This window comes from Ambystoma mexicanum, chromosome 10 (genome assembly GCF_040938575.1).
Source record: "Ambystoma mexicanum isolate Mex_15411 chromosome 10, UKY_AmexF1_1, whole genome shotgun sequence".
NCBI lineage: Eukaryota > Metazoa > Chordata > Amphibia > Caudata > Ambystomatidae > Ambystoma > Ambystoma mexicanum.
In genome coordinates, this window is record NC_090932.1 from 966,595,847 (window position 1) to 967,749,279 (window position 1,153,433).

Here is a 1,153,433-nt window from a genome sequence, read left to right on the forward strand (position 1 = left end):
CCCCAGAAAGAGCTGAAGCCATACTGAATACAGCCAAGCCACAGACGGTAAAGCAGATGCAGAGTTTCTTAGGCCTTTGCAATTATGTCAGAGCATGGGTTTTCGACTACAGCTCGTACACCAAGCCCTTGCTCCAGGCCCTAAAAAAGGCACAAGTGATGAAAGAAAAGATTAAATGGTCTGAGACCATGGAGGAAGGATTTGCTGAACTCAAAAGAGCCATTTGCACGGCACCAGTTTTAGGGATTACCAATTATGTGGAGGAATTTTACCTGTTTTCACACACGAATGGCAGCGTTATGACGGCAGTGCTCACACAGAGAACCACATTGGGGTACAAGCCCCTGGCATACTATAGTGAAATTTTGGACCCAGTGATGAGAGGCCATTTCCCTTGTGAACAATGTTTAGCTGCCGCATCGTTCGCCATCGAGAAGGCTACTACCATTGTGGGATGCTCAATGACGTTGTATGTCGAGCATTCGCTATTTGCTATTCTAGAGAAACCGATAGGCACACTAACATCTCAGAGAGCTTCTGCTTATGAAGTTATCATATCAAATCCATCAAGTAAAATAGTCTGATGCAGAATTGTGAACCCAGCTATGTTCATAGCCGAGCCAGTCACCGAAGGAGAGCCAATACATGACTGTGCAAATTATGAAGAATTCTATGATTAGATCCCTAGAGTGAAAGAAAATGCATTGGCAGAAGGAGAAATTGTCTTCATTGACGGTTCTTCGAGAATCGATCAAAGCGACGGGCAAAGATACACAGGCGTTGCTGTGATGAAACACACAGCAAATGGAGACTTTTGAGTGCTTCTTAGTGCACGAATACCATCTCATTATTCAGCACAGGCTGCAGAATTATTAGCATTGATAATTGTGATTGGGAATCACGCAGATCAGGAAGTAACAGTGTACTGTGACTCCACCTATGTGACGTCCACAGTGCACGCAGGCTTAGCGCGCTGGAAAAGGAGGGGCTACCTCCAAGCGGATAGCACGTCAGTACAGCATGCAGCCCTATTGGATATACTGATTAAAGCACTACAGCTCCCAGTGGGCATAGCGGTCGTGAAATGCACCACCCACAAGAAGGGGACAGATTTTATCTCATGAGGAAATCAAGCAGCAGACACGGAAGCCAAGCGTATGGCATCCAAGGGCGAGATGATCATGGATGTGGAAGCCACAAATGTACATGAGAAAATGATGGTTGCATGGAGTGAGCCTGAGAGTTATAACAATATGTTATGTTATGTTATTTTGCATTTATATAACGCCTTATATACCATTGGTATGGTCTGAAGGCGCTGGTAGGTTGAACGCCCTTGGGAACCGAAGTTCAGATCAGTAGAGGGAGTAGGGAGAGTCAAAGGTGCGTGTGAGCACCAGGTATGTGTGCAGCTTGAGCGTGTAATCGCTGCTTCTTAGCGATAGGTGTGGTGATTGAGGGGTCAGGAATATGTGTTTGTTCTGGCAGGATTTATCCAGACCGGATGTGGCTGCGTTAGGCCTGAGGAGTACGCTTGGCTGGGGGTGTGAAACCAGCAGTGTTTACATAGAGTGATGTGGAGTATGTGGCGGTTGTAGGTATGAGAACAGTTATACCGAATGGTGTATAGTATCTCTGTGTTCTAGATGAGTGGTGGTGTAAAGGAGAGAGTAAGCGTATGGTGGGTTATGTAATCATTCGAACGTTTTCAGCATTCCAACTATCCTTTGTACTTCAAAACATCCGTTCCATGCACCCAATCAACTCCATGCACCCAGTCTGTTCCCAACATTCTGGTACGCTCCACGCACTCATGCATTCCAGTTCGCTCTGCGCGATGTAATCATCCCGCGCGCTCCAGACTGCCCCGCGCTCACGAGTCTGGACCACGCAAGCCCAACGTCATCATCCGTTCTACGCAACTCCTCTGCTCTACGTGGCACATCGGTTTGTTCCAGGCACTCCTTTGCTCGTGGTACTGCACTCCTTCGCTCCAGGCACTCATTCGCTCCAGGCACTCCATCGCCTTATGCCCTTACACGCACTATGCATTCATCCCCTCGCCGCACCCGTCCCCTCTCCGCACCCATCCGCTCTGCGCACCCACCCGCTCTCCACACCCACCCGCTCTCCGCACCAACCCGCTGTGGGACAAACACAGTTTTAATGTAACTCCAATGAGAGACACCACAGGATGAGAAACACTTACGGAAGCAGCAAGGGTGTTCTTTAAACCCCTGAAAGCTTGTGGCGACAAGACAGCACTGATGAACCAGTAATGCCTGTAGCCCTGTTAAAAATAGCGCTGGAGCAGTTACACTATCCAGCACACATGACAAAAGAGAATCTAGCAGCCACACTCACGGAAGACTGGTTCATACCGAACTTAGCCAAGCACGTTGCATTTGTTATGGTGAACTGTATAATTTGCCAACAGTTCACAGCTGGACACACACTAAAGGTAATCGGAGGAGTCATCCCAAGGCCCAATGGACCTTTTCAGCATGTGCATGTCGACTACGTTGATATGATTCAAGTATGTAACAGGTACAGGTATCTAATTGTTGTGGTGTGTCCATTCTCTAGATGGATTGAAGCAGATCCATGTACACACACAGACTCTATCTGTGCAGCCAAATTCCTAGTGAGAGAGGTAATCCCCAGTTGGGGGGTATGCAAAGTAATGAGATCAGATAACGGGACTCACTTTGTAAATGAGGTTTTTGAGCAGATTAGCTTGTTGCTTGGTATAAAGCACAAGTTCTCTTTGGCGTATCATCTGCAAGGTAACGGGATATGTGAAAAGCTCAACGGTGTGTTAAAGGAAAGGATAGCCAAGTTGAAGTTTACTCTAAAAAAGGGATGGTTGCAATGTCTTCCTATGGCACTGTATGCGCTTAGGGACCAACCCGGTTCCGACCATCATCTTACGCCGCACGAGATAGCCACAGGAAGAAGAATGCGTACTCCACTGACACCCCAAGACAGAGCTAGATGTGATGCCCAGTCGACAGGAGAAATCTTAGGGTCTGAAATGCAAAATGACTTGAATTGCATGACATCGTGCCTTACTGTAATTTCAGGCCAACTGCAGCAACAAGGAAAAGGATGCAGGGCAGCACGGAACACAGAAGGAGTTACTACTGCAGACACAGCTCAAGGACTACATCTTCCATCCATCTTTCCTGGAGACACCGTCCTGGTAAAGAATCATACAAGGAAAAGGTGAAAAGGTGGGACGAGCCAAGGTTTAATGGTCCCTTTACAGTGGAAGACTGCACTCCCTCTGCAGTGAAGCTACAAGGGAGAAGACCTTGCATCTTTTTGGGTGATATCAAGCCATACATATGAGAAGGCCCCCTGCCTGCACCCCACCGTGAGGAGACTACAGATGATGGGATAGAACCACAGCATGTGCAGACAAGATCCATGACGAGGAAGAAGGACGCATGAGCAGCAGCAAAATAAAGACAAGGAACTTTTGTGAAAAAATTGTGGCTTCATTTTGGACATTCCTCTGAGCAAAAAAGGGGATAAGGACATAAAAAACAGACACTCTGTGCATCCTAGTTGCAGGGTGAAGAAGAAAATTGCACTCGTAAGCCACAACATAGTCTGTTGACTTTGAACTTTGGACCGAGGCATACTGAAGCCTTGTTGGGGAAAGAATATGCCAAATTTTGATCTAGGACACATAAATTAGAAGAAAATACAGTACCCAGATTCTTTCCACACAGAGACCTTGTTCAGAATCACTTATGGTGTGCGACAGTAACGACATCACCAAAGATGTACTGTCCTATTTCGATCTAGTGCTAAGATCATACCCGTCACTGGTGAGAAGGCTCACCAGTATCACTGACTTTCTTCAAGATCCTGAAAGCAAAAAGACTATAAGGAGGCTGCCTACTGTAATTGCCGAACAGTTCCTCCTACTTCCAGAATACAGCGAGGAAAAAACAAATGTCCAAAGTGGAGGGAGAAGCGAATAGGCTTATCAACATAGTGTTCTTTAGCCTAATTGAAGACTATCCAGATCTTGTTGGAAGAACTGCAGATGTCTTTACATTTCTCGGAGATCCAGCAAATACAGAACGTCTGAGCATAATCCTAAATGGTATTGTGATCCAAGTTGCTCTTCACACACACCGAAATTACAGAAACTGTTCACAGTGAGTGGGAGCCAAGAGTCCCAAACCTCAGCAAAGACAGGACAAATGTCCCTGTCACCAGAAGACAGCAGGTTGGCGAGTAACATTTTCTTTCACCTAATCCAGGATTTTCCAGAATTTGTGGGGAGACCTGTAGATGTTGACGTTCTCACATTCATCAGAGATCCAGCTAATTCTTCACAGATGGGCATGCTCTTGCATGGCATCATGATGCAAGTGGAACTTTCTTACCATCAACAGGACTATTTGAGAAGATTTTAATATTTCCATCGAGGGACAGATAGAGAGAGAAGTGTCAGAGATTTCGTTTCTTATCTTTATATTGACAAGGACACAGCATGTCGTCGGGATTGAAGCAAATCAGAGGTATAGACTGAGAGTTAGTATATTTTGAACATGAACAGTAAAGAGACCTGCTGAATTATTGCCTGATTTAGACACTTCCCATAGCCCAACAAGAGAACTGTGTCCAGAAATACTAGACAATCTAGTGTTCAGACAAAGGGGGACAATTGTTAAAGTACCTGCAGCTCGCAAACAGAACCAACAGAATCCAGAGATGATATTGTTTAGAATTTGTATTAAAAGTTAGCACATTTAACGGATGATCGAGAGGGGGATCCAGAGCAGCAATCTCGTCCTCCCACAGGAGGAAAGACGTCCACACTTTTCTGGGAGTAAATGCTGCCGATTAACCTACAGAGGCATAATGTATTTATGTATTATATTCATCATTGTTTTACTGTCATTGACGATCAGAACTGCATTCTTTATTGGTGCACAAAGCGTTCCAATTCCAGTGCATGCACCTAATGATGCACACATGAAGCCTACGAAGGCACCCAGACATTACATTGTCATTCCAGTCCCTAGAAGATCTGATGGTAGAATGAATGAACTTGAGATGGATGTTATTAGCAATGACACACACACACACTTGTGGAAAAAAGCGAATCAAAAAGCTGGAGACAGGGTCGGCAGAGTATGAATGTAAAAAGGTTACTGACAACCACACACATGCAAACATTGAATGCACACACACCAGGCCTAGTGTCAATGACTGCAGAACCACAATATGAAGTGTGGAAGAAAAAGAGACTGGCAACTGTGAGAGGACCCATTATAAGTAAACCAAATGAAAAAAGCGAATGTCATGGAGAGACAAGAGGAGTCAGAAAGAAAGCCAACAGAAACCGCGGTATTAGAAACTCTTGATCCAATACCAAGAAGGGCAAGAGCAAACCCGGAAAAGATCTCTGCACAAGCACAACTGATAGCAGATTCATTATGGCCATTCATGGCCAGAGCAAGGAAGAGGCAAGAGGAGTTAGAGAATAAAAACACAGAGACAACATTGCCGAGCATATATGTTCCAGTGAAAGGGACATGTACAAGTTCTACAGTACAGCCATTTACTGGACCAATGCCAGAGTGGATATGAACATTTCTAACCAGAAAGAAAAAGATACATGAGGGCAAGGAAAGAACTGCCAGACTTTTGTCTACTCAAATGGCACAGATGAGGAGACCTGCACCATAGACCGGGATACCTGAGAATCCTCCAGCAAGGAAGAGCATATAGATGCATTCAGGCATGTAGTTATAGAGAACTACATGAAAACCTTAAGAATCAAGAGAAGCATGCACAGAGACGACAACAAACTGAACAATTACTTGGATAGTACGGCACATTTGGGAAACAACATCTGGTACCAGCATATGAAATAAGATGGAAGATGTAGCTCAGAAGGAGAATGCTTTGTTTGTGCACTCCTACCGTACAGCATGGGGAAGTCCAAGATCTTCGTAGCTGTGGAAACTGATGTCCAGACAGCAACACAACCATAAAGCAATTCAACACAATCAAGGAGGAGTTAAGGGCAATCCGATTGATGACTCTCCAGAACAGATATGTACTTGACATGATCACAGCTATGGATGGAGGTGTTTGTGCAAAAATTGGAGAATCATGTTGCACATTTATACCTTCTCACGATGAGGAAAATGGAACCCCAACAGAAGCCATAGGTATGCTGACAAAACTACAGAATCAGATGATTGATGAAACTAACGAAGTTGATGATGACAGTTGGTTTGGATCACTATTCTCATGGGTTCCACAATGGATGGCAGATGCATTCAAGTTCCTGGGAGCCCTGGTAGTGATGACATTGCTAGGATTCTGTGTTATCAAGATAATAATTTCTCAGTGCCAGAAAACTGTGAAAAAAGCCATAGGGATAAAGATCATGATTGATGTCAAACCAGGATGGAAGCCCAAAGACCTGACTGACGAGGAAATAAGAAACTTTGTGAAGGCCAGCATTCATGCATCGAAAGGAACAATGTTTCTATATCCCAGGAAGCACAGAGATTTTTTGGGAAGATGGGTTTACTGCAGCCCAAATGGACATTGTCAACTGATGACGTGGAACAAAGACGTACACGTAAGAACAGCAGGAAGTTTGAAAGGAGTAATAAAGATATGGACCCCAAAGAGACATTTCTTCAGACCATCATGTAGAAACTCAGAAGATGAAGAAAGAATGGACCCAGGCGATGACGTGAAGGTGAATACAGAGGAACAAAAGAAGACAGATCCAAAGAAAGAGGTGAAAGTGGTCGATGAATCGCCCGGAGGGGGGAGTGTAGAGGAGGTCCAAAATACAGCCCGCACTCCAACCAACCATTTTGAAGAACCAGGAACGTTCACACTGAAATATGTGATCTATGATGAGCAAATAAACCAGCAGAGAGCCGCAGTGGGGCTCTGTCCAGTACCTATCAGAAGAACAGCACCTATTGAAGTACCAATACCAAGAAAACCATGGACAGTAAGGTATCCATTGAGGAAACCCTATCAACAGATGAAACCAAATGAAGATCGACTAAGTACAGTCCCTGAAGAAACCAAAAAGGTCTTAATGGAAGACGAATGGTGACGTCACGAGAACCCGGACCGACTCACATATAGAAGAAATGATGACCAGAGAATGACGTAAAGAGATGAAACGCCATGAACAAGGATATCGAGAACTTAAAGTGAAAAGACGATGTCAAATGTAAAAAGCTTAAGCTGTAAGCATGGCAAAGATATTTGACCAGTTTACACCTGTACATATGCTTGGAACCGCAAGAAAGCTAAGAAAACCGTGCGGCTTACTATGCTTAGTACAAGGATAGTGCGGCAAGCACCACTATACATAATCTACCTCAGAAAAAGCACGTTATATAAGTGTAATTCCACTTTGCACAAGAAGCAGAATAAACCCAAGGTTACTAAAGGCCACACGAGGAAAGCTTCATATTTAGCAAGATCGATAAGAAGCAGCAGAAACTAGACTCAGCAGAGGCACCTCATGCCAGAGAAGCCAAGGTTGTATCAGTGGAAGAGACGAACAGTAGCTACAATTAATTGAAACTAAGAACAGAATATCCTGCCTCTGAAAGGTCAAGATAAGAAGACGAAGCCAGGTGGTGGGTGAAACAAAAATCAAATACACAAATTGATGGAGAAAGAGGCAAATTCACATTGTCTGAATCACGTGACCAACCGAGCAAGAAGAAGCGAGAGCTCACACCTATGCATGGCAACAGGCCAGGCGAAGATATCAGAACTTTTCCAGACAGAAGATGCAGTCTCAAGGCCAATCACAGTGAAATAATTGAAACATGGTTACTAAAGTGATGATTGATTCTAAAAATAATTGGAGGAAGGCCTGATAACTAAGGGCCACCCCACACCTGGCCAACCATTCTGCGTGCTGCTAAGCAAAGTGGAAAAGTATGCATGGGGTTGGTGCCAACCCAATCACAATAGACCAAGTAATCTAGGGTCCTATATAATGGGACGTTGTACTTTTAGTGACGTCTGCACTAGCCATTTGTAAGGAAGGTCTTAGACGCCCACCTGACAGTGTTTACCCTATCCCCTCACTCCGTTACCATATACAGATATAGTACGTATATAAAAGTTACCTTTCCCAAACCAATGGAATTGTATGCCAACTTTTGAGTGTTACACGTCAATGATGACAAGTTTTCAGTATAAATGTTACGATTTTTATGAAGTTCGTTGGAGTTGAAGCGAGAAGCAAGATCGCGCCATTGCTGATATTCATAACTCCCCGTTTTTTGTACTTGTCATTAAACAGACTCCCTTTGCCAAACTTTTGGGTTGTCATTATTGATTTGGTGTTGGAGTATTTAATCTACACCCCATCCATCTCACGGGTGTTGGTATCTTGTCTTAAAGTGCTTCTGGGCAAACCTGGACTCTGGGCCGACTGGGGGACCCGGAGCACAAAACACAAGTCCAGACAGGGTGCAAATTCAACTGTGGTTCATTGCAGTCAACATACCAACAGGGATAAGCACACAGATAGAAGTCCAGGCGCACCCTCAGTGAGCAATTGCTTGCAGGCCAATTTTTAGTCAAAACTATGTCACAGTGATACCCCACCCTGGGCCCTTCTCTAGAAAACCTATCACCCTTTGGGATTGGCTACTGAGTAGTAGTCCCTGTGTAGTGCCCCCCATTACCCACCCGTAGTGCCACGAATTGTGATTGGATGAGCATCACGCCCCCAGTCCTGGTACTCAAGTTGGTTCTTAGCTTGGAGTGCACCTGTTCAAGGTAACATGTGCAACTATGTATCTGTGTTATGCTCTTATGTGAACCACCTTTGCCTATGAGAGCGCTCCTTTCCCATCGTTTAGCTTTGGCTTTGGTTGTAACAACTTTGTTGCCATCCGCTGTCCAGCCTGTGCAATTTCTGCCCTTTTCAGCCATCAATTCTTGGCTCGCCGTCAGCTCGGCCTGACCATGTGTCCAGAGACTGTGTTGTGGGCTCCTGGAGCTCTGAACTAGGTTGAATTTAGGAGAATTATTCGGGCCTGCGTTGCCTGTTTTACTTCAGGTCAGGGGGTAGAATGTCATCTGAGACCGGGCGACCTTGGCGAGGGTCCTTTTCTAACAGCTAGATGCGTGACCTCTTGGCGGTTTAGTCGAGACTGTCCATGGAGTTATCTTTGGTTTCGTCCTGCAGGGTTTCATCCACTTTGCATAATGCTTGCACTGCTCTGGGGTGGAAAGGTTAGCTGAGAGGGTACATTTCATTGTACTTATCCATCAGAGGTGCAGTGGGGGTTGGTGAGGGTTCATGCGATCGGCAGCCATATTGCCTGTGGTTTTTCTTACGGTTTGAGTGTTTGGCGGGTTGGGGGACAGGGCCTGATTTCAACCTTTCCTCTTCAAAGTGTTTGTTTGAAGTCACCTGTGTTCCCTCTTTGGGATTCATATTGTCAGAGAAGGGCATTGGAATGGATCCTGGAAAAATATCAGCAGAATTGAATTGCCCAATTCCCACTAACATAAAAGACAACCAACGTTTCTTAGGATTAGTAAACTTCTATCAAAAATTCATCAGGAATTTTTCAGAGTCCGTCCTTCCCATAACAGCTTTACTGAAGAAGGACATTCCTTTTGAATGGAACCCTGAAGCAGCTCATGCCTTTGATCTGCTAAAGACCAAATTCAGTTCAGCACCGATACTCAAACAACCCGACCAGACTCAAGCTTTCATTGTAGAAGCTGACGCTTCTTCTGTGGCAGTCAGAGCTGTTCTCAAACAAGTCACCGCAGGAAAGGAACATCCCATAGCATACCTGTCCCGGAGCTTAAGCAGCAGTGAAACTAACTACTCTCTATCAGAGAAAGAATTATTAGCTATAAGATACGCTTGTCTGGAATGGCGTCACTTGCTGAGGGGAGTGGCACATCCTTTTGAATTATGCACCGATCATCGTAACCTAAAGGTGTTGCAACAAATGGACTGTTATAATGGCAGACAAGCTCGCTGGGAATATTTCTTTGCTCAATTCGACTTGAACATCACACAAATACCAGGGAGGGAAAACGTCTTGGCTGATAGTTTATCCAGGAACCCTGCTGTAATTTCGGACTTACAACCCCACAAGGAACGCCTGCTTCCAGGAAGGAGATTCCTGTTGACAGTCAACCCCTCTTAACCAATCGAGAAGGTTTATTGTTTCAAGGCGAGAGTCATTTAGAGACACGTCTTGGCTTGGTGTCATGATGCTATAGCCGCAGGTCCCAAGGGTTACGCGGCCACAACAGACCTGGTTGTATATTCTTTCTGGTGCCCTTCAGTTAGGAAACATGTTAAAGATTATATAAGGACACGTCCTGTATGTGCTCAAACTAAATACACAGTTACAAACCCATCGGTTTATTAACTCAAGAAGATACGCCTGCACTTCTCTGGAATCATTTGTCAACTGACTTTGTGGTGGATCGGGGGTGTACCACTATAATGGTAACCATAGACTCAGTTAAATGGTGCATTTTTCTCCATTACCTGGACTACCTACTGCACCGGAGATGTCTAAGGTTTTTCTATGAGACATATTCCGCATTCACGGACTTCCAAGAACCATCATATCAGACCGCAGTTCTCAATACACTTCATCTTTTTGGAAGACGTTAAGTCATCTCTTGGGAATACAATGTTCTCTATCATCAGGATATCACCCTCAAAGCAATGGTCAAACAGAACGGTTAAACCATACCATGGAACAATAGCTACGCTGTTTCACCAATGCTGAGCAAGACAACTGGGTAGATATGCTCCCCACCGCAGAATTCTCATACAACAATTCCATACATACAGCCATAAAGATGAGTCTGTTCTACTGCACGTGCAGTTACCATCCTAGATTCTTTCCATGTGGGCCATTCCCCTCTTCTCGTTTGCCCTCTATTGATGTTTTACTGGATGACATCTCACAGACACAAAAACTGGCCTACGATCATCTGGAGGAAAACAGAAAATGAACAAGATCTATGCTGATAAACATTGTTGTCGGTACCCACTTGGGACAAGGACAGTTTAGTTTGGTTATCCACTATGAACCTCCCAAGGTGTGTTCATCCATCTAAATTGTCACCATGATACTTTGGGCCATACAAGAAAGACAGGAAGATAAATCCTGTCACCTTCAAATTACTTTGGCCTGAACACCTTCACAGAATCCACCCCGTCTTTCACTCCTCATTGTTGCGAACTTAGCATTCCGATGACTGGAATCATTAAAGATTACCTGATCAGTCCATACAGACTGAAAATTATGAAAAATACAAGGTATTCAAAATAGTGGACTCCAGATATCGCAAAGGAACTTTGCAATACCTTGTGCATTGGAAGGTGTTTTCCAAATTACCAAGATTCTTGTGAACCAAGTATGCACGTGAAGGCCCCTGTTTTGCTGTGATATTTCCATTGACAACATCCTGGTAAACCCAGAACGGTGAAGATAAGAAGGGGGTATTCTGTCACGACTCGTCAGGGTTGGAAGGTTTGGCATGCCTGGAGAAACCGCCATTGAAATGTGCCTTCATGTTACCCTCCGTTTGCTGGGTAGCTGTCTAGTTGATTTCCATGATGCGTCCTCTCATTCGGCATAATTGCCAAATGGTTCAGTAAGCGGAAGAGTTGCAACCTTGTTCATGCCTTTGGGTATTACGCTAGTTTCTTCCTTGCTACACTGTGTTCCTTACTTCCTTTGTGTGCTTCTGTTTGACTCCCTGCTCTTCCTTCCTTGCTTGCCTTCGCCTCGCTGCCTTCCATTCCATGCTGTGTTGTTCTCACACTTCCTGTTCTGTGTGTTTCTCTATAAGGATCCTGTAGGTTCATTCTGCGGAGGTACTTGCTGCCTCACCTTGCTGTTTACATCGTATCCTCGCTTAAAGACAATGTTTTTTTATGCTGGCTGGCTTTTTCCCCTCTATATTGAGGATTGCAACCGGAGGAGCACAAAGTCCTGCTGTCCTAACCAGTGGACAGAGTGGCTTTCTCAAGGGGCAAACTTTACCTCCTCGAGGATCAGCGATCAGGACGTAAGAAGAAGCCTGGAACCTCACCTTCCAAGGAATCCTCGCAGTGGAGCTTTGAATCCTCAGGCGAGGAAGAACTTTGTGAGACTCTCTAGGCTTGACTACTGCAATAGCCTTCTCCTGAATCTACCTTCTTCAGGGGTGGACTGGGAATCAAAAGAGGCCCTGGAAATAATTTTCAAAGTGGCCCCATATTACACATTTTCAGCAAGCCCAACCCTTTTCCTATGGGAGAATTCGAAAATACCACACAAAAGAGGCCCAGGGTGCAGAGGCCAACAGGAAATCTCCAGAGTTCCCTATGGGCCAGTCCAGCCCTGTACTGTGCAACTCCATGCTGAGATTTTATTTGTCACCCGTTTTGGGTAACTGCCTGGCTCTCTGCCCCGTATAAAGTAAAGTTGACCTAGGAAGGCCAAGAAAATTATTTGTGGTCAATGACAGTTTGTATTTTTATACTTATTAGCTGGCATAGGTGGCATAGGTGTTCGTAGCAGTTCTGAGCTTCATATCTTACTCAAAAACCCTTGTCCGACCCTGACATGTGAGTTACTAATATCCTTACTGGTGTGATACTTGTGGGGCTTCAAGCACAATACATCGTATAATTAACAGTTTGCCTTGTAAGGTTGTTTATAGAATTTGCGGTATAAGCGGTTGGATTTAAACACCTGCAACATTAGCTAGCAGCAGGCGTTTGGTTGGATTTAAACACCTACAACATTAGCTAGCAGCAGGCGTTTGTGCAAGTTCTGCGGTTTGTACCATATTAACTATTATTTGCCCTTGCCATGCATATGCCTACCGTCCCCAGTGATGTGGGACTCTTAGATCTGCAATTATTTGTCATTTGCATTTGACATTACATTCCAACTGTGCACGAGATGTCATTAGGACAAAACATGTTTGCAAACGCGGTTTGTTAGCACAACGTTGTGTTTTAAAAGAAAGAACCCCGCGTTTGTTAACCTAGCAAATACATAAACTCTGCATGATATGTCTTTGTGTTGCCAAAAATGGGCGAAACATATTCCCAAATGCAGTGTGTTTTAAGAATGAAAAAGAGCGGGTTGGCCCTTCTGGGATTGGAACCTGGATCGGCAGGCTCCGCACAGATGTCAAACGCAAGTACTCTACTTGCTGTGCTATCCTATTAGCCCTGCCATTTAATGGCTTGTTAACTTTATTTGGCCAACCTGCCCACTGTGGCTTTCAATGACACGGGAGGCTGTGATGTGGTGCCTTCTTTCCCCGTTTCCTTGACGCAGTATGCTGTGACCCATTTACTTATAAACAGAGATGTCAAAGCGGGCTATCTATGTAGCCTTAACAACAGAGGGACTTATGCGGTGCTTAGGTTCTCTTACGGAGTGTGCTGTAACCTTTCTCCCTTTGGGCTGTGCATGCCGGCGCCGCGGCAGAAATTTACTTGAATGTAGCAAATCGCTGTGGCGCCAGGTTTCTTCCTCCGAGCGCTGGACGCCCCGGGGGCATTCACACCTCCTCCCGCCAGCACACGCGCTCGTATGTCCTGTGAACCTCGGAAGGCAAAGAAAACCGAGCGTATCCATGTCGAGATTCGAACCTGCGTCCGCAGGCCCTTTACATATGTCAAAACGGGGCGGCTGTAGCCACTGTGCTACCTATGCTGCCTTACAAAATCGAGGGATTTACGCTTTGATCCCACCTTATGTTCTTCATAAAAGGACATTCGTAGTGACTCTCAGTAATGAGTCAGAACACTGCTCAACTGTGCGAGCAAAACTGGCTCATGCAGTTCTGTACCCCTCTGCTGTGCACTATGCTGGTATCACTATGGGGCCTCAGAAACATTAGCCCCGCTTCATAATAAAGTGTAATCCCTGACGCGTCAATATCAGTTTGCGCCGAGGTTGCTTCGTGGTTGCATGTGTATTTCAACTGAGTCAGTTTCATTGCCGGAAGCCCTTCTCTTGCAGAGCTTTGGGCTGTGCATGCCCGGTGCCGCGGCAGACACACACTTGAAAAGCGTGTAGCGAGTTGCTGCGGCGCCGGGTTTCTTCCTTAGAGCGCTGGACTCCCTGGGGGCCTTCACACCTCCTCCGGCCAGCACACGAAGCGGAGGGGGGCTGCAGTCCGCTCCCAGCCACTCATTTCATACCGAGTTCCAGCCGTGACGCCCCGTACTAGGCGAACACTTTCCATGCCCAGCCCTGCTGAGAAGGAAAAAAAAAATATGAAGCGCCTGCATCGGTTTGTGTTGGCAGCCGGCATTGCAGGCAGCCAATTCCGAGCAAACCACCCAGGCAGATGTGGCGCTCACTCAATGTGTGTCCTTCCGCTCCAAAGAGGCCCTACGGCCAGAGGCCCACCGGGGGATGTCCCGGTGTCCCGGTGGGGCAGTCCAGCCCTGACCTTCTTCCACTATACAACCCCTCCAGCTAATACAGAATAGGGCAGTGAAATGTATCCTTGTCCTTAAGCCCAGGGACCGCATCTCTCCTGCCCTAAAAACTCTTTACTGGCTGCCGGTTGCTGCATGGATTAAATTCAAATCCCTCTGCATCATTCACAAGGCTGTCTGGGGCCTGGGACCACGCTATCTGCAACTTTCTCTTACTAAATAATCTCCCTCTAGACCTCTACGGTCGTCTGGCACCAACTCTCTGTGTGGAATGTGTTTTGCTAAACAGAATGCCGGAGGCCAATCACTTTCTTCAGCTGGCTCCCTCTTAAGGAACAGCCTCCCCATTCGTCTTCATCTTCAGAAGCATTTCCTCAAATTCCGGATGTTCCTCAATAATTTCCTCTTCACCTCCTACTTCCCATCTTCCCCCTTCTGCTTACCTCACAGTTGCTCTGATTGGTGACCAGGGCCCATGTGTGTCCCTCTGGGTTCTGGCCTCCCATAACCAATCCCCCCAGCCTCTGCCTACCTCGCAGCACTTGTCTCGGCACCCACTGGCCTTTGCCTTGTAGGCATGCACTGTCTACCCAATGTGGCTCCTGTCAAGCTGAGATGTTCGTGATGATTGTGTACCTGTTTTCCTTGATGTGGATCTTGTTGAGGCCGCCAGACTGCAGTCTTCCGAACGATGAGTGTGTGACTCGGGGAACCCGCCTCTCCACCACCCAAATGGCACAGGGTGGAGGATGGGCAGACTCCCAGCGCCACGGAAAGCACTCTCCCGATTAACGTGACGATGGGACTGTGCAAGCACAGACAGGAGAGGCTACGATCAGTCTGAAGTGACGTAACAAGGCGAGATCCAAGTAGAAGGTCGATGCACCAAGCTGCAGGCTGACTTCGGATAGCTGGTAAGAAGATGGAGCACCAATGCACCAGGCTGAGACTGACTGGAAAAGGGGAACCAGATTGGGAACGAGCCAAAGGTCCCAGGGGAATTCAGGGGGGACCCTTGAACCCGCAAGGCGCAGGGCAGAGCAAGGAACCGAGGTACTGAAACAGGGACCAGAGAGACCCAAAAGACCTAGAGCTAACTGGACCCCTCAAGCAGACAAAAGGGTAAGTAAGCAATAAGGCCCGAAGTGGAATAGGGTACCAGCAGGACAAGTAGGACAGGATACCCAGGAAGGCAGTAGGCAAGGCAAGTAGGTCAGGCAGGGCAAGTAGGTCAGGCCGGGCAAGTAGGTCAGGCAGGGCAAGTTGGAAGGGTGCCCAGGTTGGCAGTTGGTAGTAGGCTGGGCAAGTAGGTCTGGCAGGGCAAGTAGATCAGGCAGGGCAAGTAGATCCAGGCAGGGCAAGTAGGTCAGGATTCCCAGACAGGCTGTAGGCAGGGCAGGATAGCAGGAAACTAGTTTTACAAGAAAACCAGGAGCGAGCAACACGAACGAAGCTTCCGCGTTGAGACGCGATTTGCTTCTGTTGCCGCTTCCTTTTATGGCCCGCCGGCGCCCGCGAGGCCTGAAACGCAAGCCGTTTCACCCTCGAGCGCCGGCGGACCCAAAACGAGGCTTGGAAGGCGAACCCTTCCCGATGCACCAGCCTGATCTACGGCGCATGCGCGAGACTGAGACAGTGGTCTCCCGCGCATGCGCCGTAGTCCACCAACAGCGGTTCCTGACGCTCTCCTCCTGGCGGCTCCCCAGACGCGAAAGCGCGGGTAGATCCGCCAGGAAGGAGAAGGAAGAGCGGTCGCCCTGGACCTCGGTCTCCCCCGAAGTGGCGTGACAGCTCCAGATTGTGTAGCACTTACCATACTAAGCACTTCATCTGCTGCTAACCCACGAGCATAGACATTCCAGCACCTACCCCCACTCCCACTTCCCCTCGTCTCGCTGCACTTGCACGTTCTGAAAACTCACAAGGCATAGTAGGTTCATCTTTATCTTCCACTGTATTTATTGTTTTCAATCCCATGATCCCTCCCTGTTGCCCTGCGGGTGCTTTGCAACAGAATTGACTTACTGTATCAGTGCCTAACAAGTGCACAATACATAAATAAATAAATAAATAAAATGGAAAAGTATAATGGTACTTGTTGACATCCATTGCTGATGCAGAAAATAAAGCCAGAGTTAATATTTTTTTTTATTATTGATTTAATCGCATAGCAATTTTTACAAAAACATTAATAAAAGTTAATCTTTTTCAAAACATGTTTCTATTTGTGTTTTAAAAAATATTGCCATGTTGGTTTATCATGTGGTTTGTGCATTTCCAAGTCGGGACTACAAAACAGTGTATTATTTTAGCTTTTGAAAGTTAAAAATGCACAAATTACTGCTCATTTCTGTACAACAAGGACTGTGAAACATGATGGGAAACTGCCAAAATTGCAGAATGGTATCAAATTCCTGTTTCATCAGAGAATGTGATCCTGGGCAACTCATTTAATCTCATAGGGCCAGATTCTGAAAACTTTTATTGGTGCAAGTTATGAGAAGGAATAGCACATCTCCGTGCTTGTTCCAAATAAAAGGTGCACCCCATTCACAAAGGGCATCATATGTGCACACATTCAGGTGCCCTTTTTTCATCAATTTGCAAAATAGCAAAAATCCGGAAACGTTTTCTGTGCGTTGTAAAGTGCATTACGTACTCAGAAACTGGCTGCACTTAAAAATGTGCAGAAAACAAACATTCCCCGGCGTCTGTTTGGAACAGACAAAGGGGTGCGCACAATGCATGACATCATGATTTCTTTTAGTGCAACAGCAGTGGCATGAAACGCTGCTTGCATTTCTATAGCATATCTGTTTTTCTTTATTTCACAGTCATTGACGCTTTAAGGGCATGCTTCCTTCCGTGTGAACAACTGTGTACAGCTTTCATGTTTTCAGTACATTTTTCCTGCATTCTTAAATTAAGCCACGTTTTAATTTTATTTTTATTTGTGATTTTGTGTACAACATGCAGTACAGAAAGGCAAAGCCAGATACATTGCAATGTGCCATGGTGTCATGAAATGACAGTACTGCACAGGTGTTTGAAGATGTGTTCTCCATTTTTCTCAGAGTAGGGCGGGGGATGGGGCGCCTCATTTTGTTTCGCCCGGGGCGCAGGCAGAGCTAAGACCGGCCCTAGTTCCACTTATAAATAACCAGCTGCCTGCCGGCTCGTGGGACTGCTTGATCAGGAAACAACTTTATTTTAATAACTGCAACCAGACCCATTAGAAGTCCCAACTTGTCTTGCGAAAGCACAGGACCTCAAATCCGGAAACACGTGGGCACTCTGAATGAGGACTCCACGGCAGTCCTTAAAACCACAGCATGATGGTTCTTACTGTACACACACAAAACGAACTCGCTGATAGAAAGAGTTTGTAAAGTGCGCAAGTGCTAGCAAAATGGTCTTGTAGGGAGGCACCCTCTCCTGTGCCTTAGAAGACGCACACTGCACTGTGTGTGTGCACAGACTGTCTTCAGCCAGCAATCTGCTCTCCTCTGCAGAGCAGCGGTGGGGGTCCTGCTGTGTGTCGCTGCTCTGCCTGCCCATTTCTGGGAATGTGACCGGTCCAGACAGGTGGCAGAGGAGCTCCCGGGGCAGCCGAGCCGCTGCACCCAGTGGTGGAGTGTGTTTTGTTTCTGGGCGGGGCGCCCACTGCCTGACTGGCTCCCGGGTGAATGCGGATGTCGCTGTTGCACGGATTGTGAGCCAGGCAGCCCTCTGATCCAGACAGCGCGCGTCCACACTGGCCACTGGGGGCCCTTGCAGCCCACCCCTGCACGCCCGGACTGCGCACTGTCCAGGGACACGCACAATCTCAGGTGAGTGAAGCTAAGGATGTGAGTGAGCTGTGAGCAGCAGCTTCTGCAATTCAAACGTTGAAAGTGATTATCATTGTAAGCACTCGATCAATTAGTTTTGCCAGTCTATGCCCCATTGATTGATGCATTGACCCCGCGCGGGCAGCGCCTTCAGCTGTTCTGCATCAGAGCCCAGAAGAGAAAGGGGACCTGCATTTTAATGATAAACGCCACCACATCCAAAAGTGTTGTGCAAGTCTGAGAGCTCTGGCAAATAACCCCAACTTCTGCTTTTCATTTAAAGCGCAATGCAATGTCCCCCTGTGCTGTCTCCCACTTTGCCCTCAGTCCCAAGACCCCTGCTGCCGCCTTCCTGGAAATGAAGGGGAACGCAGCAAGATACACTGATAATATTAGTTGATAGATTATGCAAACAATTCGTTTAATATCCTCCTGCCTCTTCCCCCTGGAATATTGTCCCCTGCCACTGTCACGCACCCCTCTGCTCTCTAGCCAAGCACATTTTAGCGTGCCCATTCTACACACCCTGCACGTCGCCTCATTATTCTGAGGGTTGGGTTAATCCGACAATACGTGTCCTAAGGCCAGGAGACTTTTAGAAGTATTGGCGGTCATGCACCACACGTGTGGAAACACGAGCTAAAGGGGAGAAGGAGGCCCGTCGGGTCTATTCTGTTTTATCACCAAATATTAAAAGAAATGCGTTGAAAACACAAAGTGATGCGTTCCTAATGAACACAAGGACACGGAACATATCGCTTGCCCAAGATCACAAGGCAACACTGCAGTTCCCTTCCCAGTGCGGTTAGCTTTAGACTCCAGGACCCAGTGGGCTGCTATTGCAGCATCACAGACATTCTGGCTGTGGCTAGGAGCAGTAAGGAGAGGAAGGGGTCGGACTAGTAAACACTTGCCAGTAGAGTGAGCCACTCAGGCACTCTGCTAGAGCATAACTGCTGACGCCATATGCATGCATTAGTATTGGCCGATCCCCAAACCCTCACCCATAATAATTGGCTCACACATTGTGTCAAGTGTTGGCAATAAAAGGCTGTAGGGTTTTATTGTACAGATATGGTTATGGCAATAAACAATAATCACATATCATAATAGTAACATACTTTTGGGCACCGGGTCCTGAGGTTACCCCCTCTGGCCCATGCCCGCCTTCTTGTGTCCCACGACTTGTTGTGGGCACCGTACAGTACCCTGTACTTCTTTTTGTTCTTCTCCCTTCTTTTGTAGGGTGGGAGGGTTCTGTGGTAAAGAAGCAAAGGTTGGAAGACACTGAGTAAACAGTGAACCTCCTGTTTGTTTGGGTCCCCGTTCAGGGTCCACAAACAGATTGTGTTTTCTCAGAGCATGCTGCTCTTATTTACAAGACGCAGGGGAGCACTGGGTCTTTGTTATGTATGTAGTGGGGGCTGCTGTTGTCACAGCCCCCAGCCGGATAGCCGACTGTCTGGCCCCCTGGTGGGGGCAGGTCTTTGAACCTGAGCCCTGCCTGACTGTTGGTTTCCTTATGGTGCTTAGCACCTTGCTGTTTGGAGGAAGGGTGAGGTGATTGTTCACACTTCACCCTTCCTTGGCTTTGTGCTGCAGAGACTGCATGTCTCTGGAGCTGGGGGGAAGGAGAGGAGCAGGCTGAGAAAAGGTTGGGGCTGCCCCTCTCCCAGGCTGCTGATGGTAACAGCAGTTAACCTGCCTCACTTTTGGGATGTCCTGCAGCATTGCCCAGCACTACCTCAGTGCTTTTCTCCCAGCATAGTCCCTGTACCCGCCCATCCAGTGCAAAACCCCATGGGGTTAATAGGGATTTCTCTCACTCTAGTACATTTCATGGGGGATTAATTTATTTTAGAGAAATGGATGGGCGCCATATGGCTGTGTATCAGCCCTCGAATAAACACTGAGACCGTTGACCCCCCTGAGATGGCCAAAAGGCCCTGAGGCTCCGGGATCCACGCTACATGGGATGTCTGCTTAAATACTGGGGCTGGGGCATCCCCAACCATGCTCCCCAATCCCCCTCCTCCCCCTCCCCCCTGACAGTGTCTGTTTTTGCATGTAAGTCTTAGGCGGAGGTGTGCTTTGATGGGCGGGTCCTCTGGCAGCCCCACTGCAAGGAAGTACGAAACCCAGGAGCAAGCACTGCATGCCCTGAGTGGGAACTCCTCCAGACCGTATGTACCCAGTGAATCAGCACTGTCAGCAGCGCACATTGTGGTGTATTGTGGGTGAAGGCGGTGTAGACTGCTGGCACGTATGTCGACCTGTATCTTGTGAAGGGTCAGAGGTTATGCAATCCAAGTGTCCATATCGCCCAAACTGCCATACAGTGTAATGCTGGTCCATTATCTAATGTGTCTTTGAATGGTAAAGCCAACATGCAATAGTCTGCTGAAATGCTGGTTCAACACTACGTTTTCTTGGACTTGCATGGTTGAATTCTCTGAAGGCAGCAACCCAACAGGCACCTGGTCCTTTGCGGCTTAACATGAAAGTAAAATGAGGCACATCCGAGCGGTGGTCCATACAGGCTTCGCTGCACGGATGGCTTTTATTTTCAGTGAAGTCGAGTCTTTCCTCCTTGGTTTTCACACTGCCACCTTGGCGGGCAGTCTCCCTCTTGAGCAGCCATATTTATTTATTTATTTATGTTTACATTTGTAAAACGCACAGAACCGATGGGCATCAAGGCGCTAGCACATGGAATTTTGATGGGGGTCATAACGGTTCTCTTTGATTGTTAATATTTGGTCCAAACCCTTCAAACATTGTGTGGTGTTGCAGACTGTCACTGGCCCTTAAATGAAAGAAAAGTAGTTTCCTAATATTGAGGATACCCCTGTCCATTGCACACCATGTAACTAATGTCAGTAAGAAATCTAAGTAAATCCTTGCGAATCAATACCCAATGTTATTATTATTCGTAGGATGACAAAAGCTCATTTCAGATGAGACAAGAAATATCTCTCGAAAAAAATGTGAGAAAAAGTCAGTTATATTAAAACAAATATGTATTACAATGCTGTTACATCATACTGACATTGCATCCATAGCTTAACGCGTTTGGGACATCATGATCCTCATGCGACAGGAGTATCCTCAATTTTAGGATACTACTTTTCTTTTGTTATTACACAACCCATGTGCCAGGGCTGTTTTACTTCCTCAGCACCCTTAGTCATTCACATTATCCATGGACGGTGTGCACTAGAGTGCTTGACAATGATTGGCCTTTAAATTACCATATTGTCATGATGGCCTTTAGTGCTCTTGTGCATATTCATCAGGCCTTTTGTAGTCATGCTCCTATTGTGGAATATTGACCTCCCTTTTGTGGTGTTACGCATGATCATCAGGGCGTTTATACCTATGCACTCATGGTGGTATATTGACATCCCTTTTCTAGTGTTACACATGATCATCAGGGTGTTTATGAACATGCGCTCAGAGTGGTGTATTGACATCCCCTTTGTGGTGTTACGCATGATCATCAGGGTGTTTATGACTATGCTCTTGTGGTGTTATATTGACATCCCTTTTGTGGTGTTATGCTGGATCATCAGGGTGTTTTTGACCATGCTCTCATGGTGGTATATTGACCTCCCTTTTGTGGTGTTACGCATTATCATCAGGCCTTTTGTAGTCATGCTCTTATGGTGATTGACAGACATACATTTTGTGGGGTTTTTCATGAGCATTAGCCTGTTCATGACCATGCTCTCATGCTGGTATACTGACACCCCTTTTGTGGAGGTGTGCATGATCATCAAGCCCGTTGTAGTCATGCTGTCATGGTGGTATACTGAAATCTCTTTTGTGGTGTTGTAAATGATCATCATGGCTTTTATGACCTTACTCTCATGGTGGTATATTGACCTCCCTTTTGTGGTGTTACGCATGATCATCAGTGCTTTTATGACCATGCTCTTATGGTGGCATATTGACCTCCCCTTTGTGGTGTTGTGCATGATGATGAGGGTATTTATGACCATGCTCCCATGGTGGTATATTGACCTCCCTTTTGTGGTGTTGTGCATGAGCATCAGGGCTTCATGACCATTCTCCCATGGTGGTATATTGACATCTCATTTGTGGTGTTGTGCATGATCATCAGGGCGTGTATGACCATTCTCTCGTGGTGGTATATTGACCTCCCTTGTGTGGTGTTGAGCATGGGCATCAGATATTTTATGACCATGCTCTCATGCTGTTATATTGACATCCCTTTTGTGGTGTTGTGCATGATCATCAGGGCGTTTATGACCATGCTGTCATGGTGGTATATTGGTCTCCCTTTTTTGGTTTTGTCCATGATCATGATGGCGTTTATGACCATGCTCTCATGGTGGTATATTAACCTCCCTTTTGAGGTGTTGTGCATGATCATCAGGGTGTTTAAGACAATGCTCTCATGCTGTTATATTGGCCTCCCTTTTGTGGCTTTGTGCATGATCATCAGGGCATTTGACCTCCCTTTTATGGTGTTGTGCATGATCATCATGGTGTTTATGACCATGCTCTCATGGTGGTATATTGACCGCCCTTTTGTGGTGCTATGCATGATCATCAGGCCTTTTGTAGTCATGCTCTTTTGGTGGTATATTGACATTCCTTTTGTGGTGTTGTGCATGAGCATCAGGTTGTTGATGACCATGCTCTCATGGTAGTATATCGACATGCCTTTTGTGGTGTTACGCATGATCATCAGGCCTTTTGTAGTCATGCTATTATGGTGATATACGGACATCTATTTTGTGGGGTTGTACATGAGTACCATGCTCCCATCTTGGTATATTGACCTCTCATTTGTGGTGTTGTGCATGAACATCAGGGCGTTTATGACTATGCTCTCATGTTGGTATATTGACCTCCTTTTTGTGGTGTTGTGTATGATCATCAGGGCTTTTATGACCATGCTCCCATGGTGTCATATTGACCTCCCTTTTGTGGTTTAGTGCATGATCATCAGGGCGTTTATGACCATGCTCTCCTGGTGATATATTAACCTCCCTTTTTGGTTTTGGGCAGGATCATCAGGGCGTTTGCCCTCCATTGTGTGGTGTTGTGCATGTTCATCAGGGCATTTATGACCATGCTCTTATGGTGGTACATTGGCCCCTGTTTTGTGGTTTTGTGAATGATCATCAGGGCGTTTATGACCATGGTCTTATGGTAGTATATTGACATCCCTTGTGTGGTGCTGTGCATGATCATCAAGGCTTTTATGACCATGCTTTCATGTTAGTATATTAACCTCCCTTTTGTGATGTAGTGCATGATCATCAGGGCATTTATGACCTTGCTCTCTTGGTGATATATTGACATCCCTTTTGTGGTGTTGTGCATGATCATCAGAGCTTTTATGGCCATGCTCTGATAATCCGGCCTTTGGCAGTCATGCCCTCATGCTGATATATTTATCTCCCTTTTGTGGTGTTATGTATGATCATGAGGGCGTTTATGACCATGCTCTCATGGTGTTATATTGACATCCCTTTTGTGGTGTTGTGCATGATCATCACGGCGTTTATGACCATGCTGTCATGGTGGTATATTGGTCTCCCTTTTTTGGTTTTGTCCATGATCATGATGGCGTTTATGACCATGCTCTCATGGTGGTATATTAACTTCCCTTTTGAGGTGTTGTGCATGAAATCTGGGTGTTTATGACCATGCTCTCATGGGGTTATATTGGCCTCCCTTTTGTGGCTTTGTGCATGATCATCAGGGCATTTGACCTCCCTTTTATGGTGTTGTGCATGATCATCATGGTGTTTATGACCATGCTCTCATGGTGGCATATTGACCGCCCTTTTGTGGTGCTATGCATGATCATCAGGCCTTTTGTAGTCATGCTCTTTTGGTGGTATATTGACATTCATTTTGTGGTGTTGTGCATGAGCATCAGGTTGTTGATGACCATGCTCTCATGGTAGTATATCGACATGCCTTTTGTGGTGTTACGCATGATCGTCAGGCCTTTTGTAGTCATGCTATTATGGTGATATGCAGACTTCTATTTTGTGGGGTTGTACATGAGTACCATGCTCCCATCTTGGTGTATTGACCTCTCATTTGTGGTGTTGTGCATGAACATCAGGGCGTTTATGTCCATGCTCTCATGTTGGTATATTGACCTCCTTTTTGTGGTGTTGTGCATGATCATCAGGGCTTTTATGACCATGCTCCCATGGTGTTATATTGACCTCCCTTTTGTGGTATTTTGCATGATCATCAGGGTATTTATGACGATGCTCTCATGTTGGTATATTGGCCGCCTTTTTTGGTGTTGTGCATGATCATCCGGGCTTTTATGACCATGCTCCCATGGTGTTATATTGACCTCCCTTTTGTGGTATTTTGCATGATCATCAGGGTATTTATGACGATGCTCTCATGGTGGTATATTGGCCTGCCTTTTGTGGTTTTGTGCATGATCATCAGGGCGTTTATGACCATGCTCTCCTGGTGATATATTAACCTCCCTTTTTTGGCTTTGGGCAGGATCATCAGGGCGTTTGCCCTCCCTTTTGCGGTGTTGTGCATGTTCATCAGGGCATTCATGACCATGCTCTCATGGTGGTACATAGGCCTCTGTTTTGTGGTTTTGTGCATGATCATCAGGGCGTTTATGACCATGGTCTTATGGTAGTATATTGACATCCCTTGTGTGGTGTTGTGCATGATCATCAAGGCTTTTATGACCATGCTTTCTTGGTGATATATTGACATCCCTTTTGTGGTGTTGTGCATGATCATCAGAGCTTTCATGGCCACGCTCTGATAATCCGGCCTTTGCAAGTCATGCCCTCATGCTGCTATATTTATCTCCCTTTTGTGGTGTTATGTATGATCATGAGGGCGTTTATGACCATGCTCTCATGGTGGTATATTGACATCCCTTTTGTGGTGTAGTGCATGATCATCAGGGCGTTTATGACGATGCTCTCATGGGGATATATTGACATCCCTTTTGTGTTATGTATGATCATGAGGGCGTTTTTGACCTTACCCCTCATGGTGGTATATTGAACTCCATTTTGTAGTGTTAGGCATGATCATCAGGGCTTTTGCAATCATGCTCTCATGGTGGTATATTGACATCCCTTTTGTGGTGTTGTGCAGTATCATCAGGGCTTTTCTGGCCATGTTCTGATCATCAGGCCTATTGTAGTCATGCCCTCGTGGTGGTATATTGACCTCCCTTTTGTGGTGTTGCACATGATCATCTGGCTTTTATGACCATACTCTCATGGTGGTATATTGACAACCCTTTTTTGGTGTTGTGCTTGATCATCAAGGCTTTCATGACCATGCTCTCGTGGTGGTGTATTGACAGCCCTTTTGTGGTGTTGCACCTGATCATCATGGCTTTTATAGCCATGCTCTTATCATCAGGCCTTGTGTAGTCATGACTCATGGTGGTATCTTGACCACCCTTTTGTGGTTATACGCATGATCCTCAGGGCTTTTATGACCATGCTTTCATGGTGGTATATTGACCACCCTTTTGTAGTTATACACATGATCATCAGGGATTTTATGACCATGCTTTCATGGTGGTATATTGACCTCCCTTTTGCGTTGTTATGCATGATCATTGGGCCTGCAGGCAATGTTTTGCAGTCCCGGGGTCTCAAATGTCAAGCACCTCTCCCCCCTCTTGCTTGGGAGCACTTGTTTCAGGAGACACTTTTGGAGCCAAATGGGAGCAAAGTGTCTAACAAAGTGGCCATTGAATGGAATGGTAATTGAACAAAGTATTGTGATTTTCCTGTAACATGGAGTTGCTGTCTCCGACTACATTGTGAACCTTTGAGGTGATTTGTTGGCTGAACGAATCTTACTTGATCAAACCAAAGCTAAATTGGTTGTTTAGACGTGGGTTCTTGTTCCAGAGTTTTGTCACTTCGAGTTTGTTGGGATTCGCTGTCTGGGAAGCGGTGTCGGTGAAGGTACATGTGAATCGGTCACATGCTGGCAACTCACGGACCTTCTTGTGGAGGGGAGGTCAAGAGCACCATTTAGGTTGTCTGTGAGCATCTGGAGGTTTGGAAGGCTGGTGAATTCTGGGCGAGTAGCATCATTCTGCCCGTTCTGCTGGTCTGTTTCTCTCCTGAAGTGGGCCTACAGTTGGCTGTTGTCCTCTCCATTATGGGTGATTGCCTTTGAGGTGGTCCAGTTGGGGCAAGGAATTGCCAAATATTGTGTCTGGTCACTGGATCCAATGGGGTTAGTTTCCTCTCAGGAGATGGAAAGATCACTGTGTAAATCGCAAGATGTATTTATTAGCTTGTATCGTGATGGTGGCATCCCTGTATATGCTGTTGGTGAGTTTTCCCCTTTCTGGAGACATTTGCACGATTGTCAGTCAGGATCCTCACTGGATTGAGCTGGAACTTGTGTTTGGGGAAAGCTATTTGAAGAACTAGTTGCCATTGCTGTGTTTGGAGTGTGAAGATACATACTGGGAATCAAGGTCCTAATAGCAGCTTGTGTCCTAGTATTGTGCTTCTTGCCAGATTCCTTCCACTTCTAAGTGCTGTAAGAACAGGTGTCATTGTTACTGGGCTCAATGTGCCGGTGCATCTCATCACTTGAGGCAAAAGGAGCGGCCCAAGGGCATCTAAACAGCGCATCCTAGCTGCACTCATTCAGATGCCCTTTTACACCCCTTCGCAAATCCGGGGGCATTTCAGCACATTTAAAATTGCACCCTGAATTCACCAACGTGATGCGCTTTTAAATGCAAAGAAACCAGGGGCAAGAGGTATGAGGGGAGATGATTACCAAAGCTGGGCATGCAGGGAAAAGGAGGTACTGGATGTGGGTGGAACACCACATGGTTATAGAGGAAGATTTTTTGGGCAGACGGAGGCACCTAAGGGGAGCACCCAAAGGGTTACACAGGTAGGGGTGCACAAAGGAGATTAAACTTTAGAGGAGTAGTCACACCTGGTCTCGAGGAGTAGTCACAACAAGTCTAGAGGAGTAGTCACACCATGTCTAGAGGAGTAGGCACACCATGTCCAGAGGAGTAGTCACGCCACGTCTAGAGGAGTAGGCACACCATGTTTAGAAGAGAAGTCACATCAGATCTAGAGGAGTAGGCACACCATGTCTAAAGGAGTAGTCACACCAGGTTTAGAGGCGTAGTCACACCATATCTAGAGGGGTAGGCACACCAGGTCTAGAGGAGTAGGCACGCCATGTCTAGAGGAGTAGTCACATCAAGTTTAGATGAGTAGTCACACCATGTCTAGAGGGGCAGGCACACCATGTCTAGAGGAGTAGTCACACCATGTCTAGAGGAGTAGTCACACCAGGTCTAGAGGAGTAGGCACACCATGTCCAGAGGAGTAGTCACACCAGGTCTAGAGGAGTAGGCACACCAGGTCTCGAGGAGTAAGCACACCATGTCTAGAGGAGTAGTCACACCAGGTTTAGAGGAGTAGTCACACCATGTCTAGAGAAGTAGGCACACCATGTTTAGAGGAGTAGTCACATCAGGACTAGAGGAGTAGGCACACCATGTCTAGAGGAGTAGTCGCACCAGGTTTAGAGGAGTAGTCACACCATATCTAGAGGAGTAGGCACACCAGGTCTAGAGGAGTAGGCACACCATGTCCAGAGGAGTAGTCACACCAGGTCTAGAGGAGTAGGCACACCAGGTCTCGAGGAGTAAGCACACCATGTCTAGAGGAGTAGTCACACCAGGTTTAGAGGAGTAGTCACACCATGTCTAGAGAAGTAGGCACACCATGTTTAGAGGAGTAGTCACATCAGGACTAGAGGAGTAGGCACACCATGTCTAGAGGAGTAGTCGCACCAGGTTTAGAGGAGTAGTCACACCATATCTAGAGGAGTAGGCACACCATGTCTAGAGGAGTAGGCCCACCATGTCTAGAGGAGTAGTCACACCAGGTTTAGATGAGTAGTCACACCATGTCTAGAGGAGCAGGCACACCATGTCTAGAGGAGTAGTCACACCAGGTCTAGAGGAGTAGGCACACCATGTCTAGAGCAGTAGTCGCACCAGGTTTAGAGGAGTAGTCACACCATGTCTAGAGGAGTAGGCACACCATGTCTAGAAGAGTAGGCCCACCATGTCTAGAGGAGTAGTCACACCAGGTTTAGATGAGTAGTCACACCAGGTCTAGAGGTGCAGGCACACCATGTCTAGAGGAGTAGTCACAACAGGTCTAGAGGAGTAGTCACACCAGGTCTAGCGGAGTAGGCACACCATGTCTAGAGGAGTAGTCACACCAGGTCTAGAGGAGTAGTCACACCAGGTTTAGAGGAGTAGGCACACCATGTCTAGAGGAGTATGCACATTGTCATAAGCAGAGAGGCAACCGCTTTTTAAGGGAGTGGTCAAATGTCGGTGCACAGGCATGGTGTTCACAGAAGAGGAAACAATGTGGGGTTGTGGTTTCTGCAGTTCAAAAGTGAGGGCATGCAGGGCAGACAAAAGCACATGGGGGGCAAGAGGAGCCTGCACAGGGAGGGTGTGCAAGGGTAATTCCCCAGGCTAACAATAGGGGTATTTCATCTCGAAAGCCAAGTAAGAAGCTAACATTCATCAGCCTTTGTCTAGTCGCCAGACGTGGTGGACACATTTGGGGGCCCGGGGAGGAGTTTGAGAGGTTTCACTCTCAGGTGGGAGTTTTTGCTGGCCTGGGGGGGGATATGGGCCCCACTTCTTTTTTTTATTTTTTAAAGCATGGACCTAGCTTGAGAGCAGCAGAGCATTGTACAGAGTGTGGGCAGCCATCATTTGGGCTGCCATCTTTCAACAGTAGTGAAGTACTGTGAGGTCTGGGCATCGGTATGTGCATCCATTAATATTAGTCCTTGGTCAGGTGTTGTTGAAAGAGCCATGCTTTAAGAGATTTGTGAAATTGGAGAATTGTGGGGGCATTCCGAGCTGACACCAGGATCGAGTTCCATAGGGTGGGTGCATGACAAGTAAAGGATTGCTTGCTGGTCCTCTCTTTGCGGATGAGTTGTGATTCAAGCTGGTTGGTCGATTTGTTGCGTGAGAAGTGTTTGCCACCAGATATGTGGAGTTTAGCCACCAGGTACGCTGGTGTACTACTCGTGACTGCTTTGTAGATGATACCTGCAGTCTTGAACAGTATCCTGGCTTGAAGTGGAAGCCAATGTAGTTTGCATAGGATGGGGGTAATTGGTCAAATATCTGTGCTCCTGTAATAAGACATGCTGCAGCGTGGTGGACTGCTTTTAGAGGAGCCAGATGAGCAGCTGGGATCCCTGTCATGAGAGCATTTGCCCCATCAATGTGCAAGATCACAAGTGCCTGCACTACGGTCTGGAAGTCTTGCGGTAGGATGAAGGGTTTGATTTTTCAAAGGGTAGAGATTCTGAGCCAGGCTATTTGGGCCTTCCTGGTTATTTCTGGTTGTGTTTCTGGTAGGACAGGCTGCCGTTAATGGTGAAGCCTAAGGATTTTGCTGAGTCAGAGAGTTGTGGACCAAATCCTTCTATGTGCATATTATTGAGCCATTGTTGGACAAGTTGTTTTTTAGAAGGCAGACCAATGAGGCTGAATTCAGCCTCGGATGGGTTTAGTTTGAGGTATGTAGTAAACATCCAGGAATGGATGATGGCTAGGTAGTTACAGAGATGGATTATGTCCTGCGCGCTATTTACTCTCATGAACAACTGTGAATCGTGTGAGTATTGGTGGATGGCTATATTGGGATCCGCGAGGAGAGTGCTCAGAGGCTCCATATATAGGTTAAAAAGGATTGGTAAGAGGATAGAGCCTTGGGGGACCCCACAGGAGACCTGGAGTCGGTTAGAATGCAACACATTCATTTGAACAGCCTGGTGTCTGCCTGAGAGGTAGGAGGTAATCCAATTCAGGACCATGGCAGAGAATCCCATCCTGTCAGCAGGGAGTGAGAGAAGGATGTGGTGGTAGACAGTGTTGAATGCTGCAGAGAGGTCAATGAGAATGAGGAGTCATTAGTCACCCTTATCTATGATTTAGAGTGCATCATCCACCACCTGTATGGTGGCTGTCCCAATGCTACACTTGGGGTGGAACCCTGATTGATAGTCATTTAGGAGGTGGAGTTGTTTGATTCTGGCGACTAGTTGTGTAGCAGCTACCTTTTCCAAGATTTTGCCAATAATCAGGAGTATCGTAATGGACTGATAGTTGGCAAGGTTGTCTGGATCTAGGACTGGGTTTTTCAAAAGAGGTTGTAAGAGACCAGTTTTGAGGGTGTCCAGGAATGATCATTCTGCGAGAGAAGCATTGATGATGCTGAGAAGCACATTGAGTGCCGGGCTAGTCAATTGTTTAATGATGGAGGCCAGAATTATTTTGACCGAGTAAGAAGTAGGTTTGAAGGAGGCAATCATTTTTAGGAGCTCTGGGGGAAAGAGAGGAGAGAATTTGGTCCATAGGGGCAGTGTGCATGCTAGGGTGCATGGTATTCTAAGGCTGTGAGAGGTGATGTGATGGTCTCTCAGATTTTGTCTATTTTTTTCAATTAAAAATGTGTTGATTCCATTGCATTTTTCACAAATTGCTATCACCTTGGGGTCGGGTGAGGTTTGGTACAATGCTTTACGCCTACAAAGAGGGCTTTGCTCCTGTTGGAGGCTGCCGCAATGGTGGTGGAGAAATAAACAGCTTTGGCCTCGGTAATCAGAATCCTATGGTTTGCACGGAGACATTTGAGGTTGGTGAGGTCTCCCGAGTTATGCTTTTTGTGCCACCATTTATCTAGGGCTCTGATTCAGCGTTTGCTGGAGGCTAGCTCAGTGGTGTACCATGGGGCGGATGGTTTCGTCTTTGGCTGGCTTGATTTTAGGGGTGCATGAGTATGCACCAGTTTCATAGCAGAGTTGCTGAATAATTCCAGGAGGCCAGAGGCATTCCCTGTGGTGGGGAAGCCTGCAAAGTTTGCTTCTAGTGCATTGACCGGGAAGGTTTTGAATGAGCGGTGTTGAGTGAGCTGGCTTTTATCCTGACCTTTGTGATCTGTTCTAGAGTGGGTGACTGATAATGGGATGGCAGCGTGGTCAGACTTGTCAAGTGTGACAGGGTCTGCACAGGTGATGCAGGGGGATGATATGAAGACTGAGTCTAGGGTGTTGCCTTTGTTGTGCATGGGGGAGCACAGTTTGCTTAAGGACCATGGGAGTGGTTAGTGCGAAAAGCGTGTTTTGAGTGTGATTGCCAGCCTATGACTAGAGGAAATTAAAATCACCAAGAAAGACATTCCTAGAATGTGCTAAGTTGGCAGAGGAGAGTAAGTTGGAGAAGAAAGAGTCACTTCTGTGAGGTGGTCTGTAGATGAGGTAGAAGGTGATGGATACCTTGGCGATAGATGGAACCGGCGGGCGAGTGATTCAAATAAGCTTGTTCTGGGAGAGGGGATGATGGAGCATGGCCAATCCCTCCAGCGAATGATTGCCACTCCTCTTCCTGCGCTTCCTGGCAGGTCGGCATGCTGGATGCAGTAGCCTTTGGATAGGAGGACATCGAAAACACATGGGGAGAATGCTTGGATCTTTTGGGGGCCGACTTCTGGTGGCCCCTCCTTTCTCGGGCATCTTTGGGTGTGTGTAAAAAGCTAAACACATGGCTGTATGTCCTGCAACAGTAGCTATTAAAGTGAGTTTAAAAAAATGTACTCACTAGTCAAATTCAGCCTACCAAATTAGAGCTTAGTGCTACGCTTCCTTCATTGATAATTCTCTAAAGTGATCAGCACTGCCATTTCTATAAGCTTCCTCCTAGGAGTAGGTCCGGACTGGCCTAGAGGGCAATAGGCCCATGGCCAAACCATAAATACAAAATGCTGGTGTGGCCGTGTTTTTTGGGTCAAAATGGGCCACTTTTCTGTCCAATTTGGGCCAGTAGATGAGTTAATTCACTCTGCAGCTAGTAGTTTTGACCAGTGTTGCTGAATAAATATTCTTTAAAATGCCCAATTTGCATCACACTTTATCAAAAAACTCCCCCCTAGTTAATATTCAAACCATGTCACAAAAGGAATGAATGGCCATTTGCAACTGTGGGCCACTTTTTCATTGGTGCCCTAGAGAATTATGTCCCCGTCCGACGCTGCCTACGAGCTCAGATTACTTTTCCAGCTATACAGAAGCACTTCTTTTTGCACGAGGGCCCAATCAGCCAACATTAGTTGTGACTCCAAAATAGATGTATTACAAAGTGAGACCACATTTTCGTGGACCCCGGCTTTGTTCTGCGACATGTGTTTCTATAGAAACTGCTCTTGATGTTGACCTATTGCCTTAGCACATTTTGTAATCTCACTTGCTCGCTGTAAGTGTGTTAATGTCTGATGAAACTATTATTCTCGTGATAAGCAGTCAACAAAAAAGATGTTTTCAAGGCTCGTGCAGCGCATCGCGCTTCTAAAATGACTTTAAAAAGTGATGAGCAAAATGATGCTACAATTGTACGCATCAACTATCTCCCGTGAGCACTGTGCTGTTGAGAGGTGGGTGGTAGATTTGCATAGTGGAGGGAGAGCGTCGAAATGTTAATAGCAACACATGCATAGAAGCGCTAAGGACTCTTAGCAGTCATTTGGGTGCAACCTGCTGGCGTAGCCCGACCCAGTACTTTATCCATTTGAGTTCGGTGCAATTACATTGGCTTATATTACAACCTTATAGAGTGAGGGAAGGGTTGTTATCGTGCGATAATGACCCACCACCAAATTATCGCAGAGGGCCATACGTCCTGGAAGTGTCATTATCCCGAGTTATAATGACCCCTCCGGGGCTCTATAAGGCTATTAGCACGTGGTAGCAATACATGGCTTGAAGCTTTCGTTGTGAAGTAATAAAACGATGCTTTAAGAGTAAAGTAAATAGATAAACTCAGTAAGTCACTAAAATGTGGTTTTATTCTGTATTTAAATAACAACACTGTTTTCATAAGTTATGCATTTTAATGGCAACTTGTTTGAACTTGAACATGACACGGCTTGTAACTGATGTCCCCGTGCATTACCTTCCGGTAATGCCCCCCTGCTCGGCTTATGCTGCTTAAGTGCCTCCAGAATGCACCATGGCATTGATACAATTAACGGAGTATGAGTAGCTCATGGTTTATGATTTCTTAACAATGCGCTGTTTCTTACCGTTGATCTCATGGTGTTTCGTTGTCTCTAAGGCCATGTTTACGTGGCCAGGGGCAAGCTTAGCATCAATGATTTTACTTTGAAACTACTTCTTGGGTTTTTAAATTATGCATTTCTTTCGTAGACCAGTGAATTGTTGATATCACTGTGCTATTGTAACTGATCTCGAAATGAACATGATTCTTATAGGCCATGCCTTGTCGCCGCCAAGTGTACCCAGCCTATTGGTATGGAGTGGAGAGAATGGCAGATGGCATTTGAGCAAAGTTGGTGTCATTGTCAATTGTTGCTGTGCAGGCAGCAGTATGTCTTGGGTGCCTTGGATGTCCTGACAGGAACAGCTAACCTTGCATTTATAGAAGATTGAACATGCCTTAATGAGTTGTTTTGCCGGGCACCTTATCAAATTAAATCAATGTGTGGCTGGCTAATGGGCCGCAGAAGTGGTGCAAACATGTTTACTTCGCTGGGCCATGTAACAGCTTTGCTAAATCATACATCCATCTGAAATAAAAATGTTGGGCAATTGCGCAGCGCAGTGTAATATAAATCTAGCATTGGCAAAGCCAACAGCAGAGTAAAGATGCACAATGATAATGTGGGGACTGTGTTTCTGGGTTAGGTATAGGTTAATTTCCAATGTTCATCATTATTTATTAATTTGTATTTTTGTTGTCAGTTTGTGACTAAATATTTTACACAAGCAATGTTTTTTGGATAGAAAAGAATGCATTAGGTACATGCTGAGTTTTGGTAGGTGCATAGTGACAGTGAACCACTTAATACACAGTGCATCATTCATTGTAAAAAAGAAAACGTATTTTTCTATAATAGCAACAAAAGGTAAACACTTAGGGGTCGATTCATGGAAATTCGTGCAGATATTGCGCAAGTGGCACGTGCCAAGAAGGACACTGTGCGAGCCTGCGTGCAGAAAGAAAAATGCACGCCACACGTATTCATGGAATTGTTCACGCAAAGTAACTGTTTTCGCAAGTCACGGCTGGAACGCACCGACACACCCACATGCAAAGCAGGAAACTGGCAGATCAGCTATCTTTGCACGCTCCGCCGGGCACGATTACATGCATCCTTCAAACAGTGCATGGGGTCCCCCGTCAGCAAGCCTTTACTCGGGGAGCCTCCGCGCGGTCCCCCATAACTGTATCCAGCCCCTGAAAACATGCGTATGAACATTCGTAACTCAGCAATAACTCAGGAAATATGCGTGCAAACACACGTAAAGTGTTCCAGCATCCCACTACACAGCTTACGTGCGCCCCTACGTTCCATCGGAACCCTGATTGAGTACACACTCCCCAAAATCTCACATGCAATACTGTGTACTTACTCCAGCCTTTGGGTGGCCGATCCTATGAAGGACTTGCGTGGGCATTTCCCACCAAGACGTTGTGCGATCGATTCCAAGAAATACGTTTCTTGCTGGGCAATAGTGGGCATGCGAGGGACTGCCTGCAGGCCATCCCTTGGAACGCCTACTTCTTTGCAAGTCAGTCCCCATTTCTGGTGTTCTGCCCCCTTCCCAGCCCTCTGCGCAGGCCATTCCCACCCTCTGCTTGGAGTCTTGCGCAAGACCTTCTACTGCTCGCACAGGTGTACCCGGCCAGCTCGAAATCCTACGCAAGTCCAGGAAAAGTGTCTCGCATTTGATTCCATGAATCGGGAAACAGAGTTGCGCGTGCAGATTGGGCGCAAGTAGCCTATTTTCTGCACAATAAATTCCATGAATCGGCCCCTTAGTGCATATATTTTCCTGATTTGCACGTGCTTCTTGTGCTGCGATAATAGATGTGATTAGTACCAAAAGTAATGGCTCTCAATCGTTGGACCTCAGTGGGTTGAGTCATTCCCTGTGGAAACCAAACCTGCAAAATGAACACACATTTCTCCAGTAGACGCTAAATCCCCCACAGAGCTTTCTTAAAGGCACCAACATGTTCGCCATATTATTCTGGTGCCAACGCGCTCTCGTTTGCCGAAAGCTCTGCACTCTAAGTAATGTGATATCAGGTGCCAAAAATGCAATTATTCACAACACAACTTCTAACTTATGTAATGTCCTTACTAAATAACATTTTTATGGCATAGCCCCTGACTAATGACCTGGCTAAATGAACCACCGCAAGGATGCAAGGCACAGGTGCAGAACTGCAGTTGCACTGACAAAGCAAGTGTAAAGCTGGAGGCCACGCAGGATATGGCGTAGGAATAGACAGAGACGTTTTAGGCTGCGGTGGTACAGCTGCCTTTCCTTGCCTTCTCACTTGCAAAGAATGCCTCCTCATCCCAGTTACAGCGGAATCTGCATGTGAATGGGATGCTTTTGGCACATTGGAATCAAAATATTTCTTTGAAAGTATGCCCTTTTTCGTGCTAAGGTGGCCGGGACGTCATTTCACCAAAATGCCTGTGGTAGCAGAAGTGGCATCACACGACCCTTGACCTCTGATGGCATCACAGACCCCACCCCAAAGTGACATCACGGGAAGCAATGGAACACGACCTTTCACCACTTGACAAAATAGGAAGTGGCATCACATAGCATTGTTTCCAAGTACACTACGAAAAATGTGGTTACAATATCACTGTAAAGTGATAGACATTTATACAAGACTGGATCACCATATGTATCATTAATATCAGCGGGTAGAGGCCCATGTTACCAAATTACTGTGAATGCAAGCAGACGTCCAAGGCCAAACGATAATGATGTGTTATTACATAGCACTCACGCTTAAGCGCTTCATATAGAACAAATATACATACAATATGAGCCAGCCTGTGTTGGTACTCATTTATCAACCTCAGCAGGATGAAAGGCTGAGTTGATCTTGCCGGGAGTCAAATCTGCAACCTGCAGATCACACACACATTGCAGTAGCGAGTGCTCAACCCACTGAGCTATCTTAACGGCTATAGCTATCAGAAAAGCAGCCACTCCAGAAACAAAGACCACATGCTGCTGGCCACAGGCCAGGAGCCTCAATTTAATGTAAAATTTTCTTCTTAGGGGTAGCAAGAGAGACCTCAGAGGTCGCAGGTGCGACCCCTGGCGACCCTAAATGACGTCCCTGTAAGGTGGGCATATTTACACAATGGGAACAACGGAAACCAAGCAGGATATTTATATGGATCAAGAGACCAATGCTCCAAATGACAGTCCTGACACTGGACAGGGCATTGTCTGGGTCTACTGGTGCCCACGTTTTGCATTGCACAGGCCCCTGCCACAAGGTGTCACATACCACTGCCACGAGCACAACCAAAAGTTGATGGCTGGAAGGTTTTGAATAAGTCATAACCACGGGCACAAATCTGGGCAACGTTGCCCTCCAGGCCATCATTTTTTAGCCTGCCAAGCCAATAGAGAAGTGGTAAGACCATATGCAAATCAGGCATGGTCCCACCCCAAAAGGGGCAGTTCAACCCAAACTGCTAGGTCACATCCCTTCTGCACAAGACCACAAGCATCCCCAAACATGTTTCGACCTTGTTCAGTGTCACCATTGATGAATAGCTTGGTTCTCTAGGCCGAGCAGGCCTGGGAACCACATCTGGGCATACCCGTCCCACTCGGTTGACTAAAGCAAAACCAGATGTTGATGGCTGGAAGGTTTTGAATCAATCATGACCACGGGCACAACTCTGGGCAACCCACCAGATCATTGTTTTTCAGCCTGTCAAGCCACTACAGAAGGGGAAAGACCATATGCAAATCAGGCTTGGTCCCACCCCACTGCCACAACAGACTGGACAGCACCATATCTGTCTGATAGAGTGGACCCAAAATCTACTGTGCGTGTGGTTGTGTGTACGCGTGCTTGTGTGTCTATGCATGTTTGTATGCATAATAGGCCATTTGACCGAAGTCACATATGCCACAGCACCACCGTTAGCTATCACTGGAAATTCACCTCACAGTAAGAGCTGCATAAACAACGGATTGGAGCTATGCAAATTAGTCCAAACACAAGCTGTTCCAGAAAATTGTCTTTATGTTAAAGGGTAGTGCCATTTTATACATATATTCTTCAGACCAAATGCAGTCTCCTGCATATCAGGTTCAACCTTATTCGGCTACATCAATGCAATGTTGTGGGTCAGTGTTGTGGCAGGAGTATTGGGGCACGTGTAGCAAACACCATCCAAGTTATGGTTGGTTTGAAAAGACGTAAAAGGCACGGAAACAAGTCACCGGAAATGTGAAGTAGGATGAACCATTTGATCCAAGTACAGATTTCACACCATGCCCTAGTAGCCATCACTACAAAGTAATATCCTGTTCAGAGAAACATGAGCAAAGAATTGTGGGTATGCAAATTAGCCCAAACACAAGACTTTAGTTACAGAAAATTGTCTTTGTATCACAGGCCAGTGTTCATTTGTATAATGCTTCTTCAACACATGACAGAAAATTCTCAAGTCTGCAGACAACTGCTCACCAGTGAAATATAGTTTGACAACATTGTGGCTGGAGTACTAGGGCATGTGCAGTTTGTGTTGGTTTGAAGAAGCTATGCATTAAATTGCTCTGCCCATTGAGACAAAGACACATTTCTAGCGATCCAGGTTTTAAACAGACAGAGGGATATCAATGACATGGGGCAGCAATGATGTTCGTCAGTGGTAGGCGCCCTCATATAAAGCATGTTTCCAGAGTGTGGCCCTCGAGTGTGATGGGGCATTGGGCATCATAGATATAGACATGGAATTGCAGGGGTTAATAAAGCGAGCAGTGGCGGCATCTTCAGGAAAGTCCAAGAAGATGCTATTATCACCCTCATTAAGGATGCTCTTGGAGGTGCTCTGCAAACTGGCTATGAAATCATCGGACAATTCACTTAGGAAGAATGAAGCATCACCAAGCAGGCTCTAGAGATGGTGACTATATGAAGGTAGGTGGTAGGGTCAAATAAAGGTTTGTTGACTCTGAAGATGCAGGAATTGTGGTGGTAGAGGCATACATTGGAGAGATGAGGGCAACTGTATTCCCTCCTTTTATGTTGTGGGACATGAGACTGGAACGCTAGGCGCTTCTCGGGGCTGTGCTCTTGTTGTGAGAGGTTTAAGTATCCATTTACATTCCAACTAAGGAAACACTAAAGTGTAAATGCAGTGGACAGTTGTGTTGAACTGGATCCTTTGTCCAAGAAATCCAAAAGTACTAACAATTCAAGGAGTTACACATTCGCACTGGGAAAAATCAATTGATAGAAATGCAATCACATTTAATAGGATTGAAAACAGCCCATACGTGTTTCGACCACAGGCCTTCTTCTAGGCTGTACGTGCTTACTGTACTGACACCCCACTTTTGGGAAATACGAACTTAGTGAGGTCAAATGAATTACACCGCCAGTGCGGAGCGAACATCTCCTGTCTCACGCCGATAGCCCAAATGTGACCCCAACCTTAAATATTGCTTCTTGATTGATTGCTGTTTTTACTTTCTACAGGACTCAATATCTTCAAACTGGCCACTTTGCGCTATCCACAAGGGTAATACTTATGCTTTTTCCCTGCTAAAATCACCTTTTGTGGCCAGGGTGGTCATCTTGAGGTTCTCATTGTTCTATTCGGGGGGGTTGGGGAGGCTGTTAAACGGGAAAAATAAAATTAACTAGTTGTCAACAAAAGGTGAGAAGGCTAGCTATGGTAACACGACCCAACTATTTGTATTGGTACAAATAAGAAAGTCCGTATTGTAACTGGAGATGCATGTCATTGTAAGCGTTGTGTGGGTGTTGAAGGCCCACTGGCGGTGTATCGCAAGCACAAGTGATGTTGTGAAAGGGCACTGATCTTGAATGAGGACAGGAAGGTGGAGATGAGTTGTATTGGCAGGTGGCCTCTACTCGTTTCAGTAGCAGGCACGTTGGCGCTCTAGACTACCTGTGAATTAGTCTTCCTATTTCTTTTGTATTAGTTTCTTAGTGTTAGTGTGTTTTGGTTCAAAGAACATTTCAGAACATTTTACAGTTGTCAAAACGATTTGCTTAATTCATACAATATCTAAACAGATTTTTGTAAAATTAATCAAGTATGTTTCCTTAATAAAAACACAACTTACATCAATACAATATGCATGGGAGTCCTTTCATATTAATTTGATAGGTAGTCAATTCTCTATCATAATGACACTACTGCCCGTTTGCACGATTACACAGTTGCACTGTTGCACCATTTCACAGAATCACATTGCTCCCTGGGGTTGCTCAGTCAGTCGTAGCACCTTGCACTTTATGGGCTGATTATTATTCTGTCTTTGGTTGTCTGGCATATCGTATATAGAGCTATATTTAGGGCAAGGCTATTTCCGCTTATGCACCTATGCCAGAAAGCTCTAGATTTCATACAATCAGGATCGTGGACAAATGTACCCAAGTGATTCATATGCACCGTTCCCAAAGTTTGGCCGCTGGTCATTATGGGCCCGATTCATGGAATCCTTTGCACGGTTCAGAGCGACTTTGCACTGCTGAAAAGTCACTTTGCAATGCCGACACAAAACCAGATTCGTGGAACTGTGCAAAGTGTATTTTTGCAGTGCAAAGTCAGTGCAAATTTCATTGTGTACTGCAAAAATGACTGCACTGACTTTGCACTGCAAAAATACACTTTGCCCAGTTCCATGAATCAGGGTTTGTGTCGGCAGTGCAAAGTCACCTTTCAGCAATGCATAGTCACTTTGAACCGCGCAAAGAATTCCATGAATCGGGCCCTATGTATCTGAGTTTCCAGTAAAGGTCCAAGTTTGCATAACCTACAGTCAGTAGGTCATCTAATCTGGGTATCACTGATTAGGCTCTGGCCTGGTTGACTTCTTTCTGCTCTGATCGACCCTGCCAGCTCCAACTTGGTTCCTTTCTTTCCTCTATTTCCCTCTCTACCTACAGTGTTCCCACAGGGGTCCAACCTCTCACCCTGGCTTTTCAACCAATACCTGTCAGCTCTCGGACATCGCATTGCCTCTCTCTGCTCCAATTTTCAGTGCTATGCGGATGACACTCAACCCATCTACAGGCTTCCCTCGGCCACCTCTTCTCCTTCTCTCATCTCTGATTTCCTGTCTGCTATTCAGGATTGGTGTGCCGCCAACGATCTCTGCCTTAATGCCATCAAGCTGGAGATCCTCCTCATCGGCAAACCTTCACCCTCCTTTCCTGTCACTCTCCGGCCGGCCTACATTGGCCCTCCTCCTACGCCCACCCGCAAAGCTAAGAACCTCAGGGTCATCTTCGACTCCACAATTTTCTTTTCGGCCAACATCTCTGATATCTCTAAAAAGTCAAACTTCCAACTGCACCTCCTCAGAGGTAATCTGTATTTCCTCCCCTTCCCTCAGAAGCTCAATGTCCCTCGAGCCCTGGTTCTCTCTAGGTTGGATTACTGCAACAGCCTCTTGCTAAATCACCTGCTTCTACTCTCCGCCCTTTGAAACTCATCCAGAACAGAACTGCGAGACTTGTCCTTGGCCTCAAGCCCTGGAATCGTATCTCTCCAGCCCTGAAATCTGTTCATTGGCACCCAGTGGCTGCAAGGATTACATTCAAGACCCTTTGCATTGTCCACAAGGCTTTCTGTGGCCTGGGTCCAAAATACCTTCAATTCTCTGTAAATACCTTCCTTCACATGCTCTTTGCTCCACCACTTCCAACTCCCTCAAGGTCAGTTGTTTCTTAAAGAAACGGGTTGGGGGTAGATCTCTGTCTTTACCTGGAGCCTCCCTCTTGAACAGCCACCCTGCCACTCTGAAACTTGAGGAGAACCATCTCCGGTTTCGGCAGCATCTCAAGACCTTCCTCTTTGCTTCTGCCTTCTCTCCTCCTCTGCCCTGCTGATTGGTTCTGCTTTGGCAACGTGCACCTGGTTTACCCTCTGATTTCTGGCCCAGGTACTTGCCCACCTTGCCACGCATCTACACTTCCTCCTGCCAACCCTTGCACTTGGGTCTGTATCTATAACCCTACAGTCCCGCCCCCCTTGTTCTCCACTTATCAGCACACCCTGTCTGTGCCGTAAACCTGGCACTTGCCACTTTCTGGCTACACTACCACTTGTTGTTTGTTTTATTGTTTTGTTCAGCACTTTCCACTGCTCCCCGATCCCCCACACTTGCACATTCTCAATGTCACTGGGCCTAGTAAGATTGTTGTTTTTGTTCTCCCTTGTTCCCCTCCCTTGCCTCGTCGTGCTCTGAAACCTTGTGTATGAGTGCGATACAAACAAAATATCAATAACAAATAAAATATCAATAATGTCCAGGACGGTACTGCAGTCCCGTATAGTTATGTACCCCTAAACCGCAAACCTAACTTGTGGCTGCACATCTACAATTCACTGTGTACATTTCAAGATGGAACAGTGGTCTACAAAATACTTAATGAGATTGGAGCACAAATAATACCAATGTGTATTTTACATTCCCTAAGTTTTAGGCATCTTTCTGTGACATCTACTTCCTGAATAATCTGTTCTGTGTTGACACCTTGTTAGTTGTATGTTCTCCATTTGTCCTACTAACCTTCACAGTAGTACTAATAGGCAAGGCCACTTTGGAATAGGTTTTATTAATTTATCTCATTGCTTGATCCTCCAAAGCTCTGCTACATGGAGCAACTGAGTGAGTCGCCGGTACCTGCTGCATTGGCTGCCTCAGGCCTCTTTAACACATCTGCCCCTAGAGGCACCTTCAACCTTTAGAAACACGTGCCTCATACAGGAAGGGATGTACTAGAGAAAGCAGGATTAGCCTGTCGATAAAATGATCATCTCTAAAAGAGCTTCTAGGAGCCAAGAATGTGTATACTTGCATATGTGATTGGGGTGTTATATAGCGTGAAGCTTGCTAGGAATCTGCATAGCAATGTCCATGTCATTGTGGGTAACGCCTGAGGTACAGGGGGATAACGTATGTGGCATGGGATGTTGCAAACTTGGGGCAGGGTGTGATGCACGGAGGAAACAAAGGAGCCTGGGTGGCACCTGGGTATTGATTGAAGCGTAAGGTCCTTCCAGAGCTCCGGGAGCTTTGGTGCCCCCTAGATTGGCACTGGGATGGTATTGCAGTAGGTAGAGCAAATACAAAGCCAAGTCTCTTCCAGGCTTCAGATTCCTCTGTTCGGAAATTTCAATGCGCTAAAGTGCCCCTTCTCTGTCTGTTCCTTAAGGCTGTGGAGTGATGGTCAACCTCAATGAGCATGGACCTTCATTTGCAGTGAGAATTGTGACATGTTTTAGAAAGATGTCTTTTCACAATTACAGCGTGTATGGCTGTCCTCGCTGCCTTTGTATGCACTTAAATTCGAGAGACAACATGATGATCTGCAGCAGTACTAAGACATGGGGATGGGTCTTCTCATTGATGGTGGCGGTATCTGATTTTTTAAAAAAAACTTACACTACAAAACTCTCATGAAGATAAGGACCTGAACATTTCTTATATACAGCTAGTAAATATATATACAAATACATTGTTCATGATTGAAAGTTGTTGTTCCCGACTCCTTCCTTTATTTATTTTTCATATTGTAACGCACTATATGCCAGCAAAAACTTCGAAGTATGCTAGAAAAAGATCTTGGAAGGACGCAGAAGGAGGAGACACAGAGTAAGGATTAGATCTTGAATAGTCAGATCTTCAAACATGTGCTACATCTGCTCTACTGAGACTCCAAAGCCTGGCTCCAGAAAAGAAGACAACTTTGCATCCTTTTGTCACTTGTTGGATTTTTAAGATGCCAAGAAGATTGGCTTCTTCTCAGCCAAGGGTCTCTGGGTGAGTGTGGTGTTAGAAACTAGAGCACACAGTGATCTGGCCAGCCGGCTTGATTGCCATTCTCTTGTGTTCTTGTACTTAATGGTGGGTGAGTGGAGCGGTGGTGATGTGTTCTTGAAATACATCACCACTCTTTCTGCTAGACACACTGTATATCCTTGAATAGGGAGCCAATGTAATGCACTTGAAAGAAAAATGTGGACATATGTGTGTTTGGGGGGGGTGATAACTCAGGGGCAGTGCCTTTTTCTTAGAACCAAGCCAACGCAGCGCAACACAGGTTTGAATCCCGATCCCGCACTCAAAAACCACTTGTTGGTATTAAGCGTGTTACAAACAAATTAAATGACATAGTAGCTATTTATTGTCCCCCAATGCTGTTATTTCATCTGAACATAACACCGCTATTTATGCTCCAGGATCAGAATGACCAAAAAGTGTCTTGTTGCCTTTTATCAGGGGACATCAGGCTTTCACAAACATGTTCTGTCCACCCCTCATGCGTGTGTCTTAAGCAGAAAGTAGGTTCATATCCCCAGACACATGTTATTGCCTGGTCGCTGGCTGGTAGACCACAAATCAGACCGCACGCCTAGGAGCTGTGGGTTTGGTCATCCCCAACAATGATCTAATATTATGACTTTTCTTTGCGACCATTAATAATTATATGTATTCTTGGTGCAATTTATTCGATTTATTTGATGTGATTGATACTGGTGACACCAAAAAATAAGGCTTCAGGGCGCATCCTTCTAAAATGCAGGAGTGAAAGAGTAAGGAGTCAGAAGTCAGTAGGTAAACTAGGGATGCAGCCTCCATTCTCAAGCGAGTGTTGGGCAGCATTTCCGGAGATTGTTCGAGTGCTTATTGGTGCTGTTGCGCATTTAGAGGCAGTGTTCTCTCGCCGCGCGGGGTTCATCCTCCATAATGGTCTTTTCTTAGGAATTTCCTTTTGATCTTTCCCGAATATCGTGAGGTGATCCTCAGTGAGTAGTTCAGGGGGCAATTACTCCATCGTGGCAGAGCTGGCATTATAAGTGGTATTGACTCAACGCTCGTCTTCCTTGTTTGGGTCGGGTTCATGCCTTTTATTGCGGATGATCCTTGTGGTTGGAAGTGTTGAAGTCTATTTGATAAGAATGGGTGCCATTTTCCAGTAGGTTTTATGCGTATTACATACAAGTTAAGCTGGAAAAGGCAGAGCACTGGCAGAGGAGATCTATTCCAGCTGTTAAGGCGGCTCTCTTATCCCAAAGATGAGTACCGATCCTCTGCATAGCCAATGCTCTGGTTGGGAAGTGGCGGTAAGTGTACGTACACTTAAAGACACAGCGCTGCACGTCATCATGCACCAGATGCCATGTTAGGGATGCCTTCAGTGCCTAGATAATAAGACATGTTGTCTATAGCGAACCTTTGTGCATGGGCAGTGCGGTGTGTGTCTAGCTCCACAGAAATAAAGGTGTGGCAGGTGGATTGCCGAGATGCACCTTTACATATCCCAGGAAAGGGAATGTTACAGGTTGGCCACACTTACAAATGTTGACAACAAGTACTGCAGCGATTGCTGATGTTCTCATGGCAGGAGGAGGCCAGGGCCAGGAATGTGCAGGAGATGAAAGGGAACATGCGATGGAACAGTTCAAGGCGACCTAAACAGCAGTCAGAGACAGGCTAGAGCCAGCATGGGAGAGACTGTTCATCGTGCACATATATCCCGATGCTCTTTTTAGCAGGCGGCGAGGCTTCTTCACTAATAAGAATGTGCAACCCATTAGATGGACTGTGAAACCTGTTTAGAAGTGTCTGCATTTTGGTTTTCATAGTGCAAATCTGGGTTTCTCTGAGAGTGTGCTCGTCTGTCTTAGTGCTTGCATGTCAGTTTACGTAGTCTTGAGACTATACGAGACCAAGTTGCTCATTGTATTTATTTATTTATTTATTAGCATGATGTGGTTTGCAGTATTCCGGCCCTACTCTCAGTTAATAGACAAATCATTATATATACTTCTTTACAGTTTCTTTCATATTCCTCCAGTAGTGTTCAGATTTCTTTCCCTTTAAATGTGTCATTTTACTCTTTTTTCCTGGTCTACATTTCTTAAAACATTAGCCCTTTTCTACCTGTTTCCTTTCTCTGTGTATTTGTTGAAGCGGTATCTCTAAAATTTGACTTTGTCCATTATGTTTTGATTTTTGTTTTACCTCTTTACTCTTGCCTTTTTATTTCCCCTATCTTCGTTTTTCCGTACTGATCTGATGTTCCCTGACTTGCCTATCTTTCGTTACTTTATGTTTTCAATAGAAATGTTTCTAACATTCTGCTTTAGCACTCTACTCTAGCTTGATCCTCTTGCATCCCTCTGTGTCATGAACCCTATCTTCTATTTTGGATAGACTGTGCCAATTGTCCCCCTTGTGTCTGTAAACTGTTTTCTCTCCTCCCTTCATTTCTAATGTTCTTCCGTTCTTTGACCCGCTATTTTTCAGTGCCATCTTCTTTTCCTTCCATGATCTTTCTGCCGCCCAAACTTTGTCTTTCCTGCTTAGAGTTGTCCCCCATTTTTCGTCACCATCCTAACAGGCCTCAACATCATTCATCTAAGATACGTGTGTCCACATAGAAACATAGGCCTAGGACCCGGTGTTACCCAATTAGCCACGTCCCCTCCAAGTCTTCCAAACTGCATCGTCATTCTCTAGAATGTAATGTCAGTAAAGATTGTGTGAGCCATTTGCTTACTGTTAGCATGGGAGGAACTTATTAAATTGCATATATGTTCTGATGCCCATTTTTAGCAGGAGGCAAGTCGTCTTCTCAGCAACCATCAACCAATAAGAATGTATTACCCATTAGATGAACTGTGCACCCTGTATGGACGTGTCTACATTTTAGTGTTCACAGTGGACCTCTAGGTTTCTTTAAGGGTAGGCTAGTCTGCACTAGTATTTGCATGTCAGGTCTTGTAGTGTTGACACTACACAAGACTACATTATCTATTACAAGTTATTTACTTATCCGCATGATGTAGTTTGAAGTAATTCTTTCCTACTCTCCATTTCATTGAAAATATGACAGGAACATGATCTTAATGGCTCTCGCCTTCATCCCCTTTCTTTCCCCTGATTCCCTTGGTTTCTGTATTCTGTCCCAGAACCTCTGAGTGCCTGGAGGTAATGAGATCTCCTCTGCATAGAGACACCTGCACCAGAGCTCCTCTACACCTTTCATAACACTCAATCTCCCCCTCCCCCAACAACACCAAATAACAATTCCCTTTCATTGAAAAGGGCAATACATTTGATCAGTAGAGAAAGCCTGTGTTCTGCTCTCCCTTACGGGCTCCGGCACAAAAGCAGAGTGCTGTTAAAAAAGGGATAACATTTTGTATTTGTATTTATTTGAAGATCGGTGGTGTCAATTTCGATCAGAAATGACTTACAATAACACATTTACAGATGACAGAAGCATTCCAACAAAGGGTGCCTGTACAGTAGCATAAATATGAGAACAAGCGGCAAGCCAGTGTATGAGGGTGCCAAAATTAGGACATATACCAGAGACAAAATAAAACAAACAGAAACAAAATGTATATAAGAAAACAGATGACTTACAAAGGTAACATTAACCTAAGGAGACACGTGCTTCAAACTAAAGAGGAGTACTAATTAAATATATAAAATTCCACTATTAAGCATCACTGCAGGCATTGGTGGGGTCAGTAGGATGGGGGAGAGGGCAGAGAGAGCGACATCTTTAGCAAGTAAGTGAAGGTTAAACCAAGCTTTGAAGAGACTCGCAGTTGGGCTGGCTTTGATTGTTATGGGCAGCGAGTTCCAGTGAGGCGGATGTGTAGGGAGAAAGAGCAGAAGCATGAGGTAGCACAGGGAGGGTATGGGACAGTGAGGTAGAGTGCAGAGGATCCGAGGCAACAAGATGGTGAGTTAACTGAGATACAATCAGACAGGTACCGAGGAGCAAGAACATAAATAGATTTGTAGACTAGGAGAAACACATTGAAAAGAGAGTGGTTGTGCATGGAGAGCAAACTAGCATGTTGTCAGTTGGTAGAAGTGCAGGAGCAACTGGGTAGGTTACAGAGAGTGTGGGTAGCAAAGATGAGGACTTTCTCTAGAAGGGGGAAGGAGTGGAGAGGAAGGCTAAGGAATAGGCTTGAGTAGTAGTCCAGTTTGCTGGAATGCCGAATGTTGAGGAGGTTAATATGAGCAGCAGAGGCAGTGGTAGTGATGAATTGTTGCAGTTCTAGACCGCTATCAAAGAGTAGCCCAAGACTGCAAGCCTTGGATATGGATCAAAAAGTCAGGCGGGGAGGAGATGGGAGATAGGAGGGCTGGGACGGCATTGGAAGCTGGGAGAAAGATGGCTTCCGTTTTGAAGTTGTTCAGCTTGAAGCACGTCATGCATGAATAATGGCGTAGTGACAAATGGCCGCCTCACATCAGTTACTTTTATCCAGTCATGACCTGTCAGCCAACATCGCTTTGCATGCGGGGTCCTGCAGTGTTAGATTTTCCATTAGAAATATATACCCATGCGACCGAGTCATCATACCATGTTGATGTTCTTGCAGTCTTCCTTTTCAACAGCAACGATCCATGGTATTCGGGGTGGGTGTACAGATGGAGATCGGGTATGCTGGAAAACAGTACTGATGGAAAATTCAACCCTCATGTATGGGTCACTGAAGCGGGTAGAATTTAACAAACAAATGAGCATGGTGCATGGAGGTCTCTTATGTGCCAACTCATGCCCATAGCAGAGCTCTAGGGAGAAAGTCCAGGGGTACCTGTGTCTGGAGGGTTGCAGGATTCTGTAAACTGAGGTGGAGGGATAAAGGATGCTCCTGGGGGCCACTTACCAACTATCTAATCCTAACACGTTCTCAATAAATGTTAAAGATACTTACCTGGCTGGCACAGACTTCATCTTTGTACAGGGTGTCCATTATGGTAATGGAGGAGTCAAAAATAGGAATAAATGGCATTCCCCCCTCTCTGGACTCTTAATATGCACTTGCCACAAGCCATTGGCTAGTGATATTGACTCTCAATGAGTATGAAATTGTCTGCTGTTTGAATGACTTTTCATGGCTAGCTAGAAGCATGCAACCTGAAGTTTTTACCCCTGCCTTCACCCCAACACAGCAAGAGGACATGTCTGCCAAGGAGAACGCCATAAGGCAGAGACACCGAGATACGCAGAACAATGGTCCAGTCCTACAGGCATCAGCATGCAAAGAACTTGTGGATACAATGGCAGATGTAAACGGACCTTTCCATGACATGGGGCCAGTGGCAACCTTTGAAGACCTCATTCTCCACTTGGTGGGTGCAGGAAAAAATCGCTTCCTGCTTTTTCTCCCCGCACCCACCAATTATTTTAGGTGCCTCAGGGCTGGCTGCAAGTTGCCCACGTGACTGCACAAGCATGGCACACATGAGAGAAAACACGATTTTTAACTGCATATGGGACCTTCATGGTGACTCTGCTGACAGTGGGACAGTCCTGAACGTGTGATCCATACCCTGGAAAGTGTTTCCGCCCCGTAGTTGACGCAAGCCAGAGCCAAACAAAAACGTGTGAGCTCGTTATTAGCCGCACAAATGGCATTTTTTGTCAACCAGGGTGTGCAGTGGTGCAGATGGTGACAGAAGTGCGTCAACGTTGGTGTACGTAGCTTTTGTCCTGATTTCTGTGCGTCATGCGTCTGCCGCCACATTGGTCAGGGAATATCGTCAACTCCTCCTGTGCTTGCCTCAGTGTGCGGTTAGGCCAAGGCACGAGAATAATGGATCTAGTCTCTGTTTCCAAGAAACAATACCACATTATTACAGTGGATGAGGTTATGCGTCTATAACACTCGGGTTTTTTCACTACAATACAGGCCGACTTCTGGGAGTGGAAATGCCCTGATAATAATAGCCCCAGGCGGATGTCGCACCTGTGCAGAGCAGACGGGCCTCAGGAAGGGCCGCTGGAGAACAAAGGCTTTCTGTGGGCGAGGCAGCGCAGCAGGGTGAGCTTGGCAGTCTGAGGGCGGTCTCGGGAGAGGAGGTGCTCGTGTGTTTCAGCAAGTCTTCCCTGCTTGCTTGCTTGGCTTTCCTTCTTTTCTAGTCCCCGCGAGCAACATGTGCAATTATCACAACCTGACATCAAAGAAGGAGTGGTGGTGCAGAAATCGCGCGCAGCTTTCCATTACACAGTGCATTCCAGGCCCTGCGGGGGCTAGGGGGCAGCTCAAGCGAAGGACTCAGAGCCTGATGGAGTGTAATTTTAGGGAGGGCGGGGGTGTTTGTGCCCCCCCAACTTTCATGGCACACTATTTTGTCCCCATTCATTTCATTGGGGCACCATTTCTTCAGAGGTCATGTCCCCCCAACATTTTCAGAAAAGTTTCTCCACTGATGCTCCGAGCATCATATTCTTGGCTGATATCATTCGTTTTTAGTTTTGCCTATTAGGTGTCGCTTGTGACAGCCCAAGCTACTGCATTAGAGTACAGATAGGAAGAGATGGCACATAAAGGGGGACACATAACCAAACACCACCTATAGGTTATTTTCTCACAAATTGACTGCCCATGGCCATGCCTATCCCTATGGTAATTCCCACTCAGTTCCTGCCCCTCCCCACCCAAAACCCCTCCTCTTGGGAACTCATTGAGCTCGCTTTAAACAAGCCTTACCATCAAACTTTGGACTCGAAGTGCCGCCAGTGTTTTTTCAAAGCAGTCTTCTAAGAGTTAATGGCTTCATTTGAGCCAGGTGTAACCAGGTCAGCCTTCAGCCACTTGGTTTATAAGGTGTGTCTTTCAACAAAGTCCTGTTAAAAACAAGCATTGCCAAAGCCAACAGTTTTGGCTTGTGTATAAGTATTAGGCATTTGCCAGGCAATGCTTTTAGATGTGCTGGTATTCACCCCATTTTGCAGCTGCTACCAACAATGAGCAGTTAATACCACTATCCTGGCAAGTGCCTTTCGCATGCCTACACAAAAGCCAGTTGTCATTGTTTACATATGTCATCACTTACTCTTTTCTGAACTTTTGTTTTCTTGTGTATGATTTAGCCTGTTATTTCTTTATTTGTAATTGATCTTGGGGTGGCTTGGTTATGTATAAGAAGCAGGCTACTGTTTGACTTAAAAACACATGAATTCACTTTAACATTGCCATTACTACGCAATGTTACAGTACTCCGTTTGTTCAGGACGGAGCGGGGAACTGGCAAAACGTGTTTTGCAGCCCTGTCCCCAGACTCAGGTGCTTGTCCACAACACTCACGTGTTATCAGCTCTATGTTTCAAGAAAAGGACACTTTCAGTAGGCTCGGCATGGGCCTCAGAATGCAAAAACAGCCAAAGCCTCACTTACTTGGGTGTAGTTGTTTAGACCCAATATATTTAGTGCAATGTAGAGACATTGTTTTCTTTGGATGAGTGATGTGACCATTTAAAACTGCAGACACCCTACTTCCTTTATTCTTTCAAATGTGTTTCTTACTAAATCACAGTACGATTTAAAAAAATGTAAATTCTGGACGTGTCTTATGTTCCCATAATGCCCTGGCTTTTATGCAAATTGCCAGGATTGAGCTCTATGACGAGTTACTGTATGTATTGTGCGCCCTGGTCTTGGACCACGCACCTCCCTACCCACTCCTCCCGCACGACCCCACCCCTCCAAGGAGAAGAGGGCTCCCCCGATGTTTCCAATTCCAACAGTGGCTTGTTGGGATGAAAACCTGGGTGCTGCAGGCTAAATACTAATGCATGTGCCACGTGCTTACCCAACTGAACTAGCTTGTCAGGGTAGCGAGCTGCTGAGCAACATATGCTTCTGCTTCGCACAATGCATAGTGTGCAAAGTAAATGTGAATACATATAAAAAGAGCAACATGTAGGCATGTTGTGCAGAACGTGTTCGCTGGTTTACCGGGGGCTAACTCACACAGATATTACTGCTTCTCACTCTGCCTTAATCCTAATGTACTCCGGATTCACTCCTGGAAATAGAACAGCAAGTCAGAGTTAGTATCCGTAACTGCTCAGTAACCTTTGTGTACACATATTCCCTCTCAAGTAACTTCTTTACAAATCGAAGCCAGGTATTACATGCCAAACCAGGCGCTTATGTCTAAATCAAGATGTTTGTATGGCAGGAGCGCTGTACATCTACGTATGAATTCTCAGCGCAACATATACGTTAGTTGTTGTACTTGAGGCACAGCGAAATGTAGTATCTTTTCCAGTAGTACCTTGGGATGTCAGTTTGGTAACTAATGAAAATGCCCATAAATAAATATCGTCATATATAACATATTGTTGAAAGGAAACAGTTGTAATAAATGGTGTGTAGGTCAACTACCAAATTAAATCACTAATGGTAATATAATTGTCCTTTTTGAAGAAAGCATGGACAGGTATAAACATTATTTTTAGGATACTATTTTAAAAGTTATTTTGCTAAACTCTGCAGAGGAGGGGAGTGCATGGGGGGTTAATATTTTGGAGCACAATATGCCTGTTAAAAGCCACAAAGGACAGTTGCTGTAAAACATATGGAAGGTCTACCTGTTTCTATCCCCATAACACTATGCCACATCTTGCACGTGCTTTCACACCAGCAAGTACAATTATATATTTAAAGCAGAAGGTGAAAGGAGGGAGGTAGGGGTAGGGAAACCAAGAGAAAGGAATGGAGGTGTAAAAAGCTGGAGAGATCTCCAGCTTGTAGTAGATACTAGCAGAAGTACCCATTCTCAACGGGTTCTGTAGACATACATGATAACACTCTCATCAACTGTTGAAAATGAATGATCTTGTAGGTCGCTGTTCCACCTCACCCTGGCGTGGTGCATTTTGTTGTGGTGCATTGCGGTGCAAATATCTCAGAAACTGTGCATCCTAGGGCCTTGAAGCATGGTTTTAAAGGACCTTGAGTTTTGTCTCTCAGGTCGGGACCGGTTGAGAAACAACATTTTTTGTTTCCCTTCCCGGTGAACAAGGTTTACGGCTTTGTCGGCAGGCACCATCTCGCAAAAATCCTCTGGAAAAGTAATTTCACCTGATGCAGCAACATTTGGCAACCGGAATGCTACCTGTCTTCACCTTAGCCTCTCAGGTACATTCACCTCCCATACATTTGTTGTTTCCCATCCCGGTGAACATGGTTTACGACTTTGTCGGCAGGCCAAAAACCCATACATTTTTACTTTTACTGAAATCTAGTGAAAGGGGTGGGGTGTCCAAATGTCATGTAGCCAGTAATGTCCAAAGGGTCCTAACAGGTAACTATGCAAAATTTGGTGCATATTGGTGAAACGGTGTGGAATTTTATAAGGAACAATGCTTCGCCAAGCCACCAACACATTTTGACTTGTGCTGAAATCCGGGGAACAGGTTGGGGTGTCTAAATATCATGTAGCCAGTATTGTCTGGAGGGATCTAACAGATAACTGTACAAAATTTGGTGCACATCGGTGAAACGATGTGGAATTATATGAGGAACAATGCTTCACCAAGCCACAAACCCATAAACCCACAAATCCTGCCACAAACCAAACAGACACATTTTGACTTTTATATATATATATAGATTGGGAAGCCAGGTAATCTTACTGTTGTTTTTTATTTATGATTTGCCTCACCATAGGATTAAATGAAAGGGGTGATGGCACAGGCTTCTCCCCCATGAAGAAAACCAAAGAAGAGGCAGAGCAGCATGCAAGAAGGCAGACCGGGAGTAGAGGAAGTCAGGCTTGGACTGGCTTATAGGGCAACAGGCTCAGGGCCGAACCAAAAATGCAAAATGCTTGTGTGGGCCAGTTATTTGGGTCAAAGTGGGGCACTTTTTTGGCCAATGTGGGCCAGTTTGATGAGTTGCTTCACTATGCGAGTAATAGTTTTGTCCAGTGTTGCTGAATAAATATTCTTTAAAATGTACAATTTGCATCACCTTTGATCAAAAACCTTCCCCTTGGGTACTATTCAAACAGCATCACAAAAGGAATAAATTCCCATTGGCAACTGTGGGCCACTTTTTTGTCGGTGCTAGAAACAATCCAACATAATACAAACCCCAGGATTTTGTACAACATAGATATTACAACATTTTATTGATTCAGCAGTCAGGCAGCAGGGGCCAAAAAATCAACGCGTTTCGCACCGACACAGGGCTTGATCACACATGAGTATGGGTAAACCCGTAGGCCCTTTAAGCAAGTTAGTGCTTTATTGGATGGATGGGGATGCAGAATTTACTCTTATACCAATAATAAGACCGACACATAAATACAATTCAAGTCCTTTGCTAGTTTCTAATATCGAGAGCATCAAATTGCTCAACTCTATACAGTTTGCAAGAGCGGCCATGTTATGTTCCCATTAAGCAGGTGCTGACACAACTCATGCCTTTTATATTGCACACAAAGGGCCTCTACATTTACACTTACATTTATTTTGTGCCCACACGTGCAATTTTCCTCATTTGCAAGATAAAATGCAAATCAGTTGAAAAAGCAGGCAAAATCATCTTTACACTTTTGTTTTGCACTTTGTTTTATCCAAAGTGTAAATACCACCTGCCATTTATTTATTTATTTATTTATTTATTTATTCATTGTGCATTTGTATGGCGCCTATGCACAAGTGTTTCCAGGCACCACAAGAGAAAAAATGGGTCGGTGGCATAGGAAAAATAATCTACAATGACGGATATATTGGCCTTGTGACAATCCTACCGTGCAAGTGCAGGCAAGGTGATAAGTGCAGGATGCATGTGGGTCAGGGGGAGTGGAGAAGGATGGGAGGGGTGAACGACTGAAGTGGCAGGCCCAAGGGGGTGAGCAGTGCTCAGGGGGGCAACTGACTATAAAGCACCTAATTGGAATTTTAGATCTTATAATAAACAGCGAAGCAATAAACGGTGGGAGACTTTCTCAGACACCAGTTCCTCAGGCGATGATGCAACACAATCTACAAATGTAACTTTTCAGACTTTTTTAGGACAGGGCTCAACCCGAGGGCGATGTCCACCCAGTAGAGGGGATGGTCAGCTAGTAGGACGCCTTCAGCCGTTCAATACCTGACAACGGGGTACCCCCTCTAGAGATAGCCATCTTTAACCTATCAGACTATCAGTTGACTGTTGCAGAAGCAAATGTGTTAAAGAAGGGCCTGAGTTTCGTACCTCCTCAGGATAATTCCATAAACAACACCAAGCTTGAATTAAAAAGGTTCTTTAGAAATGTGAGATTAAGAGCTTTTTTTATGAAGAAAATTCAATCATGTAATTCACTGGCTTTAGACCAATGTCGACATTTACTCCGGAAATAGTGACTTTTGAGAGACTGTATTTGCAGACCATTAACAGCTGGGTTCCAGCTATAATTTAAGTAAAGATGAAAATCAAGCTCTAATATCCCTGGCAGGCAACAGGAAGATTGTAATCAAGCCGGCGGAGGAATTGGAGTCTTAGACAAAAATCAGTATATCAGCATGGTACAAATATCGATTAGCAATGAAAATCATTATTCTAAAATGTCAGTAGATCCCACCGATGACTTGATGAAGCAACGTCAGGAACTCTGTACTGCAGGTGTTGGACAGGGTTTTTTGATGCCCGAGGAGGCATGTTTTCTAACCCAAAGAGATTGCCATCTGCCGACTCTATATTTGCTTCCAAAAATCCACACAAATCGGGAGAACCCGGCCAGGAGAGCAATAGTCTCTCTATGTGGGTCGGTCCTCGAGCCCTGTGATATATTGAAAAAGTCATAGATGACTTAGCAGAGAACACACCGGACACAATGGCGGCCAGTAATTTGGTTGAGGGTCTGCCTTTTGAACACAAGAACAATTATTTGGTCTCCCTAAATATAACAGCATTGTATACCAACATCCACAAACACAGGCTTTAAACAGCATCGAGCTGAAATTAAATAGCCGACCAACACCCCATACAATATCTACAGTGTTCATCATAAGGCTTTTGCCAATAGGTTTATGCAACAACCTTTTTCAGTTCTTGGATGACTTGTACTTGCAGAAGCATGGAACTGCTATGGGTGCATCATTTGCACAGGGTCTAGTCAACATCTATATGGCGGACTTCAAAGACCAATTAATTTACAACAAACAATCCTTTTGGTATTCAAGTCCGTCATTGGAAAAGATATACAGATGACATATTCTTCATTTAGCAAGGCAGTAGAGAAACATTGGATGATTTTACAACTTGGCACAATCAATGCAATAGCAATTTAGGGCCCAATTCATGGAATATTTGCCCGGTTCAAAGTGAATTTGCACTGCTGAAAAGTGACTTTGCACTGCCTACACAAAAGCTGATTCATGGAACTGTGCAAAGTGTATTTTTGCCATGCAAAGTCCGGGCAAAGTCAGCGCATAGTCATTTTTGCAGTTCAAAATTACTTTGTCCAGACTTTGTACTGCAAAAAATACACTTTGCACAGTGCCATGAATCAGGGTTTGTGTTGGCAGTGCAAAGTCACTTTTCAGAAGTGCAAATTCACTTTGAACTGGGAAAATATTCCATGAGGGAAATTAAAAGGGTGAACTAATGGGCTGGGTACATTGCGGCTCGATAACACAGATGTGCAGCCATCCTTAGGGAGAGCGAACTGGGTGGCACGCCGCCCGGGATAGAGAGCCTCTGGCCCGTGAATGCATATGCATTGAGCTAACTATGGAGAGCACTTTTGTAGGACATGCTAATTTGGAGATGGATTCCCTGCATATGTTATTTAAATATAACGATTGCTAATTCAAACAATTCAGACAGTCGGCACCGAACAAGGTACATGAAACTATGCATCTTTTTCAGACTGTGTCTAAACAAAGGAATTATAGTCATTGCTTGTAACTTGACCTCCCATGTTATGGGAATGTGTGTGTACCAATGTATTAGAGCCCTTGACTTTCGGCCATGGACGGTCATGGGAGAACTCGGGTATGTAGATGAGTGGATGTTGAATGTTGAAGTGGTCACTTCCACACTAAATTAATAGTTCAATGCAAAATGGGCAAAATAATTCAATGGGCCTAAAAAAAACAGAATGTTCTCATACATTTTTTAGGTTAAATGTTTTTCTTGTTTTCAAAGTTTGGGATACACTCCTGCAGACCGAATTTGTAATGTCCTGAAGATGGCTGGTCTATGCAATTCAGACAGACTATTTAGCTGAAACTCGAGTCGACAATTTTGAAACCTTAATTGGACTCGTGACGGCTTTTCAAGTTGTGAAGGCCTATCCTGTATCAAAAATGTAAGGGATACTACGGGCCACCAAGAAAGGAATGGTGCATTGATGTTTTGGGTATTATTTTGCACTTAAGTCTAGTTATTGGCCCCCTTGTGACGTTTAAATTTAGCACAGTATGAATGCAGTGTAGCGAGAATGACTGGTATGCTGTGACTGTGTTGTGTGAGGTTTACAGGGTTTGCTATCTACATTTTAGCATTTTTTTGCTAGTTGTAAAATATTGATGGAATGTGTTTTGCAAAGATGTATTATTAATGTATAAATACATATATGAATACATTATTATAAAATAACTCTGGAACTAGGTCTTATTTGAGAAATCTGGCTCTCATGAATAATATCTGTTAAATGCAAAGAGGGTTTTTTCTTATGTTTTTGAGGGGGCCAATGAGAGCAAGAGCTAGGGTAGAAGGGGAAGATCAAAATAAGACAGGGTGAACGAGATTCAGGTTAGTCCAGGCTAGGGGGCCTGAGGGCAAATGCTGGAAGGGGGTGCTGAGGCAGACTGCTCAGGGATGGACTGGCCCCTGTATGACTCAGGAGAGGGCCAGGCACCAGTCACAGTAGCAGTGGGACAATTACCAGAAGAGGGGGAGAGGGAAGGAAGAGGAGAAAAGGAATTTCTTGAAGAGTTTCCGGAACCTAAAAATATCCGGCTCAAGTCTAGGGGGGGAGGGAGAGCGTTCTAGAGGGAGTAACCTAACGTGGAAAGGGATCTACATCCCACTCTCTGTATTTTGAAGCATATGACCTGCAGAGATTTGGAGGTAGAGGACCGAACAACTCTAGCAGGGAGGTATTTAGGGAGAGAAAGCTGAATGTAGAGAGGTCCCTGGCCCCAGACAGCCTTGTGGATGATGCAACGGGTCTTGAATTTGATCCTTGCAAGTCACCGGGAACCAGTGGAGAGATTTTAAGGCTGGCGAGATGAGGTCCCTGGTCTTGAGGCCAAGGATAAGTCTTGCAGCTCTATTCTGGAATAGTTGAAGGGGGTGAAGGGAGTAAAGAGGTCGATTGAGAAAGAGACTGTTGCAGTAGTCAAGCCTAGAGCGAATCAGAGCTCTGGAGACATTGAGCTTCTTGGAGAAGGTGAGCAAAGGGAGAATGCCACTGTGGAGGTGGAGCTAGAAGTTGGACTTCTTGTCAAGGTGCCTGATGTGCCGAGAGAAAGAGAGAGAGGTGTCAAAGATGATCTCAAGGTTCTTAGCCATAGAGTGGTGGGAGGTTGGGAGCAAGGAGCAGGAGTCCCAATGACAAGGATCTCTGTCTTACTAGCATTAAGGTAGAGATCGTTGGAAGAGCACCACACTTGGATAGCTGACAGTTAGTCGGGTATGAGAGAGGAAGGAGAGGAGGAGGAGGAAGCAAGCTTAATTGGTAGCTGTGTGTCCTCTGCATAAAACTGGAAATGAGGAGAGAAGGTGGAAATTGGGTGCGCCAGATGGGCTAGGTAGATTTTGAAGAGCCGTGGCGATAGGATAGAGCTCTGAGGGATGCCACAGGTAGAGAGAGAGGTGGACGAGAGGAAGGGGCCATTTGCACTTGGGAGGGTCTGTTTGACAGCAAAGAGAACAACCACACCAGTGCCCGGTTTGTATAGGCCAAAGGTATCAGGCAGACGATTTATGAGGGTCAAGTGGTTGACTGTGTCAAAAGCAGACAAAAGATTGCGGAGGATTAGACCAGAGGGAGAGTTAGAGTCCAGGTTCGAGAGCAGGTCTTCATGGGTGTTCAGGAGAGCAGTTTCCGTGCCTATGAAAGCTCTGAAACCAGACTGGCGATCATGGAGGCAGCCGTCTGCTTCAGTGTGGAGTGAGAGTTGGGAGATGACCAGCTTCTCCATGAGTTTGCACAAGAAAGGGGTGATAGAGATAGAGCGATAGATAGCTGGGCAAGAAGGGTTCAGCAAAAGGTTTTTTTAGGAGAGGGTGCACAAGGGAGTCCTTGAGAGGTTGTGGGAATGAGCAAGTGGTGAAGGAATGATTACAGAGGTCAGCCAAGTCTGGGGCAAGAGACGTGATGCTGTTTGAAGAAGACTTTCCTAGAGCAGACAACACTAATGACCTTCTCCGATGTAATGGTAGAGGAGGAGGAGAGTATGGGCGGGGGCAGAGGGAGACCAAGAGAAGCAAGGGAAGATGGGCGGTAGGGAGGAGAGTAGAAGACAGTGAGGACAGGATGTTCAGAGTTTTGGAGGAGAAGGTGGAGGCCAGTGCATTGCAGAAGGCCTCGGAGGGAGGAGGAGAGGAGAAGACTGCAGTAGGATTGACAAGTTCCTTGCAGATTTTAGCTCTGTTCAGCTGTGCTATTGGTGGCACCAATAATGTAGGCTTGGACATGGGCCCACTTCTTGGAACAGATGGTGAGTCGATATTGCCTTTGGAGCAGGCGGCAGGCCAGTTTGTTAGAGGATGTACCTGAGGAATGCCACATGGTAAGTATGGTACGCAGCATTTGCAATGGATTCCTTTGGAATCCACTTTTTATCAGGTGAAAAAGACAGGGGGATTACATAGGAATCCATTGGTTGATACCAGCATGAACATGTCATGCTGGCATAAAGCCAGGCTGGTTTTCAGGTGGAGTGAAAAAGGAAGACGGAAATGGTAGTCCCATTTCTTGCCCACATTACACCTGCAAAACTTTAGATAATCCCCCAGAGTGCTAAATCAATGTGTAAAATGATTGCACCACAGGTTTACTTCTTGCTTTTATGTTCCACGGACTTGGAAAATTTGATATTTTTTCTGATTTGCAACACAAGCAGTGGGAGAGAATGTGATGTCGAAGCATGAGTGAGTGTAGTTCCCAACGGTGACTCATCTGCCTCGTGGTATTTCTGCGTGACTTCTAGTATAGAGTGTCAGAGGTGAACGCCTGCCCTGGCCAGACAATAATCCTTTGCAAACTGGAAGTTAGCTATGCTGTTTGAGCACAGGGAGACAGTGGCCAAATAAAGGGCTCTAATGCTTATTGTGGCCCTTCTGACTCCTTTGCCGGTCCACTAGAAAGGATTGGTGTTGTTTATAACATTGTGAATCCAGACTCTTGAAGGCAACAGGGTGTCTCTTGGTGGGGCCCTCCAATATGCCCCCAAACCATCATGTAGCATTGTACAAAACGCAAAAAAAATATTAAATTATAATATGTCTTCTGCTCATTGTATTGTTTTGAGTGGGCCATTTTAAAATTCTTTCCATGTTAATTACTTCCGTCCATCCGTCCCTCCCCCCTTTTCATCCTGTTAGCTTCTAGCTTGCAACACAACCTATGAGGGAAGAGCCCTGGGTTGTATAGGCCACTAACTGACCGTGTCATCTGTGGGCCAAGCAAGCGACACAACACATTAAATAGGTCACTTTACACTTCTCTGCACGCCCTACAAAGGCCAATTTGTCCAGCCCTCTAGATGTACCTCGGGTGCGGGACACACACTGGGGAGTGTACAGTATGAAGTGCTGCACTCAATTGGAATTAATCAAATTAAGCAGATCTTCTCGATTTACTATAGTATTTTACTCCCTATATTTAGAAGTTGTGAGTAAAATGGTCTTTCCCAGAAGAGAAAGGGTAGTTCGTATTGTCTATTTAAGTAATTTTGGGGGGCCACATAGTGATATCTTTGTAGTGGGTGAATTATACATGAAAAAATAAAATCAATATAAAAATGCATGTTGATTTTAAAAACCGTTATTTTTGTGGTAATACTTAATTTGTGCTAGAAAAAGAATCAGCGATTCGTTTTCTAGTGTAGTATTGTCCAGGTTTTATGGATTTTTCTCCTGTTTCACTCCAGAAATGTACCTGCAATTACTACTGTTTTTTCATAACTGTATATAACTAGTGGTGCCCACCTTCACCCCTTTTAGTATAATATGTCGTTTGCAGATATTGAACTACTGACTAACAAGAGAGCTGATACACTCGGTTTTTCATCTGAAGAGGCAGATGATATCTTAGGACTTATTAGGGACACTACTTTCTCAACCACTGCCAAAGCTACTGTTGATACCTCACAATTTATAAAACAATTGGAATACCTTACACATAAGGAAATAAATAGAAAGTTACATGCAATTACTCTAGGTAGATGCCACAAGAACCAACGTATCCCCAGGGGATTAAGAATACAACTTAGACCTACATTATGCAAGGAAAGTGAGGAATTTGTGAAAAATTGGGAAGCAATACTGAATACTGACAAATGTTCATTAGATCTCATTTTACTAAATATCCAAGAACAATCGAAGAATCTCAGCACAATCAAGACAGACATCAAAGAGATAAAGAAGGAAATGAGTGAATTGCTAGGACAAGAAGAATGTGACACTATCCTTAATGACAGTAATCAAAAATTAGAAGGGTATAGAATTGAATTAGAAACAAAGAAAGTTAGAAAATTCAGAAGGGACACCTACGACTACCTCAACAAGGCAGTATACACATGGATGGATAGGTTTAGACCTCCCCAAAAGACACCAACACGAGGGGACTCGAGTAATGCATCCAGTAGCGACACCGAACCAACAGGGGACACAAGGCCCCCAATGAGAGAAATTCACAATGCTGTAGAAACAGATAAAGACAATGAACCACAGGCGCCAAGATCCTCAACAAATATTTTTTTAGGCAACAGAAAGGAAGGAAGAGGACCAGGCGAGGAAAGAGGAAATCCAAGAGGGACAGGAAGGGTGACAAGACAACAAAAGAAGACTTAGTACAAAAAGGTATGAGTTTCGTACCCACTTGTGGTACCACCCTATTTGATACGAAAATGGAATTGTTTAAATTTGTGAGGAAATTGAAGCTGAGGTGTTCTTTGATGGGGTAGAAGACACACACACTGTAAGGACAGATCAAGTCAAGGAAGATTTCATAGAATTTAGAGGGAAAAGCAACTTCGTGCATCCCATCAGCGTACCCACTGTGGATATATTCCATAAACAAGTATTGAAAGATCTGGGTAAGATTTCTTATAAACAACCTACTGTTTCAAATTTGAGACCCCATGAGTTGTGTCTCATTAAAAATCTTTACAGTGACAAAAACGTAACTATCCGACCTACTGGCAAAGGAGGTGCTTTGGTAATAATGAACACCACGCGCTATGAGCAAGAGTGTGAGAGACAGCTTAGTGACACAGATGTGTATATCTGACTTGACAGTGATCCTACTCTCACCATTAAAGCAAATCCCATTGAGATTCCTGACAAGGCAGAAGAATTAGGATGGATAAATGATAATACTAAAATATTCTTGCTCACTGACCACCCTAGGATTCCCAACTTTTATACCCTGCCCAAGATGCATAAACATCCTACAGCGCCACCATGCCACCCCATTGTGGAAGGCATGGAAAATATATCACAACCACATGGCAAATATATTGATTTTATCTAACAGCCCATGATACAGAAAACTAATACATATGTTAAGGACACCACTCATTTTTTACAATTATTCCAACAAATAAAGTGTACTTCAGGACTGATCATGTTCACTATCGATGTAAAAAGCTTTTACACTTCCATTCCCCACGATTTGAGCTTAGAAGCCACTGAATGGTTCCTTCTCAACGAAGGTGAGATTAGAGCATCCAAAGAGTTTATACTGATCCTACTGGAATTTATATCTCAGAACTCTTATTTCCAATTTGAAGACAAGTTTTTTTCTACAAGTGTCAGGAACATAGATGGGAGCAACCATGGCTCCTGCATATGCCAATTGTTTCACGCATAAATGGGAGAGGGAAAATGTGCTAGACCACGCGGTATGGCATAATTACCTGAAACTATGGCTATGCTATATAGACATAATTTTTGCAGTCTGGAACGGGCCAGCAGAAAGTTTAGTGGATTTCTAAAATCTATCTTAACACAATAGATTCATGCATACAATTCACTAATGAAACCTCAGAAGATTCCATTCACTATTTAGATTTGAAAGTTAAGTTGTCAATGGGAAAATATACCACCAACACTTTCAAAAAAGAAACAGATAAGAATAACCTGCTACACCGGCTGAGCTTTCACCAGCCGAGCCTGATCAAAAGCTTGCCTTTCAGCCAAATGCTCAGGGTCAAAAGGATTGTGGATGATCCTATTGAAAGTATTGATCAAATAACCAAAATGGGTGAAACTTTTTTATCACGAGGTTACAAACCAGAGGAGGTCAGCGCGGGTAGGGAAAGATTGGATAACTCCACACAGGAATCATTTTGAATACTACCTGCAAGGATAAGAATCCCCCATCATTTGTTTATGCATCCAAATACTCCACACTAAGCGATCGGATCAAATCTGCCATCAAAAGAAATTGGAATACTCTCACTTGCGACTCTAAAATTGAGCATCTTTTTTGTGAACCAGCTGTGTTTGCTTAAAAGAGAGGCTTAAACCTCAGAGATTGCCTGGTCAAAAACGGATCTGAGTCAAAGTCACTAAAAGAACTGGAACTTTCCTGTGCCTACATTGCACCAACTGTGGGTTCGTAACAAAAGGGAATATTGTCAATCTCCCAAGATCTGGAGAGCGGATATAAATTGAATGTTATGCCACATGTGATACTAAAAATGTCATTTATATCATCAAATGCCCATGTGGGATCTATTACGTGGGACAATTCAAACGACCATGCAAGTTAAGGTGGAACGAGCATCGCTCCTGCATAAGGACTCAGAATATGAATTCCGCAGTGTCCAGACACTGGATTGACCATATGGAAAACATTTGGATCGAGAAATTGGACTCATTATCCCCTAATTGGATCAATGAAGACGAGAACTTTCTGTGCTTTCTGTATTTACCTACGTTGTATTCACTTTTTGTTCAAATGACCGTTTTTTCACATACTAAATCAAGATTTATTAATACTAGAACTCTTAAAATTCTCCAGTCTGGTTGGCCATGAGGTATTACAGGGAGAGTTACATGGTTGTATTTCAACTGAATGCCAGAATCCAAACCCTATAGGGACAAACCAGCTTTAGTCTCCATGAGACTACCACACCACAGTTATTCCCACCAAATGGTAATTTGTGTTTTATTATTCCATGATACTTACGGTATAGAAGCATTTTTCCAACATATCTTTTTTCACGGCACGTTGCGTATGTGTTTCAAACAGGTTTCATATTGAGTTTGCAAATGGCACCTATTCCCTATATCATCATAAGCCTAGTCCAGGCTTCAGGATTTACAGCACATTACCATTGACTTAAGCATTTTTCGCCCCTAATTAATTGTTCAGATGTGTTCGAATGTGTTCTAATATGCTTAGTTACATCCTTTTCTCAATTGTTACACTAAGAGGACACAATGGTTTTCCAACATTGGGGACCGTTAACTTTGTATTCAACAGATTCCACCATGTGAATGGGAGCGTCCTGGTAGATGGAGACGTAGCTCTATTATTTAACAACAAATGTATTATGGTCTCAATATGGTCCTATATTTACGCATTAGCAACCTTTGTCAAAAACTCTTATTATTCTTCATATTCTGACTACCCCTGGGGTTTTCTGTGCTTATTAGATCACTATTTCCTGGCCAAGCATTTTACAATTTCTGGGAACTCCGTTGCCCAGAGACCTTTGCTCCTGCGGCTGCTAGCGATTGGTTGGGCGTTATTGTGATGTCACGCGATTGCATGACACTGACACGATGATGTCAGCCGCCCACGCGGTGACGTCACTCATTTCACTGCAAACATTCAGTAAAGAAGATAGGGCCGATGCTCCTGCATGGCCCTTCATTCCATCTTACTAACCCCACTTTGAGGCCGTAACCTACCAAGGCGCAAGGTAAATATAATGCAAAACCACATTAGCTGCATCTCAGAGATATATTTTCTTTGCTTCAACACCCATTATTTCTTTTCTTTTCTTCTCCTTACCGCTTTTTTCCCTTTTTGGGCACCTTCCACAGCACCTTGCAAGACCCAATATATGGTGAGACTACAAGACTCAGGTAAATGCAGCTTGTATAGCATGGCTGCAACAATAATGCGAATCACCTTACGCTGACTTAGACTCCAGCTTAGTGTATGTTCTCATGTACTTTGCATTACTCTTCCATCCTTGTAGTTTCGCATTATGGTATTCATTGACTGCAGGTAAACATTGAAAAACGTACTGTGGGCCTCATCACGGGTTGGGTGGTAGCCATTAAATGTGGCGGTAACGCTATTGCTGCCGCATGTAAGGATCCACCCAAACATGAGTCTGACAGCCTTTACCCCCAGCTCGAATCTAGGGGTAAATGCGCTGGAAAAATTCCCATTTTTGGGCGCAATTAGCGCAGCGCTATTAGCAAGCGCTAATTGTGCTGAAAATGCCCCATTGGGGAATGGGGAATACCCATTACTGCCCAACCCTTGATCTGGCGCTAATAGCGCTGGACCGGGTGGCAGTAATGCTATTAGCGCGGGCAGTATCTCGGCAGTAATACCAACAGGATACCGCCCAACTCGTGATGAGGCTCTATATATTTTGATGCAACAAGCTTAACATTAAAAAACTGTAATGAGAACTATTCATTCTACTTTTCTTCTCTCCCTTTTTCTGCTTTGCCTTATTGTTTATGCTTTTATTCTGTGTATTTCATATACATAAATGCTTCCATTTATTTTTGCTGGGGGCTATATGTGATGAAACTAACACACATATGTGGCACACTATATTGGTTTGATGCATTTTTTGTGCACTGGTTATTCTATTAGTTGTTAGCCTTGAAGACGGAGTCCACTCCGAAATGCATTGGCTTCTGCACTGCTTACTGCATTTTTTAGAAAAAAGATGAAATACATTTGTACTGAGCTTTTTACCCATCCTAATTGTGTAAAGTAGTATATTGATGAACCAGGTAATGAAGTAAATCAGTGACAGTTTATTTACTTACATACTGTGAGCAACAAGTCTGACCAGAATTGTTCCCTGATTCTTTTTCTAGTGTAGCTTTGTCCAGGTGCTATGGATTCTTCTCCTGTTTCACTCCAGAAATTTACCTGCAATTACTACTAAAGTTTTTTCATAACTGTTTATAACTAGTGGGGCCCACCTTCACCCACTAATGGGCATAACTAAAAAGGATTATTTTTGTATTGAATATGCCCTCTTCAGATCCGATAACACAATAGCAGAGCTCCCCTGGGGGGAGCGGGTCATAGCAATACACAGCTTGTCTGGGGGTCTGTCTTCAACTTAAGTGTTGTGACACTGTTTGTAGGGTTCTGGTTATGCAAATTCAGATGATCGGATTGCAATACATCACAGCCTGTTGTGTCGGGATCTGTAATAATGAGACAGGCTTTGTTAAGGGTATGTCGTGGTAGGACGTAATCCACGCTTAATGTTTTTGGTTGATCAACCTAATCGGTACAATTTTGAGCGGCAAGAGAGACATCAATTGTAGCTTTTCCTTTCATGCATAAGAACAGGATGTGGGTATATCTTTTTTTTTGCACAGTTGAAGATTGTACTACTGTGCTGCGCGTTACCACTTCCTGGTTTACAAAATGTTATGGCAAAGCTCTAACCGTTTTGAAAGGCAAAGGAAATGCATGGCGGAAAACGCAAAAAAACGGCCATCTCAATTAAGGTTCATCTTAACTGAGCCAGTGCCACGGACTAAACTGCTACAGGTCAGTGCTGCGTTTGGTAAGCGGTGAACGGAGGGGTAGATAGTTTGAGCTGAGGTAAATGGACCTTAGTTTTCGATGTTTCGTGTGACCATTTTAGTTTCTATAGGGTTCTCTAATTGTACGGGTACGTCGGATCGCTCATCTGCTGTCGCCCACACGGCATCCGTGAAGGATTCTTGGGCGTAGGGCTTCCACATCGATACACTACCACACCACAAGGATCTACCCAAGAAATCAAATCCCTTACCGTCTTGTACATCTGAAGAACCAATAATGCTCCAAAACGCAGATCCCTGCCAGAGCCCGACCACAATTCTGTCTCCATGCAGGTGAAAGCCTGTGTGGAATACTCTACAAAACCCTAAAATAAACAACAATAAAGCGTTTCTTATCATAGGTCTTTTCTCGTTTGGTTGTTGTGAATGGTCCCATTTTGCGTACGTTTCCCTTTAATTACTTACATCCACTTTATCTTTTGATTCCATTGCTTTGTATTTAAGTTGCATTTAAAATAAGGGCCAGCATAAGCTAAAGTGACAAGATCCTATTTGACTACTGAGGGTGTAGCTGTCACGTTAATGAGCCATGATGTTCCTGCTTAATCTGTGTGTGGAGAAAAGCAAGAGTCCAGTGCTGTGAAAATCGACCCTTTTCTGGATTCTCTTGCAACACTGCCTCCAGTACCACATAGAACAGGGCTTGGAAAAGATCTGTGCATATTCTGGTATGAAATACACTTCTATAGAATGTAATGTAGATCAGCATTTTGTTTGGGGAGGACCAACATCGCCTATGTCCAAGTCCTGTGTCCGCTGTCCTCGTAGTCCCCCATGCTATACCTTTCAAATACAGCAGCTTAAATCAGTTGTCCTGCTTTCTCTACCACTCTCATGAAAGGAGTCTTAATATAATGAACCACAGATAGAGCACATAACCCCCCATTACTCCCCATCAGGAACAGTGCCATGTAAGACTACTGAAGTTTAGCTCAATCAATATTTCAAAGCACACAAGCAATAAAAGAAGGTGTTCAGTTAATCATAACCACTATCATTGATCTTGGTAGACTTCTATACCAATGTATTGCCTGTTTGCACCATGACCAACGAGGACTAGACATATCAAAATCAGTCTTGGACTTGCCACCAATGGGAGAAGTGCAGTGAAGCTGCTATAGCATGTCTCCTGAGCATCAGAACTCAGGTCGCCTCTGATGATGTCACAATGAATGGCTCACCTATTAGAGCATGAGGGACTCAGAGATGTCCTCGAGTGACATGATGTGCTACCCAGAGATGAGGTAGGAGAATTTTCTAGAGTACCTGCTCATGTCGAAAACCATCTGAAGATCTGCCATTCATTCTAAACTTCTGTAATGATGGCCTGGAAAACCCCAGATTATGCAGTAGGCATGGATCCAGTAAAATTCAGACTCATGGGACGGGGCGATAGGTTAGGGGAATTGACTATATACACATTATATGCAGGTTAGTTGTTGCAATTAGTTGTATGGCTCGTGGGCTCGAGACATGGGCTTGTGAGGGGTTCCTGGTGACTACGTACTAACGTGTGTGTGTGGTTGCGTGTGAGGATTCTATCTTTGACAGTTGGGAATTACTGTTACTGCCGGGTGGGGTGCTACCGGTGTCGTTGCGTACATACTCTCCTAATGAGAGATGCCACTGTAACATGGAAGAAAGTTACCATCATATTGACTACCTACGTGTACCTGGAGTCCTGTTGGAGGTAGAGCCGTGCCTTCTGTCCCCTGCGGTGCTGTTGCGGCAGAGAGAGCAGTGGGAGGTGTGCCAGTGGGGTGAGGTGCCCCGGGAAAGGCTGCCGGAAAGCTTAGAGGAGGACAGTCAGCCTGTATGCTGGTCGGCGGTGAGCAGAGCTGTTGGGAGCGTTGTACTCCGGGAGAGTGCGGTGTGGCAAGCCCGATGTTTCCGGGGTCCAGCTGGTTATGCTGAAGCCGGCAGTTGTTTGGCGGTGTCTTGCCAAATCAGGTGGTGATCAGGTGACTGCACGTCGGGCCTGTCGGGGCCACGTTTAGGAGCAGCTCTGGATTGGCCAAGTGTGTAAGGAAGCCGGGGCACGTTGGGCATTTTGAGGCCCAGAGGACGTTGGGTTTCGTTATAGGCGCGGGTTGCTACTGTTGTTAGCAGGGGAGTTGCAACGGATTGTGTTGTTTTTTTTTCTTTTGGATTTTTGGTGCAAGACTTTCAGAGGAATGTACTTTGGAGCTAGGAATTTGGCTGTGTGCACGACGGCGGTCAAAGCTGCGCGCAACGGCGAGGCGTCATCTATGAACGGAGTGCATTTTTTCACACATCTTTTAATTTTATGCTTCCTGTGAATGGACCTTGCGCAAGGAAAGTGTGCAGGAGGAGCCCCGCAGGAATGGGCGGTGATCTCAGAAATTGCGGGAAGAACATGTGGAGGAGTTGATGTTCAGGATGCCAGGTGACTCTTTTCTGGTCTCTGTGTGGATTTGATCCAGGGTGTCCATTCCTACATGGAGCATTATCTTGAAGTTGATTGGACACTGACTTTGTGCGGTTGTCTTTGAGGCCGGTATGAATGTGGTTTGGTTTGTGTAGTTGTGGCCTCTGTGACGTGAGTTGTTTTGGGCCTGTGTGTTAGCGTGAATGGGTGTGAGTGTCAATGTGGTGGCCCGTGTTGTGATACCGTAGTGGGTGTTTAAACAGGAACGAGGAGATTATTTTGTAACGCTTATTTGACTGCGTCTTATGTTTACATGTAAGAATGTAAAGGGACTCTTGGTGAAGTGTAACTGTAATGTGTTTTCCTTTACAGCATGGACTTATAATAAGTTAGGCCCAATGTGATCTTATGTACTGTAAAAAAAAAAGATTTTTTTTTACAGGATGGACTTGGGAATGGGTCAGCAGTTGAACTCTAATTGGGAATTCGTTTTGCAATTGTCAACGCAATTATTTAATAGTGTTTTTCCATTTCCCTTGTGTACTAATGTATCACGTGGGGGATCTCGTTGGGGTTGCTTAGATATGTGTCTCCTGGGCAATTACTTGACTGGTATGCACATAGGATGCATGGTTTGCCAGGCTTGGAGGTGGTGATGTCTATGCCTTGTATGGGGTTGAGCATCTGCAGGAGTGTAGGCTGGAGGTTGGTTTGTTTGCAAGTTGTTTTTGAGTTTCTCCATGGGTGTAGGCTGCAGATGGGCTTGTGATGAAGTTTTTATATTTTTATTTTATGATTCATGTGGTAGTACATGGTTTAGTTTACTTGGTATCATCTTATTAACGGTGGTAGGGATTGCCATTTTTTGGTATGGTTGTCCTAGTTAGGTGGGCTAAAGTGCACAAGGCAGTGCTGCCACTTTGTAAAGTCAATGCTATTGGTGGCTGGGGTTGCTACCGCATAGGGTTGTCGGCATTGGGAGTGTCAGTGTCGGGTTACCTTGTTTTGGTTATTTTTCTAGAATTATCTAGTTTCTGGGTTATCTAGTGGGGGCGTTTACTTCGGGATGCGTTGGTTAACTGTGGCAGTGGCTTGGGATAATGGTGTTTAGCTTGTTTGGGTTTTTGGACAGTGAGTTGACAGTGATCTTAGCATTGCGCCATTGAGTATTTGTGATTTGTTTTTGGAGTGTCATGTTGGAGGCCAGGCTCATTGGTTTGCTGCGGGTTGTTGCTCTAGGACGAGCAGGTTTGTGCGCGGACGTGGCAGGTCCGTTGCCCTGAGGGGCAGCTCAGGGTGGTAGGAGGTTGTGCTTGTTGGGGTTAGATTGTTAGCAAGTGTTTGTTTTTGGGGATGCTGTGGATGTGGCAGGCCCGCGTCCTGAGGGGCTGCTTGGGACTGGTGGATGATCAATTTTTATTATTTTTAGTCCTGGTTTGGTGGAGTCTTTGGAGTTAGGTTGGTATTTTGGTTAACTTTTAAGGTTGTTGATGGCTGATTGATGGATTTGGGTTGAAATAACGGAGTTTAAAAAATATTGTGTGGTGTTTTATTTACTTCAGGAAATGTAGGTAAAAGGTTTCGGTAGATCTTAAGTGAGTGTGTATCTGTTGGGTTATATGGTGTTTTCGCCTGCATGCTTCGGGGTCCATGGGAATGGTTAGTACTTTGTTGGTATTTAGGTGGACCTCTGGTTTCAGTGTTTTTGGGTACATTTCCGTGCTGGCCACACGTGATGTAATGGGGTGAGTTTTCTAAAGAGGTGTTCTTTGTGATGTCAACGTGGGGAGGATATGTTGTAATTAGTTGTATGGCTCGTGGGCTCGAGGCATGGGCTCGTGAGGGGTTCCTGGTGTAGTGCGTGGTTGTGTGTGAGGATTCTATCTTTGACATTTGGGAATGACTGTTACTGCCGGGTGGGGTGCTACCGGTGTCGTTGCGTACATTCTCTCCTAATGAGAGATGGCACTGTAACATGGAATAAAGTTCCCATCATATTGCCTACCTACGTGTCACGGCGAGGTTACTTCATTAGTCTTCTAATTGGATATTACATATTTGATGGCTCCACCTGAGATCACCTCTAAATTAACAATAGTGAATAAATATCATCTCTACAATATCTAATTGGGTGGCACAACATGGACTGGGCAGCTTAACGTTGAGGGTCCTGATTGGTTGCCATTCTATGGACCAACCCCGGGCAACTGTCAGGTTGTCAAGACATGAGCCAGAATGGGAGTAGGGGGAAAGAGGTCTGCGAACTGCTTTCCTTTCAATTAAAAAAGATACTATCCCTTATTCCTAGGCCATTAGCCAAAGCAACTTCTTTGTAGTTATCCTTGTAAGGCACCTCATGTCTGGGAATATGTGTGAGCAGTAAGGCATATGTCCTATCTTTGTTGGGGCTAATAAACAGAAAATGTTTTCCAGCCATGGGTAACGTTTCATGAGACCGGGTTTGACATTATTTCACCCTGCATTTATTGGGAATTCAATAAGTGTAAGTATTATTACTTTTTCTATCACTAGGAGCTTGCTTTCTCTGTTCCCTATGATTTTGTGGGCTTATAATTATCCTGCACCTGGCTTTCAAAGGCTGGGTGTTGTTTAATTAATCTTATTAAAATATGGCATATGCCTTGGGAATTTTTAGTTCGTGTTCCCTCTGAGCCGTCCAGACGCTCCTTAATTTCTCAGTAACTTTGGCTTGGGTTGCATAGCTAATGTCTGTGCCCTGCACAGGTCTGTATTTCGGTGTATTCAGCATTTTGAGTTTTCGTGGAGTCTCAAGGCCTTTCATTCACTTAAATGTGTGCTGGGGCTTTCATTTTGGAGATGATGGCTGCTTATTACTGTTGTATTTCTATGTTAGTGAGCTATATAGATGTGTAATTCATGTTGCATCAGTTTATTACAGTGCTTATGTTCATATTCATCATGTCTAAATGGATGCAATTGATTTTCTTTGTGTATGAACGCACATTTGACATAGTGGTCCTGTTTCTTCATGTGTTTTTCCTGCACGTGTGTTATTTCACTGTGACGTTGCTTATTCTCGCCATCTTTAGTTACATTATGTCCATTTCCTGCTGTCCCTGCTTGGTATAAGGGCGGTATGGTCGCCTTTGTGAGTAACGTTTTTCACCTGTGCGATATTGGGGTGGGGTAGTAGCTATGGATGACGTATTTATCTGCCTCTGAACAGTCTCCCCTCTGGTTGAGTCCTCGCCCACACCCCCTTTAGTGCCCTTTAGTGCCTTCCCCCACATGAATGACATTTGTGAGGTCAGCTTTGGTGTCCTGGGTGTTAGTCAGCAGTGTACAGTGCTGGCACGAGGTATGGTTGCTTATCTTACCAATACTGGCACATTTCTGGGGTTTTACAGTTTTACTTGTAACCATAACGTCCCTTTAACAAAGTTTGTTCACTGAATTTCATAGATTTTTATGAGTGAAAATGTTTAATGATCTTACATCACTGTATTTAAGTTATTAATAGTTCCCCTTTTAACATACACGAAAAAACTGTAAACCTCCTTTAACAAACATATTTTTTGCAACGCATGCTGATGTGTGTCGTTATCAGCAGCGCATGCTGGGAATGCAAGTCATTGTTGAATTGCCTGGAACATGAGGCTCGACCATGAGCCCAGTCCCACCAAACCACCCCCATTATCCATTGCACCTACTCTGCATCCTAGATCAGTGTCCACTATACCCTCATAACGTGACCAATGGCCAGTCTCCACAATCCATGGTGCATGCCCCAATAAGTAAATCAGAGTAGAGATTCATCCTTGCCGAGGGCCAGGCCCACTGTCCATGCACCAAAGTTATATCACTATTCTTTGTACTTACATTTTGACACTTGGAAAAATAAAACACAAGGCCGATTTGCAAAAGAATGCTTTCAGGTCCTTGCTGATTTTCCTGGAGTAGGTTGGTTTTAATCCAATCCAACACTTCAGGCTGTAGGCGCAAGCTGAATATTTTTTCCCATTCAAACCTAGGGCTTCATCCATGCGGCATGGCCCAATAAGCAAATCTGAGTACATATTTGTCCTTGCTCAGGGCCAGGCCCATTGCCCAGGCACCAAAGTTATATCACAATTTTTTGTACTTCAATTTTGACACTTTAAATAAAACAGGGGCAGCGCTGTTGCGCTCACACAGAATGGCCGCCTGAATGTGTAGCTCCGTACAGGGCAAGATCCTTGTTGCTTATCCCTCTGCTTCGGTGCTGCGTTTACACACCTAACATCCACTGTTCGACTCCTGCTTGTCGGCTGGAGGTGCTGTCCAGCTGGCGTGCCCCGGGTGGAGACAGTTGTGGAGAAAAACCTGCTTCTCGGCTCGCCTCCTTGCTTCCTCGCAGCACCCTGCTACACGTCTCCATGGTGCACTGATCCCGGACCACGCAGACGATGGGGCTTCCAGGCCCAGTTGGGGAGGGGTGGCCACCTTGCAGAGGTGGGGGACCTCGCCTGAGACCCTCCTGCCCAGTGAAATCTTGACTTGTGGTCCCCCCGACCCTCCTGCAACGTATACTTGGGCGCAGAGGTGGTGAGGCATCCTGCCTGCTCGACTTCAATCTCTGCCGAGCCCCAGTTGGCAACCTGCCACTTCTGGACCGTTCTCCTGACGACCCACACCTCCCGAGCCCCACCGGTTCCCCACTGGGGTCCCCTCTGGGCCACACAGCTCGAGCGGGGCCCCTCATGGATGCATCTTTGGAAATCCTGTGAACTATCCGGCTGCGACGAGACGATGCGTAAGGTACTGCACCATTCCTGCACCGGGATACAAGGTGGGGAGGGGGCCCACTGCCTAAAACACAGCAGACTGTGCCACGCATCAATCATTCTACCACTCAGCTATCACTGTTGGGGGTGCATAAAGGCTACGGCTGGTCTTGTTCAAATGGTTACCATGGGCAGTCCCTGTTACACTGCGCCTCACCCGCATAGCCCGGACATGACTGCATGCAGTAAGCAACCAAAATACAACGATTACAGCCGACCCATAGTCTGCAGATCTCCTGACGCATCGGGCATCTCAGCTCACTCTTTGGACACTTCTGCTCTGATGCCCAACAGGGGGGATATCACATTGTCTGGCCTGCTGCTGCGACAGGAACCTTGAATGGCACTTCTCTCCAGGGAGCACATGCCATACTATCTCCCTCACGCACGTGCGTGCTTTACGCTGCCCTGGGACCCAGTGCCTACCAGAGGTTGAACTAAGTGGGCAGAGGGTGGATGTGTTAAACCCACGTACAACCAATTGCGGACTCACACCACCACTACCATCACTATCAATTGCCCTGCAATACATGGGAGGTCGCACCACACTCGACTGAAGTCTGGACAAACCCTATTGGCAATAACTATTCTGACCTCTGATCCTGGTGCCCCTGGCCTACCCTAGTATCATGACCTCGCTCCTATTGAGACTTCCCTCTGAAGCCTGATGCAGGGGACCGTGCCCTTCCATTCTGGGTAACGGTACGCTAATTGCATCATCCCCCGATTTCGTGGGCCAGCCGATATCGCACCCTCACAGCAGACCTGCCTCGCCTTCCTGACCTTTGGGACTCCGGATCTGCCGCCTTGCCGTGCCGCTGGGCGTTGGTGGGGCTCCCCTGCTGTTCACCACTACGTGCTGATCTGCCCCTCTTGTTTGATCTTGTCTCTGATGACCCCCCGGGCACTACATAAATGGCGGACGCTCCCGCACTAGGCTCACTAGTTAACACCTGGGTCTTACTTACACCTGTACTCAGCGACAGGAACCCCACGCCAAGGGGTCCACGGAGAGTGTGAATCCCTGAATACCATTATTCAGTGGAGAGCTCACACCGCGCAACCTCTCCCCTCCGGGGCCCGGCTCTACACTATCAGTGAGTACAATTCTCACCAAAAGCGAAGACACTGTCGTTCAGCTGGGGACTGCCACCAGTGCCTGTCTGCCGGCTGCTTATCCTGCACTCCTCCAACATTGCATATCGCCCCACTATCTGTGAGAGGCCACAATCCACACAACTGTAAACTGGGGAAGCCACTGGCAGCAATTAACATATCTAGGTGACCCGGACCAATTACCTCTGCTCCCCCAGAGAAGGGGAAAACACAGTCCACACCCTCAATAAGACTGAGTCCTCTGTTTTTCTTTTCAATGTTGGTAATCTTCATATGCCTTTCTGTCATATCCGTAGAACTCCTGTGTTGGTGACGTCAATTCTTGTGAATATCACAATGTTAATGTTTGATACTATGTGCCAGATGTGACTTTATTGACAACTAACAAAGGATAACTAAATGTTAGGAAAGATTTCTCTTTTGGAAACTTTACCTCCATAGTTCTATGGAGCTCCAAACGCTTTGCTTTTGGTTTTTAACCTTTCCTGACTTTTTACAGGGATGTGAAGCCTGCAGCTTCCATCCAATGGCCTGTTGCTCATTTTGTTATGGGGGAACTGATCAGTCCTTCAGACTCTCAGTACTGGGAATCTTTGTTTCTCTTTTGACTTTTACATTTTTGTAATATTTTACCATTGCACACAGCATTTAACAATGCAGTGCAATGGCGATGCGTTTGGCTCTCCCTAGTTTTGGATTTGGGATTGTTGGTGACTTATATTTCCCTAATGACAAGCTCGTGACACCAATTATATTTGTACTATTTGTGTGTTATTTCTCGTGTGCACATTCATGTTTACATCAAATGGCTACTAAACTGGCTAATGCCCTAAAATGGCCACTCCATGACATTTTCACTTGTTCTATGGCCATATTGTTTTTTGGCCTTCTTCTTGCCTTTCTAGGTCAGGAATTCCCACGTCATCACTCTTCCAGCCACAGCTGCGTCCTTATCCCAACTTGTCCACTCAGCAAGGTGTAGCATAACACGGACCAGCCATCCCCCAACAATGACTGTAAAAACACCTCAGGGACATGACCTGACACTGGAGACAGCGCTGACCATTGCGCTTCTCACAAACTTCTAAACCCCAGGCGGCGCCGGCTGTTACAACAAACCACTATCCGCACTACTCAATCTTCCGCCAATTAAGGACCCTCAAGGATGTGGCCAATGATGCTAATACTTAACTAGTATATGTATGAGATGCATCAGTTGAATTGCTGTGGTAGGAAACGTACTGCACTTGGATGGGCTGTGTGAAATGGAAGACGTGTTAGACTTAGAAGGACTGTTGGGGCTGGGAAATGTGTTGCAACAAGATCTTTTTGTCAAGAGGGATGGTTTTGGAGTTAGGGAAGGAAATTGCACTTAAAAAACATAAATGTAGGCCAACTCGGGTGCTGGACCCGAGCAAATGGTGTAAGTTACAAAATGCACTGCACTTGAATATACGAGCCCAGCACCTTCTTGCCGCTTTGAATAAACTGGTAAGACAGCATGTGATGTTAGCCCGCATTTTACAGTCAAGATCTGAACTGGTAATCTTCATCACACCTATAGATCCTAAATCAGCATTGGTATACTGATCCTTCAGTTGGTAGTAGGGCTTATAAGAACTGAGAACATAGTTTTAGTGAGACTTTCTAGGTAGCCTGTCTGATGCTTTCAGAACGCATAATCCTCGAGCCCATGGCAAGCTGCTTGTACTTAGAAGACTTGAGGGAAGCCTACCAATTGTGCTTAGAAAAGTGTATGAATGGTAGCTTGCCTTCGGTCCCCACAGATGATCCAAGCACACCGCAAAATCAAAGGTAAGCTTCCTCGGACTCCCAGGTACGTATGAACGCACCACATCGGTGGACATCTGCTGCAGGCATACATATCCATCCACACACATTAGAATGCAGCTACGACCCGTGACAAAATTCGGTCTAGCTGGACACCTAATGTTTTTAAGCCTACACTACCCAGACCTGCCTCAACACCTCTGCCTTTGGAATACAGCAATAGCCTAGAACATAATTCCTGTTCAGCTGGACACATAACGAGTCTCTTGTATTCACACACATTTGTGACCTCCCTCAGAACCCACCCACATGCCTGTTCTTTTGAGCTGCTTACCGGAGCCTAGTCAGTCCAACTAATCCCCATTCTTTGCCACATGCACGCACACATTCTAAACTTCTGTGAGAATTTCCCATTCTCTAGACTGTGGTCTCCAAGGGTGTTTCCACCACAAGCACATTGAGACTATAGTAATGGTAAAAAAGTGCTGTATAAATGACAATTACAATTACAATCCAGCCGACCGGATCCTTCAAAAGTGTCCTTAGACCACCAAGTGCACTGACCAACTCTCCAGTGGGCTACCACGCTAGAATTGCTGCCGATCTGCATTTGCAGGCGAACTTCGGTGGTCACCAGCTTGTGGTGTAAGTCCCCTTCCTGCCAAATTTCTGCTCTGGAAGATCTTCTTCAACTGTGACTGGAAGGACACCTTCTGTCATCTCTGTGCGATTGCCATCGCTGGAACTCTCCTTCCCCCATTCTGTGAAGTTTCTGTGAGAGGTCTGCTTCAGTGTTCTGCATTTCTCCATCGCCAAGCATTGCACTCTGCTGCTGTGGGACCCTACAGCAACCCCCAGTCTATCTATCCTGTCCTCTGGGAAAATCGGAGTCAGGGGATAAGTAAGTGCAAAGCATGTGTCTCCCCCTGTCCTCAATAGGATACAATAGAGTACAAGTCTCTTTGGATCCTTCCATTCCACTGCTTTTCGGTTGTCATGCCTGAGCTGTAATACCTGAAAGATGAGAACACATTTTTACTTACAGTAACTTTGTTGCATATCTTCTCTTGAACAATCACAAACACAAGTACTTTAACTGCAGCAGATACATTCTTGGGAGAGGAATATATACTGTAGTGGACACCCAGCTCGATAGTGATACAAATGAAACCATATTCAACCACGAGAGCAAGGATTGGCCACCAAAATCCTTTACAAACTCAATTGATAGTATGCAATCTTTTGTTCTAGGAGTCCATGCAATCCTCTATAGGTGAGGAGAACCACCGGAAAGATTAGCATTAAGATCATTGATCAACGGTCGTGCATAAGAGTAAGCAACATACCCACAGAATCGGTGGCTGACTCACTGTAGTAACTATGGGCACTTGGAATTGGATCTTAGAGGGGGCATCTTGGAAAAATATACATTAGAAGAAGGTGCAGGGTCATTGACAACATCCTGTCATAAGAAGAACGTTGGTGAATCACATCCCTTCACACTATGTTTAGGCCTTAATGATAGGAGTATCCACTTTGTATGGGCACCTTGATCAATAGCTGTGTAGGTATAATAGAACCAGAGCAGAGTAGCCCTCATTCACAAGACTATACGTTTACTAGTTTGTTTCGTTATGAGTTTTTTTGATTTTCAACTCCCATGTTTTTAGAACCTCTGCAGCATGTTAGGCGCACCCTCACAGAAAAGGGACATAAATGCTGAGATGAATACAAGCAATGTGGTAAAAAATAAGGTGTGCCTACCAGCAATAATACGCAGGAAAGTCTTGACGTTAGCCAATTCAGACCAGAGAGGGATACCTTTTCTTCCAAATGGCCCTTTGCCAGCGAGGCAGGAGCTCCAATCCACATGCTACTTTAGACAGAAGGGCCACACACCAACTAGGAGGTGGATTTAATTATGCTCGTCCCCTTAAGATTCAGTGTTTTTTCCCACCACCAAACACTGGAAAGTCAAGCATTCGGTATGATGGCAGCATGACATTTTAGGTGAACAAGCGGTTGCAAGATTATTCATATTTTCTGTGGTCGCCATGTTCTCGACGGCAAGCTAACCCAGCATAAGGGAAAGAAATTGTTGAAAGCGTCTGTTTACAATATACTGACTAGCCTACTGGCAAAGCATCCATTTTAGGTAACAGTGCTATGTAGTCTTCAGCATTGAAAATGCTATCAATACAGAAATTAACACAATTTGACTTCAGTTTTTGTAAACGGATTAATTTTATGCTACACTTGAAACTGAAAAAAATAAAAATTAAAAAGTACTTAGATCTGTTTTATTATATCAAAATTCCTAAAACAGACTGACATATTCGGAGCCTTGTCATAAATCCCTTGCATATTTATTTATACAAGTACATTACAAAATATGGGTTATACAAATCTGCCGTTAAAACGCCGGAACACTGTCATGCCGGTATTACAATCTCCAACAGTTGTCCTCTGGCACGCGCACATTCCCCACCGGAAACGATAAAACCAGCGCAATGGTCTTACTGGCATCGGCAATCACCAGCTACATCACCCCCATAACCTCCAGCTGCATCAGACCTGCCAGCATCACCACCATCACCATTACCCCCACTTTCATTGCCACAGACCGCTGGAAGTAGCACATCAGCAGAAGTGCATGTGGCTGCGGTCATCACCACACACATGGGCAGTGGCCCCACTGTCCCTCCTATGCCCTCCACACCACCACAGGCACAGCAGTGACCAGGTCATTATGGCAGGATCACTAATGATGATGAGGAGGCGGACGACATGTCGTACCTGTCAGCGTGTTGCAGCCCAATGACACCAAACAGCCCGCCTCCACTCCCACTGCCCAGCATCCGTACCCTTAATGCATGCCTGCATGCAGTTGAGGATCGCCACACAGAACGCTCTGTAATAGCACATCAGCTGCTGGAAGAGATGAGACTCATGCAGGAATGCATGCAGACCTCTAGCCACAGGAATGCCAGGTCTCAAGGCCATGCCACTGCCACCCTCCTCACCCTTGCCCAAAGAGTGCATGAGGGCAAAGAGATTGACTCTGCCATGGACCACTCAATCCAAATATGATATGATATGGCATTTATAACGCACCTGCACACAAGTGTTTCTTGGCAGACAACAAAAGTAAGGGGAGGACAAAATGACGATCTTACTAGGCCTTGTGTCATTCAGAGCGTGCAATTTACCCTGGAACACATGCAGGGCCAGAGGTGTGTCCCACCGACATTAGTTACTACCACCAAGAGCTTCCAGTATGGCAGCCTAAGGCACTGCTCACAGCGAATCAGGTCTCCAATGAAGTCTGCTAAGAGCCCCATGCCAAAGAGGGGCTGCAAGTGACACTGAACACTGACTGGATGCTTCACTGGGTGTGTTTGGGGAGGGGGGAGGAGAACATTTGGGAAGGGAGGTCTTTGACGAGAGGGGGGTATTTGGGAAGGTGGGGAGGTGGTGTTTGGGGAGGGGGTATGTGGGGTGTTTGGAGAGGGAGTGTTTGGGGAGGGGGTATTTGGGGAAGGGACGTGAATGTTTGGGGAGGACGGGGTGTTTGTGGTTGGGGAAGAGGAGTGTTTGGGGGAGGGCAGAGGGCTTGTGTGCATTCACTTTAGTAATAAATACAAAGTGTTCACTTGAAACACTGACAGGACATTCCTTTTTTCCTAATAGGTATTTACTCTGATGGTGCATGATAACTACAAAGGTGCAAGGGTTGTGCAGAGTGGAGGAGAAACTCAAAAATGTTCTCAAGCAGTTCTTGGCGGCCCATGCGCCCATACCTGTCCTCCATGCACACATGCATGGGCCTTGCTGGAGATGCATCATTATCATCCTCTGGTGGAGGAATGTCCAGATCTAGGGGAAGGGGTATGTTGTGCAACATTGCACAGGCCTGGACTATCTGCCCGACCATCTCTGGTCTGCACATGAGCAGACCCCCCAGACCGGTGTACGCAGCTGAAAGGTGACTTCAGGAGCCTGAAGGCCCACTCGACAGTCACCCTGGTCCTCACATGGGCCTTGTTGCATGCCACGTCCTGCAGCATCTGGTGATTCCCCAGAGAGGTCATCAGCAATGGAAGCAGCGAGTATCTAGAGTCACCTACAAGGTGAAACGAAACAGGTGTGAGTCATGATGCTCGGCATTGGTGTTGTCTGTGACGGTGGCGTCTCAATGGTCAGTTTGTGCATGCATGTCCAATGTATCATTGTGTGACACTGTTTCATGTTCCAGTCCTTGCATTAGGATTGCATTGCTCAGAGGGGTGTGCAGTCTGACAAGTCTGACAGTTGACAGTCTGACAACCTGTTGACAACCAGGTTGACAGTCTGACAACCTGTACCCGGCTCACGGCCAAAGCTCATTAGAATTTGATATCTAACAGTGAGGGCAGCATGCAATGGGGGGGGTTGTCTGAGCCTGTCCATTGCCTCCATGCATGGTACCTGATGGGAGTCTGGGTTGGATGTGCAGAGGGTCTGCGTGGCATCCATGATGGTGTGTGCCATTACTTGTGGTTGGAGTGCATGTCAGTTCGGATGGCAAGGTAGTGTCCCTCGGTAGTTGTTTGGCAGTCTCTCCTATGTATGGGGAGTGTTTGTGTGCCTCATTTAATGGCAACGCCATGGGCACCATTGTTGTTTGTGGGCCCTGCACCTGCCTTAGCCCGATTGCCAGAGCTTACACCAAGTGTGTGTGGGCCTGAGTTCCCTGTTACGGTTATGGATGTGTCATTGGATAGGCATGGCTAATTGTGCATCACTGAACTGTGTTGTTTCCTGTGATTGTTCCTCTGCCTTGGTCTTCGCTGTTGCTGCATGTCACTTTCAGGCTTAACCCCAGTTCTTGGGGTGCCCCAGGACATATATTTGATTAGCCTAAATGTACATGTCTACCAATTCACTGTCATAGCATGGGTCAGGTGGTGAATTCTGTTACCTGTAGTGCATTTCGTGTGGTTGTCCTTTTAAGTCTGAAATGGCCTGGTCAGTGACTGCAACAGCTCCAGTCATGTCATGTGCTACGCCTGTGTGTTGTGGCCTATCAATTAGGGGTGTTCTTGTGGGTGCTTTCCGGGCATGCATTTGTGACATTGCTGCCCCCCCTCTTTGCCTGTCGCTCATGCTGCAAGGTAGATGGTATTGCACATGTTCTCAACCAACATCCAGGTCCTTTGTCCTCTGTGACGCTCCATAACGGCCGGCAGTATACTGTTCTGCAGGACCATTGTTTCGGGGGTTGATACTGGGAATCAGGCACAGCAGTACGTGATGGTAAGGTCTGCTTGAGAGGTGATCTGGGCATTCAGGGAGTGGAACTGCTTCCAGTTCCTGAAGACCTCTGAGGTGTGGGTGGGGCCACCAGCTCAACATGCATGCAGTTCAATGCTGCCACCACATTGGGCAGGCATGCAATTGCGCAGAAGCGCCATTCTTGGTGGTGTTCAACTGTGCGTGGGTGGTGGATCTTCAGCACCTGCACCAGCACTCTGGAGAAGGCAGGTTTTGAAATGCTGTGCAGCTGGCTCACAGAGTGCTGGAATGTGCCACTGGCCAGGAAGTACAGGACCGACACCAGCTTTACCAGCCATGGTATGGCTGACCTGATGCCGACCCTGCTACCAGTGTCCTCCTGGATATGGCTCAGGAGGACACGTGTGGTCTTCCTGTTTAGGTGGTACAGGGTTGATATCTGCCTCTCAGTGAGGGCTCAGGATGTGGCCCTTGTTCGAGGGATCACTGCACACATATGCACACCTATGCCTCACCACCGGTATCCCCATCATCCTTATCCTCCTCCTCTTTCTTTGCCTGCCCTCCTGTTGCCTTTGCTGGTACTACAGCCCTACAACTGTATATTGGCTGTAGAATGGCATGCAGCACCACCAACTCCATATTTGCAGCAATGACTGGCAGCATGGTTGTGTTGTGTTGGGAAGTGTTTTTGGGGAAGGTGTGGCCCTTTATGCGCTCTTCCTGTGTGCATAGGATTGTGTGCACATGTAGCCTTATTTTCTTCACCTGTGTCCATTTACCAGCTGCTCTGTTATCTCTGCCTTGTTTTTGCCAGTGTTGCCAGAAAACATCAGTCGGTATCACCGGCAACTCCAATCTTGTGATATGCCGGTGATACCATTGTGCCAGTGTTACCGTTGCAGGTTTCCCACCCATCCAGCATTTACATTGCTGGTATGACCGGCGCTGCGATTTCCAGATAAGGTGCTACCGATGTCAGTAATTCTGGCAACTGTGCTCTGGCAAACTCTTACTTGGCCGGACGGTAAAAGTGCTGGTAAACTGTGTTACTGGCACTTTTATCGTGTACCGGGTAACTTGTAATGTGCTCCATGACTGGAAGCACTACAGACAGGATTAATCGAGAAAATAAGAAGTGCAAATTAAACCCACTTTCTCACTCGCATACATTTAAAATATTTTTATTTGATGAAGACTATAAAAGTGAACAAGAGACTTGTATGAGACCCAACTGTTGGGAATTGCTATGTGCAGTTTGCTGGGTGTGTAGATTGTGGTAATGTGTGTCTGGTTTTGAGCAAACATATTTTAGAGTGTTGAGAAAGAGTGATAATACTGATCATTTGTAATGTCTATATTGATCTGGATCGGGGCACATTTTACCTATACAGAAAGAGGTTGCTCTTGTGGATCGAGACACCATCGCACATCTCTGTTCACCCTGAAGCACGTGGGGTAATGGGGCTACTAGACTGAAACACATGTAGTAACATATTTAAGTGCACGAGATGTGTAGAATATGATGAAATCCTAGAGAGATCCCACTCAGGAATAAAATAAACAATCACTTCTTGTATCAAGGACCACTGCTACCTTTGTTGCAATATCATCCACCTTTTGTAGTTGCTGGATTTCAAGTATGCCAAATTGATAACATGTATGGTAAAACTTTTTCTATTTTGATCAATATGTAGTAGATTAATGGACTAGTGTATGAACCCGTCACACTCTTTCATTAAAAGAAAATAGATATTGATGTTCCTAAAAAAAAGGTTGCCATTGAATGAGCATGCTCAGGAATACGCGGTGGTAGATTTGTGGCATTATTAAGAATGAATAATGTTGCTGGCAATGAAGCTGCTTCTAGAATATGTTTTTAAGATACACTGATTCAGTATAGTCTAGTGGGAGTATTCCAGACTGAGGAGTCAACCAAGGACATGAGACTCGGTACGAGACAAACAAAAGGCTTTTATTTGGGTCTTAAAACATGTGAAGGTTTACAGTATGGGTAACCGATGGTGGGTGATTCTCTGTAAAATGGTGTGAAGGTTGAAGGATTGCCAAAATATGTGCGAGTAAAGTACATAAGACGCTCAGCAGGCTTCCTGACAGTGTATGGTCCAATGTTCTACTATGTAACAGTTCGTAGTCAGGGCTGAGCTCTCCTAACAAACGGTATCAGTCATTCACAGTTTGCAAGGCTGTAGAGTTCTAGGACCCCCTCCAGGCGGCTGCTAGCATATGGTGGCCCTCGCCAGATCACCACCGTAGTAGTTTCTGATTACCCATGCATGCCTAGGGAGTGGCTAATGTGGCCTCGCCAGAGATCTTGTAGACAACTCGATTAATGGTACAATAGGAAAAAATAGGAAAAAATGTGCCAAGTGTTTTTTATTCCGGGCTTCTCACAGGTAAGGGTGGCTGAAATGTCTACAGGAACTATGGTCCTCTCTAGCAGCAATAGACGATCTTCCCACAAAAACAGTGACTGGGAGAGATGAACTAAATGAGTGAATCTTGGATTCCTGTTCTCCCAGGGTTCTTAATCCATGACAAATTATGATTTATCTTTATTATCAGTAGTTGCCTGTCAGGAAAGTTGCAAACGAGATGTCTAACAGAATTGTGAAACCTAGTCTTAACTAGTCCTTCTCACAATGGATATCCTAATTTATAACATAAAGTTTGAAGTGTGCCCAACAAACTTCTGCACAACCTATTCTCAAACTCAAGTAATCTTTAGCAATAGCAAAAGAAACGAAGACTGGACAGGCACTGTCAAAGTTCTACCCAGAGTGTATGTCTCTTTAGATTTCCCCTTCTACTTTGGACCTTCTGGTCAGCCCTCTCCCAGGTGTCACAAAATTCCATCACCAGCTCTAACTGGTGGGCTGATGATCTCCTTTGAACCAGCACCAACTTGTCACTTCTTAAACTTCTCAGGAGCAGCACCAACAGGTGGTTCTGTCAGGATTCACAGGACAAGCACCAACTGGTCAACTCTCAGGGTTATCAGGGGTAGCCCTAAATGGTCAACTCGCCAGGTTCTCAGGATCAGCACCAAATGGCCCCTTCTTAATATTCCTTGGAATCAGTATCCCTCTCCCCACCCACTTAAGGTACTTGCACGACAGCCAATATTTGAGTACCCTGTTGTAAGAGGGTGATCTCAGCTTCTCAGTCTATGGTACCCACTGCAACCTATTCCTTGTCTCATGGCATAGCACTCTTCCCAGTGGTGGAGCTCTCAACAGCCTGAGAGTGAGTCTTCCAGCAGATGGCTTGCAGAGTATCTGTCACTTCCTGCCACTAAATGGCTTCCCCCTTTGTCAAAGGATCTCTACGGGTTTATCCAGGGTCTTCCAGAATGTGCTTCGGATGTAGCTACTCCTCTGTCTCCAGCATTCTGTGGGACTAAATGCTCTCCACTCTGCCCCCTCTCAATCTACTCTCCCCCATTTTGTATGTCTCAGCTTGGGGTGGGTTTGGCAAACAAGCCGGGAAATGGCTCATGAAAGTTTAATTATTTGGCCTTTACCTTTGCTGAGCAGTTTGACTTTTGATGAGGTCTATTCTGGCATTGATTATTCCTTAATTGAAGTAATATGGGCCTAATGGTTTTCTCTGAATCGTCATCTGTCAATGGAGGGATCACTGCTATCTTGGAGGGATCATAATCATCTGACATGGATTTGGAGTTCCATGGTGGGTTAGACATTGCAGCCAGTCCGTCTGCAAGCGTTTGTCTGTTCCGCTTATAGTAAGGTGTACAAGGTGAATGGGGGAAGAAAATGGGTTAAAACAGAATGCAGGGCACATAGGATCTCCCCCTGAAATGACAAAGTGAATGTTGGAAGACGTGAAATATGGAAGAAGTAACGGCATGAAGAGATAAAAGTGACAAAGTGAAGATATAGCGAAGTGGAAGACATACATCCCATCTCTGGAAGGGAGGCCCCTGGGGCCCTAGGAATAATGTGTCTCTGGGAGCGAGGGGAATCGCTCTCCTTCCACCCTCTGGGAGGCATATCAGATAGCAACCAGACCAACACAGTCCCTAGAGGCTCGCCACCCACACATACCAAGAAAGGGAGTTTATCTAACTCACCGTAGTATCTAGACTTTAGTCTGCTGGAGGAAAGAAAATGAACAAGGGGAAGGTAAGAGAGTTGGAAAACAGGAAATAGATGATGCAAACAAAGGGAGGGAGGGATGCTGCAGGAAAGGTTGAATTGTACAGAAGCATGGGTTCATGGCAGTCCTTTTAGGTGGAACATAGTTCTGCATAAGAGAAGAGGCTATGCCCTTTTGTGTGTGTTTGAACAATAAGCCTCACTGAGCCTACAAGGCTCTGGTCTTCAACAACCTTCTTTGTTGTTTTTTGTGTCTTTTCTGCTTTGATTTCCTGAAGATATTTATCAGATTCAGGCACTCTTGTTTTGGAGCCTACTTCCTCTTTGGCTCACAACAAAGCAACCACTATGATGGTCTTTGGTGAGTTGTAGCAGCCATATTCACTTAGCATTCAAGATCATGAGTCCCAGAAAGCATGGCACTGTTTCTGGCCTGACTGGTCTCTCCTTCTCTTACCACTTAGGTTTCTGCATCACAGTTGAGTTCCCATGGTGGTTTGGTTGGTTCCACCAGTATCCAATGAATAGTCTTATTTTGGTTGCTCTGCTTTGCAAGGCCTCAGGCCTGCCCCTATCAGTCTTCAGTCACCAGTCCCCAGGGCTGTTAACTGTCCCAGCTACGATAACCCGGCTGCTTCCCATTTGTGGTCCGGCTGATCGAAGCCTGGAGGTGCAGTCACAATCTCTGCCTGCGAACAGCAGGCAGCAATGATCCAGATGAAAGATGCAATCCTGTCTTTTCCCACAAATGTAGGTATGTGTGCGTGGGGCTTCAATCTTGAGTTTTAACATTTGTAGTGGCCCTGGTGGATCTGCTGTATACCACATCTGGGTTTGGCATCACTTAGCTGGTGAACTCCCCAGCCCCATGTCCCCAATGTACTTGCCTCCTCAATAGGATTTCATCACGCATCCCTCTCATTTAGAAAATGGAATTAACTGGAGCAGTTCAGGCTACACTTGGCAAATGACATCCACAATGTACTGGCTTAGCCAATGTGTGCTTTGCTTGGGCGTCCGGTGAAGGTATCAATATTTGAGGAGCTGTGATCAAGTGGAACGTGGTGGCTAAGCAGAACTTAGAATGACTTTCCGCTGTGTCAGATAGTGTGGGAGCATGGGCATATGGACTGTGGAATGGGAAGATGATGCTTTGAGTGGGCAGTACACCTCCATTTTCATTTTTTGCAAGCAAACAGTTAAGAGGGATCGCTGCGAAAAAATTCATGTCGAATGCGAAAATACAGAATTTATTTATTTATTTTTGTACCTCTTTTTATCACATACATATGCGGGGGGACATTCCCCGCAGGCCCCCCAATACCCTTACACCTTTTGTATTTACCCCTCCACCCCCACATATTTATGTGGTAAAATTGGGTCTCAATTTCGGTATTTTCGCATTCGACATTTTGGGCATTCACTGTTTTGGTATGATTCCGGTTAAGAGTAAAGGCTATTTTCCTTTTTTCACTTGTTTCATTTTCATTTTATTTATGAAGTTTTGTTATAAGCGAAATTGCCACACAAAAAGCTGTGTCAGAATGGGAAATGCCAATAGAGAAACATACACGGAGAAGGATGATCGTCCTTGAAGTTTTAAGTGGGAAGATCTTTAAATATAGAAGCATGAATTGCACTCGATCATTAGTAAGCAACCTGTAAAGCTTCTTTGGGGTTTGCCAGTAGAACAGTCATCCTGACATTGTCAACTGTACCCTAAATGCATGAACAACTTTCAAAAATACCATGCAAAGACAGATGACTACATCGTTTTCAGAATTAGGTGTTTGTCCTCTTATCACTTTCTTGTCAATCACTATTAGTTAACATATGAACATATTTGAAAAACACCTGAAGTACTTTCAATTACAAATACTAGTTTACCAGCTTAGTAAATCACATTCTAAATGTATAGTATCTATTAACATTGAACTACCATGCAGTGATAGTTATTGAATGAGTTTACTTGAAAAGCAACTTGTCCTATATAAATATAATACATGTCAGCCTGCAATATCTGTATAAAAGCCTGGAAAGTATTGCCTCATTACAGGCTAGTTGTCACATCACAACTGGCCTCTATATGGAAATGGCACCCCAACAGCTCTTAATCAGTTGTTCGGTTGGGACATCACAATGACTGCTGATTTAGCCAGCAGAGAGTATTCCAGCTGTCACTGCAGCACTTAATTAAAGCCATGAAAAGCTTTTCAAATGTCTTGCATGCAGGATAGATTTCTGTGTCACTTTAAGGCCATTAAGTGACAAGGAACTGTTTATGGTAGAATGTTTAACCTTTTAAGTGCCAAGGACGAGTATACTCGTCCTTTTTACATAGACTTCAATAATAGCCTGGCACTTTGTGCACTTCTGGTGCATAACACAAGTGAGCAAGAATCTGCATGCTATTGCTTATTTTAAAGCACAAATGAAAAACATGTTTTCCAATGCATTTCATTAGACTGCCTGAACTGTTTTTCTGCAACACTTTCAGAGCTGCATTAATGCTTTTGTAAATCCAAACAGATTCTATGTTGATTATATGATTCAGCTAATGGAAGATATCTTACAAACTGGCGTAACAGGGGCCCCCGCAGCCCCGCAGTGCGGGGGCCCCGCCAGCACATGCCCTTGGAGGGGCCCCACTTGTAGAAAAAATATGTATATATATATTTTTGTTCACAAAAAAAAGATTTTTTTTCTTTTTGAATTCACTGCATTCATATAGAAATTATTTCTGTAACAGAAATAATTTCTTTATGAAGGCAGAGTGACTACAAAAAGAAACTTTCTTTTTGAAGTCCGAGGGCTGTGCCCTCTCCATGGCATGGAAGACCCTAGGCTGGAGGCCTCCATGTCATGGGGTGCGGGGAGCCATATGACTTAAAAAAGAACTAGTTTATTTTTGAAGTCTCTCTGACTTCACAAAGAAATTATTTCCGTTATGGTTCGCCCCTTAATGGAAATAATTTCTTTATGATGTCAGAGTAACTTCAAAAGAAATGATGGGCCTCATTATGGGTTTGGCGGCAACGGTGCCGGTGCTACCAGCAGGTTGCCGCCGGACCCGTAATGATTTACTGGTGCCCGACTTCCCAATAACACCGGGTGATTACAACCCCGGCGGTCTGGGAAGTCAGGCGCCGTCAAATGTTAAGTCCCCATTTCCATAAAGTCCTATCGGACCCTATGGGAATGGGGACCACAGAAGCAATGGCACCGTTAATAACAGTGTCGTTGCTTCCGTGAAAACTATGCTGGTGGGTGCAGTTCTGCCCGGCAGGTCTGACCTGCCGGGAAGGACAGCAACTGTCCGCAGAGCTGTAATATGCCGGCCCAGAACCAACGTTGCCGGTAAGCTTACCGGCACCGTTGTTTCCAGTCCATCATAGTTGTAATGAGGCCCAATTTCTTTTTGAAGTGTTAGTACTGGGATGAGGTAGAGGTACATGGAGGTAATGCCTGACTTAGCTACCTGTAATCTTCATTACTCCTAGTCCCACTCTTCCTCACCCCAGTACTTACCTAGGAGGCAGGGAGCCTCAACCGTAAGCTCTGGGGCAAGCAAGAGGGCCGTGGAGGTAATTCTGGGTCAAGGAGCGGATTTCAGAGGTTGGGGTGGGAGAGAGAGGGGATGTGTGGGGGGGGCAGGACTGTACGACAAATCATAATGTTATGTTATGTTACTTTGCATTTATATAGCGCCTTATGTACCATTGGTATGGTCTCAAGGCGCAGGTAGGTTGAATGCCCTCGGGAACCGAAGTTCAATTCAGCAGAGAGAATAGAGAGAGTCAAGGATATGTGTGCAGCTGGTGTGGCATTCGTGTGATAGCTGCTTCTTAGCGGTAGGTGTGGTGGTTGAGAGATCAAGAGTATGTGTTCGTTCTGGCAGGTTTTTATCCAGACCGATTCTGGCTGCGTTAGGCCTGAGGAGAACGCCTGGCTGGAGGGTGTGTAACCAGCAGTGTTAAGTTAGAGTGATGGGGCGTATGAGGCAGATGATGATATGAAAACAGCTATACCGAATGGTCTCATAGTATCGCTGTGTTCTAGTTGAGTGGTGGTGTAAAGAAGAGAGTAAGCGTGGAGATGTAATATGGTGGTTTACATTAGGTGTTTGAGATCGGGCCCACTCCAATACATTTGTTCCATGTACTCTGACTGTTCCATGCATTACGACCGTTTCAGGCACTCAAAACTGTTCTTTTCCATGCTCTTTCAAACGTTCCATGCAGTCCAAACCATTCCATGTAAGCCGCACAATTCTATGCACTCCAATCTGTTCCATGCACTCCAATCCGTTCCATGCACTCCAATCCGTTCCATGCACACCAATCCGTTCCATGCACTCGAAACCATTTGATGCACTCTAATCTGTTTCCATGCACTCCAATCCATTCCATGTAATTTAAGCTATTTTATGCACTCCAACCATTTTATGCAATGCTTCTTTCATTCATTCTACTCAGGTTATCCTTTCCCCATGGATCATCTAACCACATACGTCATCTTCACACGTTCCATCCTCTTCACTAATGGCTGTCCATGTCCAGGCTAAGCAGGAATGATATGTGGTATTAGTGGCTAGAGAGGCATTTCGGTGTAGCCAGTCTAGTCATTCCTCAGTTTGGTATGACTTTTTTAACTGGCCATTTCTGATAAAGCAATCCTGCTAAGTGAATTACCTGGCTAGTCTGCCATTTGGGTGCTGCCAGTCTAGCCGTTTCTTACTGCAGCATTGTATATTTTTCTGGGCATCTGTGATCAGATGATATGATATAAGTCATTTATAACGCGCCTGCACACAAGTGTTTCTAGGTGCGACAAGACAAGGGCGGGAAGATAGAGGGAGGACAAGACAAGCGATCTTACTAGGCCTTGTGTCATTCAGATCGTGCAAGTACGAGAACGAGAAGTGCAAGGGGAAAGGGAGGGGGGAAGTGCAAGGGGGAGGGGAGGGAAAAACAGGGCAGCAATGCTCTGAGTAATTGCAGCCAGGGCAGCGCGGCTTTGGGTAGTGCAAGGAGAACAAGGGACTGTAGGGCTACAGTTACAGCCCCTAAGTGAATGGTAGGCCCAGAGGCAGTGCACGGGTTACTGATCAAGAAAGAGTCTGGACTCAGTGAGACTCTGAGGGTAGCACAGCAACCAGTTGGTATAGCAGAAAGGTAGGTCAGGTAGGCCAGCAGGGGAGGGAGAGAGAGAAAGCAGAGGAGAAGAGGAAAGTTTTGAGCTGCTTCCGGAACTTCAGGTGGTTCGACTCAAGTTTGAGAGGGGAAGGGAGGCTATTCCAGAGGGAGGCACCTGCAGAGGAGAGAGATCTACCCCCACTCTCTGTCTGGAGAAGCGTCTAACCCTTCGAGAGTTGTAGGTAGCTGAGCGAAGGGCTCAAGAAGGAAGATATTTTGGAATAGGGCGTTGGATGTAGTGCGGGCCCCGGGCCCAGAAAGCCTTGTGGACAATGCAAAGGGTCTTGAACTTGATACTTGCAGCAACTGGGACCCAGTGGAGAGATTTCAGGGCTGGAGAGAAATGATCCCTGGGCTTGAGGCCAAGGATAGGCCTTGCAGTCCTGTTCTGGATTGGTTGCAGAGGCTGGAGAGTAGATGAAGGCAGATTGAGAAAGAGGCTGTTGCAGTAGTCCAGCCTAGAGAGAACCATGGCTCTGAAGACAGTGAGCTTCTTGGGGAAAGTGATAAAGGGAGGAGTCCCTTTGAGGAGGAGCAGCTGGTAGTGAGACTTCTTGGCGATGTCCGAGATGTGAGGAGCGAAAGAGAGAGTGGTGTCAAAGATGACTCCAGGGTTGTTTGCCTAACAGGAAGGTGAAGGAAGAGGGCCCAAGGCAGGCGGCCACAGTGAGAGAGGGAAAGCAGGGGCAGGAGTCCAAATGAGAAGGATCTCCATCTTACTGACATTAAGGCAGAGATCGTTTGAGGCACACCAATCGTGAATCGTGGATAGACAGTCAGGAATGAGCGAAAGAGGAGTGGAGTCTGAGGGGAGCCTGAAGGAAAGCGGACTGTCATCCGCATAACACTGAAAGTTAGACGAGTATGTAGAGATCAGGTGGGCCAAAGGAGCCACGTAGAGGTTGAAAAAACAGAGTGAGAGGATGGAGCAGAGAGAGAGGGACCAAGTTGGACCTGGGAGGGGCAGTCCAAGAGGAAGGAGGTCAGCCACTCAAGGGCCTGATCCAAGATGCCCAGGTTATCATGGAGTCGATTGATCAGGATTGATCAGGATGGCATGGGTGACCGTGTCGAAAGCACAGGAAAGATCAATTAGGATGAGGACAGAAGGAATGCTGGAATCAAGGTAAGAGAGCAGATCTTCACAGGTGTTCAGGACAGCGGTTTCCATGCCTCTGGCAGCTTTGAAGCCAGACTGATGGTCATGGAGACAACCAACAGATTTCGTGTGGAGAGTAAGCTGGGAGATGGCCAGCTTTTGCAACAGTTTCCCCAGGAAAGGAGTGATGGAGATTGGGTGATAGTTTTCCAGGCAAGCAGGATCGGCAGATGGCTTCTTGATGAGTAGGTGCATAAGGGAGTGCTTAACGGGAGAGGGGAACATTCCAGTGGTGAAAGAGTGATTACAGAAATCGGTCAAGCCTGGAGCAAGGGTGTCAGTATGGTTCTTGATGGTTCTGGTGGAGCAGCAGAGCACCTGTTTGGATGACACTTTCATAGTTCGGACTTGTCTAGAAACCTTGTCAGGTGTTGCCAGGGAGAAAGAGGAGAAAGAAGGAATAGAGGTAGAGCTGGCCAAAGGGGGGCCGAGAGAGGACGAGGGAGAGGTAGAGGATATGGAGGACAGGATGTCCTGCGTTTTAGCAGAGAAGTGAGATGACAGAGCCATACAGAGGGCCTGGGAGGGAACAGGAGAGGTAAAGATTGCAACAGGATTGACCAATTCTTTTCAGATTTTTAACAGTTTGGCCGTGTTGTTAGAGGCCACAGAGACACGGGCTTGAATGTGTGTTCTCTTCTTGATGAGTGATATTGCTTCGACTGGCATTTTGGTGCAACCAGTCTAGATATGTCTAAATGTGGCCTGGCAAGCTTTACTATATTGTTATTACGTGTCTACACTGGTCTACATTGTGCAGCCAGTTGGACATGTTTTCATTGTGGCATGACAGTTTTAATAGCAAAGCATTAATGTTCCTGGGCACTGTTGGTGACTTGCATCTATTGGATTGGTGTTACCCTACAAAACAATTGCAAACACTCTGGCTTTTTAGCCAATTTTTCTCAGAAAGTGTGCTGTATATTATATTAAAACACATATTTATATCTTTCTCCTAGTGCAGTGTGCGGCATATCCCTTCAGCAGCACGTTTGTGCGTATTGCTAAAGTATGAAAATCTAGGCCAGCCCAGAGTGTGGCGCGATCCTTGATTTGTTGCTCAGTTGGGGGGGGGGGCCCTTAGCATGGCTCGCAGGGGTCCCCCACATTTTGTGTTACGCCACTGATTTTACATTATATTATGCAAGAGAGAAGGTATTGAAGGTAATGACTGTGTGTGGCCATGTATTATAAGGGACAAAATACCCCCTACCATACATAAAAAGTCATTGCAAGTCACCTTGGTGTTCTGTGACCTTTGATCACGAAACTCCTTGGTCACTTGCAGTATCCTCCAACGTACGCTAAGGGATACTTTATCCCATATAGCTTGTCGGCATTATACAAGCTGCAAATATTAGCTAGGATAGCTCAGTGAGTTAACTGCAATCTGCAGTCACATGTCTGGATCTCTGCAAGGCTAAGTCAGCACGTTATCCTTTCAAGGCTGACAAATACAAATTGATGTTGGTGTGGCAGAGGAACACCTCAGTTCAGTGCCCCTTGTGTTTTTGCACAGGGAAAATCTAGGACCACTTTTTTCCGTGCCCCTTTTCTAACAATCTCAGGCCTCGCTTTCTCCAGCCTTTGCTGAGATCATCTTCAGTTTTAAATATCAGGGATGCTTTGGTCTTCTGTAAATCTACAACCAATAAGGCACCGATTTTTGCTACATCATTAATATATAGGGCATGGGCTTAAGAACAAAGGCTCTCGTTCAACTGGGGCAAACCCCAGAGGTCAATCGTACTTTGGTCAGATGGCGCAATTTAAGTAGCCCCTGCTGTCGTTTTTGTGAAGAGTAACTGGTTGATTAGATCTATGAGCGGAGATTGCTTACAAAAGACCATTGAAGAGGGCAGCTTGTCGAAAGGCACCCTCTCCAGTACGCTTTGGAAATAGCCCATTCCACTCATTCCGGTCTGTGGCAACCTCTTGCACACCAGGCCCCCTCCCATCAGTCAGTCCCTCTAAAGAACAACACTTACCTATTTCCGGCCTGCCCTGGCGCCAGAGGCGTCGCTAGGAGGGTGGGGTAGGGTTGGTGAGCTATAGCCCCAGTTCTATTGGTTGTAGCCTTGGATAGAAGCTCAGTGTCTACAACCAAAAGGCTTGCTAGCCCCAAGCCCCAACAGTCCCAACATTAGCGTAGCCCCCGATATTTTCCAGACCTAGCAACACCCCTGCCTGGCACTGCACATCTCTGTATTCCAATACGGGGAAGCCTAGCGCACTGTTGTGCATCACCCTTTTTTCAGCGCTCTTGTGTGCATCGCACTTACTTACCCCCAATGGTCTGAAAGCGCAATCGGTGGAGAGATGTATTCTGAAGCTAATTTGCCTTGAATAGCAAAAATTGAAAGTCAAAAGAATAAAGGAAGGCCCATTCAGAATAGGCAAGCAGTAAACATATGCAAGATCCCTGGTGATTGGTGTCCAAATGTGCTAGGGTAGGAGAGGGCTGTATAGTCTGACCATAGGGCAATGTATCTACAAGAAATTAAATATGCTGTTCTTTTTTCAATAATAGTAAATATATTTTATTTTGTAAAAAAATGAATGCTACTTTCAGTGGGCTCAAACATTGTAAAAAGATGTGAATTCAAGCGGGTAAACATGCGCACAATGTTCAGTAAGCCTAAAGAAACGGAGACTGCATGTAAACACATGAACGCTTGCCGAATCACCCGCATCAGTGAACCATTCTTTTTTGTAATTTCTTTTTTTGTATTGTATTTATTATGTTCAGGTAAACATACATACTGTGCTATATTATTACCAGAATGTAATACAATAAGAATTCAAATTGGGGCATATAAAGAGGACTGGGGCAATTATAAATAAAAGCAACAATGAATTAAGCAATATGCCCCGGGGCCCATTCGCTCGAAGGTCCTGGGGCATTACCTGACTCAGTAATGCCCCCGGCGCGAGGGGAATATTGCTATTAGTACCTCAGCCCGCAGAATCTGCATGACTGGGGCACTAAAAGCACTTTTTTCTGCTGCAACGTTTCGGGACAAAAAAAAAACAACCAAGAAAATGGATGCTGTGAAAGGGAAACTTGAGTCCATTTTCCCTTTCCATGGCGGCCATCGGGAACGGACGCACTGGAAACACTTCTGTTCCCAGCGCATCTGCTCCCGAAAAAATAAAGTGAAGAAGGTAAGTGGGGTTGGGTGGGTGAGAGTGAGGGAAAAAAAATAGGAAAAAAAACGTGCCTGGGTTCCCGGCGGTGGACGATGGATGCCTCGAGCCATGTGGAGGCTCGGAGTGGGTATGGCCCTGGCACTTCCCTCCCAGCCCCCACCAACACTTATACATTCTGTGCAACCCCTATGCCCATTGACCTACATCCATCCCTATCTCCTGCACTTCTCTTCACTGAACTTGCACGTCCAAATGCCACAAGTCCTAGCAGGACCATGATTGTATATGAACTGTTTTGCCAATGTTATTAATTCCCCTTGCTCCCTCCCCCACTTAGCCTTGTGGAGCCTGGAAACACAATTCTGTTGTATAGCCGCCAAACAAATGCTCAATAAATAAAATAAATAAACACAAATAGCCCTATTTTATTAACTCTCTAATGTTGCGACAAATATTTCTGCTGCCACAGACTGGGGCATTTTGGTTAGAATAAATATAGCCATGTGCTTTAGTAACATCTGTCACTTTTATTCAATTCACAAAGACTCCTTTTTGGAAACATGAGATAGTCGGAGGACAGGAATTGTAACCTATGTTTCGATACTTTAAGCACACCTCTGCCGCGTGCACACTTCCCACTGAGCCATTTTAATTGCTTTACAACCTTGGCCTGCAGGCTGAATACAGTTCTTTGATGCAGGCACACTACCTCCTGAGCTATTTTACTCAGAGTTTGGAACTTACTAGAATCTCTGCAACAGCTATATTGATCCACTTAATTATATTATTTGGATTGAGAATTGGTGAGATTGGAACCTGTAACTTTCAGAATTCTCACACAGGCCATTGAAAAATCAATAATCCCCTAACTAAAATACCATTTTCCAATAGCGTCTTCATAACCTATTGTTCCAGCTCAATGGTTTTTAACTGCAGAATACATGGGAGACCAGAGATATATTCAAAATATTGAGAGTTTTGCTTCAGCTCACACCTTCCCAGCAAACCACCATAACATAGTCTGTCTGTCCAGCAGATGAAGGGCAAGGACTTTGTTTGCACTTTCACACCTCTGCTCTGCCTTCACGCAATCAAAAAAGCAACAGTAACATTTGTTTTGTTTAACGATCATTTCAAAGGATAAACATGACATGCCTGAATGATTACCGGCAAGCACTGAAAGCAGTACATAATGTATTTTGGAGGGGAAACTATTCGGCTCCGAGTGATAATTAAATAGGTATTCAGTCAAAGCTGAATACCTCATTTTCAGTCGGAATGCAGCTGAGTACTTACTTGAATTTTCCTTCATCTCCAAAAATACTTTCCATATGTTCTTCCCTCAATACATATTTTCACCATCTCCTTTCCACCCTCTGACCTTTCCTCACCACTTGCTTCACCTATTACTAAAAGGAAATGTAAACCTTCTGCCATTCCCCCTTTCTCTCTGACCTACAGTTCCCACTCTTCTCCTTCGCACACAATGCCTATTCCACCAATACTGCCTTCTCCAGCTTCCAATCCCTACCATATGACTCATTCTCCTCGCACTTCCCACTGCTTACTTTCACCCATAGGTTTTAGCATCTTCTCCCATGTGTCACCCCATTCATACGCTCTTTCCGCACACACATGTATTGGCTACTGCGCAGATTGAGTCGTACCCACTCGCATGAGGACCTGCAACTCTACCTCTCTTCCCTGAACCCTCTCAAGTCCACTCTTGATAGAGCGAAAAAGGAATTCTACCTAACCCTCATTGACTCTCAATCCAACCATCCTTGCCGGCTACAGGGCACCCTAAACTCTCTCCTCCTAAGTCTATGACTATCAACTCCATTCTCACAGCTCATGACCTAGCTGAATACCTCACTGCAAAACTGTCCAAAATTAGAGACTATCTCCAGACCTTCCTCACACTCCCTTCCCCTACATTTTTTGTTTTGCTCTCCCTACTCTGTCATCATCTTCTGTCTCTATCTCCCACAATAGTCACACTAATACTGATGAAGTGCTATCTCTACTGATGAAGGCTAACCCCTCTTGTGCCCCATCAAACCCTATTTCTCCTCATATATTCAAGCCTATTACGTCTTTAGTGGCTTCTCACCTACCTAGCTGAACTCTTCAGCCTGTCCTTCGACTCTTGCTGCTTTCTCTCTGTTTTCAAAACATCCACCTTCATCCCTCTCCTAAAAAAGCAAGTGGATGACCTGAACCTACCGGCTAACTTTCACCCTGTGTCTCTCCGTCTGTACTATTCTAAAGTGCTCAAAAGGGTTGTGTTCAACTGTCTTACCAATTTCTTAGACATCCACGACCTTTGAGACCCCCTAAAAGCAGGTTTCCACTCCTGTCACTCCACAGAAACTGCTCTCATGAATGTGTCCAACTTCATCGCCTCTGCTAAGCACAACAACCTATCCTCTATACTAATTCTCCTTGACCTGTCTGCTGCCTTTGACATTGTCAATCACTCTGATCTCCTTAATACTCTCTTTCTTCTTGGGCTTCACAATTAAGCCCTTGCCTGGATTGAATCTTGCCGTGCACCTCACCAATTCTCTGTCTCCTGGAGTAACAACACCTCTCAACTCACTCCTCAAACTGTTGGTGTTCCACAAGGCTCTGTCTTGGGTCCACTGCTCTTAACACTCTACACCTCTGCTTTTGGGGATAGTATCTCCACCTTTAGATTCTCACAACAACTCTTCACGGACGGCACCCATATCTTCTTCTCTTTTCCTGAACTCTCTTCTGATCTCTCTATCATACTTTCAAAGTGTATCTCTGTCATTAAATATTGAATGACTTCACACTCTCTGATGTTAAACTCTACCAAAATAGAGGTGCTCTTCTTCCCTGCCAAAGGTTCTCTCTCACCTCTTCCTCTGCCTATCCAGTTCCCACCTGACACTCTACCCCAATCTTTTTCAGCTAGAAATGTCACCGTCATCTATTACCTTCTCACACTTTCTCTACTTTCATCTCCAAAACTGGAACAGCAGCTTGTCCCAACCTCCTAAATATTAGGAACATTAGGCACCTCCTTTCTTTCAACACTGCCAAGCATCTCTTAACCACTCTTGTCTTCTCTAAGGAGGACTACTGTGCCAGCACTCTCTTTGGTCTCCCCAACTATGCTTTCTGTCCTCTAGACAAGATCATCAACTTCACTCCCAAGAAACTCTTTGAACTCCCTCGCTTCATACCTACTTCCTTGTCCTGTCACCAGGCTGGATGGCTGATGATGCAAAACAGGGCCAGATTAAAATGTCTTCTCCTGGTTCACAAATCTATCCACTGTAAGGCACCACTGTATCTATCCTCCTCTATCCATCTCTACAAGCCTTCTCGTAATCTCAGCTCTGCCTCCTCGACTACCCATGTGACTCCTTGCCCTCACTTTGCTTTCTCTCCCTTCCACACTTTCTTTCGTTATGCTCTACTTGCATTGAATTCTCTTGCCCCGGACATCTGAGAAACAGTCCACACTGATTTGTTCAAACCAAACTAAAAGCCTAACTCTTCACCTCTGAGTTACCCACTTAACCTACCTCTCCTCTGCCTGCTAACTAACCTTCCCTTGCCTCTAACCTGCCCCTGTCCCTCACTTCCTCTGCCTCCACTTTAGCACTCCACCCATCATGCTCACATGCCGAGCACAGCTGGCAGTAATGCCTATTTGCACTTAAAAATGTGTAATGTTCATTGTTTTTAATTTATGTATGTCTACTTATGTATTGTCTCCGGTGACTGTTCCATTTACTCCGGTCAGAATGTCCATCCAATTCACCCCATCCTTCCCTTTAAATCTGATTTCTTATCTGTTGCGTGTTCTTTTGTGATCAAAAGAGCATTGTTCTTCCTATATATGTAAATAAATAAATATATCTTCCAACATAGAACATTTAGAAATAAAATCACATAGTTTATGTTGCTTCCTTTACACATTTATAATCCATTGCTCCTGTCCCATTTCCTTGACATGCTACAGGCACTATTTCCCAATCCATAGCATTAAAACCCAACTTCAAATTTTCCAATTCTTATTTCTATTTTTAATGTTGCTCCAGTCTCAAGGATGCCACCCTACACTACAGAGGCGATCCCTGATGAGGGTAAAACGCTGATGTGGTTCGTTGTTGCTTCCTTGAGAGCCGGCAGTCGTGTGTTGATGAAGCAATGTATAAAATAGCACAGCCCTGTAAGACAAAGACAATCACTTATGGAGCAAATAGCAAGCTTTTCAGTTTATGTGCAGTCAATTTCTGTGTGGCTCTGATCTGGAGGGGAGCTTCCATTGATGGTTAATAGGGGTGGGTCTGCGCGTGTGTGGCTTTTTTGTTCAAATGACCTATTCTCCTGCCTTCAATAAGGTATCACTGTTCTCCCCTCGTAAGATCCACATCACAAAATTGCAGGGTGGTCCGTTGCTCCTTCCCTTCTATCCACGGTGAAAGGCAGAATCATAGCACCAAGGGCGCTTTGTCAAAAACATGTTCATTTGCTGGTTACTATGGCAGGATGGGAAACATTCTGTTTGAGTTCTAAGGGATATTGAAAATGTTCTCCTCTCTCGGTGGCATTCCGCAGAATGGAGCCATGCAGGTGTAATATCATCTTACAACTCATATGCAGGAGTGGCAGCATATGGGTTCCCTTTTAATAATGTATGTTGTTCTTCAGTAGAGTCTACATCGAACATTTCATGGTCGCCGCAAGTGCCTTTTTGCTTTGAATTCTGTGATGGACCTTTATTTTTCTCATGGTTCTCCTTGTTGACCCATCTCACACGTTTACACCAGTTTCATTATGCACACACATGCATGTTGGCTCTATCCACTTGCTATTAAAAGCAAACATATAGAAAGACAGGTAAACCACAAACAAGAGTACACCACAACCAAGGTCTCATGGGTGTGTGAGCACTTCAACGTGCTTATGTGTGTAAATGGCATGGACGTAATTTAGACAAAGTGCAAACATTGTTGCTGCCAGGTGCAGAGGCAAATGCTAATTTGTTCTTTCCTGTATTTCCTGTCCCCGGTGCCCTCACAAGGTTCCACAGAAACCTATTTTTAGATGCTCAGGGCATGGAAGCTAACGCTTTATCATATGGTGTGCATTGCTTTGTTCTACTATTGAGAGTGACATCTGAAAATATTACTGTTTTTTCTTGCACGAAACACCTGTTTCAGTGACACTCAAGGAATGAGAGACAATGATTTTGGATCTCAAATCTGCACAAGATGTAGCCGATACAGCCGCAGTCTATCAGTTGGCAACTAGATCTCTCAGCGCCATTCAGTGAAGCCCTCTGTCTCTGCATTGCGTGATTGCTCCTTAATGAGTATGGGTGGCTTGTGGTGAAAGCAGGTTTAAATGAATCGCTCAGGTACATGCCATTGCCAGAGCATTGGTGGATTAAAGGTTACAACATTTGCCTCTGAAGCGAACAGCTGAAGGATGTGAAAGTTTGATCCTCCCCACCAATGATCTCCTATTGTTATAATAACAGTATTAATGTATTCCTCCACCAACTATAAATAATTACTTTTGAAACACTATTGCATTATCACAGTAGTAAAGCATGTATTGTGCAATAGTATGGGGGGGTGACAGTCTCCCAGACTCTGAGGAGGCTCAGAACGGGGTCTTTACCACACAGTAAAGCCCCGTTCCAATCCTCCTAAGAGTGGGAGGCTGCCATCTTCCCTCGCCAGGAATCACGTAAGTGCGCCCTCGCGCCTCCATCCCCTCCTTTCCCCAAACTCCAATTTCCACCCCCCAACCCATGCCACCCCCTCCTCACTTACCTTGCACTCTTCCGTCCCTCGCCAGTGCCAGGAACACTAAGTGTTCCCGGCACATCTCCTTTCTGCAAATGGCCGCCATGGATTTTTTTCTCATGTTGAGAAACTGCAAACATGCCATTTCTCAACTTGAGGAAAACACTATGGGCCTCATTACGACCCAGGCGGTAAGTTACCGCCTGGGCCGTGACTTTACCACCATGGCGTAAACTATGTTTACGCCATGGTGGTTGGCGGACTTACCGCCCCATTCCGAGGTTGGCGGGGCGGTAAGTCCCCAATCCCCATTTACCCTTCCCCATTCCCATTTTTGCCCCATAGGGCATAATGGGAGTGGGGAAGGCGTTAATTACGCCACCGTAAATTACGGTGGCGTAATTAACTCCATGGTCCCTTAGCGCCATGGATTTTAACACCTGCTAAAAGCAGGTGTTAAAACCTCCATGGCGCTAAGGGACCTCGTACTCAGGCGGTAAGGGTCGGCGCTGTTTACGCCGGCGTAAACCCCTTACCGCCTGAGTCGTAATGAGGCCCTATTACTACCCTGGTACAACATTCCAGGGTACTGATAGCAATATAACCTCAGCAGAGGGGGCATTATTGGGCAGGTAGTCACCAAAGCCACTAAGGCGCCAGACATGCATAATCAATGACATTGCGCGGCTGCTTTCCATTTTTGGCCACCACCAACATCCAACACCGATACTGTATTCTGTGAACAGCACCCAGGTGGGCAGAGGTCTTGGATTGGATAATAATGGCTGCTTGGCGACTGTTAATGCCTTTTATGTAGGTGTGAATCATTGGTCTGGAAGTTGTGAACTCGTGACCGGCTAGATGGCAACACTGTTGTGGCAGGGAGTGGCATGCAGGGCTGACACAGTCTGAACTTCTTTCAGTACATCCCTTTCTCGAGTTGATTACCCAATATTTTCTTATATGTGTTCTTGGAAGTTCAATTTGGTAGTGTGCAAGCATTTCTAGAATGGAATAGAGCAGGAGAGTATGCACAGTCTGTAATTGTAAGAGGAAGGGAGGTTCTTTCTTCTGGCACTAGTTTGCGCTCTGTGGCCTCTTGTCCTGTGTGGATTTGGAAGTTAGAATAGTTTTCTATATTATCTGGGGCAATCTGCCTTATCACTTGCTACTTTCATTTTTCCATAGTGTGAACAGTTATTAAATTGTGTTTTTCATTTACTGTTATTAATTTCTTGGTTTAATTTTTCTCTTTTTCCTGCTTTTTACTTTCCAATGTCACCTGTTAGCAGCGTGTCCAGACGATGCTCTTAGGTCATTCACCCGCCCTCACAGCAATATCCACGTTTTGCTCACCCCAACTCAATCTTTTGGCCCGCTACCCAATTAACCACTTGAAAGACAGAGTCCTCAAGGCTACCTTGCACTTGCATTTCCATCCCAAGTAGATCTGAAAGGCTTCCCTGCATCTTTAAGGTGATCTCTCGTAGAGTATTCTGCCAACCAGACCACACCCATAGAATGCTGTCACTGCAAATAGAGAAGCTTTTGCGTAATAGAATGACCGTCAATTCAATATGAAAGGATCTGTAGAATTGCTCACCTTTGAGCTCTCACAAATAGCATTATTAATAATATGATATGACATGCTATAAGTCATTATAATGCGCCTGTACACATGTGTTTCTAGGCGCGACAAGACAAGGAATGAGAGACAAAGGGAAGGAATAAACAAACGATCTTACTAGGCCTTGTGTCATTCAGATCATGCAAGTGCAAGGGGGAAGGGCGAGGGAGGTGGGGGAGTGCAATAGGCAAGTTCCGGTAAGTGCTTCTGGGGTGGCCGGCTCAAGTAAGTGCGAGGAGGTAGAGGACTGTAGGGTTGCAGATACAATCCCTAAGTATGTGGGCGCCCACAGGCAGTGCAAGGGGCTACTGGATGTTAAGGAGCCTAGTGCCCGTAAGGCTCAGAGGGTGACCAGGTAACCAGTTAGCATAGCAGATAGGTACATCGCAGGGGAGAAAGAGGGAGAGAGAGAGAGAGAGCGAGAGAGAGAGAGAGAGAGAGAGAGAGAGAAAAAGCAGAAGCGAAAAGGAAGGTCTTGAGTTGCTTCTGGAACCTTAGGTGGTCCTGCTCAAGTTTGAGAGAGGCTGTGAGGCTGTTCCAGAGGGAGATCCGAGCCCAGGACAGAGATCTACCCCCCACTCTCTGCTTGGAGAAGCATCTGACCCTCAGAGAGTTGGAGGTGGATGAGCAGAGGGTTTGAGAAGGAAATGCTTGGGAAGCAAGAGTTGGATGTAGTGTGGTCCCTGGCCCCAGAAAGGCTTGTGGAGAATGCAGAGGGTCTTGAACTTGATCCTTGTAGCCACAGGGAGCCAGTGGAGAGATTTCAGGGTTGGAGAGATTCGATCCCCGGGCTTGTGACCAAGGACAAGTCTCACAGTCCTCTTCTGGATTAGCTGCAAAGGGTGAAGAGTAGAGGCAGGCAGATTTTGAAAGAGGCTGTTGCAGTAGTCCAGTCTAGATAGAACCAGGGCTCTGGAGACAGTGAGCTTCTGGGGAAACGTAGGTTCAAGTCTGAACACAATATTTGCCAAAACCTGATCTGATGACAGGGCCATGCTCTAAATCAAAGCAAATAAATACTACATTGATCAGACACTGCCACACAAACAGCTGGTTCTGTATATATTTTACTTTGATTCGTATCGCTCCGGCATGCACAGCACAGTGTCAGGGAATAGGTAAGAAGTAGGCAAAGGGAAGAGAAGAAATGGAGGAATGCTACCCACATATGCCTTTCAAAGTTGTAGTTGGGAATCATGGAAACGAGACCATTACACAGACTTAAGAGAACAGATTAGGTAAACCCCAGAAGTTCTGTGGAGGGTGTTAGCATGAAGCCAGACCATCGTACTGCATTCGTTGAATGTTTCTTTTTAGAATTAAGCCTCCAATGCCTTATTGAGTCTTCAGTGGCATTGTTATTGATGAAGGTCCTGCGGCAACTTGTTCCGGAGCATGGGGCTGTGATGAAACCTCGTGTTTTAGCCTGGATGCTTGGAATGTCATGACCATGGGGATCGAGTGTAATCCAACCATGGCGTAATGTAAGGCACAGAGGAAGTAGTTATACAATCCCCCATTATCTAGAGACCCTGGGTTTAGCAATCCTTTGTAGTACTGGGAAAAAGTACTACTTTGATGGCTGGATAAGAGGATCTGGTTTCCAGATGCCCAAGCTAATGCCCATGGAGCCCTAGGCCTTCCTCATCAGGTATATGTTTTCTGGTAGGTTGCACAGAAATGTAGCATGTCAGACTCACTGGGGAACCAGCAACAACAAGCATTAGTCAAGCAAAAATAAGAACTGCAATCTGGCTATGCAGATTTAAACAGTAATGTTTCCTTGTATAACTTTGAACAGTCTACTATGTAATTATGGACATTTAATACATGTAACATAGGTTTCCATCTATTTACAGTTACATATTTTTTATATTCAACATTATTTCACATGCTCTGAATGAAATGCACATGCAGGTTGCTTTGCTTTGTACAATGTGATGCTTTATTTGAAATTACATGGCAGCACTTTCCAGGTAAAGTTATTCGGAATCCCATCCTTAGGCCTTCTTGTGTTTTAGCCCATACAATTCAAATATTGACTCAAAGTTTGGGGGAAATCAGTGTCCTTTGTCGGGTATTATCCATTATATGAGAAGGTATCTATGTGCAGTTCACTGTGGCACATTGTTCATGGTAGTTAAACAAAACACAACACACGTAACTACAACAAGGCAACCCTTTGGCTCGTGATGCTTTAGTTGAGAATCTGTGGACTCTCTCATTTTGGCTGTATAATGAAAAGTAGAGCTCTTGGGCGGAAATGATTATTCTAGCCACAGGGCACACGTAAAGAACTTGATCTAACTTAAAGAAAGTCAAACATAGTCCAATCTTACAAAATGCCCCCTATGGGAAACCCAGTTCACCAAATCATATTCTTTATCTGAATCCTGAAAACATAACATCCAGCTGCAATCTGGTCTTATAGGTGATGCAAGTAGCATAGTATAGTAGATGAGAATGTTTAGTGGTATCCTTCCCTGGCCTAAATCCATGCTGTTTTTTTTTTTTACTGAAGTTGATGTACATTTTGCCACTTAGGGGCAAAACCGTAGTTTACATTTTACTATTAACATTTAGTAAACTAATTAGCCAACATGTAGAGCAGCTATTATGATCGTGATGTATTCCAGGTAAACAGACATTTCAGATTAGTTTCAGGAGTCTACCCAGGTTCCTTAATTTCATTATACAACTGCAAATATACGGAACAGAGGATCTTCTGCAGTACCTGATAGGCCTTGAGTTGGATGCCATCTGCAATAGGAACTTTCCCTAAGCTAATCAGTTAAGTGCTACCTTTGCTTCAATAGAAACAGGGTTTTAAGCTCGGAAGATAAAATAGGGGATCAAATGTAATAAAATACTCTTCTAAATAACAGAAAACACAGTCATTCCTGCAATATCCCTGCTGGAGAATGTATAAATGCCACATCATATCATATCATATTATATCATAGAACCTTACCTGATTGGTGATCGGTATTTCTGATGGTCTGTGCTTCCAGTCTTTCGCTGCTTGGTCTAGCCGTAACTTGTTTGATTTGATTAGTTTCCTGATAGTCAGATCCTTCAACCTTTAAGTCTAACATATTTATTATGTATTAACACATATAAGTCATTACTATATCCTCAGAGCCAATCTAAATGTTTGGAATGCAGTCAATAACTACTGATGTTGACTACATTGGTATTATCATACTCGTGGCCCAATTGACCTTTTCCGAATAGACCAACATTTTTTGGTCGAATTCTTTGGGAATTTGGTCAATTTTAATTAAATATAGATATGTGTTGGGGTAAGAGAATAGGTTAAGATGGGGGAAGAGAGGGGTCTCACTCTGCATTTTAGGACAAACAAAATCGGTCAAATCAGAAAAGGTCAATTGTTTTTCGATCAAAGAGACCTAAAATGACTACATTCCTATCAGGCAGAGAAACAGAGGCAAAGGGTCTCATTACGAGTCTGGTGATAACCCTGCCGGTGCTTCCGGCACGGTTGCCACCAGACTCATAAACTTTTACTGGCAGCTAGCTTTCTGGTGCCACTGGGGCATTATAAGTGCTGGTGGACCAGGAAGCTAGGTGCCAGTAAATGTTATTGCCCATTTCCGTGGCCATGGGAATGGGTTCACAGAAGCACTGGTACTGTTGCTAACGGTGCCGGTACTTCCGTGAAAATTCTGCCGGCAGGGGCCTCTGAACCCTGCAGGTCTGACCTTGCCGGGCACAGGAGCCTCGGCAGGCAGAATTGTAGTGTGAGGTCTGGAAAAAAGGGTGACGGTAAGCTTACTGGCACCCTTGTTTCCGGACCACCACTATTGTAATGAGGCCCAAACTCTTCTTCACACTGAAGAAACTGCCATGCAATATCCAAGTAAGAATGTATTTCAACAATTCATTCCCTCCCTGAGAGTATCTTTTTACTCCTACATCCAATCCTCTTTCCTCCATACCTTTGGAACATGCCACCCTACGGGACAGGAGTGGAGCATTTTTGGAGCACCACAAATCAACGTCTTTATTTCATTTTTTATACTAGTTCGGGCACATAGGCAGCCATAGCTCTACCTCTTCTGGAAACCATTTGCTGTGTCCCATAAGGACAAGGTGGTCTTCTGCACTCACTCATCCTTTGTCCCTAAGGTAATCTCAGAGTTCCATCGAAAACAGGAAATAACTCTCCCTGTTTTTGTTCCAACCCCTTCTTCTGAGGCTGACAAGCTTCCCCATTGGCTAGATGTAAAAATACTCTTAAATTCTATCTTGATGGGATTAAAGGCTTCAGGTGATAGGTAAGGCTTTTGTTGCATGCAGTGGTGTTAAGAGTGGCTCCCAGGCATCCAAGGCTGCCATTTTTAGATGGATTATCATCTGAATTGGGGAAAGCTACTCCATCCAGGGCTTGCTTGTCAACAATCTTGCCTAGGGTACATTTACCAAGGCAGAAGCTTTTGGCCTTAAGCCTTCTGCAGGCACTACTGTTTGTGAGCTCCAGATTACATGCGCCATTTGGACAGGCTGTACTCAGAAATGTATTCAACTAAACTGGAATTAGGACCACTCTCCCCTCGTTTTATAATTGCTTGGGAATCTCCCAAAAGTATGAAGGAAAGGGAATGTGATGTAAGAGTAAGGAAAAGTTACTCACTGTAGTGACTATTGTACTCTCTGAGTCCAAAGTAGCCTTGCTTCATTGGCCCGCCCACAATGCCCCTTAAAATAATGTAGTCAGGTACTGACCTCAGTGTACGGAAAAGGACAGAGGGGTGAAGCTTACGGGGGTTCAGGGGGGATGCAGGGGTGGGTAGCACCTCAGTTGCACATATGCTGTGCCTCGTGTTAAAATGAAAAAGAACAATGTCTTTTTCGGTACTTCCTTTTTGAAATGTCGCAAACGTATGGAGGAAAGGAGCCTCTGGAGTAAGAGTAAAGGAGTCACTGCAGTGAGTAATATTTTCTTTTCACTGCAGCTTTCACTTTACAGGCAGCCTCTGATTTATTTACCATAATTAAAGGGAAAACATTGGAAAATGTGTCTCCCTTCACATGGAGGAACCAAGCGTACAATTAAAATTACCTTTTAAAGACAACTTTGTTATTTAAATACTACAAAATAAATCTGCATTACATGTTCTAACATATTTTGTCTATTTACTTTACTCACTATTAAACTAGCATGTTTTATTTCACCACCACAAGTCCAAAACCTACATTGTTATCGCTGCTATGATAGCTGTATCGACCTTGGGAGAGGTCATTATCATTTGGCATATTGACCAGTCCTCGAGTTAAAACCGCAGACAATGCCGAGGTAATGACTCCCTCTGTTTACAAGGCTATATTATTGTGTTAGAGGATTCCACTGTTGATGTCATGTAGTTTTAAACTACATTGCAACTCTGTGCTGAATTGCATTGGCCCTCATTCCGAGTTTGGAGGTAAGGGAAAAACGATGCCGGTACCGGCATCGCTTACAGCTACAGGCTATTCCGACCAACCAGACTGCTATTAACTGCATTGTAAAGTACGATGCCGTAAATAGCGGTCTGGGCGTGCGCACGCGACACACCATGCCGGCATTAGCGGCATGCCGTAAACTGGAGATGACCACAAGTGAGGCGGGCATGCAAAAAACGGCCTCCTGAAGGCCGAAAAAGTGCATACAGGCATGGCGTTAATACCGGCATCGCCGACCAGGCGTAAAGAACACTGAGCAGTGTTTCCAAGTGCCACAGGTGCACACAATCAGCACAGGTGGAGGCAATGGAGTCAGGGCCAGTACAAAAGGAGCACACCCACACACCAACCCCCTCCCACACCAAGATGATACCAATAGTAGTAGCATTACTGGAGCTGGAGGCCCAGCTTGCAATGCCTCAACAACAACAACAGCCACCACCACAGAGGAGACGCAGGAGGAGAAGGAGGTTGAGACAGGCCCAGCATGCCCCACCAATGCAGCCACCCTTACCACCCCGGCAGCCCCCAATCCCTCGCATTAGAGCCAGTCCATTCAATCTAACCCCTGAGCATATCCACACCCTGTACCGGCTTGACCGGGACACCATCACCACCCTAGTGGACCTGATACACGACGACATAGTGAGCCTCATAGAAATACGCACTGCCATCCCCCCTCTACTGAAGGTAGTGTCTGTGCTCCACTTCCTTGCCACAGGCACCTACCAGCACACAGTGGGGCACATGCATGGCATATCACAACCCTTATTTTCCCGGATACTGAACCAAGTTCTGGAAGACCTCCTCAAGCACACAAGGGACTACATATCCCTACCACAGACTCCCCAGGACATATTCGATACAAAAGTTGCCTTCCATGCACTGGCAGGCATGCCAAATTGTGTAGGTGCCCTCGACTGCACCCACGTGGAGTTGGTGGTCCTGCATGCCACGGAGGTGGTGTATCGCAACCGCAAGCAATACCACTCCATCAATGTGCAGATGGTATGCACGCCAGCAAGATCATCACACATTGCTGTGCCAGATATCCCGGATCAACTCATGCGGAACTGAACGCTATCATGCTACATGGAGCGACATGCTGGACGACATGCGTGGCTGCTTGGTGAGTTGCCTGACTGAGCCATGGCAGTGCATTGGGGTTGTGAGGTGGGTGGCTGCATACTCCACCTGGGTGGGAATGGGGGGATGCATACACTACCTGGGTGGGAATGGGGGGTGCATACACCACCTGGGTGGGAATGTTGACGTCAGTCCACAATGTGTACATCACCAAACACTGTGCCCTAAAGCAACTGAAACGGTACATGACAACCAAATCCCATAGTGATGAAGTAAGGCATATCACCACACAGGACAGTCATCCCTGGGAGTGCATTTAACTGAGTCAACCAGGGATACCACAGTGTGTCACTGGTTCGGCACACCCATAGGAGTGCTGCATGTCACCATGTCACCATCGAACGGATCAGTGCAGAATGCCCAATATTGTACTGACTACAGCCAACGCTCCCTCCTACCAAATCTCACTGAACACGGTTTATAGTCATAATGTAGAAAGTCAAAATGTAGAAAGTCAAAATGTCGAAAAATAAATGTAGAAAAAAAATGTTGAATTTTATTTTATGACGTTTTTTATTCGAAATGGGGGGGTTCCCCCCCAACCCCGCTTTTTTTCTTTTTTCCATTTTTTTTTATTCCCAGACCCCAAAATAAATATATAATTAAAAAAGAGGGAATTCAACATTTTTTTTTTCTACATTTATTTTTCGACATTATTGTCATTCTACATTTTATTTTTGACATTTTGACTGACCACCACTGAACACAACTCAGTGATTTCATTCCAACACTGCTGTATGCATATATGATGCACGTGCAACAAGATGTCAGTGCACACCATGAACCATCTTGAAGATGCAACCCACACCATTAGTCCATTGCACAGGACACATAGCAAGACCTAAAATGGGGTCAATGCATCCAGGGACATGTGCATGTGGGCACAAATTACCTGCAGCCATGTGAGACTAGTACAGTTATCCAACATGAATGTGCGAACATTTACCATCATTCCCCTCTCATGCAGGTGATGGTGGCTATCCCTTGAAGCCGTGGCTCCTGACCCCTGTCAGTAACCCACAGAACAGGCACAAGGAGGACTACAATCATTCCCATACCCGTACACGTGTGGTGATTAAGCAGACCTTTGGCCTGTTGAAGGCATGATTTCGCTGCCTAAGCCGGGCGGGTGGGGCACTCCTCTACAACCATGAGAAGGTGGCCAAGATCACCATGGCATGTGTAATGCTGCACAATATGTCCATCCGCCGGAATATGCTCCTGCCCCCGGACATGGAAGTGCTACCACCTGATAATGATGAAGAGGAGGAGGAAGATGTGACAGGACATCATCACGGTGCCGATGCACAGGAGGGACGTGCTGTGCGGCGGTCAGTGATCGCACAATATTTCTGACACACAAGTCAGCAGAGGGTGACATAATGTTAGGACATAGGGCACCAGGTGTGGGGATACATGTACACTATGCATTGTGCAAGATTAAATGACACATGCGCAATGATGTTAATGACTTCAATTTAGTAATCCCACTAAGTCAGTGCCTCGTCTGGGACATGCAAGGGAAGCCCTTATTTATATATTTTTATGACAAGTTATACTCTGGATGATATACCCTTATATAACGCCCCTCTCTTTGAATCCCCCTGACCTCACTGAGCCAAGAAGTAGGTTTGTTCTGCAATTTAAAAGTTTTATTGGTAAATTAAACAATATATATATATATCACACTTTTATAATAAATTAATATTTGATATCACACTTAAGAATATGACAGTGATCAACAATGGATAATATTACAATTGTACGCTTATTTAATTACTTAGGAGTTGGTATAGAAGGGATAAGGTAGCTGAGAATGCTTTTATGGTTTCAAGGACAAACAATGATGGAAAAGAATGCAGTACAGAAATAAACTGATATGGTTTCAACCGGAAATAGTATAATCACTTTTCCCCTTGTGGCAATTCACCCCCCCCCCCCCCCACTATGCAATATAAAAAGATGGAAAGGAGAGCACACAGTTCTCAGGAATACAATCAAATGTAGTTCAGTTCCCGTTCCCCCCAGCAAGCTTAGAGAAACAGGGATGATTTTAAACACAGGCAAAGGTACTTTTAAATGTGGTATGCAAAGAAGGGAAAAATATGCTAAAAATGATTTTAATTCCCTGTAGGAGGTTCAGGGTAGGTGATAGCTATTTAACATTAGTTCAAGTCACACTGGTAATACTCAATGAGGGATTAGTAGGTTGAAAACGAATTTTAGCAGTTCATGTAAAAGCGGCTATTTTGACAGGTGAAGAAATTTCAGCCAAAATCGCAAATCGCTGAACTTTTTCCGAGTGCGTCGAGCGCGACTACGGAAAAACTATAAGGAATAGACAGTCATTAGAAAGCTTAGAATCTAAGCTTTAAAATTAAAGTTAAATCTCGTTCCTAGCACCTACGATTCAAAAGATACGGACGATTTAGTGAAGGTAGATTCTCAAAATTAAAGTGAAGGATCAGAATGACAAAATGACACTTTTACAGGTTTGAAATGACAGAATGAACACACGATTCCTATGATGCAGTTCTGGACAGGTTCAAATGTGTTGAATCAGATTATTTGAAACTAAGAGATGGGTTCTGCACAGGCCTCAGGATACTCACTCCTAAATTTGGAAGGAATGGGCCTCGTCACGGATCTGGTCAACAGGTTGGACTGGACTTCTGGCGGCTTCAGGTACTGGTTCTGCTCACAGCGTTCTGGTCTGGGTCTGCTAGCGGTTCTGCACAGCGGTCTGGTCTGGGTCTGGTCTCTCTGGATACAGCACTGCTTTCTGGGTCTGCTACCGTTTCTGGCAAAAGTTCTTGGCAAAGAATCCAACAGCTCGCCCGGCTGTTGAATAGTTTGGTTAGGTGGCTGGATTCTGAGGCCTCTGAAAAGGATTCAGCTTGTGGACTAAGCCTCTCTGCTTTAAGTTCTGGCTAGGTTCTGGATCTATCTGGAGTTAAGTTCTGGGTCTCTGGATATTGTCTGGATTTGAAGTCATCCGGCAAAATGCTTCACAAGAAAATGGAAAGTGAGTGTCTTGCCTGTCCAAAGCAGTCTCTTTTTATATGTTTTGAAAATGGGTGTGTGCGTGGGCATAACTAAGCCTGCCCCTCACAACTTATCATTGGCCAAGTCCTCCTCTCTCCCTTGATTGGGGGAAGGAATTGAGTGTCATCGTGATGAGGTATGTTTTAAGGGTCAAAGGATCCTCCCCTTTGCATTTACTTAGAAAAATCAATTTTACCCAAAACACATATTTCCCAGATACACAGTTTGTTGAAATTACATGTACACATTGCAGATGAATTAAGGTACATTCTTGCCCAACTCTGATCTTTCTAAGAGCTTGGGTTAAGAAGTGACAAAGAAAATTCATTTTTGGTAGCTTTAGCAACATTGGTTTTTCATCAAATCTTTATACAGACCTGTACCCTCTCCCTGAGCATATTACAGTAATTTACTATGTCTCTAGCATAAACCCTGTGTCTGTAATATTAATAAATAGTGGGGTTTGGTCAAAGAACACTGCACAAAGTGGAGTTTGGTTTCAAATCGTGAGGGCATTTTCCATTTTAAGGACCCCCAAATTGTACATTTCTGTGAGCTCAATACAAGATTTTATAAGCAATTTAATCAAACATACATTTGGTGCAATATGAAATCACATATGAGTCTGGGTCCGCCCCCAGGAACTTGTTGAGTCAGAGATCACATGTCTCTCCTTCCCGCAGAGTAGTGTTGACAGTAAACACCCAAAATCAGCATATTCTATTCAGCAGAAAGAGTCTATTGTGTTGACTGAGGTCAGCAGACCTGGGGGCCACTCTGCATCTGGTTAACACGACCATGTGATCTCCTGGGCTGTTGCTGGGAAGGCTAAGTGTGAAGACTTCCCATGAACAGAGGCCTCTTGAACTGTTAATTGAATCAGACTGTCTTCTGGGAACAGCAGGTTTTAAGAATTTTTATTTACCAGCAAGGCTTTGAAGTCCAGGCTGGCTCAGGCTCCTGTCAGCTACTGAAATACAGTTCTCCTGTCAGAGTTTAGATCGCTAGTGCTGGTTAGTGTCCAATGCCGGTACTGCACCTATTTTTGGGAGCTGTCTTGAATTAATGTCTTTCAAAAAGGGGATTTAGCTTGACAGCATATGATTTTTGCTTGACATGGCATTGATGTGGATCTGCAGTAGAGTAAAGTAGAACACTCAACCAGAGTTGGATTTTTGCTTGGTGGTTTCGGGCCCATGATCTTAGCAATTTTTGACATTAATAAAAACAGATTTTGAACAGAACCATCTTTCTTAGCACTGGTGGGTGGCAGCCCTGGCGACCATTTTGGTGTGCAAAATTGCGCGGTTCTCCTGGATTCTGGCGCAAATGTGGCCTTTTCTGCCATCTTGGATTTTCTAAGCCCACAGCACCAAATGTTGTAGCCTAATAATTCAAACATGGGTCAAGACACCCAACAAGCCCCCCTGCCCGACTGCTCTTTGATTTCGAGTCGAGGGGGAGTCGGGTGCAAAGGATGTTTTGATCCACGCGCTGGTATGTCCACATCATCTTCTTCCAATTCTGCAGATGGCACAGTTCAGCATTTTTCCTTCATCAGGGTCGATCGATCAGTTCTCCTTGCCGGGCCTGATGGGAGTATTGGGCGGTACCCCGGGCCCCTCAGATCTTTGCTCTCAGTCCCCGGGTCATCCTCCTTGGTCAGTCTCCATGGTTTCATCGCTCCTAGGATGACAAAGCAAAGCGGCAATACCTATTCGTAGACATTTGTCCCCCACTATTGATATAGTGGGGCGGCATATACATTTTATAGCTCAATAGACATTTATATTCTTATTTTAAAAAACACAAGATATAATCAGGAGACATTTTCATTCAAGAATCATAATATATTAGAGACTATATGTGGGATATTTTAGGGTTGGAACTGAATTACTCTGGAGCGGCCCCCTCTGGTATTGCAGAGGACTCCTCCTCTTGTTGCAGAGTGTGCCTGGGATGGAAACACTTTAGCTGATTGATATGGACCCACTTGTCTTCCCCTTCCGCCAAACTACCTTTGGGGATGCGGATCTTGTAAGCGACTGGGGAGATCTTGTCTACAATTTCAAAATGTCCCTTCCATGTAGGCAAAAATGTTCGCTGTTTGGCCTGGTTCCTTTGGAAATTGTATAGATAGACCTGGTCTCCCACATTGTATTCTTTCATGGTAGTTTTCAAATCGTAATGGGTCTTCATGCTCTCGGCTGATCTTTCTATTTTCTGCTGAGCATAGGCAGAAGCATGTTGGAGGTGTTTCCTCAAATTCTCCACATACTCATGAGTTGTGGAGGCATTGATTAATGTCTGCTCTTGGGTCCTGTAGAGCAAATGCTGGGGAAGCACCATCTTGCGTCCAGTCATCAGCTCAAACGGTGACATTTTAGTTGCAGATGAAGGGGTAGATCTGATGGCCATTAGGACCAGAGGTAATCGGATATCCCAACTTGGCCTGGAATCTGCCACAAACTTTTTTAAGATGCTCACAATGGTTCTGTTGTATCTCTGCACTGCACCAGAAGAGGCTGGCCGGTAAGCAATATGTAGCTTCCTTTTAACCCCCAGTATCTCCCACATCTTAGTCATTACTTCGCTGGTAAAATGGCTACCTTTGTCTGACTCAATCCTTTGAGGTAGACCAAAACGCGAAAAGACGTGGTTGATCATCAGGGCAGCTGCTGTTTCTGCCTTGCAGTTTGGGGCTGGGAGACATTCCACCCATTTGGTAAATAAGCATGTCACCGTCAACATGTACTTATTCCCCCTAGAGGAGCGAATCACGGGGCCTATGAAGTCGACTTGCAAATCTGACCATGGCAGTGTCATCCCCCTCCTTTGGAGAGGTGCACGGTGTGTGAGGGATGTTGGCTGAAATTGTGCACACACAAGACACCCCTTCAAGTATTGGTCACGGTCCTGCCCCATGTGTGGCCAGTATGCGAACTCTCTTAAGATCTTAAGTGTTGTGTGGAACCCCCTATGACCGGCGGTGGCCGCATCATGGGCGTGACTTAACATCAGGCTTCGGAATGAGGTAGGGACCACCCACTGATCATGGCCAGCTTGGGATTTCCTTACCAACAAACCGTCTTGGATTCGGAACATTTTTTGACATTTCATCAACACTCTAAGGTCCTCTTTCCCAATGTAATCGGTATCCGTCAGGGGAAAGTTCTCAGGGTCCTCAATGTGTTGGTAAAACTTACCAATTATTGGATCCCCCTTCTGAGCCGTAATCAAATCAGTATCTGGTGTCAGAGCTTGCTTCTTCCAGGCGCAGAGGCAGCACAAACACAGCTAAAACGCCTCCCTCCCCGTTAGGTCGCAGTACCTGGAGATAGACAGCACAGGCAACCTTGACCCTTTGGGGAAAGAGGGTTAGGGTCCGTTGGTTGGATAGGTAAGGAAGTTAGGAACACCGGAAAGAGGTTAAGGTAGAGGTTCTGGATGTGAAGGGGGAATGTCAGGGTCACATGCTCCTCGGCTCCTGTTCCATGAATTCGCCGCCCATGCACTCCTGCTCTCACCACTCACTCCTTCACTGAATGCCTGAATTCACCTCGGGCTTTTGTACTGGAGCCCCTCACCAGGACATCACATGTAAACATACATTAACTTAGGTACAGCTTAGATAAGCCCCCACATTGCAGCATGCGGGATTCCAAACCTGCATTCACTTCATGCAGCACCAATGAGAATTGCCCCAAAGCAATAATGTACTTAGCTTCGGTTTCTGCCTGAGTCCACGGCTTTTCTGGCCTTTTCGTGTTGATTGGCCACAAACTTTCTCCAGGATTTCCAGTCTCTCTGCAAGAGCAAAATTAGAGTCAATACCAGTGCGCGCTGTGCGCGTGATTGGTTAGTGGCTTTTGGTACTCTGCACGGCGAGATCGCCACTCCGGAGTCATGCGACTATACTCTTGATCACATTAAAACATGCGGGCATTGTTAGTTCGAGTCTCATCCGTGGTTAGGGACGTTATAACTCTTAGCGTTCCCTTCAAGAGTTTTGCGCTTCCGGCTCGCTGCAGGCTGGTGGGTTTCTGAGCCGCTTCTACTGCGTGGCTCCCCCCCTCGGGTATTACTGGCGAGATGCGCAAGGTAAGTATTTGTACTTATCTCAGACTTGTACGCGGGGCCTGGGGTTTTGCAGGCGTCGGGCGGGATCGCCCCGCGTAAGCTTGCCACCGGAGCTCCTGTGAACACGTCTTTCCAGGACGCCAGTCAGGATTGCGAGCGGCTCCCCACGGGCGCGGCTCGCGCATGTGCGCTGATGCGGTAGCGGTCGGGGGCGTGGCAATCTTCCCCCGAGCAGGCCCAAGCGGCGAGTGGCCTGCTGGGAAATGTAGTTCCCGGGCTGTTCTCCATCCCTGGACCCCAGTCCTACAAAAAGGGTGGGGAACACGCCTGGAGTACTTGGTAGAGTGCTTTCTGGCTGCTTTTCTGCCCCCCAGGCTGACCATAAGGGCATTTACCCCCAGACCTGCCCCAGCCCTGACAGTACTCCCCTCCCTCCAGCAGGCCCTGGTTTATGAGGGTGCCGCCGATGAAACTGGCGGAGGAGTTGAGGAGCATGGACATTTTCTGCGGGCTCCCAAGATCTTTCCTCAGGACCATACCCCACCCAATCCACCAAATAACATAGTTTCTTGTGCCGGATACTAGAGTCCAGGATAGTGTTGACCTCAAACTCGGGGTGGCCGGCTACCATAATGGGTGGAGGTTTTCTAGTTCTCATGAAGGCAGGGGCTGGTTTCACCAAGGCAATATGGGACACTGGGTGTATCTTCATGTGCGGGGGAAGTGTCAATTTAACAGCCACTGAACCAACCAGCGCCTCGATTGGAAATGGCCCTATGAAGCGAGGGATGAATTTGCGTGACCCTTGTAGATGAATTTTTTGTGTAGAGAGCCATACCTTATCCCGACGTGGTACAGGGGACCGGTTCGCCTTTTCTTGTCAGCGTGATGCTTGTAGGCTTGCTTGGCTGTGATCAGATTGTGTTGGACAGCTTGCCAGATTTCTTTTAGCCTTTTCTGCTTTTCCACTACTGCTGGCACTTCGGGTATGTTGTCTTGGGGCACTGGTTGAAAACGAGGATGGTAACCATACAGGCTGTAGAATGGGGTTGTTTTAGTAGATGAATGCACTGCATTATTGTATGCGAGTTCGGCGAGCCAGATGACATCTGCCCAGTCATTCTCTTTTCCTTGGGTGAGACATCTAAGGTATTGCTCTAGAGTCTGATTCAGTCTCTCCGTCTGACCATCAGTTTCCGGGTGATAGCTAGTGGACAAACGTACGTCAATCCCAACTGATTTGCAGAACGCTTGCCAGAACCTTGATGTAAATTGCGGTCCTCGATCTGAGACGATGCCGTATGGTAATCCATGCAGACAAATTACATGTTGTGAAAACAGGGTGGCCAGTGTGCTTGCTGATGGAGTTCCTTTGCAGGGTATGAAGTGAGCCATCTTGGTAAGATAGTCTACCACAACAAAAACTGCTGTAAACCCTTTACTCTGGGGTAGTTCAACTATCAAATCCATCGACACAGTATGCCATGGGGTAGGTGGCGTAGGTAATGGTTGTAGGGGTCCAGTTGGCTTTTGGTGATCAGATTTGTTTCTGAGACACACTTCACATGCGGTTATATATTGCTGGACGTCCTTATATATGGTTGGCCACCAAAAATGACGTTTCACCAGTTCTATGGTCTTTGCTGTCCCAGGATGGCCTACAAACGGGGAGTCGTGGCACCATTGTATTGCTTGTTGACGTAGTGGTGCTGTAGGTAGAAATAATGTGGTTTTGTAGAATGGTAGTCCTTCTTTCACCGACTGGTCTCCGCCTTGCATTTCCCATTGAGCCAGTTGCTGAGCTGACATGGCTGCCCTAATATTGTCAAACATAGAATCCACAGTTACACTCCCAATGACGCAATCCGGATCCACCATAGGTCTGGGCTCTTCTTTTCCTGTCTCAGATGGGTCGAAGCTTGGTTCGGGGTATCTTGAAAGTATATCCGCTTTTCGATTTTCTGCTCCTGGACGGTAAGTTATCACAAAATCATATTCCGAGAACTGCATCGTCCATCTGAGTTGCCTGGGACTGAGGGCTCTGGCTGATTTTAAGAACTGTAAATTACGGTGGTCGCTGTAAATTGTCACGGTGTGTTGGGCCACCAAAAGATAGTGACGCCACTCATAGAACGCTGTTTTTACTGCCAACAGTTCCTTGTCGGCTATAGCGTAATTTTGCTCCGCTGGTAGTAACATCCGTGAGTAGTAGGCGACTGGATGTAATTGCCCGTTTTCGTCCCTCTGTGATAAGATCGCCCCCACTGCGTAGCTAGAGGCGTCGGTCTTGATGACATATGGTTTGGCCGGGTCTGGGTGTTTTAGTACTGGAGCGGTGACAAACGCTCTCTTTAGAGCCTCAAACCCGGCCGCAGCATTCTCATCCCACGAGAACGGGATACCTTTCCGTAGAAGCCTGGTAATGGGTTGCACCTTCTTCGCAAAGCCATCTATTAAGCGACGGTAAAAATTAGCAAAACCAAGAACTGATTGGATGTCTTTGACTGATTTCGGGGGAGGCCAGTCTATGATGGACTGCACTTTTTTCTTGTCCATAGTGACCCCCTGTGGTGACAGAATGAACCCAAGGAACTCGACTGTAGTCTGATGGAATTCACATTTCTCGAGCTTAGCATATAGATGATGTTCACGTAGCCTTTGCAGTACCACTCGGACGTGTTTTCGATGTTCTTCCAAGTTCTGAGAGTAAATCAAGATGTCATCGATGTAGACTATTGTGAACACGTCCAGATACCCACGCAGAACTTCGTCCAGGAAATGCTGGAATGCTGCTGGAGCATTGCACAACCCAAACGGCATGACCTGATATTCATAGAGGCCAAACTTGGTCCGAAAGGCTGTCTTCCATTCATCCCCTTTGCAAACTCTCACTAGATGGTAGGCCCCCCTGAGGTCCAATTTGGTATAAATGGTAGATCCACGTACCTGGTCCAACAGCACAGGTATCAGGGGTAAGGGGTAATGATTCTTGATGGTTATTTTGTTTATTGCCCTGTAGTCTATGCAAGTTCTTATGTCTCCGGCCTTTTTAGGGACGAAGAATAGGGGGGAAGAAACAGGGGATGTGGAGTGTCTGATGAAACAATTGGCCATGTTGGATTCTATGTAGTCCTTCAAATACCTGTTTTCGGCTTCGGTGAGGGCGTATATCCGACTGCAGGGTAGCACAGCACCTGCTTCAAGGTCAATCCGGCAATCAAAGGGCCGGTGCGGGGGCAAGGTTTTGGCTGCTACCTTGCTAAAAACATCCCTGTACCCCTCGTACCCTGCTGGCAAACCTGCAACCACACTGCCTCCTACGTAATGGGCCAAAGGCTTCGGTGGGGTTATTTGACAGTGTGCTTGACAATAGCTGGAGTTGAACTGGACTGTGCCGGAGTTCCAGTCGACAGATGGGTTGTGGAGCCTCAACCAAGTGAGCCCCAGGATGAAGCCAAACTGTGGAGCTGCGATGACGTCAAAGCTGAGGACTTCCTGATGTATTGTACTGCATTCCAACAACAAAGGTATTGTCTGCTGAGTGACTGGCCCAGAGACTAAAGGCGAACCGTCTACTGATTTCACTTCTTCAGTATTTACCGGGAGGCCCAACCTCTTGGCCACCTGCACATCCAGGAAGTTTCCTGTGGCACCGGAATCTACCATCAAGGTCACCGGAACACATTTTCCCTGCCATTGCAGACATCCTTCTAAGGTCACATGGGTTATCAGATTTGTACGCACGGTTGCCAACATGTGTGGGGTGTATTTCGTTTCACTCGCTCCTGCCACCCTCATGGGCGAGCTAGCGCTTTTCCCGACGCCCCGCCTTGGGTGGTTTGTTGGGACATTCCCGTACGAAATGGCCTGCTTTTCCGCAATATAGACATAATTTGTCCTTTCTCCTCTTCTCCCTTTCTTCCTTGGAGAGAGGTCCCCGAATGGAACCTATTTGCATGGGTTCATCAGCCCCCTTGTCTGACACCCGGATGGGCTTCTGTTGGTCCAATCTCACCATCGGTTTGTTTTCCCAACGACGTCGATCCTGTCGCCGGTCATTCTGTCTCTGATCTAATTGAAGAATGAGATCGATCATAGTTGAGCAATCTTCAGGCTGGGGGTCCACCTGAGCTACCAGATCCTTGAGCTCCTCCCTAAGACCCTGATAGAACAAAGCCATCCTTTTCTCCTGCGGCCAATCCGTTTCCATAGCCAGTCGATTAAATGTGGTAACGTAAGTGACTAGATCTTTGTTTCCTTGTCTTAGAGTTATCAACTCCTTATCCTTAAGCAGTGATGCGGCCCTACGATTGAATATCCTACCAAACTCCTCTAGGAAGGTATCCCAGCTGTAGAGCAAGGCATCATCCTTGCAGACTAGCGGCGTGGCCCATGAAGCGGCATCCCCGGTGAGATAGGAAATCACGAATTGCGTACGAGCCTGAGCTGTCCGGAACACAGCAGGTTTAGTTAAAAAATGCAATTGACACTGCATAATGAACTGATTAAAATTCTGAGGGTCTCCATGATATCGTTCCGGAGCTGCCCAGGGCAGTGATGGTTCAGTAGCTACCTGTACCTGGACCGGGACTGGTGGGGGGCTCTGGGTAAGGGAGTGGCCTGGGCCTGGTTCTGCACTGTTAAGGTATGTACCTGCCCCGCCAGGGTCTGATAATCCTACCTAGTTGCCGCCAGCTCCGCCTTTAGTCTTGGAGTAGCGTTACCACGTCCGCCATGGTTGTGCTGCCTGGGCACCCAATTAATACTTGGGCTCGCAATTCTGTCAGAGCTTGCTTCTTCCAGGCGCAGAGGCAGCGCAAACGCAGCTAAAACGCCTCCCTCCCCGTTAGGTCGCAGTACCTGGAGATAGACAGCACAGGCAACCTTGACCCTTCGGGGAAAGAGGGTTAGGGTCTGTTGGTTGGATAGTTAAGGAAGTTAGAAACACCGGAAAGAGGTTAAGGTAGAGGTTCTGGATGGGAAGGGGGAATGTCAGGGTCACATGCTCCTCGGCTCCTGTTCCATGAATTCGCCGCCCATGCACTCCTTCTCTCACCACTCACTCCTTCACTGAATGCCTGAATTCACCTTGGGCTTTTGTACTGGAGCCCCTCACCAGGACATCACATGTAAACATACATTAACTTAGGTACAGCTTAGATAAGCCCCCACATTGCAGCATGCGGGATTCCAAACCTGCATTACTTCATGCAGTATCTATAGCAATTGCCGAACTTCCCACCCAAACCTGCATTCACTTCATGCAGCACCAATGGGAATTGCCCCAAAGCAATAATGTACTTTGCTTCGGTTTCTGCCTGAGTCCGCGGCTTTTCTGGCCTTTTCGTGTTGATTGGCCACAAACTTTCTCCAGGATTTCCAGTCTCTCTGCAAGAGCAAAATTAGAGTCAATACCAGTGCGTGTGGTGCGCGTGATTGGTTAGTGGCTTTTGGTACTCTGCACGGCGTGATCGCCGCTCCGGAGTCATGCGACTATACTTTTGATCACATTAAAACATGCAGGCATTGTTAGTTCGAGTCTCATGCGTGGTTAGGGACGTTATAACTCTTAGCGTTCCCTTCAAGAGTTTTGCGCTTCCGGCTCGCTGCGGGCTGGTGGGTTTCTGAGCCGCTTCTACTGCGTGGCTCCCCCCCTTGGGTATTACTGGCGAGATGCGCAAGGTAAGTATTTGTACTTATCTCAGACTTGTACGCGGGGCCTGGGGTTTTGCAGGCGTCGGGCGGGATCGCCCCGCATAAGCTTGCCACCGGAGCTCCTGTGAACACGTCTTTCCAGGACGCCGGTCAGGATTGCGAGCGGCTCCCCACGGGCGCGGCTCGCGCATGTGCGCTGATGCGGGCGCGCTCGGGGGCGTGGCAATCTTCCCCCGAGCGGGCCCAAGTGGCGAGCGGCCTGCTGGGAAATGTAGTTCCCGGGCTGTTCTCCATCCCTGGACCACGGTCCTACAAAAAGGGTGGAGAACACACCTGGAGTACTTGGTAGAGTGCTTTCTGGCTGCTTTTCTGCCCCCCAGGCTGACCATAAGGGCATTTACCCCCAGACCTGCCCCAGCCCTGACATCTGGGGTCTCCTTACTCCATTGTGCAGTTAAAAGATCATTGTGAGCATTCGTCTGGGACCTAGTGATAGCAGTGACCTGGATCTCCCCCAACAGGGAGTCAATCTCTATTAGATCCCCTTGGATGGCCCCGGTTCTGGTCAGCTGATCAGCTAAGTCATTTCTAGTTTTGTCTCGTCCCTCTACTTTGGAATGACCCTTGATCGTTTTCCAGTAGATGGTCATCCCATTCACGGTGACCAGATCATCAATGTTTTGAATTAACTTCCCATGTTGCAAGGGTTTGTTATTAGCACATGACATGCCCCTGGTTTTCCAATTAACCAGGAGCTCCACGAACCCGTTCCGTACATAATCTGAATCTGTGATTATGACCAGTTTGTGGAGTTGATGTTGCACAGCAGTGAGGATGGCTTGATACACAGCCATCAATTCTGCCACCTGACTACTTCGGGGACCAATTCTGTATCCAGCAGAGGGTTCTGGGGACTCATTCACCCATGCATTCCCTACGCCGGCCACAAGTTCTTTTTCCCCGTTGTTGTCAACATGGTAAGAGCATCCATCCACATAGACATTGGGCATTCCCTCACACTTGTCTTCTTCAAAGACTTTGTGTGGGGAATTAAGGTATGCCTCCATGTTGTCCTTGATTTTTAGACTTTCGTCCTCGAGACAGTTTTCTCTGGCACAATCATGCAAGTCAGCCAGACCTTGCGCGAGTGGACTCTTCTTGTTTTGGCCATATCTGACCTCCACAGGAAAGCCTTGCATTGACAGAATCCAGGAAGTAATTCGGGAATTACTCACATTTCTGGCCTGGATTCTGTCACTTTGGAGATATTGCAGAGGCTGGTGTGGAGTCTCCACTATGATGTGCTCCCCCTGGATGAACGGGTGGTAATTCTTCAATGCCCACACCGTTGCCAGGAGTGCCTTCTCACAATCATTGAATTTTTCCTCCACAGAGGATAAAGTTTTGCTCGCATAGGAGATTACTTTATTGACCTTGTTATGCTTTTGATATAATACTGCCGTCAAGCACGTATTAGAGAACCCTGTCTCCAGGAAAAACTCCTTGTTTCTGACATGGTAAGCTAGGCAGGGCGCTTGTGAGAGGCTTCTTTTGAGCTGTCTTACTGCCTCAGATTGTTCTGGACCCCATTCCCACTTGACCCCCACTTCAAGAGATGAATCAGGGTTCTGGTTATCTCTGCGTAGCCCTCAATGAACTTTCTGCTGTAATTAGTCAGTCCAAGGAGGCTCCTTTGTTCCCGCAGAGTTGTGGGATCTTTCAGTTTCTGAAGTGCTTCCACTTTCTTTTCTTGGGGACAGAGACCCTGAGGAGTAATCTCATGCCCCAAGAAATTAACCCGGGTTCTACACCACTGTGCTTTCTGAAAGGAAAGTTTTGCTCCGGCGGCCCTCAACTGTGTCAGAACATAACGGATCTCCGCTATGTGTTCTTCCACAGATGAACTTTTGATGAGGACATCATCTACATAAGCCAGGTTACCCCTTGCACCCAGATCGGGCATGGCCTTATGTAGGAAAATGTTGAACTCATTGCCGGAGTTGAGGTATCCGAATGGAGTCCAGGTCCATGTGTACTGCTGGCCCCCAAAGGTAAAAGCCAGTTTGTGTTGGTCCTCCCTACTGACAGGCACGGTCCAGTATCCATTGGTCAGGTCTATTGCAGTGAATACCTGTGACCCCTGGATCTGGGCCAGCCCTTGGTCAATGTAGGGAAGAGGCCATCGGGAAGTATGGACCCGTTTGTTGAGCTCCCTAAGGTCGGCGCAGCGTCTCCACTGGCTGTTTGGCTTCAATATTCCCAGCACCGGATTATTGAAGGTGCTGTGTACTGGACGGATTATTCCCTGCGACTCAAGGTTCTTAATTATTTCAGTAAGGGACTCCATGGATGCGAGAGGCAAGCAATATTGCTTCACAAACACTGGAGTCATGCCAGGGTCCGTGGGAATTGTTGTGTGGATGTCGGTGCTACCACAGTCAAATGAGTCTACCGCAAAGAGATCTTGGAAATCCAAGAAAACTTGTTTCAAATTTTGCTTCTGTTCCAGAGTCACACAGGCATCAGCTAGGTTGACTCTCTCTTCCACCATCTGCCTGAAGCCTGGAAAGACTTCTGGTTTGGCTATCTCAGCGGCATCCTCCAGCTGGGTGGAGAAGTCCCTGGTCAGAGTGCTGATTTGGACTGGAGGCTCCAGGTGGGAAAGGCAGCCCTCATGGACCTGGAAAATCACCTCATCCCTCCTGAAGTCACAAGTCACATCTTCCTTAATATAAGGGCAGGAAGTGTACATCAGGAAGTTCCCCCCATGCCTGGTAAAGATCCTGTCTGGTGTTGCATTGTCATCACTGTCACTGTCAAAACAGTCCTTGGGGATTGGTCCTAACAGTTCATTTCCTAAATCAATGGAGAAATGTCAGTCATCAACCGCCATTCTAATAATGGTGCCTGCGGCTAGAGTAATACTCTTTAAGTCGCTGTTATCCACCTCTATTGGAATGGGGTCATGTTCTATGTTGACTAATGGTGTTGGGTTTACCCCCATCCCTTGCTGTAGGAGAGAAGCATTTAGATGAATATAAGCATCATGGTTTTTCAATGTTTGTCCTCTTTTAACTTTCACTTCCAGGGAGAATTGTCGGGTCCTTTCTGGGATGGTGACTTCCCCTTTAACCTGAATTTCAACTGCATAAGGTAGCAATTGAGCTGACCTGAATGCTTTTTCTGGATCATCAAAGACCATAGGATTATCCGCTAATCGGGACCAAGCTTTGAAGTTTATTAGGTCCAAACTAATGGCAAAGCGATTGAGAATGTCACTGCCTAAGTAAAAGGCTGCAGTGACGTCTCGCACGACCCAACAATTATGGACTATGCTCTTGTTGCCAATGGAGATTTTGAGCATACACCTGCTTGGCAGGAGATGTTTGGAATTGGGTGCTCCCAGGTCCATTTCTCATTTGTCTATCAGTTTGAATGTGGGAATGGCTGGATCTTTTTGGAGTCGGCAGAACATGGCTTCGCTGATGAAGCTCTTACCGTTGTTCACACACACTCGGGCGAGAACAGAGTCCTTCCCATCATTTAACTGAACAGGGATGAACAACTGCTCTCCAATTTGCTGAACATCAGCCAGGCTCTGAGCTGATTTCACATCTTTCTGGACTATAGGAGTGGGAGTTTCTGATTGTGGATTAGTAAAGAATTTCAGAGTATTTCCTTCCAGCGTGGAATACCACCTTAAACTGGAGGGAAGGTTGATTTTCAGAAATAGAGAGGACCCCCCATCACCAGTCTGTTGTCCTACTGCTATTACTGTCACATCTGGAATTTGGTTGTTCTGGAAGTGAAATTCTACTTGGTCGATTTTTGCTCAACCATGTGGCATATGCCGTTTAAACTAACGTGGTTGACACTCTGTTTTAATTTTATTGGTCGGCTAGTTTGGGTCCAGAGGACCTTGTTTACGCAATCTATTAGGGGTGACAACCTTCTCAGGAGGTCATTCCCTAGTAAACAAGGGGTGCCCTCTGGAGTCACTACTATGACCCGGTGTTTCACCTTGTGTCACCCAATTTTGATGTCCAAATTTGCAGTCCCCTTGATGGGAATTTCCTTCCCGTCAAACTTATGAAGTTGCCCAGGAAGAGAGGTGAGAGGAATACGGTAATTCTCCCCCCTTCCTTCATTTAGTTAATCAAAGGCCCTTTTGGACATAAGAGTAGCTTGGGATCCAGTGTCCACCAGTGCCCAAATTGTACCTGCCCCTGTACTTGTACCGGGCATAGTATCTTCCCTCCTTCTTCTCAAGGGGGCACAGATAATGCACATTTTTGGACAACTGGTGGGCTAATTTTCTGGTTTTGGACATTGAGAGAGAAGAGATCTGGGCAGAGTTCGGCAGGGAGTTTTGGGAATCTGAAAGAAAAAGTTGGGCATTGGATATTGATGCGGTTTTGGGTTCCCCTGGTTCCAGTTCTGGGCCGCCCCCCCTTTTTGGAGGCAGTCACCAGGATGGGTTTGAACCAGGGGTTTTCTATATTGTTGGTTCTGGGATAGACTGATGGGCGGCGACAGCTCAATCCCCACATCTGCCCAGTCTATGGATGCGGTTTTTGGTTCCCCTGGTTCCGGTTCTGGGCCGCCCCCCCTTTTTGGAGGCAGTCTCCCGGATGGGTTTGAACCAGGGGTTTTCGGTATTGTTGGTTCTGGGATAGAATGATGGGCGGCGACAGCTCAATCCCCACATCTACCCAGTCTGGATTGGAATCCCTTGGGACCCATTTTTCCTTGGGAGGAGTTCCCCCATCTCTGAAGGAGAAGATCCTTTTCCCAGGATCCTCTGAGGATCCCTCTCCCTCAAATTAGAAGACCTGTACCTCCTCCACATATTGGGTCTGTTTGGGTACTTTGTTTCTCTTACCTCCTCTCTGCTCCTTGGGTGGCATACTTTCAGGGGTAGGAGATTTTGTTTCCGGTTCCTGGGTTTCCAGGGGCTGTTTACAAGTGGGGAAGGAAACTTCCTCCAAGGCTTTACACCCCCCTTCCCCTTGTGCCTCCTCCCTGGGAACCGGTGGGTTATCGGGGTGCTGCCCCCGTCATTGTTCTGGAGCACCAGGCCCAGAGTTTGGGGCATTCTGCTCTGGCATGCTCGTCTGAGGGTTCTGTTGAGCCCTCAGCATGTGACCCAGATCCTGTGCCATATTTTGGACCTGGCGCTCTAACTGTGAAACCCGCTCAGGCTGATACGGGGTTCTATTTTCTCCCCTGGGCTGATCCCGGGAATGGTAGCTATCCCTTCTCTGGTAGTACCCCGGGTTGGGAAGATTTGGGTACCCCTCCACCCTTGACCTCCCTTCTCCCAGATTAGGTGGTCTGGGCTCAGGGAATTGGGGAAAGAAGGATGGATGATTTTGGGGCTGGAAATTGGGTGGATACCTGGGGAAAAAGTTCTGCCCAGGGTTTGGTGAATTTCTGCCCTCCTGTGGGAAGTTAGGAGGGAAGTTCCCTGGGTTGGGTGCCTGGTTGGATCCCCCCCTTGGGCTGGAGGGGTCCACACATACCCCAGGATGGGTCGGTTTCCCTTGTAGCGGGGACTTACATAGTCAGGGGAGCGAGGGACCCCATTTGTGTGACTACCTCCTTGACTCCCTGTCTGTGACTGGGCCGAGGGCCTTCTGGGCTGAGAATTATTCGGTGCAGGCAGGTTTTTAGGCCCCCATCTCCAAATCTAAAATGGGGGCAACCTTTACCTCTGCCACCTTGGCAGCAGCAGGGGTGCTGGTCGATTTGGGGCTTTTCTGGGCGTTATTTTTATTTTTCACCGGTTTCTGCACCTCATAGATGCGGGTGGCTTGCTCAATGACCCGGTCTAAAGATCTTTTCTCATGAAAATCTCTCACGAGCTGGGTCATTATGTATTTGGGTAAGGCATGGAAAAACGTATGAACAAATTCTTTACTGTCCGTGCGCACCCTTTTTGTAGTCTGTGCAAAAGCACGCTTCAATTCCTGGACAAATTCTCGTGGGGCCTGATCCTCCCCACATTGCAAATTGTAGGCTGCCTTGCGATCCTCTTGGGGATTTCTGTGAACAGAAAAATGTTTCAAGATGACCGCCCTATATGTGGACCATCTTGAATGGTTTTGGTCCTCCAGCCCCGCAAAGAAACTGGAGTATTCTGGGGAGAATGTCCATTTGACATACTGAATGCAGCTACCGCTGTCCTTCAAATGGAAAGTCTCCATCATTTGCTCGTAAAGCTCCAAGTGTTCTCAAACAGAATACTTGGCGTTCTTGTAATAAGGGGTGATGACACTCCTTATCGCCTTAATCTGTTTTAAGGGGTCCTTCAGCAAGGCCCTTTTTGCCTTATTGGCCTTTTTGGTTCGGGTAACCCTGGTCCATTCATCCTCTGACTCAGAAGCACTGCTCCCAGAGGTGCCCGTCTGATCTTCCAGGTTTTCCCGGATTCTGCGAGCCTGGGAATGGCTGGCAGAATGTGGGGACCTAGTCTCCTGTGTCCTGGGCCGCTCAGGGGAGTATTCAGATCCCTCCTTGCTGCCAGGATTTGATGGGTACCCCCCCACTGACCTAACTGGGCAGAGGTTTTTAGGGTGCCCTTAATGGGCCTACTCTCCTGGGGTTCCCCACTAAATTGCACTGTGCTTGGGTGCCCATACCCGGATGCCCGCCCATCACTTCCTGGGAGATACTGGCCTATGAACCCCATACTTTTGGCTGGATAGTAATCTGCCATCCCTGTGGCCCTGGGCTCATGTGCACCATGGGGGTGGCAGAGTCCAAGGACTGGGAGAGATGAAGGCCTCTGGTACTAGGGCTCCTGAGGTTATGCTCAAGTGTTTCCCTTTCCCAGCGAACTTCATCTCTGTCAGCCCCTGCTCCCTGTTGCAATGCAAGAGCCTGCGCTTTCAGTTCCTCAGTTAAGGATTTACTAGACTCTATCAGTCTCTTCTGCATGGCTACCTGTTGCTGGAGCCTATCATTGTGCTGACAGAGAGCCTCATTTTCTCTCTGCGCCTCCTGATTGATCCTGGAGTACTGGGCCTGTCTTTGCTGCAGGAGGGTTACCTCCTGAGTCCCATCCCTACTGGCCTGCTCCTTTCTTGCCAGAGCATCTTCCACCCTCCTGGTATGCTCTAACAAGTTCTGATGCTCTTTTTGGAGGTCACCCAGTCCCTGGAGGGCCAAGTGATTTTCTTCAATTTTTCCTTTTAATTGGCAGACTTCCTGGCCTAAGGTGTCCCTTTCCTGACTAAGAGCCTGCCTCTGTGCCGCCAGGTCGTCCCTCTGCCTTTGAAAGTCACCAGCTTTCTGGCGCTCTTCCTCAAATTCTGTCTGGGTATCCAGGTCTTTCAGAATCCGTTTATTGCTCTCCTCTTTTTCTCTATCCAATTGGCTTTTCAGGATGGCTACCTGCTTTGTGCATGCCCTGTTGAAATCTATCTGTTGCTCCAGCTTTTTATGGCTCTGCAGTAGGGAGTCCATACCTTCTTGGTACTCCTTCTGCAAGGCCAGAAATCTGGTATCCTGGTCAGACTTTTCCTGTTGCAGGATACCCATATCCTCTTTTATTTTAATGATATACTGCCTACTATCATTTCTGACTCCTGGCTCCTCTGCAGCCTCTGCTCAGAAGAGACCAGGTCAGATTGGGCCTTCTCTAATGCCATCAGTTGCCTATTTGCCAGATCTTGGCCTTCAGCACATTTGTCCTGTATGGCTCCCCTATATAAATATAAATATGCCGCTATCCTGACAATCTTGTCGTGCTCATCTTTGGCTTTAGGGGCCATATATAGTTCACTCAGGGCCACATGTAATGGACCCTGATCTCTCCATATGTCTGACCCTGTTTCAGTGATCTGGGGTGCGATTGCCTGCAACCAAACCGCCTGGTCCTGATGAGCCCACTCACCTCTCACAAATACCTTATGTAAGAGGTGTTCTCTGGCTATTTTGATATCTACCAAGGTCATCATTCTGGAAATTGATTTCCTTCCTGACTTACAGAAGTTTGTATTTTATTTTGTAAAACAGACCTTTTCCTTAGAGCGTTCCTTTGAGGAGTGATTTACAGTGTAATACTGCATGGTGATCCAACAGGATTTATGTATCCTATCAGCACACTGTATCAAGCTGCACAAGTGATCTCTCTAATCCAGATGCCCCGGCTCGAGCCCCCACTCTGTTAATTACTTCAATTCAGCAATCCCACTAAGTCAGTGCCTCGTCTGGGACGCCCAAGGGAAGCCCATATTTATATATTTTTATGACAAGTTATACTCGGGATGATAAACCCTTATATAACGCCCCTCTCTTTGAATCCCCCTGACCTCACTGAGCCAAGAAGTAGGTTTGTTTTGCAATTTAAAAGGTTTATTGGAAAATTAAACAATATATATATATATATATATATATACGTATATATATATATATATATATATATATATATATATATCACACTTTTATAATAAATTTAAATTTGATATCACACTTAAGAATATGACAGTGATCAACAATAGATAATATTACAATTGTACGCTTATTTAATTACTTAGGAGTTGGTATAGAAGGGATAAGGTAGCTGAGAATGCTTTTATGGTTTCAAGGAAAAACAATAATGGAAAAGAATGCAGTACAGAAATAAACTGATATGGTTTCAACCGGAGATAGTATAATCGCTTTTCCCCTTGTGGCAATTCACTCCCCCCTATACAATATAAAAAGATGGAAAGGAGAGCACACAGTTCTCAGGAATACAATCAAATGTAGTTCAGATCCCGTTCCCCCCAGCAGGCTTAGAGAAACAGGGATGATTTTAAACACAGGCAAAGGTACTTTTAAATGTGGTATGCAAAGAATGGAAAAATATGCTAAAAATTATTTTAATTCCCTGTAGGAGGTTCAGGGTAGGTGATAGCTATTTAGGATTAGTTCAAGTCACACTGGCAATACTCAATGAGGGATTAGTAGGTTGAAAACAAATTTTAGCAGTTCAAGCAAAAGCGGCTATTTTGACAGGTGAAGAAATTTGAGCCAAATCGCAAATCGCGGCACTTTTTCCGAGTGCGTCGAGCGTGACTACGGAAAAACTATAAGGAATAGACTTGTTAGAAAGCTTAGAATCTTAGCTTTACAATGGAAGTTAAATCTCGTTCCTAGCACCTACGATTCAAAAGATACGGACGATTTAGTGAAGGTAGATTCTCAAAATTAAAGTGAAGGATCAGAATGACAAAATGACACTTTTACAGATTTGAAATGACAGAATGAACACACGATTCCTATGATGCAGTTCTGGACAGGTTCAATTGTGTTGAATCAGATTATTTTAAACTAAGAGATGGGTTCTGCACAGGGCTCAGGATACTCAATCCTAATTTTGGAAGGAATGGGCCTTGTCACGGATCTGGTCAACAGGTTGGACTGGACTTCTGGCGGCTTCTGGAACTGGTTCTGCTCATAGCTGTGTGGCCGGGGTCTGCTAGCGGTTCTGCACAGCGATCTGGTCTGGGTCTGGTATCTCTGGATACAGCACTGCTTTCTGGGTTTGCTACCAGTTCTGGCAAAAGTTCTTGGCAAAGAATCCAACAGCTCGCCCGGCTGTTGAATAGTTTGGTTAGGTTGCTGGATTCTGAGGCCTCTGAAAAGGATTCAGCTTGTGGACTAGGCCTCTCTGCTTTAAGTTCTGGCTTGGTTCTGGATCTATCTGGAGTTAAGTTCTGGGTCTCTGGATATTGTCTGGATTTAATGTCGTCCGGCGAAATGCTTCGCAAGAAAATGGAAAGTGAGTGTCTTGCCTGTCCAAAGCAGTCTCTTTTTATGTGTTTTGAAAATGGGTGTGTGCGTGGGCATAACTAAGCCTGCCCCTCACAACTTATCATTGGCCAAGTCCTCCTCTCTCCCTTGATTGGGGGAAGGAAATTGAGTGTCATCGTGATGAGGTATGTTTTATGGGTCAGAGGATCCTCCCCTTTGCATTTACTTAGAAAAATCAATTTTACCCAAAACACATATTTCCCAGATACACAGTTTGTTGAAATTACATGTACACATTGCAGATGAATTAAGGTACATTCTTGACCAACTCTGATCTTTCTAAGAGGTTGGGTTAAGAAATGACATCATTTTTTCATTTTTGGTAGCTTTAGCAACATTGGTTTTTCATCAAATCTTTACACCGACCTGTACCCTCTCCCTGAGCATATTACAGTAATTTACTATGTCTCTAGCATAAACCCTGTGTCTGCAATATTAATAAATAGCAGGGTTCGGTCCCAGAACACCGCACAAAGTGGAGTTTGGCCTCAAATCGTGAGGGCCTATACATTTTAAGGACCCCCAAATTGTACATTTCTGTGAGCTTAATACAAGATTTTATAAGCAATTTAATCAAACATACATTTGGTGCAATATGAAATCACATATGAGTCTGGGTCCGCCCCCAGGAACTTGGTGAGTCAGAGATCACATGTGTCTCCTTCCCCTAGAGCAGTGTTGACCGTTAACACCCAAAATCAGCATATTCTATTCAGCAGAAAGTGTCTATTGTGTTGACTGAGGTCAGCAGACCAGGGGGCCACTCTGCATCTGGTTAACACGACCATGTGATCTCCTGGGCTGTTGCTGGGAAGGCTAAGTGTGAAGACTTCTCATGAACAGAGGCCTCTTGAACTGTTAATTGAATCAGACTGTCTTCTGGGAACAGCAGGTGTTTAGAATTTTCATTAACCAGCAGGGCTTTGAAGTCCAGGCTGGCTCAGGCTCCTTTGTCAGCTACTGAAATACAGTTCTCCTGTCAGAGTTTAGATCGCTAGCGCCGGTTAGTGTCCAATGCCGGTACTGCACCTATTTTCGGGAGCTGTCTTGAATTAATGTCTTTCAAAAAGGGGATTTAGCTTGACAGCATATGATTTTTGCTTGACATGGCATTGATGTGGATCTGCAGTAGAGTAAAGTAGAACACTCAACCAGAGTTGGATTTTTGTTTGGTGGTTTCGGGCCCATGATCTTAGCAATTTTTGACATTAATAAAAACAGATTTTAAACAGAACCATCTTTCTTTGCACTGGTGGGTGGCCAGGCGACCATTTTGGTGTGTGCAAAACTGCGCAGTTCTCCTGGATTCTGGCGCAAATGTGGGCTTTTCCGCCATCTTGGATTTTCTAAGCCCACAGTACCAAACGTTGTAGCCTAATAATTAAAACGTGGGTCAAGACACCCAACAATGATGAATGTCCACTCTGGTTATTTTTTTATAACACAACCGGTGTATTGAAAGTGAAAATTTGAACATGAATAACACACCCTCCACACCCCCCCTCCCCCTGACCCTCCCCCCACAACTCCCCCACACACCCTCAAGCCCCTCCCCCTCCCCCCACAACTCCCCCACACACCCTCACCCTCCTCCCCCTCCCCCCACAACTCCCCCACACACCCTTAACCCCTCCCCCTCCCCCCCACAACTCCCCCACACACCCTCTCCCCTCCCCTCCCCCCACAGCTCCCCCACACACCCTCACCCCCTCAACCACCCCCCACAACTCCACCACACACCCTCACCCCCCTCCCCCTCCCACCGCAACAACCCCTCACTAGTCCCATAGGGTCCACATAGCCCACATGAGGCTGGCAGTGGCTCCTGGAGCCAGGGGGAGGCATATCCCGTCAGCACTGCTCACGGAGCAACTGGTCTGGGTGGAGTTGCTCGTCGACGGTGTGTCCTCATGCTGAGGCTGTTGGCCGGGATGAGCAGCCTCCAAAGCATCGGCTATGCGGCCGAGCACCTTGCAGAGGCGGTTAGTGTTTTCGGTTATAGACTGGCCCAGTGCCCTCAAATCTGCACGCCACTCCTCCCTGGCCTGGCGATTGTCCTGCACAAATTCCAATATCAGGGCAGAGAGCTGATCAGCCCGCTGGCGGCTGAACCAGTGGCTCTGCTGGGGATCGGGCTGCCATGTACTGTCCACGCATCCTCAACGGGACTGTATACGGGACTGCCATGTCCCTGTGTCTGTTCTTGGCCAGACTGCTCCAGTGTGTCGTTATCACCAGAGTCACTGAAAGATACCTGGGGGGTTGACAAATCTGCAGGAGTGTGCACAACTTCCACAGTGTCATCCTCAATGCTTCCCCAGATGTCTGTGGGGCTGTCCTCAACTGCGAGGGGACCGTGGCTGCTGCCTCCCCAGCCACACTGGACTCCTCGGACCGTGGCGTTGGGCAGGTGTCTGCAGGCAATGTAGGGAGAGGTGGGGGTGGGGGTATATGTCCCAGTGGTGTCTTTCTCGCTGGGACACGGCGGCCCCTGCCTTGGCCCCTGGATGTGCTGGGACTGTTGCTGTCCTGCTCCTCACTGTCATGCTCACTGCCAGTGGGGGTGGAAAAGCGGGACGGCATGAGTGATGTTTGGATAGCCAGCATTCATACATTGGTACGATTGTACATTCACACAATTGTGGGTAATCGGCATTTGTGTAGGGAACGGCACGTCATTCCATACATGGGTGGTAAATGCATGCATATGTCGGTGTCACTCATGTTGACCAGTTAATGTGCTGTCTAGCATGCACACTGTTTAGATCAAGGACGCTGTGTGCCTCATGTTATTTGCAACTTTGTGTGGTATGTGCCATGTACATTACGGCCTTGCACCAGGCACTGGCTTGTGTCTCACTTGCTTTGGCATTATTTACAGGAGGTGTGTGTGTGGGCGACCATGTCGTCACTCTTTGGCCAGACGTTGGCAGTGACTTTCATCACATATGGCTTAGCAGTTATTACTTTGGACACTCACCTCCATCAGCGGATGACGTGGCGCCACATTCCATTTCTCCGACCACTTCAATGGATTCTGCCCCTATCATGCTCGCACATGTCTCCTCCCAAGGTGTCAGCTTGATTGGAGAACTTGGTCCACCTCCAGTCTCCAACGCCTGGGCACGGTTTGCAGAAAGGAGGTTCCGAACCCTCAGCCGCAGGTCATCCCACCTTTTGCAGCAATCCTTGACCATGCGGAGGGTGTTGCCCAGTGCGCTCACCTTCTGGCATACTAGTTCCCAGATTTCTTTCTTTCGCAGCACATCCTCCCTCCTCATGTTGCTGCTAAACACAGTCCCGGCATGCTTGTGTAGGGTGTCCACAAGCATTTGTAGGTCATCTTGGCTGAACTGCTCCTTTCGGAGTCAGGCAGATCCCTTTTTTGGTGCTTTAGGCATTCCTGGGTACTTGTAGGAACTTTCCGTCGATCGCCAGTGTGCCAGGGGTCCTGTCTGGTGAGGATGGCAATGGATTATGTTTTTAAAGATGGCCACCGTGCTCCTTCCCGTTCCTGTGCGATTAATCTATTTCCGGTTCCGTAATTTAACCGTGACTGTAAATAACGTTGACCGTTATTTACGGTCACTGCTAATGCCGCGTTGGACTATGGCGGTAGTGTTGTCTACGGTGCGATTCATGCCGGTAGGGGGTTTTTCGGGCCCTTTTGCGGCATGGCGCTAGGTCTCTTACTGGCATTGCGCAAAGCTCATTCCTGCAAACTCATAATAGTCCGCTTTTAGCGGGCTACTGCCAACTCAGACACGCTATTTGCGCCATGCTGGTAAGGGACGGTACTTACCTCCAAACTCGGAATGAGGGCCATTGTCTTTTATACCAATGAATTCAATATATTCACGGAATTGATTGCTGCTGTTCAGGTAAAGCTTCAGAATACATACCAAAACTTTTGATATAGTGATTAAAATTCGATAACTCCTGCTTCAGAGCGCTGTAGTAATAGTTGTTTGAATGCATGGGTACCTGCAATAGCTGTATGAAAACCTGCAAATTATGTTCTTACAATACATGTCAGCCTGCTATATGAAAGCCTATATATAATTGTCTTGCAACACATGGCAGCCTGCAATATTTCTACAAAAGCCTAGAAATTACGTTCTTAATACAGCCTAGCTGTGACATCAGAACTGACCTTTAATAGGAAAATGACATCACAACTGCTCTGTAATCAGTTATTATGCTTTAGACATGATGTCACAGTGATTGCTGCTTGAGTCAGCACAGATCATAATTCCAGCTGTCTCTGCAGCACCTAATTAAAGTTGGGACATGTTTTTCAAATTCCTTGCTTGTAAAATAGTTTCCTGTGGCTCTTTACAGTCATGAGTTAGAAGGGCTTATGGTAGAATGTGTAATGTGTCCACTGCTCCAGTTTAACACGTGTGAGCAAGAATCTGCATGTTATTACTTATATTAAAGCACAACATGAAAAGTTTTTTTGATTAATTTAATTTCATTTATTAAACTATTTTTCTACAACACATTTGAAGCTGCATATCAGCTTTATTTTAAAGTCCTAACAAATTCCACATAGATTCCATAAATAGAAGGAAAATAAGGCATCTGCTTCCTTTCAACACTGCCAAGCATCTCTTAGCCACTCTTGTCTTCTCTAAACTGAACTTCTGCGCCAGCCTCTTCTTTGGTCTCCCCAGCTATGCGTTCTGTCCTGTCAACAAGATCATTAATTTCTCTAGAGAATGTAATTAAATTAATTCTCAGCTTGAAATTTCCTTTCTTTTAAACTGCCCCTTGCTCGCTGCACTATAGGGAACCAAGCTGCACCTCACTGATGAGGACCAATAAGCCTGATACATGTCTGGGTTTGCTTGTGTTTCCATGCAGAGGGGACCAGGCCTAGCAGTTCGGGCAGGGCTGCTACCATTGGTGGCAGTACCTAACTGATTTGCATATGGGTGGACCCCTTTTGCAATGGTACATAGGGCTAAAGAACAGCGGTGTGGAAGGTTGCCCTGAGCAGCGCCAGTGGTTCAGATTTATTCAAAACCTTCCACCCATGACTTTCCTGGTTATGATAATTCACAGGCATGAGTTTACAAGGCGAAATTTCTAGTAGTATGTTTGTTCACGGCATGTTATCACTTACCTCGGCATCATCGATGACCCTTCTTACAACTTCTCTACTTTCACCTTCAAAACCACAATGGCGGTTTGCCTCGACCTCCTAAATAGAAGGAAAATAAGGCATCTCCTTCCTTTCAACACCACCAAACATCTCTTAACCACTCTTGTCTTCTCTAAACTGGACTTCTGCGCCAGCCTCCTCGTTAGTCTCCCTAACTATGCGGTCTGTCCTCTCAACAAGATGATTAATTTTTCAACCAGGACTCTCTTTAAACTTCGACACTTCACACCCACTTTCTTGTACCATCAACAGACAGGATAGCTGATGATGCGAAACAGGGCCAGATTTAAATGCCTTCTCCTGGTTCACGAATCTGTCCATAGTAAGGTACCACCATATCTATCCTCCTCTGTCCAACTCTGCAAGCCTTCTTGTAGTCTCAGCTCTTCCTCTTCGACTACACTTGTGGAACCTCACCCTCTATGTGCTTCCTCTCACTTTCGCTCTTTCTTTATGCTCAACTTATCAACTTATATGGAATTCTCTCCCCCCGGACATCCGAGAAACAGTCCACACCTATTTGCTCAAAACCAAACTAAAAGCCTACCTCCTCACCTCTGAGTTATCCTCTTAGTCTTCCTCTCCCATCTGCCTTATTGCTATCCCTTGCCTCTAACCTCTTTTTGTCTGTTACTTTTCTCTTCCTCCACTCTAGAACTTCACCCATCATGGTCACACCCCGAACACTCAGCTGTGCCTACCACCTACCTCAACTTAAAAATATGTCTAATCTTGATTGTCCTTCCATGAAAGTCCAGTCATGTATTGTTCCCAGTGACTGTTCAATTTACTCCCCTCCACAACCTGGTCCGAATATTACTCGAAACCACCCCATTGTAAAATGCTCACTACTTCCCATCATATCTGATTTCTTATCTAGTATACATCCTTTAGTGATCAAAAGAACGTTGCTCCTCCCTATATACAAAGAAATAAATATTTGAAACCACAAAAACTGCTTTTAAATTGTTTATGCTGCACACAGGTCTGTGACGAGTGCTTAGCCCCCTGAGCGATCATACTGCCTATGAACTAATGTGTGCCTCTGTAAAATACACCCAGTAATAGTGAGTTGAAGAAGGCAACAGTGTCCATACTGGTGGTGCGAAAGAAAGAATGCAGAGAACAGCTAGAACATATTTTTGCAACAGTTTTCAATGATCTGCAAAACAAAAATGTGGCCTTTCGCCATTGAAGTCTTCCATTTAATGTGTCTAAAATAAACGTGTGATAAAACATCATGTGGTTTACAGTCACTCAGGCGGGTTGCTATTCCCATAACAGGAGTACAATTACTGATGCCAGACAAATGAAGTGGCATTATAGGAATCTCTTTGATGATCACCCTAATACATGCACGAGCGCCTCTTCTTTTTTAATTCAACGTCTAGATTTGTACGAAATAAGTAGTTGAGAAAGACGTCCATGATACTTTCTTCAGAACCTGGGTGTTAAGAAATAGTTTGTGTTGCTCCATAAACGAACAAGAAGGAACACTCACACTGGTTTGTGGCTACTTACATTTCCAGAAACGGCTGCCTAGTTAGAAAATTGACAGTTGTAGGTACATTTTTCATTGCTGTCGGTAAGGCAGATTATTTTGACATACCACATGCACAACCTCAGTCTTCTCTGGTGCAGCACACATTCATATTTTGTGAAGGTTGTGCAATTATCTCTGTCGGATACATTTTAATGGTAACAAAATAACTGTTGGTTCCTAGATGCACTTGAATGTGGCCTGCACCACCTAGATATGTTACTATTTTCTTGAATATTCCTTTTATATACTGATGGGCCCTATCTAAAAATAAAAATTCAAGATTTGCGTATGTTTGATTTTATTTTCATATTTGTACTTTCCTTTAGAGCAACAGTCTGCAACCTGCAACACTCCAGGTGTTTTGGACTACACCTCCCTAGGTCCTAAACCATTGACTGTGCTGACTAGGGCTCATGGGACTTGTAGTCCGAAACATATCGAAAGAAAGAAGTTGAATAATCCGGCTTTCGAGCCTGTAATGTATGCTAACCTTATAGGATAGCGTGTACTCATTTTGTCCTGAGTATTTGGAAATCCTTGGCGTAGTGTGACAGATCCTGAGCCTTGTGACACTGCTTGCCCTTATTTTCTCTAGAGAGGGTGTGGGTGGACGGGGCAGGGTTTGTTTGTTCTTTGATCACCATTTTATTTTTCCACAGTTTCCACAGAGTTTTTGGCCGAATATTTTTAGCTGAAAAAACATTTTTTTAATAGTTTTATTTGGGGGGCTGCACCCCGCATTCCCTACTTCCCTATTATCCAGTCCCTATTTCCCCCACACACACCGACCCTTTATATACCCTTACCCACCGACCCCCATATTTTTCGATGAGTTTTTTACAGCTGAGAATTTTCAGCAAAATACTCAACGAAAATAAAGCCTGGTGATGTAACAACGTAATACCCTCTGGGGCATAGCCACATATGGATACGTGCTGGGACTTTTCAGTTTGGTAGTCGGAAGCGGCTGACATTCTGTACACCAGTACTCGTTGGTACAGATCCTCAGTGCGGCTTGACTGCTGGGATCGAGTAAAGCGTGCGCGCGCGGGTGTGGGTCCTCTCCTTTAGCAGGAAGTTGCAGGACCTGCCCTCGACTGAGCAGACGGCGGCGACTGCGGCGACGGAGACGGAGCGAAAGTGGAGATTGAACTCAGGGAGCTCAGGGCGGCCTCGATAGATCTTGTGTGTCGAGTACACCTGTGAGGTTGAGACAGAGGCAGCAGAGGCTCAGAGGTGGGTGCCCGCGGCAGGTCCGCGGTGGCGGCGACCTGAAGTAGCCTGTGGTCGCGAGCCCAGCCTAGCGTTCTCTTGTGATACTCACGGTATTTACAAACCCGCGGGGCACCCGCGAGGCACAGAGGCACAGAGATATAGAGGTGAGTGTTCACAGCGGCCTGAAGTAGCCCGCGGTGGTGACCCCTGCCATATCCGCCATCTCCATAGATTATCACGTCCGGTGGGCCACGTATTAGCGTTAGTATTGGTATTAGTATTAGTATTAGTACTAACGCGTAGCCAATTTGCCAAATAGTGACAGCCACCCTGACCGGCTCAATTGATACCGACAGCACCCTTACATGAGCCTGAGTCTGTTGGAGAAACAGTGAGTGAACCGGGGCTTGTGCTAATACATAAACATTGATACCGGTATTGATAAAGGGTGGGCTGTTGTCATTTATTTTTAGACAGCAGTGATCTCGGGCCGCAAGTCCCCGTTTATAAGTCTCCCTAAACGAGAGCATCAGAAACTATTCTGAGACAATCTGCAGCTCGCTGACAGAAACTTTGGAGTGGATAGCGGAAAGGAAGTGACCGGGGCCGGATTTAGGCTATATAAAGCAAAAAAGGGGGAGACTGTGGGAGATTTTACTCCTTTGATCACCCATATTTCTTTGGCCTAATTTTCAGTCAACGAAGGGGTAAGAAATGGCCCGTTATAATTTAAGGAGTGGACAACACGTTGATGATTTAAGAGCTCCAGAATGGGATGGTTCCTATATTGAAAAGTCCCTGCACAAGGATGTGAACCCCGTAAATTCTCAAACTCCGATTGCCTCGACAAGAAATAACAACATAATAGAGGCACAAATCCATCAAGAACTTCAAGTGGATAAACTAACGGAGGGAGAAATTTTAAGGGACTCAACCAGGAACACCCCATTTAGACAGGTGAAAGATTTTACCCTGACATCAACTAATATAAAAGGGACTATTGATTACTACTTTCAGAAATCTGCACAAGAAAATCTAAATGAATCTATGCCACATTCCCTAAAACCTTCTAATCAAAACATCAACTTACAAACGGAGAACAGTGGATCTGAACCACTCATCCCAGTTATGGAACTCTCAAGGACCCCAAATCATCTGTTGAATTCGGTACAGAATTTACAACTGTATGAGGAAAGATTAAACTCAACAGTGGCATCAAGAGGGGACACGGTCGCGTCTGACGGAATTTTACTGAATCTACCAGTGCAAATACCAAGTACGATACAGGGAAACAAGAACCAAGACCCAAATGATGGTGACTCCTCTCTTTCGGCTCTAAATTTTGTTTTAAATTCCTTGGTGAAGGTTTTTGACCTTCTAAAAAGAGATGTGCAGACCCATACAGGGATTTTAATGGAAATGACAAAAGATATCGAACAACTCGAATTTTCAGTCGTAGGCCAAAATAATGTAATAAACTGTTCAGTTCTGCCCTTGATGATAAAGATGGAAGATAACTACACAAAGCATAGTGGAGATTTAATGGAAATTAAGCACCAAATGACTTCTCTTATGAGTGAGAATAAAGAGATTAAGGATCTGTTATTGCAGATTAACGAAAGAAATGTACCGACTTCTTCATTAAACCAAGACCTAGCAATTAAAACAAAAGATTCAGTCCCCGAATTGAACACCTTTGGGGATGATACTCCCCTATCAGAATCAATAATGGAAGAATTCTGCCGATTGGCACAGATTGCTGAGTCAACGGTGGAACAGCTGACGGAAGATCGACGGGAAACAATAGAGAACCATGAAGATGAGGCAGAAAACAACTATATGTGGAAGAAGAGTTCGCAACAATCTTACAAGAGAAGGAGGAGAGAAAAGCGGAAGAACCAAAAACAAAATAATACAGACTCAAATTCACGAGGTCGACAAGAAAAGAAAACAAAAAACGTGAAGAATATTAGATCAAAAAAATCAAAGGTAAATAGCTTCGTTAAGGGGATTTCAGATCCTGCAGAAATTAAGGAGAATAAAAATATCTTGGATAAAGATGGTAGAAGCAAAGGTAACGACTCTCTACAACAAGAAAGAATTGCCGGGGTAAACAAACCCAGAAAACAACAAAGGAAAAGACATCAGATTGATAGAATCCCCGACGTAGAAGGAGATGTACACCTGGTAAAGAAAACAATGAGTACTCAAACAGAAGGGAAAACTGCCGACCTGGACAGAAATCAACCTCGACATGACTCGATTAGATCAGAGACTACAGGGAAGTTGTTAAAAATAGCTCCTATATTTCTTCAAAAACAAAATAAGGCTTTCAAAGTACCAATGCAGACCCAGACTGGCCTAAGAATCGCCCCAATATTCAACCAAACAAAAATAAAGACCGGAGATTTGGTGGTTACTCAGGATTCTAGGATGGGTCATGCAGAGGATACAATATGCATTCAAACATCAACATCGAATACGAATGACTACGATCAAACCAAAGAGGTAAGAAGAGAAGAGACTATTAACATCCCAGTGGGAAACTCACCCTCTGAAATGGTAATTGAAAGAACAACAAATTCCCAAGATGATCCGAATCCATATGCAATCCCGAGACTGTGGCTTACAAATGAGGAAAATCGTATGTCTGGTAAACCATTGAATAGGAGCTCGATTCTATCACTGGTTAAAAAACTCCCAGAACTATATTTATTTTCCACAAAAGACATTGAATATGTTCGTTTCCCGGAGCCAGAATGTATCAGTTTAGTTGAAGTTGGATTTGTTTCCAAATTGGGGGTAAAAGCTTTTTTAAACCTACAAGAAAGATTAAGGGAGGTGGGTTTGGAAGTACATGAGCAATTGCCATCTCACGTAATAGAAATGATCGAAACTGAGGAACACGAGTTAACTAAGGGAAACACCTCCTTACTGCATGAAACCAATCGGGGAAAAAACGAAAATATTATTAATGATGGGTTACAAATAACATCTTGGTCAATGCTACCAGAGATAATTATGCAAGTCTGCCAGAAGTTGGGTGTATCACAGAGGTCTCTTTAATAGTGACAAATTGAGAATCACTAGTTGGAACTCTCTGGGATCCAGTTCATTCAAAAATAATAAAATGAGAGCGTTGTTATTTGGGGGAAACGATTTGATCTTGCTACAGGAAACATGGTTAGTAAACACCCCGGAACTTGAAGGCTTTGCATTGATAGCACAACCAGCTAACTAAAAAGCCAAGGGAAGACCGACGGGAGGTTTGCTGATCGCCTGTAGAAAGACTTTGTTTAAAGAAATAACAATGTTACCTTGCAAACAGGAAGGAATACTGGTGGTGAGAGTGGTCACTTCCCCCAAAAGTTCTCCAGGCAAGGAGATAATAATTATAAATCTGTATTGGAATCCCGTGAGGGAAAAACTTTCAGAGTTTCTAGAGTCAATTGCAATAACTCTTTGTGACATTAATATAATGTACTCTGGGGCACATCTATTGGTAGCAGGAGATTTAAATTCGCAATGTATCAAATCCAAAAGCCATACAGGGAAAATGAAAGAAGCACGAATAATGGGAGAAAATGGTCGAACTTCTTTGAGGACTGGAATTTAAAATTCCTAAATGGCTCTATAGAAGGTGATGTTCCATCGGTCACAACGTGGGAGAGGGGTTCCTCGGAGTCGACACTGGATTACATGCTTTTATCAACCGAATGTTTTGATACTTTTGTATATTTTTCAGTGGCCGATGGTGGAACAAGTGATCATAAGCGATTAGTCGCCCATTTAAATTGGTTTAGTGAGGAAAAAATAGATATCTGGGACTAAAGAGTAGAAATCAATGCACAGAAAAATCGGTTGATAAAATACAAGAGGGAAGGAGAGCGGTTAAATAAAGCCCTGAATGGATTCGTCAATTTAGGAGAACAAAATATTTTGCACCAGCACTGTGACCCATCACGGTTTCATGAATTCTTATGGTCAATTGATCCCCCGTCAAGCACCCAAAAGGGTTCGCAGCGAGTACACAAACACTTTTTTGATGAAGCAGTCTGGGTAAAAAAACGCGAGACGCAAAAACAATTAAGACTCGCCAAGAAACAGGCTAAAAGTTTACTAGATCTAGAGATAGTATCAAAAAAAATTAAAAATGATTTGAAGAGTTGGACTAGACAACACAGAGGAAAACTATGGCAGAAAGATGGGGAAGAGATGCTGTGTGCATTACAAAATAATTCCTCGCGAAATTTCTGGTCATTAATAAATTCTCCTCTATTACATCAAACCATTGCACAGACGAATAATGTGTCGGAAGCTAATTGGTTAACTTATTTCAGCACAAAATATCAGGAACCAATGGGAGGACAAAAATATAGAAGTGATAATGGAAATTGGGGTTTAAATTTTGACAAAGAGGATATTTTAAATTTGATCCTAAAATCCTCGGCGTCGAGATCTGCGGGCCCAAATGGACTAACTTACCAAGTCCTCAAAGGAAATGGGACACTGTGGGCGGAAATCCTATATACCCTGTACAAAAATGTAATCGCTAATAGAATAATTCCATCTTCTTGGAAGACAGCAATTATAATCCCGATCTTTAAGAAGGGGGATCGCAAAAACCCTATCAGTTACAGGCTGATTACACTGCTTGATGTAGAAAGCAAGTTGTTTACTAGTCTGATATTAAAAGAACTTGAAACATGGGCGAAACAAAATAACATAATCCCTAAACAGCAGACTGGATTTAGAAAAGGCCATTCAACTTCATTGAATGGTATAATATTAGCTTCATTATCAAATCTGAAAGATAAAAACAATAAAGGTAGACTTTATGGAGCATTTATCGATTTGTCAAGCGCTTTTGACATGGTAAATCGAGATAAATTATGGAGCAAGCTGGAACAACAAGGGGCACCCAAAACTCTAATTAACATACTAGTAAAACTTCACGAAAGAAATACAGCAAGAGTAAGACTAAATATGGATGGATATTTGTCAGAATACATAAGCATAGATATGGGGGTAAGACAGGGTTGTATGGTTGCTCCATTTCTCTTTAAGTTTTACTTGGGCGATTTTGAAGATGCCCTAGAATCTTCTTCACTAATAAGCCCTAAGGTGGGGTCTTTGGTCGTAAGATGGCTTATGTACGCGGACGATATAGTCCTCCTTGATAGGACTCCCATCGGTCTACAAAGATTGTTGAACGCTCTCGACAAGTATATGAAACTAAATGACCTGGTTGTAAACCCAGATAAATCTAAGATCGTAATATTTGAGCAGAAAGGTTGCAAAGAAATAAAATATCGGTGGTCAATTGGCAGTAACCAGATACCGGTTGTAAAAGAAGTAATGTATCTGGGCTTCACTGTGTATGCGACCCCTACAGTTGGGAAACAGTACGGTGAAATCCTGGCTAAAGGGACACAACTAATAGCTCAGATGAAGAAGATTGCCAGCCTTTATGGCAAATTTTCAATCATGCCTGTCATAAATTTTTATGTGGCCAAAGTAATCCCAGTACTATTGTACGGAATTGAATCTAAACCTTTGTTGTGGTCAATAGACTGGCAAAAAATAGAAGGTTACATTTGGAAACAGGTATTAGGATTGCCTAAAGGCTTACACACGATAACTCTCAGATACGAGCTTGGATTAAAATCTTTAAAATACGTAGTTGATTGGAAACTCCTGTCCTTGTATAGATCAATTATTGTGCCAATGACTAATACATTATATGAAAATCTCCTAGAAAATATGAATTTAGATTCCTCACTCATTTTGACAGAACTCAAAAAGATAGCAGAAAATCTTATGACTTATTGTGAATCAGATAAATTAACTCTGAGTTCAAACCCGCTGAAAGTTAAGAAGTCCTTATCTCTGAGAGACTGGATCTCAACAGGGGACATGGTGAGATCATCCTCCATTCCTGAAGGGTTTTTTAAGTACGGGAAAAAACAGGGTGTAGTACCAAGATACTTGATGAAGTTCCCTAACCCAAAAGGAAGACCAAATTTTATGAGGGTACGGTTAAATTTGATCAAAACTGGATCAGTGTTAACCAAATGGGGAGTCACTGAAGGGGCTCGCAGTTTATGCATGGAATGCTCAGATTCAAGTAAACAAACGCTAGAGCACCTGCTAAGATTCTGTAAAGGCACTTGGAAAACTAGGGTGGAATATTTAGGGAATTCAGTTGGGTCATTGGATAGATTATCTTCCGATGCCTTCTGGGCAAGAATGATTGCGGGTCATGAAACAAAATTAACCTTAAATATTTTAAGGGTCTTGCAAAAGACAGGTTTTATCTCGTCAGAATACTGTTGATTTATTGTCAAAATAAGGGAAAACTAATTAGATATTGACGTGATGAATTTAATTTTAATATGCTAATTTTATAAAATTGTGACAAATTGATTTCAAATGTTATTTAGATATATTTTATAAATATGATGTTTTTCTTATATGTATATATGTATTGTTTTTGTATTTGAAAAAAAACCCCAAATGAGGTTATATCACAATAAAAAAAAAAAAATAAAAAAAAAGACTTTTCAGTTTGAGTTGCACTGGCAGAATTTCTTCAACAACAGCTTGGTCTTTCTCTCTATGATGTTTTGAGCTGTTTCTGAATTTTCCAGTGCAGTACACCGCTAGTGTCTACAAGGGGATGTTACTGGGAATTTCAAGACTACAGCGAATGGCAAAATGGGAGCTATCTGGGAATATTACTCTCAAGCGTACTTCGAAATGCAAGCTAAATGTGATTTTGATACTGGGAACATAGTGCGGCTGTCAAGCTTACGTTTACTGAGGATGTCAAGCTTACTGGGAATATCATGCTGGGTGCAACCTTGGAGTCACACTGGTTACAAACTGGGAATGTCAAATGTACTGGGATGGACAAACTTGGAGCATAGTGGGCATGTCAAGTTTACTGGAAATGCAAAACTGGGAGCGGGTGTGTCAAGCCTACAGCGAATGTCAAACTGAGAGCTTACTGGGATATCATGTAATGACATCTGTCAAAGGGAAGAAGGAACAAAGCCAGGGACACACAACTCTGAAACATACAATGCGCTTTTCTTTTCAATACACCACTTTTGTTGTACAACAATAACCAGGGGTTTCCTGGGTAGAGGTAAACATCCTCTCCATAGGATGAGAACAAAAAGGATGGAAGGATGTGGCTCATGTTGGATCTTTCTTGGCTGGTGCTGATCCCCTGGACTTGTACTCTCTGTGGGACCATTACCCCTCATGCCTTGGGTTGTCTATATGGGCCCAGGCATTTGACTCTACAAGATTGCTGAACCCTATCCGGCCCTCAAGCGAAATGCAAGGCCCTTGTACAATGTGACTGTATCCACGATCAAGGTTTTAAGCACTTACCCCTCACTCCCCTCTGGTATCTCCCTTATTTCCCTTGCCTTTCTCTCCTCCTCTCTCTCTGATTCTCTTCTCCTCATCATTCTGCCACACTCTCACATTATCTTCTACCACCATACTGTTTCACCACACACTTCCTTCTCTCTCTCCCCCCTTCTGTTCATTGGTTTAATCTCTTCTCTCCCTTAACCACTTCCTCCCATCTATTCTATTTCCTTTCTAGCTTCTCTGTTTCTCAATCTTTCTTCAACACCTCTGCTCTTCCCTCACTTCTTTTTTTCCCTCTCAGCCTCTTTGTAAAACATCCCTACCACAATCACTTTTCTCTCTCTCTGCTTCTCCTCCTCTGGCCTAGTCCCACCCCTTTCCACTTACAACACTCCACTGTTTTCCTTCTTACATCCTCTTGTCTTCTTTGCTTGCTTTCTACCTCCTCTGGTATTCTCACTACTGGTTTTACATCTTTCAAGCATCTGTCTCATTCAACCACCTCATTTCTGGTCTCTCGCTCTACTCTTTACCTCATCTGCTCTTCTGTACTGCCTCTCTTCCTCCACTGATCTTATCTTTCGCCTCTCCAGCTACTTGCTCGACCACCATGCTTTTATCTGCAACTCCGTACCTCAGCTCCTAATGCCCACGATTCTCCTTTGCACCGTCTCTCTCATATGGTTCTGTGAGATTGGGACCAGAATGTATAATTGTCTGAGTGTGAACAGCTGTGTGCATAGCGTGAGGGGGACCTGTGATTCGCTGCATCCTCTTTAGACTACAGATTCCCCAGCTGGTATGTGTCGGCCAGTGGACCTCTGTGTTTCTGCTGCAGACGTCCCACAGTCTGTGTCAGCCATCTTGGAATCATTCAGTCCTTTGCTGATGCTTCACCACTAACCATTCACTTTGATGCCTCTCCTGACTTGAATCCATGTAGGTTACTATTTCTGACTCCACCTCACCCTTCTTAGGACCCCACAAGCAAGGATGCACTTGGTCTGCAGTCGTCCTGCCAGGAGTACTCGTGAACCACAAGGTTTTTGGTAACTTGGTTACACTGATTTTCCCATTTGGCTAATGGGGTGCATGTGTGGATGTCCTGCTTTTCCTTCCCAAATTAGGAGCTTTTATCAGTATGCCTATACTTCCTAGGTAACAATTTAGTTTTCTGGCATGACGGATCCTACACACAATAAAGTACAGACCAGCTGGGTTGTCAGTTTATAGCACTGCACCGCCTGACTATAATAAGGTTGGTATTAGGGATAAGTAAATATGAGTATTGGTTTAGGACTGCTATAGTGGAAAGGCCATGGCATACAACCCTATGCTAAATTAAGAAATGAATGATGTTTCAATCATAATCTATTGAAACAGCCTTTAATCATAATTGGCCTCATTGCAAAGTTGGGGGTGCAGACAAAAAGGGGCGGTAGTTCTGTTACTGGCACTTTTCCCACACCACCAAATTATTATTTTTGGTCGATTTACTGCAGCTGTCAAACATACACCTGCAACCTCTGCACTGGTTCTAAAGAGAAGGAGCTACAGATTAGGGGGACTGATGCAGCAGGGCCCAGGTCTATACTATGCTTTTGGCATGGAACTTTCTGAAGGGGGGTCTGGTCAGCAGACCACCATTGCTGTGATGCAATTACCTGCATCATTTTAATAAAAAATGTAATAAAAATTTTAAAAGCTAGGGCTTCTAACCCTTACCAGATGACAATTCCACACAGGGATAGTGAAAACTGTGCCAGGGTGGAGAAGTGACTTAATGTCAGTAAGAAGGGGTCCTAACATACAGGACCAATGTCCCACCCCTACTCTAATTCACTCAATTCCAGGGCATTTGCTCCCATGAAAGATTTCAAGTCGCTCACAGTCTCATAGTGGTTTTATGGGCCAACACACGTCTTTACTTGGCCTTGATCAATGATTCCAGCAATGCTCAATCCATGGGGTCGCCATATCCTTGTGATGCAGTCCTACTGGTGCAAGAACTTAAAGCATTCCTCATTGCCCTCGGGTTCTTTTGTAGATGCTTTACAGAGGCAATACCTTATACGTTTCCCCCCTTGCCTTAGAGTTCTATGTCGATGCTGTATTGAGGCAAGCCCTTGTAGCATCCTCCCTCTTACCCAAGGAACCTCTGCAGATGCTTTACAGTGGTCAGCATTGTAGAGTTCCCCTTTTTACCCTAAGGGATCTGATTCTCCCACCCATTTATTTTTTTGTCGGGCTGCAATAACTCTTGCCCCCCAGCCAGGGTAGTGCTTCTGGGCTTGAGTCTACCTTAAGCTCTGATCAGATTCTCAGGCTCAAAGCTTTTCTTTAGCTCTGGTGGCTTTGTAGAGACCACCTTCTTCTGGGATAATGCTCCACAACTAGGGATTATCATGCTGTTCACTATGCTAAAGCTCCTACAAGCTTCTGCATCACAGCCCGTGCCAGCTCAGCACTTTGCTTTCTCCTGAATACTTGCACTGTCTGGCCTTGTGGCCAAATTAGCTTGGCCACCTCTGATTCTTCTTCTTCTCTTTATCATCTCACTAGTCTGGCAGCAGCACCCTGTACCATCATTCTAACAGCCCAGGTACTGGTCATTTCTGTCCACTTTTAAGGTTTGGCTGGGACATTCATTGTTTTAGTCAGGAAGTGGTTTGGCAGTCTTGTTTTGTCATTAAGGTGAGGTTCTGTGATTGGTATGTGCCTTAGCGTTTCACTTCCTCTCCAGGTGCATGTTCTTATCTCCCATGTATTCCCAGTTGTGGTGTGGTTTTCTAAATGAAGTAATTGGGTCCATACCCGATCCTCAGCTGGATGAGTGTTAGAGAAACCTGCCCGCCATCTTGGCATCAGGCACTGGCTTCATTGCCGGGTGGTCCTGTCTTTAGGCTCGTGAAAATGCTGGTGAATTCCCACGCAGGTCCACAGTATATCTGCACAGTACACAAACACTTTATCGGTGCTTCTTGGTTTTGCACAGGGTTTTTGTTGGGCTCTGTTCCACAATCCACTCTTGGGAGTACACACCTGATTTGCACACTAATTCAATGCTCACAATTTATTTGTGGATTCATGATACCAAGACGAAAAGCAATTCTCCTGTCTGAAATGTATTGTGAGTGGACCCTTCCTGATACTAATTCTCGTAGGCTTTTTTCAATTAACCCTGTGTAGCTCCAATAATGGTGATGCTTGGCTTTTTCGCTCAGTTTTCATGAAATGCATCTCCTGGTGGGACACTTTACACATCTCTCTTTTAAGGGATAACTGGAGAGCATCTGTCAAAGGGCACCCGGGGTTCAGTGGCAAGGGATGGGGTACTGGGAGATCATTCATGTACCTCCTCCAGGCATTGTGTCACCTAGTAGGTGGCATCTTCTGGACCCTTGATGTTCCCTGTCTTCCCCTATGGTTCCCCTGTAGGTAACTCTGCTGAACATTATCTCACGATATATCGTGCCATACCTTGGTACAAACTGTCATGACATGACATATCATTTTATGATATATGATCTCATGACATATCATGGCATGATATAGATATTTTAGTGAAAAGTTCTGAAACTATTTGATTGATCATCAGAAAAATGCTGGATCAGGCTAATAAGCCTTCCAGAGACGACCATGAAAGCAACACAAAAATGATCTAGTAACAGATGCTCCCACACTAGTGTTTTAAAACTAAAGCATAATTGAATCCATTATTCATTGTTATTAACTAAGATTTGAAGGACAGTACACCAAGTGGAACTCATAAGTAAGCTTTGCTTCAAATAGCTACACAGTTCAGATTCAGGAGGGACATTGCATCCTGATGAAGACCCCCAGTAATGATGATAAGGGGTTGAAACATGCGTGTGGGTACTTCTGTTGATGTAGTACTTTGAACTGACTGCTACTGAGTGGGTTGCATTTAATTGCAGAAATATCTGTTTTTTAACTGCTTAATATTGATAACTTATAGTATTTATGAAACGTTCTGTTTTAGATTATGATTTAATTTGACACAGCACTGCAACCATTACACATCTCTTCAAACCCCTTGAATCTCTATAAATTGCTTGATGTTGTGATACATTTATGAACGTTTTATATTAACCAAATTAATTACAATCAGTAAATTGCCACTTAGACTGCACATTTGTGATTGGTGGATGATATAGATCATGAAAGACAATAATTACTTATCATGAGCTACCAAATCATGCCATATGCTGACATATTCACGCATATAATGACATTATGACTTATAGCGTATTCTGACATGACATTTGACATTCCATATATCAAGACTATCATAGCATGTCCTAGCATAACATGTAAATACCATAACATGACACATCGTGGCATGCACATAGAATGACATATGAGGTGATATTGTGCCATACCATGACATATCTGTTCATCATAATTTAACGTATCGTAACATGACATTTCATGACATATCTTGGCATTGTATATCACATTACATATATTGTCATGGCAGCGGTAGACACTATCATGATATGATATACCCCTGACATTTAACATGTCATATTATGGCATTACATATAATGTCATATGGCATACGGCATAACCTTCATTGTGTTGTGTTATATCATAATAGGACCATAGACATTATATATTATGACATTATATAGCTTGCCATAGCATGGCATATGACATTGTGACATATAATGGCATGACAAGATGTCCTAACATGACATGTCATTGCATAGCATGACCTATTGTGACTTGACATGAGATAGCATGACATTTGGCATAATACTGTGACATGGTATATATCAAGACTATCATTACATATTGTGACATGCCTTGACATGACATATCGTGACATGTCACATATCATGACATATTATGTAATACTACTTAATACTATGACATATTGGACATCATTATTTAACATATCTTGGCTTGACATACCGTGACATGATGTATGTCATGACATATGGCGCGGCATCGTGACTTATGCCATGGCATAAGATGACATTTCCTAACATGATAATGATGTGACATTTTGTTACCATGGCATGATACATGACATATAACATAACAAACCACAACTATCTAGACACATAACATGACATTGTGGCAATCATGACATATTATATCATTTGAGAAACACGCCACACTGATTTGTTCAAAACCAAACTGAGAGCCTACCTCCTTGCTGCCAAGTTCCTCATCTTCCTGCCATGTTACATTTTTCCTTCACCTCTAACCGTCAACTGTCCCTCACTTTCTCTGCCTCCAGTCTAGCACTTCATCCATCATGGTAACATCCTGAGCACAGCTGGCCGCACCGCCTATCTGCATTTAAAAATGTCCACGGTTGGGAGCCCTTAATCAATTTATGTTCACCCATGTATTGACCCCAGGAACTGGTCTATACCATTCTACAACCTGGTCAGAATGACACACAAACTCACCCGATTGTAAGATGATCACTGCTTCCCGTCAAATCTTATATATTATCTATTGTACGTTCTATTGTGATCAAATGAGCATTGTCCTTCACTGCATATAAAAATAAAATAAATAAATCTAAAAACCAAGACATATCGGGCCTTGACATATGATATTGCATTATCATATCATTATATTACATACAATGGCAGATCATGACTTATGGCATAACCTAAATCATGACATTCTATATCATGACAGAACTGAGGACCACATATAATTTGACATTATATATCTTGAGTTCTCCTAGCATCACCTAATATGACATTACAACATGACATGACATTTGGGCCTCATTACGAGTTTGGTGGTGTGGTAAAAAAACAGTGGTAATGCAAAGTTACCACTGAAATACTGCTGCATTAACGCACCACCGGACTACAGGACATATCATGACTTGGCATATGTGTGTGACATGACAAATATAATGACATCATAACATACCAATTCATGATTTATCTTCACTGATGACATATCCTATCATGATATATCAAGACATGTGATGGTGTTAGTGAGGACCCCCAGGCAGGCAGAGCCTTTGCTAGAAGTCTGAGGATGCCGAACTAGTGGAAGTCCTAACTCCTTCCCATGCCCAAAAGAAAGCAAGGTCCACACAAGTAGCAAGGTACAACTGGGTTTTATTACAGCCAACAAACCACAGCGATTACATGCACGGAGGGAAGTCCAGGCACATCCGTCTCATTCTGGCTCGCAGGACAGTTTTGGTGATGAGTGGCGTTAACAACTTGCTTCATGTTCCAGGCCCTTCTCCAAAATCTAACTCCACTCCGGACAGGTTGCTGAGTGGTAGTTCCACTATACGAGCCCATATAGAAGATAGTTTATTGGACCAGACTGCTTCAGGTGTTAGTCTTTGACATCCCCGAAAACTGATACTAAGTACTTGTTACAGTATGCAGAGCTTGTGAATGGTCATTGACCCCAGCTACCCACCCCGGGGGCCATTATTTCTGATTAGTTGAGCCGTGGGCCCCTAAGCCTGGGAAAATCTCAGTTCCCAGCCCGCTAGACACCTGTTCACAGTGTATGTGCAACTATTTGTTTTTGAGGTGCAACTATTTGTCAGCGTCATAATCGTGTGTGGACCATTACTGCCATGAGTGTGCTCCATTTCCGAACGCAGAACTGTAGCTGGGGTGTAACAAATGTGTTGCAACCATTGTCTGGTCCGGGAGATGGTTTGCTCTGCATGCCTCTGCTGTAGCCGGTGTTACTTCGGTTCAGGGTGAGGAATGTAATTTGCAACATTGCAACCTTGGCAATGGCTTTTTTCCTGCTGCGGTGGTTCTGCTTGCACAGCATTCTGTGTGGCTTAAGTCTTTTCTAGGACAATCATGGCCTACTAGACTTTCCTAAACCATGATGTGCCTTCTACCCTGTGTGCCCTCCATAGTATCCATAGGTTAGTGTTTCATGGCAGTCAGGTCCCTCGAGTGCTCCTGCCTTACCATGGGGTTATTTGCATGTAAGCATCTGAAAGCATTTACATACTTGGATCATGTCCACATAGTCAACATGGAGGTGCATTAATGGGCCGTCGGGTTTAGGTTTGTCTCCCCTCACAACACTCAGGGTGTGCCCAGCGGTAAACTGCTGGCACGTCAAACAATTACTGATGAAATTAGCTACATGTTCGTTTAGATTGGGACAGAACCATGATTCTCCAATGTGTGCTGCAATTACCTCTTTCCGTGTGTGTGTTGGGTGATGCAACTGTGTTAATGCTGTTTTTTAGTAATGCAAGTTACATGACCATTTTCCCTGTGTTGTGTTGTCACCATAGGGTGTCTGTAGGGGACATTGTACATCCTGTCTTTGCCCAGAGTTCCTTCTCATCTTTTGGTGCAGCTCCCTGCAGTTCCATTATCTGAGTTTCTGGTAGGTAATTGTAGTCTTCCTTCAACAACATCTGTCTCACCCCCATCCCTTTCCTGTCAATACTTTTAGAATATATTTTGCTAGTGCAATCATCAGAACAAATGGATCGCATGGAAAGACTGACCACTCTAGTTTGGCTGTAACCTTACCAGACACCACTGAGGGTACAGTGATTTCTCTTTTAGACACACCCTATGCTTTTTGTCTTTACAAACACACTATGATGCATGGGCAGACAATCATGCTGGGATGCACCAGGTCTGATAGCTTTCCAACTTTGCACCACTGAAAGGAATAGAATGAGACACGCATGACTGAGGACTATCCCCTTAAGACGGAGTGATATTTCACTTACTCCATAGAGGATGCATAGCCTCCCCACGTTGGAGATGGAGCCATACATGATAATTTATTTTCCCACTTGCCAGTTTCTCCCCAAATATAAAGATATTATTCCCTGCTGTGAATTAAGGGGCCAATCTCGAACACATACCACTGCAGAACTTTTGCCTGCCACATTTTTGCAGTATCAACTCCACCGCTGCAGTATCAGCTCCACTGTCGCTGTAGGCCAACCAAGAAGGCAGCAGATGCCTAGAGCACCCTCAGTGACTCTATTTAGGGTAAGTTGAGTAGGTTGTCCAAAATGGCTCTTTACAAATAGTTGAGGTCAACTCTGCGCATGACACTAAAATGCACCTACATATATTTAGAGGGTATATGAATATGCCCTGAAGAAGGTGATCTGATTTCTACCCTGGACCTCCGCAAGGTGCTGTACCTCGGGATCCTGCCCCACAGCCTCCGTTCCACTCAGAACATCTAGTGGTAACACATTTGTTACACACACAATGGCAGACCCAGTGTATAAAATTAACTCTATAAAAATAGAAATGGAATTTTTGTATTTTCGATATACATCCTGAGACTGGTATGCGAACGGAAAGAAATTCTATAAATAATACAAAATTGAGAACTATTGAACTATTGAAAAGCAAGGAACCAAATATACTTGCATCTTTTCTACTTTAAATGAAGTTATATATTCTATTCTTCTTTCATAATATATCCCTTTTGTCTTATTTATTCATGCACTAATCTTGCATCAAGGAAGACTTGGTAAAGACTAAGGCTAAGCACTTTATTTACTTGTCCAGGCTACTGTTCCCTGCATTATGGTATTTAATGTCTTAATGGTTGTTGATATACTAAAATTGTGATTAATAGAGTGTGTAAGTAAAATGCAGTTACAATTTGCTATTCACAAATAATTGCTTGAACCGTCAATTACTTTTTGTTTTGTGTGTTCTCATATTATTTCTCCTTCTGGTTTTTATCAATTCCTCTTTCTCCCCATTGGTCAGTGAGTGAGCGAGTGAGTCTGTCAGTGTCCCTTCCCAAAAGATTGTGTGTCTGACCTTTAATAGATCAGTGCCCCTACCCTTTTGAGGTGTGTATAATTTCTAATTGGCCAGTGTATGTGACTGGACAGTGTTATAAAAGCGACATCACAGTAGACATACCACTCCACAGTCATTGAGCATAATAATGAAGGGTCAGTCTGATGGGAGTAACTTCTAACCCCAGTTTCCCTCCCTTTTAATGTGATGTCATCTCAGGGATTTCTAGCATTTAATATTGTAACAATTTGAGATAGTAAATTCCACACAACTTACTACTTCAATAATCGGCTCACCAGATGTCGCTCTCTGGCATGACTCAAACAATGCAATTTTCATCCAAGATATCACAGAAGATTATTGAGTTACATAGTTTTCCATTTAATTCACTCCTACATTTATATACAAATGATTTTTGTATCTCAAAGTAACGGCTCATCACTGTGGATATTACAACATGTGAAACACTAGTGTACGCCATTTCTATTTGACAAAATGCAAATTCATCTAATTTGCATTATTAAAATGACATTAGAAAAATTATGCTTTTACCACTAAATAGAGCATCTCAAGCAGAACACTTTGCGCAAATATTTCTTTTCTGTGACATTCTGTTTCAGAATTGTGGACAAAATAGTAAGTCCATATGTAACATTTAAAATACTTTTTTTCTCTGTATACATAGTAAAGTCAATAACAGAGCATCTGGTTTCTTTGTTTTTATTAGCTGTTAGTTCAGAGATTCAAGTATTTATGACCAGCCTGGAAGTGGTACAGGCTTTGAAGCTTGAATTCCTTGGGGTTTTATGACTTTTGTTCCTGCCACTCTTGGTCTGATCCCCAGGTCTGGTAGATTTTCAGATACACTCTTTGTTTTCCCAGGTAGCAAGGTTCCTTTCCCCAGGCAGTCCTGGGAGATCATAGCTCAGATTAGGCAAAACAGATCAGGGAAATCTGCTGGTCAACCTGAGCTCCAATTATTTTTTCATTATCGGAAGCCCACCATACACACAGATGCAGGCTATAAAAATGGTGCCTTAGAAATGTTATCAATTTCGCCCTCCCAGTAGCAGAGTTGCAGAATCCAATTGTTACCAGTTCATCTCTGAGAGAAAGCATGGGATCTGTTTTCATATCTCATTGCTAAGGGAGGTGAATTGAGCAGGATGCAAGATGTTAGAGTTCAAACCTATAGCTGATGCTTGATTCAGGTTTGTTTCGACCAGTTTCTACCAATTGCCATTTTTTTAATTTACATTTTTCTGTGCCCCTAAATTTTACATTTTCACCGAAACCAGAGCTGTTTATCCATTGCACTGGCTTACCAAGCTCCCATCAAATGTCCACATTTTAAACATCTGCGGGCTTCATGACCATGACCCCGATTTCTGTAAAAGGAAATAAACACACACAGCAGCATAAAATGCAAGTTTGTTTTTCTTACTGTGACTTGAAATTGCTGTTCCTTTTCTCCTCAGACTAAGCAGTTCCCTGTTGTAACAAAAGTTGCAGGATATTTTCCGGTACTTAAGATGTTTATCTCAGTTCCTGTCACTATTTTTTTATGTGAGAGGACTTGCAAATATTTCACATGAGTTCTTAAAATGCTGGGTGCAGACCAAAGCTTACATGTTTGTTTTTAAAATAGCGCGTTGCTCTTCATCTTTTCTTGTAATTATTATTATTTCTTGTGCAGCAAAAGGGGGAGGATAACGGGGTTGATCCATCTCTACTTTCCTTAAGGTTGACTTTCCAGCACCATCACCTCCACTCAAGGAATGATAGAAGTTGTCTTTTCCAACCATATCTTCTCCATGCCCTGTTTTATTTGCTTGTTAGGATTCCTTTCCTCAGTCCATAGGTCCAGGAAAACATTCTTCCGGTAATGAACCTCATAGGGGTACAAAGCCTGGGTTAGTAACACATAGATACACATATTTTTATGAAATAATACATTCTATCATGGAATTTTTTAATTACTTCATACTCCTGATTTCATTCCTTCATTCTCTCGAACTTGATTACTTACTCGTTAATTTTCCTTGTTACTCCTTTTCCTTTTTCCGTTCGTTCGATTTCTTTCTTCATCATTTTCTTCAGGCTTAACCTCAGATGCCTCCTCAATCTTTCTCAAAGCTGGTCGAGGGTGACAGCTTTCGAATTGATTGATATGGACCCATTTTTCCTCAACCAGATCACCTTTTGGGATTCAGATCTTATAGGGTACAGGAGAAATGTTATCAATGATCACAAAATCACCTCTCCAAGAAGGTAAAAACTTCTCCTTGGCTTGGTTTCTCTGAAAATTATATAGATACACTCTGTCACCCACCTTGTACTCCCATTTTGTTGTTTTGAGGTCTTAATACATCCTCATCCTTTCTGCAGACTTCTCTGGGTTGCTTTGGGCATATGCAAACGCATGCTGTAGATGCTTCATCACATTTTCCATGCACACATGAGTAGTGGAGGCATTTATCATCGTCTTCTGCTTAGTTCGGTAAAGCAGATGTTGAGGTAATGGCATTTTTCTCCTGTCATTAATGGACACATCTTGGTAGCAGAAGAAGTGGTAGATGGAATGGCCATCAGGACAAGTGGCAATTGGATGTCCCAACTTGCTCCAGAATCAACCACAAACTTCTTCAAGATACTCACAATTGTTTTGGTGATTTTCTCCACACCCCTGCTTGATGCTAGGTGGTAGGCAAGGGGGAGTTTTCTTTTCACTCCTATAATTTCTCACATCTTCATCATCACCTCACTGATAAAATAATTACCTCTATCAGGCTCAATCCTTTGTGGAAGAACAAATTGAGACAAAATGTGGTTGATCAATGTGGCTGCTGTATCTGCCTTACAATTTGGGGCAGGAAGTCACTCAATCCACTTTGTGAAGAGGCATGCCACTGTCAACATGTATTTGTTTCCTCTGGAAAAATGTTTTACTGGTCCAATGAAGTTGATTTGCAAATCAGACCATGGTAATGTCATTCTTCTTTTCTATAAAGAAACTGTTTGTGGGAGAACTCAGAAGTGATCACATACAAAGCATCCCTTTAAATATGCATGAGATACTGGCCATGTGTGGCCAGTTATTGGCTTCTCACAGTAACCCACAGGTCTTTTGAAATCCCCTATGACTGACAGTGGCCACGTCATAGGCATGGTTCAGCAACAGACTTTGAAATTAGCTAGGTACCACCCATTGGTCACACCCAGATTGGATTTTCCTAACAACAGTGTTAGGAAAGATTCCATAATTGTATGTAATTTTCTCTCCATGTGTCAAACCCCAAACTTTCTTCTGCTGTTTAGACACCATTGACTGACTTTGCCAGAGAAGCACAGCCTTCAGCTGCACTCCTCTGGGCTTTTGCTCACTTTTTATGGGGAAACTGACATGCCCTTAAGACAGTCAGTACTGGGAGACTTTGTTTCCCTTAGTCCTTTTCTCATGTTGCAACTTTTGTGCAACGTAACAAGTGTGCAATGTATCTTACCATACAGCACACTTGGTTCTCTAGTCATTTCCAAAGGCCCTAGATACTCTCGTTGGACTTTTTATGAACTGTGCAGATGTGTCATGGACAGGACTGGTGGCAGCTATCGTTTCGCATTATTTTTAAAGCTTTCCTGCCATGTTAACCACGTTTGGCACGAATAGGTGACCTGGCTCCAAAATGGCCATGCCCCGAGGTTCTTTGTCCTGTCATTTGGCCATCTTGCCCCTTCACCTTCCCCAGGTCGAGTCGACCCGGGCCGGTCCTTATTTGGTCATGCACTTTCCCATGAATCCCAATGCTTTCGCGGGCTTCTGCATGCCTTGTGTGTGTGCCTCCAGGAAGTGGGCTGGGATGTCTGGTCCCAATACACATCCTGGGTGCCAGAGAGTCTGGAGTGTCCTGAATGCCTGAGACCACCGTGGTCTGTGATTGGTCCACGTAGGGAGTGTGTGTTTGTGAGCAGATCTCCCATTGGGTCCTCTCCGTTTTGGCGCGAAGGGAACTTTGGATAAGAGGAGGCTGGAAACACCACTACGATGTTGATCTCCTGAGCTCTCACTGAACAAAGGATAGGATCCAAGTATCCTGCAACTACTAAGCTGAGTCGAGGAACCGCTGTTGACCCGCTGGAAGGTTTGGCACTCTGAGCCCGCAGTAATCCCGTGGGACCCCTCTGCATCTGGTCGTCCTAGAAGGTCTACGAAGACGCTTCAACCCACTGGAATAGTGGGACCAACTATTCTCGGCACCAGTGGGCTGACCTGCTTACGCAGGACCTTTGCTCCGTCTCCACCATCATTTCGAGGTGGCCACGGCACCCTTACACCGAATTTCATACACTTGGCATTCCCAGGTCTGAAGTGAGATGAGTGCGCCTGGACCGGAGTCAACGCGGTTACCGTGTTGCCCTGCTGTGGCAACGTCCTTTGCAAGTCCACTGCATTTGTGACCCTCTTGCCCCTAAAGCCTGCTGCAGTGAAACTGGGGCGATTCCTCCACCCGGAGCAGAGAAATCGCCACTGTCCCGTTTGGGAATCCTCGCTAGATCTCAGGAACTAAAAGGTGCCGAGACATCCTTTCTGCCGCATTCAAACCTGCAACCAAATTGGACTAACCTGCCAAAGTTTGGGTCTCCTTGCATCAGGGACTGGTGTGTAATCAATACCCCAACCGGTGGCCCCTAGTGCAACAGCCCATTTTTACACACAAGTGGCCCCTGGGGGCCCCCTCTCCTGTCCACTACTATTGCGAAATAGCGACTCCATCCCAAACTCTCGAACTACCTCTGCCTTCAAGTGGAGGTCCTTCTTGAATAGTGGGAACTTATTCTTCATCGCCTTATCCACCTTCCCGAGCTGCTAGAGACCCCTGAAGAGACCCGTTGTTGCCCATTGGAACAACCGCGTGCGTTTGCACTACATGTCCTATTGAGCACAAGGCTCCTCTCTTCTTAGGGCTTGGACTACCTCTTAGTTAGGTGAATAACTGATGTTAAACTGGGCCTAAAGATTAACTCCAATGCCTCTTTCCTTCCCATCTAGGTTGTCAACATATTTCATGCAGTCACCCTTTTAGACCCCCCTGGTCGTGCATATATATTGTATTGAGTGTTATGTATTGGTTTACTTAGTGTTACTGTGATTCTTTGCTATGGTCTATGTTACAAAGGCATTGTAATAAATGTGTCTATATTTTTTATATAACACCTGTCTGGAGTAATTTGTAAGTGTCCTTGCTCTGTGTGCTCATTGAGGTCCTTCAGTCACACTCACCCCTCCTGAGACTTATTCTTGACCACCTGCCATAGCTACCCTGATTGGTCTGGCTTGTCCAGAGGTTACCCTGTTCCAAGAAGCTAGGTTGGCCTTCTGAACCTCTGCCCTCCTGGTCAGAGTTCAGAAATCCTTCTTAACAAACAGCCCAACTTGAATCTTGAACATATTCAGAAATTTCATCAGTATACAAAGGTATTCCTTTCATTTATAATCTGATTCTCCCAGAGGAAATCTGACTGGATCTTCTAAGCATTTATGAAACTTTCCAAAAATGGGATCCTCTTTTTGAGCAGTGATCATCTCTGATCAGGAGACTCTCTACTCCACTGAGCAGCCGTAATTCACTCTCAGTGTGAGTTTATGACCTAGTCACTGCCATGCCCTAGATTTTTCCCAGGGGTTTTCCATTACTATGATGTCCCCGTGTAGAGCTCCTGATTTGGCCAGTTGATATGCCAAGTCATTTCCAGTTTTATCAGGACCCTCTATCTTGGAATGACCTTTGTTCTTCTTCCATTAGATGATCATTTCATTGACATCACCAGATCATCAATAGACTGGATCAAACTATCATGTTTTAACAATTTATTATTTGCACAAAGCATACCTCTGTTTTTCCAGTACATCAGGTGTGCCATAAACCCATTTCACACATCATCAGAATCAGTGATAATCACAAGTTTTCTGAGTTGGTGGTTTTCCACAGTGAGGTCGGCTTGAAAAATGTCCATCAGGTCTGCCGTCTGACTACTTACCGACCTAGTTTGTAACCAGCAGAGGGTTTGGAAAGATTATTTACCCAAGCGTTTCCAATGCCAGCCACCAATTCTTTCTCGTTTTATTTTGTAATATGTAATATGTAATATTATCCGAACAGCCATCCCAACAAACTGTGAGTTTTCGCTAACAAAGGTTTTCTTCATATATCTTGTGCGGTGGATGCCAGTTATGTCTCTATATTATTATTGGTTATTAGACTTTCATCCTTGAGACGTGTTCATCAACACAAACGTGACCTCTACAGGCAAGCCTGCATTGACAGAATCCAAGAAGTGATTCTTGAATTGAAGACATTCCCAGCCCATATTCTATCACTTTGTAGATTTTGTAACAATTGGTGGGAGGTCGCTTCTATGTTGTGCTCCACCTGGATAAACGTGTGGTAGTTTTTCAATACCCACACCATTGCCAGGACTGCTTTTTCGCAATCATTACACGTTTCTTCTACTGATGATAATTTGTGCTCACATGAGAGATTACCTTGTTGACTATGTCATGTTTTTGGTATAACACCAACATCAAACACGTATTTGAGAAACATGTCTCTAAGAAAAACATCTTATTCTTGATAGGGTAAGCCAAACAAGGAGCTTGTGACAGGTTTCTTTTCAATTGCTTCACTGCCTCAGATTGTGCTTCAACCCACTCCCACTTTAGCCTGGCCTTCAATAAGTGGACCAAAGGTTGAGAGATCTCTGCATAATCCTAAATTCATTTTTGACTATAATTTGTCCGTCCAAGGAGGCTTCATAACTCTTGCAGAGTGGCAGGGCTTTTTACTTTGAGTAAAGCCTCAACTTTCTTTTTGAGAGAATTGAGACCCTCAGCTGTGAGTTTGTGTCCCAGAAAGTTCACTCTGGTTTTCCAGCATTGTGCTTTCTGGAAGGATAGTTTTGCATCAACTTTTGCAACTCAGTAAGAACATATATGGTTTCTGCCAGATGCTCTTCCACGGTTGAGCTTTTTATCAACAGATCATCCACATAGGCCAGGTTTCCTCTTTCACACACATCAGGCATGGTCTTGTGACGGAAAATGTTCAACTAATTTTCTGAATTGATGTATCTGAAGGGCATACGGGTCAAGGTATATTGTTGCACCCCGAAGCTAAAGGCAAGCTTATACTGATCTTCCCTGTTTGCATGTACTGCAGAGTAACCGTTTGCCAAGTCAAGGGCTGAGTACAGTTTTGATCCTTGAATCTGTGCCAGTCCATGGTCAATATAGGGAAGCGGCCACCTTGGCACGTGGACCCATTTATTCAACACCCTCAGGTCAGCACAAAGTCTCCATTGTCCATTGTGGTTTAGGTTCCCCATTACTGGGTTGTTAATGGTACTGGGAATAGGACAAACTATACCACAGGATTCTAGATTTCTGCTGATCTCTGTCAGTGATTCCATGGATGCGAGAGGCAATTGAAATTGTTTTACAATCACAGGAGCCTTCCAGGGTCCATTGGTATTGTTGTAGAATGGATAGTTGTATATGCACAATTATAATAGTCAACTGAAAAGAAGCTCTGGAAATCCAGAAATACCTGTCTCAACTGTTGTCACTGTTCAACGGTCTCACAGGTATTGGCCAGACTGATCTGTTCCTCGACCATCTGCTGAAAACCCAGAAATGTCTCTGGTTTTGATATTTCAGAGGTATCCTCCAGTTGTGTGGAGAGGTCTCTTCTGATCGTGTAAACTGGACAGGGGTTTGCAGGCATTCCATATAGTTATTATGAACTGTAAATACTACCTCATCTTCCAACATGTCACCTTCTACCCCATAAGGGCATGCAATATAAATTAAGAAATGTTCCCAGAGTTGGGCCTATGATTTCATTTTCTAAATCAATCGAATAGTATTGGAAATTGACTGTCATTCCAATAGAGGTGTCTGCACTCAAAGTAACACTTTGAGGGTCTCTGTTATCCAACAATATTCAAATGTTGTCATCTTTTAGATCCACCACTAGTGTTGAATGTAGGGACAGTGCTTGTTGTTAGAAGGTACAACTCAAATGTATGAACACTTCCTAATTTTTCAGGGTTTGTCCTCTTTTTATTTTGATCAGTATTGTAAATGGTCACACCTGCACAGGGATAATAACCTCTTCTTTTGCTTGGACTTCAACATCATAAGGCAACAGTTGACTTGACCAAAATGCTTTTTCAACATTGTCAAAGTCCACTGGCTTACCCCCATTCTTGAAAAACAAAAATAAGTGGCCACCACTTTGTTATCATCACCTTGGAGTACAATAAATTGAAACAAAAATATACATATATTCACTGGTTCTTAAATTTCATGATAGAGTGTTCAGGAGCTGACTGCGACGAGTCTGGAGACACCCTGACTCAAAATACACATGCAGCAGAAGGCGGGGTAAAATAACCTAGCCACACAGTCGCTCTCTGTAATCCCAACCAGGGATATTGAATTTCAAAAAATGTCTCAGACTTAACTGAATGCTCATTAAATGTACAAATAAGTTATCAAAAATGGTATAAATGCTCAAAAAATTAGTCTGTGCCTTGTTTGTATATAAGTAGTTTATATCCAAAGAAGGAAAAAATAAATTTTCATAAATGGTCACTAATAACATCTTAGTGAGGAAGCAGCCAACACATCCTTAAATACAGACTAAATATGCCAATGCATTTTGGAGAATAATCTCCTTCATCAGGGCCAGGCTATTGCATGATAAAGAGAATACATCAAAATGAACACAAATGTTAGTGCACCAATTGTAAAATAGAAGAAAGTAACATGACAAGCGCAGATAATTTCAATTGTAGGTAGAATGCATGTACCGGAAAGAAAATAGTGAAAAGAAATTGTGAGGGAAACAAATCAAATACACATGTTGATGGGTAAAAGGATAGTTAAATGTCTGAGCATTATCTGAAAGGTGTATGGCCTTGTGCTAATTAGGAGAATTCCTGTGGCAATACTTGTAGAAGTGTAAATTCGGAATCCTTATAGTGAACAATCATAAGCTGGCAATGAAAATCATCATGCCGCAGTCTAGTGGACACAAGCAAATGTAATGGTGAGGTAAGTATGAGGGGGCCATGGGTGGGTGGGCCGGATTAGACAAATCTGTGCAAAGCGTACCTGATGGAGAGAATGCAGTCTATGACAGTGTTCTTCAGCAAAGCTGAGCGCGTACGCGGAGCCGAGGGCTTACTTGTTAGGCCGTCGTCAAGGCAACAGAGCTCTTTTGTTTTGGCCCATTTTGGTACGCGCTCATCTCAGCTTTGCTGAAGAACACTGTCATAGACTGCATTCTCTCCATCAGGTACGCTTTGCACAGATTTGTCTAATCTGGCCCACCCACCCATGGCCCCCTCATACTTACCTCACCATTACATTTGCTTGTGTCCACTAGACTGCGGCATGATGATTTTCATTGCCAGCTTATGATTGTTCAGTATAAGGATTCCGAATTTACACTTCTCCAAGTATTGCCACAGGAATTCTCCTAATTAGCACAAGGCCATACACCTTTCAGGTAACGCTCAGACATTTAACTATCCTTTTACCCATCAACATGTTCATTTGATTTGTTTCCCTCACAATTTCTTTTCACTATTTTCTTTCCGGTACATGCATTCTACCTACAATTGAAATAATCTGCACTTGTTATGTTACTTTCTTCTTTTTTACAATTGGTGCACTAACCTTTGTGTTCATTTTGATGTATTCTCTTTATCATGCAATAGACTGGCCCTGATGAAGGAGATCAATCTCCGAAATGCAATGGCATATTGAGCCTGTATTTTAAGGATGTGTTGGCCGCTTCCTCACTAAGATGTTATTAGTGACCATTTATGAAAATTTATTTTTTCCTTCTTTGGATATAAACTACTCTATAAAGTGTTATGAGCTCTCTACTATTGGTATAGGCAGGCTTCAACTCTTGGGCAAATTCTCTCTGAGATTGATCCTCACCACACACCATATCACATGCAGATTTATGGGCCTTTTGTGGGTTCTGGTGCGTCGAGAAATGTTTTAAAATAGCTGTCTTATAAGTAGAAAAAGAATATGGGAAGGAATCCCGGGGAGCACTTCTAAATAAATCACAAAGTGCTCTCACTCTCTATGTCTGGGGAAATATATACAATAATAGAATGTAGATAGCAAGAAGAAATATGACAGTTCAAGAGTACCAGTAACTTGAAATAATGTGTATATAAACAATCATATAAAAACAATCATAAAAGTAGTTTATTAAGTAAAATGCACAAGTTAAAAAGGTGCTGTAACTAATACAATGTTACACAATCTGTGCTTGAAAATGTGACAGTGACTATAAATAAGACCTTTGTTGGTTATCTATTATTCAGAAGGTTCCTGTCATGTCTGTTAAAGAGCAAACTCGGCCTCGGGGTGGTGCTGTAGCCTCTCAATAATCTAAAACCTTTGAATCAATACAGAGGGTTATGCTGTCAACATGTTTCTGTTTCTCATCTGTTAGTAGCGAACATTTGTCAGGAGATTTTCACTTGTGTGTCACTCTTCACTTTCCAAAATATCATTGTAGTGTCATGAGGTTTTCATAGTACTTCTTGAGCTGTCATATAAAGCAACAACAAACAGTATAAGCTATAAATGCATATCTTGGAGGTACAATTACCTGCGATAGTCTGTGGGGGCGATTAATAAATACTAGTAATATCGGAGAGTAGACTCAGTAGTCTTCTTCTATCGTGAAATCTGCAAAACGCACAAATTGCGCATTTATATACTTTGCCATTTCAACATCTATGCTACTTTATTATCTAGCGGTCCCCATGAGTAGTTCTGTAGCCTTATGAATTTTAGCACCCACCTGTAGTTGAGACGCTTTTTTTTTCATTTAGTCGTTCCTGATAGGATATAGAATCTTATTCCATTCATATCTGTAGGGCAATGAAAAACCTGCTTTAGACTAAGATATTGTTATTTAGCACTGAGGTTATGAACGGTGAGTCAAAGTTGGTAATAACACTCACCTTTTCTTTTTTTCAATAAACAGCCTGTGGAATATAATGTGTTGGTATTCTTAAGATAGGGATTGTACTTGCGTGGGTTTATGGTCAGTCTGTAGTGGAAAAATAAAATGTTTGTTTAAAATCATCAGGATTTGTGTATCTTGATCGATATTCTATGTCGTGCCTGTCCTGCCATGCAGCATATAGTATTTACCTAAGTGGTACAGTTTGTTGCTTCTAGTAGTTATCTTAGATCTTCTATCGCCGCAAGTGTCATGCTCTGGAAAAGCTGAATCTATCACGCGATCGAGCTGTGTATGGCGTGCTCAGCTGTAAAGTGAGCATTTTTAATGACATTGTTAGTTTTCATTGAAACACTAGTGCCGGTATAACAGAAGTCCCTCTTTAGTGTTTAGTGAGGGGAGTGTAAGTGTTAGTATAACGCCATCTTAGAGTGGATGATATAGATGGGCGTTAAATGGAATTAATATTATGGCTCAATACCCACTGATTTACCCATAGATCTTTGGGTGAATTAAACCTTGTGTTATTATTAAAAAGTATAATATCCATTGGCGTTTATATCAGCTGTTATGTGTTAAGGCTCTATGATAGTGGTTGTGATGTAAATTCATATTTATAAGATTATTATAAGATTATTTATGTTGCTCCTATGGTCCACGAGGTGTAGAGTACCTTATAGACTAAGGTGAACATAAAAGTGCCATCATTTGTATGCTCAGTATGGTATATGGCATATTGTGAATTATATAATTCACAGATATTTTAGGTGACATCACAGATTGTCCTTAACCCTCTGACATCATTCAAAATGGAGAGTAGAGGTGTCTCTATCCAATTTGCACCTCTTCATTTATGGATCCATCTTTGAGGCCGGCTGATATATTTAACCTAGAAAAGATTAAATGTAATATTCTTTTGAGTTTCCAATCTTCTGACACGGGCCCAGATCTGATAGAACATGATTCCTTGGGGTTGAATCACCCCCTTGTGACTGTCTTTTTTTAATATAATGGTTTTGTAGTGCCTTTTGACTTTAAACCAGTAACAGAGGAGGAAGTATCAGCACTGATCGCTTAGGTCAAACCTACCAGCGATCTTTTATTCCCACTGCCAGCTTGTGCAGCTAGATGTTTAGCATTGGAGATAGCTCCCTTCATGACAGATTTGATTAACAAATCATTAGAGCAAAGTTCTGTGTCCGTGGATCTTAAGAAAACCGTATTACGCCAGTTTTGAAAAAGTCGAATCTGGACACATTTGCACTGCAGAACTACTGCCCGATTGCTGGCATTCTGTGGCCAGGCAAACTACTGGAGAAGGTTGTTGTCAACCAACTGCAGAGATTTGTTGAAAGGGAGTCTTTGTTGGACTCTTTCCAGTCGGGATTCAGACCAAGGTTTGAGCCTGACACAGCCCTCGTGGCAGTGCAGGATGACTTGTTGGAGGCCACAGATAATGGAGATCTCTCATTATTGATAATGCTGGATCTCTCCACAGCTTTCGACGGTTCTATGTGAAATGACCTTTCATAAAGGTCTCAAGAGAAAAAGACAGATTTACCTTGAACGATTTTCTTTTGATTGGAAAACTGTCATTGTAAATGTCTTTTTCTCTTGAGACCTTTAAAATGTGGTTTTCCATTTTTATTATATTTGAGGGTTTTCACCCCCTGAGCGGACCATTGTTCACCCCCCACACCCTCACACTCCCACCCTCTCCTGCGGAATTTCAGCCCTAGCCTCCTCCCCCACCCGGACCACCACCCTCTCCCAGGGGATTTCAGTCCCAGCCCCGGCCACCCCCCACCCGCTCAACCCATACCCCTCCCCCTAAAACAAAACACATAAATACAACACACACACACTTACCCGTTCTCCTTACCCTCCCCTTCCTGGTCCTGCAGAGCTTGTCAGCCCCTGTGCGCACTCATGTGCGGCAGGGCATGAGAGTTCGCTTTAATCTGTGCGTTCACTGAGTGGTCTTTCTAAAGCAACCTTTTAGGTGAAAAGATCTTTTTTAAAAGATCTTTTCACTGGGAATGCTTTCAACAAGGTGGACCACTCCATACTACTCACTCGGTGGCCTGAAAGAGATTGGCAAAGTCTCAGACCATGCCTTGAAATGGTTTGACTCTTTTCTGTCAGATATGGACATCAGCAGGTGAAAATTGGGGTTTTCTTTCAGACCCCTTGTGGGGTTCCACAGGGTTCGTCCCTTTGCCCTCTACTTTTAAATTTGCATTTACGGCCATTGATGAATATCCTGAGGTGTCATCAGATATATTTCCACTCTTATGCCGATGGCACAGAGGTTTTCATCAAAATAGAGGATGCCAAACATTATTTTCTTGGGGTCAATAAGTGTCTAGAGGAAGTCAGCTATTGGATGTTGGCAAATCAGTTGCAAATTAATCCAGCTAAGACTGAGGTTGCCCTGTTAGGGCCAAAACACCTTCTCACTGCAGTAAAATGCCCCCCCGGATTCCCATTTTCTGGGGACTGATCTTAAAGTTGCCACCAAGATAAAACATCTTGGATGTATCTGGCAAAATAATCTTGGCAGTGAAAGTCAGGTTAGCCCTAAGGTCCTGGCTGTCTTTTACTCCCTGCGCATGCTGTGACAAGTGTTGCCATAGGTTCCCAGCAGTGACCACGCTTTTGTGTGTTGTGGTAGGGTCACTGGCGAGTTCACACTTAGACTACTGAAACAGCCTTCTTGTTGGAATTCCTGCAAAACAACGGCACAGGCTGCAAAAGGCTCAGAATTCAGCAGACTAATATGCTGTCTGAATATATATGATCATGTCTCAACTGTGCGCCTTTCTTTACACTGGTTGGCAGTGGAGGATAGGATCAAATTCAAGATCGCCTGTTTGACATATAAGAGTTTGAAGGGACTTGCTCCAGCTTACTCAGCGGACAAGCTTAGTCGATACCAACCATCTAGGCAGTTACACAGGAGTGACCAACTGCTGTTGAATATCCCCTGATCGCGGTGTGTCACCAGGAGTGACAGAAGGTTTGCTGTCTATGGCCCTATCTTTTGGAACAGCATCCCTCGAGATATTAGGTCTTTGAAGTCATTCCAGCAATTTCATAGAGCCCTGAAAACTTTCCTTTTTAAATAATAGAAATATTAGACGCTTGATTCTAATACTGATTGCAGGCTTTTTTTGACTAGTTGTTCCTTCTGACTAATGCATGGTAGTTATCGTCTTTTCATTACTATCTGCGCATCCATACAATTTTTTTTCTTTTATTTCTTTGCGTGTTATAAATAATTCAAATCAAATCAAATGCTAGGAAAAGGTAATTAATCTCCTAGCATCACCTGGAAATTGTGGAACATTGTTTCTTTTGGTTGTGAACCTTGGAACCTTTTCTTTGTTTGTGAACCTTGAACTTGAGAATGCTGCTGCTTGAGAGTTTCATACCCAGGAGTAGAGATTCATTTTCCTGGGTTTTTAGAAAGAACCATTTTTTTCTTAGATTAGGATTTGTGTTTATGTGGCATGGATAGAATAGGAGTTTGGACTAGGACGGTAAACTTTTGATTTGGACTACACAGACTTCCTGACTGCCCAAGTTTTAGTTTGGTTGAGGTAGGGAAACCCAATCTAGACAGGGATAGATAGGTTTGTATTATTATAAATAAAAGTTTATAGCAACCACTATGCCTCCGTTTGGTCAGACTCCTCATTCCATGCCGCCACACAGATCATCTGGTGGCTTTAGTTGTTTAGCTGTTAGTTCAGGGATAAAGGTTATTATGGCCAGCATGGCAGTGGTACAGTCTTTGAAATTTGAAGTTCTCTGGGTGCTATAACTTTTGTTCCGCCCCATTTGAACCAGACCCTGAGTCTGGTAGATTTTCAGATAAACACTTTGTTTTCCCCGGTATCAAGGTTCCTTTTCTCAGGAGACGACTGGCAGAGCAGTTCTCAGATCCGTGGTCAAGCTAAACTCCCATTATTTGTTCAGTTTCTTAAACCCACCATACACACAGATCAGGCCATAAAAATGCTGCCTTAGAATCAATAGCAATTTCAGCCTCCTTGTGACGCAGCCGCAGAGGCCACTTGTTATCTTTAGGACTGAGCCTGCACCAGTTCATCTCTGTGAGAAAGCATCGGATCTGTTTTCACGTCTCATTGCTAGGGGATGTGAATTGAGCAGGATACCAGATTTCATAGTTCAACCCTGCGGCTGACGCTTGATTCAGGATGACTTCTCCCAATTGCCCCTTTTTGAAGTTACATTTTTCTGTGCCCCCTACATTTTACATGTTTACCAAAAACATAGCAGATTTCTGTGAAGGAAATAGACACACACAGCAGCAACAAATGCAAGTTAGTTTTTCTTTCTGTGACTTGAAATTGCTGTTCCTTTTCTCCTCAGATTAAGCAGTTCCCCATTTTAACCAAAGTTGCAGGATATTTTCTGGTACTTGAGATGTTTATCTCGGGCCTTGTCACTATATTTTGTAGTGAGAGGACTTGAACATTTTTTCCATATAGCACTTTGCTCTGCATCTTTTCTTTGACTTAGATTTCCATACAGCTAGCAAGATAAATGTTATGATTCCTCAAGGTTTTCCACAAAGCTGTCTTCATCCTCCCTTGGCCTAAAAGGGGGTCAAGGGTCGCAGAGAAGTGAAAAGAAGCATGTCAACAGTTAATTTAAGGAGGTTGGGGGACGAATGCTGGGTGCGGTAGGATGTCAGCCCACTGCTATGCAATCTCATATTTGCAGTATGTCTGGCTCTTTACGAAGCACTATCTGGTTCTACACAAGAGCTACTACACAAATGAACCATGGCAAATGGATGGATATTTCCGTCACAAACTAGAATGAGTTGTGTTACTACAAGGGCAAGGAACGTGAAGTTTACCCACATCAGGTGTCATATTTTCACTGAATATATAGCAGAAGCACCTTCAATGTATCCATTCCCTCACCCTAGGGTTCCCCATTTCTCAAATGAACCATGCATTTGCAGGTAGGTATGCATTATTCCTGTAATGTTAGGGAGGTGTCCTTCCAGAGAAAGGGAGGGACTTTCAGACCTTATCATAAAGCTAGTGCAAATATTAGCATTGCCTCTGAGCTAAGCCCAGCCATGGTAATGGCTCTTCAGCTGTAAATAGTAAATCTCAGGCAATTGCCTAATTTCTGCACTTTCTTACACTGGCATTGTCAGACGTTGTTGTAGGGCTTAGACTCGTGCAAATCCTGAAAAATACAAACTAGAGAGTTCAGTGCCTCCAAAAAGTGTTTACCATAGAAAAAGACTATCTAGCACCATATACGGTCACGTGGGCTGTAATCTCAGACAGTCAGCAGGGGACCAGGTCCAGTGAAGTCTTTGATCTTTCCTAGGGCACAAAGTGCCTCTTGGATAGCAGGAGAGTGGAGCCATGGCCAGGTTTGTGGACCCTGTGTGTATGCAGACAGATAAAAAAGCAAATTCTCTATGAACTTGGCAGACAGAGTGCTGAATCAGGAAGCAGCCTGCCTGACTCTAACATGTGGAGCTTGGAAGGGGTTCCCCCAAAGTACTATAGAACTCACCCCAATTGGAAATAAGGAGAGAGTGCCACAGCAGAGGGATCAACAAGGGACTCAAGATCATATATACATTCATTTTTCCTTTTAATTTGTATCAAACACTAAGGATTTAGGTGTTGACTGGGCCCAAGGATTGGGTTTTGGTGTACAAAAGAGTCTTTCTTTAGGACTGTATTCCTCGGCCATTTGATCTTATAATCTTCTTATAATCCATGGTGGCAGACTTTCCGGTCCCGCCGCCCTTGAGTTATTAATCTTAATAGCATAACTGGTCTCCATTTGAGAATATCTCAGCCTCAATGAACCCTCCCGGCTAAAGTCCCCGCTAACAATTACAGCCCCAAATTTCACCCATCATCCTTCCTCCATAGCAACTATCTGCAGGTTTTTAACTCCCCTCAACCCCCCTTAAACAGTCTGAAACAGATTTCCAGAATAGTTTCTGGTCCTTCAAGGTCAATATCCTTACCAGCTCCCTATTATGAAATGAAAATGGCTCTTTCTTTTGTGGGCAATTGGCCAGTTTTCATAGGCTGCCTTAATATGTATTTTGTGTTCCTTATAATGATCGTTCATTGCTAAATTCCTTCATAATTGATAGGCATTAACTTCCATGTTTGTTTTTTTATGGTGATCTGAATGAGGTTGCTGTGGTGTGGTGTCGGCATTACCCTCGATGGTGTGAAGTGTTTGCATTGTCTGGGTATGTCATACAGCTTATCTGAGGTGTGGTGTGGTTCATAAAGGATCATGTCCCTTGCCTGGTCCTAACCGGGACGCATGGAAAATTGCTCTTGCCTATGCGTGCCCTTTCCAGTGGATGCCGTGTCTAGAGATGCTCTGGAGTTAAGGGGGAACAGAGTGGCAGGAACAGTAAACGGAAGAGGCAAAGAGGCGTGCACAGTTTGTCAGAGTGTGTGTGACCTCGCTCCCGTTTGCTCTGATTGAGCAACTGCAAAAGAAATAGGCTTTGGGAAAACCAATAGTCTTATTGCATTTCACATTTATTATCATGAATAATCAGAGGATAAGCTGCATACTTTGAGGGTTTGTTGTGCTCACCCCTGGAGGACGTACCTGTGCACTGCACCCTGCTGTTATGTTCTCTTTCCCGGCCAATGCGTTTGCGGGAAACAGGGGAGAAGCCACCATGCTTCCAAAAATTGTGCCGTGCCCTTGCAGAGGGCTTTATTCGCTAGGCGTCGCGTGTGCCGTTCGTTTTGCTTGCCTCGCCGCCAGTGTTATGTTCTGATTCCCAGCCAATGCGTCAGCGGGAAACAGGGGAGAAGCCTTGGGCTACAAGGCCCCGCTGCGCAGCTCCGGCGGGAGCAGTGAAGACACAGACACATGGGTGTTGCTGTCCTGCCCCGGAACTGGCCACGCGGAGCGGGGGCGGGCCGTTTATTTGAGATGCCTTACTTCACCGCGTAGCGGGACGTAAGGCTGAGACAACATTCCTCCTTTTTCCCAACGAAACATTAACAAACAATGATGTCTTTAACAAATGATTCACAATAGAGAGTTTGGTAGCCTTGGGGCTGGGTTTTTACCACTCATAGTCTTTGAGTCTTTCAGGGGCTCTGGGCGCAGTTCTTAGAGCGTATCGTCCACCCCTGGGTGTTATCCCGTGACTCCCATTGGTTTGGTCACCTTCATTGTCCAGCTCGCCCACCTCTGGTTCGTTCGGCGGCTCTGCCACTCCGCCGTCCATCGTTGCATCATCTTCCTGATGGTAGCGCTCCTCTTTATTTTGCGGGTCTTCTTCTTCCACTGGTAGCGGCTTGCCGTCAGTCCACAGGTCTTTTGGTACTGTCTTGAACCAAGACGCGTTTCTTGTGACTCGTCTTTGTCCCCTCTTGGCTGTTATCATGCTTCCGTGCCTTTGGGTTATGGTCCATGGGACGGAGTCGTATTGGGTATCCAACTTTGACTTGGATGGGTTTCTCACCATTACCGCCTGGTCACCTACTCGGTGATGGGACCTCTTGGTGTTTCTCTTGATGCTCATGTGTTCATTTGCGACGGACCTTCTTTGTTCTGTGCGTGCCCTGTCATACATGTCCATACCCCTGCTCGGGGTGGTGTGGGATGGACGAGTTGACTATGGTTCCGTACATTATGTCCGCCGGTGGTATCCCTGTTGTGCTGTGGGGTGTTACTCTGTAATTCCTCAGGAATCTGTATACTCTCCAGGGGCTTGAGTTGAAGTGAGACAGGTGCAGAACTTTGTTGATTGTTTGCATAAATCGTTCCACGTCGCCGTTGGCCTGCGGCCATCTGGGCATTATATGGTGGTAGTGAATGTTGAGGTCGGTGAGGTACCTCTTGAATTCCTCTCCTTGGAACGGTGGACCATTGTCACTCCTAATCCGCCTTGGAAGGCCGTGAGTTGCGAACATTTTCTCCATTGCGGGTATGACCACCTCTGCTGCCGTGGAGGTTACGATTTCAACTTCAGGGTACCTGGAGTGGTCGTCGATTGCCACCAATAGGTACGTGCCCTCCTGTATCTTGCAGAAATCTACGCTGATGGCGTCCCATCTGGAGGATCCCCGCTCTGCCGATAGTATGGGCTCAGGATTGGGTGGGGCCCCCGTTATTTGACATGGGAGGCATGTTGTGATGAGCTGCTCCACTTTTTCATCGATGTGTGGGAACCAGACATGGTGTATGATCCGGGCCTTGGTTCTTACCATTCCCTGGTGACCTTTGTGTGCCAACGCCATGACTCTGTCCTGCATGCTTGCGGGGATGACAATTCGGGTTCCTCTTAGAATGAGCCCTTCCTCTGTGATTGATAGGTCTTGTCTTACTGTGAAGATGCCAGCTAGATATTCTTTGGCTTCAGCCGTCCGATTGTGAATGTTCCGTAGGAAAGATTTCCATTCACCAGAGATGATTGTGTCTTTCACCAGGTCACAGCATGGGTCAGCTTGCATGGCCTCTACAATGTCTTCAATGCCGATGGCTCTTGGTTGCATTGTGTGGACCACCTGGCAGATGTGTTCTTCCATTTCTTCCGCCACGTGTATCTCCCCCGGCGTGGTTGCTCTTGGGTGCCTGGACAGGAAATCTGCTGGGTTTCCACTGCCTGGCTGGTATGCCAACTCAAAGTCATATTGTTGTAGGTGTAGTAGCCACTTTCCGATCTTGGCTGGGGGGTGTGATGAAGAGCCAATGAAGATGGGGAGGAGTGGTTTATGGTCCATGTAGGCCTTGAACTCTCGGCCGTACAGGTATAGATGAAAATGGCGGCAGCCCCACAGCACTGCGATTGCTTCCTTTTCAATATGGGAGTACCGTTGCTCCGTCGGTGTCAAGGCCCGGGAGGCATATGCGATCAGCATTGACTCTCCTGTGTTGGGCACTTGTATGAGGATAGCTCCTAGGCCCACTGGGCTGGCGTCAACATACAGTTTGGTCCATAATGTGGGATCATAGTATGCCATGGTGGTGTCTGCTGAGAGTGACACCTTGATTTGTTCTAACGCTTCTTGGCAGGGGGGGCCCCAAACCCATTTCGTGCTGGCCTTTGTGAGTTCTCTTAGGCGTTCTGATAGTGTGGCCAGGTTGGGGCTGAACCTTCCGCAGTAGGTTGCCATGCCTAGAAAACTGCATACCTCCATTGATGTGGTAGGGGGCGAGGCTGCCTGGATGTCCGCAACCTTTTGAGGATCTGCGGAGATGCCTGCGCTGTTGAATGTGTACCCAAAGAACGAGATCTATGTCCTTCAGGAACTCACACTTGTCATTGTGGATTGTTAGACCTGCACTCTCTAGCCTGCTGAATAGCATGTTGAGCCGTCGTATGTGCTCTTCCTTACTCTCCGCGTGGATGAGAATTTCATTGTTGGCATTGAGAACCCCCCGGGATGCCACGTATCACCTCCTGGATAGTTTGCTGAAACACTTCGGCCGCAGAGGAAATCCCGAAGCTGAGCCGTTTGTATCTGCGTAGGCCTATGTGTGTGGAGAACGTAGTGATGTACCTGGAATCCCAGTGGAGTTTCAGTTGGGGATATCCGGCATTGAGGTCGACCTTGGAGAAGATTTTGGATCCTGTGAGGTCTGCTACTATTTCGTCGAGTGTTGGGGTGATATGTCGCTCCCGTTTTGTCGCTGCATGTCAATGCATATCCTCACTTTTCCAGGTTGTTTGGGTTTCTTAGTGATGACCATGGGTGACACCCATGGTGTTGGTCCGGTCACTTCTTCAACGATGCCCGCTTTTTCGAGTGCACGGAGCTCTTTCTCCACCTGGTTTCGTATGTGGAATGAAGTCTTTCGGTGTCCCACTGCTCGTGGTTGGATGGACTCATCAATAAGAAGTTTGATGGACTTTCCTTTGAGGCACCCAATCCCCTTGAGGAGGTTTGGGTACTTTCCGAGAATGCTGTCGATGTCTTGTGTCTCGGTCACCTCACATATGAAACTTATCAGTCCCAGATCCTCTGCCGCATCTCCACTCAGTAGACACTCAATTCCTGCGTTCACAACATAAATTTTGGACTGTAGTGATCTATCACCCTTGCTGAGTGTGGTCCAGAATCGTCCTACTATGGGCAGTGGAGTTTTGCACCCATACACAAATAATAGTGTGTCTGTTGTTTTCAGGACTGGTGTTGGCCTTAGTCTTCTGAATGAGGTTAGTGGCATGACGTTAACAGACGCCCCAGTGTCTATGGTCATTTGCATGTCTTGTCCTTGGATGGCTACTTGGCATTTCCGTCTTCTCAGTTTCTTTTTGGGCGTCGTGTCTCTGTAGTTTAGTGCTGAGACCAGGTACACTTGCTTTCCTTTTCTCCATTGGTCGTTTGCAGCTTCTTGCTGTGTGTGTGTCACATCGTCCCCCTCCTCCTCTGTCGACGAATTGGCGGTCTCGACTCGGCGAGCACTAGCTTGTTTATTCATCTTTCCCAGGGTTTTGTCTTGAGGTGTTTTGGGGTTCTTGTGGCAGCCGCAATGACCTGCATAGTTTTGCGTAGTGGTCCTTTCTGACACATGCTCCACATGTGGTACCTTGGGCTGGGCAGTTACGTCTTCCATGGCGAGGTCCTCTGCACCACCCACATTCCGTGGGTCCCAGGCTTCTTTGTTGCCATCTGGGGTGTGTGCTGTTTCCGCTGGTATCGTCCCTCGTGTATTGGCGGTTCGTGATTTGGGCCACCGTCGCCATTGTAAGCGCCGGCTGGAGTTTCTGCAAGGTCGTGCCCATGTGCGCTGCTCTGGTATGTGCCAACTCCCTCTGGCAGCCAAGTTCCAGGATTCTGGACGGAGATATGCCTTTTTTGCTTAGCACCATTCTCCTTAGTTTCTCTGAGTGTATCCCATTGATCATCTGGCATCGGATTTCCTTTTCAATGTCAGTAAATTCACAAGAGATTGCGAGTTTCCAGAGCCTGGTGTGATAGGCATCCAGTGTCTCATCCTCCAGCTGGATGGTGGTACAGAAAATGGACGTTTCATAGTCTGGGTTCAACTGAGGCATGAAGTGGGCCGTGAGAGCGTCCTTGGTTTGTTGATAGACGTCGGGCCATCTACTACTGCCAGCGAGTTGAATATGCGTAGGACCTCATCCCCGACATTCAGTAAGAGGTGCGACCTCATTTTCCTCGACGTGGTAATGTCTTTGCAATCCATGGCCATCTCGAATTTTTGTATCCACAGCTGCCACCGAGGACCAACCAAGGAGGGGTCGGTGTATGGGTTGAAAGGGCTGAGTGCGATCGTTGTCCCTCCCTGTGGGCGTGTATGTGGCGTGGATGGTGACAAATTGGCGGCCATTCTAGAGGGCATGCTGGGCCTGGGAGTGGAGATGCCTGTCACCATAGTGCGTGGCTCTGGTGCCCGTCTGTGCGCACGTGTTGCGTTACCCCCTCACCTTGGCGTGCTGGATGCGCCCGTACTTGGCTCCCACGTCGTGTGTCAGGAGGTTGGGCACAAGGTCCTTACTTGTCTCTTTTTTCCCAGACTGGTGGGCCCCACGAGATCTGCCAGTTGGTGTTGGGCTTCCCGGTGTTGGAGATATGGCATTTGTGGGAAGAGGTCAGGATCGATCCAAGTTATTTATTTATTTTTCTGTGCGTTTGAGAATTTTTTTTTTTCTGGTGGGGGATGGGCCCCCACACCATGCTTCCAAAAACTGTGCCCTTGCCGAGGGCTTTATTCGCTAGGCGTCGCGTGTGCCGTTCATTTTGCTTGCCTCATCGCCAGTGCTATGTTCTGTTTCCCGGCCGATGCGTCGGCGGGAAACAGGGGAGAAGCCTCAGGCTACAAGGCCCCGCTGCGCAGCTCCGGTGGGAGCAGTGAAGACATGGACACATGGGTGTTGCTGTCCTGCCCCGGAACTGGCCATGCAGAGCGGGGCTTTTATTTGAGACGCCTTACATCACCGCGTAGCGGGACGTAAGGCGGATACAACACCTGCAAGATGTACCTGTGCATGGACTAACAGAGGGTGACCCAGCGTCCACAGGATAAGTGAAAAGTCATCCAAGCAAAAAGCAATGGCATGAATGAACGAATACTGAAGACTGCTTGAGTTACTTGTGTCTGACGTGGAAGAATATACAGCATTATTATGAATACAAAAGTTGAAGATGTTTCAACTGATATTTTAAACGCCCAGAACATACTGCGTAATCTACAACAAGTGCTTATCTCCTCGGAGGATAGCTCAGGGGCAACGGGCTCACCTTGGAAGCAAGACGACGCGGAACAACACACGTTCGATCCCCGGGCATGCGCTTAGAACCACGTTATAAATAACCTATCATATCATATACTATGCAAGTCACGACATGAACCAAGGGGCCATTGGCTTTAGACCTGAAAGCTTCATTACCTAAAGCCCGTCTTCTCAGCACTTACCAGGCAGAAGGAAAGGGACCTAGCCTGCCAATGAGCTACTCTGCCCTTAGCACAGACGGGGCAAACACCTTGGAAATCAGGCCCTCAGTCTTCCAGAAGTGAGTTGTAGAATTAAGGCTGCAATGCCAACATGGAGGTCTCCAGCCGCCCTCAACACTAAAGTTTGTGTTTTCTTTTCACTAAATTGCTGCCTACGAGAGTTGAAGGTGCGGCGCTGCCATTCCAGACTTATAAGAAACATTCCCCGGCCCCTCCCGCACCCCAGAAGCAGGGGGAAAGTGGGTGGGGCAGGTAACTCGGTGAACACCTGTACTGATCTGCGTGTACCTATCGATTGCCTCTTTCAATTGAAACAAATCCCATTATATTTGGGCCTTGTTTTTGTTAACCAGTACTTAGAAAATGCCTTCGTCACGCTGGAAACCCACGGGGCTGCTGCCTGGGTATGTTGAGGGATAGTTGTGGACTCGGCCATTAGAAGAACTTACTGGATTCAGGAATGGGGGTGTAGGGGCATGAGGGTGACCTGTTGGAAAGATGCTCCACCATCCAGTGCATTACACGTTAAACGACAGCAGATGATGGCTCTGTGCGCGCCTTCTGAATGGTGAGGAGCGGAGCGAGACGAGGAAGAACAGACTCTGCTCTGCCCTGGACGTTCCTTACGTCCCTGATTTGGCTCCGAGACAGCTGCGGGGGATGGATGTGCCGTAGGAGGAAGCAGCAGTCCTGAAACTCACAAGTCCTCCGACGCTAGTCTGAGCTTGCCTGGTCAAAGCGGGGTAATGGGGAGAGCTGCATCGGGCGCTGGAATAGCAAAGAGTGCACGGTGCCACAGGTGAGAAATGAGGTGTACTGTCCGAGCTGCATGTCGTTCTCGGTACTGAAGTACTGGCTGGTGTTGCTTATCAAGGGGAGAGATGCTTTTGGTGTACAGGTGTAGGGTGGCTAATTCAGGACTGAGGTGCACTGGCAATGTTGCTGTGTTGGGTTTTAAACACAGTAGCGCAGGAGTGTAGTAGGTAAGGATCGAGCTGCCTTGTGTAGCTGTGTGTTTCTAAAAGTTTCAGGGGAATACTTTGAAGGACCTGCTTCACGTTTTGTGGGGCAGCACTCAATCCTATGCATGTCACGAACTCGATCTATGAAATAGGACCCTTGTTTGCCACACGTGTCATGAGTGTGGCGCTGCCCGATGACGGGCGCGCATGCGGCGGCGTGACGTTGCACGCCGTTGCGTGCAGTATAAATAAACGGGGCGTTCCCGGCCGCGTTAGAGCGACCGGGAAGCCTGAACCAAGACGGACGTGTTGGTCTGTGTTCTTGGGGCCGGGGCTTACGGCGAAGCGCGCGGGGGGCGCCAGTCACCCTCAACAGTGGCGACGAGTGGGGGAAACGATGCCCGGGCCCGGCGGTGACAATCGGAATAATTTTTCACCGGAACGAGGTCGAAGGACAGACTTCTTTTCATGCCGCGGGTAGTGCGTTGCCCACGCGGCTGGCGGCCATTTTGTGCAACGGCTGTGGGATTTCAAGGAGCTCCGGTTTGGGCCCTGAAACGTCCCCAGGCCTAATTTTTGGATATTTTAGTAGCTGACAGCTACATCTACACGGAGGTATGCCCATTTAGTGCACCGACTCAATTTTGGGTTTCCTACGTCGAGTGGAAGCTAGGAGAAGGCCTATCTTGACTGGGCCTGCTGAATACAGTTACTATTTAGGCTACCAATTTTTGGAACTCACAAAGGCATCCTGCTTTTTCATCCCCTTCATCATCATCCTGGTGACTCCATCTATCTTCATCCTCTTCATCATCACAGAGGTGGCAGGAGTCACTGCATCCAGGAGTGGTCCAGGCTGAGGATCACTTTGGGCTGAATGTTTGAGTTGCGGCCCCTATCAGCACTATGGGGGTGCCTGTGCGCTCAAACTCATGAGTGACACCGAGGACCAGGACGGAGCACACGGTGTGGCGGCGCAGTTTCATCCTCGTGCACCAGTGGCCCCGCAGGGTCTTCTACCTCCAATGCAGCAACCAGCAGCTCCAGCAGATGGTCAGGCAGCGGTTCCATCCCTCCAACCCCCATTCAACCTTCTGCTGCTCCTGGTGTTCAGCAGGCAGCGCCTGCCATGGCGCAGGTACGTGCGCATGCTGCCCTGCAGCCCATCCCCGAATTTGATGTGTCGGGTCCGCCATCCAGCCTGGGGCCCCGATGGAGAAGGTGGGTGGACCGCCTGGACATGTATTTCAGGGCTGCGCAAGTGGTCGATGATGACACCAGGCTGGCCACAATGTTGTACTCGGCAGGGCCCTCTGTCCAGGAGATTTTTGAATCCTTGCCACAAGGGAATGGAACCTACGATCATGCAAAGGCCGCCCTCCAGGCATATTTTCTGCCCTTAGCCAACGCGGAGTATGAGCGGTTCGTGAGGCTCTCTGCCAAACAAAAAGATGACGAAACATTGGACACGTTCTATGGGCGCCTAAGGCGTCTGTCGCTCGCCTGCGCCTGGGGCGATGCAGAGGACATGATCAGGACCATGCTTATCCAGGCGTGCTCGTCAGGCAAGCTCAGGCGCCAAGTGCTGAGGGAGCCGGGGATAACGCTCCAGCGCATCCTTGAGCTAGGACAGAGCCACGAGGTGTCAGAGGCGAGAGCGGCAAGAATGGAGGCCGGGTCGCGCCCCATTAAAACTGAAGAGATCTGCGCGATGTGGAGAGGGGGGAGAGGTGCCAGGAGATATGGCGGCGGCACACGGGACAGTGCTGGGAGGGGAGGCGAGATTTGCCAAAAATGCGGATACGACCTGCCCCACCCAGCGGAGTGCCCTGCAGCTGGAAAGACATGTGGACGGTGCGGGTTGCCAGACCACTTCTCAAGGGTGTGTAGGGCGGCCTTGCCTGTACTGGTGCCAAGGGGCCAGGGCCGAGCGGTCTCCACTCGCCAAGGTCGGCCGTCCAATGTCGCCCAGGTGGACCAGGGCGAGGAGGAGGCTCAGGCGGAAGAAGCAGAAGAAGAAGATGAAGAGAACATATTCTTTGTCTCAAGTGTGGAGCTTCTAAGGGGCAGGAATCGACGTCAACCAAGGTGCGTGGTCGAAGTGAACCAGTCTCCGGTCCCTGTACTCGTGGAGACAGGAGCATCGGTGAACGTCATGGCCCGAGAGCATTACAACGCCATGGATCAGCCGCCCAGGCTGGTCACGCCAAAGGCCCGCATCTTCACGTTCGGTGGTGTGGAGCCCATCCCTCTGGATGGGGCCTTTGTGGCAAAAGTGGAACACGACAGCGCCCACATCACAGCCCGCTTCTACGTGACCCCAGTGAGTAAGAACACTTTGTTGAGTTGTGCAGCGGCGGAGGCTCTCGGCATCGTAAGCTTTGCGTACTCCGTCTACCTGGAGGACATTAATGACTTGCTGGAGAAGCATCATGCCCTATTCAAGGGGATTGGGCAGATGGCCGGGGAGCCGGTGCGGCTGCACATTGATGAGTCGGTACAGCCGGTGGCCCTCAAACATCGGAGGGTACCTATCCACCTCCGTGAGCAGGTAGATAAAGAACTGGACAGTCTCGTCGATCTAGACATTATCGAGAAGGTGGAGGGACCGACTCCCTGGGTGTCCCCCATAGTGGTGGCAAGGAAACTCAAACAACCGGGCGCAGTCAGGATCTGCGTAGACATGAGAATCCCCAACAAAGCCATCAGGAGAGAGAGGCACCTCACACCGACGCTGGATGACATCATTGCGGAGGTGCAGGGTGCTCGGTTCTTCTCGAAGCTCGACCTCAGGGCCGGATATCATCAGGTCGTCCTCCACCCTGACTCGAGGTACATTACCACCTTCACCACGCACCGGGGACTATATCGCTACAAGAGGTTGAGTTTTGGGGTGTCCTCTGCCGCGGAAGTATTCCAGAACATCATTCGGGGTGCACTAGCCGACCTCGAGGGCGTCTTAAACATAAGCGACGACATCCTGGTCTTCGCAAGGACGGAGGTGGACCACCTGAGGCATCTGGCGAAAACATTCGAGAGGCTGCAGTCGCTGGGACTCACATTACATAAGGCGAAGTGCGAATTTCTGCGCCCCTCCCTGGAGTTCTTCGGGTTTGTGTTCAAGGAGGGGGGGGTGTCTCCTGACCCAAAAAAGGTACTGGACATACAGAAGGCCCAACCACCAGAATCTGTGTCGGAGGTGCAAAGCTTTTTGGGCATGGTCACGTACTGTGGCCGTTTCATCAAGAACCTGGCATCCAGGTCTGAGCCCCTCCGGGCCCTGACAAGAAAGGACGCCGTCTGGAATTGGGGTCCGCTGGAACAGGCGGCCTTTGATGACATTAGGGGCGCCCTCACGGCCGAGGACACGATGTCATTCTTTGATCCCGCCCTATCATCGGAGATCATCGTTGATGCTAGCCCATTCGGCCTGGGTGCAGTGTTGACACAGATTGACCGGGATGGCGGCGTCCGGCCGGTCACATATGCCAGCAAAGCGCTGTCAGACGCCGAACCACGCTACTCGCAGATTGAGCGCGAGGCTCTGGCGGTGCTGTGGGGATGTCGCCATATCCGGCTATATGTACTCGGACGCCCGGTGACGGTGGTTACTGGCCATAAACCTCTACTGCCCATCCTAGCGGGGTCGTCATCCAAACCGCCGGCACGCATTGAGAGGTGGATGCTGGCTCTCTTGGAGTATGGGGTGACCCTGGTTTACCGGCTAGGGGTAAACAACGCAGCTGACTACCTATCCAGATACCCCGGAGCGCCTGGGGAAGGAGACCGTGACATCTGTGAGCAAGAAGCTGAGGAGCATGTCCAAGTCGTGGGAGAGGCAGCCACGCCGAATGCCATGCCTCTCCAGGACCTAGAGGCTGCGGCGGCACAGGATGAGTGCTTCAAAGTATTGAGGCAGTCCATGCAGCAAGGCTCCTGGAAGTCAGCGCTCGAGGCCCTGGCGGGACGCACTCAGGAGGCCCGGACTGGTCTAGAACAACTATGGAAGGTTCGCGAGGCGCTGTCCTTCTCGGCGTCGGGCCTGCTACTTCGGGGTGATCGGATTGTGGTTCCCCAGTCAAAGGTGGGTGAGGTGATCGCGCTGGCACACCGGGGCCACCAAGGGGCCGCCAAGACCAAGGCCCGCCTCCGGATGAAGGTGTGGTTCCCCGAGCTGGAACGCAAGGTGGACAAATTTGTGGCGGCTTGTGTCTGGTGTCAGGCAGCCTCGCCCTTACAGCGGGAGCCGGTCATAGAGGCGATGCCGAGGGGGACCCATCCGTGGGAGGTGGTTCATGCCGATTTTGGATCCACCACCATGGGCACCCACTTCCTAGTCCTGGTGGACCAGTACTCCCGGTACCCCGAGGTGGAGTTCGTGGAGTCCGTGGCATTTGAACACGTGGTAGTGGCGGTGGAGAAGTTGTTCGCGGCTCACGGATTCCCTCACACGCTGTGTTCGGACAATGGGGTGCCCTTTCAGGGTGAACGATTTGCTGAACTGATGGTGAGCTGCGGGGTGGTGCACCGGAAGATCATGCCTCTGTGTCCTCGAGCGAATGGGGAGGCTGAACGCCTGATGAGGACCCTCAATAAAACATTTAGAATTGCCCAAGGACAGGGGCAGTTCCTACAGAGAGCCCTGTACCAATTCTTGAGGGTATACCGCACCACACCACATGCGTCCACGGGGGTGGCCCCAGCAGAGGCAATGTTCAGAAGGTGTCCGCGAGGGCTGTTGCCGGAGGTCGGAGAGCAAGAACCTGCGGTGATTGACGACCAACGAGTCGAGATGGACCGGCAAGCAAGAACTGAGCAAGAAAACGTGCCGAGGGGGCTTCGCCCACAACAGCTGGAGCCGGGCGATGAGGTTCTCATTTGCAATCGACACCCGCATGGCAAACTCTCCTTGCCGTACGAGCCTGAGCCACTGGATGTCGTGGCCGTCCGGGGCTCCCTGGTGACTGCGTCGGATGGACGGTCGGAAGTGACGCGCAACGTGAGTTTCTTCAAAAAGATCAGAGACCCTAGAACTGACCCACCTCCTGACCCGGACCTGGCAGGAGTCCTGGAGAACGAGGGAGACCCACCCTGCATGCCGGAGTCCCCAGTTCGGGGTCCGTCGGCGGACAGATCACCCGTGCCGAGGCGAGCCGGAGGTACCCCCAGAGGACTGGGCGAGGGAAACCAGCTCGCCTCACCGATTACGTGCTGGGACAATTGGCTGAAGATCCAGAGGGTGAGAAAGTCTAGCTTAGGGGACCCTGGTGGATGCCAATAAAGGGATATTCATGGAACAGGGGTGTGTGATTTGTTTTCGTTGTACCATTGTTTTCGTGACTTGTTTCAATTGCAGTGTTATATAGTTTGCAGTGAATAGTTCAATGATAGTTGTTGGTTCTCCCCGAAAAAGGAGGAGTGTGGCGCTGCCCGATGACAGGTGCGCACGCGGCGGCGTGACGTTGCACGCCGTCGCGTGCAGTATAAATAAACGGGGCGTTCCCGGCCGCGTTAGAGCGACCGGGAAGCCCGAACCAAGACGGACGTGTTGGTCTGTGTTCTTGGGGCCGGGGCTTACACCCTCAACAATGAGCATCCGATTCATGCCCAGTGGTTTAGCTTCACGTTCTTTACTCTTAACTTCAAAGGTGGGACTACCCGTCCCAGAATGCATAGTAACATCCAGAATCGCTAAATTGTACCCCAAGGCTAAAATCTCATCTATGTGAAGTGCCATTTTATGAGTGGTACAAACGATTTCTTGCAAAGGAAGGAGGCAGATTAGCCCCCGCCGCCCAAGTGGGTGTGAGGCTCCTCCTGCAAGCTAGCAGAGCCTTGGAATGTTTCCTCACTCCCTAAACTGTTTTCTGTATTCCTGACAGTGGGGGAAAGGCAGGGGAGTTTCTGTTTTAGTTGGAAAGACTGCTGAGCTGTGAGCGAGAACGGAGGGAGGCTTCACAACGTGTTCAGCTGAGAACTCCTGTGTAAAGAACGGCCTTCCTTTGCTTTCCCAAAACCTCCACTGCCCAGACTTGATTTCCAGAAAGTCCTGAAGTCATAGTGGTGTGGGGGTGCCCAATGTAAGGACGGATTACATTGAGTGATATACAACTTGGCTAATAAAACAAGAATTGGCAATGCCAATAGTTTGGCCTTTTGTGTAGGCTTGGGAAGGCACTTGCCAGGCACTTTAACTGGCTATTGATGGTCGCAGTGGTAAAATGGTGTGAGTACCTGGGCATCTAATAGCAGTGCCTGGCTAATACTTATACACAAGCCAAAACTGTTGGCTTTGCCAATGCCTATTTTTAAAAGGCGTTCAGTGAAGGACACACACAGTGTTTAAAAACGGAGTGGCTAAAGGCAGACCTGGTTAAGACATTTTCATTGCACCATTAGCGTGTTTACAGCTTCAATTAAGTCATTAACGATCAGAAGACTGCTTTGAAAAAACACTGGCAGGCACTTCCAGTGCAAAGTTTGATCGTAAGGCTAGACGAAAGCAAGCTCAAAAAGATCCCATTAGGTTTTTTTGCGGGGAGCGGCAGGAACGGGCATCGAAACTATTGTATTAGAGTACAAATAGGGCGAAATGGCTGATGAGGGGGGACACAAAGCTTGTAGGTGTTGTTTGGTTATTTGCCCACCCATTGGCTCCCCATGGCCATGCTAACCCTATGGCCATTCCCACCCAGGATCCACATTAAGACAGGATTGGGGTACATAAATTTTCTGTGGTAACATGGGTCTTGACATCCTGATAATAATGCTACATATGATGATCCATTCTTGTATGAAATGTATGTCATATTACAGTGATCTCGTAACCATATTTTAGGACGATGCTATGTAATATAATGCGTCATTAGTATAGCACCTTTCACCATTGGTATGGTCACAATGCGCTGTAGTTTGAACGCCCTCCGGGGGACCAAAGTCCAAGGTTAGGGAAATTTGAGGAGGTGCTAGTATGAGTGTGCATTATAGCCAATGCAAGGATATGAAGGGGTGGCCAAGTCCCTTCTAGCCTTGCATGTCTAGGGTGGATGTGTGTGTAGGTACAATTTGATTTGTTGTCGTGTCGTGAAAGGTAGCTGCATTCTTATGGCAGAAGTGTTGTGAAAAGTGTCATTCGAGTTGTGTATGAAAGCATATGATGCCACTTCCTGTGATGTCAAGTGCTGAATAGTTGTGTGCCATCACTTCATGTGATGTCATTTTGCGGCTGGGGTCAAACGACACTGTACCACTGCCTATGGTGTTACTTGGGGCAGGGTAAAATGACATCCCTTCCTGGGATCTCATTGGGACTCTACCCCAGACATTTCGGTGAAATGACGTCCCTGGAAAAAACGCATTTGTTTTTTAAAAAGAAAGGAATCACCAGGGCTTTATAAAGTGGTATAGGTGCATTGGTAGCTGCTTGTCTGTTGATGTGTATCCACACCATAAGAATACGACTGGCACACCAAGTCCTTTCCATTGTATGATAAGCGGGCACCTACGACTCACTGCCAAGAGCTGTACCATGGGCGACTGCCTCCAGGATTCACAGCCCACACTACTTCACGGATATGGATTGTAATGTGATGTCTGTTGTAGTTTTAACAATCTACCCAACTAAAAATAGCGAGTAGAACACCCATCCACCCTTCAAACTCATATCTGTCGCATGCACTCAGGTGCCTTTTGAACTTTTATTTCAGGTGTGTGCTGTCAGGAATCCCCTAATCTCGCCATCATGCTCAGGAATCCCAGAGCATACAGCAGAGGTGTCTGATCTTGTGCTCGTGAAGGTACAAAGCAGGGTTCTGCGGAGAGACTTGTGGAGAGACATGCACAAACTGAAGTAAATAAAACAGCTTTGAAAATTACACTGAAAAAAATGACCCATGTGTGGCCATCTGCATTCCAAATCCGACACGCAGCTTACCCTTGACGTCCAGCTGAGCACACCTAGATGCAGCTGGCCCTCTGACGAAGAAACTATAGCATACATGTACTCCCACGCTAACACCAGGCTGAAAACGTCTTGGAACCCAGGATGCGACCGGTGCCTGAAAATCAACAGCGCTCTAATTAGCGCTCGTAGCCCTGCCGGCTTGCACAATTAACATAGCGGGGCTAACCCCTACCATGGCCCCTAAATAGTAACAGTAATGCATAACATCTCATACTTTGTTCCACCCAATGATATGAGACAGAGAGCTTCTAAAAGTTGGAAACATATTACACTTTATTGGAAACATATTTATTTATTTATTTAGATTTATTAAGCGCCCAGCAGCCCAGAGGCATTGTGGCGCTGTTACAGGATATTCACTTAATACATAGTAAAGCAAGTTATAGCAGTTAATTACAGGTTATATCCAGGTTAGACATGACAGTGCTGATGGAGTTCCAAGGTTACAGCAGAACAGTATTAGGGGCAGTACATTTGGCAAATACTTTAATTAAATAGCTTTGTTTTTAGCACCTTTCTGAATATTGTGAGGGATTGTTCCTTTCTTAGGCTGAGTGGGAGCGCATTCTGGGCTTTTGGGGCTAAGACTTCAAAACTGGTTCCGCCCGCTTTAGCTCTTTTGAAGGCTGGGATTGTGAGTAAGTGAGAGTATTGATCACGTTTTGGTCTGAGGGACGGGGCCTGGTGAATTCTTTCTGCTACTATGCAGAGGCTGTCTGTGCGAGGGATTTGGGTGTGATTGTGAGGGCCTTGAAAGTTATGCGATCTTTGATAGGGAGCCAGTAGGCGTCTTTTCTTGCCTGCGAGATGTGCTCTCTCCTAGGGATACTTACGGCGGCTCTAAGGCCACTGTTTGTGCTATTTGTAGTCTGTTAATGTTATTTGCAGATGTGCCTAAGAGTAGGATGTTACAATAGTCGAGTTTTGCACCAATTGTGGCTCTAGCAATGTTAAGGTAGTTATTTGGTGATAGGTGGGGTTTTACTGCATTAAAGATTTTTGTTGTAAGTGCAGCGGATGATGCGATAGCACTGACTTGTCTGTCCATTGGTAAGGTGGAGTCGAGCTATACCCCGAGAGTTTTTACTGCAGTGGAGGCTGTGATGGTTGAGTTCTCAATACTGAAGGAACTATATTTATCGTTTAGTTTTTCTAGGGATTCTTTTGGGCCTAACAGTATGATTTCTGTCTTTTCCCCATTTAAACAAGAGACCATTGGCTGCCATGCAGGCCTGGATGTGTGCATATGCCTTCTGGAGGGTGTTGAGGTCTTGTTCATAGTTTCCTGTTAGAGGGGGGAGAATCTGCGTGTCATCGGCATAGTTAGTAAAAGCTATGCCGAATTTTTCTAAGTTGCTGAACAGGGGAAGGGTGAATAGGTTATAGAGAGTGGGGGAGGTACATGATCCTTGTGGTACTCCGCATTCAATGGGGGATAGAAAGGCTGAGGCCTGGTCTGAGGACACCCTCATGGCTCGGCCTTCCAGGAAGGAGGTGATCCACGCTGTATCTTCTTGTGAGAAGTGGGCAGTGTCAGTGAGATGTTTACACAGGATCTTGTGGTCCACCAGGTCAAAAGCTGCCGATAGATCCAAGAGTAATAGGAGTGAAGTTTTGCCTTTGTCCATGGCTTCAAATAGTTGATTCTTAAGGTCTAGTAGGGCTGATTCTGTGCCGTGATGTGGGCGGAATCCAGATTGTCTTTTACCTAGAATGTTGTGAGTTTTCAGGTATGACTGGACCTGTAGGTAGACGGCCTTGTCAAGAATCTTCAGCAGGAATGGCACAGTGGTGATTGGACGGTAGTTAGGGGAATCAGGGTCGAGTGTGTTTTTTTTTTTTAGTAGTGGTCGCACCCATGCTTCCTTAAGGGCAAGTGGGACAGTGCTGTTGGTGAAGGAGGCATTGATAAAGGTAGTGATAAAAGGGGCCAGGGCTGTTGCACAATCTTTGACTAAATTAGCTGGGCATGTATCTCCTTTACATAGTGATGGTTTGGTACGCCTCATAATCGTTAGGACTTCAGGGTTGGTAACTTCTCTGAATGCAAAAGGTGTAACTTTGTTTGCGTCATGTGGGGTGTCTGGGGCTGGTGAGGTAGCCAGGGGCTTTGATGTAGGACGTGTGGCTTTAGGCAGTTTGTCAAATTGGGACTTAATTTTGATCTGAGGTGTTTTGATTTTGTTTAACATGGCGTGCTGGATGTTGTTACACCAAGTTTCGTTTTTCTCGGTGGGTTGTATGGAGGTTGGGGGATTGTCAGCTCGTTGTAGATGGCGAATAGCTCTTTGGATTGGGAGTTTGCTTTCTCAATTCTGGAGTTGTAGGTAGCAGCTTTGGCTTTAGAGATGGGCAGCTTGTATTGTTTGGCAACTGTAAGGTAGGTGTCTCTTGTTGTACTGGAAGGGTTAGTTTGCCATGAGGTGATTGCTGCTCTTTTGGCGGTTCGGGCATCTTGGAGTTCTTGTGTGAACTGTGGGTTGGCATGAAGTATATGCTTGGATTTTTTCATTTCTAGTGGGGCTACGGCGTTTAGTACCTCTTTGAGAGTGGTGTTGTAGATTTCAACTAGTTCTGTAGGTTTGTTAGATGTAGGATGGGCGAGCACAGAGGCTTCAAGAAGAGGGAGGAGTCTTTCTACGGTGAGTAGTTTCTTAGATCTAGCTAGTGTGGCTGGCACAGGTGGGTTGGGGTTCCCTCCTGGTTTTGAGGGAACAAAGAAGTGCAGTAGATGGTGGTCGGTCCATGGGTGTGGGGTGTTAGAGCTAATGTCGACCGCACAGTTGTGGTCTGCGACCCAGTCTGATATACGACCTTTGGTGTGGGTCAGGTCGTTGATTAGTTGCGTGATGCCTAGGTCTTGGATTGCTTTGGCGAGGGCTTTGCCGTTCTTGTCTTTAGGGTCTTTGAAGCCTAGGTTGAGGTCACCTAGGAGAATGGCTCTTGTGTTCGTTTTGAGGTTGTCTCCTAGGATATGGGTGAGGTTTGATTGGAAGTCGTGAGTTGGGCCTGGAGGGCAATACACAGTGTGTAGTGTTATGGTGTCATTTGGCGTGGGGGATATTTTTACTGAGAGCATGTCAAAGTTGTCAGCCTCAGGGGTTTTTAGTTGCCTGGCGTTTAGGGTCTCCCTCAGGATTAGAGCAACCCCTCCCCCTTTACTAGAGGTTCTGTCTTGGTGAAGGATGATGTAGCCTCATTGTAAGATTTGGAAGATGGCTGGGCCAGAGGCTTTGTGTAGCCAAGTCTTGGTGATGGCTAAAATGTCTAAGTTGAGATCATTAATGAGGTTGTGAATCTCTATGGCATGTGCTGGTAGGGAGCGTGCATTGATGAGTGCACATTGGAGTTGTGTTTTCTGGTTGTTCTCTGGTATGGATTTTGTTGGAATGCTTGCAGGAGTGGCAGTTTTGCTAGAGGTTATTGGCATAGGGCTAGGTGTCGGTGCTGTCAAGTAAACGTGGGGGTTAGCTAGGTGTGTTTTGCTGAAAGGCGGGTGGATCGGGAGCCTAGCCTTTGGTTTCTCAGGTGAAGCGGAATGGGGTGAGAGTTGGTTTGTGTACTGTGGAGTGGATAGGGTGTGGTGGTGGAGCCGTTCAGCCTAGGAGCTGTGCGGGCAGGTGCTAATAATGACATGAGCATGCTTGTGGATAGTGCCGGGAGGAATGGTGTAGGTGGTACGTTATGGGAGTCTGTGAGTGTGTGAAACATGTTTCATGGAGAGTGCCCCTGAGGGGGTTCAGAAGGCTAGAGTCAGTAACTGTGAGTTGTGTTTTTAGAAAGGCTGCATTATTAGAGTCATCCTATGAGGCGGCCCCAGCCCCGCTCAGGTCTTATGAATGCCTGGCCCAACACATAGTCCTTTCCCGGGTTGCTCTGTCAATCCCGTCTTACAAAGTCCCATGTCCAAAACCTGTGAGCCATCTCACTTCCATTTCCGCTCTTGCGAGAGCAGCCCGCCCTGGTATCCGACTGCCAGTTCAGTCACTGCCATTTAGACAATTGAGCGAACAAGGCCACCGCATCAGTTGTTGAGGAGTACCAACCCTCCCTAGTGGTATCAGTGCCCATGTCACCCCATCCTGGCTGAAACAGCCAGTGGTTGTAGCTCACGGAAAAGACTGCAGCGTGCCTCCTTCTCCGGCTTGTAACTCTGCCATGGTTTGGGGTGGTTCCCCCGCGACCACAATGCCCCCACAAACTTTAAGTACCTCATATACTCACCATCACACTATGTGCATCCAGACCTTGACATTACTCCCCACAGCACTAGGTTGAAATGATCCATACCAGTCTCCGATAGATGAACCCCATCCATTAAAAAATGTACCGGGTTTCTCTCACATAATTCCCGGTGCCTGGCAAATGTGAGACCTTCCTGCTTCATAAAGCGATCCATATTTTTGTTAGCCCTTCTCCTAGATTTCTCCATTGCCGCGTTAGATGCCGCTCCACGCCACACATTCCTTGGGAGCATCTCCGACTATGCTATCTCAGACCCGGGAAGCATTCGCCCTAAAATACTGATGCCCTCTTGCATCTCTCTCAGCAACCAACCCCTTCGTAAATCAGCAAGTTCGTTTCCCCCCCCCCCCCAGGTGCACCACCAGCAACCTAGGGGCCCTCATTCTGGCCAGTTGTCTGTGCACCGCGGGGAGCAATGCACGCCACCGCATGCCCGGTGTGCCCAGCCATACCAGCTCTGTGTCCCAGAACCCCAAATTGGCCCCCCACCTTGGCTTTGTGCAGGCCCATTTTTCTGCCCTGGTGATAAGAGTGGCCAATGACCCAGACCGTGCACCCTGCTGGAACAGAAATAAAAACAAATAGTTATCGCAAGTTCCTATCCATCTCCGCCTCATTCCTCTGACTCCCACCCCACCGTTCTTCCCCCTTTGACCCATCTATTTGCCTGGTAATACCCTTGAGTCCTGCCCTCCAGGCCAGATACATAGTTTGTAACGCTCCAATCCCCATCTACCCAACTTTTGGATGGCCGGCACCTACATCCCTGCCTGCAATGCCGCTGTTGCTTTCCCAATTCGGAACCCATGCGTGGACCAGCCCTCCCCTGATACCCTGCTTTCTTCAAAGCCATGGCCAGTACCCTGTGGAATTCAAACATTGTCAGTGGGGATCCGTCCTCATGTACCAAGAGATACCTACCCCCAGCTGGCCTACTTGCCATATACTGGGAGAGTAACCAAGTGGAGCAGCTGGACTGGGCTGCTGCCTTATGAAACCTGACTATGGTGCCCTTCCCAGCCTCATCTGTCTTTGATCTTCTGACCCTTATCATTACACACCCCCTCTGTAAACGTGACATCACCTGTTGCCAGTGCCCTTCCAGACTCCTCACTCTTCCCAGTCACGGCCAGCTCGCTTACCCGAAGAGCCCCAAAAAATGCCACTGCAAATGCTGCCCTGAAGAGACCAACCTCAAACCTGTTGGAGCAAATTCCTTCTAATACACTCAGTAACCTCACCAGCACCTCGGTCGATAGGCTTTCGTCCATATTTCTTGAACCCCTCCAGCTTAATCCATCCTTTGATTGCGGCCCTTACCGAAAAGACCTTAGTTGGATCCCCAGCCCCTTTCAGTTTTGCCCGCCTGTGTGTGCCCACACAACGAATCACTCCACCTGGGATGGCAGGTCCAGGTCTGCATACCCCATTTTGTGCATTACGCTCACAAACTTACTGTAGCCCCTCTCATATCTGGACCGCACTCCTGGTGTGAGCGACTGCTCCCCAAGACCTCAGAGCATCGGGTCAACGACACCAGGTACCACCACTCCTGACTGAATTCCGTGCCCATCTGCTGTGCCCTCGGGTGGGCCCTCCGAACCTCTCTCACTGAAAACGAGAAAGAGCGTCAGCCGCAACATTCAAAATTCCTGGTACATAATGTTCCCTAAAGTCAATGTTTTGATACATGCATACTTACACAAGTTTCCGGAGCATGGTGCGGATTGTAAGTTGATGGCCTGGACCACCGCTTTGTTGTCACACCAGAAGCAGACCCACCTGTTGCACAACTCACCTGCCACAGCAGGAGGGCAATCACAATAGGAAATAGTTCGAGAGCCATAATATTTCCCAATCTCCCCCTCTTCCGCCACTGAGTTGGCCACCTCTGGATGCACCATTGTGTGCCCAGGATGACGACAAAACCTTCTTTACCCGAAGCGTCGAGAGTACATTTGTAGTTCGTTGCAGGTAACCCATGGTTCACACCAGAGGCTAACCCCATTGTACTCTTGAAAGAACCTGCGCTACATAACTAAGTCTTCTTAAATGGCAGCACTTAACCTGATGTGGTGATGCTTGCCCGTCACACCCTTTGTTGCTCTTGCTAACCGTCTGGCGAACACCATGCCCACCGGTACTAACCTAGCTGCAAAGTTGAGTTTCCCCAAGACTTGCTGTACCTGCCCCAGAGTAGTTTTATCCCTCGCCAGGTTGTTGCCAATTATTTCCATGAGCGCATCCACTTTATCCTTTGGCAACCGGCATGTGCCCTTGCACGTATCAATTTCTATACATAGAAATGTCAAGATATGCACAGGTGTCTGTGTCTTCTCCAAAGCCAAAGGAATGCCCAATTTGTTCATCAGTTCCTGAAAGGATCCCACTGCAGCTCCAGAGTCCCTAGACCCTTCTCCACCAATGAACAGGAAAAATCGTCCAAATAATGCATGATAACCCCTCTTGCCTCCCTCGTCCTAGCCGCCCATTCCAAGAGGAGCTGAACTGCTCAAAGAAGGCGCATGACACTGCGCACACCATTGGCATACATCTGTCAAAGAAAAATTGACCCTGCCATAGAAATCCCAGCAAATAAAAGCTATCCAGATGAACTCTCAGGAGCCTAAAAGCAGATTCTATGTCCACCTTTGCTAACAGCGCCCTTCTCCCCACCCGCGTGATGAGCTCCATTGCTTGGTCAAAACAGGAATACGTGACTGAGCAGTAGTCTGGGTTCAACCAATCGTTAACCGATTCCCCTTTTGGGTAGGACAGATGGTGTATCAGCCTGTATTTTCCTTCCTCTTTCTTGGGCACCACCCCCAGTGGGGACACTATGATGTTGGGTTGGGGTGGTCTTGTACGTCCCCATGAGTTTCCCCAAAGCTTTCTCTTTACCCAATTTCTCAGTTACAATCCCAGGTAATTTGTCAGCAGAGGTAAGGTTCTTCGCTAAACGTGAGGTTAGTGGTCCCTCATAAGGAATACAGAACCCATCCCTGAAACCTTCATAGAGCAACTCACCCACTTTAGTTTTTGGATAATCCAGCAGAAAACCATGTAAAGCAGTCATCTTTATAGGTGAGGGACCTTTAACCCAGCACCCCTCACTGGGCACTCTTGTTGTGGCCCCTACCCCTTTGTCCCCCGGCCTCTTGATAACATGGCGTGGCTGGGTGAGACCCCTTACATTTCTTGCATGCGTGAGCAAATATACATTCCTGTCCAAAGTGATAATAACCTGCGTTAAAGCCCCTCAGGTGCCTTTATTTGAGTGGCCCACTGAGGCGCCCCAGCCGGTACCCCTGGCCCTGTTCCTGTGCACCCCTTCCTTACCCCGGCCACATGGCCTGCTCCGAAAGGGCTACCATTACTCCTTCCTACGCTCGCTGTTCTTGCCTTGCCAGGCACGACAGGGGGACCTACTTCCCTCCTTAATAGGACGGCTGGTTCTCTCCTTGCCACTCATAAATGCCACCCAGCCTTCTATGTCCTTCTGGTCCCAAGATATGCTGGGTAATTGAGCCATCCTTAATGTGAAACCCCTGTCGTAATCAATCCACCCTGTGGTTCCATATTGCTTGTGTTCTGCCCGTATCGTATCCCTATATTTCCACAGTCCAGGCACCTGTTCCGAGAACCTTTCCATCATAACTGTTGCTAACAAAGAAAAGGCTTTTTCCCAGTTATCAATGGTCTCATCTGCTCTGTACCGCTTCTGCCTCTTCTTATCTTCCTCCTTTGTTATTGTCAGAAGAATGGTGATTGTTGCAGGATCCAAGACCACACCTGCACAACGTCAGGCACACTGGCAGACCATTGCGGACATCATAAGTGCCCTTGGAATCGTGAGGCGCACAGCTAATGAATGCTACAAGCACTGGAATGACCTGAAGCGCAGGGCAAAGAATAAGCTGGCCTCAAGTCATGCCGCAACTCTAGTGACTGGAGGTGGGTCTCCAGCAGACGACATAGAACTCACTCCACATGAGCAGATTGCTGGGACCTACGTCACGGAGGAACAGATCCAAGGCGTGGGAGAAGTGGCAGATTACGAGGCATTGTCTGGTCAGTGCACATGCATGTGTGTGTCATCCATGTGCATGGTGTGTGTGGGAGGGCTTCTGTTTGGGTGCCAGAGGAGGGTGTGTGTGCCTGAGTGGTTCGGCTCACCCATATGCCTCTTCCTAAACATTCTTGCCAACAGCATTTGGGTATAGCAGCATCCCTTCGGCCAACATTAGACATCCAGCCCAACACCACCCCAGTTGCCCTTGGAGTGTCATCTTGCCACTACACTGTTGCTCATTTACCTCTGTTTATTCAGGCAGATTGTTTGCATACCACCACTTTTACTCGGGATTTCTCAGTCCTATTGTCACATGTCTGACATGGCTCTGGTACAGTGGACTGGCTCAGTTTCGTGGACATGATTAGTTTAGACATGTCCCTGTGCTATAGGACCATTTTTGACTGGCAGCTGCATGTTAAACATTTGAACCATTACAATGAAAATAATCAATCATATGAACAAACTGGACTGAATGAACAATTGGTGACCTCCTCTCCCTCTTCACTTCATGGCTAGGGTACATGCCATCTGTGTGATGGCATGTGTATTTGACCTGCCAATCACTGGCCAATGTGTGATGCCACTGCTAGGCAGCATGCAGCAAATGTGTTCATCTTACATCTTGGTGTCATCAATGTGTGCCATCTGCCTCCCCATCACACGCAGTGATGGTGCATGCATGGGAGTGTTTTAGTCATGTGGGACATGTCAATCAAGTACTGTATCTGTAGCCTCTCAGCCCTCATTGTGTTCCATAGTGCTAATGCCTGTTTCCATTTGTTTTCTATTATGTCTTTGCAGGGGAAGACACACCTGATACTGCTGGGGGTTGTGGAGATGGTGCAGACCCAGGAGGGGTCTGAGGGCCGCCCGACCTCCAGTGAGGGACGTGGTGTGGTGGTGGGTGAGAACCCACAAGTGCTGCAGGTCGTGCTCTCAAGGGGTGTCTCTGGCTGCACCTCCCCCAAGCTGTACTCAGGTGTTGATTCGGATGATGAGACCTACGTGCCGTCGCAGGTGAGTGTTCCTGGGAGGGATTCTGTTCTGTCCGACCCACCTGCACCAGGGTTAGAACCCTCAATGGGGATGTCAGTGTTGGCAGGTACGCCTTTGGTGGTTACGGATGCAGGGTCACACTCCGCGATATCTGATCCTGTTCCTGGGCCAGCAGATCAGAGGGGGAATGCAGTCCTGCAGCCTCAGGCAGTGCCGGCACAGCAAGGTGCAGTTCGCCTTGCCCCAGACAGGTGTGGTGCCCACCGACGTGGTGGCCGTACGCCACCTGGCAATACCGCATGGGAGCAATCCATTTACGGTATGGCAACCCAACAGGCAGCATCATCAGAGATGATGGCTCAGGCCATGGATAGGGTGGCCACTTCCATTGTCCCCCCCGAAAGGCTGATGGAGCGACTACAGCAGGCAACCGACTCCATCTGCCAGTCACACAGGGAGGACATGTTGGCGTGCGACAGGGACAGGCGGGCGGCACTGGCGACTCTGCAGGAAGCCACCTCATAGAGTCCCAGGGCCACAGGGAAGCCCTGAGGCAGGAACTATTTCACCTCGGGACGACTCTTGTTGAGCTTGAGGCTTCAACAAACCGAAGGACAGAACAGCAGCTGGAGCGTCTCACACGTACGCTCTCAGCTGAGATGCAGGCAACTAGGGCGGAGGTCCGGGCATCCCGTGAGTTGTTGCATGGGGACCTCCGCACACTCATCCTCCAGAACGAGACCTACCACACCTGCATGCTTGCAGCCATGGAGGAACAGACTAGGGCTTTGCGTGGGCTGCCTCCCATAGGTCCACCACCTCCGGATGCAGCTGCAGAGGGTGAGGATAGCGACAGCAGTGATACTCCCACAATAGGGTAGCCGTGTAGGCCATGAGCCCATGGAGGTGTTTTTTTTTCCCAAGATCCACACAGGTGGGTTTTGGTGTGCACCCTGTCCTCGGACCTCCTGGGTGGCCTCCCCAACCCCCCCGGGCCCATTAATGGCCATTTTTTGTTTTTTTATTTTTATTTTTTTTATTTTTCCTTTTTTTTTTGGGACAGTGTGTTGCCTTGTGTGGCTCCCGTGGGCATACGCTGCATTGTGGCTGGGCACATGCAGGCTTGTCATGGATTTGGTTCAGATGCTTGGGTTTTTGTCACACACACCCCTCCTGCTTCCCGTTTCCATGGGCTTGCAAAAGGTGTGCCCAAGTGACATTGACGTACATGGTGACATTGGACTCCCATGAGCTGTGTGGGCAGTCTGTAGTCAATACTGTGTATACATTCATAGTGCATATTGTTGTTGTATTGTACACTGCGTGGTGTATTGATATGTGCCTCTGCATCCATCTCATCCTCCATATTTGCAGGTCCATTCCTCATGTCTTCACAATGCGGTCCACCTTGGAACTGGAGTCCATGTTGTAAGCAGTGCACCTACACTCTTGCGTGGCGCTAACACTGTATACTTGGAAGTGTTAGGAGGGCTGTCATCATCAGGTGGTCAGGCTAGCTAATTGTTAAGTCTGTAATGTCATGTTTAAGGTAGGTTGGAGGTTGTGTAGGTGATTGGTATTCTTGGTAAGTATTTGGTAATGTGGGTTGTAGGTCCTGCATTACTGTGAGCATTTCATGTGTGGACATGTTTCCTTTAGGGACACTGTAGCTGCTGACACTTGGGGCATGTTGTGGGGATTCATTTCTTTCCTCTCACATTGCATGCCATGCCATGGTGTGTTGTGTGGCCGTTCCGGGGAGGGGGTGGGTGACATGGCACTGTTTTCATGTAGTATTTTGCAAGTGGGTATTCATTTCTGCAGCATGCAAGTGTCTTTTCATGACACTGCATTGGTGGTGTTTGTGTAGGTAGGGATGCACACATTGTGACAATTCCATATGAACAATCTCAGGCTGCTATGGTTCTGACAGTTGACAGTCCCTTTGTTCGTCTTAATTGTCAGGTCGAGTCATCATTGCTTATCAGATGGTATGTGCCAGGCCTGTGTGCACTCCACTGGGGTGTGATTTCTATGTGAAGTAATTAGCCACCAGCTGCGTACGGGGCTGCCTCACCCCGTGCCCTCTCCCCTCCCATGCGCAGCGGGCGTGCATGTGGTTGGGGATGTGGGGGCACCACCATGTCCACGGCCAGGCCCCGGCGTGTTGCACCATTGTGCAGGACACATGCTGCCACTATGATCCTGCACACTTCTGGGGACGCATGTAACAGCTGCCCGCCAGAATGGTCAAGGGAGCGAAAGCGTGACTTGAGCACTCCGAATGTGCGCTCCACTATGCCCCGGGTTGCAATATGGGCTGTGTTGTATCTTACCTCTGGAGGCGTGATGGGGTTCCGAATTGGTGTCATCATGTGGGTGCTCAGAGGGTAGGCACTGTCCCCTGGTGAGGAGGTGATGGGTATCATTAGTGGGGTAGTGACATAACTCTGCATCTGACATGCATGCATGTGCAGTGCCATTCATACTCACCAAGCAGCCATGTATCGCCATGCCGCCCAGCTTCTAGGTCCCGGCTTAGGGTAGACATTCGGTAAATGAAGCTGTCGTGGGTGGACCCTGGATAGTTGGCATATACTGAGGTGATGATTCCCTTAGCATTACATACTACCTGCACGTTGATGGAATGCCAGTGCTTGCGGTTCCTATAGATGTGCTCAGATGCCCTGGGGGGACGTAGTGCCACATGGGTGCAGTCAATGGCACCTACCACTTTTGGAAATTGTGCCACACCGTAGAAATCGAGGGTGGCTGCCTGCCTTTCTGCAGGTGTCCTGGGCAGGTATATGTGCCTACGGACTGATGGGCGTGCAGTGATGATGTTCAAGACCTGGTGTAGGCAGCGTGACTGCGTGGCCTGTGACACCCCACCCACTATGGCACTTGTCCGCTGAAATGATCCTGTGGCCAAGAAGTGCAGTACATTGAGGACCTTCTCCAGCGGGCTGAGTGCTTGGGAGCACAGGGTGGGTGATGTGAGGTCATCCTCCCACTCACTGACCAGGTCCAGTATTATGTGTGGGGGAAACCTGTACCTCCCATACACCTGGTCATCAGGCATCCCAAAAAGGCTGGTTCCGGGAGTGAAAATTCGGGCCCTCACTATCCTCCTCCTCCTTTGGTAACCCATGGCCACTGCTGCTAGCAATGGTATATTCATCCTGGCGTATGAGCTTGTTTGTTGTTTGCGTGCACTTTTATGCTGCGCGGGTCGACGTACGCCTGCTTCATGCTGGCGTACGTGTCTCAGGATTGGACCATTTTTCTGCACGTCGTAGGCTAACGTGTGAATCTTCCTGCCCACCCCAGGAATACACGTAGCACGCTCTCACAGACACAGTAGCGGGTAAATATTCCCGCCCACCCCTGGAATACATGTAACCCACTCTCACTGGCCCAATCCCGTGTGGAAGTTCACGCGCACCCCGAAGTACACGTGCCGAGGCCAATCGCGTGTGGAACTTCCCGCGCACGCCGTAGTACACGTACCCAGGCAGATCGCGTGTGGAAGTTCACGCGCACCCCGAAGTACACGTACCCAGGCTAATCGCGTGTGGAACTTCCCGCGCACCCCGAGGTACACATACCCAGGCCAATCGTATGTGGAACTTCCCGCGCACCCCGAAGTACACATACCCAGGCAAATCGCACAGCTGGGGGTTGGGGGTGGTGGGAGACATGAGTGGGGGCCTGGTGGAGGCTGCCCTGGTGGCTGGGGGGTGGGGGTGGTGGTAGACATGAGTGGGGGCCTGGTGGAGGCTGCCCCTGGTGGCTGGGGGTGGGGGTGGTGGGAGACATGAGTGGGGGCCTGGTGGAGGCTGCCCCTGGTGGCTGGGGGGTGGGGTGGTGGGAGACATGAGTGGGGGCCTGGTGGAGGCTGCCCCTGGTGGCTGCGGGATGGGGGTGGTGGGAGACATGAGTGGGGGCCTGGTGGAGGCTGCCCCTGCACTGCTGGGGGGTGGGGGTGGTGGGAGACATGAGTGGGGGCCTGGTGGAGGCTGCCCCTGCACTGCTGGGGGGTGGGGGTAATAGGAGACATAAGTGGGGGCCTGGTGGAGGCTGCCCCTGGTGGCTGTGGGATGGGGGTGGTGGGAGACATGAGTGGGGGCCTGGTGGAGGCTGCCCCTGCACTGCTGGGGGGTGGGGGTGGTGGGAGACATGAGTGGGGGCCTGGTGGAGGCTGCCCCTGCACTGCTGGGGTGTGGGGGTGGTGGGAGACATGAGTGGGGGCCTGGTGGAGGCTGCCCCTGCACTGCTGGGGGGTGGGGGTAATAGGGGACATGAGTGGGGGCATGGTGGAGGCTGCCCCTGCTGGCTGGAGGGTGGGGGTGGTGGGAGACATGAGTGGGGGCCTGGTGGAGGCTGCCCCTGGTGGCTGTGGGATGGGGGTGGTGGGAGACATGAGTGGGGGCCTGGTGGAGGCTGCCCCTGCACTGCGGGGGGGTGGGGGTAATAGGGGACATGAGTGGGGGCCTGGTGGAGGCTGCCCCTGCACTGCTGGGGGTGGGGGTGGTGGGAGACATGAGTGGGGGCCTGGTGGAGGCTGCCCCTGGTGGCTGTGGGATGGGGGTGGTGGGAGACATGAGTGGGGGTCTGGTGGAGGCTGCCCCTGCACTGCTGGGGAGTGGGGGTGGTGGGAGACATGAGTGGGGGCCTGGTGGAGGCTGCCCCTGGTGGCTGGGGGATGGGGGTGGTGGTAGACATGGGTGGGGGCCTCGTGGAGGCTGCCCCTGCACTGCTGGGGGGTGGGGGTGCAGGGGGACATGAGTGGGGGCCTGGTGGAGGCTGCCCCTGGTGGCTGGGCGGTGGTGGTGGTGGTAGACATGAGTTGGGGCCTGGTGGAGGCTGCCCCTGCACTGCTGGAGGGTGGGGGTGCAGGGAGACATGAGTGGAGGCCTGGTGGAGGCTGCCCCTGCACTGCTGGGGGGTGGTGGGAGACATGAGTGGGGGCCTGGTGGAGGCTGCCCCTGGTGGCTGGGGGGTGGGGGGTGGTGGTAGACATGGGTGGGGGCCTGGTGGAGGCTGCCCCTGCACTGCTGTGGGGTGGGGGTGGTGGGAGACATGAGTGGGGGCCTGGTGGAGGCTGCCCCTGGTGGCTAGGGGTGGGGGTGGTGGTAGACATGGGTGGGGGCCTGGTGGAGGCTGCCCCTGCTCTGCTGGGGGGTGGGGCTGGTGGTAGACATGCATTGTTGATCAGTAGTGCAAGGTGACATGTGGGTTGGCTGGGGGGCATGCCCATGGTGGATGGGCTGCCTGCGGGACATGAGCAGGGGTGCAGGGTAGTCCCCCGTGGTGTGGGCTGCCTGCAGGGGCCGTGGAGGTTGTAGAGCGAACACCTGGGAGGACCCACACGGCCAATTCACGTGTAGTGCTCCCCAGAACCCCTGGAATATACGTACCCTGCTGAAATCGCATGTGGAACTTCCCGCGCACCCCTGAATTACACGTACCCTGCTCGCACGGGGCCAATCACGTGTGGAACTTCCCGCGCACCCCTGAAATACACGTACCCTGCTGAAATCGCGTGTGGAACTTCCCGCGCACCCCTGAATTACACGTACCCTGCTCGCACGGGGCCAATCGCGTGTGGAACTTCCCACGCACCCCTGAAATACACGTACCCTGCTGAAATCGCGTGTGGAACTTCCCGCGCACCCCTGAAATACACGTAAACTGCTGATTTTGCGTGTGGAACTTCCCGCGCACCCCTGATGCACACGTACACAGGACAATCGCGTGTGGAACTTCCCACGAACCACTGAAATACACGTTCCCCGCTTGGCGTTTGCTGTTTGCCAGCCCTGTGAACTGGTCCAGGGTTAGCGCAGCCCTTTGCGATTATTTGGGGATTTTGAAGGCTTTTCCTTGCGCGAGGGCGTTCTTGGGGGTGTAACTGGCGCTGCTGCAGGGTCGCTGCGTCACGGCTGGTTTTGGATGCGAATATCCATGAATACGCTGTGCGCGGAAATCGATTTTAGCGCACGCGGCTGGCGCAGACATTCGCACGGGCATGCTGTGCGCCAGTCGCGTGCGCCACTTTTGTGCGAATTTCTATGAATTACCCTGTAAATGACTTGAATTATGCTCTTCTTTGCGGCCCCCCTTTCCTGAGCCCGGTAGAGCCCTGGAGAGCAAGTTGACCCCCAGTACACAAATAGAAACGAAGAGATAGCAAGGCCTGGAATGTGTCTCTCCCTATGCACAGCTTGCTTGTAGAAACAGAAGTATTGTGTTCTTTAAAAGAAAGACTTATGTGTGTGAGCTTACAAAATTGCAAACTGTTACTAAATGAATGTTTGAAGATGTCATACTCGTCACCATTGTCAATCATTGTGCCTAGTTCAAAGGAAATGCAGTAGGGGCGGTATAAGTTGTGACACTACTGATTACTAGATGCTTGTTTTGTATATATGTAACTGTTGTACGAATTTCTCTTGTTCTTGTGTCCCCCGAGGTCTGGTAGACACACTTCGCGGGACGTGGGACCAGTTGGCCAACTGAGACTATTTGCTTTGCAATAAACCCTAGATTTTGGGAATACAACCTCGTGTCTGGTGTATCAGTTAGTGTGTGGTGATTGTGCCTTGTTTCCACAAACGAGGGTCCCTCAGGGGCCCCTTCAGCGAAATATGATGAATATTTACAAACAGCAAATATCGCGACTGCGGTAAGGAGCCCGCTACGTTCCCTCCGCCCCATGGAAAAATTAAACAACAGGCGTTGTGCGCTCCTGACAAAACCAATATAAGAAACGGGCAGCCCCAACACCATGGGTGCTGCCGTAACAGCAACCCGCGTCACAGAGACCGCCTCGTGTTCAGGCCATTCAAAGCATGGCCAGGAAATAGGTTCCTTCTTTACCCCGTGGAGGAAATGCCTGAGCCCCAAGGCCCGACGGCAAGGGTAGGTGCCCTAGCGCTAACCCATCAACTCTTATCTTGCTCACTAAAACTACCGTCCTTCAGTAAACGCCAATGCTACTGGAACCGCTGCTGCTTCCTGCTGCCTTGGCTGGAATAGAGACTTTGCTCTCTCAGCCCATGCTATTTATGCGCCCCCAAGGAGCTGGCGATTTCCGGCCGGTCCCACTGGTCAACGGGCACTACGTCCCTCAGAGAGGAGGCGAGGCAGTGGAGAGGGTAGCCAGAGGGGCGGCTGCTATGTCAGCTGCCCCTCTAGCACCCCTGCGTGGGCTGGTGCACCTGCTAAGTCTGCCCCTCGGGGTATGCACCCAAAAGCAGAGAGCCCAAAAAGCAGAGAGCCATCCTCAATGACTGCCTGCCCCTGACGTGACCGGGGCAGCACCCAGATGTAGATCTACTTGAAGGAAAATGTCAGAAGCACAGCCCTCCTGGAAATAAATCAAGGCCCGGCCAGTGCTTCGGCCATTTTATCCCATGTCGACCAGTTGCAATGCCAATACAAGACTGCTCCCGAACTCCCCTTTCTCTCTTACAGTGCCATTGTCTTTTGGCATTAGGTGGCACACTATGCGAACACCAAACAAACTGAAAGGCAAGTTAAGGGATGAGGAGCGGATCAGGCATAAAGAGTGAGAAAGGACAGGCGGTGATTGGCTTATGTGTGGGCAGAGCTCACGTGACCTTGCTTCCACTTGGACTGGCTGTACAACTGATCAATAATGTGTTTCTTGGTTAGAGCTTATTGCCACCATTTATGGTTGCTTAGCACTGTACATAATCCGTGTTAATATTTCCCAATTGGATGGTACCCATTTTATCATCCTGGGAAGGATTAATGGATCATGTGACAATCTAGTACTTGATTATTTGACCTCCAGGTTGCTGTGAAAACACGAAGCTGTTGGTTCTGCCAAAACACATGGTGGAGGCTTCTACTTTTGCCAGTCACCACTTTATTGGTCTAATAACACAAGGCTTCCCTGTAGAGTGATGAATGGTAATACCCCAAAAGATCAGGTAGAAAAGACCGAATCACAAAAGACTGAATTTGGGCTGCCCAATTTGACCGCATATATTTGTGGGAATGGGTTAAGGTAAAAAACGTGGAGGGGAAAGGGGGAAGTGCAGGGGGTCTACCCCCGCATATATATGCGGTCAAAATGGTAGGGGAAAAAAATCAGTCTTTTGAGTTTCGTTTTTTTTCTGGTCATATTGGGGTAAATCTGATGAATGATGCCTGCGTCCAGTGCTATCCAGACCTTGGAATAAAAACAAAAAAGCAGCAGAAACAGTCTGAGGAGGTCTGGGGGAGGGTGAATATAGATTTAAACAAGAATTGGCAATGCCAACAGTTTGGGCTTTTGTGCATGCATGGGAGAGACACTTTCCAGGCACTGCGTTAATGGCAGTGTCAAGTACCATCAACTATTGATCGCAGCAGGTGCAAAATAGTGGGAGTGCCATGGCATCTAATAGCAGTGCCTGGCAAATGCCTAATACTGATATACAAGCCAAAACTGTTGGCGTTGCAATGCTTTTTTTTTTAACAGGACTTCAGAGAAGGACCTGCATAGAGCTTATAAATCGAGTGGCTGAAGGCAGACCTGGTTAAGAAATGTGTATTACACCAGTAGTGTGTTTACAACTCCAATTAAGACATTCAGTCTCAGAAGACTGCTTTGACAAAACACTGGCAGACACTTTCAGTGCAAATTTTGATGGTAAGGCTTGATTAATGTGAGCCCAAATAGTTCCTATGAGGAGGTGTTTTGGGCGAGGAGGGCCAGAAACCGGGTGGGAATGGCCATAGGGAATAGCATGGCCATGGGCAGTCAATTGATATGCAAATAACCAAACAACACCTACATGCTTTGTGTCCCTCCTCATATGCCATTTCTCCCTAGCTTTACTCTAATGCAATAGTCTCTGCTTATATGTGGTGTTAGTCCAAACTAAAAAGGGAATGTGGGGTAATAATGGAGTTTGTGATGAGTTGCATTCCTTTAGAGTGAGTGCAGAATATCAATTCATAGCGCAGATCAGAAAAGGGCAAGTGCAAAATGCTCTTATCAAACGTACAACCATGTGAGTGGTTTCTAGTACTTACAGGAAAGTACTTTACTTAGTGAGTCGCTGTGTGATGAGCTTGAAATATGCTTCAGAGTACCCCTGAAACCTGGAGGCTTATTTGTCTAATAGGTGCTACCATCATCTGACAGGACTGGGAGAGAAGGATGTAAGCTTGCTCATAGCCGACTCTCATAAGTGACAGACCCAGAGTGCATTGTGTGCAAGGTAAACTGGTGGACAAATAGGGGCAGAGAAATCAGGTTTGAGGGGCTGTCCCTCAGAGTGCCAGACTTGTGTGGTCATATGCTGCAGTACCAACGAGTAGTGTGATATTGTGACAATCGATTCTCCAGGAGCGTTGTCGCTGCACAGCTCTAGGCCCCTTTACAGGGGCTGCCTGTGGCACATGGCTCTCTCCACATAAGGCTATTACACACTTGCTGCTTGTACATCATTGCATGTCACAGTATGGCCACCCCACAGCACTGGCCAACAATGCAAGTACCAGTGTGCCCGAAGGTCTCAACTTAAGGGCCCCTCATCCCTGAATGGATGGCCATAGTGTGGATAAGTGGGTAACCCTGAAGACACGTCCATGCCAGGGTGGCATTCATTATGTAGGTTCCTTGATGAGAGTACACCCCTAAGGCTGATGCCTGAACAGACCTCGGGCCCTGCCTGTAACCCTATGGTGATTTCTCTGTGCGTTCCAGAAATTAGCTCCTTCTTGCCCCCCCAACCACCCAGTTTTCTCCCTAATTAAGGTACCTTTGCTGTTCATCAAATTTCCTGCATAGCCTAATCCATTGAGGGTGTCGTGACAAGAACAGGTCACGACTCTACGGAATAGATTTCCTGTTCAAGTGAGTTAATTGTATTCTGCGCAAGGTAAGTGGTGCGCTAGGAGGGTGAAAATGTACCAAGGAGGGTGACACCCTCCTAATGCGGGTGAATTGAGGAGTATGGCTTATATTGATAGTAGAAAATACCCTGCTCCTCTTATGAGACACAATTTTCCATTCTGTTCTTTTCTGATTTTGTGCAGCAAGCACCCAAACTCACAGAGCTGTCGTTTCCTGCTGCAAGTAATGAACCTCAGACATGCCCGCCCATGTTTCGATAAAGGGGAGATACATTGGGCCTCATTACGAGTTTGGAGGTAGCCATGTTTTTAGTGGCATGGCTACCCCCAAACTTGTGCCGGGTCCCAAAAAAAAATGGGATTTACCGGGCCATTCTGACATTTGCAGGCCCAGTAAATCCCAGTTTCGGGACCCGGACCCGGTACGTCCCCATTCCCATTTGATCCCCCATAGGGCTCAATGGGAATGGGGAGGATGCTAACAACAGGCCCGTTAATGACGGGTCCATTGTTAGCATCCTGGTCTGTTCACGGGTGCCGGTATGCACTTCTGGTCAGCCCAGATATGCATACCACCACCCGCAAGCAAACTCGTAATGTGACGCCCTGGAATGAACGGTGCCGGTACCTTACCGGCCCCGTTCATACTGCGGCCGCCAGGGTCGTAATGAGGCCCATTGATTTTGTTTGCTTCTAAAGCAGTGGAGCATTGCTAGGTAATGATACTGATTTGATAATTTAGCACTTCAGCCAAAGTGCTTGACATAGAACATATTTACATACACTTATCCCACAACCGAAGTTGGTACTCATTTATGGACCTCGGAAGGATGAAAGGCTGATTTGACTTTGCCGGTATTCGAACCTGTAATCTACAGATCGCAGCAGCGAGCTCTCAATCCTCTGAGCTATACTACTGGCACCAGTTGCCAAATAATGCTACTTTTCCTGCATTCCCAAGTATCTTGGGTGTTCACAAAAGAGGCAGCTGCCACTGTAATCTGCAGGCATGAAATGGAAAATGTTGTTGTGGGATTTGACAAGTAAGTGCTATGCCTGCTATCAAACACCGAGAGCCCATTGAAGCAGTGAAATACTTGAGGGTGGCATTTAAATTCTATGGGCAACAGCAGGACTTGTGGTGCAAATTAACAGGAGCAGAGACCCCCCATAGTGCAGTTTGGCGCACAGGTTCCATATTTCCAGCGCAGATTATTCCATGAATTGGGCCCAATGTGTCTGCCTCTTGCCCAGGATGTCAGGCACAAGTTCCCTATTTCCAACGCAGATGATTCCATGAATTGGGCCCAATGTGGCTGCCTCTTGCCCAGGATGTCAGGCACAAGTTCCCTATTTCCAGCGCAGATTATTCCATGAATTGGGCCCAATGTGGCTGCCTCTTGCCCAGGATGTCAGGAACTTCGCTGGTGAAGATGCTCACGTTGACGGCCCGTTGAGGGCATTGTAAAAGAATCGCAGCATCATTTAAGAGTACTTGGGCAAATTAAACCTTTTGTCTCCAAAACACTGTGAAACTTTGGTTAGAGCTATATTCAGGCCTAGAGTAGATCATTGTAATGCACTTCTAAGCAGTGCTATATATCAGGGGCCACATTACAGAAGCTTTGCACCAATGCAAGTGCAAATGTGCATGGTATTAGCACTATTTTTTAAAACACTGGGACATATTCAACACTATGGCAGAGTATAAAAAGGCAACGCAGAGTATACAAAGGCAAATATAACATATACACAGGTAAGCTAAATGAATACAGCTGAAAGTATGGTGTACACATAGCAAATGCTAACCTAACCTATTGTGCTTAGACATAATTCAGAAGGAGTGGCCATTTGGGATGGTGTGTAAAGGGCAGAAAAGTAGTGGATAGGACCAGTGAAACTAGACTCAGCAATAACTATGACTGGAGCAAGGTAAGAGCTGGAAGTGAGAGTGGCAGGAGCAAGATTTGACCTGCAGAGCTATGTTATGTTATTAGGATGTGTACCACACACCAGTACCTTTGCATGGTTTCGCAGGAAAAGACAAGTTGTTGTGCTCAACTGTTGGTACAGGTAGAGCCAAGAGCAACTTGTGTCTATGTGGGTGAGTTCTTCAGGTGGTGTTTGGTGCTTCCCCAGCACTCTATGTTTCCGGACAGGAGACCCGAGATATAAGGGGGCTCAGTGCATTTTAGCCAGGTTTTAGCAGTTTGCTGGAGCTGTGTTTTTGACTAAGTTATGGTGTACCAAGATATTTATTTTACCCGTATTTTGTGTTGCGGGTTAGTGTGAGTGTGTTGAGTGAGGTGTTTGAAAAGTGAGGTTGTTAGTTCTTTGGATTGTTTAGACAGATCTGCTGGGCTAGATTTGTCGTCATTTTTTTTTATTGTCCAGAAAATGTGCTTCTCGTTGTATATTAGTTCCATGTCAGAATTGTGCGTTCTCTGGGGAGTGGCGGTGGCCGGGTAAGACGTGTTGGCCTAGGATGGCTAGCCCTTCTTGGTGATGTTCCTATGTGTGTTGGCTTGCGCTGTGATCTTTCTTAGAGGATGTTTTGGTAGTTGTTTGTTTTGATGCGTTGTTCGTTATAAGAGGTGTCAGGTCATGTAGTGGTGTTATCGTTGTGACGGCCCGTTGTAGTTTATTTATTTCAAAGGGTTAGTTGTGGTTAGTTGTCGATCTTGGTGAATAGCCAGTTTCCGAAATGTCTGATGGTCTTCTCTTGTCCAGATTTCTTTTGGGGTTGAGTAGCACAGTTTTCCTATGAGGACAGAGAAGGCAGTACTTCCGCCCTGGTTTTTCTCATAGTACCTTGATTCTATACATCTGTCGGTGCTTGATCTCAGTGTCCTTCCTGGGTGGTAGAGGCTGGTTTCTCATTGGGGGGAATTCCACTAGCTGTCCATGAAGTGTTGTGTGAGTGATGCAGAGTCCTTTGAAGGGAATACTTTTGTTCACTGGTTCCCATTGTTAGCTGCTCAAGGCTGAGGTGATATGTGTTCCCTCCCGTTATTGTTAGCAGAGGTCTGGCTGCAGTGTTTTGGATGCATTGGAGTTTCTTGAGGGGTTACCCAGGCATTCCGAGACATCGGCTGTTAGCGCACTCTATTCCTGATAGTATCAGTGAGATTGTGACGAGTGTCCAGTGTGGGAAACCTAGGTATGTAAGGATGCGTCTGATTGAGACTAGGTAGTAGAAGCATTCCCATAGGATGGCATTGACCTGTGGTTCCAGAGAATAGATATATAGGTGTTTCAAGAACCAATAAACTGACGATAGATAAATACATATTTCCCAATATGTAGACAATACTTTACATTTCAATTGAATAAAATACAAAACAGTACAATTCGAGGTAATAAATACCAGTACAGTTTCTACATCAGTGACCATTTCATTCTTTCTGTTTTTTTAGGGTTCAGGGTTCAGGTGCAGAAATAGCGAACTGATGTGCATTTTAAAATTTAATATAGTTTTTATCTTTGCGCGTCGTTTCATTCTACATGTGTGAGTGCATTATTTTAAAAACTATAATTACATGTATGGTCATTTATATTGTAACGTTTTCAGCAGTACCGCATATATGGTTGCCCAGGCAAAGAACCCCCAAACTTCCAGGATTGCCTAAGCACACTGTCGAGCCCCCCGCATACACAACACTATATTGTGGACTGACTTTCATTTCCCCAAATCTGCCCACACACAACCCAACAATCACAAAACTTTAGGGCACATCTCCCGCTTCTCTTTTCCAAAACCATAGTTCACGTAACAGGACTGGCGTGCACCGATGCTATCACAAATCGTTCTTGCGCCGCTGCGTCACTAACGCCCGGTGTTTGCTAAATGTGTGTCCTGCTCTTCAAAACCGCTTAACGTACCCTTGCCAATTTACTTTCCTTTAGCAGGCTAAGGTCTGCAAACTCCTGGCAGGGGGCACCGGACGCCCCTCCGTGAACAAGCCTAGGCAATCAGAAATTCCCACCATGGTGATTTAGTACAGTATAAAAGCCTATTAGCAGGGCGCACAATTTGCACCCGCAACTAGCCAATGGCTAGTGACAATTGGCGGGTATAAAATGATGTGCTATGTGAATATGTAGAATTGCGCGGGTGAGTGACTTTTTATGGCTGTATAATAGCTTGCAACTTTTCTAACCCTGCTAGAAGCAGAACATAATTGTGTCCTTTTATATATAAAAAAATGTGTGTTCAGAAGCATGTTGCCAACTGAATGGCACCATGTTGTTAACTGTCACAGTGGTATAGTTCTGTTGTTAGAGTATACCGGTGCTGGAATTGAATATTACTGCTGTTTGAAAGTTATTATTCCAGCTCAGGCTAAGGGGTTCATTTAGACAAGACCCTTCTTACCAACCGAAAGACCTCTTTACACATGTTGGGGCTGAGCAGAAGGATTATTTATGGCTGTTGTAGAATTAGCGTAACATACCTGTTCTGATCAATACATGTGGGTGGTTGCATGTTCTGCAACAAATGTCTTCAAAAGTTTGATACCACTTACCCATGCTGTCTTATTTAACCCATAACTCACACGATGAGTAGTGTTTCCACACCCATGGCATATGTAGTGATCCCTTGAAGTATTTGGGGTTGGCGGGGGAAGGTAGGATGGTGTATGTAGAGTATTGAAGATGAATGAAAAAAGTTTTTAAGAAGATCCATTCCGCTAGGATGCGGGCAAGATGGAGAACTAGAAAATGGCTTCCTGCAGGAAAAGGGAGGAGGTTCAGAGTAAAAAAGGGGAGAGAATTGAGCACTGGCATAGGTGGCGAGAAGGAAGGGCATTCTGCTTCACTCACTGGACATTCGCCCTCAATCATTGGGCACTTGCTCACTTAAGGGAGGACACTGGATGATTCACTGGAACCTCTTTCCACCTGGCTGGTTGCTCGGTGTCTTTCACAGGAGGTCCTCCACAGTCTTTTTAATCCTGTGTCACCGATTTACACAGCGGGTCAGTCTTCCCCATTTACCAGTCATATGGTTTCACGCACTTTCTGTGCTGCCACACTAACTTGTCTGCTTAGCACAGTAGACACTTGCCTCACTCAGTGTTCATTTTGTCTCACTCCATAGCTACTCTTTTGCACTTGGTGGCCTCTCCTTCCAATGTACCGGACACCTTGCCACACACTCCCACTGGCATATTTGCCCCATTCATGCAGTCTTCAAATGTACTGGTCACTGTAAGCGATATTCAATCAACACTACAGCCAAGTCAATGTCTAGTCTGGGATGCTGAGGAAAACCCTTATTAATGTATTTTATGTCTAGTTCAGTACTCTGGATGACCCCCTTGTATAACACCCCCCTTTTAGAATTCCCCTGACCCCACTGAGCCAAGAAGTAGGTTTGTTTTGCAAATTAAAAGGTTTATTTGAGAATTTAAACAATATATATATATCACACTTTATAATAAATTAATATCTGATAGTACACTTAGACATATGATGTTGCTCAACAATGGGTAATCTGGCACTAGCACACTTCTTTACAATCAATGAGGAGTTAGTATAGGATGGATAAAGTAGCAAAAATACTTTTATGATTTCAAGGGAAAAGCAATGAGGAATAAAATGCAGCACAGAAATACTTGATATGATTTTAGCAAAAGATAAGATAATCACTTTTTTTCTGGCAATTCACCCCCCTCCCCTATGCAATGTAAGAAATGGAAGGAGATGGAAAGAGGAGCACACAGTTCTCAGGAATGCATTCAAATGCAATACGAAATTGAGTCCACCCGCAGCAAGCTTAGAGGAAACAGGTAGGAGTTTGAAACACAGGCCCAAAATGCTTTTTAAATGTGATGGCAATGGATGGGAAAATGTGCCAACTGATTTTAATTCCCTCTAGAGATTCAGGGTGAGTGGGAGATGCGTGTTGGTATTAGTTCAGGCTCACTTTAGCAATGCTCTATGAGTTATTACCAAGTTGCAAACGGATTTTAACAAAAGAAAGAATGGAGCTGCAATTTTGACAAGTGGAGAAATTGAGCCAAAATCGCAAATCGCGGTAAATTTCGCGAGTGCGTGATTCGTGGTAAAAGTATGAGGAGTATGAAGTTGGTTCTAGGCTTGTTGGAAGGCTTAGATTCTAAGCTTTCAGAGGAAAGTTAAATCTCGTTCCTAGCCCAAACGGTTCCAGAGATACGGACGATTAAATAAAGCTAGTTTTTCGGATTTAAAGTAAACTCAAAATGACAGGTGACAGCTTGCAGCTGCAGAATTGACAGGTGACAGTTGTGCAGCTTTAAAAATGACAGATGACACGATTTCTAGGAGGCAGTTCTACTAATTAAAATAGTTTGGATTAGATTATTTTAACTAAGAGATTGGTTCTGCACAGTTCTGCTAGGTACTCACAATATAAATTTGAACTAGGCCTCGTCGCGGATCTGGTCAACACGTCCGGCTGCGGTTCTGTCTGCTCGGCGGGTCAATCAGGCACCGGTTCTGCTCACAGCGATCTGGGTCAGCTCTGCTCTGCTGGTCTAGCCTCTCTGGATTCTGGATGTAACACTGCTTTCTGGGTACGGCTACAGGTTCTTGCAAAAATTCTCGGCAAAACTTCAAACAGCTCGCCCGGCTGTTGAATAGTTTGGTTAGTTTTGAGGCCTGCTGAAGAGGATTCAGCTGGTGGATTCAGGCCTCTCTGCTACCAATTCTGGAGTTAATTTCTGCTACAGGTTCTGGAGATTGATGGATTTGAAGTCTGGATCTCTGGATGTGAAGTCGTCGGTCAGCATGCTCCGCAGCAAATGGAATTGAATGTCTCTACCTGTCCCAGCAGTCTCTTTTTATGTGTTTTGGAAAGTGGGTGTGTGCGTTGGTCATAAATACACCTGCCCCTCTCACTTATCATTGGCCAATTCCTCCTCTCTCCCTTGATTGGGGGAAGGAAATGTGAGTTAGAGTGATGCTGTAGGTTTTATGGTCAGCGGAACCTCCCCTTGTCAGATTGCACACAAATCTATTTCTGACCCAAATACATATTTATCTATGTATCATTTTTCTAATATTATAGGTCCAGTTAACATATTTTCTGTAGCACCAAACCATCCGATCCCTGTCTTTGTACGATGTTGTGTCCACTGATGACAGAATTCTCCCCTTTTCATCCAGATAACGACCTCTAAACCTTTCCAGATTTTACACAAATGTGCACCAGGGATATGGGTTACAGATGATAAAGTGTCAGATTTTTAACATGCATACATTTGGAGTGAGACCCTATTTTCTGCTAGCAACCCCCCAGAATACACCACAGGGTCCTAATGCCTCTTCAAATGTTCACAGAAAAATCACAAAAATAATGATATTACTTATATAATTATGACAAGTCCACACTATGAGTTATCTATCTTTTTAAAATTATGCTCTGGTCAAAAAGGGGTGTGGCTTCCCACATCACAGGGTGGAATAACTGGTTTATCCACTTCCCCCAAGCCAGCTTGTTCACAGAGGCACAGCTGCCCCCCAGTTTCTCCCAAGAGGAAGCTATTTTACGATGCCCCCAATATAACATTTGCCTGAGTCCAGGACAGGCCTTTGTTCAACTCCCTGTAGTCCCTAGCTGCTCCACCCCTAATCTAATCAGAGAGGTGACAACTCCTTTTGGCAAGGGGAAGAGTGACTGAGCAGTTTTCAACTCCTGTTTGGTGTAGTTGTCAGGCAGAATCCAGTTTCATTAAGCCAGGTTTCAGCTAAATGTCACTTTTTGTTCTCAGTTTAAATCACTTACAATTTTTACATATACATTAAATAATTACTTCCTTCAAGTCATTTCAGAATATAGTTTTACATTGTATCCACCTCTTAGCAAGTCTTTCCTTGGTCTGGTTTTGTTTCATTTGTTCAGTTTTACACAAAAGTCTGGTGGTTTTAAAACGCCGGCTTTCTGATAGTGGTGAGTACTGGTAATGCAACCATTTTTGGGATTAAAAAAGGGAATTCCCCCACAGTTCTGAGTTGCTTTTTTTGGCAATCAGCATTGCCATTCCCAATGGTTTCAGGCTACTGTGTGTGTAGCCCAATGGTGGTTTTAGGCAGTGCCCTCCTGTGCTCACAACATAGGCAAAAATGGGTGGCAGCCTATTCTTCATGTTTTCCCTGTGCACTCTCTGGGGAGTTCTGGCCATCATGATGTTTTCCATGCCAGTACTGCACAGTTTTATGGTAGGGCGTGTATGCATGGGTAAAAACATCCCACATCACCACACCCCATGTGTGTGCTCATCACTCTGCCCCATGTGCTGTTCGGCCCCTTCCATTTGCTGGAGGATCCACCTGGCAGTAACATGCACAGATGTGTTTTCTTCAGTGAGGAGACAAGTGACATATTTTGAAAAGCCGCTCTGCAGACTGACAGCGAGAGATTGTGTTGGAGAGCAAGTAAAATACCTGGGACCGGGCAAAGAACGAAGAAAGATAACGCAGCAAGCATTGCAAGAAGGTGGGCAGCTGGAGGCGACCTTTGGTGATGGGGAACGTATTTGGGCAACTGTTGGCAATGCATGCCAATGGAGCAAGCTTCTGGGAATTTGATCACACTTATTTGCAACGTCACAAATAGCTGGGCAGTTTATGGCAGTCATTGGCACTGGGAAATGTTCCCAGGCATTTGAATGCAATCCTTGCCGATTGAGAAAGAGGCTGGTTAAATGTTGCAACCAGGGCAAGCTTGTAGGCATTTGATGGCTAGGAGGATGCCTCTGGCCAGTTGACTGCAAACTTTGGCAGCAGAACATGAGACATGTTGCCAGGCATATGTTGAGAATTGTGAGCAAAGCAGCTGCCCTCCTTTAGCCATGCTGGCCATACCCACGCTCCCTCTGCCAGGTAGCTGAGGGCGGACTGCATGGCCCAGGAAGTGGGATATATTCAGTAGCCAACCTGTGTTGGCTTTTTGCAGTGTTTGTTTGTGGAGTAATTGATTCTGAAGGGATGTATCATTGGTCCAAGGTCAGAAAGAGTGCCCTCGGGCATGTCTTTCTACTTCCTTCGGGCCGGTAACACAACATCACACCGCTTAACCGAGTTTACAGAGGTGGATGTTGATTTCATGACAAATAAAGCTGAACAGCCTTTGTGGGCAGGGGGCACTTTAATAATGTTACTTAAGTGCAAGCCATTGCTTTATGCATACCATTGCTGGTTTTTAGTTTTGGCTATTAGGTGGTGCTAAAGTGCCACCTATGAACTGAAACAGCGCACAGCTAGGGGGAAATGGCACATGAGGAGGGACACAACTTGTAGGTGGTGTTTGGTATTTACACAACCATTGACTGCACATGGCCATGCTAATCCCTATGGCCATTCCCACTAACTTCCTTCCCCTCCCTACCCAAAAAACATCCACCTGGGATATTTTTGAGCTAGCATTATCAAGCTTTATTGTAAAACTTTGAGCTTTAAGGGCCTGTCAGTGTTTTTCAAAGGCGTCTTTTGAGAGTTCATGACTTAATTGGAGCTGGAAATGCACTATTGGTGTACGAAAAATGTATTGGACAGGTCTGCCTTCAGCCACTCGATGTATACTCACTATGTGTGTCCTTCACTGAACTTCTGCTAAAAATAAGCATTGGCAAGGCCGACAGTTTTGACTTTTGTTATTAGTATTAGGTATTTACCAGGCACTGCTATTTATTAGATGCCCAGGTACTCATACAATGTTGCAGCCGGTACCATCGATGGTCAGTGCCTGGTAAATAAATGCATTTCCAATGCCTACACAAAAGCCAGAACTTTTGGCATTGCCAATGCTTGGTTTTTTGCTCCATTGCATGCGTCTTCTTAGCAGTAGTTTCAAATGAAGCAGTTTTTAAGTTACTATAATAGCTACAAAATGTGTATATTTTGAGATGTGAACAAACCCATTAACGTACAGTGCCCACGAGAACCCAGAACTTCCTTTCTTTCTTCCTTCTTTCACTTTAACGTATATAATTGTATCTGTTCCTGGCAAGAGTAGTAGCAACATGCCCGGAGAAATGTACTGGTTTCAAAATGTGGCATTTTAAGTAAAGAAAAGAAAACATTATTTATACTACAACTGTTCTAAAACCCCCGACAATGTCATTATTCAGTAATGTACAGTGGAGTGTAGCGCCGTGTCAAGCGTTAATATTAATTGGAGTTTCAAGTAGTGTTTTCATTATATGTATAATGTGGTTTTAGGGTAGCAACCCGTAATCTCGGGTTCATGCTACTTTTTACAGGAAAGTGATAGATGGTTCTTTGTTGCTTAGGAAATCAACAAGCCAAGCGCTGCACATTGTGCATGACAATTTACAAGATTCACTTGTAAAATGTAAACAATGATCAGCCGTTTCAAAACATGCGTCTTAAAATACATCTTCTGTTGCATGGGACTTTCCAAAGGACACACATTACACAAACCTCACAATTGTCCACATCAAATGGAACCCTTTCTAACTTCGAAAATTGTGAAAATCGTTTTTTGCGGGTTAAAAATTATAAAAACGTATCTTAATCCCTGTATTATATTATTTTTATGGCATGCATGGGCGTCAGATAGATTTCTTGTTCACCCACAAATAACACCCACGCCCAGTGGTTTTGTTTTTCATGATTTCTTCTGTAGTTTTGCTGGAACGCACCACTGAGATAGGCGATGGGCTCGAACAGGAGCACCCCACGGCCCATGGGCTGGTGCCAGTGGTCGAAGTGCACGAAAAGAAGTAGTGGAACTATGTTCCCTACTGGCCTTCCCGCAGCCCCCACAAATGTCATCGCCACGCCCCCTCCCACGCACAATACAAACCCCCAAACACATGCGCCTGCTGATTAAGGGAACGTTCGGTGCAGTGCACTGACGTGCAAGTTTCAACTTCATCCTACACTTTTATTTTAAAATGAAACCATTCCGGAACGGTTTCTTTTTTAAATGCAATTATAGGAATAGTAAAACTTAATTTTAAAAAGTAGAGGAGCACCGCTCCCACCCACTTCGACCACTGGCTGGTGCAGAACACCACACGTACGCACAACCTGTCTGTTTTCCCCATTGCTCAGCCCACGGCCGGCGCCAGCCGTGTGCAGCATGTGCAGCTGCACTTAGGTAGTTGGCCCCCAGCTCATAGGGCCCCAGGCTGCGGGTGCCATTGTCTTCCTCTTCTTGCAGGCTGCAGCGCGGCCCTTGTGCTCAGAGTACCTAAGCTTGCCTTGCTGCAGTCCACTATGAGCGCCTGGGCGGCACATGCTGCATCCTGCATGTTTACGGGAAGCTTATCTTTTTCAAAAGCGGCTGTTCTCCCTCTAGGTTTGGCTTCCTTTTGTTTCTTCTGGTGAGGCAACTTGTTGCCTGTCAATCTCTTTTATGATGCTGGAGAGATGAATGCCCACCTCCCAGCGCCCCAATAGGCCATGAGGGCATTTTAAGCACTTCTGATAGCTCTCTTCCATAAAGCAGAGCGTTTAAGGTGTGGGCGATGTACTAGTGATTGCTTATTTAAGTGATCATTGTTGTGGATAAGGCGTTCTTAACGTCTTAAGAACTGCAAAGGGGCATTTTTATTTTGAAAGCACATGCAAAGCAGCAGTTATCTGGCTAAAATCTGTGCCTTCCTCCAGCACAATTAAACATATCGCACAAAACCGTTTTAGCTATTTACCTTATTTCCACAGGTTTATATTTACCAAGCCAAAAAGCGTTTAAGTAGAATGCAACATTTTCCTCACATTGTATATGAAGCATGCAAGTGAGCCATGAACATTTACCACGGTTATGACAAGAGAGGTTGTCATCCTGTAGACTGGAGGGGATATCTTCTCTGGTTCTGGCCCTGTACTGATTTTCACTGCCCAATTCGCTACATGTGGCTGAACAGCTTCTGCCCACTTTTCTCAACAGGTGGACACAACCCCTGTTGTGTGTTTTTGAGGTCAGTATAGAAAAAAAAGAGTGCTTGCTTAAGTGTTTAGCTACTAGTATTACACACCAGGTTGTCATATTTCCAATGCAGACACTTGCCCAAAAGAACACATAAAAGTTCCATTAAAGCGCACATCTCATGTTTGGATTTTGTTTTCTTTGGAATATTTCATTCTAAATTGTTGGACTTAAAAGGTGGGCACCTTTTATGCTTCGCTAGTGCAGTTATTGGACATTTTCCTCTTGGATTATATGTATATATTTATATTTGTTTTTTTACCATGCCTTCGCTCCTGCCTACATACGTAGTAGCCATTATCTTGTGATGTCACTTCCTGTGATGACCCTTCCTGTGATGTCATCAAATGCCAATTAAGGGACCCCACACTTAATTTCCTGTACTTGGCTCACAAATCCTAGGGCCGTCCCTGGCTCAGCCATATGCGTCCGCACCGGCAACCATATCCTGGAATTTCTGGGCATCAGAGCTGGAAGCCTGACTGAACGTCCCAAACAATGCTAAGGTGTTAAGGAGGGCTTTGATAAACTTCTGCCCTGGAATTCATGCCCTCCTAGGTGCTAAGGCTTTTAACACCGGGGGGTGAGAAGGGGGATTCCTATCAGAGTACTCCCCTCCCCTTTCCAAAAAAAGGACGTCAGTGGTCTCCAGCTTCTCAGCAACACACCACGACTATGGCTACATGGCTACATTACCACTGGCTCCCAGTGGCAGCGAGGATTACGTTCTAAACCCTCTGCATTGTCCACAAAGCCTTCTAAGGCCTGAGACCTCAATACCTTCAACTCTCTCTTCCTAAATATCTTCCCTTTCGAGCTCTTCGCTCATCCACCTCCAACTCCCTCAGGGTCAGTCGCTTCTCCAAACAGCGAGTTTGTGGTAGATCTTTCTTCTGCTGGGGCCTCCCTGTGGAACAGCCTCCCTGCCTCTCTGAAACTTGAGGAGAACCATCTCCGGTTCCGGAAGCACCTCAAGACCTTCCTCTTTGCTTCTGCTTTCTCTCCTCCTCTCCCCTGCTGATCTCCTGGCTGAAACTGCACTGGTTACCTGGCTACCCTCTGATCTCTGGCCCAAGTCCCCTCCCCGCCAGTTGCACACCTGCAATGTCCCCCTGGCTACCCTTGCACTCAGGGACTGTTTCTGTATCCCCTCAGCCCCTACCAGCACTCGAAACCTGATGTCTGCACTTACCCTTGCACTTGCCACCAGCTGGCCGCACTTTTATGTATTGTCCTTATTTATCTTATTGTTAAACTATGTACTGCACTTTTCCCTCCCCCCCCTGCACTTGCGCGATCTCAATGTCACCTGGCCTAGTAGGATCGCTGTCTCTGTCCTCCCTCTGTTTCGCCTCCCTTGCCTCGTCGCGCCTTGAAACACTTGTGTATTGGCACGTTATAAATGCCATATCATATCACGCTGAGAGATGCCACAGCTGAGGATTGGAGCATATGGCATGGAAGCCAGAAGAGTGGGGGAGGAGTTTGGGCTACCCCACACCCTAGGGAAGTTGGACAGGGGGGCAAGAGGGAGGTACCGTGCCCAGCCTACCAGTTAACGTGCGTATCTTGCCCTTTTACGCATGTAAATATGGCAAATACGGATCATTTAATTTTGTACTGTGTCCTGTGTATGCTTTGATTTATTCATTAAAAAAACATACTTTCCACCACTAGACGGCACTGTAGCATTTCTGTTGTCAGCAGCATAGCCTTCTTATGCGTGATGGTGAATTTCCAACTGAAAGACCAAATCTGTGACAGCTAAGCGAGCAACACAATAAAGCATGCACCCTTTTAAAATGTGTTCATACCCATAACGTATGTGTTGGATAAGTTTTACTCTCTTGCAGAGGAGAAAACTCATTTTTACTCTCTTGAAATTGCATTTACGCTCTAATTTGAAAAATCATGCATAAAATACACCCACCTCAAAATCTTATCTGGAGCACTGACCCTGCCCATTGATGGACCTGTGTCAGGGAGGATGGGAAGCCTGAGAGAGCACACAGGGGCCTTCTGCTTGGTTTTGATGTTGCACTCGTGTTTCCAAATGCTGTGCCGGTAAGTCTGGTCGGTGTTCTTTCAGTACGCGCCACGAGTCTAACAGGGGGAGCGGTTACTCTGTTATGCTCCAGCTGGCTTCCAGGTAGCAAAGCAGTACTAGGCAACGTTCCATGACAGTTTTGTTCCGTTTCTTGTTCAGAAATTCCTTACATCATTTTCTTGGGGGTCTTAAGAAACAGGGCTTTGTAATACCTTGTTAGGTGCAGTACTTCTCCTCAGACGCGGTTGGGAGGGGGGCAAGCCCGTGGGATCCCACTCCTTTCACTCTCTGGGAACCACATCAGGTTGTGGCTGGACCAACCGAGACATTTGGCAACTCCCCCCTGACCCCCACATAAGATTGGGCATTCCCACAACTCACCGCAGTTACCAAAACCGCAACTCATCGGATTCAGGTTCTAGAAAACAACGTGTCAAGAACTATCACCCATGACCCCCTTGGATCACATGCTACACCTATTTTGCAGAAGCTCCACTTTCTTCCAATTCAAAGTGGCAACATTCATGTACTATTACCTTGAGAGACAGCTCCTTACGACCTTCCCTTCCATAAACCAGGAATGACCCTCCTCTGCTCTTGAAGCCAAGCATCCCTACGATCCTTTGACGTAATCTTTCCACCGCACTGCAGGCAGGAAAAGTTATGTTAAATTTAAAGAAAACAATAAGAAAACAATTTTAAAACGTTCATTTTCTGTCCATATCTAGCAATATGATAAAATTCTCTTACGGACTGGTTTACTCCGTAGTGTGGCTTTCATAATGGCTCTTTAATGCTTTAATAACTTATAGTTAGTAGCACTCTATACAACAAGTGTGTAATATACTGTGTCGTACTACACTCTCTGCAACACCCATTGGTTGGCAATTGGTGTCACTGCGGTTTGCAGACCTATTACAGATCCGCAGAGCCCGGTTGAGTAAAGATAATGTGCCTAACCCAGCCCCTGGCTCTACTCACATGTCCATGTGGCCTAATTTGTACACTTGGTCCATTGTTTTGCTTAACACATTTTCTCAGACCAAAAGTGGATTTGAAGTTGGATCAGATGCTAATTAGTTGCCAAGTTTGCATCCAGCAGTTTTCGAGTTACCTGAGAGCAAAAATTCCCTCTGGGAACTTGAATGCACGTTGATCTTTTTTGGATGACTCGATCTGTCTTTTCACCTTTTGAGAGAACTTCAAAAAAAGTTTTTAAAGTATGTGATGGTTATTTTGGAAAGTTTGGTCAGATTTTTCAATGGCAGCCACATAGTATCTGTTTACTGAAATACTCCTTTTAATAGAAAACCTAACTTAAAAAATAAATAAGGAGTACAAATCACTGACTTTAAATTATGAATCACAATAGATGATCACATTACAAGACCTAGCACCTTGTATCTGTTCCAGTTGTACGTCTACTAATGACCAGTTTTATGCTTTTACACCTCCTGAACAATTCGGTTTCAGAGCAGGAATAGGCTTCGGGGCAGTGATTGGCATCAACTGTGGATCAGTACTGGCTTTTGGATAGGGGTGGACTTTTAGGCTTGGGTCAACCAGTGACCCAAGCCTAGACGTCTACTCCTTTTCAAAACCCACCAATACTCTGAAGCTGTTGTAGGCTTGCATGGACCTGTAGACTTGTGTTGTCCTCTGGGCATTGGTGGGCCTCCAGTCATGCATGAGTCAGGTATGGACCTCTATGGAGGGCTGGGCCTCGGGGCAGCAATGGGCCCCGAGCCGAAATGGTCATGAATAATTACATGACGCTTATTCAGTTCCAGCATCATAACTGAATGATTCTTAGAAGATTAACATGTAACTTGTACACATTACTTGATATAATGGAGACTCTAATATGTTGGCTATAAAGCAGGGAGGCCGTGTTCCTATTAACTTTCAATGTACGGTGGTGATTAAATATAGCTTACAAATAAAAACCTCTCACAAGAACTGAGCAGTATGCCAACGTATGCATGTGTCTTCTGATGTGCTGTCTGGATAGCGGCAGGAATGAGGGTTCCAGAATGTGAGGAAGAGCAGTTGATAGAGTGAGAGCAAGATGGAGGGATGGGCACTGTGCTGCAGGTGGGTTTAAAGGACGTTATTTAAAATAAATCTTCTGCAAATCTTACCTCTGGCTCACTCAGTTACTTCAGTTTGGCGACAAGTACCCACCAGCCCTGACCGCTTGTCCCCAAGGTTTCCTGGCTCCGGTTGCTCCGGTGTAACCAGTATCCCAGATACCTGATCTGCAGGCCGGCTTTATGGGTAAGGGGCAGCAATTAGCTTCATTCAGCCGATGTTATATGCCGGGTCGCTTACGCACAGTTTGCAGGCATATTTAATCATTTTATGGATGATTGAAAGGTCTGTTAAAACAGACGCTTGCGCTTTGAGCTGGATGCGTTGAGCGTCATTTGAAGTGCCCCTGGCAGCGTCAAAGCCTATTATTGGGTGTGTTGCCAAGTATCGATAAACAGTGCCGCAAGCATTAAAAGAGGGCACCCAACTACTTTGTGGCTTTTGCTTCAAGGTGTTGCCAGGCAACGTAGAAACATTGAGGCAACGTTCCAGGCAGCTCGCCAAAACATTAGTGATGCATTGGAACCAAAGAACAAGGATGCTGCGCACTTCTTCCACGGCATGGCTGGGGACTACTCATGATGTATTCCCAACTTTGCAGATATGACAGTGAACATGAGGCTTTTACTTAAGAACCACTCTCAATTTGAATTAAACTCTGAATGTGCTTAAGAATTCATATCTATCAAGGCCAATTTGGAATCTACTCCCTCACTTAAAGAGTTCAACTTGGGAAGACGTTTCATTATCTCCACGGATGCCAGTAGCACGGGCCTGGGGTCTGTTTTCACCCAAATGGAAGGTGATAAAGAATTTTACACTGCATTTGCATCACGTCTGCTTAGAGGAGCTGAAGTGAATTACTCCACGATTTAGAAGGAACTGTTTGCTGTCAGATGGCGAATAGAAAAATTCAGGGCATTTCTAATAGGGAATACATTTGGCGTGTGCACAGATCACAAGTCCTTGAGAGAGACTTAACAGAAGAAGGGACTGGATGGCGTGTCATTGAAAATAAGGAAATGGGTTGTGGTCCTACAAGAATAGCAGTTCAATGTGGAATTTCTCCCGAGGAAAAGAAACATTCCAGCTTATTGTTTATCCCGCATGTTTGTGGATGGTGAGAATGAAAAGGGCATTGAGGAAGAAGATTGCCTGCTTCATGGTGAACAGAAGAGGGTGCCGAAAGAAGAATGGGAGAAAGGTATGGAGGAAGATGAAATATTAGGAAAGTCAAAGATGTGTTGGAGAAGGGTGAAGTGTTAAGGGGAGAAACCGTGAGCAGTACCAACTTGGAGGGGCTGTGCATGGTGACAGATTAAAGGCATGTGAAGAGAGGTTATGTGTTGGGAGGTGACAGAGTAGTCCCTCCTTTCAGTGTGTGGAAAATAATTGTTGAAATAGCTCATAAGGGTCATCAGGGCAGCACAAAAACTAAACAGGCTGTGAGAGCAGACTTTTGGTGACACGGTTGCGATCTTGATGTGGAGAGAGTTGTAAAGAAATGTGTTCCATGTAGCATGCGTGAGAAGAGTCTGGTGCCATGGGAGAGTCCATGACACTAGTGCATGTGCCGCAAATGCCCTGGGAAAGAGGAGGCATGGATATTGTTGGACCCATTCATGGCAGGGGTGCTGACAGATATTGCATTGTTCTGGTGGATGTCTTGTCTAAGAGGGTAGAAGTGAAAATAAGGCATTCTATTATGAATAAGTATGTCATCAGTTTATGGAAGAGGTGCTCAGGAGAGAAGGATACCCATGTGAGTTGCTGACTGATAACAGTGTCCAGTTTAAATTAAGATCGATGTGCAATGATCTCATGGAGAATGGCATAAAACACAAATTCACTGCCATCTATTATCCCCAGGCTAATGGTGTTACAGAACGTTTTAGTAAAGTAATCAAGGATTGCATTAGGTGGGCTTGGGTGAATGGTGAGGATTGGAAAGAGGTTGTGATGAGCAGGATGGTGGCGCATATGTTCTTTCCACACACGACAACGGGTGTGTGCCCTTTTGAGTTATGTAGAGGAAGAAAGCCCAATTATAAGTTGTGTCCTCTGTGGATGAGGTGAGCGAGATGGATGTGGGAGCGTTTACAGCAGATCAGAGAGCGGGTAAGAGAGAAGCAGGTGGCAAATAAATATAGGTATGATGAGAGAAAATCAGTGAAGGAAAGGAAGGTGCTGGAAGGTGATATTGTCAATCAAAACTACCGGGTAGTTTGACGCATGAACCCATGAGGTGGTCTCTGCCATGTAAGGTGATGAGTGTGTTTTACAATTCTATGAAGGCTGAAGGTGGAAGGATTTGGAACATGAATAGAGTGGTAAAGGTGGATGAGAGAGATGCCAATCCAGAGAGGGGGAGTGGTCAAGAGGAGAGTGTACAGGTGGATCGGTGTTTGACTAGTATGTCTGTTAGGCCAGGCCACTCAGTTCAGTTAGTCGTCCTGAGTGGTTCAAATATTTTGTGATTGATTAATAAGAGGGAGGTGTGTAGTATGCCAGCATGTGCATGTGTCTTGTGGTGTGCTGTTTGGAAGTTGGCAGACATGAGGGTTTCAGAATGTAAGGAAGAGCAGTTGATAGAGTGATAGCAGGCTGGATGAATGGACGTGGGTTTAAAGGACTTTACTTAAAATAAATCGAGTTCAAATCTTAAAACCGCCTCACTCTCTTACTTCAAACATCATTGCACGTGTTTCTTGATTAATAATTAAAAGTCTTGAATAAAAAGGCATTTTAACTGTAGTTGATTTATATGGCTAATGTTTAGGGAATCCTTGAGAGAGGGCTGCAAGCATCTACTGGTCAGTCTGTCTGTCTAAGATGCCAATCTTTAATAGAATTGAGTGAAGAGCGGTGCAGAACGTAGCCTGTCCCACCTTTCCAAGATGGCAATAATTATGTTTGTTTTTTGGGGAACTGACTCAAACTACCTGAAGATGGCTGCCTGTTTGGAATCATTCCAGTGATGGATTCTCTAACATAAGGTTTCAATTTGAAAAGAGTATGATTATGAAAAAGTCTTCTACTGACCTGGAGAATGCAACCTGATCACCATGTGTATATACAGTGTCATCTATGGTCTTTAGGGTGTTTTTAAGTGAAGGGAAAAAAAAAGCTTCCAAACGTAGGAGCCAGAGTTTCTCAGACTTCCATGGACTGCCCAGAAATTCAAATGATGACCTCCACTTGTGGAGCCTCACAAGATTTCCTGAACATACTACAGTTGGTTTTGTGCATGGAAGTCTCCCTGAGTACCTCGATCCACTTACTGTGGCCCGATTGTGATTCTTCAGCAAATCCAATGGCTACTCGTTTGTATTGTTCTTGGACTAGCAGGAGCATTCTGCCAGGCCTCTGTTGCTTGCTCTAGCAGTCATTCACTCCCATTCTCTTCACTGTGCCTGTCTTGTACTTGCTTTCCAACCACTGTACCTCCTACACTCTGTAAGAAAGCGTCCAGATGCCTTCGGGCTTGGCGCTCTATATAATCTTCAAAATAAATAAATAAATAAACATTATGAGTAAGCAGGTATTTTGACTTCCAAAATCATTCAATTACTTCCACACTTAGGCCTGGATTTTTAGGACTCCTTCTCCCAAAACATTAACTGAAGTGCTGACCGTGCATTAAACACTTGCCGCCTCTCTCTATCGTGTTTCTCGCTGCACCTCCGCCATCACCCCCAAGGGAGGGCTGTTCTTCAATGGCATACTTATCCAATCGAATGCAGAACAACTGTGCCCCCTGCTAGCCTGTGTCATTCTTTATTGGGTTGGAACTTTGTGCTTGTGAAACTGTGTGATACCACTTTCTGTTTGCTGCTTCACAAATAGCTTCCCTACCATCTGTTCTCTGATACTGGTAGTGGAAATATAGATGGAAGTAGTGAGTCAGGAAGCTGCATTCCTCGCCTACTGTATGTTCCCACAAGAAAAAAAAACTATAGAAAAAAGGCAATTGACGGAAGTAGCTACCTACTCCTTTCCTGTGCAAATATTTGACAATGGCTGTAAAATGGAAGTCTTTCACAGGTAACACAGTATCTTTACGTAGGCAGTGCGTACTGTGCAGAACACATGTAGACATCAATGAAACAAGCAAAAGAAACAAACCACATGATGGTGCGTTTCCCTTCCCACACTTAGCAAACACACCTATCTTCAACGTGTAGGCGTTTCCCAGCATACTGTGTTCAACCCTCCTGCTTCTGTTTGCGTACCCTCTACTGCATCGTGGACAGCGCTGGTGCCAGATTTTACCAGATACGGCATCTGGCAGAAAATGTCTCCCCAGATATGTGATTCCAACCCATGTGGTCAGGAGCAAGGTCAGGAGGCTTTCCCACAAGACCATCATAAAGTTTGTTTAGGATATCTGGGGAAATGCCTGTTGTGATTGGAGTATCTCTTTGCAGGTTTAAAAGGTGTGCATCTTTAATACTTTGCTTGCAACTGTATAGAAGTGCTCCTCCTCTGCTTGATAATTGTGCAGGCTTTCATTAATCTCTTGAAAGGCAAGTGTTTATTTACCGAAGGGGGAGGGGCTGTGAAAAATCTGAGTCCCCCTCAACAACCACTCTGTCCGTCCTCTCGTTGGTGGGATCCCACAGTTTGTAATTTCCATGTCCAGCCCTGATCATGGAACAGCACGCAACTCATGGGCGATTGACCTGAAGGATAGTCTGCCAGGATCTTCCAGAGGATTGCAGAATTTTTGAGGGGATCTGGCTGTGATCCATGTTCCTAATGTCCAGCCGCAGTGTCCCTTGATCACTAGTGTGCTCAGTCATTTGCGCATGAATCCGGGCTGTGGGCGCTCCAGCAGAGGACTGGCACATTTTGGCCCAGGGGAAAAGTAAAATTTACTGGCCCATGGGGCAAGGCCCAACCCACTGTGCGGGGGGGGGTGGTAACCCACTACTCACATTGCATAAGACGATGTGTGACGTCATCAGACTCAAGCTTTGCAGCCCAAGCCTGCTCCTGCCGTTTCCTCTCGCTGCGTCACGTGATCGGTAGTCAGCAGAAGCATCCGAAGGCCAGTCGCAGGTGCAACAATGTTTCCAGCCCGGCATCAGTCAAGGGCCTCGCGCTTGCCTTCTTCTTTGCCTGAGCAGCACATATATCGGCCTCACCCCTCAGTTCTCTGCAAAGTCTGCATCTCCCGCTATCATCCCAGGCACGAGATACAAAGTAAACAAGACCTGCCAGTTCTGGGGTGTGGGGTGCAAGAGCCCCATTATTCCCTCTCAGACAAGCACTCCCTTGTGCTCCAGACCGTCACACGTGCTGCTTGAGCTCTTCGCCAGTAGCATTTGCATCTGTCTCCGACTGTTGCACTGTGACACACAATAACAGAGAGGGCTGTGGACCACCCCTTGTGATTACACCAGACAGTGGCATGCATCCACGAGCCAACATGCATTATGTACTTCATCCTGCCAATGGGTGGAAGAGGTACATGCAGTGTTAGAAGTGTACCAAAGAAGTAGTGCAACTGTGACTCCGGCGGGGGACTGAGTAGGAAGGAAGAGATCAGGGTGCAACACATTTTCCAAGGGTTGCAGCCCAGCTGGCTGACGGCCAAATGAGTTGAAATGGATTTCAGATTAGCTGTAACTGATATCGGGTGGTAAAATGGAGAAGTGTGCTTTAACTTCACAAAGAACAGTTCTGGAATGGTGGAAATGGTTGCAAAAAGTAGTGGAGCTGTTAACAGTAAAAAATAAAAGTAGTGGAACACCGTTCCTGACCATTCCATCTCACTTTGACCACTGGGTACATGCAGGTGATTTGCATACTCATGTTGTGCAAGCAGTAATGATGGCGGAGCTGGTCAGTAACGCTAGTTATTGCCCATCAGTCTTACGTCTTCACGGTCAACCATGCTTTAAGAGTGAGTATTTTGAAACCAAACAAAAGATGTAGGGATGAGCAGCAACAATGAAAAACAGCATGATTTATCAACAAGACCTAAAAAACAGTTTTCATACTAACCCCTAATGCACCGGAAGATTGAGCTTGGGTTGGTTAAGTAACCCATCTGGACTCTCCTGAGACTATTTACCAGTAGCATACAAAAGCACAGCCCAGTCGGGTATATATATACCCCATTCTCTACTGGATTCTTTCCATCTCCCTTTGTTGCTGTCCTGGTGCCTTGTTAGTTTGTTTGTGGCACTTGTATACATCAAAAAAAACAATAAGCTTTTCCAACAGCCACCATTGCAGCTAGTAAAATATCGGAATCTTGTGCACTGTGTGGCAGTGTCCAAGTCAAGATTCAGTTTTAAATTTGGGTAAACTAAGGACTGCCTCATACTGGAATACCACCAGAGGAAGTTACCACCTCTGTCAGGGGAATTTCTGAAAATTCTCCCAATTCAGAGTTTGTCAATTTTGAGGGTGGTATTTCTGGCGGTATTTCAGAGGTACCACCATAGCCAGTGATAACGCCTGAATGTAAAAATAAAATCCTATTTCCAGGTTCAACCTGGAGCTGGAAATGGAGAGTGTACAGTAGGAGTTCTTATCACTTCTGTACGTGTTATAATGCACAGGAGGGTGAGTTCTGACCCTTTTATGCATTGCATGTGTGAGGTGGTAGGAGAGGGCACGAGAAGGATCCAGTCTGCAAACCTTCTTTACTGCATTAAAATGTTGGTTGCCCCTTTGGAATGTTTACCGCCACATCCCAGAGAATACTGCCCACAGCTGTCAACTGACCTGTGGCTTGCGGGTTTGACCCGAAAAAAAAAAACTTTGGGGCTGCAGTGTCAAGAAACCCCCCAGCAGAGCATTCTAAAAAAATAATCATCACTTACTGAAGTGATGACCCTTTTACATGCAAAGCAAGCCTTTCATCTCCATACAATGGCTTTACTGAGCTCTGCTTCTGCTGGTGAAAGAGATTTGACCTCCTAATGTGTGAAGATGGTTTGCAGCCCAGTAGTGTCTATTTCTGCAAGATCTTAAAAGTAAGAAATTAAAGGCTTTGGAGTCTGGCACACAAGTTATTGGTGAATCTGGGGTTAACATTGCTCATTTTTTATTTCTAAAAATAAATCATGTGCTAATATACAACTGTGTACAATTGGGTTAATTGTAAGTCCAGATAATTGTGTTTGCTCCATTACTAGATATATTAATTACTGATATTTCACATGAACAATAAAGTCACTGATAGTGAACATACGCTGCCAGAACACACATTCCATTGCAATTCCTCAATGATAATAATAATTGTTCTTTTATAACACGCTTAATATCGGAGACCAGTTTCTATGCGCGAGACCGGGATTCGAACCTGTGTTGCTATGCGTTAAAAGCGTTGCCTTCAGCTATCCTCGTGGCCTTAATTCAATCACTATTGAATACCTTTTATGGGTAGCTCAAAAATACGGGCGTGCACACTTTAGCTGAGTAATGTAAATAAGATGACATGCTTGCCTTCCAAACGAATCACAAATCACTAAGTGTTACTGCTATTGTGGCAAAAACAATGATCTATCCTTTTGAACACTATTACAAAAAGGTAAATAAAAGGGAACTGTGCTTGTTTCCAATTCTAATGTTATAACATGTACACTTGTCCACATATAACACCACAACCAATTTGCACATCTCCATTTAGTACCCCTGTATTACTCCCTGTGTCACGTAACTGATGGAGACGGTTGTTTCTGTCGACTGACTCATCACTTTTTGCTTCTCCCACACGTTTCCAACCAACCCCACTTTAGGCCAAAGCTCCCCCAACTGCCCTTGTCCATGACTCACCTGCCCCTGCAGGGGGTCCTGGGCTGGAGGAGTGCCATTTGTGCTGAGGGGAAGCTGAGCACTCTCACATACATCAGTCGCCCTCACTGCTAGGCCTCAGAGGGGCTGCTGATCGTGGGAGGAGCGAAAACACCTCCTGATTTTTCCAGCTCATTTGTAGTCCTTACAGTGCCACTGGTCGCTTACACACTGCGCACCGTCCTGTGACTGCAAGGGTGTCGCCCTCTGTCAGCCATTCACTGGTGACGTCCTTCCTCAGTAGGGTGGGTGGGTGGAAAAACAAACCAGTCTCTCCTGTGTGCCTTTCTTGCACCAAACTGCTGCTGCTGGGTTACCCCGTGCCTTATATTGCCGGCACAGGCTCCGGATCTTCCCAGCGTTACCCCACGCCCGGGTATTGCAAGGGGTTTTGAAAAGAAGAGGATCCAAAGTAGGAACCCTCCCGTCTCTTGCACACTATCTATAATCCACCAAATAGGCAGTAATCAAGGGGTTTCCCCAGGCTTCCTGCCGCTTCTTGTTTTCGCGGGCTTGGAGGACGATATTTGCAGGATTCCACCCACGACCCCTTACCAGTGGGGAAAGGGAGGGACGCAAACCCGGTTATCTGGGTGCCTCCTTGAGATGAAGGGCGACCCCTCACCGTTGTCACTTCCATTGTCATCAATGTGCTGGGTTCGCAGCGCATTTTATCCTTTCAAAGAGATGGGCAGGACTACACACATTTTTTGGAGTGTGGGCAGTAGGAGTGTGAGCAACACATAAATGGCCTGTGAAAAGTTGGCCCTTATGACTGTCTGCTGTAAACATGAATTGGGCGAATGAAAATGTCAAAGGTACTCTGAATTGTGCCCTTAATCCAAACTCTTCCCCGTAAAGGGGAAACACCCGGAACTCCACAATAAAGGAGGTTCTGTGAGATCATGATGTCACACGGAAGTATACGGGCAGAATCAATGTACACAGGACACCGACGTACTTCCAGGCGCCATTTTGGGTAACCTGTGCTGAGCTCTAACACATAACTGGAGGAGCCCAGAGGTGTTTCTAGTGGAAACGTTTCCACATCCTTCACTTTAAAGCCAATCATTCTTAGTTGGTTTCAATTCCTGTTTGTCTCTTTTTAAAGAAAGAATAATGACACTGGGGTACTGGTAACTAAGCGCTCTGTTTACTGGAAGCAGGCGGTTATCCGCGAATAACCTGCTATAAAACCACTTCCATCATTTGAATGACTTCCTTCAGTTTTGGCCACATAGCCGAACATGGCAATGTGACATTCAAAATATCAACACGTTCTTTTACCGTCCCAAAATATAAATAATGGTAAAACTATTTTTTGGATGTGTTTTTCTTGTGTACGGTTTTTATAAATCAAGGCAATTCATTGTGTTTACTTAACAACAGAAAGCAAAACAAATAACGATACAACATTAAGTCAAACATTGCACATTCAAGAAAATGGCATACCTCAGAGGTATGTCCTCCTTTCTACAAGCTCCCCCTCCCCCTTACCGACAGATAACTAAAGTACCAGAAGTAGCGAGTGACCCATGCAACGCTCGTGTTACACCAGTGGTGTGGTGGGGTGGCGCGTGGTGTGGATGAGTGTCGGTAAGCGCCCGCGTTTTGTTCAAACTTACATTTCAGGGCCACACTCCAAAAGTTAAGAAACAAAACGTATCATTGTATTTGTAGAATTCTTCAGGAATGTCTGAAATCGTTTCGGCTAAACCCTCTAAATCTGGATTATTTTTATGTAACAAAACACTGCGCATTTTCTACTTTCAGAGCGGGTGTGTCACGTTTTACTGCAGAAGGTTTTTGAGGTCATTACATTCTTTGTCCATTACTAGCAAGTTATTTATTTAATTCATTCACAGCCTTGGGTTTCCTTTTGCAGCCGCTAGGGGACACTGTTGGCTTTGTCATTTGCTTTACGGTTCTAGTTGCTCGTTAAAACGCCAATACCAATAATCGGTAACGGAAAAGCTGAGATAAAGATTGGCAACTATAACTCATCTCCAAAAGTGCCATTCTGTGCTTCAGATGCGGGGATCCACGGGGGTGCGGGGGTCCGGGGGCGTGTGGGGGCTCAACATAAAATGTTATAAAGGCTCCAGCTACTCGTTCACTGCGCCAGTGCATGCATAATGCACCTCCCATAAGCTTCATTATTCCAAAAATGGCAAGGGGGAATCGACGCGGCAGACCTAGGGATTGGACAGTGCAGCTAGGAAGGTGGGATCTTGTGAAACAGCTCAGAATATGGAAAGCACAGATTTGGATCCGTGTAGAGGTATCGCGAGAGCACAGCTCTCGCGAGATCTCGCTCGCGCGACCAGCTCCGCCCCCGCGCGCTACGCGCGCACTACGGGGACGAGCTGAGGACGCGCCCGGCAGCGTCTTCCCGGCTCCTCCGAGCACGGGAGATTTAATATAGATAAAGGCTCTTTATTAATCACGGCACACAAACCTTTGTTGGCCACGTTGGCCCTGCTGATCCAGGACATATATGTGTGTCTCCTTTATACAGACCTGTGAGGAATAAAGTCCTGTAGAAAAGCCTGCCTGTATCCTGTCTTCATTCAGGCCCTTTATACTACATAAATTGGCGACGAGGACCACAACAACAACCCACGCAGAAACATGCAGGGAGCCACACCGCCACCACCTTTTCTACAGACACCAGGTAGGCCTGCCATTCCTTGGCCACAATGGCAGCCCCTGTTCACGACCTACGTGGAGGCAATGGGCGGATCTGGATTTTCAGCGGTGAGACGCAGGGCCATGTTGCTAAATGCCTTAGGGGTGGAAGGGCAAAGAATTTTCGAAGGCCTTACCCCGATACCAGTTGATGACGACAATGACGACGTGTTCATGGAGGCCGTGAGGAGAATCGTTAAGCGGTTCGCAAGCAAAGAGAACACGGTACTCCATAGAATAAGGTTTTACACTCGGAAACAGGAGCAGTCCGAACCTGTCGATGACTACGTCACGAAGTTAAGGGAACTAGCAGCCTTGTGTAATTTCGGTACCGAAGCGGAAAACCGCATATGCGACATGCTACTCGTCCATACCAACAGTCGCAAAGTCCAGGATAAGTTCATCCTAGAAAAAGAATTGCAATTAGAAAAAGCCGTGGAAATTGCCAGAGCGGTAGAAGAAACCGCGGGGAGAAGGAAAGAGTTTACAGGAGCCCAAGTCCCCACTGAAATACAAGCAGTTGGATTCCGTCCTAGAAAGGAGAAATCCGCACCAGACACGAGAGAGTCAAGAAACAGCAAGAGGGAACCTCTCAAGTGTCATAGGTGCTCCAGCACAAAACACCTGGCCTATGACAGAGAATGCCCAGCCAGAGACAAGGAGTGTTCAATTTGCAGACGCATAGGACATTTCTCGACTGTGTGTAGGTGGAGGAACAAGAAAGTAGCGAGCCTCACTACGGATCACACGAAAGATGGCGAATCCTCGTCAGAAGAGGAGGGGATACCCACGGTCATAATGGTAAACAGCACCCGAGCCCGGAGAGAGAAGCCTCACTGCGTCATCAAAATCGATGGAAAAGAGACGCGGGTCATGGCAGATTCCGGGTCAGACCTCACAATCCTACCCCTTCAGACTTATAAAGACATGGTGGGTAAAGAGAAAGTGGAAGTGCTCACCACACGACACAAGCCCACAGTATTCGGTGGGGCCTCGGTCGAACTCTTAGGGTACATCAACGGTAAAGTTGAATTCAAAGGAAGGGAAACCATCACCAGAATTTACTTTAGCCATGAAGGGCCGGCAGTATTGGGCTGGGATGATCAAGACAAGTTAAAAATCAGACTGGATCCCAGCACAGAAGATCAAGTCCTATCAGTCGAGATGAAGAGCGAAGCAGTGGTAAAGAGCGACTACCCATCACTTTTCTCGGAGGAGCCGGGACACATTAGAAGCTTCATTCACAAGATCGTGCTCAAGAGGAATGCCGTCCCTGTCAAACACAGGGTGAGACCAGTACCGGCCACAGCAAGGGACACCCTGAGACAACAGCTGGACAAAATGAAGAGGGAAGGAGTGATAGAGGAAATCGAAGCGTCCGAATGGCTGAGCCCAGTAGTCCTGATAAAGAAACCCCACTCCCAGGAACTAAGGGTATGCATAGACCTGCGCAGCCTAAATTTAGAAGTCGTCACAGACAACTACCCGCTGCCAAGCATAAACGAACTCATATTATTAATGAAGGAGGCCAAAATATTCTCGAAGCTTGATATGAGAAATGCATATCATCAGATACAGCTCCATGAAGAGTCGAAACCCCTTACAGCTTTCATCACGCCCTTTGGCACGTTCCAATTCACGAAAATGCCTTTCGGGTTGTCGTCAGCTGCGTCGGCCTTTCAGCGCATGATGGACGTCCTACTCAGGAAAGTCGAAAATGTAGTATACTTTCAGGATGACATACTAGTTTATGCAAAGGACAAGCTGACGCACGATACCACCCTCAAAGTGGTTCTCAACAAACTACAAGACGCAGGAGTGCGTTTACGTCACGAGAAATGCTCGTTTGGAGTGAAAGAAGTGGAATATCTAGGCTACAAAATTTCGGAAAAGGGGATCAGCCCGAAAGAAAATCTGATGCAAGCCATCACCAAAGCTCCCGAACCAGCCACCAAAGAAGAGGTGAGGTCATTTCTGGGATTGGCTGAGTACTACGCGAAATTCATACCTAAGTTTTCGGAAACCACGTCACCACTACGCGATCTACTCAAAAAGGGGACAGAATTTTCGTGGAATGAACCGCAGAAGATGGCAATGGACACCATAAAGCGCCATATCATGAAAGCTCCGTGTCTGCAACCTTTCAACCCAGAGTGGGACACGGTCATTACCACGGACGCCAGTGCGTACGGATTAGGAGCAGTGCTAACGCAGAGGAGAGGTGACACCGAACATGTGGTGGCCTTCGCGTCTAAGGCACTATCAGAAGCAGAACAGAATTACTCGACGATTGAAAAGGAGATGCTAGCATGCGCATGGGCAGTCGAACACTTCAGAACATATGTGTGGGGCACAAAATTCAAGCTGGTGACAGACCACAAGCCGCTCATCCACATGCTCAGCCCGGGAGGCACCAAAACATCCACGCCCAGGTTGGCTCGCATCGCAGCAAAGCTACAAGAATACACGTTCAATATCCATCACATATCGGGTTGGAAAAATTCGCAAGCCGACTGCATGTCGAGACTGCCAGAAAACAAGGAAAGGGCTACCACCTTCCTACATGGGGAATGCATAGTTGCGTCCATATCAGACATAAGGACCCCAGATTACCTGGAACTCAGCGAAAGACACTGGGAAGAAGAAGATGGAAAGGACCCGATCATGGCCAAGATACGCAATTGGATCAAAGAGGGTTGGCCCAATGAGAAAATGCTGCCGGAAGGCATGAGAGCCTACTGGAAGGTGCAGGATGAGTTGTCAGAAACGGAGGGAATAATCATGAAAATGGATCAGATCATCCCCCCCACTGGAATGAGGCGCACCATACTCTGCAGGGCCCATGCGGGTCACCTGGGGAACACGATGACTCGCCGCAGGGTGAGAGAAGCCTACTGGTGGCCGTCTATGGACCAGGAAATACGCGCCATGATAGAGCGCTGCCACGAATGCCTGAACAGTGACAAAAGACTTAAGGTCCGACAAGCGCCTCTCATTCCCACGGAGATACCAGAAGCGGTATGGTCCAAAGTGGGCATTGACTTCATAGGCCCCCTGGAGGCCATGGAGACGGAACATAAATATGGCATTGTGTTAGTCGACTACTTATCCAAGTGGGTCGAAGCTGAGTTTGTCCCGAATATAACCACAGAGACGGTCATAGACGTACTCACTGAAATCTTCCAGAGGGAAGGCCTCCCCAAAGAAGTCGTCACGGACAATGGGGTGCAACTAGTATCCAAAGAAATGGAAGCATTTTTGAGAAAGAACAACATCAAACAAAAGAAGGCGGCCTTGTATCACCCCCAAGCAAATGGACTGGTGGAGAGGGCAAACAGGTTCATAAAAGGGGCCATCCAACTGGCAACAGCGTCAGGAATGAACCCCCTCAAAACTGCCAAAGAAGCCATAGCGGCTCACAGACTCACACCAAATGGGATTACCCAAATATCCCCATTCAAAATGTTGAGAGGGAGGAGTGCGGCTTCCACCCTCATTCCTCCATGGCTGGCGAAAGTAAGGGAAGATGAAGCAGTCGACATGACTGAAGTAGTCTGGCGCATGGAAAGAAACAAGAAACGCATGAAAGCGTGGAGTGATGGAAGAAGAAGGACGAAGCAAGCGCCCAACTTAAGAGAGGGGGACTGGATCAAAATCAAATTGCCGAGAAAGGACCCCGACACAGGATCCCGATACAGTAGGCCCATAAAAGTAGCTCACCAAGGGACCAATCACGTCCGCACTGAAGACGGGCGCTCGTGGAACTTGGAAAGGGTAGCTGTATACCAGAGAAGGCAAGAAGAAGCGAGGACCCAAGAGACACCCCACGTAGAAACCGGGAATGACAATAGGAGAAACGAGGAGCAAGAAGCAGAAGGAAGCGAAGGAGAAGGAGAAGCAACCGTAGGAGAACGGGGAGAACCAAGTGAAACTCTCGAACCCGAACAGCAGAGACCTTGCCCTGAAATCAGTGAGAGGCCCCGAAGGGAATGCAGAAGACCGGTGAGATACAAAGACTATGTAGTACAATGAACCTGTTCTGCTTTTGGGAGAAGGGAGGTGTGTAGAGGTATCGCGAGAGCACAGCTCTCGCGAGATCTCGCTCGCGCGACCAGCTCCGCCCCCGCGCGCTACGCGCGCACTACGGGGACGAGCTGAGGACGCGCCCGGCAGCGTCTTCCCGGCTCCTCCGAGCACGGGAGATTTAATATAGATAAAGGCTCTTTATTAATCACGGCACACAAACCTTTGTTGGCCACGTTGGCCCTGCTGATCCAGGACATATATGTGTGTCTCCTTTATACAGACCTGTGAGGAATAAAGTCCTGTAGAAAAGCCTGCCTGTATCCTGTCTTCATTCAGGCCCTTTATACTACAATCCGCCAACAAGTTAATAAAAACCGGGCCCAGCTTTGCCTTCCATATCCCCTGCCGGTAGCACTCTGTTCCCCTCTCTGGATGTCGTTCCAAGGGTACCTTGAACAGTTCATCCTTTAACTCTATCCATATTCGTGTAGCTTGCTGAGTAGCGCCTTGCTGTGCAGCCCTTCGTTTCTGTGCGCTCTATGCAACCTAGCGCGTAGAAATACGCGCTCTATCTTGTCCATTCATATTCTGTCCCCCGCCCCAATCCTCTCTACCCTGCCCGCTCTCATCTCGGAGAACAATGATAGACCAGTGGGTGTACAGTGGGGGTACTCTGATCACCAAGGAGGCGCGTCAACACCGGGTGAATTGGGGGGAGCCATGGAATTGGACAAAGAATGGGCCTCTGTCTTTTGGGTGCATGGCCATTTGCTTGTATGACAGCAACTTATTTTGGGCATGGACAGCATTGCATAGCTGCAGGCCTACATCCTACATCCCGCAAACGTTCTGCACCAGGCAGACTGTTAGGTCAGACCCCCGTCGTTTTACAGCTTTCAGGAAGCACTGGGAAAACACGTATCTTCACCCCTTCCTTAATTTATACAACTCATAATGTGGGGGTAGCCACAACATTCTTGCAGGATATGAAGGAGCAAACTGCCGTATCTCTTACCCTCCAAAAGGATGACTGAAAAACAATTAATTGAATTCCATATTCGCATTCCGGGATCAAGATTTCCTTTAAGAAGCAAATAATTCATTCCAAAACCATTATTTATCATCATCTAACACAGGGGTGCACAACTGATTTTGACAGAGGGCCGAAAGTACCTTACATGATGGCTATAATGGGCCGAAAAGTAAATGTGGGTGGGGCGGTAGGCGCGGTGGGGCGTGGCAGGAGGCTTTTTCAACCCCCAATTTTTATTAAACATTTTGTACTACACATTTTCCATTGTTATCATTTATTTCTATTTAGTTATTGCATATCGTCTGTTTAATTAAATTGTATGTATTTTATTGACACTTGATTGGACATTCCATTATTTTGGACTGCTATAGTTTGCTGTTTGGGTTGCCCAAGAGGAGTATGGCCTTCGTTGAGTCAGGTTTCCACAAAAAGCAAAGGATGTACATCTCCTAACTGTGCCTGTTTTTAGCTTTACTTTTGTGTTCACTCTTGGAGTGCGACACTATGCCCCATGGCTCCCACCCCTCAACCAAACACTATGTCCCATGTCTCCCACCCCCCAACCAAACACTATGCCCCATGACACCCACCCCTCATGCAAATACTATGCCCCAAGACACCCACCCCTCATGCAAACACTATGCCCCAAGACACCCACCCCTCATGCAAACACTATGCCCCAAGACACCCACCCCTCATGTAAACACTATGCCCCAAGACACCCACCCCTCAAGTAAAACACTATGCCCCAAGACACCCACCCCCAACCAAACACTATGCCCCAAGACACCCACCCCTCAACCAAACACTATGCCACATGGCCCCCACCCCGCAAACAAACACCATGGGCCCCACCCCCCAACCAAACACTATGCCCCATGCCACCCAGCATGCACCATGCATACATACTCATACAGACCCCAACACCCCCACACCTGCATACAAACTAACATATATCCACCATGCACCCATACAGACCCGAACCCCCACCCCCAACTCAGCACACAAACTCACAAGCATACACCAATACACTATGCACCCATACAGACCCGAACCCCCACCCCCCAACTCAGCACACAAACTCACAAGCATACACCATGCACCCATACAGACCCGAACCCCCACCCGCCAACTCAGCACACAAACTCACAAGCATACACCATGCACCCATACAAACCCGAACCCCCACCCTCCAACTCAGCACACAAACTCACAAGCATACACCATGCACCCATACAAACCCGAACCCCCCACCCCCAACTCAGCACACAAACTCACAAACATATACCAACACACCCTTACAGACCCGAACCCCCAACTGAGCACACAAACTCACAAGAACACACCATGTACCCATACAGACCCCCACCCCCAATTCACCATACAAACTCACAAGCATACACCATACAGCCATACAGACCTGAACCCCCCCACCCTCCAACTCACCAAACAAACTCACAAGCATGCACCCATACAGACCCGGACCCCCCACCCCGCATCTCAACATACACTGCACTTGCACACAAACACATTCAGGCAGACCCGACACACACCCCACCCCCGCATCTCAACACACACTGCACCTGCACACAAACACATTCAGGCAGACCGACACACACCCCACCCCCGCATCTCAACATACATTGAACTTGCACACAAAAACAAACATTCAGGCAGACCCGACACACACCCCACCCCCGCATCTCAACATACACTGAACTTGCACACAACAACAAACATTCAGGCAGACCCGACACACACCCCCCTCCGCATCATAACACACACTGCAGTTTCACTCAACAACACATATTCAGACAGACCCGACACACACCCCCCCTCCTTGTCTCAACACACACTGCACTTGCACACAAACACATTCAGGCAGACCCGACACACCCCCCCCTCTGTATCTCAACACACACTGCACTTGCACACAAACATATTCAAGCAGACCCGACACCCCACCCCCCGCATCTCAACACACACTGCACTTGCACACAAACACATTCAAGCAGACCCGACACACACACCCCCTCCGCATCTCAACACACACTGCACTTGCACACAAACACATTTCGGGCAGACCCGGCACACACCCCACACCCGCATCTCAACATACAAGCAGCACAAAGTTTCGACACACACACACACACACACAAAAACAAACACCCCCGTCCCACTCTCCCCAAAAAAAATCTGTACTTACTGGATGACGTGCTGGAAGTCAGGCTAGCTGGAACGCTGGCGAGGTCCGGTACTAAGGCTGGCATGGCAAGGCTGAAATGCCTTCCAGCATCAAGCCTTACTGGCCACGCCAGCCGTAGTGCTGGCCCTCCATTAGTCTAGCACACACGCACTACGTGGTTAGTAGGAGCTACGTGGTTCATGTGACCTGAGCCAATGAGGGCCAGTGTTTTGTCCGGCCCGGAAGACAACAAAGACTTTTCCTAATGGAGGGAGGCCAATGCTGCTTGCGGGCCGCCCTCTATTAGGAAAGTCTTTGTTGCTGGCGGGCCGGACAAAACGGCACGGCGGGCCACAACTGGCACGCGGGCCGTATGCTGTGCACCCATGATCTAACAGAATATTTTGCAAAAAGTTGACAAGAAATATAATTTATCCTTATTTTATATTTCAGCAAAACACGCCAAGGAAACAAGGATTGCAATGCCAACAGTTTGGCCTTTTTTGTAGGCATGGGGAAAGCCGGTTGCCTGGCACTGCCATTGTGTTATTAACTTGCCATTGATGGTTGCAGGTGCAAAATGGTGCGAGCACCTGGGCATCTGATAGCAGTGCCTGACAAATGCCTAATACTTATCCATAGGCCAGAACCGTTGGCTTTGCTAATGCTTGTTATTCACAGGACTTCAGTGAAGGGCACGCATAATGCTTATAAATCGAAGTGGATTAAGGCGGACATGGTTAAGACCGTTTTATGACACCACTAGCGCGGTTTCTACTCCAATAAAGTCATTAACTCTCAGAAGACTGCTTTGAAAAAATACTAGCAGGCACTTGGAATAAAAAGTTTGATGATAAGGCTTGATTAATGCAAGCTCAAACTGTTCACATGAGGCTGTGTTTTGGGCGGGGCGGGGCAGGAACTCAGTGGGAATGGCCATAGGGATTAGCATGGTCATGGGCAGTGAATGCGTGGGCACATAACCAAACAACACCAAAATTCTGTGTGTACCTCCTCATGAATGTCACGGTGTGGTGCACTTCGGTTGTCAACTGTCTGCCGTTGTTGGCTATGAATTGCAAATTGATTTAACAATGTGTTCTAACCGGATTCGATCATTTTTGTTTCCTGTAATTATTCAGCCTGGGTAACGAGGCTAAAGGTTGTTTGTAATTAGATTAAGCTACGGGCCCTGAGGATGGACCAAGGGTCAGAAATTCATCGGCTTTTGTAGCTTATATTGGCAAAGGCTGTACAATGCAAAAGGTTTTATGTGAAAAACTACAAATTGTTTGGAAAAACTCATGGGAACGAAATGTTATACAGGAGGTAGTATACCTCGCAATCCATTTGTCTAGTTACCATACTAGATTAAGGGTATGCGAAACCGCACCAAATGTAATCTTTACCTTGGTCCACAGTGCTGTTCCTCCTCAAATGCCATTTCTCCCTATCTGTAGTCTAATGCAATAGTTTACGTTATAGGTGTTGCAAGGGATCTATGTTGTAAAACCAAACCTCAAAAACTCGAATAAAAAAATTGCAAAGCTCAATTCGAGCTTTTGGGCTGTTTGTCCCACACTGGGCATTTAATGTATTTGATGGACAACCCTGCAACCCTGCACATTTCCCCTTCCCCTCCCCCCTGCACTTGCGCAATCTCAATGTCACCTGACCTAGTAGGATCGCTGTCTGTCTTCCCTCTGTTTCCCCTCCCTTGCCTCATCGCCCCTTGAAACACTTTTGTATAGGTGCGTTATAAATGCCATTTCATATCATAACCCTGCAGCCCATAATACCGAACTAGGGGAGCGAGGGACACCCGTGCAACCCTTCCTTCCTTTCTTCCAAATTATGGGCTTCGGTCTTTTCTACCAGGCCGAATGGGCATTAAATGTGCATTCAGCCTTTTTTTCTCTGTATTTTGGAGTAAACCCATCGCAAGCACCACCTAAGATCCCAAAATAAAAATGGGCGACACTTGTTTCAATTGGCCATTCTCTGGGTAGTTGTCCACCTGCTGCACGCATCTTCTTCAGGACCTACGGATATCTCTTATGTCTGAAACTCCAATAAAAAAATAGAAATGTGTTTTACTCAAATCATTTAATCTATGCATAGATGATGAGTAAATAGCTTGCATCAGAATCCCTCAGCTAATGATCTATAATATTGTAGACACCTTGTTATCACCTCCCACATAGACTAAATAGGAACATGAATGTTGAGTCCCTACTTTTAAGGATTATTCAAGGCTTTTGCAAGAACCTGGTAATAAATGCTTGCACCTTAGGAGGGGAGTCCATCCTGGCAGTCTGGTTCAGTTCAGATTTGGTTGACCAACGACGCTATGGAAGAGGGGATTAGTGAGGGAAACTCTTGCACCAACACACAAAGAGGGCACTTTCTATATTAAATATCTGAATAAAATAAATAAATCTGAGAAAATCCATCCCACTCGCAACATCTACGGACCATGCCTCAAAATGGTGTACAGTGCACCTTTTGCGTTCAAAAATTATTCGAAACATCCCGCCTACTTCTAAGTCATCCGTATGATCCATCCGGTGCCAGACTCCTTCAGTGAGGGAAGAAACCAAACTCCAGTTCATCAAATAGGGAACCAGGTCTTAAAGCAATGTGTACAGTGAACTGCACCCGTGTTTGAATTCGACCGCACAATGACTGCTGGGAAGAAGGCCAGCCCCATCAACCCAGCTTAAATAAATGTTCCCCTCGCCTAAACCTCCTTTTGATCTTCTCTAGTGATACGCCAGATGTTACTGCTATGTCTGGTGCTTGGGCTCAATGCTGCACGACTGATCCTCTGGCTCACTATTAGCTAAATATTGGACTTTAGTACATGCTCGTATGATTGCATCCTCACATATCTGTCACATATAAGATGAAAAGTACACCCACACATTCTCAGCATGATGTCATTCAATTGGGCAGGTCATCTTAGCCCGGTTTCAAAACACGACCATTAAACCTCGAATCTACGTTATAAAACCGAATCCCAAAAGCTCGAATTACAAAATTGCGAAGCCCACTTGTTCGCATTCTGTAATTTGAGCTTTTGGGATTTAGTTTTTCCCCCGCCCGCTGGCCATTTAATGTATGTGGAGGACACCCCTGCAGCCCATAATACAGAACTAAGGGAGCGAGGGACACCGCTGCAACCCCCGATCCCCTCATTCGGTATTATGGGCTTTGATTTTTTATACCAGGCTGAATCTACAGTAAGATTGCATTCAACCTTTTTTTTCTCGAATTTTTGGGGAAAACCCTTAAACTTCATGTCACTGATGACTGTATTCCTTCTGACCACTGAACCCATTTACTACTCCGTACATAATGTGCATACAGTAGGACTCTTGGGTTGCTGGTTTATTTTCCATAATGACATTAATTTCCAGGCATGGCACGTTTCTGTATAACTGTCAATCTTATATCTATATCCTTATGCAGCTCCAACACGAAGCGTTGCGCCAATTTGCTTAATGCAGCGACGTCCCTGATTCAGGACCTGAGTTTGCCAAACCGACTGGCGATCTGTGTACATCCTTCATAAATGAGATCACAGGTGCATGTAATGCAACATAAAAGTCTCTGCCATCTCAGTGTGCCCAACCAATTTCTTTTGACAGAACCTCGAACAGACAAGAAATGCACTTCCTAGTGGCTGAACCCCCCAAGTAGCTAGGCCTAATAAAAAAAACGGGCACACGTTTCTTTCCTTCTGTTCACAGTATGTGGATACACACAACTGGGTTCGAAATTGAGGGGAGCTGGGAGCTATTTAGCTCATGTTTGTAGAATAGAAGAATCTGGTTAGCTTGATAGCAACAGCTACCAGGAGCTACATTTGCCTCACCAGGAGCTACATTTGCCTCACCAGGCACACAGGTGCAGCACAAGCACACCTATACAAAGGTAACTGTGCATTCTTGATGATCTATATATATTTTTACTCCTTCTGAAAAAAATGATTTTGCTGGGTTTGGAATGTCATCCTTTACAACATTCCATTGTTCCTTAATGAGTTGACATGCCTTTATTACTTACCACACTGTAAGAAGGGGAGCACACCAGTCACTGCGAGTCATTCCACTGTACTCTTGGGGTCATTAAGGCACCCCGATCATGCCTGGCTTTCTCTTTGTGATCTTTAGGACACATTTAGGGTATTTTCCAAACAGTCGCTGATCATGTGTCTACTTGCCTCAATCTCAAAATCTTCTAATTCGGAACAATTACTTCTGATACATAGGAACTGTCCAAAGGGCCATGATGTCCTCATGCTTTCAATGCGGAAGCTGTGAAATTGCAGTAATGTTTTCCTGACACTTTGTTGTATAGATCAAATGATCTTCATATTAGATTGTTAAATCCGAAAATGCGATCTCAAGTCTATCCACAGACGTTTGCCCATTGGATATGGCAATTCCATGCTTTCAACCAGTATTTTAAAATATTGCAACTCTTCTAAAGAGCCAAAACATACAAAAAACATGGAGTCAATTAGCACTTTCAGAGCGATATATTTTGTTGAAATGCGTTGTTCTCTGAAAACACAATATCCTGCAATATCCTGCTCAAATTAGGAAATGTATTAGTTGGCTATGTGTGGTGCAAAAACTGAGACCGATGAAGTCTCTTTAATCTGAGCATATTGGGTTGTTTTAAAAATGAAGACCTTTTTGTCATTGTTAATTATGTTGGATCCCTAAAGAATTCGCTTGGGGTTTGTTTATTTTCTATTTGTTTCCAAAATGGTAGGAGCACATATATAACCTCTTCAAGTAGCATATTTGTACATTGTGATGAATCTAATGGAGTGATCACAGATTCCCTGGCGGTGACCTCCTCCCATGTGCACAGGGGAAGCAGCCACTACCTTCCCGATCGTGGGGGCGGTTATATGAGGGAGGATCACATGGGAGGAGACAACTACCCAGTTAGATGTCATGACTTCACTGGACAAAAGCATTATCTCCCACTTCCCCATGAGGAAGATCCTCTAATAGCCAAGACGTTTTTCCCTGAGGAAGACCACCCAATGGCCAAGACCTTAATGGCCTATTATCAATTGTCTGTTCTCCCTTGTAGAGGAAGTAAATAAACCTCTTCCCCATATTCTTTGGGTCAGAAACCTATTTAATACCTAGGCATACAAAGCTCCAACAACACCCTTCTTGCTTCTGATATACCTTTTTGTGAAAGGGTTCTCTCATGTAAAACCACTGAGAAAAACTACCAACATGCTGTATGCCTGATGACATCTATGGACTCAAATTCCCATAATCCCAGCAGTACTGGGACGAGGAAGATGAAGGAGTTTCTCCAAGGTAAAAGAAGCTCCAAGCTTAATGTGCAGACTAGTTGTTTTTCTGAATCGCCTATGCGTGGGACATTTAAAGATGCTAACTGCACTACTGAGCGTGGTAGTGCAGGAGAAGATGTTGGCTCCTTTGCAGAGGCTTCTGGATGCGAGAGACATGTATGTGTGTGGAGGAGAAGAGGAATCAGTCGAACAGAAGGAGAACCACGGTGTGCAAGCAGGAAGAGCCATGGAGCTGCCAGGAGCCACAAGAGAGTTCCTGGGCACCTGACAGCTCGAAGAGACATAGTTCTCCAGCCCAGAACCGACAGGAACCAGGCATGTGACCGCAGAGCCGTAAGGATTGCCATTCTGCTCAACCGTCTCTGTGATAACCTGGGTATAACCGATCAGGCCCTGGCTTGGCTGACTTCTTTCCTCTCCAATCAACCCTCCAAGGTCCAACTGGGTCCTTCCTCTTCTCTATCTCTATCTCTACCTGTGGTGTTCCCCAGGCCCAGGGGTCTAACCTCTCTCCCTGGCTTTTCAAACAATACCTGGCACTTCTTGGCCACCGCATTTCCGCTCTCTGCCCCAACTTTCAGTGCTATGCAACAACACTCAGCTCATTTTCAGGCTCCCTTACACCACCTCTTCTCCTTCTCACATCTCTGACTGTCTGTCTGCTATCCAGGAGTGGTGTGCCGCCAATGATCTTTGCCTTAATACCAGTAAGACTGAGATCCTCCTCATCAGCACACCTGCTCCCTCCTTTCCTGTCGCTCTATGGCCGGCCTCTCTTGGCCCTCTTCCTTCTCCAATCTGCGGGGCTAAAAACCTCAGGGTCATCTTCGACTCCATTCTCTCCTTCTCACCTCACATCTCTGACGTCTCTAAGAAGTTACCCTAACAGCTGCACCTCCTCAGAGTTATTCTTCCTTTCCTCTCCTTCCCCCAGAAGCTCACTGTCTCCAGTGCTCTGGTTCTCTCTAGGCTGGGCTACTGCAACAGCCTCTTTCTAAATCTGCTTGCCTCTGCTCTCCTCCCTCCGCAACTCATCCAGAACAGGACTGTGAGACTTTGCCTTGGCCTCAAGCCCAGGGATCGTATCTCTCCAGGACTGAAATCTCTGCACTGGCTCCCAGTGGCTGCGAGGATTAAGTTGAAAACCCTCTGCATTGTCCAAAAGGCCTTCTGGGGCCTGGGGCCTCAATACCTCAAACTCTCTCTTCCTAAATATTTTCCTTCTCAAGCTCTTTGCTCATCTGCCTCCAACTCCCTCAGGGTCAGTCGTTTCTCCAGGCAACAAGTTGGTGGTAGATCTCTTTCTTTGGCTGGGGACTCCCTCTGGAACAGCCTCTTGGCCTCCCTGAAACTTGAGGAGAACCATCTTCGGTTCCGGAAGCACCTCAAGACCTTCCTCTTTGCTTTGGCTTTCTCGCCTCCTCTCCCTTGCTGAATGCCCAACTGAAACTGCACTGGTCACCTGGCTACCCTCTGATCTTGGGCCCAGGTCCCCTCCCCTACCAGCTGCACACCTGCACTGCCTCCCGGGCAACCCCTGCACTTGGGGGATGTTTATGTATCCCTACAGTCCCCCCCCAGCTCTCGAAACTTGATGTATGCACTTCCCGTCACTTGCCACTAGCTGGCTGCACTTATACCTGTTGTTTTATTTATTTTATTTATTCCTGCTGTTGATCCTATTTGTTGCACTTCGCCTCCCCTTTTCCCCCACACTTACCCTCTCCCCCTCCCATACACTTGCGCAATCTCAATGTCACCTGGTCTAGTAAGATGGTTGTCTTTGTTTACCCTCTGTTCCCCCTCCCTTGCCTCGTTGCGCCTTGAAACACTTGTCTATAGGCCATATCATATCATATCATATATCATAAGGAAAGCGGCAAGGACATTTGCACAACCCATAGTGGGAACGGAGCAGTGTAACCACCCAGCTGAAGTACGAGCAAGTCCATAGATGCTGGAGAGAACCGGTGAGTCAACCTGAAGCAGGTGGGGACCCTGGTGCATTCCGGTAACTGTGTCACCGAATATTTCAACGTAATGAGTTTGCTAATTCAAAGAATACAAGAAGCTTGTTTGAATGCAGAAAAGGAAAAGTACAAATTCAAGCCCAATGTGATATGGATGCATGGGATGCAGGTGTGGGACAAAGCTTGAAGAAACATTACCACAGAAGGATATACTAAGTCAAAGGTGGTATATGCACTTTAAGTAATACTGAGAGACTGTGAAATGCATAAGAAGAACTGGCAGGAGAGTATACCAGGCAAGTGAAACCACAAGAGAAGTCCTGGTAGGAGAATATACCAGGCAGTTGGAAATGCGCAAAGAGTCCTGGCAGCGGAGTATACCGGGAGATTTGCAAAGCTACAAGAACCAATAAAATCCAGTTTAAACATTGTCCAGCATGTAACACAAAATAAATGGTGCATTGCATCCGATGCCCCTGTAGCAAAACCTATGCAGGATAAATAAATATACCTACACAGTAGAGGAAAAGGGAACATAAAAGTACACCAGGAATGAGAATTTAAAGTCACCAGTAGCACATTTTATACAAGACAATCCCCCGCTGCAACAATTCCAATTTCAGATCATTGATGTACAACAGAAAAAAACCAGGAGGTTCATTTTTATGAAAACATATGAACAAAGAACAAAATAATTACAAAGTAATTTCCTTGAGTAATGATATTTGTTTGTTCGATTATATCATATTTCTCTAGGGAACAATCTTTCTACTTTTTCTATGGTCATAGAGGAATGTGAAAAGGGATGAGGAGAGTAGGCAGGGCATAACAAAGTCCCCAGCCTGAGTCCATTGGTAGATGGTTGAGTTGACCAAGATGCTAAGTGCCACCATATACCACATGATGATGGGAATGGCAGCACCATGAGGATCCAGGCCACCAACAGAAGGCAAAGGCTCATCACAGGTGAGCGCCAAGGCCCACTGTGCCTTTAAGAGCGATGATCCTACAGAGCCAGGCTCACCTACACACTTGGTTCCCTGCACTTAGCTACAGAAATCCTATTTAAAACTACAGGGGGCAAGAACAGGACCTGACCTAGCATGAAAATCTTGGGGCAGCCAACGAGTGATCTTCACACTCATGCATCTAAGACTGGTTAGGCTAAAGGAGGTCCCCCAAGGGTGGGGTAGGATGTGGCAAGCAGAGTGTGGACCACCCATGGGGAGGGATTAACCATCTCCCAGACCAACTTCACATCTGTAAGTCATCCCCAGGGGTGGGCCCAACAGCCAACCCCCACAGCAGCTGCACAGGGAGACACACCTTAGTCCCCTTAGGCCAAAGAGAGGCTGCAAGGTGGTTTGAGGCCCTATAAGAGGGAATGCCTGGGGCAGAAGCCAGTGGGGTCCAGAGAAGAAGACAGATGGCGAAGAGTGCAGAAGGCGCAGGAGACAAGAGGCTGTGTATTTATGCAGGGTAGCTTTGCTCGCTGAGTCTTACCGCATGCAGTGTGGCTAATGTCATTTATGAGGGCTTTTGCCTTTTCGTGTCCTACAAGAAAGAGTGGGGATCTCGTCGGGCTAGTGGGAGCAGAACAGATGTTGCCATTTGATTGGCTCTGAAGGCAGGCTGTGAGCTATCCTAGCCTCATAAGGATGAGCTTGAGTGTGTTGTGTGATAGGTGGTGGAGTTTTCATTTGATATTGGTGTTCAGTAGGCTGGAGCCTGTTACCTGCATTTGAGCTATGGTAGGCTGTCTGTCTCGCACAGAAGAAATGCTGCATTTTGCAACTTAAAATAGTGTTATTTTGTGATAAATTAATTATAATATGTGTTTATTCGAACAGTAACACTTAAACTCCCTTCTCCTCCAACCGCTACTCAAGTGTAGTGCCTTGGCAGCCACTTTCAAGAGTTAGTCCTACTTTTATGTTAGTTGCCATGTCCCGGTTTTTTACTTCTTGAATCTGGTCACCCTAAACACAGGCGATGCACATCTATCCACCACCATCTCCGTGTTCTCCTTCTAGAGTGAAATCCTTTTTTGAATGCCTGTGACCAAATAAACAAAAGCAATGGGCTGCATATTCATCACCACGTTTTATTTATTTTTATTTTTAGAAACAAATATGAACCAAGACATCTGGAGTGTCTAGCTGCAGCAGATTTTGGATGCACAAGAAGAGGCTGTGAACTGAGAACACATTCTGCAATATTTTCTTCTGCATAGGTGAGTTGCTTGTTTACCTTACTGTATGCAAATGTTACTGAAATACAAAATAGAAAGTTACGCACACTGAATTCTTTTAGGGTGGGAAAATCTGTCTTTTGGAAAAGTAGTCTATAATTCGAGGTTCTTCACCAGAAATGTACTGAACTAATGCATTTTTATTGCATTGTATTGATTGAAGAACAGGGTGTCATTTTGAATAGAAATTACTTCAAAAGTTGGCGATAACAGAGTAATGGCAGTCCTAGAGTATGGTGACTTTACATAAAACCGTGGTTTGATAAAGTGCTGTATAACGACTGGTGAAGGGGTAAAAGCGGGAACATACACCAGGGAGAGAGACATGTTTACATATTTACAGAGTGGCTCTGAGAGCACAATACAAGCAAGGTGGGTGCAGAAGCCAGGTGGAGAATGTCCTTGCATACTAGGGGCCTCATCACGAGTCGGGCTGTATCCCAGCTGTAATACAGCCCGACTGTAATAGCCCTAACACCGACCAGCCCGGCGGTATTACCGCCAGATCACGGGTTGGGTGTTAACAGTAAATACCCATTGGGTCCATTGGATTCAATGGGGCATTTTCAGCGCTACTTATGCGGGCTAATACAGCCGGCAGTAATACAGCCGAAAACGGGGGATTTTCACCTACAGAGAAAGGCTGGATGTAAAACAGACCATTTAGCGCCCAATTCGTGATAGGGCCAGCCCTTAAATGCGGTGGTAATACTGTTACCACCGCTTTTAAGGGCTACAGCCCAACTCGTGATGAGGCCCTAGGTCTATGTGCCAGTGTTCACTCGGTTCTGTGCGGAGGTGACTGGTGAAAAGCAGAAGGACCACAAGTGTGGCAATGAGATAGGGGAGAGGAAAGCTTCCCCTAGCACCTGAAATGGGCAGTAAGACCGACCAGTTATAGAAGGGTTGCCTCGTGTGCACGGGTTGCCCATCTTCAAATATACCTTCTCTTTACGCTCCAACAGGAGTTACATTCACTTGTACTCTGGTGACTACAGTGAATTCATTATAATTGCAGATATGATTGTAACATGTCATTGAGGGACTCCAAAATGTTCATTTTCATTTAAACAGAAAATTGCACCTAGGGCATCGCTTTCATTTGCGCTTCCATGCAAAAGGTCCCTGCCATTCTGCATTGTTTCATCGAAGTGAATGAATATGTTGTAAATCACTTCAATGATGCTACTTGTATTTTTTTGGTTCTTTGTATGTTTATAATGGGGGGGCTTCCCCTCTACCCTTCCTACGCCGCACTTATAACCCCTTACCCACCAAATAGGCACATATGAATTACTTCCCCACAAAGTAACTACAACAAAGTAATCCACTTTGATGGAACAACTGAACAATGGTCTCCTCTGTGCAATTTTAATCATTTGCATCAAAGAGGTAGTCATCTTAATAATATAAAAAGCCAGATGTATGTTTGTCCGATGCCGTCATGTGCAGTAGAGGCTGCACAAGCGCACAGAATGCTCCACTAAAGGGAGCTGATGCCTTAGGAAATACAGTGATCAGATTCGCATAGCTTCGCCTGTTGTCACCGCTAGAGGGAGCTGTAGGCTTAGGAAATATAGTGGTCCAAATGTGTTAACGAAAATCTTTACTTTAGCCCATGTACATGGGCCTGTACACTAGTTTTCAATAAAATGCTAATTGTTTTCAAGGCACCACCAACATTCCCTGCATGCAATTTCATCAATCACAAGGCCGAGTGTAATTGAGAAGAGTAAATCAAGGCAAAATCACACCTGGTCTTCAGTTTTTTCGTTACTTTGTGAAAAATAAAACGCTGCCTGCAAATTACACTATAATGGATTCCTGTAAAATCCACCTGCTATACATTGGGTATAAATGCAAGGCTGAAGAGGAAAGTAAGGGGGAGATGCAAATTCTGCTTTGCTGCCCTCATATGCCTACGAAAGGCACACAAATGAGATGGAGCGCAAAATGGAAGCGTAAAGGCATTACACTTTGCTTGCCTCCTTAGTATGAAACAAACATGTAAAAACAGGTGCAAACATCTTTTATACCTTTGTTTCTCACTGCATGTTGGAAAAATGTGTAAATGCCTGTTGCCACCATTAGCATGCATTTACACTGGATTCCTATGTAATCTGCCTGCTCTTGCCATTTCTCAAAAACGCGGATTCCACAGGAATCCATAGGTTTAACGCCAGCATGAAAATGTATGCTGGCATTAAACCATGTGGTGCTGTGAGGTGTCGTGGGGATTCAGGAAAGACACTGTTAATCTGTTCAGTTCCCCCACTCTGCCTAAAAAGAGAAACATCCCCCAGATCTAACAACAAGGTGTTAAGACAGATGTAACACTCCTGCGTCTGTTTTAAAACCATATTTTTTAATCTAGGGTTCTTCCAAATTGCACAATGGAACTTGACATGAGCTCTGCAGCAATCTTGTTAGTAGGTGAGCTGTGCGAGCTTTGCAAATTAGGGGATTCGCCTGCGGCAGTACGGTTAAAAAGACTGAACCTTTGAAGAGCCTCCAAGCTTTTGCGGATGCTAGGAGGCTGGAAGATTTCCAGGGGGCCACTAGCAGTGCTAAGCCTCCATCTCAAGTTACCCTTTCTCTGGTGGGCATGGAAGTGGAAGGGTAAGGCGACAGTGATGATGCTGCCCATCATTCCTCCCAGATAGCCGATATCATAGTCTCTCAGAGGTTCCAGAGGCCTACTGGTCCGAGGCCTCAGTCTGGTCCCAAGCTTCTGTAAAGTTAAGGGTTTCTCTTAAATGCAGGGTGAGTCACTATGGCGAGGCCCTTTACCGATATAGAGCTCTTCTTTGAGGAAAATAAGTTGGCCTAAGAGGTACAGAAGCAGTGGGATTCTACTGCACTGGGGAGACAGAAACAGAGGGCTGAAAAGCAGCACCCTGTTTCTGTCCCTCCAGTGCAGTAGAAACAGAGGGCTGCTGTTGCTCTAGATGAGAAAAAGTAGTGTAACTTTGTGCTACTACGCCAAATGGATATTGAGAACCAAAGGGAAGCTCTGCAGACTTTCAGTGGGGAAGAGAGTACCACTTGTGGTGACACCCAAGGCAAACCTAGGTGCCACATCCCCAATGACTTAGTCCCTCCTTATGGGATGGGGAAGGACATCATTGATTGGTTTGTGGGACTGGAGCTCACCTTCTGCATGCAGGATGTGGAATAACAGTTGTGGGGTGCAGCCTTTATGAGCTGCTTTCCGATGGCCGGAACTGATGTTATTATTCAGTTGGCTCCTGAGTAGAGGTCTTTTTATGAGAAAATGAAGGCCTCCATCCTCATGTATTTCTGTAAGACCCACAAACAGTACCTCAGGAACTTTAGAGTGCTGGGATGAACCAAATAATTCCCCACTTGTCCCCATGCGGGAGCTTCCCCCATTGGGACTGGGGAGGTGAGCCCACTAAGCAATACCCTTCCTTAGCCACAGGACAAGCAGGACCCCACTGGGGGTGACCCCCTCTCCCCCCTGAGGACAAGGAATGCCCAACGGAGGATATTACTTCGCCTTCCCTTTCCCATAAGTATGACATGTTTATTGGTTAGATGGAACGCGAACAGGACAACTATGTGTAATGTTTCTTTAATGTGGAACATTCTGTATCAAACCTTTATCTGTCGTTGCGTTCTTGCAGAAATGAGCACCAATCAAGTTTCTTTTTCCATTCCTGAGAGGAACATAAAGGCAGCCAAACATCAAAAAAGGGAGAGAATCTGCCGTAGAGCAAGGAACAAAGGCTCACAGAGCTGTGCAGCGGAGTAGACGAGTACAAAGCAGACAAAATGGTGGGTGGATCCAGGAGACAGCATGGAGAACATTGTAGCTTCAATGAGGGTGGAACCTTAAGGCAGACAAGGGCAGCTGAGGCAGGATGTGCTACCACCACAGTTCAGATGTACCAGACACCTGGAGAAGAGATGCCAAGACTCCCAGCAGGACAAGACTGCTTGAAGCACTGCCACCAAAAGGGTCAGAGAAGCCTGTAGACCACAAGGGGCCTTCCAAAAGCATACCACAGGACAGAGTGAATGAAACAGAACAAGCAAAGGGGCTGAGAAGCCCAAAACACCTGAGGCGCAAACAAAGAGTGTACCCCAGGATGGAGTAAATTAAACAGACCAAGAGAAGGGGCCAAAAAGCCTGTAGCCTCAGACGTGCCGAACGAAAGCACACCACAGCAGGGGGTGAATGAAACTGAACAAGCAAGGGCGCCCAAGAAGACCATATCCCAGAAGAGACAAACCAAGAGCATAACCCGGGATAGGGAGTATAAAACCGAACAAGCAAAGGGGCCAGAGAAGTCTGTATGCTGCAAGGGGCCAGCTGAAAGCATACCGCAGACCGGGATGAACAAAGCCAAATAAGTAAAAGGGCTTGAGATGACGTAGCCCACGAGACACCAGCCGTGAAAATAACCCAAGACTGGGTGAACAAGATCAAACAACCAACTGGGCCAGAGCCGCCCAAAGCTCAGGTGGGGCCAAGAAAAGGACCAAACCACTGAAAATTAAAGAAGTAGAGAATCAGACTGAGGAAGCCCAGTGCCTACCTAGGTCTCCAGGAGTAAGAACTGAGGAGGGCCCAGAAATTAACATTCTTGGACTTGGGAGTACTGATACTCCCAGTATAAATCTGCATATCTCTGGCGAAGGGATACAATCTGATGATTGGATGAGGACATTGTTTTAAGCACAACAGGAACTTTGAGAGACATTTTTCCTTTTTAAACATCCTTTGGATTTGAGTCACATGAGTCTCTCCGAACTCTGGGGTGAAGGTCAGAAACCAGCCACCACTATTTCCCAGGGGTGATATAACCATTTGGCAGAAGAGTTTACCAAATCACTGTAATTCCAAACTGTGAGTCTGGGACCTGCACACGTGTATGAAAGAACATCATCAGAGTACTTTTTTTTAAAAGCCTAAAGGTCTAAAGAAAAGACTAGAGAAGAGAAGCATCTTCTGGGGTTTCGTTTTCATCAGACCAATAGAAGTCCAGAAGAAGGGAGCTGTCGCCTGAGATTTGGAACATTAGTTTTCTATTTGTAAACCAAACTACCAAGAATTTATGGGGAAGGAACCCCTCCACCAAACACTTGGAATGAAGTTGACAATCGTGTGGAACATTGAGAGTGGCTCAAAGAGAGCCAGTGACTCTCACAAACATTCATTTTTTTATATATCTTCCACTGTACTTTGTTAAGCAGACTGCACCATTTCATATTAGGTGTTAGGGTCAGAGGTAGGTTTTTGGACACAACTGTGACATTATTTTTGTGTTGACATCCTGACTGACATCATAGTTCCTTTGAGGCAGAGAAACCCCTCTTAGATATAGGGATAGTGAGTCAGTCACCCAGCCTTGGGTGGAGGATCTGGTAGTCTCAGATCTCAAGGGTTTGCCATAGCTAAATGACTTGTCCTTAGCTGCAGTCACCAGCCAGGCTGACTTTTGCCCGGTGCAGCACAACAGTCTAACTCTGGCAGATCTCTGTGAGGAGGCAGAGAAACCGGCGCAGGTGGAAGCCCCTAGAGCGTTTAAGGTTTACTGGCAAAAATGGTCTCCTGCACAGTGAGCACAAGAACGATGTGGCAGGGGCCAACAGTATGTTGGTGGTGCCCTAATGTCACAGGTGGGTCTTCTGGGATGTCACTTAAGAGTGACTTAAACAGCTGACCGGTTGTCTGCCCCCTTTTACTGGCCCCAGATGGGTGTAAAAATCAAGGAATTTGTAAGGTCTTGTCAGACTTGTCAAGCATCTGGAAAATCTGGCAGGGCAACAAATGACCTCCTACCAGTGGTTGGGTGGCCTGTTGAGAGAATAGGCATAGACCTTGTGGGTATTGTAAGGAATCAGGAGTAAGACTTGGACGCAGGGGCATTGTAATGGTTGCTATAGACTTTTATTAAAGAAACAAAAGAGGGTTGGAGAAAGACGTATCTCACCCTATCTCTACGAGGGGTTTCCCTGCCTCAACAAAACTAAAGGATGTTGGTGTCAGAATGTCCAAAAGTAAAGAGGTATCTGTCATGTGTCTATCAAGGGATACGTCTTTCAACTGGCCACCAATAGCTTTTTCCAAAGTTCCAACACAAAGTTCCAAAAGGTGCAAAAAGTTTACAATCCCCAGGAGGGGGCCCCCTTCCTCTGGGTCTCTCTGTCTCTTTTCAGTACACAATCACAGATATCTTTCCTGAAATATACAGTTTGCCAGTCCAGGGGTTTGGCTCCCATTCCTGGATTGTACACAGTCAAGTGGTTCTCTTCCTCTCCTTGGCTTTCACAATCTATTCAACTTTCCAGTCCTGGGGGTATGGTTCTCGTCCCCTGAATTTAACATACCTAAGAGGTTGTATTTCCTCTTCTTGACTCTGACAGTTCATTCACAATTGGGTGCGGGTCCGAGACTCGCAATAATATTGCCTGCTATACAGAGGCGGCCTTAGGGGGGCGAGCCGGGCGACCGCCTGAGGCGCCACGCCCCTCAGGGTGCCTTTTGCCCCTGCCACGCCAGCTCGGGGGAGTCTTTCTTTCAAGGGCTCCCCCGAGCTGGCGTTGTGGGACAAGGCGCAGCAGGCAGCCTTTTCCTGTAAAAGGTGCCCGTGCCGGTGGGCGCATTTAAATGTGCCCCTCTGCCGTGGACACTTTTCACAAGTAAAGGTGCCATTAGCCCCCCACCACGCCAGCTCCGGGGAGTCTTTCAAGTGCTCCCCCGAGCTGGCGTGGTGGCAGAAGGTGTGGCAGGCGCCTCATTGTCATTGAATGAACCCGTGATGGCGGGCTCATTCAATGACAATGGGGGGCTAACGACACCTATTTAACCTCCTCGCCAAAGCAAGGAGGTTAAAATAAATAAATAAATAAATACATTTGTTGCCCATCCTGGCCCCGTCCCCTTCTGCCCCGCCCCCTGTTAACCAGGGGGGCGCGGTGGGCGAGGGGGCACCAGTTCGGCCAGGGCACTGCTGCCCTTAAGGCCGGCCCTGCTGCTATACTTTCCTGATAGGGCTTTCATGATGTTCACTTTAAGATTGGGTGAGTGTGCCAGACTCGCAACAGGTGCCTGGTATACTTTCCTGCGAGGGCTCTCACAATGTTCACTTTATGATTCGGTGCAAGACCCAGAATCTCAACAGGTTGCCTGGTACAATTTCCTGCCAGGGCTGTTTCCAGATGTAACAGTCTGACTCATTCAGCCACTGGGTGGTTACGCTCTTCGGTTTCTCGTCCGAGGCACCTCCTCCTTCTGTTGTTGTCCCTTCTGCTCTTCAGGACACACTATGCCATGGCCTCCTCTTCACAGCGTCTCCTGCTCTAGCCCTCTGTGCATTGTACCTTCGACCTTGGAGCTTCTCGTGGCGGCGCCAGTTGGTCCTCTCCTGCTCCTGACTACAGCTGGCTGCATCGTCACTCCCGAGCCATGTCAGGTGTAGTGGATCTCCATCTTCCTCACAGTGCCAAGGTTTTAAATATCCTGGCACCTATCGGATCCATCCAACCACTGGTCATCTCTAGTTCTGCAGCTTAGGCGCTCGCATTGCTCCTGTGCTCTTCCTTGTCTCATTCGTTTTGCAAAAAGTATAGTAAAGAGCCCTAATGTCAGTGCAAATTGAATGGACTGGATCTAATATGCCACACAGGTTTGAGAATTCAAGGAGTTGGTCTTATACCTTGAGTGGGAAGGGGGATACCATGTTCCTGCCAGTGAGTCTCCTCCCTACCATGAGGGTTGCCCACCCCCATATGTCCCTCCTTCAGGCAGTGACCCCCAGGGTCGGGATCACCTAGCGTCTGCCCTTCCCTGGTCATATAGGAAGAGTGTTTCCTTGGAGAGGGAGTGATGACATCGCTAGATTCACCACAATCCTTTGGATCATCAGTCCTCCTCAGGGTACTGGCACATCTTGGTTCTGTTAGATCATGCCACCCATTACCCAGAGGCTGTACCCTTGAGAAGCAGATTAGCTCCCAGTGGCGGCAAAGGCTTCAATAAAGATATTCTCACATGTAGGAGTCCCCAAAGAAGTAATTTCTGACAAGAGGTCCAACTTCATAGCCACCTATAGGAAGACTATCTTGGATGGAAGTAGGGTCTCTTACAAGTTCTCCACAGCGTTACACTCACAGAACAATGGGCTTGTTGAATGGCTAAATAAGATCGTGCAAGTCATGATAGGTGGCTTAGAAGATCACTTGAGGAGGAAATGGGATATTCTCCTGCCATGCCTTCTGTTTGCCTATTGGTGGGTTTGACAGAGTTGTTTAGGGTACGGACCCTTTCAGCTTCCACCTGGGTATCTTGTTAGGGGTCCACTAAATCTGGTGCAGGAAGGATGGCAGGACAGTCCCCAAACACCTTCCTATGACGTAGTGGATTAAGTGCTTGGCCTCAGAACCAAGATAGCCACGTACAGAGAACAGAGCACACAAAACCTGAAGACCAACCTGGAGGATATCCGGTGAAAAAGTTGCTAACAAAAATGTTGTCCATGAAAATGTCATGTTAGAATGACCTCTGCAGTGAAAAAGTCGCCAAGCAAAAAGTATTCAAAAAAGGCAGCTGAAAAGAAGACAAAATTGCAGTGATGCTCAGGTAAGTGTCAGGGTAAAGGAGTGTGTAGAAGGCTTTTGATGGCCTTGTTTAGGGTTAGGATAGGGGCTAAGGTAAGGATAGGGGTTAGAGTTAGAATAAAGAGTTTGTTTAGAATAAGGGCAAGCTTTAAGGTCAGGGTGTTTGTGGCAAGGCTGGTCATGTTGGGGTTGGGTTAGTCATTAGGGTAGCTTAAGTGTCGGGATAAATGTTAGGGCAGGGGTTATGGTAAGGCTAGGGTGTATAGATGGATAGTTTGAGTAAGTGTTAAAGAAAGGGAGAGGGTGATGTTGGAGAGGGCTGGTTATGTTGGCATAGGATAGGCGTTATGATAAAACCTAGTAGTTAGAGTAAAGTAAGCATTAAGGCAAGTGTAAGAGTTGCAGTTAGGGCAAGGCTAAAGTTAGAATTAGAGCAAGGGTTTAGGTTAGGGCAAGGGCTATGTAATTTGTGGCGAGCAGGTGATGGGATTGGCATTAGGTTCACAGTTCATCTTCTATTTATTTGTCGTTTTGCATTGAGTAACATGCAATTAAAATGCATTAGCACACTGAAAGGTTAGTGTTCGGTAAAGGTTCAGAGTAGAATAAGGGTTGTAATTACAGTTAGGGTAAGGTTTAGGAATGAAGTTAGGGTTATTGTGGAGGTTTTATTAGAGGTATCAGTAATTGTTAGGTTTATAGACTTTTACTTTTGCGTATTTAAAAATAGCTGTTCAGTGACCTTTTTACTGGCAACATGTTCACACTTTGCATTGCTTGTATTGAATGACTAGATATTTGAAAACAACTTTCTGCTGACTACCTTTTCACCTGACTATATTTTCATGGGGACATTTTCACATGGGACCGTCAGGAGCTCATTAAGCACTGGCAAGACCAGCAGGCCACAGTGACAGGTGGTCTGAATTATGGAGCCTGTCATTCCCAGCACCCTCCATGATAAATGGACTGGGCCCTATGTGATGCTTGAAAAGATCAGTGAAGTTAACTACTTATTGAAACAAATACCCCAAGACATACACACAGTGGGCCTCATTACGAGTCCGGCAGTAACCGAGGTGGTAAAACTGCCTGGTAACCGCTGGACTCGTATTACCATTCCGCCTCTGTGACTCCCAGAAATACCAGGGCATTACGACCCTGGTGTCCCGGGAATTCCAGAGGCCGAATTGGGTTAATCCCCATTCCCATTGAGTCCCATAGGACTCAATGGGAATGGGAAAGTGGAAACACTGGCACCATCTTGTGATGCTGCTGGTGTTTCCACGTCTGCCTGCAGGCGGGCGGTGTTAAACCCGCCAGGTCAGACCTGGCGGGAACATCACCTCCCGCCTGCAGGAGTCGGGATCGGGCGGTCCGGAATTAACTGGCGGCGGGTTTACCGCCACTGTTATTTCCGGACCGCCCGACCTGTAATGAGGCCCAGTGTCTTTCATGTCAACCGGCTGACTCTTCACTACAGCCTGGATAACTTGTGGATGGTTCTCTTGACTGATGATGAGGCTGAGGAGGAGACAGATCCCCTCCGACTTGGTGCTTGGAATTCTGGAGGGAGTCCAGATCTTCCCAGACCTGAATTTACAGCTATTGCCAGCCGGCCAGCAGCTGCTGAGCCATTTTGCAAGTCTGTTCTAGCTGATACAAGGTACAATTGATGGCTGCATCCATGATATTGACAATGAAGACAGTAAGGCAGTGAAGAGACAAATTCACTGGATATATGACAAAGTAAAGGACACCAGCAAGGAGGAGGTTTCCAAGATGATGGACTAAAGGGTGATTGACCCTTCCCACAGCCCACTAGCTAGCCATGTGGTATACAGGTCCCTAAAAAGTCCAGTAGTGTGAAAACTGAAATCTGCTTTTTGGTGGACTACAAGGCGCTGAATTCTGCCACCAAGAGAGATGCACACTCCATGCACAGTGCAGATGAGCCGATTGAAGGATTAGGTGCTGCTGAGTATTTTTGGCATCACAGCAGGGTATTGGCAGGTCAGCGACTGACAAACGAAGGAGAAGTCAGCATTCCCCACACCATGAGAGCACTTCCGGTTTACTGTGATGACCTTTAGATTAAAGAATGCCCCTGATGCTGGTGAATCAGGGCCTATCAGGTTTAGAGGTCTTCAGTGATGCCTACCTAGATGATGTTGCTGTCTTCCACCATACCTTGGAAGACTTCTATTCCACCTGAGACAGGTGCTTCAAGCCATGCATCAGGCTGGTTCGACTATCAAGGCATTAATGTGCCAGGTAGCACAGGGTACTGTTACTTAGGACAGCAACTTGGATTGGAATATCCCCACTACCCAGAAAAAAGCCTAGTTGGTTTCTAAAGGCCTTCCATGATGGAGTATGGGACACTGTCCCTTCCCATCAATGATGTGACATCTAAAGAAATACCAAAACATGTCACTTGGACCTTTGCCTTGCAGACCTCATTCCAGAGCATGAAGGATGGTTTGTGCCAGGCCCCAGTACTTAAAATCCCGGATAACGAGCAGGAATTCATAATACAGACAAGACACTTGTGAATTTGGAATTGGTAAAGTGTTAGGACAGCTAGCCTCTGAGAGCAACCTTGTGCGTATCTTAGTCGTTTCTTGACCGAGCAAGAGCACAACTGGGCCAAAGTTGAAAGGGAGGCTTTTGCAGTAGTTTGTGTGGTGCATAAGCTGAATTCTACATATTTGGGTTGAATTGTACTGTCCAAACAGACCACAGAACTCTGAGGTGGCTTATGGCTATGCAGGGTGAGAACCCTAAGTTGTTGCTTTGGGCCATATCTCTACATTGATTGGACATGGACATCCAACACAATCCTGTGCCGCAGCACTCTAATGCTGATGAACTTAATAGATACTTTCACCCTGTGGAGGAGCCAGACCTTTGGATAGATGGTTTTCAGCCTTTTTGGCTGGGGGTGTGTGAGCAATTGATATATGTCAAGGTTGTAAAAGCCCTGGCTTTTTTATTTGTATTAACTAATAAAATGATGTGGGTTGTTCCATCTCATAAAGAATGCCCTGCTAACCAGGTGCTCCTTTCCCAAAACCCCATGTCAAAAGCATAGTGTGCCTAGCTGCATCAGTAGCCTAATCTGCACACCCTGCTCTCATGTGGCACAGAGCAGGGCCAGGGGTCACAAGCGCCCCCTTGACAGCTGCAGTAACAGCCAAACTCACTACAGTGCATGGGCTGCATTTAAGATATGCACCCATGTTCTAAAAATGACATAACTATGAGAATGCTGTCCTGGTGGCTTTGGGGGTGGTCTTTCTTTGTTCCTTTGTGTGGGCAGGCAACACCCTTCCCAGAGAGATAACCACTTCACAAGAAGCTGTCCTCGAAACAGGAATCAAAGGGCATACCCATTCACAAAAACAGTAGCCTCACACCCAGTTGGTGCATACCAAAAGGGCCTTTGACCCTATTGAGAAGAGAAGTGGGTGGGATTAGTGTAGACCGACAGAGATCCTTACAGCTGGAGGAAGATTCCACCTTCTTGTTTCACTCTGCCTCTATCTTTCCTTCCTGTAACACTTAGCACTCAGTGATGTCAGAAGGCAAAGTCCACTTGTTCCAAGGAAAGGAATTTGGCCCTTAAAGTGGGGTTGCTTTTGTCCAATCACCTGTAGAATGTTGCCTTTAAAAGAAGGGGACTCCGCCACTACTTTGAATCATCTCTAGACTTCAAACCTTCAAGAACATTGTGTTGGACCCTGTTGGGAGTGAAATCCTTTCCAAAGTCCTCCACTTCATGTGGTCAAAGTCAGAGGCATACTCTGTCCCCTAACAATCACCAGGGACCATTGGGGGTACATCTGCTGCTGGACCAAGACCTGCATCTCTGCCGTCCACATTGCTGCCCAGAACCTCACCATGCTAGAGGACCCCTGGAGATGTGTGCCAGTCCGATGGTTGGGAGCCTAAGTAAAGGACTCATCTTGTCCTTAAGACTCTGGAGTGGGACTCAGAGCTCCTGAGAACCAAGACAACCAGGATTCCAGCCACTTTGCCATGGACCTGCTGCGAGGCGTGATTCGAGCTTGTCCAACCCATTTTGAACCAACAGGACCCCTGGGACTGCCTTTGGTACTCACTGACTTTTATGTATTTATTTATGTATTGGTTATTTATAACGCGCTTAATACCCAGAGGTTTCTAAGCGCGACCCAGGGATCAAGCCTGCGTTGCTGCATGCCGTCTTGCTTCCAATGTGAGCATGTTGCCCCTGAGCTATCCTCCCGAGTTGAAACAGAAGTCCGCCCATTCGAACCAGTTATCCACTGCACCACATCATCTGAAGCACGTTGTTGGCTAAGCTCGAACAAAGAAGCACCACTGTACTTTCATCGATCAAACTTCCATTCCAAACACCAGCCACTTGACTGCTGATCGAATCGATGACCAAATCAACCCCAGTGGTCTTCCCAAACTGCATCCTTTGACCCTGCATCGCACCGACTGGCTTGCACATCCTGCTATCAGACCATCTGCTGTTGAACCCCAGTCATCTAACCGAACATGGTGACTTCTACGGTCAGCATTGTTGGAGCTGCTTGATACAACAGTCTTCTTCAAGTTTCAACCCGCCTTGACATCAGATGGCAGTTGTATCATGGCTGCCGGATGCCGAACTAACTCAAACCAACGAATAACACTGAGAAGCCAGGCTCCCCATTGTTGAACTGTCCAGGCACTGCAAATGGCAATATTGCCTGACAACGGCCCTCCTGGTCCATTTTTGCCCTAGAGACTGGCTAGGTTATATTAATACCTTCTTTGCAACTGGGGAACATATACTTTTTGAATACTCTCTTTTTTAATCATCTATTCCTCCTCGGTCTCATTACCCAGAATGCTGCATCTTTCTATCCTGTATAGTTTGTGTTGTTACTAAAGCAGTATGTTTTGTAGTGTTTTCGATTTAGTTGTTATTGCAATTAATGTGTTTAATTAAATGTGTATACATTTTTTAATGGAGCCTTAGTTGAGCTCTTGAGAGTTCAGCCTTCTCTCAGCCCACGCTACCACAAAAGGTGAAGGAGGTATATCTCTTAACTGTGCCTGTTTTACCTTTATGATTGTGTTTTCTCTTGGTTTGTTGAAGTCTGAGCGCAGAGTAGGTGCTTTAGCCTCTACTCATCCTTTTACTCCTGCAGGGCAGAAGTCAATTCGTTATAATCCCCAAGCTAACACTACTTCAAAGGCAACAATTTACATTTTTATTTTGAGGCTTAACATTGGGTAACTCGTCAGGGTGTTGTGGCGCGTCAGAAAAAGAATACAGACTCTGATTTTCCATCTAACTGCTGACGTTTATTAAATGAAAGGTGAAAGCTCCCATGGTCCCTGTGCTTAAGGTGTTGCCTGCCTAACAAAACTAACTAAGGTGCTCATCAGTCATTAGTGAGAGTCCAAATCAAGATCAGACCCTACCACTATTAGAACAAAAGCACAGGAGAATGACTCCCTTCTCCTGTGAGATGCTTTTTCACCAAGTTTAGTTCAATAAAGTATCCTTAGATAGTTTGTGGTTATTACTTTTATCAAATCACACAGTTCTGATACTGGGTTCTCAACCGTATCTTTACCTCGATTACTCTTTCATTCTTTCTTGTTCTTTGCTTGTCTTATTCTAGTTGGGTTTACCCCTTTCCTTCCACGGGACAAGTTTATTCCTTTCTCTTTATTAAAATTTAAGCTTTTCCCTTTATTCAATATCATCTCTTTATCTTTATCTTGAATGGGACGTGTTTGAGGGATCGAGTACTGATTCTCTTGTCCTTCATTCACTCTTAATACAATATCTTGACTGGGACGAGTATTAGTGTTCCAGTACTGATACTCCTTCTGTTCATTTATTCTTGACACGTTATCTCAACTGGGACGGGTATGAGTGTACCAGTAATGATTCTCATCCTCTGAATGTACTCTTGATACTTTGTCTTGACTTGGATGAGTATGAGCGTTCTAGTAATAATTCTTACTCTCTTCATTTATTCTTGATACTTTGGGCCTCATCACAAGTTGGGCGGTATCGGGCGGTAAGTGCGCTGGGATACCGCCCAATGCTATTAGCATTACCGCAACTCGGTCTCACGCAATTTGAGCTGGATCCGAGTTGTGGTGGTGCAGTTAATCCCCATTTATTCTGAGTCTATAGGACTCTATGGGGCTTTTCAGTGCCATGACTGGCAACAGTAATAGCGCCAGAGGTAATAGTGCCAAAAATGGGTGGAAAGGGGAGGTTTTTCCCTCCAACAAAATGCTGGAAGTAAACTTCTCACTTTCTGCCCAAACTCGGGATTGGGCGGAGCGGTAATGCAGCGGTAGTAGGATTACCACTGCATTTCTACCGCTCCGCCCAACCCCTGAGGAGGCCCTTTGTCTTGACTGGGACGAATATGGGCGTTCCGATAATGATTCTCACTCTCTTCATGTACTCTTGATACTTTGTCTTGATTGAGATGGGTATGAGCATTCCAGTAATGATTCCCACACTCCTCATGTACTCTTGAGATTTTGTCTCAGCTGGGACAAGAATGAGCATTCCAGTAATGATTCTCACACTCTTTATATACTCTTGATAGTTTATCTCAACTGGGATGAGTACACAAGTTCTCCTCTCCAGTAATTATCTGTGGTGCCTGTCCCAGGTCTCCCACTTTCCCCGTTACCTGGATTGCTCAGGGACAATGTCACCAGACTTCTAACAGGCCACAACCCTCCCCTTCACTTATCAGGTTTGCTCCTTGTATCTTCGGTATCCTTACATATGGTTTCTCTGTTCTTTCTTTGGTTGGTTCGCTCCACGATATCTTAATGGAAGTGGTATTAGCGTTTGTTCATGGACCTGCAGGTCCACTCCGACTTGCTTGAGGTCATGCCACCACTTATCTCTTGCTCAAGCTCAGGACGCCTTGCGTCCAAGTCGCTCTCTCGTGTCTCCTCTCCTTTCCAACTCCACGTTGGAAGTTGCAATTAGGCTTCTCTCTAGCCTCGGACGCTGCGCATCCACGTTTCCTTTAGTGTACTTCTGCCAGCTGCTTCGAAACTCAAATGTTCACACTCTCACACTCTCATACTTCCTCGGCGTAGTGTCACAGTCCTTCTTCTCTGTTTGATTCGTGCTCTGTATTCTTCCAGTGTTTATTTTGTCTTGGTACCACATAAATGTTCCTTCACAGGCATAATCAGAGTGTTTAGCTGAAAATAACCAATTCTAGTTTTTTCTTCATATCTTCCCTCACTGGATGTTTTTGAAGGTGGGTTAGAGATATGTTGCTAAGGGAGTTCCTCATAAGAACGGTAGTCCTTGTCCCAAGAGGGGGAGTCTCTCCCGGTGAGATCCTGCGTGCCTCTACCCGTAGTGAGGGTATTGCGTAGTGGGCTCACCTCCCTAGCTTCACAGGGAAAGACACCTCACTTGGGAGATGTGACAGAATTCTGGGTTTCATCACATACCCGTTCCCTTATTTTACTGGCTTCCCTTTCTTCTTCAGATTTATTATTCTTTGACTGTACCAAGAAATAGACATATTTACTTTCTTTGGTTTTATAGTCTCATTTGTTTCCCAATTCCAAAGGGGTCTGTCTAATTTATTAATAGAAGGTTGCCAGTAATGAAAAGTGGAATAGTTAATTCTTGGAATCTGGTGAGGTTTTAGTAATTTGCCAAAGTTTGGAAAATGTGTGCCTGTAATAACTTGCTCAGGTAGTGACAGTACTTTAGCTGTCTTTATCAAAACTGGTTGGTCTCTTACCTCTAGGGTTAAAGGAACTTTTGGGTATGTTTTGACGTCCCCATGGACACTTGCGATTTTCACTGGGTGACCCCCTTTTAAATCCTCAGCGTATATTAGGTCGACCCTAACAGCTGTTTGCTTGCTCCCAGAATCACTAATGGCGATGGCCTCTACCACAGTCCCTCATGGTTCTTAAATGTAGTGGAAATAAAGAAACAAATCTCTGTCATTTCGGTTTCATCCTCTATTTCTGCCTCTTCTTCTTGCCAAGGTGTGGTTGACACCCACCCAACTTCCATTGGTTCGTCAGGTGTAAAACCCTATCAATATGCCACTTTTCTCCACAGGAAAAACGGACAGGGGTGAAGGATACTGGGTTCTTCCTTTTCCTGTTTCTTCTTTAGCTATCGAGGGTACTCTGGGCATCACACTCAAAGGAAACCTTATCTTGACATCTTCTCTATTACCAGGATCACATGGATGACATTTGTCTTCCCTTAACCACTTTTCTGGAGGAATATTTTTCATTGGGTTCTTGCTATACTTCTTTCCTTCTCTGGGTTTGTTTACCGACCTCAAGTATTTGGCGGCCTCTGCTTGAGCTTGGGCCATTTGAATAGCCGTCACAAACACATGTTTGTGTTGTTGCACAACTCCATGCTCTAAGGATGGAGACAAGCCATTAACAGACTACTGTAAGGCTAGGTCTTCCAGTATCTCGGGGAGAGTTTTCTTCCTCAACCATTGGGAAAGGTTATTCTGGACCCGGGAAGCTAACTCTATTGGAGTATCATTACTTAGTAGATGTACTTCTCAGAACTTTTGTCGATAGAATGCCTCTGTATGACCTACCCTCTCTAACAGACCTCTTTCAATCTCAGAGAATGGGGTGGTTCCTTGAGGGTTTATTGTTTGATAGGATGCTTGTAATTCTCCTTTCAGTAACAGGACCAAATATCAGGTTTTCACCCCCTCATCCCAATGCAATTGGGTAGCAAGCCTCTTGAAATGTACAAAAAAGGTTCCCAGGTTCTCGTCCCCTTGGCATGGTTGCAATACCCCATGGGGTATGATACAGTGTTGGGGTCCTGTCCTTATTACACTTCCTGGATGCATCTGTCAGTCTCTTTCTGATGATCTACTAAGCGGTCCAAGAAATAAATACTGGGAGTCTTCACATTCAGTTTCTTCCCACTTGTCTGACTTTTCACACATTTCTAATCTCACTTGCAGTTCTTTTTCGCCCTCTGAATTTTCGGATAAGTGGGAATTTAAAGGATGGGTTTTACTAATAGTGGCGCTGGTCTCTTTTTTAAGCTAGGTTTTACACCAGGTCGTTGGGTGCACCCATATTTTTTATAGTATGTGGACAAAGGCAGGAAAAAGGGAGTAGAAAAGAAAGAAAATGTTTGGTGGGCATTCCCAATATTGGGAGACTAGCATCCCACTCTGACACCATACGTGGCAGATTAGAGGAGCACAGAGTCTGATTTTTCATCTCACTGCTGACGTTTATTAGATGCCGAGGTCGTCGACGGACTCTTTTGAGGCCCCGCCTCTGAAGAAGTCGTCGACGCCATCGGCGCCCAGGCTCTCGAGGGACACGCTCGGGGTCTGGCCTTGAGGACTGTGTCAATGCCATTGATGCTGTCAGCGTCGCGTTCGGGGTCGACGCTGATTCATTCGACACCTTCGACGCCTATCAAGGCTGTTTCGACGGGGGTTCCCTGGGGCTCGGTGGAACCACCTAGAAAGGCTCTGGCAAAGGTAAAGCATGGCTTTGTTCCACATTCTGTGCCTTCTTGCCGCCAGTTTGAGTTTATTTCAGAGGCGGATGAGGGCTCTGATGATGGCATGGTTCCGGATACGGTGCCAGACGAGATTCTCTTGGGCCATAGCCAAATTGAGGACCTGCGGCAGTCCCTGCACAATGCCAGTGGGCTGGACACCTCTCCGGAGGTGGAGTTTTGTAGGCCTGAGCCTGGCACTCATGCCGACTCCTCGTACCGGCGCCTTATGTCCAGGGTCACCGAGTACTTGGGATGGTCTGCCCCCCCAGGGGATTTTCTTCAGGGTGACCTTACGGATATCCTTGACCAAGGTCCACCAACTGACCCGGTACTGCCGTTCCATATGCTCTACGGAGGAGGGTGGCGGCTGCTTGGACTGCTCCGGAAAGTCTCTCAGCAGTGGGCAGGTCTTTGCTGCGAAAATACCACCCAGCCAGTAGCGACCACTGCTACTTGACCAGGCACCCCACTCCGGAGAGTTTGGTGGTGCAGGCGGCTACGGCCCCGGCAAAGCAGGCGTTGTATCCTACCATCCCTCCTGATAGGGACGACAAATGTTTTGACGGCTGGGCGAAGAAAGTGTTTTCTTCAGGGGGTATGTTGCTTCAGGCGGCCAACTCTGTTTGTGCCTTGTCACGTTTCACGCACACTCTGTGGAACTGTGTTTCCTTAGCGGCTGAACATATTCCCGAAGGGGACGAACGGGATGGTTTCCTTGCCATGGTTCAGGATGGCAAGGATGCCATGTGTGAGGCCGTTCAGTCGGGTTTGGACATGGCAGATTGCATCAGCCGGTCCTTGGCGGCGAGCAGCGTGATAAACAGGTTTGCGTGGTTGCGGAAGTCTGGGTTTGCTCCTGATGTGCAGGCCCCGCTCCTCAACATGCCCTTTGACGGGGAACATCTTTTTGGCAGCAAGGCTGACGAGAGCCTTGAGAGGTTGCAGACCTCTAAAGCTGCAGCAAAGTCATTGGGCGCTGCAGTTCGCCAACCTCCGCCTTTTCATCCTAGGGGACTGCAATGGAGGGGAGGTTCCTTTCGTTTTTACTCCTCCTTTGGTAAAGCGAGAGGAGCTGTCAGTCAAAGGGTCCACCGTAGGAGTGCCAGAGATGGAAAACAAGGTACTCGAGGTGCCAAGGCTGCTCCAGCTGTTGCCTCTTTGCCCTCAGGCAATGCCGCAGCTGCTCCAGCTCAGTCATGACGCCATGTCCCATGGTTCGCCAGTTGGGGGAAGGCTGGCGCAGCATCTTGCAGAGTGGCGCACCATTACTTCAGATGTGTGGGTTCTGGAGATCATAACCCACGGCTACTGTCTTCCTTTCTTGCAGAGGCCTCGAGACAATCCGCGCGGGAATCTCTGTTTGAAGAGTCCGGATCAGCTCCTTGCGCAGGAAATTCAATCCCTGCTGGAGAAAGGCGCCATAGAACTGGTGCCTGTAGCGGAGCGGTACAAGGGATGGTATTCCCCTTATTTTTTAATTTCAAAGAAAGACGGGGGATTGAGATCCATCATGGACTTGCGCGGTTTTGACAAACTCCTCAGGAAGGACAAGTTCAAGATGGTTACTCTCTCTCAAGTCCTCCAGGCCCTTCAACTTCAGGACTGGTTGGTGTCTCTCGACCTCAAGGACGCTTATTTTCATGTGCCGATACATCCAAAGCACAAGAAGTACCTGAGGTTCGCGGTTGGCGACTTGCACTTTCAGTTTTGGGTCCTGCCGTTCGGATTGACCTCCGTCCCCAGGGTATTCACCAAGCTCATGGTAGTGGTGGCAGCGCACCTCAGGAAAGGGGGCATTCACGTCTACCCCTACCTGGACGATTGGTTGATCAGGGCGCGATCTCCCGAGCATGTCCTGGATCATCTGTCAGTCACCTGCCACTTCCTCCACAAGCTGGGCTTCATCGGAGCAGCGCTCGACATGTCCCTGGGGCAGTGTTTTCCTCCCAGGTGAGGGCTCATCACATTCAGCAGATGGTGTACAAGTTTCAGCTTGCACAGAGTCTCCCAGCATTCGAGTTCTTGAGATTGCTTGGCCTCATGGCATCCTGCATTCTTCTGGTGCCAGAAGCCAGGTTGCGGATGAGATCTTTGCAATGGGCACTCAAGCTCCAGTGGTCTCAGTCCTCCGGCAGGATGTCGGACCCTGTTCAGGTGCCGTCCTCGGTCGCCCAGGACCTTCTGTGGTGGGCCGTTGAAGACAATCTGATGAAGGGGGCTCCATTTTGGCTACCCTGGCCGGAGGTGACGATCGTGACGGACGCATCCCTCACGGGATGGGGCGCTCATGCCAACGAGTTGACAGTCAGCGGTCGTTGGTCCCCATCGGAGTCCAGACTCCATATCAATCTGTTGGAGCTGAGGGCCGTCAGGCTAGCCCTGAAGGTTTTTCTGCCGACTGTGCGAGGGAAGAATGTCCTGATCCTGACAGACAACACGGCGGCCATGCACTACCTCAACAAAAAGGGGGGCAGGGTCACTTCCTCTGTGCAGGGATGCGATGCAGCTCCGGTTCTGGGCAATCCAGCAGGAAGTTTCGATCTCGGCAGTTCATCTGGCCGGAGACGAAAACGAGACGGCGGACGCTCTGAACAGGCAGAGCACGATCTCTCACGAGTGGGAGTTGGCTCAGGAGATTCTCCTGGAGATCTTCGACCTTTGGGGGACCCCTCAAGTGGATCTCTTCGCCTCCAGTGTCAACCAGAGGTGCGGGAGGTTCTGCTCACGGGAATTTCCTCCAAAGGGAGCCTTAGGAGACGCGTTCGTGGTGGATTGGTCATTCCCACTGCTGTACAAGTTTCCTCCAGTCCCCGTCATCCTGCAAGTACTGCGGAGGTTACGGAGGTTCGGTTCCCGGATGATCCTCATTGCTCCGGCGTGGGCCAGGAGGACGTGGTACCCGGACCTTCTCGACTTGTCCATCTGCCCTCCACGTCGTCTTCCCTACCGAGATGATCTGCTCTCACGGGAGGGGGGTCAAGTTCTCCATCCAGAGGTCAGATCCCTCAACCTTCACGCTTGGTTTCTGATAGTTTGAGGTATAAGGATTGGGACCTCCCTGAAGACGTGATGGAGGTGTTGCTCTTGGCCAGACGGCCCGCAACAAAGGCCCGTTGGCATAAGTTCTGCGACTGGTGCAGGGTTAAGAATGTGGATCCTTTTGCATGTGATATTCCCATGGTTCTGTCTTTTTTGCTTTCTTTGGCCCACATTGGCTTGCAAGTGGGTACCGTTAAAGGTTACCTGGCGGCGCTGTCCATATTTAAGCGCTCGTCTGAAGAGTGTTCCTATTTTAAAGTTCCTTTTATTTCTCAGTTTCTGAAAGGGCTCACTAATGTGTTCACTCCGTCACCTTTCCAGGTGCTCGGTTGGGATTTGAACCTTGTTCTCAAGTTTCTGATGGTGGGTTCTCCGTTTGAGCCTTTGCATTCATGCCCTATGAGACTGTTAACTTTTAAAACTGTATTTTTGGTTGCGGTCACTTCCGCTCACAGAGTGAGTGAGTTACAGGCACTTTCAGTTAAGCCACCCTTCACTGTGTTTCATAAGGACAGGGTTGTCCTTATAGTTCGTCCTTCCTTTCTTCCGAAGGTGGTGTCGGAATTTCATTTAGGCCAGAAGGTTGTTCTTCAGGCGTTTTATCCTCCTTCACATCCTGGTAAGGAAGAAGAGAGGCTTCATAGGCTTAATCCTTGGAGAGCGTTAAGATTTTATATTTCACGCATGTCCCGGGTCAGACTGGATGATCAACTCTTCATTGGTTACGCTGGAAAGCGTTTGGGACAAGCTGTGACGAAACAGACTTTGTCTCCCTGGATGGTTTTGGCTATCTCTGAGTGTTACCGCTTGTCGGGTAAGGACCCACCGGTCGGCTTGCGGGCCCATTCTACCAGGAGTATGGCTGCCTCTACTGCCCTACAGAGGGATGTTCCTATTCGTAACATCTGTGATGCAGCCACCTGGGCTTCGGTACATACTTTTGTACGTCACTACTCCCTCGATTCTATCTGCGGGCAGGATCTGGCCTTTGGCAAGGCGGTCCTTTACTCCGCAATTTGATTCGACATTCTAAATTTCTGTTTTCTAAATTCTTTTCCCACCGCCTTGCATTTGTACTGCTTTGGGAGTCTGTCATAGATATGGAATACGTCGGAGGACCCAATACCCTCGAAGAACAAGTTACTCTCTTACCTGGTAACGTTCTTTCGATGGGATGGTCCGATGACGTATTCCATATCGCTCCCTCCCTGCCTTCCCCGATACAGAATTTCTTATGCGATTGCAGCTTACGTTTCCGCAAGGCTTTGTGTGTCAGACTGACAGAAGACTGGTGCCACACGATCTGGGAAAAAACTACAACTGAGGCTGCGGGCATCGTGCGTCCTACTTATAACATCCAGTGACGTCGGCCGTCGACGCAGGACGCAGATGCTGAAGATTTTCCGAAGCAGCACAGCTGTGGTGATTACATGCCATAGATATGGAATACGTCGTCGGACCATCCCATCGAAAGAAAGTTACCAGGTAAGAGAGTAACTTGTTCTTCTCCTCCTATGAGGAAGAAGAAATTACAGGGGCATCCTTCTCCTCGGATTCCTTTCCCAGTGGGATAGATTCAGAGGTAGTTTTAGTTTCCCTGGGTTCCTCTGAGCCTAGAGTCTCAGAGTCTTATGCTAGGATTCCTGATAATACCAAGCACTACTTTAAAGACAGTATGCTGATAAATGGAGTAGATACTACTGCTCTTAGGGATAGTGGGTGCAGCAGTACTGTAGTGGATTCTACCATGGTAGATCCACAGGAATTTGCCAGAGCTCCTCTGATGCTCACTGAGCTGGCTGATAGCCCACCTCTCAAGTTCCCAGGTATACTTGAAATCTTACTATAAATGGTACAGTATTCAGGATTCCAGTGAGCATTCAGAGAGATGTCCCAGGAAAGGTCTTGCTGGGAAATGATCTCAGAGCTTTAAGGCTTGTGCGAGATACAGCAAAAAGACCCTGCACAAGGTCTCAAACCAGGGCGGCACTGGCCAAGACCACTGCCCTGCCCCAGCCAAAGGGAAACCCAAGGCTAAAGGAGTCAAGAAAGACAAAATAGGGAAAGAAAACATTCCCTCTAACTCACCTACCACTGAGGTGGAAGTAGTTGGTCAAACACCAGGACCTGATGAGGTAGAGATGTTACCTGAAGTCTTTCATACAAATGACCATGCTGAACTAAAAGGCTTGTTATTAGAAGGTGGTCCTGACAGGGATGAATTCAGTAAGAGCCAATGTGAGTGCCCATCTCTGGAAGGCCTAAGGAGACAGGCCTGCTCCCAGCTTGAGGGTGAACCTCCTGGGAAGCACAGGATTTATTGGGAAGGTGGGCTCCTATACAGTGAGCCTACAGAGTCTACAGAAGGAGACCATAGGAGGTTGGTGGTTCCCCTTGCTGTAAGACCCTTCCTCCTGCAGCTGGCGCATGAAGTGCCCCTCGCTGGTCACCTTGGTATCAAGAGAACCAAGCAAAGGTTATCCATGCATTTCTACTGGCCCAAGATGGGGGTGCAAGTAGAAGGTCACTGCAAGAGTTGTGCCGCCTGCCAGTTTTCTGGTAAGAGTGGCTCAACTATCCAAGCTCCACTGGTACCACTCCCAGTTGTTGTGGTAACATTTCAGAGGGTGGGGATCCACATTGTTTGCCCCCTTGACCCCCAAACATCTTCAGGCAATAGGTTTATCCTGGTACTGGTCGAACATGCTACCAGGTATCCTGAGGCCATCCCATTGAAGACTGTGATTGCCAAGTCAGTTGCAAAAGCTTTACTTGGCATATTTACTAGGGTTGGCTTCCCTAAAGAAGTTGTGTCTGCTAGGGGCAGCAACTTTATGTCAAAGTATATGCAGGCCATGTGGAAGGAATGCGGTGTCACCTATAAGTTTTCATCTGCATATCACTCACAAACCAATGGTCTAGTTTAGAGGTTTAACAGGGCCTTAAAAAGCATGATTAGGGCTCTGGAGGAACCTCAAAAAAGAAATTGGGATCTTCTGTTACCATGCTTACTGTTTGCCTACAGAGAGGTACCACCGTAGGGTGATGGCTTCAGACCTTTGAGCTTCTGTTTGTTCACCCTGTGAGGGGACCCTTAGCCATAGTCAAGGAAGGATGGGAGATGCCCTCTCCTCCTATAACTACCAATGTAGTCAACTATGTGTTAGGGCTCAGAAAAAGGATGGTACTCCTGATGGGTCTGGTTAGTGAGAAACTGAAGGCAGGGCAAGCACTAGTGAAACACTGATATGACCAGAAGGCTTCCCTCATCAATTTTACACCTGGTCAGCAAGTCCTGATCATGAATCCCATAAGGCCTAGAGCTTTACAGGACAAATGGTCAGGACCTTACAGTGTTGGGGTCACTGGGTGAGGTCAACTATTTGGTGGACTGTGGAAAGGCTGGTCAGTCTCCAAAAGTCTTCCATGTAAATAGTCTGAAGGCTTTCATCCTAAGAGTTGAAATCCCTGCACTGCTGCTGGCTTCAGATGTTGAGGAAGAGGAGTCAGAACCTCTCCCTGACCTGTTCTAGGGCAGTCCTTCAGACAGATCCATTGAGGGTGTCCAAGTGGCCCCTCACCTGACTGCTGATCAACAAGTAGAGGTTAAAAGTTTGCTGAGGCAATTTCCCCCTTGTTCTCACAGTCTCCTGGTTTGACGCCTTGGTGCAAACATGACATTGACACAAGAGACAGCGTACCTACCAAAAGTAGGGGATACAGAATGTCAGACAAAGTAAGGTCTTACATTAAGACGGAGGTCAACAAGATGTTGTATCCTGCGTTTATTGAACCGTCTGGTAGTCCTTGGTCCAGCCCTGTTGTTTTGGTTCCAAAGGCAGGTACCTCCGAGTTGAGGTTCTGTGTGGATTACAGGGCTCTGAATGCTGTCACCAACACAGATGCACCCCCCTTGCCTAGAACAGATGAGCTGGTGGATACTTTGGGTTCCTCCAAATACCTCAGCACATTTGACCTCACTGCAGGCTATTGGCAAATAGCTCTTGCAGAACATGCCAAGGAGAAGACAGCTTTCTCAACACCAGAGTGTCTTTAGCAGTTCAGGGTAATGCCTTTTGGGTTGAGTAATGCACCTGCCACTTTCCAGAGGCTTGTGAATCATGTCCTTAATGGGTTGGATGAATTCTGTCTTGCATATCTGGATGATATAGCAGTTTTCAGTGCCACCTGGGAGGATCATGTAAAACACTTTAGGATTGTGTTTCAGGCTCTTCACAAGGCCCACTTGAGCATAAAGGCCAGTAAATGCCAGATTGTACAAGGATCAGTGGTCTACCTTGGACATGAAGTAGGTGGAGGGTGGATACAGCCTCTACTCAGTAAAGTACAAGCAGTACAAGACTGCCCTACCCCCACTACAAAGACCCAAGTGAGAGCCTTTTCAGGACTCACTGGGCACTACAGAAATTTCATGGCAGACTATGGCACCATAGCTGCCCCTTTGACTGCTCTCACAACTCCTAAGAAACCCAAGAAGGTAACTTGGTCTGAAGATTCTGGGAAGGTCCTTCAATGGCTTAAAAGATTCCTTGTGCCAGGCTCCTGTTCTCAGGGCCCCTGATTACCAAATACCTTTTATTGTGCATACAGATGCCTCTGCCACTGGGATGTGAGCTTTACTATCACAAGTAGATGAGTGAGGAACAACCTATTGGCTTCATTAGTCATAAGCTTAAGTACAGAGAGCGCAGATGGTCCACAGTAGAGAACAAATGTTTCTCTGTTGTGTGGGCCCTAAGGCAGCTGAGGCCCTACCTCTATGGGACCCACTTCACAGTGCAAACTGACCATAAGCCCTTAAAGTGGCTAATGAACATGAAGGGAGAGAATCCAAAGTTGCTCAGGGGGTCCTTAAGTCTGCAAGGCTTTGACTTCACTATTGAGCATAGGCCAGGGGTCCAACATAGCAATGTTGATGGGTTGTCCAGAATGCTTAACTGACCTGAATATGAGTCTCATCCAGGGGTGGACTAATTCCCCATGTCCTTGGTCTGGGATGGGCGAGTGTTAGGAAATATTCCCATTTATGTGTAATTCTCCCTCCAGTTGTGTACCCCCAACTTTTTGCTGATGTTTTAAACCATAGTCTGACTTTACCAGAGGAGCCCAGCCTTCTGCTGTACTCTGGCCTTTTTGCTCACTTTTTATGGGGAAACTGACATGCCCTTAAGACAGTCAGTACTGGGAGACTTTGTTTCCCTTACTCCTTGTCAGGGTTGCAACTTTTTAGCAACCTGCTACAAATGCACAATGTACCTTACAGTGCAGTGCATTTTGGGTCTCTAGTCTTTTCCAAAGGCCCTAGATACTCTCGAAGGATTTTTTAGGGTAAGTGCGGATGTGCTATGGACAGAGCTGGTGGCAGCTTATCTTTTCATATATTTTTAACCCTTTCTTGCCATGTTAACGGCGTTAACCATGTTTGGCACAAATGGGTGACCTTGCTGCAAAATGACCATGCCACAAAGTTCTTTGTCCTGTCCTTTGGCCATCTTGCCCCTTCCACAGGTTGAGCCGACCTGAGTCAGTCCTTATTTGGGCCTGCATTCTCCCACGACACGCCAAGCTTTCGCGGGCTTCTGCATGCCTTGTGTGTGTGCTTTTAGAATGTGGGCTGGAACGTCTGGTTCCAATACACATCCTGGGTGCCAGAGAGTCTGGAGTGCTGTGAATGCCTGAGAGCACTGTGGTCCGTGATTGGTCCACGTATGGTATGCCTGTATGTGAGCAGATCTCCCATTTGGTCCTCTTCGTTTTGGCGCAAAGGAGATTCTGGATAAGAGAAGACCGCAAACACCCATAACATGTCGATCTCTGGAGTTCTCACAGAACGAAGGATAGGATCCAAGTATCCTGACACTAAGAAGCCGAGTCGAGGAACCCCTGGTGACCCGCTGGAAGGTTTGGCATCTTGAGCCCATTGTCGTCCCGTGAGACCCCTCTGCATCAGGTCATCCTAGAAGGTCTGCAAAGATGCTTTGACCCAAAGGAATAGTGGGGCCAACTACTCTCGGCACCTTCATCAATCCCTGCAAGTAAGCCTTCTCGGAAGTGTCCCTGGGCCAACCAGTGAGCTGACCAGCTTAGCAGGACCTTTGCCCTGGTACCGTAGCCATTTTGAGGAGGCCCTCAAAACTTGGTATAAAGCTAGCTCTTTGCTCACGGCACACTCACACTGACTATCGTACACTTGGCGTTCCCAGCTCTGCAGTGAGACGAGTGCGCCAGAACTGGAGTATACATTGTTACTATTTCACCCAGTCGTGGTGAGGAACTTTGCAGGTGCACTGCATTTGTGCCCCTCTTGCCCCTGAATCCTGCTGCAGTGAAACTGGCCTGATCCATCCACCAGGAGCGGAGAAATTGCCATTGTCCCATTTGGGAATCATTGATGTATCTTTGCCGCCGAAACCCGGAGAGCCGCCATATTGCTGCACTTGAACCTGCAACCGAAGTGGACTCGACTGCCGAAGTTTGGTCCGGATTGCGCCGGGGGTCGGTGAGTAATTGCAACCCTAACTGGTGGCACCTAACGCCGCCATCCATTTTTACGCACGAAGGCCCCTTTCCTTTCCACTGCTAGTGTGAACTAGCAAACTATTCCCAACCCTTGGAATCGACTCTGCCCTCAAGTGGAGACCCTCCTCGAATAGTGTGAATCTATTCTTCATCGCCTCACCCACCTTCCTGAGTTGCTACAGACCCTTGAACAGACCCTGTTTTGCCCATTTGAACTACTACGTGCGCTAACATTGCATGTACATTTAAGCATTAGGCTCCACTCTTCTTAGGGATCAGTCTGCCTCTTAGTTAGGAGTGTGCTGGATGTACAAGGGACTAAAGACTATTTGCACTGCCTTTACCTTCCCCTTTAGGTTTTGGACCCATTTTGTGCATTAACCCTTTGGACCCCATTGGGATTGTATATATGTATTTAGATAGGATTGTGTTGGCTTAATGGTATCATTGTGATTTTATTTGTGTGTTGAAACTCAAAGGCCTTGAAATAAATGTATTTGTATTTTTGATATATCTACACCTGACTGGGAGTGATTTGTAAGTGTCCTGTACTCTGTGTGCTCATTGAGGTGTTTCAGTCACCTCACCCTTCCTGAGACCTAGTCTTGACTGCCGCCAAGCTACCTTGATTGGCCTGGCTTGTCCAGAAGGTTACCCTGTTCCAAGAAACTAGGCTGGCCTCCTGAACCTCTGTCCACCAGGTCAGAGTTCAGAAATTCATTTTAACAGTCCAACTTGATCTCTCGCGTCTCCTCTACTTTCCAATGCCACACTTTGGAAGTTGCCCTTACGCGTCTCTCTAGCCTCGGATGCCACGTGACCAAGTTTCCTTCAGTGTATTTCTGCCAGCTGCTTCGAAACTCAAAGGTTCTCCCTCTCTCATGTTCTCCGCCTCCAATTTTTATGATATTGCCATGGGACTTCCCTGGCGTAGTGTCAAAGTCCTTCTTCTCTGTTTTATTCATACTCTGCATTCTTCCGGTTTTGTATTCATCTCATTACCACATAAGTGTTCATCTTAAGGTACAAGCAGAGTGTTTAGCTGACAATAACAGATTTTAATTTGTTCTTTCATATAATGTTTTTGAATGTGGGTTAGTGATATGTTGCTTAAGGAGTTCCTCATAAGAACAGGAGTCCTTGCCTCAGAGGGGGAGTTTCTCCCAGTGAGGTCTGTCTTGCCTCTAGACCTAGGGGGGGAAACTGCATAGCAAGCTCACCTTGCTAGCCTCACAAGGAAAGTCTCCCCTGTGGGGAGAAGAGACAGAATCCTGCGATTCGTTGCAGGGTGCATTGTGGCTGCAACAACCAGATATACTAGAGGCACTGGGCTCCAATGCAGCTGCCCCTCCTTGAAAGCCAGTCACTTCTGATCTGTCATGTACAAAATTAGTCCAAATGTCCGAAGTCTACATTGATGTTGCATTGTCCTTACCAGTTACTTGGATTTCTTATATTCTCTCTATGGCTTGGTACTTCCAAAGGAAGTTCAACTAGCCGCTCTCCGCACAATGAACTTGTGGTGGTTGGTCACGAGTTTGATGCTAAATCCATTTAGTTTGGATCCTTGGGTGCTGAGATTGTCATTCTCTGTCTCGCTCTGGGTCTGCAGGTACCACTGTGACTGCTGCCAGCAGTTGTGCACAGCAAGCCTTCGGTTCCATAGACAAATCTGGCCCCACCGCATAGGTTCCATCCTGAGCTTCAGCCTCTTCAAACTTCATGCCCACCATCAGACAGCCATTAAACAATTCCAGTACGGACAATATATTGATTTTTCAAACCTCTGGTAATGCTTCTCTTCCTCAACACCAGAGCTTGGGCTGCCAAGCCTGCCCGACTCTTGAGTTCAAGTTTAAAAATCCCAAATACACATATTACGATAGTCATTTTTCTAATTAGCAATGCTCAAACAAAATCTATTGACAAAATCTTGTGAATGCCAGGATTTCATAGCCAAAAGCTTCATCTATCAAGCTGCAGTGTGGACATTGGAAGCCCTGATGTAGAGTATTTGACCAACTTACTGGTGTAATGTAAGATCTTTATTGAACCACGCCTTTTCTAGGCCAAATTCATACTTTTTTGTGCTGCTACTTACAGGGCTCATTGACTCCACCTGAGTGATCTCTCTTTGGGGAAAAGAGAAGCAGGTCAACCTCCAGACAGGCAGAATCCTGGGTGCTCAATACACATCCAACTCATAGCTGCTCCATTGCCCATCAACCCCTCACAGAGCAGTCCCCCTTTACTGACCTGCTCGAATTGTAGGCTGTAACGGGCCGAATTTCAGGTAATTGGGCTTCAACTGGTGCACTCTTGCCATCTATAGAACAGATACAGACAGTACCATTAGTGCACACAAACATTTCAGAAGGGACACTCGACCACAAATTTTGAGTACCATAAAATGGTACTCTACCCTGTTAAAATCTACCCAATTATTCTAATGGTCTAGTGCATTTTGCAAGTCCTCATCTCACCTTATGATTGATGGGGATGTCCCCAGAACGTAATTTGATTTTGTGCTGCTATTTATGATGCAACCTAAGACATTGGAGAGCAAATCTTTGTGATATCGAAGGATGTCATTCAGGCGTTCTGCTCGTACTAAAAGACCTTCTCTTCACTGTTGTGGAATAGGACAATGTAACCACTCTTGTATCCCCATGCCCCGTTCTGCCAAATAGGAGCTTATTTGTGCTGATTGGCCCAGGAAGCTAGAGAAGCACTTCTTGTATCTACAACCTGGATGAGTATAGAGGGGTGGAGTAGGGGCAGTGATGACGTACTGGAATGCAACTGGAAGGCTTAATCCTCCTTCTTACTTGACTTTTGTATATGCTAGCTAATGTTTCCACTGTTCTGCGCCACCCCCCCACCCCAGCTTACACCAAGTTGGTGACTACTTGTAAATGCAGTCATATAATTGCCGGTGAGGTAACTTCCTATTTTGGGCATCCCCAGGAAATTCATAAATCGGCTCCCCTGATCCCAGCAGTTTCACTTTGAACCCTCTGCATGCCATGGGTTCTATGTGTACCTTCTTTAAAAATACTAAGGTATGATTGTGAGTATTGACCCTGAATCAGCGCTAAAGCGCACCTCTTTTTATTGTTCACTTGTGCAAGGCAGAGTGACTACAACTTCTGATTGCTCCAGAGGCCTGGATGCACAGTATAGTGCTCTCGTTGCTGATTTTGTGGCTGTCGCCGTTTTCATCGCCAGTGTGGTAAACTGGAATTTTGTTATGGTAAATTAACAACTGCAACAATAAAACATCAAGCTTAGACACATCAGAATTGATATGTGCAGTGTCTCTTTAGCATTCAGCAATGCTCTCGCTTTTACCATTGTGGAAGAAGTGTGCAGGTCTAAAAAAAAAAATCAACTCTGGAGTGAGGTGTCCGCCTTCCAGTGCTCTGTGTACATACCTCCCAACCTTTTTTAGTCCCTGGCCTTGTCGGGTGACAACAGACGATTTCATTTTGGGCGGGTGAGACCCCCAAAAAAAAGGAATGGACATGTAAGGAGCTAGGCGGGGGAGAGAACTGGGCAGGTGACACCCGCCAAACGCATGCAAGTTGAGCGGTATGTGGGCACTGGTCGAGGCCGCACCCCTGCACTTCCATGCTCCCACATCATCACCACCATGACGCAGAGGTGCACAAAGGGAGGTGCAGGCCCACCTACATTGAAACACTTGTGTATAGGCGCGTTATAAATGCCATATCATATCATACGTTGGGGTGGCCGTTTTATTTCTTTGGTGGGTTTCTCACTTGGTTTGACTTGGCCCACATAAGGGTCTGCCGAGCACAGGTTTTTGGTCCAACATCAGTGTTTTGTTTTTAAGTTTGAGATTTATGGAGATATATAGTTTTTATAGGTATGCACACATTTTCTCCAAGTACTTAACAACTGCAGTTGTGATTTTATGTGGACTGCTGGCACCTATTGCGCTACTTCAGGTATTTGTCAGAAATATCCTACAAACGTCAGAACGCGATGTTTATCTTCTTTAAACAACAGCACGCACGTAGAAGTTGTTTTTGTCTTTATCGACTTGTATTTACCAGGAATTCAACTAAAAACGACTTTCTTGAAAAGGCTACAAAGACAGCGTCTTGTCTTCTGGGCCGAGAGTAGACAAAAAAAGGGAATAATCCATTTTGTGCAGGGTGGATGCTTTTGACCAGACACGGGTCGTGATCCGGTAAAGTATTTCCCGGCTCCAAAAAGAAGTTTACAGGCACCAAACACAGGTGAGAGAGCTGCAAGTTGCAACACGAGAAACGGAATCATTAGCTCACGCAGGACTTTCTGGCCTGCGTCACGCCGTAGGTGCTGCTTAGCATAGGGGGCGTGTCCGCTCGCCTCACTGACACCGCTAATAGGCTGCGGTGGCCTGTGGGTTTGGCTGTGCCCTGCTGTGCACGAAGGGAGTGAGCTTGAGAACTCAAGCCTTAATGTAACACTCAGTGCTGTTTTCCCACGTCCATTCCCTGTTATTGGAACTATTTGGGGTCATTATTCGCCACTGCAGTAAAAACAAAATAAAACAGCAGCACAATGGAGTCACTACTCTCACGGGGGCGCCAGGTCAGTCAACGTTTCTTTATATACATATTTCGCGACTGTATGGAGTGCCTTTAATGGTACCGTCTCCTTTTTTTCTACTTTAGGCTGGCCATTGTTTTACAGTAAAGGTTCATTTTACTTTGGCCATTTACTACTTTATTGTATTGGTAAGATGTGAGCCGTGGTTTGATTCAGAAATATGTCACTTTTGTCTTTTTTTAACTGAGTTGGAAAGAGGCTATTTTTGCCCTATTGTAACAACGTCCACAATAAGCGCCTCGATGGTAACATTGCATAGCGCCATGTAGCAAGCGGAGTGGGTGCTGTCACGTTTAATCTACTTCATACTGACTCCAAAGGTTTCTTTGTGAGAAAGGTGTGCTGAAGTCCTCTTTACCGGTGTTTTTTAATGTCCTGCAAACGGTCAAAGTTTTTTAGTTTTGTCGAGACTTTTTCTATCTCGGATATTGTAGTGTTTTGACTAATAAACAATGAATTTGATTTGGGTAAAAAAACGTTGTTAATTGAGTTGTCAAGTTTACCTAATCATTTGATGTGATGGTAGCTTCCCACCTGGCGGGACTTGCAGCATTAAATATGACCTCAGAAATCTCACCAGACGTGATTGCATTAGGGTGTGACACAGTGGGAGTTTACTTTGCGAGTACAGTACCTCACTGTATGCTTCATCAAATACTGTCTTGGGCTGAATACATTTTTTTCAATAGTATAGGTTGACAAATTGAGTGATTGGTGGCATCCAATCCCTATGCTGACACGGCCGGCATTGCGAGCCTTTACCCACTCATAGGTTCAGTGCTGGAAATGGGGAAAAATGTACTGGGGGAACTTTCGCCTCTTTGGAGAGGCTGTGGAAAGGAGGGCATTTAGCTAAGGGGCGGTGCAAATGGCATGGCCCAGGGCCAGGTTGCACAACACAATAACACTGCATGGAACTCAATCCTGGAAATTAGCATAAAAGCAAAGAGCATTATGGGAACATCATAATGTCCATAATATTAAATGTTAAACATGTTTTATACTGATTCAGTAAGAAATCCTTGTAAGTGAATAATGGACTCTTCTGTTTTGATTGGTCACAATATTCACCCTAATAAAGAGATGTCTTTAAATTGCAGGATATAGCTGCAACAGTGTGTGTAAGGCTTTGGTGGTTTCAGTATAGCTTCTGAAAGCTCATTAAAATCGGGTTACTTGTGCATGCGGGCTACTAGCTGTGCAATAATGCAGCTTCAGAGGTGGTTGGTAGATTTCTCTGCAAACCTGTGCGCTTGTGGTCTGCTCTTTGAGGTGCAGAGGGTGACGGAGCATCGCTCTTGCAAGACCTCTTTTGCCAGAGCCCTGCTCCGCCCATTCCATGCTCTACCTAGGGTAATATAATGGCACACCCTCCCTGGCAATGAGGATGATTTCCTAGAGCCACAGGAGTGGAAATTTGGCACCCTTTCACTGGTGGCCCTTAGTGACCTAATATTGCTTTGAATACCATTGATTTATGAAAGAAAGTGTAGTAGAGTTGACCAGATGAAGAGAAATGCTTCCTTAACATTTACCATCCACATGTTAAGCATTATGAATGTTTACATAACCGTTTCCAAGTGGTGCTGATCATTTCTCTTCAACAGTCCTGTATTCTCTAAGCATTGAGTGAACTGTTTAGAAATGTTCACTCACTGACTGTTCATTTAGTCAATTTTACAGCTTTCGTCCACTTTATATATGCCCGACTAGGGCTTAGTAGATGCTTAAAAGAAGCATTTTGGAAGACGTTTGCTTGGTTAGTCAATGCGTAAGAAATTACTTTCCTTTTGACTAGGGTGACTACGTTTTGTGTGTGCGCATGTACTCCTCTGAGCCTATTGTGTATGATTGTTGTGCTGGGAGTGCTTAACAATAGGCATTTCAGCCTTTTTTACAGTCAAGTGTCGCAGTTTATTTTCCGATCTGTTGTAGGAATACCACATCAAATGTGATTATGGATCTTAGTATTGATGTCACTGGTGACATCATGTCAGTGATTGTAAATGCGCTGTGCTAAGGTCTCATGTACACTGAGGAACTTAATATCAGCTTGACTTTGTTTTTTTTTTAATGAATTCTATTTTTTTCCAATATTAATGTTTCGTACTGGCCCACACGTATATAACACTTCTCTTATCAACATGTGAAAGATGAGGTCCACTTAGTCAGTTGTAAGTCATAGAATATTTTTGTGATAACAATAATTGGCAGTCTACCTTTGCTTCTAATACGTCAAGGCTTCCTCCCTCAGTAATACACCCAGGATAGCACATAGAACAATAGGTTAACCCTATGCCTGTCATATTATTCGTTTTGTTATCAATTTGCCCTTTTATACCTTGGCTCTTCTCAGCTCTTAATCCTTCCAAAGTTGATCAAATGAGTACCAATTTCCTTGGTTTATAACAATTGTCTACCTAAAGTGTGTAGGACGTTCCATCAAGACATGAAGTGATATATAAATAAAGTGCCAAAAAGTGGTTGTTTTATGTTGGTCTTCAAGATTTTATAATTTTTTACTTTTTTATGTTACACATTTATTACATTTACTTATAGTATTACTCATGTTGCCGCATTCTTCCTCCATGGTCATTCCAGAGAGATTGTGTGCTTGGCGGTTCTAATCCAGCAGAAACAGTTTAACAAATCAATGCCCCTGACTAGTTGAGTATTGTGTTGACCAAATAATACAAACATAACAAACTTTATTTATTTGAGTTTTTGTAAACTGCGCCACATGCCCAGAGGCATCAGAGCGCGCACACAAGACAAAGGAGACATTATCATAGCAGAATACAATTGGTATCAAGAGAGGTTAATCAGCTGGTAGGTTAAATAAATACGTCTTCAGGCTTTTTTAAAATTCTGTAGTAGTAGGAATAGCTCTGAGGCTGTAGGAATAGCTCTGAGGCTATACAGGAGTGCATTCCAGGCAATAGTGCTCTGGACATTAAAGCTGCGTCCACCTGCTTTGGCCAATTTAAATCTTGGCTGAACAGTTTTCAGTTGGTTCTCTGACGTACGAGAGGGCGGAGGGATATACTGAGAGAGGTCATCCACCAGATATTTTGGAGCCACTTTGAGTAAACATTTGTGCGTCAGAGTCAAAAGTTTATGGGCGACTCTGTTTTACAGGCATAAAGATGTGTTTAACGGGAACAATGATACTTTTGCTGTCAAACTTGGAATGTGATTGCACTTTGAAGAGCAGAAGATTCATAGGAAAAATTGAAAAAGTAAAGCAAGGAACAGACATCCTCTCTTCATTCGCAGGTGTCAAAAAATCTCTCCCCTGTATAGCTCCCTGTTGCTTCCCCGCATTGGAAAAATGAAGAAAGAAAAAAAAGGCACCACCCGGGGAAGGGCCTCAGGTGGCTGGGACAGCCGGAAGGAATTGTGCATTCTTGCCCGCTGTTCCACCCACCTGATTGGCTGAGCGCCCTTCGCCGGGTACGAATGCTGGTTTAACATGCAATAGTTAGCCGGATCGATTCCTGCATTCACCAGTAGTACTTTTCTTCTTTTTTACATATATGCACTGCGTGTGTGCTCGAGGAGCATGTGTTTTTGCCTACCCATCCTACAAACAAACTCACAACCCCACCCCCTACCAACCCTATCCCCACTCTCTCTATACCCTACCCACCTTACCACTACTCTCGCTAAACGTTGCCACCCACACTACCTTCCGTCTCTCTACCTAAACCCACCCAACCAACCAATCACTCTAAGCCATCAACCTACCATCCCTACCCCCTTTCACCCACCCTAGCTCCATTCTCTATACCCCCAACCAACTTTTTCTACCACTACCAACCATCACTATCCCATCACCCAGCCTACTAACTCTCTGCCCCTACCAACTTTTCTACCCACGCTACCGTCTGCCCCCTCCACACGCCCTACTCCTCTCTCTACTGCCACCAATCCTACCCCCTCTTTCTCTACTCAACACTACCACCTCTTTAACCCCACCAACCACCCTACATTCCCCCACCCTGCCTCATCCTACCTCCTCTATTCCCTTCCCAGCCATCTTGCCCCCTCTGCCTATCCCCTCTTATCCTTCCTCTCACACAATCACTTTATTTCTTACGCTCACATTTTCTCGCTCATATTTCCTCTTGCTCATCATCAATGGCACCCTCTGTCAATGGCTTTCTCCTCTGCTCTGTTCCTCTTCTCATTCTATTGCACACCTGTAACCATTATCACACTCTCCTCCTTGCACCCTGGTGTCTTTGAATGCAAAATGCAAAGAACAGCAGTAAACGCCAAAGCTATTGGCATTGCCAATGCTTGTTAATGTTGGAGTTTAGTTTTTTGTATCCACTTCCAGGCAGGGAGTTCATCAGAGTACAGGTCTTGTGCTGTCACTTACTTCAAATGCTGCTGCATTGAAAGGTTGCCCTATGCTCACCAGGACAGCCCAAGCCCGAAAGGAGTACAGATGGGTCATACATTGCAGACATTTTACCATTAGATTGAGCATTTTGACAAATGAAACGACCACCACACCCAGTGTGCATTACATGCGCAGGATTGCATGCTTGATTTCCTAACACAGAAAACTTGTTAAATCAGTGGTGGTTCTTATGCTCCGAAAATGCTCTTGATTTGATTGATATTATTATACACCTTGCTTAACACCTAAATCCGTCCACATCTCTCTGACAATACACGAAGGGTGGAGTGGGGGAGTTCTCACTATACATTTTGTCTTTTTCTAGGACTGGGCACAAAGCATAGAAGTCACCCAGGTATTGGTAGGTTGACAATAAAAAATTGCACAGGAACACTTTCTAGTAACACCTATTATAACCCCCATAGCTTTCAACCATCATTAGACCCGCCTTTAGGTTTTGCATTGTACAACTCTGCCATGTATACCATCTTAAAGCGCTTCACATAAAAGTTGATTGCACAAAAACCTACATTCTTAATAAACAAAATCATTTCTTGGGTCTTCTTTTGCTCTTTAATTCCAACCAGGATATAGTGTGCTTAAGTATGTTTTTATTACGTTAAAACCATGGCAACCCATGCTGTATATTCAGAGCTAACCAGGGATTAATCCAAATATTTCTCTACCAAATCCATCAAATTTGGCACAGATGCCCTGGCCAATTGTAGAAGCTCAAGGTGGCAATCAGTAATGAACGAGCAGGCGTAAAAAACCATGGTTATTAGTGTAGTATTGCAAAAGAAATCTGCTAGTGTGGGACTGCTCAGTCCTGCTAGTGTGGGGGATTGCAAAAGCGGTCGGCTAGTGTGGGACTGCTTACGTCTCTGTCCCTACAGCAGCTGCGCCAGATTGTTCTTCCTGATATAAGAGAAAGTACACCATTGTAGTGGGGGAAGGGGAGAAGATCACTTGGGTCTCAATAGTTACAGCTTCCCTACGCTCATGTCATCTGGGTCTTGTACCTGTTCCTAATGCATCTTAGAGTCTACCATCGCATCTGTTCTAACGCTCTGGCGGTAATAAAATATACCGACTGCGCAAGCTTTCTGCCTGCGTAACTAAGACGTGATCAGTCAGAACTCTGGTAGCCAGGCAGCACTGTCTGCTCTTGTGATCCACCTTTGTTTGTTCACCTGGAAATAATTGTACTCAATCTAGGACATGGCTATGTCAGGTAGTTCTTTCAGTACACGCCTGTGTGTACACATGTGAGATTAGGCCACTTCACATGGTTACAGTTACTAGGAAATCCTTGGAAATGCTGGGACATCCTGCTTGTGTATTGAGATGTCCACTTGACACTTTTGCACCCAAAAGACCCTCATTGCATTCTGTGTTTGTTTGGGTGTGGTCCATTTGTAGATGAAAGAGCCTTTATTGCCTTTCAGGTTTTTTAACGCCAAATAAAAAGCTGCTTAGGTAAACGGCTTGATTACTTACGAGTAATTTTCATTACATGGAATCCTAGTCTTCCTTGAAACAGCCCTTGCCGGAGAAGTCTCCCTGAGACACTCTGTTGAGGGTGACTGGCGCCCCCGCGCGCTTCGCCGCAAGCCCCGGCCCCAAGAACATGGACCGACACGCCTGTCTTGGTTCGGGCTTCCCGGTCGCTCTGCCGCGGCCGGGAAATGCCCCGTTTATTTAAACTGCACGCGACGGCATGCAACGTCACGCCGCCGCGTGCGCGCCAGTCATCGGGCAGCGCCACACTCCTCCTTTTTCGGGGAGAACCAACAATCCTCATTAACTCTTCACTGCACACTGTAAAACATTGCAAACGGAAACAAGTCATGATAATAACGGGACAACACAAACAACTCACACAAACTCTGTCCCAGGATCACCCCTTTATTAGCATCCACCAGGGTCCCCTTAACTAGGCTTTCTCACCCTCTGGATCCTCAGCCAATTGTCCCAGCACATAGTCGGTGAGGCGAGCCGGTTTCCCTCGCCCAGCCCTCTGGGGGTGCCTCCTGCTCGCCTCCGGCACGGGTGATCGGTCCGCCTGCGGACTTCGCATCGGAGACTCCGGCATGCAGTGTGGATCTCCCTCGGGCTCCAGGGCTCCTTCCAGGTCCGGATCAGGAGGTGGGTCAGTCCTGGGGTCTCTGATCTTTTTAAAGAAACTCACGTTCCTCGTCACTTCCGATCGTCCATCCGACGCCGTCACCATGGAGCCCCAGACGGCCACGACATCCAGCGGCTCAGGCTCATATGGCAAGGAGAGCTTCCCATGCGGGTGCCGATTGCGAATGAGTACCTCATCGCCCGGCTCCAGCTGTTGGGGGCGAAGCCCCCTCCGCATGTTTTCCTGGTCTGTCCTTGCTTGCCGGTCCATCTCGACCCTTTGATCATCAATGACCGCCGGTTCCCGTTCTCCGACCTCCGGCAATAGCCCTCGCCGGCATCTCCTGAACATTGCTTCTGCCGGGGCCACTCCCGTGTACGCATGTGGTGTGGTGCGGTACACTCTCAAGAACTGGTACAGGGCCCTGTGTAGGGACTGCCCCTGGCCATGGGCAATTCTAAACGTCTTATTGAGGGTTCTCATCAGGCGTTCTGCCTCCCCATTCGCTCGAGGCCACAGGGGCATGATCTTCCGGTGCACCACCCCGCAGCTCACCATCAGCTCAGCAAATCGTTCACCCTGAAAAGGCGCCCCATTGTCCGTACACAGCGTGTGCGGGAATCCGTGAGCTGCAAACACTTTCTCCACCGCCACCACCACGTGTTCAAACGCCACGGACTCGACGAACTCCACCTCGGGGTAGCGGGAGTACTCGTCCACCAGGACCAGGAAGTGGGTGCCCATGGTGGTGGACCCAAAATCGGCATGAACCACCTCCCACGGATGGGTCCCTCTCGGCATTGCCTCGATGACCGGTTCCCGCTGTAGGGGCGACGCTGCTTGACACCAGACACAGGCCGCCACGAACTCGTCCACCTTGCGTTCCAGCTCGGGGAACCACACCTTCATCCGGAGGCGGGCCTTAGTCTTGGCAGCCCCTTGGTGGCCCCGGTGTGCCAGCGCGATCACCTCACCCACCTTGGATTGGGGAACTACAATCCGGTCTCCCCGAAGCAGCAGGCCCGATGTCGAGAAGGACAGTTCCTCACGCACCTTCCACAGTTGTTCAAGAGCCGCCAGGGCCTCAAGCGCAGACTTCCAGGAGCCCTGCTGCATGGACTGCCTCAATACTCTGAAGCACTCATCCTGTGCCGCCGCAGCCTCGAGCTCCTGGAGAGGCATGGCATTCGGCGTGGCAGCTTCCACCACGACCTGAACATGCTCCTCCGCTTCCTACTCACAGACGTCACAAACTCCTTCTCCAGGCGGCCCGGGGTGTCTGGACAGATAGTCAGCCGCGTTGTTTACCCCTGGCCGGTAGACCAGGGTCACCCCATATTCTAGAAGAGCCAGCATCCACCTCTTAATGCGTGCCGGCGGTTTGGAAGACGACCCCGCTAGGATCGGCAGCAGCGGTTTGTGGTCGGTGACCACCGCCACCGGGCGTCCAAGTACATAGAGCCGGAAATGGCGGCATCCCCATAGCACAGCCAGAGCCTCGCGCTCGATCTGCGAGTAGCGTTGTTCGGCGTCTGACAGCGCCTTGCTGGCATATGCGACTGGCCGGACGCCACCATCACGGTCAATCTGAGTCAGCACTGCCCCCAGGCCGAATGGGCTAGCATCGACGATGATTTCCGATGGTAGGGCAGGATCGAAGAATGACATTGTGTCCTCGGCCGTGAGGGCGCCCTTAATGTCATCGAAGGCCGCCTGTTCCAGCGGACCCCAATTCCAGACAGTGTCCTTCCTTGTCAGGGCTCGGAGGGGCTCAGATCTGGACGCCAGGTTCTTGATGAACCGGCCACAGTAAGTGACCATGCCCAAAAAGCTTCTCACCTCCGACACAGATTCCGGTGGTTGGGCCTTCTGTATGTCCAGTACCTTCCTGGGGTCAGGCGACACCCCCCCTTCCTTGAACACAAACCCGAAGAACTCCAGGGAGGGGCGCAGAAATTCGCACTTCTTCTTATGTAGTATGAGTCCCAGCGACTGCAGCCTCTCGAAGGTTTTCGCCAGACGCCTCTGGTGAGCCACCTCGGTCCTCGGGAAGACCAGAATGTCGTCGCTTATGTTTAGGACGCCCTCCAGGTCGGCCAGGGCACCCCGAATGATATTCTGGAATACTTCCGCGGCCGAGGACACCCCAAAACTCAATCTCTTGTAGCGATACAGTCCCGGTGCGTGGTGAAGGTGGTAATGTACCTGGAGTCGGGGTGGAGGACAACCTGATGATATCCGGCCCTGAGGTCTAGCTTTGAGAAGAATCTAGCACCCTGCACCTCCGCAATGATGTCATCCAGTGTCGGTGTGAGGTGCCTCTCTCTCCTAATGGCCCTGTTGGGGATTCTCATGTCTACGCAGATTCTGACTGCGCCCGGTTGTTTGAGTTTCCTTGCCACCACTATGGGGGACACCCAGGGAGTCGGTCCCTCCACCTTCTCGATGATATCTAGATCGACGAGGCTGTCTGTCTACCTGCTCACGGAGGTGGAAAGGTACTCTCCGATGTTTGAGGGCCACCGGCTGTACCGATTAGTCTATGTGCAGCCGTACCGGCTCTCCTGCCATCTGTCCAATCCCCTTGAATAGGGCCTGATGCTTCTCTAGCAAGTCATTAATGTCCTCCAGGTCCTCCAGGTAGACGGAGTACGCGAAGCTTACGATGCCGAGAGCTTCCGCCGCTGCACAATTTAGCAAGGTGTTCTTACTCACTGGCGTCACGTAGAAGCGGGCTGTGATGTGGGAGCCATCGTGTTCCACTTTTGCCACAAAGGCCCTGTCCAGAGGGATGGGCTCCACGCCACCAAACGCAAAGATGCGGGCCTTTGGCGTGACCAGCCTGGGCGGCCGATCCATGGCGTTGTAATGTTCTTGGGCCATGACGTTCACCGATGCCCCTGTGTCCACTAGTACAGGGACCGGAGACTGGTTCACCTCGACCACGCATCTGGGTTGTCGTCGATGTCTGCCTCTTAGGAGGTCCACACTTGATACGAAGAAAATGTTCTCTTCATCTTCCTCCTCTGCTTCTTCCGCCTGAGCTTCTTCCTCGCCCTGGTCTACCTGGGCAACATTGGATGGCCGACCCTGGCGAGTGGCGATTGCTCGGCCCTGACTCCTTGGCACCAGCACCGGCAAAGCCGCCCTACACACCCTTGAGAAGTGGTCTGGCAGGCCGCATCGTCCATATGTCTTTCCAGCTGCAGGGCACTCCGCTGGGTGAGGCAGGTCGTATCCGCATTTTTGGCAAATCTCTCCTGCCCTCCCAGCTCTGTCCCGTGTGCCACCGCCATACCACCTAGCACCTCTTCCCCCTCGCCACATCGCGCAGATCTCTTCAGTCTTTATGGGGCGTGACCCGGCCTCCATTCTTGCCGCTCTCGCCTCTGACACCTCGTGGCTCCTTCCCAGCTCAAGGATGCGCTGGAGCGTTATTCCCGGCTCCCTCAGCACTTGGCGCCTGAGCTTGCCTGATGAGCACGCCTGGATGAGCACGCCTGGATGAGCATGGTCCTGATCATGTCCTCCGCATCGCCCAAGGCGCAGGCGAGTGACAGACGCCTCAGGCGCCCGTAGAACGTGTCTAGAGTCTCATCATCCTTTTGCTTGGCAGAGAGCATCACGAATCGCTCATAGTCCGCGTTGGCCAGGGGTAAAAAGTATGCCTGGAGGACGGCCTTTGCATGATCATAGGTTCCATTCCCTTGTGGCAATGATTCGAAAATCTCCTGGACAGAGGGCCCTGCCGAGTACAACATCGTGGCCAGCTTGGTGTCATCATCCACTACTTGCGCAGCCCTGAAATACATGTCCAGGCGGTCCACCCACCTTCTCCATCGGGGCCCCAGGCTGGATGGTGGGCCCGACACATCAAATTCGGGGATGGGCTGCAGGGCAGCATGTGCACGCACCTGCGCCATGGCAGGCGCTGCCAGCTGAGCACCCGGAGCAACCGCAGGTTGAACTGGGTGCTGAAGGGCGGGAACCGCCACCTGACCGTCTCCTGGAGCTACTGGTTGCTGCATCGAGGGTAGAAGACCCTGTGGGGCCACTGGTGCACGAGGATGAAACTGCGCCGCCACACCGTGTGCTCCGTCCTGGTCTTCGGTGTCACTCATGAGCTTAAGCGCACAGGCACCCCCATGAGGCTGATCGGGGCCGCAACTCAAGTCTTCAGCCCACCGTGACTCTCAGCATGGACCACCCCAGGATGCAGTGAGTCCTGCCACCTCTGCGATGATGAAGAGGATAAAGACAGATGGGTTCACCAGGATGATGATGAAGGGGACGAAAAAGCAGGATGCCTTTCGGTTTTCCAAAAATTAGTAGCAGGATAGTGACTGGATGCAGCAGGCCCAGTCAAGATAGGCCTTCTCCTAGCTTCCACTCGACGTAGTAAACCCAAAATTAAGTTAATGCACCAAACATGCACACCTCCGTGTAGATGTAGCTGTTAGCTACTAAAGCGTCCAAAAATTAGGCCTGGGGTCGTTTCAGGGCCCAAATCGGAGCTCCTTGAAGTCCCACAGCCGTTACACAAAATGGCCGCCAGCCGCGTGGGCAAACGCACTACCCGCGGCATGAAACGAAGTCTGTCCTTCGACCTCGTTCCGGTGAGAAAAATTGTTCACAATGTCACCGCCGGGCCCGGGCATCGTTACCCCCACTCGTCGCCACTGTTGAGGGTGACTGGCGCCCCCGCGCACTTCGCCGCAAGCCCCGGCCCCAAGAACATGGACCGACACGTCTGTCTTGGTTCGGGCTTCCCGATCGCTCTGCCGCGGCCGGGAAACGCCCCGTTTATTTAAACTGCACGCGACGGCGTGCAACGTCACGCCGCCGCGTGCGCGCCCGTCATCAGGCAGCGCCACACTCTCCAACTACTACCCTTTACAAACTATTTAGAAGAAAGATCACCAGGCTCTGCCTTTGTCCTTCTTTTATGTTTGTTGATTTATGTCCCTCGTCTTTATCATGTGACCTATTAACGACCTCATGTTTGATACCAAGCACACATGGCAAAGTGTTGTGGGGTGGACAACGAGCACAGTGACGAAGTAGGCAAAATACACAGTAGTATGGGTTCTGGGCTAAAATGGCGTAATTAAAATGAGGCCGAAAATAACGAGTTATTTTTAGTCAAATCCCGAATTTCTTTCTTTTTTTAAATGTCTGTGGGGGCGCGTCTCCGCCCACAAAATCTCGTACCTTTTATTTATACCCTTACCCCACTCCCACTTCTATCTATTTATTTTAAAAGGGTTCCTAAATCCCGCAAAAAATTAGACTTGTATACCTTTTTTATTTCGGTCATGTTTTTTTTTAATTTTTTTTTTTTTACTTTTTGGGGGGGTGGGGGGAATGCCGTAATATGGACTGTAATTAGAAATATAGGCGATGGTGTAATGGTAGTTTACTCTGAAAGAGCACAAGTGTGTGTGTGATACACATGTCACTGTTACAGCACTTCTATGCGCGCCATCGGCATTGTGGTTCTGAGTGGGAACAGATACACACATTATTTGTCATCGTTCAAATAGAAGTGCGACTGATTTTTACTGTTTTTGATGCACGTTTTTAGACACCAGTCTGGAGCCAAAAGCTCACCTCGTGGCACAGCATATTTCAGCCTGCCACCAGAGTCATGATGCCAGCGGAGTTGAAATGTACTGTATACAGGCCTGTATTGCTTAATGTAGGAACCGTGCTATTACACTGACATCTATATTTCTGGGGTGCTTCCTGTCCGATCTGGCAAATAAAAGCATATGGCACGCGCCAGCCCCAGGTCAAGGATTTTCGGCGCGCCCCCACCATACCCCCTGCGTTTAGATGTGAAGCAACGGGGGGGGGGGCTTAGCTCTTTTGTTTGGCTGATACTTGTTCTTGATAGCATCAGCCGAACAAAAGAACTGAGTCCACTGCTTTTGTTGTAACGTGGCTTTATAGGCGCTGCATAATTCTTTTAGGCCAGACCGATACATGAGTTTTAAAGTTTGCAGACCTATGTCAGATATTGTGGCGAAAAATCTTCTATATATCACAATATCCGTCGCTAGATGTTAGCCCCAAATATTGTGTTTGCCCAGTATGAAAATGGGAGTACTTATGATTGAAAGGAGTGGTACTTCTGCGCTCGACTGAATACATTCAAGGTGAGTATTGAATTCAAATGACCAGGAGTCCTTTGATGGTGTTTTGTCTTGTATTTTTATTATTATATAATGTTCAAAGAGTTCAGCCTCTCACCTGTTGCTAAATTACATTCCAAAGGTCTCAGACTTGTTCATCTTATGATTTTCAAGTGTTCAACCTCCCACTTGTAGTGAAATTAGAGTTTGATGGATTGTGTTGCTTCAAATATGGTCCCCCTCAATAAGGTCAAGTGTTTCAATTAAAGTTGAATTAAAGTGTTCATCTTCACGCTTGTTTGTAAAGTTTAAATAGTTTTAGCAGCTTGATGTCGATACAAGGGTGTTCACCCCAAAAGTGTTTAGTCCTTATAATCCTCTCGCCACAGTCGTTATTGTGGATCGTCAGGAGGAGATAAATGTCTCAAATATTGTGATGATTTATCTACATCCTCCTTAACACTATCCCTTTAGTCCTAGTGATCTTCATCTTTCGTTTGGTAATGGGTAGCATCTGAAGGAGCTTGGGGGGTGGGGGGGGGGGTGAGGGTTTGATTCAATTGTCCTGCAGAATTTCGATCTTGAGCCCCGATTCGCGTATACTGCAAAGTTTAGGAACCGTTTTTCCACTTAAATCTATATTTCTGGTGTGCTTCCGGTCTGGTCTGACAAATAAAAGTATAAGGCACGCCAGCGCCGACCCCCATGTCTGCCAGCGCCCTGTGCAAGGATTATTGGTGCACCCCTTCCCCCTCCATACTCCCTGCTTTTAGATATGAAGCAAAAGGGGCTCAGTTCTGTTGTTTGACTGATAATTGTTCTTAATGGTATCAGCCGAACAACAGAACTGAGCCCCCTGCTGTTCTTGTAAAGTGTCTTTAAGGGCGCTGCGTGATTCTTAGGCTCTGGGCCAGACCGATGCATCGTTTCCATGCCACTGAGCTGGTGCTTCCAGCTCAGTGTCATGTAAACTGGGGGCAAGGTGCCCTTTATTTTCTGCGCCAGGGGTTCGCCCTTGTTGGGCCACACCCCCTGAGCGCACCTTGAGCTGGCGCTGGCACGCGCCCTTTTGCTTATGGTTTCCCACATCTCTTTTCCTATTAGTTAGACTGCTTTCCTTTCTCCTTCCCATGATGTGTTAAAGGTTGGATTGCTACAGACTTAAGATCTGTGAGCAGCAGAGCCACAGCAAGAGTTTAACCATGTTTCAGAAAAAATGGGGTTATGGTCTGAAAGCAAATGATATAGAATGTTTAAAAAGGAGCTGGTAGCTAGAACAGAACAGAGACTGGAATTTCTGTGTAATGGCACATAATTATGTGCTGGCTCCTAACCGAGCGAGGGGCTCTAAAGTAAGCAGAACAGTACTGGAGGAAGGGTGGAAGTTTTATCTCCAAAGGAATGGCATTTGAGTTTACATGATGCCTTGGGATCCTTTAAGGGGCTGCAGTATAACTTGCCAGGCATCTCATGACAAGCTGCACCTCTTATTACATGCAAAGCATCTTAAATGTCAAGATAGTTGTCAAGGGTTGAAATGTGTGATTAACCCAGGAATTTACCTCCAGTCCTAAACCATGTACAGAACACGTGAGGGTAAGTTCAACAAAATTAGTGTTTAGGTTTATCAGTAATCACATTTAAATCTTAGATTTGGTATGTGTGTGTCAAGCCCTGTATGGTGCAGCAACTCTGAAAGCCTCGCACAGCGCCCCTCCACACCCGCTTCGACACCAGTTACCGACTGGTGGCTCAGAGGATGTTTTTTCCACTCATAAGGCGGTCCACCTTCAGGCTGGGAAGGATGCTTGGCCTTGTAAAACCTCCCATGCACGAGCGCTTTCCTTACAGATTCTTCGACACCATAACCCAGGAAGTTTTACAGTGGAGAGAAGGTGCATAAGACAGAGTTGCAGTTTAGGAAAGACTGGGAAAGGACGAGAACCGGAAAATACTGCACAACTTTGTTTACCTATCACCTACACAGTAACATTATCAAGCCTGGCAAGCTATCCCATTATAAGTAACCTCTTTCTAACCTATAGGCTTAGGTTTCTTCAGTGAAGGTCAACTGTTTTGTATGATCGAGCTAGTGTTCTCTTGGTCTCTCTGTCGGAGGTTGCACAAACAAATCAAAACTACAACTCGCTTGCCCGGTCAACAGCCCTCTAAGGCCCAAAATTGCCAGGCACCGGTGCTCCGTAAATGAGCACTCTGGTTGTGTTTGACTTCTGACCTTGCCATTAGATTCCCTATTCGTATTCTTGGTACTACGAACTATGAGAACTGACTTGCAACTTGTATGCCTTTCTGTACTTTGATTGGATAAAGATTCTCCTCCTCCCATTTTGACCTTTCTGTCTGCCCATTCCTTTTAGAGCGTTTGCTTATTTGCTCTCTCGGTGATTCTTGTGTTCTCCACTGGATACCTTCCTCTATTCATCTATTTCTGACCCATCTCTTCTTGCCCATGCTTTCCTCCTTTTTTGTACCCATCTATCTTCCTGTGCCAGCAGGGCCTAGTTGTACACCATTCTTGCAATCTCATCTGATTGACTGAATGGACTTCCTTCTTGTGTCCTGGTTGTGTCGGTGGGTATTTTACCTTAACTCAGTCATGATTGGGTTTGTCATGCCTGAACACTTTTCAGGTGCTCTCTACTTTCTCTTTGTGTGTGACAGATTGCTACTGACCCATTACCTATGCTCCAGTTATCACTTCCTTTTGGAGCACAGGGTTGGAATCTGGTGGTATTGCATTTATCGACTGAGTTGGGATCGGGAGGTCAGTGAGGGTATCCCTCGTAGGTGTCTTCCAGATGATCCTGAACATTTATTCTGTTTGAGATTAATTGTAAATTATGTAGATTTTCTTACAAAAGTTTCTTTACTTGTGCAAATGTTTTAATTTACCTGAGGTGAGCCATACATTCAGAATGGGGTGAGTACCTCTGGCTGAGATATTCCTTTTTTTTACAAATTTGATTTGGCTTCGGACTAGTCACCATTTTCTGCATAGAGGTTGTATGATTTGCCATTCTCCTTTATGCTGCCCTTTTCCTATCCATACATGAGAGAGCCCAACTGGTCCTCCTCGATGTGTCATTAATGTGTACACTAAGTTTAACTGACATTTTCAGAAATAATACATAGACCAATACTTTCTGGTTCTGTTCTGTTTCTCTTGTTTGTTTTGTAAGTGGCACACTACACTCGCAGGGTTCGAAATTGAGGGGGAGTTGGGAGCTATTTAACACCTGCTTGTAGCATAGTAGAGCCTGGTTAGCTTGAAACAAACATCTTACCATGGACCAAGCAGAGTTTATTCCAGGGTCGACGGGCTCAAGATAAAATGCGAAGGGCCATAGACGTGATCGAATGGGCAAGACGGGTGAACCAGTAACTGGCGTTTGTCAGTCAATGCTGAAAAAGCCCTCGATGGGTCCAGTACATTCTATCTCAGTGAAGTATTGAAGGGATTTCATTTTAATCCCATTTTTGAGAGTCCTTGCCAATTCAGCTCATCAGTCCCCAAAATTAAGAATGGTGTGCTTTCCGAACCTCTTTTATCACTTGGGGGAATCCTCCCAGGGCTGCCTATTATCTCCTCTTTTATTTGCTCTGTCCATGGAACCATTGGCATGCAAGATTAGGGCCTCTGAGACCATCCAGGGAATTGTCATAGTAGGAACTCTGCATAAAGTTGCCTTCTATGCTGACAACATATTTTTATTTTATGCACGATTTGCACTTCACGCTCCTGCACATCGTCTCCTTACTAGACCTGTTCCATCAGTGCTCTGAGTTTAAGATTACTTTAACCAAGTCGTTTCATATTAAATGTCTCGGAAGGCCCTCCCACGGTCCGTGAGTTAGACTGCTTACGCCTTTCAATGGAACTCTGTCAGCCTGAATTGTTTGGGAATTCATCTCTTCATCTCACACCCAGCTATTATCAGCTGTATGCTGCCCATGTCCAAGGGTTATTCTCCTTTCTTAAATTAGACCTGGACAGATGGGGAGAAGGCTGACATCTCCTGCCTGGAGGGGATGTCAGCATTCAAAATGACCATGTTACCGAAACCCCTGTATATCTTTATGGGGTACCCTCTTTTGATTTCTAAGTTCTAAGTCGGTAATACATGACTTCCAATCTCGGGTCTTACAATTTATTTGGTCCCAATGACGTCGTGGGGAGGTTTGGATGTACCTGATCCAGAAAGTTATTTATATGCGGCAAAGATTGCCCTTCTGGATAGTCCAAATACATCCCTCCCTCCGAAGCACTGGGTAGATATTGAGCAATCAACGATTGGGATCCCGCTACATGACTAGTGTTGGCACACCCCTGCTGTGCGGAAGGGTAGCTGCCGACTGCTATCATCTACTAAAATTATGCTAGTCTACTGGGATAGAGCAGGTGAGAGGTTTGGCTCATTAAAAGGAGGGTGGATTGTTTAGAGTGGGCCAACTATTAGAAAATGACCAACTATTAACCTTTGCCCAATGTACACAAAAGGTCATGGTTGGGGATATGGACAAATATGGTTTCATTCAGCTCCTGCACTGGGTCTCGAATGCTAGTGGCAAAACAGGCTAAGAGGGTCACCACCCAGTTTGAGGATTTGTTTCTAGGAGATCCCCCGGCCCGGAAGGTTTCCTCGATGTACATTCTGAATGCAAATCAGTTCAAACCCTCACATCCCTATGTGGTCCAGTGGGAAGCTGACTTGGGATACCCGATAGATGAGCTAGCTGGTTCAATATGTGGTCTGGGGCAGCAAAGCCCTCTGTGTCCAATTGAAAGGGAACAGTCGCAAATTGGTATTTCACCCTGGAGCGGCTCCATAAGAGGAATCCCGAATTATCGCCCCTCTGCTGGAGATGTCTCCAAGCCCCCCTGTACACTTTATCATATATGGTGGACATGCGATCTTATTCAGATTTATTGGAAGGAGGTACTGGCTCAGATTAAGGAGATCACTAGAGTGGAGTTGCCTACTCACCCACAAGTAGTGCTGTTATTGAATGAGGACACAGAGAGGCCTATACAAGCTGGACAGAACACCCTCCAAACTGATTACTCCTCTTCAGGTCTCAGCCAGGGTGGTGTAGCCCATAAATGGAAAGTTTTGCATACCCCTGATGTACCCGAAGGATGGGATATAATATGGTTTGTGTCAGCCATGAGTAACATTGGGGACACTGTTCGGGGTGAGGCGTCCACATTTTTAGCTGAATGGAACCCCTTCATTTCTTTTGTTAACCGGAAGAAATTTCCACCTGTACACCATAAACCCCAAGATATGTCCTTATTTACACTGCTGTGACAGTTACAATGTGTTCATTGCTGCAATTACTTGGATTAGTTTCTTCTGCCCTTGAATTTTTTCAATTGTATTCTCACTGAGTTGTGAAACCAAGATCTGTTTTGCTGTTGCTATGCAAACTTTCAATAACTATTGTTTCTTTTTCTGTACATGAGATGATCATGAGCTTTGCACCCTCTTTGTTTGGACTCACTATTGTTATTGTTGCTGAGTGGATCTGTAGGTTCTCTTTTGCTTTCATTCTCAATAAAAAGTGAATGACAAAAGAAAATGTGGCAGTTGACATTGACGTAACTTAGGGTTTTGGGTATTTGAAAACCTGTCCAATCTGTGTGTGCGTGCTTTCCTTTCAATGGGAAATTCTTCTCGACAGAAGCTAGCAACATACGGCGGCCTGGAAACAAGACTGCATTCCACCTTAATAGCTTTGAACAATGCATGCTCTGCATTTACTCGCATTGTTGAGCTAAGTTAGTTATAGTTTAATGTGAGATCCCTGGATATGAAACGCAGCAAATAATTCATCAGTTTGACTTATGTTGTGGTCCTCGCATGCCCCATCCCACAGCATGCTCCTGCCTTTTCCCTCATGCTGTTCCAGAAAGCGCGTAAGAACCTCTCATTGCCCTGACCAATCTGATGATTAACACTGATGCTTTTGAAGTTCATTCACTCCACAGTCAATTTGACATTTGCCCTGACCAATCTGATGATTAACACTGATGCTTTTGAAGTTCATTCACTCCACAGTCAATTTGACATGAGATGTGGAAGACTGGCTTTCATATTCATACAAGACACTTTTCTCTCCTTCCCTCATATCTGACTGTCGGTTTGCTATCCAGGAATGGTGTGCCGCCAATGACCTCTACCTTAATGCCAGCAAGACTGAGATTCTACTCATCGGCACACCCACTCCCTCCTTCCCTGCAGCTCTCTGGCCGGCCTCTCTTGGCCCTCTTCCTGCTCCTACCTGCAAGGCAAAAAACCTTGGGGTCATCTTCGACTTCCCACACTCCTTCTCTCCTCACATATCTGACGTCTCTAAGAAGTCACACTACCAGCTGCACCTGCTGAGAGGTATTCTTCCTTTCCTCTCCTTCCCCCCAGAAGCTCACAGTATCCAGAGCCCTGGTTCTCTCTAAGCTGGACTACTGTAACAACCTCTATCTAAATCTTCCTGCCTTTACTCTCCGCCCTCTGCAACTCATCCAGAACAGGACTGCGAGACTTGTCCTTGGCCTCAAGCCCTGGGACTGTATCTCTCCAGGTCTGAAATCTCTACACTGGCTCCCAGTGGCTGCGAGGATTAAGTTCAAAACCCTCTGCATTGTACACAAGGCCTTCTGGGGCCTGGGGCCAAAATACCTTCAACTCTCTCTTCCTAGATATCTTCCTTCTCGAGCTCTTCGCTCACCCGCCTCCAACTCCCTCAGGGTCAGCCGCTTCTCCAAGCAACGAGTTGGGGGTAGATCTCTCTCCGCGGCAGGGGCCTCCCTCTGGAACAGCCTTCCTGCCTCCCTGAAACTTGAGGAGAACCATCTCCGGGTCTGGAAGCACCTCAAAACCTTCCTCTTTTCTTCTGCTTTCTCTCCCCCTCTCCCCTGCTAAATTCCTCACTGAAATTGCACTGAATCTGCAACTGGGCCACTCTCACCGATCTCGGTCCCTGGCCCTGCCACTCTCCCCTTGCACTGCCTCCCTGGCTACCCCTGCACTGCGGGACTGTCTCTGTATCCCTACAGCCCCCCTTCCCAGCACTTGTCTGCACTTACCTTGCACTTGCCACCAGCTGGCCCTTATTTATCTTGTTATTCTACTACCCCTGTACTGCACTTCCCTCTCCCTTTCCCCTTGCACTTTTCCCTTCCCTTCTACCCATGCACTTGCGCGATCTGAATGACACCAGGCCTAGTAGGATCATTGTCTGTCTTCCCTTTGTTCCCCCTCCCTGCCTCGTTGCGCCTTGAAACACTTGTGTATAGGCGCGTTACAAATACCATATCATATCATATCTTCATATCATATCACTTTAATTTGGTTGTGTTTGTGAGCACACATTGTCATTTTCTCCTGTCCACCCCCCACCCCTCTAGCGCATGACGGGTTGGAAACCGTTGGGTCTTCAGATGTTTTTTTTATTGTAGCTCTCACCAGCTCAAGGCCGCATAGTGACAGATGAGCGACAATGGGAGTCGTAGTCCAAAACATTTGGAGAGCCATACATTGCAGACACGTGGTTTGGAGCAATGATCGTAATCTTGTCTCTGCTCAATTCCTCCCACTCTTTTCAGTGCACACATAGTTTGGATGAGTCCTCTCTGTCTCAGAATTAGTAAATGCAGATGTTTGCTGGCAACATAGTGTCCTTTCCTATTTTTGCCACTGTCTAGGACAGTGGGTTAGTGGCCATCCCAGCCATTCTTCTCTGCCCTGTCATTTGTAAATGGTTATGACATAATTTCCTGCATTTCATTAATGGATGAGAACTCCACTGTCATATTCCTGCTCCTTACTCCCAGACACCACCACCCAGGTCTTGACCCATCCGATACATTCCATCTGATGAGAAAGGATACAAGAGGTAATGGGACTTGATGATCCTCAGATCTTACAAAAAGGGGAAATGTGCTATCATCGTCATCATTGTACATGACCATTGCTTTATTTAACACCTATAAAAGTAAAGCTGGTCTGAAGGCAGGTATTTCCTAAGGTGGCTGGTAATGTGGCCATGAGCCAGTAGCATGGAAGACGAGTATCGGCATTTATCCAGTGTGGTTAAGATGTGCACTACAGTTCATGGACTCAATGCTCCCATTATCCAAAGCCAGGCAGCAAACATGCTAGTTGTAGAATCTTCCAAGCGGTACACTGAACATGTTATGTTATTTTGATATGCAAGTGCTCATTTGTCGCAGAGATGCCGCTTGGGATTCGTAAACAGATTTGTGGATGGGCACAGGGTATTCCCTCCCCACCACCCCGACCTGCCACATTTCACCCCATCCATGTCACAGCTGAATATTTCACCACAGGTAAGGGCGGCATACCAGGGCAGTTAACGGGTAAAATTGGGGGTGTTTGGGGTAGGGAAAAGACCAGGGGTGTGAGTGACAGGCACCATATAACACCACATGTTTTCATAGATCAGGGCATGATCAGCATTTTCCCTAATGAGATACATTAGAATGGTTCTTAAAGTCTATATGTTTTCCCTTTGGGTTAAGTTTGTCCAGGAGATGGTTTTATATTTCTGTGCAGCTGGGGATGAATATGCTCTTGTCGTAGATTATTATTTTTTTAACAGTAGAGGAGGATGTTGGAAGACTTGAACGGTCCATTTGTTGGCTTGGAGCAGGTGACGATGTCCATAATGCAACATGTTCCCAGACCCCAGCAGGCCCTGCTGCATGGCAGCAGAGGGAGAGGCGCACAGTTTTATGCAATTCATTCAGCACTGAATGAACAGGTTTCGGCCAAAAAGACTGAATCCAAATAACCTTTCCAACCAAAAGTCAGAAAGAAGGTACCACCAGAGGTTCGACCTTCTAAAAGGTCGACATTTGGATTTGGTCTAGGGCTGCGGGGGTGTCCCCCGCAGCTGTCTTGCAGTCCCCCCCACCCAAAAAGAAAAGCTGCAGGGGTCCCCCCCGCAACACTCCGTTCACTATACTGCTATACTGTACAGTATAGTGAGTAGGGGTTGTGGGGGACACCCCCGCAGCTGACCCGAAAATAAATAAAAAATAAAAAAATGAAATAAAAAAAGTTAAGGACCCTGCGGCGCCGGTTCAGATCACAGAAGTGAAAGGGAACCTGCATTGCAGGGACAGAGTGAGATGGAATACAAGGTAAGTGTGTGGGTGGGGGAGTATGTAGGGGTTTGGGCAAGTCTGTAATGTTCAGGGGAGAAAGGACCAAAGATTATTTCGAAAAAACAATCTTCGGTCTTTTCTCCCTCAAACATTTTCTGTTTCGGTAAACCAACCCCAAATCAATGAAGATACTGCATGGTCTGCAATGCCCCACTGCCAAAACATGATGCCCAATTATGCGTGCATTCCTTGATGAACCCAAAAGATGAAGTGCTATGTTCCGCCAACTACTAGTGCCAGACACCAATTTCTGTCATGAGACAATGGATGATGGGCTGATGGAGGTGTGTAGTGCCCCTGCAACTCTAGTTGCAGCGGGACTGCTTGATATCTCTTCAAAGTAGAATGAGTTGTCCTATGTCCGCGAGAGGGCAATAACCTGGGGAAAGCATTTATTGATAGATCACTGTAAGTGACTCCAATCAAGCAATCCCACTAAGTCGGTGCCTTGTCTGGGACGCCCAAGGGAAGCCCTTATTTATGCATTTTTATGGCAAGTTATGATCTGGATTATGAACCCTTGTATAACACCCCTCTCTTAGAATCCCCCTTGACCCCACTGAGCCAAGAAGTAGGCTTGTTTTGCAAATTTAAAAGGTTTATTTGAAGATTTAAACTATCTATATATATATATATATATATCACACTTCTATAAATAAATTGATAATGGATAGTACACTTGTGAATATGAGCAGTAATCAGCAAGAGGTAATCCTACAGTAGCACAATTCTTGGTTACTTATGAATAGGAACAGAAGAATGAGGTGGGAAGGAATGCTTTATATGGTTCAAGGAAACACAATGAGGAATGAAATGCAGTACAGAAAATAACTTGATATGGCTTCAACAAAAGACAATGTAATCACTTTTCCTTGACAATTCACCCCCCCCTTTATGCAATATAAGGAGATAAGGAGATGGAAAGGGGAGCACACAGTTCTCAGGAATGCAATCAAACACAATACGAAATTCAGTTCCCCCCCCCAGCAAGCTTAGAGGAAAACAGGTAGAAGTTTGAAACACAGGCCCAAAATGCTTTGAATGTGATGACAATGAAGTGAGAAATGTGCTAAAAATGCTTTTAATTCCCTCTAGAGGTTCAGGGTGGGTGATATCTAGTTTATATTAGTTCAGGCTCACTTTAGCAATGCTCTGAGTAACTAGCAGGTTAAAACGAATTTTAGCAAAGGAAAGCAAGGAGCTGCTGATTTTTACACGTGGCTGAAATTGTGCAAAATGTCAAATCGCAGCAAATTAATCTCGTGCGTCGAGCGTAATTCCGGAGGCCCTATAAGGAGTAGCTAAAAGTTAAATTTCGCTCCTAGCACAAACGGTTCCGGAGATACGGACGATTTTGTGAAGGTAGTTTTTCGGATTTGAAATTTAAAAGTTCAAAATGACAGGTGACAGTTTTCAGCTTTAAAAATGACAGAATGACACGATTCTAGGAGGCAGTTCTAATAGGCTAAAATAGTTTGCATTAGATTATTTTAAACTAAGAGATTGGTTTTTGCACAGTGAGTACTCACACTATATTTTTGAAATAAGCCGTCAAGGTCTGGTCAGGTTGGACGGGACTTCCGGCAGGTGGTTCTGAAGTCCCGCTATCTGGGTCAGCTCTGCTCTCTGGGTCTGTCAAGCACCAGTTCTACTCACAACGGTCTGGTTTGTGGTTCTCTCTGGTTCCGGATACAGCACTGCTTTCTGGATACTGCTACAGGTTCTTGCAAACGTTCTTGGCAAAAAATTCAAACAGCTCGCCGGGCTGTTAAATAGTTTGGTTGCTTTTGAGGCCTTCTTAAGAGGATTCAGCTCGTGGATTCAGGCCTCTCTGCTACAAATTCTGGAGTTAATTTCTGCTACAGGTTCTGGAGATTGATGGATTTGAAGTCTGGATCTCTGGATGTGAAGTCTGAAGTCTCCCGGCAAAGCGTCCCGCAAGAAAGTGGAAAGTGAATGTCCCTACCTGTCCTGCATTGTCTGCTTTTATGTGTTTAGAAAGTGGGTGTGTGCGTGGCATAACTAAACCTGCCCCTCTCACTTATCATTGGCCAATTCCTCCTCTCTCCCTTGATTGGGGGAAGGAAATGTGAGTCAGAGTGATGCTGTAGGTTTTATGGTCCGAGGATCCTTCCCCTGGCAAATTGCACACACATCTATATTTGATCCAAACACACATTTATCTATGTACCATTTTTCTAATATTATAGGTCCAGTTAACATATTTTCTGTAGTACCAAACCATCCGATCCCTGTCTTTGTACGATGTCGTGTCCACTTTTGACAGAATTCTGCCCCTTTTCATCCAGATAACGACCTTTAAACCTTTCCAGATTTGACACAACTGTACACCCCCCTTCTACACACATTCCAGTAAATGTTCATTTGTCTAGCTTAAACACAGTGTCTGCAATATCAATAAATAGCGGGGTTCTGCCTCAGAACATGGTAGAGTCCTAACGCCTTTTAAAATGTGCACGGAAAAATCCCAAGAATAATACTATTTATATAATTTTGACCAGTCCGCACTATGAGTTATCTATCTTTTTAAAATTATGCCCTGATCAAAAAGGGGTGTGGCTTCCCATATCACATGGTGGAATAACTGGTTTATCCACTTCCCCCAAGCTCAGCTGGCTCTCACAGGCACTGCCCCTCCCAGTTTCTCCCGAGAGGAAGCCATTTTACAACCCCCCCAATATAACATTTGCCTGAGCCCAGGACAGGGCTTTGTTCAACTTCCTGCAGTCTGCAGGTACCCCTCCCTTAATACAATCAGAGAGGTGTGATCTCCTTTTGGTGGGGGCAGCAGGATGCAGCCAGGCCTGGGAAGAGTTGTTGAGCCAGTTCAACTCCTGTCGGGGGTAGTTGTCAGGCAGAATTCAATTTCTTTAAGCCAAGCTTCAGCTAAATGTCCTGTTTGTTCCCAGTTTAAATCAAACTTACAGTTTTTACACATGCAGCTAGAATGCTGATTCTAAGTTTAAAACCATGACATTTAACAGTTGCAAACTATGTGACACTCAAAAGTAGGTCACTCATTTAATTTAAACATTTCGATTTTAGTGGTTTTAGTCCAATTTCACTTAAGCTGCTGACATCCACAGCTCAGCCAGTTTTGTTATAAACATTGTTTTGGGCTCTTCATCTTCCCAGATTTTGTATGCACACAAGAATACATTCTGCCAAATGTCTGCTGGTGTTCATTGAGATTTTTGAATATCTTGTGATGTTTAAAATAGGCATTTTGAGCTTGCATTCAGAAAAACAAAGGTGATTTTAAGGCGCTTTTGGTCTAACACTGTTATTTTTCCTTTGACACCACCTTTCACCCCTGGCGCTTCCGGTCCATCCTGCTGGCACTGGTGGGTGACAGGTTAGACAACCATTTTGGTGTGCGCACAACCGCGCGGTTTTCCTGGTTCTGGGATGGAATGATGGGCGGCGACAGCTCTTCCCCACATCCACCCAGTCTAATAATTCGACATGGGTCAAAACCCTTGACATCACACAATGGAATGTTGAGGTACGAATCACTGAAACCATCCTTTCATAATACACTACCACAATAAGATATCTCCTTTGGTAAAAGTATTATACATTTTCCGAACAAAATCGTAGAAATAGCCTGTGTGACAATATCCTAACGGTGGATTGATGACGGTTTGATTTAATTGAGCTAGTAGTCCTACTAGTGACCAGTTAAATTGGTTCCTAAATGAAAGGGGCAAACCTTGCAATTGGGGAAATCAGAGGGCCGGTTGTAAAACATAATTACTCTTTATTGCCTAGTATAACATTTATGTACATATATAACTGATTATTGTTCTGCCATTGGCATTCATGTAGCAATGCAACCAACTCTGCTTCTTATGTTAAAGGTATTTGTACCGCGCACCGTCACCAACGGAATTGGTCCCCAGGCGCTCAGGCGGATCTGTAAACGATAAAGGTGGGATGGGTTAGTAAGGTGAAGAAGGGAGTAGGATAGTGAGAGGAGTGGTGTTCTGTTGGCAGCATCAACTCGGTATACACCGGGTGCTGAGCTTTGGTGCGGGTATCGGATCGGAGTCAGTCCGCGTGTGCTGTTGTTCCTGCTTGAGTGTTGTTGCAGTGTTGTGAAGTGCGTGCGGCTTGTTGTGCGAGAGATGGTTGTGTGAGTTTTTGAGTGAGATAAGTATGCAGAGTTTGAGCTTATATTGGTTAGTGGGTTACCTAACCTTTACCATGCTAACATTCACAGCACTGTCCGAGTGCGGCACCTGTCGGCCTCCACATTCCCATCCAGACGCGGCGCAGGCCAATGCCCAGGGCTCCATCCAGGCGTGGTCGTGTGCTGAATTAATATTTGATAGTTTCCCACTCTGACACATCCCCCGTGTACACTCTGCATACCCCACCACCCAACTGCTCTTGTTATCCCTAAAGCAAGAACCAGCCACAAAGTATATTAAATCGGCATTCTATATAGACATGTTGGACGGGTCTCTCCTGGGGGTTAAGAGAAATTATGTAGTAGCCACGCAGTTTTGTACAGTTCACCATCACTTGGGGCATTAGGGACACTGTATTCAGCACAGAACATCAAGTTAGGGTTATATTGAGAAATGTAAGCGCAACCCCTCTTATTTATTTGCTTGGAAAAGACATGTGTTGTGCATTGGACTTTGATAACGGCACAACTACTGAGTGAGGGACTGCAACTTCTAAAGGCAAACCCAGAACAATATTATATAATGTAATAACGCCCAATATAGTGGTAAAGGCGAGAAAGGAAAAGTGATGGGAAACCTAAGGATGGGGAAATTCGATGAGAAAATGCAATCTGGATAGGTAATTCACTGTATAAATCAGCATGATCATGTATGAATAGTCCAAATTGAATAATTCTTTTGCGATGTCTGTGCTTGAAACATTTTCTTGCAATAATGTTAAACAGGACATGCAAAGGTCATCTGTGCCTCGCATATGCTGTATGCTTTGTATTCTATATAGTGGTACATGCAACTTCTGAATGCTAAGAGACTTTGCTGCATGTTGCATTTCCAGAAACACGCATTGTTCGTAAAAGCGCAAGCACGTATGAGCCAGAGGTTTGTTTAGTTCCCCGGCCCTGCTGTAGGCCACAAAAGCCCTCAGCACCCTATTCTGTAGTTGGTATACTTGAGCAGCCATGAAGAGGTCCTCAAGTGAGGATGGACTTCAATTTGCAAGATCACAATTGAGTGCAGAGTCATATGCCTACAACCTTGCAAGGCATAAAAAATTCAGTGTTGCATAGCAATTTGCTATGCAATTCTGAAGATTTGCTAATTAAACTGACACTTGTGTAGCACAGCTTGCTATTTAAATTACCCTACTCAATGAAGGCGCAGCTCACCCTGCATTTCTCCCTTGCCCTCAGGGGTATCTCCACCTTCTTTTTCCCTGTTTGCTGAAAGTTAAAAGGGGCTAATGGAGAGAGAGTGCAACACTAATAATCTCCCCCCACTCTTAAAAGTGACAAAGTCCAGAGCCACCACTGGATGGTGAGGAGTGATAACTTTGAGTGCCCCCCATGTGGCAAAAAGGATCTCCCCAAAATTCATAAGCTAAGCTTTGCTAGGAGATGAACACTCAAACACATTTGTTTGCTGAACGATGTATTTTTGTGAAACGCTTAATGTCCTTTTCAACTGCTTCAACAACGGGTTACACTATCAACATATAATTGTTACTTGTATATTCAGTTCAAACACATTGTGTCATGCAATTAGAGGATGGGTAAGATCTCCCGGCACATTACTCCATAGAGGCCAATGTCGGACAATGAGCCGATTCCCTAAGAGGGCTATCTCATCAGGTTATAATCAACTTATAGTCTCATAAAGCATAAGCCAAAATGGGAAGAAGATGTGGGAGAACTGGAAGATTGTCAGGAAGCTTTGATGTCCCTGCTTGAGATAGTCATCCCAGCTCGACTTAGGCTAGTCCAATTGAAAATTCTTCACAGGGTTTCCTAAGCACGTGATTTCCTCTTTAAATGTGCTTGGGCTGTGATTTTTATTTTTCTATTATCATACCTGTTTTCTATTTGTTTCCATTCATGCAGCTAACCTTTACAATTTACAGACACTCAGCTCACTAATGTCTCACTTCAGCAGTCCACAAAAATGCTGTATTGTTGATTATTTTATGTCTTGGGTACAAATAACTTCTGGTGACATTTAAAAATATGACTACAAAATTGCTTATCAAATATGTTTGCTAATCATGACATTTTTAACTAGCAAACTCTGCTAATCAATATTGGAAAACTAATTTATGCCTTGCCCTGGCAACCCTCCGAGGCTGGTAGTTTACTTTTAGGTTTTGAATTGGTGTTTTGAAGATGGTATCCCTCTTCATCTATTGTTGAGCTCTTATGGGTGTCCTCTGCCACTCCTTCCCAAACTCCATGACTATGCTGCAGTTAATGCCTTGTTTTGTTAAATGTTGTACTAAAGTGGGGGGAGCAGGGCAGTGGAAGGATGCCCTGGTCAGGCATCATTTATAACTACACTTTCTCATGTGGCCCCTAGTGCCATTTTTAAATGTATTTGTGTTTGGTAATGTATTTATTTTGGTAACATTCAAAGGTTTTGTCCATTGGAAGTTCATTTCGCATGTTAGTGACTCTCACTGTCCGATCGGCCATTGGATTATTTTAGACAAGTGTGAAAGCCTGTGTACAGGGCCAAAGTATGTGAGGAGAGAAATGTTCAGAGTGTTAATGTGTTATTCCTAAGGCAACAGCTCCCTCTAGTGGTGACAACAGGTGAAGCGGGCAGTCTCTACTGCGCATCACTGCATCGGACATACATCTGGCCTTTTATTATATTGTATGATAGGGTAGACTCTGTGCACAGGCGTGAGACTGCTTAGTGTTATTTGATTGTGGGGCCTGGTCCATCATAGTAAAGGGATGATGTGTATGTGGTTACTGTCTGTTGTTCTGTGGGGTGAGTTATGCTTTCAATCCCATGCCTCAACAATAGCAGCAGAACTAACATGGCATGACCTATCACAGTAAAACAGTGCTGCTATGATAAGTCAAACTGAGGCCCTTACCCTTTTCTCAGGATGCCTGCAGGATTCTGCCTCTTACATCCAGCATGCACGGTAGTATCTTTTAGGTCACTTTCCCAGGAGGCTATGGTAGTTAAGACTCTTTCATTTGGCAGATAATATAACCCAACAGTGACTCTTTCTGCAGATGCTGGAGGCATTCTGGTAGAGTCTTGCTTCATTTTTCTCTGTCTCCTCAGCTCTGGTCCTTTCGCCCTGGCCTTAGGCATACACCACTGATCCAGGAACATTGTCTTCTCTGTGCCTCTCACTCCTCTCACTGCTTTCTTCTATCTGAGTCTCTGCATCAGTACTCCCAGCAGCATCATTTCCCCCCAGTGGCTCCCTTTCTTGCTTCTGAGTGTGACCAACCTACCTGTTGTGGGTTCATAGTCATCCGCTCTCCTATAATCATAGTTTTTTGTCCCATGGAGGCCTTGTGCTACGGTACTGATATTTTCCGTTTATTGTATGAAGGACCCACATCCTTCCCTGAGTGTAGGACTATCATTACGGACAACGATTTGTAGTCTGGTGACCCGGCCCTTCCGTTGATCTGCAAGTGTTGATGATGTCAAGGGGGAGGGGGGCGGCTGGGGCTAGCGAACATCCATGTTCCTGATGTTTTTGGTGTGTAATGGGCAGTTGTCTGGCATCCACAGCAATGTTGATACCCTATTCAAATACTTTTGGGGAGTTTTGGTGTTGTCATCTGGTGGCGTGGTTTTGGAATGATGGTTCATGCGGTCTGGCCTCTGTGTGGTATAAAGGGCAATATAGATCGGGCAATGTGACAGTAGTTGGACAATTGGACGTCCTTCTAAACCACTTGATAATTTTGATCGTCAGCCCAAAGCCTGGTGGTCTTTGCATGCTAAACAGAGGGGTTGTGTGAGTTGAATCTCCAAATGGAGATAATTATGGTTTCCAAAGGATAGCTATGACTCTCATTGGAACCACACAGCCTACAGACATGTAAGACCTGCTGCTTCCTAAATATAAAACCTGTCATGTGAAGTATATGCCTATATAATAAGGACACAGCATGCCACAGGAGCAAACCACGTGTGATGGGGTTGCGACCTGCCATGTGCCATGGTAACTCACCCGGCCTGTGTGTTGTGAACACACATTTCCTGCTACGCAACAGACCATTGCAACGGGATATATCTGGACACACCCATGTGATGTGGCTTGCTCTTTAGTTATTTATGCCTTGTTTCAGTGCTCAAGGACTGGGGTAGGGCCAGGGATGGAAAAACTGCATAATCGGGTTCCTCCTGTTTCGGTTTCCTGATCTCGTTAGCAGTGGGACGGCCCTCTACACGCATGAGTTCTCTGGGCATGCCCTGAGTGGCCATCCCCTAGAGTGGCTGCCGCTACCTCTTTCAGTTCACATGTTAAGTCGTGTTCAGTTTGCCCTTCTCTTCATATTGCAATGCCTTGCTTCCACGTACTCTCACCTGAAATGCGATGCCTTGAGACAAGGATCTGCAACCTTTTTGGCTCTCCAGATGTTTTGGACTGCAACTCCCCCACCAGCACCAGCCAGCATAGTAACTGGTTAAGGTATCTGGGGAGGTGTAGTCCAAAAACGTGGAGAACCACAGGCCGCAGAGCCCTGCCCCAAGTGCTGACGTTTCCTTTAGCTGTTCCCTTTCGCCTGTTGCAGATACTGAAAATGTATTCTGCTCTTCCTCTTTAAATGGGAGTTAAAGCAGGCCATACATTTAGACCTGCCATGTAGACCAGATATATTTAGTTGTGGCCGGTATATTGTTTCCTGCCCAGCATCTGTGCATTCCATTTAAGATGGACCTCAACCTCGGCCTCTGTTATGTTTATTAGGTTTATATAGCGCTTTAATCCGCTACTTGGATGGGTTTAATGACCAGACCAAATTTGCTCCGTGTTTCTCTCTTCCTCCCACATGACCTTATTAAGGTAGATTGATCTATGTTACTATGGAAAAATCATGAATGTGGCCGGGGCTGATCACTTGTGTTGGGGGGGGAGGGGATAGGAGAGGGCGGAGGAGAGGGTCCACGTGCTCGTTTTAGGAACAAGACGATGCTTTGCAACATGGGTTCAATACCCCGTCCTGTGCTTAAAAGCTGGAGGCGTCTGGCATAAAGCACAATAAATGACCAATACAATCAAATGCAAAGCGTATTTACTACCGTGTCCCTCATCATGACCAGTGACGTTTAAGTAGTAGTGGGTGTGAGTCCTAGTCCAATGCGTTTCAAGGAATAGCAGCAGCAGCAGACTCCTCAATACAGACCGTGTATTTTGGTGTTTAATGGAGAAGGTCTTCAACAACAAGGCATGCTTTTTTATGAGTTGAGGGGCGTCATTTTTGGTGAAAAGCTCATTTGAGTGGAGAGGAGGGCAATGGTCATCAGAGTCCTGGCTCTTCAGCGTATTTTAGAGCTAGTATCAATGAACGTGAGCCGAGTAATTTGCATTAGTGCTTGATTTTCAGTAGTGGAGTTGGAGAGAACTACGTTTTGGCCCAAAAACATGTACTGGTGAATGGAAACCAATCCTCGACGTTCAGGGGAGAGTTGGGGCATTCTGCCTTAAGTACACAGGTGTAGTTTGGACAGGCCACAGAGTGTTTAAAGGGGACATAAGCTGATGCCGGTGCACAGGGATAATAGCAAGTGGAATGGAGCATCTTAGAGGGACAATGATGGAATCCTAGAAATGAAAGATCAATGTTTAATATGCAGCCACCTCTGCTAGTCCTGCTCCATCCTTGTGAGACAAAGTTAGCGAAACTGTGGCCCGCTCTCAGCTTGGTTTCTCTTGAATAGTTGATGCACGTCCTATCTGTGTATTTTCATTGATCGTCGTCATATTCCCCAAAGCCTTTCAGTGGAGTGCTTCTAGAGCATGCTCCCTAGGGTGCAGAATGGCCTTCTCTGGCAAGTCGGGAAACTGAATTGGGAATATTGGGAATGAAGCCAGTTTCTCATTACTTGTCTTGTATTTCATTGGGCGTTTGAACCACTGCACCTCGCCTGTTTCATACTGCCCAATGCATTTTCCTCAAGAGTCTGAGAATGGCAACAATTTCTGACAATAACTGATAATCTATTGGTAAATTATTCAATACATTTTTTAGGCGTCCTATGGCATGCTATCTTAAAGTCTTCTTTTTATACTGCTCCTGTCGCCTCTGTACTGGTCTTGTAGGGGTATTCAACTAGATCCCTAGTGCTCGCTACTTTTCAGTAATGAGCGGGAGTCAGACCTTGCTCTACTCCATTGTATAATACAGACATTGCTACATGCATTGCACCAGGCCCACAGTACTCTGCGTTATTTGAGATGGAAGCAGGGGTGTTGCTAGGTCTGGAAAGATCAGGGGCTAAGCTAATTTCAGGACTCGGGGCTAGCTAGCCTTTTGGTTGTAACCCCTGAGCTTCTATCTGCGGTTATAACCAAAAGACCCGGGGCTATAGCCGCCTCAGAACTCCCGCCCCCCAGCGACACCTCTGGATGGAAGGCTAGCAGCACACTCACTGATGAGCCAAGTTGAGTGGACACCTAAAGGCAAAGCGAACTTGAGTGACCTGAGAGGCAGTGCTGAAATGTCTTCCTCTGATGATAAAAAGCCTTCTGGTTTGTGCATAATACCTTGAGGTAACCTTGCCCCAGCATTGGTAAAAATATATCTGGGATGTCTGCTACATAATGTATTCTGTTGATTGTGATGTCTTTTGTGTTTTATATTCTGGTTGTTAGTAAAGGCCCATTGGAACTAGTTTCACTGGAAATTGTTTTTCTCTTGATAAACTACTGCTACTAACCAGACAAGAGATCGCATGGCTGGTACATGTGTGTTTTTTAACTAGCGGGGATCTGGAGAAGGGTTTCCTGGGCAGGGCAGTATAGACCTCGCATTTGAACATCAAACCTACCTCTTTAAGCACTGATGCTTGAGGTGCTGTACGCCTGTTTTTCATGGCGGGCTGGGGGCAAGTTGCTGTTGTTCTGTCTTCTACCACTCCTTGCAGGCCGCTGATAATCTGTTGACTGGGCTCCCTCTTGACATGATGGGAAGTTCCTGGGGACAGGCATTCATTGTTGGTGAGCTCTAGACGTATCCTGCTCCCTTCGCATTGGAGTGAGGTTCTTCCCACTCTTTCGTTTGACCCTCAACTCTACCTCTTGTGCTCTGTACAGGGTCACAAGGAGGTCAATCAATTCCCACTGCGGTAGGCACCGCCTTTGTAGAGCATGGGGCAGCTTCCTTTCTTTGTCTCCTATACCGGAAGTCTCTGCTGTTGACTGCCATCCTTCTGATGTGGTCCTCTTAGGACCTAGAATTCTCCTTCTCTCTCTGGGTCTCTTACTGAATGAGATTGCTGCCTTTGAACCGACCCATGCACTTCCGAAGAACAGAGGCTTGGTGAATCCAGTTTAACAAGATCTTGATGTGTTATTATCGAAGTGACCTCAAGATTTAATTATGTTCCAAAACCAGTTGTAAAAAAGAATTAACAATATGTTGCTAATTCATAAAGCAAAAAAAAGACGATTTCTGTTTATTCTCCTCTTACTATTCTTAAGCTTGTTTGTTGGAAACATGTCCTGAGAGCTTAAGAAAAGAAATCGGTTACGGGTGCCATTCAGACTGGCATTGTGCTCTACATACAAGATGACTAATCGCCTCATTGCATAATTCCGTGTAGACGAGAAGGTTGCAGCGCAACGCGTGCAAGTCGAGCAGGTTCTGCCACAAGCATGCGGTCATATCCTGCGATGACTCAAAAAAAAATAATAAACTGGGGATGATTATCAAAAAAATGCACACTCTGGAAACAAACCAAAGATGTGATTTATTGTGCTTTCCAGATTCAAAGCAGTGTAGCAAAAGTAACTTGTGCATTTATAAGCGGCTATACACCAGCACAAAAGATGTATTGGAGGGCCTCATGCTGAGTACCAGCTACTGACACTAATGTATAACGGGCTCCCAGCACGAGCGCATAGAACAGTGACAGCCAGATCGCTGTCATAGGTGCAAAAAGAAGAAAAAAAGCCATTTCTATCCCTGTTTGAGAAATAGAAAAGAAAACAGTACAGCAGTGTTAATTACTGCTGAGAAAAATACATGTCTCTGGAGGATAGCTCAGAGGCAACGTGCTCGCCTTGAAAGCAAGACAATACGGAGCATCACAGGTTCGATCCCCGAGTCCTTGCTTAGAAACATCTGGGTATTAAGCGTGTTATAAATAACCTATCATATCATGGATTTGAGAAAGGACCCCCCCCCCCCTCCTGCATCATTGACACTGACCCCCCCCCCCCAACTACCGGTCCGGGAAAGCATTCAAAATACACAGAAACGTACGCTTAATTCCCAGCTTTGCTCAATTTAGTATAGAGGATGAAAAAGGGCACCTGAATGTGCGCATTAATTTTCCCTTTCTGATTATGGCACAACCAGCTTTAATGTGAATCGGGCCACTACACAAATTAGGGAAACTGAGCTGCTGCTGTGTCTTATAACCTGGGTCTGCAACCTTCGGCACCCCAGATGTTTTGGACTGCAACTCCCATGATCCCTTACAATTGACGATGCTGTCTCGGGTTGATGAGAGTTGTAGTCTAAAACACCTGGATATTCTCATCAAAAGTTTTAGTTGTATGTCCCAGGAAGAGCCTTGAGGTCCACAGACCTCACAACTGCTGATAGTCACAAAACAAACGTTTGTGAAGAAGGGAAACTGAGAGTCTCCTTGGCAACTAAATATTTTAAGCGGATTCCTCTGAACCTCTGCAAAGCTCAATCCTTTTCGCCTCTGAACAAGTACACTCCCTCTGGCCTCTGAAAAAGCTCACGTCCTGTCGCCTGTGCAAAACACAACCTCTTCTTAGGCTGTCCCCTCTTCTAAGCTCTCCCCCTTTCACCTCTGCAAAGTTCATCTCCATTCACCTATGGAAAGCGAACTCCTGGTCACCTAAAAAGCCCACTCCTGGTCACTTTTTTTAGCAAAGGCCTGAAAGAATGTTCTTTTTAGCTGGCACTTTTTTGCCCATTGCATTGTCGGAAGGCACTTGGATGGAAAGGCGCAATGCCCATGTGCTCTTTTATTACATGCCATTGGGACAGGATGCTTTCTCGCGGTCAGGTTCTTGATTACAAATTGGCGCTCTAGGGGAGAGTTTGCGTCTATTGCTTCTGTGACGTGCAACTATCTACGCAAAAGTACGGAAGAGTTCTGGGGAAGCAGCAGTACTCATGCTTTTCTTAGCATCGTTTTCAGCCAAGTGGCAGACATTTACTCAAAGATTCTGGAATGGTGTTTAGAAGAACAAGTACAAGTGTATAAAGTGATTTGTAGAGCTCTTTCATCTGTGCTTGCTATAGAACCCACCTCGACATTGTGTTAAGTGCCTACTAATTACAAGAACACGTTGCAAAAATACATTATCCAAAAAAGAGACTGCCCAGCTGTTTAAATGTTGGATACTAAAGTTGCAGAATTCGGGGAATTTGTAACCACACACATACGTACTACACAAGTACAATTGAAGCACCTCTGTTATGTCCAGGCTTGCCAGAGTAATCCAAATGACACTGATGTGGTCTTGTCTCGTGGGCATCTGTGCACCAGTCTGTTCCAGTTACTCGCACAATGGCAGTATAGGTTTGCTGGTTTGTGCATGCAGTGAAAACTGGCAGTCATAGCAACATCTCTTCAGTTAAGTAACTAAGGATCTGCATGTTTGTGTCTAAACCGGGCCGGGAGGATAGCATAGGGGCAACGCGTTTGTCTTGGAAGATAACGCACAGCAGCACAGGTTTGAATCCTGGTCCCGTGCTTGGAGACTGGTCTCCGATACTAAGCGCATTATAAAAGAGGAATTGATTAAACTAAAAGCTAGTGCCTGATGCGCTGGAGAGTGTTGCAAGCACTAATCCCATCCTGAGGATTGTTTACATTCTCGATGGAGTATAAATCCTATGTGGATCCTTAACTACATTCTATGGCAGTGCTCAAGGCTGTACAGTGTGCTTGCATCATTTAACTTTCTATTGCAAATGTGTATGAACCTTGCTCCACCTTGATCAATGCACATAAACTATGGAATTCATGGATTATTTGCGCCGAAAAAAACGGGATTTGTGCGCCATTCTGCCTGCAAATCCCCATTTGCAAATAATCCATGAATCAGGGCAAAAATATATTCATCCAAGAAACCGGTTGCGTTTAGCTATTATGTCTCTCAAGCACACTAATGTCCTCCGTGCATTGCCTGCTGGGATTCTACACCAACCCACATCCAGATATCCAAGACCCAAAAAGAAGTCTTAGTTTTCCAAAAGTCATTTGCACTGGGCTAGTCCCACACACAACAAATGACTGCACACATCGTCAATCGGGGTTGAGTCATGAGGGGTTGACATGTATGTACATGTTTGTTCATAACAATCTCATTTGTGGTGGAGATTAGAAACTGAGGAAGGCCCCAAATAGATGACTGCCTTGTGGGATTCTGTAGGAGATTGCTACTTCTCAGGCTATATAAGCACAAGTATTAATATGCACTGGCATTTCCTGCGGATTCTGCCACCCCCTCATGCCCAGTGCACTCATGACACAAAAGGGAAAACGTGACTCCTGTGGATGCACCAGTCTGGCAGTTGACCAGAGTTTGTGATTCGAGCTTTCGGTGCTTGAGATGAGTCTGAAGTAGGACACATTGATGGTGGAAATAGACAAAAGAAAGAGACACTGTTACATAGGGCTTCAGCCATATTTACTACATTCTGTGCTATCGTATTCGGGTAGGTTAGCTAGGTAAAGTGTTGAATGAAGTGCTCAGTCTGGGCATGGATGGAAGAATCTGGTGCTTGATTGTGTGCAGGGTTTCAGCGGAGGCTGGCCATGGCCTGTTTGGCCATCACCGGCTATGCAGAATGCACACTCGCCACATCACTCCTTGAAGGGAGCTTGTGACCATAGAGAAAATGTTCTCCTTGAGGTATCATGGCTCTGAAACGGGTCCAATTGAGACAGAGGCCACTGAAACTCAACCTTGTTCGTGTTCAGATGTCTTAAATCTTCCAGAAGAAAATGAAAAGCACAGGCTGATTCTTATTAGCCCTGTTTCCTGGGGTTCTGACAGGAGAGTTTTTAGCCTCCTCAGAGATGCCGGGTGTGTCAAAGATTAAGAAAGCGCCATGTCTTTCACTAGAGAACCTGCATGCAGAATTAATAGCTGGAATTCTGTCTTCGGTACTGATCTTGGAAGGGATGCTTCAATTCCCAAGTGGGAATAACTGGTTCTGAAACTAAAATGAGTATGGGACTGATATCCTCCTTGGATGCTATAAAAAAGTGCTAACACGTCAGAGGCACTCATCTGAGGCCATAAGAAGGTACTGGGTTTCTCCACGAATGAAGGTTATGCCTAGTCTCTTTGTGCCGACAGCTCATATGTAATTTTATTTTAAAATATGTGTTTTAAAGAGAAGCTGATGAGCGAGAAAGATTCCTCAAGGCGGCATCTGAGAGAGAAGATTCCATGTTAAGAAAAGTAAGGATGGTTGTCTTCGATTTAGGCCTGAGGAATATAGGATCATTCGTGACACTTTCCTTTCTGCCACAATTTTGTCACAGGAATTTAGCTAGACATCTACAAACCTTGTACTGTGCATTTGTATTCTAGATAAACCAACAACAAACCTGACGCAATAAGTCGCCACCATACCTTTTCGCAATTACGCTCTTTTTTAAAAGTATATATTCATCAGAAAGAACAGACATATAATCAAACCAGTTCATAAACATGGAAACATTTGTTTAGTGTTTGCATTGGATACATGTGGGGAAAATGGACTGCATCAATAATTACTTTGCATTGGATCAGCACAGCACTTCAAATATAAGTGATTTCCCTCTAACCTGAGACATCCTAGCTGGCACATCTTGGCTATGAAAGCAATGCACTATGACTACAGCTTCAGTTCTCATGTACTCCCCTACCCTTATCTAACGTGAGATTAGTAGCAAGGTTATAATATTGTGAAATAAGAGTCTGAGATTGAGACCCCCTCTGTGTGAAAGAGACAACCCCCAGCTAACATTTTCGATTCTGGCTACTTTGTTAATGCTTTAGTACCAGAAGGATTAAAAAAGTTCTGCCTTCTGAGCTCCAGGAATCTCAAAGGATCTTGACCCAGCAGAACCCAGGAAGCTCGAACCCAGCAGAAGCACCAGCAGAAGACCCCTCCTTCCTCCTTTCACCCTCTCTTAAACCTTTCAGTGCTATGTCCTCTTAAATTTCCTTTACCATTTTCAGCTTCTTTTGTGGCGTCATCTGTCATAACACGTGCTAGAACTTTCCAGCACTCATCCACCCCTTTCTGATTCTTTTTGTGTAACTTTCCAGCCCAGGCTTAAATTACCTTGTACAGTATTCGATATAACACTTCCCCATAATGTTGCGTATTTTTCCTTCCTGTCTTCCTGCTCCGGACCATGAAAGTGTTTGCCCAAAGCCCCTTGAGCTGCATGCTCTGCCTTGCAAAGAACTGCTGTCCACTCTAAATTTGACATTTCTTCTTAAACTGGCAATGATCAGTCAATGTTGTTCGTGCTCCTGATGCACTATACGGTACACTCAGAGCCTGTGGCCTAATGGATCTGGTCCACTCAATTCACCCCAATACTAGTTGTTAGTATCCAATGTCACCCCTCATGGCCTCCTTGTTGTCCTCAATACTACAATGTTAGTACCCATGTACTGTACACAGTATATGCTGCACAAACTCTTTAGCTCACAACCTCCCCTACAGGATGGACCGATGGAGGATGGGTTCTCCTGTGACGGTGTAAGTCGGTGAAATGCATGGCTGAAACTGAAGTGATGGCACCGGAGTATACCATAGAACAGGGATCTGCATCCTGTGGCTTTCCAGATGGTTTGGACTGAGACTTCATGACACATCACCATTCAATGCTGGCTACGGGTGATGGGACTAGAGTGAAACATCTAGAGAGCAAATGATTGCAGACCCCAGCCATAGAACATACAGAAGAAATGAATAATTCAATTTGATAATGAATCTTATTTTCTAGCTAACTATACATTAGAACAAAGTGAGGGCCATTCGAGAGGCATGGCTGTTTATCGCCATTTGCTCCCATGGGTGACTGTTGCACTCCATGGTGCCAATGTATTAAAATAATATTGTGCATATTCCCTATTGTACTCCTCTTTGCCACTCACCTGGCGTGGTTGGGGCTGTTAAGAACTGTACTTTGAGAGCCCTGAAATAGGGCTGAGGCGGTCACCTTGCCATGGCTTCAGGGATGGTTCTGTCTGCAGCTGTAGACGAGCCATCATCGTGATTCCTGCGTGTCGCTTAGAGTCCACTTCCTCTAACGCTCCTCTGGATGCAATGAGGACACTGTGCAAGCACATCGTCACCCTACTGGCCAGTTAGATGATTAAATAATTGTAGCTCAGCTAGTTGAGGTGCCTAACCTAAGAAGTTCCTGTAACTGGACAAGTGTACCATGCCAACACTGCATAAAAGTGAATTCCGCAAAGAGAGGCTGGATTCCCCCTCCCCCCTCCACCTCCACCCAATAGTAGCTACACCTTGATACTTTGATCCCGAACCCTGCGTCCTGCATCACTGTATGCTAAATGGCTATAGCCAAGCTTTTTCCTGCTTAATCCCTTCAATACCTCGCCTGTTTTTAAATGCACCTGTTTCAAAGCATTTTCTCCTGATCGATTGAATTCTAAATCTTCTGTACCATGTGCATATTTGCTTCTGAAATCTGGGTTTGCACTCTGTTAACACCCCTTATTTACTAAATTCACTGCGACTCCTAGTCAACTGGGTGTGTTGTCGGTCTGAGTCTCTGCTCTGGGGATCGGCACCTCTCATTTTAAGGAAAAGGACATCGGTCATCCATAGGCTCTAGAGACCTTTTTTATGTTTCCATGTCTGTCGCGAGATTCTAGTGACAAAAATGCCTTTATCTCGCTGTGCACGGGTCATGAAGAGTGTTGCACGCTACAGCGACTGAAATAAAAAATAAAACCTGTTCCCAGAGCTCCTTAACTGATTATTTTTATCCAAGATGATTAACTGCTTTTTGAGTATTGGACATCTGAGACTAACACAAGTTAATTTGACTCCCAATCTATAATTTGCAGCCTCTCAATTGGACACTGCTGTTTTCTTGGCAAGGAATCGCTTCACCAAATCATTTTCTTTGTCATATACTTTTGTCCAGTAACACATTTGGATGGTTCTCCTAGAAATCAGACCAAAAAAGGAAGTATAAAGCATCACCATGGTTATTGTGATTGGGCAAGTTGGTAGAACCCACTGAAACGCTGACATTCGCGCTTTCTGCAAACTGATGGTTCTGTTCTGCTGTCCAATGAAGGAGACCCCCCCCCCTCTAATGTTTTATGTTGGAGCAATACAAAACGCCTAAATATGCAAGTATGGCATGTTTGAAACACCCTGAACGTCAGAGGTTGGTAGGTATTTGTAGCATGCATCAATGAGGCAATTCCAGAAGAAATGTGAACAGCACAAGTCCTACCCAGTGGAATCCTTGATGCGCCCATCCCTGCCTTCAAGTCATAGCACTCGTTTACATAACACTGAGCAAAAGACGCCCTGCCTGCAGGTCATTGACTTTGTCGTGGACGTGGTGTTAGCAATTATTAATCTAGAAACACGTGAAAAGCAAACGCTACTAGAATTTGTCCTTGTTTACTCTGCTTTGCACCAAGCGTTTAGGAGAAGCATACTCATCAATAATTCATTGGTGAGCAATATCCAGGCCAATGATCATAAAGGGACACGGATCCCAGTACTTGCTGTGCCATGGAGTCGCATATTTTGTGCTGCTCGCATGGTAGAGTGTTGAAACAGTAATGTAGATTCCCCATATTTGCTTAGCACTGAGAACTATTCTTTTAACGACACAGAGGATCTGTTCTTCGCTTTCTTTTCTTAAACTTTTATCAGCAAGGAAAACCTCTTGGAACTAACTACATGTCGCAGAAATGTCTGCAAATTATTTTAGTTTGAAACCTGGGATGACTGGCAGCCAAAAAAGTCAAAACCCCTTTTTAGCAAGTACATTATTGTTTCCATCCTTTTTTAAAATATTTTTTATTTATTTATTTATTTATTTATTTATTTATTTGGGTGTGCAAATTCAGCACTCAAAAGACCCTCTCAATCTGCTCATCATACACGGGCTGAACTCAACAATGAACTGGGAACAGCTTTTAAGGGAATGATACCATCAACCACTGGCCCTTCGAATCAATCACCCGCATTAATTTCCTTCTCCTCCTTCCTCATGATGCCAGAATGTCTGTTCCCCATAAAAGTCCGGTTTCTTAAAATGGTTACAGTCAATCGAAGGAATAATACTCGTCTTGAATCTTCAAAACAATCAGGACTTTAAGGGTGTGGACGGAGGAAACCGGCACACGGGAGGCATGTTTCTGGCTGTAGACTTTTATTGGTAGTAAAATAAAAGAGAAAACCCGTCTGTCCCTAATTCTTAGAGGGGTTTCCCATCCTCACATAATACTAAGGAGTGTGTCAGGAGGTCAGTCTACAGCAAAGAGTCCACCGTCCTGAATCCAAAACCTATTTCTGACCCTTTGATTATATATTGTATTGTATATATCATTTATATAGCCTCAAATCGCTTTGCGGTTGCAACGCCCTGGGGACTGTAGTCCATGTGTGGGAGATTCTAAGAGTTAATTTATAAGATGCGTGTGTGCGTTTTGCTTGGTTAGGACTTGGGTGGGCTTGCTAAGCTCCAGTAAGCAGCCCAGAGGTCAGGCACATGGGCGGGTGCTGTTGGTGGTTTAGGATAGAGTGCTAATGGCCGGAGATTCGATGTGGGCCCAGCTAGACCAACATTTTCCGTAGATTGTCGCTGTATGTTAATGGCAGAGTTGTTGAGGTACGTCAGGGGTTTCAGTGTGGACAGCTATGCAAGCTGATAGACTGGAATTGCCTAGCCATAGCTGCATTCTACAGTGCAAGGATAGTTGGCTGGGCTTGCGGCCTGTGTCCACAGACGTGGTGCAATGTATACATACCTTAAACCCAGATGGAGTTAATCTTCAATGCCGTTTCGGTCCAAGGCGATTGGCTGGTCTCGCCAGTTGCCATCTGCCTAGATTGAGAGCCTGAGCAGTGGGAGGAGGCCCAGGGGGATGGGGAAGTGATGTACGATCATCTGTGGCTGAGGGCGGGTGACTTTATCATGGAGTGCCACTGCGAACTCTGCCAGCATCCGTGGAGGGTTTGGGTGGAAAGGGGTTTTGGCGGGTTTGAGCCTGTGTTTCTGTGCGCGTATCGACAGTATAGAGTGAGCTGTTTCAAGGGGAGGAAGGAAGAGCCAGGCTTCGAGGGCCTTTCTGAATGCCAAGTGATTGTCAATGGTGCAGATGTGCAGGGGTAGAGAGTTCCAGGTGATCAGCATTTGGACAGAGAAGGAGGATCCGCCCATTCTGGTGCACACAACTAAAGAAAAGGGTAGGTTCTTGATGCAGAAGAATAGTTTCTTGATTCGGGATGATAGCTGAAAGGTCACTTCTGGGTGATTGAAAATGAAATGTTCTTCTTATGGGATACAAATCAAATGTCCCAAGAAAGGTTCCTTTGAGGTTTCAGTAATGCACAATGTTAGTGCTTATCTGTTCGACTTGTGAGAGGGTGTTTGTTCAACTGCACACTGTGCTTTATTTTTGAACAGTGAGAGAAACCTGTTTTTCTGCTGCATAATGATTTCCATACAGTTTTTGAATGAGTCGGCTGGATTCTCACATACATGTTGTACTCTCTTGTGGAGGACAAAACTGATTTACTCCTTTTTGAAATCCTATTTTGAAGCTATTCGTCTGCCAGCTCTCCTCCCTTGAACATATCAGATCTTTGTCAGTTCCTCCCCTGTTGTTACTCTCCCTTCGCTGGCTTCACCAATATTAGCAGTTGTCTGGGGATGACCTTGCTTAGCTTTCATGGTTCTGCGCTGTGATGTAGTTCCATGCTAGTCACGTTTTCGGGCTTATGTTCTAGGTTCCCTTCCCCACTAGCCTTGCAGTGGAGGCTTCATATATCTGCTGTGGCTTCAACAGATATCTGATGGCCTACATACACCTTCCTACCTGGGACAGGAGAGCTGAACAAGCAGACAAAATGGATTACTGTCTGGATAGCAGGCTCGTGGTGCAGAGACTAGAAACGCTGGTAGCAGCTGATCGTCCTGGTGACATGCACATTTCAAGGGGCTCCATTATAGAAGTGTAGGCGGCACAGGTTAAGTCCCATCTTTATCCTCTAGTGAGAATAAGACCATATCCCTGCTTAGGTTGTTTGACACGAGGACCCTGGGGGGCCTGCACGAGAATTGGCACCAGTAAAATATGCTCTGGGAATGCTCAGATGCAGCGCCTGCAAAATGGCATCGGGAACTAGAAAGTAGGCTGCTGTGGTTCCAGAGAATAGATCCCTAAAGGTGAGGAGGGATATGCAGGGGTTGGAAAGTCTAGAAATCGGTTGCAGGTATTCAAGATGGCGACCAGACTGGAAGGCTTGTCATCGAAGGATCAGGTGATGTTTGATGCTTAGACAAAGCCGGTGTGGGATGAGGAGCTGGCAGGGTATGGGGGATAATCCAGGGAAAAGGCAAAGCACGACATTGGGAAAGAGATGGAAAGCTGTGAAAGACACTGGACAGGATTAGAACCCTGTCCATCCATAGGAAACCAGCATCAGCTCAGATCCAAAAAGGTAAAAATAGGATAGAGAATGAGGAACAGTCAGGAAAAGAAGGTTGTTGGAAGGAGAAGTGGGATCAGAAAAAACAAAGTACAGTGGAAGGAAAGAGGTAAAGATGAGGAATGGTGTAAATGGAATTTGGGATCGAGCTGTGAACTGGAAGCAGAAAGTCACTGAGAACAAATTGAAAGAAGGAACTGCACAGAAAATAAGATGGTATGATGCAGCAGATAGACCGACATAGAGAATGCTGTGGAGTGCAGAGGTTGGCGGGTATATGCTGCAAAGGCAGATTTGCAAGAGAAGACTGGATAAGAAAGAAGACCTGTGCCAGAGCTACTTGGAAGAGAAGGGTGTGGAAGAGTGAAAGTGGCAGAATCACTAAGATGAAGAAAGTCGACCAGGTTTACTAGAAAAAAGAAACTGGAGAAAGAGAGGAAAAGATAATGAGGAAGGTAAGGAAGGAAACTGAAAAGCCTAAGGAAGAGTGAGAAAAGAAACTTAATGAAAGGACAACGAGACCCGCAGGAGCTGGCATTAGTGGAGGGAAATGGAGTCCCCCTAATAGTCCTTGGTCAACTGTATGGATATAGGTGTGTGGTGGAAGAGACCACTGTGGAAAAGGTGGGGGGTGGTTTAGAAAAGAAGTAAAGGGGGACAGTGACAAGAAGACAAAGACTTATCAAAGAAGAGGAAATGAGCAGAAAGAAATCAGAAGGGGCAGTAAACAGCTGAGACTGGGTATAGGGCAGGGTCTGAACGTGGAATGGGCTATCATGATGGGTGAGATGCAGAGTGGAAAAGGGGTATGGGGAAAAGAAGAATGGGTTAGGTACAGAGGTGAACTTCCAGAGACTGAAGGGTAAAGGGGAAGTGACAGAAAATGGACCAGCTTATTCATTTGAAAGAAATGGGAAGGAGAAACCCAGAAAATAAATACTTCTAAGACAAGTGAGGGTCTTTAAGTTCTTAAAGGAGAGGAGAATCCGGAGAAAGCTGTAGAAAAGAGCAGAAAAGTTATGAGACAGCCACAGGAGGAACAGGATTTAGGCTTTTGAACTAGAGGCTGGGAAACCGATGTGCACCTGTGACTCTGATTTTGAGATATCCATAATTGATGCCTGCTTTCCCATGTTCCTATGTCCTGGAGGGTAAGTGTGGATAGAGTTTCTGGCAAAGGAGCAAGGAAAATGCAAGAATGAACCACAGTATAGCGGTAAAGACTGCAAAGACTAAAAAAGTGGGTCAGAGTTATCTTCATACCCTTGCACATTGCTAAAACCCAGAGGATAAGGGTGTGGAGACAGAAAACGGTTGTAGGGCCTCTTTCGAAATGGTTAACACCCGGCTGCTCCGCAAGAAAGAACCCGGGTAGTGACTATTCATGACTACTCTCGGTGCCCTGTTCTGTGTATGTCAGCTATCAGTATTTGTCTTGCTTTCTCTGTGTTATCATGTGTATGCCACTCATTCTCTTGATTAAGTGTCTGAAATCCAGCAGGCCTTTTCTCATTGGCTTGGTTCCTAGATTTGCACAATAGCAACATGACTTTATTTTTTGGACTCCACTCTGGTGTCTGACACTGCACCTCCACTGCACCATCGACAGTTGGTATGGTGGGGACACAGGGAATGACTCCAGAGACCTGCACACTCATGCAATTTCTGATGGTGATTCATCACAGGAGCTTCCTGAAAAATAACAAAAATCTGTATGGTCTGGTCAACTCTCGGGGGCATGCAGGTAACATCCCACATGGATGAATAACGGTACACCGGAGATTCTAGCAAGCAAAATCCCTTAGTTGGGGGCTCCGCTCCAATGGAACTTTCATCCACCTACTTGTGATCTGCTGAAATCTCTGTTAAACACTGCTAGTCTTGAAAGACCTACTTTTCTTGGACAAAGAAGCAAAAAAAATATAGGGGGAAAGTGGGATCAATACTTAATGCCCTGCTGCCAACTCTAGAATGTAATTTCTTGCTATAGGGGGGAGTCTGGGGATTCTGGGTAAGTTCCACGGCTGGTTTGGAAAGGTTTTGCGATCCCAAATGAGCCCATAAATCCTACATATTAGCTTCAAGAACCCTTCCCTTGTTCGGGAAGGTATTTCTATCACTAGATTCCTAAACAGACTCAATTTGGGCAAGATGCATTTGGTAGGTCTAGTATAACTGGGAACCCTGATTGTCACCTCCAAAAGGGTGTTACCAACGCTACAGCCACCTTCTTTTTCTGAACCCAACCCAATGTTTGGAATGTGAACGCAAACTAAGGAAAAGGTTGCTCATTTTGAGGAAATGGCAGGTGGTCTCAAAACATTCCGTCATTGAATATCATGGCTGCAGCGTTGTCTGGTTGGGAGCAAGTTACATTTCGTTATGGTCCAGCTGCTTGGAGGCACCCCTCATGCTTTAAAACAATTGGGGTCCATTTCTGAAAAGGTCTGGATGAGTGACACCTGTCTCAGCCAGCCATGCTGATTGATGGAGTATTGAGACTTAGTGTTGGTTGAATCGGGCCCACATACTTACTAATTGTGTTAGAGATTACTTTTAGGAGTGTTCTTGGTTGAAGCCCTGGGTTTGCTTCAGAAGGTGATAGTGCAGATGGCATTATCTAACGGGCACAAGACTTGCTCTGGGACTGACGGACAATGTGATGGATCCATTGGTTCTCTGGTGTCTCTGGCCCTCCCCCCAAGTACTCTGTTAGTCATGTGACCTGATCAAGCAAGATACCTGGCCTTGCAAAACTACAAAGAGCCATATGTTTTTGGGTTCTATTTTCCCTTTGGATATTGATGTAAGCATCTGAGGTTCCATTTACAGGGTTATGGAAACAATGCCATGGAGATGGGAGTCTCTGACACACAGCCTTCAATCGGAGTTTAATGTTCTTATTGGCTAGTTTATGAAGCCTAATGCACCTGTATTGCTGCACTTATGGAGAGGGAGTCTGCAGACCTGTGGTCTTGCACCCCATTGGGTCAGCACACTTCCTGCAACTCTTTCTACATGGTAGGTGTGTGGGGGACAATTGGCTCTAATGTGTTATCTCTCTTCATGTATAATCTTGCTGGTCTCCCTGGGATTTACCATCATCCTCTCTGAAATATGCAGAATCATCATAGAGGTCATCCTGAAAAGATGAGTAGCACTGGGCTCTCAAAGTTGCTTCCCTTTTGGGAAGGACCCCCACCCCCCTGGCCAAAATAACCAACCTTAAGATATAGGGATGTGGATATGGCCTCTGGAAGGACTTCCTCAAATGTATTCCTAGTGCCCAGAGGAATAGAAGAGGTGGACCTTGTGTGGGCGTAACAAATTCGCCCCACCCCTGTGTGGCACTCAGCCGATTCTACTGTTCACCTAAGTACCTCCTAGGCCTACCAGAGGGCAGAGATTGGATCAAGTGAACCTTTGAGTCTAATGTAGCGTGGACCAGCTTCAGGACTTCAGGTAACTCCCTGGCCCACCACTTTCTCTGTAGGCACTCTTGAAATGTACAGCAACAGTTATGTTAATCCTGTGCTTCTGTGGGTACCCTCAGAGGACATCCCCTGCTGAGATCTCTCTCCGCTAGACTTAGCCAGTCTAAACAGGATATGCTGTTTTTCTGTTGTGATGATTTATTAGTTTAATTCCATGATCCAAACCAGTCAATCAGGACTGGTTCATTTGGGTGGCCCCCAAATAGCCCTCAGGTTTAGCTGCTTCACTGAAAGGTAATGAGTAGGTACTCTAAGAACATCTACTGTAAGCCATTCTCATATGGGGTCTACATTGCCCAAGGGAATTGAAGACTCTGATGACTGCACCAGCTAGCACACCCTACGATCACAGCATGGCCTCTATGCAATAAAACTGAAAGCCTGATCTGCTGCTCAAGTGCTTGCCGACATTAGTGAAGCTTCTAAGCGCTATAATTCAAAGTAGAGTATCTGAGACAGAGTTTTCAAAATGTGTTTTATTTTGCGCATATCATACACTGAAGCAGACTTCAGGTTCTACCCAACCAGTATTTCATGGAGAGTGGAGAAGTGAAGTGCCTGAATAGTGCACAGCATCTCATTTTATACAAATAATGAAACCTGCGTCAGCATAGGTCATTTGTTATTCATTTGCAAGAGATAACAAAAATATGTTCAGACTACACACACACACACACACTATAATCCCCTAATCCCCAGAAGGCAGACAAAATTGCATATTCAACAGATGTAATTGTTATGTTAAAAGTCTTCACTTTGCTTATGGCTTTAATTGCAAGCTCTTTCCATTGGTTCACGGACTGTGACTTATGTTTGAGGCCTTAAATACAGAATCCACTTGCCCTCTTTTCCAACAATGGTCACCCTATTTGCACAACCTTTAAAAGATATGTTTCGTGCGTTTAACAAATTCGGAGGGCTGAACACTGACTCATTGTGTAACTAACCTCTGCTCAGTGCAGCCAGTCTTTACATAACATTTAGTTAAGAAAATGGAGCCATATTGCAATAGCCTTTCCTTCTTGGTGGAATAAGAGGACCTGTCCTTAATGCAATTTAACGTTGGTTTATTGGTGAAGGCCAGGTGACTGATACATGCCCCCTGCATGGATCCAGCCTTTTCTAGAAATGACTGACAGAGAAAGCCATGAACACATTTCTATTTTGTTTCTACCCAATGATTGACAAATGCAACCCCATTTTGAATATTACTGAAAGAACAATATTTTGATCGCGAAAAAGGTATTAGTTTAGTGCTAATTAAGATGCATTTTATTATTCTATTCTAACAGGAGGGTGGAGTGAAGTGGTTACAGGGCATTTAAAGCAGTTGATGTTGCTCCAAGATGCAGATGTATGCGCTCAGGCTGGATGTCTAAACTCGATGCAGCAGCAGTGATTCTGCCACTGTCCCCTGCACAATGCCGTCAGCCTCTTTTCTTGATGGATTTCTATTTTGTCTTCCAGAACTTTAGCTCCTAGAATGCACCTGGGTGCAACTAATAAAACCCAGAGTGGATCCAGGAGAGTGTAATCAACAGCAGAAATGGAATGAACTTGGATTGTCCCTGCCCAAAATAGATCTGGCACCTGACCCACCAACCCCGGATGGACCACAGGGCCATGGTGGAGCGACAGAAAACAAACGGAGGGGAACAGGACAGACACCCAGATCCTCCCCAAAGTTCCCCAGCACGGGGGAAAAACAAACGCACAGAAAATAAGCAGCCTGAGCACATGGCCTCTACCCTGCAAATGGATATTTAAAAGCGGACGGGGGCTAAAAGCATTTTTTAAAGCCTTACAGCGAAAGGCCTGGCCCCAGGGGATAGCTTGACCAGGGATTGGCCTTGGGGGTGGGGGGGTGTCAATGGGAGCCATCAGAGTGTGTTAGAAGAGGTAAGGCTGGGCCAAAGAGATTAAAAGGTGTTTGGCTCAGCTCAGGTAGAGCGGTGGTGACCCAAGAGGCCACGGAGAGAGAAAATGGCGGAAGGAGTTTTGAGGAGTCATTTGCAGTGTTCTGAGCGTGTGCTGGTAAGATAGTTTGTGTATGATGGAGTGGTACCAGTTCAGTGTAGTGTGGTGATGGGGTCTAAAAGGTGAGTGAAAGAGAGATAGAGAGAGTTGTTGGGGAATTATGAGGTGTTAGAGTAAGTGACAGTGAAAATGAGGCAGGAGAGTGGCGAGACAGAGGAAGGTGGTAGTAGGAGTAATAGTGGGGAGGGAAGAAAGGAGGAAGCTATTGAGCGACAGGAGAGAGTGGGATAAGATCAGGATACTGAAGAGTGGAAAGTTCTCATTGAGGGAGAGAGGTGTAGATTGGGAAGGGAGAGAAGGAGAGTGGTTCAGGGTGATGGCGAGGGAGACCAGGTACATCATGCAGGGAAGGGGAGCAGACATAGTGACAGAGGGAGAGGTAGAGACTGAGTGAAGGTGCAGGGAAGGACAAGTAGAGAATCACTGTTGAAACCAGTCTGCTGTCAAAAGGGAAAGGATATTTTAGACATTTGCTGATGGAGCTAGATTGAGACAACCACAGCCTTCCTGTTTTCCTTCCAGATATGAAGAGGCCTAGACAGCAGGTGTGGCCGTGCTTTAAACTATGTTGGGGGAAAATCTGGTGCTTCAGGACACCAGGGTTAGGGTTGAGGGAGCCCACTTGGCGGTCAAGAGAGCAATAGGGACCCCTTAGTTATAACTCTCCCAGCCTTCCCAAACCATTTGTTTAATATTTTAATAAAGCACCTTACATCTATCCTCTTTGTATGTGGATTCCTTAAACAATCTGTGAAAATTAAGTAAGGGAAACACTGACACAGTAAGTGATTAGCACCTGACTGAAACACAAAGGCTCTTGGCTGTTGCACACATGCGCATATTGCAATATCAAATGTAAACTCACAACCTGCAATCGAAAGGCATTCTGGCAAACCGCTAACTGATGAAAGAGCAGCAAAGAAAGAGGACACACATAGTAAAGGCTATCGGTCGTTTGCTTTCCGCCGCAATGTACACATCTTATAAACTACATATTCAATGTTGCAGACTTATATCCGAATTTTTAGACTCAAATAATTCCCTTTCTTAACATGAGGGGGAATGTGGATAGTTTGTAAGATTGTTACATTGCTGCTGAAAACAAACCAAGTTAAGCCTAACACCCGCCTCCCCTCCAGCCTTGAACACACATTTACTAGAGAATCGAGCAGGGAGCAAGGGGATCCTCCTCAAGCAGGCACAGCTGATGGATTTAATAACAGATTGGACAAACACCAAGGGCTAACTGATGCATCTGGGAACATGGTGCTTATTAATAGCGCCCGGTAAAAGGTACCCCTCTGCCATTGCAAACTTTACAAATTTCACTGTTTTTAAAAATTCACATTCCCTTGAATCAAACAAACTTGAGCACGTGCACTCTGTAGCACATTTCCCTTTAAACCTGAACTGAACTCTCGTTGCAAACCAAAGTGACTACGCCGTGGGTATCTTAAAACACATAGTGACATAAAGCGGCCATCTTGCCATTCGTAGAAGTTCAGCCTCATCGTGATGACTTGGTGCAGGCCTTGCTGCTGCACCACTGTACAGCTTCTGCTCTTAGATGGCAGCTCTCTTAGTAATTAGCCTAATCCTTGATACAATGCCATTGCATTCGCACAATTATGTTGACTGCGTGTGGGTGTTTCTGGCACTTCAGTTGTTCAGAATGGCTCTGATTTCAATGTGACCTTTTAGCATTTTTACATTTTGGAAGAATCCGTTTTGCGGGTAAGCTACCACTGTAAATCTAAAATGGGATGATCAGGCCAAAGGGACTACATGGCTCCTGAGCAGCACGTTTCCTTTCATTGGCTTACATTTATCATGAGTTTTAATCTTTAGTTAATTTAAACAAATCAGACCGTAGCAATTGGTACCAAAGACTTGCAAAGAGAAATTCTAGGGCTCGGAATGTTCTGTCCCAATTGAATGGAGTACCTTGGGATGGGAGTCTGGAAGGGCTGTGGGAGATCAGAGATATCTTTTTGTTAAAATCTAAACCCCAAAAAAGGTTGTAGAAAGATAAAGCGGTCTTTCTAAACTGACTGGTCGCGCCCCTCAACGCACACAACTACGTGAACGTGATGACAGCCGGGGCAGGGCCGGAAGAAATGGAGCCAGTAGAAATAGTAGGAGAAATTAAGTGGTTGAATGGACTAGAGGAGATGCGCCTATTCCCGTGGACATGTTTCTCTAGGACCCGGGGATGTGAAATCCGATTCTTCAGCATGATCTCTTGTATGAACACGCATTTCAGCTGGCAAGGCGGGAACGATATCGGTAACCAATCTGTAAAAGCATTGGACAATAATAAGGGGCTTGACCATAGTGCAAAAGCATGGAATTTTAGTTTTGCAGAAGGCATGGAATGGAGTTGGCTATATAACAATAAGCGTAGAACATGCAGTGACGTCCTAGCTCTGTCTGTGCTTCTCTAAAGGCCCGTACACGGAGTTCAAGTGACATCGGAAGAAGCTCTCACATCTAGAATGTTAGTAGTTTGTAGATATCGGGCGCGTTTAGTCAGTCTTTTTTAATGCAAACGTTTACCCCCGCTGTGGGTAACTTTACGCATTTCTTTCATTCGCCTGCCACCCCTTTGGATAAAGAAGCACTGCTTCTGGGTGGTGTTGTAGTAGCTAATCAAAAAGGGATGGTAGTTATTTATTTTAGAATTCGGATTCAAACTGAATGTTAGATGTCTGTTTTGGGTCTTTAAACTAACCATTAAAAGCAGTGAACCAAGAAAGTGAGTATGGTGATAATGGCCAATGGATCGAGAGAACCAGGACAAGCTCCACAAAGTGGAACAGTAAACCTACACAGAAAGGCACTGCTACGAAACATGAATGTTCCAACCTTGTGACTGTTCCCAACACTTACTGAATGCAGTTAGATGGGAGGGAATATGGAAATGCAGCATGCACAGTGTGTACAACCAGCCCTGCAGAGAAGTGGCGTGAAAGCCACTTTTACTCCCTATAAAAAGGCAAATGATCATTTAATAAACATGGTTAGTAACAATGCTCAATAAAAAAATAGAAATCAAAAGACAGATCAGATTGTGTCTCTTGCTTTGCTCTACCCTACTGCATGGATGTGTTTGCAATCTGTGGCACCAGTGGAGCAGTGCACCGGGAAGGGCCTCTAATACTGCAGATAATGCCTGATCTGAAGAGGAAGAGTAGGGTAAATATTTTTTATTTTTTTGCGTGCATTGTAAACCTAGTTTTCAGTTAAGTATACGTTAGACACCTGATAAATACTCCTACTCAGAAGGGGATTTACATTTTTAGTCCCAAAAAAAAAAAAAAATAGGGCTTAAACTACTCTGTGTACAACTCGCCGTTCAACTATAGACATTTCTGTCTCTCTAAATGTTGTCAAGATGCAAATTCCCAAGAACATGCAGGCCTTCCTTGCTTTTCATAGATGCCTCGATGCAACAATTCAATGAACTGCATGCACCCTAGTGGGTGATCCCTCTATAATATAGTCTATATACTCAGTATTTGCCAAACGCTAAGACTGTAGAGTATCATCTTTCACAGCCTTCTACCCACCTCCGACTCCAATGGCGGTCGTTGGTGGATTTCATCAGCTGTCTGGTCTTCTCCCAGCTGTGAATGGAAAGAAACACTGGCAAGTGATGGTAATGGCAGGGGTACCCCCAGGTAGAGTAGTAGGAATTTGTATTTGTATTAGGTTTATATAGCGCTTTACACCAAATTTGCAAGCACAGTTTTCACAACCAGCTGACAGAGGACTTCACCCTAGTATAGATTCTAACCTCATTGTCCAGGTATATTCTATGAGTCACATTTTGATCTTTAAATGTATATCTTAAAAATTATTGGCAGATATTGAAAACAACCCCCATGCACGCTGCCTCCACTTTGCACATTTAAATCGACAGAGGCTGTGTAATTTTTCTGATGCATATTCATATTGATGCTACTTCTGTACTTTCCGTTAGAATTGTATTGCATGTGCGTTGTGTGAAATATATGGACCATGCCCAAATCCCAATATTTGGTGTGTGTGTGTGTGTCCGTGTCCGTGTCCGTCCATGCTGATTGTTATGCTACCCCTGCCACTCTACCTTACCTTCCCATAATGTAAACTTCCAAATAATTACACTATGCATACCTAGATCGATCCGAGCACCAACCTAATTCATTGCTGGGCTGTAAATTCTGTCCTGCAAAACTTTCTAACATTCTTGCATTAATAACTAGTGCCACTCCTAAAGACAATAGTGAAAATTAGCCACATTGAGATGGGTGCAACAATGTTAGCATGTCCCACTCTTAGCTTGACCTTTGTGAATAATAGCATGTGTCGCGCTCAGTCGGAATTGTGAATGTTGGCATATGCCTCTCCTAGATAGAATTATAACTGGTAGCATATCCCTCATGTGGGTGCATTGTAAATGATAGCCTATCCCGCTCTTAGTTGGAATTGCAAAGGATAGCATGTACCTAGGCACAATTGTGAAAAATAGCATGTGCCCTAATAGTGTCACTGTGTTAAAGGTGAATCAAGAAAGTGTGCCTAATAGCATTACTGTGTCAAAGTTGAACTTAGAAAGTGTGCCCTAATATCGTCACTGTGCTAAAGTTCAACTTAGTAAGTGTGCCCAATAGCGTCACTGTATTAAAGTCGAATCTAGAAGGTTTTTCCCAACATCATTGAGTGTGCCCCAATAGCGTCACTGTGTTAAATGTGAACTTTGAAGTATGCCCTAATAGCGTAACTGTAGTAGAAATGAATTTAGTTGGTATTCCCAACTTTCACTGAGTGTGCCTGGTCGCATACGCTTTACTGATTACCACAATATCCCACTACTACGCTTACTCTCTCCTATATACCATCATTCAACTGGAACACCGCAGTACTAGGACACATTTGGTAAAGCTGTTCTCATACTAACATTACCCATCATCGTAATAAAACACAGATAGCTAGCGCACACACCGGCTAGTTTAGGCGTCTCCTCTGGTCTAGCGCAGCCAGAACTCAGTCTGAATGTCCACCCTCCAGACTGAACACATTCAATTGATCTCCTCAGCACCACATCTACCGTTAAGAAGCAGCTATCATGCAACAACCACACCAGCTGCACACATACCTAGTGCGCCCACGCACTTTACGACTTTCTCTCTCAACTCACTCAAATTGCGGTTCCCGAGGGCGGTGAACCTACCAGCGCCTTGAGATCATACCAATGGTACATAATGCCCTATACAAATGCAAAATAACATAACTTAAGTGCTAGTACCTAACCTGGGTACTGTGACGAATCCAGGGAATTCATCCCTTCTGCCCAAGGGGAAGCTGCCTCTCTTGCAACTACACCTAGTCTGGTCCCACCCACAAGGGCAGACCAGCACCAAAATGCTGAGCATTTCTCCTCTTAACAAGAGTACCATCAGCAACCTGTGATGTCACTTCTCCCCCGGGGGAGCCCTTCCCTGTGAGGCTAGGGAGGCGAGACCACTACCCAATAGTCCCCCTATGGGTGCTGGAAAGTGGGACCTCGCAGGGAGAGACTCCCCTCATGGGATAAGGACTCTCGTTCTGTGAAGGAACTCCCTAAACCCTTTTCTTCTGGGACCAAGCCCCTATTAGCTAGTGTCTGTTATGGTAATTCCTCTTCTTTCTTTGATACACACAGTAATATGACTCAGATGAGGAAGAGCCAAAGAAACCTGCAGAGTAATATGGGTTACCTTACTCTAGTACTGAGAAGAGTTGGCACAATGGAGGCATAAATAGTCACTCAATAATGTTAAAGAAGAACTTTGATTTTACGCTGGGGAGGATCGAGCTACAGGAAATAAAGACTGAGAAAGGACTGTGAAATTGAGAAAGCAGCTCTCGTTAGGCCATCCCCGCCCAGGATGTTTCGAAACTGGGAACACAAAGCTGCAAGAACGATGATCGCCAGTGGTGTGGACATCATGAACATTCGGCAGAGCACTGCAGTGGAAGCCAGGCTCCGGACCAGTGGAAGAGGAGATAAGAAGCCAGTGGTGGCATGACCTTGGGGAGGTGGACCATGTGGCCCTGCAACTATGCCGGAGCCTTGTGGTCCAAGTCTTTGTGGAGCCCCCAGGACAAAGCAGAGTGAAGAAAGCGGAGAGTGCTAAAGCAACGCGAGTCAAGCCGTCACTCCTGGATGAACTAGCGACCCAGACCCAACACGAAACTGGTAACGGGAGTAACAGGAGACCGGGTCAGGGTTTAGGACAGCTGCAGGAGAGTCAAGTCAGCCTTGGGAATGATCTGGTTTTCTGGGTGTCACTACTGTGAAAAGGGAGAAGTCAAGAAAGGCTCGGGAGTAATCTGACATCCAGAGAATCGAGGGTCAAGAGTGCATCGGGAGGAATCGCCCTAGTCACAATCATCCAAATAAGATTATAGCGGACACTAGACAACAAGAGCTATCTGGAGATAATCTTCATAACGTCATAAGACCGAGAAGAATTGCTGCAACTATAAAGCAAGCTTTCAGAAGTCCTTAGGAAGAAATTAAGAGACTTTTGTAAAAGAATATCCCAAAAAGCCCTCTAGGCTGTGTGAGGTGGATCAGGAAAAGGGAGTAATTCTCCTTATCATATACTCTTTGTTGAATCAGAAGCTAGTGCGAAAGATTTTTGGAAAATAGATAGACTAAGCCAGTCTGATGTGAAAACCTGTGAATAAGTCTCCTTTTTTTTATTACACACATTTACAAGGACGCCATAAAGATACTTCAAATTATTTGAACCATATTCGTTCTCAGTAGAGCGGCTCCCTCACTCTTGTGAAATTTGTAAAATGTGAGGTTTCAACCTAAGTCACCCAGGTTAATCCAGACCACTTTGGAATCACTGATGGGCTTGATCAAGGTCCCTCTTTCCGTTGTGATCAGCGTTGCCTTGGGTGTTTTTGCCAGACCACACAATGTGGTTTGGCTTCTTAGTTCTCTCTGAACATGCAGGTATGTTGGTTCTGCTGATTACTCTCGGTCAGCTGCTCAGGCTTGTAGTTCTCTTTCAACGGTTGAGGGGTCAGTGTCCGCCAAGACAAATTGTTGGTACCGCCTCTCGGAGGTGGTGGGGAGCCCAGGAGATCCCACTCCTCAACCCTCTGGGACTGGATTTGGGTGGCGGCCGGACTATCCCAATGGCTCTGCCCCTTATACCAGAGAATGGGGGGAGTTCCTCGAACTCGCCACACTACAAATTCAATTACATTGCTCATTGTGTCAACTATTGCACATATATAGGAAAATCTATATACAAAGATATTTCGTATATTTTTGCACAGCCATATTTTCAAATTAAACCGCTGCCTATCATGGAGACTTTTATGAAGCCATTCCGCTACAGCGAGCAGTGAAACCACTCTGGTAAATAGTGCAAACTTGACGCTATTTCATGCCTTTATTGTGATCTGTGAAATTCTCTTTGCCATACAACTGGCCAATGCTGCATAACTGGCTAAATGAATGCACAGCACAATGCCAAACGGCACCCAGAAAGCATATAAAATGTGCACAACTTTTAAAGGCGAAAAGCCAATGCGGTAACTATTTTCTGCACGTTTGTCCATAGCTCTAATGGCCTCATTATTTGCTCATTTTATAATTATTTTATTTTGGTGTGAATACATGTTTAGCAGTCTGTTTATTTATGTATTAATTTATTTATTTCACATGTTTACAAGGACACCATAAAGATACTACAAATTACACCGGCCCATCCATTGAGTTCTTCAGTAATGGCATAGCTGGACGAGAATGTGCTCCAGTCTGTGTGAGGAATCCCTGCTCTCATTAGAGCACAAGTGTGTGTGTGTGTAACACTCCTGCCATCAAACATGAGGCTTGCTCTTTCTCAAGGACTGCATGCTCTGCTCTGCGAAATATGATAAACATTTGCAAACAACAGACCTATTCTTGGTGCAGGGTCATTCCAACCAGACATTGAATGTAACAGATGGTCCCTATGGAATGCACAGTGCCCACTGTGTGGTTGGCTACGATAGTTTCTTGAGTGAGATTGTTTAGGAGGTTCAAAACAGTTCAAAAGTCAGGAAATGCTGCCGCCACTGGCCTTGCTTTTACGGCCCAGAGGAGCATCGAGAAACAAAAGCCGTTCCCACGCTTCAAGAAATGGAACTTGTGGTTATCCGGTTTCATTCTGACACACTGCAGGGGTCTTATCTAAAAGAAACCTCACATTAACATATTGAAGGCCACGCAGAACGGTCATGTTAGTATTCACAACATAGAGGATACCGTTCACTTGCACACATTACTTCACATGGCCTACCTGGTTCGCGGGAGATTCGGGGGGTTGAGGGGACGGGGGAAGGAACAAGGCAGGGAAAGGTCACTTTAAAATAAGTCTTGGACAAGTGAGTGTCACTCATCGTGTAGGCAGTCCTTTCAGAACTCTTATCAGGACCCATCCCCTTTTTCTGTGAAGCGAGCTGTCCATATGTACACTCCTTGTTCCAAAAATCAAGTACCTATTCATTCGGAATCCACATCCACAACCGGCTTTCAAGTGGGGGAGCAGCAGCCCCTACCTGGGTGCGACCCTGGACAGCAAACTCGACTGGCAAAGCCATATTGAGAAGGCTCGGCAGAAGCACAAACCGGGTATTTTTAGTGACCCTGTGGTCCAAGGTTTTGACATGCTTTAAGGATAATGTACAAAACTTTGCATCCCATGGATTTGTATGTTGTAGTTTTTTTTGTATTTATGTGCTTGTATGGACGTTTGTATTTTGTACCTGATGCTCACACTGAATGAAGGTTTTCAACACACATATTAGAGAAGAATGGGAAGGAAGATACCCGCCCTCATATCTGTAGCCGATTTTGTTACTTCCTTACCCAATATTGTATGGATAGTCTGCATTTTGTTCCATGTGATTTTAACGAATCCAGCAGTAACGAAAACTTCAATAACGAATTTAAAATAACAAATACACAAATGCATGTCGATTTCTTTTTTTTTTCTTCTTCAATTTGGGGGTTCTCCCCACCCATTTTAATCCCTTACCCCACCCCATATATACTTTTAACAAGGAATTTGATATGTTTTCATTCTTTTGTATTCGTTATAATAGTTACTCGTTGTTTGCAATTCGTTTAAATCACTATATACCTCTTCAGTGCATGCCAAGACTAGAGTCCCCTTCTATTCCAGATTAAAAGTTGCCTAGCTCTGAACAAGGCTGCTTCGTCAATCGGTTTACTTAAAACTGATTTCCAGTAACCAGTCTGCTATATTCATTCGGGTCCCTGATACTGGGACATACTGGAAAGCCTTCACTGCTGTCCTGCGTCTTGTGGAATGGGCCCTGAAGTGGTGTGTGTGTTCATCTTGGACGGTTGCCTAATCCAGTTTACGCATACCAATGGGCATTGACGGGAAACTGTACCATTACACGTCCTCATTGCAATTGGAAGCCCCAACCCCCTGTGCAGCCAGAGGCCACTCCTCAGCAACTCCTAGTCTCTGAGCAGACAGAGCTTTGGCTGCAGTGGGAGGGTGCTATGAAGCGGACCTGGGGCCTGTCATACCATCCTCAAAGAAAGCCTTACTCGGCAAGTAAGGGGACAGCTCACATATCACATCCAAGATTGTCTTGTTAGAAATGGATAATGACATGGTCAACTAATCAGCCAAAGCCTTTAACAAAATACCTTGTTATCCGAGCACACCAAGGACATTGAACACGCTGTTAACATCCCGTGAGCAGGCCTTGAGTTCGAGTAGAAAAGTCAAGTGGTGCCAACTTGGCCAAAATCAACTGCCAATTTATGATTTTCCATTGGCAACATTTTAACTTTTAAAAACTCCCCAAAAGCATGATTTGTGTTATGTTTTTAAAGGCAATACTAGTTTATTGTGTCTACTTGTAACATTAAATAATGGGGATAATACCTCATCAGATCCGGTCAGCCACAGACTTTGTTTCATCATTATTGTTGTTCCGACCTGTAATCTGCATAATTTTGACATTAAACCTGCACACTCCATGCAAGACATTCTGACTGCAATTAAAAAGGAGGAGTGCATGACAATATATTAGTAAAAACATTGCCTGAGATAAACAAGGTTTATTTACTGAGCAGTAAGATATGTTGTGTGTAATATTTTGCAAGACTGTGGTAAAAGGGGTAGCAGGCTTGTTGCATGGGTGGCGCACTTGGTGATGAAACGCATTGTGCAGGGTTTCACTCTGTACTTACCTGCATTTAGAGAGTTCACAAGTTTTTACGAATAAACATGATTTTTGCAGGAAAATGCAAGTTGGTTAAGTAGGAAATACGCAGGATAGTCAAATGAACAAAATCACACTGTTGGCACGAGTGGGGAAGCGGTCGCCATTTACACAGATAGCATAAGGGGGTCGGTGTACAGTGGGTATGAGCCTTCCAGCATGCTAACTGTTCCGTTATGGTTTTCTAGATTCCCAATGCCTTGCCTTTTTCTAAGGGAGTTTTCAGTTTTGGGAGATAACCTAGGTAACGAGAGCTAGGGATTTGCATGTATCACATTAATTGTACAAGTATGGAGCTGGGAGACAGTGATTTGCCAGAGAACAGAACGTTTGGGATCATAATTCCAGTCAATCCTGTCGGGGTCCTGACCATTTAGCTGTAGGTTAAACGGAGGCCCCTTTCAAGTCTCCGCAGTTCCTCACTCCTATCTGTATTTGCCACTTCTGATCCCTTTCAGATAGTCACTCGATTGGCAAGGACCTGTGACCTCTCACACTGAACCCCCTTAGTCTACTGATGTATAGCTCCTACTCATTTGCCATCCGTTCTCGTTTCCTCGTGATAGTCAAGAGTGACACAATGCGATCTTAAAATCCTGGGAATATCACAGAGTACTACTGTTGCTACTCCTAGTAGTATCAGTATTCATAATAGTAGCAGTGAGACTGGTAGCAGCACTAGTGCTACTCTGAGTAATAGTAGTGCAGTAGTATTGGTAGTAGAACTTCTACTGGAAGTGATGCTACCAGTAGTAGTGAGAGTCTCTTACTATTAGTTTTACTACTACTGGTGGGGCTGGTTTACTATTAGTGTAACGTTGTCGGTGGACGGTAGAAGTGAAACCTATTACTTTAGATTCTTGCTGCTATAATGGATCTGGGCCTGCACTTATCTTCTGAAGTTCCTTCAAGGTTATACACCAAGGGCCGCTCACAACTTGCAGGACAACCTTAATAAGAGCAATGTTTACCAAAAAGTTAATAATAGGGTCGCTGCAAACAGTTTTTGGTTGGGAAGTAGTCGGCAGAAGATAAACCATTCATTGTAAGTAACAACATATGTTAGTTTTGTTAAAAAAATCTTTTGTCAGCATTAAGGTAGAAGTGCAAGCATTTGTTTAGTTTTGTTATGCACCCTTTGGTTCAATTTCTAATATCCATTTAATGTAATTTTACATTTAATGTAATATCCTAATATTAATTTTACTATTAGTTTAAGAAGAGCACCTGCATTTGTTAACAGGAAGCATACACTAGGTATTTGCACCTTGCTCCTCCAGGAAAAAGTTAAAACGGGCACGAATATTGCAAATATTAGTTTAATTTATACATGTCCCGAATCGTTAAATGCGGGATTGGGACCTAATTCATAGACCTCTAGCAATCTTCATTTTGCTCATTATTCCTCAAGAAGATTAAGGTCTGGAGCGCCATGTGCGTGGGAACGATGCGTCATGGAGAAGGATCAGGCGCTCAAAACTACTACGGTGGTGATTTGGGGCAGTATAAAAGTAGAATAATATAGCATGCAGCCATCTATTTAAAATCATAAGGTAGAGTCTAGATGTTGAAAGCAACCCCTCGCAGTGCCACCCTGAGAGTGTTGATGCACTAACATTTCAAATTCACTTTGCTTGCTGGAAAACAACGGCCCTAGACCTTACTCGCATCCTGGAAAATGCTTGGCAACAGATCTCCACTTATTTGTCCCGAGTAAACATAAAGTTAAAGCCCCTGAAGATACTTTGAGTTGGGCCACGCCCAGTGCTTAATTTGGGGGGCTGTTAGCCCTGGCACTGATTGTCTCAGACTCACTTTGACTATGAAGTGTTGATAGTCCATGCATCCATCAACCACAGTGAGCGGGTGCGAGTAATGTAACGCCAAATATCTCAACACTGTGTGGAGCAGCTATCGGTAGTGGCCGCAGTGGTGGGAAACTTCCCACCCGCAGTATCACAGGAGTGCTAGAAAATATTTGGGCCCTGCCACTTTTTGACAAATTAAGCCCTGGCCACACCTACACTAAAGGTTGTGCACAAAAACCTTAGTGGCGATCAACTGGGCTCCAAACCAGGCCAATAAGACATTTTTTACCCATATCTCGAAACCAGAATAATCTAGCCCAGCTCCAGCGTTGACATTGCGCACATATTTTAAGAGATGCTGCGCAGAATCTCCAATTGGAGCTATTTTTTGGTTTTACCTTGCGATTTACATTTGCTTTTCAAATCGGCGGAAAGCCTCATTTGAAGGGGCCTCATGGATGCTTGCACATGGATGGTCTGGACGAAAGAGGAGGGTGTGGATGTGTCTCTGTGCACGGCCAGCAACTCTGACGCTATCATTCTGCTCGGACTGACCAATGAAGCAATGCCGAAAAGTGTAGGGCCAACTTGCTAGTGTGGGCCAGTTTTCTTTTGCCCAGGTGGGCCAGTTTGAGTTACTTCACTGTCCAGCTGATAGTTTTGACCAATGTTACTGAACAAATTGCCTTGAAACAATTTGAGCGAAAGACTACCCTTTGAGTAGTCACAAAGAGTCTGTCACAAAAGGAATCAGCTACGTTTTATGACTGAAGGCCACTTTTTTTTTTTTATTGGTTCCTGCAACAATTGTATTCTCCAGTTCCATCCTGGCTATCGAGCATCCAAAAATGTAACCATTCCATCACTCTAGTTTCATGTATTTTATAAATATTGTGGAGTTTTGTTGAAAGTAGTGACTGTGTAAAGTATCGGAGTTCATGTTAACATACATGTGGCACATGACATAAGCCAAACGTGGTAATTTTTCCTGCGTCAAGCCACGACCGTCATGGTGTCCTGGGGCTAGTGCTGGTTTGGTGCTTATTCGGCCCATGAGTAATACCCGCAGGACCCTCTATACCAAGGTCAACAGTGGGTATGTGATTGCTTGCACTGGTGGGTAAAGGCAGCGGAGCGCGTGTGGTTTTAGCAGGGAGTGTGGACTGAGGAAACTGAGAAGGACAAGGCATGTCTGAAATCTGGATCTAAAGCTGACTGAAAAAGAAGCAGAAGCACAATGGGGTGGGCGCTAAATTGTGTAGCAGAAGCTTTGAGATGACATCTGGTGTCTGTGTACCACAAGCAGGTGTACCACAGTCCAAGACCATGATGGCTTTAACCACTTGGGTGCGGCTGTCGGGAAAGGGATTGCCAGCCAGAACGCATTCCTGTTGCAGCTGCCATCTGAAGGAAGGCAACTGCCCTATCTGCTTTAGCAGTATGTGTGCCCTGCCAACCAAGGCACTGCAGAATGGTTCCTTTCGAACATTGCTCCACAAAATGGTGACGTTTAGTTGATGATCATTGCAATTAACGCACAGCGAGTGCGCTAGGCAGCACCAAGGTACCAGCCATTGCACTTCCATGTGCACCAGGCAACACGGAAAGCGCGTGCGCCCATTAATCTATGAACGTTTGCAAGGAATGTGTTTGCTCCTGTGATTCTTCTTGTATTCTTTCAAGGATGTTTCTAGTCTTAACATTTCACACCATGCATCTTTTCTTATAAGGGCTCCAGGAACTTCCATGTTGGAGTAATGTTTCCATCATGTATTTAATATCTTGATAATAAGATCCTAGTTAAACTCTGTCCTAGTCCTATTTAATAGTATTTAGTCTTTTTGTCGTTGTTGCTGGAATACCTCCAGTAGTTTTTGCAACGGTCCACTGAATTACTGTACACCCGGTGGCATCGGAGTGCTTTACTGAAATACCACTGGCAGTATTGGAGAAATATCCCTAGCTTTGTTTAATTGCATTCATTTCAGCTGTCATTTTAATGCTGTAAATACATAATGTCCAGCAGTATTTTCTACCACCACTATTACACAACCATAACTACACAGCCACTACTGTGGCTAAGTTGCTGTTTCCATAAGATGATCTCTTTTGGGCGACTTATAACTCCGCTCCCCCTGAACGAATCCTCACCAAACTTTGCAAAAAAAGTATATGGCCCACTCTAAATTATTTTGGTAAGTTTGGTCCGGGGGGGGGTCCCAAAACGTCTTTGTTTCCCCCCATAGACTGAATGGGGGAAAAACCTTGCGCACGCCTACAGCGGAAACCGCTGGACGGATTTTCACCAAATTTGTGGCAGGAGCAGGGGCTTGTTCCCGAAAGCGTGCTTTTGTAAATTTGGTGAAAATCCATTGGGTAGTTTTCTTTAAAACGATCAAAAAGTAGGTCTAAAACAATTAGTAATATCTATGTCCGCTCTGCGGAGACACTTCCCTGTTCGCTCCGTGGGCAGGACACCGATTGACTAATGGGCTCACGTCATGTCCGCGGACATGCGACGAGTCCGCCGATTGGCTGGAGTGAGGCATGATGTGCGTCAGATTGTTCCGATGCGCCCGCCATCTTGGATTGCCAGCAGCACGACGGTGAACAGAGGCGAAATGCAGTTTTGGGTAATGTTTTGGTGTGCAAGGGAGGTTTAGGGAGGAAGAGATGGGTGAAATACTGTATTTGTTTAGGTGGCGGGTGCTACTGATGTATTAGCAATGCCCGCACTGTCCGGGATGTTCGTAATTACTGAAAATGAGGGGTGTCCTAAGGATAGTATTCCCATCCGTGCTGTGCGCAGGCAATTTGAAACTGTTCTAAGGACACGCGCGGTGTCAGCGGACTTTAAAATTGAGTATACGCCGCAGTTAAAAATGTTCAATCTATGGGTGTCATTAATTAAGTTAAGTCACCATGGGTGTGATATGCTGTGGTGGTTGTGGCCAGGGCCTAGGGTCTTTGGTGCATGGCCGCAGGCCGTAGGCCATACACCCAAGACTCTAGTCCCTGCCCACAACCACCTAAAAGATATTTGATTCTATGGGTGTGATCTATGGGTGTTATATGCTGTTGTGGTTGTGGTCAGGGCCTAGAGTCTTGGGTGTATGGCCTACGGCCTGCAGCCATGCACCAAAGACCCTAGGCCCTGGCCACAACCACAACAGCATATAACACCCATAGATCACACCCATAGAATGAAATATCTTTTAGGTGGTTGTGGACAGGGACTAGAGTCTTGGGTGCAAATTGAGTATATGCCGCAGTTAAAATGTTTGATTCTATGGGTGTGATAATGAGTTATAGGCCACCATGGGTGTGATATGCTGCAGTGGTTGTGGCCAGGGCTAGAGTCTTGGGTGCATGGTCAAAGGCCATGCACCCAAGACCGAAGTTATAAGTACTGAAGTTATAAGGTAGCATGGGTGTGATATGGTGCGGTGGTTGTGGCCAGGGCTTAGAGTCTTGGGTGCATGGCCACAGGCCGTAGGCTGTAGGCTATACACCCAAGACTCTAGGCCCTGGCCACAACCACCGCACCATATCACAGCCATAGATCACACCTATAGATTTGAATATCTATCAAATGTTTGAAATTATACTTACTGTTTGAGTTGTTGAGATTCAATTTTTTTACAGGAGTTTGGGAGCTGGAGGAAATATTCTTTTTCAATTTCTGTGATAAAAGAAAAGAGTGTCACGATGCCCGCTCCCGGTGGTGGCCCTGCGTTCCCGAAAGCGTACATCAAGTCCCCGGGGAAGGACCCAGCAAACCCTTATGGGGGCCCTTTGGACAGCGTCCTGGCGCCTATGGCACCAGGCTCATAAAAATCCAGTGAAGTAACTGGATACCAACGCGCCCCCGCATCAGAAACCACCAATCCGAAAATCCAGTGAAGTAACTGGATACCAACGCGCCCCTGCATCAGAAGCAGGATGGAGAGCTCGTCCTTCCAGACCCTAAGGTGAGACGCTACGGGGAAGCACAGAAGGGTTTTGACGAGGGTGAGAAGGGTAAGTGGGAGGCCGATTGCATTACTCCGCAGACAGTTAACCCCCTATTTTCACCTACAGAAGGATACTTCTGCGAGTCAGACAAGCCAGATTTGGGGCCCGGTCCAGTCCGTCTTCCGACCCCTGCGCATCACCTTAGACAAGATCACAACAGTGCGAACCAGGCCAGCGCCTCCGTGGGAGTCAGGTGAGCGTTACAGAACGCGAAGCCTTCCTACAAATTCCCACCCAGGCGCTATGGAAACTTCTGAGACTGATAAATTGGCCCAATTATTGGGGGAATTACGGGCCGAAGTACATGCCGCTCGTCAAGAGACTAATGCCCTCAAGAGGGAATTAATAATATCAAAGGAAAGAACTGATGACCTGGCCAGACAGCTTTTGCAAAGTCAAGCTGGGCAAACTCCTCTACCCGGTTCCGGAGGGAACCCCGCTCCTGTGGTTCCCAGTAACCCTGTGCATATTAATCTACCTGGAAACATGCCGCTGGCCCCACCCGAACGCTTTGCTGGGGACCCCAAACGATTCGCTGTATTCATGAATCAGTGTCGTTTGCACTTCCTATGCAGGCCTGGGGCCTTCCCTAATGATCAGACCAAAGTAGCCTTTGTATTGTCATATCTCAGCGGCTGCGCTGCCGATTGGTCAGTTCCACTGGATACTCAGGATGACGCGATTCTCCGTGATTTTCAAGGATTTCAAGCAAGCATGGAAAGGTTATTTGCTCGACACTCAGCGGCAGGCTCTGGATGATGAACTTCTATCCCTGCGACAGGGCAATCAGGATCTCCTATCCTACATTGCAACCTTTAATAGACTAATTGTAGAAACTGGGTGGCCAGAGGATAAGAGAATCACGTTATTTTATCAAGGTTTACGTGGAGAACTTAAAGATGTCCTGGCCCAAGTTGTAAATCCACCCCGAGAATGCACAGAATATATAGTCTTAGTGGTCCAATTGGATCACAGACTCCAGAAAAGAAAAGCAGATCGGTCCAGGTTGGAGACCCGGGTGTTGGTCAATACCCACTCTAACACCAAGGGAGTTGATGTCTCAGAGCCTATGCAAATTGGTGGGGTTAAAGGACCTTTAACTCAAAAGGAACGTGAAAGGGAGCGGCAATTAAAGTTATGTCTTTATTGTGGGAACTCTGGACACTTTCTACAAGATTGCCCTGCAAAACCGCCCGAAAGGCGGTAGGGGCCGCTGATAAAAACCTTGAAGACTCTGTTTCGGGAAACGACTCAGCCCGACAAGTGTAGGGGTCCGCTTGCCGAGCTTGAAAACTAACTCTCAGACCTCGCATTTCATAGTGCCAATGGTTCTCGTAGATCCAGAACAGCCTAAGCAGTTGCATGCAATAAAGGCATACATCGATAGCGGGGCTATTGGAAATTATGTGGACCGTGAGTTGGTCTCCAGGATTAACCTCCCTCTCCGTCCTAAAACCAGCAAAGACGTCATCACCACAGTAGATGGAACTGAAATTGCCTCTGGACCGGTAACGCATTCCACTACTGAGGTGACTCTTATTGGTCCCGACGGCCATCGGGAGGCAGTTGTGTTTGATGTAATCAAGGCCCCACAGTTTCAGGTTATTCTTGGAATTCCTTGGTTAGAGACACATAATCCTCGAATTGATTGGCGAGCTCAGAGAATAACCTTCCCGGATTGTGCACAAACCTGTTATCCAGAAAGCCTGAACATTAATCTAGCATCTGTAACCTCTGCCTCCATGCAATTGCCTCCGGAATACCAAGACTTTCAGGATGTCTTCCAAAAGGAACAGGCCAACACGTTACCTCCTCATCGATCGTACGATTGCCAAATCGATCTGGTGCCCGGTGCACAACCCCCTTGTAGCAGGATTTATGCCCTTACCGAACCTGAGAACCTGCATCTGAGACTATTTGGATCAATACCTCGCCAATGGTTTTATTCGCCCGTCAAAGTCCCCGGCATCCTCGGCTTTGTTCTTCGTGCCTAAAAAGGAAGGCGACCTTAGAACTTGTATCGATTACCGCGCATTGAATCAGATAACGGTTAAAAACCGTTATCCTCTGCCTCTGATCCCTGAAAGGATGCTTGCATATACACCAAGTTAGACCTCCGGGGGGCATATCAGTAAAAGAAGGCGACGAATGGAAAACGGCCTTCCATACTAAGTATGGATTATTCGAATACCAGGTAATGCCCTTCGGGTTGTGCAATGCGCCGGCTGCCTTCCAATTCTTCATGAATGATGTCCTTCGGGAACTCATCGATGTTTGTGTTGTCGTCTATATCGATGACATTCTAGTGTACTCCTCTTCGGAATCTGATCACAGAAAACACGTTAGGGCAGTTCTGGAAAAACTGCGCCAACACAAACTATTTGCTAAACTGGAGAAATGTGTTTTCCATACCAGTTTCATCCTGACACCCAAAGGAGTCCGAATGGACTCAAGAAAAGTGGATGCCATCCTCAAATGGCCATCACCTAGCTCTGTAAAAGGGGTTCAAAGCATGCTCAGCTTTGCCAATTTCTATGGCAGGTTTATCCCGGAATTTTCACGCATAGTACAACCCATTACTGCACTCTTGAGGAAAAATAAACGTTTTGAATGGTCTGAAGAAGCCGAGCAGGCCTTCCAGTATTTAAAAGCCAAGTTTACCTCTGCACCTATATTGAAACATCCACGTCCAGATCTCCCGTATGTCGTTGAAACTGACGCATCCAGTCTAGCCATGGGAGCAGTTCTGTCTCAAAGAGATCCCGAAACCAACCAACTGCATCCCGTAGCATTTTGGTCCAGAAAATTCTCAGCACCAGAGATTAATTATGCAATCACTGACAAAGAACTGTTAGCCATAAAGTCCGCTTTTAAAGCCTGGCGGCATTACCTGCTTGGCGCTCGACATACCATCACAGTGATCACTGATCACCGGAATTTACAGTATTTGAAAACCGCTAAGGCTCAGTAATCACGGCAGCTCCGATGGGCTTTGTTTTTCGCTGAATTTGATTTTGTGATTACCTATCGACCTGGCTGCAAGAATGGCAAAGCAGACGCCTTATCCCGAATTGGAATGGGAGAACCTGATACAAACTCAGAACCAGTAGCAATAATTCCCGAACAGAGAATTCTAGGCATGACTTCGTTACAGACGCTTGAAGACATTCAAGTCAGAGTGAAACAACTCCTGGACCCTTCAGTCCTACAGGATTGGATACAAAAGGGATCAGACTTTACCATAGATAATGGTTTACCTTATTACCAAGGACGCTTATTCCTGCCACACAAGGATTTACACAAACTAGTTATTTCCGGTTATCATGATACATTAATAGAGGGACACCCCGGTATTGCCAAGACAATGGAAAAGGTGAAACGACAATTCTGGTGGCCCTCTTGGCGAAAAGATGTTAAATTTTTTGTGATGTCCTGTGGTGTTTGCGCCCAAAATAAAGGTCAAAAGAAAAGACCAGCCGGTCTCCTACAACCTCTAGACGTACCGCCAGCACCCTGGCACACCCTATCAATGGACTTTATTACGGACCTGCCTCCTTGTTCGGGATATAATACCATTCTGGTAATTGTGGATTTGTTTTCCAAAATGGCCCACTTCATTCCTTTGAAAGGTTTACCTTCAGCTTCTGTCCTAGCCAAAGAATTCCTCGAAAATATTGTTCGGCTACATGGATTCCCATCTATACTAATCTCTGACCGGGGAAGCCAATTCATTTCCCACTTCTGGCGCAAATGTTGTCAAATGGCACAAATCGACGTAAGATTATCGACCAGTCACCACCCTCAGACCGATGGTCAGACTGAGAGGACAAATCAGACCCTTGAGCAGTACTTACGGTGTATGTTACAGCAATCTGAAAGCAACTGGAAAGACATTCTTTGGATAGCCGAATACGCATATAATAATTCGGTACACTCTGGAACGGCCATAGTCCTTTTTATACCTTGTTTGGACATCACCCTCGAACCTCAAACCTCGACTCACCTCAGAACCTCGGAGTGCCCGCAGTAGAACATCTGCATTCTACCATTACCTGAGCCTTCAAAGAGGCAACCACACATTTACAACAAGCCAAGAGAAAATACAAGGAGAATGCTGACCTACATCGGAGTGAAGCACCTCCGTATCAGATTGGGGATCAAGTGTGGTTAGCTACCAGACATTTACCGCTCAAAGGGCCCCGAACTTTTAACCCAAAATATCTGGGACCTTATTCTATTACGGCAATAATTAACCCAGTAGTGGTTAAACTTGATTTACCAGCTAATATGCGAATTCACCCTGTTTTTCATGTGTCACTTCTGAAACCATTGGTACCCGGAACCCGACTACTCAAACCTCCAGAACCTATTCAAATAGATGGGGAACCCGAATTCGAAGTGAGGAACATTTTAGATTAAAAAATGTTTAGGTCAAAGCTTTTCTACCTAATCGATTGGAAGGGGTACGGACCTCAAGAGAGGTCGTGGGAACCCAGTGACCATGTGCATGCACCTCGATTAGTCCGGAAATTCCACCGACTCTTCCCAGACAAACCAAAACCCCCCGAGGGAACAACCTTGGGAGGGGCCTTGGGGGGGGGGGAGTGCTGTCATGATGCCCGCTCCCGGGGAGCCGGCTCAGGCCCTGCGTCCCCGAAAGCGGACATCAAGTCCCCGGGGAAGGTCCCAGCAACCCCTTATGGGGGCCCTTTGGACAGCGTCCTGGCGCCTATGGCACCAGGCTCATAGAAAACGTCAGTCCTGTCGCCATAGGCGCCAGGCTCATTATGAAAGTGTTTGGGTGCACTTACCTGATGCAGACCCTGCTGCAGAACCCCGGCCTCCTTGAGGCCTGAAAGGAACTACTTTACCTGTGGGACTCATTTACCACCCGGGCGTGGTCAGGGAAGGATACATACCTGATTGGAGGAAGGACACATTCTAGGAACTTCTTCCAAGGCTATTTAAACCACACCCGATCAGCCACACGTGCTTCGCGTTGTTCTGCATCTAGCAGCTGGACGCTCACCGTGTCTGCTCCTGCATCCTGACTTCTGCCACGCCTGCCAGCATCCTGAATCACCTGCAAAGGAAGGGAACAAGAGAACAGAAGAAGGAAAACGCCTTACCTGCTAAATCTGCATCCCAGAGACATTTCGCCGACGATCCTGAAAAGGAAGACATTTATTTTTAAAAGTACATTGCATCGATCGCTGCAGCGCCTCATTCTACTCACCTTACAGGGCGCTTGCATGTTCTGCAGCGACCATCCAGATCCGCAGTCGCGCCCCAGCGCCTAGGAGAAAAAGACAATAACGAAGGTGAGAGAAAGAAGGGAAAAGGGAAGCTAAATTTCCATGTTAAGACTTACCTGCTGGGTCATTCCCTTTTCATTTCGGGTCCGCGCCGCATCCAGGCATTTTCGGACCCCGGCCCCTAAGGGGAAAAAGACATCAGCGTTAATGAGCGAATGAAAAGACATTACCAAGACGCTCATTAAAGACTTACCTGATTTCCACAAGGATTTCACCTCTCATCTCGGGTCGGTGCCTGTTCCCCGGCATTCCGTACCCCGGCCCCTATGGGGAAAAAGACACTAGCATTAGAACATTAATGCATGGACACAAGGGGAACCACTTATCAAAAACTTACCTGGAAGCCAAGCAAGTTTGGTTCTCACCAATCCGAAAATCCAGTGAAGTAACTGGATACCAACGCGCCCCCGCATCAGAAACCACCAATCCAAAAATCCAGTGAAGTAACTGGATACCAACGAGCCCCTGCATCAGAAGCAGGATGGAGAGCTCGTCCTTCCAGACCCTAAGGTGAGACGCTACGGGGAAGCACAGAAGGGTTTTGAGGAGGGTGAGAAGGGTAAGTGGGAGGCCGATTGCATTACCCCGCAGACAGTTAACCCTCTATTTTCACCTACAGAAGGATACTTCTGCGAGTCAGACAAGCCAGGTTTGGGGCCCGGTCCAGTCCGTCTTCCGACCCCTGCGCATCACCTTAGACGAGGTCACAACAGCGCGAACCAGGCCAGCGCCTCCGTGGGAGTCAGGTGAGCGTTACAAAGAGCATTTTAGTGTATGGATTTTATAAAGACTTATTACATTGCATAATGGATATTTAGCTTTTTTTCGACCCTCATTTAGTTTACAAACCAGTGTACTGTGCATTTTGCTCAGTTTCTGTGTTTGTTTTTCAAATCATTGGGTCTGTGGGAAACAAAAATCCTTTTTTTGTTATGCTACAGTCTGTTTGCTTTCAGTGTTCGGTTAATGTTCTATCTGTTGGCTTGTTGCCGATTTTTGAAGCAGTTAGATACCTGTTGGCGTATTCTAACTGTTTATAGTTTTTTAATTGAATTTTTGTTAATGTTGAAGTACAGATTAGTTATTAAATTTTGGTTTTAAGAAGATTAAATAAGCGTTTGTAAGATTTGCTGGTAATCTCTGCTTTAGAGTAATGGTACTATCCTTACATTCGAACCATCCACATTTCTTTTAAATATATGCAGTGTAGTGACCTGCATTGATTGTTGCTCCTGCGTGGTAGATTATACCTATTGTTGTGAAGGTTTTCTTACCAAGCGATACTTGACCGTGTGTGAATCCAGTCAGTTTGCAGTTGTTTTTGGTACCATCTGCATTGTAACGTAGAAGCATTAGTATTACGTAGTTAGTATGTGTTTGTATTAGTAAGGTGGAGCGATTATCTGAATTGTAGGTAGTACATTATCTGCCATGGTTTGCATTTTGTACAAGTTGCTGTAATGGAATGGATTCACAATTAGGTATGGATACATACACAAAGCACTCATTAGGGATTAGTGTCACATTGTTGCAGAGAGTGCATGTATGTTTCCACATGCATGAAATCTGGAAGATTTCATTCATAGGTATGTTTTTGTTTTCCAGTACTTGTTGTAAGTACATTAGAAATTCTTGTGGATCTTCTTGTAAGTTTATAGTGAATTTCACCATTCCAGCACAGTAGTCCAATTTTTGTCTTATTCTGTGAACACTATACGTTTGTCAGGATTGTTGCGTTTCTATGAAGGACTAACATTTGCAAACACAGTTGGTCTGTACTGTGAAAGAAAAATGTTGTCAACAATTGGTGGCAATTGAAATAGAATATTCATTGCTACATTTGCTTAGCAACTTACACCAGTTATATTTGAAAATTTGAATTGACCAGATAGTTCTGTGTCCAAGTCATTTTTTCAGAGTGTGTGTTGCTTCTTTGAAGAAGTACCCGAGTTACTTTGACTAATAGGTTCTTCTTTGGTTGGGGTAATTGATGAAGTATTACCTTCTTTTACTCTCTTTGGAGGCTTTGCAGTCGGATCCTGTTGCATTTCAGTTTAAATTAGTTTTCTTTTATGCTTTCTTTTTTGTGGAACAGGATATGATTTTAGATGGGGGGGGTTTGTTTGATTGATATTTTATTTCTATCTTGCTCGTACACAAGTGTTTCAGTGGCAGGGCTGTATAGTGAACATAGTCTATTGTATTCTAAAATGCAAGGAATAGCGGCGTTTACTTTACTTGCATCAAAGTTGATGTCAAGTGTACGTAAGCGTGATAGTGCTACGTAGCTCATGCCTTCTTTAAAGACTGTGTTACCAATATCTATCAATGCTTTGTCTAGGGTAAGATCTTGGGATTTATGAATGGTGACTGCATATGCAAGAGTTAGAGAAAATTGTTCTCTGCGTACATACATGTCTTTGAAGAGAAGGAATCGAGCTGTTGAGCGCCCTATCCTTTTTACTTCTGAAAGTTTGTCGAAGAGAATATTGACAAACTGAATGTTGTTGCCACATGAGTATGATTGAAAGCCAACAACTGTACTCAGTGCTCCATTAACTAGTCCTTGCTCCACGTCAAGGTTACGTTTAAGCATTACTCTACAGTTTAAGGATAATTTTAATATTTTCTCCAACCTAGCTGTGTTGGAGATAGAATTTTCTTAGGTATTTAGGTATTTAGTCTTGTTGTGGCTTGTTGACACATGGGTAGTGTCATACCATGTACGTCCAGTTTGTCTGTGGAGCAAATTTCAATTATTGGTTGCATTTCTTTTTTCAACATTGTTTCATTGAATTTGGAACAGCTTGCAAGAGTTGGCATTAAGGACATACAATTGACGTTTTGTGCACTAATTGTTCCATAACATCAGTAGCACATGAGTTATCACCATAAAGTGCATGGATGTGCTGGGTTTTTAATATTGCTTGTGATTCTTGAGATAGTACACCACCTCTAATACTTTTTAAAATGTTGGCGTACGTGAGGTCTGCAGTTTGGCACATGTTTTCTGTTAATTCTCTGTATTGGAAATGTTGCCAAAGGTTGACATTTCCTATGCTGCCAACAGTTTTACGGCAGAGTTTGTGTCCTAAGGTTTTAAAAATATGTTCACCTTTCACTGGTGTCAATTGAAGAAGATCTCCGAAAACAATAATGCGTTTTTCTCCAAAGAGTTCTTCGTAGTTTGTTTTAAGTACTTCTTGAACTCTGAGATGAATCAAAGCCAACATTAGTTTGGAGACCATGCTCACTTCATCTATTAGTAGCATTTCCATTTTTTTTAATACTTTGCATAGTTCCATTGCAGCTTCTGTTGAAAGTTTGTAATAGTCTAATTTGTTTTGGTGTTCTTCTGGAAGTGTAGTTATCGGTGTATGTTGACACTGCCTATGTTGCAGGCAGCTAAACCTGTGGGGGCAGTTACAACAGCTGACAGTTTGTTGTTTGTCAATTGTTGAAGGAACTTGCTGATGATTTTGATTAAGAATGTTTTGCCTTAACCAGCTTGCCCACTGATGTATAGCAGTATAGGTTTGTAATTTTGGCAGGTACATTCATTTTTTTCGTGTTGTACACCATGTGCAATTTCTTTTGTTCTTCAAAAATAGTGCGCTGGTCTTTAAGTTTTGATTGTAGTACAGTTAAGTCTTCTGTATCTTCTTCATAGTGACACATGGTGTTTTCTGCTTCTGTCATAGCTAATTCTACCTCATTTGCTATTAGTGGCTGTCCCAGTGGTTCTTGGCTTCCTGTTACAGAAGGTTGACTAATGTCAGAAGTGTCCTTATCTAGTTGGGCCTGGAGTTCTTCTTTGTGTTGCTGTTGATTGTGCAACATTGTTTTGTACTGCGTAAAGTTCACATCGGTGATGGTGCTTTCATTTGCTTTGAAAGCATTTTCATAGCAGTCATAGTTATCTAGAATCTCTTCTTCTTTTCTCCATGGTTTAAAAAGTTGTAGCAGGGACATGTAATATAGTTCGTTCTTTCTGTTTAGGAGTTTTTAATGACAATGTGATATGATTGATTAATTAAGCTTCAATTGGTAAGTTCATTAAGCTGCCTTCACAATCTGTCACTCTATATCTACCTTTTTTTTTCATTGGGTTTTATATTATTTTTGTATGCAAAGTTTTGGGCTCTGTGGTATAGACACATGGTTTCCAAAGTGGTACTCCTGTTCGGGTAGTATGTGTGTAGTAAATTGTTTTTCAAAATGTCTTGGCTGTTGGGATCATGTTTGGCGATTGTTTCTATGTCCTCATATGATTTGAGAACTCTTTTTCTAGATTTAGCAGGACCAAGACCTAGCCATACTATATTTTCAGATTTTCCATACAAAGCAGTGCCGGTTAAATGATCTGCAGCTTCGTAGGTGCCACATTCTCTATGAGAGCATTTTTATGCTAAGCTGTACAATTTCTGAGATCGTGTTTTCTCTGATGATAGGTCATTCCAGAGGTCTTGAAGCTCTGTTTTTTCTGCTTTTGTTAAGTAGGCTGTAACATATCGTGCAACTGCAGTGGAATTTTCTGCAATGTACTGCACAGCTATGTTTGCATTCCATAATAGGGCAATGATTGCATTGTAATCATTGATATATTTTGAATCTTCTGTTCTTTTTATGTAATACGTGTTCTTAGGTGATTTACCTTTAACACTGTGTCTAACTGAAGACATGTAGTTGTTCACTTCACCTGTTTCTGTAACTGGTCTAGGGAAACCAAAGCGGCATTTGGTGTAGTATTTCCCTTTGTTTTTGTATTTACGACGACAATATTTGCCACATTTGTGTGTTTGAAATTGTACAATTTGTGCATGAAGGTCACTATGTCTCGTTTGTGAAGGGATTTCACAAGTGACATATTTTTGGATGAACTGCAAAACATTGCCATCACTGTCCTGTCCAAATTTAGGAGCATCTTTAATCCATAAAAGCATGTGGATATGTGGTGCTCCTCTGGCTTGGTATTCTTTTCTCCAAAAGAAGTGTTGCAGTTCTCTGAGGGGAGGAACAGTTTTATTACAAATAAAGTGTAGCATAGCAATGGAACGATGGTGGAAATATCTTGAAACATTAACAGGATCTAGATAGCAAAGTTCTCCAGGTGTTAGTATATCTGTTTGTTTTGTTTTTGTTTGATATGCGTAGGGAAGCATGTAAATCTTCCCATGCATATTCTGCACAACTTAATGTAACAAACCAAGTGGGTGGTGCAAGGTTTCTGATCATACAACGTACATCCCCGTGACGTCAGAACCAGTATTCTTTCGTACCACGCATGTTTGCAAACAGGTTTATAATGCTTGATTGTAAAACCTCATCTTTTTCTTGCACTTTTTGTATTAATTGCTTAGCTGACATATTTTGAAAGTGGGTTCCAGATTTTAATATGTGTGCAACTCCGTAACATAGAGTTGCTAGTTCACTTTCAAAGAGTAGGTGGAATATGTATTTCCAGATTTAGACAAAATGTGGATCTTCAGAATACATTCGTAATGAGCGGTATTCTGATGCTGTTATCTGAGTGGGTCTATCAACCGTCCTTCCTCCTTTGCCAGTAGGAAATAGTAGAAGAAAAGCACATGCTTGTATACTTTTTTCCCATATGCTCATTGGTGATCCTTTGGTTTGTCCCATTTGGTACGTTTCTAGTGCATCATCTATACTGTCATTAGAGTGTAATGGATGAATTGTATAATGGTCTAAAATATTGGATACTGTAGCAGGATCCAGAAGTTCAAATTGACCCATTTCTGGTGAGTCTTGAATTATTTCAGTTGTTTCCCTTAAGTTTTCTTCAATATTTATTTCTTTGTAGTATTCATTATTGTCTTTTAGATATTGCAAGGCTTGTCTAACTTTATGTAAGTCCACAAGTTGTTGCCAAATTATTTTGTCTTTTGTTAGTACACCATTTGCTAAGACAATTAAAGATTGCTCTTTTGGACGTTACACTCCTAGAGTGTGCACAATTTCTGTCAGATCTAATGGTAAATAAACAACTTTGCCACAAATGCCTTTCACCAATTCAGAGGGAGGTAATTTTGCTGTTTTTGTTTGAAGGCGTATTATTGTTTGAAATGGGTGTATTGTTTGAATTATGATGCTCTTATATAAATTGAGCTGTTGCAGGGGTTTTGGTAGTGGGAATAATTCCAAGTTATTTGTGATAGCACGTGAAGGAGTTTGGTTGTTGTCGAGTCTTGTAGTGCAGTAACTGCAAAGTATTAAGTGGTCACTTATTTTGCATTTGTTTTCTGCTAAAAGGTAGAGAGTTAATTCAAACCATTTGGAATCTTCATTGTCTTCTATTTTGTATGTTACGTCTATAGTTTTTGAGTTACTTTGGTAAAAAAGTTCTGCGGCAACACACACACATGGTTTTGTACTTCAGCGGATGTACTTTTAAATGTTAGTATTTATTTTTTGTATGTGTGTAGTAGAAGGTTGCCATGTGCAGAATTGTTGCTAGTCTGTTCTAAAGCTATTGCATTTTGTAAGTGGCTTTCACTTCCAAAATATTTTTTCTGGATACGGTCGATTTCTTCTTGTAGGTCTTTGGGTGTACCATGTAGAAGAGTGTTATTTAAATTGGCTAGTTCTAAAGCAGGACTTTTAGGATAGCACAGTTTATAGACTAGATCTCTTACAGTTGAATGATGTGTTGATATCATTTTGATATCATGGAAGGTGCTTTTGCAAATAGGTCCTGAAATGCAGGCTAATGAATGTCCTTGTAGTCCTGTGTATTTGCGCACTGGACAGGTATCCATATTTTGCAGCACTTTCATTTTGATTTTGTCTTTACCTTTCACTTACTGATTGAGGAACTGGCGTAAAGATTTGAAAGATTTGTTGGGAATGTTACACATTGATGTGCATGGCCATTTGTATACTGGATGTTGTAGTTCAGTCGAATGGAGAGGTAATTCTGAGTTTTCTGGGGATATTTTTGTAAGCAGTGTTTCTTGTTCCTTGATGGTATTCATTTTTTCATAACCTCATCCACTGCTATGGATGGAAATTGTGTTTGTTTGTTTTTGTTTGTATGCTTCTTCATTAAAATATGGTTCTGTGGTCGTGGTGTGACTCAATTCACCTCCACAGATATTTAAGAAGTTATTTTTGTTGACATTGCGTTTATTGAGAAGTTTTTTTTTTGTAGTTTAGTACTTCGTTTTGTTAGTGGTTTCATCCTGTTTAAAACTAAAATAACTTCCTTTTGAGAAGGATTGCACTGTCTATGATAGCTTCTAGGATTAATTTTCTACGATAGGTTTTAAGGGTTGTGCATGATTTCGCTCCTGTTTTTATAAGATTCTGAAGGACTGTGTGGCGGAACATTTTTGTTAAAATACTTTTTTTGGTATGGTTACTTGCTAATATATGAAGATTTATAGGAGCAGTTTTAGCAGTAGTGGTAGCCGAATTCTTGTTAAGCATTTTCTTTTTCGTTTTACATTTTGATAGAGGAGGCAAAGTTTCTGTACTAGAAGCTTCTTTTGTTTCGCTAAATGACTGCATTAGCTGTTTTGTTTGAACGTTTTGTACAAACTCTGGTAGAGATGGATGCTTATTTTGGAAACTTTTTTTCATTTGCTCTATTTCTGTGTTGCTTTCTACGGACTTGCATTTTGGTAGGCATTCTTTGGGGTCTGTTGAAAAAAAAAAGAAGGTATGGGTTGGTCTGTTTTGCAATGTATGTGTGCTGTGTGCATGCGTGTATGAGTTTGATGGGAAAGATGTATGTGGTGGTGTGTGAATGTGCATTGGGCAGTTACAAAGAGTTGGGAAGGCTATCCTTCTGTTTGTATGTTACTATACTGCGGTTCAGATGAGAGTAGAAAGTGGGCTAGTGGTGAGCAGAAGCATTAGGCACATACCTTGCTGACTTTGCCCGGCGCCTCTCTCTACACTGCATGCACCAACCGCATCAACTGCTTTGTAAAACTATGCATGCCTCAATGTACCTGCCTGTATATATCGAAACCTTATTGTGCCCACATGTAACCAATCGGCACCTGAACACAAATGTATTTTACATGTTGTAACCAAGCTTCGATTATCCTTGTGCCTGAATACCCTCGGGTCTGGAGTGCATTACAAATAATAAACTAAACTAAACTTAATAGTAAATGTAATGGTATAAAATTAAAACGGTTCTTTGTTTTGTAGTACTAACATTCTAAGGGTTGAGTATGTTATTTGTGTTCCAAATAAACGGGGATTTGTGTGCGATTCTGCCTGCTAATCTCTGTTTAATAAATGGGGATTTGTGGGCAGAATGGTTCAGAAATCGATGTGTTTTTTTTGGTGCGCAAATTACATGAATGAACCACACGGTGTCTTTGAGGAACAGTAAGAATATAAAGGTAGTATTGTACATATTTTTATTTGTGGAATGAGCAGGTTTCTTTGGATATGTTTGTAGTTTAGATGCTGCTGATTTTTAGGAGAGTGGTCTTCACTGCAATTGTAAAAGGAAGACGTTAGTAATTTTGTGTTTATAGCACTGATGTCAATGTATATGTTGATTTTTATGTTTTTGTGGTAGAATTCTTGTTTGATATCTGAAAATATTGTATGCATGCATTTCATTTGACTATGTGCAGCCTTTGTTATTTACAGTATGTTAGTTCAACATGGTTTGCAAATGGGTAGAATTTTAAGTTCATGAAATTCACTTGTTTTTTTACAGCTGTGTTGTAGATAGCAGAGAGGTTTGGAAGTGATAGTTCATTATAGTAGCTGGGGAAAAATTTGAATAATTTCATATAACTAGATATGCGAACAAACGGGAGCACTTGAGAGGGAGATATTCACGACAGCAATCGGGAAAATATATTTTTCTCATAGGATTGCATTGGGATTAGCATTAATTTAGGCGGGAGACAGTAAAAAATAGTGACATTTTTCAATGAAAAATCGGGAGTCTCGCGCTTAAATGGGGAGCGTTGGCATGTAGGTATTGGCTATGCAGATTTAGTGGTATTACTCTGTTTATATGGAATCATAAGAGTTGTACATGTACTCTGAATAAAATATGCATACCTGTACTTTGTAATCATGCATGTGGATATGCATGGAGCTGTAAGTAGAAATCTTCGAGACTTGTACATTCGTTTTTGTAGTAGGTGCTTTCCAATGATATGAGACTTGTATTCAGAGTGATCAACAGGACATTTGAAGTGCGGAACTCTGATGATGGAGTTAGATGTAGAGGTCTTGGATGTGATTGGTGGATGGTTGTGACTGCTTAGCTGTAACCAATGAGGGAATGGAACCGAGAGTGATGTGGAAAGTGTAGAAGGGCTGGCTAAGAGTTACATGCCGCGCGGACACCGTGGCTGTCTGCGGGTAGGGTGTGCCACATACAGTGTTTTCCAGCAACTCCAGCATGGAAAAGGGACTGTAGGGATCAGCCAATCAGATGTTGACGTTGTTGATTTGTGTAGAAAGAGAGTGTGTGTAGTGAAGATGGCAGAGGTGGAGAAGTCAGGGTGTTGGTGCTCGGAGATGTGTTTGTCCATGGTTTACAGCAGTATTCTCAATGCGGGCATGTGGCAAACAATTTCGATGTTAGAGGAGTGAAGGTGGTGTGGAGCGCTGTGACTGACTGCAATGTAGAGGCGATTCTCCAAGTTTGTAGAGATATGCGTAGGATGAACAGTCCCCATCTGGTAGTTTTGCACTATGGTGCTTTCCATTTGGGCTACGTGAGTTCCCCTACTTTGTTGGCAGATTTGGAACAGTTGGTTCAAGCAGTACTCCACATCCTCCCAAATGCAAAAGTATTTTTTTCTGGATTACTACCTAGAGCAATATGGGACAATAGTTCTGTTTTTTTGTCCTCAGCAAAACATTGCTAGGTGTGCAATGAATTGAGGTATGCGTGCTTTCATGCTAAGAGCTGGTATGTTTTTCTGTAACAAGGAGAATATTGTTTCAAGGAATGCTGCTTATTTTGAAGCAGATGGTGTTTCTTTATCTTTTTTGGGAAATGCCATTTTCTTTTGGAATGTAAGGGTTGCTTTGGAACAGGTTATGTGAAGATTTTAGTTGTAAAATAAGAAGAAAGAAACCCCCAAAAAATACATAACAGGTGTCTTTCAGGCAACTGCAAAAAACCCCCCAAAAAATGGCTCTTTTCAGAGCCCACCTTAAAGGGGAAATGAGGAACACTATTTAAATGTACACTCACCACGCTCAGATCTTCTACATATCCGCAGACATGGCGGTAGTCTGCGGACAATGCGTATTACATACGGGGATTCTGGGGTGGAGAGGCATGCAAATGAGAATGAGCGGAGCTAGGGATTGTTCAGTAAAGTTTAGTGGGTGTGTTGTGTAAGGAGAGATTTAGTGAGGACGTCTTTTTCCTGAGAGAAAAACAGATGGCTATGACTGTGTGTTTTCGAAAACAGATTATCTGGATTTTGGGAGACTCATGGATACATTGGTTGGAGGTGCATGCAGAACGTTGTGGTGTATCTGCAGATCTTGGATTCCCTCATGTGGAAGTGTACTGGCATGGAGTGCGTGGAATGAAGTGGCTGGACTTGGTACCTCTCTGTGCTACTTTACCAACAGAGCATCATCCTGACATAATTATAATTCATTGTGGAGGGAACAGTTTAGGACATGTGTCTGGAATTTCTTTGCAATGAAAGAAGGTCTTGAAAAGGTCATGGGCATGTTTCCAAATTCCCAAGTATTTTTTCCTCGTATTGCGCAAAGACAAATGTGGCTGCGTTGTTCTTCATTTGGTCCACAAATGGAGAAAGCGAGGTGCAACGTCAATAAGGCTGTTTGTGCCTTTCTAAGGCATGTTGGCATGTCCTTTTCACAATGAAAATATTATGTTTCGTAGCACATTTATTTTTCGCAGAGATGGAGTCCATCTTACATATGCTGGCAATCAGATTTTTCTTAGAAACGTACAAAATGCATTGCAACCTTTTTTGGAATTCTAGTCCTCTATTTTGCATTAGATGTTGACGAATCCAACTTTTTCAAACACACAAAACGCCACCAAAAAAGGCTCTTTCCAGGGCCACCACTTACTCCCAGAGTAAAGTGCATTGGTTTTACTAGGGGAGCACCCCAAAATTGTATCTGTCCTAGGACTGTCCGCGGACTTGCGCAGGGACCTGCAAGGTTTATTTGGTAGTTCTATTTTTAAACTGAGAAAGGTGGCTCTGAAAAGAGCCTTTTTTTGGGGGGGGATTTTTGTTTTATATTTTTTTCTTTTTGTTTTTTACACACGACACACTAGGAGGGGAACGGAGGGTAAGGAAGGGACACCAACCATAGGGCAGGTGGAGAGAGGAAGATGTAGGGTGGGCCTTATTTAGGTAGGTAGCAGGTCTTCTGGTGGTCCGTGACCATAGCATCGAAAGCACTTCGAAGACTCTTCCCCCCCTGCAGAGTACTGCGTTGCAGTACATACACAATATTGTGACTCGAAAGGTAAGGGTCAACAGCATCGCGAATGGCCTGTGAAGCAGCTGGAGGGATGCGCTCTCCCACAGGAGTGTCTCTTGTGGTGAGAGGAGCGCAAACGGAGGATGCTGTGTAGGAACTCAACCTACTATGTTCATCACAAAGTACAACCTTGCGAATGTCTGCACCGTGGAACGAAGTTAGGTGTCGCTTCATGGATGTCGTACCAAAGCTGTACGAACCACGACTCGGCACCAATTTGCACTTGTTACAGGTGACCCTGTTCGCACGTGCTTTTGGTACGTTACCATAAACGGTAAACAACCGCCACACCCAAGACTCCCGGTGAGTGGTGGTAGTAGGGCATTCCTCCACCTCATTCTCTTCATCCTCGTTCTCTACATCCTCAAGCGTGTTCCCCTCTGCAGGCCCTTGGCAAAGTGGTGGAGGGTTTGGGGGTGGTGCTGAGGCTGATGTAGCAACAGCAGCCATGGATGCCATTGGGGTTGATGATGTAATCTCAGCTAGAGCACTAAAGGCAGCAAAAGTCAAGCTGCAATAGCCAGAAGTACAATGAAGATCCGCTCTGGGGTGTGGCCTTTTATAGGGGTGGAGGGGTGCGCCTCGAGAACATATTGAACACTCCAAAGCGTTCAAAAAGTTACAAAAAATATGTGGAAAGCCAGGGCCATTGTCTGGGACATGTGAAATGGGGATTTTTTATTTTTTACTGTAAAATAATTTGGATTGTCTAAATAAGTTGTTTTAAACTGTTGGCCACCCGGACAGAGTCCGCAAATTAGGACACACGCTCAGCGTGGATGCGGTCACATGATGATGTCGGGAACACGTCCGCGTAAGGGAACGGGTGTCCGCAGGACAGCAAATGCACAGGAGCGGTTGTGCGCATGCACGCGTGTATTCTACAGACAGTGTTCGGGTCCTGAAATTAATTAAAAGTGCGACACAAGTGAGACGGACAGTTACGGACAGGCACGATGTTCGCAGGGCTTATGGGTATGGTGCTCATGTGCGTAGATGTTCTGCAGACTGTACGGCCAGGTATAGTGTCCTTAGGACACCTCCCTTTTGTTTGACTACGGACATCCCGGACACTGTGTCTGTTCTACGGATAGTTTCATCTTGCTTGCGGTACGGACAGGTATAGTGTTCTTAGGACACCCCCATTTTGTTGATTTACGGACATCCCAGAAAGCTGGTATGTTCTGAGAACAGTTCCATCTTGGTTGCGAATGGTACGGACAGGTGTAGTGTCCTTGGGACATCCACATTTTGTTAATTACGGACAGGCCGGACATGCGTACTGCCCGCGGATATTTCTACTGCTTTTTAAACAAAAACACAAAGAATTTAATTACAAGAAACATACATTTTTTTTATTATATACATATACACAAATTATGAAAGAGTGGGGGAAGCAGACACTGATCCAAAAACAGGGGATTTAGGGGTTTGGAGAGGATGAATGGGAGGGGATGTAGGGATGGAAGTCTCATCAAAACGTTTATTTTGTGGTTCAGGGTTTGGGGATAGTTCACTGGGGCATGGAGAGGGGGCACATGTACAGGCGGGACAATGGTACTTAATTTTTTCTTTGTGGTCATCCTACTAGTTGTTTCAAACTATTGAAATTTTCCTTCAGCATGTCTACTTTCTGTTCAATGCATTCTAAAGTCTTTTCCATTGTGTCTTTTGGAGTAACATTTTCAATGTTTGTATGGTCTGTAAAAAATAAATATATATATATATATATATATATATATATATATATATATATATATATATATATATATATATATATATATATATATATATATATATATATATATATGTTAAGTAGAAACGTGGTTGGCTCTAGGTTTGGAAGCGACCTGTGCTGAGCTCTATTGTTCCTTATGCATACTGGTAAGATTCATATGTCACAAGATCACAGGAGCTGTAGGGGTCAGCACCCCAATTGTTGAGTAGGAAGGGAGAGTGTTCTCCTGGCTATCTTGCTTAAGTGGTTCCAAAAATAGTTCTAACACACTGGTTATTGCGATACAGTTTTCACTTTTATTTGTGCAAGTGATGGGTTGTTCTACATTCAGTTTGTATGGATCTAGTACATCTGGGGCTCTTATGTCCACTGGTTGTCAGCCGACACGTGTTTTCGACCCATGGGTCTTTATCAAGGCTGATAAGAATTCAAAATCATGTGAAGTGAGCAAGTTGTGACATGGATGTGACATACATTGTTTAGTGAGTGGTGTTTGGGTGAGGTAGAGTGTTAACAAGGTAATGAATTACAATTTTAGGCACATAAATTGGGTGCAATGAAAGTCATTTGGAGGGAAAATGGAGAAGCACAGATGAAAGGTTAGCAAGAGTCTTGGTTAGTTCTTAGTCGGTCGTGTTAGAGGGTAGATGCCTCTTACCTATTGAGTGCAGTCTGTTGCCCCCTGTGGGGTCCTGGTACATGGTGTTGGTTGCTGTAGCATTAGCCAACTGCTTCAAGCATTCATATGAGCAAGAACACGCCATGCAAGAAATCCAGTTCACCCCCCTCATTGTCAATTGGGCCCAAATGCTCACCCCCCACATGTCCACCTGGACATGCCAACAACTGGCAACCCTGCCATCTATGCCACACTAATGGCACACTCACCGCACTGCCCCCCCGGGCCCCTCCCCGCCCATCACGAGTCCACCAGACCCAACCAATTCCTACCAACAAGATTGATTCCCCATTGCATATGCGCAAAGGGGAACCACTGCCCTCTGCTCACAGACATGCGTGACAATACGTGCACAGACAACATTCCTCTGCGCATGCGCCGTGATCACCCTCTGTGACTCGGCATCTCGCATGCGCAGAGTTTAAATTGTTAGGTCCACATCCCGGTCGCAATGACTAGGAGCCATGACGGACCAGCCATACGGACCAGTCATCGGGTAAGGTGTAGCCCCCCAGTCCACAGCACTGCCAAGTAATCTCCCCGGTGGTGCCCCTACTTGGCTGACATGTCCTGGGTGGTAGTCTTATCAGTGCACGGTGGTGGCGCGAGTTATGGTTGCTTAGCTTACCATAACTGGCGAATTTCAGGGGTTTATCAGTTTTACTTGGAACCATAACGTCCCTTTTAACAAAGTTTTATTACTGAATTTCATAGGTTTTTAGTAGCGCAACTTAACCATAACTTCCCTTTAACAAAGTTTTTTTACTGAGTGTGTGTGTGTATATATATATATATATATATATATATATATATATATATATATAATTTGTAAAAAAATGTATGCACAAACGAGTCAGTTCTGACCCTTTTATGCATTATATGGGACAGTTGACGGAAGGGTGGGCACGAGAGATGCCCACTTTCTCACCCATTTTCATGTCTGCATGTAAAAATGATGTTCCCCTGTATAGAAGGGAATCACTTGGCTCCTTCTGTACAGTTAAAAATAAACCTGTAAGTTATTTTATAATTTGCACCGGGTGAAGGTAACATTTGGCAGATTTTCAGGCTAAAAATCCTTCTTGTAATCAGGAATATTTAATGCTGACGATAGTCCCTTGTAATACAGTGTGAGTTAAAACCAGCAGTATTTTTCATATACAAAAATGGGAGGTGCTCCACAAGCTTAATTTGTAGGCAAAAGAGATAAGTTTAGAATCAAAGACAACAAAAAGGTAAAAATACAAAATCTCATCTGACATATTGGATTGGGCTCACTTAAATGTCAGTAGAGACCATTCCATGTTAAATTACACAAATATTTATTTTTTCATTTTTTTTTAAATAAATCTGTCGAAAGACAAACATAAAATAAAAATATAATAAATGACCACCATACATAGTGTTTTCATAACATCATTCTAAAATACATACTCTCTCATTCACATGGATACATTCAATCAGTCTCTCAACCAATCAAAATACATCTCCTATGTGCACAGAAACCGTGGTGTCACAGGGAAAAGTACACACGGTTGTCTGTATAAGAATAACTGAGAACCAGTCCAAATCCTATTAATTGCAAAAGAAAAGTAGAGGCAGGGGACATTAGAGACAGTTAATTCTGAATAGCTGCAATCCACTGGCAGTATTTGGTTCATCTTGGTAAAGTGGCCGACAAAGCCACGGGACTGGAGAGAGTAAATAAAAAAAATGGTGACCTAATAGTGCGGATGCCATGATTGAGGACACTGACTGCAGATTCGCAGTTGTGGGTTACCATCACTGATTTAACCAGTTTACCACCAGGTCACCATTTTTTGATTGACTCTTTCCAGTCTGCTACCAGGCATGCAGAAATCTGCAACTCACTGATGAGGCCCAGGAAAGATGAATGTTGTGTGTGGGTGGCTTGTGGTCTCGTGCAGAAGAGATGTGACCTAGCAGATTGGTCTGTCCCTGCCACTTTCGATGTGGAACAGTCTGATTTGCATACAGGCTTCTCCACGTCTGTTATGGCATGGCATGTGGAAAAACGGTGGCCCATCAGATTGCCCAGAGCTTTGCCAGTGAGGTTGCCCAGAGCTTTGCCTGCAGTTTTTGATTCATTCAAAAACTTCCAGCCTCACTGTTATTACAGCTGGTATTTTAGGATGTTTTAATAGGGTGATATCTAATCCAGGGGAAATTTCCACCCACCCCAAACCAGGTACGTAAACTTCTCCTTTATTTAATAGTTATTTTCTATACATCTGCGACCCCCAATTGAATGCAATTGATTCCTTACAGCTTCCCTCCCCTTTTTGTACAAGAAACACACCGGGTTGCACAGAAGGTATATCTATTAACCAAATAGAAATAATTGAAACCGATAAATAGTTTCTTTATAAAAGGCCATTGATAAGAAATAATCAACACACTAGTCAGTTCAGTTTTCAATGCCAGGATTATGGAAATAGAGAATTTTGTAAAACGCACTTCACCATAAGTATCTGTGCATTTAATTCACCCTGAGCATGCAGGCTCCATGGATGGAATGCATAGGAGCCCAGGAGGAATCTTTCATTGTGAAAACAACAAATTAGTTAAAATATCCCTGCTTATCCATTTCTCATTAATTGCCCTTTATTCAAAGTACCACACCCCTATTCGAAAGACCAGTCAGAATGTCAGCATTTTAAATTGCAACACACTATTGGATATACAGGTACATGAATGCTTTGAAGAAAAGAAAATGTATGTTGCCAAAATTCCCTTCAGTGATGAAACTTTCTCCCTTTCAATGGACATCTTGAACAGCAGAAATAAATGGACTGCAAAATAAATCAGCTCTCCCATTTATCTTGCATTAATAACACTATTCTGCTTGGTGATATACCCTGACATTACTTACATTGTCTTTTTATATGTAGTGTGATGAATCAAAGCTGTTCACCCCAAATACCCTGGCCAGGGACCATTCTCATGTGGCCAGGGAAAGGCAGAAGCTTCCTGATCATGACCCTGACCCTGAGGGTGCTGTTCTGTGGCAGGATCACATGGGGGCTGAGGGGTAGATCAGGGAAACTGGAAAAACCCTTTAACTAACTTCCCTAGTGATCCCACAATCGTAATGGCCTATTGTAGAATTGAGACATGTAGCAAAAACAGGAACCAGAACATTGGGAACTTCAAGTCCCATAATGCTTTATATACTCGGACGAGAAGCACAGAGGCACAGCAATCTTGGGAGGATAGCTTGGGGGCAAAGTGCTCATCTTGGAAGCAAGACAACGCTGAGCAACACAGGTTCAATCCCCGGGTCCATGCTTAGAAACCTCTGGGCATTAAGTGCATTATAAGTAACCCATTACAATTACAATCTGATGGGTAGTCTAATTGCTCTGATGACCCAATCCTGAGCGGGATTTCTGATTACTTAAAACCCCCTAATGTGCAGGCCAAGAGAACTCATCAGCCGTGTGAGCAGCAGAAGTAGAAAGGAGACACTGGGCTGCCACTGCACTTCCAGCATGATGTGTCCCTGATCGATATATAGGAGCAGTGGCTTTTGAATGCAGAGATCGTGCAGCTGGAACCAGTGTGGAGGCGGACTATCCTGCGGGAGCGAGAAGCTCTCCCAGTTCTGTGCGGTGCTTCAGTGGCTGGCGAGCAACGAAGTACGCAAGGAGTGAATCAGGACTTCCTGCACAGAAGGCACGAGCACTGGAGGTGTGACCGGAGTGGTCAAGCATTTAAATCCCATTGCGGGAAGCAGACGTTGAACTAGCAGTGGGTCAGAAAGAAGCGCAGAGGAAGACCAGTGAGTTGGCCTACGCAAGGTTACCCCGAGAGCTCTGTGACAAACCGCTGTCTGGAAATAGACATTTTGAATACTAAACTAATGAATGAAAGTACCTTTGCAATCATGTTTACACTAAAAGTGGGAAGAACTACCATTGCCAAAGTGAAGATGGGGCAATACATGATCAAGAGAACCAGTATTGCCTAAACAAAAGAGAGGCAGTCATATATAAGAGATCCACATGTTCTCAAAGGGAAAAGACTAAATCAGAAACATCAGCAGTTAATTAATGAAGTAGAAGAAAATAATTGATGGCAGGAAAGAAACCCTCCTTTATAATAATTATCAACGGGGAGAAAAATTAACCTGCATTGCATGTGGCAAACAAGTCAAATGAACAAATGAGATCAATGTGTATTATGCCCTTATGAAAGAAGTTATGAATCTCAATGTTGTTGAAAGCTGAAGACCTTTTCGAAGTATTGAAGTAGATCTCACCACTGAATACTTGCAGTAGTAGTAGGAGATTTAAATTGAGAGGTGAGTATACCAGGAAAGGGACTTGTTAGTGGTTAGTTCTGGCAGGTTAGTGAACCAGGGAAAAAGACATTTAAGTACTACATTGAGGTTGAAGGTTGTGGTGGAAAGGAAGTGGCAAGGCCACCAGAGTCTGATGATTTAAACTGCGATTAAAAATTCACCCTGACAATCGTATTGTGTATAAAGAAGGAAGAAACATTCAAACATCAAATATTTGGAAGGTAAGTCTTTTGGTTGCTGACAGAGAAGATTGTGAAAACATTGTACATTCACAATGGAAGGCTTATGGAGTGAACTTTGCGTTGTATTTGAGCCAAGTGGAAGATTCACAGAGTGAAGAAAACTGTGTTCTAGTTTTTAATAGACTTCTGATATTGCAAAGATCTTTATTGACTTGTACTGCGAATTAAGAATCCTGCTTTGATCCTGGGGAAGTGGGATCCGACCCAGATTACAAGGATACTCATTTATAAAGTGAATGATTATTATATTGTTGAGTTTGATAAGCCATCCAATACCTGTATTCTTTTGTTATGTGTAAAAGTGTGAGGGACAGGAGCCTTTTAAAGTGTTTTCCTGTAATATTAATTTAATAGGTAGTGAAATCCTCATTAGGTTGGGGGAAAGTGAGCCGTTTTTCCCACCCATATTATTTTTAAAAAAACATGGCTAGTTGTGAGAAACCTGTCTACTTGTTAACCACGCATTTCTGATCCCTTAAAGTAGGCACACAGTAAGTTGACCTTTTCTTCCCCTCGTTAAATTATTCTGTGCGAGACATCATCGCTGGAGAAAAGCGTCAGGGGAATCTCACTGTATACATCCATGGGACCTAATCTATATATATATATATATTTATATATATATATATATATATGATTTTTTTTCTGTAAGTACGTAGAGTTCTGAAATGTTCCCTAACTTCACATTATGCACAATTAATGTATCTATTCTCACCCCTCAGTGCTAGCAAATTATAGGGCTGGGGTTTACTCTAATTCACTTGATAGCTCACTCCCCACAAGAATATTTTCCTTTTTTGATAATTCTCGCATCCAGATTCATTTTGGCTGAATCAGACAGATGGACACTTCCTCTTGAGGACTGCTTCACTTCTTCCACTCCAGGAACAGGTGGGTATCAGCCAGTAAAATAGGATCAGCTTTTCTCCATAACTTGTCTATTTCTTAAACAGGATAAGGGTTTGGACTTTATCTCCTGCTAAGCCTCACTTGCAGCCTCTCCTAATAAGCCATCAGTGGGTCCAAACAGAGAGCAATCTATTCCTTCTCCTTCCTGTTGCTTTCAATTGTTGTTCCTCCATCAGTCTATGAGGGAACAAGTAAGTGTGTCGGTGTGTCTCCCTCAATGAGTATGTGTTCAATCTTATATTGAACAGTATCTCCATTGTTTTGAGGTGTCTATACTTTCCCTAATCTAATTGCTCAATGTATGTGATTGGACAGTGTTCCGAAAGTGTCATCCCAGTGGACATACCCCTCTGCAGGGCATAATAATGAAGGAGGCAGTCTGATGGGAGTAACTTCTATACCCAATTTCCTCCCAATTTCTTGCATTCAAATATATCCCATCTGAAACCATAAATTCCACCCATGTGAGCACTTTAATAATCAGCTCCCCAGATTTTTCTCTGGCACAAATCAATTAATGCAATTCTCATCATAATAGCACAAATAATCACATTTTTCCATTTAACTCAATTCTACATTTATATTCAACTTATTTTCTCATCTCATAACTGGCTCATCCCTGCGGATGCTAGCATATATCCCTTACGTGTGTCATTTTTATGCCTCAAAATACAAATGTGCCTATTTAAAACTCACATTAGCAAAATCGTTTTGGTAATTGTTGATTTGTAAAGTTTATTTGATTGTCCTAAATAGATCATCTGAAACTGAACATGTCACAAAAAGAATTACATTTCTATGAGGTTCTGTTCAAGAACTATGGGAAAAATATTGAATCCCATATTGCATTGTTTTTATATACAAAATATCACTTAGCATCTTTGTTTCTTCTGCCTGGTATATGTTGCCCATGCTGTTAATGAAGAGCAGCAAGGTCTTTATCACGGGGTCCTAGAAAACCTTGACTCTCACTAACTCTACTCCTCGTTCAGCCGCAGCCAAAATAGACAACCAGCCCCTCAAAGGAGCTCTCCTCAACGCAAGGTCGCTGGTGGCACACGCTATTGACGTAGCCAACCTAATTTCAGCAGACAACCTAGCCATAACGGAATCTTGGCTACATGATGCTGCAGGTCCGCACTTATGCTAGCCATCCCGGAGGGCTACACCATCTCTAGACAAGAAAGAGATGGATCCCGAGGCGGTGGATTAGTAATCATCTCTAGAGAGAGCCTATGTATGAGAACAGCCCCCCCCCCAAACCTGGCAATCTTGCAAATGCATCTCTATTAAACTCCTGCTAAACAATTCCCAATCTCTTACCATGCATGTAATATACAGACCTCCTGGACCCATTGGATCATTTGAGGAGGACCTGCACAACATACTTGCCAGTAATCTTAAACCCACCTCCCAAGTAATGATCCTTGGCGACTTTAACTTAGGTTTTAACGACCCTTCGGACAAACGGGCATTACAAATTGCCAACTCCCTTAACGCTTTAGGAATAACTCAAAAAGTAAACAAACCTACCCATATCAAGGGAAGAACTTTGGACTGGGTAGCTGAATACAATTGTACAGCTACCATTACCTCCACCCCCCCCCTATCTTGGACTGAGCACTCCCTCGTGTCCATGATCCTATCCACTACCAGACCTACAATTCTAGTTCCTCCAAATAGCGCCACCCTGTCTAACTAGAATGAAAAAGAACATCACAGTCAACGGTGTGATTCCTAATATTCTACCTACTCTAAATGCTCTGCCGGGCAACCTCGACCCAAGCACTTTGGGGCAGGAATACAATAAGATCATGCTCTCCACACTGGACAAAGTTGCCCCCCACAAACTGAGACCAAGCAAAGCCAAAGCACACCTTAACAAGTGGTTCACCCCTCAACTAAAGGATTTGCGACTACTAAAAAGAAAATGTGAAACTGCCTGGAGACTTTGCCCCTCCAGTGAGAATAAAATGAAGTTATCCTCCATGGCATTACACTACAAAAAAGAAATTTGTCTGGCAAATCGTAACTTCTACAATGAACGCATTGCCAATTCCAACTCTAGTATGAAAGAACTATTTACAATATTAAGAGAATTAGTCCCCCATTTCCACGCCCGATATCTGCATCAAAAATAAGACCTGGTGCTCAGAGATCCAACAAGCCCTAACTAACAAACACACTACAAATCAAAATAAAAAACAAGAAAGACACTCTGAACCTACCACAACCAACTAATCTTCTCCCACCGAATAAAAAAACGATTGATCAAAATAACAGATTCCGTTTCCGTTTCACCAAAACCTCTATCATAGAGGTTGAAAAAACCACCCTAACACTTAAACCCTCAAATTGCAACGGAGATGTCTGCCCAGCACACATCCTAAAAGATGCTGCGAGAGACTTCTCTCCATTCATCTCTAAATTGATGAATGCCTCATTTGCTTCTGGCACAGTACCCGCCAACCTCGAGCAATCCTGGGTTCTCCCACTTCTGAAGAAGCAATCCCTAGACCCACTCATCGCCAAAAACTACCGCCCCATCACGACGGTGTAATTTTTACTTAAAATTCTAGACAAAGTTGCCTACTCGCAGATACAAAAATATCTTGAGAGACACAAACTCCTAGGGGTCAGACAATCCGGATTCTGCCCGCTACATGGGACCGAAACTGCACTGATCGATTTGAAAACAGAAATCGATGAACTGAGAGACAAAGGGAAGACAGCACTACTGCTGCTACTCAATCTCTCAGCTGCATTCGATTTGGTGGATCACAAGGTCCTCTGTAGACACCTTGACTCAGCTGCCCACTTCTCCACAGATGCTGTTAAGTGGATTGAATCATTCCTGAGCGACAGAACCATCAGAGTTTTCTCACCATCAGCGGCAGCTGACCCCACCCCAATCGTGTGTGGGGTCCCTCAAGGTTCATGCATGTCCCCCACTCTGTACAACATATTCACCAAACCACTGTTCGATGATTTGGACCTTCTGGGTATCACCTACACTAACTATGCAGATGATACACAGATTCTCCTCCCACTTTCCGGGGATTATGGTAAGGACCTGGTGTTGGTGAATAGGATCTACCTCATCATTCAGGCATGGGTGGCCACACGGCTTATGCCTGAATGATGACAAGACCGAACTGATAATTTTGGGCACCCCTTCCAACATCTCCAAACTAGGTCACAAATATGCCTCCTTCATAATTGATGGCAACAATATCAAAGTCTCAAAGGCGGTAAAAACCCTAGGTTTCTATCTAGATGCCACCATGTCCTTCAACAAACAACTGAATTCCTTAGCCTCCACTGCAGCCTACACATTCAAGCTCATCAGAGCTGGCAAGCCCTTCCTCTCCAACGAGAGCTGCATCATATTGGCCAGATTAGACTACTGTAATGCTCTTTTCAGTAGTGCCAATAAAGCCAGTATCCAAAAACTACAAATATTACAAAATAACGCTCTTAGAGCCGCACTAGGCATTAATAAAAGAATGCACATGACCGCAATCAGATGCCAACATAGATGGCTATCTACCTATAACAAAATACAACTGAAAATCGCCTCGCTGACACACAAAGCATTACATAATGCTTCCCCCAGCTACCTTATCAATAAACTGTCCAGAAAAACCTCCGGCAGTCTCATCAGAGCTGTCAATACAAACTGCCTGGTGCTACCAAGATTCAAATCCTCCAAGATTGGCAGCAAAAGCTTCCCTGTGATGGCCCCTAAACTGTGGAATTCCCTACCATACAAATTGGGAGCTGATCAACCCTACCCACTCTTCAGAAAGAACCTCATCACCCACCTCAATCTGACCAAAGACTAACCCTAACGCCAACTACTGTTCATTAGCACACTTTACCCTCCAAGACTGTAAAACACTGTGTATTATGATGTAAATAACTGTCTTTGATATCCACTATATATGTAAACCATGGCACATTTCTGTTTACCATGATGTAATTACTTGAATTTGTTACCTGTACCTTTGAGCCCTAGCTATGTTTGTTCCTCACATGTCAATTTTTATTGTTGCCACTATGTACCCTTGTAAGCCTTGCATATCCTCTGCTGCGCCCTGTTACCTCTGGGTCTGGTGCACATTAGAAATTCAATTAACAAACAAACATGGTAACATCCCTTGTAGTTTACAGCTTCTGGGTGTTTTACGACTTCTGTCCTGCCCCCTCAGACAGTTCCTGGGTCTGTTAGATTTTCAGATAAACTTTTATTTTTCCAAGTATCAAGATTCATTCTTTCAATAGAGGCCTGAGAGTTCAGATTAGGTGCCACAGATCTGCAGAACCCCCATTAGTTAATTATCTCAAATCCAACAAGACCACAGATGCAACTCATAAACGCCATCTTAGGATCATGAGAAAACATTGTATCGGTTTTCACATCTCATGTTTGGGCAGGTGGCATGAGCACAATACACATGTCAATCTGGCTTCCTTTAATGGGGTCCCATTCACACTTTCAGCTTTTAAAATGTACATTTTCTTGTCCCCCCTGATTTTACATTTTCTTCAAAAACACAGAAGAATAAAATATTAGTTTTTTTCCTTTTTTGAAACTGGTTTTCTCTTTCTCCTCAGGTTAAGCAGTTCCCCATTTTAAGAAAAGTTGCAGATTATTTTCTGGCCTTATCAATTGAGTTTTGAGTGGCTGCAAAACATTGCAAAACATTGCACATTTCATTCACGTGTGTGTGTGTGTGTGTGTGTGTGTGTGTTTCCCAACACCTGTGTGCAGGCTTTAGCTTAATTATGTTTTTTAAAATGATGCCTGGCTCTGGATCTTTTCTCACGAATCACACTTCCCTACAGGACACAAACCTGTATCCTGCAGCTGGAGTACAGATTTCTGGGGCAAACTCTTAACTTGCTCAGCTATCTTTGACCCTGTAATATTTACAATTACAGTATGCTCCTTCAAAATCCATGAGGATTTATGATTCCATAGTGTGAAGGAAAAGATGAACACACGTCTCTGATGCAAAACTGCATGATAGAAGTATGATAGTAATCTAAATCTTATCCTCCAGTGGCAATAGAAATGGTGACTTGATGGTCAGGATTTGGCCATGACAAACACACTAGTTTCAGACTGATGTACCCTTCCACAGTTTGGCATGTTAGTCTGGCAACCGTGAGAGTTTAAGTGGGTGTGGCATGTCAGTTTGGCATTAGTAAAAGCTGACGTGTGGACCAAGCACAAACAGAAAATGGGCATTGGCTATGCTGATCGGCTTTTGTGTAGCCATGGGAAGGGTATTTGCCCGGCATTGCCGTAATGGTACTAATTGGCCATTAATGGTAGCAGCTTGAAAATGGTGCACGTGCCTTCGCATAGAAGGCCAGTGCATGGCAAATGTCTAATACCTAAACACAAGTCGATACTGTTGGCTTTGCCAATGCTTGCTTTTAAAAGGACTTCAGAAAAGGACACACATATTGCTTATAAATCATAATGGTTGAAGGCAGACCGGGTTAAGACATGTTTATTACACCAGTTGCACGTTTACAACACTGACTAAACCACTAGCTCTCAGAAGGCTGTACTGAAAAAAACCCTGGAACGCACTAAGAGTTGAAAGTTTGATTTTAAGGCTTGATAAATCTAGTTCAAATTGATCCCAGGAGGGTGTGTTTTTGGCAGGGGAGGGCATGCAATTGGTGGGAGTGGCCATAGGGATTAGCATGGTCATGGGCAGCCAATGGGTGGGTTAATAACCAAACCTCTAAGCATTTTGCCCCTCTTCATATGCCTTCTCTACCTAGCTGTACTCCAATGCATTAGTTTCCGTTTATAGGAGGTGTTAATGTGCTACCTTCTAGCCAAAACTAAAAAACAGAAAAGTTTGCTTTTCATAAATTACTACATACACCCATTAAAAAGAATTGGGGAGATTTATGGAGGACAGTGTACATAAAATGCATTCCCTCCATGCGAGACTGTAGAGAAATGAGAGCAAAAGCTAAACTGCATGTGGAATGGTGCAGATGTCTCCTAACATGAGTGTGGGGATTACATGCCAGTAATCTTCATTACTCCTTGTCCAACTCTTCCTCGTCACAGTACATAATAGAGCCACCAGTTGGAATAAACTGCCGCTGAGTTTGAGACTAGAACCCAATCACCTCAAATTTAGAATGACATTGAAAACTTTCCTGTTCAAGTGAAAACAGGACTCTAGCGTAGTAACAGTTCCTCTATGTCTTGGCCTGCCAAGTGTCCCGTTCATCATGTAAGTCAGTTTGTTCCTTATCTGTCTCTTTGTGGTGCCCCGGTGCCTGCAGGCTTTCGGCGCCAAATAAATAATATGATGTGTGTCACCTCCCCAGGAAACCTATTTTTCCCTCCCTCCCTCCTTCCCATGTCCCGCCCATCCTTTGGGGATATACGCTCCACAGACCCGACCAGCCTCAGTTACACCAATGTAGGCACAGGTCGATTCAGCCAGTCATGAGGGAGAGGCTGGACGAGGAATAGTTGGACTAGGAGTAATGAAGATTAATGGTAAGTTATTCCTGCATTACCTCCATGTCCCCTTTCCTCATTCCAGCACAGAATATAAAGTATAACAATTGAAATGCTGAATGGGAACAACAAACACACAAGACAAGAGATGCAAGGCACCCAGCAACAATTTATTAATACACACAGAAGGGACACCAAGATTCATCTGGTTCCAACTCTGAGAATCCCAGAACCAAAGGCATGAGCCCCCACCCCATGCAGGTTCAAATGGTAGTGCCAAACATGGCTGCTCTGTAAATGTCATACCCCCTGATCCACCGCTCAGGATGCCGCCATAGTAGACCGACCCTGGATGCCCAATGGGAATGGGGGACACCAGAGGACGGATAAGCTAAGGAGATGGTGTCCCTCACCCACCGGCTAAGGGTAGGGACCGAAAGCTCTAAACCCAGGTCTGTTACCTCCAAAGGTGTCAAAGAGATGGTCTGCCTTCCTGAAGGAACCTGAGCACTCCAAATAAAACCAGACAGCCCTGGTGTCATCCAGGGTGCTCCAGCCCACCTTTTCTGAGGTTGTAGGATTAGGGAAGAAAACTGGGAGAATCACCTCTTGACATATGGAATTTGGATACAACCTTGTGGAGAAAGGCAGGGTCACAGCGAAGTAACAAGGCGTCCTCCTGAATATTAAAAAATGGAGGCCTACAGGTCAAGGCTCAAATCTCACCCATCTGGCAGATGTGATTGCCACCAAGAAGGCCATCTTGATGGATAAAACCTTTAGGGGAATCTCATGCAAATGCTCAAGGGGGACAGCCTGAAGGACTTTTAAGACAACAGGAAGGTCCCACAGGGGCAACCTTGAGTCTGACAAGCTGTTCCAGCGAGAAAATCTTCTGAAATGTGGAGGCCAAGGAGCAATCCTCCGGACTAAAATCCTGAAAAGGTCTAATGGCTGCCCATTGGGCCCGCAAGGTGGAACCCACCAACCCCAGGTTGAACCCCTCCTGTAAGAAATGTAGAACCCCCCCTAGGACCAGAGAACTGATCGCAGTGAACTAATTTCGGAAGCACCAGGCCTGGAAGTGGCAGGCATAAGATGTTTGGTTGGAGGGATGCCTGACCCTTAGAAATGAATCTACCAACCTACGGGAGAGTCCCCCCCCACCTCCTAACCCCCTGTCTGAAGCATGTCCCTTTCAACCTCCAAACACCCCAGGACCTGCCCACTGATCACCCCCCTGAGCAAGTGTGAGTGGAAAGGGGGGCAAGAGGAACACTGGGGCAACAGCCAATTCCAGTAGAAGGGGAAAGCAGCTCATGCAGGGCCAAAACAGAGTCACCAGAACCACCAAGAACGTGTCCCCTTGATTTTCACCATAACCCTCGGGGATCTGGGGAAGAGGATGGAATGCGTACAAGAGGCCCGTTGGCCAAGACAGTGTCGGGGCATCCGGCCCCAAGCTCCCGGAAACTGGAAGCAGAATCTGAGGGTCTTCTTGTTCCGGGGGGAGGCAAAGAGGTCCAACCATTGGGTCCCGAACGTCTCACAAAAAATATCCTCCCGAATTTCCCATTCCTTGGATGGGAAGACCCTGATGATTCTGTCCACGATCATGTTGTCCACACCCCTGATGTGAACAGCATATATGATATATGATGTGGCATTGATAATGTGCCTGTACACAAGTGTTTCTAGACGTGACAAGACAAGGAGGGGGAAAACAAAGGGAGGACAAAATAACCATTTTACTAGGCCTTGTGTCATTCAGATCATGCAAGTGCAGGGAAGGGGAGACGTGCCAAGGGGAAGGGGGAAGTGCAGTTAACTTACAAGTGCAGAAGGGACTGTAGGGTTGCAGATAAAGACTCTTAAGTGTTGTGGAGCAGTAGAAAGTGCCAAGGCAACTGGACGAGCAGGAGCCTGGGCCTGAGTTCAGAGGGTCACCAGGTGAGCAGTGCATGGAGCAGTTGGGTGCATCAGCAGGGGAAGGAAGAGAGCAAGCGGAAGCGAAAAGGAAGGTCTTGAGTTGCTTCCAGAACCGGAGGTGGTTGTGCTGAAGTTTGAGAGAGGTTGGGAGGCTGTTCCAGAAGGAGGCCCCAGCCGAGGAGATAGATCTGCCCCCAACTCTCTACTTGGACAAGCGTCTGACTCTCAGAGATTTGTAGGTGGATGAGCGGGGAGCTCGGGAAGGAAGAGGTTTTGGAAGAGAAAGTTGGAAGTAGAGAGAGTTGGAGGTAGAGCAGTCCCAGGCCCCAGAAAGCCTTGTGGACGATGCAGAGGGTCTTGAACTAGATCCTTTCAGCCACAGGGAACCAGTGAAGAGATTTCAGAGCTGGAGAGATACAATCCCTGGGCTTGAGGCCAAGGCCAAGCCTCGCAGTCCTGTTCTGCAGAAGTTGTTAAGATCGAAGAGTAGCGACAGGAAGATTTGGAAAGAGGTTGTTGCAATAGTCCAGCTTAGAGAGGACCAGAGCTCTGGAGACAGTGAACTTCTGGGGGAAAGTGAGAAAAGGAAGAATACCTCTGAGGAGGTTCAGCTGATAGTTTCACTTCTTAGAGATGTGAGGATAGAAGGAGAGGGTGGAGCCTCACAGGAAGGAGCAGAAGGACGGCCCAGTGTGGGCGGACAGAGAGGAAAGGATGCAGCAGGTGTCCCAATGAGGAGGATCTCTGTCTTACTGGCATTAAGACAGAGACTGGCAGCACACCATTCCTAAATTGCAGCCAGACAGTCTGGTATGAGAGAAGTTGCAGATGTGGCTGAGGGGAGCCTGTAAGAGAGCGGAGTATCATCCTCATAACATTGAAAATTGGAGCAGAAAGTAGTGATGCAGTGCGCGCAAGAGGTGCCAGGTAGTGGTTGGTTGAAGAGCCATGGAGCGAGGTTAGACCACTGGGGAACACCACAAGTAGAGGGAGAGATAGAAGAGAGGAAAGACCCCAATTGGACCGGAGAGGGTGGGTCGGTGAGAAAGGTGGTCAACCAGGCCAGGGCCTGATCAGTAATGCCTCAGTAATGCCATTAATACCATAGGGGCAGGATATTCAATTCTGCCCAAGTCCTCAGGGCCTCCACAAACAGGCAGAGGGCTCTGGACTGGGATTCCCCTTGCCTGTTGATATAGGAGACTGTAGGGGTGTTACACTGCAACAGAACAGCATGCCCCTGCAATGCCATGGTGAAGGCCCAAAGCGCACAATAAGCAGCCACCAATTCCCTCAAGTTGGAGGACTGGGAAGCCTCCCCGAAGACCACTCTTCTTGGAACGTCATCAGGGATCACCTCGGTGCCACACACAGAGCTCGGCAGGAGCACAGCACTGGGAAATGCTCAACCGCCACCCCTCGCTCTGCAGGGACCCTGGGAGTCACCATCTACAGAAGACCCACCGAGCTAGGCACAGTTGGTCCGCCAACAGGTCCCGGATGGCACTTGCTAGGCTTGGCCAGAGAGGAGCAGAAAGATTCAATGAAAGGAAGTCCCTGCTCGATTACTGAGTCTAGTCTGGCTTGTGGGGCTTATAATCCCAGAGGAGGGGCGGGACATTGGGGGAGAGGGGTTGAAGGGCTTTGGAGAATGAAAGAAAAGGGTACCTGGGAAGGTGAGAGACCTCCTATTCTGTACTAGGATGAGGAAAAGGGGCATGGATGTGTTAATATACTTCAGACTCCAGAATGTGCTGAAGGATTGGTTTCCCTCCTTTCCTATGGCAGCCCTATCATACCCCTTCTTCATGGGCTGGTTAGTGCTGAGAGCAGTGTGAAACTGGTTTCTGGCTTGTATGCAGAAAATTATGGAAAACACAATGGGCTGGGCATATGATTCTCGCGAGAAGTGGGAGGATTCCCTGGGGGTGCCCATCTTGGAGGATGTGTGGCTCTACTGTTTTGCCCAGACTAAAAGAGTAGCACTCGAGTAGGTTTAAACTGATCCAATTCAAATTCTTGCACCAGTTCTACTTTACTCCTGTTCACTTCCACAGGTTCTTTCCCGAGACATCTGAGGCATGCCTAAGATCTCTCCGGCTACATGTCTACACTTATCAAGGCATTGTCCTCGAATTTACAACTTCTGATCCCAGGTCTTTGACACCATCAGTGAGATTGTGGGTTGAATGTATTGTTCCTTCCCCTCTGGTAGCTCAGTTGGGATAAACGAAGGAGGTTGCTGGACATGTTAGATGCCTCATAGGTCTCATTTTGGTCCTTGCAAGGAGGATGATTGCTATGGTATGATAGGATTGGTTATTTATAACACGCTTAATACACAGAGGTTTCTAAGTGGGGTAGGGGCTGACGCCCTTTGCGTGATCTTTGGGAAAAATATATTTTGTATTGTCATGATGAGGAGGCCGAATACTGTGCCACTTTACACCCTTCTGCAAGACCGAAAAATGTATGGGATCCATATGTAACATACCTAATGTCTCGAGCTCAACATGCCTCCAATGTCTGATGACTTGACTGATGATTTCCACATATTGCTTGAAAATATATATGCTGGAAAAGGCAGAGTTCAGTACATTGAAACATAGTACTGCCTTTATAACATCCTGTGCAGATGTGAGTTTTCTTTCTATGTCTTTTCCAGTTTAAAGTCTCTCACCACCAAAACTCTAGCCTGCAACATAATCCCTGCCTTCCTCCAGCTGCAGCTCACCTGGTCTAATCTCCTGGAGATGGGCTGGCCTGTGAAAGAGAGTTCCAGCAACTGGTCGATCTCTTAATATTTCAGCGTGACCAAACGGGTTTTCCAGTGCCAAACATGGCAACATTCCAGTGCACCTGGGAGTGAGATTTTGTCAGAGTAATCGGGAGATGCAAATGTTCCCAAAGGAATGCATTGGGGCTAGAATTATTTAAGCGGGAGAACATGAAAAATAGCAATATTCTTCACTGAAAAGTCAGGAGTCTCCCGCCTAGATCGGCAGGGTTGGCATGTATGCAGTGCTGCAGGCTCATGCGGAGGCTTATAGGAAAGTTTACGTCCAGGCACACACCAGTGCCTCTTCTGAGTGCGTTCCCAAAAATGCTTTAAATTTGACCTCTTTTTAAAGAAAGATTTTAACAAGAACACGTCGGCGTTTTGAGAGACCTGGGATCTTATATTGCTTGACTCAGTCCTTTTGCAGCTTGGAATGATAATAGGACTGGTATGGGTCATTTTGGGAGTAAAAGGGATCAATGTGGTTCCTTGTACTATGAAGACGTCTACAAAAAAATAGGATATTAAAGTATGGAAAGGCCATGCCAAGCACCTGCCATTTCCTGTTCCCTAAGCTGCACAGTAAATGGAAAAAATCATTCTTTTGATGCACAAAAGAACATATTTTTCAGTGCTAGAAATGAATTACTTTTTCATAGGTGTAACTTTGAAAATCTTGCATTGCTCACTTGTTCCCGAAAGAACTAAGCCTTGATGTATAAATTATTTGTCATACATTGCAGCCCTATTCTCGAGAGAAATGCACATTAATGCACCACGTAAACATCGTAGTCAAATGATATTTTGTTAGTTTGCAACATTAAAGTGTGTGCCTATATGTATATATACACATGTTAAAAGGCAGCGAGTAAAGGTGAGTCAGAGACACATAGGAACTCCTCAAAATTCTATTGTTAATAACTTTTGATTCGAGTAACGGATTTGGCCGACACTGCAAACGGTATTAAAAGTCTGCGGGCATCTCCAGACATCAAAGTTTCATAAAGATTAGTTGAAAAATGTATCAAGCATAAAAAAAAAATCTTTTTCCAAAAGTGCAGCCTACCTATTCATTTTCCCATTGAAAAAAGGTCACTTTTTTTCCAAAGCGCACAGCCTAAACTGCTGGACGGATTTGGAACTGGTCCAAAACAACTTGGGCATGAAGCATTGACTCGCGATCCATGCATGGTTTGAAGTTATTCCGTGCCGTAGTTATTTTAAAATTTGACAGAGAAGGGGGTGACCCCTTCCCTGAAAATTATAGTTCTATCTCCCATGGTACATTGCAGGATCATGGATTTCAGAAATTAAATTACCTCCATCTTGTTTTTCTCTTAATGCGAAAGATCAGGGACTCATTTGCCATCCAGGTCTCCCATTCATGCAGTAACCAGGATAGACTCTGCTTAGCTTCAAAGTGAAGAAGGGGCCAGCCTCCTCAGGCCATATTGCCTTATAAATGAGCCAAACATACAAGACCACGTAGAGGAATGGGCGAGCCCTTTTCTTGCTTTGAAGCTAAGCAGGGTCCGTCCCGGTTACTGCATGGATGGGCGACCGAATGGCCATCTGAATTATTTACTTTTTTTAAACCATGCTACTGTCAGTCCTTGAAGGTTTTGAACTGAAGACAGTTTGTTGCCTTTTGCTCATGTCATCATTGTGGTCATAGTCTGTGTAACAGGGGACGCAAAGTTAAGGTGGCTTTAGCTGAATTTCCAGGGTTTTGTTGCATTAAATTCTCACCTGAACATCCCTGGTAGGACCCTCCAGACATTTAGACATTACTGGCTACTTGGCTTTTGGACACCCCATGCCTTTCCCCAGATTTCAGACCCTTTACGCATGAGATGGTTGCCTGAAATTGGTGAAACATGAATGTGGTCATAGAAGGACCAGACAAAGATCGACACAAGAAATAAAACTCGAGTTCCCGTAGGAAGCACAGTTTCCAATATATTTGCACCGCAACGCACTGTATCACGCCCGGGAGAAGCGACCAGTGAAGAGAGCACACAGAAGGTCCCAGTATGCTTGCATTCCAACTCTCTTCATTCTCAGTGCAGTTTACTTCAGAGTGCAAAGCACATGCTGTGGCTTGGAACAGCGACCTACAGGATAGTTGATTTTCAACAATTGATGAGTGTTATCATGTCTGTCTAAAGAACACATGTGGAGTACGGGTACTTTTTGCTAGTTAAGTTCTAAAACAAACCTTTGGGTTTGTTTGGGTGGATTGAGGGCATTTGGCCCTAGAGTAGAATTTGATGCTCTAGTAGACTTGTTGCCTGCTCACAGTAGTGCAAATCTGGCATCCAATGCATAGCATATTGCATCTCAAAGGCACTTAAGCAGCCTTCAATTTATAGTAAACTCCTATTTTGGTACACATATTGTTGTCCTACTCATCTTTAGTTTATAAAAGTTAAATTATTGTTGCTGTGGTGGAAAAATATGCCAGTCATTTCACATGAAATCTGTAATATTCTAAGCACAAATTGAAGGAAATTACATTTCCTTTGTTATACCCTAGTGTTGTCGATAAGCATTTTTTTAAAGTAAAATATAGTGGTAGAAAAAGAGCATGGAAGTTTAAGGAGACTGGGGCTTATTACGAATACAGTTTTGCAGTAAAAACTTTTGTAATGCAGTGGTAATTCCGGTTCTGCATCATTACTACCAAATTACAGCACCGCCAAAGTACGAGTTTGGCAGTAGGGAGGTAGGATTACCTCCAACTAAAGGTTGTTGCAATCCTTTTGGTTTGAATAGTGTGAGGCGACCTGTCACCACAGTGTTCTGTGGTGCCGTAGGGCCTTGCCATGAGCCAAGATTTTGGCTCCAGCAACAGCGAGGATTAGGACCTTTGCTGTGGTATTACTGAAGTGATGGAAGTTTTCCATTATTTCTCCTTCCTATGCATTCAGTGGCCTCATTACAAATCTGGCGGTGACCCGCCGGTGCTACGGCGGGTTGCCGCCAAACCCTAACACAGTTTCCGCTGCCTGAGATCCCGGTGCCACCGGGACATTACAAATCCTGTCGGCCCGGGATATCAGGCGGTGGAAATTGTTAGCCCCCATTCCCATGGAGTCTTGTAGGACTCCATGGGAATGGGGACTCTGAAGCACTGGCACCATTAGTAACGGTGCCAGTGCTTCCATGACAACTCTGCCTACCGTGGCTGTTGCGCCCGCCAGGTCAGACCTGCCGCGTGCTACGGCAGGCACAGTTGTAGTCTGCCAGTCAGGAAAGGGTGCTAGTACGTTGCTACCAGCACCCTTATTTCAGGACCGGCGGACTTGTAATGAGTCCCAGTGTCTCATGAACGCCTGTGGCTGGACCAACTCATTCCATCTAAAAGCAGTCATGCAATCACATTTCTTCTTGCTTTGGGCAAGCAGACACTTGGGGAATCTTTCTTTCTCCAAATAGTCCTCATTGACCTGATATGGTTAATGTTGAAGGATATTTGTACCGCAAACTATCATCACCGGAGTGGTCCCCCGGTGCTCTGGTGGCTCTGAAAAAAGGGAAAGAGGCGCGGGGGGGGGGGGGGGTGAGTTAGTGGGAATAAGCTGCGAAAGTGCAAGAGAGCAGTGATGTGCAGTTGGCAGCATTAGCCCGTTCGGTCCATTGGCTGGGCTTGCAGTGTTTTCCAGTCGGTAGTTGTGTGCTGTTGTGCGAGTCTGTGTGGTTTGTTTTGTTGTTGCAGTGTAGTGAGGTTTGTGCAGATTGTGTTGTAAGCTTGTGGTTGTGTTTGGTTAGAGTTTGAGAGGTGTATGCAGAGGGAAATTGTTAGTGGATTGGTTAATTGGCATTGCTTTCCGGAAATGAGGCGCTGAATGTCTCTATTCTCTCCAGGTGGGGTGGGGAGCATCTCTGCGCCTCTATGTCCTGATCTGGGCCGTCCGATACTCAGTCCCTTTCAAACATGGCATCCACTCTCATTCCTAACCTTACCCAAGTTCGGCCTCAGCCACCTACGTGACACCTATATGCAGGACAGGCAGGTGTTTGTGTGTCCCTTCAAATCTGGCCCAGAAAGCAATCCCAGTCCAGTCGGTGCGCGGCATTGACTAGACAAGGCTACTCCATCCATATGTGGCAGTTGGTTGGCATTCATTATCTTATTCAGTTGTATATGCAGGCTATCGCTCCCAGCCCCGTCGACACGTGGCACATGCCAGCGCTTGCAATTACGTCCAGGGGTGGCACCTGCCTTCATTCACAACTCCATACGGTCAATGTCCATGCCAATGTCCACAACTTAGTTCAAGTGTGGCAAGTGCTAACATTCACACAACTCTAAACAAGTTTGATACCTGGTAGCACGTATGGGGCGGGTGAGGTTGTTGGCTGGAGTTGGCTAGGGATGCCGATTTCTGTCCTCGTGGGTGTCGCTTGTGTCCTTTTTGACTTAGCATTGTCTCTCTTGTTGTAGTAAGAGTTTCTCTGGTTGGTTCTGGGTGTTGTCAATGTCATCCTAAATGTAGTCATCCTTTTCTTTGTGTTTCCTGTTCAGTTGTCATGAAAGACTCCCTTTTGTTCAACGTGATCGCCTACAGACAGCAATTTGGAGACATTTGGAATTGCTTTTTGTCTTGGGTGGCCAAAATAAACCTCTCCCTAGATTCCCCCCCCCTCTAAGCTTCGGGCACTGGGCCTGTTTCTATTATAATGTTAGTATGTTGAGTCTGAGGGACATATGTATTTATTTTTAATTCACTTTTCATTGCATCTTTTGGATTTGTAGTGGTGTTTCTTAAGTTGTTTATTGCCTTGATATTTTCACAGTTGAGATGCAATTGAAGGCATTAACAGAAAAGGTGTGTTCCACTGCTACAATTGGTACAAGCTCTATGCTCTTTATACAGTGCTGGCTTTTATAAGAACATGAACATTAGAGAAAACTGGGTTTCCTCTGACAGACGGTGAGAGACTCCAAAGGTTCTCTCTTTCACCTATCTCTCTCTGTTTTTTCTCAATCTATCTCCTCTGCCCGCAGTTTGTCGGCCTTTTTTCCTTAACTCTGGCTACCCCCTCACCTCACTCGGCCACTATCCCCTTGCCTCCTTTCTTTTCACTCACCCTTCCCTTTACCACCATTCCCATTCATTCTCCCCTCCCCTCTCCTACCTTTTTCCTCTACCGTTCCATGTCCATCCTCTTCATTTTGGCTCCCTAACCTATTCTCTTTTATCTGCCCTCTTCCTCCTTTGCTTCTGCTACTTCTTTACTTCTTTTCCTCCACCCTCATCCATCCTCGAAGGGCTTCCCGTTCCCTTATCTTACATCATCCCCTGTATTATTCACTAATCTCTCCCTGCCCCCTTTACCTCTTCCCCCTTTCCTCCTTAACACCCTACATTTGGAATTCTTCTATTACCTCCTTGCCGTTCTTCATTTGAACCTTCCTTTCCTTCCATGCCTCCCTTCTGCTCTTCCTACAGGGATTAATCTAATGATGTCATCGCTCCCTTCCCAGAGGTAGCCTTTCCCCAGGTGGCCCGGGGACGTCAGCGGCTACCTGATCTTTACCCTGGGGGCGGCCATATGAGGGAGGGCTACCTGGGGGGCGGTAACCCTCGGGGAGATGAGGTGACACAATTGGGGGAAACCACATACAACCCTCTCCTTCCTAAAGATGTTCATTTAATCCCTCAGACCTTAATGGCATATTGCCATGTCCCTTCGCAAACTCTTACTAAAACTACTTATGTCCCCCCCTCCCCCAAAATCCCAGTAGAGACCGGGTACTAAACAATGACATGAGGAAGAATGGTAGAGAAGTGATGATCACTGGAACTGAGAATCGAGTGCAACCGTCTAGTTGTTGGAGTAGAAATAGCCGAGCGAGAAGTTTAAATGCAACCCAAACTCAGCTGAAGGAAGTCTCGGGAAGGAGGAGTGCAGAGAGCTGCAGACGCGGGTCTGCTTGCTGTTAACGCTGCCGAATACCATGCAGAGGAAAGACACACTCTGGCAAACCGCAGAGAAGGCGACGTGACCTCGGGAAGGCGGAAAAGGAGGTGCTGGCGGGTTACTGCAGACAAGGGAACAGCTGTGGGAACAGCACACCAAAGAGGCAAGTACAGCGGCAAAAGTGCGCTTGTCCGGGCGTACACCGAGCCAATTCTGCAGAGTCAATGAAGAAGAAATGATGCCGGAAGTAATCGGTAAGCCCTGGGAAAGTGAAAGCGTTACCAGTGTACCGATACCATGTCTTAGAGGTGAACTGAAAGGAAAATAACGAGAACCAAGGGAAGCCCGTTGCTATACAAGAATGCAATATAAATAAATGGGAAGGCTAATGGTGAAAACAAAGAAGTGTCAAGCAAATTGTAAATGGAGTACGTGAAGGAATAGATAGTTGTGTAATAATGTCCTGCGAGCATACCCGGTGAAGACAAGTGTGTATGAAATGGTGTATAAACGGTTAAAAGGAAAAGCAATATAGTAACTGTGAAGTGATGAGAGAAGTTGAAGAAAAGCAATAATGTTTCGAAGTGTAAGTTGTGAACTATGAACAAAGTCCTGAAAGGGAAAGCAAAGGCCCTGAGAAGAAAGGGGTCTTTGAAACTGGAAGTAAAGTGAAACCTTTGGTAAGGAAGCAAGCCCTGCAAGATGAGTGAATGCTCTGAGAGGGAACAAGTTGAAATTGGATGTTGAATGCAAAGAACCCAGAAAAGGAGGTTCTTTGAGAACTGTACACTTTGTCCGTGAAGAAAATCTTTGGTTGGATTTGGAACTTTTGTTTTGAACTTTGACCACTTTTGAAAACTTTAAGAAGACCAGGAATATCACCTTTTTTTGTTTTTTTTTGTTTTATGGTGTATTCCACCTCGCACAGTTTACACAGTATCCAGTGATATTAACAAAAATGAAATAATGAATAACTTTTTAAACAAACCTTAAATACTGAAAAACACCTAATTTTTTCATATATAGGTTTGGAGGTAAGGGATTAAAACTGGTGGGGAGAGGTGTTGGGCGGGGCTATAATCCTAGGTAAACAGAGGGATTGGGAGACCCCACCCAAATAAAAATAAAAAATCTGTATTTATTTTGGTAATTAAGGTTCGCTAAAATGTTTTCGATCTTAGTTTAAGATCACAGTGAACCAGTTTACACCTGTCCTGCTTGTCCCTGACTCTCTATTTTCACCCTTCTCCTTTTCTTCTGTCCTACTTTTCTTCGGTCGTTCTTTGAATTATTCCTGATTTTCCACATATTAGGCAGTACCTTCACATGCTACTCCTTGCCATCGCTCCTTTCCCCTATTATTCCCCCCTCCTTTCATCCTTTCTCCTTTTCCTGTCTCTATTCTGTTCCCTCACCCGCCTTCTCCCTGGCATCATCTTGTTTTCATTACTTATTCACGTTTCTTCATCTTTCCTCTGACCCTCCCCATTGGATGCCTCCACTCACCTTTACCCTTGCCAGATGCCCATTTAATTGCCATTACTTTGACTGTCTAGACGTTTGAGGGATCCATGGGCAGTCGGGGTTCTTGTTTCTGTGTTGGTAACGACGTAGAAGCTGCAAAGCACAATCTTGTGTATCTGCCAGTGGTACTTGGCTCACAGCCAAAGAATGATATTAAAGGTTTTTGAATGATCATATGGATACATTTTTTTGTTTTAACATTGACTGAAGGCGCCACCATTACACTGTAATGTCCTTGTGTAAGCCCTTGTGGTCTTATGGCTGGGTCTTTTATTTTATCAGCAAAGAATAAACCTTGCATTCTTGTATAAACGAGTAAGGTGTGCATCCACATTGTGTACACCTCTGTTACTTTATTTTATTTTTCTAACCTTATTATAGCACTGAATTTCTATGTACAAGCTGAAGTAGGATTTATTTTTAAATTATGAAGACTGCAACTTTAGATACCTGCTATGATGGGTGCACAGCTAGGCTGTTTTTTATCTTTTATATTCGTATAGTGTCCATGATGATTTTTTTGGCTAATCAGAAATGTACAGTGGCTCCTTCTTCCCCTGCCTCATCCCTCCTCTACCCAATTCCTCTATTAAGCCCTCTACCCCACCTGCGTGAACACCCTACTTCACACCCCATCATCTAAATGCTTCTTTTCTTTCTACCACCTTTGGGTCCTTGCTGCTTTGCTGCCACTTACCAACTCATTTCTACTCCATTATTTCTGCACCCCCTCTTTCATGCTTACTACTTTCTCTTCTTCCCTCCCTTCGCCTCTCCTTTCTCATGCAAAGCTTCATCATCCCGCACTCCTTTCTTATTTACCTCATTCCTCCTAAATGCTTTCCATCATCGAACACATCCCCTGTGCCTCTTCCTTCTGCGCTTTCATCCTTTGCTGCCCCCATGCTTTTACTCTTCCATATTGCATAATTTCCCCTTTAGCCGCTCTACATGCTCCCTCCTCGCTCACCTGCTTCCACCATCCTCCTTCCTCCCTCAGGCAAGTTTCTGATTCATGTACCTTCTTTCCCATTACTTCCTTCTCCCAATGTACCACCTTTACCCCTGTCCCATCTACTTCTCACCTCCTCTAAATGTTTCTCTCAATCCACCTCTACATCAGCCTCCTCGTCCCTTTGTCATCCATCCTTTCCCTACCTGGCCCTTTACTTTATTTTCTCCTCGGCTTACGTAACTCTTTGCCTCCTCCCCCTTTCCTTCCTCTACCTAATCTCTCATCTGACGTCTTCCTGCTGTTTCCTCCCCAAGTGTTCTGCCTCCCACCTCTGTACCTTTAAACCCCCGCCCCCCATACCTCTAGGTAGCCCCTGTTTTCCGTCCCTGGTCCAGACAAGGGTGTACACTTCCCTCAACCCCAGACCATCGACAGTACCCATGCTACCCACTCCCCCCCACTGGCCAGCTGGATAGGGATGGGCGCTGCACCGGAAAATAAAACGGCTGTTAACAGGAGATGGGCTGCACTCTGAGTTCTTACCTTATGAAATGGACACAAACACAAAGGTGGCTTTTATGGGGATCCTCTCTTTATTTATAAAAACACTTCAACTTAAATCCCCTTCTTAAAGTTCCCCTGAAGTAAGTACTATCTGAATGGTGATCTGCTCCGTCAGCGCACTCTTCCTTGGACGGGTCTCAGGGAACCTTGGGGTGCGTCCGACACAATAGACCCCTTCCCTGCCTCCAGTTACCACCCACTGGAGTTTGAGACCAGAGGCTGGCCTCTATGAGTTCCCCCAGGCAGGCTGCATGCTAAATCACCCCAGTGTTCCTCCTCTCAACCCCCTTTCATATAACCATAACATACTACACCTATTTAACATGTCCCCCTAGATAATCTCCCACTCTATCCCCTACATAACATTCTTATTCTAAACCTAAACATACTATTAACTATGAATGTCAATATATGCAAATGACAAGCCACATATGAACTACATATAATATATTATTTCATGATGGGGCCACTGCAGCAGTCATTCACCCCCTTACAGTACATTCCATGGGTCTGTCTTTGGTGGCTGGATGGAGCTTTTCCCTTGTAATTGGGGCTTGGCGCCCACTGTTCATTTTTCTGGGTGACCCCATGCACCATGTGGGGCCACCCACACTCACCGCGTGGCTCTTTCCTTTTCAAAGGCCTTGGGTAGCCCCTGCCTGAGTGGGGAGTACCCTTGTCACTGCCACAACCGTGGCTCTTGTTAATCTTCAGGGTGGGCGCCATAGGCTGGGGGGCACACCCGCACTCCCCACCGCTGGAGGCCATCCCCCCCAAAAGAGTTCTTTTTTCCCCTCTCCTTTGTTTGTTTTTTTTTTCTTTCCTTCAATTGTCTTTTATTTCAAACTCTCCTTTATAGTCTTGTCTCCCCTGCTCAGTTCATTCTTTGGCAGGGGAGTTCTGTTCCCTTCTTTTATTTTATTTTTAATTTTTTCTTTCAACCTTCCATCTAGTCCCATGGTGGGCTGGATAGACTGGTCCTTTTTAAAACACCCACTACATTTATTAAAATATTGTATTCTCCCTGGTGTCTGGGTCCTTAGTTCTAGTCTCTCCAACAGAAGACACGCATACAACTCCTTCTAACCACACCCCTTTTTGGGCCCTCAGTTACATGTATTTCTTCCATTTGCTCTAGATGTTTTTCTTCTGTGCCTCCTTGCTGCTCAGATTACTTCAGTCTTCCTCTCTATCTGTCTCTTACCTGCTCCTACCTCTGTCTAGTACCTTCTTAATTACCAACTTCCTCTAACAGCTTTCCTATCTCTGCCTGTCCTTACCATGCCTATCAATTCTTACTCCTTACTCCTCTCCTGCCCTTCTTTATCACCTCCTGTCTCTACTTTCCTCTGCAATCTACCTCTTCCTCTCGCTGGCTCTTGCAGCCTGACCGTGGCTATCAAAATGTTTGGTTGTCTGCAGGGAATCTGAGAAGGGAATGGGCGATGCCAAATATACTCCTCTCTACATTGAATGCTGCAAACCTCTAACCAGCGCTTACGCCACCTTGCATCATAGCCCCAAAATAATTCTGCTGAGAGTCTTCCTTAAAGTGTGAGTTAGTGAGCCCCTGAACTCCCTGAGACCAGCATTAAAAATGTGATGTTCGATGCTACTAGCCAGGCATAAAAAGTCAAACGCTTCCTCCTTTCTTCATAGGTGCACAGAACACCATGTTGTACTCCTCAAGAGTTTATCATTAGCCAGTGGCGAGTGCAAATGTTGAGGTCCACCGAAGACCATATTTCCCTTCAGTTAGTAAGTGACTGCCGCTCGTGTGGAGAAAGGCCATAAACCTTTGTAGACCGTAGGAGGGGAAGTATTTTCCAAACTAGTGTTGACATTTTCTTCCAAACTCGTTCATGTATAGTAAAGCTGGCTAGTTACTTCTCTCCTTTTGACCGATTTTTCTTTTTTTATTTTTTTTTATTTTTAGGCGGCATTAGTTCTTAGTTTTCTTAAGTCTGAACAAACCGGTATCACCTACTTCAAGAACATTTATTGAGGTTCGACATACTGCAGTGGATTTTTGGACAGATTAGAACAGTGTAGAAGAAGTGGTTTTAGACTGTTGGTGTGTCCAAATATCTGTCTTCAGGTCTTATTAAAGACTTTCTTACGGGTATTTGTGTAATTGGCATCTTGACATTTATTGCATCCAAAAGACGGGGAATACCTTTTGTACGTCTTTTATTTAGAGAACTTCCACAAGAATTGACCACCTTATTTACACAAACGTGACTTAATTCTGTGTTCTACTGTAACCTATGCCCATAGCTTTTTCAGATCGCCAGTTCGATACTTAGAATATTTCGCTGAAGACTCAAGACAAAACCATTTTAGCTCTGCAAGAAAAAACTAACTGTAATATTGTGTGTGTGTGTTTGTGTGCGCGCGCTTGTGATCATTGAAGTCCCTCAATAATTAAGTTCAGCAATACTTAGAATTAAGTTACAACTCCGTTAAAAACCTGTATGAGCCCCAATGAAGGGCTTAGACAACAGTGAAACCTTTACAAGATTCTTTCAGGAAAAGCAATGTATTTTAAAAAGAAAGAAATTAAGGGAAAAGCAATGAAGTATTTGTTTTTTTTTTCATGAAACATTGAATTAATACACTTTTCACTTGATCTGAATACAACCGTAATAAAATGTTGGGGAAATTGCAGAATATACACATTGCATGCAGGGAGAGAATGCTTCCCACTCCTCAAGGAAACGAAAAATAATGGAAACCCATGGATCAAAGTTGACCGGGGATATCATCTCGGATCTTCCACAAACATGAACATTATCTTATAGCCTTTCATGCTATAAATCAGACTAGTGTGTAATTAATTTGTATTAAGAACATTTTATTCCCTTGGGGATAAGGATTCTGCATCATCGATATATCTGTGCTTTATCATCAGACTTGCACTCGGACATCACTGTGGGGAAATTACCTGGGATGATGGACCCTAATTGAGGTTTCTGAAATATCTAATAAACCCACAGCTCTGCTATTCGGCGGATCTTTTTAGAGAGTTGAGACTGCATTCTCACATCTACTGGAATTCAGTAGCACATTAAGAGCAGTCAGCTCCCTGGACTTGACGTAAACCTTTGTGAATGTTTCAGGGACATTCCCTTGATAAATATGGAAACTATAGTCCTGCAAAGTATTAGCAAATAATCTTCTATCGTTTATCACCTTTTTAGTGCTCATTTCAAGTGTGATTTGTTTTTGCAAGCACGGCCAGAGATGGCGTGAGCAATTTTCTTCATATACTTTTGGACAGGGGTATTGCTAGGTCGGGAAAAGATCTGTGGCTACGTTGATGTTGGGACTGTTTGGACTCTGGGCTAGCTAGCCTTTTGGTTGTAGCCCCTGTGCTTCTGTCTGGGGGTTCAACCAAAAGCCCCCTCACCCCCCCCAGCAATGCCCCTGCTTTTGGAAAAGCTTGATGTTCTTCTTGTGCTTCCACAGGGCACCATGGAGAGCAGTTCCTTGCCTCAACCTCAGTAGAACCACGTGGCTGCAGTTGGAATGATTAGTAAAATGAAAGACAATAATGCAATAGCAAAAGAACTGAAATAAAGAAATAGCTTGATGCCGATTTTAGTTGTAACACGAACTGGGCAAAGCATAAATCTCGCCCATCTTGAGGGGCTTTAGACATAAGTTTAACAGTCACCCAGTTTTCTGGGTTAAGAAAGAGAACTAAGTATTTGTGTATTATACTGAACGCTGGCCTAGGGAATATATTCAAATTAAATGTGCACACTGACCACAAATCTCATTGCACATCTTCAGGGTGGTGCCAGGAACTGAATCCTCTGCTCTGGCACTTCCTATGGTCTTGCAGGTTCCATGTGATAATGTCACCTAAAAAAAAGTCGCCAAGTAGGCGGCTTTATTTTTCCTGACCCCTAAAATACTTTCCCCAAATAATTCTAGGAGTGGTATAAATGTATATTATACACTGCAATCGTAGAATATTTGGGGTAGTGTTTGATTTTACTGAGATTGTATTTTTGGGGAATTGTTGCCCCTGGTGCCATTTCCCAGATGATTTTATAACTGGGCACGTCTTGCAGTGGTATCTTGGCCGCAATCTGGTGCACCCATTCGGTAAACTGTAGCATACCAAGGCCATTCCTGTGAGCGGCCCTTGAAACTGAAGAGAGGTTTGCTAACTACCACCATATTAGTATGGCTACTCATTTGTGGTCCTCTCCAGCGCGGTTGCCTGAAAAGGCTCGCCTGTCTGAAGACATTGCACACGTTATGAACCAAACCACTCTTCCTTGATTTTTGCTCATGTGCGCCATTACAGGCTTGCAGAGACGAGGCTTCCTTTCCTTGTTGCAGGAGCACGTATTTCAGCAAACCAACCCAGCCAGTTCCTTTGGTACTTCGCTTCGGCTTTATTTTGACCATTGTTGCTACCAGATTAGGGTGGGGGGATCGAAGCAGAGGGTGGGGAGATTGCTTTTAACCTATTGCTGCGTATTTTGTACAGACATCTTGAAGATCCAATATGCAGTGACTGTAAAAACCTTTCAGGGCTTTTTTTGGTTAGATTTCTAAGTGCAACAAGCAGCAGGTTCCAGTCGCCTTTGTGATTTGCAGAAGCCTAATGTCATAACTGCATTGTATATTTTCTCATGTATTGTCATGAATCTGCGGTATGTTGTTGTATGTCTGAAATACATGGCTGGGGCAATGTTATGTATATGCCGGTCACTTGACCGTTTGACTGACGTCATCTTCCCAAGTGGTTGATGCTTGTGATTACACATTATCGTGATACTGAAGGAGCTGCAGGTTACACATCCTTGACAGATCCCCTCTCGGCTCAAACGTGTGAAACCTTGATCCAATGTTGGGTTAGCTGAATGCTCCTGCCCAACCTTAAGATTCCTTAGGTCCTTCCTTATTGGGGTCACAGTGATGGGTGTAACTGCAGCAGAGACAGTCCGTGCATTATGTCTCTGTAGAAAGAAACGGGATCTTGTCAACTGGAGCAGTATTTGAATGCCATGGGGAACAGCTAAAATATTAACAAGCATTGGCAAAGCCAACAGATTTGGCTTTTCTACAGAGAGACGTGTTCCCGTTAATCGGATATTTTTTCAGTTAGGACTTTTATATTTCACAATGCTGTACAAATGTTCACAATAAAATGTGTAACCTGTAACTACTGGTCTTTATTCTTTACAAAAACATAGAAATATGTTACTGCGAGTCTTAAATTCTAACATTTCTTCTTTATAGGCAATGTTAAGTCCTTGAATGCAGGATTGTGTGCTAGGATGATGTATTGCTTAGAAATCAAGTGGCCGGAAGCACACTTGATTAAGCTATTTAAAGCTGCTTAATAGCGGCAATTAACCCATGACCTTTTGGACAGTTTCCTAGGCAAAAATGGCAGAACAAAGTGCAAGTCGCCACATAAGATTTTAAAACCAATAGTTTAGTTTTCTCATACACGTGGCTATCGGATTTAAACTAAAGCTAGAAATGGTAGTTGCATTGCTATTTCCTTCAAACTCTGCATTGTCATTAAAGGTCAAAGGAGGTTTTTCGGAAAGGTTTTGAAAAGGTGTAATAGAATAGCATCCGGCCCAGACTTGACATGAAAGCATTTCACTCAGGCTCCGAACTGGCAGGACAGAAAGCTACTGCATGTGAAACAAGGATATACAATTCCAAGCACTCACAAGTTGGCCATTCTCTTTCCTGGAACATCGACGAATGATTGTAGGTTGGAAACCCAATGGGAGGAGTGATCCTTCTATGTGACCCCCCCTCTATAATTAATATTAAAGTATACACAGTTCAAGATCTTGAACGATTGATGTAGGCCACCAGAAAAGCTGCTGGGGACAGGACTTTTTGTTTCACAATGTGCACTGATAGTCTGGTCGTAACACAACCTCATAGGGATTGTGGTCAATAAACATGGTCTTTCCTTAAGCTCACTCTTTGTCCATGCAATTTGCTGTAACTCTTACTGTACATTGGCAGTTTTTTGTATAGCAACCAAATATTTTTTGTTTGGCAATGGTCTAGAAGACCTGTTTTTTTTATTGTTATTAAATATAAAATGATGTGGATGATTGTCTCCGACAGAGGGGATCTGCTGACCAGACCACTGCCCCCTCTCCACAAATTCCTTACCAAAAGCAAATACACTCCTGTGCCATGCTGAATGATAAGATATGGGATTTATAACGCGCCTTTACACAAGTGTTTCACGGCACAACGAGGCAAGGGAGAGGAACAAAGGGAGGACGGACAAGGATCCTTCTAGGCCAGGTGTCATTCAGATCGCACAAGTGCATGGGAAGGGGGCAGGGACAGTGCAGTACATTGGAAAAGATGATAACAATAGTAACGGCCAACAAGTGGCAAGTGCAAGGGTAAGTGCATATATCAGGGGTCAAGGGCTGGTATGGGGACTGTAGGGATACAGAAACAGTCCCCAAGTGCGGGGGATGCCAGGTGGGCAGTGCAGGTGTGTGACGCTGGTGGGGGAGGGACCTGGGCCAGAGAGCAGAGGGTGTCCAGGTAGCCAGTGCAGTTCCGGTTATAGCCAGGGGGTCAGCAGAGGAGAGGAGAAAAGGCAGAAGCGTAGAGAAAGGTTTTGAGTTGCTTCTGGAGATGGTTCTCCTCAAGTTTAAGGGAGGCAGGGAGGCTGTTCCAGGGGGAAGCACCAGCCGAAGAAAGATCTACCACCAACTCGTTGCTTGGAGAAGCGACGGACCCTGAGGGAGCTGGAGGCGGATGAGTGAAGAGCTCGAGAAGGAGGATATTTAGGAAGAGAGAGTTGCAGGTATTCAGGCCCCAGGCCCCAGAAGGCCTTGTGGATGATGCAGAAGGTTTTGAACTTCATCCTCGCAGCCACTGTGAGCCAGTGCAGAGATTTCAGTCCTGGACGGATACGATCCCTGGGCTTGAGGTCAAGGACAAGTCTTGCAGTCCTGTTCTGGAAGTTGCAGAGGGCAAAGAGTAGAAGCAGGCAGATTTAGAAAGCGGCAATTGCAATAGTCTAGCCTAGAGACAACCAGAGATCTGGAGACAGTGAGCTTCTGGGGGAAGGAGAGGAAAGGAAGAATACCTCTAAGGAGGTGCAGTTGGTAGTGTGACTTCTTAGAGACTTAAGAGAAGTAGAGTGTGGAGTTGAAGATGACCCTGAGGTTTTTAGCCTTGTAGGTGGGAGCAGGAAGAGGGCCAAGAGAGGACTGGTCAGTGGCCTGGTCTGCATCCCCCGCTCTCCTGTGGCACAGGTGCCCTCTTGAAAGCTGCAGGGATAGCCAAGTCACTGCAGCACAGGGGCTGCATTTAAGATATCCAAATCTGTTCAGAAACTGAATACATATGAGTGTTACTACCCTAGAGGCAGTTGTAAAGTTTTTAAATATGAGTCATACCTGAGTTTGGGTAAGGTGGCTAGAATCTCTCATGCGTATTACAACCACATCAATTTGATATCATAAATGTCAGCACTGTGAGCATAGCTCAGATGTGGAAGGTGTATGTGTATTATGGTCAGACAGCCTGGCTCTGCCTTGCCTTTGATCATTTGTGAGGTCGGGTAACACCTCTCCGAATAGCCAGCTTACTGTTACACTTCGGGCTTCCCTGCGGGCTTCGACTCCTTTACAAGCTCCTCTGTGGAGCAGATGCAGGTTGCCATGGCGCCTGCTCAAACTACGATGGAGTCAGTGTTAGTTGACACGTCCTGTATGTGGAAGACGTACAGCAAGACACGCCCCCATACGGCTTTAAAACCACTGTCTTCCAAGGGGCTCGCTGCTGCTAATTAGTGTTACAAGCTACAGCGGTTACGTCGGTTTACTCCTTCGTGTTTCCTCTGCACACATTCCTGATCTGCTTACCTGGTCCTGACCCTTGCCTGGCTTCTGGATTGAAACACCTACTCCATTTTGGCTTTCTACTGACCGCTACGTATCTGACCCAGACTGCTCCTGTTTTGGCTTGCCTTCCCCTTTAATCCTGTCATGCTCGCCTGGCTTTTTTGACACAGAAAGTTATTGGATTATTCTTCCTGCTTCCTGCTGCCTCTTGCGGTACCTCACCCTGGCTAGCTGTTACCAGACGCAGAACGCCTTTGCCCTCCTTGCAGGTGACTCGCTCCTCACAGGTGACTCGCTATCAACCACCCGGAACTCTTCAGACGCTCCACGCCTTATCTGAATGCGTGTGTGCTCAGGTACCTGTTTGTAGTTGTCATTCCGGGTGAGCCCTGCCAACTTCATCTCTGCTATTGAATTAATTCCCTACTGTCCTGATTGGGTATTTTCCTTTTGCTGGATTTTGGGACACTGAGTGATCTACCCTGTCTTGTGAACTTGTCTTCAAGTGCATATAAACGCTTTGCTGATTCTGCACCAACCCGGCACTAGTGCGACCCTTTTACCGCTCGGGTAATTATCCATCCTCAATATACAAATATTTCAGGTTTGTTGTCATTGGTTCAATACTTTAGGAAGTCCCTTTAGATTCTTTCCACTCACTGTGGTTATTTCATATTTTTGTAGATTCACCCCGGGGAAGCTCCACTCCAATACTTATCTAGGTATTTTCTGTATTATACTGCTGTTCTGATTGTTTGGTTTGTTCTCAACACTGTATAATAACTTTGTATTCTTTTGCAGCATTTGGTATTGGCAGTGCGTGTTCTCCCCACTCTTTTGTTCAATTGACACCTCTGTCTGTCCCAATCGAAACAGCAGAGAGGTACATTGTAGAAAAGAGCCCCTCTTTGAGGAAGCCTGAGTCTTGTACTCAGGGGAGCTGGGATAGAAAGCTGAATATCGATTCTTGTACAACCATCATCTCCAAGGTCACTCATCCACGTCTTTGACCTACTTCGGAGTAGTGAGTAAACTTACAAACAGGAGCTGTCATGGGACACAGGAATCAAAGGGCACACACGCACACACATCCAAAAAGGACTAGCCGCACACCAGTGTGCTGCATACGAAAAGGGCCATTGATGCTACTGACAAGGGAAGGCGTCAGACTTGATGTAGAAAGGGGGCACTCGGACCAGCTGGAGGAAGATTCCACCATCTTATATTCTCTCTTCCGCCCCGTCCACTCCCTTCAAACACAAAGCACTTTGGATATGATGTCAGAAAGGACAGTCCACTTGTTCCAAGGACTGGGATTGGACCCGCAAAGCAGGCTTGCATTAGTCCAATCACCTCTGGACCCTTGCTTTTAAAAGAAGTGTTGCACAATCCTTCTTCGATTTACTCTTGGACAAACCACAGAGGAAGAATTAATTTAGACCTCTTTTGAAAAAGTTGATCTTTCCAAAGCCTTAGGTGAAGAATGAGCCGTCCAAGGCAGAACAAGCGCTGTTCCCTAGCAACTTCAAGGGCACATTGGGGGTGACGCTTGATGTGAACCAGGACCTGCCACTCTGCACCAAACTTCCATAAGGCTGAGAACAGACTATGGAATGCCTGGCATTAATACTAAGACAGACACAAGTGACCACAGTTCAATGGTGTGTTCTGAACTTGGAAAAGGGTTAGAAAAACGCCCATCTAATCCTAAATCGCATATGGGAGCAAGCTACGACCATCAAATAATAACAGAGTCCTCGTAGTGTTTCTTCAAAATAAAAGGGCCTATACTAATAAACCTATTGCCAATCCCTACCTCTAAATAAAAATAGTGTGGGAAACAATGTTACAAAAAGAAACCAAGTGTTCACAAAATGATATGTCAGGATGTTCAGCCAAACAAACAATACGTTATTTTCCTCTTTCAGCTTATCACAAGTACTCAAGTTCTTAGGCGATTCGCTATTCACCTCGGGTCCCCCTCAGGCAGGCTCAGATCCTTTCACCACAATGTTTGTACCTTATTTATGCATCCAATTTCTTGTAGGATATTCTTTCTTGGGTGACTCGCAGTTCACCCCAGATCCCCCTCGGTCGGGCTCAGATATCAAATCCTCCTAGGTCGGGCTCAGATTCCTTTAACACAAAGTTCATAACCTTACAGAAACTTGCTTTAACCAAAAGCTTTTAGCTGATCTCCCTCCGCTGGGCTCATACTAACTTCCTATATGATATCATCAACTAGCGAAGACTTTCGAATATCAACATAGTTTTTGCTTGACCTGTTGCAGGACCACTTCGATTTCACAATTCTTGATCACTCTTTCACATTTGCCACCTATTAGCTGGATACCACAGAGACTTTCGAATGAGCACCCACATGGTGCCGGATCACTACAGTATTGTATCTTGGCTTCAACACAGACCGCTCTGGCATCAGTCTTCCCAACTGGCTGGCTGTGCTATCTTCACTGGCGCTGGTAGGAGCCAAGGACAGTACCACGGCAGCAAATGATTCTCCCCGCTTTGCCTATCGATGCGGGAGAGACCCCGGTACCTACAGCACACACTGTAGCGTTCTTCAGCCTCGAATCCTGGTCTTGCATTTCCTATTCTCAAAGGTTCCTGAAAGTAACAGTCTTTCATTGAAAAGGTCAAGGGCACTTCCCTCCTTGCAATCCTCTTTGGTTTTGCCCTCTTTCGCCTTGTATTAAACTGCCATCTTGGAACTGCTGTTTCCTTGTGTGCTTTGCCTGGCAAGGAGTGTCCTTTCGTGATCCACCTTTTCATTTGTGTGGGGAAGTGTGATGGAAGTCATGTGTGTGGAATGGTCAGTGATTGCCTGACCCTGCCTGACCACTGTATTGGGATATGTTTGGTATACGGCTTGGATGTTAGTCCGTTTTATCTCACAGTGAGCTGTCCGTGAGAAAGTGTTTGTGTTAGGAAAGGGGGAGGGTGAGTTTGTATCCTACCTAGTAGGATGGGGTAAAGGTGTTACAGGGAAGGGGATACCGCGTCTCGCCATCCTGTGTCCCACTTCCACTCCCGAGGACCCCTCACCCAGGTGATCCACCTGCGCTGGTCGACCTCCAGGAACTGGATCCAAAAGCAATGGCTGTGTCTTGGCCAACTGGATGACAGATCCCTGCAGTCTAACAAGACCCTCAATGGACTCCTCTTGTCCTGGAGTGGGTCTTGCAGCATCTGGAGGACCAGATCCGCTTTGGATCCCTGTTCTACTGCATCAAACCGGTCAAACTGAATCCAAACCGTGTTTGCTGCATCTCGAACCACAGGGCACCACCGGTGCTGCTTTTGGCACTCAACCGAGCCTTTGAACCACTGTCCTTGCAACCCGAACCTGCTTAATACTTCACTGTGTCCTCTCAAAGCCTGTCACATGCTTTAATCAACCACTCATCACCAGAACCAACTCGAACTGCTGGAGTTTCCCTCACCGATTTGAACCAGCTTGACTTTGCACTGCCAATTCTCTGATCCGCACACTCGAAAATCAGAATCACTGCTTCAACCATCACTGACCTTCCACTCTGACCCCTGGAGCATCACATATCGACCCTACACAGTGGTTACCACATGTCCCGAACCAGCTTGACTCTGAACCGATCCTGGTGAGCTCTCCCACCTGCACCACTGAATACAGTCCTCGAACTGCTCAGAGCTACTGCAGTCTAACCAGCTCAATTCCCAGTTGCTTCTTGGGGGCAACACGATCCGCTGTACCCGAACTGAGCTCTGTCTGCTTGCACAACTGCTGGAAGCCTGGTTCGACGCTGTTGAATCGCCAAGAAGGTACTATGGACCCATAACTGCCAGTTTGGGTACCAGAGACTGGTTGGGTCACTTGTGCACCTTTTTCATCGAACGACATATCCTTTTCAAAGAACATTGGCTGTTGAATTGCTTTTACCGCCCCTGTCTGATTACCCAGCGAGCTGCATCTTTCTATCTATTGCATTTTTTGTGTTCTTTCCACAGTGGTGACTTTTGTCTATTTATTATTTTATTTAGTTATTGTTGCAATTGGTGTGTTTAATTAAAGCATATATATATATTTATTAAACCTTGGTTGAACAGGAGGTATATCTTATGTTCCCGTTTTACCTTTATCATTGGGTTCGCTGTTTTGTAGAAGTGTGGGAGCTGAGTTGGTGCTTTATTGGGGCAGATATCAATTTGCTACAATGTATTTTTGAATTTTGCAGTGATTGAATATTGGTTGATGGTGTTTTGCTGTTACTGCGTTATTACCTCCATAGATGTAATTTATATAAATTATCCTACTTAGTGCTGCCAAAAGTAGACAATTTTTAAAGGTTTATTTGGTTTTCATTTAACTTGTTACTTGTTGGTTTACCTACAATGGGGCCTTTTTTTCCATCTAGTCCGGATCCTATAATTAAAATGTCTATATAGCCTGTCATCAGATATAATTCTGGTATACTTTGTCATTATGTTGTTTGACTAAATTTCTTGTAGGGGATAAGATACATCTCGTGTTATAAACCTTCTATTTAGTATTAATTTCCCTTTTACAAAATTGCATTTGGCCTGTTGACCGGATAGTTCTGCAGACCAGCTTTGAACCCGTGATCTGCGCCTTGCACTTGCCACTCTGCACCTTGCACTTGCCGCTCTGCACCAGGCACTCAAGGCCGCGGATCTTTCCTGGTAATCGTCAGGGTTTCTGTGTAATCGCTTGCCTTTTATCTATGAATGTTCTCACGAGGTTGGTCGGCTCTGCATGTGGGATTTATGCACGAGAAATTGTACTTGCCCTGTTGGCAAATGTCTGTGTGTGGGTGAAATCGATAACGGAAACCCTGGATCACAGTGCTCTCTTGTACGAGGAATGCTCACCTCTCTGTTACATTTACACTGTCGGATGAACGTTTCCCTGTTCCTGCGGGTTTTGCTGCTGTGGTTCCTCGCGTTTGCTTGTACTGTTTTTTTTAGAGTAAATGGGTAGAGCGGCGTTGTTTAACTTTGTAAACGTTTGTTGACGTTCCCTTTTTGCAAGACCATGCCACCGCCCAATGCTGTGCTAGATGACCCCACGATTCGGTTTGTTTGAAATTGCAAGGTTAATGCACTTTCAGGCTGCGAATCTGCTGAATTTGGAGGCCTGGATTCTAGTCCCGGTTTTAGAATGAAACCAAGCAAATGTTTGACTTCCGGTAGATAGGTTGTGAACTGGCTCTTTGGTCTGGCGTTGCCCTTTTGAGGTGATGCTGCGTCACGGGCTATTTGCAAATGGCCCCACCCCCACTTCTGGTACTGACACAACAGAACTAAACACAAGATTGCCATGGAAATCCGCCCAGAGGAATGCCCATTGGACATGATTCATTCAAAGATGTTCACCTTTCTGGTTTTTGCACAGTGATTGTGGGCAAATCCGTTTATCTCACTATTCCTACATGGTGTTAGAATACCTGCAGGGTTTGCGGTTTTGTCTAGGCCTGGCCCAATAACCTACCTCCCCTCCACATCACATCCTGGTTTCTGAATTGGGGACCTCACACTCCACACTGTAACATGTACGGCAGCACCGCATGCTTGAGCTGCTCTTTCAGCGGGCTCTCTTCTCCTTAAGGTGCTGTGCTACTTAATTGGTGCTATAGCTGATACCTGCAAACAGTTCTGCATCGTGTAGTACATATAGTTGTAGGTGCATAATGTTTTGCGACTATGAGCGGTAGCCTTGGGGCCTGGGTGTGGATGCACACTGGGTTGCCGGCTGCGCTTCTCTGCGCTTGCGCTGCAGTAGCTCTCATTGCTTGCCGATAAGTGCATGCTAGATGGGTAAGCATGCAGGCAGCACCCTGCACTTTGACCCCTGCTATTCTAATAAAATACAGGGATGGATCATAAATGTATGTTAGTTGAAGAGGACCAGAGTTTATCAGATGTCTGTTTTCGGCATGCAGCTATCTTTATGGACACAGCAGTTATGAAAGCGGCTTTTTGAGCCCTGTAGTTAATCTTTCACTAGGCCACTTGTTTTGTCAGCCCATCCCCTGTTCATGGGCGTTCCCGTGCCTGGTACAGTGTATTTGTGAAAGGAAAGTACTGCAGACCAGGGGAAAGCTAGTTTTATGATCCAGTGACCGCATCTGCCATTGGGATCCCCCAACCCTCGCCTCCCCTTGCGCATTCGCTTCAAACAGTGAGGGCAAGGTACTGGATCAACGTGGCGGAAGGGAATGAGTCCCCGCAAATGAGTGCGGCAGATGGCTTCCATTTATAGCCATTAAAAGAATAAGAATAATGTCACACTGTCCTCCTTTCAAGACATCCTGGGCCTCGAGGATAGCTCAGGGGCAAAGCGTTTGCCTTGGAAGCAGGGCCATGCAGAGCAGCACAGGTTCAAGTCGCTGTCCCATGCTTAGAAAATAGTGTCCGGTATTAAGTGTGTTATACAAGATTCATTTAGTAATGGATGTTCCGTTAACCCATTTTAATGCCACTAAATGTATTGATGCCCCTACCAGGAATCAACCCTATGACTGCATGCAGGGGCGTAACTAGATCAAAACCTCAGTGAGGGATGCTAACACTTCAACTGGTCAGGTGTGGGCTACCTACAGAGACTGTGGGGGTGTGGCAAACCTACTTGTCGGTGGGTGGTTCTCAGTCAAATAATGTTTGTGGAAACCAGTGCCAAATTGGCAGCAAATGGAGCATTTTAAAGCACATCAGGCCACTGGCACTGCCATAAACATTATAGGATTGAAGGACAAACTGCACCCTTCTCTTGGAACTAGTCAGAATGGTAATGCTGCGGTTGTGATGTGGTGTGTGGTTGTCTTTGATGTTGGTTCATTGTGCATGTGCAGCTGCATTTCACCATAATCCCGTTTAAGTCTCTGCGTTGCTATGGCTTTGGCTGTGTCTTGGACATGTCAGAAGGGAGGCCCTGTGCAATTGACTACAAATCGAGGGCCCTAAAAGATGTGTGTAACATGATTAAGTGTGATATAGCCTAACATCACATAATGTAGCATAGTGAGGCATAAAGACAGGAGAAAGAATATTTTGCATGGGTATACACAAATGTGATCAACTGGGATGGTTCCAAAATGTAAAATAAATGTTGGCCCCAGTTGTTGAGAGGTTTGCTGACAAAGGCATAGCAACAGCAAAAGTCTCAATCATTCTACCTCTCACCGTAAAACACATTTGAACACAACTCCAGCACTGAAACAACCGTTGGGCCCCATGGAACGTACACCACTGGAAGACCCAATGTGTCTACACACAATTTCCCTAAACACTACACTAAACCACCAGAGATATGTCAGCACGACTGTGCTAGACGCAACGGACAACCATCCAAGCAATTTACATGATGAACCTGTGGGATATATTGACCCACTCAACGGCATTGCCCCACATCACTAAGCTGCATTTGCGCAAGGAACGGCAACCTCGCTGCGCTGGCTCCTGTGCGCACCAGGACCTCAAAACTGCATTTTGGCAGCAACAAAAAAGATGGCTGCACCATCCTGCCTCGCACACTTCAGGCAACATGGAACAAGGGGACACACTGTAAAAGTATGCCAGTTTGTTCTGAAACCTATCAATGGAATCAAGTGGAAAGGCAGCACTGCTTTGCGGAAAACCCAGAATTCCCCTTCAAAATGAAACATTTTCACCCTTTAAAAATGCTGCTTTGGCGCTATTTCCATCTGCTCATTCTGAAACCACTGTGATTCAAAAGGCCCTGTCATGCCCAGGATATTTCACTGTGCTTCACCAAAACCAGGCATAATTTCTGGGTCACAGGCCCAGTCAAACCAACTTTGAGAGAAATCAATAAGCAACTTTATTTTCACTCGCACTGGAACACACGTTTATTTCTTTCCAAAAAGTATCCAGGTTCAGCAGTTCAAAGAGACTTCAACTCTCCGAGCCAGGTCAATGTAAATGTATCTATACTTCAGGTAAAACTCCTACATTCAAGGAAATGACTACAGCTGCAGAGACAGTGTGGGCATCTGAGGGAGCTGCCAAAGCGAATTTAAAGAAAGAAATGCTAGCAGTTTTGAACACATGTGGAAAAATGGGCTTTGCTGACTGAAGAAAAAAAAATTGCCTGTTTTAAAAATAAATTGTTGAATGGAAGCCTGCTTACTTAACAATGTAAAGGGATTATGTTAGTGCTACTAATACACATATAGACTACCTTCTTTCACAGGTTTTTTTAATTCAGGCCCCAAAATAAGAAATTAAAGAGTTTAAAACACATGGGCTGGAGTTGCAAGCTCTAAAATAATTGTTCTTCCAGTTGCCAGCCATGAAACTTCCCCAAGAAATGGAGACACAACATAAACTTACAGGACACGAAACTGATAATTGCCAGCTTGAAAAACTTTGAATGGGCGAGGACAAAGAAAGTTCACACACTCAGCAGACATTCATCTGTACTCCAGGCTGGGACAATAGCAGTCCTGGGACACTAACTAGTCAAGTGTCAAAGGGCAATAAAACCTTCAATTAAGATGAGAAACCCCCACTTTGCCTTGAAGGAAATGACAGTTGATTGCAGTGGGAGGAAGGAAAAAAATGATCTAGTGGCAATGAACTGCCTTTTGGTTTCAAAGACTATTTTATGAATAAACTTTAAAGACTTGCTATCTCTGCAGCTAGAATTAGTAAACATTTAAAAAGTGTGTAGTTTCAAATCTAATTTTATGGCTTTGTTTTAGGACTTGCTAGAACTTATTGCCGCATGGGGAACAGAAGTTAAAAAAATATGACAGATTACAAGGAAAGTATTAATGTTGAAAACATAAAATTTTGTGTATGTATCCCTGGGGAAAATGCGCATCTGTGTATAAAGTTACAGAATTTTAGACCAATCGTTCCTGTGTAAAATTACCAAAATTTATCAGAAAGGTGAAACAAGGTCCCACAGACTTGAGGATTGGACTGATATGTGCTGCACATAATATGTAACCTGTGTGTGTAATTTGCCAAGAGATTGCAATTGTAGAAATGTATGTTTTTGGCAAAATCAGATTTTAAGTAAAGTAAATGTGGGAGTTTTTGGACATTGTAAAACTCACCTCATAAAACTTGCATCATTCCCTTGGAAATCCAACTAGTTGAGAGCAAGACGGGGACTAGCACCTCTGCCCAATCCAAGCAGTTTAGAGGCGTGTGTAGTTATCCCTGCCCAGCCTATACTTTTATGTAATTTTGCACTATAAATAAGGGTCCCTGACAAGACTCTAGACACACCCTCTTCCTGATTTCCTGTGCTGCGTTCCTGTACCCGTCATCGCCCAGATCCAGAATCCAACTACAAAGCCAAGCATTGCTGATCCTACTCCAGGGCCCATTGCAAAACCCAAGCAGTGCTGATCCCATTCCCAGCAAGGCCTACAATACCATATTAAAAAGAAAACTCTAAATTTCCCATGAATAAGGGGAAAACTGTGGTCCTTGGGCATCCTGATCCAACCTGGCTTGCTGCCACTCACTGCATGCTGCTGCCATCCTGCTACCCTGATGACCTATATTATCCAGTGACCAGAATTGCCAGTCCAGAAGTGCTACCCGTAACCAGTCCCTGCCTAGCTGATCCTGTCCCACTGATTTTGTCCGGTTGTCCTTTGTTAGACCAGATCCGTGTGGTTACCAGAACGCTGACTGTCCAAAATCCAAATACTATAAAGTGAACTGTGAGTATCAATTGCCACCCCACCTAAACCCATAGCCTATCTTGTCTTTGTTCTCATCCCACTCTCAAAGTCACCCTATCCTTATCCTGATACCTATTCAAACTGTCACAATCATTCTTGCCACCCTGCCATTGATTTCAAGTGCTAGCACCAAATCTTTAGTAATTTTGTCTTGTGAAATCCTAAGCTATTCATCCTATTTCGCGTGATCGGTCTGGTTCCGCCAGGGCGGGCGCTGGGGAGTTGGGGTTGAACTTTCAAATCAACCCTAGAGCCTTACTGCGTCCCTCTTTGGTGGCTTAGCCTGAATACTCTAGTTTACAAAAAAACTGTTCTTGTCAAAACTGATTTCCTTTCCTTTTTCCCCGCGCCATTTTACTCAAAACGCACATTTCCAGATCTTGCATAACTCATTCAATTTACCAGCTAGAGGCTTAATTTCACTTCCATGTTGTACCTGTGATCCATAGCTATCCCCCACACTCTAAATAAGTGTATTTCACCCATTTTTATTAAAAACCATTTTGGTAATTTCAGGCAGGAATTACAAAGGTTTGCAAAGTTTCCAACGTGTCATTTGCTGCATTCTGTGTTAAACCTGCCACTTTTTCGAACTGTATGCTTTTGCTAATCCGTTGCTTAGGGATTGTTAGTATATTTACATTTGTTGCTGTAGTGAAGAACTGTATTTGTTTCAAGGTTTTTGCACACATTCATTATTTAATTGTTCATTTCCGAGTGTCATTTATAAACATTGCCATGGGTTTGGAATCCGTTTTTTTTTTCTCTCAAAATAGTTGGCCAAAGACTGTGCACTGGTGGATGTTCACAGCAACATGTCTCTGCAGCTGCCTAAAAAATCATTTTACTCCCAACTTTAAAAAATAGGGAGTAAAATACTCCCAACTCCACATCCTATCAGTAGCACTGACTTTGCCTCAATGACCACACATTCTCTTTGAAACCGGTAGCTGCCATCCCATAGGAACCCAGCTCACCTTTGAAAAAGGAGCATTGGCAAAGGCAGCAGTTTTGACATTTGTGTAGTTATAAGAGGAGAGGGCAGGCGGGGAGCACAAGGAAGCAAAATGAGTTGAGCTGGTCTCTCATCAGTGTACACTATACTATACAGTCAAACAAGCATAAACGAGCATGATCTATTTCCGTCCCGTGACCAGGTTCTTCTACCATTGCATTGGTTTCCCCACAGATTTGGATTGTATGTAGCTCAATTGTGCTTGTTTCACTATTATTCAAGCCAATCGATTCACTATATTCACTTCTTGCATGTATGAGAGACAACCAAAGGTGTGATCTCCACCTGTGCACAGAGCCCCTACAGTGGATGCTTAACCCACCGAAAAAGCACACTATTTATGAGGCAAACCGAGCTGTGAGTCTTAGAATGTACAGAGCTGCTAGCTGAAAAGCCAGAATAGGCTCATGGGGGGGGGCACGTTGCAACTTTGATACTCACTTGTCAAGGATTTCCTCTACAAAATTAGGTGGTTTGGCTTTGTAGCAAAATTAACATACCTATCCATGAAGAAACCTGCAAAGTTACAGAAAGAAACTGCACATGGAATGTACACACATTTCGCCAGGAGCTGCTGGGTGCACATGGAATGTACACGCATTTCGCCAGGAGCTGCTCGTGGCATGTACACACATTTCGCCAGGAGCTGCTCGTGGCATGTACACGCATTTCGCCAGGAGCTGCTGGGTGCACGTGGCATGTACACACATTTCGCCAGGAGCTTCTCGGTGCACATGGCATGTACACACATTTCGCCAGGAGCTGCTCGTGGCTTGTACACGCATGTCGCCAGGAGCTGCTCAGTGCACATGGCATGTACACACATTTTGCCAGGAGCTTCTCGGTGCACATGGCATGTACACACATTTCGCCAGGAGCTGCAATCACTAAAAAGGAAGTGTGAATGCGGAGGTCCTTAAATTGCTGCTTGCTTGCTTCCTTCACAAGGTTTATAAACTAACTCAAAATGTTCTGTGAAAGAGGAATAGAGAAATTTTGTCGACACATAACAAATTGCAAAGAACCAGTTGTGCCATCTTGTCTGCAGGGATTGGCACAGAACACTGAGAGCCCGCGTTCACTCGAAATGTACACGTAAGAAATGCGACATGTGTGGTGGCATGAATGGACATTCCCGATCATCTTATTGCAGTGAGGCCTCCCGAACCCAATTGGCATTTTGTGAAGCATGGCCTTCAAACAGGGATTCAAAGGCACTAAAGTCAAGAATGATATAAATGTTACCAATTAGAAACATACTTTTCTGGTAAAATGAACAATCATGGAATTATTTGCGTGTAAAACGGGGATTTGCGTGTCATTCTGCTCACGAATCCCCACTAGTCAAACAGGCATTTGCGCAGAATGTCACGCACATCATGAATTCGTGGGAGTTGAGGGGAAAGACAGGAGGCTGGAGTTAGGATGGAAGAGGTAGGAGGCCGGAAGGCAGAAATTGCAAGTGACTAAGGAAATGTAGCAATTTGCATACCACGGGAAAAAGCTCTGCAGGAGTTTGGGAAATAAACCTCTGGGCCTTCTAGACGAATCATATGGGAATTGGGTCGGATTCCCCTTGAAAAGTAATTCTCTTGGTCACCCTGCGTAACGCATGGCAGCGTCCAGCCAAGAGAACATGTTTATGCTGTGTTCAAAACCAAAAGGAACCGAATGACTTCGAGTAACCAGTGACGGCGCCAAATGCATATACAATCAAGGTATGCGTAGCCCCGTATCATCCAAACAAGAACAGTGTTTTATATTGTGTCTGGCAGACAAGTGGACCTATATCCTGTGTCATTGTGAACCCGTGCTGGTATTTTTGCCAACAGTCCTTTACATGCACGCAGCCGGTGCGTAAGTACTTTAAGGCCAATGTCCGTGCAAAATAAGTACTGTAAGGCCAATTAACTACAAGTCCCAGACTGCAAAGCGGTGTTGGCTGAAAAGCACGGACTGGCTCAAGGGTGCGCTCTTTTGAGCCTCGTTTCTCACTAACGAGAAACATATTTTCTCTTTACAAAATGAGGTGTTTTGGTGGTGTGGCAATATAAGAAATAGCTTTTTTAATTCTGTAAAAATTAGGAAACGAAACGGTGAAATGCATCTCTGTCCCAGCTCAATTAATCGCACAACCTGAAACCGAAATCTACATGCATAAGGAGCTCGAATGAATTCGGCCAGGAGCTGCATGCACTAATAAGAATTGTGACTGATTAATATTACACTGGCAGTTAACACTGACGTTGGGTATGCTGCCGCTTCTGTCCCTGACTGAACTTTATATAGACTTTTATACAACTAACGACTGAATTCTCTGTGAAAGAGGAAGGGAGGAATTCTATAGGCACGTTTCATTTTAGCTAGGGACGCAAAACAGTCCTTCATTGCGATGCACTGAACAAATGGCGGTGGCCTTTGGAAAATTAAACTGTTAATGCACGATTGAGCTAGCTCAGAGATCCCATGGTTGTGTGATTCGTGGGGGTGGGGGAAATGTGTCGTTGATGGGAATGGCCTTTGTGATGTACATAGGTCAAGGCGGAGCTATCAATGGATGTGTAAATATCTTGACAGCCACTGTGTACCTACTCGCATCCAGCATTCTGCCTATTCGTATTCCTAGGCCATGGTTTTGTGTTTCCATAAGCCAGTTCGACATGGGTCGGTAGCAGGGACCTGGCCACCCCCATCAGCCCCCCTATTGGCTAAATGTACACACGCATTTCAATCACCTCTGACAAACCTCCTATACCACTTCGGTCTCCCAAGGGCATTCACCTACAGCGTTTTGAGGCCATACCAATGTGAAGGGGCGCTACACAAATGCCCCATTACATTACAGCGACTGGGCAGAAACCTCTGACTTACTGGGTAATGTATCGCTTTATAGAGTATGCAAGGTTCCGAAGAAGCGTGGGGTTAACCTTATGTATGTGTCTTTATTCCCTTATCCAAAGATCTGGCCCATTTACCTGCGTTTTCACCTAAATCGGTTTGCAACCTTGGAAAGGAGGTCAAAGTGGGACGTGTCAATAACACAAAACAACTGTAGATTTTGCAAGTCCAACACTGTTGAAACACAAAAACACATAATTCTGACCTCCACTGGTTTTGGGCAGCCGCGGCTGCATTATTTGAGCGAAGTGTTTGTTTACTGACTGATACGTTCTGGCTCTGGTTTACGTGGGAAAGTTCGGTTAAATTGATTTTGCGGCTGTATGCATTTTTATGTTTTTGGGGGGGTCAAATTGAATGACCATTTCCTTATTTTCTTTCTGTATAACTGATGAATTGTAATATTTATTTTTTAACGTATTCAGATTGTATTTCTCTGTGTATTTCCTTTATTTGTGAAAAGTTTACTTTTGTAGACTAAACGCAATACACCATTAAAAAAAATATATGGTGATCATTGGAGCGACACCTATTAGCCAAAACTAAAAAACAGTTATGTTCAACACAAAAGACCCATTTATTTTGAATGAGCAGCAAAGGATGTACAGCAAAGGTCAAGTGCAGTCCCTCATGTTTTGTCAATTTAAATATTATGTACACTGGGATTCAAGTTCTTTTGTGTGTCGGCTTATACCAGCAGTGGAGATCAACTACAGCTTCCTTTAAAATAAGGTAACAACCGTGTTGTGTTTTTTTTATTGTCGGGCCAAAGTAACATGTGTGCACTGGTCCTCCTAAAGCAAAAGATGTTGTAAAGTTCACAAGGGGCAGTTCTCAAATAGGAAATCGTGTGGTAGAGGAAAGCTGGCAAATGAAAATTGACACGGGGTTATCAGCAGGCATGTACTGCATGCATGACCCCACGCCGCTTCTGGTTGGTTGAATGAGCATGGATTAATGTCAAGCAGATGGTCTCTTGGACTAACATGTCCAAAAGTGGAAATGGAGCCCAACATTGGTGGATAATTCTTTGCATGTTACTACTGTAGCCAAGGTATAATCACCGCGGTGTGCCCCCGTGTATATCCAAGTTAATGATGGAATTCATATGGTCCCTTTTACCCTTGTTTTTGGCTTTCTAGTCCAGAGCTTGCCAAGGTCAAGGCACATTTGATCAGAGTATCCACCCCTGGGTATTTCAAACTTGGTGTGCATTTGAAAAGGAAATCAAAGCAGTGAATATTGTCTTACCAAAGAACCCCACCCCCCCTCCTTCTCATGGCATTACTTTGTCACAAGCCCTGTGATTGTATTTGATTAATCTTAAATATAGTGTAGTGATGACGCGGTCATTTTTTCCTTATTAACTAAAAACGTCAGTTTCTATGCCGCGCTTCATGCCGGGTTCCCCTTTTGTGTGTGATGTAATAGTAAATGGTACTGATACTTTATACAGTGACCTTTGATGGATGAAGCGCTGGCTTTGCCCCATGGGGATTCCGAAGTGAAGGGTAGCCAATGCCGAATCTCCGAGGCAAGCTCTCCCACCCAGGGCTATCCTCACTGTGGCACAAGTGCGATTCTAGAAATGGAGGTTGAATGTTTCATACATGCATCTTTCTTTTTTAAAAACACAAACCGAGACGTTAGGCCTCTCTTAAACATCTTGAAAGTATGGATGCTGAATGTTTCAGACAGGTCCAGTTCATCTACTTGGTATGTTCCAGATTGTCCTACAAACGATAGAACGTCTGGGAAATGTGTATGTCTTCCCTTTCAGTTTTTCACAAGATAACCACCTATCAATACCTTGAAGTACCCTAACACTGACATGTTGCAAAGCAATACGTACCTTCTGTTTCATCTGATTCCCTGGCCATTAAGGGCATTGAGCATGTCTGTGGCACTAATTGGATTCCTACTCAAAGATCAGATTAAACCCCTATTTGGTAGCTGGACTATGCCCTTTTGAACAATAATGTGATAGCGCAGTGAATGCATTATATGCCCTTAAGTTCAAGCTGGTTAATTGATATCACTGTTTCTCATTACAGCCCTTTCCTTCTTAATGCAATGTCGAAGAGTACGCTTTCTGACCGATTTCACATTTGTCACCATACAACCAACGTTTAGTACTAAAGACTACCATAGCACGTGCATTTAAACGTCACACAATGTTGTACTGTTCCTGGGATAATGGCCAAAATTGAGTTTGCACAGTTTTGAGGCTGGTGCTCAAGGCTGTGAAATGGCTCACATTTTGGCTATGTGGGGCATTTTGATTCCTTAAAGTCCTTAACAAGGCTTATGAACTATATTTAGGAATATCTTAGAAACTTGAACCATGTGTGAGGGCGCTCTGCTCCTTGGACTCATGCCAAAAACGTACCACACATTGATTTTTTGAATCTTTGGACTCCCTATATAAGAACATGGTGATTTGTATTGGGGTTACCTCTGCCTTTACCCATTAATCTGAATGCGTTTGCATTCCAGACTCTGCACCAAATTACCTTCTACAGTACACTTGTTTCAACTTCTTTTTATAAGTCTGCCCCAACAAGAATTGTGAAAACGTCAAGCTTCTCCAAATCGCACGTTTTAAAGTGTCATTACCCCTCGTCCATCTTCCTCGTCACAATCCTTACTTATTTGAGAAGTCGGCTACTGAGACAGACCATACAGAGAAGACAGAAAAGAGGCATCCACTCCAAACCTGTTTTCTATTTCCATTAGTAAGAACTGGCACCACCCACCTGGGCCTATAACTCTCTGCCCCTCCACACCCAACTCTTGTATATAGCCAAGTAAATTAGTCGGAGTTGGGAATGGCAGGGTGGGTTATAGTGCTGTGACGAGCAAGACCTTGACTGAGTAATTAAGATGACCGGTAAGTAATCTGGGCATTACCTCCTTGTATGTCTTCCACATCAAAGTCCTTACTTATGCAAGTATATTATTATTATTATAATTGTTTATTTATAGTTTATTTATAATGTGCTTAATACCCAGAGGTTTCTAAGCACGGAACCGGGGATCAAACCTGTGTTGCTCCGCGTTGTCTTGATCCCAAGGTGAATGCGTTGCCCCTGAGCTATCCTCCCAATGGTATATTTTCCGATATACCAAGCTATACCCCCTGTACTAATCAATCGGGGCCCATACAGTAGAGCCCTACCAGAAATTGTAATATGCGTTTTTTGTAATTAAGAAAAACTAGATGACAGGGCGCTACACAACCAAATCGAGACTGAATCATATACCCTCATAAAGTTATAAAAATGCGTGGAGATGTTCATGCAGGAACCGACAGGAAACGGCAGAAGCAAACCGCCTCGGAGAACCTATGCCACAGTGCACTATGTAGTAATGGACCGTAGCTTGACCAGGATAATGTCTTAAGGAGTCCCCATAAACCATTATTCTAAAAGACAAAGGTTGAAGAGTTTTAATAACACTGTTCTGTAGCCCCATACCTGAATACTCTGAGAAGAAACTGTCCCAGCAGGTGAAAAGTTCAATCCAATTTCTAGCAAACCTGAATTCTGGTTTAAGACAGAGTTCAAACCTATCAAGTGGTGAGGCGACCTGTAAGCCAATGAGGAGACTTGGAACTGGGTCTTTACCACGCAGGGAAAGACCCCGCTCTGAGCCTCCTCTGAGTCGGAGGCTGCAATCTTCCCTTGCTAGGAATGAAGTCAAGTGCTGCTCTCCAATCTCACTTACCTGCGCTGTCCCTCACTGGCACCAAGAAGAATACTGTTCCCAGAGCATCTCCGCTGTGCAAATAGCCTCCATGAAAATGGAGAAGGGAATATGTCTAGTCCCTTCTCCCTGATCCATGGCGGCCATTTTTTTTTCATTTTGTTTTTCTCGAGTTGAGAAATGGCGTTCACGTCATTTCGCAACTTGAGAAAAATTACTATTAGTACCCCGGTACAATGTGCCGTGGTGCTAATAGTAATTGAACCCTTGGAGGGGGGCACTGATGACCCAGGGCATTAATAGACCGGTAATGGCCCCCCTCCTCTGGTTCTATTGCTTAAAAATAGACCTACGGGTCATGAAATAAATACAAATGTGTGTCCCACAATGGTTGCACCCTAAGTGAGACCCGGTGCCTGGAGAACAATCAGATAGCTCAAAGAAATCCCTCGGAGCAGAGTCTCAGAGAATACGTCCTAGCTTCTAGATAAAAGGGAAGGCATGGCAGAAATGCCAAACCACTGAAGCCATTCTGATATCGGGACTACAATCTCATAATCATGCCCTTACGCACAGAAGTTCTCGTCCATGGCTCGAAAGCGTCCCTGTGAATTTTCAGAGAACACTTACAATCCTATCTGAAGGATAATAACCCATATCCTGAATGTAGTGGAATCTCTCAAATTGTACTTGTTGGCTTTAGTGGGTTCTCGCAGATTCCAGCCGGGACGTATGGTAATGGATTTACCAAAGGTCCCCTGTCGATAGAGCCTAACCATACACTTGTGCGGTAAAGGCAACTGGGGAATGTTGATGCTCCCCTCTTGTCTTGTACCACTGGGTAGTTCTTCCTGCTGTCAATGGAGTTTAAATTAGGAGAATCTTATGTTTTTTTTTCTTTCTGCATAAAAAATATGCCCAGCTCTGTGTGCGTTTATCTTCATTACTCATTTATCGTGTGACTACCATTTCACGAAGTCTCTGCGACTTTGAAAGCTTCTATCTCTACCATCTCAGCTTAATATTTTCAGTTATTCTAATAAGAGATAGCAAAATATGGAGATGGCTGGAAGCGAATATAAAAACTTTACTGCTCGAAGAACACATTTCGGGAACTAGGAGACACTGCTTAATGTGGAAAGCCCTTTGAGTATTCATATGTGCAAAATGGAGAGCAAGGGCTATTTTGCTTAATACTTTTGGAAATTGGAAGCAAAGGAGAATTTTAGGTCAAAGAAATGTTTCCATTCTCGACTGTTTTATTTGTAATTCAGTAAAAATGTATTTGAAATTTCCAAACGCATTTTTTGCTGTATTCCATACCGTCCTTGAATTTTATGAATTAATGGAAATAAAAGATGTATTTTTTCTTAAGGTCAAATTTTGAGCATGTTTATGGTGTAAAGGTGCAGAAGGAAGGCTCTGACACAGTTCTGGCATGATTGCTGTCATAAATATATATTAAGGTAAATTGAGGGAACAGAAAATTGCCTCCCTGAACCTGAATAGTACGCGTGGTTTCCCTGCCTCAAAGAAAACCAGTCAAAATGTCAAAACAAAACGTTGGTCACCGTTGTGTACAAAATAAAGCTAATTCCGAACCTAACACTAAAACATAGATTTAAGTGCAAGGATGTTTTCATCTCAAAAAGTGATGATGAAACTCCTTCATCAAAGGAAAGTTCAACATGTCAATGGTTGCATTAATAAAAGGAAAATAGTCTCTTTCTTAGACACAATGTTCCAATATCCTGGAAATTACTCCTTTCCCCTGGATATTTGCTTGTTCCACTTCACAAGCTAAGAAGTTGGTTAATGAGAAACAATAACAAACTTCCCTTTATTCATGGATTCTAATATGGGTGCGGGTCCCAGACTCACTTTGTTGTTTGTACCCAAGCATGGGTTTCTTCTGTATTTCCTTCCCTCTCTTTCAGGGTCCCAACCCTCTTTTTCTCTGGTTTAAATATGGGTGCGAGTCCCAGGCTCCCAGTACAGTTATTTGACAGCTTGGTTCACTCCCCTGCCAAGCCCGTATTTCTTCTGCATTTCCTTCTTTCTTTCAGTGGCCCTCTTGTTCTGTTTTTAAATATGGTTGAAGGTCCCAGACAAGCAATCCCCTTCTCTAATAGCTTGGTTCACTCTTGCCATCCAAGGGTTTATTTTGTCGTTGATTATCTTATAGTTTGGATATCTGGCCCTCTCTGTCTGTATTTCTCTCAGGGTCATAGCCTGCGGTACTTTGTCCTCATGGCCTCCCAACCCTCTCATTCTTTTCTCCCTGTGTTTCTTGCAGATTCTCCAGACCTCCTGTCCATTCCCACCAGCCCGCATACCTTTTCCTTCGGTTCGAGCCTTCTGGACAAGGGGCTCTGTTAGCGCTCGGGTTTGTTTTCGTGTTGGGTGGTGCTTTGTGGCGTTCTGCATCCTTCTCAAAGTCTCCTCATGGCTTGCGGTTGCTGGGGATACCATGGGATGCCCCGTAAACTACTCAGGAAGACCGCCTCGTTGTTATCAGGTCTTGGGGCTATGGTCCGCCTCTCTTCCTGGTTGGGATACAGCATCTCTGCTCCCTGCTTCAGCGTTGCCAAGTTGGCTTCCCCAACAGCACATCTCTGGGGGATCTTTTCCCCCCACTTTGTTATTCCTCTTCTATTTTGTACATCGTTGCTCCAATGAGAAGCAGCAGAGGACTAGACCACTAACCATAGTTTAGCTTCTTAGATCTTCCTACTCCTTATCTTCTTCTTCCCAGTACCTGCACTAAAGGTATAGGGCCGGAGGGTTTGATTTTCCTGAGGCTTCCTCCTGTATATTCTTTTAGCTGGATTGGCTTCACAATAAAACACGTTGGTAGGGTTTTGCAATGAATCTGAGGGGTCTGATTTTGTGAAATATGGAGAGTTTGGCCCATATGCGTTATACCACGTTATCTGGAGAGAGTGGTCCGCAGTCACATAAGGGTCTCCCATAAGGGTCTCCCTCTGCCATCTGATCCACCCCCTGTGTGCCCCCCCAGGGGGACTATTGTACTGTGGGAGCACCACCCTGGCTCCATGAGAAAGGTCTCCCCTTATGGGACAACGGATGACATCCATAGATGTGTCAAATGGATAACAGTTGTGTGATACAGCAACAGGGCAGTGACATTGAGGCAAGGCAGAAACCTGTGGGCAGTTTTACCCCATATATTAGTCTTGTTTTAGGGTGGATAATGGACAGGAGCAACACATCCATTCCCAGAGCAGAGGAGCAGTCTTTTTTCATGGAAACAGGAATTCCTGATTTTTGCCAACCGCTGTTTATCAGCATGTTGCTTTCTTATGAATGGCAGACTGTCTGGTAAAGCTTATGCGCAGAATCATGCATTAATGCACGCACCCGGAAGGGATGCCAACGGTAGCCTGATAAGAAACAAGTTGGGAGTTTAGATGAGAGAGAGAGAGACAGGGGGGGTTGGCTGGGGTGAGAACGGTGTGAGAGGAGAGGAAGGCAGAGTGGGGGTTGGCCCCCAGGGATGTTAGGCAGGAGGGCTGGCCAGAGACTGGGAGTTGCGGGGAAGGCCCCCACATGAGACAGGGCAGTTGGGTGATGAAGTGAGGTGGGGCGTATCAGCAATGTAGGGGGTGTCCCCTGCGTGAGAGAGAGAGATGGAGGAGAGGTTGTTCAATGTAAAGTGTTTCCCCTGCGACAATCCTTCAATTGGCGTCACTTCTTCCCATGAGGGAGCCCTTTTTCAGGAGGCCAAAGAGGTGAGGCTGCTCCCCGATAGTCCCTCTGGGGGTGGTATGTGGGAGGATCTCATTGGAAGGGACTTCCCGACCCCAAAACCCCATGCCCCCCATGCCTCCCTTTGGGGATAATGACAACCATCTAATGTACAGGGCTTATGAGAAAATCACACCACCACATACTTTAGCTTCTCCTTCCTCTGCTAACCTATCTACTGTTATAAGGCAGAGTAGCTCAGGTTTCTTGAATGTACTGAGATGAAGAAGAATAACAGGAACCTAGGTCATCCAAGTACTGTGACGTGTTGTCCCCATGGAGCAGTGAAGATGAAACCTGTGAAAGAAACCAATGACTTATACAATGGGCACAGACACTGCTGACAACATTGTATAAAAATTGAAAACGGACTAAACACTTTGCCTTGGACAGCCACAGACGAGACCAGGTGTGCTGCGCACCGAACACGGGATATACAAACCTGCTTCCCTGATGCGCTGGGATGGATCTCTAGGAACGGCAGCAGTCCGCCGTGTCTGATGATCAATGGGTCTGTAGGAGCAGACCAGTGCCCAGTAGCTTCAAGAGGATGAAGGTAGTCAGGAACACTGTTGAACAGCCGGAGGGAAAGAAAGATGCCAGAGAATATCGGAACAGAACGCCCGCCATCCAAGGAAGCCCATGCGATGTGTCGAAGCCCTCAAGGTAATGGGCAGAATGGGAGACCCAGAGGGGATGACTTTTTACGGAGTAAAAATGTAATTCGAATTCCCAATGAGAGTATTTTATTAGTGGGGAAAAACATGTTTTAACTGGAAAATGGTTTTTGGTGGTAATAATTATTTATTTGCAACTAGTTGCATGCACATTAAAGCTATAGCTTTACCTCTCATTAGGCAGTTATAACAGTAGCTGCATCCCCTGGTAGTATGCATTTCTGGGCCAAACATATCCATTGAGCTGTGGTGGCGAAATCAGGGGCAGGTCTGTTTCCTATTTTTTGTTGGGAGTATTTGTGCTCCCTACTTTTCTTTTTTGGGAGTATTTGCCTATTTGTAGGGAGTAAAAGTGTCCGATACACCCCTTATCTCTAGGGCTGGTGGCATGGCAGGGGCAGAAAGCCTACACACCTTCTCCTCAATGTAGTGGTGAAACAAAGCCTGTTGATCACCAGGGAAGGGTTGACCATCATAAAGTATCATGAAAGAGAACTTGAGGGGAAGAGTCCCCCACACAGTGGCAGGGATAAACCCACTGAGAGAGAAACCAGGGTCTGGGGCCCCAAACCAAAAGAGTGGTAGGAGTCCTCTTACTTGTGGCAGTACTTGGCAGGGAAGTGAACCAAATCAAAGAAGACAAGCCAGAGTCGTGGACCCTCCTAACAGTCAGAGTTGGGTTTTGTAGGTGTGAAGCCTAATGAAGAGAAGACTAGGGGAAGCGTCATTCCCCCGGTTGTAAGAGACTGTTCTAAGATTACCAGAAGAAGGACGTCCTTGTCCTGGCAACTCAGACAGGGAGTTGGATCCAACAGGCAAGGGAGTCATTCCCCCTCTGCTATCTGAGACTGAGATGAGCACCAGGAGAAGGGAGGTATTCTCCTGACCTACTGAGCAAGTATTGTTTGGCACTTTGTGAACTGCGGAAGGGAGTCATTCCCCCAAGATATGAGACTGAATATACGGAGAAGGGAGCCATTCTCCTGGGGCCAGGACAGCCCTTCCTTATTCTTTAGTTTCTAGTTCAAGGGACAGAAGTACGTTTTTTTTTTTTACATAGGACCATGGACACTTTTGCTTTGACAGACATCCTGACAATTCACTTAGTTCTTTACTTGAGGCAGGGAAACCCCTCTTAGGTATAGGGACAGATGGGCTTTCTAGATAGGCTTTCTCTTGCTTTCTAATTTAAATAAGTCTTTAGCCCCAAACATGGCAACTTTGTGTCAGCCTCCTTCTTCTGCAACCTTACACCATGCAGTCCCAAAACTAGTCCCTGGAAACCAGGCCTCCTTGAAAACCACCTGCAGGAGCTTGGGGGTTATTCATAGAACCAATGCAACCTACAGATGCACAAATTTTAAAAGCGCAAACATATCTACTGTAGAAGTCAACCGAGTTCTGCTGTAATGTAGAGGGTGTGCCTTCATTTGACCCCCAAATCAATTGTTAGAAAAATAAATAGAATCAAAAAAGCCCAGGTAAATGCCCAGGGGTTTCCACTTGTAGTTTTCCCAGTTTAAGTGGCCATTTCACCTTTCTACGCAAAATACATTAGAATTAGACGCTTCCCTGAAAATGATCATCCGATTTTTGTGCTGGACTGACTTTTAAAAATGTTGAACTCTCTAGGGAGATATTCCCTCGCTAGCCTGATCATGTAGACATTTGTGTTTTCTAGTGCTGGGTAGTCCTCTGTATTGTATTTTTGCAGTTCTTATCGCTACATGCACGTCTATAACAAGGTAACTTGTTGGAAAAACTCTAATAGCAGAAAGTACTCATCTGTAGTAAGCTTCTGTAGTAGTCCATTCATCAGAGGCATACAAAGTGAGTAATCTCTTATGGTTTTAAATTGTGACCCCTTTCCTTTACATAAATCCCAAAGATAGCCACCAGATGCAGGCTAACATTAGATAATATCTGTGATGTGTATTTTAGAGTGGGTCATTACGATGTAAACTTGTCCAGTGTACGTTTTGAGGACGGCTGTCTATTTCACACAACAAAATCCATAACTCGTTGACTTCTAGATTGTGTTGATCTGTACATGTCTGCCTCAGCTCATAGAAAGGCCTGCCCAAAGGTTCAATGAAAACAGTACCTTAGTTAATTAACATGGGTAGCATATCTATACTTTATTTTCTACCATGAGTTTCAAAGAAGTGTACTGAGCCAAACCATTTTGGCACATGCTATGTTACTTAAACTGATAGGTGCATAGCCTGAAGAAGAAGCATGAACCATCTCAATTTTTCTTAATTGTTAGGATATTACATGTTGCTCATATCACAAGAGACCACTGTATGCGTTGTTAACTGCAGATAACTGTTACACACTAATGCAAGCACATATATAAATCTGGCATAGGCACCACCCAACTGATCATTGCAAAAAAGATTAGACGGGAGCATTTATCTCACCCAAAAATATGACCTGGTACATCAATAATCTAGGGCACTGAGACCCGAAGAATAGAGTGAAGTGGTTGTTGTATTTGCTTGTAATACACACTAATAGTTAACATACTATTCCATGTGCACTCATGCCACCCTGAGGAACAATTATCAACAATGAAACTAACTTGAAAGTGAAGTAATTTTCTGTTTTACAGATAGCAATTGTGACTATGTTTAGAAGATAAGCTTCAGACATTCATACTGAATCACATGTGGGGCATAGCCCTCTCAAACCTGGCTTTATTGCCAAGCATAACCCCTTCATTCCTGAGGTGGTTTTGAAAGTCCTACAACATTGGAATTTATGGCTTGTCTTTCCGGTAGTTCCAGGGATTGTGCTGCCTGTATATTTCAGATACTTAGCGCTACTTTATAAAGGGAACCTTTGTGCCATTTTCACCTATATGGGCGCAGCTGATGGAAAGCTTGGGGTTGTGTGTGCACTCGGTAGTTTGAGTGAAAGGATTGGACAATGTAAGGTCGAGGAATTAGTACACATTATCTTCTTCCAACACACATGAAATCTTAAACATATGGGTATGTGTTATGACTGTTGCTCATTTTCAATTATTCCACTGTTTAATAGCCCCCCCCAATCACAGTGAGTATTTTCCTATTTCTACTGCCTTAGTCCTTGTATGCAATATGCTGTGTATTTCTAGATTGAATCTTGCTGTTATTTTTAACCTTGTCTCAAATTAACAAGAGATGGGATTGGGATTCCCACTCCTACTAGAACTATTATTTAATTAATGGGTAGTTTATGTGAGAGAGAATCTGAATACATTCATACATTCTTGTCTCCATTATTCATAAAGTTTTGTTTATTGTATGAGGACATCTTGCAAATGATTAAAGATGCCCTTTAGCACCCAGTGACTACTTTAGCTTGATGTCCTTGAGCTTTACCCTCTAAGGGCACATTGAAACAGTATGTACTTGCTGTATATGCGCATAACAAGTGAACAATAAATAAAATACATGTATATTTAAAAAAATCATGGTATTCAATTCTTTCTTTACCATTGCTTCTGTTTCCACCATGCTTTGTTCATCCTATGTATTATTAATTGCATCCTTAATTGCAATGTGTTTGTATGAAAGGATGTCTTTCCAGTGACATTGAGGACAACAATGGAAGCAATGTTTGCTCAGTTGTATGTTAAACTCCTGATGGGCTTGCAAGAGGAGCTATGAAAAGATGGGAGATAAATGGATTTAGTGTCACAATAGATACTTGGCAGAAATGGGTAAATGTATTTGTGACATGGCCTGATAGCTTGGAGACTTTGAGTTTGTTTTTGACCATCTTAATAATTATCGTATTATCTCTGCTCAGTAGAATATTCATACTTCCAGATCACATATATGGATTTGCCTGTTCGCAAACTGTATGATATTTCTACAACTGAGATCTTCAGGAAAGATTTGTTTATTGACTGTTTTGCAGGCAACTTGCACCCAGCCAAAGTCTACTATATGTGGGGTTCTCGCATGGGAATTCTAGAGATGTAAGGACAATTGTAGCCCTGTTATAAAATGGAGCACATTTGAGAAAATGAAACATAATTGTAAGGATAGATGTTCTAACTAAACTTATGTACTGATGGAAATATTGTGTTATGTGATATGCGCTGGGGCTATGTTCTGAGATCTACAACTGAAGAAGTGAGATGTATCAATGTGTATCAAACAAGGCTGTTAGGAAGCTCTTCCAAAAACATTAGCTTTTGTGCCAAGACCTTGACCTCTGTTGCAGTGATTACTCCTCTTGGACCATTGGAGGATTGCCCAACTTTCATAATAGATTATGCTCTAGTTACCAATAAAGAAAGAAAGGATCTGGTGATACCTGCATGGCTATTTTCATTCCAAAACATTTTTCACAGTTGTGGAAACTCAAATGCATGTGAACATGCTTCTCTGCCCAACCCCGACGAGAAGGGATATTAAGCACGCCACGCTTAATGAGAAATATACCATAAAACAAATTATTGCATGCACTTCAAAGTTTGTACTTAGTATTTTGTGTCCCTGTCGTAAAAAATGGTAGTGTCCAACATTTGACGATTTGGGAGTGTTAAAGTGGGGTATTATCTGGAACCAGGAGCCACTTCTCACTTCTCCGCTGGCTACTGAGATAACCTTGTAACAATCCAGCTGGTTTGAATACTGAGAGTAAATATATATTTTTTGGAAGATTAAATTTAGCCTGAAGAAATGGTTTTGACATTGAATCTGTAGTGTACCAGGATATCTGCATGCATGCAGCTTGAGTGTTGTGCCATTTGGTCTATCCGGATTGCACTATAGTCAATTTATTTTGTTGTTTTCTTGTTATTCTTTGAACGTTTAGGTCACCTTGGTCTATATTGATATGTGCATGGATGACTTGCATGATTGATGTCACTGAGTTGCATTCGTTTATGGAGGATAAATGAGTAATCTTTACATTTTGGTAGTAGATGCCATTGTGATATTTTGTCTTCGTTTTTGGCCAGAATGTCCTTGAAATTGCTCCATGTGAGATTCATCATTCAGAGGAACCAAAATGGGTAAATTTCAGGATGTGAACTTTTTGGAGGTATTTGCGACTGCATATACATTTTGTTTCTGAAAATGTATTACACGATTGTTCAAAATTGTCAGTGTGATTTTAGTTTGTGAATGTGTGTTCCCTGTTCATGGGTGAAGCTACCAAACCTATTATAAAGGTAGGCGCACTTTAAAGCTTCAAATAAATTGCCCCCATCCTATATGATGAGTCAATTATCACTAACAAATGGCTAGTAGCGAGTGCACATTTTTGAGTCTTGGATTTATGTTGAAGACCAATTGAATGGCACTGTAGGCTCCCGGGCACCAGAGTTTATCATGTTTTTGTATAGACTCCAGGGATAAAGTTGAGACTTTTCCAATTTTATTTTGCAACATAGAGCACAATGGTTAATAGAAAGTATCGAATTGAAATTGCTTTGAATAATATTCTGGTTATACTGCAACAAAATCCAATGTAAAGCATTGAGAGTGTACAGGTTTTCCCATGGCATATATTGCACGAGGGGTTTTCTAAAATCAATCACAAAATGTCTGCCAATGCATTTTTGGCCTTGCTCCCCCTTTAAATATAGGCGTTTTACACATTTTGTTCACATTAGATCCTTTTTTGCATTTTAGGCCCTGCTCTCCTTTTTGAATCTAGGTGATGCGTAGCACTGCTCTTGGTACGTAGATGGAACCCAGGATGTAAACGTTGTTTGTACAGCTAACCCATTTTCTCCCCTTGCACACCGTACCTTCGTAACTTAGCGGAAGGCCCAGGCTCATTCTACACACCCTGCACTCACATATAACACAAACACTATTGCAAAATACCTCTGCCTGAAGAATAAAGCTACCTTTTATTTACACAAATTAGTAGCTTCCCTCATAATTCTCTCTCCTTAAACACAATCCACCCCTGTTTAGTTCATAGTTTACCTCCACTGCACCCATCCACATGCCATTCAGCCATGGGTGACTAGCTGGGTCTTGGCCGACCTCGTATCACTTAATGGTTGAAATTCACACATGCATGATTGCACCTCCCAATTTGCCAAAATTTGGACCCCAGACCCTCGGAGCTTTCAACAAACAGCACTTTGTGAAAGGCGCTATACAAATGTCAAAATTAATGAATGAATGGATGAACGTGCTGATGGCAAGCATTGGTCTCGCTTTCTTAAAAATGTGATAAATGATGGTGATATTTTTGCAAAAACCACAGAGCACCGTCGTCAGTGATTTTCGATCTGGTACTAATTCTCTTTGCAAGCATACACAAGTTCACTTTTTTTAAAGACATTTTTTGGAGCAATGTCATTTTTAACATTATTAAACACTCCACATGAAGGGGTTTGCTCCTTGAATTCACTGGTTTCAAATCTAATGCACACATCCGTGTTGCAAGCTCTTGGCTGATGACCGGTTCTTTGCTTTGCATTTCTTAATTCCATCCTGGTGCATGGTAATACCTTTCTTGGCATTAGTCAGTTTTCACGCATTTGCTTTGTTTTTCTAGGATTACATGCCCTTGCACTTCAAAAGCTTCTGGTTTGCATATGCAGTGCCTCTATTAGTGCAAATCCACTTGTCCACAGCGTCTCTCTGTACCCATGGTATGACTACTGTAAACCTCGGAGTGTTGTAGATGAGGCACAGCAACGTAATGGACTACCACTATCTGTTGTGATGAATCCTGCGGAGTCTTCACAGAAACCCTGCCTGAAGTCTCCTCCCCGGTGGCCAGGGGAAGGCAGCTGCTACCTGATCCTAACCCCGGGGCGGGGGGTGTTATTAGCCAGGAGGATCACTTGGGAGGAGAAGGGCGCCAGGGAAATAGCATGGCTCTGTTGGGAGAGATGCAGTATTTGTCTTCAGAAGGGGAGATTTCTATGATGGCAGAATATGTAATAGCTTGTTGTTGGAGTGATGTTTCTCTTTTCAGACCTACCAGCTTTGTTGGTAGTGAAAACCGTTCTGATCAGCATGCGAAGAAAATATATGGAATGCAGAGCATTAATACCTTGGCTTCCAATAAAAGTAATTCTCCCTTAAATCGAAACCAATCATTAATGTCTCTCAAATCCTTCCCTAAAGATGTGTTTAGTTAAGAGTGAATTAATTAAAATGGAAGACTGTACTTGCAAAACGAAAATGGATCAGAACATTGGGGACTTCAAGTCCTACAATGACCAAAGTACTGGGACAAGGAAGAGGGACTCCGCAGCACGAAACTGCAGTGTGCAGTTAAATTATCGTAATGGCCCAAAACTGAGCGGGACTTTTAGGTTTTTAAGACCCCCTCTGGTGCAGGCCATTAGAGTAGGAGGTGGAGCAGCAGTAGGTGTTTTGAGCAGCAGTTGCAGCAGCAGAAAACTGAAGACGCTGGAGTCGCCGCTGCTGTTGTGTAAGCGGAGTTAGGTCCTGAGAGGGTCTTCAGAGTGGAAACTCTGAACTGCAGATGTTGCGCAGAAGGAAGTGGTAAACTTACAAGCCGTCCCATAGTAGAGAGAGACTCTCTTCGTTGTGTGCCTGGTTCAAGCGGCCGGTGAGCACTGGAGTGCAGGAGGAGCCTGGCAGGCTCCTTTCCCAAGTGGCGTGGGCCACGGGAATGCGACAGAGGGTGGCAGGAGTTTAGAAGTCCACAGAAGAAGCAGAGGCCGGGGTTTGAGTAGATGTGTTAAGCGACCAGAGAGTTTGCCTTTATTAAGAAACCCCGGAACGCTCCGTAGTTGAAATGCTGAAAGCTAGTAATCATTTTGAATACCAAGCTAATGAAAGAAGGTTACATGGGCGATATACTCACTTTATAGGAGAGCAAGGTTACAACCATTACTGCCAAAACGGGAGCAATATTGCGCAAGATAAATTCCTGCATTACCAAAGTAAAAAGGGGGCAACATTTGAAGAAGACCAATAACAACCATTCCCAAAATAAAGAGGGGGCAATACTCTGGCAAACGTATAGTCGGCATTGGCAATTTTAATGAACGTTATTAAAGCAGAATTGTAACCATTGCTCCCAGAGTGAGGAAGAGGCAATAGATGAGCCACTCACCAACAACCATTGCCTAAGCCAAAGAAAGACATGTGTGATAAGGAGGCATTGCCAGCTGTATTTTGATGTGAAAGTGAGTGATCAAATTAGCAGTAGAGAAACCTTCCTTGTAAGAGGTATCAAGGAAGAGAGGAATATAACATACATTGCCTGGGGCAAACAAATCGGTAGAATGAACAGCATCAATGTGTATTGCGCCTTCACAGAAGGAATTGTGAATCTTAAATGTTGAAAATCAAAGAATCTTCTGAAAGTTGTGAAGCACACCAAACCACAAAGTACTGTAGTATGTTTTAGGAGTTTTTGTTCTGGCAGGGGAGTGTACCAATATAGGGAATACTAGTGGTAGTCCTGGCAGGTTAGCGGACCAGGAAGAAAGATTTGAAGTACTGTATTGTGGTTGAAGATTGTGAAGGAAGGAAAGAGGTAAGGCCACGGTTGTGTTTGATGCCTTATGGTAAAAATCATCCTGAAAAAGACATTGTTGGGAATCGAGGAGGACTGTTGAATTCCTCATGTTCCAAGAAGTGTTATTGCAGTGTTGATTATCGGTTTGATGATTGCGACTTTTCCGTTCATTTTGTTGAAACTTGTGAAATGCTAAGTAAAAGACTTTTGGAGCAAGAAGAATTTTATGAATAGAACTTGGCTATACAAAGGAGGAACTTTCTTGTTTGGAACTTTGATTGAAAATCCTTTTTATTTTATTTGTTTACCTGGGGAAGGGCATTGTCCCAGGCTCCAAGGATACAAAGTTATCTGGTTCATGTTTAACATAACTGTTATTTCTGTTAAACTTGAATTGCCATATTGTACGTTTGAGTTTTATGTATGTACAAGTGTGAGGGATACCAAGGCGTTTATCACAGCCTTTTAAGTTAATAAAATGGCTACTTGTGGAAAACCTTTACAAAGATGTCTGCCTTGCATTTCTGACCCCTCAAACCCTACAAAAGCTCTTTGCAACCTGCACCGACAACGGGCCGCATGCTAGAATCAACAGATTTGCTGGATACCTGGAGAATAGTAATGGCAAAACAATCATTGCTTGGTTGTGAACAGTAAAACATTACCACCACACACTGGGAGATGTGGTTGAGTGGCCACTTGCTGACTTTGAAACTTGATAACCAGAGTTTTAATCCCAACAACTGACGAAGTTGTGTGATTCTGGGCAAATAACTACATCTCCCAGTGCCACACTTTTTAAATAAGTATAATGTGAACATAGAATTTCCAATTGCAATATGTGGGATCTAGTGATGTCCCCATCACATCAGGTCTTGGTCAATGTAATCCTGTTTCCTGTTTTACAGTGACCGTACACAGGCAGTGCTCTTTTGTGTATCTCACCTTTGTTTGAGATGTTTCTCAACAATAAACGTTCTTTCTAAAACCCATAATGCACTTGAAGAGTTTTGCTTGTGCTATATATAAATGCATAACCCGAGAAATGAAAAAGCATAAACCTGCTCCAAGAACCACAGCCCACTGTGTTTGTGGATCTTCTGATATTGATATGAGGCATCACAGTAGCATTTATATGGGTAAAAGAAGCTTGCATTGTTTAGGTGCCTGAAGGTTTGATGAGATGCATATGCATTTTAGTTTCAGTGATCATCAGTTCACCAAGTTGCAAAGCATGTTCTTTCTTCAAAACTTGGAGCCTGAAACACGAGGGCTACAAATAAGTTCCAGAACCACTGCTGTGGAGCAAGAATGATCTTCCTAACAAGAAAAAACCCCTCTCGTGGCTGGATCTTTAAATTGTATTGACCAAATATGACAATGTACACTCCACTTGAGCACAAACACTGTTGACCAAAGCATCCACACAACTTCAGCAATCAAAAAGGGTGACTTACAAATGTAACATTAAGGGAAGAAGTGCTGCAAACTGAGGATTACTGTACACATTTTCACAATTACATCATTACGAGGCACTGGTGGGAGCAGTGGGATCAGGTAGGGAGGATGTGGGCACGCCCTTGGGGGGGGGGGGGGGACGCCCTTTTTGGCCACTAGATATACATTAAGCTGAGCTTTGAAGAAATCCACAGTCGGCCTGGCTTTGTTTGTGTTGGGCAGCAAGTTCCAATGGAGTGGTATGAGAGAGCAGAAGAGAGGGGAGGCAAGGGGGCATGGGAAAGTGAGGGTCAGCAGAGGGAACAGAAAGCAGATGAGATGGATATGCAATCAGACAGGCAGAAGGTTAATACAAGCAGCAGAGGAGGTGGTGGTCATGAAAAGTTTCATGTGGAGATCACGATCAACGAGAACCCCAAGGTTGTGAGCCTTGGGCAACAGAGCAAGAGGGCCAGGCGGGAAGGAAATAATGAGCGAAGGTAAGGATAGAGTTGGATAGCCTCTCATAGAGCTCGGGGGATTCCAGCATTCGCTTGCTCGGGTTTGTCAAACCTCTGCTTTATCGGCATTCAATGAATTGGGCCTCTCATAGAACCCTGGTTTCTCAGTATTTATTCATTCAGTTATTGACGCCCTAACCCAGACCTCTGGTATCTTGGCCTTCATGTGTTCCCTAAACCTCGCAAGCTGCACACCATTGTAGAGGAGCCTCTGCAGGAAATCCTGCCCCCTACCTCCTATATGTTGGAAGTCTGTGACTGTGCCATGTTTTTGACACCAACAGTTGTGCCAATACCGCAGCAAATATTCGAAAAAAGTTATCCACTGAGAAAACCCTATGGAATGTATCCCAGAAGAGACGACAATCTGAGGGAGGAACTCACTGAAGGAATATGAAAAGGAGCAAAAGATAGAAGCTAGTGACGTCACAAGACACAAGCATGAAGGTCTGAGAATACTGGCAGAAGAGAAAGTGTGGATCTTAGAGTAACGAATGACAGAGTTAAGAATTGAGTAAACTGCGCATGCGGAAAGAAGATTGCACGTCTGCGAAGTACAGCTGAAAAACAACCGTTCAATAATTGTACAGATGCTGAAATGCAAGCATACCAAGTCATCATAGAAGCTGGCTATATATAGTGACTAGAATGCAGGTGAAGCCACCATTGTATAGGAACTGGACATCAGTTTCATTAATTTAATAAACCTGGACCCATGGAGAGGAAAGGCCAAGAATTGTGTTGCAGCAAAAGTAAACTGAGATTGTCGAAGCGCTTGGCGAAGCTGTCTGGCCTGGCATCAAAACTGAAGCAGCCATGGTCGGTTATCTATTCTTGAAAGCAGTGAACGTGCAAAGGATGAATCATCCCTTATTAAAGGGCAAATTAAGAACACCAAGAGTGCCAAGTTCTATTCATTTAAGACATTTAAATGCTGCAGAAAGGATCAAATCATCGTCTCCTGTCACGTGAGCCAAGGATGGAAATAGAGTTGAGCTTGAAGTCCGAGAACGACGATAGTGAGTGCCTGCACTCCCATATATTCCGACAGACAAGGATACTTGCAAGGCCATGTCTAAAGACAATCTTCATGGCCGAAGGCATGGGTGATGAGAGACGTTGGGCTAATTGGGTGGGGAGGTACAGTCAAGTCCACCTCCTAGCACCTGGATCTGAGCTTAAGTGCTGCTAAGTGAACCGAATGTTCCAGACATGGCTCTAGTGTGCCAACCAATTGTAGAGGGCTGTATAACAAAGGGCCTTATAGTTTGAAGACCAATGATAAACCGTGTACTTAATAGTGTTGGAGATTACATGTTTTGGAGGTAGGCATATGTTGTCCACCTGACAGTAGGGCAGCCAATCACAATCCTAGTCCTTACAGAAAGTATACTTGGATGTTCCCCTTGAACTGATTATAATTGCTTGTAGGTTTTTCTTATTTGCCACGTAGTATGACGTCACCTCTGACGATGTTTTACAAAAAAGTCAATGTTTCATGAGAAAATTTTCGAGAGCTCAGCGAATGTCCGTTGATGTCTGTTGTAACCTCCCAGTTTTAGATAATTGTTGATAAAACAGCAATCTTTGCCATCTTCCTGGTTTGGTTTGATTATTTGGACTTCGAGTTATTCTGCAACCCCATCCATTGCATGCATGTTATATAAAGAACCATAAGTTCGCCATCGTATCAGGGTCCAGGAAATTGTCACTCACTGTGGAGATGGGGAAGGTACCATTTGGTACAAGGTGGCCAAAGAGCACGTCATCCTGCTCTTTAATCTGTTGCTGCCTCTGCTGGGCTCACCCTGTCTTTTATACTGCTTTAATGGATTAGGCTTTTGTGCTGGCCCTTGTATCAGACTGGGGCCTCTAGGGTTTTGTATCGTGGGTTTGGATTAGGATTTTCCTCTGTTTCCTCTTATTTGACATTTAACTTTGTAAAAAGGAGTATCTCTGCATTGGTTAACTGGAGTATCTGTCTCTCCTGATGGTTCTGCTGCTTTATAGGAGATGTGTGATGCCAGTGCCATCTTGGATGCTTGCCCATTGCAGCCCGTTGGTCCGCAGCGTCCTGAACCCACCTAGATTTGGGAAGCAGACTGCTACAGTGTCTATGCCAGACCATGTAGTTTTCGGTTGCTTTATAGGAACTGCGTCATGCCAGTACCATCTTGGATGCTCGCCCATTGCAGCCCGTTGGTCTGCAGCGTCCTGAACACTCCTAGAATTGGGAAGCAGACTGCCAGTGCCTGGCCATGTAGTTTTCGGTTGTATTGTTTCCGTACTCTTCTCATCAGGTAGTTCGGGAACCTTTACTATCAGAATCTGCAGGCTCTGCAGGTTCACATGTGGATGTGGACCATTTCTCTGCATTCCACCGTTCCATCTCCCGGTTTGTTTGGCAAGCATCTGAAGGGTTTCGGCAGGTTACAGTCCCAGTTGAATATGGTGGGACTTAAACGTCCATCGTAGGGTAGTACCATGCCTTGATAAGGGTAGTGAGCCTGCGTGATCCCTCTCCATCCACCTTCTGCGAGGCACTTCGGGTAGCGGCCGGACCATCCCAGCCCCTTGCAGTTCGCCCCCTCCCATAGAAGGATGGGTAGCTTCTGTCAACTCACCACAGTGGTCAGTGTTGTGGACCTATCCTATAGGTTTTCTGCATCTCCTAGATATTGGAATGTCATGTTTATATGTATTCTTTCGGTGGCATTGGTAGTTCTAGTGTGGGCAAGGGATTAGTCTGCTACTTGGAAACCCACCCCGTTTCCTGTCTGTCCAGGTATGTGTCCAGAATGATCTATGTGGCCCGAAAGCAGTGCGAGCTTTCAGTTGCCCAACCTCACAAAGCTGATGCTAGTAGCAGTCCCTTGCAGATTGAATTCGGCCATTGGTTAACCAAGGTCTGACTTGTGAGTGTTTTGTTAATGAGGCCAGATTCTGAGCAGATTGCTGCTGCACCTCAAGTGCACACTGCCGCTCTGTTTCACAGGAAGTCCGAGCATGTGGCATGTTTTCAGAGGAAAAAAAAAAAATAGTTGCATTTTGTAGTTTGCCACTTATGTTTCACTCCATTCTTGCATGCTACTGGTACATACATCCTAGTGCCAGGGTTGTATTTAGAGTTCGTCATTGTTTCCGTCCACTCGCAGAATAGCCGATCACAACCTGACTGACCTATTCAAAGTGGTGATGTGATATGATAGTTTATTTATGTAGCACCTATACACAGTGTTTCAAAGCGCTTCAAGGCAAGGGAGGGAACAAGGGAAAATACGACACTTACAGGCCATGAACAGTAAGGATATGAAATAATCATGGTGCATGGAATTAACTAGAGATAACAACAATTTTGTAATTGTCATTTATTTAGCGCCTTTTACCATTATTATAGTCTCAAAGCGCTGGTAGGGGGAAACACCCTCGGTGGACCTAAGTCCAGGGTGATGGAGATCACGGAGTAGGTTTAGAATGCATGTGTGCATATGGCCTCGATAAAGCTTGATGGGCCGGTCAGGCTCCGGTAGAAACAACCCACGAAGATCAGGCAGGTGGATTGATGCCGAGAGAGGTCAGGGGATGGCGTGAGTGCTGGAGACTCACTGTGTCTAGTGTGCCCGAATTTGTCGTAGGTATTCGCAGCCTACTGATGTCAATATGTATATAATGTTATCCAAAGTGCCCTACATACAACATTTTTGTATACAGTGCTTCTTACCGGGGGGGGGGGGGGGGGCAAAATGTCAAGTTGTAATCCACTAGCCACAGACAAAAGTCGCTCGTCCCCGTTTGTGAAAGAAGAACGGTACATAACACAAGCACACGCCCAGCAGTACTTCCAACAGTGCAGTCCCAGCACCTGCTATGACGAGTTGAGAGCTACTCGGAGTTCAGCCTACCCTTGAAGACTACAAGCATGGGGTGGCCAAGGCGTGCTGCAGCCAGCCACCCTCCCCACAGTGAAACACAAAAGATGTAAAAATCCTGCCAAGCATCCGGTTTATAAAACTGTACCCAGCTCATCGGCAGAATGTAGCCCAGGCAGCGAGTCGGTGAATAGTTAACATGAAGCACTTTGTGCGCATGTCCACATGGAGCTGCTAACCAGCAGCCATCTTGCCTGGGAGCATGTTTGCATATTGCCCGACGCACACGTTTATATATGCACCACGGTTCAACAACCGTGGCTTCACATGCATCCACAATTAGTGCAAAGGCAGACAAAACATCTCCCACATTTTTTAAATGTGCTGGTTGGACGATTTTTGTGTGTAATTTATATATCTACGTCCGCCAACATCAAAGTGTGCCTGTGGCCATTCGCCAGCTTTACAGTCCATTGAGAGAATTGTGTGTGTTTTGTTTAGAACATGCATGCACCAGTGTTATACACGTTTTACAAGTTTGGGAGGGCCTCCCCTGATCATCCCGAAAAAAGTTTTTCTCAAATTTCTATGTGCACTTCTGCCCCAAAGGAACATTCACCCAAAATGTAAATGCCTCTGAAAAAATGTTGAAGTGCCAGGCTTGTGAAGAATGCCCAGGGTTCATTAGATGTAGACGAATGAAACCGTTGTGACACAGACTTGCCTTGGGGCTGGGGTCTAATCTACAATGGTCTGTGAGAACGTGTGTTTTGGATGGGTGCTGCCCACGTTAGTTGGAGGCATTGGGGGTAGGGTCTAATCTAATATGTCTGTGTAGATTTGTATTGAGGTGGTTGCTGCCTACGTTAGTTGGAGAAATCCACACTGTTACGGAGCTGAGGCTTGTTTTTGTAACGTGTCCCACCTGAGCATACCTTGTGAAGTGTGTTGAGGGGCAGGGAGGCATTGGATTAAGCTTGTTTAGAAGCACTGTGATGTGTCTTCAAAGCTTTAGTAACTCGGTGAAACAAACTTCCCAACATATCTGCTTTGTTGAGAAGTTTGCAATATTACAAATATTTAAGGCGACCTGTGACCACACAGAATGTGTCAAGAACAGTGAAATAACATCCAGTATTCGGCGTGCACCTGTTATCCAGGAAGGGAGTCGCACATTATTTTCATGTAGCGTTCAAAAAAGAATGAGCAGGGTGTGCTTAATATTACTATATTGCCATCTAACATAATAGCACCTATTAATTTAGTGCTTTAATCCTAATTCAGCTTTTCAGCGCTATAACAATGTGTTCATGTTGTTCAACGAATTGGCCCTCCGAGTATCCAACTCGGAATAGTAAATGGCTGAGATGGGCTGGGAGCATTAACTTTGTACGCAGATGACCCCGAATATCCGGGCTAGAGCTCAATTTACTGAGCTGTCTTGCCAGATATTAGCCTTCAGCAGTGACCTCATCACTTTCCTTAAGACCGTTGCTACAATAATCATATCTTCGACTCCTTGGATCAGTCTACTTCATTCTCGCATTAACTAACTGGGTAATATTACGTGTGCAATGCATAAAAACAGAACTGATATACAGAGTTGCAAAGACAATGAAGCAGATAGGCCTGTTAATACACGGTATCATACCTCCATTTCTCATTTAAATGCTCGAGCGCCAATTAAAGAGATCAATACCCGATTGCAATGCTAGATCTATTCTTCGAAACACATACATGAGGCATCAAGTCGAACATAGGACAGAAGGTGCTGTGCAGATCTCAGCAGTGTAGGCGTGGCTTGGTCAGCAATCTTCAATACTCCCAAACGTCCAGGCCCCCCTCAGAGAGAAAAGTGTTACTGGCGCTCAGAAGCAAATGTGCCCATCAGTGGGCCTGGTTGGAGAGGAAAGGGGATGCAGAGTGGGGGAATCTGGGAGAGAGGGGTGCAACTGACGATGGGCAGCTGTAACGGAAGCATAGGTGGTTGTGTAGGATTGGTGCACTCGGGAATGGATGTCCAGGGCAACTGCACAGTCTGTTTGGCAAGCTTTTAGGTTGATGGGATGTGTGTGCAGGATGATGGGAGATGTGTGCCGGATGAAGGGATGTGTGTGCAGGATGATGGGAGGTGTGTGCCGGTGCAGGGCAATACAAAGCTTTTCCATCATCGATGCCCGCGTTTACCTTTCTAATGGAGCCTCAGGGTGACAGCACTGGGGGATTTTCTTCACCCCCTTTCTCAGCACTTTTGTTAAGGCAGTGTGAATTGCATATTGCGCACACCACTCTCCCACTTACCTTTGATCAGCTCGGCCACATAGTGCAGGCTGCGGGAGGTCCCCAGGACTGCTCTGATCCACTGGGAACCTTGCCGCCTGCAGCCGCCAGTCCATTATGAGAAATGCAAGGTGCTTCAGGTCCTGCTCTAGCCACGAGGGCCTTGATCGCTCTAGCCACGAGGGCCTTCATCGGTACTCTTTTCCTGTTGCACTGAACAGAGCCCCAGTTCAGCGAGCGCTCCTGTACATTTCCACAGACACAACTGCTCTCTCACCTCCACCACAGGTGCACGGACTGGAAGGGGTCGGCCAGTAATTTGGTGCATGTTGTCTGTTCCCAGGGGTGTAGCCAGCTTCTAGCTCCACACTTGGCCGAACCATGGTGACCTCTCGCAAACAACCTCATGCGTCCTTTGTATTGCACGCCCACAAGTCCGCCGCCAGGGCTTTCTGAACCAATTGCGATTGCCCTGGTCGGCTGACTTTCTCTGGGGTGGTGTCTGTATTATTATGATGGGCATCAGCCTGTGTCCGGCACTGCGCCATGAGGCATCATTCCAGCACTGCAAGTCCAGTGGGATCTAAGACTGCTGCAAGCCATTGAACAAAGTAGCCTTCACGCCCCCCAGCCTCGTTTTTCAATTTGCTGATGACAATAGAATTATAGAAACACATTCCGTCTGTGAAGTATATGGAGATTGAGCACTGTGGTTTTGTCTACACAACTAAGCGCACACTGCAACACTGCTGGTACAGCCAAATCGTGTGGTCCTGGGCAAATCATTTAATTGCACTGTTGAGGGTGAGGCTTTTTAAAAAGAGAGAAAGTTGACTGCTTAAAATACAAGCAGTCCTTGTATTCGGGGAGGTTTCTTTAAGTGTGGCGCATGCTAACATTGATAATCTTGTCTGGGTGTGGTCAGACGTTTGCATCAGGGAATCGTTGTAGATTCAACACATGAATGGATTTGCAAAATGGGCAGGGCTGGCACAAGGACAACTGTTTTGTTAGTTTGAGTGCTAACACAGGTGCAAGTATAGTCAGAGCCAAGAGCAGCCACGTTTCGTCATTGGGACAATTAGCAATGCAGAGGCAATCAACCAATTTCTCGTTTTAGTGGCAAAGAGAAGTTAGGTATTGTGGTGGTGCTTACAAAAGTGCAAAAACGGACTCTGACCCAATGAGAAACACAACTGCTGAGCAAGGACCAGGGGAGGGTCAACCACGGCAATGGCTGCATCCTTAACTGCGTGAAACGCTGTAAAATTTAAAAATGCATAATTATGTCAAAAGGGCGAATTACCGACGAGGCCACTCAACACTGCCTGAAGCAAGACTGGCTCCCCTCCAGCCGCGATATCAGTGAGCTCCTCCTCTGCCCCCCACCCCTTCCTGTCATGGGGTTAATGGGTCAAACATTAACACCCTTTTGTCTCCACTCCTGTTGTGCCTGTTACTCTCAGCACAGGGAGTGGAGACAAAGGGGTGTTAATGGTGGGGACCCTGAGCTGTGACTAAAACAAGTGTCAGCCAGCCCCAGCTTCGCGCAAATTTGAGCGAAGCTGTGACTGCCCTGCACTTGTGTCAGTCACAGCTGCCTGACTTTTTGACAGCGCGCTCATCTCCCGTCGCGGCTGCGGCCGTGACGGGACAATGACCCGCCGTCAAGTGGCGGGGCCAGAGGGCCCCGGCAGGGCCCCGGCTCAGCCTCACTTTTTGGAGACTGCCGGGGCCTGGCCCCGGCAGGCCCCGGCCCACTTTAAGCACTGAAGATTTGCCTCCACCAAGATGAGTAAGAATGAAAACAACATACAACGTAATATTGAGTCAACTCCTAAATGTTCTGAGAGGAAGAAGATTGACAGAGTTATGCAAACTACTCCTTTTACAGCTCTAGACAGTACAGGGAAGAGGTGGCCTGAGGAGGCGGGAATAGTACTTCTAAGATACAAGTGGGTATGACCCAGCTACAGGACCTAAACAGCAAGGAAGGACTCCTTGAAAGGGGAAGCTTACGTGAAGCCTGTCAGCCCTGGGAACGAAGAAGTCTGAAGATTGAGCAAGTCCTCAGTCTAGAGGATGCCATGGCAAGGTTGAAGTAATATTCCAAAGCCCGAGGGGGGCCCCACCTGAGCACAAGCTGGAGATAGGCCAATGGTGGCATGACTTCAGGGAGGTGGACCATTTGGTCCTTCAATGATGCTGATACCAAGAGACTAGAGACCATGAGGTGAGGAGCTGCAGCATTGCTGCAGGGAGCGAAGAGGGAGTTATGGCAAACAACCGAAAGGAATGAGCCAACCCAACATGTTAGCACAGACTGCATCTGAAAGTCACCCTTGGCTCAATAGCCCACACTTAAACAATGAAACTGCCCAAAGCTGTATATATGTCTTATGCTTTGCACACATTTCAGCGTCATAGTTACTATTCTGACAGAGGAAATGAGCACCATACCAAGTGTGCATTGCATGCTCAGAAGAAATGTACGCTTGAATTACTAACACGGACACGTTTGTTAAATTGGTGGTCATTCTTATGTTCCCAAAATGCACTTTGTTTTCATGCAAATCAGCCAGCATCCTATATTCAGGGCATGCACATCATTTGACATTTGACTCTGCCTCTCAGTCCTGCCCACACCACTGACAATCCGCACCCACCCTTATAACCCCTCCCCACCAACCACCCATGCAAACTGGGACACAGTGCCTAAAGCAGTCCTGATAGGCAGCAGGCCGAGCTATCGGGAAGAGCAGTTGGGTAAAAGGGTCATTTTAGGCTCTTTCCTTTCCAATCTGCACCATTCTCGAATTATCCTCTGGGCTTCACATACCCAAGTGGTGAGCAAGCCAGCATTGCCACACATTCACGAGAATTAGAGGTGGAGTGACCGCAACACAACCACAGCTCGATCGTTCCTGTAAGCAGATCCCACTTCAGTACATTTGCGATGGTAAGCAGCCCGGTGGCGTATCCAGAGAGTGGTCTGGGGTGGCACATGCTACCCGTGGAATCTGATTAGTCACCCCAGGTGCCACCCCATTATCCTAAAGTATGATCATTATGTGTTTGCATGCTCATATTTTATGCCACCACTGCATAAATCAGTGTCCCACTTGGGCCACGCCAGTCAAGAGGTTGGACACGCCACTGGGAAGCACCTTTTAGCAACTTCTGGCTTGAGGGTCTTTGATGCGTCAGATGGTGGTGGCCATTTTTTGTAGGCTGCCCCTTCAACTGCAGCCCAGTTTGCCACTGCTCAAATGTTGCTGGACTTAAACCCAACATCAAAAGGGGGGGGGGGGGTGAGCAAGCCACAACAAAGACGAGCCATGGTTTCAGTGGGCCTCTGGGAATGTGTGCCGGATGGCAACCTCATAACTCAGGCATGGATGGCAGCCCACGGTCTATGCCTGAATGATGACAAAACCGAGCTCCTCATTCTGGGAACTACATTCAGCCTCAAACTCTGTCATAAATACACCTTGCTTAATGTTGATGGTAACATTATTAAAGTAGCTAAAGAGGTAAAAACGTTAGGCTTATATCTTGACTCCACCCTCACATTTGCTAAACAGGTCAACTCCATGGCATTGGCCTCTGCATACACATGCAAGCTGATCAGAGCCGGCAAAACTTTTTTATCTAAGGAGAGCTGTACTAGACTGGCCCGAGCCCTAATTTTGTCCAAATTGTACTATTGCAATGCCCTCTATTTAGGCGCTAGTAAGCATACTGTTAATAGGATCCAAATCCTCCAGAGCAATGCTTTGAGAACAGCAGAGGGCGTTACCAGAAAGCAGCATATCTCAGAGGCTAGAATACAGAACAAATGACTGTCCACCAGCGACTGCTTTGCTCAAAGCTACATCTCTAACCCACAATTGCTTAAAAAATGCTGCCCCCCCCCTTTTTTGTGGAGAGAATTATCAGGAAATGTTCTAACCGTCCCACCAGGACTGCGACTGCAAATTGCCTAGTTGTACCTAGGTTTAAATTGACAAAAGCTGGGGGAAGCAGCTTCCTGGTCAAAGCAGCACAACTATGGAATTCCACCCCCCCTCCCCTGACGGTAGATCAAACCTTCCTGAACTTCAGACACAACATCATGAAATGGCTCAGAGATAAGGACCAATAACTTCTCCCTGACCCTCCACCTCCTTGACCTATGACATTCACCTTAGATACTATTGTGCATAGACCTTGTACAGCCTATTATATGTTCAATGCCTGCCCTGTAATGTATTATGTTGAACGCTTGCCCGGTAATGTAAATTCTGTATTTTAAACAACGCTTTCTTTATTTGTATGTATTTAACTGACACATATACTGTTCTGTATTACATCTGCAAATCCCGGTACATACCCTTTGTAACCTGTGTAACCACAAGCTGAAAGTAACCTTGTTCTTCCTGCTCTTTTGCACCCTGATACCCCTGGGTCTGGCGCACATTATAAATAAACAAACAAAACAAACACCATTCGTGTTTGCAGCCTCAAGCCTAGGGTTTAATTCCCTTAGTACTTGAATTCTGCGAGTGGTAGTCTTATATTGCTTCGACTGAATACATTGGGCTGACATAAAACTAAAGTAAGAGCAAGGCTTGTCTATGGTGTGCCCAGTGAAATCTGGTAACCTTACGCAGGGTGCTAAGGCACAAGCTGGGCCTCCAAAAACATTTTTATAAGGGGACTAATGTAAAATGGTTCTATTAATAGTATAATATAAGATATGCAATCCACGTTGTGTTATGTAGCAAGTCTCGGAAAACCCCTCAAGAATTTAAGTGTACATTTAAGCTGCTTGCTTTCATTGGAATATCACTCCAGACACCACTATATAACAATGTATTTGCTTTGTTATCAACATATTTCTAGGCAGGTAGGTTTTTTTCTTTGTTTAATGACCCACTCCCTCTCAGACAGCAGAGCTATCACTCAGGTTTTACAGGCTCTCCAGTAGATGATGCTTCTCCCCATTTTGTTACTTGGCCAAGTTTTTGGTTTCGATGACGCGGATTTGTATAGAATCCAATGAGACATGTCACCTTCATCACACATGTCTGCCACAAGGGAAGGTTCCCTGCTTCAGGAGTCTTCGCATTCAATGCTTCCTCTGTGCCCTCGCCCCTCCCACCCCCACAAGTTAAATAATTGTCAACTGTTAATAATGAAATTGCATTTCCAAAAGTCAACCGTTGAAAGTGCTCAGACAATATGTAAAAAAAGAAATCACGCCATACATTTAATTCATGGAGGAGACTAGAATTTTTTTTGTTTGATTTTTGTTTTACATTTTTGGATAAAATGTTGTATCAAAATGGGTGTAGGGATTTAATACTTTGCCACCTATAAGCCGAAAACTGTTGCATTAGAGTCAAGATAGGGAGAAATGGCATATTAGGGGGTCACTAAGCTTGTAGGTGTTTGCTTATTTGCCCACCCATTGACTACTCATTGCCATGCTAATCCCTATGGCCATTCCCATCCATTTCCTGCCCCTCCCTGCCCAAAACACCTCCTCTTGGGAATTATCTCAGCTCGCTTTAATCAAGCCTTGCCATCAAATATTGCTCTCAAATTACCTGACAGTGTTTGTTCAAAGCAGTCTTTTGAGAGTTAATGACTTAACTGGAGCGCTAAACATTTTACTGGTGTAATAAAAATGACTTAACCAGGTCTGCCTTTAACCACTCAAATTATAAGCACTATGTGTGTCCTTCACTGAAGACCTAATAAAACAAGCATTGGCAAAGCCAACAATTTATGCTTGTGTATAAGTATTGGGCATTTGCCAGGCACTGCTATTAAATGCCAAGGTACTCTCACCGTTTTGCACCCGCTACCATCAGTGGCCAGTTAATACCACTACGGCAGTGCTTGGCAAGTGCCTTTCCCATGCTTACACAAAAGCCCAAACTGTTGCCATTACCAATGCGAGTTGTATATATCGTTTCATACCGGATCCCATCCACTTAAAAGACTGATAATCATTACCCTATTTAGTGGTAGTCATTTTACCGATCTCCGGAGGATGGAGGGCTGAGTCGGCCATGTTGGGATTCTTACTTGTGTAGCACAGGCTTGTCCCATGTTGGAGCAGAGGGCTTTACGTCTGAGCTATACACTGGGGCCTACGTGGTAGCAGCTAAAAGCTTCTTGCTTTTACGAGCCGGCTGGCGTGCGGCCTGGTCACTGCCGCCATTAATTAAAGTACCCATTTAATGTATTGCTCCAGGCGAGTGTAATTGAAGTGAAAGCTCACTGAAGCATTGCTTTGTTCTAGAAGGGTCGTTGCCTGGCGGCGAGACGGACATGCAAATGAGCCATTATTCAGACGCTTTCTGCAAATCTAGGCCTTCGCGCGGGCTGCTCACTGCCTCTTTTGAGACACCTGAAGCTCTTTAATCAGCAGTCCTTTTCCATTTCGATAATAAAAGCAAGGCAATGTAAATGAAAGCCAAACACCTGTTTAGAGGTTCAAATGTTGTGTGGACAAGCTCAGTGTTTAAAACATCCGATGCAGGTAAATTGTGTACTGCTAACTTGCCTTATAAAGCACCTGTTCAGTACAGCACGTGGAAGTCTGAGACATCTGACTAGAAGCACTGGGTGCTGTGATAATGGAATCCCTTTTATGCAATGTCATATATTTGCATAGCACTTCGTGATGGATTTCTCCTGCTTCTAACCTCTGTAATAAATGATAGCTGCTCTTGTTTCCCAGCCCCATGGTACTCCATCTGTTGATCGCCAAAGGACAACAAACTGATCTGGCCGCAGGGTCGGACTGGAGACATCAAATTGTCTTGGGCACCAATTTTAAAAAGTGGCCCACATTTGCAAATAGCAATTAGTTTCTTTTTTTACAGACTGAATAGTATCCAAAGTTTTTTTTGGGATAAAATGTGATGCAAATTATGTATTTTAGAGAATATTTATTCAGCGACTACTAGCCACATAGTGAAGTAACTTATCCAACTGGCCCACATTGGCCAAAAAAGTGGCCCACTTTGACCACAATAACTGGCCCACACCAGCATTGTGCGTTTTTGGTTGCGGCATTGCCCTATTGCCCTTTAGGCCAGTCCGAGCCTGTTTGGCCGTGCTGGGATTTGAATGTATATCCTCAGATATGCGCATGCGTCACAGGCTAGGGTTTCCGATGCTCCGTTGAACTACTTTGCCACGTAAGTAGGTGAATACTGCTCCCTCACAGGGAGTTTGGTCGCTGCACATCGTTTCCCCTTCGACCATCTTCTCACAACTTTAACTCCAACACTCCCATTGTCAGACGGTCTATCTGCTTTTAGAAAACACATGCTTTCCTTCTCTCTTCACCTAAAACAATCTAAAATTAACATCCTTTTTTCCCTTCAATCTTTCCCTCATGTGTACCCCCAAACTGTTAATTTCCTGATGCTCTCTTTTCGTGATCGCAAACTCATTATCATGGGCAACCCATAGACCACGAGAAATCGGGCATGTATCAAGCAATTCTCTCCTGCAAGCAGTTCATGCATTCTACAGGCATGGAGTAAACCGCTTAGAACATGTTCACTGTGCATGCCTTGGCCGAGCACAGTCCATGCTGAAATTAGGCTTTTTGGAAGCAGTTTGCTTGATTAGTCAATGCTTAAGAATTGTCTCATGTTGACCAGTGCCATTTTGTGCTCTTGCCTGCCCAATTAGCTTTCAACTCAATAATAGCCAGTCAATTAACCTGTTTCTAACTTTGCAGGCGTAAAGTCTCTTGTTTTCCAAATGTGTTCTCTCGTCTTGTCTACTGTTTGTCATTCTCTTTCAGCATCCCCAGTCAAAATGAAATACATTTCTTAAACATTGACTAAGCCAGTAAATTGTTTTTAAGAATGAAATCCTGATTTTAGCATTTACTAAGCCTTACCCGTGCCATGTATAAGGCGCGAAAATATGATATTTTATTTATATTGCGCTAATACATAAGTGTTTCAGAGCGCGACCAGGCAAAAAGGGAGGGGAACAGGGGAGAAACAAAAACAACGATCTTACCAGGCCCAGTGACATTTAGAGCGCGCAAGTGCATGGGAACAGGAAAAGTGGTAAAGTGCATGGAGGGGGGGGGAGAAATGGAAAGTGCGGAACAGAGGAGAGAACGAGAATACATATTAATAAGTAATATAAATAAAGGCAATAAACAGTTGTAGTGCAGCCAGCAAGTGGCAAGTGCTAGGATAGTCAGATAGGGTATATCTGATAAGTGCAGATGAAAAGTGGGTGGGGGACTGTATGGGTACAGATACAGACCCCAGTGCAAGTGGTGGCCCTGAGGCAGTGCAGGAGGGTGGCAGGGTGAGCAGGTACCTGGGCCCGAAGTTCAGAGGGTAGCCAGGTGCAGAGAGAGAGAACAGATCAGCAGGGGAGAAGAGGGAAAAAAGGCAGAGCCGAAGAGGAAGGTCTTGAGGTGCTTCCGGAACCAGAGATGGTTCTCCTCAAGTTTCAAGGTGGAAGGGAGGCTGTTAAAGGGAGGCCCCAGCCAAAGATGGAGATCTACCCCCAGCATGTTTCTTTGAAAAACGACTGACCCTGAGGGAGTTAGAGGTAGAGGAGCGAAGAGCTCGAGACGGGAGGTATTTACAGAGGGATAGTTGAAGGTATTTTGGACCCTGCCCCCAGAAGGCCTTGTGGACAATGCAGAGGGTTCTTGCATCCACTGGGAGCCAATGGAGGTATTTCAGAGCTGTAGAGATACGTTCCCAGTGCTTGAGGCCAAGGTTAAGTCTTGCGGTCCTGTTCTGGATTAGTTATAAAGGGCGGAGAGTGGAGGCAGGTAGATTTAGAAAGAGGCTGTTACAGTTGTATTATCTGGAGAGAACCAGAGATTGGGAGACAGTGAGCTTTTGAGGGAAGGAGAGGAAAGGCAGAGTACCTCTGAGGAGGTGCAGTAGGAAGTTTGATTTCTTTTTTTAGAGACATCAGAGATGTGTGAAGAGAAGGAAAGTGGAGAGTCAAAGATGACCTGCGGTTCTTAGCCCTGCAGGTGGGGGTAGAGGAAGGCCAAGCGAGGCTGGCTAGAGACTGAGGGGAAAGGATGGTGGAGGTGTACCAATGAGGAGGATCTCAGTCTTGTTGGCATTTAGACAAAGATCGTTGGCAGTGCACTAATTTTGAATGGCGATTAGGCAATCGGAGGTGAGGGAAGGAGAGGAGGTGGCTGAAGGAAGCCTGAAGATGAGTTGGGTGTCAGCATTGCACTGAAAGTTTGAGCAGAAAATGCCAATCCTGTAGGTGAGAGTTGCCAGGTAGTGGTTTAAAAGCCAGGGCAAGATATTAGACCCCTGGGGAACACCACATGTGGAGAGGGAGATGGGAGATAGGAAGGACCCAAGTTGTACCTGGGAGGGTCGATCAGAAAGGAAAGCGGTCAGCCAGGCCAGAGACTGATCAGTGTTACCCAGGTTGTCATGGAGAGATCAAGTATGAGGAGGACAGAGGGAATGCTGGAGTCAAGGTTGGAGAGCAGGTCTTCATGGATATTCAGGAGAGCAGTTTCCATGCTTCTGGCAGCTCTGAAACCAGATTGTTGGTCCTGGAGAGAGCCAACAGAGTTAGAGTGAAGGTTAAGCTGAGAGATGGCCAGCTTTTCAAGGAGCTTACCCAGAAAGAGAGTAATGGAAATTGGGTGATAGTTAGCCAGACAAGAGGGATCAGCTGAGGAGAGGATGCACAAGGTAGTGCATCAGATGGGAGGGGAAAGATCCAGAGGCAAAGGAGAGGTTGCAGAAATCAGCAAGGGCTGCAGCAATGGTATCAATGTGGTCCTTAAGGGTTTTAGAGGAACAGGGATGGGCCTGTTTTGATGAGGCTTTCATAGATCGGACTTGTCTAGCGACATCGGGGGAGAAGAGCCAGCCCGGCGTGCAGAAGGGGGGCGTCAGGAATGTGGTAGCAAAAGCCTCAACTGACACACACTTCATGGGCCGGATGTCTGAGAAGGTGGGTGGCATTCTTGGGGTAGGCTTGGCTTGAGGGGAGGAGATGTAAAGATGGGAGGAGAGGAGGCAGTGACCACTCCAAGAGAGAGGAGTGGTAAGGGGAGTAGAGAGGGGGAGGTCGTAGGAGATCAAGACATCAAGTGTGTGACCAGCAGAGTGAGTCAGGCCAGAGGGGAGGATAGAGAGGTAGAGTGAATCACAGCAGTTGTGAAAGAGCGCGGATGAGGGACTGGCAGAATTGAGATGGATGTTGAGGTCACTAAGGAGGAGGAGGAGGGGAGTGGGTGAGGCCAAGAGGGAGGAGGATAGATCTGCCCACTCAGAGAGAAAAGAGGTAATTTGACCAGGGGCCTGTAGAGAGTAGCAACAGTAGGGAGTGGCTAGGCGAGAGAGAGAGCCTGCAGACCAGGTATTTCGAAAGAGGAACAAGTCTGAGTGGGGATGATGGAGGCAGGAATCCACTCAGTGAAGATCAGGGCTACACCCCCTCTGGGCCGGTTGGATCTGGGGGGCGGAGAGGATCTTGTAGCCGTTGGGGAGGAGGGTGTCAAAACCCGTGACAGAGCTGGCTGTGAACCACGTCTCTGTAAAATTGAGGACATCCAGGTCAAGTTGTTCTAGGAGGTGGCAGATGTCAGAGGAGTGTTTGATAGCCGAGCGAGAGTTGAGAGTGGCAAGATGAAGAAGGTTGCCAGCCTTAAAGACCTTCAAGGGAGGCTGTACAAATCACAGGTAAACCCTGCAGAGGTGTGGAAGGAGCTTGAGGTGGGGCAGAAGAGGAGGGCAAGGTAGCCAAGGGAGGTAAGTATGGGACAGCTGGAGAACAGAGCAAGTTGATGAGTCAAAGGAACCATCTATCAAAGAGGAGGAGATTAGCCTGAGGGCCTTGCACCATGACAGTGCCGTTTAGGTAGACATTAATGTGGACTCTGGAGGAGTCAAAGAGATCCATTAGGACTTCTCAGCGGGTGCCACCATTAATGGGAGAGGAGGCGATAGGGCAGAACACAGAGATCATGTGAGGAGTCTAGAGATCTGAGGAAGGAATGAAAGAGGATGTCAGTGAGGGTTTGTCTGGCAGAGGCGCTGGAATAGGTATCCGCAATGGGGAGACCTTGGTTGGAAGTCAAGTTATCCTTTTTACATTTCTTCTTGCTAGACCTGGTGAGAAGGGAAGGATAGTTGATAGAGAAGCAGTTAGAGCATATAGGAGAGACAGATAACGCCATGGGCAGGTAGAGAGAGAAGACAGTAGGAGAAATATGCACAAACAACGGTACAGAACAGTCACTGGGCTAGTAGGTTACAGTTGAGGGTCAAAGTAAAGTGAAAAAAACACCCTAATTTGACCTCCAAAAACATACCCAAATTTGAATTTCAAAAACACAATTAGATTTGACTTTCAAAGGCAAATGCTAAGGCACCATAGATAGGAGAAATGAGTTATGGGTTTAGAGGTGATTGCTGAAACGGGAGCTTTCGAGAGCATACAGGGAGACAAGTTTGAAACAGGCAGAGGGGAAAATCAAGAAGGGAAAAAGAAAGGGTAGGCAGAAGGAGGGAATTAACCCATGGGATGGGAAGTAAGAGAGTCTTGGTGGTCACGTTGCAGTAGTAGCGTCCCGGGAGCAGACAGGCCTCAGAAGTGGGCCTTGGAACAGGCCGGCTCCAGACGTCCTGGCCACACCAATTGGAAGATGACAACAGAGGCAGTAAATCAACAGGGCCCAAAGGTAGCACAAGATGCACTACTAATCATGCAGCCATTTTGGAATGGGTTGCAAGATACTGCTAATGGAGGGCAAACGGATCTCAGTTCGGCAAGTCATGAGCTACATCAAGAAAGAAAAACACGTGCTACTGCAAAAGCTCTTCTCCAAAGATGGGGCTGCAATTTACAATGCGCACAATAGAAATGCACTTTCACATGTGTCAATTAGCCAAATAAGCATCCATTGAACATCGTTTAAGTGGGTCATGAATGAACTGCTTGTAGAAGGGATGCTCATCATTGATTGGGAACTGGTATTTAAACATTCCAACTGCTTTATAAGTGTTTGATAAATGTCATGCATGCATTTCTCTTTTGCTAGGGATCCCTGCCCAAGTCTTTTCTCCACTCCACATCCCCCGCTTTCCAGAATTCCAGCTACCCCTCTTCCCTGGCCTGTCCCAATTTTGGCTGCTTGTTCACTATCTGTGCATGTATCCATGGCTCAGATCCACCGGATCTACCCCCCTTTCTTTAGCTCTAGGTGAATTCCTTCTTGCTTCTTAATTGCATTTATTTTCTTCCTGCAGTTTCTTTAAGGCATCTGCTCACACCTGTTTTTGCAGTTTTTCTTTGCTGGCTCCTGAACTCTGAAACTCCCTTCCTCTAACAGTGTGTTTAACCACAACTCTTGGAACCTTCCATCTTCCACTTAACTCTTTCTTACTCTCCTCTCACCGCTTTTACTTGTTGCCTCATGATGATGCTGTACATAATTATTTTCAATCTTTATGTACCATTTTTATTTTCTTTTACAGTGCTTTTGTAAAATCGTATATATAAATTCCAATAAATATTTACCCCTGCGCTATTTCTTTTCAGTCTTCCCTTTCAAGTCCATCTTTTCTCCCTAACCTAGGTATAATTTGACTCCTGATGCAGGGGTAAACATTTCAAGTTATAAGTTAGTCACCATGCATAAAGTCTCCCTCTCTAAAGATTAGTGGCAAGTGCTAATTTTAATGCCTTTCCCAATGTGTTGAATGCACAGTTCGACAGTATTTTGCTCTTAATTTTTAATCTGACCAATGCCAATGTACAAACTAGTTAATATGCACTGTCAGTTTTATCAAAACGCACGATCGTTTGTTACCCTACCTCTAATTAAACACGCTTTAGGGTGCACACAGATGTGGGGCTAATTGAGGTTGATATCTTAGAGCTGTTGTTGCATGCTCAAAAAGACTCTTTTGGGTCTCTCCACTTTTTCACAATTTTTCAGAAATGTTTCCCCCAGCCTTCACCAAAGACACCAGCAAAGATGGGTAGACTTCATAAAAATTTAATGTATAGGAATGATTGACATATTTTGTGATGTTTTATGTTTATTTTCGACAAGATGATTTTGATAAAGGTTTCTAATAAACTGTATATTAAAAGAAAAATAAATAATGATTTGGTTAAAATATACTGAAATGCATTCCATGTATACACCTGGTTGCTTTAGCACAACAGAGGAGAATGGACAATGAAGGGTACTCCCAAACTATTAAGGAGCATGTTTCTCCTTTAACTCCATGCATGGCACAAAGGTGTTCCGAACTGGAAAGTTAGTGGCCTTTTAACGACCATCTTCTGAAATTTTGAGGCAACCTAGGTTAGGTAAAGCCGGGTTAGTCATGAATTTATTTCTGGATGTTGTCTGGCTAGTTTTTCGTTGACGAAAGTACATTGGCCCAGCTTATCTGATGCTCCTCTAGACAATACAAGGGATATTGAAATGCACCCATACCTTTTCGAGTTGTCCACGCATCTGGTGAAGCTTTAATGATCTGCATGTTGGCCTTATTTTGTATTGCATGCAGCCAGAGACACGCGTTCAGTCAGGGGTCATCTAAAATTGAATTCCAATAATTGTTTCTTAGGAGAAGCACATTTTTCCGCTGCTAGCTCCTATGCTGAATGGAGAGTAAGAGGGGCCGATTCAGGGAACAAATGTGCTCTGAAATCCGTGGCGCAAGCATGAAAAATCAAGCGCACGCGTGCGGTTCATGGAAGGCCCTGCGATGGTTTTCCCCGGGATGTGCGCCAAACCTGCGCATGGCGCACACGGGTGCGCACATCACTGCAACATCCCGAATGCCGTGCGCGGCGCGCACAACATGTAGGTACACACCAAAAAGTGGGCGGAACACGCAGAATGGGGAACAACGCGTGAAAAAGAAGGCGTAACTGGGGAAGGACTGCTGGGAAATGCACGGAACGCCCACACGCACGCGAACAACACGTTTTCATGGAATCGAATAGGGGAAACCCACACACGCCAAAAGACATGCACAGGCGTAAACACGTCCGCCACACGAAGGCAGGCGGAAGCATCCCTGCGCAGTATAAAAGTGCGCACAAGCAACAAACGCATACGTACAGCTACGATGAATGTCCCATTTCTCGCAGCACTGATCGTGGGACACCGCAGGAGGAGGAGGAGAACAGCCTGGACCCGCTCACCTTTAACCTGTGCCGAGGGAAATGCCCACGCACGTCATGTCACTTACGCGCTTAGGCCCTTTCTTCGAATTACACACATTAACACGCGGACGTGCTGTTTTTTCACGTGCTGAATCACTATGCACCCGTGGCAAGAAAATGCCTGCGCGTGTTACATCACATACGTGCTTATGCGCTAAGGGCCTTTCCTCAAATTACAAGCTGACGTGCTATTTTTTCACGTGCTGAATCATTATGCACCCGTGGCAAGGGAAATGCCTGTGCGTGTTATGTCACATATGCACTTACGCGCTAAGGGCCTTTCCTTGAATTACAAGCTGACGTGCTGTTTTTTCACATGCTGAATCACTATGCACCCGTGGCAAGGGAAATGCCCGTGCGTGTTATGTCACATACGCGCTTACATGCTAAGGGCCTTTCCTTGAATTACAAGCTGACATGTTTCCTGCCCCCCAGAGCCCCGAGCAGACTCCCACCTGCCATCTGCTGCTGCATGCCTGCTGCTGGCCACATGCCCTGCCATTTGGGCCCTGCACGTCAGCCATCTGCAGGGTTCCAGTTGCTGTGACCACCCCTGCTGGAACAGACTCCTGACTGAAGTTCCATCGCTCCACAGCCCAGCACCAGGACCCAGTTGCCAACCCACACCTGATCGGGGTTGCCATGTCGGGGGAAACACCATCAGACACCACTGGCAACCCCCAGCCAGAGAGGCAGAGGGCTGTCGGTTTCACTGCAGGAGAGGTTGGCATCCTGGTGGAGCAAGTCCTGGTGCATTATGATGCCCTCTAAAGAAGAAGACGCGCCGACAAGGATGGACGGGAGAGGATCTGGCTGGACATTGTGGTAGCCATCAACGCGGATAGGGTGGCAACCCGCGACATACAACACGTCCGTAAGCGCTGGGAGGACTTCAGGTCCAGGACCCTCAGGAAGGTCCGGCGCCTCTTGGAAGCAGCGGATGCAGTGAGGCGCCGGGTCCACCTTACCACCGATGATATGAGGGTCCTGGAACGCATTAACATAGCGCTTCACTGCCAGGTCCTCAAGAGTGAGACCGGTCTGGAGTCAAGGGGTAAGTGTCCATGCATACTTATTGGACGCAGTGCATGTTGAGGTGTGCCAGGAGTGTGCAGCTTGGAGATATGTCTGAAAAGGTCTATGTATGGATGTGTATGTGCAGGGACATGACTGTGCTGCATGTGAGTCCTGTCATGTGTGATGCACATCAATGGTGTATAAGTTCCAAAGCATGATGCACAACTGCATGTGGAGATGCACACATGTTAGTATTTCTGGGTATGTACTATGACATGGTTGGGGTGTGACACATGGATGCTTGTTCCACCTTCATGTATGTCCACAGTATACGTGTGCGTGTGTGTTTCACATAGGTGCGACAGTGATACACCATGGATGCATGTAACACACATGTAGGAACCCGATTGGCAGATGTGACATAGTTGCCGATGATTGCACTGTGACAGGTGGTGGAGATGTACAGATGTATGTCTGACTGTTGGTGTGTGTTCCTCACTTCATGTTGCTTGTGACGTCATGCCAAGCTTCGGATGTTCATGATGGTGTGTGTGTATGGATGCTGCTGCCTGCTGCACGATGTCCTTTTGTGCATGTGTGTGGGCTCAAATGATATGAGTGTTGGGGAGTGTGATGCTATCTGTGAAGTTTGACACTGCCACTCATGTGCAACTGTCACGTGTGTATCCGACCATTGTACAGTGCCCTGATGCCTGTGTTCTGCCTCTCCCTGTCTGCAGCGTCGACTGATGAAGAGGGCGGAGATGGTGCTGTGGAGCACAGAGGCAGGGATCCCACCGCCAGCCGGAGATGCAAGGCCCAGCTCTTCTCCCACGTTGTCATCTCTTCCGGGAATGAGGAGTCTGGTGCCGCGTCCATGGCCGCAGCTGCCAAGTAGCAGCTGAGCCCCCACAGGGGCCTATGGAGGAAGATGGCACAGAGTCATCCAGGTTGGTGGGGGGGTTTGGTTGAGGAGGAGGCCGTGGAAGGCCCATGCATGGGGCCTGGAGGGGGGCATTCCACTGGTGCTAGTGGTGCAGTCCAGGGGCAGGGACAGGAGGCAGCACAGGCCGCTGTGGAGGTGCCTGTGTGTAATACTGTCCCCGATCCTGTGACTGCATCATCCCGCACCAGCAGGGATGCCTTCGTCCAGACCAGTTTTCAGTGAGGGGATGCGCGAACAACAACTTGCCTTCCTCTCCCTGGGGACGTGGCAATCTGTGACCGAATTAAGCCTGTCCTAGCTGGGGTGGCGATGCGTCAACGTGGTATTCGGGATGACGTGCAGAGTTCTCATGTGGACAATGCACGTCATTTCAAATACCTCATTGACCGCGTCCGCCTACGAGGACAGGTCACCAGCGCTGGGTTCTTCCGTGTGCTGGATCTTCTAGCGACCCCCCTCCTCAACTGAACCCCCTATGCGCCAGTCATCCTCCGTACCATCTTCCTGCCCAAGTATCACCTGGGTACCCTGTGGAGTTGCCCCTGACCCAGCGGCCAGGCTGGTGGAAGACGCATCCCTGCCACATTCAGGGTGGCCACCCCACCAAATGGACCCCAGCAAGAGGACGTGCAGGCATCGACAAGGAGGGTACATGCATGGAAGCAGCAGGCTCATGGTGGGAGCGATTATGGTTCTGGGCGAGCGGGGTACATGTATTCCGGGGGTGCACGTGGACTTTCACACGCGTTTTCGCTAGCGCGAGCGGGGTATGCATATTCCAAAGGGTGCGTGGGGAGTTTTACACGCGTTTTCATGGTTGGGGGGCTGTATGCTGGTCCACTGGCCTTTTCACCATGTAGGGGATTTGTGCAATGTTTTTGGCACACGGGGCGGGGTTGGTGGTGTAACAGGCGCTGCTGCAGGGTTGCTGCGACACTCTGCGCCACGGCTGGTTATGGATGTAAGTATCCATGAATACGCTGTGCACTAAAATGGGTTTTGGTACAGACGGCTGGCGCAGACTGCCGCACGCGCAATCTGTGTGCGCCAGCCGCGTGTGCCACTTGTGCACTAAATTCTATGAATTACCCCCAGAGTGTCTGGATTCTGGTTGAAAATCTATCATGGATATTGCCGATTTGCTCACACAAATGTGGCCTGTTGCTCGTTAATGCCGCTCTTAATTTACAAACCTCATTAAAACGAGAGGTTGGGCCTAGGTGAGCATTGCCTGCAAAAATTATTTTAATAGTAGTTCGACTCTTGCTGTTGTCTTTCACCTGCACAGGTGTGAACCTGAAACTGTGTGGGGTGGCATCAATGGTCTGTCTTCAGAGAGTACTTGTACTGAACCTCTGCCAGTACATTCTATTTTTCCCCTCTTCTATGACTGTACCATTAATCTGCAGAGCAGTGATACTACACAAAGGCTTCGCCATATTATCACTCCATGTAGTAATGCCAGTAGAGAAGGTTGCACTTGTGCCCCTCTCTCTCCTATTACATGTGTTGTACTATAGAAGGAAAGTCCACAGCAGGCTTTCCTAAATTCCCATTTATTGGCTTGGTGTCATGATTCGCCGTTTACGCCTCTTCTGGACTTCCTGGTCCATGGTGCACCGCACCGTTGGAGCTGTTCTGTTCCCAACATGGCTGCCGCCTCAGTCACGTTGCGGTCTAGCGTTTACGCAGGAGCCGTGGCTTCCTAGAAAATGGGCATGAGCCCGCGGCGCTGCGTGTCTCAACGCTCCTTTTCGAGTTAGTAGGTAGTGTGTTCATTGTTACCTTCCTTTCCCTTGTGCCATTATCCGATACTTTTCCATATTCCTTTTTCTTCCTGAAGTATTAGAAGCGACCTGTTAACTTCGCCTGAGGCCATCCGATTCATTCCTTCTTGGACCCACTTCCATGTTTCCGCGCTCGCAGCCTCATCCCAGTACTCTGCAAGTAGTGTTTCCCTTCCCTGGTTCCACGCTTAATCCCGGACATTGACTGCTCATTCTTTACCTTCCTGGAATCCTGAACTCTTATCTTCCTCCGAGTCTGCTCTGCTCCACACTACATACGGAGGACCACCGGCCTTACCGGTATGAGTCACGGACATCCCGGGGGACAGAGAAACCTTCAAAGAAGACGACGACAAAGGACAAACAGGTAAGACCGGGGGCAGAGTGTGACACTAGGTCTAGCAGAGAGACAAACAAGGATGATTGTTTTATAATTCTGTACCAATCCCAATTAATCTCACAAGGAAGTGTGGTATTTCTTCTGTTGCTTCAATAAGTAGTGTAAGGAAGGCATGGTATCAACAGTAGACACAACAGATGCATGTTTTGAAAACCTTTATTTTGTAGTTTACTGGGGTTGGTGAAATGCCTAACTGGCCCAAACTCTACAATGGGAGTAATCTCGACCATAAATTAAACAACAAACTAGTCCAAGTCAGTCTTGTCAAAATAAAGGCCTATACTAAGAAAACCCAATCTTGCCCCCCTTCTTAAATAACATGTGTAAAGGGAATACAAAAATGGAAGATAGTGTCTCAAAAGAAATGTCCGAATGGCTTGGGTAAACGCCTCCCTTCCCCACGTTCAGAAGCACACGGTCTCGAGAGTTTCTTAAAAGGGATAGGTGGATGGCACAGTTCTATCAGTCTTGCACACTCTGGCTTGCTGGTACAATTCAATAGTTGAGGCTTGGGCTTCAAGCCTTTGACAGTTTAATCAATTCTTTATGCATCATCTGCCTTACCACAAATCTAGTTCTCCTCTTGGCTTTCACTTTGCCACAATTCAACACAGGCTTCCCTCCACCGGACTCAAGCCTGTGTTTCTCTTTGTGGGGTTTGCCTTCCCCATGTTCTGTCCTTCACACTTAACTTTCACTCTACCACGGTTCAGCACATGCTTCCCTATGCCGGGCTCGAGCCCGTCTTTCTCTTTTAGTGTTGAAGACTTTCGAAACTGCAATGATTTTACATAGACCTCTGCATGACCACTTCAACATCCTTTTAAACAATTAGACAATCAACAATCTTTACACCAATGCTCCTTGCTACTGATAGTTTTCTTATTCTTTTTCTTTATGCCCCCGTGGCATTTTTCAAAGTTCACACGCAACACCAATGCCTCTTGGTGTTTGTAATTTTACTTTAGTTTGAATTTTTCCCTCTTGCCATTTTTTTTAAAGTTCCTGGTTTGTTTACTTTTGCCCTCCTGGTGGTTTTCAAAGTTCATATAGATTGCTTTTCACTCAATAAACTCTCGTTCGGGATTCTGGTTAATTTCTTGCCTTAGTTTCCCGCTTTCCATTACTCAGAACATTTCACAGAGACTTTCAAATGTGTGATTCTGCATCACTGAACCACTCTGTTACTTTGTATACTTTTCACAGCATTCAATCATTGTTCTCATCATTACACGTCTTATCGGCACATGCGCAACCTTCAACTTGTTGCATGTCTCATTTGATCTTAACACAAACCAGGCTTTTGTTTGCCTTTGATAATTTACCGGTCGTGTTAATTAGGCTTCTGTCTTAATGCTTTTCGCATGGAAGCCAAGGTCGTTACCAACGTCTCCTCTGCTCCTCCCCAACTTGGTTGTTCACCCGGGAGGGTAGCGGGCCACCTGGAAGCGCTTTGAAGGTTTCTCTTCTCCGCTCACTCGTTTTCGGTCGTGGAACGCTTCCGGCTTCCGGAAAGGATGGAATTCTTGCCTGACTCTCTCTCTCATTCTCTGCAGCAGCCGATCAGCCCCTTAGCCTCCCAACTTCCACAGCCTGGTTCTCATCAGCCCAGAAGGAGCTGTTCATTCTTGCCTAAAACCTCGCTCAGAGTGTGCTTTTGCACGCCACCTTTGATGCTGACAGGGAGTGTTAACATGTGGCAGGTGTATGTAATTCGTATTACGTGCCTGACTCTGCCTGATATTATTAGAGGGACAGAGCCTTGCAAGTCAGTAGAGGTAATCCTCCTGGCCTCAATCCTCATCTTACCTGGCTCAGTAGTGTTGTCAATGTGAAGTGAGGGCGAATTAGGGGAGTTGTAGTTTCACATGAAATAAGCGGGGATAGGGGCTGGGTTAAGGAAAAGGGGATACCATGTCTCATCATCAGGTGCTACTTCCCGAGGACCCACTACCGAGGGGATTTCCCCCCCTCTCACTTGTCCACCCCCAGGGTAGGGATCCAAAAGCAATGGCCTTTCCCAGGCCACCTGAGTACGGGATCCCCAGGAACTAAGATGTCATACTTCCTGTGGTTTTTCACAGTAGCATGCTTGGAGTACAGGGTAGCTTTGTCCTCTTTGCTCTTGTTCTACGTCTATTAAACTACAGCGTAAGGACAACGTTTCTCTTCCCTCTGTCCAACCACTTAGTAAGGTGCTAAGGTGGACGTTAAACCACGTATACAAACCACTTTCCTATGATTTACATACAAAGGTTCTTTGGTTTTCTGAAAGCACCACCCTGAAAGTTCTAGTGACGTTCATGGGTCCCAAAAACACACACATGAGCTTACATGTGTTTCCCACTAGGTTTTTCTTCAGGGCTCTTAGAACATCATGGGCTTGATTAAGCAATTCAAATTTAAAGTAGGTGTAACAGTTGATCGTAAAAAAAATCATTAAAAAAATGATAAAAATAGCAAGACCATTGGTGTATACACATACATATTAGTATAATGACGTTTTGACATAGAAAAGTAAAAAGTTTTTACCTGGGATGTGAACACCAGTTTCTCCACCCTTTGAACCACCTCCAGGGTCACAGTATGGCACACTTTGGCTCAGCATCACAACTGGGAGTGTGTTCCATTTCGGCTCTCCCAGACGGAAGAGAGAAGTGGAGAAAGGAGGCCACTAAAAGCTTGCCCAAACCTTTACAGCTTTTCCATTGGCGGGCCTACTGCTGCACGTCCAGTTAGGCCAGTCATAGTTGTCTGGGGCCAGGTTCTCAATGCGCCAGGAGCACGGAGCGGGCCACCTGTTTCAACAACGGATCCTGAGCAATGGTTGGGAGCGTACATCCGACGCTGCTCAGTTGTGCTCAAATTGTACTAAATGTAATCCAACTAAATCCCAATGTATTGTTAGGATTGCATTGTGTTGTGCCTCAGCACTATAACATAATGAGGAAAATAATCCTGTTTTACTCCCTCTGGCTGTAATGAACGACAGAGATGTGTAGGCGAGGAGACGTTTCTCCCCTCTGCTGCTTCAAGTATGCTGAAACAAGGGTGTACTGCATCTAATTTCCACAGAATATAGACGGAGCGTGGAAAGTAAGAGAAGATTTTAAGCTACACTTCAAAGTCAAAATCAGTGGATATGTGATTTGACTTCTGGCCTCATCCTTCCGCAGCTAAGTTTCAAAGGAAGCTGAGGAAAGAGGCCATTGCATGGACTTCCCCAAGGCAATAACGTTGCCCTGTTTCCAGGGTTCTGCTTAATCATTAAACCATGTGCTACTGCATGAGCTATGGCTAATGGGTCTTACATTTGTAGAACATTGTTAAATCGTGGTAATTTGAAATGACCAACTCGAAGAAGGAATTCCTACTGTGGGGTCAAAATAGTTTGTCTAGCTTAGCAAATATCTCTGCATTCCACTTCGTGTGTGTATGTGATGTGTGACTATCACACAAAATAAATAGTCAACTTGTTCTAACTTAACCCTTTTAAGGGAGGGATAGAGAGAGCGAGATAGATACTGACTCTTCAAAGGGGTACAAATTCAAGCTACTAGCCCTTCAAAAGACACTCGCCACCACAATTTTATATACACACACACCAGGACCCCATTTCTTACTCACCAAGAGTCAAATATCACAAGCCAATGGCTAGTAGCGAGCGCACATTTTCTTTTTGTCCTCCACTTAATAACCTTTGCATGTTTAGTCTTTGAACCATGTGTAGTTGGCAGTGATGACTGGAGTTTGATGTGCGACCTTACGACATATGTTAATATACACCATAAAAAAGTGATCTTGCTTTCCCTTTAGGGTATGAAAAAAATGGGTTGAAGGGACGTTATGGTTACAAGTAAAATCAAAAAACCCAAGAAATTCACCAGTTATGGTGAGCTATGCAACCTTAAATCGCGCCACCGCCATGCACTCCTAAGTCTAACACCCAGGATATCCAAGATGACATCACAAATGACATAATTGCGGACATCACCTAGGACATCACATATCTGGGGCGTTTATTTATTTTCAGTGATGGTGTGAATGTTAAGCAGAGTACCTGATCTGGTCATACTGCATTAAAAACATCATACACATACGCTAAAGTTGCTGTAATATGTAGACCTTAACCTTCTGCTCAGTTCTGAAGGTACTTTCCTTAGGGTCTGGCCTGAGCTCATGCTCAACAAACATGGGACAATAAGCAGGCCCAAGTCAGACGATTCATTTTTTTAACATCATGATGTCCTTTTAATCTTAGTTTTATTTTCTGGTCATGGTGTCTGTTTCCTCCTTACTAGAGTTTACCTGTCTGTGCCTCACATTTGTATGCATTGATGCTCTCCATATATATTTTGTGTACTAACACATGTAGTAGTAATTCTTCTATTGTCAGGTGTTAATACCAAGTTTATCACCGTCAATATTTGAATACACTTCGACGTCTGATTCTACTGGACAATACTACCAGATTTAAAATACTCGACTTCTATAGTCCATGCTGCAGCCATTGTCTATATGAATTTATCATTATTATTATTATATTGCTGGAATAACAGCAACACTACAATAGAATATTTATGTTCCAATAAATAAATTTTGTGATAACTGTAGTAGTTCACAAGGTCTCCCGATCACCCTTCATATGTTGTAAGCAACATTCTAAACAAAACCCTTTGTAGAGCCTATGCAATAGAATTGATGGTTATGTGATGTCATCTATGATGTCGTGGGTGTTGGTCTTAGCAGTGCATGGCGGTGGTGTGAGTTATGGTTGCATAATTTACCATTACTGGCAAATTTCTTTCATTTTTCGAGTTAACTTGTAACCATACCGTTCCTTTAATGAAGATTTTCACTGAATTTCATGTGTTTTTTATTAGTGCAACTTAACCAGTACATCCCTTTTAACACAGGTTTTTCATTGAATTGCAATGGTTTTTAGAAGTCAAATCCTTTCATGATTTCACAGCACTGTATATAAGTTCATAATAATTCCTCTTTTATTGTATATGAAAGAACTATAAACCTCCTTTAAAATATTTTTTGCAGCGCATACTGATGTCATTTTTCAGAAATCATGCTGGGGACCATGCTGCGTGCCCTAGTAAATCAGAGTAGACATTTGTTCTTGGAGAGGGCCAGGTCCACTGTCCAGGCACCAAAGTCATATCACTGTTTTGTACATACATTACAAAACACTTTTGGAAAATAAAACCAGGACAGGTTTACAAACACATGCTTTCAGGCTCTTGCTGATGCTCCTGAGGCAAGTTTGCTGCAAATCTGTCCACCACTTCGGGCTGTAGCCACGAGTAGATTTTTTTTTTTTCCCCATTCAAGTCTATCCCGATTTCGAAAATGTTACCACATAGGTGGTTCCTGGTGGCTATCCCAATTTAAACCCCTTGCCGGTCCCTGATGGCCATGGCAGTGGCCAAATTGTCCGGGCAATAGCTCAGTCACCAAAGTTATATCACTATTTTTTGTACTCACAGTATGATCCTTTTTGGAAAAAAACGGGTGACATTAGCGAAAGCATGATTTCCGGTCATTGCCAATGCTTCCCACCCAAATGTTCTGTGAATTGGTCTTGGTTTTATTTTTTGAAAAGTGTCAAAATGTAGGTACAGAAAATAGTGATCTACTTAGCCCCCACTAAACAAAATCCATTAAAAGTTCAGTCTATAATCTTTTTGCAAATATTTGTGCAGATTCCTCAACTGGAACCAAAGCTATAAGCCATCTAAAATTGTTCAAACCCCCCACTAATTTTGCCCCCTCTTCACAGAATTACACCAAACATTTGAAAAAATATTCAGCATTCGGTCTACCATCTCATTGTAAACATTTGTGCAGATTTACCAATTGGAACCAAATTTATAAGCTGTTCAAACATTTTGGGACCCCACCTCTAATTTTGCCCCCTCTTGCCAGAACCGTGCCAAACTTTGCAAATGCATTCCAGGTTGGGTCTAAAATTATATTGCAAAATCTCCTGCAGTTTCTTTGAATGGGACTTAAGGTATATGCCATCAAAAACTGCTCTTCACCGACCCTGTAATACACAAATATGCATGAATGTCCTCAAACTTTTGTCAGGTTCGCAACCATCACAGCAATGTCCCAGAACATCTTAATTGTTTGCAGACAATGCTTTTTCAGGCCATATCCCATCTTCATCACTCCTTGCCTTCCCAGAGATTGTTTCTTTTGTTTGACAAGGGTAATATTGTGCTTTTGAATATGTTTCTACCGCAATGCCCTCAAACAAAGGCTGTGGTTCACAGATACAATATGGTGACCATTTCAAAAAGATTGACGCAGCTCATGTTTTTCAATAACCAATCAGTGTGTGCAGTTGATGTCCGCAAATGTCATGCAGCACTTTGATTGATCCAAAGGCATCCGCGGACAGTGAATCAGGAAGTGAGTCTGTGGACCAGACGTAGATATCACTCCTCTCTTTTGGCCTACTTTTTAACAATTTTAAAAGAATCTACTGGACAGAGTTTCACATTTGCAAAAGCATGCTTTTGGGACCAGCCACCGCTCCTCACGCAAGTTTGGTGAAAATCAGTCGAGTGGTTTGGGCTGTAGGCGTGAACAAAATATTTGCTCAATGTATGTCTATCCGGATTTCAAAAGCTTTAGAACTCCCCTATAACTTTGCCCCCCCCCTTTATGAAATCACAATAAACTAAGCAAAATCATTTCGGGGGTGGCTATATAATTTTTTGTGCAAAGTTTGGCGGGGGTTCCTCAAACAGCACCAAAGTTAGAAGCCACCCAAAAACTGTTCTTCCTATGAGTTGAGGAACTTCACCATAATTCCGGGGCCGCAACCACAGGCCCTGTAATAAATATTATAGGGCTGTCACCGCCCTATGGTTAAGGTGAGTCGGACCCCCCCGAAGACTGCAAAGTTTCGTAAAGATTTGTTAAAAGTTCAGAAGAAAAAGAAAATCAAAGTTCCGCCCTACTTACCGTTCATTTTCCCATAGACAAACAAGCAAAAACTTTGCCATACCGCACAGACCAAACCGCTGGATGGATTTGGACCGGATCCAAAACAACATTGGCTTGAAGCGTTTTAAAGAGACCTTTTTGTGGTTTGGGGTTATTCCGTGCAGTTATTTTTTGAAATATTTGATGGAGACGGGGGTGCCACCTTATAAAACATAGATGGCTATATCTCGGGTAAATTACCAAAACCAAGGGTTTATAGAAATGAAACGGCCACCATCTTTTTTTAATCTCAATGAGGGAGCCACGTCTCTAACCAAGGATATTCGAAAATGAAAAGCAGGGGAAAAGCCATTTGCAGGTCAAAATAATTGCAAATGTCATTATCCTAGAGGTGGGGGTGACTACAAGTTACCAAGTGGCATTTGATAGTTGGAGGGGGTCTAGAGGACTGAGTTTGAAACACACAGCTTTTCTGTAACCTGGGCTATAACCTTGAATAGCTGACATCTCAAAGCAAACTGCGTCATAGAAACAGCGTGTGTTGTTGGGGTAGAGGGCAAGGGTGGTGAGGAGGCCATCTGGGGACGGGGGGAGATGTCACAGATGATGGGGGCACTTGGTGAGTTCCTGGTGGGACAAGAAACCGTTTTCTCTTTCTAGCCGTTATTCCGATATTCGCAGCTATAATAAACTACAGGTAACCACAGCTATCTGGAGCGCATATTTAAATTAACTACAGATAGTCGAGATTATCTGTAGTACTGTAACCACGGCTATAGAAAAATAAACAAGATAAAGTGACATGGGGGTGAAAAATCACTGGCTCTGGCCAGTGACACAATAGGCATCTGGGACTCACATTCAGGCAGTAACCGGGCCTGACCCTGTTTAGCTTCAAAGTAAGGCAGCGGCTTAGAGAAACGTGGCAGGCGAGGACAAGCACCTTCCTCTCATTAAAGCCAAGCAGGGTCGGTCCCGGTTACTGCATGGATGGGAGCTAGTTCACAGTTCTGGATGCTGTGCGTTTTCTTTGTTTTAAATATCTCATAGCACACTAAGAAAGCATATGGCATCCACATTTTTTTTTTTAAATGTACCAATGTCAGCCCTTGAAAGTATTGCACTCGGAAACCAATATTTTGCCTTTTGCTGAATTGCATTCTGGTATGTGTAGTCAAGATGGGTGGAATAATGTCACAATTGTACACTTTTTGCCTAACTTTGAGTGACAATATGTTATGAGTACTTTTCAAGTTATCTTTATAAAACAGACATTGTTAAAGCCAGACATGTGGGTGAGAAGGGGAAATGAGAGGGCAAGTGTGTTGAATGAAAACATTGACGCCAAAAGGCAATTTGCACAAAGAATCATGGCAAAAATGCTGTGGTGTGACCCGGTAAAAGTGTCACCATTATGCTGCACAAGGAGTCCAAGGGTTGTTGGGGTGTCCCCCACTTCCCTTGAGTGGTATAATGGCTCCGGGAGTTGCAAGGATGCCCCTGCTCCTCTTGAATGGTATAATGGGTGCAGGAGTTTCGGGGACCACACCACTGCCTTTATGCTGCACTTTTTGTGAAAACAGCCTTTTTGGCAGCAAGCTTTACACATGAAACTGAGGGCAAGTAAGTTACGAGTATGATTATTTTACATTGTGTGTATGTTATGTGAATTGTATTCATTATACTAGAGCACGACAGATGACATATTTATTTTTCTATATATTACAAGCACATGCATCCTAGCGACTGCATGTGTAGTAACACGTACATTGAGGTATATTTCTTGCAACCTTTTTAAGAATTAGGGTCTCATTTTTCAATAAAATTACAAAAGAGTAAGTTCACAAATACAGGTTGGATTAAAAAAATGGGTATTTTTAGTAATTCATGTTTGAACATTTTGAAGGGAATCTACTTTAACGCAGACATCATTTTTTTGCTTATTTGACTTTTCGCGTGAAATAAAGTTAATTTTACTGAAGTCGTAGAGGCCCCACTATCATTTCATTAAGGACTAATATGAGTATTTAATATTAGAATCCTTAATTGCTTTTTTAGCAAGAAAGTTTGTATGTTATGTAGTTGATCTTTTGAATTTTATTACTAGAATAGAGGGGCAAGTTCACATTTTTTAAATATTTATTACCCATGTTCGAAACCTGCTTGTTCATGCATCTAGAATTGTTTCCAGTATAGATTTTCTCACCAGGGCATATGGTGAAATAAATTACATCTTTGATTTTACAATTTGCTAATTACCTCTATTCTAAATATTAACCAACTGTTTGTTAGTGAATTTACGGGCAATTCAACTTCCAAAAGCGTGATGAACCTTTTTGTTTATAAAACCCTACATTATTATATTACACCTTATTAAGGGGGTTGTTTATATGTGTCATAGTCCAGAAGATCCTTTAGATATTTTCCTATTTTAAAAGCACACATTGTGTTTTACTTTTATAATGGGAGTGAGTGCTTCCAACTTTGAATGGTTCTGTGTCTTTGATAAAATGTGAGTACTAACATTATTAAATGCAGTTATATGTGCCATTCTTTCTTGTTTGGTATCTTCAATAGTTTTGGGAACCAGAAGATCTTTTCTGTTTCAAAACCATGCTTGCTTCATTGCCCTTCATATCATTTTTTTTAGCATAATCTCTTTCTGTTAATCTTCTGTCTAACATATTAGCTTCTTCAAAATAGTCTGATTTTATTTTTGCAATTACATCTTAACCTCACAAATTGTCTATATGGGAGATTCTCAAGCAGAGGATGTGGATGTTGACCTTAAAATTACATCAAAGCATTTGTCTTTGTTTTCCTAAACTGAATACTACAAGGTTTATAGTCATCCACCCTTAATGTTTCTATCCAAGAAAGGAAGTACATATTTGCATTCTGTCACTGTGAAAGCAATATTTAGGTTTCTGCAAATTATCCAATCCTAGCATGCGTGTTGTAAAACTCCAGATCATTAAAACATGATCTATGTATCTTCTTCTGAGACTTATTTTGGAGAAGAAAGGAGAGTTAATATGAAAGATATTGTCTTCCTCAAAGATTGACCTGCATTAATTTGCCAAATTAGGGGCAAACACTGCCACCCCATTGATGTACCTTTAATTTAAAGATGCAATTCTACTTTCAGTGAAAAAGCTGTTTTGTACTGCTGTTTTTACGCAATCTGTAATAGTTGGTGAGTCCACATGTGGTGTTGGTTGTCTATTCAAACATTGTTGGCATGGAATAATTAAATGTCAAGGTTGACCAAAATTATTTTGTTGGGTTGAATGGTGCATCTTCAACCACATTAGTTATACCCCTCGTGTCTTGTATGAATGCCTTGGTTTGTTTTGCTAGGGATTCAAGAAAAAAGATCATTATATTTGCATTCTGGTTCTGCATTCAGACACATTTGGTCTGCTGGGAGCTTCTAGAAGATTATTGTGAAGTTTTGGCAAGAGGTAGAATGCTGCATTCCTGCAAAAATTACAATTAAAATGTGTATTCTTTTTCAGAAATGATACTCACAAATCTAGAGAAAGCTAGTTACTTCAATAATATCTGCTTTTAGCTCATTGTTTGGGTCTTGGGCTTTGTATCAACTCTGATGTTTTTCTGGAACGGCAAGAGTAACACATGTGGATTGACTGTGATAAGAATTCTACATGACTTATCTTGTGTCTTTTCTTACATTGATTATTACTTCATCACATTTTCAATAAAGCATAGGTAAACAGAATTTTTTTAAAGAATCAAATGATAATACAAAAACGTATTTGTTTATAAATGTTAGGTTTTCATCGGTAACTATACACACATTAAAATCATTCTTATACATTTTAACAGGAGCCTGTGAGTGTCCGGTTTTAAAATGACACTGCAACGAGAAAGAAACATAGACATATCTGCACTGAAGAAAGTTGCTGCAGACATGAGCAACTTAATAGAAAACCTGGATACTTCAGACCTCCACTTTGATGGAGAGGAGGTGGATTCCGATATTTTACATGACCACAAAACTGCCGGTAAGTTCATCTCTTCAAGTTTAATCAAATCAACCTGAAATATTAGAAAAATGTTCCTTGCAGTGAAGATTTTACTATCTCATCCTTGGTGAAATTGGCCATTACTAGCAGTTAAATCTGCCAATAAAATAACTTATTTTAGTTCTATGAGGTTGCTACTTTGACTATATACTTTATTTCTTCTGGAGCATTTGTGAAATAAGTCAGTCACACATGTAAAGCATTCATGATAAATATATTGCAATATCATGTACTAGGATTGCTAACATATCATCTGTACCTCACTCCCTTCTGAATTTGATGAAGAGAGAGGCAAATCTGCATGGTAATGTGTTGATTTCCAAATATATGTGACTTATTCCAAGATGTGTGTGGGGGGAGGGAAAGAGAGGAGACAGAGATTGAGATGGCTTAGTGTGCTCTTCCTCAGCTCTCACAGAACTTGGCCTCTACTCGGCTATAGAGAGAAAGTAAGGATTCCTTAAGGTAACCCTGTCTCAATGTGTGGTTGTTTTGCTGATAGAGGATGCAAAAAACATACAGAATCCAGATCAGCTAAAGATTTAAATAATGTAATGCCTGTTGAAAGGCACTGTTACAATTTAGAAGTACTCATTAATTAGAAACCATGTAGTCATATAATAGCTTGAAACTACGCCCACTAAATCCAAAGCTGTAAAATGTTTCTTCGTATGACTGTAAGTCTTTTCCAGGATGAGGCTCTCTACCGCTGTGATGGGCTACTATTGAGGACCTATAAAGCATGCATCATTAAGCTCATTTGGCAAAGTCCTCTTAACACATAGCTTCTTTACAAAGAGTTGGATAGTCTGAAGATATCGGACATCCTCATATTGACTTTGCAGGTACTTCTCTTGCAGTGGGCGAGTGAGGGCAGAACAGTGCCTGGCATGAGCGACATGACTCTAAAGAATGATGTGATGTTCTCAGAACATGTTATCAGTTCCCCCATTCAGCTCTTTTTGATACAGTCCTTGGGGATGGAAGGATAGCTCAGGGACTACCCGTTTGTCTTGGAAGGAAGACAATGTAGCGCAACACCGGTTCAAATCCCAATCCCATGCTTCGCAACAACTCACTGGTATTAAGTGTGTTATAAAAGAACAATTATAAATGGAGCCATTACAGGCGATGGCCTAACAATTGTACATCCCTTTATTTGCTCTACAACATGCTGTCCACATGCTCTCCCTGCTTGCAGAGTTTGTGTTTGAATCTTGAAATCTTTTTTCAGATGGTTCTTTTCAGAATGTCGTCTAAGTGGCAAAGGTTAGTATGGGTTCCGTGTGAAAACATCTTCCTGAAAAACCTCTTTTGTAAGAAGTTCAGTTGAAATAGGTTGTTTTTTCGTAACTCATTTTTCTCTCCTTTTTTATAGGAAAGAGTGGACCCTCACACTATTCTTCTTCCCCATACCTGCTTCCCTTTTTCTCAATTTTAAAATGCCACAAATTGCACTTTGTGATACCTTTTATTGAACTAACTGAACAATCTATACTAAAATGGTACAAAGCATTAGCTTACGAAGTCCCACAGACCTCTTCATCAGGTGTTGCAGAGTGGAATGATTTGTAAAGGAAAGCCACAGCACAGATCATTATGAAAACCAAAAAAGAAAATATCATCATCATTCCTCATTTGTAATTTTATTTGGCAACTTGCCTTAAATGCATACAAAAGTAACCAACATAACCATCTCCATTGTGGCGTGGCTAAGCAGCCATGCTGTGAGGATGCTCACTCTTGCAGCTCCCGTTGATCTGCTAAGATCCTGGCTTGTAACTTTGGACCCAGCTTGCGCGGGCCCATGAACAGCATTGCATCGGATGTATGAAGTTGGTAGGCACAATCGAGTGCAGACATACTGCTGTTGGCTTATACTGGCGTCAGGGATGTCATTTCACCAAAATGCCTGGGGTAGCGGAAGTGACATCACACTACACTTGACCCCTGATGACCCCACAGGAAGTGATGTCATTTGACCCCACCCTGAAGTGGTATCGTGGGAAGGGATGGAATGCAACCTTTTACCCGTTGACAAAAAAAGGAAGTGGCATCACATAGCATTGTACATTACGAAAAATATGGTTACGATATCACTATAATGTGATGTACATTTCATACAAGAATGGATAGCCATATGTATTGTTAAGATCAGTATGTATGGGCCCATATCACCAAATTACTGTGAATGCAAGCAGACGTCCATGACCAAATGATAATGATGTGTTGATATATAGCACTTAGGCTTAAGCGCTTTATATAGAAAAAATATACACCCAATATCACCCAACCTGTGTTGGTACTCATTTATCGACATCAGAAGGATGATAGGCTGAGTTGAGGTGTTTAGGAACAGACTAAATTAGTGACTCACCCCCTGAAGTGTGCCTGTAATAAACCTTTAATGAGTCTAGGAATTATTGTATAGAATTCCAGAACTACACATTATTTGGTATTCCTATTCTTTCTTATTTAGGGTCAGTGCTGAAAGTGTTAGACTTGTGGCAGTCCTGTTCTTATTTTTCTTCTTTTTTTTTTTTAAGGTGCCTGAACAAGAAAGCCATCCACTCTAGATGTAAAGAGCCACATGGTGCTGGCCACAGCCCACGAGCTTGCATTAGAAAAAAAAAAAGAAACCCCCCCCCCCTTTTTTAAAATTTTTTTTAAAGTTTTTTTTTTAAAAGAGGTCACAAGGGAGACCTCAGCGGTCGCAGTTGAGAACTCTGACGACCCCTAAATGACATCCCTGACTGGCCTGGAGAACGAAAATGTGAAATTTGAGGCCCCGTGGAGTAGTGAAGGATAAAATGGCAACCACCGAAGAATATATTGACAAGTAAACAACATAACGGCACAGGAAGTCAGCACAGTGTTACCCTGACTCAAGTCGTGGCGGTGTCTGCGCCTAGCTCCAACTGTGGTCCGGCCCAAGTAGACAGGGCTGGAAGTGCATTGAAAGATTGCTACAAGACGCGCAATGGCATGGAATAAATGCTAACGAAGAAACGAGCTGATGGTTCAAACTGCGGTCCGTCCCAATCAGAAGGGTTTAATATGGAAGGAGCAGCTGATACGGAACTACAGTCTCTCTGAATCAACGCAGATTGTTCAACTAATAGCCGGTTCCCTCTAGGGTCTGGCCCTTGCACACGGGGGCTCGCTGCGCAAGAAGTGATGGCTCGAAAAGCATGATTTATCAATGCAAAGGATTTTGCTGACAGCCATTTCCCACTGTGGTCCGGCCTATGCAGATGGGGGATTGCGGTGTAGGAAGCGATTGCTGAGAAATGCATGACTGCACCAATCAATACGATTGAATAAACTGTTTGACGGTTTCCACTGTGGTCCGGCCCAAGCAGAGGAGCATTTATTGTGCGGGTAGCATTGCTGCCGAGTGTGCTGTGGCATCAGAATCAACACGAACAAATGACTAACAGCCGGTTCCACTGTGTTAGGTTTCAGTCTGCCCCTGCGCACAAGTCGCCTCTATCTCCTGCTACCAAACTGCCTTCAACATCACGTTTCTCAGTTAAGTGCACTGACACATCTCGTTTACCTAATTCACTTCCCAGATTTCCATCTCTTTACAAGAACGTCCGCCAGTTTGTTCCTTTGCACTTACCCAACTACGGCCCCCAGAGAGATATGCGGCCAGGACCTTTATGGCTGCAACTGGAGGCTACCATGGAAACTTGGCGGCCGTGAACTGCAGTTCTGACGTGGATGCTATCACGTGGCCTTTAAGCATTGCGTTTCCCTTGCAACAGTGCTTCTGAATTTGTGGAAGTATGTTTTGTGTCCTGATACTTTGCTTTGCTCTCGTGTTCCTGTGGTTTGACCTGTGCTGTTGTTATCTGGATATCTACAGCCTACTCCTTGCGTGTTATGTCGCCTGGTTCTCATTCGGTCCTACGTTTTTTTGACCAGGCTTTGCTTTACGAAACTCTTTACCTATTCCTTGCCTGCTTCGTCTCCTAGCTGCCACGTCTCAAAGTTGCTACTTCCCGAACACCTCACAAAACCTGGAATAACGAAATGGATTCACCCATGGTGTTCTCGTTCCTCGTTGATACCTTGCTCCTCGCCGGTCTGGTTTGAGTGCTGTAGCCTTTCTATGAATCATCATGGAGCAACCCTCACCAGTTTAACTCAGCCTGCAGCACATGGACTAGACACTGCTGGTTTGTGCTTGCAGCGGTTCGTCCTCGTTCCGTCGGGTTACGTTTGGACTAGAGACTTTCCATTTAGGTGTAGTCATTCCGATGGGAATATGGTTTGGTGATTGCTCCATTTCCAAGGCTCCAACGGCTTCAGCTATGCGTCCGGTTACCTCCTCTTACTCGGAACTCACGGTAAGAACCCTCCTCTATTGTTAAACCCGCAGACCTTGTTTGCCTGCCACTAGCATAACATTGTACATCCCTCTCCTTACCTTAGAACAAGGTATATCGGAAGAGACAGTTCTGTTCTTGCTTCCACCAGTCTTCTACCGTTGTTCGTTCACCACACGGGGGTTAGTCTAAATACTTAGGTAAAGCTACATTCTTATCTGTTATAAGAATTGAACTAAGCTCAATCCTTTTGATCCTAGGTAATGTGGTGTTTGTTTGGTTTCTCCATTCGAGGAAATCATTCTGGTGTGTTCGTGGGGTTCCTTCTTTTGAGGTATACCATCCATTGATTGTTATTCAGTGCAGTCAGTTTGTGGTATTGCTAGGAAGAAATCTTCGGCTACACTATGGGGGGTCAAGTATTCCGTGGATTTCTGACACACTGGAATGAAACGCACACCAGAAACAGCCGGTGTCCTTGGTGAGTCCCGTGGAAGCTGAAGGGGTATATAAGCCAGGAGCCTCGAGGATAAGCTGCAGTGAAAACGGCTGTAATGACTGTAAATGGGGAGAACCAAACTATTAAAGTAACATATGCTGATGGAGATCAGTGCCTAACACCAGTCTTTACTTGGTAGCTATGTGAAGTCGATGTATGGGAAGAAAGCTGCAAGGAGCATACGAGTGAAGAACAGCAGCAGCAGATAGTGCTTCGCCCACGTGTAGTGGCATCAGGCTATCATTTGAGCTCTTGACACTGAGGTGCCCTAAGGGGCTTTAGCAATTGGCAACTATGCAAGAACGGGCCAGAATCTGCCCTGCAATGGTTTGACAAATAAGATAACATGACACACCGAACAGTGCCGCCTTGCACAATCCATCCCAAGCACCAGAAGAGGAGCAAGCACAAACTGTCTCCCTGGTTGCACTGGAGGCATAACCTAGTGGTCGTGTAAATGTTCTGGGTGTACGCACGCACCTGTGGTGTATCATTTGACAAGAGAACTAAATGGTGACAACAAACAATGACTGATGGCTCTCAGTGGATAGAAGTAGTCTACTGGAGCCAAGTTTGGGCGCGCAAACCCAATGAGATGTACACGAGAAGCCATTGGCACGCAGTGACCCGGCAGCGGGGTGCTAGCCTGCCTTTAGCATATTATACCACGCAATAATTGGGACACAATATTCGTGGATGCGATTGACTGCCTGCTTGAGGGCTGCCTTGACGATACTACCCCAGTGTGCAAAAAGGAGACACCCAATGGAGAAAAGCAGCAGAGGTATCATGAGTTAATACTCTTAATTGGGCGCACAGCGAATAACCCTTGTCAAGAATAGTCATGACATCCAAGCCCCAGAAAAGTAAATCTAAGCAACCCACACTGGACACCTTCATCAAGCCTACGAATCCAGCGGAGAATACCGGCTCAAGAACCTAGTCTCCACAAGAGGAACAAACACACACGAAAGGAGACAGACAGGTTCTGGAGGCCATTGGGGCATTGAAGATTGCACTAGAGTCCAAAATGGATGCCATCAGCCTGGATGAAAACTCCTACAGCAAGATGTTCGTTCACTTTCAGAACGCACACGGATTCTTGAGAAGGAGATTGCGACGCACGCCACCAGTCTATATTACACCTCCAGGGAAAGCAAAATCCTACAACAGCAAGTGCAGAACCTAGAAGGAAGAGTTGAGGATGCAGAAGGGCGCGGCAGACAGATAACGTATGCATTATTGGACTTTTAAGGAGAAGAGGGCACCAGCCCCACCAATTTCATTGAAAAAAATGCTGCTTCAAGAAAATGGCACAGGCAACTTCAATCAGGGCTTCATGGTTGAAAGGGCACATAGATCCCGGACAAGGAGACCGCCACCAGGTGCCCCGCTGGAAACAATAATAGCCCGTACTCCCGAATTATAAAGACTGAGAAAAATCCTTGAATACTTCGAAACGGAGGCACAATACAACGGCATCTGTTATTATTTCTGCATACCCGAATTACACTCTGCAGGTGCAACGTCAAAGAACTAATGTTAAGTCATTCAAGAAAAGATTACGAGCAGGGAACTTAGAGTATATGCTACTATAACTGGCGAGGTTGAAAGTAATAAACAAAGGCAGAAGTGTTTTCTCTGATAACCATGACGATGTGCATAAATGGATGGACACTGAAAATGTACCAACCGAAACGAAAGGACCGCCTACCACAGAAGGCGATACTGAGAAGCATACGCGGGATCAGATAAGATTCAACCAAATGATGACGTCCGCTGACCATGAGAGGCATCCTTTTAATGACACACTCGGGCATTATTATTGTGTTTACCACAGGAGCTTACAGTGGGACCCATTTGGGAGTGCACTGTGGAGTTGCATCCTGCACCCATGAGTGTATTTGTCCATGGATACTGGCTGTTGAGTATCCACCTACTGCACTTCTAGCACGAACACACACCAAGGCAGGAGTGAGAAGCCAGAATGCCTGAGCACAAGGTATTGAGCTGGGCAATTGTTGGCAGAGGGCAAGGGAGTTGGGGTTGTTAGATGGGAGTTAGCCTATAGTACCACACACAATGTATAATATGCCCACCGGACTGTCAAGACAAGCTAGAACACTAACCTGGGATGGTGTTTCGCATCTGTTTGGCCCTGTGGTGACAACACTAACGCTTGTGTCTCCCCAGCCCCCTCAGCAAAAACAAGTAATTGGACTCAGACTAGCAGAAAGAAAAACACACATACATCATACAAGATTATAAAACAATTGGCTCGTTATAGGCCCCTTATTTATATCATATATGTATAGATACCAATAAACAAACGCACACTTAGATATATGAGAATTCTAATATAGGTTACATCACCGTCATCCATAAGGCAGAAGAAAACTTTGTCTTGGCCACCAGCAACACTGCTTAGTCCATTAGCAGGTAGGCAAAGAGATCACTGTGTCTGACGGGGTCTGAAGCAGAGCACCCTCCTTTTCAGCAAGACTGCATCACCCGGGGTTCAAGTTCTAACTAACTTTCTCCATGCAATGCTCTCTCCTTTATGGGGGCATTTCCCCACCCTTTTCAATTGTGTTCTGCTCTTGGCCGAAGAGCAGATCACAAGTCGAAGGGACAGAGGGTGGAAAAACCCAGCTCCCCTCTCTCTCGCATTCATTCCCAGACTCCTTATGCACCTGCAGTGTGCTCCGACTCCCTTTCTGTATTCGTCCTTCAATGGACAATACAATAACTATTCTCCGCAGTCAGTCCACTCGGATAATATTTACGTGACCTTGCCCTGTTTTCGCTGCTACTTTCTCATTCTGTGAGGCCCACAGAAACACAGATTTTATTACTCTGATGGAAGATGAGTTTTCAAAATGGCTGCTTCAACGCCATGTTATTCTGACTCGCATTTTTCACACTAGCTTTACAGATGAGGGACCTTAAAATGGCCTTGTGGAATGTTGGAGGGCTAAATAGTTTTATTAAACGAAACAGGATTATGCAATTTTTAAGGCGCCAAAAAATAGATATAGCACTCCTTCAAGAAACAAGACAAACAACTTTAGCAAGAAAATAGAGTGGGTGGACCCTGGGCTCATCATACTCCGCATTTGCAAGAGGAGTTCTGATATGGGTGGCGCCATCAGTTCTGTTCAAAGTTATTAAGACCTTTAAAGTTGCAGAGGGCAGAATGGTTATAGTACAGGGTCTGGTGGAATGGATAGAGTTTTGTATTGTCAACACGTATGCACCAAACCGTGGTACAGCAGACTACTTTAGGTCGCTGTACCCCCAACTGGCCAGGTATAGAGGTGACACGCTGATATGGGTTGGTGACTTTAATTGCACTCTGAACCCTAAATTGGCTAGATTAGATGACAAGTTGGTGGACCCGGCTGCCAAAGCCTTGAATACACTGCTGCAAGCATTCACATTGTTAGACATATAGCGAGCCTTACATCCACAAGCTCGTGGATATTCAGACTGGACTATTTCTTTACTGGAGAGGAAATACTGGGAGAGTTTAAAATGACGGAATACAAGGCACAAGTAATGTCAGATCATGCTGCCATAGTGGCCACATGGCAGTTTCCCTCCCTCCAGGCAAGGGCACGCATCCCGACTTGGAAACTTAGACGTGAATCCCTCAGAGATTTGGTAGTTAGGGAACGCTTAAGAGAGGGGGTTCCAAGACTATTTCAGAAATAATACAGGAAGTGTATGTTTGGCTGGTATACTGTGGGAAGCATTCAAATTGGTGATTAGAGGGTCAGCGACAGCCACAGCTAGGGGAACGCAATCTACAATAGAGAAGGATTTAGACAAAGCGGTGGCCAAGCTAGAGGCCTTGGATAGCACAGAGGATACGACCATCGAGCGGGCCCGAGAAGAGAGCCGACTGCAGCAGGAATGATTGGATTATTGGGTTAAACTAGGCAACTTGAATTACATTAAATACATATAAAAGTAACATGCAGAAGAAGATAAGCCGGGACGCCTGTTGGCCTAGCTTTACAAGAGTGAGTTTAAGAGGGATATGATACGGGAGGTTAAGGGAAGTAGCGGAGAAGCCTATACGACGCAGGAAAGTATAAACAAATGCTTTTAAGATTATTATAGGGAGCTATATAATAATAATATGCAGAGGCATTGACAACAAAACAGTCAGAGATCGATGAGGCGCTGGAGCAGATAGATCTCCCCAAACTAGAGGCAAAGAGCAGGCTGGAGGCACCTATAACGATGGAGGAACTGGAATCCACCATATGTGGGTTGCTGACAGGCAAAACTCCAGGAGCAGATGGGTTACCTAGCTAATCTACAAGGAATTCATGACAGATGTTGTGCCCCCATTGCTAGAAATGCTAAATGAAGTGTTGGGTGAAGGCATACTTCCAACATCGCTAAGAGAATCCATTATTGTCCCATTGCTGAAGCCCAATAAGCCGGATGACTACTGTGGTTCTTACAGACCCCTATCGTTGCTTAATCAAGATGGGAAGATACTTACGGCCCTATTGGACAATAGTCAAGCCGGAAATATCTAAACTTATCCACCCAGACCAGTCTGGATATGTTCCAAATAGAAATATTACATTTAACCTCAGGAGGTTGCACCATATCATAGACCACAATCAAGCTAGTACACATCAATATGTGGTTGCTTCACTTGATGCAGTTAAAGCATTTGACTCAGTCAGGTGGCCATGGCTAACAGCGTTGTAGGGCTTTGGCATGGGACCAAAATACAAAAAGTGGGCGCGGCTACTATATAGTAATCCGATTGCTAGGGTTAAGACAGGCAGTTGCATTTCAGACCAATGGCAGCTAAGTAAAGGTACCAGGCAGGGATGTCCGTGGTCTCCTACACTATTTATACTAGCCTTGGCGCCGCTAGCAATATATCTTCACAAGGAATATTAGGACACTGGCATACCTATATGTGGCAGTAATCATCTACTCTCCCTGTACGCCGATGATATGCTCCTATACGTGCAACATCCCAAAACTAATCTCCAGCATATCCTAGATGTGATGGAACGTTACACAGCCCTATCAGGCATCACAATTAATGCTCAGAAATCATGCCTGTTCCCTTTAGCTAGGTACGAAGGGAAAACCCTAGACAGGTTGCCAATACTGCAGATCAAATGGGAGATAGCCACATTCAGATATTTGGGGGTAGATATTTTTCATGACCCTAGGACGGAACACCTACAAAACACGGTGAAAGCGGTTGAAAAAATTGATTTATCTATGATTTTCTGGGCGAAGCTGCAGCTCTTGCTGATTGGAAGGGTGGTGCTGCTGAAGATGGTGGTGCTGCCGAGGCTCCTCCAATTCTTCACCACCGTACCATGCAGTATACCCAGAAGCTTCTTCAATAGATTAGACACAATATGTCGTAGTTCCCTATGGCTTAACTCGAGATGCTGCATGGCCCTTTCGAAATTGCAAAAGCCGGAAAACCCGGGTGGAATTAAAACCCTGCACTTTGAAGCTTATTTTATGGTGTGTCAGCTTCAATTTGTTGCGAATTGGCTGTCTGATGTGCAGTCCCAAGACACCTTGTTATTGCAGCCACTGTATACCCCATTCTTCTTGAAGGAAATGATATGGACCACTAAGTCATGCACGCTTGACCCTCCGCTACGTTTCAGACTGGGTTGAGCGAGATGGCATAGAGCTAGTTTCTTTCTGGATAGAGTATCGCCATATTCCCCACGGGTACCACTAGTGTCGCTAAAATGTGAAGATTCACAACTCAGATTGAAGCTGAGAAAGCATTGGGAACCAATGGGCGTGGTGAGAGGATGCAGAGTAGATGGACTGTCACTGATGGGATATAACGGGAAGATGAGATCATAGAAACATTGTATGATATTTCAGAGGGGGGACACGCAGGGTGATATGCTGGCGCAGACCAGGCGCATTAAGGAAGCAGACTTACAAGAGTAGCTGACTGATACATCCTGGGACAGAGCAGTAGTGTACCATAAAAAGGTTTCTAGAAACGCAAAGCGTCGGTTGATCCAATTGTGTGTCACCCATAGGGCATATCTGATGCAGAAAAATATTGCCAAATTTAGCAAGGCGACGGAACATGTTTGTCCAAAATGCAGATGATTGATGCGGGTGGATTTAGTACACAGGTTTTGGCTTGTACAGAGATCATACATTTCTGGGAGGAGATAGCACGGGCCCTGGCTGCTACGGGTATAATATTAGGCATTGGTCCTCTGGCAGCTTGCATATTGGTTATTCTTGCACACCTGAGGCAGGGGAGACATGTTAGTAAACTAAAATACCTACCATACGGGGGCGTGGCCTGGCTGATACCTGATGGAGGTCTGATCTCGTGGCTCCACGCCCTGTCAGCGTCACAGCCTACTGCACGCCATGAAATCATAGAAAACAGCAGATGTCCAGTCTTGTGTAACACTCCCGTCCCTCGCACACCCTATATATGTTGTAGAAATACAACCAAATATTTGTACAATTTAATAAAGATTCTTAATTCATATCATGTTGCTTGTGCAGTGTACATTTTTATAAATTGCAAACATAATTTTTCATCAACAATCATTTTCCAATGACACAATGTAAAATTTCTTCAAAGAATATCCGTCTTCAAACGAGACATTTATGTAGAGATATATTGTAAGGTAGAAACAATTCTACTCATTGTTCAACTCCTATTCAATATTTCATATTTAGTAACTTGTCTCTAGTCTGCTCAACATACATCCGAGGGACATCCCTGACCGAGACCTGGAGGGATACATGCACGATCTATTAAGGGAGATACTCGGAGATGACACGGCAGATCTTACGCTGGACCGCACAGATAGTGTTTTCCAGCTACCTGATGAGACCTATCTTATTCCGGATGTTCTAGTGTGTGTCCACTTTTTCAAAACAAAGGATCTTCTCTTTCTGAAGGCCAGAGCGGTAGGCGACCTATTATTCTGTGGTGTGACTATACAGCTATTTCAAGATCTCTCTCAATGAACAATACAACATCACAGACAAATGAAACCAATGAACACATGGCTCGCGGAAAAGGGTATTTGCTACAAGTGGGTGTATCCATTCCAGATCCTGTTCCAAATAGATGGAACTCAGCTTCAATTCACTTTGCTTAAAGGGGCAGTGGATATGCTGAAAATCCCAGAGGCGGAGATACATGTGCCGGACAAGCAGGCATCAGCATCTTTGGCAGCTCCATGGACACAATCGAAGTCGAGGAAGAGCAGACGCTGTGATCGTTGGAGACTATCCATGGACAAGATATTGTAGCGGAGACAGAGAAGCACCCGACTGAATGGCGGATCGTGAGTTCAGTCACATTTCCACTTTCTGGGCACAGCAAAATGCCCTTTCGGGGTTCTGGAATTACGAACCATAGTTGTTATAATGTTTACTGTGAAGCAGTATTATTATGGCAGCAATAGGTTGACAATTGAGCGGTCATGATATTCAAAAGGGTGGTAGGAACACGTGCCCCGAATCAAGCAAAGTGCTTGATGTTGACCCCACACGTGGGTATTTGGACAGTTCCTTTTCTACCATATTCTTCTTCCCCCTCCTTTTTCCTGGTGCTCTTTTCTTTGTTCTTTACACTTTGTGTTCTTTTTGGAGTATGGCCGTATAGCCAGAGAAGTATCTGGAAGTTTCTTACCTCCGAGCGGACCTGGAGCTCATTGCCCTGGTGGGAGTGATCGAAACTGTATTAGTGTGCATAGTCATATAGGTTGCTGTAGGGATCAGGTTACTACATGTATAAACAGATGTTTGACATACACGATGTTGGGGTAGACCATGGCTGACATAAAGATTGTATCCATAAATGTCCAGGGGATTAATTTACCAAGAAAGAGGAAAGGGGTTCTCTCGAAACTAATAGAGCTTAAAGCAGATATCGCTCTTCGGCAAGAAACTCATCTACTGGCTCATGACAAAGTTAGGATGAGATCCCGCTGGTTTCCCCATCAATACTTTGGCTCTTCAGCTACTAAGAAATCGGGGGTAGCTATCCTAATAGTGAAATCTTTGTATTCTGAATGTATGAAAGTGGTGAAGGATAAGATGGGCAGATATGTTGGGGTTGTTCTTCGCATAGTAGAAAAAGATCTGACAATCATGTCAGTGTATGGTCCGAACCAGCAACAAGCCCAGTTTTATACAGATTTGTTTCCTCGAATAACGCAATTCAAACAAGGGTAGCTCAACTTGGTGTTAAATGGAGCCATAGATATATTGGGCCCAGTATCAGCAATAGGAATGGCCAAGGCGGCCCCCCCTTAAGAAGGCAATGTCGGACCTAAATTTGGTGGATGTATGGCAGAATATTCACCCCAACATTGAGATTACTCTCATTTCTCCCATGTGTATCGTAGCTATTCTAGAATTGATTATTTCCTGGTGTCTCATTCCCTTATGTCGAGGATTTCTGAGGCCACCATGGAGGTGGCTTTGGTATCGGACCACTGCCCTGTTACAATTTATTTGTAGGGGTATGGCTTAGGGGTTAGGAAATCCATGGGATGGAGGATGAATGATTCACTGCTCCAGTCATCTGCTCAGATATCTCGAAACGGATAGAACAGAACTTTGAAGACAACCCCACAGGGGACATGCCCCTCACAGGGGTCTGGGAGGCTTTTAAGCCCACATTACAATGGGAATTTATCAGAAGAGCCACAGCCCGTTAAAAAACTGTCCGTACAGAGGGATCAGGCTGAACAACAGTTGGTGAGATGGGAATCCCAATATAAGCGAGATGGGGCCAGAAAGACATACCGGCAGCTACAACTGGCCACAGCTGAACCTAAGGCATTATGGGCAGGAGGTATTTCACACAACCTACTCCGCATGAGGCATTTTTACTTTAGTACTTCTAATAAAGCCTCCCGACTATTGGCGTATAAACTCAGAGCACAGCGGGGTAGCACAGTGATAGGACCCTTACAAGATGGAAATTGGCAAGTACGAACTAAAGGGCAGGATAAAATGCAGCTCCTGTCACAGTATTATTCCGAACTGTTCATAGCAGATCCACCCACGGGAACCCAACAGGAAGCCTTTATTAGGGAGGCCCAGCTCACCTAGATTACTGAGATTCAGAGGCAGGTCTTAGATGCGCCGATTACAGTGGAAGAAATAACGCAAGCCATTCGTTCCCTTCCAGGTAATAAAGTGCCTGGCCCAGATGACTATACGGCTGCTTTTTATAAAATATTCTGAACAATTCTGGACTCTTAAATGGTACCCCTCTTTAGCTCCTTTGCGGAAACAGGCATGATCACTATCACTATGGGGGAATGGAACCTGACATTACTGGCTAAACCAGAGAAAGATCCCACCCTGTACATCTTATAGACCGATTGCAGTACTTAATTATGATTCCCAACTGTATTCAAAAGTATTAGCCACAAGATTGGCCCAGGTACTACCGGAACTGGTGTTAGCGGACCAAACAGGGTTTATACCAGGACGTCGGGCGCATGATAATATTTGGTGCACAATAGACATCTCGACCTGGGTGCAAAAACATGAGCGAAAAATGGCCCTACTCTGTCGACGTGGAGAAGGCGTTTGATAGGGTTGACTGGGCATACTTATCCAGGGACCTTGAGGCATTCGGGCTGGGCCAACGCTTCTGTAAGCTGATACTACCCAACTTTACACTACTGTCCACCAGAATTAAAATAAATGGAAGTCTCTCCAACCCTGTCCATTTACATAGAGGAACTCTCCAGGGATATCCTTTATCTCCATTTGTGTTTGCCCTAACTATGAAAACTCTGACCTGTTTAGTGCGTTCATCCGCTAACATTAAAGGGTTTGAGATAGCCGGTTATCATCATAGGGCAGCTCTGTATGTCGATGACCTCCTTTTTTATATGCAAAACACAGCTACCACAATACCATCTATCCACTCGCTGTTGAAGCATTTTCGCAAAGTCTCATGCTTTAAAATAAATTGAACAAAGCAACAATACTCAACATCACGGAACTACCAGACACGGTTACGCAATTGAAGAGGGATTTTCCTCTCTCCTGGGCCCCATGCACTCTAAAATACTTGGGAGTACACTTGACTGCGAAATATACTGATCTATACGCAGCTAATAGCGTCCCATTATTTAATAGACTCAAGGAAGACCTAATACGCTGGAGGGGGCACCGAAATCACGTGGTTTGGGAAGATGACTGTGATTAAAATGACCTTATTGCTGCGGCTTCTGTAGATCTTCCAGGCACTACCTGTCTGGATCCCGAAAACACCTCTGAAGGACTTGCAATCCCAAATGTTTAGCTTTATCAAGGCTCGGAAGAGGCCAAGAGTGGCCAGACACACACTAAAGGAACCTAAAATGTCCGAGGGGCTTGCTGTCCCAGATGTGGACAGCTATTTGTACGCAACACAGCTGGCACTGGTATTAGAGAGTCAACTGGCATCCCAAACACGGGGAACCAAACACTGGGTAGATATTGAACGAGAGGTTGCAGGAACTCCTCTTCATGAAGCTTGCTGACTCTCCCCTAAAACATGTAAGACGAGGACATGAGGTCGCCCTACTTTCAATACCACACTTGAATACTGGAATAAAGGGGCATGTAAATATAAGCTGACAACATTTCCATCTCCTAAGACTGGTCTGTGGGACAACATGGAATTCCCTCCAGTGTTGGATAGGGGAAGATTTATCCGATGGAAAGAAGGGGGGGTCTTCACATGCTAGGACAGCTATATGAAGACGACCACCCTTTTGAGTTTGAGGAATGTAAGCAGGCCTATATGGTGGAGGAGAGGGATAGATTTCAATATGTGTAGTTGTACCATTGGATCACCCGCCCTGGCATTGCGCCTCATGGGAAACGAGAGACTACTACGTTCGAGGGCCTGTTCATCGGCGATTCCCCCTAGGTCTAGGTTAGCAACCCTCTATAAAGTGCTCAATAAGACCAGGTTTAAACCCCACACATGTACGTGGTCGGATGGGAAAGAGATGTGGGGAAACCTATAGATGATCCGATGTGGTACAACATTTGGACGAGGGCAAATAGAACTTCTCAGGCGGTCAACCTTTAGAGAAAAAAGCTTTAAACTAATATTCCGATGGTACCTTTCCCCGGAGCGCATGCATGGAATTACCCCAGTTCTCAAATTCAACTATTTTTGGCAGACTATTGTCGCCAAGATTAAGGAAATTTGTGGGTTCGAACTGCCATTGGACCCTCTTGTCTTGTTCTTGGGAAACGAGGATATGCAGGGACACTACAAACTGATGGCTAGAAGCTCTAGATTGGTCACCTTCTTTTTAGTAGCAGCGCATTTTGATAATCGCTCAACATTTGAAGTCGGAGAAAATGCTAGGCATAAAAGAATGGTGGGCTAAGGTTTGGTATGCGGCCGCTATGTCAAACATAGAGGCAGAAACGCAGAGGACAATGACTAGGTTTTTGTCGGACTGGGCCCCACTCATCGCATTCGTAAACACATCTGACAACCCCAACATTCGTCACAAACCACACAAGATGATCTCCTTCTCATAATTTTAGAACATATAACCGCTTGCCCTAGTCTGCTCTAGAAATACACCTATGGTAAGCCAAGTTCCCATACGATGAGTATGTTTGTCTCTGATTTGATTTTCTATTTATTTACCATTTCTGTTTTATTTATCCCCCTGCACTCCTGGAGAGGGTCAGTTTTGGATTGTCTTCAGCTTTAAGGTTGAATGGAAGGACTGATTAGGATTACAATGATTAAAATGTTTAAATCTGTTACACAGGTTAGGTGTTACGCAGCACAGTTTTAGATGGCAGCCGATATAGACTGTGAATTTATAGACGAACAATGTTAAGCTTATCTGCAACATCTGAACTGTGATACCAATGCTTTGTTAACAAAATGCTCTTTCACCTGATTCAATAAATTGTTATTAACAAAAAAAAAGACCTAGCATACATTCTGGCGAAACATCGGATAGCTATGGGGTGAAAAGCATGCAAGGGTCTGGAGATGCGCCTATGGTGGAGTGATCTCCACAAATGGTTGAAAGCTGAAACCGCTATATGGCAAGAGGCCGCTCGTAGAGGCCAAGATGAACACAATGTATCTTTAGATTCCTGGAAGCAATTGGTACACGATTTGTCAGTATTGGTGCACACTATAGCCTGAGAGGTTAGAGTTTCCCCTGTAATGTAAATGGTTTAATACCAATGTATGGGTTTGAGACAGCCGGATGTAATGTGATATAGTAATCTCACAATGGGATAGGTAGGGAGTTTGGTGGGGGGAGTTAGGGGCGGTAGGTAGAAGGACACTAGTGCTGCACAATGTTATTTATCATTTACTGAAGTCTGTAAATTATACTGTTTATAAACCAATAAAAATCATTTTTTTTATAAAAACCTACATCGTTGCCACACCTTAGATAGAATAAGGTATGAAAGCAATTTATGATATGGCATTTACAATGTTGTGCCTATACACAAATGTTTCAATGCGCGATCAGGCAAGGGAGAGGGAACAGAGTAAAGACAGAGACAACAATCTTACTAGGCCAGGTGACTTTGAGATCGCGCAAGTGCAGGGAAGGGGGCAAGGGGGACAAGTTCTGGGGAAAGGGGGCAGTGTAGTGCATAGGATAATCAGTAAAATAAATAAAGGCAATAAATAAAAAGTGCGGCCAGCTGGTGGCAAGTGCAAGGGTAGGTGCAGACATTGGGTGTCAAGTGCTGGTAGGGGGCTGTAGGGATACAGAACCGTGCCTGAGTGCAAGGGTTGCCAGGGGGGGCAGTGCTGGTGTGCAACTGATGGGGAGGGCATCTGGGCCAGAGATTGGAGGGTAGCCAGGTAACCAGTGCAGTTTTAGTTTCAGCCAGGAAATCAGCAGGGGAGAGGAGGAGCGAAAGCAGAAGCAAAGAGGAAGGTCTTGAGGTGCTTCCAGAACCGGAGATGGTTGTGCGCAACTTTCAGAGAGGCAGGGAGGCAGTTCCAGAGGGAGGCCCTGGCAGAAGAAAGAGGTCTACCACCAACTTGTTGCTTGGCGATGCTACTGGCCATGAGGGAGTTGGAGGCGGATGAGCGAAGAGCTCGAGGAGGAAGATATTTAGGAAGAGAGAGTTGAAGGTATTGAGGCCCCAGACCCCAGAAGTCATTGTCGACAATGCAGAGGCTTTTGAACTTAATCCTCGCTGCCGCTGAGAGCCAGTGCAGATATTTTAATCCTGGAGAGATACGATCCCTGGGCTTGAGGCCAAGGACAAGTCTCTCAGTTCTGTTTTGGATGAGTTGCGGAGAGTAGAGGCAGGCAGATTTAGAAACAGGCTGTTGCAGTAGTCCAGCCTAGAGAGAACCAGAGCTCTGGAGACAGCGAGCTTCTGGGGGAAGGAGAGGAAAGGAAGAATACCTCTGAGGAGGTGCATCTGGTAGTGTGACTTCTTAGAGACATCAGAGATGGGAGGAGATGAGGAGAATGTGGAGTCCAAGATTACCCTGAGGTTTTTAGCCTCACAGGTGGGAGCAGGAAGAGGTCCAAGAGAGGCCGGCCAGAGAGAGACAGGAAAGGAGGGAGCAGGTGTGCCGATGAGGAGAATCTCGGTCTTACTTGCATTAAGGCAGAAATCATTGGCCGCACACCACTCCTGGATGGCGGATAGACAGAGATGAGAGAGGGAGAAGAGGTGGCAGAAGGGAGCCTGAAAATTAGTTGAATGTCATCCGCAGAGCACTGAAAGTTGGGGCAGGGAGCAGCAGTGTGGTGAGCAGGAAGTGCCAGTTATTGGTTGACCAGCCAGGTAGAGGGATTAGACTGTGGGGAACACAACGGGTAGAGAGTGAAATAGAGGAGAGGAAGGACCCAAGTTGGACCTGGGAGGGTCGATCAGAGAGGAAAGAACTCAGCCAAGCCAGGGCCTGATAGGTGATGCCCAGCTTATCACGGAGACGGTTGAGCAGGATGGCATGGTTGACCATGTCAAAGGCAGAAGAGAGATCGAGTAAGACGAGGACACAAGGGGTGTTGGAATCTAGGTTGGAGAGCAGGTCTTCACGGATGTTCAGGAGAGAAGTTTCTGTGCTTCTGGCAGCTCTGAAGCCGGACTGAGGGTCATGGAGACAACCAACAGATTCAGTGTGAAGATTAAACTGTGAGATGGCCAGCTTTTCCAGGAGTTTGCTCAGGAAAGGAGTGATGGAGATTGGGCGATAGTTAGCCGGGCAAGAAGGGTCAGCAGATTGTTTATTAAGAAGGGGTGCACAAGGGTGTGCTTCAGGGGGGAAGAGAAGACTGCAGTGGTGAAGGAGTGGTTGCAGAAGTCGGCCAGAGCAGGAGCCAGGGTGTCAATGTGGTCCTTGATGGTTTTGGAGGAACAGGGGTGAACCTGTTTTGACAAGACTTTCATAGATGGGACTTGTCTAGAAATCTCATCTGGGGAGAAAAGGGGAAAGGCAGAGACGGATGGAGGAGAGGTGGCTGAAGAAGTGCCAGAGGAAGATCAGGGAGTAGAGGGAGGAGGGGGCGAGGAAGAGGGAGAGAGGACAGGATGTCCTGAGTTTTAGAGATGAAATGAGAAGCCAGGGCTGTGCAGAGGGCCTGGGAGGGGACAGTAGAGACTGGGGCAGGATCGGCCAGCTCCTTGCAGATTTTAAAGAGTTCGGCCGAGTTGTTAGATGCCGCAGAGATGCAGGCTTGGATGTGGGCTCTCTTCTTGGTGCGGACAGAGAGCTGATATTGCCTTTGGAGCAGGCGACAGGCCAGTTTGTGATAGGGTGTACCGTAAGCGCACCATTTCCTCTCAGCCACCCTGCACTTGTGTTTCAGGGTGACAAGGTCCGAGTCATACCAATAGTTTAACTTGGCTTTGGGCTTCAAGCAGATCCTCATGACTGGGGCAAGAACATCGAGAGTATCAGATATAGCAGAGTGGAGCAAGGAAAGGGCTGTGTCCCGGTGTGAGTCAGCCAAGGTGGGAGGCGGGGGGGGGGGTGAAAAAGTGGCAGCAAAAGCCTCAAGTGACACATGCTTCATGGGTCAGATAACCGAGAAGGTAGGTGGCAGTGCTGGAGTTGGCTTGGCCTAAAGGGTAGAGGGTGAGCTGGGAGGAAAGGAGGATAGAAAGGGGAAGGTCTGAGGAGATCAGAACATCCAGAGTGTGCCCTGCAGAGTGAGTTGGGCCAGAGGGGAGAATAGAGAGTGAGAGTCAGAGGTCGCAGAAGAGTCCACAGGAAGCATCCAGGTGGATGTTAGTCTCCAAGAAGGAGGAGTTGAGTGGTTGAGACCAGGAGGGAAGAGGACAGGTCCGCCTACTCGGAGAGGAAGGAGATCTGATCAGGTGGCTGATGGATGTTAGACACAGTATGGGAATGGCTAGGAGAGAGCGAGAGAGAGAGCCTGCAGACAAGGCCTTCAAAAGATAAGTAGGCCTGCGTAGCAATGACAGAGTCAGGAATCCACTCCGGAAAGATCAGGGCTACACCCCCTCCGGAACAGTTGGATCTGGGCGCAGATGGGTTCTTGTTGCCATCCGGGAGGAGAGTGTCAAAGCTCGTGACAGAGCTGGCCATGAACCATATCTCAGTGGGACCCAGGACATTGAGGTCAAGTTCCTCCAGGGGGTGGCTGATGTCAGATAGGAAGGCCTGGGATGGAGACCAGGATATCCTTTTTTAAACTTCTCTGTACCGGATGTAGTGAGAAGAGCAGGGTAGTCGATATAGAAGCAGTTAGAAAGGATTGGAGAGACAGAGCACCATAGAGTACAGAAGGAGAGGAGAGGAGAGGAGAGGAGAGGAAGGGTGTGGAGGGGGAGGGGGTGCTGGAGGGAGAACACTAGGGAGGACACAGGGATGGGTCAAGCAGATGAGACCGACAGAGACAAGACATTAATAGACAGTTGGACTGGCCGACCGGAGCTTAAATAATGGTAGAAAAGTTTGCTAGATTAATGTTTTGCTAGGAGGTAAAAACCACAGAACAGCACTACTTCAAAATGCAATTGAAAATACCAAAGAAAAACACACCTAAATCTGAGAGTCCTGTAAAGTGGGGAAAAGGCCTAGGTTTCACAATGCAATTTTGAAGACTTTCACAATATAATTTAAATAACAGAGAAAAACACACCCAAGTCTGAGAATCTGCTATGTGGCCAGGTTTTCAGGATAGAGTGAAGGCTCTATTCCTAATCCGGGCCACTTCTACCTTACTTAGCCGCTGCTGGTTGACGGCTGACCACTTGCTTCCCCTGCTGGCACCTGCAGACACTAGCTGGAGCAGCCTCTGTAGGAGCCGCCCTTTGCGTAGGGGCTCTTAGCTGCAGGGGCTGCATGGGCAGAGGGCTGCCCAGGGAAGGTTGGTTAAGAGTAACGGCACAACCTATCAGGGGAGTGGGCGGGCTAGAGGAGGGAGGGAGGGAGGGAGGGAGGATGGGAGGGCACAGGGGCGGGCACAAACAACCAGGAAGAAAGTACACTATTTAAGTGTCTATTCATATATGCAAGGAGATGACATATATCCTAAATTCATTGATGTCTTGACACACATGCATAGACATTTAACAGTTCTCTATTGGTGAGTTACATAGGAGAAAGATGCCAGTTATATTATAAACTTGTATAGACATGTAAAGTGCCTAAAGATCAAACGTTTTTATTTTTAGTTCCAGTTTGATCCAAAGTAAAATTCGATAACAAAAAACCTTTTACAACAGAACACTGAAACAATTTAAACAAGCCTATATTTCTACAGTTAAACTCTAAAATGGAGTAAAAATATCTTAATACTTAGAGCAGTTTCTGATATCGCAATGGAAACAGACGAAGTCATGAAAGTGCTTATGCAAAGTTAATATTTACTAAAAACATGGATTGCAAAGATCCACAATACCAATGCAAGTTTGAGACAACCATTAAAATAAAAGCCCAAATTGATTACAACTCAATGTCTAGTTAGTGATTTCAAATCAATGACACATAGGTACATTTCAAGGAGAAGTGTCCTCCTATGCCATGCTTGTTTCAAAATATCCAGAGAGTCCAGCCCACTTTAGGAGAGTCTGCCCACAGCAGATACAGTACAGCAGGATGACATTGGGGGAAACCTGACTCTCTTAGAAGGGGTTCCAATGTGTGACTCTTAATAACAGCGTGGGTTGGACATGAGTAAGAAATGAGTGAGCTCTTCTACTGGAGCTGCACATAATTGACAACTGGAGTCATCTTCAAGGCGTGACCAGACAGCGGTCTTCACTCAAAAAGAGAGGCAGTTGAATCTTGCCCTAGTCATCAATAAACTGTGGGTCGGATCATTAGCCCACCTCAGATAGTTTTGCATACCGCATAATGAAAGGAGTGCATTATACTGGTTGGAAGGTTTGAACACTCTGTAGTTTCTCGGGTTCATCGCCATTTGGGCCCTAAACCTGTTCTTTGACAAGGTAGCAATGCATCTGTCCATTAAGGAGACGTCATTAAAATAGAACTGAGCATTCATATTGCTTAGTTGGTTTTGAACATGGCTAAACCGGTGAATGTCATTTTCCTTAAAATCACTTTTATGATCGCCTGGGTAAGAGAAGCTTGCTTTTTGATCGAGACGCGTAACGAGTGTAACGTGGGTCGAACTCCTAACTCATCCTCCAAGAAAGTAAGCCTCCACTCTAGATGAGTGGCATAATTTGATGCTGATCGTGGCAAGCCTAAAGCTTATTTTTTTTTCTTTTTTTTAGATAGTCGTTTTCAACAACTTGGAGCTCTGAGGCCTTCAAAAAACCTCATATTGAAGACCCATACTTGGCAACCCCACCTGCCTTTGTGAAATAAACTCTCTTGATCCACTCAGTGAGTTTGAATTTGGACTTGTGCATGAATCTGGAAACTCCACCCAGGGCTTGGTTGAGTGTCTGTTTTATTATATGAGGGGCTCCTGAAAACTTCGATGCAAACCAAATATCCAGCTAGTCACATTTTTTTGCAAACCAGATTCTAGACTTTCTGCTGCTTTTTGAGTCATCTCTGTGAGTCAGTGTTCCAGAGTGCCAATCACCGATCTCTTCCAACTATTGCTGTACATAGGTTGTACTCAATGGCCTTGTGAATGGTATGATCTGGAGATTGCCTGGAGTGTGGTCTTTGACAGGTTGTTTTGTCCTACGTTGCCTTCTTGAACAGGGACAGAGGTGTTTTGGTCCTCAGTGTCCGCTACTCCATAAGCCTCATTCCTGGAATGGATTGTTATATTTATATTTGTGCACTTTTCAAATCACCCCTATAAAATAATGTATTCTTGAAAGTCAGTCACCTAATGCAGTACTGAATACCGCACATATTACGGGTGTCACGGTATTAGTTTTATGGCGGTACGATAAGCTTCTTGCCAAATGCCGGTATATCATAGTTATCGCGGTATAGCAGGTGGAGTTACCTAATCTTAACAAATATTTCCTTAAAAGGTTATACATTGTCAGATTTATCATCACAAACAAAACCAGACACCCAGGGACATAATTGGGCTTTTCAACATACTTACCACTGAAATGCCACCCCTTGCTTCCGCCAAACACAAACACATGTGTGGAGAGGAGGGTGGGGGGGGGAGAGCCCTGCTGCGACTGGCAAAGCAAACTTAATAGCTTTTTTTAAGTGGTCATTTAGACTTTTAGCATTCCCACAGGCTACTGGTGAAGATTGAACATGTTGCCATCTTGATAATCTGCATGCCACAGATCAATGGAGGCTGATGGTAGTATGCGCATACACGCACACGCACTCTCTTTACATTATAGCCTTTAGTTTACTTGCGGGCCAAAAGGTGTTCAGTAATCACGGACTGAAGAGGGAAAATGGGACGATCCCTTTCCCAGATTCCCATTCAAACCGTTGCCAATGACGTCACGACCTAAGCACCCACCGCGGGATGAGTTTGGCCCCCTCACTGCTGCCCCGGACGTCAAGATCCACCATGGCCACACCCCACACCCACAGGCCAGCTGCACACCATCCAAAGTACGCGGTGGGGCACCAAGTGGTGCTGAGACCGACCATATGGATCAACTCGACTAAACGTCACCAATCCATATGGCCATCATTAGAGATGACATGACGACATAGCCACGACGGCATCATTAGAGATGACATGACGACATAGCCATGACGGACAAGAACAAACGTGCTGCCCGGCACCTGGATCAGACCCACACCAACCCACACAAAGAACATACTCAGTGCTACGACTTAGAGGACCGCGCACACTCACAGACCTGCATCATTATTTTCCACATGGGCCAACCAACGCTCTGCAGAAACCCAAGACGCCAGAAGAGCTTGTGCACATGCTTGCAGACGCTTCATGCTACTAACACCCTGAAGATGACACCCTGTAGATGAACTAATGTATAATGATCGAAATCGCACCTCGCGACCCCCGATTTATGGACTGTATGCCGCCACCCATGACTAGGCCAAGGTAGGCCGCAAACCAGAGTCCCCAGGCCCAGAGCATCCCAGCCGGTGCTACAAGGCGCTGATAATGCAGAACAAGACCCTGACGGGAGCCCCACAGCCAAGGCCGCGAAGTTGCAATCAACATGCCGCGCTCTCGACGCCAAGGTCACACCTGCCACTGCTAGGGACTCCTCAGAGCAGAAATACAAATCAAATCCCCATATTTCAGCCTCAGCCACGGTCTCCCACCACATGACCAGGCTGACCTGATACGATGCCAAGCTCCAAGGACCGGAGAAGCTCTGGGGTCTCACGTCTGGGACGCAGGCTGCAACAACGGAGTTAAAAGTTGGACACCGGCAGTGATGGGAAAGGAGAACCCAACAGCCAGTAGTAAGACCTGTCCATTGTCTGCCACTGCCACATAGTCACACATTGTTGCCAGCATCAGGTACATCGCGAGCTGGGAACAACGATGGTCCCAGGCTTGGGGGCTTGCGGATGAACCAATCAGAACACGAGGGGCTAACCACTGACGACACCATAATTCACCCAATCACTAACTTCCTTCATGTAACAGTTTTCATGTAACCATTCTTAGGGACGACCACCAGACCTCAACTCTATCAATAACATTTCCTTTTATACTGATCTATACTGACCCTACCACTCGGGGAACCAACCCGGGGTAGCGTTAGGTCGGGGGGGGGCAAGGTTTTCCAGGTGACGCACATTGTGGCGTCACTCGGGTAGAAAAAGGGCCTGCGAGCCCATCTAGAGCGAGACATTCCTTGAGTACCTACGCTCCGAGAACCTGTCCCTGTCTGTTTTATGCAATAAACCACAGTAACTCTTTGCTCGTGTGTGATCCTCGTACTCCTTTGGGACACGGGAGGAATTGGGGCCTCCCCAACCCCAGAGGTCTGCGGACGGCCCTCCGAGCCCCGGGAAATTACCCCGACAGGACATGTTACCTTTTGGTGTGGCAGCAGGGAATACGCGCAGAGATGAGTGAATTTCACGGTGTGACTTATTATATGTAAATTCAATGATAGAACCAGCTAAATCCCCCATTGTCCTATGTTTAGAAAACATCCATTATAAATATATAGACCCTAAAGCCGCCTTCCCAAAGTAAATCCTTTTCCTTGTTGGCACTGTATTTATTCTTCCTATTGCTAACTTATTGATTTTGTGTCAGGCACGTGTGGTTTACGGAATGGCGTTAAAAACTGCTCCAACTGAAACTGCTTGTACCCAAAATAAATTGTTAACATTGCCTTTTTACATTTGAAGTGCTTTAACTTACCATTAAGTCAATGCTTTTTAGTTAACTTACGAATACACAGGCAGGATTTTCCAGCTGTGGCAAGGTAGCATTTTGAAACTTGTCCCTACGCATATTTAGCTGATCCTCCAGGAATCTAAGGCAGCTGCAGAATTGGTCATTCATGGTGCTCACTCGTTGATCACCTTGAATGAAAGAATGACTAGTGGAAGTGTTATAATGCACATTTTGAGCAATGAGCTTGCTGCTCAGTCACAGGTCATCGCTTTGAAAATTGACCTCGACTTGCATTTTTTTGGAACCACATGGCATGGGCATTGTGACCCCTCGCTCTGATAAAAAGTTTCTTTTGAGAACTCTTTATCCATTAAAGGGAGAAAAGTCACTCGTGTGCGGTCTGAAAGCCCATGTCATTGTGTTTCTGTTGTCAAAATGTCATAGCCAACACAGACACACCAAAAGGTTGCATAGTGATCTAATCACTATATCTAGTTTACCATCTGCCTAGAGTATTATGAAGGTCTGATGCCGGAGTCACCACTGACCATGTAATCCTAAAGGTACAGCGTTCAGTGGGCGCTGTTGATTTCTTTCTCGATTCTTGCAATATATGTTCATTTACCTTCTTAAAGATAGTGGCCCAAAAAAAAAAACTTATACATATCGGCACAAATATGGCCTAGACCACCACCTCACTACAGCCCCATCATTACCGTTTTCCCCAGGTCTGAGTTCATTAGGACCCTTGTGATCCGAGTTCAGAGGGAGGAATGCTTTCATGAGTGGTGTCACAAATTGAGAATAGACTTAAGAAATATTTCACCTCCATTGCTCTGGATACTTCAAATTGAATGTAGAATCTGTCCTGCCTGCTCGAGTCCAGTGCCATTTGCAGAAGGCAGGTAGGTGAAGGATCAAGTGAAGCAACAACTCTGGTGCCAATGTGCAGAGGACAGTGGGGGTGCAGTTCATTTACTAGCAGAAAGCACCGATAGGCCCAGTGTTCACACGGTTTACAGCAGGGTCGGACTGGGGCATAAAATTGTCTTGGGCACCAACATAAGTGTCCCACAGTTGCAAATGGGAATTCATTCCTTTTGGAACACTGTTTGAATAGTGAGATTTTTGATAAAATGTGATGCAAATTGTCAATTTCAAAGAATATTTATTCAGCAACAGTGGTCGAAACTATTAGCTGCGTAGTGAAGTCACTCATCAAACTGGCCCACTTTGGCCCAAAAAGTGACCCACTTTGACCCAAAAACAGGCCCACACAAGCATTTGGTGTTTTTGGATCGCCCATGGGCCTATTGCCCTAATGGCCAGTCCATGTCTGGTGTACAGAGCTAAAGTTGTTTGTGGACATGCATCAGGAGGGCATCAAGTTAATTCCCCCATTTGAATTCTGGGATGTGTAGTTCCCCATCTTTCAAATTGGTTGGAAAACTACAAATCCCAGAATTCTAAGCTAAAACAGAACTGGATGGCTATCCGATACATGACCATGAGAAACGTAAGTTCCTTGAATCTAAACCTTGGGGAGAGTAACTCGATATGCATGACTTCACTGGCCGTCCATGTTTTTACAATTTGCACAGCCAGAGCAAGAGCTGTTCAAATGTGTGTTTGCTCAGTGCAGTAGGAACTTAACTCAATGAACTAATGGCACATGATGCTGCTACAGGCTGAATCAATACATTTCTGCTCCTGCTGGCTGAGTGGTTGCTTAGCAAAGTGCTCCTGGCTCCACTGTTTTGCAAGTCACTGAACGTTTTATTACATTGGTTTACATATGAACAAAGGGAAAAAATAAAATGCTCACTTTCAGTTCAGGCCCTCATTTCGCCCTTGTGATGTCCCTGTGGTCTTGCTAATTGCAAATTGAAAATCGGGACAATCGTCATAGAAGATCTGACCTGTAGCGCAGAGCAGCATGACTGTGTGAAAATGTTTAATATCTGTATGCTGCCTTTCAAATAAACAATGCCTGAAATGAAATAACTGTGTTCTAGTTTGCCCATGAAATCCAGGTCTGGTGGAGTCTATGAACTGGGGTCTCTGGTATGCTTATAGAGCCAATCAGTCAGCTCATCGTTACCAGCATTTGCTAATGTGGCGTCACTTTCCCTATCCTCTTGTCTGCCAAACAAAGCCCCCTTGGCAGACGGCACATCCAACAGTGCAAGACCAGGACTGTGCAGCACTTTTTTATTGCAGCCTTTCCAAATCAGATTGAAAAGCACACTTAACGGTATACCGGTATAAACAACGTGACAGTTTTTATTGTTCAATTAAGTTGTTCACAGTATCTTTAATGGTATACCGTTATACCATTACATCCCTAGCACATATTTATGATCACTCTAAAAAGGAGGTTACTGACAATGAGGGAATTTTCATTTTACAGTGCATAAAGCCCTTCGCACGTGTTTCTTTGGTCAATTCACTGGCTAAACAACGCAGGTAAACTACTGAAAAGGCTAAATAGGACAAAGGTAAACAGTGAGTCCGTGCCACATCAAGGAAAGTCCAAGTTCAGTTGTACTGTATTTATTAGGTATTCGAGACAGCCTGACAGTGTTTCGAGCGTAGCTCTTCTTCTGAGGCTGTCAATGATAAATAATTGTATGCATATAATACAGTAATATATACAGTGACAATCACAATAGATACTCCAGACCAAGAGGTCATTTGAGATGCGCCAAATATATGCAATTGGTTTCACACCAAAGTCACACAACAAAGATATCGGCAGTAGATAATCCATAATAGTGCATATTTGCAAATTAAGTACGGATCAATTGATGTAAAAAATCTGCAATTAAACAATTACCATTCCAGTAGTGTCATCATCCCAGAGGCAGGAAAATACTGAAAAGGTTAAGTTAACCCTAAAACGTAGACACTGTATAGGTAAGGGATTTGCTGACCGATTTTATTTTTGTATGGTGTAAATATGATTAGAAAAGAGTTTATTTCCTGGATGGGTGTGGGAAATGAAAGTGGCAGCTATAACAGTTTCGTCCATTTTGTAACACTGGGCATGGGTGGTTCTAGATATTCGAAAGGTAGTCGATTGCTGGGAAGGATAAGACCACTGAGACGCATCTCAAACACAATGCACCAACACCACTCCACTCCCGCATCTCCCTCAGTTCACACTAGTGGGTCTGTCCTCTAGGAGAGGCATTTCAAGTATACCTCTTGTAGGTTGATTTTTATTTCTTGCCCCTGTCAATGTTTTGGTCCTTTCTGACAGTTGGCCCTTTCAATTCCAGATCATAATCCTGTGGGAGACAGTAGGTGCCAAAAGAATTGCTACATGAAATGTCTCAGCTTCAGTTTTACAGGGCTTCACTGGCATATCCTGGGCCACACGCTCCTCTCCCCACCATACCTGAGAGTGGATGAACTGCTCTTGTTCCTTCTGGATGCCTTTCTGCCCAATTGCTCACCCTTTCCATTGTTCGGTCCCCTCTCCCTTTTATTTCTTCTTCCCTTACCATGTTCATCCCCCTATGAATTGTATTGTAAAGTGTTCTGTTGCTTCACAAAGCTAGTTCCTCGCTCAATAAATACTCTAATAATGATAATCACACAACTGTTTTCACCAATTGTATTACTTCTTCCAAGGATCTAGAAAATGCAATCACTGGAAAATACATGTTACCAGGAAATGTCTTACTTTGTGTCTTTCAAGATCACTATTCCATCCGATCCACTCCCTACCATCACACAAGCGCCACTACTTTCGCAATCACATTCCCTCTATCACAACCCCATAGTGTTTTGGCTAATTTTGTGTTCTTATTGATGTGCATGGCTGCATACAAGGACATGTTTTGAGGGAAGAGGGCAGAGATAAGATGAAGGAATCCGGGATACGATTCTTGGTAGTGTAGCATGTTCATAGGTGTGACAAGGCCACTCATTTGGCATTGCCAATAGGGGACAGGATCCCCTCTCAGCTGGGGGTGGGAGGCCTACAGGGGAGCCATTTACCCCAGTGTTGTGCCTGAGGTGGACGGTGGAAGCAGAGAGTGCCCCAATTCCTGCCCCCCTTTTGTCGTAAAGTTTGTGTGCAGACCACTGTTAACTCAAACCATACATCTTATATAAGACACCTGCCAGTCTTAATCCTTTTCAATCAGAGAAAATCATTTGGGATGCCTCGAGTCCGCAACACCCACACTCAGAGAGCCTGATTGGACTGCGGACGCATCGACACACCAGAGAAGCACTGCAAAAACACGGAGAGCAGCACCAGCACACATCAGCGTTGCTGCCACCGACAAGCAGGAGAGGGCGAGTGTGAGCCGCAGAGAAGAGGCAATGTTTTGCGCAACGGACTGAAGGGTTATGCTGTGCCACCAGGGAGCAACACTGAGCCCACACTGGAACAGGCAGACCCCCTAGACCAGCATGGAAAGAGGAGAGCAGAAGACCACTTAGATCCTGAGAGACTTACTTGAGACCCAAAGCACCAGCGTCCTGAAACACTAACATGGAAACTAGTCATCCCGGGCTGCCAACCCTGGGACGCAGCAAGATTTCGCTAAAACGTACATGCCATGATCGGGCAAGACCTGGCCAGATTGGCAAGGAAAAGGTTCACAATCCTCACAAAGGGAGGGGGGGATTTGAACTCAGGACAGGAAGTGGGAAGTGTGGGTATTCCCTGTGAGGTGAGCGGTGGACGTGGAGCACAACCAAGAGGCCACCAGTTGGAATGAATGAGCAGTGGCTTGTGGAGAAGATTCGGGAAGCAGGTGTAGTATTGGATAAGCACTGAATGTGATTCTGCAGTTAGGTGTGTGTGTTTGTGTAGCAAGTGTGTAGATACGTTTGTGTAAGGAGTGTCTGGGAAGCACACTTTCCTGTATGAAAGAAGCATTATTGAGTACTGGTTTCAAGGGAGTAGTGGTAGTAGTGTGGAGGAGGGAGTGGTAGTAGTGTGGAGGAGGGAGTGGTAGTAGTGTGGAGGGGGGAGTGGTAGTAGTGTGGAGGGGGGAGTGGTAGTAGTGTGGAGGAGGGAGTGGTAGTAGTGTGGAGGAGGAGTCACGAGTAAAGGGAGTCTAAGGAGAAGTAACATCAAAGGGTGGAGGCAGTATCTAGGAGTGAGAACATTGTGAAGACAGTGCAGTGGTGGGAGCAGTGAGACAAAGTAGACCATAAGAAAGAGTAGTAAAGAGATATGTGAGGCTGTGCATGATAGACAGAGACGGAATCTATTAGATTACTTGTAAGGCAATATCCAAACCCATAACCATTAGATTACCAATAACTGAGTAGAGTATGGACAGTCGGCTAGTCCCTGAGGGAGTACAGATAGCCAGCTTTTAAGTCATCATTGGTAGTACAAGTCGGCTTCAGACAGCACAGGACAGCCTTTAGTAGTATTATCCGTGGGTTACGGATGCCTGTGTTAGGGAGGAGGTTCAACACTAGACTAGAGAGAGAGGGGCAGCCATAGGGCCCACAAAAATTTGAATAAAAACCCTTGAACCGTCCTTGAGACTTAGTGATTCATGTGCCATCTGTGAAACGGTTCACTTTAGCATTTTTGTGATTGTACCAAGGAACTTATTTTTTATTTTTTTATTATTCTTTTTTTTTGTGTGCCTTAATTGATTATATTCGAGAACATTTAGTGGGAACCTTTAATCTTGTGGTTTGGGTTTCCTAGGGCAGGAGGGGGGGGTGTTGTTTTTTTTCCTTGCTACTATTTTACTACATTTCGCAATTTATTGTTATTATGGAAATCACAAAAATAAGTTCTTAAATAAATCTTTGTTTGCACAATAGCCTAGGAAAGGGGTTCTGTGCTGTAGAACGTTACCCATTAATTTCTGCTGCCCAAACCTGGCTCGTGGTTATCTGAGAACCTCATTAGTGTTTCTATTTTCAACCATAGTACTGATGGGCACTAATCCAACCCTTCTCAAGAATCTAACGATAAAAGTGTTTGCCCAAAATCTTGAACAGTTGTATTTGTACATCCATTGCTTGACCATCTTATAACATGCATTTTTGAGAAGCTAATATACATTAGTTATGTAAGAAATGTACAAACATCAATGAAAGAACCACAGGCTGCCTTACACATGACAAGTTAGAACTATACATAACCATAACACAATACAGGAATGCCAACAAATGTCACATTTTATGAAATTGTCAAATTTTGTTTAATTTAAACCACAATATCTTTCCATGCAGGAATACCTTTCTATGCCATCTACAATACAAAAGGGTTTAAAGACTCTGATGTCCGGACTTGTATACCTGGGTGTCCAATTAAAGTCAAAGTTCTGGAAGTAGAACGCTTCACCTCCACCTCAAAGGTTCGTATTCCTTTGCCGAATGCCATCACTGTGAATTTCACACATGTGCTCTTTGTCTTCAGATGCATTTGATATTTTATCATGAATCTGTCTTTGTTTGGATTTAGATTTTCATATATAAAATTGTATTATATTTTTGAAATTGAAGTTTCTTTGCATCCTGGAATATCATAATTGTGAATACGTGTTCCTGAGGCAGGCATCTCATGCCTCCTTGGGGAGGACATCTGAAAGTTAGCACTGGGCGGTAGTGATGCTGGACTTGCACTTGTTAACAAAGGAGAATTCAATGCTTTCTAAAAAATTGGATGATCTTTCCATGTCTGAGGAATGGGCTGCCAATGTTCCCGATCTTTGATTCCAACCTGCCTTGCTTGGTTAAGGATTTTATGAAGCTGCCCCCAACAAGCTACAAAACTGGTCTTGTTGGGCAGTCTTTCTTCAGAGTTATAGGGTTTGTTTTAACATCAGGTTATACTTGATGCTCTGACATGCTGGACCATTCATAAGTCTTTGATATTATTGAATGAAATCAGGCTTGGTCATGAACACCCTATGGAGGGCGAAGATGAATTTTTTTCGATTGGGAATTTTATTAGCTCAAGATCCTGAACAGAAGCAACAAGAGTCTGCTTCGGAAACCTGCTCAACTGAAACTCCCTGCATTTCTGAATGCCAATGTACATTTTGTATAGTAGAACAAACAAAACACACAGGAAATCAAATGAATGATCGAGCATAACCATTATTGAAAAATTCTGACGATAAGTTAAAAACAACTAAGCCCTTAGTTCTTATAAGTTGGAACACTAGAGGTTATACCCATCTCCAACGAGAACTTAACGTAAATCTTATTGAAACAGACCTAGTGCTCCTACAGTAGACTTGGCTGACTGTATCTCCATTATGGGACAACCATGATATCGCTATTGTCCCAGCAATTGCTAATCAGAAAGGCCGTCCTATGTCGGGCCTGCTAGTTGCAGTCAAAACGAGTGCAGACCTAAAGCTAGTGCCATGGGCTTCCCCAAACAATTATACCCAACTTGTTAAAATTTCAGTTGATGCACACAATTTTGCAATTATCAATATTTACAGAAACCCTCCTGCTATAATGGATAACATCTTCTATAAAGATCTTGCTATGCTATTCGAGTTTATAGCTGGATGTGAAGGAATTACAGACATTATAGTAGCAGGCGATCTTAATCTGGATTGTGTGAATAACTTACATGGAAAAAAGTCACAAGAAACCCATAAATGGAACAACTTCATGAAAAACACTAATATGAGAATGACCAATGGGTCACTACCAGGAGACATTCCAGGACAAGCGACTTGGCAAAGAGGATCTTCTAAGAGTACCATTGATTACATCTTTACTTCTAATCCCCTATTTATGGCGGCAATAAGTTTTAATATCATCACACAATCGTTTAGCGACCACCACATGCTCAAGCTCACCTGGCCAAGAAATACTTCTGGTAACAACCAAGAAAGGCATTGGATGCCTCAAGGATTAAGCATCAACAATGCCAAATCACGCTTTAAGTGGTGCCGAACAATCTAGCATCCCTCAATAACACACTAAATGCGCAAGCGAGAACGTACAAGTCCGGATCCTACCTCGATGCTTTAGCAACATATCAAAATTTGTATGTACCATCTTGCAAGAAACATACACATTCTTAAGATCTTACTATGCAACAAGCAAAAATAATCATATTGGAAAGAACTCGGAGTTGCAAACCAACTCCCTCTATGTGAGAAGATTCAAGCTCGAAAAGGTATCAAAACCCGGTTTAGAAATTGGGCCAGAGCGTATAAAGCTAAAGTCTTCCAACAAGATGGGGAAACTTTTTCTTAATGGCCGCCATTAACAAAAATGCTCTCAAATCTGGCACCTTTTAAAAACCAACTCAGCAATTGATCAATTTCACACACAATTAAATGGTGTAGCAGAGCACCAGTGGATAACACACTTCTCGGCTCTCTATGAAGATAAAAGATTTGATGAATTTTACTAGGATACACCATCAAACCAACCGTGGACCTTAGAATGTTCAGCGTCTACAATAGAAGAACTGATCCTCAAATCATCATCGCGGGCAGCAGGTCCTGATGGCATCACACATTTTATGCTTAAACAACATCTAAAGCAGTGGGCTTGTATTCTTAACACCATCTTTCAACGCATACTCAAATCACAGAAAATACCAAATTATTGGCGAACGTCACTTATAGTCCCTATATTTAAAAAAGGAGACCATGGCATCCCTTCTAATTATCGGCCAATAGCGTTACTAGACTCACCAGGCAAAATCTTTTCTCGCTTAGTTTTGCGAGACTTCATCCAATGGGCTCAAACAACTAATCATCGGGACCAAAACCAGACTGGATTTGTCGCCGGCATGGGAACAGCGGTTAACTTGTTAATAATCAATGCCCTCAAAGCACAAGCACACAACACGAAATCTTCCCTTTATTTTGCTTTCATCGACCTAAATGCTGCCTTCGATTCAGTTTTGCGAGTGAAGCTGATTGAAAAACTACGTAAAGCAGAGTGTCCACCGAGTTTGATTGACATCATATACAAGCTACACTCTTCAACATCTATACGAGTGTGACTAACGAATATGGGGATGCTCTCCGAGATCATCGAAACATCGCAGGGTCTGAAGCAAGGTTGTATCCTCGCCTCAGCTCTGTTTAATTTTTTTATGCACGACGTGCAAGCGACTTTTCGTGATTTATCATCAGATTCCCCGAAAATGAACACGTCCATAATACAATCTTTATGGTATGCTGATGACTTGGTCCTAGTGTCCAAAACCCCGACCGGACTTCAGCAGTTGTTATCCACCCTTACCATTTATTTTGACAAAAAAGAATTGACGATGAATGTCAACAAATTGCAGATAGTTGCCCAAATGCCCAAAGCTACCATCAGAAACAAATTTGTATGGAGAGTTAAAGATATCACTCTTGATATTATTCCAAGCTATAAATATTTGGGTCTGCCGTTTGAAGGGAAACACGCTGGAGTATTACAATCAGACATGATGCGAAGCAAACTAACATCAGCCATTTCGCAAACAAAAATCATTCTATATAAATACGGTAAATTTTCCATCTACCCAGCACTCTACGACTTTGTTATATGGATTAGAAGCGAGAGACACCATCCCTACCGTTCGCCTAGATAGACTAGAAGCCAAATTCAGCATATCCTAAAAGTTCCTCAATCTACTCCTGGTCCTGTGCTGAGGTACGAGCTGGGTCTCACTTCAATAAGTGCCAAATATCACTGGCAGGTGTGTGCCTTGCTTCACAAATGTCTGGTTACCTCCAATGAAACATCTCTCCTTGCTGTTTTGTCAACTTACATCTTTACTTCAACCCACATGTTTGTCACCAGGTGGACTAAATATGTATACAGAATTATGACCCTAGCAGATGTTAATTTAGAAACATTGATCATGAACCCTGTAAGAGCAAAAAATAAAATTTCTGTAAGATTGGATTGACACCCGCGCAAAATGTTTATCCTATAAATTAATGAATACTGCATATCTGGTTGAAAAGAAATTGGGCGTCGCTGAACCATATTTGTATAAAGGCCCTTCCCCACAAATGCGCATGGCAATCACAAGGATGCGTCTAAACTTATGGAGCACGAGAGAGTTGTTATGCCTACGTAAGCAAATAACTAAAAGTGAAAACTTCTGCAGATTCTGTAATAATCAGACAATTAAAGAAACCTTAGAACACCTGGTCATCGAATGTTCAGCATTGGCCCTATTGAGATCAAAATATTATGGGAGACATATGTTGGTGGTAACAAGTGTTCCTTCTGCGCGCAGATGGTCTTTTCTAATTAATTCTGCGAAGATGAGCTTAAAAATTGCAACAGTTAATTTTCTCAATGCGTCAGCCTTGATGGAATGAAATATTGTATACTGAATGATTAATTTTATGATATAAATGATGTACCTAAACTGTTCCTGTGATACAGATGATGTGAGACGAATCCCATACTGTAACTGATGTATTTAAACTTTGCCTATGCTACAGATTATGTGGGATGCATTCTCTTTGAATTAATAACTTAGGTAAGCGATTAAGAAAATGACCATGGGAAGATTTTCTACCTTCCTTAATCGTGTTATCTAATGCTATGTTGTTTTAAAATTATGTTTGTGTTAGTTTAACAAAATTTAGTCTATTGCACCCCAAGTTTTGTAATTTTTGTAATTCTGTAACATAGGATTTTATGGAAAAATAATGAAAATGTTTTATTCTTTCCTTTTGTAAAACAAACAAATTTTGTTGGAAAAAAGTTGATTGAATTCAGCAAAATGTCAATAAAGAAAAAAAAAAGATATTATTGATCTTGAAGAGGGGAGTGAGAATAGTTTTAGGGAACCTTGTCATGAACTGTAAGCTCTGATATTCCTCATTTATAAGGATGGGAGTGGAGTGCTGCATAAGTGGTGGACTAGCATTACATATTCCATCGTTTCTTAAACATTCCACAGAAGGGAACGTGGTGATAACTTCCTAATTAAAGCTGTACTTGGAGCTGAACCTACATAAGGGAAACCGTTTCCCAGTGGCGTTCAAGTGTAAATCAAAACCACTTTCAGTTAAAGGTTACCCGACCTCAGCAGCTGATATATTTGGTCATTTCCGTCAAGTAAGTAGTAGCACAGCCATAGAGGGTTTTAGGACCAAACTGAGATGCTTAATCTATGCAAGAACACACTGACAGCTGTGCGTTCAGAGATAGAAGTTTAAAGTACCCCAAAAGTAATGCAAAACTAATCAAACATTAGAGTGTGCGCAAATTGCAAGAAAAACTGATTTTTTTTATATGCAAATACAGCTGGGAGAAGGAGACTGCTCAGTGGAATTGAACTGAAAAACATCTCCACATGCCCACTCGTGCCTGCAAGATTTAAAGCAAGAAACCACAAACTTGGCATGTTCTACAAATGCAACATTAATTCTAATTCCAACATTTCCATGCTCTAATTGTCATTGAGCCCCCAAGGAACACTATACATTAAACCATGTAATCGGTTGTTTCCTTTCTCATGACCATCCAAATACCACCCCTCAACATGACATAATGTCATAGTCAGCACAAAATGAATCATTTTAATTATTGATTGGTACTCCTCATGGTGCAATTGGGGGGAAAAAAAGCTCTGCCCTCTTTGAACAATGACACCTGAGACATCTTGGGCTGTAGCATCCCACCGAGACTGACAAATCATATAGAGAGTGGAAATCAACGAGCTCAAAACTTTGCTGCAGCCCATGCAATACCACAATCCCTTCCCCCTAATTGGCTACAGAAAGTAAGTGGGCTGCTCAATAGGGGCCTGAGACATAGCTTATTCCTCACTGGGTTACTCTCTCCCTCTTAACCATATTTTTCACAATTTCAAGCTTATAGGTGTCAGGTATTTTTCTCACCTGATGTCTGGCATGTGATGAGGAGTCGGCTAAGACACTGAACTGACGTCTTTGATGGAAGCAGGACTCCGGAAGATAGATAAGGGTTGACTCTCTCTGGACGGCATCCTGACTGAAAGGTAGAGCCACAAGCCAGGTGATGTCTGAAGCGAACCTCCAAGCGAGAGAAAAATAAAACAGACAGGGGTGTGGGCGGTCGGGTGGGGGACATCTGGTTGATGAAGAGTCCTCGCAAGCAGAATGGATGGGTGGAGCAAAAGCAGGAGCGGGCAAAGCTTCCTGTATCAGAGACACACAATTAGAACAGAGGTTGGGAGGCAGGAAGGAACTGGAGCAGGAGGAATGCACATGGAGGTAGGAAGGAGGCAGGAATAGAGTAACTGAGACAAGGGGGAACAGGAACACAGGAAGCGTACAAGCTAGGGACAGCCATACCTTAGTGTTGCGACACACGGTCTGAAGTGTGTCCTGGACTGAAATAGCCACCAAAGCAGGTTCTTGCAGGGCTCCAGCGGCGTCCCATCAGGATAATGCACTGCCATCTTGCAAGGGGCACATACGTGAGTACGGGCACCATCTTGGAGAGAGCAGTATCGGAAGCTTAGGTGGTGATGCACGCGATTCACACAGGCCGCTTACAGCCTTGCCACTGCGATGATTCGCAGGCATGGGTTTTCATGACGATAGGTTACATATTTTGCAGAAAGCCCGCTAAAGTAGTCCACACTGAAATTGAAGTAGGCATCTTTTATCTGTCCCTTTTCGTAGTAGAACAGTCTTTTCGAGGGGATTGGGTCCTCTGACGTATTCCATATCTATGACAGTAATCACCACAGCTGTGCTGCTTCGGAAAATCTTCGGCGTCTGCGTCCTGTGTCGATGACGTTGATACGCCGCCCTCGAGGACCTCCTCCGACGGCCGAAGTCACTGGATGTTATAAGTAGGACGCACGACTCCCGTAGCCTCAGTTACGTTTTTTCCGTGAACGTGTTTGCTTCGTGAATCTCAGTACGACTCGACTCTTTGGAGTTTCTGTTGTTCATCTCGGTTCTTCGAACCTGTTTGTGAAGTTGTTCTACGTGAAGATGTCTACCTAGTCTTCCACACCGCGTCCAGGCTTTAAGAAGTGCGGGGACTGTGGGTCCAAGATGTCGGTCACGGACTCGCACGACGCCTGCCTCTGGTGCCTCGGGGAGGCCTATGACACGGATGACTGCCGACTACCAGTCACTCACGTCAAAAGCCTTGCGGGGGCGCAAGAAGTTGTTATCGGTTGGTAAGGTGTCCAAGCCCCAGAAGTCGAGGTCTGCAGGGCTTTTGACAGACGACTCGAGGGGCGACTCTCCGCGTCGTCGTCGGAAGTCCAGTGGGTCTCGGTCCCGGAGTCGGTCTCGCCACTCCTCTGCCTCTTCGAGGCACTCCCGGAAGCGCCGTCATCGGTCGCCTTCCCCGTCCTAATCCGAGGACTCCGCCCATCGGCGGGTCGCTTACCCCACCAAGCATGCGACACCAGAGGAATGGGCTTCATTCGGCAAGAAAATGTTGGCGATTCTCGAATCGCAGGGCACTGATCCGTCCACGCCGCCGAGTGGGGTCGGTCGTGATCAGCCGAGAGACGCCGCTCGCACGCCTTCGGGCTCGGGTGGTCATCACGATTCGCGGGAAAGGTCCTGCTCGGACAAGGGGAATCGTTCTCGGCATGCCCGATCAAGGACCCGGTCCTCGACGCGCTCGAGACCGAGTGAGCCTGTGAAGTCTTTGTGGAAGACATCGACACCTGTGGCGCCGAGGTCGCTGACGGACTCTCTTGAGGCTCCGCCTCCGAGGAAGTCGTCAACTCCGTCAGCACCCAGGATGTCAAGGGACACGCTCGGGGCTCTACCCTCGAGGCCTGTGTCGACGCTGTCGATGCTGTCAGCGCCGCGTCTGTCGTCGACGCCGATTCACTTGACGCCATTCGGGGTTGTGCCAATGGGGGAACCATCTAGGAAGGCTCTTGCCAAGGTCAAGCGTGGCTTTGGTTCCAGTTCTGTGCCTTCTTACCGCCATCTGGAATTCATTTCAGAGGTGGATGAGGGCTCTGATGATGGCATGGTGCCTGACACGTTGCCTGACGAGATTCTCTCGGGCCATAGCCAGTTTGAGAACCTGAGGCAGTCCCTGCATGATGCTAGTGGGCTGGACACCTCTCCGGAGGTGGAGTTTTGTAGGCCTGAGCCTGGCACTCGTGCCGATTCTTCGTACCAGCGACTTATGTCACGGGTCACCAAGTACTTAGGATGGTCTGCTCCCCCAGAGGAGTTTGTTCAGGATGACTTTACGGATATCCTCGACATTGGTCCACCAACTGACCCGGTACTGCCATTCCATATGGCTCTGCAAAGAAGGGTGGCAGCGGCTTGGACTGCTCCGGAGAGTCTCCCGGCAGTGAGCAAGTCTTTGCCACGAAAATACCGCCCAGCCAGTAGTGACCCCTGCTACTTGTCCAAGCACCCTACTCCGGAGATGGAGGTGCAGACGGCTATGGCCCCAGCAAATCAGGTGTCGTACCCTACCATCCCTCCTGATATGGACGACAAGGGTTTTGTTGGCTGGGCGAAGAAAGTGTTTTCTGCAGGGGGTATGCCGCTTCAGGCGGCCAACTCCATTTGTGCCTTGTCTCGTTTCACGCACACTCTGTGGAACTGTGTTTCCTTGGCGGCTGAACATATTCCTGAAGGGGATGAACGGGATGGTTTCCTTGCCATGGTTCAGGATGCTATGTGTGAGGCCGTTCAGTCGGGTTTGGACATGGCAGATTGCGTCAGCCGGTCCATGGCGGCGAGCACCATGATACGTAGGTTTGCGTGGTTGCAGAAGTCGGGGTTTGCTCCTGATGTGCAGGCCCGGCTCCTCAACATGCCCTTTGATGGGGGAACATCTTTTTGGCATCAAGGCTGACGAGAGCCTTGAGAGGTTGCAGACCTCCAAAGCTGCAGCAAAGTTGTTGGGCGCTGCAGTTCGACAACCTCCGCCTTTTCGTCCTAGGGGACAGCAATGGAGGGGAGGTTCCTTTCGTTATTACTCCTCCTTTGGTAAAGCGAGAGGATCTGCCAGTCAAAGGGGCCACCGTAGGAGTGCTAGAGTAGGAAAACAAGGTACTTGAGGTGCCAAGGCCGCTCGGGGTGTTGCCTCTTTGCCCTCAGGCAATGCCGCAGCCGCTTCAGCTCAGTCATGAGGCCATGTCCCATGGTTCACCGGTTGGGGGAAGGCTGGCGCAGCATCTTGCAGAGTGGCGCGCCATTACTTCAGATGTGTGGGTTCTGGAGATCATAACCCACAGCTACTATCTTCCTTTCCGGCAGAGGCCTCAAGACAATCCACCGGGGAATCTCTCTTTGAAGAGTCCGTATCTGATCCTTGCGCAGGAAATTCAATCCCTGCTGGAGAAAGGCGCCATAGAACTGGTGCCTGTAGCGGAGAGGAACAAGGGATGGTATTCCCCTTATTTTTTTATTTCCAAGAAAGACTGGGGATTGAGACCCATCATGGACTTGCGCGGTTTGAACAAATTCCTCAGGAAGGACAAGTTCAAGATGGTTATTCTTTCTCAAGTCCTCCAGGCCCTTCAACTTCAGGACTGGTTGGTGTCTCTCGACCTCAAGGACGCTTATTTTCATGTGCCGATCCATCCGAAGCACAAGAAGTACCTGAGGTTTGCGGTTGGCGACTCGCACTTTCAGTTTCGGGTCCTGCCGTTTGGATTGACCTCCGCCCCGAGGGTCTTCACCAAGTTCATGGTAGTGGTGGCAGCGCACCTCAGGAAAGGAGGGATTCACGTCTACCCCTACCTGGACGATTGGTTGATCAGGGCGTGCTCTCCCGAGCAAGTCCTGGATCATCTGTCAGTCACCTGCCACTCCCTCCACAAGCTGGGCTTCTCCCTCAACTTAAGTCCCATTTGACACCAACTCAGAGGCTCCAGTACATCGGAGCAGTGCTCGACACGTCCCTGGGGCAGTGTTTTCCTCCCCAGGTGAGGGCTCATCACATTCAGCAGATGGTGCACAAGTTTCAACTTGCCCAGACTCTCCCAGCGTTCGACTTCTTGAGACTGCTCGGCCTCATGGCATCCTGCATTCTCCCGGTGCCAGAGGCCAGGTTGCGGATGAGATCTTTGCAGTGGGCACTCGAGCTCCAGTGGTCTCAGTCCTCCGGCAGGATGTCGGACCCTGTTCAGGTGCCGTCTTCGGTCGCCCGGGACCTTCTGTGGTGGGCCGACGAAGGCAATCTGATGAGGGGGGCTCCATTTTGGCTGCCCTGGCCGGAGGTGACGTTCTTGTCGGACGCATCCCTCACGGGATGGGGAGCTCATGCCAACGAGTTGACAGTCAGTGGTCGTTGGTCTTCATCGGAGTCCAGACTCCATATCAATCTGTTGGAGCTGAGGGCCGTCGGGCTAGCCCTGAAGGCTTTTCTGCCGACTGTGCGAGGAAAGAATGTCCTGATCCTGACGGACAACACGGTGGCTATGCACTACCTCAATAAAAAGGGGGGGCAGGGTCACTTCCTCCGTGCAGGGAGGCGATGCAGCTCTGGTTTTGGGCAATCCAGCAGGAAGTTTCGATCTCGGCAGTTCATCTGGCAGGAGACGAAAACGAGTCGGCGGACGCTCTGAGCAGGCAGAGCACGATCTCTCACGAGTGGGAGTTGGCTCAGGAGATTCTCCTGGAGATCTTTGCCCTTTGGGGGACCCCTCAAGTGGATCTCTATGCCTCCAGTGTCAACCGGAAGTGCGAGAGGTTCTGCTCGCGGGAATTTCCTCCAAACGGAGCCTTAGGAGACACGTTCGTGGTGGAGTGATCATTCCCACTGCTGTATGCGTTTTCTCCAGTCCCCGTCATCCCGCAAGTACTGCGGAGGTTACAGAGGTTCGGTTCTCAGATGATCCTCATTGCTCCAGCGTGGGCCCGGAGGACGTGGTACCCGGACCTTCTCGACTTGTCCATATGCCCTCCATGTCGTCTTCCCTACCGAGACGATCTGCTCTCATGGGAGGGGGGTCAGGTTCTCCATCCAGAGGTCAGGTCCCTCAACCTTCACGCTTGGTTTCTGAAAGGTTGAGGTATAAGGATTGGGACCTCCCTGAAGACTTGATGGAGTTGTTGCTTTCGGCCAGAAGGCCCGCAACAAAGTCCCTTTACCGTTGCCATTGGAGGAAGTTCTGCGACTGGTGCAGGGTTAAGAATGTGGATCCTTTTGCATGTGAAATTGCCATGGTTCTGTCTTTTTTGCTTTCTTTGGCCGACAGGGGCTTGCAAGTGGGTACCATTAAAGGTTACCTGGCGGCGCTGTCCATATTTAAGCGCTCGTCTGAAGAGTGTTCCTATTTTAAAATTCCTTTAATTTCTCAGTTTCTGAAAGGGCTCACTAATGTGTTCCCTCCATCACCTTTCCAGGTGCCCGGTTGGGATTTGAACCTTGTTCTCAAGTTTCTGATGGGTGCTCCGTTTGAGCCTTTGCATTCATGCCCTTTGAGATTGTTAACCCTGAAAACGGTATTTTTAGTTAGTTGCGGTCACTTCCACTCGCAGAGTGAGTGAGTTACAGGCACTTTCAGTTAAGCCACCCTTCACTGTGTTTCATAAGGACAGGGTTGTCCTTAGAGTTCGTCCTTCTTTTCTTCCGAAGGTGGTGTCGGAATTTCATTTAGGCCAGAAGGTTGTTCTTCCGGCATTTTATCCTCCTCCACATCCTGGTAAGGAAGAGGAGTGGCTACATAGGCTTGATCCTAGGAGAGCGTTAAGCTTTTATATTTCACGCATGTCCCGGGTCAGAGTGGACGATCAGCTCTTTATTGGTTACGCTGGTAAGCGTTTGGGACAGGCTGTGACGAAACAGACTTTGTCTCGCTGGATTATTTTGGCTATCTCTGAGTGTTACCGCTTGGCGGGTAACGACCCATCGGTCGGCTTACAGGCCCATTCTACCAGGGGAATGTCTGCCTCTACTGCCCTGCAGAGGGGTGTTCCTATTCGCAACATCTGTGATGCAGCCACCTGGGCTTCGGTAGATACTTTTGTACATCACTATTCCCTCGATTCCATCCGGGGGCAGGATCTGGCCTTTGGCAAGGTGGTCCTTTACTCCGCAATTTGATTGGGCATGCTACATTTCTGTTTTCTAAATTCTTTTCCCACCTCCTTGCATTGGTACTGCTTTGGGAGCCTGTCATACATATTGAATACGTCGGAGGACCCAATCCCCTCGAAGAACAAGTTACTCTCTTACCTGGTAACGTTCTTTCGATGGGATGGTCCGACGACATATTCCATATCGCTCCCTCCCTGCCTTCCCCGCTACAGAATTTCTTATGCAATTGTAGCTTACGTTTGCGCAAGGCTTGGTGTGTCAGACTGGCAGAAGACTGGTGTCACACGTTCTGGGAAAAAACTACAACTGAGGCTACGGGCGTTGTGCGTCCTACTTATAACATCCAGTGACGTCGGCCGTCGGAGGAGGTCCTTGAGGGCGGCGTATCGACATCATCGACGAAGGACTCAGACGCCGAAGATTTTCCGAAGCAGCATAGCTGTGGTGATTACTGTCATAGATATGGAATATGTCGTCGGACCATCCCATCGAAAGAACGTTACCAGGTAAGAGAGTAACTTGTTCTTCTCATCCAATGGATCTGAATGTGGGCCGCTTTAATACTATCACCTATGCTTTTTTGATCAAAGGTTTACTGTCTTTAAATTTTTCATGTGTATGACTCCCTTCACAAACAGTAGTGAGATAGAAAACAACTATTAAACCTGAAATACAGGTTTCCATTTTAGAAGGCAAACCCTGTCTAAGAGATCCTGAACAGGTATATAAATTCTGCTTTGACATTAGTCCTTGGCAGTATATGGGGGTTGTCATCACAGACTTGTAAGCACCTGCAGTTCAGCAAAGGGACCATACTCTTGGAAAAAAAAGTGTAGGGAAAACTGTGAACCATGTGGCACCCCCTTCTATTCTGACCACGGAGGCTGGGAAAATCCCATGCTGAACTACCAATCACCCAGGAATGACAGAACCCCATTCAACAAAGAAGGTATTGGGGTGGAGGGAACTGCCTTGCAACAGACTCTTATTCCTGAAGTACATGACTCCCATGCACTGTCTATTGCTAGGCCACATTTTTATTGCTTTATACTCAATATAGACCCTATTCTCATTTTATTTTATTCAAAAGGTCTACACCATTATAAACTGTCCTACGCACTATTATCTCTGTAATTGGCGCATTACATTACAGAATTGTTTCAAAATGTCATCTTTCATAGTGCATGTTTGCTTTATGTGCCATTTTTTATAAAGTACATTTTATTTTATTATCAAAGGAATATGATGTTTGATTTACTCAGTGTGATACTTTTTTAATAGTCATATTTATTTATATTTCTTTAACCGATCATAGGGACAGTCCAACAATGCCTTCTTGTATCATTTTGGGTTGCACTAATAACAGCCATGCTAAATGTCAGAGTACAGTCCTGCATGTATTTCCAAAGGATTTAAATTTAATAAGAAAATGGCTCTTTAGCTGCGCATTTCCAGTTTCTGAAATTTAAAGCAGAACCAAGGATGCCTTGGACAACATGAGGGGCAATCGATTCTGCATCTGCAGCATGCACATCTCTGAAGATATTTACACTAAAAAGCATCGCCCCAGACTTCTCGTAAAATTACTTCCCAATAAAGTTCCAACTGAATTTTTGCACGCCCTGACCCAAGTGAGTAGTGGACAGTGAATATTTAAATGTATGTTACCACTTCCTAAATTTGCCTGTACAAAATGTCTAATACATGACTATTCAATATATTGAAATAATCTGTGACCAGGTAACATAACAGTTTTCAGTTTTTGGGCAATATTTCCATTGTTTTGTTTTTTTTACACAAGTTTCTTTTGTGACACGATGTAATTTGGTTTGTACCTTTTGAACTTTAGATTACTTTGTGTATCCCTATTTTAGAGATACTTGAATAGTTCATTGCAATGGGAGCCTTTCCAAGCACACACTCGCATTGCATCCTTTTAAAATAGGTCATTTCGAATGGATTGTGTCCTCCAACGTATTCCACATCTTTGACATCTTTGACATGTAATGTCCACAGCTGTGCACTTCGGAAACTTTTTTAGCAGAGGGCATCCTGCGTCAATGACATCAGTTTGCTGTCCCTCGAGGCCTCCGTCGAGGGCGACGTCACCGGATGTTACAAATAGGACACACAGCGCCCGTAGCCTCAGTTCTGTTTTTTCCACAAACGTGTTGCTTCGTGAAACTCGGCACGCCTCGTGTGTTATCATCATTGCAATGTCTTTTTCTTCGACCCCTCCGACCCCAGGGTCTGGCTTCAAGACCTGCCAGGACTGCAAGTCAAAAATGTTGAACACTGAACCGCATCAGATTTGTTTGTGGTGCCTGGGCGAGTCGCACGACACAGACGACTGCTCGAAATGCCAGTCGCTGACTGCCAAGGCCTTGCGGGAGCAGAAGGGGAAACTCCACATCGGTAGGGGCTCTATGCCTGTTAAGTCCCGAAAATCCAAATCGTCCAAGGGGGTTTCCACCGACAACTTGAGGCGTGACTCTCCACGCCAGGAGGAGTCCCGGGGATCTCTGTCCCAGAGTGGTTCCCGCCATTCTTCTTCCTCGTCCCAGCACTCTATGAATCGCTGTTACCGGTCGCCTTCCCGGTCCTCCTCGGAGGATGGTGCCTCGAGGAGGTAGCGTACCTGATGAAGTCCTTGACTCCGGAGGAATGGGCTGCGTTTAAAGAACAAATGTTAGTGATTTTTCAATTACAGGGCACGGGTCTTGTTGCTCCTTCTAACGAAGCCGGCCAGGATCGGTCTCATAACGTGGCTCGGACGCCTTCAGGCTCGGGTCCATGATGCGACTCACATCGGAATCCTTCGAGGTGCCATACGGCCAAGGATTTCGAAAAGTCACAAGAGACGTGCTTCTAGGTCTCGGTCTTCGTCCACATCGAGACCACAGCAACCTACTGAGGCTCGATGCTGGCGTCGACTCGGTCGGCACTGTGTCCGTCTGTCTCGGACGTCAACACTTTGCCATCGTATCAGCACATGGCGCCGTCGGCACCTGTGTCAACAACGATGCCGAAGCTTGTGGTGTTCATGACATCGAGGTTGTCGACGCTTTCGACGTCGAAGCCTTTGGCGCTCTCAACGCCTTGGGTATTATTGCCCGCAATCTAGCTTTTGGAGTACCCCGATGTGGTGGATCCTCGTAGGAAGGCTACGGTGAAGTCTGTGAGGCCTGTTTTGGACTCCAGGCCCTCTTCTGTCACCAGACCTGGGTTTCAACTCCCTCTGGCTGACATTAATGAAGAGGAAGAAAGGTCTGAGTTTGAGGACCCTGGTGAACTTGATGAAGCTTCACTTTTTTTCTGGAAACAGTCAGTTGGAGGAGTTGAGGCAGACCCTCCATGATGCCAGTGGGTTGGACACTTCCCCGGAAGTGGAATTTGGTAGGCCTCATGCAGAGTCTTCATACAGGAGGCTCATGGCTAGGGTCTCGGAATATCTGGGCTGGTCCAGTCCTCCTGAAGAATTTATGCAGGATGATCTAATGGACATGTTAGATCAAGGTCCATCATCTGACCTGGTTTTACCATTTCATCTCACCTTACAGAAAAGGGTGGTAGCTGCTTGGCAGTCCCCGGAATCTCTTTCGGCTGTTAATAAATCTTTGACACAGAAATACCATCCTTCCGTTAGTGACCCCAGCTATTTATCTACTCACCCCACTCCTGAGAGTTTGGTGGTTCAGGCGGCTATGGCCACCTCGAGGCAGGAGGTGTACCCTACCATCCCTCTGGATAGGTACGACAAGTGTTTCGACGGTTGGGCCCGGAAGGTATTTTCTGCTGGGAGCATGGCATTTAAATCGGCCAACTCCACTTTTGCCTTCGCAAGGTTTTCACACACTGTGGAATTGTGTTTCTTTAGCGGCTGAGCATACTCCGAGGGGGAATAAACGGATGGGTTCCTTGCTCTTGTGCAGGACGGCAAGGATGCCATGTGCAAATCCCTTCAGTTGGATTTGGATACGGCCCACCGTGTTAGCCGATCCATGGCTGCGAGCACCATTATACACAGATTTGTGTGGTTGCTGAAGTGGGGTTTTTCTCAGGATGTGCAGGCCCGACTTCTCAACATGCCCTTTGATGGAACACATGTGTTTGGCAGCAAGGCTGACGAGAGCCTTGAGAGGTTGCAGACCTCCAAAGCTGCAGCTAAATCTTTAAGTGCAGCTGTGCGTCAACCTCCGCCTTTTCGACCTAGAGGACAGCAATGGAGGGGAGGTTCTTTTCGTTACTACTCCTCCTTTGGTAGAATGGGGGGGGCCGCCAGTCAAAGGGGCCAGCGAAAAAGTACCCATGGTGGTCGAGGAAATCGTGGTGCCAGAGCCGCTCAGGCAGCTGCCTTTTTGCCTTCAGGCACTGCCGCAGCCATTTCCAAACAGTCATGAGGCCATGTCCCATGGTTCGAGCCATTACTTCAGATATGTGGGTGCTAGATACCATTGCTAGACACTGCCTTCTGTCGGATGTTTCAACCCACTCATCCAAGCCCTACAACAGTACTGTGCGGTGCTGGCCGCAGAAACATCAGAATGGCCACTGGAAAGCATGCTGCTCGCTCAAAACCAGCCAGAAATCACGGTAAAAACTGGAACAATAGGCTGCCACCCACCTCTGCCTATATTAGTGAGCACAGGAGGTCACTGCCTAAAACCACCATTGGGCTACACACACAGTAGCCTGAAACCATTTGGGAATAGCAATAATGATTGCTAAAAGCAACCCAGAGCTGTGGGGAATTCATTTTTCACATGGTCATGTAACCAGATGCAGTGGCACCATGGTCTGCTGACCTCAGTCAAGAGAATAGACTCTTTCAATTGAACAGAATATGCTGATTTGGGTGTGCCTGAACTGCTCTGAGGGAAGGCAAGACATCTGATCTCCCTGAGTCAGAGCCAAACTTCTGGAAGTGGGGACAAACCAATGGGTGTTGCAGTGGAGGCAAATGTATGTTTTATTAAATTGCTTATAAAATATTGTATCAAGCTGACAGAAATGTACAATTTGGAGATTCTTAATATGAAAAATTCACTCACAATTTGAGACTAAGCTGGACTCTGTGGGATGTTCTGAGGCTAAGCCCCATAATTAATATTGTGGGTACAGTGTTTATGCTAGAAACCTAAGAACTTACAGTAATATGCTCAGTGGGTGTTTACCTCTGTGTAAGATTTGATGCAAAATTAATATTGTGAAACCCTACAAAAGAGCAAAATGTTGTCATTTCTGAACCCAAGCTCGTAGAAACATGTGATTTGAACCGAACTGTACCTTAAGCAATCTGTCATGTAATTTAGGTAATATTAACAAGTGGGGTATATTGTAAATATGTGTTTTATGAAAAAGAAGATGTGCTGTACGGACACAAAGGGGAGTGTCCTTTCCTTGAGCCATAAAGAGGATACCTGATGACTCATTCTGACTCGCAACTCCGTTCTCCAGTCAGAGGACAGAAAATCCTTTAACCTATCAGGATCCTCAGTGGGTTGGGCATAGGAAGTCAGCCTGTCCACCCCCTTTGGGAACACATAAAAAGAGACTGCTGAGACCCAGATAGGGACACTCATTTTTCCACTACTCATCGTTTCCTGCGCAGCATGCTGCCCGACCATATCCAGACAAAAAATCCAGAACTTAGACTCCAGATAGATTCCAGAACCAAACTCTAGAACTAAACTCTAGAACCTTAAGCAGGGGCCTAACCCAAAAGCTGAACTCTTCTCATCAGGCCTCCGAATCCAGCAACCTAACACAACTATTCAACAGCCGGGCGAGCTGTTTGATTCTGGCTAGAACCCTGTGCCAGAACCATATCCATATCCATATCCAGACCCAGAGAGCAGAGCTTTACCCAGAACCCGGCAGACCCAGACCAGAACGCTGTGCAGTGCAGATAGCAGACCAGAGGCCCCGCTGTGAGTAGAACCAGTGCCAGAGACCATCCCGTGGCGAGAGAACCGCAGCACAAACCTGACCAGATCTGTGACGAGGTCCATTCCCTTCCAAAACTAGGAGTATCTAGAACTGTCCAGAACCCATCTCTTATTTTATTCAAACCATTTCAACATGTCCAGAACTGCATAGAAATTGTGTCCATTCTGTGATTTCAAAGCTGCAAAAGTGTCATCTGTCATTCTGAAATCTCGACTTCATTTCTGAAAATCTACCTCCACAAGAACGTCAGTATCTTTTGAACCGTATGTCCTAGAAGCGAGATTTAACTGTTGTAACTGTCATTTTAAAGCTAAGAACCTAAGCTTTCCTACAAACCCAATACGACATTCCAACTCCTTATAGTTTTTCCATAATTGCGGTTTACGCACTCGGAAAAAGTGCCGCAAATTGAAAAATTAGCTCATGTCAAAATTGCTGTCTTTTGCTTGCAACTGCTGAATTTAGTTTTCAACCTGATAATCACTCCTGAATCATTGCTAGTGTTGACCTGAACTAATTCAAAGTAGCTATCACCTACCCTAAATCTCCTATAGGGAATTAAAATCATTTTTAGCATATTTTTCACTTCATTGCAATCACATTTAAAGGTATTTGGCCTGTGTTTTAAAATCATCCCAGTTTCTCTAAGCTTGCTCGGGGGAACTGGAATTTGAACTGCATTTGATTGCAATCCTGAAAACTGTGTGCTCTCCTTTCCATCTCTTTATATTGCATAAAGGGGGGGGGGAGTGAGTTGTCACAAGGGGGAAAACGTGATCAGATTATCTCTTGTTGAATCCATATCGAGTTTTATTTCTGTGCCTGCATTCTTTCCATCATTGCTTTTCCTTGAAACCATACAAAGTATTCTCTGCTATCTTATCTTTTCTAATTCTACTCCTTTCTGATTAAAGAGTTGTCGCTATGGTAATATTACCCAATACTGATCACTGTTATATTCATAAGTGTGCTATCAAATATTAATTTATTCATAAAAGTGTGATATATATATATATATATATATATATATATATATATATATATGGTTTAATTTTTCCAATAAACCTTTTAATTTGCAAAACAAACCTACTTCTTGGCTCAGTGAGGTCAGGGGGATTCAAAGAGAGGGGCGTTATACAAGGGTTTATCATCCAGATTTAAGAACTTGACATAAAAATATATGTATAAGGGCTTCCATTGGGCATCCCAGACTAGGCATTGACTTAGATGGAGTGCTTTATTGAAGTCACTTACACTTCCCTTCCTTCAGCGGCCTCACGACAATCCACCGCGGAAACTCTTGGAAGCTTCCGGATCCGCTCCTTGCGCAGGAAATCCTAACCATGCTGTAGAAAGGCGCTATAGAACTGGTGCCTGTAGCGGTGAGGAACAAGGAATGGTATTCCCCTTATTTTATGATTCTGAAAAAAGACAGGGGAGTGAGGACCCATCATGGACTTGTGTTGGTTGAACAAACTTCTCAGGAAGGACAAGTTCAAGATGGTTACTCTTAAGTCCTCCAGGCCCTTCAACTTCAGGATTGGTTGGTGTCTCTGGACCTACAGGATGCTTACTTTCATGTGCCGATACTTCCCAAGCACAGGAAGTACCTGAGGTCTGCGGCTGGTGACTCGCGCTTTCAATTTCGGGTCCTGCCATTTGGATTGACCTTCCGCCCTGAGGGTCTTCACCAAGCTAATGGTGGTGCTGGCAGCGTATCTCAGGCGAGGGGGGGGGATTCACGTCTACCCCTACCTGGATGACTGGTTGATCCAGGCATGCTCTCCCGAGCAATCGTTGGATCACTTCGGTCTCACCTGCCGCCCCTCCACAGGCTGGGCTTCTCCCTGAATTTCAAGAAGTCGCATCTGACACCATCCCAACCACTCCAGTACATTGGGGCTGTGTTAGACACGTCCTTGGGGAAGTTCTTGCCTCCCAAGTGAGGGCTCATCACATTGTGCAGATGGTGGACAACTTTCAACATGCCCTGAGTCTCCCGGCTTTCGAATTCTTAAGGTTGCTCGGCCTCATGGCATCCTGCATTTTTCTGGTGCTAGAAGCCAGGCTGCAGATGAGATCCCTGCAATGGGTTCACAAGATGCAGTGGTCAGTTCTCAGGCAAGATGTCGGATCCTGTTCAGATTCCACTCTCGGTCTCCCAGGATCTTCTGGAGTGGACCAACGAAGAGAACCTGATGAGGGGGGGAACCGTTTTTTCAACCATGGCTGGAGGTGACTGTAGTGATGGATGCTTCCCTCACAGGATGGGGCACTCAAGCCAACGATTTGACAGCCAGCGGTCGTTGGTCTCCGTCAGAGTCCAAACTCCACATCACTCTGTTAGAGCTGTGGGCCATCAGGCTAACCCTGAAGGCTTTTCTGCCTTCTGTACGGGGGAAGAGTGTCCTGATCATGACGGACAACACAGTGGCCATGCATTACCTCAACAAAAAACAGGTGGGTAGGGTCACTCCCATTGTGCAGAGAGGCATTGCAGCTCTGGTTCTGGGCCATCCAGCAGGGAATTTCGATCTCAGCAGTTCATCTGGCTGGAGACAAAAATGCAGCGGTGGATGCTCTGAGCAGGCAGAGCATGATCTCACAAGTGGGAGTTGGTTCAGAAAGTCCTTCAGGAGATCTTTGCTCTTTGGGGAACCTCGCAAGTGGATCACTTCGCCACCAGTGTCAATCGGAAGTGCGAGAGATTCTGCTGAAGGGAATTTCCTCCAAGAGGATCCTTAGGAGACGCGTTCGTGGTGGATTGGGCATTCCCACTGCTGTACGCGTTTCCTCCAGTCCCCGTCATTCCTCAAGTGTTACGGAGGTTCGGTTCCCACATGATCCTCATTGCTACGGATTGGGCCAGGAGAGTGTGGTACCCGGATCTTCTAGAAATGTCCATCTGCCCTCCACGCCGCCTTCCCTACTGTGAGGATCTGCTCTCACGTGAGGGTGGTGGGGTGTAAAGGGGGAAGGGGGCAAGGGGGCAGGGGGGAGGGGTGGTGTCAGGTTCTCCATCCAGAGGTCAAGAATCTCAACCTTCATGCTTGGTATCTGAAAGGTTGAGGTATAAGGATTGGGACCTCCCAGATGACGTGATGGAGGTGTTGCTTTCGGCCAGGCGGCCTGCAACCAAATCCATGTACCGTTGCCGTTGGTGTAAGTTCTGCGACTGGTGCAGAGGTCACAATGTTGATCCTTTTCAGTGCTCCATTCCTATGGTTTTGTCTTTCTTACTTTCTTTGGCCCACAGGGGCCCTCAAGTGGGTACCATTAAGGAGTACCTGGTGGCGCTGTCTATCTTTAAGCGCTCGTCTGAAGAATGTTCTTACTTTAAGATTCCTTTGATTTCTCAGTTTCTTAAAGGACTGACTAATGTATTCCCACCGTCTCCTTTCCAGGTGCCGGTTTGGGATTTGAATTTGGTTTTGAAATTTCTCATGGGTGCTCCATTTGAACCTTTGCACTCTTGTCCTTTGAGATTACTGTCCTTCAATACTGTGTTCTTGGTTGCGGTTACTTCCGCTCGCAGAGTGAGTGACTTGCAGGCAGTTTCATCTAACCCACCCTTTACTGTGTTTCATAAGGACAGGGTCGTACTGCGGATACGTCCCTCTTTTATACCTAAGGTAGTATCTGAATATCATTTGAGTCAAAAGGTGGTTGTTCCATCTTTCTACCCTCCTCCTCATTCTGGTAAGAAAGAGGAGCGACTCAATCGGTTGGATCCTAGGAGAGCTCTGAGCTTTTACATTTCTAGGATGTCCAGGGTCAGAGTGGACAATCAACTCTTTGTAGGATATGCTGGACACCGATTGGGCCAGGCTGTTACCAAACAGACCATGTCCAGGTGGATTATCTTCACCATTACGGCGTGTTACAGATTGGTGGGTAAGGATCCTCCTAAAGGGTTGCAAGCTCATTCCACTAGGGGCGTGGCTACTTCCACAGCCCTCCAGCGGAGTGTTCCTATTAGGAATATTTGTGATGCAGCCGCATTGGCTTCAATCCACAACTTTGTTAAACATTACTCCCTGGATACAATCCATTGTCAGGAAAAGGCTTTTGGGAAGGCGGTTCTTTATTCCGCAATCTAATTGGGTACTCTAAATTCTTTTCCCTCCTTCATTTACTGCTACTGCTTTGGGAGTCTTGCAAAGATGTGGAATAAGTTGGAGGACACAATCCATTCGAAGAACAAGTTACTTACCAACTAATACCTTTCTTTCGACTGGATGTTCCTCCAACATATTCCACATCGTCCTCCCATCCTACCCCTCTGAAGAATTTCCTATGCGATTGCAGCTTCCGTTTCCACAAGGCTAAGTGCAGTCAAGCAGGCCTGAGACTGGTGCCACACGTTCTGAGGTAAAAAACTTAAACTGAGGCTACGTGCGCCGTGCATCCTATTTGCAACATCTGGAGACGTCGGCCTCGACGGAGGCCTTCGAGGGACATTGACCTGACTTCATCTACGCAGCACGCCCTCTGCTGAAAAAATTTCCAAAGTGCAGAGCTGTGGACATTACATGTCAAAGATGTGGAATACGTTGGAGGAACATCCAGTTGAAAGAACGTTACCAGTTGGTAAGTAACTTGTTGTTCTTTTTAAATGACCTTGTCGTCTTTACATAGACCGCGCTGATGGAATTAGACCATTACCATGGAGGAAACCAGACACGTTCAACATCCTAACGGTGGGGCCAAGCAACTTGCACACAAACCTTGTTTTACTGTTTTTAATGTGGTCTAAATAATAATAGTAATGCCCATTTTCTATTGAACAATTGTATAAATATGTACACTGATTAAAGGAATGTGATGCTACATCAATCACTATTCCGGAGTCAACAGCAACCGCACTCACCTTTCAAGTAATTTATTTAGAATATTCCTACAGATGCGACTATACAAAATATGTATTTGATCAAGTTCAACTTATTAATTGTTATGTATAATATTAGCTTTTGATACAAAGTGGCTTGTAGTCTTCTTTGTCAAAATCGACCATCTTTTACATGTATTTTGTTTTTTTGTTGATGTTACATCTCATCTTTATTATTACAATTACTGTTCTATTGGTGGAGCCTGGAACTTCAACAACATACTATTCTTCTATTGCAACTAGTATGGAGGATGAGGTATGAGAAGTGTTAATAACTATTAGTATAAATCAATTAATTAGCAATGCATTTCTTACATGTAAGAACTTATTTGTTTGATCATTTGCAATACTATCAGCAAATTCTAAAGCATTAGATCAACAACCTTGATGTATTTATTGCAGAAACAAATGCAACAATGAAATTAAACCGTCAAAAAAATGTAGTTTGTCACTGAATAACATAAACCCTTTCTCTATATGAATGATGTATGTTTTTGTTTATAAACCTTCAGCTGCTTATCAAAAAATGGAATCGGTGAAACAAAATAAAATTACAACGCATTAAAGGGGCCACAATATAATCAATATGATTTGCAGGATGATCCCGCGTCAACTCCCTGCGACATCTCTGAAGGTTATCAGATACAGTTGTCAAATATGTCTTTTTAAAATGTTACATGTACACAGTCTTCGACTTTGTCAGTACTAATTGTCAAGATACAACCAATCATGGGGGGGGGGGGGAGAGGTCTACACTCTCCCCCGAACCACTGAAGCCGAATGAAGTCGACCCTCCCACCGTGGTTGGACAGGTACCTGATATATAATAAACAGGACACCACGTGGCAGCCAGTGGGGGGAAGAGGGTTAGGGAGAGGTTGTGGACAGGGTAGGGGAGGTTAGGATCACCGGATAGAGGGTGAGGGAGATCCTAGTTTGGATGGGACTGGGGGGAGAGACAGGAAAAAAATACCTACACTCACTAGAACCCTGTAACACCACAATTGGTTTGTGTTCTTATAGCATAGTCTATACCTTGGTATACCTTGATACCCTTAATTTACACACTAGGACTCCTTGTTAACTTCACCACATGATTTGCTAGGACACCTTAATACATGTACCTCAAGAAAAAATGCATAGCACACGTTAGGACACCTTAATACATGTAACTCCAACAGAATGCATAGCACACAAAATGAAACCTACGTTGGGAAATGCTCCCATTATGAAGAAACAAGACACATGGCCCCCTGGGCTGGCGTAAGAAACACTGACATACCAGAACATAGAATTAGCAGTAACATGAAACAGAGTTTGGCCCTTTGCCTACTTCAAACGTGAGTTTGTCCCAAAATACATTCCGTTTTTAGCATGTGGAAATCAAAGCAACTGAGGCCTCTCATAACCGCCCTTAATGCCTTTTCGTTCCCACAATAACGTAGAACAAGTTCATGCTTCCCCAGGAGCTGGCCCCTTCATGCATCGAAGAGTTAAAGCGTTTGTTTTCGCTCCCCTGATAATATCTGAATTCAGTGTGTGTGCGATTCATGGATGCCCCTTCCAGCCCCCTGCCCGCACTTATCTTTGGTCCGGGAGGCTCCTGCGCCTACCTGGACTTTGAAGGATGCCGCATGTAATTGCTGCCGAGTCCTCGCCTGTTCCTCCTGGTCACGCCCGCCGGTATCTCAGCGAGCAGCTCCTCTTCCTCCGACACAGCATACGCCTGGATACAAAATAAGCCACACTTGCCGTGCGCCGTAGGCCCTTCATAAACCGTTGTTCATTAAGATCACCTGGCCACACGCGCGCACGGCAAAAGACTACTCAATCTCCCAAGTGCTGCTGGTAAATGTAGTCTTACTGCATTTATTCCTCATTTTTGCCTTTTCCTTGGTCCATAACTCCCGTGCCCACCCTTATTCCTGACACTAATTTAATTAAATTATAATTATTAACCATATATTTCTACATAGTTTAACTGATATTGTAAGGTCAACAATTAAATCAACTTTCTCAAGATGTGTGAGATCAAAGATTTTAAAATTACATTGTTAAACAATTTAATCAATGTTCTTTGAATTTGTAATGTACAAGGAATGTACTACTGAAGCGGTTGAAATTGAAGACACATGCACAAGAGGCATACATAAGATACTGTAAAATTCAGTTATCATTTTAACTGTGATGTAATATTTAATGGTTTCCACAGTGACATTTTGTTATACATGTATATATGATTATTTAAGTGGAAGGGCACATTTCAAGGTTGATACAATTTCAACAGGCTGTTTTTCAGCTTGATCTGGTGGTCGGCAAATCCAATTTGTCTATTTCAAGGAAACATCGGAAAACCAGGGTACATAACAAAGTTTTTTTTTCAAAATAAGTGGTTTATCAGTTATTTCATTGATACTACATTTTCATGTTGTAAATCATATATTCTGTAGGTGTGCTGTGAATTAAGCATGTTTCTTTCTCTTTGATTAGAGTCCTAGGAAGAAGATGAGCAAAAAGGATCAGCCCAACTACACAAGCTAATGATGTTGCTTGCTAAACCGTTGTCACTTGGGACCAACTACATTTTGAGGCTCAGCATGGTCCTGGCAAGATTCAGTATCATGATGCAGATGTCCAGTGAATGGAATTTGAATTGAATGTCAGCATTGACCCATTGAAAGTAACCCTGCATCAGTGTTACAGCACACGTCACCCAGAAGAAACAGACTACACAGAAGATGTTTCAGAATTGCTTGCAGAACCTCTTACACAATCCAGACCGTATTCAAAATGCTATCTAAGAAACGGACAATGTTCCCTGTTTCCCCACTACATGTGGTCAAATCAGAAATATCAGACAGAACTAACCAAAACATCTTCACTACTGATTGACGATTGTGCTCGTGATGTGGACTTCACTCTTCCTAGTTTTGAGGACTTATCCACCAGTGAAAACATTAAGGGGACTCCAGGCCAAAAAATATATGTATATCCATGGCCGTGCCTGGAAAGAACATAGATAGATAGATAGATAGATAGATATAGATGTATATATAGATGTATATAGAGAGAGCAACTAGAAGGCCGGGATATGTAAACCTGTGTAGGTTGCTGACCAAGTGCCTACAGTAAGCCTATTCTCTTGCAATACATAAAAACATATGTAAAACACTGGAAAGTGAAAACATTCTATTCACTGCCATAACATATATGAAAAAGAGATATCTTTTAATTCATTGAAAGTTTTTTTATCACAACATTATATAATGTATCAATCATAAAAACACAATTGAAAAATAGAAACAGGAAAAATATATAATTCAGATTTGTACAATAGTGTTAAGCAAAAATGCCATAAACAACTGCACCAGATCCATTCATATCTCCAAATACTCCATCCATACTACATTCATACATACCTAAAATATACTGGTCACCAATGTCAAAGTACATAGACATGACAAAGAACAAACATGAAAGAGAATTTCAACACAAAAAAATATATAAAAATGTGCTATTAATGAACTCTGTGTGAATTAAGTGCTGATGGGCGATGGTTTTTGTTTCAGAGTGGTTAATTTACTATTGTGTTCTTTTTATTGTGTTTGTCTTGTGTTGTGTGGTTGTGTGTTTGCGTTTATTTTTAATTATTTTTTTTTGTTTTTTTTTAATTTTTTCTCTTGTTTTCCTCTGATTTTTGGCTAGTTATTTCAAATTAGGTTTGTTGCGATTAGTAGAGATAATTGATAGGTTTTTCTTATTTATTCTGTACTATTTGTATCAACTTGTATAATGCTTTTTTCGTTTTCTTGTTATCATAATTGTTGTTTTGGAATGATATGTATTTCTTTTGATAAATCTTTAAATAAAGTTGTCAAAAAAAAATAAAAAAATGTGCTATTAGACACAATTTCCACCAACTAGTCAGTAATCTTACTATACTGCTAGGAATAAAGCGTCCGACAACTGTGGGGCAACAATTGTCAGCTTAGTTGACAAGAAAAGAAGAGACCCATCAAAGAACCGACCTGTTTCTTTCCATCTTCGTTATTAGATTATTGATTAGGAAATTCATCAGGGAAGAGAGAGGTCGGGAGTCTCTGGAGTCGAATGATACTGGAATGTCACAAAACACTGTATCAGAGTTTTGGTCTGCCACTAGCGCTTACTCTGTCTAGAACAAGAGAGGTTCAATAGAAGATGGCGGTGTGGTCAATCTATAAATCTGTCGTCCTGCGCTTATCCAAATATTCAAATATTGTTCATACTACTGCACCCTTCTGTAGGCGAAACCATTATACGTTTACTAATCTTGGCCACAGTCTGTTGCGCAAAGTTCAATTGAAAAAAATAGTCCAGCATATTGAATAACAACAGAAGCGGGAGTAATTGCCGGAGTCCTGTCGAGAACCAAAACAACAGAGTCATCCCAAACATGGTAGACGGACTCATCCACCACCATGGAATTGCAAAACACTATACTTCTGGACGATTGGTTATTAAAGGAACCAAAATAGATTGTGTTCGACTGCTGCCTGATAGAGATTATGAAATTGATTTAATGTGATCATATATCTCGTAGGAGTATTTGTGGGGCGCCATTGGTGAAATGTACTCATGTAGTCAAAAGCAACAACCTGAAGATCAAGGGTAGCTGTGTACACCACCATAACTCGTTTTCATGGTCTGCTCAACCTATACTTGGAAAAGTGCATGCTGGAAATTGACTTTATCTGCTTTGCTGTTTAGCGGATGAACGTACAGTACAATTTAAACATTTTCTAACTTTGTGCGACTCAAGTGCCTTTAAAAAATGCAGTGCTACACATATTGGAAGGATTTCCTTTTCCCCGCTATTAGACAGGCATGGACACTCAGAACAGATGTCAATGGACAATGCTCTTGCTCGCAAAAGGCTCTGGCTTGCTGGTGATGGACAGTGTGACAGTGCAGGATCTTCTGTTAAATACTGCACTTACCACTTCCAAGACAAGGAAACCAAACAAATTGGGAGTTCAGTGGTTGTGCGTATATCGGAATGTACATTGTCTGTTGCCATGGAAAAATATGGTTTCATGAAATCCATTCAACTTCTGCAATCCAGAGGAATGCAAGTAGAACTGATGGCCACTGACGGGCACGTTTCAATAGACCAGGCCATGCGAGAGCATTTCCCAGACATAAAGCATCAATATGATGTATGACGCATCGCAAAATCAAATTTTAAAACAATTTACAGTTGCTGGGGGAAAAAAGGCTACAGAAAGTATTTTAAATTTGTCAGTCTATCAGCAACCATCTTAAGAGTTCAAAAATCTGTGATGGATCTGTAGGTTATCTGCTTGAAAAATGGTGTTCATTGATGCACTATTGTTCTAGCATACACTCTTGGACAGAAAATGAACATTTCCACAAATGTGCACATGGATCATTGAGCAAGGACCAAGAAAAGGTGGTTGGTTCCAGGATCCCCTCCTCACACAGCACAGAGTATGTACGACAAACCACTTTCAAGAGCCATGAGGGGAATCCGAGTTCTGCCACACTGGAGATTTTGAGATGTTTCATAATGTGTGCTTAAAGTACAGGCCTAAAAGGTTGCATTTTGTCATCAACGTTATGGAGGGCAGAACAAGAATGGCTGTACTTGCATACAACAAGAACGTTGGAAGGGAACAAGCAAAAACTGCATGAATTTTCGGGATGCCGCATTACAAAAAGGAATTTACCAAAAGAAGCAAACGGTGGGTGGCAAATCCATTCTTCCAGCAGATGGATTTTGAATTTGTGAAAGATCTGACATTGAATGTGCTGGCCATGCAAACGCATGCAATAGTTCCAGGTATTGTTTCCAGGGCCCAGTCTATGCCACAGAACATCGGAAAAGAGATTTGCCCTCCCAAACTTGAACTTGTTGAAATGTTAACTTCAAGATTCAAATGATGTGTGGCACTCTTCAGAGTTTAACAAAACGAGTGTCAAGCTTTTGTACAGTGCTTGGAAACTGTTTTAATTGTACAATAAATGGAATAGTATGTCACTTGAGATGTAATTGTTAAATGTTTTTTAATTAATTACTTTCTTTTAAGTAATGTCACTAGATAGGCCTTAACATTTCTATTTTACTTTGATTTGTGTATTTATTACCATCAATATAATTGATTTATAGTAGAACAATAAATGTCAGTCTGATTATTTCAAGTATGTGACTCAAATCAAAATGTGGAAGAGACTGGTAAGCTTAAAACTAACAGTCACCGGGAGCTACTTTTGCCTCCCCCAGGCCTACGAATGTAACACTATAAACTAGCTCCTTGTTCCCGGCTGACCGGTTACTCCTGGATACCCAGGCATTGCATGTAAATGCAGCTTATCCAATCCTAATTTTGAGCCCTGTTTGTAATGAATTTACATCAGTTGAAGAATCTAAGAACAAAATTGGAGCAGCAGACCTACAGAAACTCAATGTTTCCAGAGGTCTGGTCCTCTCCAGGCTAGTCTACTGCAACAGCCTCTTCCCCAATCTGCCTAAATCCTCCCTTCGGCCCTCTTCAATTAATCTAGAATAGGACTGCAAGATTTATCATTGGCCTCAAGCCCAGGGCCCACATCTCTGAAGCCCAAAAATATCTCCAGTTGCTGCGAGGATCAAGATCAAGACCCGCTGCATCATCCACAAGGCTGTTCTTATGCCAGGGACCCCAGTACCTCTGACTCTTTCCCTAAATACCTCCCTCTTAGAGACCTTCAGTCATCTAGATGTAATTCTCTGCAGATCAGATGCTTTACCAAGCAGAGAGTTTGGGGCAGAGATCTTTCCTCGGCAGGAGCATCCCTCTGTAGTGGCCACCCTGGCCCTCTCAGGCTTCTGCCTGATCTCCTTAAGTTCTGGAAGATTCTCAAGACCAAACATTTCTCTTTTTCATTCCCTCTCCTCCCCTGCTAATGCCCCCTCTGTTGCATTGACTGGCTGCCTGGTCCCTTCTGAGCTTCACAAGGCACCAGGCCCTCCATGCCCAGTATACCCCAGCACCCTGTCTTCCTGCCCTCCCCCAACCTGCAGTTGCCCTTCCGGGCTTCTTTCCCCTGACAAGCCTAGTGGGGTGTGCATCCCTAACGAGACTGGTCCACCCCTGTCCTTGCGCTTCGCATGTGGTCCTCACACCCTGCTTCCCTTGGCACTTTCCCACCTGGCTTACCCTTAGCACTTGCCTAGCACCATTGGCTCTCTTCTTCCCCTGCACTTGTGTACCTCCTCTTGCACTGCACCACCCACCCCAAAATTTTCCTTTCTGATGACCTACAACTCTCCCATTTCCCACTCCCTCCCTGTGCACTTCTTGTTACTGCTCTTGCATGATCCGAATGACACAAGGCCTAGTAGGAACGTTATTGGTTTTATTCTCTGCCCCCCCTGTCTTTTGGCTCCTTCAGGCATCATTTTATGTATATAGGCGGTGTACAAATAACCAATAAACTAATAAAACAAATGAAGTCTTACCTCGCTGGAAAGTAGGAATCATGATAAGTTGCTGTAAATACCTATAGACCAAATAGCAGTAGACCAAAGGTTTATGTGGCAGTGTTAGCCAACATTGAAATAACGAGCAAAGGAATATGTCTTGCCATTGTGCACTATGAACATGCGCCTGTGGCCTTTGCACATTTACATCTGACTGTGGAGGCCCATATGTGGAGGACAACAAGGCGTGCGTGCATCAATGCAGAAATCAATATGATTGCTGGAATAGATATACAAAGAAGCCAGTAAGCCTTTCAAAACTGCACTCATTCAAGGCATGCTGGAATGGTAGTGATGTAAAAAAAATATTTTTATTATTGCTCATTGAACATGTTGCCCTGGTTGCAACAGTCCACCCAGCCTTGCGTAAAATTGCCCCTTCCATTCCCGGTCCGTCCCTGCCGTCTCTATATATTAAACCACCGCTTTTGTATCCAAATTCTGTTTATTTCAGAAAGGAAGTGGCCCACTTTGGCCCAAAAAACTGCCCGCACTATTTGTATCGGGCATTGCTCTATTGAAGTATAGGGAAGCCCGAGCCTGTCTGCACCTCGCCTAGGGTCATCTTCGAAAGAATATGTAAATCTTGTGGGACCAGGCTCATTGATAACATTCAAGTGGAAGTAAATATTTTAATATGTGGGATATTTGATATATTTCGTTGTTTGTCAGTGCACAGCTTGCCATTAATATTTTTCAATTAAGTGGTATGTGTTCCCAAAACGAAAATCCCTCTGACGCACATTGAACGCTGGATGAAGGGACGTATTATGTGACCTTGAATCCACTGCACTCACAATTTGAAGGCTAAATGTGTAGAATATTCCCAAGAAGTGATAAGATTTACTATATTGAAAGCTTACTTAGCAATCTTCTGTTTCTATTACTGAGATCTGTCTTTCGAAGCGGTTGACCATCCATCACATAGGGAGAATGAAAACACAGGACACAATGTAAGGAAAGTTATAAATAATATATATGCAAGTGAGGATGGCACGTGTGCTGCATGCTACATGATTTACGTTGTGACGGATGAATGTTCACTTTGACGCAAATAATAAACATCATACATTGTTTATTTGTAACTCTTAAGAGTTACAATATGTATGTTGACATATGTACGATAACATACATATCTACATGTACATATGCAGTTATAAATTTGGTACTGAAATATATTTTTGCATTCTCGATTTTACATAGTTATGTTATACTAACATGCACCTGTCATGGGTACAGTTTACCGGTTGACGGCTTCTTCAACCACAATCGGACAATAATCATCAACAATGCATCTGTGATGACCATTATCTGGGATGATCGGCAGACACCAATCTGTCCTTTTGTGGTTGCAGTGATAAGGAGCAAGATGGCAGCCCATAGGTTCTGAAAAAATGCAGATGTAAAAGTGTTGCATTTGAACCACTCATTTCTTATCTGTAATGGAATGCCATGTACGTCGATCAGAAATTCGGTGATGGAAGATAATAACTCTCTGTGAAGAATGCAAAGACTGGGATTAATTGAGAGATGAACGGAATCAGCATTATAAGGTCACCTCTCACAGTAAAAAAAAGAAGAGAACTATGCAATGTTCGCTAGCTATAACGTTTATTGGAAAAAGTTACATATTTTTTTTGTGGACTTAATTACCTCTTTTCAGAGTTATGTCAAAATTAAAAGTACTTGTTACGTACCAGACTAGTTTTCTTCAAAATAAACTTTTGATCATTTTTGTGAAAAGAAACAAAGGTTTTGCATCTGTCAGACCCTCCAGCTTATAGCGATTTTGCGATCCCGCAAAATGCAGCGAAAACAGCAGTTTTGTGGAAAAAAGTATCTTTTAAAAAAAAAATGTTTACATAATCTGCAAAAATTACTGTTTAAAAAAAAAACACTCAGTGTGCCAGGTTCTCAACTTATTTTTACACAAGAAATGAAATGTGCTAACACATCTTATCACTTGCGCCCCAAAAAAGTGCAGCCCAATCCATAAGGGACACATGAATGGGCACATTTTATATGCACGCCCATTCAGATGGCCTTTTTCACCTTCTTGATCAAATAAAGTGGCGTTTCTGCCAATTTAAAAGCGCATCCCTCATTTCCAAGTAAGATGCACTTTTAAATGTGCAGAAATTGTAGGCAAACCTACGCACACAGGATGTGGGGCTGCCACTGCATGACAGGGTCTTTCCTGACCCTGTCATGCATTTCTTTTACGGTATGAACTGCTGCTGTGTCGCTTGCATTTCTGTTCCTCAAACAGGATAAAAATGCATTTTTGGGTCGAATTTTACAGTGGCAGGCCCCTGGAGGACCTGTCCCTGTGAAAGGTGCTGGGAGCTTGCAGAACACTGTCAGGAGAGCGATTCTATTCAAGGTACTGCCCATTTTGATGACAAAAATTGATCGAATGGTACAATTTGACCTATTTCGTCCAGTACTATTCGATCGATTTTTATAAATACCGAACATGTGTTGCGGGGGTGTCACAGGTTCCCCATGTTCAGTATTTTTGGTCTAGGGTGGTTGCAGAAGTGTTTTCCCCTTTTTCCTCAAAATTGGAGGCGGGGACAGAAAAAAAGAAAATAATGAAAAAGGGACCCTGCAGAGTCGGATCCGACCCGCTTTAGAGGGACGGATCTGGTACCGCAGGGGAAGCGGCAGCGGCCAAGTAGTTAAGTAGGGGAGTGGGTGGGGTGGTGGTGAAAGTACCTTTTGGGTTGTTTGGCTGAAGTGCAAATCAATTCACAGCGAAATTGACTACGGTCAATTTCTTCGCAAATAATTACACTTCGGTCAAACAACCCAGAACACCATTCAAGGCAGCTGGCCAGCGCACAATTTGCGCTACAGCTCGAGCCTGTGGAAATGCGCCGGTCACCTTTGAGAATAAGGTGACCTGCTCATTTCCAAAAATGGGTTGTCTAAAAATAGCACATCCTCCGTTCTTTTTTTTAAATGCCCCATTTTTTTGAGGCTCTGGGTCAAAATCTACATTTTAAAAAAATAAAAAAATGGTTACACTATGTGAGAGAGGGAGAGTGATGGGTGAGATGTGAAGTGATAGGCAAGAAAGCAGAGGGAGAGCAGTGGGTCAGAGGAGGCGCTGCACAAGAGAGCAGAGGAAGCAGTGATGCGGTGGGCCAGAAATCTGAGAGCGAGCAGAGGTACAGAAAGTAGAGGGAGCATGTGGTCAGTGAGCCAGAAAGCAGAGAGGAAGCGGTTGGCCAGAAAGAGGCAGTTAGCTGCAGATTGGGAAAAAAGATGAGGGAAGAGTGTGATAGAATGGGAGAAAGGATGCAAGATGCAGAAGCAGCACAAAAGAATGAAGGACTGTATATTGCGGGAGGAATTGTAGAGTGTAAGGTGTCAACTGGGAGTATGATTTGGAGTGTGGCAGGGGCTGGGCAGTGCATGTGACATAGCACGTAAGTATTTGTATGACCGAGTGAGAGGTTAAGGAATGCAAGTTGTGATGGGGAATTGGTGAGATGTGTGTTGGTGAGAGAGGTGTGTGGGTATTTGGGGGATTGGAGAACATAGAAGGGGAATATTTTCAGCATTACAACTGATAATGATCAATTTAGTTAATACTATTAAATAGGCATGCCCATTAAACCAAAAATGTAGCCAAATCAAACACTATTCTTCCAAGCCAGAGACATCTGGGACTCTTCCTATTCAATTAATACAAAAGATACATAATAATGATACCCTGGCTCTCTTGTAGCCTTGCTATTCGTCTATTTCCTGCAGTGTGGCAATCTTACACCCTCCAGTTAATACAAAATGTCCCGCAAAAATGCCGCAATAAATAAAGGTTTGTGCCGCATAATTTGCCATTTCATGCCACAAGATTTGCCATTTCATGCCGCAAAATCCTGGAAGGTCTGATCTGTTGGTGGATATACATATTTGTTCCTGATTCTGCATTAGATAACGTTATGGTATTGGTGATGACCATGTACATTTGGCTACGTTGCCCACTAATGTCATTAAAATAGCTGGAACTCAGGGTGAGCGTCTAGTGATGTCAGCTTGAGGGGCGGGTTATTTGAATTAGTGTAGCGAGGAGACTTGAATTTAGAGCGATGGATCAATGGATAAGATCAGCACATCACCACTAAAACTCTGTACATCCTGTCCACTCTCTCTACCTCCTCTTCCTCTCCCTCTACCATTCCAGGCCCCTCTCTGGCCATTTCTCTTCTTCCCCCTGTTCAATCCCGACAATGTTTGTAGACAAGTCCAATCTATGAAAGTCTTGTCAAAGCAGGTGCTCCCCTGTTTGTCCAAAACCATTAAGGACCACATCAACACCGTTGCTCCAGCCTTGGCCGATTTCTGCAATCACTGTTTTGCCACTAACATCTTCCCCTACCCCTCTCAAGCACTCCTTTGTGCACCCCCTTCTTAAGAAGCCCTCTGCCAATCCTTCCTCTCCAGAAAACTATCACCCGATCTCCACTCCTTTGCTGGGAAAACGCCTGGAAAAGCTGGCCATCTCCCAGCTTGATCTACTTACTGAATCTGTTGGTTGTCTCCATGACCATCAGTCTGGCTTCAGAGCAGCCAGAGCACAGAGACTGCTCTCCCGAACACCAGTGAAGACTTGCTCTCCAATCTTGACTCTAATATTCCGTCTGTCCTCATTCTCTTTGATCTATCCTCTGCTTTTGACACAGTCAGCCACTCCATCCTGCTCAGTCGTTTCCACGACAACCGGGACATCTCTGTTCAGGCCCTTGCCTGGTTGACCTCCTTTCTCACTGATCGACCCTCCCAGGTCCAACTTGGGTCTTTCCTCTCTTCTACCTCTCTATCAACTTGTGGCGTTCCCCAGGGGTCTAAGCCCTCTCCATGGCTCTTTAACCAATACCGGGACCCTCTGGCCCCACAGCATCTCTAATTTCTGCTCTAACTTTCAGTGTGATGAGGATGAGACTCGGCTCTCCTTCAGGCTCCCTGCTGCCTCTTCTGCTCCTTCTCTCATACCAGACTGTCCGGAATTCAGGAATGGTGTGCCTCCAACGATCTCTGACTTAATGTGATAAAGTGAGAAAAACGCATGTAAGTTGCCTTGGAATTTGTTTTAAGAACGATCAATGCATGCTCTAAAATACATGCCTGATCGATTGGGCCAATAAAATCTCTGCCCAAACTAGCCTTTTAATAATATAGGTGCGGTGAAATGAATAAGAAAAAATACTTTGCTCCACGTGTGTTTTACTATGCAACAGACAGCCTAACAACACCCTAGAAGTGTGTCAAATCATTGTCTACCTTAAATGCAATGTCACACTACAAAAAGCATGTGCCAGCCATGTCACTATCGGGGGTCTAATACGTTGATAAGAATTTTCTCAACCTATACTTGCACATGTGTTTAGGACGTTGGGATTGCATATTTACAGAAGGAGAGCAAATAGCAAAAGCTATATTTTTTACTTTTGGCAATATCCTGTGACAAATCCTATGGATCCCTCACTAAACCCCTGCCTAAAGTCACCTCCTAGGTGGCCAGGGAAAGGCAGACGATACCTGATCCTGATCTTGGGGTCGGTGTACTGTGGGAGGATCACCTGGGAGGAGACCAGGTCCGGGGTGGTGAGGAGATCCTGTGGGATGAGACACACTGTTTGTCCTTTAAAAGAGAGAACCTTTTTAAATTTGCCAGAACAGGTAACGGCTTATTGTCTTAATGGTGTATGTGGTTCACATACAAGATCTGTTGCTCTGTGCGCAAATGCCATAACACCTGAATAGCCCTTAACAACAGAAAGACCCTTCAAGGTATTTCATGATAAAAAACATCCTTACTCCCAAAGGTATAATGGAAAGGAATTTAGAAATATTGCCTAAAATAAACTGTCTTCCTTTATAACAATGAATTCTAATGTTTTATCCTTAAATGATTCCAAAGGAAATAAATCTACCCTTAAAACCGAGAAGTTAATAAAAATAACTCATTTTGTTGTTGGGACTCCAAGTCCAACAATCCCATAGGTACTGGGAAGAGGACAGAAGAGTGATGCTGTAGTAGTAGTAGTAGTAGTCGGGCATTTAAGCCTAATAGCCCACACCTGTGGGAAGCTGGGAGGCTTAAAAGGCCCCCGCAGGTGCAGTCAGGAGCTGGAACTGTGGCTGGAGTGTATGCAGTAATGGCAGAAAGAAGGGCCAGTGTTGGCTATCCAGGTAGACGTGAGAGAACTCTGGGATTCTGATGCAGCAGATTTTACCTGCTTATCCTGTGGGGGTCCTATTCCCCAAGGTGTGCAGAGGAAGTCCTGCAGGAAGGATACCTTTCTCCATGTGAGCCTAATTACAGAGATTGTGCTGAAAGAAGCACGTCTAAGACCGAGGAGACACCCTCAGCAAGGAAGGGTGTGGGTCCCAAGTGAAGCCAGAAGTCCTAGAAGTTGTGCAACACATGGAGAAAGTAATACAGAACCTGGTGAGTCAAACCTGTCGTTCTGATTCCTTGCGCGAGCATGCCATCAGCAGTATCCAGCTTAATAATCACTTGCGTAAGAATAGAAGCGAGGCAAAGTTGTTCATGGAGTCTTTAACAACGGAACACTTGAAATGTAGCACTCACGTGTGATTGGGTGTTTCCTCTTTCACTTGCATGAAGAGCAAATCTACGGAAAGCAATTGTTAAACGTTAAAACTTTGTAAAACCTATGAAGAAGTGGTTGTGTGTGCATACTTGCGTTTCCTAGAGGAAGAGTGGCCTCTGAAGCTTTAACACGGACAACAATCGCTTATAAAGAGAAGTTAAGTGTTGAAACTGTTATTTGAAGTTGGAGAGAGCAAGCATTGCCCAAGCAAAGAGTGAACCATGTATTCCCCAATGGAGACTGAAATCGGTCTTTCCCAGAGCCAGAGAACAGTTTACTAATACCGTGAGCCTAGTAGAACTTCAGTATTACCTAAGATACAAGTGTGCAAGCATTACCTAAAACTAAGAGTGGCACCAAAGCTGTTGGGTAATTATTCTGGATAACAGTAGGCAAATGGATAAATGCAAGGTTGGGGAAGGGAAACCTGCTGCTTATAAAAACTTCTTTACAACCTATATTGCCAAAGACAGTTGGAAGAAGAGAGACGTGTGTCCTAAAGTTGCCTACCTGAAATGTAACTGTCGATATCACCAAAGACTGCTAAGACGTATCCGGCCACTTCTTAGCTAACAAAATACTGCTACTATAGCCAGAGCCACTATTCTGTCACACCTCGATTATGGAAACGCACTGATGATGGGAGCCAGTAACAACTGCCTTAAGCAATGTCAGATTATTCAAAATAATGCTGTAAGGATCATCTCGGGTAAATCCAAAAGAGAGCACATTACCATTGACAGAAAAAACCCTGCATTGGTTAGCAATAGAATCACTGCTGATATGGGGTAGCCCCTGCATACCTAAAAAAAAAGGAATTTACCCTGTATGAGCCGAGTCACAGCCTTAGATCCAGAAACCAAGGCCTTCTGAAAGTTGGCATGTCTAAAAAAGCCAAGGGCCTAGGCAGAGCTTTCTCTTCCAAAGCTATCATGAAATGGAATGAGTTACCGGTCCACTTGAGATTGGAAGTTAATTATTTAACTTTTAGAAAGAAACTTAAAACCCTCCTTTTTAAGTAATGCTCCAGAGGATTATACGCACCTATTCCACTCCCCCGGATTTTGAACCTCACTATGTTGTCCCTCACCTAATGTCTTTGTTTATGTTTGTGTTGAGCGTCCTGACGCCCGTGGGCTCTGGCGCTATATAAATATATAAAATAAAAAAAGGCAATTATAGGTTGTTGTTGGTTGCAGACAGACGAGAAAGGCAGAGAGGCTGCCCCTCTGACAAGGAATGTTCAGAGGAAGAGGGTGCCTTGTCTACTTGAAGGTGTTGAATGAAGTACACGAAAGTGAATCTTGTCATAACAAGTCACAAAGTACTGAAGCTGTGGTGTATTTGGTTATCAGTAGATGCAAGACTTCAATAGCACAAATGAAGTGGAATGCTATGAGGCAAACAAGTAGGTACTCATGGTAACTTTTGTAGAAGTGATGTGAAGTCATCCTGACACAGAAATGTACTGTGACTCTTAACCTTGTAAACAGAGACATCATAACTGTTAACCAAGAACTGTGTTTCACTAATATTTACAGAAGTTGTATTTCCTTTTGAATTGTGATAATTCCTCTTGGACAACTGCAAGTTATGTCAAAGCATCATGTCGGAAATGACATTGATTCTATTTTGGTGAAGTGGAAAGTCTTATCACCAAGAGGAGAAACTTTTCTCTTATTGGAAATTTGGTTAACAAAACCTTCCTCTGACATTGAAGACTTTCAGAACTGAATTGAGACTGTATTACATACATGGATTTTCATATTTCTTTTTGTTGAACATTGGAGCTGAGTTTGCCTTGAATCCTGGGCAAGGGGAGTTCACCCAGTTTCCAAAAAAGTTATCAAAAGAAACTGTGAATATCATTGCTGATATTATTTGAATTGCCATATATTTTCGTTTTGTATTTGATTTTTAAGGGTGAGGGCCAGACATCCTGTGTTAGTCTTTCCCTTTAGTTTTGATAGGCAGGGAAATCCTCGTTAGAGTAGGGATAGTGAGGTGTTTGATAACATTTATAATGTAATAAAATGGCATATTTTGAACAATCATCCAAAAGTTGTCTGCCTCGCATTGCTGACCCCTCACAATCCCCAATGACGCAAGTGGGCAACCTCACCCCAGGTGGAGTTCAGTGTGACTGTCGCAACCAAAGTTTGGAGTGTGCCACCTCTAAATCTTTGATTTTTATACAGAATAAAAGAAATGAGAACAAATGGGGGTCTGGGATTTTTTGCAGCGTTTAAAGAAAACATGATAAATCCCTTTTATAATTTGGTGAAAAGGTTAAACCTCTGTCGGCCCTGTTAATTTGAATTATTTTAAGTATGTGCCTCATATTGTGATGTTGTCTTGATTTGTTAGACTGGATATAGGAAACTTTCATTTGCTCTGTCTTGTAATCTTTTTCCGCAGCTTAAATTCCCTAAATGCTTTCTTTCCCCTGTGCCGAAAAAAGACTTGTTGTTTACCCTCTGCTTTAGACAAACCACTGCTGTTGCAACTTTCTATTTCCAGCCCGCATCGAACCGCCACCCCTCCCACTATTTTCTCACAGAATTGATGCATGTGCCTTCGCTCTGTCCATTACATAACTCTTCAATTTGTGTACTTTCTGCCAGTACATATCATAATAGGATTAATCTTTAATAGCTTTTAATAACATGTAGAAACCAAAGAAGGAATAGTTTACTCTAAATCCCTATATTTTTAAGTTTGCCTTGTCTGGTGTTCTTCTGTTTGTTACACTGCTTCTGCTTCCCACTATGAAATTCGTTGAGAGTTCATGTGTATAATTTCGAAATGCTAACTATGGATGACATCAAAGTTTTATACAAAATATGGTACGGACTGGCTTCGCCATGGAAACCTATTAAATCATTTTCCCCAGTGCTGGAAGAGTTTTGGTCATGTGTTTATTTTACCTTTTAGGTGCCAAGTCCAAACATTTACACCATTGAGTTAACGCATGGGGAATTCACATGGCAAGTAAAGCGGAAATTCAAACATTTTCAAGAACTTCACCGGGACCTCCTCAGATACAAAGCCCTGATGAGGATCCCGATACCCACAAGAAGGTAACTTCTGCGTTGGAGCCCATGCATCCCATCTGGTTTACAGCCAGCTGCGTTAAGTACATTCAATGTCTTAATCCCATCGGAAAACAATTCTTAATCACAGCAAATATTGTACTTTCAGCCATACAGTTAGGAGACAGACCATCAAAGGTGGAGAAGGTAGACAGATGCCATCCCTGCCGCGAACATCTGAAATAACAGCCAGGGAAGAACATCACTCTAGTAGAAGGGTAATTATTTTCATTAACTAAAGTTCTAATTAATATTGAACATATGTAACATTTGCTCTTTCAAAATCTGTTTACTGGTTTTGGCTCCTTTTGGTGATGCACCACTAAGAAGATGGTACTATATCTTGAATATGGGACGTGGACTGGATTGGACAGTGCATGCATTGTTGTTTTTTGGTGCACATAAATGTATCTCAGCAATACAAATATGTTATACTTAGTATTACAAGGCAATGAGAGTGGCTTGCATTCCTCTTCTATTTCCATGACCTTTTGAAAAGGGAAGCGTGAGGATACGATAGTAAGCCACTCAATTTGAAACGCTGTGCTGCCTACTGAGTGTTTTGTTCCACCTGCATTAGTGCTCCAATTGCCTCGCCCAATATCCCAGTGTTATTGGGGAAAATGGCAGAGCAAGGAAAGCAACAGAAAGGTGAGCTGCAGTTTCCTGCTCTTGCGTGTCAATGGGTGCGAGAACAGGAGGTAGGTGAGCCAGGACAGTGCAGGCATCCTGCTTTTTCCTCACTTGCCCACTTCCTCTTCAGTGCTGATGCATGAACGATGCGTGTCGTGAACTTGCACCTTTTCCTGAAACTGTCATTGAAGAGTAGGAAGCCATGGGTGAACAGTTCAGTGTCACTGTGGGTGACAATCAGCACCACAGACTGTATCTTAGGTGTTTTGGAGTGATATTTACCCAAAATTGTGCTACTGGGGGCAGCTTGTGTGCTCCTAGTATTGAGTTTGGATTGTATACATACAGAAACTGATGAGTAGTTTTGGTGGTACCCACTCTTTTCATTTTGTCCGCACACATAGTGCCCATCCTAAACCAAAGTCGTTCTTCATTCCCTATGTCCGTCTGTAGACCATTAGCCAAACTTATTCAAGAGCCGCACACTGAACATAGTCAGTTTACTATGCAACACTAAGAGCCATTCAGCTGTAGTCTGTACATATTCTATGCATGAACAACTATCCTTTATTCGCCTTCAGCCACACCCTGAACACTGTTCGCTTGGTTAGGCACATGTTCAACAGATCCTTTGGCATGCTCAATCATGCTCTAAATATACTTATTGTACATCCACAATCTCACGCTTAACACACTAAGACATAGTCTGCACATCAGAGGTGCACTTTGTGCGTGCCTAGCCATGCTCAGTCACGCTGCACATATGTGTAGTGCACGCAAGCAGCACACTTCCTCTTTGTGCATGCTCACGCCCACTCTGCCAATCCCTTCACTTGCACTCTGACTATGCTATGCCCCAACACTTGCCATTTTTAGGCATGCCCACTCAACCCTTCTGTGCTATGCTCTGCCATGTTCACTGCTGCACCAATGGCATGGCCATGTTGAACAACCCGAAAACAGAGAATTTAGGCATGCACAGCCCTGACTTTGTGTGAAAAAGTATCTCAATATTTTCTTTGATTAAATCACCTTCTGGTGCTCTGGGTGAGTCCTTGGCTAAAGGACTTGACATTTAGAATACATGATGCCCACCTAATCGTGATGAGAAACCCAGGCACTCTAATGGGAATCATTCTAATATATTCTGTAGATCACAAGAACTTGACTTTAATATGATATAAATGTTAATGATAACATAAAATTTGGGTGATTAAAAAAAGCAATTTAATCAACATTGAAACACATGAAAATTGAGTATTCATAACAAGTGGTCTTCACAAAGATTCACAAATGGTACATAAACTTGATGTGCAGAATTTCTTTGATTTTAAGACAGTCCTTGAGGATGCAAAAAATGTGATGCATGTTGTTTCTTATCCAACTATTCATCCTGTTACCACGCGTCTTTCTATGATGACAAATAAAGATAAAACATCAATTTATCTATAGCACCAACTCCATTTTGGAAAAGCTATATATTTGAAAATGGATGGCTCTGAATGTTTGACTCTTTTACAATCGTCATTGAGCATTGAGAAAAGTAAATTTAGTCAATTCTGTTGCTCTAAAGAAGAATGACAATTGCTTGTCTTTTCCAAATGGAAATGCAAATTCTAGCCTGACATAGGTAAGCTCCTTTATCAGGCTGGATTCTCTTCCGTAGCCTTTCACATGCAGCCTCCATCATCTCGAAGTGCTAGATTTGTTTTGATGGGAGATAGGGGGATGTTTATAAATTCCTCTGCCAGAAAAATGTGTGCTTGTTTTGAACTAGAAACTCTTTTGAAGAAGTTGGTCATGTAGTGCCCTTCCTCACACTGCTTAGCCACATCTTTGCAGGTCTCTTTTCTGATGCTTGCATAGTGGGTGCAGGAGTTTGAAAATTGGAATTTCTCTGGCCTACCTTGTTCAACTGGTGAGCTGCCACATTTCTGTGCTTGGTTTAGGCATCGCAATGTGCCTCCAACCTGACCTAGATTAAAGCAGTTCCTGTAAATCATGTATGTTGATGGCATATGTCCATCAACATCTTCAATGGGAGCAGAGCTGCAGATCCACCAATGTATTAATTTAGTCTGGGCACTGCCTTAGCCTCTGTAACCTGTACCCCTTGAAATTACAAATTGGGCTCATTACAAGTATGGTGGTGCGAGAAACAATTGGCGGTAACGGAATTACCGCCACTTGTCCTGCACCGTCATGCGACGAGGATGGCCCTGGAGCAGGGGACTCCCAGTTTCTGCTGAAAATCTGCAAAATCTGGTGGTAATTCCACCAAAAAAGCCCCACAGAGTCTAATGGACTCTAAAACAAAATACCGCTCAACTCGTAATGAGGCCCTAATATTTATCAATTTTCTTTGCAGTAAGCATATGCAAATTGATGTCCTTCTTTGTACAATGTAGAGTTGTGTTCTCAGAATGAGCCTCCTTGTGGCTCAAAACAGATGTTTCCTTATGTTTTAATAGTTCCCTGCTTATGCCGCCTCAACCTGGCAGGATGTTTCTGGTGCTCCTCATCCCCTTCTGCTCCTTACTCTTGATCTCTCTCAACCTAGCCGAACCCTGTTAACCCAGTGCACCCTCTACCTTTCACTCCTTTAAAACCTTATACCGCCTCACTGGAATTCCTTACAAAGATTGTAGATTCATGGACAAACTGATTGTCTATGGTTGTACTGTGGTCAAACATCCATAAAGTCCATAGATGACCATGGCTTAGAGCATGGTTAACCCTTCATAACCAGAGATGTAAGTGGCTCAGGGACAGACCGTGGATAGCCACGTTGGACTATTTGTTTATCCGTTCATCCTACCTGTGCATTGTCATCAATTTGCGATTTCAAATTAAATCCATGTATGACCATAGCTAATTGCAGAAACAACCATCCACTGCTAAAATATTGCCCTCTCAACTGTCGCAGAGTAATACTTGTTGGGCAATAGCAGACATCATGCAAAAAACGAGGCGAGCAGACCTTTTATAACCGTACAGACTTTACCATTAAATTAAAAGATGCTGCTTAGTGCAGTTGAACCTTTAAAGGACCCTAACAAAATATTAGGGTAACTTTAATTATATAGTGAAACATGTTTAACTGGGTTGTATGCAAAATAATTTACATGCACCCTGTGACTATTTTAGGGTTTGTGTTTATTCATGTTGGAATGAAGACATAACCTGCTGTGATTTTTGCAAAGGAGTGTGGATATGAAAATAGGCAAAGTCCTGGTGCACAGAAAGTTCTCTATACTCGTAGTAGAAGTCACCAGTTTCTCAGCATTGCATAAGATTTAGTTCACCTGCTCACATACCACTCTGATAGTGCTAATAAAATGATTTGGCTTGTCTGGACTGGACTTGTCAGCAATGGAGCGAAAGGGGAATTATTGAGGTTGGGCAGAAATTATTTTGAATTTTGGAAGTGAGGTTTCAGAGGTTAGGCTTGTAAGTAGGGGATTCTGTAAAACAATAGGTAGTATTTTAATATTAGCAGAAATAGAAATGTCATGTTTCTGACAAACCATGGTCAAATTCAGTTGAACATAAACACATCTGACCAAATGAAACGACGACTCGTTTTGCCTGTCCTTATATAGCCCTGCTACAGGGATAGAGATCATTGAGCTAATTACTGTGATTCATCGCCAGATCATGGATACAAATTGGAGACTAAGCAGGGATGAGACTGCATATGCATAAGCAACTGTTTTACACCTCTTTTGTTGTTATACTTGAAAGCATGGCCCACTGGAGAATTTTTTGCCCGATTAAGGGCATGCAATCACGGAATGGCTTCATGATCACACTTCACATTCTCTCTCCAGTTGGAGTCAGTGTTGCTGAGTCCTGCAACCCCCCACCCGCGCTTCCCAATCCCACCACACCACCATTTCATTGAATCCCTAATCCTTGTGACCAATTAAATGCATATTTCTGTATATATCTATAAACACTGTAATAAGTGTCTCTAACTGTCCCACCATACTTTTTCCAGGTCATTCTCCACCACCACTATGTATTAACTACTTTGGCGTGTGTATGTCAAGCACCCAGCAGTGCAACTGCTCCAGTCACCAATATGTCCTTTTCACATTGCTCCCGGCAAAGCCCTTTCATTTTCAGTGAATAATAGAAAATTCAAATAACACATATGTTATGCACATACAGCAGCATTACACGTTGCCACTTTATATCCATGTTGGTGTATTGGGTGAGATTTTTGCACAATTGTCTCCGCCACCAGTAGCAACTTGATGTCCACCCTGATAGAGTATACCTAAAATAGGTCACCACCAGCCTCTTCGGTTGCAACTATTTAGGAAGGAATGTGCGATGTTCAAAGCTAATAAACAGTATACCATCATACCCTACTGTGTTTCAACACTTCAAGGCATCCCAACATATGGCAATTAAACATTGTTTTAATACCAGGACTTTTCTTGCTAAACCGTGTATTTTTTATGTTTGCATTTTAGAAGCAACTGGAAGACTACTTAACAAAACTATTGATAATGCCGATGTACAGAAATTACCATGGAACGGTAAGTTTCAAAGATAACAATTAAATGTATTTTCTTATATTTAAGACTTCTCAATTAGCCTTGTATTCAATTAGCAAGGCAGATGTAGCAAGGAACCCCTTACAAATAAAAAAGGGTGTGGTAATACAATTCAATAAAGAGACAACCTAGTTTACATCCAGTACTTAAATAAGGAATGCATGCACCCTACAATTATAAACCTCAGTTCACACAAGAGGCTGCCATATTTAAACAATTACGAGCTTTTTCACGTGACCACCATCATAAGCACCTCATTTTTACAAAGGGTCAGAGCTAGTCGAAAGCATTCTACAGCCATAGAGAAACAATTGATGAAATAAACCTAAGAATCCCCCTCGAACCAAATCCAACATTCTGTTAAAACTTAGCTTCTGCTGGTTTGCCACATGGGTTTCCGTGTTGCAGTGTTTGTCTAAGTGTATATTTTGGATGTGTAAGTCTTTAATATATATGTATCATAAGTGTATAGAATATACATTCGGTATTTGCTGCATACATACATGAAAATAGATCCTAATCCAGTGCTTTTAAGTGTTGTGTCACCACAGTTCATCCCATCACCGTCCTTGTTTGTGCATATTAGAAACATCAGTGAAGTCCTGTTTAAGAGGTAGCCTGATGTTAGGGAGCTCTTTAATTGGGAGGATCAGCAAAGGAATTTGTATCCTGACATAACTATCTACTGTGAGAAATCGGAGGGTCCCTGCACACCTACTCCCCTTGGATCCTCTTCTCAGGTGGCCAGGGAAATGCCATCGCTTTTGGATCCTGTCCCTGGGGGTGGAGAAGCGAGGGAGGATCACCTGGGTGGAGGGTCCTTGGGGATTGGGCAGAGGATATCCATAGGTGAGACATGGTATCCCCTTTTACTTCGGAGAACCAACCCTACCCTCCCACTGCCTTTATAGGCTATAGTAACCAACCCTACCCTCCCACTGCCTTTTTAGGCTATAGTAAAGCATTTCCCCCTCTTTTCCCCATGCCTAACCCACTTAAGTACTGAGACAAGGAAAAGGGCTGTGAAACATCTCTGTGTCTTGCGTCATGATGCCTTCACACCACACCTTCTCTATCTAGATGAGAAAATATTCTCTGAGATATGCACATTGAAACTCCTGACTTAAGTTGCATAATCTTCCACCCAAGTAGATTGGATTGTGGAATGGGGTGGCATGTATGTCTTCTCCAGCTAGCATGCCAGTGGCTCCCTCTGTGCTCTGCTTCAAATAAGCATCTGGTGGAAACAATGGTCTCTTTGGAGACGTGGGTCATTCCCAGCAGAAACAGCAAGAATTTACATAATTGGTATGCCTCTATCTAGTCTGTTTTATGCTCCCTCACCAGGTTGGAAACACTCTTATTGGTAAATGTTACGTATCTTTTCCCTTCTTTTTTTGCTTAGGCCGGAATCCATATCAGTTGTCCTTGAATGAAGTATGCAGGTGCGTTTTTAAAAATATATCACAGAAGAAATTAAATATGTAGTTGCCCAATAGTACTAATGTGGGGGTTAGATGGCCCTGAAAATCATATGGTGCGAAAGAGACTGGCTTTATGTCTGGAGCCCACAAAACTATTCTATGAAGAATTGGGCACTAAGACTTATAACTTCACTGAGCTAACATCTGTTTTATCCATTTATTTTTGGTCATCAAAACGTCTCCACAATCCCCCACTTCCAACTCTTTCATTTCGTGTGGTTTGAAAGCCTTTTAGGGAATATTTCAAAAATGAAGAGTCAGCATATTTATTTTATTTGAATGTATGTTTAACACTGGCCCTACCAGGGGGGGGTCACAGAGCACTTTACATGGTTCAAAGTTTGAAAAGGTGGGAGTTGAAAATAAAATTTACTAAATGTTTTCATGTAAGGATTGCAAGATTGGGGTATAAAAGTGATAGCAGTGGAGGAGTGCAGGGTTGTGTGGGGAAGATGATGTTTTGAGGCTCTTTCAGAAAGTGGTGACGGGAGTGCGTATCTCGGGAGGATAGCTCAGGGGCAACGTGCTCGCCTTGGAAGCAAGATGACACGGCGCAACACAGGTTCGATCCCCGGGTCCATGCTTAGAAACCTCTGGGTATTAAGCGCATTATGAATAACCTACCAAATCATATCTGAACAGGTATGGTGTTCCATGCCCTCTTTGCCCAGTGGGTAAATGCTTGTTTTTGTGTGCATGTGAGTTTGCATAGTGGAATGTGTAGAAGTTGTTGGCTGGCTTGTATGACGTTTGTTTGGGTGATGGGGTTGAGTTTGTCATGAAGGTAAAATGGAGTTTTGAGGTGGATGGCTTTGAATGCAATGCAATGCAGAGTATTCTGAAGGCAATTATCTGGCGTATCAGGAGCCATTTAAGCTGAGCACGAGCAGGGGTGATGTGTGAATGTTTGGGTAGGTGGAGGATGAGTCTGGCTGCTGCATTTTGTATGGCTGGCAGGGTGACCAGGGTGCTGTTGGGGAGTCCAGTGAGGAGAGCATTTCCAAAGTCCAGCTTAGAGAACCAGCGATTGGATTGGATTGGAGTGCAGTGCGGAAGTCATCAATAGGAAGGATATGTCAGATTTTGCATAGGAGGTGCAGTTGTAGATTCCATTTTTTCGGTTACTGTGGCTATGTTGTCTGTGAAGGAAAGGTGGGGGTCGATGTTGAAGGCAAGGGATTTGACAGGTCTGGAGAGGTATATGTATGGGTTGTCCACGGCGAGTACCTGGCTCCAGGGGATGAGGTATGAGGAGGTATTCTGTTTTGGAACGGTTAAGTTTGAGGAAGTGAGTGGCCATTCAGTTGGTGGAGATACAGATTTTGAGGGTATGCAGTTGTGAAGGGGGTGAAATTGGAAGTATATATGCATGCCATCTGTAAATTGGTGGAAATGGATGTTGTGTTTGCCAAGGGCCTGTCCAAGCGTTTCAACATATAGGTTGAAGGGCCGTAGAGATGGGGAGGAGCCTTGCAGGCCCCCCTGCTTGACATGGGTGGGGTCTGATCAATAAGTGGGCATGGAGACTGTGTCCCGTCACTGAGAAAGGAGGTGAACCAGTCAAGAATGGTGCCAGAGTGATTCATTCTGTGGGCTAGGATGTCTAGTAGAATGGTGTGGTCAATGGTGTTGAAGGCTGCAAGGTCGAGAAGTAAGAGTAGTGTTGTGTCCTTTGTCTGTGATGCTGTAAAGGTCATTGAGGATTTTTATTTAGTTAGTTAGTTAGTTAGTTAGTTACACGCCCAAACCCGGAGGTATCATGGCATCTGTTACTCGGGAGCATAGCTGGTTACAAGTTTGGATTACATACAGTCATACATTGCAACATAGTTTGGATATTTACGAACACTAGAGTGGCCTAGTCGAATTTTTCAAATAGCCAAGTTTTGATCATAGTCTTGAAACGCTGGTGCAAAGACTCATTTCTGATGCGAGTCGGTAGAGAGTTCCAGAGCATTGGAGCAACTACTGGGCAACTAGAGCCTCAAACTCGTTTCGGTACTATGTGTTGGGCTGAAGCCCAATTGTCTGGCTTCTAACAAGGGGTTGCTTTCCAAGTAATATTGGATTTGAGTATAGGCTACACGGTTCACCATCTTCAATAGGAATGGGACAGTCGTGATGGGATGATAGTTAGTGGGGGTGGTGGGATCCAGGGAAGGTTTCTTCAGTAATGGGGTTACCCATGCAACTTTGATACTAGAAGGGACTGAATTGATAGTAAAGGAGGCATTGATGAAGTCGGTGATAATGGGCACTAAAGCTGATGCACACAGTTTGACCAACCGGGCAGGAAAGCTGTCGCCTTTGCAGTTGGAAGGTTTGAGGGTAGAGAGGACCCTGGGAGACCATACTAAATTTCAATTGGGATACAGTATTATCTGCATTTGCGCAAACTGTGATAGAGGGAATACTTTTGTTAGCTAATGATTTTCTCTTGTTTTTTTCTCTTGTACGGTGAGGATTTTATGTGCCAGAGCATTTTGGATGGTGGTGCACCAAGCTTTGTCTGTCTGGGCAAGTGTTGCTGTGAGGATAGGTGATTCTGTGGGTGTTGTAATTAGCTTTGTGGGCTATCGCTGCTGATTTATACTTTTTATTAGCTGTAGTAAACATATCAGTTGAATTAGAGGACGGGTTATTTTTATGACAGTGTTCCAATGCTCTTTTATTACAGCGTAGGAGGGTGAGCACTTCATGAAACCAAAAATTTACTTGTTTCTGTTTGCATGGTGTTTTGGAGGTGAGATGGGCTACTATGTCAATAGTGGATTTTAGGCAAGTGTGGTAGAGAGTGGAGATACTGTCAGGGTTAGTATCTGTAACTGAGTGAGCCTTGAGGGCATCTGAAAGAATCGGGATAAGATTTTCTGCTGTGAGTTTACGGGTGTTTCTAATAGAAATAGGGCAATGGCTGGCTGGTGGTCGAGTCTGAACCTTAGTGGTAATGAGGTCAAGTTAGGAATTAGGAAGTGGTCAGTCCAAATAACTTCAGAAATGGATTCTAAGTTTATAATTTCATTCAATAGCCGAATCCAGTCAAGGATTCTTACTTTGGAATGGGTGGGAGAGTTGACGATTTGTGTAAAGAGCATTTAATGGAGAGAAGTGTAGGGAGCAGTGGGTTTGTGGTCGAGTTTTTCATTAAATCCCAGGTTGATGTACCCTAGGATAATGAATTTGGTACTTGGTTTCAGGAAGGGGGTGATGAGCAAGGGGATGTCTAGTTCGGGGTGGTTGGAGTTCTTTGGTTGTCTATAGATGATGAGGAAATTGAATGTAGTTTTAGTGTCCGTCATGAGCTTTATGAGCAGGAGTTCATATCCTAGAACAGGATTTAAAGGGCATGGTCTGAATCTTTTCCCAAAGATGCTCCGAGACAAGACCCACCTCCTTATATGTGAATTTTCTTAATTTCGCTAGCCTCAAGGGCCAAGTTCCCTCACACTCCATTAGGATATGACGAAGTGATTGGAGCCTTGGATCGGAGCATACTTTACATAGTTTGACCGCAAGATCTTCCTGCTTTCTTATTGCCAAGACCTCCCCAGTGGGGACCAAGTTCAATCTCACCTGTAAAAAATTAGATCTTATTCTGGGATTGGGATATTTTACTAAATAAACTGGCAAATGGCCTATGTTTTTTTCTGCCGTCAAGAACGCATTGCGCGGCTTAGAGTTTCTCACCAAAGAGATAGTTTTGATCCAGTCTAACCGCTCCAGGTCCCGTTTTACCTTGAGAGGGTTGGTTATCAGAGTTTCAAGATCTACATTTCCAAACCCGACTGAACGGACTCACACATGGCATCCTTACCATCCTGGACCATAGCAAGGAAACCATCCCGTTCGTCCCCTTCGGGAATATGTTCAGCCGCCAACACAACACAGTTCCACAGAGTGTGTGTGAAACGAGACAAGGCACAAATGGAGTTGGCCGCCTGAAGCGCCATACCACCAGAAGAAAACACTTTCTTCGCCCAGCCATCAAAACGTTTGTCGTCCCTATCAGGAGGGATGGTAGGGTACGACGCCTGCTTTGCCGGGGCCGTGGCCGCCTGCACCACCAAACTCTCCGGAGTGGGGTGCCTGGTCAAGTAGCAGGGGTCGCTACTGGCTGGACGGTATTTTCGCGACAAGGATCTGCCCACCGCCGGAAGACTCTCTGGAGCAGTCCAAGCCGCCGCCACCCTTCTCTGTAAAGCCATATGGAACGGCACTACCGGGTCAGTTGGGGGACCAACATCAAGGATGTCCGTCAGATCATCCTGCACAAACTCCCCTGGGGGAGCAGACCATCCCAAGTACTCAGAAACCCTAGCCATAAGGCGCCGGTACGAGGAATCGGCATGAGAGCCAGGCTCAGGCCTACAAAACTCCACCTCCGGAGAGGTGTCCAGTCCACTGGCATCATGCAGTGACTGTCTCAAATCGTCAAACTGACTATGGCCCGAGACAATTTCATCTGGAACCTGACTAGGAACCAGGCCATCAGAATCCTCATCCGCCTCTGAAATATAGTCCAGGTGGCGAAAAGAAGGCACCCGAGAGTACTTGCTCTTAACCAGAGCCTTCCTAAGGGGTACTCCCGTGCCACGGGGTACCTCCGACACGAAAGGCGTCGATGGCGTCGAGCGAATCGGCGCCGGCGTCGAGAGAACCGGCATCGGCGCCGAGAGGATCGACGTCAGACGCAGCGCCTCCAGCATCGGCGGTGTCGACACAGCCCTCGAGGCCGGAGCCCCGAGCGCGTCCCTCGACGACCCGAGCGTCGACGGCCTCGACGACTTCCTCGAAGCCGGAGCCTCGAGAAAGCCTGTCGACGCCCTCGACGCCTCAGACGTCGATGTCTTCCTCAAAGACTTCACAGGTGCACACGGTCTCGAACGCGTCGAGGACCGGGACCTGGAACGGGTACGGCGAGAACGAGTCTCCTTGTCCGAACGGGACCTCTCCCGTGACTCGTGCCGACCACTCATGCGAGCGGTGTCTCTCGACCTCACACGACCGACCCCACTCGGGGGCGCGGACGGCTTAGTACCCTGCGACTCAAGAATCGCCAGCATTTTCTTCCCGAAGGAAGCCCATTCCTCCGGCGTCGCACGGCTGGTGGGGTAAGCGACTTGCCGGGCAGAGTCCTCCGAGGAGGACCTGGAAGACGACCGGTGTCGGCGCTTCCGAGAACGCCTCGAAGAGGCTGAGGAGTGGCGAGACCGACTCCTAGAAGGAGACCCACGAGACTTCCGACGATGACGCGGAGAGTCACCCCTCGAATCATCCGTCGAAAGCCCCGCAGACTTCGACTTCCTGGGCTTGGACACCCGACCTACCGACAACTTCTTCTTACGTTCACGTAAGGCTTTGGACGTGAGCGACTGGCAGTCGATACAGTCATCCGTGTCGTGGGCCTCCCCGAGGCACCAGAGGCAGGCGTCGTGCGAGTCCGTCACCGACATCTTGGACCCACACTCCCCGCACTTCTTGAAACCCGGACGCGGGGTCGAAGACGAAGTAGAAGACATCTCACAAAACGAACAGGTTCGAAGAACCGAGAAGAACAGAACTCCAAAGAGTCGAGGCGTGAACCGAGAATCACGAAGCAACACGTTCGCGGAAAAAACGGAACTGAGGCTACGGGCGTCGTGCGTCCTACTTATCACATCGGATGACGTCGGACGTCGGAGGAGGCCCTCGACGACGGCGCATCGACGTCATCGACGCAGGACGCAGACGCCGAAAAAAGTTTCCGAAGCAGCACAGCTGTGGTGATTACATGTCATAGATATGGAATACGTCAGAGGACCCAATCCCCTCGAACTACATTTACTCTGTCCAGTATGTTTTTTGCTTTTAAATCCCGCCCTCTCAAGATTCTAGATGTTGCGCCTTTCAAATGACCTCTGACATTTTCATACAGGGAGTCTGGTTTAGGACACATTATCTCTCTGTGCAGTGCAATTAGTTTCCATTCTGCACGGCATTCTAAAGAAACAAGACCCAGTTCGAACCGCAGGTTCCACCCAGGTGTACTCATAGGGAGATTAAGAGAGACTTTCCAAATTCTACCTTCTATCCTGGCCCAATTCGCACTCCAGAGTGAGGGTTTCACTTCTAGGCCATACAAAATAAACTGAATTATTTTGGCTACCTAATATTTGATCAATGGCAGGATGGAGAATTTGCAATATTTGGCTTTGATTTTTTTCATTTGGGGGATCAATTTATAGGCCTTGGAACATGTATCATATTCCTGATTTCTCGGACTGGAATGGATCTTGTAACCTAAATAAGTTAGCTCATCCACTCGTGGTATAATCTGCCCGTTCAAGGACCAGTTATTGAGGCTAATTTTCTTTCTTGGATGTTTAAACACAAGAATCTTCGATTTTGACGGGTTTATTGTTAAGGTTCAGAAGAAACCTCTTGCGCGCGACTCGTAGGACCACCAGAGACGTTCGCTCCAGGTTCCGGCCCGTCTCACCCCCCGTGGAGAGCATCCATACCACACGGAGAGGGGAGAGGTACAGAAGTTAAGCAGACACCGCTGCTGCAACTAAATAACAGCGGCCATATACCTTGATGCCTTGCCTAGCCCTGATGAATGTGGCTCATCCACCTTGTTCCACAGAAACCGGTCGGCTATAGAACGACTAGATCTAGTGCACAGTGCTATTCGCACAGGTCCACATCGTTCTGAAAAAGGATCTCTAGACTAAGCACCTAGGGGTCCTTTCTGTTTTAGGTGAATAACCTCCAGCGAGAAATCCACTGAAGAAATCTCTTCCTTGTTCTTAGACAAAACCTGCACCTGCCAACACCGAGAAAACCCATTAAAATTAACTAAACCTTCATCTGGACGGCAGCAAGCACATGCGAAAACCAAGGTGGTTGGGCATGTGTTTTTTAGCACAACACAGTGCACCAGAAACGATTTGGAAAGCAAAGGTTTATTGTTAAACCATTTTTCTCAGCATAGCTACCCAATTTAGTCAGGATTGGTCCGCATAAGCCAGCCAAAAGATCTTACCCCTGTTAAGGACTGGACTGGCCAAAGCGGATGGTTCAAGATCTTGCCCCAAATCGGACATACAAAGATTGAAAAATAAAGGGGCTCCCAAGCACCCCTGCCTTACTCCTCTCTCTCTAGCCTTACCCTTACTGTAGTGTCCCTATGTAGCTCCATTAACATAGCCAATAGAGATTCTGGGACACCCTTCTATTTGAGTTTCGCCCACAGCAAACCTCTGCTAATCTGGTCAAATGCCTTCGAAAGGTCGATCCACACCCCATACAAGGGTAGACCACCTTTCTCAGCAGAGGACTCCCTCACTAGGCTCAAGATTAGCCCATTTAATGATGTGGAAAGGCCCTTTCTAAACCCTGTTTGAAAACGGGGCAGGGCCCCCACACTATCCACCCAGTTTGAGCTCCTTGACTATCAATCTCATAAAGATCTTGCTTTCAATATCCAAAAGCGCAATCGGCCGGTAACTTGCAGGGTTGGTCCTGTCCCCCCCCCCCTTAAAGAGTGGGATGATCAACTCTGTTTTCCAGGACGGTGGGAAGTGTTTTGTTGACAAAAGTTCCCCAAAAAAGATTCAACAAGAAACTCGCCCAGAACTCTGGTGCATTTTTAAGAACTTGGTACGTCAGCCCGCTAGGACCGGCAGCCCTAGAAAGGGAGGAGCATCTGATTATCTCTGCAATTTCTCCCTCTACCAATGTCAGGGACCATTTGGCCTCCAGTTTCATTGGCTCCCCTTCCTCACTTGGTTTCTGAAAGATAGCTGATAGATGTTCAACCCACTTTGCTGCTGGGACCAGGTTACACAGGGTGCTGTTTGATGGTCCAATTGCCCCATTACTGACCAAAACCCTCACGAATTAGCTTCAGCCACGAGCTTCAACATCTGTTCGCCATCTTTTTGTAGACTGGCCATTCTTTGATTTTTTTTGACCAATGTCGGTACTTACTCCTAATGCCAATGGCTTCCCTTATAAAGCTCTCATGTGCCAAATTCTGTTTTTTAAGACCCCGAAGATTCCTTCTCATTTCTCTCTTCATGAGCATAGTTTCCTCATCAAATTTGTGCAGATGGTGTTGTTTGGCTCCTAAAGATGGCATTTTGGGTGGCACGGTTGACCAGATAAAGCAAATATAATTGTCTGGGTGACAATGATCCATCATGGAGGAGTTTGGTATCATCTTCAGTACTTTATTTAGTTTCCCTCTCCCTCCCCCATACTGGACTAATCTAACTTTCCCTCCCCTTCCCTCCAGATCTTGCTTATGAAGCCACTGCTGATGTCCCTGCATCTCTGGAAAGGATAGCTCCAGCCTAGCATGGTCACTACCCCCCTCGTGATTTACTAGCAACGTGGAGGTTCTTGAGAAGAGGCTCGCACTGACAAAAATATAATCTAATATAGATGTTTACTCTCCTTGACTCCAAGTCACGGTGGCACCTTTCCCCCCCCCTCTGAATTCCCATTCAGCATTTCAAGACCCCATGAGCTCATGAAAGCTAACCATTTCTGCCCACTCCTGGTGATTTTTTTAGCCCTTTCATTCTCCTTGGGGTTTGAACTCTCAGTACATATGGCGTTAAAATCCCCAGCCACGATATTAGCCTTACCTAAGTCTGTTTTCACTGTTGACCGTACACCTCCCAACATATCCAAAAATGTATCCAGAGTAGAAGACGCGGGGTTCCAATAAACATTTACCACCACTACCCATGGGTCTTGAATATCGAAATTAAGTTTGGTTTCGGTGGCCAAAATGCCAATTTTATCCATAAAGATAAACCTTAGCATCCCTCACTGAGCTATTTTTCAGTGCTATCAAAAGCCCTCCAGCTGGTCTACCCAGCGGTTTTTGACTTGGGGGTAAGCAAAAAAAAGTGAAGCCTTCGATTTCTATTGCATTCACCAACTACGTTTCTTGAAATATCAAGATATCCATCTTGCCCCAAAGGTGATCTTTGACTTTTTTGGCTCTGATGGTGCTGGAACCCCACGTATTCCAACTCACTAAATGTAAGGCGGGCTGACTAAAGTCGTCTTGATCCCAGACCCATGCTCGTCAAGACTTTGGCCAGGATTTCAGGGAGGGCCGCCAAGACATTTTCTTCTTTCTTAGTTTCTACCAAGTCTCTACTGTCTTCTTTTCTTTGGAGCCCAAGGCTTCTTTCTTTCTTGCTTCTGTGAATTTATCTGAACGGGCCCTTGTCCTTTTAAAGACTCATTCAAGTTAAACTTGCAGCCGTCTCTGGCAACTCTTAAGCCTTTTTCTTCTAGCGCCCCCGCAGCTTTTAAAATTGCATCAGAAGCCCTAATGGAACTCAGCCCCAGTTCGACCAGAAAACCATTTTTATAGTCGGGGAATTTCACATATTCTATATCCCCTGAGGCAAAAAGGTACAGGCTCTTTATTTTCTTAAACTCCCCTAGAATGGTGTTTCTGCTTAAGGATTTATAATAATTGTTCTTTAGTGTAGATTTTAACCACAGCCTGGGGGCTTCGAAACCAGTTTGAGTATCCTCTTGTGGCGGACTATCTGCCAATTTCCTGTCCCCTTGAGATATTAGTCCATTTTCAAGTTGAACAAACTCTTTCGTTTTTCCTACGCTGTTTAATGTCCACTGAGTTGGCATAGAATACCAGCCAGCCTTTTCAGATACAACCTCAATGCGGATGGTTGGTTCACTTATAATAGATGGGCTCCCTACTTTCTTTGCTGTGGCGAGGAAAATTAGCGCTATTTTTAGCTTAGCTCCTCTTGCGGCCATATCGGCACTCTTAACCACCAATCTTCTCTTAGATGTCTTGCTTTGTGTAAAAATGGGTGCCAGTATTAGCTTTGGGACGAAGGGGGCCCCCTCTTTTTGGTTCCGTACGTTTTGGCCTGGGCTAGAAGGGAGCTCTGTCTGAAACCCCACGCTTACTCTCAAAATCGCTATATCACTTCCCATTGGGTTCTCTTGTGGAGCCTTCACTTTTGGCTTTGCTCTGTTGACCTCAACAGGGTATTTGTTAGGGACCCCGACTCAACTGTTGATTTAACAGATCCTTTATTGTGGATAACTTCTTTTGCCATTTCTGGTTGAGAGTCCGTATTTGTTGTGTTGATGTTGTTCACAAAGCGTAGGATTCCCACATTTTTAACTTTTCCAGTTTTTTTATTTTTAGTTTTGTTTTCTTATTTTTCTTAGTTTTTTTCTGGGTGCTCTGTTGTCCTTTCTTCGCCCCTTCTTTTCTTTTCATTCTCCTCCCCTTGGCGTTCTGATTGCTTGCGATGATCCATTCCGAATCGCCGTCGACCACGTTTCCCCAGATACTTCCTGGCCTTCACTACTTACACTTCTTTCACCGGCATCCAGTACTTGAGCCTCCGCCACCTGAGCCAGTCTCATGAATTCCTCCAAAGTTGATTCCGACAACGGAGTATCGTCGTGAGTGCTGGTAGGACCAGCGGAAACACTCAGTACTGGCTCCTGTGCACCAAGCTTCGGGAACTTGGACTGGAGTAAATCCTGGGTTTGTGCTCGGTACGAGGCATCCTCCTTTCTGTTTGCCAGGGAAAGTCTCTGTATAGAGGCAATATCTAGCCCCTGCTTAGCCACTTCAATTCGGATGTCATTCAACATAGGGGTAATAGAAGAGATGATTGTGTTCTTTAGCCCCACCAATGAGGAATCGCATTTGGCTACTTCATCAGTTGGTTCGAGGAGGATTCCAGCTTGACTTTGGACTTCTCCTTTTAACAGTTCAAACACTGTCACCAATGAATTGAGCACAAAGCTTAGCACTTTTAAGGTTGAGTTGTCCCCCTGGTCATTTGACTGATTCACCTTCTTTCCTTCCAGGGTGAAGTTCTCCAAGGCCCAACCCCTGTTTTCCTCTGGGTGGTTGGTGTGAGTCTCCAACTCCTCTCCCTCATTTTCAGGTCCCGTAGGAACTCCCCGCTTAGGGGCATTAATGTGACTTGAGCTGTCGATCCTCTCACTTACATCCACTGCTCTTAAGATTGGCAAACCCCAGCTCCCTTCTCTTGGATCGACCACATCATTTGAACATTTATGTCTCTTTTTACCGAAGTATTCTTTGATCTTCCTTTGAATATTTTTTGTTGTTAACTGTGTATTCCAAACCTCGTCTCCACAGGTTAACAATAACTGTCTGACCAAACTGAGTATCTTGTTTTTCAGTCTCTTTCTGCGTGGTTTCATGCACCAATGCTATTGTAACTGCTGGGTGATTAGTTTGGTTTATTCTTTGGTCTCCACTATGCAGGGATTCTAAGGTTGTGGAACTCACCATTGGAGCCGTGTAAGAGCCATTCCAGTCTGCCCCGTTTAGAGACGAGGGCAGCTGTACTCCTCAGCTTCATTATGTTAATAACCAGCCGGTTAAATTGAAAGGGCTAATAAAGTGGCTGGTAAAATGACTATCTGGCCTTGGTAAGGAGCCCCTCACACTGTTTTTGCCACGGACCAGTCACAAGGTTAGTTTGTGACACCCAGCCACACACCGCCCTTTTCAGCAGCATGCTTCCCGGTAAAATCTCTGCTCACAGTGCGTGCGTTGCCCCTGCGCCGCCCGTAACCGTACTAACAGAGTAAGTGCAGCCTTAACAGGACATCTGGGTGAAAGAGTGCCCCCTGACTCTACCCCAGTGATCAATGACACTCTTAACACTCTTAACACCCTAGGCGAACCGTTGCATTGAGCCCCAACAGTATACTTTTTTTGTATTATGTTAAAAGGATTCCTCTTTATCACCTTACAACCACCTTTCAGCCACTCTGGGTGGAGTCAATGTCTAGGCAAAGGCAGCTAGACCAACTAGCAAAGCAGAGAGAGCACTCAAGCAAAGCACTCAAGCAAAGCAGAGAGGGACAGGGGAGCACTCTTCAACTTGGGGGCTCTGCGTTCTGTGTACTGTGTTCAGAACATGACCCATGCAGAGCCGGCAACCCCCTCCGACCCACGCTATCCACGCTGCTCTCTACCGCAGCGTAATCCTCCTTTTTCTCACACTCCTCGCCTCACCCTCCTCGCCCGAGCTGCTGTGGGTCGTGGGGGCTCAAGGGGGATCGCGGGCTCGACACTGCAGAACCGAGCAGCTGCCAACCACGGGAACGAAACAAATCCGGCCCTGCGTAGCGCACTTGCGGCTCAGAGATAGAGTGGAGGTCTGGAGGAGCTGGAGGACTAGAGGAAAGGACCTCTTAGCACGAACAGGGACTGTCAAGCCGCACCGTAACTCTGACTCGTTTCAGTCTCAGGACGCCCCTTCCAACAATCCGCCACTTAATCCTAGCCTTTCCTTCCTACTTCCACTTCCATGATTCGCTGTTTGGTGAGAGACAAGCCTATTTGTTGATATGGGGGAGAGCCCATCATGGTTCTGGAGACTGTTTATTCTAGTCACCGGTTTGGGGGTATCAGTGGCGGCGGCCATTGTTAGGGAGGGGGTTAGCATACAGTTTCCAGGGGGGGGAAGCCCACTCCTTTAATAAGTGTGTATACATTGGGGCTCTGGGGCTCCATGTCTGGTGAGGTGTAGACTGCTAACAAACATACAATGAAGGCCTTGATTTTGTGAGCTTAAGACCACCTAGAGGAGCATTGGTGAGCAGTTTGCTAACACAGCCACAAGGGATTCAGGGCAAGTATGTATTTGTGAGAAATAAAGATACATCTAGATACAATTTTGTCAAAACGTAGTATAGAATACTAACAAAGTTAAAGCTTAGCTGCAAAGGGTGTCATCTACCTGTGCATTGAAGTGCTACTCAATATGGCATAATAAGAACTGGTGAGCTATAGGTAAATTGCTAGGCATTACTGGTTGCTCACAGGCACATCAGGAGCATAAAATCAAAGGTGGGTGCAATAGCTCTGGGTCATTGCTGGGTACTAATAATTAATGACATGTCATATAATCACTATACAATACTACAGAAACAAACGCACAGGGACATTTCCTCTAAGGGCATTAATATGAGCAAGTAAAAAGTAATAAGGCAGATACAGGGTATCGGAGGAAACGCAACAGGAAGCAGTTGAGATAGGGCGCAAAGCAAATGCAGAGTATAGGATAAGGCGACATATACTTAGCAATGAAATGTCAGTGGCTCCCAGGGTAGATCGCTTGGGCTTAGTAACTGATAAGTCTAAGGCAAGCCACGTGAAAGTGGCATATTAGGAATTGTGTCGGATGGAGCCTGGGTAGGAAAATGGGCCTCATTATAACTGTGGCGGTAAGCAAACCACGGCGCCGGTAGTGCTACCGGCGCTGTTGTTGCCATGCCGTCACATTGAGTTCTGCTTGCAGAGGCCGCTCTGCATGCCTGGTCGGACCAGGCGTGCAGTGCGGTACCCGCGAGCAGAACACGATGGTAGCAATGGTACCGTTATGAACGGTACCGCTACTACCATCCTCGCCATTCCCATTGAGCCCTATTGGGGCTCAAATGGGAATGGGGACGTACTGGCACCAGGTACCGCGCAAGGGAAATTACTGGGGCCGCAAAGGTCGGATTGGCCCGGTTATTCCCCTTTCACGGGACCCAGTGCCGGGCCCAAGTTTGGGGGGTAGCCATGCCCTTATTGAGGGCATGGCTACCTCCAAACTCGTAATGAGGCCCAATGTCTTCTTACTGTGGAATCGGGGGGTTCAAGCGAGTGTTCTTAGGTGCATTATGGCACAGATTGATTGCTCGTCCGTGGATGGGAGGAGCTGAGAGCTAAGGCAGGGACCTTTGAAAACCGGGCCTTCAGAAGCAAGGGGCTGACTTATGCGTGCCGGCCTTGCTATTGGCTTAATGTAGGAAAACTGAGCCAATCAGTATGTAGCAATACCATGATAGGTTGAGCGTAGGACCATCTCAACGATGCCGAATTAGACCACCATTTTGAAGCACTCTAGTCTGGTAAATTGAATGCATGTAGAATAAGGCAGGTCTGCTGGATCTTACCACACAGGGCAATAATGGGAGTCAAGCCGCAATTACGGCAGGCGAATTTAAAAGCAATTTAAATTGGAGGTATGGGCTCAGCATGCCCAGGCGGCTTACCAGAAAGGTAAGAGGACCACACCGTTCCGGCAGCGCGCAATGGTGTTTGGGGCTCCTGCCCACTCGACGTGGCTCTAGAATAGGACGCAGTGAAAAAGGCACAGACAGGGGCTTTTGAAAATGGGGCCTTCGAAAACAAGAGGCCGGCTTATGCCTGCCAGCCTTGCTATTGGCTTAATGTAGGAAATCTGGGCCAAACAGTATGCAGCAATACCAGGATAGGTAGAGCGTACAGGATGTGAAGAGTAGCAATCTCAGTGGTGTACCCAGGTGGAATTCTTCTTGGAAGTAATTGATGGCTTTGGCAATGCGTATGGCTGTTTTGTATTTGTTGCGACATTGTCTGAGGTATTGTGGGATGTTTTTATCCAAGCCCTACAATAAAACTGTGCAGTACTGGCATGGAAAACATCATGATGGCCAGAACTCCCCAGAGAGTGCACAGGGAAAACATGAAGAATAGGCTGCCACCCATTTTTGCCTATGTTGTGAGCACAGGAGGGCACTGCCTAAAACCACCAGTGGGCTACACACAATAGCCTGAAACCATTGGGAATGGCAATGCTGATTGCCAAAAAAAGCAACTCAGAACTGTGGGGAATTCATTTTCTTAATCCCAAAAATGGTTGCATTACCAGTACTCACCACTATTAGAAAGCCGGCGATTTAAAACCACCAGACATTTGTGTAAAACTGAACAAATGAAACAAAACCAGACCAAGGAAAGACTTGCTAAGAGGTGGATACAATGTAAAACTATATTCTGAAATGACTTGAAGGAAGTCATTATTTAATGTATATGTAGAAATTGTCAGTTTGATTTGAGTGTAGAAAACTGGGAACAAAAAGTGACATTTAGCTGAAACCTGGCTTAATGAAACTGGATTCTGCCTGACAACTACCCCCGACAGGAGTTGAAACCTGTTCAGCCACTCCCCTTGCCAAAAGGAGTTGTCAACTCTCTGATTAGATTAGGGTTGGAGCAGCTGGGGACTACAGGGAGTTGAACAAAGGCCTGTCCTGGACTCAGGCAAATGTTATATTGGGGGGCCGTAAAGTGGCTTCCTCTTAGGGGAAACTGGGAGGGGCAGTGCCTCTGCTAGCAGCTGAGCTTGGGGGAAGTGGATAAACCAGTTATTCCACCCTGTGATGTGGGAAGCCACACCCCTTTTTGACCAGGGCATAATTTTAAAAAGATAGATAACTCATAGTGCGGACTTGTCAGAATTATATAAGTAATATCATTATATTTGTGATTTTTCTGTGAACATTTTGAGAGGCGTTAGGACCCTGTGGTGTATTCTGGGGGGTTGCTAGCGGAAAATAGGGTCTCACTCCAGATGTCTGCATGTTAAAAATCTGACACTTCATCAATTAATGTCCATACTCCTTGCGCACATGTGTGTAATTTTGGGTAAATGTCCGATATTGCAAAACCAGTTAAAAAGCACAAAATGTTGTCTTTTTTTAATGCAAGCCCCCAGGAAAATCAGAGGCGGACAAGCATGGACCATAAGGAATATATAACGTGCACATGTAATTTCAACAAATTGTATATCTGGGAAGGATGTATTTGAATCAAATGTAGATTTGTGGGCAAACTGACCAGGGGAGGATCCTCTGACCCATAAACAGACTTCATCATGCTGACAATCCATTTCCTTCCCCCAATCATGGGAGAGGGGAGAATTGGACCAATGACAAGTAGAGAGGGGCAGGCTTAGCTAGGCCCAGGAACACACCCATTTTCAAAACACATAAAAAGAGACTACTGGGACAGGTAGAGACATTCAATTCCATTTGCTGCGGAGCATGCTGACCGACGACTTCACATCCAGAGATCCTACACTTAGACTTCCAAGCTAAACAGAGACTACAGAACTTTGAACCAAGAAGGCCCACTGCAAGCAAAAGTATTTGTCAGCAGGCCTCAAAATCATTTGCGAACTATTCCACAGCCGGGCGAGCTGTCTGAATTCTTTTGCCAAGAACTCTTGCCAGTACCCAGAAAGCAGTGTTACATCCAGAATCCACTTGATCCGGACCGGAAAGCAGAGCAGTATCCAGAACCAGAGGCCAGAGATCCAGAGTGACCCAGACCGCTGTGAGGAGAACCAGAGAGCTGACCCAGATCACTGTGAAGTGCCGAGACCAGAACCGGAGTCCAGTCCAAAACCTGACCAGATCCGTGGCGAGGCCTATTTCAAATTTATATTGTGAGTACATAGCAGAACTGTGCAGAACCAATCGCTTAGTTAAAATAATCTAATCCAAACTATTTTAGCCTAAGTAGAACTGCCTCCTAGAAATCGTGTCATCTGTCATTTTTAAAGCTGCACAACTGTCACCTGTCGATTCTGCAGCTGCAAGCTGTCACCTGTCATTTTGAGTTTTACTTTAAATCCGAAAAACGACCTTTACAAAATCGTTTAACTTTCCTCTGAAAGCTTAGAATCTCAGCTTTCCAACGAACCTAGAACCTACTTGCTACTCCTTATACTTTTGCCGTAATCACGATTCACGCACTCGCGAATTTTGCCGCGATTTGCGATTTGGCCTGATTTCTTTACCTGTAAAAAGATAGCAGCTTTTTGCTTTCCTTTGCTAAACATTTGTTTGCCTCTTAACCATCCCTGAATCATTGCTAAAGTGAGCCTGAGCTCATCCCAAGTATCTCTCACTCACCCTGAACCTCCTAAAGGGAATTAAAAGCATTTTCAGCATATTTCTCACTTCATGCCACCACATTCAAAGCACTTGGGCCTGTGTTTTAAAACTCATACCTGTTTTCTCTAAGCTTGCTGGGGTGGGAATTGAATTTCGTATTGTCTTTGATTGCTTTCCTGAGAACTGTGTGCTCCTCTTTCCATCTCCTTCCATTTCTTACATTGCATAGGGGAGGGGGGTGAATTGCCAGAGAAAAAGTGATTATCTTATCTTTTGCTAAAATCATATCAAGTATTTTCTGTACTGCATTTTATTCCTCATTGCTTTTCCCTTGAAATCCTAAAAGTATTTTCGCTGCCTTATCCATCCTACACCAACTCCTCATTGATTATAAAGAAGTGTGCTAGTGTCAGATTACCCATTGTTGATTAACATTATATTTATAAGGGCGATATCGATTATTAATTATTATAAAAGCGTGGTATCTATATTTTGTTTTATTTCTCAAATAAACCTTTTAAACTTGCAAAACAGAACTACTTCTTGGCTCAGTAGGGTCAGGGGGATTCTAAGAGAGGGGTGTTATATAGGGGTAGTCATCCCGAACTCATGAACTGGACATAAAGATATATCAATAAGGGTTTCCATTCAGTATCCCAGACTAGGCATTGACTTAGCTGTAGTGTTGAATTGAATCCTCTTACAGTATGTCGTGGTTGGGGGGGGGCATAGGTTATTATGCCAGGCTCTTTCTATGCACCTGGCTTCCTGCTTGATGGAAAGGAGGGAGCTGTTAAGCCATGGTTTGTGGTTGATGTGGGTTTTTTGTAATTTGAGGGGCGCCGTTTTGTTGAGTTTCCTGTATGATGATGGTGTTATATTGGTGGAGTAGGATGGGGGTATGTGTATGTGGGGAGGTGTGGAGTGGTATGAGTGGTGCTAAGCCTATGTCTGTAATGTGATTTGTCTGACTGGGAGGCAAGAGGATGTGTGGCAGGTGGTGATATGTTGTGTGGTAGTGTGAAGGGGATAGCAGAGTGGTCAGACCATTATACCCAGATTTGTTTATCCACAGAGACATGATTTTTGCTTGTGATCAAAAGGTCCAGTGTTTTGCCAGCAATGTGTGTGGGATAGGTGATGAGTTGTGTGAGGTCATAAGGGGTGAGTGGAGCAAGGATAGTCTTTACTATTGGATTGGTGTCTAGAAGGGAACTACCTGGGTTGATTTAGACAAGGTAGATGTTGTTGCAGGGGGAGGTGTGGTTTTTTAGGAGTGAAGTTGGCCCAGTCAGTGTGGATGTTGGGACTGTGTGTAGGGGGGTGATGAATCGGGTGGAGAAAGGCGGGGTGTGGGTGTGATGAGGAAGCAGGTTCGAGAGTGCTTCAAAAGATGTTTGGGGTAGGAGTGGGATTACCAGCACCTGGTTTGTGTGTGGAGGGGGTCTCTGTGGTTCAGGGGAAGCATGTCCACGATAATGGGTCTGTGGTGGGGTATGAGCCAGGAAGAGTATATCTGGGGAGTCTCTCCACCCTTTTGCCCACTGCATGTACAGTGACCCATCAAATAGTAAACTCCAGCTGGGTCTTCCTGGTATTTTCAATTACCATGGATGAGAACTCCATTACAGAACATTGGAGGCTTGTTCGTCATTTTGATAAATCTGTTAGATTTCACTATTCTTGAGCAGATGAGCCAAACCCTAATCATTAGCAAAAAGCAGACATGTGGTGATACTTCTCAGGGCAGACACTGCCATGATCTTCCACAGTTTACTATTTCTAATGTAATGATTCTGTGGCCACATTAGAAGAATGTGCATCTGAGATTGCAAGCATAGATGTAGTGTCTAAATGCATAGCACTCTTTTACTCTTTTATTTTAGAGCTGCAGTGTTGACAGCCATAGCTTTTAAATAAAATTGACAATTTTGCAGGTGGTAGCAAAGATGCTGCCCTCTGCCCCCATTTATCATCGATTTGCAGATGTACACTGCACCAATGTGATGAATGCCCTTCCGCATCGTTCATTTTATTTCATGTTGAGCTGCTTTCCTTGATTCACAATCCTTTATGCCCCAAACAAAAAGGTGAATGCAGTTCTTAGTTGGGATATAGCTTCAAATAAATCTAAAAAAATAAAATTGCCACTTAGATCATCAGCATGGGCTCCACTCATTTTTTCATTCAATTTTGGGATTTCATATTGAGTCCCCAAAAATTATTTTTGAGAATGGCTGTTTTTTTCCATTGGTTCAAGATTGTCATTCAATTGAAGTTTGTTGTGTTGTCACCTGAGCGATTTTGTGTCAAATAGCACAATCACTAAACTGCAATTGCTACACATCCTGGATGACATGTTGAAAAGAAGAGCAAATGTGCACCAGAATACATTTTTCCTTTGTTTGCAGTCAATGTATGTGGTACATAGTCATTTTTCACTGGGCAAGACATCTTGAGATTATAGATGAAATCCTGAAAACTGCGTGACTAGGCCAGATTGTTTTTATCATGCATGTCCGAGGGATAGGCACACCACCATGTTGCCTGACAACGCCCTTGCACATCCAGTCCATGCTATGGGTATTGTAGCTCTCTTCTAAACTTGCATCCACCAATTTAATCACTTTTGCCCACGTGTTCAGATATGTCGGCTACCCCCATAAGATCCTGCCCTGGAAAACTGTTAATCATGTCAAAGAGGAGACTTCTGGCATAAAACACACCATTCCTGCTCATTTCAGTATCCTTTTCCCCCACAGCCTTCACTTAAAGGAATTTGTCTACCTCCCGTGCTCAGGGTTCTCTAATCAAAGAGAACCCCATTGTAGCGAGCAACAGGAAGTACATCCGACACTCAAGATGGCAATAGTGGGATGGTTGGCAGTGGGTGAATTTATGCTCTGAGAATTAAATGGTGATGTTGTTGGCAAAGTGTGTGTGCGTGCTGTCCAGAGGGCCGAGGGGAATGCTGGTATATGACCACACACAATGCAGGTCTGTTAGTGCCAGGCCCCTTGTCTTTATGCAAGTAGTCCGTGCCCCATATTGCAGTATTGATGCAGTGAAACGCTGGGTCCTAATTGCAGCAAATTTCCAGAGATCCCAAAAGTCACTTCACCCAACTTCCCTTTTGTGAAGCATGCGCTACATGCTCGTTCTCTGAGGGAATACCTAGAAATAAAGACAGACACTGGAGCAATAATGGAAGAAGGAAAAGGGGCCAGGGCCCTCATTATATGTCAACAGGGGATGGGACAGGTCCCAGTCTCCAGCAAGCATGTCATCAGCCAGCTTACTCTCCACACTGAATCTGTTGGTTGTCTCCATGACCATCAGTCTGGCTTCAGAGCTTCCAGAGGCAATGAAACTGCTCTCCTGAACACCTGTGAAGATCTGCTCCCTAACCTTCATTCCAGCATTGCTTCTGCCCTCATCATCCTTCTTTCCTCTGCTTTTGACACAATCAACCACGCCATCTTAATCATCGACTCCGTGAGAACCTGGGATCACGGATCAGGCCCTGGAGTGACTGTCCACCTTCCTCTTGGATCGCCCCTCCCCTCCAAGGTCCATCTTGGTCCCTTTCTCTGCAGCCCTGAAATCTCTCCATTGGCTCCCAGTGGCTGCAAGGATCAAGTTCAAGACCCTTTGCATTGTCCCCAAGGCTTTATGGTGCCTGCACTACATCCAACACTTTCTTCCAAAATACATTCCTTCTCAAGCCCTTCACTCAGCTGACTCAAACTCTCTAAGGGTTAGACGGTCTCCAGGCAGAGAGTGGTGATAGATTTCTCTCCTCTGCTGGTGCCTCTCTGTGGCATGGCCTCCCTTCCCCTCTCAAACTTGAGCCGGACCACCTGAAGTTGAGGAAGCAGCTCAAAACGTTCCTCTTCTCCTCTGCTTTCTCTCTCTCCTTCTCCTGCTGACCTACTTGTCTGCTGTACCGACTGGTCGCTTTGCTACCCTCAGAGTCTCTCTGTATCCAGGTTCTCTCTTAATCGGTCACCCTTACACTGCCTCTGGGCCTACCATGCACTTAGGGGCTGTCACTGTAACCCTACAGTCCCTTGTTCTCCTTGCACTACCCATAGCCACGCTGCCCTGGCTGCACTCACTCAGAGCATTGCTGCCCTATTTTTCTCTCCCCACTCCCTTGCACTTCCCCCTCCCTTTCCCCTTGCACTTCTCGTTCTCGCACTTGCACGATCTGAATGACAATAGGCCTATTGTCCCTCTATCTTCCCTCCCTTGTCTTGTCATGCCTAGAAACACTTGTGTACAGGCACATTATAAATGACTTATATCATATCAATTTATCACATATGCCCAGAAAATATACAATGCTGCAGTAAGAAATGGCTAGATTGGCAGCACCCAAATGCCAATCTAGCCAGGTAATTACACTTAGCATGACTGCTTTATCAGAAATGCCCAGTTAAAGAAAGTGATACCAAACTGAGGAATGACTAGACTGGCTGCACCAAAATGCCTCTCTAGCCACTAATACCACATATCCTATGCCTGCTTAGCCTGAACATGTGCAACCATTATAATTTATGGCACAATCCTGACCCCCCACACATCCCCTCTCCCTTCCATCCCATACCCCAACCTCCAAAATCAGCTGCTTGGTCCAGAATTACCTCCACGTCCCTCTTCCTTGTCCCAGAGCTTACGTATGGGACTAGGAGTGATGCAGATTACAGGTAGCTAAGTCAGGCATTACCTCCATGTACCTCTACCTCATCCCAGTACTTGTGTATGAGGCAGAGTGCCTCATACACAAGTACTACCTTATACATAAGTACTGGGATGAGGAGAGATAGGGCTAGGAGTAATGAAGATTGACAACAAGTAATCAAGGCATTAAACACAAGCAGTGGCGCAACACCATTGAGTTGACTGGGATTCAGCACTCCCCCTGTGAAATTTTGGGCTATGTTGACTCGACCTGACTGACCTTTAGAGCAGTTGCTGGACAAAAAGGACACAGATGTTACATTTTGTATTTTATTGAATTTATATAGCATTTTAATCCAAAGTGCTTTACATAAGAACTAGAAGAAATACAAGCATAAAATGGTAATTGAATCACAACTCAAACAGTATAAGGAACAATTTACATTATTGCTGAGGTGAAGAGTGAGTGGAGAGGGACAAAGGGATAGGGGGGAAGACAATAAACAACAGGTAATAATTGAAACGGTGTGAGGAACAATTAACATTATTGGTGAGAAGGGAGTGGAGAGGGAGAAAGGAATAAGAGGGAGTGGAAGGTACAACAATATAAGATGATTATTGAATCACAACTCAATGGACGAGGAACAGTTTACATTATTGCGGGGTGAGGAGGGAGTGTAGAGGGACAAAGGAATGGGAGGGAATAGGAGGGATAAGAGGAGATGTCAGCGGAGTTAGATGGGAGGCAAGAGGGTGTGAGGAAGAGGAAAGAGTAGAATAAGATTAGGTAAGAGCAGGAGGTAGTATAAAATGGAAGTAGAGGGGAGGAAAGGGTGTAGAGGTGGAGAAGTAGGAAGTGAGTCAAGGGCCTAGAGAAGTAGAAGAGCGAGTGAGAGGTGTTGGGGGTTGTGGGGGGGAATGGAAGAGATAAGATTTTAGAGAAGAGCAAAAGGTAGGTTAGGAGGGAGAAGAGTGGATGGGTAGGGGGAGGCGGTTCCAGTGGAACAGAGCAAGGAGTTGGAAAGAGCAGAAGCGGGAGGAGGTGCAGGGAGGCGGAGGAGGGGAGAGTAGGAAGAGATCAGCAGAGAGAAGAGAACGAGAGGGGGAGCAGAGAGTAAGAAGGGACGCAAGGTGGGGGGGCAAGACCATGGAGGGATTTGAAGACAAGACAGAGGAACTTGAATTGAAGCTGGGAGTGAAAGGAAAGCCAACTTAGAGAGATGAGAGTAGAGGAGATGGAATCAAGAGGTGAGAGAAGGCAGAGGGAGCGGATAGCAGAGTGGTAGATAGATTTTAGTGGGGAGAGGTGAGAGGAGGGGGAGTCCGAAAAAAAAGGGAGGAACAGTAGAAAAGTCTGGAGAAGATGAGGGAGGTGACTAAGAGTTTAGCAGCATGAAAGGTAAGGAGGGTCGTATTTTGTGAATGTTGTAGAGGTGAAAGCGACAAGATTTGGCAGTGACAGAAATGTGGTGAGATCAGGAGAGGTAAGGGTCAATGTGAAGACCAAGGTTACGAGCGTGGGGAAAGAAGGTGAGTTGCGAGGGGGGAAAGAGAATGAAAGGGGGAGGGGAGGGAGGAGGAAGAGCAGGGAAGAAAAGGAGTTCCGTTTTTTCAGAGTTAAGAGCAAGGAAGTGAGAAGACATCCAGGATTTAATAGCAGAGAGGCAAGAAGAGAGTTTATCATGAATGTCAGGTGAGAAGGAGGAGAAGGAGATGAAGTACTGGGTATCAGCATAGAAATGATGTGAGATACCGAATGAGGAGATGATGGCAGCTAGAAAAGAAGTGTAGAGTGAGAAAAGAAAGGGACCAAGGAAAGAACCTTGAGGGACTTCATGGGTCTTCCTACCGTGGCTGCTGTGCCTGGCAGGGTCAGACCTGGCGGGCAAAGAGGCCCCGGCAGGCAGACCGGTAATATGGCGGTCCGGTGACAACAGTGCCAGTAATCTTACAGGCACCGTTGTTTCCGACTGGCATGGTCAGAATGAGCCCCATGTTTCTTTTTGAAGCCACTCTGACTTCATTAAGAAATACTTTTCTTTAAGGACCAAACCATAACGGAAACTACTTTGTTGTGGGGATTGAACCCTGTTATACGTTGGCGCTAGATCAGGTTTTGATCTAGCGCCAACATATAACAGGATTTCAATCCCCACAACAAAGTACATTCCCAGAACCTGGACTGCAGGAACTCAGTCCTTAAGGAAACCCACTTACAGGCAGCTGGAGGCATAACGCCAACCAGAAGTTAAGAACCAACTAATCCACGCAAGCGAGCGCAGAGATCCACAGTTCCAACAAGCTCTATACCCCATTACTCTACATAACAAACTATTTATTTTTGAAGTCATAGGGCTCCCCTCCACCCCATGACATGGAGGCCTCCAGCCTAAGGTCTTCCATGTGATGGGGTGGGAGGACCCCTCTGACTCCAAAAAGAAAGGTTCTTTTTGTAGTCACTCTGCCTTCATAAAGAAATGATTTCTGTTACAGAAATAATTTCTTTATGAAGGCAGAGTGACTACAAAAAGAAAGGGGGATCCCTACCAGCACATGTCCTGCATTGATTTTCTTGGAAAACTAGGGCAATTATGAGAGTGGTAGAATCTGTAAAACAGGAGGCGATTGTTAACCACCTTATGAGTATTGATATGTATGGGTTATACCACATGAGGTAAATGTCACACATGAACCTTTTCTGTTTGTTCTTTGACCTTTCTTAGTGCTCTATTGTATATTATGATTGTAAATACTGTAAATTATCTGTGTAACTTGGACATTTTGAAAACCTCTTGTACTACGCACCCAGATGCCTCCGGGTTTGGTGCACTTTATAAATCAATAAACAAACATGCCAAATAAGGTTTTATTTATATAGCGTTTTCACCAAAGTGCTGTAAACAGAACATTTTCTACATATCATTAATATTACTCAACCAAAGTTGGTACCCCTTTACCCATCTCGGCAGGCGGGAAAGCTGGGTTGGCCTTGCCGGGACACGAACCTGCAACTTGATGCTCGTTCACAGATCTCAGACACTTTACTTGCTCCCTGGATGAGAAGGAATTTTGTCCCGTATGAAACATGATGAGTTTGCTTGTCTCCTTTGCATATGGAAAAATAAAATATGCGGAAAGGCCCCTAAGGGTGTGAGAACGTGAATATTGTTGATGGTCACATTGTCACCCCCTTATGCATGGAAAGGCGCAATGCAGAGAAGGATCTTTACTCAATATGCATGAAGTCCCGATTCTGCTGTGTGAATGCCACTGTTAGAATTCACCAGTGCTGCCATTTCCTTTCAGGCCATCTATAGGGGGTTGAGGGTAAGGGGTCATGGTTTACATGACAAGCGATAAGAAGGTATAAGTCGGGTACGCGAGGGTACCCTTGAACATAAAGTGAATGGTGTCCGCATATATTGCAGGCAGCATTAACCTGCCAGTATAATCAAATGTCCCATTTGTGCATTCATTCTTCATAAAGCATCAGTGGTGTGGCATTTTTACATTTTTCGACAAAAAAGACATGGGATGTTTTAGAAATACTGCTACTCCCTTGGTATTTATGAAATCTGGTTTTGGCACGACTTGTACACCCTAGCAGAGGTTAAGTTATAGTGCATGTAGACTACTGAGCATAATCCAACAACCTCATAAGTGTGTTCACCTACTCATATGAGTTGATCAGGTTGTGCCATAATCATAAACTGTAAGAGGCATTGACTGAGAATGGCATGACCTCGTTTTCACAGACACCATCTATCTGTATGTCCCGCGACTCCCCCCAATGCCTCAGGGAGCTCACAAAACATGCAACAGAAAACATAAAGGGGATGCCAAGGGTTTTTGATTTAGTTGTTGTAGCACAGACCATATGCTTATTTAATCTATCCCTCGATTTAATCTATCCACTAAATTGTAGTGCAGTGTTTAGGCGGATACATTTAGGAAAGTCCAATGGGGGAGGTCTGCAGTTCGTGTTAACACAAGGCTCGCTACTTGTCGCAGAGCTCTTGTGAAGCTAGGATGTAGTATGCCTTGTAGTGAGCCGAGTGGACTAATCCAGTCACTGCAGGGGTTTACATGCTTCTTATGAGGTCTGTAAATGAGTGCTCATCATGAGTTGTGAGAAAGTTTGACCTGGTGTCTACATAGGTTTACTAATTGCAAGTACATCCAAATGGTTCTTCTTTCTTTAAATTATTCATGTTCTGTTGTTCACGCATTTTGGGGTTTTACGGTTTCATTTATTGAAAATAACACTCAGCCGTGACCAGTATGAACAGATATGCTTTTTGTAGCAAATGGAAACACTTAGACTTGTTGTTTTGTGTCCAACTCTGAGTCCTTGACATTATCTGGTCACCATGACAGCAGTAGTTGCAACATGATTTCTGGATTCCAAAGGAAGCCATCATTACTGTCACTGTGTCTCACGGCGAGAACAATCCTGTTACTCATTGTCAGCAGTTGTCCTGTTAAGACTGTTTCCCGCTACAGATTAGTACTCAGTGACAATTGCATAGTTAAATGAGTTTTCATTGTAAGTGTATTTTATCAAAAGTGCATTTCCCTATTAAACCAAAACATGCTTTTGCTTTAATGGTTGTCAACGCGCCGCTTTTCTGCTCAGGTTGGTTTTTAGGTCCATCAAACCCATTATAGTTTCATGCCATATTAACTCATGACTTTGATTTAAATGCCAACTCAAAAGGTGTCGAGATTGAAATGTGCTGCTAGGGGATATGGCTGTACAGCCACACATTTTGTATTAGCTGAACATTTTCTGAAACACTAATTCATCTGTTTGTTTACATCCGGGTTCTGAAGGTTGCGTGTTAGATCTTCGCTCTTTTCTTTTATCTCAGAAGTCTTTGTTGCATTATTGTGCACTTGTGGGTTTTTCCACTGTACCCTTCATTAAAGGCCTATTGTAAAATCTGCCTGGAATTCTTGATTTTCATCTTTCATATAGGCAAGTGGATTGGGGCAACAAACCCTCTCGCAAAAGGCCAAACTTGATCTAGGAGTAAGGCAGGGATACACATTTCAAGTCACAAACTACTAGACAGACATGTGCAGTTTACCTCGACCAATGGTTAATTCCTAGGCAAATGTTGCTCCAAGCAACCTTTACCCACTGGCAAAACAACTGCTTTCCGAATACTCCGAGAGCCGTATTGTCTGCGGTCTCCCATGACCATTTGTTGGCCAATTATTGACTGTGTTTGTGCCTGCAACCATCTAGGGGTGAGACACACGATGGAGATCTGTCAACATCTCTTCCTAATTCTGCCTGGCGGGAGCGTAGGAAGGAGGTATGTACAAAGGTCGTGGGAACCCCAGGCAGAAGGTGTCTGGGCTGACATTTTTATAATTATGGAACTTGAAATAATTGGAATTCTTTGCGGAGGGCTTCGAATTGGAATGGGTGCTCGTGGATATTGAAGATCTGTTTGGACCACAAGGGTTGTTGGAAGTCCAAGGCACAGATATTATAATTCAGTTAGCTCATTAGGCCATCTCTGCCACCCGCTTCATGGGTAGGTCCTTGAACAAGATGTGTGATGCAGAGGTGCATGCTTCTGCTAATGCCTCCCTGTGTATAAGATTTTCATGACACATTTGCCCAGATCTTAATGTCCCTCCCTTCACCAGGCAAGTATGCACAGATATTTTCATGTTTTGAGTCAGATCATAGAGCTCAAATTTGAAGCATGCACGAGACTTGGGATATCGTAAACCGTCGTACAGACAAATGAGGCAGCAACACATGATATCCCTTTTAAGGCCAGCCCTTTAACCCAGCAGACTCATACATGTGCCTGGGGAAACAAATCCAGAAGACAACAGTTTTGAAATACCAGACAAGCAACTGTACACACCCTCTTATTCTAGGACCTCTGTCCTTTTTAAGTTAATTTCGTCATTACATAAACATTGACCTCAGCACTGAAGGTGTCCAATAAGAAAAAGGGTATAATTACAGGTTTTGTTGAGTCCAGGGGTGGCTAGCAGGGAATGGAAAGCATCTGGGGTGGGGCGATAAAGGAGTCTAAGTGGCATGAAGAAATAGGGAGCTTGTAAGAGTTGGCCAGAGAGAGACTAAGAAACGACCAGTGCTGCAGTAGAAAATAAGGGGATAAAAGAAGGGAAGGATGAAAAAGAAAATCCTCATTGCAATTAACAGCGCATCGCATATGCGGTCATGTTTTCCGTTGCCTATGTGCATAACTTTGCAATTGATATCTTTGCACATTGCCTGCTAACTCCTTGGCCCCTCTTCTCACCTCCTCTCCAACAGCAAGTGCGCTAACCTGTCCTTAAGTGCCACCATAAGTCGCTAGACCCGCGTGTGTACGTGACACGCTGCCACCAACGCCCTCCTTCAGTGGTGGAACTTGTGTGGGCAATATGATAACATGACAGAAAGGCAGACTCCTGATATTTGTGATGGAAATCACCTGCATTTTAGTGACAATGTCACCAGCTGCACTTAGGTTTTGCTGCTGGACACCTGCTGGCTGTCTCTGAGGTTCTGCTTAAGGGTTATTTTGAAAGGAGGACTTCTGCTGAAAACCTACTGTCCTTGGAGATATCGTGCCTTTAGTGAGCCTGATGTGGGAGGGGCATAGTATTCTGCCTAACTTTGTTAGGCCCTGGGAGTAGATGGGATCCCAGATGATGCTATGCAAACTTATTCTAATGGGCAGGCTTTATTTGTTGAGGTTGCTGAAGATTTCTGATAAATGGTAGATCCTGGATCAGGTCACAATTTATGAGAATGGGTGCAAAGAAACTTCCAGAAATGATCATCCAATTTCCCTTCGGAACATTATTTGCAAACCACTTTCTAAGATCATGTTGAGATGAATGCTGGGTACCCTGGATCCAAGAAGTATGCCTTTGTGGATGACATCATGGTGCTGGTAGTCGGGAATGGTTTGAGACTGTGCCTATTACCTATGGACTATGTCCAATTTACAATGGGCAACTCAATTTGACTTTAAGCTGCCATTACTACTGTTGACCGGGGCCTTCCACAGTAATGCTTGAATAAGGCTGGTTTGCAGTCTGGTTAGAATGATTTTTATTAAGCCATTGCACAACCGGTGGCAATGTGGGAGTGAGGTGTGGGTGTAATGAGAAGATAACGGTCTAATTCCTATTATAACCTGGCAAGGGACAATCAGAATGTTACAAAACAATCTGATGGGCCTTTGTTACCCGTTCGACAAAGACTCACCTACTGCGCTCCGATCAGAGCACCGAGTCCCATGGAGTTCCTTTCCTTTCTTCACCAGCTGCCATGGTAAGGGAGAAGAGACTAAATGTACTCCCTTCCCCCCAAATCCATAGTGGACATTTTTGTTTTTTTGTTTCTTGAGTTGAGAAACGGTTGACGCAACGTTTTGCAAACTCGTGTAAAAATACTATTAGTACCCTGATATAATGTGCCAGGCTTCGTTAAAGCCCTTGTTTCGCTCAGGCTTGCAACTATCGCCCAGGGGCCATTACACGACTGGTGATGCACCCCGCCTCAGGTTCTGTTGCTTTAGTAAACTATGGAGTAAGGCAGCGATGTGTGATGTTTTCACTGATATTATTGTCAGTGATGTGGAGCAGTGAAGACATAGGTTGATGTCCCTATATGTATGTGCATGATGTCTCAGTGTTACATCTTGGCATTGTTGTGTAACCGACACAAACGCAGATTAGGCTTGGAAGATGTCACGCATCTTTTGAGGCGTTTTGAAGAGGCTTTTTATTAGCAACAGCAAAACCAGTGTTGGGTACTTGTAGGATACTCACCCATAGGATTTCCTTGAGCTGTGAAGTCAGTCACGATGGATACAGAGTTTGACTCTCTTGAGGAACATTTTAATCCACCAGGTCCTAGATCAATCCAGTGGTAATGTGTACATCTTTTCTAAGCTATCAGGCCCTCTGCTGTCCAAATGGCAAAGGGCACCCACTTCAACAACAGCTATCCTTTCAACAAACAGAATTAGCACAGTTCTACCTGTTCACCTTCACTTTCCACTATCGCAAACGTTTGGAAATAATTTTAAGTTACTTCTCTTCACAAAGGGCACTGCTGTTCTAGTGTCAGAGTTAATTACTGACTCAACGTTCTAGTCTCTGAAGAGAAAAACGCTGTAGGATGAATGCCTCCTCATGAGCTAAAACTGAAAGTAGGTGCTGTAATGATGCTACTATGCAATCTTATGCCATCACAGGGACTGTGCAATCGAACAAGGTTGACAATTACGAGTCTACGAAGATGCATCATAGAGGCATGAGTGATCCATGGAACTTAAATACTGTTTTTATACCGCACATACCTCTCATTCAATCTGATACGTATAGCCAGTGACCATTAATAAGTCACAGGGACCTACGCCTCCTTCCTGGAAGCGATTGATGGTAATTCCGATAATTAATAAGGGGGACAGAGGTGACCCTATGAATTACTGACTGATATTCACCTTTAAGCTATGCTAGAATGGCATATGTGACACTGGGAACAGCTAATTTGGAAGATCAGTGAACACCCTACTTTGTGAATAGCATGTGAAAGCTGGAGCCTTCTACTGGGGCACTTTATTGCACTGGGCTAACTTGGCAATATTGTAAGCGACAGAGCGCATGGTTTTTAAAATCTCTACTAGCCTCAGTGAAGCATTCCCCAAACTTGCTGTTGTAAATATTTTCTGAACCTGGCATCTAAGCCTCAAGGCAGGTTTGTCAAGTGCAGCAGTTCTCAGTGGACACAAAAGCAGCCTGTACACATCCGAGATCAAGGAGCTCTATTTTTGGAAGGTGGCAGTTTACCTACTCTAACACAAGAGGCGACTTGATGACGCATAGCGTATGGTGTTTCAGCGTTGAGCGCAATTCTTTGTTGGTACGCTCCTCTTGTGGTGACAGAAGTAACAATTCGAACACAATCAGTGAGCAGGGACAAATCTGCATCGTGTATTTTGTTGGCTTGCCCACATATTAATTACCCAGTGAACATTTCTGTGTTTATCATTAGTCACATTTGCTGAGCGACAGCGCCTCCTGTTTCAGGGCTGTGTCGCCTGCAGGAGTATGGTTCAAATCACGGGAGTGTTGACTCATTTTGCCTGAGGTTGATGAGACAAACACAGCTCTGTTTGGTAACAAACAACTGTGTTTTCTAAGCACTGACATACATGTCTGTTAGTGGGATACATTCATTGTGTCTGTACAGTAGCACCTGCCTCTTGCAGCATCTGATGTTGAAATGTTTCTGCGATCAATCCAGGAACGCTTTTTTCACACAAATAATTAAAAAGGCTTACACTTTGGAAACTGGCCTATTCTCTGATGCTGTCTATGGTAGTTTTGGCATTGTGAAAAGGGTTTTTGCCAATGATTTAACATATTCTATGATCCATCTGATCTGCACAGTCTACTGTGGAAGAAATAGAAATGTGCCAATATCCAAAACTGAACTGTTACAAAAGTCCTAAAACCGAACCCTGTATGTCCACATGACTTGTGACTCACTGATCGCTTCGAATTGACACCAAACTGCATTGTGCTCTAAAATGTGCAGCTGTCGTTCTAGCTCTGACAGCACACCCATTCCTCTGGTAGTAACCAAACCATTACTACCTAAAGAGCCACATCTGATGTGTATCCTTCTCTGCCCTCCTGGACTTCAGCACTGTATTCAAATAACTGCTTACTATTGCTAGTGTCAAAACCGCGTTTTGTGATTGTTTCTCATTTGCTTTAATGCTGGCTTTAGAGTCCATTTACAACTATTGTTCTTAAGATAAATCTGAGTATCTGTCCCTCATACACTCCATTTTTCCACCTTCCATTGAAGTATCTGTAGTATGGCAAGAAATGTGCAGTTCAGACGCCTACTGAAGTCATTGTCCATTTGAATGTCTCTTTGGCCAATGTGCTTGAACTTCAGAATGGACGGCTTTCCTGATCTGAGACATGCATTTTTCATAATGATTTCTAGGTGAATTCCGTGCCTCTGCCAGTCCAATGGGGGCACACTAAGAAAGTCCGTAAAGGCGATAGCCTGCTAGAGAACATAGGGCAATGCTAGAAGGTTGCAGATTATCCCGTTACTACTTCCCAACTTCTTTAGTGCCTTTCTCCAATTCCATTAAGAAACGAGCCAGGTCAATATTGAAGGACACACCTATAACATTTTTAAATGACTCCCGTACCTTGATCTTTATTATGCTTGAGATTTCTTTCTTATTCATATTTTTTTGTAATTGACTGCAAATGTCTGTATGGGAAGACTGGTGTGATGAAAGCAACACCCAGACTTAACCTAGTTTTTGAGGGAGAAGGATTAAAAACATTTCGCAGCAAGAAATATCTACTTAGAACATGCATGAGATAACGTCTGTGAGAGGAACTCATAAAATTCCAAGTCTAAAATGTTGAGTCAGTCCATATGTAATGTGTTTTGGAAGTGTAAGGGTGTTGAAGAAGGAAGCGGACACAAAGGTGGCATGGTTTGGTTATTGACTTTTATTTCTTAAATAGAAAACCTCACTGTCCTGTCCCTATCTCTGAGAGGAATTTCCCTGCCTCGAATTAAAACTAAAGGAATTGTCAGAATGTCTGCCAAATCAAAGTTTTACCGTCCTGTGTCAAATTCTACTCTAACCCTCACACTATAACTAGAGGATAAATTAACATAATGTTCCTTTCTCCAGGAGAATGGCTCTCTTCCCCTGCTTCTTGAACAGTGTCCCCATTTCATTCTCTTTCAACAGAAAATACCATGGGGAATGACGCCCTTCCCCTGGCTGACGGGCTTCACCCAGTCCTTATGTAATGTCCCGGATAATGACTCCCTTCCCATGGTATAAACGTATGCAGTTCCCAATAGAACCAGGGGGGGGGATTAGTGTCTACAGTACAACTCTCATCCCAGTACCAAGAGAATACCTCCTTTCTCCTGGTGTTACTTTATACGGTTCACCACAAAGCCATGGGGAATGACTCCCTTCCCCTGGCATCTTTATCACAGCTCTTTGTTGATATCAGGAGAATGACTCCCTTCTACTGGTAATGCTTGGTACAGTTGTTTTTCACTGTTTGCGTTCCAGAGCCTTCTCTGGTGGCCAGTGGTTTGCTCTGTACCACTGCACCGAATTAGATTTCCTCTGATTTCCTTCTCATTGTTGGGGTACTAGGCCCTTCTCTGGTGGTCAGTGGTTTCCTTTTGACCAATACGTTGAGGAAGATTTCCTCTGATACTAGCCCTCTAACTGTTGGGGTCCCAGACCCTTCTTTCATTATGCCCAATAACGTCCTTGCTTATACTGAGCTGGGGAAAAGCCTCCTTAGCCTCTTTGTCAACCCCAGAGTACCCTCCAGTTCTCCTGTGCCCCCCCTTTACCTCTTACAGGGCGTTGGTATGTTACCAGGACTTTTGGGGACTGGGGCACACTTCTCCAGCTATGTGGGCGTCTCTCCTCTGCACTTGTATGGTCCGACTCCACTTGGTGGCCGGAGAACTTCATTGGTGTCCTCTTGCTTTTCCACAGTGGTTGGTAAGCATTTGAATCTCCTGCACTGGAGAGTTCAGAGACAGGCTACTTTTTCCAACAGGACTGGATACTGCTGCACCTGCCACCATGGTGCTTCATGTCATGGCTGTTTTCTGCTCTGTGGATGGGCTTGACTTCTCTAACAGTCCTTTGTCAATTTTTTATACTTTGTATCCAGTTCCTCCAATGCGGATTGCACAAGTCGTCTTTGTTACTGACTTAATCCTCCCACCTCCTTGTGGCCCCTTTGTACCAGTGTTATCACAGTCTATGATCTTTGTCTCCTGTGTTCTTCCTCGTCTTAGTACTTTTGATTTTAGTCCCTATGTTAGAACAATCCATAGGCTTGTTTTCAATGTAGTGGCTATGGACATTCGGGAGGGTGTAGGAGTGTCCGGGAATAGCAACATTCATTGGGTTGTACCCCAGGTGATCGTCCTTATCCTCAGAGGAGAAATCCCTTCCCATGAGGTCCTCTGTATTAAACCACCCCAAGAGGGACTATTGTGTAGCGGCCCCACTTCCCTAGACTCTTAGAAAGGGTTTCCCATCTGGAGAAAAGTGATGAGAGTAGGTGAATCGTCACGGAAGGAAAATACTTCCATGCTTATGATTTTTGGGTAAATGACAGATTACTAAACCAATGTAAGTCAACCATTATGCAAGACATGAGATTGAATGCGGAAGGTAAGATGTGATAGAATTCTCTTTCCGTCCAGGGGTCTAAAATTGAAAACTAAACAGAAAACGGAGTAGTGACTGGATTTGGAAAATGTTTTATCTGACCATATGTAGAAGAGAAAGGAACTCTGGGGGAGAACTTGGAGCCAAGCAGAAACGCTATATGCTTGAATAGATATACTTCTGAGTCTGTACACCTAGAAGTCGCATATAGATTGGCACTTTATAGACCAAACTAACACTCATTAGCATTGCTCTGATGCACATTATTAAGCGTATCATTTTTATGGCGAGGATTGCTTTTTTGATAACCAAAATTGGGGCAGCATGTGTTTTATGATATGATAAGTCATTTATAACATCCTTGAACACAAGTGTTTCTAGGTGCGATAAGACAAGAAGGGAGGGGCAGAAGGATGACAAAACAATGATATTACTAGGCCTTGTGTCATTCAGATTGCACAAGTGCGAGGAGGAGGAAGGGGAGAAGTGCCAGGGGTGGGGGAGCAGTGCCGGGGGGTGGTCGTAATTGGTTGTCTTGAGTTGGCAATGCTGATGGAAACTTGCCCACCACCATGGTAACTGGTGCTGCACTCGCATTTTCATGGCTTTCTCCATCCATTGTGTCTTTCAAAAAGCATGGAAGAGAACTAACGAAAGCAAGAGAGGTCTGGGACAGACTTTACACGTGAGGAGAAAATGAGTGGCTACTTTGCCAGTAACAGGGCACAGGTGTGCCCTGAGCAGCATGCACATGGCCCAGCAAAATCTGATTGTCATTGTTTAACATGCTTAGTTTAGCCTACAGTGCGGATCAAAGGCCCTTCCAGAGCACTTTACAGTAGTAACATTTCAGTGTGTGGAAGTCTTTGACTATTTGGTTCCTACATTTTATAGGTTTTTATCTGGGCATGAAAATGCCCCACAATGCTGTAACTGAAGTACTGGCTATACCTTTAATTTATCAGTAGCAGTACTGCTCAAGAAGCAAGCAGGACGCGCTAAACCTAGAGTCCTTCAATGGCACTTTTTCTCTTTTAAAAGATTATCTGTATGGCAAGTCCCCAAAAAGTACCATTTCAAATGTGTTGGTTGCAATTTGTTTCCCATCATTTAAATAAAACAACCATTATGGAATCATCTTACATGTCCCTGCAGCAGGTCATTGTGAATATTATGTTTGCTAATGCACAGACCTACTGTTGCATAACGAATGTTTTATGTTTTGTGATTTTTTTTTATTTTATTTTGCCTTTGTCTCTTTTTCACAACAGTTGGAATTCATTGATGTAAGCCAGTTATCATTCATCCGTGATCTTGGACCGAAGGGCATGTAAGTTGAAACTGCTACCATTGCATATTCTTTCTTTTATTTCATTGAGCGCGATATTGTTTTTTTCATACTTTAATGTGTTAGTCAAATACTTTACACATAAAGGAAAATAATACTTCATGATCAAATAAAAAAAAGCTAATACACAAAATTAAATTTAAAATATCATGCATGCATGCAAGCAAGCAGTTCACCGTTCATAAGTTCATGAAATGCATGATGAGCAAAAGTAAACTTCATACAGACTTTCAAGCAGAGTTTGTAAACAGAAATATCAAGAATAGAGAAAATCACACAAGCAAGATGTCCTAGGCAGGCCTTACAGGGGACAGTGACTACACATAACAACGGCTCTACACATGGTACCAACACTGTTCAAATGATAGCCAAACACAATACAGGGCCAGCTGCAGACTCTTTTCCATTTTCAAACAACGGAGCCAAAAGGCCCTCTCACCCATCGAGGGCAGGTAATGAACGAAGTCGCCCATATTTAGCTTCACTGCAGGAAGCATGAAAGGTCACTCTCTTAAGATGTGCTTTCCAGTTTCTGGGCAACTGTGATTTTTACATAACCTGAGGGTGATATTCATTGTGTGATTGCGGTATGCACTAAATACGCCATCAATATTTAAAAAGTTTCTTGATATTCATGTAACAATAACACACACACCTGAGTGCCCACCTGCTCCTCGCCTTGCTGAATTGTGTGTTGCAGGATCTGTGCCACACACAGGAGATCACATTGTAGATTTCTTTGGATCTTTTGCTGCCTACAAGACCTCCCACGCTTCCGTGGAAGCAGATGCTTGCCACAGTGGAGCCTGCTCGACACCACCTCCTAACATGAAAACTCACTCTGATGGTGACAGCAGCGAGCAGCACAGTAGACCTTTACAGTATCACAGAGAGTGCACCAGTCCCAGTGGCAGCCAAATGTATGTTGTGCTGCTTTACACTGTGGCAGTCACCAGTGCAGAACAGGTGGCAGAAAGGTGTGCTCCCCACACACTGTAGTTTCATGTAGTCTGTAGTGTATTAAGGGGCATGTATGTTCTGTTGGCATGAATTGGAACCTACTTGCTTTTTTGAGAATATAGCCCTTTTTTACTTGAGTGCTTTCAGTCTCTACCTAAGTTCTAGACAGTGCAAGTTACTATTTACCCATTTCATTGGTACCATTTTAGCGACCCTGGTCTTGTCCCTGACTGGTTTCCTATAGATTTCGACGGCAATCATCAAGGGGGTGCTTGACTCCGAAGCAAGGAGTAAAGGCAGAGATTATGATCTGAGGCAGAGATGAGGCTGCTTTCAAATCTCGTACTTTATTTGGAGTGTATTGCTGCTACTTCAATATTCCCCAGGCTTGAAATGCAGCCTATCCCTTTAGAGGCTAACGCGCTTCTACCTGTGTGTAGCAGTAAAGTTTCAGATATCTTCTGCAGAGGGGACCAGTTCCTATTCTAGTATGAACGGACTGGCATGGGAAAATGCATGGCTTCCTTTTTGAGCTGCTGCATGTGCAAATGGTCACTGATGTTGCATGATCTGTACCCACTGAGTTTAGGTTTGCCCGAATTTACAAATCTTAAATCTGCTATTTTACAGTGTACACCTCACATGAGTATTTATGGTATAAATGCGTTGTGTATCCGTTTCCGCTGGAATGTTCTAGGCCCAGTTCTTTACATGGGCCTTTGCAAAGTTCCGGCACCTTTTTGACCTTGCAATTTTGGATGCATGTTCTTCTGATTGATGGATTACAGTATTGATACAGGCATGTGGAGAGATGAAGGCGGGAGACCGTGCTAGGGGTTCTGGGAGCTGCAGGATGATTCCTTGTACCTTACAGGACACAATCCCCTCTGAAGGATGGGGTTAGTAAGTGGACGCTGTACATTTGTTTTGTCTTTCCTTATACTGCACCTTTCCATCGCCCCACACTTCTTCATTGCTTCACTCACTTATCCGCCCCTCGTGTGAATTCCCAGTTCCTCGTCTCCCAAAATATTTTTTGTCCATGCCTCTAAATTATAGATCTCCTTTCTTTCGTCCTCCCCTTCCACCACCTACCCATTCCCATCTTTCCTCTCTTGCATGCCCTCAGTACGTGCCTCCATCCAGAGTGTGGGTTGTCCTCTCTAAAAAGTCAGGCTTTGTTTCTCTGCTCCCGTCTCTCTTTTTCCTCTTGTTTAACTTTCTATTTTTCTCTTTCTATTTTCTAAGTTTTTTTTTCTTTTGCTCCTTATACCTTTTCCTTGTTTTGTTTTTCTTTGTTTCTCCAAGTCACACCCTCTTAATCTTTTGTTTATTTGGACTACTTTTCCATTATTTTACTCTAGCACTGTCTACTTCACTTTTTACTTGATTAGGGCAATTGTATCGGACAGCTTTAGTACCTTGTGAGGTCGTTCTCCAGGCCGACCAGTGTTTGTAGGAGAGAATGTGTCTGATTGATTGGTGGTGGGATTATTGACCCTTGTTGATGTTATTACTATGCCGGTCTGGGGGATATTTATTCTGATGGGATGATTGTACCTGTGAGACTGTCGGACAATGCGATCTATGCATGATTGGAATTGGGGTGCTGTGTCTGATGCAGTGGTTACTTTACTGTTACCTGGTGGCATCCATGTGCCAGGCAGGAATGCAGGAGGGGAGGCTGGGGGTTCATTATGCCCGTTTGCATGACTGTGTATATTGGGGTTAGTGTGCCTGATTTGCGGGCAATGTGGGTCACAGGGTGACTGTGTCTGATGGTGTAAATGTGCCTGATGCAGGGTTGTGATGCCTTATGTTTCTTGGTTGGGCTTTTGTTTGTCTGCTGGGATGAATTTTCCACATTTCTGCCAAAAAGCACTGGCCCGTTCAAGCACTTGCGACTGGTAGCCGAGCAGGTACTGGCTGACGGTGTAAATGCCATTTTATTTTGCTTCTGTGAGGAGCCAGGAATGAGATGCAGACACTGGTTTATGGTCTTTCCAATGAAAACTTTTCCCCAACCCCCAATTTTTTACCTTTTAGAAACCCACCCCAATGAATCCTTTACCCTACACATAAATGCATTTGATGCATACATCTTCGATGGATAGGTTTCGAGGGATAGGTTTTGTTGGAAACCTTTTCGATGGAAACACTAGATAGCGTGGACACTGAACTCCTGGTTTTGGCCATACACTTTTATTGAAACAATAAAGGGTTGAACAATGCCTCACTATCCCTATTCTAGGAGGTGTTTCCCTGCTTAAAACAACAAAAAACAAAGGGTCTGTCAATTGTCAAAATGTACAAATCAAAAACGTCCTGTGTCCAAAATACTGCCCTGGCCCTCACACTCTATAAAGTAATTCCATAGTGAAAAAGGGAATGTTTTTGGCCTTGAAAAGTGCACACAAGTTCAAAATGGAAAAGGCATATTTCCAACACAAAAGTTCCAGATGGATAAAGTTCCCAGTTCCATAGGATGACTCCCTGGATTTCTCTTCACTGTATTTTAAACTTTAAGGATATGTGTTTTTTCCGTGGGTTTCTTTTGGTCAGCAAAACAACTTGTATACAAAACAACTTTGCTGTCAGTCTCAATTTTGGTAGGATACCTAGTATACTCTCCTGTCGTGTTTCTTCTCCTTTTACTAAGATTTCAATACACTCTTGGGCTATACCTGATGTATCCTCATCAGGATTCCTCTCAAGTAGTTTGCATTGCTCTTTGTCCAACTTGAAACTGCGTGGTATACTCTTCTGCCAGGGCTATCCTCTGTGCCTTACTTGGCACTCTTGCAACTTGTAAATGCTTGGTATGTTCTCCAGCCAGGACTTTCTCATATGTTTCACTGTGCACACTTGCAATATTTGTATTCATCCCATTATATATCTTTAGGGAATGCTGAATCTCCCATTCTCTCTCATATGCTTCCTTTGATTTGCTTTCTTGGTTTGCTGACATTCCCCGGTGTCCCAGTTTCCCTTGGGTGGACTCACTGACTCTCTGTGGTGTCAGTTCTCCTGCGGTTCCTTCTAACCTTCTTACAGGGTTTGCGGCTTTTGCGGCTTTTGCTTAGCGGCTTCTGCATCCCTCACAGATCTTGCTTGCCTGCTCTGGGTAACTCGGTGTTCGAGCAGCATGGAGGCTGCTTGTTGGTGCCTCGTACGCCAGGAAGTCTTCCCTCCTCTCGTGGCATCTTCCCAGCAGACCGGCTTCTGCTATCTGCTCTCCTCACCCTCCTCCATGAGCGGGTTGTCTCCACAGACGTTTTGACAGCTCAGCCATCTTTTGGTCACTACTGAGAGGACAAGATTCTTCCAGCCAGCGTCTTCTTTTAGTCGGCCTGTGGTTTAAATGTCCCGGCATCAAGAATGCACTCACAACTACTAGAATGCAGCTTGTGCTTCTGGCCTCTATTGATCTTCACTTCTCCGTTCAGCTTCCTCATAACAGTACTTTTACAGCCACAGAAAGAAAAGTCAGTTCTTGATGACTTGTATACACAGTAGGGGAAGGTATTCTTCTTGGTAGTCATAAAGGTGACAGGGGGTTAAGGGGCACATGACCATATGCCATTAATGCATGGGGAATGGAGGGGGTATCCCTAGAAGGAAAAGGGGATACTATGTTCAATGATGTCGTGTCACTCTCTTGAGTGTTTTCTCACCCATGTGATCCCCCCTTATATAGTTGCCCTCCCACGGTTGAGATCAGATAGTGGCTGCTTTCCCCAGGCCACAGTGGGAGGAGCTACCGCTGGGAAAGGAGGGGATGACACCATCAAATTCATCACACTTCTCTGCACGTTTTCACGCAACTGTCCCTATGGTGAGTGCGAGTATGTACGCTTTTCCCATTTAAATTAATGCCTAGGCCTTTACTCTGATGCTCCCAGAAGTAGAACCCTCCTGTGAAAAAAGTTCCATCAGCCACATTTGTAAAAGTCTATTTCTGGACCTAAAAATGGTTCTAAGGTTTCTAGGAATTATATAAAAGCAAAGTGGAAAGGCTCATAGCATGTATGCCCTATGATGTACACATAAAGATGCTTTACATTTGCTATGTCCGTATTCTGCCGACATATGAATATGCACACCTAGGCTCCAAATATAATGTAATTCGCTCGGCTGATCGTTCTGTATGAAAACAGAATTAAATGTTGTGTTTTTTTTTTAGCTCTGCCAGTTTCAAAATATCTATATCCCACACGAGAGCAGCTTTTGCAGCCATGAATGGACCCATTTATTTTAATATTTATAACGCACCTGTGACCCATAGGCAAAGAGGCACACACAAAGAACAAAGAGAATGAAAACCCCAAGAACAGAATACATGAAACAACTGCCCAGCCCTTTAGAGACACCAGGTCATATTTACAAAGAAAGGTGTTCCACTTATCCAGGGACCAGATTTAAGTGAAGAAATACGTCTTCAGGGCCTTCTTAAAGACTGACAGTGAGCGTATTTCTCTGATATCTGGTGGTAAGCCGTTCCAGAGACTGGGAGCTATGGAATCGCAATCCAAGCGCCAGCTCTTATAAATTTGGCACGTGGTTTAACCAGCAGATTATTAGACCGCAATACGCGAAGAATGGTTTTAAGAGCTAATCTAGCTTTCAAATATACAGAAGCATTCCCACACAGACACTTGTGGGTGATGGTAATGACCCAAAAGGCAAGACACTCCCTTACTGGAAGCCAAGGAAGAGCAGAACGAGCCTCACTGACGTGATCTTTGTGCTGAAGTTGGTTGACCATTCTGAAAGGACTATTCTGCAATGTCTGAAGTTTGGCTATGTTTTCCTGAGAAGAGCCATGTAAAATTCAACAACAGCAACAATCAATTTTTGCCTCAACAATTGCTCGTGCCAAATAGGCACATTTCTTTTTTCTTTACATGAAAATCTGTATTTCTAGTCAAAGTAGCTACACCCTTGCACACTTTTAATCAAACTAGTCACCTGTTTGATCAACCCAACCTGTTCGAGGTAACTTGGTACTCTCCGAGGTAATTGTGAATTTCCAAGGCTGCTTTAAGATCTTGGAAAAGTACATGTAGGAAGACACATAGAAGACACCTAGGAGACATACTGACTTATACAAAGTGGTGTGGTGTAGACGTGTGCCACTGGGTCTTCACATTTCATTGCTCTACCAGGGTGATACCAATGGCCCTGACTTAACTACACCAGGAGTCACTATTTCACATCACCTGACAGTTGTCATTTTCTTTGTTATTACACATCGACATTTCTCTCCCCTATTCCAATGCCACGATGCACTGAAAGCACTGACATTTTTCATTGCTAAATGATTTTGTGACACATTGGTAAGAGCAGAATTGGATTCCGCTTGTCGTTGCTTTTTCATTATGGTTCATACCTGGTGCTTTACCACCACACTTTTGGGAAGAGTATAGACGATGTAGAGGGATACGATTGCAGAAATAGAAAAGTTTTCCAGCTGTCTGTAGACCACATACATTTTGCTTTAGCACCACAGTGAAATTGTCCTCTCGGTGGCAATTTAGCACCAAACATTTGGAGTCCAGGATCTTTGTATAAATTTTTGGTTTGCAACAGGCAGACCCAATTGAATAGGAATAGTATCAGAGAGGTAATGGGAAGCAGGTGGCGATTGAAAGTACAGTGATGCAGCACTCTCCTCCTCTCTGTAATGTGGGGAGGTCTATGCAGCCAAAGGCATTCACTTTCGGAAAAGCCATAACTGCTCAATTAGGAAGGGCGCGCACATTCTAGCATTGTGAATTTCCAGTTCACGATATTGACCAATTATTCTGAAAATATTTGACCACGCATTGGGGGACATCATACATTTGTGCAAGTTAGATTTTGAGGATTCATTTTTGGGGTTTGAAGTAAATCCACTAACTTTTGCAAAGTAATTGTTGAACTATACGTTGAAGATTGAGCTCTTCCACTTATTCAAAGATTGATTCTTATTTTGCCATTTAGTCCAAGTCGACATGGAAAAAAAAAAGCTGGCTGTGTGCAAGGGGCAAATCACTTAGGATCCAAATGCATCAGAGCTATGTTTCAATATCCCATATAATCAACTTCCTATTAAACTTGTTGAACGACTCCCAGGTATGCCAGAGCAATGCTGGAAATCCACAGACTTAGGAGGGCCCAACGCCCTCCCCAGTATACACGGAGGACTCGGTCACCGGCAAGTTGAAACTGTGGTTTATTACAGATGAAACCAACAGGGATCAGCACAGCAACATGGAAGAATTCATGCACATTTCAACTTCTCCTTGCTCGCAGGCCAGTTTTGATGCACAAACACGTCACTACTCTGTCATTACTTGGACTTCTCTCCAAAGACCGGGCTTGGCCATCATGATTATAGTAACATATATGGTCACTTATACATGTTATTCTACTGGCTCTCCCACGTCAGGTGGCTGACCTGTCCCGTCCCCATGATGTTTATCTACTACATTGTTACAGAGTAAGGGTCTCATCATTGGCCCATGCCCTTTTGCCATCCACCCATGGATACTAAACTGATCGGTCAGCGCTGTTGCCCCCAGACCTGGGACTCAAACCAGTTCACAGCACTTTGTGCACCTCTTAAGGTGATGGGAATGACTGTGTCTGCATTGTAACTTATGTATACCACCTTTTTCTCATGCAAATGTGTTCTGAATGGTTGCAACAAAATCGCTGCCTGCGTTTTGTTTCTGCTGGGATTGGCTCACTTTCCCACGCAGGAGAATGTCCATTGTCTTCCTGGGCTGCGTCGTGCGTCTGGAAACCACAAAATTGAGCTTTTGGAAATCACGAAATTGAGCTTTGCAGCTCCTAATTCTGCAGATGTATTCCCTTTTCTGCAGCTGGTCCCTTAGTCGTCTGGGGATTGGAATGGCTCTCTGTATCTCTTGACCTTGGCTCCGGGTCCTGTCTCACACGTCTTGCTCTCTGTCCAGCCTGAATCGGCTCAGCTTGTCCCTTGTTCAGTGATCCGAGGCCTGCTGTCATTTTCCTAAACCTGATAATGTGGTTTCTACATTGTCCATGTTACAATGTACCTTCCATAGGTTAGTCACACGTGGTTCTGTCAGTTCCCATAGGTGCTTCTGCAGTTCAATAGGGTTATTTGCGTTAAGCATCTGCAAGCTTTACTCGCCTTGCGGTTTCTGCGTTGCTATACTTAGCTAATGGCAAAATAATAAATGCAATGACAGTATGTATATGTATCTCTATCAGTCCTTAACTATAGAACTGTTTCATGTATTCTAGTGTGTGTTTGTGCCGTTCGGTGCGGATTTGCATGTGTGCATCATGTCTAACACTGCTACGTCTTGGTGTCCCTAGTGACGTCCGCACCATGGCTTCTCACTGTTCAGTCGAGACTGTCCATATAGGATTCCTTAATCATGGTCTCGGGCTCTTTTCCCACACATGGATAGACCTGTATGTACCTTGGCCTGTATGGATGGCTGAGTGGGTACCTCTCAATGTATTTATTGATCATCAGTACATTAGGAATTTGTCCAAAGTAGAATGGGTGATTGCAGTGCTTTCTGGCCCTCAGTCTCATCATGAACTTGGTGGAAGGGGTTTGGGGTGGTCCCAGGATCCCAACTCCCTCTTCAGTCCCCCCCTCTGGTCAACCACATCACGATAGGTCAGCCCCTTAGCTCTTGATTGCCATATCTTTGTTATTCTTCTGAGGTGCCCATAGTAATTCATGTGATCATCGAAAGACCAGTTCATATAATAGCACACTCCTTCGGGGTTGCACCACACTCCCTTCCCTTCATAATGCATTGAATGGGTTGTCCAACTTCATTGCCCCAAGTGGAAACATCTCACATGTTGCTATTCTGGGCCTTATCTCATTTCTTTCTGCTACAACCTCGTAGTTTGCTCCTCCTATATTCACATCCATCAGGACCTGCATGCCAATAGATTCTTCTGCCATCTTCTTACACCTGGCGAGGCATATTTGTATTCTGAATGTTGACACTCCTGCCAGTACTAGTGCTCCCATTATCACCTTTAGTCTATCTGAAGCCATGACGGCATCCATGACCATATGTACGCTATCCAGCTCTGGTCCTTCCCTGTTCCCTTTGCTTCTTCTTCCATCTTGGCATGCATCTAAGCCAACTGGTAAACCGCCTCGGATAGGGTACCGTTGTCTTCGTCATTGGCAGGTATGAATGTTCAACTGGAACTCCCTACCTTTGCGCAAACTCCTCCTTCCATGGCTTTGAGTAGGTACAGGACGTATCTATTCTGGAGTGCCACCAACCTTATTGCTTGTAGCTCTTCTTTAATTCTGTTGAACCCATTCACTGTGGAGTTGATTGTCACCATCAGTTCCCAATGGGTAATATGCAGCCATTTCGCATTTGTGTATGTCTGTACAGTTGATATTATTGATGTGAAGAACATTTGTGTCCTGCTAAACATCCCGTGTTCTTCTGGAACTTCATCTCTGATGCTTCTGAGAAGTAATTTCCTCCTCTCTTTACTCTGCTCAATTCAGCTGGCTTCTCCGCCTTGGCTATTTGAACTTCCTTTATCGATCCCTTCTTCCTTTTGTTAATGTCCATCTTCGGGAACTTATCGTGCTTCACATCCTTCAGGTGCACGACAAATGACGGCATATTGATGTGTATCAATGAGCAAACTCCTCCCCAGTCGGGTGGCAGCTTCTCGTATGCGTTCGATCCGCATGCCCAATAGTGGTCCATCAGTACTGCTATGCCTGTCTTCATTGCTACATGCTTCTTTATGCTTCTGCATCCTACATTCTCTCCAACCTCCACTTCTCCATTATTCTGATAGCGCAGTGCTGGTGTCTTCAGGGGTATTATTGGCATTGGTCCAGCTTCATTCTCCACCCATGTCAATAACTTGGCGCTCGCATCCCATTCCTTGAGGCACTTGTCATTTTCTTCCTGTACCTTGTTCACTAGTGGTTGTGCTAGTGTCAGTGCTTTGCTCCACCACTCCATCCTTCCATCCATCTTCTGTGTGTACTTGGCCATACATGAGTATCTGTGGCCTTTCCCAGCATCCAGGCTTTCCTCCTGTTTCTTCACTCTTGTCCATAGACATGGCAATTCCTTCATTGTTATAGTCTTTGTCTTCCCCTTGTCGGGCTCTTCTGTTATTAACTGTATAGCTTCATCTAACTGCCAGTAATTGTTCATCATGTCTACTGTTTTTATGTAGTTTTCTTCATACGGGAACGTTGCTTTAGACATCCATCTCAATGTTTTCCCCTGATACCCTCCTCTCGTCACCATTGAGAGATACATCAAGCACTGCACTCTTGCTTCTGGTATTTCTGTTGCTATGAACGTTATGGAGGCACTTGTGGCATAGAGGATTAATGAGCAAACATAACAGCTCTTCCTGGTGGTTTCCTTGCCTACATTTGTCATGTGTTTATACTACATCTTGTTGGACACTCAAGCCGTCAGTGATATGCATGTTTACCCCTTTCATTTGTGTCAACACTGTGCTTACCTCTCATTACCTTATTTGCAGTGTTCATATGTCCACCTGCAATACTCCCGTGTCCACCTGACATGATCTTTCCACCAGCTTGGTTTGCTGTAAGGTTACTAGAGGGCACAGCAGTAGCAACACAGGAAACCATCCAAAATAAAAACTCATTAACACAGCTAGGAATAAGTATAACCAACAGGACCATGAAATCTTTTAATATTTCGTTCACTTTTACCTGTGCTGCTGATCCTCCTGCAGTCTGGTGATATAGTTGCCCGCCTGAAATGCACGAAGAAATGCGTTACTGTTTTAGTAGTGTAAGCCACTCCTTAAGCCCTGCAAACCAAATAATCATTAATGGCAAACACAACACTTTTTCCCACACTGCCCTTGCTGATGGGTCTGTTAGTGTGGTGAGAATTGGTGGATTGCCGTGCTCCAGCTGTGGGTATATTTGGGCCAGGTATTCTATAAAGGCAAGGTAATACACTCCGGGAGATTGTGCTACTGGGTCTTCTCACAGTGTGGACAAATTAGTTTGAGAAAGTATCTGGGTGATCGGTAGTGGGCAACATGGACAATCGTCAACAATTACATTTGCTTACACTTTCGGAGGTGTTTAGAGAAGAAAATAACAAACTGTATCCTCACTCTAAATCAATGAGCTGTGCAGTCCCTAACTCTGCTGCCCGTGAGTGAGTAACCATTTGGTGTCCTCCACTCGACGTGTACGTTCCTAATTTGCTTCTAGCTCTTCTATCTGCTGAGCGTTGGCCCTGTTGTTGAACTCTTTGCCAGGTGAGGCCCCTGCTTTGCAGGGCTTGATGTCAGAAAGGTGGTTCCAGACTGACTTCCCCTCTAGCTTGACAGCACAGTCTTCTACCTTTTCCACAATATAAGGTTTGTTAATCGTGGCGCATTCCATGCCTATGGAAGTTTCTGAACAGTACAATGTCCCCTACTTTCACAGTCCAGAGTCATGTGATGCATCGTCGCAGTTGCTCTCTGTGCTGTCTTCTTGGCCGTCTCAGTGTCGGTGTATCTGGCGAGAAATAAGAGGCACTTGCAATCAACAAAGTAATATACTCATACTTCTCTTGCACTAACACATCTGCACTATTCTCAGTCTTTCAGTGCCCTTGTGGGAGGTGCATGCAACGTCCTGTCACCACCTCATAGGGCATTAAACGGTGCTTGGATCCGGGCTTATTGCGCAATGCAAACAAGACAAGAGGTAAGCAGTGCAGCCAATGTTTCTTTGCACTCTGCTGTGTTTTGGCTATGCACTCCTTCAGGAGATCGTTGAGGCGTTCAGGCACCCTATTCACTTGCGGGTGGTACGCGGAGGCAAATTTGTGTTGAATGCCCATGAACGTGGTAATGTGCTGTAACATTTCATTGGCGAAGTGGGGGCCATCATCAGACCGCAGGACTTCACATAGCCCCATCTTGGGAACACTTCCCTGACCAGAAATTTGGCCGCACTGAGAGCATCAGCATGTTTACACGGGCCTGCCTTTATCCACCTGGAAAAGGGACATACAACCACTATCATGGAGCGGTATCCTTGGCACACTTGGATCATGTCAACGTAGTCAACACGTAAATGTTTGAATGGACCTACTGGCTGAGGTATGGCTCTTCTCACAACTCTCAAAGTATGCCCAGCTGTAAACTGTTTGCACATCAAACATATACTGACAATTTCATCCACGTGTTCTGCCAAATTAGGACAGAACCATGTTTCTCCAATGCGGGCAGCAATTACCTCTTTCTCTGTGTGTGTGGGATGGTGCAATTGTGTCTGTGTAGTGTTCAGTAATGCTAGTGGCATAACCACATTCCCTGTGCTATTCTGCCACCATGGGGAATCTGTTGTAGACATTGTACATCCGCTTTTTATCCACAATTCCTGCTCTTCCTTGGGTGCAGCTCCCTCCAACTCCATAATCTGTGCTTCTCGCAATGCATTGTATCCTTCATTCAGTACCATATTCATTACGCACTCTGGATGTTTCTTTCCATTTCTAATAGCCCTCCAAAATACGCTGCACATTTTGCTTCGAAGTCTGCTGCTTCATTTCCCCCTTGTGCTGAGTAATGGGATGGTAATCGTGCACTTGCCACTACCTCACTTGTCCAGTCTTCCTTCAGCCTCACTACTGCAGTTCCTGACCCCCATCTGTCTGGTTGATAGTTGATGACCCGACAATGTATAGCACGTCTCCCCTCTCAAGTGCGTCCTCGTGTACTTTGCGAGTGCCACTGAATGATTGAATGTTTTCTGCACAGTCATTGGCATAGTCTCCTTCTTGTAAAACATCTGCCAGGAAAATTGCTGGGTTGACCAAGCTACACCTCACTATCTTCAGTGAAGCATTTGATAGTATCACCTCGTACCCTGATGCTCTGTGTCGTCAGTGTGCTCTTTGCCTTCTGCAGTACCCAAAAAGGGTGTTCTCCACATAAAGAGTGGTAGGGCATCCCATGGTAAGTGCTGCTGATTTCTCTACCGCAAATGCAGCAGCTGCCAAAGCTTGTCTGTACTGATGGTGTCCTCTCATTACTGTGTTGAGCTTCCCACTGTATTAAGCTAGCGGTTTGTGCCATCTTGGGAGATAGTTTGTCCAATGTATAGCACTTCCTTTCGACAGTGTTGTAGTTTGTCCTTGTCCACTTTGTACGCCTTCTCAGCTAATACTGTCAACATGTGTACTGAGTCCTGTCTGCACTGATATTCTGTCTTGCTGCAAATCAAAATGTTGTCTACATACTGCAGCACTTGGTCTCTGGAGGATCGCTCAGGGTCATTGTGCTCACCTTGGAAGCAAGACGACATGGAGCAACACGGGTTTGATCCCCGGGTCTGTGCTGAGAAACCTCTGGGTATTAAGCGTGTTATAAATAACCTATCATATCACTATGCTTTCCATCTGTATGTTGCACAAGTCCATCTGTTTCACTCTGTTATAGATAGATGGTGGCTTGCAGTACACTTGAGGAAATCTTGTATGTTTCCACTTCCGGTTTCTATACATAAAGCTGGCCAGTCTTGCCAGTCTTGTGAGTCTTGGTGTAGCGGTACTGAGAAGAATGCATTCTTAAAGTCAATGACCGTGAAGCAGGCAGCTTTTGCCGGAATGCTGCATGGGATGTCACTGGATTGGCAACCAAAGGATACTCTGCTTCTACAATGTGGTTAAGAGGCCTTAAATCCAGTATGAAACGCCATGACCCCCCCTTTGCCTTTCTCAATGGGTTCACCGCTGTGTTACATGGGGATTCTGATGGTACCAGAATGTCTCTCTCAATTAGTGCTGTAATTGTCTAGGAAAGGCCCAATCTGCCTCTTTTGTGAGTGGGTACAGTTTTACTCTTTGTAGAATTCCCCCTGCTTTCAGTTTGATCTTCATTCCCCCTATGCTCTTCAGAAGCTCCACATCATAGGGACTTGTCGTCCATAGGGTGATGGCCATATCCTCCTCACAGAATGGGGATGGCACCTCCAGCGCCATTGTCATCCTCTGTGGTACTTCCCTGTAGTGTATCTTTAACCAATAGGTCACACTCATCTCAAACACCATTTCCATCTCCAATTTTTCTTCCCTGAATAACTCTTCATCTGTCACTGTGGTCAACCTGCACCCTTCTGCCACTGCAATCACTGCTCTCCATGCTCGTCCTGTGTTGCCCATCCCATGTACTGCTATCCAGTCTTCTCCTGCCACCACTGCCTCAATTTCTATTGGCAGTATGGTTCCCTCTTCCAATGGTATTTTAGGCCTGAATAGGTACTCGTTCGGGACCTGCCACATTTTCCCTGCAATGCCTGGGAGCCATGCAATAGCAATGTCAGTCACATACTCCTCGTCCACCGGCACCCCCTTCTGTTCCCTGCATCCACAGTAAGCTTGAACGATCTCTTACATTGAGCATATTTATCCCTGGTGTGGAGTGCACTATTCCATTGTCTGTTAATTAAAATGTTATGTTCAGTCTGCTCATAATGTCTCTTCCCTGTATGTTTACAGGTGTCTGTCGAGAGTAAAGCAAAGCCAAAGGTAGATCGTGATCTCCTATAGAAAGTGAAATATTGTCTGTGAAAGGAACGACATCCTTGGCCCCAGAGAATACTTGAGTGTTCATGGCATCACCTGACAACTTAAATGATCCTTCCCTAATGCAGGACCTAGTCGCCCCTGTGTGAACAGCAAAGGAAAAGGTTTTGTTGCCTATCACCACCCCTATGCAAGGTTCCTCCGGAGGGTTGGGTGTGATCGACAGGATGGGACACATCAAGTTCGTCTGTGGACTGTCCTATTGAGGGTATAAGGACTTCACATTCCCTATAAAGGGGTTGTTCCCTACCATGGTAACTCCTCCCAGTTTTCTGATGGGAACTGTTGCCATGGAGACCACATATGCTGCTGTGTCATTACTGTGCATCTGTGTCAATTGCTGTGTGTTCCCTCGAATCTGTGGTGCTTGCAAATACTGTGGCACTGTCGCTTGCATCTGTGGTATCTGCTGTTGTGTCTTTGGTGCTTGTACCGGTGCCTGTGGCATCTACTGGTGTGTGCCCTGTATCTGTCCTTGCTGTTGTTGGTCGGGTGTATAAAGTCGTCCTGATCCCCTTGATATGGTTGCTGGCCCTGTGCTCCCCAATTCTGCGGTATCCCCCTGCTTCTGCACACTCCTGAAATGTGTCCTGGTTGCCCACACATTCAACACTGTGGTGGCTCCCTCCCTTGCCCTTTGAAACTCCCTGAAAAATCCCCTGGACCCTGCTGCCCATATCCTCAAAACCCTCCTGGAAATCCCCCTTGATTATGATGCAGCTGTGGTCCGAACCTTTGTCCTCTTGGTTGCCCCCTCTTCCTCAAAACCCTTGCTGTGTGTTCCCTCCCCTCATGGGCAGTGCAGGCGTCTGTGGTTGTGGCTGCTGCTTCCCCTGTGGGATGTGGCTGGTTAGTACCACCCCTTCCATTGTGTACTTTGATTGTTTTTGCTGTACTAGTTTTGCTTCGTATATCTTCCTGTATTCCGCCTTTTTCTTGAGCTTCTCCTGCCATAACCTACAATGGTGAAATATTGTGAGCTGTATTTCGGGCCATGCTTTTACTTCCATCCCCACCAATTTCCTCAAATGCTTCTGCATGGGCTCTGGTAGCCCCTGTACTAGTATGTGATCAAATATTGCTACAGTTTTTTCCCATGGCTCTCGAGTTTCAAGGTGCCAAAGCTCTTGACTCTCTTGAATATACTACACGGGGTCTTCATCTTCCCTCTTTTTCCGGGACATAAGTGCCCCAATATCTGAGGTGTCTGGGTATTGTGTCCTTAATGCTCGCCATACGGCAGTTCTACAGTTTGCAAACGGCAAGCTATTGTGTACCGTGTTTTGTGTCATCACCCTAGGGAACCCTGCCCTCTTCCGGATGTCATCAGAAGCGTCCCCGAGGATCAACATTTATAGTCCCTTTATGTCCCCTACTGCTAACCTATTTCCCGCTGTCCTCTCCATTTCATAAATCCACTTTCCTGCCCGGCACTCAATGAGGGCAGTCTACACTTTACATTCTCCTTGTCTGTGTGCTTCCATGGTATGTACTGAGACTGCACCCCTCCCCTCTCCAATAAGGGCATCTGTGTGAACCCCTGCTCCCCATGCATGCTTCCAGTCAGTCTGATCTGTCTGTAGCTCTCGATGCCTGCGCACACATCTATTGGTTATAGTATGGGTATCTGAATACTGTCGTCATATGTCCTTGCTAGCCTTCCCCTTGAGCAAGCTATGGCTGTCTCCCTCTTCCTTCATCCTGGAAGGTCTCTAAGTTTGTCGACATATTTAGTGACATCATTTAAGGTGCACGCTTCAGTCGCCAGTCGCACCTGCTCCTCTGCGCTGCTCCCTCCCTCCCTCCCTCGCATGCGACTCACTTGTCTGCCCCTGGTCCCTGTCAACTGGGACCGATATTGCTCCCCCCTCTTCTCACCACTGTTCTTATCTTCATTGTTGATCTCTGAGCCCATGTTACTGCAAAAATCGTCTGCAAAATTCAAGTCTTCCACTTATCAAGTCTGTGTTAGGTTTCAAGCTGAGGTCAATAACCCTTCTGTCATATCTGCTTCCTCTTCCCCATGCTCCTGCCTTGTGAGCTTGTGGTATCTGGCTCTGCTAGTCAGTCCTCCTGAATTCTATCACTCTCCCTGTCCCTTGCCCCTTGTGTTGTTGCTGCTCTGATAGCTCCCTCGTCCTCTTCTGTGCGCGCTTTTTCACTTGCCAGTCTGTCCGCCTGTAACTTTCTCTGTTCCCTTTCAATCAACTTGCATTTTTCCTGTTTCTGCTACCTCGCTTCGCCTATTGAGCTCTTCTACTTCCCTTGTCCTTGTGTCCCGCTGTTCTCGTTCTGCCCTTTTCCTCTCCTTGCGGTCCCTTTCAATCTTTTCTTCCCTTTCCCTCTACACCTGTTCCTTCTCCTTTCTTCATTCCCCATCTTCCCACTCTAACCTCTCTTCTCCTCTCCCTGTCCTCTTTCTAATTTCTCATCTCGTTCCTTCTCACTCCTGTCTGTCCCCTCCATTATCTTGGCCCATTCTGATGCTTCGCTGCTCCCTCTCAGTTCTTCCATCGCCTTAGCCGCCCCTTCTGCCTCCCCATCTGTCTTCCCTTCCAGCTTTAGGAGTACCTGCTTCCTATCTACTCGTTTGCGACTAGGCTCCCTAGCCCCTCCTTCATGCCTTTCTGCACCTGGCCGGGTGTTTCTCGCTCAACAGCTGGCTGCCCTGCGCCCCACTGCTCCTCTTCCTTTGTGTATGGTGGTGGCTCATATGTCAGGTTTCAGTATTCCTCTGCTGCCCTCGGCTCCTTCAATGCTCTTACTTCTTTTAACGGGTACATTCCTTGCTCATCATCTGTGTCATCTGATGCTACACTTGGAGGGGCGTGTGGTGGAGCGCTCCTTTACCTCCTGCTGGCACAGCATCCATTTGCGCTTTGCTGCATCACCCTCGCCTTTTTGAAACTTGCACCATAATTTGAATATGGCCATGGGTTTTGTTAACTTCTTCCCCTGATAGGCACCCTGTATGTGTGTCAGTAGTGATTGATGCACATCCTTGGAGAGGCTCCCACAAGATGGTCATGGTTTAGTTAACTTTCCCTCTGTACTTTTGGACCATTCTAAGCTATATTTACAAATCATCTCCCTCTAAGGTGGGAGTGTCTTACACAGGTGCTGAAGGCGCGTGTCCCCCCCGCACTTCCCTTGATAAATTTGTATGGCTTTACCTGACCACAAGTCGAGGGTTTCGACAATCCGCTGTTGAGGGTGAAAAAGGTACAATGCGATAACAAGAATTTTCTACTTGCTACGAGCCTCCCTGACTCTACAATTTATCAGGCGTGCTCCGCGCACCACCCCTCCTTCGCAATCACTGCCTCCTAAGGCACACCCGCAATCTTGCGCATGTGCCTTTTGTGCACCATCAATTGTTCACCTCATCTGCCAGTCACAAGTTTCCAATGCTAGCACCTCACCTCCTTGTGCACTCCGTGTCCTATGTACATGCCTACGGGTAACGTCACCAATCAACTAAACACAATGCAACTGGTCAAATTTCACGCATACAATGCTACAACCTGTTGCTCCCAAACCACACAAAAACCTCACAGCTGTCTTCCCGCCTCCAGGCGGACTATACCAATATTCTCTTGTGATGGAACTGCACCCGCTGGTCGCCGAGCGTGCTATACATCTCACTCCAGGAGACTTAATTAGTCGACTCACCTTCCGCAATCTAGCTCACCTCCCTTTCTAAACCTTATGGGGATACTGTCATCTATGACCTTAGCTAAAATGCCCAACCCACAGGAATTCCACTCATTTACATACTTCTGTCATCCGTGCCTTAGAGTCGATAGTCTAGGTTATTCACCAGAACCTTTTACCTCTACTGCATTACTGCACCTCCAGGGGTATTATTGAACCTGAAAAATTGAAATTGAAAAAAAAGAGAAGAAAAAGAAAAAAACAAATTTGCATAAAATTGTTGGAAAGGACTGTTTTATTTGGCATTTTCATCGTGCTGACATTTTTTGAGCGTTTGAATACCTGGAGCTGCCTTGCTATTTTGAAAGCACAAGTTTTTCCCACAATTGCCTGCTTATTTGACTGTTTTTTGGCCCTTCCGAGATGGCCGCCGTTGTTTTCTTTGTTGTGTAGGCAGGCTGTACTGAACCACCTCTCCCTGTGCTGCATTCCCATTAGTTGCAGAGTGTTTTCTTCCATCCAATCGGGGACCGGCAGGCTTTATCCTGTCCTCTCAGCAAAGGCCCACTTCTACTGCCCCTGTCTGCTCCCTGTCTGCTTCGGGAACGCTAATTGGGGTCCTCCCTGCACCTTAACCACATTGATGCTGCCACCTCACTCCTATAAGAAATCCAGACTGCCTTGACGTTGCCTCCTCCATAATTATGGGTTAGCTCCCTCCTTATGAACTCGCTCCTACCGCCTTTGACTATCACTGTTCTTTCTACTCCCATGTTGTCTTCCTGATGCGCAGTGCTTCCTAAAACCCTTTGCTAACAAGATTGAAAAGTCAAATCTTGCTGTTTTTGCTTTGTGCTAAAAAGTCAAATCTTGCTGCCCATTGCGAAATTCTCTGTATTTTGCTTGTATACTGTTGCTTCTCTGTAACTTGCCAGCCCAGTGACCTCACTGCTCTCTTTTGACCCATACCTTCCTGCCTTAGCCCCCCCAGTATCTCCATCCTCTCCTCGCTTCCACCCCCATGGCGCTTTCTGTTTCTCCTATCTTTTCCAACTGCTTCTCCATTGACTATCCTTCCCTTCTCACTAAGTCTTGTAGGAAGAAGTTCAAAAAGGATATCTTGGCCTCTAACCCTGGGTTTCCTATCGCGGACACCTACTCCAATGCTTCCTCCAGACAGACCCTCACTGACATCTTCTTTGTCGTTCCTTTGCCAGATCTATGGACTTCTCATATAGTCTCTGTGCTCTGCCCTAACTCCTCTCCCATTAATGGTGGCACTCGCTGGGAAGTTCTCATGGCTTCCTTCAACTCCTCTAAAGTCATCATTAAGGTCTACCTAAATGGCACTATCATAGTCCAAAGCCCTCACGCCAGTCTCCTCCTCTTTGATAGGCGCTTCCCTCGCCTCATCAATTTCCTCTCATCTCCTGCTTTCCCCTCCTCCCTCTCTCTCCTCCTCTGCCCCTCCTAGGGCTCTTTCTCCTCTGCAGGGCATACCTCTGATCTGTATACCTCCCCAGAAGGTCTTCAAGGCTGGCAACCTTCTTCATATTGCCACTCTCAACTCTCACTCTGCTGTAAACACTCCTCCTTGAAGAAATAGACCTTGATGTCCTTGGTCTTACTGAGACATGGCTCACGGCCAGCTCTGTTACTCCCGAACCTCGGAGAAGCAGAACCTGCATGGAGACAAAAGGAACATCATTAGCAGCAGCATCTTACCTGCAGTCTTCATCTTTCGTTACTCTTAGTTCCTGAGAACAGCTTTCCTTGGATCTGCACGCCTCCCAGACGGCACAACCTGAAAGAGGAAGAGAGAGGCAACATTAAGAAAGCAGAATAGACATTGCAAATTATGAACTGCTCAAAAGGCTTACCTGGCTGGTCGCCTCTCGGCTGGCACCACTCTGGAAATTTCCACACGCGCGGAAGAACACCGCGACCTGCAAGGAAAGAAGACAAAACAGGTGAGCAAAGGCAAGCCATCTTAGTGCTGCGCACAGCGCTTACTTACCGCATCATAGCGCTCTTAAAGCGCCATCATTTACCAGCGGGGCTCAACCAAGCCAGTTTGCCGTGCTGAAGCTCTGCATACCTAAGGGAGAAAAAGAGACATTATTAAACAAGAGAGGCATGCAGGATAGCAACAATACTAAAGAACAGCAATAAGACCTACCTGAACGATATCAAACGGGCCGGCGTCAGTGAAGTAACTGGACAGCACACGCACACGCCCACGAAAGACAACGCGCCCCTGCAAGAAGGCAGGACGGAGAGCACGCCTAACTCTACCACAAGGTGAAGAGAGGGCCCCTGAGGGGCTGAAATCATATGGGGGTGGAGGGAGGATACTTACCCCGGTCGGCCAGTCCTGAACACAGTCCTCCTGTATTTTCAGGCAGAACCTTCCACGCAGACCACATCTGGGCAAAACTGAGAAGCATACCAGCGAGTAACCCGGCTGGGTGGCGTCCCTGTGGATACCAGGTGAGCGTAACTGGAAGTCCATGGACTTCGGATGAGCCCAACTCCCTACCCAGTATGCACAGAGGACTCAGTCAGTGGCAAGTTCAAACTGCAGTTTATTACAGACAAAACCAACCGGAATCAGCACAGGAAAATGGAGGAATTCATGCACACCTAAACTTCTCCTGGCTCGCAAGCCAGTTTTGATGAACAAACACATCACTACTCCTTCATTACTTGGGCCCCTCTCCAAAAACCTATCGAAGTGTGAGATTGGCTGTCGGGAATATAATAACATATATGGTCACCTATACGTGTTTTTCTACTGGCTCTCCTATTTTAGGTGGCTGGCCTGTCCCATCCCCATGATGTTTATCTACTACATTATTACAGAGTAGTGGTCTCATCATTGGCCCGTGCCCTTTTGCCATCCACCCCTAGATACTTAACTCTGATTGGTCAGCGCTGTTGCTCCCATGCCTGGGAATCAAACTCACAGCACTCTTTGCACCTCTTCAAGGTGATGGGAATGACGATGTGTCTGCATTGTAACTTGTGAATACCACCTTTGCCTGTGAGAATGTGCTCCAAACGGTTGCAACAAATGTCGCTGCCTGCGTTTGTTTCTGCTGGGATCGGCTCGCTTCCCCACACGGGCGAATGTACATTGTCTTCCTGGGCCGGGTCACTTGTCCGGAGACCATGAAATTGAGCTTTGCAGCTCCTAATTCTGTGGATTTATTCCCTTTTCTGCAGCTGGTCTTTGTTGTCTAGAGTTTGGAATGTCTCTTTGTATCTCTTGACCTTGGCTCACACGGCTTGCTCTCTGTCCATCCTGAAACTGCTCAGCTCGTCCCTTGCTCAGTGATCTGAGGCCTGCTATAATTTTCCTGAACCTTATAATGCGGATTTTACATTGTCCATGTTATAATATACCTTCCATAGGTTAGTCAACGTGGTTCTGTCGGTTCCTATAGGTGCTCCTGCAGTTCCATAGGGTTATTTGCGTTAAACATCTGCAAGCTTTGCTCAGGATCTCTTGTGCCTGGTGGTTTCTGCGTTGCTATACTTGGCTAATGGCAAAATAATAAAAGCAATGACAGTATGTATATGTATCTGTCCTCTAACTATAGAACTGTACGCTAGTGTTCATGTATTCGAGTGTGTTTTTGTGCCATGTGCTTCATGTCTAAGCTGCTATGTTGTGGTGTCACTAGTGACATCGGCACTGTGGCTCCTCGCTGTTCAGTCGAGACTGTCCATATAGGATTCCTTAATCATGGTCTGAGGCTCTTCTCCCACACATGGATAGACCTGTATGTCCCTTGGCCTGTATGGCTGGCTGAGTGGGTAACTCTCTGTGTATTTATCGATCATCAGTGCATTAGGAATTTGTCCGAAGTAGAATGGGTGAATGCGGTGCTGTCTGGCATTCCGGCTCATCATGAACTTCATGGGGGGGGGAGGGGGAAGGGTGTGGTCCCAGTATCCCAACTCCCTCTTCAACTTCACAGAAGCATTGGCTTTCATATATTCTCTTTTGGATAAGAAATTACCTGTGAACACTTCAATCTTGTTTAAAAACCGACCACCCCACGCTTTACATATATTTATAATTCTCTACATTCACACCCAATGTTTAGTAGTAGCAATACTCTCTTACCTAATTTTCACTGGACATGTGAGGAAAAAGCAAAGTTCTGAGTTGCTTTTATAATGCTTTTGTAACCTGGAAATCTGGCTGCAAGTTTAGCTGTCTATGGCTAGTATTGCATCGTAGTTTTCAACTGCTCTTTGTGAAGTTGACCATCAGCCGGGCTCTGTCTCTAATTCCTCTCAGGACCATATGGAAGGATTGACTATGCATGCATTCAAGAAATCTATAAAAGAGTGACTTTGAGGGGGGGTGTAGTTGATGGAAGGGAATTGGAGTTATAAATACAAAGTGCTGTCCCTCTAAAATCCTGGAATAAGGAAACAGTCCCCCAACCTCCGTTAGCTGAAGCAATCTCATATGCGTTTCAGGTTTTATCACCCCTCAATTTGTGAGGTGGTAGCAGAATGGGGATGTGTTGAAAGGTCTATAGGATATGTAATAACGCAATGTCAATGTTGCTTAATTTGTTTTCGGTGTGTATCCCTCCATGCCATCAAAAGGGTTTGCTTGAGGCTAAGCACATGTAACATCTAGTCTTTGAACAATGCAGTAGCTGTGTTAGTTCATGTACCAGAAGTGGTGATCATATTATACATAGGTAAAGGATTTGGGCAGAGGATGTTTGTAAAATTGGTGAAATATCTTTATGATGGGAAGATTCGTGCAAATATTCGATTTGGGCTTGTAATTATTTTGGTAACTTTTTTTTGTGGAAATATTTTTTTTTTGTTTAGTGACCATAGTGGTCTTACAACTGAGTAATGGCTATGCGAATAGGTGCCTAGAGGAAATATTTCACATTTTGTTTATTAACAATCCATGCTTATTCACTGTGGTAAATAATGCAGTAGATGTTCTGTAAATAGGATGTTAAATGTTTGTTAAGGTAGCGCCAATTGACTATTGTGCCTCTTTGGTATTACTATGAGGACATTTGTAATTTTTTACATTACAAATAGTGGCATTTTATTAATTGTGTGCACTTATTACAAACGACATTTTAAAAAAAAATCAGAAAACATCACTTTGCATTGGGCAACATGGTATTTGGCTTGTACCAGTATAGGAATGGACCTATATACTGCTGTTGGATAAAACCATAGGGGTGCATGAAGGTCATGGTCATGTCTTGGTGATATTTGTCAGCTGTGTTCCACTCTCTGAATGCTTTGGTGGAGAACAATAATTTGCCTCTTTGTTTCCTTTAACTTTAAGAGTAGGGAGAAACCAAGCCACTAGTTTATCAACAACCCCTCCTTGTAGGGTCATCATTTCCTAATTGTTTTTTTTTGCTAATTCAGAGATCCCACATACATGTATTTTAGCTGACCATCACAACGCCCCAAAAAGGAAATCTTTCAAAGCAGATTGCTGAATGCAGTACAATATTTTTAGTTTTATCATTACATGACTCTCCACCCATCAAGACAGTTTAATCTCAGAAATTTATATTTTCCTAACAAATCCACACAATTTCCTTGGCATCCACCAAATTTGCAAAGGACAAAACATTTGCTGAACCAACGAGTACAGCATACCGGATATATTTTAGTTGTTTATATACAGAGCAATTTCCCCCAATATTTAATTAATTGCAACTGAATTTGGGCAGAACAATTCACAAAACGATAAAACCACATATTGGTCAATTTTACGTGAGTTGGAGGTAGAGCATTTTCGGTATAGACGGCCATCTTGGGGCGCAGTCTTTCTTTTGGAATTCAGATCAGGACCTCAGACTGCTCAGAATGTAACACAAGTCTTTCCTGTTTCTATAACGCGCATGTTTCACTTCTCCAAGCATTCTCAAAATCACTTCTTGAGTCAAGAAACTACATTAAGGATTTTGAGCATTCTACAAGCTTGACCATATACATACACATATTGTGTACTGAATCTTCTTCAAACTGAAATAACATTTTATAAACTATCGCTATTAAAATGATGTACTGTTTGTTTCGTTGCCCCATGTATTTTCTGCATTCTCTTTTTAACTTAAGAAATAATTACATTTTTTTGTGGTCTGTCGCACTACAGATTTATTATCGGAGCATTGTTCAACCAATCCATTAGCCTGTCCTATAGCAGCTTTTTTTTAGCTATATTTCTCCACAGTGCCTAAGATTTACAAAGAGTACAATCCCATCACTCGCAGCCCAATTTCATGATTTAATGTCTGGAAATGAAACCTTAGAATACAAACGTCTTGAAGGACCGGCGACTGCAAATGTTTCTCAGGGGCACCCAGCTGAAGAGGAAGAGAATTCCACAGCTTAGGAGCTGCCACAGAGAAGGCACGGCCACCTAACCGAGATTGCTGTACACACAGTGCCTGAATAGTGAGTTAAGTCTGAGAGTGAAGCACTCTAAAAGGTACATAAGGACAGAGTTTATGCTACAAATACTCCGCTCCAGTCTTGTAAAAGATCCTGTATACATCACACAATGACTTAAATTTAATTCAATTGTCTAATGGAAGCCAGTGCAAATGACGCAAGATATGGGAAACATGTGCACCTACAGGAGTAACATGTGCACATACATCTCTAGCTGCTGTATTATGCAGCAACTGTAGCCGGCGGATAATATAGGATGTCAGAGCGAAATAGTGTATTGAAGTAATCAGTGAAAATCATAACCAACAAAGAGATAATAGGAGCATGAAGTTGATAGGGAATATACAGAGTGTCATCAGTTTAAAATGCCCACTCTGGCAAACCAAGGACACTTGGTCTTGCATTGTAAACAAGATATTTACGCCCAGGTCCTTTGTAGTAATGACAGGTGGTAGTCAGGTAAGTTCGTAACATGTCTTTATTGTCTCTTAAGTAACTTCTTAGGTAACATGGAAGAGGCGCTGGCAGTCCCACCCGGCAGGCAAACTCCCAACCGTCAACTCTCGAGCCCCACACACGTCATTCCCCACACCAACATTCTGACTATAGGAACGTGCGTGTGCTCGCACGAGATAAACATAGCACTAATTACTACACTTCTCCCTCCAATAGTTCCTTTGAGAACAAACCTTCAAATGCACAACATGTGGCCACCATGCTATGCACTCAACCTCTAATGAGAAATACTAACACACCCCTACACCCAACATAAACCAACGGGTTAGGAAACTGCAATAAAGACCACTCTTGGATAAATAAAACAGAGCGCTTAACCGCCCTTACCGTAACCTCGTACCCAGGTGATCCAACATAACTACAACAACCATGGACCACCACAATGTACAACATCAACGAGATGGTAACCCACAAACAAATACCAGGTCAATAATTGATTTCCTTACCGACATCAACGGGACCTAAAACCCTCGAGAACAAAAACAACAAAAGGAGCTCTACCGCCAAACCCCGAGACTCAGGCCTGCCACACCTGACATACCCTAAATCTCACACTAACCAGCCTATCCTTCCGTACACACTACACCTTCCAACCCAGGCTGCTCCCCAGGGCCTCCAGCCTGCCACGCCGGAGCACTAACTAACCGGCCATCCATGACCCACAACAAGCACAGCACTCAACCCGAGATACACCAAATAAGGAAGTATAGAACCCAAAACCACTGGTACACCAAATGTGGAACTAAAAAATATCCACTGACATTTTTCTACCAAAACACTATACACCTACCGTATGACCGCAAGCCACTGCCGCCCAAAACAACCACAAACTGTGGTAAATTTCTGTTAACTGTGACACTACACCATAGCAACACCATCACAACCGTGGACACACCACTGCTGCGACACCACTCACACCATGGCCCCAGGCCACTGCCCTCAGCACTACTACTCAACTATAACCTGCAACACCACTCGCACCGTGGCCCAGGCCACTGCCACCAACACTGCTACTCAATTGTAACCTGCAACACCACTCTCACTGTGGCCGCAGGTCACTGCCACCAACACCACTCAATTGTAACCCCAGGCCACAACTGAAATCACTAAACCGCCTCGAAATGAACACCAAGGACTGTGCACACCAATCCCCAAGGATGGGCCCACCCGGCTGCCCACCGTGTTCCAACACAGAGCACTACCCAGTCAACATATTGGCAAGAAACTCACACAGGAGGTACATACACACATACTCCCAACACTCGAATGCTCTTAACCATATCATGCATTCACATGAAGTGCATACACCAAAAGTCCATAAATCCCATTTCATGAGAACTTGGCCCTCCCCTGCAAGGAAAAACATGAATTAAACCATTACATGAACTGTTCCAACGTCCATATATGTCCATAGTTCTGGAAACCTTCGCCCTCCCCTGCAAAGGAAAACATGCAAAACGCATTACAGATAAGGGGTCACGGATCTATCACGGAACCAAATTAAACCATTACATGAACTGTTCCAAAGTCCATATTTGTCCATAGTTCTGGAAGCCTTCGCCCTCCCCTGCAAAGGAAAACATGCAAAAACACATTACAGAAAAGGGATCACAGGATCTATCACGGAACCCCGGAACCATTTCCCCCCCTGCAATGAAAACATCTCAGTTAAGAAGCAAAACAATGGCACACATGACTGGACCACAACACATACAACAAAGTCACTCAAACCATACAGGCCCAAACAAACATGTACAACAGAGGCCACTACACAAACACCATCACACACTCACACAGGCCTCAAACACAACCATTAATCCTCACTAAATGTGAGTCGATTCATTCCCACATAAAATTGAAGTAGGTCAGGATCGAATTCTTCCAAGATAAAAATAATAAAATAATAATAATAAAGCAATGAAGTACACCTGTTACAGTTCTCCCCAACGTGACAATCCTCCAATCCACATGACACACAGGTACGGTCACACTTCTTTTTCGGGAGAACACAGTACTTGCCAAGACCGTCCACTTCTGAAGACCTCTTACGCGTAGCCCGATGAGACCCCACGACCTCCTCCACAACATGACCAGTCTGGCGATCTCCATTTCCACTCTGATGTTCTGGTTGCCCCATATTGTTGACGGCGAGGCACTCATCCGACAACATCACCGGAGGCGAAAGCTTTTTGCTGCAGACAGCAACCCCAGAAGACACTGGAGAATTAATGTCACAGGGCCTCTGCAACGCACATTCACAGGCCACACTTTTCTCCAGCTGCTTCGCCATGAAGATCGAAACGCTGTAAACTATTCCATAAATAGAAAAACAGATGTGAAATCCGGAACTCCAAACTCGATGCCCCTAAACAACAGGACGTTCACTGCAGGCGGCCGCACACCACAGGGCCACCCACTGGGCATTGATACTTCCAGCCCAGCGGTGAAGCACTGCACAGGACTTCAGCCATGTCACTGGCACGCCGATCAGCGCCACCCTCTGGAGACTGACGGCGACCAGGAAGGCTGTGCCAACGGTAGACCACGGCAACAGCACACCGCTGGACCCCAGCTACACTGCGGCACCTCCGCCGCCAAATGGACTAAGGCCCGGCTGAAGCCTTCCTACAGCACACAGCCTCCGGCACTCCAAGACCTCAGGCGATGCCACGCCACTCCAGCGTTCCTGCAGACACCAGGGGCCAGCCAAATGGATTCTGACACTGTACTCCAACCCGGTTGACAGCCCTAATGCAGCGCCGGTCTGCCCGACAATCGGACCCAGGCGCAGGACTGTCACTGCAGGACCCAGGCTCACGCGGCACAGCGTGGATACCGCTGCACTCTCAGGCCCTAGACCTGCCGGCTTTGGACTCTCTGGCTCCAGCTCTGGACCCTTGGACGCAGGACTCAACCCCGACTACGGACCACCAGAATCTGCCAGCACTACACTCCCGCTCAGACTGCCCTCTCCAGTCCAACAACTGGGCACCAACACCGGAGGATGCGCGAACACGCCAACAGTCACGTTCTGCTGGCCCAGCGCCCCGCCAGGTGGGACGACAACGATGGAGGGCAGTGTCACCATCTTCTCCGCTGCTCCCTCTGCAGCAGCCCCGAACCTCGTCGCCAGTGTAGTATTGACGGGTGGTAGTCAGGTAAGTTTGTAGCGTGTCTTTATTGTCTTTTAAGTAACTTCATGGGTAAAATGGAAGAGACACTGGCAGTCCCACCCGGCAGGCAAACTCCCAACCGTCCACTCTTGAGCCCCACACACGTCATTCCCCACACCAACATTCCAACTATAGGAACGCGCGTGTGCTCGCACGAGATAAACATAACACTAATTACTACATCCTTCACCACCAGTACATGGGTTAGAAATGTCCCAAGCACAGGTGGCCATAAATCAGGAGAAGAGGAAGCGGGGCCCATAACCAGTACCTCTGTGTTTTGACCGTTTAGCTTCAGCCAGTTGTCGTCCATCCCATAGCCTCCTGGCAACCCCTAAGCTGAGACAGTGTCCAGCTGGTCCAAGTCCAGATGCACAATGATTTGAATGTCAACAGCATAGGAATATCAGCGGAGACCGTGGGAGTGGAGGAGCCCCAGCAATGGCTGGATATAGATGTTGAATAAATTGGGAGATTGCGCAGAAACCAACCTATTGCAAACACAAAATCCAAGGGTGAGCTCAATCTGATCGGAGCTATTGGAGCTGGACTCCAATGTTAATCTATGTGTAAAGCATTTCTGGGTTTGGATTGGTAAGTACTGGGTCAGTGGTTGAGATTCACCTAGCCTCTATTTGGAAGAATGACACATTTCTGTTTAGGTCACTAGCAGGTCAAATCAGCACTTGAGGTATTCCCGATTGGATTCCTGGTTTCAGACTTGCTGCAAGTCCTGAATTCCTGCCGAGACCCTGGAGGAAGAGCATTGCAATTCTTCTTCTGGATCGAAAGACCACCAGAGGACAGTCTAAGGCCAGCTGGACCACCAAGGGTCTTCAAAAAGCCTTGCTGACCATAGCTGAATGTAAAAGGGCCTGCAGTTTCACCTGGGAAACCTTATACTCATAGGGGCCTATCGACTTGCTTAGACTTCCTGGACCTGACTAGAGAGTGATGGGAAGGACTCCACACCCAATCTACCAAAAGAGGACATCTGGATTCTGCCAATGCAAAAACGAGTGCCCCCAATTATGTATGCTGCTTAGTCCTGATAATGAAATGAAGTGCTGTTTGCGTGGTACCACCCACGTTGACAAAGAGCTGCCCCAAAGTTGCAACCTGGCGTAGTCCCGAAAGGATTTGAGCTTTTCTGAGCACAGGGTGATCATGTTTTCTGCTGTTTTTTGAGGATCATCCAAATAAAGCTCCCTGCCAACTGCCCTCTCTGAGGAATCAATTGGCTCCATAAAGAGTTGGCAGCAGGACATTCTTGTACTCTGAATCTTTTCACATTCCCCAGTTTGTCCTGTAGGTACCATAGCATTACTTCCAGACTTCAGAAACACTACTGGAGAGTAAACCTGGGAATTGTTTCGATTTCTCATGTTTTTTACCATTTGACATTCAGCCCATCCTAAATATTTGGTGACTGGCTCCAGGCAAGTTCCCTGCTTAGGCCTGTCTTGGCCTTCTGATTGGCCTCCCGTCATTTCCTTTTCGCACATAATTGGATTCGCTATTTTCTGTCCTTGTCTGGGTCAGCTTGACCCCTTCTTTCTTTATTAGCGGATGGTGTGCTTCAAGACTTCAGTAATTTCCATGCCCTGTACTTTGTGTTCCCGTTATCGAAGATGGGACTTCATTAACTAGAGAAAATGCCTAAACCTATACCTGTTTTTGTGAAAAGATGCACAAGCAGCAATCTGTTGTGCCAACTGTGGCAGAAGGACAAAACATGTCCTATAAAATGAATGTCTGAGTTTTATTCAAACACAGGAGTTAGGTGGGATAAATGGTGATCACTCAGAGGGGGATTATATGATAAACTGAGATTTCTCTCTGGGAAAGATCTAAACAAAAAATGTCAGAATGGTTCAAATAAGACAGTGTCTGGTTTCTCTGTTAATGGTTTCTATATTCCATGGTAATTTGAAGTCTTTCTCCTCTAAAAGATACCTTCCCCGGGAATGTTCAGTTTGCGTTATATAGTAAAAAGGAAAGGTGTTGTGGAGAAATTGCTAGGAGACTGAGCTGTGTTTATTCATCAACTGAGAAATGCCTCCCTCTGGGATGGTTCTAACAGCTTGCATGTACGAAGAAATTATGAAGTGTCAGGGATCCTCTCCAGTAGAAATACTGCTCTCCGCCAGGTACTCTAAACTACATGCAGTCTCGAGATAAAGCACCCAGATGCTGATTGGCTCACAAGCCTGTGATTTCGTGTCTTGCATACTAGCACAAACCATTGGCACTGTATGAAGGACATATTTTTCCATTCTTGTGTCTTCATATACAAATATCAATGCGTTCCACGATATGGAGCCCAAATGTTGTAATATCGTGAAGAAATGTAGGTTTTATCAAGCGACTGTAAATTTAGACATTATTTATATGGAGCATTGTATAATGGAAATATTGTTTATTAATTTTAATGTTTTATTAATAGAATATTGATGTTTGATGAATTTGATATTTGAATATACTGGTTGAAAAATGAAACGTGTATCTGTGTGTATGTGTATATATATATATATATATATATATATAATGTGTTCAGTTTTATTTTGAGCAATATGTTATCGTAATGCATTCTTTTAAATGTGTTTTTCAGAGAAGGCATGATCATGAAAAAGTCTGGTGGCTACAGAATTCCTGGTTTAAATTGTTGTGGGCAAGGAGTCTGTTATCGATGGTCCAAAAGGTAATTTGTAATTTGAAAGATCACAATACATAAGTGACCACTGGAGCCTTTTGTGCCAAAACTAGTGTATTCCTGGGTCTGGATGAAGAAGGCATTTCTCACTGATGCTAGGCTTGTTAGACAGACAATTATTTTCAGGCTGTGTTTTTACGAAGACCAAAGTGGTTGTACTGCTTATGTAAGGTTACAGACTATTTCTCTATATTTTGAGAATTCAAGCTGAGTTTGCTCCTGAAGGTCACAAATCGCACATTTCACTGTACTATGTTTGAGAAAATCACCCAGGCCTGTTTTTTCATGGTGGTAATAGTTTTATTTTTCACTTTATTAAATGTAGGACTACAAGTCCCAGGATTCCAACAAAAAACTGGCCAGGATGCCTTTCTGACACATGGAAACTTGAGATCTCAATACTGTGAGTTATGAGGGAATAGTCTCTGGGGGTTACACGAGATGCATGGTAGAACCATGTATCACCCCTTGTTCTCCCTTTTAAGAGTAAAGGCAGATTACAATAACAAATAAACCATGTGGTGAATTTTCCTACTTGTAGGACAGGGAAGTGACAATTGGGTCAGGCTTGGGGGGAGTTGTGAAAGGACGTGGCTGCAACATGGCAGTGTGCATCATACATGCTGAGTGAGGGGGGGGTCAGGATGTAGACGTTAGATTCCATCACCATTCAGTGCATAAGACAATACACGTCTACTGCCAACAAAGTCGTCACTGAGTTTGTTGATGCCTCCCTTAAGACTAGTAGTGTACCTAACAGTCTCAAATCTGTGTGGATCTCACCGCTGCTTAAAAAAACATCTCTGGATCCTGCACTACCCACCATTTACTGACCTATTACCTCTGTCCTCCTCCTTCTCAAAATGTGTGATCCCATTGCCTATTCCCAATGCAACACTTCCTAGAATCTCACCATCTCCGATGAGGCAGGCAATCAGGGTTCTGACCCAAACACAGTACGAAACTGCCCTGCTCGACCTCAAAATGCAGTTAGATCACATCAGGGACACTCTTCCCATCATCCTCCTCCTCGACTGGTCAGCAACGTTTGACTTAGTCGACCATGATACTCTCTGCCAACACCTTGGCTCACATTTTCTATTCTCTGCAGATGACATTTCCTGGATCAAATTGTTTCTTGGTCAACATACCTGTAGAATTTTCATTTAGTAATTCCACGGCCGATCCGATCTCCATCCCATTTGGAGTCCCTCAAGGTTCCTGTCTTCGCCCACACTATACAATACCTACACCAAGCCACTATTTGACATTCTTGACTCGCTCTATATCCCATGCACCAACTTTGCAGGTTATCCTCAAATTCTCATCCCACTCGCTGGCTGCCCCATAGAGGACTCATCAACAAGACATACTGCACTATCCAAAACTGGATGGCCAACCACAATCTCTGTTTGAAAGATGATAAAGCAGAGCCACTCATAGAAGGATCCCCCTATCGGCTCAATAAACTGTATGCGGCCCTCTCCTCCTTTACCATCAAAGGCTCTATCATCCCAGTGCTCAAATAAGTTAAAACCCTGGGGTTCTATCTGGATGTCGTGCCAACCATGACCAAGCACATCAACGCCCTGGCATCCTCTACATCCTAAACAGTGCAACTCGTTGAGGAGACCATTTTTGATTCCTAACTCCCGCATGCTCACTAAAGTTATCATCAACAAACTTGACTATTGTAACGTGCTCCTCATGGGCACCTCGGCAACCAATTTGGCCAGGCTTCAACTTCTCCAAAATAAAGCCCTCCTGGCCGGGCATACTCCGCTCTGACCACATTTCTGCTGCTGCCAGACGTGAAGTTCCCTGGAGGCTACCCATTAAATCCTATATTCATTTCAAAACATTGACCTTGGCACATTACTGTATCCACAATGATGCCCCCTCTACCTTTACAAGAGTATTTCCCAGAAACGATACTTGTGTGCTCTCTGTTCCGCCGGCAGTATTTCACTCGCTACATCACGCTTCAAAAAGTCCAGAGCTGGTGTGTTAGCTTCCCTGTCACTGCCTCTACACTCTGGAACACTCTACCCACACTCATCAGAGACAAGTGCCCGTCCGATACCTTCAAGATGCCGGTCAAAACCTGGCTATTAATTAAGTAGGAATAATGACTCTCTATTCGCAACTACCACCACCAAGTTGCCATTGAACTGCTTCCTTGTTGATCTCAGTGGTTAAATATATATTTCTGTACAAACGTTGCGATATTGCTGGGTTTAGGCATTACACAAATTCTATAAATAAACAAGATCCAGTCCTGTGCAATTAAGAGCACAGTGTGCTTTATTGTGAAGTGGTTCTACACCAGCATTGAATTTATTGTAGCCATGGGAAAAGTCTGAGCCATTCCCGAAAAATAGCATCCGTTCTGAGAATACTGTTATGTTCAAGGCATAACAACGTTGCAAAGATGTGCTGGTAGTGTCCCCATTTAACATTTAACAGCAATACTTTGCCCCTGAGAAATGCCAATACGGTCCAATTAACCAATGTCAGTATAAGTAAAGTTTATTTAAAGAGATGTGACTTCATAGATATTTGTTTTTGCCGTGAAAGTAAGGTACAGCCGCCTTGATGAGATGCGCAGGTACTCTTCCATTAAACTACACTAATCCCGACGGTAAGTGTAAGTACTGTCCCATTTGAAAAATGGTCGCCTTGTTAAGAATTGAACAGCTGTCTTGACATTGCTGGGATTCTGAACTGTAACCTACAGTTTAGACCCTTTAGCAGGTGCATTCCTAGGTGGAGGGTTCCTACATGCACCTTAGCCCTTTGCTGATACCAAAGCCAAACACAAATGAGACATATTCACCACCATCCCAGAAAGATTGACCACTGAGAGAGCATGTAAGGGCAGCCCGCTCATAAACCTGAAATGAAAGGTGATGGGGCTGGCCATTAGATTCATGACTCCCTTCCAGTACATGAACTCATCCTGAGAGCTAGACTGGATTGTTGTGCCAGAGGTTGTCTTGCAAAGGAATATTGTATGCACATCCCCGGGGGATAGCTCAGCACAACGTGTTCACCTTGAAAGCAAGACGACAAGAAGCAACACAGGTTCGATCCCCGGGTCCACGCTTAGAAACCTCTGGGTATTTAAGCGCGTTATAAATACGTAACTAAGACAAAAAAAAAAATCCTGTAACAGCGCCTCCATGCCCGCGGGCTGTGAGCGCTTTAAAAATGCAAATAAATACATAAACACGTGGGATTATGAAGACTATTTGGATACTATGCACTTCCACATGAAGTTATTTTACACCAAATCCTGCTAGGTGTGTTATCTGTAGCGTTTATCACACCATGGAAACCAGGCATAGTCCTAGTGAGTGTTGCCCCCATTTCCAGATGATTAAGAGTATTATCGTGTTGTATTCCTTTCTCTGATCTGTGTCTAAAGCACCATTTCTTTGAACACAGCTATTGCTAAGTGGTCTCACAAGTGGTCCCCACCATTACCAGGAGCTTCTGTTGCAAAGCTCGGAAATGGGAGCCTAAAGTTGGGGGGGGGGGGGGCGGGCAAAAACACATAAGGCTAGGGATGGACTGGGGAAGATCGAGCAGTCCACGTGTACCTCCAGTAGGGCGTGCTTCCTGAAGTCCCATTATCTAGCCTAAGGCATGGAACTTCATCACAACTGAAAGCAAGCAAGCAGATTCGTGACATGGACATAAGTCGAAGTAGACTATTACTGTGTTCATGATTTCATTTGCATAGGTTTGACACCTGCCATGCCAAGGGATCAACAAAAGTCTTGAGACTATGTTAAAGTTGAACAAAACGTTTTTTTGGTTTCGCAAGGGTTGGTTTTCAATATGTCAGATATGTGCTCAACCCCAAAGTCTGTTATTTCAATTCCTTCCTCCTCAATCCCTTGGTTCAGGGTCCCCTACGTGGAGAGACAGGCATGTGTAGCGTCTGGAATTCAAAGTGTCCATCCTTCTTTCATGGCTTTTGTTGGGCCTTGCTTAGTGGTCTTATGTTTGGTCCAAATGTTGCCTTCCTTCTCAGACACTTGCAGAATATCTGGGATTGCCACCTCTGGTGCCCTTGGTGGTCTTTACATGGTCATACATAGGCATCAGACTCTGTGTGCCCTGGAAATAACACCTCTCCCATCCTTCGACTCGAGTCTGCCCTAAGGCCTTGACAGTAATTTAAACCAAGCTATGAGCCTCTTAAGTGGTACGATACCCAGCTCATTTTCAGGCTACCCTCAGCCTCCCCCTCTCCTTCCCTCATCTCTGACTGTCTGTCTGCTATCCAAGAATGGTGTGCCGCCAATGACCTCTGCCTTAATGCCAGTAAGACTGAGATTCTACTCATCGGTACTCCCACTCCCTCCTTCCCTGCAGCTCTCTGGCCTGCCTCCCTTGGCCCCCTCGCTGCTCCTACCGGCAAGGCAAAAAACGTTGGGGTCATCTTCGACTCCACACTCTCCTTCTCTCCTCATATTTCTGACGTCGCCAAGAGGTCACACTACCAGCTGCACCTCCTCAGAGGTATTCTTCCCTTCCTCTCCTTCCCCCAGAAGCTCATTGTCTCCCGAGCCCTGGTTCTCTCGAAGCTGGACTACTGTAACAGCCTCTATCTTAACCTGCCTGCCTCCACTCTCCGCCCTCTGCAACTCATCCAGAACAGAACTGCGAGACTTGTCCTTGGCCTCAAGCCCAGGGACCGTATCTCTCCAGGACTGAAATCTCTACACTGGCTCCCAGTGGCTGCGAAGATAAAGTTCAAAACCCTCTGCATTGTCCACAAGGCCTTCTGGGGCCTAGGTCCTAAATACCTTCAACTCTCTCTTCCCAAATATCTTCCTTCCCGAGCCCTTCGCTCATCCGCCTCCAATTCCCTCAGGGTTAGCCGCTTCTCGAAGCATCGAGCTGGGGGTAGATCTCTCTCCGCGGCAGGGGCCTCCCTCTGGAACAGCCTTCCTGCCTCCCTGAAACTTGAGGAGAACCATCTCCGGTTCCGGAAGCACCTCAAAACCTTCCTCTTTGCTTCTGCTTTCTCTCTCCCTCTCCCCTGCTGAACAGCTAATTAATTCTTCACTGAAACTGCACTGATCCTGCAACTGGACCACTCTAAACGGCCTCGGTCCTGGGCCCAGCCACTCTCCACTTGCACTGATGCCCTGGAACCCCTTTGCACTGCGGGACTGTCTCTGTATCCCTACAGCGCCCCCCCTTCCCCAGCACACTTGCTCTGCACTTACCTCGCACTTGCCACCAGCTGGCCCTATTTATTTATTTATTACTTTACGCCACTTACCTTGTACTGCACTTCCCCCCCTCCCCTTCCCCTTGCACTTTTCCCCCTCCCCCACCCCTGCACTTGCGCGATCTGAATGACACCTGGCCTAGTAGGATCGTTGTCTGTCTCCCCTTGTCCCTCCCCTCCCTGCCTCGTCGCGCCTTGAAACACCTGTGTATAGGCGCGTTACAAATACCATATCATATCATATCATATATCAAGTAATATTATCCCCATTTATATGGTCGCCGTAAATAATATCGCCGGGAAAAGGTTGCAGCGATATTATATGGGTGACCATATATATGGGGACAGGGGCAAAAAAAAAACATTTTTAAAAAGAAAAAAAAAAGTTTGGGGGTTGTGGGGGTGTCCCCCGCATGTTCCATGCAATAATGTCGCCACAAAAAAAACTGCCATTTTTCGGCGATATTTTTGCATGGCAAGATTTTTGTGGCGACATTATTACATGGAACCTCTTAAGGGGCCTGGTTCTTAGGAGTGTTCTAATGGGAGGTTTTACCTTCCTACTTCTTCCTCACCTCCTCTGTTCCACTCTCTGCTCTTCTGCCTTTCCTCCACATCCAATTCATCCTCCTATTTTTCCTCCTCCTTGGTCTCTCCTTATCACATCTCCTCTGCTCTTTACTTTCCACGCATACTCCTCTACTTACATTCTTTACCTCTTTTCTATCGTTCAACTCCTCTCGTCTGCCTCTCCTCATTTTACCTCTTCACTCTCACATCCTTCTCTTCTTCGTCATCGCTCCTCTTCTCCATTCTTTCTCTTCTCCTTCACCTACTTGCTGCCCCACTTTGCTCTTTCCTGCACCCATATCACACTCTGACTACAAACTGCCACATCAGCTCTCATCTGCTCACTCCTTTTATAGTTCTACAGGGTTTGTGGCATGCAATTGCAAGTGTCGTGCTCCTCTGCGGCAGTGAGGAAAACGTGGCCTGTGATTTTGGTAGAGGCTGTGTGAGCTTCTGCTTCCTCCACCTGTGCGGCATTGGCCTTCTGACTGCTTCGCAAACTGGAGTTATGAAGCATGCACTTGATATATTGGATACACTTGGCGAACATTGCATGCCCATTCGGCTGACTGAGATGGCATTGGTTTCCTTCTTTCTGCATCTCTGCCAGGTATGCTGGGTCTATTCAGTTGCCTGCTGGTTTACTGGCGTTTGAACGATCAGAGCTCCATCTCTCGGGGTACCTTGGATGGATGTATTTTTGATCTACAGGTATTGTAATCACTTGAAATGGTGGGACTGCAACTTATTCTACCCAAGGAATGTTGACCTTTGTATTAGTGGAACATTTGATAGGCTGCAAGTGTTTTGTAAGCAGAAAGCACCAGTGCAAACACACAGATAGGGCTATTAAATCACTTGTGTGCGAAGAAAATATGCTTCCAACTGTATGCGTTGGGAGGTCGGGCAGCAACACAATGTCAGGGAGAACACATTGAAAGATGGCCTCTGGCGAGCCAGGAACTCATTTGGATGAGATGGTCCCTTTTCAGGTGCAGGGATGGCTAGGAAGGGAGGAGGAGCCAAATGAGGGACATATGTAGTCTTGATGGTGGTGGAATAAAACGCACGAGGCTGAGCAATAGGTAGGGAATCCATACAGGTAAGGGGAAAATGGCATTGGGTAGTACGTTGAGCATTTGGAATGCCTGAGTACGGGCCTGTAGTAGCGGATAAAGCCTACATTACAAGCCATCTGATTGGCTAAGAAGCACCTCTCAGATGCTCATTTGTATTATGTCTCACAAGGCAGGCAAGACACACCATTATACTTGCTACCATTCTGTATTTCACTGTATACTGGGGCACAGGTGGCCTCAAATAAATCAGTCTCTCCCACTGGGCATATTTTTTTTGAGGGGGCTCGGTGATCTCACATCTTTTCAGAAATCCCACAGATCCTTGCTGTGCTGGCCACTGTACCCAGACTGCCTCCATGTCCAGAGGATGCACAGCCACAACATTGCTCTAACCACATTTTCAGAACTTTAAAAGCCACCAATTAATTGTATTTCTCCAATCAAGTCTTCTTGATTGAAACGTAGAGTTTAATAACTATCCATTTGTCCGAGGATACTCTTTTTGTTTAAAGGGTAGCAAAATGTATTTATATATTGCGGGTTCGATTCTTAGCCCTTACGCTCCATTTAAGCCACGTTGCGCTATTAAGTCTAGAATAAAGCCACTATAACTTTATTACGCATGTGCCATTTTGTACAATTCTGTTATCTTACGTTTGCTATATACTCCCCTGATACTGCTAGGAAGGGGCTGGTTCCAAAGCAAACGTTCCACTAGGCAGTGTGTGCCAATGTGGGCTTTTTGCATGCCAACGACATTTTGCAAAGGTTTACTTAAATGGTTCTAGTTTTGTAAATCTACCAGATCTAACAGACTATTAAAGTTCTGATTCAGTACACCTGTTTTCCCCCAAGTGAGAACTGCTGTGCATTGCAACAGATGCATCCCTGATTACATGTGTCTGGCCTGCTGATTGCCCTGACATGTTGCCCAAGCAATCCATTGCATGATTGCCTAATCTCCAGACCTTTCGTCTCAAAAAACATGCATGATTCTGTCCGTGTGTGCATATTTTCCCACAGCTGGACTATATATATTTCTCCTGCAAGGGGGAAGCATTCCCTGGCCTCCTCAGTAGTGCTTACATATTGCAGCTTCCTTAGCGTTTACGTCAAATGTTGTGAACAATGTAAATTCAAATTCCCCACCCCAAGATTCCCCCCCCCCCCCCAACCACCGTTCGTCCATTTTAAAGAAAGGGTAAGCACAATAATTCTGTACCATTCTAGAAGTGGACCTAAAGGGACACACTGTGATATTTCTTATTTCAAGAGCCAATTATCTTTACTATATTGCTTGCAACAAAAGGCATGGTCAATTAAAAACAGATCTTTCATCTGAATAGCTGGTATGAATGCTGATACAGTGCTTTGCCTCCTCTGGGGTGGATATTTTAAAAGCTCTGCATCGCTGTGAACGCTGTGGTGGACGGATACACTTTCCATAACGACTCATTGCATCTACAAGGGCTCCATTAACTTAAAAGGTTGAAAGAATTGCTGCAAATCCCGAGAGAAGATGGAGATCCCAAGATGAAGGCAGACCACATGGGAACAGGAAATGCACTGCAGCATCACGAACTGTTGATTGATGAGGAAGGTTCAACCGATTTAAAAAGGTGGCCTTGCAAGACCAGAAAGGCCTCCCACCGGGAAAATGCACATCATCCAAACCATCTTTCCATCTGAGCTCTGCTCTGCCTCTAGTATTCCGTCACTCTTGCTGTAGACCCCCACAATACAATGTTGTATATCTTTCCATGGTATACAGTTGCTTTGCCTGCAGGTTTTTTATTCGACTCGTTTCTTACAAATAATATTCATCAAAATAGCTCATCGAAGAATAAAGGGGGTGGTTTAGGGAATAAAAGGAGTAGGAGGATAGGCATAGGGAATAAATAATAGGGAAGGGAAAGCATGGGGGGGGACCACCCCAAATAAAAAAGTGAGTTTTCTTGATGGCACATTTTCATTAAAAAAACGAATTGAAAAAAAAAAACTGGAGGCAAACGAACATAAAACCCTTTCCATCTTTCTGTACTGTCTGGCATGGCCATTACTATACCGAGGTAATGCTAGGTGACCATGGGCAGCATCAGAGGCCATCAAAAGTAATGATTCAGTTGTGGTTCTTCCTAAGGGTCACACTCACATGAGCAAGCAGCACACAGTTCAATGCTTTCATCAATGGTTGAATTGTTCCTGTCTTATCCACAGGTGTTAAATTAATTTTGCTTGTCGGCCATAACTTAACACACTTTAGGACACATGATTCTCTTTATGCATTGCTAGGATTTTAGCATCAAGTTAGCCAGTAACCTAGCTGCTACTGTCCAACTGGTTTTAGCCAGAAAGACTCAGTTTGATACTGCAAATGTAAAATTGGATCCTATTGTGCAGGAGGGTCAACGGTGGCCCTTTCCCTGAGATGGCATAAATCTTTGCACTAGCCCTGGTCTGGCTTTTCCTTCCTGGGTGGTCATCTGCGACAGGTCATATTAAACAGGGTTGTCGGGTAACCCGGCATGTGGTAAAGGGGTGGTGCTTATGATATAGCTGGATTTGCAAGATCATACTGTTTGTTATTGTGAACCAAGTAAACACAACCATTCAACATAAGCCACTGGTGTCCATCTGTACTCGGGCCTTGCAATTAAACATTGACTCTTCATACCCAGGTTTAATTTGCAGTAAGCGAAAGCCACAGCTACCCCCACCAACTCAAATGTGAGGTACATCTGGCAGTAATTATAAATTAAACTTTTTTTTTTTGTTTTGGTTAGACTATTTGTTTTATGTGTTATATAGTGATTCCCTGAGGAGCGCCAGCGTGTTGAAGTGAAGCTTACACCGTTCATGCCTTTCGGACTTACTCACACGTCCTAAATCCCTTAGGAAATCTGTTCAGTCCTGGCAGTGGAAGTGTTAAGCACTATCTTTTTAATATAACATAGAGGAAACGTTTGTACAAGGCATCCTGGAGCACTGTAATGGGACAAGTATGAAGACAATCAGCATGGTCATTGTTAATATTTCAGGACAATTCAGCATACAAATGTTTACAAAAGTAATAACTCTGCATTTTGTTTGGGAGCGAAGATAACCCCTAGTGGATATGCAGAGCGTCCTGGTATGATGCTGGGGGCAAGCTTGAACATAACACATACCTGATTTGAAGAAGCATAACAGCTGATTGCAGAGATAACTTAGGCTGGGGATCCAACAAAGTGCTGGTAGTTGTGCTAGAGCGCTTTGTTTACATGTGGCAAGGAGGACATCAGTTTACGTTTTGAGTAGCAGGGTGTAAAGTGTGAGGATATTCTTAAGCCGGTAAGAAAGCTCAGCGGATTGAGCGCTTGCTGCTGCGATCTGAGCGTGATCTGCAGGTCCCAGGTTCGATTCCCGGGAAAGGTCAACTCAGGCTTTCATCCTTTTGAGGTCGATAAATAAGTACCAATCGGTTGGGTGATATTGTATGCAAATATGTGCTCTGTAAAGAGCTTTGGATAAAGGACTATATGAATAACAAACAAATCATTATCATTAAGTCAATACTATACATTTGACATTAAATCTCTGGTGGAAAGAGACTGCATAAAACCACCTCGTAGTCCCAGGTTGTGGGAATAGCATGTGCCGCTGTGTGATGAGTGCCACACTCCAAAGCCAAAACTGCTTTTTACATTATTTCCGAGTGACCCATGAAATAGCAGACAGATGGTAGAAAAGGCAGGGTTATTTCCCCATCCCCAAGTGTCATCCAAAAGGAGTGCTCGCATGTGTGGATTGGTGATTGGTCAAGTCTTGTTTGGTTGTACATATGTGTGCATCTGGTTCATGATTTGTACATGATGGACTTAGAGTCAATGTGACTTTCAAGTGACTCCTTTTTTTTCTTGATGTCCCAAATGTTGATTTGAAATTGTTTTTTTGTGGCTTATGGAATGGGTGTAACTTTCTCGAGTGTTTAAAAAAAAATGTATTTAATAATACATAAAGAAAAGACGATGCTTAACATAATTGCCCTGTGAGTGAACAATAACTCTGATGCTTACTATGAATTATTTGATTGTTCCAATATGTGATACAGGGGGTGTTTTGCGTTTATTGGAGAAAGTGGGTACAGACAGCAGTGTTAATGTGGTGTGAGGAAAGAGCAACCATAAGGCATAGAGTACCTATTTTTAATGTACATAAGAGACGTCATTCTTGTTTGTTTTGGTTCTGAAAAGGGTGAATCCATATATTGTGCATGTAATATTAAAGTATCATTGGTGGTCTAGATGAAGGACACCTGGCAATATATGAGAAGGATCTATGTGAGGGAGGGTTTAATGAGGCCTGATGTATCAGACATGTATTTATTTAATATAATGTGGCATAGTTTACAAGAACTTTTCACATACCTTAAACACATTGCAAATGTGAGTACATTCCATAATATTTAAAACGATGATTAATAACCATCTCTCAAGCAATAAAATGCCAGCTTTCTAAGCAGGTTCATTAGTGATAATTCATTTGTATATCCTAAAATCCATAGCGAGTTTTCTGAAGTACAATTAAAAATAATAAATATATTTGATCAAATTATATAAAATCACTAAATTTAAACCAACTTTGGGGTCACATTCACCAGACCCTATAAAGTGCAGCGTTCAAGGAATCAGATGTTTTGATTCGTAAAGTGTAATTCGCATTATGTTAGTGGCATGGTTTTAAAGATATCCTATGGGCAAATAGTTGGTGACTATCTAGTGTAAAGGTGCCTAATGTAGGGGTCTGCAGCAGGAACATATCCGGGTAACCATCTTGTTTAGTTTTCTTTGATTGAAATAACAATCAACATGTATTTTCCTCCCATTAACAGCAGCTGCCTGTTTCTTCTTCCAGGTGGTTAGTTGTGAAGGATTCCTTTTTGCTGTACATGAGGATGGACAGTGGTGCCATTTGCTTTGTGCTGCTTGTCGATAAAGAGTTCAGCATCAAAATTGGGCAGAAAGAGACGGAGACAAAATACGGGCTTCGTATCGACAACCTTTCCCGGTAAGAGGGAAGACCTATCGTTTGCTTTGCATATTGTGCACAAAAACACTTAAAATCAAAAGAGGTGTGTACTTCTATCTGTTTTCCTCAGTCTCTTGCATTGTGTATTTGGTCTGCTTTTTCTTCTACCCCAAGCTAGGGCAATGTGCTAAAAATACGAGAGCCAAAGTAAAAACACCAAACCAAATATGTGCCAAGAGGTTGCATACTGTGGCCATTGCAGTCTGCAAATCCCAAAACAGCTGCTTGATAACCCTTATTTGAATAGTCAAGCACTATATGCATGCATAGTACACTGCCTTTGCCGAAAGGCCTACAGACCTCCCTGTCGGATGGAATTAAAAAGAACGTTTTTAACAAAAATAAAATAAGTTGCTTCCTATTATTACTATTTGAACTTTTGCTGATTTACCAATGAAAACATTTTGTCTACCTTTTTTTTTCTCAATTCTAAGAATCTTTCTTACATAGGTTGCTTCTGTGAACTGCCTTCAACCTCTGAAACAGGAAGCGACACGAGAAGAGGAGTGTAATTGTAGACTACAGATGTATGATGTCATCAAAGATGCATTTGGTTTGGTTTTCCACCAACAGGTTTCTGTCTGCTACTCCAGCCCATCCTACACATGGTTATTTTGCCCACTCATCTCCTTTAAGCCCCATATTTTTAAACTTGTGAATCGGTCGCTGATGTTGCCAATATTGTCCAAGACCTCCAAGGGTGGACACATACCTGGCAAATCCTTGTCCGTAATTTGACCATTGTTTTTCCACAACTACTACAACTTACACTACAGATAGCTTTAGGTCCCAATAGCACTACTACTAGTTTTATAACTTAGTAATATTTAAGACTGGTAGGCACTAGTAGGTTTAAAACTCCTTGTGCTACATTACGACTGGTGCTGTAGGTAGCAGCAAAACACCAGATACTACTAGTACTATTGTTTGCACCCCTACCATTAGTACTACTCTTGCTAATGGTATTCATATTTCTGGGTATACTAGACGTGGTAGAGATCATTTTACAGTACTGTTACTACTGGTACTATAAATGCACTGCTATTGGTTTAACTCCTACTAATACAAGTAAAACACCAATCCATCCTACAATTGCTACGAAAAGTATGGGTGCTTCATAATTAATTCTAGTAATAGTACTACTGTCGGTGCTGTTACATGAAGCACTGTCTTTATTACTACTGGTAGTGCTGAGTTTACTAATGCTATTAGTGTTGGTAGTTCTGTTGCTGCTGTAAGTACTGGTAGCAGTGGCAAGACTAGTTATATGACTAGTACCAGCAGTACATCTGCTAAAAGTATTGATTCTAGAAGCAGTTTTACTCCCAACAGTAGTTTTGCAAGTACTACTACTATTTTAATAGTAGTAGAAGTACCAGCAGCACTACGTCCGCTACTATTACTATTGATAACACTAGCACCTGTGCAATTAGTATTGCTACTGGTAGGAGAAGTACTACTGCGTTTGCTGTTAGTGCTACTCCAACCTTTACATGTAGAATTGTTTCTTCTGGAAGTGTGATTACCTTTGGTATTGATAGAGTACTATTATGACTGGTAGTCTGGCTAATCTACCACTAAAAGTTAGTATTTATCATTGAATTTGTAGTACTGGAAGTATGTTTGTTCTACAATGAGGCAGTATTTTGCAGCGGGTTAGGGTGCCATTAGCAGGAGAGTGCCTGCATTGCCATATTGGCTTTCAACGCATCATATCTGGACGCATTGCAAATGGGTGGCATATCTCTTCTCCGGAAGCAGCCTTAGTAGTACAAGTAGTAGATAGGCCAATAGTGATATCAGTAGTAATGATAGTAGTAGTTTGAGAGCTGATAGTAGCAGTAACAATAGCACTACTAGTAGTGTTGCTTGTAACAGGACCAGCAAATTGAGCAGTATGAGAGGGTGGAGTACTACCTCTATCAGTATTAGCATACTATTGGTGTTTGGGAGACTAGTTTCTGAGCCGTGAACTTCAGTTGGGGTTTATCGGGTCGGTGGTACAGAATATCAAGGTATATCAATAAGTCTCTGGAAGGATGGATCACCAGCATATGGAGTGTGCAGTGTAGGTGCAGGGCAGGATTACTAGTTTTTATGCACTTGCAAGTGGAAGCTAAACAATGATGCAACTTCTTTGTGTAATTGGTGTGCAGACTACACTTCCTCTCCTCTTCTGATAATGTTTCCCGTTTCAAGAATCAAAGATCAGACAGTCAGCGGCAACCTGAGTGAAGAAAATGTATGTGTGTTAAAATGAAATGGATTTTAAAAAGCTTTGTCTATGAATTTAACAGCTGATAAAACATTCATTGTAAGGGTTAACCCATCTAATTTTCTAAAGACATGTACCAACCTGATTAACCAATACTTTACGTAAAGTGAAACCATCCTCATGATCTTGTTCTAATTCTACTAAAGGTCATTGATCTTAAAGTGCAACAGTTACCGGCATGCACGATGGTGGGGACAAGCCATTGAAGAGTTTGTTCGCAAACATGGCAAGGACTTTCTGACAGCTCACAGGTTCGGCTCATATGCTGCTGTTCAGGAGAAAACATTGTCGAAATGGTAAGGATTTCTCTCTATGATGTTATTAACATTAGAATTCTCTGAGAAGTGCTTCGCAAATTCGTGTAAAAACAAAATCTATTAGTACATTTAAGTAATCTTCCTTTGCCATCTAATCTTGCCCTGGGGCTACAGCGATCTTAACTGTCCTCATGAAATGTAAGCAATTTAAACTAGAATACTGCAAGTATTTTAAATAAAAATGTATAATGTGTGGCTACTGTACAGTGATGAATGGCAGATAACATTTACATTTCTTGGAGAAGAATCCCTTGTCAGCTGTTGAGCTGCAGAACTGGCAAAATGCCATCAACCAGCAGATTAGTAATACATACATACATACATACATACATACATACATACATACATAAGGTGGTGACATTTCACGCTTCAGGGATTTGGATGAAGAGGAGATTGTTTTGAAATTGAAAGTACACATAAGCCAGGCATTAAGATTGTAGAGATTTTCATTGTATTGTATTCCAGGACTTTGACTTTCTCTGGAATGTTGTGCAGGTTTTTCTAAAGAACAAGTACATTTCAGAAAGAGTCCATGAAGCTCAGTATATCATCATTCAATCTTAAAACACAATACAAACCTTTCCTGTGACCTGAGGAGCCTGGCAATGATATGTCCTAGCACCCCTGTTTTTCGTGTCATTTATAATAGATGTGACCAAGACTGGGTGCGGACAAACCCATTTCAAGTGGCACCAGATAAGGCATTCTCATATTTGTGGATGATGCTGTCTTCATTTCCAAAAAAGAATCCAGATTACGAAAACGTCTCAATAAATGTAACAACATATGTGTGAAAGATTTAGCAATGCATTTAAACAAAACCAAGAGTATGATAATGCATTCTAATGGCTCTTGTAAATTCAATGCATTTATCATAGGCAATTCTGATCAAAGGATCAAAACGTGTGTATGCTCAAGCCAGGGCAGCCTCAGTGCCCGCAAATGGGGAAAAAAAAAACTCCACCTCACCAGGCAAGGAGATCAGTCGCTGCATCTTTCAGGCATACAGGAACATGGGTGATCATCCCATTAATGGAGGTTAGCTGAACTGTGAAAATTAGATTTATGGGCAGTTAAATAAAATTCATTAGTGAAACATCTACTGGGCTTGTCCAAAAGCACTCATTCCATTCCATTATATTTGAATCTGTGCATGATTAAGAAAAGCATAAGCATCCTTTAACATTCTACTAATGGTTGAAACTCTGGAGCTCATCCAAGTTATCCATTTATCATGAGGCTTTTTGCAATGTTCTTAAATTCAAAGGAGCTAAATCCTTGGGCTGGACGTGCAGTGTTAGAGCTATGGCAAGTAAGTTAGGGCTCGCTTATGTCTGGGAAGGACAGGCAATGATTGGCTCTGTGACTAAAATATTGGTTTGGTATTCCTTTGAATAATGGGTTCTGATTACTAGATTGGATTTTTGTGCCAGTGGAGGGCTTGCGAAAGATATTTTTGCACAAAAACAAGTTGGGTTTTAAAGACTATTTCGATGAACGAGAGCACCTTTCCACATGTAGTTACTTCACACCGAATTCCGGTTGGGAATATTGCCCATTTATTGCACCCTGGAAACAAGGTTCAAATGATTGTTGGCCCACACTACCAGACAATTGAGGAAGATAACACTCCTTTTTATTCCTTTGCTTCTGCACACTTAAGGCTAAGAGATACTTTGAGAAATGTAGTTATCAAAAAGTTAGCACCATTGTTTTTTGTCTTGTTCAACGATTTTTGCTCCAGCTAACTACTCCTCAATAAAGCCCAGTCATTAACAAAGAACACCCTCTCTGTATGTATAGCTAGTTAATATTTTTTAAATCATAATTTCTCATTCAAGTATTTATTTTATATTGTTTTTGTATCATGTAGGATATCTTTGGATTAATTTATGTATTGCTAGTTTGTCTTATCAGTTTGAAAGTTTTCTTCTGTTGCCTGCAAACCAACATTTTTGTTGTTGCATTTCCATACGTTAATAGTGTTTCACTGAAATAAAGCCAAACAGGTTTATTTCAGAAAGAAGTCCCATAAAATTCAGTTCATCACACAATCTTAAGACATTTTAAAAACAGTGCAATATAACCAGTATTCAATAATACTAGTCAATAAAAATATTCTCCCAAAAGCTTCGTAAGATTTACATACAAGAAGGGTGTGTGCCATAGTTTCTGTTGATTTAGTGTACAGGGGTCTATATTGGGTGGTGAGAGTGATATAGGTGCAGACCAGGGGAAAATTTAGCAAAATGGGGCACGACTGCAATTGTGTGAGTGACATTGGGCAGGTCTGTTGGAGCCTAATGGGTCAGTGACATGTAATTTAAGGCAACATTGGACAGAACTGGGTAGTGAGAGTAGCACAGGGAAAAGCAAGAGGGGCAAAGGAACCTGGCCTGTGAAGTGTTGGAATTTTTCATGTCTTGTCCGAAAACAGTGCTTGCGAATTCTATAGCTTTTTAAATTCTGATTTCACCCTCATATTAAGCTATATAGTGTATTATTTTGTCCCATTGTTAAAAAAATGTGTGTAGAGAGAACACTGCAAAAACCCCACTTAATGGATTTGGACTAGTTCATGCCTAATTGGGGAAATCATTTATGCCTCACCACTTCAAATATTGACTAGCCACCACGAATTATGAGCACAAAGTGTTTTATTTTCTGGGACTCCAATGAGTGGTAAATGTTGACAAAAGCCAAATACAGAGCAAAGAAGTAGTTCCACCATAAGGTGTTAAATAAAAATGTTCAAGGAAAATGAGACAAGGCGTTCAAAGGTGTATTTTATCGAGGTTGTCAGTCAATCTAAACTTCTAAAGCATTGTCTGTTGGTTTCCCACATTCTCTGGTCAAATATTCTTCAAAATGCCTTACTTTCAAACTTCGGCGTGTAGTATTTCTTCCAAAATCCACACGTTCGTTGACCTTTGGGAACTCTGACTTAAAGTCTAGCATGCACCATTTATGTTTGGGTTCACTCTATCAGTGTGTTCTAGAAACACAGGCTTCAAGATCCAGAGTGCAATATTCCTTTTTGTTCATCCGTTACTTAATGCACTCTAGGGACGCTGATATCAAGTTTGTAATCCACTCCTGCAACTCTGATAATGACTGTCCGCATGCAGTGTTTCTCCTTCTTCCCAGTTTCTTTTATTTGTTTGTGATATAGTATATTAGACTTTTCATAAATTATCAATTTATTTATTGAGCATTTGTATGGTGCCTATTCAGCAGAAAGTGTTTCCAGGCGCCACAAGACAAAAGGAAGTGGAGGCGATAGGAGCAAACAATAGTAACAGTCCTACTAGGCCTTGTGACATTCGGATCGTGCAATAGCAGTATCAAGAAGTGCAGGGGCAGGGTTCCAGGGGAGGACAAGGGATGCGGTAGGTAGAGGACAAGGGATGGGGCAGGGAGAGAGTGAAGGATGGAGAAGTGTTGGGGGGGCACGAGCTGGGCAAGTACTAAGGGATGCCCGGAAGGGCAAGTGCCAGGGGGAGCAAGGGTCAATGGTGAGGGCCATCCTAGGAGGCTAATCTGGGAAGGGTGTCCGAGGGCAAGTGTAGGTAAGAAGGGGTGAGAGTGGAAGACTGGCTAAGGAGAGTCTGACCCCGGCGAGACTCATAAGGGACACAGGCATCCAGTCGTAGTGGCAGGAGACGGGCAGGGGCGAGGGAATGAGGAGGAGAAAAGGAAGGTCTTGAGAAGCTTCCAGAACTTAAGGAGATCTGGCTCAAGTCTATCATGTTACAAATACATAATTCATATAGAAGTAGTGGACTTAATACAAATGAATTTCTACATACAATAGGTTTTAAGAGTTAATTAAATGATCTGCATACGCCATCTAAAAATTTCATATTAGATAACATTGTTATTGTAACAGAATACTTCCCCTATCTTGTCATGAACCAGTCTAAGAATATTTATTAATGCAATAATAAAAGAAGGTTGGGGTCCTTCCAATACATTTAAACAGAATTGCTCACTAATCACAAAGCGCTAATCGTTCACAAATTTAGAATAATAATCCTGAATTTAGTGAGGCAGGACAATGTAGGATAAGATGTAGTGTCTCAGAGTGAGAATTACTTTGGCGTAATCTGCATATGGGATGTTCTTTTCCTATGCCACAAATGGTCTGCATTGATCCAATATGCACAAAAGATTAAAACATACAGTTGTTGCAACCTCTAATAAGATACTTGGGTATCTGATGGGACTGGCCTAGACATTTTAGCATAATCTGATAGAAGTTTGTATCTGTGTAAATCCTTGTATTGTTAGCACCAATCATGGACTTTTAATTTGTTTAATCTTGTCAGGATTTTCAAGTACTAGAAGTTTGTTTGCTCTCAATTAGTATTTTTTTGCATTCTTGAGGAAAATTGAATAATGGTTGAAAGGTATGTTCCTGATTCATTATATGTAAATCTGTTTGCTGGATTTAAGTTTTTATAGAAAATGTTTGTTCCAATTTATTGTCGATGCCCATGATTGTAAGCCTAATCCACATGGTAGGATTGACAATGGAAGAGAGTTTGGGAGAAAGACATTTTTTTCCACAGGGATCCTTCAATTTGGGTTAATATTCCCCTCCGTTGGAAATGCTGATAGCTCTAAAACATATAACAAGAATTGAATTACCTTGCCACTATAGCAATTATTTAACTGGATAATTGTGACTTTACAAAACTAACTTTTATTTTTCACATTTGGCCCAGGCGGAGGACCTAATTTTATTTGTTATTCTTAATATTGTATCTGATGTTCAATGTTTATCGTCCATAGAGAAGCCCAGATACATTACAAAAGATGCTAAGGATAACTTTTTACCCTCTATTCCCAGTTTCTTAATGTGTTCTAGGACCTCTGATCTGAAGTTCCAGCATGTAGCTTTCCTCCTCGTTCTCAGTTTCTTAATGCCCACCAGGACCTGTGACCTCAAGTTCGAGAATGCAGCATTTCTTCTTGATCTCAATGTGATCAAGTGGGTGTTTTACCTGGGTGATGATCCTCTGTTCCGTGGTCGCAGTGTCTCCTCCTCTTTACTGGGTTACATCTGCAAACCCTCGCTTCCCCTCTCAGTTCCTGCTGTTAGACTCTCTTCATCCTTAAATCTGCTCTCGCTCGCACATCTACCCAGTTTGTCCTTGTTGCATGGCTTTACTTCTTGAGGTCTCCTATTGTACCATTTGTTGCTGAGAGGCTCTTTACCTGACATCCACTGGCTCTCAAATACTTAGATGGCACACAGTGGCTCTGCACCACATCCTACTTTTGAATCCTGCACCATTTGATGACTATAACCCCATCGTTCAGCTCTGTTCGCTTTCTCTGGGCCGTGGTCATAAAACAAGGATGTAGCATTTTATAAACATTGATTCAGTAAGCCTGAGGGCCGAGATAGGTGTAGGCTTTTTGGTATATAATATCCTTGCGTCGATTAAGTGGAAAAGACACCTTAATGTTTCCTGGCAGCATGTTTTCTTTATTAATATAAATGCATCCGGAAAAGGAACCAAAAAAGAACGACGGAACCGCTTGATCACGTAGGTTTACAAACACAGATGATGGACTGCAATTTAACCCCTAGCAACTCTCTGATTGTGCATGGAGAGTGTCTACCTGCTAGAAGCCGCTTGTTTAGCATGTTTTGTCAGGAAGCCATCTTAGAACAATTAGATAGTATACATTTCTCATAGGAAAATGCAGACAACTTCCTCTAACATACGAGACATAGATGACAGTACTGCAATGTTTTAAAATGAATTCACAATTTCGAAACCTATGCCGAAAGGGCAATAATGATGCCGCTTAAAAAAAAGCAACTTCATAAAAAAAATGTGTTTTTCAGATTCCGTCTTTTTGTGTGTCCATTATACATTAACATTACATGAAGAGAGAAAGTAATCAAATACTGCTCATGGCTGCCTAGTGGAAATCCAAAATGGGGGTAGCCTTTGCAGAGTGTAGATCGGCTATGATGCCTTTGACCTGCTCGAGCAGGGATCTGCTGCACTACATGTATGATACCTAATTGTTAAATGCTGTGATTGTATATATCATACAACAAACTAGGGTAATACTTGAACGGAATGCATGTAGGTAATAATACCTATTTGTTGGGGCTTGTGCAAATATGCAAGAGTAAAAGTTTAGATATATGTGCAAATAGCATTTTAGCAGCAAAAATATGTATTTACATAGCAGCAATAAAATAAAGTGCATAGTGCTCTCCGTCCATGCATGTACCTCTCCTATGAATATAGGGCTCTGTAGTCAGTTGTTTAGTATGTGGAGTATAGTATCCTAATTGTATAAAATAAAGAGTATCTCTATTAATTTATATTTCTCACCGAGTCTGAGGTACATGCATGGGCTGCTGATTTTTTTTAAAACTAGAGAGGAAAAAGTTTCCTCTTATAAAGTGCAAAGTGCGTACAAACATTGCTTAATTATAAAGTGTTAAGTGCATAAAATATCCAAATTCATAAAATGACCTATAAGTCATATTAGTTAGATGTTAGCCCATGTACATGCATCCTTATGTTTAAAAGAAAGAAGGTATTACAAATACAGTATAAAAAACCCTAGGTATTTTATCCATATAGAATTGTCACAGATTTAACAAAATTAAGCAGGTAAAAACCAGTCCAAAAATCTCTGTGTTGTAAGAGTCACTTAAAATAAGTACCAAAACCTATACAACTACAAGTTAAAAACAATAGTTTAAAAACACAGTAAAACGGTGAGAGCAGAACCCCAGACCATTATTATATATGTATACGTATAATAACACCTGTCAAAATTTTAAGGAATATGAAAGTTATTAATATGTGAAAATCAGAGACACATTGTACATTTCATTGCTCAGGGCATGGCACGTGCTGTATACGTAACCTTGTCTGTACTTAGAAAGAAAAAGGTAAGCATATGATACATATGAGACCTGGTCAGAGCGAACCTGAGACAGTATCTACAAAAACCTCATGTTCCCAGGAAGGTATATAGTTCCTCATCAAGGTTATGACCCCTGGGCTTTTTTGCCTCTAGGTCTAAAATACATCTGGTTTCCAATTGTCGTAGTGTTAATTCACGATTGCCTCCTCTGAGTGGTTTGGTGATTGTATGTATAACAAAAAAGGTGAAACCCTCTAATTTACCTCCATGTTGGTTCTTAAAATGAAGGGCCATAGGGTAAGTCGGGTCAGCATTCTTGATTGCCCTAATGTGCCGTAACACCCTCAATTTTAGTTTTCCTTTGGTGCTACCGACATACCACTTGTTGCATGGGCAGTTTAACACATATACCACATATTCAGTTTCACAAGTAATTCTAGACACAATCTTAATGTTCTCTCCTAAAATGGGATGTAAATAACAATTGATGTTAACAGCATAGGTACATGCTTTACACTTAGAACATTTTTGGAAGCCCGGTCTTTTGATGTTCATCCAACTGGCTCCTGATTGGTCAACTAGAGGACTCATGAAGCTGGGTACAAGGGTATCTTTAAATGAAGACGATCTGCGGAATGTAATGTTAGCTTTAGGTGCCAGTAGCTCGCCAAGATGTTCGTCCAGTTTTAAAACATGCCAATGTTTCTGTATTACTTGGCAAATATTTTGGGCACCGTTGCCAAAGGTCAATCAGACGTGTGTCTGCATTATCCGTGATCTTCGTTTGGACACATTGGAAACCAATAGTAGGGAACGATCCATGTCCCTAGCTTTTAAAAACGCTCTTTCCAGTACTTTGATTGGATAGCCTCGATTTTTGAACCTCTGAGCCATCAAGGCACACTCGCTGTCAAAGGTATTAATATTAGAGCAGTTTCTACGTATGCGAATAAATCCCCCATACGGAATACTCCATTTTAAGGCTGTGGGATGGCTGCTCTTCGCATGCAATGGAATGTTGGAGCTGGTAGGTTTTCTATGTAAGCTACTAATAAGTTCGCCATTGGCCACAGAAACTGCGATATCCAAGAACACAATGTCCGTCTTGCTGTGACTTTCTGTGAATTGTAGGTTGAGCTCATTAGTATTCAATATACTTACGAAGTCTAGCCATTCCTGATCGCTGCCATCCCAGATCACAAACAGATCGTCAATGTAATGCAGCCACAGTACTATTTTATCTGTGTATTTGATGTTACTTGGATGCCAGACAACAAACTTCTCCCACCATCCCATTGTCAAATTCACATATTAGGGAGCAAACGTAGTGCCCATGGCATTGCCTTGAAGCTGGATAAAGAACTCTTTATCAAAGAGAAAACAGTTGTTGGTTAAACAGAATTTGATCATCTCTATTATCATGAGGCCATGTTGCATATAATTCATGGATCTGGTATGCAAAAAATACTCGCATGTTTTGAGACCATCAGAGTGTCGGATTGATGTGTAGAGAGAGACCACATCTAGTGTTGTCAGCAAGTAAGACGTTTTCCATAGAATACCTTCTATTCTACTCAGAAAATCTTTCGTATCCCTTAAATAAGAGGGCAGAGTAGTAACGAAAGTAATCAATGTTTCATCCACAAACCGTGAAAGATTTTCCAACAATGCCCCACATAGTGTAACAATTTGTCTGCCTGGGGGTCTAGTCAAACTCTTGTGAACTTTAGGAAAAAAATTAATTGTTGGAATGGTGGGGAATTTAGGTTGTAAGAATGTGCAAATGTCTTCGTCTAACAGGTCTCTCTCCTTCCAAGTCTGTAAAAGATTAGATAGTAAAACGCTCATAACTTCTGAAGGATCATCTTGTAATTTAGCGTAGCAATTCTTATCCATTAGTTGTCTGTGGGCCTCCTTAATATAGTCATTCCGATTCATCATGACTATATTAGTCCCCTTGTCAGATGGTTTGATTATGTACTCCGTCATTACACCAAGTTGTTTCAATGTGCGTTGTTGTACCGGGGTTAAATTTGTTCTCGTAGGAGACCGTTTCTTCCTGATCTTTTTAAGATCATTAATTACCAGGTCCTGAAAAGCCTCAACATGGCCTCCTGGATTAAACATAGGGTTAAATCTGGATTTCATTTTTAATGCTGTTTTGCCTGGCCAACTGGTATCAGCATTCATTAGTTCAAATTCTTGGTCTGTATTGTTCATATGGTTTACATTTTCAAATTCCAAATCTTCAAGAATACGTAAGGTGAGGGTGTCCTGGATGGAGATGTCTGTATGTCCTGGATAACAGGCTTTGGGTTTTGGTTTAGGAGGTAACATGGCAAAGAATTTTTTTTAGTCTGATTTTCCGCATAAATTTAAGTCTATGCGGGTTTGTAGATATATATATATATATATGATCAAAACTAATGTGAGTGAGACTATGGTACAATGAAAAATGACCTTCCAATCACTTGAAATAAATTAGTCCAGATACTGATTGAATAAGTAGTTGGGTTGATTACATTCTCATGTCCTCTAACTTAAGAATGCACAAAACTGTAGATTAAGCACCTCAATGGACTAATTAACTGACCATCCAACAAACCTTGCTGCAAACTTTAATATGGCATTACTACTCCAATTTAGATCTACCTTTACCTTTTGGGCATTTGCTATTTAAGAGTGGGTAAATGGCTTTCTAAAGACCCAGGTGATACAAAAAATGACCTGCTTGTTATTTTTCTGCCCTAGCACAACCTTTAATGTAGCCCTGATTATCTAAAAATGCATTTGTTAAATGGAAACACATTTTGGGAAATCGGGGTCTCATTCTTGCATGCATTGGGCAGAAAGGGGGTGCTTTAAAGTGCTCCTGCAATGCAGCTTTTTTATCTGCCCCTTTCATCCCTTGTCTGATCACAGGGTAATGTTCAGTGCGCTTCACTCTAAAAAGATTAGAAATGTTTATGCTTTTTTTAGTTCATTTTCCACTTCTAAGCTTTCAAAGGGACCTTGAAAGGGGGAAATATCTGTTAACCTTAAGGTCCGTCAGTGTACATGTGGTTGAGGTGGCTGAGGTTAGGGCATCGATCGAGATTTCTTCGCAATTGGTCACACACACCGATTATTTCATTAGTGATAGCCATTCACAAATGTGTACATAAGGGTGCACAGTGCATGTGCTATGCAGCGTGCATATTTAATATTTAACCTCATCAAAACTAGTCCATCCCTGTTCCTCTAAAACCATTTAGGACTACATTGACACCCTTGTTCCGGCCCCTGCTGATTTGTGCAACCTCTCCTTTGCCTCTCAAGCACTCCCTTGTGCAACCTCTCCTCAAGAAATCCACTGCTGATCCATCATGTCCGGCAAACTACCGCCCAATTTCCATTACTCCCTTTTTGGGTAAGCTCCTGGAAAAGCTGGCCATCTCTCAGCTTAATCTTCATTCCGACTCTGTTGGCTCCCTCCATGACCACCAATCTGGCTTCAGAGCTGCCAGAAGCACGGAAACTGCTCTTCTGATCATCCGTGAAAACCTGCTCTCCAACCTCAATTCTAACATTCGCTCTGTCTTCATCTTACTTGATCTCTCCTCTGCGTTCGACAAGGTCAACCATACCACTCTGCTCAATCGTCTCTGTGACAACCTGGGTATCATTGATGAGGCTCTGGCCTGGCTGACATCTTTTTTTCTTTGATCGACCCTCCCAGGTACAACGTGGGTCCTTTCTATCTTCTATCTCCCTCTCCACATGTGGGTCCCCCAGGAGTTTAACCTCTCACCCTGGCTTTTCAACCAATACCTGGCAACTCTCGCATACCGCATCTCCATTTTGTGCTCAACTTTCCAGTGCTATGCTGATGACACCCAACTCATTTTCAGGCTTCCTTCAGCCTCCTACTCGCCTTCCCTCATCTCTGATTGTCTAATCGCCATTCAAAATCGGTGTGCAGCCAACGATCTATGTCTAAATGCCAACAAGACTGAAATCCTCCTTATTGTTACACCATCTCCATCCTTTCCTCTCACTCTCTGGCCGGCCTCCCTTGGCCCTCCTCCTACCCCCACTTGTGAGGACAAAAATTGTGGGGTCATCTTCGACTCTACACTTTCATTCTCCGCACACATCTCTGACGTCTCGAAAAAGTCAAACTTTTTATTGCACCTCCTTAGAGGTACTCTGCCTTTCCTCTTCTTCCCTCAGAAGCTCACTATCTCCCAAGCTCTGGTTCTCTCTAGGTTGGACTACTGTAACAGCCTCTTCCTAAATCTACCTGCCTCCACTCTCCTCCCTTCGCAGCTAATCCAGAACAGGACTGCAAGACTTGTCCTTGGCCTCAAGCCATGGGATGGTATCTCTCCAGCCCTGAAATCCCTTCATTGGCTCCCAGTGGAAGCAAGGATTAAATATAAAACCCTCTGCATTGTCCACAAGGCTTTCTGGGCACTAGGTCCAAAATACCTTAAACTATCCCTCCGTAAATACCTCCCCACTCGAGCCCTCCGCTCCTCTAGTTCTAACTCCCTCAGGGTTACTCGTTTTGCAAAGAAACGAGCTGGGGGTAGATCACTGTCTTCTGCTGGTGCCTCCCTTCGGAACAGCCTCCCGGCCACCTTGAAACTTGAGGAAAACCATCTCTGGTTCCGGAAGCATCTCAAGACCTTCCTCTTTGCCTCTGCCGTTGCCCCTTTTTTCCCCTGATGATCTGTTTGTTCTCTTGGCATCGTGCACCTGGCCACCCTCTGTCATTCGGGCCCAGGTACCTGCTCACCCTGCCACCCTCCTGCGCTGCCTCCAGGCCCTCCTCTGCACTAGGGTTCTGTATCTGTACCCATACAGTCACCCTCTCACTTTTCTTCTGCACTTATCAGATATACCTTATCTGACCAACTTTCACCTGCCACTTGCTGGCTGCACTACCATGGTTTTATCGCCCATATTTATTTATTTTATTTTATATTTTTTCGGTTTTCTCTCCTTTGCTCCGCGCTTTCCAATACCCCCCCATGCATTTTCCCCCTTTTCCATGCACTTGCGCTTTCTTAGATGTCACTGGGTCTAGTAAGATCGCTGTTTTTATTTTTGTGTTCTCTCTTGTTCCCCCTCCCTTTTTACCTGCTCACTTGTCTACGAGCGCGATATAGATAAAATATCATTTCATTTGCTGTTCATTGCTAAAAAGTGCATTGTTGAATCCAAAAGGGGCTCATGGCACTCTAACAAGGATGCAGGCAGTTTACCATATCAGATAACTAGCCCAGATAGTAGATGCATCTCTTGAGGGCTTGGCAAAATTAAAGTTGCAGTTGCTCACTGATGACAATAATTTAACAGAGCAGCAAGGTCCAGAGTGGGTAAATAATGGAAAAGACCTGTCCACCCCAACATGTTGGTCCTAACCATAGAGTCTGGAATTTGCATACATTTGTGAATTGCAGTACGCTCTCCTGTTGACAGTAAGTGACTTTGCCAATAGAAAGTATCTAGTCAATGCAATGGATGGTTGTATGTCTCAAATGACGCTGAACCAGCAGGATTTTAAGGATCAGAAGGAGATGTTTGTGTCCTTTGGTTCCGTCTGCGAAGGAACACTTGTGTAGCTTTTTGGGTCTGCCTGCAATACTAGCACCAATACTAATTTCTTTTGATGTAATTGTTGCTTGAACAATTCAGAGCTCCCCACTTATCTATCATGCCTTTGTGGGCGTGGCTCTGTAAATGTTCAGTGTGGCATGAAACCATTCAGCAGACATGCTATTTATTGATGATGAATGCATTTAAATGTGTGCTAAGTGATTTCTTTACAACTGCCCTTCGTTGAAAACCTCTTCTTGTGTGCAACAAGGCTGCATGAACAATATTAAAGGACAAACTGATCCAGATGTTGCTGACGTGTCCTTTCCCAGCCTGCAGTTTCACCACTGCATACACCCCACCTCCACCCAACTTTATTCCGGATGTGTCCTCTTTATGAGGTAGGTTACGCTCCGCCCCAGTTTATTTCCACCTACCCCCTACTCTTCCATCTCCCATTTCCATACCACCCACTGTGGCAAATTGCATTTTCAAGAAAATGCCATCTTGAAACGCAAATCCTTAACATAGGATTGGTGACTACTTATCTCTTCCTTGGAGCATGTCCTCCATTTCAGCTTACCTTTCCCTCTCAACCATTGCACACATGTGTGTCCTCCTTTCAGTATCTGAATTATGATGTCATGTTAATGATCAAAATCTGGTCTGGGAGTGCCAGAACTTGTCTGTAAATTGGTGTAAAGAACGGGGGTAAAAACCAAGGAGTGAAAAAAGGAGGTGGTATCAGAGAAAAAAGAGGGGGGGAATTTGGCAACGGAAAGAACGTTTTCTAATGGCATGGGTGCATGTCGGTCCAGTCGGTTGGACCATAGCCCTATAATGATGCAGAAACGTGTGTGTGTGTGTATTACATGGCCACAGTAGTGGCCATGGTTAAGTTTCTGTTTCCATAGGAAGAGCACTTTTTGGGCGGCTTATAGCTTCGCTCTCCCTGGACGGATCCTCACCAAACTTTGCAAAAAAAGTATTTGGGTCACTCTGAATTTTTTTGCAAAGATTGGTGAGGATTCGTCCAGGGGGGGCAAAGTTGTAGGGGGGGGGTCCCAAAACAATTTTTTTCCCATAGACTGAGTGGGAATTTTTTTTTGCTCGTGTCTACAGCCCAAACCGCTGGACGGATTTTCCCCAATTTAGACCAGGAGCAGCGGCTTGGTACCGAAAGCGTGGTTTTGCAAATTTGGTGAAAATCCGTCCAGTCGTTTTTTTTTAAAATGACCAAAAAGTAGGTAAAAAAAAATTAATGATATCTGTGTTCGGTCCGCCGACAGACTTCCCTGTTCGCTCCTCGGACAGTGTCCTGATTGGCCAATCGGCTTGCGTGATGTTCGCGGACATGCAACGTGTTCGCTGATTGGACGGCGTGGAGCGTGAAGCACGTCAGATTTTCGGTAGCGCCCGCCATCTTGGATTCGCGGTCGTCCGCGGACAGCGCGGTGAAACTTTGTTCAAAATTTGTATTTAGTATAGTGTGTTGGTGTGTAGGAGTGTTTGGGGAGGGTGGGAGTGAATGAGATAGGATGAAAGTTGTGTTTTTTATGTGTTAGACGTTCTTTTTGTGTTCGATTTGTCTGCGGACATCACGGGTGTTCTGAAATGTTCCAAATAAACTGAATGGGGGGTGTTCTGAGGACTCAATATGTGTCCGTTTTGTTCGCAAGCAAACTGAAACTGTTCTAAGAACACTCGCGGTGTCCTGAATTGTTCGCAAATACACAAAATGGGGGTGTGCTGAGGACGCTGTCGGTATTGTTCGTTGTCAAGTTGAATGTGTTCTAAGAACACTCGCGGTGTCCTGGAATGTTCGCAAATATGAATGGGGTTGTGGCTGACAAGTTGAATGTGTTCAAAGAACACTCGCGGTGTCCTGAAATGTTCGCAAATAAACAAAATGGGGGTGTGCTGAGGACGCTGTCCGTATTGTTCGTTGTCAAGTTGAATGTGTTCTAAGAACACTCGCGGTGTCCTGGAATGTTCGTAGGGGGTGTCCTGAAGGCGTAGTCCGTATTGTTCGTTGTGAAGTTGAAAGTGTTCTAAGAACTATCGCGTTGTTCTGAATAGGGGTGTCACGGTATTAGTTTTATGACGGTACGATAACCTTCTTGCCAAATGACGGTATATCATGGTTATCGTGGTATAGCAGGTGGAGTTAACTAATCTTAACAAATATTTTCTAAAAGGTCATAAATTGACAGATTTATCATCACAAACAAAACCAGGCACCCAGGGCCAGAATTGGGCTTTTCAACATACTTTCCACTGAAATGCCTTGCTTCCACCAAACACAAACACACGAGTGGAGAGGAGGAGGGGGGGAGCCCTGCTGCAACTGGCAAAGCAAAAAGAATAGCTTTTCTTAAGTGGTCATTTAGGCTTTATGCTCCCCCACTGGCTACTGGTGAAGATGAACATGTTGCCATCTTGATAACCTGCATGCCACCGATCAATGGAGGCTGATGGTAGTATACGCTTGTGCGCACACACGCACGCACACAAACACACACTCGCTTTACGTTACAGCCTTTAGTTTACTTGCGGGCCTAAAGGTGTTCAGTAATCACGGACATGTTACCCTTTGGTATGGCAGCAGGGAATACCCACAGAGATGAGTGAATTTCGCAGTGTGACTTATTATATGTAAATTCAATGATAGAACCAGGGAAATCCCCCATTGCCATATGTTTAGAGAACATTATCCATTATAAATATATAAACCCCAAAGCCTCCAACCCAAAGTAAACCCTTTTCCTTCTTGGCACTGTATCTATTCTTCCTATTGCTAACATATTGATTTTGTGTCAGGCACGTGTGGTTTATGGAATGGCATTAAAAACTGCTCCAACTGAAACTACTTGGCAGATGGCACATCCAACAGTGCAAGACCAAGACTGCGCAGCACTTGCTTACTGCAGCCTTTCCAAATCAGATTGAAAAGCACACTTTACGGTATGAACGGTATAAACAATGTGACGGTTATTATTGTCCAATGAAGTGGTTCACGGTATCTTTAACGGTATACCGTTATACCGTTACATCCCTAGTTCTGAAATGTTCGTAGGGGGTGTCCTGAAAACACTGTCCGTATTGTTCGCTGGCAAGTTCAAAGTGTTCTAAGAACACTCACATTGTTCGCAGACATTAAAAGTTTCCATAGACCATAGTTGAAATGTTTGACTCTATGGATGTGATATGCTGCGGTGGTTGTTGCCAGGGCATAGAGTCTTGGGTGCATGGCCATTTGGCCAGCACATTCATATTTGCTTATAACTTTGGGTGAAAAACAAATGTATAAGGAACAAAGGTATTAGATGCTATGGATGTGATATGCTGCTATGGTTCTCCTTATTATTGTATGCTTACTTTTTGGTCTAGTAACGGGAGTCCATGTTTTTCTTGTAAATTTCTGTGATAAAAGAAAATAGCATGTTATTATTAGTATTTTGTAATGACTTATTACAGTGTATAATCAATATACTTTTTTTTTTTTGGACCCTCATATTTAGTAGATTACAAATCAGAGTACTGTGCAATTTGCTCAGTTTCTGTATTTGTTGCTAAAATCATTGGGTCTGTGGGAGAAAAAGAAATCCATGTTGGATTAAAAAAAAAACTTTTTCTGTTATGCTACAGTTTGTTTTCCGTGTTCACTTGTTGTTTCTGGCTAATTTTTAATACTTTGGCTTGTTGTATTTTTTTGGAGCAGTAACATATTTGTTTTGATATTATCAAATTTTGGAGCAGTTAGATGCCAATTGGCGTATTCTAACTGTGTATTTTGTGGTCTAATTTAGTGGTATTCATTTATCTGATTAGTTGTTGTAGAATCGTTGAGCAGTTAGATAGCTTTTGGAGTATTCTAACAGTTTATATTTTTTTAACACAAGTTTACTTAGGGTTTAAATACAGTTTAGTTATCAAATTTTGGTTTTAAGAACATCAAATAAGCATTTGTAAGATTTCCTGGTAATCTCTGCTTTAGAGTAATGGTACTATCATTACATTCAAACCATCCACATTTCTTTTTTATATATGCAGTGTAGTGCCCTGGATTGGTTGTGGCTCCTGCGTGGTAGATTATACCTATTGTTGTGAAGGTTTTCTTACCAAGTGATATTTGACCATGTGTGAATCAGTCAGCTTGCAGATGCTTTTGGTACCATCTGCATTGTAACGTAGAAGCATTAGTATTATGTATTTACTATGTGTTTGTATTACTAACGTGGAGCGATTATCTGAATTGCAGGTAGAGCATAATCTACCATGGTTTGCATTTTGTACAAGTCGCTGGAATGGATTCACAATTTGGTATTGATATATATATGAAGCGTTCATTGGGGATTTCTTCTTGTGTCACTTTGTTGCAGAGAGTGCATGTATGTTTCCACATTTATAGGTATGTTTTTGTTTTCCAGTACTTGTAGTAAGTACATTAGAAATTCTTGTGTATCTTCCTGTGAATTTCACCATTCCAGCCCAGTAGTACAATTTTTGTCTTATTCCAAAAACACTATACGTGTTGTCAGGATTGTTTGCTGCATTTCTGTGAAGTACTAAGATTTGCAAACACAATGGGTCTGTACTGTGTAAGTAAATGTTGTCAACAATTGGTGGTAATTGAAATAGAATATTCATTGCTACATTTGCGTAGCACCTTACACCAACTATATTTGAGAATTTAAATGGTCCAGGTAGTTCTGTATCTAACTGTTTTCTTTGGAGTTTGTCTTCCCTCATTAAAGATGTACTTGGTTTACTTTCCCCAATTGATTCTTTTTTGCTTGTGGTACTTGATGAAGTATTAGTTTCTTTTACTCTCTTTGGAGGATTTGCAGTGACATCCTGTTGCATTTCTGTTTGATTTATTTTTCTTTTATAACGTTTTACTTTTTGTGGAACAGAATATGTGTTTAGGTGGGGGGTGTATAGTGAGCGAAGTCTATTGTATTCTAAAATGCAAGGAATATCAGCGTTTATTTTACTTGCATTAAAGTTGATTAGAAATAGACCGTCAAGTGTACGAAAGCGTGATAGTGCTACATAGCTCATGCCTTCTTTAAAGACTGTGTTACCAATATCTATCATTGCTTTGTTTAGGGTAAGACCTTGTGATTTATGAATCGTGGCTGCGTATGCAAGAGTTAGAGAAAATTGTTCTCTGCGTACATACATATCTTTGAAGAGAAGGAATCTAGCTGTTGAGCGTCCTATCCTTTTTACTTCTGAAAGTTTGTCAAAGAGTATATTGACAAACTGAATTTTGTTGTCGCGTGGGTATGTTTGAAAGCCAACAACTGTACCCAGTGCTCCATTAACTAGTCCTTGGTCCACGTCAAGGTTACGTTTAAGCATTACTCTGCAATTTAAGGATAATTTTAATATCTTTTCTAAGCCTGCTGTGTTTGAGATTGATTTTTCTAAACTATTTAGTCTTGTTGTGGCTTGGTCACACATGGGTAGTGTCATACCATGTACATCTAGTTTGTCTGTGGCGCTAATTTCCATGATTGGTTGCATTTCTTTACTTAGCATGATCTCATTGAATTTGAAACAGCTTGCAAGAGTTGGCATTAAGGCCATACAATTGACATTTTTGTGGGATAATTGTTCCATAACATCTGTAGCACATGCATTATCGCCATAAAGTGCATTAATGTGCCGGGTTTTCAATATTGCTTCTGCTTCTTTAGAAAGTATACCAACTCTGATACTTTTTAAAATGTTGGCATAAGTGAGATCTGCAGATTGCCGCATGTTTTCTGTTAATTATCTGTATTGGAAATGTTGCCAAAGGTTGACATTTCCAATGCTGCCAACAGTTTTACGGCAGAGTTTGTGTCCTAATGTTTTAAAAATAGGCTCACCTTTTACTGGTGTTAATTGAAGCAGATCTCCAAAAACAATAATGTGTTTTCCTGCAAAGAGCTCTTCATAGTCTGTTTTGAGTACTACTTGTAATCTGAGGTGAATCAAAGCTAACATCAGGTTGGAGACCATGCTCACTTCATCTATTAGTAGCATTTTCATTTATTTCAATACTCTGCGTAATTCCATTGCAGCTTCTGCAGAAAGTTTGTAATAGTCTAATTTGTTCTGGTGTTCTACTGGTAATAGTAGTGATCGGTGTAATGTAACACTACCTATGTTGTAGGCAGCTAAACCTTTTGGGGCAGTGACAACAGCTGACAGTTTGTTGTTTGTCAATTGTTGAAGGAATTTACTAATGATTTTGATTAGGAATGTTTTGCCAGAACCAGCTTCACCACTGACGTACAGTATTATAGGTTTATAATTATGGCAGGAACATTCTTTATTTTCATGTTTTACACCATGTGCAATTTGTTTTGTTACTTCTTGAAAAAAGCTACTTTGCTCATTGTTTAGTTTTGATTGTAGTATAGTTAAGTCTTCCTTATCTTCATACTGACACATGGTGTTTTCTACTTCTATCATAGCTAATTCTGCCTCATTTATTATTAGTGGTTCTCCCAGTGGTTCTTGGCTTCCTGTTACAGAAGGTTGACTACTGTCAGGAGTGTCCTTATCTAGTTGGGCTTGGAGTTCTTCTTCGTGTTGCTGTTCATTGTGCAACATTTTTCTGTACTGTGTAAGGTTTACATCAGTTACAGTGCTTTCATTTGCTTTGAAAGCATCCTCATATGACTCATAGTTATCTAGTAATTGTTCTTCTTTTCTGCATGGTTTGAAGAGTTGTACCAGGGACATGTAATATACTTCTTTATGTTGAGGAGTCTTTAATGACAATTTGATATGAGTCATTAAATTTGGTTTAGTGAGTTTAACTAAGCTGCCTTCACAGTTTGTCACTCTATATTTACCTTTTTTTTCATCGGGTTTCAAATTATTTTTGTATGTGTAGTTTTGGGCTATGTGGTATAGACACATGTTTTCCAAAGTATTACTTCTGTTTGGGTAGTATGTGTCCAATAAATTGTTTTTTAAAATGTCTTGGCTGTTGGGATCATGTTTGGCTATTGTTTCTATATCTTCATATGATTTTAGAACTCTTTTTCTAGATTTAGCTGGACCAAGACTTAGCCATACTATATTTTCAGATTTACCATACAATGCAGTACCAGTTAAATGATCAGCTGCTTCATATGATCCACATTCTCTATGGGTGAGCATTTTTATGCCCAAGCTGTATAATTTCTGAGATACTGTTTTATCTGATGACAGGTCATTCCAGAGGTCTTGGAGCTCTGTCTTTTCTGCTTTAGTTAAGTATGCTGTGACATATCGTGCAACTGCAGTAGAATTGTCTGCAATGTACTGCACATCTATGTTTGCATTCCATAAGTTTCCAATAATTACATTATAATCATTGATATATTTTTCTTCTTCTTTTCTTTATATGTAATATGTATTTTTAGGTGACTTACCTTTAACACTATGTCTAACTGAAGACATGAGGTTGTTCACTTGACCTGTATTTGTAACTGGTCTAGGGAAACCAAATCGGCATTTGGTGTAGTATTTCCCTTTGTTTTTGTATTTGCGACGACAATATTTTACACATTTGTGTCTTTGAAATTGTAAAATTTGTGCATGAAGATCACGATTTGTGGCTTCTGATGGAATTTCATAAGTGACATATATTTCAATAAATTGTAAAACAATGTCATCACTGTCTTGACCAAATTTAGGAGCATCTTTAATCCATAAAAGCATGTGGATATGTGGTGCTCCTCTGGCTTGGTATTCTTTTCTCCAAGGGGAGGAACAGTTTTATTAAAAATAAAATGTAGCATAGCAATGAAGCAATGGTGAAAATATCTTGAAACATTAACAGGATCCAAAGAACAAAGTTCTCCAGGTGTTAGTATATCTGTTTGTTTTGTTTTTATTTGATATGCGTAGGAAATCATGTAAATCTTCCCATGCATATTCTGCTCAACTTAATGTAACAAACCAAGTTGGTGGGCCAAGGTTTCTGATCATACAACGTTCATCTCCATGACGTCGAAACCAGTACTCTTTAGTACCACGCATATTTGCTAATAGATTTGTAATATTTGATTGTAAAACCTCATCCTTTTGTTGCACTTTTTCTAATAATTGTGTAGCTGTCATATTTTGAAAGTGTGATCCTGATTTTAATATGTGTGCAACTCCGTAACATAAAGTTGCTAGTTCACTTTCAAAGAGTAGGTGGAATATGTATTCCCAGATTTAGACAAAATATGGATCTTCAGAATACATCCGTAATGAGCGGTATTCTGAAGCTGATATTTGAATAGGTCTGTCATCATACCTTCCTCCTTTGCCAGTAGGAAAGAGTAGAGTAAAAGCACGTGCTTCTATACTTTTTTCCCATATGCTGATTGGCGATCCTTTTGTTTGACACATTTGGTAAGCTTCCAGTACATCTTCTACGGTGTCATTACAGTGCATAGGATGAATTGTATAATGGTCTAAAGTATTTGATATTGTAGCAGGATCTAGTAGCTCAAATTGACCAGCTTCTTGTGTTTCTTGAATTATTTCAGTTGTATCTTTCAAGTTTTCTTCAATATTAATTTCTTTGTAATATTCATTATTCTCTTTAAGATATTGAAGGCTTGTCTAACTTTACATAAATCTACCAGCTGTTACCATATTTTTTTGTCTTTTGTAGGTACTCCATTTACTAAGATAATTAAAGATTGCTGCATTGGACGTTGCATTCCTAGAGTATGCACATTTTCTTTTAGATCTAATGGTAAATAAACTACTTTTCCATGAATGCCTTTTACCAATTCAGAGGGAGGTAATTTTGCTGTTTTTGGTGGAAGGCGTATTATTGCTTGAAATGGGTGTACTGTTTGAATTATGATGCTCTCATATAAATTAAGTTGTTGTAGGGGTTTTGGTACTGGGTATAATTCCAAATTATTTGTGATAGCACGTGAAGGAGTTTGGTTGTTGTCAAGTTTTGTAGTGCGGTAACTGCAAAGTATTAAGGGCTCAGTTATTTCGTATTTGTTTTCTGCTACAAGGTAGAGAGCTGATTCAAACCATTTAGAATCTTCATTGTCTTCTATTTTGTATGATAGTTCTACAGTTTTTGTGTTACTTTAATAAAAATTCTACGACAACATACACATACATGGTTTGGTACTTCAGCTGATGTACTTTTAAATTTTAGTATTTCTTTTTTGTATGTGTTTAGCAAAAGGTTGCCATGTGTAGAATTGTTGCTTAATTGGTTTAAAGCTATTTCATTCTGTAAATGGCTTTCATTCCAAAATATTTTTTCTGGATATAGTGAATTTCTTCACGTAGGTCTTATGCTGTACCATGTAGAAGGATATTATTTAACTTTGCTATTGCTAAAGCAGGACTTTTAGCATAGTACAGTTTATAGACTAGATTTCTTATAGTTGAATGATGTGTTGATATCCTTTTGATATCATGGAAAGTGGTTTTACAAGTAGGTCCTGTAATGCAGGCCAATGAATGTCCTTGTAGTCCTGTGTACTTGCGCACTGGACAGGTATCCATATTTTGCAGTAATTTAATTTTGATGTTGTCTTTGCTTTACATTTTTATTGAGGAATTGGCGTAAAGATTTGAAACATTGTTTGGGAATGTTGCACATTGACGTGCATGGCCATTTGTACACTAGACGTTCTGATTCAGTTGAATGGAGGGGTAATTCTAAGTTTTCAGGGCATATTTTTGTAAGGAGTACTTCTTGTTCCATTATGGTATTATTCACTTTTTCATAACCTCTACCACTGCTATGTATGGCAATTGTATTTGTTTGCTTTTGTTTGTTCGCTTCTTCAATAAAATATGGTTCTGTGCTCGTAGTGTGATTCCATTCACCTCCGCAGATACTTAAGAAGTTCATTCTGTTGACATTTCGCTTATTGAGAAGTCTTTTTTGTAATTTAGTTATTAGTTTTGTTAGTGGTTTCATTTTGTTTAACAGTAAAATAAATAACTTTCTTTTCAGAAGAATTGCACTGTCCATCAACGCTTCTAAGATTAATTTCCTACGATAGGTTTTAAGCATTGAACTGGATTTCTCTCCTGTTTTTATAAGAATTTGAAGGACTTTGTGACGGTACATTTTGGCTAAAATTCTTTTCTTGGTATGCTTACTTTTCACTATATTAAAATTTGAAGTAGTAGTTTTATCTGTAGTGATAGCTGATTTTCTGTTAATTGTTTTTTGGTTTGTTTTACATTTTGATGGAGGAGGCAACGTTTTTGTACTTGAAACTTCTTGTGTTTCACTAAATGACTGTATTAGCTGTTTTGTTTCAACTTTTTTTACAAATTCTGCTAGAGATGGATGCTTATGCTGGACACTTATTTTCATTTGCTCTACTTTTGCGTTGCTTTCTACGGACTTGACTTTTGGTAGGCATTCTTTAGGGTCTGTTGAAAAAAATGAAGATATGGGTTGGGGTGTTCTGGAATGTATGTGTGCTGTGTGCATGAGTGTTTGAGTAAGATGATAAAGATGTATGTAATGGTGTGTGATTGTGCATTGGGAACTACAACTAGTAGGGATAGGTATTCTTGAATGTATGTGTTACTAAACTGGGGTTCAGATGACAAAAAAAAAGTAAGCTAGTGGTGTGGAAAAGTACAAATAGTAAATCTAATGTATATAATTAAAACAGTTGTTTGTTCTATAATATGAAAATTGTAGCGGTTCAGTTGGGTAATTTGTGTGTCCAAAAATAGGAATTTGTGGGCCAGTCTAGCTGTAAATCGCTGTTTAAGACATGGAGATTTTTGGACAAAATGGTACACCATCTCTATTTTTAGGCACCAAACTAGCTTGTATTAACGTTATAGTATGTTTGATTAATAATACAAATATTATGGTGATATTCTACTTACTTTTTTTCTTAAATTAACAGGTAACTTCTTAGTTCTTATTTGTTCTTCGAATTCGGCTGCTTCTTTTCAGGAGACTGGTCTTCACTGCAATTGTAAAAGCTTAAAATTAGTAACTTTGTTTGTATATAGCGCTGTTTTTAATTTAGATATTGATTTTTTTAATTGAAATCCTCAGTGCCTTCTTTAAAACCATTAAGCTAATTTATTTACATAAGATACATTGCATCAGTTCAGTACATATATGTTCTTAATGAACAAATTGTATTGAATGTCTAACTGTAACAAAAAAATATATCTTTACTATGTCTTGTGAAATTTATAATATACCAGTGAATACCACTATTTTTGTAAGTAAGCTGTTCTAGGTAATAGCGCCTCAATGTCATGTCTAAATTAAAGTAATTAAGTAAATAAATAAATACAAACAAAAAAATATGAAATTGTATAAGTATTTTTTTAAAGATTTAAACATAGATTGTGCTTGCATGCAATTTTGTTTGAATATATGTAGTCTATATATTTCATTTAAAAAATGTTAGTTTAACATGATTTGAGTGTGTGTGTATAAAGAAAGTAAATAGTATAAAGGTTTATAAGTGATAGTTGATTTTAGGAAATTGAAAAAAATACAGTAAATTCATTTTACAGATTACACAAGCTAAGTCTGTTTGAAAATGTGTTCATCTACAGTACAGAAAATATGCATACCTGAAGTTTGTGTTCATGCATATGGATATGCATGGAGCTGCAAGTAGAAATCTTGAAGACTTGTACAGTATTTCTGGTAGATGGTGCTTGCCAATGATATGACACTTATACTCAGAGAGATTCACAGTACATTTGCAGTGCTGATCTATGATGATTCAGTTAGATCTAGAGGTATTGAATGTGATTGGTGCATGGTCATGTGATTTTTTTTTTTTAGCTACATCCAATGAGGGAATGGCAGAGAGAGAGTGTGAAGTGGAAATGGTAGAAGGGCTGTTCATGTTACGATATGTCCGCGTATATGGCGGTAGTTCGCGGACATCGGGAGTTACATCCGGGGATTTTTGGGTTCAGAAGTCCTGCAAATGAGAATAAGCACTGAAAGGGATTGGTCAAGAAAGTTTAGTGGTTGTGTTGTGCCAGGCGAGTTTCTCAGATACTCTTTTTGCTGAGAGAACAAAAGGTAGCTATGGCTGTGTGTTTCAGAAAACAGATTGTTCTGGATTTTGGGAGATTCGTGGATACATTGGTTGAAGGTGCATGCAGAAAGCTGTGGAGTAGCTGTAGATCTTGGATTCCCACATGTGGAAGTACACTGGCATGGAGTACGTGGAATGAAGTGGTTGGACTTGCTACCTCTCTGTGCTACTTTGGAGAAAGAGCAACATCCAGACATAATTGTAATTCATTGTGGAGGGAACAGTTTAGGACATGTGACTGGAATTTATTTGCAATTTGCTATGAAAGAAGGACTTGGGAAGGTTATGGACATGTTTCCTAATTCTCAAGTGATATTTTCACGGATTGCGCAATGACAAATGTGGCTTCGTTCTTCTTCATTTGGTCCACAAATGGAAAAAGCAAGGCACAATGTCAATAAGGCTGTTTGTGCCTTTCTAAGAGATTTTTGCATGTCATCTTTTCATAATGAAAATATTATGTTTCGTAGTACATACATTTTTCGCAGAGATGGAGTCCATCTTACTTATGCTGGCAATCAGATTTTTCTGAGAAATGTACAAAATGCATTGCGACCTTTTTGGAATTACAACAACCATTTTGAAGTAGGTGTTAAGCATTTATCATTTTTGACTTAGAAACACCACCCAAACGCTCTTTTCAGAGCCACCACTTCTTCCCAGAGAAAATTGCAATGTTTGTGATGGGGTAGCAACCCAATATTTTAAATGTTCGCGAACTGTCCGCGGACTTCTAAAAAATACAAAGGGCCCTGCTTCATTTATTTTCACTTCTATTTTTTAACTGTGAAAGGCGGCTCTGAAAAGAGCCTTATTTTTTTTTTGATTTTTGATATTTTATATTTGTTTTGGTTTTGTATACACGACACTCTAGGAGAGGAGGGGAAAGGAAGGTAAAGGGTGGGACACCAACCACAGGGATAAGAAAGGGCGAGCTGAGAGAGGAAGATGTAGAGTGGGTTTCATTTGGGTAGTGAGCAGATCTTCTCGTGCTCTGAGACGATAGTCTCAAAAACACTACGAAGTCGCTCCCCCCTGCAGAGTACTGTGTCACAGAACATACATACAACTGTGACCCTCGAAAGGTAAGGGTCATCAGCATTCTGTATGGCCTGTGAGGCAGCTTGAGGAAGACGCTGTCCCACAGAGGTGGCCCTTGTGGTGACAGGATCAGAAACAGAGGATGAAGTAGAGGAAATCAACCTGCTGCGTTCTTCGCAAGGTACAACCCTGTGAATAGCCCCAGAGTGAAATGACCTCAGGTGTTGCTTCATAGTAGTGGTCCCAAAGCTGTACTTACCGTGCTTCCCGCGACTGATTTGCACTCATTGCAGGTAACGCGGTTTGCACGAGCCTTAGGAACATTACCATGACTGGTAAATAACCGCCACACCCAAGACTCACGCCTAGTGCAGGTAGTAGGGTTTTCCTCTACCTCATTCTCATCATCCTCTTCTTCCTCCTCTGCATTCTCACTCCTGTTCCCCTCTTCAGGCCCTTGGGGAGGTGGTGATGGTGGTGGAGGGGGTGGGGGTGGTGCTGAAGCAGGTGCAGCACCAGGTGGCATTTCTGCAGCCAGGGATGCCATCTCGATGGTGTAATCAGCAAGTTGCTGGAGAAATAGCTGTGCTCTGAAGAATAGCCAGAAACACAATGAGAATAAGCTATAGGGCGTGGTCTTTCATAGGGGTGCTTGTGTGCGGTTCGCGGACATGCGCGCTGTCCACGGACAGATCGAACACAAAAAAAGTTTCAAAAGTTTCAAAAGGTATGTAGAAACTCAGGATTACTATGTGGGACTTGGGCCATGGTGAGATTTTATTGAAAAATATTATGGATTAATTGAAAATGTACTTTTAATTTGTTCGGGGACCCGAACAGTGTCCGCATTCAGAACACGCAATCAGCGTGGGCGCGGTCATATGATCCGTTCGCGAACAAGTCCGCGAAGGAAGCGCATGTCCGCAGGACACCAAATGACCGGGGATTGGCTAGCGCATGCGCGTTGATATTCTACTGACACTTTTCGGGTCCTGAACTAATTAAAATTGCGTCACACGTGAAACGAACATCTAAGAACACTCGCAGTGTCCTGAAAACAGTTTAAATTTGCTAGCGAACAGTAAGGACAGATATAGTGTTCTTCAGGACACCTCCATTTTCGTTTAATTACGAACAATTCAGGACACCGCGTGTGTTCTTAGAATAGTTTCATCTTGCTAGCGAACAGTAAGAACAGGTATATTGTTCTTCAGGACACCTGCACTGTCCGCGGACACCTACATTGTTTAAAAAAAAAAAAAAATGAAACTATTTACAACACAATATAAAAATGAAACTTTATTTAACATATATTCATAATTTATGACAGAGAAGGTGAGGCAGAAACAAAAACAGGAGAATTAGGGGTTTCATCATGATTGTTATTAGGTGAAGATGGGATGGAAGTCTAATCAAAACGTTTTGGGTTATGGAAAGGGTTTGGGGATAATTGACTGGGATATGGTGAGGAGGGACAAGTACATGTGGGGCAATGGTACGAGGTTTTTGGTTTAAAATGATCTTCCACAAAAGTTTTCAAGTTATTAAAATTAGTCAACAATAAATCCATTTTTTCTTCTATACTGTGAAAAGTGTTATCCATAACAGGTTTTTCTGAAGTATTTTCTATTTTGGTATGCTCTGTACAAAAAAAAAATATATATATATGTTAAATGTATACAAAATAATAATAATTAAATGGTTTATATTATAAAGTGTTTACCATTAGTTTCACTATCTTGTGACATTTCTTCATTTGGGAAATGTTCCTCTAGCCATTCCAGAGTACTAGACATTTCTGTGAGAGAAAAACAAAAGATAATATATTTTTTTATCTAATACAGAAAGTTTATAAATATATGAATAACATGAAGTACACTTACTATTTCAGGTAAGATATGTCCTATGTACTCAGTGGGTCTGCTCTTGTTCTCAGTTCTGTTGTGTTTGTGAGGTAATTATGTTGGAAGCCAATTTACTTTCTTGTGGTATATTCCATTTTAGAACATAGTGCATTTAAATGAATGGTTAGTGTGTTGTATATATGGGTTACATTTCTTATGTATTAGTACATATAATGTGTTTGTGTGCTTTTTTTTGAATTTCTTAAATGTTCCTATGTTATGATATAACAATCAAGCATACCCCCCCAGAGTTTTTCAGGTAGTGGTACTGTTCTTCGAACATGTCCGCGAACATTAAATTAGTTTGCGGACATCAAGTACAGTAGAAGAGATTCAGTCAGTTCCATATGATATGTATATAAAGTGAAAGTCATTATTGTTAAGTTGCACTTCTAAAAACCTACGAAATTCAATGAAAAAACTTTGTTAAAGGGACGTTATGGTTAAGTTGCGCTACTAAAAACCTATGAAATTCAGTGAAAAAACTTTGTTAAAGGGACATTATGGTTAAGTTGCGCTACTAAAAACCTATGAAATTCAGTGAAAAAACTTTGTTAAAGGGACGTTATGGTTCCAAGTAAAACTGAAAAACCCTTGAAATTCACCAGTTATGGTAAGCTAAGCAAACATAACCCGCAAACCACCGTGCACTGCTAAGACTAACACCCAGGACATCAAAGATGACATCACATGTCTGGCTCACTCTTTTTTCTTTTGCTGACATATCTAGGCCACATGGTTTTCTTCAGTAACAGTCAGAAACTAAAAATTCTATTTTATTTGTAGACGTATCCTTCAAGTAGGTTCTTACAGTAATTCCCTTAGAATCCAGTCACATCATATGAAACATATACATAGGGCAAGACCCGAACTTGAAAGACAGCAATCCTTTTTGTGCATAAAGATAATCAATACACTTATCAGCACTTTCTGATAGTTCTGTTTTTTTTTTATGGCTGTACTTTCCCTGTATACGGTCATATTTGTTTACATTGTACTTGCACTACTTTCCTTAGGGTCCAATCACATCAACTGATACTTATACATAGGGTAAATAGCAGCTTTGAAACAGCAATCATTTATTTGCATAAAAATGATCAGTTAGGTTATGAATTGTTTCTGCTATTACTTGTGCTTTTTTGCGAACTTCACTTTCCCTGTATATACCCATATTGGTATGTGTTCTTGTCTTTGTGTTTTGTCTATAGTAAAGCAATTATGTAATACATGGGTTTTAGTAGCTACTTATTACATATTTCACAGTACACAAAAATCTATTAAGAAAACAATTATCATTTCATTATTCAACATATTAACATTACGAATATTATACCTTCATCTTGTACGCTGCACACAATGATATGTTTCTGCATGAGTAGCTTAGTATACTAGATAGAACCCCATAATAGAATGCTATTTATATCAATGCATCGTTCAATGCACTAATTAGGATATGATATTTATTGCAATGATCCTTGACACTTTTTCGCAACATTATAATAAAAATCCCTTGTACACATATTTCATGAAAAGTACATACACATGTGATGTCATCAGTGATGTCATCAATGACATTTGTGATGTCATCTTTGATGTCCTGGGTGTTAGTCTTAGCAGTGCACGGTGGTGGCGCGAGTTATGGTTGCTTAGCTTACCATAACTGGCGAATTTCAAGTGTTTTTCGGTTTTACTTGGAAACATAACGTCCCTTTAACAACGTTTTTTCACTGAATTGCATAGGTTTTTAGTAGCGCAACTTAACCATAACGTCCCTTTAATAGCACAACTTAACCATAACGTCCCTTTAACAAAGTTTTTCATTGAATATATATATATATATATTCAATTACATGGCCACGGTAGTGGCCATGTAGTTATGGTTAAGTTGGTGTTTCCATAGGAAGAGCACTTTTTGGGCGGCTTATAACTTCGCTCTCTCTGGACGAATCCGCACCAAACTTTGCAAAAAAAGTATTTGGGTCACTCTGAATTTTTTTTGCAAAGTTTGGTGAGGATTCGTCCAGGGGGGGCAAAGATATAGAGGGGTCCCAAAACTTTTTTTTTTCCCGTAGACATAATAGGAAAAAACTTTGCTCACGCCTACAGCCCAAACCGCAGGACGGATTTACACCAGATTTGCGGCAGGAGCGGCGTCTTGGTCCCGAAAGCGTGCTTTGCTTTATTTGGTGTAAATCCGTCGAGTAGTTTTTAAAAAAATGATTAAAATGTAAGTGGAAAAAATTAGTGATATCTGTGTTCGCTTCGCGAACACACTTCCCTGTTTGTTCCGCGGACAGGACAGTGATTGGGCAAGCATCTTGCGTGATGTCCGTGGACATCTGACGTGCTCTCTCATTGGATGCGGTGAAAGCGTGCAGTGCATCTGGCTTCAGAGACGCCCGCCATCTTTGTTCCTCGCCGCCTGCACACTAAGTATTGTGTCTGTCTCCTGTTCCTCCCACCCCTGCTCATGCCCCATCGTGTCCTTCTTGTCCCCCCCACCCCCACTCATGCTCCGTGTCTCCCCTGTTCCTCCAGACCCCCACTCACGCCATCGGCACACGGTGGCCAGCGGAGGGCCGAGGAGCGGGATCTGCCACCTGCACACGAACGCCGTGTCTCTCTCCCTCCCCCCACCCCCCGCTCATGCCCTGTGTCTCTCTCCCCTTCCCCCACCCCCGCTCATGCCCCGTGTGTCTCTCCCTCCCCCCACCCCCGCTCATGCCCCGTGTGTCTCTCCCCCTCCGGCCCGCCCCCGCTCTTGCCCCGTGTGTCTCTCCCCCTCCGGCCCACCCCCGCTCATGCCCCGTGTCTCTCCCCCTTCCGCCCACCCCCGCTCATGCCCCGTGTGTCTCCCCCTCCCGCCCACCCCCGCTCATGCCCCGTGTCTCTCCCCCTCCCGCCCACCCCCGCTCATGCCCCGTGTCTCTCCCCCTCCCGCCCACCCCCGCTCATGCCCCGTGTCTCCCCCCCTACCCCCCACCCCCGCTCATGCCCCGTGTCTCTCTCCCCCCAACCCCGCTCATGCCCCATGTGTCTCTCCCCTTCCTCCCCACCCCCGCTCATGCCTCGTGTCTCTCTCCCTCCCCCACCCCGCTCATGCCCCGTGTGTCTCTCTCCCTCCCCTCCTTCACCCCCGCTCCTGCCCTGTGTCTCTCCCCTCCCGCCCACCCCCGCTCAAGCCCTGTGTGTCTCTCCCCCTCCTGCCCACCCCCCGCTCATGCCCCGTGTGTCTCTCCCCCTCCCGCCCACCCCCAGCTCATGCCCCGTGTGTCTCTCCTCATCCTGCCCACCCCCCGCTCATGCCCCGTGTCTATCTCCCCTTCCCGCCCACCCCCCGCTCATGCCCCATGTGTCTCTCCCCCTCCCGGCCACCCCCGCTCATGCCCCGTGTGTCTCGCCCCCTCCCGCCCACCCCCCGCTCATGCCCCGTGTGTCTCTCCCCCGTCCGCCCACCCCCCGCTCATGCCCCGTGTGTCTCTCCCCCTCCTGCCCACCCCCGCTCATGCCCCGTGTCTCTCTCCCCTTCCCGCTCATGCCCCATGTGTCTCTCCCCCTCCCGACCACCCCCCGCTCATGCCCCGTGTGTCTCTCCCCCTCCCGCCCACCCCCCGCTCATGCCCCGTGTCTCTCCCCCATCCGCCCACCCCCCACTCATGCCCCGTGTCTGTCTCCTGTTCCTCCCACCCCCCGCTCATGCCCTGTTTCTGTCTCCTGTTGCCCTCCACCCCCTGCTCATGCCCCGTGACTGTCTCCTGTTCCCCCCACCCGCTCATGCCCCTTGTCTCTCTCCTGTTGCCCCCCCACTCATGCCCCGTGTCTGTCTCCTGTACCCCCCCACACGCCTGCTCATGCCACCTGTCTCTCTCCTGTTGCCCCCCACCCCCTTGCTCATGCCCCGTGTCTGTCTTCTGTTCCCCCACCCCCCGCCCATGCCCCGTATCTGTCTCCTGTTGCCCCCACCCATACCCCGTGTCTGTCTCCTGTACCCCCCACTCCGTGCTCATGCCCCGTGTCTCTCTCCTGTTGCCCCTCACCCCCCCGCTCATGCCCCGTGTCTGTCTCCTGTTCTCCCCACCTCCCCACTCATGCCCTGTGTCTCTCTCCTGTTGGCTCCACCCCCCGCTCATGCCCCGTGTCTCCCTCGTGTTCGCCCCACCCCCGCTCAAGCCCTGTGTTTCCCTCGTGTTACCCCCCGCTCATGTCCCGTGTCTCCCTCGTGTTCCCCCCCACCCCACGCTCATGCCCCTTGGCTCTCTCCTTCCCCCCCCACCCCGCTCATGTCCCGTGTGTGCCCTGTACCCCCCCGCTCATGCCCCGTGTCTCCCTCGTGTTCCTCCCCACCCCCCGCTCATACACCGTGTCTCCCTCATGTTCCTCCCAACCCGCTGCTCATGCCCCGTGTCTCTCTCGTGTTCCCCCCCACCACCGCTCATGCCCTGGGTTTCCTTCCTTTTGCCCCCCACCCCCTGCTCATGCCCCGTTTGTACACTGTTCCCTCTCACCCCCCGCTCATGCCCATGTGTCTCCCCTGTCCCACCCCCACCCCCCGCTCATGCCCTGTTGTGTTCTTTATACACCCCACCTTCCCTTTCCATGGTTGCCATCTTGGTAAAACATTTTCCTTCCTACACCGGGACGCCTGTGGCGTCCCTATGTAGGAAGGAAAATCTTTTTGTTTTTTTTTACCACCCGGCGTTCCCACTTTGAGGACATAAGATGTTAGTGGTCTTCATCTATGGAAAAGGATGTTATGGTGACATTGCACTAATAACCTTTAAAATTTAGTAAAAAATAAATGTTACAGGGACGTTATGGTTAAGTTGCACTAATAAAAACCTATGAAATTCAATGAAAAAACTTTGTTAAAGGGACGTTATGGTTAAGGTGTGCTACTAAAAACCTATGAAATTCAGTGAAAAAACTTTGTTAAAGGGACGTTATGGTTCCAACTAAAACCAAAAACCCTTGAAATTCGCCAGTTATGGTAAGCTAAGCAACCATAACTCGCGCCACCACCGTGCACTGCTAAGACTAACACCCAGTTCTGCGCAATGCACACTAATCAGGCACATACACTATGCAGTTGAACCCTATGCAGTGGTACACACACACTTTCTCACCACAGCACTCGGTGGACACGCTGCAGAACTGGTCACTCCAGAAGCTCCTGCCATGCACTGGCAAATGTACAATGTGCGAACAATTAGCACACCCATGCAATCAACAATGCATGCGCAACTCACAAACCACACACAAAATGCAGCAATCTGAGAAGTAGTTGCAAGCAACCCACATAGCTGTTTGTGTAAGGCTTCCACCCATGCATCCAAGAGGCTAGGCCCTCACAACACACAACACTCCCTAGTGCACCCCACGTTATACTCCTCATGTCATGTATAATGCATTCCCCATCTGCAATTGAGCCTTCCACCTTTCACCCTGGCCACATCTTTGCATGCATGGCTCCATGAGGTTCGGTTGCACGTGCTGAACGGTATGTGCGTGCCTCTGTACATTGTCCATATTGCAACTTTCTGATGCTGCTGACTTCCTTTCATGAGGCAATGTGGTCAAACACTTTCTCAAGCAAGGGTTTTATAAGGGCCTAACCATTGCACACGCAAATGTGACATGTGTTTATCTTTATGTTCCCTATTGTGCAACGGGGGCAATGGTGAACACCATATGCTAATGGACGCACAGCAGCTCACTTCTGCTGTTCTACCAAGTGTACAGTGTCCTCCGCAACCATTGTGTGCTACTCACCAACTTCAAATGCATGCAGAGTGACTTATGTTGTGGTGGCTGTGATGAAGGCCTGCACCCAACAGTCTAGGTCTTGGGCACACTCACCACAACATAACAGAGCCAGGCAGGCGACCGTGTAGGCATGTGCCAGAAATCACAAAGACAACATACGCACCAGCACTTCCACCCAACCGCTGTACCATATAGCAGGGAGGCAAGGACACATGTTCCACTTACCATAATACAGAAAAATATTGCTGTTTTTGGCACCACTACCCACTTCGAATCAAAATGCATATAAGCATGCCAACCAAACAAGACAATCTTCACAACATTGGGCCTGCTCCCAACACTCTAGTACGTGCATAGAACCAATGGTGCGTAGGGCACTGCTACACTTAACTAATCTGCGCAATGCAGACTACACAAGCACATATAAGACCCAGTTGCACTGTGACCTCTCATGTGTACACTGTTCCGTTAGTGCACCCAGTGGACACACTGCACGACTGGTCACGGCAGCATCTCCACCCATACACCGACAATTGTGTTTGTTCTACCAATCACCACGCCCATGCAACCAACATTGTGTGCACTCCAGCCGAACCACACACAAAAAGCAACAATGTGGCACCTACTTTCAACCAGTGGACATACTTTTCTGTGCTAGAGCTGCAGCCAGGCATCGCTGGGGCTACGGATTTACCTCACATAGCACACCATAGTATACGCTATATTTAAATCCCCATGTCTCGTGGAATGCACTCCCCTTCTGCAAATGTGCCTGCCACCACTCATCACAAAGACATCACTGCTGCAGCTAGCATGCCATAACGAAGGCTGTCTGCAATGACCGCAAAAGATTGTTGCCTGTTGAGGTAGCCGCGCATTGGCAGAGCATACACAGATAGCGCTGGCACACCACTGTCTTCTAATGAGATATATCACATGAAGCACTTCTCACTCCTGCAACCTTTCCATCCCTTCTTCCCACCTCCAGATGCCGTACACTGTTTGTCAGCCCCTTTCGCCGCCGCATTGTCCTCTGATACAACATGACACTGTCATGGAACACTTTTGACACACATACCGTCACCACACACTGCTTTGCAATCAACATTTTGACTGTGCGGCGAACAGAAAAATGGGGCGCTGAAGCAGAGCCAGATATGACTAATTTTACTGTGCACACTGCTACGTCCAAGAGGCCCACCCATGCACACAATGGCTTAGAGCCTTGCCACATACACCACAACACTATCCTCCGATACACCATGGCAGTGATTCCCAAAACCTTTGACCCACGGCACGCTTCCCTCCAGCCAACCAACAGCCGCGTCCAATGTTCGCCGACAACACAGCGTACCGCAGGCCAATGAGACTTCGGTCTGTGGAGCGAGCGGGGAAATGGGTCCTCGGAGCGGACCCAGATATCACTAATTTTTTGGGACGTACATTTCAGTTCATTGCAACAAAAGTACTGGTCGGCGTTCCACCAAACACACAAAAGCACGCTTTCTGACCCAAGCCCCCTCTCCTGCTGCAAATTTGGTGCAAATCCTTCCTTGCACTTGGGCAAACTATGCTCCATACATGAAGAATCCCAGACAAGCTACTCATCTTACCCCCCCTAATCAAATAGCCTCTACTTTTCTTCATACTCTTGCGCTCATTAGAAGCGTGCAATGGAGACCAAATTTCTAATGCAATATAAAGAATAAACCGGTCGGCATTATGCGACACAAGAGCTGGTGTGGAGAGTGGTGATCCCCAGTAAACTGGCAAGTACTAAGAAATCCTATGATCTTTCCTGAAAGAACAAAAGGCAACAAAATATCTGTGGCTGCAAATATACTAACTCTGCACTGGAGGGTGCGTGCAAGAAACAATACAAAAATGCAAAAATGTTATACCACAAATAAAGTAAAAAGATGAACCATATCTTGAATTTATCTGCTAGATCTTGAGGATGGCCCTGGATTTCAAGTGAGTGAATGAACAAGGCCTCTGTATCACGTGTGTTGTGACCAGGGAGGTTAATGCATATTTGCCCCCTCATCTTCAAAGCTGTTCCCATCTTCGCCACTTTATTCACCTCTTCCCCAGCTACATCACTGGCATTCCCTTCCATAAGTCAGACGAAGGGCAGGACCACAAATGTCCCACTGTCTCAATCCATTGCATGCCCTAGCCCCAGTGACATAGTACTGTGTGGCATATGGAGCTCGTGTCCGACAAGACAAATGTTGTAGCTCAGCGAGCTGGGCAGATAAAAAGGCAAGACAGCAGGTGTGCTACAACCAAAACAACAGATCCCAGAATGCAAGATGATTTTGAATTAAACACTGAGGAATGGCTAGCAATATCTCGTATTAGATGTTGCCACTTTGGTGTTCTGCATTAAACAATTTGTTTTGAGTTGGCTGGGTGTCCAGGCCTTTACATGTGCCCAAGCTATAACATATGTGCCCAGAAGGCACATAGACGGGTAGAAAGAAAGTGACAATAGTGGCAGTCTTCAAGAAAGTTCTTGCACTGCAACCCTTACCTACTAACCACATTCATCATTTAAAATGAGGGCTCATAGCTCCCTCCCAATAAGTCCTTTTCCAAAGTTAGGGCACACCTGGTTCACTCGCAGCCCTTGTGTAATATTAGGACACTAGCAAAAACCAACAGTAGATACCAGGTGCATAGCTCTCGGGTCAAAGAATTTACCTGCCCCCCCCACACCCCTCACCACACATGGCCAGTAGGCACCCTACTCCTTCCCCTCACTTCCCCTCCTCCTGACGTCAACAAACCAAGCACCATCAACCTTGGCGAACACCATCTTCCACCACAGTACTTGGAGACATAAGGAGTGGAAAGAAGCGCCCCACAGGAACATAAATCTTTATAGGCAGTTCAGCTGGAGGCCGGAAATAACATGGCGGTCGGAGGTGACAGATCTCATGGCAATGTTAGGATAAACTATAGGAGGGAGAGATGCCAGGCTATGCGAGTTCCATCGGATGGGAATGCGTACACATGGGGGTGGGGGGAATGCCTGTGAAGGTGCTATCAGAAGCAAGCTGTAAGTAGAGATTATGAGAACTCTAGCATAGAATGGGAGTAGTAGGTGGGGTCAATATAAGACCAACGACGGGAAATATGTTTTTGACGATGACCAGGGGAGGCGGAGTGACCATATGAATGTGAGTAAGGCAGTACCAAAACCAAGGATGGAGGTAGCGTACACCTGGGGGTAATAACGAGCAAGTGACGCCATGGAAAAAGGCTCAATTAAGGCACTGTGTCAACAGACCCAAGGCCATGGTTGTGTAGCAGACTGGGGAGGAATCCCAAAGCGGAGGATTGAGGCTAATCTTTAGAATAAAGCAGAGCAGAGGCCAATTTTGGGAGGCAAACGGTTGTATTTAGTGTACTGTAGAGGCCGTATGCTAAAAGCAACACTCCAGGGCTAGGAGCCAGGGCAGTGGGATAATGACACCATAGGAATATAAGGGGATGAAAGGGTCATGCGAGATGCGGGCAAAAGGGAAGTGGGGACGAACAAAGCAAAACAGAATTAATGTACAAGTGTAACCAGATAAAGGTTCCCCCTGGGACGGATGGAGAAGCAGAGGCCAAGCAGGTTCAGTCCAAGCGAGTGTCCGGGTTGCGAGTCCTGCCATGCAAGAGATTCAATTTGCCCCAAAGAGCATGCAGACTGGCAACAATAATGCAGGTTCTGTCTTCACGAATACATTGGGCATGTTTAAGGTGTTATAAATGCAGTTTAAGAGGTTTTAGCTTTACTGTTAAATGCATTAAGCAGACTGCTACTCTTAATAAGATCCCTGATTTCCTCTGGGTGGCATTGCATTCCATTCCATTGTTTTTCAACTCCAAGAAACCACGCAGGTGGGGAGAGAGCGCGGTATAAGAAAGTTTAACATAACATAACTCAACAAAGCATTTACAGAAAGCAGTACTATAGAGCTTAACAATACATATTACTCCTTGTCTAAACTGAACTCGCTGTTTTTCACCTTGTGAAACGTGTATGCTATACATCATGTTTGTTTTTGCTATAAACGGGATGTCGCATACCTAATGCTTTCAGGCGCTCTGGATGGGTGCACCCTGAATTGTTCCTCTGCGTTCCCCTCTTAGTGTGCTATTATGCAAAATGTAATTGAATAATAGATATTCTCCAGTTGGTCTGAGGGGAGGTACCGGTCTAAATACTTTCATTATGCCTTTTTTTACTCTGCAGCGTATGCAGCACCTGCTCGGGTTAGGCCTTCGAGAGTCTTTTTTGTGTGGTATTTCCACATTTTCTCATGGCAAAAGTGTTGGGCTTGTTATAGAAGTGTGATATGGGGCCACTTTGAGAATTATTTCCAGTGCCTCTTTTGGTTCTTCGTCTACCCCTGTGTGCATAGCCGGTTAAGACAAATTCGACATGCCGTTATTAACAGCATAAGTGCATATGGCAAATGAGGGGTGCATATGAATCAGATTGGTTACTTAGAGAAGTGCTGTTTCTGGGACGTTTGTTTGGTTGGGGGGAAATACTGGTTTAAATAGTTGAGGATTGGGCTATGTTTTGAAGTGAGACTAAGATGGCGGGTATTTGTTTCCTGGCACTGTTCATTCCAAAGTCTGAGTTTATGCATTCTGAAAGTTTGTCTTTAAACATTTTCATTGTCATTTCTGAATCTTGATTCTTGCCACAGCCTAGCTAAACGTGCACAGGCAAGTCCAGATAGCCTACTCTTATGCAGAGTAGCCTGGTGTCTTTCTGGGGACTGCCTTGTAATTGATGCTATTCGTTGACGTCACCTGTGCAAGGGTGCAGCTTTGCATCTCTCATATGGTTGGGGTGATGTGATCAAACTTCATTGGGTCTTTGATCAGACTTGCTGAATAGTCAAGCAATGCTTTCAACAGAGTTAGGGTCACAATGGACAAAAGATTGAACAGTTATATATGGATGGATATTATTTTTTGGTGATAAGACTGATTTGATATTGGGCTTGTTTAGTATTTTGCCAACATGTTCCTTAAGTTTGAATCTGTGGTTTAACTTGATGGCTCGGCGATTTGAAGAAGCCTAAGTGATCCATCTAAATACCCTAAGGCATCTGCACGGAGGCAGCATTGTGTGAGAATTGCAGCTTCTATAGACTTTGAACATTGTTTTGGTGGGTTTAGCTTTAGATACGTTCACCATTTCATTTTTGGGATGGGGAATGGCAAGATTATAGGTTCAGGATCTCCTTTGTTGAAGACATTCTGAGAACACGTACATGGATATTATGATTTGCTAGGTGGAGAACTATAGGTTCCATGCAAACATCATTGATAGCAGATGAATCCCTGGGGGTCACTGCATGTAGCAGCAAGTGGAGAGTGCAAACACGCATTCCCTTTAAAGTAAAGATTATACAATACAGGAGTGAGTCATAACAATAATGAACAATGCTTTAATTGTTGTCACTCTGCGATAGAGAGGGGGTGCCTTGTGGGACATGTACTTGAAGGCAACTAATAAGTCATGGGGGGGCCACAATACTTGAATCTTGTTTGCTCATGGTTTGAACACATGTTACTGACCACCCGAGTGGTGGCTGCTGAACCTCTTTTATACATCCGTTAAAGTGGTGGCGTTGGTCATTATTTCTTTTAGGGTTTACAAGGCATGTATTGTATAATCACTCATTTTGGAAAAGATTTGGTGTAGCATAGCAGTCTGCCATTTGCTGAACATAAACATTTCTTCTATGTCCTGCTGTTTGTTTTCCCTGATTTTTATATTGACAACGATTATGGCACTGTGTAAAGGCATCCAGGGTGCCATGTATTTTGAATAAAAAAATCACCCTAACCTTAAACCTTTCCCAATGACTAACCTATTAAGGAATGCGAGGATGTATGATATTATAGGCGCAGACACAGGATAACGGGTCCATGTTAAAAATGGAGCAACTTAAAAGCCACAGAAATGCCTTCCTTGGTGTAAAATTAGGCCTAATCCAGGCATCTGCACCAATATAGATGCTTACATTTGAATCTTAATAAAAGCAAAACTTGTAATCAGTATTAAGAAATCTACTTTTACGCTATGAAGACTTGATTTTTGTATCAGACTCGGCTGTTCTTCACTGAAAATTTGACCCCCTGCTTCCATATCAAGAGGTCACCCTTTTCCACAGAGCCCTTCTGAGATGGCTGCAGCCGTGTGACAATGAGAGTGTGCTTTCGGCATTAAAACATCTTCCGTTAGTGCGCATGTTCCTTCGCAGTGATCTCATGGATGCCTACATCATGCTGATCCTAGTCGCAAAGGCAGGACTGTGCTTCAGCGTTTCCAGTGCTATGCTGCACTCATCCATTTTCTCACAGAGAAGAAAAGAGGACAGTTCTGAACCCTTTGTGGGAGGAACTTTAGAACTTAGTTATATCCCCCTGCCATTTTCTTTCAATGAGGGCATCATGGAATGGGCTCTAAAGAATAATTGAGAGCTACACCACATAGACAGGCTTCACGTTAAATATAAATGTGGATTACAAACATTGATCTTTTTTTCTTTTTATAAAGACCCTTTGTAATGAGCACCAGTTTTGCTTTGCCAAGGATTATATCGCACTGTTCCCTCGGCAGTCACCAAGAACCGTGCAATCCATTCTGCCTCGTCACTGGGCCACCTGACCCATCTTTCTTGATCTAATCCCAGAGATTTGCATCCTTGAAATGCTTGATCTGCCTCATTCATTGTCATGGTGCCCAGCACCTCTAGCCAACACAGGTGAGAACGTACATCACCCATGCTGTGGCCTCAGAGGAGGGCAGCCACCAGTTTCAAGAACCCTGAGGCAGAATGCCAAGGCGCTGTGGCTGAAACATCGCAGCAACAATGTGTCTGTCACTTGCAGCACTGTCCAAGGTCTGCATCAAAAGCATCTATGAGGCCACTTCATACGTTTTGAACCTTTTCAATGACATCTGCAACATGATCTTAAAAAAGAAGACTGATTAAAAAAACCTGAAGTTCTGATTTCTGCACAAAAGCATCCTAACTTTAACTGGCATGCAAATTGAAACAGATGGTAAAACAGAACAAGCATGCGCCAGCTGTCGACCTGCTTTTTGTTCATCTGTGCCATTTTGTTTGGGTTTGCTAGGCTGTGTGGTGAATTCCTGGTAAAATTCTCTCCATGTGCCTCCCCGCTTCAGGCAGGAAACTCGCCAGTGCCTTCGCCCATACCTAATTAGGATGCCAGTGTTATAGGGTTGCATGCTGCTTTTTACCCCTGTTGCGGATTCATTTCTTCTTTTTCTGATCAGGGTGGGGCGAAGGCCGGGGACATGTGACCAGTTAGATTCCCAGGTTTTATTAACACCCTGACCACAAAAGTATAAAATGTCCCTCGAGATGACCTCAGTACACATACAACGTCTTTTCCTGGGGTTTAAAGCCCATTTAAAATGCCCCACAAGTGACTGTGAAACCAGTTTAAAAGATATCAGGATGCAGGCATTGGCATGCACCAGTTTGCTTTTTGTTGCAGTGAAAGGTAACCCTTTCCTGAGACCAAAGCCCCGGTTCTGAACTATACCCAGCGAGAAGAGAAATGTCATATGGATCGAAGTTGTGACCGATTGTTGTCAAACAAAGCGGTACATGAAGACCTCCTCTAACTGGAAACTTCAGCGGTTACAATGTTGCAACATGTTTTCCTTCGAAATTATAGTGCCTGGTATATTCTCCCAGTGCTATCTGACAGGGAAAAAGTGCTCATCAACCATGATGGCTTGAGACATGTTCAACTGCACAACCTATAATGTAAGCAACATTATACACATGCAGACATCCTAGAATGAAAACCACTCTTTTTGCCTCTGTGATCAGATCCTGGCTGCAAATGGTGATCCACACCCCATCTCATGTCCACAATTCCAGCTGGAGATATCTTCTGAATAATCGAGATTGTGATGTTGGTGTGTGGATCAGAGCACCTCGCATCCTTCCCTCGCCTTGGACTGTCTTTTATCACTTGCAGCCTTTTCTTCGCCTGAAGGGTTCCTGACCAAGAGCCTCTGTCGAGCTGATCTTGAGGTGGAGCCTTCCCTCTACACAAGCTGCTCTGCATTGTTGCTTGAAGAAATTGAGGGCCAGCAAAAACCTGTTCTGTTAGGGAGTCTTTGTTTAGCTGGAGAATCTGCAGAGCCAAGGGTTTCTGTCCTGTAGAAAAGATTCTTTATGAGACATTGTCTTGCCAGCTGCCCATCATCCTTCTTGACGACCACAACTGCCCAGCCCATGCCGTCATTAACTGCGATTTCTTTACCAGGCAAAACACTTATGCAAGACCATTGCAGCCAGGTCTATCCTGTTTGTCTCCTTTCCCGATTCAAGTCATTCACATGACAGTAATACAAGTCGCAGCTTAGCTGCAGTCTTTGCCTTTGTCTTTGCCCCACACTAATCAATGGTGCTCATTACGAGTCGGGTGGTAACCCGCTGGCGCTACCGGACGGTCTGCCGCAGGACTCTTAACACCATTTCCGCCGCCTGAGATCCCGTTGCCACCGCGACATTACAAGTCCTGGCGGCCTGGGATATCAGGCAGTGGAAAATGTTAGTCCCCATTCCCGTGGATCCCCAGAGATCCTGTGGTCCGGAAAGCTCATAAATGGACAACTTGCAAAATCAAACATTCTATAAATTGATGCGTTTTAGAAGGGCCTCGTTGCTCTGAGTAAACACGATTACCACCGACGCAGGATAATCTTGTAACCTCCTTTTAAGATCAGTAGAAATAAAATGGTCACACAAATGGCCTCCGTGTCATACTTGGAACACCTCGTAATACCACAGTAAACAACTTAGCGACTATACCAAGACTGTCCACTAAACTAGAGTGGTTCCAGAGTGCATGCAATTCAAGTGCGAGGGTGATTCCACAGAATAAGGCACAATCACTGAAACCTCTTGCTGCTGGAAAATGTTTTTCTTTCATTGCGTATTAAATATTTAATAACACTTGAAGAAAATCCCAAGATGATTCACTACTCAAGAATGTGTTGATTATCATGGCGCTTAAAGAAATCCTATTTTGAAGATTATTAATTTGTTGATTATTTCTTTTTTTAGGTACGTGAATGCAAAAGGATATTTTCAGGATGTAGCAGACGCCTTGGAAGCAGCAAAGGAGGAGATTTTCATCACAGATTGGTGGTTAGTATTGTTGCTGATTTGTTGTAGTAACATTAATTGTAGACCGTATTAGTTAAAATGTTACTGCCATGCGATAGTGCATAAGATTCTTATGCTGTGAAAATAGAGTTCCAGGCACATGTACATTCCTTACAAAGGTTTTTTGTTAGCGAGTGAGTTATTTTGAATAATATATGTGGTCAGACATCTTCCTTTCTGATTTTGAATACATGTTCTCCGTGGTTTGTACAGTATGATGCTGCTGTAAAGTCCATCTAGACTTGGTCTAAAATGTTATGTCCAGTATCCACCTCATTTTGTATCTATCATTTCTTGCACATCTACTTATCTTTCCTTTGTCCTTTAAATCTCGTCCCCACATCTGTTCATATTTATTGTTGCCCATTCCTGCTCCTATCCCCCTTTAGTCTACTTTAGGCTTGGTTCTAGAGGCCGAGGGGTGTCCTTTAGAGATGACCCAACCCATGGCAGCATCCAACGGTTGTGCTTTTCCTGGAGCATTTCAAGCATGCTCTGCTGATTGCATAGTTTATATTACCCTATGTACGTCCAGCCCCATTCTATGAGGCTGTTCCCGTGTGTTATTGCAGACAGTAGTATGCCTCTCATTGTGAAGCACTGCGGTGTTGCTTCCCGAAGCTAGGTCCGTGTACAATACCCCTATAATAAGAATAGATTCCTAAAAAATATCCGTTTGCACAATGCCTAGAGCACGGTTTAAAAAAAACTAAACTTCACCCATGCAGTGTGTGGGATTGTGCCTGGTCTGAGTCTGTACGACTTGACCAAGCGCAATCTGCCCAAATCATCCCATTCTGTAGCATTGGATTCTGCAGAGATTACTTCATGCAGTGTTGGCGCAATTGTGATGCGTGAGCTCCATAATGTGCAACGCCAAGCGTGTAGGATGCATGAAAATGCCCATGCAGATTCATTTTACCCAGGTTGTGTCCTTTTCCTGCGAGCTGCAAAATGAGGCTGTTTGCATGTCTTTGCTCGGTACTGTAGCCCTAAGCGCTTTCATGTCCTATCTGTATTTGTCGCTTTTCATCCATGGGCACGTAGCTCTGTTTTTTACCCTCCAACTCCCATAACTGCATCAGTTCATAAAGTAGCACATATTTCCTCACTGAGAGCCCGCTGGCCAATTTAGTGAAATCATGTCATAAAACCTAGAGCCTCTAGATACTGAACGCTGGTCTTGCCTGCAGCTTTCAGTCTGGAGTAAAATAAATTCTATAAAATGAAAGCCATCGTAGGAGACCATATCTAATGGGTATACCCGATAATTGCTACAAGAAGATAGCATGATCCAGGAGTTTTTGTGAGTGGGCTGTTTAGTAATGGGGGTGGAGTGGGCGCTCTTAGATTCCCTGTTAAGGTTTCAGGGCGGATGGGTGACCTAATGGCAAATGGTGGAATCACTTCCAAAAATCTGCCCCCAAGTGTAATGTTGCATATGAATCCGGCAAGAGCAAATCGTGGACTGCCATCTATGGGGTAGGTTTGAAAGCATTGTCATGGAAACAGCAGGCATGTAGTTGATTCTGTATGCAAAGCTGCAGATTAGAAGATCAAATGCTTTACCAACAGGATGCACTAGCTGTACAGATTGCGGGAGCCGATCCTTGCTGCTTTGTCACAACCTGTACGTATCCAGGAATGCAATAGTGGAATTTCCAAAAATTATTCAATCTCTAGAGATGGATGATGGTGAAGTATATTGTGTTGCTTAATGTAAGTGACACCTGGCCACTGGACAAGTTTAGACATTTTTCAGAAGGTTAAGGTTGTACAAGCATCCAGCAGAATCTTGGCATCACACTCTTCACACTGCAAGCACATCTTCAGGTCTCTAGCGTTGCTTCAGAAATGCTGAGCCGTAGTGTATCGAGAGTGGGCAGCACTTCGGTTTAATCACGCCTTGCAGGAAGACGTAAGAAGCGGGGAAAGCAAGAGTATAGCCTCTGCGCAAAGGCCTTCCAGGTTTTAGGTGGACAATGAATATTTCTAGCGAAACAGTGCCAGTGCAGTGAATTTGCTTTCTCCCCTTAGTTGATTTTTCTACCAGGATAAGGCATACCTCATCCACGTTCGATCAAATCTTTTTGGTAAACCATTTATAAAGCACCAGTGACTGAGATCCTCAGCTTCCAACTTTAACCCCTGCTTTTTTCTAGACACATTTTCTTTTATTCAGCCCAGTGGTTGCATAGATCACATAGCACTCCTTAATTTCGTCTTATGTCCAGAAATCAGAGCAGTATGCATTCAATTTAAGATTTAAAAATAGTTCACAGCGCAGGTATCGCCAAATTCTTAATCTCTAGATATCTACTGTTGAGTGATTTTTTTTTTTTGGTAAGGCTTCTTTCTCTTCGAGCTCTTCCATACTAGATATTTAACCTTGTTCATATCTCCACCGTTACAGGGCATGTTTGTGGGCCAGCATGATCCAACAATTTTCCATAGTTAAACCAACCTAAATCTGCCAAGAAAACTTTCCAACCTTAAATTATGTGTCCTTATGCCAGACATCCCCATGCCACGCTAAGATCGGAAAAGACTGAAACCTGAATAATAGGAAATGCGAGTCAGCTGGCTTCAATAGTACTCAACATAGTCATGTGGGTTCAGTGATTTTTCTATCAGATTATTTTCTAAACAAATATACATTTTCGAATGTGATGAACTTTACATTGCTTTCCTGATAAGTGTTTTTGATATTTTATCCTGTGCCCTATTACTTGCATGTGCAGATCTTCCCCGCAGAATGTGTTCAAGAAAGTCAGAGTGATAGACGAGGGTAAAATGGCAATGCTTAGCCTGTAGCATTAGAGGAAATTGATCAGCAGCATCTAAGACAGTCCAGGGCCAGACTGAACTCTGGGTGCAGCACTTTACAAATAATGGAGATTGTCCTGACCATAACAGTGCAAAGAGACCAGATTCTATTAAAGACACTGAGGCAAGAATTATGCTGCAACTTTCGTTACTCCAAATTGTTAAAAAGCAGGTTCCAGGCTCTTTAAAATTTCTTCAGGTAAGTTTATTTCCAGGTTCTTAGTTACATATCCACATGAAGACATAATGGACATAAGCTGTTACAACACCGGCTCCCATCACCCAGGGCCAGCCAGCTGTAACAGCCTCTACACAGAACACCCACTCAGAATATTCCATCATCCACACATAAACATTCCACATGACATCTCAAGCTACCTCACCTCAGACAGGCACAATACAACACAAATCTTTGCAGATTTAACAGCACATCATTAAAACAAAGCAAACACAGAAGCAACTACAGAAAACTGATGTTCCCATCTATGCATGTTTTCTTGAACTTCCAGTCCTCCTTCATTCCTTATCTCCTCCTTCAAGCCAATCACCTCCTGGCCCTTCCACCAATGCCTGGCTGACTGTCCCATTGCCACATATCCTGCCTTGAGCCTGGCCTCTTTCACTGCAGCTCTTCGGCAAGATCAGTATGCTATAAAGCGAGCTCTGAGTCTGACTGTCTGTTACTGGCTATTTGAGTATTTGCATTGGATTTGTGAGTGTAACAAAGAGTTGGAGTAAAGAAAGTTGAAACATAATGCTCGCCTCCAGTCTTGCTATAGAATTCCTGTCTGGAATCCATGAGGTTGGCAAACATGTGAGATGTTCTCCAGTGAGAACGAGCATGGCTAAATAACCAGAGCTAGGGGTTGGTTGTCCCACTAGGCAATGACTTCAACCATGTTTTAGCTCATTATAGCTTACCAGCGTAGAATGTTGTATTTGCATATCAGTCTGGTTCCCCCCATAAGAAGCCCAGCACCAAACCCATGTGAGCAAGAGTGGCAATAGGTCCCCCGGACACGTGTTTCTGCCTTATCAGGCATAATCAGTGAAGTGTTACTTTGCTGATGTCTTTCTAATGACCAGACCATGGGAGTGAGAGCAAGTATAAAATATAAGAATGTGCATTTGTTATTGTGTGTGTAGTTTTTGAATGAGCATTATAAAGGCAGTAGGTAAAGCCCGAAATGTTTTCCTTTGTCTACATTTACCTGTTCCCCAGTACACAAGGCCTTTTTCAGAATTATTTTCTGATGCCCTACTTGACATACTGGACTTCTTGTTGTCAAACCATTTAAAGCATGTTCTCTCTCCTATCTCTGTTTCTAAAATTTATTTTTCGAAGGGATTGTGTCCTCCGACGTATTCCTCATCTTAGATATCTCCTTCCAGCTCTGCTGGCCTCGGAAACATTTTTCACTAGAGGGCGCTGCGCGTCGACGTCCTCCGAGTCGATGTCCCTCGACAGCCGCCGTATCGACGCCAACGTCATCCTGGCTATAAAGGCCGCGCGCCGCGCCCGTTGCTCAGTTCCGTTTTTCCGCGCTTACTCAGTGCCCGGAATACCGTTGCTCAGTTTTGTCAGAGTTAAACCTATTTACCTCGAGTTATTCGATCCGTACTCGATGGCTTCTTCGTCGGAACCGACAACTCCTTGATCCGGCTTCAAAAAATGCCGAGATTGTGGGGAAAAAGATGTCGCTGACTGACCCTCACAGAGTTTGTCTGTGGTGTTTGGGAGCTGAACACCATTGTTCGGAGTGCGAGGACTGTATGTCCATGACAGCTAAGGCCCTGAAGGAGCGTAGGGGGAAGCTGGAGAAAGGTAAGACTTTTAAAGCTTCTTCTTCCTCGACGAAGTCGAGACATTCGTCTCCTCGTCACCATTCGCGCTCCAGATTTCGGAGTGGGTCTCATCACTCCTCGAGATCGAAGCACTCGAAGATCCCCTTCTCCGTCTTCCTCTTCCTCTGTTTCGCCAAAGAGAATCCCGTGCCCCACGAAACATAGTTCCTGGGCTGAATGGGAGGAATTCCGCAAAAATATGATGAGCGTTTTCGAGAAAGCGGCCTCAACCCCCTCGAAGACTGCCCAGAGGGATGCTCTGGTCGAAAGACCCGAAGGTCAAAAACGCTGCGAGTCGCAGTACCCGGCGAAGGAAACCTCTCGAGCGAGTCACGAACCCTCGAGTAGGACTATGACCTCCAAACCTTCGTCGAAGGTTCCGTCGACGCCGTCGACGAAGGTTCCGTCGATGTCTTCGACGCCGTTGTCGAAGGGACCTTCGACACACGAGTCTGTCGACTCGACGCCAGCTTCGACACCGGTGTCGACGCCAAGAAAAGTCACGGTTACGACACACCCAGTGACTATCCCCAGGTCCTCGACGTCGATGGCTTCGAGATTGTCGAGCAGAATTCCAATTCTGTCGAGGTCTTCGAGGCCTCCGCCTTTGTTTTCGACGCCACGCTCGAAGCCTTCGACGTCGGCGTCGACAACATCGACGTTTTCGAGGCCGATTATGACAAGTTCGGCACCCTCTGCTTTGGAAATGGGGTTTACACCCTTTATGAGTTCAGAACAATTGAGAACTATGTCCTCAATTATGGAAGAGGGTGAATTGTCTGAACAGGAAGACACATTAGAGTTGCAGGGACCTGTAACCCCAATTAGAGAGGAATTTCCCTCTGAAGAACGCAGGTTAAAGGATCTTCATGATTCCTTACATGAGGCAAGTGGGTTAGACACCTCCCCTGAGGTGGAGTTTGCTAGGCCAGACCCGCGGGAACATGCTGAAACCCCCTATAGAGCCTTAATGGCCAGGATCACAGAGTTTATGGGGTGGTCTGCACCCTCACAATCTTTCCAACAAGATGACCTCACGGATATTCTTGACAAAGGCCCACAGGAGGATCCTGTGGTGCCTTTTCATAAAGCTCTTCAGAGGAAGATTATGACAAACTGGGAAACCCCAGATGTCGTACCGGCAGTAAATAAAAAAACTGTCTACAAAGTACAGGGTATCCTCTACAGACCCGGAGTTTTTGTCTAAACATCCATCCCCAGAAAGTCTGGTGGTACAGGCAGCATCCTCTACCGATGTCAAGACGGCTTATCCTACCGTCCCACAGGACAGGGACGATAAAAAATATGATACTATGGCAAAGAAAGTTTTTTCGGCATGTAGCATGGCGTTAAAATCTGTTAATGCTACTTGCACCCTTGCTAGATTCAGCCATACACTTTGGGAGTGTGCTTCTACAGCGGCTGACTGCATCCCGGAGGGAGAAGAAAGGGATGTGTTCCTGAATATTATACAGGACGGTAAAGACGCTATGTGCGAATCCCTCCAGACGGGCATTGATTCGGCTGACAGTATCAGCAGAGCAATGGCGGCAAGTACAACAACCAGGAGATTCGCTTGGTTGAGAAAGTCTGGTTTTGCCCCAGATGTGCAAGCCAGGCTTTTGAACATGCCATTCGATGGCTCTTTTTTGTTCGGGAAAAAGGCGGATGACAGTTTAGAGAAACTGCAAACTTCAAAGGCAGCAGCAAAATCCCTAGGCGCTGCAATCCGTCAGACACCTTTTCGTCCCACAGGAACCTCTGCGAGGGGCAAGTCCTTTCGCTTCTACTCCGCATTCGGAAGAGGTAGAGGACAACCGGCTCAAAGGGGACAAAGAAGAACTACCCGAGGTGGACGGGGTAGATATTCAAAAGCCGCAGCAACAGCAGGTGCCTCTTTACCATCGGCATCTGCATCAGCCGCCCCAAAACCACTCTGAGGACTTCCCTCACAGGACACCTGTAGGAGGCAGGTTGACTCAACATCTGGCGGTATGGCAGGCTATCACGTCAGATGCTTGGGCATTGGAGACAGTTGCCCAAGGTTACTGCCTACCTTTCCTACGTATACCTCAGAGTCATCCTCCGGGGATCAGCTCTCGGAAAGCTCCAGATCCGCTCCTCTTGCAGGAAATTTTGGACCTGCTAGAGAAAGGTGCCATAGAACCGGTACCTGTAGCGGAGAGGAACAAGGGCTGGTATTCCCCTTACTTTCTCATTCCAAAGAAAGACGGAGGACTGAGACCCATCTTGGACTTGTGAGAATTGAACAAATTCCTCAGGAAAGACAAATTCAAGATGGTCACTCTTTCTCAGATCCTCCAGGCCCTTCAGTTCCAGGACTGGTTGGTATATCTGGACCTTCAGGACGCTTATTTCCATGTGCCTATCCATCTCAAACACAGGAAATACCTGAGGTTCGCAATTGGCAACTCTCACTATCAATTTCGAGTGCTGCCATTTGGGCTGACCTCCGCCCCGAGGGTCTTCACCAAGTTAATGTCGGTAGTGGCGGCAAGTCTAAGGAGGGAAGGGATTCACGTCTACCCCTACCTGGACGATTGGTTGATCAGGGCTGTTTCTTCGGAACAAGCTCAGATCCAGCTAAATCACGTGTGCCACTCCCTTCATAGACTGGGCTTCTCCCTCAATTTAAAGAAGTCACAAATGATACCATCGCAGAGACTCCAGTTCATAGGAGCGATCCTGGACACTTCCCTGGGAAAAGCCTCGCCACCAGAGGTGAGGGCTCAAGATATTCTACAGATGGTTACCAAGTTCAAACATGCCCAACGTCTCCCAGCCTTCGACTTTTTGAGGTTGCTAGGCCTCATGGCATCCTGCATTTTCCTAGTGCCAGAGGCTCGCCTGAGAATGAGATCCTCCAGTGGGCACTGAGGACTCAGTGGTCACAATTCTCAGGGAGAATGACAGATCTTCTTCAGGTTCCCAACAGGGTGGCTCGAGACCTTCAGTGATGGGCCTGTCAGGAGAACATTCTGAAAGGAGAACAGTTTTGGCAACCCTGGCCGGAGATAACAGTAGTCACGGATGCCTCACTCACGGGGTGGGGAGCCCACGCCAACGACTTGACCATCAGCGGTCGTTGGTCTCCATCGGAGTCCAGACTACATATCAACCTGTTAGAGCTGAGAGCCATCAGACTTGCACTGAAGGCGTTCCTGCCAGCTGTACAAGGGAAAAACGTCCTGATAATGATGGACAACACGGTGGCCATGCACTACCTCAACAAAAGAGGAGGCGTAGGATCACTGCCCCTGTGCAGAGAGGCAATGCAGCTCTGGTTTTGGGCAATCCAAGAAGGAATCTCTCTATCGGCAGTTGACCTTGCCGGAGAGAAGAACTTGACAGCGGACGCTCTGAGCAGGCAGAGCACAGTCTCCCATGAGTGGGAGCTAGCTCAGGAAGTCCTTCAAGAGATCTTCGCCCTTTGGGGAACCCCTCAGGTAGATCTGTTCGCCACCAGCTTTAACAGGAAGTGCGATCTGTTCTGCTCAAGGGAATTTCCCCCGAGAGGAGCTCTGGGAGACGCGTTCATAGTGGACTGGGAGTTTCCGCTTCTGTACGCGTTCCCACCGGTCCCTGTCATTCCTCAAATGATCAGGAGGTTGAGAAGATTTCGGGGAACCATGATCCTAATGGCCCCGGATTGGGCCAGGAGAACGTGGTACCCGGACCTTCTAGACTTGTCCATCTGCCCTCCAATTCGACTTCCACTCAGAGAGAACCTACTCTCACAGAAGGGAGGTCAGGTTCTCCATCCAGACATCAAAACCCTCAACCTTCACGCTTGGCTTCTGAAAGGCTGAGGTACAAGGATTGGGACCTCCCTGATGATGTTATGGAGGTGTTGCTTTCGGCAAGGAGACCAGCAACAAAGTCTTTATACCGCTGCCGTTGGAACAGATTTTGCAGCTGGTGTAGAGAACAGAATATCGACCCTTTTTCATGTGGTACACCAATGGTTTTGTCCTTCCTACTATATTTGGCAAATTCAGGCCTTCAAGTTGGCACCATTAAGGGCTATCTCGCAGCGCTATCCATCTTTAAGCGCACTGCGGAAGAACCATCCTTTTTCAAGTTACCCTTGGTAATACAATTTCTAAAGGGGTTAACCAATGTTTATCCCCCAAGACCATTCCAAGTTCCCCTATGGGATTTAAACTTAGTCCTAACTTTCCTGATGGGCACACCTTTCGAACCACTCCATTCTTGTTCGTTACGAATCCTTACCCTTAAAACTGTTTTATTAATAGCACTTACATCTGCTAGAAGGGTGAGCGAATTACAAGCTCTTTCTTGTAAACCCCCTCACACTATCTTTCACAAAGACAAAGTTGTCCTGCAAGTGAAGCCTAATTTCCTCCCAAAGGTGGTTTCTGAATTTCATATCACTCAGAAGATTACCCTACCATCTTTCTATCCTCCTCCTCACCCGGGGAAAGAGGAAGAGAGGTTACACAGGCTACACCCTAGAAGGGCTTTAGGTTTTTACATCAGTACACTATCCAGGATAAGACAGGCAGACCAGCTGTTTGTAGGTTACACAGGTCACAAACTGGGGTTACCAATAACTAAGCAGACCATTTCCAGATGGATCATTCTAGCCATTCTGGAATGTTATAAACTGGCAGGAAAAGAGCCCCCTCAAAACCTTAGGGCTCATTCGACCAGAGGTATTGCAGCTTCATCGGCCCTCAAAAGAGGTGTGCCGGTTAAAGACATCTCTGCGGCCGCTGCTTGGTCGTCTGTCCATACCTTTACACGATTTTACAACTTGGATTCCTCCTCCAGTCAAGAGACTAGGTTTGGAAGGGCTGTACTGCATTCTATTCATCAATAGAAGACAGCATGAAGTCAGTACTCCCTCCTCCAATAATAGAATACTGCTATGGGAGCCTATCTAAGATGAGGAATACGTCGGAGGACACAATCCCTTCGAAGAACAAGTTACTTCTTACCTTGTAACGTTCTTTCGACGGGATGTTCCTCCGACGTATTCCTCATCGACCCTCCCATCCATCCCCGCAGTTCTACTTCCCTTGTTGTTGCATCTTACGCTCCTTGAGGGTGATTAGTTTAGTCCAGAAAGCATTATTGTGGGCTACAAAACGGAACTGAGCAACGGGCGCTGCGCGCGGCCTTTATAGCCAGGATGACGTCGATACGGCGGCTGTCGAGGGACATCGACTCGGAGGACGTCGAAGCGCAGCGCCCTCTAGTGAAAAAAATTTCCGAGGCCAGCAGAGCTGGAAGGAGATATCTAAGATGAGGAATACGTCGGAGGAACATCCCGTCGAAAGAACGTTACAAGGTAAGAAGTAACTTGTTCTTCTCTGACTTGCACTTCTCGTTTAGTTTGGTCTCTCCTTCCTCTTTCTTTTCCAAACCATCTGTTTACTTTCTTTGCTTCGTTCACCTTGTTTGAAGTCTTTTTTCAACTCATTCTTCACCTGCACTGCAGACCAATTTTTACTTCCTTTTTCAATCGCTTGATTTCTTTTCTTGCTTAATATGACTTATTTCTTTATGCTATTTTATCCTTTGATAATTCCCCTGACTTGTGTCATCCTCCATCTCATCCTAGTCTTTCCTATGGCACATGTCTTCGCTTGTCCGTAACATGTTCATTTTATGTACTATTTTAGGCTGAGCCCAGAAATATTTCTTAAACGTCCTGTAGTGGAAGGAAATCGGTGGAGGCTGGATTGCATTCTTAAACGAAAAGCAGTATGTATTTTTTTTCGAGTTACTAAATGTTCATATCTATTTATTGCAGATATTTAATGTATCCATTTATCAACTGTAGTTGTGTTTCTTTGGTTGGGAAGCTTCTGCCATAAGGTGAGATTTGACCTGCAGTACTTTTCAGTGTGTTGGAGTTTATGCTGTTTGTTGCTGTGGAGTAGGATGGTGTAAGAGTTGGATGTTAACTGGACTTACAATACATTGTTGGTTGCGTCATGCATCTTAGTGGAATGCAGTTTAATTGATTCATAATTTTACTGTGCATTTTTGTACTATTAAAATGCACATTTGTTGAGCAACATACAATGCATGCATGCACTTACTAAATGAACATATTTTATACAGCAACAAGGCGTGAAGATTTTTGTTATGCTCTACAAGGAGGTTGAAGTAGCTCTTGGAATCAACAGTGAATACAGCAAGAGGACTCTTATGCATCTACATCCAAACATTAAGGTATGTCTTGCATTGCAAACATTTGATTTAATAACATTTTTCATTTAACTTCGACAGTCCTTTATTGTTATTGAACTGTGAACTAACAGTCTGTCCTAGTCCTTTTAATCCCATCAAATACTTGACTTGCAAGTAACAGCATCATTTACCCGAAGTGAAGACATGTCATTGCTATGGCATCCTTTCTGTCTGAGCCTTTAAAACTACTGCTGTTTCTGCAAAAACAAATACCATGCTTGTAATGTTTAGAGGATAAATAAGGGGAGCTGTTTTTTTTTTCATCCTGTAATGCAGTTGATTGATTTGTGTGATCTGCCGATTTGGTAATATCACCGGCACCAATTCTCTCTGATGCAAATTGGCTCTTGCATATTTTCACACACACAGACTTTCTCTCTCTTTCTCTTTCTTTCTCTCTTTCTCTCTTTCTCTCTTTCTTTCTCCCTCCCCCCCACACTTTACAGTATGCAGGATTTCCTGGCATCGCCCCTAAACTAAAATATAGAGATTCATGGAGGTAATAGTGCAGCTCTCCTCAAACGATTGTCATTGATTCTGAAGGGAAACAACTTTAAGACCACCATCTCAACAATTAAAGTCCCTTTTCTGGCCTGCAGACACTCCTCAGATCCGTCGGAAAACCCTGTCAACCAAGTCTGCCTTCACACAGTGGCCCTTCTCCATACTTGCTAATATTCAGTTACGAGCATGTCACATACTTCATCTGGGAAAGCTTACCTCCAATTTGTTGTTCTTAACCAATCCATGTTAGATTGCCGATCCTTGATTTATGTCAGGTATTGGGTTGCATCCCAAAAATCTGACATGTTGGTTCAGTATCCACCTCTGCGAATCCTGAGGATCATTAGTGACCACAATATTTCCTACCACACCTACGTTCATGATGCCAAACTGTACTTATGAGACACAGACTAGTAATGCCAGTCCCAAGCCCTGAGAACTGCCTTACGATCATGGATTAATGAAATTCAAGGAGGTTCCTGAAATATAATGGAAATAAAGCAAAGGGTCCACAATTTAACACCAAACCTCCTAGCAACTCAAACTCTGCCACACATTCTGGGTCAGCAGTTAACCCCCACACAAAGTACAAATGATTAGAGTTACCCTCAACCCTAAAAAGACCAGCCCGTTCAAATTAAAATGTGAACCAAAATATGTTTGTCAATTGGGGCTCCCTACTCAAATCTGAGCTGAGCACTTCATTTTTCTCACAGGTAAAGTTAAGTGGGAAAGGTGGAATGGAGCCATGGAGCCATAGATTCTTTCACATGGTTTGGGGAAGGAGCCATAGTTGGTTATTGGGATGAAAAGAGCCAAGGTGTGCATTGGAAGGAGGGGGTGGATCTGTAGGCGTGAGGGAGCCATACGGGTGGGTTTGACCAGGTTTAATTCCTCCATTGATAACCTGCCCATATTTTTACGCAACTTACAAGGGTTCACCCATGCTTAGGGTAACCCACATCAGCCTCTGTGTTTGTCTTAACTTTGCCATTGTTTTGGCACTGGTCAGAAATGTCTGTGATCTTTGCCTATTCATCTCACTGTTTGGTTAGCAATCTCCTGGAGGATGACTCTGCTTTGCTCCGTGCATAGCTCACAATCGAATTCCAAGATATTACAGTACTAATTTACGAGAATAGCAATCTACACCCCTCTATTACACGCCCACGGTAGTGGCCGTGTAGTTATGGTTAAGTTGCTATTTCCATAGGAAGAGCACTTTTTGGGCAGCTTAGAACTTCGCTCCCCAACTTCCAAGACTGTAGGCCCTGGCCACAACCACCGCAGCATGTCACACCCATGGATACCCCCTTACTAATGCGTATCGATTGCCTGGTTGTGGGGAGTGTGTGTACTTTTGGGTGCAAGTTTGAAGTCCATGCCCCCAACAACAAAGCTATAACCTCTTCACTTACAAGCTAACATGGGTTTCATGTAGTGCAGTGGTTGAGGACAAGATGTGTACTTTTGGGTGCATGGTTGCAGGCTGTATGCCATACACCCAAGCATGCACCCAACAGGAAACTTGAAAAGCACTGGAGTTATAAGAGACTTCACAAGCATATATTGAAATGTATGGCCATACACCTAAAATGTTAGGCCCTGTGCACAAACAGTGCAGCATTTCAGAGCTACAGAGACACCCCTAGTAGTAAACATCAGTCAGATGGATGTGGGGAAAGTCTGCAGTCATGCACCCAGCAGCACAGTTATATGTAGTGTACTTACAAAGCACAATGGGTATGGTATGGTGTGGTAGTGCATCACTCTGGCGGCTGTGGGGAGGGGCTGCAATCATGGGTCTATGCCATGCCCCCAAAAGTACATTTGTTCGTAGTGTATTTATATGCCACAATGGATGGCATATGGTGTGGTAGTAGTGGCCAGGATGCAGAGTATTTGAACAAAGTAATAAGCACTGCAGTTGTAAGTAACTATGCATTTTAAATACTGTATACTCATACATTCATAATGTTATGTACTCAAACTCACCTTTGTAGCCTGTGGCTACAAAGTACTGCACCCTATCACAGCTACTGGTACACTTGTACTATGCAACATCATTAAGATGGTTGTGGGGAGGGCGTAGCGTTTTGGGAGCATGCCCAAAGGCCATGCTCCCAAAACCAACTTTGTATATAGTAAATTGACAAGGCACAATGGTTCCGATATGCTGTGGTGTTTCTGGCCAGCACCCAGACTCTTGATTGCATGCCCAAAGGCCTTGCACCCAAGACTGAAGTCATAAGCAGTGGAGTTACAAGTGAATATGGTTGTGGTGTAATGCGCTAGTTGTGTGGACGCCCTAGTGTCTTGCGTGCATGGCTGCAGACGATGGTCCGAAAAGTAAATTTATAAGTAGCTAATTTACAAGGACCATGGTTTTGATATGCAGCGATGGTTGTGGCTAGGAAGTATACTCCTTGTACCTTCGTCATAAGGTGTAGGTGGTAGGTTACACACCGAAGATGCAAGGGCCAGCCTACGGGCACTGCAGCATATTAGTACCATAGATTAGACGTGTAGAATCGCATGTGTAGAAAATGACTACCAATATACTTACTCCTTACTTTGTTCAGAATCCACATACAATTTTAAAATGGTTATCGTACTTGGCGGAAGTATCCCTTTTTCCATTTCTGTGATAAAAGAAACAGTTATGTTAGTCTTTGCATTTTTTGACAATTTACTACATTGCTTAATAGACAGTTTACCTTTTTTTTTTTTTTAACCTCATATTTAGTTTACAAACCAGTGTACTGTGTGCCTTGCGCTCAGTTTCTGTGTTTGCTTTTCTAATCCTTGGGTCTGGTGAAATAAAATCCTTGTTGGATTAAAAAAAAACCTTCATTTAGCATGGTACGAACTACTTCCATTTTTCCTTTGAGCGTTTCCTTCATCTTTATGATTAATGTTATGTTTGTTGCCTTCCTGCGGATTGTTACCAACAGTTAGATACCTGTAGGCATATTCTACCTGTGAATTTCTTCCCAACGATCTGTGATATTCATTTATTTGTGTCATTCTTGCATCCTCTTGGATAGTTAGATACCTGTTGGCGTATTCTAACTGTTCGTAGTTGTACATATACATTTTTTTTTAAAAACTTGAATTCGTTAATTTTGCCTTTAAGAACAATAAATACGCATTTGTAAGATTAGCTGGCAATCTCTGTTTTAGAATAATGGTGCTATCATTACATTCGAACCATCCACAATTCTTTTTAATGTATGCAGTGTAGTGACCAGCATTGGTTGTAGCTCCTGCATGGTAGATTATACATACTGTTGTAAAGGTTTTATTTCCAAGTGACAGTTGACCGTGTGTAAATTCAGTCAGTTTGCAGTTGTTTTTGGTCCCATATGCACTATAATGTAGAAGCATAAGTATTATGTAGGCACTATGTGATTGTATCAGTAAGGTGGAGCGATTGTCTGAATTGCAAATAGTACATAATCTGCCATGGTTTGCATTTTGTACAAGTTGCTGAAATGGAATTCTCTCACAATTTGGTACGGAAACCTACACAAATCACTCATTTGGAATTTCTTCCTGTATCACTTTGCTACAGAGAGTGCATGTATGTTTCCACATGTACGAAATCTGGAAGATTTCATTTACAGGTCTGCTTTTGTTTTGGAATACTAATAGTATGTACATTAGAAATTCTTCTGGATCTTCTTGTGAGTTCATAGTGAATCTCGCCATTCCAGCACAGTCGTCTAATTATTCCCTTACTTCATGAACACTGTATGTGTTGTTATGATTGCTTGTTGCATTTCTATGCAGAACTAACATTTGCAAACACAATTGGTCTGTACTGTGCAGGTAAATATTGTTAGCGATTGGTGGCAATTGAAATAGAATATTCATTGCTACATTTGCATAGCAACTTAGCCCACTTTCATTTGCAAATTTGAATGGTCCAGCAAGTTCTGTATCGGAGTGCATTTGTCGGAATTTCTGTTGCTTCTTTGCCGACGTCCCTGGTTTACATTCCCTAATAGGTTCTTCTATGTTTGCGGTAATTGATGAAACTTTACCTTCTTTTCTTTTCTTTCTGGAATTTGCTGTTGGATTCTGCTGCATTTCTGTTTCATTTAGTTTTCTTTTACCACGTTTTACTTTATCTGGAACAGGGTATTGTTTCAGATGAGGGGTGTACAGTGAACGCAATTTATTGTATTCTAGAATGCAAGGAATATCAGCTTTGACTTTACTTGCATCAAAGTTCATTAGCAATAGACCGTCAAGTGTACATACGCGTGATAATGCTACGTAGCTCATGCCTTCCTTAAAGACTGTTTCCTATATCTATCAATGCTTTATCTAGTGTAAGACATTGGGATTTATGAATGGTAACTTGCATATGCAAGAGTTAGAGAAAATTGCTCTCTACGTACATACATGTCTTTGAAGAGAAGGAATCGAGCAATTGAGCGCCCTATCCTTTTCACTTCTGAAACTTTATCAAAGCGAATATTGACAAACTGAATGTTGCTATCACGTGGGTATGATTGAAAGCCAACAACTGTGCCCAGTGCTCCATTAACTAGCCCTTGCTCTACGTCAAGGTTACGTTTAAGCATTACTCTACAATTTAAGGATAATTTCAATATTTTTTCCAACCCAGCTGGGTTGGAGATTGAATTTTCTAAACTATTTAGTCTTGTTGTGGCTTGCTCACACATGGGTACTGTCATACCATGTATGTCTAGTTTGTCTTTGGCACTAATTTCCAGTATTGGTTGCATTTCTTTATTTAACATTGTTTCATTGAATTTGAAACAGCTTGCAAGAGTTAGCATTAAGGCCATACAATTGACATTTTTGTGCGTTATTTGTTCCATAACATCAGTTGCGCATGCATTGTCACCATAAAGTGCATGTATGTGCCGGTTTTTCAATACAACTTGTGCTTCTTGCGATAATACACCAACTCTAATACTTTTTAAGATGTTGGCATAAGTGAGATCTGCAGATTGCCGCATGTTATCAGTTAATTCTCTATATTGGAAATGTTGCCAAAGGTTTACATTACCTATGCTACCAACAGTTTTCCGGAAGAGTTTGTGGCCTAAGGTTTAAGACATTGGTTCCCCTTTCACTGGTGTCAATTGTAGAAGATCTCCGAAAATGATAGTGTGTTTCCCTGTAAAGAGTTGCTCGTTGTTACTTTTAAGTACTTCTTGCAATCTGAGATGAAACAAAGCCAACATTAGGTTGGAGACCATGCTCACTTCATCTATTAGTAGCATTTTCATTTGTTTAAATACTCTGCGTAATTCAATTGCAGCTTCTGCAGAAAGTTTGTACTAGTCTAATTTATTTTGATGCTCTACTGGAAGCAGTAGTAATTGGTGTAAAGTAACACCACCTATGTTGTAGGCAGCTCAACCTGTGGAGGTCGTTACAACAGCTGACAGTTTGTTGTTTGTCAATTGTTGAAGGAACTTGCTGATGATTTTGATTAAGAATGTTTTCCCTGATCCAGCTTCACCACTGACGTACAGCAGTATAAGTTTGTAATTTTGGCAGGTACATTCTTTATTTTTGTTTTTGTACACCATGTACAGTTTGTTTTGTTACGTCTTCAAAAATGGTGTGATGATCGTTGATAGGTTTTGCTTGTTGTACAGTTAAGTCTTCTGTATCTTCTTGATACTGATACATGGTGTTTTCTACTTCTGCCATAGCTACTTCAGCCTCATTTGCTATTAGTGGTTGTCCTAGTGGTTCTTGACTTCCTGTTACAGAAGGTTGACTACTGTCAGAAGAGTCCTTATCTAGTTGGGCCTGAAGTTCTTCTTCCTGTTGCTGCTCATTGTGTAACATTGTTTTGTACTGCGTAAAGTTCACATCGGTGATAGCCCTTTCATTTGCTTTGAAAGCATCCTCATGCTTTCCAGAGTGCTACTCCTGTTCGGATAGTATGTGTCCAGTAAATTGTTTTTTAGAATGTCTTGGCTGTTAGAAACAATTGCCAGAAATGATCCCATGTCCTCATATGATTTTAGCACTCTTTTTTTTTTCTAGATTTTGCAGGACCAAGACTTAGCCATACTATGTTGTCTGATTTTCCATACAAAGCAGTACCGGTTAAACGATCTGCTGCTTCATAGGTGCCACATTCTCTATGAGAGAGCATTTTTATGCCTAGGCTGTACAATTTCTGTGATAATGTTTGTCTGATGATAGGTCATCCCAGAGGTCTTGAAGCTCTTTTTTTTCTGCTTTTGTTAAGTAGGCTGTAACATATCGTGCAACAGCAGTAGAATTGTCTGCAGTGTACTGCACATCTATGTTTGCATTCTACAAGAGGGCAATGATTGCATTGTAATCATTGATATATTTGGATTCCTCCCTTCTTTTTATGTAATACGTGTTCTTAGGTGATTTACCTTTAACACTATGTCGAACTGAAGACATGAAGTTGTTTACTTCACCTGTTTCTGTAACTGGTCTAGGGAAACCAAAGCAGCATTTGGTGTAGTATTTACCTTTGTTTTTGTATTTGCAGCGACAATATTTGCCACATTTGTGTCTGTTGAGAAGGGATTTTACAAGTGACACATTTTTGGATATACTGCAAAACAGTGCTGTCACTGTCATGACCAAATTTCGGTGCACCTTTGATCCATAACAGCATGTGAATATGTGGTGCCCCTCTTGCTTGATATTTTTTTCTCCAAAAGAAGTGTTGCACTTCTCCAATGGGAGGGACAGTTTTATTGCAAATAAAGTGTAGCATGGCAATGAAACGATGATGGAAATATCTTGACACATTAACTGGATCTACATAGCAAAGTTCTCCAAGTGTTAATATATCTATGTTGTTTTTGTTGCTGTTTGCTATGCGTAGGAACTCATGTAAATCTTCCCATGCATATTCGGCACAACTTAGCATAACAAACCAAGTTGGTGGTCCAAGGTTTCTGATCATACAACGCACATCTCCATGCCATCGGAACCAGTATTCCTTTGTACCACGCATGTTTGCAAACAAATTTGTTATACTTGATTGTAAAACCTCATGTTTTTCCTGTACATTTTGTATTAACTGCGTAGCTGACTTTGAAAGTGGGTACCAGATTTAAGAATGTGTGCAACTCTGTGACATAGTGTTGCTAATTCACTTTCATAGAGTAGGTGGAAAATGTATTCCACATTTTGTCTAAATCTGTGATCTTGCGAATTCATTCGTAATGAAAGGTATTCTGATGCCCCAATCTGAGTGGGTCTATCATCATATCTTCCTTTGCCAGTAGGAAATAGCAGTGGAAAAGCACATGCGTCTATACTTTTTTCCCAAATACTCATTGGTGACCCTTTGGTTTGTCGCATTTGGTAAGTTTCTAGTGCATCATCTATGCTTTCATTGGAATGCAATGGATGAATTGTGTAATGGTCCAAAAGAGTGGATACTGTAGCAGGATCCAGAAGTTCGAATTATCCAGTTTCTGATGGCTCTTGAATTATTTCAGTTGTTTCCCTTAAGCTTTCATCAATATTTATTTCCTTGTAGTACTCATTATTGTCTTTTAGATATTGCAATGCTTGTCTAACTTTGTGTAAGTCCACTAATTGTTGCCAAATTTTGTTGTCCTTTGTTGGTATTCCATTTACCAAGACTATCAAAGAATGCTGCATTGAATGTTCCACTCCTAGAGTGTGCACATTTTCCGTTAGATCTAATGACAAATAAACTACTTTGCCACAAATGCCTTTCACCAATTCACAGGAAGGTAATTTTGCTGTTTTTGTATGAAGGCGTATAATTGCTTGAAATGGGTGAACTGTTTGAATTTTTATGCTCTCATACAAATTGAGCTGTTGCAGGATTTTTGGTAATGGAAACAATTCCAAATTATTTGTAATAGTACGTGCAGGAGTGTGGTTGTTGTCTAATTTTGTAGTACAGTAACTGTAACATATTAGGCATTCAGTTAGTTCATATTTGTTTTCTGCTAAAAGGTAGAGAGCTAATTTAAACCATTTAGAATCTTCATTGTCTTCTATCTTGCATGCTACATCCACGTTCTTTGTGTTCCTTTTGTAAAACGTTCTGCGACAACACACACACACATGGTTTGGTACTTCAGCCGATGACCTTTTAAATTTTACTATTTCATTTCTGTATGTGTGTAATAGAAGGTTGCTATGTGCAGAATTGTTGCTACTATGTTCTAAAACTGTTGCATTTTGTAAGTGGCTCTCACTTCCAAAATACTTTCTCTGAATACAGTCCATTTCTTCTTGTAAGTATTTGGGTGTACCATGCAGAAGAGTGGTTTTTAAGTTGCCTAATTCTGAAGCTGGACTTTTTGCATAGTATATTTTATACACTAGATTTCTTACATTGGAATGATGTATTAATATCCTTTTGATATCATGGAAGGTGCTTTTGCAAATAGGCCCAGAAATGCAGGCTAATGAATGTCCTTTTAGACCTGCGTATTTCCGCACTGGACAAATATCCATATTTTGCAGCACTTTCATTTTACTTTTGTCTTTACATTTTAAATATTGATTGAGGAACTGATGTAAAGATTTGAACGCTTTGTTTGGAATGGTACACATTAATGTGCACGGCCATTTGTATACTGGACGATGTGGTTCTGCTGAATTGAGAGGTAATTCTGAGTTTTCATGGAATACATTTGTAAGCTGTGTTTCTTGTTCCATGATGGTAGTATTGATTTTCTCATACCCTCGTCCACTGCTATGGATGGCAGTTGTTTGTTTGACTTTGTTTGTATGCTTCTTCATTAAAATATGGTTCTGTGGTTGTTGTGTGACTCCATTCGCCACCACAAACATGTAAGAAATTATTTTTGTTCACATTCCGTTTATTGCTGAGTTTCTTTTGTAGTTTAGTACTTAGTTTTGTTAGTGCTTTCATTCTATTTAACACAAATATAAGCAACTTCTTTTTGAGAAGGATTGCACTGTCCACGAGAGCTTGTAGGATTAACTTTCTATGGTAGGTTTTAAGGGGTGAGGATGATTTCGGTCCTCTTCTTAGTAGATTTTGAAGAACTCTGTGGCGAAACATTTTTGATCAAATACTTTTTTACTATGCGTTCTTGTTACACTATCATGATTATTAGGAGCATTGTTAGCTGTACTAGTAGTTGTTTTTTTGACAACAGTTTTGTGACACATTTTGATGGAGGAGGTAAAGTTTCAGTAGTTGAGACTTCCTTTGTTTTGCTACCCAACTGCATTAGCTGGTTTGTTCCAACATTCTCTATAAACTGTACAATAGGTGGATGCTTACATTGGGCACTTTTATTTGTATTTGCTCTACGTTTGCCTTCCTTTCTACGGAGTTGCTTTTTGGTAGGCATTCTTTAGTGTCTGTTGAGAAAAAAAGGTATACTTTGGTCTGTTGCCCAATGTATGTTTGCTGTGTGCATGTGTGCATGACTGTGATGGGGAGGCTCTTTGTCATTGTGTGTCAATGTGCATTGGACTCTTGCAATTATTTGGTAAGGCCACTTTACTATTTGTATACTACTACAATGTGCTTCAGATTAGAGTACAAAGTGGCCTCGAGAACCATTATTAACAAATGAAATGCTATAAATTTGCAACAGCAACTTATTTTCTAAATCTAACCTTCTAAGGATTACGTATGTTATTTGAGTTCCAGACACACAGGGATTTGTGCGCCATTCTGCCTGTTATTCTTTGTTCAATAAATGCATATTTGTAGGTAGAATGGTTTAGAAATCAGTGTTTGCTTTGGCGCCCAAATTAAACAAATAACCCACACAGCCTCTTTGAGGAGTACTTACAATATAAAGGTTGTACTGTACTTATTTTTTTTTGTGCAAAATTCCCAAGTTTCTTTGGATAGGTCGCCTGCAGTGTAGATGCTGTTGATTGTCAGGAGAGTAGTCTTCACTCTGGTGCAAAAAGAAAATGAATTACTTTGTGTGTTTCAGCAGTGATGATACTACACACATTAATTGTGCTTCTTTTGTCACAGCATTCTACTTTCATATTTTAACCCACTGCATGTGTGCATTTCACTTCACTCTGTGCAGTCTTTGCATGGTATTTGCAACATGGTACGTGAAAGTCCTTCAAAATTGCTAACAATTTTAAGTTTATGGAAATACCTTCTTTTTTACACAGTGTTCTATGTATAGGAGAGAGGTTTGTGAGGGCTAGGGAACAGTAGTAGATGGGGAAACATTTTCTACTTGCAAATTAAAATCACGATGTCAAGAAATCGGGAGACCCTCAGAGGGAGATGTCACCACAGCAATCTGGAGCGCTTACTTTTCTCATACGATTACATTGCAAGTAGCATTATTGTAGGCTGTACACAGTACACAACTGCAACATTTTCACATACAAAATTGAGGTCCGCCCTAAATAGGCATGCTTGCAACGTGTGTATAGGTTATGCGGAAGACAGTAAGCAGTCGTGCGATTTGTCGATGATAAATCGGACATCATGCACTTAAAAGGGGGAGCGTTGGTATGTATTGCCTATGCACATTTAGCGCCATTCATTTATCTACATTAAATCATAAGGGTTGCACATGTTCTCTGATTACAATATATATACCTGTATTCTATACTCATGCATGTACGCATGCATGAAGCTGTATGTAGAAATTTGCAATACTTGCACAGTAGCTTGTGAAGTAGGTGCTTTGCAATGATATGCGACTTCCATTCAGAATCATCGACAGTAATTTTGAAATGCGCAATGTTGATGACGTAGTAAGAATTGGCTGAGGTTCGCGGTTGGCGACTCGCACTTTCAGTTTCGGGTCCTGCCGTTCGGATTGACCTCCGCTCATGGCAGTGGTGGCAGCACACCTCTGGAAAGGGGGGATTCACGTCTACCCCTACCTGGACGACTGGTTGATTAGGGCGCGCTCTCCCAAGCAAGACCTGCCACTGCCTCCACAAGCTGGGCTTCCCCCTCAACTTAAAGAAGTCCCATTTGACACCAACTTAGAGGCTCTAGTACATTGGAGCAGAGCTCGACACGTCCCTGAGGCAGTGTTTTCCTCCCCAGGTGAGGGTTCATCACATTCAGCAGATGGTGCACAAGTTTCAGCTTGCCCAGAGTCTCCCAGCATTCGAGTTCTTGAGATTGCTCGGCCTCATGGAATTCTGCATTCTTCTGGTGCCAGAGGCCAGGTTGCAGATGAGATCTTTGCAATGGGCACTCAAGCTCCAGTGGTCTCAGTCCTCCGGCAGGATGTCGGACCCTGTTCAGGTGCCGTCCTCGGTCGCCTAGGACCTTCTGTGGTGGGCCGTCGAAGACAATCTGATGAAGGGGGCTACATTTTGGCTACCCTGGCCAGAGGTGACGATCATGACGGACGCATCCCTCACAGGATGGGGAGCTCATGCCAACGAGTTCTCAGTCAGCGGTCGTTGGTCTCCATCGGAGTCCAGTCTCCATATCAATCTGTTGGAGCTGAGGGCCGTCAGGCTAGCCCTGAAGGCTTTTCTGCCAACTGTGCGAGGGAAGAATGTCCTGATCCTGACGGACAACACAGTGACCATGCACTACTTCAACAAAAAGGGGGGGGGGGGGCAGGGTCACTTCCTCTGTGCAGGGAGGCGATGCAGCTCTGGTTCTGGGCAATCCAGCAGGAAGTTTCGATCTCTGCAGTTCATCTGGCCGGAGACGAAAATGAGACGGCGGACGCTCTGAGCAGGCAGAGCGCGATCTCTCACGAGTGGGAGTTGGCTCAGGAGATTCTCGTGGAGATCTTCGCCCTTTGGGGGACCCCTCAAGTGGATCTCTTCGCCTTCAGTGTCAACCGGAAGTGCAAGAGGTTCTGCTTGTGGGAATTTCCTCCAAAAGGAGCCTTGGGAGACGCGTTAGTGGTTGAGTGGTCATTCCCACTGCTGTACGCGTTTCCTCCAGTCCCCGTCATCCCGCAAGTACTGCGGAGGTTCGGTTCCCAGATGATCCTCATTGCTCCGGCATGGGCCCGGAGGACGTGGTACCCCGACCTTCTCGACTTATCCATCTGCCCTCCACGTCGTCTTCCCTACTGAGATGATCTGCTCTCACGGGAGGGGGGTCAGGTTCTCCATCCAGAGGTTAGATCCGTCAACCTTCATGCTTTGTTTCTGATAGGTTGAGGTATAAGGATTGGGACCTCCCTGAAGACGTGATGGAGGTGTTGCTCTCGGCCAGACAGCCAGCAACAAAGTCCCTGTACCGTTGGCGTAAGTTCTGCGACTGGTGAAGGGTTAAGAATGTGGATCCTTTTGCATGAGACATTCCCATGGTTGTCTTTTTTGTTTTCTTTGGCCCACAGGGACTTGCAAGTGGGTACCATTAAAGGTTACCTGGCGGCGCTGTCCATATTTAAGCGCTCGTTTGAAGAGTGTTCCTATTTTAAAATTCCTTTAATTTCTCAGTTTCTGAAAGGGCTCACTAATGTGTTCCCTCCGTCGCCTTTCCAGGTGCCCGGTTGGGATTTGAACCTTGTTCTCAAGTTTCTGATGGGTGCTCTGTTCGAGCCTTTGCATTCATGCCCTTTGAGACTGTTAACTCTTAAAACTGTATTTTTGCTTGCGGTCACTTCCGCTCGCAGAGTGAGTGAGTTACAGGCACTTTCAGTTAAGCCACCCTTCACTGTGTTTCATAAGGACAGGGTTGTCCTTAGAGTTCGTCCTTCCTTTCTTCCAAAGGTGGTGTCGGAATTTCATTTAGGCCACAAGGTTGTTCTTCCGGCGTTTTATCCTCCTCCACATCCTGGTAAGGAAGAGGAGAGGCTCCACATGCTTGATCCTAGGAGAGCGTTAAGCTTTTATATTTCACGCATGTCCCGGGTCAGAGTGGACGAGTAACTCTTCATTGGTTATGCTGGAAAGCGTTTGGGACAATCTGTGACAAAACAGACTTTGTCTCGCTGGATTATTTTGGCCATCTCTGAGTGTTACCGCTTGGCGGGTAAGGACCCACCGGTCGGCTTACGGACCATTCTACCAGGGCTATGGCTGCCTCTACTGCCCTGCGGAGGGGTGTTCCTATTTGTAACATCTGTGATGCAGCCACCTGGGCTTCGGTACATACTTTTGTACGTCACTACTCCCTTGATTCCATCCGGGGGCAGGATCTGGCCTTTGGCAAGGCATTTTTTCACTCCGCAATTTGATTGGGCATTCTAAATTTCTCTTTTCTAAATTCTTTTCCCACCTCCTTGCATTGGTACTGCTTTGGGAGTCTGTCATAGATATGGAATACGTCGGAGGACCCAATCCCCTCGAAGAACAAGTTACTCTCTTACCTGGTAATGTTCTTTCGATGGGATGGTCCGACGTATTCCATATCGCTCCCTCCCTGCCTTCCCTGCTACAGAATTTCTTATGCGATTGCAGCTTACATTTCCGCAAGGCTTTGTGTGTCAGACTGGCAGAAGACTGGTGACACATGTTCTGGGGAAAAAACTACAACTGAGGCTACGGGCGTCGTGCGTCCTACTTATAACATCCAGTGACGTCGGCCGTCGGAGGAGGTCCTTGAGGGCGGTGTATTGACGTCAGCGACGCAGGACGCAGAAGCCGAAGATTTTCCGAAGCAGCAAAATTGTGGTGATTACTGTCATAGATATGGAATATGTCATCGGACCATCCCACCGAAAGAATGTTACCAGGTAAGAGAGTAACTTGTTCATCTCAAAAACCGAAGATGTTGGAGATGTGAAAATTGGTATTCAGATTCTTCTTCAAAAATAGAGAAACACGTGTTTTACCTTTTTACGAAAATCCAGTTTAGGGAGGTGGAAAGGGGGGTGAATTCTTCATGTTTTTTTTTTTTTTTTTAAATGTAATTTTATTTTTAGGCTACCCATATCGCACTAATCGAAGATGTTTGAAAAGTAAAAATTCACATTTTAAATCTTCCTTATAAAGTCAGTTTCCAAACTGCTTCTTAAATTTATTTTCAAATTTGTTTATTGGCATTTGTTAATTGTTATAGGACAATAATTATGTCCGTGATTAGAAGGCAATGAGCGTTTCAGCATAAAACATTAACAAATTAACATTACAACATTAACTATCTCCCAGTGTTCTTTCTGTTGAGCAAATGCCCTTGGTGGGCCAGGGGGGGGGTCCGGCTGGTCCGGAGGAGGGGGGAAAAGGGGGATCGTGTCTGTGAGGGCCCAGTGAGGTAGTGGCTAGGTAATCTCAGGTTCTTCTGATTCAGTTCATAGGTCCGCCTCCGGTGGATTTCTTCCAGTTCATGGGGGCTTGTCATCTGAAGGGGAGAACAGGGAGCCTGTGAGTTCTTTCCAGGCTTCCAGTGTCATACTTGAGTCGTCTGTAGATCTGGCTACACTGCCTTCCCAAGCCGTTGTTTCTGCTCGCACCCAGCGTTTCAGCTCACTGTACCAGCTTTTCTGTTGAGGCCCAGCAGTTTTCTTTCAGGACATTGCAATTGTCCTCTTTGCCAGTATACACATAATGTCCATTAGTCTGGCGAGGTGCTTGAGTTTGGCCGGTCTAGTGTATGTGCCAAATAGGCATTCCTCCGGGATCCATTTGCATCTGGTCACCCCTAGATTATTGCTTGTCTGCTGCATGGCGGTCCACAGGGACTGCGTATTGGTGCACAACCAGAACATGTGGATCAAGTCCGCATTATCCATTCCACACCATTTACAGTTGGTGTGCGACATTTTATTCAATTTTGCCAGCCTGGATGGGGTTAAGTATGTTTGGTGTAGCAGGTTGAGTTGTATTTGTCTGAATCTATGATTTCTGGAGACAGTTTTGGGAAATGTCAAAGCCCTCTCCCATTCACGATCTGTCATTTCCCGGCCCATGTCTGTTTCCCATTTGCTTTTCAAATCGGCACTCCGTGGGTTGGGGATGTCACTCAGGTGGCCGTAGATCTGGGACACCGGCTTCCATCCTTCACCCAGGGCATACAGTAATGTAATCAGGGGCTTTGATTCCGGTTCCTCCGGCCATGACGACCACTTGGTTCGTGCTGTGGTTCTCATCCTCTGGTACCACAGGAACTGGCCTATATGGACTCCATCTACTTCCTGGAGTATTTCAAAGTCTTTAAAAGCCCCATCCGCATATAGGTCCCCCCATGAGTATATCCCTTTCTTTTCCCAGTGTCTGAGGTGATGTAGATCTACGACGGATCTACATAGGTCCGAGATCAGTGGTATGCCCGGGGAGTATTGGCGCTTAGCACAGGTAAGGGTTTCTGTCCTGCGCCAAACTTTTCGTCACAGGGTGGCCATGAAGGGGGCATCTCGCATCAGGTGGGAGGGGGCCCAGATAAGTTCTTTCATATGCAACTGGGATACTAGGGACTGCAATAGGGGCGTCTCAGATGTGGCTGCATCTGCTAGCCATTTGGTGACAAAGCTAAGCTGTGCTGCCAGATAGCATTTTTCGAAGTTTGGGAGTTGGATTCCCCCCTGGGTGTATGGCAGTGTCTGGGTGGTGCGTGCTATTTTGCGTCTTCCTTTCCCCCACAGGAAATCCCGAAGCATCCTTTCTAACAGGCGGAAAAAAGGCGTATTGATGTAAAAATGTATATTCTGGAACACGTACAAGACTCTGGGAAGGACAATCATTTTAATTATTGCGGCTCTACCCATCATGGATAGGGGAAGTTTCGCCCAAAAGTTCATGGATTTTCTCAAGACAGGAATTGCAGTCTTCGTGTTGTGCTCATGCATTAGTGTAGGGGTATGCTTTACGTGTATCCCTAAATATTTGAATGAGGTCAGCTCCCATTGTATTCCTACCACAGGAAGTTCTATTATGTCTTTCCTCTTGTGGCCTGCCAGAGGGGAATAGTCAGGACTTCGCCCTGCTGAATTGTATGCCTGAAGACTTTGCAAAGTTGTCTAAGACGTCTAGCATCATGGGCACGTTGTTGTGTGGATCCCTGACATACAGTAGTACGTCGTCTGCGTAAAGAGAAATAATATGGTCTATTCCTCCCAGCCGTATCCCAGCGTCAACATTTTTTTTTCGAAAATATATAGCAATAGGTTGCAGTCCTAGTACGTAAAGCATGGGGGAGAGTGGCCATCCCTGTCTAGTGCCCCTGCATATGTCCCAGGTCTCGGATATGTATTTCCCTGTTTTTACTCTGGCCCTAGGCTTGGTGTAAAGTATCTTGATCCACCTAATGAACCCCGGGCCGAAGCCAAAACCCTCTAGCACCGCCACTAGCCACTCCCAAAATATAGAATCAAATGCCTTAATGGCATCACAGGACAGCAGCGCATACGACTCCGTGTTAGCCTCCGTCTGAGCAATAATCTGTTGTACTCTTCGTAGGTTCATGGTCGTGTTCCGGCCTGGTATGAAGCCACACTGATCTTCATGCACTACATCCCCTATGATTTTGGCCAGTCTATTCGCTAATACTGTTGTCAATATTTTCACATCATAATTAAGCATGGCTATTGGGCGGTAGGAGTCACATTTGTCAGCAGGCTTATTGGGCTTGATGATTGGAATCAACAGGGTCTCCCTCATGCTGTCGGGTAATATCCCTCTTTCGTGTGCTTCCTGAAAAACCTCATGTAACAGGGGTGTTTGCGAGGTCTCATATGCCTTATAGAACTCAGTGGGTAGCCCATCACTCCCGGGGGTCCTACCAGTGGCCAGTGACTTAATTGCCTCTGTTATATCCTCCGTTGTGATATCTGCATCGAGGGCTTCAGCCTGTTCAGGGGACATTTTGGGGAGCCCTATTTCCTCCAGGGTGTCTATGATTTGTTCTCGGGGAAGCTGGTTCTTGTGAGAATAAAGGTGTTCATAAAAGCCCTTGAAGGTTTCGTTTATGTCTTGCTGTGGCTGCACTACCTTCCCATCTTCACCTTGTATCATGGTGATCGTGTGTCTGGGGTGTTCTTTCCTGCATAGCCAGGCCAACATTCTGCTTGGTTTATCGGCTTCTATGTGCGTTCTGTTAATTTTGGTGGCATAGTCAAATTTGGCTAATCTATCCCATGTCGAGGCACATTTAACTGAGTTCCTTGAGGTTGTCTTCTCTTTGGTGGGTGTGCACCGGGGTAGCTTCAAGTTCAACCTGTCGTTCCCACTGGTCTAATTCACCCCTCAATTGTTTCCTAATGCCCCCTGCCTTCGTGACGATTTCCCCCTTCGTCACTACCTTTAGGGCGTCCCACATTGTGCTCAGGTGGTCCACGCTGCCAGTGTTCCTCTCAATAAAGCCATCTATAAATTCATGTAGTTCTTCCCTGAACGCCTGGTCACCTAGGGCGTCTATTGACATTCTCCACATAGGGATAGGGGGTCTGGGGCCGGCGTGGTTCTATTTTATTAGGAGCGGCGAGTGGTCAGAAATGGTTCTTCCCAAGTGTTGTGCTTCTTCTATTTGTGGTAGGTGTTCTTTGCCTATGAAGATATAGTCTATCCTCGTGTGAAGATCATGTGGGGAGGAGAAGTATGAATAACCCCGGAGGTCAGGATGACGCTCTCTCCAGGTGTCGGCCAGGTTCAATCTGTCAGTTAATAAGGAGAGGGCTGTCGTCGCTGCTGAGGGGCCTTTCGGGTGGGCAGGGACCTGTCAAGTTTCGCATCATGGACACAATTAAAGTCTCCCCCCCCAGAAAAAGATACCATGTCTGTATGGTGCGATTTTGGCATACATAGAGTTCAAATGTGCCGGAATATTAGTATTGGGGAGGTAGGAGTTTACTATGCATATCTCTTCCTGTTCCAATCGGCCCCACAGTATTACAAACCTGCCCTCGGGGTCTGTGTCAGACCTGATTAAGTGGAATGGGAGTTGGGGGTGGATCCAAGTGTACACTCCTCTTGCATATCTGGAGTATGTGGTGCCCACACCCTGCCCACCCCAATGCTCTGCCAGTCTAGCCAGGGAGTCCGCCGTGCAGTGTGTCTCTTGCAACAGCGCTATTTGCACTCTTTTTCTGTTCAAATAGGACTTGATTCTGTTCCGACGTAAGTAGGATCCCAAGCCCCTCACATTCCAAGTCATTATCTTTATTTTAGCGTTCAATGCCATATCGGATAAATTGAATTGTCTGTTTCAGTCCGGCACCTACCAGTATCTTCTGCAGGTTCATCCGATCCCAGCCATATCCCCTCCCGTTCACTTTCCTTGGCATCTCTTGTTTCACTTGTAGGAGATTTTTTAACTTGAGTAACTCCCATTGCCTTGAATGGGGAAAACAAACAAAACAAGTCGAACAGTCCCTAGCAGTTGCTTTCAACTTGCAACGCTCAGGGGGTCCCGAGCCTTCCAGGCCACTCCTGGCCTTCCGGATCAGGTTGTGTGTGAGCAGACTGCTTACACAGTTCTTAGAGGGGTGTGTTGACGTCATCAGCACTCTTGTGGGTCTGTGCGCTCCTGCCCGATGTTGCTTCCATAGTGCTGTAATTCTCCGTTCGGAACCTTAAGCTTTCCTACTGCTGTGTGAGCATCGGTCTTCTCTTGTTGCTTCGCAAGTTCAGTGGTCTGTGATCACTTTAACTGTTCCTTCTTTGCCGTCTGCGAGGTTATTATGTTCGAGCCACATGTTCGCCGCCGCAGGGGTTTCTAGAAAGGTAGCTTTTCCATTATGTAGCACCTTGCGGCGCGACGGGTATATTAGCATGTACTTGATGTTAAGTTCTCTTAGCCGTGCTTTCACCGGGATAAATGAGTTTCTTGCTCGTTGCACGGTGGGAGTATAGTCCGGATACATGACTATTTTGTCTTCTTGTCTCTTTATTTCTCCTCCTTCCCTCGAGAATCTCAGTATTGCCTCTCTGTCGCGGAAGTTTAGGACTTTAGCAATCATTGGGCGCGGGTGTGAGCCCAGTGGAGGTCTTTTTTGCAGAGACCTGTGGGCTCGTTCTATCGAGAATCCCTGGGATAGATTGCTGGCACAGATTTCCTGCTGTCGCATTGTTTCGACAAATTCTGCCGGATCCGAGCCCTCCATTCCCTCCGGGACCCCCAGTATCCGGATGTTGTTGCGGTGGGCCCGTCCCTCCGCATCTTCAGACCTTGCCTCTAGCCTTGCTACCTTCTGTTCGAGGTCCCGGACCCTAGTCTTGAGGTCCGTCGTGGTCTCTACATTGTTCTGTAGGGTAACGTCTGCTGTGTTCACTCTTTCGGTCAGATTACGGGCGTCCCGTCTTATCAGCTATATATCTGATTAGACTTCCTCTATTTTGGCTTCAATAGAGGTGCGTAGCGCAGCTATGGCCTGCAGTACTTGCATGTTCGTGGGGTCTCCTTCTTGGGTGGCTTGTTCCTCTGTTGCCCCAGCGCCTTGCTGTAGCTTGGGCCTGACAGTAGTGAAGGAATCCATCATTGCGATTTTTGCTTTGCCCTTGGGGGGGAGACATTTCCCGTATCAGTGCTGGTCCGTTCTCCTGCCAGTGTCGGGGGTATTCGCCCGTTCGCTGGTTGAGAGTTCAATGGCTATCTTGTGACTTCTCCACCTTGCCTCGTGCTCCTGTGGTGGTGGCGTTGCGGGTTGTCAGCAACCCCTTCCGGTTATGTGGTTAGGCAGGCATGTCATCAACTTCTTGCTGGTACAGTCCTTACTTCTGAGATTCCAGAATACTTATGTCAGTGGGGGTCGTCCCTCTCGGGTAGGCTTGGCGTCGCTGTCACACCCTCCTTGTCAGTGGCTTGTCTCTTCTAACTTGTTGGCTATCACAATGCCACGTTCCTCTGCGGACTAGTGGATTCCACAGTTAAGCCCTGCAGGTTTGCCTGCTATCCCGCTGCCGTACTGATTAGGCCGTTGGAGCATGTTGTTGTGTTGGCTCTGTGCCTCAGCCTCGAACTTTGATGGCGTCCCTGCTTCCGTGATTCCGGGGTGCTCTTGTCGGTGGGGCTTCCTCCTCTCGGGTTGGCCTGGTGCCGCTGCCGCACTCCTCCTGGCCCGTGGGCAGGTGGCTTGTCCCTGCTTACTTGTTGGTCGTTGCACTGCCGTGCCCCTCTGCGGCCTGGCGGTCACTGTAGTTGGGCCCGACTGGTTTGTCTGGTATCCCTCTGCCGTATTGCTTGGGCCGTTGGTTCGCGTTACTGCTTTGGCTCTGCGCCTGAGCCTTATTATTTGGAGGGGGAGTAGGTGTCCACAACGTCTCGGCTCGGTCTATTCAGGGTAGGTCTTGTTGGGCCTCACTCCCGCTCTCCGTCGTTGCTCTCGGGATAGCCAGCGACTCCTCCGCCCCGTAGCCCGTTTACGTGCCGTCAGTATAACCAGTGTCCCCCTTGAGCCATGTTTTGCTGGCGCTTCCCCTGTCCGGAGACCGTGCGGGCCTCACTGCTATCGCTGCCCGGGTTCGCTGTGCGGTAACAGGGTCCTCTTAGTAGTACCTCACCCGGAGTGCGGGACTCGGCCAGCCGCCGTCTCTCGATTGCCGTTCTGGGTCAGCGCTAGGAGCGCAGCTGTTCTGCTAAGCGCTTCTCAGGGCATCTGCTACTTCATACGCAGGGATTAATGCTGGCCTCCGCCCTCCTTCAGTTTGCAGCAGGCTCCCCTACTTGTACCCTCCACTCCGCTGGGGCTCACTTGCTGGTAGCGGGCGCCGCCATCTTGCCTGTCGGGTGGGGGGGGGCTCCGCTTCACTCGGTTCGGTAGTACGTCTTGCAGGTCCGATTTTGCTCGTCAGCGTTGTCGGAAGTTGGGAAAAGGTTCCCCTTCCTGATTCTGCAAAATTCGTGGCGTTTAGTTTAGGTTTGCCAGATTTAGACGGTCCGCAACAGGATCGCGGGCAGGAGCGCTGGCGATTTCCTACTTCACGCCATGCGCGCCAGCCACGCCCCCCCGAACTGCTTCTTAAAATGGTAACAGAGTATCCCGTATTTGAGAGCAAAATTGTCATCGCTTCCGACCTAGCCACAGTTGTCAATTCCCTAGCAGACCTCACATCCAAAATGTACCCTGACATAAAAAAACTAATGGACAAATCTACAGATGGTTAAGTGAGCGTGCCATTTTAACGCCAAAGAACAGCATGACTTCCGTAGTCAATAAGATACTTATTAATTCTTCTGTAGGATGGCATACAAATCTGTAAACTCAGTGGTTCAAAGTGATGACGCAGTCCATTATCCCGTTGAGTTCTTGAACACTTTAAATCCTCCTGGTCTTCCCGAACACAAACATCTTCTCAAAGTGGAAGCACCTGTGATATTATTGCAGAACTTTAACCCACCTAATCTCTGTAATGGCACCAGATTGCAAGTGAACACTCTCCACAGAAATGTGTATGAGGCTATGTTGCTAACCAGTTCTGGCCAGGGGAAGTCTGTGTTCATACCACAAATACCTTTTATACCTTCAGAATATCAATTTGAATTCAAAAGACTTCAGTTCCCCTTATAGGTTTGTTTCGCCATGACCATCAACAAATCTCTGGGGCAGACTTTAATGGTATCAGGGATTGACCTAAGGGACGACTGCTTCTCACATGGGCAGTTTTACGTAGCCTGTTCCAGAGTGAGCTCACCGAACTCTCTGGTAATACTTCCACCTGAAGGGAGAACCACTCTTGTACCAAATCCCCAAATTCAAGCGAGCAAAGCCGCTGGCAACACCTGGTGGTATAATACAATCAGTTGCATTAATGTCATGCATACCATTGATAGTGGCTATCGCATGGCTAGGATAAGTAGGAATCTTAACTCAAACTACACAAAAATCCATAATATTTTATATCCCTGGACATATATTTTCCCTGATGCAGGATCGACCTAATGAAATGTATTGGATTCTTTTCCAGTCCCTTTGGGAACCAAATTGTGTTTGTCTAAGCAGATTTAAAAGGGTTCTATTAGTTAATAAACATTATCATAGACTTTATTTGTATAAGTGGAATGATGATTCTATACATCTGAGTGACTAAGTTTGCATAGATTCTGCAGTGCCACAGGACATTCCTGAGTTCATGGTTTACCGTCGTGTTTCCTTGCCATGCAATTCAAGAATAATGACTTGGATCAATTAACCACTGAGAAATATTAACAAATTGTTGGCATTACCATGTTACACTTTTTACATGGTGCTAACTATCTCTTGGAGTTTTTTTTTTCAAAACACACATAAATATTGTATTTATGCTTCATCACTAAAAAACAAGTAATGCAATGATTCAACCAAGAGAAAAATGATATCTAACATTTCTGCCTCTTCTATTAGGTGATGAGACATCCGGATCATGTGTCCTCTTCAGTTTACCTGTGGGCCCATCATGAGAAGATTGTTGTCATTGACCAGTCTGTTGCCTTTGTTGGTGGCATTGATCTTGCCTATGGGCGATGGGACGATGATGAGCATCGGCTGACTGACGTTGGCAGCGTGAAACGGATACTGGCAACGCAAGCCATGTCTGCAATGAACAGTGCGGTAAGTCATTGGGCTACTAGAGCAGTATGATTGAGTCAATTACTATAACCTACACATTCTTTCCATGACTCTGCTTCCTGGCTAGATTTGGGATACTAATCCATTTAAAAGTAAACCTGCATCTGCTATGAGGATTTCTACTCATCAATTTTTTGTTAATATAATGTGTTTTGATGCATAATATTTTATAATGCAGGGTGTTAAGAGGCAGAATCTCTCCTCAAGCTGAAATATCTGCCATGAAGCAGAGAGCTCTTTGACCCGATGTAAGACCCATTTTCTGATTGAGTGAACTTTGCTTGATTCCTATTTTCCCCTTTGCTGATATGTCTAAAGAGAAATTACCTCCACCTCTCCATGGGTGTAGCACTAGACGGAAACCTATCTAGCTTGGTGCAGTTTTTTGCCTGAGCAGTGTGCATTGTGTGGTAAAATAAGAATACGGCCGTTAAACAATTTCAATAAAGATACCATAATAGAGAGGCGCGATTGAAGTATTCATATTTGATCATAGAGCCAAAAACAAGGTTGGTGAGCAGAGACTAGTTTCTTCTTTAAAAACATATGTATTTCGATTGACGTCAAAAGCATCAAAATGACAAATTCAAAAAAGGCGTTGTCGCGCGTTGGTATCCAACACAGCTGCTTACGCAACAATGGCCATGCATAGGTTTTTGCCTGAGCTCAGTGCATGTCGAGGTACAATAAGCAGACTGGTGTCTTAGGCAATGGTGTATGCAGCTAATCTTATGGCTTATTTAGCGAAGGGGAAAAGTGGAGCGAGGTCTAATAGCTCATGTTCTGTTATTCAAAGCCCATTGCATCCATGGCCAATTTCATTTTACTTGGTTTATTATTTGCTTTTGTAAAGTCAAAGCTCAATCCGCAAACAGTAGAAACAGGAACCGACATGCACTACACTTGATATTAGAATTGTGTTGCAGGCAATACAGTAAATTGGTGGTCTGTCTGAGGCAACTGCGCACACTGCTTAACAACTAAACCCATAAGCCATAAAGCCAGGAAAAGCGTAACAAAGCAACAACCCAGTCCCATACATTACAATGCACTCGGCTTCATATACGCTTCTGCAGTCCTCACTCGCATGGCATTGTATTTGCTAAGTGGGATCCATCTGGACCTCCAATTCAGTACTTGTGAGAGCAGGGTTTGAATAATCCCTGCTGACATCTTCTAGTCTTATATGGAAAAGCCTGTTCCTTGCACATAAAATGTAGCTGGACATGTGTGCAAAATATGTGATATGCTTCTAGGTCATCTGGGTACATCTGAGTGGCAGCCAACAGGACATGAACAAAAAAAAACAGTGGCTAGGGATGGACATCCTGGCACTGATTCCTCAAAACAAGCTCTTAAATCAGACCCAGAGAAAGGTGCTCTCTTGGCCCCTAAGGATTGAATTTGTTGTGACACTCATAACTGATTCCCTTTTAAGTGGGTCTTTGAATTGACTTGAAAAGTAAGTGCACCCACAGGTTCACCACCACCAGCAGGTTTTTGTTGCTGCCCACGTGTGTCCATTGTGTCTGGGACAGATTAAATTCCTGGGCTTGGCTTGCTGTCAGGGCACCAACAAATTCTTCGATGTACTCTTAGAAACCAAGGATCTCCCTACACAGATGATCAGTACTCTGGTATCTTATATTGTTAATCAAAATCTCTTACTGACATTTAGTACATTTGTAGGAAATATTGTTCACCTTGTATTGTTATTGGCTGAGGGAACCTTAAGCATTTGTTATTGACACACACATTGTTGCTGTTTCCTGAACAGTAAAATGGGAACTAGCACAATGCTTTCATCATAATAAAATCAGACAGATATTCAATGTTTGCAGATGTACTTTGAATATGAGGGCTAAGCATTTGTTATTGGCACACACATTAAGTAAACCCATCATAAACACAACAATTCAAACACCACCAAACACCACCTAAGAAACCATCACAACCACCAGATCATTGATCGAAACAGTGGAAAAGCCTAACTTCAAGAACAGGCAGATGCCCCTTGACTTGGAAGGGATTGAGCTGCATTTCCAGTGGGTTTTCTGTGAGAGCAGTAAGAACAGGAGCAGAAAAAGATGTTCAAGCCAGGAAGTTCAGACTAGAAAGGAGTTAACAATGAGGGGGCCAAGTCATGGTGGCCAGCCTGCAAGGAATCTATCAACTGGTGCTGGCCAAGTTAAGACACTCCTTGGAAGAGCTGAATGACAGGAGGAGGCTAAGTCACAAAAGGCTGTCCAGTACTAAAGGTCACGTTTGCAGTGAAGAGCCTGGACCAAAGAATGGCAGAGGGCCAGGAAACCTTAGAGCTGAAGACAAACAATTGCTTGAAGTGGGCACTACCCCAGAACTGCCCGTTTGAAGCTGAATCGCCAGAGTGAAAGAGGTTTGGAATCTGACAAGCCCAGAGAGAGCCCAGTATTGGGAAGATTGCTCTTGGCTGAGGGCACATATACTACAGCCTGACAACCTAGGCAGGCAAGGGATGGGGAGGCTAGAGAGGGGATTGCCTCCCATAAGAATTTCTGTGTCAACAGGGGAATATTACAGGACTTGGCTTACTTTAAAAAAAAAAGATTGCAGAGACTTCAAGGGCAGGAGAGGGAAATGATGGGCCTCATCAGGAGTTGGGCAGTATCACAGTGGTAAATGCGGAGGGATACCATCCGACACTATTAGCGTTACTGCATCTCAATCCAGCGGAACTTGTGCCAGATCCCGAGTTGCGGTATGGCCGTAATTCCAATTTTTTAAGAGTCCATAGGAATCACACCGAAAATGGATGGAAAGCTGGAGATTTAGTGCCAACAAAAAGCTTGAGGTAAATAGCCAACTTTCTTCCCAAACTCTGGATTGGAAGGAGCGGTATGCACCGGTAATAGCGTTACAGCCACATTTTTACCGCTCCACCCAACCCATGATGATGCCTTGTATATCTTCCCCAGGCATGCATACAATGTTCCATGGGATTTTTCCCATGGGAACGCCAGGCAAGATCAAATTAAGGAAGTGTGCTTCAGCACTTGAAGCCATCCCGAGACTATGAATGAACAGAAGGGCTCATTTCTGCGTGCGGATGCCCCAGAATAGTGTGTATAAGAGTTAGGCTTGGTTTAGGACACGAGGTCCAGTGGCTTTGGAACACCTTTTCAGAGACATTGAGCTAATCTCTCATCCTGACAATGTTTTACCCCAAAAAGCTCCTTTTTAATTTTGACTATTAGGTGGCTTACTTTAGCTATAAGCTGAAACTATTGCATTATAGTACAGATCAGGAGAAATAGCATATGAAGATGGACACCGCTTGTAGGTGTTAGGTTATTTGCCACTGTGGTGGGCCAGAAGGATGGCATGGACACAATGAGGATATTTCTACTTGTCATGTATTAAATAGGAATAAGGCCCATCTTTCCTTAGTATGTGGGTGTTCCTTGCCTAGGTAAATAGCTAAGGTCAGTTGTCAGCAAGTCTCAGATTAATCAGTCAGCTGTCCAAAACTAGTTCTAACTGACCCTACTACTATTCTACTATTCTAACTAACTTCAGTAAGATCAGGAGAATGTCTCTTCTCTTAATTATAATATGGCAATGTCTCCTTATCTTCGTGATTACTTTTTAGTAGGTTATTCTTAAATAGTTTCTTGTTACTTTTGTATCAGTTCTTTCCACTCTTTTACAACCTCTTTGGGTCTTTCTTCCTCTTTGGGGATAGTTCTCCAATATCCCCCTTGTTGGTCTCTTTATTCATCTCTGATTCAGATCGTTCTATCCTTTTGAGTGCAGTAACATGTACCTTCTTAGCTGTGAACTGCTTTCTTAGGTCTTCGAGTTCCCTCTCCTCTCAGTTGGCTTACTCAATAATTTCCCTTAAGTTATTCACTTGGCTTTTAGTCCCATTCATAACATTCTTGCTTTGATATTCTCCACTCTACTTCTTGACATTTTGGGTGTTTGCCCCACTTCGCAGGGTATTTGTGCCCCTGTTGTAGAGATTTCTTTCAGGTTTATTAGGGATTCTCTTTCTCATATTAACACAGTTCCACATCGACTTAAAATTCAATGACTCGTCAATTTCACTGGGACTAGTTTCTCCTACTTAATAACGATTCCCTGATGGCCTCCCAGTCTCTACTGGTCTCCCCATTACCCCAGAGTGTGCAGGGGAACATCACCTGGGCCTCCACTGGCTCGGGTTCTCTTTGCTTGCTCTGATTCTGTTTTCTCAACTCTGCCAGCATCCCGCTCTCGGACCTCTCTCTCCCCGGGACCAGATATGGCTGCAGGTAAGCAGATGTCTTGCCGTTTCCTCAGCATAGTGGTTTCAGGGTCGTTGGATGTGCTCTCTGCCCACTGTTGTATGTCAGAGGAGGAGTCGGACAAAGGGGTGACATTTCAAAATCAAGGTTTTATTCAAATAATATGAAAAGGTCATCTCTTTCCCTATACGTAGGTCTGTCCTACCTAACTAAATTCTAACTCTGGTGCTCGTCATCAGAGTCGTTGTCCAAATAATCATTACTCTGTCCAAAATAATTTTACTCTGACCATACCTCTAATAAAAGGTATTCAGCAAACCGAAATTAAGCTGAGAGAATGACTTCCTTCTCTTGGTCCAACTGGTTCAGCCTTAAGGGCTGATTTCTGATAGTCTCTTGCAACAGTTCTGATAAGCCATTATAATTCCTCCCAGGGTCCTCTTTGGGCTTGGTTAAATGTCTAACAGTTGTTCTTTCTCAGCATTATATATATTCCTGGACTTTTCCTTCTCTTCTCATATATTGCAACAATGGAGATCACTCCTGTAATGTCCTTGGCTTTTTCCAAGGTTTCCACAAACCCTCTGCTGAGTGTAATGAATCCTGCAAAGTCATCACTAAAACACTGCCTCAAATCTCCTCCCATGTGGACAGGGGAAGGCAGCCACTACCTGATCCTAACCCTAGCAGTGGTAACATGGGTGAGGATCACATGGCTGTGAGGGGGAATTGGTGACTCCTCTAGGAGTGACGTGGTATTCATCTTCTTTTGAGGATTAAATCCCCATAATACCCGGGTACCTAATGCTATGCTGTCGGTGTACAATTTCCTCTCATATAACTCACCAAAGTATAGGCTATGAAAAGTCTGCTCAACAGAATAAGGTTGGTACTTTTGAGTTCTGGAAGTAAATATGACAAGCTCTAATTGTTATAATTCTGCCTCAACTAGAGGCCCTAACCCCAGTAAATCAGACCCTTTTTACAACGTCTTGGAAACTTGACAACTCTGTTCAAAAATCAGTTAAAATTAACTAAATTAAAAAACACCAAAACCACTATAGACTTCAGAACCCATAATACCTGTGATACTGAGACTAGGCAGAGGGACTCGGAGTTGATGAAGATTAAAAGTTAAAAGTACCATTAAACATAATGAGCGGTCTAGCTGTTGTAGTGTAAAGCACCTGAGCAGGACATTAAACTCCAAAATGCATTACAGCTGAAGGAAGGAGACGTTAACAGAGTACCAGAGACAGCAGCAGGTCTGAATGCGGGTCCCGCTGTGGAAGCAGGAGAAATTCCAACTGAGGCTGAGGCGGGAGAAGGCGTGTGGCAGTGCAGAGCGAGCACAGCTTGAAGCATTATTCGGAACAGCTATGCCATGTGAGAGACAAGCTCCCAGCACGCTGTGAACCCCTCCGGTAAAGAAGCAGAGACCCCACACAGCTGTCAAAGCTCCACCAAAGACTGTGTTTACCACAGCAGTCATACTGGCGATGGCACCAGAGCAGATAGACCCTAGAGGATCTGCCGCAGTGCCGCCAAGCAAAACGGAGATGCAAGAGAAGACCAGTAAGTTGTCCTGAGAGGCCAGGTGACCTTGGGGAGCTCAGAATAAAACAATCAGCTGAAACTAATAATTTTGAGTACAAAACAAGTGAATCAAGACAAAGGCAGGAGGTGTGCAACTCTCCTTATATGGGACACCAATTGGGGGACAGCTGCAACTCTCATTGCCAGTAGCCAAGAGGCCACAGAAGAGGAATACAAAGTGGGGGAAACCTGTAACCTGCATTGCCAACACGCAAACATCTACAGAAGAGTAATATAAAAGCAACAAGGGCGCAACTCCCGTTTTATGGGATACCAACTTGCGGAGATCTGTAACCCACATTGCAAAGAGTCAAGAGACTATAAAGAGGAGCAGTTGTTGTTCAGACCGCCTCACATAGGATACTGGTGTGGAGAATCTTGGAAGAAGCATTGCCACTGAACACATTTATAGTTGTAGGAGTTTCATCCTGGCAGGCAAGTAAACCAGGAAAGGGACCAATAGAAGCATGCGAGAATACCAGGAAAGAAGAAGATTTGAAAGTCTGTGTTTGTGGTAAAGAGGTGTGTTGGAAAGAACGTTTTAAGGTTAACACCCTTTTGTTGAAATGCTGCATTAACAAACATAGTTGTTGTGCTATCCTGACAAGTGTTTCCTTTGAAGAATAAGTGTGATCTGCTAATAGTTACTTTGCAGTTGGAAGAGAATAATTGCCTTGGTTTATGAACTTGTGTTTTGATGGAGAGACCTTTGCTTTACCAAGCAGGAGTCCGAGGAGAAAAACAAGTTGTTTTGATTTGTGAACAAGCATCTGTGAAAGAGGCATTTACTTTTCTAAGTGGAAAGATGCAGTGAATGGAAATTACTTTTGGTGTTAAACTGAACGGAAATGTATGACTGAGACCTTTACTGGGGTATTACTGAATTGATCCAGGGGAAGGGAGTCCAACCCTAGTCACAAGGAGTACTCTCTAAAACATTTAAGTTTGAATTGGTACATTGTTTTGTTGAATTGAATACAGCCAAGTATTCCTTGTATCATATTGCTGTGTGTTTTAGTTTGAGGGTCAGAGACTTCTTGGACAGTCATTTTCCTTTAGATTAAGTTTGCTAAGCAGGGAAATCCTTGTTAGGTTAGGGAAAGATAGGCATTTATATCACCCCTTTTTATTTAATAAAATGGCAAATCTTGGAGAAAACTATACCTTTTATGTCTGTCTCGCATTTCTGACCCCTCACATGAGGGAGACTACTCCCATAGTAATATTTATCTTTGGTATCTTTCTTGCAATTACTGTGATGAGGGAGATTACTCCCAGGGAACTCTTCAATCTTTTCCAAATCGATACCGGGTCTCCCATTGCTCCTTTTTCTAGTGGGGGCACATCACTGGTTCCTCCCAGGGTGTTGGTATTGCTCACTCTTGTCCTTGTGTTTCTCTCTCTGCCGCCCTGGCTGGGCTCTACTGGCTTCTTTGCCTGTCTGGTTGGCATAGATAAAGGACCCCGCGGTTCACCTCTCCGAGATCCTGGCATCGTTGTCCTCTCTCCAGCTTCTGCATAGGTCTGGTCTCCGTCTGACTATTTAGTGCTCTGCCGACCACTCCAAGGTGTCCTCGCAACCGAGGATCAGCTTCTTCTGCTCACTTCCTCGATCCCAGGTTTAAATCTCCTGGGGCTGTATTGATAGGTTATTTAAAACACACTTAATACCCAGAGGTTTCTAAGGGTGGACCCAGGGATCGAACCTGTGTTGCTATCCTCCCGAGACCTTACAGGCTTCATTTTGGATTCTCTTTTCATTGGGTCCTTCTTGGTTTCAATTTCCTGTTGCTGGGTCTTCCCCAGCGGAGTGCCATACTATTTTTGTATCAATGGAATATTCGCCATGCCTCCTTAGGGCCACCTCTTCTCAGTACTCGCCAGACTTGGAAAAGGAGTAGTTTGCATCAATCCTTCAATCTTCCTCTTCCTAGAACTTTTAGGAGATTACTTATTATCACTCTTTCTTCCTTTTCCTCCTCCTTGTCTTGGTGGTGTTAAGTCTTAAGTGACAAAAGGAGGGACTATTGCAGTAACAAACAGTAGTGCTTTCTGGTTGGTTCTTGGAAGACCGCAAAGATTTCCCGACCTCAAAGGCAAGGGGGTTAGGGAGTTCCATCAAAGAATGGGAGTCCTTATGCCCATGGGGGGAGTCTCACCCCATGAGGAGCCGTTTTCCGCCACCCGTAGGGGGATAGTTGCATGGTGGCTCACCTCCCTAGCCTCCCAGAGAAGGGCTCCCCTCTGGGGAGGAGTGACGAGATCCCATGAATCGTCACACCACCATGAAAGAGTTGTGGTCAAGCCACCACTGGGATTTGGATTCCCATCTTCTTGGCTTCTCACTGCGTGTAAACCCTGGGCCTACAGCATTTTGTTCTTGTGTTCAGGCCTCTTCTGAAAGTTGTGGGCTCCGTGGCTCTCCTCAGCTCCACCTCTCACCGGTGTCACTTACCCTACTTACGTTCTCTGCTCTCTCCAGACTTTGCTTCTCCACAGCCTGTGTTCCCTCTTCAGTCTACTAGTCTGTTATATGGAGGTCTCTCCTTTAAAGAGCCAGATCATATTTCTTGTTTGCAAATGTATCTTTTAGTTTTGCTTTCTGCCAAGTCCCTGGCTTCTATAATGTTCTTCATATCGGACAGTCCCATATATGCCAATATGGGAAATGGCTTAGGGTGGTCCTCACAGGGGAAGGGCGTCCTTGTGCCCTAAAGGGGAGTACTTCCCAGTGAGGTCTCACTTTCCCAGACCACTAAAGAAGGTTTTACGAAGCGGGTTCACATCCCTAACCTAAAAGAAGGAGTCTCCCCCTTGAGGAGAAGGGACAAATACCCTTGATTCATCTCACCACCCATTGACTACCCATGGCTATGCAAATCCCTATGGCCATTCCCACCAGGTTCCTGCCTTCCCCGCTCAAAACACATCCTCCATCTCTTTGAGGTAGCATATCAAGCCTTACCATCAAAGCAGTCTACTAGGTCTTAAGGACTTAATTGGAGATGTAAACTCACTACTGGTGTGATAAAAAATGTCTTTACCAGGTCTGCCTTCAGCCACTCATTTTGTGAGCACTATGCGTGTCCTTCACCCACGTCCTGTTAATAACAAGCATTGGCAAAGCCAAATGTATTTGCTTGTGTATTGGTATTTGTCATTCACTGCTATTAGATGCCCAAGTTCTCACACCATTTTGCAGATACTACCATCAATGGCTAGTTAATACCACTCCGGCAGGGCCTGCCAAGTGTCTTTCCCATGCCTACACAAAATCCCAAACTATTGGCATTGCCAATTCTTGTTTGTTTTAGCTTAGAATGTATAGGCGTTTTCCAGTCTGACATGAAGGTTGAGTGACACTGGTTGAGAGCAACTATTGGCTAGGAGAGGAGGGCTACCCAGAAGGAGGATAGTTGAAGGGTGAAGCTAAGGCAACGGTGCTGCTCACAACTAAAGACAACACCCTGGAACCCAATATACAGACCAGCTGCTCATCCTCAGCCTACCCGTATAGCCTTTATGAGAATAAAAAGAGGTTATGTTACGCCGTGTTTCGGTGTCTTTAGTCCCCCATCCTCCCTGTCGTTTTTGTGAGTTTAGTGAGAGCTTCACATTATTCAGAGGCCAATCTTGTCCTGATGAAGGCTGGAGCAGTATTTATCCTGAGTGTATGGCTAACGTGATCCGGCTGAAACACATGTCGACGTAGTGTCAAAGAAATAGACCTCATTTTTGTAATTAGCTTGAGGAAGTTATGAATTGTGCATCAAGTAGTTTTTATCTGTTCTGGTTATTAGACTGGATGCGGTATTATAACCAGGAGGTTGTGTGTGGTGAATGGAATGCATGTGTATGATGTTGGGATATGCATGCATTCAGTATAATTAATTGTGGTGTCAGAAAATATATAATCCATTTGCATAGATTTATAAATTGTGAATTTTTGATAACAAATGAATAATAAGTGAAAACTGAATAATAATGTTTTGACCAATTATGAGGTATGAAGACATGAATTCAGACATCTCCATTTCTGTCAGGTGCAATTTGTTGTGATGAATATTGTGTTTAAATATTTGATGACAGCAGGCCTATAAGACTGTTTTTTACAGGGTGGTATCTGGAATGCTATGAACAGGCTGAGATTGTCCATCCTGATGGACAATTAGCAAAATAAAAGATGGCTTCTGTTAGTTTTCATGATCACCCCCATGTGATGTTTTTTTGTAAAGGAGTTACTTTGATTGATGGTTTTAAACACTGTGGACCTCATTTGACGTTTGGTGGGGTGGGAAAAAGTGGTGGTAATTCTATTACCACGACATTTTTGGGCAATAACCGAATTACCACTGGTTTTCCCCCACCTCCAAATTAGAGGCTTGGGCCGATTTACCACAAGTGGAATTACTGCATAGGGAAACTGGTGGATCCAGTTTTTTGAATGTGAGCCGAATTATGAGAAGATAGTTGAGATTCATGTTTGATTATAAATGTAACTTAAGCTCCTAAAGGATCTCCTAAATGTACCAATAGTCGCCTCTAATTTCCCTGTGCTCTTGGAATTGGGTTTACTCAATATTGTTCATGACATGCAGCTGAAGGTGCTCCTTATTGGGCAAAGATTTGGACACTGCCTTAGTTAAGCAACTAGAGAAGCACATTGATTGTCTTGGTCGCGGTACGGAGACCTAGAGATTTACCCTGTTTTCGATCTCTAAGACACCTTTCGGCAACCTGGCCATGTTGTATGTATTTGAGAACCCACTGCCCATAATGAACATAAGCATAGTTCAATTGAAGCAGGCCCTTCATGAGCATACCTTGGGTGAGTTGTTGGGTAAGTGTCCACATCATGATCTTCTAACTCAATATTGGATGCATCACGGGATAGTGGGGGTTATGAGGTTCTGGTAAATCCTATTTTCCCGCAATCAGTTTCTCAAATTCTGTGTAGTAACTCTAACCCTTGCTTCTTTTACATTAAGCTGCCCTAATTCAGCCCAGTGTGTGCATCCAGGGGTGCACTGGGAACCAACATTATTTTTAAAGTGTCCCCATATTACACATGTTCTGCAAGCCCAACCCTTTTCCTATGAGAGAATGTGGAAATAAAATAGGATACTGCACAAAAGAGTCCCAGGGTGCAGAGGCCTAGTGGGAAATCTCCAGAGTTCCCTATAGGCCAGTCAACTCCTGTGTGTATCCTGCAAGCTGGAAATTGAGAAGGAGACACCCTTGGTGTTCAATTGTCTATTTTATGTTTAAGCTAGGCCCTATGGTTGAAACCAATTCTTATAAACTTCAGGGTTGAAACAGTTGACAACGCCCTATTAGTATGCAATTAAACACGTATTTCCTATGTTACAAACAGGGTAGCTAAATATTAAAAATTGACATCGAAAGTGAGGGCTAAGACTACTGTATAATGTTCCTTATCATTTGTTGATGTTTGCATTTTTCTTAAATTCATTTTAGGTAATAAAATCTGTAATTTGTTCTGTGAAAATGATGTACTTAATGTGTGATTATTTTTGCTGTTTTATTTGGGGTGTTAAATGGATGATCCTGCATTGGTATAATCTTATACTGATTGATCGATTAAAGGACTGTAGGTTTAGCACTCTACAAAACAAGTGATCTGGAATATTAATAAATCATTCATCGTAACTACTTCAAATTATTATGAGATCGGCGGTGCTCACGTAGAAACTAGACATCCCGGGCTGATGAATGGGTAGAATTATGCAATTGTTCACATTATCTTTAATATCAAGATTATTAAACATTCAATGTGATGAATGTCATATTTGCAATTAATACATTTTCATTAATTGTCCTGCCCAATTATGTTTGTTATTTTAGTTTTCTTCGGCATCAATGCAGGATTTGAATTTAGACCTGAAACATGAGGAAAGCTCCAAATTTTCAAAGGTCAGAATCAATGAGGACGTAGTGGACGTGTCCAAAATGAAAGGAATAGGAAAATCCAAAAAGTTTGCCAAATTCAGCCTCTACAAGCAACTGCACAAGCGGAACATGCAGAATGCTGACAGTGTCAGCAGTCTCGACAGTGAGTCACGTAAGTAAGAGCTCTTTCTTTTTTTTCTCCAAAAGATAGAAAGGCACATCGTTCTAGAACATGCACATATTGATCTAAGAAGTTATTTCATATGAGTGAAGTTATTTCGGTACAATGTTGAATCATAGGAGACTTCTGCTATTTAATCAGGAACATCCTTTTTTTTAAAAAATAATTTGTTTGCACTCTGACCATGAGTATGGACCACTGTCATTTGTGTGTAAATTGTTCAGTAAATAGCATAGATTGTTCAGGTTAATAATTCCCATGAAGGTAGGTAAGTATGATTTCAGAGTAGTACAAGAGTAGTACACAAGAGCATGGGCCTCTCTGAGACGGACACCCCAAGACCTGTGGAAACAAAGAAAAAGTAATCCACTGTCCTGGGCTAGGGTGTAAAGATGCACCCCCCCTACTCCAGGTCTCCCTGGTATTAACAGGCTGTGCCATAACTGTCTTTAATATCTCCCTGACGGGGGACGCGGGGAGACTGGGTTGCCACTTGCCACACAGGGATGAGGTAGCATAAGAATCTCAAATTGTTGGGTTTTTTTTTTTGTTGCATTTCCTTTTGTTTACACGTTATTTTCCATGCGCGCAAATGACCAACAAGGCAGCATGCATAGTTAGTGAGCGATCTTCTGGGAAGGGTGTGTCCCTCCCTCGAACCCCTACTGTTCTTTACATACCAGTAAAAAATAGTGCAATTTACAGCACCGTTCCCACGTATACTGGCTAAAAAACGAATATTCGTATATGTGGTACTAAGACATAGCCAAACCAAGATTAAAGATCTGCCACAGTGGCTAGCAAAAGCTTTGCAGCGATAAATACATGCGCGTGCCAAAGCTAAGCATTGTATGCCAAGTATAAACAATGGGGTTAGTTGCATTTGTTCACTATTCAAATGTCAAACTGCTCGGAGGCAATATAGAACATGCTTTAGGCCGCTCAGAAAAAAACACTAATCTGGAAATAGGTAGCAAAGAATAAATATTGCTCGCCTAACTCTTGCGACGGGCAATAAATTCAGACCTATTTTTATTTAAACGTTTTCATTTTGCATGACACCAAAATTAGCATACACAATTAAAAAGTCTCCCGACCTCTCCTCAGATCTCGACCCCTGCCCTGTGACATCATTCGTGGTAACTTCGAGGTTAGTCCTTGCATCCGGCATCCACATCCTGTACAGGATACTGCCCATACATTGCATGCAATGGAACAAACATCCAGCAGAAGCTCAATGGCCCAGCACAGGACCTGAAAGTCTAAGCTAGGCTGGAGCAACAACATAGGAAGGCCAAATATAACCCTCCCACATATTGTCCCCAGCTTGGAGTCATCGGGTTCACAGTGGTTTATCATCCAGGGAGCAGGAGAGTTAATTCAGGAGCAATCCTCAGTTCATGGTCACATTACCACCTTCCTCCCCTTTCACTTGACGTTGTAACACCCAACTCGGCTGCCACCCATGTTTTCACATCCCTGAGCCACTGTACTATCAAGGGCCCTCTCTGGCACTTCCAGGAGATAGCCAACCTTCTACCAGCCAACAGTAGCAGCAGAAATACAGTGGTATTGTTCCTTTGTTCTTTCTTCAGCCCCCCAGTAATGGACACAGTAGACACACCTTTGGGACACATTCAACCCTCGACAGCTGGGGCACTGATGCAAGACCTCATTGTTAATCTGATTCATTTTCTCTGCGGTCACATACATATGAATAATGGTGCAGTGGATTAACGTGAGCCTTGTGTTCTGCAAAACTGTCAGAACCTGGTTACAAATCTTGGTCCATTCCTCATCTCTCAATAGTTGACCCATATCAACCCCATATCAGTCTGTCATCAACTTTCCACCTTCAGCTGATGGGCCACTATGCTGCGTTTGATACAGGTGAGAAACTTTGTGTCCTGATTCCCCCATATTTAATAACCCATTCAGAACCTGAGAGGTTGAGGGTTCCCCCAATATCGAGTCCCAGAAAATGCCCTTTTGGCATTCCATATTTCCTGCACCAGTCCGCAAGAGACAACTACCGTCAAATTAGTCACCAATCAACTTGAATACCCCTTGGGTGCATTGCGCCTCCCTCATATCTTTAATAACAGTCCCCACCTGTGTGAATTCTCCTAAAGGAATGTCTGGGCGGTACGCCATGCCCAATTGAAGCTTAGTGCCTGCCCGCCTCCTTACTTGTTGGACTACTCCTACAATGCCGGAAGGTCCCCATCCCTGCAACCTGTCCCCACGCAGTTCTAGCCCTTCCCTATGAAGGGGACCCTACCCATCCGCTTCCCATCCAAAGTTCTTGCAAATGACCCAACCCTACCACAAATTGCAGTTGTGGTGCTGCCAAAAAATACAGATTCAACATCCGGGAACTTGAGCCCACCATCTGGATATTTCCGGCGCAAAGTGGAGAGAGCTACTCTGCTCCTGCCTCCTGTCCACAGAAGATCACCAATCCTGCTATTCAATAGTTTAGAAAAGGGCAGTCTGATCATATACAGTATATTCACAAACAAATAAAGGTGCCTTGGAAGAATTGACATCTTGCAGAGCGCTGATCTACCCATCAAGGAGAGCGGCTGTTTATTCTAGAAACTGATTGCGTTTTCAATCCCAGTGAGCGCTCTACCAGTGTCGTATTCAAGTTTCTCTTCCACCTTGTGCTGAATCTGTATGAACGATTCCAGTTCCCATTGAACAGAGGCATAATCGATGCAGTACCTTCTCGTCTAACTAGGGGTCCTTCTGCATTTCATTATTAACACTTTCTGTCCCCTTTCTGTAATGGCTTGGCAGGCTTACGAAAAATGGAGGGGTGTCCCGAGCAATTTCCACAGGTTTGAGATTAAGCCATCACCTCTTTTGTTTTGCCTTATCCCAAGTTTGGCGGGTATGCCCAGACGCGGATCCTGAGCCTGCGGGGTCTGGGCGCCCAAGCTACACCGCAGTGATGGCATTCAATAAGGCTGAAAGATATCTGGCATTGCTTGTGGTCTCGTGCAGAAGGCTTGTAACCTAGCAGTTCTTCTTGGACTGCTCCGTCTGGAGTGGGACCAAGCCTGATTTGCACATGGTCTTTCCCCTTTCTGTAATTGCTTGGCCGGCTTAAGAACAATCGTCTGGAGGGTTGCTCAGATCAATTGCCAGAGGTTTGAGATTAATTCTAAACCTTCCAGCCATGCCCTCTTTCGTGAAACAAGCTTGAAGAGATGCCGGAGGCTCTAAACACAGGATACATGATTATATTGAAATGCCTCTGCGGTGGAACTGTCAAGTTTTCTATACTGTTTCTAGAAGTTGTCCTTCAAAACAAACAGCACATTTCCTTCACTGAAATGTACTGTTGAAACATCTAACTTGTATTTTAAAAGTGGCTACTTTTTACTATCCAGGAATGTGCTCCTCTGCCCCCTCTAATCACTTCCCTCTCCCATTATGCCAGCTTCGCCTGTGCTCTTCTGCAGTACCAGGTAATTGGGCTCAGTCAGGAAACCTTCTCTGGAGATTGTAGCAGTAAAACAATCCCTTGGATATTTATATACACAATACTTTTTATACCAGCAAATATTTTTTTTTGAAACATTTTGTTTTATTTCACATGATATTTCTCAGCAGTTAAGCTTCAATACTTTTGTTTACATGGGTTAACACTTCACAAACAAGCAGGCTGTCCATTTGATCACTCACACATCATCTTCCATGCTCTTGCGAGCTAGAAACAACCGGAAGTCTTCCCAAATGTCTCTGGGATGACATATAGTTACCTGGAGGCTTATGTATAATTCTTCCATATCATTGGCCCATACGAGTCCGGTTTTCCAATGTGGGTGCATCTTTCGATGTCCAGCATATAAAAATAGCTCTTTTGGCCAGAATCAATCCTAGGTTAACAAATCTATATTGCATCAAATTCCATTTTTTTGTGTAACCCAATGCACAGTCTAATGGTGCCGAGGTTAGGGGTTGACATACTATATCATCAATCAAACCGCTTCCCAATAATTAGTTAATGCCTGATACTTACACAGCATATGTAAAATATTGGCGCCCAGGTCATTGCATCTGCGGCACCACCCTTCTGAAGTAGAGAACAATTTCTTAAGACCAGCAGGAATATAGTGAGTTCTATTAAGGATTTTGAAGTGTATTAGTATGTACCTGGAGTTCAGGGATACCTGCTTTTTTAATCTAAATATTTGTGTCCAGTGTGTGTCTGTGATGGGAACACCACAATATTTCCCACTTGCCCCTAATTTCAACGTTCTGCAGTATTCAGGGTCTTTGCGCAATTTTATATAGTAATGATATCGATTACTTCTCTGTAATCTGTGACATTATGTAATTCAGGCATGGGTGTGATTTTGGGTTCTGATGGGAATGCCGGCCACACTCAGGCAATAGCTGAACAGACATGGTAGTAGTGGAACAGATGCATTTTTGTTAAAGGCATTTAGCCCAGGCGATTTTCTGTCTGCGTATAGAATATCTCATTGTCCATTCTGTGCTTTGCCACCGTACTACAACATGGTAATGCCATTTTCGACTTTATGAACACAATGCCTTTGAATGTTAGTATGTTGCAACATTATAAAACCCATTTTCGCATAATTCAACACCACATACGTCCCTTTGACTTTCTCAGGTTAGGTTTAAGTGGGGGGGTGGGGGAATCCACTTCATTCAGCTGTTGATTCAATACATATATATAGGTTAAGACCTCCATTACAACCTTAAAAAACAAATCAACCAAAATATTAATACCAGCTTGACACCAATGCATTGCTAGTGACTTGTATCGTGTAGGTCTCAAGGCCGACCTGTCCCAGATAGGCAAAGCTTTATTATACAATACTGTATTCTTGGGGCCTGTCTATACAATACTGGTCTGTCTTGTCCATGCCTCATGCGTATCACCCACTGGGTCCTGCTGGTGTATACTATGATACATGTTACATGCAAATAAATGCACCATTGGGCTTGGGGGAGCACTACACCTCTCCATTCTCATATGCAGCGGTCTTGAATCTTGTTCCAACCAATGTGTTGCATAGTGTGCTTGTGCTGTCAAGTAATATAGTACAAAGTCAGGAGCTGAGAGCCCACCAGTTTCATACGGTTGAGTGAGATGTTGCCATTTTGCTCTGACCTTTCAATTTCACACAAAAGAGGAGCACAACCTAACTATTTAATTGAAAAACGACTGACCAGGCCACAGTGGTATATTACTGAAAAGGTATAGAAACGTAGGTCATATGCTCATTGTTATTAGCGCAACCCGCCCTGATAGTGATAGGGAAGGTTTTTTCCACCTTTCCAGTTTTGTAGCTATTTTTGCTGCTAGTGTGTCATAGTTAAGGGTTCTGGTCAGGGTGGGGATGCGTGTTATCTCGATCCCTAGGTATCTAATGCTCGAAGGTGAGCAGCATAAACCAAAGGTATTACTGGGTTCTCGGGTGTCCCAGTAGAAATATTTCATACTTACCATTTAGGTGCAGTCCTGAGTATCTACTGAACTCATGAACCGTAGCTAGGATTTTCTGCAAATAGCGTTCATGGTTCCTTGCATATAACATTGTCGTCGGCGTATAACGTGATAAGTTTAGATTGCTCATTTATATGAATGCCGGCGTTGCTGAAGCGGGCTTGCATAAGATCTGCAAGTGGTTCTATGACTAACGCAAATAATAGGGTTTACTACGGGCATCCCTGTCTGGTGCCTCCCTCCAGCATTAATGTGGAGGAGAGTACTCCATTAGCGTAAACTCTAGCACATAGTTGGGAATACAACACAGTCACCCACTTCATAAAATTGGGTCCAAATCTGTAGTTGTTCAATTTCTTAAATTGGAAATGCCAGGACACTGTGTTGAATGCCTTCTGCATATCCAATGAAACCGCCACCCCTTGGCTGTTTTGTGGTATCTGAGCAATAAATAATATTCTACATTTGTTGCAGATGTAACGCCCTTGATGTTCCTGATGTTCCTGGTATAAAGCCGGCTTGATCTTCATGAACCATATGCAGCATTAGTGGAGTCAGCCATGCTGGCACAACTTTTGCAAACATATTTGCGTCCATGCTTACCAATGATAATGGTCTGTATGACCCACATTCATCTGAGGCTTTACCTGGTTTAAGTAATAAAATAATTATGGCTTCATGCATCAACTCCGGTAGAGTCCCAGTTTCCTGGGCCTTAGACCAAACCAAGAGTCGGTGGGAGGACAGTTAATCTGAGAACTCTTTATAAAATTCTGCACCCAGCCCATCTGAATTTCAGGGCTTTCCCTTTCGGTAGATCTTTAATAGCTTTTTAAACTTCCGCTAGACTGATCAGCTCTGAGTTTCATGCCTCAGCCAAAAGAAGAGTCCTGGGTATCTTTGCAAGATACTCCTCGATTTCTAAAGATGTGGCTTCCCCTTTCGGAGTATGTAATGTACTGTAAAATTCATAGAATACCTAATTTACGTTCCTGTCTAGGTTAGCCTCTGTGCCAGCAGGTCGAATTATACTCTGGATATTGGGGCTACCCTTGTCAGAATGGACTGTGCACGCCAGTAACTTCCCTGGTCTATCCGCTTCCCCGTAGCGCTGTGCCGCTGCTGGTCTATGAAAATAGCGCAATTCCCTTTTAGCTATATCTCGGTATTTGTCCAAGGTTACTTTGATATCGAGTCTGGGTCCAGGGGATGAGTCAGTAGCATATTTTTGCTGTAGTTGTGTTAATGTATCCTCACACCTTTTCAATTCACTAATATCCCGTAATCCTCAGTGTTCTGTAGAAATAGCTATACTACTAATGTAAGAGAAAGCCTTGATTGACTACCATAGTGTAACCTGTGTAGTGACAGAACCTTCATTGATCTCAAAACAGCTTGTAATGTAATCCTTTATATTTAACCTGAAAACGAAATCCTAGTAGGCCTCAGGTTTAAAGCTCCATTGTGAATTTGTTTCAACATTCCCGAGGATATGTAACGATAGTAGTAACGGTGAGTGGTCTGACAGTGTTCTGGGAAGCATCCGGCTCACCACTACCCAGTTCAATAAACTATGAGTTACAAAGAATAAATCAATGCGCGAATGCATGTCATGTACTGACGAGTGCAATGTGTATTCACGCTGGGTATTGTGCAGTGCTCGCCATACATCTTTGAGAACCAGGTCTACAGTTTGGGCCAGGATGATACGGGCTGCATTAGTCAGTGGCCTGGCTGATGTGGAAGTGCGGTCTAATTGTAAATCTAACATGGTATTGAAGTCCTCCCCCTTAAATAATGAGTGCAGTAGGGTATTTAGAGCGTTCTTGAAACACCTCCTTGTAAAATTCTGGATCGTCGGCATTAGGGCCATATACATTAAGTAAAAGAACCTCATGATTTCCCAAGTTGCTGTACACAAAACAAACCTTCTGCATTCATCACTTACAGTTTTGAGATGTGAAAAAAGGAAGGAGCAGTGTATTAAGATAATTACCCCACGTGCCCTGGTAGAATAAGACGTATAGCACTTTTGGCCACCCCATTCCGGAGCCACACAGTGAACCTGATGAAAATCACCCAGCCTGTTGGCACATTAGATTAACTTTTGTGTCTTTATTGGTGACCGCAGACCCTGTACGTTCCAGCTTAGCAACCTTTAATTGAAAGTCCCTTTCTCAGCCATTGTCTTCCTGTGCACGATTTTATAAACATTTTCAACAATATACCCATTCCAGCAAACAAAAATTTCAATCTCTTCACCATGTGAATTTCATAACAATTACTCCCCAACTTTCCCCTTGTTCCCACCTCCTCCACCCTCATAGTACCCCAAACCTTGACTATGCAGCTTCCCACCATACCCCACCCCACCCCACCTAACCCTCCACCATACCTAACCCAACAACAAAATGCACTCGCATTAGGGGGCAACAGTCGCCGCTATGAGTGGAGGACCCTGTACGCACCCAAATAAGGGCCTTACACGTTTGTGGAGAATACAGGCACATGGCCATCAACACATTATTACAGAAATAAAGCGGGTGGGTGTTTCAGGACAGCGTGTCAAGTTTCCACCGGCCCACATCCCGGAGGTAGCGGAATATGAATTTCTATAAATGCAGGGAGCACCTTCAGGGAACATGAAGAAGCAGGTTTTATTTTTATACTGTATAAGCAACCTGGCATGATAGAGCATAGTGTATACAATCTCGTGCTCCCTAAGAAGCTTTTTAACATCAGTAAATGTACGCCTCTCCTGTTGAACCACCAAAATGTAAGCAGGGAAGATGTGCACAATGTTAGATCTCATCTTCAATTCTTGTTTCTTGCGGGCAGCCCGCAGTGCCATGTACCTGTCTCGATAGTTCATCAGGCAGACTCTTATAGGTCTCGAGTAGGCTCCAGGCCTGGGTTTCCCTGTCAATACTCTGTGTGCACGCTCTATTACGAAGGGTGGAGACCACCCAGGACCGCCCAGCAGTTCTCTTAGCAGATCTTCTACTGCTTTCTCCTTTGTGCCTGTAAGTGCATTCTCTGCCACCCCCATAATACGCACGTTGTTCCACCGTGATCTCGCTTCTAGGTCCTCCGACCTGGCCTTCACGTCTTTAGTTGGGGTTGTCACATTACCCTGTAAGGCAGTAACAGCATCCTTTGCACAGCTAATCCGGGTCTTAGTCTGTTATACGTTGAGTTGCTTTTTCAAGTTGTGTGCGAATTAACATAACATTAGACGTTATTTCATCTCGTTTTTCGTTAATTGCTGCAAAGCCTCACTGTATTGAGTCCATAATGCCCTGTAGATCAATAGCTGGTGAAGCTAGGCCTCCTCTTCACCAGCCAAGCTGCTTGGACCTCCTCCCACCATTTCTGTGGGTTTATGGGTGGGTTTGGTAAATGTGTCAATCGTCCTACTTTCCTTGTGCCCAGCTCCTTTTGTCATGGTGCCTTCAGGCCATGCTTATGATGTCCAATATTACTGACTTGTAAGAAGGGAATGCCTGGATAGGTTTCGCTGGGCTAGAGGAGGTACTCCCCACTGTGGACCTGTATAGTCCTAAAGGCCATTGACGAAAGGAAGGTCAGACGTGCTGCGATGGAACGGTATGGTTTTGGAGTTCTGTAAACACCTAGACTAAACTATAGTCAGTGTCTCAAATACACACCTTCAGTGTGGGTCCACGTTCTCGACCAAGAGCTGTGCAAGGTGCTGCCACGTTAAGGAATCTGAAACTGGTTGGCTGCCCAGTTAGTAGGAATCAAGCTGTGAGTTCAACTCTTGTCAAAATGGGTAGTAGTCTTTACGAGCAGTGACCCCCCAGTAAGGTGTCCATGCACATAGAGAGGAGGGCCAGCCTCAAGATGACCTCTCCTGCACGTGCACTTGTACACGCGTGTGTGTCTATTGTGGGTACCCCCCTCTTACTGCTGCTTTCCTCGCAGCCTCTGGAGTGAAAGGAGGGTCCGGGGGTGGTTGGGGGATGTCTATCCGTGTCGGATCCACTGCGGTTCCCAAGCACTGCAGAGCCCGGCAGCTGCAGAGGCCTGCGATATCTCACTTTTCCAGCATCTCGGGTTGTAGATGGGCGGGGCCTCTGCAGGTTCGGAGGTGCAGATCTCTGCTCTGGAGGCGCTGCTTCTTAAACTTTCACTGAGCAAGCATCCACCCGTACCCTGACAGATCCCAGGTTTTTAGCTGCGTTTGTTCATGTTGGCAGCACTATAATCTGTACAGGCCCTCCCACGATGCAGAGCTCAAGCGCAAACCGCCATCTTGGCAAGTCGCGCAACAGCGCCTCCTGCTAGCGAATATTTAAAACTCAGAAGGATGTTATGGGATGGTTCAGAAAGAGTCAGGAAATGTCATGAATCAAAAATCACAAAAGGATTTACCAGGGAAATATGTGTTCAGTGAAAACTTTATTTCCAGGTGAATTACCATACCATTGTCTACTAGGTATTGTCTACTATACCCAGTACAACTATGAAGAGTTCGAAAATATGTGTATTGCCTGAAAATCATTGCACAATTTTGAATACCAGTTGCCCTAATGCTAGGTGTCAGTTCTACCATGAATATTTACATACCCTTAACGTTTTGTCATAAACCAGACCTCGCTCATGAAGTGAAGGGGTGGGTCAGAATGCAGAAGATCTCTCAACTCCCCTGATGAGGTGATGGCCAGGACAAACAACGATTTGTCACATAAGACCCTTTGTGATCTCTCATTTAAGGGATTAAGGAAAGGATCCCCCTGGACAAGAGGCTAGTCCCAGTCCTGACAATGTAGTATAATTTACAGAGATAGGTGATATGTTTTTCTATCTCCCCAATCCCAGCGCTGGAATGACTGCCACCTGGCAGTAAAGAGTGGACATGGATAGCCCTGAGTCAAACCTGTCTTCACGGATGCCTAATATCTCTGGAGAGCACAAGCAGGTAGGGCTGTTGGTGTACTTGGAGCACAAAATACAGTAGTCCCAGTTTGTGGAGTAAGATTTCAGGATATTCGGCTTTCTAGAGTTGTGAGTGGCTTTTGCTAGACCTCCAGATATATATAAACCAATCTGTACAGGTTTTGTGCTGTTAGATGCATGTAATATAATTCTAGAGGAGAGAGAATAGTCTGCTTTATTGTAGATGTATGCATCTTTAAGCTCCACATTGGGGTCAAGTAGAAGCAGAGGAAACCACAACCTCTTCTGCCATGAGGAAAATTAGACAATCGCACTCCTTCCTTCTCAGCAGGGTATTTAGGAGAATGGGAAATGGTGCAAGGTCAAAGAATAGAAATCTGGGCCACATGAGGAAGATGGAATATGTCTCTGAGGCGTGAGGGACCAGAGTCTGGAGCAGTAACAATTACTGGGAGCAGACCATTGTCCCTGTCCCCAAGAAAGTCCAGTCTTAGTCTCTAAACTCTGATAAATGGATTAAAACCAAACAGGACTGAGGGTGCATGGAGTGTACAATGACCTTGTCCACTCCAATGAGATAAGAAACTACAAGGGATTTTATGTTCATAACTGTGCATGGCCACATTGTGAGGGATACATCCTGCAGGGATTTGAACTCCATACCCCCCTAATCCTTTCTAAAAGGATTGGTCACCAGATTGTCGTTCCTGACAATACAGCCTCCCTCTTTAGTCAGAGGGCAAACTCATGTATTGCCATGAGGACAACAGATAGTTCTCTAGACGCAGGGTCACTTTATGGTCTCTGTTAGCCAATGACCATGCACTTGTATATGGTCCAGATTTTCCTCCAGCCCTTGGTGCTGGAGAATATGGTTAAGCCATTTGGAGCAGGTGGATCCAAACATACTCTCACCGATAAGAGCTACAGGTAAAGCCACCACTGGAGGGAGGTAGTTGTGCAGATCTGTGGAGTCGATAGTATTATCTGGATATAATCCATAGCATTGTGGTCACAATGATCCAAATGGTCAAATACAAAGAATGTTAGATAAAGCTTGGTTCATGGAATCACAACATCCCCTGCTGCCATTTCCTAATGGCCCTGAATCCAGAGGCTGGCAGGGCAGCATTCTTGGCCAAAAGAAAGACCAAATGGCTCTGAAATATCGAGCCATGTTGAACAGATGCAAGAGTCACATTGCATCTTCATGCCGGATTATCTTCTTTAGCAACCAGTAAGCCCTCAATAAGACCCTCAGGGTCTCTCATCGATAATTGTAGTTTTTCAAGCCCAATTAATATTGCACTCTCTTGCGTTTTTGCTAAGCATTGCATGCCTCTATTGCAGGAATCATAGTTAAGATTTGATAAGCCAGACCTAAGCAGAGCCATTACACAGTGCACTTCAAAGCTACCTTGCACATGAAATTCAAACTCTACATTTCTATTATTTGTGTTTTATTATTCTTGCATCTTGGATGTATCCTTTATTCCCCTGTATACATATTGCCAAACATACATAGTCAATATCACATATAAATGTGTGTATGGTGCCAGCTCCAATTAGTGTCAAGCAGGGAGAAGCAGGAGGTACATTGCTCCCAGCAATTTCTTACCCAGTAGTGTGATCATTCTATGCAGTGTTGGTGCTTTACCATTTTGTGTGCCACGCATGCAAAGATGTTTACTGTTTTCTTATACTTTGTTGAACATTGGGTTTCTAATTATGCATATTGTAAGGAAAGTCCAGTTAGAGACACATGCTCCAAGATGTTGGAGAAGCACGTGATTTTTTTTCTTGATTATCAGTTTAGCATCAATTACTCCTCTAAAAACCCTTACGTCCCACGATCTACATTTACCATAGATTTTGATTTCGGTCTTATTCCAAATTCATCGATTCGGTAAAAGATACCAGTACTCTGATGGCGTTATTTGTGGTCTGCAGTGTCTTGTGTGTTGTTACAAATAAATACTCTTTAATTGGAGATTTTCTCAACCTGGCTTTGTCCCCCATTTTCCTAGTTAGGAATTTCTAATATTCTTCTCAGTCGCTTTAGTAGAAAGTCCATGAGAAACCAAATTCTCCTTTCACTTTGAGACTTTGTTCCCGACTGGGCATGAGAGTCTCTTAAACATATTTTCAATGCTAGTTTGATTGTATTGTCTACAGAGTCACTGGCCATTGCTCAGGTATTACTCAAGACATAAAGGAGTCTAAGGACGATAGTCTTTTTAATGCAATTCCTTTTACGCAGAAGCTCAGATTGCTTTTTTGCCCTTGGTCCAAATCGCTTCTATACTTGCTTTGCCCTGTATTGAGGCCATTTCGTCCTATGATGATGCACAAGTATTTTATTAATTCCTCTTGCCATCTGATAGACCATTGAGCATACAAATCCTTGCTGACTGTTTGTCTTGTGTAATTGCATTATGCTTGACTTGCAGCCTTGTGGTTCCCTGTGGGGATTTAGAATATTCTTCTGTAGCGTGCAGTTTAGCAGTTATCATACTTGGCAACCCTACAGATTTAGGCAGTAGGGTACTGCTTTTTAAGCAGTCCTACCGCCTACAGATTTCAGTGACAGATCCTACTGCTTTTTATAGTGGCAAGTAATTTATGTGACTATAACTCAAGCTCGAGGACAAAGCATGCAATACATTAATTAGTCTGTCTGTGCAGTGGACTGGTAGGTGATTACTTTGATTGGGCTCAGACCAATTCACTGACCTGACAGCTAAGTGACTGTCCTGCACTCTGGCGGGGACAACCCTTAGGTGAACCACCAGCGAAGGCAAGTGGCAGAGTGTAACACCTTCACACAACATCTGCCTATCAGACTAAGGGGGGGTATCAGTCACCATGTCATTCAGTGTTCAACTTGCAATAAATATGTACTGCCCGGGCTGCTGCTACAGAGCAGTGGCAAATGTTGCCCACCAGCTGTGTAATTACCTTCTGTGAAGTTAGGTAATTGAATTTGGTGTTAAGTTACCATTCAGAATTATACATTTTTAACATTTGAACATCTTTCCATATTGTGCTGTTTAATGGGTTGTGTATTTTAGAATACTTCAATGGTGCCAACAATGTATGTTATGTATTTTCCCGTGATGTCATTGTTATGGGAATTATTAATTTTTGAAACTTCAAAAATCCTACATCTTTTTTTGGTCACAGAATGTTGGCAAGTATGAGTCATCGGTGTCTAAGGATTTGTGATGGTGAAAAGCATGCTACGAGCCTTTTACATTATTCCCTTTGTTTCCTAATGCCATGAATGTGCTTGCTGGATCCGCTCACTATTGCAAGAGTTTCTGAAGTCCGATTTAATAACTGGGCCGAGCGAGGACAGCCCCAACTTTTAGACCGTTTTGGGATTTAACTTTGTCCGCAAAATAATCCTTCTATGGAGCTTTTATCTAGCTACGGCAGTACCGGTCAAAGTGTTGTACCCGTTACACCGCTTCAAATTAGTACTTCCATTGAACCATGTTGAATGATTTGCGTACATCTGAACTCCTGACCGTTTTTCCCCCGTGCTAGGATTTGTGAATGGTATTCAGTGAAAACATTTTCTTAAAAGGTCACTGTCTTCGTTACGCGAAACCCACAAAATGCACCAGTAAATGCTTTCCAAAGCAACCATAACTGCCCCATTGCTGTTGTACAACAATAATCACTCGGTCACCACTTTGCCAGCTTTCAAATAAATGCATTCAGATTATTTGGCCCATATTTCAAAGGACCCTAACCAGTTTGGGGTACTTTCTTTTCTTAATTGGGCGTCATGTTATTTGAGTAAGCACGTGTCATCTCAACGGTATTGGATGAACGATGGTTGTATGTAGCACAGTTATGGTTCATTTAAAAATTCTGACTGTCAATATTTTTGGCTTTAGTTGTTTTGCATTGTAAACATAGCAGCCCATTAAGAACATTTTACACAGAATGTCTGTTTTTTTTCATTTAAGGAAAACTTAGCATAATGTCCCCTTTTTACCAAAGTTTTTCAGTGATTATTTTTTTCGTTTTTTTTATTTTTTTTTAATGATGAGTATCATATCGACAATGCCCATTGGCAATCGCCGGCGGCACAGTGTGGTATTTAGCACTTAGAGTATTGACACAATTCGGCATGCTTTATAGGCCTCACAATTCATATTGTCTGTGGTGAGTAAAAAAGGCAGAACTCCATATAGCATATATTTGACCAGTTTTGTTATACCCCTAATAATCCCCTTAGCTGTATTGTAATTATCAGCTACGGACATGAATGACAAACACGTTATGGGGAGTAACTCTGACTTACTCTGAATGTACTCCACTCCCTACAGGAGTAAGTCCCGTGTAAAACCGATTTATGACCAGTTTTGTTTTCGTGAATTAGCCCCCATGTCTTTAACACATTATGTTGGCAACATTCTGGATTTTTAGTGATTTTACACGAATGTTTTTGCAGTGACTAGCACCATTTATATAGTGGAAGACTATACTAAGAAAAGACATTTGTGAGTAGACGTAGGAGACATCTGCTGTATAAGAGTGTGTTTAATTATGAGCTTTAGATAATAGCAATCAGAAGCTTCTTTGCTTCAGAAGTGTTGTCATGAAGGCAGAACTGTTTTCATTTTTTTTTCCCAAATGCTTTTTTGTAAAACACTAAAAGCTGCCACTAAGCCACGGGACAATTCATTGGGAGCCATAAAGATTGAATAGTCGCGCAAAACACAGTCCAATGGTAGTTGACCACATGAGTCCCAAAAATACATATCTCCTTTCAACAAATTGAATTGTTTTAGATGAGGAGATGGGGGGTGGCCATAGGTATGGCATTTCCAATGTGCTGCTTGAGTCTGTAGACCAGCAGGAATGGGTATTGTGAAGAAAATGGGTCTTAGATAAACATTTATCATGGGAGAATGTAGCTGAAGATTCCCTGGCTCTATATAGAGGTTCACTGTTGTGGATGTGTTTGTGTAACACCGACATCACTTTTCATGCATTATGGATTTTCACTGCACACCAATGTTATTGAAGCCCAAACCAGTTAGACCACCTTTTTCTGAACCACTGTTCACTGCCTCGATACATCTGAGGAAAGGCCTGAATGTTTATCCTTGCATGTGCCTGTCGTTCTGCCACTTCTGCCTATAAGAACAATGGGGAATGTTTATACAGTAGCTGAATGTTACACTCAAGCACCTGTTTCCACCGAGGTTTATCGGGATCATAAAAGATGCAAACACAGCCCAGTGGCCCTCAAACCCTGCAAATCCTCTTCAGTGCCATCCATCCATCTTAACCGCTCTCCAACGCTACATTCCACGTTCCACTCTGACCCACAATTTCCACCCACATCCACCCCGGAACAATAATGCACCGCACCTGGTTACACCACTCTGTCTGCCTTTCGCTCTTTCTTTCACACACATTACGCTAGGGCAAATCGCATCCTTTAAAAAAAAACGTAGCTGCAGAAGATAAAACAGAAAGACATTCTCACATTTCCAGGTCCTGAAATGGCTTTGTATTTTTTTTCGATCTTCCTCCTGCCCTGATATTTTACCAAGAAGGATATGGTTTCTTCCACCTCCAGCACTAGTTTCTTCCATTTGCCACTTTAAAAGGACTCGGGACTACATGCCCCTTCCGTTTGCTTGCAAACCACAGCTCCATTAACATTTCTTCTTTATTTTATTCGGTAGTTTTATAGAGAACCAACTTGCCATAATGCTGCATCAAAATGCACCAAGAAGTGACAATACATGGATTGAGGTTCCAAACCTGAGATGTCCTTGAATACAATGTTAGCACCGGCTTCAGACTGCCTTAATGGCTATGAATTCATACATCCCAAAGTTCCCCTTTGGTCGGTCTGCATACTTTCCACCTACACCAGCCTGAGCCTTTCTGTTTCTATGTACAGGGGTTGATGACTAGTGATCGTGTGGGTAAGGATACGCGCATTAAGGAACATGGGGACCTTAGGCCTTGATGCGACACGATGTGCGAATATTGGCAATTATAGTGTCACTCCCCCCATTATTATCTACCCACGTTGAGTTCTGTTTGTTGTTACCAACTATACCAAAGATTAAGGAGGAATGAAAAGTCCGCAAATATCCGAGAGCTGTATTATCTCTGATATCAAGTGGGCTAGACTGTCTCCTGGGCTTGCAGCGAATCCAGCTGTAGTGGGAGTGGCTTGGGGAATAGTGAGACCCGAATAGGCCTGAGCAAGCATATGGGGCTGAGCTGCGAACCCTCTGAATTTCAATCTATTAAGTGTTTGAACCTCTGAAGCTTATTGTCAGGATTTGGGCGAAAAGGTGAGATGATTTTTCATTGAAAGTAATTATTGGAAAGAAAGTGTCGGTTGGAGGGCTATTTGCTCGAAGTTAACCTGCCAGGTATTCTCTGAGAAAAGCAAAGTGATCTTTGTTTTCATGTGGCATAAAATACATACATCTAAAAAAGAAATGCCCCTCTGCAGAGGTTCGTGTTGTACTCTCCTCTCAGGGGCAGTGTCCTGCTACCAGAATTGGAACCACCCTATTGTACAGTTACCCTCCTTTTGTTCTGGTACTTAAAGACTGTGTCACGCATGTGTTACCTGTGGCCGGTTCTCCTCCAGCCTGAAATGCCCTTCAGAGTTACATGGCAGACATGTTTCCATCCTTAATGCTGCTGGTGTAAGCTATCCCATACATCACGAATAGCTACATTCTGCATGTTGGACATGTGACTGACTTCACCTCTTGTAATGCTACACACCGCAATGACAGCCACTGTACCACCTTCACAATGATGAGCATACATGGGCATAAATGACATGGGATTAGCTCGCCCTAGACCGAGATTCACGGCTGCCATGAAAATACCACAACTTCCCACTTAGTGTGTTGTCTACTACTGAAGGGTAAAGGAGAGTTCTCAATGTCAACAAATGTGTGCTTCCGACCCGCATATCACGCTGGGATCTATGCAGGTGGCGCATTCCCCTACTGTAACCTCTTTCTGTAGGATTTTGATATGCTGTCTTAAGGCAATAACATGTTCGGCCCCATCATTCCCTTGTTCCTTTTGCTAACCCCCTGCCTTGCCTCGCCACCACCCCTCTGTTCATCCCTGTGTTCGCCCCTTGGCACCATTCCTCCATTTGAAGTTACATTGCATCTTTTTTTTTACAACACATATCAGTCCTGTTACCCAAACCTCTCTGAACTGTAGAGTCACGGTCAAGAAAGTACACAAAAAAACACCTCACAATGTCCTCGGATCCTAACCAAATCTCTGTAGGCCAGGAGCCTGGGGACCAATGTTTTTATAATGCTTTACGAGAACTTGTTCCAAGATAATCTTGCAAATTGGCAACAACCGACTTCACATAGATTATTACTTTGTCGTCTCGGGAGGATAGCTCAGGGGCAATGTGCTCACGTTACGAAGCAAGACGACACGGAGCAACACATGTTCGATTCCCCCCGGGTCCGTGCTTAGAAACCTGTTGGTATTAACCGCGTTAGAAATAACCTATCATATCATTATGATCCCATGTATAGTCACTGAAATTAAGCTCATCAAACATGAATTACTGAATTGTTTGGCCATGATCATTGGCCATATGGAAATCTGAAATCTTGCTGGATGCCTCCATTCACCTTTAAGTATTGTCCACATAAGTGTTGTGAGGGCGCTAGGGTTGGTTTGCAAGTTCATTTCACATATTTCGTGACCTTAGATGGGGACATTATGCATGCCTGTGTCTGCTAAAAAAGCATTTGCACTTTCTACAGGAGCGCACGACTCTTTTAGCAGTCGACTAAGCGTCATCCAAGGCTTGCATCTCCATGTGGCAATGTGCTATCAGTTGAGTGAGTCCGAGTGGGAGCTCACTCAATATGACAATGGTGAGTTGAAAAATTTGCTGTCGCTTGTGTTGCATGTTCGTTTGTTTTGTGATATGATCACTTTGAGAATTCAGTGGCGTATTTGTGACGTGCTCAATGCATGTTTGAGAAAATTGTCAGTGGCTTAATTTGGTTGTGGAATACGGTCACAGTGATGGTCAGTGACTGTGTTTTTCTTTTTTTTATATTAGTGATCGAAAGGTAAAGCGTAAATGATCAGGTTTAGAAATCAGTGATATAAGCCCCCTGCATTGGTAAGAGCGGTCCGGGAGGGTGAGGGGAGAGGGTTCGGGTCAGACGGACTCCCAGCCAATTGGTTAGGTCAGAACGTGGGCTTTGCCAGATGGTAAAGCCCACATTCCAAGCCTCCTCACATGCAGGAGGCGACCATCTTCCTTGCTAGGCTTCATGCAAGTGTTCCCATGCAACCACTGACGTCCCACGTACTGTTAGGACAGTTTTTCTGAAGTCCCAACTAAGGGCTTATTAAAACAATGCAACTGAGACTGTACAAAACTCCACCCTTAGTATAAGGCTGCACCACCAGAGTATTTGGTAGCGTAGACCGAGCAGCCAGCCTCATCTAAGGAGGGAGAGACGGTTGTAAATTGGTACAAGGAAATTGTAGCATACATATGGTCTAAAAAAAACTGAAACACAATGGGCCCCATTATACGCATGGCGGTCCATTGACTACAGTACCAGTAAGCATGCCGGTACCGTAGTTCCCTGACCGCCATACGACGAGCTGTGCTCGCGGGCGCCTGACAGCCCGCAAGGGCTGACCTGGCGGGCAGAGCGACACCCGCGAACGCAGCCTGTCGGGCGGTGCCGGTGCATCCAACGTCCCCATTCCCATTGAGCCCTATTGGGCTTAAATGTGAATGGGAACTGACAGGCACTGGCACCCGGCAATGCAGGAATTACCGGGTCTGGCAATGTCGGAAAAACCCAGTAATTCCTCATTGACAGGTGCCGGAAAAATTGCAACTCCGGTGGCAGGCTAGCGCCAGGATTATAATGAGGCCCAATGTATTGTAAAAATAAATGGTTCATTTAAAAAGAGTAGGGCAAAAGGAATTTTGGGTAAATAAGTACTTTTTGCATTATATATAAACACCATTCTAAAAACCAACTCAAAACTTAAGGGACACAACCCAAAGTATTACCTTGTTAAGAATGGCAGTCAGCAGTTCTAGGTTAGGTTAACGTATAACGCATTCAGAATGCAATCTGCTATTCTTTGGGAGTAAAACCAGGTTACATATACTTTTGGAATACAGGCAGTATATCAAGGGTAGTAAACCCAGTCAGTCATGCAGTGATACTCAGCTAAGAAATCACTTAGTAAACCAGCCCCGTTGCCAGGATCCTTTTCTGATTAGTGGAACACAAATTCATGGAACAGTATGCACTACATTCAGGATAAACCTCAGATATACTTGGTGAGTAAGCCCTAATATTGTAATAAACTATTACAGTAGTTTGTTCAGATCAATGGAACACAGATTGAGGTAAGCAGTAACTCACACTTATTTTAGGATGGCACAAGGCACATCAAGTTTAGTAAAACCCTAACTAAATTCAGGATGACATTCAGTTATACTAGGTGAGTAACACCTAATTGTGTAATAAACTATTACCGTTGCTTTTCACATCAGTGAAACACTGACCAAGGTAAGCAATAACTCTTTACGCTATTTTGGGATTGCACCATGCAGACCAGTCAGCTGAACTGCAGCACACTTATTCAGAATGGCACACAGCTATTCAAGGGGAGTAAGACGTATATACTTTTTAAAGAAGCTACTAGCAATTTAAAGGTCTGTATAAACCCAACACTGTTTTAGAATCTGTGTAAAGGAGACCAGGGAAAGCAAATCCCAATGTTAAACTTAGAGAATTACCCAATGTTATTCAAGGTTGGTAAAACCCAATGTAGACTTATTCTAGACAGGCTATACAGCAGGTCAGGGGAAGCAAGAGCCAGTTGGTAAACCTATACGTTTATTTTCTGAAAGGAATATTTAGGTGAAGCCAACAGCATTACATTTGGGAAGTGGGGGAACCAATTCACAGGTGAGTAAAGTAACCTTATGTATACTTTTTGAAAGGGCAAACACATTCAAAGTAAGAACATTTGTAATGCTCATATTTCAGAGGGACAGTTACCAACCCAGCTCTTTTACAAGTAAGTCACTTTTAAAAACGTGTGATATTTTTCAGGGCAGAACTAATTTCTTATCCAGTCCTTCCATAGTCTATTGCAGTATTTCTCTGAGGCAGAAGAGGTACTGTAGTGGACTAGGTGCCAGTTGTAGGCAAAGTGACACAGGGTACAGTTGCAGAAAGTCGGAGTTCCTGTGGAAGTCTCTTCAAAACAAGTAAGTAGTTCACCTTAGAGTTAGTTGGGGTCTAGGGACATCAAACGAGACACCCCAGGAGGATTCCAGCAGTGGGTCCGAGTGAACTGGATGAGAGGACTCCAAATCACATGAAACGCCCCAAAGCTACACAGGAATCACAAAAGATTTATGGTGAATAATACCCCAGCCAACAAGCACCCTCAGCACAGAAGAAGAGTTTGCAGTAGGACGTCTTCAAGATCTGCAGCCAAAAAACCAGTCGATGAATTGCTTGTCGTGAAGACTGAAGACAGGACACTGGAAGGGAATTTGCAGCAGGGATCACCGGGGAAGATTCAGGCAAGGGTTTATTTGCAGCTGGATGCGGGTCTGTGATTTTGGCGCCCTTTTCAGCAGCAGATGAAGAACAAATGTCGCTGGTTAGATTCTCGTCACTCTCTGTCCTGCACTCTGGCGAGGGGACTTAAGGGTTTGAAATAGTGTTTCTTGAGAGCCAGTGGGAGGCCACCAAATTTTCAGATGGATTCAGACTTCGGAAGACCATGCACTGCACAAAGGCTTGAGGTCCCAGTGAATTGAGGTATTGCAGCCCAGTACCGTTGCAGCACATCGCGGGATAGCTCAAAATGCAGATCTTCAAGAGACTAGTGGATCTCACCAGACTCTGCATAGGAGTCTTTACATGCGGGACCCGTAGGTAGATTGGAAGGCAGGGTAATAGCAGGCTCTGGTTAGACAGCAGGCTCTGGTTAGACAGCAGGCTCTGGTTAGACAGCAGGCTCTGATTAGACAGCAGGCTCTCAGGTCGCTGAAAATCGCAATAGCCATCGTTTCTTCATCTTCCCCTTTGGATTCAGCTCCAGTGATAGACTTGTCAGCAGCTTCCAGCTTTGGAATATTTATCAGGAACTACAGCACAACTTCTGCAATCTCTCCCTGAAGTTTACAGAAAGGGGTGGTCTGGACGTCCAATCGGGACCCAGTAATTTACTGGACCTTTTACTTGAGCCAGTAATGCCCGTCTGGGATTATTATATTATAGGATATCTAGGGTCCTTGGGGGGACAAGTTCTCCTTAGAAAAGGAAATCCTCTGTGGAGTCCCGCAAGGGGCCAGCATGTCACCACTGCTATTCAACCTCTACCTGAGGTACCTATGCCTTGTCCTCGATCACATCAACACCTATTTTACAAACTACGCTGACAACACACAGCTGGTGTTTGAGTTAAGTGGCAACTTTCAGAAAGACAGTGAGCAATTTACCACAATCTACAACAGAGTGGAGAAATGGATGGACTCCAATTGGATGTGCCTCAATGGAAAAAAAACTGAGCTCATGATATTTGGCTCATCTACAGCTAGAGCTAAATTACCTTCCTCCTATAAGTCCTTCCAGATCAAAGACACACCCATCCCAGTTCTATGTAAGGTTAAAACCCTCGGGATGATGCTGGAAGCATCACTTGGGGCAGATGCCCAAGTGCAATATATAAAAAAAAAACTGTGCATACCATCTTCGACTAATAAAAGCCATCAGACCCTTCATATCAGAGGAAAACTGCGCAACCATAGCAAGAGCGACTATTATGTCACGCCTTGACTATGGCAACGCTCTAGTCCTGGGTGCCTCCGAGCAGTGTCTGCAAGCTTACCAAGTTGTCCAAAACAATGCGGTTAGAATTGTTAAGCTCAAGACCAGATCAGAGCACATCATCAATTCCAGAAGGGAGCGTCACTGGCTGAAGATCGAGGACAGGGTACATTTTAAGACCCTAACCATCGTGCACAGATGTATCCACGGTAAAGCCCCTGCTTACCTTAAAACCAAGATTAACCCATATGGTCCTAGTAGAACACTTAGATCATCCAACCTTGGTAAAATCACAGTGGCACCATACAAAATCAAAAGTGGCCTAGTCCGATCCTTCCTGACTATCGCAGCCTCTCTCTGGAACAACCTCCCAGACCACATAATAATAATAATAATAATAATAATACATAAGAATGGAAACTAACTACATCTGCTTCCGCAAACAGGTGAAAACACACATTTTCAAATAAACTACCTTCTTCGTCAATGCCTAGTTCAGAGTAAACTTACATGGTCGTCCCGTCCTCATGTCTAGTCGCTGTCTGTCTATCTACTGTGTCCTTGTTTCTGTGCCCCGAGGCTTGCGAGCTACCAGCGCGATATAAATACTAAATAAAATAAAATAAAAATTGCTTATTTAGTGTGAAGAGTGGAGGGGATATTAGTGGATGGATACATACACCCTGATGTGTTTACCTTGTCCCTACCCTCTACATGCTTTTCCATGCAGGCCTTAGGCTGCCACATCGCAACAGAATATGGACAGCATATGAAAATGACCGGTTGTTGCTGCATTTTCGATTTTGCAACCTACTGATTATCTGATTCCCTCATCTTTTATAATTGTTGCCAAGCTAAGTGGCAAAATAATTGTTTTGCAAGCTTATCTAACAGCTGTGAGAACCGATACATCTGCCTTTGTATTGCTTCTCTGTAGATACTTAACTTGATTGCCATATCTCATGGTTTGGGGTGATTCTACCATTTAGCCCATTTTAAACCTTAGCCTCTCTGTTGAGACTTTTGTGTGTTTAATGAAAACAGCATGGAGGTAATATATACTACACATATTTGTGATGATGCATACAACTTGTGCCTATTTTTCCTGAACTTTTTATGTGTTACCTGATTGTCCAAAAAAAAACCTGTATGTCAGGAATTGGATACTGAAAAATAAATTCAAATTGTTTCTGGATCCAGTAGTTGACATACAAGACTACTTCTGAATTGCTATAAAGGGCGTGCAGTGGCGATTGTAGCAATATAAATTGCATTGTGCAAAAATTAGTTATAATCCTATACCTCAAAATCTACATGCCATTACTAGATTTAGTGGAAGCTGACATGGAGTGAGTAGAGATTCCACACTCTTGCTATAGTTAGGCTCTGCTATCTCGTGTTTTTCATCTGAATGCAGGGTGCCCTGGTATAAATCCCAGTTGCTTATTGTCAAATGGTTTCAGCTGAATCCAGCTGCTGCCATGCACAAAAATCCAGGAGCATGAATTACACGCATATGACGATGAACTTCTTGAGATATCCCTTCCACACCCTTTACATAACCAGACTCTGCAGTCTTAGGTTGTTGACTTGAGGACAAGGCATCCTAGTTGAAATTCCACTTGGCCATTTTGAGATGATCTCTACTGGATCCAGTTGCTGACATACAGATTTTTATGCATTTGCATCGGTGTGAAGAAAGTTCCAAGTGGTGATTAATATCTCTCCCTGTGCGCTGCACTACTTAGCCTTGTTTTTTCAAATACACGAGGGATAGGGAAAATAAGGTGCATTACTTCCTACCACTTTCATTCTCCCTATCTGTACATCTGCAGGCATGTCCTGCAGCTCCAGTTTATTCAGCCTTCCTTGCATGTCTTTTCCTCGCTGCTTGCTGCCCATGTTTCTCTCGCTCCTTGTTTGACATAGCCTCAACATACTGCCATTTTCAGGCTGCTGTAAAGCCCTCTGTGACATTGTAAAGATGTAAACATTTAAAGTGACAATAGCTACATTTGGTTAATGTATGGATTCATAATACAAACATTATTAAATAGCAGATTTCTAAAGTCAGTTTTGTCATTGGTTTTAGACAGTCAAGATACTGTCTGGCAAAATGTACCAGTAGACTTCCAGGGGGGTATTCTTTATGTCTCAGAACTTAATCAAGCATTCCCTTCATGAGTACATGTTTTTCCTTACTCGCGATACTGTCTGTCAAAAATGTGCAGTAGACTTCCAGGGGGTACTCTTTGTGTCTCACAACTTAATCAAGCATTCCCTTCACGAGTACATATGATTTTACTTTTCTTAGAAGTTTTAAATAGTGCATTATTGGCACATTTGAGCATATGTTGTAGGAGGCTCACATAAAAATCTAGAGGACATTGCAATATAAAAATGAGGTGTTTTAAGTTGTTCAAGTCATCAGATACACTCAAATGTCAAGTGCATACGGTTTGGGGGGTAACCACTGGGCCATTCTAATGGATTCTTTCCTGCAAGAGTTTCCTCATCTATGATATGCATAACCCAGTGCAGCTTTTCTCTGGAAACATTTCCACTGCCAGTGCGGGCGGCGCACGGCTCAGTGGCTGGCATGTCCGATGCCTCTACACCACCCGCGTGGCATATGATGTGAGGCCAGTATAAGTAGCAGTGCCACAACCCAGTACCTCAGTTACTTTTTTCTGCGCACTCTATTTGCTTATTGGGAATGGGCTAGCCAAGCTTTTCTAGTGATTAGCAATGCCGACTCCGTCGAAGGCCTCCGGGTCTATGCATGGACTGCGGTAGACGGATGTCTGTCTCCGATCCGCACTGTATTTGCTTGTACTGTCTCTGCAAAGACCATGACGCCTAGCGTGTCCTGTCAGTCGATACACCCAAAGGCCTATTGGGAGGTTGCTGCAACATTATTCACAAGGAAACAAGGTGTCTCGGTCGAGGATCGTTTTGGAGCTCGAACGGCTCCGCGTGTGGAGACGGGACACTGTAAGAGGGTTCACTCTCCGACACTCTTCTTCTTTCTCCTCCTCAAAGAGTAACCACTGTAAGGGTTCTCCAGAGCAGTCGTTGCAGGTACCTGTCCCAACCCAATCCTCCACAATGACATATGGTGTTACAGGCTGCAACAGCTAGCTTGAAGACCTCTACTTTTCCGTGGAATCCGTATAAAAAAATTGAAGAAAGAAACTGTATGGTAGATTTTATTTAATTTCGGCTGTCTGAAAATTTCATAAAGTCAAACATTTCAAACAAATCTACCATACGGTACCATTGTAGCAAATAAGGGGAACAGGGGTTGTGGGGGTGTCCCCCGAACCCTTGTTCGTTTCAATGGCATTGAGGCCTGCAGGGGTGTCCCCCACTACCTGAATAATAAAGTTTTTTTTAAAAAGAAGACCCTCTGGCGAAGTGTGCCACCAGAAGGTAAGAAAAGAGGTAGGGGGGCGGGTTCACAGAAATGTCTGCGGCAGAAAAAAGCAAAAGTTTGTTTTGTTCAAATAACTTTCGTTTTATTCTCCCTCTGACATTTCACTTTCGATTAGTTCATGGACAACCCTTTTCCGTCCCTGCCACCGAACAGGGAAAGCAGAAGGCTTGATGCCTGAACCAAGAAGGTGTTTACGTCGGGCAGTCTGGCACTGCAAGCCTGGTAATGCCTCTTGTGCCATGGCAAAGTTCTCCTTTGGACTCTGGTTGGTGTTAGCCAATGCGGCAGAACATGTCCCTGAGGGTGAGATGAGGGATAGGTTTTTGTCCTTGGTCTCGGACGGCAAGGATGAGGCACGAAAGATGGTGCTATCTGGTCTGGATACGGCAGACTGCATGGACAGGTCAATGGCCACTAGTGCAGTGATCAGGTGCCATTCATGGCTAAGGACGTCCGGGTTTGTAGCTGACGTTCATTCGAGGCTGCTAGATATGGCCTTTGACGGACAGAACCTATTTGGAGCTAAGGCTGATGACGCATTACAGAAAATACAGTTGTCTATGGCAACTGCCACGTCCTTGGGACTCATGGTCCAGCAGCCAACCATGCAATTGTCATCATGGGGCAGGGGTTTTTGCATTAGGCCAGAGGCGCTGTGGACAACCTGTGGGAAGGGGCCAAGGCAGACGCTTCACAAGGGCCAGTGGGAGACGCTCACAGCGAGGGGGTATTGCAGTAGCCACTGTGCTCTCAGCTCCTCAGAGACGGACTCCAGCACCTCTCACTGGTGGGAGAGAGGCTATTCTTGTTCAGCAGGGAGTGGTCTGAGTCCACATGCAATGCTAGGGCACGACAGATCATCAAACAGGAGTATTGCCTTCCTTTTTGCCAATGCCCACAAGACCACTGTCCAGTGGCCACCCCTGTCTCTCCAGACGCCATGCTTCTGGAGGAGAATGCTGTTGAACTAGTTTCATGCTCAGAGCGAGGGAGGAGGTGGTTCTCCACCTATTTTTTGGTGCCAAAGAAGTCGTCTTGTGCCTCATCCTCCCATCCTGGGTCTACGGCTACTGAACTTTTTCCTTCACAGGACAAGTTCAAGATGGTTACTCTAGCCCAGATTCTGCTATCCCTCGATCTGCAGAACTGGTTGGTTTCACTGGATCTTCAGGATCCCTGCTTCCATGTGCCAATTCATTTGAAGCACAGGAAGTACCTGAGATTCATGGTGGACCAACAACATTACCAACTCAACGTCCTGCTGTTCGGTTTTTCGTCGCCACGCAGGTGTTTCACCAAACTGCTGGCAGTGGTAGCGGCTTGACTCGGGAGGGAGGGCTTTCATGTCTTGCCCTAACTGGACGACTGGCTCATCCGAGCGTCCTCATCAGAGCTAGTGTCAGAACATATACTCCGCACCTGCACGATCTTGCACAATTTGAACTTTTCCCTGAACTTCAAAAAGTCTCAGGTTCTGCCGTTCCAGTCTCTGTTTTATCGGAGCAGTCTTATACGCTCCCCTAAGCACGGCGTTTTCACCCGAGGTTCAAGTGCATAACATTTTCTGGATGGTCAATGTCCTTCAATCACAGAAAAAAGTCTGGGCCTTGGTCGTCTTGCGCCTTCTGGGCCTCGTGGCCTCTTGCATCCTAGAGGTGCCAAAGGCAATGCTGTGCTTGCGATCACTTCAGTGGTTTCTTCATTGCCAATGGTCACAGTTCCAGGACCAGATAATGGAACTTTTGAAGGTCTCGAGTTGGGTGGCTTAGGACCTAGCGTGGTGGACCATGCCAGACAACTTGCTGAAAAGTGCGTTGTTTCAGCGACCTTGGCCCCAGGTGATGATACTCAGACACATCTCTGACCTTTTGGGGTGCTCACTTGCCAGATGTTACAGTGAGCTGCGGTCTCCTGCAGAGTCTCGGGAGCACATCAACTTGCTGGAGCTGAGAGCAATCAGGTTGGCCCTGGTCGCTTTCCTCCCCTCTGTAAAATGCAACACTGCTAATCCTGACGGACAACACAGTGGCCTTGCACTAACTCAACAAACTAGGTGGAATGGGGTCTTCGACTCTGTACAGAGAAGCAATGAGATTTTGGTTCTGGGTTCCGAAGAACAGCATCTCCCCTACAGTAGCTCATCTGGCCAGATGGGTATTAAGTCACAGTGGAGGCATTGAGCAGACAGACCTCGGCCTACCATGAGTGGGAGCTTTGTCATGAAGTTCTGGAGGAGATCATCTCTCTTAGGCGGACTCCTCAAGTGGACCTCTTGGCTTCCAGTGTCAACAAGAAGTGCAAATTGTTCTGCTCCTGGGAATTTCCTTCTCAGGGCACTTTGGGGGAACGCATTGATGGTTAAGTGGACTTTCAACCTCCTTTATGCATTCCCGCTGATCCCTGTCATTCCGTTGGTCCTCAGGAGACTGTCTGTTCGGAACCAAGCTGATCCAGATCACACTGCTCTGGGCCCAGAGAATCTGGTATCCAGAGTTGCTGGACATGTCAATCTGGCCTCCCTGGAACCTTCTGAGGAAAGTCTACTTGCTCGGAGAACCTCCATCCGAACCTCAGCAGCCTGAACCGTCATACTTGGCTACTGAGATACAAGGAGTAAAATGTGCCAAATTGCATCCACGATGTACTCCTCTCTGCTCGGAAACCCGCAACAAACGCCATGTATGCCTGCAGGTGGCGTACATTTTAATTGTGCTGCCGGAAAAAGGGACCTATATCCTTTATCCTGTTCTCTGTCCCTTGTGCTGGACTTTCTGCTTTCTTTGGTCCCACAGATTGGCACTGATAAGGGTTACCTCACTGATATTTCTGTTTCAGAGGTCCTTGTAACAAGGCTTGTTGTTGCAGTCCCCGTGGTTATGCAGTTCTGGCTGGGTTTGTGTAATTAGTTTCCTCCTTGCCATTTTGTGGTTCCGGCATGGGAGATGAATTTAGTTGATAACATTTCTCATGGGCCGTCCGTTTGAGCCACTTCAGTCCTGTTATATTAGATTGCTCACCCTTTGATTTTCCTGGTTGCCATCACTTTCGCAAGACAGGTGAGTGAGCTCCAGGCATTGTCTGTTTTACCTCCCTATTTGTTGTTTTCAAAGAGAACTTGACTTTGAGAGTGAGGCCCTCCTTTCTGCAAAAGGTGGTGTTGGATTTCCATCTCTGAAGTTTTTCATACTACAGAGACTTGAAAAGATTACCAGCTTTTTGTTGGTTATGCTGGTGCTTGTGCTGGCAAGGATGTAACCCAACATAACCTGTCAAGGGGGATCATTCTATGCATCTCAGAATGCTACGATCTGGCTGGGAAGGATGTGCCTGACGGTCTCAGAGCTCATTCTACCAGAGTAGTGGCTGCTACTTCTAACCTGCAGAGGGGAGTCCCGTTCATGGATTTTGCCACGTGGGCATCTCTGACACGTTCGCTATGCATTACTGCTTGGATTCCTTTGCGGGCCAGGATGCCGTTTTGGTAGGGCAGTCCTTCAGAGTTTTCTGGTTTAGGTGGTGTCCTTGCATTACTCCCTCCTCCTGATTATGATCTGCCTCGGGAGTCTATCATAGTTGAGGAATCTGTGGCAGGAAAGAATCACTTAGTAGAACAAATTACTTGCATCTCAGTAATGTTCTTTCTGATGGATATTCCTGCCATGGATTCCTCATCGCCCTCCCTACCTGCCCCCCTTGCAGGAAGCTAGTGCACATCAATACTAAGGTCCTGTCAGCATCCGAGTGCTAGGGAAAAGGGTGGAACTGAGGTCATGATATAGACTTGCTGCTGCAGGGAAGAAAATAAGCAAACAAATTAAACAACTCAAGACACATTGCAACACTCGCCATAGGTCCAGCACATACTAAATAAGCAGGGCACAAAGGTCTCCCTCTTCAAACACAGCTTAAATGACCAGGCTGCACAGGGTATGACCCAGTGGTCTAACCCTCATCATAGAGGGCTTGGCCCTTAAACCCCCAATGACCCCTTCAAATGCAAGCAGGTCACACCAACTGAGATGGGGCTTAGGCCCGGGGCATGAACTTTAACAAAATGCCTGACCCTTGCCGACTACAGGCACAGCAACCATTATTCAATGGCGCAGGTTAGGACATTGGGTCTGATCCTACCTGCAAGGTGGACACACAGACTTTGCTAGGACTTAAACCATGAGTAAAGTCCACATTAGAGGCCTGACCTCTACAAGCACAACTCGGTTCAATAGTGAGCCATCATCACTCACAACTATCCACCAAAGTAATGGTGGTGGTGGTGCGGCATCCAAAGAGCAACACATCACACAACTGGCATGACGTCAGAAGGTGGCAGAACATTCACACTTTACCTTTAGAATAAACCTATGGTCATCGTGACATATAGAGTTGCCTCCTGAGGTGGAAATAAACTTCACAAATAAAGAAAAGGTGCCAGAAAGCAGACATTAGTAAAACACCCCAAGCATACATTAACTCCATCACTAAAATAACACGCAGCCATATAAATTACATTGTCAATTAACGTCAGACGTAGCAGAACAAGTTTACTTCACAGGATTCAAAGGAAGCCCCTTGATCAAGTAACAGCAGGCGCAAAATGACAAAGACCCTTGAATTGTACAAAAAGCTGCATGGATTAGGATCCAGCAAAGGTTCTCCACCATCATCACTGCTTTATTTATTTATGCATTTATTTATTTTATTGAGCATCTGTTAGGCGCTTATGCAACAAGTAAATTGTGTTTCAAAGCGCCCACAGCACAACAGGGAGGGAACATCTGATTGAAAAGAATATATGCACTGGAGGATAAAGTCAAACCAACTAGGTCTTGTGAGTATTCAGAACATGCAAGTACTGAGAGGGATGAGGGGAAGAGGGAAGTGGGGGTAAGTGCTGCAGTGTCCGTGCTCATGGGTGAGCAGCAGATTTAAGTGTCCAGTATAGTAAGTGCTAGAGAGCATTGAGCTGCAATAAGTAGGTAAGTGCAAGCCTACAGTGGTGTAGGCCAGTGGGTACCGAGGCAAGTGCTGTCTGTAAGCAGAGGCTGAGGTGATTGGGTGTGGGAGCCAGGGCCCCAAAGGACACTTAAAGGCCCTGGTCACCAATCACAGCGAATGTGAGCTTAACAGGTGAGAAGAAGGGAAAGAGGAGGTGAATTGAAAGTCTTGAGGGGCTTCTGGAATGTTAGGTGGTCCAGCTCAAGATGAAGAGGAATGGGGAGGCTTTTTCATAAGAGGGAGCCTGCTGAAGATCAGCCTCCAGCCCCCTGTTTAACAAAGCACTTTACAAACAGAGTTGGTGCCAGAGGAAAGTAGAGGTCTAGAAGGAGAGTATTTATTAAGAACAAGTGGCAGATAGCGTGGTCCCCGGCTCCTGACAGGCTTGCGGATAATGCAGAGGGATTTGAATTTAATCCGTGCAGCAACCGAGAGCTAGTGAAAAATATTTAGGCCAGGAGAGATGTGGTAAGTCTTGCTGCCCTATTCTGGATTAGTTGGAGGGGTTGTAGAGAGGAAGAGGGTAGATTCAATAGAAGCCTGTTACAATGGTGAAGCCTTGAGAGTACCAGGGCTTGATTTGATGTATCTATAACGCTCACACAACAAACCAAATTGTATCCTGGTACAGGTGGTGATATTTCGTAGTAAGGAAGCATAATCATACTGAGAAAAGATAACACAGAAGCTAGAACACAGCTGGATAGTCATCAGATTTACTTAAATAGATACGTCTTTAGGCCTGCTCTAAATTTCGACTGGGAGGTTGCCTGTCTCAGGCTCAACGGAAGACTGTTTAATAATCGAAGTCCAGCCACTGAGAAACATTGATCACCTCTTGATCTATAATTTGTCCTCGGAATGACAAGACAGAATTGATCTTCAGATCTAAGAGCTCTGGTTGGTTGGTATCTCTTCAATTTATTGATCAAGTAGGCCGGTGCCAGCCCATTCAGGCATTTGTAAACCAAACACCCTATTTTAAATTTGATCCGATCATCCACCACTAACCATTGTAGTGATCGGCGGAGACCGGAAGGGTGGGTGTATTTGGTTGCACCAAAGACAAGTCTTACACCTGAATTTTGAAGGAGGTGGATCTGATTGGCTGGAACTCCAGTCAGAAGTCCATTGCAGTAGTCTAGATTGGAGTTAATAAAAGCCCCAACTACCACAGCACGATCAGTAATGGGTACATAGGGTAATGCTTGACGTCTGAGGCGGATGTTAAAGAAAACTGATTGAACTTTGGCAGAGACCTGGGCATTACAACCCAGGTCACCCTGTCAAATACAGCCAAGATTCTTTACTTTAGAAGAATACTTGAGGCTGGTACCCAGACACTGGGGTGGGGGAGGACATTTAATTCCTACTAGGAGATGCTTTGGCCCAAACAGGATCCCCTCTGTATTTTTGGGTTGAGCTGCAACCAGTTCTTTTCCATCTAGGTACACATTTCTTCTAAACACTTACTTACAAAAGCAAAGGCTTCTTCCACATCATCAAGCCTGATATAGAGCTGGGTGTTGTCGGCATACAAGTGAAATCGGAGATGATATTTCTCGAGGATATTCATAAGGGCACAGAGATAGATGTTAAAAAGGAGTGGTGAAAGTGCCGATCCCTGTGGTATCCCTCAGCACTGGAGAATAATATCAGAAAGAAATCCACCAACCTTGACACTTTTGTTGCCGGCCAGTAAGAAAGGATGTGAACCATTGTAGTGCACAGGTGTCCACCTTCACCAGGTTTCGCATATGATCCAACAAAACGCCATGGTCCACCGTATCAAATGCAGCATAAAGATCAAGCAGGGAGAGTTTACTTGCATCCCCAGACTGCAACATGTCATCCCAAACTGCCATCAATGCCATCTCTGTCGCATGTAAGGGGTGAAAGCCGGGTTGTAGAGGGTGAAGGAGAACCTGGTCCTCAATGTGATCCTGCAGTTGTTTAGTAACTACTTTTTCCAAAATTTTACGTGGCCAGGGGAGCCCCGCTATTGGCCGATGGTTATTATAATCCTCGGCTCCAAACTGACTTTTTTTTTTTTAAATGATGAAACAACTGAGACTTGCAAGGCATCAGGGACAAGCCCTTGGGCAAGTTATAAGTTAACAAACTTGGTCATAAAGGTCGTGAGATTGAATGCAAGTCGTTTAGCGACCAGGGCAGGGATTGGAAAAAAAGATCATTAGTAGGTTTCAGCTCAGACAGAAGACAGTGATTTCTTCCTCTGAAACTTGCTTAAAACTAAACCTGACTATATCAATTGGCATCATGTGAGGATCGTTAGATTTTTCATTGACTAGACTCAAGGTCTCTAGTTGGGAGACTAAGTCTAAGTGCTATTCAGCCTAATGTTGTCTTGAATTTTCACAATTTTATCTCTAAAAAAGTTATTTAGGCCATTGGCATGCAACACAGAGGAAGCTTTCACTGGTGCATATTTGTTAGGGTTAACAAATTCAGCACTTGTCTTGAATAATTCTTGAGGACTATTCAATGCTATTGTGATTTTATTTGATAAGAATTTTGATTCGGCCGTGAACACCGCTTTTTTATAATTGGTCAAGGCTCTGCTTGCTGCCAGCGAATGCACAATGGACTTAGTGCAAAACCATTGATGTTCATAGAATTTGTGTTCTTTTTTAAATTCAAGAATATCTCTGGTAAACCATGGTTTTGAGGGCTTTTTAACAGCAATATTTTTTAAGGGAGCCTATTTGGTACAAATATTGCTCTTGATTTGAGTTCCTTCTTGAAATAGAGCATCAGTCATTTAGCAAAATACACTTGCCCAGTGCTGTGCTCAGCTCTATCCCGGGTATAATATCCAAGTCTTTTTTTCTTTTGCATACATCTGGTAGCAGCCAGGGCTTGGGTGGAGTCCTCGTGGTGTTCTATTTTAATATGGAATACCCTAAAATAGCGCTCGGTCCAGTGAATGGGGAGCGTATCACCCAGGCTGATCCCTTTTCCTCTTGTCAGTACTAGATCAAGGCAATGGCCCATTATATGAGGTGAATTGTAAGTTAATATTAGAATTTCATGTAGTTGCTTTGAATCTGACTTTGTAACATCCTCTAGCCAGATATTAAAATCACCAATGCACAACAGTTCCTTGTATGTACTGCCTGTTGAAATAAGGAAGCCGTCCAGACCCTCCAGAAATGGCACTGCTGACCCAGGGGGCCTATATACCAAAATAAGAAGAACTGAGAACTGTGGGGTATAGGGAAAAAGACATAGCTTGAGTAACATTAAGCTTCTGGGGGAAAGTGAGAAAAGGGAGAATTCCTTTGAGAAGGAAGAGTTGAACGTGGGACTTCTTGGCAATGTCCTGAATGTGAGCGGGGAAGGAGAGAGGGGAGTCGAAGATGCCTCCAAGGTCTCTGGCTTCAGATGAAGGAGAAGGGTGGAGAGCCCATAGAGGATGGCCAGAATGAGGGAGCTTGATCATTACAGCCATCGACGAGCATCATTATAGTTCATCAGAAGATCATTTGCGCTTCCACTGCACTGAGCACAGCCCCCGAGCACCTAGTCGCCTTCAATGGGGCAGTCCCCAACTCTTGTGGCAGGCACTTGTGAACGCTTCATGCATGGCAGAAGCGTGCTCAGATTGTGAGGACACCATTTCAATAGGCAATGCACACAGAGCTGTGCACTCCGCTGTGAGGGGCACCACCTTACTGGGAACAATTGCCAAGTTTGGCATTATTATTACCATGTAAAATTGTTAACTTCTGATGAGAGATACACTTAGACAAACACTACAGACCTATTCAAAGGCAGTGATTGGTGTGCATCGTAGAGTCAGGAGAAAGAGTCCTAACAGTCCAGCATGAGCGTTATGACAGCACTTTGATAAAATGAAACTTGACGGCACAATTAGCTCCAGTCAACCTAGCAGGGCTTTAATTGCATGCATAGTTTAAATTAATATTGTATGGCCAAACTACCCACCATTTAATAAGCAGACGTCATGCTACGAAGGCAGCGTCACAAGCTTGGTCCATGCCACTGTTCAGAACAGAGGTTAACTGCAACAAGCATGCAGAGCACGTCAATAAATAACACTGGTGTAAGATCCTCTACAGGCTGACATTTCCTTGTGGTCTACAACGCTGGACAATAACCAGTTGTAAAATTACTACCACTGGGGTACTTACACAAATCGGGTCTGCAATCTCTTCCTACGTTCCAAAGGAAGACTTTGGAGGCCGACCTCACTTAACACAATGTTAGGTGTGGTAAATCAGAAATAGGAGATGGACAAGAGGACCTACTTGAATAGTATTCTTTATTAAAGAAATCAATGAAACCTATAAACCCTACTCCTATGATAGATTCCCTATGTTAGAAAACAAGAAAAATGGCTGCTTGTCAGGATGGCACACAAATCTAGTCCTCTATCCGAGCCTACGCTAACCTACCAGCTATCCTATCACTTGATAAAGACAAAGAGATCCTACGTTTATTTTAGGATAGGGTTACTCCCCTTGGATTAACTTAGTAGTGGCTGGTTTTCAGTCCCCCTCCCAAAAGAGTTTTTTCTTATGGTTTCTTCCAGCTTCTCTGCTTCATAGAACAGTTTCAAACAAAAGTGTCTCCCAACTTCTCGCGGTCAAAACAAAGTCCTCGCCAGGTAGTCCGTACAATGTCCATGTATCCCTTCTCCTGGGATGTAGTCTCCGTATGGGTGGAGATTGATTCATCCAACAACAAAGTTTGTCTTTTGCCCCTCTTATGTTATTCAAATTGTTACCGCCCGTGCTTGCTCAGCCTGGTTTGCTGGTTTGTTTCACTTATCCCCCTTGCTCGGCCCTGGATCGTCGGTTGCTCTTTCCACGCTGTTCTGGGGCATTCGTTCATTAGCCCTGTGTGGTCTACGGGCCTGACCAGCCCTGGTTTGTCGGTTGCTCCTTTCACCCATGCCCGGGGTGTTCGGGTTGTTGGTCAGGTATGCATCTCAGGCCCTCTCAGCCCAATGTGGTCAGCGGTTTCTTTCACCCCTTTCCTGGGGCATTTTGTTGGTTAGCCCTGTGTGGGTTTCAGGCCTGCTCAGCACTGTGTGGTTGGTCACTTGTTCCACCACTTTCTGGGGAATTTGGATCGCTAGCCCTGCCTGGGCTTCGGACCTGCTCAACCTTGTTTGTTTTGTCGCTGCTCCCTCCCCCTTTGGGCCACATTTCACAAAGTCATTTGCCCTTCATGCCCCAGAATTGAGTAAACCACCAAACACTTTTTATTTTCTTGAATGCTATACGTTGATTTCAGAGCTAAATACCGAAACCATGCTCAAATCAAGAAAAATGTGGTCCTTGTGTGATGCTCGGACTCTGCAAGTGCCCTAGTGCATAGTATGCACAGTGGCAAAATGTATGCATTGCATGGTTGGGAAATCTTAAAGTTATGAGGAACTTGCACATTGTGTCAGTTTTAACTCTCCATGCTGCATTGTAATCGTGACTGTAATACCGGGCTCCTGTATGCCTGAGAAGCAAATATAGCTTACTATATGTTGTTGGCACTTTATCACGGCCAAGGTGATCCAAATCAAACATTCTTAATATAGTTGTAAATTGATTGCTGTAAATTCATGTTTTTTTTTAACTTTGAATGAATTCTTGTACGATGAAGATTTAGTTTATATGTGATCGAACTTGCTGTTTTATCATGGAGCCTGTTTACTATTATTATTTATTTTAATTGGCAGTTTAGGCTTTACTAATTGACAATGTAATTTTATGTTTTTACATATTTCGATATCTTGGGTATTTTTTTACCATGTTCAACCTGATGACAAGTTGTCAAATAAAGGTGGTCGTTTGTTCCACCTCCATCTGGGGTATTCAGATTCTTAGCCTTGTTTGGGCTTTGGTGCGGCCTCACTGCCCTCCTACTTCACCGTATCTGTGTGGCAGCAGTGCTGCTCTGAGATGGATGTGGTTGAAATGGCCACTGCGGGCTGGCGTCTTTACCTTTTTGTTTCCGTTCCTGCTGTCAGCTGCCCCCACTGTACCTCTTCCGCTACTGGACTTTGGCAGAGGATGATGCTTGCACATCTGGTTTTGTTTGGTTCCCTCTGGTTCCGCCATGGTTCCCTGCTCTTAGGGCGCTTCGTCTTCTCTAGACAGGCAGCGATCCCCAGGCTGGTGTGGGTCTCCAACTCCGTGGGAGTGGCCCAGTCTGTTGCGTGTCCATGCAAGCCTGTGATTCCTGCTCTGTGGCGGATTCTCTCGCTTTGGCTTGACGCTCTCCTGTATTTGAATCCCTCCCTGGAATGGACGGGAGGACTACATTGGTCCTGGTTTGCAGAAAAAGGTGGAAACCAATCCGGGTCAGAAACCAATCCATCTAATTTAAGGGGCCCTGTATGCGAATGCCCTGTCAAACTACCATATAACCAACAAACATAGGGGATTTTGACTTGAGGGGTAGGTGGCATGGTTTCCTTTATTGGGCATTCTTTGTCCCCTAAGGGGGTGTGGGGTCCCCCCAGTGGGATCCCACTTGCCCTGTCCCCCACAGATGGTGTTGCGTAGCGGGCTCACCTCCCTATGGGGACCTGGGGGACTTCCCCCTTGGGAAGAGGAGACAATTTCCCTTTTTCATAATTTGGCTGTACGGCAAAGATACATATAGTGACATTCTGTAAAAGAGCAACCCCTGGGCACGTACTCTTAACTGGCTGAACCAGGTACAAAAATAGAATGGCCTTCGAGTAAGTCATTTTTCTTTATCAACCAACCATGCTGCATTTCTAATGGTTTGGATACTGATGGATGTCTTTCTGACAACAGACTATAATGACCTCTCGTGCTTTCAAAGATGACGTATATTATATTTATTTGTGAGATACTCTTATTGAGCTAGTTATGGGATGGGCAGCTCCTTTCAAAACTTACAAATCGAACTCACACCCTTCCTGAGAAGTCCCTATAGCTAAAGGTTGTTACAACTGCTCCTACTGGTTGTGCACACCAAGGGATATGGGGGTTGACTCTAGTGGCAGACCTATCTCATTCATTATGCTCTATGATAGACTTATATCAGGATTTTCGATGTGTGCCCTGTGGAATTATTTCCTACCCTGGGTCTAATCCAAAGATGATGTATGTCTTTGATTTCTGAAAACTAATACAATATGCGTGAAGCAATGTACAGAGATATCCAGTGAATTTGAATCTTGTTGCAAAGCAAGGTTATTCCTTCCAGCAAAGTCTGTCTGAGAATATGCCACTGACATGGCTGAAGATGTGCCAAACTGTGTGAAGCCAGAGACATCCACTGGTCCTGTATAGGTGCAATCTGCACATGAGGCAGCAATGTCGCTTGTTTAGTTTCCCTCTTGCATTACAGGAGTGATTTTGAGCATAATTTTATTTATTTATTAAAACATTGAAGTCCTCTTCAGCGACAACTTGGAGAATACCAATATGTAAATAGGCAATGTTATTGGGATTCTGCCATTGTCATAGACACTTGTTGCTTTGGGTCCTGCAATATAATTGGTTCAGTTGGGTTGGTAGGTGCAGAGAGAGTAGCTCTAGATTGCTTTGCTGCTATGTTGATGCATGGAGATTGGAAAGCCTGGGCTGTTTCTGCAGGATACCCCACCCACGCACAACGTTTTAAAAAATGTATCGAAATGGTGCATTCTACACCACAACATTCGGAAATATTGGATACAAATGCATGCAGTTGACAACTCACAATGTATGGTAACGCATAACAAAAATACAATATAATAGATGCAAGGTCACCAACAATACACAGGAGCGTTTTCATGCTGCCATTGCCCAGCAACATATGCCAGCATTGTCATTGTAAGAACATATTGTGTTGCTTCCTGTGCACAATGCACATAATGATTTTGCTTCTATTATGAAAAGGAACCTGGGGGGGGGGGGGTCATTCAGTGTTGGGTGGTATTTCTGAAAATATGCCCAATTCAGAATTTACCACTGGCAGAGGGGGCATTTCTGGAATAGCTCTAGAGATAAGTTTTTGTTTTAAATTCAGCAATATCCTGCTTCAATGTGAATCTGGGGATGAATTATAGTTTGGAACAATAGTGGTTCACGACACTTCTGTACAGTACATAAAGAAGGTGCTGATAAGAGGGCCATCAGAGAAGCCAGCCTTTTCTCCCCCTTTCAGTGGCCCTTTGTGAAAACTTGTTTCACTCTATTGCAGCAGCTGTGCTTCCCCTCTTTGCAGTAAAATGAAAATACAGAAAATTGGGGCCAGTTTGGAATTTTCACCTACACCCTTTACAAAGTCCGCCAACAATACTGCTGATGGTATTTGATCAAAAACTGAATTGGGTGGACAGTGACATCAGTGGTATTTGCCAAATACAGTGCAATTGTATCATTACCACTCATCTCTAAATGTCTCTATATCCTAGTTGATGATCGTTTGTCATCATTAAGAATTAAGATGTATAGATAGCGGAACATAGAGTGACTGTGTGAACAGAATTCACACTAATGATATACAGCCATATTAGATACCATACAATCGGGGGCAATAGCAGAAACCCCTTTGGGCCCTGATTCAGAGAGCGTTTTCCAATAGGGTTTTGCCATTGTAAAACGCTTCGGCGAATTAGGCCCTTCGTTTCTTTGTTATCAGTGGAATGGGGCTATTTTGATATGCTGGTGAGAATGGCCAGCAAGGGTGGCTGCAGTAATCGGCATTGATTCGTGCAAGTGCTGTCATGCAAATCTGTGTTTCCAAATACATGACGACCTCAACTGAACATTAGTCAGTGATCTGTAAACTTCAATTCTTACATGTTACAACTATACAATTCTCACATAAACATGGGGATTACATTTGCTATTAATATATCTGAGCTTTTCATTTAACCCTGTCCTTTTATAAAAGCCTCTTGTGTGAACGGTGGTGAACGGTGGCCAACATTACACTAGGATGACTCAGGGCAGCAAGGCGTGGAGGCATGCTGTTCGTGCTTGCTGTTGCGGGGAATTACCATATAGCCTGCGTTTAAATAAAATGTTTCCCGCGCTTCCCAGTTACCCCTTTCAGACTTTTTTAGATACATCAGAGAATACTGTATTGCCCCCGGATGTTTAAAGGGATATGTATTGTCTTCTTAATTTGGCCTATGGTTTCAATACATACATTTGTGGGGCAGTTGAGGAAAAACAATCTGCATGTCTGTGTTTTATTACCTGATAGGTTATATTGCTCTTTTTCAGTGTGCATTGTCAGGTCAGGCATATGTTGAAAGATGTGTGTCTGTGCCACCAGATCTCTCCGCAGAGTTTTCAGGAGGCTTAACTACCCCGAGGAATCCTGCCGTGGTCTAGGCGGGAGGAAAGAAGGGTTTGTGCCACTGCTGGACTCGGGGGACTAGCGTGCATGGAGTCAGATGGCGCATGTTGAATGTGTTTGACAGTGTAGCGCCTGTGGGTGAATGTGAAGGACCCTGCAACAGCCTAGAGACCTTACTGGGGATGTCTGACCTTTTGAGATGTGTTTTCAAGGCTGATGTCTGCCTGTAGTCCTGACATGTCAAGTTCATGTATGTTTCCTTTGTTCTGGGTATTCGCCCTCCGCTTTGTGCATTTGAGACACCACAACCTGGGTATCCAAAAAGACTTGGAGAGGTTGGTCCGTGGCCTTAATGGCCAGGTTCATTTCTTGGAGACTGTGGATGTTGAGGCTTCCCTTGGTGGCCAGTCCTATGCAGACAAGTCTGGTAGTAGGGAGGTGACTGTCTTGTGACCTGCTGCATAGCGCTCCCCCTTGGCAGATTGGCAAGAGGTCTTTATAATTTCCGAAGTCAAGCTGGGTATCCCGATGGTACAGAGGTGGGTTTTCCTGGGGTGTACCCACGTGTTTGCTTCCTGTAAGGGGGGTGGTCATCTTTCACTGCTCTTCTGTGTTCTGATAACTAAGAATCCACTGTTAATGACACCTTTGATGGGCACTAAATGAAGGGAAGTAGACCTGAGGGTTGGACAGTTGTCTGGATCTATTGTTGTCTTGTGTATCGTATGCAAATTTATAGTCTTCTTGTGTGATGAATTGCTTGCTGCATAATTCTGTGCTTCATCTGGTTTGCGTATCTATAGTTTGTTATAAATAGAGTATATATCAGTGGTAACCCTGCCTCTTTATCTGTTCTTCGGGCCATTGCATGGATTTCCGACCCTGGTTTTAAAGTACACCCAGATGTCCTTGCTCTACAAGATCTGAATGGATGGTTGGCAGCTAGCAAGAATCGTCCAGTGGTTTGGGATATGGTTAGGCATGTGCCCCACACATTGGTGTTAAGTTGCAACTTAGTAAGTAATTTTAAGTCGCTGATACTAATAATGTTGGGCCGCACTGCCTCCAGGCTCAGGCCCATGGACTTCATAGCCATACACACATGTTGACCCTTGACCACGTCAGACACCTGCCACCTCTTTCATATCTATGTCGCCTTGCACATGAACCAGCTTCTGCTCACTCTTTCCACTGCCAAATGATTACCATGCCACTCTGACACCAACTGCTTTACTGGCATGCACCGTCCAACGCCCTGAAGGATGATGTTGACTTAACCCATTGACCCGTGTTTGACTGCTCTGGACACCAAGTGGCTCTCTCAATGTCTCAATGGCAAATTGCTTCCCTACAATGTAAACACTTTTTTTTACTCTACCTCTTTGTTTTGTTTCCCCTTGATAAATGTGTGAAGACCGAGGATCTGTCCGCAGTCTTCAGACTGGTGTTGGCGAGCTCCTAGGGGAAACACGTTTTTGGCATGGAAAGGACTACTGCAACTTTGTTTACAAAGACTGGATCCAGCTGGACAAACCTTTTGATGGTAAGAGTGTTTTATGATAAGTCATTACTTGGTGAAGCAACAGCTAAGCACATGGAGACTGATGGATATGCTGAATGACCATGATGTGAATCTGTGCTCCAAACTAGTTTTGTGACAGAGTGGTGATTCCCCCAGCTCTGGGTGTACAGGAAAGTGAAGGCAACACACGCACGCTTTTGTCACATTGTGTTACCCGGTCATATATGTTTCCTTATGAATCACTCACAGTATACATCTGAATCATTTGAGTTTTGTGGTTGCTTTCATTTTAAACAGATTCATCTATTCCCTGCAGGCCTTCCTTATTTCACAATTTCAGCTTCCAATTATATGCCTTTCAAGGGATATTATTGCTAGTGACTGTGGTAAAGAGGATATAAGGAGATGTGATTGGTGTGTTAGGTGTTGTTTGAAAGCATTTGAAAATATTGAGAAAACCATGGACCTGCCTTGCCAAATATTGACAATATCCAAACCCACATCTCTGGGACCACCAATCACACAGCTGAACTTTTCAAAATCTGCAAGGAACAATCCTACTGCAGTCTCCACGTCTCCTCTTCCTTCCCAGGCCCTGTGTCTGGCCTTGGCCTCCCACTTCTCAACAAAAACTCAGGACATCCTGTCCTTACTCCCCTCCCTCTTCCACCTGCACCTAGGCCTCGCTTGGCTCCTCTCTCTCCTTCCCTGCTACTCTCCTCCTTCTCCCCCACAGCACCGGATGAGGTCACCAAGACTGTTTGCTCTATGAAAGTCTCCTCCAAACAGGTGTTTTCCTGCTCCTCTAGAACTATCAAGGACAATATTGCCACTCCCGCTCCCTCTCTGGCTGAGTTCCGCAATCACTCTTTTGCCACTGGCTCCTTGCCTTCACCTCTCAAGTACTTGCCTCCTAAAAAAGTCATTTGCAGACCCTTCCTGCCCAACGAACTACCACCCTATCTCCACCACCACCTTCCTGGGAAAACCTTTGAAGAAGTTGGTCATCTCCCAACGAATTAGTCACACTGAATCTGTTGGCTGTCTCCACGACCACCAGTCTGGCTTCAGAGCAGCCAGAGGCACGGAAACTGCTCTCCTGAAAACCTGGAAGACTTCCTCCCTAACCTCGACTCCAATTCTCCCTCTGTTCTCATCAACCTTGACCTGTCCTCTGCCTTCGACACTGTCAATTATGCCATTCTCCTTAACCGCCACTGATACTCTGGGCATTGTAGACTGGGCGCTGGCTTGGCTGACCCCTTTCCTATCAAATCGGCCTCCCAGGTTCAAATGGGTCCTTTTCTCTCCTCTACCTGCGCCGTCCCTCAGGGTTCTATCCCATCACCGTGGCTTTTTAACATTTACCTTGCTCCTCTTGCCCTCCTGATCTCCACCTTCTATCCCCATTTCTAGTGCTATACTGATGACACTCCGCTCTCTTTTAAGCTTCCCTCCTCTACCTCCTCTCCCATTCTCGTTTGTGTGCCCACCGTTCAGGCATGGTGCGCTGCTAATGATCTCTGTCTTAATGCGAGTAAGACTGAGATTCTCCTCATTGGCACTCCTCCCTCCCCCCTTCATTTCCCTTACTCACTGGCCCCCTCCCCTCACCCTCTTGTGTGGCAAAAAACCTGGGGGTCATCTTCGACTCCTCTCTCTCCTTCTCACCTCGTATCGCTGACCTTGCCAAGAAGGCTCACTTTCAGCTTTACCTCCTCAGAGGCATTCTCCCTTTCCTTACCTTCCCCCAGAAACTCAATGTCTATAGAGCTCTGGTTCTCTCCGGCATGGACTACTGTAACAGCTTCTTCCTTAATCTGTCTCTTTCCTCCCGTCGCCCTCTTCGACTAATCCAGAATAGGACTGCAAGATTTATCCTCGGCCTCAAGCCCAGGGACCGCATCTCTCCTACCCCAAAAGCCCTCCATTGGCTCCCGGTAAATTCAAGGATCAATTTCAAGACCCTCTGCATCATCCACAAGGCTTTCTGGGGCTTGGGACTTCGCTACATTCAACTGTCTCTCACTAAATACCACCCTGCTAGAGTCCTGTGGTCCTCCGGCACTAACTCTCTGCAGGTCAGACGTTTCTCCAAGCAGAGAGTGGGGGGTAGATCTCCTTCTTCAGTGAGAGCCACCCTCTTGAACGGCCTCCCAACCCCTCTCAGACTTCAACCGGATCGCCTTAAGTTCAGGAAGCTGCTCAAGACCTTCCTTTCTCCTCCTCCTTCTCTCTTCCCCTTCCTTGCTAATGCCCCCACTGCTGATACGACTGGCTGCCTGGTCCCTTCTGAGTCAAACAGGGGCTAGGCCCCCCCTCGACCAGTCTGCCTCGACACCCTGCACCCCGTACTTTCCTTCAGGCTCCACTCCCTGATCAGGCTACTAAGTCTGGTTCACCCCCCCTCGCTCTATCTGACCCTCACCCTACCCCCCATAGCATAGCACATGCCCTCTAGACCGCACCTAGCACTTGCACAATTCGAATGTCACACGGTCTAGTAGGACCATTTCTTGTTTTTGTTCTCCTGTTGCCCTCCCCCTTAGTCTTGTGGCGCCTGGAAATGCTTTCTGCATTATAGGGACAAATGCTCAATAAATAAAATACTCTCCAAGTGTTCAAAGGAATAGGATTTTGATCATGTTTTTGGATATGAATGTCGAAAGGGTTTTAATAAAGTTTGAGTTTGTAAGAAGACAATAAAGAAATCCTACCTTTTCTCTATGAATGGGGAAACAGTAAAATAACGTACAGAATATTTGATATGTAAAAAATTATGCTGTGGTTAATACCATGTTACGCATTTTTTATATCTGTGTAAAATCCTCCCATAAACACTGTATATTTTTTCAGTAGATTCTCCTTTGCTGTAGTTGATTTGCCTTTGCATGGAATGGATATTCATGCTTTAGCCAGAGATAGATATTTTCCTTCAATAAGAGTATTAAGATGATAATATTCCCCCTTGCAGGCTTCCCTGGTTGTTTATTTTGAAGATAAAGTCAAGCCTCCAAAATCCATGCATTTGAGGGCACCTTCAGTAAATCATATAATGAAGGAACCAACCACACCCTATATTGTAGGGACACACAGTATACCTCGCCCTTGTATAATTGGTTTATTATTGTACCGATGTGCTATTGTTTAATTCAGGTTTACTTTGATGTTTCGATAAATGTGCAAGGAATAGTTTTTATTGCATGTCGGAGAATTTCGTTTTAATACATAGTCCGTTTTCATGTAAACCTTTCTTGTTTCTCTAATAAACCTTTGTAACATATTTCCTCTTGGTGATGCAGATTTCATTGACCGGTACAAGACGCCCAGAATGCCTTGGCATGATATCGCCTCTGTTGTGCATGGTCGGGCAGCACGTGATGTGGCACGACACTTTATTCAGCGCTGGAACTTCACAAAGGTAATCAGATCTGTCTAAAAATGGATTTGATCACAAATGAGCAATCTTGAGCATACTAAGGGAGAGTAGTTTCAGACCTAAATATCCTAAAATGTGGTTCTGCAAACTTTCATAGATGAGGAATATTAATTAAGGGATAAGTGGTGGATAAGTGGTGGATAAGCACATTGGCAATGAGTCCAACCAAATGAGTCCAACCATTAGCTTGGATTGAAAATGCAAGAAAGATCAGATTTCCGTCGAACCTTTGGCAATTAATACGACAGTCATTATTTGTCCCACCCTAAACAATATCACTTTAATGCCTATTAACTCTTAAAAGCATATTTAGAATGGCTCACAGTATTTCTGCATTCCAGATTTGTTTTAGAAATATAGTGGTTATAGCTGTAATTTCCTTAAGGTTCCACATATTTGTACTCAATTATTTAAAAATAGATATAGTTCTATTCAAATATTTGTTGTAACATGAAGCCTCTGAAAATGACAAAATTAAAATCACTTTGTTTCTGAGGTGAAGTGCAAAGGTCTACAGGCATGTTATTCCAGAACGTGGGATCATGAATGTTTGATTTTGGACAAGGGCCTGTCCACTCCTGGTGAACTGTACATAATGCAGTTAACAAAACTACCTTAAATACGTGCCTTTTCCTCCTTTTTCAAATGCCTTTAAGTGAATATTGTATATTTTGGCTAAGAGGGGTGGGGGTGTTGTCCCTCATATCTATGCACTTCTTATAAACACCCAGACTGTGTTTCCAAGAAAAACTCAAACAGAATTATAATTGGCTAAAATTCCGGAGTCTGTGGCTCAGTGTAGTAATGCATCCACTAGAGGGGCCTGTGTTTGACCTGCTGGTCACAGGTTCGAATCCCAGAAGGTCCACTCAGCCCTTCATCTTTCTGTGGTCAATAAAATGAGTACGATTAAGTTGGGTAACAATAAACATCTGTTATCTGTCAATCACGCCAAGATGGCCCTCTGGGGGTGAACATGTGCTCTACAAATACACCTGTTATGTTACATTAAAAGAAAAAAGAGGGGTTACTGGGTTGAAGTATAATCTTCATAAATAAAGTGGTGTTGTAGAGAACTTTATTAGGCTTGCTATGTTTATGGTTTCAGTATGCATGACAACATGAGTCCCTAATTATTTTGTATTATTTTTTACAATTTAGTTTGCTTGTTAAATATTTTTTTAATGAAATAGAGCTATCCTGTAAATAGTACCAGTGCTAGAAACAAGATGAGGACAATACATAAACGTGTCCAACAATATCCTGCACATTATATATGTAATGGAACAACCGAATCAAGCTCCAAAAATGAAAAAAACAATGTTCTGCTTTTATTGTGTGTTCATGGTTCTGTCAAGTATTAGAAACCTGGATAAGAATTCACTGTGTAACGGTGCCTTGTCCCATACATAAGCATTAGTGTCAGGGGAGCAGGCGTGTCCGGAAGGCCTAACTTAACAGCGCCCAGCGAAGAAAAGACCAGGAGGAAAGGCCAAGGGCACACAGCTGGGCCTCAACCTCCCCTCAACTTCCTGGGTGCTGAGTCTTTTAGCATCTGTTGTGGGCCTCTGAGAGGTGAGAAATGGAAGGCAGACAACTTGATAAAGGTTTTTTCATAAGAAGATATTTTATTAACTTAAAAGGGTGTGATGAACGCCTCACTTTCCCTAACGTAAGGTGGGTTTCCCTGCCAATGAAGCTAAGACTAAAGGAAAACACTCTAATACGGAAGGATATCTGTCCCTCACACTTATACATACAACAAAAGCATTTCAGTTATTCGTATGGCTGTTCAAATTCAACAAAATAATAATTAGAATCTAATTCTCTTGTAACCAGGGTCGGATCCCCTTCCCCTGGATCAAAGTAGAATTTCCAAATAAAAGTTCCAAAGAATAAAGTTCACTCCAATAGTCAGATTCTACTTCAAAAGGTAGCACAAAAAGGTTTCTGCTAATAGTCAAGTCTGTTTACAACAGAGTTCCTTCACTTCTGATGGTTTTCACTTGGCGTTGTGATTAATCGAGCAAAGTACATCATTCTTCCAATTACTATTTCAATATGATTTCTCTTTTCTTGAGAAAGACAATTACTACATACTTTATTATACACAACAATGTTTTTGTCAGGATGGTTTTGCCACAGTTCATCAAACGGTGGCGGTGCCGCTTTCTTTCCACCACAAGCTTTCACCACAATGCAGTACTTAAATGTCTTCTTCGTGGTCCACTAACCTGCCAGGACTATCGCTAACAATCCATTTTTTCTGGTGTACTCTCCTGCCAGGATGAATCTCCTAACTGCACTACAAGCACTCAGTGGCGTGGGTTACTTAAAAACATCAGTAAAGTCTTTTGACTTTGAGCAACAATAACATTCACAACTTCTTCCGAAAGGATACAACACCCATTGATGCTGTTTGTTTCCGCTGTTTAATTGGCCACATATACTGCAGGTTATCTTCCTCTCCCCTTTCCACTCTTCACAAGGAGGGACACTTCCCTGCCATCTTTGAGTTTTAACTATCAAACCTGGTAACTGTGATTAGTTTTTCATTGAAGTTTCTCTCTCCAAGAACGCTGTTTTCCCCTTTTCTTCGAACTATCCTTCTTTGGCTTAGGCAATGCTGGTTGTCATCTGTCTTACAGATTGCCCCCTCTTTACTTTGGCAATGCTGGTTATAGTTCTGGTTTGATATTGCCCCTGCTTTGCCAATAATGGTTATACTGTGGGTTTAATTCTGCCCCCTCTGTCCTTGGGCAATGGTAATCAAAGCCTTTCTTAAATATTGTTCTTTTATTTGGGAGTGATAGTTAAACACATTCTCCTTTCGTTTCCTTTTCGCATAATCAGACCATAAACACTTCTTATAATTTATTTGGTATTCAAAAGATTGGCAAGTGGTTAGCAATTTACAATGAAGCGCCCCAAATCACCAGTCTGAGGATAACTCGCCAGGTTTTCCCTGCTCGTCTGTGTATCCCGCTGACACATCTGCTCTGCTCTTTAGTTTAGGAGCTTCTGAGGTCAGTGACTCGTACCTTCCTGAGCAGGAGTCCTTGTTACTCCTCTGTGGCCCGGTGCTCGCCAGACACCTGAGACAGACACCAAGTGCAGAGAGCACCTCTCTACCACGGGGTAACCTGCAACAGCAGAGCGTCCCGCTGCGCAACCTCTGCAACTTGGGCTTCTCCTTCTCATGATTCTCTTAGCTCCATCACCCGCCAAAAACACTGCACACACGTCAGCTGGTCCTTTCTACTACTACTACTACTACTACTTCTACTGCCACTCCTACGCATCTGCACCTGAGGGGGATTTAAATAGTCAAAATTCCTGCTCTGGTGTAGATTGTTAGGAACACTAGACTACAAATTGCTTTTCTGTGCCTCTAAACTCCTCTTCCTCCCAGTACCTATGGAATTTTGTGACTTGAAGTCCCCAACATACTTATTCTTCTTATCATATATTGAAGTTTTAGTTTTACTTAACTCACTCTGTTTGTTTGTAAAACATACCTCTAGATAAGCGTCTTAAAGATGTTAATGGTTGTTTCGTGTTTTCACAGTTCAAACCAAAGGAAAGATCACATTTCTCAGAAGGGAGGGTATTGATGTTGTGATTGTTATACTTACCATAATGTCTTTTATTACCAACATTTTTGATATGTCTAAGAAAGGGAGTCTGACTGTGACAACAAGCCATTAGGTATTCTTGCATCATGGACATCTCATCCTCCGAAGAAGATGAATACCACGTATCTCCTAACGGAACCCTCCTGTTCCCTTGGAGACCTTCTCTTTCCAGATGATCCACCCGGCTAATGCCACCTCCAGTGTTAGGATCAGGAAGTGTCTGACTTCCCCTGACCCCCTGGGAAGAGACTTTAGGCAGGGATTCTGTAGGATTCATCACATGACCATAAAGGGGGACAGCTAAATAGTGAGGGTGTATGAAAAGTAAAAAGGAATCTCCCCATGCCATGTTATCAGAAGGCGATAGTGTCCCCAGTGTGTCCATGCAGAAGGTATAGATGAGGGTGCAGGTGTCTACACTAATGAAGGAAGCAAGAAGTTGGGGTTGAGTTCAGAGGAAGTTGAGAAGCTACTGAGATACTAAAGTGAAGCAGTATGAGAAGTGACAGCAGGACTATATAGGTGAGCCACAGAAAACAGGACAGCCTGGCAACATTGGATGAGTACCAAGGTGGGCAAAATGTCAAACATTTCACAAACAGTACTAAAGACTAGCTTGTATGAAAAAATATGGGATATATCATTGTCAATACCTAAGAAATGCTTATCCGTTATAAGCAAAAAGTAGTGAAATTAATGAAAACAGTGGATTCTTTATAGCCAGTGGATCTCTGTTCGTATGTAGTAGAAGGCAAACCTATCTGAATTAGCTGTATATGCATCACTGCAACGTCGATATGTCATGAATAAACGACTTAATCTGATAAAAACCTCATTTATTTTATTCCTTAATCTGGCAATATATTTCTTTTCATGACAGGCCAGCTCTCAGACAAGCAGCTCCACTAATGTAGATCTAGAGTTGACCAAGGACTTTTCTGAATCCTTATTCAGGGCATGAGGTTTCAGTGAACGTTCAAAGCCATTTATCTATTAGGGCATTTTATACATTGTATGCATTTTATACACAGATAAACCAGTGTAATGGGCAGAGTACAACTTCCAGTGCTTGGACTTCTAGAATGTTTTTCAGACTAAAGTTTGCAAACGTGCGTTTAATACCCAGGACCTTGTTAGATAATGTGGTTTCTTCTGGCATCCCAAGATACAGTCCTCCTTTGGTCTTCATTAAAATGCTCAAATTCTTGCATGAGTGTCAAGTAATAATAACAAGCTTCCCATATTGTCAAAGAATGGCGATCGGGCAGGGTTTTTGAAAAATGTTTCAGGCTAATATAGGTTTCAAGAAAGATGGCACAGCTTCATTGAAGGATAACACAGGCTAATATAGGTTTCAAGAAAGATGGCACAGCTTCATTGAAGGATAACACAAATGTGCTTTATTTCAGCACTAGCCATGAAAGCACACTTAATACATGAAAATGAAAGCATCACAACAAATCCAAACAAGAGATGCTTTTCAACTTCACTAAAATAGCAGCATAAATGCAACATTGTGCGCTTCTGTTAAGATTGATCATAGAGGGTTTATCTTCACAAAATCAAATGCATGAATACCAAATTATCGAGAGCTCTTCTGCAAGAAATCGCATTCAACCAGGATGATTAAGAGACAAATTCCTCCCATGTTTTCTTTGCAGCCATGCAATTTCGCATGTTGGCTCTCCTGGAGTCATTGTATTTAAGGCATAGGAATAAAATGTGACCAGTTAACTCTATGTAATGTATGTAGAAAGGACATTGATCGATATTCCCCAAATTCCATTGTTTTGTGAATGATGTCAACAGTAGGCTGCCTAAACAGGATTTGACCTACAATCTATGTACTTTTGTATGGCTGAAACCTACCAATATGTTTTCCATCAACACATTCTATTTTGTATGAAGATGATCCCTACCTAGCTGACTTCCATAACATTTGTCTAATGTTTCCCTATATACAAAAATGCTGTACAAGTCTTTTTCCTCTGATTTGGCGCTATTGCAAATCATTTTGGAGATCTTCCATACATTTTCTCTGTCAATTTGTTTACATAGGCTCTTTACATGTTGGACCCATGGCAGTAATAGGCTGTGTGTGCTCGCTAAAACCTCAGACAGGAATATCTTGTAAATGTTTCCATGTGTGTTTGATCCGATTTAATAACAGTTTTAATTTATTTTATCAGGTACTCCATGCTCATCCAAGTTAGCTTACATTGAATAAGCTGGTTCAGCGCACTTTTATGTAGTACTAACATTATTAATAACATTTGTTTTACTGCCTTCCCCAAATCTTTTGCGGAGGAGTTAGTCCCAGGTTTCCACAATGTAAAGTGCTGCTTGCTGACCTTGCACCTTAAATGTACCCAGTAGTGGGCTTATTGTTTTTTTCCTGTGCGAATATGTACACTGCATAGCTTTTGCATGCCAGTGATGGGGCACTTATCGACTCATCGGGTCCAAGTCCCATTACAACTAAATCTGATCCCTAGATAGTAGAAGTGAAACACTTCAATCTCCTCCTTGGGCTTTCCTAACATCATCTTGTCTATATTCTTTGTCCCCTCTACCAAAAACCTTTATCTTAAATTTGTTATAATTAACTTTCATCACTTTTGATTTGCATCGTTCTTCAAATTTGGCAAGCTGCTGTTTTAGCCACTGGGAGGTTTACATATGAGGACTACATCAGTAAATATCACAATGTTGATCCTTTTGTTGCTTATGGATTGTGTGTAGGTAGCGGGGTCACTTAATTCTTTAATCATTGAGTTAATGTATAGGGTGGTGCTAAGATGCACCTTAACTTACCCCCTTTGAAATATGGGGTATCCTCTCACCTTCTATGTCCTATCTAACAGTTGCAGAATTATTTCATACGTATTGCTCTTGTCAAGAGATGGAGTTTTCAGATCTTGTAGGGTATTGCATATAAATGATTGTAGGACTTTGTTGAATGTGTTCTTTATATCTGTGGATGCAAGGTAAAACTGCTGTCTTCTGAGCTTGACCGAATTTTGAAGCAGTAGATGTAATCTGAAGCACTGGTCTATTATTCTTGCACCAATTTGGAAACAAGCTTGTTGATGTTAAATGTATATCCTCTCCTTCAAGCCAACTTTCTAGTGTTAAAAGAATAACCATGCTGCAAATGTTTGTCTTGTTAGGAGGGATTGTATAGGAAGGACATAGGGTGTTAATTCCCTGGAGCATTGCTCCTCCCTTTTTGCAGATGTTAACAATTCCAGGAGTCTGCCCTGATGGAGTCATTCTACCCAGTTTACATATGGACTTGAGGGGGCCCTACATGTGTGCGTCTTGTCTAAGAAGTTCTGCCGGTATCACATCAGATTTCTGCATTTGAATTGCCTGCTGGACATGAGTTACATTGAGCCCTTTCCCCCCTCATTAGATAATTACTTGAATGGGGGATAAGGGCTTTCCAGGATACTAATAAAATGATCTCTGTCCTACCTCGGTAGGTTGCTGTGATGTTTGAGCCACTTGTTTGGTGATGCTCATTGTAAATTATTATTTACTGCACTTATCAGCTTTCCCTTAACTATCTTCAGTAGGTCTTCTTTTGCTTTTTAAACTCTGCGTCCAATCATGTTGATTTTGTAGCTGTATGTTTTGTGTCCTTTTTGCATGGTTTTGTGCTGTGCTTCTTAATGTGTGCTGCCACTTGATTGTATGCATTCAGAGCAATGAGAATCTCATTATTAGCTATTGATGCATCATTGGCAGTCATCAAGAAATCTATATTGCTCGATTGCCCTCCTTTTCAGGTAGTCTCCTTGGCATGTTGGCCACCATGGACTATGCCATAACAGGATATCCCAATTTGCCCCACACCAGGGCAACAACAGTTTCATATTCGTGGCAACTTTTGGGCATGTTTGCACTTAATTCAGAGATGCTCATCATCCATGAAACCTGGGGTGAGGAATATGGTTCAAAAGTAATGTTAAAATGAATAACCACTACTTTCATAACCTTCTTTCAACTAGAAAGCATTTTGTCACACTCTTCTGAGAGGTCCCATAAAATCATAAAAATTAAATTCATGTTCCAATGTCTGGTATATTGTACAGGTTAACAAGAGTTTGACATCTATAGAGGAACGTAGGCAAACTCCCTGAATGTTAACCTCATTTGTGCCCAGTGGATCCCTTAAAACATCTAATTCTGTGCTAACCCTATCACCAACCCTCCGGCGGGCTTACCAAGACAACTTATGGAGGCTGGTGTGAAAAGGTTTTTGTGCACCTTGATTGGGTCAGGATTTAGGGTCCAGGATCCGAGAATCAAAATATGTAAGATTTTCGTAGCCAATTTGATAATTTCCTTTCTTATAAGATCTATTTTAATCCTTCTGTATTAAAAGTCTGTTGTCTTTATGGTTGTCTACATCCTGTCCACCACCAGTGTTTTACTTGGATCTGTAACCCCGGTATAGGAAAACATTTGTCAGTCAACGTCATCAAGAACTATGGTTTTGTCCTCTTCCACAGTCACCATAGCCGGATTGTCCTTGGTGGTGTTCGCTAAACCCTGGATGCCATCAACCAAATTGCGCCTCTCGTTGGGTTGGCTAATTGGATCCTTACTCATGTCATGTGTGATCTCTAACTTCGTATTAGATTTCTTGATTTGTTTTATTGAGTGTTTTAAAATTAGAAGGCGTGGATTTCAATGAGGAAGGATAGTCAGAAACAAGAGGAGTACAACAGAGGGAGATGTGTTTGATTCTTTCACCTACTCCTATTGATGATAGATGGAAACCTTGCAGTTGAGAGACATTGAGTCTTGGACATCTTGCCAGCATTGTGAAAATTAAGAGCTGCTTCAGTAATGCAGGATATTCAGGATCAAGGCGATTTAGGATAATTCATGTCGCTATCGGCTGTAGGTCACTACGAAGAAATCTTTCTTCGGGCCTCTGCAGAATTATAGGAAATCCTCCTTGTTTCAAGTATAGGTTTTACCATGCTTTGTCAAGATATGTGACCCAGACCTGCAGTATCTGACAGATGAAGACCCTACTGTCAGAGGATTGATAATCCAACATACCTCCTGGCCTGTTTTTTTCAAACTTTTGACTGATTGAAGCCCAACGTCACTAAGTTACCTTTCTCACAGCTGGAAAGTGTTACTTGCATCTATGACACCACATGCAAGGTGAGCATTTAGAGAGCCTGTTAGTTTGTCTCCCCTTTGCGGATGATTTGTAGTTTTTCAAGAGGGGCCCAAGAGCCACACTACACAGGTAATATAGGACTAAATAAGGTGCCACTAATATTTTCTGTAATGGGTTTCACTTATGCTGCCTTTGCTGTCTTGTTGCAGTAGAACAAGTTTCTAGTTCCGTTTGCTATGCTATTGGCAGGGCGGTTTTGCACAAGCAGCAGCCCATAGTGTCGGATACATTTATTTATGTATTTGTTGTTTGCTTGTTATTTGCTTATACAATAAGAACATAATGTTTCAAAGCACCCACAGGGCAGGGAGGGAGCAAGGGTGGTGAAGAAAAATATTAAAAATGCAATGTTTAAGAGCAGAGGGGGGAGGTAGAAGGGATGAACCTACTATGCCTTGTGAGTATTCAGAACATGTAAGTGCAGCAAGGAAGAGTAAAGAGGGGGTAAGTGCTGGGGAGTCCGAGCTCATGGGTGAGCCACAGATGAAGTGCTAGGAATGTTGAGTGCTACATGAACTGGGGCCACAGGAGGAGTGAATGCGCATCTCCAGGGCAGAGGGTGTGTAGATGCAAGTGGGTGTGTAGATGCAAGTGCTGTGGGTAGACAGGAGCTGGGCAGAATTGGTGTGGGAGGTCAGGGCTCCGAGGATGCATATGGGCTCAATACACCGAACGCAGCAACGGTGGGATTAGCAGAGGCGAGAAGATGGGAAGGAGGAGGAAAAGAGGAAAGTCTTAAGGAGCTTGCAAAATTTGACAAGATCCTTCTCAAGGCGCAGAGAGAGGGGGAGGCTATTCCATAGAAAAGTTCAAACTCTTTTGAGAAGGAAGAGCTAAAAGTGGGACTTCTTGGCAATGACTGTCCTCAGTGTGAGGGAGGAAGGAGAGAGAGGAGTCGAAGATGACTCCAAGGTTTCTGGCTTCAATTGACATGTGATCCTCTCGATGCACTGTCCACAAGGGCTCAACCTCCACCAATGGCACCTTTTGCTAGGTTCTGAAGGGCAGCTCTTGTTTTAGCCAAGAAAGAATACTAGGGCAAGTCCCAGGAAGCCAGTATTGTGAAATCTAATGCGCACTTCATAAGCAATGTTAGGAACAGTGAGCCACTTGGAAGTGCCTCCATGGGGGTTCTTTGCATTCCTTACCATTTGTTTAGTGCAAGAAATTGATGAAATATTACTTACAGCGTTCACTGGTTTTAAGCAGACATAAATTATTTGCTCACATTTTATAAATAGAATTCTGTGCTCATCTCTCTTCTGCTTCTAAAATTGCATTCTGTCACTTTTCTCTTGCACGCAAGTAAAGTCCTAATATGTAAAAGGTAAAACATAGTTTGCACTGTAATTGCTAAATATAGTTTTTTCTCTTACTGAAATGAGATGTTTAGTTGTAACTTCAAACAAAACTTCAGAAATAGCATGTGTATTGTTAGTTATATTACTAATGTGGCGTTTTATTTTTTAGATCATGAAGCCTAAATACAGATCTCTTTCATATCCCTTCTTGTTGCCAAAGACGCAAAGAACTGCCAAAGAGTTGACTTATCATGTTCCGGGAGCAACTCATGCAAAGGTTCAGGTATGTCTTCGCTGCGTGATGTATGACAACATAACTTAACAGCTGGGAATAAGGAAACCTCTTCTGATAGAGAGGGCATGTGAATGTTTAGATAATGGGGTTTTAGCAACACAAGCACAGCTTTGCTTCTTAAAGCTGGTATTTCTTAAAATTGGAATGTCCATCTTTAATGGACTTGTTCTCTTCGATCAGATGAACCAACACCACTAAATAAGAAACTATTGTTCATTTTGACTATCTTTTTTTATTATTTATTTTACTTTTGCCAAACAGCCAGCAAGCCCCAGTGTAGTTAGTGTTTCGGCCTCATTCAACGTTTGGCGATAATTCTGTCGGAATTCCCTGAAAAACTCTATAACCGATACCTCCATTTGGTCCCATGTGATTACAAGTGGCAGTGTGGATCTCATTCATGGAGTACACATGACTCTATTTGGGATTTGGTGTACAGACCATGGGTGGTAATTCCACCAGTTTTTGGCATTAACGTGGAGGATTTGCATCCAGGGCTTAGGTGGTGGTAAAGCTTCCACTTCACTGCAATGCCAACTCATAAATTGGCGGTGCAGTGAAACTGGTTGTGATTCACTTGCCATTCATGAAATTACTGCCAAAATGTCACCACACTTACAAGCTCCCAATGTGGCACATTGTTTTGAAAATGTACATGTACCAGTTAATTATTGGATTAATGATTGTAAAGAAGGTACACAAGGTGTTCACATTTATCAATGTTTTAATATGGATATGTTAGACTTTCATTCTTAGCCTACGGCTTGCGACTATGTTGGAAATTATAACCTGTTTTTGTAGCCAAAATTAGCAAGAAACAAATGAGAGCCTCCGAATATAGTTTCTGATGGAGTTTCCATCATTACCTTTAGCTGCGCACATGTGTTTATTTCTTTTTCCTGAGGTAAGCCAATGATTTACAATGAAGCTGTAGTCTAGACTTTGACTTCAATATTACAAATGTTTATTTCCGAGCATGTAGAGTTTCTACTGCTTTCTACAGTCATCTACTTCAGTTGTGCTTTTGATTGCACTCTAAACACCATAGACCTTACTGTTCAGCGTGACATACATGAAGTTATTGCAACACACACTATACCTTCTGCATAACTAGATGAGAGGATTGGATCACTTGTTTTAGATCTTTACTATATTTCTGTCCCTCAATAAAATGGAACACTTTACACAAAACACAGATTTTGTTGCAATACATACTCGTTCTCATTCGGCCAATGTACTGCAGCACATTTATCGTCAATTTGTTACTGTGGCATGACTTCCACTGAGGTGCAGGTGTTGTATGGAGCAGATTTGGGCACATGAAAACCAAACATTTTGGGGGGGTGTCCCCTGTGTAATGTTGTTGCAAGGATTCAACACCATCACACGAAAAAATAAAATGTGTGCATGGAGGACACCCCAGATCTGTTACAGATGGACTTTCCCAGGACTTAGCACGTTTGTAATACAAAATTGCCCCAATGGGCGTTGAATACCTGAAACTATGGATGCAGTGGGAGCAGACAAGTTGGCGATAGCAGTAAAAGAGTCATGGAGCTCTCGAGACAATTGTCAGTGGGTAAGTAAGTAGGGAGTGGGGGTGTATGGAGGGCTGCAGGAAGTCTTGCTCTCAGATGTGCACTCCACAGAGAGGATCTCCTGGTAAGATGACCTTGAATCCTGTACCCAACTACCCCATATGCTTTAGGCAATTGCTGCTGCCCTCACACGGGCAAATATGACTGATGTTGTGGCTGATCTACAAAATCGAATTGCTTCAAGCATCCGTTCCCAGTCCGTCACAATGAACTGAAACATACTCTTTCCAGGCATAGTTTGAATTAATCGGAACACATTTGTAAAGACAAGAGTTTCCATTGTGCCAATCATTTGCTTTATTTTGACTACAGACTGTGCCGTTCCACCACCGTAGAGTAAGGGTTCAGACCATAAACTGCACCTCATGTATACATATATAACTCTTCGAATTCAAGATTATATTCTGTCAGCGTTAAATTCAGATTTTGCATTTAACTGAAGAGCATACACGTATTCCACGAATTAAAGTGTAAGTAGTCATTGGACATTTGCTATCTCTTGATTCATCTGCCCGGTACAACACTTTCCTCAATGGTGTAATCTACATATGAGTCATATGGGAAAATCACTATCACCTATTTGTATTTTAAATGCTTATGCCTAATGGATGCACAAAACACGAATGGTAAAAAAACATGAACATGATGATTAATAAAGTACAAAAGGCATTAAGAAGAGGAAGAAAGAACAACATTTTGAGCATAGTACAGAAAAATGGCAAATAAGAGGAAGAACGAATTAAAAGGGGCAGAGAGTTCCAGTCCTTGTGACGAAGAGGGGAAAGGATCAAAATGGGGACAGAGTACAGGGAGGCTTAGACACTGCAAGGAGGAAGAAGGATTGAGAGTGGAGGGAACGGGGAGGGGAGTAAAAAGATTTTAGTGATGAGAGATGAGGCAGGGAAAGACGATAAAGACACTTGAAAACAATGCATAATATGTTAAGGAGACACGCTTCGAATGAAAGCCAGGAGAGATAGAAGAGCTGAGGAGATAGAGGAGCGAGTAGAAGGGTCAGAAGAATATGAATGTAGAGATGATTAATTGAATCCCTAAAATGATGAATCTTAGGGATGTTGTATACGTGAAACTGACATTTACGTGCCGTATGAGTAAAGTGATGAGAACAGGTAGCATCAAAGAATACAGCCAGGTTCTGTGCACAGTCAGAGAAAGATAGCAGGGCAGCGGGGAATGAGAAAGCAGGAACTGGAAGATTAGGGGCTGAGAAATAAGGGAAGACAAGGACATCAGTACTTGAAAGATTGAGACTAAGAAAACGAGAATGCCACCAATGTTGGATGGCAAGCAGACATGAGAAGAGTTACATGTGTAGAGTGTCGGGGAAGTTTGAGAAGGAAAAGACAATTTGAGTGTCGTCTGCATAAAAGTGAAACGAAAACCCAAATTTGGAGATGATCTCATGGAGGAGGGATGTATAAAGAGAAAAGGAGGAGTCCAACGATAGAGCCTTGATGGTCAACAAATTACAGTGGGAGCTAGACCATGAACCAGAAAAGGTATGGTTAGAGAGGTAGGATAAAACCAGAGGGAAGTCAGAAAAACCAATGGAAGAGAGGAAGGAAAGAAGTGTAGAGTGATCCACCATGTCATAAGTGGTGGCAAGGTCGAATAGAATGAGTATAGAAGAGTGTTTCGAGTGCCTGACAGCGAGGAACGAATCAGTGACATGGAGTACATTTGCCTTGGTCTAATGCATAGGTTGAAAGCCAGATGGGTGAAGGGAAGGAGAGAATGAAGGAATTAGCATGTAACATATGCTACAGATGGCTAACGTCAAATGGGACACTGTTTATCCTTAATGCCTTATCCTGTGAGCCGGGATGAAAGTTTACTGATCTCTTTATCTTTCACCAAGTGACAATCCTTTGGCAATGCGCAAGATGGTTGCGAGTTGGCTAAAGCTCATATGGTAGATGGCCTGACCAAAGTTTATGAAAAAGAGTTTGTGAATTTTGCTGGATTCCTATGTCCTTCATGAAACAAAACTTCTGGAAGTTAATGCAAACTGCAAATATTTGCCAGTCAACTGGCACACCTGAATACCACCACGTATGTGTGCAGTACACAGGGAGCACATCGACCCAAGACCAGGAAAAATACAACCGCAAAGTCCCAGCCAAAGACCAACAAAAAGACAAAGGACAAGAAAGCGACAACGTTAAAGAAGAGCGCTTGGACACTTTCAAATCTGTGAACATCAGTGACTTGAAGAATTCTGTCTGTGGAGATGCCAGGAGGGTTTTACCTCCCATTAGGCTCATACACCGGGCATTCGGTCCTTAAGCGTACTTTATTTCTTTTTCCTATCATGGCTTGTTCAGAATCTTCCCTTTTTAAGTTGTTCCCTGTAGACATCCCTCCAAATCTGATCCTGGATCAGGAAGGATCAAACTTAAGCGTAGGCCTCTCCTGATTAGGAGGGGAGCTGTTGTAAAAGTTAAAGGAACTGTTTACACCCTAGGTTAGGTAAAGTGCTTCGCAGAAAGACTCTAGTGGCTATGCAGCAACTCAATTTCTTTGTACTGATCTAAGAAACGTGGGGAGAAAGGCAGGTGAAAATGATATGCCGCATAGAAATGAGAACATTTTAATTTCCCATTGTTTGTTTCCTGACACGTTAGCCTGCAGATCTGGTTGGTTTGATTCTGGGAGCTGGTGACGATGGAATATCGCCATTAGGTTTTTACTTAAACACCACTATGCTATTTTCGGATACCATTTGTACACATAGGAACACTAAAGAGGAGCCTTTCTTCATGAAAGATAACAATCTAAGGATGCAAGGGTTCCCAGCCATCAGAAATGAAAATCGTCTGTTGAATTGGTGGTATCTCAGTTGGGTTGGAAAGCAAAGACATTACAATTTACCACTCATCTTTCTATGGATTCTGACAGGGGTTTCTTCCACTCCCCATACCAGTACGCTTGGACCTTTTTTTATATGGTTTGCATGGTCATCCATTTTCACTTGGGGTGATGTGAAGATTGTTGTCCTGGACAGTTAATGCTCTTTCATTCAATGAGCCTGCATTGGAGCACATTATATTGATAGATTAAGGAGACCCACTGCTTTATGCTTGGGGTTGTAACAGAAATGCATATAAGTGGAACAGGATGATAGCTGTAGGGCAAGGTGTGCATCTTGCAAGCAAGACGACGCAGAGCAGTCACAGCTTCGAATCCCAATTATGCACTTAGAGGCTGGTTTCTGGCATGAAGTGCAATATAAAAGCTTTATTTATTTTAAATGAGGATTTATTGAGTCTTCTTTCAAAAAGCACATTTCATTTTTTCCCCCCACGGTTCTTAGTAGGCTCATCTTGGGTGAGTGTTCATAGTCAGCCAAGAAAAGATCAACAGCGCTTATTTGTGGAAAAGCAGTTTTTCAGGTCATGCTTGTTGTTATACCGCAGAGAACCCTCTAAGTATATACAGTAGCTTTTATGTACACCAATCAATGTTAACCTATTGGAACACTTTGGCCTGTGCCTCCCCTAAAGATCAGACTTCGTGCACCTTTCAGCTCTACACACTTTCTTTAAATACCGTTCACTTGATGGAGATTCCTGGCGATACTGACTCCTGTTGTAGGAGGTATACAACACCTTGGTGTCCAGAATGGATTTCTTACCGTTTTAACTTTTCTTTGAGCTTCTTTCTATTGCTATCATTATTTGGTGGCATTTCCTTTCCTATTTCGCAGGAGATTGGAGCACATTGCAGAATAACATCTGTTCTTTTCATCGTGAGCTGCTCCTTCCATCGTGAGATGTTCTCTCCTCGGAGTTATACCCTTGTATCGTCTTTCTGGGTACTACATGTATTGGATCATTATTTCCTGGAAAATAATGTAAACAAAAGGGGGAAACTGCACTACCTGGATAACGTTAATGCCCAATCAGAGGGTGGCGTAGGAGCCTCCGCGCAATACTCTTTTTGGTGGTTATTCGGCTATTCTGACAAAATGCAATCTAAATAACTCCGAAAATAACTATTCGGAGTCACTTCAGTTGAAAGTGTCCTAACCTTTAACACTCCGACACCAATGTTTAAATGATGCCCCCTCTTTATACATGTAGCCTCATTTTGATTGTTGAGGAACATGGTACAGATGCATGAAAACCCACAAAGTCACATTTTCCGTAGGTTTGAAAGCATCCTTTCCATTCTCCTTTGTCTTGCATGAACAGATGTGCAGTGGGAACTCATCTGTGCATGTGCCTGCTCCCCAGCCCATATACAGCGCTGCCAGGTCCCCACACGCTCTAGTATTTTGCATCCCTGCAGACTCTGCCTGATTGTGTTTTTTTTGTGCTTGCTAAGAGCTGTTGCAGTCCACAGGTATCCGTTGTAATCATGTCCACCACAACCGATCTCTGCTGTGCATGAACACAAGCAAAGCGAAGAGCCGAGGGAAATCGCTGCGCGAGGCCACGTTAGGCACAGGTAACCGCAGTACCCAGGGTGTACCCTGCCAAACACTGCAACATCCTGTGAATTGCAGGAATCACTCTGAAATCGTAGCAGTCATGCTTTTTCCAGTGGATATCCTCCGTCGGTAAAATGCCAGGTTTCCTACATGTATGGAAATCTACACACCTTATGGGTTTTCCAGTGAGGTTTAGCCTACTGAATGTTCTTGCTCGAGAGTTCGGTGTGCAAGCTCACGTTCAGCATATCTGCAGCTGCGTACCTAGATGTATACAAAGTCCCACTTGGCATTTGAATAACTTTACATGGATGTGCAGTTCTGACATGCAAACAGTTGCACTCATTCTTTCTTTGGGGCTACAGTACAACTTTTTTCAAAATTGTTCTCCAGGGAAAAATGTGGCTTGTCATGTTACCAACAGCAAAGTACATTTGTCAGTGTTGCTGCAACTAGATTCATGACTTGCATTATTTTCAGTGGCACACTGCCCATAAAGTATCTGAAACGCATGCCTTCCAAACCCCCTACAAATAAACTAGTATAATTACAGACCTGCTAGCTGAGCTGAACCAATGCTGAATGTTTGATTGGCATGTCATTTATTTAGAGACCTTTCAAATATTATTAATGGAATCTAGCCACACAGGTGCAGTAGATGTACACGTCGGCCCAATCGCAGCAGATGCAAACTCTCACTGCAAATTACTGTTGTCAAGACTTGGCATTGGACTATGTAGACGTTGGCAGACACTGTGATGAGGTAATGGGCGTCCCAGTATATTCTCTGCAGGAACTCTATGTAGACGACGCAACCAATGTTATTGTAAGTAAAAAAGAAACCAGAAAAGGGTTGATTATACAAAATATAAAACACCTTGAACTGTTAAGTGAGCAAAAAGGACAGTGGGCCTCAGTCGAAGTGTGCTGGTCCGGAAACAATGGTGCCGGTAAGATTACCGATGTTGCTTACTCAATACGGACCGGCACACTACAACTCTGCCGAGGGTGCTGTTTGGACCGGTAGGTCAGACCTGCCGGGCGGGGAGGCACCCGCCCGCAGATTTTGCACAGACCTGTCGGCACAGTTATGAATGGTGCCGGTGCTTCCGTGGTCCCCACTCCCATAGAGTCCTATGGGCCTCTATGGCAAAGGGGACTTACAATTTACTGGCGTCTGAATTTGAATGAGGTTGTAATCCCGTGGTGGCACCGGAAATTCAGGTGCCGGTAAATCATTACAGGTCCAGTGGCAACCCACCGGTATCACTGGCACGGTTACCGCCAGACCCTTAATGTGGCCCAGTGTCTCTTTTTGTCAGTTTACAGAGTGTTTTGTAATCCAGAGGTGATGGTGGTTCCGTATCATTGGGGGTGGTTGGGTGGCAGAAGTAGAAGACTCTGGTTCTCTTGCCTAGAAGGGAAGGTGCCCCATAAGGAGAGTCTTAAAGCTGTTAGCTCTTAGAATATTGTTAATTTCCGAGGCTACAGTGATGGAGCAACCTGGAGGGTTAGGGAATGAAAGCAAAAGGCAGCAAAGAGTCATTGCTCGTTTGATTGAGGAAAGCCTGGCAGCATATAGTGTGACGGGATGAGAATCAGATGATGCATTTAGCTACCTAAATTGGATTGCCTAGACCTTGGAGGGATTTAAACACAATAAGGAATTTGGATGTGCTGCACTTTGCATGCACCATGCCCCCACATCAAGTTAGTGCATGGAGGAGACCAAGGACTGTGGGTACTGGAATGGGGTGCAGCAAGCAGAGTTCAGTGTCTTGTTGAGAGCATAACATTAGAAGTGTGCGGGTCCAAGAGGAGGGTGAAGCAGTAACCCTGACTCTTGTGAGCCAGGCTGGTGATGAAGTGGTTTGGTAGAATGAAGCGTGAGATGGGGATGGACTTTTACAGATTTGGCACTGAAGCCTTTCAAGCATAGCAGTGGAGGTGGCGTTGGTGGAAAATCCCCAGATCAATGTGGTACAGTGTTCAGTGGGAAAGGAAATATGACGGGTGTAAAGGGAGTGGAATTTTAGTCTGGGGAAAAATCACTTCAGTTTAAGAGGAACTGAACAACTAATAACCCAGTGCCATCCAGTGATGGTCTACAGATAGGCGATTAGTGAAGGGAGAGGACAACTCAAGGTTTAAGCATGGGAAAGAGAAGATGTGGGTGTCATCGGCAAATAGATGATGGCGGAAGCCAAAGGAATAGATGAGTTCACTATGAGATTAGTTGTAGAGTATCAAGAGGAGGGCACCGAGGACCATGGTGTTGGAGACATGGGTGAGCGCTGACCCTGTGTAGTGTCTGCTGTAGGACCCCGATAGTAGGGGGAGATCACGGAGCATGTTATACACCAGATAATAATGATGTTGAAGAAGGCAGATTTGTGTACCTTAGTATAGTGAACATTGAGAGAGGCAGGGGCTGTTTGATGCTTGGCTGGGTTATTTGGTCCGTGGGGGTTTCTTCAACATGGTTATGACATTAGAGGAAAGTGAAATGTTGGAAAGAAGAGAGATAGGAGAATGACAGGGGGGTATCAGCTCCTTGAGGTTTTTGGTACAAATGGTCAAAAGGGGTATAGTAGGGGTTGGCAGTTCAGAGGATAGGTGCTAGCTCAGCCATGTGGGTTACTGTGAAGTCTGATAGCGAGGCGAAGGTGTAGGTTGATGGATAGGAGGAATGAGAGAGCAAGAGAGAGAAAGAGACTGAAAAGGAAGATAGGTTGTCTATACCTTCAAATGTTTGTAGAAGTAGCTGGAAAAGACGTTGGGTGGTAGTGAGGAGAGGAAAAAGCAGAGTTGGAGGGACCAGCATGTACAGGCGTTCCATGGATTGTTTTACAGGATGAGTAGAATGAGGAATTGAGGATAGTTGACCGTAGTTTTCCTATTTGCAGTCTCTGCCATATTTCCATTGTATTCCATTTCTCCTGTAGACACTCTCCCCTTGCAGTATATCTTTCCAAAATAGTCTCATAGTTGTTGCACTCTTTCACCTGCAATATTTATTTTCCTACCCCAGTCTTTGTATTTATTTGTTAATTATATAGTGCCTTACGCTAAGGTGTGTACAGAAACAATTTACATCACAATAAAATGGTTCCATGTAATTTTACCACGGCCAAAATACTGTGGCAAAAAATACCAGAAATACTGTTGTTTTTTTTAAAAACATTTGTTTGCATTTGATTGCGGGGGAGATCCCATAGTACCTCCATACTGCCCATTAAATAAATTACTACCCTAACACAGCCCCCACATATAAAATGCAAAACATTCTAAACCAATCTGTATTTGCGGTTTTTTTTTTGCCACAGTATTTTTTGCTGCAACAAAATCACTGGATACCCAATAAAAAGAGCAAGTGGATGCAATAAAACAATATAACTTACTACAGGACTCAAAATACAGTTAATGTTGAAGTAAGAAAGCTTTTAGGGCAGCAGGGAAGATTGAGTAAGAATGAATAGACCACAGAGAGAAAGGGAGAGCATTAAAGTAAAGAGGAGCCAGTAGAGATCCATAACGGAAACGAGAGGAAGCACATGGGGGTTGAGGCACAGCTAAATGAATGTGGGTTTGGGAATGAAGAGTTTGAGAAGGGACGTCGAAAGAAACGAGAGGCAAGGTAGATGTAGGCAAGTCCATACAGAGATTTAAATACTACGCAGAGAAAATTGAATTTAAGTTGAGAGTCGAAAGGTAGCCATCAAAGAGAGGCCAGAGAAGGAGAAATGGTTGCAAATCATTAGGGAATACAGAAGATGGATAGAGGAATTGAAGATAGATTTAAGAGGAGCTAGCTGAAAGATAGAAAAACCAAAGAGGAGTGCAGAACAATAGAATAATCGAGAGAAGATTAAGGAAGAGATTAGAAGCGTTGTGGCATTGAAAGTGAGAAGAGGTCTAACTTTCCGAATGTTAAAACGACAAGAAGGAGATGTAATCGAGATATGATGAGCAAAGGAAAGATTAGCATCAAGATGAAAGCCAAGGTTGTGCGCAGTCAGAGAGAATGGCAAAGGGGAAAAGAGAACTTCAGTCTTAGATGGATTAAGGACAAGAAAGTGGTCTGAAACCCAAGTTTTGATCGCGGAAAGACAGGCAGAGAGGTTAGTGTGCATATCGGGTGTAAAGGAAGAAAAGGATAGAAATAGATGGGTGTCATCGGCATAAAAGTGACGAGACAACCCAAAAGAAAAGATAATCTTGGCTAAAGGAGAAGTATACATTAAGAAAAGAAATGGGTCAAGAACAGACCCTTGTGGAACACCGTGTAGAAGAGGAAAGGGATCTGAATTAACACCAGCATAGGATATTGAGTAGGTGCGATTAGAGAGATAGGATTGAAACCATGTCATTACAGAACTGGAAAATCCAAAAGAGAGAGAACAAGTGTATGATCCACTGTATCAAAAGCAGCGGATAAGTCCAGGAGTATAGGAATAGAAGAGTTTTTGGTATAATGGGCAGAAAGGAGAGAGTCACAGATGGATAAAAAGAGTAGTTTCCGTAGAATGAAGAGGTTGTAAACCAGACTGAAAGCAAGGAAGAATAGAATTGAGAGTAACAATCGAAGAAACCTGGGCAGAAACGAGACGTTCCAATAACTTAGAAAGATGAGGAAGAAGGGAAATAGGATGGAAATTGGAAAGAATGGAAGGATCCAAAGAAGGTTTTTTTAAGGACAGGAAGAATAATGGCATGTTTGAATAAGAGGGAAAGTAGAAGTAGAAAGAGATAATAAGACTAATAATGTAGGAATTGAGGGAAGGATAGATTTTAGAAATAAGAGCAGAAGCAACAGGTTATTTAGGAGAAGCAGTAGGATGTGCCGAGAGATGAGTAAAGAAGGGTCAGAATTAGAAATCAGTGAGAAAGAAGAAAGAACTGCAGTAGCGGGGGAAGGAGAAACAGAACAAGAAAACTGGGAAGTTAAGGGAATAGCAGAATGGAGAGAATTCACTTTAGAAGTGAAGAAGTTAGTAGCAAAGTCAGATGCAGTAAGTGTGGAGAGAAGATAGTGATCAGGCAGAGGGGGAGACAATAGACGAGAGAGGGGTTGGAAGAGACGGCGGGGATGGGATGATTTGAGAATGCAAGAAATCAGAGTAAAAGAGACGTTTAGAAGAAAGAAGCACCTTATCATGTAAAGTATGATTATGATAGGAGGAAAAAGACACACCGTCAGACACAGATCGAGATCTATGCCAGCGACGCCGAGACCACTCGAGCAGTTTTTTCTTTTCCCCTTGTAATTTCAGCTCCAGAGGGTCAATGTCAAGCTACTGACAGTCGGTCCCCTGGTGGGGTCCACATAGAGGGCCAAATTCATTCATGGCCATATGATGCATGGATGTGGTGGACCAGTCTCTAACCATAGTTTGAGTGGCCCAAACCACATTTCATTATGGTTGCACATCACAATCTAGTATTCAGTCTTTACTCCTGCCCCGTTCAGTACTGCTCTGCTGCTTGGTGCGGTCTGTCTTGCCAGTCAGTCAGGGGAGTCACACTCGTACAATCCTCGGATCAACTCCAACACATGCAAGGCAACAAAGGAGTGCTCCATTTTGTTTTATAGAAGTGCATAAACCTCATGGATCCACGGTCGCTGGCTGGAACTGGTATCACACCTACTGGAAACATCCAGCTCTTTTCCATTTATATCATGGATTCCATGTTAGGCAGATATGACCACTCAACCACGTAACATAGCTCTGTCTCTTGACGGGCAAAATAAAATATTACCTTACCAACAGCCTTTCTGTCTATCACTAGTTCTGTGATCAAGAAAGCATGTTAATAATACATTATCAGCACCATCATAGTCCTGTCAGAACCCATATACAAGCACTTCAGGCACTGCCAAGTGTTCCCATTTGCAACTCACAAATACCATGAACGATATTGTAGGCATCCTGCCAGGACCCCAAATACATTTGGCGTTTCCACAGACCTCCATACCCAGCCCCATAGGCCTGACTAACTCTGTGGAGGATTTCAGGTAGGTGGTGGGTGACAGAAGCTGCAATATCAGTTTACAGTAAACATGACAGTCACCATGTGATCGTGGCATCTTACATATATGTTTGAGCCTCCTCTGTTAACTAGCAACTCTCTGTGTTGGTCCTGGAGCATGCACACCCCTCAAACCCTTCAAAAAGGAGACAATGGCAGTTCCCTCCTCCACACACTTCATCACCACTGTAGCTGCTCCATGCCAATGGAATGCTGGTGGATTGGCAGTTAACGTTTGAGCTCCCGACTCCATTTCCAACTGGACCCTACTGCTGCTTCGTGGAAAAGCAGTCTGTCTTGCTTCCTAACCCTGGGCCTAGCAGCCTGACCAGGCCACTTGACCCTTGCCACCTTATTTTTTCTCTCGTGTCACTCCTTCATTCCTGATTATTCTCCCACCACTGCTACAAGGCCCAAATATGTGCTGCCACAACCTTTGATTAGATCCTATGTCAAGACACTATCCACATCTAATATTTAACTCCTTTTGGTGTGGTTTTCTCCATGGCTCCATTATTTCATTTTTTTACCATTTTCTGATAGGTGTTTCTTGATCTCTTTCAGACCTTTTATAAATGTAGACTCGAGCACCTTTGATTATGAACGCCTAATACTGTATCAATTACAGATTCATTTATTTCTAGGCTTCTATGATGATACGCTTTTTCTCCTGTTCAAACAACGTGGCTCATCCCTTAAGATTCATAGAAACACACACACACTTTTCCTGTCTCACAACAACACATTTGGTCTTTTTCCAAAACCCAAAAGGACGTGGTATGAATAGCCCTAGGGCAAGAGGGGGATATTAGAAGGTCTTGCCTCAGTAAAAAAAGTATCAAGGGACCTCTACATCAAGAGGAGTAATAGAACAGGGATTTCCCCAGCAGGAGGACCTCCTGGAAAACCTCTTTATCCTACTTGCATTTTTGTCAGACTGCCATAATTATATCCCCTACAACCCCCACAACAGCCGCAGACACAGGTTGCATCAATCACAAGTTCAGCCGCCTTGGTTTTCTAGGCTCTGCAAAGATTGTCTAGCTGACTGTTGGCTTTGCAGCTGCCCCTAATATATGGCCTACAGACTATGGCAGGCTACTTTATTACTCATTCCTTTAAGGCCCAGTTCCTGTCAGCAAAGGGGCCAAGGACCCCAGCAAGCTCATCATTAGGCTAGTCTTTCCTTCAAGCTTTACCCTCTATACAGTGTAGCTCACTTGATTTAGCCACCTCCTTTTCCGCAGCTCCCCTATTATGTGACCTATTTTGCTCAGTAACCTCTGGTTTTCCTCTGTTCCTTACGCCTCTTTCTGCTACAACACCAACTATCTCGAATAACTTCCTTACACCCAGACTGCTGTCTTGTTTCTTCCTCCTTTTATTTGTTGGGTTGGGGAATAATTATTCCAATGATCAAAGTGATTGTGTGTCCCATTTTCACATTAGCCTACAGTTATCTGATTGATATTCATTAAATGTATCTGCTTCCTCCATATGTGCATGCCACTTGTTTTCACTTACACTAAGGTGTTGCAGGTTCTCTATTATCCTGTTTTTGAGACAGCACCAGTACCTCTGTCCTGGAGCTCAAAGGCCCTGTCCGCCATCTTGGAGATCAGGCATCATTGTCATGGCACCCTGGTAGCTACCAAAGCTAGGAATAAATGTGTTTGCTTAATGTGGTGTGGTGTCACCGGACACCTAAGCTTGGTCTCTTTATTTACACAGAGCCAACTCCTGTCTCCTTATGATGTTCACCTCCTTCTATTCTTTCTCGCCCACTTGTCTCCAGCTTCCTCTGATCTTTCCCCTCCCCCTCTAGCCTCCTTCTCCCTTCTGATCTCACCAACTTGCTCCACGCTTTGACTAAAATCTTGTATATACCGCCAATTGGACCATCTAGGCTTTGGGAAACATATGCACCTGTGCATGAGAAATGCTGGCTTGGTTTTGGGCCATCTGGATTGGGGTTTGGGTTTCAGCTGTGAGGGGGCTTTGGCTGGTATTTTCTGTCTGTGTGCGTACCAGGGCCCCAAAAGTCTGTTCCTCCTTAGTATTACTCCATTTTCCTCCTTTTTGTCTCTGCACGAATGCTGTGGGCTCCAGGATTTGAGCTGCGGCCCTCCTCACCACATCTGCCACACACTGTCACCTTTTCTGGTGTATCCTGGTGAACGTTTAGGGTTCAGCTGTTTCGACGCGGTAGCATTGATTTTCTGCTTGGTGCGTGCACAATATGGCAGAAAATAAACCCCTGTGGTCTCCCCAATATTATCACTGCTATGCCTTTATTAGATACTATTGCTTTCTGAGTGTTGTGGGATGTATCAACCCACTCATCCAAGCCCTGCAACATCACTGTGCATTGCTGGCAGCAGAAACATCATAATGGCCACTGGAAAGCATGCTGCTCGCTAAAAATCACCAGAAATTGCGCAGTGAAAACTTGAAAAATAGGCCACCATCTACTTTGTGCCTATGTCAGTGGTAACACAGGAGACCATTGCAAAAACCACCATTGGGCTACCCACAAAGTAGCCTGAAACCACTTGGAAATAGCAATGCTGATTGAAAAAAGAAACATAAAGCTGTTTGAAAATCCATTTTGTTGATTGTCAAAAATTGCTAAAATCATGGCTCACAAATCACCTAAAATATCCAACCTCTTTGTTGGGTGTACCACTTCATTACTACAAGAATCCACATCAATACAATGTCAGCAAAAATCATATGTTCTCATAAGAAAATCCTATTTTAAAGATACTTGATGGAAGGACAGCTGCAAAAATGGTTGTAATACCGTTGCTCTCCTCTACCAGAAAGCCGGCGTTTTAAAACCATTTTTTTGTAAAGTTGAACAAATTGAACTCAAACTATGCCAAAGAAGAGAATTCCATCAAAATGCCATATAGAGTGCCACAGTGATTTCATGTTGAAAAAGACTAGATTTAAAGATATGTTGCTTATTTTAAGTTTATAAATGTTATTTTTTTCACAAGGAACTATGTTACAATTGATCAGAAAGTAACCTGATGCAGTTAAAACTCCAAAGGGCTTGCTTCCCCTGCAAACCCTTCACACCTTGTCATTCCCACCAGGAGGAGGATGTCGCATTGGGAGGAGATTTTCTCTGCAGCCCGGAGAAAGGAACAATAGATTCCTTGGACTGAATAGTGAATACTAATTTGGGGTGTAATTGACCACAAACTGCTGGCAGGAAACAAGACATGTGACCCTGTGAGTCAGCCCAGCTCTAGGAGGCGGACCAGACTGAGATGTGAATTGAAAGCAAATTTATGTTTTATAAAAATGCTTATAACTAATTGTATCGAGCTGACAAAAATGTAAAATTTTGAGTGTGAAAATGAAAAATTCACTCACAGTTCAAGACGAAGCTGGACTCCATGCGATGTTCTGAGACTAAACCCTGGAATTTATTCATATTGTAGCTACAGTGTTTTTGCTATAAACATGAAAACTTACAGTAATATGCTCAGAGAGGATATGCATGCATGTATCAAATTTGGTGCAGAATGAATATTGAGAAACCCTCCAAAAGCGCGAAAATGTTGTAATTTATGAACCCATGCTCGTAGAAACATGGGACTTGAACATAAATGCACCTCAAGCAATTTGTCATGTAATTATTTATTCTCAACAACTTGTGTATCTGGGAAATATTTTTTGGGGGAAAAATAGATTTTCTATGTAAAAGCAAAAGGGAGGGATTTCTTTTGGACCATAAACACAGCATCACTCTGACTCATTCTGACACGCTGATCCTTTCTCCAATCAGGGGATAGGAAATCCTCTAACCTATCAAATCCTTAGAGGGTTGGGCATTGTAGAATCAGCCTCCCCACCCACTTTGGAAATACATAATAAGGACAGACACATTTTTCGACTACTCAACTGATTTCTTGGCGCAGCACCCTGCGGGAGACTCCAGATCTAGAACCAACTCTAGAACCAAACTCTAGAACCCTGAAGCAGAGGCCTAACCCAAAACTGAACTCTTTGCAGCAGGCCTTCAGAATCTTTTGCAACCTGATTCTAACCCCTAAACTTCCACGGGGCCCATCTAAACCATTCAACAGCCTGGCTGAGCTGTTTTGCTTCTAGCTAAGAATCCTGTGCTAGAACCGAGGTGCAGACCCAGAAAGCAGCGCTGTATCCAGAACCCGTCATATCCAGTCCAAGAGGCCACCCAGACCACAGTGCAGTGCTGAGAGCAGAACCCAGAGTGCCGGAAACCTGTCCGGTGGCGAGAGTGAAGCCAAACCCTTGACCAGATCTTTGACGAGGCCCATTCCAGTCCAAAGCCTTGGAGTGCGTTTTTAGTCTTGAACTGTCCATAACCAATCTCTTAGTTTAAAGTAATCCTCTTCCATCCATTTCAACCTGTCCAGAACTGCATTATAGAATCTTGTGTCCCTCCTGTTGATTCCAGATCTGTAAAGCGCAATCTGTCATTTTGAAATCTTGACTTTATTTCTGAAAATCTACCTTCACAAAAACCTCCACAACTTTTGAACCGCACGTCGCTTTCCAACGAACCTAAAACGTCATTCCAATTCATTATAGTTTTTCCGTAATCGCGTAATTCGCGAATTGCAATTTAGCTCCATTTCACCGCATGTCAGAATAGCTGTTTCTTGTTTTCAAATGCTGAAATTCGTTTTCAATCTGATAATCATTCATGAATCATTGCTAGTGTTGACCTGAACCAATCCAAAGTAACTCTCACTAGTGATGAATCTCCTTTAGTGAATTCAAATCATTTTAGCATATTTTCCCATTCCTTGCATTCACTTTCAAAAGTATTTTTGACCTATTTAAAATCATACCTGTTTTCTCTATGCTTGCTGGGGGAACTGGGATTGAACTGCATTATTGATTGTATTCCTGAAACCTGTGTGCCCTCATTTCCGTCTCTTCATATTGCATAGTGGGGGAGTGAGTAATCACAGGGGAAAGAGTGATCATATTGTCTTTTGATTGAATCCATATCAAGTTTATTTCTGTGTTGCATTTTCCCGTCATTGCTTTCCTGGAACCCATACCAAGTATTCTTTGCTACCTTATCCTTTCTATTCCTACTCCTAAGTGATTAAAGAGATTGTTGATATTACCCATTACTGATTACTGTTCATATTCATAAGTGTGCTATTCAGATATTATTCTATTCATAAAAGTGTGATCTATATTGTTACATTTTTCAAATAAATCTTTTAATTTTCAAAACAAACCTAATTCTTGGCTCAGTGAGGTCGGGGAGATCCAAAGAGAGGGGCGTTATATAAGGGTTCATCATCCAGATTTAAAGAACTTTGACATAAAAATATGTAAATAAGGGCTTCCATTGGGCATCCCATAATAAGCATTGACTTAGGTGGAGTGCTGGATTGAAGTCACTTACAGTCTTCTTACTGAAAGGGCTGGCAGCTGTTTGTGCATGTGTTTATTCCCCATCCAGTAGCTAGGGCTAATATGGAGTGACCAGGTTATCTTCCCCATATCACGCTCAAGCCCATCAACCACTTTGTTGGCGGAGATACCCTGCTCCCTTGGTCCCCCCAATAGATGTTTTCAAAATAAGGCAGGGGATTCCTTTTTGACAATTCCTTTTGCACAATTACAAACACTACACAGTTCCATAGGTACCCCCTCCATAGCCATAAAAGCAAATGCACACGCTGTCTGTCACGCAACATATTTCTACATTACTACCGTCCACTTCAAAAACCCAAAATGACAAGTTGTGCAACAGATCTGAGATTCTCTTTTCCTGTTTGAGAGGTTCTGCAGTTAATGCAAAGTTGACTCCTGTCATTTTGTTCTTTTAGTTTTATTTTCCCACTATAAATTCAGGCTTAAAATTGCCAGAATGCAAAGATAAGGGAGCATGAAGGCCTACACTGTCCTGTCATCTCACAACTAATATAGGCCAAATTGAGTTTTGTAAAGTCTCCACAGGTCTTTAGCAAGTCCTCTGTTTTTAGTCATTATGCCTCATTACGAGTGTGCCGGTACCGTAACAGCGGTGCCGGTAAGCTACCAGCACTGTTGTCACTGGACCGGCACACTCCGAGTTCTGCGGGTGGGTGCCGTTCCACTACCAGGTCTGACCTGGCGGGCGGAACAGCACCTGCCCGCAGACTTTGACGGAAGCACCAGCACTGTTGCACACAGTGCCGGTGATTCTGTCCTCCCCATTCCCATTGATTCCTATGGGACTCGAATGAGAATGGGGAGTTACTTCCTCCGCCGCCTGACTTCCGGGACCGCCAGGGCTGTAATGCCCCGGTAATTCCCCAAAGTCAGGCACCAGATAAAAACACTACTCCGGCAGCAGCCGTGCTGTTTTTACCGGCACGGCTACCGCCGGGGTCATGATGAGGCCCATTGTGTAATGTAGATATGCAGTTTATTGCTATGCATGATGCAAGTAAATGTTGCCATGCCTCTAAAAACATAAGCATGTTCATGAATTAGATGGCTATGCAAAGTTTAAGTGGTTTACTTTATAATCCATGCCAGCTCTGTTCCAAGCATTTACTGTTCTGTCCATCCCAGTGCTAATTAATTGAACGCACAAAACAGTGTAAACATTTAATTGCCTGTCCATTTTAAGGAAGGGAGGTTAGTACCTGCCCTGCTGGCCACTGCCAACATAAAAAGCCAAGGGTGCAAATACGTTACAATTTTACACTTGTTGCCACCGCTGCACCCTTTTGCTTTGTTGGACCCCAGTGTTTATCACAATAACCACCAAGTGCCACGACTGGGAGTTCGCTTCTGTTCAGATGCCTCCCTAAGTATAGATATGGGCCACGCATGCCTAAATGCTACGGTAATGTTGGTCAATGGTGAACAGACCTGCATCCTATGAGGGGCAGCTTGATGCACACTAAGCAAGTGTAGTCTTGGAAGTAGCAGACATGAAACGTTGACTGAAGAATTGCCCAGTTGCATGTTGTGAATGCTTGTGTTATAATTGAAGGAGGAGCAAGAATGTATAAACGTTCTTTATTGCGTTATAAAGATAGTTAACCGATACCCAGCATGTGTATTTTATGCACAGAGCCGTGGATAGACACGTGTTGCTCTGTCGATACCCAGCGTCCATCCCTTGCCCTTGCCCTGGCCTGCACCTCTGTGGTTTTGGGCTCCATGTCATGAGCGGTGTCATGCCATATAGAGGAGCCTGTGACATGACTATAAATCAACCCCAATTGTCATTAATAAAGTGCATGCTGACTGAACCATTCAGGTACACATCTTCTTAATGGGCTGCTCGCTTCTGGTAGAGGGTATGTTTCTCTCCTATCCCATTCAGGGTTCTCTCGGTTCTCTGTCAAGCCTTCTTATAGTTATGTGCAGTAGTTTCTTCTTCGATCAGTGAGCTGTTTTGTTCCGTAATTTCCAGTTGAAGGTGGTTCTATTTCGTTGGTTTTGATTCTCTTTTTCCTATGCCACTTTGGCCATGTTCCATTTCTTCCTACCTTCAACCCTTCTGGTGTTCACATGTACGCCGGAAATGGTTACAGGTCTACTGTATTTTGAAGGGCTCTTGTCTTTTTCGGGCACTTATATTTTTACTTTATCACAGACGTTGATCTCTCAGGCTGATGTTGCACTTCGTCTGTAGAAGGTTACACTCTGATGTTGTTGAATGCTCATCCACTTATTCATAATTTATGGTATGTTTGGTCATTTCTCCTGGGATGTGCGAAGGCTGGATACAATTTTGGGCTAGCTTTTTTCCCTCTCATTAGTAGGAAAGTGGTAACCCGAAGGGTGTAATCTGTTACTCGGAGAGATGATATCGTCTTCTGCACAGCATTGTATCAATCGACACCTCTCACTAGAGCTTGTTGTATCGCTTCTTTGATTATGTGATTTGTTCTTTCCACTTATCCATTTTCTCTCGGGTGATAGAGGGATACTCCAATGTGCTTTATTCTGTTGTGCATCAGGACGTTTACCATTTCACCTGAGATAAATTGAACTCCATTGTCGGAACTAGTTCTCCCGGACATCCTTCTCACCTGAATATATTCGTGAGTGCTTGTATGGTTATCCCAGTGGTTATTTCGTGCATGAATTCTGCTTTTATCCATTTTAGAGGTATAGTCAACCAACACCAATCTACACCTTTGTTCTGTGGACATATTAGCCATGGGGCCAACGAAGTCTATTCCTATCTTTTGCCATCTTCCTGTCCATTCCACAGATGTCTTGGATGGAGTGCACATTTTAGGGCGCTTATCACCTTCATTTCACACCGAACAAGAAGTGATGTCTCTCTCCAACTCACTGCCCATGCCTGGCCACCAGAAGCATTCTCTCACCCTACATTCCAAAAATGTGCTGCCCAAACGACCGTCATAAGCTGAGGATAGAAATATGCTTGTGAACGTTATTCGTGGTATTAACTTGTCTGCTCTGCAAATTAGTCCTTCAGTGATTTCGCTCTGGATCTTGTGGTAAGGATGGAATTGAAATGGAAGATTTCATTCAGGTGGCCATCTGGATTTGGGAATTCTGCTAGTTGTAGTGGGGCATCTCTTTTGGTGTGTTTTTTCCATTGGCTTGCTGAGATGCTGCGAGTAGTATGTTCTTCCGTGTCACCAATGTACACTACGAGGCAGTCGCTCTTGTCGCAATCAGCTTATGTATTTTGCCAACCCGGTAATCGAAAATGTAAATTCCTGAAACTCTGCGCCAGCCTGGCCAGTGTCAATGTCACATTGTTTGGTCCTCGGGGTGCTACTATGTGGATGAGGGGCTTGTGATCTCTGGTGTGCGTTCACAGCCTTCCTCATGTATTATTTCTGAAGTGCTCTGTTGCCCATGCACCTGCATCTCTTTGTCAATAACAGAGTAATTGTATTCAGAGTCTGTAAGCACACAAGATGCGAAGGCCAGGATTGAATGCCCAACTCTCTCCTTTTGCATCATGGCTGCTCCAAGGCCATATGCGCTGCCATCCGTGATGATGACGGTGTGTTTGTAGGGTACGAATGGGTGAGGTTTTGGAGCACTGAGTATACTTGATTTGATTGCGCCAAACGCATCTTGGCATGCTCATGTCCATTCATTTTCAGTATAGCTCTGGCCTACTGGTTTTTTGTTTAGAATGCATCCCCGAATGTTGCTTAGTACTTCGACCACCCCATGAACGAGTAAAGTTGTTCCTGTGTGTTTAGTTTTGGAGCTTTCCTGATTGCATCTACCAGTGAAACTGTGCAGTGAATGCCTGCATTTGAGATGGTGTATCCCAGGTATTCAACCTCAGGCTTTCCAAACATACATTTTTCCTTTTTTCAGATTTAGCCCACTTTCCTCATGCGTGTGTAGGACTGTGGCTAGGGTGGCATTGGGAGATTTCACGTAAATGCCCATACAGCAAGATCGCATCTTGGAAGAATGCTAAATAGGGTATGTCTTTGAGCAGATTGTTGACTAATATTTGAAGTACAGCTGCCACTGAAGGGGACCAAATGTCAAAGTGTTTAGCAAGTTGGCCACTGATCATTGTTGGATCGTAAATACCTGTTATGGGGAGCACAGATCCAATTGGATTTCACAGTTTCTGATCATTCCAACCAAGAACAGTCGGCCCCCTTTCAATTGCGTACATTTTGATGATGGCTGCGGGTTACTTGAAAGGGAATGTGCATCTTTTATAACCAGTTGAGTCGATTTTGTGGTACCGTAGGCTCGTGGGCTTATGTTGGTTGCATGCCGGTATCCTCTGCATCCTGGGAATAGTTTGAAGTACATTTCCATTGGTAGAATTGTGTAGTCGGAACAGGAGTCTGCTAGCTCATTGGTGCTGGTCTTGCTGAGATTTGTTGTTGAAGGGTTTCTTGCCTAGATTCCCCTTGCCATTTATGCTGGGAACCAATTTTTCAAACTGTTCACTGGGTTCTTTGACCTCCGAAATCTTCGTTACTGCTGCCACTGTGTGTTTTCTTCTGGAATTGTACATCCGTTTCTATGGCCTACTTTGTGGCACCCAGCGCCTAATTTCTTTGTTGCAGGACATGTGGTTGTGATATCACCATCTGAAACATTCTCGACTCCTTTCATTCCATCTACTGTCAGGAGGACATTTCCTTGGTGCTTCTTCCCACGTTCTGTGCTCCACAGAAGACCATTCTTGGTCTGGTTTTTCTGATGTTCTCCTTACCATGCACATTTCTTCCTTGACAGTCAGTTGGCTTAGTTCCTTTATGGAGCAAAGTGATCGGTCTACAGTCTTGGCGATGGTGGTCGCCTGCTCTACAGTGAGATCTTTGCATATCCATGGTGCCTTTTGGGTCTTTACATCTCAGTAATGCACTATTAGGTGGTCTCTAATGTATTGAACGGCCATGTTCCCAAATGCGCACTTGTTCGCAAGTTCTTTAAGCACAGTGACAGTCCTCTACCGACTCTGATGTTGATTGTAGTCTGGTGTAGAATTTCTGAGACTCGAGCACTATGTTCAGAAATTTCCCAAACCTGGATTTGAACCTAGCTATTGTTTCTTAATGTGTGTCTTCATGTGAGGAGACATCTGCTTTCTTTACTACTTTTGCTAGGATGAATATCCTTTGTTTGGTGCCCAATGCAAGTGCAGACTTGATCTCTCCGGGGCAAAGTCCATCCAATCTACTTCTTCTAAATGTGTGTGGTACTGGGATTTCCATTGATTCCGTAGGACTGCTGTCTCACCTGGAGTTAGGAGAAACGTATGTGGTGGTGTGAATCCTTGCATGTCGTGTAGTTGAGGATTTTCGTGGCTTCTTTTATTTTCTCTCTGATTTTGGAGTGCTGGAGAGACGTTTCAGTCGTTAAACTCCCATTCTCGTCGCCATTGTGAAAGTTTGAGTTGTTATAAAATGAAGAGGAGCAAACCTAACATATAAACTCTCCTTATTGGGTTGTTAAGATACTCAGCCGACACCCAACTTGTGTATTATATGCGCGTACACGTGGAGAGATGCTTGTTTCTCCATCGATTTCCCCAGCTCTCATCCCATCCCCTGGGCTGTGCCCATGCTGCTCCACATCATGACTGCACGCCGCACACATTGCAGACGTGGCTGCCCGCGCAGTGTGTGACCAGCATAAGTGCAGCACTACACACATGGAGAGTCAATTCTCCACTGGAGGACCTGGCTCTTTATCTATGGGCAATTAAAATGTGCTGTATTCGTGAAGAGCCAAATTATTATCATCTGTGTGAATGAAACTGCCAGGCAACATAGTGACAGAGAAAAAACACAAAACTGATGAGCTTGAGTGCAGTATTTCTACAGTAGGCAAAAAGAAATGCCGCTCATGGTAGGAATCGCCATTCATGTGCGAACTTACCCTTATTTGCTATATTCTGAATCGTAGTTTGAACATGGCTAATCTACACATTTTTCTTAGTTTCATATTACAGTTCTGTTTACAGAACTGATTGCAATCCATTCATCCCCAGAATGAGCCACAGGTGCCAAATGCTCAGCCAGCATAAAATGGTGCAGTGTCTGTGGTGGAATTGTTTTCAGTATATTCGCATTCATTCTGGAAAACTTTCACGGAGGCCAAGGAACGTGTCCTTGCTGGAAAATGGCAGGAGTTTGCGCCAGATGTAAAAAAATGAATTGATATTTATTTCAGCAAGGGTTTCAGTGCATGCATTAATTTCTATTGCTTATGTGAAAGGGCATTTCCCTTGGTACTGGTGCCATCTTACGTCCCCAGCACAATTAACCACCAGTTCTGCTTTTGTCTGGACATTCGCCCTCGCCCTCTCAATCGTTCTTTCTCTTTGTCTCTCTCGGTCTCCTTCTCCATCTGTTTGTCTCTCTCTCTTTCTGTCTCTATTTCTGTGTCTCTCCTTCTCAGTCGTTCTTCTTGTCTTCTTTCTTTGTCTCCTCTTCTCCTTCACACCCTTTCTTTCTCTGCTCTTCTCTCTCTTTTTCGCTTTTGCTTCAAACGTGAAGCATCTGATGTATGGCAGTTATAGGAACCAGACATGAGCCGTGTAAATTAAAATGGTGCAAACGTATTCTTTTATACCATTTCAATACAACAGGCAAGAGACACTGGGACATTGAAAGACACCTGCCATATTATCCGTCCAGGTTCTAATTGCCATCCCATTATTACCTTGGAATGTCGACTAAGTGAACAATAGAGCAGCAGAAGTCCTTAACCATTATTACAAATCCTGGTGTTTCTCTCCCAACATTCCACCTTTATGCTCATTGTCTCCATTAGCCAGAATTCCACCAGGGCAACGCTCACTGCAAGTTTTGAATGGGGTGAATAAACGAAGCAAGCTCATAATAAAAAAAACAAAATGAGTCTTGAAAAGGTTCATTAGTGAAGGAGCCATGTAACACACCCAGTCAACCACATTCAGAAACAAGTGTGACAAATAGAGGGATTCAATAATTGAAGAATGGAAGAGGGTGCACAGCTTGTTTCTTTTGATTTTGAATAATTAGTATCTGTTGAGTATGCTTTTAGATTTTACTTCCAAGGGTGCAGCCCATTATACCGTGTCACCGTGTGGGACACTCGTTATGTGCTGAAAGAGAAAGGACCTAGGCTAATTAGCCTTCGGTGTGGGCTGCACACCTAAATTCCCCCAATAGGGTTAGAACATTTATTTTTAGAATATAAATGACAGTAAAGCCATCTTTGATAAAGTTGCTTCGAAGTGCTTTTATTCTGCAAATTGCAATTCAATTTGATTTCTCATTTAGTTAACGAATGGTTAAACTTCACCAATTCGTTTTGTGCTGATACAATGGCAAAGAAAAATAACCTAGGGCTAATGCATTTCGGAATGGTAACATTCCTTCCTCAGAGCCAGGTTAAATGTACACGAGCATACAAAAAAATATTTCTGTTAGAATATTTTGAAAAACATCAAATGTATATGCATTCAGGAGAACAGGGTACTCACAATTGACAATCACGTACATGTAGACAGAGAGAAGAGAAGAGAACATTGTCAGTGATTTGTAAACATTACATTGCATTAATGCGTTCTTTAAAAGACTATTATCATCCGACATTCAAATTGCACTTCCGTCAAGGTTTACATTAGATCTATTACTAAGTGTCTTCTGGTCAAGTATTCTGGGGGATAAGGCAGGACATTTTCATGTTATCACTGACCTGAAACGGGTCGCTTCAGTACATGCCGTTCAAACGTTCCTTCTCAGAACGCTGCGAAATGAAATAGTATGCTGCATTTAGTCACGATCAATCGTGGTAGCTTCTAATACGTGCCTGTCTATGTGAAAGCAGAGCGCTTACCTTGTGAGTGTGTAGCTCGCTCGAGCGAAGTAACCGCCGACTGCGGGTAGCAAGAAGGCTCTGCTTGCGTCTGCGTGTATATATGTAATGTTGTCATGGTGATGTAAATCTCAAAATGGCGGATGGCGGGTGCATGAAGTGGCCATACTAGAGTGGGCAATTAAAGGCAGTGTTAATGCTGGTGTATGGTAACTCGATTGCATAAACACGCTGGATTGCACAAATGATCCTAATAGAACCGCAATGTCCTCTATTCTGATTGGTGAAATAAATAAAATATAGTGCTGTGCGTTACATGAGGTAGTCAGGGGTCAAATTATGTTTTTGTGTGTGGTTTATAATAATGGGTGGATTCTGTGTTCCCAGGTGTTTACATTCTCAAGAGTGACATGTCTAAAACACAGGTAAGTTCAATGTGTTGTAAAAACAGATACAATTATAGAAAACAGTTAAGATCGAACTCATCGTTCATTCCTCGAGGTGACAATGATTCCAGTCTATCAATCCAAAAGGATTCTCTTTGTTGTCTCTTCTTCTTAGTGTCCGTGCCGGTATTTACAATGACTTCTAATACTTGAAATTTGATCTGGGAGATATTGTGTTTCTTTTCATTGAAGTGTTTAGCTACTGCTGAGTTGATGTTCTTATTGCCAATGCATGACTTGTGTTCATTCAGGCGGATGCGTACTTTTCGTCCTGTTTCTCCTACATAGTACTGTCCACAGGGACAACGTATGCAGTATACACACTCACAAGGTAAGCGCTCTGCTTTCACATAGACAGGCACGTATTAGAAGCTACCACGATTGATCGTGACTAAATGCAGCATACTATTTCATTTCGCAGCGTTCTGAGAAGGAACGTTTGAACGGCATGTACTGAAGCCACCCGTTTCAGGTCAGTGATAACATGAAAATGTCCTGCCTTATCCCCCAGAATACTTGACCAGAAGACACTTAGTAATAGATCTAATGTAAACCTTGATGGAAGTGCAATTTGAATGTCGGATGATAATAGTCTTTTAAAGAACGCATTAATGCAATGTAATGTTTACAAATCACTGACAATGTTCTCTTCTCTTCTCTCTTCTCTCTGTCTACATGTACGTGTTTGTCAATTGTGGGTACCCTGTTCTCCTGAATGCATATACATTTGATGTTTTTCAAAATATCCTAACAGAAAGATTTTTTTGTATGCTCGTGTACATTTAACCTGGCTCTGAGGAAGGAATGTTACCATTCCGAAATGCATTAGCCCTAGGTTATTTTTCTTTGCCATTGTATCAGCACAAAACGAATTGGTGAAGTTTAACCATTCGTTAACTAAATGAGAAATCGAATTGAATTGCAATTTGCAGAATAAAAGCACTTCGAAGCAACTTTATCAAAGATGGCTTTACTGTCATTTATATTCTAAAAATAAATGTTCTAACCCTATTGGGGGAATTTAGGTGTGCAGCCCACACCGAAGGCTAATTAGCCTAGGTCCTTTCTCAAATAGAGGGATTCAGTCACTTCTCCCCAGGGTGGAACCTTTATTTGCGAGACTAAGGAGGTGAACCTACTACACGATATTGTGCCTAGGGATGGCGGAAAGCAGGATCTCACAGGGCGAGACTCCCCACCCCCCCCCATTGGAGATAAGGACTCCTGTTCCGACAAGGAACTCCCTTTCCACCCCACTCAAGAATCTAATGAAGCCGTCTCTATGAAACCAGAATCCTCCTACATCTGTTACTGAAAACACCTCTGACAAAGATGCATATCTGCTTGAGTAGACATCAAGAGGAGGATAAAGAGCTGCCTACAATGGGACAAAGACACCAAATGGAGTCCGGCTGAGCATGGCACTAACACAAAGAAAGGATGATGGCTGAAAACTGGGGAACCCTCAGTTTAGCAAAATAAAAGTGAGAGGAGCAAAACAATGGCGAGAGACCCAGGACTTTCAGACTGGCTCCAGAGAGTGAGGAGCAAGGAACAACTGAGTGCTAAGAAGCCCGAAGGAACAGGTGTTGGGAGAACACCTTAACGAAAGAAGCCTACCGAGAGGCGATCAAGTGTTCCAGGAGGGACAAGTCCATAAGAGGTGGTGGTGGAGAATGGGAGGAGAGAGAAAACCTCTCTGTGCCAATACCATCTACGCAAGGGTATCCTGAGTGGTACTCCAGAATGAAGGGAAGCCAAGAGGTGACCGGAGACCGGGAAAAGGGAGAAACCCTCTCTGTACCAATCCATCGACACAGGGTTATTCTGAGCGGTACTCAAGAATGAAGGGAAGCAAAGAGAAATCTGACGAATGGTGGCTAAGAGGAGAACACGAGAAAACCTCCCTTTGCAGATACCGACATAGGTGAAATACGCTGAAGCGAAATTGGAAGCAGAATAGCAGCGAACATGAGAACCGTCATGTGGGAAATAAACTCAGTTCCAGAGAGGAACGCCAATCCAGTGATTCAGGCCCTTACACAGGAAGGTAATGGGGACAGTGAGAGACCCTGGGATAGGGCTGGCTATAGTGGATGGTTAAACCCCAATTGACGTACTGACAAGAAGAGCGAGAATATTTACGGGACTCCTCATGCTCGTCCCAGTGGTACAGAGAAGTATAAGAGTGAGAATACTTGAGGGACTCGTCATATTCGTCCAAGTAGTACCGAAAACCATAAGAGTGAGAATAACTACAGGACTCCTCAAACCTGTTTGAGTAGTATTGATTACAATAAGAAGGGGGAGAATCCCTGCAGTACCATTCCTTCACTACCCAGTGAATGGTACAATCCTGAGCAGAGTCAAGTTGACCACTGGGTACAACACATATCCCAATGAGAAGATAAGCAGCCATAGATGCACAAGGAGTTATCCCATAGAGGTGGAAAAAACAAGGAATAGAGAGGCTGTTATTTGATAAAGACAGAATACAAAAGGATACACGGGTCATTACCCCTCAAGACAGAGAGTCAAGAAAGCAAGGAGTAACAAGGAAATAAATGTGGGAAAGTCCTCTAGAAGAACTTAGACTTAACCAAAATGCTATTTGAAGGTTTGATACTAAGAAAGAACATTTATTGGAAAGCTGTTTCTGTCCCAGGAAAATGTAATCATTCTCCTGGTCCTAAGTTGTTGTCTGTTAGTAGCAGGGTCAGTAGGGGATAGTTTTGGGATTGAGGATAGACATTTACTTTGGACTTTGACACAAACGACGAGCACCCTAGTTTTAGTTGTAGGCAAGGAAGCCTTTAGATTAGGGAAAGTGAGGCCTTTTCACTTTATTTCTATACATGTTAAAGATGGCAAACTCTGGTCTTTTGCACCCTTCTGACTCGCCACACCTTTCACTATGTTCTGGTTTTTACTGGTGCCCATGTGGAAACACTAGGTAGATCCTGTTCCAGACATCTTGAAATATCCCTTTCGGTCATGCTGGTGATTCACCTGCTGTGTTACAGCCTTCTAGTTTTGTGACACTCTCCACTGTTGTACCTCTAAATGAGAGGATGATGATTGGCAGTGTTTTTTTATTGCGGCTCCCCACCCACACCCTCTCCCACTCCCAACGGTGGACTCAAAATAATAGACGTCTGATGTGGTCTAGCTGGAGAGCAGTAGGTGGATCTGTGCTTACAAATGCTGGTTCAACAGAGATCATACAGGCCTGGCAGCACCCAGGTCTGCAGATGATTCGAGGTGTGACTTTGGTCTGCTGCTGCTGCTGCCTCTCTCTAAAAGACACTTTATATGCTCATCACTCTCTTCGTAACTTTGGTGGTTATTGTGGTTATCACAGCCAGTAAGCTGAAAAACTCCCAATCTACTCCAGTGCATGATCTTTGTGGTTTGGGAAAGTGTCTGGAGGGTGAAACCTACCTGTCTGCTACCTATACACTTCTACTCCTCCAGGCTTTTACAAGGGAAAGGGGTATAGATGATTTTGAGGTTATACGGGTGGAACCAATCTGCCAACCAAGGATCTGTCTCGTAGTTTCCAGTTCAGCAGATGATGTAGCACTGTTTTTCTTTTTCATTTTTTTCCCCTAGGGATCCAGATTCATCCAGCAATTAATTCAAGTTACTGGAGGGCACAGGGCTTTGGGGGGAACTGTGGGATATAGCAGCTACTGTTAATTCTGCCTGCTCAGGTCCTGACTCCAGAGTTTTGAGCATGGGTGATGTTGCTGCACCCATTGAGAAATGTGGAATCACGTTAGGGTAAAGTAGTAGAAATCTAGCTCTTGTGAACCATCGCAGTGTCACTGGTCCATTGATCAATGCAGGTGCGGTTGGTGGAGAGAACTGGGAGGACAACTCTGGGAAATTCATTCAGGAAGCTGACAGTACTTGTCTGAGGGCAGGCTTCTTGTTTCCCATAGTCTGCCTCTGTTCTTGGGATAGGGTCAGGATACAGAGCTGCTAGTATATTTAATATCTTAAACTAAAACTTAAATGGGGGGGGCTGATTAAAGGATTTTGTTCCCATCTTATTTCCAATAAAGGTGTGAGTGTATCTTTTCCATCCTTGGGGATTCAGAGATCAGCTGTCACTCCTTGCTTTGATATTGGGTGTCAACATAAACCACAAACCTGAAATCATAGTTTGTGAAAGAAAGATCAATGGACATTTTAAGGAGCCTGTTAAGCCACGCAATATGATGCACAAAGGATAGGAAACCACAAAGTGTCAAAAGCAGCCCTCGATAACCACCAACTTAATTGCAGTACACCTTAACATAGGTCATACTACCCCTTTAGTCTTTCATTCAGTTCATATGCAGCCCTGGAGAAGCTTAGCGTTCAGATGTTTGTTTGTTGGGAAGGGTTTAATTGCCACGTGTGGGTGGCTTAGTTGGTATGCATAGAATCTGAGACTTCAATTCGCATTTCGAGCGTAATCATGGTAGGGTAATCATGAACAGAAATCCTGAAGCCCCCTTAAATGGGCTGGTGTTCCAAACAGTTTACCTTGGGTTCTATTCTTATTTCTCATCAGTTAACCTTTATGTTGGCAGCCATGGTGGTTGCTCACTCCTACATATTACGTTATGTTCCACCAGTCTTCTTTTTTTCATATCGCTCATTGTAGCCTTTATTCATTACATCATGTATCCTCGACCCCTCCATTTTCACGTGCCTATTACCCTTTATGTTGTTTTCAATATTAGAATTAAATTGAGTGAACACCTAAAACCATTGTACATTCTCTTGTCAATCGAGAAGCGGCTATTAACTTTCATGTTTTTATAATTTTTTGTTCTAAAGGTGTTGTGAACTTGTATATTATATCATGTTGACTATTTTTTTGGCAAGTCAATTTTTTTGTTCCTGCTTTGTTTTCTGTTTGTTCCATCCATCTCTGTTTATTATTGTCTGTTTTTGGGGGGGAATTATCTTGTGTTTGAATGACTCGTGTTACTTTTTATTTTGTGACGGTGTCACTCTGATGAAGGGTTGATTGCTATCTGAAATGCATTGGCCAAGTGCTCTGTATGTTTGCCCACATGTTTTTATGATCTAGAATCACTAATGCAAGTTTGTACTTGAATGATACTTTTCATGTACCTTATTTTTTTGTAACTGTTTTGTAATACTATGATTTATGGTGCATTTATGTACTTGCCTTTTGAGTACATGGCCTTTATCTATTGTGTTGGTTTTCGTTTCACCCAGTTGGTGCTAGTTAGGTGGACATAGTACCCCTTTTGACTTTAGCATACAGTCTGGGTATTACCTATTAGTACACTCATTCAGCTGTGCCCATTGTGAGAAACCTGAGGTTATTCTCACTTATAGACCTCAGGGATCCTTTGTTTAGGTGGCCAGGGACGGGCCGTCATCCTTGGATCCCAACTCTGAGGACGGATGAGCAAGGGTGGATCACCTGGGCAAGGGATCTTTGGGGACTGCGGAAGGAATGCCCTCGAGAGGGACGTGGCATTCCCCCTTTCCAACACTCCCTTACCCAACAACCCCTCAGTCATTATGATATGCTGTCAAGTGAATCCCATCAAACCGCAGTATACTTCTATAACAACACAAAAGAAACTCAAAAAGAAAATAAAACCACCCTTGTGCACTCACCCCTTTCATCCTGACAAGATTTCCCAAGATGTTGCTATATTCCCTCCCAACAACTACCACTCCCATAATTCCTTCCCTCTGTTTCCCAAAACCACTGGGATGAGTAAGAGGCAGGCAAGAGTGATGGAGATTATCCATAGGGAACAATACACCATGGGTTCCTATGACCGAGCTCCATCTCGTCCCATTAACAAGGTCAGGCAGAGTCGGGCATGGTTGGACAACTACTCAAACCTGACTCTCGTTACTCCTCCCCACCAGTATAAAAGGTGAATCGGGAAAGCACACTTTGAGCAAGCTGGGGATGCTGGAAGGTGTTGAGGTGGCAGAGGAAGATCATTTGAGCTGCAGAGACCCTGGGTCACCTGTAGGAGGAGGAAACGACCACACTGGACCTTTGAATGCAGGTGAAGCTGCAGTGAGGGGAAAGACCTGTACCCCCAGGAGGCAAAATGAGGGGCAGATGGGGTCTCCTGGCGGTGCCAACCAGCAGTCCTCCCATGGGCCAAGCAGGTGAGTCAGGGTCTCTAGGGGGCAGGCGATGAGACCCATTACCTCAAGAACTATTCCCATTGAAACTCCTGCAGCTCCCAAAGCCATGGAATGCCGTTTTGGGGAGCTGTGAAGTGGGAGCAAAAACCAACCAGGTGCATTCTGAGACTGGAAGTCCAGAGACATTTCTTTGTGGTGTCAAATAGGAGCGAGGCGATACAAAGGAAGGAGCAGTCCTTCAGAGGCAGTGGCAGACCAAGTGAAGAGGAGCGACGGACAAAAGGTAAAGAAGAGGGCTATTGCTGGCTAAAGACCCCTTTGACAAGAATTTGTTGTGTCCTGAGAGCCCCGAAGGCTGTGAATAACTGCTGGAAGAAAGGTTGTTCAAGGGTGCAACAGAGTCGCAAGCAACCCTCCCGGGTGAACGGCAGAGTTGGGGAGGAACCGCGAAAGCAAGAAACCTAACCTTGATTTCCAGCTGAAGTGCTTGCAACAGTTGCGATAAAGAACTGCGAGCGCGTGTTGTCAGAACTACTAAGTCCAGAAAGCATTGCACAGGAAAAGTCAAAGTGGTCATGTTGTGGTAGAGTCCAATCCTCAACACACTCGAAAGACTTCGACATTTGTAAGAAATTGAGCCCAGCAGAGGGGAGTCCTGAGTGCAGAGTGGTGTTAAAACCGAGGGGGGGGGGGGGGAGACCCGTGGTTGGTTGTGTTGAACTTCACTTTTGAGAGGTTTGAGCCCGGCAGAGGGCGACCAACACAAACAGTTTGAAGCAAGGTCTGAGCCCGGCAGAGGGGGACTGTTGTGAACTGTTTTGAAGATGCATTAAACATCGAAGGGTTTGATCCTGGCTGAGGGAAGCCTAGGGAAAATCATAGTTAAACTGCAAGGACCAGGAAGACTTGTGAGGGAAAGAGGATTTGAGCCCAAGGGAATCCCAGATGAATTGAGCTAGGAGAAAAGCTTGAGCCCGATTGAGGGGAGCTTATGATAAACAGTTCAAAGATAGAGAAGGCTGCCAAGACTGCTCGGGTAGACTGAGTGTATTCAAGGGCTGGTGCCCAACCAATACCCGCGTCCTGTCCAACGTGGGAAAGAGGAGACTTTCACCCAAATTTGTCTTTCTGGCATTTTGTTCCACACCGTTTATTTCCCTTTTTTTTTTCCTTACACACATTTGGAAGAATAAGAGTAAGGGGAGGCATTGGGTTTTCTAGTTTAAATAATATTATTTGGACAAGACTGACAGGACTGTTTTCTTTTTATTTCGATGATAGAGATTGCTCCCATCTCAGAGTCCGGGCTAGTCAGGAGTTTTTCAAACCCCTGCAATATAAATAAATGTTTTCGAAACTGTAACTATTGTGTCTGTCGTGCTTCTGATACCATGCCTTCCTCACACCACTCTCCTTGTTCTTATTTTGGAATTTGTTTCTGACACTATTTTGAGTTCTGGCACGCTAGCTATGTCTTATGATGAGATGACAGATCTAACTGATAAGAAATCTATTACAGTGGGGTTCTCTGCAGAGGAAACGGCCACTATTTTGAACCTGATCACGGACACACATGTGACCACCACCAATAGAGATCCTTCCAAAAAATAAAACAACTAGAATTCCTCATTAGAAAGGAGGTTAACTGTAAATTCCATGCAGTTACCTAAGGCAGATATTATGCACACCAATGCATACCGAGAGGTCTTAGCATCCCACTGAGACGCATATTATGTAAAGAAAACCAGGATTTTGTTAGCAAATGGGAACAGATTCTAAATAAATGTTCACTTGTCTTAATTAAGCAATATTATGTTCCTGGGGCATTACCAGGCTTGGTAATGCCCCCACTGCCCATGTAATATTGTCATTAGTACCCCGGCATGATGTATCGGGGTACTAACAGTTTGTAAATTGCGACACCACAACTTCCACATAAAAAACAGATGGTCGCCATAGACCAGGAGGAAGGGACTATACATAGTCCCTTCTCCCATTTCCATGGCGGCCTTGCTGATGTTGGTACGGCACCGGGAATACTATTGTTCCCGGCGCAGTCAACAGACAAGGAGCAAGAAGGTAAGTGGGGAGGGGGCGAGGGGTGCCTTATTGGTTTGAAAGGGGGTGTGGGAGATAGGATGCAGGAAAGCGGGGCAGCTCAGCTGGAAAACTCAGCGAGGGAAGATGGTGCCTGCCCACTCTGAGGAGCCTCAGAGCGGGGGATTTGATGTCTAGTAAAGCCCCTGCTTCAAGCCTCCTCATTGGCTGAGAGGCTGCCATCCCCCCCCCTCTCCGGGTGCTAATTCTTCTTACTGTCCAAGAATTGTCTAAATGCGTAGACAGCCATAACAAAGAAATCGAAGAGATACAGGCAGAATGGTGCACTTCACTTACACATAATGAATTACAATTAATCATTTCTGACATTAACGCCATACTTGACTCCTACTGCACAGAACTAGAACAGTAACAAATCAGGAATTTAAGAGAGACACTTGCGACTATTTGACTGACGAAGTATATACCTGGATGGGCAAATTTAAAAGGCCTAATAACAAAACTCACAATAGTAGCAGTTCTTCAAATCCTGATATTCTGATAGCGAGGCACCATAGATACTAACACCCAAACAGCAACAACCAGTAGTAAACCAATACCGTCAGCTAGTGATATTGATCCCACTCTACCAGTAGGCATTAAGGCTAGCTGGCCTTCATCTATTGTGTTGATTCTTTGACACTCTACCAACTGCATTTATTCCACACTGCCTTGTCCTATGTTCTGGCACTGCTAATTCTTCTTTTTTTTTTGTTTTTTTACAGTTTGGAAAACGTTGTTGTTCCATATGCATAGCTCGAGTGTTACATCTGCCTGTTAGCAAAGCTGTTGATCCTTATGTTGACATTTGAAATCTTATATTCACGCGGACATGTAAAACTGCCCAACCATTTGATTCACCAGGAAAATCACATCTGTAATTATTATTTTTAGAGTATTTATTGAGATTGAACCTAGCTTTGGGAAACAACGGAGCGTTGTACAAATCATAGGAGCTGCTACACAGTAAGGGAAGTAGATTGCAAGGGATCAATGCAGGGGAGCAGGGGTCTAACAAAGGGGGAGAGGGAGGAGAAGGGAAGGCAAGTTGGCAGCAAGGGATCAAAAAGCATCCAGGAGAGGAAACTGGTTAGAGCAGATCACCCAGTTTTGAGTTAGGTGTGGGGTGGAGTTGTTGTGGATTTTTGTGTTGTGGAGGAGAACTTTCTTGACATGGATGGTCTTGAGGCTCCTTGCTGAAATGTAGAGGTGAGAGAAAGAGTCTAGTGTTGGTAGGGCAGAGCTTCCAGAGTCTGGTTGCATTGACAGAGATGTCCTATCTTCTGATTCTCTTATGCCTGCACTGGCGGAGTTCAAGTCTGCACAGGTCCTGGCTTCTGGTGGATCGCAGGCCTCCCGAGATGATTATATTCTCAGAGAGGTATCTTGGGGGCTTGAGGGTGATGGCCTTGTAGATGATGCAGCAGGATTTTAAGGTGATAGGCACTTGCAGCTGGAGCCAGTGCAGTTTAATAAGGGTTGGTGATGTGGTTGAATTTTCGGAGTCCTTTGAGTCGTAATGCAGCATGTAGGACTCCTTTCCCATTGATTCCTATGAGCACAGAGATCCCATTTGTGAGGATGCAATGTACAGGCTGGGAAGACGGATTTTGGTTGCTGCCTTGTGCCTGGGACATGCATCTAGAGGTATGCTAGAGGAATAGGTTGAAGGGGCACATAAGATTTAGTGTTTGCACACTATTACATTACATAGACATAGAAGAAAGACTTCCTTTCATCATGTAATCCTAACTGTTTTTGCTATGTCTGTTTAATGGACCAGTTTGCAAAACATAACTTGTGCACTGCATGCATTTTTCAGCGTTGAGAAGTATTTTCAGGGCATATGTGCTTTAATTACATGTTCTTTACCAAATTACAGCACATTGTGGGATGGCAGTGTCACCATTTAAACACATACTGTGATTTGACAGAGTACCTAAATAAAGCCCACATACCCTGTGAAAACCTATGAATGATGAACATTGTGTGCAAGCTATGTTTTGCACACTATTACAGTAGGCATTGACATAATAAGCGAGTTCCATTCACCATGGTGAACAGAAGCCTTTCTACTAGGACTATGCTTAAGGTATTAGATTGCATATTCGTGCATGGTCAAATGCTTTCATGTTGGGGCAAAGCCATCACAGGTGTATCCTTAGAGGGACACATGCTGGTATTTTCGAGGAAAGCCATCGCAGCTGTTTATTTATGAATTAAATAAGGAAACTACTTGTGGCATTGCTGATTTGATTAGAGTGCATCTACGCCTTCTATGTCCCTTGCCCTGGTATATTCTTTTCTTGTTTATCCTTCTTACACCTGTATTCTGGATCTGCACAACCCATTTGCATCTTTGGTTCTTTTCAGGACTTCAAACATGCTTTGCATGTATTCCTCCTAAAGCTTTCTCTCCTTCCCCCTCAGTGTTTTCCAATTCACTGGTTGTTTTTAATACACTTGTGACATATACCGTCATCATTTGATGCAGCTTGTGCAGGTTTCTAAATGAAATCGCTTCAAATTCACAGTACATGAAAAGGTGTTCATAAAAACAAAATGCTACACTGCCTTTAAGGGAAGTTACAATTGCCAAATCTCCTCTCTTGTAGGTTCTCCGCTCTGCTGCTGATTGGTCCGCTGGCATCAAATATCATGAAGACTCCATCCACAATGCGTATGTGGATGTCATCGAAAACAGCAAACACTACATCTACATAGAGGTAAAGAATGGAGCAATGTGCGAGAGCATGATCATATACTTTTAGTCCATGAAATTTCAAGTGGTCAGGTACACATTTAGACTTGGTGTTGGCAGTGTATTCTCGGGTTTGGACTATAAAAAGGATCCATTGGGAGTTTTGAGCTGTGGATTATCAAGGTGCCATGCTTGCAATTTACAGCTCATAGTCTGTGCTGGAAGGCTCCAACCTGAACACATTAAATTGAAGGGGGCACATGAATGTTTGATTGGGTTGAGGTTTTCCGCAATGTAGTCGGATATTGTTAATATGAACTAGGCTTACCATAGTGCTCAATATCTAAACCGTTAATATGATTTATTTTGATGATCTGCAGAAAATTCATAGGCGAGCGCCAGAAAATTGGCCAGGTTCAAAATCTGCAGAAGTTTCATTAAGCAAAATAGTTGCACAATCTTGAAAAAACAGAATTCCTTTCACTTGCTTTTTAAAATCTATTGCATTTTACTTCCCTGTTCATTCCAAACGTAAAATGGGTGCAAGTGCTTCTGAGAGAAATCTTTACTTTTGTTTCTTGGGCCATTAAATTATAGAGTGAGGATAACCTGGACTTCTCTCAGCCAGTAGAAATCAGAAATCTCCATGGTTACCACTTGTATGATTACTCTGTATTAAAGAGCAGAAAGTGTGTGTTGATGCGGTGGTTGTCGGCATGCGCTATATAAATGTGTGTCCCTGGTATTTATAGAGCACTGTGTATGTGGTTGAAAGCCCAGCACTTGCTTTTCACAACCTAATTAGCTTAATGCTGTGTGATTAAAATTGTGCTTTCCATCTCATCTAGAACCAGTTCTTTATTAGCTGCGCTGACAACAAAGTTGTTTTTAACAAGATTGGCGATACAATTGCTCAGAGGATTCTAAGAGCACACAGGTAATTTGTGTATTCTTACAATAAAGCTATAGGTTAATTCCATTCTAAAAATAACATGAAATGTCATTTCAGAAGAAATGCTGTAGAAAAGTCTGCAGCATTTGTTTGGTTCATTAGTCAAAAGATGTCAAGAGCAAGATCCGTTTGCCTTGTTTTCCTCCACTGACCAAAATCGAATGAAATTGTGATTACAAGATATGTATTTACAGAAACATTTCAAGAGAACATCAATACACACGGTCAAAGTGGGATTGTGGGTCTAGGGTACGCAGGCACAAGGTAATCGAGTAGGAATACGTCTTGATTGCCTTGCAGACGGCGGCCAGTAGATGGATCCTGGTCATTCTGAAGGATTGAGGAAGATGGGTCCCCAAGTGGAGGGAAGGGGGGCACAGCAGAGAAGACATAACCACCAACACTACGAATCTGGCATTGAATTTTGAATAAAGTATGTATTGCAACAATTGTAAAGCCCATGGTGGATAATGCAGTTGCGCTTGTACTTGATGTTACGGGAACCTAGGAGTCCGTGGAGAAACAGAAGCACTGTAGAGAAGTGCTTGCATTTGCTGAGTCTCAGAATATAGTGGGCCAAAGCACTGTCACTATGCAGCTACTTGGTTGTAGTGGTTATAGGGAGCCCTATTTAGAAGCTGTTGCTATAGTCGGGAATGGTGTCCTTTAATGCATGGACGATAACAGCTTTGTCAGGGAAGAAGAGTTAAGGTAGTATTGTCTTTGGTGAGGAAAAGTAGAAGAAGCAAGTGCTGGTGACATAGTTGCTTTGTGGTTTCAGGGAATAGTCCTCAAATGAGAAGCCACAATGTATGTTCTCAAAAGCAGGGTAAGGATTTGCAAGGATGGTGAGTGACTCTCTTGGGCGATTAACCATGTTTTGCTCAAGAAGTAGGGGGCATTGGCTTAAGGAAGTGCAGGAAGCTGAGCCACACTGGTTTCTGCTTTAGATTGGTATGATAAGCAGGTAGGCTGCCTTGGGGCAGGATAATGAGTGCGTAAAGGAACATCAAGGAGTTTACAAAGTCAAGGACCCTGGCGTGTGGAGGGGCTACCAAACAGTTACCTAACCTGGAAGAGGGCTAGAAGAGAAACAGCCGAGTGTCCTCAGCAGGAAGCTGGACCCCTTGACACATTGTCTAGGTTGACTTATAGAACCAGAACAGGCACCAGAACTGCAAGGAGACTGTTACGTCAAAGTGGAGGATGCACGTTAAAAAAAAGTATCCTAAATGATCGAATTACAAGATCACGGAGCCCACTTGCCCGTATTTTGTAATTTGATCTTTTGGGATTTCCCCTGTATGTCCCTCGCACTGGAGCGGGGTAAACCCCCGCAACCCATGATCCCCTTTCCGGTATTATTTTGGGCAAAAGATCTAATCTACTATGGTGAATGCACACTAAACGTGCATTCAGCATTTTAGATTCTATCTTTTCGTTCATTACTAAAGTGGAAGCGGGAGAAGAACCGAAAGGAGTTTGATGGATCTCACATCTGGGTGTTGCCACGGACCAATGAATTGAGTCCTTGAAAAATGCTCATGCATGCTAATGAGGCAGTGCATTTCGTCATTTAGTGTGGCATCTGCGGTGCTTTTGATAGCATGCAGAAAAGCAGCTGATCAAGGAGTTGCCATTATTTCCTCGTTTTCTAACTGTCCAAATATTCATTCCTGGTCCGTTGTCGCCATCAGAGAAGCCATCTTGATGCCCTTGACATTTTAAGCAAATTAGGCAGAGTTTGCAGTGGTCAAGAGGTGACACTCTGCGAGAAAGGGGTGGAAGCTTGGACACGAAAAAGGGAACTCCACAGTGTAGCTCGGTCTTTGAGTAACAAAGTGATACAAAATATTGTTGTGCTGTTGGCCCAAGATTCTTTGAGGCATGTCAATAGAGGGATGGTCCATGGTATCAAACACCACAGAGGGGTCTCTTGAGGTCAATGCCCCAATTACCTTCTACTGAAGAGCTATGAAAAATAATTGTGTGCCCAACGACTAGGACTGAATGAGTGTCTCTTATGGGACAGAGTGCAGCTTGGTGCTGCTCATCGTGCCTAAAGAAGAACTATAGAAATAATGTGATCACATAACGATGTAGTTTGGTAGGCAAGAGTAACTGGGCGATAGAACTGATGTCCTTAGAGTGTTGGAGTACGAATTAGTTTTTTTTTAAGGTGGTCAATGATTTCTGCTTCTTGCGAAGAAGGGCCACCAGGATGAGTAGAAAGATTGGGCACATGGACAGGCTTTTTGAACATGGCTGCAGGATGGAAGCAAATCTTACGAAAGTGTGAACTGAGGAGGAGAAATTGGAGAGAAGCGTGGATTTTGCAGAGGAAGAGTTGGCTGAAAGAGATGGAAGGGAAAATGCTGAAAGGGAGTAGTTGATATTTCAGTAGAATGTGGTGTTTTTGGCTTTAGCCATTCGGTAGTGCTTATGTGCCACCTATTAGCCGAAAATATTGCATTGGAATAGAGCTAGGAGGGAGGAGGAATGTGAAGGGGGGGCACACATATATATCCTATGGTAATTTCCACCCACTACCTGCCCCTCCCACCCAAAACACATCTTCCTTGGATCTCTTTGTGATAGGTTCATCAAGCAGTAAAAACAGTGTCTGCTAGAAGTGCCTGCCAGTGTTCTTTCAAAGCGGTATTTCAGTAATTGCGGCTATAAACACACTACTGGTGTAATACAATGTCTTAACCAAGTGTGCCTTTAGCCACTTGATTTATAAGCAATATGCTTGTCTTTGCACTGAAGTCCAGTTAAAGAGCAACAGTGACTAAGTCAGCGTTTGTGGCTTGTGAAGGCTCCTAAAATGGTGTAAGTGGAGCAGCTTTACTCGTGTAAAATCGTGTGCAATGTTTCCTTATAGGCCCTGACAATAGCACTTTTCCAGTCATGCCTGGACATCTGAAATGCTATCTATTAGGGTACGCCTACATTTGTGATTAAAAAGTATTCAAATATTGCAAAACTTAGCGGCCCAGTTGTTGACCAACACCTCCATTCGAGAGCATATCACTGCTATACATAATATTCCATTGGCTCCCTATGAAGAAACGGGTTCTGTTTAAGACTATATGCATCACACATCTCGCCTTTCTCGGCCCCCGCCAATCTTCTCCTCTCAGCAGACATCCTTCTATCAGACCACTGTGTTCGTTCTCGGCCAGTCTTATTTCTGTACCATGGGTTTTCAAGAATAGATAATGCGAGACAAGGCTATCATAAGGCAATTTGAGGCCCTGTGGACAGGCAACTTTGGGTAACTTTGGCTCCCCACCTGAACCAAAATAATGAAGGGATCCAAGAATATCTGGTCACGCCCGCCTCCCACTTCATCACAATCACAGCCCATAGCTTGATTTGTTGATATGGCAGCAATTAAAATGAGAAGGGAAACTTCCTTCAAGACCCTTTAACGCCCATCATATGTGCTGGAATGAGAATAATAAACCCTCAGCATTTCAAGGGCTACATTAGCTTTCCACAATGAGGGTACTTGTGTTCCAGCATTGGTACAGGTCACTTCTTAACAGCAGACATGAAGGAATACAGGTTGAACTAGGGATGCAAGACACGGCTTAGTAACCATATGTAAATGGTACATGCACCCCAGCATTTTTTGCATTTGGGTTTTATGTTGTACAAACCTATCTATGAAACGACGTAGCACTGTTTCATTTTGTTGAGTTAAGGGAACCACAGGTTACAGTATAGGACACACCCTGCGGCCATGGACAAGGAGCCGGGGTGGCATCTATGCATTGAGCAAAGAGTGTGAGGTCTTGAGTGCCTTCCTCAACTGCAAGAACGTTGGCGTGGCCGGTAATGGTGTTCTTGTAGGAAGGGTCATAGAAAGAGTAGGCTGTTTACTGTTTGTTTTTCTTCGGGACCGTTACTCAAAGCATTATTGCAGAAGTCTGATTAAACATCACAAGAAAGATGCATATAGCAGAGATTATTTTCATTATTTAGAAGCCATGAGGAAGGTACAGATCACCTAGCTTGAATACAGGACACAGACTGGGATCTATGAGAAAGGTGCTCATGCTGCAGAACAATGCAGTGTAGAAATTAGAAATTATATGGACTGGCCAAGTTGTTGTTAGGGAGATGTTTCATTTTTTATTCCAAATCCCCCCTACCTGTCGGACCCCCAGCCCGTTTTTGCTGGATTCCTGGACCTTTTTGTCTGTTCTCCGGAATGAGGGGAGCCTTTTTCCCCCCTCATTCTTTTTTTCTTTTTTTGCTCTGACTATGTGACCCTTGTTCATTTGGCTCTCACTGTATTTTATGGAGTCTTGATTTCCTCCATACTTTTTAAGGCATCTGTGTTTCACTTTTGCAGCACACAGCACCTTGTTATTCAGCTCCTTCAGCTCTCCTTTTTATATTATTTTATTTTCCCTGCTGTAACTACTGTTCCCAATGATAGGGGGATACTGTTTATCCTTCTTACTATTTCTGTTGAGATCTGCACACCTCACCTTATGTGGAGTGCTGAGGGGTTGCACTGTATCCCCTTTCTCACTGACAACCATACCTGAATGGCTGGTGGCAGTGGTTCTACCGACATTTGTGTTCTGTTCACTCACATTTGTGTTCCATGTTCAGGCTGTCTTCACAGCTGCGGTTATACACGGAAGTGCAACCATTGACCCACATGATGGCTGTATTATGTCTTTGCCATTTCTTGTGTGCTTGTCCTATCTTGGTCTTTCTTCTGCTGTCCTGGTTGGGGGGGTCCTTGTTTGACTTTTTTTGTCTTCAGTGGGAATCCTTTGTGAAGCCTGCCAAGGCTCCAGTGTGTCTGTAAGCACAGCAAGCGGGGGAGGAGTCTGAAACTATGTTGTTCTTTGTCTCCTGGGATGCTTGCCTGGAACCAGTTTCAATTGGGAGGCTGGCTTTCTGAAAGTACAGCCACCACCCCCAAAGTTTGAATGTACTATGAGTGTTAATTTATTGTGTTCATGGATAAAAGGTGAGGATCCTGAGGCTGAAGACAAGTCGATCACTGGAACCGAAGAAGACTACGACGAAAGATGCCTGAAGCACATTCCAGCAACTGGAGAAGCATGCTGAAGTACTGCTGCTCTCCTAACTCCATTTTCAAATCAACTGGGATGCTTCAAAGAGGATGACTCCCCTCCCCCCCCCCCTTCGACTGGTTGCCACAATTGGTCCTAAGGCGACCTTCAATTGAAGCCATCCCTTGATGTGCTGCGACCTTATAGGGCTGCAGAACCGCCAATACCATGGGACTTTGAGCCTAAGTGAAGTGCATCATGTTGCCCAAAACAAACTCTCACAAAACCTTGATGGACTACTTCTAGACCACCAGACACTAGAACCCCCTCCTTAAAGTCCCCTGAGCAGAGTGCAGGACCGAGCAAGTGAGGTGCATCATTCGGACTAGTCTGTGAAAAGTTGCCAAAACCAGAGCATGACATTGGAGCATGAAGAATCCTTTGCTGGGAGTAGTTTCTCTCGACTGCTGCTGTGACATCCCTTCCAGAGTCCCCCCTTTCATCACCACGACCAAGGAACAGGAGACCGGGTCTACCACTGCTGAATCACAAAAAGAGGTCAGGGCGTCCCTCTGCAAGAAAGAACACGGCACGATAACCTGTTCTGTTGGAATGTGCCCGCTCAGAGTCTGCAGCCACATGTGTTCACTCACTGTATCTTTCACGGAGGAGGAATATCTTCATCACTCATCAGGTACTGTGGAACCTGTGGTAATACTTACCTTGAGTCATTCTGTTGCTCCTTTGTTGCTGCAGTGCTGATTCTAGTTTCGGCCATACCTTTCGCCCAGGCCTAACATTTGTGCACATACAGAGAGCCTTGCCCGAGGTCCCTGAAATCTTTTTGACCAACAAAAGCCCTCTACTTACTTATATTTGAAGAATCCCCTGTAACTTTGCCTTTTTTGCATCTGTACCTTACCTGCTTTACCTCGTATCTGACCTTGAATAACTCATGCCTGGATATGAAAGGACTGCTAAGCCTGAAGGGCTCTGAAAAGTAATATAAGTCTTAAAAAGTACTGACCTGCTACTGTTGGTGTTGCTTAAACTTTTATTCCTACAACAGTACATTTTCTGAATTGCTATACCAGTGATTTTACTTACCTTTGTAATATGTTCAATTAACTGTGCAAGTCTTACCTTCTGGTTTACTCACCTGGGGTATTGCATTGGTTTTCTATTGTGAGGCAACAATAATAATACAGTGACATGCTAGTTATGTTATGGTTTGTAAAAAACCTCTTTGCCTCAGGCAGCCGGGTGGGTGCCCTGGGCCACATGTCCCATTTGCCCTCCTACCACAGGCGTTGCTAGAGGGAGGGCTTAGGCAGCTATAGCCCCAGGTCTTTTGGTTGTAGCTCTGGATAGAATTTAAGGGGTTACAACCAAAAGGCTAACTAGCCCCAAGTCCCGACAATCCCAACATTAGCGTAGCCCCGGATCTTTTCCAGACCTAGCAACACCCCTGCCTTCTACAAAGACAACTTTAGTGTCGTTTATTTTTATAACTGGTTGTGCATCCTTGGAAAACCTGCCTCTTCATCTCATGTTCATTGAAAACCACGTCTATTTTAGATTGCCCGCTCTTTAGTTCCCAATGCATGTATCTCCACTGTGCCAAGAAGAAATTTGAGGTGTAAGAAGCGCTTTATGGACTATAGCCAACATACAGTAACAATGGCGGTAGGTTGCAAGTCTCTGTAAGATGTCCATGCCTGACTCTTGTCTTGATGACTGGCTCATATAGACGTGCCAGTGTGGTGATTAGTTCTAGTGACCAGGCAGACAAAGCACCCTCACCATGAAACTTGGTTCTCCATCAGCCTCACACGCCTCTCCCATGTTGCCGCCTTGATGGTGTTCATGCATCTGACGAGTCTTGCTTGTCAAACAGGGATGTCTGTTTAATTCAAAATCTTGAAGAACACAGACATCAGACTGGTCAAACAAATCTTGAATTCAACTCAGCAATTGTTTGCCATGAATATTTCAGGGGGTGCAGAGACTGGTCGAGTTGGCGCGCTGCATGGTTTCATTCGTTTCATTCGTGACACTTAATCTAATGGAAACAACTCAGCTAACTACTTTTTGTGCTTAAAAATAAGAACCATTGGTAGAAAGAGCTGCCTGTCTCTCTTTTGCTAGTGTAACTTAGATTGCATTCATAGCCAGTGTGGCTTCATTTAAGGTCCCCAGCCAAAAGTACAAAGAGCACGCCACAGGGTTCCACATTGAGGGGAGCTGGGAGTAGTTAGCTCCTGCTTGTTGCTTAGAAGAGCCTGGTTAGCTGGCTACCCCAGGCCAACTGCTGCTGAACGAACACACACCTATGTGAATTTAATTCTGTGCCTTGAGTCCACTATAAATAAACATTGGATCACATCTATACCACATAAGGGGTCCTGAATAATGGACGAAAATCTATGTTTGCATCTTATGTGGAACTGAGATTTGCCGAAGGCCATGTGCTTGCGCCTCATTTCTCGTGGTAGCTGCTGGTCACTGGCTAATGAGGGATACCCAGGAGCTTGTAATTTCGGTCCCTGCCCCATACATATTCTGGAGAAGATAATTTCTCTCTCCCTGCAGACTTTAGCAAAATTGTACAGGGGGAGGACATTTTGGTTGTGGGAAAGAAAATGATGACGTCAGTGCTCATCAGTTTTCTCTTTAAATCACTGACAGCTGACCAAGTAAGGAATGGGTGGAATGTGTGTCCATGTGTGTGTGTGTGTGTATATATATATATATATATATATATATCATAATACTGCACTATTGCCTAGCTAAATTAAGACGAGTTGTCCAAGTTTCACAAAATAACATTTTCTAATATCTAATCCAACCTTAGCCCTCTCTTCAAGTACTAGCCATACTTGTAGTTTCATGGTTGGATTTGTATTAGTATAGAGTGATTGTGTGTGCCTTTGTTATTTGTACTGTTTGCAGGCTTTGCTGTTTGTTATATGACCTTGTAAATACATGTTTGTATAGATAACTGATCAGAAGTTGGCGTCTGCCTGCAATATGAGTGTTCTGTGAGCCGGGTGATGCATTCTAAGGCGTGCGCCATCTTTGCTGTTCTAGGGAAGGCAAGCGGTTCCGAGTCTACGTGGTCACGCCGCTGCTCCCCGGATTTGAAGGAGATATCAAGACTGGAGGAGGCAGCGCACTGCAAGCGATAATGCATTTCAACTACAGGTGACCCTCTTTAAAAGGCATTTTGCCACATGCAGTTGCTTCTTTAAAGCAGAGTTTTGTTTTCCCCGGAGTACTTTCAGGTCAACAGAGTTAGTGGCGTCTAAATAATGCCAGTGTTACCAGTGTGTGTCATTGTTAAATAAGGCGAGCTTTGGCATCACAGGTGAGGTGAACATGATGGGATCCTTGGCCGATGTGGGGAGCTGATGGTAATCCAAGCGCTAACTGGTGACATGTGAACATGCCAGTGTAAGCACATGGGTGAGTTGTAAATATTGGCGCTGTTCAGCGCGTAGGTGACTGGAAAATAATGCAAGTGTCAACCACACAGGTGACTTGCAAATAATGGCAGAGTAAACAATTTGGGAGAGGTGTGAAACAATCCACAAGGGGGAATCTAAAGACCTCCACCCTGTTTATTTTAATATGAACACAAATCAAGAACAGTTTAGCAGCTCACTAAGAAACCACTGTGGGGGTGACGGGGAAGCAAGGTGCATCCTGCCGGGCTAATTAAGAGTTGTTCTCAAATGAAGACTCCTAGGAGAATATAAGTGGGTGTTTGTATATAGGAGGCCGCCTTGGTGACCCCACGGCTGCAGACTCACCATCTAGCTGGTACTCCGCAGCCAATCCTCACCAGGCGGCCCCCATCCCCCTCGGTCTGATAACTGGGCGATACATGTAGGCACGGTGTAATTAACCCTAGCGGGGTGTAGCTCCAGCCATTGTCACAAGTGGTGAGTCGCTTTTGGCAAAGATTCCGGCTGGGCGCATATTCTATTATGAGCGATGGAGTACTGACAGTGAGCTGCAATGTAGATTTGGGAGCTTGAAATAAACTATTTAATTAACAAATAAATGTACCATCTATCTGTGGTTAAAACGAATTTAAATCCAATTATTCACGTCATTGGGAGCTCACGTGTCTGCCCCCTGAAGTGTGATGGCATGTTTCTGTCAGAAGTCATTTAGGCATTTGTCTGTGTTTGCGTGGGGTGTGGAGAATGTGGAGATTAAGGGAGTAATTAGACTGGTATAGCCCTCGGGGAAGGGAACTCCCTTGGTCTGATCTTCCTGCCATTCACCCAAACCCCTGCTTAACTTTATGAACCTCTCCCACTGATGGATCAATGTTTCACTTCATCTCTGTGCCCTCCTCCAATCACACCCACTACTCCTTCTACAACCAAAATAAACTTCAAATTTGACCTCATGACCCATTACCTGTACCAAGTCAAGTCATCCCTCCAAGCCCGTTCTCCTGCACTTGCCCATTCCACTGAAACCCCTTTTTTGAGTCGATTGTCACTATCCTGTTTGCTCCTCCCCTGCTCATCCACACCCTCACACGTGGAGCTGCCACGCCATCCAGCAGATGAAGACTGCCATCTGTCTTCAGCCACGAGGCTGGTTTAAGAATCCCTCCCCTACTCCACTCACAGCCTACAAAGATTCGCCGCTTGCCCTCACTACTACTCTGGACTCTGCCAAATCCTTAATATGCTCACAACCCTGCATGCTGTCTTACACTCCATACTATGACAACTTTGCTCACTACTTCTCCTAAATCACTAAAACACAAAATACACTACTCCTTGTGAACACTCTTACTTTCGGCACCTGTCGCCTCCCGCCCTCTCCTTCGTTCAAATTCATGTCACTTGCACCCTTCGTCAATATCCATATCTCTGCCAAGTTTGTACCAGTCTCAAGTTAGCTGTCCTCTGACCAAACCTCTCCGCACCTCAAACAATTAAAGAACTCCCATTTGTCGTCTCCTCGTCTATCCTCTCCTTCCTTGCCAAATTCTCACTCTCTCAGCCCAGTCCTCTTTCACGCATACTACAAAATAGCCACTGTCATCCATATAATCAGGAAACCCACTGTTGGTATTGACAGTCTCTCCTCCAGAGCTGCCTCTCTCCTGCTCCACCACTCCAAAATCCTCAAAAGGGATTTACTCAACTGTTTTTTCGACTGCCTCACGGAGCACTCACTCTGATAACCCTCAATCTGGATTTTGGACAAGACACTCCCATGGAACTGCTCTCAGCCATGATTCCAAATGTCTACAACTGCTTGCCACTCTTACTTGTCCTCCAGCCTCAACCCACTTGATCTATCTGTGGCCATTGACATTTTGGACCAGTCCTCCCTACTTCAGACCTTTACTTCCCTTGACCTTCATGTTGTTATGATGTACAGCGCTTTGTTGTAAGGCGCTATATAAACAAAATAAATACAAATACCTCAAGGACCCTTCCATCAATCGTCCCGGGAGGATAACTCAAGCGGCAACTTGCTTGCATTGGAAACAAGAGGACACGAAGCAACGCAGGTTCAATCCCCGGGTCCGCCCTTAGAAACCTCTGGGTATTAAGCGTGTTATAAATATGCAACTAAAACATATTCCTGTAATAGCGCCTCGATGCCCCTGGGCTGTGTGAGCGCTTTAAATATGCAAAGAAATAAACTGGGTGCCTTCTTATCTCTCCGACAGCTTATTTTTCATCTCATTAATACAACATATCAAATGAAGACACAAGAAATACTTTTAGATCAAGACATTCATCGGTATAGAACAAAGCAGCGCCGTCCTACCCATCATTGTACAAGAAATATGGTTATTAAGGCGTTACATATATATAATGCCCATAGAAAGGGAGTATTCCAAGCAGACTGACATGTTTTTGTTTTTTGTTGGCATGAAACACCTATACTCGGAGATCTATTTAAAACAAATGCATATCTGAAACCTAAACACTGATCATTGGTTACATGCATGAATGGAGAAGCGATATTAGCCCTAATGCATCATTACATCCCTAAGTCCTTTCACAGCAGGTTATGGTCCCATTTGATCTTTAATATTTGTATCAAAATTTGAGAATAAAATAATAACACATTATTTGGACAAGCACGAAAAATGCACGATGCCACCTCAATTTGTGTCCTACTAAACTTCAACATAAAGTAAAAGAACCGCGCTGCAATAATGACCTGTACATATGAGATCACTTTTGGTTTAGGCTTTTCTGCTCTCTTTCAGGACCATGTGCAGAGGAGAGAACTCCATCTTTTCTCAGTTGAAAGCAGAGAGTGAGTATGACATCTCAGTGTTCCAAATCCTGCCATCATTAGCTCACCGGTTGCTGAGTGATCATGGGATTGCGTTGGAATGCATGGAGTCAGGAATGGAATATTGATTGAGTTTGGGAAACAGGCCTAGGTTAGTTTTGTTTGGAAGATGGTGTCGGTGCTCTGAGGCATACCTCCATAGTGAGAGGAGCCAGCCGGGGTCAAATCCTATGCTGGAAAGGTCAGCACAGCTATAGGTGGTCCTATAACCACGACTGGAATGTTTAGTTTGGCATCCAATTGCAAGCCATATTGCAATACCTCACCTGTATAATACTCCTAACCATAATGAAAACATATCACGATGGTAATGTACAGGGGAGAAAACCTATTCGGGTCTTCTATGGGCTTGGTCCCGAATATGTAAGGGATAAGTTCCGCCCCTATACCCCCAATCAGTCTTTAAGATCTGTGATGTCATGTCGGATACTGGTACCACGGGCGCGCTTCAGCAAACGAGCGCTTTATGAATTCGTTGTCGTCATCATCAAAACCTAGGGTAATCCAACTGGATTTCTGTAGATTTGGGGGTTTCAGATTCAGAGTTGGAAGGGTGCTTATTTAACCAGGGCATCTGCCTTCCCACCATTGAAAGCAAAGGGAGTTACGTATCTTGTGGAATAGACCTATGGGTAAGGTGGTAACTGGTGATAACTGGAGAGCATAGCTGGTACCCTGCGTTCACACAAGTCTTGATAATTGTGCCTTGCAAGGTGCATACATTAGACACATGCATGACAGTCAGTACATATAGGTAGTTGTGGTTAATTGCAAGCCATGATGTTCCCTAGATAAAGCCTTTAAGGGCACATGTACTCCCTTCTGATGGGACCTTTTATGTGGTACAGCAGTGTACAGAGCCCTTTTATACCGTATTCAGCCTTGCAATTACTGCAAGAAAGGAAGGGGTGAGCTGGAAAGAAAGATACCAGTGTGGGTTTTAGAAGATGTGCACTGCAGGAGAAGTACCAAGAACTCCAGCAGGCACAGACTGTGGATCTAACACTGCACAGAACACAATAGGGATCGGGAGAAATGGATGTAATCTAATGCATGAGGTTGCAGGGCGGTCTGCATATTTCAGAAGCCAAGTTCGTATGTGCCAAGAGAACCCACCACAGACTTTTCTTAGGGTGGTCCCAGCTCATACATTATCAAAAAGCGATACCATAAGCCCAGCAGAAAGTGGTACTTAATGAGAAATAAACGTTACAAAAAACCAGAAGCACAGTGAGGTCCACTTCTAATGGATTTCCTCTACCCGTAGATTACTCATCTTAGATATACATCTTGCAGCACCACCTGGCATCAGAAACGTTTTCAGCCCTCACGGAGCGCGACGCGGCTCCACCTCAATCCAAGGCGTGTCTGTGAAACCTGACGTAATGTCAGAGGGCAGTGTACACGGAGCTGTTGGCACACTGTGACCTCCGCTCCTTTTTTCCGCACACTCCGTATGCTGCACAGGAATGCCAGTAACTTTTTCCGAACATAATTGCATTAATTCCGAACATAATTGCATTAAGCCGAGCAACAAGGTGGCATTCAAGCCTTGTAGGTAATGATCGAGACCGATGTCGGTCACTGACCCCACCCCTCATTGTGTGTGTTTACTACCTGGGGGAGGGACACAATATGGAAGACTGCGGTTCGTGCTGTTGCATGCATGGAAAGGGCCTCCTGGTATGTGCTGCTAAATTCGTCTCCTTCCTCCACAAGGATGGGAGATGCACTGCCTCAAAGTCTCCTGGTTCTGAGCCCTGTCTTCGGGAGAGACGAGGCTTGAACATCGCTTGCTGCGGGCGTTCAAGCATTGGGAAGATTGCAGCTCGCAAGTTGGGTGACTGGAAAGAGAAGAAGCATCACAAGAGGTCTTTGTCTCCCAGTGAATGATCTGGATTCATTGCATCCTCCTCATTTTCCATAAAGAAGCAGTGTCACTTGCTTTCCCGTGATGATGGGGAATCTTCAGAGAATCGCACACCCTTGGGGGTCCCGTCACCCACACGCTTCTAAGCCGAAACAGCGGAAGGAATTCAGGCAGCAAATGTTGGTCTTCTTTTCCACGCAGCTAGTGCTGGATACATAGGACTCTGCACTGGTGGCCGATCAAGGGCCCACTGCACTTGGAAAAACTGGCAGAGGCACATTCTGGCTCGGTCCCAGTGCCGACATTCGCGAATAGTCCCCTTACATTGACTGATTCTTGTAACTTTTGGGTGTCGCTGACCTGGTGCCGACTTCTTTCGGCCTCGGCGATCAACACCTTGCTGGAGTTTGCTTCAGCTCAGAGGGCCCCATTGTTGGGAAAACTGGGCTGGCGGATATCTGATAATGAGGATAATCCCGTCCTTCATGGGTTTGAAAGATTGGATTTGGGAGAGGTGGAGGAATTCCCAGAGAAATTCAACCGCTAGCAGTGCATGCCCTCACCAACTTGGCATCGGATCTGAGGGATAACAGTATACTGGACACCTCCCTAAACTTGATTTCTATGCTTTTACATATTTTAAGTGGTAGGATAGATGTCAGGATCACAGACTAGACACACACTAGTTACTTGTTTAGATTAATTAAAAACCAATGCAAAGACTCCTCTAATAATAATAACTTAGTGAAATTAAGGGCCGACCAAACCGGGAGAATTTGAAATGAAGCGAGGAACACTCAGGGATGGTGGTTGGAAATGAGCCCCGGCCTAGGTGCTCTAAAAGGGGCTGGCTCAAGGAAGTGCAGGCGAGAGTACCAGAGAAGGAGACGCATCAGCCTTCAGGGGAAGACTTTGAGAGAGAAGACTGCTAAGAACCTTAATTATTGGCGGGTGAAACTATCTCTTTGGTGGAGGGCTGGTGAAGGCGGGCAGAAAGTGCAGAAGGCCCAAAAATCATGGAAAAAGAAACGACCAAAGGGAAAAACATTATTAAATCCTTGGGGGATTCTGAGGCCCAAACTGTTTGTACAGTGGTTTGGTTGCAGGGTCCTGCAACAGTGCGCCTCCTGCCAAATCAATTGATTTTTGTAAACATCTGCTACTTGAGTTCTAATTGGGCTATGCGTTTGCAAAGTAGCTGGAACCGGGTAGGGGAAGTGATGTTGTTTGGGTATAAACGCCTTTTTTCAATGTTGCTATTCTGTTTTTTTTTTTTTTTTGTTTAAATCGATGAACCAGTATCCAAGCAACCTCTGCATAGTGCTCTGAACATGGACTACATGGGCGGTCGTTAATTTATATGGCTTTTCAAGATTAAGCGGGCGCTTGGGTATTGTTTCCCTAGTAGAGTATTTGCACATATTGCAACAAATGCACATTGGGTGGTTTGCAGAATGGGTGCAGTTATTTTGACATCTGTTACGTCTGTGAAGAATAATCATTAAAAATGACTTTATTCTGAAGCCATTTTCCTACTGGGTGCCTCAGTGGAGTGTTGGTAACCATGCTTGGCTCTCGTCTCTCCAGTTGGTGATCAGTGGTTGAACTACATATCCATCTGCGGTCTACGAACGCACGCCGAGCTCGAAGGAAAACTCGTCACGGAGTTGATCTACGTCCACAGCAAGCTGCTTATAGCTGATGACAACACGGTCATCATTGGTAAGAAACATTCATCTTCTGTGATTAAGATAAATAACCCATACTAAGTCTTCTTGATTAATAAAGGAAAGTGGATTTTATGTAGAATACGTTAAAGTATCATCGTTGATGTAGGACACAAAGGAAAATTAATAATGCTATGTTAGCGGACAAAGGTCAGAAAGACAGCCCCGCATTAGAGACAACATTTTAAGTAGGCTTTGTTGTGTGTTCTGTGGTGGAGGCCAGACTCCTACCATGTGCAGGTAGAAGTATGGAAGATGCATTTTGGCTGGTGCCACAAACCCTTCATCTCCCCGTTAAGGCAAGTGCTTCATGCCACTGCCTGCCTGATGTGTAAGAAAGAAGGAGATACATGCACTTGACCCAAGTGCGGAAACAGACAAACTGGATGCCACTTCCTAGCTTCTTGTATTTTAAACTTCCTATATTGAAGGCACTTAAATTCCCAAGCAGGGTTAGGCATTTGATAAGTTGGCATCTTCCAAGACTACTAGTTCCTTAAGGCAATCTTAAATCCTTAAGCAATCTTTTTCAATTAGTATGTTTCTATCTGTGGAATTCTGTTGTGCTTGAGAATATCCTGAGACAAATTTATCTTCCATTTTTAAAAAAACGGTTAGAATCCTTTGAAAAAAAAATTCTGCCTTAGATTAATTTGATACATTTCCGTTGTACAGTAAATATTTGTTTGTATCTTGTGTTAGTGATATTTTTATTGTAATTTTGGTGCGCCTGTGTTTTTGGAAAGTGGGCCAAAGTATTTTGATTTCTGTCCGTATTCTAATTAAACTAAAGACCCAGCAATACAATGTGTTCATGTTAAAGTGACATTTACTTATTAACACTTGGCATCTGCAAAAACTGGATTGTATTTGAATTGTAATTCTTTTTTAATCTTTTGAAAAATGTAATTTAGCTCTGGTTTATTTACTCATAAATAGCCACAAACCGGTTCCATAGGGAATTTTTTCAAGATGCTTCCAAGATCTATAGGGAACACCTGGAAACGAACAGTACATTTTTCATCAAGGCACATGTAAGCCATTTTAGTAATTTTCTAGTTCACTTAAATGTCCAAAGTATAACTGGTGAATGCTGTTACAAATAGCCAATATGAGTTGAAGGGAGATGGGCACATCATGCTATTTCTTGTATTATTCACTCTGGACTTTATTGAGGTAATCTCTAAATAAGGTCCATGCACTTCCGCAAATGTTAGTACCATGAAAAGCACAGAGAGACTGTAGATTCTCTTGCTTGAAAACTTTTCAAATACTCTATGAAAAAGGATTTTGTTTTTGGTTTATGCACGGAGGGAGATTCTTTAAATATATATTATACACAAGAGCAGAAGGAACACTCCAGACTAAAACCTGCTGACAATTGGTGCATAATTGTATAAAGGGAAGTGGGCCTGCACAGCGAATCTTGGCTTCCCAATGCATTGTATGTGGACGACATCCCGTTGCACACTCGGTTGTCACCCAGGATGGATATTCCTCCCCTCATGGACTGCCTTGAGGGGAACGAGGACTAGATGGTCTCTGTTTCTAAAACGGAACCCCTCCAAGACCTAGCTCGTCCTTTCTGAACATGGTTAAGCTCTGGGCGTCTTGTCATAAGTCTTTTGACTGCCTTTCTGACTTCCATTTGTCATACCGGCCCTACTCCGAGAAGAAGACTAGGGGGGAAGACTGGGAGCTCTGACTCCCAGGAAAGCTACCGGACACAGATACCCAGAATGCATTTAGAAGCAGCCATGGGGGGATACTATATTAAGGGAATGGGCCGTTCCCACCTTGTTTTGTGGCGAGTCTTCTCCTCCGCCACACACGTTTTTTTCTTTATTGTATCATAGTTTTTTGTACCCCTTTTATCCAGCCCTGTTTGCACCCAGATGTAAATTGCTTGTTTTGAGAGAGAGACACTTACAAATCACAATACACTTTGGCTCCTCTGCTGTTTTGCGCTGCAACTACCATCAGCCCTAACAATACTACTGAATGGTGAAGGATCATGGCAGTTATAGGCCAAAACATCTGGAGAGACAAAGGTTGCTGACCACAGACTTGAGTCTGTTGCAATTATGTATGAAAGGAGATCATTCAGTAAACGCAACACAGAATCGCGTGCAATGTTTCTGCAGTGGGGAGGGAGTGTAATGTTTGGGAGACTTTTAAGTCGAGTCCGTATCGGATCTCGTCTCTAGTCATGAGAGGTATGTGCAGCTAAAGAATGTGCGCGCGGGGGAGGTTACCTTGAATTAAGCCAGCTATCCGGTTCTCCATTGTTTAGAGCTGTGGTAAAGCTGGTTCTTTCCCTGGTTGAGAATTATTGCAAGGCCTTAAGGTCTGTGTGTTGTTTCTCATTCTCGAAATCCAAGTACAATGCAGGAAGCCACGGTCTGAGTCCTTGCACGTTTTGTGGTTGACTTTCCTGGAAGACTTGTTTGCAATGTGACCCCATCATCTTCAACGACGTCCGTGCACCATTTGAGAGTGTTAAATGTGGCCATACCACCTCACCTTGAAGGTCCACATTGACTGTCTGTTTACCCCCCCCTGCACCTTCACGACCTGCAGGCATTACCTACGGAGCAATTGCTTCAAAATCTCCTCCCTAAGTGGCACAGGAATTGGATATATAATAAGGGCCTCACTGGACCATAATCCAGGACCTAGCCAGACACAAAACCCCAAACTGCGTAAAGACAAAAAAGAATGATCAATCTGTGCAGCAGTGTCTGTAACTATAATCCTCAATCCCCCCCAGATCTCACATTGAAAGATATTGAAAATAAGGGTGGACAGAATTGCTACCAGAGGAGTGAAATTGGCTTAATTTGCCTTCTGGTTTACTTCTGTCTTTTTTGCGGTACACATGGGATTCCACATGTCAATACCACTGGCCCGAAACCCAACATATTCAAATATGAAGCTATGAAAGCAGAATCACATCAAAATAGTTCAATTCTGGCCCCAATCCCTCGGTTCTTTTGAAGGAAATCCTTCATTCTGAAGTATTATTTTTTTAAATAATTTTTTAATGCTAAAACTTCAGTTTAATCATTTATTGCCAAATAAGACCATGTTGTAGATTTTTCTCTTCAGTGTTGCAAAATAATCTAACTCTAAGTGTATGAAACTGATGATGTGATTCTAAACACGGGGTAATGGAGCCATCTTCTGGGCACAAGCAGTATTGTCACACATCTTCATTTTACAGCCTTTCAGCACACAGGAAACCCGGTCCGTTACCTATGGGTGCCCCAGCTCGCTTAGAACTCTGTCAAAGTGTTGCACCTGGAAAGCCGCCAGTGACTCTGCGCTCGGGTCTGGTAGGAGGTGGATAATATGATCAGTTTGGGCATTCTGATCATATAAGAGGCAGATTTATCACGTGTGCCTTACTGATTGGAAGGGACATGAACCTGAATCTGAAAATGATGCAAACACACCCCATGTGATGCTTTTAAACAAAATTTTAATTCTATATCGCGCCTTATTTCTTCTTTACATTATGATTTTCTGGGAGGGATTTAAGCCTGACACTTTGATCTTGCATAAACCGCTTTATTCTATCGTTTGGGCTACAAATTACAGGTTCTGAAGAACTTTGGGCGATATGGGGTACTCTGGGGTCACTCCCCGCTGCTGTGCACTGCAACTTCAGTTGACGCAGCGGCTCACCTTCTTTTCTTTTTTTTACCATAATTGTCCGGGAGGTGATTGGAGGTTTGAGTTTGGCCAAAGCACTCTCTTCTACCACTGCTGACGCCCTTTGAGCTGGAGGGTGCAGTTAGTCGACGCTCCCTATTGCATACAATAACTTCAACGGTCGGCACTGCCTTTGAGATTTGAACCAGGGAAGAGGGGGTCTTTGCTGACGCCGCCTGCTGTACAGACAATATTGCATGCTTCTACTGTTTGTGCACTAATAATCTCGGTTCTGTTTAGAAGTGACTGGATGTAGAATGTATCGAGCTAACTGCAGATTATAGGGAAGCACATTTTAGAAACGTTTTTTACGTTGTATGTGTTTTAGCAATGGCAGTTTATTTTACTCCGATTCGTGCTTGTTATGAGACTATGTACTGCCATCTAGCATATTTATTTTTCCTTTCGGAAAGCAGTGTGGCGTACAGTTTGGAGGGCACAGCATGGTTCTTTCGCATACCACGTAAATATATATATGAAGTTGTGTGCTATTAGTATGCCAAAATTGGCCTCTTGGTGGCAATGTTGCATCATTTTCGTCCGAACTCTGCTTTAACATGAAGCTGCCTCATCTAGGACATTGTAGTCCGACTTTTCCTTCTTTAATCTCTTGTTTTCTAACTCTATAATACCGAAGTCTCGCCTTCGTTTTGTCCTTTGGTATCTTTTGGAAGAAGTACGTTTTTAGATATTGTGCCTGTATTTCTGGCTGGAATTCTGCCTTGCTTGCCCTGTTATCCTTTTACATTATTGTTATGTATCCGACTGTTGGCGGTTTATTTCCTTTCAACCTTTGACCCCTCCAGACCCCACCTGGTACATGAGTCCCTCAGCACTTCTCTTCCTCAGACCAACACGCTTGCCGGTCTCCGATCTACAGGTAGCTCATATGATAGTTTATCTTTCGTCTTTCCTCTGAACCGCTCTTTGTTCAAATATCCTCCTCCGTTTATCGTTCATAAAGTAAAGATGCGTTTGAAATACGTCTCCCTGCAAGTAACGCGGCGCCACCTGCTGACCAATTTCGCTAAATACAGGTGTTTCTTGAAGTTCAGTTTATTTTGTTTTATTTTTTCGGCATTATGAGGGTTATCTATACTGATCTGAGTGATCATTCACAGTTAAAAATCACTATTAAATATGCTGCCACCGTCATAGTGAGGCCCTGGTTTAGTGGATTGAGGATTAACCAGAATGCTAACATAATCTCTAGATCTATAGGAAATACCATCAAATATAATAACCAAGTATCAAATTTTATTTAAAAAAAAATATACCAGATTGATGCCAAAAGTAGCCTGTATTACCCCTGCTTTTTTCATACCTTTCTTGGTGACTTTAAACAGATACCCAAAGGTAACAAGAAAGAAGTACAGTCCATATCCCACTCCTTCGATATAACAATTCAAAGTTAAAAAAAAAGAAGAAATTGAGGAGAGACATAGAGGTATTAAGAAGCCATGGCTGTTGGGGGGGGGGGGGGGGAGTTCCAGTTAGAACTTAAAACAACTAAGACAAAGATTCAAAAATTGGACCAAACGTTACAAATGTACTCTATCAAACAATGAGGGCTCTAAGATAATTGAGAGCCTCATTTAAAAGGATTCTACAAATTCCTGGGACCTAATGGGTGTTCTGAATAAAACCCAGGACTCGCAACAAAATAATCTGATTGCTGAGGGTGCGGCATTTTCATGGTGGGTATCCTTTGCAGGGGTGGTTCTTTGCACCCTGGTGGATTGGGCTACTCGTACGTGTCAGACCGTCTTCCGCAGGGGGCTAGGTACAGAAGTGAATGGTCTGGTGGCGAGCAGGTTAAGGGAAGACTTGTTTGGGCCCGGAAGATTGCCTTTATATATGGCTGCCATTGATTATAAGCAAGCATTTGGTTGTGTTAATCGCAGTCTTCTATGGTGTACACTTAGGGGCTGGAATATACCCGGGTCCCTTTTATTCACCCCGATTCATCTTCACGAGAGCACACTCTAGCAGGTGAGGCTGAACGGACAGGGTTCTCTGGCGGAGGCATTTCATGCCAGAAGGGGGCGACCTCAGGGCTGCGTGTTAGCTCCCTGCCTCTTGAACCTCTCTACCTGTCTGACCTGGCAGAATTTTTATCAGCACCCTCGTTTGCTCCACCTAGGATCTCTTCCTTGGCAATCTCGTATTTAACATGTGCGTACGATGTCATCCTCATGGATAGGACCTAGGTGGGCCTGCAAAGACAGAGTGATGCCATCTAGGAATACTCGATTCAGAACGAACTGTGCATCAGCAGCAGGAAGACCAATGGGATTAGATTCATTGCTAACAAAGCAAAATGGGTTGCAGTTTGCATATAGAAGATCACATTGTGATCCCAACGTCATTGCTAACCAAAGGCTTCATAATGGATATGCACGATAATATTGATGTCCTGATGGCTCGCCTGCTGATGAAAGCATTTCAAGTGGCGTCCCAGATGACGACGATTCAGTTTTAGTACGATAGGTTCTCCATCTGCCCGTTGCTTACATATTAAAACGTGAAGGTGGTCCCAGGGTTGCTATATAGCAGAGATTAATCACAAGCTATTATATAATATTTTATTTGTATCACGCCCATACACAGGGGTTTCAGAGCGCGACAAGGCAAGTGAGGGGAAACAAGGGAGAACAAAACAATGATCTTACTAGGCCCAGTGACATTGAGATAGTGTAAGTGCAGGGGAGAGGGAAGGGGGAAAGTGCGAGTGGCAAGGAGGGAGTGGAAAGTGCTGAACACGTGATAGAACAGGTAGTGCGGCCAGCATGTGGTAAGTGTGAGAATAAGGTGTAGACAACAGGTGTCTGATAAGTGCTGGAAGGGGACTGCAGGGTTGCAAATACAGACCCAAGTGCAGGGGTTGCCAGGAGGCATTACAGGTTTGTGGCTGGGAGGACCAGGATCTGGGCCCAAAATCATAGGGTAACCAGGTGCCCGGCGCCAAAGCAGAAAAATTAGCAGAGGAGAAGGAAGAGTGAAGGCAGAAGCTAAGAGCAAAGAGGAAGGTCTTGAGGTGCTTCCGGAACTGAAGATGGTTCTCCTCAAGTTTCAGAGGAGACTTGTTTCAGTCGGACAATATCAAATCCAGGGTTTGCAAGCAAGCCCTTGTGTTACGGGATTGTGTCCCTATGGCCTCATTGAGCTATGAGCTGGGCTTAACCTCGTTGAGGTGCCTGCTAGAGTGGAGGATAATCCTCTCTGTTTAGAAGGTTGGTGGAGCCTGTGAAGCACTCCTTGCATGAAGACATGGCGAGGGTTCTACTCACGTCCTCAATACCAGCGGTGACCAACTTTAGGAAAAGTTCTGACAAAATCCTGAATAAGGTCCAGTGATCTTATTATTAATCCAAATGAGGTAAAGGAGCAGCTGATGAGACGCGATTGGATAATTGCAATTTCAAAGATGAGACAATATAAATTATACATCAGTCTGTGTCACCACTTGATAAGACGCGGGGTAGTATTCCTAAATACTTAGGAAAATTCCTGAACTCGTAATGGCCTTGCCAGTTCTTGCCATACAGATTGAACCTGGTCCCCACCGGTGAGATATGCCAGATTAGATCGCAACAGGGTGACTGACATGGGATGTTCATTGTGCAAGGGCTTAGCACTGTTACTGATCAATAAAAGGGTTGTGGCCCATGCCAAACAGATCACACTCTGCATCAGCGTCATCACTGATTTCAAGATGGCCTTCCAATGGTCTTGCAGTCTCAGTAGTTTGAGGAGCTGCTGGGAATTAAGCAAACCAAGTGTCTTCCTCTTCTGGCATTTCAGCGCAGGGGTGCTGCTGTCTGGTCAGTGGGCCCTTGAGCGATGCCTCTTCTGTCTCTGCTAGTAATAATAATAATTTAGCATTTATATAGCACTATGAACCCTCAGGTATCTGAACGCTGCTTATTATTACCCACAGTGTGTGGTGCTCATTTATCGACCTCGGAAGGATGAAAGGCTGAGTTTGTTCCTGCCGGGATTCCAACCCATGTAAGCAGGCTCTGCACAGATGTCAAAGCGAGCGCTCTACTCGCAGTGCTATCGGACCAGTACTAACTCAACCTCCTCCACAGCTGGGAGAACGTGGTTCCGGTGCAAGGTCTTGATATTCCTTGGCCGTCTTTCCCCTCTGTCAGTAGACTGGGTGCTCTCCTAACTGATGCTCTATGATCAACGGTTGTTACTCTCACTTGTCGCCCAGCTTGTGTAGTCCTCTTTCTCAGGCTGAAGATCAACACACGATCTCCAGGCTAAAGAGCGTGGAACTTGACCTTGGCATTGTAGCAATGTTTTTTACCTTCCACGCTCTTCTCGTAAGCGACCCGGGAATCCTGATGAGCTAGATGCTTTAGCTGGCGTAGTTCTCTGCCTGTTGCATCTGCTCACAATTCAAAACACAGGTCTACAGAAATCCAGCGTCCCTTCTGAACATAAGGTAATATGGCGTAAACCTGGTGGCATTATTCTTAGTGCAGTTGTGTTAGCATGGCTCTGGGTAGCTACATGTTTACTCCACCTGGTTCTTTTTGTTCTGGACTCAGGGTGCCCAGCATTGCAAAGAGAGTTTGATTGACTCGCTTCACTTGAGTCATGCAGGTCTTCTTGGTGCCAACCCACTTCTGCATCTGTTTAATGAGTGTCAACTCAAAATCATGTCCCTGGTCGGAATGAATCCTAGCTGGCCAACCATAGTGCACAAAGTACTGTTCCTACAGCACACTGGCCACTGTGGTGGCACGCTGATCCTTGGTGGGGAAACGACTGCGCATACTGAGCAAAGTGGTCTGTCACCACCAGGATAGTCTGCACATCGCGCTGACCCCTCTCTAAACTGAGGAAGTCACTGCAGACTAGGTCCCTGGGCCTAGAGCTCTGCAGGTGATGTACATATGCTGCAGGCTGACCAGCTTGGCAGAGTGCTGGCAATAATACTCTACATTGGCTACTAGTCTAGGCCAGAAAAGCCTTCAGAAGACCAACTCGAAGGTTCTGTCACTGCCTAGATGTCCATGCTGGTCATGGATTGCATACAATTCTGCTCATCCGAATCACTGCGGTAGCACAAGGCAATGTAACCCCGTCTCCAATGTTGCTTTCCTTGTACATGACTCCACCCTTCTGCACCCTTGTCTTCCACTCCTTTGCATTGCAGCCTGTTCTGGATTTCGAAAGGCACGTTATATTAAGTTGATTTTTACTGTGCACTGCTATCATTTCCAAGGTCTCCAGTTGCTGTTGTGGTAAGGTAAGGTGAAGTGGGTTGGTTTGGGAGGAGGAGAGAGATAAGACGATGTACTCATCTGTTCATTCTTTTAGAAACATAAATAACTGGGTCTGTGCGTGTGCGCTTTCTGGGTATGCTTTTTTTCTGTACACTGGATGCTTATTGTTTCCGGATCGGCGGTGTCCAGTGCATGTGTTTTGGTGTTGGAGGCTGTTGGTGTTTGTGAGTTGTTTGGGTGTTTTAGCAGTGTGGTTCGCTGGGCATGTGTGGTATGTGTGCGGTGAGGGAGTATGATATGGTGAGGGAGTATGGTAGAGAAAAGGGAAATGGTTAATCAGTTTTGGGTGCTCCCTGGATATTGTGCTGATAATCTATTGTTTCTTTAGTAGGACAGTAAAGCGCTTTGGCTTAAAGCCCTATATAAATCTAAATAAATACAAATACTTTCACCTTGCGGTTGCTTTATTCAGGCTAGGGTTTGAATGCCTTAGTGGATGAGGTTTGGGAATTGTAATGGTTGAGGTGGCTTGCTTGTGAGGCTAGTCGTTGTGTACCTGTTGTTGGTCCATTTATCTCAATGAGCTGAATAACCAGGTTTGTAGCCTTTTCCTGAAGGTTAGGTGGCTTCTTTCATCCGGATTGAATTCCATAGTTTGGCTATGAGAATGAAGAAGGTAGTTCCTCTGGATTTCGTTTCTTGTACTGTTTGTTTCCATTTGGAATTATGTGCTAAATCTTAAAGTTCTTGTGGGTTGGTATCGGGTAATTTTTGCTTGGAAGAATGTAATTCCCTGTCTGTATAGTGATTTATGGACAAAATAGAGCACTTATAAATTGATACGCTTCTTTACTGGTAGCCAATGGAGACTTCTTAGGGTGGGAGTGATCTGATCCCTTCTATTTAGTTTCAGGAGTAGTATTGTCGCTGTAGTTGGGATGCATTGTAGTTTTTTGGTGGTGTTACTCATGGAGAGATTACTTGCATAGACTGTTCTTGATAATACCAGGCAAATGATAATGAGGGTGTTAGCTTTCTGGTGCTGCTGAGCCCAAATACTCACACAGCAAGGGTTTGGACGCTGCAGCACCTGCTCCGTCATGCTGTAAGCCCGTTCTTATGGAATTTCCAGGCCCCCTGGTGCATAACAGCATCCAGGATGCTCCATGGCAACGAGCATCAAGGAAGACATGCCAGGTGCTCACTGGTGACGTGGGCTTGGAGCGTTAACCTGCGGTAGGTTGCTTTACTCTAACCACGAGATCTCGCTCCTACCTGCCGTCATCAGAAGAAGCCTATATTAGGCTCAGAACATCTGTACTCCGAGCAACAGTCACCATCATGGAGCCAAACACTAGGTTAGTGTTAGTAGTGTTAGGGAAGTAGGTATTTAGATTATTTAGTTAGGTTTTGATCCTGCCAATTTGTAATCCATGTAGAGGATTCGGCTAAATTACAGCACACTATCTACAGGTACTAAAATGGCGTTACGCATTTCAGGACTCTCTATAGTATTTTCTATATTATGATGACTTGTTATTAGTGTATCCACTTTGTAACCTAGCTACAACTCCTGTCCAGAAGTGAGAACTAGGGGGTGTGTCAAGAAGCACTCCCGCCTGGCTGTACCTTCCGCACAGTGTAGCACTTTGTTTTACCTGTCAGTGGGTTCCTGCTGGGTGTGCAGTGTATTGCCTTTGAAACACTACTGAGAATTCCTGGAGACCTTCCAGAGCCTGACAAAGGGTTTTGTGTGAAAAATTGGGGTACGGGACGATCCCCCTTATTAGTTAAATATGGTAGAAAATGTGTTTTGCTAATGCATTCACCTGTGGTTCCATCAGGTGTGAGACACTCATCCTTGAGTATTCCCAGGTGTTTTATCACTGTTTGAGTTCCTATACTCTTGCGGGGTGGACGGCAGGTGAGAGATGTTTTTGTTAGATTGTCATCTCGTGGGGTTATCATTCCCATTTTGGTTGAGTTTAGTTGCATTTTGTTGCTTGCCATCAAGGTATTTATATCAATGAGGCATTTATTGAGGACTTTGTCAGAGTCGTTGTTGGCAGTCCTCCTAAAAATGAGCTTGGTGTCAACTGCGTAGTTGTAGGCAGTCTGTCCATGAGTTTGTATAAGCTTCATTAGGGGGGGGCATGTAAAAATTGAAGAGAAGTGAGGAAGGGCTTGATCCTTGTGATATGCCAGAAGTGGTGTTTTTTGTGTTGGATTTGAACGTTGGTAGGTAGGTAGGTTCTCTCGGTGAGTAAAGAGTTCAGCCTTTGTAGTGCAGTATTTTGAATATCAGATTCTTCCAGTCTCTTGATCAATGTTGTGTGTTTGATTGCATCTTAGGCAGCTGATATGTCCAGTAGTACGAGGGTAGATCTGGTGCTGTTGTCCTTGTTTATCTTTAGGTCACCCTTATGGAGAGGAGTGCAGATTCGATTCCTCTGATGGGTCTGAAACCGACCTGGGATTGGTCAAGTAGTCTGTTGGCTTCCACATGGTTGAGTGGTTGTTTGTACATGCAGTTTTCCAAGATTTTCACTGGGTAGGGTAGGTTTGATATAGGTCTGCAGTTTGCGGGGTCATCTGTTTTTCCTGTCTCATTTTTTTAATAGTGGTTTCATATAGGCTGATTTGTATGATTTTTGTACCATTCCAGTGTTCAAGGATAGGTTTGTTAGAAGTCTAGTGTAAAGTGCTGCTGTTCTATGGGTTGCCCAGAGCAATGCCAGAAGTTAAGATTAATTGTAAACCTTCCAGCCATCAACACTTTGTTTTTACTTTGTCACCCCGAGTGGGACGGGTATGCTCAGATGTTGGTCCCATGCCTGCTGGGCCTATGGACCCAAGCTACTCCTCGCTGATGAGGCTCAACAAGGCTGAAACATGTCTGGGGATGCACATGGTCTCGTTCAGAAGGGATGTGGCCTAGCAGTTTGGGCTAGACTACCCCTTTTGCAGTGGTACCAAATCTGATTTGCATATGGTATTTCCCATTCTGTAATGGCCTGGCAGGCGAAGAACGATGGCCTGGAGGGTTGCCCAGAGAGATGCCAGAGGTTAAGATTAATTCTAAATATTCCAGCCATCAACTCTTTGTTTTTGTTCTATGGGTGAGTACCTGTTTGTTGATATCTGGTGGGCATGTGTCGCTGGGCAATCCAGCCATGTTGGTTTCTTTTAGTAGATTGCTGGAAGTTTCCTCGCTTATTAGTTTGAATTGGTTTGTTTCTGGGACGGTGTTGCTGCATGAGGTTACGTTTTTATTTCCCTGATAATTCTGTATGTTTCTTTCTGTGGGTGTGTTCCCCATTCTACTCTTGTGGCGTAGTGTGCTTTCTTGTCTTTCAAAACTGCTGATTTGTATAGCCAAATTTGTTGTTAGTCTATTTTGTCCAGTTGGTTGCATTTTTTCCTCCATGTTTTTTCTGGTTCACGTTTTTTCTGGAGTCCTCTCAGTACCTCGGTGAACCATCTCACTCCACCTTTTTTTGATGTGGGTTTGAACGATTTTAAGGGTGACAATTGATCTAATGTGTCTGTGATCCAGGTGTGCAGGTTCTCCTAAACAGTGTTTGGCGTTGTTTTGCTTAGTTGGGTGGGTATCCGTTTGGTCATTTCTAGTAGTTGTGTTAGTGTTTCTAGATCAAGCCTTTTCCAGTTTCTTTTGTCTGTAGTCAGATGCTTTGTTTTTGGTATCATGTGGGTTGGGTTTTGACAGTCGGTGAATTGGATCACATAATGTTCGAACCAGATGATTGGTATCAGGGGGGCAGTAGTCAAGAGTTCCTCCTGCAGAAAATTGAATCGAGGGTGAGTCCAGCTCTAAGTGAGGGTTCGTTCACAATTTGTTTGAAATGGAGAGTTTCCTGAAGGGCGCTGAGGGGAGTGAATTGTGGTTTCATTTTCTCTTTCAAACTAGTGGTTTGTCTCCTAGAATGACGATATGACGATGATGTCATGATTTAAGGCTAGGTTGGCTCTGCCATCAGTGTGTTTTTTAGTGCAGTTAGGATTGTAGGTGGGCCTTTAGATTCATTGAATTGTTCACAGGGTTTGATGTTGACTAAGAGTGATTTGCAGTCTTCTATGTCTGTTGATGGTAAAAATGTGGAGCTGATGTGTTTGTGTGCCACAGCAATTCTGCCTCCTTTTCTGCCTTCTCTGGTAATATAGCTCATCGGGTTGAGCGCTCGCTGCTGTGATCTGAGCGTGCTCTGCAGGTCGCACGTTTGAATCCCGGCAAGACCAACTCAGCCTTTCATCCTTCCGAGGTCGATTAATGAGTACCAATTTCAGTTGGGTGATAGTGTATGTAATTATGTGCTATGCAAAGCGCTTTGGATTTAGGCGCTATATAAATAACACATCATTATCATTATGTTAGTTTGTAGGTTTAAAGGTCGTAGATTTCCGTTTTGTGCCTTGCCATAGATTGCACGTTAAGCAGGCTACGGTGTAGGGTGTGCATTTTGGACGGCTCATTTTTGGATGCTTTTTCCAGAATTCGGGTAGGGGTGGGATGTGTCAGTTGTTTGTCTGTTAGTTGGGTGGTGGTGTTTGTTTCTGGGTGCAAAGCTAAATCATCAGTCCCTTTTTTGAGGAGTTCCAGCAGGTGGCGTGATGGATCTCGGTTTATGTCTTCATAGTTAGGCCTTTGATTGTCTGTCTGTGTAGCACATTTTCCAATCTCTTGTTATGAAAGGAGTGTTTGTGGCGAAGGATTCCAGTTTTGCTGTGGTTCTTATACGTGTCTTTCAGTCTGTTTTCTGCATTTAAGGGTTCTGTGTCCTGGGGTGGGTGGTTTGTTCTGGGTAGTATATTAAAGCGAACTCTACGATCTCCTGCATAGTTTTCTTTTGTGGATTGTTCGTTTTCTCCAGCATGGGGTCTTGCATGGACTCGCATGCTCATTAATATTTCCCGTCGTCAGGCTGGGAATCCCTGGTAAACATTAATTAAAGCAGTTTAGATTCAAGCCAACAATGCATGTCTCCTCTATAACCAATCAATGTCCTTTGGGTCATCCTGCCCTCAGCGAGCATGTTTAAATGAATGGTGGCATCCTTTTTTTGCATGGGCATGCTGGTGTGGGGTTTTGGTACTGTGCAATATTCCGATCTTGCCCCAAGCAGTCGTTATCAAGCAGTACACGCCTTTATGCCGGTGGTCTCATATCTAATATGTGTCTGTATTTGATTTCGGAGTGGTACAGTTTTACTATTCTGCTACGTAGAAAAAGGATTGTTAAGGGTTGGACCATTACGTTTGTTATTGTTCAACACCATGGGTAATTTGGTCCTGAAGGTTTATTTGAACATTATTGATGATGCCTGTTTTGTGTCTCAGGTTCCAGTTTAAAAGTATTTGCCTAGAATCCCAGGCTACTTCACAGGCTACTTCTCACTGATGACGCCCAGTGAGGCTGAAACATGTTTGGGGGTGCTTTCTCGTGCAGAAAGGATGTAACTTAACAGTTTGGGCTGATCTGCCCCTCTTGGGGTGGGACCATGCCTGACTTGCATATGGTCTTTCCCTTTTCTTTAATGGCTTGTCAAGTGCAGAATGATTGTCTGGAGGGTTGGCCACAGTGATGCCACAGGTTAAGATTAATTCTAAACCTTCCAGACATCATCTCTTCTGTTTTGCTTTAGTTACAACAAGTATTTAATCAGCCATTATAGGTTAACAACTCACCTAATAACAATCACTTGATGACCAGCCCTCCAGCTAGCATGCTTTTTGAGCTGTGCCAGTTCTCTAAGGGATCAACACACATTCATACCTATGAATGTAAAATGCAATGAACAACTGCAAAAGCCAAACAATTGATTTTGCAGTGCTTGTTGTTTATTTTATTTATATTAATCATCCATTATACGTTTGTATGTAAAGAAAAATGTTCACTTACACTCACATTAAAATGGGTTGATGTTTAATGCATAAAGTGGCATTTCAATCATCAATTATAATATAAAGTGCACTCCCGGGATGACTTCAGCAGGCAAAGGACACGTCTTACAGCAGCCACGATTGGACTCTTAACAGGCTTGCTATGGACCAATCCACTGTGTCACTTTCACTAAATAAGGGTAAGGGGGCCGGGGGGTCAAGAAAAGGATTCACCTGGAACTTTGTTGGGGGTGAAGGGGGGTTGCGTTAGTTCAAAGTCCTGTCATAGCAGTGAAGACATAAACCTTTCACCAGAAAAGTCTCGCTGGAATGTGTGAAGAAGTTAGATGCACAAAACTCCACATTTGGTCAGGAATGTCCACAGAAAGAAAGTGACTCACAAAATAAAACTACTTTTTAGGGCTGAGTTTTTTTATCCATGAGGTCTACAAGTTTAGATTAAAGGAAAACTCCACCATAGCAAGAGTCGGGCTTGAACCAGGATCATTATGCAATTCAGCTGGACATGCACCATCTACTAGCAGCTGACAAAGCCAACCACCAACACATCCCGACCACAGCATTACCTGCTGGCAAGTACCACTCTACATGCACATTTTGTGCCTTTATCCTATCATAGATATCCGGGTTCGAAATGTCTGGGAGCTATTTTGCTCCTCCTTCTACCCTAGAAGAGCCTGGTCACCTTAAAACCAACAGTTACCAGGAGCTACTTTTGGCTCCTCAGGCAAACTGGCATGCTACAAACATGCATATGGGACATTTACTTTTATTGTTTCGGAATCTATAGCAAGAAGAATTAGGACACATCTATGACATGTGTAAATATAATAGAGTATGCAGAAGAATTCTGGGTGCTTCCCTATTTTTTGTTAAAGGGGGGGCCTATTTCAAAAGGGAAACAAATCTTAGAAACAACAAAGGAAACAGACTACCCCACCCTGAATCACATAGTGGGAAAACACTGAACTGTATCAATAATCAATTCTTAGGTCTGAGAGGTAGAAAAAACATAATGTAATATGTTCCAGTACAGAAACTGCATAGCAACACAAACCACAATACACAGTACATCAACATACACTTACAGCATGAGACACTGCTACACTATAAACTGAGCAGCATGTAGTTAAAAACCAGCCAGACATCTACATCAAGGAAATGGGGTTAGTAGGTGTGACAGATATTTTAAAAAGTGACTATTTGCTCTCCATGGTCGACGCATCGTGATTCTAGCTTCTTGGGTACGTTGTGCCCATCATCAACAGCACGTTCATTTTTCCCAAGGAGCCTTCATCAGGACAATAGACTTAACCACAATGTCGATGTGATTCCCAGTTCCTAAGAATCTTCATCCGGTTTGTGCACTGCTATTTATTCGACACGCATAGGGCAGAACACTTTGTAAACTGATATCACAGGACCCAATGTTATGTGATCACTCAATACCTTATGGATACCGTTATCCCTCTGGAATGGGATCCCATCAACAGGGTGGGGGAGGGGTGGGGTCCTAGTTCACCTTCTTATTCATGTGATTCGCTACATTCTCAGGGAAATGGCCATGTGCTTTCATCCCTAGGTAGCCCATTTTGGAGACTCGAACGGTGGAGGCTGGGCACAAACTGTGCTCTCACTACCAGCATCAACTTCTCATTAGCTGTAATTGCATACCAATATGTAAAAAACAGTCATCTCCAGTCTATTATTGTCCCAAATGCATATTGCCTGGTTGCCTCCCCCATCGTATAACTGTTTTCCGCAATGATAACTCAGACGGCCCCACCTGCCAAGCTGCTCTGTAGAACACCCAACTCTTGGGGCTCTGACTGGAATAAACTGTTCTCTGCCGAATACTCAGCTACTCATTCTCGCTTCATCCACTCTGTACAATGAACACTGTATCCTGTGGTTTTACAGACAGACATCACTTCGAAATTACTTTGAAATATATAAAGGGTTGAGCGAGTCAGGAGGGATTTAGGGTAGGGGCGGTCAGGAAGGGGAAGGGGGTGGCATAGGGGAGCCCCCATATTTAAAAAAAAAAAGAGAAAAAAAAAGTAAAATTTCGAAGTAATCACTTCAAAGTAAATTACCTTGAAGTGATCACTTTCGGCAAAATGACATAAAACCATGAACACACCCTAATTATAGCTCTTCCCTCTTGGCCTGCTCTTCCTTAAGAACGAAAGGTAAAGCAAGGGTATTTAAACAGAGTTGGCGAATGCATTAATGTGGAGAGGTCTCAATCCGCATTGGCAGCTTTAAGGACACGATGCTAAAAATAATGTTGGAGCGAAATAAAAGCTATAAAGCCTCATTACTAGTTAGGCGGTAATTCTCCTGCATTACTTCCAAACTCAATTACTGTTACTGCCACTTGGCCCCAAAGGGTTAACATGTGATTAAAAGTGATGGTAACTCCCCATTGGACCACATGGGGATTTTTGGAGGATTTACTTCTGGTGGAATGCTAAATGCATGTTAAACCCACCAATTATTATGAGATTGAAGCTGGAGGTCAATTCTCCAATTTTCCCTGAAAACAGGTGGATTTACTGTGGTAATTCCGCCGGTGGTAAATCTTCCAATAATTATATTTTGGGGGTGCGGGAAAAAGTAGTAGTAGCGGAATGACCGCCACCGCCCCCATGCTCTTAATGAGGCCCATAGTACGTATTCCTGATATTTGAGGGGATTACAGTGCTTGAGGATCACCTTCATAGACATGGGGTAGTGATTTTAATATTTAGTTTAGGAAATGGTCCACACATGTTCACCATGGTGAAGGCAACATTTGGAATAAAGAAAATTGTGTTGGCGACCCCAGGCACCTTCCGGTCTTATTGAGAATCCATCTTTAATCTAGTTTATGCGTGGAAGTAAGAGTGGGGATTGACAACTAACAGGACTTCTTTGTGGTGCCACTTACGTCATCACTTTGTGCCAATTGACACGTCTTAGTAATACCTTTTTCAACAAAACATTTTGTGTTGCTCCTCTTAAAGTCATCCGGTCAAGGGGGCCACTAAAAGCGTTTATGGCTACCGCTTTTGAAATGTACACATGTCATTTGTATACTTTTTTTTTCTGACAACTGCTTGAATCTTTGGAAAATGCAATATTTAGCGTAATGCAAATACAGTGTAAAGCCAGAGGTCATTTGTGCTTCTCAGAATGCATGTCAACATGCTTTGAGATTGGTTGGCAGCCAGAAACCTGCCCGTTTCCTTTGAGTCGGAGTCTAGATTGGCAGGAAACCCGTTGCCTGTTCTCTGGAGAACAGAAAGTGCTTTGCTCTTTGGCAGCTTTTTGGCAGAAGAATAACCGCAGCAGCTCATGCTTCTCTCAGTGAAATGGGAGCTTGTGCACCGCCTGGCATTACATATGAAAAGGAAGAGTTTACGAGTGAGTGTTGCATCTATACATTTGAGGAAGCCGTGGTGTGTTAATTACGCTTTTCACGCAATTACTGGCCATCGTTTGGTATATTACATTTTTGTAATAATTCTTCACTGATGGTGCAAAAAAAATAAGACTGATTATATCGTGTCAGAGATGGCCTAAATAATCTGAGTCTCCTGGAAAGTGTAAAGGTTTTATTTACAAGAATAAGAGGAAGTGTGTAATTCTTTCGAGCAATGGTGATAGAGCAATATATGGGAGGCATGGGCTGGAGGCGGGGTTGGGACAGTGGAGATAGTGCCGACCCTCTCAGTCATCTCACTTGGGAATGTTCAGCATCTATCCCCTCGCTGCTCCTACCAGCACCCCCCGCCCCCATTCTCCTCTTTTGTCCAACTCCACTGACCTGTTCTACTCCCCATGTCCCACTCCTGTGTGTCTAAGGTTAATACCTTTCTCCCCGCCACTCTCCCCTCTCTTTTCTACCTTCTGACACTCCTGCTACACTCTGTCCTGCACACTCCCGCTACTCTCTGTCCTGCACACTCCCGCTACTCTCTGTCCTGCACACTCCCGCTACTCTCTGTCCTGCACACTCCCGCTACTCTCTGTCCTGCACACTCCCGCTACTCTCTGTCCTGCACACTCCCGCTACTCTCTGTCCTGCACACTCCCGCTACTCTCTGTCCTGCACACTCCTGATACTCTCTGTCCTGCACACTCCTGATACTCTGTCCTGCACACTCCTGATACTCTGTCCTGCACACTCCTGATACTCTGTCCTGCACACTCCTGATACTCTCTTTTCTACTTCTACCACCAACACTCCCTGCAGTACAGTACTAGTACCGCTCTTACTATGATCTCTCTGTACTATGGTTCCTTTACCAATAGACTCTCTATTTCTAACCCTACTGCTGCCGCCATCACAACTACTGCTCTCACAGCCCCTACTTTCACTACTAGCCCTCGCCTCTACCCTTTTGATGTCACTGTCCCACTGCTACCACTTCCTCACCACTACTACTGATCTTCTCACTACTACTTGCTCTGCTCTTCTTCTAGTTCCCTGCTCACCCTTTCACTACACCCACGCTCGCTATTCTCACCTTCTCCCCACTTTTCTACTATGCCCTGCTCCTCGCACCCCTCTTCTAGACCACTCTCTAGTAGCCTCACTCTCTCCTTACACTCACCCCCTCGCACTTTAATTACTATACCCACTAATATACGCAATACTTTCTCCGATTCTCACCTCCTCAGCTCCCCTCCCCAATCATCTACAATACACACACTACACTATACACCACTGACAACACTCAGTATCTCAGTGTTTAACTCTTCCATCAATTTTCTAGCATTCCGCTCAGCCTTCCATCATCTGCCTGGTCTCTCGGTCCACGTCCTGCTCCTCCTGCAACCTCACCCGTACGCCACACACTGTGCTGCTGTCTACTTTCAAAGTGCAGGGACGGTAGTTTTGTGGCTTTCTCCCCTTTCCATTTGTTGCAGTACTCACCTGATTTCCTGCCCCAATGGGTGTGTGCCTTTTACCAGGAGGTGTGGCGGACAGCTGTGATGCTTAAAAGACCCCTCTAAACTTCTCCCCCTTTTCCAGCAACAGTTTCAGATGGTTTCCAGTCGTGCTAGTTGGCTGGAAAGTCGATGTTCTGCTTTGGTGGGTTCCTGGGTTGCTGTGCACTGTTAGGATTTGGGGTCGTTTTGGTACTCGCACTGTTTTTTTTTCCTTGGGATTCCAGTTTCTCCCAGAGAGATTCTGGGACTTGCAGTCTGACAAAGAGAACTGTGGCGAGTGACTGCTTTGGGAGGCATAGAGACACCATGCGTGGTATCACTTTTGAGAGGTTCGGCACAGGGGAACTGGTGACCTCCCTAGACCCTCGACAGGGTCATTATTCTAACCCAGTTACAAGCGCTGTAGACTGTTGCTCCATTACTCTTCCATGGTGAATGGTTCTCCTTCTGCGTGCTCGTCTTATAGAGGGGAGTGTGATCAATCATGTAGCTAAACTATGAACCATACTAACGCTGTGATTACCTGCTCAGGATCACCTCTATCAACAACACTTCCCTGTTCATAAACACATGGACACCTTTCTTTCCTGCACATCTAATATTGTAGACCTGGGGGCCGCAACCTGTGGCTTTCCAGATGTTTAGGACTACAACCCCATGTTCCCTCACCTTTATTATGCTGCCTAGGACTCTTGAGAGTTACGGCCCTAAACATCTGAACAGCCAAAGGTTGCAGAGCTCTGCTCTATGGAATACAACCTGAAAACAGGTCTCTGTAGTCTCGGGAAGATTGAGCGCTGTGGCGTGTAGCTGGATTCCATTGCAAGTGCATGGATCTCCCCGATTGCCTCCTAAAATGCTGCGGCTGTTCATAATGTGCCGCAAGGCCCTGTAAATGAGCCGGGACATGTGACCTTGTCACATTTCTTTTGTGCATGAGGTGCAGTGGGAGCAGAGATCCACATATAAATCACTTGCTCTTTCCTTATTCCTTTTCTATGAAATGATTGGAAGTTTACCTGGATGCTAAGTTATCCATGCTTGACTAGCATGCGTGTGTGGGGGGTCACCTGCAGATGGGTATTGGCACAGTGACATGTTGTAATATTTACTGTGCAAATAAGACTTCCATTGTTCAAACGGTTCTATGTTGATCTATCGACATGCATTGTTTCGCTGTTTTTTTACCGAAATTTGTTTTCTTGAAAAAACCCATCGACAGGTTTTTCTTTTTGGGGGGGGGGATTCCCACCAATTCCCCCTATTCATCTAACACTATTACCAATACCATTCCTGGCAGCCACATATTTTTTCGATGGGTTTTTCACAAGAAAAATCGGCAAAAAAACATTAAAAAAATGTATGTCGATGAATGTACGTCTCTTTCACAACATCATCACCGTTGATTTTGACCCGATGACAAGTGAGAGCTAATTCTGTAGCCTAAGTCCTTTTGGGGAGACAGTTCTGTTGCTGAATTGAGTTTAATGCTTGCTGCATGAAGTCCTTCAGGACATATGCCCTTTCCCCCCAGTTGTCTGTGGGGAAAAACTGAAATTCAACACGATGATAGAAACCTAAATACAAGATGGCTGTTGGCTGATGCTTCCAAACTCAAAAGCGACTCTGAGCTCCCACTCGACTGCATCTTCCAGAATAATTTTTCTTCAAATCTAGTTTTTCTTTTTGTTTAAGTATTTTATTGAGATCAATGAGCATGTAAGACACCCAAATCATATAATGGAAAAAGTGAACATAGACAAGTGAAATACCAATGGCAAGATGTCTTCTACTACGGGATTGAGGATTGTGACTGGTATAGTATTTATATGCCATTATTGTATTGTTGGAGGGGGCGGCGAGGAGGTACAAGTGACAGGTAAGAACATGGCAGACGGAGAGTGGGAAATGAGGGAGATGGGGAACAACACAGACAGAGGCCCTCATTACGACCCTGGCGCTGGACCATGGTGCTAAGAGCACCATGGTCCATGCCGGTAATTTACCGACTCCGCCATGGCGGAATGGGGAATTACCACCCCATTCCGAGGTTGCCGGGGCGGTAATTCCCCATGCCGCCATGGCCCTTCCCCATTCCCATTTTTGCCCCATAGGGCTCAATGGAAATGGGGAAGGCGCCAAGTACGGTGCCGCAAATTGCGGCACCGTACTTAGCACCAAGGTCCCTTTGCGGGTTGGTTTTTAACGCCTGCAAAAAGCAGGCGTTAAAGTCTCCAACCCGCAAAGGGACCTCGTAATCAGTCGCTAAGGGATTGCCGGTACGGGTACCCTTACCGGTTCGGTAATCCCCTAGCGCCAGGGTCGTAATGAGGCCCAGAGCGTGTGACAGGACGGAGGAGACTAAAGTTAAGGAAGGACCCCCCCTTCAAAAGGATAGAGTGCATGAGCCCCCCAACCCCCCTTCAATGTCTGGAATTAGGTCAGGGCAGAATCACCCTCAATGAAAGCCTGGCTAAGCAGGTGACCTGAAGACCTGTGTTGCAGAAGTGTTGCAGGAAAGATGCAAAGTAGGGACAGAAACATTATCATCACATCCAGCAACAATAGCACGAATCTGATTTGTCTCAACGCTTCCGATTGTGTGTAAATGTTCCCTTTGCTTTCCCTTTCCCTGGCTGCCAATAAAGACTTTGAACGGTAAGGCAGGTTTGGCATCCCAGCCTTACACGCATTCCATCATGGAGGCCGCCCTTCTGGAGTGGCTGATCTGTTTCAATGCTCTTCCTTGGAAGGTTTGAATGTAACGAATTATTGCTGTCTTATGATTGCAACATCACGAGTGTAACAGAAGTCCCTGCAGCTCCAGCAGTACCAGAGTGACCCCCTCTTGGAATTATTGCCCCCCCCATAGCTGTGTATTATTTAATTGTGTATATTGCTCTCCATTCAATAATGCATGGTCAGTCTGTTGCTTTGCATTGAAATATCAATGCTAAACAGACAAAACAAAATATATATTTTTGTTTTTTAAAGTTTATGCTGTTTACCTTAATAAAAACGAAATAATGTAATTTAAAGTTGCTTCTGAAGATCTATCATCCTGAAAGGGGAACCTGGTGAATTGTGCAATATGAATTTTAGTATTCTGGAAGGCAGTAATGCAAAGAAAGGTATTGCAAATCGCACCAATGAGCAAGTATATTTATTAACAGAGCAACATATTAGTTTTCCATTACAAGTACAAAGAAAGATTTGATGCTGTGTTAGTCCAGTTTTAAAATCGCGCATGATGCAGGTTTTGATGGCTTTTATTGGACTAACTGAAAATACTATGCAAAGATGGAAGCAAAGCATTAGTTTTGAAGTGCCACAGGCTTCATCGGATGATGCAGAGTGAAATTATTTGTTAAAGTAAGCCACACCACAGATCATTCTCAAAACGAAGGAAAAAAAGGAACATGTTTACCTTCATTGGCTGAAGGAACACTATGCCTGGAATGTGGGTTTGGAATTGGTGTCTTATCTAAAAGACCATAGAACTCCCGAGAGCAGGGAATGCATAATGGTTTTGAAACAGGACAAGTTCTGAGAGTTACATTTAATAAAATAGAGAAAAACAAATCCTTTTCAGATGTAACAATTATGTGACGCTTATAAAGTATTAAGGTGGTCCCCGCAGGTTTCCTAAAAAATAACTGATGTTGATTTTTAAAAAAAAATATTGGTTTATTAGCATTTTGCAATAAGTAACAAACATACATCCCCCCCACACTTCTGCCCAAGTAGTATTAAAAACAGGCTTTGATACTACCAGACAACAAACGGATGTTAATGCGGGGGGTGTCCCCCGCATGTTCCATGTAATAATGTCGCCACAAAAATATCGCCATACAAAAATATTGCCGAAAAATTGTCATTTTTTGTGGCGACATTATTGCATGGAACATGCGGGGGACACCCCCGCAATCCCCAATTTTTTATTTTTATTTATTTATTTTTTAAATTATTTTTTTTTTGCCCCTGTCGCCACATATATGGTCACCCAAATAATATCGCCACAACATTTTCCCGGCAATATTATTTACGGCGACCATATATGTGGTGATATTATTACCCAATACCGTTAATCTTAAAAGACAGATTGAAGTGTGAGGTTTGAAAACACAGGATTCGGTATCAGGGTCAGTATTGAAGTCTCCTTGTGTAGAGTCTTAAACGGTGTTTTGCAGCCTCATGTAGTCCCACAACATTGTATGTTTCCTGGCAAAGTATTCTCTCAAGGAATAACTGGTGCAGTCTCGAATGTTAACTCACTATGCCTAAAGCTTCAAAATAGTCTTTTCCCTTGTATGCAGTGCAGCATTACATTACACGTAAGCATGGCATAAAGAGAATATTTATTTTTGCATGTAGCATGGACATTGTCACATTACTTTGAACTAAAGAGGTGTGTTGGTGCAGAAATCAGTTTTTTGTGAAGCAGGAATGCCCAGATGTGTTATCCCTCACTTTGATAAATGCTTAAGAGTTAATGGTCCCATCTTTATGTACTTGAAGCGAAGTCCCCGTTTCCAAATGACAAAGAAGTCATTCAGATGCCAGTATTTTGTCTCTAAAACCTCAAATGGGGTATTTTGAGCAGATCTCAAGGAAAGCAACATCAGTGTCTGGTCATACATTGTTTGTGACTTCAACATTGGCAGAGCATTAGGCACCATGAAGAAGGTGTGTATATGTATATTATATTAACCAGCTCATTAAAATGATCCCTTTCATCAATAAGACCTTTAGAACAAAAATGTATATAATTTCTGCTGAATTAGTGTATCTTTGTACGCACAATTATGGAATAAAATCAATACTGCCTAAAATGTGATTCAAAAAGGGTCTTTTTGCAACTGTATTAGTTTTTGTTGTCCAAAATCCTGTTAAAGTTTAGGAACCCTGTTTGGTACTCAATAACCATTGCCCAATGGTTCCTAGTAAAGGGAACCCATCCCATTCATCCCCTTTTACTCAGATAATTCAGTGGGCCAATGGAGCAAAATGGATGGCCCTGGTGACTGTGAGAAAGTGAATTGAACCCATCATAGGCTAATCCAATTCCCAAATCAAATGATGCTGCATAGGTGGAGTTTGCTGGCTATTTAAACTCAAGCACATACAAAGAAGGTGGGGTTTGGGGGAAATAGAAAATCGCAAGAACCCTCTGAAAGGAAAAGAGCAGACTGGAAGTAGTTGATGGGGAAATGTTCTTGAGGGCCTTTTCCAGATGGGACTGAATGCAGAGGGCTTTTCCCAAAGCAATCCCAGATCCCTTGGAGGGATTTTGGGAGCAGATACGCAGACTGGATGGAAGAACCTACCTAGCAGAGCTGCCTGCGGTCAGTCCATGTCCCTACCTGTCCTGGGCCTTTGAACAACACACAGGAGTTGAGCAATGTGATCCCAGGTGATTTAGACAAATGTTCAGAGAATTAGTTAAATCCCAGATAGCGCTTAAAAGTATTTTTGGAAACCCTGTTTAAAAGCTATATCGCGGATAGGGGATCATATAGTGCAATGAGTTGATATGTGCTTAAAATTGAAACCCTAGGCAATATGATAATTAAAAGTCTTTTCTTCTACAATTTAAGATCTCCGCAGGCCTGAGACATCTATTGAAATATGGAATGACAGGTGCCTGTGATTGACTATGAAAGAAACCAAAGCTATTGGAATTGATTCCTTAACAAACACATGGAACTGAGCATGACCTTAGGGCCTGATATCCTAATCTCCCACGTTCCCAATTAACTCCTTGACTGCTCTGTGGAGTAGGGGGACAATATCCCTTTCTCTGTTGTCTGGGATCACCATCAGTCATTTGTATAGTGCCTTTGACCACTGGTATGGTCTCAACGAGCTGTATGTTGAATGCCCTTTGGGACCAAAGTCCATGAACGTGAAATTGGTCAGAGTTATAGAATGCATGGGGGCATTTTAGCGAATACGAAAATGGGCAGGCGTAGCCAAGTCCCTACTAGACACCCACGTTGAGCTGGCGAGTGGCTGGGTGCTGAGAGATATCCTGGAGAGTATGTGAGAGCAGGAGAGTCAGTATGTGTGCAGCTAGACTGAATTGTATCATGGGGGATATCTGCAGTCCTGTGCTGCATTGTGCCTTGGAGTAGTGCATGTAGTGGAAGGGTGCTGAAGGTAGTCTGGAGAGTGTGAGAGTAGGGGGAACATTGTGTGCAGCTAGACCAAATTGTATTGTGGGGGATAGCTGCATTCCTATGGCAGAGGTGTTGTACAGTGTGTCTTGAAGTTGTGCAGGTAGTGGAAAGGTGCTAAAAGGTGGACTGTAGAAGTGTGTGAGAGTAGGGGGTATGCATGTCCCAAGATGGTCTTCTCCTGACTCTCATTCTTCTTTCTCTCTCTGCAAGAATATAATAGTTCAACTTCGTCTTTATTCGTCTACTAAGTGCATTGCTCCAGTATTTCAGAATGCAGTGTTCCACCATCCTTCTTGCACTCACAACACTTTCTCTCCACCAGAGTGTGATCCTCTTCATTTGCCGACAATCAAAAATCTGACTCTGGAGTCCCAAAATGCAATATCTTGCTTGTGAAGTCTGTCACACTGGACCTTTCTTTAGCACTGTGATGGACTTAGTGGATTATTTATTTTCTGATACTTGGTAGTTGCCTGCATATCCCAAAATGCAGCAAATTTCTCTTGTGCCTCGACCCACATCTTTCTCTTCGCCAGAGTATAGTGTATCTAGGTTCTGCTTCCTTTCCCCAGACTTATGCATTGGCCTCTGTATTGCAGAATGCAGCCTCTTTCTAATGGGGCTCTTTCTCTCCATGAGAGTACAGTTGCTGAAGGCTTTCTGGTGAGTGCTGGAGTTGGTTTCACTCACCCAGCAGGCAGGGCAACTATCCCTCCTAGTTTCGTTAAGGGTCATCAAGCGCCTTGGTGTAAAGCGCTCTATAAATCAATCAATCAAGGAGACTTCCTGCATCTGTGTTGCAGAGCAAATGGAGATTTAATAATAACTTATTGATGGATAAGGATGGTGCTCTCTTGATGTCATAGTCTGCCATCACAAAGATTTTAATTGGGGCAGTTTATCAAGTATAGGTGTTATTCTTGATTAGCCCGCATTGAACTTTTTTACATCTTTTGCCTGATACCATGTCGTGCAGCATTTTATTAGCCTGCATTGAAAGTTTTGACTTCACTGCCTAATAATATCTTGTGCCAGATTTGAATTAGCCTGCATTGATGATGTAATTCCTTTTACGTTTGTGCTCGCCACATCCCAGCTTGTGAGCCTTGGGATTCTTACCCCCCTGTTTCCCTCCATCCCTCCCTCCTCCCACCCCGCCCCACTGCCTATTTGGTACTGCCGTCCTAACTAAGTGGACCCACCAGGGTAGCCCCACTGCCCATGCAGTCCCCTCGGCTAAGGGCCGTGAGGCAAAGGGCAGATCCTACACAGCAGCACCAGTCTGTGTTTGCCTGTGTTCGCATGGGACCATACAGTGCAGACGTCAACCAGCAGCGACTGACAATATAGGAAAGGTGCGGGTAGATGGAACAGCCATTACTGCTCCCTATTTAAATGTCTCTCCTCTCTTATTACACCTATTAGCTAATTTTGCAGTCTGCTCCATGTCGCATCCATACTTGGCGTTAGGTGAATTGTCGTAGTTAGCCATTGGGGCTTCTTCCCTCTTTCTAGAAAAGTCAAATCTGTGTGTTTTTGCATTTGATGTTTTAAAATCAGGCTTTTCCATCTATCCCTCTATATAGGATTGTTTTCCCTCTATCCAGATATCTCGCTTCTAGGTGTCTTGCATTCTACTGTATGCTGTAACAGAGGCCTTTTCTCCCCATTATCCTGGACACTTTTTTCTAGACTGTTGCTGTGCTGTATTTTGCAGTTTGGTGTTGTACACTGTTATTTCCCTTCCTCTCTCTTCCCTCCTTGTCTCCACGCTCTCCCTTCATGGTGCTTTCAATCTCCCCTATCACCTATCATATCTCTCTTTTGAAGTCTGTAAAGAAAAAGGTCAAACGGATCTCCTGGTAGTCAAACCAGGCCTGCCCATCGCTGACACCTATGTCAGAAATTCTTCCAAGGAGACTGTCGCCAAAATCCTTTGTCATTCCCCCACAAGACCTGTGGATTCCCCATATGGTCTCAGTGCTCTTCCCTTTCTCTTCCTCTCCCATTTATGATGGCACCAATTGGGAAGTACTCTTGGCACACTCCATTTCCTCTAGGGCATCATTAATGTCTACCAGAATGGCACTGTCATGGTCCAGGGCTCACAACCCAACCTCCTCCTCCTTGATGGGTGTCTTCCATCTCTCATCAACTTCCTCCCTTCTCCTGCCATTCCTCCTACTGCCACCCCTCTGCCACCACCGACTGGTGTACCACATTCCTGTTCCCCGCCTTGGAAGACCATCAAAAGTGGCAACCAGCTTCACTCAGCTACCCTCAACTCTTGCTCTGCCGTCAAACACTCCTCTGACAACTGCCACCCTCTTGAAGACACCTTGATGTCCTCACTCTCATCAAAACATGATTCACGGCCAGCTCTATCATGAGTTTTGACACACTCCTAGATCCTCTCTAGGCCCAGGCCTAACTGGTCTGGGGGCGTAGTTGCTTGATCTTCCCTGAATGGGTCCCTGCTACTGTCATACCGACTCAGTCCTACTTCTCCTAGGAATGCCTCATCTGCAGGCTTGGTGTCTCTCCTATCCGCTCACTGACTCTGGCCACCATATAAAGGCCCCCTGGCAAGGTCTCCCATATCCTCTCAGAGTGGTCTGACTGTCTCTTCTCTCCTGGCCTCCACCTCCAAGCTTCTTCTCCTTGGAGACTTCAATATTCACCTTGACTCCTGATGCAGCCTCTGAACACTTCCACAACTTCTGTGACCCTCTTTTCCCCCTCCATTCTTCCTTCTGGTCCGACGCGCTCAGCCGGACACACCTTGGATGCTCTCATCTCTGCAGACATCCCCTTATCCAACCCTCTCATTATTCCTCTCTCCTTGTCGGATTATGCTCCTGTCCTCTCACCTGGATCTCCTACGTCCTCTGGCTAAGCCCCCGCCCGCACTGCCAGTCTGCTTGTCCATCATATGACCTATGAAGTGAGTGCCAGCTGCTGCTTTTGCTGCCACCTTCATTCCCCCTTCAACGTCTGCCACTGACTCTCACTCTGACACAGCCCTTACTAACCTTCCACTCTCCATCTCCAACACTCTGGACATCCTTGCCACTGTCATGAGGATCTGCAGGAAGCCTGCCTCCAAGTGCAGCACCCAGTATGACTCCAACCTGGCCTCTCTGAAATGCAAGTGCAGAGCTGCTGACCAGAAGTGGCAGGCTTGGAGCACATCCTCTGACAACCTAGCCTGCCGCCTACTCCAAAGGAAATGCAGACTTTCCATCTGCTCGAAGAGGGCCTGTATCCAAGACCGCATCCCTGGTACCACTAACGCAACTGCACTTTTCAAAATCTGCAGGAACTCGCCAATCCTATCACAATATCCATTTCTCCTCTGCCTTCTCTGGCCCTCTTCACTGCACTGGCCTCTCACTTCATTACTAAAACTCAGGTCATCTGGTGCTCTACATCACCCCTTTCTCCCTCACCCACTCTCTGGCCTCCCTTGGCCCCTCTCCCCTCCTATATTCCTCTTTCCCTCCCATATTTCTCTTTCCCTCCCATATCATCTGATGAGGTTTCTAGACAAGTCCGCTCTATGAAAGTCTCATCCAAACAAGTGCTCACATGCCCCTCTAGAACTATCAAGGACAGCATTGCCTACCTTGCTCCAGCCTTGGCTGATTTCTGCATTCACTCCTTCGCCACTGGATCCTTCACCTTACTCTTCACTCACTCCCTTGTGCACCCTCTCCTCAAAAGCCTTCTGACAAACTTTGTTGTCCTGCTAACTAATGCCCCATCTCCGATAACCCCCTTCCTGGGCAAACTCTTGGAGAAGCTAGCCATCTCCCAGCATATCCACCAAACGGAATCTGTTGGTTGTCTTCATGACCACCGGTCTGGCTTCAGAGCTGCCAGAAGCATGGAAACTGCAATTCCGAACACCTGTGAAAACCTGGTCTCCAATCTCGATTCCAACTCTACTTCCGTTCTCATCCTTATTGACCTTTTCTCTGCCTTTATCAATCATCCCACCCTTATAAATCGGCTCTGATATACCTTTGGCATCATCGACCTGGCTTTGGACTGGTTGACCTCTTTCCTCTGTGACCAACCTTCCCAGCTTCAACTAGGCCATTTCCTCTCCTTCATTTCACTCTCCACCTGTGGTGTCCCTCAGGGCTCTATACTTTTTCCTTGGCTTTACAACATCTACCTTGCCCATCTAGCCCATTTGATCTCCGCCTTCTCTTCTAACTTCCAGTATTATGCAGATGATACTCTGCTCTCCTTCAAGCTTCCCTCCTCTGCCGCCTCCTCTTCCTCTCTCATCCCTGACTGACTGTCTGCTATTCAGGCATGGCCCACTGCTAACAATCTCTTCCTTAATACCACTAAGACTGAGATACTTCTCATTGGGACCCCTGCTCCCTTCTTCCCTCCTACACTCTGGCCACCCTCCATTGGCCCCCTAAACTGACCCCCCTGCCAGGCAAATAGCCTTGGCGTCATCTTTTACTCCTCTCTCCCCTTCTCACCTCACATTACGGACCTTTCCAAGAAGGCCCACTTTCAGCTGCACCGCCTCGGAGGCATTCTCCCTTTCCTCACCTTCCTCCAGAAACTCCATGTCTCCAGAGCTCTGGTCCTTTCCAGGCAGGACAACTGCAACAGCCTCTTCCTCAATCTGCCTAACTCCTCCCTTCTCCACCTTCAACTAATCCAGAATAGGACTGTGAGACTTATCCTTGGCCTCAAGCCGAGGGACTGCATCTCTCCAGCTCTAAAATCTCTCCACTGGCTCTGAGTTGCTGCAAGGATCAAGTTCAAGACTCTCTGCATCATCCACAAGGCTTTTTGGGGCCTGAGAGCCCGCTACATCCAACTCTTTATCCCTAAATACCTCCCTGCTATATCCCTTTGGTCTTCTAGTTCCAACTCTCTGCAGATGAGGCACTTTTCCAAGCAGAGGGGGTAGAGGGGTAGATCTCTCTTCTACGCAGGTGCCTCCCTCTGGATTGGTCTCTCTGCCTCTCTGATTTGAGCCAGATCTCCTTAAGTTCTGCAAGCTTCTCAAGCCTCGCCTTTTTCTTCCTCCTTACCCCTCCCCTGCTAATGTCCCCCTCTTCCTCTTGACTGGCTACCTGGTTCCTTTAGATTCTTACAGGGCTCCAGCCCATCCTCGAACAGTCTACGCTTGCACTTGGTCTCCCCTGCCCCTCAACCTGCACTTGCCCTTCCAGGCCCCCTGCACTAGCCTGGCTGGGACTGCACCCCTTGAGCCCTTCCAGCCGTGCTCCTCGCACTTAGTTTGTGGATCTCCTTTCTCCGGCACTCTGCATTCCCCTGGTTTTGTCCACCTGGCCTCCACTGACACTCGCTTAAACTACTGGCCATTCCATCCTGACCTGCACTCCCTCCGCCCCCTCTGCCCCGCACCTCTCATTACTGCACTTGCACAATCCGAATGTCACAAGGCCTAGTAGGACCGATTTTTGTCTTGTCATCCCAGCATTATAAATAACCAATACATAAATACAATTCTAGGAGTCCCTCACAGCATGTCAAGTGATGTGTTGGGTTAATTGTGGTGTAAGAAGAAAAAACATCTTAATGTTTTAGTCTTGTTCGAAAAAAGCTTCAGAATATGATTGACGGATACTTCAATTTCATAGTTTTTTAGCATAATGCAAATGTTCGCATTTAGTAATGGAAAACGATTTTCCTCACGGTCGGTTTGTGGGCAAGGATGCACATTCACTGTGAAGACTTTTGGCAGTGGGGATACTCGGCTAGCAAATCCAAAATCAACTTGAAAATCTTCCAATTTTTACTTCTCTCTAGAGATGGAGGTAACAATTGTAAAAGGTTCCCTGAAATGTTTGTCATTATTTTCCATTAATGAAGGCAAGCACTTCCCTTCAATTCAAGCAAAAACATTTTTCATGGGGTTTTTACAAATGAAATCAAAATGGTCATCTTTGATTCCCACCTTCTATCACATTTCCCTTGTAATGCATAAAAGGTTCACAACTGACCCTTTAGTGCAGTAAAAAACTACACTATGAACCACTACGGTACACAACCAACTCCCACCCTCAAAAGGATGGTGGAAATTGATAAAAACCTATATATATATGGCAAGTGTATTTTCTGAACTTTATGGGAATGCACTAGCACTACCAGTGGTACAGTTCTATTCCTGTAATTAGGTGTATTTTGGGGATTTGCCTCCGGTGGGAATCGGCCTTAGAAATTCACCCAACATGTTGGGGCCTGTTAGGGGGCAGAAGGACACAGACTCTGATCTTCCATTCTTGTCTTATTCGAAGAAAGTGAAAACTCCTGACTTTCCTTAATCTCTGGGGTTTCTCTACCTAACCGAAACTCACTAGGGTGCTCCTCAACTGTCTGTGAGTCCAAAATTAAGATCTGTCCAAACTAATCTAACCTGATCCTACCACTTCCAAAACAACTAAGGCACAGGAGAATGACTGCCTTCATCTGTGGGCTGCTTTCTTAGCAAGTTTCCTTTCAATAAAGTATTCACATATATTTCTTTGACTACATTTATCGATTTTTACAGTTCAGATATTGGGTACTTCAGCTTCTCTCTATTTTGTTCTCGGGTTATCTTTTTGTTTCCTCTTTTAGCATCGAGCTCTTCTGCTCTTCTCTGATTAGTCACAGTTGACTCTTCCTCGTTACTCAATGTCCAATCCTTCTCTTGACTAGGACAAACAACAGTTCCAATGGTTTATAGTGATATTTTCAAATGCCACATTTTCGAAATGCCATTTTGTCGACAAAAAATTGCCGAAAAATACATTTTCGAATGTTTTTTTTTTAAATTTATTTTTGAAATAGAGGGGGTTCCCCCCTTTTTTCACACTTTTGTTTACTAACGAAACAAAAAGAAAACATAAAATAAAAAACATTTAAAAACAATATTTTCAGCATTTTTTAATCTCGACAAAATGGCATTTCAAAAATATGGTTTCGGAAATATAACCAGATACCAGTTCCAACTACCATTCTTACTCTTTCTATTTCCAAGACTGGGTCTTTAGCGGGACAAATAGGAAGATTCCATCAATGATGCTCGCTCTCTTCCAACACTTAGATTTTACTTGCATGAGAATGAGTGTTCCCGTTATGATTCTCACTCTCTAAATACTTCTTCTTTCTTGGGACAAGTACGAGTTTTCCAGTAATGATGCTCGCTCTCTTTTAATACTAGTTATTTACTGGAATGAGTATGATTGGTCCAGTAATGATTCTCATTCTTTCAATATTTCTTTAGTGGGACAAGTATGCACATTCCCATAACAATTGCTGGTCCCCCTCCCAGGTCTCCCATTTTCCAGGTTACACCTCTCGTTTGGGGATAACTTTACAGAGCCTCGGCTGAGATTGGGGGTGGTTATTCTCAGTTAATATGTGGCTTTCATATCCGGTTCTCTGAAATGTCCTCGCCTTATTTCTTTCTCTTCTGTCGGTTCCCCTACTGTGTTAGTATCATTTGCGTACTGTCTGGACCCCCTGGCCCAGTGCCGAACATGACCAGGGTGTCCAGACACTCCACCACCGTCTTTTGGCTCGGGATGCCTTTGCTTCTCTCGGGTTTCTCTCGTCTCGCCTTCTCCGCTCCATGGCTCTTCAGAAGCTTTTCCCAAGCAGTCTGTCAACCCAGGACGCGTGCGTCCTCTATTTCTGCAGTTTAACTCAACCAGCTAGTTTGAACTTCGTCTTCTTCCTATCTCATGTTTCCACCTCTTATATTCATGGCAAAAAGGCTGGGACTTCCCCGGCATAACAACAACAAAGTACTTCTTCTTTGCCTTACTTGTGTTCTCCAGTGGTTTTCTTTATCTCAGTATCAGACAAGTATTTCCATTCAGTTTGTCTCACAGATTCTATATAACAATAACAAACATCAGCTTGTTCTTCATGTAGCCTTCCAGTAGATTTTCTTAGCAGTGGAATATAGGCGGGCTGGTTAGAGAGTTCCTCATCGGAACAGGAGTATTTTTCCCCAAGGGGGGTGGGAAATCTCTCCTGGTGAGGTCCTGCTTGCCAGGGCGGACCTCGCTAGGCTGACTGGGAAAGGCTCACCCTTCGGGAGAAGTGATTGAATTCCGCAATTAATCACAGCCCTTAATTAGTAAATCCTATAAATGCCACCAACTTGATTTCTTGGTGCAGCTTTCACAGGAAACTGGTCCGCATCATCTGTTTTGCCTCATTATGGAACATGAAATATTCTTCTCCTCTTGCTACAGGTCCCAACATTACGGTTGATCACTGGGAGTTGATTGTAGGATCCAGTTGGGTGTATGGCCATCAAAGGAGAAGTCCCTATTATTCCTTAAGAGGTGTTGCATAATTCAGGGATGTTGATACACAACGACTTTTATGCATAACTGAAAGCCCAGCCAAGGACTCTTAATTTGTCAGCACATAGCAAATAAAACTGTGCGATTTCCAAGAATGAGAGTGATTATATGCTGACCCATTTTGGTAGCATTTGTTTTATCACCAAGATGTTAATTTTCTTGAACATGAAGTTATGGAAAACCGATGGGTTTATTAATCCCGACACTGACTCTTTTGTGGTTTTGCATTAAACTATATTTCAGCACAGATACCAGCAATTAATCTGATGTTCAGAACAGTGAAATGCTCTTATTCATAATTGTTCATTATACAATCATATTTGCAATCGATCCGATTTAGTCAACACAGTGCACTTGGTTTTGTGACTGTTACATGCTAGTAAAATCATTTTACTTGAGGACTCTAAACTTGCTAATTACAGTGGAGGTTACCCATAGCTGAACAGTAGATTCCAGATGAGGGATGTAGCACTCAATTATTTCATCCCACCCTCTTGACTGCCTATGAATCCATCAATCCACTTGCCTACCCATCCATCTGCAATCCTATACATGCATCTACATAATTGCTTGCCTACCCATTCATTTTCCTACTTACACAGGTGCCAATCCATTCCTCTGCTCACCAATGGATGTGCCTATCGTCCATCTGCCTAGCTCTCCATCGATCTACCTGTCCATCCATCTGCCTGCCCATGGATCCATCTATCTATATGCCTGTTCATCATCATCATCACCATTATATTAACTTTATTCGGCCGTAGGGCCATTAAAGTACAACACATCGCATAGCACATAACTCGTTAATAATTGCAACAATTCAAATTACACACCATCCTACCTGGGCAGGAAAACAATGACTAAACCCCAGGAGCTATTTTAATGTAACCCGTCCTTATGTCAATTAGGGTCCAATTTGTTGTCCAATCGAGCGAGCTCATCACCTCCCTTGATGAAACCACAGGATCTTTCCGCCAGTGGATATGTATTTGCTCCCGATGTCAATGGATGTTGCAATGGAGATTCCAAGGGGTAAGAGGTGTTAAAGTTGGGATAGGCATTAATTTTCGAAAGAACTGCATTGTGATGAGCAGTGTCTCCGGGAGATACCAAGTATGCCATCACCCACTATTTGCTCCCTTAGTTCTATACATATGCAATCATAATTACATTGCACGTAGTGAAGTCTGGTACAGTTTATAATGTCATCTCCGATTGGGGACAGGCACCTGCGCACCTCACAAAACCAGTGAGTGCACTTGTTGGCAAGCAATTCCCTGGATTCTGTGTCGTTGGAGGTGATTGTAGGTACTCTATGAAGAAACACCAACCCCCCCCCCCCTCATATCAACCCTCTCTCTTATTTGTCTTTGGAACACTGTGCCCAGGCTGCAGTCTGCAGGCCCCAAAACTAGTACCATTAATATCTGGCCTGGCTTCTCTGTTAATCCTCCACTCAGACTGACACCAGTATGCATAGGTATAACCCCCTGGTTGGCTTGCCCGCATGTGGCCTACAATGCTGGCCGGGGAGCGATGTTTTGGATGCTTGAGGTTGCAGCACTGGGACCTGGATCGATAGTGACAATGGCCATTGGTCAGTCAAACATGGATTTCTTCTGAACAGATGAAGCAAATTAGAGTTGGTCACCAAATTACAATGAGCTTCCTTCTGAAATGTTTGTGAGCATGGGGTACCCCTATACCAGCCTCTATTATAGGTTGGTTCGTGCCCAATGCAGCTCCTTTGCTTTGGTTGGTAGAAAGTGACAAAAGCAGGTTTTTTTACAGTTGCTAGTTCAGCTAACACAAGATTGCTCTTGCACCCTCTTGCTCATGGGGAGTTTTCAATATTTGGATGAATAGGAGAGATTGAAGGGTTCCGTGGGGTTTTGGGGAACAAGGGAAACTATCCCACACCTGGGGGTGGGGGGCTCATGATAGATCTTCATAGCCCACTCCTCGTCAATGAGGTCTCTTGCGGCAGTTAGAGGGCTGGACTTAAGCAACAACATCCCTCGCCCCTGCAGTTCTTTTGGCAAAATACATAGTGCATTGATTTTGGTCGCGCCATGGGTATTAGAAGTCAGGTGAGAAACAATGACAGAGTTAATACCAATATCCGTGCAGGACCCCTGTGGCTTATTCTCAGTAAGGTTAATAAGAGTTGTGGTTCTGGGGGTTGAAACAATAGGCTCATGACTCTTTCCTTCCTCCTAACTTAAAGTACACCGCAGTGGAGACGTGATATGAATTTCAGGCAGCATTCTGCTAATTCCACTGGTTGAATCGTTGTCGACAGAGTTATCCTGATCATCAACTGCTCTTCTCGGTAAACTGTTAGCGGGCCCTATGCAGTCGCTGCTGGTGGAAGGAGCAAGCTCAGCATTTTCTGGAATATCGATGCTTTCAGACCCGTGGCTCGCCATAATGCTCTGGCTGCCCCCAAGAAATTGGTTTATTTAATTAATTAACTTGTATGCCTCGCCAGTAATCATACACGGCTTCTTCAGCCGGAGGTTACTAGGGATTGAGTCTGAGTCAAGCACAGGCAATGTGCGCCTCAGTCAGTATCTTATGCGTCAGATGGGTCGTTACCACAGGGCTTGTTGTTGAGGAAGTTGGGGCCCTAACACCTCCATAGTGAATGTTGGCTGCAATTATCCTGCAAGTTATTGGGCATGGTTGAATAAGTAGAAGGGTGCAAATAGCATAGCCAGCAGGTCACAAGTCACTGATTACAGGGCAAAGAATGCAGTTTCCTCAACTTAACAGAAAGTCTGGTGAGTGATCCACCTCCCCAGATGGCTTCAGGACTCGGTCCTTGGCAGCAGCCCTCTCTTCACCTGCGTGCGCTGAACACCCTCTGGGGGCACAACACCCACACCCTTGATTCAGGTTTCAGCTCTGGCCGGTGGAGCAGGAGTTCTTATTGTCAAAGGGGGTGTGACCTAGCCCCAAAGCAGCAATACGGAGCACCACCTGGGCCAAATTCAATAGAAAAAATGGGACGCAACCCCATGTCTTATATCCCTGGGCGCTTCAGCCCTGGCTGCCAGAGCATAAGTCCTTATAATTGAAGGGGGCGTGGCCTATCCCCAAAGCAGCACACAGAGCTACTCCTGGGCCAAATTCAATAGAAAAACAGGCCGCAACCCTGCGCCCTTGATCCCCGCAGGCTTTGGCCTTATTGGGTGGAGCAGGAGTCCTTATTGTCAAAGGGAGCGTGGCCTATCCCCAAAGCAGAATACAGAGCCCCTGCAGGGCCAAATTCAATTGAAAAACCGGGGCACAGCCCTGCACTCTTGATCCCCTATTCATCCATCTCACTGCCCACCCACCCTTCAAACCATTTGCTACCTGTAGCAGCTAACTATCTCGCCATCCATCCTGCTTGCAAAGCATCTTGCCGGCACACCTATCCATCCATCCAGCCAGCCCACCTGCCCATCCATTAATAATGCCTGCCTAACAGCCCATCCTTCCCACCGGCTCAGGCATCCATTCAATAATCCCTCCTTCTGCCCATCCATCATTCCCTTTATCCATCCATCCATCCCTGAGGATGAAGTGAATAAAAATGGTGCTTCCGCACCTCTTTGACCTGCTACCAGAGAATGACACAGTTGCTGTGCAGATGGTGGATGGAAGTTCTAGATATAATGCTACACTTCTGTTGTCTCGCCTTCTCTTTCATCTTCTGGCAGTGATGCGACAGATGTGGCGGATTATGTCCAGAGGACATAGTGATTGATGAGTCGAAACAAACCTATTTTATTGTTGCACCAAACCTACAGTGCTGGTCCAAAAATATAGATAAATGGCTTGATTTACTAAAAGTGATTTCTTGAGTTGGGATGAGCACATTTTCGAACTGTTTGTGGGGTGCTCCAGTTCTAGGTTTGGCATAGGTGTGTGCCGACAATCAAAGCAGAGCATTTTGAGATGTGCCCTTCAAGGTTTTCTTTTGTTCTCTGGAAAACCCAGTGCCAAAAACACCTTATTTTTCAACCTTTTTTCCACCTGAAAACCTTTATTGAACTTCAGTAAATTTGGTATGGATGTTCTGAATTGGCCAAATCATTTGCTTACCATGCACACGGTCAAATGTTGCAGAAGAAAACAATTTCCTATTTTCCTTTGTAAAGTGTCTTGCAACCTTAGCAATAGTATTGCTACATAAACATGACCATTTATTTTTGCTTAGAACATGTAATTTGTGTCCTGAGGTGCCAGCTTCTGGATGCTTTGTACTGCACAAAAGAATTCAGATGTCGACAATAAAATGTGCACTGTATGGAATAATAAAACCCCTACTGTACATGATCAGGCTATTGGAAGGAGCCAACGTGTTCTGTGACAAAATAGAGGAATGGGACCAAAGGCAGAGGTCCTGTATAATGTCACAGACCTTTATGCTAATTTGCAATAGGCTTTCTTTAGTTTGTACGGGTATTGTGTACCTTATAATAGATAGTGACCCAATTGTCTGCTTTAATACTTTCTCGTGTTGTGATGTCAAAAGTATTCCAGCCCTAAGAAAGGGCACATTTTCTGCCTGAAAACCACATAGGTGGACCATAAGATAATGCAAATGTAGGAGGCTTATAACTTTGAATCCCATGGACAGAAATTAATTAAATTTTGCAAAACGAATATATAGCCCATTCTGGTTTTCTTCTGGACATTTTGTCAAGTTCTGTCCTTAAAGAGCAAAGGTAGAGGGAGGACCCAGAACAACGTATACCACAGGACATTTAAGCTAGGTCAAAGTACTGGCCAGGTTGACACCAAGCATGGGAGAGGAGTTGGCAAGTAGTGACAGTGTGTGTGTGCTTCTTTAATGCCAGAGGCCTAACAGGTTATGTCACTGTTCCTAGCGCATGGCCAAAGTCCTTGTTTCGGGCACTGTGACTGCTGAACATGGCCACAGGCATTGTCCATTTTTGGGGAAAGGGCCTGCATGTAGGTGCACTGTATGTATTGTCAGCCAAGGCATAATAATCACTGCGCATGGCGACAGTCGATGCCAGTGGATACAGAAAGTAGGGTTACTCTGCATGGGACATGGCCACGGTCAGTCATAGGCTTATTCACCTAGCAGGTCCACAACACACTGGTCTTTCTGCTCTTCCTTGGTTGCCTATCTTTTTCTTTCTTCTTTACTATAACAGACCCTGACACTGAAGACCAGCATTTTCAACTCCTTAGTGGCCCTTAATTTTTTGCTGATCTACGTGAAGACGCAATAGCTCAGCCAAAGTCACAAGTGATTGCCTTCTTAAATTAAAAACGAAACAATTCCGGATGGAACTGCATGGCCGTTTATTAAAAGAATATTTAATTGAAAACCTCATTCCCATAGGTTTACAAGTAAAAATTGCCCCTGTATTAAGATCAAGAATATATATTCGAGCTAAGCCACGTTGCCACTAAGTGCAGCAGAGATCCTATGTTACACACTATAAATACTGCTTTACATTTAGCAGCCAAATTAGCAGAAGATCTTTTGCAAGCAGAAAAGTCCTTTTTGAAAGCATAAAAAATAAAGATATTGCATCATCTCCAGAGAAAGGGAATACCAGTACCTCTCGGCATATAACACTACTTATACACGCTGACCAACAGGTAGTTACCAAACTCCAACATCAATACTATCAATAAAAAAAGATGCCTCAACTTTTTTTTCGGACTCCATTTTTCCAGTATATGGATACGAAAATCCCTCCTTACACAATCAAACTTTTGTAGGCGGAGGTGATCCGCATGGCCAACGGCCTCAGCTTTGACCACCAATTGTAAACAGGAGCTGCCAAGACACTTTTCAAACCAGGAGATGGGCCTATATGAGATTGAATTTTCAGTGTACAATTTAGCCTCGCTAGAATGTACTCATGATCTTTTGACCAGTTTGGCAAAAGGACTATCATTGGTCCCGACACAGTCAGTAACGTTGAGTCCAACTGAGATTGAAACACACAAGTTCCTGCGTACAGTTGACTTAGGACCTTCTTTCTCAACTCTGAATATGAATCTTCAGTGGCTTTTACCCACTTCTCAAATACATCTTTTTTACACCTCCAGATTCAGACATGCCACCTGAAATCTTCACTTAAGAAATGCATTCTTAACAATCTCCCCCAGGTTTTCCGTGGATACCTTTTTGTTAAACCTAATCTCTCAGAACTGGAACACAGGGCACTTATTTCCCTTGAAAAAAATCCGACCATCGTGATCAAATCTGCTGACAAAGGAGGTGGGATGGTGATATTAGACACAAACAAATATGAGCGTATGTAAACCTTTTACTTGATCCACACCATTATATCTTATTGGACAAAGATCCCACAGAGGATATCATACATTTCCTCTAAGATTTATGTTCAGATGGCATTCATCAGCGCTTTCTGAGCCCTAAAGAAGCTCAGTTCCTTATACCTCGGGACGTTGGGTGTCCCACATTCTACACCCTTTCTAAAATCCACAAAGACATCAGTAACCCACCAGGTAGACCCATTGTTTCTCTTTGTGGGTCCATGCTGGAGCCCCTATGGAAAGATGTGGACTATTTCCTTCAACCTCGAAGTATGATCTCCAAAGCCTTTCTGAAAGATGGACGCAATGTCATCAACCTTGTCGAAAATATCTCATTTGATCCTTCCCAGCAACTACTTGCCACCTTTGATGTCAACGCTCTATACACAAATATCCTCCAGGATGAGGCCCTAGAAGTGGCAGAATGTGCACTTAATGTCTGACACCTCATTAAGTACCCACATAATGTTTGCTAAAACTTCTCAAAATAGTATTAGGCAGAAACCTTTTCAAATTTAATAATAAACTTTACCTACACATTACAGGGACTGTGATGGGAGCAACCTTTGCCCCAAGCACAGCCAATTTATATATGGCTTCCTTTGAAGACAAATTAGTCATGGCTGACCACATTTATTCCTCCAAAATAAAACAATGGAGTAGATACATTGATGACATTTTGTTCATCTGGAATGGTATGGAAGAGTGGCTCTATACATTTGCAGATTCGCTGAACGGATTAAACATAAACCTGAGATTTTCCATGCAGTTCAGCAATTCGGAAATTGCTTTCCTCAACATCACTATTAACTGCAAGGATTCCAAATTATACACTACACTGTTCAAGAAATCTACAGATAGGACTACCATTCTATATTACATAAATCAACATCCTAAAAATCTCTGCCACTCAGCCAATTTCTACGATAACGTAGAAACCTAGCCTTACTCTTTCCTCTTTCCTTACTCACACATTCTTGCATTCCCTCTTACTCTGGCTCTTACCTCCACTAACACCTACCATTCCCTCGCACACCTCTGCCTTCCCTACTCCCTCCTCACCTCTGCAATATTGTAAATTGTTTCTTATACTGTTTTCGAGTTGTGATTCAATTGCCATGTTATGCTTGTTGTATTTTGCTTGTTCTCATGTAAAGCACTTTGGATTAAAGGGCTATATAAATTCAATAAAATACAAATACAAATGAAGACTAGAGTAAGTGCCTAACTATATTTTATGTATATGAAGACTCCAGAGATCCTGTAATGCCTATGAAGACGAGGAATAACAGACATGAAAAAACGACATCTCCATAGAGAAAGTTACATTATTCAGAACACCATAATTCTATGTAAAATTGGGTGTGTCAGCCCTCTTAAGTTTGATGGAAACTCACAATGGGCGTGGACTCCAGGGTATATATTCATGTAGGTCCATTATTTCATATTTGTTCAGAAATACAATACAAACATATAAAAACATATCATATGTTAAAAGCATACATATTGATTCAAATTGACAAAGATTCCATAGTACATCATTACAAAATGCTCACGTGCAGAAAGTGCCACCATATGTGCAATACCAGGAAGGAACATTCATAAAGTGATGCTCAAGTCACTGGACGCAGGGCACACATTTTGTATGCTTTTGTTCTTCTTGAAGTATGCAAAAGGCCCCAAAATGTTTTTCGGAAATTATTTTTGACCCCCTCACGACTCACAAGAAGAACTTTGAATAGTCCCATCTCCTTCAGTCCTGAAAAAGGCTTGGCCTGCCATAGAGCATATAGGCCCCTTTAGCCGAAACCCCTATATACGGGTTTACAGTCTGGCATTATTATTTTTCTGTTCGCACACTTTAATTTTTTTTCTGCTTTTCCTTCAGGTTTTATGTACTTTTCTTGGAACAAATGTTTCACATGACCTTCGTTTAAATGTGGTGACACTTGTGCAAATTGTATATAAACAATTGCCTTTTCATTTTATTTACACTATGCATGGTTTGTCATTCTGTTGTCTCACTTTGTATGCCAAAATCTAACTTTGCTGGTGAGTTTTGTCATTAAATTGAAATCTTTTTTGGACCATTGTTCATTACTTATTATTATAAAATAGCGCTATTATTGATCTCTCCGTTTTGGCTTAGGGACTTCCTTTGTGTTGTAATTTGTTGGTGTCCCCAGTTTGCTCACATGCTTAGGAGCTTAGCCTTCCCTTGGGTCCCTGGGACATGGCCACAGGCCAGGCCCAGCAGGCAATGCACAAAGGGGGCCTCCAAAGATGATCTATATCATTAAAAAGAAAAGTTCCTGGACAACCTAAAGGGAAGTTGTGTTCTCTGACGTGTTAATATGATAATGAAACAAATAAATCAACTTGAGTTGAAGGGATATTTTGGTTACAATGCAAAACAAGCAAAAACACTGAAATGTGTCAGTTATGGTTAGCTCTGCTCCTGTTGCCCAGGAGCTTTTCCCTGTTGGTACTATGCGTATGGTAATTTTGAGTGGGGCAATGGTTGTAAGGCAAGACAGTTGCCTACTAGCCATATTTGAGACAATATTGATATCTTTGATATCATTAGTGAACCAATATATGACTATACTAATACCCTTTGTGCTGTATCTGTGATGCCCTGTGTCATGCATGGTGTGGGCAAGTTATGGTCCTCTTGCTCTCCCTAAATGCCAAATTTCTGTTGGTGTTACGCTTTGAATTGTAATCATACAATTGCTTAACTCAATTTTATTTTTATATGAGATTTTGTTTAACAAGTACTTTATTATATTTCCATACTGGAGAACCATTACTTGTCTGGATGTATAGGTTTTATAAAGTGCAAACCTAACCGGGAAGCAAACGAGCGCTGTTCAAGGGGGACTTGTACAGTGAGTTACAGGTATGGAGCAGGTGGCAGAGGAGCTGGAATGGGTTTGGTTCCCTACCTCCCCTGCTTAACCCTATGGCAGGAGAAATAGGGTTGCGTGAAGTGATTGGTGAGCTGTTCTTTAAAGGATAGGGTCTTCAGGTCTCTCCTGAAGTGTCAGATGGAGGCGACCAGTCTTCTCTGCATTGGTAACTTGGTTTAGAGAAACTGTGCATAGCAGGTAATGGCCTGTTTCCAGTTTTTTCCTTCATGCCGTTCTTTGTTTCGAGCCTGGCAATGCTGTGTATTATGCTGGTGTGCTGACCTCCAAAGATGGGGAGTGGGTCTGGCAAGTACAATGGTGTCTTTCTTGTGACTGCTTTGTTGGTGAAGCAGGCGGCCTACTACATGATGCGTGCTTGAAGGGGTAGCACGTGCAGCTGGTGTTGATGTGGTCAAATTCTTAGTCCTTTGATGAGGCATGCTAGACTATTTAGAGGGGCATGGGTGGCATCTGGGACCTCTGCGAGTAAGGAGCTGCTTCTAAGTGGGAGAGGACCGGGGCTTGGACAACTGTTCTGAAAATTGCAGCTGAGATGAAAAGCTTGACTTTGCAGAGGAGCGCATGCTGGAACCATGCTGCTTTGGTGTTCTTTGTCGATGTGTGTTTTGAATTGGAGTCTATAATAAATCTGAGCGTTTTTGCAGTCGATGAGGGATGAGTCATGAATCCTTTGAGCTTCATGTCAGTCAGTTCTTGGGCGTGCATGGTGGGGTTGTCTAGGAGAATGAGTTCCATCTTCGTAGGCCTTCCTTTGACAACCTTTCATTAATGGAAAAAACACAATCCTGTACCAAGCATGTACAATTACTGCTTACCAAGAACACGCTCTTGGAGCTGCAAGTGCGAACCATAAAAAAATATAATGGAGAAGATGTAGGACTCTGTGTGTAACGCAGTGTTTAAAGTATGCCCACAAAGTGTGTGTACAATGATGCCTCAACGGGTGTATTTTCAAGAAAAAACATTTGTTGTAACTCTTATCATTTGCATGTTGATGACGAGTTGGTTTAAACACATGGAGTACATTATGCACAGCCATGTTATGATTATTGGAGCCTTCCCCCCCAGGCTTACATTATGTCTTTTTTTTTTATAAAGGTTCTGCGAACATCAATGATCGGAGTATGATGGGAAAGCGTGACAGCGAGATGGCCGTCTTAGTGCAAGACACTGAAACAGTCCCCTCTGTGATGGACGGGGAAGAATATTCTGCCGGAAAGTTTGCTCTTTCACTCCGGAAGCAATGTTTCAGGTACCTTAAACAGATGTCTAAATGGATGCAGAAGACCACCTTCTGTGTTGTTTTAAAATGGTGAAAAAAATTAGTAAATTGATGTGACTTGTGAGCGCATAGCGCTACTGATGGAATGAATACAGGCAATTTCCAGCCCCTGTTCAACCGGTCTTTAAGAAGGAAGGGTTTTCATGGAGCTGGATTCTGTCAAAATGCTGCTGTTGGAACAGGAATAAATTAGCACCCTCTTACAGTATGACGGAACATTTTTAAACTCACTTTTGTTCCTTTTCGAAAACCTGTTGGCCCACCGAACAGTAACATCCTTTGGATTCTCAGAATGACAAAATACATGTAAATAATCTCCATTGAAATTACTTATATCTATACTTTTCTCAAGTATGTTCATTTTGGATATCTGAAAAACCTGGTAGGATTATACTATTCCTTGGGTCGACAGCCTAAGTCATACATTTCCATGCAACCTTTAAGCATCTCATCAGTGGTATGTTTGGGCTTGATGTGAGTGTAACCAATAAGAGGTTGATGATGTTCAACAAGGTGCCCCTGAGCCTGCAAGACAACTTCAGGAAAACTAGTCTTTCTTCCATTTTATCCCCACGTTATCCGATCTGAGGACTGACCAAAATGATTGAGATTGGTCAATAGGAAGAGGCGTAGTTCATAGGAACCCTGGGCTGTAGCATCATGTGAGGAGAACACTGATGCTGGAGTTGAGAGGCTATAAGTGGAGTGTGTCAGATAACCCCTCTCACCAATGTGCAGTACCAAGGACTTGAGCAGTAGCAAGCAAACCGAGAAAATACTCCAACCGGGAGAATAATAGGATGCTGAAAAATGCAGACGGAAAGCAGGCTTCCAAATACTGAACCGAGGCATAGGTGGAAGAGGGCCGCTGACTGAGAAGTGACGGGACATAGACCGTGGCCGCAGCAAGAGTAGATATGTAGCCAGAACGAGTGGAAGCATGGCATGGATTAAGATTAGAAGTAAGGAGCCTGCACCGGAGTGTCATACCGCAAAGACTCAGGAACGGTGTGCACAACCAAGAGAAGGGCGTCTGTAAAGCAAATTCATGGAGCTATAGGACTGCGACCCTGGAGGATCTGGTGCGGGAGGAATCGGAAAGCCAAAAGCAAGAAAGTAAACAGCTGTCACATGCAGGTAATTAAATTCACATTCTCAGAACTGTACTTCTGAGCTTGAGGTTGGGAGAAATGAATGGAAGAACCTTGTTCCCAGTGAAGAAGACGATGCGAATCCAGAAATGAAAACATTGTAGAGACTGTTGTATTGTCTGAATTGGAGGGAATGGTTGTGTACATCACATTATTGAAGCTGAACACGAGTTGTACTCTGGAAATTGAGGACCAGTTGTACAACACCTCCGGGTTTTAGCCATCTCAAATACAAGCAAGTGAGAAACGATTGCAGCATGAGAAGTGAAGTTTTGCGACCTAGAACATCTGCATAAACCAACTGGACGCCAAACATAGTAAGAGACAGAAACAAGATTAGAAACACTGTGGGTAGAGATCAAGCCAACTGCACACTTTTTTTTTAAAGTGTGATAGTATGTGTAATTCCAAATTCTGGATATTTTTTAACTTTGTTTCCTAGTCTTTATCTGGCCTTGTGTGATTCGGGTTTGTTAGATTCGTTTGTTTTCTGGTATTGCACTGTTATTTTCATTTGGTTTTATGCTGCGCTCCGTGACCTTTGGGTGTGTGGTGCATTATAAATATTTAAATAAATAAAACCACCTGATAACCAGAATCCAAATGCAAATATTTAAATTAAATGTCTGGTGTGTGATCCTCATTTATTGAAATGCCACCTATCATTAATAAGTTACTGTGTTGGTTATAGCAATTGTTTTTTTTTAAATATAAATTTTTTTAATTGCCCCTCCTCTTTGCAACTCTGCCTTCAAGAGGCACCTTGCACCCATACTCGTCCACGGACTTGCATTGTCCAGAACAACGACGGATACATCCCACGCCCCCAACCTTAAACAGATTGTGCATGCTGCGAAGGGGCCAGACAAAAAACAATTAAAAATGTCTTCAATGAAAATACGTGAAATGAATTGGGAAACTATTTCCGTTTGAAATACAAATGCTTCCACAACTGCTACTCGTAAAAAAACACATTGTCCAATAAGTGCAATCTTTGGATGCAGAAGGAATGGATGCTTGATTTTTGTCCTGTGCTCAGAACTCCAGCAAGTAGTTGCTTTGTCATATCCCCACTCCATGCTAGTCAGGAGTAATAGTGGTGTTTTTTTTCCTTTCAGGGTTGTTCTCGGTTCTGGGGATCCGACTGTTGACATTCAGGATCCAGTCAGTGATAAGTTCTTCAAAGAAGTCTGGGTGGCAACAGCAGCCCGCAATGCCACTATTTTTGATAAGGTGAGATTAATTACTTTTTGCTTACTTTTTCCAGGCCTGTACCCCTTATAAAAAATAATGCTTATTATTGGAGAACCCAGCAATACGTGCTACAGAAACTTCCTTTTTTTTAATGCATCACTAGCTGGGGAACCCGGCTTTGCCAGTGACCTGATCGAGTAGTGTCTCATGTGCCCTGGAGAAAGTTGGTCTTGTCCTCTGGTCGGCAAGTCATGCTGCTGTTTGTTGTTGTGTTTCAGAAGCTTTGGATATTGATTTTCGCTTTGCATCCGATGGAGCTTTTCCAAGTGATGTTCGTTTTTTGTGCAGCATGTTTCAGTCACTCAATGGCATCAGCACATTTGAGAAAATGTCCAAGAAAGATTGATTGATTGTGCTCTCTTCTCACGAATGAACTTAAATAAACTGTAACTTTGCTATTTCCCATATTTAATTCCCTTTAAAAATGCTTTAATAAACACTTTCAAACTGTATACAGCAGTAATAGATTTTAAAGGAATAACCAACATTTCGAACATTTTGCTTCAGGCAATTTGCCAAATTGTGCCTCCTTCTAGTATAGGTAGCAACCGTGTACCCAGTTTTAAGAATTCTTCTTTGGGCGGCATTCCTGTAACCTGGAATCAAGCCTTCTTAAGTTCCTCTTTTAGCGCCTCGATGCCTTTGGGCTGCAGTGCGCTCTACAAATTTAAATAAATCCTTCTTCCCCTTTAAATTTAGAGGCACGCAGGGGCACGGTCCAGGGAGCATGTGCTGTCCTGACTCCGCCCTCCGGCGCCACACCCCAGTCCCCTTTTTCTGCATCAATGGGAACGGGACAAATTCACCAGCGCTCCTGGGTTTGGCTTCGGCCATGTAATTCCACGCGCTGATACTTCTTCTCTTGGTCTTTTTTATCTTTTCTATCATTCAGGTACTCGGTCCTCAGGCGTCACGCTCCTCCCCGGCGCATGTCGACTTCTACAGGGTTCAGCAGGTGTCCATCCTGCAACAGGCTCTTCCCAACTTCAGACCCCCACGCCCTCTGCTTATGTTGCCTTGGCCCAGACCACGGTTGCCAATCATGTTCGGCTTGTGACTCGCTGTCCGCGAAGGCGCTGAAGAACAGACTAGCCAGGTGGAGGGAGCTCTTCCAGAAGTCGCCTCCAGAGGATCTCAAGAACTTTGTGAAGCATCGAACCAGGCCCAAGGTAGGGCTGATATTTTCCAGCGCACCCCGCAAGGGAGACTCCTTCCCAGGGACTCTCCCGTGTGGGAGGGACCGCCCAGGTCCTTCTACCGGCACGTGCACCGAGGCTGCTACAGCTACCGGCCTTCGGGTTGAGGGATCCTCGGATCCTCCTGGCGCAGTGTTGAGGGACCAGAAGGTTCTTGTACTGGGTCTATACCCGAGGGGCTACGCCCTTTTACCAGCACAATTGCCAAAGGACTATGCCCTAATACCGGCAATACGTCCGAGGGGGCACCTAAACGCAGCTCTACCGACCCCCGGGTCGAGGGTGTCACACCGGTTATAGGTCAAAGGATCGAAAACAAACGATCGAAAGACAAAAGGGTCGAAACCAAAGGATCTAAAGTCAAAGGGTCGACAGCTCATAGACATAATGTAAACAGGTCATTAGATCGAAACAAAAAGATCGAAAGACAAAGGATCGACAAACACAATATAGACGGGTCATTTGATCGAAAGAAAATGCAAGCCCATTCAAATAGCAATGAAAATAAAAAAGGGTCAAAGGACATGATAGTAAATGAAGAGTAAAGCACCTTGTATTAGACCAATGAAACCAGCTGACGGTTGAAAACAAACTGTCAGTGCGTCAAGAAAGTGACAGAGAGCAGCTGACCAAAACACGCGAATGAATAGCGTATAAGTGACTGGAAAAACCGTGAGTTAAACACACTAAATAAGTGAATTAAAGAGTGGTTCACACAGTTTTATATTAGAAATGGGGGGGTTCCCCCCCTCAGCCCCCAATCTTTTTTTTTTAAATCTTTTTTTTTAAATGCGAACCCTCTCAGAAATAAAATTATATAAATAAAAAAATAAGCAATTCGATCGTTTTTTTGCCATTAAAATATTCCATATTAGTACTTTAAACGGTTATGAAAAGATACTTTAACTGCACTCTCGTTTACCAAAAATAATAGAGTGGGTGAATTAATTTTTAAAATTTGATATTTCAGATACAGATCGATAAAAAATGGAATTCATAAAATCGCAAATGGGCGCTTCGCAATTATCATATGAAGGATATATATATACAACAAGGAATGCACACGAAAAGAAAAAAGCTTTTGGAAGTGTAAGGAGTACAAAAAAAATACATGCAACGGCAGAGCAATAACGGAAGGAGAAAACATACGTTTAACTGGCGAGCATAACCATATGCTGGACACTACGACAGTTTTAATAAAGAAAGTGCTTAATGAATTGAAAGAAAATGTAGAAATGAATAAAAATGAAGCAACAACTTTGCTCGTAGCCAAAGCTTATGAGAGGTTACCACTGCATATAACAGTGCAAATGCCAAATACGAAAGCAGTGAAACGGAATCTAAATAGACAAAAACAACGAAAAGAAAACTTACCCATAGCGCCACAAAGTTATGTAAACATGATTGTACCAGATGTATTACAAAAAACAGAAAAGGGAGAGCAATTTCTGTGGAAATCCTTAGAAATAAAGTGAGAAAATGTTAATTTTTACAACTTTTCAAAATATAACACACTTGGGGAATTCAAACACTTGGCATGGAGATGCTACATTTAAAATCTGTCCAGCACCATTTCTTCAGTTTTGTAGCATTCATGGAACAATAAATGGAACAGTGATGCCTCTAATTTTCGTTTTAATGCCAGAAAAATCGGAAGAACTGTACAGCTGTATATACAAATTAATTTACGAATCATTGCCGGGAAAAAAAAACAAACAATAATCATGGACTTCGAACAGGGACAAATAAAAGCATTTTCAAAAATATATCCAGAAACTCATATTCAAGGCTGTTTTTTTCATTTTAGTCAATCATTATGGAAACAAATTCAAAAATTAGGATTACGGACAATGTACATAGAGGACACAGAAGTCCAGCACCAGATCAAGAGATTATATGCTTTAGCTTTTGTAAAAGAGGACATGGTTGTTAAATAGTATGACACTTTGATTGCATCTGATTACTACACAAATCACGAAGAACAATTATGTAATTTAATGGACCATATGGAGAGCACGTGGATTGGGCAACTAACTAGACATGGGACCAGACGAAAGGGAAAATATGAAATAGAAATATGGAATTGCTATACATCGGTGAAAAAAAACTTGCCAAGAACAAACAACGTACAAGAAGGTTGGCACAGCAAGATAAATAAAGAATTCAACTCTAACAAACCAACATTATGGCACTTCCATCAAAAGTCTCAAATGTGAACAAAATAAACAAGAAATAAAACTATCCCAAACACTATCACTGGAAAACCGACCAATAACCAAAAAAAAATACAGAGACTATGAAGAAAGAATTAAAAGCATTGTAAACAATTTTGAAAGTACAGAACCTATGCAATTCCTAGAAGCAGTAGCCTACAATTTAAAATGTTAATAACAAAAAAAAAGAAAACTCACCGGAAAAAACCCCCAGCTCCAGGCACGAAAAACATGCACCAACTGCAGGAATCCAAATAGCGACTCCATGCTGAATCCATCCATGGTAGTAAAAAACCTGTATCCCAAAAACGCGTACTCCAAGCCAAAATAATCTGTAAAAGGGAAATCCATACAAGCAGGAAAAACAGAAATCCTCACTAAAAGAACAGCCATCCGTTGTAGTGAAAAACCCAAATCCATGAACATATTATCCAAAAAAAAACAATCCAAGACACGATCCGGTGAAAAAAGCATCCAAGCAGGGGAAATCCATGATAAAATCCATTAAAAAGAAAAAATCCATCAGAAAATCCAAGAAAAAAGGGAGCGCGAGCAACAGGCATCCAAAACGCGAGCAAGGAACTTCAAAAAAGGCGTCTACGTCGATGTAGGAAACGTAACACGTCATACGTTACAAACTTTAAACAGTTTAACGTTACTATGCATTTCTAAAATGATGCAATAGCACCATCTAGTGTTCAAAAAGAAATACATTCTTACAAACTTTTTTCCTTGAACTAAAATATTTGCTATATTTAATTATTTAGTACATAAAGCACAGTAATATATTTATTTAAAAAGTAATCTATAAAATGTTTTAAATGTTGAAATTACACATAATACAACAAATATATGTAAAATAATATATGAAGAACAATAATAATAAAAATGTATTAAATACAATACCATTGTAAAGTGTATGTTCGAGGGGATTGGGTCCTCCGACGTATTCCATATCTATGACAGTAATCACCACAGCTGTGCTGCTTCGGAAACTTTTTCGGCTCCTGCGTCGATGACGTCGATGCGCCGCCGTCGAGGACCTCCTCCGACGTCCGACGTCATCCGATGTGATAAGTAGGACGCACGACGCCAGTAGCCTCAGTTCCGTTTTTTCCGCGAACGTGTTGCTTCGTGTTTCTCGGTTCTAGCCTCGACTCTTTGGAGTTCTGTTCTTTCTGGTTCTTCGAGCCTGTTCGTTTGTGAATATTCCTTCGCAGCGATGTCTTCCACTTCGTCTTCAACCCCGCGTCCGGTCTTCAAGAAGTGCGGGGTGTGTGGGTCCAAGATGTCGGTGACTGACTCGCACGACGCCTGCCTCTGGTGCCTCGGGGAGGCCCACGACACGGATGACTGTGTCGACTGCCTGTCGCTCACTTCCAAGGCCTTACGCGAACGTAAGAAGAAATTGTCGGTAGGTCGGGTGTCCAAGCCCCGGAAGTCGAAGTCGGCGGGGCTTTCGACGGATGATTCGAGGGGTGACTCTCCGCGTCATCATCGGAAGTCTCGTCGGTCTTCTTCTAGGAGTCGGTCTCGCCACTCCTCTGCCTCTTCGAGGCGTTCTCGGAAGCGCCGTCACCGGTCGCCTTCCAGGTCCTCTTCCGAGGACTCTGCCCGGCACGTCGGTTATCCCACCAGCCGTGCGATGCCGGAGGAATGGGCTTCCTTCGGGAAGAAAATGTTGGCGATTCTTGAGTCGCAGGGTACTCAACCGTCCGCGCCCCCGAGTGGGGTCGGCCGTGTGAGGTCGAGAGACGCCGCTCGCAAGAGTGGTCGGCACGAGTCACGGGAGAGGTCCCGTTCGGACAAGGAGGCTCGTTCTCGCCGTACCCGTTCCAGGTCCCGGTCCTCGACGCGATCGAGACCGTGTGTACCTGTGATGTCTTCGAGGAAGACATCGATGTCTGAGGCGTCGAGGGCGTCGACAGGCTTTCTCGAAGCTCCGGCTCCGAGGAAGTCGTCGAAGCCGTCGACGTTCAGGTCGTCGAGGGACACGCTCGGGGCTCCGGCTTCGAGGGCTGTGTCGACGCCGCCGATATTGGAGGCGCTGCATCTGACGTCGACGCCGATTTCCTCGACGTCGACGCCGATCCTCTCGGCGCCGTTGCCGGTTTTCTCGACGGCGGCGCCGATTCGCTCGACGCCATCGACGCCTTTCGTGTCGGAGGTGCCCCGTGTCTCGGGTGTACCCCCTAGGAAGGCTCTGGCTAAGAGCAGGCACTCTCAGGTGCCTTTCCACCACTTGGATTATATTTCGGAGGCGGATGAGGATTCGGTTGGCCTGGTTCCTGATCAGGTGCCGGATGACATTGTCTCGGGCCATAGTCAATTTGACGATTTGAGGCAGTCGCTGCATGATGCTAGTGGTCTGGACACCTCTCCGGAGGTGGAATTTGGTCGGCCTGAGCCTGGCTCCCATGCCGATTCCTCATACCGGCGCCTTATGGCTAGGGTGTCTGGTATCTGGGATGGTCTGCTCCCCCAGGGGAGTTTGTGCAGGATGATCTGACGGACATCCTTGATGTTGGTCCCCCAACTGACCCGGTACTGCCATTCCATATGGCTTTACAGCGTAGGGTGGCGGCGGCTTGGACTGCTCCGGAGAGTCTCCCGGCAGTGGGCAGATCCTTGTCGCGGAAATACCGTCCAGCCAGTGGCGACCCCTGCTACTTGACCAGGCACCCCACTCCGGAAAGTTTGGTGGTGCAGGCGGCCACGGCCCCGGCAAAGCAGGCGTCGTACCCTACCATCCCTCCTGATAGGGACGACAAACGTTTTGATGGCTGGGCGAAGAAGGTGTTTTCTTCTGGTGGTATGGCGCTTCAGGCGGCCAACTCCATTTGTGCCTTGTCACGTTTCACGCACACTCTGTGGAACTGTGTTGCGTTGGCGGCTGAACATATTCCCGAAGGGGTCGAACGGGATGGTTTCCTTGCTTTGGTCCAGGATGGTAAGGATGCCATGTGTGAGTCCGTTCAGTCGGGTTTGGACTTAGCTGAATGCGTCAGTAGGTCCATGGCGGCGAGCACCGTGATGCGCAGGTTTGCGTGGTTGCGGAAGTCGGGGTTTGCTCCTGATGTGCAGTCCCGGCTCCTCAACATGCCCTTTGATGGTGAACATCTTTTTGGCAGCAAGGCTGACGAGAGCCTTGAGAGGTTGCAGACCTCAAAAGCTGCAGCGAAGTCGTTGGGCGCTGCAGATCGCCAACCTCCGCCTTTGGACTTGCGCGGTTTGAACAAACTCCTCAGGAAGGACAAGTTCAAGATGGTTACTCTCTCTCAAGTCCTCCAGGCCCTTCAGCTTCAGGACTGGTTGGTGTCACTCGACCTCAAGGATGCTTACTTCCATGTGCCGATCCATCCCAAGCACAAGAAGTACCTGAGGTTCGCGGTTGGCGACTCGCACTTTCAGTTTCGGGTCCTGCCGTTCGGTTTGACCTCCGCCCCGAGGGTTTTCACCAAGCTCATGGTGGTGGTGGCAGCGCATCTCCGGCAAGGGGGGATTCACGTCTACCCCTACCTGGACGATTGGTTGATCAGGGGGAGCTCTCCCGAGCAGGTCCTGGATCATCTGTCCGTCGCCTGCCACTCCCTTCACAGGCTGGGCTTCTCCCTCAATTTAAAGAAGTCCCATTTGACGCCGACGCAGAGGCTCCAGTACATAGGAGCAGTGCTCGACACTTCCCTGGGGCAGTGTTTTCCTCCCCAGGTGAGGGCTCTTCACATTCAGCAGATGGTGCGCAAGTTTCAGCATGCCCAGACGCTCCCAGCGTTCGAGTTCTTGAGGTTGCTCGGCCTCATGGCATCCTGCATTCTTCTGGTGCCAGAGGCTCGCCTGCGAATGAGATCTTTGCAGTGGGCACTCAAGATGCAATGGTCGCAGTCCTCCGGCAGGATGTCGGACCCGATTCAGGTGCCGCCCTCGGTCGCCCGGGACCTTCTGTGGTGGGCCGTCGAAGGCAACTTGATGAAGGGGGCTCCGTTTTGGCTTCCCTGGCCGGAGGTGACGATCGTGTCGGATGCATCCCTCACGGGATGGGGAGCTCATGCCAACGGGCTGACAGTCAGCGGTCGTTGGTCTCCGTCGGAGTCCAGACTCCATATCAATCTGTTGGAGCTGAGGGCCGTCAGGCTAGCCCTGAGGGCTTTTCTGCCGACTGTGCGAGGAAAGAATGTCCTGATCCTGACGGACAACACAGTGGCCATGCACTACCTCAACAAAAAGGGGGGGGCAGGGTCACTTCCTCTGTGCAGGGAGGCGATGCAGCTCGAGTTCTGGGCCATCCAGCAGGAAGTTTCGATCTCGGCAGTTCATCTGGCCGGAGTCGAGAACGTGACGGCGGACGCTCTGAGCAGGCAGAGCACGATCTCTCACGAGTGGGAGTTGGCTCAGGAGATTCTCCTGGAGATCTTCGCCCTTTGGGGGACCCCTCAAGTGGATCTCTTTGCCTCCAGTGTCAACCGGAAGTGCGAAAGGTTTTGCTCGCGGGAATTTCCTCCAAAAGGAGCCTTAGGAGACGCGTTCGTGGTGGAGTGGTCGTTCCCGCTGCTGTACGCGTTTCCTCCAGTCCCCGTCATCCCGCAAGTGCTGCGGAGGTTACGGAAGTTCGGTTCCCGGATGATCCTCATTGCTCCGGCGTGGGCTCGGAGGACGTGGTACCCGGACCTTCTCGACTTGTCCATCTGCCCTCCACGTCGTCTTCCCTACCGAGACGATCTGCTCTCACGGGAGGGGGGTCAGGTTCTCCATCCAGAGGTCGGATCCCTCAACCTTCACGCTTGGCTTCTGAAAGGTTGAGGTATAAGGATTGGGACCTCCCTGAAGACGTGATGGAGGTGTTGCTTTCGGCCCGAAGGCCCGCAACTAAGTCTCTGTACCGTTGCCGTTGGCGTAAGTTCTGCGACTGGTGCAGAGTTCAGAATGTGGATCCTTTTGCATGTGACGTCCCCATGGTTCTGTCCTTTTTGCTTTCTTTGGCCCACAGGGGCTTGCAAGTGGGTACCGTTAAGGGTTACCTGGCGGCGCTGTCCATCTTTAAGCGCTCATCTGAAGAATGTTCTTACTTTAAAATCCCTTTAATTTCACAGTTTCTGAAAGGGCTCACTTATGTGTTCCCTCCGTCGCCTTTCCTGGTGCCCGGTTGGGATTTGAACCTTGTTCTTAGGTTTCTTATGGGTGCTCCGTTTGAGCCGTTACATTCTTGCCCTTTGAGGCTGTTGACTTTGAAAACTGTGTTTTTAGTTGCGGTTACTTCCGCTCGCAGAGTGAGTGAGTTACAGGCACTTTCTGTTAAGCCACCCTTCACTGTATTTCACAAGGACAGGGTTGTCCTTCGAGTTCGTCCTTCTTTTCTTCCAAAGGTAGTGACGGAATTTCATTTGGCCCAGAAGATTGTTCTTCCGGCATTCTATCCTCCTCCGCATCCTGGTAAGGAAGAGGAGAGGCTCCATAGGCTTGATCCTAGGAGAGCTTTGAGCTTTTATGTTTCACGCATGTCCCGGGTCAGAGTGGACGATCAACTCTTTATTGGTTACGCTGGTAAGCGCTTGGGGCAAGCTGTGACGAAACAGACTTTGTCCCGCTGGATTATTTTGGCCATCTCGGAGTGTTACCGCTTGGCGGGCAAGGACCCTCCGGCTGGCTTGCGGGCCCATTCTACCAGGGGCTTGGCTGCATCTACTGCCCTGCAGAGGGGTGTTCCTATTCGCAACATCTGTGATGCTGCCACCTGGGCTTCAGTGCATACATTTGTGCGGCATTATTCCCTCGATTCCATCAGAGGGCAGGATCTGGCCTTTGGCAAGGCGGTCCTTTGCTCTGCTATTTGATTGGCTATTCTAAATTTTGTTTCTAAATTCTTTCCCTCCTCCTTGATTTGGTACTGCTTTGGGAGTCTGTCATAGATATGGAATACGTCGGAGGACCCAATCCCCTCGAAGAACAAGTTACTTTCTTACCTGGTAACGTTCTTTCGATGGGATGGTCCGACGACGTATTCCATATCGCTCCCGCCCTGCCTTCCCCGCTGCAGAATTTCTGTTGCGTTTGCAGCTTACGTTCCGCATGGCTTTGTGTCGGACTGGCAGTTGACTATTGTCACACGTTCTGGGGGAAAAAACTACAACTGAGGCTACTGGCGTCGTGCGTCCTACTTATCACATCGGATGACGTCGGACGTCGGAGGAGGTCCTCGACGGCGGCGCATCGACGTCATCGACGCAGGACGCAGACGCCGAAAAAGTTTCCGAAGCAGCACAGCTGTGGTGATTACTGTCATAGATATGGAATACGTCGTCGGACCATCCCATCGAAAGAACGTTACCAGGTAAGAAAGTAACTTGTTCTTTGAATCCATTTCGACCGTAATTAATGCATTTCGATCCTTTGATCATTCGACCAAATTGGGTCGATCCATTGTCTGTCGACCCTTTGACTAGACACCTGTCACACCTACCGGGCCGAGGCCCGAGGAGCAGGGTAGGCCGCGCGATCCACAGGCAAGAGTCTAGGACGAGGCCTAGAGCAGCGGGCTGAGCAACACGTCATAGGCACGTGGCAGGCAGCTCGACAAAATGGCCACAGTGCCAGAAAGGGGCACCCGTCTGACGCCATTCCACAAATTCGACGAAGAACGAGTGTCAAGGTGGGACTGGCCTCAACCAGGTATGTGGCCTACAGTCTACCCTTCATTTGCGCAGGGCAACCTTCCTTTGTGTCCATATGGACAGGGTACGCAGAGGCTCCAGAAGCCCCCTGCTACTCCGTCGGTACCCCCTGCCACCTCTTTGGCCAGTGAGGAGGCGCTCTTGGAGAGGTTTTTCAGCCTCATGAGGTCTCCTCAGATGGGGTTTTTCATCAAATACGCAGTCAGGGAAGTCCTCCCAGCCATGCTAACGGCACCACAGATGCCTCCATCGGGCCCCCAGACCCTGGTGCAGCCGCCTCCTCCACAGCCAACTCTGCAACCTCTGCCGCCTCCTCAGCCTCCAGCTGCGGTTCCTGTACCCGAGCCTGTGGGGCCATCTACTCCTCCTCCTCCACTAGATCCTCCAGACCCGCAGGATATGGACGAGGAGGAGGATCTGGACACACCATCCTCTGCCAGGGCCTTCCATGAATATCTTGCTGGCGGGTCGAACAGCCGGCAGAGGGGGTTCTGGCTGAAGTCCTCATGAGACGCCCCTCTACTAACACAGGAATTCCACTGCAAACCGATGTAGTCTCCCTGGCCAAGAAGGGTTGGCTCAAGCCCCACTCGGTCCAGCCGGTCAACCGATGCCTGGACGCCAAGTACAGGCAGATGGAGGGGGATACACTCTTGCTCTGGACCCATCCTCAGCCACACTCCTCTGTGATCGCTGCAGCGTCACTATACTCCAAGCCTCAGTCGTCCTCCTCCGCCTCCTCTGTGGCGCTGCTAGGCAAGGAGGAGAAGATCTTGGAGGCGTACCGCAAGAACATCTACTCAAACGCATCCTTGCACCTGTGTCAGGCCAACGCAGATGCCATGCTGGCTGCCGCCAACCAACGGTTATGGCGGGTAATTGTGGACTTCCTCCCGGAACTCCCCACCCAGTGCCAATCACGCTTTAAGGCAGGGCTAGCGGAAGCAAGCTTGTGGCGCATGACCTCTTGAATCCACAGTGGCTTATATCGATACCTCGGGCCGTGCCATCTGTATTGCCATGGACATGAGAACAGCCTGGCTCCGTGCAACGAAATTCAACCCAGATGTCCAGCAGTGCATTCTAGATCTACAGTTTGTGGGAGGGCGGACCCTCTTCCACTCCTCTATGGACGAAGAGCTGGACAAGAAGAACAGCAGCTCACAAACGGCAAAGTCTTTCTCCAGCATGGGGTCTGGCCTGGATTCACATGCTCATGAATATTCCCCGTCGTCAGGCTGGGAACCCTCGGTAAAGAAAAAATCAGTATCAGTTTCGTTTCTGATCTGTCTTTCTTAGTAGTAACCAATCACTGGTCTCTGGGTCATACTGCCCCCAGCCAATGACTGCCTGGTCTCTCCCTAAGTTCCGCCTCTGGCAGTCCTCTTTAGATTTTTACCACACGCTCAAGTGTTGGGAGTCCTCGTGTTTAGCTCTCGAGCTTTTGCTGCGTTTTCGGGCTTTTTCAAAGAGATTTTCTCATTTTCCGGACAAATAGAGCCACAAGCTCCACCATTTCTACATCCAATCAACGGGGACCCGTTTCTGATTTTTTCTACGCCCCTCAAGGGTGAAGTTTTTGTCGAGTTACGCTTCTTGGAGGAGTCCAGAAGTTTCTGTGTCCTACCCCGGACATGGCCCAGGAGAAAGGAAGCTCGATGTCCAGAAAGCTGTTCAGGGTTTGCCCTGGATGCCAGCTGCAGAATCTGTTCAAAGAGGACGAGCATTCGAAGTGCCTCTACTGCCTTCATGAGGACAAAACGCACGTGGAGAAGGACTGTGCGTTTTGCGGGAACATGTCGGAACGGACCATCAAGGATCGACTACTTTGTCTCTCCAACTGGCTGGAAGGAAAGAGGTGAGAAGAAGTCTGAGCGGTCTTCTAAGTCCTGTGAGGGCGCCCCGGCAACAGGGGCCCAACAGAAGTCAAAGCACCGCGAGTCCGCAGGCACTGGGAGCACCGAACGGTCGGGCTCCTTGGCTGCCAGGCAGGGCGCATCCTCCTCAGCACCATCAACCACAAACCAACGCTCTGGCTCAGGGAAGAGGAAAGCCGAGAACCCGGCGAAGCTTCTGGAGAGTACCCGGTCGGTGTCGAAGAATCCAGCCGAGGGGGATGGAGGCGGTGACGCTCCCCCGAAAGATGATGGCCACATGCCCTCAGAAGGTGGTGAAGGCCTTGATTAACCGGGCTAAGGCCACTATCGAGGAAGTCGCTGCGGCCCTGGCACTGCCTGGGGAGGCTACGCCAGTGGAGGCGACCTTGGGGCCCAGAGTTTCTCTGCCACCGCAGAGGGAAGCCTCTTTCAGGCCCATCGAGAAGACCCCCGTGAAGACCCCGGCAGAAAAAGAGGGGGGAGCCGGTGGCCATTGTGGACACGGACACAGCCTCCGAGGAAGAACTGGTTGAAGTCTGGAGGGCCTCGACGAGGGAGTCGAAGAGGCCCGTTCCCATGGAGGGATCCCGACAAAGGGGACGAGAGCGACGGCGACGCCGGCGAGGTTCCTAGTCAACCGTCACGCCCGTCGCTTCCGGCGCCGCAGGACAACTCGGCGGCCATTTTGTTGGCAATACAATCCTTATGTTCGGAGATAAGGACGAGATTGCCCCTACCACCGACGGAGGAGCCGGAACCAGGCCCATCGGGAAGTCCCCCAAACAAGAGAAGACGGACACATCCAGCCCCGTCTTTTCCCCCGAAGAGAAGAAGGAAGGTTTCCTGTACCAACAGCGCGAGGCCAAGAGGAAGACAGTCCTCGCCGTGCCTCTGTTGGATGACATCTGGGACGACGGTCTCACCCAAAACTACGAACTGACTTGGCTGAGGGATCGGTACGAGAAGAAGTGCCGGGTCCCCGATGCGGCCCCTTTGTGCCTTAGGGCGCAACCGACCCCTGACTCGGTCGTCTCAGCGGCGGCCAAGAAGAAAGCAGGGGGAGCATCAGCCTCAACGTCAACTTCCCCGCTGGATGGCGAAGGAAAGAAGCTGGATGCAATGGGACGACGAGTTATCTCATCGGCGGAAACAACAATTAAGGTGGCCAACGTCCTCGCGATTGTGGCCCGCTACGACAGGGAGTTATGGTACAAGATCGCCCCCCTGTTGGACTTCCTACCGGACGACAAGAGGGCTGAGGCCTTGGAGATCTTGCAGGAAGGTGAGGTGGCGTCGGACCATGCCATAACGGTGCCAACGGACATTGCCGGTTTCCGCCAGCTAGGCAACAGTGTTTGCCTCAGACGACGAGGGTGGCTCAAGGCGACGGATTTCCGCCAGGACGTACAAGCCAAGGTTTTGGACATGCCGTTCGACGGGAACAACCTGTTTGGGAAAACAGTGGATGAGTCCCTCCAAGCCATCAAGGTGGACACAGAGACAGCTAAGGCCCTAGGAGTTCTCCAGCTACGAAGGCCGTCCTTTCGGAGCTCCGGAGGCAATCAGGGTGCCTCCAAGGGATTCGGCGGTGGCTCCTCTACGTGCCGCCAAGCGGCCCGCTCCTCGTCGCAGGAAGCCTATAGAGGACGAGGCAAGTCGGGTGGATCCCGCCATCGTCACCAGGGAGGCCAAGGCGGCAAGGCGTCCTCCAAGCAAGATTGAACCGGCCGTGGCGTCGGGCCCCCACCGAAGCACCCCAGTGGGAGGCCGGCTGGTGAAGTTCGTCAGCGTGTGGGAGTCAATCTCCACCGACCGTTGGGTGCCGAATGCCCTGGCCCGGGGGCGCGCCCTCGAATTTCTAAAAAAGGGCCCCCGCATTCCTCCCGTGGCCAGGAAGGAAATCCACGTCCCTCAACTACTGTTGGAGGTAAGGGCGATGCTCAAGAAAGGTGCCATCGAGCTCGTCCCAAAGAGGCTCCGGGGCTCCGGAGTATACTCAAGGTACTTCCTTGTGAAAAAGAAGACAGGAGGGTTGCGACCCATACTGGACCTGCGAAGACTGAACAAGTACATCAAGGCACATAAGTTCCGGATGGTGACCCTCCAGCACGTGCTGGGACAGCTGGAGGAGGGCGATTTCCTGTCGTCGCTGGATTTGGAGGATGCATACTTTCACATTCCCATTCTAAAAGGACATCGGAAGTTCCTCAGGTTCGTGGTCCAAGGGCGGCACTACCAGTTCAAGGCCCTCTCGTTCAGATGAAGTCGGCACCCAGGGTTTTCACCAAGTGCCTCACTCCAGTGGCGGCGCGGCTGCGCCTGCAGGGGATCCACGTCTACCCCTACCTGGACGATTGGCTCATCCGCGCAAGGACAAGGGAGCTCGCGTAGAACACACAGCGAAGACCGTCCAGCTGCTCACGGACCTGGGGTTCTCCATCAACTTCCCCAAGTCCCACCTGGTCCCCTCTCAAGTCACACTGTTTCTGGGAGCCAAGCTTGACACAGTGGCGCGTCTGGCCTCGCTGTAGGAGGAAAGGACAAAAGCCATCCTAGGCAAGGTGCACCGTCTGCTGGCCACGGATGTGGCCAGGGTGAGGTCCATCAAGTACCTCCTTGGGATGATGTCCTCTTGCATTTATCTTGTGCGCCTGTGCAGGCTGTGGATGCGCCCTCTACAGGAGTTCCTCGACTCCCGCTGGATTCAAGAGACGGGCAGCTTCGAGGACAGGATCCCTCTCAACAAGACCTTCCGACGAGCGATCCGGTGGTGGGGCTCCCACGCTCACTAGCGGCAGGGACAGACTTTCAGACCCCGGCCCACCAGGCGACGGTGAAGACTGAGGCCTCCCTGGAGGGGTGGGGAGCGTATACCGGAGATCTTCACGCGAGAGGCCTTTAGCTCCCGGAGGAGAAGCCGCTCCACATCAACAACCTGGAGCTCTGGGCAGTGTTCTGGGCCCTCAGGTCTTTTCTCCCGTCCCTCAAGGGCAAGGTGGTGAGGATCTTCACCAACAACACCACCACGATGTTCTACATCTGGAAGCAGGGCAGAACCAGATCCCCAGCCCTATCCAAGGAAGCCCAGAATCTGTGGCATTGGGCCGTTGCCCAAGGGATGTTTCTGGTGCCGTTTCATCTGACAGGATAAAAAACACCATTGCCGACTCACTCAGCAGAGAGCTGTACTCGTGCCACGAGTGGGAACTACGCCAGGATCAAGTGGACCGACTCTTTCAGCGATGGGGCAAACCCCAGATGTGCCAGAGGTTCACCAGCAGGTTTCCCCAACCGAGGAGCATGGGCAATGCTTTCTTGTTCCCCTGGGACGGCCTGTTCCTATATGCGGTCCCTCCATTACGTTGCTGCTCTGACTCATCAACCAGCTCAAGAGGTCCCGGAGCAGGATGATCCTCGTCGCACCGGCGTGGCCGAGGCAGGTCTGGTTCCCGGACCTTCTGGACTTGTCGGCGTCCCTACCAGTCAAGCTGCCGACCGGCGCAGATCTACTTTCCAGAGATGGAGGCGCCATCCTTCATCACAACCCGGAGTCGCTGAACTTGCAGGCCTGGCTCCTAGAGTTTGGAGGGTACGATATCCCGGCTGACTGCAGAGAGGTTCTTGCAAAGGCCAGGGTGTCCTCAACTCTCAAGTGCTATGGACATAAGTGGAAGAGGTTCTCTGTCTGGTGCCGTGCAGAGAAGATTAACCCTCTGCGGATTACAGCCCCTCAAGTACTGCCGTACCTACTGTCGCTGGCCAAGGCTGGACTAGCTCACGCTTCCATCAAGATACATCTGGCTGCGATCTCCCGATACACCAGAACTACGGGACGGGTGTCCTTGTGGTCTCATCGCCTGGTGAAGGAATTTACGAAGGGACTGTTCCTATCGTTCCCGCTGGTGAAGGCTCCTGCCCCGCCGTGGGAACTCAACGTGGTGCTGTCTAGGCTCATGGGGGTGCCATTCGAGCCTCTGCATTCAGCGCCGTTGAAGTTCCTTGTGGCCATCACCTCCGCACGACGAGTGGGAGATTCCCAGGCCCTATCCTGCAAGCCTCCATACTTGACTTTTCAGGACACGAGGGTGGTGCTGAGGACGCACCCCTCCTTTATGCCCAAGTGCCGTCGGACTTCCACCTCAATGAGCCCTTGGTGTTACCAGTTTTCTTCCCATCGCCTTCGTCGCCGGCCGAGAGGACTTTGCACTTGCTGGATGTGGCTAGAGCGCTGAAGATTTACGTGGACCGCACAAAGAGTTTTGGGAAGGCATCACAGCTGTTTGTGAACTTTAGACCTGTGAACCAAGGGAAGGCTCTCCGGCTGCATCATGCACTGTCACCGGTTGGCGAACTGAACGTTGCCCGGCCGTCCGAGAGCCCATTCCACCAGAGCGACCGCTGCTACCACAGCGTTCTTGTCTGGTGTGCCCCTGCTGGACATCTGCAGGGCTGCTACGTGGAGGTCGACACACACCTTCACGAGATTCTACTGCGTCTACCGGGATTCCAGGGAGGAGTCCAGAGTTGGCCAAGCAGTGCTGCACAACCTGTTCGCCTGAAGGGGGGCCTGGTGGGGAGGTAAGAGTTGCTTAATTTTGAGTTTATGTAATGCTTAATGTTGAGCCTTTTACCAGCTCCTGTGGTTGTGCATGTGTGTACTGCTATGTATTCTTATATTCATGAGCATGTGAATCCATGCCAGACCCCATGCTGGAGAAGGAACAAGTTACTTATCTGTAACTTGTTCTCCAGCATGGGTCTGTGATGGATTCACATGCAAACCCTCCCTCCTACCCCTCTGCGGCTCTTCACTTTGTCATACTGCCACTTTACGTGCTACCAAATCTGAAGATGGCTGCCAGAGGCGGGATTTAGGGAGAGGGCAGTCATTGGCTGGGGGCAGTATGACCCAGAGACCAGTGATTGGTTACTACTAAGAAAGACAGATCAGAAACGAAACTGATACTGATTTTTAATTTACCGAGGATTCCCAGCCTGACGACGGGGAATATTCATGAGCATGTGAATCCATGCCAGACCCAAGCTGGAGAACAACAGTTACAGGTAAGTAACTTGTTCCTTATCCACTCTTACAAAAACCAAGCCCAAATTGTACACCCAATCTCAGCAGCGCTCGATAAAGGGTCGTACATATGGAGGGTTCCTTGGCTTCCAGGAACGCAGATCCAGGCAGCCGGACCGCTCACCGTCTCAGAACCGGCACACAAAAAAAGGGGGGGGGGAGTAAGGGTGTTTTCTAGTCCCCCTCCTCAGTGTCAGCCTCAGAAGGAAAGAAGGTATGGCACGCCTCTTCGGGTCCATGTGTCTCTGGTGGGGGTGCCAGGTTTGCTCGCTCTCCATGCACAATTCTGGTGACAGAATTTTGCTGACCCTTGGATCCTCTCTGTAGTATCCACGGTTTACCGCCTTCCTATCCCAGCCTCTCCTCCCTCCTCCCCTCCCACAGGTTGGGACAGCAACTCTTTTGGCGGAGATCCGGTCGCTCGTAAAGAGCAAGTCAGTGGAGGAAGTCCCAGCCTCCCAGCAAGGCTTGGGCTTCTACTCCAGGATTTTCGCCATTCAGAAAAAGAACAAGGCGGGCCTGAGAGTTGTGCTGGACCTTTCCACCCTCAACCACTCTTTACTCCTGCAAAAATTCAAGATGGTTACCCCAGCTTTCATAGCAGAGACATTGGACAAGGGAGAATGGATGTGCTCCCTGGACCTGAAGGGCGCGTACCTACACGTTCCGATTTGGCAGCCCCATTGTTCTTTCCTATGGTTCAGGATCATGGGCTACCATTTCCAATACAAAGTCCTTCCATTTGGCCTCAACTCGGCCCCCATGGTCTTTACCAGACTCATGAACGCTGTGGCGGCCGTCCTCTGAGCGCAGGGCCTCCACATCTACCCATACCTCGATGACTGGCTCGTCAGGGCTACATCTCCGGAAGCGGTTCGCCACTCTTCCCTTGCCCTTATGAATACACTGCACGACCAGGGCTTCTCGCTCAACCTCAAGATGTCACAGCTGCAGCCTACGCAGACTCTGACATTCCTGGGACTCATTTGGGACATGTGCTCCGAGAGGGTCTTCCTGTCGGAAGACAAAAACTCGGCGATCAAGAGGGCCACTGGCCACTTCCTCAGCAGAGAGGGGACCTCGGCATGGTGGTACCAACATCTCCTGGGTCTACTGGCGGCGGTCGTGTTGGCCGTGCTGCCCACGAGACTAAGGATGAGAAGGATTCAGCTGCACTTTGCAGCTTCATGGAATCAGGTGCGGGGCTCGCAATCCGAGATGATCTAACGTTCCTCCATCTCTCCACCCGGACCTAACTTGGTGGTCCATGGACTGCAACCTACAGACGGGCAAGCCCTTTCGGCAGCCCTCTCCGCAGGCCACCATCACCACAGACTCCTCGCTTGAGGGCTGGAGAGCCACCCTGGACGATCTCTCGGTCCACGGCACCTGGACTCGACAGAAGCAGGAATAGCACATCAATTGGTTGGAGCTGAACGCCATCTGGCTAGCGCTCAGAGCATTCCTACCACTTCACAAGGGAAAGGTTGTCCTCATCCAGATAGACAACTCGACCAGTATGTTCTAAGTCAACAAACAGGGAGGCACACGATTCCCTCCTTTGTGCAGGCTGGCGATCAGCATGTGGGAATGGGCCCTGGAAAATGACATTTACCTCTCGGCAGTCCACCTCCCCGGGGGAATCCAACCTGGAGGCGGTCAGGCTCAGAAGGCTGGGAGCAGACAATTACGAGTGGCAGCTAAACTACCTCGTTATTCAGGAAATCTTCAACAGGTGGGGTCATCCCCAAGTGGATCTCTTTGCCACCTGGCACAACAAGAAGTGTCCCCAGTTTGCAACCTGGCAGGGTCAGGGCCCCGGCTCTCTGGGCGACGCATTTCACCTCCAGTGGACCGGCATGAAGGCCTACGCCTTTCCGCCTACTCCCCTGATCCACTGGGTAATTTGCAAGATCAGTCTGATAGCTCCATGGTGGCCGGCCAGGCCATGGTTTTCGGAACTACTCCACCTCTCGGAGGAGCCCCTGATACACCTTCCGACTGGCCCAACACATCGTCTGGCGCAACAGGGGGGCAGAATCATCCATCCCGCCCCAGGGAAACTAGCCCTCACAGTGTGGTACCTGAGCAGGTAACGCTTTGGCACCTTAGCCTCTCACAGGCCAATCTGGAGATCATACAGGGCGCCAGGAACAAAGCCACCAGGGCCCAGTACAAAAGCAAATGGACCAGATTCTGCCACTGGGCAAACTCCAAGGGTATTTACCACTTGGTCTGCAATTTGGATGACGTGCTCTCCTTTTCGGCGCACCTCGCACATTCGGGCGTACAGGTGTGCACCCACCTGTCAAGAGACTGCACCCGGTGTGGGACCTTAACATAGTCTTGGGCCCCCTGGCGCACAAACCATTCGAGCCAATGGCGTCCGTGGACATTAGGCTGGTAACCATCAAGACGGCCTTACTAGTCGGTCTTACCTCGGCTCGCAGAGTCAGCGAGATCCAGGCGCTGGTTGCCTCTGAACCATATACCACCTTTCACAAAGAGAAGGTAGTAAAGCGGACGCACCCGGCATTTCTTGCCAAGGTCCTATCTGCATTTCACTTGAACGAGGAAATAGTCCTTCCTACGTTCTTTCCCCATCCCAAGGACGAAGCACAGAGAGAGCTGCACTGTCTGGATGTGAGGTGTGCCCTAAAATTGTACTTGGAGAGGACAAAGGGCTTCCGCAGGTCGGACGCTCTGTTTCTCACATTCGGAAGCTCGAGGCCAGGCTATCAGCCCTCTAAGGCCTCCATATCCCGCTGGATGGTCTCTGCCATCAAGGAAGCGTATGAGGGACAGCACAAGCCGCTCCCAGCCAACATGCATGCCCACGCAGTCAGGGCCAAGGCAGCGGCCATCGTATTCCAGCGCCATGTCCCTTGGCAAGTCATAAGCAGGGCGGCCACTTGGGCCTCTCCCTCGGCTTTCTGCAAGCATTACTGTTTGGATGCCGGCTCTAGCTCTGATGCAGCTTTCGGACAGGTGGTTCTCAGGAACCTATTTGCTTAAGGAGGGTCTCCTCTCCACCCTGGGGCTACAATCAGTTGTAATCGCCCATACAGTATGGAGGAAAGGGGACGGGACGTAAGAGTAATTATAAGTTACTCACCGTAGTGACTAACATACTCTTAGTTCATAGTCCCCTTTCCTCCATACGTCCCACCAACCTCCCCCCTAATAATACTGGTGCCATTAGGCAATGTTAAATCTATTGTCGATGCGTCAATGGGGACTGAGGTGTGGCACCGGAGGGTGGAGTCAGGGCAGCGCATGTTCCCTGGGCTGCACCTCCGCGCGTCTCTAAATTTAAAGGGGAAGAAGGTTTTTTTCTGGTGAAAAAGGTTCTGGGGGTCATTGTCTTGCAACCTGGCTTTGAGAATAATAAAAGCTAACTGCACCCTGTCTAAACACACCAACAGTTTGTGGAATGTGATCTCGGAGGCAGCATAGATTCTTTCCTTTCCAGAGATGAAAGGGGGTTTAATTTCCCTTGTTAGTGGTGGGAAGGTCAGACCTGGACACATCAGACAGTTTGGCTAGAGCCAGCTAAACTAGCACTGCCATCTGCTGGCAAACATCTTCTTTTGCGCCTGATTTATATGCTAAACTTGTGGATATGCCCTTCGATAGTGACAATATCTTCAGGGAAAAGGCAGTATCATCTCTGAAGACGTTTAAGGCCTTCCAAGCCACAGCAACAGATCTGGGATTTACTGTCTCACAACAGCTCACAGTTCCTTTTGTTTTTTACCCAGTATGCAAGAGGCCTGGTGGCATTTGTCAAGCAAGGTCTGAAGCATTTTTCCCACCAAGCTAGGGGCAGAGGATCTCACAGAGGCTGTTTTAGCTCCACCCTCTTTGGTATTCCAGGTCCAAAAGCCTTAAAAATGTGCCTCCTTCCACCCCTTTCAAATGCGGAAGGCCCTCTTGCGTTTCATGGAGTGGCCACTGTGCCATACAGGTTATCTTGCAGGGATATTGTTGTCTCCCATTCCTTCAACACTCTCAGACTGTCCTCATGACTCTTGCCAGTTTATCAACTTCTTGTGAACTGTGCCAAAAAGCTGGTTCCTTCAAATATTGGAAGGTTTGTTACTCATTAATTTCAGGTTCCATAGGAGGAAGGGGACCTGCATCGCTTTTACATGCACAAGTACAAGTTCAATATGATCACTTTGGCCCCAACCCTCCAGGTTTCAAACTGTCACTGGTCTTTCAGGATGCCTACTTCCACATTAAATGAATCACAGAAGTATCTGAGATTCATTGCTAGAACGCCCAATTCCAGATTCCCTCTCTCTGACGGTCTTCAGCTAACTGTTAGGTCTGGTGGCCACTCTTTTAGGAAGGACAAGTTGCAAGGTTTTCTTTACATGGATGATTAGATCATTCAAGCCCAATTCCCAGATCCGGTGTCTGGCCACCTGCACCACACCCACCGTCTGGTGTACAGTTTAGGGCTGTGACCCTTCCCAGTCTCCAGTTCAACACATCGATTAAAGGTGGCAAACATTCTTCGGATGGGTTGTACCTTCAGATTCCAGAGTTTGATCCCAACCTTGGTCTTTTTGCATCTTCTGGGCTTCATTGCATATGGCCTCTGCCTCATATTGGAAGCTCAATTGTGGATGAAGGCCCTCTAGTGGTTGCTTCTTGTCTTGGAATCTATTTCAGGTACCGGGTTGTGTATGACAGGACCTTCTGTGAGAATATGCTCAGGTGAGGGTCTTCATGGCACCTTTGGCTGAAGCGGACTGTGGTCACTGATACCTCGGTGAAATGTTGGGGTTTTCACCTGGACAGTCGAAAGGTGAGCAGACCATGGTATTCACATGAACCTGCTGCAACTGTGAGCCAGCAAATTGGCTCTGGAGACATTCCTTCCCAAGTTGTGAGTCAAGTGTGGCCTGATCTTGACAGACAGCACGGTGGGTATGAGTGCCCAAAAAGTGAATTGGTGTGGGTTACAGCCTCTGTGGCTCGGGACTCTTTAGAACATTGTATCTCCTTACTGGAATGATATGATATGATACGATGTGGCATTTATAACGCGCCTGTACACAAGTGTTTCATGGAGAAAATAATTGTGGATGAGCAGACAGGCCTCGATCTCCGAGGAGTGGGATCCCTGACAGAAATGTTTGAATGAGATATTCGCCATTTGGGGGTGCTTGTGTCTCCAATGTAAACAGGTGCACGTTTTTCTGCACCAGAGATTTTTCCCTACAGTGTCTCGCAGGGATTCATTAATTGTTGTTGAATGATATTTCACTCTCCTTTATGCATGCCCCTTGATTTCTGTCATTCCACTGGTTCAAAATACACTGTTTGGTTTCAACATGACCATGATTGCTCATAGCTGTGCACAGAAAGTGTGGTACTCGAAACATCTGGACATGTCGATCATCGGATCTCCTTGATACCTTCCAGCAATGGTAGTCATCCTCTCCTAGCCCAGGCAGATGGGTGGGCACTCCACCCGAACCTCAGCAATCTCCACCTTCATGTTTGGTTGCTGAGAAGTTAAGCTGTGATGTAAATAGTGGGATTTGATGAGCACGGTCTCGGATATCCTCTTTTCAGTCAAGAGTCCTGCCACTGTGTTTATTTATGTCTACTTCATCATGGTACAGGCACATGGGTCTGGATGCCATGACTTTTCTCATATCTGCTGTTCTGGACTTCCTGCTCAGTTTGGCCTGGCTGGACCTACAGACCAAATCTTTGAAAGAGCCCTTAGCCAGGCTCATTTTTTAACATCCCCACTGTTATTTAGTGCTTGCAGGAAATGGGTAACCAGTTTTCCCTATGTCAATTTGTGGTTCTGCATGGAAAATAAATCTTGGCTTTCTTAATGGTGGCTTCAACTGGCGTCCTTTTTCTATAGGATTTCCTGCACTTAGTGATATTTCTTGTTTCCATCCCTTCCACTAGGCGAGAGATTTTTCTGGTGGAGACTATGTACCTGTTTTTTTCTAAGGTCAAAGTTACTCAGAGAATGTCCTGCCTTGTGGGATTCCCATCTTTCTCAGAAGATTCACCTTCTGATTTCTATCCTCCACCTTATTCGTCTAAGGTTGAGGAGAGGTTTTTTCAGCTTGATTCCAAGCAGGTTTTCAACCTCTGAATCTCACAGGCGGGACATCAGAAAGGATGACCTTCTTTTCAGTGGTTTTCGTGGTGCTTGTATGGGCAGACTCTAGGAAGACTGTCAGGGTGGATTACACTTTGCATTTCACATTGCTAGGATCTGGCTGGGAAGGCGGTGCCTGAGGATCTCGGGGCTGGCTCCACCAGAGGTTTGGTGGAGCGCTGTCAGTTTTGGATATCTGCCAGGCAGCTTAGTAGACTTCCCTGCACATGTTTACCAAGCAATTCTGCCTGATTCCTTGTCTGGTCATGAAATCCATTTTGGATTGGTGCAGTGAAACTGAGTTTTCTGGTCTAGGGGATGGTTTCCTCTTTCCTCCCTCTTCTAGGTTTCTGTGCTGCTATGGTAGTTTATGTAAGATGAGGAATATGTGGGGAAAGGAATCAATTTGAAGAACAAAAACGTACCACACTGTAATGTTCTTCCTGCTGGATAAGTCCTCCCTCCCACAGATTCCTCACTGAATAGGTGCATGGCCCTCCCTAGTGACTGAAAATATTTCTGGAGGTGGATAGCACAGTGATATAGATCTAAGATGAGGAATAGTTGAGAGAGGACCAATCCATCAGAATGAACATTGCAGGGACGTAATTCCACCCAGAGTCACTGAACTGAAGAGACAAAGACGTGCAGGGGACAGTAAAAAAAAAAAACAGACTGTGAGTAACCATGAATTGGTCATCCACACCTTGCAGGGAATCCAGAGTGAGACTCGCCAACTAAAAAGACTTGAACTGATAAATTCAAGGAAATGACATCCTATTATTGCTAAGGCTTTCTGTTACATTCCCTTAAACTAGCCCAAATGTGTAAATATCACTAATACATTCCTGTTGATCCTACGCAGCTTAGTGATACCTTACAGATAAATGACTGTTAATGATATTAATGTTCCATATATTCTGGTGGTAAATTGTGTTTTTAGGTTTTACATTCCCACCTCAAGAGAATTGGAGCCTGATCAATCCTGCATCTGCTATTTGTCTTAGGCCCCATAACTTTGATTTTGTAGAAGACCAAAAGTGTGGACTGCATTTTTATTACTGAATCATGATTTTCATATAGGTTTACCTTGGTTTTCTTATTCTACTTGATAATGGTTCATTAAGTGAACCTTTTACTGCTTACAGTGTTATTTAAAGAAAATATTCTTTGCTTATCGCCTTCATTCTGGAATGACATGTGCGTATTAAGATCATGATATTATGAAGTGGTTATTTGTACAGATCACCTAAAACTGCCTCTTTCTTTGAAATATGGTTATCAGTAATATGTAAATAATATTGCACAACCAAAATCTTTGGTTTAATGATGATTCTGTAGAAAGTAATGGATTTCTGAATTTCCTATTTATAAACTTTAATTTAAAACAATGCAATTGTAAAAGAAAATCAGAATTTGGAGATGTAATTAGACATTTAGATTTTTCTTTGCCTATTTATTTTTTCCATGCAGATTTCCCCCCTATCTAATACAAAAGCATGCTTAAAAAGGCAACATTCCTCCAAACTTAATATATCTGACTAAACAGTTGCTGAAACTTTCTACAGCGTTTAGCTTTTTATACAGTTGTATATTCCTGTATATATATTTTTATTTCAGTTGGTGACCCCCATAGCCCCTTTTGTCATCTGCTGTTATTCATCATCTACATTAAGCAAAGCAATATTATGGAAGGAATTGCAATCAGTCAGAAAGATGTTTAAGTAATAAGGAAAATCTACATAAAAATTGCCAGTGTCCCCAACCAAGGAGACCTTTAGTATTTGTATTTATTTATGTATTTATATTTATATAGCGCACAGCGGCCCTGGGGCATCATGGCACTTGTTACAGAAGGCTTATTGATTTCAGTTTTGAGCATATAACATTTGTTAAGAAAATCAGTTACAAGCATACAGATAAAATGTGCAGGTTCCTTAGTTACAATTGAAGAATGAAATAGATAGGCAAGAGTTCAGGCAGTATTGAAGTTCACTTCATTTTACCAGAGGATGTGTCGCTCCCACTGCACACAAACCTCATACAATGTTGAGTTCCTTTCTGGAAGTGGTGCCAGGGACCAGCGTTTTATTAGGCTGGGTAACTTTTTGTGCAGTGTGTAGACATGTTACGTGCATCTCCCAAGTACGATTCCTGTGCACTCTGAATGGCTGTGAATTGGCCACCTTCTCTTTGTTGACCCTTCAGGGATTGCCAGAAGCTGGACTAAGACCAAAGTAAAGCTTGTCCATAGGCCCACTGTTTTCTAAAGTACATTTTTTAAAGGTTCATCTTTCATTCAAATGTCCATCCCGGCCAATCCACAATATGCTGAAGAAAGCCAGTGTTAACACCACAGAGTTTGAACAATTATAGACCCACTGGTGGTTTGCCTTGGGCCTCCAAGACCTCTGAATATTAATTTGTTTTAATTGAGTGGTCATGTAGAAAGGTTTTTCCAGCTTAATACTTTGGACTCCAGCTTTCACGCTCTCCATGTCATGGAATCTGCACCCGTGCAAAGACTGTTCTAACAAAACAGCCATATTTGTAAAGCGCATGTTCACCCCCGAAGGAGCATCTTGGTGCTAATAACAGATGTTTATTGTTACCCAACTTAATGGTGCTCATTTTATCGACCTCGGAAGGATTAAGGGCTAAGTGGACCTGCCAGGATTCGAACCTGTGACCGTGAGGTCAAACACAGGTCCCTGTAGTGGATGCATTGGTCCACAGCCACAGACCAGGCAAGATCTCAGTGGTCTAATCGTTTTTTCTGATTCATGTTTGTTGAACGTGCTAATCTATTAGCTCTGTGAGCTGCATTTCATCATGACAATTTCTTCAAGCTGTTGGAGTTACTTGCACTGTTTTTGCGCTAGACTATAACCTGGTTTTGATCATCTAGTGAAGCATTGGAGGCCGCACCAGAGCGCTCCGTTGTGTGGTAGGTGACTGTCTGCCAAGTTAGTGGGCCCAAGGCAAAAGATACCTAGTGTAGCACACAATAGAGTCCAATGGTAAGGGTTCTAATGTTTTTAGTGCGTGTGCAAGGAGATAAGAGGGCAGTTTCACACGTGTGTGTTTGTGTGTATGTGTGTGTGTGTCTACACATCACAAACAGAAGCTAAACATGCAGCCTTTAAAGGCAGATAGAGCCTCCATTCCAAGCTTACTGATTGTCTAGAAAGCTGGAACTATGGGAGGAGCAAAGGAGAAGCATGAAATGCAAGCATCTTCTGTGGACAGAGCCGCACTTCGACCATGTCTGATTTTCAAAAGAGAAGAAAACATGCTCTGAAGTTGGATAGAGAACAGAGAGGGAGACTGCCGGAATTGGTTTTCTCACAACCTCCTTGGTGTTTTTCAGGGCTCCTTCATTACCCCTTTGCTTTTTAACATAGATCCCCAAACATTAACGAGTCTGAGGCTGCTAGCTGTGTTGTCACTTGTACGATGGGGACACAAAGGTATACCAATGGCTGCCTGGCAAGAATTATTTTCCACCATGAAAAGAGGCTGGCCCAGTTTGGCTCCAGGAAGCTTCTTCCCAAGCCACCAAACGCACACACATTTTGTTGCAGTGGTCCTGATGAGGAAAGGATTCACTGGAAACGTGGTGTTCTCTGGATGCTGTGAGGACTGTGCATACCCAAGAGGGAGCAGCGGTCATATCCTCTTTTTATCCGCTGTCGGTGGAGTTACTTTGCTGAAAACGTTGGGGGTTAGGGGGACACATAACATCTAAATGAAAGGGTCCCCTGCCAAATGAATGGGACATGATGGTGTGCCACAAAAGTTGGGGGGACAAGCACTCTGTCCCCCCTAAAATTACACCCATGACCCGTGTCCCACGTGCTTCCTTCTATTCCAGGGAAATCCCACTGTGCTGACAGGCTGTGATCTGTCTTAGCCTCTCCACCTCTCTGACTAAGTGCATGCCAAGAGTTCACTGTAGAGGATGTATTGATATTTTGCATGGGAAACTGGTAACTGGTTTCATCCATAGCTATACCCACTGATAAGAAAGCTCGGACTGGATAATTCGAAAGATCATATTAGTCTGCACCAAGTTTATTAATAACTACATATCCAGACACCTGCATACGGGACATAAGGCATTCAGTGATCTCCTCCATTGAGAGGTTTTCACTTTGGTCATATCATCTTCCTAATAATTCTTACATACTGAGCTGTGGAAAGAGGGGTCAGGTGCAGTTTGTTTTAGCACCCGACCTGTCGAAAGACTCCTCTCCTTTTGCCCCAAATTCATAGTGCCATATATTAAATGCAAAATATTCAACTATTCGGATCATCAAATGATTGGGCAGCGCTTTTGTGGCTTTTACTCATCACCTGATTTGTGTGTATGGGAAATTTGCTTTGCTGAGGCAGTGTGCCGTTCACAACATGAACATAAGTGTGTACGTGCAGGGGTTAATTTGCAATATTCACCCATTGACTACTTGTATATTTGCCTTCACAATTCTCCAGTATCAAGACCCTGATTTATTGCTGGTATTTGAGTAGCGGGGGTGGGGGAAGAGGTACTGCCGTTAGGCATAAGACTCTCAGCTAGCCCACCAATGTGTATTGAATGTTGCTTGGAGTGGTTAACCACACTTGTGAAATGGCATGGGTTAACAAAACCCATGAAGGTGGAGAGCTGGGGACAGCACTCTATACACATTGTTTCAGTGAGCGGATTTAAATAGACGAGCCTTATGCGGTTCAAAGTGGTTTGCCCACAATATAGTGCTACACAAACACCAATACAATAGACAAAATGAAAAGGACTAATCACTGCAAATGCAGTTTTTACACTCACCTATTCATTAGAGGGGGGGAGGTGACAACGTAAAAAGAAGAGAAAAATGGTAATGTCAACCATGAGTTTTTTTTAAAAAGTTTTTTTTTTTTTAAGGCTATGAAGTGTAGGTCGTGTTTGTGCATAGCCCTACCCTAGTTGCCCTTTCCCCTGCACCTGGTTAGGAATCATGCCCCATATTCACAAAATACACTAAATTGAATGCAACAAATGTCATTTTGATATCAATTTCAACCACGTGAAAGTCCCCTTTGATGGTTTGTTCACGAACGCTGTAATTCAACTAGGAGTATCGACTTTCTCTTTAACACTTTCCATGTGCATGCAATTTGTAAACATGACTTTGGTCTTGCTTACTGGGTAAATTCAATGAATATTTAATTACAATAACATTTTCTTAGAAGCTGAGACATAAATTGTCAATCTCCCATCAAGAAATGTTTGGTGACTATAAACCGGTGTGATGTGTGATCTACGGTGGGGTGTGATGTTAATCTGTTGGATGATCTTCCGAACAGTAAAGAGCATCAGATGTCATCTTTAAATTCCACCTCACCACATTGTATTAATGAGATAATTTGTAGTTGACATTTCATTAGTGGTTACTTTGCCACTTGTTGTTCATGCTGAGTAATCCTATTTTCATCCAGGTTTTCAGATGCCTTCCCAGTGACGAGGTCCATAACATGGCTCATCTGAGTGAATTTATAACCAAGACCGGGTTAGCTACTGAGGATCCAGCTAAGGCCGTCGAAGAACTACAGCGGGTTCGGGGATTCATAGTGCAATTCCCCTTTTATTTCCTGGCTAATGAAAACTTGCTCCCTTCAGTTGGGACCAAAGAGTCCATGGTCCCTGTGTTTGTTTGGACATGATGAATTGGCGACATTGTTCGTTTCTATGGTCACCGCATTCCTGCCAGAATTTAAACATTATGCACTTGCACAGCTTTCTGGAGCTTTCAGTCTTTCGTGCAAAGAAGCCTTCCGTGGTGCGTAACGCACCTGTACTTTGATGGCACACACTAGATTTCGCATGAAAAATGTGACCCGGCTGCACTTTCAGAGACATTAGAAATTAGCTCAGTTTTCATTCTGCAGTATGTTCTTTTGAACACATGTTTATTGAAAACCGACTGATTTTTCTTTCGCAGAGGAAAATAGGAAGTATGATTAGAAATGTACTGGTCCACTGAAATGTTGCACTCACATGTGACATACATGTGATTCTCAACTTTAATCATGTCATTGTGCGGCGTCTCTATCCACCAGCTTTCTTTCCAGAAATGCAAGAGCCTTGAAGTGACATTCAAGGAACCTTTGGAACTTTATGCGACACTTGAACACAATATGAATATATGTGTGTGTCAAATGTTTAGACTTATTTACGCCCAAGTTTGCATTTTATTTCACAAGCTGTAGAGATGTTATAAGTGCTTGCATGCCAAACATGTTAGTTGTGCCTAGCTTACAATGAGCAATCTCTATGTTCTTGAATTTATTGTAATTGATGTGATCAGTTCCACATCAAAGCTCGGTAGTACACAAGAAGTAGCACTTTATGACCGATCCAAGCTTTGCATGAATCTCAAAGCCTGCTCTAGGTTTTCCTACGGTTATATTGAAGATCATCACAGTGTGACACACCCAAAAACAACAGCAGAAAGAAATGCAAAATGTCAACCCACCAACACCAAATGCAAGAATTTCTTAAACAAAATAAGTTCCACTCTGAAATGTTGAGCGTATGTTCATAAGTAATATGAAGAAAATGTGATATGCTCACTGCACTGTAATGAAAAGGTTATTTATGTAAAAAAATAATTCTGAATATATTGAAGGCAGTAATTTTATAGAATAGAAGGAATTAATCGGGGATAAAATCCTATTTAATTGTAGATTTTTTTTTTTATGTTGTGTCTTGAGAACACTTTCAAAGTTTTGCCTTACACCATGTGCCGAATTTTATTTTTCTAGAATATGTATCTCTTGGATAAGGCTTGGAGGTATAACTATTTTGCACATGACCATACTGTGAGCTATAAACACTAACATTCCCTTACGTAATTAAGGGCTGCCCTTTCTTTTACATGAAAGCTGCTATAACCTATCACTGTCATATCTGTAAATGGGAGAACACACCAATACGGATGAGGAATATTTGTAAATTGTAAATACTATTTGTTACATAAAGAAAACTTTTCAAAATGTGAGGATTTGATGATTTTGCTGGAGCATGGCAGAGGTTTAAGGCCCAGTGCCAGAAGTTATTAAGTTGTGTGCCAAACTCCTTTACCTCAGCCATAAAGCAGCAGTATAATTAAAGTTCAAGGGTTGGTATTGTCTACGTATATGCAATGCCATTTTGGTCTTAATTTGCTTCTTATATTTCCTCTTTTTTGTGAAATGTTTTTCATTTTAAATGTATAGGTAGCCCAGTTGTGGAACCACTAATGTTCCTTCCAAATCAGTGTGCAGATGATGGAAATGTAAATAAATAATGATACAGCGCCAACAAATAGTGTCCCTCTTGTCAGGGATTCCCCATTCACCCGTTACCTACACTATTTTTCTTGTGCTGGTGTAAGTGGCGATAGTACAATCCACAACCCATATTATTTTTTACTAACAAAGCAACCAATCAACCATTAGGCAATTATAAAAAAAGAACATTTTAGCCCTACTAACACATTGTTGTGTGACACCGGTGGTATGGACAAAATACCCACCCTCCGCCCCCCCAAAACATCTGAACACTGTTCAGTGAATGTGTGTAGATGTAATCTTTCATCAGAACACCACAACATTATGAAGTGTTTTATAGAACTCTAAACGTGTTAGATCTTTAATTTGGGAGTGAATAGGATCATTCGGAGTTTGGAAAAAGTATCTGTCCTTCAGCATTTTTATCCAGAACAGAAAAATGGACCAGAAAATACATTTGAAGTGGAAAATGTTTGGTGTAATGAAAATGCAAGTTGCTGCAAAAACGAATTTCTTTTGCACTGGCCATGTACCCAGGTATTCACTTTAAAGTGAATATTTGAGGAGGTTCTGCCCATAAAAGAGTACAAAGTGTGGGGTTTGATTCAGATCTCATTACAGAAACCAGAGTGAGATGGGGCGGAGGTGCTGGAAACATTTCTTTGGGACGCTACCTGTCTGCACAGGTATCTTTTACATAACAACACTTATTTACAATGGATCTGTGACGAGTCCGCCGGAGGCAACTTGTGACGGGTCCTACCTAGAGCCTCTTTAAACATGCTGCATTCAATGTGGGGCCAGCTCCAGACACCTCCCCTTGCAGCCTGGTCCAACCTAGTACTCTGCCTGACCTCCCGCGCAGATTTAAATGAAGCCGCTTCTGTACTCTCCGGTCCCCTGTAAACTCCATTTAAATTGGCCTGTGCTTGCCCTCCTCCCAGCTAATCGTGCCTCTCTACTGCCTTGCACGTTCTGGGCTCCGCTTCCCCTGTGGCACATTGCTGGGCCACGGGGCATTGACTCGCCGTGAGTCAGTATGCGGGTGAGCAGAGGAGGATACCTTTACCATTTGAGGCATAAAGCTTTAATTGGCACACGTTTCTCGCGATTCCCAACAACGTAGCCACACAACTACCTTATTTTGTTGGTAGTGTTGTCCGTCTTTTACCTAGTATACTGGACCCATTGTTATGCCATGGCAGGGATTGCATGACAAATATTTCCAATGTGGCTTACCCAGGCTAAACACATTGAACAAAATTACACCAAAGCATTGATTTCCTTATATGAATGCACTTTCTGCTACTAGAGCTAGAAATGGTGTTCTCTGTATATCATGGATTGTATGTTGGCAAGGTGGCCCAGTGAGATAAACACCTCTGACATGTTTGAATCCAGCAGACCACACTCACCCCTTCTTCCTTCTGAAATCGTTTGATGGAGTACAATAACCTTCTTTAATATATCACCTAATATTACAGTGTTTAGAAGCAGGAGAAATCTGGCATGAAACACTGCAAAAAAACGAGCACAAATCTGAATTCAAAATAGTATTGTGTTCTCAGTATCCTGACCCAAGCAAACTGATTGTTGCACACTATCTGTTTTTTCACTGATGTTATTCCAGATGTGATGGATTTGCCTTCCAATAAGATGGCTTTAACTGTAGTCTATCTGTTGGTGAAATGTATTGTCCAAGTATTTCACTGGAGGTGTGGCGGGGAAGTCTATTTTATAGTGATTTGTTTTTGCAATTGAGCGTCACTCTATTAGACATTGCAAGTCATGTGATTGAAAAGCCAACCAAAGAGGGACAACTTTTACTGTTTTATAAAATCTTAAATAATTATTTTTTATTATTTTGATATAGAATACATGATTGCTTTCTCCAGGTGTATAAAATACTTTTCGTTTTAACATATTGTGCTATATGTGGGTGCCACATGTGAATTTGCCACCATTTAAACTAGTCCATAGGTATGTTTTATATTGACATTGACCTGCCTCTTTTCTGCAAGTGGGATTGGTTCATCAAATTCTAGAAACTGCATTATTAGAAAAGCAGTTTATTAAAAATGTGTTCAATGTAGGCACTGTTTAATATTTTGATTGTAGACTTCAGATCTGAGGATCCTACAACACAACTAAGATGAGCAAAACAACTTAAATGGTAACTAATGTTTTAATATATAAAGGACTGAAGACAAATCGAGACTTTTAAAAGAAAACTAACAATGACAAGACGGTATTGCTCCTTCTGTGAAGGCATATTGGAACTGTAATGATTTCTGAATTTTCTTCTCATAATTCCCAGATAGCACTTGTAATTAAGGTTCAAATGAAATGGGGATGTATTCTGTAAAATCATGTAATAAATCTTGTTTTTGTTGAACAATGTGTTTGGTATATTTTATGAACCCTGCTTAATCAACAATCATGAACATTGTGAATATTCTTTCTGTTCTGTGAAATGTATCTAAAATCTCAAATGTCGTTGTTGCCTTGACTTGTTCATTTTGTGGCCACGGCGCAAGTGGGTCCACTCGTAGAAAATGTTCTCGCAAGCATTGCATGCTTCATAGCTAAACCTACTGGCATTTCAAAACATCAGGATAGGATATTGTGTGTACCCAAGAGCCACAGCATATTTATTCAAACAAAGAGAACACGTATAGCGAATCTTGCTGTTGCATCCTCCCCTCCCTGTCACACCACCAAACAGGAAGTGCATAGAAAGCAGATTCTGTTCTTTTATATGTACAGATGGCAGCTGCTCTTTACTTGGCTTATTAATGGAAATCTTATTAGGGCTCCACCTGCTTTCCTGTCATTTGCATCTGGTCATTTCCTATCCAAACGCCTTCCTCCCTACTCATTTATAAGCTGTATGTTCCCCTTGTGGTGGGAAAGTGGGGAAAACTGAGTTAGTTTGGTATGTTGGTTATATAAAAAAGAATGCAAAATATTTCAAACGCACAAATATCAAAGGGCAAGATTTTTCTAAACATATAAAGCAAATCTTATTACACAATGTTTATTCACTCTTAAAGTTTCACATTAGTTATGTAGAGTCTTATGTTCATTCATTTATTATTTAAACTCAAAATTAGACCAGTTTTGAAAAATTAATTGGTCACCATTTAGTGTGCAAATTCTATCCAAGCTGGTAAATAGAAATTAGGGGCAGAAAGACAAATATCCATTGCCAATTGGATTTGTCAAATGGAATGCCAACTGGAGGAGGTTGTGTTCTTGATGGTTCCATTTGTAGGTATCAAGGGACCATTGTGTTAAAACAACTCCTTGCATTTTGTAAAGTTCAATTTCCGAAGTAAGACAAACCCGGTGACAAGTGGTGAATGCTGAAACCACAGTTCAGGTTTCTGAGATGCCATTAAGGCATCATACAACAGGTAAGAAATGTATGATTGAGATATATACTCTACTTAGCATTCGAGTAAATGAATAACTTACATTGTATGCACATTACAGTGAGTATTGACGCATAGAAGTGGTACCAGATAGTCATCACAAATACAAAATATGGAACTATAATCTGTCTACTGTCTGCATAGTGAAAAAATAACCAGTAGTGTTCAAATTCTTCTTTGGTCTGCATACCTCTCAGGATGACCAAGATAATTAAGACTAGCCGTATTTAGGCCATGGGTCAAACCTGTAAATGTCTGTCTGAAACCCTTTGCCCAAATATTTGGAATGAAATGCTGGAAAAATCTTTGTTTATTTAAAAACAAATAGACATAAGGGTATTAAAGAATTGATATACGTTGGGTCATTATAATGCACTTTGTATAAACTCTCAATGGATGTAAATCAATTGTTATATGATGTTTAAAAAAATTGTGATATGCAATGTTCTTTTTATAGAAGTGTGTGGATTATTAAGTGTTGTCTGCAGATTGGTATGATTGAAGAACAATAATTGCTTTGTTGATCAATGTGTTTTTTTTTTTTAATTGCAGTGATTTTGGGAGACTTTAATCCATGGTATAACCTTATGGGAGATAAAGTTGCTCTTGAAATGAAAAAACTCTGCATGAATTAGGCTTTATTCAACGTATCCAAGAGCCCACGCATTATCTGGGCCACACCCTAGATTGGGTAGGTAGTCACGAAATCAGCATTGATAACATACTGATTTCACCCTGTCCTTGGTCTGATCATTTCTTTGTGAAGTTCAATGTTTTTATTGACTTCCCCACTAAAGCTAAAATTCAGATTCCTGTTAAAATACCTTACCGAAACTTAAAAAAAAAAAAAAAGATTAAAGTGGAATCAATTCTTAATACCATAGTTGATCCTATAATGGACACTTCGGAAAACCTAGAAAAAAGGATCTCTTACAACTTAGAATGTGTTGCTAACACCTTGGCACCCATAAGAATGAAAACACCTAAAGCTGATAATAGCATAACGCATGGTTTACACCAGAGCTGCAGTCCTTGAAATCAATGACCACGAAATCCTATTATTTGTGGAAAAAGCATAATACCCCATTGCTCCTTAATCAATACAAAACCACTATTGGCACTTATAAAAAGGCTATATTTAAGGCCAAATCTAGTTTCTTTAATGACTGCATTCAAAATGCTCAGCACGACCCGAAGGAGCTCTTCCCTATCCTGAAAGAACACGAAAGAGCCAACCACTCTACGCCAGCTAGAACTATTGCGGACGATGCTACCTGGTGTAGTGTCATGCAACAAGCCGTGCACAAAAAACTATGCATGATTAAGGAAGATATACTGAAGAAAAGTACTAACTTAAACTGCTCCGAGGCCATATCTACTGACCGGCCATATCAAAGATCACCAGCTATTCCTATTTTTAACCTAGCGCCCATAACGGATAGGGACCTGAAAGTCCTCATTACCCAATTAAAAGCGACAAAAAATAAGAACGACATTCATACTACCATGATAATCAAGACATATGCCCCTTCCTTAATCTCATCCATTTGTCAATTTGTAAATACCTCCATTTCAACTGGTATTGTCCCCCAGGAACTTAAGCAATCATGGGTCATGCCAATCTTGAAGAAACCAGGGCTTTCAGTCGATATGCCAAATAATTATCGACCAATAACAAACACAGCATTCCTACTCAAGATCCTTGATCGTGTGGCCTACATCCAAATTGCAGAACACCTAAAGGCTCATCCCATCCTAAATGACCATCAGTCTGGATTTCGGGTTGGGTATGGCACTGAGACTGCATTACTTGAACTCAAATCTAAATTGATGGTCCGTATGGACAACAAGGAAGCATCCCTACTTATGCTGCTCGATCTTTCTGCGGCTTTCGACCTGGTGGACCATGACATCATGGCCACCAGGTTGTGTGAAGTGGCTAATTTTCTCCTTTGGCCTGCAAATGTGTATCGCCTTTCCTTAATAATCGAGACAGTAGAGTCTTCTGCGGTAATGCAGAATCGGAACCTATTGTGACAACTTGTGGCGTTCCACAGGGTGCTTGTACATCTCCCTGTTTCTACAATAGATTCACAGCCCCCTGGTTTTCAATGCTCAACTCCGAGAACATAATTTTCACTAACTATGCGGATGACACGCAATGTGTCATCCCGCTTATTGGCTGTCATAGGGAAGATGAATTAGCCATTAACAGAGTTTTTACTCTCATTGAGGCTTGGATGGTCCATAACAAACTAGCACTGAATAAATCAAAAACGGAGCTACTTGTTATAGGTTCACCACACAGCATTAATAGAATGGGACCAGAGTATGAGAACTTCCAATTGGGAGGAGAATCCATTAAGCCCTTAAAGGTGAAAACCCTTAGAGTAACTTTCGACCAACATATGACCATGAAACAACATGTCAGCAGCCTGGTATCCTCTTGTGCTTATCACATCAAATTGCTAGCACAGCTAAGGCCATTGATCTCACAGGAGAACGCTGAGACTATTGCAATAGCAATAGTAGGTTCTAATATGGACTATTGCTCTAGCCTGCTCCTGGGTATCAGTAAATCTGATTATAATAGGTTGCAGGTATGCCAAAATGGGGCCATCAGAGCTGTTATGAATCTTAAATTCAGAGACCATGTCACACTGGCAAGACGTGAGCTACACTGGTTGCCAGTGACTTCCAGATTCCTTTTCCGCACTCTGACCATTATACATAAGTGCAGATCAGGAATTATGCCCGGATACCTACAACAGCTGCTATCCACAAAAGACAATGTGCGAACACTAAGGTCAAATAATCAGCACTCCTTGGCTGAACCAATATGTCACACTGTCAGAGCAGCCAATTCAGCCTTTGTCTTCAATGGACCTAGGGTCTGGAATGCTCTTCCTCTAAATATAAGATCTATTGATTCTCTTGATTTGTTTAAGAAGAGCTTGAAGACATATTTATTCAATTAATTGACTCTTAGACAGCTTTAACTTCTCCTCTCCGTAGCGGCTCTGCTTCTCGGACTCTTCTACTTGTTACTCGTTGTTGGCGTCTTGTAGTGCCCTCACGCCTTCGGGTTCATGGCCGCGCTATATAAATGTACTAAAGTAAAGTAAAAAGTAAAATAGGTATCATTGTGATGAATACACACCCAGCTCCTCCCTAGAACACACTTTTTGCCTTTTTTCCATAATCATTGCTCCAACTAATATGACAAGTAAAAGGCAAGTTATTATAATGTGGTACCTAGCTCAGACCATCCATCATTTTGCAGACTCATTTTTTCTTCCACTTTTTTCTCTCATTTTTTCTCATGTTTTCATCCAACCCTTTCCCTAAGCCACACCAATTAATTTTGTTGTACTATCCACCTTATTATTTAGTCTATGCTTACCTTGAAAGGGAACCTTCCCACTGAATACCTTCCCACTGATATATGTCCACCCCTTTCTCCTCACAGCCTAATGTCTCCCTCCCCATTTAACCCATTTTAACCTAGCATTGTCTCTTTCCCCTTTCCCGTGATGTGGGCCTAACGTTTATTATGCTGAAAACACCCTTCCCAATTTCGTTGTTCCTTTTCCACTATGTTTTATGGTGGCTGTAATCCTGGATTTCAGCAACAGGAGACTGGGTGAATGTTCTGAGTGGCGGGCCGTCAACTCGCCTGAGTGAAATGGAGCACAGTACCCAGAGTTCGTTATTTGCACAGGGTGCTGCCTGCTTCTGTGCGTTGCACATCCCCAGCTATGCATGTCTTTTTGTTTGTTTTGTTACACAGCACCTTCGACTCCGCAACAAACATAGCGTATAATAAATGGAGCCGCAGGGCGTCGGAAGGTTAGTTTTGGCTCCTCCCATTATTGCACTAGCAATGTAAACATGCTGCCTGATGATAGGAGGCCTGCAACGTGAACAACTGAAAGACAGGATATGTCTCCTGTCATTCAGTCTGAGAGGAGAACTGACTAAAACTATGATTCAGGCACCTCTTGTCTATGTAAAGTGGTTTCCCTTCCTTTCTTTATAAGGAAAAGTGGCGGCACAACATAAAAACATAAGAGCTATTACCCACGCATCAAATGTTCTAAAGATCACTATACAAATCGAAATAGAAACATATACACATGCATGAGATATTATTTAGGTATTTACAACTACAAAAAACATGTTGATGAATGGTTTACAGTGATTGCTACATTCATCCTGTTCTGCATGGGTAGCCATGTTTTTCGGTGGGAGAGCATACACAATAGTCCTGACCTCATCAGTACCAGGTATTATCTTAAGTAGACACTCATCTCAAATAAAATCAGAAGGACCTAATGGGAAACGACACACAATCAACCATCTGCTGCTTAAATTCAGGGTCGAGGAAGGGATGTTTTAAACGTTTTAATGTAGGCCAAATTACTTATTTTCTGAAAGATTTTGAGCCATCTGTGATAAAGTACAAGTAAGTTACCATATCTAATGGGAATTTGAAAGAATGAATCATTTTAGAAGGAAAACTCTTGAACATTTTAATAATATTATCTATATCTACAAATACAGTGCAAAACGTTTCCCAGTGGCTGGCACTTGCCAGTAAATTCACTGAGGAGTTCATTGATGGTGTCCTACATGATTTCCCATATGATGTCATCACTGATGGTATCTGACATGTCTGAAGTGAGATCATATGTGATGTCATTAGTGTGCTTATAGGCTACGCAATGGGGGCCTCATAGTTAAGGTGGCATAGTTTCCAACACCTGCGGAATGTCTGTTTTTTTTTCCACTGAATTTCAATTGTTTTCTTATGTTACACCTCCAACCACCTGTAATTTGGTCTTTTGTTCTGATAGCATAACTGATATCCGATCATTTGATATCACTGTCAGTTCTTCAACTACACAGCATCCAGTATTTCATCGATTTTGTGCCCACAAGATGAGAAGGGATTAGTAATGGTGGGTTCCTAGTGATAGCCTCGACATCCAAGGCATTGAATGCAAAATGCATTTTTTTAAAATGGGGGGGTGGAGGGGTCCCTCCGAATCCCCGTTTTTACCCCTTAAAACCCATTTTAATAAAAAAAACCTTTACCTACAAAAATCAATTTTTTCAATGCATTTGTTTTTGAGGCTTTTGCATTCAATACTTTATATTCGAGGGAATCACTGGATAACGTAATGGTGTACTGTGATGAAGATGTGCGTGGGATTAGTGGGGGGGAGTGACTAGAAAGTTGTGTAGTTGGGCACTGTGACAAGGAAGAGTCGTGAGCTACTTGGGAACTATGATGAGCAAGAGTGAGGTGCGGTAGTTGGGGGACTGTGACGAGGAAGAGTTAGGTGGTGGTAGTGGGGTCTGTGATGAGGAAGAGTGAGATAGTGGTAGTGGGGGACTGTGATGAGGAAGAGTGAGATAGTGGTCGTGGGGGACTGTGGCAAGGAAGAGTGAGATGGTAGTGGGGTACTCTCACCAGGAAGAGCAAACTGGTGGTAGTGGTGTACTGTGACAAGAATGAAAAGGTTGGTAGTGGGGGAATGTGATGAAGAAGAGTGACTTGGTGGTAGTGGGGTACTGTAAAGCAGAAGAGTGAGGTGGTGGTAATGGGGGGCTGGTGAGGAAGAGTGGGGTTGTGGTAGTGCAGGACTGTAATGAGGAAGAGTGTGTGGTGGTACTGGTGTACCTTGACGAAGAGGACATTCGAGGTAGTGGGGTACCTTGAAGAGTGTGCTGGTGGTTGTGGGAGACTGTGACAAAGGAAATGTGAGACAGTGTGGGACTGAGAGGAGGAAGAGTGATTTAGTGGTAGTGGGGTACTGTTAAATGGAAGAGTAAGGTGTGGTAATGGGGGACTATGACGAGGAAAAGTGATATGGTGGTAGTGGGGTACTGTGATGAGGAAGAGTGAGGTCGGGGTACATAGCTAAGATTATTATTCAGTACGGGGACAATGAGATGGAGGTACAGGTTCAGGTAGGTTTGGTAATTACGTATTGTGACAAAGAAAACTTCCCTGCTGATGTGAGTAGTGAATCTAAATCTTCACTGTTAAGTCACATGAAAATAAAAGCTTGTGGTTTCAAAATAAAAGCTATAGTAAACAAGCATCTGATACCCGTCTTCTTTCCTTGCACACTTTCTTTTAACTAATTAAGCAAATATGCTGTTCTTGATGATTCTCGAACTCGCAAAAAAGGCTCAAAACACAACTACAGTAACCCCATACCTTCACAAATCATTTTGTAGGCTACATACATGCTTCCTGGCCTCAAAACTGCCCTACTTGCACCCATCATTTTAGGGCACTTTCCAAGAGTAGGAGGCTAACATAATTTGAAACTTAAGGACCATTACAGAGGGGCTTAATAGTGACCATGAGATACACTTCTTCCTTTAAAAACTATGCATGAAGAAACCCTTAATGTGAATGTATAATGTTATTCTTGAAAAAATAGGATATTTGCAGAAGAACAACTGCAATGAAGATACATGTATAACAAAGCTGTCCTGTATATGTACCATGCAAAAATAGCAAAATGCATTGCTCTAATGTGTTAAGTAATATTCACCATTTTTGATAACTTAAAAATCAGCCAGGTGTATGCAATTATGAAGGGTCCAAAGCCAAAACACGTATTATAAGTAAAGTATAACTCAATAACAAACCAAATAATCTATAAGCACACTGATACCATTTTGAGTAACAGGCTGCTATATATATAACCAGAGAGAGCAATATATGGGGCCAGCATTGGGGTCTTGCATGGATTCACATGCTCATGAATATTCCCTGTCAGGCTCTGAGTCCTCATAAAGAAAAAAGCAACTTGGTTTTAAACTGAAAGCTGCTAATCTGCTCAGTGTCCTTTGGGTCATACTGCTCCGAGCCAATGACACTCGTTCTCCGGAGCACCACCCTTGGTGGCCATCTTTAGATTTTACTGCACATTTCTAGTTTTGGGAGTCCTTATGCTTCACTCCTCGAAATTTGTGGATTTCTTTTGCTGTTTTTTTAACATTGTTACTTTTTTTCCTTCATCTCTTCTCACGTGGTGACTACCGGCAGCAGGTACACATTGTCGGCGAAGATCATCTTTTCTTCGTTAGATCTTCTCTCCATGACTCCAGCAGGCCCAGGCTTGGGCCTACATTTTAACCTCGACCATGTCCGATGTGATGAAGAAAAGTCTCTGCAGGGCCTCGGAGTCCTGTGGCCTGAAGAACATTTTAGTTGAGGATCAGCACCTCAATTGTCTTCATTGTCTTCACCCGGATCACGATGTGGACGGCTGTGACCTCTGCTGTGTTTTCTTGTTTAAGACAAAGCAGGATCACCACAGGAGGTTAGTGGCTTGGATGGAGCAGGAGAATGCAACTGACGTGGCCTCCGGGTGCAGTCATGCCTCATCCATGTCCGGCAGGTCCAATGAGGGTACTCCCTATGGAAAGAAGAGGTCAAGGTCCTTTGAGGATGCTTCTTATGGGGAGATCCAAAAGAAGGCAAAATTCCACTCTCACCTGCTCCCTTGATGGTCACAGTGGCTGGGGGGACCTAGTTCGGAACAGGGTCCATCTCCGTCACCATCTCTGTTCACTATTACCCTGCCTGTTGGTGGGCTCCCTCTGTCCTTGACCCCATCTAAACACACAAAACCTTATGGCAGTACGTCAGTGTCTGTCTTCATTGCAGTCTGTGATGCGGGCCCCCTCGACCACCCCGTCAACCAAGACCACCACTTCATTGATGGTCTCTTTGTCAATAACCAAGACCACTGCACCGTCAACAACCGTTTCGTCCACAAGCTTGTCATGGACCCTGTTGACGACATCGGGAAAATCCGGCTATTCCATTGTTGACAAAAAGTTCGACAGCAACTGTCATCTCAACCTTCACGATGATGATCACACAGAGTGTCTCTTTACTTGCGAGGCCTCTGTCAGTGTTCTCGACCTTGTCTTAGGCGGCACCTGTTCCTATTTTGCAAATTGCCATTGTGGCTTTCCTGGCAGATTAAGAGACTTGCTTCCACCTACATATTTCCTTCCTAGGCCCACCAAGGGGGTTCCTCAAGTTTCTGTGGTATCTCTGAGAAAGTCTCTGCATACATATACCAGTTATGAAGAAGATCTTCCAGAAGACCTCTGTTTTGACCATGAAGGAGACCAGGGACCCATGTCTCAAGAAGCATCACAGTTTCTTGAGCCATTCCAGCCGATCGACCCTCCTATCAGCCTAGCTTCTCTCCCATATGCACCATTTGCACCCCTTCCTGCACCAATGGATATGTCACTTGGCATCCTGACCACACTGCATGCTCCTGCATCTGGTCCAGCAAGGAATCCACCCAGGCCAGCCAGCCTTTTGGCAGGATACACTGTGTTAGTGGCGCAGGAGCCGTGGGGAAACACTGCTGCAGTAATGCAAAGGGGGTGGCTGTCTGCCACTTCTTCTTCTCGTGTGGTAGTAATGTTGACTGCCGTGGGGAATGTTGGTGGGTTGCCGTGCATTCACTTGCTTTTTTTCTTCCTTCAGACACCACGTGGTCAGGACCACATGCTGTAGCAGGCCACTGGTGGATTGCCGCATGGATGGTGTTGGGTGGATTGCCCTTCAATTAGGCCCCAGTAGGATCGCTGGGCCTCCAGAGGATGCTGGAGTGCGGACGCTGCGTGTGCCTGGGAGGCGGACGGCCTCGGAAGCAGGCATCTTGCGGCTGGAGGTGGGATCGCCTGATGGAGAGAAGCCGTGCTGTGGGATCGCTGGGAACCCCGGTGTGTGGGAGCCGGGATCACCTGGAGTGGACGAAAGGCAGTGGAATCACTGCTCACCCGAGGGAGACTCCGGTGTGCAAAGAGACTCCTCGTCACCAGTTGTTAAGTGGCATGCACACACTAAATAAGGACACGACACCAGAGGAGTGGGGCACGTCTTCACGTCTTCTTTATTGAAGTACCTCACTGGAACTGCCGTTCCCTTCTGTGACTCCTCCCCTTCCTATCCTTCGCTCCCACCTTCCGCCTGGAGTCCCTGTCTCTCCCTTAAAGGTGCACGGACCTTTACAGCCTCCATCATCGCAATCTGGATCTTCTTTATCCTCATCGGGCATGGGCACATTGCACCTGATGGCAATGTTGTGTAACGTGCAACGCATGACCATGATGAGGCACACCTTCTCAGGCACTGAAAGTGATTAATTAGAACCCCAAACGCATTTGGGGTTCTAATTAATCACTTTCAGTGCCTGAGGTGTGTGCGTAGGCAGCATTGTAGCAGTGCTATCATGGCTTTGAGGGTCCTTCCATTTCTTCATAGTGCGAATTGCCAGCATATTTGGGACACACATTACTGTGAGTGTGAGCATGTGGCCATGTGCTGCAATAGTTGGAGGACAGGTGAGCCTTATGTGCGAGGGTGAGGTGGGCCAGATGTGCAGGACACAGACACATGGTTAGAGGTGGTATTGTGGGGCCCCTTGTGGAACAACAAGACATTCTGTCACAAAGCTGTTCCTTAGCATTCATGCCTTGGCAGTGGGATCCTCCATTTTATTCCTTTCCATTATATGACCTGTAGTCCTGACGTAGGGATGTATAAGGGATGGTACTTACCACAGAGTGTGGAAAATTGTACCTGGTTTACATGCCTCATACATGCATGCCATGTGTACCTCAAGAGAGTGTTCACATCACCTGACCTTCACCTCTCTGCATTTGTAAGTGCACTCACTACCAGTCATCTGGCCGTGACTTTGCCAATCTTCAACATGCCTCTGATGTCTCTGACTACATCACATGCCTGTAAGTGGGGTGGTTGGGAGCCACTGTAGTCCATGTGGCATCATGATCGGCTTGCAAGTTTACAAACAATTCACTTACAACAAAGGGAATTGAAAAAGAGCCAGAGTAAGGGTAGCTTTGTCCATATGCAGTCCTTCTTGGTTAATGGGCCTTCATTTCTGGGCATGGCCTTCTCCAAGGTGACTATCTGTCCCCTGCAGAATTGTTCATGTTGATGTAAGATGCATGTGTTGGAACTCATCGAGCTGTGCCAATGCCGCCCTCCGTTCCCAACCAGGGTTTCAACCAGTTCTATGCCATGTCCCTTCGTTTGGTAACCTATGGGCCTCCACTCTTGGGCATCCTTTCCATAGCTCTCTCCTCCTCATGAAATGTTGTTGCCTGATCCCCATAATCTCCTCCACTGATGCGGACACCATCCCTGACTCCCTTTGTAAGGAAGCCCCAATGGCCCTTGATGGTGAATTGTGTGAGATCTGCTTGCGGATCCATCCATTGTTACCACACCAGCCAACCGGAAGAATAGCTTCCATCATTGTAGTCCTCCCAAAACAACATACCACTGAGTCACATGTAGTGCACATAGAAGGTGACGTGTGTTGTGTGTATAGTTGGGTGCAGTTGGGTCACATGTAGGGTAGATATGTGCTGGAATGCATTTTCGAAGGTGTTGGGTTTGCTGTACCTAACCAGCAGCCACAAAGAACATTGTTGTAATCCCTCATGATGTGTGGCAGGTTTCTTTGAACCAGGATCATGGAGTCCTGGTTGGAGCCAAGAACTATTTCACAAGCGTGGGTAAAGAGCAGGCCAGCATCCCAGACCATCTGCATATTTTTGGAGCATTAAATGTGTCTGTAATGGCAGTGCTGCCCTCTTGCCTTGGGTGTTACAAGGGCAACATATGTGCGGCCCACCGCCGCAACCACATTGGGGAAGCCCCAGCAATAGCATAAAAGTGCACTTTGTACTTTGGGACCACAGAGACAATGCAGAGGGATATGTGGGTATGGATCTGTCTCATCATGGCAGACAACACCTGTAAGAGGATGCAGGAGAAGCATGTGTGAGCGATGCAATGAGCCAGTGTGACAGTGTGCTGAAAAGTAAATGTGGTACATAAATGGAGCACTGTAAGGAGCTTCAACAGAGGAGATGGTCATATCAGTCTGCCTGTTGAGCTCGCTTTAGTGGATTGTGTATGCTTTGTATGTGCTGTTCCACCCCTAATTGTTGATGTTTTCATTTATTTCCCGGTTTTAAGATATTGGAGTTCTTGTTGAGCCGGTTTCATCCACCTATGTAAACGGCCACTTTTACAACTTGCGCAGGTGCAATTTGGAGCTGTAAAAGTGGGTGATAAATGAAGTGGTAAGGGGTTGCATTATTGCATGAGGAGTTTTTCTCAGTTTTTAACCTGAGTCATTACATTAAGGCATAGAGCAAAGAAGGTGGTTGAACTGCCTTGTAATTACGCTTCACTTGTGCGGCATTAAGTGCAGAGGTTAATGGCACCGTGTGTATTATGAGTTGGAGCGTAAAAGAAAGGCATAAACTATATACGAATTGGTTTTATGCCTTCTCTGCCTTGAAAATGGATCTGACTGTCCCTGTGATGAGGACGCCTGCTTTCTATCCATAAAGTTCAGCTGGGGAACTCTGGGGAAGACAGTGGAAGCCTCTCCCTCTACCTTGCAATCCATGGAGGTGCTACAAAGAAGATACGCCAGGGTTTGTCCAGCCCTTCCTTGGTGGATTCACAGATATTGTACTTGCCCAGATGAGTAAAAAGACAGCAGTCTAGTCAGGTGGAAACATACTTCATGGGTAGGGAGATCAAGCCTGCTTAATTCGATCACCCCTCCTAGAAGGCCAATACTTGTAAGAGAACCGGTGAAGCTGCTTGCAGGTGCTATCATTTCTCCATCTGCCTACTCCAAAACCAACATTCATTTCCTTACTGCCTGTTGATTTAAAGACTTACTTTCAGAACAAAGAGAGCAAGAGTTAATCTAGTTTGCAAATATCTATCCACAATTGGCCAACAAAATGTTCTCCAGACAAAGACTTAAGTAGACTTTATCCCACTATCTCATGACATAAGGAGGAGTTTTGGTAGACGATTGCTTAGGATCTTTCTTTGTATCCAGGGACTTGTAAACCTGTATTTATCAAGAGAAAAATGCTAATACTATTTGTTGCTGGAATCCCATCTTCAGAATGGGATGGGGCATGTTGGCATATATGTGACTGTAAGTGTATGTAGTAAGGTGAATGGGGGTCATTTGTACTGGCTCCTGCACAGCCCTCTGCCAATCTTGTGATTTACCTTTATTCTTTCTTTACCGTATCACTTGCTCTCTAATGCTAGCCACCAGTAGTGGGTCCAGATGCTGTGCTTTCAGTTATCCTACAGCCACTGATCCCCCTCCCACACAGGTGTCAAGTGCGTTCTCAGGTACGGTTGATCTTAAACATGGAGTTGGCGGTAGGCAAAAATTCATATGTCTACAGGCATGCACCATTGCCTGAACTTTGGTGGATCAGAAGTTAGGACACTTGCCTGGGAAGTACAATGATAAGAATTCCTCTTCAGCTTGTGATGCAGTCCCCAGCCTGCTTCTGGAAAACAACCAGTGCAGTGACTCGGAGGACGGTCCCCACCCTGAGCCAGTGGATGTTTAGCCCGGAGGATGTATGAGGAGGATTGCCCAATCACTTTGCCCTGATTTCTGAACAGTGCAGGAGTTGGTCACATTGCCTCAGCCAAGATCAGACCCAAGAGTCCAGTTCCTCCCCAACCCACTAACCCATCAGGGCAGCCCATCCCTATAGGGTTAATCCATAATTGAAATCCTTGGAATATACTGATAAAGCACGTCCTGCACAATTAAATGAGCCTGCATCTCGCTTTTAACAAACATTGAGCTGCAATATTGAATAAGCTACCTTTCCCCATAAGGGATCATAGTTCCATTCACTAGACAGTGATAGCATGTGCTGCAACATTGTTTAATCCTAGTGAAACATCAGTGATGTCATTTCACAGCTTAAAAGGAAAATTCACCAAGTCGGGGAATCACGCAGAAGCAATGTTGAGAACTGTGGTGTGTCGGAAGAAGGAATCGGACACATATTAAGTCAACATAATAAATAAAAGGCCTATCTTACCCTATTTCTACAGGTTTGTTCCCTACCACTTAAGAAACTAACTAAACATGCTCGTCTCTTGTCAGGCAGTCCAAATGGCTTGTGTCCAAAATGTAATCTACCTGACCCTACCACCAATTCGCTAAAGTTTGCCAAAAGAATGTCTCTCTCCTGGCTGCTTCCCTTCAGCCATCTGTCTCGATGCTTTACTTCAGGGTTCTCTTAGTATATCAGATATGAAAATGTCATTCTCTAGAAACAAGTTCATTACGATGGTCTCTCTGGTTCTCATTGTCTTATTTATGAGCTCCTGTAGCTACTCATAGGTATGGTGTTCCAGATGGTGATCAGTATTCTCAGTACTTTCTTTAATGGTTTTCATACAATAGTCTCTTAAGTTTGAGTATTTCATTCTCTACCACTCGACCCTTCTGGGGTTTGCTATATCTTTATCATGGATGAGGCACCACAACTACTGGGGTCTCTCTGGCGCAATATGTAAACTTGACTCATAGTACTTTCCAAGTCTTTCATTAAGGGATTTGCCTACTCTTCAACAGTTAACTTTGGTAACATCTTCCATCCTTCATGGGGTACTCTTTCCAGCTTTCTCAAAGCCTCATGCGGAATATCTTTACTTACTTTCTTTGGTTTCTCGTGCTATATGTACTTATGCTTTTTCAATGTACCTACATAAATATCGTAGTTTTCACAACTTCCTTCACTTGAGATATGGTCCCCCGGTGACCTCCCCCTTCCCCATTCCACTGGGTACCTTTGTTTGTCGTGGTTGGCATTTTGGGCGTTTGGTGCTTGCACAGGTCGGGTTCTTCGGTTCCTTGTCTCCCTACTCTAGTCTTCGCAACAGCCGTGCTCTGTGTCTCCGTAAGTTACAGTGCTCAGCAAATGCCTGTTGACGGGAGCTTTCAGGTCTCCCCGATTCCACTGGTGTTCGTGTTGTTAGACGGGCCCCAGGCACAACACGTTGGACGGTCGTCCAAGGAGATTTTCCACTGTTCGGTTTGCCGGGTCTTGCGCTTCTTCCTCTGGCGTTCTCTGCTTCTCAGATTGCTGCGGGCTCTGTGCCTCCAATCTGCCCCTCCAAGCCATAGCTACATTAGAGGGCTTCCATTGCGTATGGCTCTCTCTCCTCTTCTCCGATCCACTCGCCCTTCTTATATACAAGTTCGCTCTTGAAGGGCTATTCCTTTTTCCTTCAGGCGTCATGTTTGGTCGAGCATTGCCTGGAGCCAAACAAAAGGACACGTTTTTCATTACTGGGGCAGTCCCATATATGCAGATGAGGTGGCTTGCATAGGGACTTCCTTTTGGGAATGAGAGTCCTTGTCCCCTATGAGGGAGTCACTCCCAGTGACGTACCACTTGCCCAGACCCCTAGGGAGGGTCCTGAGGAGCAGGCTCACTTCCTAGTCGCCAAAGGGGTGGGAGATGGGGCGAATACTCTTGATTCATCACATAACCTATAGCTTCTTGACTGGGGATAATATCAAAGGGGAAAACAAAACTACAGAGGTCTTGTCCCACAGCAGAATGTTTCTCTGTTGAGGAAATAATATTAGTTTCCCCAGGCACACAGACTATTCACCAAACGGACAAATATAAAAGGCTTACCCAGTGTCTTTCCAGCATTGAATTCACATGCTGGGAGAGTAAAGGCTATTAGACAAGGACACGGCACAGGAATGGATGACAGAGGATTCATTCACCTCCAACATGGCATCCAAATCAGTTACAGACTTGGTCTTACCCCCTAAACCCAATGGAGTTTCAAATGCACAAAGGACCCATAACCATTCACAGCTCTGGCAATAAGAGAACACGGGTGCAGACACCCAGGGAAGTCCCACCCAGGGGGGTGGAAGGAGAGTCCAATAAATCCCAGGTAGCCCATTCTGGAAGTGTGGGTTGTAGGAGCAGGATTCATGCATTTAGAGAAGTCTGGAGACTGCTGAAGAGGAAAGATACAGGATGCTGGAGGATGCTGGAAAGGGAATAGGCTGCAGGGATGGAGAGAACAGAAAGACGGTGCATAAGAGAGGATAAGGCGACATCTGTAGAGGAGAAGGAGGACATGAGATCAGAAGGGAAGGCTGTAGTAACAGAGAAGACAGGTGATGTGAGTTAGGGAGGAGATTGTGACAGTAACACTGGAGGTTGGAACATCTTAGATGAAGATGCAGACATTTAAGGAGGAGGTGATAGAGACAGAGGTGGTAAGAGCCGAGGTGGAGTTTGATGGTAACTGAGGTTGGAAAAGCTAAGGAAAATGTGGTAACTGAGGTGATAGATGTGGCACAAAACGAGGAGGTGGTTGTAGAAGAGGGCATACCAACTGAGGAGATAGTAGTACAAAGGTTGGCAACAGTTAAGGAAGAGGTGGCTGCCAAGGCTGTGGAAGTGGTACGGACCGTGGAGGAAAGGGCAATGGATGAGGAGGTAACAGTAGAGGTGGAAGAGGAGATGCCATGCAAAGAAAGAGGAGGTAGAAGAGAAGACGACACTAACAGAGGAAGAGGTGAAAATAAGAAAGGAGGCAATTGGATGTAGAGAAGAGCTTGGGGTGAAGAATATCAGAGTGAAGAGGAGGAAGGGGGATACAGTGGAAAGACTGGAGAAGAGGAGGAGGAGGAGGAGGAGGAGGAGGAGGAGGACGATGTACCCAACATTGATGAAAAGTGGAGGAGGAAGAATAGGTCTCTATAGTTAAGAGACCCAGCTTTCACAGAAGAGTTTCTCAGTGAGGGGGAGACAATGGAGAAGACCGGTCAGTGAGAACAAGAAGTTTCCGGGGAGCCAGGTTAGGTCCTAAGCAGGCTCTGGTGGTTGCTTTAAGTTCCCACTGGGCACCGGGTGAATCATGACAGATCAAAGTGGTTGTCGGAAGGAATTAAGGATATGCTGTGAAGAGTAGTATACCTCAAGACTTCTCCCTACCTCTTGTCCAACATCTACGATATCTAGAAAGAATCTAAAGGACTTGTTAAGCTATGAGATTCATGACACTAAGTTTCACAACTAGACTTCATTGAAACAGAAGAGGGTTCAGGACCCCCTGTAAGTCCCCAATATGACAGAGGGGTGAGACAACCACTTTGGGACTTTCGAATCATTGACTGCACCTGATTCAGGAAGGCATGGCTACATGTACTCAGAGGCAGAAACCATGAGGCAGAAAAAGTACCTTGTCTACCATTCTGACATTATTTATTCCTTCTTTTTGGATACTTTTTCGATATTTGAGTTGCCCATTTTGTGAATATTCCTTAATGAAACATAAAGTTGGCTGGTATATTTATTCCAACACATATATGATAAGCTGTAAAATGCAGGACTAAGGGCCTCATCACAAGTTTGGTGGTAAGCTGGTAGTAAAAGCATTGCGATCCACCAAATGGAATTACTGTTACTGCCACTTGGTCCAGCGGTATTACCGCTGGATTACAAGTGGTGGTAGGTGGTGTTAGTCCCCATTAATTGTAGTCCATAGGACTCCATGGGGGATTTCGGTGGAATTACTGCTGGCGATAACACTGTCAAAATGATCTGGAGGTGAATCCTCCGCCTCTCTGCCAAACTCATAGTTGAGCAATACGGTAATGTGGCAGTAACGGTATTACTGCCACATTTATTCCACACTGCAGAACTTATGATGCTCCAAGTCCTGTCCCCCTAGACAGCCAATGCAGTTTTCTTTTTTTTTTAGCAATTCAGTGCGACATGTATTTGGATGATTCTTGAAATGTTCTTAATGTTTTCCTGTGGCAATTAACCCCCTGCCTTCTTTCAATAGTCACCCAGCAGTAGCATGTCCAGACACTGCTCTTTGGGATCATGCATTTTATCTTTTCATGGTTCAAATTTGTGAGCTTCAACAGGCCTCCCACACTATTATCCAGTTTGCCATCATATGTTCATGGACTATTCAATCCCCCAGCCAAAACTTTGTGTGTCTGTGGGATAGTAGCAGAAGGTCGGTATGTGTGCTAGCTAAAGCAGCTGAGGCTCATTGCCACAGCAACAAATTGATGTCGGAAGTGTTGAACAATGGCCTTGCATGTTTGTGTAATGTGACATGTGGTCATTTTGCATTGAAGAAGATTGTAGAGTATTTCTCTTCATAAATAAATTACCTGTTGTTTTTAAAATGGAGCACTGTCAAAAAGGTTCAAACTCAGCTCACATTGCTGATCCCCTTTTCAGGTTTCCTACCCGTTCTTGTACATTAAGAATGCTCTGACTATGAGGTGAAAACAAGTGTGCAAATGCTTTGAAACAGCGAAGTAGGCCAGCATGCACCAAGCTCCGTCGCAGCCATAATTCCATTCATTATAAGTCTTTTATCATTTTACCCTGCTCATCTATATAACAATAGTAAAAATCTAGATGTATGTTTGTCTGATGCCGTCATGCGCAGTAGAGGCTGCCCGAACGCACAGAATGCTCCGCTAGAGGGAGCTGTTGCCTTGGGATATACAGTGGTTCAATTTGCATACCTTTGCCTATTCTCACCGCTAGAGGGAGCTGTAGGCTTAGGATATATATATATAGTGATCCTACTGAGTGAATGAAACCTGCACTAGTCAATAATAATTGGTAATAATGTCTCCACACCTGCCTGGATTAATACATGACTGCTCTATTTCCTAACAATCTGCCAAAAGCAAGGTGTCAACTTTATTTTGGTTAAGATGTAAACTATTATTGTGGACAGCTAATAATGTAACCCCTCAACAGTCGTCCGCGTCCTTGTCTAGATTGGTCTGTTGGCCAGGACGCAGATTGCCACATCCTCGCAGTGGGTGCACCAGTTCCAAACGAAAGATTGTTCCAGCGCAGATGTTAAACATGAATCTCTTCACAGGATCACTGTTCCTTTATTTTGCCTGGTAATTCAATTCATTTGGTAACTCTGTGGAACTGCTGCTAGGACTGCTGCAGGGTCTCCTGCCATGGCTCACAGGAAGGGCTAGCATTTGGTCTTCTCGAGAAGATTGTTGTCCATCCTGTGGGCATCAAGGACCTTTATGGGAGCCATTGCAGTAATGTTCAAGTAGATTTATTTGTATCAACTAAAACATTACACAGAAATCCCTAGTGAGAACATCTACAATGAGAGTGCGCCATCACCAGCTATCGCTATTTCTAGAGATTTCATGAAGGGTCATTTAAAGTTGGACCGCTTTTTTGATGGAATACCAGCTGAAGAAGTTACCACCTCATCCAGTGGGATTTCAGAAAATCCACCCATTTCAGAGTTTACCACCAGTGGAGGTGGTATTTCTGGAATACCTCCAGATGTATTTCCAAAGAAAAACCACCTCTACCGGTGGTAATCTAAAAGGATAGTTTTAAAAAAATGTTCTTTCCAGCCATACCCACCTTCAACAGGGAATTGGAAATGGATTATTTGCAGTAGGGGGTTCATAGCACAACTGTACATTTGTTACGCACAGAAGGGTCAATCCTGACCCTTTTTGTCTTTCATGTCACCTGTTTACTCTTGCTCTCCCATGATAACAGCTCTCTGTTATCCCATGTTCACAAATGCAACCTTCACATCCAGCCAAGACACAATCCAGAATTAGACTGTCTCCTCTGCATGAATTCAAAGGGTACAAATTGGGCCTTGTTGCTTGTGAATCCACTAGCAACACATTAGTTGATGCTATGGTAGGTAATACAGCTACCCCAGATTGGTATTCTTACTGTAGCACTGTTTATGGATCAGACAGAAGCATGTGATATACCTACTTCGGTAGCCTGGCATTAGCCTGGCATTAGGCGGTAGCCTTTATTTCGCCTTAATTGGAAAAGCCACGCTAAAATTGCTTCCATCATAGCACCCAAGTGCTAACTTCCTGGCAATACCTGCAGGCCGAGCTGATTGGCCACCTTGCATCCACATTCATCCAATCCGGGAGCCGGCAGGCGAACGCTGTCCCCCAAACAAAGTCCCACGATCAATGCGCCTGTCCGGAGCCGGGCGGGCCCAGGGCTCAGATGCACTCATCCCGAATTTCTCTCATCGGTTCCGGACCACGTACCGGTACCCACCTGTAAGTCCACTTATCACCAGCCTAAGCTGTGCATCCCTCTGGAAACCGCACAATCTGGCTCTCACTGTCTCCTACTACTAAATCTGCAACCCTGCACTCGCCACCGACCATTGAAGCTGCTCTTTTCTTGCATGTACTGGGTCACACACTACGCCGTCCTTTCACTGATCTTATCTGCCCTGCGTCCATACTGACCCGACAAGCATTGCCTGACATTTTCAGATTTGAACCCTCTGCCTTCGCCTTGGCAATCACATCCTTCTATGATGCCTGCCCACTGCACGCTCATCTAATCAATGCTGCCCCCAGCACTTTCTGGTGCTGCCACAATCCTATTTGTATCTTATTGTCATCACTTTGGCAGTGAAAAGGGCTGGACCCACTGATAACACCATCCCTTTCCTCGCTGTCTCTGATCCCACCATTGTTAATAATTGGTCTATCTTTCCGACTTATACAGAGGAAACCATTTTAAAGGCTATTGAAAAAATCAAGTCATGCTCTCCCTCGGATGCTATTCCTTTAGGGGTCACGAAAGACCTTGCCCCTGATCTGCTATCAGAGATTACCAAAACTATTAATGACTCCTTTCAAACAGGATCTGTCCCTCGGGAGTTGAAGTCTGCTAGGCTGATCCCTCTTTTGAAAAAACCTGGTCCCTACTATTCCATCTAATTTCGGTCCTATTTCACTTCTCCCTTTTCTGTCTAAACTTTTAGAATCATTGGTGACCCCCTACTATCCACTTTTCTAGAATTGTCTGGACTCTGTTCAGTCCTGATTTCGTCCCGGTCGCGGCACGGAGAGTGTCCTGGTAACCGTTTTGGACAATATGACCAAGCTGGCGGATGCAGGTGGAGTGGGTGCCCTGATTTTGTTAGACCTATCAGTGGATTTTGACACTGTCAACCACTCCATCCTGCTATCTGGCCTTGCCCAGTTTGGTATATCTGGACAGGTACTAGCTTGGTTCAGTTCGTTCCTTGCGGATCGTACTCCGACCCTCTCGATGCCCCCTTTTCTTTCTGCTCCTTGTCACCTCAGTTGTGGAGTGCCCCAAGGCTCCTCTTTGTCGCCTATATTGTTTAACATCTACATCTGAGAGCTTGTGTGTCTCATCTGCTCCTTAGACATCAGGTTTTACTCCTATGACGACGACACCCAGATACTGATCAGATTAGACCTTGATCAGACTGAGGTGTCGTCGTGCTTGCGGGGGTGCCTAACTGCTGTTGGAGATTGGATGAACCACAACAGGCTCAAACTGAATGAGGACAGAACTGAGGTGATGGTGGTGGGCTATCCCCCTGATCCTACACTCTGGGTGTCCTCCTTTTGGCCCTCCTCTCTGGGACCCCTACCGACTCTGGTTAAGAAAGTGAAAAACTTGGGTGTAGTCCTATCTGCATCCTTGTCTATGGACCAACAAGTCTCTGTGGTCTGTCAGGCTGGTCATTTTCAGTGGAAAATTCTGAGAAGAGTATTACCCCTGACCCCGGTGCACCCTCCTGTGGTTGCTGCCATGGTTCTATCACGAATAGACTATTGTAACTCCATGTATCTGGCCCAACCAAAGGGCCTGATTAAAAAGCTGCAGCAGCTGCAGAATTTGGCCTCAGGGGTAGCCACAGGTTCCCCTTTTGGAGCTCACATCTCCCCTGTGTTATGGAACCTGCACTGGCTCCCTGTGGCTCAACGAGTTGAATTTAAGACCCTGTGTATTGTACACTGTGCCCTTCATGGTCAGGGAGCAGAATACCTTCAAGCCAAGTTTATGCGTTATCACCCTACTCGTCACCTTCGCTCAGCCACTTCCGAACAACTTGACCGGTTTGGCGGCCGGGCCTTCTCTATTGCTGCAGCAGTTCTATGGATTAACCTCCCACTTATTATAAAGAGAACCCCAAACTATCTGGAGTTTAGAAAGCGGGTTAAAACCTACATATTTTGAATTTTCATGGGACTGTCTCCATCTCTCCTACGCCATGATGCCCTCGGGCGACCGTGCGCTTTATAAGAATCACTAACATAACATCACTAACATAACATTGAGCCCGTTCGGGGCTTGTTCCGCCACATTCCCATGTTCCATTTTAATAGGGTTGTATTTTGTTGGTAACCAACTGCTATATTCACTGCTTGTTATTTTTACCTGCCTCTTGCTGTGCCTTTTCGCGTCTTGCTCCACCACATTACCACGTTCCATTTTAATACGATTGTATTGTGCTGGTAACCAACTGCTATATTAACTGCTTGTTATTTTTTACCTGCCTCTTGCTATGCCATCTCTCGGCCTGTTCAGCCACACTGCCATGCACCACCCTTACTGCTCCAGTGACGGTGCACCGCTGGCATCACTCGCGGCATCTTTATGCTTCCTCTCATTGCGGTTTCATCGCACCATGGCACACCCCCTCCTTCACACTTGTCCACTGCAATTTGGCTTGCTAGCCTCCTCCGACTCAGCCATTATGCCGCTGCCTAAGCAGGCTACCTCTCACCTGCCCTGCCCTGCAATCCTGGGTTCCCCACCGCATTGTGCTCCCCTAGACCCGCAACTGCGACCACCATCAGCAGCTCGACCCATATACAGTTTCACCTGTGGATCAGCCAGCAGCCACATTGAGCCGATCCTTCATATACTACCATCAACCACCACTATCATTAGGTCACGACTCACCATTAGGCTAGCATTACCAAGAGACTCCATCTATTTTGGTCCAGCCTATATCCTGCACCACTTCCTTACAGGTTCTCTGCCTAAACGTCCAATCTCTCGGCACAAACCATGGCTACCCTCTTAACTTTATTTCACACCATAGCACCCAACAGGTTCCTACACCCCCTTCAGCCTCACACACATCAGCCTCATCCAAATTCAGCTTCAATTGGTAGCACCCTCTGCCCCTTCACTCCTGCCAAATGAATCCATCTCTTTGCATTCCCACCCACACCTACGTTCCTGTGCCCACTCAACCTTAGGGGTGCTGGACTGGGTTCACATTTCCATCGCATCAAGACGGTAACTACATCCATTATATCACTCGCCACCAACATTCCTACTAGTACCTTGACCACTGATCTCCCCAACAAGTCCGCTGACCCGACTAAAAACATCAGTGTTGTAATGTGCTTGTGAGTGGGGGCAGAAGCTTGTGATGTCGTGAAGAATGTTATTGTGTGGATGAGAGAATGTTGGTGTGGTGAGCTCTAAGCCCTGGCAGTTAGAGAGAGCCCCTGCCTGGGTGATGGGTGCCAGTGTCTGTTCAATATGTCTTATGTAAGTAAGTGTAACTAAAGAAGATGCTACTAAAGATCACAAGTACTTACTAAGAAGACTGGAAGGCTACTTTATTTCATTGGCGACAAGGATGTTCTTCAGGAAGCGAAAGAACCTACAGAGCAAAGCAAAATGGGGAGATTGAGTAACCAGGCGGGGGGTGCAGAAAGAAGAAAGAAGAACACACTGCCTCCAAAACAAGTAAGACCCAGGGGGATAAAGGGGGAGAAACCTAGCCCAGAAAGGCTGAGAATGTCCCCGGGCAATGAAGGGAAGTCCAGAAGTCCCATAAAGTAAAGGACAGGCTATGTTGGAGAAGGGGTTGTGCCAGGCAGAAGGTGAAAGCATGGAGCAGTGAAAGTGGAAGTTTACCTGATGTAAGGCGTGCCATGCTGTGCCTGCCTAAGAGGGTTCCATATAGGACTGAAGATGGCCTTTGCCTGCCATGAGGGCCCGTGTGAGGAGGGTCTCCACCTTCGGTGGCCTTTCATGGTCCAATTTGCTGCATGCAAGAAAAAGGAAGAGTATGGTACTAAGGCAGAAACGGTTGGATCTGAAGAGCCCCATGCGACTCCCCATCCAGAGCAGAATGGTGATGTCACAGGAATGGGGGTCGGGAGTCAGCGATCAGATGGAATTCTGATCCAACTAGTATTCATCCCAAGAATTTCTTTCCCGTGCGGGTTAGACATGCTGATGATACGCAGCGCAATGAAGAGCACAATGAAAAGCAGTGACTTTTGAGAAAGGCACCCAACGATGCGTGCCAACATGAATACCAATCAGTATGAGGGACAGCAGGGTTTCCGAGAAGTTCACAAAGGGCTATGTGAGATCGGAAGTGTTTCGGGTGCCCAGGAGAGCATGGATCAAAATGCGCTGAAAATGATTGCCACTGGGTATGAATTGTCAGAGAAAAGGCGGTGGTTCATGTCTAGGCTACAAAAGTTTGTGATTGTGCATGAACGTATTGAAGGTACTGAACCATAGCGTTTTGCCTGATTCAGTTTGCCCTAATGAGAATGTAAAGCAGATGGTGAGGGATGCTATGCATCTCGGTGCTGCGTATTGCTATGTACCATCTGGAGGCTGAAGATGGATACGAAGCATCCAAGGTACTGTGTGTTCCTCCAGGATTCCACTTTAGTGAGTGGGCAGAGAAGAACCCCTGTGAAGCATAGGACATGAGCCCAATTAGCATCATATGAGTTAAAGGGTTCTTGGGCATCATGTGCCAGTGTAATGTGAGTAAAAGGGTCGTTTCACATGTAGCTACATGTGGATGACAGCAACTGGCAAGTGTGTATGAAATGAAGAGTGGATTGTGATGTTGACATATGGGGTTCTAGTATAACAAAACTTGAGGAATTGCAGGTGATGGGGAATTCCAAAAAAGATGTTTAGCCTATACATTGTAGGAAATGCTCTAACTACCAATAAGGATGTGTGCCGTACAAGAAGTTAAAATTGACTTAAAGTCGAGGGTGGGCAGCATTAGGTTGCTAGGAAGCAACATGGACTTTTAGGACTGAAATTAGTTACAGTGGCTATGCTGTGTTGAATGATATGAGTAGGTGCAACGTTATGTGTGAAGATAGACATAACAAACCTAGGATTTGCAGCATTAGGTCGCGTGATCGCAACAAAGACTTGTAGGTTGGTTTGCGTCACTGCAACAAGTAATGTTATGATTTTAAAGCTGCAACTTTTGACGTTTTTCCTCATGTCGTAAAATGTTGAGAAGTTTTCACGATGTTAAGGTGTGGTATGAGTGTGCCATAACAGGGTAAACTTGTGTTAATGTGGGGAGGTCATGCCTCCTGTCAAAGTAAAGAAGTAGAGAATCCGGAGCATGCCGATTGAGTAACTTTCAAGGTATAAGGGAGGTCATGCCCGTTACCAGATTATAAATTGGGAATTGGTAGATCCCATAGAAGCAGATAGGAATGGTAATGCCTCTCGCAAGTGGTAAAGGAGAGGTCATGCCTGCAACCTTTAATGAGAAGATGGGATTGGTATTGTCTCATAGAGGCTAATGGGAATTGGTAGGTTCCATAGGAGCAGATGTGGATGGTAATGCCTCCCGCAAGTGGTAAAGGGGAGGTCATGCCTGCTACCTTTAATGAAAAGATGGGATTGGTATTTTCCCATAGAGGCAAATGGGAATTAGTAGGTCCCATAGAAGCAGATAGGGATGGTCATGCCCCCCACAGTTGTTTTACCCAGTAGCACATCTTTTCAAAGTTGCATTGTTGTGGTGAGCATGTGTGTGTGTGGTGTCGTTGATAGAAAGGGAGATGTGGTGTAATGTGCTTTGTGTGTGAATGTAGTGTCTCCAGAAGAAAAAGAGATGTGTTGTAATGTGCTTTGTGTGTGAATGTAGTGTCTCCATGAGAAAGGGAAACGTGTTGTAATTTGCTTGTGAGTGGGGGCGGAAGCTTGTGATGTCATGTAGAATGTTATTGTGTGGATGAGAGAATGTTGGTGTGGAGAGCTCCAAGCCCTGGCAGTTAGAGAGAGCACCTGCCTGGGTGATTGGTGCCAGTGTCTCTTCAATATGTCTTATGTAACTGTAACTATAGAGGATGCTAATTAAGATCAGAGGATCTTACTAAGAAGACTGGAAGGCTACTTAATTTCAATCAGCATACGCACAACCAGAATCCCAGCACTGGCTACACCAGATGTAGACCTACCAATCATCCAAGGAGCGCTCATTAACGCTAGATCACTACTAGCCCACGCCCTTGACATCGCCGACATTATCTCAACTAACCAACTAGACTTCTTGGCAATAACGGAAACATGTTATACCCGGCTGCAGGACCAGCTTTATCCTTAGCGCTCCCAGACAACTATACTATCATTGGAGCTGATAGTCACAGGAAAAGGAGTGTGTGTGGCATTCGTAGCCAAAGCTCACATGGGTCTTAAAGAATTCCCCAAAGAATGTTTCCATTCGGGTGAACTCCTTTCAGTTAAACTTCCTTTGTCAGCCACTCGTATCCTCCTACTAGATCTCATTTACTGACCATCTGGCCCAATCTCCTTCCTTGAGGAAGACATTCCACTCCTCCTCACACAAAACACTAAACCAGGATCTCAAATAGTACTGCTGGGAGACCTCAACCTAGGCCTTTGTGACCTGAATGATTATGCCACAACCATCGAGAACTCCCTCTCACAATTTAGCTTCAAACATCTTATCAATGACCCTACGCACATCAAAGGCAGGACTCTGGATTGGCTGGCTGATTTAAAGTGTACCACAACAATCCTCAACAATGTGCCGTGTGCTTGGTCAGATCACCATTGCATCACATTTACCTTACAGGATAGTGTCTGCCTCAATGTTAGCTCCAGCATCGTCCCCCCAGACCCTATCCAGAAATATTCATAACATTAGCCTAGACAATCTATTACCTCTCCTACAGCCCATTGCTAATCCCTACAAGATTTTAGACAAGGACCCATCCTCTCTTGTAGACCTATACAACCATACCTTAGATCAAGCCCTAAATAAAATTGCCCCACTAAAATTAAGAAAGGCTAAACCTATAGCCCACCTAAATAAATGGTTCACTACAAACCTAAAAATCCTATTGACACCAAAAGAACCTCTGAAGCCACCTGGGGTGAAAAACACTGTCTATCCCTAATAAGGAAAAGTTTACCACGGCTGCAACTAATTACAAAACAGCTATTCTTAACACCAAAGAGAGATTTACAATGACAGAATTCAAAACACTAAATCAGGAACTAAAGAACTCTTTACTATACTGAGGGAATTGGAAACACCCACACTGTCTACGGAAACCAGCACCAAAGATGCTGCCTGGTGTAACAATATGCAAAAGGCCTTATCGGACAAAATAGCCTTGTTACAATCCAAAATAGAGAGAAAAAAGAGAAGCCTCTCCATTTCCACCAATTCCAACCATCTTCCTGACTCTCAGCCTTCACTGTGTCACCCTTTTCACTTCTCTCCAGTCACCACTGAGGAAGTAGAGGCCATCATCGCTGGTCTTAAACCTTCGAGATGCCAGGGAGACATCTGCCCAGCCTCCATCATTAAGGAAAGTACTAAACAACTAGCCCGTTCATCACCTCCCTGATTAACTCATCGTTCGAAAGTGGCTCGGTCCCGAACAATCTTAAAGAGGCATGGGTTATGCCTCTCCTCAAAAAAACCAAACCTTGATCTGAACATTGAAACTAATTACAGACCCATAACAACGTCCTTTTCTTCCTAAAAAATACTAGATAGAGCAGCCTATCTCCAAATACAAAAATATCTCATGGACAACAATCTCTTAGGCTTGCTGCAATCCGGTTTTAGACAAAGGCAAGGCACTGAAACAGCCCTCATCGATCCAAATATTCAAATGGATGAGGCAAAAGACAAAGGCAACCTCTCCATCCTCCTGCTATTGGACCTCTCAGCAGCGTTTGATCTGGTTGATCACCAGATCCTCACCAAACACTTGACCACATCTGCTTCGTTCTCTCCAAGTGCCGCTAGATGGATTCAGTCCTTTCTATCGAACAGAACAACGAGGGTCTTCACACCCACAGAGTCTGCCGATCCAGTACCTGTTACCTGCGTAGTCCCACAGGGTTTGTGTCTCTTGTGTATAGGCGCGTTACAAATGCCATGCCATATCATATCTCGCCCACTCTTTACAATATATTCACTAAGCACCTTTTTGACCGTCTTGATAGCTTGGGTGTCACCTACATGAATTATGCAGATGATACGCAAGTCCTCATCACTCTCACTGGCTCTTAGGACAAATACTCCAAAATGCTAAACAATATCTACCTCCACATTCAGGCATGGATGGCCTCCCATAGCCTTTGTCTAAACAACAAGACCAAGCTTCTTATCATAGGTTCCCAAGCTCGCCTAAACAAATAAGACTCACAGTATAAAGCTTTCAACATTGACGGGAACAGCATCAAAGTTGCCAGCAAGGTCAAAACACTTGGAGTCTACTTAGACTCTACCCTCTCCCTCAAAAGGCAAGTCAACCCCACAGCTACTGCATACATCAACAAATTGATTACTGCCTGCAAACCTTACCTGTCGGCCAACAGCTGCATGACTCTCACCAGAGCCTTGATTTTACCCAAGCTATACTACTGCAATACCCTACTCATAGGATTTTCTGAACGAAATCTGAATAAACTACAAGTTCTACAAAATAATGATCTCAGATCAGCCTTAAATATCCCACAATTCAACCACATCTCTGCCATTAGACGGGACTCTCACTGGCTCCCAGTGTGTGACAGAATTTCTCTGCATACATTAGTAATCAGACACAAATGCCTCTCCAACTCAGCGCCCAAATACCTGGCAGACATATTCTCCAGGAACCAATCCACGAGACCTACCAGATCCATCTATTCACATTGTCTCATCATCCCTAAATTCAATCTGAAAACTGCAGGAGGATCCAGCTTTCCAGTGCTAGCAGCAAAGCTCTGGAACTCCCTCCCCCCAGGTCTTGGGGCCGAACCCTCGGTCTGGACCTTCAGAGCCAAAGTAAAAGCATGGCTCTTTGTACTGGTAAATGTAATGTATTCCAGCCCTAACATCCTCCAACTATGCTCCACCTTTTACACGCCTGCCTATGCTGATCTGAATTAACTGTAATTGCATATATGTTTTATTTTCAGTACATACTGCCCATGCCGGCTTCTTGACCGATCTGTAACACGTGTCATCGGCCTATTGTCAATTATCCCCTGCTATAGTATTTGTAACCAATGCTTAAGTTCAAGCGCCCAGATACCTCATAGTTCGGTGCACTCTACAAATAATAAACTAAACTAAATAACTTGTTAAGGATCTCTCATTACCCATTAGTGAGCCTGGTTCATTGAAAGCCCCAGGACCAGATGGTGCACCAGGATATCTCCATAACTGAACCATGGAATTATGGGCTCCCCTGTTGTTAAACGTCTTATGATCTGTTTGATTACCCAGCGTATGTTTGATGGTACCCATACTTCATGCGCTAGAAAAATATCAATCAGTGATATGTCATTGATGTTCATTGGTAAATATATCTATTCAAAGCTGTGTGAATTAGTGAACGTTTGCTGCCATTAATGTCTGATGATCATGTCCTGTGTGCAGCACGCAGACTGATATCTTATTTGGCATATGCAGATGATGTTGTATTGATGGGAAGTGCACCATCTGATATTCCATATGACCATCAATACTGAAAAATGACATGCTGGTGGACCCAAGGGGCATTATGAAAATCCTTGTGTTTCTCATAGATACCACTGCCCTTGTTTTGGTTCACAGTTTTGACTATCTATGAGGCAGAATTGGTCACCTTAGGTTGAATGTGTGGCCACTTCTATGGAGCAAGGAAATTGTAACATTTTACATTGTATGCCTTTAGCCGTAGGTCGGTTCTTCGGCACCAAAGGTGTATGAAGAGAAATCTGTGGGTCTTTGTATGGCTTACCTGAGAACCCCAGCAGACACACCATGGACCTCCTCCTTTCGTACGTATAGGTCTTCCGTTCTGTGCTGTTTGGAGATAGAATAGCCAGAACTCCCTGGGAGAGGGTGGGTGAATGGAGGATGCTTGCCAGTTCCAGGTCTCTGGTGGTACTTCACAGGAGATTTGGGACTGGCCTGCAACGAGATACGTATGTCCCTGTTAGTCTTCCTTCTGTCAGTGTATCCATTCCCTACTGGTGCTTACTCCCCCACCCCTGGTGCCCATGTACCTGTGCATCCAGGGTGATATGATTAAAATGGGTGGGGCGATTTCCCAATGGCTTTCTCGCTGCTGGGCTGCATATTCCGTCCAAGCAGGCCTCGAATATTTGCAGAATCACTGTTTAAAAATGTCCATGCTTGCCGAAGTCGCTCATTAAAATATATTTGCAGAAATCACTTGTTAGTGTGTGTCTCTGTTTTATAATGTTTTTATGATGATTAATGCCAAATCTTTGTATTCGGGTTCAAATTACATACCGCTGTGGGTGGTAGATATTGTACATTACAGTCTAAACCTCTGTAGGTGAGTGCTCACTAACACTGCTAGAGCTAGCTGAGAAGGGAAGCATTGGCTGCTGTAGCGAAAAGCGGCGTTTTTCCAGTTTCCAAGTTGGTGCAGATGCCCTTCGGAAAACCACGAGTCTGGTGGGAATCCAGAACATTAAGTGCAAATGGGCATGGGCATGCCCTTTTAAAGGGCCGAACCCAAGCCATTACCGCAAGACTTTCCTGAAAATCCCAATAAACCTTGGGAAATGAAGTCCCAATCACCACTATTGACCATGGATGCCAATCAGGGGGAGCTCTCTGAGTGTTGGCCATAGTATGTGCCACAATCGCCGCCATTGACTGTAGATAGCAATCAGGGAGAGTTCTCCGAGTGGTGGCCATAGTATGCCACAATCACCACCATTGACTGCAGATACCAATCAGAGAGTGTTCCCTGAGTGTTGGTCATAATATGCCACAATCGCCACCATTGACTGCAGATACCAATCCGAGAGAGTTCCCTGAGTGTTGGCCATAGTATGCCACAATCGCCACCATTGACCATGGATGCCAATCAGTGAGAGTTCCTTGAGTGTTGGGCATAGTATACCACAATCGCAACCATTGACGCCAATCAGGGAGAGTTCCCTGAGTGTTGGTCATAATATGCCACAATCCCCACCATTGACTGTAGATACCAATCCGAGAGAGTTCTCTGAGTGTTTCCCATAGTATGCCACAATCGCCACCATTGACTGTAGATACCAAGCAGGGAGCGTTCTCCGAGTGTTGGCCATAGTATGCCACAATCACTGCCATTGACCATGGATGCGAATCGGAGAGAGTTCTCCGAGTGTTGGCCATAGTATGCCACAATCACTGCCATTGACCATGGATGCCAATCAGTGAGAGTTCCTTGAGTGTTGGGCATAGTATGCCACAATTCCCACCATTGACTGTAGATACCAAGCAGGGAGCGTTCTCCGAGTGTTGACCATAGTATAAGATACACTTTGCACCGCTCTGTGAATCAGGGTGTTTGTTGGTATTGCAAAGTCACTGCACCAGTGCAAAGTCATTTTGCACTGCACTAAAAGTTCCATGAACCGGGTCCTTAAAGTTTTAAAAGCCCATCTGGGTGTTTCCCTGTGCCAGCAGAGGAGCTATTGTACTAGGATACACACTTATCAGCAAGCTGTATAAATAACAATTTGAGCCAGTTCTGCTAACCCAGCTTAAATAGACTGATATTAGAGGACATAATAACATTGGATAAATCCCACAGAATAAAGTGGATAGCTTGGTTATGTCCTCTCATTATTCATTAGGTTTTCATGATGTTGATTACCTGGTTAAACATTTGAAGAAGTTAGCATCCAAGCTCCTGTACATTGCCAACACATTATCTGTGTTCGCACGGGGAAGCTGCAATCTACAATTAAGACACATTTGCCACATCTGCATTTACTTCGCAACCCAGATAATAAAGTAGCTTACTATCACAATAACACTGGCAGTTTGAACATATGACAAAATATCTCTAGAAAGTAATACTCGCATGTCAATTTTTGTACCGTGTTCGGAACCTGGTAGGTCTTATAACTTTTTCTCAGGAATTTAAACTTCAAACTTGTTGTTTGCCCAAATTCTATGTCATGCAAGTACAAGATAGAATGCCCTGCTGGTGCCTTGAAGACTTGGTTGTGGAAGCTATGAGAACTAGAAAAAGACAAATATATGCACCCATGAAATACAGCAATGCATTTTATAGGACTTATGTCTGATTCTCGTTTATGTTTGGGTGCAGGACCGATATAGCCTGGCCCGGCATTGGTGTTTATTAAAGTCTCTGGATGTATTTGAGGATGTATGTTTCTTAATGTTTGTGTTCCAAGTTCAGTGAATTTTAGTCAAAATAAACAACGTCTTTTACTAATACTACCAACTGGGTCAGCGAATGTGGCACCTATTTAACACAACTCTTCTATGAACAGTATGTTCCGAGTCTCCACCTTACCATATAGCCATTTGTACCCCACCCATCAAGGTGAGATTAAACACAACTGTCACCATTGGCCTCAGGATGGTACAAAGCACATTTTTCATATTATTTTATGCATTAGATGATAAGGAACTTTCCATCTCCTTAGAATTTAGTTAGGAACTATTTCCTGCGATGATTCTTTAGAGGAATGCCTCCCTCTATAAGATAACACCGGCAGAGGTTCCTCTGACCACCCTTCTCTCTGTACGGTTGTGGAAATTTCATTCAGAGCAGAAATATACTTGACACAATGACCTGGTACAGTCAGCAGCCCAACGATGTTTAAGGTCACATCAGCCCAGAGCCTTTTGGGAAATGTACGTGTACCCTAAAATTCTCTTCTAACCCTGAATACTGGCTCAGTTTCTGCACAATGCAATAAAGACAGGAAAAGATATTCAATTTCACGGACTATGCCGGGCCAGCAATAATCACGCCAAATGACCCCTTTGTCTTGGACAACCCCAATGACCCACAGGAACTATTCTCTTTTTATTTATTTTGTATTTTTATGGGAGCTATTTTTAACATTGTCAAGTGAAACCAACCTTTCCCCTGAAATCCAGTGTAGCCTCAAATACAGTGCATTCCCAATGACCAAGTTCACCACAAACTCTTGTTTGCTCTTAACAGAGGATCCAGAACCATTGTCTTCTCCACTCTGACTTCAAACATTGTGATAGCATTTGATAATCACCATCGTATTCATACACGTTTATGTACTCGTCTTTCCCACAACAGCAGAATTTGCAAACATCTGTTCCTAAGTTATCTGAGACCTGTAGTTTGTCTCCATCCATCTCACCACTCAATGCATTGTGAGACAAAGCATCAGCCACGGTTATCTGTCAGTTATGAATTCCACCTCCATGTTCAAACCCTGCATGTATGAAATCTACTTTGATACTCTCCCTTATATACCATGCAGACCCTTACTCACGAATATTCCCTTAAATGGTTTCTTATCTAGACTGCTTTCCCAAACATACAATTCATATTTTTGAGGCACTCAGTAGCAGCCCTAAGTCTTCTTTTCTATTCCAGAATATCACAGCTTTGGGCCCCTTAAGTTCCTGGATGCAAAGGAAATGGTGTTGTTCTCTTGTCCATCATCAAGCTGGCACAAGATTGCATCTAGAGCTTGCAATGCAAGTTGCACGAAACCCCTGGTCTGAGGTGACTTGAAGTATTGAGGAAGTGATGTCAACATTGTCCCATCGTATATGATGTCTGTGTTAGGGAAACATAGCTGTGTATGATAAAAACAACTTTCAATGCGATTTTCCTTTCCTTGGTTTTCATATATGACTTCTGCTTGTTTTCAATTTATTTTAATTTGATGGACTGATTGGAAAAGCAATACACAATTGAGTACTCCCATATTTTTGTTCAAGGGGGGGTTGAATCTGTGCTATGGGGAGAATCCTACAATAAAGAACAATAAAGACAGATTGACTATGCCTCTCTAGAGGTCCCTTTTGGTGCAGAAGGGAAGATGATCAGAATCTACTGAATTAGTTGGTAGATTAGCCACCCTTTGCCCCTCTTGACACTTCTCTATGACATGAACATTCTTTATTTAAAAAAAAATCACTTTATTTTCCTTTTTTTTAAAACAATGTAAAATACATTTAATCATTTAGTCAATATTCAACATTTACCACTTTCATACAACAATTTCACTTCTCTCATGGGGTAACTTTGTTTTGCTTTTCTTAGATTCCACAACAATCATTTAGTTATGTAACAGAGAATAGGGAAAAATAAAAATGTTCGGTTCCCAAATAGGTTGACATATGTTTCGGCCTTTCTTGCGTGTACTGCTCTCCCTCAAGGCCTGTCACTCAATGTCAGTATTAGGCCATCTTCAGGACAAAGCAATATAATTGGGAAACTCAATTCAATTCCCCAGTGGTAGATCTTCTGATCTAAAAACAATACATAAAGACTACATTTAATAACACTTTAAAATTCATAGAGCGCCAGCAGGGGCAGTGTTTGAAAAAGGTGATGTCTCAATTGATATCCGAAGTATCGACCTGATCACTGACCTGTTGTCCACACAATAGAATTTGGGATGTTTTTTTCTTTTTTTCAAACTTCAAGTTCCTTTTGTGACCTGAGAGTGAACAAGGGAGGAGTCATGTTTATCTCCTATGGATTACTTCCAACATTCTTTTGCAATGCTTTTTAATTATAGACCACATTTTTAGATTTCACTTACGTGTCTTAAAGCTCCTGCTTGTTTCCCTGTTAGTAGTTAGCCGCCTGGTTTTGATAGTTGGCGGGAGGTGTATCAAAATGGCACCCACTTCAATACAGTACCGCTCCGTGTCTGCAAAGAGATGTGCAAGGCAAATATTGAACAAACCTGGGTGAAGCCGCAAATAATAGTCGTTTTGCTAAACTTCACAATTTATTTTTTATTTTTTAGTCTTCTTACAGATATTTCCACTGAGGGAAGAACTCATCCCTTTGTCAATGCTCCCCTTATTGTAAAACATTGGTTTGATACACCTCGCGCCAACTATCAAAACCATCAAAAACATCACAAATTAGAGTGTGTTTCCTAGATGTCCCAAATTCTATTGTGCAGACAACAGGTCAGTGATCAGGTTGATACTTCGGATATCAATTGAGACATCACCTTTTTCAAACACTGCCCTGCTAGTGCTCTATGAATTTTAAAGTGTTATTAAATGTAGTTTTTATGAATTGTTTTTAGATCAGATTATCTACCACTGGGGAATGGAATTGAGTTTTCCGATTATATTGATTTGGCCCAATACTAACATTGAGTGACAGCCCTTGAGAGGGAGCAGTACACGCAAGAAGGGCCGAAACATATGTTGACCCATTTGGGAACCGAAAAATGTTATTTTTCCCTATTCTCTGTTACATAACTACATTATTGTTGTGGAATCTAAGAAAAATAAAAGAAAGTTACCCCATGAGAGAAGTGAAATTGTTGTATGAAAGTGGTAAATGTTGAAAATTGACTAAATGATGACATTTTTTTTTACATTGTTTTAAAATAAAGTGATTTTTTAAAATAAAGAATGTTCATGTCATAGAGAAGTGTCAAAAGAGGCAAAGGGTGGCTAATCTACCAACTAACTCGGTAGATTCTGATCATCTTCCCAGTTGGACCAAAAGGGACCTCTAGAGAGCGGTAGTCGATCGGTCCTGAGTGGAAAAGGGCAGTCTTTGGACTAACCCAAGTAGCGTGGGGAGGGCTGTTGCCACTGCTAAAACCTGATGATCGAAGTGTTCAGTGATGGCCTTGCATAATCATAGACAATTTGTAGGATGTCGTTTTCATTCAAGAAAATAAACAGTCCATCAGTCCTACATAATGGTGGAGAAATTTGAACCCAGCTTCTATTGCCTCTCCCTTTCAGCATGTCGTTTTAATGGACCCTACGTTTAATAAATGTTCTTATATTTTGTACTTGGTAAATCTGTTTATTTTATTAATAGGGGCCATTATGTTTTTAATGTTTTTTTTTTGTAGGCCATTTAAAATTGAAAAATTAGAACACTTTGGGAGAGGTTCAAATACAGCTCATAAGACTTATTCCGTGTTTAAATGTTTAAATGGTGGCAAGGGCAATAATCGGGCCTTGTCAAAAGGGGGTCAGAAACTCCTCTCAGCCGGGGTTGAGAGGCCTACCAGGGTTATTGCTAGAGGCAGTCCTAACCCAGAGTTGGACAGTGCCGCCAGCAGAGAGGACCACAATTCCTGCTCCCCTTACTTTGTGCTCACTTGTTTCTGTGCAGAACCATGTCTCCAACCTTGTCTCAGAATGCATGTGCTGTCCAGTCTTTTCTATACGTTTCAGATGCAGAGCCCACAGAAAGAGAAGAGCATCCAGAGAATGTGAGGAGAAAATCCAGGAAGTTCAGAAACAACTACTTGTACTACTGATATATGATATGGCATTTATAACGCGCCTATACACGAGTGTTACTGAGTCTACAGCGCAGCAGATACCCACTTACCATGGCAAAGCGGCTAGTAAGAGAGACTCTGGTTCCAACCATGCTGGGACACTGAGTAGCTGTAGCAGAACACAGCACGGCCACACAGCGCCTCCTAGAGGCTGAAGTATAGCTCGCCAGTAGTCGTGAAATGTATCCAATAGACCGCAATGCACTTGAAATGGGTAGGGTCCCTGGACTTACCCGCAGGGTCCCTGATAATACAGCCCTGAAGACGAACTTTGGACTTCATCTTCCATCACCTTTAGAACTACCGGGCGGTAAACCCAAGCAGAGATAATTAGTGGGTCTAAGACATTCTTTTGAGCCTTTTTTCACACATACACAACCATAGAGGGGAATTGGGTAAAGATAGTTGACCATCCCTCAGAAAGAGAGGGGTATAGAAGTAGGGAAAAATAAATAATACGTATGGGTGAGTCAGGTGAGGTCAGAGAAGGAGGTGGACAGTTACCAAGAATAAGGAGAGAGAGGTCGATTGTGGAGAGGAGTTTTGTAGCAGGTGAGACAGTGGCTCAGGAGTGGTAGCGGTTCTGTAGTGTGTGTGCATGTTTAAGATGTGTGTGTAGGAAGTCGAGTGTAAGGTGTGAATGTGGGAAGACTGGTACTGAGTGTAATTTTTATTTTGTTTTCATATTTTACTGTAACATTAGTTTAGCAAAAGAAAGACAAACTTTTCGTTACATATTTCACTTTTCACATTATTCATTAAACATAAACCGACATCCCTCACCCGATGTCTTATTATTAAACAACCAAGTTAGGTAGAAGTTCTCTGGTTAAATGATTTGTCTGTCAAGATAACATCCATAAAATTAATGAATGCACAGGTTAGTCAAAAGTTATTGCCTGTGATCAAATAACACCACCACTCCTCCATGTTTCCGTTTTGCAGGGCACATTTTTGCAAATGTAACGAACGTTGAGGTGTAATTTATACACATTCAATTACTAGATGTTTAACAGATTCCACAGCATTCCTACAGTGATTGCACTGGTTATTTAATGTTTTTAAGTCATGCTTCACCATCAGAATCTCTTTTGTTTTGTATAGGTTTAGACGTACTCTCAGAAACTGGTCTCGATGGTATCAGGATGGAAATTTGGTCAAGTATTTTGAAATTGCATCGATTTCATGGATTGCTATTCCAAAGTCTAAGGCTGTTGCCAAATTAAAGCGTTTCTCATTGTTTATTATCCAGTTCCAACAGCGAATTCTTTTCTTTGCAATTTGTGGAGTTTGCAGTACTAATTCTAATGGCAAATCTGCCTCCTTTAATATTTTTAATATTTTCATCTCGCATTTTACTAATAATTCGGAAGGTGGTTGGTTAAACTTCAATCTTAAGATCTCAAATGGTCTTGAAGTAGGAACTAGGAGCATTTTTCGCAGTGCTGCAATGGATTTCCACAAAACTGTGCCATATAATGTGTCAATGCATACTTCGTATCGAATAGCTGTTTTTGACACGTTTTGCGGGAGTTTGAGCACCTTTCAAAACTGACCTTCTAGTTGGCACCAAATGTTTGCATTAATATTCCAGCCTGCTTCACATCCAAATGTTATTGCTGGTACAACTTTTTGTCGATAAAACGATAGTACCGGTGTTAATGTAAATTTACTGTACTCAGCATGCAGTTTTGCCCTTTGTAAGGCAAACCTAGCCCCATGCACTTATTTTGGCCTAGGTCAGCAGAAAGCTTAAATATGCCACTGGGTGCCAGAGGAAGCCTCCCTTTCACCCCTCCTCTTCAACCTCTACCCTAGCCCACTGTCATCCACTCACACAACCTTTCCTTCCACAACTACATAGACAATACCCATATCATTTTCAAAAACCCCAAGATGCAAGTCTTCTCACCTCCCGACTTCGCCGCTTGTATCTCGGATATCGACCATTGGATGACTAAAAACCACCTAATCGTCACCCCAGGTTAATCAGAGATCCTAATATGTGGCAAAACTGCCTTGATCCCCCAACATTTACCATGGCCAGTTGCCTTTGGAGCTCCACCACCCGGCTCCACCTCCGTCAAAAATCTTGGCTGCACCATGGACGCAGACCTATCTCTCTCCAAACACATCAACTCTGTATCCAGAACCTGCCACTTCCACCTATGCATCCTAAAACAAAGGTTTCCTTACCTCTCCTACCCTCAAAGAGTCTCTGCCAACTCCCTCTATCTCGGTGTCTCTGCAGACCAGCTCAGGAAACTTCATTGTATCCAAAACACAGCAGCCAGACTGCTCCTTGCCCTCTCATCCAGAGAACACATCACCCCACACTCAGAATTCAGCACTGGCTCCGACCTAGCCTAAGAGAAACTTTCAAAGCCATGTGTATCACACACCTATTCCTCCTTAATACGGTATCTGAGTTCCTTTGGAACACAATCAACTACTACCAGCCCAGTAGAAACCTCTGATCGGGCTCAACTCTCCTCCTGGCTATTCCACATCAACACTCCACCATAGTAGGTGGGTCTGCGTTCTCTATCCTAGCTCCTACCATCTGGAACACTTTTCCTCTGCACATCCGGCACACCGACAATGACCTCTACTTAAGAATAAAATGAAGAAAAACCTGGCTATTCACCACATTATCCTGATAACCTCCATAAAACTTAAAATCCAGAGCATACGAACAGTCTTCGCAGTCGGTGCCAGCTGCGTTTACACTGACACGACCTCCAAACTCCCTAGAGCGCTGATTATGATTGCAACGGTTCAAACAACACACACTATCTTACACCTATCATGAGCCTGTATCGCATCACGCGCCACCAGCTGAATCCAAGCCTTCATGGAAGGAATGTCACAGGATTGATGAGTGACTGCACCTGGCATGTAGGGAAACACATGCAAATTGTATCAAAAGTGGTAGAAGCCCAGTGGTGTGATAGAACCACCAGCAATGCAATCGGAAAATTTGGGATGCCCTGCAGGGAATTTGTAATGAGGTTGGGCTGCCATGGCCATATCCCGAACCAGCAGGCCAGGTGGGGTTCCCCCATGGAACTCTACCCTCGGGGGGTAATCAAGAACCAGCCCAGCATCGCTCTGGAAGGATTGGAGGGATGGGCAGGCATTACAAAATTATGAACCATTGGATGAGCCTCCTCAAAAAGATCAGTAAGCATTCGATATCTGGATAGATTCCCCAACCTATCCACCTAGATAAATCTGCAAGTATAACCCATCGGCCGCTTGCTGCAAACAGTTGCAGTATAGACTGTTGCTGTTGCTATCTGTTTTATCACTGCCGCAAAAAGCTACAGAAGAATCCAAGTACCTAAGTGGGTGCCCAAACAACAAAGCGCCAATGGTTTCAACAAGGTACGTATAAATACACCTTTGACCACAGGCATGGCTATCCACAGGCATCAATATACAGCAAGGACTACGACAAAATTCGATCATGCTGTTCACATAATTCTCTGCCTATTTACACTAGACTATGCCTCAACACCTCTTACAGCAGATTGCAGCGCTGAGCTATGGCAAATTTGGGCCGGCTGAACAAATATCTAGTCTCTAGCACTGACGCCATCCCCACTCCTCCCAGCACCCATCCACATGCCTAACCACATGGATTGCTTCTCTACCGGAGCCTGGCCAGCCCTGCTAAGCCTCTCTTGGCAAAATGCACACAAGCATCCTAATCATACCCCATGGCCTCTAACTCTCTGGACTTGAGGCCTCAGAGGACGTTCACACTAACAGCGCATTGAAACTTTAATAATGGTAAAAGGCACTATATAAATGACAAGTACAATTCAATACAATAATATTTTGTATTATATGCTTATATTTCCCCACAACTTTACTCCACCTCTGCCAGACTCTGCACCTTCACCAGATTCCGCCCCTTCAACAAACTCTGTCTGCGTTGTCCAAACTACAAACCTTTATCCCCATTTGGCTCTATAACATTATAAGGATGTTTTTAAGGTTGCATGAATTAGAAAGATATTGCTTCCTCTCTATTAACTCAAGCCTGTTATCTTCTATGTCATGTTAGTTGAAAGAGTGTTTTCAGATCCCTGCTGCCCAAGAATTGGAGTAGGCAGTGTGTTCCACACTTGAGTGCACTAGAGGTAATTGTTATGGCTAATTGTCAACTTTCAGTTAAGTCCTAAAACAATCTTTTAAAGGACGTGATAAGAACATAAGCTGTCTGCCAACTGGACAAAAGTTTGAGAAGGTTGGAATGAGGGAATTTTGGTTTCAATGCTAATATCTGGTTTCTCTCACAAATGTCCTGCATTCGCTCTACACTGGTCTGTAATATGAATGCAACATAGCTAAATGTCAAATGGTAAACTTTACATATGAAATATATGCAAGTGGTAGAGGCACATCTTATAAAAATGTTGTCTAAAAAGAACTCAACCCCCATCTCATGCTTACAGCTCTGGTGTTAGCAGGGGGCAAAATGTAAATAAGGCAAGTTACCTGTTGCAGCTGGTGTACCCCTTGGACAGGAAAACCATTAATATATGGCAAAATTGCAAGTGAAATTTGTAAACTCTGATTTGACATAAACACCTCAGTAGAGTAAATACAGTTGCAGAAGGTTCTTGGAATCTTTGGCTCTGCATTCTCATGGTGGTGTAATGGATAAGGGCGACCCTAAACACACGTGTGGGAAGCATAGGCATTCCTCGTAGCTGCACAATGAAGGCCCCTTTCATAACAAATGAAGTGTTTACATCATTGCTGTTTGTGCAAAATACCCAACACTCCAAGAGTAAAATTGAGCAATGGATCTGACGTTCCATAACAATGTTACCTTTGTGGGTGTGGTTTAGGCTAAGTGGCAGCTTGAGTTTAAGGATATTCAAAATGTTTGTTAACTCTGTAGAGTTGGTTGGACTGTACAATACATAGGAGCATTTTAAGATGTGTGGGTATAGAAATAGATGTCCTGCAGTCGTTTGAAGTACTGTTTCACAGTAAAAGCCCATCCTTGTATTTAAAATATAATTAATGTAAAGATTACACGCATCACAGTTATGCCTTATGTGACATACTTTGCAGTTGGTTCTCCTGGTAGTACTGAGCGTGCAGCAGAACGTGATCAAAGACACAAAATAATCCCAGCAGGGATTCCACTTGCATGCTTAGCACTGAGCAGAGTAAGTATAGATGGCTGAATGGATATCTTTACGGAAGACCCTTACACCTGTGAAACAGTGTGTACCTTTGCCACACAGTTTTTGTTCTCACGCTTCTATGGCTTTGGGTATCCTTTCACAGGTTTCCAGATGCACTTGCGCATTCAGATTTACTCCTTGCCATTTTAACTTCTCTATGGTCGATTTCATGATTGCACCTTTTAGGCGGCCATAGACCTCTGAAATGTGGGGCAGGGAGTAAAATTAGTGCTTGCTTCTGGACATTATATTATTGTCACCGGTGGGAACTGTGTGCTTGACTTAAGCATACGCATGTGTTTAATATTGTAAAATGATGCATCATTTTTAACCTTTACTTTTCTGAAGGGAAAACCCTCATTTTTTAAACGGTTTAAAAAATGCATGTTGTGTATTTGAATATAAAAGTTATTTCATACCACAGTGTATCTGTGTATTGATTAGAAAGCACTCCAAACATAATGTGAAGTTGTACCAATAGAACCAATGCTGTTTTGCATATTAAGGAGCATTTTGGGAAAATAAGAATGACAAGAGCTTTATGTCTGTCATATATGTCTGTGAGAGTTGTATGAATGAATCACTAAATACCTAAAGCATGAAGAGTTTGGTACGTGTTTCCTTTTTAAAAAAAAATAAAAATACACTCTAAAAATAAATCCATAGGCGTATTTACATTAAGGCCGACTAGGCCGAGGCTTAGGGTGCAGATTGCCAGAGGGGCAGCATTTTATTGCTGTTTATTTTTAATTTACTGGTCGTCATTTTTGAAATATGAAGCCATTTTCCTTTTTTATTTTTTTTTAAACAACATTTAGCTGTCAGAGTGGAATGACTGCTAACGGCTCAAAATTACTTGCAGTGTTGTGAATCACCAGACTTGGAGAACAAGTATTGGCTTTATATCTAAAAGATGACAACCAGTAAATTAAAAAATAAACTGCAATACAATGCTGATCCTCTGGCAATCTGCCACCTTAGGCCTGGGCCTGGTCTGCCTTAATGTAAATAGGTCTATGGCGGCACCCCTTTTCTGACCGGGCGAGGGGGGCAGGAGAAAGAGGGAAGTAGAACGATTTGTGAGCGAATTAAAATAAGAGATCATCCAATTATGAGCAGAATCTTTGATGCCTAGGGTGAGGAGCCTGCTCCTCAGGTCAATACAATCAAAGGCTGCTGATAGATCCAGGAGGATGAGTGCAGCACACCACTCTGAATCAGCAGTTCTTTTTCAGTTGTCCCAGATGAAGACCAGTGAAGACTCTGTTCGACAGAGGTGTCTGTACCCCCGATTGGGCTGACTCCGGAGACTGTTGGCTTCTGTGAAAAGGCCAAGTTGTTTATATGCTGCACTGTCAATTACTTTAGCAATGAAGCAGGTATTGGTGAATTGGGCAGTAGCTTGAAGGAGGGAGTGGGTCGAGGCTAGATATTTTGAGAAGCAGTTTAACATGAGAGGTTTTGAATGCCAATGGGAAGGTGCCTGATGTGAGCAGCTTATTATTGATGGAGCACGCTACGCTTTCAGCACAGGTGGAGGTAAGGATGTTTTTTAAAAGGGGAGGTGGGCAAGGATCTTCCGGCAAGCCTGTGGTCGGCTAAGTGCTAGAAGGGTGGAGAAATCGGCCTGGGAAAGAGGAGTGAAAGTAGGTTGGGTCGGCGAGTAAGGGTTTAGGTTTGTGGATGGTCTGGATGTCGAAAGGTACTTTTGTGGTTATGGTGTGGTGTCTTTCAAGCGCAAAATTTTGAAAGTGGTTGGAAAGTCATCGCAGAGAGCTTATGAGTTTGGAGAGGGGGTTAGTCAGCTAGGGGAATTTAATTCCCCTATGATTTTGTGGAGTTCCCTGCTTGAATTTCTGGAGCTAGAGATTCTGTTTCCATGTTTTCTTTTGCTTTCTTGATTTCGCACAAGTATGCCCGATTCAGTCTTGCAAGAGCAGTTTTGTTAAGGGGAGTGGGGCTGGACCTCCAAGCTCGTTCTAGGCAATGCTTGAGGTTTTTGAGGGCTTTGAGGGAGGGGACGTACCACTTTTGGTGTGGGGTCGATCATCGGGAGGGGCGACGTGATGTGTGAAGGGCTCAATGCTTCACAGAGCCATAGGTCGAAGAGATAAGCAGGTATAGCTTATGGTGGAGCCTAGAAACAATATGTTTACTCTTGGGGGGGGGCTCAGTATAAAAATGTTTGACGACCACTGCAGTAGAGGCAGAGAGCTGAGAGATCCAGGAGTGGGTATATCAAAAGACATGGAGGAAGGACTGGAAGAAATGTTGTACATGTTGTTTCTCCAATCAGGTGACCCTTGGGATGGAGTAACCAAGACTGAATCAATGTGCAACATTGATGGTCCTTGGAGAGAAGAGCAGGGATGGACATCTTAGTGTCACAGTCTACTCACTCCTGACGGCCTCCCGTGCCCTACGTACCAGGCTACACCAACAGTGGTGGATGCTGTGGCATTTAGTGCAATGCACAGCATTCCATTTGCCATGAACTACATGTCACAGGAAACCTGGGCCTTCACCCACATGACTCGTCATGTGTTCGGTTCATTGACGTGACCCGGAAATTGCTTGAACATAAGCAATTGGAACTAGCTAGGCGGCGCTCCTTAACCATTGCATCTCGCCCAGCAAGTAGCTTTCCGTGTTAGTGTTCTACTCTTAGTTCTTCCTGGCTTCGGGACCTCTTTGGCTTCTGTTTAGATTAAACCTTGCCTCTGCTCTGCCCTTTCCTGTTTCTGGCACATTTATTCCCCTGATGGATCACCCGCCTCCCCCAAACTCTGCTTCTCTCCTTGGACTGCTTTCACCTTATCCTGGTTAGCTGTGTCTGCTCTGCTTCTCCCCTCAGATTGTTCACCTACCTGCCCAAAGGATTTTCGTTTTTTCCTCGCCCTGGATTGCCTTTTTCTTTTTTGATGCTTGGACTTGTTTGATAACTTGGATATTCTTGGTTTTTCCTACATCTTTTGGCTTTCGGCTCAGAGACTCTCTTTGTGGACTTATCCGTGGGAACTGGACTAAGTTCACTATCCCTAGATTGTGCCCTCGTGCCATACAGATCAGGTATCCTTATGTCATGATCACTGCTTCCAAGGAGCCAGGACCAGCCCAACGTCCTTGGAAGCAGGCCCCTAACCCTAATCCTAGGCACCAGCCGGTCCCCACGGGGACCTTTTGGACCTTGTCCTGGCGCCGGTGGCACCAGGCTCATCAGAATCATCGGTCCCGGCACTGGAAGCGCCGGGCTCATAATATGTGTGCAGATGTTTGGGTGGACTTACCTGCAGCAGTCCATGCTGCTTACTTACCAGCCACTTAGAAGTCCTCTGTAAACAGGAACTACTTTCTTACCTAGGTGGGGCAGCTCCATTCCCTGGATTCAGCATGGGGAAAGCTTCTGGAACTGGAACTCTTTTCTTACCTAGGCGGGGCCGTGGAGGAAGACGCCTCATCACTCCAAGGCTATTTAAACCACACCCGATGGATGAAACGTGCTTCGCGTTATTCTGCATCTGCAGCAGAACGCTCACCGAGTCTGTTCCAGCCTTTCTTCCTCAATCTGCAAGAATCATACTCACCATTCCTGTATCCAGTCGACAGCAGCATCTGCAGAAACAAGAAACAGCAGGTTAGCAAGGCAGTCTTAACTCGCAGTGCTTACTCACCTGATCCATCGGCTGCGGTCATTTCGGCACGCTGTACTTTCGCCTGTGAAGACAAAAGCATTGTCATTACTTACCGGCACGCCGTGAACTCTGGAATTCTTCACGCTGCATCGCCACCTGCGGAGATAAAAGCATCGTATTTACTTACGGGCCTTCTGCGGACTCCGGCCCTGCAAACAAGCTTCTGAAAGACAAAAGAAGAGACATTAGACAGGTATTTACTTACGCCCATCGCGCTCTTCACAATAGAACGCCTGCAAATACTCTGGTGCCTCTTCAGCACGAACTACGCTGCAAGGGAAAAAACAGCTAGAGCGCTTGCATTTACTCACGCATTTCCAGGCGCTTTATTTCATCTTCCTCAAGAGTCCTGCAAGCAAAAGGGGAGAAAAGCATCATACGAAGTCCTGTTCAATGTTAACGTGCCTTGCACCTAAAGACTCTAAAGACCATAAAGACTAAAAAGGTGTCTGGAAACTCACCACTCGTGCGATTAACGACGGTAAAGGTCCTCTGAGTCCAAGAGGCCTGTGTTTCACCAGTGAAGGAACTGGCAACAGCGCCCTGCATCAGACGCAGATGGAGAGTCCAGCATTCACCTATCTAAGGTGAGCACGTTGACCTGGGGGCTCTACGGAGAAGCTTGGGAGAGAGAGGAAGAGAGACATGAAACAACCCAGACCATTAACCCCCATATTCTTTCACCTGCAGAAACCTCACCCTACGAGTTCGTCACACAGTGCGAAGAGGTTCGACCCCAGAAGCCCATCGAGTCCTGCACATCACCTTTCGAGTCACAGACACCTTCCTGCCACGACCTGCGCCTCCGTGGGAATCAGGTGGGCGTTACACCTTACTGTACCAAAGACTTTGCCAGAACTCTTCCTGGCGCTTTCCTTTTGGGACACCTGGACTCTATGGACTTCCTGGCAGCAGCTTGTCAAGTAGGCGCATCGTCTTCATCTTCACCATAGCAGGTAGGAGTTAGGACCTTTCTGAGGGAGGTGTTACTTATCAGTATAAGGTATTTGAATGGGAACATTAATGTTATGGTATGTGTCTTTTTCCTCCTTTTAGCTCTGCTGCTTGCTCCTGCTTTTTCAGCTGAGCTCCTAGCCTGACAGCTGCTTTTTTGCTCTCTGCAGGCTGTGCTCTCGGGAGGAAAGTCTCCCTGTGAAAGGAGACCCCAGTCGTCATACTCGACTGGGGTTACCAGAGTCGGACCCGATCCTGACACTTAGGACATGAAATGCTTCTGATGAAGCATCACAGATCTTGAGGGTGGTTATTGAAATTGACCAGGTGGAATAGCATATTAATTTACAAAAAAATCCCTCCACATTCAACATCGGTTCAACATTTTTTTTAATATGTGTCAGCCACCCATGAAAAGTCAGATCGGCAAAAGCTGAACGTTCGTACCATGATCTATTTTAATTTAGATTAGATCTTGAAGGAAGGTGGCAGTCAAAAGCAGTTATATTTTAAACGTTTTTCCATCATACCACACAAGAGGAGCAGGGGACACCCCCCGCTCCTTCTGTGTGGTATAATGGGTCCCTGGGATGTGGCATTGTCCCCCACATCCATCACACAGATTGTGGGGGCAACGCCACAGCGTTTTTGTTGCAATTATTTTTAAAACAGCAATCTTCGCTGTGCCTTTATTACATGGAAACCTGAAAAGTATGTTCTTTATTTTTGTCCATAGATGTAGCCATTCTATATTTATTTGTATAATGTTTAGTTTTTATAACAATGTGAAATGGGCTTGTTTGGAAAATAAATCTGGGATTGGAAGAAGAAATGTCCTTTTACTATTAATCCATAAATGGTTTCAGCACAGACGTCATTTAGGGGTCGCGAGAGGACGCAACTGCATCCTCTGAGGTTTCCCTTGCGACCTCTGTGGTCTCCCTTGCGACTTCTAAAAAAAAATATATTTATATATTCACTACAAAAAAAACTTTGTTGAGGGGACGTTATGGTTAAGTTGCCCTACCAAAAACCTGTGTACTTCACAAAAAAAAAAAATTCTACCCCCCATTATGGTTCTAATTAAAACCGAAAAACCCCTGAAATTCGCCAGTTATGGTAAACTAAGCCCAGAACATGAAAGATGGCATCACAAATGTCATTGATGTTTTCGTTCCCTGCCATATATAATATATATGTACATTTTGCAAAAAAAAACTTTGTTAAACGGATGTTACACTTCACAGTGAAACCAAAAAACACTGCACATTCCCCAATTACGGTAAGCTAAGCAACCATAACTCGCACCATCTACGTGCATTGCTACGACTAACACCCAGGACATCAAAGATGACATCACATGTCATTGATGACATCACTGATGACTGTATAGCTCCCTCATTTTTTATTCACTGACATATCTAAGGCAGGTGTCTTTCTTCACTATCAGTCAGGAAGTAAAAAGGTAAAAAGTCAGATATTTGTAGTTGTAACCCTTCTCATATGTTCCTAAAATACTTTCCTTAGGGTACAATGACATCATATCATACATATACATAAGTTAAGAAGAAATCCTGAAACACAGCAATTTTTTCTGTGCATGAAGGTAATGAGGAGGGTTAAGAATAGTTTCTGGTAATACAGCAGGTTTTTTTGCTTATGTTATGGTCCCTGTATATGCTTCTATTGGTATAGATTGTGGTCTCTTTGTGTTTTGTGAGTAATAGTACAATTATGGAGTAAGGGAAGCATTCGTAGTTGTTTATATAGCACAGTATGCATAAATATGTAATGGAAGCATATATCAATGTAGTATCGGACATGGGAAGATGTAGAATATTGCATCTCTGTAGCACATGTTGCCGACAATGACTACGTTTGTTTGTGAGGGCGTTGATGTATTAAAACTCAGGTATATTTCAATGGAATTGGCTAGTAATACATTGCTTAATGAACTAGTTGGCGTATGATAGTTCTGCAAAGATCTGTTAAACTTTTCGGCCAATATTCTAATGACAATCACTAGTGGAGGTGCAGCGTGAAAATTAAATGCACATGTGATGTCATCAGTGATGTCATCAGTGACATTTGTGATGTCATCTTTGATGTCCTGGGTGTTAGTCGTAGCAATGCACGTAGATGGTGCGAGTTATGGTTGCTTAGCTTACCATAATTGGGGAATGTGCAGTGTTTTTTGGTTTTACTGTGAAGTATAACATCCGGTTAACAAAGTTTTTTTTACTGAATGTACATATATATATATATGGCAGGGAATGAAACAAAGGGGCTAAACATGTGATGTCGTCAGTGATGTCATCAATGGCATTTGTGATGCCATCTTTCATGTTCTGGGTGTTAGTGTTAGCAGTGCACAGTGGTGATGGCAGGTATGGGGGCTTAGTTTAACATAACTGGCAAATTTCCTGGGGTTTTCGGTTTTAATTAGAACCATAATAGGGAGGTAGACTTTTTTTTTGTTTTAGTGAAGTACACAGGTTTTTGGTAGTGCAACTTAACCATAATTTCCCCTAAAGAAAATTTTTTTTGTAGTGAATATTATAGGTTTTTGGAAGGGGAACTTAATCATAGCATTGTGTCAATGAAATTGTTGTGCTGAATATACACTGTCATCATGTGATACAGAACCCCCTCCCTATTGATATTAGAAAGGGACGGACTGAGCGCCTGTTTGCGGACGGGGACGGTTGGGATCAACATTACCCAAAGATGCACGGGGTATATGAAAATGTACTATTGTCTTACACAAAAAATCTGCAATGTAGAAGAAGGACATAAAGACTTTATAAGTAATAATAAGTAAATATGGAAACCTAAAGGTGTGAAATGAAAACAACACATTTAATATCCATGTAAAATGAAATGGATGGTACCATTAAAAAAAAAAAAAAAAAGATGCCTCCATCGCAATCACTTCACAGAAACTCTGCAGCCTGGACCGACAGTGGACGGACGCAGTAGGACGAAGGGAAATTGCATCAAAATAGTGAGTGAAAGTCATTTTTTTGTATGTGTGTGTGTAATTTTTTGGGGATGTGGTGCAGAAATAATAATTTCTTTCTGTTGTTTTGACACAGAAATGGCTAGTACTTTGGAGTGGCTGGAGCAGAATTTTCCGCAAGGGGAAATGTCTGAAGGCAGCGACAATAATGGTACACGCTGCTCTGCATATGCAAAATAATGATCAATATTTTATAGGCATTTAACATATGTATATTTTTTTTGTACAGACCAGGAAAGAAAAGAAAGGCCAACAAACGAGACAGAGGAAGACAGGATGAAAAGGATTGAGCAGAAAATGGATGTACTGAATGACAATTTTAAAAGTTTAAGGGAGTTTGTGGAGGACTGTGTGAGAGGAAAAGTACGTTACCATTGTCCCACCTCTACCTGCCCCGCTTCTCCATTCCCCAGTCAACCATCCCCAAACCTTCAAGAAGAAAATAGACGTTTTGACGAAACATCCATCCCTTCTTCCCCTCACAAATCATCACCTCATAACCAGCCCATGTTGAATCCTAATTCCCCTATATTTGTGTCAGTATCTGCTTCCCCCGCTATTTCTTTGGATTGAAGTGTGTGTGTGTGTGTGGTTGGAATGTTTTTGTATAATAGTTGTAGATATAGAGTTTGAGGATTTTTTTTTTAAAACACTTAAAATGTTCGCGAACAGTGCGCCTGTTTGACCTATCCGTAAGGAATGAAATGTGGGTGTTGTAAAGGCAGTTAACCTACCCTTACTAATGTCAAGTAAGATGGAGTTGATGTTTGACCACAACATCTGTTCAAGTTCTGCGTACATAAACAGAAAGGGGCGTCCTAAGGACATTATACCTTGCTGTGCCGCTTACAAACGAGATGAAACATGTTCGTAGAACACACCAGGTGTCCGGGATGGCTGTAAATGAGCAAAATGGGTGTGTTAAGGACAGTATACCTGTCTGTATCGTCCGCAGCCAAAATGGTGGCATCCGTAGAACAGGCGCGCACGACTTCTTACTGTCTTCCGCATAACCTATACATACTTTGCAGCATGCCTATTTAGGGCGAAACTCACTTTTGTATTATAAAATGTCAGGGTTGTGTACTGTGTACGGCCTACAGTAATGCTACTTGCAATGTAATTGTATGACAAAAGTAAGTGCTCCCGATTGCTGTGGTGACATCTCCCTCTGAGGGTCTCCCGATTTGTCGACATTGTGCTTTTAAATTGCAAGTAGACATTTTTTTCCCATCTACTACTATGCCCTATCGCTTACAAACCTCTCTCCTATAGATAGTACAGCTTGTAAAAAACAAGGCATTTGCATAACCTTAAAAATGTTAGCAATTTTGAAGGACGTGCAAGTAACATATTGCAAATACCATACAAAGGCTGCACAGAGTGAAGTGAAATGCACACATGCACTGGGTTGAAATATGAAAGGAGATTGCTCTGACGAAAGATGCCCAATTAATGTGTGCAGTATCAGCACTGCTGTAAACACACAGTCATTAATTTTGTTTTTTTGAATCACAGTGAAGACTACTCTCCTGAGAATCAACAGCATCTACACTGCAGATGACATATCTGAAGAAACCTGGTCATTTTGCAAAAAAAAGTAAGTACAGTACTACCTTTATATTGTAAATACTCCTCAAAGAGGCTGCATGGGTTATTTGTTTAATTTGGACACCAAAGCAAACATTGATTTCTGATCCATTTTACCTACAAATATCCATTTATTGAACAAAGAATAACAGGCAGAATGGCTCACAAATCCCTGTGTGTTTGGAACTCAAATAACATATTTAATCCTTAGAAGGTTAGATTTAGAAAAGAAGTTGCTGTTGCATGGCATTTCGTTTATTAATAATGCTTCTTATCACCACTAGCCCACTTTGTACTCTCATCTGAAGCACATTGTAGTAGTATACAAAGCGTAAAATAGCCTTACCAAATCATTGCAAGAGTCCAATGCACATTCACACACCATGACGAGCTTCCCCATCAGTCTCATGCACGCAGCACACATACATTGTACAACAGACCAAAGTATGCCTTCTTTTCTTCAACAGACACCAAAGAATGCCTACCAAAAAGCAACTCCGTAGAAAGGAACGCAGAAGTAGAGCAAATAAAAATTAAATTGCCCAATCTAAGCATCCATCTGTTGTAGAGTTTGTAGAGAATGTTGGAGCAAACCAGCTAATGCAGTTGTTAGCAAAACAAAGGAAGCTTTAACTACCGAAACTATACCTCCTCTATCAAAATGTGTCACAAAACACAAAAATGTTGGCAAAAAATCGGCTACCAGTACAGCTAACAATGCTCCTACTAATCCTGATAGTGTAACAAGAACCCATAGTAAAAAAAAGTATATTATCAAAAATGTTTTGTCACAGTCCTTCAGAATCTACTAAGAAGAGGACCGAAATCATCCTCACTCCTTAAAACCTACTGTAGAAAGTTAATCCTACAAGCTCTCGTGGACAGTGCAATCCTTCTCAAAAGGAACTTGTTTATATTAGTGTTAAATAGGATGAAAGCACTAACAAAACTAAGTACCAAACTACAAAAGAAACTCAGCAATAAACGGAATGTGAACAAAAATAATTTCTTAAATGTTTTTGGTGGTGAATGGAGTCACACAACAACCACAGAACCATTTTTAATGCAGATGCATACAAACAAAATCAAACAAACACAATTGCCATCCATAGCAGTGGACGAGATAATGTGAAAATCAATACTACCATCATGGAACAAGAAACGCTGCTTACAAAAGTATCCTCTGAAAACTCAGAATGCCCTCTCGATTCAGCAGAACCACACCGTCCAGTATACAAATGACCCTGCACATCAATGTGTGCCATTCCAAACAAAGCTTTCAAATCTTAACGTCAGTTCCTCAATCAGTATGTAAAAGGTAAAGACAAAAGTAAAATGAAAGTACTGCAAAATATGGATATTTGTCCAGTGCGCAAATACACAGGACTACAAGGACATTCATTAGCCTGCATTTCTGGGCCTATTTGCAAAAGCATCTTCCATGATATCAAAAGCATATTAATACATAATTCAAATGTAAGAAATCTAGTGTATAAAATATACTATGCAAAAAGTCCAGCTTCAGAATTAGGCAATTTAAATAACACTCTTCTGCATGGTACACCCAAATACTTACAAGAAGAAATTGACCGTATTCAGAGAAAGTATTTTGGAAGTAAAAGCCACTTACAAAATGCAATAGTTTTAGAACATATTAGCAACAATTCTGCACATTGCAACCTTCTATTACACACATACAGAAAAGAAATAGTAAAATTTAAAAGGTCATCGGCTGAAGTACCAAACCATGTGTGTGTGTGTTGCCGCAGAACGTTTTACAAAAGGAACACAAAAAATGTAGACATAGCATACAAAATAGAAGACAATGAAGATTCTAAATGGTTTGAATTAGCTCTCTACCTTTTAGCAGAAAACAAATATGAACAAACTGAACGCCTAATATGTTGCAGTTACTGTACTACAAAATTAGATAACAACCACACTCCTTCACGTGCTATTATAAATCATTTGGAATTGTTCCCACTACCAAAAATCCTGCAACAACTCAATTTGTATGAGAGCATAATAATTCAAACAGTTCACCCATTTCAAGCAATTATACGCCTTCATCCAAAAACAGCAAAACTACCTTCCTCTGAATTGGTGAAAGGCATTTGTGGCAAAGTAGTTTATTTGCCATTAGATCTAACACACTCTAGGAGTGCAATGTTCAATAAAGCATTCTTTAATAGTCTTAGTAAATGGTGTACCAACAAAGGACAAAAGAATTTGGCAACAACTGGTGGACTTATATAAAGTTAGACAAGCATTGCAATATCTAAAAGACAATAACGGGTACTACAAGGAAATAAATATTGATGAAAGCTTAAGGGAAACAACTGAAATAATTCAAGAGCCATCAGAAACTGGACAATGCGAACTTCTGGATCCTGCTACAGTATTCACTCTTTTGGACCATTACACAATTCATCCATTGCATTCCAATGAATGCATAGATGATGCACTAGAAACTTACCAAATGCGACAAACCAAAGGGTCACCAATGAGTATATAGGGAAAAAGTATATAAGCACGTGCTATTCCAATGCTATTTCCTACTGACAATGGTGGAAGATACGATGATAGATCCACTCAGATTGGGGCATCAGAATACCACTCATTACGAATGTATTTGCAAGATCCCAGATTTAGACAAAATGTGGAATACATATTCCACCTACTCTATGAAAGTGACTTATCAACACTATGTTACAGAGTTGCACACATTTTGAAATCTGGAACCCACTTTCAAAATATGTCAGCTACTCAGTTAATACAAAAAGTGCCGGAAACAATGAGGTTTACAATCAAGTATAACAAATTTGTTTGCAAACATGCGTGGTACAAAGGAATACTGGTTCCGACGGCACAGAGACATGGGTTGTATGATCAGAAACCTTGGACCCCCGACTTGGTGTGTTACGCTAAATTGTGCAGAATAGGCATGGGAAGATTTACCTGAGTTCCTACGCATAGCAAACAGCAACAAAAACAACATAGATATATTAACACCTGGAGAACGTTGCTCTCTAGATCCAGTTAATGTGTCAAGATATTTCCATCATCGTTTCATTGCCATGCTACACTTTATTTGCAATAAAACTGTTCCACCCCTTGGAGAAGTGCAACACTTCTTTTGGAGAAAACAATATCAAGTGAGAGGAGCACCACATATTCACATGCTGTTATGGATCAAAGGTGCACCGAAATTTGGTTACGACAGTGATGGCACTGTTTTGCAGTTTATCCAAAATTATGTCACTTGTGAAATCCCTTCACAACAGACATATTGTGAGCTGCATGGGCAGATTTTACAATTTCAAATACACAAATGTGGCAAATATTGTAGCCGCAAATACAAAAACAAAGGTAAATACTACACCAAATGCTGCTTTGGTTTCCCCAGACCAGTTACAGGAACAGGTGAAGTTAACAACTTTATGTCTTCAGTTCGACATAGTGTTAAAGGTAAATCACCTAAGAACACGTATTACATAAAAAGAAGGGAAGAATCAAAATATATCAATGATTACAATGCAATCATTGCCTTCTTATGGAATGCAAACATAGATGTGCAGTACATTGCAGACAATTCAACTGCTGTTGCACGATATGTTACAGCCTATTTAACAAAAGCAGAAAACACAGAGCTTCAAGACCTCTGGGATGACCTAGCATCAGACAAAACATTATCACAGAAATTGTACAGCCTAGGCATAATAATGCTCTCTCATAGAGAATGTGGCGCCTATGAAGCAGCAGATTGTTTAACCGGTACTGCTTTGTATGGAAAATCAGACATCATAGCATGGCTAAGTCTTGGTCCTGCAAAATCTAGAAAAAGAGTGCTGAAATCATATGAGGACATAGAAACAATTGCCAGAAATGATCCAAACAGCCAAGACATTCTAAAAATCAATTTACTGGACACATACTATCCAAACAGGAGTAGCACTTTGGAAAGCATGTGTCTATACCACATAGCTCAAAACTTTGCATACAAAAATAATGTCAAACCTGATGAAAGAAAACGTAGATATAGAGGGACCGATTGTGAAGGGAGCTTAGTGAAACTTACCAAACGAAGCTTCATTAATCATGTAAAATTGCCATTAACAACTCCTCAACAGAAAGAACTATATTACATGGCTCTGTTACAACTTTTCAAACCATGGAGAAAAGAGGAAGACCTACTAGAAAACTATGACTGCTATGAAGATGCTTTCAAAGCAAATGAAAGCGCTATCACTGATGTGAACTTTACGCAGTACGAAACAATGTTACACAATGAGCAGCAACAGGAAGAAGAACTTCAGGCCCAACTAGATAAGGACTCTTACGACAGTAGTCAACTTCTGTAACAGGAAGTCAAGAACCACTAGGACAACCACAAACAGCAAATGAGGCTGAAGTAGCTATGTCAGAAGTAGAAAACACCATGCATCAGTATCAAGAAGATGCAAAAGACTTAAATGTACAACAAGCAAAACTTAACAAAGACCAGCGCACCATTTTTGAAGATGTAACAAAACAAATTGTACATGGTGTACAACACGAAAATAAAGAGTGTACCTGCCAACATTACAAACCTATACTGCTGTACGTGAGTGGTGAAGCTGGATCAGGGAAAACATTCTTAATCAAAATCATCAGCAAGTTCCTTCAACAATTGACAAACAACAAACTGTCAGCTGTTGTAACGCCCCCCACAGGTTTAGCTGCCTACAACATAGGCGGTGTTACTCTACACCAATTACTACTGCTTCCAGTAGAGCATCAAAATAAATTAGACTATTACAAACTTTCTGCAGAAGCTGCAATGGAATTACGCAGAGTATTAAAACAAATGAAAATGCTACTAATAGATGAAGTGAGCATGGTCTCCAACCTAATGTTGGCTTTGATTCACCTCAGATTGCAAGAAGTACTTAAAAGTAACAACAAAGAACTCTTTGCAGGGAAACACATTATCGTTTTCGGAGATCTTCTACAATTGACACCAGGGAAAGGTGAACCTATTTTTAAAACCTTAGGCCACAAACTCTGCCGGAAAACTGTTGGTAGCATAGGTAATGTCAACCTTTGGTAACATTTCCAATACAGAGAATTAACTGAGAACATGCAGCAATCTGCAGATCTCACTTATGTCAACATCTTAAAAAGTATTAGAGTTGGTGTACTATCGCAAGAAGCACAAGTTGTATTGAAAAACCGGCACATTCATGCACTTTATGGTGATAATGCATGTGCAACTAATGTTATCGAGCAAATGGCGCACTAAAATGTCAATTGTGTGGCCTTAATGCCAACTCTTGCAAGCTGTTTCAAATTCAATGAAACAATGTTAAATAAAGAAATGCAACCAATAATGGAAATTAGCGCCACAGACAAACTAGACGTACATGGTCTGACAGTACCCATGTGTGAGCAAGCCACAAGACTAAATAGTTTAGAAAATTCAATCTCCAACACAGCTGGGTTGGAAAAAATATTAAAATTATCCTTAAATTGTAGAGTAATGCTTAAACGTAACCTTGACGTCAAGCAAGGTCTAGTTAATGGAGCAGTAGGTGCAGTTGTTGGCTTTCAATCATACCCACGTGACAGCGACATTCAGTTTGTCAATATTTGCTTTGATAAAGTTTCAGAAGTGAAAAGGATAGGGCGCTCAATTGCTAGATTCCTTCTCTTCAAAGTCATGTATGTACGTGGAGAGCAATTTTCTCTAACTCTTGCATATGCAGTTACCATTCATAAATCCCAAGGTCTTACCCTAGACAAAGCATTGATAGATATAGGAAACACAAACTTTAAGGAAGACATGAGCTACATAGCATTATCACGCTTACGTACACTTGGCGGTCTATTACTAATGAACTTTGATGCAAGTACAGTCAAAGCTGATATTCCTTGCATTCTAGAATACAATAGACTGCGTTCACTGTACACCCCTCATGTGAAACAATATCCTGTTCCAGATAAAGTAAAACATGGTAAAAGAAAACTAAATGAAACAGAAATGCAACAGAATCCAACAGCAAATTCCTCAAAGAAAAGAATATAAAGTTTCAGCAATTACCACAAACGATAACCTATTAGTGAATGTAAACCAGGGACATCGTCAAAGAAGGAACAGAAATTCCGAAAAATGCACTCAGATACAGAACTAGCTGGTCCATTCAAATTTGCAAATGAAAGTGGGGTAAGTTGCTATGCAAATGTAGCAATGAATATTCTATTTCAATTGCCACCAATTGTTAACAATATTTACTTGCACAGTACAGACCAATTGTGTTTGCAAATGGTAGTGCTTCATAGAAATGCAACAAGCAATCCTGACAACACATAGAGTATTCATGGAATACGGCAAGAATTGAACGACTGTGCTGGAATGGCGAGATTCACTGTGAACTCACAAGAAGATCCACAAGAATTTCTAATGTACTTACTATTAGTATAATACATTTCGTACATGTGGAAACATACATGCACTCTCTGTAGCAATGTGATACAGGAAGAAATCCCAAATGAACGATTTGTGTATGTTTCCATACCAAATTGTGAAATCTTTCCATTTCAGCAACTTGTACAGAATGCAAACCATGGCAGATTATGTACTATTTGCAATTCAGACAATCGCTCCACATTACTGATACAATCACATAGTGCCTACATAATACTTATGCTTCTACTTTATAATGCAGATGGTACCAAAAACAACTGCAAACTGACTGGATTCACACACGGTCAAGTGTCACTTGGAAAGAAAACCTTTACAACAATAGGTATAATATACCATGCAGGAGCTACAACCAATGCAGGTCACTACACTGCATACATTAAAAAGAAATGTGGATGGTTTGAATGTAATGATAGCACCATTACTCTAAAGCAGAGATTGCCAGCTAATCTTACAAATGAGTATTCAATCTTCTTAAAGCCAAAATTTAATAAATAATGTGTACTTCAAGATTGCCAAAAAATTATGTGAAAGACTACACACAGTTAGAATATGCCAACGGGTATCTAACTGTTGTTAAAAATCGGCACAAAGGCAACAAACTTAACATTAATAAGAAAGATGAAGGAAACCGGATATAACAATGACACAAATAAATGAATATTACAGATCTGTAGGAACAAATGCACAGTTAGAATACGCCTACAGGTATCTAACTGTAAAAAATCGGCAGGAAGGCAACAAACATAACATTAATCAGAAAGATGAAGGAAACACTCAAAGGAAACAAGGAAGTAGTTAGTACCATAGCAAATTAAGTTTTTTTTTTATCCTACAAGGATTTTCTTTCCCCAGACCCAAGGATTAGAAAAGCAAACACAGAAACTGAGCACAATGCACAGTACACTGGTTTGTAAACTAAATATGAGGGTAAAGAAAAAGGTAAACTGTCTACTATGCAATGTAGTAAGTTTTCATAAAATGCAAAGACTAACATACCTTTTTCTTTTATCACAGATATTAAAAAAGGGATAATTCCACCAAGTACGAAAGGCATTTAAAAAATATATGTGGATTCTGAACAAAGTAAGGAGTAAGTATATTGGCAGTCATTTTCTACACATGCAAATCTACACGTCTAATCTATGGTAGTAATATGCTGCAGTGGCTGTAGGCAGGCCTTTGCATCTTCGGTGTGTGACCTACGACCTACGCCTTACAACCAAGGTACAAAGAGTATAGTTCCTAGCCACAACCATTGCTGCATATCGAAACCATGGTCCTTGTAAATTAGCTACTTATAAATTTACTTTTGGGACCATCGTCTGAAGCCATGCAGCCAAGACATTGGGGCGTGCACACAACTAGCGCATTCACCACACCCATATTCACTTATAACTCCACTGCTTATGACTTCAATCTTGGGTGCATGGCCTTTGGGCATGCAGTCAAGACTCTGGGTCCTGGCCAGAAACACCACAGCATATCTGAGCCATTGTGCCTTGTCATTTCACTATGTACAAAGTTGGTTTTGGGAGCATGGTCTTTGGCCATGCTCCCAAAATGCTACACCCTCCCCACAACCATCTTAATAATGTGGCATAGTACAAGTGTACCAATATCTGTGATATGGTGCAGTAGTTTGTAGCCACAGACGTGAGTTTGAGGCCATAGAATTATCAATGTATGGGTGTACAGTATATAAAATGCACAGTTGCTTACAACTGCAGTGTTTATTACTTTGTTCAAATACTCTGCATCCCGGCCACTACTACCACACCATATGACATCCATTGCGGCATATAACTACACTACATACAAATGTGCTTTTGGGGAGATGGCCTTTCAGCCATGCACCCATAATTGCAGCCCCTCCCCACAGCCACCTGACTGATGTTGAATACTAGGGGTGTCTCTGTAGTTCTGAAATGCTGCACTGTTTGTGGGCAGGGCCTAAAATCTTAGGTGTATGTCCATACATTTCAATATATGGTTGTGAAGTGGCTTATAACTCCAGTGCTTACAAGTTTCCTTTTGGGTGCATGCTTGGGTGTATGGCATGCAGCCTGCCACCATGCACCAAAAGTACACATCTTGCCCAAAACCACTGCACTAGATAAAACCCATGGGGTTATAGCTTTGTTGTTGGGTGCATGGCTTTTGGCCATGCACCCAAGACTGCACACACTCCCCACAACCAGGCAATCGATACACATTGCTATAGGTGTATCCATGGGTGTGACATGCTGCAGTGTTTGTGGCCAGGGCCTAGAGTTTTGGAAGTAATGCCTTTGGCCTTCGGCTGATGGCCATGCATCCAAGACTCTAGGCCCTGGCCACAACCACCGTAGCATGTGACACCCATGGCGGTGTACTAATGAATACAATACCCATAGGAGAAAGTATTTTTTTATTTATTTTTTTTATTTTGGTCGACTGAATAATCAACCTTACAAAATTATTCACAAAGGTTATTCCCGTTACAATAAACATTCACCAATTTTAACAATTAAAACTTGAAAACATATGAACAATTTAAGATTCCAGCATAAGAGAAAATTCATCCATACATTACCAGTTTCTTATGAAAACTGAGCCTACAGGAGCACAACAAAGAACATTAAAAGTGGCAAGTCATGACCTACAATACACAAGGAGGAATAACTGCATTAACAAATTGGACTAGTGCGATTTGAATAGAAGCTTTAGCATTGGACACAAGATAAGCCCAGATTTCCTCACTGGGTCGAGGCAGAACAAGAGGACTGCACATCTTAAACAACTGTCTCTGAATTACCCTCAAAGCTTGACAATCAACAACCAAATGTCGCAGTGTTTCAATCTGTTCAGCATCCTTACAATACCGACAAAATATATCATTTTTGGAAATGATCCGTCGTCTTCCCAAGATCTCTCTGGTCGCACACAAATTCAATCGAATGCGCAACAATTGGGATCTAATGTAATTAGACGGACATTTCACTAAATACTGTTCCATAGTGCTTAATTTTTTGTGAGGCCGCACCAGGGAATCACAGTCCACATAATCCAAGCATTGACCTCGCATGTGAATCCAATCAGCCTGGTAAAGTTTTTGTGTAGCTTTGGTTGGATTCAATAACAAAAGATTAAGTGAGATGTCAGCACTAGATAATGCATCCAACACATAGTTATTCCATTTTTTCACAAGAACAATGTAAGGGATAAGTAAGTGGTTTGCAAGAATACCTAACACATTTGGGACATTGGCACTTATGAGACATTTTCTATATAACAAGCAAAACTTCCAAACTATTTGATTATGCAAAGACACAGTACCCAATTCATACCTAATCATCGGTAATGGAGTACATTTGGGGAGCTTTAAAACAGCCTTCCAAAAATTAGATTCATGATGATCCCAGAATGCTCTCTCCTTGGGGCTTCTTGTTTCAGCTCCATAACTTATAACGGGGACTGTTTTTTGTGGTAAAACCTTAAGACATGGTTTAACGTGAATTTCCCATATCTATACAGTAGTATGTTTGCTTGAGATGTTAAAGAGCGGACTTTCGCAACTAAGAGTGCCAAATAGATTTGTTAATTTTGCCAACTGGTAAATGGAAGACCCAGATATTTATATTGAGTGACTTTGACTACCTCCTGATCTTGTAATGTTCACTTATAACTAAACAACTTCTTTTTGACATTAGGGACACAAGTTACCACCTGAGTCTTAGCAAGATTAATAGTAAGATGATTTTCACTCACATAGATTCGAAGTTTGTCCAACAAATTTTGTAACCCCCCAGGAGAGCATGACAATAGAACAAGATCATCTGCATATAAGAGCCAGATGATTTTCTGTGTACCCAGTGTAGGTGCATCAGAGATGATATCTGCAAAGTTGGAACCCAAATCAAGTAGGAACACATTGAATATTGTTGAGGCCAGGATACACCCCTGTTTAAGTCCTCGATAAATTGGAATTGAGGCAGACAACGTTCCATCCAGGGACAATCTGACTTGGAGTGATGTGTTTGTATGCAATGATTTAATGATGGCTAGTAGGGATCTAGGAAAACCATATTGCTACCTTCTTAAACAGCAGCTGACGGTCAACAGAGTCAAAAGCATTGCTGAAATCGACAAACGCTATATATAGGTTTTGCCCACGTTCAGCATATTTGCTCTTAATCAGATTAAGAAGGAGCATATTAGGGGAAGTACCCAAACCCGAGACAAAACCTTCCTGAAAAGGGTCTCGCTTACCTGCGAGCTTTGTCCATTCATTCAAATGTTGTAACAATCCGACTATAAAGTTTTCCTGGAGCATCCAACAAAGCAATTGGTCTATAGCTTTGTGGTAAACAACTGTCACCCTTTTTGAACAAGGGGATGATAATGGAATGCTTCCAAGACTCGGGGATTATCTGCGTAATGTTGATGTTTTGAAAAATTTGGTACAATATCTCAGTCCACAAGTCGATGTTACATTTTAAATACTTATTAGATAACCCATTAGGGCCTGCCACTCTGGATTGGCTTATTGAAGAGATATAGTATCGTATATCTGATCTTAGTCTCTCAAGATAAAATTCTGAGACCTGAGCCTCCTCTTGTGTTAAGTGAACAGAAGCCGTAGAGGCATACATAACCATGAAATACTCAATCCATGCCGATTCGGATGCATTATGGCCCTGGATTAACGTTTGTGGAGTGCTAACAGCTTCATTGAGGGTTGCCCAAATTTGTGCGGTGTTTTGGTTACACATTAGATTGAGCATGTGCTCCCCATCCTTTTGCCATAATGTTGCGCGATGTTGCCGCAACCAATTTCTGTAGTGCATTTTTATTTTGACCAAGGCCGCTGTTCTAAGTTCAGCTGGCAGCTGAACAGCTTTCCGTTTCAGTGCACGATATTCAGTTTTTTTATTTTTGACCTGTACATCAAATGAATGTCTTTTCACTACTGTAGGTGCAGAGGATGTTCGCTGACATCATAAATGCTTCTGCATAAGATCAAAATAGCACACATAGGATTTTTCCCCAGCTAGTCAGGAATGGGTAAATGCAGATGTAAGCGAAGTAGCATATTGTGTAAGACTTTCTTCAGTCCATTTTACCCGATTGCCACGATTATTGGACCTCACGGTCCCATGGTACTTTGTCTCTGTTTATCAAACCTTTCGGGAGAGCATGCCACGAACTGGCCAATATAAGATGGTCACTAACTGAGACTGGCACTGTTTGAAACTGTCTTACCAATGACATCAACTTGGGATCCACATACACATAATCAATAATGGCTTTGGACTGCCCATGATGCCAGGTGAAATTTGGCAAATTAGCATCCATACATGAACCATGAAGCATTATCAAGCCACGGGAAGACATGATGTGGTTCCCTGAGTTTGTCGAACAGATTCCCCAGCTTTCTCAGGTGAAAACAGATGCAAGTTGAGATCCCCAGCCAACACTGTATGTGCCACATCTGGGAGCAAGGTAACATGGTTCAACAAACAATCAAGATCATTAAAACATTTTAAATCATCAATGCCCTGCCAGTTCCAGTATATATTAACTAACGCATACAATGAGGCTCTGATAGAAATTATGGTTAATAGCAAAAATGGATTCTGTGAAAAGGTGGAAATCATTTTAATCTCTGAGCTGGTTTTAATACATGTGATCAGACCGGCCATACGACGACCTTTAACCCCACACAAGGCAGGGGTGAAATGCATGATATGTTCATGCCAAATTGGGGACACGGTCAGCCATGTTTCTTGCAACAAAATTATGTCCTAATTGTTTAGATAGGAATTCGAATTGTTAAACAAATGAGTGCCCACGTGTATTCCACGAGGCAAACTTTATCACACTGTTACGTTAGTTAACTTGTTGTCATGCAGTTACACACACATTGGGATGGCATAGACTGGACACATTCCTTCACATTACTTAAGGCAGATTTGGAAATGGAAGCTTTCTCATAATTTTCACTCTCAGCAGGGCCCAATAATAAAATAAAACCCAGTTCAAATAGTTTGCTCTTAGCTACCCATATGATGTTACGTACCAGCCTTGATCGCAATTTCAAACAAATGGTGGTAAGCACATTCTCATTCAAAAATTCAATTTTTTCAATATCTGCTGAGCCTATGTCTTCAAGTTCATGAACATCGGTAAATATTTCCAATATACTATGCCTGTTTAGTAGATATTGAGGATAGGGATCAGGTCTACACCCCAAGATTAGAGTGTTTTCATGAGTATTTTGTTTAGGTTTCGTCATTGGTTTTTTAAAAGGCTGCTTCTGGGGTTGGAGTTTTGGTCCCTCAGGCATTTTGACTTTGGGAGTTGATTTGGGCAGAAGGGCTTGAAGTAACCGCTATTTCATCATCCTTCCCCCTCAAAGGAGTCCGATGTCGACTTCACCCGCACTGAGGAACCTCCTTGATTTTGAGTGCAGCAATGTTCATTTTGTACAGCTGGGAGAGAACTCTGCTTCAATGCCACCTTTGGCTGAGTCTCAGTCTCGTTTGGATCAGCTGCTTTTGGTTCAAGACAGGCAGCACTTGAACCCATGGCACCAAAGGTCACAGTTTTGAGCGATGTTTTGGGGGCACCTATAGTGGGCAATTTCACAAACCTGGACATATAGGCGTCCACGTCCCTTCTGATTTCTTCCCGCCTATAATTTAAGCCACTCGAACCTGTAGGCATATTACATTGCTTGGAGGCTGAAGTGACAATCTGAGACCCTTCTTTCAAACTTGGGGTCATGTTAGATTTAGGTACACTCGGTAACGCGTCCACAAGATCATCCAGGGGAGCGTACTGCTCTTGTGTAGCTGTTTGGTTAGCCACTCCCGCTTTAATCTTTTTTAGATGCTTCAGTTCAATATATTTTTTTCTCACAACTTCTGCTGTGACTTCAGTGGTGCTTTTAGAAGGAATTTTCAAAGCATTAATGAATTGTTTCGTGGAACCAGTATTTGCACTCTTCTTAGTTTTAGCATTCTTAGATTTTTGCACAGGGTCAACCCTAATTTCACAACCAGACTTCTTCACACCCGAGTTTTTTTTTCAAAGGGCATGCAGAAGCTCCTTTGAAGGGTTTTGCAAAGATGGTGTAAATTTGTCTTTCAGACTGAGTTGGCGACTGAGTAGAGGAAATGACCTCATCATTAACAGATACAAAAGGCAATATTCCAGATATATTTGCAACTTTTTAGTGCTTTCAGGTCATTTCTATTGGTTTTCATCCTCCCACAGGTTCCTCGTCTTTGATATTTGTATACTGTTTTACCAACAGGAATTACTTCAAAGTAATTCCTTTGAGAAAACTCATCAAATTATATAGAGCGGTGGCTTGGGCGGAACCCCCAAATAAAAATAAAAAACAGATCAGTTTGTCTGAAGGAATTACTTTGAAGTAAATTATTCGAACTAATTCCTATCAGTAAAATGACATGGAATCTTGATATTCTATCCCCTGGCACGTTTATTTGTGACCAGGAGGTGCAAAGCAGCTCCACGTTGGCTCAATTCTGTGCCATTATGTGCCCCACGCTGGATTTGATTTTGGGGGGGGGAGGGCAATACATATTGAACCTTCATGTGCCATGGCTTGTGTTCCTTTTCTTACACACTCAGGACTCTTGGGAACACCATTTAGCTATTGCTAGTTCTTCTCTGTGTCATGCCTAACCCTGAAAGGCCTAGTGCTTCAAGCCCAGCTTGGATTATGGGAGACAGATGTATGTTTCGGACCTCCACAGGATTTCTGTTAATTGTCGGGGAGACGTCCATGACCTCAGGATTGCGTGTCATGTCAATTGGTGCATCCGAAGGCCCTTAGGGTGCATGCCACTAAACCTTTCACCTACTGTCACAAGGTAGGCACAAGGACCCCCTCCAACTCTCCTGGTACAGAGCACAGGAAGACTTTGGTGGAAGCATAAATATAGGAACAACCCCCAGTCTGAAAGAACAAGAAGAAAAAGAAGCTCAGGAAGAAGGAAGAAGACCCACTCCCCAGTCATCAATCTGCTTTTTACTCAAAAAAGAGGACTCCTACTCAAGTGACAGATTCGGTTTCTAGGCCTCAGGTATCATTCCCCACTCAATTCTCTACCCAGGAGGAATGGCAGAAATGTTGGTACAAAATGCTGGATATTTTTGCCAAAACCCTGTCACCTTCGGCAGAAACCACAGGGCCCACTGCACATTCTGAAGCTGGCAGATGCTTCTCCTTGAACAATGACCGTTTGCCTGCAGGTTCAGTCCTGGCTCAAGTGGACAAGGCTCCTCTAGACACTATATAGCTCCACCTCTAAATGTCGAGCCCTCAACCTCAGTCCCCCTCGTCCTGGACCTCAAGCACCATTCCCCACTTAATTCTACCCCAGAGGAATGGGAGTGATTTTTGTACAGAGTGTTGCACATGTTTGCATAGACCCCAGTGCAGACGGCTTTCGCCTTGGTGTCATTGGTAATCACAGGACCCACCACACTTGATAAAGGTGGCAATGACTCCACTACAGATCATAACCACACAACTTCAGGCTTAGAGCAGGCTCCTTCAGACCAGACTCCATCCACACTCCATACAGCACTGCTTTTAGTGGTTGAAACTCGGCCTCAGTTACCCTTGTCTTGGTGCGTCACTTGGCACCACCAACACTGGTACCAACAGGAGTTATATTAAGAGCCGTATACTAAGAGTGGAGTTTTGTACTGCCTCAGATACGGTTTTCATGAAGTCCTGGTAGGACTTTAGAAAAACTGTCTTAACACATATTTCACCAGACCTCCACCTGTGTCTGCCAGGGAGCACAGATTACACAAAAGCTTAGTCACCTTCCTCTGAATTAATGTAAGAAAGTTGGAGTTAGAGCTACAGAAGTTGTGCAAGCACAGTTGGGGTATGTTCCCTATACGTGGGCACTGTCTGAAGTTTGCAAGCACTTCCCAGGGCCGAAATCCTACGAATCCCAAGAGGAGACGCATATTTCTCCAGGGAGCCAAGCTGTAATGTTACTGAGTCCGAGCGCTAAGGGTGGCTGTCTCTGAGCCTGTACTCCAGCTACAGACCCAAGATGGTAGTTCCTACCCGGGCACAGTTCAACAAGCCCAAGTACGGTTGCCAGCCTCCTTTTAATTCTCATAGTCATCTCTCCATTAGGGTTGCCAGCACACTTGGGTCACTACCTATGGCCTGGGGCTGCCACCACTGACATGAGGTGGCCGTCCTGACTCAAAGCACAGATCTACAGGTTCTGGGGAAGTCACAGAATCTCCAGGGAAGTCAATCTCTGACTCCAAATTACTGGAGGGCTGGGGACACTGCCCATAATCTGGCATTCCAGCCACCAATAAAAAGTATCACCCCTACAAAGGTGAGAAATATGGGATGTCTGGGAGGAGTGGCAGCTTCCTTGGGGAGGAGAAAAGTTCGGACTTATTAAATTTAGAGATCCAGAAGCACTTTGTTTGCTGCTAATGATCCAGAATTACAGCCAATAACTGAGGTGGCAGGCCCTACACAGCTGATAATTCCACGAGCCCTAGCAGGAGAAGCCTCCTCCAGGGAGCCACGTTCTCACTTGTCTGAGTTAGAGCTCACAGAGGGGCTGCAGGCTCACTAAGGTCATTGACTATTGCATGGGACTCCAGTCACCAACTTGAGATGGAAGCCTGTACCCAGGGTGGAATTCTGTGAAAGACCCCAACAGATACCCAGCCTCCTCCAGGGAGCCATGCTCTGACTCATGGGAATGTCAAGCTGTGCATCTTTCCTGTGTTGAGTAACGTAGGGTTTGATAGATGTTTTATTTTAACGTCCAAATCATTGGCCCCGATTTTACAAATAATTTGTAATGTCAAGAATGGATCTATTGCTACCAAAGATTTGTACAGCTCAGGGAATGTCAGGGACCAGCTCCCCATACCAAAGTACAGCCTCACAGAATTAGCGTGGTGTAGAGACAGTGCAAGCACTTAACCCGGGAGGCCGAGGAAGGGTTGAGTATTGGAGTGAAGCAAAGGTCAGGTAGCTGGTCCAGCAGGTGATGGACAATGGGACTGGTTCAATCAGGTAAAAACAAAGGCAGGATAACCAGGAGGAAGCACCAGTAGGCAAGGCAAAGATCAGGTGAAAGGGCGGGTCCCAGGGTATTCATGTGGCACCACCTCATTCTGGATCCTGCCGATGTCTCCTGATGCTGACCGGAGCCCCATTTCCTGCAGCTGCTCACCTTGTAATCTCCATCAGGGTACAACTGCAAGCTTCTCCATGCTATTGTAGGTAAGCACTTTATCATGTTATGCACGATATGTAATACAAACTTCGAGCCTTGGGAGACCTTATGGGCAACCTGGGGTCACTGTCCATAATTCAGGTTCTCAACCACTGAGATGAGGTCATGTTCCCTACCCAGGGCAGAGTTCTGTGAGCCACATGATGAGATCAAGCTCCCTTCGGCAAGCAGTGCTCCCACTCATTCAAATTAGAGTTCCAGAAGGACTGCATGCACACTTGGGTCACAGGCCATAGTTGGGGGAGTTCTGTCACACACTCAAAGTGGCAGTTCTTAGCATGGTAGAGTCCTGTAAGCCATAATAGGAGCTCCAGCCTTCTCTGGCAAGCCGGGGTCTGATTTGTCAGATTTAGAGCTCCGGGACGTTTAAAGGAACATTGGAGTCTCTGCCCACTTCCAGTCTTAATCTATCCACCTAGCATGGCATTCCCTAACCAGGGCAGAGTTCTGCAAGCTCTGGGATGAGTTCCATCCTCCTCTGAGGAGCAACGCCCTGACTTATTCCAGCTAAAGATCCAGGAGGTCCCACAGGCTTGTGAACAACAGGTAATATCCAGTTTATGGTCTAATCCAGACATTGGCCCTCATTACAAGTCAGGCGGTGGACCATGGTGCTATTAGCACCATGGTCCATGCCGGATTCCGCCATGGTGGATGGAGGAATTACCGCCCCATTCCAAGGTGAGTGGGGCGGTAATTCCCCATTCACCATTTGCCCTTCCCCATTCCCATTTTTGGCCCATAGGGCATAATGGGGATGGGGAAGGCGCTGATTACGGCACCGTAAATTACGGTGCCGTAATTAGCACCAAGGTCGCTTAGCGCCTTGGACTTTAACGCCTGCAAAAAGCAGGCGTTAAAGTGTGAATCAGGCGTTAAGGGTTAACGGCGCCAACGGCGCCATTAAACCCTTAACGCCTGACTTGTAATGAGGGCCATTATATTACAACCAGCAGACAAGGGTGGAGCTTGTGTAATTATGGACCTTGTTGGAACTCAATTAATTCATCAATCATCATACTAAGTCATTTCCGATCAATGAACACCCTTGATGTGATCAATGAACACCCTTGATGCCGGTCATGAACATACTTCCCAAGATTCACAAAAATTTGACAAATCACCACGTTGCACTATTATCGCAGCAACCAACAGTCTTTTGGAACTACTAGCTAAATACATAGGCTACATTATTCAAGCTTTGGTGCAAACAGCCAGGACTTATCCAAGAGACACAAATGATTTTTTGTTGAAGATCCAAGAAATTAATGTTCACTCTTATGAAGACATCATTTTTACCTTTGACGTAACCAGCCTTTATACCAACATAACACATCAAGCAGTGATTGAGGCAGTAGAATGTTTACTACTGGCAGCACAACCATGCCATGTAGATAAGACCTTTGTATTAAGCCTCCTCAAAATTGTTTTAAGCAACAACTTTTTCAGATTTGTAGATCGTTATTGTATACAAATAGCAGGAACATCAGTGGGAGCTGTGATGGCTCCCAGCTAAGCCAATACTTATGGCTTTTTTGGAAGAAGAATTTATTTTCAACAACCACCACCATCAGACCTAATACCTTAAATGTTAATATCGTTACATAGACACATTTTTGGTAGTTGGAATGGACCATGGGAGCAATTCCAAGACCTTTATGACTACATTAACCAGATGACTCAAAGGATCAAATTCACCAGCAAACGCAGTCAACATCACTGGAATTTCTAGATGTGGATGTTTATGAAATGATATGATAGGTTATTTATAACGCGCTAAATACCCAGAGGTTTTGAAGTGCGGACCCAGGGATTGAACTTGTGTTGCTTCGTGTCATCTTGCTTCCAAGGCGAGCACGTTGCTGCTGAGCTATCCTCCCGTGACTTTGTCAATGACAGCTCTTTAAATACAACACTCTACACTAAACCAACAGACAAAAACTGGATTATACGTGTAACAAGTTTTCCTCCAAAATCTACAATTGAAAGTATTCCCATCGGTCAATTCTTAAGATACAAACGGATTATTTCTGAGAATCAAAAATATGCACAGAAATCCTGTGAATTGACAAACACATTTCTGAAAAGAGGTTACTAACATTGAACAAGCATCTCAGAAAGCAAATGAGATTACAAGATCAACGAGTATAATAACTAAGAAGGAATCTAAATCGGAACTGGCATGCGTGACTACGTACTCGCATCAAAGTCAGTCCTCAGATAAAGAGGATTTTGAAAACTAACTAGAAAATATTACATTTGCATTCAACAATTGCACAATTATTCCCTACAGTACTGACATTTGCATACAAGAAAAGTCAATCTATACAAGACGTTTTCATAAGAGCAGACATCAATGCGCATAAAAATACAGTAACAAAGTTCAAAGGAACCATACCATGCAATAACTGCCAACATTGCAACAGCATTATCAAAGCCAATACAGTCAATCATCCAAATGTAAGCAAAGCTATTTCTTTACACCATACCACGACTTGTGATTCCACCGATGTTATCTACGGAATCAGGTGCTCATGCAGCCTCATCTAAGTGGGCATCACCACACGGAAGGCCAAGACGTTTTGGATGGAACACAAGTCAAACATAATAACCAGATCTGACAAATCTCCAGTATCCCAACATTTCACTCAGTTACACCATTCAGTCTCTCAAATGCAAGTAATTTTACTACACCATATCAAACTTCCGAGACAAGGTGGTGACCTGGTCAGAATACTACTCCAAAAAGAAATAGTGTGGAGGGAACGCCTAGAAAGCTTGTAAACACGAGGAATGAACATTGAATTTGATCTGAGTTGTTACCTCTAATCCCTGTATATTATCAGTTGAATCATCTACCTTATGACTTAGTTTCCTTTGGTCATGAAAGAAATCTCTACACCAAATTTTGTCAAATAAACACTGAACTAATCTTAAGTCGTCACCTTTAAGTCTTGTACATTATTGGTTCAACTGTCTATCTTATTTCCACGTTTCAGTTTTCAACATTTGAATATCTTTTGCAAACTCAGAACAGTGATTTATTCTTCTATATTTCAAGCTAGTCAGTGAAGTACTATGTGAACTATGTAATATCTTATTGTATACCTTATTGTGCAAACATGGACTGGGTTCTGTGTTCTATGCCTCACCTTCAGAGTGGCTGTAGAACACAGAACATGGAATGTAAACGGAAAGATGCTTGGGAAGAATGTTAAATGATCATAACTGTTGTGTTGCTGGCAGAGCCGGTGGGCTAACCTTTGCACTTAAAATGGTGTAAGTGCCCATCTTTTCAGTGGAGACGAGGATGGGATTGGCAAGAAAGAACAGCAGCCCACCGAGTAGCTGTTCATTCATTGTTACTTAATCTTCATAGTTCCTGCATTTGAACGACTGATGACCTCTGATTGGATCGTGCCAGGAGTCTACAATCCAGCAGCAGAGATAGGACACTACCAACTTCATAGAGCTCTGTGAGAAGTGTCGTGTGAGGAAGGGGAACAATAGTACTCCCATAAAGTAAGTCTTGCATGCTGCGCATATTTTAGAAAGACAGGAGCATGTAGTTAAGTGCAGAAAGTCACTCTACAGAGCGGACCGCAAAACATACATTGCCAGGTAGTGCATGCACGTAGAAACAAAGTGATGTGCACAGGATTGCAGGACTGCAATAATATCACTGTACAGAGTGCACCATGAAACTGTATGCGCGTAATTGAGAAACAAAGCTACGTGCACTAGATGTATGCCAGTTTCCGTTATGTCAAGAAAGTGGATGCTTCACTACTAAGAATAGATTTGCATCTATGTTTCAACCATGTAAAACGATGTTTAAAAGGAAACTCACCGGCGCGAGACACAGCATCCTTTGAATGCGGCCAGGATTGCAAAGCGCAATGCTCGCATTAGAGGAAAGAACCTATCGACATCAAAAGACGTGCCGCCATATTTGTTTCCATAACAACCAATGTGTATACTGTCTTAAACGCTGCAACAACACGCGTATTAACGAAGTTGTTCAGAGACATTATTATGACTTCAAACGATACACATATAAAGCGAATATAAAGCGAACCACTGTAAAAAATTAAATGGACTGAACTCTCTTATTAAATGCACACTTTATGATAGCAACTGAATAATACATTGCTGCCATTGTATTTATATTGGTACAAGCCAGCACAAGCAACAAGTGAAAGCAATTTTCAGCAACTATATGTATGTTTCCAATTGAAATACACCACATCGCAAAACTCAATCTCATTTTCACTTCCGCAACAGCAAAGGCACAGAGAAGATAAATAGTTATAAAACCTTGCTCACAATATTGGCCACTACCACCTGCAATCCCAACAATGCAAGGAATACTACCTCCACACTATTTTTTGGACACTAAGGGAGAGCCTGTGTTACCCTGGAAAAGATGGAAGAAACGTTTTGAGCATTATGTACTAGCCGCTCCTTGGTCTAAATTTTGCTAATGAAAGAAAAAAATGTCTTTGGATACATTGTTTGGGAAATTATGGATAGGAGCAGTTTGAGAATTTGACAGTTTTGTCAGAGGAACAGTCAGTAGGACTCACAGAATATGAGAAGTGTGTTAAAATGCTAGATTTGCACTATGAAAAATCTGTTAGTTCTGTTCTCGAAAGGTATCATTTTGGCAAAAGGAAACAAGAACCTGGAGAAATGGTGGAACAATTTATTACTTTATTGTGAGGTTTAGCAACCTTGTGTGAATTCGGAATCAATTCGGATGAAAGGTTACGAGACCAATTTATGCTGGAATGTTGTGACAGCAAAGTAAGGGAAGCATTGCGGTCCAAAGGTAATCCATCTTTGGAGGAAGTTTTTAGGGTTTGCGAAAGAAGTAGAACATACTAGTAAATGTGTGAGAGTACTTGAAAAAAGAACAGAAATCAATGATAAGAAACATGAAGCTTTGCAGACTTCAGATATTATGTTAGTTCAAAGTGAAAATATAACCAATAAGAAACAAGTTGGAAAAAATCTGATGTATGTAAAGAAAAAAGTAACGAGATTCAAAGAAAGAAAAGAGTTTCAGGATCGCAGAAAATGCTACCGGTGTAATGGCATATATCATTTGGCGAGCAGTGAAGACTATCCCGTAATTAAAGAGGTGTGTAAAAGATGTAATAGAAAGGGACATTGCATCAATTGCTGCAGGACAAAACATGAAAACAGAGAATGTTTTGATGAAATGTGCGATCAGATGGAAGAATGCACCTTTTCCATAGAAGACTCAAATGTCAATGAATTTGAGGATGATGATGCAGGTCTAGAGAAACAGATGGCAACAATAGAATTAAGTGGTATGAACCTAAGTATGGTTATTGAATCCAGTGCAAAACATACCCTGTTACCCAAAGTACTTTTTGAGGAAAATTTAAAGACCCATATCACATTAAGAAAAGTGGATGTCAAACCTGTCGAATACGGTGGCAGACGAATTCAGCTGGAAGGTTGGTTTTGGTCTGTACTGAAATTTAAGGATCGAGTAGCAAAAGGGAAAGTTTATGTCTCCAAAAAAGGAAGACTACCACTGCTCAGTTGGTCAAACCAAAGGAGACTTAAAATAATGCTTGATCCCAGTGCCGATGAGACGGTATATGCTGTGGAGCAGGACATTCTACCAAATTTATTTGAGCAACATCCTGTATTTCGGGAGGAACTGGATACCTTGAAGAATTTCAATCATAACATTCGGATGAAAAATGATGCAGCTCCAGTAGTCCAGAAAGTTAGACCTGTTCTTTTGACCATCAAGGCTGCAGTAAAGGAAGAGCTGGAAAAAATTGAAGCACAGGGAGGAATAGAAAGAGTGGAATCGTCCGAATGGGTTTCTCCTTTAATCATTGTACACAAGCCAAGTGGTAAACTGAGATTGTGTCTAGACCTCAGGTGTGTAAATAAGTCTGTGATTCCAGATAGACATCTGTTGCCCAACATGACGGAAATGTTGGGCAGAATAAAAGATGCCAAGATAATGAGTATGTTAAATCTGAGGTCTGCGTACCTGTCATACCCCCGACCAACTGGCGGCTACTACTGCGTTGGCGGCTGTTCCGCCATTGAATGTTCCATCACGTTGCTTTGGAACGGTGAGCAACACTCTAGTCGTTCTCCCAACATGGCCACCGCTGGGAAGTACATAGCATTTGCACTCCCAGCGGTCGGCGCGTTGCAACCGTCCGGATAGCATTCCTCGTTCTGGTGAATACGCTAAGTGTTTTCTGCATCTCGCTTCACACCGAAGCTCTTTTCTTTCAGCCCCTCGGCTCTGTGCTGTGTCCTTACTTTTAGCACTCGCTGCCGCTCTGGCTCTCCCTCTCTCTCTTGTTCTTTACTTTCTCCGGAGCCCATCCACTGACTTCGGCTGTTTCTCTGTGCTTTCTCCGCTGCTCCCTGCCTCTTCATCGGCCCTGTTGGGGGACCTCCCCCCACTTCTGCTCCTCTGTGCTTTCCTACTCTTTTCTTTCTCCTTCTTTAGTGGAAGTCCGATATACCTTGCTATTTCCATTACTCTTACCTCAGGCAGTCCTATGGTCCCTTTCTTTTTCCATTCAGCCGGCTTGAGTGCTGCTCCATGTTCCACGTGTTGTAGCTGCATGTGTGCCCTACATACCTGTTCTTATCGGAAGGGGTTTTTTCTGCCTTCAGGCTTTTCCCTTGCATTTAACAGCCTGTCCCCGGGATAGGAGCCATAGCGTTGAAGTTTACAGGCATCACTGGGGTTTCTACCCGAGGCAGGCACATTCTTCAAAAGAAAGAAAAGGACTACCTGGCACAGCAACACGTAATTGAAGAAGACTCAGAGACAAACAACACAGGTGAGGAGAGTGGTGCAGGGAGCAGATTAGAGAAGAAACACTGTGATAAGTGTTTGGAGGAATCAAAGGACTGAAAGGACAGATTGCAATGCCAAAAAGTAACAATGGCCACCCCTGAGCAGGTTCAAGAACTCTGGACCGCGGTGCAAGGATTGTCACAAGATTTACAGACTGTAAAGACTGCAAATGCAGTTAATTACAAACCGTGAACAGCAACCCACAGAATTACCTCTGATGGCTCTATCCTCAGGCAAATTTGATGGGACCCCTAAGAGGGTCAAGGAATTCCTTGAAGCCTGCACTGTATACTTCACGTTTAGACCTCGAGCATTTTGAACTGATCAGTCATGTATAAGATTTCTCATTTCCAACGTGACGGGTAATGCCCTTGCGTGGGCAACACCATTGGTTACCAGCGCTAACCCTATACTACAAGATATCAGGGGTTTCCAGGCCCTTTTGAAACAAACGTTTGAAAGACCTGAATTGATGTTCATGGCGTGTGAAGACTTACTGGATGTTCGCCAGGGGGCGTCAGATCTTCTCTCCTATAGTACCACTTTCTCTCCTATATTACCAATTTCAAGGCACTGGCAGCAGAAGCCGGCTGGCCAGAAAAAGCTCAATATGCCATTTTTCGCAGGGGTATAAAAGAAGAATTAAAGGACGAATTGGCTCGCTCACCTCTGACATTCTCAGACTTATTGTTGTCTGTTTTTCAGATCGAATATCACCTTCAGCAAAGACGCCACCGAGGAAATCTCTTCGGGAGTGACATTTCATCCTATTCCTCACCCGCTCCTCCACTGTCCAGAGAAGAGCTGATGCAGATCGGAACATCCCAAGCACCACTCTCCGCTGAAGAAAGAAGGTGCAGGAGAGAGAAAGTTTTATGTGCTTTTTGCGGCTCAGACAAACATCTCCTCAAAGACTGCTCTGAATTACCGATCAAATGGTGGGGAAACAAACACCCCCGGCCCTAGGAGGGACAGGTTTTCGGGGGTTAGCCACAAAGTCTAGTCCCTAAATGTCACTCTCTATCTCTGCTGCAGGAACTCAAGAAGATTCACGGTTGATGGTCGTCACAGTACTCTGGACATCAATCACAGACAAGTGGAATCATTGGCCCTCTTGGACGGCGGTGCCAATGGCAATTTCTTGGATACACTGTAGGCAGAAAAGGTGGGTCTCCGGAGGTTGGCCCGCAAGGAAGGACAGACGGTTGAGGGTGTGGATAGTTCTCCCCTCTCTTCAGGACCCATAACTCATACCACTGAAGACCTACAGGTTACCACATTCCAACATACGGAGATGGTCCGGTTTGACATCATAAGGGCGGCACATTTCCCTGTGATATTGGGAATCACTTGGCTTAGAAGGCACAATCCTCGTATAGATTGGGCAACTAACCAATTATGTTTTGAGTCTGCCTACTGTAAGCAGCAGTGCCTTCCCCAGACTAACTACAGCAAGGTACATGCCACTACTTCTCCAGTGAAGGATCATGTAGGGGTAAATGCCTTGCCCCAGTTCTGCGCTCAGTAACAAAGGGTATTCAAGGAAATGAAGCCTGCAAAATTGCCTCCTCATCGGCCAGAAGACTGTTCAATTGATCTAGAGCCCAATGCATTGGTTCCCTTCGGCCGGTTGTTCTTGGTCTCACAAACAGAAAAGAAGGTACTACATACCTACCTGGATACCAATCTACACAATGGTCTCATCCAAGCCTCCAAATCTCCAGCAGGAGCTTCTTTGTTTTTTATTTCAAAAAGAGACTCTACAGAACTAAGACCCTGTATCGATTACAGAGGATTGAACAAAGTGACCATCAGAGAACGATACCCAATGCCTTTAATAAATGACATCATTGAAACCGTACAAGGGGTGAAGATATTTACCAAACTTGATCTCAGGAATGCTTACCACCTACTTCGCATCACTGAGGGAGACAAATGGAAAACGGCATTTCGTACCCCTTTTGGGTTGTATGAATACAGTGTCATGCCATTTAGTTTAGTAAACGCTCCTGCAGTCTTTCAACGTTTTATGGACCGAATGTTCTCAGACTTGATGTTTATATCTGTAATAATTTACCTGGATGACATATTGGTCTACTCCACCGACAAAAAGGAACACACTCAGCATGTGTTAGAAGTACTAGATTGTCTTCAAAACAACCAATTACTTGGCAAACCGGAAAAGTGCGTATTTGGTGTTTCCTCCATTCCCTGCCTGGGGTTCATATTGTACGAACAGGGTATCACCATGGATCCCCGCAAGGTGTCAGCCATCATGGACTAGCCAACCCCTTCTTCTGTCAAGGAGGTACAATGTTTCTTAGGTCTGGCAAACTTTTACAAACGATTCATCCCCAGGTTTTCGGAGATCGTACTTCCCATCACGACATTACTCAAGAAAAACTCTGGATCTTTTTTATGGTCCTCTGGGGCTGATGAGAGCTTTCGCCAACTCAAAACTCGTTTTTGTTCTGCTCCAATCCTACAACAACCAGACCATTCTAAGCCATTCATAGTAGAGAGGGACGCTTCAGCAGCAGCTATCGGAGCCGCTCTACTCCAAGAAAAAGAAGATATAGAATTCCCTGTCGCATACTTCTCTAGAACTCTTTCCGTCAGTCAGTTGAACTATTCTGTCCTTGAAAAGGAATTGCTGGCTATGAAACAAGCTTGCGATGAATGGCGTCATCTCCTCTTACGGGCTCGTCACCCGTTTCTGCTCAGAACCGATCATAAAAACCTTCGGGTTGGAATGCTCCAATTGCCGTCAGGCCAGCTGGGCACATTTCTTTTGCCAATACAATTTTTAGATCACATATCTCCCTGGTTCTTAGAATACTCTGGCTAATGCACTTTCGCGAAAAGACTCTATTAACCATGCCACTTCACACCCGACGGAATTAATGTTCTCTAGAAATAAGATACTGGCGCACGTTAATTCGTTCCTACAGGAAGACAAGGAGGCTTTGGTGTCAGATCTGTCCATGCTCGTCAAGCCCACCTTAATTCCATACAAAGAGAAGGACGGACTTTGGTTTCACAAAGACCGATTTTATATACCGTCAGGACCTCTACGCAGGAAAATCATAAGCTGGTGTCATGATAGTAAAACCGCTGGACACAGAGGACAATTTAACACCTCGGAGCTTATCGGGAGATCTTTCTGTTGGCCTAATCTGAGACAAGACATGGAGAATGACCTGCTATCCTGTACTGTCTGCGCCATGGCAAAAGATCCCACTGGCAAACCACTAGGTCTTCTTACACAAGCAGAAATACCTACACGTCCATGGGGCCACATATCCACGGATTTCCTAGTGGAACTTCCAGTCTCCGATTCATGTACCTGTATCATGGTCACTGTAGACACCCTTACCAAGATGGCTCATTGGAACGGTGAGCAACACTCTAGTCGTTCTCCCAACATGGCCGTCGCTGGGAAGTACATAGCATTTGCACTCCCAGCGGTCCGCGAGTTGCAACTGTCCTGATAGCATTTCCTCATTCTGGTGAATACGCTAAGTGTTTTCTGCATTTCGCTTCACACCGAAGCTCTTTTCTTTCTCTCTTTTTCGGCCTTTGTGCTGTGTCCTTACTTTTGGCGCTTGCTGCTGCTCCGGCTCTCCCTCTCTCTTGTTCTTTACTTTCTCCAGAGCCCATCCACTGACTTCGGCTGTTTCTCTGTGCTTTCTCTGCTGCTCCCTGCCTCTTAATCGGCCCTGTTGGGGGGAACCCTCCCCCACTTCTCCTCCTCTGTGCTTTCCTACTCTTTTCTTTCTCCTTCTTTAGTGGAAGTCCGATATACCTCCCTATTTCCATTACACTTATCTCAGGTAGTCCTACGGTCCCTTTATTTTTCCATTCAGCCGGCATGCGTGCTGCTCCATGTTCCACATTCTGTAGCTGCACGTGTGCCCTACATGGCTGTTCTTATCGGAAGAGGGTTTTTTCTGCCTTCAGGCTTTTTCCCCGCATTTAACAGCCTGTCCCCGGGATAGGAGCCATAGTGTTGAAATTTACAGGCATCACTGTGGCTTCTACCCGAGGCAGGCACATTCTTCAAAAGAAAGAAAAGGACTACCTGGCACATCGACACGTAATTCAAGAAGACTCAGAGACAAACAACACAGGTGAGGAGAATGGTGCAGGGAGTGGGTTGGAGAAGAAACATTGCGATAAGAGTTTGGAGGAATCAAAGGACAGAAAGGACAGTACCACCAGATAAAACTGCATCCCAGTTCCAGAAATCCTACAGCTTTTATCGCTACAAAGGGTTTATTCTAATGTAAGAGGATGCCGTTTGGTCTCATTTCTGCTGCAGCTGTGTTTCAAAGAATAATGTATCAGCTATTTCATCACATGAAAGGTGTTTTATGTTTCCAAGATGATGTGGTAGTGTATGGGAGAAACCAGGAAGAACATGACAATAGAATTCACAGAGTTTTAGACATCTTTAAAGAGGCAGGTCTTACTCTTAGCAGGCACAAATCTTGAATCTTCAATAGGTGCAGTATACAATATTTGGGTCATGAGATTTCAGACAAAGGCATCACACCAAAGATTGAATTAATAAACACTATTATTAATGTTCCCAGTCCTACTAGTAAAGATAAACTGGTTTCATTCTTGGGCATGGCAGAGTATTATGCAAAGTTCATTCCTGAACTAGCGAGTAAGACATTTAATATGAGAAAATTGGTCAAAGGGAATGTGAAATACAAGTGGAATGAACAGGGTGAATGTGACTTTGGGAAGATTAAAGTAGAATTGAACAATGCTCCCACCTTAAAATCGTTCAATCCTAACAAAAAAAGTATCATTACCACTGATGCTAGCAACTATGGTTTAGGAGTTGTGTTGTCACAGGCCAAGGGGGGGTGTGGAATACCCTATTGCATTTATCTCAAGAGTGTTGAGGGAGGCAGAACGCAATTATTCTACAATTGAGAAAGAGTTGTTGGCTGTAAAGTGGTCTATTGAAAAGTATTGAACATTCATTTGTGGTACAAGGTTTGTGATAAGGTCAGATCACAAACCGCTAAAAGAAATTCTAATGACAAAAGGGTTGGATAAAGTTTCCTCTAGGATTAGTAAATGGGTGGCAGGTTTACAAGAATATAACTGGGAGGGGGAATATGTACCCGGTGTCAAGAACAAGTCTGCTGACTGCTTATCCAGATTAACCAATATAATTGACAACATTGATGATGGCGAGAGTGATGAAGAGCAAATACTGAATGTCAATCAGGAGGTGGTTTCAGAAGAGGAATGGTCACAAGCCATGTCATCCAATGAGGTTTTAAAGAGAATTAAAGAGCAGTTGTTGAATAGTGCAAAGAGTAATGAGATTAGGAAGGGCGAAATTCCAGAAGCTGTCGGACACATATTTGATAAATTGCATGTTAGGAATAATTTGGTTATGATATGGCATTTATAACGCGCCTATACACAAGTGTATGAAGGCGCGACGAGGCAAGGGAGGGGGAACAACGGAGGACAGACAACGCTCCTACTAGGCCAGGTGTCATTCAGATCGCACAAGTGCCCGGGATGGGGGCAAAGTCTATCCACCTGTAGGAGTGAAGGAGACAATATTACAATTGGCATATGAAGGTCACCAGGGAATGACAAAGACTAAACAACTTGTCAGACAAGATTTTTGGTGGCCTGGCATGGATTTGGAAGTGGAGAGATTTATAAGAGAATGTTGTGCATGTGAAGATTCTGCCAAGGGGTATATTTCGAGACAAGAACTATTGACAATCATGTCTATACCTAGCATACCATGGGAACTTGTTGGTTTAGACATTGTGGTTCCAGTGAGTAGTGAAGGAACCCTTAAATTGTGTATACTGGTCTTTGACATCTTATCCAGATGGGTTGAGATAAAATGGGTGAAAAATATACGCTCAAAAGATATTTCATTTTTGGATGTCATTTTTAAAAGGGAAGGTTATCCCACCACGATTATTATGGATAATGGCGTACAGCTTGTATCTGAGGAGATGTAGTCATTTTTCAGAGAAAATGGGGTTGAACATAAAACAAGTTCCATATATCATTCTCAAACAAATGGGATTGGTGAAAGGTTTAAGAAGGTGATAGAAACAGCATTATAGGGGCTCTAGCAGGAAATGGTGACTAGAAAAAGGCTGTGGAAGAGACCATTGTTGCACATAGGTTTACTCCGCATACCACCACGGGTATTTCACCATTTGAGATGCTGAGGGGTAGGAAACCCAATACGAGGGTTTGTCCTTCGTGGCTGGGCAGAGCTCAAATAAGAGACAATGGGCCTCATTATGAGTCAGCCAGTCCCGAAACAACAGTGGAGGAAAATCTGCCGCCACCGTTGTTTCCGGACCGGCTGATTCCGAGTCCTGCAGGTAAGAGATGTCACTTCCGCCAGGTCTGACCTGGCGGAAGTAACCACCACCCGCCTGCAGGCAGACATGGAAACATCGGCTCTGTTATAGACGGAACCAGTGTTTCCGTGGTCCCCATCCCCATGGAGTCCTATGGGGCTCCATGGGAATGGGGATTTACAGAATTCCACTCCGGAATTACCTGGTCACCGGGGTTGTAATGCCCCGGCGATTCTGGCAATCACAGAGGCGGAATGGTATTACCGGTCCGGTGGCAGCCTGCTGTTTTTCTGGCACGGCTACCGCCAGATTCGTAATGAGGCCCAATGTGAGTTAAGAACTGTTCCCCATTTTGATTTTTGCACCATCAAATGCTCTGCATGTACACTTAAATATAGGTAATGTTATAGGATTTAGATTTGTGTTATGACAGCATTTTTAAGTATTCTGTTCAAAGTAGCATTTGTTCATTCGCAGTACCAATTTCTTAGTATGGTGGCTAGTGTGTTTTTTCTTGATGTCAATTTAGTACAGGCTGTTAGGGATGAGAGTCTATTTCTCTAATGTTTAGTGTGTTATGTTTAAGGAAGGGAGGTGTGTAATATCTTATTGTATACCTTACTGTGCAAACATGGACTGGGTTCTGTGTTCTATGCCTCACCTTCAGAGTGGCTGTAGAACAAAGAACATGGAATGTAAAGGGAAAGATGCTTGGGAAGAATGTTAAATGATCATAATTGTTGAGTTGCTGGCAGAGCCAGTGGGCAAACCATTGCACTTTAAATAAAACCATTTACTACCCTTCAAATGGTGTAAGTGCCCATCTTTTCAAACACATTTTCAACATGAGTTATTTTCAGTGAGTTTGATATCTTATATTTTTCATTTTTCCATCAGTACATCAATAGTTGAGGCTCAGCAGTTTAATGTGTTGTGTTCTACACACTATGAAGACATAATAAGGTGTGTATACCCTTATCAGACGCTGCAAAAAAATAACTTGCATTTCATTTACTATTTAGAGAAAGGCCCCACCTTAATCCATTATTTTGATTTAAATTAGAGTCAATGAGTGAGTTCTATTCACCTGAAGAAGGGAGACTATCCCAAAAAAGCATAGTTAGAACAGGACTATTCTTCATACAATACCTCACATTTAAGCTTCAGTCACAAGACAACGACTTCAGAAAGCTTTTTCACAAATCATTTGTTAGAATATTTGGTCTAACAATCCATGTTTTGTTTGGATGTTTTTGGTAAAGATGAATTGAACATGGAGCATATCACCCAACGTACTTTTTTTGTCTCTCAACGTAACTACATGTTTTTGAATTATCTTCCAATGTAATGTTTTGTTTTTTAATCATACAGAATGTATGTATTGTTCTCATTTAATGAAGATTCGAATTTACATTTGTATGTAAAGAAATAAACAAATCTTGTTTCCAGTAATACCGTTTGAATGTTGTTTTTGTTGATTTATTGACTATCAGATAGAACATAATTTGACACATAGGGTGGCTGAGATGTCGGGACTCTCCTGTGTCGGACCTAGTGAAGGTGATAGGTCTGGCAATAGTGAAGGAGATACACCCTAAGAAACGAATTTTGTGGCATTGTAGTAGGTGCTCGAGTTAACAGGGAGGGAGGGGGTAGGACTGTTATGTACAACATGTTGAAGTAATACCAAGAAGCTAGTATACGGAAATGTCCTACATGTTCGTTAAGTTTGGTGTGTTGTTTAAAAATATAAAATATTTGACACATAGGGAGTTTTTCCCATAGGAGTGCCCTGGTATTTCCTTGATTAACTTCAAGGAACACATTTTTTTCTTACACTCCCCACTTCAGCCAGCAGCTCCAGGTGGCAGTCAGTACCCAGGACAGAATTTCACAAGCTCAAATAGAAGTTTCAGCCTACTCCAGGAAGCCAAACACTGACTTGTCAAAGCTAGAGCGCCTGGATAGCAGCAAGTGCACTTTGGGCGCGGTCTACGCTCTGTGGCTTCAGTCACCAGCCATGAAGGCTGAAGATCCACAAAACTACACCCTTCACAAAATCAAACCCTCAATCCTGTGGTATGACATCCGGACTGTAGTGCAGTCCCTTGTGGTCTCACACATCAGTGGGGGAAATGCCCTCCTGATGGGGCTCCCAGCTGCTCACTTGGCTTCCCTAAAGGCAGTCCACCATGCTACAGCACGTCTTATTATGGGTTCACAGACATTCTTGTCTGAATCGCCCCCAAAACTATGCTTCTCTTCTGACGCACCCACCCTCTGGAACGCGATCCCGTTGTCGATCGAAATGCCCCCACAATTCTCCAATTTAGCAAATCTCTCAAACATGGCTTTTTCAACAACACATGACCATGGATTCATTCCAATGTATTCACATACTGGAGCACAGACCCCAACTCACAGTACTGTGCTACTATTAAAAGATGCCAGCCAAAATGCTGGCTACCCACACTCTATACAGTGCTCTGCTGTCCTCAAACTAGGTCTGCTCTTTAAATAATAAAATGAAATAAAAATTAAATAAATGGTGGCAGACCCTAACCAGGTAGTGTTCTTCAATCCCCCAAAAGAATTCTAGCTTCTCCGGAAACCCAAGTTCTCACTCGTCTGCGTTAAAGGTTTAAGAGAGCTACAAGTGCACTTGGTTCAGTGACCAGGGTCTCGAGCTTAGTCAGGGCTGTACGAGCCCTGCAAAACTTTCACCCCCTATGGTGGTCACCACCAGGCCAAGCCTAACATAGCAATATATGACTGGTGCGGTCTTGAAATATCAATTTAGGGTGCCCTGCGCCCAATATTAGAAGTGTGTCGCATGCCAGTGAAGGTACGGAGTTAACCCAGCTCCGTTGTAGTCAAAGTATCCAGAGAACTTTCACACATGGGCTGCGCCACTATAGAAAAAAAAACCTTCAGCAGCAGTTGATTGAAGTGTTTGTTTTGATATATCACGGTAGCCCTTATTTGAGACACGTGTTTCAGCACGTACTGTGCCTTTTTCAATCAGGGCGGTTAGCAAATACATTTACATTTTTTAAATAAACAGTCAAAAAGACAAATAGAGGCATCACAATAGCAAAAAAGAAAACCATTTGAAAAAAATCAACAGAAAACATTGGGAATCAAATGCATTTGGGACATATTTGGCCTCATTACAACTCAGGCGTTAAGGGTTATCGCCGTCGTTGATTCCAATTTTAACGGCTGCTTTTAGCAGCCGTTAAAATCCATGGCGCTAAACAGCCTTGGTGCTAATTACGGCACCGTAATTTACGGTGCCGTAATTAGCTCCTTCCCCACTCCCATTATGCCCTATGGGGCAAAAATGGGAATGGGGAAGGGTAAATGGGAAATGGGGATTTACCGCCCCACTCACCTTGGAATGGGGCCGTAAATCCGCCATCCACCATGGTGTAAACATAGTTTACACCATGGTGGTAAAGTTGGTGTACTTACCGCCTGGGTCGTAATGACCCCAATTGAGTCATATGATGCACAGTTTGCTACAGAGATTCAGAATGGGGAGGGGGGGTGGAGATTTAGGGAATGAGAAAGAGAGGGAAAAACAACACCAAAATGGTAACCGTTGGTATTTGTGTTTTTCTTTTCGGGATTCGTCTTGAGGTGTCACAATAAAAAAATAGTTTCTTACCAGTAGAATCTTTTAGTTCTGATTGGCCTGGACCATATAGGTCTAAAGTCATTGATCGCATAGATGTCCGGGTTAAATCCCTCCTAGAGAACATATCTAGTGAATCTCATTAAAAAGAACCTTGAAAATAACTGTGTGTTTAAAACGTGTCATCCTTTCACTGTTCTGCGCTTAGCAGACTCTGTTTTAATGTGAAAAAATGGGGAGATGCTGTTGTTTCTTAAACTGGTAGTGGCGTAGATGTATTCTGCGCATTCTATATTATATTATCCCATGTTACAGTATATTGTGCATAGGGTAACCAATAAAATGATAGATTGTGCAGGGGTAATCGTTAAATTAGTGTTACCACCACGTGTAATACAATTTGCACATTTGGGCTTGTTTGGCATTTAAACCTCGTAGCCCACTCGACCCGGATTTGTTTTGTTGCTTACTGTGCGCGTAAGAACCACATATGTTACAGCTCATCGCATCGCTCCATACCTGATCTGTTAAAGATGCATCGGTTGTGTGATTTATCTAGGCGAATTAGGGCTTACCTGAAATGTATCTCATAAGTCTCTGCATGTCGGCTCCATACCATATGAATGCAGCATTCTTTTTAGTCTCCTGTATACTAGTGTTGCTATAGTTACGCTAGTCCTTTCTTAGTTTTGCGTTTTCTGGCATTCACGGCCAGCCATGTTTTGGGACAAAAATGTCATATTGGTTATTTAAGTCTATACTTTTGTTACCCATACTTCACGCCCCAAATTGTATGTTTGTGCAATATCCTCTTTTGAGATGCAATTATAACAATTGTTCATAATTTAGATGAAATTTAAAGAATTATCCAGTTACATTTTTTGGATTACTCAATTTTGAACAAAGTAATATAAACTAACCCAATGTTTATTGGTTGTGGATATCAGTTATTCAGTGTAAAACTCGGGGTGTGTTAGTATCTACATGTGGTCATCTGTGGCACCTTGTTATTTAAAATGTTTTATGCAAAGAGAATGGAAACCTAGATATATTGGCGCAGCTTGAAGTATACCAAATTAGTCACCGTACATTCTCCTGTAGAGCACGGTTGGCATAGAAAAGTGTATATGTTTAGAACAGTTTAATCTGATCAAGACCTTTATTCCTCAATGTATTTAAACATATGAAAAAATTCAGTATTCTTGGGTATTCCTATGCATCTCAATTTTTGAAGTGATAATCACCATATATATACTGTATGTATTGCGTTACATGAAAGAATATACATATAATACATATTTCTTGTAATGTAAAAACGTTATTGTTCAGAGTTTACAAACCTTATATAACAACATAGGTGATTTGACATGGTGTTCCAAAACATCCTCTGTAAAAAGTATATTATCTCTCAATATTATAAATGCAATTCCTTTAACGACCTTCAAACTCATGAGTCCCCAAGATGGCAGTTTTTACAAGAATACAGCCATCTCATTGCCTGTCTTAAGTCTGACCTCAATTATCACAAAAGGGCACCTGGTTGATGCCTCGCTCTGCCCAGGTGGGTAGTATTATATATAGAACAAGAATGAGCAAGGTCATGAGAGTCTCACTGCTGAAAGAGGAATGAACACACGCCTGAGTGGGTCTCACCTTCACGTGGTGGACACCAACTAGTGCAAATAGTTTCTGAGAAGTATTAGACAGGACAATTCAGTGCACTGCAATTCAGATTCAATTTATTTGCAGTGAGTGTTATAGGTACACTTGACTGATTGAAATAAAGGATACTTCAATTTTTGTGCATTTTCATGGTCTATTAACCCGTTTGCATAAAACAAATGTTGAATATTTGTAGCATCATTCTCTTGCTTCTACATCCTCCTACATTGTTTTGATGCATTTATGCCGCTTATTATGCAACTACTACACTAGGTTCTCTAGTCTCCGTCCCAAGGATACTTTAGACGATGTAGAAGCAAGAGAATGATGCTACAAATATTCAACATTTGTTTTATGTAAACTGGTTAATAGACCATGAAAATGCACAAAATTGAAGTATCGTTTGTTTTACTCAGTCAAGTGTACCTATAACACTCACTGCAAATAAATGTAATCTGAATTGAATTGCAGTGCACTGAATTGTCCTGTCTAATACTTGTCAGAAACTATTTGCACTAGTTGGTGTCCACCACATGAAACCTATTATTTCATATAAGGGAGAATTTATTAGGGCACGAAGGAACTGCGGGGACCAAGCGATTTTCGACAGGGAATGTGATTTACTTATCACCAGATTCAGAGAAAAAGACTACACTGCCAAATGTATTAAAACAGCATGTGATCAAGCCAGAAGACTGACCAGAGAACAAACATTAACACATATAAAACGATTAGAAAGGGAAGACAAAGAAAAGGTTAAATTCATCACTACTTTTTGCAGCAATAACCAGGTGCTAAGGAGAATTCTAAGAAAAAACTGGTATTTACTCAAATTGGATTCTCACATTGGTAAATTCATAGAGGACCATCCTAGCGTAATTTACAGAAGAGCTAAAACTCTCAAAATGAATATAAGTCCATCACTACTACCGGAAGACAAACAACCTGTTAACACATTGTTGCAAACATCAATGACTGGTTTCAGAAAGTGTGGTATGTGCACCATGTGTAAATATGCTCATGAACATACGAACAGATTCACAGACAACCATAGGAATACCATCATGATTAAAGAAAATATTAACTGCAAGTCAAAATGTGTAATATGTGCTATAATTTGCACCTGCCTTAAGACTTACATAGGAAGTACTTTACCTGAATTGAGTGTCCATGTACGAGAACATTTGTCTTCAGTAGGGAGCCAGGATGGAACCTTACCTTTAGCACAACATTGGCAAAGGCACCATCAGATGAATGACAAGAAAACATCAGATTTATTGGATTTAAAAAAGTTGCTTTAGGCTGTCGAGGGGGCAACAAGGAAATGCTTTTGAGATAAGAAGAAGCGCGACTTATCTGCATATTTAGATCTGTAGAGGTTGGACTTAACACAGACAATGAGATGGCTGTATTCTTGGAAAAACTGTCATCTTGGGGACTCATGAGTTTGAAAGTCGTTAAAGGAATTGCATTTATAATATTGAGAGATAATATACTTTTTTACAGATGATGTTTTCCAACACCATGTCAAATCACTTATGTTGTTATATAATGTTTGTAAACTCTGCAGAATAATGTGTTTTACATTACAAAAAATATTTATTATATATATATACATATTCTTTCATGTAACGCAATACATACAGTATATATATGGTGATTACCTCTGCATACATTGAGATGCATAGGAATACCCAAGAATACTGAATTTTTTCACATAATGTTTAAATACATTGAGGAATAACGGTCTTGATCAGATTAAACAGTTCTAAACATATACACTTTTTCTATGCCAACCGTGCTCTACAGGAGAATGTACGGTGAATAATTTGGTATACTTCAAGCTACGTCAATATATCTAGGTTTCCATTGCGTTTGCTTAAAACCTTCTAAATAACGAGGTCCACAGATGACCACATGTAGACACTAACGTACCCCAGGTTTTACATTGACTAACTTTGATATCCACAACCAATAAACATTGCATTAATTTATATTACTTTGTTCAAAATTGAGTAACCCAAAAAATGTAACTCGATAATTCTTTAAATTTCATCTAAATTATGAACAATTGTTATAACTGCATCTCAAAAGAGGATATTGCACAAACATGCAATTTGGAGCGTGAAGTATGGGGAACAAAAGTACAGACTTAAATAACCAATATGGCATTTTTGTCCCAAAACATGCTGGCAGCAAATGCCAGAAAATGCAAAACTAAGAAAGGACTAGCGTAACTATAGCAACACTAGTATACTGGACACTAAAAAGAACGCTGCATCCATATGGAATGGAGCCCACGCTCGGAGACTAATGAGACAAATTTCAGGTAAGCCCTAATCGGCTTGATGAATCGCACGACCGATACATCTTTAACATATCGGGCTACGATGCGATGAGCTGTAACATATGTGGTTCTTACGCGCACAGTAAGCAACAAAACAGATCCAGGTCGAATGGGCTATGAGGTTTAAATGCCAAACAAGCCCAAATGTGCAAATTATATTACACGTGGCGCTAACACTAATTTAACGAGTACCCCTGCACATTCTATCATTTTATTGGTTAACCTATGCACAATATACTGTGACATGGGATAATATAATATAGAATGCGCAGAATACATCTACGCCACTACCAGTTTAAGTAACAACAGCATCTCCCCATTTTTTCACATGAAAACGGAGTCTCCTAAGGGCAGAACAGTGAAAGGATGAAAAGTTTTAAATACACAATCATCTTTAAGGTTCTTTTTAATGAGATTCACTATATATGTTCTCTAGGAGGGGTTTAACCCCGGACATCTATGCAATCAATGACTGTCCACCTATATGGTCCTAGCCAATCAGAACTAAAAGTTTCTACTGGTAAGAAATTCGTTTTTTATTGTGACACCTCAAGACAAATACCGAAAAGTAAAACACAAAAACTAACGGTTACCATTTTGGTGTTGTTTTTCCCTCTCTTTCTCATTCCCTAAATCTCCACCCTCCCTCCCCATTGTGAATCTCTGTGGCAAACTGTGCATCATATGACTCAATATGTCCCAAATGCATTTGATTCCCAAAGTTTTCTGTTGATTGTTTTCAAATGGTTTTCTTTTTTGCAATTGTGATTCCTCTATTTGTCTTTTTGACTTTGTTTGTTTATTTTTAATTTTGCACAATGAAAAAAAATGTAAATGTATTTGCTAACCGCCCTGATTGAAAAAGGCACAGTACGTGCCGAAACACGTGTCTCAAATAAGGGCTACCATGATATATTAAAACAAACACTTAAATTGCTGCTGAAGGTTTTATTCTATAGTGGCGCAGCCCATGTGTGAAAGTTCTCTGGATACCAAGCCTAACATAGACATCACAACAGTTAAGACATTAATGGCAACCTGCAACAAACTTTATTTACAACTGAATTCCACTAACCGGTTCTTTATTGTTAATCCCATTTGGGGTATCATTGATTGATGACACTTGGGAGAGAGCATTCTAGCTGTGAAGTCCAGTAGTTAATGTTCGTATTGCCAGCAAGATATGCCATCACCTCTCGCTTATAAGAGAAACAACCGACTTGACTATTCGACTCTAATACCCCATGGCAGAAAGCTAGCAACTTCGCAATGTCCCAGACAGTTTCAACCACCTGCACTTGGCTATCACTGATGTGATAGGTAATGTGTGATGCTCAGTGCTGTTTGCATAATAGCAGTCCCTGCTTTGAGGGCAGAAGGCTGGTCATAAAGAATTTAAAAAAAAAATCATCAAGAAAAAGGAGAGATACGGAGTAATCAAATGGGGTGGGGAGATTCTTGAAAAGGCACAGAACCGGGTAAAAGAGAATTTGAATGAAAAGACGAACACAACGGCAGGAAAGGATAAAAGGGGCAAAGGAGAAGAAAGAAGAGATGCAAATACAGTAAATATAGAAGAAAGGAGAAGCAAAGGAAATGAAAAACAAAGATTAAATGGATAAAACAACTACTGAGATAGAAAAGAACACAGGGATGCATTAAAAACAAGACGTGAAAAAAGGTGTTGAAATTTGCACCATAAAGTCGGGGGTAAAAGGCTGGCAGTCTTGTGTTATATGAAATCACATACCCCCCGCTGAACACACAGTGGATATTACAAGTCATTGCTGTGCACAGTTACCTGATTAAGAAACTTCCCAGTGATGTGTAATATACGTATAATGTTCAGTTGGATTTTTTTTTTAACATATGTAGAGAGAGAGAGGGAGAGAACTGCTGAGCGAGGCAATCTTATTTATAGAATATGAGCGTCTTGTTTTGCTCCTTTCAGCACATCTGATTCTTCCCAATTGCTGCCGGAATATGCGCGCTCCAAATCCCCAAATTGCACCTCGACGATGAGCCGCTCATGGCTGCCAATTGCCGCGCTTCCCTCCTCACACCCAGACCTGTGTGCCAATCCTCCTGACTGGGATCACTTCTCATCGAGCAGAGCATGGATAATGGATGTGCATCTGGGCGTGATTAGCCTGTCAATCTGCTGATTTGGGTTTCTGTTTTGTTTTCAGAATTCTATTTATCTTTCGGGCGCTCCTTCTCTGGAGACCAGCCTGCACACTCATGGGCAAACATTCTTGGGGAATGCTGACTCACTCGGGGTCGGACTGGGACAAGAAATAGGCCCGGTCACTCAAAAAAAAGTGGCCCACCCCTCGCCTCACGACCCTTGACCTCTGATGACATCACCGGAAGTGATGTCATTTGACCCCACCCCAAAGTGACATTCCGGAAGTGATGAAACACGACCTTTCAACCCTTGACAAAACAGGAAGTGGCATCAAATGGCATTGTACCTAAAAAAAAAAAAAAAAAAAATTGTACCTACGAAAAATATGGTTATGATTTCACTAATGTGATAAACATTTCATACAAGAATGGATGGCCATATGTATCATTAATATCTGTGTGTATAGATCCACATTGTCAAATGACTGTGAATACAAGCAGACCTCCAAGGTTAAATGATAATGTTATTGTATAGCACTTACGCTTAAGCTCTTTTTTATAGAGCAAATATGCATACAATATCACCCAGCCTGTGTTGGTACTCATTTATCGAGCTAAGAAGGATGAAAGGCTTTTTGATTTTTTTTTTAATTAAAAAAAAAAAAGGAAATCAATTTCTTTTTTCCATACCAGCCCAGGAGGGGCCAAAAACCGGCCCCAACCCCACAGGGACGATTTCGGCTGGCGACGGGCCGAAAGGCCGAAGGGCCAATCCGACCACAACACGCTGGATCAGAGTACCACAGTACTTCAGATTGCTGCTACCCATGGCTCCCTTTTGAAGCCATTAGTGACTATTTCCTTTTCAGAGTGACAGATCCTGCTACTGTGATGTCACAGCAGAGGACATTGGAATTCATAATCGACTGCTGTGACGTCACCGCAGAGGTATACAGCAATGCCTCTTCTTCCTTGCGTCTCCTATTGACGCAGGATAGGCAGGGAAATCAGAGTCCCTGCTGCATCAGTTCATGCCCAGCCTAATGCGCTCTCTCTTCACCACCTTCAATGCTGGTACCTGGGAACAGTGCAGGGGGAAGTGGGGATTCATTGGAGGCAAGTAGGCCATACACAATAACAAATTAGAGTCTCTTTCAATTACAGAAGGCATCAGTGTTCCGTGGCATTACAGACAACTCGAGCTTTGCTCTCACTGTCTATCAGATGTTATACATAATCCATCAGTGGAGTATAGCCCCATAGTTAATATCTACCCATCTACAATTCGAGATGGTTTGATGAGCTATGTTCTTTTTTGCTGCATTAAGCTGACCTAACTGTGAAGTGACCCCTGGAGGGGCATAGTAGCAGGCCTGACCTTCCAGTAGATCACGCCCCTACCGTCAGATAAATGCGTGAATCATGGGACTCCATGGAATGGGAAGTTGCCGGTGTCCCTGCCACCCGTACTATCATGGTACTACCAGGATATCGGGCTGCAGTGATGGTACAGTAGTTCCCCAGTATACCACCAGAATTACAGGCGGGATACTGGGGAACTCATAATGAGCCCCATAGACCTGATTAAGGACATCCTATACACAGTCAGGCTGTTTGAGGTACGCGCTGCAAGAAAATCGCAGAACGCTGGCAGTGGATATGAAGAGCACAGAGTGGCTTGTGAGCCTGCGCCTGCAGTACCTCTGAGAGGACTGGCATCCTGAAACCTCTCAAGCACCGAAGCATTCCCGTCCGCTGTAGAACTTGAGCAGTAGAGAGGGTGGAGAGGCCTCGTCAAACACATGAAGTTGCTGTTCTCAGGATGTTGAACATCAGGGAGTGTTAGGATGCCAAGAAATGTGATAGAGATGTTATTAGTGAGGCAGCAGTTTTTTTTTTTAATTGGTCAGAGATAGATGATTCTAAGTAAGGGATGAAAAAGAAGTTACAGTAACTAAGCGCATGCACTAGAAATGAGGGGTACATCTGTATAACAGTGTCAAGACTGAGACGTCACAAAGTGGGATTCACCAGCTTCTTTCCAGCACCTGAAGGCACGACCTTATACACGTGTCCCAATAATTACACACCCCGTCAAGGAATAAGACCAAGAGAGGAGTTGCAAGGAAAACAAACTTTATATAATCTTAGTATGCCAGCAAAGAACTCTGCTGCCCGAGAGCACTTTGCCCAAACTTACACAGGCAGCACATTTAAAAGGGCATTAGTGATAAATGAGTCTAAGGCAAAAGTCAAGTTGCTGGTTGGCAGGGGACATATGGATCGGCCCGCTCTATATGGGATGCCAGGCCCTAATTGGCTGCTGCTTCCCAGTCGATCTTGATGAACGTGGGTCAGCTGGGCTCATCTCCGCGGTGAAGGCCGGGTCGTGAGGGTGAAACATTCTACCTATCTAAGCTAAACAACAGGAACCGACAATTCATGAACAATGGCAGATACTGAGGCATCAAGTGAAAAGGGGTCTTGTGAAGAATGTGAATAATATATGATAATATATGGGCATGCCAACCTCCACATTCAGGACTTCATCAATACTGCAGTTCCCGCACACAAGTTTCTCCTCCGGGTTTGATCTACTTCCTGCCTTCCCTGGTGCCTCATGATACGAACAGACGTATGTGTTACGCTCACCTGGTCTCTGTGGCAGTGTTGGGGCACAGTTGCAGCCCTCCCAGGAGTTAAATCACCCCCGTCAGGTCTTTCCCTCTGCGGATAAACTGTGAGCGGCAGCAATTGGGGACTCTGCTTCTGCGTGGATATGAGAAAACGTGAGTGTGCTAATCGGTGACTATTGTACCTCTCAAACCCTTCTGCCCAAGGTGCGATTTCTGTGGGAATGTACCGGCCCATAGGGCTCACCTGTTAATTATTGATGGTAAACTCTCCGTCCTGCTACTTCTGGCAGGGGTGCTTGTCGATGGGATCTACTTCCTTCACTGATCCCCGGTAAGTAATATTCCAGTCCATCTGCGACTATGCTTCTCCTCTTGTCTCTTTCCCTTTCTGTTTTCTCTTTGCCTCTTCTCGTTTTCTGTCTTGGTATTGTTGCTCTCAATATTTCTGTTAATTCCTGAATAAGGTTTTCTCTTCTGTTTTCTTCCCAATAGATGGAAATGTGGCCCAAAAGCAGCTGTAGAAGCACGGTACGTGGCCAGGAGGAAGATGGATGAAACCGCAATGTCTGACAACAGTTGAGTGATGGTTTAAGGCAAAGCCCAAGGTTCGGTGGTAGCGCAAATTTAAACTGAATGTCTTTTAAGTGTCTAACCTTGCCTTTCGTTTTAATTGTAGGTGCTGCTGTCGCTGATGAAGCGCGTCGTGTTGCGGTGCCAAGATGAAGATTTCAGCATCCCAGAAGATTTGAAGATGAGCTGCGGTGCCAGGATGAAGATGTCAGCGTTCCGGAAGATTTGAAGAAGAATGTCAGGATTAACGAAGATGCGCACAGGTGAGATCAGGTTCCCCAGGTGGTAAATATGAAAGCAAGAAGCAGGATTTCCAAAGTTAAGTTTAATCCCAGGCGGCGGTAAGCGTTACGCTGCATGGAAGTGTAGTATAATGCGAAGTATATAGCTGTGATCGTGGGCACGTCCTCTAGGCCTGGCTTGCCTGCCACACCCTGCCACTCATAGAGAGTCAGCACGTGCAAAGCAACCCAGTAGCAGTAGCAGCCACTCCCAAGAGTACACGTGGGGCTGCTTTAGTGATGCGAACAGAGTTTTGTTTCTGAGACTTGTGTTGTGCGCAGACATCACAGGTTGCAATAATTTAAATTGGATGTCTTTTAAGTGTCTAACCTTGCCTTTGGTTTTACTTGTAGGTGCTGCTGTCGCTGATGAAGCGCGTCGTGCTGCGGTGCCAAGATGAAGATTTCAGCGTCCCAGCAGATTTGAAGATGAACTGCGGTGCCAGGATGAAGATGTCAGCGTTCCGGAAGATTTGAAGAAGAATGTCAGGATCAACGAAGATGCGCACAGGTGAGATCAGGTTCCCCAGATGGTAAGTATGAAAGCAAGAAGCAGGATTTCCAAAGTTAAGTTTAATCCCAGGCGCTGGTGAGCGTTACGCTGCATGGAAGTGCAGAATAATGAGAAGTATATAGCTGTGTTCGTGGGCACGTCCACTAGGCCTGGCTTGCCTGCCACACCCTGCCACTCATAGAGAGTCAGCACATGCAAAGCAACCCAGTAGCAGTAGCAGCCACTCCCAAGAGTACACGTGGGGCTGCTTTAGTGATGGAAGTTCCCATGTTGAATGCACCTTGCACCCAAAATGAGGTGTTAGGTCCCAAAAAAAAGCATTCTTGTCCCAAATAAAATGTTCTTGCTTACTTTTATTCATGAGCCTGGTGCCAAAGGCGGCAGGACTGTGTCCATCCGGGCCCCCTGTGTTTGTGGCCCTTTAATGTTTGCGTCCTTGGCCCGATGACTATGACAGCACTCCCCCTTAAGGCCCCTCTCAAGGGTGGTCATCCTCCCTGTCCTGCTTTGGTGGGATTATTACGATGGAACTGCCTGATTAAACGTGGAGCATGGACGTGTTCACTGGGTTCCCATGTTCGGTCTTGAGGTCCGTAACCTTTCCAGTCTATAAGGTAGTACAATTTGGACCGAATCACCTTGGAGTCCAGGATGGATTTAACTTCATACTCCGGTTCCCCATCTAGTAATTCAGGCTCTGGTGGAGGACTAATCTGTGTATTTGGTTTCATTGGTTTGAGGAGAGAGACATGAAATACTGGGTGAATCTTCATGTGCGATGGTAACTCCAATTTCATGGCGGCAGGATTGATTATTGCTTTGATAGTATAGGGGCCCAAATATCTGGGGCAGAAGGTCCTTGGTCCTTTCAACGGTATGTATCTGGATGCTAACCAGACTTTATCCCCAATCTGGTAATCGGGAGATTCTTTTCGGTGCCGATCAGCAAACAGTTTTTGTCTTTCTTTGGCATTAGTCAAATGTTCTGTTGCTTCCTCAAGAACCTGAGTGATGGCTTTATGCAAGGTTTTTATTGCTGGCATTTCCAAAGTATCGAGTGGATCAAACACTGATGTCTGCGGATGTCTTCCGTGCACAGTATAGAATGGAGTTTGTCCAGTATTCGTGTGAACATAGTTGTTTTATGCATACTCGGCTACCCAGAGTATGTTTTTCCAGGAGTCCTCGGAGTGCTGTAACATACACCTTAAATACTGCTCTAACGTCTTATTAGTTTGTTCAGTTTGCCCATCAGTTTGAGGGTGATGGCTTGTGGACAACCGGAGGTCAATTTTGGCAACTGTACAACACCTTCTCCAAAAGGCAGAAACAAATTGAGTTCCACGATCCGGTATTAATATTGATGGGAATCCATGCAACCGGACAATTTGTTCTCAAAACACAGTAGCGAGAGTCGACGCAGTTGGGAGTCCCTTCAGAGGGATGAAATAGGCCATTTTGAAGAATAAATCCACAATGACTAAGATGGTGTTGTAACCATTGCAGGGAGGAAGATCCATGATAAAGTCCATTGACAGAGTATGCCAAGGTGCTAGCAGTACCATCAAGGGACGTAGTAAGCCAGCAGGGTTTTGTTTCTGAGACTTGTGTTGTGCGCAGACACCACAGGTTGCAATAAACTGGGTAATGTCTTTTTTCCAAGTTGGCCACCAGTAGTTTTGCTTTATCTTAGCCTGAGTTTTGGCTATTCCTGAATGTCATTCCACTAATGAATCATGATAGTTTGTGATGATTTGATTTTGCAGTTTCTTGTCCTAGATATATAAGCGTCCTTGAAAATATGGTAGATTGTTTTCGATGGTTTACCAGTCTCCCTTTAAAAGCCATTCCTGTTGTGTTGACTTATTCATCTGGAATTGCAAACTGGTTTTTAAGTCATCTACACACGTGGCGGTGGCGATCTTGGTTTGGATTAGTTCTTTGGGAATGATGGCCAAGGGATCATATGTTGTAAAAGCCTCTTTTTCTTCACTCATGAGTGATAGTGTGTCTGCCTTTCCATTCCATACTCCAGGTCTATAGGTGATAATAAAGTCGTATTCTGCGATAAAGAGAGCCCACCAAAGTTGACATGAGGATTGTGCTTTGACGGTCTTCAAGTATTGCAAGTTACGGAGGTCCGTGATGACGGTGACCGTGTGTCTTGCCCCAAGAAGATAATGGGCCTCATTCCGAGGCTGGCGCTATCCATGGAGTAAAGAGCACCATGGTAAGCAACCATGGAGCTATTTACTCCATGGAAATCTGGCATGGTGAATGGAGTAATTACCAGTCCATTCCAAGGTTGGAGGGACCGGTAATTCCCCATTCACCATACCGGTTCCCCATCCCCATTCCTGCCCCCATAGGGCTCAATGGGAATGGGGAAGGAGTAAATTACGGCACGGTAAATTACGGTGCCGTAATTTACTCCAAGGTCCCTTTGCGGGTTGGATTTTTAACGCCTGCTAAAAGCAGGCGTTAAATGCCAACCCGCAAAAGGGAACTCGGAATATGGTGGTAAGTGTTAACGGTCACCGTTGCCATTAACGGTGACCGTTAACCCTTACCGCCAGCCTCGGAATGAGGCCCAATGTCTCCATGCCTTGAATGCTGCTTTAATCGCCAGTAATTCCTTATCCGTGATCGCATAGTTCAATTCAGGGGCAGAAAACTTGCAGGACCAGAATGGGATGAGATGTAACTGTCCTGTTTCCGGGTCCCGTTGGGACAATACTGCTTCCATTGCTACTTTTGAAGCATCTGTTTCAACCACATATGGCAGGTCTGGTCTAGGGTGTCGAAGAACTGGTGCTGTGCTAAATGCTAGTTCAGCTTCAGAAAGGCTTCTTCAGCTTCTGTGGACCAATGGAATTTCTTGTTCTTTCTCTGCAGGGAAGTAATTGGGTGTACGATTTGTGAGAACCCAGGTATAAATCACCGATAGAAATTAACGAATCCGAGCACACTTTGTAGTCCTTTTCGTAGATGTTGGTGAGAGCCATTGGAGGATTGCATACACCTTTCGTGTGTCCCTATGTATGCCCTGTGGTGTGAGCATGAAACCAAGAAACTCGACCTCGGTCACATGGAAGAAACATTTTTCCAGCTTGTCATACAACTGGTGTTGTCGAAGCTTTTCTAGGACTGCCCGGACATGACCAACATGTTCTTCCTTGGAATTTGAGTAGATGAGAATGTCATTTATGTAGACAAGTGCGCCAAACGTCCAATAGTTCACAGAGCACGTCATTCATAAAGAATTGGAACGCCGCGGGGCGTTACATAACCCGAAGGGCATGACCTGGTATTCGAAGAGGCCATACTTCGTGCAAAAGGCCGTCTTCCACTCGTCTCCTTTTCTGACTCTCACAAGATGGTAGGCCCCTCGTAAATCCAGCTTTTTGTAACTCTGAGTGTGTTTCACCTGAGCCAGGAGTTCTGGTGTAAGTGGTAAGGGGTATTGGTTTTTTACTGTGATCCGATTGATTGCTCTGTTGCTCAGGTGCTTAAGTCCCCCTCCTTTTTAGGCATGAAGAAGAGGGGCGAAGAAGCAGGGGACTTGGATGTACGGATACAAACGTTTGCCAGATACTGATCCAGGTAAGTTCCAAGGTGTTGGTTTTCCTACTCTGTTAGAGTGTACATCCAGCTGCAGGGAATTTGGGCTCCGGGAACGAGGTCTATTTGGCAATAGTAGGGTCTGTGCGGGGGCAAAACGTTGGCTTGCTTTTTTGGAAGACCTCCTGGTAATCCAGGTATTCAAGTGGTAAAGAGCCAGTGAGGCCCAACACGATTCCTTTCTTTGGTTTCTGGTTGACGACGTTTTTGTTGTAACAGGTGTCGGCACAGTCTTGAGGAAAGGTCAGAACTTGTTTTCGCCAGTCGATCCTAGGATTATGGGTCTCCAGCCAAGGCATTCCCAATATCATCTGGAACTGAGGAGCACCGATGAGATCGAAGCTAATGTCCTCTTGATGCCTGTCTGGCAACAGAAGGTTGACTTTGTGTATTGTGTCACCGGGCCGGATGATAGCTAGGAACCATCCACTGCAGTGACATTTTCCGATTTCTGCTTTTGTTGGAGAGGAAGGCCTATTCGGATAGCCAGATCTTGGTCAATGTATTTTCCCACAGCTCCACTGTCAATGTACGCCTCCAAGGCACAAAAAGTACCGGAAGGACTAGATGTGAGGTCTGCACAGATTCCTTTTTCTCGCTCGACAAGTGGACCCCTACACTTCCCGAGCATTGGAGTTTCCCCGAGTCCTGTACTTCTTCGTCATTTTTATCCGTTGCTCCAACTATTTTCTTGGGTGGTTTTACCAGGCATTCAAGAAGGAAGTGACCTGCTTTACCACAATATAAGCAAAGCTGTTGCTGACTTCTTTTCTCTCTTTCCACCTTGGTAAGAGGACTCCGTAAACCACCGATTTGCATTGGTTCTGACAGTTCATGTGGTTTGGCCTGGTTCTCACGGATCGCACATAAACTGACCTTCCCTCTATTCTGGCTCAATCCATTTTCCTATTCTGTAACCTATGATTGAGTTGCACTGTCAGGTCTATATAGTCCACACACCCCTCAGGTGTGTTCACAACTTGAGCTAACACATCCTTAAGTTCTCCACGTAGCCCTCGATAAAAGAGCATAGTTCTCTTTTCTTCTGGCCAGTTGGTCTGGGCTGTGGGACGATTGAAGGTTGTAATGTAGGTTAATAGATCTTGATTCCCCTATCTGAGTGACAACAATTTGTTGTCCAGAGCTTGTCCTTGAGTATGTTGGGCAAACAATTTCTCCATCTCATGCTGAAAATCCCCAAAGTTCCGAAGCAAAGGGTCATCTTGAGTTACCAATGGTATTGACCAGTCTGCCGCGTTGCCTCCTAGATATGAGAGTATGAATGCAACTTTGGCTTGATCGTTAGGAAAAGCTCCTGATCTGCATAAGAAATGAAGGCGACATTGGTTCATGAACATGGGGAACTTGTTTGGATCCCAGTGAAGCGTTTGGGCAGGGCTAGAGGCACTGCTCCTGGAAGGACCACCTGAACCGGTGTTGATTGTTGTGGCATGGAAGAATGGGCTATCCCCGGCAATGGAACCTGCCCTGCTTGTGCCGGTAGTATCTGTCTTGCCAAGTCGTCGGTTCTTTCTCGAGTTACAATAAGATCCCTCCTTGATGCACTAGTTTCCTGCCTTGAAGCATGTACTTCAGCCCGTAATTCCCCTAGTAATTGGGCCAATTGGTCTGTCTCTGAAGCTCCCATAATGACCAGGCAGAGAGTCAGAGAGGCTTTGCGTTCTGTTTTGCTCACCTGGTCTCTGCAGAGGCATTGGGGCACCGTTGCAGCCCTCCCAGGAGTTAGATCACCCCCGTCAGGTCTTTCCCTCTGCAGATAAGCTGTGAGCGGCAGCAATTGGTGACTCTGCTCCTGCGTGATTATGAGAAAACATGAGTGCCCTGATCAGTGACTATTGTACCTCTCAAGCCCTTCTACCCAAGGTGCGATGTCTGTGGGCATGTATCGGCCCATAGGGCTCACCTGTTAATTATTGATGTTAAGCTCTCCGTCCTGCTACGTCTGGCAGGGCTGCTTGTCAATGGTATCTAGTTCCTTCACTGATCCCCGGTAAGTAAAAGTTCAATCCAGCTGCGACTATGCTTCTCTTCTTGTCTCTTTCCCTTTCTGTTTTCTCTTTCCCTCTTCTCGTTTTCTGTCTTGGTATTATTGATCTCAATATTGCTGTTAATTCCTGAATAATGTTTTCTCTTCTGTTTTCTTCCCAATAGATGGAAATGTGGCCCAAAAGCAGCTGTGGAGGCGCGGAACGTGGCCAGGAGGAAGATGGATGAAACTGCAAGGTCCGACAACAGGTGAGTGATGTTTTAAGGCAAAGCGCAAGTTTCGGTGGTAGCGCAACCTTAAACTGAATGTCTTTTAAGTGTCTAACCTTGCCTTTCGTTTTACTTGCAGGTGCTGCTGTCGCTGATGAAGCGTGTCGTGCTGCGGTACCAAGATGAAGATTACAGCGTCCCAGAAGATTTGAAGATGAGCTGCGGTGCCAGGATGAAGATGTCAGCGTTTCGGAAGATTTGAAGAAGAATGTCAGGATCAACGAAAACCCACACAGGTGAGAGCAGGTTCCCCAGGTGATAAGTATGAAAGCAGGAAGCAGGATTTCCAAAGGTAAATTTAATCCCAGGCGGCGGTGAGCGTTACGCTGCATGGAAGTGCAGAATAACGCAAAATTGTCTGCCTTGGAGATCGGAGCAGCTTATATAGCTGCGATCGTGGGCATGTCCACTAGGCCTGGCTTGCCTGCCACACCCTGCCACTCCTAGAGAGTCACCACATGCAAGGCAACCCAGTAGCAGCAGCAACCACACCCAAGGGTACACGTGGGGCTGCTTTAGTGATGGATGTTCCCATGTTAAATGCACCTTGCACGCACAATGAGGTGTTATGTCCCAAATAAAAGCATTCTTGTCCCAAATAAAATGTTCTTGCTTACTTTTATTCATGAGCCTGGTGCCAAAGGCACCAGGACTGTGTCCATCTGGGCCCCTGTGTATGTGGCCCTTTAATGTTTGCGTCCTTGGCCCGATGACCATGACAGTATGTTGCTATTGGGAAAATATATTGCTGCACAGGATTATATCTGTGGTGGGTAATCTGAAATGGGCAAGAACAGGAAGCTAGATAGTTATCGTCATGAAAGGAATTGGGGGGTCGGAACAGAGGGGCCAGATGGGCTCTGGTCTGCCGAGGTGGGGCTCAAGGCGACACGGGCAGTTTAGTGGAGATGGATGGGCATTTGTGCCGGGGCCTGTTTGTCTCACGTTCTCTGCAGTTCGCATTCTTCGAGAAACGATCCTAGGTATTTGCAACATTGAGAGGACCGGGAACAGATGGACTTCTACGGGAACAAGACTTGTGCGGCACTGGCCTGATGTGTGGGTGGCTTGGTCCCTCTGTGTGAGAGGCCGGGGATGCGAGGGCTGCAGCCTCACAGGGTGCTGGTTTTTGGGCCTAGTAAAAGTTGGCATCTATGCTTGATACAAAATGGAGTTTTAGTGCGCAATGTTATTCATCTAATTCTCTGTTGTAAGTTTCTTTGCACGTGTCATATGTGTAGGGTTTTTCTCTTTTGGCTTATCCACGTATCTTGTGGCCAGGGGGATCGGATAGCTCCATTTCCTTCCCAACATTCCCCCTTTCCGTTACTTCTACAGTAACAAATACCCTCACCCAGTATTTCTATGTTCATGAGCCCTTCTTTCTGCTTCTGTCACACTCTCCTGTGTCTCTGCAGGAGCGATGGATGAGCCTCCCTTGACCCCGAATTCTCACTTCCCCTGTTTTCACCCAGAGGGATTCCTGTCAAATACAAGATATACACTCAGACCTGAATTCACCCGATTCCCTTGGACCCTTCCCTTCACTTTACTGTGTGCTGTGATGTCCCCTAAGGGCTTACCTTGATATTTAGTAAGGTGTGCACTTAAAGCGCTTTGAAACACATTGTGTATAGGCGCTATATAAATAAACTATCATATCATATCATCCTGCATTCGCAGGGGCGCGATTCGCTCATATGAATGATGCCAATGTCTGTTGGTTGAGATCAGATGCCACACACTGTTATATGCCTTCACAGCGAGGCCGAGTGTTCAAGGCGCCAGTTTCTTCACTGGCTAGAAAGTCTTTCCCACAAGTGAACGTTGCGCGGAGAATGTTTAGTGTCCTGAATTGTCCGTATTGTCTTGTTTGCCAAGGTATTTTGTGGGTGAGTAGCGCTGCGTGTAGGAATCAGCTGCTGGTAGGTAAGCGCAGCATCCTGAATTCGAGCGCGCCTGGTAATGTCTCTCCCTTTTCCCTTGCAGGAGTGGATTATGTGATATTAGCGCCTCGAGTCCGGGTTCAGCGCTACCAGAGACTTGGTGGTCTGGTAAGTTTGCACGGAAGCTGTGGTAAGTATGTACTGCATTATGAGAGGGAGTGCAGTGCAATAGTCTCTGCGTTATTGGGGCGAACGCAATGACTAATGTCTCTTCTTTCTTTTGCAGGGGTTTGTGCACTCCTACAACTGACCTAGATTTCAGCGTCGCTGGAAGATTCGGTGAGCATGCGCAGCGTTATTGAAGTGCGCATGCTAATGCTGTTCTTCTTTGTTCTTACAGTTGCCGGTGTTGAAGTCCCCTCTTGACCGGAGATAGCTGCGTCGTGGAGAAAGCACGAAGTACATGTAAGCAGAAGCTGAATGATCCGGATCAGGTAAGCAGAAGCGGGAGGATCCGGAGCAGGTAAACAGAAGTAGGATGTTCCGGAGCAGGTAAGCAGAAGCTGGCTGATCCAGAGCATGGCAAGTCTGTTGCTGATGCAGCTCACAGTAAGCAACACGAAGCACTGGAAGAATCGTGGGTGTGGTTTATATAGCCAGCCACACCCAAACACTAGAGAGCTCATGAATTGTCACGCACTTCCTGTTTGGCAACAGGAAGTGGTAACCAGGAAGTTACTACAAACACCAGGAAGGAATTAAGTGGAGGTATCTGCTATGGGCTTTTTGTGTGCCTATGCCAGGCCTGCCAAGCCTCCACCCAGCTTGCCCCAACTACCTGCCTGGTACCCATGACAGCTTCCTCCCATGCAGGGCTACCCTTTATGGGCATCCACGCTCGACATACACTTCTCAAGCTTTAACCATGTTTTGCATATTCTTCAGGGGTACAGGTCAAATATATACATTCCCCATCCAAGTCTACCCACACCTCTTTGTCATTTTGAAGGTCTGGTGGTTTTGCAATAGTTGTGTGATAATAGTTGTCCACCTCATCCCCAGTGTGACATATTGCTACCATGCAGTATTTGGTTTCATTGCTCTCTCCTGTTTGTATTTGTGTTCCCTGGTTATTGTGAGGCACCTTATTACTATTTCTCTTCCCAATAATCATCATCATCATTGCACTATTTGGTACTGCTTTTGCGCAGCATTGGAGACTCAACTGGCACACTCAAAAAATCAGCAAGATGAACAGGATTATGGGGGATCAGCATTTTCATAGTTGTCACGAGCTAGGAGGGTATCCAGCCGAACGCCATTTTGATCCAGTCATCTTCCTGCACTCCGGCTTCCTTTTTCATTTTGGCACCCAGCTCGTGTACTGTTGCCATCACGTGTGATAGTGGCCCATTTTCAGCATCTGCGGAAGGTACGAACATGAACCACCAATCTTTTTGCAAACCCCGCCCTCCATAGCTATGAGGAGATTGAGGACGCACCTATTCTGCATTGTCATGTGTCAGAGTGCCCTTAGTTCCACCTTGATGACGTGAAACTATTCTTCCGTGTCATTTGCCAACTGGATTAGCTCCCACCTGACGATCTGGAGCCATTTGGCATTCACTCTTGTTTGAATGCTGCGCACGAGGGAAGCGAAACATTTGTCTACTGATTTGAAATGTTTATATTCATTTGGAATCTGTGCAAGCAAATCAGGTGATGCTTGGGACAGGTAGTTTGAGGAGCGTTTTCTCCGGAACAGGCGATCATGCCGCTCATCTTCTGACAGTATTTGAAAGATGGGCAGTGGTGCTGCGGGTAGTGTTTCTGTGGCCTTGGTGATATTTGTCCATCTGCAGGCACAGCTCCGCCCTTTAGGTGCTCCTCGGGTATGACCAGCAGTGCAGAATGTAGCATTGTGAGTGCGCAATAGCCCCACCAGGATGATGGGAGGTGCAAGTACGCTTTCTTGTTGCAAACCCAGTAATAGTCCATTATTGCTGCAGTTGCTTTTTGTAGGTCTGGAATGATTATTGTCCTATTGCAGCTTTTGTTGGAGCCCATGGATACTTTTCCTTCACCATAGAAACACTTTTCATAATTTTCTTCTGCACTTTGACAGGTTTTTCGAGAGCAGTAACCCAAGTTAGCTTTGTCATATGCTCTGTACAGATGTGTGCACATGTTCTTGCTACAAAGTCCAGTCTTTCATCAGAAAGGCTGCAAAGTCCCTCTGCACATGAATGTTGATTCTTGCCATTTATTTTCTTTGAAACTTTTCCCGTCGATAGCCAGGAACTGTTCCTTGAAACATTTGGTGTGTTTCAATCCCATTTTGTATTTCCTGTCGTCTGGTGGGAGAAGCTTCCTTCTAACGGTTTGTGCCTGAAAGGTGCCCTTTATCTTACATAGTGCAAAGTGCATGAGACATTGTGATTCTGCTAAGGGTACCTCTTGAGGTACGAGGACCTTGGGTGCCCCAGATGCATGCAGTATTAAAGAGCACACATAGCAACTGCCATTGGTTGTTCGCCTTCCCATGGCACTTATATACGAGTACCAACTGTTAGATTGCCCAAGATGATGAAAGTCCTCCACTTTATCTAATCCTAAACCATGATAGGCTTCATATTTTTACTGGCATGTCTGCCTTTTCCTTCTACTATTATGTAAAAGTGATTGTTGTTTCCTTGTCAAGCTTCTACATGATCTATCGTTGCTGCATAGTGACCAGTGTACATTTGATGGTAATAACTGGACCATTAGGCTACCGCACAGTGTGGACTTAGAGCTGCTACACGCGATGTTAGCGGTGGCAGGCATTACAGTTTGTTCACTATGCAGTGGGGAGACCTTCGTATTTACATTCAAACGTTCATACACCATTGTTTGAAAAACGAACTTATTTCTTGATTCGGGACAAGGGTAAGTAATTAATCAAGTGTTGAGGAAGTTAACATTTTAGGTTGTGTAGTAATTTGCTTTGCTGTAAACATTGTAGGGGTGGCAGGGTAACATTTGGTGCATTAGATATACATTCAGTCACATTATTTACAAATAAAAAAACATTTGGGGTTACTTTCGTTGCATTCTTGTGTAAACTTGTTACATTTAATGACATATTGCTGTTCCACATCCATTTTACCCTCTCCCCCTTCTTTTATATGGGCCCCCCAGATAAAAGATGATATCCAAAAAATCCCCAAACCAAACATAAAAATAGTAAACAATATAGCACTAAAGTGCAACCTGCAGTGATAATTATTCGCGCGGGTTGCACTCATTTTATTCCTACTGCTATCTAACTGAACAGTGGTATTGGGCGGCGTCAACTCCAACATCGTTGTACCTATAGAGAGGGATAAAACGGGGTGGGCATTAATAGATGTACTGATGGGATATGGGAAAGAGGGAGAGAGAGATTTATAATTTATACTTTCTATCATTTGCTTGTCTTTCTTAAAACAGTATTTTCTGACAATAGTGAGCACATCACTTATCGTTGTCATGTCCTTAAGGGACCGTGGCAGTTGTTTGGTTCTCAAACTGAGTGTTTGGTATGGTGTCACCCTGTGCTTTTCTGATATCTGAAAGATAGATCCAGTACCGCAGTCCCTTCACTTTTACAGCAAGTGGAGTGCATTAGATCACTTCATATAAACTATGGCATCTCAGAGAGTTCCGATTTTGGACCAAACTCTGCTACTACACTAATTCGCCTGGCATTAGAGGTTGTGCAACACTGTTTCCTGTTGGGACTCCAGTGGTTGTTTCACCGTCTACAGTGAATGGGGATGCAATTTGTTTTGATATGCATCTTATGGCCGTGGTGAGTTGTGTCAGATACTCTTTAAACTCTTCCCTGAGTACTGTGGCTGCCCCATGGGCGTCAGAGGCTCTCCGTTCTCATGACAGTGGCATTTGCATGCATCTACCAGTCACGATTTCATGGGGATACAGGTGTGGTCCTTGTTAGGCTGTGTATGCAGCTGAAATAGTGCCAAGGGCAGACAGTATACCCAATTTTTCTTGAGGGAGGTACATAGTTTGGGTCATCTGCTTTTGGGGAGGCCATTCATTTTCTCTACCACTCCATTCACTTGCGATGGTAAATTGAACACATTTTGTGTTTTATTCCCAGCATTAATGTGATTTCCTAAAGAGCTCATTGAAAAAATAGTTCCTGTTGTCCGATCGTATGACCTCACAAACTCCCCATCAGGGGAATACCTCTCTCACTATGAACTTGGCAGGACAATTTACATCTGGGTGGGCACAGGGTCCTGCTTCCACCCATCTAGAGAAGGCACACACCACCACAATCAAATATCTAGCACCGTTACATCTTTCTCCCATGTCTGCGTAATCTATTTGCAGTTCCCTAAACAGCCCTACAGGACGGGCCAGGGTGCCACACAGTGTTCTTAAAGTCATACCTCTGCTGAAAATTTGGCATGTGGTGCACTAGGCCACCATCTTGTTGAGGTACTCTCGAAGGTTTGGAATGAACCAACCTTCCTGGAGATCGGCAGCTCTGTGTTGTTTTGAACTGTGCACAGGAAAATGTAGTTGTTCAAATGCTACGTATAACAACTCTATTGGCATGACAACTTTCCCTGTTGTGTTCTGTCTCCATAATAGATCCATGGGGATTGGGTGCACCCTTGTTTGAGCCATAATTCTTGCTGTGCTGCTGGTGCTCTGCTTTGTAATTCTATCACCTGTGAAATGGGTAATGCATTCTATCCGTCCACTTTGGGTCCTTCTGCTTTGCTCACTAAAATACATTCTGTGCTCATGGGTACTGGGAGATACGCTGCTTCTTTTGCTGCCGCATCTGCGGCTGCATTCCCCAAAGATGTGTCATCTCTGTTTTGTTTGTGTGCTTGGCACTTCACTATTGCTACTACAGAGGATTCTGCAAGGGACTCAATCAATTTATTTAGTACTGTTCGACCGGGGACCCATTGGCTCTTCTAAATACCCTCCTTCTCCATCGCGATTGTCCAGCGTGTAAAATTGTGGTTACATACACTGAATCTGAAAAGATTGTCATGGAGCACCCTCTTGCTGCATGGAGTGCATCAACCAGTGCTATTAGCTCTGGTGCTTGTGCATAGTAGTGCATAAGCAAGTGTTTTCATATTCTCCTTCCTCCATCCTTACTACTGCAGCCCTTACATGTTTTTCACCTGTTTCTTGGTCAATGGATGCTGACCCATCAATGAAGAACACTTCTCCCTCCCTTAGGGCATATTCTCTTGCCTTCGGAATGTCATCCCCTTCTCCCTCGTATGTGGCACAGTCATGTTCTTGCATGACTAGGACGGTGCATGCCTCTGTAAGGAACGTGGCAGGGTTTACTGTCTTACACCTTACCACATGGATATTTGGGCTGGACAATATCACTTTGTACACTGATGCTTTTTGTGTAGTGAGGGTGGACTTTGACCTTTCTAGTATTGCAAATAGGGAGTGTTTAACATACAGGTTGATAGAGTACCCCATGACAATTGTTGAACTTTTCTCAATAGCAAAGGCGGCTGCTGCAAGAGCCTGTTTGCAAGTGTATTGACCTTGCATTACTGAATTGAGTGTGGCACTGTAATAGGTGATTAGCTTGTGACCCATTGAACTTTTCTGTGTTAGTATCGTTGTCATGAGGGTGCCATTGAAATGTGAAAAGAGATAAAACTCCTGATAATAATCAGGTGTGGCTAGTACTAGGGCTGTTGAGATCAACTCTTTTAAGTTATTGAATGCTGTTTGCATTTCTGCTGTCCAGCTGATATGTGTTTTTCCCTACTGTGCCTCTTTTAGTCCTTGCACGAGGGGCCTTGTGTACACTGCATAATCTAGAATACCTGCTCTACAGTAATTGCAGAGTCCTAGAAACTTCTGCATGTCTTTCACTGTGTTCGGTTTGGCAGAGGCGCGAACTGTTGCAGCTCTGTCAGGAATTATTGCCATCTTTTGAAATCAATTGGCCCAAGTACAGGAACTCTGCCAAACAGTACTGCTGTTTTTACTGGTCTACCTTGTACCATTTGTGTGCGAGGAGTTGGAGAAGAGCAATGGAATCTCTCCAGCAACTTTCTTCTCTCTCACTGCAGACTAATAGATCTACATATTGAATGATGGTGCTCAGAACTAGAATATTGCCAAGATCTTCATGCAATATCATATTGAATATGCTCCGTCTTTCGCAATACCACTGTGGCAAACAGCGGTATTCATACCTTCTCCCCCCCAGGGTAGAAGCTGTGAGATACTGTGATTCAGGGTCAAGGGGTACAGAGAAAAAAAGGCATTTTTCAAGTCCAACACAGTGAAGTGGATGGCCTGTTTTGGGATGCTGCACAAAATGGAGGCAGGATTTGAGACAAGAAGGAACTCTTTTTGGACAATATTGTTGAGGGGCGGAGATCCTGTTTCATACGCCAACTCCCCCCCTGTCGCTTTCTTAATGGGGTACATAGTGGTATTGCATGGAGAGTTCGAGGGGACAATTATACCTTGCTCTAGGAGTTCTCGCAGTGTCTCTTGAATCCCTTCCTCTGCCTCTCCAGACAGGGGATATTGTTTCACTCTGGGTAATATGGCTCCTGGTTTGAGTGCTATCTTTACAGGAGTCACTTCTCTCAATAATTCTATATCATGGGGATTAGTTGTTCACTGGTGGGATGGCACTTGATACATGTCTGTGTCACAAACGGGCGGTGGTCCGCTGACTATAGCCATGAGGGGGCTTGGTACTCTTCTGTACTGCACCTTAATTTCACAAGGAATATTGATCTCTAGCATAATTTCCCCGTTATTGCTGTCATCAGCGAACAATTCTTCATCAGCCAATTAATGCAATGGTATATTGGGGTCAATGCACAGCACTGTGCGCCACTCGCATCCATGAATATCGGTTCCAATTATAACAATTCTTTTAGCAGACACTTGCAATCCATCATTCCAGATCTAACAGGATGGTACCAGCCACTATTTCTGGGTCACCACAGGCGAAAGACAAAATCAGAGGGCAACCTCCATTCATTCCTTGTGAGTTCAGGCACTGCTCTTGCCAGCACCCTAATCCAATAGACAGACATATTAGGATTTACTGGTACCCCTCTCACTTTTACTTTGTTGGCCACAGTATGTATTAACAACCGTGCCCTGAGGGAGCACATGCCTGGGGTAGAGCAAACAATCCCTCTTTCGGTGAATGATATGGTCATGTTTAATTTGCTGAGCAAATCTCTTCACAATAGGTTGACAGGGGAACTTTCGTAGTATAATAAGGGTGCTCGTACTACCCTCCCTCCCAATCTTAACACCCAAATCTTCCGTGCAATGAACCGTGACCACAGCCCCAGAGAATTCTTGCATATCGAGAGTTTGGCCAGATAATGGAACATCACCTTCACAAATGCATGACTTCTCTGCCCTTGAGTCCACCATAAAGATGAACTGTTTGTTTCCTATCTCTGCCCCCACCAGTGCTTCCTCTTCTGGATGCAAGGTAGTGGATAGTACTGGACACACAAGTGCTGTCTGTGGGCTGTCCTAGTCGGGATATGTGTCTGTCCAGACGAACGTAGAGTGGACTGGTCGCCGTCCAGGACGATATGTCCAGGATAGTAAACTCAGGTGGGTTTGAAGCCCTGATATTGTTAGATCTGTCAGCGGCCTTCGACACTGTCGACCACCCCATTCTGTTGTCTCAACTGGCCCAGATAGGGATATCGGGCCAGGTACTGGCTTGGTTCACCTCGTTCCTGGTGGATCGTACCCAGACCCTCTCCATGCCTCTGTTTTTATCTGCCCACTGTCTCCTCACGTGCTGTGTCCCTCAGGGCTCCTCCTTGTCTTTGGTCTTATTTAACATCTATATTTGGACACTTGTGAGTCTCATCCGCTCCTACGGCATCAGGTGTTACTCGTATGCTGACGACACTCAGATCCTGATACGATTAGATCTAGATCATGCTGAGATGTCATCATGCTTGTGCGGATGTCTGCCAGCCGTGGGTGAATGGATGAACTACAACTGGCTCAAACTGAACAGATACAAGACAGATGTCCTGGAGGTTGGGTGTCCCCCAGATCCTACACTTTGGATTTCTTCTTTCTGGCCTTCCTCTCTTGGTGCCCTTCAATCTCCAGTAAGTAAAGTAAAAAATCTATGTGTAATTCTATCGGCTTCTCTCTCAATGGCTAATCAGGTCATGACTGTATGCCAGGCGGGGCACTTACAGCGGAGAACTTTGAAAAGGGTTCTTCCCCTGATTCCTGCGCCCCTCCGCCCCCCTGGGGTAGCGGCGCTGATTTTATCCCGGCTAGGTTAGTGTATTTGTCCCAACCCAAGGGTCTTATCCAAAGATTACAACGGCTGCAAAATCTGGCGGCCCGGATGGCTACTGGCACTCCCTATTGAGCCCACATATCTCCAGTCTTGCGTTCACTACACTGGCTACCTGTAAGCCAGCGTATAAGATTTAAGGCCTTGTGCATAGTGCACAGAGCCACTCATGACCTAGGTGCAGAATTCTTACAGGCTAAATTTGTGCGCTACCATCCTAATCGCCAACTTCGCTCAGTCTCTACTGACATGCTTATTGTACCCCCTTACCGTCGCATGAGGATTGGCGGGAGAGCTTTCTCCGTGGCCGCAGCCAGAATATGGAACGACCTACCTACTTCCACAAAGAAACTCTCGAATCATATAGCCTTCAGGAAGGCGATTAAGACTCTTCTGTTTTAGCTGTTGGTTTTTTTCTGGCTTCATCTGAATGGTCCTTTACTCTCCAGTGCCAAGATGCTTACGGGTGAACGTTGTGCTTTAGAAATGTCAAAATCAATCAATCAATCAATCCCTGGGAAAGAAAGGGTTCTCTTCCAAGCACACATATTCCTTGATAAGGTCCAGGTGCACCATTTGGAGCGGTGGAGAAAGGGTTATGTTTTGAATAGCCTGTGTGTTGGGGACATTTTGGGGTGCCTGCCTCGCATGAGGGGATGACGATAAGTGCTAGGGCCGGGCATCTGAGGTGGCAATTGGGGGTATGGTAGGGGTATCTCATATGCCCCCGGGGCTGGTCCGTGGGGGCTTCCAGGATGGGGATTCCCATAAGGCTACTGGTTGTAGTAAGGTTGGTTGTATTGATGGTTCCCTCCCTGTCTGTTGCGCCATTCCCAAGAAAAGTGCCCCCACCTCCTACAGGACCAACATTGCCCTTGGCTCCCTCCTCTGGGGCACTTTCCTCCAAATAGTCCTCCTCTCTGTTCCTGGAACCCACTTCGTCCTCGTGCGGGTCTTCTTTGCCACTGGGGTTCCATGTATTGTTGCTCTCCTCCACACTGTTCTTGCACGTTGTCTGCCCACACAGCTGCTGTTCTTGCAGTGTAGCTACGGAGACACCCCCCCTCCTCTCCCATCTGTTCTGGGGGCGTTGCTGCTGTTACAGCTGTGACCTTCACTAGTTTTGTCTGTACAAGTTTCGCTTCCTCAGCTATCCTTCTCTGGATAATTTCCTTTTCTCTTTCTTTGATCCTCCTAAAATGATGTGCTTTGATGCTTTGAATCTCAGGCCAGCCTTTGACTTCTAATCCCACTATCTTGTCAAGGGCCATCTGTACTTCCTTTGGCAGTCCTCGCTTTATAATGAAATAAAATAGGGAGGTGGACTGGTCCCACGCAGTGCCCGTCTCTGTTCTGCCACATCTCTTGGACCCAGATAATGAACTGCGCAGCATCTTCCTCGTCCCCCATGGTGCATTGCATTATGGAGAGTAAGCCAGGGGTATCGTGGAAGGTCCTCCGCAGTGCCTTCCACACTTGTGCTCGAACATTATTGAATGATGCCCCATCATGGGTATCGTTGCTTATAGTTACACCCGGATAACCTGCTTTCAGCCACACCGACTCTGCTTGATCACCCACTGCGGACACCAAGTGGCTTTTAATATCTCCTATGGCGATGGGCACCCCTGCTGTATTTTTCTCAAAGTCATAGATCCATTTTCTCTGCGCCTGTCATGAGTGGGGGGAGGGGCTTGGGGTGGTTGATTTATCCATATGTGCCCAGGGGACATAGTGGGGCCACCGGCTCCCTTATCGATGAGGGGCATCTGTAGTTTTGATTTCACCTTTTCACCCTTCGTTCCTGTTCCTTTCTTTTTCGCTAGGGCCATCTTCCCAAGCCTGTTTCTGAGTCTTCCCTCCCATGTATCTTCCACTCTGGAGGTGTCCCGCTGTACTTACTGTATCCCTCCTACTAAACCCTCCTCCACTTCGTCAAAGTCGCTCCAATACTCTTCATGCCTTACTGATCCCACATTCTCATATCAGTTTCCCCTTCTCATTTTACTCACTCTGCCCATATGGGTTCACCGTCAACCCTGAAGAGGAAATCTCTCGATTTCCATTCCTCTTCTGGTAGGGGAGGGGTGGCACTCGGGGGTCAGGGCCCACTCTCTGGTCCTCTTGCTGCTTCTGATGCTGCTTGCAATCGAGCCAATTCTGTGCCGGTCGACATCAATGCCACCTCAATATCCCTGGCACTTACTGCAGTATGGGTGGGGGTGGTGGTCACTGGGTCGTAGGGCAGTGGCGGGGCTGAGCTCAGCATTGCCTGTGCACTTTCCCCTGACACATAAGTTGGATTTGAATACCCTTCTGCTGGTCGCCTGAGCAACAGATATATTCTCTTGGGTTCCTCTTCCCCTCCTCTTTCTGTTCCACACCACCTCCCATCCCTGTTAATGTTTCCGGTCCCCTCTCGCTTTTGTCTATGACGGTTTGCTTCTTCAAGCATCCGCCACAGATCTAATCTCTCCCTACTGTTTTGTAACGGTTTCACCTTGTTCTTAGCTGTCAGATAGGTGGACAGGTGGTCTAATGTACCCTTATCGAAAGACCCGTCTTCTGGCCAAGCATGATATAGTCCCTCCCCCATTGTCTCTGTTACCCATTGTCCGTGGTTTTTCTTAATTCAGTCACTAAACTGGGGGAGCTGTTTACAAATGTGGGATAGCTGGGTATCTTTCCCCATGGCTAGTCGCTTATGTCTCAGGTATGATCCCCAAAGAGGAAGGGTATGGTCCTTTTCACTTCTCTACCCCTCAAGTTCCTTTCCCGCTATACTCTGGGCCGTATTTTTGTCAGTCAATCAATAACATATCATACTCTTGTTTATCAGATGGCCAAACATACATGGACATAGAACAATACTTTACCAAAAGAGATGGACACATAAAACAAAACCATACATTTAATACCCCCTACCTTGTCCCCTTAGAGCAATAACTTTTTCACACACACACACACTCCTTCCTCACACCAATCCTGCCCTTCCTGGGCCTCTTCCTTGCATAAAAGAAAAACACTGAAAATAACAGACTAAAATAATAAGTTAAAAAATAACCAGTATTTATACCCGAGCCCGCTAATTATACGGGGCTCCTACTTTATCTCCCTATGTTATTCTCCGCACTGGTCTAGACAGTGCAATGTGGCTGCCACCTTCTAGCCCCTTTCAGGGTAGGTTCCCATAGATCTCCTTTATAATCTCTTAATTTCTCTAATAAAAAAGAATAATAGATAGCCATATAAAAAGAAAAAGTGCTTTATTCCAAATAACCTCCCAACGAGTAGCCAACGAGCAGCAGGGTATTTGCAAAGGCAGAACCCACCCACAAGAACCGTTTCTTCTGCGTACGTGTTTTGTGGGACTGGTCAGATGTAGGTGGGCACAGCCTTTCCAGAGAGGACCTGGATCTCACCACAGGTACGGAGGGCCTAAGGAAATCACGCTAAGGTGTGACCAAATGAAGGCACAACCTTATACTGGTGTCTCAATAATTACACACCCCGTCAGGGAATAAAACCAAGAGCGGAATTGCAAAGAAAACAAAGTTTATATAATCTTAGTATGCCAGCAAAGAACTCTGCCGCCCGAAAGCTCTCTGCCAAAAATTACATGGGTAGCACATTAAAAAGGGCAAACGCATCACTAGTGATGAATTGGTCTAAGGCAAATGTCAAGTTGCTGGTTGACGGGGGACATATGGATCGGCCTGCTCTATATGGGATGCCAGGCCCTAATTGGCTGCTGCTTCCCAGTCGATCTTGATGCATGTGAGTCAGCTCGGCTCATCTCTGCGGTGAAGGGCGGGTTGTGAGGGTGAAAAATGTTATCTAAGCTAAACAGGAACTGACAATTCATGAACAATTGCAGATACTTAGGCATCATGTTAAAAAGGGTGTTGTGAAGAATGTGAATATATGGGTATGCCGACCTTTACATTCAGGACTTCATCAATACCTCAGTTCTCCCACCTTCCCTGGTGCCTCATGATACGAACAGATGTGTGTTGCTATTGGGAAAATATATTGCTGCACAGGATTAGATCTGTGGTGGATAATCTGAAATGGGCAAGCCCAGGAGGTTAGATAGTTATCGTCATGAAAGGAATTGTGGGGTCGGGACAGAGAGGCCAGGTGGGCTCTGGTCTGCCGGGGTTGAGGTCGAGGGGACGCAGGCAGTTTAGTGGTGATGGATGGGCATTTGTGCTGGGGCCTGTTTCTGTCTCACGCTCTCCGCAGCACGCATTCTTTGAGAAACAATACTAGGTATTTGCAACATTGAGAGGACAGGGAACGGATGAACTTCTGTGGAAACAAGGCTCGTGCGGAGCTCGCCTGATATGTGGATGGTTTGGTCCCTCTGTGTGAGAGGCCCGGATGCGAGGGCCGAAAGCCTCACAGGGTGGTGGTTTATTGGCCTAGTTGAAGATGGCGTCTAGGCTTGATACAAAATAGAGTTTTAGTGCGCAATGTTATTCATCTAATTCTCTGTTATAAGGCTCTTTGCACGTGTCATATGGGTAGGGTTTTTCTCTTTTGGCTTACCCACGTATCTTTTGTCCAGGGGGTGGGATAGGACCATTTCCTTCCCAACACACTTGGGCATGATGATATGATTCCAGTGAACATAAAAGTCTCAACCCCAATCTTAACAAGTTCCTGTCCCTCCAGGAATGCTTTGTTCTATCAAAATGAAATCCAAAGGTGGTGGCCAACACAAACTCTAAACCTACTCGTTACAAGTCCTTTAGCCTAGTCGGAATCAAAAGAAAGTACCTTTCTTCCTCTTTCTACCCATTTTCCCTCACTCTGGAATCCTTTTATTTGTTCCTTCCCCTTGTTTTGGGTTTGTGGTAATTGTTTCCTTCACACCCATCACAATCCTGGACACAGTGATCCATTCCTAAAGACGAGTAGTCTTGGGATTGCTTGGAACCAACCCAGTCCTTGTGTCCTTGGTTAGATAATGTTTCTTCATAGTGTGATACATCTGGTGGCTTCTGATAGGCACAATCCTCAGATTCCCCTCTCACCAATCCCTTCTATTGCTCTCTTATTAGATGGGTATTCGCTCCTGCCTCTCTGTATTGGTTTTAAGTGCATGCTTTCTTTCTCTGTCACTCGACATTTGTGTCTTCCCAATACTTGTTTCCTCTGGGGCCAGGGTACTCACTCCTTCTCCAGCCTTGGGCTATGTTATGGTTTTTACGTGGTCACACGCAAGTCAGGGAGTTCCTTTCCCCCCGATGAAAGTGGCACACAATAAAGCACTATTTGTTTTGTTAAGGTTCAATTTGGTAAGGCCCTCAACCCGTCTTGTGCCCAACAAGTGCCCGGTGCCACAATGGACTAAGAACCAGGCTGGTGTGCAGTTATAATATATATATTTATTAATGTATTTAAACCAATTTTGACAACAGACTAACATCAGCCACCAATGCTGTGGCAACACAAGAACAAAAATGACTTCTGTAATGGCACCAACACAAAGTTAATGCTGAGATATGCAGTCACAATTATTTCTTTTAAATCACCCACCAATGTGGAAAAAGAGCAATTCAAGACACACAGTGATTGCTGATTTGGTTATGATGCTTCTCTCCCTGCAACACTCACCTTACAAACATCAATTAGACTTGACCCCTTTGAAAGGAAGGCTAGTGACAGAGAGTGGGAACACAATGGGAAAATCAGTTTTGGGATTCTAATCACATATGGAATAGGAAAAAGAGAAAAGCAATGGGAAATTTGTTTTGCCACACCTAAAAAGTACAGGCAGGGCTTTGTGGTTTTGGTCTGAGCACAATGGGGACAAGGGGACAGTTTCATTTTGCACCCTGCACATGCAAAGACATTACCAGGATTCGGACTTCTGATTTAAAATGAAGGGGATCAATGGGGAATTTAATTTTGCACCCTGCACACTCACATGGAAACAGGGTTTTGGGATTAATTATTTTGGAAAATCTTTGTCTATACCGGCTCAAAACACACTGGGGAGAGCTTGTTGGTTTCGAATGCCAACAAGACCCACTCTGTGATTGCCATAGGGGAATTAATTGATTTACTTTAATTAAATATGCTAGGGATCTACACCAACAAGCAAGATATTTTTCTATGGAGAAATAACTAGAAAAATTCTTGAAAAATGTAGAGCCTACACAATCTGGCTTTGGGGATCATATTACTTACAAGAGAGGCCTTGAAATGGCCATCAGGAAACAGCAGGTCACTGCTGGGGCAGCAAGGTCGTCAGTCAAGGATCTCCTCTGAATCCTCAAAGGGGTCCCAGTCAGCTTCTATGTCTCCTTGTTCCTGTCTCCAATGCAAGATGTGGGCCTTTCTGCTTGGATGTTTCTTGCCAGATTTCAGCAGCAGGTTGCCTCCTGGATAAATGGAAAAGTTCAGTTCTAATGCAAACCAGTCTACTTATAGGGCAAATGACATCACCACTTGTCATGATTCCTGCAAAAGGGATTGGTTAATTTTCTCTACCCACCTCCCACCATTGTGCTAATAGGACAAGGAGATGGGGGCATGAGACATAACAGCTGTGGGAGGAGAACGTTTTGTCATCCCACTTTGACAGGTGAGCTTGGCATGTTTTAAAACCCCAAAATCTCTCAACATGGCAAGTACCCTAAATGTTCAAATCTTTACATGTATGAATATATTTTTAAGAACTACATTTTAAGGCAAATCAGATTATGAAGTTGTCATGCCCTTCCTATGCAGAGATATGGTTTTTCTTCATTTACTCAGGAGCCATATCAGGGAAAAATATACCACTTTATAGTGCTCATGTTAATTATGTCCATCACACTCATACCAACTTTCAAATCTCTCAGAATAAAGGGAAGGCCCAAATCGAGTTTTCATTAATAACTTTAGTTATGTTTATCACACATACATCATTTTAGCATGGTTACAGTGGGGTTACTATCATCTTTTAATAGAAGTCTGGAATGACCGTTGTGGCACATAAACTGCCCTTTTTATGCAATAATATGTGTTTTTCCATTCACTTAAACTGCAGTGTTTTCTTTATTCGCTTTCAGTTCCATTTTCCCTTTAGCATATGACTAGCCAGAGCCTGGCTCATGTTTATGTTCGCTTCCCCCTTCCAGGCCTGTGAGCCCCTGATAGCAAATCTTAATAGACACTTTTATGGGAATTGTGACCTCAAGGTCACTTCTGCTGAAAGAACAGACATGGGCTTATCAGTCCTTACAGTGGTTTACATCTAAACAGTGTGTTTCATTCTTATATTTTTAAGTAATGGCCCCGATTGATGACACCCAGGCACCTTTCTTCAGGGCAGCAGAGGAAAGGTCTTGGAGGTTCAGTTTCATGATTGGAGAAAGGACCGGCTTATGTACCCTTCAAGCTCTGGCCCTTTAAACGCACACATAAATGCATTCTCCATTACATCTTATAAGGCTTTCACAGTTTCAAAATACATGAGTATCACTTCTGGATTGTCTATATGTATAAGGCAGATATATGAGATACCATGTTCAAACTTTGTGAGCCTTTTCTCTGCATACTGTCATTTGGATGAGGGAAAAACAAACAAAGTCTTTTATTTCTGGTAAATGCAAGGAGCTTGATTTCAAATTCAATAACTGGAGCACCATCTGGTATTACATTGAAGATAATGTATGTACTGTTGTCTTCTCAAGCAAAAGTGCCGCTCCCCATGGATTGTCAGCCACATGTCTTTCTTTTCCTTGCTCAAATACATTGCACATATCTTCTCACTTTTGATTTCTGCCCACTTTCTTTCCTTTAGATTTTAGGCATTTGTTGGTTCAATAGGCCTTATGTCTGACATCACCATCTCTGTGCTGGCCAGTGGGCACTTACAAATGGCTCTGGCCTCTTGATTTCTAGCATTCAGTGGCTAAAATTCACCCCAAAGCTAGGTTGTGGCCTCCCTTTCTTTGGCCACATTACATTCATCTTCTTTGGGTTTGAAAGAGCATTTTTTGCCCTTCAATTCAGGTATTAGCAAGGCATTTCAAAGCCTAACACTTCTGGCAGGGGGGCCTCCTACTGAGGATTCTCACGGTTCAGGATTCCCTTGTCCCAGTCCTCAGGCCTTTCTCTTTCTTCTAGGTTTCTGTGGTAGTCCTTTACTCTGGCTCCATCTCTCTAAACTGCTGATGCTCTTGGTTAGCTCTCTGCCTTGTATGCTGTGGAACTTCTGCCGGAGAACTGCCAGCAGGTAGGCTATCGCATCCTGGTAGCTTAATTCCCATTTATTTTCACAGGGAGCGCTGAGTAACATGTCTTCTTTCTACTGGCTTGTCCCCCTTTCTGAATTCCTTCCGTCTTTCCTTTACAGCCGGTTAGTGTTTTGTATGCTGGCCGTGATTGGTCTGCCCATGGGGTCCTCTGTTTGACCATACCCTTCGCTATTAGTTTCTTAATTGAGCATAAATACCATTATTACTATTTAATTTGTATTGATTAGGTGTTAAATTGACAATTGTATTGGCAGTTCTGCAGCTTTAAATATGTACCTTTGCTTATTCGAATTTCTTCTGTTTCTGTTTATGGTTCTGCGGTGCTCCACAACTGCCTGTGTTTGCAGGGCAAACGAGTATGGCATCCCCACCTGACAATACCATCTGCTTTCGACCTGGAATCTTCCTTCTTATTTTGTGCGTGGGTGTGTTGCTTCTACTAAGTTTTCAAGGTTAGCGTTTAAGCCTGTGCCCCCACTCCCGTGACGAACGCTCAGGAGGGCCCATCCGCACATCCTGCACTGCTGCAGGAGCAGCCCGACAACACCTCAGCTGAGCGAACAGCTTGGAGGTAAGAATCCCGTGTCCTCAGACCGAGGGATGCAAGTTGTGGAATTCCAAAATCCACTCATGAAGATTGCCAGCCTACTTCTCCCTGCAACACCTGTGCCCTTCTAAATACCACCGAGCACACCAGTACCTGTTTTGCACGTGTTTCCCTATTTCTCCACGTGTGCCAAAACGAAAATCCTATGCAGCTCGAAATGGCCGCCGAGTAACGTGTAAGCCTCTGTGGCCTGCGTTACCCCGACAACATCATCTGGCTTCCTATTGGCTGCTGCATCCGGCTTAATAGCCAATCAAATGTACCGATAGGCGCAAGCCGGCACCAGCAAAGGCTCCAGATAAGGCTCCTGTCCTGAGCCTGTGAAGACCTGCCAGACGCCGTCGCCAGGAACCGCTGTCCAGACTCGCAACAGTTACGATGCTCCGTGGTCGCTATGCACCACAAGGTCAGTCCGACTGCATTTGAACGCCACGCTCAAAGCCTCTGCAAAACCCACTTAACTATTAACCCCAACCTCATCCACCATTCGAGTCAAGCGCTCCAATATTGCTCTTGCGTTAAGGAACTCTAGCACCATAGTGCCCACCCAACACACCCGACTAGAACTTACTTACGTGCTATACGAGATCGCCGTCCATACTCCCATGACCACAATGTCAATACCTCTATATTTCTATAACTGCTATACATGCTGCTTGCTGCAACCCTAAAATGTTCGCCCTGTTTACGTTTTTCCCCTGCTGAAACTCACCCCGTTGAAACCCCGCCAAGCCCTCCTTTCAGGTCCCCATACCAGCACGACCGTTCCCTACCGCGCGTTACCAGACCTGCCCTCCATAGAACAATAGGCTATACCAGCCTCCTTGCATGACCTGCACATGTGCCCAATCCTCCACGTGCATACTAGCCCCACTGTGTGTACCTAGCCTACTGTTAGCTTACTGTAATGCCTAATATGCTTACTGGCCCTGTTGTGTGTACTTAGCCTACTGCAATGCCTAATATGCTTACTGGCCATGTTGTGTGTACCTAGCCTACTGTAGTGCCTAATATATGCCTACATGTTATGCCCACATTTGTGCTCACCCTACTAGACATATTGCTCACTTTGAACGTGCTCCTTACCCATTCTTGTTCCTGCTCACTGCCCCTCCTCTACTGTTCACCTCTCATAACTACTTGTAGCTCACCTTGAAAGGTGCACTGCACCTAGGGCTGCCGCTAGCTGGTGCACACTGTGCCGCTCTCCTCAAAAGCAGCGTGCCTTTACATACACAACGCACAGGAACTACCTCTATCCCCCAAACCCATTTGTAGCACTGCGCCTGAAAATGTTTCACACTCTCCCACTATCCCACAACGTTCCACCCACACCCTTTCTCCCACCTCTACCCATACGCTCACTAATGCCACCACAAGCACCCATCCGCACTACCCCCAAGCTACACTGCATCACTACCAAACCCATCCCACATCACCACACACAACCTAACTCTCTCCCTCCCTCCCTAAACCAGAGAAACCATAGGCTAGGCTCCCGATCTACCAGCCTCTTAACCAAACCTAGTACTCACCTACCCAAACCACTCGTCCACAGGACAGCACCAACACCCAGCCACACGCCAACAACCCCCAACATACCTGCCTCCACTACGAGCATGCAGACTAAAGCCAAACCAGAGAACAACCAGAGAACACAACTCCACTGTGCACTCATCAATGCACGCTCCCTGTCTGCACATACCATAGAGATCCACGACCTTATTGTCGACCTAAATCTAGACATTATAGCCATCACAGAGACCTGGTTACATGAAGCCTCCGGCCAGCCATCTGCCAAACCCTACCACCAGGCTACATCATCCTTCACCAAGACAGAACCTCTAGTAAAGGGGGAGGGTTCGCCCTAATTCTTAAGGAGTCTCTTAATGCCAGGCAACAAAAAAACCCTGAGGCTGACAACTTTGACATGCTCTCAGCAAAAATATCTCCTACACCGAAGGACACCATAACATTACACACTGTCTACAGACCTCCAGGCCCAACCCACGAATTCCAATCTAACCTCACCCATATCCTAGGGGACAACCTCAAAACCAACACTAGAGCCATCCTCCTGGGTGACCTCAATTTAGGATTCCAAGACCCCAAAGACAAAAAAGGTAAAGCCCTTGCCAAAGCTATTCAAGACTTAGGTTTTACTCAACTAATTAACGACCCTACCCACATCAAAGGTCGTATACTAGACTGGATTGCAGACCACAACTGCGCAGTAGACATTAGCTCCAACACCCCACGCCCATTGACTGACCACCACTTACTGCACTTCTTCATACCCTCTAAAACAGGAGGGAACCTCAACACTCCCGCAGCACCCACCCTAGCTAGATCCAAAAGAATCCTCGCTCGGCTTGAAGCCTCAGCGCTCGCCCATCCCACATCTAATAACCCAAAAGAGCTGGTAGAGATCTACAACACCACTCTGAAAGAGGTTCTAGACGCTATAGCCCCACTAGAATTAAAAAAAAGCCAAACATACACTTCATGCCAACTCATGGTTCACACAGGAACTCAAAGATGCTCGAACAGCAAAAAAAGCAGCATTCAAATCCTGGCAAACGAACCCCTCCACCACCACTAGAGACACGTACCTCACAGTTGCCAAACAATACAAACTGGCCATCACAAAGCTAAAGCCGTCACCTACAACTCCAGAATTGAAAAAGCAAACTCCCAATCGAAAGAACTATTTGCCATCTATAACGAATTGACAATTCCCCCCACCTCCACACAACCCACCGAGAAAGACAAAACATGGTGTAACAACATCCAGCATGCCATGCTAAACAAAATCAAAACACTTCAGACCAAAATCAAGTCCCAATTTGACAAACTGCCCAAAGCGCCACCACCCACTACTAAACCTCCGGCAATATCACGAACTCCAGATACCCCGCAGGGTGCAAACAACCCCACACCGTTTGCATTCAGACAAGTCACCATCCCTGAAGTCCTAAAGATTATGAAACGGACCAAACCATCTCTATGTAAAGGAGACCCATGCCCAGATAGTATAGTCAAAGACTGTGCCACCGCCTTAGCCCCTTTATCACTACCTTCATCAACGCCTCCTTCACCAACAGCACAGTCCCGCTTGCCCTTAAGGAAGCCTGGGTACGACCACTTCTAAAGAAACCTACCGTTGACCCTGACTCCCCTAACAACTACCGTCCAATCACAACTGTACCATTTTTGTTGAAAATCCTTGACAAGGCTGCCTACCTACAGATCCAATCCCACCTGGAAACTCATAACATTCTAGGTAAAAGGTAATCCGGCTTCCGCCCCCGTCACGGTACTGAATCCGCCTTATTAGATCTCAAGAACCAACTACTTGAAGCCGTGGACAAAGGCAAAACCTCACTCCTATTACTCTTGGATCTATCGGCAGCCTTTGACCTGGTTGACCACAAGATCCTGTGTAAACACCTCATTGACACTGCCCACTTCTCACAAGAAGCCACTGCATGGATCACCTCGTTCCTAGAGGGTAGAGCCATGAGGGTATTCTCCGACCAGGCGTCAGCCTCGCCATCACCCATTGAATGCGGAGTGCCACAAGGGTCTTGTACCTCCCCCACTCTCTACAACCTATTCACCCTTCCTCTGTTCAGTGACTTAGAAGATTTCGGCATAGCCTTCACCAACTATGCCGACGACACTCAAATCCTTTTCCCACTAACAGGAAACTATGAACAAGATCTTGACACCCTCCAGAAGACTTATGCACACTTCCAGGCCTGGATGGCAGCTAATGGTCTTTGTCTAAATGTGGAAAAGACAGAAATCCTACTGGTAGGCCCAAAAGAATCCCTAAAAAAACTAGATGTCAAATATAGCTCCTTCACCATTGAGAACTCTATTATCAAAGCCGCCACTGTAGTGAAAACTCTTAGTGTTTATTTAGATTCCACCTTATCTATGGACAGACAAGTTAGTGCCATCTCATCCTCAGCCGCACTTACTACTAAAATCATAAATAAATCCCGAGGAGAGAGCACATCACACAGGCAAGGAAAGACGCCCACTGGCTCCCTATCAAGGAACGTATTACATGTTAGGCCCTCACTATCACCCACAGATGCCTTGCCCTGACAGCCCCGGCATACCTAGCAGAAAGAATTCACCAAGCCCCAGTACACAGACCAATACGTGACCAATACGCTCGCTTGCTCTCCGTCCCAGCCTTCAACAGAGCCAAAGCTGGCGGCACAAGCTTTGAAGTCCTAGCACCAAAAGCTTGGAATGCGCTCCCACGCAACCTTAGAAATGAACAATCCCTCACAACCTTCAGGAAGATGCTAAAAACTAATCTCTTCAATTAGTCTGTTGCCAAATGTACTGCCTCTAATACCGTTCCTATGTAACCTTGGAACGCTGTCATGTTCTTACCTGTACCACTGCCTATGAACTATCTGTACCATGTCATAAGTGAATATTCTGTAACAGCGCCACGATGTTCTCGGGCCGCTGGGCGCTTTAGAAATCCAAATAAATAAATATGCTCTGCATTCTGTCAGGGGCTACTGGGTTGTAGTCACATTGCACAGACATTCTCCCAGGGGACCACATAATACTGCATCTCAGAGGGGGTGACAAGATCAGGGAATCATGCTTCAGCCACCCTTGATGAAGCCCAACCATTAGCAGCTAGTCCGTCCCAGTAATCTGTGTCTCAGTCCGCTTATGGACACGGATGGGGAGTGCCTCTAACTCATCACACGCCTTCCCTTTCTCTTTGGGTCCCCTTCATAAGAATTTGGTCCTCTACCTAAACATGTTAGGGCCATCATTTTAATTGCCCTTATCTAATCTTCAGTTCCTTCAAAGTTTCCCCAAATGTTCAAGGTGTCACCTTATGGTGTTACTTGGAGCCTTGAGGCTTGGTTGCACAACTCAATCTTATAAGAAATGCAGGGAAAATCTGTGCCCAGAACACATCTTCCAGGGGGCCTAGTATGGTGGCTAGCCCTGCAGTAATTTTCCTCATGAACCGGGATATGTACTTCAGGTTTCTGGACAGGTTGTGGAATAACCATGTATGCAGGTGATCATAATATACTCTGTGATGATTTGCATGGTATAGTCAATTCTCCCCAAGGGGGAGCTTTTTTCCATGAGGCTGGGGAGGTGCGGCCACTACACAATAGCCCCCCTAGTGGTGGCTTAATGTGGGATGACTTCATGGACAAGACTCCCCCTCTGGGATAAGGATGATCGCTTGGAGTACAGCCTGTTGAATGGTGTTACTTCCAGACATTCCCTAGCCCTCCCTAATGTTCGGAACCCCTGTGCATTCAAAGCAAATCCATGCATTGTTGTAACATAGGAGATAAAGCCAAAAGTACTAGGACGAGGAAGAGCACAGGACACACACATTTCATTGACTGTGCTAACACTGGTACCAGATGGCCCAGAGGAGGAATGGGGTAAGTCGTTTGCAGAGACAAATGACTCTTACAATACACAGTGGAGGAACTGGATACAATGTATAAGAAGGAAGAAAGGACTATCAGAAGTGTCAAGCCCAGCTGCGGAGTCAAGTGCAGCAGTGAGAGGAAGCAGGTGTAGGAGACCTCCAACGTAGGAGATTCAACTCCTGCTGGTGGACCAGCGGGAAGGAGATGCAGAGACCGCTGGCAAGCAGCTGGGGGAGTTCTCCGTTGGGTCTGCCGGTGCAGACCTGAGCACACGACCAAGAGAGGGAAGTGAGCTGAGCTGTCTGGGGAGATGCTGCGCAGCAGATCCTGATAAGGAGAGAAGCCTGAAGAGCCGACAGAGGCGATCCTGGTCACAGGAAGCCATGGTGATGTACTGAAGCCCCCGAGAAGGTAAGGGAAGGTACAGGAGACCCAGAGGGGATGCATGAACAGGCGGGAGAGATGCTCAAACAGCTTTCCCTCAGCCCAGTGGGAGTGAACCAACTATTGAGCCTAACCATTGTTGGTCGCGCCTCCAAACCATCTTCCTAATATCAGTGGCAGACAGAAACCCAGTGACCACCAGAGAATGGTCGGGGTCTCTACCACAAATTCTATCAGGGTTGGGGACTCTAATCAGAGCCCAGAAGTATCAGTGGTGGAGATAAGATCACTGGTCACCAGGAAAGGGGCAGGGATCTTACCACAAACATGAGACCCTAACAAGAGTACCATAAGAGTTGTGGACCCTAACAAGAGCCAAAGAATGGTCTGGGACCTGAAGGCAGATATCAAGAGCAAAAGAGGAAATCTTCCTCATCACAGTGGAAAAGAGAAAACTACTGACCACCAGAGAAGGGGTTGAGACCACTACAAGATTTTGGACTTTACTAAGAACAAACCAGAGTGGCAAAGCCTACCGCAGACTGAAAGCAGTGAGAAGGAATTGTGCCAAGCAATACCAGTAGAAGGGAGTCATTCTCCTGGTAACGAACTCGGAGTTTTGATAATGATGCCAGTGGAAGGAAGTCATTCCACCTGGCCTTGTTGTGAACGATACCAAGTAATGCCAAGAGAAATGAGGCATTCCCTTGGTCCCGGCTGAGAGTTGTACTGGAGACACCAGGGAAAGTCAGCTATTCCCCTTGGTTTTATTGGAAACTGTATAGATCTACATGAGAAGGGAGCCATTCTCCTTGATGTGAAATTACATAAGGACTGAGTGAAACCCACAAGCAAAGGAGAGGGAGTAATTCCCACTGGTATTGCTGTTGTAAGAGAACATTCTTTTGCACATTGCACATTATTCTAGAAACAGAAGAAGGGGGCCATTCTCCTGAAGAAGGAACTTTCTGTTAGTTTATCTTTAGTTGAAGTGTGAGGGATAGAAGTAGGTTGTGACACAGGATGGTGGATATTAATTTGACAGACATTCTGACAGACCTTTTACTATTAGTTTTGCCGCTGAGAAACCCCTCTTAGAATATAGGGAAAGTGAAGACTTTTTTCTAGACACTACTCAAAGTCTATAACAAAATTCATGCCACCTTTGTGTCAGCTTCTTTATTCGGCGCCCTTATATATGGTTTTAGGGTGGGATCTGACTCACCTGATATACATTGGGGAACCCTGAACAACTCCAAACTGAGCAACACAGGCCCTAGAACGGGGGTCACATTTTTTTCCGCTGACTTCGCAAGCTATTCTGCCAGTTAGAAAGAATGTGGAAGTTAAACACTTTTTGTCCCCGAGAGTATTTGTTTCCTGGCAGGGACAAGATTACAATTTCTTTAGATCTCCAAATAGATCTCCCTATGCCTACGTCATCTATATATTATCTCCCCAGAAACCATCATGTAAGAAGGGTGTAAGAGTGCTACTTCTTCTGTCATGTGGAGAGGAGATGAAGTTTATCCTTTTGAATTTCTCATCTAACTCATTTAGGATGAAAAGGGGCGAGTTGGTAGTTTACTTAGTGTATGAGGCTCTAGCGGAGACTTGCCCAAACCCCGAAAACAAATTTCAAAGCCCAGATCACCTGGAGAAACCCTTTAAACATTTTTGGACCTATGTTAATTAAGAGGATAAGACAGAGACAGAGAACACCAAATCTTTGTCCCGCTCCATCCTGATTGTTCTGTTGGGACATAGGGGGAGGTGGGTGAAACAAGTAGTATAGAAAAGTCTGACTTTAGTTCAAAGAAGTTTGGTACACCTAAATCATGCAGAGAAGCAGAATCTCAAAAATGTTCTCACACTGGTGAAACCTTTGGTTGAACAAATGTTATCTTCACCATATGCAAGCCCCTCTTCCCTGACTACCTGCCAGAATGGTCCTCCTGTGGAACAAGGAGGGGCAAGGGAGGTGTGTAAACATATAGGGGAGGAAAATCCATTAGAGAACCAAAGGAAGATAGAATTCCTTATACCTGGGAATACCCTACACTGTCGAGAGGACCTGAAACATCCAAACTGCTGGAGGAAATAAAATCCCAGCCAACACCCCAAGTTAGGAAATCCCTTATTATGAACCTCATCAGAGAAAATAAGGGCAACCATGCCCCTACATTCCCTTTGTAACCATTCAGTAAGAGCCCTGTGTGCTATTTGGCAGATAATTGGATTAAGATGGAGAAAATTGTTCAATAAACTTGGGTTCCCTTCCCACCTCTGCGCCAAACAAAGTATCCAAAAGGTCAGGCAGACCCAGTAGAAGCTCTCCAGCTATCCTTTATTACCACCGGATGTGACCTACCATATGATATGATATGGCATTTGTAACGCGCCTATACACAAGTGTATCAAGGTGCAAACCATATCCCTGGTTTTAAGGGAAGGAACTCCCGACCCATCTCCTGCAATAGACAACCAAGTGACTCTTGAGTTCCCTTTTTGCTGGCCTTCCGCTGGAATAGTCTCAGTGAAACCGGAAGCAAGAGAAGAACAGACTAGTCTGGTAAACACCCTATGCTACACAGAAGAAAACAAGACTTTCAACCAGATAGAGGGAAATGATCCAACCAAGACCCCAAGGGATAGAAAACCCTTGATTGATACTCTCACTATTGGGAGTAAGGAGGGTCTTATATTAACTCCAATATCCTCATCTACCACACAGGGTTTTGTATGTTATTTGTGTAGAAAGTTTGGTCATCCCACCAAGCATTGCCCCTTAAATTATAATATTTCTTATGCGTACCATCTTTACAAGGCCCTAAAAAGGACTAGGAGGCCAAAGAGGAAAGTTCCTGGCTGGCATACTTCAATATCACCTGTGCCGATGCTTCCCTGATAAGGTCACCTCAGTCTGAAAAGAACTCTGATAAGTGTAATTATTGCTATATGTAAAAACAAAACAATTATAGAATACCTGCCACCATTCTAGGAAAGAAAATGAGGCCCAACCTAGAAATCGAGAGTAAAGGTTGTGCTTTGTTGCAATTTATTAGGTGGTCACACTCAACTCAGGGAGTTAATTTGCCCGCCAAGCAAGGTGGCGCACAATAAAGCGCTTTTTATTACAAGTTCGCTTTGGTGAGGCGTCCAATCCGTCTTGCACCCAACCCCAACAAATACCCTGTGTCACCAATGGACTAGGAAACAGGCCGGTGTATAGTAAGAATATTTATTTATTTATTTATTTATTTACAGTTTGACAACGAAGACTAGCAGTCAGTATCAGCCAACAATGCTGTTGCTACACCTAATATCATAACAGTAACTCGATTATTAAACAACAGAGGGGCAATTTTGAAACATGCAGTCAAAACTGACGACAAATTTAATTTCAATTTAAGCAATATAAAACCTTCACAGTTCAATGGAAAATAGTTTTGCAACACACATTCAAAGGACAGGCAATGCCTTGGGATTCTGGTTTTGGGAGGCAACGGCATTAATGGGAACATTTGTTTAAGCCTTTCATTTGAAAGGCACAGTTGGGAAAAGGGACTCAAAGGGGAATCATTTTTCAACACACATGAAAATTAGAAGCAATGCCTGAAAATTCTGGTCAGAGACAATGAGAACAAAGGGGAAATTTCGTTTTGCAACACACATACAGATGAGATGCAATGCTTTGTAATTCTGATTTAAAATGAATGGGGATGAATGGGAAATTTCGTTTTGCACCCTCTACACTGACGAGAAAGGCAATGATTTATGGGTTACTTCATTTGAGATTCAGGACCTTCCCACCCTTTCTGTGCAGGAGTCAGGGGTTTCAGAAGGACAGTCACCCATGTCTTTATGGTATATACTGGCTCTAACACACTAGGCATGAACCCTGTTCGTTTCTAACTCTAACAAAACAAAACCCATGATTTTCCTATATGGGAATTAATTGATTTACTTTAATCAAATGTGCTAAGGGTCTACACAGTGTCTCCGCCTTCCCACAATTTAATGAAAAGGATGAAGGCTGGCTGTTCCAAACACAATTCACTTTCAACAAAGATGGTGGTCTTCTATGGGGAAATAATTTGAATGAGATTTAATATGAAGTGATATGATATGATAAGGCATTTATAACGCGCCTATGCACAAGTGTTTCAAGGCGTGACAAGGCAATGGGTGGGGGAACAGAGGGAAGACGGACAACAATCCTACTAGGCCAGGTGTCCTTCAGATCACGCAAGTGCATGGGAAGGGGGAAGTGGGAAAGTGTGGCGGGCAAGGAGTAGGGGACAGTGCAGTACATGAGATAATAGAACAAATAAACAATAAGTAAAAGTACAGCCAGCATGTGGCAAGTGTAAGTGCAGACAACAGGTGTTAAGTGCTGGTGGGGGAGTGTAGGGATACAGAAACAGTCCCCAAGTGCGGGGGTTGCCAGGAAGGCAGTGCATGTGTGCAACTAGTGGGGGAGGGGACCTAGGCCCTAGATCAGAAGGTGGCCAGGTAACCAGTGCAGTTTGAGTTTCAGCCAGGAAGTCAGTAGGGGGAGAGGAGGGGAATAAGCAGTAGCATAGAGAAAGGTTTTGAGGTGCTTCCAGAACTGGAGATGAGTCTTCTCGAGTTTCAGGGAGGCCTCAGCCGAGGAAAGAGATCTACCACCAACTCATTGCTTGGAGAAGCTACTGGCCCTGAGGGAGTTGGAGGCAGATGAGCGAAGAGTTTGAAAAGGAAGATAGTTAGGGAGAGAGAGTTGAAGGTATTGAGGCCCCAAGCCCCAGAAGGCCTTGTGGACAATGCAGAGGGTTTTGAACATAATCCTTGCCGCCACTGGGAGCCAATGGAGAGATTTCAGTCCTAGAGAGATACGATCCCTGGGTTTGAGGCCAAGGACAAGTCTAGCAGTCCTGTTTTGGATGAGTTGCAGAGGGCGGAGAGTAGAAGCAGGCAGATTTAGAAAGAGGCTGTTGCAGTAGTCCAGCCTAGTGAAAACTAGAGCTCTGGAGACAGAGAGCTTCTGGGGGAAGGAGAGGAAAGGAAGAATACCTCAGAGGAGGTGCAGCTGGTAGTGTGACTTCTTAGGGAGATGAGAGATGTGAGGAGAGAAGGAGAGTGTGGAGTCGAAGATGACCCTGAGGTTCTTACCCTCACAAGTGGGAGCAGGAAGAGGGCCAAGAGAGGCCGGCCAGAGAGTGGCAGGAAAGGAGGGAGTGGGTGTGCTGATGAGGAGAATCTCGGTCTTACTGTCATTAAGGTAGAGAACATGGGCTGCACACCACTCCTGGATGGCGGACAGGCAGTCAGAGATGAGAGAGGGAGAAGAGGTAGCTGAAGGTAGCCTGAAAACGATCTGAGTGTCATCCGCATAGCACTGGAAGTTGGGGCAGAGAGCAGCAATGCAGTGGGCAAGAAGTGCCAGGTATTGGTTGAACAGTCAGGGAGAGAGGGTCAATCAGAAAGGAAACAAGTCAGCCACACCACGGACTGACCAGTGATACCCAGGTTATTACAGAGACGGTTGAGTGGGATGGCATGGTTGACCGTGTCAAAGCCAGAAGAGAAATCAAGTAAGAGGAGGACACAAGGGGTTTTGGAATCAAGGTTGGAGAGCAGGTCTTCACGGATGTTCAGGAGAGCAGTTTCTGTGCTTCTGGCAGCTCTGAAGCCAGACTGATGATCATGGCGACAACCAACAGATTCAGTGTGACGATTGAGTTGGGAGATGGCCAGTTTTTCCAAGAGTTTTCCCAGGAAATGAGTGATGGAGATTGGGCGATAGTTAGCTGGGCAGAACGGGTCGGCAGAAGGGTTCTTAAGAAGAGGATTCACAAGGGAGTGCTTCAGGGGGGAAGGGAAGACTCCGGTGGCAAGGGAGTGGTTACAGAAGTTGGCCAAAGCAGGAGCCAGGGAGTCAATGTGGTCCTTGATGGTTTTGGAGGAACAGGAATGAACCTGTTTTGGCAAGATTTTCATAGATCGGACTTGTCTAGAAACCTCGTCTGGGGAGAAAAGGGGAAAGGCAGAGAAGGAGGGAGGAAAGGTGGCCCAAGGACAAGAAGAAGAGTAGGGAGTAGAGGAAGGAAGGGGAGAGAAAGAGAGAGAGGACAGGTTGTCCTGGGTTTTAGAGATAAAATGAGAAGCCAGTGCCATGCAGAGGGCCTGGGAATGGACAGGAGAGGTGGAGACTGCTGCAGGATTGGCCAGTTCCTTGCAGATTTTAAAGAGTATAGCCAAGTTGTTTAATGCCGCAGAGACACAGGCTTGGATGTGAGCTCTCTTCTTGGTGAGGACAGAGAGCCGGTATTGCCTTTGGAGCAGGCGGCAGGCCAGTTTGCCAGAGGATGTACATGATGCACGCCATTTCCTCTCAGCCACCCTGCACTTGCGTTTAAGGGTGACGAGATCTGAGTCATACAAGGAGTTGTCTTGTGCAAAGGGCCAACCCAATTTCACCCCCCTTTTACCTACTAATGGAAAGGGATAAAGGCAGGTGGCTCCCGACACAATTGATGGCTTTGGGATATCTACTAACATGTGAGCTCTCTGCTCTTTGCTCAGGAAGTTAGCCAGAATGTTAGGACCCTCTTTTGGTAGACTGCTCACGCCAGGTCTCTCCCACAGTAAGGTCCCTCCAGATAGGCCTCTCTCAGATAGGGCTCACAGATTTCCAGGCAATGTTTACCCTGATGGCCTTGGTAACTCTCCTTGCCTCTCTGCTAATTGTTCCTCGCAAGAGTCCAGCAGCAGGCTATCTCCTGGAATAAAGTCAAAAAGCCCTGTTCTGATGCAAAACTACCCTCTTATAGGGCAGGTGACAACCCAACATGGTCATAATTCCCACAATCAGGATTGGCTAGCTTGCTCCCTTCCACTCCCCTCACCACACCCCCTGCCAGCTGATAGTACCAGGAATTGAGAGGAGTGTATGATGTAGGCTGAAGGAGGAGAAAAGATACATCATTTAAAAATGACAGGGAATTTTACATTTGGTGTTCTGAAAATCTCAGAATGTGACAACTCCCTTAATCTTTCAGATAACCACATGAATGTAGATATGTTTTAATTCTATACTTTCTGGCGAGTCAGACAACACTAATTTGATTTCAGGACGCCCTGCCTGGGCATAGCTATCATTTTTCGCTGCTTGCTGCTGCGCCGAAATAGCAAAAAATGGGACCATTTCCAATTCTATCACTTTGCCAACTTTCCCATTTGTCAGATGTATGAAAATAGCAGAATCATAATTTTTTCCATAACTGAATTTGTGTACATCACACACATTTCATTTTTACAGGGTTCCAATGGGTTTTTCATCCCCATTAAATTGAACCCGGGTGTGCTCGATAGGGCACACAAAAATGTGTTCAATATTTAATCAATGGCAGTGCATAACATGTCCTCCAGTTTCCCATTCAAATGAGACCCAAGCAGTTTCCATTTCCCTCACAACATTTGAGTAGCCATCTGGTTTATCCATGTTTATCTTAACTTTTTCCCTTCTTTGCTTCAAAGGGTCCCTGCTTGGAGCTTAATGTACTGTTTATGGGAAGGCCTGACCCTAAGGTCACTTCTGCAAGACCTGTAGGACAAACCTTGCATCCGGGGACTGTTTCTGTATCCATAGAGCTCCTACTAGCACTTGACTCCTGATGTCTTCACTTACCCTTGCACTTGCCAGCAGCTGGCCACACTTTTATTTATTGTCTTTATTTATTTTACTGTTATCCTATGTACTGCACTGCCCCCTCCACTTTCCCCCTGCACTTCTCCCCTTCCGCCCTCCCCTGCACTTGCACGATCTCAATGTCACCTGGCCTAGTATGATTGTTGTCTCTGTCTTCCCTATGTTTCCCCTCCTTGCCTCATCACACCTTGAAACACTTGTGTATAGGCACGTTATAATTGTCATATCATATTATGATATCATTAACTCCCATAATTTCAATCTACTTCTTTGTTTATCTTAACGTTTAACTTGACAATCAGACCTTCTTCTCGTGGGGTCCTTAGCCAAAGGTCTTGAGTTCATATTTTTAAAGGTTCTTTGTTCAGAGCTAATGCTCTTTTTATGTGAAGATTTGACCTTAAGGTGGCTTTATCTATATAACCCACAGTTTAGATCTCTGGCTTTGTATTTCTTTATATTTTTACTGAAGTTACAGGCCGGTTGCATTGGTGAACCTAGCCCGCAAAGGTCGGGATCACAATTCCAGATACCCAGCAGCTCAGTGGAGAAAAACAACAGCTGCCAGTTACCTGTATGGTCCTAAAGGAATAACATTTTCCATTGGCACTGTATGTTTAAAATGTTGCATTTCGGATTACATTTAGGCCCGTTGTTCATAAATACAATCTTTCTTTACATACAGTATAAACAAATAAGTTCACTCTATCCACACAGATAGGCCATAGTTACATAAGGGAGCAGTGTTCAAATCTACACGAAATGAAATAGGCCTCTCTTACAAATGTCTTTTTAATGTGCTGAAACCAAGGGCCTCATTACGACCCCGGCGCTAAACCATGGTGCTATTAGCACCATGGTCCATGCCGGAGTCCGCCATGGTGAATGGTGGAATTACCGCCCCATTCCAAGGTTGGTGGGGTGGTAATTCCCCATTCACCATGGGCTCTTCCCCATTCCGCCCCATAGGGCTCAATGGGAATGGGGAAGACACTAAGTACGGTGCCGCAAATTGCGGCACCGTACTTAGCACCAAGGTCCTTTGCGGCACCCTACTTTAACGGCTGGTAAAACCAGCCGTTAAGGTCGGGTCCCGCAAAGGGACCTCGTAATTAGGCGCTAATAGGTTAACGGCGCCGCAGCCTTTTACGGCGACGTTAACCCATTAGCGCCTGGGTCGTAATGAGGCCCCAAGTCTCTTATTACTGGATAAAAACAGTCTGCCATTCAACTTTATTACTGAAATGCAAAGGCATTATTCCTCCTTTTTAGCTTCCAAATGCACAACTATTTCTTTTCATCCCATGTGCACTACTGCAGTTTTTAAATCTGTCCATCTGTAATGTATTTCTTTAATATAACAGTTGAAACAACATGAGTATCCCTTCAATATTGTCCACACATAGGCCATTACCATGGGAAACGGATGTCCCCTTTAATACTCCATTTAGGCCTTTCCATTTAAATGTCAGTTCATTTGTGAAAAGTAAGTGTCTTTCTCTACTTGCGGACGAGGCCCATTGGACTGGCCTGCATTTTCCAATGGATAGCACTAGCCAGCTTCACTCTTAAATACTGGCCTGGCCTCATTATTTCTGACATTCAGGGGCTATATTTTACCCCACAGCTATACACCCAAACTTTCTACCTAGAGGGTGGATACAAGTCCCAGAAAAAAAAGATCTGCTGCATACATGAACACACAGAAACCTACCCACAGGCATAAATATCTATAGACATCTTGGGGAAGGAACTGTGGTTTACAATGGCAGTAATTTCCTACTTGCCAGCCCAGTTAGTCATAGGCTCTACTGTTCCACATTTCGATCAATGAGTCTCCCATGTTGCTGAAATATGAGTAAGAATAAAAATGAAAAAAGGTGGTACTACAAACCCGACCAAGCCATCCTCCATAAAGGTGCAAGAAAACCTGTCATCAATTTTAGATGGGGAAGCCAGCAGCATTAGAGGAAGGGTATGTGACAATTCACAAGGCTTCGGCACTGTTCCTCAAGGGGAAGCCCTTTTCCGTGAGGCTAGGGAGGTGTGGTCGCTACCCAATAGTCCCCCATAGGGGTGGTTTAATGCAGGAGGATCCCATGGGGGGTGGCAGGAACTCCCCTCTGGGGATAAGGATGATTACGTTTGGTACAGCCCATTGAAGTTTGTTACTCCCCGAAATTTCCTAGCCCTCCCTAATGTTCAGAACCACTACATTGAAAGCAAATCCATGTATTGTTGTAATATAGGAGATAAAGCCAGAATTACTAGGACGAGGAAGAGCACAGGAGAGATGAAGATCATTAACTGTGCTAACACTGGTATGGGGTGGCCCTGGGGAGGCATGAGGATTAAGTCATTAGCAGAGACAAATGACTCTTGCAATATACTGGGTAGGCACTGGATACAATGTATAAAAAGGAACAAAGGACTATCAAACGTGTGAAGCCCTGCTGCAGAGTCGAGCGCAAACTTGAGAGGAAGCAGGTGTATCAGATCTCGAATGCGGGAGATTCAAATCCTGCTGGCAGACCAGCAGGAAGGAGACGCAGAGAATGCCAGTGAGCAGCTGTAGGAGTTCTCCGTTGGGTCTGCCGGTGCAGACCTGAGCACACGACAAAGAGAGGGAGGAGAGCTGAGCTCTGCAGAGGGATGCGGCGGGGGAGGTGCGCTGATAAGGAGAGGAGCCAGAAGAGCTTACGGAGAACAGATGGGAAAGATGCTTGAACAGCTTTGCCTTGGCCCAGTGGGAATGAACCAACTATTGGGCCTAACGAGTGTCAGTCGTGCTTCCAATACCATCTTCCTTGTGTCAGTGGCAGACAAAAACCCACTGACCACCAGAGGAGGGTCTGGGACCCTTGCACGAATACGAGCAGGGTCAGGGACCCTAATCAGAGCCCAAGAACTATCAGTAGTAGAGATAAGACTGCTGGCCACTATGGAAGGGTCAGAGACCTGTAGGAAATTTAGGTGGTGCAAATGTACAAATGGTGCACATTTTAACTGGGCCAGGAATCATAACTTAGACGCCTGCAGAAGTGAGGTGATAGTGTGTTTGTAAGACACTTAGGTGAGATAGCATTGAGAATTCATACAAACCAGGATGGAGGGGTAACCAGGATTTACCCAGCCAGTGTGGTGCAAACATTTAGAGAGTGTACCGACTGTGTTCCTACTCCTAATCCCTACTACTCCCTACTAATCTGCTTTTGCGATGGGGAACGTGAGGGTTAGAAAACATGGAATGTGCAGCAAACTAGGTCCATTGTTTGTGCAGGAAACTAGGAGGAAAAATGTTTCAACTAAGCTGGATGGCTTGTTACACTAAACTCTGTGTAGAGGTGACCAGATCGGAACACGTGTTTGTTTTCTGGAAGATTCTAGGGGGCCTGGCACCAGTGAGGAGGTGTCTGATTGATGAGATGACATCACCGCAAGAGGCAGGAATATGGTATGCCTTATGTAGGGAAGATATACTTTGGAATAAGGAGTGCAGAAAGAGTTTAAAAAGGTGCAATTAGCGAAAGGCTGGGTCTGAGGCTTTGGAGCCTGATGCTTGGAGTGCTGGAGGGGCTGATGTCGTGCTGAGCCTAGCTTAGACAGTGTGTTCTGCTGGCAGAGGAAAGAGGGAGACTTCTCTGGCCAGACGGAGAGTGCTTGTGTGATCCCACAATGGCGTGCTGCCAGCTGGGGAAAAAGACAACATGCTTCCAGGATTTATGGTGAAAATTATGGTGTAAAACTAAAAATAGTCTTTACACATTGAATTTGCATCGATTAGCAAGGAAAAAGAAGAAAATCATATCAGGCATCAGGGAAGTCCGTTTGTTCTCTATTTGCTGAAGTGAAGTGCATTTCTCTATGCGAGATTAGTTGCCTGAAAAAAAATAATAATAATAAAAGAAAGAGGAGTAGAAAGCATTCTAAAACTGCTATTGGCATAAATGTATGCCATCATTTTTGACAGATTGTGAAACCAGCACGTGCTGATAGATTAGAGTGCATTTCATTGTTCTCACTCGATTTTAATGTACAATGATTGCATATCGTGTTTTCCTGTGTGTGCTTTTATTCTGATCTGTGGACAATCTATAAAGTATCCAATGAAATAACGAAGGTTGTGCATGGATATTTTCTGTGTGACACATTATTTCTGTACGGTGTAAAGAGCAGTGTTTGTTAAAAATTGTTAGGTGACCAGTACCGTATCCAAGTCTAAGATTCTTACGAAGAGGCCTGGCTGAGAACCTGGTGAAATTGGTTGGGGTTGTCAGTCTGGCCACCTCCAGATAGACCCTACCTCGTCGACACTTAGACACCATGAGTCGCAGGAAGCAAGAAGTAAGGAGGATTACAACTTCAGATTCAGACAGTGATTCTGACCACAAATGTATGGTGCGTTGGCCTGGAATGCTGTAAAGCAATTTCTGGGCGTGGCTTTCCATAGCATAGCCTTATTGTGTTGCGCTAGTTGCGCTTTCAATTTTGTTTACTTTGTTCTTCCCCTGCCTGAAGTGCATCGTGTGGGAAGTGATGGCGATTGTGCTGGGTGGCCGCCAAATTTCTCTGTATTGTTTTGCTGGCACTTGGTTCAAACATGACAGAAACAGAAGCTGAATTTATTGATCTATCCAGTTATCTAGAGACAAAAATGTTTGCTTTCGCAGTGTGGGCATCTGATTTTTTTGTTAATTTGGCAAGATAGAATTAACATTGAAGTGGAAAAGAAAAATCCTTATGAGGTTTTTGCTAAAGGGTAGAGCAAAAGTATCTTTACAGAAAGCGCAGTGGTGGAGAAAAAGGGTCAACTTTATAGGGCATGAAGTAACAGATCATGGGTTAAATCCACAATGGCTACCAGTAATTGCACCCTGATATTTGTGAAGATCTGGTGGATCCCGAGAAGAGAGATATTCTGGCCCAAGGAAAAGGATTGTGGCAATATTATGTTTAAATGAAACTCAAGGGACATGTATTCAGTCTTCTTTGACTATGGAAGCAGGCATGCAGCAGTGAAGGCTAACTTTTTCTACCAAGAACAGTTGCTATCTGAAAGACATGTACCTGTGTCTTGCAAACAAAGAGACCAGCAAGTGGACCCTCAGACCCAGATCGCAGAGATGGCAGTGATATCCAGACAACAGGAGAACATCATTAAAGTACTGTACATTTCCCAATTTAAGTAATCATTCCAGAAAAATCAACAAGGAGACTGGGATCCCCAAATTTAAGAACAGCCTCCTAGGAACTCAAAAGAGAAACTAGATAGCTGAAAATGGAGAACCATAGCAACCTGGCAATTGCCCCAGGAGTTTGTGAAAATCTCATTGCTACTGCCAAATACACACCCATGCTAACCTACTCAAGAAATAGTCAACTCCATCCCAAGGGATATTTGGCAGAAAGGGCGTGTATGTGATTAAGTTCTCTACTTGGCTCTTGGGGTGAACACTGGGTAACCATCAGGGCTGGGTTCCATCAACAGCTGGGTGATGCAGGACCTGAATGTGGTACAATGATGTCCCCTGATCTACCCAGCATGCCTTGGTGACACGTCAAAGGATTATTCCTGGAATACTACCTATAATAGTGGCTGCTTTATTTTATATATTTATCGGTTATTTATAATGTGCCTATACATAAGAGTTTCAAGGTGCAACAAGGTTAGGGGTGGGGGAACAGGGGAAAAAGAAAGCAGTCTTACTAGGTCTTGTGATATTCAGATCGTGCAAGTGCAGTAACGGAAAGTGTAGGAAGAGGTTAGGAGGGGGAAGTGCAGGAAAAGGGCAGAGTGGCCCGTGAGGAGGAGAGTTCAAGGGAAGGCCGAGAGGACAGGGTCAGGGAAGTGAAGCAGGAGAAGGGGGGACCCCCTTTGTTACTCATTCTTGTCACTGCACTTGCACACTACAAATGTCATAAGGCCTAGCAGGACTGCTATTTGTTTCTATTTATTCATTGGGCCTTATTACAAGTTTGGAGGTAGCCTTGCCTGTAATACCGGCAGGCTACCTCCAAACTTGCAAAAAATGTTGGCACCCGCAAATGGGCAATTACCAGGGTATTCTGGCCCGCCGGACCCGGTAATTGCCCATTCACCGGTGCCAGAACGGAATGCTCCTCATTCCCATTTGAGCCTCATAGGGCTCAATGGGAATGGGGGGGTCGGATGCACCAGCACTGTTATAAACGGTGCCGGTGCATCCGACATGCTGTGCTCACGGGTGCCTTTCTGCCCGCCAGGTCCGACCTGGTGGGCAGAAAGGCACCCGCGAGCACAACTCATAGTTTGCCGGTCCAGGAACTACGGTACCCGCAAGCTTACTGGAACCGTAGTTCCCGGACCGGCAAACTCATAATGAGGACCCTTGTCTTTTTCATTGTTTATTTGCTCCCTTATTCCATTCCCTTTTGCCTGGTGGCGCTTTTAAACACGCTTTTGCTGTATAAGCGCATTATAAATATCCAATAAATAAATACGTGTGATGAAGGGGGCTGGAATGGCTCTAGGCCAGCCAATCAAGTGTAGGCCGGGGTGCCGTTAGGTCAAGTGCAGGATGAAGCAGAGGGTGGTGGTGGGTCAGGGGAGACCAAGCGCAGGGGTAGACTAGGTGGGGGTGGATCCTGGTGCCCTGTATGACTCCGAAGGAACCAGGCCACCAGTCAAAGGCAGAGGAGGAAATTAACTGGGGAGGGTAGAGGGAAAGAAGAGGCAAAAAGGAAGGTCTTCAGGAGCTCAAGGAACTTAAGGAGATCCGGCTCAAGTCTGAGAGGGGCAGGGAGGCCATTGCAGAGCAAGGCACCTGCGGAGGAAAGAGATCTACCGCCCACTCTCTGCTTGGAGAAACATCTGATCTGTAGAGAGTTAGAGATTGATGACTGAAGGGTTTTATCAGGAAGGTATTTTGGGAGAGAGAGTTGGATGTAGGGTGGTCCCAGGCCCCAAAAACCTTGTGGCTGATGCCGACGGTCTTGAAATTGATACTTGCAGCAACCGGGAGCCAGTGGGGAGACTTAAGGGCTGGAGAGATGCGTTCCCTGGGCTTGAGGCCTAAGATAAGTCTTGCAGTCCCATTCTGGATTAGTTGAAGGGGCAGAGGGGGGAGTTAGGCAGATTGAGGAAGAGGCTGTTGCAGTAGTCCAGCCTGGAAAGAATCACAGCTCTGGTGACATTCATTGAGTTTCTGGGGGACGGTGAGGAAAGGGAGAATGCCTCTGAGGAGGTGCCGGCTGAAAGTGAGCCTTTTTGGCAAAGTCTGAGATGTGGGGGGAGAAGGAAAAAGAGGAGTTGAAGATGGAACCAAGGTTTTTAGCCTCACAAGAGGGTGGGGTGCCATAGTGGGTGGCCAAAGTGTGGGAGGAAAAAAGGGAGCAGGGTCCCAATGAGAAGGATCTCTGTCTTACTGGCATTAAGGTGGGGATCATTGGTAGTGCACCATGCCTGGATAGTAGAGAGGCATTCAGAAATGAGTAGGTGGAGGAGGAAGCGGATCATAGTTTGAAGTAGAGCTGCTTGCCACCTGTATAACACTAGACGTTAGGAGAGAAGGTGGAGATCAGATGGGATAGAGGGGCCAAGTAGATATTAAAGAGCCAGGGAAAGAGGATAGAGCACTGGGGGACACCACATATGGAGAGTGAGATGGAGGAGTGAAAATGGCCCAGTTGAACTTGGGAAGGTTGGTCAGAGAGGAAGGAGGTCAACAAGTCCAGAGCCAAGTCTGTGATGTCAAGGGTGTCACAAACCCCATTTATCAGGGTGGCATGATTGACTGTTTTGAAGGCAGGGGAAAGGCCAAGAAGAATGAGGACAGAAGGAGAGCTGGAATCGAGAATAGTGATCAAGTCTTAATGGGTGTTCAGGGAAGCAGTTCTGTGCCTCTGGCAGCTCTGAAACCAGACTGGTGTTTGTGGAGGCAACAAACAGATTCAGTGTGGTGGATAAGCTGGGGGATGGCCAGCATCTCCAAGGGTTTGATCAAGAAGGGGGTAGTAGAGATAGGGTGGCAGTTAGCCACACAGGAAGGGTCGTGAGAAGGCTTTTTTAGGAGTGGTGAACAAGGTAGTGCTTGAGGAGTGAGGGGAAAGATCCAGCGGCTAAGGAGTGATTGCAGAGATTGGCCAAGGCTGGAGCAAGGGAAACAATATTGTCCTTGAAAGTTCTGTAGAAGTGGGGGGCACCTGTTTGGATGAGACCTTCATAGAGTGGACTTGTCTAGAAGCCTCATCGGGTGTTATGGAAGAAAATGAGGGGAATGGGTGGGGTTGTGGGGGCAAGGGAAGAGAAAGTGAGGGAAAGGGGTGTGGAGTAGAAGAGAGAGAAGAGAGGATGTCCTGAGTCTTGAACATGAAGTGAGAGGCCAGAAAAGTGCAGAGGGCCAGAGAGGGCTGGGTAGAAGTGGAGACTGCAGTAGGGGTGGCAAGTTCTTGCAGATATTGAAAAGGTCCGCTGAGTTGTTAGAGGCTGTGGAGATGCAGGCTTGGAAATAAGCTCTCTTCTGAGAACAGATAGTCTGTATTGCCTTTGGAGCAGGCAACAGGCCAGTTTGGCAGAGGATGTGCTTGAAGCCTGCCAGTTCCGCTCAGCCACTCTGCACTTGCATTTCAGAGAAGCCAGGACGGAGTCGTACCAGTTGCACTTGGAATCTAGTTTCATGCAGATCCTCATGGCAGGGGCAAGGATGTCCAGAGTGTTGGAAATGGAGAGATGAGGATTAGTGAGTTATGAGTCAGGGTGAGAGACAGAGGAAGGAGTATGAGGGAGAGTGAAGGTGGCGTCAAAAGCGGCAACTGACACTCACCTCATCGGTCGAATGAAAGAGAAGGAGGCTGGCAGTGAGGGTGGAGGCTTAGCCGGGGGCCCAAGGATGTCCAGGTAAGAAGAGAAGAGAGCATGATCAGACCAGGAGAGAGGAGTAGTGAGAGGGTTGCAGATGGTAAAGTCTGAGGCGATGAGAGCATGCAAGGTGTGACTGGCAGGGTGTGTCGGACCAGAGGGAAGAATGCAGAGTGAAAGAGAGCACAGAGGTTGCGTAAGTGCCCAGAGGCTGCATTAGGGGAGTCAAGGTGACTATTAAAGTCTTCAAGGAGGAGAGGTTTGGAGAAGGAGGTCAGGAGAAAAGAGGAGAGGTCAGCCCATTCATAGAAGAAGAGGGAAACCTGCCTGGGGGGCCCATAGATGGTGGCCAGAGTTAGAGAGATTGCAGGGGAGACATCAAGCCTCCAGACAAGACATTCAAATGAGGAGTAGGCCTGAGTGGATATGATGGTAGCTGAGACCCACTCTGGGAAGATCAGGGCCACTCCACCACCGGACCATTTAGGCCTGGGTTTAGAGTGGATCTTGTAGCCCTTGGGATAGGAGAGTGTCAAAATTTGTGACAGAGCTGGCATTGAACCATGTCTCGGTGAGAGCAATGACATCAAGGACCAGGTCCTCAAGGAGGTTATGAGAGGAGTGTTTAACATTACTGTTAATTTGATACATTTAAAATATAGTTCTCTACATTCACAGTTGCTTCATTTTTATATTCAACATTATTTCACATGCTTTGAATGAAATATATTGCAGAATAGAAATCCACATTATCAATAAGCTTAATGACAATAAGACATGTAGTGTCATGATGCCCGCTCCCGGGGAGCCGGTTCAAGCCCTACGTCCCCGAAAGCGGACATCCAGTCCCCAAGGAAGGACCCAGCAACCCCATATAGGGGCCCTTTGGACAGTGTCCTGGCGCATATGGCGCCAGGCTCATAAAATACATCAGTCCTGGCACCATAGGCGCCAGGCTCATTATGGATGTGCTTGGGTGCACTTACCTGATGCAGACCATGCTGCAGGATCCCAGCCTCCTTGAAGCCTGAAAGGAACTACTTTACCTGTGGGACTAATTTACCATCCAGGCGTGGTCGGGGAAGGATACATACCTGATTGGAGGAAGGATACATACCTGGAACTTTTTCCAAGGCTATTTAAACCCCACCCGAACAGCCACACGTGCTTCGCGTTGTTCTGCATCTAGCAGCTGGACGCTCACCGTGTCTGCTCCTGCATCCTGACTTCTACCATGCCTGCCAGCATCCTGGATCACCTGCAAAGGAAGAGAAGAAGAGAACAGAAGAAGGAAAAGTCCTTACCTGCTAAATCCGCATCCCGGAGACATCTCGCCGACAATCCTGAAAAGGAAGACTTTTATTTAAAAGCTCATCGCGTCGATTGCTGCAGCGCCGCATTCCACTCACCTTTACTGGGCGCCTCCATGTTCAGCAGCGATCATCCGGATTCGCAGTCACGCCCCAGCGCCTGGGGAGAAAAAGACCAGAACAAAAGGTGAGAAAGAGAAGGGAATAAGGAAAGCTAAATCTCCATGTTAAGACTTACCTGTTGATTCATTCCCTCTTCATTTCGGGTCCGCACCGCATCCTGGCATTTCCGGACCCCGGCCCCTAAGGGGAAAAAGAGACATCAGCGTTAATGAGCGAATGAAAAGACATTACCAAAAAAACGCTCATTAAAGACTTACCTGATTTCTAGAAGGATTTCACCTCTCATCTCGGGTCGGTGCCTGTTCCCCGGCATTCCGTACCCCGGCCCCTATGGGGAAAAAAAGACACTAGCATTAGTACATTAATGCATGGACACAAGGGGAACCTCTTATCAAAAAACTTACCTCTCGCACCAATCCGAAAATCCAGTGAAGTAACTGGATACCAATGCGCCCCTGCATCAGAAGCAGGATGGAGAGCTCGTCCTTCCAGACCCTAAGGTGAGACGCTACGAGGAATCACGGAAGGGTTTCGAGGAGGGTGAGAGGGGAAAGTGGAAGGCTGATTGCATTACCCCGCAGACAGTTAATCCCCTATTTTCGCCTACAGAAGGATACTTCTGCGAGCCAGACAAGCCAGATTATGGGGCCCGGTCCAGTCCGTCTTCCGAACCCTGCGCATCACCTTAGAAGAGGTCACAGCAGCGCGAACCAGGCCAGCGCCTCCGTGGGAGTCAGGTGAGCGTTACATGTAGGCCTCTTAGAATGTACACAGGGAATACATTACTGTTTACAGGATGCGTATCCCCAAAAATAAAATGCTGGGAATATTATTCTCCTGTGATTAGACCAAATCCCACCACAGCAAAGTACAGGATAAAAATCATATATTAGAACTAAGAGCACCACAGAGGTTATTACTGCAGTGCCGAAGCTATGAGCACTCCAAGAGCAAAGGAAGAAAGTGAAGGCAAACTTCAATATCCATAAAAACATTGATCTACTAGTAGCAGGTGCTGTGTGAGGTGGCATTTAGGAGTGTTTGGTTACAGAGAAGATGGTTGTCCCCATGCATGTCATATGGGAAAAACTGAAATTAAGATAGAGACTTGTGGAACCAGAAAACGAAATGCTGAACTGGTGCCTTGCTGTGTTTATTTAAGGTTTACCTTTTCTCCATCTTGAACAGAAAGTGTGGTGCTTTTCTGCACTAAAACATTGAGATACTTTACTGAACTCTGACAACAAGAAATACAGAGCCTTTGAAATGCAGAACAGTCCTTCATCTAGACAATGTTCACTTTGCCAAGCTTACTTTTTCTGGTTCTTCAGTCAGACTGATACAAGCGGAACCTCTATTTAAACTATATGAAAACACATTGCTTATGGGAAGAGATTTATGACCCAGGAGATTAGTTCAGACGTATGGAGAAAAACAGACCAATTTATCTTTCATCAAAGGAATACATTGAGCCCAGTATAACAAAAGGATCATGTGCTCAAGGATTAGAAAAATAGCTTATATACACATGTTTGTATTCCAGTAGAGCCATAAATTGTCCTGATAAGGATCTGAACTGTTCACACAATGAATAGACATACCGAGTGGCTTTATAACCAAACCATGCACTTGGAGTTTCATATTTCGACATAGGCCTGCTACTGAACCCCACTATCTGGAATTAATGGAAGGCTTCAAAAAGGGACTTGTCAGCCACTCATATTAATCATTAGCTTTACAAAGGGCCTCTGAGAGCTGCTCACATGATTCATTAAGCTAACACATTTTTGTTTCCATGTGCAAAGTTCAACAGATATTAAAATGGGCACTTGGAAATACATTAGAAATGCAGAATGCAATTTTTGATGTAACTCTGCCACAAAATCACTCAGAAAAAAAGAAAAATGATTCAGCTTTCTAGACAGTAAACAGCACAATAGGCAACAAAACACGATATTTTCATATTTTAAAATAATTAATAGAATCATATAATGCAATACCTTGTTCAAAAAAGATTGCACAAACTTGAATCAAACCTTTTACAGGATAATGTTTAAATATATTCTTGGGGAGTAAAACCTTTTCTGGGTCCTCTGTGAGGAATCCGAGGACGTCCTCAGACGTTTCCCCTATACATCCTCCCTCTAGGTGGCCAGGGAAAGGCCATCACTCTTGAATCCTGACCCTGGGGGTGGATATGCAAGGGAGGATTACCTAGCTGGAGGAGACTTTGGGAGTGTGGATCAGGGAACCTTAGGCGAGACATGGTATCCCCCATTTCTGTTTCACAATGAGTCTTCTGTTCCCCAAGCATTTATAGGAGGCTATTGTCAATCCTTTCCCTGTCTTTCCCCTAAAACATTCCCCAAGAAACCAGTTTTGTACTGGGACAAGGAGGAGGCCAGCAAGAGTAATGCAGGATTCCCATTTCAGTCCACCCTCTTCCTCTCAGAATGGGCTAACTTGGCATCTTCTCTCCTTTCCTCCATCTCCCAACTCCTCCCACTGGAGGATCTAAATATCCATCTTGACTCTCCTGACTCTTCAGGAGCTTTCTGCAACCTATGTGACTCGCTCTCTCTATCCATTCTACCGTCTGGTCTGACACACAGCACTGGCCACCCCTGGGATGATCTCTTCTCCTCAAACATCCCTCTCTCTATCCCTCTCACTACCTCACTCTCATAGACTGATCACTCTCTTCTCTCCTTTCACTTGAAGCTCTCTTCTCCTTTAGCACTGGAACACCCTGCACCGCCTCCCACCTAAAAGGTCTTCCTACCCATGAAAAAAGTGTCAGTGGCTGCCTTTGCCTCTGCCTACTCCCATCCTCCCACTCTTGCGGCTGACTCCCACCCTGACGGAGCCCTCTCTAACTTACACCTTTCCATCTCCAATACTCTCGACATCCTTGCCCCCGTCATAAGGGTCCAACTGAAGTCTCCCAAAAAGTGCAACTCTTAGTACGACTCTTATCTGGCTGACCTTAAACGCAAGTGCAGGGCAGCGGAAAGGAAATGGGGATCTTCAGGTGCACCCTCTGACAAACTGGCCTGCTGCTTTTGAATGGACTCATCGTCCAACATGAATCCCAAAGTAGAAATAAATGGACACACCCCAGTAGGGAATGAGACCAAGAGATAGATTGCAAGTTGAACAAAATTTTATAACAGATAAAAGATCCACGCAGAGAACTCTGCTTCTCTGAGATTGCTCTGCCAAACATTACATGAGCAGCGCATTATAAGATTGAAATGCGTCACTGCTGATAATTTGATATAGGTACCTAATACTTGAATGTCATAGGCTCAACGTGCAGTACCAGTACGGATACGTAAGGGACAGTTGCACCGGATTGGCTCAAGGTTGGGTGTTCGTTGAGCAGTATGTGGGTCAGCTGGGCTCATCTCCGTGGGGTGAAGGTCAGACACACACGATGAAACATAGCTAACTAATCTATCTTAGCAAAACAGGAACTGAAGGCATGCAACAAATAACAATTGGAAAAAGTGACAGTCATGGGGATGCTGTGGAGTTAATTTTGTTTGATGTCTGATTGATTTTGCTCTTTGAACCTTAAGGACCATTAAACACTGATGGCCAGGCACAGGTGCCCAACTTGGACGTTTTGCTCTGTTTGATGCCCCATGATATAAGTCGACATGTGTTAGGTTTACTAATGAAATACAACGGTGGGGGATTAGACCTGGGATGGGTGATTGACCTGTTCATAAAATGGGGGTCAGATGTGTATCTGCATCAAGAGAGGTTGGGGGACTGTGGCTTCTCGAGGTGGGTGTCGAGGGGCCATGGACAGGTTTGTGGAGATGGATGGGGCACAGGCGGCGGTTCTGCTCCGGTCACACACAGGCCAGTGAGCTCAGAGGAAGAGAAATAATACTCTATCTGTTTGCAACAATTCGCGCCTGGGCTTCTGTGAGAAAAGAGCTTGTGCGATGCAGACAGAGGAGGAGGTGTTGGGGGTAGCTGGGCTGGCTGTGCGCGGCACTGGACAGTGGGAGAGATGGCTTTTGGAAATCCTTGTGCGGTCTAGTAAAAAGATAGAGTTTGGGGAAGTATAAAATTGAGTCTTTATGTGTCATCCAATGGTTCCTGCCCTCTGTCTTCAGAGGGCAGAACGTGGGGATGTTTCCCGAGATTGGATGAGCATAAGATTCATTCCATACAGAATGTACAGGGGGGTCGCAAGGACCCTTCCTCCCTTACACCTTCTGCAAAGGCAATATATACTCTGCATCCAGCGCAAAAAAAGAGTCCATATTCAAGCCTGCCCCTCCGCGGCATCCAACAATATGGCCAAACTTTTCAAGTCTGTAAGGTGCTGGATAACCCTACTGCAACCTCATCTTCTATTGCACCCACCCAGGCCCTTTGCGGGGCCCTTCCTGCACACTTCACATCCAAAACACAGGACATCCTGTCCTCTCTCTCCTCCGAACCAGCCCATGCACCATCATCTACTGGGCCCCCTCAGCTGCTCCCACCAAACCTCCCCCTCTTCTTTCCTCCCTCTCCCTTGTCACACCTGAGAAGGTTTCTAGACAAGTCTGGTCTATGAAAGCCTCTTCCAAACAGGTGGACCGTTGCCCCTCCAAAACCATCAAGGACAACATTGACTCTCTTTCTCCTGTCTTGGCAGACCTCTGCAGCCTCTCCTTTGCCACTGGAGTTCTCCCCACTTTCCTCAAGAATTCTCTTGTGCACCCTCTGCTCAAAAAACCCTCTGCCGCCACCTCTATTCTGGCTAACTATCGCCCGATCTCCATCACTCCTTTCCTGGGCAAACTCCTGGAGAAGTTGGCTATCTCTCAGCTTACCCTCCACACTGAATCTGTTGGCTGTCTCCATGACCATCAGTCTGGCTTTAGGGCATCCAGAGGCACAGAAACTGCTCTTCTAACCACCCAGGAAGACCTGCTCGCAAAGCTTGACTCTAACTCTCCCTCTGTCCTCCTTCTCCTTGGCCTCTCCTCTGCTTTTGATACAGTAAATCACAACATCCTGATCACCCGTCTCCATGATACCCTGGGCATCACATATCAGACCCTGGCATGGCTTGCGTCCTTTCTCTCTGACCGCCCTTCCCTGGTGGAACTTGTATCCTTTCTCTCCACTATCACTCTCTCTACTTGTGGTGTCCCCCAGGGATCGAATCTGTCCCCCTGGTTTTTCAATGTCTATTTGGCCCCTTTGGCCCACAAGATCTCTGCCTTCACCTTCAACGTTCAGTTTTATGTGGATGACATACAGCTCTCTTTCAGGCTACCCTCTGCCTCTTCCTGCTCCTTGTTCATTCCTGACTGTCCACAATTCAGTCCTGGTGTGCTGCAAACAATCTCTCCCTTAATGCAAGCATGACAGAGATCATCCTCATTGGGACGGTGCTCCCACTTTCCCACTCTCACTCTGGCTGGCCTCCCTTGGTCCTGCGGCCCCACCCACCAATGAGGCAAAAAATCTGGGGGTCATCTTCGACTCTACTCTCTCCTTCTATTCTCACATCTCAGACATGTCCAAAAAGTCTCACTACCAGCTGCACTACTCAGAAGTATTCTACCTTTTCTCCCCTTCCCACAGAGGCTCCCTGTCTCCAGAGCTTTGGTTCTCTCCAGACTGGACTACTGCAACAATCTCTTTCTCAATCTTCCTACTTATACTCTTCAACCTCTTCAACTTATACAGAACAGAACCGCAAAACTTATCATTGGCCTCAAGCCCAAGGACCACATCTCTCAGGCCTGAAATCAATCCACTGGCTCCCAGTGACTGCAAGGATCAAGTTCAAGTCCCTCTGCATAGTCCACAAGGGTTTCTAGGGCCAGAACCCTTACTTTCTACAACACTCTCTTCCCAAATACTCTCCTTCTAGAGTCCTCCGCTCGGCCTCCTCCAACTCTCTGCGGGTGAGCCGTTTCTCCAAACAGAGATTTGGGGGTAGATCCTCATCTTCTGCAGGTGCCTCCTTCTGGAACAGTCTACCTACCCCTCACCTTCTTGAGCCAGATCTCCTTATGTTCCAAAAATTCCTCAACTGACTGGTTGCCTGGTGCACCTCCAGAATCCCACAGGTCTCAGGCTCCCCGCCAGTCCTCACTTGCCTCCTGTCTTCTGCACTCTGCTTGGCACTACTGCACTATTCTCCATGAGAGGAGCAACCACTCTGCACTTAACCCTCACACTTCCTGTTCTGCGCACTTGCACAACCTTGACATTGAATGTTCTAGACCTTGCAAGACTGTCTTTAAAGTCCTACCTCTGTCTCCCCTCCCTAGCTTGGTCGCGCTTGAAATTCTCATGCATAAGAGCATTGGATGACCAACTACCAAGCAGTCTGAAATGTCACCAGACCAGTACTGTAGTTCATTGAACAGTATGCTGCTCCCCCTCTCCCTCCCTTTCTCCTTTTTTGTCAAGCACTTACTAGTAGATATACCTCTGGCTAGTATGTTAGCTATTGTTGCTAGATCATTTGGAATCTCCAAGGCCTAAGAATGTCAACTGTGTTCCCTTGTTTCCTTCCCGCCTTGAAGCGCTTTGAAGCACTTCACTGTGTATAAGCGCTTTACAAATAAACAATTACAATTACAAAAGTGCGCTGTCTAGACTTTCATGGAATACTCATGTTGGCGTGAACTTTAAAAGCAAGAAGTACTGTGCAAATGGAGCAAGTTGTGGAAGCAGGGCTACGGAATGCTGGGCGAAAGAAGACCTCTCAGAGAAAGCGGAGTGCAAGCAGAGCGCTCAAGTCCCTTTGGAGGATGCAGAGTGTATGCAGCGGGAAGCAAAGCTAAAGAACACTGGAGGCTGGCAGCAGACAAGGAGAGGGGAATCAGCGTATGGGTCCCGAGCTGCAGAAGAAGCATCGCTGCGGAAGCAAAGCCACAGAGAGCCGCTGGGAGACTAAGCAAGGCGCTGCATGAGAGAAGGAGAGCTTGTGGTGGCAGGAGACCTTGCAGGAATGCTGTTAGCTCCGACCGGTGAGTCACTAGCAGGTGGAACACTGGGTTGGCAGGCAAACATGCAAAGCTAGCAATTAACACCAATATGAATGAAAGGAATATTTCTCTGAATACCGATCTGGGTGAAAGCAAGTTTGTGAAACTTGCTGATACAAGGAACTGTGTGATTTGAGAAAACAAGCATTGACAATAGCCAGGAGAATATAAGAAAGTGCAGAAAGTGCATGGCGGTAAACCAAGCCATATAGTGTGATATATGAATGAATCAAGCACCACTGTCATGCTGAAGCAGTGGCCAAGTATTGATGGAAAAGAAGCAAGGAAGGTGTATCTGTTGCGTGACCTGTAATGGCTGGACCGTGTGATCTGACAACTGCGCCTAGACCGAGTACACCCCTACATGAAAAAGCCACTGAAAACACCCACAAATAAGCTTGTGTTTGAACTGCAAGAAACATTTATGTGATTTGAAGTCAATGAACTGAACTATACATATTCGCATTGGTGAAATGTAACCATATCAGACGCGCTCGGAAGTGTCCCAAGGAATTGTGCTGTTTTGGAAAGACTATAGCTCTTGGGGAAGGGATCCCCTGTGCCTTGTGAACCATCCGGAACTTGGGGAAGGGAAATCTCGTTGCAAGCAAAGAGCTGGAAGAAGCTATGCACTTTTATTTGAACACTACTTATTTTGATGCTGACATCCCTACACATTGTATACATTTGGATGTGAGGGCAAGTATAGGTTTTGGACATACAGTCATTTACTTTGGACTTCCTGACACAGACTATCCTTAGGTAGGGAAATCACACCTTAGCATAACGCAAGTTAGGCCTTTTTCTATCCTGCATTTTTTGTTAATAAAAGTTTATAGACCAAACTTTAATCTGTTGCGTGTGTCTGATTTGTGATGCCTTATCACCTCCCATTCTCTTGTAATAGCTGTAAAGAAGGTATGGTATCAGAAGCACGACAGACACAAGGAATGTAGTTCAAGGGTTTTTATTGAACTTTGCATGGGTTGTAAAAAGACCTTTTATAAACCTAATTGCTAAGGATGGGAGCAAGCTACGACAATCAAAATAAAGAAAATGCTGTCTCCTAGTCATGTCGTGTCAGACAAGGATGGCCTATACTAAAAAAAAAAAACGTACTATATATAACATAAGGGTGTGGGATGATGACGTGTATAACAAAAACAGTGTATAACAAAATGAAAAGTTCCAAGGACTGCAGAACTGTAGCTTCCCGTTCCTCACGTTTCAACACAGGACAAGACAGAACAGGAGTCAATCTTTGAGTATACTCGAAGCTTGTGGTACATGAAAGCAGTCCTTTACGCAAGGCAGGGTCTTCCTAAGCAAAGTCTCTCTTTCAATATCAATCAAGTGTCTCTCCACTGGGAAATCCTGCTGTACAGTTCACATACCAAATGTTACATACAATAAATACTTCAGGTCCCCCTCCGTCAGGCTCTAATCTTTCTCTTTTCCTTTTGACGTGGACTTCCCTCAGCCGGGCTCAAGTCCATGTGCTTTCTCACAAATGCCTCACAAGTAAAGGCTCTCCTCGATCAGGTGCAAGCCTCTTCTCCTTGATGATCAACAACAAGTTTGAAGCCTTTCGATTGTGCAAAGGGGTTTTGCTGTGACCTTTGCATGACCACTTTAAATTTTGTTCATTCAGTTCTGCACTTTCACTTTCATCAGAACGCCCCGTCGGAGACCTTCGACTGGACACCCCAGATGCCCGACCACTCCGCAGTAACTTGTCCTTGAGTCTTTTTCTGTATCCCAGCAACTCCTTTTTGCAGCTTAGCCTTCACTCTCTCAATATGGGCCTTTCAAAAAGCTGTTCACGTTGCAACAATCTTGCCGCTCGCAGCCTTCACTTCAAAGCACACCAGTGTCTCACAGTTCCCTCCAACTCACTGGTTACACAAAGCTGTTTTATCAGCGGCTTTGTTCCTCGAGCCAAGAACGATACTCTGGCAGCTGTAACTCCCCTCTGCCTCCAGCAGACGTGCAGGAGGGCCCTGGATATCGTGCACATATTTCAAAACTTCGCTCAATATTCCTGCTAGGTTTTGCTCGTGCTGTTCGCCGACCATTCAGAGATAGTTGATCACCATACGACGTGTAAAGGGCCTCTCTCCTCTCACTGCCCCATTCGGGTCTGCCACCACTCCTTTGCTATACTGCTGCCACCATGGAAGTTTTGCTCCTCCGTACCTTTCGCCTCGCTCTCTGTGTACGCCCATGTATTGCTTTTTATTTCAATGGGGCAGTATAATGGGATTCCGGTGTGAGTCATTTTAGGCAAGTGCCTGACTCTGATGTCAGGACGTGTAAACAGACTGGCTGGGCTTGAGTCGGTCTTCCCCCAGAGCGCTTGGCCCGTGTAATAGTGTGTGTATGTGAAAAAGGGGGTGGGGTACATTTCCTAGTTGATATGATGGGGAATCAGGGAAACAAGAGCGGGAATACTGCATCTCACCTCTGGCTGCCCCACTCCTACTCCCCAGGGACCCCTCACCAAGGTGATCCTTCCGCACTGGTCCACCTCCAGGTAATGGATCCAAAAGCAATGGCCATGTCCTGGCCCCCTGGATGACAGATTCCAAGAGACTAAGTGGTGAGCCACCCTTGCGTTTCTCACATAGCCTTCCAGATTGTTTTCATAACAGGAGTCTAGGAAGTTCCCATTATATCATACCGGCTGAGGAAGTCACCCTCTTCCTCTGGGCTACACTGCTTATCAGAGAGATCAAGAGTCTCCCTAATGTGATGTAAAAAGGCTGGTCTGGCCTCCTTATGGCTATAGCAACCTGCATCAGGCTCTGCCTCTTCTTCAGACTCAAGGGTAACATTCCCACTTCCAGCAGCCACCTCCTCAAAGGTATTCTCCCTTTTCTCACTTTCCCCAGAAACTCACTTTCTCCAGAGCTCTGATTCTCTCTAGGTTGGACTACTGCAACAGCATCTTCCTCAATCTGCCTACCTCTACTCTTCGCCCTCTTCAACTCATCCTGAACAGGACTGTGAGACTTATCCTTAGCCTCAAGCCCAGGGACTGCATCTCTCCGGTCCTGAAATCCCTCCACTGGTTCCCGGGGGCCGCAAGGATCAAGTTTAAGACTCTCTGCGTCATCCACAAGGCTTTTTGGGGGCAGAGGCCCCTACTACCTTCAACTTTCTATTCCTAAGTACGTTCCTCCTAGAGCCCTTTGCTCATCTACCTCCAACTCTCTGCGAGTGAGCCGCTTCTCCAAGCAGAGATTGAGGGTAGAACTCTCTCCTCTGCAGGTGCCTCCCTCTGGAATGGCCTCTCTTTCTTGAGCCGTACATCCTTAAATTCCTGAAACTCCTTAAGACCTAACTTCTCTTCACTTTTTTTCTCTCTCCCTCTACTCTGCTAACCTCCTGCTCTGTCTACTGACTGGCTGCCTGATTGTCCACTGAGTCTTACAGGACATCAGGTACTCCCTGACCAGTCCTCCTGCACTTGCCACCAGGCCCTACTTGCACTGCCTCCTGGCTATGCAGTACTGGGCTGGGATTGCCCCTTGGAGTCCCAGCTTCCCAGCACTTAACTCAGGTACCTGTTGCTCTGGGTGCACTTCTCCCTGTACACTCTCCTCTGCACATCTTGTTTGCGCACTTGCACAATCTCAATCAAAATGAATTCAATGAATACCCCATTCCTACAGATCATTCTGCCAAACTCCTTACAAATTGGAAAAACACATTTGCATAGAGGTGAACGGTAATGCTGTGAATATGAGGCAAGAGAGTGAGTTATATGTTATTTTACAAGGAAATGAAATTACTCATTACGCTATTACCAGCAGTATGTTCATGGTCAACACATTTGAGAGATTACCTTTTTGCAGTTAGGTTAAGAAAGAGAGGAATGAAAGTAGGCTGCGTTTTTACGAAATGTGTAGTTATCGTAATGTGAATAGACGGATGGTTCATGTACGAACATCATGGTATATCTAGGGCAGCAATCCTAATCAAGGGACACCAAAGTGCACATGGGGACATTACTAGCAGCACCTGCTCCATGTCTAAAGGAGTGAACTGCAAATCGCAACCAATGCACCCAGAACTCAGAAAATGTAATGATTGCCACTATGTTAGTTATTATTACTGGAATGTGAGGCTGTTTAGGGGTATTCAGGGGCGGACTGGCATGGGGGACAGAGGATTCATTGCCCCCCAGGCTGACTGCGTTGTTGCCCCTGGGCCAGAGCTCCATAATGCAAAAAATATTATTGAAAAAGGTTAAATCCTTCAGAATTTAGCCTGCCACAAAGGAACCGAGTGCTGTAAAGCCTGCTCAGATTCTGTGTAACTGAGTCGAGGCATTTGTTTTGATTTCAGTAATGTTGTATATGCGCCTGGATAGCCTCCACACATGGGCCCCCACAGTGAGTGAAAGGAAGAGGGGTCTAGGCTGCAGGAACATGTTCATACCACTCGCTGGCAGTGTATGCATTTAAATAACAGATTCTGTAATCATGGATGGTAATGTTGGCACCACTGGTCTGTTACAATCCACAGCAGCCTATCACAATGCCTACTCGTCAAATAAGTAAGTGTCCATATATTATTAAAGTTTGTCCTTGGTTTGATTCTGTATGAATGCGCTCTCTATCTTCTGGTGAATTTCTTGACCACCAGTGTTTTCATACAAAAAGAGTTTAATAGCACCCTCAAATAGCACTCATGGGTGTTACTTACACAGTGGTTATAGAAAAGGATGTTGGACTATGTGTGGTACTTATTTTTGGACACAGTTGAAAAATACACATAGAAAGTTGCAATATTCAGGTTGGGTGAATTTTTTAATAACGCTGAAGAAAGTTACCAGATTCGCTGGTGGTATTTCTGAAATACCTCCAGTGCTGTTTCTGAAATACCACCATCAACGGTGGTAATATAAAAAGGTATTTTTAATATTGTTTTCAGCCATTTTCAGAATCAATGGGAAAGGAAAAATTATGTACAGTAGTTGCTCATAACACTACTGTTTATTTTCTTTATGCACAAAAGGATCAATGCTGGCCCTTGTATGCATTGTATGGGTTAGGTGGCGAGAGGAGGCAATCAGAGATGCCCACTCTTTTACCCACTCAACATGTCCCTTGGTAATAATATGTTTCACTGTCTTGAAGGGAAGCACTGTGTTTCTGTTCTGTGCAGAAAAAAGAAACATTTAAAACAGGTGGGGCCCGTTTGGATTTCTTACCTCCACCTAAAATACTACTGCCGGTATTCCAATGGAACCCTACAGCTGCTATTTGGTCAAACCCTATATTGGGTGGACGGTAAAATCAACAGTATTTGCCACATTCTGATGATTTTATTGTTGCCACCCAATGCTGAATGACCCCATAAGTCTTTGATCATGTTCCATTGTCTTGCCCAGAATACATCTCTTATGTGACCAACAAAAGACACACATACAAATCAACACTGAATCAGATATATAGATAGAAAGCTGCATGAACACAACTACATCTTTCTACCCATACTTTACCCTGTCACAAATGCACTCAAACACAAGAAACATGCACACACTGCAACTTATTTGAAAAGACACATAAATATAATAGGTCACACTTGCCCCTCTCTATCATCAGGTCCCAGGTGTATTCCCCTTGCAGTTCCCTCTGCTTCCGCGGGATGATATGTGCAACTGACTTTCCATGAAAGTGCAACTATGGCAGCACAAAAAACCACATCCCCTCATCGCCTTTCGCTCAACATGGTGCAAGCACAGACCCCATAGCCACAATTGCGAGCAAGACCCCGACCACGGCTTCTTGTCATCTATGGCAGAGGCTGACTGCCAAATCAAGGTGGTCTACTGTCTGACTGTAAACCATGGTAATGGACGTTGGGGAGGCACAAGGAATGGGCTTGCTGTGATAGGCAATTAAAGGGCGTGAGTGGCAAGGAATTGGTGACTGAGAAATGTGGGCATGGGAAGGAGGTGTGTGCAAGGTAGGGGAAGGGGATTGAGTTAATAGTTAAAGGATGGAGCAAAAGGTTAATGTAGGTTTGAAAATTAATTGTATGAAACAGTGGGCCATTGAGAATGTGGTGCAAGGGAAGAAGACAAGAGGATGATGGGTCAGGAAAACAGGGTAAATGAGATGGAGGTACACATCTGGCACATAGACAGTTGACTATTGCTGAGATATATTTCTGACCTGCATTGCACTGCACCCCATTGTGGGACTGGCTTGACCCCTTTTCTAAGTGATGCATACTTGCTATGAACATATGTTTCAATTAATACTTCCAATATATGTTTTTAGGTTGCTTTATCACGTGACTTGGTGATTTGAAAGTACACGCAATTGTACAGACTACAATTATAATTATAGTAAATGTTAATTATAAATATAATTTTAGTCTGTTTCTCAGATCTATTTGCCTCAGGATACAGCCGATGACTAAGCTTCCCTCTTGTAGATACATTGGTGCTTTGAAAACCAGATTTCTTGAACAGTAATTTAGCCATTGAATAACAACTTTGCAGAATGCATTCTAACATTGAAGATGGAATAGGAGAAAATAAAGTTGCCCCTGGTTTCTGAAGCGGAAGCTGTACCACCAGAAAGACAGGGCTCAAATCCCCATCTTCCACACGTCATACATTATGTGATCCTGAGCAAATCACTTTTCATCACTGTGCTTTATTATCCTCAACTATCTGTAAAAGAAGCCTCACTCATATGGGTTTATACTCCATAAATAATTATCATTTTAACAGTTTAAGTCAAGTATACTGGTGAGGAGGCAGGATGACATGTGAGGATCTTATATTGTGGGAGAAACACATGGCACAGGTAAGAGGTTTGTATTGTGGGTTGGGAGGCTGGAAGCCAGGTATGGGCTTTTGCCATTGCCAGCTCATGTTTTACTCTGAGAGCAAACCCAGACCCCCTGGCACAGCAATGGTTCTGCTCCACCAATGAATTCTCTAACTTTTCGACCTCTTTACATTGTTCTAAAACCAAAAATGAGTTGGGATGGGAAATGTATCCTGCTGTTGAAATTACAAACTGCAACACAATGAAACCTGGCTCAAATCTCAGCTTTCCCATTTCAACAATGATATAATCCTGGTGAAATCATTTTTACTATTTGCTAAATGGGAGAATTTCCAGGGGAATGGGTCTCTTAGAAACCAAAAACACTGAAATATATGTTTCATAAAAGGAAAGTAATGCCAATAATGTCTATTATATATACTTGAGAATGTGTGGGACGGGGAGAGCATGGTATTGAGTTGACTTGTTCTGGAAGTTGGGGCTGCTGCACTGGGGGCGTGGGCCATTGAACTATGGGCCAGAAAAGTGAACTTGCCCCCCAGGCCAAATGTGGCCAGTCCTCCTCTCATGCTAAAACATACTAATGAAAACATCCACTAAAAGGCAAAATGTGCACATTTTTCCACAAACATTCATGCCACACAGAGACAGACGCGCACACACACTCATACCACACACACCTTGACAAACATATACGCAAACAATGCACAAACACAAGAGCACAAACGCATACCACACAAACATACAAATGAACACTGACCCAAACACACAGAAACACACTCGCAGACACACACAGAGACACAGACAGACAAAAGGCACCCACAGACACACACACACACTGACAGACATACACATAAACAGACACACACAACACATGCACACACAGGCACACACTCACACAACACATGCACACACAGACACAGACACAGACGCCTACAGACACACACATAGACACACACACACAGACACGCACAACACATACACACACGCCAGCCACACACACACACCGCTGCTATTTATTGAGAGCCACCCCCTGCCCTAAGCATTGGCCAGCCTGTTGCTGGTTCGCAGAATAGACCCAAAGGATGTTAGCATTGCCTGGCATCTAAAGAATGTTTTCTTATCTCCGAATCATCAATTAATAGAGCAGAAGGCAGGGGCCGTCTGTGTTTCCTCCGTGAGATCTATCATGCTGTCACCACAGGTGTGCGCCGAAAGCATAGGGACGTGATGCGTCATGCTCTGAAAATCGATCCCGCGCATCCTCATTAGACATAAAGTTGTGCATTTCTGGCTGCCCTACTCGGACTTGTTACTTCCCGTGGTTGGAGTTGGCTCCCACCTCGCCATCGCCCCTTCATCCTACTCTTTCCTAAGCATTTCCACAGCTATGAAAAGTAGCGTGAAACAATACGACAGCAAATATGAATACAACAACTATTTCCAACGGCAAAAGTAATGAAAATGAGTCTGGTTCCCCAAGGCTGGTGGCCAGGCATGTGATGGGAAGAGGGTGTGTGCGCTGCAGAATGCGGCGGTCCTTCAAGCACGCAGGTGTCACTTCTGTTAATGGGCCCACACGCTGAATGCGATGTTTTTTTCCTCTTGTCCATGCAGTTATCACACGGAAGCTGGAAACCTTTGTAAATTGGGCCTTTTCAGAGAGAAAGGGTACGTACAACAAACACCAAGCTTCTAATACAGCCCATTTGCTTACATTTGCCTGGCCAAACACCATCCCTTGGTATTCCACTGCCTTTTTTCATGTAGTGTAGAGAATGACTACACAAAAGGCATGTTGCTGTATTTTTGTTCCGAGGCAATTGCATACTGCAGCATTTTAGAACCACGTTGGTATCTCCGGCTCATGTCAGAATATTGGGTAAAAGTCCCTGGATTGGTTGAAACTAGACACAATATTACGTACATTTCTTGAAGATGACGACACCTTTTAAAATCAGGGAACAGCTGCAAAACGGTGAGGATTCGAGCATATTCCAATCCGGTTTCCACGTGCGATTTATTAGCAAAGCTGAATGGAGCTCATGTAGCCAATGGATAGCAACAGGTCTTTTTAACTGTAGTTAGCTGAATGCTCGCTAAGATGCACATTGAGGATTGGACGGGAACAATATTTCTTTGTCTTTTCGTACATAGCAAACAGTTTAGAAATTCAGAAAGAAATCGTTCTGTTGCCCCTTATTGGGAATTAGGCAAATTAGAAATATGTTCGGCTGCATTTAAATCGGAGAATATCGGATCACATTTTTGTAAATTGTTTTTTCAAATGTGATGTGAAATATCGATATTTATTTTTTCAATAGTTTGTTGTTTAGAATTTGATTTTCTTTCAAATGTGTTAATACATTTTTTTTAATACACATTTGTTTTTTTTTTGTTTTTTTAAACGTACTATTGTAGGGGGTACATTTTTTCGGAAAATGCTCTGATTCCCATTTCACCAGCAAACCAACTTCAAAACAAAACTGTTCAATTTTGCTTCACGGCCAATTGAATCTGCCCAGTGCTGCATGGAGAGTAACATTTGAGAAGCTGCAGAAGGTTGCCAGGGCTGGTAGCAAGCCCTTATGCAGCTGCATGCTCCCTTTTCCTGCAACAGATGCACTAGGACAGTTAGGGCCTGATTTACCAAAGCATTTTTCAATGGGAAATCCCATTGAAAAACGCACTGTGAATCAACCCCCCCAATGTTGTCAGATTCTCTCAGACCTAGCAAGTCTCCACTTTAATCCCTTAATCGCAAACGTGCTAACTGTAATGCCTTCTTGGTTTTCATTTTGTTCTTTGGCCAGCCAGTTTCAGACATAATTCAATGTCACTCAGATGTCCCCAGGGAGGCAGTACAGTGACAGGGGTTTCAAGACACACTTGACATCATAGCAAACTATTTTGTAGCAATAATACTGCAATTCTTTCTGTGCACTTTCTAGGTTATGACTATTTCTGGCTTTTTAGAATGTTAAATAGACATTTATGCCGCAGTGGGTATATTCTGCACCCTGCGGCTTCTCAATGTCCAAACTTAATCAGACACTGAAGGTGACGTAGAAATTGAAGAAAGTGAAGAAAAGGAGTCTGTTGAACATTCAAAGATTTACTGCTAGATTTAAGCAGTCGACGATTAGATCAGCGCTGCATAGCCAGAAGGTACAGATCAGCAATCGGACTGGGGCATCTCCAGATGGTTCTGTAGGAAATGTGCTTGTGGGTGGTAGCACCAATATGGAGCTTGACTTCCTATGCTCGTCTGCATCATCAGCTCCAGTTTCTGATTCTCTGATCCCGCTTGGTCGGCAACGCTAGACACTTACCCAAGAGCAGGGTACATCTAGCCCTGTACCCCAGTCTAAAAAAAATGCTGCCAGTGCTGGCTGCTCCATGCTTGCTCCTCCGTTATCGCTACAGTCAATCAGAGCTTTGGACATTGATGCAATTGCAGAGAGTAAAATGAGTGGTTCTAATATTGCCCCACCCTCCAATAGATATGTTCTAGCTGCTTTAGAACAGTCGATTTATCAGGAATCCTCTGGTGGAGGCCTTCACTCTTCGCGACTCCTCAAATTGCACCCTTGTCTCTTCTGACAAATCCGACTCTGTAGGAGACTCTTCTGTGAATGTGCTGCGTTCAGGCCTGCCAGCTAAGGATGGGTCGTGCGAGAGACTGATTTTTCCTGTTTTTGATCAAGCGGCTCAACCTCCCCACCCAGAAATCACTGGAATTATCTGAGAAAATCTGCCTGGAGGGGACTGTGAGGCAATTTCTCCCTAATCCCTCATCTGCCGAAGCGAGGCTATCTCCGACCCGAAATCTGCACATTTCCGAGAACTCTATGCTAGAGCACTTTAGCATCCCATCTCAGCAAGCTGAAGGCAATGCCTCGGTATTGCTTTCATCCATCTCTATTTACGGGGAGTCATCAAGGAATCTGGAAAGGGTGATTGAGCCAATTAATGCACAGTGAAATGCAAGAAATAAAGATCTGACCCGGCTGCATAAGTGCATTGAGATCATGGAATGGTTGATGAAAAGTTCCAGCAGACAATCAAATGTTATCGCACAGAATGGCGCATAAAGCCTGCCAAATTGAAATGGGGGAACAGCCGCTATTTTCCCACCAGTATGTACAAATGAGGCTTTATGCAACAAGCCCCTGAATCAAGTGGAAGATCTCAGCACAGAGGAAGGACTTCTGCAAGCGGGGCCTTTGAAATTGGGACGCACTGCTCATTCCGTAATTGGATTAAAGGAACCAGTGACTAAGCTGTATCCCTGCCTCATGGAGAGTCCTTTTCAGACACCTTTGATGTCTCAACCTATTTGCAAAGGAGGAGGATTTTCTACTAGGTTGAAAACCCTGTGCAGCAATCCTATTCTAACTGCTGGCAAGCCTGTCCCTCCAGAACTTCAGCGCTGAGGTCTGAAATGTCTCACTTACATGGGAACTCGCAGGACGGTGATATCAGAGCTGATGTTAGTAGTCAGAGGACACCACTCAACCGGACCCCCTGCAGGGCTGGCACCAATTAAACATAATTTGTACACATGGCAAGAAGAAGACTTACAAGAGACATTTGATAGAAGCTTTGTCTGAAATCCTGGGGGTGGGTGATTTCTCATTTATGATTTTTACTACCTGCCATTTACTTTCAGACTTTATGTATTGTGGGGGATGTAGTCTCCACTTTGGGTTTGTAAATACATAAATTAGATAATGTTCATTTAACTGCTGATATTTGCTTGCAGCCAGAGGTATAGAAGTCTATCCTGACTTGAAGGTTAACATCTGCCACTTGCATGATCCCATGTTAAAATTTAGAGTTGGCCCTCCCCTATCTTCTATTCTGGCTAGCTCTGGCGCCATGAAGGCTTCACGTCTACTATAGGTGGGCACACTAATGAGGCTGTATTCAGCACAAGCTGGACAAGCAGGAGTGACCTCTGTCCCATCTCCAAGCAAGCAAATGAAAAAGTGTATATCTATTGTTCTCCTGTATAACCCAAAAATGTGTTTCATACAAGAATTGCTGGCAACACTTTTCTTGTCACACAGGTGGCCACTGCGGGATATCCTTTAAAAATCACAAGTTGGAACATCGCCGGCATAAAAAACGAACTGCAGGATCCTGACTGGGTACAGTGGTTTAGCCCGTGTGATTTGATCTGTTTACAAGAAACTTGGCTAGCAGACGTGTCATGTCTGGATCAATATTTCACTTATTCAATATCTTTAGTGTAAAATCGGTCCAATCCAAAATGAGGAGATGGCATAGGGGCTTTGTGACAGTGGTGAAGACATTTTATAATTCATCAGTAGTTGGCCATTCCTCTGAAAATCCAGCATTGCTTGCATTCTAAAGAGAATGTCTCACTGGATCAGAATTTAACAGTGATAAACGTGTCTATTCCCCCTAGAGGCAAGCAAATTGGTAAACTTAGGGAGGAATTGTTTCTCCCTAAGGATCTACAGCCCGCTAAGGCAGAGGGAGAGAATGTTCTATTGATTGACGACTTCAATGCAAAGTTGGGTCAGAACAGCGGAATAACGCAGGAAAGATTTAGGGTGGAGGAAACCCGTGGAATCCCAAAGAGATCCATATGTGGGGGTCTTTTGGCTATGGGCCGCTTAATGGATTTATTTATGGCTAAATACATTTTTGTTGGTAAAACTGAATGGTAGTTGTACGGAAATGTGCCCCCAAAACCTACTTTTAAGACAGGGTCAAGGAAGACAATAACTGACTATTGTTGGCTTGATTGTTTTTCTTTCAATAAAGTAATAAGATTTAAAATATATGACCGGGTGGAGAGCGACCATAAGCCATTAATGGTGGAGTGGTAGGTGAGCTCGACCTCTGGATATGAAGCTGATAGATTATCGGCAATGTGCGCGCCTTGGAAGCAAGACGACACAAAGCAACACAGGTTCGGTCTTAGAAACCTCTGGGTGTTTAAGCGCATTATAAATACGCAACTAAGACAAAAAAAAAAATATTACGTAACTGAAAAAACAAACAATTCCTGTAACAGTGCCTCGATGCCCTCTGGCTGTGTGTGTGAGCGCTTTAAAAATGCAAAATAAATAAATGATCTGAGTCAATCACCCCAATGCAAAAGATTGAAAGTTTGGATATGTTAACTCTTTTTCAAAACAGTGTTGTTAGTGAATTAGATAACAAACTTTAAGGATCTCAACATCACTGTGAGATGGTACATCTTTTTGAACTTCTAGAAGCCCGAATTAGTCATATCGCCCCTCATATCTTGACTGATTACGGCAAGACCAAAGGATCCTCCAAAGTGAATGCTCCTCGTTTGATGGTGAATGTACACAGTCAAAATGGGCCCTTCAAAGTGCAACGCAGGACCCTTTAATAACTGGACGCCAACTCTACTCTTTTAAAATATCCTATAAAAACTTGCTCAAATGTAAAAAGTGTCCATTTACTGAATCCCTATGGGACCTTCTTGATAGGTCAGTAAGAGAAAATCAGGTGAAAGTTTTCGGAGACTGTTAACTAAGGGTTTCAAGGAAGACAACGAGTAGCTATGAGACTTATTACTCTGGAATTTTGAATCACACACTTCGAAGAAGTACTCATTGATCCAGTGGCTGAAACGCAAGCCAGATCCCTTAGTTCTTTAGCCAAAGTTAATAAAGAGGGGACATTTTTGCAACTGAAATCATAGCCCAAATAAATATTTTAAAAAAGTTATAACAGCAAGCTCTGATGGCCTTAGGCATGAAGTCTACAGTGAATCAAAGGACCGGTGGTCGGCAGTTGTCTTAAAGGTTTTTATCTCAATTGCTTCTGCCCACAGTCCCCCATCCTCCTATATAAAAAGCTTAATAGTTTCACTTTTTCAAAAAGGAGGTATGACTGACCCATACTGCAATCATCCAGTTTCCTTACTTGACATCTTCAATAAGATCTTCGCTGGTTGTCTAGCGGTTTGTTTGGAGGAATGGCTATGGAGAATTCTGTTCTTCCAGATGCAAAGGCCGGCTGTCATAAAGGCTTCTCCAATAGTGATCAGTATTTTATTCTTAATATGATAGTAGAGAAGTAAACAAAGAGGAGGAAGAGTCGCTACATGCCAACTTCCTGAATCTCAAAGGCATTCGACTCCATAAGATGATCGGTATTGTGGGACTAGTTAAAGAGAATTGGGGTCCCCCCCCCCCCGACTCCTCCAACTAATTGAGCTACATTATGTGGATACTTCTGTAAAGGTTAGGTGCGATTGGAACTATAGGTACTCAAGAGACTTCAGCATTAATAGGGGGGGTCAAGCAAGGTTGTCCCCATGCCCTGCTTTTATTCACTTCATTTTTCTGTGATTGTAATCCTCATAATGATACACAAGGCTTGATAGCACCTTTATTGGACAGGGAGGAATATAGTACTCTACTGTACAATGATGACACCGTCCTTTTGCATTTGACACCAGGAGGGTTACAACAGAGCTTGGTATACACCCAGAACTATTCCCAGTTGAATGGTATTAAACCGAACCCTTGGTTTTTGATAAGGGAAAGAAGGACTTTAGATGGGCTCTCGATAATTTGCCAGTAGAAGTGGCAAATGAATATAGATATTTGGGATTGCTCTTTTCATACAGTGGCACACGGAGAAGCCATGAAAAAAATACAGTAATGTAGGCAACTGTGAGCTTTACAGAGCTTTCACGTTTTTATCACCAATTTGGAAGAAAACATCTAGACAAATGCCTTCATGTGCTGCACTCTAAGATCAACATGGCTGTCCTTTAAGGCACGGACGTCTGGAGTTCATCCTCTTGTAGGTGCTTGGAAAGCTTCCAAAATTCAGGGCTACATAGGATTTGGGGTCTGTACCCTAGTGCCCCTGTAGATGCTCTGCGGCATGAACTGGGACTCGTTAATATCACCCTTTTAGTTGAGCAGTGGTTTCTGGAGATTTGTTTGAAGATCCAGCTGATCACCGTAAGGAACGCAAATCTTAGCACTGCCCTGAAGGATTTATGCTGCCTCCCAGGAAAACCACACTCCAGCTTATACAATTTTATTTATTTTTACATTTATTGCGCACGCTAAGCCCTGAAGCATCAAGACGATCTTACATGACAAGTTACTCGAAAGACAATAAAGGTATTAAATTACATACACCGTTAATCAAGCATCAAGGGTATTTTCAGTTTCACATTACCAGGAGACGGTGGCAGCACTGGGCAGTTCACAATTGAGTGAACATCAACATTTTTAGCACTCTCCTAAAAGTCCAGTAACAATGTTCGGCTCGCAAGGTAGGCAGGAGAACGTTCCAATGTTTGGCTGCAATGGCCGGGAAGATGGAGCATCCAGCTTTAGCCAGTTAAATGTGAGCTGGGTGATGCAGTGTAAACTGCCCTGGTGGGTCTGGAAGAGGAAGCTTTTGTGATTTTTTGAGATAGGTAAGGTGGGGCATCTTTAAACAAACATCTATGCATGATGGAAAGTGTCTTAAACAGAATCCATTCCCGGATCGGGAGCCAGTGGGCTTCTTTTCTTGCAGCATTGAAATGCTGGAGACTGGAGACCCTCTCGGGGCTCAAGTCCCTTCTTAAAAAAGGGCAGTTGAACTAGAACTGGGCTCATTTCAGGATAGAATCGCCAAGATGCCCTCTCTGAAAAGTTACTCCCGTATACCTATCCAGCTCGATCTGGCACCCTCTCTAGTAAAGTTTAAAACACTGGAGTGCCACAGATATATGTTAATGGCCCGATTAAACATTTTACCACTTAGAGCTAGGGCACCATGGTTGGGTCTGGGGAAGATCTGTCCTTGTGGTTTGAAACGTGATGAAGATTTAACACATTTTCATTACAATTTGTACGTTTTTAACTAACTTAAGGAAACAGTGGCTAAGGCCTCCTTTTTAATCCGAAATAACATAAGGGCATGAGCGGGGGCTCAGATGATTGTTCTGTATAATAATTAAGTACATTTTCTTATCTGATACATCTAATTTTATCAAGGACGCTTTTAAAGAAATAATTAGAAGAAGGAATGCTGTAATATAGTCCTCATGTTTGCTTTTTGTCTCGCATGCCTTAAGTTTGCTGATGTTCTACATTCTATCATTGGAATGCACTGTTGTTTTTATACCTTTTGTGCTGTTGGTTTTATTGTATGTTAATAGATTATGTTTTCCGAATAAACGTACTTTCCTTCCTGAGCTCACCGTTGTTGATGTCCCAGAGGACGATGGTGAAAAAGACCCTATGCAGTATTGCTTAGCACTCCTTCCATTACTTCCTGGGCTTTTCTAATAACCCACAAACCCTTTTAGATATCACCAGTTGTGCCCCACTCCAAGAATACTGCTGACAACTTCTGTGAGCCTGCTAATCTGGGTTAAAATCCCAGCAGGCCTTCCATCCTTCCCAGGTAAACACATCAAGTTCCACTGAACTGGTTGACAACATCACCAGCTATTTACAACAGAACAGGTTTTTTTTTTTTAAAAAAAAAAAGGTGTTAGGAAGCGATACATGAAAAACAATGTATTTTTCATTAACGCAGCATCACCACCGAATGCTACTACTTCTGTAAAACTGAATTAAGGCAGAGCAGGCTAACAAGGGAATCAAATACTTCAGATTGCAGAATCTCACCGAACGTTTGGCTGTGTTTCCCATTAGCCATTGGTGTTCATTGGCAACCCATAAAACAGAAAGCAAAAAAGTATGCTCTGTGTGATGAATTCTGCAGAGTCCTCACAGAATCCCTGCCTAAAGTCTTCTCCTAGGTGGCCAGGGGAATCCAGCCGCTACCTGATCCTAACAAGATCTTCCTTTTGCGCCTTGATCAGGTTCTGATCCTATTCCTGCTACTAGCTCCTTTTCTGTATCATTTTCTACATGGTATGCACATCCATTTACATACACAGTTGCTATGTGTCATGTGGTCTACAGAATTGCTAAAAAGGAGGGAGAGTTAACAGTGGAACAGTTTGCCCATGCCTTTCACTTTCCAGCCAGGTAAATACTCTACAAAACTATTTTGTGCATAATCGATTCAGTGACTAGAACTATTTCTTTAAGTTTATTTTCTACTGCTGTAGATATTACCTTATACATAGCAGCCAATTCTGCCACTTCAATACTTCTGAGACCTATCCTCATGCTTACTCTTGGAATATTGTCACATTTAAACCATATGTTTCCTATTCCGGCTAACTGATCTGTATTAGCCGGGTGGATCACCTGGGAGGAGAAGGCCACCAGTGGAATAGGGTGACTCCGTTAGGAGAGGCGCAGTACTCATCTTCTTTAGAGGGCCTAAATGCCAGAATACCTAATAGCATTGTTAAGGATTTCAATCAGGTGATACACTCTGCTCCTGGCCTAGCGTACAGCGCAATGGAAAAACTTATTTAAGATATAGCTTGAATTATTTGAAAGATGTACCACTCGTATCACACCCCTTATTTAAGAATACCCCGGGTCACGCTGGACCAGAAATCAGGCTGGGTTGTAAAAGGGATTATTTATTTACTTAATTAAGATCAAAATCACAATATATATTTTAATAGGTAAACAACAATCACCAATGGGGTGACAGAACATAGAAGTATGTCTTTAATACAGTGGGACTAAGTTATGGGCAAGCAAATGCATCTCAGAAAATAATGCTTTTGTGTTGGTTTCAGATCAGATAGCACAATGGTTAGCAATTCCCCCTGCAACACTTCTCACCCCCCCCCCCAATAGGCAATGTAAAGAGATAGGAGGAGAGAGCAGGTATTCAGGAATGTACAGGTCAAACAGTGCCTCACTTCCCCCTTCCCCCTTTACACAGAAAGAGAAAAAAGAAGTGGGCTTTTCAGCTGTCAGACTGGCCTTCAAGATTGACTTTAGAATGGACTGGGCAAAAACACCAAATATGGTCAGAATTGCTGAAATTGTTATACATTCTTCTGGGAGCCACTTTGAACAGTTGCACATAAGCAATGATTTAATCAACAGAAAACATTTGCAATCTTAAAATCCAAGTCGGAAGCAGTTTGAATCTATTTCACATGTGTAAAAATTTCAGTGCGCGATATTCGTGATAACGAGAGAATCGCACTGAGTTGAAATTGGTTCTATGGATAGGTATGGATGTTAGCTACAAGTAGGAGTTGGAACTTTGTTTCTATCACAAAAACTGAGGGAGTTACAGAGGTTTTAGTGAAGGTCGTGTTTGTAAAATAGGCGCGAGAATTGAAAACCGAAATGCACTTTTAAAAATGACAAATGGGTTTGCTCACACTATATTAAAGACTACCAAAAAGTAGAATGCCACACAGGAAGGTCATTTACGGCCGATCATAATGGTTCAGGTGTGATACTCTGCTTTCTGTTTGGTTTGGGAATTACTTTCTTAATCAATCAATAGGAAGTTAGAGTTTAGGAACACATGTGAGAGAAGAGTCAGTGTAAAGATAGTTCTAACAATACTGGTTCTAAATAAAAGATAGGATATGTAGAAGCTAGGCACAAGACTATGCAAAGTACATACACCATTGGACACAGTCCTTCCTATTTATACTCACTGGATAAGTTTTAAAATGGGACCGTCAGGATTCTGGACCGTCGGGATTCTGGACCATTGGGATTCTGGACCATCAGGATCCTGGACCTATCAGGGACTGACAGCTGGGCACATCGGACTGGACAGGGTCAGCAAGGTGCTCAGGTCAAAGCACGGCACAGGACGGGACAGGGTCAGCAAGGCGCTCTGGTCACAGCACGGCACAGGACTGGATGGGATCTGCCCTTCTTGGTTCTGAGGTTTATTTTTATTCAGCAGGCAAGCAGAAACAGCACAGCCCGGCTGTATGATGATGCTTCCCCTAGGCTTTTGGGGTTCTGTTCTAGAATTTGAGGCCTAGCTGAGAATGGTTCAGCTATGAAATTGCCCTTTGCTTTGCCAAGTTTCTGGAGTCTGGAACAGGGAAGATGCAGATTTCTGCAGCAGGGTGCTCTGCCAGCATCAGGAGGGTGAGTGGATCTGTCTGTCCCTATGTCTGGTGAGCTGTCTCTATTTATGCTATGAAATGACATCATACAGGGGGTGTGTGGGCTGGCTTATCTAAGCTTGCCCCTTTGTACTGGGATAGGGTCAATACTTCAGCTCAAGGCTGGGTGATGTCAGGTTTTATGATTTACTTTACAATCCTCAGAGACCTCTCTTTAGCCACTGGTCTCAAAAGCGGATTTGACCTTAAATGTACATTTCTATATTGGTCACCTATATACAAATCACACATAAAGATGCCATTTTTACGTAGCAGCTTTTCCCCAAAACCCCATAGCTGTGGGTTCATGTCTCCCCTTTCTACAGAATTTTGCCCTTTTCGCTATGAACACACTTTTCCATTTTTATGTAAGTTTCCACAAATATGCATGTTTAACATGGGGACATGCGTGTACATTTTCACAATTCTAACAGTCATGCATTTTGCGTAAAATCACATTTCTTGCCATTCCTTTCCAGAACATGTCACACGGTTTTGCCGACTCTTAAAACGTGCAGCCAGAAATTAAATGAACAACTCTGTCCTTTTTATATTTTTCACCATTTTGACTAGCAAGTTATGTCTTTTAAAAATTGTTCTTTGATAATGTTCAGCCACAGATGGTTGTTTGGGTCTGCCTCTTTTTGTCTCCCTGCAGTCCAGGAGTAGGCTCCTCCTTGTTGGTTCCTTGCAGAGGCCATTTACGACCGTATTCACACTTCGAGTTTCCTGAGCTGCAGCTTGTCATTGTTCCTTTTCCCCTCTGTAGACCAGATTCTTTCCCATCCTAGCAATTAACACTTCCCCGTGAGTTCCTGCTGAGGGAAGGCCTTCCTTCTATGAGAAAAACCTGCTATTCCAGTTTTGCAGCTTCAGCCAGGTTTAATTTAATTGTTAAATTCTTTTGGCTTTTCCTTAGCACAAAACAAACTTATTGTATCAAATACCAAATAGAATTCCCATTCAAGATTTTTAAACCTGTTGGATCAAAACAACTATAACATGGGTTACTATCATTAACAGACCTCTTATATTGCAAACATTTGACTTTCAGTTTATAACATGTTAAAGTTTAATCAGGAAGGCCCCTGACAGCTGTCATCACAGGGAGCCCCCTGTTGCACAGAGATCTTTATGCTCTTAGCCTTTCAGAACCTGGTAAGTTCACAGTGATTCTTTAAACTAAGTGAAGTGTAGCACCCAGCGAGAATTTTGAATATTTGGAAGGTGTTCTGTATCGGCATTCTGAAGTTTCAGCAGCAAAGAAAAGGTGATTTAAAGCAATATCTGGAGTTTCATTTAGCAAAGCACTGCTTTTTCCTTCTGCACTCCACTTTCAATTGTTGTGGAGTCCAGTGACACATTTCAGTAGTGAGAGCTCTGTTACCCCACTGACAACAGCGTGGCAGATTGGTTTCATCTTTTTGTGCATTGAAAAGCGCGATTTTCAGGGGTTTTGGAGAGCACAAGGGTTTTCCGGCCATTTTGCTATTTCTGGCACCACCATAACAGAGTGATGCAGCATAGCAGAGCAAAAGTGGGTCAATACATCCCACATCATGCTGTCATACTCAGGCTCCCCTTTCCAAAATCACCCAAAGTGTAAATAGTAAAAACCCTTATGGTCAACATGGGAATAGAAAATATAAGGTTCAGAACACCAATACCATTATTTCTGATACATGTGATTCCCCCTTTTATTTGAGCTGTGAAATCAAGAATCAACCATTAATTACTCTAAAGCCCTTCCCTAGAAGTACATTCTATAAAGAGAGTGAGTCAGATGAGGTTAAAATTGAAACCTTTGATAAAAAGGGAAATAGAACATTAAGGAATTCAAGTCCCAAAATGCCCTAGGTACTGGTACGAGGAAGAGGGTCTCCGAGGTACAGAACTGCAGTATACAGTCTAGTGTTTCTAATGGCCCACACCTGAGCAGGGTTTTTGAATATTTAAAGCCACTTCAGGTGCAGGCCATGAGAAGCAGGAGAAGAAGCAATAGGAGAAGGAGTCAGCAGCCATGTATGCAGCCAAGTGAAAACGCTGGGACCGCCACTGTGTGTGTAGCAGATTATGGTGCAGAGGGAGTCGCATGAGTGAGAAGCCTGAACTGCAGAGGCTGCGCAGCGGAAAGCGTTGTGTTGACAGGCTGCCCAGTGGGAGAGAGAAGCTCTCCATATCCCATACCTGAGAAAGGTGGCTGTTGAGCATCAGAGAACACAAAGTGCGAAGCAGGCTCCTGTGGTGAAAGGCGCGGGACACAGGGATACAACCAGAGCTGTCGGAAGCTCCAAACACGAAGATTGTTGAAGAAGTCACTGCAGCAGCGGGTTAAGCGGGTGCGCAAGGAAAGACCAGTGAGTTGGCCTTTGATAAGTGACCCCGGGGCATACCGCAAGGACCGCTGGCTGCTTATAAATGCTTTGAATACCGAACCATGAAAGAAAGTATTTTTGGTATAATTCTCATATTGAATGGAAACAAAAGGAGGAGGTTAGCAACTATCATTGCCCAAGTAAAGAGGGGGAAATATTTAAGAAAGACTGTGACTATCATTACCCAAGTAAAGAGGGGGCAATATTAAAACAAGGGTATAACCACTATTGCCAAAGTAAAGCAGAGGCAATATTTAAATCAGATAACAACCAGCCTTGCCTAAGCCAAAGAAGAATATTTTCAAAAGAAAGAGGAAACAACTTTCTTAAAGTGAGAAACCTAAATAAGAACTATTAAAAGCAGGTAGCTGGTGTAATAGTAGAAATCCAAAGGTCGCAGGAGAGAAGCCCTCCTTGTAGAGAGTATCAGAGAGGAGAGGAGTGTAACCTGCATTACATTTGGCAAACAAATCAGTGGAACAAACAGCATCAGTGTATGTTATATCCTTATGGAAGAAGTTATGAATCCCAATGGTGTTGAAAGTCAAAGACTTTGCTAATGTTTGTAGTCAGCCTCACCACAGAGTACTTGTAGTAGTAGGAGTTCATCCTGGCAGGCGAGTACACCAGGAAGTGGATTGTTTGTGCTAGTCCTGGCAGGTTAGTGGACCAGGAAGAAGACATTGAAGTACTTAATTGTATGGAAAGGTTGTGTTGGAAATAAAGTGGCAAGGCCACTAAAATGTTTGATGAATTGTGGTAAAACCATCCTGACAAAACTTTGTTGTTAAATGAAGAAGACATGTGAGGCAGTTGACTTTTCCAAAGAGAAGAAGTTATATTGAAATATTAATTGGGCGAGTGAATACAAATTCTTTTTGTTGGACAAACAAGAGCTTGTGCAAAACTTTACTTTGAAGAGTGATGAACCTTGTTTAATGTTTGTACAATCCAAGTGCCAAGTGAAACTTAAAAAGAGGAAAGGAACTTATTGTTGAAAGCAGTACTTGGCTATGGAAAGGAACTTTGTTTTACCGTTGAAGCAGAATATGATTATTGAAAATAACTTTACTAATTGGAACTTTTATCCTGTATTAAGCATGGAGAAGGGGATCCGACCCTGGTTACAAGGATATTTGGTTGCAAAGGTTATATTGAAACACAACTGTTATTTTGTCGAGTTTGAACAGCCATATACAACCTGTATGATTTAAGTGTATGTATAAGTGTGAGGGACAGATACCTTTTGATGTTAGAGTTTTTTCCTTACGCCTCGTTAGGTTATGGAAAGCGAGGCGTTTATCATACCCTTATAATTTATTACAATGGCTACTTGTGAAAAACCTCTATCTCGCATTTCTGACCCCTCACATCTGGCATGAAGACAAAACGAACTCAGGCAGAAGTCACATAACCTCCAAGAAAGACATTTTCGAGACCCCTGAAATGGATGAAGGGAGCCAACTCAGGAATTACTATTCTCGATAGGGCGTGATTTAATACAAGATTTGGGTGGTGCATGCAGCCCTTTGGGAGTAATGGGATGGTGAACGAAGGATGGGGCTTAGGGAGTGCACATTACTGCCCGCCATTAGACAACTAGTGACCATTACTTAGCTTACTCACAACAAAGATGCTGTTACCTAAACTAGAAGATGAGCCATGGGTTGGGGATGTTTAAAAGTGGAAACCCCCAAATTATTCAAGCTCAACATTAAAAGTGTACAAGGTCGGCAAAGATGTTTCATCATTTTCTTTTGTTTCTTAGGCTTGGCAGAGGGCAGCCATGGATATATGTACACCCACGGTGGAGTTTAACTGCAATCCTCTGTATTTATCAGTTGCATGCAGTTCTATCGACTGTTGTCTGTTGGAATCAATTGGCTTAGCAGCAGCTCAGTTGCAGTGGCTCAAGTTACCTGTTGAAACGTGTAATGCTTGATCTTGAATCAGAACCTTCAATTGGGCTGCATATGTTCATGAACCAACACTTTTTATGTTGCTGCAGGGTCAAGAAGTTCTAAAGGCCTCTACTTCCTTGATTCACATGGGTAGAGTGCAAATTCAATCCACCATGCATTTTTGGGGGGTGTTGAATTGGGGGTTGGTACAACAGTGCACAAGTGAAAGGGATCATTGAGTTGCAAGCTTGATAGAGTGTGGGGGTTTAATTAGCCATAATCTAGATCACCCAGTCTGCTTGACCAGGCAAATCCTAAAACAAATGTCCAAGAAAAGCATAGCACCGCTTTTGGGAATTTGATCTTATTGGCAATTCAATTTACCCAAGGTAAGGTAACTCCAGTATTTTTGTAACCCTTTTGAAGGGGTATTTTTGAAAAGCTTTATAGATATGCGGCAAAGCAAGAATATGAGAAAGTGGGCTGCTTGGCAGGTCCTGGATGATCACTGAAAGCCCCAAGACTAACTCTGCCTTAAGTTTTGAGAAGTCGGGGGTATGTTAGTTACTCCGAGGGCGGAAAAGGATGCTGGTCGAACCTGGCAGTGACAGCCCGATTGAAGCAATACAGATTGAGTGTGAGGTCACATGCCATTTTTAGGATTTCAAATGCCCTACAAGGCTTTGCATTGGCTCGAGGTGGCACTCACCTGCGTCTCCAATCTTCAAGAAAAACAGCAGATCCGACCCTGCTATTAGTCTACCGCCTTCCTTGTGTTCTGACAGATAATAAACATGGAATAGTTCAATAGGATGCTGCATGAATGTCAAACTCATGGATCACAAGGGTGACCCATAATTGATGACCTCTACTGCTTTCAAACAGATCTTTGATTCCATTAATTTCTAGCTTTCTTGGGAATATTGAGTAGTCATTGTTGCGCCAGTACACCATTTAGTACTAGGATGTTGAGAAAATGCTGCTCCTTGGAATTGACCAGACACCTCAATCAATCCTTTCCCATGGAACAAGATGTGTCCTGTCAATGCTGTAGTAGAGGGGTCTCATGTTTACCCTACATTAGTTCATAAAAAGAAAGCCAGCTCTGTGACTGATATGCTTTTCATCAGCAGTGATAAATGGGTGGCCTTAAAGGTGACAAGAATTATGGGATAAGGATGCCTGGTGGCCCCTTGTCTTGTTAGGGGACTCGTGTTCGGGTACCATATTTTTCTCCAACTAGTTTGGAAAAAAGTTCATGAACAGTTTAGTTTATTTAGTATATGTAGCACACATGCACCAGGAAAGTGGTTCCTTGGCGTTGGCATCTGTAACAAGTGCAGGAGAAAAGGAAAATGAAGCCTAAACAGATGGCATAAGTGCAGAGAGATAATAAGCAACCTGTGTCAGGCTCCCACGATCCCGCTAAAATTGGACATATGCTCTTTCCACACTTGTATTTGTTTGTTTGTTTGTTTATTTATGTATATAGCGTGCCTAACCCAAAGGTATCTGGGCGCATTGCATCTTACAAGGTTACTTAGGATTTTACACAGTGGCAGATAAAAAAAACTGTCATTTACAATAAAGATCACAAACATTTGACTACATGGTTACTTAGGATTGTACACAATGGCAGATAAATAAAACAGTTATTTACAATCAGGACCACAAGCATGTGATTGATTAACCAATACATTAATGGTTAAGGAGGCAGACAGTATAAAAAAATCAATAATAGTCAGGGAGGATGAAAGGTGGTTGTGTTCATATTTGTAGATCAAGGGAGAAAAGCCATGTTTGGTTTCTTTCCTAAATGTGTATTGCAAAGAGGCTGCTCTTAAGGTTGTGGGCATAGAGTTCCAGAGTTGGGCTGACATGACTGGGAAGCTACTACCCCCTGTGTTTTTGAGTTTGAACTTAGGTACTTTGAGGCAGTTAAAATGCATATATGGGCTGCTGCGATGAATTGTAACCCTGCTCCTGCGGAGATATGAGAGGATGTAAGTTTACTGGATTGCAAGTGAATTCCCTCTCAAACCCTTCCTCCCATAGTGTGCTGAGCATGCATCGTCCCAATAAGGCTCACCTGTAGATTATTAAGGGTGAACTCTCCGTCCTGCTACTTCTGGCAGGGGCGCATGTAGAATGAGAACCGAGCTCCTTCACTGGTCCTTTATACGTGGTGTCCAGTCCAGCTGTGACGATTCCACGCCTTTCTGGTAAGTGTTTCTGTTTTCTGTTTGTCTTGAAGTATTGGTATTGTCTCATTCTCAGCCTGTTGTCAGCTCTGTAACAATGTCTAGCTTTCTCCCCAAACAGGTGAAATTGCGGCCCAGCAGAGCAACAGAGCCCGGGGTGACTCCAGATGAGGAGCGGAGGATCCCGCGGCAGTCTGGCAGTGGGTAAGTGTGCTTTTAAGGACAAGCACGAAGAATTTTGCAAGCGCAACCTTAAACTGCAGATTCGTATGTCTAGCCTTGTCTTTTGTCCTTCTACAGGGTCTGCCTTCGTGGAAGAAGAAGATGTCGTGCTGCGGTGCTGAGAGCTGTAGTTCTGTGTGCCGGGGATGAAGAAGATGTTGTGCCCAGAGCTGAAGTCCTGCGATCCGGAAGATGAATAATGGACGCCAGGCTCAGCGATGATGAATGCAGGTGTAAGCTGACTCCAGGAGGTAAGCGTATGGACAGGAGACTGGATTCCCAAGGTAAGTGCTACTTAACCCATGTGGCGGTGAGTGTTACGCTGCGTGCGAATGCAGATTAATGTGAAACGTGCGCCTTGGAGTTGGGCTGGCTTTTATAGCTGAGCTCTTAAGGCCATGCCCACTAGCTCAGTTCTGCTTGCCACACCCTGCCACTCCTTGAAATTGCACGTGCAGCTGAAGATAGAAGGCCACACCCGGACTGACAAGTGGAAAGTTCTTGAAAGCACTCCTGCCTATAATAAAAGAGCCTTGCTTATATTTCTCCATGAGCCTGACGCCAAAGGCGCTAGGACTGAGTCCAACTGGGCCCCCAATGTATAAACATCCCAAAGCGACGTGCGTGACCTTTGGTGTCCCTTGCTCCCTCCACCTGATGGTGCAGCTCCTGTGATCCAGGGCAAGTGGCCATGACAGCAGGCCACTTCAAGTTCCATACTTTGTGGAAAGTTCTTCCATTTATCTGTCAAACTGTCAGGCCCCGGTGGTGGCGGCACTTGTTTTAAGTGCGATTGACTATTATAACTCAATCTATCTGGCACAGCCCCGCTTTCTTATTAACCGTCTCCAACTTCAGAATGCTGCAGCCAGGGCCATCCTGCATCCACCGTTCGGTGCTCACATGTCTCCTCTCTTGAGACAGTTTCATTGGTTGCCGGTAGAGAAACATATTGGCCCTCATTACGACCTCGGCGGTAGCCATGCCGCTATTGACGGCATGGCTGCCGCCGAAATCGTGTCCGGATCCTCAGAATGAGGAATTACCGGGCCATTCCGAGTTCGGAAGGCCCAGTAATTCCTCCCTCCAATGACCCGGGCCCGGTCCTTCCCCATTCCCATTCAGCCCCAATAGGGCTGAATGGGAATGGGAGAGGGAGCAAACAACGGGCCATTACGAGTTGGCCCGTTGTTTGCTCCATCTTCCCCTCGCGGGACCCGGTAAGCACGCCTGGTTTCACCAGGCGTTACTTCTTGGGTCCCGCGAGGGGACCTCGTAATGATGCGGTACGGGGTAAATGGCGCCAGCAACTTTTACGGCGCAGTTAACCCTGTACTGCCAGGGTCGTAATGAGGCCCATTCTCTTCAAGTCCACGTGTATTGTCCAGGTAGCGTTTTATGGATATGGGGCGGAGTACTTGCAGGTTAAGTTTCAGCGCTAGGTTCCTGCCCGTTGTCTCTGTTCTCAGGCTGCTCTCCAAGTGATGGTGCCCCATGTCAGACTGTTTCGTATGGGTTGTCGTGCGTTTTCAGTGGCTGCCGCTAAGGCTTGGAACATTCTGCCTTTCTCTGTCCGTGCAACAGTTGACCATCTTAAATTTCGACGGTCACGGAAAGCCCTTTTATTCTAAATCCCTTTAAAGGAATCTCTGTATCTATGCTTCTAGCGCCAAGGTGCCTTCGGGCGTATGTGCACTTAATAAATACATGTAACATAACATAACATATTATCATCTTTGCGCTCAGGATTATGTACTACAGGGAAGGGACAAAGCCCTTATCTCTTTGCAAATAAGATTGAGACATCCCTTGGGATGGTCTTTTTATATTTTACCCTACAAAAAAGGTAAAATTAAAATGGTATAACTTTTCTCTTACGAAGACCAATTAACCTTCGTCTTCCTGAACTTTTCCCCAAACCATGTAAAAGTCAATAGGGGAGACCGAGTAGGGATCCTAGCACATGAGACCCCTTGGAAAACACCCCGAGAGAGTCTCATATGTGAAACCTTATGGGAAATGTCCCCTGAGAAAACATTAAGAGGAGACCTAGAGACCCCTTCTTCTGAAAATAAAACCCCTGAACTCCATCTTTACTATTCAAGAGTGACAGTAGAAGAGGAGCAAGGAAGAGAGAAGCAGAGAAACCCATGTAAAAAGGTGCAAGAAGAACCCTAGATTAACGAGGAGGCACAAAATCTAGAAAATGATAACACTGTGAAAAAATGTTTTAGCCCCCTGAATAAGAGTAAGAGAAGATCAACATCTAATATATCTCTGGATATATCTGAAACCTTGCAGTTAGAGGCATGCCTATTTTGTGGAAGAGGGGTCATCCGAGAGAAATCTGTTCTGATGCTGTTAGACCATATATGGAATAAGGCACAATAACCTTATACTAAATGACACACCAGTCATGAGGTCGAATTACAAACAAGTCTGGTTTATTCAGAAAGTATCTCAGTCGGCCGACCGGGTCTCAGTGCCTCACTTCGTGTGTTTCCAGACACCGTGAGATGAGAGAGAGCGAGCAACAGCTAAGCAGTCATATATATACACAATACATCATCCTATACAATATCATTTGGCCCGCCCTTATACATGGCGAACAGGCTAGGGTTCAGTAATTGACAGTTATGCATGTGACTTCCAGTCAGTCTAAATATTAGTATTTCTAGCAGAGGCTGCAGAGACAGTTTTCTGTTATGTTATGTTAAGTTATGTTATTTTGCATTTATATAGCGCCTTATATACCATTGGTATGGTCTGAAAGCGCTGGTAGGTTGAACGCCCTTGGGAACCGAAGTTCAGGTCAGTAGAGAGAGTAGAGAGAGTCAAAGGTGCATGTGAGCACCGTGTATGTGTGCAGCTGGTGCGGTATTCGTGTAATAGCTGCTTCTTAGCGGTAGGTGTGGTGGTTGAGAGATCAGGAGTATGTGTTTGTTCTGGTAGGATTTATCCAGACCGAATGTGGCTGCGTTAGGCCTGAGGAGAACGCCTGGCTGGGGGGTGTGTATCCAGCACTGCTTACTTAGAGTGATGGGGAGTGAGCAGCGATGTTGGTATGAGAACAGTTATACCGAATGGTGTCATAGTATCACTGTGTTATAGTTGAGTGGTGGTGTAAAGAGGAGAGTAAGCATGTGATATGATGGGTTATATGCTTTCAAACGTTCCCTGCATTCCAAATCATATGTACGTCACGCAAATCTATGCGCTCTAGTCCATTCCATGTACTCTTATTCATTCCATGCACCCCAGTCTGCTCCACACACTCCGGTCTGCTCGACGCACTCATGCACTGCAGTCCACCCTGCGCGCTCCATTCCACCCCACATACTTTAGTTTATGGGGAACATGGAGCACTGGCGCAGGGAAGGATATCATGTTCCTGGCGGGAAGACATTCCAACCAGCGTTATCTGTTTGCTATAGCTCATGAGCTAATGGTCAGACAGTTCTGAGGCAGAGAAAATACCGTCCTCCATGAAGGATCACCGTTAGTTGCATATAATTCATATTTAACTGCCTTCTACAACAGCGCTTGCAAGACAAACCGGCACCTGGGCTACTGATAAGGTGCGGCTCTTGCACAGCTTCAAGGCCTCAATGAGAGGAAAACAATGTATTTCTGTACGGCTCTGCATTCCTGTCTACATTAGCATTTCAGAGTTCAAGCTGTGGCCTCGCACCGTGTGTGGACCTGAAGCATAGAATATACTTGCAAAGCGTTATGAAAAACAAAATGGCCACCATACAAAATGGACTCCCAATGGCCACTTTCAGGTTTCATGGTTTGCAATGTTTGTCACATGATGCGATTCGCTTCTGGCCAACATACTATTCATACATTTGGGCTATGCAATTTCATTTACAGTATAATAAACCCTCCTTTTGGCCATAAGCCAAACTCATCATTTATACAAACATTGCATCCTCATCAGACCAAGTGTCACTTTCTGAACTTCTCATGTCGCTATCACCATCATCATCCAAAATATTGATTGCCATAAACTCTTTGATTATCTCATTTTCATGTCTGAAGTCACGATTTATCGTATTGGACGCGGGCTTCATAATCTTTGTACTAATTGTCTGTACACATTCACTTGTAAATGTGGAGCAAATGGCTGGCAAACATTGTATGCAACAACAGCAGAACCGGAGGACACTGAATATCATGACAAGAATTGCAATTAGTTTCCATCCCCAGGATCGTAACAGCTCCCAAAACCGGGAACTGACGTTTAAATTCCAGCCACCTGCAGGGATATGATTTCAGAATTTAGGACGTGTAATTTCTTGATTGCTTCAAATATCTTAGGGGAAGAATTACTTACAAATACACAGCACGCTGTCCCCACTAATTTGCATACACCTCCACGGTCCGCCAAAATAATGTCAAGAACCATTCTATTCTGAAGTGCAACTAACCTGATTGCTTTTTGTTCCAGTGTCCTATTGTAAAGTATTTGTATTTGTATTTATTTTATTTATAAAGCGCAGCCAGGCCCGGGGGCATATGGGCGCGTAAGTTAGATCTGGTTACAGTTACAATTTAAAGCAGTCAACAATGGTTACGTTACAATTACAGATAGGTACAAACATAGTATTTCTAGTGCGTACAACTATACATTAAATTGCAGAGTGTGCCGGCAATAGTCTAACGTGCTGGGTTCAGGAGGTTGGGCTGTCGTAGAGTCCAGATTGTGAAGCCAGCACTTCGTGTTGTGTTTGAACAGGTTGAATGAGGATTCTGCTCTCAAAGGCACGGGGATAGTGTTCCATATTTTGGAAGCTTGTACAGGGAAGCTAGCTCCACCCGTGTTATGAAGTTTGAATCTCGGTATGGTCATAGTGTTAGTTTGTGCTGCTCTGAGTGGTCTTGAAGAGGTGTGGGGTGTAACTTGGTTAGTAAGGTATGCTGGCGCAAGGTTAGCCCTGGCTTTGTGTATGATGGCCAGTGTTTTCAAGGATATTCTATGCTCGACAGGGAGCCATCGTAGTTTACGTCTGGTCTCAGATATGTGTGCCTTTTTGGGAATGTTGAGGGCAGCCCTAATGGCATTGTTTTGGACAACTTGCAATTTGTTGATATTTTTGTGACTAGTGCCCAAGTAAAGAGCATTACAGTAGTCTATTTTGGATAGGACTAATGCTCGGGCAAGAGTAATGCAATTGGGTGCGGAGAAGAACGGTCTACATGCAGTGATCATCTTACAGGTGTATGCGGGTGATGATGCTACTGCATTAGTTTGTTTGGAGAAGGATAAGGTGGCATCGATGTAGATACCAAGGGTTTTAGTGTTATTTGACACAGGGATGAGATTGCCATCTATGGTAAAGGCTTTGAATGAAGGATTAAGATTTTTGAGTTTGGCATGAGTGCCCAGGAAGATCAACTCGGTTTTTTCGTCATTGAGACACAGTCCATGATGTGCCATCCATGCTTGTATTACAGAGTAGATTTCATTGAGGGTGGTGCTGTCAGTTTCGTAATCACCCGTGATAGGAATGAGTATCTGGGTGTCATCCGCATAATTGGTATAGTGACACCCAGATAGTCAAGGATATCGAAGAGGGGTTTTGTGAATACATTATAAAGTGTCAGGGACACGCAAGAGCCTTGCGGGACTCCGCAGGGTACTGGTGAGAGTTCGGCAGAATCTGTTGGAGAGAAGACCCTCATGGTTCTGTTCGCCAGGAAGGAATTGATCCAAGCCGTGGCTGCGTCTGAAAAGTGTGCTGCAGATTTCAAATGGTGACAGAGTGTTTGGTGGTTGACCAGGTCGAAAGCTGCTGACAGGTCAAGCAGTAAGAGGAGTGCGAGTTTGCCATTGTCTTTCAGGGTTTGGATCTGGGTAGTGAGGTCTATTAGTGCAGTTTCCGTACGTGTCTCGGTCGGAAGCCTGATTGCCTAAGTCCTAGGAGGTTGTTTGATTCTAAGTAGGTCTGTATTTGTAAATAGGCTGCTCTGTCCAAAATTTTTAATAAGAACGGTACAGTCGTTATCGGCCTATAGTTAGACGGGTTGGCTGGGTCAAGAGTAGGTTTTTTGAGAAGTGGAATGACCCAAGCGTCTTTAAGGTTGTCAGGTACTATTCCAGATTTGAAGGAGGCATTGATGAGGTTGGTAATGAATGGTGCTAGGTCGTGCACAGCCGCTTTGATGATCGGGGCAGGGCAGGCATCACCTTGGCAGTTTGAGGGTTTAAGTTTCCTGATGATGTTTTCTACTTCCCAGGTTGAGAGGGGTGAAAAACTGAACGGTTTACAGGTTGATATAAAGGTAGATGGTTTGTTCGGTAGTTGTTTATAGTCAGGGTCAGCTAGTAGTAAGGATTTTTTTGCGTTGATTTTGGATTGTAGGCAAGCTATTTTATCTAATAAAGCCTTCTGAATATTGCTACACCATAGTGGGTCAGTAACACATTTGTCTATGGGGGCAATGGGGGATTCTAGTTCTTTCAGAATCTTAAAGAGTTCTTTTGTGTTGGATTCTGCTTGTGTAATCCTTTTATTATAGGTATCCTTTTTAGCAAGAAGTATGGCTTCTTTGTAGCTAGAGGAGGCTAAGGTTAGCTCAGTCTTATTGGATACTGTGGGGTGTTTTTTTCAATGAGCCTCGGCGGTTCTTTTAGTTTTGCGTAGTTCTCTTAACTGCGGCGTGAACCAGGTGTTAAGGTGACGCTGTGGTTTAGGTTTCCGCAATTTTAGAGGAGCAATGTAGTTCAGTGCTTTGAGTATTGCTTGGTTGTAGGTATCCACTAAGACTGTGGGGTCAGCATCTGAATCAATATTATTCAAAATAGTAGTATAGTATAGGTAGGAGTTTGTCAGGAGTAATATCTTTCTTGTTTCTCGTGCAGGTGGCAGGGGCGATGATAGGCACCGGGAGGGATGTGTTGGCTTTGATAGCAAAGGTTAATTTATGATGATCCGACCAGATGCAAGGGTCATTGGATAGGAGGTCAATAGGGCAGTTGAGGTGGGAGAGCCAGTCTAGTGTTCTGCCTTTGATATGAGTGGGTTCATGGATAATGTGCGTATGACCCAGTTCAGATAAGGTGTTGGCAAGGTCATGGGCGTTCGTGTCCTTAGGGTTGTTGAAACCAAGATTAAAGTCCCCAAGTAAGATGGTTTGAGAATTTGGTTTGGTATTTATGGTTATAAGTGATGCAATATCCTCTATAAAAGAGGAAATGGGTCCTGGTGGACGGTAAATAAGGTGCAAGGTTGCCGTGTGGTTGGGTGAAAGAGGTAGTTTAATTTATAGGGATTCAGCAGAAGGGATTTGAGCGTCTTGGATGACTTTAATGTCGAAGGTATTTCTGAATATGAGGGCGAGTCCGCCTCCCTTCGTTTGAGTGGTGTTTCTATCGGATCTAGTGATAGCATAGTCATTAGGTATGGCGAGGGCCAGAGATGGGCCGGATGCAGCAAGTTTCTGTGACTGCGAGGAGATCAAGATTTTCATAAGTTATAAAGTCAGCGATGTCGAGAGCATGGGCAGGAAGAGACCTTGCATTCACCAAGGCTGCTTTGATTAGTTTGTCTTTTTTTGGAGATTTTTCAGATGGTATCGGTGGACTATGCCGAAGGCTGTGGGCTAGATTGTCTGAGTCAATATGGGAATTGCCAAGGTTATGGTCAATATGCAAGTGTTTCATGCTACGGGCTCTTAGTCTAGTGTTTCTGGATAAGATGCTAGGGTGGTGAGAGTTAGGAGAGGTAGGTGGGCTGGTTCTAGAATTCAATCTAGCGTTTCTATTCAATGGGCTAGGGTGGTGAGAGCATGGATAAGTAGGTAGTCTAGTTCTAGAATTCAGTCTAGTGTTTCTGGTAGCGATGGTGCAAGGTTGGTTAGGTGTTGGTCTAGTAGCAAAGTGGCGTATCCAGAGTGCCGGATCATCCAAGTACGGATTTGCAGGTGTCATGGTGCTGGGCCACGAGGAGAGGGTGGTGGTTACCATACATGAGCTGGTGAATGTGTCTTGATTAGAATGTGGGTTGGGTTGACTAGTCCAGTGTCTACTGTATGTATACAGTAGGTGGATGAGAGTCGATAGGCACCAATACATGATGTGGGTGGCGTCGCTAGTACACAGGGTAGCAGGTGTGGTCTGTTAGCGACCAGAGGCACAGCACAGATCGATTCAATGTAGTCAGAGGGTAGTCATAAGGAGCAACACAGCAATCAATGTGGTCTGTAGGCGACCGTAAGGCACAACACAATCAAAGTGGTCCGTTAGTGACCATAATGCGCAAATGCAATGGGAGACAAATTAAATGCATAAATCAGGGGTACCTAGATTCGCAATTAGCATGAGGAGCCAAAAAGGCATTAACTTAAAATGCAATAGGACACAAATTAAATGCATAAATCAGGGGTACCTAGATTCGAAATTACCATGAGGAGCCAAAAAGGCACTAACTTCAAATGCAATAGGACACAAATTAAATGCATAAATCAGGGGTACCTAGATTCGAAATTAGCATGAGGAGCCAAAAAGGCACTAACTTAAAATGCAATAGGACACAAAATAAATGCATAAATCAGGGGTACCTAGATTCGAAATTAGCATGAGGAGCCAAAAAGGCACTAACTTAAAATGCAAAAGGACACAAGATCAAAATGTATGAACAGAGAACACAACAATGTAATTTTGCCAAAGGATGAGAGGGCAAAGTAAGCATAGTAGGGATGCCCATCAGTGTGTGGAGAATATAGGGCAGACTGGGGTGGCACACTGTTGTGGAAGTTTAGGCAACCTTAGCGACCAGTGCAGTGACTGCAGCGCAAGGCAGGTGCTAGAAAGGCAATGAGGAGAGCTGTTTGAGAGGATAGGGTGCAAGGGAGCAGGTAGTATAGCCAGATGCAAATATAAGTTACTCACAGCCTCAAAACAAGAAGTATGTCAGTGGTCCCATTAATCATTTTCTCTAATACCCTGGACAGTTTTCTAATATTCCATGAGTTTATTGCTTGTCCCCAAAAAGGTATAAAGGATTTCGCTATGTCCCCAGCAGTATCATTTCGTCGTGGCTCAGATCAGGATATTTTTGCTATTTCAGAGGTTTTGGCGAGAAATACACCAGGTAATAGTATCCCTAAATAACAGGTACCTTCCCAGTTTCTAGGTAACCATGGATAAGCTTGAATTCCACACATAAAATAGACAGAACCTCCTACATATTATCGTTTCTCTTCGTGCTCAAGTACAGCAGTATTCATATATCTAGTGAATGTTCCCACCAAGTGGGAACCCTTTTTTTGAAAACAAAATGGAACAGAATGTGGACTTTGATTAATAGTACAGGAGGGGGGCATGGCATCTTTGTTTCCAACCGGAGCCATTTTGAAGGTAATAAGGGACTGGTGAGGTCTAGAGAGTCTATCAATGGGACCAGGCGATACAGTGGTTGTTTTACTACTGTTTATAAACACAGAACAACCTAATGGCATTAATACCAATCTTGGACAGGCTAATCTTGGTAGACCAAGTCTTTCTTGGGGCAGGCTCAATGTCAATGTGTATCGTTCTATCAAAGGCAGCATCAGTGCAGGCAGCAGCAGGTGTAAATACAGACATGATTTATGAAGTTTATTAGTTCAAGGAAAATTTTTCTTCGTCTACCTGGAGCAAGTATCAATATCAATTTTTCATAGTGTTGGTACCGTTTGCCCCCGCTTGTTCATGCTAGGTTGCAAAGGCCTTCACTTTCAAAGATAGCACCGGGAAACTGCGTGTCAGATCTCTCATCTGATGCAGCTCATATGCTTCCTTTCCCTAGGCCTCTGTTTCCAGCTCCGTCCGTCAGTTGGAAACAAAGACTGCAGATTTACATCCGATTTCGTGGACGCAGATTGTACCTTAAGGCTCCAGGTACAGTATGATCAATGAACAATGCACCGTCATTGTCTGCCACAGATGCAGAAACAGTGCCCATCGGCGATGCATTCAGTGATGATGATTCAGCAGGCGTGCAAGGTTGAGATAAACCTGATGTTTCAATTTTTGTTGCAATCTCCCCAGGCCCCTCCTCGGGCCTAGGAAGTGGTCCTGACTGACGTCCAGTGATGTCTTTGTGATTGATCAGAGCTGGTTCCCTCTGTACTTCAGGGTCATCGGTCTCTTTCTCGTGTGGCAAAGGAAATGGGATTCTTTTTGTGTGCGTTGCGTAGATCCAATACTTTCGACCATTCACTCGGACTGCAGTCTGTGTGGCCTGAAGCACCTGGTACGGTCCCTACCAGCGTGGTGCGAACAAAGATTTTCTCTCAAAGTTTTTCACTAGGGCCCACTCTCCTGGTTGCAGACAATGGGGGTCATTCCGAGGTTGGCGGTAAGTAACGGTCCTTACCGGCATGGCGCAAATAGCGTGTCTGTGTAGTCAATAGCCTGCTAATAGAGGGCTATTACGACTTCGCGGCACAAGCTTTGCACTATGCTGATAAGGGCATTACTGCCATGCCGTTAAAGGCACGAAAAATGACCTTAGCGGCATCATGCATAGCGCAGATAGCACTACCGGCATGAACCAATGTGACCAATGGTCACCGTAAATAAGCGGAACTGGAAGTAGCGTCATCGCACAGGAATGGGAAGGAGCACGGTGGCCATCTTTAAAAACACAATCCATTGCCATACTCAGCACACAGGACGTGTGGGACTCTGCTGTTTGTTTGAAAACCTTCATCCAACACACCACAATGCCCAAGGCCCTTAAGAAGGGAGCCGCCCACCAGCGCAAGGATCGCTTCAATGAGGACGAGTTGGAGATGCTAGCTGGGACACTGCAGGAACATGCTGAGATTGTGTTCGCCAACAGCATGAAGAGGGAGGCCATCATAAAGAAAAAAGAGATCTGGGCACTTGTGGCATAGAAAGTGAGTGCAGTCGGAAACACCCCATGCACCATAAAAGACTGCCAGAAGCGCTGGGACGACTTGCAGCTCCGAATAAGGAACATACTCTCTGTCAACAGGAGTCAGGCAATGGCAACAGGCGGAGGTGCCAGCTCCCCCATCAAGCTGACCCCATGGGAGGACATCTGCGCCAGCATGGTTGGCAAAGAGGTGATAGAAGGTGTTTGTGACATTAAGTGTGGTGCCACAACATCGGCCGATGGAGGTGAGTGTCCTAAGAAAACACTGTAATGCAGAGTCCGATGAAAGTCAACCAATATGTCAGTCCAAAGAGGCAAGCCATGGCCCAACACACACACACTCCCAGCAAAGTAGCCGTATGCACCACAGACACATGCAGATGCCTGCAGCAAGGCAATGCCATACCTGATACATACCACAGAAAATGTAAATGCCATAAATCACACAGCATGCAGGCCCCAACAAATATACATGTCACATAGCATAGGTCTTGGCCAACATGAGTGAACCCGACGTATGCCTGCATAACCCACCCATCTATCAAACAACGTGATCATCCAAACTCAAATGCCTATTACCCTCGATTGTGTGGATGATCAATTGTCCAAATGTATGTATGATGCCTATCAAAACAACACTCACGCTGTCACTCTCTTCGACCCCCACAGGCTCTGACCATGACAGCGATGCCCAGGACTCAACCCCTGTGAAAACCACACCCCGGAAGAGGTCCCGGGATGAGGCCGAACGGCCTTCAACCTCGAAGTGGCAACCCAAGGGCCGCCGTGCACCACCAGTGAAGACACCCCAGGTTGCCAGTGCACCAGTGCTGCCAAGGGCCGTATAGGCGGAAGCGCCAACACCTATTGCACAGCCAGAGGAATCAGCCAAGGCACCACACTCAGAGGAGTCAAGTTTGGCTGGGGAGGTGGCAGCCACAGCACCCCAGGCTGTGGAGGAGGCACAGGATGAGGTATGGGTGCCCGTAGAGGGCGATTCCTCAGAACTGCCCCGCACGCCCAGTCCACAGGCATCCCCCCAAATCTCATCCCTTGAGACAGACCACGCCACCACCCGGGAGCGGTCTATGCAGGAGCAAATTGAAGGGCCCTTTAGTCCGATAGTGGCAACTAGTGAGGCCGAGCAAGACACCCAGGAACCGTCCACCTCCACAGGTGCACCCACAGGGCCAAAGCATGCTGAGCAGCTGACTGCCCTTGTGCGGCAGTTCGTTGAGGACAACGCACAGGCAAGGCAGGAGTGGGGGAGTTGTGGGGGGAGGGGGGTGAGGGTGTGTGAGGGTGTGTGGGGGAGTTGTGGGGGGAGGGGCGGGGTGAGGGTATGTGGGGGAGTTGTGGGATGAGGGGGAAAGGGGTTAGGGGGTGCGGGGGAGTTGTGGGGGAGGGGGGTGAGGGTGTGTGGGGGAGTTGTGGGAGGAGCTGGAGGGGGGTGACGGTGGTGGAGGGTTATTGCGTTTTCATTGTTAAATTCAATACACCCTTTGTGTCAAAAGCAAGACCTGAGTGGACATTCATCATTGCGCATGTGTCATTTATTCATATACAGTGCATAATGTGCATGTACCCACACACCCAGTGGCCTCTGTTAGAATATCATTTCACCCTCTGCAGCCATGTGTGTCAGTAATATTGTGCAATCACTGACTGACGCACAGCACGTCCCTCCTGTGCATTGGCACCGCAATGATGAGCAGCCACTTCTTCTTCATCCCAGGTGGTAGCAGTTCAATGTCAGGGTGCAGGGGTGTGTTGCGTCGGATACACATGTTGTGCAGCATGACACATGCCATGATGATCTTGGCCATCTTCTCATGCCTGTAGAGGAGTGCCCCACCTGACGGGTTAAGGCAGCGAAACCATGCCTTCAACAGGCCAAAGGTCTGCGCAATGACCACATGGGTACGGGTGTGGGATCGATTGTAGTCCTCCTCGTGCCTGTTCTGTGTGTTTCGGAAAGGGGCGAGGAGCCACGGCATCAAGGGATAGCCACTGTCACCTGCATGTGAGGCATGTAAAGGTATATGTCAGTCGATTGATGATGGACAGCTGTACTAGTCACACATGCCGGCAGATTATCGTTGGTCACGTGCACATGTCCCTGGTTGTATGCACGCGATTTCTAGGCCCTCGATGTGTCCTGTGCCATGGAATAATGGTGTGGGTTGCATCTTCAAGATGATACACGGTGTGCTCTGCCGTCTTGTAGCTCATGCATTGTGTACGCATACAGCTGTGTTTGTGTCAATTTAGTGATGTGTTGTATTCTGTAGGATTTTCTGATGGGGAGCGTTGGTAGTAGGCTCTGAAATGTTAGGCATTCTTCACTGATTTTTGCCATGGTGACATGCAGCATTCCTGTGGTTTATCCGGGATATCGGGCACAACAATGTGTGATGATCACCTCCCATCTGCACCTGGGTGGAGTGGTATTGCTTGCGATTGCGGTAAACCACCTCCATGGCATGGAGGCCACCTTTTGTTTCAAGAATCTCCTGGAGAGTCCGTGGTTGGGATATGTATTCCGTTGTGTGCTTGAGGAGGGCATCCACCACTTGCTTCAGGATGTGAGTGAAAAAGGGTGGTGATATGCCATGCATGTGCCCCACTGTGTGCTGGTAGGTGGCTGTGGAAAGGTAGTGGAGCACCGACACTGCCTTCAGTAGAGGGGGGATGGCGGTGCATATTTCAATGAGGCTGACAATCGTGTATCATGTCCACCATGGTGTTGATGGTGTCCCGGTCCAGACGGTACAGGGTGTGGTTGTGCTCTGGGGTTGGGTTGGAAGGACTGGCTCTGATGTTTGGGATTGGGGGCTGCATGCGTGGTTACGCTGGCTGCACTGGTGGGGAATGCTGGGCCTGTCTCACCCTCCTTCTCCTGCTGCATCTCCTCTGTGTTGCCTGCTGTTGTTGCTGGTGTTGCAATGCATGCATGTCCTCCAGCTGAAGTGTTGATGCTACTATTGGATTGATCTTGGTGTGTAAAGGGGTGTGGTGTGTGGGTGTGCTCCTTTTGTTCAGGCCCAGACTCCATTGCCTCTACCTGTGCTGATGGTGTGCACCTGTGGCAGTTGGGAACATTGCACATGGCATTTTACGGTTGGTCAGCGATGCTTGTATTTACGGCATGCCGGTATCCACTATTAGTGCCTTCATGATGCCGGTATTTGCATGTCCGTTTCACTTGTGATGTCCTCCAGTTTACGGCATGCCGCTATTGCCGGTATGATGGCCCGCGTGCCCGCGCCCATGGCACTATTAGAGGCACCGTTATTTACGGTGCCGCTAATTGTGTTTTGACTGGTCGGAATAGCTCGGAGCGGTAAGCGATGCCGGTAATCCTTTACCGGCATCTTTTATCCCTTACCTCCAACCTCGGAATGACCCCCAATGTTCTGGGCCTGTATATCGGACAGGAAGAGCCTCCTGCACCTGCTGATGAATGAAACGCAGGTTTTGAGTCAACTGTTTACAATAGTCAGCAAGTAATGGGCATTCAACATCTTTCAGCTTATTTCGTATGTGAGAGACCAGTCCTTGCCTGCCTTGGACGCCCCGGTTTGCCTGGATGCTGCAGATTAAATCACTTGATGAGTCAAGGAGCGTGTAAATGACTCTTAAGTTCCCAAGTCCATTCAGCGACTGTGCATCCCTTCAGTGCACAAGGTATTGTAGGGGGCCTCGCTTGTATCTGGAGTCTAGTAGTCTGGAGACTTCGTATTCATTGGGTTCCTGATGTTTGGACATCTTTTGGCCTGGAGTCTTATGCCCATAGGGGTCATCCACATATGCCTTCAGGAGGGAGGAATGAAATACCAGGTGCACTCTTCTCAAGCTGTTGGGCAATTGTAGACAGAAAGCCACAGGATTGAATTTAGAGATTATGAGATAAGGTCTGATAAACCCGGGAAAAACTTCCTGGCATGGACCCACCGAGGAAGGAATTTGGTGGATAACCATACCAGAGTTCCCTTGTACCAAGAAGGGTTTTTATTCCTCTTCCTGTCTACCCAGATCGTATAACCCTTCCTACTGTTCTCTAGGGACAGAAGTGCTTACTTGTGAGTTTTTCTTAGGTCGCTGAACAGATGCTCGATGGCAGGCGTCTTGGTAGATATTGACCTCGAGATGGGGAGATGCCCTGGGTGGTACCCGTAGGTACAAAAAATGGAATCATGCCTATGGCAGTATTTCTGGTGTTAATGTAGGCAAATTTTGTCATAGGAGGGTAATCTGCCTAGTTATCTTGCTCTTGGTTGCAGAAGCATCTTAAGTATTGCTCAAAGGTAGAATTGAGCCGTTCTGTCTGGCCATTACCTTGTGGGTGGTAACCGGATAACAATGTCTGTTGGATTCCAAGTTGCTTACACAGTGAAGACCAAAATGTCGAGGTGAACCGAGAGCCTCGATCCGACACTATTGTGCGAGGGATTCCATGTAACCTAACAATGCCTTGCAAAACACTGTAGCGGTCTCAGGTGCCGAAGGGAGCCCTTGAAGAAGAGAGAAATGAGCCAGTTTAGGGAATGTATCGATGGTCACCATGATAGCCGTATTGCCCCACAAGGGATGGAGAACCACAATAAAGTCTGTAGACAAGTGTTCCCAAGGTCGTGAAGGTAGGGTTTCTTGTTGGAGCAAACCGACAGGCTTGGAGGTAGAATATTTGTTGGAAGCACAAGTTGGACAGGTGGCCACATAGGTCTTGACGTCTTTGTGGAGCGCTGGCCACCACAAATTCCTTGACACCAGATCCAGGGTCGTCTACTGACCCTAGTATCCATCTGTAGGGAGGTCACAACACCAGGAGATGGCTTTGATCTGTAAGGTTCTTGTAAGTAAGAACAGGGCCTTGTTATGGAAATAAAGTACCTCTATTTCTTATAGTGGATGTGTAGGATGGCAGGGGATACAGATCTTACTGGTATCAAGCCAGACATCTTGTAGGAAGGTGTTAACCATGGCTAAGAACTTCTTGTCTGACAGCAGTTTCTCAGGTCCTCGATAATCACCCGCATCTATTCCAAGACTGCGAGACAAGGCATCCGCCAAAGCTTTCTCCATGCCTGGGAGATAGGTGATGTCAAAATCAAACTGCGAGAAAACGTAAGCCCAGCGGGCATGATGGAAATTCCGACATTCAATTTGCTGAGTATGCAGAAGTTGCTGTGGCCAGTATGTACTAGGAACTGATGTGCCACTCCTTGTAACAGTTGTCTCCACTCTTCACAGCCTTGATGGATGGCAAGCAGTTCCTTCTCCGATATATGGAGTAGTTCCTTTTACTTGGTGTGAGGGTCCAGGAAAAATAAGCCACAGTATGTTGAAAACCACCCTTAGTTTACTGTAAGAGTGCTGCTCCCAGTGCACCTCCAGAAGCATCAGCTTCCACAACAAACGGTAAAGTCTGATCTGGTTGAATGATTATGGGAGCTTTGGTAAAGGAGGACATGAGAGTACAAAGGCAGTGTCTGCTTCCCTGTTCCTTTCAAACTTAACTCCTTTTTTAAGAAGTGAGGTGATCGGCAGGACGATTTCTGAGAACCTGGGTATGAAACACCTATAGAAATTTGCCAGCCGAAGAAAGCATTGGATGTCCTTGATGTTTCTTGGTTCGTGCCACTGCAACACCACCTTCATCTTCTCTGGGTCCATTTGGACAACGTCTTTGGAGAGAATAAATCCCAGGTAAGATACCGAGGACACCTCGAAGGAGCATTAATCTAGCTTGGCGAACAACTGATTGTTGTGTAGACGGAGCAATACTTCACTGACGCGTTTCCAACATTCAGGCAGTGTAGTCGAGAATACCAAAATGTCATCTAGATAGAAAACCACTGATGCAAACAGGAGGTCAGCGAAAACCTTGTCCATGAACGGCTGGAACACAGCAGGGGCGTTTATGAGACCAAACAGCATCATTTGATATTGAAAGTGCCCTGGGGGGTCCGGAAGGCCGTCTTCCATTCATCGCCCTTCCTTATCCTTAGCAGATGATATGCCCCCCGGAGATCCAGCTTGTTGAAAACAGTGGACCCCTGCCTCTAATACATCCTTGATCAAAGGCATAGGGTATATGTCTCAGACAGTGAGGTGGTTAAGTCTGCAGTAATCTATACAAGGACAAAGCTCATGTGATTCTTTCTTAGGAATAAAAAACAGAGAAGCCCCTGCAGAGGACCGGGATTCTCTGATGAGACCGTTCTGTAGATTGACTTTGAGATACTCCTTAAGAGCCCTCCTTTCAGGCAAGGAAAGAGGATACATTCTGCCTAAAGGCACAGAAGAGTTGGGTACCAAATTGATAGCACAGTCTTCAGGTCGATCGGGAACCTTATCTTCGAATACCTCTGAGAACTCCTAGAAGCGCGAAGGTATGGACTGCACCACCGATGTGGATAAGGAGATCTTCCGTCCTTCCTGTGGTCCTTGGACGTGCTGAGTAAAGCAATGTTGACTGCAGTATGAGGAATTAAACAATATCATGTTAGAAGGCCAGTCTATTCCGGGATTATGTCTGCGCAGCCAGGGAATGCCCAGTATGATGGGGAAGTGGGCTGCATGAATGACATCAAACACTATGCTCTCATGATGACGAAACATTGAAACCTGGATGGGGTTTGATTCCAGTACTATGGTTCCTGAGGTTAAGGGGGAGTCCTCCACCCCTTCAACTTGGATGGGCTTCTGTTTCTCTTGTAGGGGAATGCCTTTGTCCTTGGCCCAGGAGATGTCTATGCAGTCGAGCATGGCCAGAACGTCCATTGGAGGTAAGGGTTCAACATGTAACCGTATTTGGAATACCAGCAGTCTGCTGTCTTCCTTTTTGTCCACCGTTGGGTAGTATTGCAAAGAATTGAGTGATCACCCCCGAGCCTCTCCCTGTTTAGGGTCGGGGTGTTGCGTTTCCCTGTTGTTGAAGACGGACTTCAGGGCAGTTTCTCAAGAGACGTTTTGATGATCCACAGTACATACACAATCCCTGTTCTATGCGTCTCTTGCGCTCTTCTGATAATAAGGGTTTTTGAGCCATGACTATCTGCATGGGCAGAGAATGCTGCTTTAAAGCAGCTAGTCTTGTCTCGTGACTCTGCAGCCAAAGAAAGTGTTCTGTTGGGAGGAGTAGTAGACAAATATGATGGCTCTTCAAAGACCCTCCGTGCCTTCCTTGATTCGTGTTTGGTGCATTTTACCTTCAAGCCCTACTACATTTCCACCCCAAGAGCAAAGGTGGGATTCATGATCTCACACCTCACTGGTAACACCCTGACTTGGGCAACCCCCCTAGTCAATTTGGGCGACGCACTCCTGGATGATTATGAGGGGTTCGTGGAAGCCATAAAAGCCATGTTTGATTGGCCAGAGCTTGTTTACAGAGCCCAAGAAAGACTTCTTGAATTTCAACCAGGATCCCAGAATATGCTTACTTATGTGACCCGCTTTAAACAACTAGTAAAAGTGGCTGGTTGGTCCCAAGAAGCCAGCTTCACCCTCTTCCGAAGAGGCCTAAATGAAGAAATAAAGGACGAGTTAGCAAGGGTAGCTCGCCCAAGCTCCTTCCAACCCCTCATGGACCTTTCCCGACTAATCGACTTTCGGATCCAGGAAAGAAAGGCAGAGAAAAGAAAGTCTAAGTCAACATCCCAAAAGGTTGCCACAGACCACCCATACAAACCAGAGCCCGCTGCATCTCCAATCTCAGACCCAGAACCCATGCAACTAGGGGCCTTCCGTGGACCCATTACCCCACAAGAGAGGATGCGTCGAATTCACACTGGACTATGCATGTACTGCGTCTCTGATAAACACCTTGTCAGAGAGTGCCCTATCGCTCCACCACGGCGTTCGGGAAACGCCAGCTCCCGATCCTAAGTGGGGCACAGTTTCAGGAGAAAGGTGTCTACTCCTCATAAATTCCTTCCTTGAACTCTCCTGGACAAAACAATCTTGTGATTCTACAGGCATTCCTATCGCCCTCTAAGAAAGAATCCTACCCCATCCTGGCATTAGTGGACTGCGGAGCCATGGGCATATTAATAGATCATGATTGGGTCACTAGTCATAATATTCCCCATGAAACATGAGAAACTATGCAACTTGTTGAAGCCATTGATGGGAGATCCTTATTTTCAGGTCCCATAATCCTTCAAACCAAAGAGATTCTTCTTTCAATAAACCACCAAAAAGAGAGGATTAAATTTGATATCATAAGATCTGCTCACTGTCCAATGGTTCTAGGCATGCCCTGGCTACAGAACCCCTACATCAACTGGGCAGCAGGCTCCTTGTTTCTTGGTTCAGAACATTGTATGTCCCATTGTTTGTCCCCTACCACCTTACCAAGTTCCTTTGAAGACTCCCAAGAAACCCAGCAATTCCCGGTCACGGTCTCTAACGTTATCCGGATTTCCCAGGCCTACCAGGCATACTCAGATGTATTCTCTATGGCAATTGTTCAAGCTCTACCACCCCACAGACCTGAGGATTGTGCCATTGACACTGAGCCTTCAGCAGTGATTCCCTTCGGAAGAATGTTTATTCTATCCGAACCTGAAAAAAGGGCCCTCCAGGAATACCTGGACACCAACATGGAAAACTGAACTATTCGATCATCCAAATCCCCAGCGGGAGCGTCCCTCTTCTTCTCTCCTAAGAAGGATTCCAAGGAGCTTAGGCCATGTTTGGATTATCGTGGCCTTAACCAATGCACTCTCAAGGACCGTTACCCATTGCCTCTCATCTGGGACATCCTGGAAGCAGTGAGAGGTGCAGTCATCTTAACAAAACTAGATCTCAGGGGTACCTACCATCTTATTCAGATAAAAGAAGGTGATGAATGGAAAACAGCTTTTGGAACACCCTTTGGCCATTTTGAATACTTGGTCATGCCCTTTGGACTTGCTAATGCCCCTGCAATTTTCCAACATTTCATGGATCGGGTTTTTTCTGACATGTTGTTCCTCTTCGTCATTGTATACCTAGACGACACACTGATTTACTCCAAGGACCATCGGAAACACAAAGAACACATAAGGTCCGTTTTACAACGTTTACGAGAACATAAGCTGCTGGCCAAACCTGAGAAATGTCTTTTCCATGTATCAACTGTTCAGTACCTCGGATTCGTTCTTAGCCCAAAGGGGATCGGAATGGATTCTTCCAAGGTCGACTCCATTCTATCCTGGCCTGTTCCAACCACTGTAAAACAAATTCAATCCTTCCTGGGGCTTGCTAACTTCTACAGGAAATTCATACCTGCATTCTCTGAGATTGTGCATCCCATTGTCACACTATTAAAGAAAGATACCCCCTTTCAGTGGACATCAGCTCAAGACTCGGTGTTCCAAAGGCTAAAGTCGGAGTTCACACAAGCTCCCATCCTAGCTCAACCCGACACCAACCGTCCCTTCCTCGTTGAGACTGATGCTCCAACTACGCCATCGGGCAGACCTGAAACAGGAACTTGGCGACAAGTTAGAACACCCCATCGCCTATCTCTCCCGCACTTTGACTCCCAGTGAAACTCATTATTCCGTCCTGGAGAAGGAATTGTTAGCCATTCATCAAGCCTTCAATGATTGGCGTCCTCTCCTTCTGGGAGCCAAACACCCGGCACAAGTCCGTACGGACCATCGGAATCTTCAAGTCCTACAATCGCTGGAGTGTAGAAACAATCGCCAAGATAATTGGACCTTCTTTTTTGCTCAATACCAATTTCAAATCCATCATTTCCCTGGAACACATAACATCATAGCCGATGCCTTATCCAGGCGTCCTGATTATGAACCCCTTGAGGACCGGACCTTTCCCAAGATGTTTCCCAACACAATATTTGTAGCTCAAGCAGTTACTCTCCTGGAGGATATTCGAGTCCAAACTCAGTCCGCCGAACCCTGGAAGCAGTTTAAGAAAAACAATCAGTGGAACCTTAAAATAAAAGACGGATACCTATTCAAGGATATTCGGCTGGTCATTCCCAATCTTGGGTTGAGACAAAAATTCACAAGCTTATGCCATGATGCCATGATACTCTCCATTCAGGACACTGAGGCTTCACCAACACCCTCCGCCTGATACAAAGACAATTTTGGTGGCCAAGAATGAAGGATGACATAAAGACCTATGTCCAGATTTGTGCAATCTGTAAACAAAATAAACATGATAATAAAAGACCAGCAGGTCTCCTCCACCAACCAGCACTACCAACAAGACCCTGGGAAATCATTGCCACAGATTTTATCGTGGAACTACCTTCTTCCAGAGGCTACACGACTATAATGGTTACCATTGATTTATTCACTCATATCGCTCATTTTACACCTCTATATAAACTAACATCCTCATCTGAACTTGCTGTAATCTTCCTAGAACAAATATTCCAGCTTCATGGACTACCTTCCAAAATCATTTCCGACAGAGGACCCCAGTACATATCTCAGTTTTGGAAACAGCTATGTCGGATATTAGGAATTCAACGTGCCTTGTCTTTGGGCTATCATCCACAGACCAATGGAGCTACTGAACAAGTGAACCAAACCCTGTATCAGGACTATCAGGCTGATTGGTAATATTGGCAGACTTGTCAGTAATATCTTCCTCTTCACTTAAATAATGGAGATCTCCTGATTCCCCCTCCTCCTCACCTGAGGTAGTTGAATAGTCCAACTTTTTCCTTCGGGTGTGTCGAGCATTGGGCTACTTTTTCTTGAGCAGATAGGCTCCCCTCCGTGACAGCCAGTAATGTTGCAAGGGGAAAAAGCCTTTGGGCATAAAAAAACCCTTGGTTCGTTGGACTGAATTGAAGCATGCCGGACTAGCAGATGATGACTTGACTGAGATGGCAGGAGCCAGATTCCAACACGGCTGAAGTATGTAGACCGTGCGATGAAAAAACGCCAAGTATGGAGGATGGATGGCCAACTGGAGGGAAAGGCACTGAAAAACGTACCCCAGGAGAAAGCAGGTGGGGGAAAACAGCATATGTAATCCAAAAATAGAAAGGCAGCAGGAGTGAACCAGGAGGAAGGGTAACGGGAGAAGAGAAAGGAGAAAAAAGAGCACTGGCAACAGCGAGAGGAGGCTGATGGGAAGCAAGAGAGGAGGCGAAGCCAGGAGCGGGATGGGAGAGAGCGAAAACTGAAGCGGGCGAAAATTAAGCTGCGCCAGGAAAGCAAAACACGGAGCGCAAGCAACGAGGAAAGAACAGTTGCAACGCGCCGAGCCGCCGAGTGCGAAATGGTAAATACACTCAGCGGTGGCCATGTTGGGAAAAACTAGACCGTTAACCACGTTGACAAGGAAACGTGGCAGCACAGTCTAATGGTGTCCGTGTTTCCACCTCCTCCACACACGCAAGTCGCCCGCGGTTGTTACACCCTGGAACAGTATCTTCGCTGCTTTGCTACCAAAGTCCAGGATGATTGGTCATTCTTGATACCTGGGGCCGAATTTGCATACAACAATTCGGATCATTCTGCTATCAAGACCAGTCCTTTCTTCTGTAGCCAAGGATTTCATCCTTCAGTCCTACCATCTGTTCTTCCACATCCTACCCCAGTTCCTGTGGTTGATTCCTGGATTGAAACACTAATCAATGTACACAAAGAAGCAAAGGAACACCTAGAAAAGGCCCGAAGAGATGTTAAACAATATGCAGACTCCAAAAGAAGGCCTGGTCCTTCCTATTCAATAGGCGATAAGGTCTAGTTATCCTCAAAACTCATTCCTCATCACCTACGACCAAATAAATTGGCTCCCAGGTATCACGGACCTTTTTCTATAAAAGAAATCGTTAATCCAGTGGCCTTTCGACTCCAACTACCAGAATCATGGAAAAGGATTCATCCAGTCTTCCACACTTCTCTGTTAAAACCATATATGCAGTCCTCTCGAACTGCTCCAAGATCTGCCCCAGTGATTGTCGATAACCAACTCGAATATGAGGTTTCTAGAATTTGTGACTCTAGGTACTGACGTGGTCAACTGCAGTATTTGGTCGAGTGGAAAGGATATCGTCCCAGTGGGCGCACTTGGGAACCCGTCCCAAACATGAATGCCCCCTCGCTGATACGAAGATATCACCTCAAACACCCAGGCAAACCCAAAGGCGCCGGGCTTCAGAGGAGGCATACTGTCATGAACCGCCGATTACGTGACATCGTGGTCCCTGACCCATAGAGGACTGAATTCTGTGATCCTTCCATCATGGCCGCTTGGTGCGTAACGCAGCTTGCCAGCATTTACACGCTACGTTCAACTTCCTACAAAACAGTCACGCCCCGCGGCTCTGCGCGTCTCAATGCTACCGCTCTGTGTAGTCAGACGTGTGTCGCCGGAGTTCGCTCGGGGCTTCCTTCTGAGTCCTGTTTTCCGATTCCTTGAATCCACCTCCTCTTCTATTCCCTTCCTTGAACTTACCCTCTCGGGCATTCCTCCTGGATCTTTTCCTGTGCTCGGGTCACGGTGTTCCGTGCCCCCGAGTTCGGCCATTGTTTCCTGCCTGGTTCCCGGTCCTGGATACCTGAACGCTACTTGGCATAGGACTGCTATCCTCATGTAGGAATCCGAAGACCTGCACACAGGCCTGTACAAATCCCAGACCGTGCGAAAGAAAACATCCAAGAAAGTCGCAAGCAAAAAGAAACGGGTGAGAAGGGGGAGACTTGTGACAGGCCTTTTATTTTGACACAAAACCACTAGGACTGCCTTATTTTTCATTTGATGGTCGACGCCTGCTCCCATCTTAGATTTAGGTTTACATTCGGCTTTCTTCCAACCTGCATACAACATTCATTGTTCAATAAACACTCTTGAATTGTGATCACTTGTTTCTGTCTTACTTGTTGCCACCATGAGTTCCTCGCATATGTGAACTATGTTGTTAGAACAATTGGAGTATGAGTAGTACTGTTTGGGAGATTTAAAGGAACAGGGCAAAAATGTGTGTCTGGAAAAGGTGCATTTGTAGGTTACTTTAGTGCTGCTGATCGTAATAAAGAGTGCTGTGTTTCTGGTTCAATGTATTTGTAATGTGTTGCACTGTTTTTAAACAATAGGGACACTGTAGCCTAGTAGTAATGGAATGGAGGATTGTTGTTGCAACAGTGTTTGGTGTCTAATAGTAGAGGTTTGGAAGGAAGAGTACTTTATATGTAAGGAGAAGTGTTCAATATAGATACGTTGGTGGTATGCATGTATGTGGGAGCAGGTGGAGAATGGTGGCAGTGCAAGGAATGTAATGAGTGAGGTTGGAAAGGTTGATATTTATATGGAATAAAAAATGGCAAATGCAGAGCGTTTAAAAAGGTTTCTTTTTAGGAGCATTTTCGGGAAAGTTAACAAATGGATATGTGAATTTATAGCAGCACTGTGTGTAACTTTTCTGTAAAAGAAAATAAATGCAGACAGAAAAGATTTGTAGCACATTTTTAAGTGGCACATGTTATGTGGAAGATTAATATGTTGGTAGTACATGTATACTTGCCAATATCATGCAGTCTAATATGTAGGTGCTAATTAAGTGTTGGCTTTTGTCTTTGTATTGTGGGAGTTGTATTTGCACTTTCTCTATTAGAAAAGCTGGACTCCAAGTCACAGAATGAAGAGAAAAAAGTAGGACTGTGTAAGCATCTACAGATTAGAACGGGTTCTGTTAGCAAGTGTGCATGTGCTCCCAAGTTATTAAACTTGTACACACAGAGTGGAACTTAAAAACGTTGTAGACATTGTTTGCATTTGCTTTTTTTTTCAAAAAAGATTCACACGGTGCTGTTCTAAATGTATACATGCATTTATTAGCTTTAATGAAAATTATGCTAAAAAGAAATTTTGTTAATTGCACAACATTTTCCATTTTTCATTCAATGTACATGTCATACTTTGCAAGCTTGCTTGCAGTCCTGGTTTTGACTTTGCATTCTGGGAGTTGTAGTGTGAGTTTTATAATGGGAGAAGTGGTATTAGAAGTTACAGAATGCAAACAAAAAAAGGAGACAAGATACATACTTATAGATTGGAATGGGTGATGTTGGCAAGTATGCATGACCTGCCAACATGTTGAACTTGAAAACAAAATGCAGAGGTGGAAGGCACAACTGTGTCAATAATACATGTTTAGGCCATTAAGTTGAGGTATGATCATAATTCTCAAAGATGTTTCCTGAATTTCTGGTGCAACAGGGAGAATCTCGAGGCCACTCGAGATTCAGAAAAAAGAAACACTAGACACAGCCGTTGCCAGATGGTAGCCCTATGCTGCACTCTTGATGGGACAGAGTCCCCAATGTTATTTTGTAGAGTCTCGTGAGTCTCATCCCACTCCCTATTGGAGAGGTTTTAGGTCACGAGAGTCAGAAATGTAAGTATTCTTACGATGCAATCAGCATTTACTCAATACATCATATATTTATAAGTCAAGGTGTTTTGAATCTCTGTCTATTAGCTCATCTCCCGTAAGGCACCACCACTCTGAGACGAGACAAAATTTAAACAGAAGAAGTCTTGTTTATCTAAGTTTCACTAAGAACCATTTAAATTAACACACTATTTCCTAATAGTGTGGGAAAACATTGTCAACAACAAAAACGTATAGCATATAGAAATGTTAACAGTAGATGGGGCTGAAAAACCGTCCCCACAGGTACAGAGGTGTACTCAGATAATTATACACATTGTAAAATCTTCAATTATACAAGGAATTCATATGTTGCTAAGTAACATTGGTATGATTGTCCTTCTGAGCAGTACACTTCTTTCCGCTCAGAGTTTTATAAACACACTCCTGTCAATCATGTGTGCCGACGCATTTCGGATTAAACAATCCTTCTTCAGGGCGGGGTATGTTACAGTTTCATGAGTGTCCATAAACTCCTACAACAAGGAGGGATATACTAGTTAGTCTTATGAGAAAATAAAGGGATTTCACCAGTAACTCATAAGAGAAGGTGTAGTACTGACCTTAATTCCTGTGTGTATGGTCAAAAACCGGTGTCAACCTGTGTAATAAATGTGCAAAGGTGCAGAATCAGAATTTGTTCTGTAGCATGAGTGAACTTGTAACATGATGTAAATACGTTCTTGGCATACTCATCCGGACGGAAGATAACTATCTCTCCCCGGGTGAAAGAATGGTGATAGGCTGTGACTTCCAGTGCGCAATGGCTGAAGGGAAAAACAGAACAGATGTGTGCCGTTAATGCCGTGATATTTATTGGCAGTAAATACTGTTTTTATTAAAGGGATATAAGGATATAAATGAAGTATTGCCGTTGTGAGTTAATATGGCCACTAATTGATGTTCATAATTGCAGCGGGATACGTCAATCGTGCAGGTATCTAGAAAAATCTATTCTCGTAACGTGCACGCTGGCACGAGATATCGGGTTTAGGGACGAAAACCTCTACTCTCTAAATGTCAGGGTCCATCCTGTGTGCCGTGCCCATCACCATGCGCGCAAGACACAGGGTATCTCAACAAGGGTACTCACTGTCTCGCGACCACAAAACTCTGAGAACGATCGAGCAGCCCGTCGCCAAGACGCGCTACTCGAAAATGCTCTGTTTACATGGTCGTCATGGAGTCGGCGCGCGTGCACGCGTCCATTCCAGACTTCCATCTTGGTGTGGGACTGGCCGCTCATAACCAAAGGCTCGCGGCATGCTCCTCCCACTGGCACCTGGTCGTCGCTACACCAGCTTAATGCTCAGTTTGAGTTCAAGATTAATTGAATGTCGAAAAATGGGAAGAGAGATTATTTCATTCAATCTATAAATTATGTGGATGTACATTGTTACTAGTCTCAAACATAGAGACATACTCTTATTCGCCAATGCAAAGTGGAAAGTTTGGTGATACAAAGGCGGGAAGAGGGGCGCCCGGCAGTAGTGTACTGCCCCAGGCCCCAACTTCCCGCAGGGTAGTGATGGAGACCTTCAGGTGAGCATGGTGCGATACAGAAAGCCTGTTACACCTGCCCTCCCATGGGCCACCACTATCAGAGAAATCTACACATCAATCTGAACCAAACATCTTGTACAATAGCCTCAATGAGGACGCTAAATGTGAAGCATCCTAACCTGTATTCAGTGTCAAACCTGCGGAACAATTGCCGCTAACATTCTTTTGCATAGCTCACAAGGTCTAAACTAAACATTGAACTCAAGTTGTCTTCGCCATTCACAATCTGGAAACTCAAAGTACACATCACCATTAAACAAATCGATTTACTTTAAACAGACCCCAAATTCGTAGGTTTTCAAATGAATTCAATGCCTGACCCGGACTCATATTCCTGATTTAGCTATCAGTACACTGTACTAGGTACTATAATGCACATTTTTAGGGCACATTGTTTTTTGAGAGAAACATTACCATGACTTTCACAATGACAGTCTGCAAGCAACATAGCACAAACAATTAAAATCACAAAAGAAAACATTAAAGAAAACACATGAGGTCAAATTCACAGTTCATTCCTCTTGGGCTCAAGCAATCCAGAAGGTCAATCCAAGCAATCTCCCTCTGGAGCAATCTCTTGTGAACATCACCCCCTCTCGGTCCCATCTTTACCTGTTCTAAGATCATACACTTAAGTTGAGCTATGCTATGTCTTGCTTCTAAAAAGTGCATTGATACTGGAGATCTGAGACTTTTTGTCCTAATGTTGGATTTATGCTCGGTCCAACACAGCTTCGCTTTTCTCATGGTAATCCTGACATAATAGAACCCACAGGGGCATTTGAGGGCATATACCACATTTGAAGAATCACAGGTACAAGAATGTTACAATGTTATGGGCTTCCCTGTATAGGGGTGTGAGATTGTGTTACCTGGAAGGATATTGCTACAATGCTGACAGTTGTGACAAGGTAGAGTACCTTTGTGTCTAATCTAAGCCTCAAGTGGCAGTGATAAGTCCGCTCTGACCAAACTGTTTCTCAGGGCATTGGTGTTCCTGTAAGCAAAGATTGGTAATTGTTGAAAGAGTGGTTGTGTTGAACGGTCCATTTGCAGCATTGGCCAATTTCTTTGGATGATGTTCCTGATTTTTTTTACTTTGGGCTGAGTATGTGGTAACATAGACCATAGAGTCATCCTTATTCCGCTCTTTAGGTTTCAATAGGGTTTCTCTCTCTATGGTAGCAACCTTCTCCTCGACCTGGGTTAGGGTCGTGGGGTTGTATCCTCTTTCCACAAACCTGTGACGTAGAGATGCCGACTGTCTCACAAACTCGGTGTCTTCTGAGATGTTTCTGCGATATCGTAAGAATTGACTAAGTGTGACACTGTCAATTGTCCTACGAGGATGGAAACTCGTCGCCAATAGCAGGCTATTTCTGTCGGTGGTCTTGGTGAAGATCTGTGTCTCCAGGTTTGCCTCCTTCACATACACTTCTACATCCAAAAAATTGATCGTAGTTTTGCTTGTGACAGTTGTAAACTTAATCCTCGGGTGCATTTCATTCATCATGCCAAAGAACGCCTGTAACTCTTCTTCCGGTCCTGACCAGATACCGAACAAGTCGTCAATATATCTCACAAAAATGGTTAAATGGTGTAACCACCTCGCTGATGTTAAGACGTGTTTTGTTTCCAGGTAATACATGTAGGTTTTCGCATACGCTGGTGCCATTGTGGCTCCCATGCTGGTTCCTGAAACTTGCAGAAAGAATCTGTCTTGGAATCTAAAGAAGTTATTCATTAGAACCAATTTAAGCAGTGTCAACACAAATATCTTGTCACCCTGACAGTTGGTAGAATTTAACAATAACCATTCCACGGCTTCTAGCCCCGCTTCATGTACGATATTGGTGTACAGTGATGTCACATCCATAGTAAACAAAATGTCCCTTCCTTCCACAAACACAATCTCTTTGAGTTTTTTCAGGAAGTGAGTGGTGTCCTTGATGTAAGTCGGGGTCTCCTGTATGAGGGGTTGTAGGATCTTGTCCAAATATTTGGCCAGAGGTTCCAGAATACTGTCACTTGCTGCTATGATGGGTCTCCCTGGAGGGTCTATGAGTCTCTTGTGAATCTTGGGTAGGATGTATATCACCGGAGTTATGGGGTGTGTTGTTTCCAAGAATTTGCGTGTTTTTTCTGAAATGACTTCCCTCATTTCGGCCTCCTCCAGAACCTCCTTTATCAGTTTCCTAACTTGTTCTGTTGGATTGAAATCCACTTCGTGATAAGTCTCTCGATCCGCTAGTTGACGTTCAATCTCTTCAATATATTTGATCTTATCCATAAGGACAAGGGCTCCTCCCTTGTCAGCGGGTTTGAAGATTATCTCTCTGTTGTCAAGTAACCTTTTCAAAGTTTGTCGTTCAATCTTCGAGAAGTTGCTTCTTTCTTTAGTTCTGAAAGAAATCTTCTTGAATTGGTCTAACACTTTTCTCTCAAAAACCGTCAGGACATGGTGGTTGATCGGTGGATTGAAGACGCTCTTAGGTGCAAGTTCCAGAAATTTAGAGGGTTCGCTCGTGTCTTCGTCTTCTGCATGCTTGCTGAAAAAGACCTTCAATTTTAATTTCCTCATTAATTTAAAGAAATCAATCCTTTCTCTCAGGAGATTAGTGTTATATTGTGGTACAAACGAGAGACCTTTGTGTAGAACTCTTGATTCCATGCGTGACAACTGATATGATGAGATATTCACTACTATATCTTTCTCCCGGTTTGTTTCTTCCTCTCTGATTTTTTTCTTCCCTTGTCCCCGTCTAGTTGGGCTTTTTCTAAAAAAGGAACAGCCGTCCTTGGAACGTTGTCCTCAGCTCCTGTGGCTGAGGATGTCGGTCTTCCTGTGTCAGAGATTACCTCCAGTTCCGTACTAGATGCTTCTGACGAGGTAGTTTCTGCGTTTGGAGGCCCATTTCTTCACAAAGTTTGGATTTTCCTTACATAGGGTCGGCTCTAGATTCACCCTCAAACCTCTCAGGATTCTTTGTGCTTTGTAATAATGTGCTAATGTAGTTGCGTGTAGCTTCAAGTTTATTTCTCTGCGTATCTTCCACTCAAGTTGCTTGATGAGCGCTTCCGGTTTATCTGAGGAGATCAGTTCATCACCTGTCGACTTAATGAGGCCTAGAATCCTCTTGGCCTCTTTCTCACTAAAGCCCAATGACTCTGCTCTGTTGTTGGTGGTAGCATCAATTTTAGCAAAGGACATGATCCTGTATTTGTGTTGTTGTATGGTGAAAAATTAACTAATTTGATGATTGTATATTCCTGAAAAAGAAAACAAAATGCAGAGGTGGAAGGCACAACTGTGTCAATAATACTTGTTTAGGCCATTAAGTTGAGGTATGATCATAATTCTCAAAGATGTTTCCTGAATTTCTGGTGCAGCAGGGAGAATCTCGAGGCCACTCGGGATTCAGAAAAAAGAAACACTAGACACACACCAGCTGTTGTCAGCTGGTAGCCCTATGCTGCACTCTTGATGGGACACAGTCCCCAATGTTATTTTGTAGAGTCTCGTGAGTTTCATCCCACTCCCTATCGGAGAGGTTTTAGGTCACGAGAGTCAGAAATATTGAGCTTGCACACACCAATTGCCATTTAAACATGTTGTACACATCTTTTCAATGTGCTTTTCCTTTTTTTTAGAAACAAGTTTCACACAGTGCTGCTATAAATGCACATGTTCATTGGTTTACTGTCATGAAAATGCTCGTAAAAAGATACAGTTTTAAATGACAACATTGCAAGAATTTGCTGCTTGATGTGAGCAGGTGCTGAATGCTGCAATGCATGGATTTTGCTGGAGTGGTTAAAAAAGACAATGGGCCTCATTACGACCCAGGCGGTAAGTTACCGCCTGGGTCGTGACTTTACCACCATGGCGTAAACTACGTTTACGCCATGGTGGTTGGCGGACTTACCGCCCCTTTCCGACCTTGGCGGGGCGGTAAGTCCCCAATCCCCATTTACCCTTCCCCATTCCCATTTTTGCCCCATAGGGCATAATGGGAGTGGGGAAGGCGTTAATTACGCCACCGTAAATTAAGGTGGCGTAATTAACTCCATGGTCCCTTAGCGCCATGGATTTTAACACCTGCTAAAAGCAGGTGTTAAATCCGCCATGGCGCTAAGGGACCTCGTACTCAGGCGGTAAGGGTCGGCGCTGTTTACGCTGGCGTAAACCCCTTACCGCCTGGGTCGTAATGAGGCCCAATATGCTTATTGAGAAGCTTATTACAGGGTAAGTAGTAGGAACCCTCTATATATATATTTGTAAAAGAGTTGCAGAAAATACTTAAAATAATATAGCATACCTGTAGTATGTATTGTTAGATGCAGATGGTGAATATGGAAATCGAAATGTTGGAGAGTTTCACAGTAGTTTTATTTGTAGATGGCTGTGATTAACAGAAGATATATACTCTCAGAGTTGAAGTGTACATCTGAAGTTTTGAACTGAGATGACATGGTTAGGTGTAAAGTGTTTGGATGTGATTGGTGGGTGAATGTGTGACTCTTTCAAAGCAGCCAGTGGAGGAGTGTTCAGAACATGAAAGTGGAAAGAGTAGAAGGGCTTCCCCTGTACTACGGGGTTCGCCGACACTGCGGTAGTCCATGGATGGCACGTGCCACATCTGGGTCTTTTGAGGATGCCCGGCATGGACTGTGGGGATTAGCCAATGAGGTGTTCTGGTTCTGGTTTACAGGAACAGAGGGTAGTAGGTGTTTTGATTGTTGTGTGTAGTGAAGATGGCTATGTCTTTGAGGGAGCAGAGTGTGTGGATTTTGGGAGATTCTTCAATTCAGTCATTGAGGTGTATGCTGAAAATCATGGCAACTTTGGAAGTATTGGATTGGCAGTAGTGAAGGTTTTTTGGCATGCAGTGTGTGGCTTAAACTGGGCAGGCTTGTTCTCATTATGTCATAGTATGGCTCACTTTAAATGTCCAGACATTGTAATTGTGTATTGTGGAGGGGTCTGTTTGGGCTTTGTGACTCCAATATATTTGCAAGTTGGCCTGAAGGATTTCTTGAAAGCCTAATGGAACTCTTTCCTGCTGCAAATATTATATCTTATGAAATAAATAATTTTTGCATCCACAACTGGAAGATTCAAGGCAGCTTGTCAATAAAGCTTTATCTGCGTTTTTTATAGGCTGCAGGGATGTCACCTTTTGAGAAGGACAAAATAAGGTCTGATGGTGTGAATCATTTTTGTGAAGATGGATTTCATTTTACAGATGTTGGAAATGTGATTTTTCTTTACAGTGTTAGGATTGCATTGAAAAAGTTCCTGTAAGAAAATTGTAAGGGAAGATGTACAGTGTACAGTACTTCTGTACATAAAAGCAAAAAAGGGAAATAAGGTGTTTGCCAACAAAAACCCCAAGCAAAACAAAGAAAAAACAAAGGTCCTTTTCAGAGCAACCACTAAAGAATAAATAACTGAAATTGTGTTTAAATCCCCTTCACTCCTTTGAGTGGACACGACGTCCGTGGACACCACTGTAGTCCGCAGATAGGACGGTGCCTGGCATGGAAAAGGGACTGCAAAGAACACAGACAGTTGCGGATGTCCGCAGACCATGGGTGGATCAGCCAATCAGGTTTCCTGGGTGTGCTGTACAGGAAGAGAGGGTGGCAGGAGTTTTGTTTGCAGGAGTTTTGAGAGCAGTTCCACTATGCTATGGCTATGTCTTTGAGAAGGCATAGTGTATGGATTTTGCGAGACTCTTGGATCCATTGGCTGAAGGTGTATATTAAGCACTGTGGATTGGGTGAAAATCTTGGATTCCATACTTTGAAATGGCATGGTATGGAGTGTGCAGGATGAAGTGGCGGACATGCTCCTGTTTTGTGAGAATATGATTCACTTAAAACATCCAGACATCATTGTTGTTTATTATGGAGAGAACAGTTTGGGGTAAATTACTGAAATTTCATTGCAGTTTGCAATGAAGGAGATATTTGGAAAGTTGATGGAAATGTTTTCACATTCCAAAATATTTCTTTCTCAGATTGCTCAGAGTCAAATGTGGATGCGTTACAATTTATTTTGTCTGCAAATGGAAAAAGCAAGGTGCAATGTGAATAAAACTTTGTGCGCTTTTTTGCAAGATGTTGACATGACATCTTTTCATAATGAGAACATTAAATTTGATAATGTCAAAGTTTTTCAGAGAGATGGAGTGCATCTAACTGATGTAGGCAACCAGATTTTTCTGGAAAACGTTCAAAATGCATTGAAGCTGTTTTTGTGAACATATGATAATTACGTTGTCTAGAATATTTGTTAGTTTAGTATAGAAAACAAAATAATCAAAAAAATATTTAAAAGTCAAAAAGACAAAAAAGTTTCTTTTAAGAGCCACCATTTTTGTTTGAAAAACAATTTAAATGATTTTCAGTCCCCCACCCCTTGGCTGGTATTTTCCAGGTTTCTGCGACTAATGCACTCTCCGTGGACTATGCAGGCAGGTTTTTTGTATTTTTTGTATTTTGTATTATAGGGAAGGGAGGGTATGGGCACCCACTACAGAGACGAAGGGGCAGGTGGACTGAGGAAGATTCTGGGTGGGCCTTGATCAAGGTAGATGGCAGTGTTTCTCGGCTCCTTGGCCGCCACCTTAAAAGCACTCCGAAACTTCTCCCCCCTAGAGATCGGTGCTTCACAGTACAAACATAGGACTGTGACCCTTGAAAGGTGAGGAACAACAGCCTTTTGTCTGTGAAGACGCTGCTGTGATCCTCTGCCCCAAAGGAGTATCCTTTGTGGTAAAAGGAGCAGATAAAGATGACAGGGTGGAGGATGTCAACCTACTCTTACCTGAGAAAGGTATCGCCTTCCTCACAGCATTTGGGTGGTTAGAGTTGGTGTGGCACCTCATGGAAGTTGTCCCGCAGGAATACAAGCTAGGTTTCCCGCGACTGAGCACAACAGGACTCACTCCAAGTACTGGATATACGACTTCCTCCACCTCACCCTCTTCTTCCTCTTAATCCTCATCTTCTGTATCTCTGTGCCTTTTCCCCTGTCCAGGCCCTCCGGGTTGTTGAGGTGGTGGGGGTAGTTGGGAAGCAGAGATGGCCATAGCAGTTGCCATTAAAGCAGGTTTTTAAAACTCCGCAGAGCAGGTGTTTCCCAAATGCTCTCTCTTGGACAGCCAAATTGAGAATGAGGAAAACGAATGGGTGTGTCCCTCCAGACTGGCCGCTGACTACCGAGTCAAAAGTAGGCCTTGAAAAGTTGTGAAAAGTTGCCAGATCAATGAAGAATGGGTCTGGGAGCTGTGGAAGGGTAAAGTTTCTACTTGAAATACACTAGATTGGCTGAAAATGCACTTTTAAACTGTCTGCGGCTGCAGACATTATTCGGGAACAGGCCGTCACGCCACACGGGTGCGGTCACATGATGACATCCGCGGCCGTCTGTGGGCATTATGGCTGCACGCAGACAATGATTGGCCAGGAATCGCAGGGCACATGTGCTGAGTGTCCATAGAACAGACGTGGTGTCCTGAGACTAATTAAAAGTGTGTCATGTGTCATACAAAACCGGACATGTCCGGAGATCATCCCTGTCCGGGCGCACCTCCATTTTGAGTGCAGACATCCCAGACAGTCACAGTGTCCTCATACTCACAAAAGTGGGCTTTTAAAAGAAATATATATATATATATATATATATATATATATATATATATATATATATATATATATATATATATATATATATATGATATACAACATATTCATAGTATAAAAAATACATTTATTCATGAAAGGGAAATCGGAATGCAAAACATAAATGGAAGAATGAAGAATTTCAGTACAATAATGATCAGGGGAGGAAGGGAGTGAGGTTTCATCAAAGCGTCTTTGATTAAAATGTTCTGTATTTGATGGGGATTATTGCTGGGGACGAGCGGGACAGGTGCAAGAAGGACAGTGATAGGGAAAATTTTTGATCACATGATTTTTCACATATTGTTCATTAAAATCATGAATTAGTTCATCCAATTTTGTAGACATGTTCATGATTTGATTATGTACAGTTGGGCATAGGACTTTTGTGATTCATTGGATTGTGTATAATTAAACTGGGGCGTGGTTCCTTCATGAAAATTATATACTGTAAGAAAAAAAGAAATTATTATTTTAATGAGGTCTGTACAAAATACATTAAAACATGTATTCAAGGCATAAAATAAGCGGTATCACATCACAATTTGCGATATGATACAGCTGGTTTGCCTTTTAAATTATTAATCATGTCGCAGAAACTGCGATATGATTTATGGCACCAAGCGCAGAGCTTAAAGGCACAGATTGCTGTGCCTTTAAGCTCTGCGCTCGGTGCACTGACAGTGTGCAGGCAGCAGCAGAAGCTCCCGGGCTGAGCTAAATACATTGTATCAATGTATGAGCCCAGCCCGAGTGCGGCGTTGAAGTCACGTGGAGAAGAGACTTCGAGACTACAGCAGGAGCACCCCAGCTCCACTCACAGACCCGGGTTCAATCCGAGGTAAGGATTCATGCTGGGGTGCTTAGGAGAGGGTGGGGGGCTGGAGGGGTGCATGCGTTCTGCAAGCCCCTTGTGTGCGGGTCTGGGCGTTAACAAGTGGCTGCTGGCTATGAAGAAATATTTCTCCGCCCGTTCGGGTGGGAGAAATATTAATTCCAGCCACTTGCTAGTACCCAGCCCCTCAGTAACATGGCATGCTGGCAGATCGTCTTTCAAATATTCTTTACTTCTCGTGATTTGCGAGAAGGAAGGAATATTTGAAATGCCCTCTGAAAGCAGGCTATGTGATTAATGGAGGCCTGTGTGCTTAGAAAGTGGATGAACATAATATTTCTCCCGCCCGAAAGGCCGGGAGAAATATTATTTACTGCCACTTTATAAGCACCCAGGCCCCGCACTAATAAAACAGTCTGCTACGGAAGCCATTTTACATTTTCTCGTGATTAAAGGTGTCACAAGCGCTTTACTCATGAGACTGAAAGAATATTTAAAATACCCTCTGCAAGCAGGCTATGTATCACTGCAGGCCTGGCTGCTTAGAAAGTGGCAATATATAATAATATCTCTCGCGCCCGGATGGGCGGGAGAAATAATTACTGCCAATTTCTAAGCACCCAGTCCCCGCACTAATAACACAGCCTGCTTGCAGAGGGCCCTTTACATTTTCTTTGTCTCATGGTTAAAGGTGCCACAAGCGCTTTAATCACGAGACTGAAAGAATATTTAAAATGCCCTCTGCAAGCAGGCTATGTTGGTGGCCTAGGGTGCCCAGACGTCCCGATATTGCCAGGACTGTCCCCGTAATTTGGTGCTCTGTCCCCCTTTCTGAAGATTTATGTTCCCATTGGAAACCGCAGTGGTCCCGTTTTTTTGTAGTAGGCCTGTATAGCTGGCAGGCAGGAATACACAATCTCGCACAGAAGAAATGCTTTATTTTACAAGTTAAGATAGTGTTAGCTTGAACTAAATTAATTATAATATGCTTTTCTTTGAACAGTAACACTTAAACCCACTTCTCTGCCAACCGCTACTGAAGTGTAGTGCCTTGCAAGCCATTTTCAAGATTTAGTCCTACTTTTATGTTAGTTGCCCTGTCCCGGTTTTTTACTTTTTATATTTGGTCATTCTATGGTGGCCTGGTGGGCATTACAAAAACGTTCCACTACAAAGACGTTCCAAAATAGATCAGGGTGCACTGGAACCCTGGCTTTCAGTCTCGTGATTAAAGTGCTTGTGGCACCTTAATCATGAAACTGAAGGAATATTTAAAGGCCCTCTGCAGCACCATGCTGTTAATAGTGCAGGGCCTGGGTGCTTAGAAAGATGGTGGAAATAATTGCCACTTTCTAAGCACCCAGGGCCTGCACTAATAACAGCATGGTGCTGCAGAAGGCCTTTAAGTATTCCCTCAGTCTCGTGACTAAGGTGCCACAAACACTTTAATCACGAGACTGAAAGCCAGGGTTCCATTGAAACTTGATCCATTTTGGAACGTCTTGTTTGGCAGATAACTGCAGTTTTAAAGCACACTGCTGTCCATCTAGATATTCTAAGACTGTGACATGCCAACATTCTGGGACCAGTTTCAAAAATAGTAAGTAGCATATGGTGAAATCACAGGAGATGTCACATCAATTTTACCCAATGAAATGACAAAGAAATACTCTGGGGGTTAACAGCCGCCAATTATCACTAAACGGCCAGGAAGCAGGAAGCTGAAACAATAATACCCAATGAAATGCTATAAATCCTGTATAAATCCTATGTCAGCAAGTGCCTGCTGTGTGTTAAGGTACGTATCTCGGGGACGCTGCGTACCTGTTTGTCTAGTCGAAGATCTCGGATTGGCTGCCAGAGTGTCTGTTGATGCTGACGAAATGATGACGCAGAGAACCGGCTCGACTCCAACCCGGAATGGACACTGGGCTGAAGGTGAACCAGCTCCCAACGTCATGAAGCGCTTTCCCCTGATTTAAGTGACGTCAGGACAGTGCAAGCACTGGCAGGGGAAGCGGTTATATGTAGTTTCAATTGATGAGATGAAGAAATCTGGAGGAAGCTCCAACTGGATACAATGTTGATGACTCTCCAGACACAGGACAGGTGGATATGGCTGGGAGAGAAAGTGAAGATCCAAAGGCACTCAGGTAGGAGGGCAAGTAGGCGAGAATGAGGAGCCAGACAGAGGCACAGAGGCAAGGAGTCCAAGGCAAGGGTCAAGGAACTAAGCTAGAACTGAGGAGACCTGGGTAGAGGGGAGAAAAGAGGAGTAAGGCGACTGAAGGTACCAAGAGCAGGAAGCGAAGGAACACAAGATAGGAGCACAAGACAGGATCATGGGACCAAATACCCAACTAGACACCAGGCAGGGCCCACAGAACAGGAACCCAGGGAAACAAGTCAGGAGTTGGTCCAAGGCAAGCAAAAAAGGTTCAGTAGCGTAGACACGATCAGCACACTAACCGCGTTGAGACGTGATTAGTGGAAGACGTCTGCCCCTTTTATAGGACTACCAGCACCTGGGAGGCTTGAAACGAAAGCCGTGTCGTTCCAGGTGCTGACATCCCCAAAACGAGGCCTGAAGCGCAAGCTTCAATTGCCCTGAGTGCCCAGCGTACGGCGCATGCGCGAAACGAGGAACACAGTCTCTCGCGCATGCATAGGGAAGCACGACCGTGAAACCCGGAAGCAACCTGGTGAGCGGAGCCCCAAGCGCGAAAGTGCAGGTAGACCCGCCAGGAGGAAACCGGTCAGGAGGAAACGGAAAACCCTGGTCACAGAGTAAGTGGCGTGATACTGTGGAGGAACCTGTGTGAAAAGGCAACAAGGTGATAACACTCCTATATACCCCAAGGGAAGTGACAGCCGAAAGGGCTCCCAAAAATGCAGCGTGTAAGGCATTAAGCCCCAAAACAAAAGTATATATAGATAAATATATTGCTATGTTATTATATAACACTGCAAACTAGGAACATGAGGCAGTTGCTGGGGATATCATTGAGGCTTATGGCTCTTATCAACTAAAAAGATTGAAAGGCCCCGATGCTGTCCCTGATTGCAGGGCTTGTTGTTAGCAAGTGGCTGGCAGTAATATTTCTCCTACCCGTTCCGGTGGGACAAATATTTCCAGCCACTTAAGCAAATTGCTGTGGGTAATCAGTTGCTCTTTGTCCGTTTTGGAATGTGTCTGTAGATGAAGATAACAGGCAAGAGTCAGCTTCACACTGACTTTGACAACAAAGGAAGAGTTGCCCGAGAGGTAAGAAAAGCATAGCCCATCTTTTTATACTAAAAAAATTCTTTTGTGTTTGGTGCGATGGGCAGCTCTTTACGAGAATTGAATATTTAGAAGACCTTTTGCAAGCAGGTTGTGTTATGGGGCTGTCAGTCACTTGTAGTCTTATATTCAGGGTGGTGCAAATACTCCCCAAAGGTGGTTGCTTCGAGTGATTTGTATTCTTTGCAAATAAACAACTATTTTGTGGTTCTTGAAACACAAAGCAAATGTGTACTAATTAGAGCTTGGAAGGTATGTGTTAAGTTGCTTAAATTGCTGGCAAATTCTTCCTTCACTGCTTAACCAAACTGTGTGATTCTGGGCAAATCATTTGACCCAACCCATCCACACCAGTGTGCTGGCAAGAACAGAAATGTGCATTATTTATCCTTAGGCAGTGTTTATTTATTTGCATTTTTGAAAGCGCTCGCACACCCTGTGGGCATCGAGGCGCTGTTACAGGAATTGTGTTTTTAGTTGTGTAGTTGTTTGTCTTAGTTGCATATTTATAACACGCTTAAATACCCAGAGGTTCCTAAGCACGGACCCGGGGATCGGACCTCTGTTGCTTTGTGTCATTTTGCTTCCAAGGCGAGCATGTTGCCACTGAGCTATTCTCCCGGGACAATGTTGGTGGCCTGATGGGCATTACGTTGCACAATGTGCTGCTAACATGCCACTCAGTACTTCCCACAATGCCGTGGAGTCCCAAAATGCGGTGCCTGTGTACCATTGGTTTAGAGAAGAGATTTCCGACCTCTTGGGCACCCTGATGATTTTACTGTTGGCTTTTAGGTGTCTGTGATGCCACTCCCTCATTAGATCATTTATTTTGATCTTTTAAATCATCTCAGTTTTTGCTGACTTGCAATAAGCCAGACCACAAATGGATGATTACATGTTAACTTGCTATGCCCATTTGTCTCGCAGATGAGACTTTGCGGCACTAGTAACTGGTAGGTGCTGCATCAGGGCCTCACTGACCTGGGCAGACCAAGAGACTGGCATCTGGGCATTTGGTTCTGCAGAATAAGATAACTAATGTCCCCAATTTATCACAAACTCTTTGTAGCTGCTGTCTTCATCTTGCGCAGTTGCTTGTGACTGTTCTACACTAGCTAAATGAAACTTGCTAATAAAATGACACACGCACAATTGTGTCTTTATTGATGTCTTGTTGACACTTTTATGGACACTGTACTATGCACCACTGACTGCTGCATGAACCAGCTGCACAGAGCCTTGAAATGAAAAATGTTTTCAGAGCTTTATCAGTTTTATGTGGTCCATTGATGCAGTGAACCTTTACATTTTACAAACACTCATTGCACTAATGTATTACTTCAGAGATACATTGAAATGCTTTATTCTTGCTAATTGTATGTCTTGGGGTAAAACTGACTTCTGGTGACATTTAGGGGGTAATTCATGGAATCAAGTGCAGAAGTGGCAGACTCGGCTGGCGCACAGAGGGAGCATGCACCAGCATGCGCCACCCGCGTGCGCCAAAACCCATTTTAACGCACCGCAAATTCATGGAGTTCACCATCCATAACCAGCCATGGCGCAGCGACCCTGCAGCAACGCCAGTTACGCCCCCAACCCCGCCCCTTGCGCCAAAAACAGGCGCACAAATCCCCTACATGGCGCAAAGGCCAGTGGACCAGCATACAGCCCCCCAACAACGAAATCGTGCTTAAAATGCCCCTCACGCGACAACCCAATTTGCGTAACCCGCTCCTGCCAGCACAATCGCATGTAAAACTTCTTGCGCACCACTCGGAATACACGTAACCCGCTCACGCCAGCCCAATTGCATGTAAAACTCTTCATGCACCCCTAGGAACCAGAATACCCCACTCGCCCCAGCCCAATCACATGTAAAACTTCTCATGCACTCCTCGGACTACGCGTACCCTGCTCGCGCCAGCCCAATCGCGTGTAAAACTCCTTGTGCACCCCTCGGAATACGTGTACCCCGCTCGCGGCAGCCCAATCGCGTGTAAAACTCCTTGCGCACCCCTCGGAATACACGTACCACGCTTGCGCCAGCCCAATCGCGTGTAAAAATTCTCGCGTACCCCTCGGAATATGCATACCCCGCTCGCGCCAGACCAATTATGTCTAAAACTTCTCGCGCACCCGTCGGAATATGCGTACCCCGCTCGCGCCAGCCCAATCTGTGTAAAACTTCTCGTGCATCCCTTGGAACACGCGTCCCCCGCTCGCGACAGCCCAATCGTGTGTAAAACTTCTTGCGCACCCCTCGGAATACGCATACCCCACTCGCGCCAGCCCAATCGCATGTAAAACTTCTTGCGCACCCCTCGGAATACGCGTACCCCACACATGCCAGGCCAATCATGTGTAAAACTCCTCGTGCACCCTCGGAATACGCGTACCCCACACATGTCAGGCCAATCAAGTGTAAAACTCCTCGTGCACCCTCGGAATACGCGTACCCCGCCCACGCGTGTTCAGAACATCCGAGAAGGCACCTCACAAGCAGCCAACACAACAACAGAGCCCCCCATCACCCGTGAGCATGCCAGCAGGCAGCCCACACAACAACGGAGCCCCCCATCACCCGTGAGCATGCCAGTAGGCATGTCTCCAATCATGTTCACCCCCAGTGACGGCAACTTGCCAGCAGGCCCCGACGCATGCCCCCCCGCCCCACCCCCAGTGGGCTAGTCCGACGGCTTACTTCTGGATGTTCTGGGCCAGGGCAACATCGAACTCCACGTCGATGTCCCGGAGGCGGGCATGTTCCCTGGCCTCAAGGGCTCGCAGGGATTCTGCCATGGACTCCTCCAACTCCCTGCGAGTTGCCACGAGGCACTCAGCCCACCTCAACACCCGGTGCATGGAGTTATCTCCCCTGACCATCGTGAGCCGTGCCCTCTCTGCACGCCGCTGCTCTGCATCAATTTCCTGGCCCAACCGTTGCCACACGGAAGACACTCCCAGTCCTGGATCCTCCTGCCCGTCGGCCGATGCCTGCCCCCGGGATGTTGTTGTGCCCGAGTCTTGATGCCTCCCACGTTGAACCTGCTGCTGCCTAGATGACACGTGCCTGTGCCACCATGACGGCCTCCGGTACAATGGTATCCCACGGCGGCGTCATGCACATGCCCTGCTCATAGATGCCTGCACATCCTCCATTGGCTGTAGTCCAGTTGGTGGTGTGACCACCCCTGATGGACCTCCGACTCCCGACTGTGGCAGGGACGTGGTCTCCTCCAGCCTGCCCACGTGCTGAGGGGCAGGTCCACAGGGTGTCCAGGTGAGACAAGGGCAGGAAGACGGCACAGAGGGCGACTGGCGCATAGAGGGTGCAGTTGAGGAGGGGGTCGCAAGAGCATCCAGCACACGGAGGAACCCCCGGTGACCTGTCCTAGCAAGTCGAGGTGGGCACACAGGTATTCGAAATGATGTGCGTTGTCATGCCTAGAACCCTGCACGTCATCCCAAATACCACGTGTGCGCAACGAAACACCGACTAGGACAGGCTCAATCCGGTCATGGATTGCCACGTCCGCAGGGAGAGGAAGGCCAGTTGTTGTAGATGCATCCCCTCCCTGTGAACGGGTCTGGACAAAGGCATCCCTGCTGGTGCCGGATGATGCAGTCACAGGATCAGGGGCAGGATTACACATAGGCACCTCCACGCCGGCCTGTGCTGCCTCCTGCCCCTGGACTGCACCATTTGCGCCTCGTGTGTGGGGCTGATACAGCCTCCTCCTCAACCACACCCCCCACCAACCTGGATGACTCCATGCCGTCTTCCTCACTATGCCCCTGTGGGGCCTCACCTGCCCCTTCTGCTGCCGAGGAGTCCACCTCCAGCCTTCACCTCTTGGACCTCCCCTCGGCAGCTGCTGCCATGTACGCGGCACCAGACTCCTCACTCCCGGAAGATATTACAACCTGGGAGGGGAGCTGTGCCTTGCGTCTCCGGCAGGCAGTGGCATCCCTGCCGATGTGCTCCACAGTACCGTCTCTGCCCTCTTCATCAGTCGACGCTGCAGACAGGGAGAGACAGAACACAGGCATCAGGGCACCGTACAATGGTCTGCTAGACACATAACAATTGCACATGAGTGGCAGTGGCAGACATCACAGACGCCATCACACTCCCCAACACTCAAGTCAATTGAACACACACACATGCACAAACACACAGGGAACGTGCAACAGGTATCAGCATCCATACACACGTAACTGCATGAACATCCAAAGGTTGGTATGATGTCACAAGCAACATGGGGAGTGCCGATTACATGCACACACACCACCAGACAAACAGCATCTGCACATCTCCACCTCCTGTCACAGTGCAATCATCTGCAACTATGTCACATCTGCCAATCAGGTACCCAGATGTCCGTGTCACATGCATCCATGGCGTCTCACAGTCACACCCATACCAAACAGACGCGCGCACATGCACTCCATGCACGTACATGAAGGTGGGACCATCATCCATGTGTCACATCCCAACCATGGCATAGTACATACCCAGAAATGCAAACATGTGTGCATCTCCACATGCAGTTGGGCATCATGCATTGGAACACATACACCATTAATGTGCATCACACATGACTGGACTGCACACACACACATCCATATGCAGCATAGGCCATGTCAGACATTTGTCCAAGCTGCACACTCCTGCCACACCTCACCATGCACTGTGTGGAATGGGATAGCTCAGACATTGGAAATGTTCACATGTGATGTGTACAGGACACTGAGGGTCACTTCATTTCACATGCATGTTTTGAGTGCATGTCCCTACTGACACACACACTACACAACGCACCACCAGACATACAACCACCCATCCAAGCCCACATGTGCACACAGATTGCCTTCTCTGCCATGCTGTGTCCCTGCAGCGCATGATCACTTGCAATTTTCAGATTGTGTACATGCTTCACAGGGTCATTTTTGTTGCTTGTCCTTTTTTATATGATGCTCAAGGTGTATCCCCAACACAAAGGCCACTCACTGGGAGTTTAGGTGAAAAATGTAGCCACAAGCTGCGTCCGAGCTGCCTCGCCACGTGCCCTTTCCCCTCCCATGCGCAGCGCCTGTGCGTGTGGTTGGGGATGTGGGGGCACCACCATGTCCACTGGTATGCCCCGCCATGTTGCAACATTGTGCAGGACACATGCTGCCATAATGATCCTGCACACTACTGGGGGTGCATATAGTAGCTACCCGCCAGAGCGGTCAAGGAAGCGGAAGCGTGACGAGCACTCTGAATGTGTGCTCCACTATGGCCCTGGTTGCAATATGGGATGCGTTGTATCTTACCTGGGGTGGTGTGGTGGGGTTCCGTGTTGGCGTCATCATGTGGGTGCTCAGAGGGTAGGCACTGTCCCCTGGAAAGGTGATGATGGTTGTCATTAGTTGGGTTTGTGTATTTGTCTGTGTGTGACATGCATGCATGTGCACAGACATTTCTACTCACCAATGAGCCATGTGTTGCCATGCTTCCCAGCTTCTAGGGCCAGGATCAGGGCAGACATTCTGTATATGAAACTGTCATGGGTAGACCCAGGATAGTTTGCATAGACAGAGGTGATGATTCCCTGGGCCTCGCATGCATCCTGTACGTTGATGGAATGCCAGTGCTTGCGGTTGCGGTAGATGTTCTCAGTGGCCCTAGGTGGACGTAGGGCCACATGTGTGCAATCTATGGCACCAAGCACTTTGAGGAAGTGTGCCACCGTGTAAAAGTCCTGGACCACGGCCTGCCTTTCTGCTGGTATTCTGGGTATGTATATGTGCCTGCGGACTGAGGGGCGCGCAGTCATGATTGCCAACACCTGGTGTAGGCAGCGTGACTGTGTGGCCTGTGAGACACCCCCAACAATGGCAGTTGTCTGCTGGAATGACCCAGTGGCCAAAAAATGCAGGACATTGAGCACCTTTTGCAACGGGCTCAGTGCTTGGGAGCACAAGGTGGGTGATGTGAGGTCATCCTCCCACTCAGTGACCAGGTCTAGGATGATATGAGGTGGAAACCTATACCTGCCCACAGACCTGGTCATCAGGCATCCCAAAAAGGCTGGTCCTGGGCAGCAAAAAAATGCAGAGTCTGGCTATTCTCCTCCTCCTGCGGTGTCGCACGATCACTGCTGCGAGAAAGGGGACATTCATCGTAGCTGTGTATGCGTGTTTGTTGTTTGCGTGCACTTTTATACTGCGGGGGGCGCTTCCACCTGCTTTCGTGTGGCGGACATGTTTACGCCTGTGCTTGTCTTTTGGTGTGCGCAGGTTTTCCCTAATCGATTCCATGAATACTTGTTGTTCACGAGCGTGTGGGCATTCCATGTATTTCCCAGCAGTTCTCCCCAGTTACGCCCTCATTTTCACACGTTGTTCTCCATTCCGCATGTTCCGCCTCCTTTTTGGTGTGTGCGCTACACGTTGTGCGCTTTCGCTGTGCTCATCACGCACAGCGTTCGGGATGTCGCAGTGACGTGTAAGGTAGGCACGGATTAGGCGTAGCTCCCATGAAAAACACATGCACAGACTTCCATGAATCGATTGCGTGCGAATTGCATGCGTGCGCTGGATTTTTCACGCTTGCGCCACCGATTTCGGCAAACAATTGTTCCATGAATCGGCCCCTTAAAATAGGAGTACAAAATTGCTAATCAAATAAGTGTATTTGCTAATCAAAAATATTTTAATGAGCAAATTCTGCTTATCAATTTTTGAAAACTAGTTTATGCCTTGTGTATTGTATGCCATTAGAGATGTTACTCTCACTCATTTCTTCTTTTGGGAAGTTCTGCTCTAACCACTCAAGTGTGTTTGTCATTTCTGTCAAAATGAAAAAATAGTGCTTTTTGTTTATAATACATGCTTACATAATGAATGCTAATAATAATGAAATAAATACAGTGTACTTTTTGGTGAGCGATTGTTTAAGAATAAGCGCTTGGTGTATTGTATCGAAGTGATAATATGACGTGTACACTTATGGTTTATGCTTGGTGCACTCCATTATATTGTGTGTTATAAATAAGAAATAATGTGTACTTTTTCAAGTAATCATTTGTACAAAAAGGTATATTTGGGTGCATTAAATATAAGTAGCGTTGCTTTATGTATATGTATTTGTTGGTTGATGAGTAGAACATTTTCTGTTCTCCCCTGTGTTTCTTGGCTTTGTGAATGCTACCTTCTGTCCGCGGACATTTATACTTTCCGCGGACTCTAAAGCTGCTACATTGCGGTGGAGTTTAATATAAGGAACTTGTAGCAGATTAAGGGTGCACTAGTAAAAACCTATGAAATTCAGTGAAAAAACTTTGTTAAATGGATGTTATGGTTATAAGTAAAACCAAAAAACCATTGAAATTCGCCAGTTATTGTAAGTTAAGCAAACATAACTTGCGCCACTGCTGTGCACTGCTAAGACTAATACCCAGGACATCAAAGATGACATCACAAATGTCATTGATGAAATCACTGATACATCACATATCTAGGCCACTTGTTTTTGATCACTGACATATCAAGGCCAGGTGTTTTTGTTCATGGACAGTCAGAACATGAACATTGAAAAGGTGCTACATATCCAAACAGCAATGAATCCCCACCCTCAAAGTTTACATTAGACTACATTCTACCACCCCTCTAACCCTCCACTTCTGTACATTAGGATAGATCCTATGCCAGGCCAACCAACCCAAACTAAGAAAGTTTACAATCAAAATCCCAACTATACTAAGATGTTTTCACAATCTACCTAAAGCCGCACTGACTAATTCAAACAACTCCCATTCCAACACCTCCACCAACACTCACAATTAGCCCAAGCAAAAGGTACTCAAACAGACAAGACACAAGCATATCAATAAATTGTACACCCTATCTAATAAGCTCCAATCTCACCCCGCCCCACCCCATAACTCATTCCACACCCATTAGTTTTTTCTTTTTTTATTTGTTTATGGTTTGTTTAACCTTTACAAAAATCAAATTCTAATATGAGTTGCAATTTAAAATATCTACAAATCCTTTGCAATCCCGTTAAATCTAACCTAAAATCAAAAATATCATACATACATTTAACATTTCAGCAGGATTATAAAGCAGCCGGATATTACCACAGTATCAGAAATCCAAAGTAGTGACAGTACCAGACAATACATACATTACACCAACTGATCATTTTTCCCGGCTAATTCCCGTTCAATGATAACAAGGAAGTTTGTTAAACAGATAATAAGTGTAATACTTCTTCCCCACATACATCGTTGCCAAAGCGATTCCCTACTCATGCTCGTCTCAGTATAGAGGTGGGTGGTAAAGCATCGTTTTCGCTCCAGTTCGAAGCACCTGCAATATACAGTAAGGTGCTTCAATGATTCAACTATATCCGGTAATTGGCAGAATCTACATAATCCTCTCAATGCATTATTTTTGTACTTTTGCCAGAACATAAACATTTCATTAGCAAGCATCTGATTCAGGCGAAATCTTAAGTAGATCCTTCTTACAATATTGCATGGAAACGCGATCTGATACCTTGGGCGAAATCCCCATTGTCTTATAAATTTCGCGTATTCAGTGTAAGTTTGGTACCCCTGAATCTTTTCAGTCAACAGACACCAGTGGTATCTGCAGTATTTAGTCTTACATGATGGTAACCCCAATACCAACTCCTCATGTGAAATCATAGCATCTGAAAGGAATTGTTCCATCCTATTCTTAATTATCAAGATCGACCGAGGATGGCCCTTCTCAGTCATTATTGCAAGCTCTTCATACAATGAATTCTTAGGAGGAGCCAGCATTTTCCCATAGTTGGTCAGTATTCGCCAATGCCATTTAACTGATAGTGGTAGAATTCCCAACTCATGGCAAACAATAGCATTTGGTAAGGACATTGCAAGACCCAGAACCTTTTTTAACATTTTCCCCTGGATAGTATCCACAATATCATCCATCTTGTAAAAACAAGGATCCAAAGCATATAACAAGATTGGTTCGATCTTTTGTAGGTAAAAGGTAAGCATTGGTATCATTGAAAATTTCCCAAGGCGATTGTACACCAATTTAAGCTGTGCAGTCAACGATTGGGCTTTTTTGGTTAAAACTAACTTCCAGTTCTCACAGGAATTATTGCATGCCAGATGATAACCCAAATAACGCATGGATGGGGCCCTCGGAATCGCCGAGCAATCAATCGACCATGTAAAATTTTTGATTTTTTGACGTCCTTCATTGAATGTAATAATAAAGGATTTCTCCGTATTAATCGTTAAATTATGTTTACATGCAAAGGTATGAAAAAGGTTCAATTTAGTCTGTAATCCATAGGGGGTCCTATCGAAAAACAGTAAATCATCCGCAAAACTTAACCAATTCAATGCAATAATACCCAATGTTGCAGGAAAAATCACTGCCTCTTGCCATTGATCGTCCAAATCCAATAAGTAGAGGTTAAACAGGACTGCTGCAAGATTGCAGCCCTGTTTCAGTCCTATCTCAGTCCGAATGGGTTCGGTGAGCACACCAGCCTTGGTGAGTCGAATGCGATATGTTGTATGGTGGTGCAGAGCCGCTATGATTGAAACTAACTGTGATGAGAAACCAAATTTAATCAATTTATTCCAAAGTAGCTCTCTGATTACTGAATCAAACGCAGCAGTAAGATCTAAGGCCGCCACGTAAACACAACCCGCCTTGTCCATTTTGATTTGCTGGTACAAATGGGCAATAATAGTTGAGTTGAGCTGGCAGCCCATGAATCGTCGAAAGCCAGTTTGGAATTTGGATAGTAAGTTAGACTGATTAATATATTGGTTAATGGCTTGTAGTAGGAGATTAGTAAAGATCTTAGCCGAGGCATCCATAAGAGCAATCGGCCTGAAGTTCCCAGGGTCGGTCATAGGCCCCTTTTTATAAATTGGGATAATGATCGCAGAGCACCAGGAGGCGGGGATGTGCCCAAGATAATAAATAGCGTCAAATTTGATTTTTAATAATGCTGCCCACATTTCCGGATTAAGCTTGATAAGACATGGCGGAATTCCATCTGGTCCTGGAGCTCGCGACCCCTTAGATTTTGTGATGGCCAGGTGTATTTGCTCATTAGACCATGGACAACCCTGGAAAATAGAATGAAATGACGATCTCTCCTCTAATATAAATTGACTAGGCATAGCAAATTTTACTCTGATATGATTTACCCAGGAAACAGCGGAGATAGCTGATTCCTCAATCTGCTCGGCTGTGCCAAACAGGGTGCGCATAGTCACCCATAGATTCCTAGCGTTTTTAGAAATTAAAACAGCCATGAGATTCTGATTCTTAATATTGAACAGCTCATATTTCAGCCGTTTGATTTGGGATTTATAGCATTTGTTAATCTCCGCCTTAGTCTCCGCGTAATCACAATCAAACTGTTTGCAAAAACCTAATTTTCTGATTCGATACCGTTTTTCTTTCCTTAGATCAACAATTCTTTGACTATATTGGTATAGGTGTTTAGGTGGATTCCTGCACTCAGACGCTGCCTTCAAGGAAGATATATGCACCGCTATTCTAATGGAATTCTGTACCTCTTGCCACACACACATAACACCTTTACTCTCAACACTCACTTTAATCAACGGGTCCTCTAGAATTGCAGCACTAAAAGATTGACCCATTAGTAGAATACACCGAATCCAACACACCAACCTTACATACACAACACCAAAAAACACACTCCAGCCCAACACTCTACTATACATTACCACCCATCCTTAATCTCTTGTTCATCCATTCCAAACTTCCATAACATACCCACCACCCACCTTGCATCACTCACACACTCAACAACCCTGTTTAAAGATGCTTGGCCATTGCAACCCAACAATAGCTCCATGGTCCAATACCACATCAACAACAAATCTCTCTGCCCCTCACCAGACAATACCTCCTCTACATCCACTACACTCAAAACCAAACTACAAGGCTGTGTTCACATTGGTTCAATTAATGCCAGATCATCAATAACTTATGCACATCACATCTCAGCTCATCTGGAAGACTTAATTTAAGACATATTGGCAATCACAAAAACATGGTTTATAAACAATTACATTATGACTCTTGATGCTCCTCTTCCCAATGACTTTACAATCAAAACACTCAACAGGAAACATAAAAAAAGGCAGAGGCACAAAACTCCTATACCACACAACATACACTGCACTTACTGTCACCACCATTCCCACAACCGACTTTGAAAGCCTTGTAACCAAACGCATCATCAATCCTAACACTGCCCTAACATTTGTCATCATCTACAGACCTCCCAGCCAAAAGCCCCACTTCCAGAACAAATGAGATTCCTTTCTTTCCAACCTCTCTCCACCAGCAAAAATAAATTCCTTGTACTAGGGTTATCAATTTCAGACTAGATTATCACAATCACACTGTCACGCTCCATTGACAACAGCTTTTCTGACCACAATAGGGTCCTCCTCTCTCAAGGCCTCACACACCAGAATGGATGTTAAATTGACATTATCTTAACTTCAAATCTCCCTTTGCCAAAAGCAACTTCCACTGCACTAGCATGGACTGACTATTATCTCATCACTATCACATGGTCACCTAACACTCCCTCCATCTCACACACAAAACAAACCAAAACAAAACAAAACGCAACACTGATTGTTTCCTTCAGATCAATGAAAAACATTGCCACCCAAAACTTCTCTTCAACAACAAATCACCCTCCAGCTCCATGCAGTCCCTCACTACCCACACAGACATCCTACAACACATTTACCACCACACTTAATACCCTCACTCCCATAATAACATATTGACCCAAACCACCATAAAAAGATGCAACAAAGGTTTTGTCTCTGGTCTATACCTCTGTAAATTTGCACCTACAAACATTGTTTGCAAATGGAGAAAAAACAAATCAGAAAAGGACAAACTTAATTTCAAAATCCTTTGCAGATGATACAGTTTGATGCTCAAGATAAAGAGAAATATTTCTACCAATCCACTATCACCAGAGCTCAATCTCAAACAGCTGAACTCTTATATACCACCAAATCACCAACCCAGAGATCTTGAACAACCTCCCTTCTCCTACCCAATCTAGATTTCCAAACAAAGATTACAGAAATCCAGGGCTCTATAGACAATTTCAACCCTAGCAACCTTCGACAATCCCATCACTCAAAACCCAGTATTACTCCCCCTACATTCAAAGACTTCACCACTACTTCAGCATGGGAAATAGAAAAGGCAATGATGAACCTGAAGTCACCATCCACTCAATCCGGCCCATGCCCATCCTCCAAAATCAAAGAAAATAGATGCCTATGATCCCCCACATAATATCCCTTTTTGAAATGGCTCATACTCCACAGAGCTCAAACAATCAATAGTTAGACCACTCCTGAAAAAGACTAACTTAATGAAACCAACCTAGACAACAGTAGACAAATCTGAACTCTAACCTTCACAGCAAAATTCATGGAGAAACTAGTATGCAACCAACTCACCCAATTCTCAGAAATGCAGAACCTCTCCCACAACACAGTTTAAGACCCCACAGAAGCACTGACACCATCCTTCTATACATGAGAGAACATGTCCTACTCACCCTAGATAGCACCACTCCTTCCTGCCTGATCCTTCTACGGTTTGTTAAGGATTTCAATCAGGCGACACACACACCGTGGTCTTGGCCTAGTATGTTGCGCCTAACTGAGGTGCTTTTTTCCTTATTTATGTAGATTCAATTTTGGGATGGTACACCACTTATATCACACACCCTTTTTCAAATACCCCGGGTCACAATGGACCATGAACCGGGATGGTTGGTCAAATGTAATATGTATTTATTTATTAAAATTCAAAAGAAATCACACACTTTTTACTATGGGGCAGCAATCACCAATGGAGTGATAGTTACAAATGAGAATGTGAGCAATGCACTGGGTTGGACTTTAGTGGAGTACATGACCAGCACAACAAGATAGGAGCACTTTTGATTTAGGACAGATAGCACCCAAGTTAGGATTTCCCCCTGCAAAGTTTCCTCAACCCACAATTAATCAATTCTGAATGGATATAACGAAGCAGCAGGTGATCAGGAATAAGGAGCTGAAGATGGAATGCATATCTGACCTTCCCTCCCCAAGTAAGAGTGAAAAACGTATTTGAAACCCTTGCAATGTTAAAAGGAACACTCAGAATGGATCGGTAAAATAAGGAATGTGTGCAAAAAACTTAAAACAAATACAGTTCTTCACTAAAGCAACAATGTAAAGGTACTATCAATCACAAGCAAAGAATTAGCAAGAACATACAGTTCGAAAAATGAATGGAAGATTTAAAACAGTTTACAATCCAAATGGCACATTGGAAACTTTGCAAATATCTCAGTTTTCCGTGTAAATGTACTAAAACGATTTCTTTGAAAAACGGGTAAAATATTGTAAATCGCAATAGCTATGGATCACAGGTACACTATGGAAGTGAAAGTAAGTCTCTAGCTGGTGAATTGAATATGTTATGCAAGATCTAAGAAGGTGCACTTTGAGTAAATGAAGGCGCGAAAAAGGAAAGGAAATCAGGTTGTGAGAAGAGCAGTTTTACTCTACACTAGAGCTAGGCAGCCAAGGAGGGACACAGTAATCTCTAGGGTTGATTCGCGAGTTCAACCCTCTCGGCCCAGCACCTGCCCCGGTGGAACCAGTCTGATCACTCGAAATAGGATTAATGGCTTAGGATTTCACGAGACAAAATTACTAAAGAGATGGTGCTAGCACTAGAAATCAATGGCAGTGTGGCAAAAATTATTCTGACAGTTTTATAAGTTATCAGGAAAAGGATAGGATGACTTAGTGAGTGGGATAAGGACCAAGACAAGATAGGCGATGGGTTTAGATGGGGTGTCAATTGATACTCACAGTCCACTTTTTAGTTTTTTGGATTTTGGATAGTCAACGGTTCTGGTCACTACACAGCAGGGTACCTGGCAGACAGCTGGGCAGTTCTGGTTACCGGGTAGCACTTCTGGACTGGCAATTCTGGTCACTGGATACCATAAGTCATCAGGGTAGCAGGATTGCAGCAGCATGCAGTGAGTGGCAGCAAGCCAGGCTGGATCAGGAGGCCTTGCTGGGAATGGGATCTGCACTGCTTGGGTTTTGCAGTGGGCCCTGGAGCAGAATCAGCAATGCTTGGCCTTGTTGTTGTGGTCTGGATCTGGAAGATGACGGATACAGGAACGCAGGGCAGGAAATCAGGAAGAGTGTGTATCTAGAGTCATGTCAGGGACCGTTATTTATAGTGCATAATGACATGATCAAAGTATAGGTTGGGCAGGGTTAACCAATCATGCCCCTAAACTACTTGGATTGGGCGGGGGTGCTAGTCTCAGCCTCGCTCTCAACTGGTTGGATTTCCAAGGGAATGATGTCAGGTTTATGAGGTGAGTTTTACAATGTCCAAAAGCTCCCACATTTTCTTTACTGAAAATCTGATTTTGCCAAAAACATACATTTACACCCTTGCAATCTCTTGGCAAATTATACACACTGGTTACCTATTATGTGCAGCACATATCAGTCCAATCCTCAAGTCTGTGGGACCTTGTTTCGCCCTTCTGATACATTTTGGTAATTTTAAACATTAAAGATTTGGTCCATAAATTTATACACAGATGCAAATTATCCCCAGGGATGTATGTACAAAATGTTATGTTTGCAACATCGATACTTTCCAATTTATCCTCAATACTTGGCCCTTTCTGTCTCCAATGTGTCAGTGAGTACTACCATGTCTCTAAAGAAAGCACAACACATCACTTTTAAACTGTGAAATGTTTAAAACATTTCAAAGTCTTGCTGCAAAGATAGCAGTCTTTAAAGTTTATTCCTGAAATAGTCTTTGGGACCAAATGGCAGTCTCTTTGTTCCTTGGTCCATTTTTTTGTCTAGCCTTCACTGCTGTCAACTGTAATTTCCTTTAGAGCATTTTGGGGGTTTCTCCCTTAATTGAAGTTTTTATTGCCCCTTCACACCTCAGACTTCCTTACCTGGGAGCTTCATTGTCCGGGTCCCAGCAGAGATGAAAGTCTGTTTAACCACGTAATTATCAGGGGGCTGTTAGTATCTGCTGAGAGAGAGCCCTCCTTTTGGTGCCACCCCTCCAAGCAGAAAACCTGTTTTTCAACTTGCAGCTCCAGCCACAATAGTTTTAATCTTTAATTTCTGATCTTAGATCCAGAATTAAAGCAAGCCGGTTGCATAAAATAACCCATGTTATATAGTCTTACCATCAACAAACCCCTTCATATTGCTGAAGACTGGCAGCCTTTCATTCACCAGTGTACTGTTCCAAAACACAGGCATTTGTTTTTCTTTAATTTGCAAAAGCCACATTTGTTACACGTGGTGCAGCTGGCCTTTCCTTCTTAAATTCAACTTTTCATCTCCAGCGGATTCACACACTGGGGATCATTCCGAGTTTGGAGGTAGCCATGGTGCTATTAGCGCCATGGCTTCCTCCAAACTCGCGTCCGGGTAGTCAGAATGGGGACTTACCGGGTCATTCCAACCTTGGAGGACCCGGTAAATCCCCATTCTGAAACCATTCCCCATTCCCATTCGAGCCCCCATAGGGCTCAATGGGAATGGGGAAGGAGCGAATAACGGGCCTGCAAATTGTGGGCCCGTTATTAGCTCCCTGGTCCCTTAGCGGCTCCCGCTAAGGGCGGCTGGTAAAACCAGCCAGCCTTAGTGGGACCCGCTAAGGGACCTCGGAATGCGGCGGTAGGGGGTTAACGGCACTGGCATCCTTACCGGTGCCATTAACTCCTTACCGCCAGGGTCAGAATGAGGCCCACTGTCTTGCAGCCATAGTTATTCTCTTGAATGCTGGAGTTGGTCTGCAGCACAGATAAATTGACACAGATATGGCTCAGCTAGTTAGAGTCTCTCTCTGAACAGCTGAGTTTTGGATACTTTTGCAAAGAAAATGAACGTGTTTCCCGTGTAAGTAAAAGTAAAGTTCCAGGTTGATTTCTTTTAGAGTTGGTTTGACTGGGCTTGTCAATTCAGAATCATGCCTGGTTTTGCTGAGGCACAGTGAAACACACAGGGCTTCGTAGGGTTTATTAATCACAGTAACTTTAATGAACAAGGGGAATTAGTGTCAAAGCCGCATTTCTTTTAATAGTGAAAAAGGGTTTTTTTTCAATGGATATTTTGGCTTTTGCATTGGCCACTTTCTTCCTTTTCTTTATGTGGGAACCCACTGGCAATCTCCTTTAATGTGCCCCCTGGTTCCATCCTGCCCGATGTGTGCTTGGCAGGACAGTGCAGCCATTTTTGTTGTTGTTGCAAAACGTAGTTTTGAGCCATGGCGCTCACAGGAGCCAGCGCAACCCTTTTGTGGTTGTTTCTGTGCAAATGCAGCTTAGTGATGTGCGGCAATGCTGTTGAGTGGGCCAATATATCCCACAACCTCTCTTCTGCAGTTGACACAACAGTCACTCCACACCTCTTAAACGCCTGCATTCCCACCTAGGCATACAAGACTCTGCCCTAAAATGGATTGAATCCTTTCTCCAAAACCATAGCACCACAGTAAAATTCAGATACTTCCTATGAAACCATAAGGAAGTTACTCAAGAAGTACCTCATGGATTGACATTTTCCCCATGGCTCTTCAATGCCTATCTAAAGCCCCTCACACATGTTATAGAACAATTTACACCCACATTCCAAGGATAAGGAACTTGCCATCTCCATTTCACTGAAGATCAAATCTAACAACTCCATTGGCTAAGGCTTTACAGCCATACAAAAAATGGATGTCCCAAATTAACTAATGCCTCGATCTCTGTAAGACAGGGGCCATGGTCTTTCACTCCCTACACATTCACCACCTTCCTTTTATGTGGCCTGCAGAACTGGGACCCCCTCAACCCCCTTCCCTTGCATCAGAATCATGGTACCTGGCAATCCTACAAGCCAATGATCAAAACTTTAAACTACATTTAAAGGATCTCACCATAAAACAAACTACCTACTACACATGCCCCACAAGATAGTCTCCTTCTTGGAACTTTACCAAAAGATCATCATCACCAAAGCCATGATGCTCTCCAAGCTCGAATACTCCAATTCTTTCTATGACCTCTCAAAACCTAAAATCTCTCCAAACTATCCAAAATGAAATTGCAAGATGCATACTCAACCTCAAGTCTTAGAACCATATAACTCTTTACAAACACTGAAATGGTAATCATCAAAACTAAAATAGAACTAAAAATCCCAAACATTACACACAAGACCATCCACTCCTCTAGTCCCTTGTGCATACAATCTTTTCTTAAGCTTCTCATGCTACGCAGACACCTACGGTTATCCAATAAGACTAAACGCACACCTCTCACATGTCAGCGTGAAAAACACAGAGACAAACCACTCTCTTCCATTGCTCCCACGCTATGGGCCATACCACCAGACTACATCTCGGAAGAACCCAAATTCAACACTTCAAAAAACTACCCAAATACTAGTACACTGCCAAGCTTCAAAGACAATCTTAACACACCACCTTCTTCAACCTTCTTATAACTAATACTTCACCTGCATACTACACACTGATGAATCCGGCAGTGACCTCCTCCCATGTGGCCAGGGACAGCAGCCGCTACCTGATCCTTACCCTGAGGGTGGCTATATGAGGGAGGGTCACATGGGAGGAGACAGCTACCGTGGAGATGCTGTGGCTTCATTGGATGAGGTGCAGTGTCCCCCCTTTACCCACAAGGAAGACCTAATAATACCAAATACCCTAATGGCCTATTGTCATGTGTTTGTTCCCTCCAGTTGGAGAAATAAAGACACCTCTCCATAAGATTCTTTATGTCAAACCCCCACCTATGACCTAAAGAATTAAAACCCTTTTTGCCACTGGTTCCCCTTCATGTGGCACTGATCTTTCATGTGGAATCATTGAGCATTGAGAGAGATTATCCAAATGCTGTGTACCTAATGACATCAATGGACTCCAACTCTCACAACCACCTAAGTACTGAGATGAGGAGGATGAAGGAATTGGTGCAAAGTAGTAGGAGCCTCAAGCTCAATAAGCATGCTAGTTGTTTGGTGAAAACACCTGTACGTGGGACATTTACAGATGGCAACCACACTATGAGAAGTGGTTCAGGAGAGGCGTGCACACGTTGGAGACACAAGCCAGTGTGGCAGAGCAGTGGCGCTCGCCAGCAGAGAAGTAGAGATGCATTGAGCGAACAGGACGTGTCGTGGCAATGCCAGGAGCCGTGAGTGTTCCTGGGCACTCGGCAGCTCAAAGAGGCAGCGTTCTCTTTAACAGAACCTAAAGGGAAGCGGGTGTGTAGGAGAACAGCTGCAAAGGAAACAGAAAGACGTCTGACCAACCCACAGCGGGAAGCAAGCGGCAGAGCCACATCGCAGATGCACAAACCGAAGACACTACACAGAGCCAGTGAGTCAGCCCAAAGCAAGTGTACACCGCGGGGCATTTCGGTGACCGCACCAACAACAATTTGAACGTTATGAGATTGCTAATACAAAAACAAGAAGAAGATTATTTGAAAGCAGAAAAGGCAAAGCGCAGATTCAAACCCCAATACCATAATATGAGTGCATGAAATGCAAGTGTGGGGAAAAGCTTGAATGAACGTTGAAACAGACAGATATAACGAGCCAAGAACGGTACATGCAGTTTTGGTTATAAAGAGGAGAGAGATCCTGGCAAGAGAAGGATACAAGGCAGTTGAAACTATATAAGAAGTCCCATCAAGGAAGTATCCAGCCAGTTGGAAATACAAGAAAAGCCCGAGCAGGAGAGTACACCAGGCCATTGGAAGTGCATAAAGAGTCCTGGCAGGGGTGTATAGCAGGCAAATTGCATACCTCCAAGAAATCTTAAAGTAGGACAGTGTTTGTTAGACAAACAATGACTGTATGATGCCGTGGACCAAAATACAGTGGGGCAACAATTCAACTACAGCAAACAATGTATACAGTGCTAAGGAGCAAAACACAGTGGGCACAATTTGAAGTAGGGAAACAATTCATAGTGGGGCAAATGTTTATTTAGAATGCCAAGGAGCAATAAACAGTGGGCAACAATTCAATAAGGCAAACAATTTGTGTAACAGGGCAGTGATTAAACTAGGGCAAACCATTCATAAAGTGAGGTATTTATCCTAGGATGCTAATGTAAGTGTGCCAATGGGCAAATGTGCAAGTGTGCACATGTGAGAGTGTGCACATGTGTGAGTTGTCTGAATTATTGTGAATTTAAGTTTTTATATCGCTATGGTACACCCTTTGATTTAGTACCATCTACTATACAATCCCACCGCACAATTCTGGGACAAGAAACAGGCTGTATTCAGAGTTGAAACTCTCAATTAATTAAATAAACCAAAAACAAGGTGGTCCCCAAAGCTTATGCTGGTGAAGTCACCATAGTAACTAATGGGCATATGGAGCTGGTCTACAGATGAAAATCAACCTGCTGTAAAGTTCTCACTAGTTCCCATGACACATACAATCATTCATATGAATCAAATATTGATATCTGTAAACCTCTAATCCTAAATATTACAATGCAACTTCTGTGCAGCACAATAAAATGTCATCTTTACATGGCCACTTGATGGTCAGTGTGTTTAAATACTCTGTACAACCTATACATGAAATCTACATTTCCTTTAATAAATGACAGATTCTTAAAACCAAATTATTGTATCCAATATCATTGACAATGATTGGTATTAGAGAAAAGTTTCATAAACATCAACATTAATATAAATCACATTCAGTGTGAATCCCCCCATATGTAGATGTTGTGTGGTTGGTTTTTTGCATATGCATGTAAGTGAATTACAAGCTATGGTGGATTGCAGCCCCATTTTCAGGCTTTGGTTTGGATAGCTGTGGTAGCAATTTAGAATGCACAGAATATTATTCATATTAATATCATAATTATGGTATTTATTGAGCACAGATCTAGTGTTGGAGAAATGTATGTGGCAGCGATCAGTACAGGGCGTTCAGCCCCCCCAATCAAAAGTGCCACACAATATTCCTTTTAAGTTCAATCTAGCTGTCTGTGATTCATATACAACCACGTAGGTCCCTCGCCCCTCTGCCATAGATAAGTCACAAAGCAGACAGAAAGAATATATATTTATTATGGAATAGGAAAATTAATATTTGTACAAAATCACAGATCACACCACCTCACTCCATGGTGCAAATTATTTTCTTTCCTAATAATTATTTTTTTACAAATTGGTTCAGGATAACACAGATCACAAACTCTTTAGCCCCACAACATGTACAGTCAAAACACTTTGACCGGGGTTCACTTTTATTAGCATGGAGCACTTTGAAACTTGACAAGATCATAAGCTTGACACTCTACTTCATATGAAGTTGTATTTGAATAATATACAACACTTTTCTATTGGCAAAAACAATTTCACACATGCAGCACTCTGTCTTTTTAATCTCCCTGCGCATTTGGAAATGCACACAACCGACTTTTAAACACAAAACACATTTTATATATATAGATCCCTTTTTCCTTCACCAGAAAGCAATGAAGAATCTCTCCTACCAGGAGCCACTTCGCCACTCTCAGTATTGAATATTCTTTTCAATCAGAGACTTCACAAGACTCTTTTCTGCCCCTGCACAAAACCCAGATATTCATTTTACATTCACCACCTCTCTGATTCAAGGCAGGGTCTGACAAATGGTGAACAGTGGGGAATTGTGTTTTATATGCACCCCTCTCTTTGGGGAATTGTAGGGTTGGCAGTGAGGAATAAGAGTCCCCAATTACTTTAACAGACCATGTTTTTTATTGACACTGGAAGCAATATTTTTTATTTCGATTTCTACAAAATCACCTTGTGTTAGTTGATTATAGGGGCGTAAACTATATTTGGGAAGAAAATGCTAAGAGTCTACTTTGTCCACCCAATCAATAATGAGGAGATATTAAATCAAACAGATCCTCACAAGACTTGGTTTGGTTGAACATGTTTACTTACTCAACATATCTCTGGATTTCATCTCATAGGGAAAAGTCCTCAAGGCTTCTGGATTCTCAGGGGAAACATCAGGACTTGGTTAGAGGCCTCTCCAGGTTCAGTGAAGAAATGGCTTTCAGCATTAACGCCTGTATTTGCTTCTTCTTGTCTACATTCCAGCTTCTGTCTCTGTTCCTCATTAACTCCAATTGCAGTGTTATTTGTCCAGCAATTTTGCAGTAGTCCCATTCAGATGAAATAAAGGAGTTCTCCTCGATTTCGATTGTCCGACACCTTATTAATCTTTTACCACTCACACAATAACATCTAAATTATCAGGTGCCAGCTTATTTGCTCTTGTTCTGGATTGGACAACTATTTTCCATCCCCTTAACCCAGGCCTCTCCTCTTTTCTTTGATTGGTCCCTTCAGTTACCAAGCCCACATTGGGGAAGGGATCAGTCCACCCACTTGAATTTACAATTGTACACATTTCAATTTTCCACTTAAGAACTCTAATCTGGCAACGTTCTCTAATTTCTAAATGAACCTAACAAAATATATATATTTGACTTATCATCCTAGACTTAATGAAATGAGTCCCGTAACTGTATGATGTTGCATGTTTCAAATGAGGGCTTTTCGTGATTTATTCAAAGATTGTGACAGTTATCAACACAGATTGATATTCTCTACACCGATATCTAATTTAATAAGATATCATCTCCCGGAATCGCTGCTTTGTGACATTTTCTGGGGAGCTAGAAACACATTTTAGGCTGTAGCTTGGGTTCCCAATGTCAAATTCTGGGGAGAGTTAAATCATCAGACAGGCCTTTTGATAAGCTTTGCAGTGATATTCGTTCCATTATTGTGTGCCTTATGGTTACTGAAAAAATGAACAATGTATGGTCCTGCATACACTCCTATGGCCATTAATAATATACATATTGTTCCTTCAATTTCACATTACATTACATTTTCTTTCTTCCAACTGAACATGTGATCTGGTAATGTTCTTCCTTTGTTGGTTTGGGCCTGGTGTAAACCCATTAACATTCTTGTGAAGTCAAAGGCCTGCAGAAGAGATCTTATCTTCAAGGCCAGATGAAGACAACTCCATCACTAATTCATAAAGCACATTCTGGTGTCTGACAAATGTCATTAGCTCAGGGGGATAGACCACAAATGTCAGTTTTAAATCCAAGTATTTTAGAACGGTCAACCCATTAAATAAATCTTCTGTTTTCCCAGGGGTACACTGTTGACCTCATAAAAGCCTTAGTCCAGCACATGTTGGCTCCGCAGAAGCATCAAAGAGATTTTCAGAGAAAGGGGGAAGGCAGGGCTTGCCGTTTACATCTGATGGAGCAGGTCACTGTTTGAGTGTTCTGAACAGAACCTGAAGCCAATTATTCTGAACAGAAACCAATGATTTTAAATGTTACAATTTCTTCACACATGTGGCCTTTTTTTATATCTCGCATCATGCCTTCAATGTTCATCTTCACATCTTGATCAATATTATACATAAGCACATGACTCTGGAAATGGACACTCGTTTTCCCATGTGTTCATTGTTCTAAGCTGCAGAATGCATACATTTCTCCATGACATCTTTCTTTTGGGAAAAGAACACTTTGGGGCCTAAGTCACTAGTATTCAAAAGTAGACCTTTAGTTTTGGGCTTTGTCAATCAAATGCATGGCACATTTTGGACTCTTTATTTTCAATTTAACCACCATTTTTTATGTGTGGCAGTTACGAGTGAAATACTGCCTTTTTGTCTGTAAACCCCACACTAGCTAGACTATATATTCATCTATTCTACACAGGAATATAGAGTAGAATTGTTGGGTAACAGACATCACTCTGCACTCACCATTCTATTTTCACATAGGTTTCAGGCTGTTGCAAACAGTGTAAATTAAGGTATCCCCATACCTTACTATATAGCATACATTCAATCTTTGTTTGCCCACAGATCACGCCTGCCACTCCAATGGGTTGTAATAATCAGATTGAAGTAATTTTGTTGAGATTATTTATTCTAGAATAGCCCCTGTGTGACACGTGTTTTTTCGACCAATAGGTCCTCTTCAAAACAGGGCTTTATTAATAAATTATAAATGCTATGATTTCAAAAATCAGTCATTCCACCGTTGGTCATTGCATTTTGAACCAAATTAAAACATTAACCATGAGAAGTTGACAATAACAAAACAAAATGGCCTTTTTGTCATTCCAACAATAAAATAAGGCAATTATATTTGAGACAGAGAGTAAGGGTTGGTATGGGGAGGATAAGTAGGAAGGGGAAAGACAAATGAAGTTTGCAATCAATTTTAGACAATAGAACCATATGATTTGTTATCACCCAACAGTGAAGCCCCGTGAAAGGCATATTCAAAGGTCAGGTGCTATCCCTCATTGAGTATCAATTACATAAATCTCGATAAATAACCAATGATAGTTCATATAATATTATGTGAACTCTATGTTAGTGTTTCTTCCATGTAAAAATATTACGTATACCAGAGTGCTCATTTGCGTGATTTATTATTTGCAGCTCCATAAATGCCTTAATGTACACATACCTTATTCGTCTTCTCAATATAGAAAACCCTTGACTGAATATTTAGTTAGCTCACACTCCAAATCCTGTGAACTCAAGTCTTCCGTTAATTATTCAGCATATTATACAATCAATAATCTACATTGTCAGGACGTTTCCCTTATGCATTGCTAACGTATTCATGCATCATGTCAACAAAATCACTTAAATCTGATCATTACAACCAATTGGAGGGGCATGTGCAATCTGTGGGCAAACAAAAATTGTTGTTCACATTTAGGGCCTGATACAAAGAAGTGTTTTATAATGGCACAATCCCACTGAAAAACGTTCTGTGAATCAGGCCCTTAATATATCATGTGATGTCTTGTTTGATGTGACAGTTATTGCATAAAAATATGTGTTCAACTAAGAGCGAACAAGACATTATGGGATGCGAGTCCTATTGATATGACATCACATGCAATGTGTGATGATGTCATTATTTAATCTTTATTATCAAAAAGGTGGCCACAAATAGCACGTGGTATGCTGACAACAGTCCAATGTTCATGAACTTGCAGGAAGAATAACATTGTAATAATAATAGTAGATCTGATATTGGGTCCCATTCAAATCTCTTCAGGAAGTATTGGTGCCTTATTACGGGTTCACAATTAAAATATATTTTCTTCTTAGAGACAATTTGAACAATATTTTGTCTCTTGCTCTCTATGTTGTAGATATCATTGTAACGACTATAGAGAGCAAAATACATAAAGTAACCGTTCCAAATATAGAAATTCAAAAGTCATGAGTACGAAAATACTAACCAGGAAGTGAGTGACATGACCAAGTTACTTGTTGTTAGAATACCCTGTGATAACTATATCTTGGTATATACTTAACGTCTAGCTATTCCTTTCCAGTGCAGATGTAAATAATGCTAACTAACCGAATGTTATGAACAACACAGAGGCTATTAGAATCATGCAACATGACTGAGTTTCTATATAAGACTAAACAGGGATTCTTCGTAGCAGAATATACTATGCAATCTTATAATGTATTGTATATTGGAGTTTTGTTTTTGGATTATAACTGGTAACACTACTTTCAGGGTAATTCATAGAATTCAGCGCACAAGTGGCGCACGCGGTTGGCGCACAGTGTGCGCGTGCGACTTTCTGCACCAGCCGCGTGCGCAAAAATCCATTTCCGCGCACAGTGTATTCTTGGATTTCAGCTTCCAAAACCAGCCGTGGTGCAGAGTGGCGCAGCGACCTTGCAGCAGCGCCAGTTACGCCCCCAACCCCTCCCTGTGCACCATGCACAGCGCACAAATACCATACATGGCGCACAGGCCCCCAACCACGAAAACGCCTGTAAAACTCCCCGTGCACCCTTCCGAATACACGTACCCCGCTGCACGGGGAGTCTCAAACGCGATTGTAGTGGGGTACGTGTATAACTGGGGTTCGCTGGAAATTTCACACGCGATTGGAGCGGGGTACGTGTATTTCCTGGGTGCGCTGGAAGTTTCACACGCAATTGGAGCGGGGTGCTTGTATAACTGGGGTTCGCTGGAAGTTTCACATGCGATTGGAGCGGGGTACGTGTATTTCGGGGGTGCGCGGGAAGTTTCACAAGCGATAGGCCCTGTGCCAGTGGGATACATGTATTTCTGGGGTTTGCGGGAAGTTTCACACGCGATTGGAGCGGGCTACGTGTATTTCGTGGGTGCGCTGGAAGTTTCACACGCGATTGGAGCGGGGTACGTGTATAACTGGGGTTCGCGGGAAGTTTCACAGGCGATTGGCCCAGTGCGAGCGAGTTACGTGTATTACGGGGGTGCGCAGGAAGTTTCACACGCGATTGGCCCAGTGTGAGCGGGGTACGCGTATTTCGGGGGTGCGCGGGAAGTTTCACACGTGATTGGCCCAGTGCGAGTGGGGTACATGTATTTCAGGGGTGCGCGGGAAGTTTCATACGCGATTGGCCCAGTGCGAGTGAGGTACGTGCATTACGGGGGTGCGTGGGAAGTTTCACACGCGATTGGCCCAGTGCGAGCGGGGTACGTGTATTTCGGGGGTGCGCGGGAAGTTTCACAAGCGATTACGCTGTCAGAGCGGGGTACGTGTACCCAGTGGGGTACGTGTGGAGTCCCACACTTGAATTAGCACTGTAGGTCCTCCCAGGTGCCCCCTCTACCCCTCCACGGCCCCTGCAGGCAGCCCACACCACAGGGGACTACCCTGCACCCTTGGTCATGTGCCGCAGCCAGTCCATCCACCATGGGAATGCCCCCCAGCCAGGCCACATGTCACCTTGCACTAGTGATCACCAACTCATGTCCCCCAGCACCCCCACCCCCCAGCAGTCAAGGGCACCTGCCAGCAGGCCCCCACTCATGTCCCACTCATGTCCCCCAGCCCCCTACCCCCAGCAGTCAGGGGCACCTGCCAGCAGGCCCCCACTCATGTCCCCCAGGACACCCCCAGCAGTCAGGGGCACCTGCCAGCAGGCCTCCACTCATGTCCCCCAGCACCTCCACCCCCCATCAGTCAGGGGCACCTGCCAGCAGGCCCCCACTCATGTCACACTCATGTCCCCCAGCACCCCCACACCCCAGCAGTCAGGGGCACCTGCCAGCAGGCCCCCACTCATGTCCCCCAGCACCCCCATCCCCCAGCAGTCAGGGGCACCTGCCAGCAGGCCCCCATTCATGTCCACCAGCACCCCCACCCCCCAGCAGTCAGGGGCACCTGCCAGCAGGCCCCCACTCATGTCCCCCCTACATGAAATACAGATGCACAATCATGTCCCACTTCTACACCAAAATACCACAGCACGCTTCCCCATTCTTGAGACGCAATGATTTCCCAATCCACCCCACACTGACATGCCTATCTCAAGACACAAACCAACAGTCAACTATGTACATCAACACATGTCCGTCACACACACACACTTGTTGGCATTGATTGTGTAAACCCACATTTTCACATGCATCAACCCAATGAGCGAATCCCACACATGGAACTAAAATATGAAAATGTATTATGTACAAAAAAAAAATTAATGACATGAAAGCATAAAAAAACAGCAAACATGAAATGAAAAGCATGTGCAAAAGATGAGTAAATGAAAAGTATAACCAATCCAAACAAATCCGAAAGAAAAATAGTCCAAACTCGCCCTCCAACAACGCAAATCCAAAGGAAACGTAAAAAGAAAAATCCATTGATCCATGGTGAAATCAAATGAAAAAGGTCAAAATAATCCATTGTCCAACTATGTACAATCCATTGTCAAGGGTCCATGAGCCCAACGAAAGAAATGAAACCTACCTAATAAACTACCTAATAAAAAAAACTATATACAAATGTGTGTGGCATAGTCCATTCACCACAAATCAAAGAACACGGAAAAGGAAACCTAACTCTAAAAACTATTTACAATGGTAGCGGGCTTGTCCGACGGCTCACTTTTTGATGTCCCGGGCCAGGGCATCATCGAACTCCCGCTCAATGTCCTGGAGGCGGTCCTCTTCCATGGCCCCGAGGGTTCGCAGGGACAACGACATGTTCACCTCCAACTCCCTGCAAATTGCCTCGAGGCACTCGGCCCGCCTAAGTGCCCTCCGCATGGAGTTCTCCGCCCTGACCATTGTGAGCCGTGCCTCTTCCGCCCGCTGCTGCTCCGCATCTATGGCATGGCCCAACCGCTGCCACACGGAAGACACTTGAAATCCTGGGTCCTCCTGCCCTCTGGCCGATGCCTGCCCCTCTGATGTTGAAGGCCCCGAGCCATCATTGCACCCACCATGTTGCTGCTGCTGTGCCTGTGCCTGCGCCCTGGCTCTTGCTGCCTGCACGTCCTCCTCCGGCTGGGGTGCAGTTGTCGTGGTGGCCACCGATGTGTCATGATCTCTGCTTCCAAAAGGTCAGGGTTTTCCCAACTCCCTTGGAAGCAGATCCATAACCCAGGTTCCGAGTGCCAACCAGTCCCAATTGGGACCTTTTGGACCCAGTCCTAGCGCCAGTGGCACCAGGCTCATAAATATGCCCAGTCCCAGCGCTGGAAGCGCCGGGCTCATAATGCTTGGGTGGACTTACCTGCAGCAGACCATGCTGCTTACTTGCCTGCCAGTTGAGCCTCTGATCCTCTTCTGTTTGGAACTACTTTTCCTGTTGGGTGGGGCAGGAGCCACTCCCTAGGTTCAGAACACTGGAACTCTTCTGGAAAGCAGGAACTCTTTTCTTACCTAGGCGTGGCTGTGGAAGGAGACACCTAAGCACTACAGGAGGCTATTTAAACCACACCCGATGGATGAATCTTGCTTTGCGTTATTCTGCATCCTCTGCAGCAGAACACTCATCGTGTCTTCTGCACCTGATCCTGGGCCTAAGGAAAAAGGCTTACCATCCTGAATCCAGTCTTCAGCAACACCTATAAAGACAAGAAAGAACAGGTTAGCATTACGGTCTTCAGTGACAGCGCTTCACTTACCTGGTCCATCGGCTGTCACCAACGCCTCGCGCTGCATTCCGGCATCTGAAAGACAAAGGCTTACCTACTCTTCGTGCGCTCCGGAGGTCTTCGCACTGCATTCCGGCATCTGAAAGACAAAAGCTTACCAGCTCTGCGCACGCTCCGGAGGCCTTCGGCGCTGCATCCTGCATCTGAAAGACAAAACAAGGTGCGTTTAAAGACATTGGAGAACTTTAATACTCACGTGCCATTACTCCTTTCCACATCTAACCCAGTGGGTATTCCGGCACCCTGCAGCCGCTCCGAACTTGTACCTGCAAAATAAAAAGACAGTTAGAGCGCATCGTGAAGCAGGCAACAAGCGCTTACTTACGTGCTTCCAGGCGCTTCCATTCATCACACGGGCTCCATCTTCAACTCACTTCAGCCCGTCATCCGCCATCGCCGGAACCCTGCAAAAACAAGAGACATCATTACTAAAGACTTTTAAAGACATTAGAATTACTCGAAACTTACCGTTCGTGCAGTAAACGACGGACAGCAGTACTCTGAAGTCAAGAGGCCTGCTCCCCTTATCCAGTGAAGAAACTGGTTACAGCACCCTGCCCGAGGCAGATGGAGAGCACGGCGTTCACTTACCTAAGGTGAGAGCGTTAACCTTTGGGGTTCTACAGGAGAAGAGAAAGGGAAGAAGAGAGAGACTTTCAATAACCCAGTTCATTAATCCCATATTTTCTATCTACAGACATCTTACCCTTCGAGTCAGACATACAGTGCACAGAGGTCCAGCCCACAGAGCCAGCCGTGTGTTACACATCACCTTTGAAGATACGGTATACGCCCAGACAAGACCGGCGCCTCTACGGGAATCAGGTGAGCGTTACAGAACGCAAAGCCTACCGCAAAACTCCCGTCCAGGCGCTATGGAAACCTCGGATACCGACCAGCTAGCCCAGTTACTTGGGGAACTAAGGGCAGTAGGAGCTGCAGTTACCAAAGTTACAAACTCTGAGCAGGGAAACGACCTCGTCCGACAAGAATAGAGGTCCTCTTGCCGAGCGTGAAAACCAGTTCGTGACCTCGCATTTCGTGATACCTATGGTCCTCATTAGCCCTGATAATCCGGATCGATTACATGCAATTGAAGCTTACATCGACAGCGGTGCCATCGGCAATTATGTGGATCATGAAATGGTTTTGAGGATGAATCTAACTCTTTGTCCCAAGGCTGTAAAGGACGTCATTACTACGGTGGATGGAACGGAGATAGCCTCCGGACCAGTAACGCATACCACTCAAGAAGTGACGCTAGTAAGTCAAGATGGACACCATGAGAAGATCGTGTTCGATGTGATCAAGGCTCCTCAGTTTCAGATTATTCTAGGAATACCTTGGTTAGAGAAACACAATCCTCTGATCGATTGGCGAGCAAGAACGGTCCAGTTTCCAGAATGTGTCTCTACTTGTCACCCTCCACCTAGTGTTGCACTGGCAGCAATTTCTTCAGAGACTCCCCAGTTACCTCCCGAATACCTAGAATACCAAGATGTTTTCCGGAAGGACCAGGCTAACTCTCTACCTCCTCATAGGTCTTATGACTGCCAGATAGACCTGATACCTGGATCTACTCCTCCTTGTAGTAGAATGTATGCCCTCACCGAGCCTGAGAACCTTCATCTTCGACAATACCTGGATCAATACCTGGCAAATGGGTTTATTCGTCCTTCCAAGTCCCCTGCTTCTTCAGCTTTGTTCTTCGTTCCAAAAAAGGAAGGAGACCTTAGAACTTGTATAGATTATCGCTCCCTGAACCAGATCACCGTCAAGAATAGATATCCGTTACCTTTGATCCCTGAACTCCTGGACCAAGTCAGAAAAGCATGCATATATACAAAGCTGGATCTTAGAGGAGCCTACCACTTGGTACGAGTAAAAGAGGGCGATGAATGGAAGACGGCCTTCCGCACCAAATGTGGGCTATTTGAATATCAGGTCATGCCTCCATCTGCCTTCGGACTTTGCAATGCCCCGGCTGCCTTTCAATATTTTATGAACGATGTCCTCAGAGAGCTCATAGATGTGTGTGTTGTTGTTTACATTGACGACATCCTCGTTTATTCTTCATCGGAATCTGAACATCGGAAACACGTGAAAATGGTCCTCGAAAGATTGCGTCAACACAAACTTTTCGCTAAGTTGGAAAAATGTGTTTTCAACGTGACTGAATTTGAATTCTTGGGATTCATATTATCACCTGGCGGAGTGCGTATGGATTCAAAGAAGGTCGATGCAGTTCTCAAATGGCCATCACCATCCTCCGTAAAAGGTGTGCAAAGCATGTTAGGCTTCGCTAACTTTTACCGCAGGTTTATCCCCGAATTTTCTCGAATAGTCCAGCCCATCACTGCCTTGTTAAAGAAAAACAAACGTTTTGAATGGTCTACCGAGGCGGAACAAGCTTTCCAGGATTTGAAGACTAAATTTATCTCTGCACCAATCTTAAAACACCCTCGCCCCGAACTCCCCTACATCGTGGAAACTGATGCTTCAAGCCTTGCCATGGGGGCAGTTCTATCACAAAAGGACCCGGTAACCAATCAGTTGCATCCCGTGGCATTTTGGTCCCGTAAATTCCCGCCTCCTGAAATCAATTACACGATTACTGACAAGGAACTTCTGGCTATCAAGTCTGCCTTTAAGGCTTGGCGGCATTATCTGCTGGGGGCCCGACACACCGTTACTGTGATTACGGATCACCGAAACCTGCAATATTTGAAAACCGCAAAAGCCCAATCCTCTAGACAACTTCGTTGGGCATTATTCTTTGCCGAGTTTGACTTCATAATTACCTATCGACCTGGTACAAAAAACGGTAAAGCTGATGCCCTTTCTCGGATGGGAGTGGAAGAACACTTGATCAACCCTAAACATGTACCAATCATTCCCGAACAAAGAATTCTGGGTGTAATCGCCACACAATCCATAGAGGAAGTTAAGGATAAAGCCAGGCAACTTGTAACTCCAGCAGACATACAGAATTGGCATCTGCAGGGAAAGGACTTTGCAGTAAAGGACAACTTATTGTATTTCCAAGAACGATTATACCTGCCCAGCACAGATTTACAGAAAAAAGTAATCTCTTGTTATCACGATTCTTTAATGGAAGGACATCCCGGTATGGCCAAGACCTCAGAAAAGATCAAGCGCTACTTCTGGTGGCCGTCTTGGAAAAAAGATATCAGAGACTTTTTAATGTCCTGTGGAGTATGCGCCCAAAACAAGAGTCAAAAGGAAAGACCAGCAGGCCTCTTACGCCCTATTGACATCCCACCTCGCCCTTGGCATACGCTTTCTATGGACTTTATCACCGATCTACCTCCATGCTCCGGATATAATACGATTCTAGTAATCGTGGACTTATTCTCCAAGATGGCGCATTTCATTCCGCTCAAAGGCTTGCCAACAGCAGCAACTCTGGCCCGAGAATTTCTCGAAAACATCGTCCGACTGCACGGTTTTCCTTCGGTTCTAATTTCCGATCGAGGTAGTCAATTTATTTCTCATTTTTGGCGAAGTTCCTGTCGGTCGGCTCAAATTGATGTGAGACTATCGACCAGTCACCACCCTCAGACCGACGGACAAACCGAGAGGACCAATCAAACTCTGGAACAGTATTTACGCTGCATGCTGCAACAAACTGAAAAAACTTGGAAAGACATCCTTTGGATAGCCGAATATGCCTACAATAACTCTGTCCATTCGGGAACTGGGAAAACCCCGTTTTTTCTTTTATACGGCAGTCACCCTCGAACCTCGGAGTTTGATCCCCTCCAAGATCTTGAAACACCAGCAGTAGACTACCTGCATTCTACAATCACCCAAGCCTTTAAGGAAGCTGTTTCTCACCTTCAAAGGGCTAAAGAACAATACAAGAAAGGAGCAGATCAACATCGGAAGGAAGCCCCTCAATATCAAGTAGGGGATCAAGTCTGGTTATCCACCAAATATCTACCTCTAAAAGGGCCACGCACATTCAACCCAAAGTACCTTGGTCCCTATTCCATCACTACCATAGTAAACCCAGTAGCGGTCAAGTTGGACTTGCCCCCGCACATGAAGATACATCTGGTCTTCCACGTCTCTCTATTAAAACCCGTGCAACCTCAAACCCGACTAACTAAATCTCCAAAACCCATCCTAGTTGATGGAGAACTCGAGTTTGAAGTCAAAAGCATTCTGGACTCCAAGATCTCCAAATCTAAACTATTTTACCTAATTGACTGGAAAGGCTACGACCCCCAAGAGAGATCCTGGGAACCTGCTGAATATGTCCACGCTCCTCGCCTAATCAAAAGATTTCACCGAACATTTCCTGACAAGCCAAAACCCCCGGAGAAGCCCGGTTTGGGAGGGGCCTTGAGGGGGGGTACTGTCATGATCTCTGCTTCCAAAAGGTCAGGGTTTTCCCAACTCCCTTGGAAGCAGATCCATAACCCAGGTTCCGAGTGCCAACCAGTCCCAATTGGGACCTTTTGGACCCAGTCCTGGCGCCAGTGGCACCAGGCTCATAAATATGCCCAGTCCCAGCGCTGGAAGCGCCGGGCTCATAATGCTTGGGTGGACTTACCTGCAGCAGACCATGCTGCTTACTTGCCTGCCAGTTGAGCCTCTGATCCTCTTCTGTTTGGAACTACTTTTCCTGTTGGGTGGGGCAGGAGCCACTCCCTAGGTTCAGAACACTGGAACTCTTCTGGAAAGCAGGAACTCTTTTCTTACCTATGCGTGGCTGTGGAAGGAGACACCTAAGCACTACAGGAGGCTATTTAAACCACACCCGATGGATGGATCTTGCTTTGCGTTATTCTGCATCCTCTGCAGCAGAACGCTCATCGTGTCTTCTGCACCTGATCCTGGGCCTAAGGAAAAAGGCTTACCATCCTGAATCCAGTCTTCAGCAACACCTATAAAGACAAGAAAGAACAGGTTAGCATTACGGTCTTCAGTGACAGCGCTTCACTTACCTGGTCCATCGGCTGTCACCAACACCTCGCGCTGCATTCCGGCATCTGAAAGACAAAGGCTTACCTACTCTTCGTGCGCTCCGGAGGTCTTCGCACTGCATTCCGGCATCTGAAAGACAAAAGATTACCAGCTCTGCGCACGCTCCGGAGGCCTTCGGCGCTGCATCCCGCATCTGAAAGACAAAACAAGGTGCGTTTAAAGACATTGGAGAACTTTAATACTCACGTGCCATTACTCCTTTCCACATCTAACCCAGTGGGTATTCCGGCACCCTGCAGCCGCTCCGAACTTGTACCTGCAAAATAAAAAGACAGTTAGAGCGCATCGTGAAGCAGGCAACAAGCGCTTACTTACGTGCTTCCAGGCGCTTCCATTCATCACACGGGCTCCATCTTCAACTCACTTCAGCCCGTCATCCGCCATCGCCGGAACCCTGCAAAAACAAGAGACATCATTACTAAAGACTTTTAAAGACATTAGAATTACTCGAAACTTACCGTTCGTGCAGTAAACGACGGACAGCAGTCCTCTGAAGTCAAGAGGCCTGCTCCCCTTATCCAGTGAAGAAACTGGTTACAGCACCCTGCCCCGAGGCAGATGGAGAGCACAGCGTTCACTTACCTAAGGTGAGAGCGTTAACCTTTGGGGTTCTACAGGAGAAGAGAAAGGGAAGAAGAGAGAGACATTCAATAACACAGTTCATTAATCCCATATTTTCTATCTGCAGACATCTTACCCTTTGAGTCAGACATACAGTGCACAGAGGTCCAGCCCACAGAGCCAGCCGTGTGTTACACATCACCTTTGAAGATACGGTATATGCCCAG

The 1,153,433-nt window shown here is 44.8% G+C and overlaps 1 protein-coding gene across 2 annotated transcripts; it reads left to right on the top strand.

Moving 5' to 3' along the window:
* Positions 1 to 17,873: 17,873 nt before the first annotated feature.
* On the top strand, positions 17,874 to 904,808 carry PLD1 (phospholipase D1). 2 transcript variants are annotated; one of them, XM_069618743.1, is made up of 27 exons: positions 17,874 to 18,300; positions 250,894 to 251,002; positions 469,088 to 469,266; positions 501,087 to 501,211; positions 540,745 to 540,890; positions 541,012 to 541,120; positions 546,017 to 546,082; positions 582,536 to 582,594; positions 613,605 to 613,694; positions 625,497 to 625,649; positions 628,092 to 628,241; positions 670,656 to 670,739; positions 681,098 to 681,179; positions 681,543 to 681,653; positions 704,342 to 704,548; positions 716,293 to 716,509; positions 757,957 to 758,085; positions 761,367 to 761,485; positions 771,812 to 771,925; positions 808,614 to 808,724; positions 809,548 to 809,636; positions 817,784 to 817,897; positions 820,950 to 820,999; positions 824,496 to 824,630; positions 869,338 to 869,491; positions 871,791 to 871,905; positions 900,578 to 904,808. In XM_069618743.1, the coding sequence occupies exons 3-27, from the start codon at positions 469,113 to 469,115 to the stop codon at positions 900,800 to 900,802; spliced, it is 3,108 nt and encodes a 1,035-aa protein (XP_069474844.1). In that variant the 5' UTR covers positions 17,874 to 18,300; positions 250,894 to 251,002; positions 469,088 to 469,112; the 3' UTR covers positions 900,803 to 904,808. The 2 variants fall into 2 exon arrangements, with proteins under 2 accessions (XP_069474844.1, XP_069474845.1); XM_069618744.1 differs by lacking the exons at positions 17,874 to 18,300; positions 250,894 to 251,002 and adding an exon at positions 283,187 to 283,349.
* Positions 904,809 to 1,153,433: the final 248,625 nt, after the last annotated feature.

Excerpts from the sequence above, each read along its gene's own strand:
- PLD1 (XM_069618743.1), top strand. The coding sequence starts at position 469,113 with ATGACACTGCAACGAGAAAGAAACATAGACATATCTGCACTGAAGAAA. Across the intron at positions 869,492-871,790 it reads CTCCGGAAGCAATGTTTCAG|GGTTGTTCTCGGTTCTGGGG; the intron begins GTACCTTAAACA and ends TTTTCCTTTCAG. Across the intron at positions 871,906-900,577 it reads ATGCCACTATTTTTGATAAG|GTTTTCAGATGCCTTCCCAG; the intron begins GTGAGATTAATT and ends ATTTTCATCCAG.